This window comes from Urocitellus parryii, chromosome 4 (assembly GCF_045843805.1).
Source record: "Urocitellus parryii isolate mUroPar1 chromosome 4, mUroPar1.hap1, whole genome shotgun sequence".
NCBI classification, from domain to species: Eukaryota; Metazoa; Chordata; class Mammalia; order Rodentia; family Sciuridae; genus Urocitellus; species Urocitellus parryii.
This window is the reverse complement of record NC_135534.1, coordinates 23,927,464-25,080,896: the sequence shown is the minus strand read 5'-3', so window position 1 is coordinate 25,080,896 and position 1,153,433 is coordinate 23,927,464.

The following is a 1,153,433-nucleotide window of genomic DNA, read 5'->3' as shown; positions in this document are numbered from 1 at the left end:
ACATTTGATCAGGGCATTATTAGGCATTCAGCAATCCACTCTGCCTGGTTCATTTCTCCAAATGGAATGACACACCCATAATGATACAGTTATTTTGCAATGATTTCTACTTAATACTCCAAGGCTTTTCTTGGAGTTTTGTGGCTGTTTGTGAATAGGACAAACTATTCCACCTATGTTGGCTAGGATTCTCCAAAATCAAAACAGGAATTGGCAGGAATGAAAAAGTAAATTCACCGATCATGATCATCTGTTACCATTACCATGGCAGAAACTCTCTCTTTTGTTATTTCACATGTTCATAGAAATTCTGGGGATGAGAAGGAGGGCGCCCTTTTTTGTACTTAGTTATGCAGCATTGTAGAGGCAGACCACAAAGGTGACAGTGTATAATATGAATGACCAAGTTCAAATAAACAAAATAAGATAAAGTGGGAAAAACAGGAAGGAACAAAACCAGGTTCCAGAGTCCAAGAGCAGAAACTGTCTGGGGAGGGTCTAGGAAGGTAGGAAGACAGTTAACCCCAAAGGAGTTTCAGAATAAGTCAATCATGGCAGGTTTGTTCACAGTTCCTGGGATCTTTGGTGGGAAACACAGGAAGCTATCAAAGAGGATAACAAGAACCCATCTCCCGTTATCCACAGGTTATCCCAATATTCACTCCTAGATAAGCCTCGTCTGAGAAAGGTAACCACAGGTGAGGAAGTCATTTATACGGGAGGACATATAATTATGTTAGATGAAAGGGCAAAGAAACAAGAGGAGACAAAGCCTAAACGTGGCAGTTATCTGAATATAGCAGTATAAAATAGAATTTGGGCCATGTGATAGTAATTTCAGGTAATAAAAATGCAGGGATAACAAGCAACAAAAATTGTTACTCTTAAGAAAACCTGCAAAGATACCTGTCAAGAAGCAAACAAAAGAAGGACACACACATGCGCACGTGTGCGCACACACACACACGTACACACTCACACAGTGCAGAGGCAAGAAAGCAAGTGGCTATTCCTCCCAGCAGCTGTGTTTATTATCTCACAAGTTACACAGCTCCCATTACCATAAATACATTCTAACTAGTATTCCTTTTACCCCAAGCGCTAGCTAACTGAGAAAAGGTCCAGGTTAATACAAACACTGAGCCCCTTCTCTCCAAGGACATCACAGCGCACCTGCCTAGTTATCTTAATAGCTTCAAGGGGAAACTGCTGGGCATTCCAAGCGTGGAAAACAGGGCGCCAGTTACCCCCCAGGAGTTTGTTCACCCAGGGAATTCTTCCCTGTACATGGTCATGAATACCTACAGTTGCTCCCAGCAAAAGTTTTTACACCACCACTGGCCATCACAATAGAAGTGACATCATGACTATGACATCTCCTACGCAAACTGTAGGAGGCAGAGCAAGAACGTATGGAAAGCATGTCACCCCAGTCACAATGAACCAACAAAGGACTCTTAAAGATAGAGGCTTTCCTCCTTTACAATCCATTTTTCCCTGTGATGGAAATACTGTTGTAAATAGCACTTAAATGGTGAACTGGGGGGATTGCCACTCTCTCACAACAATCTCCCCTTCTTCCATGACAATCACATGATGCTTTTTAAAACTATTTGGTACTATTTGTCATTGTGTATGGAGAGACAGAAAAGCTCATGGGTCAACCTTATGTTCCTCAGAAATCCCGGGGGACATTGATTCAAAGTATCACCCACCCCTTCTTAACTTATCCACAGGATCTGTTGTTGAACCATTCAGCATGTCAATTTTAAAATCTGTACTGTTGAGATTCGGGGGTAGAGTATTTTTTTTTCCCCACACGCAAGACTCGGGGTTCAGTCCCCATCACCACAATAAACAAACAAAACATAAAATGAGCACTGTTTATAAAACAAGAGTGAAGGTTTTTTTTTTCTTTAAATTTGTGACTTATGTACAATATTCACAAGGAAAATGGCACATATTCAATTGTGCAGCTCAACAAATATTTACCAACCAAAAACATCTGTGTCACAGCATACAGATCACAAAAAGACCGCAATCAACATCTCTTCCGATTGCTCCCTATGCCAAGGGAAAACGTCTTCCTAATGACTCACAGGATTAACCAGATTTTACTGTAATTGAACTTTATATAAGTGGAATCATGCAATACAGTCTGAATTTTATTTGGCTTCCTTTGATCAAATTATATTTGTCAAATTTTTCCAGTATTGCTGGTATTTTGAAGATTTTTCATAACAATTTTTTTTTTTACTGTAAAAGCAGCCAGGACTATAGTGAATACAGAAAAAGGTTGAATTTAATATATTGCTGTCACAGGTATTATTACAGTAAGTATAATAAATAATATTTTTAAAAACAGTATTTGGAGCTATAGCTTACCAGTAACCTATGATAATGTGGTTCTATTGAGAACAGCCTTATCAGCATATGATAATTTTTAATTAGTGTGTTGTTAAAGTACAAATCACCTCTAAGAACAGATTTTTTAACAAGATGACCATGTGCCCTCACACAGGTAAATGCAAGTGTTATGGCTTTCATATCCATGCATGGGCTCAGTTTACACCGCAGGAATCCTGACATTTAAAGATATAGTAGACATTTATCACAATTGTCACTTGCCATTAATTTACATTCCTTTTATGCATCTGTTCAAAAAATAATTAGGATTTTATGCTGCAGTAAATATGCTTGTTCATCCATTAGTGCAAAGCAAAAGATTAATTGCATTACAATGGGAATCGGGACTACAACACTCCCAGCCACAATGATAACAGTGACAGCTGGGCTGCCCACAGTACTTTGCTCTGATAAGCTTCAAAAACAAGTGTAGATGGGAAAATAATTAAATCACTGACAAGCCTTATTTTCCCTCTTCCTGCAATCAGCTTACACTCACCAAAGACTTTCCCTGCAAATTAGAAAAAGGCTTTCCCTCCAACTCCAAGAGTCCCAGTTTAATGTTGATAATTAGCAGGATTTCTACAGATCTCACTTTTAACTCCTACAGTTTATCTCAGCAAGCTAAAGAGGACAGCAGAACAGACCTGATCTAGTCTAGCATCTCTTGAGAGCCCTACAGATAGGACTGGATCCATGCTCCTCTGACCAGTGTAGTCACATGAGGCCTGATGCTTGTTTTAATGCTCTGTTGTCTCACCACCTTAAAGTTCTTTTTTTTTTTTGGGGGGGGGGAGGCGATACCAGGGAGTGAACTCAGTGGTCAGGGGCACTTGACCACTGAGCCACATCCCCATCCCTATTTTGTATTTTACTGAGAGACAGGGTCTCACTGAGTTGCTTAGTGCTCTCTTTTGCTGAGGCTGGTTTTGAATTCACAATCCTCCTGCCTCAGCCTCCTAAGTGGCTAGGATTACAGGCCTGTGCACCCAGCACCATCATAAAATTCTTCATAGTTTCTCTAACAAGGAGACTCACATTTGATATTTTAGGACATTATAAATTATGGATCCAATCCTACCAATAAACATAAGAAGTAGAATTATCATTCTCCTTTTGTCTTTCCTTTCTTCTCTCTCTCTCTCTCTCACCATGGTGTTTTAGTCACCCTTTTCTCCACTGTGACTAAAGGAAGGGATTAGAACAACTGTAGAGGAGGAAAAGTTTATTTGAGGACTCACAGTTTCAGAGGTCTCAGTCCATAGAAGGCCAGCTCCATTCCTTGGGGCTCAGATGATGCAAAACATCATGGTGGAAGAGTGTGGCCCAGAGAAGTAGCTCACAAATTGATCAGGAAGCAGAGAGAGAGAGAGAGAGAGAGAGAGATTCCATTCCCCCAGATTTAAAATATATACCCCAAAGCCATGCCTCCAATGACCTACCTCCTCCAGCCCTATTTCACCTGCTTCCAGTTACCACTCAGTTAATCTCACAGGTGATTAATTTACTGATTGGGTTAAGCTCTTGTAACTCAGTCATTTCTTCTCTGAACATTCTTGCATTGTCTCACACATGAGCTTTTGGGGGACACCTCACATCCAAACCATAACATGTAGATTTCTAAATCTCTATAACTATCCATAGGGATATAGAGAGGTGTCGGATGAATGTCAGTCAGTGAACACACCCACACATATACACATTGTTGCATTTCCACAAAAGAAAAAATAAAGAAAGAAAACAGGCTCCCCACCTCTGAATTTCACTGGTTAATTGGGAAATAATGTAGCATTACTGAGTAGAAATAGCATCTATTTTTTTAAGAAAAAACATCTGAGAAGTAAAAGATGTGCTCCAATTGTTTTTTGACTATGACACTTCCCTATGGTTCAAAACACACTGACAATTATTTTAACCTCAATAGGAGTTAAGAATGTTTTTGACCTTGGGTAAGAGTTTATGTCATTCAGAAAATAAATTCTGCAATGATTTGTGTAATGGCCTAACCTGCACCTACCACCACCATCCCCACCAAGAAGAAAAAACAAAATAATAATGACAGAATTGCTCAACTAATAACTTCATTCTCTGATGCATAATCAAGGTGGCAACAAAAGAAAGCTTTCCCCAGGATTGACAGTTCCACCATAGTAAGTAACAGATGGGTTTGATTGCAACCAAAATGTATGTGTGGATGATCATTATTGTTGAATTATTTATCATGGCCTCTTCTCTTACAGCAGAGACTTCTAAATACTTGGCCTAGTAAGGAATTGCGTAGCGCAATAATGCATCTACTGCTGTGTTCAAAACTGGTCAGAGCTTATTCTTCTACATGATTTTTATCTTAATTCTTTTAAAGGCCCTTATATGTGATATACATTATCCATCAAAAATTTCCAGCTGGGCCTGTAATCCTACCAACTTGAGAGGCTGAAGCAGGAAGATCCATTGAATCCAAGGGTTCATGGCCAACCTGGACAACTTACTGAGATCCTCACCTCAAAAAAAGTTTCTTTCCTCTTCCTCAAGTAGAAGAACAAGGAGGCTTTTGTTATTGATAAGGGTAGGGGACCTTAAAAATAGGTCAGGCACCATAGCAGAACAGACCAGTTTGCTTAAGGGGAAGGGAAATGCAAATTAACTGCTAAAGACTTGGGTATGTTTGAGTTCTGGCAGCAGCTGCTGAATAATTAGGGCCCAAAGGCCTTCATAAAGGTTGTAAGTCTTGTTACTGTGGCTAACAAAATCTGCTTGAGTAATTTCCCTTTCACTATTGCGAGTATGGGGTTTTAACTCACTAGATGGCTGATTTTGTGGCATGTACATATTCCATGTGTTGGGGAAAATGACCTTCCAGGGCTCCCCTCTGGACTGCTTTAGAGCAATGATCATAAATCCTCACTAAAAGGAAACTGGCTCTTAGGTGAGGCAGTTTAGGGTTTGGGAGAAGAAGGAAAGGTGGATAGATATAGATAAACGTATACACAGTGGTTCTGCAAAACTGGATTGTGACACCATGTGGAACAACATGGTGACAGTGGCCTAAAATACAAAATAAAAGAATAGGCTGAATTCCAATATAACTAAAATAGACATTTATTAATACAGATAAACATTCTTCTGGGTTATATTAGATAATTTTCATAGTTTTTAGATACATGTTTCCCACAAATAACCCTTTTCAATACTTCCCTTCTCTGAATTGTTAAGCCATGCTCTTTGTTTTACCATTCGTTGGGGAATTGTCTGTATGAATCCTGTCTTGTTCCATTGTCAAGAGCGTCTCCTTTTATCTGGCATTAAGATGAGACTGAAGAGCCTATAGGGTTAGAGAAGAAATCACCTTGACTTCTGGTGGTAATGTTCACTTCTATGACTCGGGTAACATGATTAATTTATGTGAGCTACAGTTTGCTTACCTTTGAAATAGAAAGCAATTTCCTATACATTTCTTATAGACCTCAAATGTAAGAATTTATGGACAAGCTGAGCTCAAATTTATTTGTCTATCATCTACCTATATATTTACATAATTCTTCCATGAATACTCCATCTGCCTATATACACATTTATTTCATTCTATCCTTGACAGAAAGAAGGTACATTGACACAGTGTTAACATTGGAGTTCCCATCTTTAAAAAGAATGTAAGGTATATTTACCCCAAAATTATGTATGAGTTAACTTTGTGTCACTGTGACCAAATGATTAGACAATAACAACTTAGACGAGGAAAATATTATTTTAGCTCATGGTTTCAAAAGTTCAATCAACTTCATTGTCAATCAACTTCATTGCTCTGGGCCTGAGATGAGGCAGATCATCATGGCAGAAGGAGATGGTGGAGAAAAGCTGCTCAGTTTGTGGTAGCCAGGAAGGGAAGAGAAAGAGAGAGGGTGAGGGTGTGTGTGGGGTGGGGGGAAGCACCAGATCCCAGAGACAAAATATAAGCAACAGAGCAATGCTCCCAGTGACTAACTTCCTCAAGGCATACCCTACCTGCCTATACTTAATACCAAATTAATCCATTAAAGTGGATTAACCCACTAATTAGGTTATACCTCTTATAATCTAATCCTTTGACCTCTGAACATTCTGGCTATGTCTCACATGAGCTTTTGGGGGACACCTCATATTCAAACCATAACAATACCTTTGAAATAATTTCAAAATAATCTATATATTTAACTGATAGGGAAAAAAGTTATGGAACATGATTTTATTATACCTAAAGGGAAAAAAAGTTGTGGACCATGATCTTATTGTAGCCAAAGAAGGTTTTCTGTCCACAGCTGAGTATTTGAGTATAGGAATCAGTACTATGCTGGCCCTTATGTGGGGGTCATTGATAAATGAAAGGGTGTTTGCATTTCCTGAGATTTTATAGCACTCCAAATATCCTGGCATGGCAAATAATTTTTTGTTACAGACATGAGAAAGTACTTTTTACAGATATTATCCTCAAATATAGATATTTAAAGTGTACAATTCATGAATACATTTGTTCTCAAAAATTAAATATCCTCTTAATCATTTCTTTCCAATGCACAAGTAATCCCCTACTTAGTGTTTTTTTTTTCTTTTTCATTTGGAGAGATTCTAAATACTTTATTAATAAAGCATCTTGCTGCTGATAAAACATCTGGCCAGGATTATATTATGTTCTGAGGAATCATAGACCGGATATGTGAGGTGGTCATCTGTGAAAATGGGGGATGTTGGAAATCAAAGGATGAAATCAGTGGCTACACCAACCCATAATTATAAATTCACCACTCTTCTTCATTTTGACCTCATATAACACTATAATAATCTTTTTTTAAGAGAGAGAGAGAGAGAGAGAGAGAGAGAGAGAGAGAATTTGCTAATATTTATTTTTTAGTTTTTCAGCAGACACAACATCTTTGTTTGTATGTGGTGCTGAGGATCAAACCCAGACCGCCCGCATGCCAGGCGAGCACACTACCGCTTGAGCCACATCCCCAGCCCTATAAAAATCTTTGATGTAGACCATTAGTATTTATGGAGTCTTTGGTAAAGCATGTATTCAGAAAGTCTAAAATTATTTATCAAATAGTGCACATGCCAAGCCAAAGCAGATTCAAGAAAAATCCTATGGTCCCTGTTCTATGCAACGTTACCTACTGAGCTGAATGAGATCATTTAGTTCTTCCTGTACAGAATTTCAGAAGCCAACCATTATGATGAGTCAAAATGAAATCCATATGGCAACGAAGTCCTTTTGCCGTAGAGAGCTCCTATAATTAGGACCCTCAGGAACTCAAGGATGGGGAGGCAGCAAGGAAGTGGTCCTAAGTTATAATATTGAAGGGTTCTTGGCACAGAAGTCAGATTTTTTAATTTGTATGAGGTAGTTTCTGCTGGTTTTAGGCATGATATGAAGTTGTTTGAATCCCAGTTGTACCTGTCACTTTGGTCTTTGTTAAAACTTGCCTCCCATGTGGGGAGTACATCTTGCTTGTTGGTCATCTCAGGACCCAACACAGATGCTCACTGCAATGCATTATAACAGGTAATTCCAAAGTTGAGTAAATAATTTCTTCTTCATGCATGTTTCCTTGAAACTAGCCAATCTACACCTAGCCAATCCACATCTCCCTTAGGGAAAGGCTACTGTAATGTCCCTGGCCTAATGAAGGCATAGTCTCACAGGTTCATTCATATTTTCTCTCTCTCTCTCTCTACCCCTTCTCTCCCTCCCTCCCCTCCCTCCCTCCCTCCCTCTCTTTCCCTCTCTGTCTTTCTCTGTGCTTGTGTGTAGCCTGTGTGTTCATTCTCCACCCATGCATCTATGAATGGTAAGATATGAACTGTTATGGTGCTTCCTCTGTGTCTCATCTGATGAACACACATAAACCTGAGATTCCTCAGGATCCGGGTTTCTCCTGCAGCCTGACTATCTTTATAGGAAAAACCTGGATGCAGGTCAGACATGAGCCACAAGTTGTCTGCCAGTGTAAACAAGTTTCCTCTGAGAGGGACACCTGGTCAGAAGTCGCATATGTGGGCATGAGGCTGTTGGTCAGGATAAAGAAGTATCCCATGAAAGGCATATTCTATGCATCCATCTGGATGAATGTCAGCTCATGGACAGAATTTATGACACTCTTGAGAGAGATATCAGAATCAAATTACAGAAAAATCACAACACTGACCTTTGAAGTTGAGATTGACTGTGATCAAGCAAATTTGGGTTTAATAGTTAAGTTCAGAGCAGAAACAAGCAAAATATCTGTACCAGGGTCCTCTTATATCTAACATCTAATTGACATAAACATACAATTCGATCCATGCCTCCAGCCTTGTGGCAATCTCAAAAGAGTTATAAGGCAAATTTATTGTATTAGAGAAGGGTTCAAATGTCAGTGATAGTCAAGTAGGTACTCTGGCTACCTATGAATTGGTTGAATTCAGTAAATTATTTTATTTCTTTGAATTTCATATAATTTAGATAATAATAAAATGGAGATAATAATAGTTCCCATTTTGAATGGCTTCAGATGGAGAAATATATATAACATTATTTGCATAGAATTTAACACAAAATAATGATCCATAGTGCCGATTGCTATCCTTATTACTGCAAGAAGGAAATATTAAATATGGTGCATAATCATATGACTCTAAGGCTCTGAAATTTGGAGTACAGTATTTTCAGTATAGTATTCAAGTTTCTTATAAATTTTGGTTTGAAATAAGGTAGATCAAAACTATGACCATCTTTTGGACATATATTTTCTATTTATTTTTTTTCTCAGGTAAAACAAATGGGTGGATGCATTATTACCTACTGTGTTTGAAATCCTCTCTGATAACCATTTAACTCTGATTTCTCACTATGTCAACTGCCCAGGTTGCTAATTGTAAAGAATATGTTAGCACAATTAATTTATCTCTTCATCACAGTTTCTTCTCAGGTCTCATGTGCATATTGCCTGATTAACACATCTGTTAAATTCCTTGAAGTCAGGGATTATGCCTTATGTTTTCCTCTAGGACTTCCCAGACACATAATTAGTATATTCTGACAACATTCTAAATTACATTAAATTCTAATTTCTTTACATTTCTCTATTTCCTTTATATTTCATACTATTTCCAGCTGAATTTCAACTATGTCCTTTAAAAATAGTTTATAGGACTAGAATACAGTGTTTAATAACAGTCCTGATCAATGCTGCTTTAGAGTAGTGATTATTATCACTTGTTTCTAAATCATAGAGTCGTCAAATAATTTGCCTTTGTAATTTTTAAATTATTAAAATGTTATGACTCATTAATAATTGTTAGTTACTCAGTTTAAGGTCCATTTTAATGTCTGAGTTTTGGTTTATCCCAATGTATTCATTCTACAAAAATGCTTTCGTTGCTTGAGAGATGTACTTCATTATTATTCAAGATGTATTATTCTAATTTTCAGGATGTATCACATTTTAAAAATTGATCTAGATTTCAGACCCCAATTTTTTTCCATCTGAGTGTCCCATCAAACTTGATCCGTCATTTGAGCCTGTTAGTATGTCAAACCCAGAAGTGGAGTCCCCATAAAGCATGACATTATTTTTCTTACCTTCTAAATTATTTTTATTCAAAGGAGTTAAATGTTTATGGGAGAAAATTTGAAAAAATACAGATAAGTAAACAAAAACTGAGATCCTATTAAGTCTCCTGTGTAGAAAAATCCACTAAGAATTGTATTTTAAATTTTTACTTTGAACTAAGTTTAGACTTACAGAAAAGTTGCAAAATCCATTCAGAGACTTTTCATATATCCCTCAATCAGCTTCCCTTCAATAGCATTTTGAGCAATCATAGTTACAGAGATTAGAACTGGGAATTGGTGTTTCTAATAAAAATTCAGAGAGCTGAACAGTAACTCCTGTAACAATCAGCCCCAAATGTCCAGGGCTTGAGTTACAACTGAGTTTCCCTAATTTTTATTCCAGTTTCCAACTCTGGAATAGTCAGACAAAGTCAAGTCTCTACCCTTAACCAATCACATAAGATGCCCCAATTCAGGTTAGCCTGCCTACAGCTTCTCGCATCAACATTCCCCAATAAAAGCACACTGAACTCTACCCTCCTGGTCCAGTATAAAGCTTTCCTTTTTCTCTGCCTGTCTTTCTGATAAAATGCAAGTGACAGTGGCTTACTCCCTTGCTACAGCAAGCTATAAAGAGTCTTTGCTTTTCTTTTTTGACTGATTTTCTTTTATCTCCATGAATCTTTCTGCAGTAAGAAAGATACCTTCAACTTTAAATTTCCATGGTAATAGATTATTCATAAATTCATATGTATATGGTGTGGGTGTGTTTGTGTTTGTGTAGTGTTCACCTATGTTTGAATTTTTTTTCTTAATATCTTGTTGAATGTGCATGACAAATACATAATTTTGCATATAACTATTTTGGTTGGCATTGCCCAAGAGCACAATCCTAAACTCTCTTCTCTTTTTATGTCTTTCATCATTACTCTGCCTTTATGAAGATAATTTTAAAATTCATATTTCTTGCTCAGCACTTTCAAATGATCTTCAGGCATTATTTTCTACTTCCTCTTGACTTTCACAAAGACTGTCAACTCAACAAAGGTCACTGATCTTCCTCCAAAACCTAGTACTCTTCCAGGGTTTCCAATGTCAGTGAATGGCATCAATGTAGTTGAGCATCTAGGATCTTGGGAGTCATTACGGACACCTTCTTCCTTCCTTATTTTCCATGTCACATTCAGTCTTCTAGCCCTGACCAGTTTACCTTCTAAATGTGTACCAGCATTCCAAGAATTAGGAACAACTTCTATGCTTTGTCTCTTCTTCCATGCATGCATGTATGTCTGAACTCTCTTCATCTTTTACCTGGTCTTAGGCTGCTATTAACAAACTATCAAAACAAAAAAACAAACAAAACAATGAATAGCTGAAAACCCAAAACCTTTTGTCACAGTTCTGGAGGAATCAAATGAGAATCAAGCATAGCTGGTCCATACTTTCTAGAATAGCTGTACAGGGAAATCCTTCCTTGACTCTTCTAGTTCCCAGTGTTTGCTGGCAGGCTCTGTATTCCTTGACTTGTGTGTGCACTGTTTGAGTCACACAGGTTTCTTCTCCCTGGATTTCTTCAAATTGTGTTCCCTCTGTAAACATTTATTTCTGTGTCTGTTTCCCTCTTTGATAAAGACACCAGTCAAATTGGTTTAGAGTCTACCTTCATGACTTCATTTTAATGTAAGTACCTCACTAAAGACCCTATTTCCATTCCCATGTATGGTGACATTCTGGAAGTTAGAACTTCAACATCTTTTTCAAGGTCACACAATTCAACCTGTAATAGGATTTAAAACTTCTTCATTGCATCTACTTGCCCAAGAATCTATTTCCACTTAGGTGCCAGAAGGAGTCTATCAAAATTAACCCTATCAACTGATTTCTCTGTTTCAAAGCCTTCCGTGTGATCCTATTAATATTAAAATAAAAGCAACAGTCCGATTATATAAACTATCTGGGGTCTTCTTAATCTGGGCCACCATTCTTCCTGTACTGTGCCCTGCTCTTTTCACAGTTCTGTATTTATATAAAAAAATATGTTTTCTGTTCCTCTAGCCTACTATGTTCCGTCTCTTAGCTCTTTGTTACACAATTCCCGTTGTTTAGAACATTTCTTCGTCCCTCATTTTATCTACTTAGATATATCCTCCGATTCTTCTTTTGAAGGAGACCCTGTTTTTGTCCTTCATGAGTGTGTATATCTCCTTTTCAGAACTACAATTCTGTGTAAAAAGTCTATCTATGTAGAAAATGTGATTAACATCTATCTCATCATTTAGACCCTGAGCTTTATTAAAGACAAAGAATCATTGTTCGTTTCATTCACCATTCTATTGTCAGTATAATACAGTGATAGGTGTATCATGGGTGTGTAAAGTAGTGTTTAACTTGAAAAATAAATAATTAAATGAATCACATGTGCACACAATCTGGAGTAGTTCTTCTCAAACTCTCAGTGGTGAAAAATTAATTTTTTGCTCAGTCTTTTATGAAATATAAAAGTCAAGTGGCTATTAAAAATTCTATAATTTCTCTCATTTTCTATACTGATCACATCAGGCTCTTATCATCGACAATTTGCTGACTGATGCCAGTCCTCAGACCACTCTTTGAATAATACTGATTTCCCAGTGATTCTATCATTCCAAGGATTCAGAACTTTATCGATCTCTTTGCAGGACAAGGGACCGTGCATTCAATGTTTTAAAATTAAAAACAGATGCATAATAAAGGATTGCCATTCCACTATCATAGTTACTCAGAACACTGGAACATGAACACCAGACATTATTCAATCAAAGTTAACTGATAATTTCTCATGCTCATTTCACTCCCTCTGTGGCCTCTTTAAGGGGAAGCACTTCAATCATAAAGTAAGCCCACAGTAGCCAGCTGCCACTTTGATCAACTTAGCCTGTTAATATTTATCTGGCTCAGCTATCGGAGTTACCGTGATTATGCAGGTGGGCACTTTCCATCTGAAAGTAGTAGTGATAAATGACCTGTCTCCCCGCTTGTCTAAGGTAGTGATTGCTAAACCAAGAGTCACTGCTGTAGTCTCATTTCCTCCAGGAAGGGATGGAAAATCTAATTGAATATGCAGATCAACCTCTTTAGACAGGGAGGACTTTATTAGCTAAAATTTCAATGACTAATAAAGACTATAAAATACAGTATTGCAGATTGAAGGATTCTATCTTAGAAATAGCCATCTATGTTTTTGAAAGCTTGCTTTGCCTTTAGCAGGGTTTCTCTGAAAACAGAATAAGTTTACCAGTCAGTTGAGTGGGAGTTCTCTTTGTCACCTGGAGTTCTGGTAAAATTTCTGACAAATTTTCTTTTTCAGGGAAGCCTACCATATCAGAATTATCTGTCTGACATAAAATTATTTTTGCAGCAAGCAGCGCATTAGCCAAACATTTATGGCAATTATTAGCTAAACTTCTAAATTCAAAGAGGATAAAGGAAGAAATTTTGTATCTACAAAAAAATTTAAGTCTTAAAGTAAAACAAGATTTCTTCTCAGAAAATTCTATGCATTATATCATTCTTTGACATCTTCTCAAATATTCCTTTTATTCTAGAGCTAGGAAAACTACTGGGTGAGAAGTGATGTGTTATCCAGGGTCTAAACAAAAAAGAGGTGACCAATTAGTCTGTCAGCAACTACCAAAGAGGGGCTGCGTGCTTTGAGAACTCTTCTCTGGCTCTCTTCCTTTCATATCCTGTTTTATTTAGCTTTTGCATTGCCATGACCAAAATACTTGACAAGAACAATTTAGAGAAAGGACAGTTTATTTTGACTCAGAGTTTCAGAAGTTCAGTTCATAGTCAAACAACTTCAGACCTCAGGTTTAATGTGAGGCAGAACATCAGGGTGGAAGAGTGTGGTGGAGGAAAGGGACTCAAGACATGGCAACCAGGACGCAGAGAGGGAGCTCTGCTCACCAAAGACAACAGAGAAACCCCAAAGGCGCATCCCATTCCCAGTGACCTACTTCTTCCAGACACACCCTACCTGCCTAAAGTTAGCACCTAGTTAATCCATCTCAGTGGATTAATCTACTGGTTAGGTTACATCTCTGGTGATCTTAGTATTTCACTTCTGAATATTCTTGCATTATTTTAAGCGTGAACTTTTGGGGGACACCACATATCCTAACCATAACATATCCTGAGAAACAGAGGCTATAGTCCATGTTTTTGTTTTTGTTTTTTTTTTTTTTTGTCCTCAAGAATCCTTGTGACTTTTGTTTTGTCCTTCAGGAATCCTTGTGACTTGACCATACATATCAGGTATCTGGTACCCACGAAATACCTTGCCCAAATGACCTAGACCCATTTTTGGAAGTTCTGCATTACCTCGTCAAAATGTTTACATTCAAAGGCAGAACACACTATAATTATGGAACTGCACAAGCTCAAGATGTGGCCAAGAGATAGGTTATGTGTCTGCTTGAGCTTGAACATATAGACTGGAATGTTTAGATGCTGATACATGAAGCCCTCCAAGATTCAGGATGATATTCATATTAAACATAGAAGAGAGGCATATCTGTAGAGTCCACATTCCATAATGGAACTCTAAGGGGTTTGATAACCTCATTTATATTGAAAGCTGGCCTCCCAGTTCATCTGTGATGGTCTCAGTTTTCTCTTCTCTTCCCCACGTAAGTTAGAAAACATCTGCAGATGGCATACTTAAAAGGAATGGGTAAAGAGAGGTTAAAGAAGAACATTTTATTTATGGAAGTGTTGAGGAGTTGGCAGTTTAGCCCAGTGGTTAAGTGTGTACTTTGCATGCGCAGGACCCTGGGTTTAATTCACAATACTAAAAACAAAACACACCAAAAAGCCCAAAGTCATTAAAAAAAAACTTAAGAGACATAGATTACTATCAAAAGCATGAATCTGCCACCATTACTATGCCTGAAGTCAAGGTTGCGGGACTTGCTCTTGGAACCTGAAGAAAATCAGCTCAGCAGAAGACTTTGCTACTGAAGTTGTAGGAAGTCTTTTACTAAGAGGAATATAGCCACTCCACCCCATGACCTAGTGGAGAGAGACAGCTAGATATATACCACAAACCTCACTTTCCTTCTGCCCTCTGATCTCCTGCTGGTACCTTGTATACTGGTCCTAAATAGAAACCAAATGTAAAGTCAATTTGATTGACATATCTGTAAAATTCTTCTTCTCATTTGAGGAACACAACGGTGTGGGGCACACAGGAGGGAAAGGCAACCCACAATTAAATTTATAATATGGAGATTGTAGACTGGTGTCAAACCACCGTTCAGTTGGAAAGTTTTTCCTTTAAAAAGTATGGGGTTGTGAGCAAGCAATTTATTAATTTAAGTCTCTTTGCTTATCTGTAAAATACCTACATGACAGGGATATAAGGATCAGATAGGAACACTTGTAAAGCAGTTATCACAATATCAAGCCACATGCAGATGTTTAATAGACATTAGTTTTATTTGATTGAATAATTCTAGGTCAAGTCAGTATTTCCAACCACGAGTGCAAACGTTTATTCATTCATCAAACTTGTTTTTAGTACCTACTGTGAATCTGCCACTGTGCTGGTTTATGGGTTAAGAAATGAAAACAAACATAAATGCTTGCCCTGTTGGACTGAATAAGAAAATCCCTGCTCTAGCAAGGCTGCCTTACTGGCTCACCCAAGGCTTTTGCTTTCTTGTCCCTGTCCCCACTTTGCTACCTTGCATAGGACCACATTGCTCCTAGTGCTTGCTTGTCTTTGGGAGGTGCCAAAAGTGAGGGTCACTCAGAAAGAAAGGGTCTATTATTATTTAGAAGTTCCTATATTGAAGCCAGGTGTGGTACCTGTAATCCCGGCGGCTCAGGAGTCTGAAGGAGGAGGATTGCAAGTTCAAAGCCAGTCTCAGAAATTTAGGGAGACCCTAAGAAACTCAGTGAGACCCTATTTCTAAATAAAATACAAAAGAAGGGCTGGAGACGTGGCTCAGTGGTTAAGTGCCCCTGGGTTCAATCCTCAGTACCAAAGGGGGGAAAATCCCTAGATTGATTTAAAGCAACACATTTTAAAACTGCCTACCTTCATCACCCATTCTTGATTAAAACTGGAGTACAGAATTTCCCCGAGGAGATAAATAGCATCTTGAACAAACAAGCAAATGAACACTCAAGCCAACATAAAGCCTACTGGTGAGAAAATATATTTTTCCCCCAAAGATCCAGGAGAAGGATGTCCCCTCTCTGGATTCCTGTCATGATTATACTGGATGTCTTACCTAATACAATAAGAAATGGAAATTCAAAAAATGCAGATTGGTAAGAAATAAGTCTGTCCATTCACAGATGGAATATGGCTTACATGGAATATTCCCAAAGACAACAACAACCACTTTTGAAATTAATCTTGAAATGATAGCAATATTTTAGGAAATAAGGTTAATATACAAAAGTCAATTATTTTCCTACATACCAAGAAAAAAACAATTGAAATTAAAATCACTATACCATTTACAATTGTACTCCCTCTTCCAAAGTAACCTGTAGGTATGAATCTAAAATATATACAAGATCTATGTGCATAAAACTATAAAACTCTGGTAAAAAAAAATTAAATATCTAAAAACTAGAAGGACGTTCTGAATTAGAAGACTTGGTTTAAATGTCAATTATTCTAAACTTGATATATACAAAAGAGCCACAATAGCTCAAGGCAATTCTGAAGAGCAAGTTGGACTGATAATGCCTGACTTCAAAGCTACAGTAATAAAGAGAGGATGGTGTTGGTGAAAGAATACCACACAGATCACTGGAATAAATAGTCACTGATCCATGACAGAGGAGTTAAGGCAATTCAATGGAGTAAGGATAGTCTTTTCAACAAATAGTGCTGGAACAACTGGACATCCATTAAAAAAAAAAAGAGTCTAATGCCTTACACCTTTCATAAAGTTTAAATCAAAGTGAATCATGAACCTAAATGTAAAATGCAAAACTATAAAATGTTCAGAAGATAACATTGGGAAAATGTAGGTGACCTTGTACTTGTCAATGAATGAGGTTTAAGGTACAATACCAAAAGCACAATCCACAAAAGAAAGAAATTGATAAGTTGGACTTCTTTAAAATGAAACCTCTTTTCTGTAAAAGACACTATTTAAAAACAATGAAATTACCAGGAGCAAATATTTGCAGAACATACCCAATAAAGAACTTCTATCTAAATTATACAAAGAACTCTTAAAATTCAACAATGAGATATAACAACCAATATCACTATTATGTACAATTAAAATGCACCAATATGAATTCTCCAAAATGAGAAAGCATCCTGATTTAAAACTGGGTGAAAGATTTGAATGGATACTTCACAGTGAAGAAATACAGATAACAAAAGAGTATATGAAAATATGCTCAATATATGTGATAGCATATTCTTAGCAGCAGTTTGAGATTGCAAAAGACTAGAAACATGAGCATCCATAAGCTGAAAGTGGGATGATTATGGAACATCTATGTAATTTTTTTCCTAGCATTCAGCCATTAAAAAGAAGGAGGCAGAATGCAGCTAGGCATGAAGCCACACATCTATAATCCCAGCCCAGCTGCCCAGGATACTGAGGCAGGAGGATCACAAGTTTGAGGCAAGCTTCATTGATTTAGCAAGAATCTGCCTCAAAATGAAATAAAAAGGTCTGGGGATATGGCCCAGCAGTTCAGAGCCTCTGGGTTCAATCCCTAGTACTGACCAAAGAAAAATGCATCTAGGTATTTCAATCTAACATATAGTTTTATTGTAATGCCTTGAATAATGTAACATGCATAAAATGCTTATCCAAATTCTTGACTATTACTGAACACTGAATAAATGGCAGTTATTAATATTTTATTAGAAATTATTTAAAAAAAAAGAAAAAGAAAATCCCTGCTCTGATATAGTTCATAAATTGTCTGAGGGTACAAACAAATTGTGAACGAAGTAAAAGTGATGTAATGTCACTTGTACTTTGAAATCAGAGATTTTAGTTTTGGATCTCAGATTTCCTACTTATTAGTTTTTAATACTTTGGACTGTTTCCCAGTTATACAAATTAACAGCTTAAAACAATCATTTAATTACACTCAGATTCTGTGCTCATGGATTTAGAAAAGATCTCATGATAACTTGTCTCTATCACATGTGCAGCTTCATCTAAGACTCAAAAGCTCAAGGTGGGCTGTTCATTTGAGATAAAGAAGCATCAGAAAGCATCTTCATTCACACGCTTAAAAATAGACGTAGGCTGGAACCTTGGCTGCATCTGGTGGCCACACTATAAGGTCAGTCTGTGTTGCCTGGGCTTCCGCACAGCATGACAGCCTGAGATCTTTTATCTGAGTGCCCCAAAGTCCAAAAATCAGTGTTCAAAGAGAACCATTTGAAAGTCATTGATACAGCTCCCACTCTAGCCTGGGAAGTTTAAAAAAAGATTAGGTATCTCTTCTTCAACAGTGACAAATCCATCCAGATTCAATATCAGAGAACACAAACACCATCTCCCCATGAAAGAAGGGGTAGTGACATTATATGAAAGTACATATCAGATGGAAGACACTGTTGCCACCGTTTTTTGGAAAACACACATAGTTAACCTCTGTAATTTTGTTTTCTCTTCTATAATATGAAGATCATATTAGTATTTATTCAATATTCAAGATTATTATATTAAATAGAATGATACATATATGCTTTGATTTGTGTATGATAGGTAATGTGTGTTGAATAGCTACTAGGTAATATTTTAAAGAACCAGATACCATTAGAAGAACATTGGTAAGATTCTGGATTTCAGGTGAGATGTCTGTCCAGCAAGCTCTATAAACTTACCTGTAAAGGAGAGGTCAGAGTTACCCAAGTGTAGCACAGAGAAAGGAAAAGGGGGAAGACAATTTTTTCTTCAAGCAAAATCAGATATGCTTAAACAAAGACGCCCAATAATATAACTGCAAGACCTGTGTTTATTTACAAAATGTGAACACACAAGTCTGCAACAAAACTTTTCTCCTCATTGTCTGTTATGGACTTATGCTCCTTTCGAATCTTTGCTTCTCAACTTGCTAAAGCATAGATATCATTGTAAAACATGGTCCCATGATAACTGGGTTCCAACCAGTGGAAAATGTGAAGAGAGGAGAAAGAGATCTATTCAACATATCCAGACTGAGATCTGGAAGCTAGGTGTATTGCTTCTGCTTACCTTTTATTGGCAAGAACTAGGCCACGTGATTTCACCTAACTGCAAAGGTGGCAAGAAATTCAATCTCTGGGCAGATGTGTGCCCAATAAAGGTGAAATAAATACTGTTGAATCAGTTGTACTCCCTTACACCACAGGAAAGGAAAATGTCCAAAGCAAAGAGAGAGATCCTAATGACTACAAGTTATGAGTAATTTATCAAATGAAGTAGAGGACAGAGCACAATGAGGAGGAAAATAAGACAAACTTGAAGATATGTGGAAGAGTTAGATTGCAAAGATCATTGTGAGCCAAATTAAAGAGCTTGTGCTCAGCAGGGAAGGGCTTAAACATAGGATAGGCATCATCAGAATAAAGTTTTTAAAGAATCATCTCATACGGATATAGAGAATCAATTATAGGAGTTGATATTTGGAATCACAAAGATGAATCAAGAAGTTGTTATGATAGCTAGAAATTCAATTCATCTGTACTTTTTTTTTTTTTTTCATCTGTACTTCTTAACTTGGCATAGGACACAGCAAGTCTGGACAGGATGTGCTTGCAAAACAAGTGCATGAACTTTTTCATTCATATGACTTCATTCAGTCTGTCATTGCACATATTTTCTATGTCTTTTATGTAAATAACAAAAACCCTTAAATTGTATTTGCCAGATTTCTATTACTGTAACATATACAGTAATAATAAACTTATAAAGAGAAAAGTTTACCACTGGCTCACACTTTTGGATTTTTCAGTGTATGATCATTTGCCTTCATTGCTTTGGGGCCTGTGACATGGCACTATATCATGGAGGGAAGTGCATGCAGACCGAAGTTGTTCATGTAGTGGCTGGGAAGAAAAAAAAATGAGAGGAAGAGACCAGATTTCCATAATCTCCTTCCAAGACATGCTCCCAATGACCTAAATATTCCAATAGGTCCTATCTATTACAGGTTCCACTTCCCAATATCACCATGGGCTGGGGACTAAGCCCTTAACACATGGGTATTTTGAAACTCTTCTCCAAACTTTAGAAAATATTCATGTGCTGAATTTATAGCCATTTTTTAAAAATCCACAATCATTTGCTTTATTTTTTTATAATCTCAACTCTAATTTTCACATCTGACAATACTATAGTTGATGTTATCTATAAAACACAACCATTCATTATAGAATGATTTTCCTGAAAGTTGGCTTTATTTCATCAAATTATTATTGCATAAGTCAACATTCCTTAGTTTTCCTGGAATTTTCCACAAAATGATATGTTTACTTTCTACTTATACTAAACATTAACTCAAGTACAAATATGATAAAATGTCCCTTTGAATACTATAAAAATATAATAATCATTTTATAATAGTCAGCTGAAAAGAAGAATCTAGATTTGTTTATGGCTTTTCAAGCAATAATACTTGGGAAGAAGATAGAGCTCACATAGAATAGAAGTTGAGAAAGGTATGTAAGCAGAGAATTGAAGGTTTGTGCAAGGGAGGGAGGTGTAGCTTATGGAAACAGATATATCAGTTTTTAACCCCAACTTCCTATCTATGATGCTGAGAAAATCATATAATTTCTAGAAGTCAACAGTTTTGTTTTTTTTTTTTTAATTATGATAGTAGCTATCTTACATGAAACAAGAATATGGCAACTAGTAATTCAATTCCGCCACATGGAAATCTGTGATCTAGTGTCAAGTCACCATTTGGATTAAAGCCTCTCTTCTCTAAGCCACTTTTCTTTCTGACATTTTGTTGACCACCAAGCCCCCCAGAAACCCAAGGGAAACTCGACAGAGTACATCAAAATATATCAGTGGCTCAAGGCTGATGATTGCATCTTTATGTTTTGAGTAATCTGTCAATGTGGGAAAAGAACACTGCACTGAAATACAGAAAGTAATGAACTTTCAATTTATGAGAAAGTGATCATCTAAAACAAGGTGATGCGACATAAAATTGAAAAATAATAATTTTCTATTTTATGAAATATGATACAAAATCAATAATGCATTGAAACATATTCATACAAATGCCTTAGAATAATAAGTCTGCTAAAAGCGTAAGTGCAAGAAATGCACTAGGTCTTGTTTCTTCTCCAGGAGTGGATTCACCTTTAAGTGAATATGGAATGGTATTTAAAAGCTTTCACAAGGTAATGTGTCAAAAATTCTAAACGAGAGCACAATGCTCTTATTTGAGACACCAAGACAGAACAAGGAATGTTAGATTTAGCAGGAAATCTTGAGGAACCCAAATATTTAGCATGTGTTTTTAAAAATACATTTTTTAGTATTTAGTAAAGTTGTCATGCTTTGGTGCTAATGACTGACCATAAGTAAAATTTTATGAAATGGAAATTCACTAGGTTTAGCATCTTCCCCATTATTTCTATGCCAATGTAGCAGTGAGGGTAATACAATTTTTCCTTGGATAATTTTTTCATGTTACAGCTAAGTTTAATTTAATAAACTTTTTTATGTGAATGCTTTATGAAAAGCACAAGGTTAGAGGAATAAGAGGAGTTACATGAGTAAATAGGCAATATGCCTTCTTGATTTTAAAAGATCAAGGAAAGCAGATTACCAACACATGTTCGAAAATTCTCATTAGTGGACTCTGGTTTTATTTTAGAATTAAATAAAAATGTGAAATCAATCTTTTGACAATAATGACATTTGTTTTCAAATAAGAACTTGTGAGAAAATGTATTAGACTGCATGAGAGAGAAGATTTTAATTTGATGGAAATTGATATTGAAGCAAGAAAGAAAGAACTCCTACTCTCGGCATTGACAACTATAGGAATTCAAGAGGCAAAGGTTGGGCAACTGGTAGAGAAGACACAACACAAACAAAATCATGAAGAAAGTAAATCTTTAGGGGAAAAATGAGGAGCCAGGGGTTGGAATCATGATTGGGAAAGAATTTTTAAGGAAAAAAAAATCTTAAAAGGAAGATCTTTAAAATAATAACTATTGAGAGATATTCCAATACCACACAAACTGATCATCCAAGGTGCACAATTCAGTTGTTTTACTATATTCTCAGAGTTGCACAATCCTTACCATAATTTACTTTATGACATTTTGATCATCCTAAAAAGAAACCCTGTTTACAGTAGTCATTCCCAATCACAATCCTCAACTCAGAAAAGGGAGTTTGACCTTTTCAGAGAAAGACTTTAGCTTTGGACCCACAAGGCAATGAGGACAAAGGATTCAAATTTTTTAGTAATATCGTGACAGTGTCACTATGTGTTTATGTACAATTATTCTGAAGGGGGTATGTAGCATGGAAGTAAACCTCTGATTTAAAAAATATATATAAACTTTTGCTCTGTTTCTTGTATCTTCTGCATCTACCCTGATTCCATATGCCCGTGAAAACATCTTTACACTGCTCTGTCGATGGCATTCCACAAAAATTCCTCCCTTTCCAACTTTTTGTGCAAATTGGTAAACATTTACCAATACCACATGCTTACATAGCCTTGGTTCAATTTTATTTTCCCTAGACTCTTGACTTTAGAGCACAGGAGTGATCATAATATTTACTTCTCAAAGTATCTGGGGAGTTAGGATGGTGGGACTATTATTCCTGCTTTTAAAATAAGAAAACTCACAGTGGGAAATATCAGTGTTTTCTCATAGGACACGTGCTTATCAAATGGCAAAAACATGATTGAGTAACTGGTCTGTCTTTAAGATCCACCATATCACCACTATTAACCATGATCTGCTGTCATGTTTAGTCATTAGAAATAAAAACCCTTGCCTCTTCCGAGACATATGTAAAACCTAAGTAATTTGTGAGGAGTTAGGATGGGTGGTAGTTATACTGATCTTAAGATTTGCTTAAAATTGAAACCTATGTATAGAATTAGAAAATGGCCTAGGCAATGGATTTTGTTAAAATGTAGCAAAAGTTCAGGGAATAGATATATAAGTTTTTTAAACCCAGACTTTACCACTTACCATTATCCTGAGAAATTCATGTATTTTCTATGAGCCAATTTTATTTTGATTTATCATAATAGCTACCATACATGAAAAAAGAATATTCTAACTATAAATTTGATTCATAAACACATGGAAATCAGTAATCTAGTGTCAAGCCACACTATGTGCTCTTTAGTTAAGGTATGTCTCCTGTGAGTGACTTTCTCTTCTGACATTTTTTGGGCAACCAAGCCCTAGAAACCCAAGGGGAACTCTATACTATACCTCAAAATACATCAGTGGCCAAAGGTTGATGATTGCATTTTATATTCAGAGTAATGTGTCAATGTGGGAAGAGAATGCTGCATAGAAATACAGAAGTTAAAGAATTTCAAGTAGACAGAATTCTCTTAGAGTAGATTTGACAACAACAACAACAAAATAAGTGATAAACCTGAATATGCGGTTACTCTAACTTATGTTCAAGTAATAAACAATTCTGTTACCCACATAGCTACCATATAAAAAAAAATTCCAGGTAATCAAGGTCATTCCTATCCACCATGGAAGAACAATTATGTACAGTATAAAGTTGGATCTAATAGAGGTACAAAGATTTGTGGAGGTTATTTTTACCCAGGTCTTCTGACTAAAAGGCATTTGAAAGGGACAAAAGACAGGATGTACATTTTTCCCCCTCCTCCTCCCTCTCCTGGCCCCCAATCCTCCTCCTCTTCCCCCCCACTCCTCCTGCTCCTCCCCACCTCTCCTACCTCCTCCTCCTCCTCCTCCTCCTCCTCCTCCTCTTCCTCCTCCTTCTCCTCCTCCTCTTCTTCCTCCTCCTCCTTCTTTTTTTCTTCTTTGGAGTGAGAGAGGAGGTCTTCCAAGGGAAGTGCTCTTCACTGAACAATGTTTTTTTTGTTTTTTTGTTTTTTGGTTTTTTTAAGAGAGAGAGAGAGAGAGAGAATTTTAACATTTATTTTTTAGTTTTCGGCGGACACAGCATCTTTGTTGGTATGTGGTGCTGAGGATCAAACCCTGGCCGCACGCATGCCAGGCGAGGGCGCTACCGCTTGAGCCACATCCCCAGCCCTGAACAATGTTTAACAAAGTTCAACAGAGCATTTTTGCAAGTCTTTGGTATTGGGCTTTATAGTCTATAAACTTGAAATCCCAGAGGGATGCTTTATCACTTTCTGAAGAGCCATTCCATATAATCTAAACAATAAAGACAAATGACCCTACTCAAGTCTCCTACTCCAACACCTTTCCAAACGGGCTAATCATACTCTTAATCTAAATTTCCAGCTTTCTTAATAGGTGATTCTTTTTTAAAAATTATTCTTTTTTCCAGCCTCCTAGTTTTTATTAGAAGTCTCAAAATTCCAAGGACTTATTATACTTCTCCACTTTAGCATTCAGAAGAGGTAGATGAGATGAGGAGACCTATAGTTTTTGTGTGGCTTCTTTCACTTCTTGATACTAATTTATCTCAATGTCAGTCTGCAGGCTACAAAAGTTTGATGCAAATAGACCATGGCATTTCTTTGAGTATCTTCCAAGTGTTGCTAAGTATTTATTGGCAAACAGAGAAGTCGATTTTAAAAGAAAGACTCAGAGTAAATATATGCAAGCCAACAAAAAGGGAAGAATCTTTTTGGAGTGAGATGATGCCCTATTAAAGGGGGTCAGAGTGATTTGAAAATTAACATCCATGCACTGTAATGCAGCTTCCTCCTTCAGCCATTCAAAAGAAGATGGCATGTGCAGATTTCTCCAGGCATACCCTAACATCAGTAAGAGTATAAATAGAATTGTTTGCCACATGTGTAAATATTTAAGAGATGTAAATCAAGCTATTTGCTTTAATAATATATCTATCCTGACTTTGCAATGACCTGGAAAGGTTCAGTTTGGCTTCAGAATTTTTAGACATCTGAGTTTCCATGCCAGAGTTGACTGCATAGGAGGGCTTGGCCTGGATCCAGCCAACTTCTTTCTCCATACTTTGCTCCATGAAATTTTGGGGTCTCACATGCATTGAAAAAATATCTCAGCCTATAGTTCTCATCCCCATTCAAATGCACCTCCCAAACCCTTTCTTGATGCCTAGATGCCTACACATTACCAGTAAAGTCTATTAGCTCCAATCTTGCAAGTCAGGTTAAGGCCAATGAAAGCATGCAGCTCTTTTGTTTTGGGTATCCAAAGCATGATCTAGAAGTGGATGTGTGCTAACTATTGGTACATTTCTGGGAGACCAAGGGAATTATTGTCAATCAGGAAAGGGTATAGCTAGAGGAGGGTCAATACCAATCTCTAAAGAAGAGGACATACTGCCAACTGGCAAACACCTGTAATCCCAAGTGCTAGTGAGGCCAGCCTGGGCAATTTTAAGACCCTGTCTTAAAATTAAAAGGGCTGGGAATGTAGATTGGTGGAAGATCATGCCCCCAGTACCATAAATTATCATAATCAGTTAATTGATTCATTTATGAATTAAATTTTTAAAATAAAGAGCAGAATGCAAACCTTGCCAGGGTCTAAGAGAGGCACTATCCTCCCCGCATGCACACTCCAAGCAAACAAACAAACAAAAAATCTATTAGCTTCCCAACACAAAATGTCACTGAAATAGATTAAGGTCAGAATCACCTGGATATAAATTCCTTAAGTAACAAAATATTTAAATACTCTTTCATGAAAAGCTTCCAGAATCCACTCAAGTATGGTTTGAAACTAGCTTTTCAGGAATGGAAATGTGTAGATGCCACTCATCTGGTCAATGGCCTTTTCACACATACACACAATCTGTGAAGAGGCATGATGCTCATCTATCTATGTTTGTGCAAAAGAATCCTAAAATACCTACTTCTATTCAATCAATAAGCAGCTTCTGCCTCTTCCCTTTCTATAAATTCCCTGTCTCCCAGATGATTGCAGAAGTATATCTGGCTTATGATTCCTGTACTCCTTGCTGGACATCAAGCAATAAAGCCTTTACTTTTTGCAAAAGCTTGGTGCCAAAATATTGGCTTCTATGTGCTTTGAGCAGTGAGCCTGCTTGATAGCACCATAATATAACTAACCTGAGCTTGCAGGAAGAGTGGAATGGTAAAAACATTAACTGATCACCCGCCCAGTGCAGACTCTACACTAAGCCACTGGAAATATAAGTATTATTTCAGATATCACCACGACCCTCAATGAGCTGTCAATCAGAATAAACACACATAATGACATGGACTTCCAATCAAGTTAATACATTAATTAATTAAAGGCAAAAACTAGTGAGTGTAGGAAAGCTAACCTCTAAAATATCTTGCTGGTGCTCCGAGAACAATAACAACAATAGCAAAATATGGCATTTTTGTCATGCTAGGTAATTTAATGTAGAGAAAAATCTCTCTTCTGGAATTATTTTGGAATTCCTCACTGCAAAAGGGAACCTAATGACTTCTATCTCCACCTGAAATCCCACTATCTATCTCAGAAAAGCCACACTTGGATGGGCTTCCATTACAAAGCAGTATCTGTTCCTTGAGTTCATTCAGTTTCCAAAGAGACCATGAGACCATTCATTTTCCCAGTAATCATTTACAAACCCTCAAAACTGTCTACATTTCCCATTTCCTCCTCCCCTGTTAAAAAGAAGTAATATAAGTCTCCGAATAATATTAAACAGGTGAGTGATCACATTTTGTGATTTTCCCCTTTTGCTCAGTAAAAAAAAAAAAAAAAAAAATTGTATGCCTTTGGTTACCGAAAACTTGATCCTTGTCCTCAATGTCAATCCAATAAAGGGGACACAGTTTTAAGAAGAAGAAAAAAGAAGTTTTATTGCTTTGGTAGCAAAGAAGAAACAGGACTCCTGTCCCAGAGCCTGTGATTCTACTCATCAAGGGAAACAGGGAGTTTATAAAGAGGTGATTCAAAAGCTACCTTCCATATGTTTCTGTGAGTTGTGATTCATCTGTTAATTTGGGAGATAGTCACTTCTGAGATCTTCTGGTGCCATCTCCAAGTCTGAATTACTTTGTTCCTGTGGTAGGTGTGTGTGATCAACAAACAGTTAACTCTTCCTAGCTAGGATGGGGAAGAAAGGTAATCCTGTTCCCCAAGATTAGGGAGGGGAAAAAGAAAGAAAAAGAAACAAAGTAAATCAACAGTTGGCAGAGCATCAAGGACAATACCCAAAGCATAAAGTGAACTGTTGCTCCATTTCCTCTTACTTAAATTTTGTTCAACCTCTGAACCTTGAGAGGACAGAGAAGAAATTTCACCCCTAAATCAACAGGTGAAGAAAAAACATCCCTAAATAACAGATGAGGAGACACTGACTCAGAGAAGTTAAATAACTTGCCCAGAGACACATAGCCACATGAGGGGTTCCGAGGAGGTCCTGGAGAGGTGGCACCTCAACCCAAGATGACAGGGAGGGCCTTGGCAAATGTCACAGAAAGAAATTTCAAGATGTGTTAGCTATCGGCATGAACAGAGATTTATTGGGGAAAGTGAGGAGCAGAACTTCAAAGAAGGTGAACTGTCTCAAGAGGGTGTGAGGTGGTATTTGGGGGAACCTCAGGATTTTTTATTTTATTTTTTTTAAGAAAATTTATGAAGCGCAGGTCTGGAAAGGTGAATGAGGATGACATCATTCTGTTGATCACAAGACCGTTTATGGTGGGCTGGCAGTTCTCAGGATTCTTAGGTTGATGTCTCCATTATCTGATCAAGAGATGACGGTGGGGGCTGGAGATGTGGCTCAGCGGTAGCGCGCTCGCCTGGCATGCGTGCGACCCGGGTTCGATCCTCAGCACCACATACCAACAAAGATGTTGTGTCTGCCGAGAACTAAAAAATAAATGTTAAAAAAAAAAAAAAAAAAAAAAAAAGAGATGACGGTGTGGTGAAAGTACAAGAGTTTCATGCGTATCAAGAGTTTCATGTCTTTCTTTATTCAATGTATTCTAAAGACACATGGATTAGTGGTCCAGTTAGCAATGCATAGGACGGTATTTAGAAATTGGTGACTTGCCACTAATAGACTATGAGTGAATATTTGTGGATTTCCCAGATATGTGACAATGACAGTGTTACAGGACTGGAGTCTTCCAAGAAACTGAGGCCGTGCAAAGATCCCCTTTCCAACCCTGATTCTTGTGATTAAGTCAGAAAGATTTCAGACATTTTGCTCAGAGTAACAGGCTTGAGTTCGTGAGTTTATTAAAGAGATAGGAAAAGGGAAAGAGGGCACTTTTGTTCTTTATTTTCCTGTAAAACTATTGCATAAGGCTTCTTTTTAAGAGGGCCTACCCTCCTATGCACTCCTTATCTTTTTTCTATCGTTTTTTTTTTTTTTTTTCCAGAAACAATCAGGGGAGACTTATTTTTGCTTTGTCTATTTTTCCCTTTGGCCATTATCTGTTGGCTTCTGGTATCTACCGCTTATCCTCTGAACCCATCCATCGTCATCCCAGAGTTCTGGTCAGTCTGTGAGGCTCAGCAGGGGATACTGCTTCTCTGGGCATTTCATCAGAAAGGTGGAACCTGCCTCTGAATACCCAACTCCATCCTCACTGCATGCTCACTGGGCTCATTACCCTTTTTTTAAAAAAAAGTTCTTCCTTGCCAGTTTCCCACTAGGTGATTATGAAAAGAATTAAGTGATGTGAATTTCTTAATCAATTTCATGCTGAGAGGATCTAAAAGTTATAACAGAGAGAGAGTTTTAAGGAAATTAATACCCTAACTACTTTTGAACCTTTCTCTGTATCCACCAGGCAGGTCTTGATTCTCAATGCTTTAAGCAAAAATAAACAATGAAGTGATGAATAAATTTAAAAAAATTAGTCTCAGCTATAAAGCCCACCTTTTCACTTGCCAATTCTCAGATTCTGTTTGATAGAGGCTTTCATAACCATCCTGGAATGTTATGGTCTCATAAATATGATATAGAACAGCTCCAGTTTGTAATGCCCTACTATGTTCTCAGTGCTTTAAACGTCTGATTTTTAATCTCTGCATTTCTGTGTGCATTATTTTTTTTTCTCCTCAAAAGAGATATGAAAAAAAATATAGTGAGTGTAAGGAAAGAACCAAATGAAGGAAATAGAGCCGTGTGGCAGCTCAACAGTAACATGGGTTTATTGGGTACAAACTTGTAAAGGGTGCCCAGTGGAGACTGAGACCCAGCTTCCACTTACAGACTGGGGTAGATACAGGGGCATGAAGGAGTGGGGGAATTTTTGCAGTTAGGTAGTTACTAGGGGGTTGTCGGAAATGGTCCTTTGTGGTCTTCACGTCTATCCTTTGAGGTGCTCACTGTTGCATGTTAAACCAGGTATTTTCAGAATTACAGTCCCAGATAACAATTTCCTTTCTTTGTAGGATTATGGAGTATTGTTTGGGTTTCTTTGCATGATGATGGAGTATTGTCTGAGGTTTGGGTCAGGCTGAGTCAGAGTGATGGTGGGGTGACTCTTATCCTAGGATGGAGGGTATGTTTCAAAATGGCATTGCCTGTGTCAAATGAAATGGAGAGGAACTTCCTCAAGGTCAAACAGCTAATGAGAGAACAGAAATTTGAAAGTATTTGAACATGAAAATCCAGCTTGCTACACAGTCTTGCTCCTTTAAGGTAAATCAGGGTTAAGAATCACCAGAAATCTTAGAAGAAATAATCCACTCGAAATTTCAGGGCCAAATATTTGTACCATTCCTGAAATAGTCCCAGGTTGTTACATGGCTAATCAGTGCCTCTAGAATAGTCCCAGGTTTTTTTGTTTTGCTTTGTTTTGTTTTGTTTTGTTTTGTTTTGTTTCTTTCAATAAACAAGCAGTTTCAGAACTTCCTGGGATGTTAGCCTAATATGGTGGAAGGGTAGGATTCTTGGAATGAGATGGTCCTGGTTTAGAATCTCAGTTCTCTCCTTGATTACCTGACAGACCTTAGACAAATCACATCAATGAAAAGTTCACTTTTCTGGGAAATGCATATTATGAATAAGCACTCTAACGTAGAGGTGACAAAACCGAATATCCACATTTTTCTTCAACCCAGCTAAACTACTGTTGTTAGCTTTTATTCTGCAAAGAAGTTAGAAATATATTATCTTTCATTTGCATGCATTATCTCCTCCCCCTTTTTAGAGAAATTGAATATCTTTCAAGTATACCAGTGGTGAGCAATAAATAGGAGTGTTTCTAAACATCACCTATTTGGATAGCATTTACTAAGTCCACCATGATTTTGCCTTGTCTTTAATCTATGGCTTATGGTATGTGGTTTGGAAGACTTTTTAGACTTCTATTACCATAGCAGGACATGGTTTCCTTCTCCGGACTCCAAAACATGCTCCAAAGATTCTATGTGATGTCATTTCTTGCGATTTCTCTCAAAGAGTTGTGCCCTACCCCTAGGCTCTCACTAAACAGCAGACCAGCGGCAGGCACGCTTAGCACATTAATGTCCAGAGTGTTCACTTTTAAGCATGCTTCTCCTTTATATGTTAACATTATCTTCATTAGTAATTGTGGAGTGAAATAAGTAACAAAGATGGTTAGAAAAGAAAGACAATGAAAACTATCTTCCATTAAGCTTTGTATATATAACTGTGTCAGTAAAATACTAATGATTAAAATAATGATACAGTAAAAAAGAAAAAAATAGTGTGTACTTTTTGGTTACAGTATTATATATCTGGGGAAAAGAAAGAGACATAAAATAAATAGTGTTCTATTGTTGGGATGACTCTATCATAATTTAATAATAGCTATAATAAAACTATCTTTTAAATATTAAAGGTATTACTTAAATTCAGTAAAATATTTCAATTGGGAATTAAGATGCATACTTTCTAAACAAAAATATTATACCTGTCCACCCTTTATTTTACTCTTTTAAATGTTGTGCTCATATAAAAACTACTTCAGAAGTAGTAGTAGAAGTATTGTTTTTACAATCAACGTGCTATCATTGCTTGTTTTGAATAATCCTTTTCATTGCAATATGTGGAAGAGAGCTAACTCTGAATCTTTAAAGGTTACCCTATGGAGTAACTAAGGACAGGGTAGGGATGAAGAGCTAGGGAAGAAGATTAACATTAAACAGGGATGAGAGGTGGGAGGGAAAGGGAGAGAGAAGGGAAATTTGCATGAAAATGGAAGTTGATCCTCTGGGTTATACAAAATTACATATAAGAGGAAAGGAGAGGTAAGAGAAGAATAATACAAGTGGAAGAAATGATTTACAGTAGAGGGGGTAGAGAGAGAAGAGGGGAGGGGGGAGGGGAGGGGAGGGGGGATAGTAGAGAATAGGACAGACAGCAGAATACATCAGACACTAGAATGGCAATATGTAAATCAATGGAAGTGTAACTGATGTGATACAGCAATCTGTATATGGGGTAAAAATGGGAGTTCGTAACCCACTTGAATCAAACTGTGAAATATGATATATTTAGAACTGTGTAATGTTTTGAACTACCAACAATAAAAAAAAGGTTACCCTATAGTTGGATTTTATTGTTGCTGAATATGTGGGCTGGGCTTTCTATTATTTTCTTAGGACTGTTGTGTCAAAATAATTACTAGCTTAATTCAACAGAGATGGATTCTTTCCTAGTACTGAAGGCCCAAAGTCCAAAAGGAAGGTGTTGACAGAACCATATTTCCTCCACAAACTGTAGAGGAGACTCTGTCTCTTACATTTGCTTGGCTTATGGTGTCTGCATTCCTGAGCTATGGCTACATGGCTAATCACTGCCTCTGTCTTTATATAACTTTCTTTGGATTCTCCATATGACTCTCTCCTCTGTCTCATAGGGATACTTGCTGATGGATTTAGTCCTCCCTCCCCCAATTTACCAGGATGGTCTCATCTCAAGATTCTTAATTCTGTCTGCAGAGATCATTTTTCAAAATAACGCAAGATTCACGGGTTTTGTGAATTGGGACAGAGCTACTTCCTTCCGCCACCCTCTTCCGCCATGGGGGCTATCAAAAATCCACTACAGAGACTTACAGAATAACTGGGAGTTCTCTAAAATTCTCTGTAGGATACAGTGTTTACAAAAGATAAGTTTAAAAACTATCAGCAGATTGTTAGTTTACATATTATTAAGACTCAACATTAACTGCAGCAACTATTTAGAATTTAGACTAAAAAATATTTTTATCTGGGAGAAACATTTTATTACTGATATTGTTTAGAATAATCTGCACGTGGTGATGTAAAGAACAGACTTTCAGTTGGTTTCACTGATGCTGCTAAACTCTTGTCAGAAGGTGCACCCTTCTCTGCTCTTATAGTTTGGATGTGAGGTACCCCCCAAAAGCTCACCTGTGAGACAGTGCAAGAAGGTTCAGAAGAAAAATGATTGAGTTGGGAGAGTCCTAACCCAATCAGTGATTTAATCGCCTGATAGTGATTGACTGAGTGGTAACTGAAGTGGTAGTGTGTGGCTGGAGGAGGTGGGACGTGGGGTATGACTTTTGGGTATATATATTTTGTATCTGGCAAATGGAAATCTGTCTCTTTGCTTCCTGATCATCATGTGAGCTGCTTCTCTCTTTCACATTCTTCTGCCATGATATTCTGCCTCACCTTGAGCCCCGAGGAATGGAGCCAGCCTTCTATAGACTAACGCCTCTGAAACTGTGAGCCCTCGAATAAACTTTCCTCCCCTACATTTGTTCTGGTTGGGTCTTTTAGTCACAGCAGCAGCGAGGAAGCTGACTAAAACAACTGCCTGTGCCCAGGTGTGAGTAGGCCCTTCCCTTCTCCAGTTGTCCTTGCTGTCCCACATAAGGACCCGTGAACCTACTTTTCCATCTTATAAATGTATCTCCTGGTTCATCACCTCTTGGAAATTGGTCCATTGAGAGCGTGGAAGGCCCCATCCCTGGGATTACCCCCATCTCTGCTCTCATAGAGTCTCTGAACCACCTTTTTTCTCTACCATCTTAGAGGATCCATTCTAGTTTAAAGGACAGAGTAATAGGTGGAGAGGAGCAAGTGTCATACAAACTTCCTATCCTGTTTCCCCCCCCCCCCCCAGTGTTCTCCCCATGCCAACTGTTAGATTCCCCGGGGAGCCCAAGTGTTTTAAAGCATATGGTCCAAAAAGACTCTTTCTTTCCTGCTTTATGTTTCACATCCTTTCCCCAAGGCACACCACACTTTGGGAACACTGATGTAGAAAATGAAAATCTTCATCTAGGGCTTTTTGGGCTAGTTAGATTGCTTCCTCACTCGCAGAAGCAGAGACATTCCCTCAAGGCTCCATTGCTCCCCAAGTGCATTACTTGACCAGAAGCTTCAGGTATTTTTCCATAGGCCTGAAGTTTCAGAGTCTGCTTCGTTCAGTTAGCCAGAGAAAGCTCTGGATAATAATAACCAGGTTTGAAACTCAATTCCTAAATCCATGGTAATCACCGTGCAAGGGTTGGGGTGTTGAGTTCTCAGTGCTGTCTCCAGCTCCTTAAACCAAAGACCACCTAATTTCGTTGTTTCTCCAGTCCTATGGCCCGAGCACATGTCAGCTGCCTGTTTAGAGTCTCCCTTTAAGACTAATGTGTTTGTACTACTCAAATCCAAAATTTGAAATAAACTGGAAATCACTTGTTAGAAGACAAGTTTTAAATATTTTTTTTTTTATTCTGATAGACTTCCCAGGAAAAATCGATGAGTTCTTGAAAACAGTTATTAACAGCTCCTTATTAATTCAACTCAAAGAGATCTAGGTAAAACCTAAATGAGAATTCTGTTTCTACCTGTTTCAGCTCATCCTTCGCAAGTCTATTTCTTATATTTTCCACAGTTTCTATTTGCATCCTTCTACACTGAAGATTATTGTACAGTTTCTGTTTCATCTTGGATAAAAAATATATTTGTGACATATTTCATTCAAAGATATATATATATATATATATATATATATATATATATATAAAATAAATTATATATATAATTTATTTTCAGGCAAGACCTGAAGTTTGCTTTTTAGATGGGAAAATTAGGTTGATAAATGAGGACTTTCTGAGTTAAAAGTTTTAAAAATACAGTTTTGGGGATAAACCCAGATGGGAGGATGCGAGTACTAGTGTTAGAAACAGAAGTGCAAATGTAGACCAACCATAGCCACTAGTATTTCTTCCTAAAACAGACCAAAATAATACTTCAGAATCCTACATTAGGAAGGAAAATTATGTGGAGATTAATCCACTGCATTAGTTGCATTTAGAAGAATGGATAGAACACAAAGAGAAAATACTTGTATTCCTTATTTTACACTGCATGTTAATATATACTACATTATTATTTTTTAAAATCTTTACAGTAATTCTGGAAGGTGTATATCAGTATCACTGCTATTTTACAGATAAGAGTCTAAGTCAATACTCTTATAACATGCTATTATTGATAATGTTTATCACAATTGACACTTTCCACTTATTGGTTGAAATCTTAATTTTATCTCCTCTATATCTGTCTCTATGCTTTGGGAAGGTGGGGACCATGTCCCATAGAGCATGTTTATCTGTTGGCTTTACAACCTGTTCCCATTGCTTAGTTCAGAAAGTCTAATGCATAATAGTTGCTTAATAATTATTTGAATAATAATAATAATAATATAAATGAACTGGCTTAACGGCTTAGTATTAGAAAACCACAGCACTGAGATTGAGACTTCAATCTCTGATGAGATACTGCCATATTATTCTATGGTTTTTGCTTCTAATAAAATTGCTTCATTTCTGCAAGGTGGATTTCTAGATGGGGTTGTCAAAGGAATGAAAATGTGCATATGATCTGTTCTCTGGGCCGTTTGACAGTCCCCTAAAGATGACATTTTCTACCATTGCAAGAGTCCTGCCATTAATCATATAGCCTGTTCCAAAGCTCTCATTCTATATCTACAGTTTGTTGTTATTACTCATTTATTTGTCTGATTTGGATCATGATATTGAAACCTTGGGAGCCTTAAAAGAGACCTATTTCAGCAATGATGCATATGCAGATTTCCCCCAGCATCTACAAATGGAATAGCTGTGGTAACAGATGTCTTCTAAATTTGACAGCTAGATATATGTCCATATATACCATCAGAGGACTACGGTGGTGTAAAGGACACTCCCATCAACAGAGATTAAACTGCACAGAAGCATCATAAACATTGTCTTCATTTTAAAAGTCCTTGGATCTAATCATGCTTAAGTTCTCACTTCCAGATACTTCCACACTGGAGAGAGACCTCAGTTTGCATGCACACACACACACACACACACACACACACACATTTTCTCCCACATAATGTTGTGATGATACTTAGAACATTTCCAGAATTAAAAAATGTGTACCATTTCTGTTTGTATTATCACCCTTCTCCTAGTCTTATCTTTCCAAATTTACACCCCACTTTCAAAGGTTTTTTATGTAGGCAGGATCATCTCATTAAAGACCAACCACTGAATGATTAAAACAATGGGTTCTTTTTAATTTTTTAAAAAATTTGTTTTAATTAATATACATAACAATATAGTGCATTTATGTACTGTGATATACATAGATGAATACAACTTTCCATTCTTCTGAGTATACATGTCACTGAATCACATTAGTCATGCAGTCACATACATACATAAAGCAATAAAGTCTGTTTTATTCTGTTTTCCTTCCTATCTCCATATCCCCTTCCCTCCTCTCCCTTCACTTCCCTCTACCTAATGTAAGATAACTCTATTCTTCTTTAGTGCCCTCCCCTAATTGTGAATTAGCATCCACATATCAGAAAAAAAAAAAAACATTCTGCCTTTGGGTTTGGGGAATTAGTTTGTTTTGCTTAGCATGATATTCTCCAACTCCATCCATTTACTGGCAAATGTCATAAAGTCATTCTTCTTTACTGCTGAGTAATATTCCATTGTGTATATATACCACTTTTTCTTTATCCATTCATGTATTGAAAGACACGTAGGTTAGTTTCATAGTTTAGCTATTATAAATTGAGCTTCTATAAATATTGATGTGGCTGCATTACCATAGTATACTGATTTTTTAGAACTTTGGATATAAACCGAGGAGTGGGATAGCTGTGTAAAATGGTGGTTCCATTCCAAGTTTTCTGAGGAATCTCCATACTGCTTTCCCTAGTAATTGTACCAATTAGAAGTTCTACCAGCAATGTATGAGTGTATCTTTTTTACCACATCCTTGCCAATATTTATTGTTGCCTGTAATCTTGATGATTGCCACTCTGACCGGAGTGAGATGACGTCTTAGAGTAATTTTGATTTGCATTGCTCTAATTGCTAGAGATGTTGAACACTTTTTCATATATTTATTGATCAATTGTATTTCTTCTTCTGTGAAGTGTATGTTCAGTTCCTTAGCCCATTTATTGATTGGGTTATTTGTTTTTTGGTGTTAAGTTTTTTGAATTATTTAAATATCCTAGAGATTAATGCTTTATCAGAGATGCATGTGGTAGGTTTTCTCCCAATCAAAACAATGGGTTCTTGTCAAGTTTATCTTTTACCACTTTAACTCTTTTCTTATTACAGGTTAAATATGTAAACAAGTCAAGTGCCAAAATAGTTTAAAATGTTTACAAATTTACTACAAAGAAATTAGTGAAAAAGTACACACAAAATAAGGTCCAAAGTTAGAAAATGATAACAGAAGAATAGTGGTGATGGAAGAAAGATGGACAATGCTGGGAAATCATCTGTATTCATCCAGTTTTGTCTCTATAACAAAATGCCTGAAGTCAGTTACTTATGAAGAAAAGAAAGAGATTTATGTAGCTCACAGTTTGGGATGCTGCATGTCCAAACATCCTAGTGCCAGCTTTGGCTAATGCACCCTTGGCTCCGTCACACCACAATAAATGGCCCCACAATGTCAGGAACACAGGCAAAAGAAAAGATCACATGGCGAGAAAGAGCAAACGGGAGGAGCTAGTCTTGTGAGTTTCCACTCAACTTTGCCTTTTAAAGGTCCTACCATCTCCCAATGCTTCCACACAGGGGACCAAGCTCCCATCCCAGGAACTTTTGGAGGACACATTTAAACCATGTTGAAATCAAAGCATTCTTGCTCCCGCTCCCCTGACCACTGCCAAACTCATCTTTAACACAATGCAAAATTCAAGCATTCCATTTCTGATAGTCCCAAAGTCCTAACTAGTTTCAGCATCACTCTCAGAAATCCAAAACTAGAGTCTCATCTTAGGCAAACTCTTTCAGCTGTGAGCCTATAAACATCAAAAACAAATTACATACCTCCCAGATACAAGTAGGACAGGCACAAGGCTAACATTCCTATTTTAAAAGGGAGAAAGAGGTCAGCAAAAAGAGAGTGGCCCAAAGCAAACCAAAACCTGTCAGGGTTGACATTGGATCTTAAAGCTCCAAATGCAGTATCCTGTGCTCATGGAGGCAGAGGGTAAGCCCCAAGGCCTCAGGAAGCCCTGTCCCTGTGAATTTGCTGGTCCACGTGGCTACTGCCTCGGGTGGCACACAGAGGTTGAATGTCTGCAGCTTTCCTGGCTATAGGTCCCTGGCTCTGATAGCTCTAATTTCCCCCATTCTCTACTATAACTCTACTCCTCTAGCTCCAGTAAGCATCACTACCTTGGAGACTCTTTGCAGAGGCTCTGAGCCTATAGCAAACTTCTGTCCTCCCTCTCTGGTTTTCTTCTGAAATCTTGGTAAAAGGCACTATGACTCTGTAACTCCTACCATCTGCATAATGACAAAGCCAATATTATATGGATGCCACCAAGTTCTTTCCCAGTTGAAGTGGTGCTTGGGCTCACTTGAACCCTGCATTTGCAGATTATGTCATCTGGAAACAAGGAGCAGAATATGGAGGCAGCAGCATTGATGCTGAAATCATTTTACCCAAGCTAGCCTCTGGACTTGGGATGGGAGGGATGGCCTTGAAGATTTCTGAGCAGCCCCACTGTAATAGTGCCAAGTATCCGTGACTTAAAATGACAACGGTGTGGATGTCATTTATATTGCATGTCCATTTTCATTTGGCTGGACTCTTGCCCTTCCCAATGCCATGGCTTTGTATCTTGACGGAGGAGCCACTATCTGGAAATCAAAATTGGTCCTAAGAGAAGGAAAGCAAAAGCTCTGGAGTGTCTTTGTAAAGGCAATTCACTGATCCTTCTGAGAATGAGACCCACGAACTCCTTTTCCTTCTGAAAATGATGCTTTTCTCATTACTCATTAGCCAGGATCATCACTTACCCAGCCACATAAAGAATGCAAGAAAATTAATCCTCTCTTGTAGTAGCTGGAAATTGACAAGTTAGAAATGGTTAATGAGCAGCATTAATAACCCCCACACTGCATGAGCCTTTATAACATTAAGAAGAAATAAGAGAAAAATCATGAGAAAAATGTCTAAAGGGAGATTCTTAAAGTAAAGCTTAGAAGTATAGAGCTTATCTCCGTCAACTTACTTGTTAGACTCTCTATTATAGACAACTTTGTTCTTGTTTGTTTCCCCTTTTCATTACCCACCATAATTGATGATATTCTATTATTTGGATTTTAAAATATGCTAAAGCCTCATTCGTGGTAGTGTCTAGTGATTGCTTTGTTTTGTTTTTCTTTCCCATTCACAATGTAGAATATAAAAACTTGCCAGGCACGATGCCTCATGCTTGTAATCCCAGTTACTCTGGAGGCTGAGGCAAAAGGATTTCGAGTTCAAAGCCAGCCTCAGCAATTTAGCCAGGTCTTGAGCAACTTAGCAAGACCCTGTCTCACAATAAAAAAATAAAATAAATTGAGAATATGGCTCAGTGGTTGAACCTCATATATACTCCTCTATCGACTCTGAAATTTAGAGTGCTAAGATGTCTTTGATTCAGAGCAAGAAAATATCTGGTACCTAAAATTAAAAGGACCTTAATTTTAAAAGATTATCTTAAACTAATTGACTATTTTATATCAAATCTCCATATAATCCTTGGACAATTTCCTTGATGAAATATGATGAAAATGGAAAGAAGGGTTTGTCCATCTCTTTGGATGTCATGATCTTTAGGGGAAAGAAATTTCTGTTATTAGAACATGAATCCACCAACGTGTGTGGGAAAGTTGTTTGCCCGTGAACTCAAATTAGAAAGGCTTTATTCCCTGCCCTGTATCATGTTGATCAGAAATACACATTTTCTAAGATTCTGCAGGGAACAGCAAGATTTGTGTTCATTCTACATAAATTCCTGAATCACCACAAAGAGTTCAGGTCTACTGAGGTGATGTGGCATTGATCAACAACAACAACAAAAAGAGAGAGAGAGAGAGAGAGAGAGAGAGAGAGAGAGAGAGAGAGAGAGAGAGAGAGAGAGAGAGAGAGAAAAGAGGAAATAAAAATAGGGCTTACGGGCTGGGGATGTGGCTCAAGCGGTAGCGCGCTCGCCTGGCATGCGTGCGGCCCGGGTTTGATCCTCAGCACCACATACCAACAAAGATGTTGTGTCCTCCGAGAACTAAAAATAAATATTAAAATTATTAAAATTCATTCTCTCTCTCTCTCTAAAAAAAAGAAAAAGAATTAAGTTTAAAAAAATAGGGCTTACATAGAAAGAATATGAACATACATAGAAGAAAATACAGCAGGGTCAATGCATGTGTTAAAACTAAGTTCTCAGTTGAGACACTGACAACTTAGCTTTAACACATTTTTTTTCATTTGATTAAAAAGAAATCCCTCAATTTGTTATTAATCAGGAGACAGTCTTTTTTTTATTTGTTTCCACTAAATTTCAGTTGAAAAAAAAAAAAAAAAAACTATTCATTAAAATTCAAAAGATTTGGCTTCAGTTTCCCCGGTGTGTTGAAACTTCCCCTGACTTCTCCAAGAAAATGCACGTTCTTCTGACATTGAACATTTCTTAGTGTGCATCTTAGTGCCAGCAGAGCAAAACTGCACTGGATGAAACTGAAGAGATAGGAAGATAAAAATGAAGGCTCCTGCAATAAGAGCGAGAAGTGATAGAATGGAGTCTGACCCCAATGCAGCTGAAACAAGGAGCAGGTGAGTTTTTAAGAGGGAGGATGGTGCTAGGTTTTCGTTCACAGGCCACCTGTGTTGGCTAATTAGCCTTATCCAAATGAAAAGCGAGCTTTCTTACGTTCAGGATGCTTTGACAATTCAGAGCAAGGCACTCACCTCAAGTCAGGCTTCTATCTCCCTACCAGGTGGTAGGGATCCAAATTTTTCTTGATGGTTACATTTCGAGGAGGTGGCTCATAGTGACACCGGTGACAAGTCCTGCTCCCTCACATGTTGAAGCATATAACATTAGAGAAACATGCTGAGGCAAGCATATAAAGCAGGGCTTATTTAAAAAGGGGTAACATAGACTTCTCCTGTAAGGGAGAAGGGGGGCCATAGCTGGTTTCCTGGTATCCCTAGAAGAAAGGGGGGTTTTGCCTTTTTTAAAATTGTTGCATTACAATTCTTAATATACCTTTATACCACAATTTATCATATCTCTGATTTTATATAAGGTATGTTGTCACCAAATTCACATCTTCATACATGCATTTTATATAATGATGAGGGTCTCCTTTCACCACCCATGCTATTCCCCTTGTCCCTCCCACCCCTATTCCCTATCTAGAGGTAATCTTCCTCCCTTGCTCTCCCTCCCAACCCCCTTTTGAGTCACCCCCTGCCTTATATCAGAGAAGACATTCGGCGTTTGTTTTTGGGGGATTGGCTAACTTCACTTAGCATAATCTTCTCTAATGCCATCTATTTCCTTGCAAAAGACCTAAAAACAGCATACTACAAGGACACAGCCACATCAATGTTTATAGCAGCACAATTCACCATAGCTAAACTGTGGAGCCAACCTAGATGGCCTTCAGTGGATGAATGGATAAAAAATATGTGGCATTTATACACAATGGAATATTACTCAGCAATAAAAAAGAATAAGATCACGAGTTTTGCCTTTTTATATGTCTTAGGTGTCCTTTGCTCTCTTCTCCTTGTCTCTCTCCTTCCTGCTGATGTGGCTAGGCCCAGGAGATGCTCAGTGTGATGGCCAAAAGGTGAGAAGCAGATGGATAGGGTGGAACAGCCAGATGGAGCAGCCCAGGACACATTAATTAACAAACTTACAGCTCTTGTACAGAGGAGTAATTCCTGGGACTGTTATCTTAGCAACAGGTTGGAGCAGGTTCTTGATAAGGGTGGAGGAAGGGCTCTGAAGGAATTAACATTTCAGTCCCTCTGTGGCAGTCTCCAACTTTTCAGACTCACTTACACTGGCCTCCTGGATCCCTCCTGACTTGATTTACCTATCTATACTGACCTCCTGTCCCCCAGAAAGAATTCTATTTTGTAAAACTGGCAAAGGTTGTTATAAAGATCTACTCTCAAAAGAACAGAAGTTGCAACTGCAATTACAAATTTCTAAAGTCAGTGTTTTCAATTAAAAAAAGAAGTAATACAATGAGAGAGAGAGAGAAGAAAAGAAGAATCAATATATAATCAATATATTGATAGATAATCAATTAGTCCCCTGAATCCTGAGTTTAAATAGTTTTAGAACTTTATACCCAGAATGTAAGGGGAGGAGCTCAGAAGTTCATGGTCTGCAGGAGGAGGAGGAGGAGGAGGAGGAGGAGGAGGAGGAGGAGGAGGAGGAGGAGGAAAATGAAAAGGAGGGGGGACCTTGGTGTTTAATCCATCTAGATTCTGCAAGGACCAGAGTGGGAGCAGGGGCAAGGGCCTAAAGGCAAGAAGAAGCTTGTTTATAGCTTTATTCCAGCTGAAGGAAATGTCATCTTAGTCAATGTCCCATCTCCTTTAGTGATATTTATGTGCCTGTCATTTTTTTTTACATAGCATTGTGAACTCCATGGGCACCTGAAATATGCTTGCCCTCATACTACCTCTTGAATATTGTATTACAGTTAAAAGGGGGGAAAAAAAAGAGTATGAAGTTGTTGTAGGGACAGACAAGGCAAGGCACTAAAGACAGGAGTTTATTTGACTGCAGCCAGGTTCAGAGGGCAGAGCTTTTGCTATAATCAATCAATCCCCTGAACCCCGAGTTCAGGTAGTTTCAGAATTTTATACCCAGCATGTAAGGGGAGGGACTCAGAAGTTCACAGTCTGCAGAAGTTGACATAAAAGCAGTTTTTCTCTCACTGTTTTGGGCAAGTTAACCCTTCAAGGACAACACCTGAGAAGGGGAGAGCTTCTTCTCCCCTTTCTTTCCTCCCCCTGCCAGCTGTTACCATGGAGCCCAGTTGATATCTTCTCTTAGGAAAGCAGATATCTCCGTGAAGCCCCAGCTTAAGGCCAGAGGACTTGTTTTCACATCTACAAACTACTATCCTAGATAGGTTTGCGAAAAACTAGTGTAAGGGGGTGTCTAGCACCTGGAGTGCTGGGATCTTCCCAGCCAGTGGCCATGTAAAACAGAGCAACACGAAAATTGGAAGTTTATCTACATTGAACTCTTTTGCAGAGACTCTTTTGCTGACAGTCCCAAAATCAGCCATGGTGAAGATTTCTGGAGAAGCCCAGTTAAGAGTTTTCTCTGGAGAAAGGGAGTGCCACTACAGAGTGACTCTAAATCAATACTAGGCAATGCTAGTTGTGTGTGTGTGTGTGTGTTGTGTGCGCACAGGCGTGTGCCTGTGAGACAGTGTATAGGTTTATGTCTGAATTCATCCAATTACTGTCCCTTTTGAGGAGCTCATTTGCCCCCCCCATAGTATGCAAAGTTAGAGATGGAAGTCTAATAATGCTCCAAGAACTTTTTCTAACCCTCTGACCCCAAGATGTGCTTGCAACTCACGTTAATTGCCTGTTTTGTTGACATTTCTCTGCGAGTGGATTCCATTTTTTCACAGAAAGACTCTGTCAAAAAGAGGTGGTAAATTGAGGGACTTTGCATAGAAATGCCAAGAGACAGAAACTCCACAATCTTCTCCAATGTCAGCCTTAGAAATCAGACCAATACAGGAAGTGTGAAGAGAAGGTGTTTGGCCTACAGGAGATCCCCTGCAAACCTGCTCCATTTTTGCTATGACTGATCACTTACTTAAAGGAACACTAGGTAAATAATCTCCTGTATTGCTTATCCCCTCCAACTTATAACCCAAAGATACTAAGTACAAATGATTTTCCCTGGAAACAATAAAACCAGTATAGACAGAGCCTTCGAACTATCCATACTACAATGTCCCATCTCTTTTAGTGACATTTATGTCACTTAAAACAAGAAACTAAACAGCAACAACAAACAAAAAACTAAATAGCAACAACAAAATATTTTAAGAAGTCTTAGGCCCTCCTTCTGCATGTAAAATTGAAAGTGCTTTTGCTCCACCTCTGATCATTAACTATTTGCTTAGGATCCAAAAACAAACAAACAAGAAAAATGTGCAATAGAAAGCCAATCACTCTACAGGGTCTTGCAGTGGCTGGGGTTGTAGCTCAGAGGTAGAGCGCTCCCCTAGCATGTGTGAGGCCCTGGGTTCCATCTTCAGCACCACATATAAATGAATAAAATAAAGGTATTAAAAATAATAAAAAATAAAGGGTCTTGCAAATATGTTGGGCATTTCGAAGGAGAAATCACCTCCAATCACAACCTGAATTCAACACATAGATAATCTCATTTGAAGCATCCTCATTTCCAAAGTGGCAATATTTTGAGCTGCATTGCTTGGAAATATGGCCAGGCAGGCCTCGCTCCACGTTTCATTTATACAGTAAACATAGGCAAGCTTTGCAGAGGAAATGATCCCTCTGGAGCTCTTTGCCTAGAATGCAAATGCAGGAGACCCATGCCTCCAGCACCACAATAAAATAACTCTAAGGAAAGAAACTCTCTCTCTCTCTCTCTCTCTCTCTCTCTCTCTCTCTCTCTCTCTCTCTCTTATTTCTACTTTATTTCCTCCTTTCTCTGCCTTCCATTGAAGCAGATCTGTTTGGCTAACATTTTATATATATTCATTTGCAGGATAAATCAAGTGATATAGATGGTATTGTGGTTCAAATTTTTTCCCCTAAAATAATATAGGGAAGTCTTAACCTCCATACCTGTGAATGTGACTGTTTGGGGAAATAAGTTCTTCGCAGACGTAATCTGACTAAGATAAGTTTGATTGGGGTGGAATTTAGTCTAGGATGGCAACATTTTTAATAAGAAAAGAAAACAGAGATAGGAAAACTAAATACTGTGCAAAGACCCAGAGAGATGCAATCAGAGGGAAGGTGGCCATGTGAGATGGAGCAGAGACAGGAGACCTACTGCCACATATCCAAGATCTACTGGGGCTACTGGTAGCTGGATGAGGCAGGAAGAATCCTCTCCTGCAGGCTTCAGAAAATGGCCCTGGTAACACTTCAACTTGAGATACGTAGCCTTCAGACCTATGAAAGGATTAGTTAGTGTACTTATAAGTCAGTTTGTGATACTTTGCAAGAGCAGCGCTAAGAAACTAATACAAATGGTAGGAAATGACACAATATTTCTGGCACTGAGGAAACTGTATTGCTTTTCAGGACCTGAAATTCCCTCCTTGCCTATGGCATTGGGTGCTTCCCGGTGAAAGGAAGGAACCTGACAGATTTCTGTTCAGATTCCAGGTCTGCTCCATACTGGCTGAATTATCGCAGGCTAGTGATTGAACCTCTATAAACTTGATTGCTCTCTGTAAAAAAAAAAAAGGATATAATTACAGCTACAGGTGCATTGTGTTTTTTGTTTAAGATTAAGAGAGATAGCATATTTAAAACACCTAACATGTTAAACTTTCAGTGAATGTAGGTCTCTTCCTTTCTGCTCCTAGTTTTCTTCCTAGGCATACACCTTCTCAAAAACCAACCATCAACTAATCCCCCCTGAGGTTTGAGCTGATAATAGCTTCACATTTTATATATCCCAGAGATATCTGTAATTTAACAGACAATCCTTAAAGGCAGAAAAGCCCTTGAGGCCAAAGCAATGAATTCTAATAGAAAACTTCATGCTTTTTGATAGGCAGTGGAATAGTTATTTTTTCAGCTGGAGAACTTTGCAGAAGGCATTTGGATCATACCTAAATGGCCCCTGGACTTATTCCTGGTCTACCCCTCCTTGATAACAATTTCATTTCAGGAAATCGATTGCTTATTGTTTCTGATCTGTTGCTTCTTTTCATGTATTAATTATTAATTACTCTTTATTTATTCACTCTCTCAATTCATTCATTAAGTACATATTCTATTCAAAACCCTAAAGGAGTTATAAGGATTAACTCAGCAAAGTTACTATTTGTTTTCAAGGAGATATAGTCTAGTACAGAAGAAGAGATGTTCATGTAAATAGATGATTAATACTATATAGAAAGTTCTGATATACAGAACCAAGATCTTGTTTTCCTTAAATAATCTTAATCTTGATATATTCTTTCCTTGTCTTCTCTTTCTTTTCTTTCTTCTTCTCTTTCTTATCACCTCTTTATTTTCTTTTCTGCTGCTTTTTGGTTACTTATTCCCTTTCTTTCTTTTTTTTACATATTTATGAGATTAAGAACTGTTGAGCCAGTAATAATACATTTTATGTATGTATGTGTGTGTGTAAGTCTCTCTATGCATCTGTGATAATTGAGACTGTCCCTCATACTAGCCTAAAATAATTATTCTGTTCTCATGTTTTCACTTGCCTCTGAAACATGAATTGTAGTACTTTTCCTCTATTTATGGAAATTTATTTATTCCATTATGTGTTACATACCATATGAAGACATATCTTCATTCTCTATTTCTTCAAATCAATATAGAATACCTCTGAAAAATTATTCCTGCTAAAACAGCATTTTTCTCTGGAAATAACTGATGGATTTAGAACAAATCACATTGAGTATATGCTTTGCCTCTATTCTTAAATATATGTCAGGACCTTCAATAATAATAACAAAAATAACAATAACTATAACAACAATTAGTAATAACTAACACTTTTAAGCATTTACATCCTAGCTGCTTCTGTAAAAATTCATGAACTAGATTAGTAATCTACTAAGCCCATAATACAGTGGGAAATATATTCAGTTTTTCTAATATATTTGGACCTACAAAGGCTCTCAAAGGCCCTACCCGAAACAATAGCTTTGAAACTCCAAGGATTTGACTTTCAAGAAGTAGGTAGTTCTGAGAAAAATGAAAAGGAAGTCCAAAGGGAATAAAATATAGGATAGATGGCTTCACAAGAGGTAGAAAGAGAAAATAAAGTGATATGTCTAAGGGAAACTAAATGAGGACCGATGGCTGGGGAGAGATAGGGAACTGGAACTTGAAGGAGCATGATCCTGAATGCCTAGGACATGAAAGCCAACCAAGGGACTGGAGGGGACTGCCCAAAGGGGAGAGTCAGGACAGGTGAGCAGGCATTGTCATTAGGATCAGAAAGCCACATGTTTGTCAATCAATGGCTATAAGTTGAGTGAACACATTACCCTGTTAACTCTTCAGGAGGTTGCTGTCCTCATTCTAAAGGACAAGCACAAGTGTTTCAGCAGAAGTGACACCTCTAGGTTCTCTAAGCCTTTGATGATTCTCTTCCAAACTGATTCATGGAAATGCATCCCGTTTCATGGCACAGAACAATTATTTACGTTCCAAGTACTCCTGAAATAGCTAAGATGTTGCAAAAGAGAAAACTCCAAAACCTATAACTAAAACGGATTGGGACTACATGAAAACTTACTACTCAAAACCAACTTTGGTTTATGTAGGAGCACCACCTGGAATGCTAATATTTAATTACATGAATGTAGGTCCAAATGTCCCATGGTAAGGGACATTTAGCATACTTAGACTAAAGATAAATAAATCTCCTATACACTTCAACATCTTTCAAGATGGATGATATAATAGAACTGAAAAACAGTGCTTTGGAATAAACATTACCCATCCAAAGCAGTTAATGGTGAAGATACTTATGAGAACTAATCTCAAATCATCACTTCTTCTTTTTTTTTTTTTTTTTTTTTTGGTTTTTGGTGGCCTCTCAATTCGTTGAGCATATATTTGAGAACTTGGCTGTCCCACAGAGAAAGGAGAAAAAGCAAGATGCCAATTAGGATTTTATATTCTGAAGATGACCACAGTACACTTCCTTTCTGTTGTTGTTGCATTATAATCACATGTAATAGTGAAATTCATTGTGCTGTATTCATACACACCCATAAAGCAATTTGAACATCTCATTCCCCAGTAACTTCCCTTTCCCCTACTCCTCCCTCCCACTGATTCACTTGTTCTACTCTACTGATCTCTCTTCTATTAGTGCCTTATAATTATATATAAAAGTGGAATTCATTGGACCAAGATACATTTCCCCCTATAATTCATATGCTTTTATGCAAAGTGACTTTACCATGCTATTTCAATATTCTCCTATTCACCAAGTCAGTTAGGAAGAGATTCTCACTAGAGGGTTATGGAAATGGCTGAACACACCAAAAACAATAGACAAATGAGAGCAATAGCAGTCTATTAGTCTAGTGTATGCACAGCCTGGGATAGCAAGATGGTGCATGCCATGCACTGCCACATGGGGATTACACTCGGGAGCAGAGTGAAAAGGGGTAGTGAGTGACAGGCTCGGTCATACCCAGAACGTGACATGACCTCTGGTTCCTTCAGGAGGACATGATTGGCTTGTTGAATAATTCTGCAGACTGGCAGGGAACTGAAATCCTTCTCAGAGAGAAGTAGGGATTATGCTTGCACGTTTAATGAGAATTGTTTGGTTATTGAACTTGACCTGTGGGAATAGAGTAAGTAGGAAAACTTGCAAATAGGCTATTTAAGACCCTCCTGATTTCAGCTCAGAAACTCAGATTTTCTCTAATTCCAATACCAAATGTGCATTTTTTTTCCCCTCCACACTAGCCAATTCTCTGACTCTAGCTAGGTATCCTATAATTCAATTCTGTTTTAATACTAACTACCTAGAGTATGTGTCAGTTCCACAGATTAAGGGCTCAATGCCTTAAGTTTGCCCTCCTTGAGATTTCAATTGCAAGTGCTGGCCTCCTGTACTTCTGGGGAGCCAACAATAAATCAGGGGCTCCCACAACCACTACTTGGGGTAGATAATTTGCTAGAAGACCCACAGAACTTTGAGAAACACTTTATTTAAATTTACCAGTTTATAATATTATAAAGGATGAAATGAGCAAGGGTCCCTGTTATTTCACGATTACACAATTAGATGAAGAGATACATAGGATGTTTTATACAGTCAGAAAAAAAATGTCCCATGTCAACCTTCTACTCTAAATTTAATGCCAATCTTTAAGATGGTTTTCTTACTCTTAGTTTCAAACAATTCAGTTTTGCATTTGAAAGAACATTTACTTAAGGGAAAGGAGGTTGGTATTTTCTAGAATTGGCTCTGGTTTTGAGCGTGCTTATCTTAAAATGGGCTATTTGGCCAAGAAGATTCTTAAAGTCCTTTCTGTTTAATAATTTTATGTGCCTATGAATATATTTGTTGAAAAACAGATTCTTTTTTTTAATATTTATTTATTTAGTAGTTGGACACAATATCTTTATTTTATTTATTTTTATGTGGTGCTGAGGATTTAACCCAGGGCCTTGCACGTGCTAGGTGAGTGCTCTACCGCTGAGCCACAATCCCAGCCCGAAAAACAGATTCTTTCAGGCACAGGGATGCACGCCTATAATCTCAGCTATTTGAAAGTTTGAGGCAGAAGGATAGCAAGTTCAAGGCTAGCCTGAGCAACTTAGTAAAACCCTGGGAATGTAGCATGCAGTTCAGTGGGAGAGTGCTCTTGTGTTCAATCCCCAGTTCTGAAATAAATAAATAAATAAATAAATGAAAATGTAGAATCTAATCAGAAGAAAGAAGAGAAGGTACCTATATATTTCACTTGTCAGTTTTATGTCCATGAAAACACACTCAAAATTATATTTTTCCCTTTGTAAGACTGATGTTATCAGTCACTTAATATTCATATCAATCTTGTTTTTATTTGATTTGTTTATTTATTCATGGGTACTAGGATTGAACTCAGGGGCATTCAACACCGAGCCACATCCCAGCCCTATTTTGTATTTTATTTAGAGACAGGGTCTCACTGAGTCGCTTAGCACCTCACTTTTGCTGAGGCTGGCTTTGAACTCGAGATCTTCTCCAGCCTTCTGAGCCGCTGGTATTACAGATGTGCCTCACTGTGTTTGGCTCAATCTTGGTTTTTAATAATAAAACAACTTTACTTAACTTAGGTAAATGTGCTTAATCAGGTAATCTACTGAACATATAACAGGAAGAATGGCAAGGAACTAAGGATAGTTCCCCAGTTGTCTGGGATTGGTACTACCACTACTGCCATACCACAATGAGCACAACTTGGTCAATACCAGGATCCACTGCCTTCCCAGACACCAGAGCTATCATGAATACTGAGGTGTCTTTGCTATTATCACTGGCCCTAGTTCCTTCATATTACTGGATCCAATTTTAAAAGTGCCAATGAAAAATATCCAGTTGGCCAAACCTGGTGCATAAGCCTACACTGTAGCAATGAAGGTTGGGGTGTTTGAACATTTGGACTTGTCTATTTTTAGTGATAGTTTCCCAGAAGTCTCTTATAGTGGGAGTTATCTCAATTTTGCATTATAGCCTTAAGAGGACAGAAGTTTCCAGAAGTCAACTGTGGAGTGTCATGCCTGTCATGTCAGTGCATAGTAGGTACTCAGGTTTTTGCATCTATATTTAGAAACAATATCCCAGGGTCTGGCTACCACGGACAATGATATTAAAGTATCCAAGTTCACCAGGATGCTAATGACATTCAGAGACTCATGATTCATGAGAAGCAAACAAATCCAACTGCCTGAGCTCAGCATGGGCCAGAGAGAGTTGTGGCTCAAGGTTTTAATAGCACTATCTGCAAAAGCTGCAGCTTTTGATATCCCAGTCCCTAGTGGGACTCTGCCAGGTTATCCTCCTCTCTCCAAAGCCTGTCAGCAGAATCCATGTCAGAGATAGTGAGCAGCTGTGAGTCTGAGCTCCCAGGCCCTCGCTGTGAAAGCTCTGCAGTTGTTCTTGGTAATTGCCCCTACCCCTAGGGAGCTGGCCTAAAGAAGTTGTTCATTTCCTTCTCCGTTAATACTCTATTTACATCCTCAAACAAACTGCTTAGTGCGAACGAGGTTTCTTTCTTCCCTTTAATGATAGTGATAGCTGTGCCACCCCCCCTCCAAAGTGGAATCTCCTCCTCTTTTTTTCTTTTTAGAATTTAGGAAACATTTTCATATACATGATCTCCTTTCAGCTTTACCACACCAGTTGAGGAAACTAATGCTCCAAGGAAGAAATAATTTTCACAAAGCTATTTGAAGCAGCAGAAGGTGAATTGAATCAAAGGGATGGTGACTCCATAGTCCCTGTTATTTTCACCAATGTACCTCCCTCTAAACTTTCCATGGTCCAGGGCATATGGAACTCAGAAGAAATGTCTATAGCAGAGTGAATGGAAATTTAAAAATGGGTATTTTTTTCTTTCTTTTTATTGTTTTCATATTCTCTCTCTCTCTCTCTCTCTCTCTCTCTCTCTCTCTCTCTCTCTCTCTCTCTTTCTCTCTCTCTCTCTCTCTCTTTGTGCTACCACTGGTAGAAACCAGAGGCTCAAACTAACCAAGCACTCTACCACTGAGCTACACCCCAGCCTTGTATTGCATTTCTTGAATGAATTACTGAAGGGTTGAGAGAGAAGTCCCTGGAGATTATATACTTTTTTTCATAAAATCATCAAAGTACAAAGACCACCTTTTAAAACCTAAATAATGCTCCAAGATTAATATGCTCACAGAACTGTTGGAGTATGCTGAGTTCTTTTAATTTTATGTTGCTCAGCATCCATTTGGTTTACAAGTTTAACTTTTTCATTCCAGAATCGGGGCTCAGTCAACCTTTACGGAGTTTTCAATCCTACACCTCACCTAAATGGCTCAAAGCCTGTGGCCTGAGATAAGAATTTAGAGGCATGTCATCCCTTCCTACCTTCCTGCCATTTTCTTTAAAAAGGATCAGGATTATTCGGGCATTTGCCTGCAAATTTAAAGCAACCCACGCTCGCTCGGTTCCCTGATAGGAACTGCCAGGTCTCTCCCTATCCCTCCTCACAACTCCTCATTCTTGACTTTTATGAGCTGAGGATCAGGATGAAGGACTCCCCTCTGGGTTCATCCTACCTTCCCTGTTCAGGATTTATAAGATTAAATCTTTGAATTTGTTTCCTACTTGTGGCCATGTATTGAATTTACATCTACCATCTGAAAGATGAGGGGCTAACCTAGGACAGGTTTTCCCTGGATCCTGGAGAGAACACTGATTGGGTTGCAAGGAGGCTGGTCAGACAGCATAAAGGAGGCACAGATAAGACAAGGGCCATAGGTCCCAGTAAGGCAAACTAAAAACACATGTCCACCTCATTTCCCATTAAGGCAGGGTGCTAGCTGCTTGCTGTGTTACTGGAACCCCAATTTAACTGGAGGCTGTCAAATCAAGAAGCTGTACAAGTTTTGCTTTTGTTTTGTTACCACTTTTTACAATTTATCCTAAAATTATTCTTTATTTATTTCTTGCCATTGTATTTTTAAAGTGACTGCATGCACAGAATCTAGATTTTGAGACAACATGGAATTCTGGTCTCAGATTCTCAACCACTTGTAGCTCAAGTGTCCCTGGAAAATACATATTTGGGGTTTGCCATAGTATCTATCATGACAACAAACCGGCACCACTTGGGTTCAGTGGTTTAATGTATCCTTTTATGGAGCCACTTGCTCCCTGAATTCCAAGTAATTTATTACTAATTCTCCAATGACCTGCACAACACAAGCAAACCTGGCTTTCTTCGGGATGGTGTGGTGGAGGCTTATTTCTTGCTGATTTTGACCCTAAGTTCTATCAACTCTAAGACAGCATAGCTATCTTATCAAGAAGAAGAGATAAATCTCAAAAGATTCCTTTCTCTTTCCCATTATCTAGATCAGAATTAAGCAGAAAGGTATTCAGCTTTCATTGCTTTGCCAAAAAATTTAGAAATCGTGTTCATATAATATTTAATTAACTTCCAAAGCTAGGAGGTATTTCTATCAGGTTATAAGAATGGGGCCATGAAGGATTCAAGAATAAAGCAAGCTCAATGAGGGGGGAGTTGTTTCTATGTATTCCAATGTCTTTGGTTTTGCTAGAATATATATCACTTAAAATTTTTTGGACTTCACTCAGAAAAATGAGAAATTGTATCCCATCTGATTCAAATATGTCAAGATCATTGTCATGTGTAACTAATTAAAACAAACAAAAAAAATTTAAATGTAAAAATAAAATAGATTATAAAATAAATAAATAAATGAAAGAAAAAGAAAAATATTTTTTGGACTTTAAAGGTTATATAGATATTCTTGTGATTAATTGGCATTTCTAGAGAAATTCTTGGGAATCTGGAGTTGCTTGGTGAGCTGAGATGGCATGTTCCTGGACACACATTGGAGAGGTCTAAAGTATCAAGACCTCAACTGTGTGTTTATTTCAATTTGGAGTGTCTGAATTTGAGACACTCATTGATTAAAGTCAAAAAAAGAAATGAATAATGTAGGAAAAGGCAATGATATAGAGGAGGACATCTTGATGTGGCAGCAAAGAGGAATGGATAAAGCTCGTGTTCTGATGATATCAAGCTACTGAGTTCAGTCTGACTTTGCCACAAAGTAGTCTAGGTGATAGACCCAACCTGATCTTTTCTTAAAATTGGGCATCTTGCCACAAAACCATGAAAAGATAATTTCGGCTTTACTATACATTACTGCAAATTCTGAACCTGCTCAGAATGCCTGCCCGTACCCTGAACTCACCCATGTCCCGTTTTCCCTGACCAAATAACAACCTTTTCCTAAACCTTAGTGACGCCTCATAAATTCTGGCCTTCCGGGCCGGATAACGACCCTCTCTGAGTCTCTAAGATCTCCATAAATTCTGACGCCGGGGCCAGCAAAAATGTAAACTTGTGTTATGCTCCTCAGAGTGTTGTTATCTGTAACCCCCCTTTGTGTAACCTTTTGGGCTATAAAACTGGGCCGCAAAGAAGCCTCGCCGCTGTCCTTGGCTCCCACGATTTTGATGGGCAAGGCAGCCCGGCTGGTGGAATTAATAAGCTTGCTTTAATTTGATTTTAATTGGAGTCAGTGGTCTTTTCTTGCGTCCTGGTCTAACACTGGGAAGAGTTATCTGATCACTTCAGGTGCTTTTCAACCACAGGAGACACCACACTTCATAATTCTTATTGCTTGTGTACATTGTTATATACAGATCATTGCATTGATCTGGAACATCCCCACGAAGGCTCACCTCTTGAAGACCTGGTCCTCAATGTGGTAGTGCTCAGTGGTGGGGCCTTTGGAAAGGTGATTTGATCTTGAGGACTCTGAGTTCATCAGTGGATTAGTGGCAGTTTCGATGGACTGATAGAGTTTTGGGGAGGTGATAGAAACTATGTGAGTGGAGCTTTGATGGAGGAAGTAGATCTCAAGGCACGTTTCCTGGAAACGTATATGTAATCCCCAGTAATGGGGGTGTCCAGCACCCAGACAGAGCAGGTTCCTGCCCTGGAGGTGTGAGGCGCCTGGGAAAATAGAAAGTCTGAAATAATCAGTAAGAAATGAGACAAAGCCAGAAATTAGATTTTAAAAAGCAGAGCACCCGACGGGTCTCTGATAGGAGCTGGAACTGAACAAATGAAAAAGGCCTGGATTCTTTATTTAAGGGGGAGAACATCAAAGGCTGGGATAAGGTTTCAGTGGGAGGAGTCTAGTTTTGGTGCTTGTTTCTCCATGTGGCATGGGTATTGTCTAAATAGGTTGATTGGCATTTGACAAGCTACACCCATCTTTGGGAGGCTATGCTTGAACTTGAGCTGTGAGCTAGAAGAGGGAACCACGTGATTTATGCATTCTCAGACCAGTGGATTTCTATTGGGAGTTCCCAAAACCAAGCTTCCCTGCCTGGCTCAGTTCACATAGGCGTCATGGATGGCTTCTGGCACCCTGGACCCTTCCTTCCTTCCTTCCTTCCTTCTTTTCTTCCTTCCTTCTTTTCTTCCTTCCTTCCTTCCTTCCTTCCTTCCTTCCTTCCTTCCTTCCTTCCTTTCGCTTTCTTCCTTTCTCTCTCTCTCTCTCTCTCTCTCTCTCTCTCTCTCTCTCTCTCTCTCTCTCTCTTTGGGCTGCCAAGGATAAGCAGCTTTGCTTTGTTACACTCTCCCTAACCTGATGTTCTATATCACCACAGGCCAGAATCAGTGAGGCCAAGTGAACTGAAACCTCTAAAATATTTATTTTTGAACCTAAATAAATCTTTCCTGCAGTAAGTTTTCTCAGGTATTTTGTCACAGTAACAAAACACTGACTAGTACAACAATGGAGGTTGAGTAGGGCCTTAAAGCATAAGTAGGATGTTTATTTTTAATAAGGGATGAGGGGGAATTGCAATTAAGAGAAACACCTTAGGAATATGAAAATATACATTATGAATCATCACTAAATAACTGAGTATAAGGCAACTAGCCTCAAATGATAGGGTTACAAAATTCAGGTTTAGAGTCTCATCCTCTGGGGGAAAAAATGTTCAAGAGATGGATTTTGGGGAGACAAAAAGGCTTTATTCAATAGCTAAAGAATGGAGAAGAGGGATCTTTGATCACAAACCAGATTTTCCACTTTAGGGGGGTCTCTTAGGGGTTATAGACATAGTATAGGAATAGAGAGGGATATAGATAGGTTAATGAAGGGAAAGAATATTTGTGTCTTTTCTGGGAGTAGGCAGATATCTTCCAGGAATTCAGGGGCCACCTCTTTTCACTTCTTTCCTGGTCTGATATTTCTTTCATTGACATGGAGGCTGGCAATGAAGGATACTGCACAAGTCTATGTCAATTAACATACTACATTTCTTAAATGCTCAATGGGTCTAAATATAGAGCTGAGGAGAACCTGACCCAAAGATTAAAGGAATAATAAATATAGACATAATATATGGGGCTGGGATTGTAGTTCCATGGTAGAGTGCTCACCTAGCAATGCATGAGGCACTGGGATCAATCCTCAGCACCACATAAATATAAAAAATAAAGATATTGTGTCCATCTAAAACTAAAAATAAATATTTTAAAAAAAGATAGACACCCAATATGAAAATGGAGATACTAAGCCTTTTCAATGCTTCTCCAGTCACCTATTGGACATTTGCAGGCCCACGTGAAGAGTCTACAGCAAATGTGGACTTCAGGTCCCCAAGAATAACCTAGGCAACCATTAGCATCATACCTCCCAATTGAGAGTTGCTATCTACAGCAAAGCCAGCAGGAGACTAATAATGTGCTGCTGTGTGACCTCCAGCATAAATGATTGTTAAGTCAACTAAGAGCAATTGAAGCGAGAGGGTTCATCTAGGGTTTTTTTTTTTCTTGGAAACAGCAGAAAACGGTGTTCAGCTACATTCATAACTCAGTTCACAAATGATGTGCTTCAGTCATAGATGTGATCTCAGACATAAGATATATGATGCAGTCACTTCTAATTGGTGCATTTATAGTTCTGTTTCACTTCTTTTACTGATCAAAAAGTTTTACCTATCCAGGAAGTAATGCTTGGGTGATTACCTAAAGGAAACTGACAGTCCATTATAAATGTTTTGTACCACTTGCTGTATGAATGCTGTGGAATCTTAGGTAGGGAGGTGATGATAAATGAAATGCTATCAGGTGCTGTAGCCAAGTGCAGTGGAGTCCTAGGCCAGGCGGCTCTGCATTAATTTGGATCTCGTTTGATTTTAAATTCTTTGGTCTTGCCCCAAACCTAATAAATCAGAAACACTGGGGAGGGGACCCAGATGACTGTGGTTTAACAAAATCCCTAGATGCTCTTGATGTATGTTTAAGTTTAGAAACCTCAAGCCTCACAGGTGGAAATAACACTGCCTCGATTCAAATAATAGGTCTGCTATTAACAATTGAGTGACATTAGGCAAAATAATCCGTGATTGTGTCCTCATTTACAAAATGAGGATAACATTAATACCTGCTCAGAAGCTTATCATGAGAATTAAATGAATCAACATTGACAGTCCCTATTAAGTACTATGTAAATGCCAGCTCTTCCTGCCAGGGGTGGAACTGACACGGTCCTTCAGATCTGCCGTGGCCTCTTTTTTGAACCTCTTACAAGCATTGTTTTTAGATCGCTTTGGCTATTTTCAGTTATAAAACTAGAACAACAAATTGTCACTACTTTCCTTTAATGCCCGAAATGAATTCTCAATAGGTAGCTGTCTCTCTGTCCTTAATTGAAAGAAAAATACCCCTTGTATTCTGATACTGAAAAAAAAAAAAACACCCATTACATCAGATCTTCTCTTGCCACAAGCCTCAAGACACATGTTTTTAGGGTGAGTTACAAGTGCCACAGGCAGCAACTATTGCTTTTCGAGCAGCTCAACAATCCATCACTCTGCCTTTACTTGTTCCCCTGCAATTCAACTGGATGCAAAGAGGCGTCCTTGAAACATTTACTGAAACTTTAAGAAGTCAGTTTCTAAGCTAAAATCTTTGTCTTCATTTTTGTCTAATATTTTGAAGAATCTGGCTCTTTAATATTGATTGACTCTCCAAGTGGGCAATTGAAATGCTTAATCAATAACAGTCATTGGGTGCAGTATTTCATTCCAGAGCAAGAGGTGTTTAAGCCCTCTTGACCTTCTCTTTTAATTAATTCCATCCTCGAAAGCTCTGAAAAATTACATCTCTGAAGAAGGAACTTTGCCCTCTTTGAGTTTCCCTGAAGTCAGTTGAAGGAAAGCCAAAGCCACAGGAAACACAGCTGGAATGGGGACCTAGGGACAAAGAAGCTCCCATGAACTGAACTGAACTGAACTGATGGCTGATCAAGGGAACCCCAGACATTAGGGCATGAATTACTGTGCTTCTTGACTTAGTGCATAATACAGGAATCACTAATTGGTATTGCTTCTGACTTCATTGTTTTTGCCCAGAAGCAAAAGTCTTTGGAACGGGAAAAAGTAATTTGATTTCCCAGAAGAAGCACCTGTAATTCTGTGTGGCATATGTAACTAGAAGTTGAGAACGAACTGCCAATGATGAGAACACATAATTTTTGCCAGGTAACTTCCTGCGCGTGGACCTCAGTTTCTTCATTACCCAAATGACAGAATCTTTATGGGTGGTCTCTTGGGTTCTCCTTTGCCTCTGAGTTTTCAATAATTATTTCATCTCCAGGAACCACTTCTCTCTTTGCAGATGTAATTAATAAGGTAAGACCTCTATAAGGGTCCTCTGAATAAATGCTTCTGTGTTCCCTTATGAATTGTTCCCTAGCACACTATAGATATTGCACACAGATGACAATTTTTACCTACTCCAGCCAACAAAATATATTTAGATTTCAAAGGATGAAAATCCACAAATATGTATATTTAATTCTTTCATTTGGGGCACTTATTTTTAAAAGATTAAAATTAAAAAAATAAATCATAACCTGTAATTGTACACATTGTGGAATTTGTTTTCTCTATTTTTATTCATAAAAAGATATATGTTAATCATTCACATTATAAATAAAGTTGAAATTTACTTTGCTTTAGTTCTGATCCATAGCAGCAAGCTCATTTCCCATCTCTAGGCAACTATGTTCATAGATTTCATATAATTGTTGTAGTTTATTTAAAAATATTTCAGGTACTTAGATATATCAGTGGGTTAACTGAAAGATGAATAAATTCATAACAGTATAAAGATTCCTGATAGATGTAGATAGGTTGAGACAAACCCATGTATATACATCTACAGAATTATGTATAGATTTAAATTGCATGTAAATCATTCTGTCTCATCCTTCAAATCGCCTATTTCTCTGAACACCTGTTTTTGAAATTATGTTACAATGAAATTGAGTATATTCCTTTAAATTTATGTCAAGTATTGAATTGTGTAAATGTACAACATTTCATTTTTACATTCTTTCAGCATTTAGCGTTCTCGCCATTCTTAGTGTTTTTCTATTATTAGCAATGCTGCCTCAAATATCCTTGCTCGTATCTTTTATTATACATGCAAAAGAATTTCTATAGAAACTAAATGCAGAGATATAATTGTTGATCATAGAGTTTGCATGCTTCGCATTTTACTAAGAAGTGCCAAATTGCTCTCCAAAATGTTAGCATCATTTTGTGATTCCATTTTCCCATAAGCTTGCAATTTCTTGCTGCTAGCAAACATTATTTTGGTTTATCTGATAGGTGTGAGACAGTACAGCATTCTGAATATTTCATTCATGTTTATCTGTTGCTTACAAATCCTAGACCAATGAAGTTGAGTGATTTTTCAAATGATCAGTGAACATCATGGTTTGAATATTTGTATACCTCTGAAATTCATGTTCTAACTCAACACTTGATGTAAAAGTATTAAGAGTTGTGAGCTTTGGGAAAGGATTACAGGGCTTATAAGAAGGCTCAAGGGAACTAGCTAGACCTTTTATGCCTTTTTATCTCTTCCTCCACAATGACACCATCCATCTTTCCATCTGGGAGAACTCCACCAGAAGATACTGACTGCTAGAACCATGATCTTGGATTTCCTGATTTCCCCAGGATTGTGAGAAAATAAATTTGTGTTCCTTATAAATTACTCTACTTCAAGTATGTTATTGTAACCACAAGAATATAAAAAAACAAATGACATTTTAGGGTTCCTCCTTATTTTAGTCAAGATTTTTCGCTGCTCTGACTAAAGGATCTGACCAGAAAAATGGTAGAGGAGGAGAAGTTTATTTTTGGTCTTATGGTTTCAGGGGTCTTAGTCCATAGAAGGCAGGTTCCATTCCTTGGGGCTCAAAGGTGAGGCTGAACATCATGGTGAATGAGTGTGGCAGAGGGAACCAGCTTACATTGTGATCAGGTAGCAGAGAAAGACTCCACTCTCCATATACAAATATATACCTAAAGCCACACACCAAATCCCACTTCCTCCAGCCACATCTTACCACTTCAATTATCACTCAGTTAATCCCTACAGGGATTAAATAACTGATTGGTTAAGACTTTTACAACCCAATCATTTCTCCCCTGAATCTTTTTGCATTGTCTTATGTTGGGGTTTAAGTGTGCAGAGGTTAGCTCCCTCAGCCTGACACTTTGCAAGAAGCTGTGGCTGTGATTTAGGTCAGCTGAAGGCATGCCTCGCTAGGAGAAGGAAAGGTCCTTTTCCCCTTATCACAAGACACAAGCTTCTGCATGGTTTGGCCTAGAGGAAGAAGCTTCCTGCATACTGGACCTGGGAACAGTACATTCGGGGATTAGATAATGTCTACAAAGAACTTTGGGAGGGTACTTATCAAAAAGAACAGGAACAATCTGAATTTAGCTCTGTGTACCCGCTGAGGCATGATATTTGGGCTATGTAGATGAAATGTTACTGAAGAATTGCTTGCTTTGTTAGAAGAAGAATATAAAAGGAACTTGCAAATAAACCTCAGCATGCAGTTGCAATTGCTGCCTTGGCTCTGCATCCCCTGTGTCCCGGTGATTTCGCGACCCTTACCCAGGGACCCGAACGCACTAGACGTTCACAGTCTTACACATGAGTTTTGGGGGACATCTCACATACACACTATAACCCTCCTCTATGAGTAGTCTATTCATAAATCTTGAATTTTTATTTATTATATTTTATTATTTCATGATTGATGTATATATACACATTTATATGCAAGACTATTTATTTGTTTTATATGCTACAAGGTAATTTAGATTCAAAAAAGTCAATCTTTGTTAAATTACTTTGGTAAGAGCCAATACTTTGCTCTTTGTTGCTTATTTCTTCAAGTGATCATTTTATGATACTTATACAGTATGTTCTTCCTTAAATTGATCTTATAATTCCTCATGCCCCAAATTGGAAAAATTTCAATTCTAATTCCTCATACCCCCCCCCCCAAATACAAAATAATAAAAGCCCAGACAATGTCTAGCCTCAAACTAGGAGTACACAAAAATCTAAAATGTAAAATCGGACATTGCATTCAGCAGCTTTAAATCACTATAATAAATAAAATAGCTCACACAGCCTACTTATATAGAAAAAGAGATTTATATAGCTCACAGTTTTTGAATGAATGATGCCTGCGTTGGCTCAGGTGCAGTAAGGACCTCATGGAAGATGGCAGATGGCAAGTGGTCACATCTCAAGCCAGGAAGTAGAGAGTACTGGGTCTCATCAGAATTGCTCTTCTTATTACAACCCTTCTTCAAGAGCTGAAGGGGTTGTACAAGAATTATATTTTAGAGCACACTTCCAATGACTTAAGGACCTCCCATTAAGCCCCACCTTTTAAAAGTTTCAAGAATTTCCCAATACCATGGCCCTGGGTCTCAGCCTCCAATCACAGGAACCTTTGTTGTTGATGGGTTGGTGCAATCAAACCATTTTCAAACCATAGCAGACATTTAAACAGTTTCACTTCTTCTACACTTCAGCACTACTGCTCAGTACTGGCTGACTGAATATCTTTTTTGACAATTCTCAAATGTAATTCCATGCCAGTGAAAATTAGACTAGAGAGATATCTTAGCCCATTATTACAGCTATAAAAAACGCCTTAGACTATGTAACTTAAAAATAACCTACTTCTGGAGGCTGGGAAGTCCAAGATCAAGGCACCAGCAGATTTGGGGTCTGGTGAGGGCTGCTTTCTACTTCAAAGATGGCCCGTTTCTGTTGGATCCTCTTATAACAGAAGGGATAATCACCATGTTCTCCTATAGCAGGGAGAATGGGAAGGCCATGCAACTCTCTGAAGCTCTTTTTAAAAGGACATTAATCCTCTTCATGCAGACAAAGCTCTCATTTCTTAATTACTTCAGAGTTGGCACTTATTACGGCGTCCTCACATGGTGGAAGGATTGAAAGAGGCATGAAACTTTCTTAAGCCTCTTTAATAAGTGCATGAATCCCATCTATGACAAGAAATCAAAAAGGAAATTGAAAAAGAGACAGATATAATGAAAATGAAAACATAATAAATAAAAACTTATGAGACACAGAAAAAGTAATTTAACGAGAAAATATATAGCTATAGATACATCAAAATGTATAAGTACATTAAAATGTATAAATGCATAAATGGATTAAAAATGAGAAAGATTTTCAATAACAACTTTAAAACTTAGGGTAAAAGGAAGAAAAGGGCAAAGAACATAAAGCTACCAAAGGGGATGTAATAACAATGGCTAGATCAGTTCCATAAAATAGAGAATAGAAAAATTAATGATACCAAAATAGTTCTTGGAAAGATCAATAAAGCCAATAAGAAATGGACTAAGAGAAAAAAGAAAACATGTAAATTATTAAAATCAGAAATGAGAAAACAGTACTTCTAATTTTACAAAAGTGGAAAGAATGTAAGAGAATACTTTGAACAAATGTATGCATACTGGATAACCTAGATGAAATAGAGGAATTTCTAAATTCACAAAACCTACCAAGACTGACTCATGGATAAATACAAAATCTGAACTGATTTATAACTAATAAGCATATTGAATCAGTAGGAAAATATCTCTTCCCAAAGAAACAGAACTTCATTGGTGTATTTTATCAAGCATTTTCTTTGTGGGGGAGGGTAAGGTAATCAGAGATTGAACTAAATGACAATCTCTGAGCCACATCCCCAGCCCTGTTTTGAGACTGGTTTGAACTCATGATCTTCCTGCCAAACTAACAACAATTCTTCTTTTTCATAATACTGGAGAGAAGGTAAAAATTTTGAACTCTATTAGGCCAGCATTTACCTTTTGGTATCCTGATACCACAACCAGTCAAAGATATTAAAGGAAGTAAAACTACAGATACATATCTTTTATAACCAATAATGCAAAAATTATCAACAACACAGAGTCAAACTGAATTCAGCAGATCATTAATAGGATTATACACTATAATTAAGGTGATTTGTTCCTGGAATGCAAGGATAGTTCAAGATATGAAAATCAATCTACTTGATACACAACATTAAAAGAATGAAAAAGGAAAAAAAAAACAAGATCACCTCAATTGGTGTAGAGAAAGCATTTAATGAAATTAAACACCATTTCATGAAAAATATTAGCAATCTAGGAATAGAAGAAAATGATATAATAAAAGCCATGCATGAAAACTCTACAGCAAAGATTACAATTGTGAAAGATTAGAAAATTTTTCTCTAAGAAAAGAAACAAGACAAACTATTCATTATAATGTTGAAATTTCTAGCCAGAAAATTAAGTAAGAAAAAGGAACAGAAAATATCCAAATTATAAAGAGACAAAATTGTATCTGCTTATGAAAGATATGCTCTTGTAGGTAATAAGTATCACTCTATAGCTTAAATGTTTTTGAGACTTTCTACTTGCAGGATATTTTTCCATTTTTGTGGATGAAGCATTGTGAAAGTGTGACAAACTATGTCAGTTTTTCTGTTCCCTATCCTGCCCTGTTCTGAATTGGTCAATAGTTTGTACAACAAGGCTCAGGCTTACTTTTCTTACCTCTTCCCAGATCTTTAACAATTAATACACTGACCAGAACAGAAGTTCTTCTTTCAGCTAATTAACTGGGTCCTGGCAGCTTATTTATTTGTGTCAAGAACTCCTACACTGAGAGAGTTCTTAAAAAAAAAAAAAAAAAAAAGAATGAAGCACAGTGATATGACCAGTATAACTAAAGCAGAAACAAAGAATAATAAATTAGATGAAAGAGTCAGTAGAGGGCCAAATTGCATAGAGATCCACAGATCATACCAGGAACTTTGGCTTTTCTCTGAAAACAATGGAGCATCATTGGAACACTTTCTCCACAAACACTTCATCTCACCTTTAATAGGAAGACTCTACCTGCTCCAGTTAAAGTAGAATAAATGGAGCAAAAAATAGAAATGCTGAGGCCAGTTAGAGAGTAAGTACAGTAATTTGAACAAGAGATTAACCCAACATGGTAGCAGGGGATGGCTAGAATTGTCAGATTCTGGATATGATTTTTAAGGTAAAGCCAATGGAATGTCCTAATTGATAGAAGATATGGTAAAAGAAACACAAGTTAAATATCACCCAAGAGTTTGAGGACCTTACAGTTAAAGGGTGATTCTAAAACTGGAATAGGAAGGACTGAAAAAGGAATAGGCTTTGAACTGAGAGATCAGAACCTTATTTTGAGTTTGGAATTTTTATTAGGAATGCTTAGATACATGATTCAAGAATTCAGTTCTGGTCAGGGAGTATAAAAGTTGGATGAATAAACATGTTGATGCTATTTAAAAGAATGATATTAAATCAGAATATAATGGGAAAGAGTCCCAGTTGAATCTAGGGAAAGTTTAAAATTGAGTCTTTGGGCAATTCAACACTAAGAGGGAGAGATCAGAAAGACCTAGTAAGTAAGACTAAGAAGATAATCTCCAACACAGCAAGAATAAACCATCTGAATGCAGTTTCCTAAAAGCCAAGTGAAGAAAATATCACAAAGGAAAAGAATAACCACCATGTCCTAAATTCTATTGTCTTCCCAAGATACCTTGGGAAGAAGAGGACTTCCAGCAAATGAAAAACAAATAGAATAGATAAGAACAGGTTAGTTCATGGTGTTAGCTATGTGCCTATCAGTGGTCAGCTTAATGAGAATCATTTTAGTGAAGTATTCAGAGATAAAACATATCTGGCTTGGCTTTAATAAAGAATGAAAGTGAGAAATTATGTATAAGGAGCAAACAATTCTTCCAAGGAATTTTGCTCTGATAGAAAATTAAAGAATGGATATATGGAAGATAATGTAAGATCCAAAGAGAGGGTTTTCTTTGTTGTTGTTGTTGTTGTTTGTTTTTTATTTTGTTTTGTTTTGTTTTTTTCATTACAGAAAATACACTTTTTCAAAGAAACTTGAAAATACCAGAATGTGAATAACTGATAGTGTGAGAAGAAGAGGACTTCCAACAAATGAAAAACAAATGGAATAAATCCTTCTTTTGTTCTAGCTTACTATTATAGTGTTTGGTAGAGTTTCCAGGTAAAGTTGAATGGAAAGGAAATCCAGGAAGAAGCAGGTAGATTCTCTGAGTTGAAGAGATGAAATCAAAACCCCAGAGAGACCAAGGTATAGGGATTGAAGTTCACAGCTCAGATCTCAGATCTGTGCAATATATACCACATGCAAGTAAAATTTCTAAAAATTTAGTGTACAACGTGGAAGAGGAGGAAAGAAAGCATACAAATTGTGATGTTTATGGCTTTGCATGAGGTGCTATAATACCACTTGAAGGTATACTGGGATAAAGATATACAGTAGAAACCTTAGTAACATCACATGAGGAGTTAGAACCAATATCCATCTAATGATAATCATGTGATATTATTATCTCATATGGCTTCTCTATAAAAGAGTTAAAACTTTCCATTTCTTATTGATTCAAACATGACACTCAAGAATGTCTTTGATGTTTCTGGGGAAAAAAATCATTACAGTATTGACATGGATTGGATGAAATCTGCAGATACCTTGGGTAGCAAAGATAGTTCAAAAATATTTATTCTCTAAATCCATGAACACAGGGTACTTTTCTTTCAGTTGTTTTGTCAATGTCTTATAGTTTTCAGTCTACCAATCTTTCACCCCCTTGGTTAAATGTATTTTCAATATTTGCATGGAACCACAAAAGACTCTGAATAGCCAAAGCAATCTTGATAAAAAGAACAAAGCTGGATATATTACAGTTCCTGATTAAAATTGTTACAAAGCTATAGTAATCGAAGAGTGTGGTCTTGGTATATACACAGACACATAAACCAATGGATCAGAATAGAAAGCTGAGAAATAAAACCATGCATATATGAATACTAATATTTGACAAGGACACCAAGAATGCACAGTGGGGGAAAAACAATTCCTTAAATACATGGTGTTGGAAAAACCAGATGTTTCTATGAAAAGAATGAAATTGGACTCACTTTGGACAGCTTACAAATATTTACTCAAAATGAATTAAAGACTACTGTAAAACTCCAAAAATAAAATATAAGGAAAAAAATGTCTTCAACATTGATCTTGACAATGTCCTTTTTGGGTATGAAACCAAAGGCACAGGTAACAAAAGCAAAAGTGGAACTCCATCAAACTAAAAATCTACACAGTAAAGGAAATACCAAAATAAACACGCATAAAATGGAGGGAAATATCTGAAAGTAATATGTCTGAAAAGGGGTTAATATCCAAAAATATATCAAGAACTCATACAACTCAGTGTCAAAACATAAAAGAAAAAATAAAACTAACAATGATCTGATTTAAAAAAATGACCAAGAGCTCAAATAGACATTTTTCTAAATAAAACATAAAAAAATGCCCTAGTGGTATATGACAAAGTACTCAAAATCATTAGTCTTCAGGTAGATATAGACTAAAATTGCAATGACCTATCACCTCATATCTGTTAATATTTCTATTATCAAAAAGGCATAAGACAGGGCCTGGGGTAGTGTTCAGTGATTCAGTGGTTGAGTGTTTGCCTAGCATGTGTGAGGCACTGGGTTTGATTCTCACCACCACATATAAATAAATGAATAAAATGAAGGTCCATCAACACCTAAAAAAATATATTTTTAAAAAAGGCATAAGATAAAGTGGTGAGAATGTAGAAGAACACAGAATGTGGTGACCCCTGAAGAGCTGCATAGCTAAAATAAAAGAGAAGAGAAGGAGATCAAGAAAGGGTTGTTGACTGCACTACAAAAATACTGAAACTCTGCAGCTGGTGGATTTCTTTTGAGTATAACCCACAAAAATCCAATTCAATCTATCTCAGGAACAAACAAACAAACAAAAATACATTTTGGATAAGCCTGGCTTCAAGAAGTCTAATAATAATGTCAGTGACATCTAACTCTCTATGTTGGTTTTCCACTCCTGGGCTTCATTCTATGTAGACCCTCCTTCGTTTAATGGCAAATCCAGCATTACATACTAGTTACAACTCTTATTCTCAGAGGGAGACCATGCTGAATGTTAAATTTTGAAAAGGCGAACTTCAGCAGAATATAATGATTTATTTTGATATTAACATTGATATTTACACTGGATTTTTAACAGACCTTGAAATCTTACATATTTTGTAAAGCAAAATCATTTCCTAAGACATTTTCTCTTACAATTGATATTGTTTGCTTCTATTGTTCTTATTGATTTATCTAGAATAAGGTTATGGAGGCAATAATACTTATTGAATTTTCCTGTACAGAAGGAATTGTGGTAAGCATTTAACTGCAATAATCACATTGAATTGTCACAAAAGCCCAATAAGAAAAGTCCTATTATTATAATCATTTAAAAAGGAAGTCATTTAAAGTTTTAAAAATCATATAAGTGTATGTAGCTGACAAGCAGCTAAGCCATGATGGGAACCCCAGAAAGAGTTTCTTTCAAATACTAAGCTGCCTTGTCTCCCTGGCAGTACACCAGGGGAAAATTAGATAACATTATGGTGCTTCTTCAAAATTGCATGTGTAAATCTTTATTCTTACTAAAGATTGTATTTTTTTAAAATGGCAGGGTATAATAAGAGATACTGTACTAATTGTCAGACATAAATTCAAATCCCAATTCCACCACTCGCTAGCTGTAAAATCATGAACACTCAGCTCCACTTCTACATAAATGAGTTTCATCACATGTGAACATAGAATAATTTCTATGACTGAATATTTGGTGAGGATTAAGTGAAATAGTCAACTGGTTAGAGAGTGGGCAGGTTGTATAGTAACCAACAAACATAAAAAATAGGTAAAATGTGAAACTGTTTTATTTAAAAGTCATAGAGAACTGCTGAGACAAGAGAATCTTACATTCCATGCAATGTAAAGGAGTGTAGCTACTTTGGAAAACTGGGGGTAACATAAAAGCAAAAATAAATGCCTCCAACATGACCCAGCAATCCTAAGTATTTACCTAAAACAATGAACATATGCTTACATAAACAGTGGTCTATACATGTTTATTGTAGTTATATACACAGTAACCCCAAATTGGAAATAACCAGAATTTTTATTTGTAGGCCAATGAATGAGAAAATGGTGTTATAAACATACATTGAAGGAAATATAAAGGAACTAACTACTGACATATGATACAACATGGGTGAATCTCAACATTGTTATATGGTATCAGGTATCCTGGAGCAGACACTCTGTGAATCCATTTATTTAGCATTGTAGTAAGTGTGCAGTAATTACCAGGGACAGGAAATAGATCTGTGTCGCCTGAGGCTAGAAGCAGAAAGTGGACTGAACTGTGTTGGTATGTGAGAAATCTTTAGATGGTAATGAAGATTCAGTGTGACTTGATTGTATTGGTTCTTTCATGGGGATTTCTGTTAAATTGAATGAGTTGTACACGTTACATGGATGGAGCTGAATGTACGTAAACTGTGCATCAGAATAAACTCTAAGTTGTTCTTGTCAGGTGTATGAGTCACAGTGACGTAAAATCTGACTAAAACACTTGTGCACCCATGTGGGTGTGAAGACTAAGAATCTAAACCTGAAATTTATAGAATTATGCAAAAAATACAGAATCGCTAAGGCAATATTGAAAAATAAGCTAGATGATCATTACATCAAGTCATGCTATACATAATACTGTAGTAATTAAGACAGTGTTGTGTTGGCATAAAGAAAGGCACAGTGACCAATGAAACTGTAGAGACATTCTACAATGGATTTACTTACATGTGTATGTTCTTCTACTATTCATTGTGATTCTGTGGGAAAAGATGATCTTTTCAATAAATTATGGTTTACTGGATAGTCACATAGAAAAATAATAAATTGGGGGATAGTAGAGGATAGGAAAGGTAGCAGAATATAACAGTTACTAATATGGCATTATGTAAAAATGTGGATGTGTAACCAACCGATGTGATTCTGCAATCTGTATTTGGGGTAAAAATGGGAGTTCATAACCCACTTGAATCTAATGTATGAAATATGATATGTCAAGAGCTTTGTAATGTTTTGAACAACTAATAAAAAAATCCAAAAGTAAAAAAAAAGAAAAATAATAAATCTAATCCTATTCTTTATATGATGAGAGTCAGTTCTAGCTGACTTGTAGGTATAGATGTGAAAGATAAATAGTAGAACTTTCAGGAAAAAATATAAAAATAACTTCATTATCTTAAGATACCCAATAAATTCTTCATCAAGAGCAGAAATTACTCCTTTAAAAAGACTTGATCAGGGGCCTGGAGTTGTGGCTCATTGATAGAGCGCTCTCCTCGCATGTGCAAGACCCTGGGTTCGATCCTCAGCATCACATAAAAATAATTAAATAAAATAAAGGAATTGTGTCCAACTACAACTGAAAAATAAATATTAAAAAAAAAACTTGATCAAGAAGTCCATATTAGAATTAAAATGAATTTAAAAATGTGATTAAGAATGTGACAAGCTAACTAAAACGGGAGAGGGTATTTCTAATGCAGATATCTGTCAAAAGAATAATATTCAGAATATATGAAGAACTTTGTAAATATATATGAAAGTCGATAAGTCAACAGGAAAAAAAATGACAATCTTCTTGAACAGATATCCTCCTTTCAAACATATACAAATAAACATTCAAGAAACCATGGAAAACGTGTTTAACATTAGATGTCATCAGAGAAATGCAAATTGAAACTACCAGAATTACAAAAATGAAAAAGCCTTTGACAATTTTAAATATTAATGAGAGTCTTCATACTCTTCTGGTAAGAGTATAAATTGAGACAGCTAGTTTAGAAAGCTTTTCGGCAGTATATACTAAACATGAATTAGCGCACAGTTTAGAATGTAGCAATTCCATTTCCTGGCATATACCCCAAAAAACTTCATACTTATGTTCCCCCAAAATTATACAAGTATGCTCACAGCACCATTATTTGTAAAAGACTCATAATGGAAAGGGTCATCTGTCATAGAAAGGATACATACAAAGGAATATTATGCAGTAATGAAAGCAAGCAATTTCATACAGCAACATGGTATAATCTAATAAATAATATGATGAGCAAATCAAGTCAGGGAGCCAAGATGGTACATCCTATATGTTTTCATTCACATAAAGTTGAAAAACAGAGTACATTTTTTTATAGTGTTGAAGTCAGAGTGGCAGTCACTCTGTGTGGCAAGTGAGGGGGATTGAGGCAAGGTGACTTCTGGGGTGCAGATGGTGTTCTATTTCTTAATTTAAGCTTCAGTTACACATGTATGTTCACTTTATGAAAATACTTATGATGTCTACTTATATAAATATACTTTTTTATATGTTTTACTTAAATTTAAAAAAACCAGCAACCTTTTAAAAAATCCATTAAAAAAAAACTACAATTTTACAATGATTTAACCTTATTGCTAGAAGTTATCTGTGTAATTGAGGAGAACCCATTGGGGGGGAACTTACAAGCTATTCTGTATTTGAATATTTAGTATAAGTAAGTAAGAACACTAGAAAGGTGAAGTCAAAGGAAGACTAGATAGAAATAAACATCTGTAGTTAATCAACAAATATCACCGTCTCCAATTTCTTTAGAAATAGTTTAAAAATAAATTAGTGCCGTACTTGAAAGTGATGCTAACACAACTCTCCATCTCAGAGAAAGATAAACTGTGGGCAAAATACACATTTTTAATTTTGTGTTCACGAACATACATTCTCATTTGTGTCCTTAGACATACCCGACTGACATATTTAGGATCGTGATCCATTCTAAAGGGAAAGTAGGGTGGGACCGGGGCTCAGTGGTAGAGTGCTCACCTAGCATGCATGAGGCACTGGGTTCAATCCTCAGCACCATGTAAATGTAAAATAAGATATTGTGTCCACCTAAAACTGAGGAATATATATTAGAGAGAGAGAGAGAGAGAGAGAGAGAGAGAGAGAGAGAGAGAGAGAGAGAAAGAATATGCAAAGTCCTGAAATGTTTGCTTGTCAGTATTGAGTCATTTCCACAATAGTTAATTTTTTCCTAATAAAGAAGTTAAACTTTAAGGCCAATGTCCTCATTAGCCATTTGAATATTTTAAGGCTATGAGGAAATAAACCCTGGATGAAAGCAGCTGCTGCTATTTTTGATCTGGCAAGTTAAAAAAAATATATATATAGTAATAATAGTTAAGGCACTTACCTTCTCTAGTACCTACGTCAGGCTTAACAAATGGCCTTAGATCTTTTTAAGTGGAGAACTATTTTCTCTATGAATTTCAGCGACTATTCAGAATCCTTCCTCAAGGGGACACAGCCTTCCCTTGAATCAAAGGGTCCTAGAACTCAACCAATTTATGTCTAGAAACTGGCTGGTGATTTTCCATTGCAGTGGTTAACAGGGCTCTCAATTTGCCTTGCTTTCTTCTCCTTCTTTCCTTCCCACTCTACTTCCTTCCTTCCTTCCTTCCTTCTTTCTCCTTTCCTCCATCCCTTTCTTGTCATTTCCCCTTCTGGTTTGTGTGTGCATGCGCTTGCACGTGTGTGTGTGTGTGTGTGTGTGTGTGTGTGTGTGTGTGTACACGCACACATGTTTGTTGGTTTGTTCTAGGGATTAAACCCAAAGGCACACTTCGCTAAACTACATTCCCAGCCCTTTTACTTATGTCTGTATTTATTTCTTTGTTTGAGACTGGCTCTCCCTACGTTTCCTAGGCTGGCCTTGAACTACAGAAATATCCCCATGACAGTACAAAATGTTTTCATACTCCACACCTCTTTTCACTTATTATTATCATCTTATATTAGTATGACATATTTTCTGTAATGAATGAACTCATACTAATACGTCATTATAAACTGTGGTCTGTATTTTATTCATTTACATTTCCTTGGCTTTTGCTAAGTACTTTTTCTCTGTTCTCCATACCAAGGGTACTACTTTGCCTTTACTTGTGAGATGTCCTTGGACTCCTCTTGGCTGTGATGGTTTCTCAGTCTTTCCTTATTTTTGATGACCTGCAGAGTTTTAAGGAGTGTTGGCCAAGTGTTTTCAGACTGTCTTGCAGCAGGTATTTGTCTGATATTTTTTATTACTATCCTAGCATGGTTACATGTTTAAGGGAGGAAAACCACAGAGCCAACGTACCATTTTTCAGGTATGCACGATCAGCATGGTGTCTCAACTTTGAAGCTAACTTTTTAAAGATTCCATCTTTGAGAACACTACTTCTTGAAAATAGAAAAACAGGGCACTGCACTTAGATCTTGAGCCATTAAGCCCTCAAGCATTCTATTCATTTCTATTTGTCCAAAGATTTTGAATTTAGTATGTACATATAGTATGTTTGGAGAAGAGACCATCAATGATTCATCCTTTAATCATGTTATAGAAAATATCACATCTGAAACTATATTCTTTACACAGCTAATATTGATTAACATTTCATCCATGAAAATACCCAAATGGTGAATTTTTCCATGAATTTTCCACTTGTGAATTTATGAAAATCTTTCTTCTTTCTTTCTTTCTTTCTTTCTTTCTTTCTTTCTTTCTTTCTTTCTTTCTCTTTTTTCCTCCTCTTTCCCCTTTTCTTCCTCCTCCCCTCCTCCTCTCTTTCAGAAGTAGAGAAATGAAGATGTCCCTAGATGTTGGGTAGCAGATTTTCCATATAATATCAGGTAGTAAACTCCTGTAAAATCATAGTTATAGAGACTATTTGTAATGAGCTTCCCATACAGAGTGAAGTCTACTTCATGCAGGTTATAGCTGTTGGACTTGGGGTCTCTGGAGCTGGCTGGGTCTACAGATATGTCCGAATGTTGAGTTCTCATTCTTTCCTGCCATTTTGCTGAAAAGATGAGTCCACCTGTGTTCTTTAACAATCTACCAAATACCTACTTTCCTAAATCCCTTTGTTTTAGTGTCTTGTCCCAGAGTGAGAAGTACATAGTTATCTGTTACATTTATGATATAATTTGCCAGTCATTTAGAAAATAGGGTATGTTTTTACTCTGAGAGCAATCTTTGTTGCCTCAGCTTGTCACCACTTTTCAGAGACTTTCATATCTTTTCCTTATGTCTCCGTGGGCTCTAACTTTCTGCTTGTTGACATCCCTAAACACTGTATCAATATTGAGCTTGCTAAGAAAATAACTTCAAAATAATAGAATAAAATATGTTATGAAGGATGCCATGGTGAATTCTCAGATAACAGAAATAAACAATATACTACTTTAGGATCCAAGGCTCTCACGTCAAATGGTAGGGCTGCAATCCTATGAAATGATGTGCCTAAAGTACTCTGCAAGAATAGAAGAGAAATGGATTTTTAGGTTCAGGGATGAGGAAATGCCAAAGATGTGTTCCCAAATAAAAGTAGAAAGATAGGAAAGATATTAGCTGGTAGAGAAGAATGGAAGTGTATTTTTGGAAAATAAAAATGAAAATTACAAGTATATATATATAAAGAGCATCATGTGGCTCAGAATGATAACAATTGTAATGAGATTGAAACAATGTATACAGAGGGAAAGGCAGAAGATGAAACTGGAAAGCTGATATCTGGTTGGATCATAAAAGGCTAGGAGCATCATTCAAAGCACTATGAACTTTATTTTAAGTCTGAGTGTGCCAACATTGAATCTGAGCTTTTTAAAAAGTTCACTGGTAACTATTTGAAAAAAAAAAAAAGTTAAGTGGCTTGCTCTCCGAGAAATTAAAAAAAAAATCTATTTGTGAAGGACAGACAGGCAGCAAAGTATGATTCAAAATGGTGTATGGTAAATAGAAAATCATGGTCTAGGGAACATGTGATCCAAAAGTACTAGAATCCTTTAATCCATTTTTTTCTCATTCCAGCTAGAGTTACCTCATTAAGGCACATATCCAATCATTTCAATCTCTGCATTTTGTGGCTCCTGAAATCTTTCAATGACTTTCTGATGCTTATTGGAAAAGGAAATAATTTCTTCAACAAGTCTTAAAAGTATCTACTGTTTGTTTACTCACAACCAGAGTTCCTCTTGTGGTCTGCATTCCACCAAACAACAATATTTACTTTTATTACAGGGCTTTTGCACAGGCTGCTTCACTGGTCTGAAATGTCCTTTTCCTCCTACATTTTTTCCCCTCTCCTCATTTGTTTCCAAATGCTTCCCCCTGGAGTTATCCTCTGGGAAGCTTTCATTGGCATTCCTAACTTGTTCAAGTCTCTATCATTTGGTTTCATACTATAATGTTGCTCTTCTTCATAGTGTTAATTACAACTGCAATTCTCAGTTATTTGGATGGAGATTTCTCCTTTGTCACATGGACTGTAAACTCCATGACAGCTGGGGGAAGGGGAGGACAGGGCGGGTCCTTATCTCTCTTTGACCCCTACCGCATAATTAGCACTGGATATACTTCCTTATGTGTAGTCAATGCAAAGTAAGCATTCTCAAGCAAACTGGCTCCACATACTTCTGAATTCTTTCTTCAAAAGTTATGATTGCACATTTCAACTCCCCTTTTATCCTAAAGGGAAATTTAGCCACCAGAAATGGCTGAAACTCTCTTATGCCTATGAAATGCTGTGCCTGTTGTCCAATTTTAATGATATTAAGAAGCGTTTCCTTTTAAGAAAATCATATCTTGCAAAGGAGTTAATTATTTTTGTTTGGATTGTGGAGATTCTGTAATTGTAGATTAATTGGTTCCATCTGCTCTGTGATTTTCCAATTAACAGGTAATAGCTTTCGAAAGTCAGTTCATTTCTGACATGTGAAGGAATGTATTTAAGATGGTAATTTTTCCCCTTAATGCTCTCTCTGTTGCTATTTTCTTTTTAATTTATTTTTTTCTCCCTCTTTCTTTTATTTTTAAGTCCTGAGGCAAATGGCAGGTTCTTCCTCTGCTAGTTGAAATCTTTGCAGGACAAATCTTCCTGAGCAGGGTCATAAACTTCTGTCTTTAAAATTGGTATTTTAGAATCATTTATTATTTGCTGCTGTTCCTAGTACTGATTAATGACAGTAATTTTTAAAGCTAGAGGTGTTTTATTATTTTTTTTAATTTAAGAATTGACTGTTTGATTAAGTTTTCTCCAGCTGGGTTTTCATATTAATGGTGATTCTTGACTGCAGAAGTCAGTTCTAAGTGGATGGGGAGGGGAGAGCAGGGAGTGAAGGGAAGGGGTGTATTCAAAAGTATCTGAGCATAAATATCCAAGTCTATCTCTTCCTGCCAGAGAACTGACCTTGAAAGTTACGTTACAAATACTTAAAGATGTGTAATATCTTCCTTCCCTTCAGAAATACCGTGACATTGTGATACAATAAGAAATATATATATATGTTTATATATATATATATGTTTATATATATTTATATTTATACACATATAATCTATATGTAAATTATACATAGAATCCTTCACCCATTTCTTGGCCCATAGATTCTAAAATCTTTGGGATCTCTGAAATGGTGTGTCTTTTGTATATTGTGGGTTGTAATACACTAATGAAGTAGCCCAAAATGTCTAGTTGGATAAGTGTTCCTTGTTGTGGAGGTTTCCAAGTGGCCTTAGCATTGAGGTTAGTCACTTGAGAAATGAACCATGAGATTAGAAGGTTAGAACATTTCTCCCCTCCCATACCCAGGGGCAATGAGGGGATAAGGTTGAGATGATTACCAATCAACAATGACTTAATCAATCATACTGTGTCCGTCCACAAAAGTCTTGAACACAGAATGCAAAGAAAGGTGAAAACATCCTACAAGCATGTCTTACCTAGAGAACACAGAAGCTCTGCCACCTTCCCCCATGCCTTCTGAATGCATCTCTTCTGCATGCCCGTTTCTGACTTGTACCCTTTATGATAAATCAACAATCTAATAAGCCAATGGCTTTCTTGAGTTCTGAGAACAATTCTAGCAAATGAGCTCCCCCTTGGAGGGTTTGTAGTAATCTCTGGTTTGTAGTCGGTCACCTGGACATCTGAAGTGTATTGGAGGAGGACAGTTCTGTAGGACTGAATCCTTAATCTGCGGGGTGTGCACTAACTGCAGGTAGTTTGTGTCCGGATTGATTTGAAGTTTAGGACAACCACCTGGTATCCACAGAGAATTATTTGGTGTGGGAACAAACAAACAAACAAAAAACCCCATGTTTCTAAAATCAGAATTTAGTGTTCTGGCTGTATTAGGCATGCATATGCCTAAGAAAAAATTGTTTTTTTCATTATAACATCATGTAGGCCCCACAATTTTTAGAACCCCCAGGGCAACAACTTATATGATTTTACTAGTGACATAATGTGGACCATAATGACAAACTAGTCAAGTAGCCTAAAATGTCTAGTGGAAATGGTGTTTTCTATGAAAAGCAAACACATTCTACTGTAAAATATGAAAACTAAGACTATGTAATGATATTGATTTATTCATTCACATGTTTATTTAACATTTTTCAAAACATTTATCTTGTGCTAGAAACTATTCTAGGTGGTTGGAGTACTTCAGTGAATAAATCTATCCTAAAATCTATGTCCTTACAAAGCTTCATTTTATTGTAGGTAAGATAAAGGATGCATAAGATAAAGGAGCAAATTAGAGAACTTCACTTGAGATCACGATGGAGTAACAGAGGCTGGGTTCACCTTCTTGCAAATAAACAACTAGAAGACCAGGAAAACACATGTAATAGAGACCTTTGAAGGAGCTCAGGACTCTGATATCTGAGAGATGATTCATTAATAAATAAGCCTCATCCTATGATTTACTGAACTTACTGAAAGAAAGCAATATCCAAGTGCCAGATGAAAAATTCAAGAGTCCAGATGCCTCTCTGCATTGAGAAGTCAGAGAGCAGAGAACATCAAGGACAGATGGTCAACATTTGTTGGGCAAAGCTTTGGATCAAAAAGAGAGATAAGGAAATGTGGCGAGTCGCATGGTCCCTTTAAGTCTTTGACAGAACACTGATCTATACAAGCAGGAGAGAAACTACCTCATAAATATTAAGCAAAGAACCATAGAACAAATAATTCCAAAAGCTAGCATAGCAATGAAGAATTCCTTTTCTGCCCTTGAGTGGAAAGAGCTTGTGGTTAGTTTGTAGGTTGGAGAGGAGAGGAGTGGATACCTCAGAAGAACAATGAACAACAACTTTTGGGGGAACGGGGGATGGTGATTGAGCCTAAGGGAACATTACCATTGAACTATGTCCCCAGACCTTTTATTTTTTTTTTATTCTGAGAGAGGGTCTAACTAAGTTGCTAAGGTTGGTTTCCATCTTGCAATCTTTCTACCTCAGCTTCCTGAGTTGCTGTGATTACACATCTGGACCATGGCCTCTAGCAGAATATCATCTGTATTAAAAGGCAAAATTAGCTCTAAAACTAGGTTTTCTGTTTGTCTCCTCTAAAAATATTTAAAAACAGAATTCAAAATCATAAAACTCCAAATAAGTCATTATGTGTCAGAAAAGAAACTAATTCTATTTAGAAGAATAAAACAAAATATAGCACCTAATAACATAGAACTCACAATATTTGATGTCTAAGTAACATAACCAGGCATTCATGTAACAAAGATTTCATCCTAAATTGGGAGAAAATCATAGAATCAGATCTAGAATGGATACAGATTGTGCAGGCAAACATGTTAAAAAAGCAAATATGAATATCTGTTTGTAGTCAGAAAAGTAGAGTAAAATAAGAAGATGATAGGGAGAAAAATGGAAATTAAAAAAAATAGTCACATGAAATTTCTAAAATTAAAAATACAACAAGTATACTTCAAATGACTAAAGATAGCTTCTAATTTAAAATGAATGGTTCAACTTATGATTTTTGACTTCACAATGGTATAAAAGCCATATGCATTCATTTAAACATGTACTTTGAATTTTAATATTGACCCAGACTAGTAGTATATGTGTATAAAAATATAAAATACTACTTGTGATGCTGGGTAGTAGTGGTAATGAACTGTAGTTGGCAGCAGTTGCCATGTAGTCACCACGATAAACTTCCAAGACTCTGCACAGGGTACTGTGTTGCTAAACTATGTTTGTTAGGTTGGGTACATTAAATGCATTTTGACTCATTATATCTTATGGTGAGTTTATTGAGACATAATCCCATTGCAAGTTGAGAAGCATCTATCTAGGAAAAGTGCAGTTAAAAATAAGACCAAAAAAAGATCCCCTGCACATAATATTAAGTGATTAGATATACATATATTTGGAGCCCAAGAAGAAGGGAGGAGGAACAGAGAAAGAAAATTTTAAGAAATAATGGTCAAAAACTTTCTATATTTTGGGGCTGGGATTGTGGCTCAGTGGTAGAGCACTCGCCTAGCACAGGCAGGACCCGGGTTCAATCCTCAGCACCACATGAAAATAAAGGCATTGTGTTGTGTCCATCTACACCTTAAATAAATAAATAAACTTTCTATATTTCATAGAAACTACAAAGAAGAAGGTTAATGAAATATAAGCTGAAGGAACATAAAGAAAACAAGTCAAAACACATAAGAAATCACTGAATGCCAATAATAATAAAAAACTCAACAAAATCAACAATAAGGGAAAGAAGGTGCACATCATGTAGAGAAAAACAAAGTCAGGAAGGGCAGCAGACTTCTCACTAGAAACTTTTAAGTTAGAAGGCAAAAGAAGCAGGGGCACCCGAATTATTAAATAAATAAAATTGGACATTAGTTAAAATTATCTTTCAAAAGTAAAGGTGAGTGGTCTCCACGAACAGACTGGGAGACTGCAGACTAAGGGAGAGGGGAGGCTAAACTGGTGGAAGAAGAGAAAAACCATCACGGATATTTTCATTTCCTTTCACATCATAGGACCTGAGTGTACAGAGACCAATGCTTCCTATGGTAGAGAAGAAGGGACATCAGGGAGGAGCCTGACTCAGGAGTTTTATTGTCCTGGACACTTCAAACATTGTCACCTAGCAACTGAATTACTACCCAAGACTTTATGGTCAACCCCAGGACTCTTCCATTGTAGTGGAGAAAAGACTTTGTTTAGCCCACTTCTTTGTGCTGGCAGCATGTAGAACACAGTCCTAGGCCCTGTTCTTAGTGGGAGAGGACAATTAGATAGTGAACACATTACAGCTGATAGCAAAGTACTAACAATAGAGGCTTCTGACACACTGAACCCCGTAAATTCCATCCTCATGCTACAAAAGAGAGATGATGTGGATGCCTTCATCTGGGAGCCTCTCATTAGCATTTGAGTCACGTAAACATTACCTAACACCTGTTGGTAAGGCATGTAAACATTACTCATATCATGGATACTGTTTATGTCTTCCCAGGTTCAGGAGTGAGGGTCCATATGCAGAATTCCAATAGAGTGCAGAAGCTGAGAATAAGGTATCATAAGCTCTACCCTCAACTCCATCCCAAGGACAAGCATCAGTCAATGATGCTCATGATACTCATCAGTATGCAGTAACCTGTACCACTGAGAGCGCTTTCCCAAAGAGAGTCATCACACAAATAAGCACAATTAATCTGTAGAAAAGAGGGACAGAGGGTGTTTCCAACTGACCATGGATGCACTGGTCGTTTTAAACATCAAACATCATAAAGTTAATTGTTCAGAGGAGTACTTTCTCCCAATTTTCAAAAGAAAAAAATCACGGATCATGTTAGATCAGATAGTAGACCAGCAACAATCAGGAGTACAGTTGCATGACATTTGACCAGTCTCTCAACACTGAAGAATTCAAACTGGTCAGCCACCGTGATATGGTACCAGTGCTGCCTATGTGGCACAGTTGCTCACGGAGTCTCACATTGAAATGAGATTCAGCTGGAAGCTGTGGCTAAGAAAGTGATATTCAGTCTGAAGCTGGCTTCCATGAGAAGGTACACATGAGAATCATGACTGAATCAGAACTTCTGCTTCTGCTGAGATGCAGGATGATGTGAATTTTGTTACCTCACAAGCAGAACGCAATGAACCTGAAAGTTGTCACCTAGCAACTGAACTACTTACTACCTAGCACTGGCACTGAGGAAACCAACCTCAGAGTTTTTCAGGTCTCCAACCTAGCACTGCTAGGGAAGGTCTTATTCATATTTAGGAAAACACAATCTAGAACACAAGCCCATTTCAAGCCCATTTCAGATTTTCTTTAAAAGTGCAGAGGAGATAATTTTAGCACAGAGCATAAAAGATATGATAATATCCCAAACAGTGCTTGATGAGAGAGGGAGGCATTTTCTTTGGTTGGTCCAGCTGCTAAGTCTACAGACTGGATCTTATCAGCCCATAGACCTCACATGGAGAACCTCTTATGAGCCACAAACTTTGTTTTTGTTAGGCTTATGAAAAAAAAAAAAAAATGGTGGGCATGCCCCTGCACAGACTGTAGGCTACTAAGGAGAACAGTTGGGATTTACTTCCTCATATCCATTTGGGGGCTTCCACTCTTCTTTTTCCAGTGTAATGGTAGATTCTACACAAAAAGTAGCCATTAATTTTCCACGTTACCCCTACAATAATATCAGTAAATTCTTTTAAGAGCTTGGAGATTCCCATAATATTCCTGGCAATGAAAAATGGAAGCACAGTCTCATAAGAACATGGTCGTCCTTGCTAGCTGAATCTTACACATAGAAGGTGGACATGGGTTAATTTGTTTCAAAGTGCAGGAGGGCCATCTGAGGGCACAATGTCTGGGTTGCAGAGGGACTCACAGAAATGCCTATCATATCTGCTGTCAGATTTCTGACCTTCATAGGTCACAGGAATCACATGCATGCTCACACAGGTAAAAATCCCTTAACCTACCTGAAGTGTGACAAAAGTTTTAGTCAGTCCAGCAGCTTCTTTAAATGTTCACAGACTTTCTGTAGAGCAGCAATCTTTGGCTCTGCATTCCTGAAAAAATGTTGATATGAATGGTGGTATTGTGAGAAAACTCCTTCTGCTAGACAGTGAATGGCCCTGGGTTTGAAGCTTCTAGCTACTACAATGGTTCTTGCAATTTTAGAGAACTAATAAGCAGTTACTACTACTTATATAGTCTTTGTAGGTACTACTGCTACAATAGTCTTTGTGCTATTACATTTCTAAGCACATGTTTCCATAGAAGGATTCAACCCTGAAACCAAGTTCTGTTAGGGTTAAGTGATGAAGTCAGAAAGTAAGTTGCTATTGATCCTGTCAAAAGGAATGAATTTAAAAATGGAAAACTAAATTACAGAAAAATCTTCAACAATTTTTGTACAATTCTTGGAAGCATAAAGTTATGTTTTTGCAATGGGAATATTGCACCACTTTATAGGGTTATCAGACACATTTGTGTGTAATCACTGGTAACTCTTGTCTGTTTAGAAGACAGATCTTTACCACATGTCTATCTTCCAAAAATATTTTAAAACATGTAATAAAGAGAGTCCTAGGCATCCGAAATTATTACATTTTTACTTGTGTGTAATTATAGTCATATACATTGTTCTTAGATTGTTCTGAAATTGAATCCAGAGAAAACCTTCTCTCGGATTATCAGATGTAATTGTTAATATAATATTCTTGAATAAAATGTTCTTCATGGTATATTATAAAACTATATGCTATAATACTTTGTCTACAGCTATAATAATTAAGATGGTGTGATATTCTAAAAAGAAAAGATAACTAGACCAATAGAAGAGAAGAGAGAGAAGAAATAATATGCACATATGGATATTCAAATTTGGCAAAGGAAGGGAAGTAGAGGCATGTGAAAATTGATGTCATTTCAATCAATGGTTCAATGACTACTGGTCATCCATGTGGGAAAAAAAAAAAAAAGAAGAAAACTTGATCCTGCTCCCAAGGATATTTTGAGACCTAAACTAGTTGGATTGTAGACGCACTGTATACATCAGGCATTCAAATAAACAGGAAAATTTGTCATTTGTTTTAGTCAGGTTTATTTGTCACCTTGACAAAAAATCTGACAAGAACAATTAGAGGAGCAAAGGTTTATTTTGTCTCATTGTTTCAGAGGTCTCGGAAGAGACAGCCAACTCCATTGCTCTGAGCCTAAGGTGAGGCTGAACATCATGGCGGATAGGCATGGAGGAGGAAAGCAGCTCAGGATGTGACAACAGGGAAGGAGAGAGAGAGACAGAGAGAGAGAGAGAGAGAGAGAGAGAGAGAGAGAGAGAGAGAGAGAGAGAGAGAAAAGAGCTCCACAGCTCCACTCACCATGGACAAAATAAACACCCCAAAGACAAGCCCCAGTTATCTCCTTCCTCCAGCCACACCCTGAATGCCTGCAGTTACCACCCAGTTATTCTGTATCAGTGGATTAACCAAATGATTAGGTCACAATTCTCCTAATTTAATTGTTTTACCTCTGAAAGTTCTTGCATTGTCTCACACATGAGCTTTTGGAAAACACCACATGCCCACACCATAACATCCTTGAACAGTGAGAAAAAAAAAATCAGTCTTTAGAAACAAATCTTAAGTGATGAAGATGATGAAATTTTTCAGAGAAACATGTTGAAATGACTATTATAACTAGGTTTATATGTCTGCTGGGAAGGAAGAATACAACATGCAGTTGATGAAAAAAGAAACGGGCCATGTAAAAATGGACTCATGAAATTAAAAAATAAGTATATGAAGTGAAGAATACAATGACATAATATAAATATCAGAATGGATATTACAGAAGAAAAGACAAAGTTGAAGACATTTCAGTAGGTAATATTTGAAATGAAAAAGATAAAAGTAAAAGGCTAAAAATTTTTTATTGAAATACAGATTACATAATTTTTGGAAAATAACATAAAATATCTTCAAGGTCTTGAGATAGGGAAGGAGGATTAAAAATATCATTGGAGTTAAAATTGCAGAATTTTGGGAACAAGAAGAGGAGTACTCTGCAAATAAATGAGATTATGAAGGAACCACTTAATGGCAAGTTCCAGATTGTGACCATGGTAATTATTGGCATCCAATCAATATTGGCATCAGATTCACCATTTAAGGTTGGGAGCCATTTTATCTAGAGGTTCCAAAGTTTTGATTCTGTAGCAAAGCTGCTTAACTTCCCTGAAGAACATATACCTGCCAAACCACCAACCCCACCAAAGCTTAAACACCTAAGCACCTTATGATCAACCCCACCCCTGCTTCTACTTCTAAGCAGCTTATGAAATTCTTCTTGTGGGCTGTAAAGTTGCTCTGTGAGTGCCCAGGTTCCTGCTCTCCTTGGAGGAACCGCCTTGCCAGTACAACTCATGTTACAGACAATAAATCTCTCGAGTGGGATTCCAGTGTGTGGCATGGGATTCCAGTGTGTGGCGTGGTCTTTGGACTTTGCATAGACTTTGCAAGTGTCTTTCCGGTAATAAGTAGCTGAGATAGGATGGAGAGAGTTTCAATAATGGAGAGTTATGATACGCAAAGAAAAGCAGAGTTACAATTATTTGCTTATGCTTTTTATATGTTAATAATTGACAGAACAAGACTTTGGATTCTTTTTTTTTTTTTTTTTTTTAACTACGGATTGGACAAATGGGAGCTTTATAGCTGAGCTCCATCCCCAGTCAGTTACTCACCTCTTGGTCAGTTGCTGTGGCTGGCCTTGAACTTGCAGTCCTCCTGCCTAACCTCCTGAGTAGCTGGGATTATAGGCATGTGCCATCACGCCCAGCTCAGACTCAATTCTTTCCGACTTAAAAACCTTTCAAAGGAAAGTCTTATTCCGTAGGAAAAGAGGGGAATAAAAAGATTGAGTAGTAAGTAATTAAGTCTATTTCGGGGACCCAAAATAGAATTTTCTGATCTGGATTAAAGGAGTATTTTAGAATCAAAATGTTCAGTGTGTGTCTCCAGAGAATTCAGCTGTGCTTAAGTGTGATCCAGCCATGTAAAAGCTATAATGAACATTGTCATCTATGGTCACCACAGGGACACTTGCCAAATTGTGAATTTAGTAGATTAGAAGGACATTGTGTATTCAGTACAGGTTCTTATGCACATTTTTGGATATTTGCATTTGGCTCCCAGCCTTACCATACCCAAGTGATTCATGCAAATGTTACAAATAGCCTTCCCCAGGGCCTTGGCACAATGCATATTCCAAATTAATGAAAAAGCCTGACTTTGGATTTGAAAAGGAGGAGAAAAGAAATAAAGATATTCTAAAGAGGAAGATCTAGAAACCTTCTTTCAATAAGATCGTAAGTTACAGTTTAAGAATACATAACGTTCATAGTAAATGAAATAAGCCAATCCCCCCAAAATAAAGGCCAAATGTTCTCCCTGATATGTGGATACTAACTCACAATAGGCAGGGGTGAGGGAGGAGTGGAGGTTCACTGGATTGCAACCCTGCGGGGTGGCGGGGTGGGGGGGGTATAAAGGGGAAGGGATGGGTGATGGAAATGGGAAAGACAGTAGAATGAACTGGACAAAACTTTCCTATATTCATATATAAATATAAAACCAGTGTAACTCCACATCCTGCACAACCACAAAAATGGGAAGTATACTCCAAGTATGTATGATATGACAAAATACATTCTAATGACATATAAAATTAAAAAGAACAAATATTTAAAAAAAAAAAAGAATACATGGGGTTGTTACACAATTTTTTTCTCAGTATTGCTTGTGAACAGCAGTTTACCCATATTAGAACACCTAATATCCTTCTTCATAACTCGGGGATGTATTGTTTTAAAATATTAAACCTTTTTGAGACAATTGTTTATTTGCAAACCACTTTAAGAATAATATGAAAAAGATTTTTAAAAATTCTTTAAGAAGAATTTTAACTTCGTAAAATGTTACCCTTGATAAAAAGGTAACAATTAACAAAGATACACTATATAACAATCAGGTTGTTGACATTGATCCAATGCCATGATCTTATTCAGATTTCTCTTGTTATGCTTATGCTCATTTGTGTGTGTGTATTTATTTCTGTGCAAATTTCCCACATGAATGGGTTCATATATCCTATGCCACACAGTCAAGATACAGAACAGTTTTGTCACTACACAACAAGGATTCTTCATTTAGTGCATTTATAAACTTACCCACTTCTGTCCTGTCCTCCTTCCCTTTGCCTAAACCCTTCAACCACTGATCTTCTTTTCATCCCTATAATTTCATCCTTTCAAAAATAGTATGCAAATGGAATCATTCAGCATGTAACATTCATGATTGGCTTTTTTCATTCAACATAATTTCCTGGAGATTAATCCAAGTGGATGAGTGTAATAAATAGTTTGTGTCCTTTTCTTGTCAAATAGTGTTCCAACTAGCAACTATTAACCCACTGAAGGGTATCTGGCTTATTTTCAGTTTGGGGAAATTATGAATAAAGCTTCTAGAAGCAGTTATGTACAGGTTCTAGTGAACATAAATTTTCATTTCTCTGGGATAAATGCCCAAATGTGCAATTACTACATCAGAAGATAATTGCAAGTTAAGTTTTACAAGAAACTAGCAAACTGTTTTCTAGGGAGGTATGTTGCCTTTTTTTATTGATAGAAACAGAATTGTGGGCATTTACTGTGAGTCAGATGTTAACTGATTAATTCATGCATACATTAATTGAATAAATATTTATCGATTGCCTACTCTGGTCATATCACTGGTAAAGAACAGAGAACAGACTGAAGATAACTTCCCTGACTGTATCATACTATGCGGAAAAGACAACAGTATATACATAAACTAAAGTGATCATTGTACATGGTAGAGGAAATTAAAACAGTGAAGAGGATTATGATTTAGAATGTGATTTTTTTTCTTTTTTCTTTTTTTTTTTTTAATTTTTTTTGGAGGGGTACCAGGGATTGAACTCAGGTACACTTCACCACTGAGACCCATCTCCAGACCTATTTTGTATTCTTTATTTAAAGACAGGGTCTCACTGAGTTGCTTAGCACCTCACTTTTGCTGAGGCTAGCTTTAAACTCATGATCCTCCTGCTGAGGGGCACTTTAACTAAGACATAAAAGGAAGACTTTTCTAGGGAGGTGACATATAACTGAAAACTGTTGGATGGGATGAAATAAGCCCACATCTATCTGGAGAAGGACAATTCCAAAAGAAAGGAATAGTAGGTACAAAGGCATGAATAAGACTGATAAGAGAGAAGGAAGGAAATCTGGCTGGAGAGATCTACTAAAGGATCAGGGGTTGGAGAGGCTTTTACACATAGTGCCTTTCAGGTCCAAGGAAGGTGTTGGGATGCTATTTTGTTTGTTATTTAAAGCTCTTAGGAGCACACAAAGGAGGTATAGGGTCCCACTCAAAAAGGTTTCTTTGGTGGCTTGCAGAGAACAGACAACATAAAGTGTAAAGTAAGGGTTTATCGGGAAAATAGAAGACACTTTCTCTCACATCAGGTCACAGGTGGGATCCCAACCCATCCAGTGAGTTTAGACATAGTGAGGCAGAAGGAGATAACTCAAGGTCAGGAGCCAGACCCCAGCCAGGTCATTAACTACTTGCCCAGTGCTCCTAAATGCAATTTGGGTTAATGAGCCAATTAAGGGCTTTCAAGGTAAATACATTTTGTTTCAAATCCTGACTCTGTCATTCACTAGTAGTCTCAGACAGCTTGTATAGTATTTCTGATCCTCAATTTCCTTATTTACAAATTACAAACCTCACAGAACTATTAAAAATTAAATGAAACAATATGAATAAATGCCTGCTTCCGGCTCACTTTTACCTTAAAGAAAAATCTGCAGAAGCTCAGAAAAAATCTCTAGACATTTCTTAACACAAAAGTCCCTCCCTAAATGGTTAAGATTATGAAACGGTTTATTAGCCATAGATTTAAAAAGTGATAGAAATCAAAATATACTCATTTAGAGGCCAGAATGGTTTGATTTAAAAAGTGATGGAAATCAAAATATTCTCATTTGGAGGTCAGAATGTAACCTCATATTTGTATCAGCAAACCAGTTCTTAAAACAAAGGAACACACACACCCAAAAAAGCATTAATTCCTTAGTGATTTGAAATTCTTTGCATTTTTGGGCAAAGGCACAGACCAACTGCTAATTGCACATCTGTGATTGCTCTAATCAATGTTAATTTACTCTAAACCAGGTTTGATTATTGTTGTTTATCTAAAAACAACATATGCAAAGGGGTTCCCTATTTGAAAACATTCCTATGGTCTTGGCGGAATAGGAATTAGGAACAGATTTCAAGATAAACAAAAACACTCTCCTATCCTGATTCACTTAGGAAACCTATAAAAAGGGAAACTGCTTCAGTTTTTACAATGAAAAGATAGATGCTTCGAGAAACGTTTCCATTTCCTTTCTACCCTTTCCATATCCCCATGGACAATGACATGAATTGAAATTGGAGATATTCTTCTTCTAAAGAGTCAGATGAAAAAGTTTTGATTTTTTTTCAGAAGTATTTTCATATCTATTCTCAAACATCCTTTTCTGTCTAGAATACTGAACAAGTGATCACTTCTTTAAAGAAGGACAAAATACTTTTGATTCCCTAACTGAGTTAATTTTGTATTGGAGTCTCCTGCTTGCTTAGTTAAAATTAAGAATGTGATCGAAACTGAACGATTATGAACAAGGGTAAGTCAGGTGATTGTTGTGAAAATGTTTGGAAAGACAATAAGAAATGGTCACTACCCATTTCTGGGGAGGGCAGAGGTTCTGCCAAAGGAACTAATATATTCAAGGAGTAGAAGGAAGCTTATTATTATCGTTTTCACTTTCTTTCTAATCAGGCTGTTCTCCTAAATTCATTCCTTCTACTTGGGGTAGAATCTCAAAAACCAGAAGAGGAGTGATTGAGTGACCATTAATTCCCTGGTGCTGTGCCCCACAGGAAGGTGGCAAATGTGTACTGAGACCTGAGGTCCTTCTAAAACCCAGGAAACTCTTAATCTGATGGACAGCATCAGGTTTAAAATTCTAGGCAGTCAAAATTCCAAGACTTAGGAGTCCATCAGGGAAAAGGGGCGTAGGACTGCTTTAAAATTGTTCAATCGCCTCCTTAAAAAGACTATGCAGTTTAGGATCTTTCATAGTTTCCATGTTTTTCATATTTTGCATAGAATGTTTCTGTATGAACTATTCCTTAAATTCCGTCACTTATTTAAGTGGCTCGTGCATCTTCCTTGTCTTCTAAAAACCAACAAATTTCTTTTGGTAATGACTTTAACATACATAAATCAGTTGCATATGATGGATTGGGCCTGTGTTTCCCTAAGTTAGACAAAGCTCATCTGACAAAATTGCTTCCACTTCCAAACTGCAAACAAATTGTGTAATTAGAACAACAACAACAAAACAACAACAACAACAACAAATCAGTAAATAATTTGTGATGCACTTAATAACAATAATGTTTAGTTCTATTTAAAAAATGATTATTTTTTGACATTTACCACCCCAAATATCAATTTTTTCTTCTTTCTTCCAACCCTTTCTTTCTCTCCCACTTCCTTCCAGCCTGCCTGCCTTGTTTCCTTCCTTCCTTTCTAACCATACAGTTGCTGATAAGATTAAGATATGGCACAAATTATTTTTGAGAGAGTTATTTTAAAGAATCTTTTAATAACTGATGGATATATAAAAGGTAGAAATTGGGAAAAAAATAAACATATCCAAACAAAATTCTAATGCATAAAATAGTTAGTTTAATTGATAAATAATAGAAAAACAATAATAAAGGATAATATTTTTCACATCTGGAATTAATAATTTTTAAACAAAAGCAATAAATTACACAAGAAAAAAATGGATATATTTAGTTATAATATATATTACATATAAACAATTACAATGTAACCCTATCTGAAACAATTTTAAAAGAGGGATGCATACCTGTTCAAGCAATTTAAGATCAAAATATGCTTTGAATATTTTTCATTGTCTATGGGATTGCAATCACTTATTAATGTTTATTTTTTAAACTATACATGAATAGATTTATTTTTAATAATATGTATCATTTTAGCTATAATAATAAAACAAATGATTTTGGATAGATAATATAATAATTTGATATCTAAAGTAAGGAAGGCTAGAACGAGATCTTAAAGTTGCAATAATCTTTTCTTGGTGAAATAATATTGCTGTTGAACTTTTCTCAACCTCTTAAAAGCCCCAGGATTGCTCTGAGGTTTGAGTGATGACAGGGAAAGACTTATGTTTTAACTGCCATTTCCTCTCCTTTTAATGACAGTGGAAGATGGCTTAGACACTTTGGAGAAAATTCTTGTACAAACATGGTAGTTATCTGAAGACAAGCGAAATTTGGCATCAACTGTAGAATCATACACTTTTAACAGCATTTAAATCATGTTTTATACTGAGTCCACAGAAAATATTTATACAGAACATTAAAAAACTAATACTTCAAAACCAGGGAATTTGTTTTTGATCCCTTCTCTGGGGATAGTTTTGATACTTGAAATCTCAACAAGTCTATGAAAAATTCTCTTTATCCATACTTGAATATTAATGAAGGCAAATGGCATACTGGAATAGAAAGAAAAAAAAATCCTATACTGATTGTTCTCTACTTCAGTGTTGCTTTTGTCTAGAAGTGTGTTAGTTTGTCAGGATTTTTTTTTTCTTTTTCTTTTTTGGTAGCTTGAGACCAAATGCTCTGATATTTGGGGTTACATTTTTAATTCAAAATGCATATGTTTAAGACTTTTATAAAATAGCCATGTTTGCAAGTAAAGCATGGAATTTCATATAACTTTTTAAGTGTTCACTATGAAAATCTCTGCAAGATTCTGTGGAATAGAGGTATAAAGTCCCTGACTTTATGTGTTTAATTACCTTGGTATCCCAAAAGCCACTATTAGTCTTCTCTCAATTCCTTCTTTTGTGATCTAATCAATGTATCATTAAAATACTTTCTTCTGAGTCACTCTTGGAAGCTTCTTTTTCTTCCATATCATTTTTTTTTTCCTGAGGGCTGGATAGAAGCTTATTAAGATTAGGCATAAAACAATAGTATTTATGGAACACAGGAAATGTGCTGAAGAACTTAAGATGCATGGATTGTCTCATTCTATTAATAATCCTACCTCAGCTGGGACACATGTCTCCATTTTACAGAAGAGAAAACTGATATATGGACAGTTTAAGGAATGAATAGAAGTCCTCTGATTCAAAGGACTTAATACATAGCACCTCACTCAGTTTCTCAGAAAGACTGATGGTACAAAGACCCTTTTCATTTAATAAAATTTGTTCAAATCCTGAACTGTGTCTTAATATCTCTGTAACTGTGACCAAAAAGTTGATCTCCCTAAGCCTTGTTTCCACTTCCATAATTATAATATTATCTAGTTAAGGGAATCTGTGGAAAGTGAGAGATGACATGTGAGCAATACTTAGCACAGTGCCTGGACAATGTTGAACATTGAATTTGGGACAGCCGTAAGTACTTTAATAAAAAACTCTTTAGATTTCCAAATTAAATTTCAGAAGTGGAAACTTACTTGTCCAACATTACATAGTGTTAGAACTTGAACTCAAGTGTGTGGATGGCAGGTACGGCTCATTTCCTGAGGCAATTCATTTTCCATATTATTCCTAGCAAGTCTATCTTATATCTGCACAATATCTAAAACTATATTTCCTGACCTGGCATTTCAGTTCATGTTCTGAAGAGTAATATCCGATAACTCTACAGTGGCCGCATCTAAGTGATAGTCTAAGGTTCCCTCTTCTCAGGGAGAATCCAGGAAAAAAAGCTAGATATCTATCTATTCATGTGTGATCGATGGAAACCACTAGATACCTAGACTGTCTTGTTCCAATTTAATGTTTCTCTCTATTTGTTATTATTATTATTAATTATTATTATTAACACATATTAGTTGTAGAAATTAATGGGTTCAACTGTGAGATTTCCACACATGCGCATGTCATGCAGCGATTGGTTCACCTTTTCTTCTATCTTTCCATCTCAACCACTTTTCTCACTTACTAATACATTCTCTTCTACTTTCAGATCATTTAAAAAATGTTTTGCTTTACATACATGAGAGAAAACATACAGTACTTGTCTTTCTATATATAGCATATTTCACTGAACACAATACTCTCCAGTTCTATCAATTTTCCTGCAAATGACAGGATATCATTCTTCTTCATGGTTGATACTATTCCATTGTGTACATATACCACTTTTTATATCTATGCATCTGTTGGCAGGTACCTAGGTTGATTCCATGTCTTGCCTATTGTGAATTTTCTCTGCTGCAGTTTCCAGTGTTCACCCATGGCTATTCACCTTCACGTGCAGATGCACAACTGCTGCTTTGGTTCTATATGGTGGAAGAGGAAACTAGTGCTTGGAGAGCCTCTATTCTACCATCTGGCCAACCCAGAAATGATGTTTGATCAGTTATCTGGGCATCCTTAGTTCCACTAAGTTGATCCTTACAATTAACCATCACAACATTCCACTTTCATATTTGAATATTTAACTGCTTACTTGGAACCCATGTAGTGGGGCTTAGGTCACTTTTGCAGTGACTTCATGACTGCTCATGGCTCGCTTCTGACTATATTCCTATCATCACTTACACCATAACCTGGGGAATGCATTTCTTGTTTAAATCACATGAGAAATGTCCCATTCTGCATCATATAGTTTCCTTAGTATTTTATTTAGGATACCTGTTCTTTTATAACTCATGTCTAGAAAGAGCCTGTTTTATTCTTTTCTATTTCCTGTGGATCAACATACGAAAGTAAAACTGATGCCCAGATGGGATGCCTGTATGGGATGAGGGAGGGTCTCCTAAACATTTTTAAAATCTTATTTTGTTTTTAATTTAAAAGTTACAAAATGTGATTTTTAAATATATGTTTACATTGTAGAGTGGTTAAGTTAAGCTAATTAACATTGCCTCATTCTTCACAGTAGTAAAGATATGGAAACAACATAGGTATCCATCATCATAGAAATAAAGAAAATGTGATATATATGTACAATATATTATTATTCAGCCTTTAAAACAGAAATTCTAGTATTTATGATTATATGGAGGATGAGCACTAATTGAAATAAGCCAAGCATAGGAAGACAAATGCCATATAATCCAACTTATATGTGGAATCTAAACAAGTTAAAATCAAAACAGAAGATAAAATGGTGTTTACTAAAGGCTCAGGACCAGAGAGTGAAGAATGGGGAGATGTTGATAAAAGGACACAAAGTTTAAGTTAGCCAGTAGGAATTACCTTTGCACAAAATGATGGCAATAATAAATAATAGTATATTGCATATTCCAAAGGGGAATTTTCTCTTGAATATGTACTAAGAGATGTAAATCTTTATTGTATATGAGAGTAAGAAAGAGAATTTTAAGAGAACCTTAAAATCAAGGTGAAAGGAAATGCAGAGAATTACCAATTTGAAAGGATGGGCATATGTACATGTAAAAGGCAATAAGAATTATTTTTTTAAAATACTTTAAATTAGTTTTTAATATACTTTTAGAAATATTTCTTTAGTGAAATTGGGATACACATGTCATAGGTATGTATTTACAGGCAGAGAAATTTAGTTTCAAATGTTAGTATTACCATTTACTAGCTGAAAAATTTCAGGAAATATACACATATTCTGGGACAGTTTCTTTGGTAAAATGGAATTTGGTAAATCAATCAGTCTACTTACCTACCTGACTTCTAGCAGTCTCAAGTTCAGGTATGGTGATACAGACAAGCTACTTTATAAATACAAGAATCTAAGAAAGCCATGAGGCAGCAATGGTGGAATTGTTGTATTGTAGGATCTGGAATCTGTAGAGCCTAGGGTAATGGGCATTATTTGGGTGACCTTGGACTTACCATCCCTCATTTTTGGTTTCAATGAAAACTCATCCAAAAAAAAAAAATATATATATATATATATATATATATATATATTTTTTTTTAGTTGTAATTGAACACAATATCTCTATTTATTTATGTGGTACTGAGGATGGAAACCAGGGCCTCTCACGTGCGAGGTGAGCGCTTCACTGCTGAGCCACAAACCCAGCCCCATCAAAAGATATTTTAAACAACAAACAGTGATACATGGAAATTATCTTACAGCCTTTGTTGGAGGTAAACATCCATTAAACTTAGAAATAATAATTTTTCAAGGTAATTTCACCTTTGAATAGCCCCCCAACTGTCTGCCATCCATGGGCTGTTTTTTGTCTTTTTCTAAATTAAAAACTCTTAAAAAAGAAATAAAGGAGCTGCCAGAAGACATCCTCTAAAGTTGTAACCAGCGAATCCTTAATAACTTCCAATCTTGAAAATCCCCTTGGAGCTGGAGAGCAGTTGCTTCAAGCCCTGTTCTTGGCACTGAGCAGAGTAAGACTGCATAGCTGGGATTTGCATGAAGTGAAAGGATCCTGGCCCATATCCTTACCTCTTGTCAGATTCATTCTTTCCTTGCAAAAAGAAATTGAGCTCAGAGACATCTTCTTGAATTTGTCACTAATGTGAACCCTTCAGAATAAGGATTTGCCTCTAACCATCGAAATTTCAAAATCACTAAGAGCATTTCATTATCTCATGTTAAAAATTTTTTCCCATCCGCCCCAACCTCATAAATGGTTGAGATTTTTGAATTGTTCTTTTTTCACAGTAAATGAAAACACCATTTTCTGTCAATTTTGATAAGTCATTTATATGTAAAATCTCTTTGTCTCTTTTCAAGGCATGGAAGATATTTGGAGAATTAATGAAGCACTTGAAAAAAGAACAAATAGAGTGAATAAATATTCTTTCCTTTCCAATCTTATAACAAATGATAATTTCCATTACAAAGTTCATTCATGCTATCTTTGTCACTAATTTCAGTTAATATTTATTAATATCAACTAAATCAACATGATGATTATTTTTTGGAAAACATTTATGATATAGTTGGTTACAATGAAACTATTTTGCAGATGTGGATATAAAATGTCTTGATGTTTTTGTTAATTGTTTTTTGATTATCAGATATTTTAGAAACAGTGAAAGCAAAGAGACATCCTTGCAGGATTTGCTTTTTTTTTTCCCCACAAATGATCCAACTTTAATAGATATGGTTTTGTATTGATATAGTGCCTTCTTTAAGCAACTTAATCAGTCATTCTTAGGATTTAACATGCTTTAAAATCACCTGGAACTCAGATTCTTAGGCCCTATGCCCCAAGTTTCTGATTCAGCAGAATTTGCATGTCTTTAAAATTCCCAGGTGATGCTAATGTTGCTGCTAAGGGTTTCTTACTTTGAAAATAATTATTCTAAGCCATTTTGATAAGGTTTTTACAGTAATATGTATAAAAAATAAGACTATAAATGAAAATTTTGTTCTGAATCACCTGATTGTCATGATACTGCTGCTATTAGATAAGTTACCTAATAGCTGTTAGATAGATACTGTTTTATTTTTGAATAGCCTATTAGATAGATACTGTCTTATTTTTGGGAGGTGAGCAAATTAAGGCTCAGATGTGGCAAGCCACATCCTCCAAACTACCTAGTAAGGGATCATGTTCATCTATTTCTGCTGCTGTAGCTAAATACCTTATATGATAATTTATAAAGGACAGAAATTTCTCATAATTCTGAAGACTCAGAAGTCGAAATTGAAGGTCCTGGCAGATTCAGTGACCAGCGAGTACTGTGTCCAAGATGTTGTTTTCTCATCACATCCTCACAAGGTAAAGGAGATGGAAGAGACAACCAGCAATCTTCTCTTTTATAAGGGCATTGATTTCATTCATAATGGCGGAACACTCATGGAGTAATCAACTCTTATATGCCCCACCTCTTAGTGTCATCACCTTGGATTTAGGTTCCAACATGAATTTTAGAAGGACATGTGCATTCTCACCACAGCAGACATAAAGATAAAATTCAAAGGGAGGTTATACTTGAAAATTTAAATATTTTTTCACATGTGTCCTAGGGAAGTATATCTAATACCATAAGAAAAAATGCCATTTTAATGATAATGAAATGGTACTCAACCTTGATTCAGTGAGACAATAAGGAAGAGTGGAAATAGTGGTGACATTGAAAGCAAATCTTTACAGCTCAGATCCCATCAATGATAACATGAAAACTGTTATGGATGGAACTATATGCCCTCTCCAAAACTCCGTTTTTGTTTTTGTGTTTTTCTGCTGGGGATTGAACCCAGGGCTTTGTGCTTCAAAGGCAAGCAGTCTGCCAACTGAGCTATATCCTCAGCCCCTCCAAAATTCTTATGTTGAGGGTTTAATCTCTAAAATTTCCGAATGTGACTTTATTCAAAGATAGGGCCTCAAAAGTCGTAAAAAAGGTTCTAATTTTTAAAAAGGTGTCCTTATAAGGAGGGAGAATAGGATATACTCACTTACTGAGAGGAACCATGGGAAAACATAATGAGAACATAGCTAACTACAAACCAACAAGAGACGCTAAAGAAGAAACTCTACCTGTTGACCCTCTTTTCTTGGACTTCTTCAGAACTGGAAATAACAAATTTCATGGAAATGGAAAAACAAATTTCCATAGATTAAGCCAGCCCATTGCTGGTTGTTAGGGGAGTCCAAGAAAACTAACTCGAGGGCTTCTTTTTGTTGTCTTCTTATATTTTCAAATTGTTCCAGAGAATCCAGAAAGCTGAATTATATGTGAAATCTTCTGATTTTAAAATCTGGCCAACTAAAATTTAAAATACTGCAAAACAAAACTCTTGGTAAAATAAAACAAAGTTACTTTACATGCCCACTATGAACTCTTAGTAAATAATGATTATTTAACAAAATGATAGTAATTCTTTGCTTCTCGGGGATTATGGTTTGGATATGAGGTGTGTCCCAAACCCCCTATACGAATGCAGGAGTATTTGGAGGCAAAATGATCAGATTATGAAAGCTAAAATACAATCTGGCCATCCTAGTTTGATTGGATTAGCTGAGTGGTAACTGCAGGCAGGTGGGGTGATCAGAAACTTTGTCTTTTAATGTGAATCTGATATAAAAAGAGACTCGTGAGAGGCTTGAGGTTGGTATTGTGAAAAGAGAGCTGACTTTGGCAAAATTCTGAGAAAAGAAGGAAAGCATCAAAAAGAGCAGTGAGAGACGGAATAGCACTGTTTCCATTGAGGATCCATAACATGGAAGCCACAGCAGAGCTTGGATGATTTCCCTCTCTCTGGAGACATCAGTGAGCACTTAAAGACAGATACTGTTAAGAGTACTCTCCTGGTTATTTGTTGGGTGTGTGGGAGACTCCCTCCTGAAGTTAAGTTTTCATCTCGGGAGAACTTCACATTATCCCTTACCCCTTCCCCTCTTGTCTGAAGGGTGCCAAGCCAAAGAACGCCAAATTCAAATTCAAATTCAAAGGTTTTCTGGACCAATCCCCACAGGACACAGTGTCTGCTTGCTGTTTCTGAGTCACCCTGCCAATCAGCACCCCTCACGTCACCTATGCAACCCTTTTGCAAGCTCACGCTCTCTGCCCTCTGCCCTCTGCCCTCTGCCCTCTTCCTCTCTGCCCTCTTCCTCCTCTCCTCTCTCTGCTCCCTGCCTCTCCTTTTCTTTCCCTTCGGGCAGCCCCCCAATAAATCTCTTGGTTGAATCTCTGTCTCGGTGAGTCACTTGTCTTTCATTATCAACTGGCCAAAACTCAGGTAGAGCCATGGGGAAGATGAGTGGAAGGTTCTCATTTCCTTCTACTAGAAAAAGATGGATTTTTTAAAAAAATATTTGTTGTTTCAGATATATATGACAGGACAGTATATTTTGACATATTAGACATACATGGAGTGCAACCCATTCCACTCATGATCCCATTCTTGTGTTGTATGTAATATGGAGTTACAGTGGTTGTGTATTTGTATATAAGCGTAGGAAGATTACGTCCAATTCATTCTTCGGTGAGGTGCCTGTTCATTCATTCATTCTGTGAAGTGCCTGTTCAGTTCCTTTGCCCATTTATTGATTGGGTTATTTGGTTTTTGATGTTAAATTTTTTGAGTTCTTTGTATATCCTAGAAATTAATGCTGTATTTGATGTCCAGGTGGTAAAGATTTTCTCCCATTCTATATGCGGTTTGTCCAAGTTCTTAATTGTTTTCATTGCTGTAAAGAAGCTTTTTAGTTTGATTCTATCCCATTTATTGATTCTTCACTTTGTGTCTTGCATTTTAGGAGTCTTATTGTGGAAGTCCATTCTTGAGTTGACATGATGGGAGAGTTGGGCCTGCTTTTTCTTCTAGTAGGCACAGGGTCCCTGATCTAATGTTTAGGTTCTTGATTGACTTAGAGTTGAGTTTGTGCAGGGTGAGAGATAGACATTCAAATTCAATCTACTACATATGTAATTCCAGTTTTCCCAGCACCATTTGTTGAAGAGGATATCTTTTTTTCAATGTATGTTTATTGTGCCTTTATTAAGTATGAGATAACTATATGCTGGTATTACTTTCTCGCTAAGATTTTTTTTTTTTTTTTTTTTTTTTTTGCTATTCTGGCCCTCCTATTTTTCCAAATAAATTTTATGACAGGTTTTTCTATTTCTATGATGAACATTATTGGAATATTAATGAGGATTGCATTCAATCTGTATAGTGCTTTTGGAAGTATGGTGATTTTAATGATATTAATTTTGCTTGTCTAAGAACATGGGAGATCTTTCCCTTTTGTCATGTCTTCTTCAATTTTTTTCTTTATTGTTCCGTAATTTTCATTTTAGAGGGCTTACACCTCTTTTGTTAGATTGACTCTCAAATATTTTATTTTTTCTTGAGGCTATTACTAATGGGATAATTTTCCTGAATTCTCTTTCACCAGATTTGTCATTGGTGTATAGGAACACAGTTGATTTAGGGCTGTTAATTTTATATCCTTCTGATACCGTTGTTTATTGGTAAGGAGTCCTGCTTCCCCACATGTTGAAGCTTGAACATTAGAGAAGCATGCTGAGGCAAGCGTATGAAGCAGGGTTTATTTAAAAAAGAGTAACATAGACTTCTCTGTGAGGGAGAAGGGGCCATAGCTGGTATCCTGGTATCCCAAGAAGCGAGGTGTTCTGCCCTTTTTATATGTCCTAGGATTCCTTTGTTCTCCTGCCTTTCCCCTCTTATCTTTCTCCTTCCTGTGCATGTGACTAGGCCCAGGAATCCTCCTTGGAAGGGCCTAAAGGTGGGAGACAGGTGGGCTGAAGGGGAAAGGGCAGGATGGAGTAGCTGAGAACACATTATCAACCTTATAGCTCCCTATAAGGGAGGGGAAATTCCTGGGACAGGTTACCTTGACAACAGGTGGGAGCAGGGGCAGGTTCTTGATAAGGTTGGAGAAAGGGTTCTGAAGGAATTAACAGTTTCATCCCTCAGGGGACAGTCTCCAACTTCCCAGACTCACTCAAAATTGGCCTCCTTGATCCAACCTGACTCGATTTACCTGTCTACACTGATACTGCCTGTGTAATTCTGGCAACACTTCTAGTTTACTAAATCTGAGTTTTACTGAATTTATGAGATCAAGATGCTTTATGGGGGACACTTTTGTGTCTTCAAAATATAGAATCATTGGCAAATAGGGATAGTTTAAATTCTTCTTTTCCTATTTGTATCCCTTTAATTTCCTTCTTTTGTTGAATTTGCCCTGGCTAGAGTTTCATGGGCCATGTTGAATAGGAATGGTGAAAGAGGGAATCCCTCTCTGGTTCCAGTTTTTAGAGGAAATGCTTCCAATTTTTCCCCATTTAGAATAATGTTGGCCTTGGGGTTAGCAGAGATAGCTTTTACAATGTTAAGATATGTTCCTACTATCACTAGTTTTTCTAGTGTTTTGAACATTAATAGATGATGAATTTCGTCCAATGGTTTATCAGCATCTATTGAGATAATCATGTGGTTCTTGTCTTTAAGTCTATTGATGAAATAAACTCCATTTATTGATTTTTGTATGCTGAACAAAGTTTGAAACCCACTTGATCATGATGCACTATCCTTTAGATATATTTTTATATGAAGTCTGTCAGGATTTTATTAAAAATTTTTACATCTATATTCATAAGGGATATTGGTCTGAAGTTTTCTTTCCTTCAAGTTTTGGAATCAGGGTGATATCAGCTACATAGAATGAGTTTGGAAGGGTTCCCTCCTTTTATGTTTCATGGATTAATTTGAGGAGTATTGGCATCAGTTCTTCTTTGAAGGTCTCATAGAACTTGGCTGAGAATCCATCTGGTACTGGGCTTTCCTTTGTTGGTAGGCTTTTGATGGCATCTTCAACTTCAATATTTGAAATTGATCTGTTTAAATTGTGTATCTCCTCCTGACTCAATTTGTGTAGGTCATATGTCTAGAAATTTGTGGATGTTTCATGATTTTCTATTTTATTGGAGTATACATTTTCAAAGTAGCTTCTGATGATCATCTGTATTTCAAGGTTGGATTCAAAAGGTAAGGTTAGAAAGTATAAAATATGAATCAGAGTAATCTAAAGACAACTTCAGCTGAAGTCTAAAGTCTTTTTTTCTTTGAATGTGGGGAAAACAGGGTGGTAGGTGACAAAGTAATCCAACATCAGAAATGCTGCTATTGACCACCGAGTTGCATTCACAGAGATAGAGTTTCCCTGCTGACTCGAGTGCACTGTAACCTTGGAGAAGGGAAAAGTTCTATTTCCTGTTGCTATGGAATCTGATCAAGTGTGACTTAAACTTTTTTTTTTTTATTGTGACCCCAAAATAAAAGTACTTATTTTCCCTTCATTATTCTTCAATATCAAATACACATATAATGTGTGCATTACTAAAATAAATGTTATACAAAACAAATGAAAGAAACATTTTCTGAATCATTATAATACATCACAATTTTTTGTATTCTATTTCATTTAGCAAAAATATTAGTCACAATCACCAAATTGATTTTATGAACCCCCAATGGCTTGTAACTCACAATTTAAAATCTAGAAACATTGAAAAAATGTTTTTTGAAGCTTAACATATTGAAAGGACCTACAAATTATACATAGTCTTATAAATCAGTTGGATCTGTGTATACCAATAGAAGTTATCCACAAATTAGTGTAATAGATTAAATAAGTATTATGATTTATTGCTTAATTTATTCAATAGGTATTTGTTAATACATACCAGGTTTCAAGCATTATTCTAGACAGTGGTAGAAATAAACAAAAATTAAATGATAATAAGTTTTATTATCTTGGGACTTGTTTATAAAAAGGAAGCTAATAAATAATCCTGTTATATAATACTATATCATATAAATAATATGAAGTAAATATCCAACCTCATGTGACAATGCAGAACAACTGGCAAAGGTTCATGATTTTAGATAGTAGCAGAAGACTTACCTAAGAAGGTGACTTTTGAGAGAAGACCTGAATACATTTAGGAAAATAGGCATATAAAGATCAGTCTGGTAAAGAATCAAAGGAAAGAGGAACAATACAGAATGTTTTAGGCAAGAATGAATTTGATGTGTTTGAAAGAACAGGAAGGTGTCTGACAATCTACATATTTAAACTTATATGTAATAATGGCATGGTAAACTACTGGAAATTTTTGAGAATAGTAGCAAAAACCATCATGCAATTTACAAAGGTCACTGTAGCTTCTTTGAGAATAATTGTCCCTATTGGATGATATGAAGGAAGGGAGGACATTTCATAGGCCTTCATACCAGTATTGGTGCATCCTATTGCAAATGAGTAGGATTCTCATTTGTAGATTGTGGTCATAATTCAAATACTGGAGAGCATGATTGGTTTCTCTCCAATTATATTTGGTGACAGGAAAAGAATATATGGAGACAGAGATTTTGCCAGATGGATAAAATCAAGAGGTAGACAAATGAGCTGAGGTGTGGAAGTGGGTTCCTATGTAAGAGAGTGTTTTCCATGATAAACTGTACAGTGTAAACTTGGCAGTGCGACAGTTGAGGATCTTGTGAAATTCTTGGTATGTAAAATAAGTAGAAAAACCAATGATTTGCAGTAAAGATGAAATTTAAATACTGCCAGAGTGTGGAATCCAGTGTAAGTTAGAGTCTTTATCATATATGATAATGTTTGAGATCAAGATTCCAGAGGTGGTATAAGTAGAGCTAAAAATAAGGTCCAGTTTATATTCACTGAAATAAATATCTAAGGTGGTGCCAAGGAAAATAAAATTTGAATTTAGGCAATCTAAAAACTTAGATACCATATTTACAGATGGATCATCTTTATAGAAATTCAAGTCATAAGAATAATAGTGAAGAGGCACCAAAATTTCAGTGATTACAAAACATTTAAGAAGTCTGTAGAAGACTTCACACAAGAGGACTACAAAATTCTATAGCCTGATTGTATGTACTTCAGAAAAGTTGTATTTTTCCCTATAAGAAGGAAAAGGAAATTTAAAAAAATAAAAATATGAACAAAATATATAAACCTCCAATTTAGTTCTAATGGTAAATAGGTTTTAGTAGCATCATCTTCATCATTATGGTCACCCTAATGGTCATTATTAGCATCATCAGTATTAGTGGGACTATTGACAAAACACCCACATCCACACCTCAATTTCCTTATGTGTTAAAAAAAGGTTCTCCATAGTCTCATAGTTAAAATAGACTACATTGCCATGAATTCATGATTTAATCTAAAGAAGAACACAAATTAAAAGACATCCAGAAAAATGCATGGATACCCAGGGAAAAAAAAAGATTTTCTTTTTTTATTTATCCTTCATCAAATTATTAGCTAGAGCAGTACCTGACAAGTAGGAGAAGCTCAGTGTTATTTTTGAAAGAAAGGACAGAATATAGAAAATCAGAACAAAGCTAGTAGAAGTTGTAATTTAAGGAATGATCTTTCATTTTGCTCTGTTATGTAATATATTTTTTTCCACATTCCAGGAACATATATCATGGGCACATCAAGTGAGGGCTGGGTTGAGATAGGAGAGGGAACTCTTGTATCAGGTAACCATGCAAACTTCATATAGGGAACATATGAAATTACCTTAGTCTGAGTCCAACCCTCCATACTGGCTGTGCTTCTCGTCTTCAAGTTCCCTAGAGAACCAGGCAGTAGAAGGGCATTGTGTCCTTGACTTAGAGTGGCAGTCAATGTTTTATTCAGCCATGGCTACTCTCAAAGATTTACCTGCCTCAAAGAAAGTTATTTTAGGTTCTTCTGAGAAAGGTTTCTTCCCTGGTGTAAACTGCTGCATTCTAGAAAGAACCACACTTCATTCTACTCATCACTGCCCTGCAAAACATTCTCAGGACATTTCCCTCCCACAATATCTCACGAGTATGACTTTACACATAATGACACTTAGCATCTCCACATTACTTACCATGCTGCAGGCACTCTGCAAATATTAGCTGATTCATCCTAGAAAGGCCCTTAGAAAGCATGTTTATCCAAACTTTAGAAATGTACCACTGAAATGAAGAAGCATTATCAACAGATCTACTCACAGTGCCATAGAAGGAGGACAGTGGCATTTGGGACTTGTAAAAGGAAGTAGCCCAACATTATGCTAAATAAACATCTCTGCAAAGTAATCCTGTCACCAGTTGACGGTGATTACTTAGCATTTAATTCCTTGATGAACATGATTGCATTTAAAGAAACAGTAGATAAGTGAATATGGTTGAGGAATTAGAACTGATTTCAGACTGACAGGTGAACAGCTCTGCAGACATATATTTAAACGTGAGACTCATTAATCTGTCCAAATGGTTTGCTAACCTCAAAACTCCTTATCTGAACAATAGAAATAATATCAGAAGGTAGGACACCATAGACATAGTTAAGCAATAAGAAAAATTTCCAGAAAAAATTAATATTTATAGAAGTCCTAATATAGCTTAGGAGTTGTGTGTATTTGGTAGATAGGTGAGGTTTTGCATAGATAAGAGTAACAAGACCTACATACTTCCATGTTTACTGTTACTAAATTCATGCTATATCTTCAATTTTATTATTAACACTCCCAGGAAAGAAGAATAATTTTGAGTTATTGTTGTCATGTAAGATCTGAGAGGAAAGAGGCCCACAAAAATTAAAGTAGGCAAGACTTAATACTTGACAAGTGTCCGAGCTCAAGCTTGGGTCAGGACTTAAATCTTGTTCACCATAATGGTATAACAAAACCAAGTAAAATGGCTTTAACTACAAAATTATTTAATTATAAATTTAAATTTAATTTAATTATAAATTTCATATTTTAGTTTAAAGCAAGAAAGAAAGACAAAGAGAAAGAAATTACAAAGTTCCTGCTCTAAATTTGTTGAAGGTGAATTTTATGGTCTGTTTTCCTCAGATGAGCAAGTTCACCTTGAATCCCAAATTAAAGAGGTCTTTTTTGACAAAAGAGAATGTACCATCAATGGAAGTATAAAACTTTGCTTCATGAGCAAGTAGCACTCCAACACACTGGAAGTAAAAGCCCTTATGATGATATATAGAGCATTTGCATCAATAGAGCCAGGTGACTTGTCTTCTCTGGTTTGAAATCATAGAGCAGTAGCATAAAATGTTAAGAGTGAAAAGTTCTTATTTAAAACACAAACATATGTGACAGTAGTAGCAGCATGCAACAAAGAACTGTCCAGAGAAATTGCTTTTTGAATAATTGTTTTTATTGCATTTCCTTTTTCCAGTGGTAATAATATCTCTGATAAAAATACACAGTCAGTCCTGGTTTTTGAGCAGTTTTGTAAATTAGCAGTATCCCCACAGAAAGGCTCAGTTTCCATGCACCTTCCACTGCAGTGAAGCATAATGAGGATGGATAACAGCACCTGTGGTTGGGATATGCCTCATTCTGCTACCCTACACAGCACTGCCATGTTGGAATCAGGTTCCCAGTCTCCGGCTCTGATATGAAAGTTGGCATTCCTGTAGATCAAACACTTGTGATTGCATAGATCTCAGCTAATGCATTCATGGATGCACACACACACAAAGTATGTTTTGCCCTTAATTTGGTAGCATTTCTTCAACATCTTTTCTTTTTATGGATTTAGTGGTTGACAAAACAATGCAGAAACCGTAAAGAAAACAGACACATTCTCATATTCTAGAGGATCAGACAGATATTCATCTAATAATCACACAAATAAATGTAGTATTCTCTAGAGCTTTATAAGTAATAAAGAGAAAATTCACTAGAACAATATACACTAAATAAGCCTGACTTAGTCTGGAGGATATAAGAAAATTTCTCTGAAGAATGTAATATGAAATGTGAGTTGTGAAAGATGGTAGACAATACCAATGTAAGAGATAGGGAAAGTGCATTCCCAACAAACAGGATTCTGAACTGCATGTGATGAAGGTGACAGTGCCTTGTGGATAGAGAACAGAAAAAAGATTGTGTCTAGAGGTTGAGGAATAGACCAGACTCAGCAAGATTTCATGTTTAGGTTTTGGAACAAGAATGACAAGAACCCATCCAAGTATTTCAAAGAGGAGGTTTAGACATGTTGTAATGAAATGTGATCACAGTTTTGATCAAGAAGAGCAATCAACTTTTTTCTTGAATTTGGGAGTTGGAAGAAGCAATAATACTTGCGGTTACCAATTAAGAGGCTACTGAAAAAATTCAAAAAAGAGATGACAGAAATAGGTCCTAAAGACATAGTGGGAAGATGGAGAGAGGTTAACACATTCAAGGTTTGAATATAAATGGGACTGGTGATGCATGGGTAGTGTTTTGGGAAAAGGTTGAAAAGAGTTATCTATGAATCACGTCTTTTAGGTTTCTGGATCATTCAAACATGTATGTGGTAGGAGCGTTCACTGAGAAAGCGGATATAGAAAACTGAGAGTATGAAGTTTGGGGTGGGAAGAATCTTTGTGATTTCTTCTTTTCATAGGTAGAGTATAAGTTGTCTTTCAAAAACCAAGCAGAGATGTTGACTAGACAGGATGCTTTACTGAATTGGAGTTAGCAGCACAGATTAAGATTATAGACATGTATTTGAAAGTCATTTAAATCCGCTTCTAGTAACTGAAGCTTCAGAGAAAAAAAACTGTTGTTTAAGTAGACAATATTGTTCTGGTTATAGCAGGTCTCACCATTTTCTAACATAGGGAAGAGAGTAGGTTTGGGGAGGTCATTTGAAAAGTTCAGTTCTGAATTAATTCAGATTTACATGTCTGGGGACAACCACACTGACCTAGCCAATAAAATGGACTAGAATATTGGATTTGTTGAGATTTACATTGACTCCTTAGGATACTGTAAAAAAAAATTACCATACAATAAGAGGCTTGACTCAACACTTCTTTTCCTCTCTTAATTATAGAAGCTAGTAATCTACAATCAGGGTATCCATAAGGTTGGCTCCTTTTGGAGGCTTTGTAGAAGAATTCGTTCCACTTTTCTCTCCTACTTTCTGGTGATTTTTTTTTCTTTTTTAAGAAAAAGGAAAAGAAGAAGTTTCATTGATTTGCTAGAACAGGAGAAACACAGGGGACTTCTGTCTCAGAGACTGTGATTCTCCCCACCAGCAGGAACAAGGAACTTTTTAAAAGGTGATGCAAAGGCTACATTTCATGTGTTCTTGGATGAAGTTGCAATTCTCTTGTTAATTTGGGAGATAGTCATTTCTGAGATCTTCTGATACCATACCCAAAGTCTGGATTACTTCATTCTTATGGTGGGTGTGTACGAAAGGACAGGTACAGCTGCCTGAATTGGGAAGAGAGATAATCTTGTTTCCCCTGATGAGGGAGGGGGAAAGACTAGGGAGGAGCATGGAGAGAAGAGAAACATATCTGTTTAAAAAAAGGAGTCTCAGTGGCAGAGCAGCAAGGGTTCTATTCAAAGCTTAAAGTGGACCACTGGTATATTTCCCCAGTGTCATTTCTACCTTCCACTTCTACGGAAAAATGGGTGATGACATGTCCAAGTTGCTTCCTGCTAAAAAGGGTGAAGTTGGGGGAAGTGACCCAAAATCCTTGTTCTCTATCAGGTGGGGTGTAGACACTTAAGGGTATTCAGCACCAGAGTAGTTTGGAGGTCCATAGTGGCAGATGGCAGGTGACTGGACAAGGCATACATAGGGCAGGGATCATGATAAGATGACAATAAATGAGAGCAAAGCATTATTATTTTTTTTTGTAAACAATTAGCACAAAAGGAATTAGTATTTCAGCCAGGCTCTGAACACCATGAAGACCATAATTCATAATTATATCAGTGAAAAACAGATCAAGATTATCAATGTAGGAAGTTTGGAAGATTTGTAGGTGTATGAGATCAGGCTCAAATTAACTCAGGACAAATCAGGACTCTAGAGTCCTTTGTGATGGTTATTACTAGGCATTCCCACACAAGAGCACTTCCTTTATAGCCTCCAGCTTTACTTAATTTTGCTGTTAATTCTTGACACTCTTTGGTTTATGGACACATTGCCCCATCTTCATATTCCCCCCCTGTGTTTTTGTGTCCCCTTCTCTTCTTACAAGGACATAAGTCATTAGATTTAGAGCCCATTCTAAATCCAAGATGATCTCATCTTGAAATGCTTAACTTAATTACATCTGCATAAACCTTATTTTCAAATAAGCTCACTTTCGGAAGTTCTCAGGATTAGAACATGGTCATGTTCTTCTAAGGGACACAATTCCTCCACCTACAGTGGAATAGCAATCCACAACTGAAAGGGCATGGAAAGGGTGAAATTATACAGGGAGCAAGAATAGATTATTATCTAGAGACAGAATAAAGGACATTTAAGAAGACTGAGACAAAGTGGTCGTGAGACTAGAGTGTTTGAAATATAGAAGAAACAGAATATTTCAGGAAGAAAGTAATGGCAGATACACAGCAAGGTTAAAAAGCAGCCATTGGAATTGTTGATAAAATGGTGGTTGATGATTATAGGTGAAAAGATTTCAGTGCAGTAGTACAAAATCCTAAATAGACCTACAGTATAAATAATATTATCTAAAACTTCAGAGACTAGCATAAAGATGTTTTATTCATTTAGAATCATGGGTGATAAGTTTTGAATCAAGAAGCTGAATTCACATCTGTTTCCCCAACTCTCAGAAGTATAATATGATAGAAAAAGTAGTATGTTGAGTCAGTTACTCAGCTGAGCCACTTTAGACATATCAACTAAATTATTTTGAGTCTCAGTTTTCACATCTAAAAAAGTAGATTAATAGTCATATCTGTTACCCAGGATGGTGGTAAAGAAGAGTACAGAAAATTGAGTTTAAAAGTGCATGGGAAATTTTAATGGGCTATACAAATTCTTGTCATTCTTCTTTCCATTTAAAAGTTGAGACCAATAAGTAGATCATATTTAGAGATTATGGATAAGATGTCTCAGCATATAGTAATATTTGTAGCAATATTCATAAAAGGACCCAGGTGTAATATAGAATTTCTTCACTGTGTTATATCAGTTACTGAGAAACATTCTTTTTAGTTAATTTTCTAACAAGAATCTATGGAAACTTGATAAGAAAATCAGATATATTTTAAGAATTTCATGGTTTCATAAATATAGTTGTTGGAACGAAAAAAAATGCACCTGATTTTCTTCCTGTCAAATATTTTCTCATAAAAATATAGTGACACAAATGAGAGAAGCTCATGAAAATAGGAAACAGAATGCAAAATATTGGTGCCATCTTCTGAAGAAGTGCCTAAGAGAAAATGACTAAAAATATCAAAAGTATTTTCCAAGGAATAAGGGCTAAAGAAAGGAAACAAGAGAGATTTCTTCTTTATTTATATTGTGTATGAAAACAATCATGGTAGATCATCTACTAAAAAGTGAAGCTAAAATATACATATAATGAAATAATATTCCAATAAGACATTATTCATCTCTTTGTTAACGATGCAACCTAAGTTTTGGTTAGATAAAAAAAGGAGGATTCAAAACACAAAAACATACAAAGCCTCTTCAACACAGAATAATCATGCACATGGGAGAGATTGGATAATAATCCCCAAAGAAAATAATTTTAGGTTGTAGAATTTGGGATATTTTTTAAAAGTTATTTTAAATTGTTTTTAGGTGTTACTCTTTTATATCTTCTCAAATAAAATAAAGAAATATAGTTTTTGAAATTAGATCTTGAGGAATTATTTGAATGAGGACATTGTGATGTGTTTCTCTATTTTAATTGCTCCTTACAAGTCACCTAATGCTCTGATACACCCAGCTCCATCACCTTCCTCTTCTCAGAAATAACCTTATCTTCTTTCAATGGAGAAAAGCAAGGTTACTTGATTGGTACAATGTTAACTTCCTGCTCACAAATCTACACTTAATCATATGTTCATCCTTTTTTTCTCTTTATCTCCTATTGGATAAAGAAAATATCTATCTGCAGTCTTAGTAACCCAACTCAAACTTGCTCAAAGTAAAATGTGTTGTTCTTTTATCAGAACTTCTGAAGATGGAGCACAGACTTCTTTGGCAATGTCATCAGGCTCTGCCTCCCATCTTGAGTCTATTTTTTTGTCCACCTCCTTCTTAGACACACTCACTATATGTTATAGTTGTGATGTGCACTATGTTCTTTTCTTATATTCTTAAATGAGGACATTGCTCCTCCAAAAGTGCAAGGGCCTCAGATATTCAGTTACAATGCATAAATGAAAAGGAATATAATAATTAAGATATACTGCAGATATCTCTGTAGGCATGCTGCTTCTCATTCAATGATCACTTGATATAAGATGAATGAGAAGTCAAGGGAATGCTGCAGTTTCCAATCATGTGATTGGCTTTAGAAGGCAAATAACCTGTTTTCCATAAATGCTGGGGAAACTTTCATGATTTTATTGATTTGTAATAATGGGTTTACTGATTTGTAAAATTTACAAATGAAGGTCAGTCAGTGTTAGGTCCTTGCTTATCATCTGGATGGCCATCTTAAGTGACAGCCGACATTTTAAGAAAAATTTCACTTTCCTGCCCAAGGACCTTTCTGAGAAATGCTCACCACTCCCTCATACTAACCCCACCCTTAACTGCCAACATTAGGGCCTACAAGGCTCTAATCCCTGAGCCTCCCTCATAAAAGTCTAGAACCCCAATCCTGTGTTTCCTCTCTCTCCTATAGAGAGATGGCCTTTATTTGTCAGCTCTGACAAACTCTCCTGTGTATCTCTGCCTGGTCTCTGTTTTTCATTTCTCGCTCAAACATCTCCAAGTTCCTCACTTTCCTTTCAGTCATGTCATCTCCTTTCCTCTCTCCCTTCTTTTCTTTTTTCCCTTACTAACGTGTATTGAACATTGCTTTTTATAATTTCTCAGTATTGTAGATCATGATTTATCATATGTAATTTATCACCTCTTCATTTATGCATAATCTCAATTTATTTTTTGCTGTCATAAAAATACTAAAATAAATGCTTCTGTATATAAACTCTAATGGACCAGTATTTTTATTTTCATAGATTAGATTTCCCAGTGGAGGTCACTGAAAATATTATTTAAGCAATCCAACATTTTCTCACAAACTCTATGTAGCTTTAACACCCAGCTTTGCTAAAGTTATAAAATTTCCTCTTAATAAAACAATACTACTTCTTAAACACCAAAAACTTTTATTATTTTATTTTTCAGAGACAATGGCATGGTTGGAATATTTGGGCAAAAGCTTCAAAGTGGTTCCTTGCTCATTGCTGGGTACGGGACATTTCTCTTCCTTTTGATGTCTTGCTTCATATTATTTTAAACATCTCATTTTAGACAAGCTGGAAAAAAATGAGTAATTGTGTTTCCTTGGCAAATCAATGTCTTTCTCAGGTTTAATCCATTTCAAAGGGAAATATTATTGCATCATTTACCTATTTCATGTAAGACTGCCCTGTCTGTTACATCAGAAGTTGTAGGCTTCCCATGTGAATTATCTGAAGACTTATCCAGATCCCTCTTTCCACGTGATTTTGGATGTTTCCATCTGTTTTTACTTCTTCATTATTCTCTCACAATATTAATGGTAATAAACATGTGCCTTAATTCATCTTACCTTTTCAAAAGCAGTCATAGGAGGCATAGGGCTTTCAGTTCCTATTTTAACTGTATAGAAATTAGTATGGTTCAGTAATTTGTTCAGGGTCAGAGTTAGCAAATTGCTGAAGTTGTATTAAACTCAGGCATTAAAGAGTATAAGTCCATACACTTTATTTCTAAGATATACTTCTTGGAACAATGTTAACTTCCACTAAGCACCTGAAGTTGGCATCATTAAATAAGATTTGAGCACCCCTGCTTCCCCCCAAAAAAAAGGAGTAAATAAGATATCTTGTATTATTTGCTATAGAGAGGGCAACCAGGACCTCTAAATTTATTAACAACAAAATTCAAGGTCTTTTGATGAATCGTTATTGAGATAAATTTTTTGAGAGATAATTTATTAGGTCTCAATATCTAAAAGTTTACTCAATCAGTAGTCACTGGCCCTAGTACTTCCTTGTAGAGAGCTTTAGATTAGTCTGTATAGAGAGCTACAAAAAGACCTTGTTTATACTTTTTTTTTGATGTCATGGTCATCAAAACCAAAGAGGAATCATAAAAAGGCTAGCAGTTGGCAGCAAATCATGCACTAGAAAGGAATTCAGTAAGCATTTGTTGTTTTTTTTTAGTGTTTGAACTATCTGAATTGTCTACCCTGATTGTGAATGAACAAATAAATGCTCTTACATTCAAAGAAATGCCTGATTTTTGGTTACTGGAAATAACAACTCTTCTGAGCTCTGTTCTAATCCTTACTTTCTAAACTCAAAAATTCTGTTGACTTTAAGCTTTTAGCTGGAATGTCCTATGCTATTGACTGCTCTTTCTGTGATCTGTAATCAATTATTTCTAGTTGCTGCCAACAACATAGTCTTAGGAGTACATCAGGAAAAGAGTAGATCTTATCTCCATATGTCTTATCTGATTTTGATTTCTATGTATCATGAATCAAAAAAAATCACATTTGAGCAATATCTGACCTCTATTTTGGGAATCATGCCACTTCTAATGGTGGTGAGGGCTGTGGAGAGCAAAATAATACATGCATAATTCATTTTGGGAGTTTCATGTCAAGAATCTCTGTGTTCCCAAACCTCAAAGAGATTCAAAAGATAGATAATATAATTACATCTACCTGTTAGAATAGAAATGAGATTGACATTTTTAATCTCCACTCATGAGATATGAAATAACTAGTATCAGAATCTTGCCTACAGATCCATGTCTCTAGGAGTAATGGATTAACAAACATTACTTCCTATAACCAGAACACACAAAGGCAAGTGAGATGAAAAGGCAGACTCTAGCTCCAAACACACATTGGATACAAAAGGTACTAATTATGTAGTTTCAAAGGCTTATTTGCTGCATGATATAGAGTGGAGAGAAGATGTATGCTTGGTTTATCTTTCAGATTAAACTGCTTTGTTAGTTGATTTTCCATCGCCATAACAAGAGATAATCAACTAAAAGGGTTTGTTTTGGATAACAGGTTTGGAGGTTGCAGTCCATGGTCCATTGGCTCCATCTCTTTGGGTTAGTGGTGAGGTAGCACATCACACCAGGTGGGGCACATCCCATGTCTCATGTACAGGAATCAAGAGAGTGAGGAGGAAGCTGGGGTCCCACTTTTCCCTTTAAGGGCATGCCTGCAATCACTCAAAGACCAACTCACTAGGCCTCACCTCTCAATGGTTTCACCACCTCCCAATAGCACCACCCCAGAAACCAAGCCTTTAACACTTGGGTCTTGGGGGGACATTCAAGATCCACCTACAGACCCTGCTCTGTGATGTCAAAATGACTTAACCTTTCCTTTCATGTTTTCTTACAGGAAAAAGAGAGTGAATGCCACCTACCATACAAGAGTTCTATAAGTTTTCTTTAAATATCTAACTACTGAAACGTATGTTCAGAAAGAGTCGCTACAATTACCTTGAGTGTTTATTAGTTTCCAGACTCTTTGCTAAGAATTTAACGAGTAATACTTCATTTGATGCTCAGTAAAACGTGAGGCATTCATTCATCATCACCAGATCAAAGATGAGAAAACTAAAGTTTAAAGAAATTAAGTGAAATCATGAGATTTTGTGCAAGTAGAGACATAATTTGATTCTTTACTTTTAACACCAACATTTACTCAGGACAAAGACAATTATATTTAACTTCTAGAGGATCCTCCCCCACCCCCACTCCCTTTTCTAATTCCTTGTTTCTCTCTAGTTTCTACATACCAGAGGAAAAAATTGACCCTTGACTTTCTGGATCTGGCTTATTTCACTTGATATGATGATCTACAATTCCACCCATTTACTGGCCCATGGCATAATTTCCTTATTCTACATGGCTGAGTAAAACTCCATTGTATATATATCTTAATCCGTTCATCTGTTGACAAGCACCTGGGATGGTTCCTAACTTGGCTATTATGAATTGTGCTGCTATAAACACTGGTATACCTGCATCCCTCACTGTAGACTGAGCTGATTTTTTCTTTAATAGATCTACTTGGGTTTTGTGAAATGAAAATTTGAGAATGAAACACAGTTTTAGAATGACCTACATAAAACTGATCTGTAGAAAATTAAATGTAATGAGAAAACATATTCTCCCAAAGTTGCTGTTCATGTCTTTGTGTTCCTCCATTTCTCAGCTAGATAAAAAGAATGTCAAAGAGAAATTAAAAGGCCTATTTTTTTGCCTACGGAAAGTTTGTCTATTTGAATGAACCATAATAAAGAGTTATTGTTTACCATCTAAGCAATGACTAAAAGATTTTACTTACGGCTCTTCAAAAATAACTTTTTTCAGACATACATAAAAAAATCCAAAGAAAGCCAAGAAATCTGAATGAATGATTGTTATTAAAAAAAAAAAAAGATCAGAATATTCAAAGTCAGTCTATAGGTTTTGATGACATTTTTAGGTCTTGGAGACTGTCTCAGGATTCTCCTCTGGATAACCATATAGAAAGTTCTCATATCTTATGTGTTATGCAAATGTCTGACATTCACTTTTCTCAAAGACTGACAGAAAATGAGATAGATGATGGTGAAAAAACAATCACCAACAGGATCCAAAGACCCCTCTGGACAGTTCTCTGTAATAGAAAGAAAATAATAGCTGTCTATTCTCACATTGTACTGATACTACCAGTGAGATAGTTAAAAAGAGTCAGTTGTGCAATAAGTACATATTTTTTAAAGTCCAATAATTTAGAGTGTATTTCAACTGAGGAGGATGTGCCGGCAATAAGCAAATTTTGTACATTAGAGAAGGATAGGTGTTCTGGAGGCAAATGTCGAAATCAAAAGGCATATAAGACCTTTTCTGTTTAACACATTTTATGAAGCTGCTCTCTAGCCATGTCTCCAGGGCAATTCTCTCATTCCTTTCTCCTGATTCTGAATTTGAGGCACAACATCTGCACAATAATATAAGACACATCTAATCTCCTCACCTGCCCCACATGTCTCGTTCAATAGATAAGACAATACCCTCAAACATAGCATTTTACTCTCTTGTTCAATCTGTATTAAAGTGGATTCTTGTCTTTCACTAATATTGCACTATGTATAATTTTTTTTCATCATTTACTCCTCCAATATTGGAGAACACAGCATGTTTTTTTTTATATAACTAATGATTTAACCAGTATTTCAATGACCTTAGAGTGTTATTGAAATACCACATTTCTGCACCCATGTCACTTAAATATGTTTATTTCAATCCTTGACTGGAAAAAACAGAAACAAAAAAATCTTCCTAACAGAGCCATCATCTGAAGACTCTCCTCTGAAGCTGTCAAACCCTATTAAAATAAAAGTTTTTTTGGTAGCCTCCTCACATAAGAAGGGTCTTACTCTTTCTGGAATCAGTAATAGTGAAGCTATTTAGATGAACTGGGCGGGGGATGGCGGGAGGCCAGAGGGAGCAAACAGGAGGAATCTGAACAGGAATTAAGTGTAATACATAGAACAATGTTTCAATTACTCATAGGAGAAGAACCCAGATTCATCAGTAAGCAGCTAATAGGCTGTCAATCAGTGTTTATGACATGTAAAACATCGTTCCTTATTACATATGATCCTGTGATGAATGATGAATGCATTTATTTATATATTCTACTGAATCATTCATCACAAAATCCATGATGCTCATAGAGAAGTTTGTGCCCTGCATATTGGGGCAGTGTGTAAATAAATACAGAAGTTGTGGGTTAGCATTTCAATTTTTTTGGATAAATGCTAAAAAGTGGGATAGTTGGGTCATATAGTGGTTCCATTCTGAGACTTTAAGAAATCTCCCTACTGCTTTCCAATTGATTGTAGTAATTCTCAGTCACACCAACAATGTACAAGTATACCCTTTTCCTTACATCCTTGTCAACATTTATTATTATTTGTAATCCTGATGATTTTCATTCTAGCTGGAGTGTGAATCTAATTTTTTAAAGCTTATTCTTATACTTCTTTTTGGTGTCTTTTTCTTAATCATTTATTTTTATTGTATTTTCTATTGGCCTGAGCAGAATTGGAGAAAAAAATTGGCCCTCGCTGCAGATAGTGAGGAAGCACTGACAAAAATATGGAATATTTTCTGATCAGCCATGTATTTTTCATGTTGTATCCTGAATTACAATAAAAATCTGTTTTGAGAACCTACTATGTTCTAGTTAAATTTGACATTTTGATATTTTACATGTGTTGTATAATATTTTCACTTTGTATCTTTCATACTCCAAGACAAAATGTAAAGGACAATGACTAAAAATCCAAGTTCAACCCACATCTATGCTTTGTTAGTCCAATATCTTCACCTTCCTGAGTTAAATGAGGTTTGCTAACCAGCAGTGTAGGGATCACCTGGCATTGCTTAGCAATGCAGAGCTTCAAAGCTACTGATTTTGAATTTAGCATTTAAACTAGAGCCCCAAGTGATTTGTATGCACATTCAAGTTTGAGATGCATTAGTTCTGACTATTGTGGGGACTGTCAAAATGAAGGAACCTTCATAGAGCTCTAAGAGTGACACTAACAATAAAAACGTTATTGCAACATGCAGTGCATTTCATTAGTCAGGGCTTCAGCTCACAAAGAAAAATGCCAGCATCCACCTAAATCTCTCACTTCAGTTCATTTTGATTCTAAACTTATTCTCAGCATTCTTTCACTTCTCATGTGCCAGAACTCCTTGAAGAGAACAAGAGGAAACCTTAGCGCCTGCCTGGAATTCAGATTGGAAAAGATTCAAATGTAAATCACCCTGGGCTTTTTCAATTTAATATAGGAAAATTCAGTTATCCCATATTAACCCCTATCTAAGGTACAGGGGAATCTTGCCCAGAAGATTTCTCTGGTCAGTCTTCCTATTAGATGGTGGAGAGGACCAGGCCAGGAATTAAAAACCAGTGGAATGTGCAATTGCTGGAAGAGTCCACAATTCTAGATGTCAGCGGCAAAATATCCTGAAATAAAAGAAAGGCACATTCTTTAATTGATTCATGCAGAAAGTATTTTACTTTCCTAAAGAACTAAAAGCTCTTGAGTGATCTTATGAAATGTTTTTCCAGCAATCATCGCACATACCTGGCAACACTCATTGCTGGTCACCTCTTCCTCTAGGCTAACTTTTCCTTGAATGGGTTTCTATTGTGGCAATTTTCACCTCTCCCACTGAGGCCATGTAACAGGGGAAATTGAGCAATTTGTCTCACCTGCATGAGCCTCTTTGGTTACATGAATACCAGATTGACTATTCTGCAAAATTATAGATGATGTTAGAAAGCCAGTAACATGAGATGCTTAGTAAATGACAGTTGTGACCATTATGCAATTACTGTATATGTGTACACAAACATGGTATAACCTATGTTTATAAAGTGTGTGTGTGTGTGTGTGTGTGTGTGTATGTGCGTGCACGCTTAAGCACATGCTTTGTAGGCCACAATAAATTTTGAACTTCATGAATTGTTTATCTCTAAATTGCCAGTGAGTTGAAAAGTACTTGGATTATCTGCTGAATGGAAATGGGATGAATGAAATCATGAATGAATGTATTAACTAATGGACTGAACTAATTGGTATAAATTTGAATTATATTGATGGAATATAAACCCTCGGGATCCTCAACTAGTCCTGTGAGCCATCTATCTTCATACGTGTTGTTATTATTCTTAGAGCTGTACTTGACTATAACACATTTTTCTGTTCCAATTTAAATGTCAGCTTCTCTCATCTGGAGGTCTTTCCTGACCAGGTCAGACCATCCTGTTTCTTTTTATTTTTGTTCCTTTTCAAAATCTGCATAACCCATTTCACAAGTGAGAATTCAACAGTTATGTTAACCATTGTGTTCTGGGAGTTCCTTGAGTTAGGTGCATGGCAACCTTCTTGAAAATGAAACAAAATGAAAATAGATTTGTTCTGGGAAATTAGAGCTGATACTCATGAATTTACTATGTCTTGCATTATAGGAAACAGCAATACCTTCTTCATATGAGATACCCTAAGGTCATTACGTCCAATTCCTATAGTTTATTTTAAATATTGACTCATAAGCTTAGAAAAAAATTAACAAGGTATCAGAATGAGAGGTGGAATTTATATAGGTCATAAGTAATCACAGGGCAAAAAGAAAAGGAAGAAGTAGAGGAAAACATACATAAATCCTGAAAAAAAAAATGGTAGTGGAGTTTTATAGGGCTGGGGGCTTCTGAGAAACTGAGGCAAAGGGAAGACTCCCTTCAAGCCTCAATTCTTGTAATCAAGTCAGAAGGATTTCAGATAATGTCACTCAGAAAAGCAGGCATGATCACCATCGCTAGCAGTCAGAGAAATGCAAATCAAAACCACCCTAAGATACCATCTCACTCCAGTAAGATTGGCAGCCATTATGAAGTCAAACAACAACAAGTGCTGGCGAGGATGTGGGGAAAAGAGTACACTTGTATATTGTCGGTGGGACTGCAAATTGGTGCAGCCAATTTGGAAAGCAGTATGGAGATTTCTTGGAAAGCTGGGAATGGAACCACCATTTGACCCAGCTATTCCCCTTCTTGGTCTATTCCCTAAAGACCTAAAAAGAGCATGCTACAGGGACACTGCTACATCGATGTTCATAGCAGCACAATTCACAGCAGCAAGACTGTGGAACCAACCTAGATGCCCTTCAATAGACGAATGGATAAAAAAAAAAAAATGTGGCATTTATACACAATGGAGTATTACTCTGCATTAAAAAATGACAAAATCATAGAATTTGGAGGGAAATGGATGGCATTAGAGCAGTTTATGCTAAGCGAAGCTAGCCAAGCCCTAAAAAACAAATGCCAAATGTCTTCTTTGATATAAGGAGAGTAACTAAGAACAGAGTAGGGACAAAGAGCATGAGAAGAAGATTTACATTAAACAGGGATGAGAGGTAGGAGGGAAAGGGAGAGAAAAGGGAAATTGCATGGAAATGGAAGGAGACTCTCAGGGTTATACAAAATTACATACAAGAGGATGTGAGGGTAAAGGGAAAAATAATACAAGGGGGAGAAATGAATTATAGTAGAGGGGGTAGAGAGAGAAGAGGGGAGGGGAGGGGAGGGGAGGGGGGATAGTAGAGGATAGGAAAGGCAGCAGAATACAACAGACACTAGTATGGCAATATGTAAATCAATGGAAATGTAACTGATGTGATTCTGCAAGCTGTATACGGGGTAAAAATGGGAGTTCATAACCCACTTGAATCAAAGTGTGAAATATGATATATCAAGAATTATGTAATGTTTTGAACAACCAACAATAAAAAAATTAAAAATAAATAAATAAAATACCATAGGGGGGAAAAAAAGAAAAGCAGGCATGAGTTTATTGAAGGGATAGGAAAAGAGAAAGGTGACACTATTGAGAGACTGCATTCTCTCAGAGAGGAGAGGGACGGTGTGCCTCTCCTGTGCTCCAGTTTTATTGGGAATCCCAGAGAAGTTTCCAGAGAGCCTGCCCAGGTCCACCTCTTATGACTGACAGCAAAATAACATGAGAGTTTCAAGTCCCCACTGCCATGACAACTAGGTCACTTTGATCCATGCTGACTGGGTCTCATTGGATCCTTAATCATAAATTCATAGAGATTCTATGGTTATGAGAAATCATCATTATCTTCCTGAGTTTCGGGATCTGATCTACGAAAAATCAGAAGTCTCCCCCTTCAGTGTAACTTGGGTTCCTCTTATGGACATTATTTTGGGTAACATTTTCTCCTCAGATAATAGGATTAAATTGATTAAAGAATGTAGCATATCCTATCCACTTCAGCCAGGCAGGGCTACAGGTAAATTGCTTCTTGGAAGAGAAAGCACGTGGGGGTCAGCAGAGTGAGCCCATTTTAAGGACTCATTCCCTTAATGTCGTGTTCCCACCACTCACATCTGTCTATCCCCTATCAGAGTAAGAATAAAGAGTTAAGAAACATATCTGAAGGGAAAAAAAAAAACAAAACTTTGCAGCCAGAATCTCAGGAATGACAAGTACATTTCCACTAAAGAGGCAGTCAAAAAGGATGGGGTGCAAACAGCAAATGGGTGAAAAACTAAATCTTATTAGAAAATTACACTCCATGAATGTCTAATATGTCAAAATACACTCTACCATCATGTATATCTAAAAGGAACAAATAAAACAACAACAACAACAACAACAAATAAATATGGGAAGAAATAGTAGGCAAAGGGCTTATTATGGTTTGGATACAGAATTTCTTCCAGTCATGTGAAAATCATGCTCCTAAAAATGTGGTTCCCAATGCAGTAGGGGGCAGAAGTTGGGCTTTTAGGGAATGATTGGACCCTAAGGACTCTGACCACATCAGTGTATTTATCCATTTGTTGATTTAATCCATTGATAGCTGGGTGGACTATAGTGAGTTGGGACCTAGTTGAAGGAAGTAGGTTACCAGGTTGGGGGGGTGTGAAAGGGGTTTCTCTGCTCCAGACCCACGCCCCTCTCCCAGCTGCCACAAAAGGAGCAGCTTCCCTCTATCATGCCCTTACACCATGATCCTTCCGCCTCAGATTCCGCTGACCATGGACTGGAACTTCTGAAACCATGAGCCAAAGCCAATCTTTCCTCTTCTAAGTTGTTCATGTCAGGTATTATGAGCACAGTAATGAAAAGCTGACCAACACAGGGTCTGCTCTTTGTCAATTAAACAGGCAGCTGCACTGTTTGAAAAGTTATTCTTTATTGATTCAAGCAGTTTCCAACTTTGACATTATTTTTATGTGGTTGTCAATGAAATAATTCAAAACTGGCCATAATTTTTCTTTCTGTCCTAGTTTTGATTATTCCCCATGAACTATCCACCTATCTGTCCTGATATTATACTTGAATCCATTTTGAGAAATTGTTTTTCCTCATCTCACCCTTTCATTTTTCCTTGGTGTCAAATGCTGTAATAATTAACCGAGGAGGTTTACTTATAGTCTTTAGGGTACTGCAAAGGTAAGCAAACTAGTGTACAGGGATAGGCAGATAACATTTTGTCTCTAATATGGGACCTAATGTCTTGGACAATACCAACACTATGGTATTAAATTGCTGAAACAACCTTACACAATATATAAACAAACATCCATAACCATGTCAATATAATCCTTGTTTATGAAAACAGAGTCTGCAGGCAGGATTTAGCTCAGGGCTGTGGTTTACTACCTCTGGTGTAATGTCTTGCCCATTGTAAAAACTCAATAAGTGTCAACATTTTATGAGCTACTACTTCCCTCCTTTTGGAAGGATAATCTCCCCTCTACATCCCTCAAGGGAATACCTGCTCATCTCATCTTTTTTCACATGGATTCTTTCATCTGCATTTCCAGGCAATTTTTTTTACTATGATGTTTATTATTATAATTCAAATATGGTTCCATTTATTACTATTTTCAATGTCTCAGTTCCAGCTCAGTGCTTTACATTATATTGTGTACTCTTCACAAAATACCATGTGGTTGTCATTGTAAGGTCCATTTTTAAAGACAGGAAAACCACAATGTAGAAAGAATAAACAATGCACCCCGAACCTCAAAGTTTTCAAATATTCATTTCTCTGCATTTTCAGTGCCAAAACCCATTGGTGTTCCAGGTCCAAGGATTCCATAGTTTTAGATTAAACCAACTACAGGTGGAAAACTTATAGAAAAACAAATTGCATTTGTACTGACATGTATAAAATATCTTCTCTTGTAATTATCCCCTAACCAATGCAGTATTATTGCATATCAACTACTTACATGGTGTTTGTATTGCATTAGGTATCAATAATCTAGAGATGATGTAAAGTATATGTGGTTTTATACAAGGAACTGGAACATTCCCAGACATTGATGGGAGATGTCCTGGAAAGAATTTCCCATAGATGATGAGGGACAACTATATAATGAATTGCATCTAGTGATTATATTACATTGTCATTCAAATATGTTTTCCTTTTCTGTTTCCTTAGCTGTATTGTGAGTTAACTGAGGATAGAACTCTTGACTTGTACAAATGAACTGGGAAATTTGTTTCAAGATTTTTTCCTGCTTTCCAGTTTTTCAAAGTCACAAGTTTCTGAAGTTCATCATTAAGTATTTAACAGATATTTCTGAAGCATAGAAACAGAAAATATTAAAGAAAGGATATATGACAAAAAAAGTAAAACTGTGAAAGTGTAGCATGCATCAAATGCAGATATGCACACTGTTAAATGAATGAGTTTGCTTCATTAATGCAAACTACCTGATATTTCCACAAAATACTTTGTTTATGGCTGAATATTTTAAAGCTTTGCCTTTAAATTGTAGAATCAGTCAAGAATGCTATTATCACTGTCTCTAGTTAACTTTGTGCTGAGAGTTCTACCCAGGGTTGTAAACATAGAAGATATAAGAATTGGAAATCGAAGAAATAAAACTGTCATTTCACTCAGACTTTATGATAATCTACTTACACAAAAAGAAAGAATATTGAAAAGCATAAAAATGGATGTAATTAGACTCTTCACTGAGGATGCCTGATATGAAATCAATATTCAAAGAATAATGATGACCAAAGGGAGAGTTCCGATTCTACTGTGGTAGTGTAGCCCACTATTATCCAGCCTCCTCACTGAATTCAACTAAAATTTCTGGGCAAAACAAAAAAATAAAAATAAAAAGGAGAACAACCTAGGACTATGAATAAATAAACATAAGCAAGTGGATCACTGAGTTAGAATTCAAAAAAGAAGGTTGGAGTTCTAGCTCGGTGGCAGAGCTCTTGCTTACCATGTGTGAGGCACTGGGTTTTGATTCTCAGCACAACATATAAATAAATAAAATAAAGGTCTATCAACAACTTTTTTTTTAAAGAACTCTAAAAAGAAATTCACACTAATTTAAGTTTCATACTTCTTTTTTTTTATTTATTTTATAGCTTTACTCTGAAAGTGAATCCTCATGCAGAGTGGCATCCTAAATGTCTGGTAAAAATCCTCATGTTTCTGAGTATATGAATGAAGGAACACAACCCCTGTTGGGACAGTACTTAACTCTGACCTCTGAACTGCTCATGCTTGGGACAGATCCACTCCAATAGAGCATAGGCTTAGAAAATTTAACTGAGATTTGAACTACCACCCAGAGCATCAGATGTATTTGCAATCTCAACCAGGTTAGAAAAACAAAACATCTCATTCTACAGAGGATTATAAAAGGACCCAGAACCTAGCAGCCCAAGCTTCACAATGTCCAAGGCACAATTAAAATTACTCAGCATATAAAGAACCAGGGATCTAGTTTTCTATGGCTAAGGCAATCAAATGCTAAGCTCAGAATAAACCAAATACAGGAAATGTCAAAAAAATTCTTTATTTCTTTATTCATTTGATATGGAGCCTTGTTATGTTACCCAGGGTAGCCTTAAACTCATCGGGCTCAAGTGATTCTCTTGCTTCAACCTCCAGAGTAGCTGGGACTATGCGAGAGCCACCATGTGTGGTAGATAAATATTTTAAACAGCTTTTATACCCATGCTTCATGACATTAAAAAAAAATTTAAATGAATGGAAAATTAACTAAACACTTCCAAGTTTATTAAGAAGTTGAATTTGTTATCAAATCCTTCTCCCCCAAATCACTAGACCCACATGGTTTCACTAATGAATTCCATCAAACATTCAAGAAAGAAATTGTATTTTTTTCCACATCATAGCAAGGATATATAAAAAAATTCAAACCCATATCCTTTACAAATTTCGATTCAAAGTATCTTTAAAAATATTAACATTGAACCTAAGAATATATAGTATAATACATCTAACCAAGTAAGATTAATTCTAAGAGCACAAGGTTAGTTCAGTATCCAAAATTCAGTCTCTGCAATGTACCTAGCAATGGAATAAAAAAAAAATATATCGTTTCAATTAATGCTCAAATATTACTAGCAAAAATTCACAACTCTCTTGATAAAAGTGTCACCAAACAAGAAGTTCCTTAAATTGACAAAAGATGTCTAAAAAACCACAGTTAAAGCTATAGTTCATGAAGAAAGATTAAATTTCCCTTGAGATTCAAAATCATTTAGAAAGTGTTTTTATTATTTCATTATTAAAAATATAAGTCTGAAAATAAATAAGTCAAACTGTCTGTAAAATATGATAAAATCCTTTTCATAGAAAAAATCCAGGGAATTTGTAAAACAATAACTAGAATTAATAAGTAAATTTGGCAAATTCACAAGATGAACTTCAATATACAAAAAGCAATTGCAGTCTTATACATGAGACTGTAACCAACTGGAAATCAATAAAATACCTGGGGGAGAAAAACTACCAAAATATGACTAAGATCTGTACTCTTAAAATAATAAAAGTTCATTGAGATAAAATAAAGAAAACCTCATTAAATGAAGATAGTTATTTACTTATGGAAAAACCCCACAAAAATCTCAACTTTAATTTCATCAGTAACTTTTATAAGCGATGGTAATTATAAGTTTGATGTGGAAGTGGAAAAAATGAAAAATAAATATGACAACTTAAAAGCACAAAGTTAGAGAACTTATTCTACGTGATTTCCAGCCTATCTATAAAAAACATAGTAATCAAGGCATTCATTAATCATACAAAGGTGGATACATAGATCACATGACAGAAAAGAGAGCTCAGATATTGACCCACACTAATTATTTGAATTGATTTTCAACAAAGATGCTAAGGAAACTGAATGGGGAAAGGAATTTCTTTGTAATTGTTCTAGGAAACCCCCTGAAACCCTGAATTCTTTCCAGGTTATTGCTTACTTTCAGCATGATTTTGAGAAGTACTTTTAACTCTTTTCTCTGTTCCTGGATCCCATTTTTTTTGTTTTAATAAATCCCTTCCCTGTTTTGGAGGAGCATGCATCTTTTTAGAAGGTGTATAATATATACATAGACACACATAAATACATATATAAATACTTGTATTTATATGTAATACACATATTCATGTACATATGTATGATTTTATACACACAAGCACACACACACATTTTTCCCCATAAAATTCTGCAGATATCCAAATGTCTATAAAGAAAATTATACTATGTCCACATGAAGAAAGATTAGGCAGAAATAAAAATGAATGAAATAATGTAAACAAAACAATAAGGATCTGTTGCTGAAATTTTAAAAGCAAATGGCCACAAAATATTTCCAAGTTCAAAACAAGGAAAAACGTATTTATCCTGATCAAAAATCCTGTCATTGGTTCTGTGTCTAGAGAGGTAGTGGAAATGGTTGCCAGAAAAAAGACAGTTTAGGGGATGCAAATGCTTTGCATGTAGACAGGGGTGCTGGTGACAGAGACATCTATATTATAAGAGGTGTTGACCTACACACTTCAGCAATGTGCATTTTATTGCATATAGATTATGTTGAAATAAAGAGGAATCAAAATAATTTCTAAATGTTTCATTCTGCTGTACAAATATACATTGTTCTCGTTCTGTACTATGTGTCTGTATATATATGTGCATAAATATGTAAAACAGAACCAGAAAACATATGCACATATCCCTGAATAAAATAAATAATAAACACTCATGAGTTTGAATACATATATATACACACATATACATATATATACACACATACATATACATATGTATATTTATATGAAATGTAAATTTTTGTAGATAATGATATTTCCACCTCACTATAACAGTCCCACCAAGGCTCTTTTCTACGTATCTGTCACCTTTTCTCTTTGACTGCGCTGGTGTCCTTGTCTCATTGTACAAAGAGTAATCCTAAGCTAACTGACTCTTGCCTCCGCTTTGCTTGGCTCAGTCTGTTCTATCTTAGCTCTAAATAAAGGTAGATGTGTCCCAGAGTCACAGAAACCTTAGCAGATGCTGGACAGCTAGAGCTCTGGGGCAATGGGACGCTAGTTGATGGCTCCTCATCTCTCTTTCCCTCCACTTGAAAAAGTGTTCCATGAGGCAGGAGAAGGATGAGAGCCGTGGGGCCAGCACTCCAGAGACGGGCTGTGCCAGAGCATAAATTGGAATTTAGATTCCATTTCTCCCAGCCCTTATGCTCTTTCCACCTCATCTGGCTTCAGTCCCAGCCTCTTGTTCTGGTTTTATTTCCCTTTTGCTGTTTCTTTCCTTGAGTTGCATTTCTGGTGCCAGGTGGGAACAACAGCTGAGCACTGTGGAGACAAAAGCTACCAAGCGCTGGATGAGCTGCTAATGATATGCTCGGGCAAGGCGGTGCCACTCCAGCCATCATGATGGATGGCATCAGAGGAGAAAAACCCACCAAAGTGCTCAACTTTTCTCATGAATCTGCAGTTTCCTCTGAAAAAGTGAAATTTTATCACATGATAAAGCATGATGTCTGTTTTCTCCAGCAGTAACTTTTACACAAGGCAACATGATATGGAGTCAGACCTGGGACAAGTTCCTTACTGAGTTGATTTAAGACCTGGTTGCATTTTTTTTTTTTTTTGAGCCTTGAAGAGTGATCTCTGAAGTATTGTTATTACTTTTAAAAGTGTAAAACAACAACAACAACAAAAACACTGTGTGTGTACATCTCAGGCTCAGGGAGGGTGGGAAAAGCCACTCATTAACTTGTCAACAAATATTTGCCATTATGTCAGTTCCAGACACATTGCTAAGCTCCACTGTGGTTACGTATACATGAGCCACAGAGAAATGTAGCTAAGTCATACTGTACACTTAGCTCTGAGTGATGGGAAATATTTTCTGCTAGATTCCACATTTTTCATGAGGAAAACAGCACATAATTCTAAGCTGTCATTAAATATTGCTGCTAAAGCAAACTGAATGTCTGTAAGACAGTTGGCACATGAGAAGAGCATCAGTGGTGGTTTGTGGCTTTTGGGTAGTGTCCTTGGGGACTTACTGATTGTCATGTCTAGCCTACTTCTTGCCAACTTAGTGGTAAAAAGGACAAAGGTAGGATGAAAACATTGCACTTTTTAAATGAAGTTATATAGAAATAACAGTTTAATCTAAAAGACAATTAAATAGTAACAGTGTACATTTTTACCTGTTGATACATTAATGACAACTTATAGCCATTTAGCACATCTAGTATGCATTGAAAATACCCTCAATCAGCCATAACAGTGTTAAACTGAAATTCTAGTTTATCTTGTGGACAAGCTAGACCATGCCATTTGACGTACTAACAATCTGCAGATGAAAAGTGGCTATACAAAATCCATTATTACACAAACGTACTGTAAGACACAGTTTGCACATAGAAGTAAAATTTTAGGGCCAGAACTATTCTAGTCTGACCTAGAGTGTTTTATTTTTTAGGATTTTTTTTTTTTTTTTTTTGGTATGGGAGAGAGAATCTGAGTTGCTTAGGAACTTGCTACATTACTGAGGCTGCCTCCTGAGCTGCTGGAATCACAGGTGTGTGCCTCTGTGCCCCAGCTTGTTTTCAATTTTTTTTTAAGTGAGATATTTGAAACACATGAAAAATTATTTGTTGACTTCAGCCTTGGTGAAAGTAGACAATTTGATTTTTCTTGAAAGGTGACAGCATCAGCAATCATTGCTCAGCATCAGCAATGATTGACCAAAAATAAAAACTGAGTTCTTCCTTTTCAGCATCTTTTCCCCTCCCCTCCCCTCCCCTCCCCTCCTCTCTTTTCTCCTCTTTTTCTCTCTTCTCCTATCTCTGCCTCTCATTGTTTATACCCTTCTCCATCCCTTTCTATGATATCTTATATCTTGTTCCAAAAATAATTTACTGACTCATTTTTGAGTAGAATATACTATGAAAATGGTACTTGGAAAAGAAAATAGATCAATGCAAAGTATCCCAGTTTTTGTCGCTTGGATTTGCAACAGATGTTACAGTGAGAGATTTTCTATCATTTGTGGCTATTATTTGAGATTGCATTTTGACATTTTTTTCAAACCTAAATTTGCAACCTATTATCTTGTCAATAGTATAACTTGAATAATAAGATACAGAAACTAAAGAAAGGAAGCACACACTGAGTTCTTTAGATTCTCCCTTTAAAGCAGAAATAGAGAAGACAAAACAGTTCAATTCCAATCGTTTATAAGCCTTCGCAAAGTTCTTTCTTGCTTTCTCACAAAGCAAGAGCCTTGTGAGGGCTCATAAACGATTCCGATTGGACTGTTTGATGACTTAGTGTTATTAATGCTATAGAAGTCGACTGAATTTTTCAGGATGTTTTCATGAAGCCGGGGACACTAAATGTAGGGCCATAATTCAAAAATGTTTTAATAAAAAGAAAACAACGTTATCTTTGTTCACCATTGACTCCTAGGTACTAAATACTGCCACTCTTGTTCTCTCTTTCCTCCTCTCTTTCTTTCCCCTTTTCTATACACCCTGTCTCCTCTCTCTTGCTAATGCTGCCACCTCCTTCTATTCTCTTAGAGAGTTTTTAAGCTGCAATTGTGTCATGTTGTACTTTATACAAAAGATGGTGTCATATGAGTTTGTGAAACACACTGTGTTTTATCAATTTTTACCAACATGATCCCCAGAGATATACCAATGGACTAATTCCATTCTAAACACATGAAAACCAGCCTCTCTGGCAAAGAAGTAAGTCCTGACTTTGCAAATGACCAACATCCGTGGTTATAATTAGCTACCTCTATCACGGTGTAGATACACATTCCAAAATTTTGCAATGATGCCCAGTCTTTCTTTGCTAAAATTATTCTAATGAATGAATTTTAGATTTATTCATACTATAATAAAAAACAGGATTGCATTTAAGGTACTAGAAAATTATTTTAGAGCTTTGAAGGTATAACTCTCTTAATTTTCAGATCCAGGAACCAGATTAAGAGGTCATTTTGGAGTTATTAAAATCAACTCTATCATGAAGGCCATTTCACATTCTCCAACTGGTAACATTAGTTTGCCTTGGGAAGAGAGTTAACAAAGAGAAAAGGAGAAAAAGAAAATGGAAGTAATATTAGAAAAGATAACATAAGAATACAGCACAGATTGAAATTAAATTCACAATTGATGTATGGCCACCATGTTAGATTCTATGGATGGGAGATAGATCATACAGAGTCTTACTGGAATTTATCACCATCTAACAAAATCCATCTTCTGATCCCCTTTGACATCTCTACATTCCTTAGTTTGCTATTCTCCTGGTTTTTCTTCTTCATTATAATGTTGGAGAGATATTTTTGTGTAAGAAAAAGAAAAAGGATCTTTGAACTTCACCTTGAGCTTTTCACAGAAAAATCAAGAGAGAAATCCAATGGATATGCTAAATAAATACTGCTGGAGTGAGCAGCTTAAGGTGATGCTCCCAGACTTAAACTGAAAAAGACTTTCTTCTGATAAAGCATGGATCAATGTAGTTTTTTCCCAAGTGGAGATTAAGACTGTGCCCATACTTGAATTTTACAGTTATTTTACTTACTTCTCTGGGTTCTTTCTCTCTCTCTCTCTCTCTCTCTCTCTCTCTCTCTCTCTCTCAAGACATTAAAACGTTTCTGATTCATTAATTTAATAAAATTTTTTTATAACTTCTGAAACTATGCCTCAGAGTCACTAATAGTCAATGCAAACATGTTTTTGTCTGAATTATTTTACAGGAAGATTTAGTAGTGTCTCTGTAAGTGACACATGTTTGGATGAGATAAGTATCAGAAGCAAGCTATGTGCTTCATTAATTACATGAATTTAGATGTATTATTTAACTTCTCAAACACAAATTTCCCTTCTATGCTATGGGGTATTAAATTAGTTCACCTAATGGCATTTTGATATGAAGGCTGAAAAAGTAGAGCTTCATCATTGTGGGTATTTGAACTCTGCTGGCTGGTAGTCTTTGGTTCAATAATTCCATAAGGAGATCCTCAAATCTCTACTGGGGTCTAATGGAAGCTGCACATCATAAATCCAAATGGGTAAATGGGCTTTTCTGCTATTGTCAGCTAAAGAAACCACCTTCACACAGCTAAGTGCTTACTTGTTTGATATGACGAGAACTCAACAGCCACATATTAGCACTTTCTTTTTTTTTTTTTTTAAGTATGTTGGAGAAGGAAAGAAGTTAAGGTTTCTTGACTTTAATCTACCCCATTTTCCTATCTTATTGTCTCAGCTCGCCAAAATTTCAGTTCTGTGCTTTATTGAATTCCCTCACTGAAAATTCATTTAAAAATTTCCTATGTTCAGGGTTTGAAATTTTTGGCCTGAGTCTTTCTGTAGTCGATAAACAGTAACTACTCAACCTGCTACTTCTCTGTAGAGCTAGCTAGTCTGCATTATTTTTGTTGAGACTTCATGCTGTGATAATGTGTTCAGGAGAAAGAAAACTGTCTTTTGACACTCAAAGAATCCACTTAGTACTCTCCATTGGGTGGGAGTCTCAGCACCAGGGGTGGTGCTATCCACACCAGTACCCCTGGCAAGCAAGTGGTCTGGGACCCTTTAAACTTATATGTCACTAATAATCTTAACACTTATTTATAGGGAGGGATAATTGCTCTGTGGACTACGGGGCAGAGAAATTCAGCTGAGGTCCAAAAGGTGCAAATTCATTAAACAATCAAAAAAACCCTGTGTATTTTATCTTCTAAGCAGAACACTTCACAGCCTTTAATCTCAGTGTGAAGCTTGGCGTGTCACCAACCCCCTAAATACATAACTTATCAAACTGATCCTTCCAATAATGTGAGAGTGTTATTGAAAGGACAATCTTGTTACAGTTACAGCAGTATTTGTGTGTGTGTGTGTGTGTGTGTGTGTGTGTGTGTGTGTGTGTAGAACTCCTGGAGTTACTGATGCATTTATTGCCCTTTTTAAGAATGCAAGATTTACCATTACCCGTGTTTACTTTCTTAATAAATAAGCCTGTAGCCAATTAGAAAATGAATTAGGAAAAGGGCTTTAGAAATTCCTCTGCAGCAATTTCAGGTCTTTGCAGTGGATTAGAAGCCTGATACTCAGCCTGCAGCCCCAATTTTGAACATTTGAAAGAAGCTCTGAATCCCTTACCCCTCCTGTTATCTTGATTTCTACCTCTCCAAGACTCCAGCTTCTTTAAAAAGCAAGTTAAGGGAGGGCATGAAGTTTATCATTCTCTTCTGGGAATTAAAATCTGAAGGACGTGAGGACAGAGATAAGAATCATATTTGAAACATGACAGGAGCTTTTTAAAAATTTTTTGTTTTATTTTTTTAGGGTTTTTTTTTCTTTCACAATCTCTAGAAGAAAAGACTGTTTCAGCTCATCCACAAATTTATCTGTCGTCATAATATAAGATGATCATTCAATCCCACAAAGATTAAAACAAAAATTAAAAAAAAAAAATAGGCACCTCATTCTTTCTGGATGGGAAGAAGGAAGAGATGGAGAAAAGGTGGGGAAGGAGTTAAAGGTACCTTGGAGGACTGAGGGATACTCACTCTCTTCTAATTGTATTTTTAACCCTTTGGGGGAAGGTTGTCAATTAAAGTTGAAGTTTGGTTACTGTGGGTCCCATCACTAACTTTCACTGGCATAAATACAAATACTATTTTGCCAAGGCTGTTATAATAAAAAGCACAGGTAGCTTAAAAGAAATTTATTCCATCACAGTTCTGGAGGCTAGAATTTCAAGACAAAGGTGTCACCTGAGGTACTGGGAGGTCAGGACTTCAACCTATCAGTTTGGAGCGAAAGCAATCCATGCCCTTTATTGTGTGATCCTTGAGGATCTCAGAAGTTTAACTAAACCCCTGCCAACTGTCTTATGGGACCAAACGGATGCTAGGACAAACAAGATTCTTTAAGTCCTGTCTGAACCGACAGAAATTAGAAAAGCAAGTTGATGGATTTCCAGCTCCTATCACAGTTTATATAGGATTTTCTTTTTATTTTGGAAATTCAGCGTTTAACATTACTAAAGACTACTGAAATGACTCAGTGGTTCCTGAAAGAAGTAGGCAGGCCTGGGAAACCTCTTCTTGTAGTAACTTTGCCAGGATGCCACTCGACTCAAGTCTCTTGGAGACAACTACCTATGAATTTATTTTCATTTGGGAGAAATCTTCTGTAATTAGCTAATTTGTATTTGTTTTACCACTTCTCAAGCAGAAAATTGCAACTCTGTATAGTATTTCTTCCTGCACAAAGACCTCTCAGGTAATTGTACTTCATTAATCCTTAAAATTTGCAAAAAAATAGAAGCCACTTATTGAATTATCGGTTACCCTCATTCAGAATATTGAAAATTTCTTGGTTTTCATTTTGTCTTTCTTCCTTGTTTCTGGTACCTTCTCTGTGCACCAAGGGAATCTTTACTTGGTAAAAGCATTCATACATGCTCCGGTGAGTGGGCATTTTACACCTGGGCCTGCAGTTTTTTCCTCTTGCTGTTATTGCTTAAGTCTAAGAAATCTCTTTCCCCAAGAGTGTCCAAAGCTGCTCTTGTTGATTCCAGAGCTGGAGTGCCCCTGAGGACCGACATTTCTGCTTATGCTTCACAGACACTGTCTCTCCAAAGTTTGAATGTTTCAAAGAGTGAACAGCATTTGCTTTTGTTGCAACTTTTTCTTAAGCAGTAGCAAATGGTTCTAAGATGCCAATTTTTTTCCCCCAAAAAACTTTGTGCTCTCAAGAAACCTACCCTTTTGACTTTCTTAGGGTTGAACTTGTTCCTTACAGGTCTCTATTTGTTTTATATTTATGTAGAGCTGTTTGATGGATGTGTACTTTTTCATTAGTTTTTATTTGACTTTTGAGACTGAAACATGTTTTTCCTAACTTCTTTAGATTTTTGTATTTTAGAAAATTCTCTTTAGATTTTTAGATTTAAGATGTAGTAGATTTATATCCCAAAGGGATATAAAATTGATGAGTTGCAAGTCTATGGAAAGCCTCTATACCTTGCCATTTGTGTATCATCCCATCTATTGAGGAGCCTCCTAAAACACAGCAAATAATTCAACTTAATAGTAAATAAGTATTGAAGAAGGGAGATGAGTTTATCAAAAACAAAAAAAGTCAAGCTGACAATTTTTCCCATCAACAGCCCAACAGGGAGCTCTTATGCACAAGTGCACATGGTTAAAAAAGGGGGTTCAACAAGAATCTTCATAGTGAAAGTGCTTTTATAAAGACATTCTTATACAGGAGCCAACAAATTCTACTGCCCATATGGACTGCAGAAACACTGATTTAAAAAGCGGTATGAAAAAAATAATAAAAAGCTGTATGAAACAATGAACAGAAGACCAAGTAGGATCTTCTAAATTGAGTAGTAGGCATCAATACTCAAAATGAATTCTACTGTCATGTAGAACAATTAAAAAAAAAAAAAACTATGAGGATTGCTAGGTCAGTTGAAAAAATTATAGACATTTAAAAAATCCAAAAGTTTTTGGCAGAAAAGCATTGCAAATGAAAACCAAACAAAATTTCCCTATCATGAACGCTTTAATCCCAAAATGTATAATTAAATTTCAGGACATGATGAGAAGTGGGATAATAGTGTATTAAACATTAAAATCCTTGTATGTAAAAATTGAACACCACAATTATTATATGGCTCCCTAATTTTAGAAAGAATGAAATATGATTGCATATAATTTTAAAAGTAAATATAAATACTAGTGAAGTATTTAAATAAAATATAAAATTAAAAGAGAAAAAAAATAATCAAACCATGAAGGCAGAGTTGGAAAATTTTTAAGTCATATAAATATGAAGTATATAAGTAATCATAAATATGTAAATATAATTCAAATGGAATCATGGGTGAATTAAATAATTTTCAGTGAAATACTCAATTAAATATTTTAAATACGGTAGTCTTTCAATTTATAAAGCATAAATTATACAAATATTATTTGTGAGATAATGTTTTAATTAGAGAGTTTAAAAAGGCAAAATATTTACTTGCTTTCATTTATTTATTTATTTTTATTTGTTCTTTTTAATTATATCTGATGGTAGAATATATTTTGACATATTATACATATTGCGGAGTATAATTTTCCATTCTTGTGGTGGTACCTGATGTGGAGTTACACTGGTAGTATATTCTTATATAAACATAGGAAAGTTATGTCTGATTCATTCTACTGTCTTTCACATTTGAATTCACCCTACCTACTTCCCATTACCCCTGTCCAATCCTGTGAACCTACACTCCTCCCTCCCCACTGCCTATTGCAATTCAGCATCCACATATCAGAGAGAATATTTACCCTTTGGTTTTGGGGGACTGGCTTATTTCATTTGGCATCATAGTCTCCAGTTCCATTCCTTTACTAGTAAATGCCATTATTTCATTCTTCTTTATGGCTAAGTAATATTCCATTTTATATGTACACATTTTCTTTATCCATTCATCTATTGAAGGGCACCTAGTTTGATTCCAAAGATAAGCTATTGTGAATTGAGCTGCTATGAACATTGATGTGGCCACATTACTACAATATGCTGATTTTAACACCTTTGGGTATATACTGAGGAGTGAGATAACTGGGTCAAATGGTGTTTTCATTTCAGGTTTTCTGAGGAATCTCCATATTGTTTTCCAGAGTGGTTGCACCAATTTGCAATCCCACCAGTCATGTATGAGCAAAACTTTCTCCCTACATCCTTGCCAACATTTATGCATGCATACATGTGTTCTTGATAATTGCTATTCTGACTGGAGTGAAATGGAATCTCAGTGTAGTTTTAATTTGCATTTCTCTAATTGCTATAGATGTTGAGGATTTTTTCATATATTATTTGACCATTCATATTTCTTCTTCAGATCCTTTGCCCATTTACTCATTAGATTATTTTATTTTATTTTATTTTATTTTATTTTATTTGGTGGTAAGTTTTTGAAGTTCTTCACATATCCAGGAGATTAATGCTGTATCAGAAGTACAGGTGCTAAAGACTTTCTCCCATTTTGTAGGCTCTCCGTTCACATTCTTTATTGTTTCCTTTGCTGTGAAAACCTTTTTAGTTTGATTCTATCCCATTTATTGATTCTTGATTCTACTTCCTGTGCTTTTAGAATCTTGTTGAGAAATTTGGTTCTTAAACCAACATGATGGAGATTTGGACCTACTTTTCCTTTTAGTAGGCGCACAATCTCTGCCCTAATGTTCAGGTCCTTGATGCACTTAAAGTTCAGTTTTGTGCGTGGGGAGAGACAGGGGTTCAATTTCAATCTTCTCCATATGTATATCCAGTTTTCCCAGCACCATTTGTTGAATAGGCTAGTCTTTTCTTCAGTGTATGTTTATGGTACCTTTGTGTGGTATGAGGTAACTGCTTGTGGGCTGGTCACTTTGTCTTCTACTCGGTACCACTGATCTTCTTGTCTGTTTTGGTGTCAATACCATGCCATTTTTGTTACTATAGTTCTGTAGTATAATTTAAGTTCTGGTATTTTGATGTCTGTTTCTTCACTTTTCTTTCCAAATATTGCTTTGGCTATTCTGCCCCCACCCCCCTTTTTTTTCCAAATGAATTTCACAATTGCTTTTCTATTTCTATGAAGAATGTCATTGAAACCTTAATAGAAATTGAATTAAATCTGTAGAGTGCTTTTGGTAGTATGGCCATTTTGGCAATATTAATTCTACTTATTCAAGAACTTTGGAGCTCCTTCCATCTTCTAATGTCTTCTTTATTTTCTTTCTTTAATGTGCTTTAGTTATCATTGTAGAAGTCTGTTACCTTTGTTAGATTGATTCCCAAATGTTTTATTTTCTTTGAGGCCATTGTGAATGGAATAGTTTTCCTAATTTCTTATTCAGTTGATTCATTAATGATGAATAGGAATGCAATTGATTTATGGCTGTTAATTTTGTATCCTGCTACTTTGCTGAAAACACTTATGAGGTCTAGAAGTTTTCTTGTAAAGTTTTTTTGGGGTCTTCTAAGTATAGAATCATGTCATAAACAAGTAGAGACAAACACAAACAAGTTCAAAGGAACTCCTCTTTTCTTATTCATAACAATTTAATTTCTTTTGTCTTTCTAATCACTCTGGGTAGAGTTTCAGGATTCTGTTGAATAGAAGTGTTGAAAGACAGCATCCCTGTCTTGTTCCAGTTTATAGAGGGAATGGTTCCAATTTTTCTCCAGTTAGAATATTGTTGCCCTTGAATTTATCATATATAGCTTTTACAATGTTGAGGTAAGTTCCTCTATCCCTATTTTTATTTTTAAGTGTTTTGAACATAAATGGATGCTGAATTTCATCAAAAAACTGTTTTGCATCTATTGAGATATTTATGTGGTTCTTGTCTTAAGTCTGTTGATGTGACGAATTACATTTATTGATTTCTGTATGTTGTACCAACCTTGCATCCCTGGAATGAACCCCACTTGATCAGAGTGCAGTATTTATTTAATATGATTTTGTATGTAATTTGCCAGGATTTTATTAAGAATCTTTGCATTTATGTTCATGAGGGATATTGTTCTAAAGTTTCCTTTCCTTGATGTATTTTTGTCTGGTTTTGGTATCAGGGTGATGCTAGCCTCATAGAATGAATTTGGAAGGGCTCCCTCCTTTCTTTTTCATGGGTTAATTTGAGGAGTGTTGTTGTAAATTCTTCTTTGAAGGTTTGGTAGAAGTAGGTTGAGAATCCATCTGGTCCTGGGATTTTACTTCTTGGTAGGCTTTTGATGGTGTCTTCAATTTCATTGCTTGAAATTGATCTGTTTAAATTTTCTATAACCTCCTGTTTCAATTTGGGTAGGCCATATATCTTTACAGATTGGTTGATGTCTTCAAGATTTTCTATTTTATTACAGTATAAGTTTTCAAAATAGGTTCTGATTATTGTCTGTATTTCAGTAATGTCCATTGTGATATCTCCTTTTTCATTGTGAATTTTAGTAATTTGAGTTTTCTCTCTCTTCCTCTTTGTTAGATTAGCTAAAGGTTTATCAATTTGATTGTTTTTTTTTGTTCAAATAATCAACTTCTTGTTTTTTTGATTTTTTGGATTATTTCTTTTGTTTCAATTTCATTGATTATAGCTGATTTTAATTTTTTCCTATTGTCTACTACTTTGGGTGTTGATTAGTTTTTCTTTTCTAGGGCTTTGAGATGTAATTTTGGGTTATTTATTTGTAGACTCTCTACTCTTTTAATGAATGAGCTTGATACGTTGAACTTTCCTCTTAGAACTGCCTTCATAATGTCCTAGAGATTTTGATAAGTGTTGTATGACTATTCTCATAGATGTAAATGAGAATCGTCATACAACACATCAAAATCTCTGGGACACTATGAAGGCTATCCATCTGTCAGTCAATAGCATATTATTTAGTCTCCATGTGTTATAATATCTTCTATTTTATATTTTAGAATTGATTTATAATTTTATTTTATTATGATCTGATAGGATGCAAGGCATTATCTCTATTTTCTTTTTCTTTTTTATATTTGCTAAGATTTGCTTTGTTGCCTAAGATACAGTCTATTTTAGAGAAGGACCAATGTGCTGCTAAGAAGAAAATATATTCAGTTATTGATGGAGGAAATATTCTATATATGTTTTTTAAGTCTAAACTATTAATTGCATTTTTTTAAGGATCTATCCACTGGTGAGAGAGGTATGTTAAATTCACTCTGTATTATAGTGTTATGGGCTATTTGATCCTTAGAATTTGGAAGGGTTTGTTTGATGCACATAGATTCTCCATTGTTTGGGGCATAAATATTTATGATTATTATATCTTGTTGATGTATAATTTCCTTAAGCAGTATAAAATATTCTTCTTTGTCCTTTCTGATTAACTTTGGCTTGAAGTCCACTTCATCTGATATGAAGACAGAATCTCCTAATTGTTTATGAGATTCATCTGAATAAAATGTTGTTGTTTTTTTTTTTCCCCATCCTTTTACTTTTAGTCTGTGGATGTCTTTGCTTATGAGAAATCATGTCATTCTTTTGGAGACACCATATTGTTTGGTCTTGTTTTTTTAAAAAAAAAAAATACAATCTGCCAGTCTATGTCTTTGGATTAATAAATTTAGGCTATTTATATTCAATGTCATTATTGAGATATGATTTTTCTTCCCTGTCATTGTGATTTATTTCTGATTTTTAATTTGAATTTTTAATTTGAATTATACATCAGCAAGATATAATTACATTGATTCATATTGTTCTTTTAGTGTAGTTCCTCCCTTTGCTGGTTTTCACTTTTATTTTTCATTCCTTCTTCATGAAATATTTTATTGAGACTATTTTGTAGTTCAGGCTTTTTAGTTGTCGATTCTTTTAACTTCTGTTTATCATGGAAGGTTTTATTTCATCACCAATTCTGAAGCTTAATTTTGCTAGGTATATAGTATTCTTGGCTGCCATGCATTTTCTTTCAGAGCTTGGTATATATTATTCCAGGATCTCCTAGTTTTGAGGGTTTGAGTTGAGAGATCAGCTTAGATCCAGATTTGTTTTCCTATAAATGTTATCAGTCATTTTTCTCTGATAGTTTTAAATATTCTATTCTTTGCTCTATGTTAGGCATTTTTATAATAATGTGCTTTGGTGTGGATCTGTTGTGATTTTGTGTATTTGGGATCCTGAAGCCTCCTACATTTTATTTTCCATCTATTCTTTAGGTTTGAAATTTTTTCTGATATTATTTCATTAAAAAGATTGTGCATTCTTCTCATTTTCATCTCTGAGCCCTCATCTATCCCAATAAATATTAAATCTGATCTTTACATGCTTTCCCATATTTCTTGAAAGTTTCCATATTTTCCCATATTTCTTGAAAATTCTGGTCTCTTATCTTTTCTCCATAATCATCTTTGCTTTCAAGATTTTATATTTTGTCTTCATTCTCTGAAACTCTCTCTTCTAATTGACCTGGTGTGTTGGTTGTGCTTTCAATTGTATTTTTAATTTGGTTTATTAATTGCATTTTTTTGAGGATTTCTTCTTATTTTTCCTTCAGAATCTCTCCCTTTATTGAATTAATCTTTCAATTCCTGCATTTTCTCTCTGATTTTACTCCTTATACCATCCTTTACTTAGCAGATCAATTTAACTATGTACATTCTAAACTCATTCTCTGACATTTCTTCCACTTTGGTGTTGATTGATTCTGTTTTTGGCCCATTTTTGTTTGAAGCAAATTTTTCCCTTGGTTTTTCATGTTTTTGTGTGTCTACCCATCTAACAGTATGGATCTGAGGCAGCAGAGTTTCTACCCTGTGAACTTATAGTGTCTCTGAAGGTTTCCAGTTCCTCACTCTTTTAGGGGAGATATGTAATAAGAACAACAAATGTGAACAAGATACAGCATTAAGTGAAATAGTTCCTACTATGACATCTACAATGTTAATTATCAAAATAAACATAAGTCATATCATAAGTTATTGCCTACAATAAAAACAGCAAGTTTGCAAAAAGGTTTACAATTTTAAGTGGTGGAGAGTGAGAGAATATAAGTAATGTAGAATATGACGACTATGAGGTATCAGAAGACAGAAGTAAACATTAAAGAAGAGTGAAAGAACAATAGAGATTGGCTGTCAGTAGAAGAAAAGAGAGAAAAAGAATCTCAGGAAACACATAAGAGAAAAAATATAATTGAAATAAAAAAATGAAAATAAAAGAATACAAAACAAAAGCGAAATAATCAAACATCCTAGGCCTCAAAAAGTTGATCCATAAAAAATAACTGGCTTCCAAAATACTAGAAATTAGAAAAAAAATTTTGAGTATTTATATATGTCCATGTACCATTATGGTCACAGGTAAATAGAGAAAAAAAAAAGAAAACAAGAAAAAAATAGAAAAAAATTTTTATGAAAAGTTAAAAATTTTTCCTGTTGAAGTTGAAAATATTCTCAGCTTGTCTTCTAAGCAGTTTTAGGTGGGGTCATCTACAGTATGATGCTCCACCCTCTGGCTTGCTGAAATGACAGAGGTAATCCCATAGATGGAATTCCTGGAGGCAAGGTTTAGGCTTGGTTGGCCAGAGGTTCTTCACGGAATGCCAATTCGCCTGAAGATTTTAAATCAGGACACCTCCAGGGTCTAGTAATTGCCAGTCCATGCTGGAAGACTGTACCCAGGAATCTCCCCTGGGTTCCACTTGTGTGTGGTGAAGGAGCCAATTCTTAGTCTCCTATGTGATCTTCGGTCCTGAATTTGGGTTCAGTTTCCAAAGTCAATCTCTCATGTCTCCCACCCTTCCAAATTCCCAGCCAGATGCTTCTCTCCCATCTGGTCCTGCAAGCAGCCAGAATGGAAGGAAGGGATAGGGCCAGGTGGGGTTCCACAACCTACTGACCCTTGAGTAAACCTCTCTGTATGTTTGATTTTCTCCTGGTGAGTTAAGTACACCCTATGTTGCGCAGTGTGTGTTTACTGGGCCTGCATTTCAGGCCAAATTTGGATTTAACCAAGAATTGGCTCCCTTAGCTGCCAACCCCTGCACCGTGGCTGCAAAATCTTTCCTTCCTTTGTTCTCCAGAAGCCACTGGGAGAGATGGCATCTTCTTTCCTGCACAAGATATTATGCAGCACACCTTTCAGTTTAGTCGGGCATTGTCCTTGATCTCTAAACACTCCATACCCAGACATGCCTCAGGCCTCCTAAAAATGTGAGATCTTTTAATTCTCTTATCATGCCACTTTGCTGGTGGACTGACCACTCTGGCTTGTGCTGGTGGCTGTCAGCAGCCGGATATTTCTTCCTTATTTTATTATAGCCAACCTCCTAAGTCCCTAATCTCCTTTGAACATCTAGCTTTAAATTCCTCACCCCGCTTGCTTTTTTTGCTCACCCACCTTGCTGAGAAGCTGCCTGTCAACCCTCTTGGTTTTACACCATGGAGTAGCCAGGAAAATGACCTCTTTTATTCCACCATCTTGAAAACCTCTAAAAAAGAAAATTTTGGAAATATTTTTTTAAAAGGAAAGCAAACCTACAATAAAACCAGTCTCAATTTCACGTAATATAAAATTTCAGAAAGAAATAAAAGCCCTGAGTATAAATAAAGTATAATAAAGTCATGGATCAAAACTTGTCTAATAATATCAATACAAGAAAAAGGAGTTAAAATACAGTAACTTATTTTAATATACTGGGGGAAAGTTCCATTCGTTCAATGTTAAAATAACATTGAATTTAAGTCAACAATGTTACCTGAGAAATTTGGGTTTTGTAGATAGACAAAAATTCATTTAGAGTCCTGTGTTAAGCTTATAGGTATGAATTGTTAACAGCAGCAATTTGGTAAGGCCACTGGGATTGGGAAAGACTTGGTGGCTTCATCTATACTAGTATAGAAAAAAAAATAGTAGATAATTTTCTGGGTGATTATAAAATTGAATGATATGATAAAAATGTTTAGCACACTGCTTGACACATACAAGAGGCACAATATTAACCAAATGTTAATTGCAACTGATTAATATCAGTATTGGTCTTTATACTGTGTTGATAATTTTATTTACAAGTTTAGTTTTGATTAATGCATCATAAGACCTTTATAAAAATCTCAATGAGTGTGAGTGATATTCACTGCAACAGATAAATTAGTATCAACAATTTACATGTTTACAACAAAGATATTAGTTAAAATTGAATTATCCCAAATGAAACCCTTTGCCATAATTAGCCATCGCTTATAAATGAAAAGTAAAGTAAAAACAGTGAACAATTATCACTCAAGAAACTGTATCACCTGTAAAGAATATAAGTATTATTATTTCTTTGAAAGGCAGCAATCAGACTAATTCTCACCATCAATATACTAGTTCATAAATAGTGTACATATTAGTGATCAATGTTTTACTGAACAATGTAACTTTCAATTTCAATAAATGAATGAAAAAAACTTAACTTTTTATATAGGAACCTCAGCATTTCAATTACCTCTTGATGAATTTGTAGACATTTAATTACCTGGCAAGGAACTTATAAAATAATTTTGTTGAAATAAAACTTCCCGGGCTGGGGATGTGGCTCAAGTGGTAGCGCGCTCGCCTGGCATGCGTGTGACCCGGGTTCGATCCTCAGCACCACATACCAACAAAGATGTTGTGTCTGCCGAGAACTAAAAAAAAAAAAAAATAAATATTAAAAAAAAAAAAAGAAATAAAACTTCCCTGTGATTATTAAAATATCTGTATATACAACCAGAGATATGAAAAATTGTGCTCTATATGGGTAATAATAATTGTAATGCATTCCACTGTCATATATAAATTAAAGAATAATAAAATAATAATAAAAAAAATAGACAAAAGCTGGATGTGGTGGCACACCCTTATAATCCCAGCCACTCAGGATGAAGCAGGAGGATTGCAAGCTCAAAGCCAGCCTCTGCAACTTAGCAAGGCTGTAAGCAACCTAGCGATAAATAATAAAAAGGACCAGGGATGTGGCCCAGTGGTTAAGCCCTTGAGTTTAATACCTGGTATCAAAAAAAAAAAAAAAAAAAAGGTGAAAGATGAAAGTCCAAAGATAAAGTTATCACTAAAACTTGTTTTTAAACACTAATATGAAAGCATAAATATTTCTAATATAAATATGTAGATATATGAGTGTACATATATCTTTTGTATATTTATATGTATATATTTACACACATATATTCTACAGTCATTTAAATCATTTTACAATAATTGAAAGTTTTGATATTTCCTCAGAAATAAACAGGTAGATGAAGAAAAGCAAATTACAAAGCTTTACAGTTCTTACTATAGGTGAGAATGACACTTTAATCCCACGGAAAAAGTTTTTTTTTTTTTTTCCAGTTAGCATAATTGAGAGAATTGATTAATTACCAGACAAACATAACAAACAAAAAACTGAGATCTCTTTACTGCATCAGACATATGTATTAAGGAGCTAGCTGTACAATTAAAAAAAAAAAAAAAACTTAAAGCAAACCTAGGTTTATTACAGTGTCAGTAGAAGCAAAGTCTTGGGCTGCTTCAATTTCTGAGAGTTAAATGAGATATTATATGGGAAGAACTTACAAGTAGAGACACAGAATGTTAATGTTTGTGATTATGGATGTCATTTTGCAAAGACATACTATCTCACTTTCTGATGGGGAAGGAAAAATTCGTAGGAAAATCTGCTAGATTTGGTTACATAAAGTTTTTTAATTTCAAGTGTCATAAAATAATTATATCAAATGGCAACTGAAGGGCTGCAGTGTGTGTCTGTTTTTAACAAAGGATTCACATCCTCCATAGACAAAACACTGCCAGCAGCTGAGAATGGAAGAAACACAGTTGCATGGAGGCAATACATATGTTGCCTCTCACCCTTTCTTCCCTGGCCTTCAAGAAAGAAAGGAAAGCTATTGAATCAGATCAGATATGAGGCTATAATTTCTTAAAAAAAAAAAAAAAAAAGAGGATGAATAGACCTTACACTAAATAGTCAGTATGAAGACTGTCCAAGGTGCTGTTAAGGGGTGTGGTATGTTGTAGGGAAGAAGGAATTGATATGATTCAACCCAGGCAACAACGGGATAAAAGGCACAAAATTCACATCAGCGTGAGAACTGATTCAGATCGCAGAATGGCTATCTCAGATACACCACACCTGAACACATGTAACAAAGAGACTTGGCAAACTATCACCGGTACTACACGTTATTCATGGCTATCTTGAATAAAACTCCAAAGAGTGCATTTAATATCTCCCATGCAGTTTTCTGCATTTCCAAGTATTCCTTAATGTGCAAGCATTAATTTTGAAAACAGTGAAGAATGTGGTATAAAACTGTGAATAGGTGACTGCAATAGGTAAAATGCAAAGATTAATTTAAAAGATAAAAAGAAGAAACTATACAGAAATTTCTTTTTACAAACATTTGAAACTTCTTGCTGCCAGGTAAGTGATGGCACAGAAAAACTTGGGGAGCTGCCAGTGATACCTAACCCTCTGTCAATCACTCCAATCAACCTGCACAAATAGCCCTCCTGAGAGCACAGGCCAGCGATGGTGGAGATGTGGGGGAGTGGAGGGAGAATCCACTAACCACAGTCCCAAGTGCATAATAGGTAACAGGGAGTGTTGTGGGAGTCATGTGGGTGAGAAGAGCACTCTGCTGAACTCCAAGCCTTCCAATTAGACCAGGGAGTCATGTGCACTTTTGCAAAATTCTCAGTCTCTGCGTGTTATTAAAATGGAAACTGTGTGGTTTTATGTTTTAAGAATATAAATTTTAAAACCAGGCAGCCATACATACCAGCTATGTGAACTTCAGCTGTTCTTTCACCTCACTGTTGCTCAATCTTTCTCAGAGAATTAAAGTACCATACAAGCAAAGTCTTAGGCTGTTGTATTTTTGAATGAATCAGATGAGATAATACACAGATAGGTTTAGACAATGATAATGATAAAGTTAGCGGTTCTCAAAGTATTCCAGAGCCATACTTTCTAATTTTTTTTTCCATATCAGCTTCATCACTTGTGTAAGCTACTTAACTTTTCTGAGCTTCAATTTACTGATTTGTAAAATGTTGATAATAATAGTACTGCTATGTAGAATTATTATGAGAAAAAGTAAGTCTATATATAGTAAGGCTTAGAATAATGTCTAGTATAAGGAAAGTCTCAATAAATGCCAGATTTTTTATGGTTATTTTAAAGATAGGGAAAAAAATGAAAAAAAGAGAAAGTACATAACTTGACTAATATCCCCAACCATTTAAAGGATGTTTAAACTCAAATCCAGGCACTCTGGCTTCATATTTGTATTCTTAACCACTGCACAGAATGCAGTCAGTATGCATTGTAATTAGGTAAACCAGAGGTGGCACTGAAAGACAATCTCAATCCACGTTCCAGAAATAGGAAGAAAAGAGCAAAGGGGTGCTCATTTCTTATATAAAACGAATATTATTCTTATTCTTTTATATATAATCACATTTAATTCTCCACTTCCATGATGTATATAATTGAATTCCAACTCACAGAAGAGGAAATTGAGCCTAAGGGAAGCACATCCTATCTATGGATCAAACTAATATTAGCATTCATAGGTGTGTAACACCAAAGCCTGGGTCTTTCTATATACAACACTGTTCCAATGACATCATATTGGCTCTGATAATGTTCAGCTTGCCTCCGGCATTGTCACCATAGTCAGAATCTAGGTTTATCCTGGACACCAGACAGCACTGACTTGGTTGTCTCTGCAATTTCAGTGGCTCAGAAAGCTAAACCAGGTGGTCAGGAGGTGACACAGGGGTGAAGTGATCAGAGCTTTGCCATCTTTCTCGGCACAAAAAGAAACTTTCCAGAAAGAGAGAAACCTGTCATCAGTTCATGATGAAAAATAATGCAACAGTTCTCATCTTCAAAGCCCTCTGATATTGCTTGGGGATATTTTTGTTGGCCCAGAAATATTCACACTCCCTTTCTTTTTAGCATCTAGACCCTGGGATTGTTACTCAGGCTCAGTGTCTGCATGAAAGACCCTAGCCCAGTTAGCCCAGTTACCTTAGGCCAAGATATGAAATCAAGATACCGGGCTTGTCATAAACAGGCTCAGGCGCCGGATGTGCTTTCCATAGAACCGGTTGAGAAAGGACAGAGCACCCACATCCTGAGGCATGAATGAATAAACAGGAACAGATAAGCAGGAACAGAAAGAATAGAATGCAGACCTGTGGTTTTTGGAATGCAGACCTGTACCCCCTAGGTGGCCTATATGCTAGATTTAAACAAACCAATAAGAAACCTGTTGCTTCCCGCGTGCGCGAACCCTGTCCCAAACCCTATAAAAATCTCTGTATCCCCAAGCCCGGTGTGCCAGTTCACCAAAGCTCCGGCTGAGGTTCTACTGGGCACCCGCAGGCGCCTGTGTCCCAATAAACCACCTCGTGTTTTTGCAGCCAGTGTTTCGTGTGATTCTCCTTGGACAGGGAAACGGGGGTCTTTAATAAAAGGGGTGCTTTTCATGCAGTCTTAAGATTCTGGGGTGGGGAGAGTTGTTCCCAAAAGACACTAGCTACGCACTTTCATTTCATGCAGGAAATTTGGGATTGCATTTGTTGGTTTCCTCTTCAGCTTCCATTCACCAACCCCCTTTGTTTTGTTTTGTTTTGTTTTGTTTTATTTCTGCCACCAACACTCTGATTTCCTTTGGGTAAATTACTTCTCAGTGTTTTTTTTTTTTTTTTTTTTTTTTTTTTTATAACCTTGTAGTTTGTTGGGATTGACCCCACTCCTAGCTCCAGGGAAGGGGACTGATTGGTTTAAGGTAATAGCTGTGTTTCATTCCTTCTAGCTACGGTAAGTAGCTCAGGAATAGAGGCATGATCCAATTAGGGCCCATAAAAGAGACTGAACCCCAGAATTTAAGCAGAAGCTTTATGATTCTTCTTCCCCTTGAGCTGTACTGGTAGATACGGGATACATTCTGGTGTTTGAAAAAGAAACGAATCCTGCAAATGCATGGTGAAGATATAACTGAGCTATGCCTCAAGCCTCAGTTTTAGAAGAGTCTTCAAATTGTTTCAGCTTTGTGAGCCAACAATTATTATTGGCTTATTGGTACTTCGGGTTTGCATTCAGTTTTCCATGCATAGAGAAAATAGAGTCCTAAAGAATTGCATGTGCCATCAGGGAAATACCACGTAATCTAGCAACCCCTGAAATCCTAATGTTTTATGTACTTGTGGAGAAGTGAATTAAGTATCAAATTAGAATGTAATGCCTTCTCTCAGAATAGGAAGCACATTCAGTGATTGTTTTTTCAAAAGCCTTCTTAGTTTCAGATGCAAATGATTAATCTACTTTATTCAATCTACATGTTATAGTAACATAACCATGTGCAGCTGCAGGATAGATTTTCTCTCACACAAGTCATTGTGGCACTGCCACCATACTACAAACAGCACTGTGACTTCCTTTTCTCTACCAAGAGTCTGCTCAACATACTGGCCTTAGAGGGTTCTGTTGTGAATTTATGGCAATCTACTGCTATCCTGTGACCTAGTAGCACAATAGCATTATAAGAAAGTGCCCCAGAGAAAGAGTAAGCCCCTAGCTCTGATAGAACAATAGACTAAACTTGAAAAAACAATTGATTTGAGACCTATATGAGTTGCTAAAGAGAGAGACAAATATTCTGAGTATTCTTGTGTTCTAGTAATAATCACTATGCTTTTAGATTTCTAAGACCTCAACATGCAACACTGAGAAAAATGTGAAAACTCATATTTGAGTAGAAAGAATCTACTGTATATGTCAAGCATCACCTACAATGTGTTTGCATGCCTGTAGAGATACATACATTAAAATGTGTTATATATGAAGATATGTGTATACTCTTACACATCACATATATTTAGGCCTTCTATATGTCTTTCTTTCTAAAATATGAAGGGCCACCAAAAAAAAAAAAAAAAAAAAACCGACTGAAATCCTGCAATTGAGATCCTGCTCAGTGTGAAGCAGAACTTCTCAAGTCATTTCTTACAATAAAATAGTGATGGTGTGGCCAGCACTCTGGGAAATTTTATTCTACAGAGTCAAGAGGATTCTCAAGACACTAGCAAAAGAAACATACTCTTATTTGAATAGTTCTGAAAAACATTTTTGCATTTATGATCTATAAGAAATAAAGCAGTAAAGGGGTGACATATCAAAGTTCTTGGCAGAGTGTAGGCAGTCGGCGATTATCCAGGGATTAGGCATCCTGTTTTCTCCAATCACATGTTTCCATTCTCCTTTTGGTATCCAAGGACAGTCCTGCTGTCATAGCTGTCCTCAGGGCTGGTGAAATTGCTGTTTGCACCTCCGAAGATAGAAGACCATAAATTCTAATTGGTATTGATCAATGGAAATTATCCTTCATGTGATATATTTCAAAGGGGTCTTGCTTTGGAACTAGAAACATTGAAATTAAACTTTGGACTGATACCTTATTAACTTTTTAGCCTTGAGTAAGCTATTTAACCTTTGAATGCATAAACTTTCCCATCTGTTAAGTGCATATAATAAAATTTGATATGAATATTAGATATGGCATAAACAAAACCATTTAGAATGCTTACTGAATGGTGTGAGGATTATTTAATGGGTGACTCAATGGCTAACTAGGATATCACACAAAGGCTATTAATTCAAGTAAAAATGTTAATAAAAATAGTTTTTAAAAAGGCAGTGGGTGGACAAACAAATGTTGGCCAGTTAAAAATATGAAACTGTTCTTCAAAATAGCATGAAGTTTTTTCCTCATTTTTTAATTTGGAAAGTATGGAATCATCTTGATCTTATTTATTTGGCTTAAGTTTTTTTCCCCCCTAGGTAGTAGAATTTTCAGTAATCAAAGAGGCATAGAGCATCTTTAGTTTACTGCAAACAATAATGAAAGAAACTCAAAAGCAGGAAGTCAGGATATATCGGTCCTATAGTCATCTATACTAGTTGTGAATACTTTGGTTTCTTTATCTGAGCAATAAAAAGATCACTAAGTCTCAAGTCACCAAGTAAAATGCTTGATTCACTTCTATTTAATAAGAACTGTTATCTAGAAGAATCATTTAGCTTCATGATACAAAAATATCAAACTATCTCAATGTTATCAATTAAAAGTTTCTTTTAGATGGTGGAATGAGGTGGACCTCATTACCCTAGGAACATGTATGACTCCACATATGGTGCAATGCTACACCATACACAGAGAAATAAAAAGTTGTTCTGAAATTGTATACAATGAATCAAAATGCATTCTGCTGTCACATAATTAAAATAAATAAATAAATTTACAAAAATCACTTTGCTTTCCGTCTTTGTCTTAATTCATACCACGGATTACAAACCAATCACTGGTAATTATAACCCAGATTCTATGATATATACATTATGTAATGATCATATATTTTATCATTATACATATATAATGATAATACTAGTTTTTCTTAAATATTTTCTTGTGCTAGGAATTGCGGTCATGAATTCACCTACCTGTTAACTAAGCTAAACTTCACAGGAAATCTAATTGGACAGGTACTATCTACCTCTCATTTTAGGGGTGACAAAAAGAGAACAATAACAAAACAGTCATGTCAATTATTCATGTTTTCTTCTCTAGCAAATATTGAAGCCAGTGTGGAAACCCCAATAATATATTTTCTGAACCCAGTCTTGTACTGATGACATCACAAAACAAAATGTAATTGTTGTGTCCTCTCTTCTCCCAGCTTCCATTTGCAACACTAACAGATTCAAATAATATATTATAGCCTGGAAATATTGAGTCTCACAACTCAGATTATGTTCCACATCACTGTTTTCGTAATATGGCTACCAAAATTAGGGGGAGTCTGCTTTACAAATAGAACTACTAGATCAATAGGAGAATTGTGAAATTAATCACAAAGAAGCATCCTGGGTCCAATATAATCTTTTATTTTAATGCAAACTCTGAAATGATCCAAACACCTGAGAACAAAAGGTCAGAACAACAACAACAACAAAAAGGTAGGATTTCCAAAAATCATTAAAATATAGTCATATACCACATAATGATGCATTGGCAATATATATTAGTTGGCCCCATATGATTATAATGGAGCTGAAAAATTCATATTATCTAGTGATATTGTAGCTGCAAGTAACTTTGTTTTTTGTTTTTTGGTTTTTTTTTAATGTTGGTTGTTCAAAACATTACATAGTTCTTGATATATCATATTTCACATTTTAATTCAAGCGGGTTATGAACTCCCATTTTACCCTGTATACAGCTTGCAGAATCACATCAGTTACACTTCATTGCTTTACATATTGATATACTCATGTCTGTTGTATTCTGCTGCCTTTCCTATCCTCTACTATCCCCCCTCCCCTCCCCTCCCCTCCCCTCTTCTCTCTCTACCCCCACTACTGTAATTCATTCCTCCCCCTTGTACTGTTTTTCCCTTTCCCCTCACTTCCTCTTGTGTGTAATTTTGTATAACCCTGAGGGTCTCCTTCCATTTCCATGCAATTTCCCTTCTCTCTCCCTTTCCCTCCCACCTCTCATCCTTGTTTAATGTTGGTCTTCTTCTCGTGCTCTTCTTCCCTAGTCTGTTCTTAGTTACTCTCCTTATATCAAAGGAGACATTTGGCATTTGTTTTTTAGGGCTTGGCTAGCTTCGCTTAGCATAATCTGCTCTAATGCCATCCATTTCCCACCAAATTCTATGATTTTGTCATTTTTTACTGCAGAGTAATACTCCATTGTGTATAAATGCCACATTTTTTTTATCCATTCGTCTATTGAAGGGCATCTAGGTTGATTCCACAGTCTTGCTATCGTGAATTGTGCTGCTATGAACATCGATGTAGCAGTGTCCCTGTAGCATGCTCTTTTTAGGTCTTTAGGGAATAGACCGAGAAGGGGAATGGCTGGGTCAAATGGTGGTTCCATTCCCAGCTTTCCAAGAAATCTCCATACTGCTTTCCAAATTGGCCGCACCAATTTGCAGTCCCACCAACAATGTACAAGTGTACCCTTTTCCCCACAACCTCGCCAGCACTTATTGTTGTTCGACTTCATAATGGCTGCCAATCTTACTGGAGTGAGATGGTATCTTAGGGTGGTTTTGATTTGCATTTCTCTGACTGCTAGAGATGGTGAGCATTTTTTCATGTACTTATTGATTGATTGTATGTCCTCCTCTGAGAAGTGTCTATTCAAGTCCTTGGCCCATTTGTTGATTGGGTTATTTGTTATCTTATTGTCTAATTTTCTGAGTTCTTTATATATTCTGGATATTAGGGCTCTATCTGAAGTGTGAGGAGTAAAGATTTGTTCCCATGATGTAGGCTGCCTATTTACCTCTCTTATTGTTTCTTTTGCTGAGAAAAAACTTTTTAGTTTAAGTAAGTCCCATTTGTTGATTCTAGATGTTAACTCTTGGCTGCAAGTAACTTTGTAGTGCAACATGTTGCCAATGTGTTTGTGAAGATGCTAGTTTAAACAAATCTGTTTAGATACACAGATATATGTAATTATGTTATACTTGTCTATAGTTTTCAGTGAAATAGTGCAGCTACACAGGTTCATAGTTCAATAAGACATACCAATATTGTAACTGAATAAGAGAAGGAACACAAAACCACTTTCAAAACAAAGAATAATTTCTAGTTTCTCAAGTTACTGAATTTTAAAAATTCTGTGCAATTAATTCAATTAATTATTTTAAAGAAAAAATGTAAGTAATTATGCATTTTTCATATTTGTGAAAAGCCAACTGCCTTTATGAAGGGGTGAGATGGAATTATTTCTCATTTTTTCTCTATGCCTCAAGATTTTTCACTTTTTTCTTCCCATTTTTGCACTGAATTAGACTGCTATTTTATTTACCTTGTCCATTATCCTTCTCTGTCTAATAAGAGAATAGAAAAACTAAATTGAGAGGCCCAGCAACCAGCCAAGTGACAGCAACTACACGCGCTGGCGGGGAACGCGGACTGGACACACTTGGACAGGTCCAGCGGACGGCTGAGGGCTAGGCCCGTCCCCTCCCCCAGTGCCGGCAGGTAGGCGGGACTTGAACACCAGCAGAGCGGGCCCAAACCCTGCTGAGGGGCGGAACCGGCCCCTCCCCCAGTGCCTGCAAGCTAGGCGAACCTGCAAGCCACGGGCGGGCGGGTCAGGCCCAGCAACCAGCCAAGTGACTGCAGCTACACGCGCCGGCGGGGAACGCGGACCGGACCCACTAGGACAGGTCCGGCGGACGGCTGAGGGCTAGGCCCGTCCCCTCCCCCAGTGTCTGCAGGTAGGCGGGAATGTGAACACCAGCAGAGCGGGCCCAAAGCCTGCTGAGGGGCGGAACCGGCCCCTCCCCCAGTGCCTGCAAGCTAGGCCAACCTGCAAGCCACGGGCGGGCGGGTCAGGCCCAGCAACCAGCCAAGTGACTGCAGCTACACGCGCCGGCGGGGAACGCGGACCGGACCCACTAGGACAGGTCCGGCGGACGGCTGAGGGCTAGGCCCGTCCCCTCCCCCAGTGTCTGCAGGTAGGCGGGAATGTGAACACCAGCAGAGCGGGCCCAAAGCCTGCTGAGGGGCGGAACCGGCCCCTCCCCCAGTGCCTGCAAGCTAGGCCAACCTGCAACCCATCGGGAGGTTAGGCCCAGCAACCTATGGAGTAACACAGGTGCCCCTGGCGCCTGCTGGGTAGGTGTACCTTTGACTGACCAGCAAAGCAGACCTAGGGCCTGCCAGCATGGTAGACGGATCACACTAATTGGAGGAGGATCACAGCCACTACCTGCCCTGCAAGGGTGATTTTTCAAATATACAAGAGCAATATAAATAAATAGAGGGGGAAAATATCAAAGACACAACAATTTCACCAAGCAGAAAGAAACGCCAGCAGTATGAAACGACAAGGAAAGAAAGGACCACAGGCAATGCAGGTCAACTCAACTTTAGAAGAGGTAATAGCTGCAACAGATGGAATGTCAGATAGAGAGCTCAGGACATACATGCTTCAGATGATCTGGAGTCTCAAGGAAGACATGAGACAGCAAAATCAGACAATGAAAGATCACATTGACAAACAAATCCAGGAAGTAAAAGATCAATTTCACAGGGAGATAGAGGTAATAAAAAACAAACAAATAGAAATAATAGAAATGCAGGAAACAATAAACCAACTTAAAAACTCAATTGAGAATACTACCAGCAGAGTGGATCACTTAGAAGATAGAACATCAGACAATGAAGACAGAGTATTTCAACTTGAAAAGAACATAGATAGCTCAGCAAGTCTACTAAGAAACCATGAGCAGAACATTCAAGAGCTATGGGATAATATCAAAAGACCAAACTTAAGAGTCATTGGGATACAGGAAGGCACAGAGCTCCAAACCAAAGGATTAAGCAATCTATTCAGTGAAATAATACAAGAAAACTTCCCAGACTTGAAGAATGAGACAGAATCCCAAATCCTAGAAGCCTACAGGACGCCGAATGTGCAAAATCATAAGAGATCCACACCTAGACACATTATAATGAAGATGTCCAACATACAGAATAAGGAGAGAATTTTAAAAGCTACAAGGGAAAGGAAGCAGATTACATTTAGGGGTAAACCAATCAGAATAACAGCTGATCTCTCAACACAGACTCTAAAAGCTAGAAGATCCTGGAATAACATATTTCAAATGCTTAAAGAAAATGGATTCCAACCAAGAATCTTGTATCTGGCGAAATTAAGCTTCAGGTTAGAAGATGAAATTAAAACCTTCCACGATAAACAAAAGTTAAAAGAATTCGCAGCTAGAAAACCATCTCTTCAAAAAATATTTGGCAAAACATTACAGGAAGAGGAAATGGAAAATAACATTGATAACCAACAATGGGAGGTAGGAAAGTAAAGGGGGGAAAGTAGTCAAAGAGGATAACAAATCAGGTTTAGTAACATCAATAAACAAATATGGATAGAAGAACAAACCATATCTCAATAATAACCCTAAATGTTAATGGCTTAAACTCACCAATTAAGAGACACAGGCTAGTTGAATGGATCACAAAACAAGACCCAACAATATGCTGTCTACAGGAGACGCATTTGATAGGAAAAGATGTACATAGACTGAAGGTGAAAGGTTGGGAAAAATCATATCACTCATATGGACCACGGAAACAAGCAGGAGTGTCCATACTCATATCTAATAAAATAGATTTCAAGCCAAAGCTAATCAAAAGGGATAAAGAAGGACACTTCATACTGCTCAAGGGAACCATACACCAACAACACATAACAATCATAAATATATATGCCCCAAATAATGGTGCAGCCGTGTTCATCAAGCAAACTCTTCTCAAGTTCAAGAGTCTAATAGACCACCATACAGTAATCATGGGAGACTTCAACACACCTCTCTCACCACTGGACAGATCTTCCAAACAAAAGTTAAATAAGGAAACTATAGAACTCAGTAACACAATTAACAACCTAGACTTAATTGACATATATAGACTATACCACCCAACATCAAGTAGTTACACTTTTTTCTCAGCAGCACATGGAACCTTCTCAAAAATAGACCATATACTATGTCACAGGGCAACTCTTAGACAATACAAAGAGGTAGAGATAATACCATGCATCTTGTCTGATCATAATGGAATGAAACTGAAAATCAATGATAAAAGAAGAAAGGAAAAATCAAACATCACCTGGAGAATGAACAATAGGTTGCTGAGTGATCAATGGGTTTTAGAAGACATCAAGGAGGAAATTAAAAACTTCCTAGAGTTAAATGAAAACACAGACACAACATATGGGAATCTATGGGACACATTGAAAGCAGTTCTAAGAGGAAAATTCATTGCTTGGAGTTCATTCCTCAAAAAAGGAAAAAACCAACAAATAAATGATCTCATACTTCATCTCAAAATCCTAGAAAAAGAAGAGCAAAACAACAGCAAAAGAAGTAGAAGGCAAGAAATAATTAAAATCAGAGCTGAAATTAATGAAATTGAAACAAAAGAAACAATTGAAAAAATTGACAAAACTAAAAGCTGGTTCTTTGAAAAAATAAATAAAATTGACAGACCCTTAGCCATGCTAACGAAGAGAAGAAGAGAGAGAACCCAAATTACTACCATACGGGATGAAAAAGGCAATATCACAACAGACACTTCAGAAATACAGAAGATAATCAGAAATTACTTTGAATCCTTATACTCCAATAAAATAGAAGATAGTGAAGGCATAGATAAATTCCTTGAGTCCTATGATCTGCCCAGATTGAGCCAGGAGGATATAGACAACCTAAACAGACCAATAACAATAGAAGAAATAGAAGAAACCATCAAAAGATTACCAACTAAGAAAAGCCCAGGACCGGATGGGTATACAGCAGAGTTTTACAAAACCTTTAAAGAGGAACTAACACCAATACTTTTCAAGCTATTTCAGGAAATAGAAAAAGAGGGAGAACTTCCAAATTCGTTCTACGAGGCCAACATCACCCTGATTCCGAAACCAGACAAAGACACTTCAAAGAAAGAAAACTACAGACCAATATCTCTAATGAACCTTGATGCAAAAATCCTCAATAAAATTCTGGCGAATCGGATTCAAATACATATCAAAAAAATTATACACCATGATCAAGTAGGATTCATCCCTGGTATGCAAGGTTGGTTCAATATACGGAAATCAATAAATGTTATCCACCACATCAATAGACTTAAAAATAAGAACCATATGATCATCTCGATAGATGCAGAAAAAGCTTTCGACAAAGTACAGCATCCCTTTATGTTCAAAACTCTAGAAAAATTAGGGATAACTGGATCATACCTCAACATTGTAAAAGCAATCTATGATAAGCCACAGGCCAGCATCATTCTGAATGGAGAAAAATTGAAGGCATTCCCTCTAAGATCTGGTACAAGACAGGGATGCCCTCTCTCACCACTTCTGTTCAACATAGTCCTCGAAACACTGGCCAGAGCAATTAGGCAGACGAAAGAAATTAAAGGCATAAAAATAGGAAAAGAAGAACTTAAATTATCACTATTTGCAGATGATATGATTCTATACCTAGCAGACCCAAAAGGGTCTACAAAGAAGCTATTAGAGCTAATAAATGAATTCAGCAAAGTGGCAGGATATAAGATCAACACGCATAAATCAAAGGCATTCCTGTATATCAGCGACAAATCCTCTGAAACGGAAATGAGGACAACTACTCCATTCACAATATCCCCCCAAAAAATAAAATACTTGGGAATCAACCTAACAAAAGAGGTGAAAGATTTATACAATGAAAATTACAGAACCCTAAAGAAAGACATAGAAGAAGACCTTAGAAGATGGAAAAATATACCCTGCTCATGGATAGGCAGAACTAACATCATCAAAATGGCGATATTACCGAAAGTCCTATATAAGTTCAATGCAATGCCAATCAAAATCCCAACAGCATATCTTGTAGAAATAGATAAAAGAATCATGAAATTCATATGGAATAATAAAAGACCCAGAATAGCAAAAACAATACTAAGCAGGAAGTGTGAATCAGGCGGTATAGCGATACCAGACTTCAAACTATACTACAGAGCAATAGTAACAAAAACAGCATGGTACTGGTACCAAAACAGGCGGGTGGACCAATGGTACAGAATAGAGGACACAGTAACCAATCCACAAAACTACAACTATCTTATTTTTGATAAAGGGGCTAAAAGCATGCAATGGAGGAAGGATAGCATCTTCAACAAATGGTGCTGGGAAAACTGGAAATCCATTTGCACCAAAATGAATCTGAATCCCTATCTCTCGCCGCGCACAAAAGTTAACTCAAAATGGATCAAGGAGCTTGATATTAAATCAGAGACATGGCATCTGATAGAAGAAAAAGTTGGTTATGATCTACACGCTGTGGGATCGGGCTCCAAATTCCTCAATAGGACACCCATAGCGCTAGAGTTAACAAATAGAATCAACAAATGGGACTTACTCAAACTAAAAAGTTTTTTCTCAGCAAAAGAAACAATAAGAGAGATAAACAGGGAACCTACATCCTGGGAACAAATCTTTACTCCACACACTTCAGATAGAGCCCTAATAACCAGAATATACAAAGAACTCAAAAAATTAGACAATAAGATAACAAATAACCCAATCAATAAATGGGCCAAGGACCTGAACAGACACTTCTCAGAGGAGGACATACAATCAATCAACAAGTACATGAAAAAATGCTCACCATCGCTAGCAGTCAGAGAAATGCAAATCAAAACTACCCTAAGATACCATCTCACTCCAGTAAGATTGGCAGCCATTAGGAAGTCAAACAACAATAAGTGCTGGAGAGGATGCGGGGAAAAGGGCACTCTTGTTCATTGCTGGTGGGACTGAAAATTGGTGCAGCCAATTTGGAAAGCAGTATGGAGATTTCTCGGAAAGCTGGGAATGGAACCACCATTTGACCCAGCTATTCCTCTTCTCGGTCTATTCCCTAAAGCCCTAACAAGAGCATGCTACAGGGACACTGCTACATCGATGTTCATAGCAGCTCAATTCAGGATAGCAAGACTGTGGAACCAGCCTAGATGCCCTTCAATAGATGAATGGATAAAAAAAATGTGGCATTTATATACTATGGAGTATTACTCTGCATTAAAAAATGACAAAATCATAGAATTTGGAGGGAAATGGATGGCATTAGAGCAGATTATGCTAAGTGAAGCTAGTCAATCTTTAAAAAACAAATACCAAATGACTCCTTTGATATAAGGGGAGTAAACAAGGACAGGGTAGGGACGAAGAGCTTGAGAAGAAGATTTACATTAAACAGGGATGAGAGGTGGGAGGGAAAGGGAGTGAGAAGGGAAATTGCATGGAAATGGAAGGCGATCCTCAGGGTTATACAAAATGTCATATAAGAGGAAAGGAGGGGCAAGACAAGATAATACAAATGGAAGAAATGATTTACAGTAGAAGGGGTAGAGAGAGAAAAGGGGAGGGGAGGGGAGGGGAGGGGAGGGGAGGGGGGATAGTAGAGAATAGGACAGACAGCGGAATACATCAGACACTAGAAAGGCAATATGTCAATCAATGGAAGGGAAACTGATGTGATACAGCAATTTGTATACGGGGTAAAAGCGGGAGTTCATAATCCACGTGAATCAACCCTGTAATATGATGTATTAAGAACTATGTAATGTTATGAACGACCAATCAAATAAAAAAAAAAAAAGAAAAACTAAATTGATAAATGAATTCCTGGTAGTGAAGGGGGATGCATTTTTTTGTTTATATATATATATATATATATATATATATATATATATATAATGACTCAGAGTTGGCCAACTATATAGAAAAGGAATGACGAGAAGTATTCATGAGAATTTTACCAAATAAATCAAACAAAAATAGGTTTAAAAAAATTAAAAAGAAAAAGACACATGATATGAGCATTCTTTCCTTCTTACCTTTGTCTCAATTTTAGTTTCTTGAAATAAAAGGAAAAAAGGAAGGGGAAAAAATAGAAGAAAGAGACAATGAAGCAAAGGAAAAGAAGAAAAAGAAAGAAAAGGAAAGGAAAAAAAGAGAAAAAATTGAAGTTATTTCTCTATTTTCAGGGAGAGGAAATAGACATAGAATTTTTTTTTTCCCTAAAATGTGTCTACCTCCTCCCCTGTGCATTGCACCTTGGCTTTGATGGACAGGCAACCAAATGACCCCATGAACTCAATGCCACACATTACTTACATGATTAGAGCTTGCATCATCATCACTTCCATGAGCATGATAGTGTTCCTGAATTACTCAGGTGTACCTCAATTACTCAAACTCTATCACTGAATGGTAAGGTGGAAATATATCTTATATTATATAACATAAGGAATGGATGTGTTTTGCAAATCAGATGCTATCTCATCATAACACAGTCAACTAACAAGAAAATATTTTTGATTAACTTTTATGACTACAGAATATGACACAGATTTGTTATCCAAGGAAATTTGAGTATAATTATTTTTCTGATGTTGTAATAATCATAATTTTAATTTTGGCCTGAAAGAAAGTAATTCATTTCAAATTAAAAAGCATTGTGTATGTGAAACTTCTTGCTTAAATAATGATTTCTACTTCTAAAAGAAAAATGGAAGACCACTGTAGTAAAGTATTAAAAATATGGGCAATATTAATATAGTCAATCTGCTTTATGTATCAGCTACTGGTCTGCCCTACAATGTTCACTTTTTGTAAAATTGAACAGACTATTTAAAGTGAAGATCTATAGGTGAATCTGAGCCTTGCAAAGCTATACTTTGCACAGGGCTGTTAGCTGATTGATTTCATGTAGACTTCATTGATAATCACATTTCAGGAGCAAAGAAGTATTACTAATACATTAAAATGTAGATTCAAGTAAAACTACTACACTGAAAATAAGCACAAGATATTTTTTTCCAAACAAATTTTTGTATGTAAACAACAAACAAAAAATCTCTGAGAGTCAATGGTTCTCACTTCCATTTCCATATTATAAGAACAACGTTCATCTTTTACAAACTTCTAAATGGATACAGTAGCTAATTTTTTAATTAGATAAGAACATTTTTTAAATTTTTTTTTTACTTTTTAGTCATACATGACAGTAGAATGTATTTTGATATATAACACATACATGGAATGTACATACATCAATCATATTGTCTATTCTATTCTGCTACCCTTCCTATCCTCCCTACTCCTCCCCTCCTCTCCCATCCTTGATAAGAATATTTTTGATCCTTGAAGTATTACAGAGCAGGTTATAAAAAGGAAGCAGGATTCAAACTACCTGTTCAACATCTTTTTCTTGTGTAAATCTAACTTCTCTTTATATCTGTTTTATCATCTGCAAAATAATCATGGTAATACTATTTTATATCTCCTGTTAATACTATTCTGTGCCTCCTAAGCTTTAGTAAGAGTGAAATGAGTGAATACAGAAGTGAAACAATAAATATATTCCTAGCTATCATTACATATATATTTTGCCTGTTCAACTTAGGTGGTATGATGGAGCTGAATGTGGGTTAAAGGGTGGGAGATGGGAGGTGAAGAGATGGACAGAAAATAATCACAAATAGTTTCTGATGGCAGAAATATACTTTCCTTTAATTGTTGGCCAGACTCGGGTTTATGGGCACTCCAGAGTTTTAAAGATGCACTCCCTAAGACAGCAGGATGAAAACTAGCAAGGACAGAAGGGAACGGGAGGTGTTAGGAGTGAAAAAGGGAGCACAGCTGGGCATTTGCACTGATGTGACAAGTTTGTTTGCAACAGAAGGTATTTGACTGTAGGCTCATACTTTAAGCCCCATCTTATATATTTATTTAATGGAATAGCAGATTGTAGCAGAAATTCACCTTTTGTGCTTTCTATCATATAATGACTTTCCTAGACCATGTTGTAAAGCTAAAGACTAAAAAGTGCTTCTTCCTTTTCAAATGGAGATTTCAAGATGAATGGGAACTTTGGCCACAAATGGTTTCATCATAAATGAGAGAATAAAACATGTTTTTCTTTGTTTTCTCTAGAGGACAATAAAAAAAAATTAAAAATGACTTGCCTAAGGACCCCATCAATAAAAAATATTGCCAGGCAGCTTGAATTTAAAGTCTCTTCTAGCCGTGTGATCTTGATCAAAATTATTTAACCTTTCTAAAAAAGGTTTTCCAGCCAGAAAGTAGGATTATGATAGTCCTAGTTTATAGAATGTTTTAAAAGTTGAAAAAAGTTAATATAGAGAAAGAGTTCATACAATAGTGTTTGCATTCAGCAAATACCCTTCATTTTTGTCTTTTTGATATTATCTGCTTCTGATGGAAGGGGTTCTGTCAAATTGTTTCCTATGAGCAATTTTATAAATATAGTCAATTTTCTGAATAGAAGTGAGACCAGTTCTAAGAGACAAAATAGGGAGAAAATAAATATTTATCACCCATCTCTCTGTTAAAACACATTTGTAGAGATGGCTGCCCATTCCACTCAGAACTCCAGGGAATACACACTGCAGTCATGGCCGCCACACTCTTACCACCAATTAAATGTACCAGTTTCCCTTGAAACAACAATGCTCACGTCTACTGGCTACAATGGGTAGCATCCCATGAAAATTCCTGGAGTGTGTACAGCCATGCTCTTCACCTTAAAGTATAGTCTTCTTTCTACTGGGCAAACTCAGGTGTCCAGAATACAGCAAGGGGCAGCAATAGGCAGAAATCTCTATGTGGCTCTTTCTGGAAAACCACCGAACTGTGCTAGTGAAAATAATCCTCATACAGAACAATTCAATACTAGCCTCAATCTATGTAAACCCTAGCTTTTAATGGTTGCAGTTACCACATGCTAGGAGGATAAAGGAAAGGGAATTAACTTTCATGGAACTGATTTTTCTGGAAGCCCCTCCAGATGCTTTCTGTATTTAGTCTCATAGGACATGGCTCTTGCACCTTTAAATTAGCTTAGCTTACAGGTACTTTACCAAGATAAAACAATGACTAAATCCTGAGCCAGGATGTCTGGGGCAGAAGTGTTCATGCTCTCTACCACACTTAAGAAATATAGTAACAATAAAAATCATTGGGTACCCCATAGACCCATAAGTTTTTAAGTTTATTTTTTTCCTCCTGATATGAAAGAAGCAACAAATTTTTCATGATTAAAACTGGTATTTAAGTGCCATTATTTTTAAACTTCTGAAATTAGGAACACTGAAGAGTTGAGAGGTATCTTGGTTCAGGATAGTTGGGTTCTGCCATTTACAGGACAAAAGACTGCCATTCAAGTCATTTCCTTTAGACCTGACATCATTTTTCATGGATATAAATACTCTGCCTTCCTTTCTGAACTCTGAGCTCCTGGAAGCCAGGGGCCAAGTTTGGTAGGTTTTTCTCCCATTATCCAGCTCTTAACATAGCACCTTCATTTCTACAGATTGGTTGTTAATGAATGAATTAATGAGTTGATTGAAAGGATTGTGAAATCTCTCCCAAACTTCTTGCCCAGATTATATGATCTCTTATTATTACCTAAGGATCAGATAATTTGAAAGTTAAGCAACTAAAGTCCTCCAGAACAGTACTGATTTTAAAAATTCTGTATTGCTGGGTGAGGTGGTGCACACCTATAACCCCAGCTTCTCAGGAGACTGACAGGAGGATCACAAGTTCAAAGCCAGCTTCAGCAACAGCAAGGTGCTAAGCTCTCAGTGGACCCTGTCTCTAAATAAAGTACAAAATAGGGTTGGGGTTGTGGCTCAGTGGTAGAGTGCTCGCCTAGCACGTGCGAGGCCCCAGCACCACATTTAAAAAAAAAAATTATTCTGTATTACTATTATATTAGTTGTCAGAAAATATGTCTATCTCAGTTTCATGCTTAAGAAAAATAAGCCTCATACAATTGGCATAAAAAAACTGTAACCTCAATGCCCACCTTAAAGCAATGATTGGAAGGGAAGAGTGAGATTTTGGGATCTCAGGGACCTAGGTTCAAATCCACATCTGGCTCTTTACTATAGGTTTTCCAATGATTTTTATTGTCTCTGAAAAGCACTGTTTAATCAAATTTTTCATGGAAGCCAAATATATATGAGAGAAAAAAGGAAGATCTTCTCTCCTTGGAGCAGAGTAAAAGACGCATGACCTCAACCAACACATTTCTACTTTTTCTCCATGCCAAATCCACCATGCCATAGCCCATTGGACCCAGGAAGTCAAGGCTCTGTGAAACAAAGCTGGAAACCCTGCCTAAATTTCCCTGAATCAGATAATACCTACCTGAATCCAATGTTTTTCTCATAAAAAGGTTTCATAAGCACAACACTGATTTGGTCTTTAATCTTCAGGTATATATATATTTTTTAACTATTAGAAAATTTTTCCTCCTGATTGAGAGGAATGGATCAGTTTCATTGTTTAATTCATCAAATCTTGGCTCCACATATTTTTCTTAAACTGTTTGTAATTTGAATATACAATATTTTTTTAAAAATTATCTCTTTACTCTCTCTCTTCCTTTAGCTTAGCCTTCAGAGTTGAAAAATTTAAAGGGAATGAAGTTAGATTCCAGTCTTTTATGCAAAGAGTACACGAATGTAAGGGGCCGGTAGAATCAATGGTATCCATCTTTTCAAATAATCTAGCACCAGATCTAAGACGATGGTAGACAACAGTTTACCTGTGATTCACAGTCATACAACATATTTCGATGCTTTTGCAGTCTCCAGTAGAAGCTTGAAACCTGTCCAGTCCTCACTGTGTCTTTGCCCGCTCTTCTTGCCACCCTGTCTCAAATATAATGTGATATATTTTAAGCATCTCTTGCCATTCCACTAAAATTTTGCTACCAAATTCCATATTCATTGCTTATTTTTAAATGAACAACTATCCCCAAATAAAAAGGTAAAACTGTAACTATTATGTTGTTTCCTATTTTTTTGCATTACTAATTTGAGCTGGGCTCAGCCTGGTGGTTTTTCTGTTGGTTTCAGACACTAGTAAAAAAAAAAAAATGAATGAAATAATCTTGAGGCTACAGTGACTTGCAGACTTAATTGTGATCTGATGATCTATAATGATTATGCCCATGTATTTAGCCTTTGTTTTCAAGACTCTTCTTATGTAACATTCTCATATACCACATTGGCCAAAATGTCACAAGTTTTAAGGTCAGATTCTAAAGTTAGAGAAATAAATTATTTCTTTTGGTGGGAGGAGTACCACAAACAAATTACAAAGGTTTATGCAGAGAGATAGAAAGAATTATTGTAACCTCTTTAAAAAACAATCTATTGCAGATTTATTATAACCAGTTGTAAGATCTTTTTTTTTACAATTGTAAAATCTTTGTTTTTTTAATAATCAAATCATGAAATTTAGGAAAGTTTTTCAAAAATGATTAACAATAGATTCAGTGTTGTTCCTGAAATTACTTCTCACCCACTTGAATTTAGACTTACTTTCTTAGAAGTGAGAGAAGAATGTGGAATCATATTCAGTGTCTTGAGAATTATTCATTATTTAGATTTCTTTGGCTGAAGGCCAAAATATCCTTGATAGGATGTTGATGATTAACAATATGCTGGGAGACTGCAGAACCAAACTTGAAGGTTTGCAGGAACAGAGACAGCAAAGGACATCACAACATACAAAGGACAACAAGAGTCTATTAGTAGACATATTCTGATCTTCACTGGGATAATTAAGGTCACAAACATTTGGAGTATATTTGCCAGTCTCCTTTAATAATGTTAGTTTCCAAAGAATGCTAGTCTGAATTAGCCTGTCTTTGTGTGTGTGGTTTTTTTCTGAAATTATTATTAGTTAATTAATTTTAATTAGGTATTTATGACAGCAGAATATATTTTGATTCATTGTACACTATTGCAGCACAACTTTTCATTTCTCTGGTTGTACACTATGTAGCGTCACACCATATGTGCAGGCATAAATGTACCTAGGCTAATAATGTCCATCTTATTCTACCATCTTTTCTGCCCTAATATCCCTCCACACCTCTCCTTTGCCCCATCAAAGTTCCTCCATTTTTTTCCATGCACCCCCACCCCCATATGGATCAGCATCCACTTACCAAAGAGAAAATTCAGCCTTTGGATTTTTGGGATTGGCTTACTTCACTTAGCATAATGTTCTCCAACTCCATCCATTTACCTGCAAATGCCATAATTGTATTCTCTTTTAATGCTGAGTAATATTCCATTGTGTATATATATATATCACTGTTTCTTTATCTATTAATCTATTGAAGGGCATCTAGGTTGCTTCCACAGTTTAGCTACTGTGAATTGAACTACTGTAAACATTGATGTGGCTGTGTTACTATAGTATGCTGATTTTAATTCCTTTGGGTATAGACTGAGGAGTGGGACAGCTGGGTCAAATGGTTGTTCCATTCTAAGTTTTCCAAGGAATCTCCATACTGCTTTCCAGATCAGTTGCACCAATTTGCAGTGCCACCAGCAATGTATGAGTGTGCCTTTTTCCCGTCTTTGATCACATATTTGACCAGACACATGAACATGGTTTTCATAATCTATATCCAATAGGAGTAAATGTCTTTTTTTTTAAAGAGTTTAGGGTTTCAGAGAGTAAGGAGTGGATGTTGGCAGCTGACAGCAGCAGAAAGTCACTTTCTCTGTCTAACAGAATTTGTCATATGTGTGGTAGAGGCATCTGACAAGTCAGGTGCAAAGGAGTTTTAAAAAGTTTGAGAGGTATTTCTTTAAATTATTAAACAACCCATGCTAAATTCATTTCAGATACCAGAGAACCTTCCTTGCTTTTCTTCCAGATCAATGTTGAAGACCCTGGGTCTTGGGCATGGGGATGTGATTGACCTAGCAGAACACGTGAAAACTTTTTCTTTAATGTCAGTGCTATGGATCATTTTCTATCCTATGGGATGCTTGTCACTCAGGGAAGGGAACCATGGAAAGTGGCTTGGTACCTGATGAATTGACACATTGTCTCTTGGAGCCTCAGCGCTTGCATGCTTGTGTTAACTGCCATCTCAGCAAACCCTGCAGGGATGGGGTCATAACTCCACCTCCAGCAGTGACTGTCGGTTGTGCATGGTGGATTGCAATCTGATGACTCAAAGCCACCATCCCAGGTAGCAGCTGGCTGTCTTTGGATTTCTCTTTTCTCCTAATGTTCCATTAACCTCTCACAGCTGGCCTCCCCATGCAAGATCAGCAGTTCAGCTAATCATTCCCTGATCTCTCCCCTTCTTGCAGGAAGTTCATCATTAATACATTCTCCCTTTTCTCCCTGCTTCCTCTCAGCCCACTAGTGCTCTCTATTAGTGCATGCTGAGCCAGAGGCAATTCATCCTGCTGTCTGCTCAGCATCAGCTTTGTGGGGCTTCGGCACTGTACGGCCCTAAGGCAAAGTATGTCCAAGCCCATTACACACTGGGCTGGAAGCCGGGCGAGGGTATCTACTTACGAAGGAACATGTTGAGCCCACATTTTCTCATTTGGCTTCCTTGTGTGCTCCTGTTCAGTTCTCACCCTCTCCCATAAATGTGACTCAAATTAATTATGACAATAAAAATTGCTGTAACAGCAATTATTTCATCAATAATAATAATAGTATCATTATAATAACAATAGTCATTTTCATATATATACATATATATAGTGTTAATGGCTGGATCTGGGCCTAATGCTGCATGCTCTCATTAAATTTTTACAATATCCCTGAGAGATAGGTAAGGTTGGTGAGGATACACGAGGTCACAGAAAGTTTAATGAAGCTGCCCAAGGCCATCCAACTACTAAGGAAAAAGCTCGGACTTGATCCTCCCTTTCCTATTTCCTTTAAAGGCTGAGATTTTAGCCATTATGCATGGTAATAAAATAGCTACCACTAACCTTGCTTGAGGTTTACCTGTGTCGATCCTCAAAATTAAATGTACTTTGGTATGGGAGTGAATAGTAAGGTTGATATAAATTAATTTGGCATGTTTTAGTACACTGAATATTAACTCTATGGATTTTAAAATGAAATATAAAAAGGAAATATAAAAATAAATTTCAAACGTGGTCCATTAGATAACTGAGGATAGCTTCCCCCTCTCTTCTACTTTTAAGATTAACCTAAGTGGAAAGACTTAAGAGGCACTGATGTGACTAATGAGAGTCTCCATGGAGTGTTTTTAAGAAATGGCAGGACTAGACTGAAATTCCAAGAAGGCTTGGAATGGATGGAGTGACTCCTGTGAAGTTGTGCTTTATCCTCTCCTGCTTTATGTCCCAGCCAACTTCTTTCAGCTGTCCCTCAGTATTCAGCCATCCATGTTCTTTCATTCAGACTGTTCTCTGAATCTGGACAGAACCCCACTCCTCTTTTTCTCTAAGTAAGACATCTTTCCCTTTCAGAGTTTGGTTCCAGTCTTACCAGCTCAAGTGTCTTCACCTAGTCTATATCATCAATTCTTATATCCCTTTGGTCTCTCCTTTCTAGTGTATGTCACATTTTAAATTTTACATTTGTCTTGTGACTACTTGATTTGTGACTATTTTCTTTAGTTCGAATAGAAAAGAGTGTCATCAGCAAGAAGGCAGGACCCATGCCTACTTTCCTGTACCTGCACTTAGCACAGTACCTTGCATATTGTGGATACTTAGTCATTGTTCACTGAGGGAAAGAAGGAATGAAAAAAAAAAAAAAGAAAGAAAAGAAAAAAGAAGAATTCAGGGAGCATAGGAGCATGTCAAGTGTTGACAGTACCTTTCCTAAGCATTTGGCCTGTGCAGGAGGCCAGTACCAGCAGGCCCCATCCCTGTTGACGGTTCTGCATTTCTGTCAAAGGCCATTCTCACTTCAGATATGAGGAAATGTTTATCCTTCTCACTGGGAAATTGAGAAGGACCAGAGAACTAAAGCCACAGAGAAACCAACAAAGAGGAATGCACTTTGAGCATTCAACACTGTATCTAAGGGGACTCAGGGGACAGGTACTCGTGTGCTGCCTCAGCTAGGAGGAACATAGGCATCACAGACAAACTGACCAAGGCAAGATGACTTCGTGCCACTGGCATGACATTTCCACAGTAGATTAACATACTCCTGTTGATGAGTGTGAGACTTTCTGCTGTCACAGGGTAGTTACTAAAGCTCCATCAAGAAATATTTATTTATTTATTTATTTTGCAGTAATCTCCACTTTGAGTATTTTTGTCTTTTTCCTAGTAAAAAGGGTGGACATAATCTCAGGGAAAATAACAAGAGTCAAGGGTTTGCATTTTGGAGCTAACTTTTATAACAACTAATGGTCTGTCCTTAGGAGCAATTTCATTCCTCTCTGCCTTTCTTCAGAACAGTCTGGAATAATCTAACAGCATTCAAAGTAGAGGAAGGAAAGGGATCAAATCCTCCCTCTATTTTGTTTCAACCAAAACAGCCCAATGACTTAATTTTTTCATGTGAAAGTTTGAATGTGGTTCCATTTGAAGAGAATATCATGCTATAAATACCAATTAATGCATCATATGTAATTATGATATGATTTTTAAAAGAAACGAATTATTGATGTAAACAATATGAATAAATATGAAATAGCCCCAAATAATTATATGATAATCATTATATTACCATATAATAATAAAAAAATCATCATCATCATCATCATCATCATCAGATCATCATCATCATCATCCTCATCTTTGGACTTTAAAGTCTTCTTTTCAAATTCTATAAAGAGGCAAATAAACCAAGACAAACATTCCCACTCTTAGGAATCTAAAGAAAAAGTGACATTTTTCGTTAGATGGAAAGGGAAAGAATTATTCAAAAGGTAAAGGTAAGAATATATTAAATTATAGTGACATTCTAGCCACACCTGACAAATGTATTTCTGTCATTTGGCTTATTCTTACGGTTCTTTCAACTTCTCCAGCAGATTGAAAGGGAGGCCCACTGAGCTTCCTGAGGGGCTCTGCAAAGGTATGTCTTTAAAAGGGTAGCTTGGGGGAAGCACCTCCTTCCCTTCCCTGTGCTCTTATCAAAATGTCAGAGGAGCACACGCAGAGAGGATTTCTCTCCCTTTCCACAAGCATTAGCCTCAGTCGGTGGACTAGATGTCTATCACAGAGACTGAAAGGGAAAAATAAAGTGGGTTTTTTTTTTTTTTTGCCTTAAGTTCCCTCTGTGATTTCTCCAGGCCAGAAAAGAAGTCAAAAATACTTCTCCAGGTTGGCAGTTTCCAAGGGCTCAAGCAGGGCACAGAGGAGCAGTGGGGTCAAGGAGGAAGCAGCTTCTGTGAACCCCTCAAGCTCCAGCAGGTTCCTTGATCAGTCTATTTAAGAAGCAGGAGGAGGTGAAAGGTGTTGAGGATATGAAATGCCAGGGTATGTGGGAGTTCCTTGAGAGCTGGGTAGCTCCAATTTGATTTAAGAAAGAGTCTCTGGGTAGGTACGACCATTATGTGAAAATGGAAGTACATCTGGAGGCTTGTGAACTCCATCAAACTCTTCACCGTTTCTAGACTCTGAGGGATGGAGGACTGTGCTTCGTTTGCTCTGGGTTTAACAGCCACAGCCCCTCACAACAGGCTTCAATTCACAGCTGCAGATAAGACATCCTACCCGGACTCCCGGAATCCCTGGAATCATCCAGTTTAGATGGAGAACAGAACAGCATCTCTAAGACAAGACAGCTCTCTAGTTGCAGGTGAACTATTCTTATCAACAGAATTCTATGAAATGTTGAGTCTTTAAAGATAAGAATATCAATTATCTTTTCCATAAAGAGAGTGAGAAATTAAACAGAAAGACTATAATAAATTTAAAATATTTTGCATTCCGGATTTATCTTTTACTAGGTCAGTAAAAGCCTATACATTATTAAAATATCAAATAACCATGGACAGCTTATTTCATGTAAACTTGTTTTCTCATCTGTAAAATATGTACACTAACACATATATCATAAAATTGTAGACTTGTAAAAAACTTAGTATGCTACCTGCTACATAGTTTAGGTTTATTATTCGGAAAATCTAAAACACTCATCCTAAGAGTGTGGAGTTAAAACTCATGGCAAGACATAAACACGGTTGGAAGTGTTTCAATTACAATTCAGGTCCTCTTAGAAAAGCAATAATTTATTTAAATTATTCCAATGTTCATTTTCATTATAATAATAGTTTTCATCCATTCAAATATAATTATAAACATTATAAATGAAATCAGTTACCAAGTTAAATTAGTTAAGTAAAATAGAGAGCCAAAGTAGGTCTTAGAGCATGGGATTCATTAACTCATTGAATAATATTTATTCTGTGCTTGCCATGTGGCAGGCCCTGTTTTAAAAAGCTCATAAAGTTTCATTCTTATGGTGATCAAATGAGGAGAGAAGTTCCACAATAAGATAAGCTGGCAGCAGAGATTGGGGATTTCATAGTGAGTGTAAAGAACTTTGAGGAAGAGGAGCTGGTTAGCAAACTATTATCCTGATCCAGGTAAGGGGCAATAATTTGCTATGTCAGGTGACAAGTGACAGCAGTGGAAAAGCCAACACGGAAAATACACGTATAAAGGGAGAGTGCGAGAGTTAATGGAAGGAAAGGGGGGGGGGCATTGAGCTAGAAGGAGAGTAAAGAGTTTTGGTACAGGACATTGCCTGGGCATCTTGTCACCTGTCTCTGAGCACTTATCAACGGGGAGGTAAAAACTCAGAGAGACTGTCACATTCAAGTTCAATTTGCAGCAGGATGGTTATAAAGTTGACAAAGCTGTGAAAGTGCAGAGTGGAAGGAGTAAAGTTGAAAGAAATGTAATGAAAATTATTCTGTATAATTAAATCATCATCCTCAATGAAGTTGGTAGGTGAGCTTCCCCAGCATCAGTTTGGAATTCAGCACTCTGGAAACTTCCATCCTGACATCTGCTTACAATTCCAAGTACACTTGTTTGTTGGTTCATCAAGGGGAAGAAAACATGTCATAATCCATGACAGGAATTAGAAATTCTGCTGAATGTGCCCTGGAGAGAACAGAACTATTTATTCAGCCTGAGTAATTCAATAGCTTTATTGTTTAGAAGCTGTTTCTTCTGTGTAGAAATGACTTTCCATTTTTGAATGAAACCCAAGGAACTGACTCAGTTTCTCTCAGGAAATATTAAGTAAGTCCTGGGTTTGCCATGCAAGAATCAGTGACTCACCTTGAGAAGAACTGCATGTTGAATTGAGTAATCAGCCTGTTAATAAACATTATTCATATATTCCATTTTAAATTGAGTCACCAGAGATGCTGATGCTTTTGTAATAGAGAAATGTAAAAGGAAAAAGGAAGCCTATACATTATTAAAATATCAAATATAGAACTACAACATCTCACTGTTGATATACTAGATATTTACTACAAACAAAATGTCAAATGTAGTGGTATAATTCATGGGTAACTGAAGAAATTTAAGACAATTGCCAAATGCATGGCACTTTCAGCGTAGCTGGGGATTATATACATATGTGCATGCATGCTTAAACAACCAATTAAGATAAAAATTTAAATTGCTAATTAACTTATCCAGTCTTTTTGTTTTGTTTGGTATTAGGGATTAAACCCAGGGAGAAGTTAACCACTGAGCCACATCCCCAATCCTTTTTTTTGTATTTTATTGAGAGACAGGTTCTCACTGAGTTGCGTAGGACCTCACTAAGTTGCTGAGGCTGGCTTGAACACTTGATCCTCCTGCCTGGCCTCCTGAGCCACTGGGATTATAGACATAAGAGGTAGAGCCTATATCATTATGTTATGATAATAGATTTTACAGAAAAAAAAAACATTATTTTAACTTGTATCTTGAAAGGTGGTTATATAATTTGTGTGAATTCATAGAGGCAAAGAAAACAAAAAAGCATACTGTTTACTGAGTTTGTTTAAGTAAAAGCAGGTGAGGGCTGGGGATGAGGTTCACTGGTAGAATGTGTGATTTGGATGTATGAGGTCCTGCGTTCAATCCCCTGCACAGTAAAAGAGTAAATGTATAAGATGTGAGACAGTTTAGGGGACTTAGTAAAAAGATTTGACATTTGATAATTTATAAAGGTAAGATGTTAGATGCCTGGTGAAACTTTGTAAACTTTATCATGGTGAATCTTAAAACCATTGAAGGTTTCTAAGTAGGATCAAGAAAGTAGATTTTTAGGGGCTGGGGCTGTAGCTCAGTGGCAGAGTGCTTGCCTGATATGTGTGAGTCACCGGTTCCATCCTCAGCACCACATAAAAAATAAAGTTAATAAACAAAGATATTGTGTGTCCCTCTACAACTAAAAAACATTTTTGAAAAAGAAAAGTATAGTTTAAAGAATAATCTGGCCAAAGTGTAGAAAATAGTTGGAGAAGAAATAGAGGTGGAAGAAGCAGGTGCAAAAATTCTTTCATAATGTTTGCCTTCAAACAAGATTCTAAATATTCTGATATAAACTTATTTTAGGTGTGCAATCTTAAAAATTCCAGTGTTCACTGGGTTGCACAAGGGGTGCCTCTTGCTTTTCCATCCAGCACCTGAAGAACACAGTGAGCCCTCTGTAGCTAACATCAGTGCAAGGATACTGAAGAGCTCTGACTTCTGCTAATAAATGACCCAGGTGTCCCCTTCTAGTGGTATGAGTTAACTGATGCTAAACTTCTCCATTCCTCATCTTCTCACTCTGTAAAGTTAACTGAAAAATAGTTCAACTACCGTAGGTGAAGCTTATATGACCTAATACATACAAAGCAAATAGAACAGTGTCAGGTACATTGTGGATACTCTATATGTTTAAGCTATTATTGTCCTTTATTATCAATAAACTAACACAGCCATGAGATTCACAATTACCTTTAATACCCAAACCATAAATAATGTAAATGCCCTACTCTCAAGGAATTTTTCAGAAAATGGCCACTGTGAATAACTCCACATGCCTCCAACAGAGTTTTATTAAATATAAACAGTACTTCTCCTAAATTGAATATACTTGTTAAGAACATAAAGCTAAACAGTGCCTGATATTTACTCTCCTCCATCTATGAGGATACTTTAACATTTTCCTCCTATGGGTTTTCCGAAAGCAAATTCAATTTAAACAAAGTACCCATCCAGTTACCCAAAATGTGCTGGCTACAATGGAACCTTATTCACTTGGCACATACAAAGAAATTTCTAGCATTTGTCCCTCGTACTGCAAAACCATTGGAGTTTTCTGATTCTGTATTAATCGGTAATAAACAGCCTCAAGGCTTGACCAACTGTTTTCCAGTTTATAGATGTAAACCCTTGGATACTAGTGCAGGATGGGACTGTACAAGGTGGGGCAAGTGAGTCCATACCCAGCATGGACTCATAATATGTGCCTATCTCAGGAAAGATGAATCACTGCCCTTTAAATGGTGGAAAAGGTGGATCAAGTAATGATTCCATGTTAGAGGCTGAGTACTGATTTCTGCCTCTCCTGTGACAGGTGATATTTAGTAGCAGAGGTGCTGCCGCAGTCTGGCTGCAGCACAATAACCGGGGGGTGACGAGCAACTTGTGTAGATTGATACAGCAGGAGTGAGAGCTGTTTATTGTAGGACAGGAGGGGTATATATACATTCCACACAGCTTATCTTAATTAACATAAACTAGATACAGCAGTCAACCAATAAGGAATCTCCACACTTAATGGCTCGCTGGCGTTACTTCACAAACCACTCTCTCTGGCAAAATGCCAGGCGCCATCCTGACTTGTTTACAGACCCTAACAGGTGCTACATTAAGTTTGATCATGGGAGCCCATGCTACTGAGCCCATGTGGAAAGAGAAATGACCAGCAGTGGGATAGTTAATGACAAAGACTGGCCAGAGTCAACTTGCCAAGTCATTCTGATTAGTTAGTTATTTAAAGCTCCCTCTATGATAGATGCTTTATTAATATATGCAGTACAAAGGACAAGTGACCAGAGACCCAGAGCTGCAGTATTACTAGGCAGTACAAGGACCTTCATATGTGCCATCATGGAAAATTTCCCCCAGATTTCTTTGTAGTTGATCTTACAAACTTGCTCCTTTGACAGACCAGTCAGTCAGGACATTGGCCACCGCTCATGAGTCTACTCACTCTTAATTTGGGCCACATGTCTTATAAAGTAGATAAGGAAGAACCCTTCAGGGTACTCTGCCCATTGGGAAGATTTCCCCACTCTGCTCTCTAAGGACCACCTCCAAATGCTGCTGTGCTATAGTCTGAATATATTTCCCAAAGCTTTATGTTGAAACATAATCCCCAATGAAATACTATTAAGATTGTGTTTCCAGAAGGTGACTAGGTCGTGAGGGGTCCTGCCTTGTGAATGAGTGTGGCACTAAAGCATGCATAAAAATGCTTCTCACAGCATCTGACCCTTTCTGCCTTCCACCATGTAAAAAACACACAGTGTTCATTCTTCCCTGTGAGGAGCAAGATGACTCACACCAGAAACTTAGTGTCAGTGATTTGCTTTTGGAATTTCTGGTTTACAAATTGATAAGAAGTGCATTTTTTTTAGTTCTTTATAAATTACTGAAATTCCTGCATTTTGTTACAGTGGCACAATTTGGCTATGAGGAGCTATAATTAACTACCAAACATGTTTCATCTACGTAATATTATCAGTCCTATCCATGTGTGAACTGAGTTTACCATTTTTCTTTCTCCTCTAATGTGGCCAAAAGGTTGTTTCATATGGTCATGAGGGACAAGCATTAGTATAATAGTAGTTGATGGTGTAGACAAACCATCTGTTTGCCTTACCTATGTCTCTGATCCAGTTCTTGCTTGATCCTCGCTCTACAACTTCCATCTGCCACTTCCAACAGTGGTGCATTGTTGCTGGACTCTCTCAAACTTATGAACTGAAAAGTTTTATAGAATGCTGCTAGTGAGCAGTTTCGGGTCTCTGGTCATTTGTCCTGTCATCATGGGAAGTCAGTCTTTATGGATCCACTAACAAATCTGGAGCTGTTTTTAAGGTATGTAATTCTGTGTTGCAGATGGCATAGATTTTATCTGGCTTATATTGTGATTATCATTTGAGAGGTCAATGTAAATTTAGATCTTTTCTGCCAAACATAGTATCTGTACAATACATTTGTACAAGACAGTTGGTTCAGTGCATTGCCTAAGCAACATAGATGCTTGCACTAAAGTCTTTTTGTCACCCTGTGAATAGATCATAACAGTATTTCTAAGCATGGCATGCACAATTTCTAGAAGTAAAAGATGCTACCAAAATTATGTCTCTTTCTTCATAATGGGGGTGAGAGTAGCAATATTTTGTCTTTTATTTTGGATGAGATTTCCTCACATAATCTAATCAAGCTAAAGATCAGTGTTCATTCCTGACATATTCTAGTCAAGTGAAATCTGTTTCACAATCTTTGTAGGCTTTTTCAACCCTACTTTTGGATCCAATCTGCTTTACAAAGGCCTCCAATGTACTTACACATTCTGCTCATGTATCCGATCATCACTGTTTTTGATCTAGCAGGCAATGTGAGGTTCTGCTTGTGGAATAATGAAGTAGTGGAGATTTTTTTTTTTGTAATATATTATGGCAAAGAGTGAAAGAGTTAAGCATAATCCTGAACAAGAAGGTAAATGTATAATTTTATCCATCTTAAATGACAATATATTATGTCTTGTCCTCCTTCTTGGTAAATATGTTAGTGGCATTTGGTGTTGTTGTGACCAATATACCCAACAAGAACAACTTACAGGAGGAAGTTCATTTTGTTTCGTGGTTTCAGAGGTTCAGCAGCTTCATAACTCTGGGCTAAAGTGAGGCAGAACATCATGTGGAAAGGACAGCTTCTCAGTTCATGATGGTCAGGAAGACAGAGTCCAAGGAGCCAGGAATAAAATAATCCCCAAAAGCATGCTCTCAGTGACTTACTGTATCCACTTTCTGCCTCTAGTTTCCACTCATTAGTTCATTCAGATCATTCATCCATCAAATGAATTAATTCAATGATAAGGTAGCTGTAGCTCTCATAATCTCATTTTTTTTCCTCCTGACATTGTTGTTTTGACTCACTTATGCTTTGGGGGAATAACTCATACCCAAACCATTATATTCCACCTCAAGATTCCCCAAACCCATGTACATCTCACAATGCAAAATACATTTATTTACTTTCTAAGAGTCTCTATAGTCTTACCAGTTCCAGCATTGCCCAAAAGTTCAAGTCGAAAATGTCATCTGAGACTCAAGACAAACTCTTGCTTCTGAGGCCCTGTAAAGATCTGAGGCCGAGTAAAGATTGTACATATATATATATATAATAAATAATGATACAGAGTAAATATTTTGATTCCACAAGGGAGAAATAGAGGCATAGAAAGAAGGGATAGGACCAAAGCATCACTGAATTCAAGCTGGGCTAACAAGTCCTGTGGCTCCACATTCAGCATTTGGGGTACGCAGCATCCTGACGTTTTCTCCAAAGGGCTTTTATAGCTTCACTCATATGGTCTTTCTACCTGCTGTCCACAAGGCCTCTCTCTCTCTCAGCTTGTTTTTGTTTGATTTATTTGTTGGTAAATGTTCCCTATAACTGGCATCTCTTAATATTTGAGGTCTCCATTGCAGCTTTAGCTTCCTTTTCATATCTTCAAGGATTGCCCTCTGGGGACTGGCGGAAGGGATTCTGATCATGCAATACCTTACCTGGCCTCCCATGCCTTCTTTGAAATCTCGGTGGAAGCTCCCATGAGACCCTAACTCCAGCATTCTAGCTTCTTGAAGAACCAGCACCACGAAACAATGCTAAGGTCTGCCACTATCCTGAGCACTAGCCAACCCTCCTGAGACCATGGCTGCAGCAAACTCTGAGCCACCTGAGTCTGGTGAAAGAAATTCCCAAGCCCCCTTAGGTAAGCAGGGTGCCCCTTTGGGCTCTTCTCAAAGAAAGTTTTACTTTACACCTTCAGCTGGTGTGGTCTTGCCAATTCCTGAGAAGTCCTCAAGCCATCTTTTCTATGGTCTTTGTATAAAGTACTTAGCCTTGTTTTAGTGGCTGTAATTTCATAAGCAACCATAACTTCCTTTGCCTCAGTTTTAAGTGCACTTTTCCATCCCAAAATTTTTCAAGTTTATCTGCTCTGATCTCTACTCCTGATTTTCACATAAACTTTCATTAAAAAGCCACCAGCAACATTGTTGCCACCACCTGAATGCTGTGTTGCCTTGAAATCTCCTCCACCAGATTAATTAGTCCATCACCATTAAACTCAGTCTCACAGAAAGTATCAGGACATGGACAAAATATGTACGACCATTTGCCAGAATGCAATACAAATTGCCTCCATTCCAATTTCCAATAGAGTCCTCCTCCTCTGGAACCTCATGGGTCCAGTCTTTACTGTCCTCAGTCCTATCACCATTCTGATCTTCAGAGCGTCCATTGGAATTGCCTAACAACTTCTGTTTACTACATTGTAAGGCTTCTCCAGTCTGAATCTCCAAAAGTTTTCTAAATTCCTCCTACAAACCAGTTCTAAAAGCTTCTAAACTATATGGTCAGGCTAGTTACAGCAACAATCCCATTTTTTCAATATGCATTTCTGTTTTGGTCAGCTTTGAGTCTATGTTCTAAAGATCTGACAAGACCAACTTTGAGGAGGAAAAGTTTATTTTGACTTATGCTTTCAGAGGTTCAGTCCGTTGTTGGTTTATGTCATAGCTTTGGATCTGGGGTGATGCAGAAGTTCATAGTGGAAGTACCCAGCTTAAGAAAGTTGCTCAGCCCGTGACAGCCAAGAAGAAGAAGAGAGAAAGAGAATGGGAACATAAAAGCCCAAAGCCAGGGAAAATATAATCCTCAAGTATGTGTCCCCAGTGACCTAATTCATCTGGCCACATCGTACCTGCCTGCAGTTACCACTAATTAAACCATTCAAAGTTTCAGTCCCTCAGATAAATCAATCCACGGATTAGGTTACAGCTCTTACAATCTGTTCATTTCAGTTCCGGACATTTCTGCTTTATCTCACAAACATGCTTTTGGCGGATACCTCATATCCAAACCAGAACAATAGAGATAGAAAAGAAAATATCTACCATAACAGTTGGATATATTTAAAGCCATGTTAATTTGCCTTTGGACACAGAATATTTTTTATCATATCAACTATGATAACAGGTGCAACTTGATTGAGTTTGAAGCAGTCACCTTTCATCCTTTATGATTCATCTACTCATTCTCTTATATTACAGAAGGTTTGTGATCTTGCTCTGCTTCTCAGACTGGTTTTGAACTCCAGAGCTTAAGCAATCTGCCTGTCTCTGCCTCCTGAGTAACTGGGACCACAGACATGCCCTGCTACACTTAGCTTCATCCACTCTCTATAGGGTATAAGTGAAGAATTAAATAAGGTTACCAGATTTATTTTTTAGGTCTTTTAAGAGCTAACTAATCTTTATAATTTCTTTTGGGATGTGTTTTTTTTTTATTATTTGCTGGGGAAATGCAGAGGCTTTTATTCAATTTCTTTCTACTATAATAGTTCATACCCTGTAGAACAAGAATCCAATATGAGTATAGTTTGAACTATCAAAGATATTCATTGCAATTATGCCTTTGAAAATTGGGAAATAACTAATGGGTGGTTTTATGTACTGAATGCCATCTGCGAGTCAGACATGGACAAGAATTTTGTTTATTACTTGACCCCCATATGATTTCACTTTAATAGTGTGGCTAAATGACACATGGGGTGCTATTGAGAATCAATGAATACTCAGACTGTGTCCTATAATCTTTACATAGTGTGAGTGCTCTTTCCTTTTCAATGTATGATTTTATTTGCAGGTGGGGGGGGATGGTGTCATTATTTAGTATATTTAGTGTTACCATATTGTTCTTTCTGAAATTTCAACCTCACTATTAAGAACTGCTGCTTTGTCATTTCTCCTTCCCTTGTCTTTAGGACCTTCATCTAAGCTTCTGAAAACTATCTTAATGAAAGGTTAACAATGTTCTCTAGGGTTTGTATTGAAGATCTGGTGTCATGGCCATCTGGTTTTATGCTCCCATATTAACAACTCTTCCTTATTCAGTTTTCTGTTCAGCTCTTGCCTCTCTGCCTTTCATTCTGTGCTTAAGATCTAGTCTTCTTTTTGCTGTCTTGGTGTGCCTGATGTGTACTCTGATATCTTCGGGATTCTTCTGGGAATGGTTCCTTTTATCCCTCAGCAAGCACTTCCACAGCTAGGTGATGTAGTTGCTTGATCTCATGTATTTGTCTAGCTCCAAAAGGGAAGTAGGGGTAGAGATGAGGTGGTCATCTCTCACCTTGCAACGTGATAGATGCCTCAGCATCTTCTTCAAACATTGGGTAAGGTGGCCATATAATGCATGCCCAGAGACTGCAGGAAAAACCTGAGTATTCTAGATTTATTAGCATATTAACTCAGAACCCTTCACTCCAAGTATCTTTATCCTATTCCTTCCTAACTTCCATGCTGTCTTTGGCCCAGTAATAGATTGGGGCTGAGAGTTCATCTGTTATTTTATTTTTGTTACTCTTATGATTAAGTCCTGGCTTGATCTTTGCTTCTTGACCTCAAGGTTCTGGAGATAGCACATATTTGTAAGTTGCATAGCTGGCTCTCTCACTTTCCCACTTCACCTTCAGTGGTTTCCAGATTGCCATGAACCTTCCTTTGTGGTTTTACCCATGTGTCAATGCCATTGAACCATAATCGTCTGATTTCATTGTCCTTGACCCTATGACTTCTTTGAGTTATTGCACAGCTAGAGCATTTCCTTCAAGGTGTCCAATTGTAGTTCATCATCAGAAAACATTTTTATAAGTACAGCAACAGAGCATACCAAGATCATTCAGCCTTGTACCTATCAGAGAGGGGGTGTCTTCATTGATCATTAGTCAGCAGATGGTAGAGTTCCGGAATCCCACTTTGCAGTTAGTCATTTTTTTATTGGTGCATATGAAATATGCAGAATTGTAGGATTCATTGTGACATGTCTATAAATCTATATAACATCCCTTAATCAGTTTCACTCCCTGTTACTTATTACTCTCTTTTCCCTTCCATTCCTCTTCCTCTGATCATCTTCCTTTACACAAATAGATTTCCTTTTAAATTCATAATGACTTTCTAATGCCCTCACCAGCTTCTTCATAGGAAAGAAAACATAAAACACTTTTCTGAGTCTGATTTATCTCACTAAACATGATAATCTTCAGTTTCATCCATTTTCCTGCAAAGAATATAATTCTGTTTTTCTTCATGGCTGAATAGTACACCATTGCATATATATGCCATGTTTCCTTTATTCACTCATCTGGTGACAGACTGATTCCATAACTTGGATATTACAAATTGTGCTGCAATAAACATGGGTGTGCATGTATCACCATAGTAAGGCCTTTTTAACTCTTTTGAATAAATGCTAAGGAGTGGTATAGCTGGATCTTATGGTAGTCCCAGTCTTAGATTTTTAAGTAGGCTCCTCAGTAATTTGCATAAAAGCTATGATATATACATTCCCACCAATAGTGTATAGTGTTATTTTTCCCCTTCATTCTTATTGGCACTTGTTGTTTGCATTCTTGAGAACTCTATTCTGTGGGAGTCTCATTTTTATGATCATTACTAGCACCAACCCTATTAAGTCAGGTTCACCAAGAAACATTCAATTGAAGAGCTGCTCAGGAAGTTTAAAAAAAGTGGCCTCTACTCTACCTGTGAAGAAAGCAATGATGCAAGACTGGTCAGAAGGGGAAATTATATTTTAATGAAGCACCAATGCAGGTATCAGTGGATCCCTCAGAGACATCAGGATCTGGGAATGTCTTTATTCTTGTCCCAAATTGAGGCAGAGTGTTAGGTCTTTGGATCCTTGCAGTGACTTGTTAGGTCGTGTTAGTAATAAGTGAGCTTTCTTCAAATAGGAGGAATCAACTTGGGTAGGAAGAAAGAATGTCTGGGGAGGGAAATATCCATTCTTGAGTTATTAGAAAGCAGTTCTTCTGACAACAGGGCATCAAATACTCCCGTTCTTTAGGTGGGATGAAGATATGTACCATATAGTTATTTCCTCTTTTAATAGATCATGACTTAAGAAGCCTTAGAACATGAAAGTAACTTCCTGAAAATTCCATAGCTCCAAAGATATAGCAACATATTTAAAAACATGCTTTCCTTCCTGAAGTTTGGACCCTCAGTCTGGGGATCATGCCCTTTCTTCTTTGTTTTTTCCTCTTCCACAATGAAACTTTTATGGCGAGATACTTGGGTTTTTTTTTTTCCAAGGATTCTCAAATACTTGATGTCCTGAACCTCCCTGTATGTCTTTATTACTTGTGGACCTGCATTGACAGAGCTCTGCTCCAACAATCCAAGACTTTAGGAGCTTCAACAAGTGCTATTTGATCACATTACTCCTCTGAACAGGTCTCATGTCATATTTAGTAGGTATCACTTACCTGTCTCTGCCTACCTTTCTCTTCATGTACGCATGCCTGCCAAAACTCAGCCACCTAGCTTACCTGTTTTTATAATTCTTGTATCTACCTGGCAAATAATGTAATGGATGCATAATGCCTCTTTTTACTTATTAAGTTTTATTTGCTTTCACCATCCCACAACCACATTTGAACTACATGTCAAAGTCTAATACCCACCATCCATACAGTACTGAAAAAACTACTTAAAATATCTGATCCCCAGTTTACCTGTCTACAAAACGGCATCTACCTATTTCATAATGTTAATATAAGAATAACATGGGATAATGCTTGTGAGAATCTCCTGGAAGTATAAAGGTGATATCAAATAAAAAAAATAAAATACTGGGCTGGAGATGTGGCTCAAGCAGTAGCACACTCGCCTGGCATGAGCGCGGCGCTGGGTTCGATCCTCAGCACTACATACAAATAAAGATGTTGTGTCCGCTGAAAACTAAAAAATAAATATTAAAAATTATCTCTCTCTCTCTCAAAAATAAAAAATAAAAAAATAATTATAAAATACTGCACACTGTAAGCAAGGATGCTTCTGGAATCTCCTTTAGTGCTTCTTTTCTACACCAGGGTACCATTTTATTTTTACATTTTACTTCCTCATTTGTAAATGCTAAATGATTTAAAGGTTGGTCTTGGTCAAGTTTACCTTCCTTTGCATTTCACAGTGTTGTGTCCATAGTGGATACTCGATAAAACTCTTTGATACTTTAGAGCTGTCTGAAAAATTTTCATGGACCAAATCCATTTAAAGCTTTTACATTTTAGCAAATATGAGAAGCATTATCTCTATTCTTTCAAACTGCACTTCATCTCATTTCATTTTCTTCCATTAAAGTTTCTTATTCTTCATAGATATGTATATTTTCTTCTGGAATTCCCACATCTTTCTCCTTAATACCTTTTGATTGACTGGACTCTGATCCTCAAGGGGATGGAGTAGGGAAGAAGAAAGAAAGAAAAGCTCAAGATAAGAGGTGGTAAGTCACAAGTAATATTGACTGAGAAGGAACAGAGAGATTTTTCTTTGCCTTTCGGAGTTGACTCAAATTTACTTTTGAAGTCATTTTCAGCAGGAAATAGATTACAAACTCAAGAGTTTTCTCAAGAGATGATCTACTTCTTTTATCCTTTGTGCTTTTCAAGGAAACACAAAAGGTGGGTGGAACCTGTGAAACTGAAGGTGAGATTATAAAGTGGGAGTATGAGCCTGGAAAAGAAGGTCCTGCCACTCCAGAAACTATCTAGTGCCTTCAAGACGAAAGCTTATTGACTTGGAGTGAATTTACATTGCAGGCTAAAAAAGCACAGAAACAGAGCTGCTTCCTGGACACATTGGCTTAGCCTGTGGACTAGTCCAATGTGCATGTGATCCAAGGTGCATGAAGTGAAGCTCGGAGAAATATTTTATAGGGAAAAAAAAATTTACACTTGAGGTGAAAAGTCTGGATCAGCACAAATCCAGTTTTGATGGCATCTGAGTTTGCAGATGATTTCTAAAGAGGGCAGTGGTTCCTGTTCTTTTCCCTGCCCTTCTCATTATCCTAAAATACATTTTTATTTATGGAAAACATAGGATGAAGCATACCACAATAACTCAGAGGAAGAATCTCCTTTCTAAGCAAGATACCACCAGTAGTGCACTGTAGAATACTGGGATGCTGAGGCACCGATGCCACTAAAAATCTAATCTGTGACTCCAGACGGACACAATCAGAACACAATCAGACAACATACGTCCTCTTATGAAGTTCATGAGAAGTGATTCAAACTTCCCTCTTTTTTTAAAATTGGGACAGATGCATTTCAATCATTCCCTTACCTAGCTGTTGCCCAAAACTATAAGGTTCCTAAGACGGAAGCAAATATGGATGAAGAACCTAAGCAAAGATTCATGTATGAAAAGTGTCCCCCTTGATTCCTAGTCAGGAGATCTCATTCTAGTCTTGGTTTGGTATTAATTCATATAGTACCTATAATCCTGGTTAAGGTGTTTCTCATCTTTTTTCCTAGATATAAAATAATAAAAGTTATGACTTTAGCAAATATGAACTAAAGTTCTATATAGTAACTTTAAAATCTTTATAGGTAATGGACCCTTTTGAAAATCTGATAAATTTTCTAAAAATTACGTAAGTTCACAGATTTTGCTTTTAAATTCCAGAGTTGATGTTCCTGCTTTCTGAAGAAAGGAAGAAAGAGTTCCTGCCCAACCCTCAGTCTAGTTAAGAATACAAAATATGCACAAAGAAGAGATATATCAAGATACAGACAGATAATGTTAATGTATAAAGAATCAGTGGGAAGGGGACCAGATTTTCTCCATCGTTCCAAGATATGATATTCACTCACGCATGTATATACTGTCAATTTGTATACACATACTGAACAAACAGAAAAAAATACTGTGAGTCAGGGGGAATCACAGACTGCCATTCTGTGTTCTTTGAGAAAGACCATGGCAATTGGGAAAATAATACCACTGATAGAGAGAGTCTGAGGAACACTAGTTGGAGTTAGGATAAGAGTTGAGACACAGTCTTATGATATAGAGCTTACAAAACCGGGCTTTTAGACGCTGTGTTAGCAAAAGATCTTACAGTTGAGATTTGTTCCCATTATATTGAGTCTTGCTAAATAGTACTATACAGGACATTGATATTTGAATATAATATTTCAAAAATGTTTTAATTCCTAAATGACAGGCCACGTTTCTCAAAACCTATATCTTATGGGAACATGCCAACTGGCTCCCAGTATGTATGCATCTGCTATTTCAGTTGTAAGGGAGTCTTTAGCTCTTGTTCTTTTTGCCACTGTGATTCAATAACACTTTGGCTCTACAACAGGGATTTAGGATGAGTGCTAGATATATTCTGTAGAGAGAAAGAGAGAGAGAACTTTCAACAAAGAAAAAGTCCACAAGTGAATTTCTAATCAATCCAAGTGGCAGCAGATAGTCGTTAAGTATGAAAAGGAATATATTTTTATATTATATTTAGCAGATTTGTGAATGCTGATGAGGCTTTTCTATTTTTTTTCCCCTTGGGCAATGTCACTGCATTTCCATGAATGCTGCATGATACATAGGTAGGATAATTTATACATAAATAGATAGATCTTTTATGTTACACTTTCTTTTCTCTCATCTGAATAGTAGGGTTTTTTTTTATTGAGATGGAATCATTTAGGGAATAGACCTGCAGTTTGTAATGGAGGTTAATATCAGTGTCTACTTGGTCCAGGGTTTCACTGAGTATCATGCACTGGTTAATCTTTGGTTCTGGTATAAAGTGATGCATTTACACACACCTCTGCTACTCCATATCCAGGTATGTCATAAGGGGAGCTGACATTCCTCATCTATAGATCCCTAAGTCTGAGATTCCCCATCTTTAAAATAGAGATAACCAAACTAACTTCCTCATCAAATTGTTGGAATAATTAAGTAAGTAATCATGGCACATTTAAACTCTAAAAATATTATGCATCTTAACTATGTGAGATTAGTTGATTTCATTAATTTAACTGTGATGCTACATATCAGATTATAAACGCATGGAAAGCCTTCTAGTGTGTCAATTCTATAGTGTGTCAGGTACTGGCTTCCTGTATGAGAGATTTACATGTCAATATGAACTGGTCATCAAGGCCTGGATTCAGAAGTCTAACTTGATAAGTGGTAGGCTTCCTCAAGAGTTTGATAAAGTTGTCTTTATACTTGGCTACAAATGTTAAACATCACCAGAGATTGACATATTCATAAGAAATACATACATTGGTGCACACATGTACATCCGTGTGCATGCATACAAACATGCAAATATACACATGCATATATACATTGGTTTTGGTAAAGCAAGGTTAAGATAAGTTAATATGTACACTTTTTCATTAAATATTGAGCTATTTTCTTTGTGAGAATGTGTTCTCACTCCCTTCTTCCTCTTTTCTTCCACATTTCCCACCCCTCACCTCAACTGAGACATGTATATGGATGACTATGCTATGAAAAACTAAGTTAGAATTACGATACTGCTATGCTGGGTGGGTAGCATGTTGGTTTTGTTGAATTTGCATGGAATTTCTTGTTACAACACTTTTATGTTATTATGGAATAGGCTGTCTGTTTGAATCTCTGATCCTTATCTTTCTTACCTCACTTGGTTTTGTGCTTTCTTGCAAAAACCCCATGAAGCTCCCCAGGGAAAAGTACTTTGGTTTTCTAATCAGACAACCTAATATGTGATGAAATTTAGTTTCACTCTTGGAAAGCAATACCCAACCCAATTTAGAGGGCAACATCAGGATAGTATCTCCACTAGCAGAGGACAGGAGTGACTCCATTTTTTTCACAGCATCTGGAAGTCTCCATGTTCCAAGAGCACCTAATGCTAGGATGCACACCTGTTTTCTGATTATCCAAACTTAAGAGCATTTGGGAATAAAGGAGCATCAAATGATAAAGTTGCTGAAAGTGACTTAATATCTATATGAAGGGTTTTAGCTCTATTTCTCGCATGGGTTTAGTCTACTGGTAAGTTAAGCACGCTAAGTCAGGTGGGAGGTAGATGTCCCTTGCAAAGACAGTCTAGTTGTTTAGGGAAATAGCTCTTTGAGAACACTTATTTATTTGTTTGTTTGTTTGCCTCAATTGGATAAAGTCTGTATGTCTTGCATATCTGTTTTTGGACAAATATTTCTTGTTTATGTCTTCAAATATTTATCTTTATGCTATTATAGTTGTCTTGTATACTTCCACATTACTTATATCACCAAAAGTTAAACCTTAGGCACATCCCACCCATCACAAGTCTTTCTTCTTTCCAGTTCTTTCACATAGAACACATTTTAATGTGTTCTCAGGAAAATGAGATGAATCCCACATTTAAATGGATAATCTACGTTCATTGTTTATTATGCACTCCATGACCCACAAGGGGTTAAAGAATACTGAACTCATTCATGTTGGATGTTTGACATTAGTATAATCCCTCATCTCTCCCCATCCCTGGTTTCTAACACAATAGTTAATATAAGTCTGAATTGAATGTACTTTGGAATTCTATGTCCAGGAACAGAATCTTTGTTTCAATGTACAGATATTTGCTCTGTCTTTTGATAACTTTGAGACAATGTTTTGTCAGGGCTTACTGTGAGGTTACATTAGAAAAAAAAAAAAGTCAACATATCAACGTGGTTTATAGCCAAGATTTATTTCTCCTTCATGTTAAATGTTGATAGTTTATGTTGGCTCAGTCTTTGGTGTGGTAAGTCACTACAAGTCACATTGCAAGACGTGTGTCACTTTCCTGTTAATGACATAAAAAATTCCTCTGAGCTGACTACCTAAAGCATTTATAACTGAGATTGCTGAATTTTACCTGAGCCCCCCACTCCCAGGACACATTAAAGGTGAAGAAATTCTTCCTTCTGCCTTTGTGTCCTGGAAAAGGGCTTAGCTCACACACACACACAAAAATTCACCCTTCCCCAGGACTTACATAAAGTTTCAGAATGCCTCCCTCATTTTCATATGATAAGAACATATATTATTCTTATCCTCATAATGATTTGCTGAACTGCCCCCACCAATCAATCAGAACAAAATGCTTGGTCGTCCACTTTTGTTAAGATACACTTCTTCCCCTGGGTGCCTGACCTTTGACCCATCCTTGACCCTCCTTTAAATGGTTCTCTGAGAATAGGCTGACATCAGGTCAAACATTTTCTGATGCACTCTTCCATCTGGCCACACATTTTCATTCCACTCTCTCACACTTGCATGCATTTTCTTAGTCTAGTTCTATCTGTAAAAGAAAGCCCTTTTTATTTAGTCCTTGAGAGGCCTGCAGAGTTTCTCATCAGAAGTGACCTTCCCATTGCTATTACTCCCTCCCTCTATTACAATAGTCCTTTCAGTTCCCTGCAATATCCTTTAAAGAGAAAGTTTCTCCTTAATAAATCTGGACTTTTTAAAAAATAAATATTGTGTTTTATACTTATAGAAATCAGAAACATATCTCATTGGGATAAAATCAACAATGTTAGAGCTGTGTGCTTTTTGGAGCCTCCAGAGGAGAGGCCATTACATTATGTTTTTGAGGTTCACCTGCATTCTTTGGTTCATGATTTCCTTCCTCCATCTTCAGAGCTAAAATGTTAAACTAAGTCCTTCTCATTGTACCATCTCTCTGAGTACAAGTATGGAAGGTTGTCTTTCTCCCTTTCCAGAATGTGCATGCAAAATACATATCTCCACACCTCCTTACGAGAGCTGGGCATGTGACCACTCTAGCAAGTGAAATGTGAGGAAAATATGAAGCAGAAAAGAACAGAACAAAGTAGAGGAGCAGTTTAATCCCTAGCTCAGCTGAAAAAATAATGTAAGAAGAACATGAATGCTACTGCACTGAATTCTGAATTGTTTGTGGCAAACCTAAAGAATGCAGGACCAGAAAAGAAGTGACTTTGGAAATAATAATTTAGTATCTTATTTAGCCAGAAACATAAATTTCCGTTTTGAACACAAAGTACCAAAAACTCTTCTTAATACTGCTTCCAAAGTGATTTCTAGTGATTCTTACTTTCTGCTACTCATTCCTTTGTGTAATAAATTCCCAGCACAAAGAAATAGTGCTGACCTATATAACCAATTAAGAAGTAGCAATAGTGATTGTGTGTTATTCTGTGTTAGTCAGCTCCCATTACTCTAACAAACAATTGAGATAATCAATCAGAGAGAAAAATGATTATTTTGGCTCATAGTTTTGGAAGTTCTAGTCCAAGATTGGTGGGTTCCATTGATTTGGGGCCTGTGGCAAGGAAGCACATCTTGTCAGGAATATGTGAAAGTGCAAAATCTATGAAAGACAGAAAAGAAGTGACCAGGGTCTCATATCAACTTGAAGGGCACACTCTTAATGACCTTAAGATCTACCTCTGCTTCTCACTCTTTAAAATTTGTACCATCTCCCAATAATGCCACTCTGGTAACCCAAGAACCAAGACTTGGGTCTTTAGAGGTATGTAAGATTCAAACTATAGCACCATAATTGTAAGAGTCATAAAAAACTCCAGAGTCTTCCACTCGTATAACTTGATCTTGAGGCAGCCAACTCTCAAGTCATGAGAATACTCAGGAACCCCAATGGTGAGGTCCATGTGGTAAGAAATGAAGCAACCTGCCTATAGCCAGTACCAATTTTCCAGCCTTGTGAACTGACCTAGGATATGGAACCCCCAGCTGCAGGCAAGCCTTCAGTCATGAAGATAATGCTTACAATTCAAAGAGTTAACTTTTTCTATCATTCCACACCACAGTGAAGAGAGCTGAATGAATGGAAGACAGGAATGGTAGCCTAATAAAAGCACGGTGGAAATAGCAAAAAAATGTATTCCATACCTAAGCCAACCTGCCGACCCATCCCTGCAACAACTCATTTATTTCAAAAACCACTAAAACCAGGAGAGATTTGCAGGTGAAAATGGCCTGAAACCCTAGGCTCAACAACAATGGCAGGGGTTGGGAGCCAACAAGTCTTTGAATAAAATACATCTGGATCTGAGGGGAAATGGGTCCCAGAACGGACATGTCTCAGAGCCTGAAGCAACAGAAGAGGTCAATACACTTGATGAACAATGCCAAAATATTTAGTAGATTGTTTATATATTTATTTGTTTATTTATTTATTTTAGTACTGGGGCTTGAACCTAAGAATGCTTGCTTTACTAGTGAGCTACATTCCCAGGCCTTTGAATTTTCATTATGTCTCAAAAAGTTGCTGAGTCTAGCCTTGAACTTGCAATCCTTCTGCTTTAGCCTCTTGAGTTTCTAAGATTATAGATGTGAACCATTGTGCCAGGGATACAAAGAGGTGTTTAAGAAAGAAAAATTAGGAAGGAGTGAATCTGAATGGGAATAAATTGAGACCTATTTACTAGTTTCTCCCAGAATCAGGATTCAATACAATTCAGCGTCCTGTTTTTAAAAAGTTGAAAGCATATGTAAAATATGCTAAATAACTAGATGCATAAAGGGTATCCACTGTTTGCCATCATCTAAATGTTTCTCTCAGAGAAGAGAAAAGGAATCCTAATAAGAAAAAGGGTGAACAGCAAACGTTTTCTCTACTAAATTAAATAATCCTTTTCCCTCTTGATCTGTAGGAGGGAAAAGCTTCTATGTGTGTTTAACTTCAGTTTGGAGCACATGCTGTGGTTCCTCAGTGGAGTCTGCATCTCCAGATCAGCAATTCTTCCTATTAAGTAATCATTCCATTAAATATTTAATCAGAAGGTCCACTGCTTTGCTCATCTGTCTTGTCCAGATTCAATTACAGGGGCTATCATTCTTTTATGAAGAGATGCATGTAACTTTTCAACATGCCTTGAATTTTTCTTCTGCACATTGACATATTTTACAGGATTTTCACAGAATACTACTGATGAAAATACTACTCATCGAAATACTGTCTCTTTATTCTCTCTCCGATCTTTGGTGTCAAAACCATTTCCACCTCTATCAAGAAGAGTCATTAGGGGAGGTGTTGGTGATGGCCAGAAGTTTTTGTTCATATTTACCAATTTGATTTGTACTAAAATATTCAGGAACTGAGTTAAATTGTCAACCCCTGCCCCGCCCCGCCCCCCCCCACACCAGTCAACTAAAAGATTAGAAATTTTGTATTTATTAGGGAAAAACCTCTAAAATAATAAGGAGTAAATCACACAAGCATTGATATTAGTTTATTATCTGAGTTTTCTATACAGGCTTATAAAAGTATTGGTCATAATAAAGATTACAGGAAATTGTTAAGAAATCTTAGAAAATTATTTCATCTAATGACTAATTTTGCAAATAAAGAAGATGAAGCAATTTGTTCAAGATGACATAATTAATACATAAATATAATTTATTTTTTTAATATGTGTTCTTTCACTTTAAAAATACATTGCCTTTACTAAGAGAATGAATTTTCAATTTTTCACACACATTTTTCTTTGTAATCCTTTTCTCTTGATTTTGTTTGTGGAGGTGGTCTTCATTTTTATTGTGGTAGATCTCCCTATTTTAACTGAATGCATTTTTTAAATCCATATTATTATTAGAACAATGTTCTGTCTTACATAAACAAAGGTTTGTTTATTTTTCTCACCGAAACATAGGATTCTTGAGAGCAGGGAGTCAGGATTTTTATGTAAGTGGTTTTGAGTCCTAGAGATTTATCTGGTCAATACCAGAAACTTGATAAATATTTGCTGAATGAATAAATGATCCACATGTTTCAGCCTTTCCATGAGGATTGGGTCACTCTTGTACCATTCACCCCAAAGAGCTATTGCCTGTGTTTTCCTTGGCACTGTTTCACCAACTCTTCTCAATTTCAGTTCTTTCTTTGTGCTTCAATAATGATTTTGATTCACTGAAGCCTCTGAACATCACAGAAATACAGATCTTTATATCTTATACCAAGTCTTCCCTTTTCTAAGTAGATCACATTAGATGATTGAGACTCAAACAAATTCCATCTACTATACATATTTTCTGATTTCTAAAGCATATTACTATATAAAATTTTTTTTCAGAATTTACTTTTCATCATGGCATTTGCAGGGAAATGGATGGCACTAGAGCAGATTATGCTAAGTGAAGCTAGCCAATCCCTAAAAAACAAATGCCAAATGTCTTCTTTGATATAAGGGGAGCAATTAAGAACAGAGCAGGGAGGAAGAGCATGAGAAGAAGATTAACATTAAACAGGGACAAGAGGTGGGAGGGAAAGGGAGAGAGAAGGGAAATTGCATGGAAATGGAAGGAGACCCTCATTGTTATACAAAATTACATATAAGAGGAAGTGAGGGGAAATGGAAAAAAAAAGTGAGAGAAATGAACTACAGTAGATGGGGTAGAAAGAGAAGATGGGAGGGGATGGGAGGGCAGGGGGGATAGTAGAGGATAGGAAAGGTAGCAGAATACAACAGACACTAGTATGGCAGTATGTAAAAATCTGGATGTATAACCGATGTGATTCTGCAATCTGTATACAGGGTAAAAATGGGAGTTCATAACCCACTTGAATCAAATGTATGAAGTATGATGTGTCAAGAGCTATGTAAAGTTTTGAACAACTAATAATAAAAAATTAAAAAAAGAATTTACTTTTCATATACTTTGTCCAAACCACTCTTTACTCCTCTACTAAACAAATATTTATCAACTGCCTTCTTTATGCTATGCAGATTTTAAGAACTATGAGTAATCAGTGAACAAGGCTGACCTTACTCTGGAGTAAGAAGGAGGATAGAAAAAAAAATAAGAAAAAGAAAACCCCTGAAACAAAAACAAAACAAAACAAAACAAACAAACAAACTGCTGAAAACTGAAAATTTAAAAGGATTATCAAAGAAAGAAACATTTCTTTGAACCCAAATTGACAACTTCATCCACTTTTTCACTGGTGTGGTACAGAGTTTAAGAATATGTTTTAAATCAATGCTTCGAAAAAAATCACGAGCTGCAAGTCCACCTGTTACCGCATGATGGACATTGATTTATCTCTACCCATCCATAGCTGAAAAGTCTGGAAATAATTTTGCCATTTGAACTTTGTGGATTCTTCTCCTATTTAATGAAGTGTCACATGTAACACTTTTTTTTTCAATCTATGCCACTGAAAGTTTAGGAATTTAGGAGGGTAAGGTGCTAGAGTGATCAATTTATGGACTGTAAAATAACCCAGCCTGATGACAGGTGTCAGAATAGTGTGGAAGCCTGAGGCAGCAATCAGCGGCTTCCATAATAAGAATGAGCAGGCGTGAAAAATAAATAAATAAAGGGAGACCTAGCAAAGGTCCCCAAAGAAATACATAGACTTTAATCCACACAAGTATAAGTCCAGTGACAGTTTAGCGTTAGTGCTGGCTTAGGAGCAATTCTGAGCCCTGGTGAATGCCTTCCACATGCACACCAACCTGGAGGCCACGACAGGTTGGCATTTTTATGTTATGGCTACTAATGCAATCTTTCCAAACTAATTGAACAGGGAAAAATGCTCTAGATAGCTTTTTTGAAATCAAGATTAGTTGTCCTGCTAAATAGTTAGGAAAAAAATAGTGTCTATTATCCCATACATTTTCAACTTCTAAGAAGAAATGGAAATGGACAAAAATAACTCAGGAAGGGAGGTTTTCTTCTACAACACTTGTGAGATAAACAAAATGGAAGGGAGAAAACAACGTATGTAGGCAATAGAAATCTGTGATTCTATCAAGGTTTATGTTTTAGAACTCTTTACTTATAGACAGCCTGATGGGGTTAATACCTGAATAGTTTCAGAAAGAATATAAATAATAAGAATATTATAATAAAATTTAGTTTCTTCCTCCCTTAAAAGGTTACAGTTTTATCTCTGGAAAATCAGTAATAGAAGAATTCACATGAATTACACCAGCAGCTACTACTGATCTAAAATTTAAATTGTCTAGACAATTCCATATGTGTCAATCCCCTGGGTCTTCAGTAGTGGATATCCCCAAAACTGATGCTTATCATTAGTTGTTTTCTGTGAATATAATGTATTGGAGGTTAGTGGTCTTTCCCATTAGAAGATGAAATTACATTTGTGCTAGAGTGTGCTGTCTCCTGTTACCACAGAGGAACTCTGGATTCAACATTCTGGTTTTCAAGAATTGAATTCCCACTTTACATGTATTTTCAAGAGGAAAGAAAAAAATGCAAGAGGAAATCAACGGGTTAGTTTTGATTAGTGGTTTGCTGTACGGAGTTTAATAACTCATGCTGTCAAGGGAGGTCTGATAAGAAAAACACTATAGAACCATAATCTCCAGTCCCAGGTCACAGAGCCTGGACTAGAAAAAAATTAAAGATCAGAAGAATCAGGGGAGTAGAAGGAGGGGATTGAGAGAGAAAGAGCTTGGATGAGATAAGGGAAAACATTGGAATGAAGAAGACCTAACTTTCCAATGTATATGTAAGAATATAATACAGTGATACCACCATTATGTTTATCCACAAGACACTAGTTAAATATATATAATATATTATATATAAACAATATATATAATATAAATATATATAATGATATAATATATAATGATACATTATATATCATATATATAATATATCAGTAGAGGAAAGGGAACAGCCAAGGTGGTTCTTTCTTCTTTTTTTAATTATTGCATATTAATTGTACATAATGGTGGATTTCACTGTGCCATATTTCAACATACAGAAAACCATAATTTGATCAATTTAACTCCCCAATATTTCCCTTCCCCCGATTCCGATTCCCTTCCTCTACCTTAATAGTTTCTGTTTTTACCACTAGTTTCCACATAAGAATAAAAATGTATGATATTTTTCTCTCTGAGTATGACTTATTTCCCTTGACATGATAATCTTGAGTTTCAACCCTTTTCTACAAACTACATACGATCATTATTTTTTATGACTGGTGCATATATGCCACACTTCCTTTATCCATTCATCTGGTGATGGACAGCTATGTGAATTTTGTAACTTGGTTGTTGTGAATTGTGCAGTGATAAATTTGGGTATGCAGTCATCTCTATAGTATGCTGGCTTTAATTCTTTTGGATAATATCAAGGTAATTCTTTTAAAGAGTAATCAATAGCATTTCACTCATAGTTCAGACACTTCAATTCATATAGTAAAATCTAAACCATTGCTGTTTCATAAGCTTCTACCCACCCTAGCTCCTGGCTCTTGATCTCACCTCTGATGTCATTTCTGACCTCCTATTCCTTCACTTACTAAAATCACACTGTTTTTCTGCCTGCCAAACATATTCCTGTTCAGGTTAATGGTACTCATTGTCTATGTCTAAAATATTCTTCCCAAGATACTCCCATTACTTGCTCTTTGGCTAAGTTCAGTTCTCTGCCCAGATACCGATTCCTTGTACAGATGGCTTTTTATCACTTTCTAGTTCCCCCATTTTTTTGAGGGCAGGAGATCAGTGCCACTTCTTTCACACTTAGAGTAATTTCTAATGCATAGAAAATAATCAAGAAATATTTGATCAAGGAAAAAAGAATGTAAATAAATGGAAGAAGGAGAGAGAAAAAATGAAGGAAGGATGAAGAAAAATAAGGAAGATGGGTTTTGAATTAAAAAGCATTCTAAACAATTCAGATTGCCTTATTTAATAATTTATTATCCAAGGAAGTGAAATGAAGAGCTTTACAGCATCAAGTAAGTAGTGATGAAAACCTGATGTTGGAAAGATAACTGTAGACTAAGAAGCTGTCACTTTCCCTAATAAAAGAAGAACATATTTGTGTGGGGCAGTTGTGTGAAAGCAAATCTAAGAGTTCTGGGTTGTTTTGTCTCATTTTAGTTGATTTAATGGTTTACTTGGCAAACACACACACACACACACACACACACACACAAAACACACACACATGAAACAAAGCCAAAAGCACATAGAGAACTGGAGTTTTTCATTAGTACCAGCTGTGAATCAAAACTTCTAATCTGTGAACAAGTACATTAAGTGGTGTGTATTTTGTGCTCCAACAATAAGGGCTCTTGCCTATTGTTGCGTGGAGAGTTGATATAAAAAACCTTACTGATACTGCTTATTGGCCTCAACTAATGGAAAAATCAACAAACAAAGCAAATACCTATAGTTGGATTTATGGATAATGTACCCATCCTTTAATTTCCTTCCAGTTTTGTACATTCCCCCCCCCCCCCCATCTAGTGGTCAGTTAACTTCATACTTCTCATTAGCACAACTTATGTTCTGGCTAAAATGTGGGTGGGATACATATTCCCTCCTCAAGAACTGGCCAAGGAACAATAGTAAACAGAGGTAAGTAAACACGTCCTCTGGAGGATATCCCCTATTTCACATTCTGTCTTTTTTTGGCACAATGTTTAGTAAGTGTCCAGTCCAAACATTATTTTCTGAAACATCATTTTCTGAAGCCTTTGTTATGCCAGACTCTATTCTAAGCAAATTTTGTATGTTGCACAGCTAATGCAACACTTCAAAGTGAGTATTAGTGTCCCATCTTAGAGATGGAAAAAAATACCTGGTAGAGATTGGCACCCAAATTGGCACAGTTAATATGCTGAACTACCCATACTCAGATCCATAACTGCCTGGCTCCAAACTCTCCTCCTGTACCTACCACATCAAATAGCTTCTTACTAAATTCTTAGGTATAGTCTGTTGCTAGGAGCCACAGCAAAAGTATTATGATACATGGCACCTTTGGTTTAGGTGACTGTCAGCTAGCCATTGAGATGATATGATTATGTTAAGATTTACATTCATATGGAAATTGGACTCCTGCTGTTCACCTCGGCCTGCTATGGGACTCATGTTACAGGATTCATGTTACGGGACTCCCGGAGAGTTCCCATTGGTTGGGGAAGGATAGTAGGAGGGAATTTCCGGGGGAGGTGGGGGGGGGCGGTAGAAACACACACGTGTGTGGACCGGCTTGCTAGCAGGGCGCACACGGGGCATTGGCGGTCTTTTTAAAAATAAAGCTTTGTTCCTGCTTGAGTGGCTTGTGTTTCTGTGCCCAGCCGGGTTGCGGCAGTCTGTGGATAGAAAATGGCTTTTACTTTTAAGAAATTAGCTTTACTTGGTATGACTGAGTTATCACAAAATCTCAATGGATTTCAATTTCCCACAACTATGACACTCTGACCCATCCAGTTACTAATCCAAAATAGTTTAGTGGTGATTCCTGGTGTCTGTAAAGATGTGAATTGATCTGTGATGGAATTACATTTTGATGAGCCTATCTTAAATTGAAGATATCATGTCAAAAATGCATTTAGAACAACTGGCCTATAGAACTCCATAGCTTAGCAACCCCATACACTGGAGAGTATTGGCTATTTCCTCTCATGATCACATAGCTCACTGGGAACTACTGCCCATTGCTGCTAACCAACACCTTGAGAAAATATCTTGCCACATATCAGTAGCCTGGGAAAGATTAAACCTTAAAATTCCAACTACCACAATGTAAACAGCTCATGTCAGAAAAAAAAAAAAAGAAAAACAAAACAAAAATAAAAATTAGTCCAACCTGACACTATTTAGAGGAAAAGGTCCCTTTGTTACCAATCATCTGAGGGTTCTTTTGCTCAATTTGGATAGAAATCCCAAAAAGGAAAAGTATAGATCTATTGGTATTACCAGATCTTGGTGATAACCAGCTCAGCCTTGAACCCCATTGCTTAATTTGATATAGAAATCAGAAGAGGTAAGCAGCAAATCCATCTGAACAGTTTTTTCTTTTCTTTTTTTTTGTACCGGGGATCAAACATCCAGAGGCGTTTATATTTTATTTAGAGACAGGGTCTTGCTGAGTTGGCTTACAGCCTCACTAAGTTGCTGAGACTCTGGCTTTGAACTTGCCATCCTCCTGCCTCAGCCTCCAAGCCTCTAGGATTGCAGACATGCACCACTACTCCTGGCTTCTCAACAGGTTCTATGGAGGCTTGTGCTGTAGTATAAGGGAGGCAGTGCATGGGATAGAGTTCCTGGACTGGCTCTCTGGGGGACATGAGCAGTGAAGCTTATATAAGCAAAAGGGGTGGGCTCGTTCAGGTTCACAGTCATCTGTTGACCTCAAAATTTCGGTACCATCTTGTTAGTTGTTTGGTCTTCTAACTAGGGTTTGCAACTAACACTGCTGTGCAGGTACTTGTAGAACTGTTCACTACCGCTACCACTACTGCAGGAGGCTTCGGGACAATCCTTTTAGCAAGCCTGAGGGCCATTGTTGCCAGGCCTGGAAACAGCAATATTCTGGCATAAGCACCAAGGTGGTTGCTGGGGTAGCCACAGAAGTAGCAGAGACAACAGCTGTGGCAGTAAAAGCAGCTGCAATAAAAGCAACTTGGTCAGGTGGAGCTGCTGAGCTCCGCTGGAGACTGGTGCAGGGAGGCATGCATGGCCCTGGGTGACCCTGCTCAGTGGGGCTCAGGGGACTCGCAAGCAGCCATTGACTCTGAGGTACATGGTACATATAGGAGTGTAGGTACAGTTTGTCTCTGCAACAGTTGAGATGTAGGAAGGCAGTGCCGACCATCATCAGGGCCCTTCTGGTGGTCCAAGGCCTCCAAGATCAACATTCAGGGCTTCCCTGAGGACAGGTGAATGATACAGGGAGCAAGCTAGGACCAGACTTGCCCCCATGAGTTCCATTGCACCTCCACCTCATCAGGTTGCCCTGCACTGTTGCTCAGGTGCACCTGGGTAGGAGGTGGCTGTCTGCAACAATAACAACAAACAAAACAAAGCAAGCAAACAAAACCCTCACATATGTCCATGAAAGACTTAGAAAAATATTTTTAAAGAAAGAAAAACATCCTTTCTGGAAGGTCAGGCCTTTCCATTTCTATCTCACCCTCAATGAGACCATTTCAGATAGTTTTAGAAATGGAAATAATTTCATCATTACTAATCATGGTGCCATGAGACCCATTGTTATTGCATAATGAACTTGTCTTTATCTGATTATTCATTTCCTAAATACCTCTCAAAGAGAACTTTTTGTACCATGGAGCCTGTTGGAATATTGTATTCTAATTGAGTGATATGACTAGTTTGCTTTCTGTCAATTATAAATCTTCATTGTTAAACTGATTCCATGGCAGCAGATTCCATGGTATTAATTATGCATCAGACTTCAATTAATTTGGTCAGTGTAGCTCTGGCTCTTATTGGTGATGAGAGAGAGAGAGAGAGATCGGCAATTCCTAACAGGAACCTTTTTCTAAATTTTGCTGTCTTGAGATGACCAGTCACCTTCTAGTCCAAATTTGATAAAGCAAACTATGTTCATAAAACTATGTCTATACTTTTAATCTATAATCTTCAGACATTTATTTCTGGTCCAAAAGGCAGGTTGGTGGGGGAAAGTTAAAGCCAAGAAGCAGGGTGTCTCTGCTTTCCCTATTGGATTTCTAGATTGCCTCATGTGCTTAGATATTTTGTTGAACAAATAACCTCCTCCATCAAAATGACAGGTCTTTTTGGTTAACTTGTTTCCATAATAAATGTTCCAACACCTACATCTATTTTTATTAAACAAGGTGTGGTGAGAAAGGAGAAAAGGTTTTATACAGTCAATGGGCACTTCCATTTTCATCAGGTATTTTATTTTTAATTCATATTTCTATATCATGTTAGAATAACATGTATCAGATTATTAATGGCAGGCTTGTAATAAGATTATTTTGTATTGTCATAAAGTCTCCTAGGCATTCATGGACAGGTTATACCAGTCGAGACCCACAAGTATTTTACGGCACCTGACTTATAAATTACTCTGTTCCTTCAACTGATGATTGATTTCTAGACATAAATAACAAAGAAAATGCCAGAGTAATAATTCATCCGTTCTTTTGGGTCATGACTTGTGTTTCAGAAACATGGTTTATTTTGCTTGGATTCTGACTGGACTTATAATTTATCTGCATCCCCTACACACACACACACACACACACACACACAGCCACGGCTTTCTGTCTTTGCCCCTTCAGGTAATCATCCCAAGGAAATAAGGACAAGAATCATACATTCATGGAACAAAACCCGAAGCTCTCTACACCAATAATCACCAATTCTGAAGGTGAGTTTGCTAAAAATTAAATTAAATTTTAAAAGACAGCATAAACTCTCAAAAAAAACCATAGCATTGATTAAACCCATCTGTCCCTTGAATTCATTTTCAAATATTCCTCCTGCTATTCTAGATCATTCATTTGTTCCTTGCTTTCCTGTCTTTCCTTCTTCCCTGGTTCTATCCATTCCTCCATTCCCTTCTTTCTTGATAAATTGCATGTTAGTGGAAAATGCTTCTTACACCCGTGCAGATTCTTATTCCTCTGCAATCATATTTCATTCTTTCCAGCCTCTGCTCTTGCTCACACATTCTTGTCGAATATGCTCTTCCTTTCATTTTCTATGGACACCCTAAAGTGCCCCTATTCTAAAGCCATTTGATATATTTATTCTTCCACTAAAGCCTTTAACAAACACTTGGGTTTATCCACCTACAACTCTGTATTTGTCCCCTTCTCTTATGGCATTTAAAATGGCCTTCATTACTTAAGAATGTTTATATGCTCATCTTTTTTGTTTTTTACCCTAGCTGAAGCTGTGTGTAGAATATATGTTAAAAATAAGTGCACTCAAATAATACCAAAATAATAACAATGCATTCAACTGCAGAAAGGGCAGGACACTAGAAGGCAAAAACACTAGGATTTGAGACTTCACTTCTGTAATTCACTGGCTTGAAATTCTGAAGATCCCTTTGCATTTCAATCGCCTTATGTATAAATGTACGGCTTTTCTTTTTTTCTCCTTGGAACATTTACAACTTTAAAATTTATGACTGTAATACATACCTTCTGTTAAATTATTCAACATCAAATAAATCAGAGGATCACACTATCATAGGTACAGGTTTTAAAATATGCAGGGATAACTTTGTAGACTCCCCAGATAGAAGATCCAACATATCAAATTACTTAAATGTAATAGCAGATATCCATTATTGAGCACTTTATAAATGGCAGGCACTGTACTAGTTATTTTAGATTATGCTCTCCAATCCTCCTTGGAATACATGAGCAAACAAAATCATGCAGTGGTGGACTTTACTGAAACTTTTTACTCATGAGGAAACTGAGGCACATTAGGACTAGTGACTTGGCCCATGCAGAGTCAGAATTCAAAGCATTGTCCATGTTCTTTCCAATAACTAAATTAAAAAGAGCCTTTGTATTTTCTACATGTGTATTGTTTGGTACCAAAAATCACCTTATTATTCCGTATTTGTTGCTACAGAGTATCATTCATGTTTTGAATACCACATGTGCAAGTTTGATTTGTTTCAATTAACTTTTGGATACGAAGTTGGAGACCCTGTTTAATCTGCTCCTCCTAAAATGTAACATTTTAATTAATCTGTAAATGCCTAGTGTTGGGACTCAAAAAGCTCATATAACCAATATTGCACTTTATCTAAGCTTCCCTTCTTAATTCTTCTCTGCTGCTTCACCCTGACTGTGAGCTATATTTCCAGCACTAAGTGAGGTTTGTATAGAACCATCCATGCTACTTTGCACATAAGTTAGAAAGCCAGATTGGATGATCCAGCCTAGGGCCCTGGAACACAGCAAACCTAGAGACCACCAAGAAAATCCAAATCAGCCTGGTGCAGGGACAGACCCCTATTATCCCAGTGCCTTGGAAGACAGAGGCAGGAGGATCACAAGTTCAAAGCCAGTATCTGCAACTTAGCAAGTCTCTGAGCAACTCAACAAGGCACTGAGCAACTCAGTGAGACTCAGTTTCTAAATGAAATAGAAAGAAGGTATGGAAATATGGCTCCATGGTTAAGCACCCTGGGTTCAATCCCTGATTAAAAAAAATTAAATCTTAACTCATTTATAGTTTTGCCTTTCACATAATTGTTCATACTTTAGCAAGAGTTTTCTTAAATATATGGCACTACAGAAAAGACTTGATTTTCCTCCAAATTTTGAGCCATGTTTCCCAAAGTTATCTGTTAAACAATTTGTTCTTCATTAGTTTGTAGAATTATATTTATCATACAGTAAGTTTCCCCAGTTACATGATTTTCTGCTTTCTCTCTTCTGCTTTATACATCTGTTTATTAGTGTCTGAATAATAAACATACTGAGTATGCTTTCTACTATATGACTATTATATCACCCTCTTCTCTTAGTTTTTTTTTTCTTTCAAAACTGCTTTAGCCATTTTTGACTTTCATATTATTAAGGTGTATTGGTCTATTTTTTCTGCTATTATCACAATACTACACTCTGGGAAATTTATAAAAACTAGAGATTTATTTGGATTCACTGTTTTGGTCCAGTGTCAAGAACCCACATCTGGTAATGGTCTTCTGTAGACACAGTCCCCAGGTGGTTCAGGGCATCATATCTCAATAGGCAAGTGGTGTGTGTGTGTGTGTGTGTGTGTGTGTGTGTGTGTGTAGATGCACACATCCTTTGGCCTCACTCTCTCTCTCTGTTTTCTCTCATATAAAGCTACCCATATTTTATCTTGGGGGATCCACTCTGATAATGGCATTTAATACTAACCACATCCCAAAGCTCAGCATCTAAACACAATAATTTTATTCATTTTCTACCCTACTACTGTCTTACAATGGGGCTTTAACTCCAACATAAAATTTGGAGGCACAAACCATATTCAAACTAAAGTAGCAGGTCTTCCATTGCTATCTAAAAAATGATGATGACAGTATTACTGCATAAAGTTGTGCAGTGTGTCTCCTGCTCAGTCCTGTGTGCTACCATGTCCACCACAGTCTGAAGAGTGTGCTTGGAGATGTTCAGGACAACACCCCATATTTCTGTAGATATGGCTCCTTTGGCAACCCTTACTCCTCGGTAGTCACAACAATGGGATCAGAAGATCTTCCACTAGGGACAATGTTTTGCTGAAGGATTTGGTAAATGGCATTTAATCAAATTATTTAACCTAACATTGTAATAATCACACATCACTGAATGATGGAAAGACATTAAAAAATGTGCCAATAAGGTGATTTTTGTCAATGTGCAAACATAATAATGGACTTATACAATTCTCAATGGGATAGGTCCATTACTGGACATGACCTAATGATGTAATCAAGAGACGCTATAAGCATCAGATGTATGAGGCTGCTAATGGAGTAGGGCAGTGTTCATAGTAGCCATTTTTATAGGTAGAAGGAGTACACCCTGAAATCATAATAAAAAGCACCATAAATACAAAAACCAGTAATACTGTCATTTACTATCCTTATTAAGGAGTATTTATTATACACAGATGTATGTACCATACTTTTATGACTGGAGACACAGTTGGTCTACACCAACCTCACAGCAAACAGGCAAGTAATGCACATACTAGAAAATATGATGACTGTGATGTCACTAAGTGAAGCAATTTATGATGAAATCAGCTCCATTATAGCTAAAGGGACCATCTTGTATATGTTGTCCATAATTGATTCAAATGTCATTATGCAGCACATGGCTGCATTTCTAAACTGCAAAAAAATTATTTTAAATTGGAAATAAATTATAAATTTTTTTACGTCCTTTTTCTTTATTGGAAAAATAGAATATTATTTCCTTTTCTTCTTTAATCAGTTAGCTAGAGAAGTTATGTTCTTCTGATAAACAGAAAAACTAAAACATTAACTTAATGTTAACTAAAAGTTTATCAGATTGTTGTAATATACAATGATTCATATAGTTTATATTTTAAAATTTGTATTTAGTATTTTTGTATCTGTAGTCATAAATAAAATGGCTGTATAAATAAATTATAAATAAAATCATTTATTTTAAATCCTTCTCTGACTTGCAATGAAACTTACCCTACACTCATAATTAGAGTGATAGTTTTCAATATTTTTCTAATGTATCAAACATCTTAAATAAAAATAAGAATTTTTTCTTGAAAGTTTTATTTCTGACAATAATAATTGTCACTAAGTTACTTAATTGCTCTTAATGATTTATTTCTCTTCTTTATTACTAGCACCCTGAAATTGCTTGCAGATAAAGGTATTACACCATGTGCCACAGACCATGTAGTATCTTGCAATCTCTCTCTCTCTCTCTCTCTCTCTCTCTCTCTCTCTCTCTCTGTCTCTGAAAGATAGACTTTTTTTACACTCAGATAATTCCACAGCAAAATAAGGTGATTCGTATGCTTAGTATTCAGTGAGGATATAGTGAAAAATTGAATTTTTTTCTTCTGTCTTTTTTTTACCCCCAGAAACAGGATCCCTTGATATATGTCTCCCAATGGAATCCACTAACTATATCCTGCTTTTAAACTCATGTGTAATGAAAAGCTTTGTCTAGCAAACCTTCTGAGACATAGTATATTAGATGTGCACACTGAACCTTCATATTTAATTAATAATTTGGATAGATAATACTCTAAGTTCAAAGTATTTTATGCTCAATGTTTTGAAGCACTACTGTTTGGGGTCTAATATTAATCTGATTTTTTTTCTTACGTGTATGATCAGTTCTCTCTGGGAACTGTTAGAAATGTATTTTCTCTTTGATGCTTTTAAATTTTTCTACAATGTATCTAGCTGAGGGATTTTCCTTATCTAAATTATTTAGCACCCAGTGAGCCTTTTCAATCTGGGGTTTTAAAAATATTTTTTCTTATTTGTATAAAACATGTAATCATTATTTCTTGGATATTTTCTCTCTTTCAATTAAGCATGTGTGGTTCATGTCTATATAAATGTATATCCATATATACAAATATAGTATATTTAATTTATACATATCTGTGGACCTATGTACATAAGTATATACATACATACATGTATTTTCTCCTTTTGTGAAATCATCATTTGTATATAAGAATCCCTTTTTATATTTTCTGGGTTTTAAATTTTTTGCCATCCCCATATTATAAAAATATAATTTTTATATTTTGTGAAAAATCTTCCTTTGGAACTTTAAATTCACTAATTCATCTTTCATCGAAAACAAAGTGCTCCTCATCAGACTTTGGCTTTTCATTTCAACTATTGTGTTTATATAGAATTTTTTTGTTGGTATATTTTAGAGCAGTTTTAATTTCACAGAAAAATTGAGAGAGATGTGGAGAGATTTCTCATGTAATTCCTGCCAAACATATTCATAGCCTCTATCCTGAGGAAAATCTCACACCAGAATAATATGTTTGTTACAGTTGATGAATCTACGTTGATACATCATTATCACCCGAATTCCACAGTTTATATAAGGGGTCACATTTGCTATTCTATGTTCTTTGGATTTGATGGTAGAAAGATATTTTTCTGTCACTTAAGTATCACACAGAATAATTTTTTTTCAATTGATTTTATTTTTTAAATACATGACAGCAGAATGCATTACAATTCTTATTGCACATATAGAGCACAATTTTTCATATTTCTCACACAGAGTACTTTTAATGTATTAAAATCCTCTGGGCTTCTCTTATTCATCCCTCCTCCCCTCTGAACTCCTGCAAACCACCGATATTTATATTGTACAGTTTTGCCTTTTTTTTCACAATATCATATAGTTGAGATAATATAGTATGTAGCCTTTCACTTAGTAATCTATTTAAGATTACTTCCTGTCTTTGAAAGGCTTCATAGGTCACTTGTTTTATTTATGTAATATTTAAAAATTTATATATGACAGCAGAATGTATTACAATTCTTATTACATATATAGAGCACATTTTTTTCTATCTCTGGTTGTATACATAGTATATTCACACCAATTTGTGTCTTCATACATGTACTTTGGATAGTAATGATCATCACATTCCACTATCATTAATTATCCCATGCCCCCTCCCTTCCCCTCCAAACCACCTGCCCTATCTAGACTTCATCTATTCCTCCCATGCTCCTGCTCCCTATTCCACTATGTGTCAGCCTTCTTATATCAAAGAAAACATTGGGTATTTGTTTTTTTTTGGGATTGGCTAGCTTCACTTAGCATTATCTTCTGTAACTTCATCCATTTACCTGCAAATGCCATGATTTTATTTTATTTTTTTTATTGCTGAGTAATGTCCCATTGTGTATATATGCCACATTTTTTTAAATCCATTCATCTATTGAAGGGCATCTAGGTTGCTTCCACAGTTTACCTATTGTGTGAATTATGCTGCTATAAACATTGATGTGGCTGTGTCCCTGTAGTATGCTGTTTTTAAGTCCTTTGGGTAAAGACCGAGGAGAGGGACAGCTGGGTCAAATGGTGGTTCCATTCCCAATTTTCCAAGAAATCTCCATATTGCTTTCCATATTGGTTTTCAGAAGATGATTTACAATCAATCAACAAATACATGAAAAAAATGTTCATCATTTCTAGCAATTAGAGAAATGCAAATTAAAACCACTCTAAGATTTCATCTCACTCCAGTCAGAATGGCAGCTATTAGGCATACAAATAACAATAAGTGTTGATGAGGATGTGGGGAAAAAAGTACACTCATACACTGGTAGTTCACTTTTTTTTTTTAGAAACATATCTTACTCCTGTGTCTGCACATACCATGCTCAGCATTTGTTTATTCATTCATGTACTGAAGGGACATCTTGGTTGCCTTCAAATTTTGGCTATTATGAATAAAGATGCTTTAAATTTCCGTGTTCAGGTATTTATCTAGACATAAGGTTTTAACTTCTTTGGGTGAATAACAAGAAGTGTGATTGCTGAATATTATGGTAAACGTATTCTTAGTCTGTAAGAAATTGCCAAACTGTCTTCTAAAAAGGCCACCATCAATGAATGAGAATCTTTATTCCTCTATATCCTTGCCAGTCCTTTCTGTGTCAGTGTTTTCTATTTTAGCTCTTTTGATAGGTGTGTAGTAGTACCCTATTGTTTAATTTGCAATTCACCAATAACAGATGATGTTGAATGTTTTTTCATATGATTATTTTCAATTTGTAGACTTCCTTTTGTTAGTGTTGGTTCTAGTCTTTTGCCCATTTTTAAAATCAGATTACTTATTTTATCAGTGTTAAGAATTCTTTACATGTTGTATAACAGGAGAATTTTTAATTAGATATCTTCTTTGTAAATAGTTTCTCCCAGTTTGTGCTTTGTCTCCCCACTTTTTAAAATATATTTTTTAGTTGTAGATAGACACGATACTATAATTTTATTTATTTATTTTTATGTGGTGTTGAGAATCAAACCCATTGCCTCACACATGCTAGGCAAGCTTTCCACCACCAAGTCCCAACCCCAGCCCAGTCTCCCTACTCTTTTGATAGTGTCTTTTGCACAGTAGAAGTTTTGATTTTAATGATGTCCATCTTATCTATTTTTTCCTCTCATAGATCATGCCTTTGGTGTTATATTTAAAAATATCACCAGACCCTAGAGATAACAGTCTATCATTTCTTCTCTTACAGTGTCTATATCTGGTTCCACAGAATGAGTTGGAAAGCATTTCTTCTGCTTTTGCCTCCTGGAAGGGATTGTAGAGAATTAGTGTAGTTTTTTTTCTATATTTGGTAGAATTTGCTAGTAAACTCATTTGGGCCTTTTACATTATGCTTTGGAAGGATATTTATTATCAACTAAATTTCTTTAATGGATGAAGGTGATTTCAAATGTTTTATTTCTTGTTGAATGAGTCTTTCCAAGTTGTATATTTCAAGAAAATCATTTCTTTAAGGTTATCAAAATTGTAGACAGAGTTGTTCCTCCTGTTCCTTTATTGTCCTTTCAGTATTCATGGACTCTTTTTCTTCTAATTTACAAATTGATTTTAGATCTTCTGTTCTAATATATCTAGTCAATGATAAAATTTTCTGTCTAATCTGTTTTCATTGATTTCCATATATTCTGACAAATATATATTAATTTTTATTTAATTCAAAAGATTTTTAAATTTATTTTAAGATTTTTCTTTGACTTTTTTTCCTTGTGTTATTAGGTATTATTTAAAGGTCTATTGTATAATCTTCAACTATTTTGAGATATTTTAAAGCTATTTTTCTAATAATGATTTCTGGCTTGCTTCTATGGTGGTCAGCAGTAGATATTGTATAATTTCTATTGCTTTAAATATGTTAAGATGAGTCATGTGGCCCAGAACATAGTGTGTCTTGGTGAATGTTTCATGCAAACATGAGGAGTATGTGCACTATGTTACTGTTGAATGATGAAGTATATGAATATCATTTATGGTTAATTGATTGATGGTGCTGTTGAGTTAAATTATGTCTTTAATGATTTTCTGCATGCTGTATCTGTCCATTTCTATTAGAGAAGTGTTGAATTTTCAAACTATAACATATTCATGTAATTCTCCTTCTAGCCAGTTTTCACCTAATCTATGTTGACACTATTGTTTGCACATAAACATTAAGAATTTTTGTCGTTCTTGGATAGCTGATCCCTTTACTATTATGCAAAGCCCCCTTCCCTCTTCATTATTGGAAATTTTCCTTGCTCTGAGGTCTGATTTTTCTGCAACTTAATATAGCTATTCTTGATTTCTCTCGATTATTGTTAGGATGGTATAATTTTATCCTTATAATATGTCTCTGTGTATCTCTATTTAAAGTAGGTCTCTTACTGACAACATATAGTTGAGTCTTACTTGATCCACTCTTAAAAATCTGTCTTATCGTTAGGGCATGCACAGCACTGATTTATGGATACATTGGGTTAAAACATACCATATTTGTTACTGTTTTGGACTTGTTAACCTTTTCGTTATTTCTATTTTTGTTTTTCAGTATCATCCACATTATTTGGCTTTATTAAACATTTTATAAGATACTATTTTCTTTTCTTTTTTAGTATATCAGTTAAATATCTTTTTCCTTCCTTATCCAGTTGTGGTCCTCATTTGCAATATATACTTGAAAACTCTTTTAATCCACTTTCAAATGATAGCTTATTACATTAAAATTATCTTAATGCACCACTCCTGTCCATGACATTCATTTCATTAAGCCACAAGGGTGCTTTAAGTGTGGTACATTTACATATATACACAATTCAATACAATGTAGCTATTATTATTTTGAAGAAACCTATTTTGTAGACAAATTGTTAGAACTAGAGAAGTTTTTATTGTACCTTTGAAGCATTATGGTATCATTTGAAAGTGAGTACATTATGGCAGGAGTACATCTAGAAGAAGCCTGTTCATCTCATAACTGAGAGTAAAAAGAGAAAAAAGAGACAAAGGTCTTGCAACTAACTATGAAGGCACACTCTCAGGGATTTAATATCTTCCAGTAAGCCCCACTTCTTAAAGATTATATCACTTCTCAAGAACACCATGGACTGTGAACCTACCTTTAGCAAAGGGGCTCTTGGGGAACATTTTATTTCATTTTATTTTTTTTTTAGGGGGAATACTGGGGATTGAACTCAGGATTCCTCAACCACTGAGCCACATCCTCAGCCCTCTTTTGTATTTTATTTAGAGAAAGGGTCTCACTGAGTTGCTTAGCTCCTCACTATTGCTGAGGCTGGTTTTGAACTTGTGATCCTCCTGCCTCAGCCTCCTGAACCACTGGGATTACAGGTATGTGCCACTGTACCCAGTTGGGGAACATTTTAGATACAAAAAATAACATGAGCTTTTAGAGTTTCTTGGTATCCTGAATATTAACCCCTTGACATATGTTTAGTTTGCGAATGATTTCTCCCATTCTGTTGGTTGTCTCTTCACTCTGATGATTATTTTCCTTGTAGTACAGATGAATTTTAGATTGTAGCAACCTCTAGTATGGCAGTATGTATAAACATGGATGTATAACCAATGTAATCCTGCAATCCTTTTTGTAATTTTACTGTTTTTATTTTTAATTTTTTTCTGTACTTCTACCATCGTATCCAAAATAGAAAAAAAAAAAAAAAAAACAAAAAAAGCATTCCAATATTTTGAAGCATTTTGTTTATGTTTGCTTCTACAGTTTGATAATTTTCAGTCTTGTGTTTAATTCATTAATCCAGATTGAGTTGCTTTTGTGTATGGTAAGAGATAGGGGTCTAGTTTTACTCTTCTGCAGGTGGATATCCACATTTTCTAGCATCGTTTATTAAAAATAATTTCCTGTCTCTACTGTGTGTTTTTTATAAAAAATCATTTCCTCGTAGATGAATGGACTTATTGTGGGTTTTTTATTCTGTTCCACTATCTTAGGCATTTGTTTCTGTGCCACTACCATGCTGTTGTGATCACTACAACTTTTTAGTGTGTTTGGAATTCAGTCAGCATAATGCCTCTTTCTTTGTCTTTGACAATTTTATGGGAAAGTCTTACAGGGTACAAAATGGCAGGTTGGCGACTTTTTTCTCTAAAATTACAAAATATTTCTGTTTGCATATTTTCTGAGGAAAGTTAAATATATTGCCTGCCTTCATTCCTTTATAAGTAATGTGTTTTAATTTTTCTTTTCACCTGTTGAATATTTTTCTTTTTTTATATAATTTTAATATGATATGCATGTTCACACGAGCATACACACACACACACACACACACACACACACACCCACATATATTTGTGGAGGGTGTGGATTTACCCACTTGGAATTCTCTGGGCTTTCTCCTACTGTGATTTAGCATTTCACATTAATTTGGATCAGTTCTGAGTCATTTTTAAAATATTTTTTTTTGGTTCCCTTCTCTATTTCTTTTCCTTCTGATATTTCAATTACTTTTCTATCCTACAGATTTTGGAAATTATGCTACCTATTTTCACCAGTCCTTCTTCTCTTTGATTTTCTGGTTTGGTCATTTCCCATTAATTATGCTCAAAATCAGAGAGATTTTTTTTTCTCCCCTAATTGTGTCCAGTGTAATAACAAGTCCATCCAAGGCATTCTTTTACTACAATGTTCTAATCTCCAATATTTATTTTTATTCCTTTTAGGATTTTCATTTTCTGCCTACATTGTTCACTATGCATTTTATGCTTTGGAGTCCTTAGTATATTAATCATGTTTGGTTTAAATCCTTGTTCTGATCATTTTAATATCCCTGCCATATCTGATTCTGGTTCTGTGGCTCACTCTGTCTCTTCAACTGTGTTTCTTGTCTTTTGTCTTTCAGTATGTTTTGTAATTCATGATAGTTGGATATAATGACACATAAAAGGATTCACAATGAGTAGGTCTTCAGGAATGGGATGGATAGATGTGATAGGAACAGAGATGTGTTATAGTTTATAGGTCTCAGTATTTTAGTACGCCCGTGTGCCAGGATGGTGAACTTCACCATGCTGCTCAGTCTTCTCTCTTTAGATGTGTCAGGATGGTTAGAGTGGACTGGAGTTGGATATTCATCTTCCCCCAGATCAGTTGTACTCTGATAAAATCCTAATAGTTAAAGATCTGGTAAAATAATTGCTCTTGAGGGCGCTGTGTAAAGAACAACAGAATACACTGATGGCTTTCAAAATGGCAATTCTGCCACCTCATTTTCCCTTTGGCTGCAGGAAGTATGAGGAGCTCTTGTGCAGATGCTCACTGCAAGAACCTATCTGAGTTCCTGGTGATAGACGGGTGAAATGGAACCCTCTGGAGAATTAACTCTCTGACTTTTTATGCTGATTCTCCATCACTTCTCATGGTTCGTTTTTTCCTCCCATGGTATTGGTTAGCACAGAGGTTTCTGTGCAGTTCATTTGTGATTCTCTGTATTAATCTACTCATCTCTTTAATTTTGGGACCAGTGATGTCTTAGTGAATTAAATTCTTTAAAAGACTAAAGAATTGTTGATTATTTAGTTTACTCAATTTTTTACATATTGTTAGAATGGACTAATGAGTTTCTCATATGCCAAATTGGAAACTGAAAGTCCTTATTGATTTATAATTAGGCATTAATTATAGATTTAAATTTGCAATTGTTATAGGTAATGCATAGAGTTCCCATATAACCCACGTCCAGTTTCCCAGCTTTGAGTGTCCTCTGTTAGTATAGTACTTTTGTCAGAATTGCCAAACTGGTATTGACACATTATTATTCAATGAAATCCATACTTTGTTCAAATTCCTTTAGTTTACCTACTGTCCTTTTTATATTCCAGGATCTGATCCAGAATTCCATATTCCATTTAATCAGCTTGCCCCTTAGAATCCTGCTGCCTGTGACAACAGCTACTACATTTTTTATAACTAATTTTCCAATTGTCCTACTTCATTTCATCAACATCCCTTATGTCATTGCAAATATTTTTATGATTAGTTTAAATTATTGATTGCTTTTTTTCCCCAATTTGTATGATAAACATCGTTCTGTTTAATGCTTTCTTTATAATGATTGTATTTCCTGAGCATCTGGTTGTTTTCGCTGAGAGTTCCTGTTCTCTCAGAGGTATCAGAAAAATCTGTCTGTTGTTGATTACAGTGAGGAACCAAAGCACAGACCTTTGCCAAAGGGGTACAATTTCTTTGCATTAGGCAAAGTCCCAAGGTCATGGATCTTCCTTCAAACCTTTGTACAACCTAGCAGAGGGGGAAATCATTCTTTTTAGATTATACCGCACCATGGCCAGTGGTTTGGAGGGGGTGGAGAAGGAAAGGTGAATGTTAGATGGGGTGAGGCACTTCATATTTGCTTGCACGGGGTTGAGCTAGGATTCAGCACTACTAACACTGAGTAGCCTGAATTAGTGCTTCTGTCACTGACTCCCTGGGATATCAGGGCAGCTAAGAATCCTCCAAGTGCATTGATGGAGAGGAGGTAAATGTTTTCCCAGGCCTGTGTGCCTTGACATCTCATCCTCAGTGCTACCTGCCAAATTAGTTTACACAAATATTTGGTGTCATATTTGGTGTCACCATAGGATTTTCACACAACTCTCAGACCTACACTTGCTTCACTCAATAGGGAATATGGAGGAAGGAGTTCATGGCTCATTCCAGGTCTCCAAATTTTCAGGAAACGACCAAAATGTAGGGCCCCAAAGTTCTGAAGCAGTGAAACATAGATGTAGAATGCAGTCTCATGAGAACTCCAAAGTCTCTGAAACTCCTCCTCTCCTGTCTATTATTTGCCCGGGGTGTTAAATAGGACACAGATCCCTGCAACACTGGGAGCACTATGAAATCAACAGTCAAGAGGGAGTATTGTATTTTTTTAAATGTAGCTTTGAAAGATGATTTTTCTGACAGGAAATTTCACAAATTTAAAAGTAATGATTATTACATCTTCTCTCTATTTATTCATTTATCCAGAATAAATTTACAAAGAGACACTGTATACAAATGCAGATTTCCACTTTGGATATGAAGTAGTGGGGAGAGAAAAGACAGATGGTCTATCTGTATGGAGAAGTTCCCCACATTCTGGTAAGAATAGTCAGATATATAGTTCTCACGTGTAAAATAAAACTAAAATCTCACCATTAAAATTATATGGTTCCCCACTCTAATGTACGCATGAAATATATAGAACTCTTCACAGGCATATACTAAATTTAGCCTAATAAAATGTACATGATATTTGGAACTCTCTGGGAACAAGCCGCTGAGTACGTAGCAACATTCTTCAATACATTCCAGAACTCCCTTTTCTGTTCTTTTGTTCCCTTTAAGTGTTCTCATATGCTTTTTTCTTACTCTGTCAGTCACAAATTACTCCAAAAAAATCGTTTTTACGTTGATAGCATGTCTTATCCAGGTTTGATTCAGTTGCTAAAATCCTACGCCAAAGAAATAGATACCTAAGTCTGAATATTATAACCATATTGGGGATGGAATGAAATTAGAACTCTTTTGCAATCCTCAAAATCATGTACTTCACAGATGCAGCTAGAAAGCATGTCTTACAAACAACAGGAAAAAGATCCAAGCAAACAACCAATCTAAAAGATGGTCAGAACTTTTTTTCCCCCCCTATGTGGCATCACAAACTATTGATTACAGACACAAACTGCTTGGAAATGAGTGCCAGAAGATAAGAAAATGAAATCACCCCTAATAATGGGCTCCAGGATTATGTGCTTAAAACATTTCATTCTTACGAGCTTATCAGGCAACCCAAAAATTAAAAGTGATTTGCACTGGAAGCAGACAAACACTTTCAGGAGGCTGCACTCTGTGCAGCACTGTGAAAAAGCCAATAAAACCAATTACTGGGCAGTTGAGTTGCTCATTAGATGATCAGCATAATAACATGGTCTAGGATCAATCACCTGCTTCTCCTGGAGCAACAGCTAGCTTTGTACATGCAGAAAGAGGAGGCCTCAGGTCAGGACTGGCCCTTAGGAACCAGGATTTGAAAGTGGTCACTCGCTTACATGACGGACATATACATATATGTATTCATTCAAGAGGCTGTCAAAATGCCCTTACTGGAACATTGAAGGGTACAGAAGGAGAAAGGAAGAGAAAGACAGCATCATCTGTAGATGTGTTATAATACCCTCCACATGGGGGAAAATGTAGACAAACAATAAGAGGAGAAATGAAAGAACACTTTCTCTTCAGAAAGATTTAAAATAGTTGTAGGAATAAAAATAGATAATAAGCATCCATTTGGCAATTTGGATGCCTGTCTCACCAGTCTGTTCAGGAACCTTTAGCATGGAGTTCAGAAATTATGTCATTTCTATATCACTAGGTATGCCTTCTACCTACCATATATTATCAGAGATTCTTCTTCCCAATACAATATACACCAACCATAAGGGAAGAAAAAGACATTGTCTTCAATCTATTTTTGTCACCAGTTCTCAGTTGGTGCTGATTTTGCTTTCTGTCCCCTAAGACCTTTAGGCAATATCAGGCAATAGTGTTGATTATTACATGAGAAGTGAGCTACTGCCACCGGGAAGGGAAAGGGCAGATGCTGCAGAACATCCTGCAAGGCTCAAGAAAGCTCTCTTAACACAAAATCATCTGGCCCAAAATTTTTAATTATGCTGAGGGTGAGAATTTATGTTCTATATAATAGCAATGAAATGACCTGTATGTGAGATACAGGATGTATTTCACTGAAAAAATAATAATTTGATTTAATGGCATGGTATAAAATCTAAAAAATTTATTAATAGATATTATAAAGAAATATGAAGGTATACAATCAATCTAAGTAGTTTATTAATGGATAAAGGGATGAAGAAAATGTGTGTGTGCGTGCATGTGTGTGAAGAATATAATTTGGCTTTCAATCCCATCATTCGCAAGACATTGATAAACCTGGAAGAGATGCTTAATCAAACAAGCACAGAAAGACAAATACTGCATCTCAGTTATAAGTGGAATCTAAAAAATTCAGACTCAGAAAATGAGTTGAATGGTGTAGAATGGTGATCACCAGGGGCCAGGATTGGGATCAACAGATTGGGAAGATATTGGTCAAAGGATACTAAATTTTAGTTATACTTGAATAATAAATTAAAGAAATCTAGTGTACAATGATGTAATCTATACTTGAAAGTTGGTAAGAGAATAGATTTTAAATTTTCTTATAACAGAAGTATGTGAGGTAATGGATATGTTAATTGGCTTGATTTAACCATTCTGCAATGGTTAAATTACATATATCAAAACATGTTGTTAGTCCATAGATGATGCACAATTTAATGTATCCATGTAAAAATTAGAGCAATTTCAATTGTATGTGTGTGCAAAACTTTGCAATTAAAAACACAGTTAAACCTGTTTTATTTTCAATCACTAAATAATGTGTGCAATAATATCTTACTCTTAATTCCTACTCCATTCCTGGTTGTCATCTGAATCTGATACTTGTATATCCCTGGCTCCTTTCCAGATTCCACTTCTGTTTCTGACCTGGGTCTCAGCCTAAGCCTTAAGGGGTAAAAATGGGTTATTAGTCACAAGTGTACTCACTTCTTTTCAATTAACAAAGTAGATAATTTAAAAAAAATAAAACCAAAATGTTACATGTCAGGGACAAATCTGATTCTACACAGATTGTGTCCTTCTCAACTCCACAAAATAATGCCCAATAATATTATGAGCAATAATGTACCCTTAGAAAAGCAAACTAGCATGTTGCTTTTTTCTAAATAGCTGATGCTGTGGAGAAGTCTCACTTACCTTACCACTGGGATGTTTGTCCTGTTCCCCTAGAACTGAGTTATTTTTTTTTTTTTGTACTAGAGATTGAACTCAGGTACACTCACCACTGAGCCACATCCCCAGCTCTATTTTGTATTTTATTTAGGGACAGGGTCTCACTGAGTTACTAGCACCTTGCTTATTGCTGAGGCTGGCTTTGAACTCATGATCCTCCAGCCTCAGCCTCTCAAGCTGCCGAGATTACAGGCTAGAGTTGGGTTCTTTAACATCTCATCAATCAGGGAGAAGGTACTGCTGAAGAAAATCAGCACGAGAGTCTGAAAGTGATGTCTTTCAAAAAGACAGTTGGGAGAGAATTGAAGTATACTGGGTCCATCAACTCTAACTCAGACCTTAAGTCATTCTTTCAAATTGCATATTGAACTACTACATATCAGGTGCTTTGCTAGGTACCAGAGCATTGAAATAGGACAAACACCATCCCTGCCTTCACAAAATTGATGTGGCCTGTGATTGCAGAGGTGGAACACGAGAGGTTGGGAATGATCTCAAACAAATAAGCACACATTTATAATAGCAAGTCTTGGGATAGGCAGAATGATCTCCCTTCACCCAAAGAAGTCCACATCTTAATCCCTGGACCTTGTAAGTACCTCACATGGCCAGGGGAATTATGGTGGTTCATAGAATTGAGAGTTAATCTCCTAGCCTTACAATAAGGACTGTCCTGGCTAGATGCCCCTACATGTAATCAGAAGTATCTTTAAAGTGGAAGAGAGACAAAGAGAAGTCAAGGCAAGCAGAAAAGGAGGTGAGAGTAATATGACATGTAAGGACTTGGTTTGATGTTTTTTAAGATGTTGGAAAGGAATACAGGTGAAATTTGTAAGTTAGAAAGGGTCAAGGAAATAGAGCTCTCCCCTCCTCCTCCAGAACCTCCAGAAACAATTTGAATTATTTCTAGCACACTGTGATGCATCCAGAATTTTGACTTCTGGAACTATAAGACAATAAGTTCTCTTGTTTTAAGGCAATATGTGTGCAGAAATTTAAAAAAGAAAACACAAATACTAAGTGCTTTGAAGGTAAAATACAGAAGTGTGATGGGTGTGCTTAGAAGAGACATCAGTTGGGAAAATTTTCCCAGAATAATTAAATCTAAACTGGATCCTAAAAGGCACATGCATGTTACTCTTTCAAGACTATTAGAGCAGTGCTCTAGGAGGAATGAAGCCAAGGAAAAGCCTAGAAGTGAGCAAGATTGTGCCTCTGGTGAACTGTATTAAGTCTCTCAGATAATAAAGTAAGAGGTGGGAGATGGAGCAGGACAGAGAAACAAAGGTCAGAGGATTACGCATTATAGACTAAGCTCCAGAGTCTGGATTTGATTCTAAGAGAAATAGTGAACAATATCTTCTACACAGAAAAAAATAGCATAATATAATTCTAAGGGGAAAATGCTCTGGTCACTACACTTGGACTGGACTGCAGAGAGAAGCAAGTGGATCCAGGGAGGGAGAAGAGTTTGGAGGCAGTTGCAGTGGCTCCTGGATATCCACACAATGCCTGGGCCAGGGACCAGGCAGGTGGTTTAAGAAAGGCAGCATCCATGGGGATTGGTTAAAACAAAGGAACAGACAATTAGATGCTGATGGCGATAAGAAGAGGCAAGAATGAAATCCAGGTGGCTTGCTTGGAAATCCATGTGGATGGGGGATTCACAAAATGACTGCTTTTAAACAAACTCACATTGTAGGGCCTGAGGCACATCTGAGTGGACCAGGACAGCAGGAAAGTGAGCTGCAGCCTTCTGTGGTTCTATGATTTCTTACAGTGGCACATGGCCGCAAGACCCTGCTGGGCTCTGAGTTCTAGAACTCTTAAGAAAGAAGTTGGGGAAAATGAGTTCCTGAGGGACTACAGGTTTGGCACTCTGTTATTTTAAATGTTGAACTTGGCCTTATGATCATTAACAGTTATTGGCGCACTTTGAAAATGTTTATATTCTTAGTCAAAAGCATCTTTAAAAATGGTGAGATGGAGGATTATTATAAGAATTTCTGGTTCTTCAAGAACATGCATAAATGAATATCAAGGTTTGTTATGGTTTGTATGTGAGGTGTCTCCCAAAAGCTCACGTGTGAGAAAATGAAAGAGGGTTCAGAGGGGAAATGATTAGGTTGTGAGAGCCTTAAACTAATCGGTGAATTAATCTCTTGATACAGATTAACTGGCGACTGACGTCCTAGAGTGTGGCTGGAGTAGGTGGGAATAGGAATGGCTTTGAGGTATATATTTATATCTGGCAAGTGGAGACCTCTCTCTCTCTGCTTCCCTAAGCCACATTCTCCCACCAAGATATTCTTCTGCCTCACCTGGAGCCCAGAGGAATAGAGCCAGCCTTCTGTGGACTAGACCTCTGAAACCGTGAGCCTTCAAATAAACTTTTCCTCCTCTAGGATTGTTCTCTAGTACAGCAGCAAAAAGAAAGCTGACTAAAACAAGGTTTGATTAAGACTGTAATGGAGTATTGGTGAATAGAGGAGAAAGCAGGAAAGAGAGGAGGAAGAGAGAGAGAGAGAGAAAGACAGAGAAAGGAAGTTGTTTTCCATAAAATTAGTTGAATAGAGAAAAAAAAATTCCTTTTCCAAAAAGACAGTCAAATAAAATATACCCTTGCAATGACTTTGAATAGTCCAGGTTCGGGTGCAATAAGTATACATTTCCAAGTTATTAGTGACTTGCAAACATTATTCACCTGTGGCTGGATTTATGAGCAACAAAACATTTATATATGAATTTGTTTCAGAATACCAGCAGATCCTAGTGAGCTGCAGAACTATTTACAACCTTTTGCTTTCCAGGTGTGGGTTGCAGATGTTTTGTTTCATTGTTGATAATGTATATTCATAAATTTATGTGTGCAGAGACTTGGAAATTCAGAGTCTATTTTATTATTCAAAAATGTATGCAATATGTCTCTAACCCTTGTCTCTACTGACATCACTCTTTTCATTTCTGTTTTTTTTTTTTTTTTCCCACAACTATATAACAAGCAAACTTGTGTTCTTTTCCCTCCTGATCTTGTCTATCTGGAGCTGAGGATTTTTCAACCTCTGTGGATCCAAGTCTTGCTCATTTTTCTTTTTCTCCATCTAAATTTGTATTCTGACATATTATTTATTATTATTATTATTTTTATCAAATGTTACCTAGGAAAATGGGAAGAAAAAACTTAGAAATGCAGTTCGCTTTCCTATTAGTTTTATGACATTGGCAAGTTGAATAACTTCTCTAACTCACTGTTTCTTTATTTATAAAGTAGGGAAAGGGTAATATTATCTACCACATAAGTTTATATTTTACGAATTGCGAGTATTTCCTTCACTTTGCAAAGGTTTTAAGTAGTTAGCTCCTTTCTTCATTTGTATTCTCAGTCCCTAAATTATTTTGTTTCTGAGACTGTAGCTGAGTAGGAAATGTGTACTGTGTAGCAGATAATGTTGCAGTGCATGCCTTCCCAGTGAGAACCACTACACTATATTATAAGCAATACAGAGAGGGAAAAAAAAGAAACATAATTTTACTTAGAATTTTTCTATTTTTACATAATCCCAGATATAAAAATCCAAGGATATACTTTTTCCAAAGTGAAATATTTTCTTGATAGTACCAATGTTTTGAGAAGTCTAAGTGGAGGGGCACAGGGATATAAATAAAACCCAAAGAATTTAAAGTTAACTGAAACTTTAACTTTGCCACATAAATTTTATAGAGGTGTCATCTCTATAAGTCTTTTATAATCTTTTAATAATCACTGACAAAGATTATATTTAGTTCATCAAATTCATTATCTTGCATCCTTATTTGTACTAAACTAAAAAACAAACAAACAAACAAACAAACAAAAACTGTTGGTGTCAAAGATTAGTGCCTGATGTCTTCTGAGATTCCTCTCAAGCCTGGAAGGTAAAAAGCTCTGATACCTGGTGAGTAAATTCTGTCTAAGACTCCATCACTTCACACACAGACTTTCACTGAAAAGACCAAGTAATGATTTTTTTTAATTAGCTACACATGACATTACAATGATCTTGGCAATTCATACATTTGAATCAGTTGGGGTATAATTTCTCATTTTTCTGATTGTACAGATTGCAGAATCACATTGGTAATTATTTTAAGATTTGCTGGCAATGTAGTATTTGTGGAACCTCTTGAACTCTGCTCCTAGAATACAAAATCAGCCATGGTTCAAAAGTAAACTAATGAGCTTCGCTTTATTTCAATAATACTTTACTTACAAAACAGACAAGGAGCCAGATTGTCTAAGGTTTGCTAATCCTTGCTCTAGATTTCAGGAGTTTAATTTCTCTGGCTGATTTTATTCCCTCTCAGTAGAGTAAGATTAAGATGCACTATTAAAACCTCAAGTTCAGTATGCACTAAGGAATACAATGAATGAGGTGAAGGTTATCAGGAACAAGAGAAGAACAGACGTGTTAACTCCATACACCACATGAACATGCTCACAGGCTAAGCGCTCTTTAGGGGAGATACAGGGGTTCTTCTCAGGTTATTTGTGGCAAAGAACCAATTCTTTTACAAGCCATGTTTGAAAAATACAGAACTACACTTTGATAGCAATGGTGGATTCTTATAAAATTTCTACATATTTAGTTTTACTTTCTGCATTTATCTCAGTGTGCACCATGTGCACCAATAGCACACAGATGAGGCCCAGCAGAGGAGTTCACCACTATACTTAAGTAGTGCTGTTTAGTGACTTGTAGGAAGCACGTTTCTACTTATATATGTTTTTTTCTGCCCTAAACTGTTTATCACACTTGTTCACAGGATTCTCTCTTGCATCTCTGGAAATAAATATATATTTTGTACTTTATACCTATCATCTAAGGTCTTCTATACACTGAGTCTAATCATATTTTGGCAATGTCTTACTCTGCATCCACACATGATAATTTCTGTGCCCAGACACACCTGTTTCTTGCCCACATTTGCCTTTGCCCATAGGATTGCCTAAATTTGTACTATGGTAGCAAGTCTGCCTTTAGTTTTCTTCAAAACTCCTCTGTATGTGCAATAAAAGGGTTTCTACTAACATCCTGGAGCTCGGCTTTGCTTCTAGGTATTCTTGCTTTCAATACTATTGCAGTTCTTTCTACAAGTCATACCCTATGGCCAGATGAAAGCTTTTGGAACTTGAGCTATATTTTCTAGTTGTAAGACAGCTGTATTTATTTTATTATATATACATGATCCTCAGAGTGTCTAACAACAGGGACATTTATAAAAGAGACTTCTCAAAAATTAGTCCATAAATGAATGATACTCTCAATATTGTCTCTTGGGTAACCCTGTGAATTCTGCCCTTTGCACCTCTCTCCCTTCTCTTTCCACTTAGAACAAAATGGCTTAGGAGCAAGAGAGAATTTGGGTATAGAAAACCACAGAACATAGCAGTCTGTGGAATCAAAAGCAAACCAAACAGATGCATAACTCATTTACAGAATTCATAAAATGGAGCCTGGAGAATGAAATTGCAATTTATAGCTCATTTATACCATTCTGAATGTCACTGTAAAACACACATTTCATAGGCAGAAGGAAGCCAGCCATGATTAGCATTTAGCTCAGCTAGAGCCCATGACAACTATTTGTTTCCTCTCCAATCTATAAGATTTTGCTTTAGGATGAAAACTTAATTGGATATACTGAAGGAAAGAGCTGCCATTGGTAAGTGAGTAAAATTTTACAATCTCCATCAAAGTTACATGCTTGCAGAAATTATGAAGCTACATTGGTATTTACCCTGCAAATGAATACAATTCTGAATGATGAAAACTGACAGAATTAAGCCATGCTAGTAACACATGGGGAGAAGATAGTGAAAGATTCACTCAGGTATTTTATTATTATCATTACATCTGAAACAAATTAGGAGTTTTATAACCATGTTACATTTTATTGGTTGGCTTTCTATATTTAATACAGTTATAAATGAGCAAAATTCTGATGAATGTTGTCTTGGTGTATGGTTCAAACTTATTTTATCCATATAAAACTTTGTTCCAGGGAAGAGTACTGAGAAAATAAGAAACTGAGCATCGGCCCTGCCTCACTGGCCTGCCCCTGATTTCCCCAGTACTAAGGAACAGAACCAAGGTCAGGTAGACACCTGCAAGTTGTTTCTTTGATAAACCCAGGCCCACAGCTTCTACAAAAACTTTCCCATTGCTGTTTCTGCCAGAAGCAAATTGACACAATCTGTCTTGGTCCCTGTTATTTAACCACTGATTGACAACTAATTTGATCTTTTGACTATTTTAACCAGAATGTCTAAATGAGGGAAGCTAAGTGAAGCATCTGCTGAATGTGGACCAGAGGCAGCGTGATGACTGTTCTTCTGTGTGAACTCAGGCGACAGCCTCAGCCACTCACTCAACACTGTTCTAGTGTTGCTGTGTGGGTCGTTAGTGAATGTGGTTAAGATCCATAACCAGTCAACTTAAAGTAAGGTAAATTGTCCTAGGGAATCTGAGCAGGCCAGTTTCAGTCTACTGAAAGGCCATAAGAAGAACCCTATGGCTTCTCTGAGTAAGATGAAGTTCTCCCTGTGGACAGCAGTTTCAATCTGCAGCAGGAGGGACCCATGCATGAGTACAGACATGGCAGCCTACATCGTCAAGCCCCATCATGCCTACTGTGATTAGAAGTCTTCTGGTCACTCTTTGAGCCCAGGATGCAAACATCAACAATGCAATCCACCCATGGAGGACAGATCTAGGGAAGGGACCCTTCAGGGGATAAGTTTAGGGCTTTTTTTGAGTCTGACTCAGGTGAATTTCTCTGTGGCCCAACTAGCTCTTCTCTCATCCCTTTAAAAAATTATATTATATATATATATATATATTGAAGTAAGGGAATTTGTCCTAGGTAATATGAGCAGGCCAGTTTCAGTTTACTGAAAGGCCATAAGAAGAACCCTAAGGCTTCTCTGAGTAAGAGGAAGTTCTTCCTGTAGACAGCAGTTTCAACCTGCAGCAAGAATGGCCCCTAAAGTTTAAGTATAAATCAAAGGCCTCACTGCTGAATATAAATGCTAAGTTCTTTGGGGAAGTTATTTTAAATCCTCCAAAAATTATTAAATATTTTATATGTTTTCTGGAGAAGAAAAGTATGATTTACACTATTCCTATATTTCCAGGTTTTTCACAGCTTAGTGACAATTTGTACAGTTGTGAGCCACAGTTTAAAATATGTAAGATATATTCAGGTTGTGTTGGGGTTAAGAAGTGGGATAATATATGGTTAAGGGACATTGGCAACAAAACAGAGGAACAGGAAATGGTTCAGGATAGTAAGCTAAGCAACTACAAGAGGAGGAAAAATGGGTCATACATTTTAAAATGCAGGTAGAGGCAATACTATGGAGAGTTTGGAAATATCAAAGCCTCCCAGCGGTAATCTTTGTCCCCTGTATTTCTAAGAGAGCTATGGAAGAAAAGAAAGAAGAAAGGAAAGGAGGGACAGAGGTAGGGAAGGAGGAGGGAGGAAGGAAGACTAACTTTGTTTTATTCTTACATAGTGGTGTTTGGCAGACACCTTTTAAAGTTGGCTTTGTGTATCCAGTTACATTTTGCACTAGGAGAGTGATTAAACCATTGTTGGAACAGAGAAAAATGTCACCGGCCACTTCTGTGTGCAGGCCAGGAGCACTGTGTTTCCTTTCCAGAATAGTCTTCATTTAACATTTATAGATACACTCACAAAAAGCCAAGAATAAGGCATAATAAATGGAAGCTTCTTCTAACCTCCTGGGTGGTCACAAAGCGAACGGCGTCCATTAGCTGCTCTACAGATGTTTCCAGCTAAGGCAGGGCTGTCCCGCTGTGCAGCTGAGTGGACGTAAGGATTCAGAATCTATTCTCACAGGTCTCCATCTGTGCACGTGAGCCCATGTGCACGTGGGTACCAACGTCTGCTGCCTCAGAGAGAATTCAAAGCCGGTGATAGATGCTGATCTGAGAAACTTAAAAGCTAACATTCATGTTAATGTTGCTCATTTATCCATAGAAAATGCTCAGACAAATGCTTTGGGCTGCTCTGCCTTCTCTGGCCAAAAGTAAAGTGCCTTTAAAAGTGAATCCTATTTCAAAAAAAAAAAAAATACACATTAACTCAAAATTTGGGCAGCAAAGAGTCTTCTGTACTTAACTGATAATCTTATTTATGTGAGGGACAGTAAATTTCTACAAGTGACGAGCAGAGAGTTCACCAACAAGTCAAATGCATTCTTTAAAAAAAAAAAAAACAGCTTTATTGAATTCAAAATACAGAGAAACTTCATGTGTTTAACGTATAAAAATTGGAAGAGTTTGACATATGCATACACCTATGGCACCATCACCACCATCATAAATATAGCCATCATCTCTAGAAGTTTTCTTATGCCTTTTTGTGTTTTTTTTTTTTTTTTTGGTTTTGTTGTTGTGGTAAGAATTCTGCTATGGATGTAGGAGTGCAGATATCTCTGAAAAATGTGATTTCAATGTTTTGGCATATATACCCAGAAGTGGGATTGCTGGATCACATGGTAGTTCTATTTTCAAATGTTTTGATGCACCTCCATTCTGTTTCCCATACTGGGTGCACAATTTTGTATTACCATCACCAATGCAAAAGGGTTTGAATTTCCTAATATTCTCACTAGTACTTGCTATCTTTTTATTTTGTTTTGTTTCATTTTGTACAAGCCATCCTAACTGGTAAAATGAATGCTATTTTATAAAAAAGAATATGAAAATGTTAATACTAATGGACAAAATAATAGCTATTCCTTGCTAAATATTTACTAAATACCAGAAATTGTGCTAAGAATTGTATATGCCTTATCATATTTTTTTTCATATTTTACTCCATATTTTATTTTTACTTGATGAATAAGAGTTGTATGTAGTTATGCAGTACTATATGATTTTTAAGTGTATGTTTATATCATGGAATGATTAGTAATAGCCTCATCAAGTAGGTTCTATTATTATCCCAATTTTCCAGGTGACAGAACAGGAACTTATAAAGATATAGTAAATGGCCCAAGATCACTAGTCCAATAAACAGGACTAAGTTAAAAATGGAACAAAATTCAACACTGTGGCCTGTTTCTAGAAGCCCAGCTTTTAAATGCAAGTCCTCACATGCAGCCCTGTGAACAGTTCATGGATGCTTACATATGAAGCAGAAAGGAGCCCTGGGAGAGAGACCTGGGATCTTGTTTCAAAATTTCTCCTTCTTATTTGAGTCACCTTCATCACCTTCACCTCCTTTTCTCCCATTTGCAGTAGATGATAAAGATGAGGAAAGGGTATTGGTAGCTCTAATTTTCTTCAAGGAAGGCCAGCTCACTCTTCCTAGAAGATTCTATTTTTTTTTAACCTATGTCACTGTACTGCCCGAAATGTCTGCATTCAGACTACATCATTCTTGCAGATATGAGCTGCATGCTACATTTAAACCAAAAGTTTGAAATATGAAAAATTAATATTAAATTACTGAAGGACATTCTGTTTTCTAAAATTTATTTCAGACATTTTTCCTAAATCAAACCAGGCATTCTGAAGGACTTGAATTTAAGCACTTGTTTTTGCCCCATAAAATTATGCTATGCCCTAGGATTCATTTAGAAACAGTCATCCAGCTTTTGGGGATGCAATTATGTATAGGTTATGGGAACTTTGCTAAAGACGTCCACCTCATCACTGAAGTTCCATTTTGAGAAGTCAGTGGAGAAATTTGTTTTTGACCTTAACTCACAAATTCACAAAAAGCTTTTCTGTTGCTAAGCAACCAATGCATGTTGATCATATAGGGTTTTGTTTTGTTTTATGTTCTGGATTTGGTTTGGTTTTGTTTGCTATGTTGCCCAGGCTGGCCTTGAACTTCTGGTCTCAAGTGATCCTCCTGCCTTAGCCTCCTGAGCAGCTGGGATTGCAGGCCATGTGCCACCAGATAGGTGAGTCCTTGGGCCTAATTGATACCCTACCCATTTATGTGTCTAATGTCTGTGGTTGCTTTCATTCTACTACAGCAGAGCTAGGAGGTAGTGACAGAAAAGAATGGCCCATATCACAGATGATATCTATTTGCTGGCCTTTTCAGAAAAAGATTTGCAACATCTAACAGCTACCTGAACTTTAAAATAGCTATACCTTCCTTCTGTAGGGTTTATTTGCAAGGAAACTGTGAGCCCAAAACTCTTACAATGATAAGTGAAACTTATCACACACATTCCTTTCTTCTAGCTTAGATTTCCCTTTACGATTCTCTCTTTCTTTCGGTATGTTTTATATCACCCTGGCATGGAGTGTATTTCTACTTTCAAGCATGTAGGTTGTCATATTTCCTTACCTCCTGATCATTAGGTATGAATATGTTGCCAACTCTGGCAAAACAAACATGAGCAAAAATTATGGGTCTACGTAGGAGCCAGTGACTGTTTCTCCTTTCTTCTTGCTTTCATGACTATGATATTCCATAGAGTGAAGAGTTCATCTTCCCAGCTCACTACAGTGGGCCACCCAGAAGCTACTGACTTCCTCGCAAGGTCAGGGAGACCAAGTGTGAAATGAACCTTTGGTATATTGAGGTGTGGAGGGCACCATCCAGCCTAGACTAACTGATGCATGTAGTAAATTTTTTTCTTAATTGTTTTTTCAATGAGACATCTTATAAATAATGATACTTATAATTATGTTTATATGAAAAAAACACATTCAGGGGTCTTGAATATTTTGAAGGTCATACACCCTTTGCAAATTTGAGCAAAACTAAAAGTTCTGTTCAGAGAGGATAATTCAAATAGGGAGAGAGAGAAGGGAGTGGGAAGAAAGTAAGCACATTAGGTATAGATAGGGAGATAGATATAAACAAAACTTTACTAGCAATTTCAGGAAGTTATGAACCCTTTGCGTAGCAATGTATAGGCTATAGAATTATAACATCATAATAGAAGGAGCAAGGGGCTTGGAGGTGAAGTAATCAAGGGTGATTCTCTCTTTCTTTTCATATGTTTTATATCACTCTGGCATGGTGTTTTGTATCACTCTAGCATGGTGTATATTTCCACTTTCTATGTCAAGCATGTAGGTTGTCATATTTCCTTACCTCCTGATTCAGCCACTAATAAATTAGGTGTTTCTATTCAACTTAACTGTGAGAATCAAGTCCCTCATCTGTAAAAGTGATATTCATATCTACTTTGCTTTGGAATTGTGAGGTATCAATGGATTAGCATATAACAACACAGTGTTGAACATAATATGGGGTCAATAAATGCTCCTTCCCTTCATCCTATTCTGATAGTGACTGCAATCTAGTGAAGCAGTCTCCATTTAAACCAAACCAAAGCTAGCTTGAGGATGAAAGGAAGTAAGAATGCTCATTTTTGTGAAATAATGCTTTAGAACTGATGAAGTCAAAGACTGTTATTCTTCTTAGCTCTACCATTCTGACTATTGTTAGATAAAGGCCCCTTGGAAAGCAAATAGGTATCATTGAAATAATTCAATAAAGCAGCTTTGCCTCATTGATTTCAGACTCGCAAGTTCAGCTGGCTGCTGAGATGTACTTGCTACGATATACGTATATACAGTTTTAGGTTTAAAACAGCAGATTAAGCTCAATGTTATTCCCTTTGGGAAATTGTGATATCAGTATCATCATGTAGAAAAAAAAAAACAAGCTTTCCTGGTACAATATATTGAAAAGATGTGATATGTAATTCTTTACAGTTTATCTTAAATATTATAATTTTTTTTTTATTTTGTATCTATGATGCTTATATGGCCATTTAGAAATTGTTAATACAGTCCTACAACCATAGATGGTTAAGAGATGGAAGAACCTGTCTATCTATCCTTAAACTTTAGTATTTGACAGATGAGAAAAACAAAACCTAAAAATATTAGGTAACTTTCAAAGACATGGAGCATATGCATAATAAATGAGACTAGACATATATGAGAGTAGGACATTGAAAGCCACTTGTATATAATTATAAGGCAGGAAGTAGAATAATGAAGATGATAATAGAAGGAAGGTCAGTAGAGTGGAGCAAGGAGATCGGGGCAAAGGAAGGGGGGAAAGAAAGGAAAGGTACTGGAGAGTGATTTGATCAAAGTATGTGCATGTATGCATGTGGCACGATGAATCCCACTATTATGTATAATTATAATGTACCGGTAAAAATTAAAAATACAAAACAAAAGCAAAACAAAACAAAAGCACCCTGAAATCCAAGCATTCCAGAGCTCTTTTTAATGCTCTCCACTTTTTGCAATGTATTAACTCATTAGACCAAGATAGTTCAGGCTTACCTATATTCCAGCAGACTTCTGGAAGCATCTGCAGCGAGCCCACCAGCTTCCATTAAGCACAAGTGGCAAAGACATTTCGAATATTGTGGTCCTTCTGCTGCTGTCACACTTCCCCCTTCCTTCCAGACTCCTAAGCCTCCGTATTCTTAGATGTCTTCTTCCCTGGAGACTGCCACTGTGCTGGCACAGGAGATTTTAGTGGGCCATTCGGAAAGACAGGTTTGGATTGCTAAGATCAGGAAAGAGAGTGCAGCACATTAGTAAGCTGCACCTGTTTAGGAGGTTGTTCGGTGCTGTTAACACTCACACTATGCAAACTTACAATGTGCGTGTGTGTTGGAGAGAGACCCAGAGATGGGATAGACAGAGGCAGAGACAGATAATGAAAAGACAACAAGAAAATACACATATCCTGGGAGAAATTGGGACTATCTGAGAAAATTAACTTTGACGATCTTAATTGTCACACAGGCTGGAGTGACACTGCATACTGAACACTCATTAGTAAAATATGAATAATTTAGCACCAAGCTAAACACAGGTCCTCTGTTTTCTAATTTTTTAAATTTTTAAGTATTTAGTTATCCATTTATTTAATTATTTGGCAAATTTGGTTTTGTAAATGTTGTCAAACTGACCAGACAGTATGCTCCATGAGATGAAAACGTGTTCATTTCTACCATTGTACTCTTAATACTTTGTGATGACTCGTGAATCAGTAAATGCAGATGCTTTAAAAAATTTTGTGAAATGAATAAAAATTAACTCTTTACAGCATAGATATGATTATTTGCATTTTGGCCTGAAGAGTTGAAGTCTAAAAAACATCTTAATCTGTTTCCCCCCACAGTCTTTGCACTGAGATCCCTCTCCTAATTCTTCCATTCTGAATATCTACTCACTAAATGGAATTATTGCTCACGATTCTGCTCAATGTAGAAGTCCTTGCTTTCTTTCTAAGGTGATTTAGTTGGCAGAAATAGAGTTTTGGTCCCCTTGATCAAACTTCCCCTTCTATCTTATAGTTCCTCAGGTGCAAACACATCTCAAAAATAAGTAGCTATAGTGACGTATTGGAGGATTCCATTTTTATGACTCATTTCACCAGATTTTAACGCACGAGAGGAAAATTAAAGTACAGAAGTAATCAACTAGACAGTCTTAATCATTCTATCAGATACTTTTTTCTGTGTAAAGATGAACCATAAATTCTCAATACACAAGGATAAGAATTCATTTGTCCCTGGATCATCTTGGGTGGCTCTGCTTTGAGGCTGGTTTGATTTAGAGCTGGAGTTTGGTACATTCTGCTTTGAATTATCCTAGACCTAAACTCAAGGGTCGTGGCCAACTCTAGGAGTAAGAGGAATATTTCTACTCCTAGATGATCACTGAAGCCCAAGATAGCAAACCCAAGCCCACCAGCTAATGGCACACCTGCTCATCATGTTGAAATCATCACGAGGCCAAGGCCAAAGTCAGTAGGAGAGGGAGTGCACACCCCACATAAAAGAGGTAGAGAGAGAGAAAGAGTGTATGTGTGAGGGGGAGATGGAAAACAGCAAAGAGAGAGAGAGAGCAGGGTGGGGTGATTACTTGAGGAGGGGAGTCTGATCTTAGTCATACTCATATCTGTGGACTTTATTCCTATTTTCAGTGAATTGGACCAAAATTTGCATGTGAAATGCACGGATTCCTCCTCTTCCACTTGTAGCATCCAATTTTGCCTTTCTTTTCAGGATCTTAGTGTCTCTCTGAATACTACTCAAGTCAAATATTTCCAGTGAGTACTTTGAGGGAAACTATGATGGCACAGTGAAGATGGTATTATCCTACATTGACAGAAGAAAGAATGAAAAAGGAGAGAGAGAGAGAGAGAGAAAGAGAGAGAGAGAAGTACGAAGAAAGGAAGGGAGAGAGAGAGAAAGGGGGATAAAGGGGGGAGGGATGGAAGGAGGGAGGAAGGGACAGAGGGAGAGAAGGAGGGAGGGAGAGAAGGGGGAGAGGGAGGGAAAGGAAAATCACTAAGCCAGGGAAAATGGTAAGAATGGTCATTATAAATATATGTGGCATCATTATAACCTAGGCATATCACTAAGCATTTGAGTCCTCCTTCACAGAGTAAGGTTAATGAAAGCACTTATTCTATGAACTTGTGGGAATAAGAAAAAATTTTAAAGTACTTTTTCCAAGTTTTGAAGATGGCAGTTCATTTATAAGTGATTGATAATACTGTTATTTTTGTGATTATCATGATTTTTAGGCAGGTACACGTCTCATTCCATATGCTGAGATACGCAACAAATTCTCTCTTGTTTCACCTCATTTCTTTTTAACCTAAAAGCATACTGTGTGTCTCCTTACTCTGCAAAGTTCATGTCACCGCTTAGGGCATAATAGTCTTTTCTAGAGTGTTAGTCTCTTTGGGGCTATTAAAACACAATACCCGAAACCAAGTAATTTCTAAAGAACAGTTATTTACTTCTTTGCAGTTATGGAGGCTGGGAGTCCAAGGGCCTGGCACTAACATCCATTGAAGGTCTCCCTGCTGTCTTATAACATAGCAAAGAATCAGAAGTGTGCAAACTTAGGCCTGTCTTCTTCTGGGAAAGCCATTAATATCATGATGGGGGTTCCACCTCATGACCTCATCTAACCTTATTACCTCCCCAAAGCCCCATCTCCACACACCTACATGTGAATCAGAGGATTATGTTTCTAGCACATGAACTTGGGACAACCCATTCAACCACAGCATCCAGGCTGCTTCTTTTCCCACCACTTAAGTACTCCAAGTGGCCCTTCCCTTTCTGGGTTCTCACTGCCACCCCACTACCATCACTGCACCCAGAAGCAGTGACCTTCTTCTTTCTTTTCTTCTACTCTAGGTTAATGACCTCCTCCCCATTTCTATCTAAAATGCTTTGTCTGTATCCTGAATCCTGTCCTTCTCTAGTACTTGGGTTTTCAAATCCAAAGTACATATATTATTGCTTTGAGCACCACAGCTTTGATGGAGGAAAAACAGAGGAGACACTCCCTGCTGGAACGGGGGTGAAAGAAAGATGCAGGAAGAGAAACCCAGGCCAGCCTAGGTTTCCACTGTCATCCTCAGTATCCCTGGACACCTCCTCCCATCCATTATGGTTATTAGCATGGACAAGATCACCAGAGTCCCAGTTAACACACTTCTCAGAACCCTCAGGCCACAGCAGGTGCATCATACATGTTGTCAATTTCTTACAGTTCAAAGAGCACAACTTTGCAACTCAGATATGGGTACAACTCCTCACGCTGCTCCTCACTGTTCCTGGATACTACTTATCTTTGAGTACCTATGCTATGCCTGTCTCCTCACTGGTGTAGAGATGGAAAAAATCATCATGTTTCAGGTTTTTCTTTTTTTTTTATGGAGAGTAAATCATTGATCTAAAGTATTGACACAGTTCTGGCAATTATTTAATAAATGTTGGCTAGCTTCTGCTAGCGAGGAAGGAATTATTCCCTGATCGTCCGGCAGTTCTTCAATATCTGAGTGCTCCCTCTGCAGGAAGACTGTGGTTCAGGAAGGTGAAATGCCTTGCTGATCTAGGTTATTTGTTGTGCATGGTGCCTTAAAGCAGCTGCTGTCAATGCTGCTGGCCTTATTGCCTTATTTAACATATTCTGCCTCTTGCTGGGAACCTTGTAGAGTAGAAGCCAGAGGCTCCAGGGTCAGGAATTAATTACAGGAACAGCAAAACCCATTGGCAAGAGGAGCCCCTGTAAAATGTCAATTTGTTGGCCACTGTTGGGGAAATGAAGACAGTAAGCCCCAAAGCCACTTCCTTTCCCTTTGGCTTAGAGCACTTGCCTTTCATTTATGAGGCCATCGGGTTCAATTAGATCTCTGTATAACAAGCTGTCAGTCACCATCAAGGCACCTCCCGGATACATGTCAAGGCAGCCTCCTCCTTGTCACTTGAATCTCACTCTGGAAACCTGTGAGTGGGATTTTAAAAAGTTGGGTTGGTGCACGTTGTGTAACACTCTGTTTTCCTCCCTTTCTCCCCCTAATGTTTTTCCAAAGTCTTCTGCCACTGCAGGCAGGGCATTCAGGGAGTAAGGGGCACCATGCTTACAAGTCATCAGGGAGAGCCCACCTAGCTGAGCCTTGAGAGAGACGTTGAGCTGGTAAGTGCAGCAGCAGCTACACCAGAGTGAGCAGCCCCTGGCCACGGCTGTTTGAGGGTTCACATTAACCCTGTAAGGTGAAAAAAAAAAAGAGGAGCACAAATTCCAAAGAGCAAAGAAAGAAACTTTCAGCCCTCTTTCCTGGTACTCTGAGCAGCTCCATATTGGCTCGACTCTTGTCACCATTTTGAACAGCTGTACTTTTTTCTCCATCAGATACACCTGACAGATGATACTCAAGTGTGTGTCACTTCCATTTGCCTAAACATTACCCCTTTTGCAACCAATCAAGAAAGTGTATCTGAATGCAAAGAGTTTATTGTAGAGATAGCTTTGACTCTGCTTTCTTTAAAATAATTCCTGGTATGCAAAAACTTTCTATTCTGGATAATATCAGTAAAATATTTTGGGGGGCATACCTCACAGAAGATGAAGACATACTGTATCATGGTGCTATGGCTAACCTGGTTGGATGTTTGATATTTCAAGGAAAAAAAATCTTTTCTCCAAGTCACTCTAAAGAGCATGCAGAAAGAACCACACAGATGATACCATGTCCTCTGATTTTATAAGACAGAACCATAATCCTGTGATAGGCAGAGCTATTCTGGGAAAAGTTCATTACACTGGACCCAAAAGACTGAGCTTGCATCCTGCTTCTTGAACTTGGTGATATCACAAAAGTTGCTGAACTTGAACTTGTGGTCTTTGGTTTCCTTCACTGGAAAACAAAGAGATATAATAAGCTCAAAGCTGGTATAGGGATTGAATAATAATTGCTAACTATGATTCATGCACTAGATCAAGAGCTTTGCATAGATTCTTTTGCTCTTAACTCTGTTTGATTCCTTTATAGAGATGAGAAAACTGAGGCTTAGAGATTTGATGACAATGTGCCTGGGACTGGATACAAACTCATGCTTCCTGACTCTGGAAAATCATTCAGCTATATTGCCTCCATTTATGTAAGTGAACAATTGTTAGCTATTGGTAAAACTTAAATAGAAATTTATACGTGTGCTAATGCTGAGAGAATATCAGGAAATAATTTGCCTCAAATATTAGAACTACTTCTTAGAAAATTATACATAAATGCATATAAATGATCACCACATTTATGTACTAATTAAGTAATTGTCAAATTTTAGCAATGAAAGAAACTTTAGAGACCTTATATTTTAGCAAGTTATGAACTGCATATTATGGATGGAGTTGGAGAATATCATGCTAAGAAAAATAAGCCAATCCCAAAACAACACTGGACAAATGTTTTCTCTGATGTGTGGATGCTGATTTATAATGGGGTGGGGGGGGCAGCAAGGGAAGAATGGGGGAAATTTGAATTGGGCCAAGGGTAGTGAGGGGGAGGGGAAAGGGTATGGGGGTGGGAAAGATTGTGAAATGAGATGGACATTTTTGTCCTATGTACTTGTATGATTGCATGAATGGTGTGATTCTGCATTGTGTACAACCAGCGAAATGAAATGATATGTTCCATTTGTGTACAATGGGTTGAAATGCATTCTGCTGTCATGTATTACTTATTAGAACAAGTATACACACACACACACACACACACATATGACTGTATTTTTTTAGTTCTCAATGAATAATTAATTTCTGTAATTTGGCCTTCCAAAATATCAAGTAGAATTTACATGTCTAATTTTAAAAACTGTGTATACACATCTACATGACATTCATATATAAATATATAATGTCTTAGTTATAACTAAATACATAAAACTATCTTTCAAGTTGATTAATAGGAAATTGAGGTTTTCTTTTTCTTATTTTTCTTCAAACTTTAATGATTTACTTCAAAAAGTCTTTGCCTGACTTTTAAGGTAGGTATTATTCTCCTGTTATACTATATTTTTTCTCAATACTCTTGCCTAAAATGTTTCTTCTTTGTCCATTTGAAATCAGTGTTAGTCTATAAGTACCTTAAGGATATTATTGTGTAGAGTTTTCCAAGGAATCCATATAATCCAAAGGCATTTGTATAATTCCATGGAATTTTCTTTCCAGTATATTTTCCCATGTCCTTCCTTCCCATTTCACTTAAAAATATAATAAGTTCTCCAAGATCAAAATGGAATAAGGAAAGGTATTTCTGCATCCCCATGAATATATTGTTTTCACTCTTAAGCTATTAGTCTTTTAGCTTTTCTGAACTTGAACTTACCAAGACTAGTTCAAGCATCACTTTTTCTCTCCATCTCACAGGTAAACTTAATTACTGTCTCTTCTGGGTCTCCATAGCTTTGTGGTGTCTCTTTGGAAACTAGTCCTGAGGACTAGAGAAGTCATCACCCTTTTGGGATTACAGCAAAGAAAGATAGATAAAATACCTCTGTCTCTTTCTTCCCAATATGCTTCCCCAGTCTATCAGCAAATCTTTGGGGGAAATTGTAGCTTCGGTGTAGACTTTGAGATATAGCTGTTGGGAGGAAGAACTAGAAATCTATGTTTAACTCTTCTCTCTCTTCAATCTTAAATTGAAATATTTGTAGAATTATTTGGTTTTCTGGCCTTACAGATTCCAAGGTAGATCTAGATTACTACTTTGAGTTGACCTTTTCTAGGAAGCTTATTTGGAAAATCTCTTTCAGAAGTGATGAAAAGAACTGGAACAGCAATATAACTGCAGGTATATTTCTGCTCATAGAATGACTTACACTGTCTCTGGGCATTGACTTCCTTGACTGAAGGCTCGAAGGTGGAGAAAAGAACATACAGTAGGAAGGGACAAATGAACCCATTGGTCAGTAAATATCATGCATATCATGGACTAAGTCCCTATTGTTTGGGTCAGTTTTCCCGTATGCCACCACTCAGGGAGGTAGGAATGGTTGCTCCTTCTTTGGCCCATGAGAAAAATAACAAAAAAGACAACAACAGCAATGGCTAGCATGAGTTGAGCACTTTTGGGAGACTCTGTCCTGGAAGTATCTTATGTATTAGATTTCCAAACATCATTAGCTGATTTTTCTCCTCACAGTAGCTGGTCAGATCGGTACTGTTGTTTCCTAGATTTTACAGTTGAGAAAACTGCAAGGTCGAACAATTTATTCAAGGCCACACAATTTGTAAGAGAAGAATGGTACCATCATTGCTAACCCTCTGCACCATCCCTTCCCCTCCCACCCCTCTACCCTATCTAGAGTTCATCTATTCCTCCCATCTCTCCCTCCCTACTCCACTATGAATCAGTCTCCTTATATCAAAGAAAACATTTGCCATTTTGGGGAAGGGGAGACTGGCTAACTTCACTTAGCATTATCTTCTCCAACTCCATCCATTTACCTGCAAATGCCATGATTTTATTCTCTTTTATTGCTGAGTAATATTCCATTGTGTATACATGCCACATTTTTTTTTATCCATTCATCTACTGAAGGACATCTAGGTTGGTCCCACAGTTTAGCTATTGTGAATTGTGCTGCTATAAACATTGATGTGGCTGTGTCCCTGTAGTATGCTGTCTTTAAGTCCTTTGGGTGTAGATCAAGGAGTGGGATAGCTGGGTCAAATGGTGGTTCCATTCCCAATTTTTCAAGGAATCTCCATTCTGCTTTCCATATTGGCTGCACCAATTTGTAATCCCATAGCAATGTATGAGTGTACCTTTTTCCCAACATCATCACCAACATCATCACAAACAACTTACTGTTGTTTGTCTTCATAATAGCTGCCATTCTTACAGGAGGGAGATGAAATCTTAGAGTAGTTTTGATTTGCATTTCTCTAATTTCTAGAGATGATGAACATTCTTTCATATATTTGTTGATTGATCATATATCCTCTTCTGAGAAGTGTCTGTTCAGGTCCTTGGCCCATTTATTGATTGGGTTATTTGTTTTTTGGGTATTTAGCTTTTTGAGTTATTTATATACTCTAGAGATTAGTGCTCTATCTGATGGACATCATTATCCAAAGTACATGTATGAAGACACGAATTGGTGTGAATATACTTTATATACAACTAGAGATATAAAAATCGTGTTCTATATGTGTAATATGAATTGTAATGCATTTTGCTGACATTTATTGAAAGAAAGAAAGAAAGAAAGAAAGAAAGAAAGAAAGAAGAGAGAGAGAGAAAAGAAATCCTGCTTAGTTGTCATTAAGGTATAATTATGTCAACCCAAATTCAAACATATCCCAATGTCTGCAGTCTCAGGTCATTTAACTGGCCAGGTTCCTTGGAGACAGAATGATAAAGATACTTTCCATTATCCCAATGGAATTTAGTAATAATAAATAAATAAACATATATTACCTTTTCTTAAGAGAGAGAGAGAGAGAGAGAGAGAGAGAGAGATATGACAGTTTGAACAGTAACTCAGCTGAAACCCAGACATGGGAACCTGAGGTTCAGAAAGGTTGTGTAATATGAGTGAAATCATCCTTCTTGATTTAGATTTCTGGGTCTAGAATACTGATACATTTAATAGTAGTTTTATAAATCTTGTTACTGATTTTTGTTTTGTTGTGCTGCTTTGCAATTCTAGACACTAATACTCAGGGGAAAAAAATAGTGGGGTCAGAAGGAGAAGTGAAATAAAATGATTTTCTTATTGACATTATTTTAGAGCAAAATTGGCCTGAGTGGTTGAGCTAGCAATCCTAATTTCACATTTTCCATAGAAACCTCTGGAACCTTAGCAGTATATTTTCTCTCAACTCTTTTATCAAAAGCAAAAGTCGGAAACAAATGAAAAGATGGCTTTCCTGTCCTTCCTAGAGCTTTGTCTCAACAAACCCAAAGCTTCCTTGCTTCCGTGTTCAATGACACCTTCACAAACTGAAGCTTTATCACTTATGGTATCGATTCTCACTGCCTGCTCTTCCCAAGCAAGTCCCTTAGGTGGGAAGGAACCTACTGGATTAGTGAGAGAAGATTCTGGCCCCTGGATTTCAGTAAGGAACAATAAACTTTGGTGTTGCTTTCTTCAGTTCTATCTTCCTACAGACAAAAATAAACAGGAGAAATAGGCTCCTACATAAAAATGCCTGGTTAGCACTTTCATTTCAAGTCTTCCTTTAAGCAGACAAATCTGACTCAATTTTCTCTTCTTGAATGACCTTAAACTGCCTTTCGAAAACTTTGCAGACTTAATTACTTGCCATTGAGCAATGCCACCTTCCTAGGAATCCTGGCTGGAGGACACACAGACTTGTGGCCAATACTCACATTGTTGGCACATAGACTCCTGTGTTGAAGTCCCTTGTGTTCTCTAAAAAGAAAATGCTTCAGCATTCTGAATCTAAAAGATGGCTCAGTGTTTATTTCCACTTATAATGGTGATCATATCCCACTTCTGTGTTGTGTTTTCTCAACGTTAAAAATATGCTGAATTAATTGAAATCATCTGAGATACCTGCCATCCAAATGACCCCAAGTCCTAGGAGACAAATCCAATATGATTAATCAATTAAATATTAGCAAAGAATCTTTTGGGATAGATGGGGTTCTTTTTGTATTTTGTTCTAGCTTTCAAGGACATTAAGTAACCTACTTCAGGCTCTAATTGAAATGTTAGCCAGTTGATCATGCAGGTAAAACAGGTTAATTATTAGGTTGTTGCTGAATAATTACCTAGCAATTGGCATCTTAGATTACTGTTATAATTATTTTGGCCCTCTTCACCAAAACACAGATTGTCCTTGATAATTACTTATAGATTCACTGAGCATTATTAAGAGGGGGTCTGTTAAAGGCTGAAAACTAATTGTAATTATAGCCCTAAAATAAAAAGTACAAATAAATAAAAGAAAGCTCACATAGTCCCCTCCCCCCAATATCGAGTAATGGTTTTGCTTGGGCATATTTAATACTGCATATGCGAGAATACTGATAACAAACAGGGACTTAAGTTGGTCATTTCAATTTTCATGATTCCTATAGAAAAGAAGAAGAAAGGTAGAAAAACAGGTCAGAAGGGATATAAAGAGGAAAATAAATGGGCTGGGAAAAAGAGAGAAGATATAGCAGGGAAGTCTAGAAAGGAAAGGATAAAAGGAAGATTTGCTAAATATTAATGAAAAGCAAATGGTCTGGTAGGCTCTCCCTAAAGATATCCACATCCTCACCCCTAAACTATGTCAATCTTGCCTTATGGCTACAAAATACTTCTCAGAAATTATTATGTTAAGGATGTTGACACAGTGTGATTTTCCTGGACAATCTGGTGTGGCCTAAATGCAATCACATGGATCTTCAGGAGAAGAGACAGAGGGAGATCAGAAAGAGACCATAAAAGAGAAGCCATGGAAACATGGAGGCAGACAGTGGAATGACAGTGACCGTGAGCCAAGGAAGACTCCCATCCTAGAGCTTCTGAGGAGGCACATTCCTGCCCATTCCTTGATTTGGGATGAGTATTACTGATCTGGGATGTGGGCTTGAAGAACTGTAAGAGAATAAATTTGTGTTATAAGCTGCCAGGTTGGTGGTAATTTGTTACAGCAGCTATAAGAAACCAATACAGTCATTTAGACATTCACAATTTCTACTTATGCCCTATAAGTACCAGGTGTTACCCTGAATACCAAGAAAGAGAGAGAGAGAGAGAGAGAGAGAGAGAGAGAGAGAGATGCTACTGCAAGAAAGACAAGCTTGCTTAGACAAACACATAGATATAACAATAAGATTCTTTCAGACAGCAATAAATTCTGTGAAATATATGAATGGGAGAAATCAAAAAGAATATAATGGAATAATCGGGGAGAGGTGCATAACAGGGGACCAGGAAAGCTCTAGTGAGAGGAGATATTTAAGCCAGTCTTTTCAGGATACAGTATTATTCTAGCATCTTTGAAATCATCTCAACCTTTCAGTATCACAAAAACTTTTGCAGATAATATGTTTTAGGTATTTTACAGTTTGACAGTATAAATGAAGCTTTGAGGGCTAAAGTAACTAACCCAAGGTTACAGTGTTATTGGTGGTAGCAGTGAGACTCAGGCCCAGGATTGTGTGTGCAAACTTTACACATTTCCCATGTGAAATGCAGGTGGGAAGAATAATTGCATGACATGGTATAAGATGTCCCAATTTTATTTCCAACTCTCCTCCATGAATATATTAGATTTTCTGTTTAGAGACATAATTTGAGACTTCATGTTACCTAGCTCATAATGATCAACAATTACCAGTTCAGACAGGATGTTATATAATTCTGAGAGCCAAACCTGCTACTCCCCTGGATAAATAAGAATCCTCCTTGACTATTGTCACCCTCTTAGATTCACCCTGTTCAATCTTGGTGTGACTCAGCTCTCCCCTAAGAATGTTTCTGACACTTATGTGAAAATCTAATATGCAGATGAATGTGACAAGCAGGTTGATACCCTAGAGAGAGCGAGGAAAATGAATTCTACTGCTCAAGGCCTGAGGAATCTTAATTTGATATTTAGGCCCTTTGGCTTGATTGGGCTGTGGCAAAGACAGAGGTATTCTGTCCTGTTGTGTCAGTTTGCAGACCCCAGGGAATGAGTGGCTGTGAGGCAAGGACCCGACTGACTAGTAACCAGCAGGCAGGAACCAATGCAGCACTCACACCTCGAGGTTAATGGCAGAGCCAGGGCAGCTGGAGATTCCCGGGGGAAGCCTGCAAGCCTGTCAGTGTTCATCAGCATCACTGTGACAACTGGACACTCAGGAAGGAGCTGTGGAAAAGAAGACTAGCTGATAACAAGGCCACCTTGAGAAGTCCTATGCTTTGCGCACCTGGGGAATATCATGAAGGGAGGTTGAATGATGTGGCTCATATTCCTAGTGTTTGGTCACGGGAATCATAAGTTTGGATGCCCTGATGAAACTTGCATTCCAAAATTAGTTTATGCCTGAATCAGGAAGGGCATTAGAAAATGGCACTTTTATCATAGTCTATGTGATCATAGAATGAAGTAGAAATAACAACAGCAGCTACGGCAGAACAGTATCTAGCATTCACTCCATCATTCTGTGGGCCAAGTTCCGAGCACTTTGGGCATAGGAACTCATTCGATCCTTACCAAGCTCCATGCAATAGATAGTATTGTTACCCCATTCTATACTTCGGGAAAATGAAGATGTGGTACACTGCTAAAGGGAAAGTGTTAATCAACTTCAAGAGGATTAAGCCCAACATGAAGTCAAGGAGGTATGATTACCTACACTGAGATGCAAATGCTTCTAGAGGAAGAGCTTTGATACTGAGATTGGCCACCTGAATTGGAATCCTGTTTCCACTACATATTAGTTGGATAGCGGTGGGATAGGTGAAGTACTTAAAATTCTTTGTGATCAATGGCAGGTTCTCAACAAACGGATGATCAAAACATTTAATCTGAGAGGCCTAGGCACAGAATCTTGCTAGCGAAAGCCAAACCCCTCTATCTGTTTATTTGTTTATAAACTGGGACCACTAAACTTGGCTGGAAGTTAAGCAGAAGATTCATAGTCAATCATGTGTTTTAAAGCCCCTTTATAAATACACCAGACCCTATTGGAATACTGGGTAGTGTCTATGATATTACTTCGTCATCTTTACAATGGGATAGAAAGTACTTGGTTATGTGGTTGAGATTGTGAAAACTGAGTCACATGAAATATAACTTGCACATTCCAAGGCTCATGGCCTCTGAACCCATGTCAGTTCTCACGGTGTGCCGTAGTGTGATTACAGAACAGTTGGTGCCTTCCAAGCACACCCTAATGACCCTCAGAGATTTCTTTTTGTTTGTTTATTTATCTATTTATTCATTTATTTTTGCCGAAAGAAGCATATAGTACAATAGCTACTGCCCATTAAAGACCTTTTTGCAATTAAAAGTGAGAAAGGTAATATCTGCCCAAGCTTTCGTTGTCCAGTCAGTTTCCACAGGGGAAAAAAAGTGAGGGAGTCCCTGAAACAGTTTATTACACACAACTGTTGACTCTTCTTATCCTCTGACTTCATCTAGGAAGGAACCTGGTAAGTCACAGCTGAAGAAAAAGATGAGCAGGGAACAAGTGCTTTTTGTAAATAATTCATGGTTCATTCCCCTGCACTGCAGATAATTAAGGTGGTTGGAAACAGGTTGCTTTGGATTGCTTTAAAAAAAATACGAAACGCCCTCTTTCAGCTGACTTAGCCTGACACACGTGCTAGGTCATCTTGATATTCCACTGCAGAAAGACATCCACCGTGTCTGCTTGTTGCTTTCTGGGTTGATAATCCCCAGACACAGCTTTTAGAAAAATCAATGATCACACATAATGGTCTTTGGTATCCCAACCTGCTCTTCAAAACAGCTAATAGGCTGAGTGTGATATGGATAAAGTTAGAAACAGCTCATTACCGGAAGAGATCATGTTGAGAAGCCTTGGTCACTGGCTTCTTATGACAGCAGCTCAGGGAACTCTCTTTCTGAGCTTGCTGAAATGCTCTAGAATATATCATCCTATCACTCCTACCCAAAGACCAATTAAACCAAGGTGAAGCAGAATACCAGTGAAAGAAAAGACGTCTTTTGACATAAAGCCAGGACCTCGGTTCTTCTACACGAGGTGGAGTTGCTGACTTTAAAAGAAGTGTAGTTGAGTGGGGGATATGGACTGCAGTGACTTAACAAAAAGCAGGTGTCCTCTGTTGGTTCACATGCCAACTGAAGCACCATGAAACTCCAATAGTACCCTTCTGTTCCACTTTCTATATCCACACATATCCATTGTGAAGTGGAAAAAACAGAGACCAGATAATGAATTACCTGCCAAGATTCACTCAGTAAACAGTTGACCTGAGACATGAGTGGGTGGGATCTTGACTTGGAGCCCCATTACTCTTTCCACTATAATGAGTTAGAAAAGGGTATTCTGGTATTTTCCAGGACCCCCTCACAATCTTCACCCTGCACATGCTCACCACGTGACTCCCGATAGGCCAAGAATAATTTTAAGACTTCATGAGTCTTGCCATACTCAGACACTTCACTATCCAAGGTACTCAGGGAACAAATTCTAAGCTGGTGAGAGCACAACACAAATGTCACATACACTGCTGGCCTCTACTGAAAATGTAAACTGGAAGTTTCCAGGAGACTGGCAAGAATGGTGACATGACTGAGAAGGTGACAGTATATGAGGAATAATTGAAGAAATTAGAGAAAGCCTCATCCTGGAGAAGTCTTCAGAAACTCTGAGCAAAGTAAATAATAGGATCTTCTCAAAGAGAAATTAGCCTCATCCTTTATGTCTCTACATTTTTAGGGACCAATGGAGCAAGAAGGTTTCAGAGAGATAAATTTTAGCTCATTATAAGAAAAAATGTTCTAATAGTCAGGGTCAGCTTTACCGATGCCTCAAAGACTGAGCAGAGAGGTACAGGGAAGGAACCACTGAACCCAGAGAGAGGAGTCGACACTAATGAATACACAGCTGTGACTGCCCATCTATCCTCTCCTGGCCGTAGTTTTCTTCTTTTGCAGAAGGGTGGTGTTGGGAAAGCTTTGCAGGATTACTTCCTCATCTCCAATTTTAATTATAATCATTGGGGTGTTTTTACAGAAGGTAGACTACTACATGTCAGTGGTATCATAAGGGATTTAACCATCAAACGTAGATAGAATTAAGTTTACATTGATTTTTTTTTTCCTAACTCTAGGATTCCATTGATTTAACCCAAGCTAGATTCTTAACCCTACATTAATGGAATATTAACTAAGGCATAATTGACCATTTCACATTTATCATCTAAATCTTAACAGAAATAGAGCTAAAATGTTTAATAAGCGATAGCAGAGAGAAAGAGGAAAGAAATAAGGAAAATCTTTGCTCCCTTTGTATTGATTTAGGGATGCAGTTATTTTAGGGTGTTATGATAAACTGTCATTCTTGACCCAGAGTCAATTAAGATAACTTGTGTGTTACATGGTATGTGACCTGGTAAATACAGACATGAAGAACAATTGCACTTACACTGAGCTGTTCCAGTGAGACATGATAAACACTCCGCTGACAGTAGGCACTAGAATTTGCACCAACAAAATCTCAGTATGAGATACTGAATTACATGACCAGAAGATTTCTCATTATTGCATCTGGAACTTTGTTAAAGATGCCAACTCTACTGTTTTTTTTTTTTTTGTTGTTGTTGTTGTTATTGTTTTGTGTTTTTTTGTTTTGTTTTGTTTTATTTTTTGTCACCTGCACTGATTCTGTGCATTCTCTACTTCTTTGCATCATTGATTCTGATTAAAAATCAAGTGTGTACATATCTGATTGTGAGAAATGGAAACATACTTGTTTCTGTCTACCAGGGATCAAGTAAGTATCTGGCCTTTTCAATTTACAAAATGGAGAGAATGCACTATCACAAAAAAGTGAGGCTTTGTCAAAAAGAGGAAGGAGATAGACATGGTTAGCAGCCAAATACATGATTAATATTCACTGAAGCCTCAGAAGCCAAAGAAACGGTCAGTGTCCTCAAACACTGCAAAGATGCCAGGAAAAGGAAGGCTGAGATGACGCTTTTTGCATTGTGCAGACAGAAAGGTATTAGAAGCATTTATGAAGATTGTTTCAGCATGGTGTTGGGATCAGAGCTAGAGGTTGTGTGTTAAGAAGTAAATGCAACCAGTGGAAGTACCGTAAACAGTGACTACCCGTTCTCCCGGACTACTGATTGCATTCTAGACAGGGCAGATGCGATATTTCATTTTCATCAACTCGAAGGCAATTGGCCCTATTTCCCCGAGGTAATTACTGGGCATAGGCTCTCTTGTGGAAAAAAAAATCATTGACAGAATGGAGCTCAAGTGCTTTAAAGATGAGGAATGGCTGCCACCTCATTGTATACCAATCAAGTCTATTTTGTGAGTCTTTATTTGAGTCTACTTATATTTTAAACTTTATAGCTTCAGCCATCTTAGTAAGGGCTCATTCTCTCTGTAAGAATACAAAACAAGGAAAAAGGGTTATATGTGTTATGGATACAGGAAAACTGGAAGGGCCATAAAACTTGCTGATTTTTTTTTTTCTGAGCCAGTTTCACACTCTTTTATAATTTTTATTTTACTTTTAGTTGATAAATAATAGTTGCAGGAATTTATTATGTGCAGGAATTTATTATGTACAACATGACATTTTCACACACATGCACACACACACATTGTGGAATGGCTAAATCAAGCTAATTACAATATCTTATCTCACATACTTCTCTCTCTCTCTCTTTTTTTTTTTTTTTTTGGTGAGGACTTATAATCTACTTGTCTTAGCAATTTTCAAGTATACAACATATTGTTACTAAGTATAATCACCAAGATGTACAATAAATCTCTTGAAGGTATTGTTCGTAACTGGAATTTTGTCTTCTTTGACCAATATCTCCATTATTCGACGAATTTCCTCACCTTCTAGTAAAACCACTCTACTCTCTGCTTCTATGAGTTTGACTCTTAGATTTTGCCTATGAGTGAGAACTTGCTGGATCTCTATCGCTCTGCCTGGCTCATTACATTTGGTATAATATCTTCCAGGTTTCTCTAGGTTGTCACAAGCCACAGCTACTGCTCTTTCACCTCTTCTGTCTCTTAACACCAGCTCTGCTCACTTTAGCCTTATGAGACTGTTTCAAAATGTTTCTGTCTTCTCTGTTGAGTTTTCTTAATTTTGTTGATCATTTTTTCTTATTTTCTTTCCACTTACTAGTATGAGTAACCAGCAGCCCCGATTTCATGGAATTCTGTTTTTTTTTTTCCCCATGAGAAAATCAGACAAACTCTTCAAAATTATACAATTATGAAATATTTATACTGCTACTGTGTTTGTTCACTCATCCATCAACAACTGTTTGTAAAGCAATGATCATTCATTAAATACTATTTCTGTCCATTATTCCATTTTGTATTTTTCAGGTCTATCCCATGAAACAAGTGCCCAATAAGTGGCTGCTGAAGGAATAAATAAGCAAATAAACATATAAATGGACAGAAAGTGAGGGGGAACAAATGCAATGCAAATACAGTATATAAATAAATATCTTGTAAAAATAGCACTATGGATTTGGTAGTATAAGTAATTATATGGAGCTAATAGGGTTCAACAAACATCACCACCACAAAAGGTATTTAGTAAACTGATTAATGCACTATTCACACAAAGAGACAAACTTACATGCTTCACATTGATGTTATTGGTGAGGACAAAATGCAAGCTTCAGACAGCCACAGGAATTCTCCCAAAATTGTAGATGTCGGAACAGGAAATGGGTGATGTCAAGAAAAAAGGGAACTCGTCTGTCAGAGCATTCTGGTGAGGGTTGGGTGTCTGCTCCTGGCAATAATAATGAACTCCTCAGGGTCTGGAAGGTCAAAGTTCCAAGAGAAGAAACATCACTTGGGAAATAAATGTATTAAATGACAAAATTAATACTGGCAAGTTATCATAATACTGGGGATTTATTCCATGAGAAACAGAGCCAAAAAAGCAAGTTAATAGAATAAAACCAGTGAAACAGGAAATACAAAATGGTAGACTAGTCATGCATACTAATGTTTTTGTGGCTGGAGTATTTGTGACTTCTTGGTTAATGGCTGCATTTGCATTTGCATCTCAAGCCATCATAAAAAAAATTTTGCAGCAAAGCAAAAATCACAGCTAAAAGATTTGGATAATACTTATGTTCAAATGCTCACATTATAGTGATAACCATTAACATTACAGGCAGTACCTAAAATGCTGATACATGAAATATTATAAATTTGAAGCTTTTGTATTGTTTTAAACTATCTCTTCCTTTTGTGATTAGAAGATTTGGTGCAAGGGCTATCCACGTTAAAACAGAGAAAAACTTGTGAAAGCTGGGTAACTGAAAAGTGAAAATGATCATTTTGAATCTTTGATCCTTTTTAGCATATGTTTAAACAAGTAGAGATGAATGATTTGAAGATTAAATTTTGAAGAGTAACAGATCATGTTGAGACTTGACCCTCTCCATTATCAGTAGTTTGCACTTCATCTCTTTAAGACTTAATTCCCTCCTATATGAATAGACATGGCTGTAGGAATGGCTTCACAGGCTTGTTGAATGACTAAATGAGACTTTAAGGCACTTACCTTAATCCTTCACATATTTCTGGTTTATACTGGCCAGTGATGGTAATGCTTCTGTGAGTCAACTTTGCATGATTATAACAATATGCCTGAGATAATCAACTTAAAAGAGGAAGGGTTTGTTTTGACTCATAGTTTCAAAGGTCCAGTCCATGATCAGTTGGCCCTGGTTCTTTGAGTCTATGGTGAGGCAAGGACATCATGGTAGGAAACATATGGTGGGGTGACTTATTCACCTCATGGTGGTGAAGAAGAAAGAAGAGAGAGAGAGGGAAAGAGCTAAGGCCTAACATCCCCTTCAAGTCACAGCTACAATGACATAACTTTCTTCCACCAGGGTCCATCTCCTAAGGGATCCACCACCTCCCAATAGCACGACAGCCTGGAGACTAGCCCTTGAACACATAACTTTGAGGGGCATTTAAGACCTAAACTCTAGAAATGCTGTAATAATGTATATGTAGACCATCGTCCCCATCCTTCTTTATCTATTACTGAGAGAGGAAATCCATCCATTATATTGTCTTGCTCTTTGGAATGTTGCATAAATACCCTTTGCCTCAGTTTCTTCAACTGTGAAATGAGAATAGTCATCAACAGGATTCATCAAAACAGCAGACATTTTAAAATATAAGATGTTAGGTTAATTTGATGTCCACATTGCAAAAAAAAAAAAGAAAGAAAAGAAAAGAAATAACTTATTATGTCAAACCATACACGCATAGCAAGGACTCTGTATATGTCACTTACTTTGAAACAGAACAACTTAATGCTAGGGGCAGTGGTGCACACGTGTAATCCCAGTGGCTCAGTAGGCTGAGGCAGGAAGATCCCAATTTCAAAGACAGCTTCAGCAACTTAGTGAGGCCCTAAGCAACTGAACAAGACCTATCTCAAAATAAAAAAAATAATAAAAAGGGCTGGGGACGAGGCTCAGTAGTCAAATGACCCTGGATTCAATCCCTGATATGAATATAAAAAATTAATTTATTCCCTTCTCTTACTTACCCCGTTAATATTTCTTTAACTATTACTTTTGATCCTTTTTAATCTATAAGCTTCCTATATTTTATGAATTTATTCATTTTTATAAAGAAATTTGCAACTTTAAGGAAAGTATTTATTAGTTCTCTTTATTTCCCAGTGCTAGCAATAAAACAGGGCCTTGTACACGCTAATCAAGTGCTCTACCATTTGGAGCTACAGCTCAGCCCTTAATTTGTTTTGTTCTATGAAATTAAGTATAAAACGGTAAAATAGCATAATTTCACAATTTTGAAAAGGTGAGCAAACACTGTACCATATCATTACAAGTGAAATATGCATCTGGACAGCCCTCAGCTGAAGAAACCAAGCTTTGCCAGCATTCAATAGACTTCCTTTCCCATTCACAGCTCCATGCCCCTCTGCTAAATGAAACTACTTTCTTGACATCGGAGATAACCTCTTGCCCTTTTGTAGTTTTAATATATTATGTGTGTATTCCTTCAAGACTATGGGTCAGTTTTTCCTCATCAAAATTTATACTAAATAACTTATTCAATAGGAATCATTTCATGTTTAGACTTTCTATCAACATTAGGTTTATGAAATCCAAACACATTGTCACATTGAAGAAGACAGGAAAGAGTCACCCATATCACCCCCCCCCCAACTTGGAGCTGGAGAATATGGAGAAAAATGTCTTCCTCTAGTGGAAGGAGAGGGAATATGTACATGTTTGAGACTTGGAACACAGTATCAAGCCCACCACAGTGAAACCCAGTATGAATAAAAGACTCATGTTCCCTCTCCCATGGACAGTGTCCCCAGAGAAACCTCTGGAGCTTTCTACATGAGCTTGGCAGCCATAGGACTACCTTCACTACCCCTCCACGGCACAGAGAAAGGCTCCATCTGCTGAAGGATAGGAAAGGAAAGTAAGAGCAGGACTCTGCCTTGGACCAATACCAGCCTTACAATGATGAAAGTTAAGATGGGGCAGTACCCAAAGATTTCTGTCCCTAGGCAAGTGATCTATAAAAGGAGCCTCTGTACCCATCTCTGTGCTGAGCAGAGGTAGAGGGCTTGGTGGGATAGATTTATATTTTGGTCAATATCAACTCTGGATGCCTTCTTCAGTCTTGGGCCGTTACACAGCAGCAGGCTGATGATAGTAGTGTGGGCCTTGGTCCTGCCTCTGAATGCTAGTCTTAGCAGGTCATGGGCCCTGAGTGTGACCCAGTATTGCCATGTTGGTGATCACAGAACAGCACACTCTATCCTTCCTCTTATCTCCCCAACAAAACACAGAGTCATTGTCTGCTTGGGGTAGGAGGAGGGAAATAGGCACAACTCAAGACTGTGGAGAAAGAATATACTTTTCAAGCATTCCCCTGTCCAACCTGAAAAGAACGCCAAGGGCTGATTTGTGAAAAAATTAGGCTTGGGGTGCTCTCTAGTGCTGAAACAATGGCATTACACAAACCCCAAACACACAGCAAACAGATTTAGGGCATCATCTAGTGCTAACATCCTAGCATTAACAACAGGATCAGAGAAAAAAGTGAATGGCAGCTTAGAATTTTTGGAAGGACAGAGTCAAACAAAACCTAGTAGTGAAAGGCCATAATAAATACCTAATCCATCAGATTAGGTCGTTGTCATATATCAAAAAGCAGCAAAACCTTTCAGGAAACTATGACATCACCTAAAGGATAAAGGAACCTGCCATAACTGAATATAAAGCATCTGATATGCACAAATTCTTGGATGAAGCATTAAAAATAGCAGTTTTGAGGAAATTTAATGAACTTCAAGAAAACAAACAATTCAATACTTTATCTGAGACATTAAATAGAAAAACAAATGTATTTGAAAATCAAATAGAAATCTTGGAGCTGAAAATTACACTAAACAAAATGAAAAATGTGATGATCAATAGCAGAATCAACTGAGAAGAATAAGAATAAGTGAGCTTGAAGACAGATTATTGAAAAGATAGATGAGAATAAAGACAAAATGAAAGGGAATAAGGAAAGCTCATGATAACTATGGAAGAGTATAAACAAAGTAAATATTCAGGTTGTTGGTGGTTATGGCAGATTTCAGAATGCAAAAGAGGTAAAATGCTTATTCAAAGAAGCAAATGACAGAAAACTTCCCAAATGTAAAGTATCCACCTACAGGAAGGTCAAAAGTCACCAATTAAACTCAAGTTTTCCAAGTCTACCCCAGGACATCTTATAATGAAACACTCCAAGGTTAATGATAAACAACATTTTATATTATTGCTTTGCTCTAGCTGCTCAAAGAAACATTATAAGAAGTTAATAGATATTGCTACTGAGAAGTAGGACCATTGCTATGACTATATCTAACCATGTAGTTCAGAGCATTTGGAACTGGTTTGCAGAAGAAATTTAATTTAAAAGTTTGGAAATGCAGGCTAAAGAAGGTTGAGAATTTTTAAACAAAGCTTCATGGGTAGCAATTATGGTATAATCTCCAAATACCAAAATGACAATACAAAGTGGACAGTAATGAATATGATCATGAAATTTCAGATGGGAATTAGAACTCAATTTGGAATTGGGCAGCAGGCTACCCATGCTGTATTCTAGAAAAACAAACACATACCTTGTCTATATTTTCTCCCTGCTGTAACACTTTCTGTGAGGCTTAATTTAAAGTTGATGGACTACTTAATCTTGTGGAGAAAATTTCAAGGCTTAATGTGATAATCATGAGTAAAAAGAACAGAAATAAAACTTGCAGCATTTTCAGGAAATGAATACATTTAAAGTTGGGACAAAGGAAGGTATAACTGCTGAAGAGACTGGAACCATTAAAGAGAAACCAAGAACTTTCCACAAGGACAACAGGAAAGATTCCTTGAGGCCATCTCAGCAACACCCAATTCATTATGGGCTCAAGGTTATAAAAACAAAAACCCGCTTGAAAGACTTTGTTTTGAGCATACATTATGAAGCTGTCCTGCTCACCTAGGCCACTTAGGATATCATTTCTTAAGCTTAATTTTCACCATGCTCAGTCATCCCAGGCACTCAGAAGCCACTTCAACCATGGTCCAAAATGTCTTGGTTTCTGCTTCTACTAGAACTAAGTAAGCATGTTTGGCATCATCCTCATGGAGCTGGTTTTTCAGGTAAGAACACAAGAGTTGCAGGATTATCAAAGCTTCCACTGACATTTAAAAGGAAGGCCTATGATGCCTATTTAAAAGGAAGTATGACTCAGAGTTGAAATTCTTGCAGACAGATCCACAGAAGTAGATGTATGAAACTATAAGAGAGAAGCATAAGTTACAATGAAGAACCCAGGAAGTTAGAAATGCCAGGGATATGAAATGTCTGTTGAGCAAAGCTGCACATTGTGAGAAAATCCAGCCCAAAAATTATTTCCCAACCTTCTTTGGCGCACATTTTGCCCAGCATGCATACCAGATCCCAGGCATGGAACTACAGGATACAGTATTTACCCTGTTGGGTTTCTATCTTCCTTAGGACCAATCCCTTATTCCTATGCCTCTAATTCTCCCTTATGGAATGGGAAAATTTATCGGTTCAACTGTATGTTGAAAGTGTATAATGTGCTCTTTGATTTTTATAGAGGCTCATAGTTATAAGTTTGCCTTAAGTCTCAGAGGAGAATTTAGACTTGGACTTTGGAGCAACTCTGGAACTCTAAAGACTATAGGGAATCATGGAGATAGACTGAATTTGGCAATGGGAAATTAGCATGAGGTTTTGAGGGCTGGGGTGAAATGGTATAATTTGTATTTGAAATGTCACCCCAAATTTCATGTATTGAAGATTTGGTCCCCAATATGTTAAGTTAGAGCTTTGGGGAAGTGATTGGATCCTTAGGGCTCTAACCTTATAAGTATGTTGGCACATTTGATGGATTAATCATTTGAATTAATTACTGAAACGAGATGAAAACTGTGAGTAGGAGAGCCATAGTTGGAGGAAGTAGGTCACTGAGGGTGTGACTTTGGGGACTATATCTTGTCCCTGACCCTTTCCTTGCTCGCTGCTCTCTCTTTCTGCTTCCTGGCTGCATGAAGAGAGGAACTTTCTTCTTCTTTGCCCTTTTGCCATGAGTTTTCTGCCTTGGTGCCAGTCATCCATGGATGAGAACCTCTGAAACCATGAGCCGAAATAAACTTTTACTCCTCTTTTGTGCCAGGAATTTGGGCACAGCAACAAAAAACTAATAGAAGCATATATATAATTCTGCAGGAAGATCTTACAGTAAGCTAAAAAATAAGACTCACAATTTCTTAAAAAGGAGTCACATTGAGTAGTTTCCCAACCACAATGCAACAAAATTACAGATCAGTACCAAGAAAAGCTTTAGAAAGTATATCAACACATGAAAATCAAAAGATATACTCCCAAAGTCATCACATTTAAAACAGCTTTATAAAAATAAACTATGAATAAATGTAATCAAAGAGGTAAACTATCCCTAAAATTAAAAACTCTATGAAATGTTAATGAAAGAATTGAAGAGAATGTTCAAAAATAGAAAAAATATTCTATGTTCATGAATTATAAGAATCAATATTGCAAACTGTTCATCCTTCCCAAAACAATCTACAAATTAAGTGTGATGTTTACTAAATATTAATGATATTCTTCACAGAATTAGAAAAAAATAATACTAAAATTTATGTGAAACCACAACTACCACCAACACTAACACAACAATGAAAAGCCCCAAACAGTCAAAGCCAACATCACCAAAAATAACAAAGCAGGAGCCATTATACTATCTGACTTCACACTATAACAAAAAGCTATAGTAATCTAAACAGCATGCTAACGGCATGCTAACAGATACATAGAAAAATGAAATAGTGCAAAAAGACTAGAAATAAACCCTCACATCTGCAGGTAACTTATCTTCAACAAAGGCGTTAAAATACACATGGGGAAAAGGCAGTATCTTCAATAACTGATGCTCAAAAATTTGGATGCCCACTTGAAGAAGAAAAAAACTTGGTCTCTGTCTCTCATCATATATAAAAACCATTATTAAATTAAATTTAATTAAATTATTGAATTAAATTTATTGAATTTATTAAATAATTTAAATTGAATTAAATTATTGAATTACATTTATTGAATTAAATAATTGAATTAAATTATTGAATTAAATTTAAGACATAAAAATACGAAACTACTGGAAGAAAACATAAGTGAACTACTTTGTGGCATTGAAAGGGACAAGAATTTTTTTTTTTTGGCAGGGGGAGGCACAGCAAACAAAAGCAAAAATAGAGAAATGGCTTTATATCAAACAAAGATTCATCGCAGTAAAATAAGCAACCAAAACGAGAGAAAGTATTTATAAGCTATGCATTTGCTAAGGTGCTAATGTCTAAAACATTCAAGTGGTTCAAGAAAAAACTCCAACAAGTTGTAAAATGAGTAATAGGCCTACATAGATATTTCTCAAAAAGAAAACATATTAATGGTCAAGAGGTATAGAATAAAAAAGCCTCAACATTATTAATCATCAGGGAAATGAAAATCTAAACCACATTGACTATCCCTCACTCCAATAAAAGTGTTCATTATTAAAAAAAATGTTAGCAGAAAGTGCACACAAAATGCTGGTGGGGAATGTATTTTAAATTATTCACTCAATATGGAGAGAGTATGGAAAGACCTTTAATAATGAAAAAGAGAAGTTCATATGATTCATCAATTCCACTACTTGGTATATATCCAAAGAAAATAAAATCAGACATTGAAGGGTCATCTGTACACTCATGTTTACTGCAGTACTATTCACAAAACCCCCAAAATGAAAATAACAAAATATTTATCAGTTAATGAATGATTAAACAATATGTGCCATATGTACACAATGAAATACTATTCAATTGAGAAGAGAAAAAACAATGTAACTTGTGACTACATGGATGAAATTGGAGATCATTATGTTAAGTAAAATAAGCCAGGCACTAAAAGAAAGTTCATGATCTCAGTCAGATGTGAAGGGTAGGGGAATTGATCTCATAGAAGTTGAACATGTAATAGGTGATAACAGAGGCTGGAGAGTGTAGGGGAAGGGGTGTGGGCAAATGTTGGTCCAAGGTTGGTAAGTCACAGTTATATAGAAGAAATAACTCCTCAGGCCCCATGGGATAGAAAGGTAACCATAGGTAACAATATAGTATATTTCAAAAAAGCTAAAAGAAAGGGTTTTCAATTATTGTACTCCAATAAATGAAGAGTGTTACTGGATGTGGTAGAACATGCCTGCAATACCAGCAACTTGAGGCTAAGGGCAGGAGAATTGCAAGTTTGAGGTTAGCTTTTGCAACTTAGTGAGATCCTCAACAACTTAGTGAGACCCTGTCTCATAATAAAAATTTAAACAAAGGACTGGGGATGTGTCTCAATATTAAAGCACCTTGGGTTCAATCCCCAGTATAAGAAAGAAAAAGTATAAAAGGACAAAAGAAAGAGAGAAAAAGAATGGAAAACTGTTTGAAAAACAATGTGCTTACCATGATTTGAACATTACTCAATGTATACATGTATCAAAAGAGCATATTGTAGCCCATTGATATGTACTATTTTTATCTTAGTGTTGATATGTACTATTTCTATCTTAGTGAACAAAAAAAAAAAAATAAAAAGAAACTGTTGCAAATGAATTTCCATGTATTCCTTAAAAAACTGTAGTTTGCAGTGGTTTGTGCCCAGTGTCCATTATTTTATGTTTAAACTTTATCTACATTTGTATCATTGCTATTCTTGTTTTACCAACTATTGAGTTATCATACATTTGCATATATCTAATGTTTAGTTTTGTTATTTTATTGTATCTATAATCATACATTGTGTTCATAGACTTGTTATGAATTCCCAGTGAAATGTATCTTTTATTACTACAATGTGACTGCAATTGTTTCTAACAATGTTTTTGCCTGAAAGTCTATTTTTTGTATGACTTATATATACAATTTTAGTTTTCTTTCAAAACTGTTAAGAAGCCAGGACATTGACTTTGTCTAACATATCTTTAGAGTGAAAGTTTCTTGAATGCTTATCTTTGTTTCTTATTACATAGTGGGGATTTTTTTGACTTTCACTGCTTTAAATGTAATGCATAAATTTTTTTTTGTTGTTCTGGCTATTATTTATTTCTGATTTGGTTTCGTTGATCTTTTGGTATATGTAGCATAGTGTCTTTCATTATTTTTGGAAACATATCAGCTATTTTTTCTTGAAATATTTCCTATTGTCCCTATTCTCATTCTGTAATTCCAGTTATACATATTACATTATTTGCTGCTGTCACATACCTCTGGATTTTTTTTCCCTTTTTCCTTCAGTCTCCTTTTTTTTTTGGTTTGTTTTGTTTTGTCTTTCAATTTTGGTTTTTATTGACATTTCAAGTTAACTAGTTACAAAGTTCTTTCCCAGATCTTATCAAGTCCATTGATAATCTCAGTAATTTATCCTGGGCAGGCAAGGTGGCTCAACATTCTAAATAGAACCAATATAATTGATATAATTTTTTTTCTTTTAATTTTTTTTTGTACTGGGAATTGAATCCAAGACCCAGGGGGTGCTTAAACACTGAGTCACATCCCCAGCCATTTTAAAATATTTTATTATTCAGGGACAGGGTCTCAATAAGTTGCATAGGGCCTCGCCAAGTTAATGAGGTTGGCTTGAACTTGTAATCCTCCTGCCTCAGCCTTCCGAGACACTGGGATTACAGGCATGCACCACCATACTTGTCAATATAAATTCTTAATAGATTCAGAAAATTCTTTTCACAAAATTTAGTATCCATTCATGATTAAAAAACAAATTCAGCATTCTGGGAATAGAAGAGAACTTCAGACTAAAATGAGCATCTTAAAAAAAAAAAGCTATTATCACACCTACTGGTGAGAGTTGAATAGTTTTCTTTTAATATTGTGAACAGAGGAAGGTATTTGTTCTCATGACTTCTATCTAACTTTGTACTGGATGTCCATGCTTCTACAAAAGTAAGAAAATTAAATTAAAACTTATAGACTAAAATGTGGAACCACAACTATTAATATCTGAAGAACATAAAATCACCTACACAATTGATCTGAAAGAATCTACCAAAAAATATAGTAGTCTAACAAGTCTGCTGAGTGCAAAGTCAAATTATATGCTCAATATGGTTGTAATACTATATAGCAATTGAAAATAAAATGCCACTTAGAATAGCACAAAAGACTAGAAATGTTAGATTAAAATGAAATAAAACATTCCAGATTTTTATTCTGAAAATTGCAAAGCACTGTTGGAATAAATTAGATTTAAATAAATGATAAACTCTACTGTCCTGAGACTGGTGTCCTGGGTGTCCTGAGACACCCAATCTGATTTGGATGTCAGCTCTTTACAAACTAACCTAAAGATTCATTGTATCCCAATAAACTATTCCAGTAGAATTCTGATTTTTGAAAACATTTGCAATTTTAAAGTGATTTTTAAGTTTTATAGAGAAAGACAAAGAATAAGAGAGTCTAAAGAATTTTTTTAACAGAATAAATTTTGTGCACTACCTGACTTTCCATAAAGCAAAATAAACAGCAGTAATCAAGATGACATGGAATTAGTATTAATTTAGACTAATTAATCTATGAAACAGAATAATCAAGATAAATATTTGTATACATATACATATATGCTCATTATTAGGTAAGTAAATAGATTTTTATTTCATTTTGATAAAAGTGCAGAGGAATTTTTTGACAGAAAAATCTTCCAAACTAGCCAAATTTGGATAATGGGCTTTCGATATGTATACATATAGCATATAACTCAAAATGGATCAAGTATTTAACTAAATACAAAAGTTAAAACTACAAACCTAGATAATGTTTAACAAACAATATTTGTAATCTGGGTTAGGTAAATATTTATTAGGTAGGACACAAAATCAAGATCCATAAAAATGTGACTAAAGTAGACTTCATCAAAATTAAAATCTGCTGAGATAAATAAATAAAGGAAAATGAAACAAGTGCATGAAACGGAAAACCACAAGCTGGGTGGAAATATTTACAAGGCACATATATAATTAAAATATGTTTCTTTATTATACAAAGAGCTGTTTATGGAAATTCATGTGTGAATTCAAAACTGAATCATAAGAAAATCACCTAAAATAAGAAGGGAAAACTTTGAAAAGATGCTTTGTCAAAATAAGATCTTTAGGAGGCAAACATGTTCATGGAAAGATGCTTTCCATGATTTGTCATTGGGGAAATGAAAATTAAACAGTATATTTACATACCACTAAATAAAGCCCTAATGTATGTATTTATATTTATAAACCAATGTACTGAAAAAAGCAACTGAGACACTTGTACAGTTATCAAGTGTATCTGCCATTCAGTCATTATTAACCTCCTTCAAGCCATTCTGGGCACCTTAACCAGATGGATATTTTTGAAATGCAAATTGGATCTTATCCCTTCATCCTTACAACATTTCAAAGGCTCCCCAGTGCATTTAGGATTAACCTTTAAATCCCTTACATGGTCCTCAGGCCCCCCAAACCCACCTCTTTTGCTTAAACTGTGGGTCCTTACATTAGACATTTGGTATTTCAGGGTGGGGGTGGTTGTGGTTTTGTTAGATATGCTTTACTATTATGAAGGGAGCCTTCTGTTCATCTGCCTGAAATTCTGTTGCTCATCTCCACCCTCTTTGACTGGTCATCTCTTCCTATTTTTATGAATGTTAGTTCAATTACAGTTCTAGAACATTTTTAATGACCCCTAGGATTAGGTCTATCACCCTATTTACACTTTCTAAATAGGACCACACAATGAAAGAACAAATGCTGGGAAGTTACTGTGTTGACATTAAAAAAAAAAAAAAGAAACATCACATGCTACTAAGTGTTGAACCATCAGACGACAGAGTCACCTCAAAATCTAATATTTAAAAAATTTTAAAAATTATTTTACTGTATTTCTGTGATCATCTTATAGGCAAGATATCAGATTCCAAAATAATTGCTGTGATTCCCTAATTTATCTACTCTAAGTACAAGTATCATGTGAAATGTTCATTTTCTTCATCTTTTCATCACTCAGAGGGATAACGTAGAGGTCCTAAAGTAATGCCACATTATTATCAGAGTAATAATGTCATACGTGGCCTGCAAAGTGCTCATGATAGTGATCCTGAATCTGACATAATTGAATTACTGTTAAAAAATTTCCACTGCCTCAGGGCATTCTCTTGAAATCTCCCCATAGTCTTAGGTTGGGGCTTGCTGTTATATATATCCCACAAATTAGCAGTACTGAAATATTGAAGAAGTTAATCGCTAATTACATCTTCCGTTATCTCTATTTGAAAAACGGAGATGTTATTATCTATAACATTAGCAACATATCACTTACCTTGTTATTTGTGTTGTCTATGTTGTTATGATTGAAATATTGCCTACTATTATTAGAATGAATGTGAATTTCCTGACCCACAGCAGGCATTCAATAAACAGTAATCATGAAAGAATCCAGCAGTGGAGAAAAAAACAACAAAAAAAAGATACATTTTTTTTTTGTTGTTTCCATTTGTGAAAGCCTAAAGTGCCAGTTGGGAGAATCAATACAAGTCATTTCCTTAGGTCTTGAGGCATAATTGAATTAAAACACTCCTGTCTCCATCTGCAATTCTATTAATAGATGCCAGGCACTTTAATCAATGTGTTTCAGGCTGTCCTGCCTGCCCAGGCACATGCCTATTTAAAGCAGAGACACCTACATTTGTAAGAGTCAGAGGTTGTCACAGTTGGGGACAGCAGAATAGCACTGGACCAAACTAAATGGTTACTACTTGCAGCTGGAATCCAGCCAAATCAATACTATACAAATTCTCTTTTAAAGTGATTAAAATAATTCCATTTGTATTTCTATTTTTATCTCTCAAGTAGACTCCCCATTAAGGCAAGTTTATCACATAATTCTATCTCAAATCATTTCCATTCCCATATAAAAGGTCCGGAATTACTTATACTTTTCTTGTAGGCCACTCAAATGATGAAGTTTCATTTTAAAAACATGAAATTTGGGAAAATTATTACAGTGAGAAGCACTGTTTTTTTTAACTTATCACCATTAATAAATATTCTTTCAGTTTACAAAAGTTGTGAATTATAACTTTTTATAATAAATTCTTAACCAGAAAACTACAATAAATGCATTGAGAAGACAAAGTTGCTTTTTTTTTTTCCCCCTCCTCAAAGAAAGTAGAATAGGACTGGGGTTGTGGTTCAGTGGTAGAGCACTTACCTAGCATGTGTGAGGCACTGGGTTTGATCCTCAGCACCACATATAAATAAAATTAAGGTCCATCAACAACTAAAAAAAGAATTTAAAAAAAATAGAAGAACAACAAAAATTACCTATTCACTTCACTTTACCCTGGAAGAGGTGTTGAGGGTTACAGTAAAAATGTCAATTTGAGAAAAAAATTTGTAGAGGGTGGAAGAAGATAAAGACTTGCATTTCAACCTTGTCTCAGTCAATTTTTAGTTAGAAGACCACAGGCACTCATCTCTTTTGGCTTCAGTTCCACTGAGTAGAATTAGGTAGTTTCTCAGGCTGTTTGGCCATTTTCATAGTTAAGAACTAATTATCATGGTAGATAATGTTGAGCTACATGGATGAGAAGGGTCCATGTTTCCCATAAAAATGGCACTGCAGCTTCTCACTTGTGAATGTTTTCAGCATCACAACTTATCTGGAGAAAATATTGAAGAGATGTATATTTCAACCTTGATTTCTAATGGCACTCATTTGAACGAAAGGTACAAAATTATCCTAAAAGTTACAACCTGGTGACGGAGATGCTTTCCCTCAAAGACAGCAGCAAAGTGCTGTGCTGTGTGATAGAAAGGTGAGCCCCAAGAAGACCTGAACAACTGGCAAACCCATTAGCATAGGAAATTGACCAACCTGATTGCAAATCGATGACTCATTATGGCACACCCTGACACTTGCTGAGTTTTCTCCTTATGCCAACTCTGATGAGAAAAGATACGAGGTACATGGTTTCACATAACACTGGTAAGTAGAATGAAGCCTGGATGACCTCTGTCCAGTGGTATCTGAAACAAATGGGTGGGTCATCCTTGAGAAAGCAACCGCCTCTCTCTTGTTCCACAACATGGGTACATTCTTATTGATTTAGGTAACCCAAAGTTACCTTCCAACCAGAGTTGCTGACACAGCATCTGTATCAAAATCCCAGAAGTATATTTTAGCTAAGGAGAGGGGAAGTAAGAAGGTGATACATTTGTCCATGTCTTTAGTCATCCTGTTAAAAAAAGGATGCTGATATTTTTTTTTAGACATCGTATCATACACTGGTCTTACCAGTTCTGTGGAATAACCACTGTCCAAAGGACAATATTCAGGAGACAAGAGTTAGTAGGAAGGAATCAGTTTTATTTGAGGACTGGCAATCTTGAGAAAATGGAGAGGATGTGAATCTCAAGGTTCCGTTTGAGGAACTTAGGAGTGCAAAGGGCTTTTATAGGGAGGGAGAGGAGGTTCAGCAAGGCAATGGGCATGAAGCCTGCATGCTGTGCATGGTCTTTCTCACTCAAGGCCTGCAACCCTTCACTTCCAGCCTGTAGCCAGAACATTGCAATGGACCTTGATCTCATGAGACTGATTTTGCATTTTACTAAGGAGAGGTGTTATGAAGCCATCACATGTTCTGGGGGCTTTAAATCTAAAGAAAGAAAGATGAATTAGAACCCTTTAGGTGTGCTGTCTCTTTTGAATTTAGTATGCTAGGCCAAAGGGTATAATCCTTGCAAAATGATCAGAGGGTAACTCCACCAAGGACAACATTTCAAAGGAGGTTCCCTATTATACATAAAGCCCAGAAGTGAATAAAAAAAGATAGGTTTACTTCCCACAAGAAAGCTCATAATCTAGCAGAAAGAAATAGAAAAACATTTCCAAAATTCCAATAATATGTGAAGTGTCCTAATCAAAACACAGTATGTTCTCAGAGCACTAGAGGGACATCCTAATCCAGAGAAATGTTCCTGAATGTGTTGCCACAAGGTGAATTTTCAAAGGTAAAGAGATTTAGATGGAGAGGCCAAATATCATCTTGACAGACAAAGAAGCTTCTGGGAAGGGCTGAAGTCTACAGAGATGGGAGGTCAGCCTGGGGAGGAAACATTTCAGCATTTCTCAACTTTGGAGATTTATTATTCAGTATTTTTGAAGTGAGTTTTATCAATACTGAAACAAACATGTCAAAACAGTTTTTAGAAACAAAAAACATTAAGCTTTCTTTCAAGTCTCGCATATGTTTACCACTGCTAATGACCTTCCTTCATGCATTAATATTCTTCCACTTTCTTCTTCTCAGGAGATGCATATGCAATATAGCAAGTTAGTAGTCTGCACAGGGAAAACTGTGGGTCCAAGGGTTCAAAATTTCAGTTACATATTATGGATAAGTCTAGAAATCTCATGTACAACATGAGAACCGTGGTTAGTAATATATTGTTACATATTGAAGATTTGTGAATATAATAGATTTTAGATGGATATATGAATTTGCTTAACTGTGATAATTATTTCCCTATGCATATGCAAATCAAAGCATCATGTTGAATCATATATATGATTTTTTTAAAAAGATATATTTGTGTGAGACTTTCCTGAGGAAACCATGAAAAGAATAAGAACAAGAGAAGGATCTTAAGTAAATTTTTATGTATACATTGTATATTATCACAGTGATGATAAAACAGTCAATTGAAATAATATACTACATTTAAATTTGTCATAGCAGACACATAATATTTAATAACATAGCTTTTTAAAATGAGTTTTCTTTGTGTTTATTTTCATGAGAAAAGATGTTTGATACATGATTGAATACATAATGCAATTTATGAAAATATGTGTATAATATGATACCATTTTGTTAACTACATAACAATTGTATAACTCTGTGTGTATATGTGTGAGTTTCTTTTGAATACATATGTAAAAGTATGCTAATCATACTTTTATTATGTTAATAGTAACAGTGATGTTAATCATCACTGTTACAATTGAGGTTTGGGAGGAAAGAGATTTTAAGTATCTCAACTTTCAAAGAAATTTTATATATCTCATTTTTTTTTTAACAAAATCCTTTTAAAAATATTTAAGCATAAAATATTTTATGTATGCTTTATATATTATAACATATGTTCATGTATTTCTATTTTAAATATAAATTATTATATAGATTACTTATTATAACATGTTCATGTATTTCTACTTTAAATATACATTATTATATAGATATATTACCTATCATCTGCCTATCTACCTAATGGTTTTAAGCCTTTTAATTTCCAACATACCTATACTGTATTGACTGTATTTCCTTTCCTGTGTCTGACTTGACTTAATTTATTCCTTTGGTCATGTAATGATTTTTATGACCGTTAATAGCTCATTGACACTCTCACTGTTTTTTGTGTGTCATGCTAAGAATAAAGTTCAGGACTCTTGTAACATCTGACCATAGCCAATCAATTCACTAAAATTGTTCTTTTTGTTTATTTCTATCACAGATGACTTTGCAACATCTTATAGTAAAGGAAGAAAGATTATTTTCCAATCAGAGTCACTTTCTTGCCTGACCATACCAGACCATGGGCAAGGTACTTTCTGTCTCTACATCCAGTTTCCATAAGAGAAGAATAAGCAAAAGAGATAATATATGCTGAGTTGCTCCATGAAATTGACAAATAATAAGCAAGGAAATTTTATTTCCTGGATGCTATTTTATTGTTTTTGTTGCTATACAGGAAACTCTTAGAGGGCAAGATTATGACTAATACCCCTGGGAATCATCTTCATGTATTTATCCAACAAATGTTTATTAAAAATACGCTGTGTTCCAGGCAATGATTTAGATGTTGGGGAAGTATCTGTATAAAATCATAAAGAAGTATTTACCCTAATGGAGCTTACTTCATAGTGTAAGGAGACATACCACAAGTCAAATAAATAATTAAAATATACAGTATTGTATTTCATTAATCCTAAAATTTTCATCATACAGTCAATGGCATTCCATGGTTGAATAAGTGTTTCTAGATATTTTTCTTTCTCTTCTTCCAGTGATAAAAACACCATTGTTGCATTTCATAGCAATTGATTTCTAAGATTTAACAGTGCATAGGGTTAAAAGCAGGAAAGAGATCCAAGAAGTCATTAGACAGTACAGAATTCATTCCTCATAGAGCTTTACAATTCTGTGGGGTTGAGTTTCAGACACAATTCTGTGCGGTTGAGTTTCAGGTATAAGTCTGCATGATCTGAGTCACAGTTCTCCTTGAATACTGCTCTCTGCTGCTCTTAGGGGCCCTGAAATGGAAGAGACCTTTCTATGATCCACAGAATATTCTAAGTGGTAATTATTCATCAAGAATTTAATCAAAACTATTTAGTTCTTCCAATTTTTAGGTTATTATAATTGCTCTCTTTTGGGAACATAGGTCTAATCATCAAAAAGACAAGATACCAAGTACATATTTTAAATGACAATAATGGCTATGTTTATTAAAGGTCAACTTTTGTGAGAGGGTTTGCTTCAGATGAATCACCTGTACTTTTTGCAACTCGTCAGGCTAGATGCTATCATGCCTAATTTAGAGATAAGGAAATGTAAAACATGAGGAAGATACATGAAGACTACTTTGGCATAATGTATGTGGGCCTCCAGAGCTATTTCATTACTGTACCATGATCATTTATGTAAAAATGCGGATGTGTAACCGATGTGATTCTGCAATCTGTATTTGGGGTAAAAATGGGAGTTCATAATCCACTTGAATCTAATGTATGAAATATGATATGTCAAGAGCTTTGTAATGTTTTGAACAACTAATAATAAATAAATAAATAAATAAATAAATAAATAAATAATTTTTTAAAAGTGGGGGTGAGAGGCGTGTGGGAAGCCGGTGGTGGCAGTTGGGCTCTGAGGGTTTTTTCCTGAGGAGCTGTTTTGCTTGGTGTTTGTAGTTCTAAAAATAAAGTTAGTTTCTTTTGACAAGTGGCTCCTGAATTGTGCCCAGCCAGACTGCGGCATTTTAAGAACCTCAGTGGTGCCTCTGACATTGGGTAGATTCCTGCACAATAATAGAGAAACAGAAACTTATTAAGGGCCTTTTAATATTCTACATGTTTTACTAGAATACATCATAGCAGATATCACAGCAAGAAATAGAATCTTAACATTTTAAAAACTCTGCTATATATAAAAGTAAATAGAGTTTATTGATTCTTCAATACTTTTATTAATTAGAAGTCCTAACAAAAGAAGTTAGTCAAAATTCCACAGTACAACAGAAAACATGGGTTTTGGAGTGACTGGATCTAGATTAAACACCATCTTTCATTTCCCATTAATTTGCATAAAGGACTCTATTCTCTGAACCCATTTTCTTCATAATAATAGAAGAGAAGGCTACCTGTCGCCTGTGAGGACCAAGGGAAATTTCAATGAAACATAACCAGATCTACAAAAAGCCATTAACACTATTAAATCAATATTTAGGGAAGAAATTTGGCAAAGATGTTCATGTCCTAATCTCTGGACCCTGCAAACTCATATCATAGGACAAAGAGGAATTAAAGTTGCAAATGGATTAAGGTTCTAATGAGCTGACTGTATAATAGGAGAACTATCTTGAATTACATGTGTGGACTCAATATAATTGCAAGGATCCTTAAAAGTGGAAGAGGGAATGAGAAGGCTAGAGACATGGGAATATGAGCAGGACTGAGCCTGATACTGTGGGCTTTGAAGATGGAGGAAGGGGCCAAGAGCAAGAAACAAAGCAACCTCTAGAAGTGGGAAAGGACAAGGAAATGTATTCTCTACCAGAGACGTGAGAAGGAACAGCACCTGGATCATAGACCAGAGATATCTGCTAGAGACTCCTGGTCTCCAAAATTGTAAGATAATGCATTTGTATCCCTTAAGCTACCGAGTTTGTTGTAATATGCTTTAGCAGTGATGGGAAACTAACACAGAAAATACTAGCTAGAAAGCCTGGGTTCCATCTCATGCTTTGCTACTGACTAGTTCTGTTATCTTTCAGAACATTCTTAGTCACTCCATGTCTCACTGTTTTCATGTGTTGAAAGAAAATGGTAATACCAGATACCTCTTAGCATTGAGGGATGAAGTGAGTTAACACATATCTTAATGATGTACAATAGCATTTGACATATGGCAATTACTTAATAAGTTCTTACCACTTTCTTAGAAGCCAATGTTGGTGGTCTGGGTGATTTGGTTTTCATTTCTTTAAAGGCTGAAAAGTCCTACACATCGGTTTCTAAAACATTAATTGCATAAACATAGGGAATGGTTAATAGAGAGCAGAATTCAGATCTAGGAAGGAAAATTGAGGTCACGCCGGCAGGAAGGGCCGAATCAAGACAAAAAGAAGTTCCAGGTTGTGACAATGAGTAAAAAGAAGGAAGGCAAGTGTGTAAAAGGCTTTCAACAGTGGCAGAATGGTTGCCATTTTTAACACAAAATTTCATCACATTTGCCTTTAAAGAACAACCTCATTGCTTTCAATCATGGGTGTGGAGAATGCACATAATTATCATTTCAAAAAAATGTAAAAGAGCCACTAAAGTTATCCATTTCTCTCTACTAAACTTGAAACGTCAAAAAATAGATGTCCCTGGCATGATAACACACTGAAGTCATTTTGAAAGAAAATTAGAATTTCCATTCCTCATTTTCCCTTCTCCCCAGTAAGGTTTCAAGCAGATGGGAATATCAATTTAGTTACTTGACATTTAGAAGCATAAATGACTTAAGAGCTTCATGATCCCCTCTCATTGAAGCATATTTGATAACATCTGCCCAACATCTTAAACTCACATCAGAGCCAAGTATGATTTAACACGAAGAGAGTGGCTACAATCCAGCACTCTAGGACTCCGTAACTGCCCTGATACTAACATAAGCAGCAATCATATCTAATGACAAATACAGCTTATTATTTTTGAGCAGCTTATTTATTTTTTTTTACTCTAGGTAATAGGAAACTATTAATTTTTAGAATTTAGAAATTGGAAGGATATGTAATTTTTTTTTCAAGAAGAAAATGATACTGCTCATAGGAAACTGTTTATTCAAAGTTCTAGAGAAAAGAAAACCAATCTTACTTAAGCCCTTATTTGAGAAACTGCAAAATTATGGAACACTAACACTATGACTAAGGTCTCATTCTTAAAAAACTAAAAGCCCTCTTTTATTATTGTTTTTTTCTAAAGATATGCCACCACCTTTACTAGAAATTTTTATTCTTCTTTCATGTAATAAATTACAGTACAACGTTTATATTGTTACCTCACTAGTTATTAGTCTCGAGCTAGGAACATAAAAATATATGTAGTCTGATCTTCCAGTTTTATAGCATCATTTTAAGGAAAAGAAGGGGGATGTCATTCCTAAGACATTTATGAAGACTTATTGAGCAACCTCCAACAGAAAACAGCCATACAACAATTAGCAGCATTCATCAAAATCACCAGAACAAATAGGGAGCAGGCATCTCTAGACCTGGTATTCACATCTAAATGAAATATAAATCTCTCCTAATGCTTTAAATGTGGATATTGGCTAATGAATAGTATTAACTCCTTCAGAATTGTGCCTCTCATGGTATTAGGTGTGAGCACATACCACCTCTGTGTCCCGAGAGACTGTACAACAGTCAGGACTCAATAAATTTTTGCTGAACAAACATATTAATTTATGTATTGACAGTTCTCTGTATTTTATTGCATTGCCTTACAAGATAGAGGAATTTCCAAGCATATATGGTCCCATTGGACTTTAGTTTAAATCCCTCTGTTACATAAATAATGACAATGAAATTTGGAATTCTGAAATTTGAAGTAACCTTAAATATTACCTTATCCAATAACCTGATTTTCCAGTGTGTAGGATAATTTTAGCATTGTTGAGGACCTTAACAAGTCATCTAGACAAAAGCTTGACAAAATACTTTATGAGAGATGGCGATCCAGTTCTTGTACAAATCTGTGTGAAATGCCAATAGTTTAGTTAAAGAAATAGTTTTCATGTTACATTTTCCTTGCTTAACAATGACATGTTATGCAATAATATGGATGATTATATAATGTTATTCTAAAGAAACTTGTGGCTTTCTGATTGTTTTTACTATCTAAAGATTTTTATCTGGATGAGGGATACACACATGCGTACACACACTTACAAGGACATATACAATACCATTTATCGATACTCCAGAGGCTATAGTTGAGATTGGGAGGTACAATGGTTAATTTTATGTATCAAGTTGGCTGGGTTAAGAGACGCCCAGATAGCTGGTAAGACATTAGGTCTGGGTATTTCTGTCTTGTTTTTTTTTTTTCTAGAAGAAATTAATGTATGAAACAGTAGGCTAAGTAAAGAAGATCCATTTCTCATTGATGTGGTGAGCATCATTCAATCTGTTGATGACCTGAATAAAACAAAAAAGTAGAGGAAAGGTGAATCTTCTCCCTTCTCTTGAGCTATGACATGAGCTATGACATCTGTCCTTTCCTACTGTCAGCATGGGTGCTCCTGGTTCTCACGAGATTGAATTTAGATGGGACATACACCATCAACTTTCTCAAGAGTACTATGACTAATTCAATAGGCTATTGAAGATATGGAAATGTTTCATTCATGAACAGGAAAAAAAAACTTCTAATATTTAAACTACATGAAGATAAAATTATATGCTTCAATGATGTTAATTTAGCTGTTACCCAATATATTTGATCTAGTAATTAAATTTAAAATTTAAAGTTATATACTGGGAATTCCTTTTCTGTAGCGTATAAACTCTGTAAGAATAGGGATCAAATGTATTGATTACCAAGTTCATTACTCATCCCGTTGAAGCTCAGGTCATCAAGAAATAATTGACAACTTATGCATTGCAGAAGAAACAAAATGAAAATTTGGGTATTTATAAAGAGAGTTAGACCTGCTGTGATTTAAGTACAAACAATAAGGCAAAACCAGAGCATCAACTGAGGAAGAAGAAGAAAGTCAGGACTGTGTCAGGAAGACAGACCTTGTCACATATTTTTAAATTGACATACTGACTCAGGACCAAAACATACCATAACTTTTTGTTTGAGTATAAATCTGTCTCTACTTATCCTGACTTTACATAATTCTGTAGTCTTTAAAAGGGCACCCTCCATTGAGGACTTTAAAAAATGGTCATTTGATGTTTTGTTGTCTATTTATCATCTCTTCTTATTGTCACAGTATACAATGTGATTTCAATATCACTCGCATCCCAACATTGAAATCTGTGATATGTATCTATTAGTTATCATAATGAAATATTTAACACAGGTACTTATAAAGAAAGGGAGGTTTATTTAACTTACAGTTTTGGAGGTTCAAAAAACAAGATCAGGTGGCCCCATTGACTTGGCTTCTGGAGAGGTCAGTGCATGGTGGCACACAGTGGTGGGAAGGCAGATAGGAGTGAGTAGACACACCACAAACAGGAATCAAGAGAGATACTGGGTACTACAAAATCTCTTTTATGGGAAATCTGTCAATGATTTAAAGACTTACTGCCATGACCAGTGCAACTAGTGTGGCCAAAGTCATGGTGCTGGCAAGGGGTTATGGGGGGTTAGAAAATAAAAGACTCATACATGCAAATTTTGAAGATAAAAAGCTGGGATCAGGTGGGGTGCTTCTCTCTGATGGAGAAGCAGATCTAAAGAGTTATGCCAGCAATCTTTACTTGTATATGTCTCATTTTCATGTTAAAGACTATACAAGTATTATACTTTGTACTTAGGAAAGTTACAGAACTAGAAACATCTATGCAGCCTTTCCACAGTTGGAACCCATAGTTGCAGCGTGCAAGTATAAGAAGTTTATATAGCACTCAAGAAGGTCCACTGTTTAAAGTTACTATTAAGTGGGCATCCTCAAAAGTAGCAGAACTGGTGAAATACTGCGGTTGTCTAGCATGAGAATCCCTCTATCCTGGAATGCTATGTGCCTGAGATCAAAGTTGAAACTGATGATGCTCTTGCACAGAGCCTTCTCAGGCAGGGCTTTACCATAGCAGCTAGGCAGCCTATGACCCTGCACAGAAACTTTCCCAGGCACAAGGTGCACCACAACCTTGAGGTCATCAGAGACCCCAGTCTCAGTCACTGCTCTCCCATTCTCTCTCACCGCTCTCACAACCTACCACCAGGCCTCACTTCTCAAAGATTCTACTATCTTCCAATAGTGCCACCTCTGGACCATGGCTTCAATCAAAACAGACCATTGGGAGATACTCAAACACACTCAAACTATAGCAGATACAGTTTGGAAACATTATCAAGCATGGTACACTACAGATTCACAACTAAAATAAAGAAGATAGCCCAAACTTAGACAATTATCCTGTCTCAAACTTGATAATAATGATAAAAATACTGAAAATATTAGGAGTGGCCTCATAGTAGCATGCAAAGACACTATCCAACAGCTTTTGCAACTTGGAGGTCATGAATTATCTGTTCTTTCGACTTTCTTGTGCATTCATTCCTGTATCATTCTGGCAATTCAGTTTCTGGTTGCCACAGTCTGGTTGGGCACAAATCACGAGCCACTGAAGCAGGAACAAACTTTATTTCTGAACTCCACCAGCACACTCCACACACGCTCCCGGGAACTCCCTCGAACGCCACATGGCTCCTCCAGGAATCAGCAACCAGAAATATCCCTCCTCCGGCACTTCCCCAACCAATGGGAACTCTCCAGGAATCCCCGCGAGAGCTCAAGCTAAACTCAACGGGAACTCTGCCAGAACTCAAAAGTCATCATCTTAATGGCCTGCTAGCGTTACCTCTCAACTACTACTTCTGGCAAAAATGCCATGCGTCATCCTGACTCGGCTGTGGCCCTCAACACTGGTTATGTTAGCCATAGCCAGGTTCTATTGCTTTCAATGAAGAAATCATAATGAATACAGAACTTAACATTTGCTATATTTGCAGATTTTAAATGAGGGCTTTAGAATATCCATATCAGGATGTATATATCACTTACTGACCACATGATACTCCCCATATTCCTCGCCCTGCTTATGTTTCAGTTTTCCCATGATGGTAAAGTAATTTAGCAAGTAGAATTGGTGTAGGGATTAAATTAAATGGTGCCTGTAAGCATATGATCCCTATGCTAATAGAGTTTGTATTCTAGAAACATGGATAAGAAAATCCCAAGTAAATACATGATCTTCAGATTTACATATTAGATCAAATATATCAGATGACAGCTAAATATCCGGCATTTAGTAATACTTAGTAAATGATAGCAGGCTAATAGGACTATCAAAAGTAAAGTGGTTCTTCTTAGAGGTATTATAATCCAGAAAGGAAGATAAAACTGTCAGTTTCTACAAAGGGCTTTGCCATAAAATATTGAACAGGCATTGATATGCCATTTCTCTGATTTTAAGATGCAGATTAAAAAAAAAAAACTTTTCCTAAGATATTTTTTTGTGATTTATCCAATAGTCGATTTTTTTTCATTAATATGTTAGTGTTCCTTTGTCTGATTTTATTTTCTTCCCTTGATGTCCCTATGACATTGGAGATTCAGGTTACAACTAATAGGGCCCGAAACCAAGAAATGTAATAGCAGGAGTGGGTTTTGAATCACCCATGTACAAAATGTGGTGTGAGGGATGCCATCCATCACACTCTCTTTATTATTCTCTTTATACTCTTACTCATACTTAGTGGAGAAAGCAGTGCTAGTAATCTTACCTCTACCCTTGTGGTGACCTTCTATTTATCTTAAATAGAAACACAAATCTAGTTTGCATTCATAGAGGGAGCTGTGTGTGCAGCCTTCTGTGGCTGTAACTATTGTAGCTGAAGTTTGTTTTCTGTTGGGATAGCAGATAATTAAAGTATATGCTTGCTGACCTATGCTCCTTCCTGGTGTTTATCACCTCCCGCAATCATGATCTTAGAAGAAAAAAAGTGGTCCCCTGCTGGAGCTGAGTACTGCTCATTGCTACATAAAATCATGTTAGCAATCACTGAAAGGCACTGATGTTCCCTTGAGGGGTACAGGTGCATGGATATCCCTAGCCTTTGGACAACTTGCCTCAATTTACCCACTTATTCAATGAACTACATCCTTGCTACTGTGTAGAAGGGATAAGTATGATTGATTAATAGTTATGGGCCTGGAGATTCAAGGACAACGAGCAATAAAAAAGATACATTGTATTGTTTTGGTGGTGCTTTTTATTAATGTTGACTGAGAAGTATTGAGCCAGCCAAGCACACAGGGTTGTATTGATTTTCAAAGTGAGCACTTAACTGATGCATCAACATTAAATCTAAACATAATCCTTTAGTGGGAAAACAAAAGCCCTGATCTCCCTCTTCTAGCCAATTTCTTTGATGCAGGTTTATTTGAAGAATGAAAACTTTGGTCCCAAATGTGTTGGAGGTCGCTCAATTCCAGTGTTCAAATAGGGGATGCTGCAGTGCCAGCATCTGGTCTATCAATCTTAAGAATTAATTTGAGAAAGGCCAGAGCCATGTGATGATTTTGAAACTTAAAGAAGGCAGAAGGCTGGAACAATTTACATAATAATAATTTGGGAGACATACAGAAGTGGATTCCAAACCTCCACCTGTCACTCTCCTTAGACAAGTTACTTGACTTCTCTGAATCTGTTACCTCATCTATAAAATTGAGATGATCTTATTAATAGCCTTTGGTAACTATTGCAAAGTCTAAATGCAATACAAGTACATCTTGGTTGCTTAGAGTACAATAGGTGATCCCTCTCTCCTCTGTTTTAAAAATTGGCTATGGGAGGAAATATTTTCTGTAGACTACAAGGGGTACGGCAACGTTCAAGTAAGACCATTTAAATTTCACAAGGGAATATATGTAGTTAGTTTTTATGCAATTAAGAAAACTAAGCTCATTGAAATTCACTTTCCTTTACTATCAATTACAAAGTCATATCAAACGTGATGAACTTGAATCTTTTTTTTTTTCAGAGATAATTTTCCTGCACTACTTGTTCAGTGACTACAGGTAATTGACTTCTATGAGCATCAGCTCCCAAATGTGGCATATGAAGCAATAACAACCTATACGCATTAGGTGCTGCATGGAGTGGGAAAAAAACACAAATAGTAGTATAATAAACTATCAGGAATTGATAAGTGAGGATAAATACACAGGGGAGAAAGTATTATTTTAGAATGTTATTTTAGAATGACCTCCTTGGGATGGACCTTTGAAAAGACTCAAAAAAAAAAGTGATGAAAAGAATCTTGCAAATATCAGGGAGACTGGATTCCCTACAGAGAGACTGATTGTGTCTGGGGCAGGCTGGTGTAAGAAACAGAGGAGCAATGAGACTGAGGCAGGGTGAACAGGGTGGAGGTGGAGAGGACACACCTGAGACATGGTCACAGAAAATGTAATGGATTTTTTTTTTTTTATTGTTGGTCGTTCAAAACATTACATAGTTCTTAATACATCATATTTCACAGTTTGATTCAAGTGGGTTATGAACTCCCAATTTTACCCCGTTGGTTGTTCAAAACATTACATAGTTCTTGATGTATCATATTTCACATTTTGATTCAAGCTGGTTATGAACTCCCATTTTACCCCGTATACAGCTTGCAGAATCACGTCAGTTACACTTCATTGCTTTACATATTGATAAACTCATGTCTGTTGTATTCTGCTGCCTTTCCTATCCTCTACTATCCCCCCTCCCCTCCCCTCCCCTCTTCTCTCTCTACCCCCTCTACTGTAATTCATTCCTCCCCCTTGTACTGTTTTTCCCTTTCCCCTCACTTCCTCTTGTGTGTAATTTTGTATAACCCTGAGGGTCTCCTTCCATTTCCATGCAATTTCCCTTCTCTCTCCCTTTCCCTCCCACCTCTCATCCTTGTTTAATGTTGGTCTTCTTCTCGTGCTCTTCTTCCCTAGTCTGTTCTTAGTTACTCTCCTTATATCAAAGGAGACATTTGGCATTTGTTTTTTAGGGCTTGGCTAGCTTCGCTTAGCATAATCTGCTCTAATTCCATCCATTTCCCACCAAATTCTATGATTTTGTCATTTTTTACTGCAGAGTAATACTCCATTGTGTATAAATGCCACATTTTTTTTATCCATTCGTCTATTGAAGGGCATCTGGGTTGATTCCACAGTCTTGCAATTGTGAATTGTGCTGCTATGAACATCGATGTAGCAGTGTCCCTGTAGCATGCTCTTTTTAGGTCTTTAGGGAATAGACCGAGAAGGGGAATGGCTGGGTCAAATGGTCGTTCCATTCCCAGCTTTCCAAGAAATCTCCATACCGCTTTCCAAATTGGCTGCACCAATTTGCAGTCCCACCAACAATGTACAAGTGTACCCTTTTCCCCACAACCTTGCCAGCACTTATTGTTGTTCGACTTCATAATGGCTGCCAATCTTACTGGAGTGAGATGGTATCTTAGGGTGGTTTTGATTTGCATTTCTCTGACTGCTAGAGATGGTGAGCATTTTTTCATGTACTTGTTGATTGATTGTATGTCCTCCTCTGAGAAGTGTCTATTCCAGTCCTTGGCCCATTTGTTGATTGGGTTATTTGTTATCTTATTGTCTAATTTTCTGAGTTCTTTATATATTCTGGATATTAGGGCTCTATCTGAAGTGTGAGGAGTAAAGATTTGTTCCCATGATGTAGGTTCCCTATTTACCTCTCTTATTGTTTCTTTTGCTGAGAAAAAACTTTTTAGTTTAAGTAAGTCCCATTTGTTGATTCTAAATGTTAACTCTTGTGCTATGGGTGTCCTATTGAGGAATTTGGAGCCCGACCCCACAGCATGTAGGTCATAGCCAACTTTTTCTTCTATCAGATGCCGTGTCTCTGATTTGATATCAAGCTCCTTGATCCATTTTGAGTTAACTTTTGTGCTTGGCGAGAGAAAGGGATTCAGATTCATTTTGTTGCATATGGATTTCCAGTTTTCCCAGCACCATTTGTTGAAGATGCTATCCTTCCTCCATTGCATGCCTTTAGCCCCTTTATCAAATATAAGAAAGTTGTAGTTTTGTGGGTCGGTTTCTGTGTCCTCTATTCTGTACCATTGGTCCACCCGCCTGTTTTGGTACCAGTACCATGCTGTTTTTGTTACTATTGCTCTGCGGTATAGTTTGAGATTTGGAATCGCTATACCACCTGATTCACACTTCCTGCTTAGTATTGTTTTTGCTATTCTGGGTCTTTTATTCTTCCATATGAATTTCATGATTCCTTTCTCCATTTCTACAAGAAATGCAGTTGGGATTTTGATTGGCATTGCATTAAACCTATAGAGAACTTTTGGTAATATTGCCATTTTGATGATGTTTGTTCTGCCTATCCATGAACAGGGTATGTTTTTCCATCATCTAAGGTCTTCTTCAATTTCTCTTTTTAGGGTTCTGTAGTTTTCATTGTATAAGTCTTTCACCTCTTTTGTTAGGTTGATTCCCAAGTATTTTATTCTTTTTGAGGATATTGTGAACGGCGTGGTTGTCCTCGTTTCCATTTCAGAGGATTTGTTGCTGATATACAGGAATGCCTTTGATTTATGAGTGTTGATTTTATAACCTGCCACTTAGCTGAATTCATTTATTATCTCTAATAGTTTCTTTGTAGACCCTTTTGGGTCTGCTAGGTATAGAATCATGTCATCTGCAAATAGTGATAATTTAAGTTCTTCTTTTCCTATTTTTATGCCTTTAATTTCTTTCGTCTGTCTAATTGCTCTGGCCAGTGTTTCGAGAACTATGTTGAACAGAAGTGGTGAAAGAGGGCATCCCTGTCTTGTTCCAGATCTTAGAGGGAATGCCTTCAATTTTTCTCCATTCAGAATGATGCTAGCCTGAGGCTTAGCATAAATTGCTTTTACAATGTTGAGGTATGTTCCTATTATCCCTAGTTTTTCAAGAGTTTTGAACATAAAGGGATGCTGTACTTTGTCAAATGCTTTTTCCACATCTATCGAGATGATCATATGGTTCTTATTTTTAAGTCTATTGATGTGGTGAATAACATTTATTGATTTCCGTATATTGAACCAACCTTGCATACCAGGGATGAATCCTACTTGATCATGGTGCACAATTTTTTTGATATGTTTTTGTATCCGATTCGCCAGAATTTTATTGAGGATTTTTGCATCTAGGTTCATTAGAGATATTGGTCTGTAGTTTTCTTTCTTTGAAGTGTCTTTGTCTGGTTTCGGAATCAGGGTGATGTTAGCCTCGTAGAATGAATTTGGTAGTTCTCCCTCTTTTTCTATTTCCTGAAATAGCTTGAAAAGTATTGGTATTAGTTCCTCTTTAAAGGTTTTGTAAAACTCTGCTGTATACCCGTCCGGTCCTGGGCTTTTCTTAGATGGTAATCTTTTGATGGTTTCTTCTATTTCCTCAATTGATATTGGTCTGTTTAGGTTGTCTATATCCTCCTGACTCAATCTGGGCAGACTATATGACTTAAGAAATTTATCGATGCCTTCACTATCTTCTATTTTATTGGCGTATAAGGATTCAAAATAATTTCTGATTATCTTCTGTATTTCTGAAGTGTCTGTTGTGATATTGCCTCTTTCATCCCGTATGCTGGTAATTTGAGTTCTCTCTCTTCTTCTCTTTGTTAGCATGGCTAAGGGTCTGTCAATTTTATTTATTTTTTCAAAGAACCAACTTTTAGTTTTGTCAATTTTTTCAATTGTTTCTTTTGTTTCGATTTCATTAATTTCAGCTCTGATTTTAATTATTTCTTGCCTTCTACTTCTTTTGCTATTGTTTTGCTCTTCTTTTTCTAGGATTTTGAGATGAAGTATGAGATCATTTATTTGTTGGTTTTTTCTTTTTTTAAGGAATGCACTCCAAGCAATGAATTTTCCTCTTAGAACTGCTTTCAATGTGTCCCATAGATTCCGATATGTTGTGTCTGTGTATTCATTTAACTCTAAGAATTTTTTAATTTCCTCCTTGATGTCTTCTAAAACCCATTGATCATTCAGTAACCTATTGTTCATTCTCCAAATGATGCATGATTTTTCCTTCCTTCTTTTATCATTGATTTTCAGTTTCATTCCATTGTGATCAGATAAGATGCATGGTATTATCTCTACACCTTTATATTGACTAAGAGTTTCCCTGTGACATAATATATGATCTATTTTTGAGAAGGATCCATGTGCTGCTGAGAAAAAAGTGTAGCTGCTTGATGTTGGGTGGTATATTCTATATGTGTCAATTAAGTCTAGGTTGTTAATTGTATTATTGAGTTCTATAGTTTCCTTATTCAGCTTTTGTTTGGAAGATCTGTCCAGTGGTGAGAGAGGTGTGTTAAAGTCTCCCATGATTATTGTATGGTGGTCTATTAGATTCTTGAACTTGAGAAGAGTTTGCTTGATGAAGGTAGCAGCCCCGTTGTTTGGGGCATATATATTTATGATTGTTATGTCTTGTTGGTGTATGGTTCCCTTGAGCAGTATGTAGTGTCCCTCTTTATCCCTTTTGATTAACTTTGGCTTGAAATCTATTTTATTTGATATGAGTATGGACACTCCTGCTTGTTTCCGCAGTCCATATGAGTGATATGATTTTTCCCAACCTTTCACCTTCAGTCTATGTATATCTTTTCCTATCAAATGCGTCTCCTGCAGGCAGCATATTGTTGGGTCTTGTTTTCTGATCCATTCAACTAGCCTGTGTCTCTTAATTGGTGAGTTTAAGCCATTAACATTTAGGGTTATTATTGAGATATGGTTTGTTCTTCCAGCCATAGTTTGTTTATTAATGCTATTAAACCTGATTTGTTTTCCTCTTTGATTATTTTCCCCCCTTTACTGTCCTACCTCCCACTGTTGGTTTTCATTGTTGTTTTCCATTTCCTCTTCCTGTAATGTTTTGCCAAGGATTTTTTGAAGAGATGGTTTTCTAGCTGCAAATTCTTTTAACTTTTGTTTGTCGTGGAATGTTTTAATTTCATCTTCCATCCTGAAGCTTAATTTCGAGGGATACCCGATTCTTGGTTGGAATCCATTTTCTTTTAGCGTTTGAAATATGTTATTCCAGGATCTTCTAGCTTTTAGAGTCTGTGTTGAGAGATCAGCTGTTATCCTGATTGGTTTACCCCTAAATGTAATCTGCTTCCTTTCCCTTGTAGCTTTTAAAATTCTCTCCTTATTCTGTATGTTGGACATCTTCATTATAATGTGTCTAGGTGTGGATCTCTTATGATTTTGCACATTCGGCGTCCTGTAGGCTTCTAGGATTTGGGATTCTGTCTCATTCTTCAAGTCTGGGAAGTTTTCTTGTATTATTTCACTGAATAGATTGCTTAATCCTTTGGTTTGGAGCTCTGTGCCTTCCTGTATCCCAATGACTCTTAAGTTTGGTCTTTTGATATTATCCCATAGCTCTTGAATGTTCTGCTCATGGTTTCTTAGTAGACTTGCTGAGCTATCTATGTTCTTTTCAAGTTGAAATACTCTGTCTTCATTGTCTGATGTTCTATCTTCTAAGTGATCCACTCTGCTGGTAGTATTCTCAATTGAGTTTTTAAGTTGGTTTATTGTTTCCTGCATTTCTAGTAGTTCTATTTGTTTGTTTTTTATTACCTCTATCTCCCTGTGAAATTGATCTTTTACTTCCTGGATTTATTTGTCAATGTGATCTTTCATTGTCTGATTTTGCTGTCTCATGTCTTCCTTGAGACTCCAGATCATCTGAAGCATGTATGTCCTGAGCTCTCTATCTGACATTCCATCTGTTGCAGCTATTACCTCTTCTAAAGTTGAGTTGACCTGCATTGCCTGTGGTCCTTTCTTTCCTTGTCGTTTCATACTGCTGGCGTTTCTTTCTGCTTGGTGAAATTGTTGTGTCTTTGATATTTTCCCTCTATTTATTTATATTGCTCTTGTATAGTTGAAAAATCACCCTTTCAGGGCAGGTAGTGGCTGTGATCCTCCTCCAATTAGTGTGATCCGTCTACCATGCTGGCAGGCCCTAGGTCTGCTTTGCTGGTCGGTCAAAGGTCCACCTACCCAGCAGGCGCCAGGGGCACCTGTGTCACTCCGTAGGTTGCTGGGCCTAACCTCCCGATGGGTTGCAGGTTGGCCTTGTTTGCAGGCACTGGTGGAGGGGCCGGTTCCGCCCCTCAGCAGGCTTTGGGCCCGCTCTGCTGGTGTTCACAGTCCCCCGCCTACCTGCAGACACTGGTGGAGGGGACGGGCCTAGCCCTCAGCCATCCGCCGGACCTGTCCTAGTGGGTCCGGTCCGCGTTCCCCGCTGGCGCGTGTAGCTGCTGTCACTTGGCTGGTTGCTGGGCCTGACCCGCCCGCCCGTAGCTTGCAGGTTCGCCTCGCTTCAAATGTAATGGATTTGATTGTAAGTTCTGTCCAGGGCCAAGGGAAGTTTTGAGCAGTGGAGAGATACCTTCTGACAACTTTAGGAGTGGGGATGGTTTGTGTTTTGGAAGAGAAGGGTGGTCAACGTTTTTTCTAACGTGGTAAAACTGGAACTGGGTGCATGTGTTCTGGGCCTCTACCCACTCTACAGCAATAATGAAAATTATGCATGTGCTGGAAAGCATCAAGGGAGAATTGATGCCTTAAGAGAAAGAAGTTACTCTTTTAAAGAAGATATTCCATCAAAAATATAAATATCTTAGAAGGGTGATTAAAATGTGTCACCCTTCCTACTATTTATGATACTCCAATGCAAAGTTTCCAAGAATAGTTTAGGGTTTTGGAGAATTTTACTAATCATTGTGGGTTTATTCTGGAGAGCATGCCCTGGATCTCTAGTCATTTTTATACTTGTAGCTCTTACTACAGAACCTACAGCTATGTAAATTCAATAAATGATAACTAAATTAATGCATTATAAAGACTAATACTTGTACATACACTACCATTGATAATCCAATTGCTTTTATGTTTATTTTTGTCTTGAATCCAAGAATCATCCTGAAAGCACAGCTCTGACATCTTATTATGCTTCCTTAAAGATGAGATGACTGAGGCTCAGAGAAATAAGCAGATGTTCAAAGTTACATATTCAAAAGCTGCAAAAGTGAAATGAATGTAATCAGATGACCTCTCATCACCATGATTCTATACCACATTTTCCTCAAATGTCCTTCTGATGCTTACCTCCTGTGTAACTCTAACTCAGCCTATATCCCAGGATGAATCCTAGCTAGAATTCACACATGAGATGGCTGAAGGTCAATGCAAATTAGACAAATCTCAAGTATTTGGAAACAAGTGCATGGCGTAAGGGCCTCGGTGAATTTTTAGATATTAGCAAGGTCCACTTCTTGCCTTTAATGTATTAGAACAAGGATCCATTAAAATTAACTAAGTACGATGTGTATTGAATGCAGACTGTAATATGAAAAGCTGCCAGCTATCCACAGATTTCATTTATTCATGCAATTTACAGTCTAGAGCTATATGAAGGCTTCTCCATGTGCTGGCAGGTAAGAGTCTTGATGTCTTCGGTGTTCTTTTTACTATGGCAAACTGTGTGTCTACTCCCTACCAGACACCATGTTGACTAATTTTCATTTATAGATATCAAATTAGCTTCTCTCTCCATAACTTATACCTTGCCTTTAATAAATCTTGAAAAGTGCCACACATGCTGTTCACTCACATTTGAAACCCTGGGAAATTACAATCATTGTTGAATGAACATTTAAGCAGCTTTTTAACTACTAAGAATCTCTGGAGACAGAGCTATCACCCCATCCGATCCTCTCTCCTCTTCATCAGTGACTCATGGGGTCTCATTATCTTCTCTGATATTTCAAAACTGAAGCAATTGTGCTAACACCCAGGGCATTGCTCATTGCCACCAAATAAAAAAAGACAGCAAAAAAATATGCCAGTGTCAGCTTGCAATGAGGGTCTAAAAGAGAAACAGATGCACACATGATTCATCATCATCAATAGGACCTGTCAAGATGAAGTGAAAAGGGAAAAAAATTAGAAACTCCTTCCAAAGTGCTAATGATACCGCTGTCCAAGATTGAAGGGGAGAATACTGCTTCCAATATCAATTAGACTTTGCTACTTGAATTAATTTTATTAACCACTCAACGCAGAGGTTCAGAGGAGATCAGTTTTCACATGTTTATTTAGCACACCAAGAGCACTGATGACAGCTTTGCACTATGAACTCTGTCAATATTTAACTTATTTAAATTCAGAAATTCTTGGTCATTTTTCTTTTCTTACAGATTCTTTCATTTCTCTTTCACCTTCCCCTTCTTTATTTTTATCACGTTATTTCTAATGGATTTCAAAAATCCAACCTTTCCTCTAAAATAATAATTGACACTCCTGCCCTTACTCTAAGGACATTAAAGAAAATAATTCCATGCATATTTTTACCAGTAAATTAATTTTATCATTAAATTCAATTGATTTTTTTTTAATTCTAAACATGCTACTATAAAATTCTTATCTACTGAAACTTAGTGACATCTGCCCAGAGGTCATTATTTCAACTTTGGTTAATCCTGCGATTCTTTCTCTCTGTATACCAGACCCCATTGATATATTTCATGTTTCAATGAGAGGGGAAATAGTTGTTCAAACACTGTTGTAAAAATTGCTCGGAAGCATTTGTTTATAGAAATAATCTTTTCTATTAGAAGAAAAATACAGCATGAAATACCCATCTCCCTCAATAAGTGATTCTTCCAGGCACCTGTTTGGATAAAAAAGAAAATGATTTGTGTTTTTCCCTCTTTATCTACCAAAATCATCATTTGTTCTGACTGGTAAATAGAGACAAGTTAAAAAGAAAGAGTGAATTAAATTAAAAAAAAAAGCTGGTCTATCTCTACTTTTCAACCTGTAGGAAAAAAAAAGTTGATCCTGAAATGAGACCATCAATCAAGGAATAGCCAGTGTTGGACTTTGTGGAAGACTCGGCCTCTTGGCCAATGTATCTTCTGCTGTGATGAAATTTGAATATGACGAAGTGACTGTTTTCCCTGTGAGTTCTCTAGGCAAGCGAGGGGGCGGAGGGGGAGGGGGGAGTTTGTGAAGCTCTACCACCGGCACAGATACTGCTGTCTTCTCCTATGTGAATGTATTGAATCGTAGTGACACAGCTGACAAAAAGAGTTATGTCTTCTCATGAGCTCCTGTTCTTTATTGCTCACATGAGCTCTGGGGGAAGGAAAAAAATACAAGTGAATTCAACAGGCTATAAATCTTCCCTGACATACAGGATGATACTGTCTCCTGGTGGAAGAGAAGGCAAAGGGTTAGAGCACATCTCTCTACCCTAGAACATGTGGGAAGAGAAAGGGAATGTTGCAATACCAAGGCTCTAATCTGCCCCCTCGGGTGGTCTTTCCCTTAGTTCCAAACCATGCCAGTAATGAAGGCAGATGATAGTGATCACCAGCAATGTCACTAAACTGGTGTCTCTTTGCTCCTAAGATGCTAAATCTATTTCAGAGTAAGCAAACCACATTAGGGAAATCTGCAATGCCCTGTTTACATTATTGGGGTTGGGGGGACAATGGACCAAAACCATTGGAAAAATAAATCTGGTATAATATGGATACATGCTAAAATTTTTCACTGGTGTCTCCAATATTTTTTTAAAAAAATACACACAAGATCTAAAAAAGAGTAAAAGCTATCAACTACAATGTAAATGAAAAATAAGAGCATAAAGCAAAATGTGGAGTAAATTTCTAATAACAACTTAATTATAAAGATAGTTTAGAATAGTAGTATAGTAGACTTAAAGTCTTAAACTAAGATGGAATTGGATTTTTCTTGTTTACTGAAACAGAATAGCCCAGATGGTCATAGTATCTCTAAAAGAGTTTTATTCACTGACCTTCCCCCAATTTTGCTCTAGGGCATGGGATTCTCTTAAAATAAATCAGTATCTATCTATCTATCTATCAATAATATTCCACCTATCTTACCATCTACACAGATATACACGCACATATTCATGGACACACATGCATATATATACACACACATAAGCACACATGTATCTATATGAATTTATCTTCCTATTGCTTGGAAACTAAGTTCTAAATAGTTAAATAAATATATATCTTTGACCTCTCATCCCTAACTATTCTTATTTTATGTTGGCTCATTTCTTACTATGTACGTCTATTAAGAGACTCTGTATTTGTAAACTTTGCTGTAGTTACAAATGGCCACAAAATCCCACTGGCTTACAACAACAAAGATTTATTTCTCACACATGTTACATGTCAGCTGTGAGTCGATGATGGCTCAGCTATAGCTCTTTTCAACTCAGCTGTGTTCCAAAGATTTTCTTTATAATAAAATCTTGCTGAAGAAGCAGCTCTAGTATGGAATATGATATAAATTTGGCATAGGAAAAAATAAGTGTTGAAGAGGAGCAGATTCAGCACTGGCCCTCAACTGACATATGATAATATGAAGATTGCACATTTTGTTTCTCTCCAGGGCCCTTGAGAATTTGAGGCCACTTATCAACATTGCAAAAGTGACTAAGTTTGTACTTAGATATGGAAGACTGTAAAAAACATAAATAAATAACACCTAGAATTCGTGACATTGGCTTCAGGGCTGGGTGTTGAACTATGCGGGAAGTATGAATGAAGATTGGAAAAATGATTTCTTTTGGCTTCCTTTCTTTCTCCAACTGAGAATATTATACTGGAAGAATATTTCCTAAGGTAATTTAGAGGGAAAAGTGCATCTTTTTATGGCTGTAAGAAAAGAAATAGCAAAACTAAATTATATACTTTGCCTCGATTGCTATTAGGTGCGCTTGGCACAGTACTAAGCAAGATGAGCTCAAAAGGCAACTGCCAGGTTTGTAAGCAAGAATTACCCGCAAAAGAAATAATAAAAATAATTCATACACTTGAAAGGTGGAAAGATGCAATAGTTTTTCATTACCAAAAATAAGAAATAAAAATGGGGAAAAAAATAGAAGTAAGAATGAGTCATTAAGTACCAACCTCAGGAAAGACCAAATCAATGGCATGTTCACAAAGCACTTGGTTAAATTTTCTAAAGAAAACAAGGTGGGCCCCAGGAAATCCTCATTTCAACAATATAGTTTAGGGAATAAGAACAACTAAAGACAGTTTCCTGGAAGTCTGGTAAGTTCATAGTACTTGCAATTAAGTCTAAAGTGCAAGACAAACCAGAACCTAGAGTAGCCTCAGTATATCCCAGCCTCTGTTAGTCACCTTCTCGTATGATCTGCTTCCTTTGATTATAGTCAGGACAGTGACTTCTTTGTAAACAATGAATTGTGAAAAAATAATGAAATATTTTGTCACTAATAAGACTCCTTTTTTCTAGTACACTGTGTCTAGAGATTCTTCTTTGTTGGCTTGATTAATTAAGCAGCCACACTGGGAGAGCCCATGTCAGGAACTGTGGGAATCCTGTCATTGTTGAAGGAAGCCTCCAGCCAAATTTTAGAAAGAACCCGGGTCCCTTGGAAATAAAGACACACGTGGAGATGAGGTTACTAACAACCTGAAAAGGCACTGAAGTAGATTTTTCTCCAGTGGAACCATGAAGTCAAGCTGACACTGATTCTAGACTCAAGAGACCCTGAGCAGAAAACCCAGTTTAGCTATGCTAGGGCTCTACACTTAAAGAAAACGTGCATTGAGAAATGATGGCTAGAGTTTCAAGAACTATGTTAAATAGACATGGTGAAAGAGGGCATCCCTGTCTTGTTTCAGTTTTTAGAAGAAATGCTTTCAATTTTTCCCCATTTAGAATGATGTTGGCCTGGGGCTTAGCATAGATAGCTTTTACAATGTTGAGATATGTTCTGGATATCCCCAGTGGAATATTACTCAGTAATAAAAGAGAATAAAATCATGACATTTGCAGGTAAATGGATGGGGTTGGAGAATATAAGCCAAGTGAAGTTAGCCAATCCCCACAAAACGAATGCCAAATGTTTTCTCTGATATAAGAAGGCTAATAAATAGTGGGGTTGGGAGGGGGAGCTTGGGAGAATTAGATGAACTCCAGATAGTGCAAAGGGATGGGAGGGTAAGGGAAGGGGATGGAGTAGAAAAGATGGTGGAATGAGATGGACATCATTACCATAAATACATTATGAAGACACCAATGGTGTGAATATACTTTGTATATAACCAGAGATATAAAAAATTGTGCTCAATATGTGTAATATGAATTTTACTGTCATATGTAACAAAGTAGAATAAGAAATAAATTCATTAAAAAAATAAATTCATGGTTGTTTTAACCCACTTAGTGTGCAGTCCTTATTATTCATCACTAGAAAACTAACACAGTAGCAGAGGTCCTAATAAAATATATATGATGAAAAAAAATCTACTTATCTGTCTTAGAAAAGATCTATCTATACAGGGGAGAAGGTCAGGGTATTCCAGGCCTACTGTATGTTAACAGGTTAACTCTGAACACAGTATCCTAGAAACCAATCATGTTTTCATCAAAACTCCTTCATACACAGAACACATGGCATCCTTTGCATCGTCCTTTGCAGTTAGTTGTGGCCATGGGACTGACTTGAACCCAGCGAGATTTTGGAGGATATCATTACACAACTTGCATGCTTGGCCTCTAAAACTTTCTTCAGGGTTCAGGGTTCTCTGCTTTTCCCATCTTCGGACAGTGTGACCTTGGATGATCAGTGTTGCTGGGGAAAATCTTGTGTTATGATTAGATATGAGGTGTCCCCCAAAAGTGCACCTAGAGACAGTGCAAGAAGGTTTAGAGGTGGAATGTGTTTGGGTTATGAGTGCCTTAACCAAATGAGTGAACTTATCCTCTGACTGAACGTGAGTAGGGTAAGGCTGGAGGAGGTGGGTCCTTTGGAGCCTGACTTTGGGGTATATATTTTGTCCTTGCTGAGCACTCTTTCTCTGCTTCCTGATCATCATGCCCAGAGCCACTTTCCTCTACCACATACTTCCACCATGATGCCTCACCTCAGCCCCCGAGGAGTGGAGCCGGTCATCTATGGTCTGAGGCCTCTGAAACCTTGAGCTTAAAAATAAACTGTTCCTCCTCTAAAATTGTTCTTGTCAGGTCTTTTGATCACAGCAGTGAAAAAAATGGACTAAAACACATTGGATCTATTCATAGTTACAGGGAGCAGCTCCTCTTGCTAATGTCCACTAAACAAATTGAATTGAGCGTGAGATGCATTGTTACTGAGTTAAACCCCAGTGAGTAGGAGTTTGTTAGAGCACAGAGTGCCTAATGTACATATTGTATGTATTTTACCTAATGTCTGTATGTAGACCTATAAGTACTGCATGAGTATCTAGGCGGATAGCATTTAAAAAAATAAAATAAAATAAAATAAAATAAAAACAACAACAAAGGAGAGGGTTCTTAAGGAGCAAAGATAATGCTTTTTAGATGTCCCTTCAGTGCTAAACAAGAGTAAAGAGAGAAAAGTGGAAAAAAAAAAAACACAGAGAGCTATGGCTCACAAACTGAATCTATCCACCATCTATTTTTATAAACAAAGTTTTTTTTGGAATAAATCCATTTCTATTTATCTATATATCGGCTATGATCGCTTTCACGCTTTAACCACAATTAAGTATTGGCCACCGACCACATAGCTGGTAAATAGAAATACTTAATATTAAGTCCTTAAGAAATTAAATAATTTAATTAATTAATTAATTAATATTAAGTTGCTAGTCACTGGATAAAACAAAACCAGTAGTCAATTTAACATTTTGCCTTGCTTCTTTATAAAATACATTCAGTGGTTATTTTTCTAAGAAGCACAGTCTTTTTCATTTTGCTTTGTTTTTGAAGTACTGAGGATTGAACATACAGCTTTGTACAGGCTATGCATATGCTCTATTACTAAGCTACAGCCCAGCCCAGAAGGACATTATTTTAAAAATCCAATGTAAAGAGTTTTGAGAAAAGAAAGACTAAAACTGTAATTTAGGAAATTTGTACCCAAGTAAGTTTTCACTTACTTGTGAAAGTAACAAAAGGTTAAAAGGTCATCATTTGAAATTTCACATATCTGATAATTTGAATAACCTGTAGAAAAACAATTTGAGGGTGAATCATGCCAAGAAATCTATCTAATATCATATATGTATATCACATATATACAATATATATATATATATATATATATATATATATTGGATAAAGCCTGGGTTTTGACCTTTAGATTACTCTATCAGGTCTCTGTAGTACCTCCATGTCCTCATGCCCAAATGGGGTTGATAAAAAAGATCCCTTAATTATTAAATTGAATAATATTGGATAATACAAATATAATCATTAGAACAGTGCATTATGCAATGCAAATTATCAATATATTGTCAGTTATTATTAAGAGATCAAGAAAAAATAACATCAATTATGGGGCTGGGGATGTGGCTCAAGCGGTAGCACTCTCGCCTGGCATGCGTGTGGCCCGGGTTCGATCCTCAGCACCACATACCAACAAAGATGTTGTGTCCACCGAGAACTAAAAAAATAAATATTAAAAAAAATTCTCTCTCTCTCTCTCTCTCTCTCTCACTCTCTCTCCTCTCTCACTCTCTCTTAAAAAAAAATAACATCAATTATTGAATAATAGCTTAAAATCCTTTAAGAAGAATGAAACTATACTAGATATGCAGCTTGATATAACTAATCTGGTCACTTAGTGAGAAAATGGGATGCAAAAATAAACACAAATCAGGAAAGATGTTTAATATATAATATTAAAACAAAATTGTCTCAAAAATTTTTACTATTTTTCCATTTTAAATGAAATTGACATGTGAAATAGCAACAAAGAACAAGTAAAGAAATCAATCTAAAACCTTTTAAGAAGTAAACCTGTTGGGGCTGGGAGTATAGTTCAGTGTTAGAGGACTTCCTTAGAAAGTGCAAGGCCCTGGGTTGGATGTTCAGCACTGCAAAACAAAACAAAACAAAACAAAAACAAAAACAATAAGCAAACAAACAAAACACCTAAACTCAAAATAAAACGTAGCAAAAGTATCTATCATTTATGTATCTTAACCTACAAGTAAGCAAATATCTTTCTTTAAACAATACTTTGAGCTAGTGACAAAGATTTGTTAATTGTATAGATATGTATTGATGTGAATGTTTAATTTAATACAATCTTTCAGAAAAGCAATTAGGCAACATAAGGAAAACAGCTTATACTTATACTTTACAATCCCAGATGAAAATCATTGATTAGGCAATATTTGTCAAGGTTAGCCAACACCTCTGGGAGAAAATCATCCATGGGAAAGGGGCTAGACTTGGGTTTACCATATGCTACCTCTTCACTCTTACACATGACTGAAAACTCTCAGTGAATTTTTAGAGTAAAAAACTGAATTTTAAAAAATGTATGTCCTTCAGTTTAACATTTCCTTCCTGGGAAGCAATGCTATGGCAGTCATTATAATTGTGCACACATATTTTTGCATAATTATATTGATCAAATCTTTATTTGGATTGGAAAAAAAGATACTTGACTTTAGGGTCATAAGTCACTTGTAGAAAACTCAACATTAAGAAGACTTGAATTCTTACGCTTACAAATAATTTTTAGTGACATAGAAAATATATGAGGGATTTTTTTGTTTAGTTTCCTTGCACTCTACTATAACTCATTCAAGTTTCTATAATAAGCATACATGAATTTATTTGATAACCATTAAAAAAACGAATGATATCTAGATAAATGGCATTGACTTTTATGGGAATTACAGTTTATCTTAAGTTTATAAAATATCTTCTGCTTTTAAAGACACTTATCCTAAAAGTTAACAAGTAAACTAAAGAAAAAGTTACCTCCAAGAGTCTTATAAATTTCCCAATATCCTTGGATATGTCCCATAAAGTTGAAGGCTCATTATTTATAAGTGTGGTTTATTTGTTAAAAATGAAATTCAAACATACAGGTGGACCAATGGTATAGAAAAGAGGACACAGAGACTAACCCACAAAATTTCAATTATCTTATATTAGACAAAGGCACCAAAAACATGCATTGGAGAAAAGATAGCCTCTTCAACAAATGGTGCTGGGGAAACTGGAAATTCATATGCAGCAAAATAAAATTAAACTCCTATCTCTCACCATGCACAAAACTCAACTCAAAATGGATCAAGGATTTAGGAATAAAACAAGAGACCCTGTGTCTAATAGAAAAAAAAGTAGGCCCTAATCTCCATCATGTGGGATTAGGCTCCAACTTGCTTAATAAGACTCCTATAGTGCAAGAATTAAAATCAAGAATCAATAAATGGGATGGACTCAAGCTAAAAAGTTTCTTCTCAGCAAAAGAAACAATCTATGAGGTGAATAGAGAGCGTACATCTTAGGAGCAAATCTTTACCCCTCACACATCAAATAGAGCACTAATCTCTAGGGTATATCAAGAACTCAAAGAGCTAAGCACCAAAAAAATAAATAACCCAATCAATAAATGGGCCAAGGACCTGAAGAGACACTTCTCAGAACAGGATATACAATCAGTCAACAAATATATGAAAAAATGTTCATCATCTCTAGCAATTAGAGAAATGCAAATTAAAACCACTCTCAGCCAATATGGAAAGCAGTATGGAGATTTCTTGGAAAATTGGGAATGGAACCACCATTTGACCCAGCTATCCCTCTCAGTCTATACCCAAAGGACTTAAAAACAGCATACCACAGGGCATAGCCACATCAATGCTTTTAGCAGCATAATTCACAATAACTAAACTGTGGAACCAACCTAGATGTCCTTCAATAGATGAATGGATAAAAAAATGTGGCATACAACAGACACTAGTATGGCAGTATGCATAAATGTGACTGTTTAACCAATGTGATCCTGCAATCTGTGCACGTGGGAAAAATAAGAATTCATACCCCATTTGAATCAAATGTATGATATATGATATGTCAAGATCATTGTAATGTTTTGAGCAACTAATAAAAAAATATAATGTTTTGAATGACCAACAATAAAAAAAAGAAAAAAGAAAAAAAAATAAACTAGATGGGTAACTTGAAAAAAAATATAGCATATATACACAATGAAATATTACTCAGAAATAAAAGAGAATAAAATCATGATATTTGCAGGTAAATGGATGGAGTTAGAGAAGATAATTCTAAGTGAAGTTAGCTAATCCCAAATATCCAAAGGCTGAATGTTTTCTTTGATATAAGGAGGCTGATACATAGTGGGATAGGGAGTGGGAACATGGGAAGAATACATAAACTCTAGATAGAGCAGAGGGGATGGAGGGGAAGGGAGGGGGCATGGGGTTAGAAATGGTGGTGGAATGTGATGATCATTATTATCCAAAGTACATGTATGAAGATACAAATTGATGTGAATACACTTTTATACAACCAGAATATAAGAAATTGTGCTCTATATGTAGTAATAAGAATTGCAATGCCTCCCACTGTCATATATAAATTTTAAAAAATAAAAAATTATAAATAAAAAAATAAATTAAATTCATAGAGTGAGTCAGATCATGATTTCATTGAGAAGGTTACTCTAGAGAGAATAACAGTAAGATCAGCAGAAAATTCCCAGTCCAAGTTGAGATTAGAGTTCTAAGAACAAAGGAGAACAGTTAACCTTTCTGACTTTTGTTTATACCTTTAACTCTGTGGCTTCCAATGAGGGAAGGGATGGTGTGTGTGCAAGAGGCTGTGATTTGACATCTTGATAAGACCTTTCAGGAGAAAGTTCTACATAATTCTGGCTTTTTAAAAATTATTAAAATTCACTTTTTGAATTTTTAAAAAATTTTCATTACTTGTTTAATAATAATTGCTTTCATTTTAGTGTTAACTTAAAAAAATATGGCTTCCTTTCTGAACTCAGAAACATAATAGCCATTTTGCCCCATGGCTTTGTGTTTGATTTGCTTTTGGAGAAGCAGCATGACATGAAGACTACAGCATGGGTCTCTGAACCAACTCCTGCTGAATTCAAGTTCTTAACTTTGCACCTGTGTAAAATTCAAGTTTTCTCTTTTTAAAAAAAAATGATAATTGTATCACCTCAATTCCCTCTTGACAATTAAATAATAAAACTAAGTTTAAAAACTGTAATGGTATCTGGCAGATGTTTGACCTCAATAAATTTATCATCTTTAACTTCTCTCTCATACATATGTGTATTTCACTTGAAATACTTTTGAAATTAGCATGCCTCTGACTAACTTCATATCCAGGATGAAATGCTTTTAAGAATGAATATTTACCTTGCTGATTTTATAGTATCATCTATCTGATTAATTGGAATATGCAGTTTTGAGAAATTATAGATGACTATAATTTCTCTTCTTAATCTTTACCAAAATCAAAGAGGTTTTTATATCATTGTTATTTTAAAATCAAATTATTTTACAAATTATCTGGCCCCTCCAACCTCCCTTATGGAACTCACAGACACTCAAAGGTTAAAATTTAATGTGGTTTCAACAGGAGGTAGCTTTGCTATTCTAGTTGGCTCAATTTTGATGACCCCAGTTTTTCTTCACAGTGAGACTACCAATAGACATTCACCAGGATTTTTTTTCTTTGCCTATTTAAGTTCAATTATCTGTCAAAATAAGACATAACTTGAATTAATTCTCTAATCTAGTATTCTTTCTTTGTTATTTTTGGCACAAGAGGAATAAACTCAAATCTATAATTTAACTTTTACCCCCTTCTTCCTTCTCGTTGCAGTTTGGGGTGAACATTCTGAATGATAGAAACCCTGGCTGCAGAGATAAACATAGCAAACTTCATCCCTGACCTGAGATCTGGAAATATTGGGACACATATTCTGGTCATGCTCTCTCTCATACACTCTTCAGACTCCACACTATGCAGCTACTACATTTATATTTTATGCATACAGATATATATTATTTAATAATTTATAGAGCTGGATACACTGCTACAAGGCAATGTGATGTTCTCATTTGATCTACTTTGGTAGCATCACTTTCTGTCAGGGAATTTACTGCAATGATGTGCACAGTAAATATTTAATAGCATTAGAGACATCAGAGTCTATTTATCTTTGAAGAGTGCTTAATTATGTCAATTTCTCATGATGAGATGCTAAAGTCAGTTTTATTTGAATTTGGAGTAACTAGGTGGAGGTGGAGAGGTCCTTGTATATGGCCCCTCCCACAAAGAAGTCTTTGTGCGTTTATGGAGGCAGTGGGGCAAAACCTCAACCTCTTTAAATTTGACCTCACTAATTATTTCTGATATACTTCAGCTGATACTTCAGCTGTGCCTGAGTCAAAGTTTACCTAGCACTACTAATGAAGAAGGGTTCGCTAAGCTAAATATCAGTAAAACTAAACAACAAAAAGTAAAAAAAAAAAAAAGCTACATCAATTTTTCCTGTGTCTTCTATATTCCAATACTTTGCTAGCTATCATTTGCTTATGTGCTAGATTGAATTATACATTGATATTCAACAATTTTGTTCTAAAAGGAGACAATTTCATATAGGTCAACTTAGATGCTTTTGGTACAGATGCTCTGCTGATATATGAAACATTTCTGTTGATTTCTTCCTATTGGTGACAAACCACATTACATCCTTGATACATTTTTTTCCTTATATTATCACTATGACATTCTAAGCCAAGACCTTAGATCATGGAAAAGTTGATAGCACAAGCAACCAAGATCCACTTGGTTTTCCAGATAACTGCATGCATTTGGCCTCCATGGTGATAATTGTAACTTGTAAAGCTAAGTAGAGTCAGAACATATGGCTTCAGTGTGAAGAACAGACTGCAGCTTGGTCCTCTGTGCCTGAGCACAGCTTTGATTCAAATATCTCATTGCAATGTTATATCTGCATCCTCCATATAACGGGATTTTAAAAGTATATATTCTCTCCTGAACAAAATAAACAATATAGAACGTCAGGAGGTCTTCCTTTTGGAAAAGTTTGTTTGCAGAAAGATGGTAATGCTTAATCTTAAAAGTAAACTGCATAGAATACTCATTTTTAATACAATTAAAAACCAAACATATTTTGTTCTTAATAACAAGAACACAGGATTTTCACAACAAGTTATGGAGTTTTATTTGTAGATTTTATGATATGTGGTAACTTTTGAAATCTTAGAAGTACTATGGTAGATAATGTCAAATTTATCAGTCGATAGCTGAGTGTTGAAGGTAACTTCTTTACTAGGACATAGAATGTCTAAAGACAAAGTATATGCATCTTCAGATTCACCAGAATACCTTATACACTAAATTTAGAACAAAATCTGTGCAGTAAAATGTGAACTTATTAAATTGTATACTTCTCTGCATTGTGTCCAAGGGACTGATACCTAACCCATCTGTGCATTTCATTCTCCTATCAATAATAGTGGTTCAGTAATAGGCAAGTGACCCATTCCATCTTGCTGGGACTTAATTTTATGACTTTTGATACAGTTGTTGGTAAAGATAATCTTCTTCCATATAGACTGTTGGAGTCTGATACAGTACTTACTTAATTTACCCTTTAGTTACAAGGAAAGAATGCTAGAGACCTTACCTACTGAATCAAAATAGAATAATAAAGTTCACTATCACTCATGGAAACACATGTACATATCAGGTTGTATTCACCACAATAAAAAAATCTCCCAAGAAGAGAATTGAGAGAACTTTAGTGTCTGATGACATTATTTGAGTATTAGAATCTAGCTCTAACTGAAAGCTGTAACTAAAGTTTATAGTTTATAATTTGTTATAGTTCGTTAGGTTGTCAATACCAAGAAAGGACACATATGGATAATGCAAATGTAATTTTTTGAGTTTGGGTATCATTCAGACAATGTGATTGTGTCTTAAACCCAACATATATAGTTCTAGGAGATAAATCTTAGTAATCATACCATAAATACACCTTTACATTTAACTTACCCAAATCCAATTGTGGGTACCTATACTCATACACAATACATAACCACACATGCACACAATTTGTACACAAACCATATACATTGCATACATGCATATAGATGCATGCATATATATATATGATAAGATATAAATTATTAGGTGGATATTCTTGCCCTATAATGAGTTTGAAAATGGCAAATATCAAAAAGCTATCCCCTAAGATAATTTTTAGAATGTGTATTTTAGAATGTATATTTATACCATATTTTACTTTCACATTTATAAGTTGAAATATGTATTTTTCATAGAATATACATCATTGCTTAGAGAACTATAATTTTCAGAAATTTTGCTTGAGTCTCTGAAACATTGTTTACAATACTGAAATAACTGGAGATTTAAAAGTGTGACCATTGTTTTTGTAATCTATAATAAATCTATATAGTCATCAAAAATGAGAATTGGCCATATACATTAAAAAAATAATTGGTGAATGAAGACTGCATGTTTGTATAAATATGTATAATCCTGTTTTGGGGAAGATACATATGTATATCCTATCTTTAATATTCACATAACTCCCCATCACAAAACCCACACACAAGTCAAAACAAAAAAAATATATATTTAAGGTTTTAAGAAATACTACACATGTCTTTTAATAGTGGTTATCCCTGAGAGCCTATTTGTTCATAAATTCTAAAAATAGACGTTGGAGCCTGATAATTTACCCTTTAGTTACAAGGAGAGAATGCTAGAGACCTGACCTACTGAATCAAAATCCATTGACTATTCTTTCAATTTTTATTACATTGTAAGTATTCAACATATATACCAGAAGAGGCTATCTGCAAAATGTTGGCAGTATAGAAAGGAATCGATTTTTTATTAAATTCAAAATGGATCTCCTTTTCTTTCATTGCTTAGAGATAACTCCTACATTTGTCTTGGTCCAAAATTCTGGTTGTCAATTTAATTCTGGATGCCAATTTAATTTATTCACTTGATAATGTGGTCCTGCCCTTGCGCTTATGATGCTAAATTTGTGATTGGACCCTGGCTTTGTAACTACTATTTTAATTGACCAAACATAGTTGTATTACATTTGTGGAGTACAACATGATGTTTTAATATATATAAACAATGTGGAATGATTAAGTCAACCTCATTCATGTATCCATCATCTTGCTTATTTGATATTTTGTGGCATTATATTTAAGTTTCAACATAACTTTTAGTTATTTTGAAATATACATCATTGACTATAATTGACCCCTGTGTAAAAGATCTCAAAATTTATTCTTCTTGTCCAGCTAAAAAACTGTACCTTTTGAGAAATAGCTCCTATATCTCTTGCTATCTCCAACCCATTCCTGTTTCTGGTACCTTCATTTTATCCTTTACTTCTATAAACACAACTTTTCAGATTCGACATATATATGAAATCAAGTGGTTTTTCTCTTTCTGTAGCTTATTTCACTTCACCTATTTTGATATCTGCAACAATCCTAATGGCTAGACCAGTCTTATTCAGTCTATTAACTGTCCTATGCAGAGATTCCTACTTTTAGGACTGCAGATACAGGCTTATAAAATAGATAATTTGTTTCAGGAAGAATTTTCTAGCACTAAGAAGTGATACTAGGGAAGCAACTGTTTTTTCCATCTATGCACAAGGTTTTAAGTGCTTCCAAGAAATCTAAATTTGTCCTCTTCATTTAAAAGATACTTCCACTACTATCTATGTTTGAAAGCTCCCAATAAATCTGAATTGCCATCTGGTTCTTCTTCAGTAAAATATCTGAGTACTCAACTGCTACCTGAGCATCTCTACCTAGAAAGATGCTCTGCACACGTCTCCTCCTCAAATGCTAGACTCATGCTTTCTATTATTCCAAGTCAGCCCCAATCTATTCTTGCATTAGTTACACCAGCTGGTGCTATTCAGTTGATTCTTTTACTAACTCCATAATTTGAGAGGTCTTCTGTGTGACTCCTCTCACAGCCCTCATTATGTTCAGCCCCTATGATTCCTTCTCCCTCCTTAATACAACTCAAAACAGTTTTCCACTTTTGTTTTAACTTTACTCTCTTTATTTTAGAAATACCCCAGCTTCTGCCTGGGTCTGTGTTAGAGTTCACCCTTCTCCATTCCCCTCCATGATGCCAACAAAGTAATCTTCCTAAGAGAAAAAATTTCAAATTTTTGACATTGTAAAATCACTCAGTGGCTTGACAGTTCCAGGTTAAGTAGTCTACCATTTATTATTGTGTGCACCATAAGTTAAAAATAAAAAGAACCAAGAACACCCAGGATATATTATTTGTGAATTGGGAATTGTCTCTGTCCTACATATAATAGATATGCTAAAAATCGTACATGAAACTCCAAGTTTTCTTCCAGTTTTGCAAAGAATTGTTCTGAAGATCTCAAAGGATGGCTCACTGAGGTTGGAGTTCATTTATTCCTTTGAGTCTTTGTATCCTGTCCTTGCTTCTAACATACACCTCATCATGATGACATGTGACTTATAGTTTTTGTGTGATAGGGACAGGCTATGGTGAGGATTAAGATTCAGTTTAACAAAAGCAAAAACCACTGAGCCCTGAGCAGGTGGCCTTGTTCACACTGATGTCTTTGATAGCCTTTTGTGTGCATTTCAGTTCCTGACTCTTCAAGGATGAATGAGGCCTGTCTTCCACCTACCATCACAAGCAAGAAAACATCACAATGGTGTTTTCAGAGAAAAGCAGCACTCAGATTTAGGGTAGGTTAATCTATTTAAAGTGAAGTAGCTGTGTCAATTTAGAATAATTTAAAAGTGTAATGAAATGTTCTCCTGTGGAAAAAAAAAAAGATTAGATTTGAGGTTAAAAATAAAATGAACTTATTAGGGTAGGGTACATTGTTGTCTTTCTCTTGCCAATCTGAGTCCTCAGCACATTATTTAGAATATACTTGCTAAATGAATTAATGTAAGTAAATAACTTAACATATGAATTGATTTAAGCTGAACTCTCTAAGTGTCACATATATTTGATTAAATTGGCCCTGGGCTTTTTGTACTTTAAGGACAATGAGTTCTCTAATAATTGATATTATCTTAAAATTTGGGTGGGGGAGATTTTTCCTTAAAAGGATAAATGATTTTCTAGCACTTTGGAGAGATTGCTTTAACATTTTATTTCTTAGTTTTCGGCGGACACATCTTTGTTGGTATGTGGTGCTGAGGATCGAACCCAGGCCGCACGCATGCCAGGCGAGCGCGCTACCGCTTGAGCCACATCCCCAGCCCCTGGAGAGATTGCTTTAAAATCATATTTATAAATTAAATTTATCAATTCACTTTTCAGATCTAGTGGAATCTGGAATCAGAAATGTTTTGTATAGAGGCAATTAATACAAATGCCTGTACTTTGAAAAATAATAAAACTTAAATTCTTCACAGTTCTTCTGCAGTTTGGATTCTGGTTGTCCCCCAAGTTTTATGTTTTTAATTTGTTATGCTCTTAAGTTTCTTGGAAAAAAAAAAGGTACTGGCAAGAATTATCATATTTTGAGAAAGAATATTGCTATGTTTTTGACTGCTTAAATTTCTTGAATTAGGAACATTAAAGGACATGAAAACACATTTTCATGGTTTACTTCAGCCACATTTCTTTTATCTAGATGCCTACTGTTTAACTGTCTTTGTGGAAGATGAATAAGAGCCTTGAACCCCTGCTTCAGCACTGAGTCCCCAGGAAGCACACAGGAGGCTGTACAGCTTGCAAATTGTCACTCACTGCATAGTTTCAAAAAAAAAAAAAAATGGCCTCCTGAGGCAAGTTACAGAAAGATCTCAGGCTAGTGCAGGAGTTTACTGACCTGAATTTATCACGATGGATTTTTATTTTTTAATTGGCTTTAGCACCAAAAAAGTGATATAGTTACAAAAGCAAAGCCACTAACTTAAAACTAAATTAATTGCTTTAATTTTTATGAAAGCAACAGCAAAATTGGCTCAAGATGTAAAAGTTTTAAAATGATTTTTCCCCTTCTTCAAAGTGGATGCCGCTGCTGCTTTGGCCAGATGACTACAATGAAAGATCATTATTCTTAGGGTTAATTTCATAACCCAAAGAGGCTTTGCCATTTAACATTCCATCACCAGTTTTCATTAGCTAGGTTTCTCAATGGGCCACAGAGGCTCTCTTGTGAGTCTTAGTTAATTCCCTAAGACTGTCTACATAAATGGAAATCACTAATAATAATAGCAATTAACTCATGCAGTCAGATTTTCCCTTCCAAAGTGCTTTACAAACATGCTCTAATCCTACCAGCTAAAAACAAACTTTATTCCCCAGAAGTTTACAGAAAGGGTTGGCATTTGTTTAAAGATCACCTCTCTCACTGGTATAGGGGATGGGATACTCAGCATATGAAAGAGATAATAGAGACAACAAGGGGAGTGAGGGTCACAAAAAGAGAAAAGTAGAGATAAGTCATCTCCAATGAAATGTGGTGTGTATTATTAAGAGGCCCTTCATAAGGCATTGGTCCAGAGAGATGACCAATACAAAGATGAATTTTACCACCACCAAATTGTAAGGCTTTGCAGAAAGGGAATTTGCATACTCGTTGTTAAATGATGGAAGTCTGGGATTATGAGAATTTGTAGGTTGAAGATCGTCTGCCCATGCTCAGATGTGGCAAGACATAACAGAGGAGGCAGTACTGAAGAAATCTTGTGAAGAATAGGGAAATTTTTAATAATCAGAGTTGGAAGCACAGAAGGTGTTCTCCATAGACACATAGACGTGAGTCCAGATGTGGATCACTATTCAGGCTGTATATCCTGAAAAGTAGCTCAGGGACCTGTTTGGCTGCAGGTATAAAAGTTCTTGGGGTGTGTGGCACCGGTAAGACTGGGAAAGGTGTGTCTGACTAAATTGTAGTAAACTCTGCATTCTAGTGAGGGAAGCTAAGGCACCATTCAGGAGGTGATAAGAGTTCTTGAATGTATTTTAACACAAAAGTGATGTGATCGGATTTCTGCATTGCCAACAGCATTCTGCTAAAAGCAGAATTTTACAGCTGGGTTGAGAAATGGTGCGGCTTCGTGTTAATATAAAATGGGTCCTTTCCTAGAGGCTGCAAAAAAGAAAAAATTCTCACAGAGTTGTAATACAAATGTGTATCCCATTCTGCCCCTGAGTCAGGAAGAAAGCCCATTAAGGGGTTTCATTCAAGACCCTCCATCTATAATGAGGGAGCTGGCATGGTTGCTCTGTCTGGAAGCTTTTTGAATGACTGATGTTGCTGAGGCATCTAATTTAAACTTACTCAGATTTATTTGGCCTGAGGGAGTTGCTGAAATATTTTAACCGCAAGGTGGGGATTAACTATTAAAGAGTGATAGAAAAATCAGTCAGGTGTCTTGTCTGAGAGGCAGCCGGGGCTTCAGGCTGGTGAAGTGGTAAAGGCAGAAGCATGTCCGTGCGGAGCAGGTGGGGGCTCCTCAGGGCTCCTCTTCCTCTGATTGGTCTAAGCAGAAGGTCTCAGACTCCCCAACCTAGAGAGTCTGACAGTCACCACAAATGTCATGTCATCTTCCCAGTGACCTTTTCTTAAGATGCAGGCACTGGACAATTGGGATACACTTACCAAGGCTCATGAAGGCCTGCTTCACTTTGAGGTCGGAGTAGACCCCAGATAGGACAACTGGGAAGCTTCTGGACAGCCCCATCTCTTCGCTTGACTGGCCCAAGTTTCTTCTTCGACATCGCCTCGTGTCTGCTATCGGACCACATTGGCTTTTCTGGGCAACAGTCCAGTAACTATAAAATTCCAGTCTTTTCAACAATCCTTCTTTCTCCAATAACAAAGTCTGACTTCCCAGCTCAGTTCCTTCCCTTGCTAGAGAGATTTTTGTTTCAATAAGCAAGAGTGGGTCTGAATTTCTTTATTTTTTGATAAATGCTTTCCCTGAGCCTGAAAGTGCCATTCTCAGACACATTTTCCTGGACTGCAGATTGCTTAAACCTAAGTATCAGGTCTGTTTTGCTCACTGTTATTTTCCAGTGCTTAAAAAGTGCTTCTTACAAAGAAACCATGCACCATATAGTTACTGAGAGAAGGAACGAGTGAATCAAAAATGGCCACCAACAAGAAGACCCTGACTGTAGAGCTTTCTGCCTCTCCCACATCTTACGTTATAAGGATCCTGACCTGAGATTCATTGTCATTTCAGACATGTCTGTGTGCATGCCTAATGAAATGAATAGGTGGACATTTTTAATTTGGCTCGCTCAGGGCCCTTTTGTCAATATGAGAAGGACGTGAGGGCCAATCTTTACCAAGAGGGAGGCAACAGTGAAGGGTGGTGAAGGGCGGTGCACAAGATGTCCAGGCCTGTGGTTTGAATGATGGTCACAAGCAAATAAGGACAAAGGAGAAAACCTTTGTTTTTCTGCAGAAGTCACCACAATTCCACAAAAGGATGAAGGCAAAGAATGTAAGGCTATTTTCAGCACTGCACCACTAAAGTTTGGAAATACAGAAGTTAGTAATGCTGGACTGTACATTAATGAAGGAGTAGATGGCTACAATAGCCATGGTAACAGGGAGGCACTAACTGACCAAGGAAAATTGTGCAATGATATTAGAGAAGAATAAAATCATGTAAAAATACCCCTCTGGGGATGATGAAGCCATGTTACTAGGGATTTTGTGGTGGACCCGAGCTAATGGAACTAGGACCATATCAGTATAATATGATTTCTGAGTGCTATTATATGATATCCTTAGCATTCATAGCTGGTAGGGCTGAGAATATTGGGGCTGTGTATACATTGGAGGCACACCACCTCTCCAGTTTCCCTGGACTTCTATAGTTATTACATTTCTCATCTCTACTCAGCTGGACTTGAGCTTAATTTAGTTAGTGGATGTGCAAAAATCCCTAGATAGGTTATATATACTCACTCAAATCCTCATACATATTCTTTAATAAGTACTCAAGATTCAGGGAAGAAACTCCAGTTCTATGTTAGGCTTTCCCTAACAGTCTTTAGGGATGATGAATTTACCAATCCTGCAGTGAATCTGCTAATTTATTCCTATGCTACAGACAGCTCCATGTAAACCATAGTGTTTTGTTAATCTCTTGGGTAGGAATCAAAATCATAGCATTGTGAAGCTTTGAAGCATAAGTCCACAGGAAGTTACATTAATCGGTCTCAGTGCTGAATCGTGGTGTATAGTTACTTATCTTTCTCAATTAAGGATTTTGAGTATTCGCGAGGGCTAGCTGTATTACTTAATAGTACCGCTGGTGTTGCTAGTAGTCAGCTTCCAAAATGACGACTTTTATTGCCTCCTCTTTAAGCTGCTTGAGGGAAGGCTGCAATTGGGACTCTTGACATAGGTGAGGTCAGAAAAATCTTGTTGATTGGTCACTCATCTCCCAGGTCAGGAGGACATGACATGCCGTGCAAAAGCATACACAGGAACTTAAACTCAGGAACAGAGTGAGCAATTGGGCTCTGGGATTCAGACTTTGTGGTAACAACAGGCTGCTATCCCCTCACTCCCATGAGAAGACATGACTGGCTTTTTGGATAATGACAGACTGACAAGGAACAGAAGCTCTCTATGCAGGGATGACTAGGCACTGTACCTATGGTCTCTGTGGTAGGAAGGGTGGTTTGTCTGGGGGTCTTATCTGTAGAGGTAACTTATCCTTCCTGGTTTTAGGTGTCAGAAAGCATATTGTAATGAAATCTTTGTTTCCAGTTTTGCACCAAACAGTTGATGTATACTGAAGGCCTACTACGTATTACATGCTGGTATAAGTTCTCAAAATAGGTTTCTCATTTTACCTTTATATATTGTTCTTATGACCACCCTACACCTGTGGGAAAATACTATACACAGGTGTAAATAGTAATTCAATTCCCACTGTGAGGAACAGGGTCCGGATATGAAGTCCTTCTCAATACTGTGTGAATCACTTTACATTAATATCAATAACGTCACTAGGAGGGTTGGAACTTTTAAGTACAAATTTAATTTTAGGATCCTTGAACTTTTGAGATGTAATGAATCTTGGCGATCTCAGTGCACTCTGGAAAAAATTTAAAATGTATTTATTTTGAAATGAAAAAAATGTAAAACATAATATATGATAAAGCAATTGTAGACCAAAATTGAACCAATGCTAGTGATGTACAAGTATATGTTAAGGTCCTGGGGAGCTTAGTGATGCTTAAATTGAACAGTCCCTGCTAAAGCTTGAATGTGTTCCCCTGAACTTCACATGTTGGAAACTTAATCCCCAAATTCATGCTAATGGTAGTTGGAGGTAGGATCTTGACATGTTGCTATATTAAATGAGCTCATGAGTGCAGGGCCCCCATGGTGGCACCAGTAGCTTTATAAGAAGAAGAGACATTGCTTCATCTTATTATGTTATGCCCTCTGCTATTTATGATGCAGCAAGAAGGGCTTTACCAGATACCAAACATGTTCCAGAACCATACTCTTGGACTTACCAGCCTCTGGAAATGTAAGAGAGAAATTTCTGTGCTTTGTAAACTATGTAGTTTCAAGTGTTTAGTTGTAGGCACACACAAAAAAAACTAAGCAGTAATATTGCTCATATGAAAATAGTATGAACTATTAATGACATATTTTACAAAGTAATGAAGATGTTCCTATGCAATACAATTCATACATTATGAAACTCAAAATTTGCTTAGCTCTACAATCTGGGAATACCAATATAGTCATGTTCATATGAATAGAACACATTTAACTACCTTTTATTCCTACATAGTCAGCTATTAGAAGCAGTCCCCCAATATTCATGATATTATTTTGGGAAAGTGTCAAATATTGTTGTAAACAAATCAGATTTGTCACAGGAGTTAGCTGAGCACTCCCTACCCAAGCCCTATTCACTCCTGGGTTCTACTGTAGCCACACCAGGACCAGGAACATCCTCTTCCTTCACACTCCTCAGTCCTGTCTTACTGAGCCCCACTGCTGTCTTCAACCAAGCAGGTGATTCATCCATAATTATCCCTATCAGATGTGGTGTGTGACAACAGGTGAAAGAAAACACCTTTTTTCAGTTTCTAGTCCTTTAGAATTACTATAGAACGGTATTGTTTTCCTAACTTTGTCATGAGGTGATCAAATGGTTGTTTTGTTTTCCTGAGACCACATATCTTCTTTTTTATTTTTCCTTTATATTCAAAATAAACAAAGAATGCCTCTTTCTTTTATTTTTTATAAAAATTAGAATAAATAAATAATTTAGTAATAAAAAAGAAAGCCTCTCTCTAAATTTAGGTTCCTGCTACTGTTGTTATAAAATCCACAAACTCTGCTATTTAAAAAATAATAATGTGTAATTTAAACTCAGTAAAACCCACTTTTGATACCTAGTGTCAGGTACTCTGATGAGCAAGTCTTACAGACAAGTAGCACCTTCCCAGTCAAGGTACAGAAAAACGCCATCATCACCCAAAGTCCTCTGTGTCCTTTGTTGTCATCTCTCACCCCACCTTCAGCCTCTGGCATTTACTAATCTGTGTTGTGTCCCTCTATTTTGCCTATTTGAAAATGTCATAGGAATAAACATCCTGCTCAAAGACAAAACAAAATTTGTTTTTATTCATGACTAAGGCGAAAATGGTCTACATTGCCTGGAACTCGTTCAGCTTATATCTAAATTATCAATAGCACCCCTTATTATTCTCAAAGTGACTCAGTGTAGATAATGAATTAGAACATTGTACTATTTATCATAGTTCACACACACACTCCATAAAGAGCTGGTTTGAGGTCACAGGTTGGGAAGGGGGAAAAAAACACACACCCATTCCTACTTATCCCCACTATTCTTAATTCCCCCAACCTGCCCAACAAAATGAACACAGAGACAACTCAACAAGTTTGAATCTTCATATTTTGAATGTGATTGTTTTCCCCAACTTGATACTTGTGTAATGATCCACTAACTCTGTGATATCAAGATCCTGATAATGCTAAGGAGGTGGATTCTTGTTTATGTTCAAATCCTGGGCACTTAGCTGCACTGTCATCAGTATTTGTTTTTGTTTGGTATCTGAACACAAAATGTAAACGTGTCATATTTCATAAGCTAAATGACATTGTGATAAAATTCTGATATTCCTAGTGTATGAATATACAGAGAACTCATCTCTGAAAGTGTACCTACACAGGTAGATCAACCACTTGACTGGGATCCATTATTCAGAAATCAAAATGGGCATCAAGGGCACTTGACTTCCAGATACCTAAGATGCATCCCCATCCAGGATAGTGGTATACCACTGCCGGAAAAAAAACCCAACTGTTTTTGTTTTGTTTTGTTCTTAATATTTTTTTAGCTGTAGATGGGCCCTTATTTTTAATTAATTAATTATTTATTTATATGTGGTGCTAAGCATCAAATTCATTGCCTCACTGGTTGTTTCCTGAGACAACCAGTGCTAAGCAAGTGCTCTACCACTGAGCCACAACCCCAGCCCCAAAACACAACATTTTAATCAAGGTGAATCTGCATCTAGATTCTAGATGAGCTCCTTCCTTCCTCATCTTGTGTTTTCTGATCTGTCAAGTGGGAACAATACTTAGTTAATATAGTCTTTAAATTAAATGGTATACCAAATGCAGTTTGTTACCTTAGTGTCTAGCACATACTATGAGTTTGATAAAGGTTACTTAAAATTGAACTAGGGGTTTTATGAGTTGCTTTATAGAGTTTGAAGGTATTTAGGGTGATACAAACAGAAGGGATCAATTTCCATAAAGCTTGATCAAATATTGCAATAGCATTTTCCTTTTGTCTATTGGAAGCTAGCTATTTGCAGCTTTCTTTTCTTTAGAAGCATGGAGGATGGATCAAAGAGCCCCACCAGCTGTCCATTGTGGCAGAGACTGCATAAGCTCCATGCAGGGAGTATCTTTATTATTTGGGGGGTCCAGAGAAAGTATACTGGTGCAGATTGACATAAAACACATCTCCATGTTAAGAGTTATGAATCATGCAGACAACCTAATAAATAAAATATATTCTAGCTTTCCACATTGTTAAATACATTCATGACAATATGCAAAACACAACTTCAATTTAGAACTGTTAGGCCCCTCAGAGTTCTATGCAAGAAAACAGCAACATGGGACCAGGACTTGGGACCAGGACCTACCCATCTCTCAGGGTCTTCCTTTTCTGCACCTACTCCCAGAAACATCCAGCACATGAATGGCATGTTTACCCAGCCTGTCCATGCAATTTTTGCTCAAATTCCTTACAAACAACGAGCCCTTGGCTGCCACAGAGGCCTGGGGTGGATATACTGGAAGCCCCTTTAGCCTTTAGGAAGATGAATCCAAAGAATACCACCAAGCTTTCCTGGAAATGATCCCAAGGACTTTCTTTTTCCACAGAGAATTCCAGTTTCCCAGGCTTCCCTGGACCGTAACCTCGTATTCTCATTTTATGTAGGAAGTTGTGCACCTGGAGAAAGTTATGAGTATCTGAAAGACCAGGCCCAGAGTAGGACCTACCTCTCTTGCCCAGGGTGCTCATCTTTTTTCTGCCTAGGGGTTCTAGAAGATTCCATATTGTAGTCCCCTAGGACTTCGACGCTTTCATATTCTGAGCAAGGAAATGTGGGAGAAGGAAAAGAATACCATTTCTAGACCTGGTCTTTGAAACTTCTCTTATTAGATTCTCTCATTCTCTCTTTTCACTTATCAGTTGACAAAATGCAGAGGGATCCAGCAAAACATTCCAGGGATCTGGGGAATGGGAGGTGCTATCAAAAGAAAAAGTCTAAGTCCCTAACTATCTGCAAGAAATAGAACTCTTTTTCTGTACTCAAATTAAATGGACTGTATATGAGAATAGAGTTTTAGTTTTAAGACAATGCTTGTGTGTGTGTGTGTGTGTGTGTGTGTGCGTGTTAGCATCTAGCCCACCCTGCTCAACACATGAATTATCCTTGAGATTTGTTCTGTTTACATTTCTTGTCAAACTGCTCCTAGCTTCTTCTAATTCTGTATCCCTTACATAAATAAATGAAAAATATTTCCGTATAGGTGAGTGGATAGATGAATAAATGAATGAAAAGAGGGAACATGGAATGAATTAAAGAACGATTGTATATGTATCTGGATACCTTCCTTGATGAGCTGTTACCAAGTTCAAACAAATATCGTTCAACCTAACAAATTCAATTATTTAGGTTTATTCTTCAATATTTCTTTCCCTGTTTTTCTGATTTTAATACCAATAAGTCACACTCGTGATATGTAATAATATAAATACTTACTAATTTTTCTCAGCCTCACTTCTCCCTTCCCTAATTCTTGGGTAATAATCCTGGTTATTTTTCTTTGTGCTTCACCTTCTTAGCCACATAATTGAAATTATATTTTCCAGGAGACAGCTTGACTCTGCCTCCTGGACAGAATGTGTGGACAATAGACAGACAGTAGATGCTTCACAACGTGCCAACCAAGAGTCTTCCTGGACTTTTAAAATTGAGAAGAGATGAGAATCTCAGTCTGGCAAAGCAGTAACATAAAAATTCTAGTTGCCTATTCAGGCTGCCATGACAAAATGCCATAAAAACTGGGGTGGCTTATGAACTCAGACATTTATTTCTCACAGTCCTGGAAGCTGGAAGTCCAAGATCAAGGTACTGCTTGTGATTTGCTGTCTGGTAAGTCTATTTCTGGTTCACAGATGGTGCTTCTTACTGTGTTCTACATGGGTAAGGCCAAGGCAACTTTCAAGAATCTCTTCTATAAGGACACTAATCTAAATCATGAGAGCTCAGGAGCCACTCAGTTCCCAGTCACCTCTCCAAATACCATCAACTTGTGGGTTAGAATTTCAGCATAAGAAATTCTGAGGGTCACAAACAGATTATAGCTCTGACCATGTTTGATACTTACTTACTTATCACCAGTTGCACTGCAAAACAGTAACGTGGTGAAAGAGGAAAATTGAAAATAACAAGAACAATTTTACAGAGAGAAGCACAAATAAAAGATCAAGAAGGAAAATTACTAACTCCCTTATATGTTATAGTCCCTGTCATCAATTTTTTTTTCCCCTAGTACTTGGAATTGAACCCAAGAGTGCAGAACTACTCTGTGAGCTACATCCTAGTTTTATTAATTGATTGATTGATTGTCCTGGGGAATGAAACCCAGGGCATCACACACACTAGACATTCAACCACTGAGCTATATATTCCTTGTTCACTGATGTTTGTTTGTTTATTTATTTATTTTGAGATACTCTCTCTCTATTGCCCAAGCTGACCTCAAATTTGGGATTCTTCCTCTTCAGGATCCTGAGCCACTGGAATTATAGGCCTATGCCACCCAGTCCAGCTCATCAGCTTAACTTTACTATCCATTTTGATTCTAATTCTATGTGAAGTCTATGAGACAACTTGTATTTTGTGGAAAAGCAACACTTTTGAATAATCTAAATGTATGCATGCATTTTATGTCACCAGAAACCAAAATAGGCGTAAGAACAGAAGTGATTATACGGGACAACTGAAGGAGCAGTACTCCAAATTTCTTGTTCTGGACCTTTTCTATACCACTCCTGATCCCAGGCCTCCATGTCACCTTGAAACTATTGAAAACAGTCAGCCCCTTTTGTCAAAGACAAGAAAGAAAGCTAGAACACTCCATCTTTGAAGTTATACTGCCTTTACCATTAAGGAAAAAAAAAAGGCATCTACTAAAGAATTTTTTTTTCAACAAAGCAACACAATAAAAGAGTAAGTGGCTTTGTAGTGAAAAATAATATAGAAAGATAATTAAATCTCAGGGGTATTTTTTTGGTCTACTGCAGGAAGAAAAACAAGCATCAAGGCTGCCCCCAAAGACATGTTCCGACCCACCATTGCCACTAATGCGAAGTTGAGAAATGAAAATTCTGTGCTTGATTTGTTCTTTCTTTTCAAGAAAAAGAGGCTGAATATTCATTGGGGAAGAAAAGTAAGAGAAAAACATCTCTGCTGCTATTTTCAAGGGGTTGAAATGCTCTCACCACCACTGAAGGTGTTCGTCTTTGCAAAGATGGTTTTTAGGGAACTAGGCAATTGAAGTGGGTATTTCTAAGTGCTTATAAAACTGAAGAGCCTGATCGCTGGCCTTGCATCTATTGGCAGAACAGAGCCAATTAGCTGGCACTGCTAAAGAGACTGCATACTGTCAATTTCACAAAGAAGCTAAATGTATAATGATGCACTCTGCTGTTTTTTTTTCCCCTTTATGTACAGATATTTAAGTCTCAGATAAAAGAAATGGCATTCTCTTCCTATTTCTGGACACTTTGAGCACTCAAGTTTGGGGTTATAAAAACACATAAGAGAACATTTTTAGGCAAGTCTAACACATTGCCTGCTTATTCTTAGATACAATAAATCACAGGATCAGCTCTCCTTGAGGCTGGAGATTGACTTCTATAACAAGGAAAGGCCTAGCCACGTGTCCCCATTTCATTTGCCCTAACTGTGCAATTCAACCACAATTCTTATTTTAATTTTCCTCCTGTCACACATTTCTACATATTGTTTTTAAAGACAGTGACGAACATGTGCATTCACAGGGATGCTAAGAATAAAAAGGTAATGCCGAGCAACGCCTTCCAGGAAACTATAATCCAACAAAACAAAACAAAGATTTTCATGGCATGCAAACATAAAGTTCACTGATTCCAGGTGAGACTCTCTTTTGATGATCTCTCTGCCTATTACTTTCATTTATATCTCATTTTCCTCTCATAAAAATCTATCTATCTATCTATCTATCTATTTATTTATACATGACATGTTTAGGGAGTGCCACTGTTTGGACTCTCTGGACAGCAGATCTGAGGAGTTCAGAGAAAAGGACAGTTTTTTTTTTTTTTTTTTTTTTTTTAAGAGAGTGATTTTGGTCTTGAAAACTGCTAAAAAAAAAAAAAAAAAAAAGGAGGCAGTTCTGGACACAGAGTTTGAGTTGCCATGACATTTTAGTGGAGGCCACAAGTGACTTTGAAGCATGGAACACCCTTCAGAATTGCTCAGAGTAGAGCAAGGCTGTGGGGCTGTCATAATCTCCTTGAAACCTGTCCCGGCTACTGCCAACCGAGAAAGCAAGCCATAGCAGTAGGCGAGGTGACTCTTTTGTAGAAACAATCTCTAAAGCAGTCCATGGGTCAAGGCTCTCAGTTCACTGCAGTATCAGTAGCTATGGGCCTGGGCTCATCATTTCTGGAAGAGTGTCTGGACAGCACTTGAAACCATCCTTCACACTAACAGAGAATAATTATTTCTCATTATAAAGTCATGAATTGTACGGAGCAGTAGAGGTAGCTATAAGTCTATCATTAGCTTGCTATGTATTTTTGTGTCCAACACAGAAAGATAGAGTGGAAAGAAAATCCAACCAGTACAGGAACTTTTGTTCAAGAAGTAAATTTTACTCACACAGCACTAACAATGTAGATTTTTATAAAGTGGTAGCGGGGGAAAAAGAAATGAGTGCCATGGGTTTATGAAGATGGTAGCAAAACAACAGAGATGATGGGCCAGGAGGGGCCAGGATATGGGGTGAATTTTTGAAAACAGAGTTAGGTAAAACAAACAGGTGGGAGTAAGATTATTGGTATATATGGGAGAAGGTTGTTCCTGTCTGGACAAAGTGACTAGAGAGTAGAGCATTCTGTAGGGCAGATCATGAGACTGTGCAAGGGACGGTACTTTGACTAGATAAAGGGTATCAGAGGAGAGAATCATTTATATGCCACACTGAATGTCATCCAAAATAAAATCTAGACTTAGCATGAAAGTCATGTAAGGACTTTTGGGAGGAGTAAATGAACCTAGGAATACTCTACCACTGAGCTAGTCTCTCAATCTATATCTATATATATGTCTATATTTATCTATCTATATCTATCTATATCTATATCTACATCTATATCTATATCTATCCATCTATATGTCTATATCTATATCTATATCTATATATCTATATCTATCTATATATGTATTTTTAGATAGTGCCTCACTAAGTTGTCCAGGTTGGCTTTAAACTTGCAATCCTTCTACCTCAGTCTCCTGAGTAGCTGGGATTACAGGTGTGCACCATCACACCTGGCCCAGTGGAATTTTTAAAATGACTAATGGGTAGAGGAATAGAAAATAAATCATAGAAGATAAGACTATAAGTCACTGTCATCCTGCTTAAGTTTCTAGGATAAGAAAGGTGGAATTTCTGAAATTCCATGACACATAAGGGGGAAATAAAAGTAGGACTCAACTAAGTAACAGAATGTAACAAGCACAAAGTCACAGAAGAAAGAAGTAAGTGAGCTGGGAATTGAGTTCACATCTGTCTCCAAAGTGCATGTTTCACCACCATCCCACACTGTCAGTGTGTTAGAAATCTTGTCTATAAGGCAATTTTCTTCACCAGGATTGTTGAGAAAGTAAGAAAATCAAAATACTGGCATTGATGAAGAGTACAATATAGAGATTTTGCCTCTCTTTAGAGAATTCAGTTTCGTATCTGTGTCACTATTTTATGATTCAGAAAAGATAGAACACACATTTTGCCTCTATGAACATAAACACATTCAGAAACACATTGTTATGTCATTAATTAATGGGTTCAGTAAGCATTTGATGACTGCCTTTCTGTTCCAGTTAGGACTCAGTGTTGTAAAGAAAGCAGAAAATAACACAAAGCCAGATCATCATGAAACTTGCATTCTACTACAAAGAGACAGGTAATAAACATGGATATAAAAACTTAAATAAAAACCCAGATACAGAACTATAATAACTTCAGAAAATGATGCATTTTAAGAAAACAGAAGTGTAGAATCCTTTGACGGACAGATGCTAATAAATGATAGGAATTTAGTGTCTTTTAAAATGTTCTACCACTTACTAGCTTTGTACTCTAGGTTAATTTATTTGGGACTCAGTTTTCTCACTGACCTGACAGGTTTGTTGTTCCCCATGTTTAAGAGCAAATGCTCAAAAAGTCCTTTTGACTGGTAAATTGAGTAAGATTTCAGTAAGTCCTAATCCATTACTAAATATTAACCCCATTGCTGAGAATGTGGGTTTCACTCTCCTCTCCTAAGCAGAAGCAATAAATCACATGTGCCCAGAATGCTTCCTGAAGGTCAGGTTTCCCTCTTGAGAGCATTCTCCATGACCTTGATGTGAGTTGTCTTCCCCTCACTCAATAACCACTTATTAAATGGCCGCTGCCTGCTGCCCATTGGCTTTCTGATGGAGAATTTAATTCAGAAATTACTAAACTCAATTCTTTGGGTTTGTTTTGTTTCTCTATAATCCCCCACACCGGTTTATCAGGCTGCCAGAGGCAGAAAGATAGCCTCAGGGGCTCTGTCAGCTGGGCCTCGCCTAGACATCAAAGAATATTATGAATGTGTAAAATTGCCTTTGGCAAATACTATTTACAGACCCTCTGGCACAGTTCTGCTGAAATGATAAGAAATGTCACTGCAGCCTACTGTACTGAATAATAAACATTTCCTGCCTTTAATATCAACTATCCACTTACTCAGAACTCAGAGTGTTTTTTTTTTTTTTTTTTTTTTTTTTTTGCACTCACGGTAAAGGGAGAGGGTGAAGAATTTTTTTTCCTCATTAATATGCTATAACTCTTCCTATTAATTAAATCGGTAGTATAGCCAGGAGTAGAACTTAGTGAGATTATCTATATTATGCACTTGAAATATAGCTTATCCATTTTAATTAAATAAGTTCTAAACATAACCACTTTTAATTCTCCTATACCTGGAAACTAATTAAAAATGAAATTAGTTAACATTTCTCTGTGACATCATTAACAAATTCTTTGTATAAAAATGCAAATATCCCTTTAGTATGCTTTTGTGTTTACTTGTATCCCTCTGTGATGCCGATGGCCTAAGTATTAAAACTTTTCATGGATACTAACCCTTGAGCAAGAATATTCTTTTTTTTCTCCCAAATTTCACTCTTTGTATAGTCATCTCTTTTCTCTTTCTCCCATGGTGACATGTTCTAGACACTGCCTAGAACTTGGAAAGAAGACTAAATTTCATCTCTCTGAATGCATTTTTTTTCCAGAGATACTTCATGTTGAGTTGATATGAACACATCTATCTCTAGTGTTTACCTACTTTCATATCATTTTTGAAGTCTTCTCAGTATGCTAAGCAGGTTTTTGGTGTTAAGAAATGCCAAATACAAGGAATGACCAGAGAAACCACTATGGGAACTAGTAATGAGGTAGGAAAGTAAAACTAATAAACTACTGGAGTCACAGTGTAACAAGTCTGAAATTTTAAACACCAGAAGGATCCAATCATAGCACACCTCTTCCCTACCCCGGAGTTGGGGAAGTTTTACCTCCAGGATCTTCATCAGGTTCTCACAGTAAATAGTCAAAGAAAATCCTTATATGCTTCCGACAGAAAGAAAGGAAAATGAAACATTTTTTAATACATCATAGCATTCTGTTCTTCTTAATGAGGCTGGTCTTGAGAAAAACCATTGAACCTGCTAAGGTTTTTATCAGAGCCTAATTAAACTGGATGACTAGTCCACTCTAGCCACCCTGTCCCACCTGAGGAAGGTAGAGGGTGCTAGGGAGTAGTTGGTGTCATATTCCAGAGGCATTGGCACCCTAAAAGATTAAGGCTGAATCACAGTACAATAGAATGCTTCCCTTCCTATCAAAAGTTGCCACTACATCACTAAATGTTTACATTCAGAAGATCTTTCTTCCTCATTATGTAATGCCATGCTATGGATTAAAAATTACAATGTACACTAAAGTACATAAAATACAATTTGAAGAGAAAGACCAAGTTTCAGACCCAGGCATGGCAAAGATGTTGGAATGATCAAAATGGGAATTCAAAACACCAATAATTAATATTCTAAGGGCTCTAGTGGATAGAGTAACAGATAAAATAGACAACATGTAGGCACACAGGGACAATGTTAGCAGAGTGATGGAAATCCCAAGAAGGAACCAAAAAAGAAAAGCTAACAATAAAAATCACTGAAAATGAGGACTGTTTTATCAGTGGATTACAAAGGCTGAGGAAAATAATCTGTGAGCTTGAGCGTATAATAATGGGAATCTTCAAAACTGAAGACCAGACAGCAGGTAGAAAAAAAAATAGAACAGAATATTCAGAAACTGCAGGACATCTAAAAATCATAACACATTAACCATCAGAATTCCAGAACAGGAAGAAAGGAAATATTTGAAACAATAATAGCAACAATTAATAGTAACAGCAATAATAATAACAATTCATGTCAGACATCAAATCTTAGAACCAGGAAACTCAGAGAATAACAAAAAGCAGAATAAATACCAAAAAAACCCCCATAATTTTCAAAACACAGAAAGTTAAATAAGTTAAATGAACAACACAATTTTTTAAGGCCAAGCAAAAAAGACCTGTATAGCTATTTCTCAAAAGAAGACATACACAGGGACAATAGGTGTATGAAAAATATTTAAGGTCACTGGCCACTGGGGAAATTAAATCCACAATAAATTGTTATTTTACACGTGTCAGAATGACTGTTATTAGAATCACAAAAGATAAGTGATAAGGGTGGAGAAAAAAGAAAACTTACATAATGTCAGTGGAGATGGAAATTAGTATAGCTATTATGGGAAATATTATGGAGCTAGGTATAAAAATGAAAAATAGAATTAACATATAATCCAGTAATTCTACTTCTGGATATATATTCAAAGAAAATGAAAACAATATGAGAATATCTTTACTCTCATATCTATTGCAAATATTCTTGATAACCAAGACATTGGATCAATCTAAGCATCCATTCATAGATGAATGGATAAATAAAATGTGATACACACACACACACACACACACACACACACACATATATATATATATATATATATATATATACTTTTATATATATACACATATAAATATGGCTTTATACATATATGAAGTATATATTATATGTGCACACACAAGAAATGGTATCCAGACTTAGAAAAAGACCACACAAGGGAAGCTGGAGGATGTTCTGCATAGTGAAGTAATCCAGGCATAGAAAGACAAGTGCTCTGTAACCTTTCATATAGAGTCTAAAAATATTGTGGTTGTCCAGGCTGGAGCAATGTAAGTTAAAGGGCACAAAATTTCAGATAGACTGGATGTATAATTTCTGGAGATCCACTTTCAAGTATAATGACTATAGCCAACAATGTATTTTATACTTGAAAATTGCTGAAATATGACATTTTAAGTGTTGTCACTACATAAACTATGTAGATAGATATGTAATTAGCTTGATTTAATTTTCAGCATTTATCTATATGCCAAGATATCACATTGTATGCTATGAACTGTCTTATTTGTTTATTATGCCTTAATAAGTCTCGGATGTGAGAAATAAAAGAGAAAATATGTGAAACATTTTTAAAAGAAAAATCCTGAAAGAAGCTAGAGGAATAAAACCCTTTATCTTTACAGAAACAAAGACAAGAATTACATTTAATTTATCCTCAGAAACCACACAGGCAGGAAGATTAAAGTATTTAAAGTGTTTAGAGCAGAAAAAAAAAATGACTCCAAAGTAGAATTCTATACCATGAGAAAATTATCCTTCAAAAATAAAGGAGAAATAAAGACTTTCTAGGACAAATCAAACTTGATGGAGTTTGTTGCCAGTAGATACGCCTTGCAAGAAATGTTACAAGAAGTTATTTTTAGAGAAGAAAAATAATGTAAGTTAGAAACTTGAATCTTCAATCTTCTCAGAGAAAGGAATACCTTCAAATAAAGAACACAAAAGGCCGTCTTACTCATTGTGACTGAGGTTCAGCATGTTGAAAAAACAAAAGAAAAAGAAAAGAACACTAAAGGTAAAATAACAACTCTTGTTTTGATTATTCTTAATTGTTCTAACAGATAACAATTTAAATGTAATAGCAACTATTATTTGACCATGCATGCTCACATGCTATATACTTACGTATCTACTTGTGTATATACATATATATGTATACATTTTTATCAATAAGTGAAATGAATGATAACAAAGATACACAGTCCAGATGGAAAGATTAGAATTATTTTCTTATTATAAGGTTCTCACTCTACCTACGAAGTGGTGTACTGTTCTTTGACAATTACCCTCGTTTAGTTGGAAATATATTGCAAATTGTAACATGACCACTAATTCAAAAACAAAACAAAAGTATAACTGGTGCATTTAGAAAGAAGCCAAAATGTAATGACATAAAATTCTCAATTAGAACCACAAAAGGAAGAAAGAAGGGAAATTTAAAAATAAAAAAGCAACAAATTGAAATAAAATATACATGTAGCAATTAAAATATTAATTAAAATATATCAGTATCTTTTTCAATATCAATGATTTAAATGTACCAATTTAAAGACAGATTGTCAGAGTGAATTAAAAACAAACTTCAAGTATATGTTGTGGTTTTTAGTCCATTTTCTGCTGCTGTAACAAGGTACTGCAGATCAGTCATTTATATTCAGATACTCCTTTTCTCACAGCTCTGGGTGCTGAGAAGTCCAAGGACAAGGCACCAGCAGATTCACTGCCTTATGAAGGTCAAGTCTCCCATTCCAAGAGGATGCCTTGAAGGTTGCCTCCTCCAGAGGGGAAGATCCTGTGTCCAGAGGATCATAATATGATGAACTCTCTTAGTCAAGCCCTATTGTAGGAGCTACTAATCCCATTCAAGAGGGATGAGACCTCAGGGTCTAATCACTTAATGGTCATATCTTTTAATACTATCACAATGACAGCACACAGATTTTTTTTTAATATTTGCCTTTTGATTGTACAGCTTGATCGGTTTCATTGTGCCATATTGGTATGAGCATGTACATACTTTGATCAAATCCACGTCTCATTACTACCCCTTACCCTTCCCTCTCCAACCCCATCCTCTTCTTTACTAGCTTCCCTTACTATTGTGTTCTCCCCCACCCCCAGATTCTACATGAGAGAAAATGTACAATACTTCTCTTTCTGAATCTGGATTATTATTATTTTTAACCCCATGTCTTCCAGTTTCATCCATTTCTCTTCAAATGACATGATTTTGTTCTTCTTTATGGCTGAGTAAAACTTCATAGTGTACATATACACCACATTTTATTTATCCATTCACTCATGGATGACCACCTGGGCTTATTCTATAACTTGGCTGTTATGAATTGTCTTGTGATAAACATGGGTATGCAGGTATCTCTATAGCATGTCACTTTGGGTAGATGTCAAGGAATGGTACCACTGGATGATATGGTATTCCAATTTGTTGTTCTTGTTGTTGTTTTGTGAGGAATCTCCAAACTTATTTCCACAGTGGCTATGCTAATTTACATTCCCACCAACACCATATAAGGGTTCCTTTTTCTTTTGCATCCCGGCCATCAGTTTTTCCTATATACCATCAATGAACAAGTGAAATTCAACATAAAAAAAATAATGTTTGCATCCTTCCTCAAAAGAAATATTTAGGTACTAATTTAATGAACTGTACAGAAGATCTATCTGAAGAAAAGTTCAAAAAATTTGGTGAACAAAATAAAAGAACTAAAATAAATGGAATTATAATCCACAATCATAGGCTGAAAGACTCAATTTTCTCAAGATGTCAGTTCCTTGCCAATTAATCTGTAGATTTGCTCCCAGCTCAAGAAGATTTTTGCAAGTTATTTTATGGACATTGACAAAATAATTTAAAGCTCTATTTGTAGAGTTAAAAACTCAGAAACTGACACATTATTAAAGGAGAGAACAAAGTTGAAAGATTCAGCTTGAAGACTTCATATAAAACTACATTAGTGAAGACATTGTAGTGTTGGCTAAAGAACTGACAAACAGATGAATGGAACAGAGAAAAGAACCCAGAAATAGATCCACATGAATTTAACCTTGCTTCTAAGCAAAGAGAAGATGGTAGTGTGTGTGTGTGTGTGTGTGTGTGTGTGTGTGTGTGTGTGTATCTCCCTACTTTCATGAAGGGACTGAAGGTTGCTTTCATTTGAAAAAAAAAAAAAGCATAGCAAAGTGGTAGAAAGCATGACCTGTGAAATCAGATGAGGTCTTATTTCTTATCATAGATTGGCTATGCATGTCTTTGGACCCACTGATGAGATTTCCCAGGCTCTTGTTTCCATGGATGTCAAATGGGTATACTAATAAAATATACCTTATAGATCAGGATGATGATTAAATGAAATAATTAATACAAAATCTCTGTTTTAGTCTGCATGCAATATGTGCACAATAACTTTTGTCTTCTGTAATTTATGTGTTCTAACTCACTATAAGTATCTATCAGCTCCAGGGATCAGTGAAATGATTGATAGCAAACCCTAATGGCATCTGCTCATTCTTGGTAATGTCTTTTCAGGTGTTGATAGGACCCTATGCTCAAAACCACCTCTGCTGAAGTTCAAAGGGCAGAATTTTTGCTCCAAAGAGATTTAAATTTTTTTTTTTACCTGTAATGTACTGCAGTGAAAACTTCAACCCACTCCCAGAAGCACTGCTCTGAATGTAGCATAATTAAAATAAGAGAACAATCAACAGCAGGAATGTTAGCATAAAACCAAGAAAATTATTAAGAAACTAAACTGAACAACATCATTAAGAATCACCAGAGGCTTCTATAAATATGTAAGTAGTGTAGGAGTTGAAATAATACAGAAGGGAAATGCACTATAAAAATATGTTTGTGTCTATAGGCATTGCCTTCATAAGTCTCAGCAAGTTGTATAACTCAAAGTTGATTCTTCGATGAGGGTGAGTTATGATGGAGCAACTCATATTAGATAACATCAAGGCCTGGATTTAAGCAGGTGCTAAAGCATACTTTATATTTATTTCTATACTTAAATGTAGTAGCCAAGCCATTTATACCACACTGCCCTACTTTTGAAAAAGTAAGGACCCTATAAAATAAAATATACTTTGTATCCAAAGTCCACTTTTATTGCACCACCAGATTTGACATAGAGTGTAATAAGAGGCTTAAATTATGACTAACACCAAGAGGAGTCACACATGAACAATACCGGTAGGTTAACGAGTCCAAAAATGTTTCAGAGCCATACCTCTGAGGTTGGAGTGGTAGAAACTGGGTTACCTGTTATAGAAAGGCAAGAGAGGCTTTGGGTCTGATTTTGTATGTGAAACCCTTCTACAACTCCATACCAAGTTTGTCCTTTTGGCTTCAACTTAAAGATTATTGAGATCCACAATTCAATCTTCAGCATCATTAATTTGACTTATGTACATCAGGTGGAGGTATCTAGTACAGCATTGGGTATAAGACTCTACAGGTTTTACAGGTTAGAAGATGTCTCTGGACTATCCTAGTCACAAGTATGGGTTGGTGCATTATAACAACTTCTTGGTACGGTTTCATATTTCTAATTGTTTTCCTAGGACAACGGCATGATGAGCTAATTAGTATGAAAAGCAACATTTCTCAAAGTCCCAAAGAACAGGCGCTTCTTGTAGTGAATGTACTTTGATTAGGCCTCACCGACAGCCTGTGTATGTGACTCTGCAAAAACAAACAAAACCAACACAATTTTGTAAAAGCAAAAACGTAAGATCTGACCTGCTTATGGTTCCTGACCATGAGAGCTGTGCTGTTCTTAACTCATGGGAATATTACTGTCTTGGTCAAATACTTGCCCACTGAATATTCTGAGTCAAAAATAAACTCTCATTTTTACCATGTACACCACAGGACTAATAAAACTAGCATTATGCTGACAATAGAGAAAAGCATGCCTTCCTTTCCTAGCGGCCCAATGAGAAATGAGCTGAGCGTGGTTTTTTGAGAGTCACGCTAATTAGACAGCAGGGTCTCCAGAGACTGCTAAATCGTGACCCTGCCTAAACTGCTTATCTCCAAGCACAGGGTAATAGCATAATGATTCGTGAAATGAAGTCATTTCTGATCAAATTGGTCTTTTTTCTTAGCCCCTCTGCCCAGGGAGAGTGACTGTGTCCGCAGCTCCAACTCCAATAGAGCCTCTGCCAACATTACAATATGAAAGTCTATAGTAATTGATTCCAACTGTTGAAGTCACAAAAATTGCTTTGCTAAGCAAAGGGATTTATGGATTTCATCACATTTTTGTTTGTTTGTTGTTTGTTTGCTGCCTTATTTTGCTTCTAAAGAATTTTCCTCCCTGTTTCCCAACATTGAGTGGATGGAACTGATATGGAAATGCTATCAGCAATGTATTAGCTAATGAAAAAGTTCTCTATGTGACTCTTTAATTTTTTTTATTTCTCTTTTCTTTTAACAGTAAAATATATTAATTTGTAAAGAAAATTGAAATGTAGAAATAAATTAGAAATTATTATTAATAGTTCAACATGAGGATAAGTTTTACTATTTTAGTTTTATAAAAACTTTCCTTTTTACACACATACACATGTGGTTATGCTTGCAACAGATAATATTTGTATACTGCTTTTTCTACTATTTTGACTAAAACATGAGTTTCGAAAAAATATTCAGTCAAATACATGTCTAATAGGTAACCAAGCATTCTGCAATATGTAATCTAATATGTAGCCCTAATTAAAGGGATTTTCAAAATTAATTTTCTGTACTTGGCAAATAATAGCATATATGCACTAACACTATAATATTTTAATTATTTCTAGTTTCCTAATTACAAATTTTCTATTAAGAGTAATTAGAAGAAAAAGAGAAACATTAACTTCTAGAAGTACATCAGCACAATATAAATGTGCACATTGGAATCTTTATGGGTCAAAAAAGGCAGTAGGTTCAAAGACAGTGGACTTTTTATTCTCTTCTTTTTGTAGAAAAAACAAAATGTGCTATGGCACTTTTGTATAAAATGGCTGTATGAAATCCTTACCCATTCCAAGGTCCACATGGTTCACAAACACTTTAAGGTCTTTGAGTCATAGGATTGTGTATTGTAACACATCAGCAACAAACACACACAATATCTATTTTCTAGAACTAAAGGGTTTTTTTCATCAATGTTCATTTGTATCAATTCATAAAACTTCATGATTTGTTTTCCTTTTATATGAGAACCAAGGATCAAGGGTTTTGTTCTGCCTAGTGAACCAAGGACATGCTCTTGTGGACCATAGTCTGAAGCATCTCATTCTTACTTGCTCTGTCAAATCCTTCCTCCTCTCATTTGCTTCCTATTCTTTTGCTGGTTTCTGTCACATCCCTGATGATAACTTCTTGCCCCTATGTGTTGGGAAATTCTGAAATTAGTCTGCAATTTTGATGTCACACTCAGAAGTCAGGATATCAACATATAGAGGATCTTTGTTTCAGTCCTGCTATTTAAGATGTGCATGATGGGTATCAATTGAAGATATAATAAAGGGGTAAACATGATGGATGTCGAAAGGGCCACAGCTTTCTCTCATTCTCTTTTTCGTACTAAAGATAATCCTACAGATAATCCTGCCTTTGTGTGTTTGGCCTCTTCTCTTTGGAGAACATTTTTTCTTTCTTTGCCATGATTTAGAAGGTTTTATAATGTGAACAGATGGAAATAATAGACATGGGATGCGAAGGTGAAGATGCAAACTGAATCACACAAAGAGCTGAATGGAAGGGTTTAAAAGGAAAGAGTTCTTTTTGGCATTTAGAAAACAGATGATGAGAATGGAAAGTGAAAGGAAGAAAAGCCGCAGGAGCCATAGCGTGGATCTGGATAGAAATCAGAAGAAAGGGTTATTAAGAATACACTGAAGAACAGGGTTCCTGAGATATGCCCTTATTGACATCTTTGGACTAGATAATTCTCTGCTGTAGGTGACTGTGCTGTATACTGTAGGCATTTAGCAACATCCCTGGCTGCTTCCCACTAGATGCCGGTGGCAAGCCTGCAGTAATGACAAGTTGTTAAAAATTGTCATTGCCAGATGCTCCTGAGGGGCTAAAGTTTCTCTGATTGAGCACCACTGCTTATGTCTTGTCTTTCTCTGCCCCGAATTCCTCCTGCTCACATTTTTGACATTTCCTCCAGAGGCCAAGTAGACATTAGAATTAATTTAGCTCTACTTCTACTGTGTTATTTTTCCTTCAGGTTGATTCTGTGCAGAGACGGGACATTATTGGGTGCCTGTCGTATTTCATAAACTACTTTATAGACCTTGATTTTTAAGTTAGTGAGCTCGTGTGTAACATATATCTCTAAACCGGTTGTGAGCAAGAACTGGACAAGAGTCAGAAAAAAGAAAGTGGAGGCACCAAGGGTTAGGAGATGTTAATTTTAATCCTGAATTTATGAACAGCTGTAAAAAAGTAGATGTATTTATAGATTTGGGTATTCTACAATGGGGAAAACACAGACGTTCCTTTCATATCAGGTATTTGTTGATGCCATAGTGTTATTAGAAATGTTCCAGTAAAATGGTACTATGTTCCTGATGTTGTGTATGCGAGGTCAAGAAGTTTGTAGATATTAGAAAGCAAAGAAATGCCTGTAATAGGAACCGCAAGAACTATGAGGAATTCTGGTGGACAGGAAATCTCCTATTGGCAAAGGTGCTTACAAACTTCTCAAGCATTAATCCTACAATCCACTGACCTATCCACATTGCTTATCTCTGTCTTATCAGAAGGTAGCATCTCAGCCTATTGTATCCCCCTCTTTATTCATTAACATATCATAGATTTGACCATGAATCTCAAAAGAATAGGATACATTCTGTTGGTTTTTTGGTGGAAGCACTTCTAATTCATTATGAAATAGGTATGCATTTGATGTTGGGAAATTGTACAGGTGTTTGAAAAAGGTAAAAAGGTGGGTGTTCTGTCCCTTTATAAATAGAAACAGGGTGAAAGCTTGAAGAGTTAGGAATGCCCTTGTTCTTCTTACACTTGTCACCAAATGATGGCTGTGGATTACACAACTAGGCTAAAACTTTAGGAACATTTTAAAAGCTACTTTGCTATTCAAGGATTTGGGGCAAGAATCCCTGTGGACTTGCAAAATAGGGAAGGAGAAAAGTGGTCTGAATTTATAGGGGATGGGTGTTGTGGAATGTCACTGTGAAATCTAAGACCCGCACTTGTTTTAGACATTCTTTTTGAAAGCTTTTTTACATCATGAAAAAAACATCTTTCCTCTCCATTAGCTGTCTGTCAATGGAAGGTGTGGAATACGGATGGGATTCTGACCTTCCTTTGGTCTTTCTAATAACTACAACATTTGAAAGAAGGAGGTTACAGATAACTGTTAAAATTTCAGAGATACAAAGGAGTTTGGAGATGACTTGTAATTTCAGAAATACCTTTCAACATCATCTTCTGATTTAGTAAACATTGCAATTAAAGTATTTCTTTTTTTCTTTTTTGTAGTTGTAGATGGACAGCATGCTTTTATTTTATTTATTTATTTTTATGTGGTGCCAAGGATGGAACCCAGTGTCTCACACATGCTGGGCAAACGCTCTGCCACTGAGTTACAGCCTCAACACAGCATTTCTTTTCTTTCTTTCTTTTTTTTTAAAAAAAAAAAAAAACTAATTATTGTTGTATAGTTATTTCTGAATCTTTAAAATGAACAGGAATATTTTGCAGTTTTCCAAAAGTACTCTTGGTCAAGGGAGTGATAATTATTATTTTTCAATATTAGAGCATTAGTGAGCCAGAGCTTTGTAATCATTCAGAGAATAGCACAGGATTAGCAAGATATGAATTCAGCAGGAGATTAAGCAGAAAGCCTAATCATTTGCCAGAGTTGACTGAATCCTGAATCTTTCTGGAGGTTGAAAATATTTGATTAACTCATTTTTTAAAGGAATTATTTTTAGCCCATGCTGATGTTTCCCAAATGGAAGCATTGTGATCTGTTTATAAAAACAGAACCAGTTATGTTAGGAATTCTATTCTGTCATCATTTTATCAGATACCCAGTATCTTAAGTATCAAATCTTTCCTATCAGGAAGATTTGAATGCAAAAAAAGCAAACTATCTGAGTCTCCATAACTAAACTATCTAGCAAGATGAATTATCAAGTTAGACAAAATGAGATCATAACTTATGGGCAAAACACTTCTTTCTCTTATTTTTCCCAAATGAAAATAGTTAACTTGCTCTTATAATTGAGGAGGTATTTCATGCTCTTTGTAAATAATTAAATTCATTAAAAAATAAAAATAGGGAGTCCAAAAATGTCCTGTATGCATTACATAAAGATAGTCATGCTAGGACCTGGACATGGTGGCGCATGCCTGTAATCTCAGTGACTCTGGAGGCTGAGGCAAGAAGATTCCAAGTTCAAGGCCAGCCTGGGCAACTCTCATGACACCCTGTGCTTTAGTCAGCTTTTTCATGCCGGTGGACAAGAATCTTGAGAAGAACAATTTAGAAGAAAAATAGTTTACTCAACTCATGGTTTCAGTCCATAGAATGCCAATATCATTGCTTTGGGCAAAATATTTAGGGCAAAGGGACATGAGGGAGAAAAGCAGCTCCAGACAGGACACCAGGAAGCAGAGAGAGACACAGCTCAGGACAAAATATATGCCTCAAAGACAAGCCCCCTGTGATGCACCTCCTCCAGCCACACCCTACCTGCCTACACTACCACGCAATTAACCCATTTGGTGGATTAATGTACTGATTCGATTAAGACTCTCAAAAGCCAATAACTTTACCTCTAAACTTCCTTGCAGGACACCTTACATCTAAACCATAACACTTTGTATCAAAATTGACTATTTTTAGAAGGGGGGTATAGTTCATAAGAAGAGTGCTCTTGAGTTCAAACCCTCCTACCAAACAAACAAACAACAACAACAACAAAAAACAAAGGCTAGCTTATCAATATATATTCTCAATTGTTCCCTGCCTTCTTAACCCAAGAATTTTGATAAATACCTTTATCATGTTTCATGTAAATCTATTTAACTAATTTTAAATTTATTTTACTCTTATTTGTGGTGCCAGGGATTGAACCCAGAGCTTATACATGCTAGGCAAGTACTTTGCCACTGAGCTACAACCCTATATCTATTTTTCTAATCTTGTGATATTTTCTCATTAAGTGTATCAATAGCAGCAGTGCATGGTGGTGAAGTCAATGCATTTTGAAATCTGATAAACTTTGATTTCAGACTAGGATCTGGTAATTACAAGCTAAGTCGTCTTCACATTCACATTAATCCTTTAAAGTTACAATTTGTTCCTTTTTCGTTTGTTTATTTTTTTTAATGGAAGAAGATGACCATGGTGATAATAGTAATGATATCTTATTATCGGTTGTTTATTGTGAGGCGAAAATGAGATTAGTTAGTAGCTTGTATAGTATGCATACTACTTGGTTTATTGGGCATATGCAACAACTGTTAGAATTATTTCATAATTCATTTAGTCTGGCCTCTATAACTTAATGTTTGAGTTATTTTTAAAAAATTTCTTTATTATCTCTAATGCTCTTTGAAGAATCTCTAAATCAAACACATGTACCTGTCTGATTATTTCTTTAAGATAAATCTCTTATAGTGAATTTCAAAGGTTCAGACCTCTTTTGGTTTTTGTTTTATTACTATTATTTTAATCTAAGTTTTTTTTATTCACTTGTTTTTTTGCATATTTCCTTTCTTTTTAAAGTGCATTTTAATTTTAATTATATTTAATTGTACACATTTATGGTTTAAAGTGTAGCATTTCAATGTACTTACAGACTGAGTAATAATCAGATCAAGGACATTGGCATATCTATCATCTTAGACACTTACCTTTTCTTTGCATTGGAACTTTCGAATGCTCTCTATTAGCTGATTTGAAACATTCAGTTAATTGTTGTCAACCATATTTGTCCTATTGTGTATGGCACATTACAAGTTTCCTCCTACCTTATGCTCCTTAAACCTTTAATTATCCTCTCCCTATTTTACTTCTACGAAATTTTTATCTGCTGTTCAACTTTTCCCTTCCAACAAGGTGGAATAGCTTCAAATTCAGGTGAAAGATTTGTCTTGCCCCATTTATACAGCTAAGATAATAATCTTTGGTGATGAGCTGTATAGGTGAGAGGAATCTTCAGATCATGTGAAAAACCATTTCAAGCTATTTAAACCCTTCTTTAACTGCCTTAAAAGACTTTGATATCACCTTTAAAGCATTTTAAAATGTAATAAAAACCATGCTTTCTACTAAACAACTTCTAGAGCAAAGGACATTTTATACCCCACACTGAATAAGCATTCATAAAATTCAATAGTGCTATTTTGGGTTCTATAATTAAATTGAATATAATATTTCCAATACATGAAAATAAATGCTATCATTTTCAGGGGTCTGTGAGTATGAAAATGGCATAAGTCTTACAGCTCAAAGATGACAGATTCTCGAATCAGATAAAATTGGACTCTGATATGATCCACCATGTATAAAATTATTATTTCTGATCTTTCATGTACTCATCTCTACCTAAAAATAATTATGCTCTAATGAATATTCATGCTTGCTGGTTCAGTAGCCCTCTTCTTTGTTCTATTAAGAGAACCCCTCTTTTGCAAAGGGAACCAATCTTTCCCCACTTGACATGATCTTTGTGGATCTGCTCATTTCCCTGCTCTTCTAGTCCCTGGTTATAGGATTGGTTATACAATTTAGATATGATTAATCTTCGTACTCCTCTCGTTATCCACAATGATTGTCACAAGGATGGTCCCATGATCCAAGCCTGGATAATCAGCATTGTCTGAGTTTTTCAAGGGGTTTAAGCCCCAAACTCCAACTTGTGGAGTCTATCCTGCAGTGTGTGGAATAATGCTACAGCATGAAGAGAAAGAGGAGTCAGAGATGAATGAGATGGAAACACAAGTATCCAAAATATACATTCCCTCGGGCCTGAAACAATTCTCCAATCCTGAGCTGCATGATTCCTTCAATTTCCACGTGTGTTCAACATGGTTTATGTTGTTCTATCTCATTTGCTAAAGAAAGAGTCCTACCAAACATCCACAGCTCATAGGATGTTCTATATGTTGATAAAGATATCACAACTAGAGCACAGTATAGGAAAAGGGACCATCTTTTTTCTTTTATAAAGACTCATGCCTTTTAAATACTGATCATGGTCACTGACAAAGCTGGTAGATAATGGAGAACAGAACCCAGCTCTCTCTCCTCGATTCCTTTTACAATTATAATATCAACAGATGTCTCTGAGGATTCTTATAGACTGACTGGATTTTATAAGCAAATCTAGCCCTGATTTTCCTCTTTCCAGTTCTTAATTATTAAGTAATTAAAGCTTTGCTACAAGAGGGATGGGATGAGTACCTTCTTAGCATGTGTGAGGTTCTGGTTCGATCTCCAGCAAAACATACACACACACACACACACACACACAACAACAACAACAACAACAACAACTTTACTATTTGCACACTATATCCTGCCAAGATTTACTATAAGTATTGTCCAAAGAAGGGGCTGGACTTGGATGCAAATATTCATGTAAGGTGAAGGAACAACAATAACAAGTAAAACCAAAGAGATGTACTGTGGCGTAACAGAATTCCCCCAGAATTCCAGTATAGATGGTGCCATTAATTAGTTGCTTGACTTCAACACATCTCTCTTAAGCTCCCTAACTCCAGTGGTAAGATGAGAGGATTAGTAGATCATCGCTGCTGGCTGTAATATTTAGCAATGTGATCGTTTTGTATAACAACAAATCTGGTGCTTTCAACTTTCTGGGCCATTTGGTGGTTGGCACTCTTCATACGTCAGGCAATATAATTTTTCAAAAGAATGATATCTCCATGTATTTCCAGGCAATTATTGGCAAATGAAGAAAGGCACGTAGGTTCCATTCAGGAACCTTAGGTAAGAACTTGCTGTGTGGCAGAGGACAAATGGCTTCCTTGTCTGGGTCTTTCTTTTTTGTGAGGAACACATGAATTTTTGGCTATAGACTTCTCTCGTTCTAGAAGGAGTAGAGGGTGAAGGTCTCACTCGGTTTTTCTGTGCCTTTCCTGGACCAGGACCTCATTCCACAGAGGCTAGGGCCCTCAAAAACACATTATGATAAATAACCTCCTAGAAAAATGAGAGAGAGAAAAAAAAGCTAATTTGGTTCCTCTTCTTACATTCTTTATTAGAATAAGGCAATCCACAACAATTTTAAACGTGGTAGAATTTCTCAAGATTGAATTTATATTGTTTCTGATACCCTGCCTTAAAGTTTTAAAACATTAATATTCAAAGATTAGCTTTACTTTTATTTTATTTTTATTGCTGTTTATACTAAATATTCACACCTAGTTTTAAAAAAATTTTTTGAATGAATAAAATGTTATGTTATGTCATATTTAGAGTAAGACTCAATCTCAGTTTGAGACTGTTCTAGTTTGGGCACAGAAAGTACCTCCTCCCAGGAAATTCGGTAGCCCCGGGCAAACTGGGAATTTTGGTCTTTATTATTGCCAGTTGTCTTGTTGAAACTAGAACTGGAAAGCAATGTTTGAAAACCACTGACAGTTTGGAATTTAAAAATAATAAAGGAGTAGCCAAAGGAAATGGATATCTACCTACTGATGGGTGAACCTGGCAAATTTATCCTATGGCAGAGCTCCAACTATGCTCCAGACTCATCCCCAGCATATCAGTGACTATACACTGAGTGAGGTAAATTTTGATTCTGTATGAATTTTCTATTGCGATAGTAAAAAATTATGAAAAGTTTATTAAAATGGCACAGATTTACTGTTTTACTATACTGAGGGTTAGGAATCTATCATTGTTGTCACTGGGCAACAATCAAGGTATTGGGAAGGCTGTACTCTTGGAGTGTCCAGGGAAGACTGTGCCTCACCAGCTTCTAGAGACCACTTGGATCATGTGACCTCCTTCCATGACAAGAGCTACCAGCAAATGTTGCATCTCTCTGCCTCACCCCATCAAGTATCAAGCTTCTTTCTTCCTCATTTAAGCACCCCCAAGAATGCAATGGGCCTATCTGGATAATCCAAGATCACTTCCCTCTTTCAGAGTCATTTTACTAGCATCTTGAATTTCATCTGCAACCTTAATTCTTTTGAGCTATAAAGGCAGCATATTCACAAAGTAGAATGTGGCTATCTTGGGGAGGCCATTAATCTGCCTACCACACTATGTCTCAAATTGTCTAATGTTCACTTATTGAGGTTGGAAATAATGGATTATAGCTATAACCGTGACCAATGCACAATACTTGGTACATATTTATAATGTGCTTGGTACATATTTCATAATTCATCATTCAAAGCAGTATGCTTTTGGAAGTGAAAGACTTACTTTTAGTAATTCCTCCTGGAATACAGGAATAAACTGCTCTAGTCTAGGGAAAGCAGGACACTGGGTAAAGCTGCAAAATACACATTCCACACATACATGTTGATCTCAATGTAATTTATAGCTTTTTTATTGAAAGTTCAGCTATATTATGTAGTATGGGAATCCACAATATACACTTCAGTAAGGTAGAAAAGATTCCTGAATAGAGCATTGTAAGTGAACTAAATTTTTCAACAACTACTTAGTTTCTAATTGAGTGATATTGATGTGGCTTCCAAATTTTGCAAAGAGAATATAGTACTGTCATGATACATAGTTGAATTATGGAGCTTTTTATTATTTTGGACATATTATCGATCTGATCCTGGGAGTAGGAAGATGGGTGTACTTTATGTAAATTGAAGGGTAGGGGCCAGAGGAAGGCAGAGACATTTCATATGGGATCATATACACGCATGATTGTTCTGCACTCCAAAAACTCTTTAAATATCTCCTTATACAGCAAAAGAACTTTTGTAAGTCAGGTGTAGTGGTGCACACCTGTAATCCCTGAGTCTCTGGAGGCTGAAATAGGAGGATGACAGATTTGAAGCCAAGCCCAGCAACTTAGCAAGACAGCAGTCAACCTAGTAAGACCTTGTCTCAAAATAATAAACAAACAAATAAATAAATAAATAAGAAAGGATGGGGATGTGGTTCAGTGGGTAAGTGCCTCTGGGTTCAATCCTTGGTTTAACAACAAAACCAAACCTTTGCAGATGTGATAGATATTATTAAGTTAAGAACCTTAAGAGAGGGAGCTTACCATATATTATCTGCATGATCACAAGGGAAGTAGGAGACAGAGCTGCATGTGATTATGGACGCAAAGCCAGAGAGGACATGGCAACAATATGCTACTAACTTTGAAGAAGCAGCAAGGGACTTCTTCGAAATACCAGCCAAGGTATGCCCACGACCTTCAGAAGCTGGCAAAGGCAAAGAAATGCATTCTTCTTCACACCCAGAAGGAACCTGTCCTTCGGGCATGTTTAGCCTAGTGAGACTGAATTTGGACTTCTCACATCTAGAATAGGAAAATGTAAATCTGCAGTGTTTTAAGACACTAAGCTTGTGGTCATATGTCATAGCAGCAACTGGAAACAAACACATGGCTAGATATTAGCCACAATTAAAGCTGGAAGAACACCCTTTCTGTGATCAGCATAGCATTCACTTTGGGAAGTGGGTACAAAGGAAGTAAATATGGGATGGAGGTGGCCGATGAAGGAAGGAGGAGCTTTGGCCACAGACTGGTGGTTTCAAATTCAACCTCTGCTATAAACTCAGGTATATGGATGGTTGCTTTGTAAGATAGAGATAATTCAATCAGCCTCATGGTGTTTTCTAGACATTTGACTATCATAGCATTAAGAGCATGGATTTGGGAGTTATAGTCTTAGCTTAAATCTTTTGGTTCAAAAGTCCATTATCAATTGTGAGGATTTGACTACCACTAAACTATATAATGTTGTCCCAACATTTCTAAAATAGGATTTTTTTTTTCCTCCCTCATAGGATTTTCCAGAGAATTCTATGTATGTAATGCCATATCAGGTATGGAGCACAATATATACATGTATGCATTAAATCAAGTCTCAGTTCTTGGAAGAATGCAATTCATTGCATGGCTCTTTCATTCAGGAGTTATTTATTCAACTTCTATCCTGGAATAAATGACCTAAAAGTACTCAGACTGTAGCAGACAATTACAGATAAGTTCCTGTCCTTGAGGAGCACATATCCTGGTTCTCTTTCCATTGTTGGGAATGAGTCAGGTTTTCAGTGTTTTCCAATGAGCTCATCTTCTTGATGTCACTGCTGCAGCTTCATTATGAAGCTTTTCTAAGAGAAATTCTGTTTGTGGTTGGGGGTGCTCTCATGGTGACAGCTTCTTTGTGGCTGCATAGTTTAATTGTTCCCTGTTTAGAAGGCTTTTGACCTCTACCAGGCCCCAGGATCATGGTGTATTAGAAAAAAAGCAACCTTCAAGACTTTTTATTTATGATGGAGAGCCAGAAATATATCTTCTATTTAGGTACATGATGCTATCCTAAAGAATCAGATAATTAGCCTGTTATTTTTTTTTTCATGTGATAGTTTGGAAAGCACAAATATATTTATTTTCACCCCCCATAGGACTGAAAATGGTAGTGATTGGACTGGGCTGAGGAGATCCTATAATGAGAGGAGGCTCAACTAGTAGGGGGTGTAATGAATTTAAGCCTGAAGTAAATGAATCATTATAAAATATGTACTCTATCTCCACAATGAATCTATTTTATTAAAATAATCTCTGGCATAATGTTGTCCTCTCTAGGCTTTCCCCTACTGTGAATCAATCCATGATTCCACCATCACAAATCTTTTCCCTGGAGGACAGAGCCATAATGAGAGTGAAGTATTTGATTATTTGCTTTTAATAACTCTGTCTTCCAAATCCTACTTAATGCAGCAGAGATTCTCTATGGAAGAACATTACAGAATGATTGGAGGATCAATCAATATTGGCAATTAATCATAATCACAGACAGTAATCATACCTGCAATTACCAATTGATTAATTAGGACAGCTCTTCAAATGCCAGGAGAAATTAAATATCATATTAGATTCAGCCCAATAACCATAAACTTCTACAATTACTTTTCAGCTTACCATTATTTATGTCATATTTCTTTCTGTTATTAGCTGCTATATTTATTTATTTGTCATTTTATTCAAGTAGGCCAAACTATTTCACTGTCTTTTTTTATGGTGGATATATATTAAATATGTTGAAGTCATAGCATTAAATAAATCTAGTGTCAGTGCCAAGCAAACATTTGCAAATTTAAGCCTAAAAAGCTATTTGCATTGCTTTTTTTTGTGAAGAATGATTATTTTGGACAAAACCTAGAATGTGAGAATGTTCTACATATTGAAAATTGGATAATGTTGGTTGATTGGATTTACGTGTGCAAAGTGACATTAGGGTTACTCACCAACTTTTTCAGGCTTGACAAACTTCTTTGATTGATAAGCCTAAGACCAAAAGTAACCATAACCCCCTAATTTGAGCATCAGTCATAACTTCTGTGAATCTATACTTTAAGAAAATTAAGAGAGGTCTAATGCAAATAGGATAGGGAATCTATTTAAGACACTCAGCATATGTTCATTTGGTAGTGTTAACAGCGTTTGTTATATAGAGCCAATACAAATAGCCACCACTTAATTCTTGCTTTAATTTAACAAATGGCTTTTAAACACTTGGCACTGTGCAAAATAGTGAGCTAGGAATTTTAGGGTATGTAGAAGTGAATGAAGCTTCTTTTCTTAAGTTGAACTAATCATGCTATATGGGAGATGAGACAGAGATGTTTGTATAAGAAGCAGATAAATAGGAAGAATAGGATTTGTAAAAAGGAAAAAAATAATCATAAAATAGCCATTTACCAAGATTTACTATATTTTTATATGCCTCTTGTTTCTTCAAATCTACTTTCAAAAGCAAGATAAAATTTTAATTGTCTGCATTTTGAAATTGTTTTTATGCAAAGATTAATTCTTCTCTTCCAAATCTGTATGTTCCAATTCTTCTTATTTGTTAGCATAATTTGTTATTAACTTGATCATGGGTTTCAAGCACAGAAAATCTCATAACTACTCATTATAAAAATCAATAGGATTAAACAATTCTTTTACCAGGAACATCTAACCATATATCCTTAGCATATTACATTGATAGCATTAAACTGAAGTTAAAAAAAAATAAGCAAGATTTTGGTTGCACATGTTATTTTGCTATTGAATTTGTGATAGTTAAGAGATATATTTTGTGTGGCTGATACTCTCTGGATCTATACCACTTGTTCATCCACTTGATGTAGACATGTTCTCTGTGAGTAACTAAAGCTCCCTCATCCTCCACTCCATTTGCAGCCAGTCACACAGTACTGTGCTTTGCAAAATAATGTTCTCACATCTTTGAAGAAGTTAATTCAGACTATGAACAGGAGTTGTTGAAAGGTAATAGACATTTAAAAAGCTGCATTACAGTGGAAATTTTGATAGCATTGTGCATTACATCCATATTAATAGCAAATTACCTTAGCATGGATAATAGCATTTCACAATGAACACCCAAGGAATTAGAGACTATTAGTTTTGTCCTCAAAAGCATTGTATGCCTTTTAAGAGGTGAATTCTGAAATATGAACATTGTGGCCCAGTACAACTTTGGACATTTCGGGGGGCTGCCAACCATTTTGAGTTCTAGCATTACAGCCTGCGGTCTGCTAAACCATGCAAATTCCTATGCTCCCGAGAGCAGAGTAATAGGAGTTATACATTGTACAAGTGCTGCTGATTCAACTCCCATTTCCCTTAGTACAACTCAAGGCGATGTCCATTCAGTGAAGCCATCTTTCAAAAAGAAAAGGAGAAGAGGCTGTTTTAAAACATCATCCTTTTAACGGATGAGATGTCACAGTCTCCCAGCAAGTGAATACTTCAGTGGCAGAGTACTTTGATTTGCAACAGTTATAAAATAGCTATTCCTAGGGCAGAGTTAATTACAGGGAGTAAGCAGTTTGGAGGGACTAATTTATATTGCAATGCTTTGGTTGGCATAAAAGAGAAGAAGGCTGTCATAAGTAACTCTACCTCTCTTCTTTAAAATAGATAAAAATTTCAACAGAAAATTCCACAGCAAGGCTTCCATTAACTTAAGACAAAGAGGAAGCAAGCAACGACCTGAGTAGACCCTGAATGAATTTGACAGGTCTATCTTTGTGACTATGACAGATGTGTAAGACAGACCTGGGAGCTGGGATATGGAATGACCATGCCAATGGTGTATAATCCCAAGGGCTATGGGAACCACGGTGATATCACCTATATATAGAATTTTCAGATTTAGATATTTTTATGTTATGCTAATTCAGAACAATTCCCAGCATCTCTTTATACAAAACACTTAAGAATGACATCAATGATCATAGTAATGATGATAGCATGGCAATGATGTGTGTGTGTGTGGTGGGGGTAAACTTACCCAAAGCAATGGGAGATAGAGATCCAATCATCAGAGCCTTCAGACTTACTTAAGGGTCTCCCTTTTCAGGAGAGAATGCATAATTCCTAAAGAGCAGAGAAAGGAGAATTGTTCTATTCTATTTGTTCTAATTGTTCTCCTGCTTGGTTCAAAGAGGAAGATGTACTATAAGTCCTCTGTTACAATTAGTCCTCTTTATGTGTAAAGTTCTCTGATCACTTCTTATAGGCTCTTAGAATTAAAAGAAAGAATATGAGGAAGAGGAAAAGAACCAAGAAGAAGGAAGAGGAAGAGGAGGAGGAGAAGGAGAAGGAGCAAGGGAAATCACTCTCGGCAAAGTTCAAATTTCCTTTCATAACTGATCTCTCTCTCCTCTGCTTTCTACTCTGGCTTAGCCCAAGTGTAAGCCAGAGGCCATGGAGTTCAAGTAGAACCATCCTTAGGTATCAGTGTCCCTGTCACACTGCTAGGGCACAGAACAAAGCAGAGAAAGGTGATAAATGGATGGCATAGGAGAACAAAATGATAATAACCAGAAAATCCACCATACAAGAGAGTATTTATGAGTAATGAGATGCTATACCAATATTAGTTATTTTATTGTTGTTTATTGTATTATTATCATCACAGCAAGAAGTCAAAGTGAAAAGTCTTAGTAATAAATAACGTTCCATATGCCTACCTTGAATTTTAAAAAATGCCAGACTGAGTGAGTCCTTCACAAATTGATAGGTTTATATGCTGCTGCTTTACAGGGCTGACTTGCTACCAAAATAAAAAAAAAAGAGCACTCAGACTGTGTCTGGCAAGAACACCCTTCTGTTAATTAATAAAATTACATTTCACAAAAAAAAAAGAAAGAAATAACCATTTGGCAACCACCACATCCCACTTCCCTTCTTTCTCTGTTTGGCTTCATTCATTCACAAATTGTGTGTGTGTGTGTGTGGGGGGGGGTTCTGGGAGATTTTTTTTTTTCTTTTGGTACCAGGAGTTAAACTCAGGGGCACTCAATCACTGAGCCATATCCCCAGGCCTATTTTGTATTTTATTTAGAGATAGGGTCTCACTGAGTTGCTCAGGGCCTCACCATTGCTGAGGCTAGTTTTGAACTCATGTTCCTCCTGTCTCAGCCTCCCAAGCTGCTGGAATTACAGGCAGCACCACCACGCATGGGTTGTATTTTCTGATACACTGCTATGTAGGTGCCCTGCGGTCATTCCTAACTTTCAAATGGGCTTCTGGAGAGCAAAGAAGCAAAAGTTTATATTTAGCAGGTGAACTCCACCAAAGTCAGGGAGGATAACTTGCTTTTTCATAAAAGTTGTATTTCTTCCTGCATTTGACATTCTTTAGGAACAAAAGTGGATCAACATTGGGTATTGGTCTTTCATGAAACCACACCCTCCCCAGCCAGAAGTGGTTACTTTGTGTGTTGATTCAGACACAGAAAATGGTGTTCTGCCCTTATCTGTACTTGGTATCCAAGGAGTCTATGGCTACTGTCATCACTGCTCTATCCCATGAGGACAGACCATGTAGGCAGATGTGGAGGTATACTGGAGAAGGCTAGAAGCAACAACAGACCTTTTATCTTGAGTCCTATTGGAAAATATTCAGTTACATGGTCACATCCCACACAAAGGCTGCTTGGAAAGGTGGAGCAGATGGCATATGGCTCTCAACACCTATGGAAAGCAAGTCCTTAAGGAAGAAAAAATCATCTTTGTGTTATTTGCACAAAATTGTGGATTGAGTTAATGTTTAATATTCATCCATATGGTGAAGATATAGGACTAATAAGTGTCGAAAGATTCTGTAAGTTCTGTTTCTGTTTTGTTGCTTCCACTTTTCTTTCTCTTTTCTCTCTTCTTTCCCTTCTTCCCTCTGTGGGTGTTATGTATACATACCTGTATTCATTCAAAGACAGATTTTCTGAGCCCATAAGATTGTCACACGTCTCTTTAAATCAGTGGTATGTTGGTGAATATTTAACAACTGGATCTTAAACAACAACAACAACAGCAAGGGCAGGAATCACCCTAATTTGTAGCCTTTGTGCCAATCTACATAGTGTAAAGAGACCCAAAATGGCCTATCTGCAGCTACCTAACAATTTACCTTGATAAGGACAGAGTTGGAAAGTAGCACACTGTTCTATATTTCATCTAACAAACAGATTCAGAGGTAAATAACTTTAGAACAATAAATTAATTAGAGCTTGAAGAGGTTTGAATATATACTATCTTTGTTAGTAACAACATTTATATAATTTTAAATTTTAATAATTGCTGTGTTTGACAACAAGTTCACACAATCCTGAAAACTTATTAATCTACTCTTACACATAAATAGAGGTGAAGTCCAACATAACGCTGCCTTTACTTGACCTTTCTGATTTCTAGTCATGTTTTCTCATTCCCAAATGTCTTCCCAGACATGCATTTTCCAAAAGTAACATTCCTTAACCTCTGACCAAATTTGACAATTTCTACTGCATTGATTTGTTTCACTCAGTTATGAATTGCTCACTCTTTTCTATTGTTAAACAAACTACTCCATGAAAGCCATGCTAACAACCTAATTCTAGTATCTTTAAATATCTTTAAATAAACGCCACCACCTGCTTTGTCAGGTAACCATGTCAATAACTAGTGAAAGGCCATCAGCTGCGAGGGCTCTCATATTTGTTTGTAATGCAGAAAGTGGGTGGTCATGTTGATTTTATTTTTTTTTCATCATTGCTAGAAAATCCATGGCCTACATTACAAATCCTAGGGCTGTGATGGAATAGAGGTAGGAGCTAGAATATTCTTCAAGCTCAAAGTCATCTCTTGAAAATACACTGTGGGAAGAAGAAAAAAATGCCTGAAAACGGGGTCCTAGCTAAAATTTTTTCTATGCCTATTGATTATTTTTGCAGCCCAACACACACAAATTCACACCCATGCATGCCTGCACAATGCACACAGGCGCACACACACACACACACACACACACACGGTGGAACAAAACACTAAACTGTTTCACCAAGCACTCTCTGAAAAGGAAGATTTCTAATGTGTGTGTCACTATCCAAATTTTTCCCTACTTGACTCTTTAGAGATTCTGCAGCATGGCAGCAGCCTCCCCACCTATTTAACTTAAAGTCAGGATTACCAGTCAATATTTTTTTTTTATGCCTAGAAAGGCGATGTATCAGGAAACAGATCAACCTACATATGGGCATAATGGTATCATTGTTCTTATCTATTCATATCCCTTGAGAGAAACAAATCTCCTGTCTTCGTGAGATTTATTGGATCTACATTAGGAAGAGTATACATCCCCAATCCCACTGATATTGGACTTGATGTATAGACTAACTTTGGCAAATGGGATGTGATTGGATGTGACATGGGCATGACTAAGTGCAAGTTTTAAAAGCCACTGAAGATTTAGGAGCCAGCCACCTTGCTCTTTTCCTCTGCTACACACACACACACACACACACACACACAGCTTTTCCCACCTATAGGTTGCTTCTTCAGCCTGAGACTTAGAATAAAGACGGCTTTTGAAGCAAAGAACTTTGGCTTCCCTGAGCAACTTACATGTGACAAGAGTGAGAAATAAACTATTGTTTTTGCAAGCCAGTGAGGTTTTTAAATTATTACTGCTGCATAACTGAGCAAAATCTAATATAATCACACTTAAAATATTTAACAGTCTTTAAATTACTCTTCTGAAATAGATTTTAAAGTAGTTTCATTTGAAGTATTACTAAATCCTCAAACCATTTCTTTCCCTTCTGTCACTGGATGACTTTTAATCTGCTCTTTGCAATATTGACCCTCTTCCACATTCATGGCTTCTATCTCTAGAACCAAGAAAAATGGACCTTCTGAGAATTTTATAAATCTTGACTATATCTCTGAATCCTATCACTGAACTTCTATTTCCTCTTCTGTTAAAGGGCTGCAGGGCTCTAGTGGAGAAAGACACAAGACCTTAGGTAATTACCCAATCACAGATTCTTTGTGTTTAAATAAACAAGACTGTTGGAAGTCTTTTCCATTTCCTTAATATCTTCCTACTGAAAAACCACAGTTATTCTCAGCTTTCCAAATCTTTAACACTTCAAATGAGTGCCTTCCAGATACCTGTTTTTCTACCTCTGTACTTCAGTTCACCTTGCATTTAGATAATAAACAAATTCTCTGTTCATTTCCTAAAAAGTTAACTCTAGTAAAATTATCCATGATTTGGCTTGATCTTTGAATTCTTAGACTAAAAATTTTGAGGGTTCAATTAATTGTTCTGGTTAGTTTACTAAAACAGCCACGATTGCTACATGGGAAGATCCTTTGCTCCTTTTGTTTTTTGTTTTTTTCTTTATATACTATTTCCCTCTCCCACAAAATTCATTATAATGTGCTTAGTATGTGTCTTTTAAAAATATTAACTATTATTTCATACATATGTTTTTGTTTACATAAAAATGTAAATCTCATGTTTTACATATGTTTCCATGTTGGTTAATGAACATTTGATTTGTTTCTCATGACTATTGGTAATACATCCCATGATTAGTATCCATACAATTCTTATTTATATTTCTGTGAAGATACTTAAGGCAATTTCACTGTCCTTCTATCAAAAACAACACTAAGATGCACTAATAGCCACATTTATTTTGAAATCTATATGACAGGAGTTAAAATATTTAGGAGTGAAAATTTCTGTCATTGGATCATAGAAAATTTATACCAATCTAAATTTTTATGAGCCTCTCTGCTTCCTAGTACCTGAAATTACACAACATTCTAATTTTGTCTGTTATATAAGGTCATATATAATATAAAATATATAAGGTATTATTTTGTTATTTTATGACTTTTCTCTCTTTAATTAGGTTGAACATTACTATTTAAAATTCCTTTCACTGCATTTCCTTTATAATTTCTTAATACAGAAATTATTTAACCTTAGGCTTTTAACATTTCTAGGTACATAGTTATGTTTCTTTTAACTATTTCTCTGCAATTTGCATTCCATTTCTATACTATTCCCTAGAGTTTTAATTTTTACATATTTTTACATATGTTTTGTATTCATTGTTCCCTTTCCCTTTTATTAATATTTGCTTAAAAGTAGAGTTATGTACTTTGTGTCCCTTGTAATCTAAGGATAAATGAAGATGTGGGAGTGAGGCCATGATCCATATGATTAGTGCCCTTTCAAATGGAGAGAGAACTTGTGTACTCTTGCTGAGCATGCATAATATAGAGATCCTGTGAGCATACAGCAAGAAGACAGCCATCTATCACTCAAGTCAAGAACTTTTGTTGGACACTGACCCTGCCAACATTGGTTTTAACTGACAGCCTCCACAAGTAAGACAATAATTTTCTATTTTTTTTAAACTACCCAGGCCAAGCTTGGTGATGCACACCTATAATATCAGCTACTAGGGAGGCTGAGGCAAGAGGACAGCAAATTTGAAGCCAGTCTCAGCAACTTAGCAAGATCCTGTGTCCTAATAAAATAGAAAAGGTTGGAGATGTAGCTCAATAATAAATTTTCCCTGGATTCAACCCCCAATATTGTGAAATGATAAATAATTATTTAAAATAAGCAAATTTCCCAGTCTGTGGTATTTTGTTATGGCAGAGCTAGAAGTGTAATACATGTTGAAAATTATTTTTAGCCAAAATATTTTGACTACAAATATTTGCATGAGCAAGTCATGTGTTAGTAAAAGACCATCTTGTAATCTAAGTACCTTAAGTGGGAGTTAAACACGGCAACAATTACTAGGTGTACATAAATTGATGGATTAGCACAAATTAATGTGTATGATTATCTGTCTTAGCAGGAGTTGGTAAATACCAAAATGCTTCCTTCTTTTCTGTATCCACCAAGTTTCATCTATACAAAAATATTCTTATTTCTTTTTTCAAAATGATTTTTATAAATGTTCCACAACTTTCTATGTGTGATTATTCTTTGATTCATGTGTTGTGTTTTTCTTGATTATAATAGCCATAGATCCTTAAAGCATGTCAAGTTTGTATTTACTTTCCCTAGTAACTGGATCAGTCCTTGATATAAGAAAGCTATTTGATGTACAATAAGAAATAACTGTCTGATTTCCATTAATCTAATCTATAGGCATATCAATCTATGCATTATAATTTACCGGAATACAAGAATATAATCGGGAATTTACACAGTTTCTGTCTGTTTTTTTGCTGCTGTGACTAAAAGACCTGACAAGAACAATTAGAGGAGGAAATGTTTATTTGGGGGCTCAACTATTCAGAGGTCTCAGTTCATAGACAGCTGGTTCCACTTCTCAGGGCTGGAAGTGAGGCAGAACATCATGGCAAAAGAGTAGGTAGAAGGAAATGGCTCACATGATGATCAGAAAACAGAGAGAGAAATTTCATTCACCAGATACAAAATATATACCTCAAAGACATGCCCTCAATAACCCACCTCCTCAGTCACACCCTTCCCTTGTTCAGTTACCACTCTGTTAATCCCATCAGGAGATAAATTCACAGATTGGGTTAAGAGTCTCATAACTCAATTATTTCTTTTCCAAATCTTCTTGCATTATCTCACACATGAGCTTCTTGGGTAAAGCTAACATCCAAATCATAACATATATTTTAATTCTGAGTTGCATAATGACAACTTTCAGTATTTCATGTGATTGTTTTTACAAAAAATATCATTGACTTCACTGAACTTCTCCCTCTCCCATGATTTCTGATACTTAACCTATTTTTTTCTGGTAAATTCAGAAAAGAAAATTTTAGTATAGGTCAAAGACTCCATTTACTGGAATGTGAAAACATGTTTGAAGATCTCAAAAGTAAACAAATCATTTTATTTTCATTTGGCAAATTACTAATAGTTTAATGGTTACTCAGTTATACCATGTTAGTTCATACTCTCACTCATTACATACTTCTTGAAATAATGAGACTATCTATAGTAGTGTGTGGTAGTATTGTCTCTCAAAAAAGTAAATTTTAATAGCTCTATTGTTGATTTTGATTTGTGCCTTTCGTATACATTGAACAAAGTTCTATGTGAACAGAACTCTAAATGCAAAGGTGAGGCAACTCCATATACATAAATTTCAGTTTATGACAAAATTTACAGTCAAACTCATAAAGACTCCTGTATGTGGACCATATCAAACATCAAAGGGAACTGAGCACAGGTAAGTGGCTGCTCTTTAATTTCTCTGTCCCTCGTTGATCAATCATGGTGATTCTCTGTGGTGATTCAGGGGCTTTTGCAAAATGCAATTTCAAAGAAGAGACATAAAATCCATAAAGATCTGTCGACTTGAAACTCAGTGCACCCTCAAGGCAAAAAAAAAAAAAAAATGCTTGAAGATACCCTAACTCCTAACTTCAACAACCACTTGAGATTTGTTCCTGTGAGAGGGCAAAGTACCTTGACATGAATTTTCAGTAGTAAGATGGATACTATCTTGAAGTCTTTAAATATCTCCTATCAAATATTGATTGGGTAGTGCCTTCAGTACAAATCTGCTTCCCAAGACATGTATGCAGCTTCTCGGAAGTCTAAAAATTATACTTGTGCCTTGATGCAAAATAGCTGTCTCATTTGTTTTCCTCACTTCATCCTTCAGAGTATTTCACATATACCTAGTGGCTGTTTTAAAGACACTCTGGGTACAAATGCACACATGACACCCAACACAGAAGGAGAGGGCAGCGAGTCACTTATTCACATTTCTAAGGTACATCAACAAGGTTATTTTAGATAAAGAGGAAAAAGAGGGCAGTTTCATGGGTTGAAGTATATGCTCCTAGTATTCATCTGTTGAAAAAGAGGGCAGTTTTATGGGTTGAATTATATGCTCCTAGTATTCTGAGGTGCCCCCAGCACCTCAGAATGTAACCATATTTGGAAATAGGGTCTTCAAAGACACGATTAAGTTAATGGCAATGTTAGTATGGGTCCCAGTCAGACCTGACTATTTTCCTCATAAGAGGAAATTTGTGCATGCAGAGAGATACCAGGGATGTGAACCCGAAGAGGAAAGACCAGGTGAAGATGCATAAAAATGGAAGTCATTTATAAATCAGGAATGAGGGCTCTGATGGCTCAGAAGAAAAGACCCCTGCAGGGGGTCAAGGAGTTTAGATTTACAACCTTCAGAACTGTGAGAGAGTGAATTTCTATTGTTCAACCAACGGGTTTCTAGTATTTTGTTATGACACCCCTAACAAACTGATACACATCGACAAATGTATCCAATACTCAAATTATTCTCCAAGATATTATGCTGAGCTTAGGTGGTAAATAATTGCCTTTGAAAAGTGATCCTCCTGTAGAGTTCAGCAAAACTTAGTATATTGTTATAAATTTAGGGTATTAATTAATAAACAGAATCTGATTTATTCTGTCATAATAACTGTATGTGAACTCTTTACACATATTTTTCTAAGGCATGTCACCTGCTCAAAGAAACCTATGTGTAATCCTTTGGACAAAACATGATCAAATGTGTAATAAATAATTTGAAGAGATACAAGCCATATAGGATGGGTCAGATAAAAGGGCTATGTGATTCCAGAAGAATACATATACACATCATTTTTTAATCATCAATATGATTTATTAATCAGTTAAATCATGACAGGCACTAAGCCAGCCTGTTCACATTCATAGAATCATTTAACAATCACTAAAGTTCTGGGATCTGGGCATTAAATTTCCAATTCTCAAATAATTTAAACTGAAACTCAGAGATTAAGGAAATTGCTCCATATCTCATATCCTGTAACTGGCAACAGGCAGTGAACTCAGGTTAACGTGACAACAGAGCCTATGTATTTAAATACCAAGCTATCTAGAGATTTGGTCTCATAATGTTTTAAATAGTCATAGAAAAAAAGTAATTCATTCAGGCATTCCTCAGTGCCTGGATGTGAGAAATAAAAGGCATTTACTTATTTGTTCAGTTCACTCTGACACTGTTGTTTGTTCATATAGAATATATCATCATGTTAAATGATTTTAGAGCAGGAAAAGATGTTCCAGTTCTTCTTGCTCAAATATCTTGTTTTCAATTGAAGACCCTGTGATCTGAGTTACTTGATTCATTGAGTTCCATGAAAGTAGAAAGTATAAGATAGTGTTACTCCACATGCCAGTTTGTGAATTGTCCCTGGTTTTTCATGAGATAAGCTGTTTGCCACAGGATATTAAAGGGAGAAGTACTTATCACTAGTTCCTTCCCTGAGAAAGTTTTGCTATGCAAATTGTCGATAGGACGGACTATAACATGCTGCTTAGGGGCCAGGTTTATTTATACTTGAAGCAAAATTTTTATTCTGTTGCACAGAATTAATAGTCTCCAAAGAAAAACACTTTCTAGAGCATACTTTGAGTATCAATAGGAGAGAGGCCTGGAACCTTTAGTCCCTAACTTGGTTTCTTTTCCTTTGCTGCACTAGATAAAGATCTCAGTTCAAATTATGATTCTTTACATTACTATGTAAGTATAAAATAAATTTGATGCTTTGAGAAAAAAAAAATCCTATCCCTACAATGAAAAACAATGTTCTAAACGCAACATTAGCAAACAAATTGGAGATAATAATATAAAACGAGACACATAGTAGGTACTCAATAAATGTTAACTAATAATAATATTTGGAATCTATAGAGAAAAGTTTTCTTGAGGCATATATATCTCTGATTAAATTTATGATAAGATAATTTACTAAACAACACAAATTTAGTCTGGAAGAAATCACAAATTTTTTTTGTAATACTTAGTCTTGCAGGAGCATTAGCAGCAGCTGGACAATATATTAAATAGCATCAGTGTGAGTAACTGTTAAAGCTACCAAAACAAAGTGCCTTCCCTACCCTTGTGATCTATTAAAGCAGCAACAATATGATGGGATAAATGAGCCTGGAAGTACGTTCCTACTATACAAATGATTAAAAAACAGAAATCACTATGTATTTTTTAAAATAGTATTTTCAGACCTGGATGACAGGTAGAACAAAATGATGATCCCTGGGAATGGGAAAGCAACCAAGATGAACCTTAAGTTTGCCACAGAGTCGTCCTGGAAACAGTTTGTGGACAGCGGTGCACTGAGAGACAGTCTAAGCAGAAAATGGCCCTCTCACTGAGTTGAGGAGGAAGAGATAAGAGTTCAGAGATAATGAGCTACTGCAATTTCAGAAAAGATTTCCTGTTATGCAGAAAAACATCCTGTATAGGAGTCCCCTAGAGCCTTAGCATCAAAATTTTGTGAGACTAGATAAGAAAAAAAACTAAAGAATGGTCATTTTAACAATTCCAAGAACTGACACAGAGCTTGAAAATATTTGAGTTCCAACTTGCCATAATGGCCAGTCTTTATTGAATACCAAGGACATTCAAGAGAGACCCTGGAAGCTTCATGCTTTGGTGGTAATGGATAAATTATCTGTAAAGCAAAAATTTCATTAGAACTGTGTTAAATTTAAAAAATAATTCTTGAAAGGATAGAATCAATATACAAGCAACTTAACTGCCTGATAGAATTAAGTCCAATGTTCTTTAAAACAATACAATAAAATTAGATAACTAATGATGTACTAGATCATAATGTCCAGCAGTCAATAAGAATCACTAAACATTCCAAGAGGCAGGAAAACATGATGAAGATCCAGAAGAAATGTTAGCAGAATACCCAGAAATATTTTAGTAGGCACATTGGAATATTTAAAAAGCTAAATAATGTCCAATAATTTAAAAGACAATGTGATGAAGATAAGACAACTAAAGAAAAAGTCTGGAAAGAAAAATTCACTGAACGAAAACATCATTGGATGAGATTAACCTTAAATTACAAACTGCAGAAGAAAAAAACGAGTGAACTTGAAAAACACAGAAATTGGAAAAGGTAAAGCACGGAGAAGAAAGAAAAGCTAGAAAACACGAAGAGGGAACTGGTGGGGAAATATCAAATGGTTTAGTACACATGTAATCAAACTCCCAGAAGAAAAGGAGTCTGAGGTGAATTGATAATATAATTGAAGTTACAACTGTCAAAAGTTCCTCAAACTTAATGACTATTTTAATCCCAAAGAATGAAAGCCTAATAAGACCCTAAATCTGCAAACACACACAGAAAAACAAACAAAAATCATGTCTTAAAATGCCTTCAAAGCATCAATTAAAGAAAGAATCAACAGTATATACATATATATATAAAATATAAAGGATATTTCAGAGCTTTCTTCAAATTTGCAAAAATATATTAATATACATGAAGAACAATTAAATGTCCATATGATGAACAGTTATTTAAATATTTTACATGTATCAACTTTGTAATTATCAGTACAATTTGGAAATGAAGGTCTTAGTCTCACCATGCCCCTGTAGAGATAAGGAAATTGATTGAAAGAGGTCAATTACTAAATATCATCTTACTAATAAAGTATTGCTATATATTCTCCATGTAAACAACATAATCATTATTTTTAATTGTTCACCTATATTACTTGAAAAATTCATCTCTTTTCCCCCTCTAGAGCTCTTTTCCAGTGTTTTCACTTGCGTATTTTAAAATGGCACAAACCAGTTTGTTCTAGCCAAAAGAGAAGGTGAAAATACAAGACTCCTTTCATGCTATATTTATTTTAGTGGCAATAGATACAATTTTATCTCAAAAAGAATTAGAACCTGAAAATGGAAGGACATCTGCTATTTGGTCCTTCCTTGAGCATCTTCCCTATGTTATAGACTTCTTGTTTTTTCATCCACAGAGTGGGAACTGCTTATGCTTACCTTCTGAGTTTATATGTTACATATCTAGGACATGCAGAAACAGTCTTTTAACTCCAGTTACAATTTTCAGTGAAGGATAACTGCTTGGACCACTTTGGGTCAGTCATTTTATGAGAGAGAGATATGGATAAGGTGTTTGGGCTTAATGTACTGAGATGTACAAAGAGGAAAGATTTCATAGAATTGATGGATGGCTTTTAGACTGTTATTCCAAAAGATGTGCTCTGTTGACAGCAACAAAATTGTACAGTCAGCACAGGTTCTTAAAAACAGCTGATTCTTCATATGGAGATGGGCTCTAGGAAGCAAGACATTCTTCTGGAGCTTCTAATAACTAACTATAGACTCAAAATTTATATCATTAATTTTATATGCAATCATCACAATTCAATTATTTTCTGTGATTTTTCCATAAAATAATGATAATGAATCTGATATACCCACAGCAAAATTATATCCTCATGAACTCACTTACACAGGTCAGAACACACATCTCAGTTTAGGATTTTGAATTAGTGCCACTACATTTACTTTGGTTGCATAAGGCTGAAGTTCTACCCTCTGTGACGGAAGACATTCACAAGCTGCAAGCTACTTATAGAGAGAGGAGTTTCCAAAAATATGCTTTACAAAACATTAATTTCTAGAGATAGATTCTGTAATAAAAATAAGTCAGGGAATAACTATATGGTACACATCCCTCCTGGAGAAACACAGAGCATGTTACTATATATTAAAAAAAAAAGCTCTGACAAACTTTGTAGCTGGGGAACCTACTTAAACTTTTCTAACCTACAATGTCCAATATTTTTTCCCCTTTTAGTATGGAAAAATAGTGCAAATATAAACAAAAAAAATTTAATTGGCATGAGGGCAAGATTGTTTACTGGTTCACCTAACCAAATTTGTGAAGAACAACTGTCTTTGGAAACAACTCTATCTGTTAATAATCTGATAATAGTGGCATTAAATTTCTGTCTCTTTATCTCTCTTCACAACTATTGTTATCTGTTTAGCAGGTTAATGTTACATTCAATATTCCAGAAAAGAATGGAGTTGAATAGGCTTGACCTTGAAAAGTCTCCTCTAATTAGGAAAATTCTGGGCAAGAATGCTACTCTGGCTTAACATACATGTCCATTCTTAAACTTCTCGTAGTATCTATGGAGATGGGATATTTAATTAGCTTATTCTGGATATCCTCATCTATTAGTCAGCCTAAGCTAGGATATACTGTGGTAACAAATAAGTCCAAAATTTCAGTAGTTTAGAATAGTAAGTCACTGGAGGAACTATCATTCTCTTCTATGACATCTTTAATTTAGGACCCTTGCTGACTAAATAGCTTCCTGGAATATTTATACTTTGATGGATAAGAAAAAAGGGAAAAAGGGGGTGTGGAATAACCTATGTTGGTTCATTAGATCATATGCACATTATTTCTACCCAAATATCACTGTCAAATGAATCTTGCTGTTAAGCTCAATAATTTTGGAACAGAAAAATTCTTCCCCAATGGGGAGGGAGAAAATGTTTTTAAGAAATAATACATTCTATTAATTTACCTTTCTGCTCAATCATGTCAACTTTTCTTCCTCTTCCACGTTTAAAGCATGTCTGTCATAAATTTTACTGATAGAGCTACTTTTCGCTAGAACATTTTTCATCTCATGGAAGAAGGAAGAGTACCACACATTGGTTTTCTAAGGATTTTCCTGGAAATTTCACTCACATTTCATTTGTCAAACAAATTCCATAAGGAAGCCTAACAACAACAGAGGAAGGAAGACTATTTCTCATGAAAGGAGGGATACAATTTTTTTAATCAAAACTACAGTTCATCCTACCTGGACTGCCACCTGGTGAGGAAGTAGGCACTATGTGCGGCAGACTCCACGAGATGGCAGTTTCTATAAGTATTTGTTTTACTGATAATTCATATAAATTAACTCCATTGTAAATTGACTTCAAAAACTGCTGAAGACAAATCATCCTTTTTCTCCGTGATTTGCAGCATACATTAGCATATTAAACAATATACATGGTATTGCAATAAAGAAGCCTATTTAATCTATCTAATCCCAAATTGTTGACTCTGAAGCTTCTTTGCATTCTGGAAAATGTCACTGCAGTGATATTCATTCTGGGATATTCTGTAGCACAGTAGAGCCATAATATTCATCAGAAATATCTTCTAAATTCACAAATCTTTAAATTCAGGAGTAATTCATTCTCACCAAGATTTCTCCTTTATCATATTCCCAACCATCATCATATACTTCCTATGCCACAGTTCAATGCCTGTTTCATTTTATACAGAGTTTCACTTTTTATTAAACATCCTATTCTTACCCTACCCAAAAAAATTTTAAAAACACCTGACTTACTTTATGTTACTTTATGAGAAATATTAAATTTGGCACAAGAAGAAAATGACATGTTGCATTATTTTTTCTTCCCACTTATTGTGGTAAGATATATGTCACACAACATTTGCCATTTTAGCCATTTTATTCCTATAATTTAATGAATTAATTACACTCACAATTTTGTGCAACCACCAACACTATTTATTTCCAAGACTTTTTCATTACCCTAAACAGAAACTCCATAATGAGTAAGTAATAGCTTTCCACCTGTCTTCTTCTAGCTCCAGTTTGAATCTACTTTCTGTTATCTATGAATTTGCTTATTCTGGACATTTCATATAAGTAGAAGTATGCAATATTATTGTGTTGTGCCTGACTTTCTGGACTTGGCATACTTTTTGAAATGTTATTCTTGTTGTAACACATATCAGACCTTCATTTCTCCTTACAACTGAGTCCATTGCTTTGTATGTATCACATATTGTTTATCTACTCTTCTATTGATGGGCATTTACATTGTTTCAAGTTGTGGGCTGTTATAAAGAATGCCTCAGTGAACTTGGGTGTACAAACATCTGTTTGAGTCCCTGGTTTTGATTCTTTTGGATTTTTGGTCTGGTAATAATTCTGTGTTTAGCTCTTTGAGACACTGCCAAACTGTTTTGCATGGTGGTTACATCATATGCCATACCTACCAGCCATGTGTAAATGTTACAATTTTTTCACATCCTCATGTTGCTCATTTTTTAATAGATACAAGTTTTACCATGACTACCCCCAGTTCCTTTCATGTGAGATTCAACTTCACACCTTGGAAATGTTGTGAATTATATAGATATTACTCATTTGTGTATCTTTGAAGGTGCTAATGCTATTTTCATTAGTAATAATGATATTGATAATATACATCAAGGGTCTACCGTAATCAGAAACATTGAAAAAGTAGCTTAGATTGATGAAAGAGGCTGACTCTGACAAAGTAATTCCCTGATAGGTTTTGCTGGATCAGATCCCACAGATGCATCAAGTAACTGATCTTAATTTGTTTTTTTCAAATAGATTTCCTGCCAAGGATAGAGATATTCATCCACTGTAAATCATTAAATGAGCTCTCTTATATGAATGAGTCCCTTGAGAATGGGCCAGGGTGATGTGACTGTTTTCTAGAACTTGTTTCCTTGGTATATGTAAGGCTGCAGCTCTTAGTTGAAGAAAAGGAAATGAATCCATACACATTGAGTTCCTACTGTAGGAACTTTCTCATTTCACAAACACAGTGGTACTGTGATCTAGGAAGACCATGTAAAAATTGTTATTAGGCACCTGGTCTTTGGGTTTGGATTATTTTGGTTTAGCTTCTAATGCCAATGCTGAATTGCTACATCAACTTTAGCAACTGTATTGCATTTGTTCCTTCCCACTTTAATTCAGCAAGCATTTATTGAGTATCACATGGTGTTGGTGCTTATAGTAGCCAAAAACAACATATCTTCTACCGGTTGGAAAATATACACTACTTGAAAATATAAATAAATTAAAACGCTATAAATAACAATTAAGCATGGAGAGAGGTTAAGGAATAACCCATTTTATTATCTGAAATAATGACACCTACCTGAAAGACTCCTTGTGTCAGAGTGAGATGATCCATTTAAAGTGATTAGGTTGGTTTATAGGGAATGTCATGAAGTGATGAAGGCATTATGTCCAGATGGATTAAATGTGCAACTCCCTCCTTAGCAATAGGTGAGTTTAAATTGAAATATAATTAGTCTGCCCACAAATATCTTTCCATTACACTGTACTTTCTTCCTGATTCTAAATGTTAAGAGAGACATGGGGAGAAAAGTTATTTATCCATGAAATGCAAACACTTCCCATGGCTGGTAAGAGTTATGGAAAGGATGAGATTTTGGGGTGTTGACACAAACAAGCTCTACCCATATTTTTTTTCAGGATCTAAGGAATTAGCAGAAGTTAAAAACAGAACCCACTGTTTAAATTGGTACTGAGTGAGTGATATACATTGGGTTTCCATACAAATTGAATGACAACACATCTCAGGTTCCCTGGGACAATCTGTGTGTATGTTGGTGGGTCTGCCACATTATTAATATACTCCTCATTTCTTGTCGCAGTCACCTCTCTTTGGACACTAGATCATATGCCAGCCTACCTAAGTCCATACACTGCTTTGAAGCATGGAGTAGGTAGTAGCTGCTAGTTTTAAAGCTTTGCAAAGAAGAAAATGTTACTTTGAATTATTTAATTATAGCCCAGAAGGAAGTCAAAAATCCATCATTTTTATGTGCTTTGTAGTTTGATTTAATGATATTCAATTTGAAAGTTTGCATCTACTGGCATATAATAAAATTAATGACATTTTCCTATTATTTCCTATGCTCGATTCCACATACTTATACTGCAAGTGAAAAATTTGATGTCTAAATAAACACAGAAAAAAAACCCCACTGTCTCTGGTGATATTTCAGGTGAAGTTTTATGAGTAAGGTTTTTATCCCCCTCCTTGAATACAGATGAAAAACAAATAAGCTTGTTCAATAGAAGTGATGCTGATCTAAGAGGGAGGTGAGGATTACGGTGCTTCCGGACTTAATGCGGCTTTAGTTGCTTTGTTTTCTAACTGCAAATTGGTAAGCAAATTAAAAAGGCATCAAAAATAAACACAGTCTCATGGCAGGTGTTCCTTGTCCACAGAACATATTTTAGAGGAGCTGTAACTTACATTATCCAACAAAATGTTAAAATAAACAAACTCTTAAAATATCCCTTTGGTTTTGCATCAAGCGATAGACGATTTCTTCAGGAGACACACGCATTTAACCATTGGCCAAACTCCGATAGCTTTCTCATTCAACTGAGTTTTGAAATCAGAACTTTGAACTTTGTGCAAAAGCATAAGCCTACTTGACATTTAAATTAACTTTTGTGGTGGTGGTGGTTTTGTGGGGATTGCCCTATGCCTTGGCTTTTCACTTTTCTCTGCATTTCCATAATGAGTCTTGACCTCATGAACCCTGTCTTAGAGTCTGCTTCTTGAGAAACCAATCTAAGAAAATGATGCATTACACAGGAAAACAGAACAGAAACATTTGGTATAAAGCATTGATCCCCATTGAGTTGAGGACTTCTGCAGTGATACTGCCATTCTGCCCCCTCAACCTCCCTAAATTCAATCACTTTTGCTTTACTGAATCCTATACCATTTACCATCCATCCACTCACTTGACATTTAACTTAACATATTGTTATCTATTACTGTGAAATAAATTACCATAGACATCACACTTATTTTCACTGGTTAGGAGTTTAGGTATAGCTTTGCCAGGATGAAATTAAGGAATCTTCCAGGACCATAATCTCATTGCAAACTCAGAGTCCTCTTTCCAATGTGGTGGTTGTTGGCAGAATTCCATTTCTTGAAGTTAATGGATAAATAATTCCTCCTCCTCCTCCTCCTCCTCCTCCTCCTCCTCCTCCTCCCCCTCTTCCTCCTCCTTTTTTTTTTTTTTTTTTTGGATGCTGGCCAGAGGACACTGTCTGCTCCTAGAAGCTGAACTAAGTTCCTTGATATATGGATCCCTCCAAATTCAGTCCACAGCACTGCTGTCTTCCTCATTGCAAGCAGGAGTACTCTCTTTTACTTTTAATTCATTTGACTTCTTTTAGGGAGTCATCTGATTAGGTCAGGCTCACTCTCCCTTTTTATTAACTCAAATGCAACTGATTAAGGGTATTAATTATATCTGGCACATCCCTTCTGTCAAATAATGGAACATAATTGGGAGCTTTAGTGAGTTATTGTATTCCCAAGGCCCTCTAATGCTCTAAGGGAGGGGATTATATAGGGATGGAAAGCAGCAGCAGTGATCTTGGAGACCCCTCATATTTTCACTTACCAAGCTCCTTCCCTGCTCCATGCCTACTCACAGCACATGGAGCCCTTTGCTGTGGAGTGAGACTCTACAATAAAAAAATTACTATGGATTTTAGGAAATACACATGACCTTGACTTACTTGCTATTGTTTTATAAAAGAAGTCTCTATCATTTGACTTCCAGAATGCAAATGTCAAATCACAACAATATTTGCTCCCTCATTTTTAGAATAAAACAGACCTGCAGCCAACTATTGGACTTCCACAATTCTTTCCCAGATATGTAAAATGGGAAATACCTGTCTGATTGGGTTACTAAAAGTATTAAAGGATATTGCTAAAGAAGAAACAGAAAGACATTAGGTGTCTAGCACATGGATGGTGCCTTATCTACCTTATCTTCTTATTCCTTGTAAAGAATGTCTTAACTGAATTTTCCAGGAGGAAAAACTATTTTCTAAGAACATGTGAACATGTTTGCCTGACAAGCAACAGATGCTTTGGAAAGTAATTAACCAGTGCATACAGACAAGGATCTTTATCAGTCACAGGAAGCATTTTACATGGAAAAAGCAGCCTAAATGAGGTGAATTAGAAAAAGGCAATTTCAGACTGATTTTTTTTGACAGAGCAGAGCCGAGTGAGGAGTCATGGAGAGTGCTTGGAGAAGCCTGATGTTTTACAAATAGTTAGACTTTAAAAATTCAGAGGCATGAGAACTTGATGGATATTGCGGAATAAGGAAAATTAGATGTTTTCTAGAGAAGCATGTCTTATTTTTTGTTCCTGGGTACTTTTGAACTTCAGCCATCAAAGGATAAAGAGAGGTGAACAAGTAAGGCTCTAATAAACACTTGATGATGACATATTCAGAATGTTAACGTATTGCTTCTATACTCAAACAGTGCAAAGCATTTAAGTTGGATAGATTTTTTTTTTTTTTTTTTTTTTTGGTCCTGATTTTAAAGTCACATTGAGAGCTTATGGTGGTTCAGACATTTTTCTAAGCATTTTGCACACATGGCTTAATTCAATCCATGCTGAGGTATGCAAAACCATTTTTAACTACTCTTAAAATGAGGATACAGAGATTCAAATAAATTAACTAACCTGCCCAATGAGGACAGGAAGCGGGCAAAGCTGGTCTGGAATCCAGCTCTGAATAAGTCCCAGACTATGCTCTGAAATACTCTACTGCACATGTCTAAGGTAATAATGCCCTTGGTATTTTTATTTTTTAATTTTTTTGCAGGAATATTTTTGTCAGTCTGGAATCACCCTGCTAAGACCTGTTCAGATCAGATGACTTGACTCTTTCCATAGGGCTTTCTGATTTGCATTTATGGCCATATTTCTCTTCTGTGCCCCTTGTGGGCTGATTGAGGAATGGGAGTCAAGGATAAGCTCTGAAGAATTCTAGCAGAAAAAAACCTCTAGCAAATGCTTCATTTACAGAAACGAAGGAACGCTCACTGGTTTCACCCATGCTCTCTAATGCGATCACACATGCTAGTGTGTTAACAGCAAAGCCCATCACAAATGACTATTTCCACTTTCAAATCATCTCTTATTATCTCTGCTCAGTGACTGTGAGCAGGTTTAATCTATTCCTCACCATTCAAACCATTTTATTCTAACTACCAAATAACATTTCCCATTTCCCATATTCAGGGAAAGGCTGAATCATTTAAATAGAGTTTTGCATGACTTACTTAAAGCTGACAGTTTGCACGTGTGGAATTTAAACTCTCCAGAAACCTGAAGAATATCCTTAGATTTTATTAGTTTGCAATTTTTTGAAAGATGCAATAAGACCCTCGCTTGAAGGGATGATGGTGATACAAAAAAGCTCCCCGAATATCAAAACAAATCTCCTGAGTCAGGTCAGCACTGAATCTAAATGGTAATTCTCCTGAATCCATGTAGTATTATGAATTCTATTCTCCTTTCTTATTCTAAATCACTTTTCCATGAATTCAAACTGATTTTCTCTAGAGACTTTAGGCATTTTTCACAATATCTGGGCCATATTTATATTTCAGAAAACAGGTATGAAAAGAAAGAGTTTAACCAGAATTTACAGATATGAACATTGTCAAAAAATTATCCAATATGCAATTAAGGGGTAAACTGAACTACATTTTAAAGGAAAAGTTTCCTGAAAAGTTCTTCACTGTGAAATATTTGGTTAGAGGAAATGCAAAGTTCTATACAGAGGGCATTCTTATTAAGTGGAAAATAAATAGAAAATTATTCAGAAATAATAATTGTACTTACAAAATGGCCATACTAGTTTACAGATAAAAGGCATACATTGTATAAGAAAAAGGCATATTGGCATCAAAGTTACCAAACCTCAATTTTGCCAGTTCTAATTGGGTAATTATGGGAATGTTATTTAACCAAGACAATATCTTACATCTTCATATTTGTGAAGTGGGGAGGATGACAGTCATTTCACAGACTCATAAAGATTAGAGAGAGAGATGAAACTCAAGTCTCGCAGAGGTAGCTGTACTATTTCATTTCCTTCACAAATATACTTCAATTTTGTTAGCAAATTGCTCACACCTAAGCCTTGAATTTAAAACTGGAAAAAGTCCATGACTATAGTTAGTGGTCGCAACATATTATCTGGGCATAGAAACATGGGCCAGACCAATTTAAATTATTACTTCTCTTTGTGTTCATAATTAATTGAATGAGGTCAGAACAAGACCATCAAAATACTACTCCTATGGGATTTTAATCAAATTATATTTCATTCAGTTTAGTTTCATCATGGATTTACCTCACTGTTCAGTCCTGTGACGATCACACATTATTTAACATCTAAAATATATCTCATTTCACTCTTTGGCAACCAACCCAGCTTATATTTGGAGTAAAAATAAGGAAGCATTTTAAACTTTGCCACAGTTTTTTTCCATTCCTACTATGGTGATGACATTAAATATTCTATCTCTCTATTCAAATGTTTAAAATCCTAAATCAGGTAACAGACAAAAAACTGTTTTGATAATATAATATTTGCTATGGATGATTATAATTATTAAATATGTAGATGATATATTATTCCACACTTAATATTAGTCAATTTAAACATTGCTGCAGGTATTCTTCACCAATTTGTGATTACCACCCCAAGTGTGATCATTTTGGTCCCAGTTATGTTCTGAAAAACATCTGCCTTGGCTTGAAAGTACAAATAGGAATCTTGAGATCTCTGGAAGTAAGACAAATATCACCTAGAAAACCAAGACCTTTAGGGTCTCATCAGTTTTCAGGATGCAAATTAGAAAATACAATATGCAAAAAATACCACAGATTGACAAAAAGTCTTCAGTTTCCTTTACTTTCCAAGACACATTAATGGATAGTTGTCTTGGGAAGGTGTCTGTAGAATTTGTCCAGGTTTTACAAACGTTGGGTCTTTCTATGCATTTGGGTCCAAATTATATTTTCTTTATTTTTATTTTTATACAACTACTTTCTGACCATTCTAAGTATTGATCATTTGTTTTTAACCTGCAAAATGCAGATCATTACCACATGTGAATATTATGAGGAGGTAATACACTGAACCCTTGAAGAATCTAGTTTCAAAAACTCAAATGCATGGACTCCTCTATGCCTTAACTTTTCAAACACAAGTAAATTAATTTTTTATTCTTAAGTACTTTTCCTCATTTTACAAATGGAAATCACGATAGAATCTAACTTATGGGGTCTTGTGATAATTAAATGAGGCAAAATGAATAAATTGTTTCTAAAATAATTACCCCTATACTAAGGCTTAGTGTTGACTTTGCTTTTAGACTCATATATGCATGAGTGTTTTTTCACAGTGCTTTCTGTTGAACCATTTCTGAAACCATTCTAGCTGACAAGAATGTACTTGCTGGCCATGATGGTTGGTAGACATTGGGAACCAATAATGATCCAATAATGATGACATTTTAGGATGAAGGAAAAAATGTGAGGGTTTTTTTTTCTAATTTTGATAGATAATTAAATACCATACTAGTCAGCTTTCCCTTACCATGATAAAATACCTGAAAAAAATCAGCTTCCATAGAAAGGATTTATTTTCTCCCATGGTCTCAGAAGTTTCAGGCCATGATCACTAGGCTCTGTTGTTTCTGGGCCTGTGGCAAGGCTGAACATCAGGGCAGAATGCATGTGATGAAGCAGAGCTGCTCTCCACATGCTGGCCAGGAAGCAAACAAGAGAGATGGGGGGAAAAAAAGGATCAGGTGAAAACATACCCATCAAGAGGACACACTCAGTGACCACATTCTTCCAACAAGGCCCATCTCCTAGTCTTCACAACACTCCCCAATAGCTCACAAATGTATCAATCCATTGATGAAGTCAGGAACCTCATGTTACAATCACTTTTCCCCACTTCTGGCCACTGTTGTACTGGAGGGGGGTTGGATCAAGCCTTCTACACATGAGTTTTGGGGGAACATTCAAGATCCAAACCATAACATATACAGTGCTATCTTCCTTATACATAGGAAAGACGATTACATTTCTCAGTTCCATTGCAATTTGGAAGAATCACGTAACTAATTCTTGTCAGTGGACTGTGATAGGCATTGTTGCATGTCACTTTCATGTTGAGGCAGTAAAAACCCTGTGCGATAATCCAATACTCTCTTACCCTTTTGAGACAAGTGCAGAAGCATAAATGGAGAGCCAAGATTAAGCAGCCTGGATGGCATAAAAGCATCTGCCCTGGGAAGGTATCTGCAGAATTTGGTGGAGAAATAAACTTTGTGCACCATGCTATCAGAATTTCAGGGTCACTTGATGCTTCAGAATCAGCCTTTATGAGTACATAGCTTTTGTAAACAAACATGTTTAGTAGAAAAAAAAATAGATATCACATTTTCTTATAAATCTACTCCTAATAAGTGACATATGATCTTAACCTAATTAGAAAACAGTCATAATTTGTTAATACAACTATTTCCCTAATAAGAAGGGGAACAATTATACATGGTGACCTCGGGGGAAAATAGTTTCCACATTCAAAAATGAATATTATTTTTTTTTCATGCTGAATAAAAATATGTGAGCTATCACAGACAGATAAAGCACAAAAATATGATAACATGTGCCACCATGAGTCTACTACCAACCTGCCCATCCTCCTTTATGAACTCTGTAGGGTCTGTAGGCAGGACAGAACAAAAGGAGTCTGTTTCTTTGCTTGGAAGATGTGCAAAAATAGTGAGGAACAAATGGAGATTTGCCAAGATATTTACCCTATGTCTACATTATAGAAACTTGTAGGAAAATTTCCCCTCAAGTATGACACTCTTGCAGCCAACCTGATGAAGCAAAACAATTGAAGTTGTTGACAAATCATCTCAATTTGTCTCCTATGATGTAGAGTAAGGCTTCTATTAACAGGACTCCACACAGCAAGGTGAGGTCAACCTTTAATATTGACCTTCACTATGTTCCCCTAGACCAAACAAATTGAACACATTGAATTATCAGTTGTAAGTTAGAAACCCAGGTGACTTTCACTCTAAGAGTCTGTATTGCCTTTTCTGATTGGCCCATGGCAATAGTCCAGGTTCAGAAGGACACCTTAATGATTGCATTACGCTAGCTTGCATGGAGGAAGTCTAGGGTAATTTGATTATCCATAACAACTCTGGCCAATGAACTTGACCTACATGTATTTCAGGGCCAAGGTGTTTTTGCTGCTTGCTTCAACAAAAATTCAGGAATAAATTTTAACCAGGTTTTTTTTTTTTTTTTTCAATGACTCTCAGGATCAGGGTACACATGTTAAAAAAAAAAAACTGCATTGGGTGTTCCTTCTAGGAAACAACTTGAGTAAACAAAGGTACTATTGCTTTTGCTTTTGAAGGATCTCTGCAATCATCTGAGGGCTACATCACTAACTGGTGCTCTTTTCTTAGATGCCTTAAAGTACAGTGACCTTAAGAGAGATGCCAAATTAATGTTTGATTTCTACACATACTTTGTAGCCTCAAGAGTGTGCATGGTATCCTGGAGAGAAAATGTATTTGTTTGACTATTATTACCCTCCTTGATGTAAGACCTATATGAGATGGAGGGCAAAGGTGAATAGTACCTTTAATGTGGCCTACCATGGGACTGGTAGCAATGGGACGCCTGGTTAAGTTTGAGTGAGTGAGTCGAATCTTTATTTTTGAAAGAATGGATTGAGGAAAGTCAGTTTACCCTACTGTATTCATTCACAATGTCAACATATAAAATAAGAGACTCTCTAAAGAAAAAATAAGTTTATTTGGGAATAAGCCAAGGATACAATCTGGGAAATGCAGGCCAGAAGAGATCATAGGCATATCCAGAAAGGTTAAAGCAAGAAGTTTTAAAAGGCCAAAAGGAAACGTCAGTCTAAGCTATTTTTAAACAAATCATTGGTCAAAGAAGCTCATCAGAGGCTCTGGCTTTGCTGATTGTTGGACTGCTATTACTAGTTAGATCCCAACTACTGGCATTCTTAGGCGATGCCTTGATAAAAATGATTCTAGCTGCACAGGTGTGATTTAGCAAGGCTGCTTGCAAGATTTCAGTTAGGAATAGCTACAGAAAAAAAAAATACCATCATAGAAATGAGCTGTGTTGCAAAAATGTGGTTGGGTACTCTTTTGATATAGCCTCCCCTCACAACCCCTGAGCTCCATTTAGTTTGGTTTGACATAAATGACTATTTTGAAACTGACATCTTTCACAATATCAAAACAGAACAATTTGAGTGGCATATAGAAACATTTGAGTGCCCCATAGAAAGACTGAGTGTCAATTACAGGAGTAGGGATGGAGGAAATATTTGAATGTTTTGATGAATTTTTGCATGAGGGAGGTCAGGAGCTGGGAGTACTTCCTATTTTCAACACAATTTTTTTGTAAGGTTAAAGGGGACATGATCAAATGATGAATAATTGTATATTTTATGATTCTGTGTTTCGTATTTGCCTACAGAGTGGTATCATCATCTGTTTTGTTTGATGCAGTCCAGATTACCTAAAAGCATTATTCCCTTGATTTATAACCTTATGGATTCTAAGTTCCAGTTGAGTTATCTCAAAATAGAGACTCTACTCACCATTGCTAACCCAGGGACTATTTTATGACTACTACCAACCTAGAGGATTATTTTGTTGTGCTGCAACTACTATTCACAAAGATGACAAAAACTAAAATGTATTTAATACTTTCATATGCTTTATATTTTCTCAATTATTTTGGTGAGGTTTCAGTAATCCTTGTTACACATATTTCTATACACTTCATTTTTTGCTTAGGCTGGATTTGAATTTGCAATCCTCCTGCCTTAACCTCCCAAGCTATTGGAACTACAGGCATGTACCACAGTGCCAGGCTCTCTGCTTCATTTTTATTTGTCTCCAGAAAATAGGTTGAGATGAAGAACAAAGGGACATACCGAGGCCAGAACTTAGACATATGAAGGATATTATCTGTTGGAATTTGCTCTTTCCTGGCCTCTGTGGGAGCCCAGGCGTTACATGTTGCCAGAACTGCTATGTTAAATGACATTTAGCTTCTCTCTCAATTAGGAATTGGCTCAATCTTGGAAAGCCCCAAGGAAAATGGCTAATAATAGTTTGTGGTTTAAGCATTAAGGCAAAGATATAATACCACCATTTGGGACCACACTTGATTTAGCTATTCATAGAACAAAGGATTCCTTATAGATTTTAGAATACTGTTCTAGGTTTTGCTAGCTGAAGAATAATCATTTTGCCTGGATCTTCTCTATCAAACTCTGAAAGTTTAAAGGATTTATAAGAAGTACCCTAATATTGGGTACATCTAGAAGGCATGACCTCTTTCCATATTTTGTGGATTACCACATTATGGCATGCTGGCTTAAATAAAAATTTCACATTAACAAACACAAAATTCAGTTTGTTAAATCGTGTGCAACTCAGACTTCATTTCTCTTCTTTCTTTTTTTTTTTTAAATCTAGATTGTTATGAACTAAAGTCAAAGCTTTTAAATGTTTCCAAAGTAGTGTAAAATATATTTGAAGTTTCTCAGACATTCCAAACATTTGCCTCTGTTTGGGGACTAAATGTATTCATTCATTTGTTTTTTAGTCTTAGCTCTCTCCATGAAAGTATTAGATCAGGTAAACACTGATGCTGGCCATTTGTCTTCCAGTCTCTTAGCAAATAATCACTCCTGTACGCACCAGAAAATGAAAAGGAAATAACCCACAAAGGACAGTGATGATTTCAATCAATAGGCAGAATTGTTCTTCTTCAGATGGGATTTGCCCTGCTCAACTTACTTTTGTTATCTTTGCGGAACAACCTCCTGTAATGGAAATGGTGGAAGCGAATAGGCTTTTAATTGGATCAAGCTATTATGGATCCTAGAGCTGCCAAAGCAGATGGAAAATTCTGTGTTTTAGTTTTCACCAGGAAAAAATGTACTTCAAAGAGAAAATGGGGTTAGCATCACGTAGTGTCTTTTCAAAGGTGGTCTTTCCTGGCCACTGAGAACCAACCGCAGATCATCTCTTCCACCTTCCACCTGGGTTGATTTTTAAATGTAACCAAAGAGAATATAAAATCTTTCTAAGTGACAGAAAAGAAACTCAGCACAGTGTTTCTGATTAATTCTTGGTAACTCAATCTTCTTACCTATGCTTCAAAGTAACTAATAACTATTGGAACAGCCACATTCATGGCTGTTATGACAATTAGGTACAATAATGTTTGTGAAGGAGCTTTACAAATGGGAAATCTCTCTGTAAATTCACAGAGGATCATATTATGCACTGTTACTTAATCAGATCCTCCAAATATCTTCAAAGTTTGAGGTAAAGGTTTAAAACACTCCCCACTCTTAGATCATTTTCCTCTTAAGTTCCACTTGGGGTGGGAAATCACTCAAATTCTGTCCTAATAGCCATTCAAGTACTAAGTTCACCATAACATCTATAAAACTTTATAGACAAGTTTGTGTGAAATTCCAGGGACTTGGAATTTCAATCCTATCCTATAGACAAAGACCTGAATATATGAAAAGATCCTCTAAGAATGAAAAATTAGTAAAAATTCATTAGATTTCACATTACTAATTTTTCAAAGTAGTCTGTTGAAAAACTAGATGATAGGTCTGTTTATTTAAGCTATATTTTGGCAGATGATCAATATTGATGTTATGTTGATGGGAACTAACCTATAGATCATGATTGATGTGTGTGTGTGTGTGTGTGTGTGTGAGAGAGAGAGAGAGAGAGAGAGAGAGAGAGAGAGAGAGAGAGAGTAATAAAGAGGGAGAGAAAGAGAGAAAGAAGTAAAAAATAGCATCTTGGGCAAATTGACACAGCTCATAAAACAGTGAAGATATTTCTCTATTTATGATGGGGTTACCTACCATAAATTGAAAAAATATTATAAGTCAAAATGCATTTATTACACCTAACCTACCAATCGTCATAGTTTAGTAGGACAGCACATTATAAAATATAGGTTGTTTATCTTCCTGATTACGTGACTGACTGTAAGCTGTAGCTTACGGGCCCCTTCCCAGCATGAGTATCAGACTTCATATTATTAGCCCAGAAAAAGATCAAAATTCAAAATTTAGCCTAGTTTCTATTGAATGTATATCTCTTTAACATCATTGTAAGGTCTAGAAATTGTAAGTCAAACTGGGAAGTTGGAAACTGTCTATATATTTACGTAGTACCTGAAATACATAAGTGTCTAGAATATAAAATTAGGAAATTGTCTTGGCTCATAAGCAGCTTTTAACCTGGAAGACAAATCAAAAAATTCCTTTGACATTTTCAGTGTCCTTAAGTGAGTCAGTTGGCTCATGTAATAAAGTTGCCTCAACAGCTAAAGTAGTGACAGTTACTTAGTTTTTATATTTAAGTTTCCTTTACAAGAAGAGAATGTATTATCTTAAGTTGAATTTCTGGAGACGTGAGCATCCAGGAAGAGAAGATTTCCATGAAGCAAAGAGGGCATTCCCTCCTTGCCTGAAAGAACCATATTAACCAAACTTCAGCTTGTAAGGGCTAATATTTATATTTCCCATCATTCTAAATTAGTACTAAAAAATCTTAGAAAAGAATGGTTGATATTATTTTCATCCTTTCTTCCTTTAGTCACTTGTCTACTGGTCATACATGGGTCTAATTCATACCTTAGATCCAGGTGGACTACCCAAGAGAGTGGGGTAGATCAGAGACTTTACCAATTGGCTGCCCAGGACAAAACAGGGACAATTTTGTTAAAACAAACATGTCATCTATCCACCCACTCCATATCTACCAAATTAGAAGATCAGAAGGAAAGGGCCAATAAAATGTAATTTTTAAATCTCAAAGTTAATTCTGATCTGGCCTATTTGGCAGAAGTCTAAGGAAAAACTTTGATGAGTCAATCTCTGACATTTAATTAATCTAAGATACTTGAAGTACCTTTCTCATGAAGTCACTTGTTTTCTACTTTGCAGACTGATGAGTTTCATTTGATTCCATGTCTACAACTGTTCATTCTTATACTTATTAGATAGAATTTATGGGATTCTACTGTTTTGGACTGTGCTCCTGTACTAAGTCCTAACAGATCAGACCAAACGAGAACAGAGTCATTTTAGAATTGGACCACTTGTGCCAGGTGCCAGATATTCCAGTGAAAATTTGAAATGGTCAGTTTTAATAAAAACAAACAAGAGATTCAATGCAGTCAATCTAAGAGTGCTCGGTCAGTCTTAGCTGGCATTATAAGAAAGTCCCCTCTACTTAAACCATATAAGAAACATAACTTTGAAACAACCAATCTTTTGTTGGTGTCCTTTCTTAGTTCTACTTTCTTTGGCCTTTTCTGCCTAGAAAGCCTCCCTCAGCCCCCACCCCTGTTCAACTAACTCATTGGAACACTTTCATATTTTCCAGAGAGGGTGCTGCTTGATTTATGAATTGTTCATAAAGACTAATTAAATCCTTGAAACTCAATTCGCTGAAATATTGTTCTTTGACCCACCTAAGTCTGTTCTTCCTCTTGTAATTTTTACCTGAGTTAATTTCATCTTTATCTTGGCACCATTCCTTTACGAACGTATGTCCATTTTCCTTCTTTTTCCCCTGAAAATTATTTACTGAGCTCTAAAAGGCAATCACTTAATAACTGACAAATTTGTCCAGATCTTCTGTCTGAGATGTTAGGTGAGAAACTTGTCATCTTCCTCGCTCCAGGCCAGGATTACTTATTTTTCAACATACAGCCCATTTAAAGGTAGACTGACTCCAGCCACAATAAAGATAGAGATCTCAAAGCCCTGCCACTCATCCCTTTGCATCCTGTCAGTTACAGCTGGAAAACTAGCAAACCAGTCTATTTTAATATCCTCCCAACTGCTTCCATCTGATCCTCCTTTCCTCTGGATCAAGCATTCTTGATGGTTGCTGAGATTTCAAAATAATTTTTTTTACATCATATCATTGCACATTTCCAAATATATTTAACATAAATCCTCAAATCTCCCCAACTCTGATGTCCTAGTCTTAAGATGACTCATTCTTCTTGTAACGTGTCCTCTATGTCCTGACTACCAAGTCACACTGGAGGGCACAGAGTGTCTGCTTTGTTCAGTTTTATCATCCTTCAGCACTTATAGCCCTGTATCTACTCAATTGCTGCTTAAAAAAAAAAAAAAAAAAGTGGCACTATTGCTTATCCTTATCACAGTCTGCACCACACCTAATCCATGCATTTTTATTATTAAACTTAAGTTTGTTGATCTCTAACCCGATGCCAGGACAGTTTCTAGCTGCCATAGACAAAGAACTTGTCCTCCAGAAATATAAATTCCTTCCTTTCAAGTTGGATCTAACTGTTTGTTACAAGTTAGATCCAGGAAGAGAAAGCAGACGGTAGGTGATTTCTGCCTCTATTGGTGAGATTCTGTCTCCTCTGCTGAAAAAAATCTGAAGTGTTCCTAAATTGTCTTCATGATGACACTTGTGACGTATAAATTTTATTGTCCCCTTATTAAAAAGGGCAGAATTATTTTTCCTCAATGGCTACAAGAGTAGCTAAAATTTGGTGGGCATATCTTCTGTATTGGAAATACTATATTACCTGCTCTACAGAATTATATCTATATTCTCACTTTATGTAGTCACAAATAGAAAGTTCTGATAAGCCAAAATTTTGAAACCAAGATTCGAACCCTGCTCTGAGGGCTTTACCCTTTGACATTTTTTCCCTCTCACAGGTTGTTTTCAATTCGTGTTCTCAGATGTGGTCCCCAGTGAGTTCTGAGGTGAGGAGAACCCCCTTCTCCCTTTCCACTTTCCTTCATGTTCCCCTTCGCCCAGGCACCATGAGAGACCTTGAAGAAGGTTAGGAGTTTGCAGGGGTTTGTCTTTCGTAATGAGAAACTTGCTGTGAAATCTATCACAGCAGTTGAAAGATTCAAGTAAATGTTTTCCAAATAAAAATCCCTCCGTGAATCAAAGGGGAAAAAAAAAAGGTATAATTTTCCTTTGGTAAACGCAACATGCACAAGTTATTTGAAACAGCTGGTTCAAGTGGAAATGAATGACTTCCCCAGGGTCACAATCTGACAGTAAGTGCTTGCTGCTTACATGGGTGGAAGAGGTAACGGAGACAGATATTGTAATGGAGCAGAACAATTTCTCTGCCTCATCAGTTCATGAATATTTGAATGGAGAGGGTGTAATTGGAAAAACTCCTTCATGGCTTTGCTTTTTTATGTCCCCCCCCCCCTTCCCTAGTCTTCTTTTCATCCAATAAGTATCCATTATTCACCTACTACAGCCCAGGCATATCGCTAGGCACAGTGGCCACAGAACTCAATGTGACACATTCCCTTGCCTCAGAAATCATCTTTGTGTCAAATTCAAAATCATAAGAGGCAACTCTATTAGACAAGGGCAGGTGTCTTTGCTTATAAAAGTGAAGGGGAAGAAAGGGACATATCAGTTTCTTACTCCATCATGGTATTCTGCATTACTTGCATAAACAATTGGTAACTTTTGCAGAGAAATGCCAAACTAAGAAGACCTCCATATTTTCCCAAAGGCTTTAACTTACTTGCTGTATGACCCGGTTGAGAGCCGCTCTAGACAGGAGCTAGGTACACACTTTTAAGTTCTGAGTAATGAGGTACTAAACAGGTATTGCACCCCACAATACAATACAATTTGGACTTTGCCTCCTCTCTGATAAAGAGGTGTAGCTCCAGGAGTGGGCATCCCCGATGGAGTTGGATTATACCTACTTGTTTATTGTGACCCTACCACTTACCTCATTTGAAGGGCTTCTCCCCAATAAAACCTTTTGCTTGCCTGCCTTGCTCCCCTTGTGGGGGTCACTGAGGAGGAGTCACTAAACCCAAAAAGGTACTTTCTGTGTCTGTGTCTTATTTGGCCAGCCAAAATTCACTTGGAGTGACCCTGATCGGTTCAGTCGTGTGTTGTGACATGACCCAACTCAATAAATATTTTAAAGTGCCTCTATGAAGTGTAACACTCTCAATTCTGGTGAAGTTTCAAGAAAGCCTTTTTTTTGTTTGTTTGTTTTTCTGCACCAGAGGCTACTGTGACTAAGTGAAAACTACTCTTATACCTCAACTAAGAAACATTTACTGAAAAATACACTCAAAAGCTTTATATTGGTAGGGATGCTGGTGGTGAGGACTCTAGAGTTAGCAAATATGGTTGTCATTAATCTCCTTATGTATACTTTCTATAATCTTTTCCAGAGGTAGTGAATTGCATAGGGCAACATAAATATGATCTGTTTTTGTTTGTTTGTTTGTTTGTTTGTTTACCCAAAGCCCTAAATAAGTCAGGTTCACACATTCACGTTCTGTGAGGTGGATGCCATGATATTCTGGCTCTATCTAGCTGAAGAAGAGGAATATGTGTATTTAGAGAAGTAAAATCATCAATGTTGAAAAAATAAAAAAATAAAGGGGTGGAGGGAGATACATGTAGAAAGGGAAGAAATGATTGATGTAGAAGAATCCCACTTACTGAAGACTCTATAAAGAGCCAACATAATGACTCATGGATGGGAATGCGGAAATTTGAACAAAACAAACCGGAGGAGATGAAAAGAAGGAGCCATCACTTACAGTACAAGAAGAGGGAGAATTCTCAGTTCAGAACTCAGCGATGACAAATTCTCCATGAGCTAGATCTGTTACTGTTGAAAGCCTCCAAATATGCAGTGGCTTCTTCAGTTCCATTAGAGTACTAAGAAAAAATGAGATTTCTAAGAAAGTATTGTGACACCGAGGGCAAACTAGAATCTTGGAGGGAAAAAATAAAACTACATTTTCCTTGAGTCATCTATTTGCCAAGCACGATAGAGTCCAAAGAGTAGGCTTTTATTTGTTTGTTTTGGGGTTTGTTTTTAAAGAAGGTTGAAAACTTGGAGATGATTTGAAAGTAATATGCCCTTTGTAGGCCAGGAAAATCTGGTGCCCACCAGGCAAGATGGCAATGATGATGGAGCCCCCATCCTCATGTGGAAAAGTGTCGTACTGTAGAGCTCCAATTTGGTTTGAATTCTTATTCAAGAACTAAGACTGGCATTATCTTTAATCATTGTTGTCCTTAATTTCTGCAGCAGGCACTTATTCACCATCCACTCACCATTCACAAAGGGAGACCTATGGGAGAAATTGCATGAATATCAAAAGGCTAGAATTACAGCTCACCTTTGACTCCTGTGAATGAACAGGACCCACAGCAGTTGCAACGATGCTTTGGCTGTGTACCATTACTATTTTCCAGTTCACTCAACTAACTCAATGTTTTTATTCCTTCAAAATTAAAGACAGTTCCCAGTGGTGCGTAGAGGTAACTTGTAATTCATTCAGTTCCCAACAGCTACTAAAATGTCATTTACCCCAGAAGTATTACGATCCATAGTGAAGTTAAATTTATATTTCCCTGAAACCAAATATTGTACTGTGAGTAGAGAATTACAATGAGAGAGACGGCAGGAGGCCGATGAGCGAGCTGTGGTATTTTAAAGAGATATTTAGAATTGTACGTATGACTTCAGTTTTAGCTCACATGCGGTGTTTGGCTCTCAGTCTGTGGATGGTAGGTCACCAACAAGACCTCAAATTCTTTGAAAACTATCCTCCAAAACTCAGCAGCAAATCAATTTCCGGGAAATTCAGGAGGAAGACAATGGTGGTCAAGAGCTTATTTGTGACTTACGTGGACAAACTGGTACAAAGGAAAAATGTAAAGTCAAGTTGAAGGCAGATCCACCCAGAGGATATATGAAATGATGCGTGTTGTAGTAAGGGGCAGAGTGACATTTTGTAGGGGATTTCAGTCACTTGGGCTACTTGAGTCTGTTCGTGGCCCCTAGAGACCACATAGAATATTAACTTTGTACAGGGTATCTTTCTTTATATGGGGACACCAGAAATTCAAATCTCAAATAGGCTGTGGTAGCCTTAACAATTTTAGTGCAGATATGGCATATAACCATGTACTTCTTTGGCTAGGCCATATAGTGAGCCAACATCATGTAGTCCTTTGCTCTCCATAGCATGGCATCCAAACCATCAGTGTGACCATTACTTTTGATTTTGTTAGTAATGTAAATCATGAGCCTCAGCCCAATGTGATGAATCAAAATGTCTAGCTAGGAAAGGAGAGACAACACTTTTTTTTAATGTATACGTGATAAAGTTTGTGATGTGTTAATGTAAAACACTTTCTAAATATTCCCTTTTCATTCAACAAGTGTTTTTCTTTCTATAAAGCACTTTTCTAAAAACTGCATATTCAGTAATGAATAAGAGAGCCACATGGTTCTGTCATGATGAAACTGAGAAAAAGGTAACCAGAGTAAAACTTTAAACAATAGTGTGTTTGATTGATTATGTCTTTACAATTTTAATAAATGTGGTAAAAATAGATGCAGGAGAAATTTGAGTATTTGAGGTATATGAGTATATGATAGAAAAAGAAATGATTTCTTTGGTATATCTTGATATTGAAATGGTATATATGAAAAAAATGTCAGTAAAAGCCACAACAAAAAAAGATAAAATCAAATGACTTCGTTTAATGCTTATGCAACACAGAGGATGAACTTTCATATACAATCCACCTGAGAAGGGGAGGTCTGTGTGGAATTGTACTCCTGACATGTAGACATTTCTCTTGATGAGACTCTTCTTTACATAGAATTAAGTAATTCAATGAAGCAGTTACCACAATCTATTGTAATTCAGTCTCCTAGGAATGATTTAACTCTTTCTTGCTGTTTAACTCAATGATTTTTAAATTGATTTGGCAAACCCTCATCGCCGCAGAAGCATCAGGATGCTGAAGCTTGGGAGTTAGATCTGGGATTATGCAAAGGTATAACAAAATAAAACAGAGGTTTGATTCCATAGTCCCTTTTGATTCCACAAGGCATAGTCCCTACTTTCATGGTCTCTGCTGAATACTTTCCAACTCCATCTTGATGACTTCAAGGAACTGTTTAGATGAGATAGATAACCAATAATGAACTGAAATAAAATTAAATGTACTTGGCAAATACTTTTCCAGAGATTCATTCTACTTTTTTTTTTCTATGAAGCTTTTGGTTTTTCAAATGTACTATTGAAAATTGAGAAAATAAGAATTTTTCTTTGCCTCCTGACATTTTTCTCCTAAAAACTCCAATTTCCTGGGAATATTCTCTCTTCTGTCATTCTCTTCTATTTAGATCAACATTTCATTTTCCGACAGATGCTATGTTCCATTTGATTCAATACTTCATACTGCCAGTATAAAGTCAATTTTGTAATATAAGCTCTGACACATATTAGATTCTTAATGAAGTTTTATTTGGCAGATGAATGATTGAACGAATAAGTCTGTACGGCTTTCTCATACAGTTTGAAGAGCCTTTAGGAACACTCAGTTTGATGAAGAAGTGATGCTGCAGAATAAAGGTTGAGTTCAAACCTGGATGATAAAATGTGATTGTCATAGATACAAGGGTGTCAAATATCTCATTTGCATTAGCTTGTCCCGGTGTCATTTCTTTTCTCCTCATAGAGTTTACAATTAAAATTAAGTAATTATTGACATAAGAGTTCTGTCTCCTCTTTCGGCCCCAACAGAATAGAAACAGCTTACCATCTACTGTTTTTTCTAGAAATTCATACACCAATGCTCCAACCTTAGACAAAGGGCAGAAAATATTAATTGAGTGATGTTTTCTTTCAGGTTCTGTGAAAAGTTGACCCGAGGCAAAGGTTTGAACATAAGTATTTTATTCAGCAACTGAAGTGAAACTAGGGAGAAGGGAAAAAATGTGGTCAGCAGAGGACATGATAAAAGCCTGTCCAACCCAACCAGGTACCATCTCATTTGCTTTACCAGAACAGGGGGGGGAAGCTGAGCCCCACCACTAGTCCCTCAGATACACAGGTGGTAAATGTGGGTGGCTGGGATTGGATTGATGAGCAGCCCTACTTCAAACGGCTTTGATCATTTTTCCTTAGTGCCAGGTAGGTTGGTAAGGTTCCATCCCCACACCAGATCTCACTGACACCACAGGTGAAGGAAAGAGTCTTCCCTGGATTTGTGTCACTTAATGAAGTCTCATTGTGGTTGGGTGGGAATGGGGAGTTGTTATGGTTTGGAACTTAAATGTCCCTCCAAAAGCTTATGTTTGAAAACAAGGTCCTTATTATAGCAATGCTCAGAGGTGAGGCTCTTAGGCAATGATTAAAGCTGTCACCTCATAAGTGGATCAATTCATTTGGATTAATAACCTGAATGGACAACTGGATGGTAGTTGTAGGCAGGTTGGGCATGACTGGAGGAAGTAGGTAACCAAGCATGTGCCCTTGGACTATATCTTGTCCCTGGCTAAGTGCTCATGTGTTCTCTCTCTCTCTCTCTCTCTCTCTCTCTCTCTCTCTCTCTCTCTCTCTCTCTCTCCCTCCCTCCCTCCTTCCCTCCCCCCAGTCTTTCTGTTGTTCATCTTTTCTATGCCACACATTTCCACCATAATGTTCTGCCACACCTCAGACCCCAAAGGTATGGAGTCAGTAAACCATTTATTGGTATTTCTGAAACTATGAGCTCAAAATAAGTTTTTCTTACTCTAATTTGTTCTTGTCAGGTATTTTTTTTTGGTCACAGAAATGAAAAGCAAGTTAACACAGGACTCAACTAGTTACTATATTCTTTGGCACCACTCCTGGAGAAAGGGTGATCATTCTCCTGCCCCGCATCAATATGAACAATCTGGGTTGGCTGAGGAAACTAAGGGACAACTGTTTGCATGGAACAGGGGATGGAAGATTGGCTCATTGCTAGTCACCATCCTACAAGGCAGAGAAATCATAGCAATACTGTTTGCTTCCCTTGGTTGTCTGGATGGGTGACATGAGCTGTTAACAATTCAATCATCTCTCCTGAAACCAGGGTGGCAGATTTCTGGGCATGTTTGGCTTGAGCTAGGTAAGCACTGACAGGAAGGGTTTTGTTCTCTTAGGCCACCCCTTTGCAGGTCATGTGGCTGGGGTTGCCAGGTTTTCTTAGGGCTGCGTCTGGACTGTTGAGGGTTCAGACTGGAAGCTTCTACAGCACCTTCCTTGTGATGTCTGCGAGTACATAGGAAACCCAGGAAACTCAAGTCCCAAGCTTCCTAGCCCACCTAACTTCTTTACCAGCTTTTCATTTTCCTACACTTATTTGTTGTGTTTTAGTTGTAAGGTGGGGAGGTTCTGCAAAGAATGAAATACTTCATGTTGGGCAGAACTAGAAACCCCTCAAATTTTCCCGATAGCCTAAATGTTTGTAAAAACTTCAAGCATCTGTTCCAATAAGCTTAACACTTGTCTTCTATTTATATTATTCGTTTTCTCCTATGGTTAGAGAGTTGGGTGAGTGAAAAAAAAGAAATTTCTATTTCATTTTAAGTGGTGCCACTACTGGAAATAATTATACATGTTTCATGTACAATCTTCCTAGCTGGGATATTTTTTATGAGGGAAGATAAACAAAAGATATTATAGCATATTTTCCACGGTAAGGTTTTTAACTGGTTCTTTTTAATTTTTTTTTTCTCCATTTCTGGATTCAGGGTACCCATAGGTGCCATATACTCTATTTTTCAGCCTCATTTATTTAGAAATTAATTTTATACTCAAAATCCAAAACCATTTTCTATTCCCAACTGCAGTGACCTAAAAAGTTTGCCTTAAATATGACTTTATACAACTTTTCATATTTAATCAAGCCTCTTTACCAATACTCCTGGCTCCAGCTGCTGATTGTGTTGCAGACAAGGGCAGGAAGGACTTGAGAGAGTGCAGTGGGACCTGGTTAGTTCAGGGCAGGAACTTTCCTTTGTGCAGTATCACATGGTGCCAAATAATGGTGACCTATCTGCAGCACCATGATTTCTAATAAGGGCTTCTATAAAACAGACATCCAAGAATAGGAAGGAATAAAAACTAGAAGAATGAAGAAATGCATCCAGTTTATCCAGCTTATTTCACTCATGATCTTCTAAATAGAATCTTTTGAGTACAGCATTTATTCCTTACTTCATAGGTTATAGGTAATCTGAAGAGTTCATAGGCACCCATGGGCACTCAATTGGCCTGGGTTCAAATCATATTTCCACTTATCGCTTTGGTGAATTTTGGTGAATGATATAATGCCTGTGACTTAGCCTTACTATCTGTAAAATGGTCATAATGATGAGATCTACTTAATAGATTGACAGGAAAGACAAGAGAGTTAATAAATATGAAGTACAAAGAATAAAGTTTGTCAAACGTTAGACTTCAATATATATTGGTTGTTACTCAGTAACCATGGGGGTAACCCATTTACTGAAATTTTGTCAAATTTAAACAATTTTTTAAATGCTATGCATAGAGTTATCAGGAATGTCAAAGACAGGTAAACTCTGACAACTCTGCTCACCAGGGACAAAATATATACTCCAAAGGCATACCCCCAGGGATCCACCTCCTCCAGCTACATCCTACCTGCCCACAGTTACCAACCAGTTAATCTCTATCAAGGGATTGATTCACTGATTGGGTTAAGATAATCATAGGCCAATCATTTCCCCATTGAACTTTCTTGCATTGCTTCATAACATGAGCTTTTAGAGGACACTGCACATCTAAATCATGACAGTTCCCAGGTTACAATGAGAGTCAGAAAACTGAAGGAATAAACTCAGTCACACAGCTAACTTCATACACTCAAATGTGGGGGATCTGAAGTCTCAGATTACAGGAAACTCTTATGACATTAAAATAAGAGTCAATCAAAGGGGAAAGGTGCTACATTACTGATTGAGATGATCTCAGTCATTTCTCCTATATAGCCAGTGCCTTATCAGAATGTTAGTCTTGGTCTCGGGATGAGAGGCACTCTATGATCACAGTCTCCTCATCTGTTAAGGTAGGTGCACAGAGAGGAATTACCTTTAAGGCACCTTTATGTTCTAACCATCTGCAACCCTATGAATGTTTATGTTCTGAAACATCATTCCTATATTGTTAATGATAATATTAGGTGCTGTTTGATAAAACAGGAATAGAATTTAGTGGATGGGCTCTCAATCTATTGAATAGAAGGTTGGTGGCATTGGAGAAGTTATATTCCAAACTTTCATAACATGAGGTAAGAAGGCAACCGACAATTAAACAAATTAAGCGTTGTCTAGGGGATCTAAAGGAGAGGATAGTGTGCAATTTGTGGAAGCTTCATTGGATTCTATTTTCATTTAATGATGAACTGAAACAGTTCCCTTGCCCAGTACTTACTGCATAATATCTTATTTAATCCTTGCAAAAGCTCTGTGGACTTGCAATATTTAATCTCCAAATTTATATGAATGATGGAACTTTAGAGAGGTTAAGTAATCATCACTACAAGGTCATACAGGGTCATGCTGCAGGGATGCTAATGGAATTAAAATTCAAGACTCCATGCTGTGGTGCCCATTGTTTTTCTGATATTTTCAAGGCTTCCTAAAGTTTTCTGTTTATGCCAGGCACTTTTATTCTCATGCATTTATGTAAATGACACAATGGGTCATTACTGATGCAATAGTTATTTATGAGAGTTATTTATAATAAGCATCAGCATTAACCTTTCTGAACACTGAAAGTGCTATTTTCATTCACTGATGGAGTTGGTCCTATTAAACATTGTAGCTTCCCTCTGTAATTGTATTAGAAAGTATTTTCAGGGAATTCGAGGGTACAGGACTGACATTTACAGGTAATTACTCTGAGTCAAGCACTTTTATATGTATTATCTAAATATTGCAACTTTTGGGGAGAATATTATTTCCGTTTGTGGGAGAAGAAAGAGAAGCAGCAGCTAAGATACAGACAGAGTTAAGTAATAGCTACAGATTCTTGTGATCCCAAATCCCCTGCTTCAAAGTACCCCCTACTGCTTCCCTTGGCTAATGTTCAAATCAGATTTCAACTTTCCTATGTTTCCTAGAACTTTCAGTTATGATCCTTAAATTTTCTTTTTAGGGCATCTTCAAAAATTTGGAAATAGATATATTGACATCAGTGATTAAAGTAGAAGTTCAGACAGCAACCAAATCAAAGTACCAGTATTCACATTATTGGTGCCTGACTTATGTTTCTAATGAACATAACAATGTGTAAGTTCAGTAATTCCTGATGAATGCAGGCCCTCACTATACCTTTGCTTGCTCAGGGAATGACTCCTTTTTGTTATTAACTAACCACTGGCATTAGTTGAATACTTCTGTCTAATGACTCTTTTGAATTAGTTCAACAATAAGTTAGGCTGCTTTTATCTTTATTTTTTTCCTACACAATTTTTTCCTTAAATAGTCTTATCTTCAGCCATTTAAAATTTCCCCAAGTCAAAGAATACACATCCCAGGATACACATACCTAAGGCTTCATAATTTTTGAACCAGAACTTGATTTGCTATATGCCATCAGCCAAATGGATAGTTTGGGGCACACATTTATCTGGAGACAGACTCTTGCCCTAAACAACAGTTTAAAACGTGACAGTGAGCACCTATTGAAAAACGATGTATTATGCAAGCAATTTCTTTGCAGTTGTCTGTAGAAACAGCTCAGCTACTTAAACGTAAATGAGTGGTGCAGCCAAGGTGGAGTGTGTTCCCCAGTTCCCATGCTGAGGTGTTTGTTCTGTCCTCTGTGTTCCCACTGCACTTCCTTCTTCTGAAATAGCACACACCAGCGAATACTTTGTTATTTTCATACAAGTCTTCTGCTGCATTTGACTATTAGGTTTCCAAGGTCAAAGATCTTATTCTTTATTCTGTCTTTGAAACCAACCCCAGAGCCATATACATATTAAGAGCCTAACAGACATTTCCCAAGTGATGGAACCAAGGTCAATTTTCTGCTAATATATTTGGATTGGGGGGGGGGCAATGTTATATGCCACCTGGTCTTTCCTTTGACTTTTTGCCCCTGCTGCTGGAAATGTTGTCGGTATCCTGCCATCAGCAATTGGTACCTTCAGGGATTGTCTTAGTTGCATAGAACTGTCTGGTTCAAGGTCAGACCCATTTCCGTGGTATGCCACATGCAGTGATTGATATACATGGGACTGCAAGAGTTCGGCCTTCTTGTCCAACACACACACACACACACACATACACACACACATAAACACACAAGAGAAGGGCCATTAAAATTCCAGAGTTCCCTTAGAGTTGTCTAAGGCAGCCATTGTATCTGCCTATGGATATAACCTTCATATCAGTATGACCTTTCTATTGACCCCCTTCCCCTTCCTTGAGCAGTGGCTCAAGGAAGTATTGGGCTCAAGCAGGACAGCTCTTAATATAAACATTGCAGGATAACTTCTGTCTTTGAATCTACTTCCCAAAGAACCCAGTCTGCAACAAGTTTCAATAAATGAATTTGTAAACAAAAGTAGTAAGAATTCACCCTTAAGAACAGAGTTACTTTAGATTAGGTAGAGGGGAGTGAAAGGAGTGAAGAGGATAGGGGGGTAGAAAGGATAATAGAGTGAACTAGACATTATCACCCCATGTACATATATGACTACATGACCAGTGTAATTCTATATCATGTACAACCAGAAAAATGAGAAATTATACTTTATTTATTTATGATGTATCAAAGTACATGAAGTGCATTCTACTGTCACATATAACTAATTAGAACAACAACATAAAAGAAACCTGATTGATAGGTCACATCACAGGATATATTGTGTTGTTTCACCTACATCATCTCATATAATTCTTATTTTATGCTGTAAGCCAGGTGTTTTGTTTTAATTCCAAATTTTATTTTGGGCTCCAAGATTCTAGGAAACTAAGTATTTTTGTCTTAACTCTAAATGTTATGTGTGTCTCAAAGATTTGAAGAAAAATGTCCAAGTTATTATAGTTTACTTAAGATTAGAAGTTACATTTCCATCAAAACCCAAGTACTATAATAAAGATAAGACCTGAATTGGAAGTCTGGGAGATTCCATTTTACCCTCCCCATGTCAAAGACTACTGGCTGGAAAACATGCTGCTTTGTACCATAAAACAACAACAACAACAACAAAAAAAAAAACTTTATTAAAATCTTCCACAGTGAACTGCTTCTGCATTTCACTGTTTTTCCTATTTTTCTTCAAAATTCAGATTAAATAAGCATGTCTAGTTCTGTTTTTATAGGTCCCCACCCTCTTTTGAAGTGGGTTCCCTAGAAGTAGAAATCAAGCTGATGACTCTTACTCAAGTGATTTACTCAGAGAAAAATGTGAGATGTCTTGTGAAGAAAGCAGATTGGGAAGGGAAATGGTAATCCAGGCTGTTTTTTACCAAAGACTAACTTCAATTCAATCCCTGAGAATGGACCACATTCAACAGACAATTAATACCCTATGCACTTAGACTACCCTGGAGATAAAGGGGAAGTTTTTGTACCAAAACATGAGCTAGATTTTGTGTCTGGACTGCCTCCCCAGGGCAGTTGTAACCAACCAGATTCCACCCCGATAGGTAAGAGTCAACCCTTCAGAGAAAAAAAAATATCTGCTGACACTAGCAATGGGCTCATGCAGCAGGCAGATGAGTGCACTCAACTAGAAAAGATACCAATGAGGGCAGCAAAGTGTCCCACACACGAGGTATTTCTAATAGCCAATCATCTCTATTTATTCAATGAGCACATGTCTTAGGCTTATTCATTCCTACTAGAACCACAGAAGTGAAAAAAACAAAGTCATGCCCCATCAGAACTTACATTCTGACGTAGGGATACAGGTAATAGATGAACTATTTTATATATCAATGGCCATTAAGGAATATTAAAAAAGATAAAGGAGAAAGTTTGGGATGTTTTATAGAATGGTCATGGAGAGCTTCAATTGGAAGATGACCTTGGAAAGGCACTAAAGGAGGCGAGTGGACAACTCATGCTGATGTTCTGAGAAGTAGCTTTCCGGCACAGAACAAATGCAGGCACAAAGTCCTCAAGGAAGAAGTTCTGATCATTTGGGCAACCAGGGTGCCAACATCCTTATATCTGTGGTAAGAGGAAAAGAAAGAAAATCTGAAAGGGTCAGGAACTAGGATAAGGTAGGAATTTGTGGATCACTGCAAGTACTTAAAATTTAGTTTGAACAAAATAGAAGATCACTGGGTGGACTCTCAGCACAGGAGTATCATGATCTGACTCATATCATGAAAGGAACACTGGAGTTTTGAAATAAGTTGGGTGACCACCGTAAGAACAGAGATCCTGGTTATTACCTGTCTGTGACTGGAATTGAAATGAGAGCAGCACAGATGTGTAAGACTTTAGCAGATTATGAATTTATTTAAAAGATATAGCTAACATGGATTATTGGCTGATGAAATGTGAGGGATGAGAGAAGGAACAGTTTCATGTGATTCTAAACTATAACAGTGTCTGACCAGCAATGTTGGTCAAAGTTTCAGATTGATGGTAAAATTCATTGGTTACAATAATTTTCACTAAGTCTCCTCTTTACTCAACTTTAGGAGAAGGTGCAAGATAGGGGAGCAATGTAGAATTCATTGCAATGGCTCAGCAGAGATCTTGGGACTCCTATGAGCAATGTCTATAATCCACAGATTACCATATTGGCCATGTCCAAGTTCATAAGGAAAAAAGAAAAATGGAAAAGGCTGATATCAGCTCAGGAATGCCAGGAGCTCTGATGGTCCTTTAACTTCTATATTTTTGTGCAGCTGTATCTTATAAATAGTGCTTGGTTATTGCTTGATAAACCATCTCTAAAATGTGGCTCAGGTGCTTGGTCCTAGGCATAACAACACGTTACTCAGATTGTGTAAATTATACTATAAATTTCATGGGTTAGAGGAGTGGTGGAAGATTTGATCAAGCCACAAATTGGTTGTGTTATTATTCCTTGCTTTTCATAAAAGTTTTGTCCCCAGAAACTGGAAGGATGGAATTGTCACCTTATGGGAATAGTAGTAGCTTTGGAGGGCATAGAAAGAATTTTGCTTTTGGACAAATGAAATTTTGAGGTAAATTTTATGCATTCAAGTGGAAAAGTTGAGTAAAAACTAATGTATGAATGTGAATTCCAGGAAAGAAGTCTGTAATAGAGGTACATATTTGAGGATTAAGGGCAGATATATGGTATTTATATCTTTGTGTCTAGATGAAGACAATGAGATTCACAGAGAATAAATACAGACAAAAAAAGTCTATGAATGGAGAGTTTCAGTTGTTGGGGAGATAAAGAAGAAATGGCAAATGATACTGAGATCAAAGACCAGAAAATAATAGAGAATCTAGAGTCTATAATGCCCTTCAAGTCAATGAAACGAAAGGTTAACATTTAGGAAAGAGGCACTCGAATGCATGGCGTTCTGGTAATGAAATGATTAGAGTAGGATTACTAGAATAAGGACTGTTGGATTTAGTCAGGTCAATGCTGACATTTACAAAAGTAGACTTGTGGGGTGGTATGGAAAGAAGGTTGTGAGGTCTGGAGAAAGTGTAGTCAACAGAGAGAATTTTGTTGTTGCTACTTATGATGGGAGATGTTACTACAGGTTTATTAACATGGGAAAATGACTTAATGAGATAAAGGAAAGTAATGATAAAAGGGAGAAGGGAGAATTGCCAAAATGATGTTCTTAAAGCTGTTGATACTGAATGAAACTAAGGCACAAGTAGAGATGAAGACCCCAGGGAAGAATGCAAACCATTCTCCCATTTCTATGACAGGAAACAAAAATACCAGGCCAAAGAAGCATGTGGCTGGGTAGAAATGAATGGAAGCTCTTTCTTCTGTTTCTATTTTCTTAGTGGAATAGAGCATAATGCAAACAGCTAAGAATGAGGAGGGAAGAGGAAGTGTTAGAAGTTTAAGAGAAAGTGTGAAGAGAAAATGTAAATTAGACACCTGAGAGAGCTCAGGGACAGAGAGCTGTAATTAGATCATTGGACAGAAGTAAGAGGCCTCCTGAGGACAGTGGTCAAGACTTTAAGACCAGGCAGGATGGCTGTACATTTTTCTCTAGCCACTGTGTGGTTTAGGCAAAGTGTGATGAGGTACATGTAATCAAGGTGGGAATTCTGTTGGATGACTCTAGGAAATGAGAAATAAGCAGAGAGTTGAAGGTGTATGCAATGGAGTTATTATAATGAAAGGCCATGAACTCCCATCTAAGACTCAGGGTGAGGATGCAGAAGGTATGGTACATGAAGAACATTGAAAAGGAGATAAGGTCAAAACATTGCAGGTTCTGAAAGGGCAGAAAACTTGTTAAAGTCAGGTAGTCTTAAGAAGTGACTTGTAAAGATTCAAGGTGATGATCTGGGTGTGGAATGCCTGGAATTTAAAACTTAGAGGGATTGCTTTTACACAGAAAGACTAGTCCTAGGCAGTGAGTGTTTTATGTAGGGTGGAGGCCATGGTTATTAGATCAGAGAAGGTTGAGAATAAAAATTCCAAGATAATGGAAACACATGGGAGACTATTAAAATCATGGATAATTATGACAGAAGTAATGTTGGAGAGTAAATCAGGGAACTGGAGGATGATGTCTTTAAGTAATGAAGAAGTGACTTCAGGTTGAGGATAACGAAGTGACGTGACGGTGGAAATTTTTAAGAAGGTAGAAGGAATATTTTTAGTTTGGAAGCAAAAATGGGCAGCAAGGAGAGACAATACCCTCACCCCAGGACCAGTGGTTGGCTGCAGGGTATTCCATGTCTCAGAGGAACATACACAGATTTAATGACACAAAGACCCTCATTTACAATCAAATTCTAAACTGTGGTTGAGCTTAATTGCAGGTTTTGATCACTCCTGATCCTTGTGGCTATAAGCAAGAACAGAGAGTCACGTAAGGGCCAATATGGCTACTAGAGCCACCTCCTGTTAACTTGAAAACCCTTAAAAATATTTTCTAACTCCTCACACCAACCAATAAAGAGTCACTAAAATTTCAGCCTGCCTTCCTGCCTTTTTTTTTTTTTTCAAAGCTAAAACCCAGAGGCTTCTGCTTATCTAGGAGGAGCTGAGTCAATAGGCAGACCAAGGTCCACACCTTTTGAACTATAATTGGGCATGCTGGCAGTACTATCTACAATTCCATTGCTACCCCACATACAGAAACTCCTCAGCTTAAAAAGAGCTCTGTAAGAAGCTGCAGCAACTTACCTGGTATTGGCACAGTTTATTGTTGTGCAAGCAATCCCGCTTGGCACAGGACATCTTGATTTGTGTTAACATTCTAATGCACTAATCTTCCTAATACCCCTTATATTTATTTATGACATAAATCAAATCCTGCTCAGAACTAAGTTGTTGCTGCGATTTTTCCCCCTCCTACTCTCCTGCTGGGTGTATTTATGTTATGCCGTGTTGTGTTGCTACCCTTGCTACAAATTTATCTGAGCTTCGACTTTTACTGCTGATTTAGCAAACATTTTATATTCAGCAATGAACTGTAAACATTTTTTCTTCTGACAGATCCATTATGACAAGTGTTATAAACTCTTCACTGCAGACTGTATCTCTTCTATTGAGCTGCTCTTTATATCAATTTTACTATGCACAGAAAACGACGCTGGTAATATTGCACCTGTCTGAGCTCGGCTGGGACAATCAGTAAGTTCTGCAACATGGAGCATCTATATACTTAGTTTTATTACATCTGCTTCTGGTTTATACAGGATGTTAGAGGGAATCGAGTTTTTAAGGGTAGTCAAATGAATTGAAAGTAGTCCATGAACCCCAATTTCTTTCTACTTATAAGTTTGGCTGGATATAAACATACAAAACATACCAAACATTTTTAAGTAGTTAATAAAGTTGCCCTTTTTCCATTGGATCTAAAATGTCATTATGTACCTGCATTAAAACCAATTTACATCTGAGAATAAATGCTGATCCCAGAGAAGAGTATTCATATTCTAGTCATGCCTATATGCTTGCTTAACTTTGGGATGGGGAAATCTTTCATTTACTAGCAGCTTTTAATAATTTTGAATACAAAATTTTTCTAAAGGCAGTGATAAAAAATAAGAAAAGAAGTCCATGTATTATGGGTTAATTGTGTTCCTCCAAATCCATATATTGAAGTCCTAATCCTCAGTACCTCAGAATGTGAATCTCCATTTGGAGATAGGCTCTTTAAAGGGTGAGTAGGTTAAAATGAAGTCACTAGTACACCCTCATCCATTCTTATGAGAAGAGGCAATCAGGACACACCTGGGAAGACCCTATGTAGGCCCAAGGAAAGGGTGGGCACCTTCAAATCAAGGAATGAGGCATGCCATCTCCTTGAACATGAACTTACAAACTCCAGAATTGCCAGAAAAATCATATTTCTATTGTTTAAGCCACTCAATCTGTTGGGATTAGTTATGGCAGCCCAAGCAAACCAATCAATATATTATGTTTGTCACGTCTAATGTTTGAAAAAATATTTTACACATTATTTCATTTAATTTCCTTGTTAGTCATTAGATGTATCTATCACCTTTGGTGTGAAAATGCAGAATCTCAGGCTTAGGGGGATAAAGCAGCTGACTGTGCCTAGATGCTCGAGAACTGCGGGTAAAATTCAGGGTGTTCTGACTCCAAATCCCTGAGCCTTTCCCTTTAAATGCTGTCTGTTTTATCCTGTCCTGTGTTTAGTGAGATTTTATTTTTCAAAATACAACATCAGCCTATTTAATCACAAAACTAATTATTAGCATTCATAGAATTGCCTCTGAGAAAGACAAGAAACCAACAATACATTGGACAAGGCGTTCTGGTTCTTAGTTGTTTTAGTTAGTTTTTCACCACGGACCAAAAAAAAAAAAAAACCTGACAAGAACAACTTAGAGGAGGAAAAGGTTGTTTTAGTTCAAAGTTGAAGAGGTTTAGTGCACAGACAGCCAACTCCATAGGTCTGGGCTGAAGGTGAAGCAAAACCACATGATGGTGGAAGGTCAAGGCAGAGGGAAGCTGCTCAGGAGACCGCAACCAGAAAGCACAGAGAGCCAGCGCTCTGCTCACTTGGGACAAAATATAAGCCCCAAAGGCACACTCCCAATGACTTACTTCCTCCAGTCACACTCAGTCTGCCTAAATTCCCACCCAGTTAATCCATCAGTGGATTAATCTACTGATGAGGTCAGACCCCTCATAATATAATCATTTCACCTCTGGAAACTCTTGCATTGTCCCACGCATGAGTTCATGGGGGAGACCTCATATCTAAACCGTAACAACAATACTATAATATTTAAAAATACTTCTAGAGTTTTACACAATTTTTAATTAACTTACAATGGGGCAAACAGCTGTTGCTTGCCTTCTGTATTTTGGGCATTCAAAATGCGTAAGTGGAAAAGGTAGACATGGCTTCTGCTTGCACATGTATTCCATTTATAATGAGTACACTGAATTTCCGTGGTTTCTGTTTGTGTGCTTGGCTTTGTTTTGCAGGGATTTTTTTTCTCTCTCTCTCTTAATGTATCCCTCTTCTCTCTAAAGGGAAGGTCATGAGGTCGCGTACTGTGTCTTGTTTGCCTTTGTGTCTCCAATACCTGGCAGAGTGCCTGGCACATATTAAGGGCTCAATAAATATTTTTAAATTGAATTGGGATTCCAAATTTATAGCTGATAAAGATGAATGAATATCCCGTTACTTGACAGGAGTTCAAGCGACATTCTGAAAACTGCTGATGGCAGCTCAGCCTTTGTTCGAAACATATAAATACCCAATGTTTGAAAGGTTCATAAAGCTGCGCTAATGCAAAAAGGTAAGCTTAGGTCCCCGATTGCTAATTTTTCTTTCCTCTTCTGCTTCTCCTATTCCTATTTTAATACTATAGTATGATTTTTATAACATGACCTTTTTTTCTTGGATTTAATGACAGGAATGATAGAAAATATGAAAATGCACAAGGTAGAAGGCACAAATGTGTCCATGTTCAAGTTTGTCATTTTGGTCTTCTACACCTATTTTTATCCTAAACATATTCTTTTACGTTGCAATCTGTGTAAAGTTCTAAAACAAGTCTCTTTCAGTTACTGAAAATATTTCCCTGCATCATTAACTATTAAATGGAGGTGAAAGAACTTCCTGGATTTGGTGGATAGTATTTATTTTTCTTTCATTTATTTGAATGTACTGCTTTCCAGACACCATGGTGGATATTAAAGCCACAAAGATGAAAAGGCACAGATTTTGCTTAAAAGTTTTTATTATGTTTAATATGTACATATTATCTCTGTACCGTACAGCACTATCCAGTAAATTTATCACTTTTACCAGTATTAATTTATTAAGTTAACATTATTTTTTGTAACTTTTACATAACATTATTTACATACTTGTTTGCTGTCATTACCTGAACCCATTCTTTCATTCAAACATTTTTATTCAGTATCTAGCATATGGGAAAATATTGGTAAATAAAATTGTTACTCTTTTGGATGCTATCAATGAACAAGACTGTTAATGTTTCTGTTCATGGAGTTTATTTTCTGTGGGAAAGAGACAGTGAACAAGATGGAGATCATAGGTGGTGTGTAAATGAAGGGGGGGGGGATAAAACAGAAAATTTTGAAGAAGATGACATGGTGGTGAGAGGCTGCAGATTTACACAGGGTAGCCAAGTTGACCCAGACTTAAGGTAGCTCTATATCTGTTACCTCAATGATGTGAAAAGCATGGGGCTTTGGTTATCTGGGGAGAGAGTTTTTACACAGAGGGAATCCCAAGCACCAAGGCCTAGGGCAGGAATATATTCCTTTTTGGTTAGAGAAAAGCGGAGGAGTCCCATGTGCCCACAGTGGGGTGAGCGTGTCTGGGACCATGGAGGCAGAGGGAAAGAAGTAGGAACCAGGGCATCACAAGACCCTGGAGCAGCAGGGAAATTAACTTCTGGTAGAGAAGTTGGGAACTTCCTGTAGTTCCTTTTCAGACTTTCTCAGTTAAACAGGAATTAAATTCATCATGGGAAGAGGAAGTTAAGGTTTTAGAGATTTCAAGAAAAAAAAAAAAAATCTCTAAATTCAGGAAGAACCCAGTTGCGGAAGGGAGAAGGACCCTGAAGGGATGGCTAGGGGTTTGTCTAGGACTGCAGAGAAGAACTAATATCTTAGGTGGAGACACAGCTCCACACCACATTTCACTTTTTCTGTGGATTTTCCCTTCTTGCCCAGTCATTGTTAATTTGATTTTTCTGTTTAACCCTACAAGTACTTTCTGTGTCGCTCTTTTTCTGTATTCATCACTGTCACTTATGTGATTCTTCTCCCTGGAGAAATGTCAGCTTTTCAGAGGTAAGAGTAATAATTGACTCATCAGAGTACCCATGGCACAGTTTTGAGCACACAGTAAATAATCTCTATGAAACCCACAGAGAATTGAAGAATGAATGTTCTAATGACCACTATTTATTCCTTTCTTTCTTTCTTTCCCCTTTTTTTTTTTTGGTCGGGGGGGAGAACAAGGCCCTCATAAATCACAACAAAGCATAGATATCAGTTTACTGTTCAGCTTCAGTGGGAAAATTTCGATCTTTCGGAAATGACTTTTAAATTTAGAATTGCACATTTTTTAAAAGGCAGCATTTTGGGCCTTCTAAAAAAGAAGTAGTAAGATTGATGCACTTTGATAACCCATGAACATAGGGGTGATTTATGGACCTTGAGTCATCCATTTGGATTTACTTTATATATAGTTCAGATTATGAAAGGAAAATGAACTTCATCTCACAGGTCAACTCTAGGTGGTTGTAGGGGTTGCATGTTAGGGGGACCATAAAGTCCCCACAGGACTCACAACAGCAGAGTGACATCATCAGTTAAGGATGCCTACCTTGAACACTGATGGACAATGACCGAGATAAAATGCCAGGTATGGATGAGAGTATTGTTGAGCTTGAGCTACACCCAAGACAATGCTTATTATCAGTCAGTGATTCAGGCATCCAGTACCATTCACTGAGGACCTCTCTGTTGTACTAGTTCTTGATAATACACTGCTGAGAAGATCAAGATGCTTCTTGGCCTCTTGTGGCCTGTGGAGGAGAGACAAAGAAATCTAAATAAAATGTAACTTGTTTATAGGGGGTATTTAGGATCCAGTTAAAAACCATATAATGAAACTTCTACACTAAAATTGGAAAAGACAAAGAATATTTTACTGACCTGAAGAGGTAGTTTCTGAGTTTTCTGTTAGAAGAACTAAGAGAAGGTCAGTGAGGCTCAAGTTAGAAGCCCTGGGAAGAAAGGTATGAAATTGTATGCAAAAATAAGCAATGTCCAATATATAACAGTCTTAAAATCAAATTAATAAAAATGTGCCTTACTTTAAGGGCCCTGGAAAGTCTTTGAATGATTGTAATAAGGAGAATGGCAAAATTAATTATGCATATTAAAATTACCATTCTATCTGCATTATAGAGGGTGATGTGTCAAGAGCTCATCTGATGATAGGCAGACAAGTAAGCAGGTATTGTGATGATCAGACAAGAGGTAATGATGGTTTTATAATGAGATCATGTTAAGAAAGACAAAAATAAGTGAATGAAGTGAGAAGTATTTAGCACATGAAATCAATAAGAGTTGGTACATAATTAGGTGTTAGCAATAAAAGAAAAGACACATTACAAACAAATCATAAAGCATTCAGCCAGCTAGATGAATTAAAACATGATCAATTGAGATAGGAGAAACAAGAAGCAGATTTAAAGGAGCTATATCATTACTTTAATTTGCAGGTTGAATTTTTGATGTTTGCAGAACACTTAAGTGATGCCCTACAGGCACTCTGATATTTGGTTTTAAAACTCAAAGTCAAGATACAGATTGGAAGCATAAATCTGGGAATCATAACCACAAATAGTAATTAAAATAATATATGATGATGACATAATCTGAGGGAAAGTATAGGGAAAAATGAACGATTAATTTTCTTTCAATTATGAGCCCCATACTCCTAGTCACTTTGGTGTTTCTGATTCTGAAATACTTCTACTCTGAACAGCCATTTGATCCCAAACCCTGGACTCCTCCTTGGCCCTGGTCCTGTTATTATACCTATTCGCTATCAAGGAGTCTCCGCACTTTCTGCTCTATGTGCCATCCCTATGCCTTACAGCAAATCATGTCATTAGAACTGGCCTCTGGTATTTTCAATGCACACTCCTAGTACAGTGGTAACTAGCTACAGGAGACCATTAGTCACCTTCAGAGAAGTAGTTTGCCCCCCTGAGGTTCGAGTACCTCTCAGAACAATAGATCCAAGGGAACTGTTCATACCAAGGACACCAAGAACACTTTCATTAAGGAAGAAGACTTTAGGTAACCCCCAGAGTGACATTTTTCAACCTCTTATCAGCCTGGTTTTAGTGTTAACAGTTCTTATCACTTGAAACAATCTCTTCCCTAATTTTTGCCAGCACCCATTCCACATTTTATTACTGCCTCTCCATATACTGACCAATCCCTTTATCTAAAATTTAATTTGGTACTACTTATAGGTATTTTTGTTGTTCTTATTGTTTTGCTTTTTTTTTACTAAATTCATTTTTTTTCTCTATTCTACGTTATTTCTTTGAGACATCTGATCAATTTTCATCATTTACTTTTCTTTCAATGTAAAATACCAACTTCTCTTGGTTTTCCCCAGTACATTTCTATTCAGTTTCACTCAGTCATCTTCATCTTCTTTGACAGGACCCCATTTGGTCACCAACATATCCCCATTGCACCACCTGACAGCTCACCTGTAAATACTTAGAGTATTTACACTCTTCTACATGGTAGCAACAGGGCTGCGATGGTACCATACATCATATTTTTGCACCAATACCAAAATAATGAAGGAAATGGTAGAGGGAAGCTATCCCATCTCTTTTCATTAAAAAGTTCTCTTCTTTTTCCCCACATGTTCTAGGTGATTCCTCCAATGCTTCCTAGAGTTGTGTTGCAATCTACCTCTGTACCATCCCTGGAGGAAGCAAATAGAATTGCCATGATCAATTATTTAGTATAATTCCTCCCAAGACTGTGGGTGGGCATAAGGCTGCTTTAAAAAATCCGTATTCTGCTACCAGTGAAGGTGAGGAAAATGACTGTAGGGCATGCAGCCAGCAGCTTTTGCCATGTTGAATAACAAGGAAGCTCAATTCAAATAAGAGGCTTTGGTGTTAGGAATGGTGCATTAGCACAAGGTGTGGATCAAATATTCATTCCTTAGCTCTTGAGCTTTTCTGAGACTTGTGCTAAAGCATCACAGAATTCTAATTCAACAGTTAGGAGCAAGTAACTAGGAGAGGCGGGTGTCCTAATAAGAGTATGAGAAAATAATTTCAGGCCCTTGGTCTTCAAGACACTGAGGATAGAAACTCCTAACTCTATGTAATTAATTTAAATGACTACATTATTTTAGCATGATTTTAAGATTATATTACTTAATTAATGAATCAATAAATTTCAAAACAATGAAATTTTGGACTCTGAAATTGCCAATTCTTATCAGTTTTATATTTTTACAGAGAAATATTTGTACTAAGATGAATCACAAGAACAGCTCAAAAGGGTTAATACCCTGGGTGTGTATGGTTGTAATCCCAGAGACATGGGGGAACGAGACAGGAGGATCATAAATTTGAGAGGCCAGCCTCTGCAACTTACTGAGATCCTGTCTCTAAATAAATGAATAAATAAATAAAATTAAAAGGGCTGAGAATGTAGCTCAGTGGTAGAACACCCCTGGGTTCAATCCTCAGTACCAAAACAACTACAAATCAACAACAATGAAAACATGCATTAGGAATAATTATATCTCAACTCTTCTCAATCTGGCATAAATAGTCATTTATTGCATCAAATTCCCTTAGAAAATGAACACATTGTAATACTAATTCCATTCATAAAACTGTAATAGATGTCTATGAGATTGTAGCCAACACTCTTCTTGTTAAATAATAAGTCATATTAATGTGTGTATAAAACATGTTTTGACAAGACAGCATAATATTGTTATTATTATTTATTGCATTCAAGGCACCTCTCAGCCTGTAGGAAATTTGCTTTAATATCACATTACAGCTCCTCTAGATCCTTCTTTAATGGGTTTCCAAACAAGAGCAGCCTGTTTTCACTTCTTCAAGATGGCTTAAAGAGTCTGACTGCTCCTGCTGAGCTGGTGTCTGTGAAGTGTGAAGTTTTTAATCTGATCTCTGTTCAGCTTCAAGCATTTAATTTGCAGCTTAGGAATTAGCAGGGGTTCTCCATGCAGATCAACAAGGGTAAAAGCTGTTCAGATTTGCCAATACATACTGAAGAAAGCTGAATGGGAAGGAGCAAGTCAATTGCACTGGTGGGAAAATGGATCAGGAGGCCTGAAGACTAACTCTGCTTCACATCTGCAGAGTTCCTGCACTGCCCCCAGACACCAACACACTCTCTTTATGGGTAACCCTGAAGTGGTAATCCATGCATGGACACCTTAATTACTTGCAGCTCAGGAAAGTAAACTCAAACCAAAAGAAAACAAATGGACAAAAAAGGTAAGATTAAATCAGAAAACAAAAACAAAAACAAAAAAACCTACAATAACAAAACTAGATTAAAAACCACCTAGAAGTAACCTAAGAATTAAAATTGTCAAGTTTATCTATTTTTAAATCTAATGTAGTTGTATATTCAAGTGCAAAATGACTATCATTTGAGAAGCAAATATTCTCAAACAGAATTAAAGTTGCCAGAAAACCAAAATGGAAATTAGTGTAATAATTTGATTCATGGAAAATTTTGGCTAGTATTTCTCTCTCTGTGTTTTTTAAATTTTTAATTTTTTATTAATTATATATGACAGTAGAATGCACTTTGACACATCATACATACATATGTGGGAGGCCAACCTTACGGGTGACTGAGTTACACTCCCCAGCTGGGTGCTGAGGCACTCAATCACAGAAATGGGTGTGTCTTGCTACAGCCCCATGGGTGAAACTGTGCTCACCTGTTCCTTTGTAATACCCCTTGCCCTATTTAGGATAGAATCTTCCATGGCAGTGCCTTGTGTGTGTCCCCTCCTCTTACTGCGCCCTTGGGTGTGGCCTACCCAGGTGTCAGTCAACCTGCTGACAGTGGACATCATGAAGATAGACTCAGCCCCCTGAAACCTGACCCCTTGCCTCATTTGTTTATTTATTTATTCATTTATTTATTTTTATTGGTTATTCAAAACATTACAAAGCTCTTGACATATCATATTTCATACATTACATTCAAGTGGGTTATGAACTCCCATTTTTACCCCAAATACAGATTGCAGAATCACATCGGTTACACATCCACATTTTTACATAATGCCATATTAGTAACTGTTGTATTCTGCTACCTTTCCTATCCTCTACTATCCCCCTTCCCCTCCCCTCCCATCTTCTCTCTCTACCCCATCTACTGTAATTCATTTCCCTCCATGTTTGTTATCCCATTCCCCTCACAACCTCTTATATGTAATTTTGTATAACAATGAGGGTCTCCCTTCATTTCCATGCAGTTTTCCTTTTCTCTCCCTTTCCCTCCCACCTCATGTCTCTGTTTAATGTTAATCTTTTCTTCCTGCTCTTCCTCTCTGCTCTGTTCTTAGATGCTCTCATTATATCAAAGAAGACATTTGGCATTTGTTTTTTAGGGGTTGGCTAGCTTCACTTAGCATAATCTGCTCTAATGCCATCCATTTCCCTGCAAATTCCATGATTTTGTCATTTTTTAGTGCAGAGTAATACTCCATTGTGTATAAATGCCACATTTTTTTTTTTTATCCATTCCCTGAAGACCTTAAAAGAGCATACTGCAGGGATACTGCCACATCGATGTTCATAGCAGCACAATTCACAATAGTTAGACTGTGGAACTAACCCTTGCCTCATTTGAATAGCTTCTCCTCAATAAAAGGGGTCAGTGCATGCTCTCGATCTCTCTCTTTCTGGGAACCCTTAAGGTCAGAAGAGCCATCACAGCAACCCCAAAGAAAAAGGTATTTTTGTCTCTTGTGTGGTTATTTCGTGCAGCCCAGTTAGCCCAGTTTAACTAGAGTGACCCCTGAGCCTTTTAGTCGTGAGAACAGAAACCCGGCATACATAGAGTATTATTTCTCATTCTTCTGGTTGTACACAATGTAGACTTCCACCAGTTATTTAGTTATATAAACTCATTGCTGGTGGGAATTGTGCAAACCATTATGGAAAGTGATATGGAGATTCCTCAGAAAACTTGGAATAGAGCCACCATAGGACCCAGATATTCCCATTTCTCGATTTATACCCAAAGACACAGCCACATCAATGTTTATAGCAGCTCAACTTACAATAGCTAAACTATGGAACCAACCTAAGTGCCCCCCAACAGATGAATGGATAAAGAAAATGTGGCATCTATACACAATGCACTACTACTCAGCCTAAAAGAAGAATGACATTATGGCATTTATAGGTAAATGGATGAAACTGGAGAATATCATGCTAAGTGAAATAAGCCAATCCCCAAAAATGTACTCTCTGATAGGCTGAATGTTCTGTCTGATAGGTGGATGCTAACTCAAAATGTGGCAGGGTTGGAGAAGGTGGCTAGGAGAGAGTAGAATTGTTTTAGATTAGGTAGAGGGGAGTAAAGGGAGGGGAGGGGGTATGTGGGTAGAAAGGATAAAAGTATGGAGATTATCTTCAGAGAAAGAATACACTTGGATCACTATTGACAGCCTTCACCCTCTAGTACAATAAGAAAGGTCAAACCATCCACCACATAATAGTTCCAGCAGCACCCATGACCCTCCCATAGTACCTCCTCTTCTGCCTCCCGATTGGTAAATCCCACTCAGGACCATAGGTCAAACTCAATTTGTCTGTCCTTCCTTCATTCCCCCCTTCCTTTCTTTTTTTAATGGTATTAGGTATTCAGTCCAGGAGCATGCTACCTCTGAGCTGTATCCCCAATCCTTCTTTTTTTTTTTTTTTTTTTTTTTTTGAGACAGGATCTCACTAAGGTGTTCAGGCTGGTCACCATCTCTCAATCCCCTGCCTCTGCCTCCCAAGTAGCTAGGATTTCAGGTGTGTACTATAAGGATTGCTTTAGCTATTCTGGGTCTCTTATTTTTCCAGATGAACTTCATGATTGCTTTTTTTTTATTTCTGTGAGGAATGCCATTGGAATTTTGATCAGAATTGCATTAAATCTGTATAGTGTTTTTGGTAGTATGATCATTTTGATAATATTAATTCTGCCTATCCAAGAGCAAGGTAGATCTTTCCATCTTCTAAGGTCTTCTTTTATTTCTTTCTTTAGGGTTCTGTAGTTTTCATTGTATAGTTTTTTCACCTCTCATTATGTTGATTCCCAAGATTTTTTTTGAGGCTATTATAAATGGGGTAGTTTTCCTCATTTCCCTTTCAAAGAAGTTGGCACTGATATATAGAAATATTTTTGATTTATGGATATTGATTTTATGTCCTACTAATTTGCTGAACTCATTTACTTGTTCTAGAAGTTTTCTAGTGGAACTTTTTAGGTCTTCTAGGTATAGAATCATAGCATCAAAAAATTGTGCTAATTTAAGTTCTTCTTTACCAATACATATCCCTTCAATTTTTTCATCTGTCTAATTGCTCTGGCCAGTGTTTAAAGAACTATGTTAAATAGAAGGGGTAAAAGAAGGAATCCCTGTCTTGTTCTAATTTTCAGAGGAAATGCCTTCAATTTTTCTCCATTTAGAATGATGTTGGCCTGAGTCTTAGCTAGCTAGCCTTTATGATGTTGAGATATGTTCCTGGTATCCCTATTTTTTTCTAGAGTTTTGAACATGAAGGGGTTTTTCTGTGTTTATTGAGATGATCATATGATTTTTATCTTTCAGTCTATTGATGTGAAGAATTACACTTATTGATTTCCATATGTTGAACAATCCTTGCATCCCTGGGATCAACCTCACTTGATAGTGGTGCACTATCTTGTTGATATGTTTTTGTAGTCAATTTGCCAGAATTTTATTGAGAATTTTTGCATCTTTGTTTATTAGAAATATTGATCTAAAGTTTTCTTTCTTTAATGTGTCTTTTCTTGGTTTTGGAATCAGGGTGATATTGGCCTTATAGAATGAGTTTGGAAGTGTGCCCTCTTTATATTTTCTGAAATGAATTAAAGATTATTGGTATTAGATCTTCTTTAAAGGTCTTGTAGAACTCGGCTGTGTATCTATCCCATCCCAGGCTTTTCTTGGTTGGTAGGCTTCTGGTGGTATTTTTTTATTTCATTGCTTGATATTGCTCTGTTTTAATTATGTATATCATCCTGATTCAAATTTGGGAAAATCATATGACTTAAGAAATTTATCAATGCCTTCATTTGTTAGTAATTTGAGTTTTCTCTCTTCTTCTCTTCATTAGCATGGCTAAGGGTCTGTCAATTTTATTTATTTTGTAAAGAAAAAGAACCAACTTTTTATTTTTCAATTTTTTCTTTTTTGATTTCATTTATTTCAGCTCTAATTTTAATTATTTCCTGTCTTCTACTGCTTTTGGTGTTTATTTATTTTTCTTTTTGTAGGGCTTTGAGATGTAATGTTAGGTCATTTGTTTGTTGACCTTTTTCTTCTTTAAAGGAATGAACTCCACACAATGAATTTTCCTCTTAGTACTGCTTTCATAGTGTCCCAGAGATTTCAATATGTTGTATCTATGTTTTCATTTACCTCTAAGAATTTTTTAATCTCCTCCTTGATGTCTTTTGTAATCCACTGTTCATTCAGTAGCATATTGTTTAGTCTCCAGTTGTTGGAGTAATTTTTATTTTTTATTTTGTCATTGATTTCTAATTTCATTCCATTATGATCTGATAGAATGCAGGGTAGTATCTCTACTTTTTGTGTATTTTCTAAGAGTTGCTTTGTGGCATACTATATGGTTTATTTTAGAGAAGGATCCATATGCTGCTGGGAAGAGAGTATATTTGCTTGATGAAGGATGAAATATTCTATATATGTCAGTTTAGCAAAAGTTATTGATTGTATTATTGAGATCTATAGTTTCTTTATTCAACTTTTGTTTGGAAGATCTATCCAGTGGTGAGAAAGGTGTGTTAAAATCACCAATGATTATTGTGTTGTGGTCAATTCAACTCTTGAACTTGAGAAGAATTTGTTTGCTGAACAAAGCTGCTCCTTTGATTGGGGCATATATATTTATGATTGTATGTCTTGTTGGCATATGGTTCCCTTGAGCAGCATGTAATGTCCTTCTTTATCCCTTTTGATTAACTTTGGCTTGAAGTCTACTTTATTTGATATGCGAATGGATATCCCTGCTTGCTTCTATAGTCCATGTAAGTGGTATGATTTTCCCAATCTTTCACCTTCAGTCTGTGTATGTCTTTTCCTATCAGATGAGTCTCCTGGAGGTAGCATATTTGGGGGTCTTTTTTTTTTTAATCCAGCCTGCTAGCTTATGTCTTTAGATTGATGAATTTAAGCTATTAACATTCAGGGTTATTTTTGAGACATGGTTTGTATTCCCAGCCATATTTGTTTATTTTTGTTATTTGACTTGACTTGATTTTCTTCCTTGATTAGTTTTTCCTTTAGGGTACTACCTCCCTCTGCTGATTTTCATTGTTGTTTTCATTTCCTCTTCATAGAATATTTTGCCAAGGATGTTTTGTAGTGCCAGTTTTCTAGCTATAAATTCTTTTAAATTTTGTTTATCATGGAAGGTTTTATTTCATCATCAAATTTAAAGCTTAATTTTGTTGTATACAAGTTTCTTGGTTGGCATCCATTTTCTTTCAGAGCTAGATGTATGTTGTTCCAAGATCTTCTAGCTTTCAGGGTCTGTGTTGAAAAATCTTCCATTATCCTAATTGGATTCCCCTATATGTAATCTGATTCCTTTCTCTCATGGCTTTTTAAATTCTCTCCTTATTCTGTATGTTGGGCATTTTCATTATAATGTGCCTTGGTGTGGATCTGTTGTGATTTTGTACATTCAGCTACCTGAAGGCCTCTTGAATTTGGACTTTCAATTCATTCTTCATGTTTGGAAAGTATTCTGATATCATATCATTGAATAGATTGTTCATTCCTTTGGTTTGGACGTCTACTCCTCCTCTATCCCAATAATTCTTAAATTTGGTCCTTTATGCTATCCCATATTTCTTGAATGTTCTGTTTATGGTTTCTTACCATTATAATTGTGTGGCCTACATTCTTTTCAAGATAATGTATTTTTATGTTTTTTGTCTTCATTGTCTGATCTCCTATCTTCGAAGTGGTCTACTCTGGTGATGATGCTTTCATTTGAGCTTTTAATTTGGTTTATTGTTTGTTACATTTCAAGGATTTCTGTTTGTTTGTTTTTGTTTGTTTGTTTTGTTTTGTTTTCTTTGTTTAGAACCTCTATCTCCCTGTTAAGGTGATCTTTTGCTTCCTATATTTGTTTATGTTGATCCTTGGAGAAATGATCTTTTGCTGCCTGTATTTGCTCTCTTATATCTTCGTTCAGTTCCCAGAACATTTTATTCATGTACATTCTGAACTCTTTCTCTGTAATTTCTCCTGTTGTGGTTGCCATGGATTCTAATAACATGGTATGTTGATTTGTTTGAGGCACTTTAAGCACTGGTCTTTTCATGTTGCTCATGTGTCTTCCCTTCCAGCTCTGTGGGCCCAGAGTATTACTGTTTTCACTCTATAGGTTTGTAGTGCTCTTGTAGGGTTCCAAAACCTCTCCTTGTGGGGAAGGACAATGTTAACAGATCCCAATATCAACAATATACCACCTATGACCAATTTATTATTATTAAGACGTTTACAGTTTGGTCTCAATGTACAGAAATGTTGGATTCAATTATTGTCTATAATATAATCAGTGGTTTTGTAAAAGGGTTTACAATTTCTGATGGTGAACAATGAACTGGGGGTGGGGCATAGGATGATATGCTGAGGCTGTAGGATGTGAGGATATAGAGTTAATGTATCTTAAAAAGTGTGAAAGAGAAATCTATGAAGAGGGTTTGTAGCAAGAGAGTAGACAGGAAGTAATTTAGAGTAGACAAATATGTGGGAAAACAATAGAGTACATAAAACAAACACACATATGTATTTAGATAAATAAAGAATGTTAAAATAGTAAAAACTGGAGGGGAAAAGAAAAATAAAAGAAGAAAAAAGAAAAGAAAGGGCATATTCAACACCTCTATATTATAATGTCTATAATATAGATGTCCTATTCCTCAAAATCCTAATTCATACAAAGTTCTTGGTTTCACATATGTTGGGGATGTGAGGGTGGCAGGATAGAGGGGGAGAAGAAAAAGAAAGAAAAAAAATTCTCAAAGGAAGAAAACAGGATTGTTGCTAGTTTTAGAGATCCATATCTTTCCTGCTTCCCTTCTCATTCAACAGGTGGGATTGTCTGTTGTAAGCCCATGTCTCTGCCCTTGAGATGGTGGAGGAAACCAGGATTGAAAGGCTGGTGCTGGTGTCTGGCATCTGGAAACTGGGAATGGCACCTGCCAGTCCCTGCAGGGAGACTGCACCTCAAAAGTCTATTTTTGGGACTGCTCATATGACGTGAGTGCCCGTTCTATCTCCCTATCTTGCCTGGAGATTTCCCAATTCCTGGTCTCTCTGTTAGTCTCCAATCTTTAGCCCCATTTCCCTCTCCCTTAGCAGTTCCCAATTGAGGAAACTCTCACAAAGGGGCTGTCCTGGTCACCCCGCACACCTGTCCCACTGAGAGCTGTTTTGTGTTGGGAAGCTACTGTGCAGGGTTACCGCCACAGGGGAGAAGGGGGAATTGAAAACTTGATACCTGACCAGCTGGAGATCCAATCTGGGAGCTGCCCCCACCAAATATGGTGAGGAAGTTGATACAAGATGGAGGCAGTCTGCTTCTAGCATTGGGGTGTTGGGTGGGGTAGGGGGAGCCAGGCAATGGCATTGTGCTGAGGGTAGGTAGCAGCTGAGTACCCTGCATGGGTGTGGAGCGGCCTCTGGGTGTTCTGCAGTGGTGCTTATGGGTGATGCTGCTAAGGCGCTGGAGAGCCCTGCATTGGCTAGAACTTCGGGGCTGGGGAGTTAGGAGACAGGAGTCCTACTCTAATGCTGAGGCCTGGAGCCCTGCACAAGGGCCCAGAGCTGGTGATTTCTGCATGAAAGCAGCTGATTAGGGCTCCTCTAACACTCTCAGAGATGCAGTATTCCCACTAAGTGAGATCTGGTTCACGGAGCAACACAGAATTCTGCCTCCCACTAGCCCACTATCTACTTCTCCTGTTTATTTGCATATAGACCAATGTATGTAAAATAATTAAAAATAGTGAACTGATACAGTGAATACATTATACACTTCATTGTTTTGAATTATCTCAACTGTGCTTGTGTACATACTTATATATGCACATACAATTGAATTATAATTTCAGAAAGAGCAGAGGAGACCTGAGAGTGAGCCCTGAGTCTGTTGCCAAAGTGTATCAGAATTTGGTCATAGCTGTCATAAAATCATATGCACCTCTGCCTTGGAAAATTCACTTCCTATTGTGCAGTGACTTCAGTTTCTACCCTAAAGAGGTGATGCTGAAGTAGATGGATATATTTTCCTTTACTACTCAGATTTTTTATTGGATTTATCAGATTCTCTTTCTCCTATTTTCAAGAAAATATCATGAAATGTTGAAGTTATATAATCCTTCAATAAATATGTAAATTTCATTGGGGTGGCTGGTTGGCTAGCTGGCTGCTTAGGTTGCTGGCTGGCTGACAGCTATGTGGATGGGCAGGTCTGTGGATGGATAGATCAATGGAAGGAATGATACTCCATGAACCATCTGAAAGGATTTCTTCTTTGATCCAGTAGAAAAAAGATTGACTTACAACTTTGTGTTTGCTCTACCCAACATGGCATGCTGTGGGTGACACCCCTGAGACTTCTCTGATTTTACAGAGTGCTAACATTCTTTCTGGGATTCAAAGGTGGTGCCCAGTGCTGAAAAAGCGTTGGCTCCTTAGGGAAAAAAAAAATTGCCAAACTATATATTTTTTCAAAGGGAAAAGGAACCTAGTATTCCCCTTTCAACCCTCATACAATGAAAATGTCTCCCAGACATCACCAGAGTCGATTAAAACTCATAACCCCCAAGCTCATTTTTCACCCCATTGCTAGCTGGTTCATTTTTCATTTTACCTTAGACTTTTGACAAGTCATATAAAAGAGAGGGTGAGAGAATGACTCTGGTGTCAAAACCCACTTCTCACTCTCTGGAGCACACCATGTCATGTAGGCAGGTGAGAAATGACCCTATTATTACTTCTAAGGACTAAGAATGGCCAAGTCTTTCCAACAGAGCTATTTGCCCTGAACAAGTATATTCTACAAATGGAGAGTTCTACTCAGCCTTTGTTCATGCAAAGTTACATACATACTATTTTGTCATATTACCCAGTAGAGAATAGTCAGTTCTCCATCGTTACAAATTTTTAGATAATAGCGTCATTTAGAACTTATTTTGCCTTTTGAAGGATCACAGCTTCATTTCTGAGGGATCTAAGTCTATGCTGGTGCTTCCTATATGTTTTATACATTTTTACACTAACTTTAATACTGAGTGGAGTAGTGTAAGGTAACATAAAACAAGTCACCTGACTTGTTTCCAAACTACTCCATGTTGGTTTGCTTATCAGCAACCTCATTTTCTCTTGATAGCGTAGATAATACAAACTATGCCATAACTTCCTGCATTACCTGCTTGTCTTACTGACAAGAAGAGTACACATGGCCAAATAGAATGCCTAGCTTCCAACTTGATTCAACCTGTGCTCTGGAACAAGGTTGGGTCCTCCTTCAGCATTATTGTGTCTTTGGGCCCCAGCATCATAGTTTATGAGCCAAAATGTCAACAGAAGGTAGTTAGGAGAAATGATAAATAGAATGCTCTGTATTTTTGTTCTTTGTTTTCAAAATCTATGTACACATCCTGAATTGCATACTACACATCCCATACAAAAGTACTCCAACTTTATAAGAGCTAGAGCTTGCACAGTTCTCACTTGGCTTTCTACTATTCTGAACTCTGTTGTGTGGATGATAAGGTACATGATAAGACCAGTGATTCCTACAGATATCATTATCTCATCCTTTTCTTGAAAAGTGAGTTTATATCACATGATCTAAATGATGATATATATTTCTAAAATAATGAAAATTCAATTATAGAAGATGGTACAGTTTTGTTCCAAAACCATAAAGTTGTACACCATGGATCCAAAACTAGAGCATTTCACAGGTACCATATGATTTCTTCATCTTTTCCAGACATTCAAGCACTCGTTCTCTTCATCCAGAAGGGTCATGTGGCAGTGCTGCTAACTCATCTATCTACTGGAATATCTGCCATCCTCTAATACCACCTCCCCAAACTGGAAGAATTTCAGATCACTTGGAAAAGGGATCAGAGAAATTCACCAGAATGTGGCTTATTTTCCTCTCAAAATTCAAAGATGCACCAAGCATTGGTTATAGTACTTAGTATAAGAATGAAAAACTATAGGACTTTGCAGGCAATATTCCACATGCCCCAGGTTATTGGATCCACATAAACTCTATCTCTAGGTTTATTATCTGCATATGTTGCACTGAGGCATATAAGACCACTGCTACTTTCTGCTTTCAAGATTATATCAAAATGGGTCAGCATAAGTCAATCTGCATAATGCCTATGAGTCAAGAGACTCAGGATACCAGTAAACTAAATAGTGACACAGAACTATGGTAAAAAGATGGCTTAATGGTGGTACATAACAGCAAAGTCACATGTCTATAGAATAATTCTAGTATTTTCAGTTTACTGGGTTAAATATATTATCAGATCAATGGCAGTGTGAAGATACAATGGCTGTTTTGAATTGCTCAAATGACAGTGTATACAGCACGATAGCTTTAATCAGTGTCACTCTCTGGAATCTTAGGAGCTATTGAAATGTCCCATGCAGGTCTCCCCTAAAGAGACAACTTGCTGCCCAGCTGCAAAAAAATGTGGTAAGCTGACAACCTCCACCTTCAGTTTCCAATTTCACCCTTCCAATTTCATACCTTCAAGGTGACTCCTGAGAAGAATATGACCTGTGAGTGTGGTGAGTGGAAAATAGCCCAGCTATTATTTGCCCAGAGTGTGGCTTCTCTCAAGGGACATTTTTTACACTGGAGCTCTCTGGCAGGGTGGCAATAGGTTCCATCAGATCTTCATCATGGTCTTATGGATATCCTTGCCTGAGTCTGCTACCTCTTTCTTTCTTTTTGCAGATATTACAGTCCAGTAACTCTTTTTGTCCTTCTAATTCCATCTATGTATCTGCTTATTAAATCTAACCACCACATTTGATATCATTTCCTATCTTTTCTAGAAGCTATTTATCCTCTGCACTCAAACTGGAGACTTAAAAAGGTTTGTGTGTGTTTTTAATAAATCGTTCACTCTTAAAAATCACTAGTGTTGATACTAACTCATTATTTTTCAGGGATGAGATTCCTTCCTATACACATATTTTTTTGAGAGTAAGAGTTAACATGGATGCTCATTCATTGGCCTTTCCTGCCACAATAATTGTCATTCTATGAATTATGGACCTCTCTGGAGATGCTGCTAAACTCTTAATCTGTCCCAACTATATCTATCCAGAAACTTGGAAACAGATAATAGGATTTTTATGGTTTAGTTTTACGTGTTCCCTTGCTTTGTTCTCTGTATCGTTTATTTCTTCTGAGTTTCTTTTTTCTTCTGTTTTTATTCAGCTTTTCATTTAATGTTACAGAACTTCCCCCCAGTGTTTGGCAATATTGGGTATTCTGAATTTATTTTATTTAAGATAAAAGTGAAACAAGTTGATCAGTAATGTTTTATGTGCAGACCAGGCTTGTCAGCAGTGAGCTTCTCTTCAGGGTGACCTTGTCGAACTCTTTCTTTGGAGGAGCGCAGATCTATTCTTAAAGACATTTTTCTTTTGAACTATTCATTTACCCAGAAAAGAAACATCTATTCTCATACCTTAAAAATTAAAATATGGTTGCCATCACTCTGGAAGCCTAACGGAAAAGGTGTATATGTGGTCTCAATTTTCACCTTATACACTTTAATTTAATTATGACAGTCCAGCCCTTAGCTGTTCCTAATGTCACCAAGATCAGAAGTTTCCTGGCTCACCCTCTCCACGAAATCATTGTTGAGTTTATTTGTTAGGTGGAAAGGAGGATATGGTTGACTAAAATAGTTAATAGCAAAATAGTTCTTGGGTGACAGAGTTTGAATATATCTCTTAAAAGTCCATATATTAGGAACGTGGGAGGAAAATGCCCTAATGATCCCTTCATGGATGGATGAATTCCTGGGTTATTGTGGAAGTGGCTTTGTTATCAAAGCACCAGATGCCAGTGCCATGCTCTTAGACTTCCTAGCCTTCAGAACCATGAGCCAGATAAAACTCTTTCCATTTAAACCTCTAGTTAATGAATGAATTCTTCAAGTTCTACTCTCCATCAAAATGTAACCATCCCAATATAATCTCTCAAGAAGCTGGCTGTGAGAAGCATAACTAATTAATAATGATTTTGATAATAATGAATATAAGAATGACAATAACAACTGGATTTTTCTCATCAGAGCATGGCATAGTTCCTTTTATAATGTTAATAGACATAACATCAGAAAAAAGTCTCATTCTCAAATTATTTTGAGAACTCTGAGATAGATAAATGAAAAGGCATTCCTTAGATCTTTTTCATATATTGATGTGTTACACCAGAAAATTGAGAAATACAACAAGAAGTGATAAAAGAAGAGAAGAAAGGAATACCAAAGGCTATTTAGCTTAAAATCCTGCATTCACATTATATAACTCAGATCAATTGGAAAATTTCTTGTCCCAGGAAATGCAACCAATTTTGAGAATGTTTAACTAAGTATACAAGACTGCTGAACTCTAGTCAAAGTCTCTTTCCTGACTTCCAGGAGCTGATGAATGAAATATATATAAACTGCTGAAAGCAAATACATTTTTGAAATAACATATGTATTTTTTCTAACATTTAGGAAATGAAAGTAGAAACATTAACTTAGTTTCCAAAAGGATGTGATGCTAAGTCACTTTCGGATTCCACCATTACCTAATGATGCTGGACAAGTCATTTAAATATAAGTCTTCTCATCTGAAAAATGAATATGAAAACTCATTTCATGAGTTTGTTATTAAGAAAATATGAAATAATGCATAGTGAGTATAAGGATTCCATGTAATGATCATTCAATAAATTATCTGTTTCTTAGTAGCATTAATTTAATTACTAATGTTATTCATAAAACAATAAAGAAATAATGCAAGTCAGAGCATAATAAAGTGTTTTATTTGAGGGCACAGAACATAAATCAGTCTCTATTGCCTACTACATTCACATTGACTTATTAATAACTGGAAGATTTCTTAGTTTATTTATCTTTACAGCTTCTAGATAAAGGGTGGACATTGACTTGATTTTGGTACTTTTCGTTTTAGGTCAATTTTAAGAATCATGAAGCAAGGTATACTTTTGTCAAAACACTGTCTCACACTTCAAATGTATGTGAGATTTATCTGTCAATCATACTTCAAAAAAGCTGGAAAAACAATAGATAAATAAGTGCTCCTAAATTATCTGTGCTAATGGATTTTTTTAAGGAGGTCTAAAAAGTCATATATATTTTTTGAAAAATATTTTCAAAATCAATTATTGAAATAATTAAATGAGAAAAACATACAAAATAAAAGCTCTAGTCTTTTTCCTCACCATTAGATTCAATAAACATAAAATTACTTACTAAATTGCTATAAAAATGTTTCTAAATGTTTCTCTCCATTTGTACATATCTCTTGACAGACCAGTAAGTTTGCAAACTGTGTCATTCATAGATTACACTCTAGGTAGTAATGAAGAGAGATGGCTTCATTACTTTGTGTGTGTGTGGGGGGGGGTGATTGTAAATATATATCTATCTGTAGTACATGGGTGAGCTATGACTTCATGATCTTAAAATGGTCAAAATCCCACACTGACAACACTGAATGCTGTTGTGGAGTAACAGGAACTCTCATCCATTTATTGCTGGTGGGAATGAAATAGCCATTTTACCAGAAAATTTCTTATAAAATCCAATGTAGTCTTACTATATAATCCAGCAACAATGCACCTTGAAATTTCCCCAAAGGTGCTAAAAATTTATCCGCACAAAAGCCAGGAATATGGGTGTTTAAAACAGCTTTCTTCTTAATTGCCCAAACTTGGAAGCAACCAACATATCCTTCCAGAGGTGAATTAATAACAAACTGTACTACATATACACAATATAATATCAATCTGCACCAAAATAAATGAGCTGTTAAGATATGAATGATTATCAAGAAACATAAATTAATATTACTGAGTAAAATGAGCTAATTTTAAAATTGGTACATGCTGTATGATTCCATATATATAACATTTTGGAGAAAGAAAAGTTGGGGAGACCATATGTAGATCAGTGTTTGCCAGGGATTAAAAGGTAGAGGAATAAAGAGGCAGAGAACAAAAGATTGTTGGGGCAGTGAAACTAGTATGATACTAAAACAGTGGATACTAACCCATGTCATTATACATTTGTAGTAACCAATAGAATATATGACACCAACAACAAACTGTGCTGTAAACTTTGGACTTTGGGTGATTATGAGATATTCATGCAGGTTCATCAGTCATAACAAATGTAGAACTCTGGTGAAGAATGTTGGTTATGGGAAGAGCTGTACATATATAGAGGCAGGTGAACTGTACTGTCCTCTGAATTTTTCTATGAACTCGACCTGCATATATATATACTTTATTTTATTACAGCAGTTCATGTTCCCCATAGATTCACATTTTACCAGTCTTCTAATCTCTTTCCAAGATTTTTGTAGTTTTTGTATCATTTGGGGATTTTCCACATATTTCCACATATATTTATTTTTCTATAAAAATGAGATCATTGACAGTATATTCATCTATAATTTGCTTTTTGATTTAATTATGCATATTTTTAAAATGGCTGGATAACGTTAGGGTTACCCACCCAAATTGTCAATATTCAATTGCTTATGATCTATAAAATGGCAATGATCCAAATGGTTCAATGTGATTGATTGTGTGGCCATACCATAACTGACATCAGCCATCCCATATTGATGGCAATGCTGATTTGCTCCAGTAATTTCTTCTGTATAACATTCTTAAAACTTTGAAAGAGCATTACTTCTTTTTGTTGTTGTTCTCCCAGAAACTGGAAACAGATGTAGAAGACATTAAAAAAAATAGGTATGCCTAGGTTGACTCTTAGCCTTAAGGAGTGTGGATCTTATGACTATTGAAAAAATACCATCAATATAATGAAGTTCTACATCACGTTTTAATGACAAACACATAGTTTCTTGTGTATAAATGCAAATGGCTTCAACTGCAGAGGAAGTACTCATAAAATTCATCATTTTCAGCCCCTATAGAGGAAAGACTAAAAATACCTCTACACAGGCAGAAAAAAAATAGCAAATAACTAACAATAAAGGTTATCTGTATTATAGGCTTTAATATTCATTTGCTATCAATGAAATGGTCCAAAATAAATATCTTCAATAATGGGAAAACCTGATATTTCCTATTAAAAACAGTTGCATAAAAATGTGTTTATTATACAAACAAAGTTAAATGGAAGGAATTTATAAAGAGTTTATTTTTCAGACTACAAAACCCAGATCTCAAGGCACTTGAGAAATACACAGCTAATCAGAACTTGGGTGCTTTTATTACATTCTTTCTTTCCACTTCGGAGCTCTATATTAACACTTATATTTTCTTTTTTTTTATAGAACAATACAAAAATATCTATTTTTAGTGAGAGAGGCTAAAAGATAACAAGATTCCACACATTTTTAGGTTGCTATTTTTTAATTGAGTAAGATTGGGAAAAATCATCTGCTTGGTACCTTATCAACTTAAAAAGGAACTGTTGAAGCTACTAGGAACCTGAGTAGTGCTTCTATTATAGGTAGATTTTAAGTAAAAATGAAAAACACCTGGAAAAACCAAACTTCAGTATTTTCCATTTCCTATATAGGAGAAACAAAAAGAGTCTGGGACTTGTTAAACAAGCACTGATTGCCTTTGGTCATGATTCTTTGCAATCTTACCCCATTCAGTTGCTAACTTGAGTGGTACGGAGGGTCTCCTTACAGATGTCATGCCCCCTGATTACAATGTTCACAATCAAGTTGTTCAGGGAATTTGAAATATGTATTTTTAGTATATTATTTGCTATGATTGTTAGTCATCTTTCTAATGAGAAGACAGCCAACTTATGAGGAATAGCTTAGAAAAATGAAGAAGCTAGGAAATCACATTGTTATGCAGAATGATCAAAATCACTCATTATTCACAGGAAAAATTGTTGGCTGAGGCAAATAAAGGCACTTTTGAAGTTATTGTGCATAAAGAACACTGTTGACTAAGCTTATATCAGGACTTTTATGGATCATGAGAATCATGGCTTAAGTGAACAGCTTTTTCTCCTACCTCAATTGGACTGTAAATGTTATAACATCCTTGATATCCTTCTCCTTTAGTGTGAAGGAGCAAACTTCCATCTCATAAGATGATCTATGAGAAAGGACCATGTGGCAGAGGACTGCAATATATTCTAGAGTTTGACGGTTAGCTCTGGGAATTGAGAGCACTGTCTGGTCAATATCCAAAAAAGTAGCCAGGACCCCAGGCTTACCATCCCAAGAAGATGAATCTGTTAATAATCTGAGTGAGTTTAGATGTGGATCCATTGCAAGATGATTAACTAGAATAAACCGAAGTCCTGGACAACATCTGAATTGCATCTTTACAAATGGTTAAGTCATAACCAGACTCTTGATCTACAGAAAGTATAAGATAATAAATGTATTAATGAATGTTATGGTTTAGATATGTGGTTTCCCTCAAAAGCTCATGCATGAGACAATGCAAGAAGGTTTACAGGTGAAATCATTGAGTTATGAAAGCCTTAATCCAATCAGTAAATTAATCTCCTGACAGGGATTAACTTGGTGGTTACTGTAGGCAGGTGGGATGTGGCTGGAGGAGGTAGGTTAGTGTAGGTGTGCCTTTGGGGTATATATTTTGTTATTCTTCAGCGTGCTCTCTCCCTCTCTCCCTTTCTCTCTGTCTCTCCCTACCCCCTATTTCTCTCCTTCCTGGTGCCATGTCCTCACCCACTTTTCTCCACCATGCTGTATTCCTTCACCTCAGTCCCCAAGGTATGGAGTCAGCTTTCTATAGACTAAGATCTCTGAAACCATGATCCCCCAAATAAACTTTTTCTCCTCTAATTGTTTTTGTCAGTTCTTTTGGTCACAATGCTGAAAAATCTGACTAAAACAGTTTGTGTGTTTAAAGTGTAAGTCTGTACTAACATATTGTGCAGCCATAGAAAATTTTCAAGTTCATTTAAGGGGAAATATGCAGAAATAATGTAAGTCATGCAATTACAACAAAGAAAATAAGAAAAAGGCATTTGAAAATGGGAAATGGATATAATGGAACCTCTAACTATATGTTCACAAAATGCCTAAGGCCTATAAAAGTTAAATCTGTTGTCAGGATGTGTAACTGGGTAGCAGCAGTGTTGCAAATGGAAGAAAATTTGTGGCATCTGTCTTTGATGATGAACTTTGTGTGGGGAGGGCTATTAACCATCTTTTGCAGAACCTAAAAGCACTACACTAGAGATCAGTATTCAGGGCTTTCTTCAGTCAATAACTGTGCTTGCCATATCTGAACTTCAGGCTATTCAAAGGCTTTGTGATGCAGGACAGGACTTCATCTTTTCATTTTTTATGTTTCAGACTGTAGGGAAGTAGCCAGGAGCAGTATTAATTGGTTCCTTTATTTCTGTTTAGAAGCAGAAAAGAAAACCAGTTTTAGGTAGGCCATAACTGGAGTATTACTTGGGATAGAGTTCTATGTATATTTTTATATTCATATTTTCCCCAGGCTTGGTATAACACAAAGATAGGAGGGATAAGAGACGGTACAGCTGTAGTGAAGAAAAAAAAGTAGTCCTTTTACTGCTTCTAATAAGTTATGAAAAAAAATATCAGGTCTCAATTTCATATTCTTTTAAATTAGAAGAGAAAGTGGAAGAAGAAAAGAAAAGCTACAATCCTTCATTCCAAGATTACAAATGTTTGTCTATCAAAAAGAAAAAAAATACATATAGTTTTTTTTCTTATTTTGGGGCAATAAAATATTGGAGAAACATCAGTTATACAAACTAGGGGCAAGACCTATAGCTCATCACTACACTTTAATAATAGCATCTGCTTTGAAGGAAACGTGGTGATTTAAAATGATATTTTTCTGTCATTTAATGGAAACATCTGAAACTCTTGGTTTGGTTCATTAAAGAATAAACCAAAGTGCTAGTTGAAAAAAAAAATCAGAAGGAAACTAGTCATTAAAACATCTTCTATCTAGTACAAAATATTTGTTTGACATAAGCCTGATTCATTTCTTTTTTTCGACACCGTGTAATGGCTGACTTTCAATAAATACATGTATGCAAAGCTTTAATTCCAAGGCTTAAATCTGAAATACTTTAAACTTCTCCTGAGAAAGTCCTAATGTTAGTGTGTCTTGAGAGTATGGCTTTTCTTGCTGTCATTATCTCTTGGAGTCATGTGGGACTGGCACTTTATATCATCTGGTTAACTAGAGTTCTGAGCTTGTCTTCTGAACTATGATTTGAATTTTCACTCTAGCATGCCTTTGTTTTGTTTAGTTGTGTTTTTCCTTGGTTATTGATTGTGAATGTGCTAAGTGGTGTGGCTCATTACCAAACGCTCAGTTACTTAGTGACACCCACCCTCACACAGAGATACATCCACAGGCTCACAAAGACATCATTCACATCCATGACATCTATGAACATAAATAAATAAATAAATAAATAAATAAATAAATAAATAAATAAATAAATGGAAGGGTAGAGGAAGGATGAGGTATAGAGGTGACAGAGAGAAAGGAATGGAACAATAAAAAGGTGTACAGAAATTTGTCTTAGTCTCCTCGAAAAATATGTACCACAAAAGAAATACACAACAAAGAGAGAAAATATTTGTGCTTATTCTTTCCATCAATGAGCCTATTGAGGGATACGTTTATTTGTCTTATTCCCATTATGTTCTTATCCAACACTTTAATGACCCTATATGTTAGTGATGTGTGGGAAGATAGAATAATGTTTCTGGTGAGAAAATATTGGACAAAAATTATTTAATGACTTTGGCTTTGGCACAGTGAAAAAGGGAACTTCATGGGAAATGATCTAGTAATCTGTCATAAATTTATGGCTTTAGGATGAATCCCTAATTATTCTCATATGACATGAAAATTTACACAAAATAGGTTTTTGTTTTGTTTTGTTTTTTTTTTTTTTTTTTTTTTTTTTTTTACCATAGCTACATTCTGAGCGACACATTGAAAGATCATCCACATGGTAGACATGTTAGTATGACAGGAATAATATACATGTGCACAAAGAATAAAACATTTAAATGATTCAAGTTGGTTTTAAGTCTTTTTTTAAAAGCTATTCTCTGTAATGTGTTATAACTTGGTAGCCAACTTAGTGTTTATGATGTTAATATTATTAATGAAATGCATTAATTATTGAGTGTGAACTGACACGGATTTGTATACCTTCTTTAATCATCAAGAAAATCTTGCAAGACAGACATTTTTCTAAAGGCGTATATGATGAAAATGAGTTTAAGAAGCATTACATTATTAGTAAGTGACAGAATTAGATAAAATTCACAGCCAGATCTCTCTTAGTTAAAATATGCTTTTTATTATAACACATTAGATGTATAAGCCTCAGCAACTGTGTATCTATTAAGTATGTCATCCTAATTTCTGCAAAGAAGTCTTATTCCCTACAAAGCAACCTGTCGTTTCTTTAATGATACCTGTGAATTGAGAGCATATATAAATTCTATTAGACTGTGAACTTCTATCTCTACAATCTTCCCTCTTTATTCCCTCATCATTAGCATGTTATTTTAAATGAGTAAGAACTTAATATGTATAGGTGGAATTTATATGGCCACAGCTTTGTAAAAACAGGTTATAGATCACCGCATATTGATACCGACACATTGTGAAGATAAAATGTTTTGTAGTTGTTCAGATGCTGTTTTGTCTTTGCTAGAATAGGTATCTTCTTATGTTTATGCCTTATTTGTCTTGTCTATTCTCTGCAAGTTTTCTTAACCGACATTTTGATGACCCTACATTTTTAGGTATCCTAAATGGATGCATTGATAAAAGTTAAAGTTATAATAGGATATGTAACTATATATAGGTACCCTAATCTGTACCTTGAAATAGAGGGTCAAGATTACTTTTAGCTCCTTATGAATGTGGGTACACATATTCAGGACACCAATAAATATACACACACACTCTGGAATGTGTTTTCTGAGTAAGACCAACTTTCTGGAGAACCAGGAACTTATCAGAAATAGCACAGGAGCTATATAGAAATATTTTTCAATAGGAAATACGACAATGAAAATGTATTCTTTAAAAAACTCATATACTTAGTAGAATTAATGTCACACCAAAGAAAGAGATCATCTACTGAGAAGAGACCAAATTTTCTAATCAAAGAAGAGAGAAAATATTTTAAAATTTAATAGAACTTCACTCAACTGAAGGACCATATCAAAAGATCTAACATCATACATGTAAGTGATGTGAAGAAAAAGAAGTGTGTTAAAAGCATATTTTTTTAAAAAATGGCTAAAGTTTCCAAGTGGGTGAAAAAATTAATTCCAAATCCAGGAAGATCCACAAACTATATCAGGAAAAAAGATTATTTTATTCTATATTAATGCATATGCATACACACAGATACTATATCTACATAAACATGATTATATATTCATATATATTCACATATATTATGACACTATGCAGTGTTTATTGGAGATATATGAAATGAGTATGAAAGAGTAGGTTATATGAAGAGTAACAATGTAAAATATAAAATGCCTGAGATAATGTAAAGATGCACATTGTAAACCTTTAAGCAGTCTAAAAGCTATGGCTAAACAGTCAACAGAGAAAATGAAATGGCTTATTAAAAAGTGCCTGATTACTCCCAAAATATAATCCAAGAAAAACAAAACAGAGGGGAGAGTGGAAGCAGTTAGAAAACAAATAGCAAATTTTAGACTCAAAGCCAAATCAAGAAGTACATTGAATATAAAGAGATTAAAACATTAATGAAAGGGAAAAATTAGTAAAATTTCATTAAAAAAACTAAAAATTAATAAAATTTCCTTAAAAATCTCCATGTTCTCCCCAAGGGATGCATAAATAAAAATAGTGATAGATTGAAAGGAGAAAGATTAAATCATAAACATACCATTCCTATGATGAGAATAAAAACACTGATTTAATCAATTCCATATCCAAGTAGACTTCAAGAGGAAACCTACTGCCAGAGAGAATTGCTGTATTTCATAATGGTAAAAGTCAATTAGAAAGGTATGATAGCCTTAAGGCTTATTTAACTGATAATATCTCTTCAAAATACATATAGAAAGTCTGACAAAGAATAAAGGGAGAAAGGGAGAAATCCATAGTCATAATTGGGGATTTCACTTTTCCTTTCTATTTTTTTTATTGGTTGTTCACAACATTACAAAGCTCTTGACATATCATATTTCATACATTAGAATCAAGTGGGTTATGAACTCCCATTTTTACCCCAAATATAGATTGCAGAATCACCTCGGTTACACATCCACATTTTTACATACTGCCATATTAGTGACTGTTGTATTCTGCTACCTTTCCTATCCTCTACTATCCCCCCTCCCCTCCCCTCCCATCTTCTCTCTCTACCCCATCTACTGTAATTCATTTCCCTCCATGTTTGTTATCCCATTCCCCTCACAACCTCTTATATGTAATTTTGTATAACAATGAGGGTCTCCCTCCATTTAATTTCCCTTTTCTCTCCCTTTCCCTCCCACCTCATGTCTCTGTTTAATGTTAATCTTTTCTTCCTGCTCTTCCTCCCTGCTCTGTTCTTAGTTGCTCTCATTATATCAAAGAAGAAATTTGGTATTTGTTTTTTAGGGATTGGCTAGCTTCACTAAGCATAATCTGCTCTAGTGCCATCCATTTCCCTGCAAATTCCGTGATTTTGTCATTTTTTAGTGCTGCGTAATACTCCACGGTGTATAAATGCCACATTTTTTTAATCCATTCGTCTATTGAAGGGCATCTGGGTTGATTCCACAGTCTAGCAATTGTGAATTGTGCTGCTATGAACATCGATGTGGCAGTATCGCTGTAGTGCGCTCTTTTAAGGTCTTCAGGGAATAGTCCGAGAAGGGCAATAGCTGGGTCAAATGGTGGTTCCATTCCCAGCTTGCCCAGGAATCTCCATACTGCTTTCCAAATTGGCCGCACCCGTTTGCAGTCCCACCAGCAGTGTACAAGAGTACCCTTTTCTCCACATCCTCGCCAGCACTTGTTGTTGTTTGACTTCATAGTGGCTGCCAATCTTACTGGGGTGAGGTGGTATCTTAGGGTGGTTTTGATTTGCATTTCCTTGACTGCTAGAGATGGTGAGCATTTTTTCATGTACTTGTTGATTGATTGTATATCCTCCTCTGTGAAGTGTTTGTTCATGTCCTTGGCCCATTTGTTGATTGGGTTATTTGTTTTCTTATTGTCTAATTTTTTGATTTCTTTGTATACTCTGGATATTAGGGCTCTATCTGAAGTGTGTGGAGTAAAGATTTGTTCCCAGGATGTAGGCTCCCTATTTACCTCTCTTATTGTTTCTCTTGCTGAGAAAAAAACTTTTCAGTTTAAGTAAGTCCCATTTGTTGATTCTTGTTATTAACTCTTGTGCTATGGGTGTCCTATTAAGGAATTTGGAGCCCGACCCCACAATATGTAGATCGGAGCCAACTTTTTCTTCTATCAGATGCAGAGTCTCTGATTTGATATCTAGCTCCTTGATCCACTTTGAGTTGACTTTTGTGCATGGTGAGAGGAGGGGGTTCAGTTTCATTTTGTTGCATATGGATTTCCAGTTTTCCCAACACCATTTGTTGAAGATGCTATCCTTCCTCCATTGCATGCTTTTAGCTCCTTTATCAAATATAAGATAGTTGTAGCTTTGTGGATTAGTCTCTGTGTCCTCTATTCTGTACCATTGGTCCACCTGCCTGTTTTGGTACCAGTACCATGCTGTTTTGGTCACTATTGCTCTGTAATATAGTTTGAAATCTGGTATTGCTATACCACCTGATTCACACTTCCTGCTTAGAATTGTTTTTGCTATTCTGGGTCTTTTATTTTTCCATATGAATTTCATGATTGCTTTATCTATTTCTACAAGAAATGCCATTGGGATTTTGATTGGCATTGCATTAAACCTATAGAGAACTTTTGGTAATATCGCCATTTTGATAATGTTAGTTCTGCCTATCCATGAACAAGGTATATTTTTCCATCTTCTAAAATCCTCTTCTATTTCTCTCTTTAGGGTTCTGTAGTTTTCATTATATAGGTCTTTCACCTCTTTTGTTAGGTTGATTCCCAAGTATTTTATTATTTTTTTTTTGAGGATATTGTGAATGGAGTGTTTTTCCTCATTTCTGCTTCAGAAGTTTTGTCGCTGATATACAGAAATGCCTTTGATTTATGTGTGTTGATTTTATATCCTGCCACTTTGCTGAATTCATTTATTAGTTCTAGTAGGTTTTTTTTAGACCCTTTTGGGTCTTCTAGGTATAGAATCATGTCATGCCATGCACAAATAGTGATAATTTAAGTTCTTCTTTTCCTATCTTTATGCCTTTAATTTCTTTCGTCTGTCTAATTGCTCTGGCCAGTGTTTCAAGAACTATATTGAATAGAAGTGGTGATAGAGGGCATCCCTGTCTTGTACCAGATTTTAGAGGGAATGCCTTCAATTTTTCTCCATTCAAAATGATGTTAGCCTGAGGCTTAGCATAGATAGCTTTTACAATGTCGAGGTAAGTTCCTGTTATCCCTAGTTTTTCTAAAGTTTTGAACATAAAGGGATGCTGTACTTTGTCAAATGCTTTTTCTGCGTCTATTGAGATGATCATATGGTTCTTATCTTTAAGTCTATTGATGTGGTGAATAACATTTATTGATTTCTGTATATTGAACCAGCCTTGCATCCCAGGGATGAATCCTACTTGATCATGGTGCACAATTTTTTTGATGTGCCTTTGTATCCAATTCACCAGAATTTTATTGAGGATTTTTGCATCTAGGTTCATCAGAGATATTGGTCTGTAGTTTTCTTTCTTTGAGGTGTCTTTGTCTGGTTTCGGAATCAGGGTGATGTTGGCCTCGTAGAATGAATTTGGAAGTTCTCCCTCTTTTTCTATTTCCTGAAATAGCTTGAAAAGTATTGGTATTAATTCTTCTTTAAAGGTTTTGTAAAATTCTGCTGTGTACCCATCAGGTCCTGGGCTTTTCTTGGTTGGTAGTCTTTTGATTGCTTCTTCTATTTCATCCATTGATATTGGTCTGTTTAAATTGTGTGTATCCTCCTGACTCGGTCTGGGCAAATCATATGACCTAAGAAATTTATCAATGTCTTCACTATCTTCTATTTTATTGGAATATAGGTTTTCAAAATAATTTCTAATTGTCTTCTGTATTTCTGTAGCATCTGTTGTGATATTGCCTTTTTCATCTTGTATGTTAGTAATTTGAGTTCTCTCTCTTCTTCTCTTCGTTAGCATGGCTAAGGGTCTGTGGATCTTATTTATTTTTTGAAAGAACCAACTTTTTGTTTTGTTAATTTTTTCAATAGTTTCTTTTGTTTCAATTGATTTGTTTCTTTTGTTTCGTTGATTTCTGCTCTGATTTTAATTATTTCTTGCCTTCTGCTACATTTGCTGTTGTTTTGCTCTTCCTTTTCTAGGGCTTTGAGATGAAGTGTGAGCTCATTTATTTGTTGGTTTTTCCTTTTTTTGAGGAATGACCACCAGGCGATGAATTTCCCTCTTAAAACTGCTTTCATTGTGTCCCATAGATTCCGATATGTTGTGTCTGTATTTTCATTTATCTCTAAGAATTTTTTGATTTCCTCCTTTATGTCTTCTGTAACCCATTGATCATTCAGTAATGTATTGTTCATTGTCCATGTGATGTAGGATTTTTCCTTCCTTCTTTTATCATTGATTTCCAGTTTCATTCCATTATGATATGATAAAATGCATGGTATTATCTCCACCCCTTTATATTTACTGAGGGTTGTCCTATGGCATAATATATGGTCTATTTTTGAGAAGGATCCATGTGCTGCTGAGAAAAAAAGTATATCCACTTGATGATGGTTGATATATTCTATGTATGTCAGTTAAGTCTAGGTTATTGATTGTGATATTGAGGTCAATAGTTTCTTTATTCAACTTTTGTTTAGAGGATCTGTCCAATCACTTTTCCTTTCTAAATAGTAGAAGAACCATAAAAAATTTAGTTAAGTTCGATAATATTTGAAAAATACTATCAACCAACTTGGTCTAATTAAAATTTATAGAGCATGGCATTCATACTTCAACAGTACATAATTTATATACACATGGGGAGACAACAAGGACATCCTTGTACCTTATGATTTGCAATAAAATGTCTCAATATTCCTCACAGGATTAAAATTACATGTATTAATTCTGATCACAATAGAATTAAATCAGAAATAAATAGCAATATCCAGAAAGTCCACAAATGAATGAAAAATAAAACAATTGTGTCTAATATATGTGTCAAGAAAAAAGCTAAAAGGTAAACTATAGTTTTAATCAAATGACAATAAAATTACAACATATCTAAATTTATGGATACTGCTAAAACAGCACTTACCAAATGATGAGTAACTTTAGATCCTCTTATTCAAGAAAATAGACTAAAAAATCTATGATTTCCACCCTAGATATTGGGCCAAAATGTAACTATATCCATATTTAATTATTCAGAAACATAATAATGATCAAAATAGATATCAATGAATTAAAAAACAAAGGTGGGGCCAGGGATGTGTCTAATTGATAAAGTGGTTGCCGGCACTTTCAAGGCCCTGGGTTGAATCACAGCAAAACACACACACACACTCACACACACACACACACACAAAAAAAAAAAAAAAAAAAAAAAAACATAAAAAATGAGGGCTAGGGGTATAGCTCAGTGCGCAAGTTCCTGTAATTAAGAAAATTCATAAAACAGAAAATATATTTAGTCTACAAGTTGCTTCTTGGAGAGATTAATAGAATTGATAAATTGATTATTAAAGGCACACTTGCTCCCTGGAGAGTTTCTCCCACAAGATGTTTGACCTTCATTTTTAGGACTGTATCTGTATAGGGTACATTGTATCTATCATTACATGACAGAAACTATTCTATCTCTAGAAATAGAAACAAATTATTTGTCTGCAATAGTCATGCTCAAATATTCTCTATAAAGTATCTTCTCTAGACAACAATGTGCACATACTTCTTTCCTTTTGAAATCCATTTTTCTGGTTATACATTATTTTCTCCTTGAAACTCTTCTGATCCTTACAATTTAGCATCACCACCCTTTCGGGAGGAATCTGGTGTTCAGGTGCTTGAGAAGGCCTGTCTGTGCTTCTCAAGAGCAGAGAATTGGTAAAACAGACCTGTAATTCCCCAGGGCTGCACAAAGAAACCCTGAACTAGGACTTGGGATTGTTTCAAGCAGTTCACTTTTCATTCACATAAACCAAGGTTGGTGAACTGTGTCTGTGGAGGTGCGAAGAGTACATGCTCTAGGCTTTGCTGGCCACCTGTTCTTTATTGCACCTACTCAGCTCTGCCATTGAAGCTTGCAAGTGGCCATAGAAAATGTGCTAAAAAAAAAAGGAGCATGGCTGTGTCCTAATAAAACTTCTCTACAAGAGAAGAGATGTGGTCCTCAGATGGGGTCTTCAGCCACAGCTTACTCCTAAATTAAACAATTGATCTCATAGAATTTTAGAAGCGTATGACTCCTCTCTAAAAACTTTATATTATAGAAAAGGATACCGAGCCTGGGGAAGGAAAATGACCACTTACCCCACAGGAGAAATCAGGGAATAACTCTGGACTGAAAACCTGGTATATAATTCCTAGTTCAGCAAGTTGTCACTTCATAGTATTGAATATTTATTCTGATTAAAAAAAAAAAAAACACACAAAAACCTAAATCTTTTTTTCCCTTTTTCCTTTATGTTTATTCTGAATGTCCAAAAGTATTCCCCTTCCTGGAGGAGTATTATTTTAAGGCCTGCCTTTGTGACCATTTACAGAGGCAAATTGAATACATTTGCAGATTGCCAGATTAATATGTTGATTTTTACTTTAAAGAGACTTCCAATTCCAAAACTTCTCATCTTCCCTGCCATTGTTTGTAGCTGAATCCCATTGTTGGTGTAGCCTGGTGAATTCTCTGGAAAGTGTTCTCCCCTAGTGTCCAGGTTGGGTGAACCAGCTGGGAAAATTAAAAAGTCTCAAAATAAAAAAATAAAGAAAAAAAGACAAGAGGCAAAGCATAGTTTTCAAAGCTGGGGCCTTTGGGTTTTCCCATCCTGGCAGACACTGAAATTGAACAAGGAAAAAGGCCCCAAATCTTTATTTCCGGGAAAATACATCAAAAGGTTTTACTGTGGCAGGAAAACAGGAAAAGATGAGAAAAACAAGTTGTTCAGGCCTAGGCGGGTTACACCCACCTCTAGGGGCTGCATTTGAACCTAAGGCTATGAGCTAAGGTAGGGTGTCAGCTTTAATCTGAGCAATATGCAACTTATGGATTCACACCAGTTGTTTTCAGAGAAACACCTCCTGTCTGCCTTGTGATGGCTCAAACACACGTCATTCATACACAGCCTCCAACACCCTGCCTTACTCTAGACCTGATATTTTCTCCTAGGCAAAGGCTGGGACTCATCCTCACTTGGGAAGGGAATCCTCTCTTTGGAAGTGAATTCTTCTGGACTTTCTAAAAGTCACCATTTGTTGAGAGTTTCACCCAAGATTTTTATTGAAGGGGATTAGTTGGTGTTGATGTTCTTTATACATCATACACTGACATAAAACCACTCTATCCACTTCTATGCTATGACTTTTGTTGCCCCTTTGCTGTTAACTATTGGTTTGGTGTAGTCTATCTGGTCTGATCCATCTGGCAGATCCTTCCTCTGTTTTGTTTCTTATAATCTACGTTCTAGTACACTAAAGCACTGGATCTTCATTGGTTCCTGACCTTTGGGTAAGTTTGGGAGCTGCATGTTTTTGTTCTGTCTGCCCTTACCACTTTCTATTTGACAATCATTTTGGAGTAGTTACTCTACAGTCAGAGCCTGATGCCAATATTTGTGTGTATGATGTACTGTGGGAAAGTTCTCAAGAGAAACTAGCTAGAGTGAGAGAAACTTGGCAGCAAAGCTGAAGGGGCAAAGCAAAACTGTGAGTTCATACGAAGTTGAAGTTCAGCATGATCTCTCAGGGATTTCTGGAGTTCAGACTGCAGCTAAGTCAGCTGTCTTTCCAGCAAGAGGAAGAAGGTGACACCTGAAGCTTGAACCTCTTGAGGACAGTCTTCAGGGGAAGATTGCAGAAACAAGATGTCAATCAAGGAAATTAGGGCAACTGAGGGTTGGAGGGATGCGTGCCACAGCCAAATCAGAGAAGAAAATACCAGGTAATGAGTGGGACACAAACAGCACTGTGCTAATTTTTCTAATTCTTCTTATGCTGTACATTGATATTAAATGCTCCTCGAAATGGTTGAGAATGAGAAATAACCCTCACTGTGTGGAAGGACTGTTAAAAGATCTGGAACACTAAAACTTAATTATCTAAGGCACGGGTTGTTTCTACCTTGCTGGAAGAGAAACCTATTGATGGATGTATTTTTTAAAAGTCATAAACATTATCATTCCATCCCAGGCAGAAATCCAAACAGTGTGGTATCTTGAAACAATAGCAGATGGACCAAAAGAGAGGTCAGGGCATAGGTCCCATGCTTTATTGAGTGGCATTGCCTATTTAATCATCTGGGGTCAAAAAGCATCTGACTATTAGCCCATTTGTGCTGACTTGGGTTAAAATGAAGTGTCAAGTTTCTTCATGGATCATGACCCCTCTAACCAATTTCTAGATCTTTTGTGTCTGAAGGAGGAGATCACCTTGGAAGGATTTTCAGTAACAAATCTTTAAAGATTTTTTTCCCCTTAATGGATGCTATTTTAACTTTCTAATATGAATATAGTTTAATAAAAGTTGATTTTTTCACTGATCATTAAACAAATACATATTTCTGTAATAATCTGTCCTGTGGTTTCCCACTCTAAAGTCTAAGGCTTAGTTTTGATAGGGGATTGGGGTATTAAATGAACTTTTTTCCCCCTGGGAATATGGGCACATGATTTTTAGAACATTAAGGAGCAAACATTTTTTTTTGCTATATTGTATAAATTGTATTGGGGATATATGTATTTTTCTTAAATTTTCTTATATGAATCCATGTATGGTGTGATTTTCCTAACACAGCTGGCTAATTCCTTAATGCATTGTCTTTTTAAGTGTATTATGTTAAATACTATGTGACATATCTAATGGGAAAAAAAAATTTCCCTGTTTAATTAAAGTTTCTTTTCCCCTACACTACCATATTAAAGATACAGAAATATTTCAGAGCAAAGAAACTTGTTTAATTTTACTTGTTTTAGTGTTGGTCAACACTAAATTTTTCAACTATCTCCAGCTCTAAATGTTTATTAGTAGCAATTTTATTTTCAGTTTCTATTACTATTCCAAAGGAAACCAGAACATAGTTTGGGAAATGTTCCTCTAGAGGCATACAAACTTTAAGCATAAGCAGAATCTAGATGAAATTAAAATTTGAATCATTCACCTCATCTATCTCTCCTTTTCTCCCTACTTTCTTTAAATTCCTACTCTTTCTCTGGGGGTGTTATACCCTTATGTTGTTTTAATGTTAATGGAAGAAGGAGGTGATAAATCTACATTATTTTTTTCTTGGGTATTGTAATGGGCACTGATTTGACAGAGATCTGGATTGAAATAGCAAATCTGCTATTGAGTAGCCATGTAAATTTGAACAGGTTAGCCTTCAGATTTCTGCAATGCAAAGAAAGGTACTCTAATATCAGCAACTAATTCAGGATTTGTGATGAGAGATGCAAGTCTTAATGAGTAAGTGGTAATTTGGTGGTAGTGACTTCTTTGAGTATTAAGATGATATACAAATTATTGGTGTGTGCGTGTGTATGTGTGTGTGTGTGTGTGTGTGTGTGTGTGTGAGAGAGAGAGAGAGAGAGAGAGAGAGAGAGAGAGAGAGAGAGAGTCAATGAAGGATAAGGATGAGGTAGTAAAATGAAATCCCAAGGAGTATATATATATATATATATATATATATATATATATGCATGAATTCTCCCTGAAAAATTAATTGAAGATTATTTACCAATAATGTTGTATTCAGAAGATTATTTGCTTAGCAAAAAGAAGAAAAACATGAATCTGGAGAAAAGTTTAAAGGGAATAAAGAAGAAATTTCTTCAAGGATGATAACAATTTATTTTTGATTTCTTAAAATTATAAACTTATTGTCAATATAAAACAAATCCTTTGAATGTAAAGAGTTTAGCATGCAAAGGTGCACCATATATAAAATAATTTGTTGGGTTCTTAGACTTAAGTATTACCTATCCTGCTTGTGGCCAACAAACTCCCTAAAGGAATGACTATGATTTCTTTCTTTGCTGCATTTTGTCCTCTACCACATTAGGCTCTGAATAATTATTTAGTAAATGAGTGAATAAATGTCATCAAGGACATTCTTTAACAAATACATGAATAGCTGAAATTTCACAAGAAATATCATAAAGGAATCCATAGGACTGAATTATACAAAAAATGATATTGAATAAAATGAATCATATTAAAACAAAATGATGCTGACTTCATTCATATAAGGTCCATGAACAGGCCAGTTCACAGCATTAGGTATTGGGTTATTTTTGTCTTGTAGACCTGAGTATTGAGGGAGATGTTGGGCATCTGGAAGCAGGTAAGATTCTGTTTCTTGTTCTGGTGCTATATGAGTGTCTCCAAATTTGTGTAAAACCATTGAGATTTGACCTGTGTGCATTTTTACATGTGTACTATCCTTAGTAAAATATGTTCAGAAATAATACCTAATTGCCTAGAGCAAAAATAGGTTAGAGCATTTTACTGACTTTTAAAAAATGACAAATAGTAAGTGAATAGTCTGTCAAAAGTTTCAGAGACATTTAGATTTTCTCTACAGTTTAACTTTAATGAGACATTGCAAAACAGGAGGCACATCTTCAGTGCTCCTCAAATCACAGCTTCTAGACAACAGACTTGCACTTGAGCATGACAATCTTCATAGCAGATGAGCTTTATTTTTCCCTGATCCTCAGCTTTTTCTTCATGTTCCTATGGTGCTATCAACTTCAAACTGATTGTTTTCTGTTCTTTTACTATCTGTCATGAATTATATCCTATCTTCTCTTCTACAATATCATCCCCAAAAGACATGCAATGTATTTTTCAGACACAAAAGCAATGGAAATATGTAGTACACATAATGAGCAGACTATGATTCTTTTTCAAATATTCCCCTTGTGGTTGAAAAACATGTGGGTTTCCTCAGATATTGAGTGATGATTTTTTTTATCACTAACCAAGCTTTAATCCTGGATCTTCTACAGTAGAACAGCATCTATATTATTGGCATTCAAACCAGAGTGGGGCAGGAGAACTGTCCATAATCTTTCCAAAAGACAGATATCCTGTGAGAATGCTTAGGGATTAATCCTGTGATGAAGAGCTTGCTATTTGCACATAAAAAGTTGGAAATTCTGGAGTTGCCTATCCTTGAAATACAAAAGCACACTACACTAACTCACAGAAATAAATACCCTGAATCTGTGTCTTGATGTGGATAGAAACACCGACATTGGTAACGTGACCAAGATTATCTGCCCTTCATATTTTCATATAGGTATTTGCAATTTTTTTTTTTTTTCTTTTTTTTTTTAATTTTTTTTTTCTTTTTTTTTTTTATTGGTCGTTCATAACATTACATAGTTCTTAATACATCATATTACATGGTTGATTCACATGGATTATGAACTCCCGCTTTTACCCCGTATACAAATTGCTGTATCACATCAGTTTCCCTTCCATTGATTGACATATTGCCTTTCTAGTGTCTGATGTATTCTGCTGTCTGTCCTATTCTCTACTAACCCCCCTCCCCTCCCCTCGCCTCCCCTCCCCTCCCCTTTTCTCTCTCTACCCCTTCTACTGTAAATCATTTCTTCCATTTGTATTATCTTGTCTTACCCCTCCTTTCCTCTTATATGACATTTTTTATAACCCTGAGGATCGCCTTCCATTTCCATGCACTTTCCCTTCTCACTCCCTTTCCCTCCCACCTCTCATCCCTGTTTAATGTAAATCTTCTTCTCAAGCTCTTCGTCCCTACCCTGTCCTTGTTCACTCTCCTTATATCAAAGGAGTCATTTGGAATTTGTTTTTTAAAGATTGACTAGCTTCACTTAGCATAATCTGCTCTAATGCCATCCATTTCCCTCCAAATTCTATGATTTTGTCATTTTTTAATGCAGATTAATACTCCATAGTATATAAATGCCACATTTTTTTTATCCATTCATCTATTGAAGGGCATCTAGGCTGGTTCCACAGTCTTGCTATCGTGAATTGAGCTGCTATGAACATCGATGTAGCAGTGTCCCTGTAGCATGCTCTTGTTAGGGCTTTAGGGAATAGACCGAGAAGGGGAATAGCTGGGTCGAATGGTGGTTCCATTCCCAGCTTTCCAAGAAATCTCCATACTGCTTTCCAAATTGGCTGCACCAATTTGCAGTCCCACCAGCAATGAACAAGAGTGCCCTTTTCCCCGCATCCTCTCCAGCACTTATTGTTGTTTGACTTCCTAATGGCTGCCAGTCTTACTGGAGTGAGATGGTATCTTAGGGTAGTTTTGATTTGCATTTCTCTGACTACTAGCGATGGTGAGCATTTTTTCATGTACTTGTTGATTGATTGTATGTCCTCCTCTGAGAAGTGTCTGTTCAGGTCCTTGGCCCATTTATTGATTGGGTTATTTGTTATCTTATTGTCTAATTTTTTGAGTTCTTTGTATATTCTGGTTATTAGGGCTCTATCTGAAGTGTGTGGAGTAAAGATTTGTTCCCAGGATGTAGGCTCCCTGTTTATCTCTCTTATTGTTTCTTTTGCTGAGAAAAAACTTTTTAGTTTGAGTAAGTCCCATTTGTTGATTCTATTTGTTAACTCTAGCGCTATGGGTGTCCTATTGAGGAATTTGGAGCCCGATCCCACCGCGTGTAGATCATAACCAACTTTTTCTTCTATCAGATGCCATGTCTCTGATTTAATATCAAGCTCCTTGATCCATTTTGAGTTAACTTTTGTGCACGGCGAGAGATAGGGATTCAGATTCATTTTGGTACAAATGGATTTCCAGTTTTCCCAGCACCATTTGTTGAAGATGCTATCCTTCCTCCATTGCATGCTTTTAGCCCCTTTATCAAAAATAAGATAGTTGTAGTTTTGTGGATTGGTTACTGTGTCCTCTATTCTGTACCATTGGTCCACCCGCCTGTTTTGGTACCAGTACCATGCTGTTTTTGTTACTATTGCTCTGTAGTATAGTTTGAAGTCTGGTATCGCTATACCGCCTGATTCACACTTCCTGCTTAGTATTGTTTTTGCTATTCTGGGTCTCTTATTGTTCCATATGAATTTCATGATTCTTTTATCGATTTCTACAAGATATGCTGTTGGGATTTTGATTGGCATTGCATTGAACTTATATAGGACTTTTGGTAATATCGCCATTTTGATGATGTTAGTTCTGCCTATCCATGAGCAGGGTATATTTTTCCATCTTCTAAGGTCTTCTTCTATGTCTTTCTTTAGGGTTCTGTAATTTTCATTGTATAAATCTTTCACCTCTTTTGTTAGGTTGATTCCCAAGTATTTTATTTTTTGGGGGGATATTGTGAATGGAGTAGTTGTCCTCATTTCCGTTTCAGAGGCTCTGTCGCTGATATACAGGAATGCCTTTGATTTATGCGTGTTGATCTTATATCCTGCCACTTTGCTGAATTCATTTATTAGCTCTAATAGCTTCTTTGTAGACCCTTTTGGGTCTGCTAGGTATAGAATCATATCATCTGCAAATAGTGATAATTTAAGTTCTTCTTTTCCTATTTTTATGCCTTTAATTTCTTTCGTCTGCCTAATTGCTCTGGCCAGTATTTCGAGGACTATGTTGAACAGAAGTGGTGAGAGAGGGCATCCCTGTCTTGTACCAGATCTTAGAGGGAATGCCTTCAATTTTTCTCCATTCAGAATGATGCTGGCCTGTGGCTTATCATAGATTGCTTTTACAATGTTGAGGTATGATCCAGTTATCCCTAATTTTTCTAGAGTTTTGAACATAAAGGGATGCTGTACTTTGTCGAAAGCTTTTTCTGCATCTATCGATATGATCATATGGTTCTTATTTTTAAGTCTATTGATGTGGTGGATAACATTTATTGTTTTCCGTATATTGAACCAACCTTGCATACCAGGGATGAATCCTACTTGATCATGGTGTATAATTTTTTTGATATGTATTTGAATCCGATTCGCCAGAATTTTATTGAGGATTTTTGCATCAAGGTTCATTAGAGATATTGGTCTGTAGTTTTCTTTCTTTGAAGTGTCTTTGTCTGGTTTCGGAATCAGGGTGATGTTGGCCTCGTAGAACGAATTTGGAAGTTCTCCCTCCTTTTCTATTTCCTGAAATAGCTTGAAAAGTATTGGTGTTAGTTCCTCTTTAAAGGTTTTGTAAAACTCTGCTGTATATCCATCCGGTCCTGGGCTTTTCTTAGTTGGTAGTCTTTTGATGGTTTCTTCTATTTCCTCTATTGTTATTGGTCTGTTTAGGTTGTCTATATCCTCCTGGCTCAATCTAGGCAGATCATAAGACTCAAGGAATTTATCTATGCCTTCACTATCTTCTATTTTATTGGAGTATAAGGATTCAAAGTAGTTTCTGATTATCTTCTGTATTTCTGAAGTGTCTGTTGTGATATTGCCTTTTTCATCCCGTATGCTAGTAATTTGGGTTCTCTCTCTTCTTCTCTTCGTTAGCATGGCTAAGGGTCTGTCAATTTTATTTATTTTTTCAAAGAACCAGCTTTTAGTTTTGTCAATTTTTTCAATTGTTTCTTTTGTTTCAATTTCATTAATTTCAGCTCTGATTTTAATTATTTCTTGCCTTCTACTTCTTTTGCTGTTGTTTTGCTCTTCTTTTTCTAGGATTTTGAGATGAAGTATGAGATCATTTATTTGTTGGTTTTTTCTTTTTTTGAGGAATGAACTCCAAGCAATGAATTTTCCTCTTAGAACTGCTTTCAATGTGTCCCATAGATTCCGATATGTTGTGTCTGTGTTTTCATTTAACTCTAGGAATTTTTTAATTTCCTCCTTGATGTCTTCTAAAACCCATTGATCACTCAGCAACCTATTGTTCATTCTCCAGGTGATGTTTGATTTTTCCTTTCTTCTTTTATCATTGATTTTCAGTTTCATTCCATTATGATCAGACAAGATGCATGGTATTATCTCTACCTCTTTGTATTGTCTAAGAGTTGCCCTGTGACATAGTATATGGTCTATTTTTGAGAAGGTTCCATGTGCTGCTGAGAAAAAAGTGTAGCTACTTGATGTTGGGTGGTATAGTCTATATATGTCAATTAAGTCTAGGTTGTTAATTGTGTTATTGAGTTCTATAGTTTCCTTATTTAACTTTTGTTTGGAAGATCTGTCCAGTGGTGAGAGAGGTGTGTTGAAGTCTCCCATGATTACTGTATGGTGGTCTATTAGACTCTTGAACTTGAGAAGAGTTTGCTTGATGAACATGGCTGCTCCATTATTTGGGGCATATATATTTATGATTGTTATGTCTTGTTGGTGTATGGTTCCCTTGAGCAGTATGAAGTGTCCTTCTTTATCCCTTTTGATTAGCTTTGGCTTGAAATCTATTTTATTAGATATGAGTATGGACACTCCTGCTTGTTTCCGTGGTCCATATGAGTGATATGATTTTTCCCAACCTTTCACCTTCAGTCTATGTACATCTTTTCCTATCAAATGCGTCTCCTGTAGACAGCATATTGTTGGGTCTTGTTTTGTGATCCATTCTACTAGCCTGTGTCTCTTAATTGGTGAGTTTAAGCCATTAACATTTAGGGTTATTATTGAGATATGGTTTGTTCTTCTATCCATATTTGTTTATTGATGTTACTAAACCTGATTTGTTATCCTCTTTGACTACTTTCCCCCCTTTACTGTCCTACCTCCCATTGTTGGTTATCAATGTTATTTTCCATTTCCTCTTCCTGTAATGTTTTGCCAAGGATTTTTTGAAGAGATGGTTTTCTAGCTGCGAATTCTTTTAACTTTTGTTTATCGTGGAAGGTTTTAATTTCATCTTCTAACCTGAAGCTTAATTTCGCCGGATACAAGATTCTTGGTTGGAATCCATTTTCTTTAAGCGTTTGAAATATGTTATTCCAGGATCTTCTAGCTTTTAGAGTCTGTGTTGAGAGATCAGCTGTTATTCTGATTGGTTTACCCCTAAATGTAATCTGCTTCCTTTCCCTTGTAGCTTTTAAAATTCTCTCCTTGTTCTGTATGTTGGACATCTTCATTATAATGTGTCTTGGTGTGGATCTCTTATGATTTTGCACATTCGGCGTCCTGTAGGCTTCTAGGATTTGGGATTCTGTCTCATTCTTCAAGTCTGGGAAGTTTTCTTGTATTATTTCACTGAATAGATTGCTTAATCCTTTGGTTTGGAGCTCTGTGCCTTCCTGTATCCCAATGACTCTTAAGTTAGGTCTTTTGATATTATCCCATAGCTCTTGAATGTTCTGCTCATGGTTTCTTAGTAGACTTGCTGAGCTATCTATGTTCTTTTCAAGTTGAAATACTCTGTCTTCATTATCTGATGTTCTATCTTCTAAGTGATCCACTCTGCTGGTAGTATTCTCAATTGAGTTTTTAAGTTGGTTTATTGTTTCCTGCATTCCTAGTATTTCTATTTGTTTGTTTTTTATTACCTCTATCTCCCTGTGAAATTGATCTTTAACTTCCTGGATTTGTTTGTCAATGTGATCTTTCATTGTCTGATTTTGCTGTCTCATGTCTTCCTTGAGACTCCAGATCATCTGAAGCATGTATGTCCTGAGCTCTCTATCTGACATTCCATCTGTTGCAGCTATTACCTCTTCTAAAGTTGAGTTGACCTGCATTGCCTGTGGTCCTTTCTTTCCTTGTCGTTTCATACTGCTGGCGTTTCTTCCTGCTTGGTGAAATTGTTGTGTCTTTGATATTTTCCCCCTCTATTTATTTATATTGCTCTTGTATAGTTGAAAAATCACCCTTGCAGGGCAGGTAGTGGCTGTGATCCTCCTCCAATTAGTGTGATCCGTCTACCATGCTGGCAGGCCCTAGGTCTGCTTTGCTGGTCGGTCAAAGGTCTACCTACCCAGCAGGCGCCAGGGGCACCTGTGTCACTCAATAGGTTGCTGGGCCTAACCTCCCGATGGGTTGCAGGTTCGCCTCGCTTGCAGGCACTGGGGGAGAGGCCGGTTCCGCCCCTCAGCAGGCTTTGGGCCCGCTCTGCTCCTGTTCACAGTCCCGCCTACCTGCAGACACTGGGGGAGGGGACGGGCCTAGCCCTCAGCCGTCCGCCGCCGGACCTGTCCTAGTGGGTCCGGTCCGCGTTCCCCGCCGGCACGTGTAGCTGCAGTCCCTTGGCTGGTTGCTGGGCCTGACCCGCGCGCCCGTGGCTTGCAGGTGCGCCTCGCTTGCAGGCACTGGGGGAGGGGCCGGTTCCGCCCCTCAGCAGGCTTTGGGCCGGCTCTGCTGCTGTTCTCAGTCCCTCCTACCTGCAGACACTGGGGGAGGGGACGGGCCCAGCCCTCAGCCGTCCGCCGCCGGACCTGTCCTAGTGGGTCCGGTCCGCGTTCCCCGCCGGCGCGTGTAGCTGCAGTCCCTTGGCTGGTTGCTGGGCCCGACCCGCCCGCCCGTGGCTTGCAGGTGCGCCTCGCTTGCAGGCACTGGGGGAGGGGCCGGTTCCGCCCCTCAGCAGGCTTTGGGCTGGCTCTGCTGCTGTTCTCAGTCCCTCCTACCTGCAGACACTGGGGGAGGGGACGGGCCTAGCCCTCAGCCGTCCGCCGCCGGACCTGTCCTAGTGGGTCCGGTCCGCGTTCCCCGCCGGCGCGTGTAGCTGCAGTCCCTTGGCTGGTTGCTGGGCCTGACCCGCCAGCCCGTGGCTTGCAGGTGTGCCTCGCTTGCAGGCACTGGGGGAGGGGCCGGTTCCGCCCCTCAGCAGGCTTTGGGCTGGCTCTGCTGCTGTTCTCAGTCCCTCCTACCTGCAGACACTGGGGGAGGGGACGGGCCTAGCCCTCAGCTGTCCGCCGCCGGACCTGTCCTAGTGGGTCCGGACCGCGTTCCCCGCCGGCGCGTGTAGCTGCAGTCCCTTGGCTGGTTGCTGGGCCTGACCCGCCCGCCCGTGGCTTGCAGGTGCGCCTCGCTTGCAGGCACTGGGGGAGGGGCCGGTTCCGCCCCTCAGCAGGCTTTGGGCTGGCTCTGCTGCTGTTCTCAGTCCCTCCTACCTGCAGATACTGGGGGAGGGGACGGGCCTAGCCCTCAGCTGTCCGCCGCCGGACCTGTCCTAGTGGGTCCGGTCCGCGTTCCCCGCCGGCGCGTGTAGCTGCAGTCCCTTGGCTGGTTGCTGGGCCTGACCCGCCCGCCCGTGGCTTGCAGGTGCGCCTCGCTTGCAGGCACTGGGGGAGGGGCCGGTTCCGCCACTCAGCAGGCTTTGGGCTGGCTCTGCTGCTGTTCTCAGTCCCTCCTACCTGCAGACACTGGGGGAGGGGACGGGCCTAGCCCTCAGCCGTCTGCCGCCGGACCTGTCCTGGTGGGTCCGGTCCGCGTTCCCCGTCGGCGCGTGTAGCTGCAGTCCCTTGGCTGGTTGCTGGGCTTGACCCGCCCGCCCGTGGCTTGCAGGTGCGCCTCGCTTGCAGGCACTGGGGGAGGGGCCGGTTCCGCCCCTCAGCAGGCTTTGGGCTGGCTCTGCTGCTGTTCTCAGTCCCTCCTACCTGCAGACACTGGGGGAGGGGACGGGCCTAGCCCTCAGCCATCCGCCGCCGGACCTGTCCTAGTGGGTCCGGTCCGCGTTCCCCGCCGGCGCGTGTAGCTGCAGTCCCTTGGCTGGTTGCTGGGCCTGACCCGCCCGCGCGTGGCTTGCAGGTGCGCCTCGCTTGCAGGCACTGGGGGAGGGGCCGGTTCCGCCCCTCAGCAGGCTTTGGGCTGGCTCTGCTGCTGTTCTCAGTCCCTCCTACCTGCAGACACTGGGGGAGGGGACGGGCCTAGCCCTCAGCCGTCCGCCGCCGGACCTGTCCTAGTGGGTCCGGTCCGCGTTCCCCGCCGGCGCGTGTAGCTGCAGTCCCTTGGCTGGTTGCTGGGCCTGACCCGCCAGCCCGTGGCTTGCAGGTGCGCCTCGCTTGCAGGCACTGGGGGAGGGGCCGGTTCCGCCCCTCAGCAGGCTTTGGGCTGGCTCTGCTGCTGTTCTCAGTCCCTCCTACCTGCAGACACTGGGGGAGGGGACGGGCCTAGCCCTCAGCTGTCCGCCGCCGGACCTGTCCTAGTGGGTCCGGTCCGCGTTCCCCGCCGGCGCGTGTAGCTGCAGTCCCTTGGCTGGTTGCTGGGCCTGACCCGCCCGCCCGTGGCTTGCAGGTGCGCCTCGCTTGCAGGCACTGGGGGAGGGGCCGGTTCCGCCACTCAGCAGGCTTTGGGCTGGCTCTGCTGCTGTTCTCAGTCCCTCCTACCTGCAGACACTGGGGGAGGGGACGGGCCTAGCCCTCAGCTGTCCGCCGCCGGACCTGTCCTAGTGGGTCCGGTCCGCGTTCCCCGCCGGCGCGTGTAGCTGCAGTCCCTTGGCTGGTTGCTGGGCCTGACCCGCCCGCCCGTGGCTTGCAGGTGCGCCTCGCTTGCAGGCACTGGGGGAGGGGCCGGTTCCGCCCCTCAGCAGGCTTTGGGCTGGCTCTGCTGCTGTTCTCAGTCCCTCCTACCTGCAGATACTGGGGGAGGGGACGGGCCTAGCCCTCAGCTGTCCGCCGCCGGACCTGTCCTAGTGGGTCCGGTCCGCGTTCCCCGCCGGCGCGTGTAGCTGCAGTCCCTTGGCTGGTTGCTGGGCCTGACCCGCCCGCCCGTGGCTTGCAGGCACTGGGGGAGGGGCCGGTTCCGCCACTCAGCAGGCTTTGGGCTGGCTCTGCTGCTGTTCTCAGTCCCTCCTACCTGCAGACACTGGGGGAGGGGACGGGCCTAGCCCTCAGCCGTCCGCCGCCGGACCTGTCCTAGTGGGTCCGGTCCGCGTTCCCCGTCGGCGCGTGTAGCTGCAGTCCCTTGGCTGGTTGCTGGGCTTGACCCGCCCGCCCGTGGCTTATTTGCAATTATTTTTGAATCATGATATGCCATTACCCCAGCAACTTTTATTCAGCATCTGCCCAAACTTCCACCAGATATTGAAACTTCCAGCCAGAGAGAACTGATGGGTCCTGTCTTGTGAAAATATGGCCCAGTTTATTTTATTTGTTCTTTTTAGATCTGTACATCACCAAGATACTCTCTGACATTGTCACAAAGGTATGGAACTCTACCCACTCCATTTAAATCTCCAGCACTTCCCTCTTACCATCCCACTTTACTCCACCAATCTCTCCTCAATCCATTTACATTTAACTTTTTGTGTGTGTGTGTGTGTGTGTCCCTGTGGATACACCCAATGCCAGGGAACCACCTTGCTGTTCCATGCATGACCATAGGAAAGTTGGGTCAGATTAATTTCACTCTACTTTTCCTTTTCTACTCCCTCTTCATCCTCCTCAATCATCTTCATCTACATTACTGATCCTTCTTCTATTATGATGAATTTCCCTCTCCTTTTTTTCCTTTCTCTCTGTTTTTTTTTTTGTTGTTGTTGTTTGTTTGTTTGTTTGTTTTATCCCCCTGACCCTGCCCTTATTTTGTGGCCCAGTTTTAAAATCTACAACACTTATTCTTAGGAACCTCATGGAAATTCAACTTGTTTCTGTAAAGTTTTGAACTAATAATAAAATACAGTGTAAAAAGTTTGGATCAAAGACTTGGGTCCAGTCTCCATTTTGACAGAGAAATGGGTATTCTTTATCTGTGACCTATAAAACAATAATCATAATAATTATTATTTTACCAAATTTTACATAAATGTTGTGATAAACAGGTAAATTAGAGAAATTAAAGGTGTATCAAAGACATAATAAAATGTAAATGAATATTAAACAATATATTTTGTGCACTCTAAATTGTCACAAAGGGGACATTCAATAGCTCCTTGGGAGATCTCTTGAATATTTCCCCAAAATAATTAATCACCTTTGTTTATTTTTTGTAAAATAGCTTTAATTACTTTGATATTTTTCCCCATAATTAAGAGTAGAGTTACAGGGCTGGGAATGTGGCTCAAGTGGTAGCACGCTTGCCTGGAATGCGCAGGGCACTGGTTTGGATCCTCAGCACTATATACAAATAAAATAAAGATGTTGTGTCCCCTGAAAACAAAACAAAACGAAAATAAATAAATAAATATTAAAAAATTCTCTCTCTCTCTCTCTCAAAAAAAAAAGAGTAGAATTACAGAAACATTTCTGAGAATCAATAAAAATGTATCAAATGGCATCATTTCCAATACACCCAGCTCTGATTTCCCAAAGAAAATCATTTGATGCTTTTGAGGTATAAATTCTATTTGCCCTCATGTTATTGGGTAACTGTCCATATGCCACAATGCTCACTGCAATAATTACTTCACCAAAGAATAATGAGTTAGTTCAATTGTCTAGTTTTCTCTTTGTAAATCTATAAGGATTTTTATCATTACTGGTCTTGTTATGGTCAAGCCAAAGTGACTCCATTTGTTTTGTAACTCCATTTTGTAAAACAGCCGTGCCAAATAGAAAGGTCATGACTGGGGCAAGTTGTTCTTTTCCTTTTGCTATAGAAACCCTTAAGAACACTGACCTACCTAATGGGGCATTGTTTCTGTAACAAGGGTAATGGGGCTGTGCTTCTGTAATTGGGGTGACTGAGCTAATTGTGATTAGCTAAGTGTCCCACCGCCTGACTGCAATCTCCCGCTTCTGTAACTTGGCTTGCTTGCATTGGCTAGACCCCGAAACGTCCCTTCTGTGGTTATTAGACTTATAAGGAGCACCCTTACAATTGTTCAGGGCTGATCAGGGAAACAGCTTTATGTTCTGGTCAGTCACCACCAATGTGCTTCAATAAAGGCTTGATTCCATTGTACATGAGTGGTCTGGATGTCAATTTATGAAACCCTGGGTCTTTGCTTTAACTATAACAATCTCACATTCAATAATTACTTAAATACATTTAAGAATCTTTAAAATTAATACAAAAATGTTTCTATGGTACATTCCCCTAAAATAAGATTTAGAAAAAGTCTTCAAAAGGTGGTTGAACTTATGAATATAAAATAAATACTATAGCTTTTATTTCTCTCATGTTTCCTAAAAACCGTCTTGTTAGAAATAGTAAAAAATGTCATATGTAAATAACCAAAATTATTACACAATGATATATAGAGAGACAAGCAGGCATAGACTCATTCATAATTATAAGCAAATACTAAAATTAAGGTTTTCTGATATATGACATTTTGGGATTACCAAGTGCTCTGGCCTAAAAGATTACTAACAGTCTCAAGAGACAAAATACTAGTTCATGAAAAATGAAGAGAAGTTTATATAAGGAGGAAAAGACCTTCCCTCCTAAGAGGGATGGGAAGAAACTCTGAATCATTTAGTTTGGACTTGCTAGAGAGACAAATAAAAAAACAACCAAAAAAAAGTGAATTTTTCTGTGAGGTTTAATATTTGCCTAGGATTTAGGACTAAATTAAGGCTACTTTGTAAAGTAAGAGGAAGATATGATAACTGCATAGTTATCATAGTGCAAGGTTCATGGTTTCATTGTGTCTCCAGACAAATGTCAACATAAGTCTTAGGTGATACAAACTCATCTCTAAACTTTAGAGGTTTAAATACAAAGTTTAAATAGGAAGGAACTTTAACGAACATTATTAGAATTTATTTTTAAAAAGTAATTAGAAATAAACTAACAAAAGCTAAAATCACATTTGCACAGATTTCAGACAATAGTTTTTTTATAGGGCACATAAAATAAAAGTGAAATATTAATTGTGTATAATGAATTTTAATGGGGGAACAAGATGTGAATAAAAACTAGCACCTACAAAAAATGACCAGTTGCGAGTTTTCAACCAAATTAATTTTATAAGTGAAAAACTAAATAGCTAGGTAGAAAGTAGATTAGACATAGCTAAGAATATTATTGGTTAAATACAGGAAGTAGGTAAAGATGTAACACAGAATGTTATTACTGAGAAGAAGAGAGCAGAAACCTGGAGCAGGGGTTTAGAGGTGTGGAGGAGAAATATGAAGATCAAACATACGTCCAGTTGGAGTTTCAGGAGAAGAAACAGGCAATGATGAGATTTGGTGAGATATTACATGAAAAATTTCCAGAATTGGTTAAAAATACTAATTATCATGTAAAGAAATATGAAAAATCCCAAACAGGAGAAAAGACAAGAAATTCACCCCCCAGACACATGAAGGTAAAACTGCACAACATGAGTTTCTGAGAGCAAAAGTAGTCAGAAAGTAAAGATAGATTATACAAATTATAAATCAGAGAGAGGCCAGATTTCACATAGTGATTTCAGAAGTTATAAATGGGATATATCCTCAAAGTACTTGAAAATATAGCTTCAAGCTTAAATTTGGTAGTTATCAGAACTACTTTCCAGTAATGAAAATATGGTAAATATGAAAATCTCATGATATTTATTCTACCTTATGTCTACTGTTGTCTCCTTGTGCCCCAAGTGGGAAAGATTTAAAAAGAAAGAAAGGAAAAAAAAAAAAAAGAAAGAAAGAAAGAAAGATTGACTTCCCAGATTCTCTAATAGCAAAGTTTTTTGTGTGTGTATCAGGGATTAAATCCAGGGGTACTTTACCATTGAGCCACATCCCCCAGCCCTGTTTTATATTTTATTTAGAGACAGAATATTACTGAGTTGCTAGTCTTGTTAAATTGCTGAGGCTGGCTTTGAACTTGTAATCCTCCTGCCTCAGCCTCCTGAGCCACTTGGATTGCAGGAGTGCACTACCCTACCCAGCTAACAGCAACTTTTTTACATGTGACTTAATTCTAGATAATCAGGAGCATATGCACATAATATAAAAGCTATAAATGAGATTTAGGTTCCATCTTTTTCTTCTTGCAATTTTTTTGACAAATGGAGTTGAGGAAACAGTGTTTGGTTTTATATATTTTTATTATTGGGTTTTTTTCCTTATGTTTCTATTTCTCTGTTACTACAGAAGGAGTAATATAGTTCCCCAGGTGTGATCCCTAGCATCATGGAAGGTGATCAGCAATATATGAGGGAATCCATATTTCACAAAACAATTCAGCAAGTTCACTGATCTGACTCTGGAATCAATAGTTGCAGTGATGGCTTCCAGTTCCTTGAACAACAATTAAAATGATATATTCCGGGCTGGGGATGTGGCTCAAGCGGTAGCGCGCTCGCCTGGTATGCGTGCGACCCGGGTTCGATCCTCAGCACCACATACCAACAAAGATGTTGTGTCCGCCGAGAACTAAAAAATAAATATTAAAAATTCTTTAAAAAAAAAATAAAAAAAAATAAAATGATATATTCCTGGTACAAGTCTTCTATTCCATTGTAGTAGTCTCTCCTGGAAGCCCAATTGAGAGCTGGTTCTCATAGGACTCCTTATAAGCACGTATTTCCCTGTCTTAAGTCTTTCTCCTTCATAAAACAAAACAAATAAAAACAACCCTGAAGGGTTCTATTTCTTGTGATGGAAGAGAATCAAGACTGACATAATGTGCATAGTACCTGTTAGCTGTAGGAAAAATTCAAGCAACTTAATCTTCATGTAATTACAATCCCTTAAAAAAAATGGAGAGTTTTGGTGTAGAAAAAGCATTGAAATAAATGTTGTCAAAATGCTACAAATTTGATAAAAAGTATAGATATAGTTTATAGTCAGACCCAGCAAGGTCAAGGATGTTTAGGTCAAAAAGGAAAAAAATAAATAAAAAGTAAAAACAAAGAACAAATAAAAGAGAGGAAAAAAAAAGACAAAAAACAAAAGGAAAAAAAATGTAAAAGAAAGAAATTATTCCAAGGTACATCCTGATGAAATTACTCAAAAATCAGTGTTTAAAACATTCTCATACAAACAGCCGGAATGATAAGACATAATTTATGGAAGAACAGAGATGATAATGAGAAAAGACTTACTTTTGGAAACAATAGAAACAAAGAAAAGAACACTCAAAATAACACAAGATTTTGGGGGTTTCATTGTTATACTCATTTTCTTCACTATGTCATTGATTTCATGTATATGTACATGCGTCAAAACTAAAAAAAATATTATATATGTGTATATACACATGAAAATTAAAATTATAAAAGAAGTTGCATTTTAAAATATACAATATTAAAATAAGGTTAATATGTCTTAAAAATAAAATGATTTCAAACAGTGAGGAATTCTCATCAATATGAAGCAAGTTCTGTTAACTGGAAAAATATGATTAAGGATAAATATGAAAAGTCTATAATACCTAAAGATCCAATTTGACAGAAAAATATAGTACTAAATTTATTTGTTTATAATGTAGTTCTAAGTAAGATAAGGTAACAACGATAAAAATGAAAATAAAATAATTCACAATCACATTTGGAGTTCTATGAAAAACTGATCACAGTTTTATAAAAAAACTGATAACATGGCTGACTAAAATTAATAAATATTTGTAAAATTTTACAATAACTTTTTTCCCTCAAGTACACATGAAACATCTATCAAGACTTTATGTTAAATCATAAAACATGTTTCAATAACTGTCTAGGATTAAAATCATATACAATTGTCTGTGAGTATCTACTGGAAATTGGTTGCAGGAACTTTGTTGGCAACACAAAACTCTATAGTACACGATTCTGTTACATATAACTGCGTAATACTTGTTTACAATGCATGCATGCATTCTCTTATACATGATTACTATACATTCTCTTATTCTAGATTACTTATAATATACAATACATGTACATGCTTTGCAAATAGTTTTATTATTCTATTATTTAGATTCTATTATAATGACAAGGAAAAAAGTCTGTATATGTACAGTACAGATAAGATTTTAAAAACTATTTTTTATACACAGTTGGTTTAATCCATGGATGCAGAAATCACGGACATGGAGAGCCAACTCTAGTTTGTTCTTTGATCGAAATTGAATTACAAGTCATGCAAGAATAGTTAACAATACAATGAAACAGAAGAGGCAGCCCAGCAATAGACACATATCTATAGAATCTGATTTTCAAGAAAAAATGTTACTGAAATTTAGCATAACTCTTTAACTCAGGGATCCAAGATTGAAACTCAGAGAATGAGAATGAAAATAATTATAGTTGCAACATATTAACATTTGTGTGATTTAAAAAAAAAAAACAATATAATCTTAACATATTTGTCCTTGGGCAATATTTTTAAACTTAAAGTTTCATTTTCCCATCTCATTAAAACTTGAGGAGCATCTTAGAAGTGTTTTGTCTTTTACCTCAGCTGTGTAAAAATGATTTTTAGTTTTAAAAAAGAAGGAAGAGAAACCATGGGAATGAGTCCATCAGTGGGGAGAGAACAGAGGGAGAAGGATGGAGGGAAGGGAAGTCCCTCAGGAGCAAGTTCCCCCAGAGAAAAGAAAAGTGTGTGCTTAGGAGCCCACTTCACTGGGTATGTTCATTCTTGCAGATGAGAACCTCCGACTGCCTTTGTAAGAGTGCGTTAAAAATTATTTAATGCATTGAAATAAGCTGATATATTTTACAATGGAGTAGAACAAAATTTGCAGCTTTACAGCAGCATAAAAAAGCATGAAGGGCTAAGGAAGAGCTCTAGCAAGGATCTCTTAGTAGTAGGAAAGTCAGAGGAAATCTCCAAGTTAGGACAACTTTTCCTTTTGATTTTAACTTATCTGTCCTGGAACACAACTCACCTGGGGTCTTCAGTAAAATTTTATATATTCAGTGAATGGCCCGTTCAGGTAGTGTTTGGAGAAAATCAAGGGAAAGGATCAGAATGCCATCGTTTGTGGGTGCCAGCCTAAAACAAGAAGGAGGCTCACTGAGAGGAAAGGATGTGTGGGGGGAAAATTTATAAAAATCCTTTGGAGATGGCTGTAATTTCACAGGATGAGGGGTAAGGCAGTTCAAACCAATTTTCTTTAAATATCAAAGGACCGGGTGACCTTTGATACCTTCCCTGCAATATAACTAGAGGGTAGGATACAGAGCAGAAGCCAATGACCTCGATGGCCTCATCTGGCCCTGAAGTGCTTTGATTCCAAGAGAAGCATATGACTGCTTAGCAATTTATCAAAGCGTCGCCAGTGTGACTGTGGTTGGGGCCAATTACTACATTTATTTATGGTTTGGGAACTTCATTTAGGGCTTGAGGTACGATACTAAAATAACTCAAGTTCAAGGAAATAACAGTGACATTGACATTTCACAGGATCAGCAAGTCTTTCTGGGAGTTACAGAATGGCAACATTTATAAGCCACAGTTGCCTCCGCTCAAGTGGAGTAAGGGATTAGTAGAGAAAACTGTCCCTAAAGCCTCATTACAGAGTAAATCATTGCTGGCCCAATGTTGCTGTCACATCAAGAGAGATCAAACCACTAAAAATGGCAACTATAGCAAAAAAAAAAAAAAACTATTGCTTCTTGGGGGTAAAAGAGAAGAAAATTAGGCTAAACTAAGCCATTCTGCAAGTTCTTCTTAAAGGTGGGAGGCCCGAGACACAGCCAGCTTTTTGATTGGATTACCCAAGACAGCTTGTAGTTAATTATCAAAGGAAAAAAAAAAACAATATCTACTTATTAACTCAGTACAAGGAAGTTTTAAGTGTTTGTCATAAAACTCAGAGTCATGTTACCTTAAGCACAAAAGTCAATGGTAAGCAAAAGTGGTCATTTTCATGCTTGTTAACATTTTCAGATAGCAAAGGAAAGTACTTGATTCATTGTGAAGGTAATTTCAACAACACAGCGAGTTCTAACATCTCGACGTATTAACAGTGCCCTCATGAGAGGCTGGGGGGCAGTTCAGTTGTAGACACGTGCTTAGCACACACAAGGGCCTGGATTCAGTTCCCAGCACCACACACACACACACACACACACACACACACACACAAAGTGCCTTTATGAAAATAATCCCATGATTATAAAAAGAATTGACAAGTTCAGGCAAGATCACACATAATATTTAAAAAGAAATATATATATATATAATTATTCACAGTTTTAATTTCAGAGAAATTTCAATCATTGAAAATCAGGCAATGTCATACTCTATGCTAGATATATTTCTGTGCAGAGAATGAGAGCAACTTGCTTATAATTTCAGTGACAAAGCCCTGGTGCTACAATTTAAACTCACATCTTATTTTGTCTTTCTGGACTACAGATTACACAGCAGAATGAAATTCATAAGACTAAGATTTTGTAAATTCAAGCTCTATTCTAGCTCTGCCACTAGCTCTATAACATTCAACAAGTCACTTCATCTCTCTGGCTCATGTTTTCCTCCTCTACAAAATGAAGCAGATGAATTGGTGACCTCCTTTTCAGATGACAAAATTTTGTATTAATCTCCTACATTTTTCTGTTACCTCTATGGTACAGAATTTCATCTCGAATAGTCAGAGGTGGTGCTTTTTTGGGTCTGGAGAACTAAGGCACATGAAGTCATTATCTGTGTCTTGTAGAAACATGCTTCTCCTTTTTTTTTTTTTTTTTTTTTTTTTTACAAATTTAAATGCCCCACTGGACACATTTAATTTGAAGGAGTGTTCCCACCGAGCTCTGTGTGAAAAGAAACTGCCATATATGAATATTTACCCATCCACATTAAAGGAGACATGAAAATATTCCAACCACTCCACTCATTCTATTAATATTTAGTTCTAATGGATTTGGAACAATCACTGATTCATGGTCTCTTTCCCAGCTGGTCTCTGCAAAAAGAACTGGAACAATATGCACATACATTTTACTTACTAATTGCATAACTGGATGTTTCAAGATGACTCTGACCCTCTGCAGAGCAAGATACACTGTAATAAAAGTATTCTATGTGGGAGAGTCTACTCAAATTTTTAAAGATCCAAACATTTATAAGTTAAAACTCTTTTGATTGCAAGAGACAGAACACCGATTTTTTAAAAGAGAATAAAGAGGCAAGACCTTCTTCTTTTTTTTTTTTTTAACTACTACATGGGATTCAGTTAAACTCTGTGCAAATTATTGTCTTTTTACCACATTTCTCATGCATTTTCCAAGTTATTCGGTCTTCTCTATGACACTAGAAGCTGATTTCTGTTAATTGCCTCAATGACTTTCTTCTAGTTGGATGAGGACAAAGGGAGGTAGCAGACCGAAACTGGAGGAATTACTGAGAAAAATATCCATTGCCACTTTTACTAAGCTAGGCTAACACCATTTCATTTCTACAGATGGTAAAAACTTCATTTTTCTTCAATTTCAAGTGTCTCATCCTTCCTTATTGATTTCCTTCATTTTGCACATTTCTCTGTAAATAATTGTTCCATTAAATGTTCTTCTCTAAATTGACCACAATAGATTCTGCTTCCTTGCTGGGACTTGGATACTATAGGTTAAGGGGCTTCCAGTCTAGGGCCAGATGATATTACTAAGACCTATTCTAGCTCAACTATGTGTTTCATCATTTTGGTATATCTTTAGGTTCCAAATGCAAGGAAGATGGTTAATAATAAATTGATATGTATAGACTTCTATGTTAGGAATCAAAAAAAAAAAATCTTTCCCAGGAATTTGAAAGGAAATCCTGAATAACACTTATTAAAACAAGTTGTGACCTATGCTCATGTCTTAAACCAAAATAGTAGTAAGGCAATGGGATGTCATAACAAGACAGGCAAAAGTCCTCTCCACCACACACAGGAACATGCCATGGAATCAACCAACAGTCAAAGCTCTGGATCTGAGCATGAGACAGAAATTGATTCCAAGAGTAATTTCTTTCTTTGTAAAAGAAAAGAAAGCAGACACTGGAAGACCATGAGTTGCTCACACAAAGTGCTGTCAGTTGGGAGCACAAAGTAGGAAAAAGTAGAGTTGTCTCAATATATTAAGTAAACCTATTCCTCCTTTCTTAGCCCCCAGACTCACTTGATCTTTACTCTTCTATCTCTAGGTCCCCATACAATCAGGATATCTGAATTGGTTCATTACTTCCACTGATGAAACAATTTGATAACCTATTCTTATGGGATGTTGAGAAAAGTCTGTTAATTTTCACTTAAGGACTTGATTTTGTATTTAATGTTCAACACATGAACACTGAATAATGAGAAAGATCTTTCCATAGCCCTCATGATCCTACTGAATCCAATTCCATCCTTCCTTTAAGATCTCAGCTTCTACCAACATGTCCTTATCTCTCTGTGTGGCAGCATCACTGATTGTTAGTCAGTTTTCCATTGCTGGGACAAAATACCTGAGAAAAACAACTTAAGAGAGGAAAGATTTATTTTGGCTCATGGTTTCTGTCCATGTTCCATTGCTTTGGGCCCAAAGCAAGGCAGAAAATCACACCAAAGGAAATGTTCTCAGCTCCTGACAACCAGGAGGAAGAAGGTGAAAGGGAGAGAAAGGGATTGGAGACAAAATATATCCTTTCAAGGGATTCTCCCAGCAACCTTCCTCCAACTAGGCTCCACCTCCCATAATTCCCACTACCTCCCAATGATGTCATCAAATTATGAACCCATCCATGGATCTATCTGCAGTAGAGGTCAGAGCCCTCATGACTCAGTCACTTCCCTACAACGCCATTTGTGGACATTGCTCCAAGCCTTCAACACATGAGCCAATGGGAGAGATTTCAGATCCAAACCATAACACTGATCTAGTTCAGCTTTAGAAACACACTACACTTCTTTAATCCTTAGAAGATTTGCATTTGTTAATACCTCTGCTTGGAATACTCTCTCCCACATTTTCACAGGCTGATTCCTTCTTTCCATTCAGATCTTAATTCAAATGTCACGTCTTAGCTGAGACTATCCTATGCTTCTTTATTTTTTTCTTGATCTCCTACTGTTTTATGGTTCTCTCATAAAAGTTATCTCTATTAATTTGCTACTTTTCCTTTTCCTACCAGGTTCTCTTCTGTCCTCATCTAACACATGTAGGCACTCAACAAATAAGAATTTGATGAATAAACATGATAATAAAAGGACCCAAAGGAAAATCCAATTTTTATTAAAAAGGAATAATAGAATTTCATATACTCAAGGACAGGACATTGGGGGAAGGCTTCTTCATTCTCAATAAATCTATGTGTTTACAGATATATTATTGAGATATAAAAGTAAATAAAAATTTAGAAATATAATAAATAGAAATATATTTAGTAGAACATAAAATGTGTTTGTCCAAGTTTTTTTATTTTATTAGGTAAATAAATTGGATAGTGAAAGCACAGGCCATAGAGGTAGGATAGGGACATAATTGTTGAAGACTAACATTGGCCACAACTGTTGTTCTTTAATTAATATCCTTTCTAATAAATTGGGAAATAGTTCAGGAATGAGCCACAAAATGACTTCACTATCTGCCTGTCTCCAGATTTCCATATTTCTAATTCAAATTACACCCCCCATAACCACAACCATATACAACACTGAGAAAGAATAAAAATATAAAATACCTAATAACAAGCTGGGCTTGGTAGCACATGCCTGTAATCCTAGTGGCTCAGAAGGCTGAGGCAAGAGGATCATGAGTTCAAAGTCAGACTCAGAAACATAGCAAGGCCTTATGCAACTTAGTGAGACCCTATTGCAAAATAAGATAAATTAAAATTAAAAAGGACTAGGGATATCACTCAGTGGTTAAGCTCCCATGGATTCAATCCCTGGTACCACCCCCCCCAAAATAGATATAAGATAACAGAGATTGATTACTATTATGGAATGCATGGTAGTATACAAAAAAGGGGCCAGGGAAAAATAAGGTATTTTAGTAAATGCTGTTTTGCTATATGAATAATGTATGACAATGCACACCTGAAATTATATTCATATACCATCATCATTAGACTGAGTTTAGGATAGATGGAATTCTTCTTCCTCCCATTTTCTGCTTGACATTGGGAAATGTTCTTTATACCTCTGAGCCCCAATTTTCTCACCTTGAAAATAGTGATAATATTCATATGTCAGTAAATATTATGCATAAAGTGTTAATGATTTAGTAAAAGTATGAGTAGCCAATATTATAACCCATGTTAAGGATTTAGCATACTGTCTTATATAGACAGTAAGCTCTCAATAAATATTGACTGCTACTAATACTGTGCTCATTATTGCACACATTACTGTACGAGTGCAATATATATCAATATATATTTTCAGAGTCAAAAGGTAAACCAAGAAAAAAATTCCTGCAACTTTAGCATTTATTTCTAGGTGTTCTATTCTCTATGTAAAACAAACATGATCAAAAGATTCAGTAATAAATATACAAATATTGCTAGTATTTATATTTTTGTATAGTATCAAGTTTATCTCTTTAAAACCCTATTTCATTATTTGCAAATTAGAAAAAGGAAGAAATGTCAATCTTTCAGGCTAATTAAGAAAATTAAATGAAACAATAAGTATAAAAGAAACCAAGCAGGTTGGAGATGTGGCAAATAACCCATAAATGTTTATTGTTATCACTATTATTACATACTAAGAGTACTTTATGTATGGAGCCTCATAGTAGTTCCAAAAATATTTTATTTTCCCTTTCTTAAGTAAGGAAAAAATTGAGACTCAGAGAATCTAAAGACTCACATAGGTAAAAAGTAGACATAAAATCTTGACCTTAAATATTCTCATGTCAGTAGCTTTTTCTTTCCAGCACACTGTATTGCTTCTAATTGGTGATTTTTATTTAAGGTCTCTAGTGTATTCAAGAGGATAGATCTATTATCTGTCTATGGCTCCATAGGAATATGCCCATAGACAATACTAATACAACACAAATATAACGCCTGAGCTCCAAACCTAAATCTAAATTTTGTTATTGGGCAAAGAAACTCTGCAAAGGCCGAGAGCAAAGGACACTAGGTATTATTTATTGGCCCACTTCCCATTTCTGAATGCAAATGTCCCAGATCTCAAGAGAGGTAAACACAACCCCTCTCTCATATGGGTATGTCTGTGAATTCCTAATGCAAAGGGTAATGACAATCATTTCAGAAAGCCATTGACATAAAGTTCTATTTCATATTCACTTGAGTTGATCTTTTTTAAATTATAGGAGCTACTGTTTTCACTAGTTCTTTGCAACAAAAGACATTATCCTTTATCCTATTTATGGTGCCTACCCATTCTTGTTTATAATAAGTGGCTTCTGTCTTCTGAGCATATTTTGCAAGCTACTTTTTTTTAGCACTTTCCATTCTGCTTCAGAGCTCCATATTTGTGTGCACTGTTCTCTATGCCAGGAAATTTCTGATTTCCTAATCCATTCCTACAGTCCCATTCTATACCCTTTCACTTGGCATCTAGTCACCCTTCAAAAGACTGGCTGTTCTGTGCCTCTATGAAGTCTTCCCTAGGCCTGTGTTCTCATTCACAGCAGAATTAATTAGAGTGTGATGCCTTGAGCATACTCCTGAGATAGCATCCAATATTGTTTTTTTTGGTTTGACCAAGAATTATTTGCAGAAGCCTAGTATTTCAGGAACTATCCTAAGCACTCAAGCACAGTGAAAAAAAAATCAATTATGGTCCCTACCTTCTTGATTCTGTCAAAATAATATATGCATTTAACAACTGATCTCAACTTAGCATATCATGGATACTACAAAAGCAAAGAATGTAGTTCATACATCATCAAACATAGGAGCTTTCAACAGTTCCTAGCCTACGTTAATTGCCAATTAAATATTTATTGAATCATGGTGATTAACAAGTTGAATTGTGTATAAACATAAGAACTTGTGTTTCAGGGTCAGATAATTCAGACTCAGAAGTGACGTCAGCCTCTTCTCTTATAGATTCCCAAAAGATTAATTTCTTACATTAGGTCCAACTGAATCTGCCCTTCAGCACAATTTGTTGACTTTGACAAGTCATTCCCCCAAATACTACATCACTCCTGGCTTAATTAGATGCCAGAGATTCTGGAATCATTGCAGATAATATTAAGTCATATGCTCACAACCCTTGCAGGTAGAAAGGCTGCATATAGGAGTAGTCTGGTTTTTATTATAAAAGAAGCAGAGATAAAGTCTCTGTTTCAGAAAGTGTTTTGGCACAATTTTCTTTGCAAAAGGCAAGTGGAAGTGGTCAAGGAAACCTTTTAATGTTCTGATCAACTTTGGAATTGCACTAGGATATCTCCACTTATGGTCAAGTCAGAATCCATCCGATCTTGTCCTCTTGAACAGTAAGCTGTGAATATGTTCTTAAACATATACATTGTATATGCATGTAACAAAAATAGTCTTCATGTTTATTCACGTTCCAACATATGCTGTGAACAAACAAGATGCCAGAGCCTAGAATAGATGTAGAGATTACAAAGATAAATTAGACATAGTCATAAATTCACTGCTTATAAATGTTTGATGGGAGAGACAGATCTAGAGCATGAAAAAATATTTTTAATGTCAGCACAATAGATGCTACATTGAAAGTATCAACATATGGCCAGGTACAGTAGTAGCATATGACTGTAATCCAGGTTATTTCAGAGGCTAAGGCAAGAGGATCTCAAGTTCAAAGTCAGCCTGTGCAGCTTAATGAGACACTGTATCAAAATAAAAAAATAAAAAAGCTGATGATGTAGCTCAGTAGTTAATAAATAAATAAATAAAGCTGGACTCAATCCAAAATCAATCTCTCTCTCTCTCTCTCTCTCTCTCCCCCCCCTCTCTCTCTCACACACACACTAAATAAATAGAATGAAAGAAAGGTAGGTATAAATACATGCTGAGAAAACCCAGAGGAGTCAGCAAATAAGTATTGCCCATGGACACGGAGAAACACTTCGAAGTGGTTACATGTAGCTGAGATTTGAAAAATGAGGGGGGGGAAATTGCATGAAATATCTTCACAATAACCTCTTTGCTGTTACTGCTGCCTTAATTTCTGGATACTTCCATCCATTACCCACATAACAGACCCAATGACCTTTTATAATGGAAAATGAAACAAGTCACCCACCTGATTTTTTTATTTATTAGAATAAAATCCATACTCCTCACCACAGCCTGCACTCTCTAATACACAGCAATGTCTCAAATATCACATCGCATATAATTCCCTTCTCATTCAAGAAGATCTTTCTGTTCCTTGGACAAGCCAATATCAACGTTATTTTGGTACACTTAACTCATGCTGTTCCTTGGGTTGAAATTCTCAGCTTACCACCCTATTCCACCTCCAACATGCATGGTTGACATACTTTCATTATGAGATCTCAGCACTTTATGAGATCTCAGCACACAAATGAGAGACTCCTTCTCCATGCCCAATATGAGTGAAGTGCACTACTCTTCCCCAACATAACACCTTTAAAAGAAATAAATTTTTTTTTTAATTTCTTTTAAATGAGAATCCAAACACCATAAAATAGAATCATGAATTCACTCTTTCTTGGACATTGCTTTTATCCCCTACTCCAAATAAATTGTTTTAAATACATAGTAATTCTCTTTAAAGTTATTCATATAATTGATTATATGAATAATCATTACTTATAATCATTACTAATAATCATTACTCTCTCATTACTTATATGTTGGCTTAGCTAAAATAATGCTCATGGAGATACTCAATATATGTATTTTGGAGTCTTTCAGCAACTCCGTACTTCTTTTCCTGCATATATCAGTTTCCATTAAATAGTAGTATAGATGGGGCAATTTAAGCAATGGAAATTTGTTTTCTCAAAATTTTGGAGGTAAGTCCAAGATCAAGGTTTCAGTAGGATTGATTATATCCTAAGGTCTCTTTGATTGGCTTGTAGATGGGCACAATTTCCTGTCTTCTCTTTGTGTATATTTGTGACCTGATCTCACTTTTTTATAATGATACTGGTTCTATTAGATTAGGGCCCACCCTAAAGCTCCTATTAAGTTTAATTACCTCCTTAATGGTCCTATCTCCAAACAGAGTCATATACTAAAGCAAAGTCTTCACCATCAGAGTTTTATTGGAACACCATTGAATCACAACACCATATAATATGCCACCATAAATCTATCAAGAAATATAAAGCATACTCTACAAAAGAATTTATAACTCTTAAAGATTTCTTTATTCTCTCCATGTACCCTGATTTTTTATTTCAACAGAACTTGTGGAATATATGATAATCTCATGTAACCAAGAAATCTGAAATATAGTAACCCAGGCAAAGTTTAATCTTATTCCTCTCTGAATTCAAAGGTAGATAGAGATAATCCACAGCAGGTAGGCAGTGTTGGTCCATGAGTATGCCCAGGAATCCAATTGCCTTAAATTATGCTGTTCCAAAATTCACCATGATTGTTTTCTCATGTCTGTGTGATAAAACTGAATGTCACATAACAATACTGTCCTTGAAACTCAGAGAAAAATGATAGAGAAGAAATGGAAAACATGCAGCTTCCTGTCCGGGCACGGTCTTGGAATTAATTTTTCACTTCTTATCACACTCCTTTGGAACTAAGCAACTCCTATGAGCATACCACTTATAAGAGAAGCTTGGGAATTCAGTCTCTTGCTGGGTGATCATGTGGCCTGTCTTGTGAACAATACCTGTGTGGTGGTTAAGGAGTTGTGTTACTAAAAAGAAGGAAAGAAAGGATATTGAAGTACAATTAATCTCTGCCACAAAACTGAATATTGAAGGATAATTAATCTTTGCCAAACTAATTGGATCTGAGGATTATATCTAAAATGCAGCAGGATTTTGGAGAGAGAGTAGTATAAGACATGGTCTTTGCTATTTGTGTACTATTCTGATTTAAAAGTTTACGAACAGCTCAATCTTCTGCAATTATTATTGGAAGTTGAGATTAATTTTTATCCTAAGTTTGACACAAATGCGGTTCAACTTTGTCATATTTTCTCATTATCCTAGGATTACCTATGATAGAAATATGTCTGAGTTCTTTCTACAATTTCGTGATATTTTATACAAACTAGAAGCATAAGAGAAAGCATACAGAAAAATTCGATAAGCAAAAGACAGAAGCAGCAAGATACACATTAAAGGGAACAGTTTTGCAAGGGTCCCCAAATATGTAAGCATCAGTCAATTAACAGAAAAATAACCAGAGAAAAGATACTTAAAGCCTCTGAAGTCTCAGAATCTCCATCTTCATACTAATTACAATATTAAGTATAGTGCTTATTATTAAGGTTCTTCTAAAGACTTAAGACTAAGGAATGAAAATCAACCTGCACACACAATAAACCGAGATATATTTAGATTGGTGATTTTCTTTACTTAAGAACACAGGATCTAGATGAGTTTGCTTGGTATAGAGCATTTGTCACATCAAGAAATTCTCTTAAACTCCCCAAGTTCTAGTTTCCTAGTCTATAGAACTAAAATAACAATAGGACCAAATTCATAGTGTTGTCATGTTTGTACATAAGCTGCCACTGGGGCACTGGATGCACCCCGAGTGTTCAGTAAGGATCATTACCATGATCTTTTCTCTGCTAGACATTGTGACTCAGGTCTTTAAGCAGAAGTTGGACTTCAGCTCCATCTAAGACCCTAGTTCTCTGTAAATTATTTAGGCTTTCAGAGAAGAAAATGAACATAAAGCAATCTGTTTCCCAATTCAGAGGCCTTCAGGGTGGGTGCCTTAAAGATTAAACTGCATTATTGTCATTATCCATGTGAAGGCTTCTTTTCATGGTGAAGTTAGAGTGGAAAATTACAACTTCCAAAATTGCCTCCCCATGGGAAATCTAATGGGTATGTTTTTATTTGGTGTCTCTTGTAAATGATCCCTATCAAATGAACAAATCAGATTAAGGTCATGGAAACTTTTCTGCCGCAGTCCGCAGTCCGGCTGCAGCAAAATAGCCGGGGGGGTGACGAATAACTTGTGTACGTTGATACAGCAGGAATAGGAGCTGTTTATTGTAGGACAACAGAGCTATTTATACATTTTGCACAGCTATCTTAATTAGCATAAACTAGATACATCAGTCAACCAATAAGGAATCTCCACACTAAATGGCTCACTTTTGTTACTTTTCAAACCACTCCCTCTGGCATTTTGCCAGGCACCATCCAGACTTGTTTACGAACTCTAAGATTCCCCTGGCAAAATACCAGGTGTTATTTTGACTTGTTTACAGACCTTAACACTTTTCGACAGATAGTGATGAGAAAACTGGAGCCAACTTAGCCCATGTTCATGCCCCATCCTCTTTAGAAGCATTAATTCAACAAGACTGTTTAGCTCCCTTTTTTATGAAAATGAAATCACACTAATATTTGAAAATTTCTGAGTTGAAGTAACAGCCCATTTGGGTACTCACAAGGTTAAGTCATTGGAATAACTACTAGAAGATATGATTGAGTTTTAGCAATATTCATAATTGACATCACTCCTTCGCACACACCTACCATTTTATAACATAGAACAAATGCTCTTGGGATAATTCCCAAGAATACACTCCTATCGAACCATGGGAGATATGAATCTTCCTTGAGTTAGATAACCTGTACACTCATGTTCCCACATCAACTCTAAAAGTCATATTGGAGCCTCTTAAAATAATTACCTAAGGAAAAAAAATGTTGATTGATTGTACTTCATCTTCTGAGAAGTGTCTCTTCAGGTCCTTGGCCCATTTATTGATTGGGTTATTTGTTTTTATGGTGTCTAGTATTTTGAATTCTTTATATACCCTAGTGATTAGTGCTCTATTCGATGTGTGAGGGGTAAATATTTGTTCCCAAAATGTAGACTCTCTATTCACCTCACAAATTGTCTCTTTTGCTGAGAAGAAACCTTTTAGTTTGAGTCCATCCCATTTATTGATTCTTGATTTTAATTCTTGTGCCACAGGAGTCTTATTGAGGAAGTTGGGGCCTAATCCTACATGATGGAGATTAGGGCCTACTTTTTCTTCTCCTATACACAGGGTCTCATGTTGTATTCCTAAGTCCTTGATCCATTTTGAGCTGGGTTTTGTGCATGGTGCATGGCATTTGCAGGTAAATGGATGGAGTTAGAGAAGATAATGCTAAGTGAAGTTAACCAATCCCAAAAAATCAAATGCCAAATGTTTTCTTTGATATAAGGAAGCTGATTCATAGTAGGATAGGGAGGGGGAGCAAGGGAGGAATAGACAAACTCTAGATAGAGCAGAGGGGTCAGAGGGGAAAGGAGGGGGCATTAATGATGGTTGAATGTGATGATCATTATTATCCAAAGTACATGTATGAGGACTTGAATTGGTGTGAGTATACTATGTATACAACCAGAGATATGAAAAATTGAGCCCTATACATGTAATAAAATTTGTAATGTATTCTGCTGTTATATATAATATATATATATATATATATATATATAAATTTAAAAATAAAATAAATAAATAAATATCCTAATGATGAAAAAAGAAAAAAAATTGTCAACATACTGTGTCATCTTTATAGAAGTCTGTGTGTTTTATTGACTGAATAGAGAGACAGATACCTAACTTATATATCTAAAGGAAGAAAAAAATCTGAGACTAAAGCTAATGTCAAAATATTAGGAATACTTGGTTGAAGACTGGAGAATCACAAGCATTAGTTTTGGTGGAATGAAAATACAATAGTAAATATTCTTCTCAACATGAAAGTATTTAGGACTAGGAAATCTTACCTTGTCACATTCTGAGTTCATCTGCTTCCCCATCCACTAGATTCATGTTAGATATTTGTGGTATTAACTAACAAGAAGATGTTGTTCACTTCTTTTTGCATCTACTGAGAAGGCATATGTAGTAAGATATTCCTACAATCAACAATGCCAAAGGTGATAATTTGGTTAATATGCCTAGAAATCATTCCATATTGGTATAAATTCTCCTTTGGATTTATTAGGTAAACTACTGTGAGATATTTTAAGAACATGTGAATAACCTACTCCCTAAAAATATTTAACTTTCAGGTTTAGCATTCTTTGATAATACTTGTCTAAATCAATTATTACAAAGGCTATAAGAAAATGGTGACTTTATTTTTCTCTAATATGAGGAAGCTAATCCAAAATAAAGGGGGTGGTGATGGGATTAAAAAAAACGAATAGAAGAGAGATCAGTGGAGTAGACAAAGGGGATAGAAGGGAAAGGAGGAGAGATGGGATAGGGAAAGACAGCGGAATGAATCTGACCTAACTTTCCTATGTACCTGTATAAATAGACCACAGTGAATCTCACCACTATGTATATCAACAAACACAAATTAAAAACAAAACTATAAGTAGAGACCCCTGCTGGAGCTCAGGCCAGCCCAGGACAACCTCAGCTGTCCTATCTCAGAGCCCAGGCTCAGGGTTGGCCCAGGTCCGTCTCGCCACCAGCAGACCCCCACCAGAGCTCAGACCCAAGCTCAAATCTGCCTCCACCGACCAGCAGACACCTGCGGAAGATCAGGTCTGGCCCAGATCCTGCTCTGCTGACCTGCGCAGCAGCCCAGGCCCAGACTAGATCTGGGTCCCTTCTGCCACTGGCAGATTCCCACTGGAGCTCAGGCTTATGCTCAGGATTGCCTCCCCTGACCTCCAGGAGCCCAGGCCCAGGGTAGGCCCAGGTCCACCCCATTCCCTCCGAACAAGACAGGGAGGCCCTCTTTCACCACTTCTATTTAACATAGCTCCCAAAACACTGGCCAGAGCAATTAGACAGATGAAAGAAATTAAAGGGATACAGGTAGGAAAAGAAGAAACCAAATTAGCACAATTTGCTGATGGTATGATTCTATATACCTAGAAGACCCAAAATATTCCACCAGAAAGCTTCTAGAACTAACAAAGAAATTCAGCAAAGTAGCAGGATATAAAATAAACACCCATAAATCAAAGGCATTGCTGTACATCAGTGACAAATCCTCTGAAAGGGAAACAAGGAAAACTCCCCCATTTATAATACCCTCAAAAATAAAAATACTTGGGAATCAACTTATTGAAAGATGTGAAAGACCTCTACAATGAAAACTACAGAACAGTAAAGAAAGAAATTAAAGAAGACTTTAGAAGATGGAAAGATTTACCTTGTTCTTGGATAGGCAAAATTAATATTGTCAAAAGGACCACATTACCAAAAGTATTATACATATTCTATGCAATTTTAATCTAAATCCCAATGGCATTCCTCATAGAAATAGAAAAAGCAATCACGAAATTCATCTGGGAAAATAAGAGACACAGAATAGCTAAAGCAATCCTTAGCAAGAAGAGTGAAGCAGGTGGCATCACTATACCAGACCTTAAAAAATACTACAGAGCAATAGTAACAAAAACAGCATGGTATTGGCACTAAATCAGACTGGTAGACCAATGGTAGAGAATAAAGGACACAGAGACAAACCCACATTATTACAATTATCTTGTATTAGACAAAGACGTCAAAAACATACACTGGAGAAAACATAGCCTCTTCAACAAATGGTGCTGGGAAAACTAGAAATCTCTATGCAACAAAATGAAATTAAACCCTACCACTCACCATGCACAAAACTCAACTCAAATGTATCAAGAGCCTAGGAATTAAACCAGAGACACTGTGCCTATGAGAATAAAAAGTAGGCTAAAATCTCCATCATGTCAGATTTCCTTAATAAAACACCTATAGTGCAAGAATTAAAACCAAGAATTAATAAATGGGATAGATTCAAACTAAAAAGCTTCTTCTTATCAAATGATATAATCAGTGAGGTGAATAGAGAGCTTACAGAATGGGAGCAAATTTTTACCACACGCACATCAGACAGAGCACACTAATCTCTAGGATATATAAAGACCCTAAAAATCTTAACACCAAAAAAAAAAACAAATAACTCAATCAATAAATGGGTGAAGGAACTGAACAGACACTTCTCAGAAGATGATATACAATCAATCAACAAATATATGAACAAATGTTCAATATCTCTAGCTATTAAATAAATGCAAATTAAAACTACTCTATTTCATCTCACTCCACTCATAATGGCAGCCATCAAGAATACAAACAAGTATTGGTGAGGATGTGGAGAAAAAGGCATACTCATACATTGCTGGTAGGACTGCAAATTGGTGTAGCCAATATGCAAAGCAATATGGAGAATCCTTGGAAAACTGGGAATGGAACCACCATTTGTCCCAGCCATCCCTCTCCTCCGTCTATACCCAAAGGACTTAAAAACAGCATGCTACAGGGACACAGCCACATCAATGTTTGTAACAGCATCATTCACAATAGCTAAACTGTGGAGCCAACATAAATGCCCTTCAGTAGGTGAATGGATAAAAAATAATGTGGTATATATACATAACGGACTATTATTGAGCATTAAAAGAGAATAAAATCATGGCATTTGCAGGCAAATGGATGGAGTTGAGAATATAATGCTAATTGAATTTAGCCAATCCCAAATAACCAAATTCTGACTGTTTTCCCTGATTTAATGATGCTAGTTCATAATTGGGTTGGGTGTAGGGGGCATGGGAGTATTAGATGAACTCTAGATAGGGCAAAGGGGAGGGAGAGAAAGGGAGGGGGCATGGGGGTAGAAAAGTCAGTGGAATTAGACGGACATCATTATCCTAAGTACATGTATGAAGACACGAATGGCATGACTTTACTTTGTATACAACCAGAGGTATGAAAAATTGTGCTTTATAAGTGTAATATGAATTGTAATGCATTCTGCTGTCATATATAACAAATTAAAATTTAAAAATAAACAAATAAATAAAAACTATAAGTAAAGAGCAGAAAGATCAGTAGAGGGAAAGGAATGAAAGGAGGGATGATGGGAGGGGAAGAGAGTTTTGGGGACTGGATTAGAATTTATTATATTCTATGCTTTTATAATTATGTCAAAATGAGTCTTATTGTTATGTATAACTGAAAAGAACCAATAAAAAAGGCTGGAAAAAAATAAGAAAAGTGGTAACTTTCTCATTTTATCATTCTTTACTTTAGCTGAACTCTGGTTGATTTTAATATCTAGACATTTGGAATCTTCTAATTTGACTTTATTGTTGGCAGCTCACAGCAAAATGTAAGCTAAATTCAAATTCAAAGTTTTAAAGATCTTTTAGAATTTTATATAATATCGCTATACTTTCTAGTCATTTTTGTACATCTATTTACTATTTCTATACTCTGGATTATTCTTATTTTATTCTGATTTATTTCATGCCTTTCCATATTGCCTGAAAATCTCTTTGGAGGGATATTGATAAAAGGAAATACATACTTTCAGAATATGTTTAGCATCTTTCTATTCCTGAATGGCTACAAAGGGAAAGAAGATCAACCTGTTCTAGAGATATTTTTTAAACCATATTTAAACAATTACTGTTGAGCTTTCAGAAAATGTTTTCTGCTTACACAGACCAAGGCAAAGAGGAGGGCAGGAAGAAAGAAACTCAAAATTCCTGCAGAAGCCTGTATGATGCTGATTTCTAGTCAATGGACTTGGCTCTAGTATGTGTCAATTTTATACATAAATCAAGTGGTGTCTTTGTGATTTGTTTGGAAATATATTATCTCCAGAAGTAGAAATGTTATTTTCTTTCACTAGATTGTAAGGAAAGTAACATTACAGAGAAATTATTTTAGAATGTAATAGCACAGAATATGTATTTTCCCTTACATACTCGGTGTCTTACTTGAATTTTTTTAAATAAGAAGGCTCTCATTACTCATCCATAGCTCTGTGAATCTTTTTTTTTCAAAATCGGTTTGCTACTTTTTCCAGCAAAGTGCATCCAGTGCCAGGAAAATGGTTCCACATTAATGTGCCATTTCTGTTAGATGTTAAGCTAAATTGTTTCACACTCCAAGAATGATTTTGAGAAGCACTGGAGTGGAGCTTTCCAATTGTGCTGCGTTAAAATAGTTCAACAAGCTCCCTTCAAGATGGTTGAGAGAATTCCTTACCAATTGGCCAGCCATAACTATAATTCTCTAATCCAGGAGTCTGGTATATTGACCAAATGGTTCAGTGATTTACAAGAAAACATCAATAGGACCACACATTTTGGCCACCCTGACTGGCTTGCATCTCTAGCCTTTAATCAAAGCATTGATCCATTCAATTTATAACACCCTGTCTATAGCAGTAAGCTATTGAACTCCTGTCAGCTGTCACTATATTGAGCTGAAAAGCTAGGGCATACATGTGAAAGGTCCCACAGACACCAGGTTCATAGGTGCTACCTGACTTGCCTGATGTATAACCCTGAATGTCCTTTGCAATGTTCCCCAAATTCTTCAGAGTCTGCTTGCAGAGTCTGGCATCACATATCTTCAGGGCCACCAACTATCTGAAAGACAAGGAAACATTTTGCCTCTCACATGAATCTAATGCTCCAAGATTCATGAATTGAGACACTGAACAGAGTCTCTGCTTGTAATCAGTGCTGGATTTATTTGTCCAAAATGGGCGGTCTAAATCCTGTTCAATAGTAATACAGAAGAAAAACAAAAATGCTATGAAGTTACATGTCAATCATTGCCTCCTTAGGGTACAACCACTCCTGCTTTACTCTTACCCCTCTGATGGGAGTACAACACCTGAGAGAGGAGTGCCAGTGGAGAAATGGGAAGATTCAAGGTATATTCCTTTGTATTTTTTTATTTTGCAGGCAAACTTCCTATGAGAGAAAAGAGTGGATATCAGAATCCGACAAATTAACATCATAGCTGAAATTTTAGGAAAGTGTTTTGTTTTGTTTTGTTTTTTCAGTAAAAGAACTCTCATCCACAAACTTTAATGGTACCCACCTTACATATTTTTGTGATTAAGATAAAAACATACAAGATTCTGATAGAGACTCAAATACAATCCTGACATTGATAATTTGAAATATAACATATGGAAGCCTCCCTCTCCAACTACCAGGTGGCTGGTTGCTGCTCCCTTATTCATCTCTCCACATAAACCAGTATCTGTCAAATGCCAGGCATTGTGCTAAGATGCTATAAACACATCCTAGTTCTCAAAAAAATCATTACTTCTTAATGACAGGTACAGATGTGTACAAAGAAGACTGTCAGCTGGTGGTCCTTCAATGTGAGGGAAGCACTCCTTCCACAGCTGATGTTGGCTTTCAAGATCAAGTCCATAGATAGATCATAAACTGTCTTCATAAGCATAGTCATAAATTATATTTGTTTCAAAATTTATAAATCAAATGAACTTAAATTCAATTCCCCTTCTTTCACTACTCTCCACTCAGTAAATTTTATTTTATATTTTTCCATAATTTCTTCACCTGAAATATGAGGTAGTGATGACATTTACTTGATTGGTGTACTGTGAGAATTTAAGACAATAACACTTAGAACCGTCAGTGTCATATTTAAATTCTTGATATGTGGTAGCTGTTATTAAAAAGTCATTGATATATGTATATGTGGTAGCTGTTATTAAAAAGTCATTGATATATGTATCTGAGAAATATTTATGAAATGTCTTTTGTATTGGAATTCACTAGATTATGAGAATCTAATGGGACAAATAATCCAATAATAGGCTCTGAAAACAGAGAGCTTTGATTCTTGAAGCAAATAAAGAAACAAGAAAAGCAGATAATAAGGTTTTAATGAGTCTTCTGGCCCATCTTCTTATTTGCTAGATAATAAATCTGAGGCCCAGTTAATATAAATAGCTATTATTGACAGTTAATAGGCACATGCCTTGTACTTTTCTAAGCACTTTACTCATTTAATTCTTACAAGTCCATAAAATATTTACTATTAGTATTTCTATTTTACTGATGAGGAAACATCAGGTTTTTTTTTTTACATCAATTACCTCATGTCACATGGCTAAAAAGCAAAAGATATGGAATTTGAATTTGTTGGTCTGAATCCAATATTCAGACTTTTAAGTACTAAACCATTCTGTCTTTAAAGCATACAGAACATTAACATCAAGACTTAAAGAGGATTAGCTTCTTGCAAATGGCTTGTTTAAAGAAAGTCATCAAAAGACAGTGATAAGCTGGGCATGGTGGTGCATGTCTGTAATCCCAAGAACCAGAAGTCTGAGGCAGGAGGATCACAAGTTTGAGACTAGGATACACAACTTAGTGAGACCCTGTCTTATAATAATAAAAAAAAATAAAATAAAATAAATGACTAGGACTGTAACTCAGTGGAAAGTACCCTTGGGTTCAATCCCTTATATCATACACACATACATACACATAAGTGACAACTTAGGAGCTAGACATGTGTGTCAGATGTAACTGGCCACCTTAATTCATGCATCCAATTCTGTATTTAAGTGCCTCTTACAGAAAAAAAAATAGTTCTGATTCCAATTTGTATGAGAAGTTATTAGGTTTTGATATATTAAGTTAGTTTTATTAAGTTGGTTTATTAGATTTTAGGTTTATTAGATCTCTGCATTAATAACAAAGTCTCAAATAAAAAATAAATTAATTCTTTTAAATCTGAAGTACTTCATCTTTTAAAACAAGAAAATAAATGATCTGAACTCAATTTTTCTTATAATAATCTATTCATAATACCTGAATGCTTTATTGGTTCTTAAAAATTGCATTCTTACTTTCAGTGTTCGTGGAGCTAAAAATATTTTATTTTTATTGCTACCAAAGTACGTTGCCATACTTTTCTGTTAGTTACTCAGAAATTATTGTCCAAATAGAATTTCTAAGAGACAAAAGTATTAAAATTGTTCCCTTTGAAAATAAGTGTTTATTATTACTTAGGTATAATAGTCAGCACAGATTAGGTCATGTTTTAGTGACAAACATCTCTAAATTTTACTGAATTAACACTTTAAAAATGCTGGCACTATTTCTATCCCACTCAAGATCTAAGTTGTTGGAGATTCTATTTTCCTATAGAAGAAGCTCTATCTAGAAACAGGCCTTAGTGGCCACTAATGCTGAGGAACAGAGAATTGAAGAGTCTCCTTCCAGTTCTTTCACATTTTTGTCTATACAAGATATTCATAGAATCTAGGCATAATTTTCTGGCCAAACCTAGCACTGTTCCATGCCTACTTGCAACAATAAGGGAACGTGTCATGTTTCTTTCAGGAATTTGGAAGAAAAGGAACAAGATTTGAGTGAGCAGTAGCTATCTCTACAACAGTCAATCTGAACAGACACTTCCATCAGAGTACAGATAAGGATACAGAATGACTACCAGATAATAAATGTTCCAGTATAATGCAACTAATGTTACTATTCATATTATTATTATGTACTACTAAATCTATGAGAAGGTACTATGTATAAAGCACTATGATAGCAACTCATATAATAACTAACCATGTAAAACAATTCTGTGAACTAGTATTATTATTTTCAGCTTACAATAGATTAATTATTTTAAATCTGAAGTACTTCATCTTTTTAAACAAGAACATAAAAAGAATTCTAAAGAATTCTTAGATCATTTATATTCATAAGAATTCTAAAGTCAGAAAGTTTAGCATTTTATTTAAGATCCCACAGTAAAAAAGTGAGAGACAATTTGTTCACATATCATTTATTATTACTTCAAAGCATTGGCTGTTTTCAATATTTCAGAGAAATATTGCCTTTCTCTGAACTTAAAAGAACTGTCTAGGAATTCAAAACTAAGTAAATTAGGTAAAACTCCCATGTGCTAAGCAGGAACATATAAAGTTCATTCTTAAAAACATTACGACTGCATTAGATAATTAATGTTTGTGCAAAATTAACTTACATTTTTTTTGGCATTTTTCCATTGTTAATGACCATATTGCCACTGTATTTAGTGCTTCCTGTCCAGCTAAAGTGTTTGAGTCCATGAATCTATCATCTCAATGCTTCCTCAAGCCCTTAAGTGTAAGTATCTTTGTCCTGTACTTATAGATGAAGAAACAAAGACTCAAAGAATTCAAGTGACTTGAACTAGGATACAAGTTTAAATAGAAGATCAGAGAAGTCCATTTATATATTTTTGGGTCTGAACTCACATCTTTTGAACACTATACTACTCTAACTTAGCAAACTTCTCAACATTGTACACACCTCCTGTTAGAGGTGGGGGTGTTCTGCATTTTCAAAGAGAACTGAGTAAAAGCTGCTATTTAGCAGTTGTCTCATTCTAATATAACCATATACTTACATCACTGTCTTAAAAACACACTGAAGATTCTGTGCAGTAAGCCACAATAAAATGGGAAGCTGTTATTAGGCTTAAAAAGCTGCAGGGAAATTTTCATACCAGTCACCAAGGATACCAACCTCAGAAGAAATAGGCCATTCCAGATGCTGGCCACAGGTCAGCTTCACGCTGCTCATGCAGTGCCTGTCTTTCTTGGTCTGCTCAGGGTCTGGGCATAACTGAGAGTTGGGGACTTACAGAGCAAATCATCAGCAGAACACAAAAGGCTCTTTTGTTAAACAAGTATTTATTATCTGCCTACAACAGATAGGAGTGGTGATAAGCACTAGAAATATGAAGTAAGACAGGAATGGTCTGTGCCTTTATAGAGCTTCTGTCTTTATAGGAATTCAAATAATAAACTGAGAAATGCATCATTAAGACAATTAATATTTGTAGTAAACTCATAGTACTTTGAAGATAAATCCACAACTATAAAAGATCAAATGGTAGATAGATAGAAATGATAGATACGTAAACTAAAGGTTATGTGGGAAGGAGAAGACTATAGAGGGATGCATTTTTTAAAAACGTAGTCAGAAAAGATTTTTCTACTAAGTAGCATTTAAGCTGAGACCAGAAGGAGAATAAAAATGAGAAAATTGGTAAAACAAACAAAAAACAGAATAAGAGCTTTCTAAGCAAATTATAAGTTATCAAAGGAAAAGATCACACATTCTGACAATACCCATACACAATTTCAGTCCTCAATTTCGTCTGGAATTCTTGATGATATATTGACATTAGCTCATGGGTTTCTAATAAATATTTCAACTGCAACAAATTTTTTATTTTTCCCCAAAACACATTTTTCTCCTAGTATGAGCAAATGAGATTATAGTTAATCCATGAATTGTAGCCAAAAAGTTTGAATTAGTTGGTGTTTTTTGGGGGGAGTGAAAATATTTGTTTCATTTCATTTCATTTCATTTCATTTCATTTTGTTTGAGATAAACTCCCAAAATTCTACTGCTTCTGACTTCAAAATATTTCCTAAATCCAAGTAGTTTGCAATACCTTAACCTCTATCAAACTACACTACCATCATCTCCTACCTGGGGAATGTGCAGATTTCCTGTTTTGTCTTTGTGCTTTTATACTTCCATTCTGACATTTTATTTTCTGCCTAACATTAGAGTTCACATCAATTTTCTACTTAAAACATTTGTTGTATCCCTACATCACTTAGAATAAGTTCAAAATCCTTAAGTTGTGGAGTAGGGTGACTGGGTAGAGGTTGGTCAAAGAATTCAAACTGCAGTTAGACAGGAGGAATAAGTAAGTATTTAAGTTGGAGAGCATTATGTCTCTGTTCTTAACACTCTATTTCTAGAGCACTCTGACCCTAGAGCTCTTGAATTCTCCAGGATATATTGGCTAATGCACCTGAATTTGTAATAAATAAACATTATTTTTGCTGTTTCCTGAACATGCTAAAAAGTATTCTTGTCCAGTAACTCTATAGATTTCAAAAAAATTATGAAGACATAGCACTTGTTATTCTCTGTCTTCTGCCATTTTTGATATTTCAATCACTAAACAAAAATACATGATTAAATTGTTGTAGAGATAAAAAATGAGAAATGGAAAACAGGGTGGAGGAAATGAAGAAGGTAGGGGTGAGAAGAAAAGAAAATTGGCACATAGTTAAGAATGCTCCTAGAATATTCTAGAAACTTCCAGACGGCTATGAATATGTAATATAAGAAGGAGGGTAGCATTAAGGTTTAAGAATGACATTGAAATGAAAAGCTAGGTCTCATGGATTCTTGTAGGCATCAGGAAGAAGTTCAGGTTGTCAGACTATTTTGTTTGTTGGAGTTTAAACTCAGGGCCTTGCACATGCCAGACAAGTGCTCTACTACTGTGCCACACTCCCACTCGAAGACATTCATATTTTATTCTACAAACAGGCCGAAATTTAGAATAGCTTTTCCAAATAAACACCAATGAAGTATGTTGAGGCCTTAGCTATACAAACAAATTGCCTCCCCAGTTATTATTTCCGTACTTAGAACATCTTGACTTTCTTGACTGCTTGAGTCAATCAATCTATTCTAATTGAACAGTCAAATGCATTATATTTAAGATCCTTCCAAAGATATACCTGATACAAGGGCACAGACATTGCATTATGTTTCAATTGTACTAAAGTATACACCTGCCAGAGTAAGTTGCCAAACAGAGCCCAGTATAAGAATTAGGTTTAGTAAAATTGTTTTCTTCACTAAGGAGAGACATGGTTCAAGACTCATCTCCAGCTAGGTGACATGACTCACATAAAATCCCTCTGAACCTCACTGTGCTCATCTCTAAAGAAGAAATAGCAAAATCCATTTTTCAACTTCATTCTGACTAGTAGATGAAATAAGATACCTAAAGAAACTGGAACACAGTAGGTGTCTTATTTTTCTGTAGCCAGTTAAAGCCCAGGGAGATCTGCCTTAACTATTAAGAACCTCTGAAAGGGCACATCACCGTCTATGGAAGACCTTCTACTTCATGAACTTCCACCTCCCACTGACAAAATACAGAAAGGGAGGTTTTAGTTCATCGTAATCATTGGAGGGTATGATTATGAGAAAATGAAGCAGTAAGTTTTATACCAACTTCAGTGCCTGCCCAGACTTCCTGCCAGTACACAGGTTGTTTAATAGGTCCATGATACCTAAGAACCTGAGTTGTTTTTGAGAACTAGAAAGCCCAGACATTGGTCTTTTAGCTTCCCATAACCATAATTTCTGCAGCATTCAAATAAACATGTCAAATCATATTCTCAATTTCTATGGAGCTGAGTGGCTACTGTCTCTATGAGGCTATAAGGAAGGATACTGAAGAGCTGTGGGGAACACAGAAGCTACAAAACCATATCCTACTGATTTAAGAGGACCCTAAACAAAAGCAATTAGATGAGTTTTGCTTAAAACTTCCAGAGCCTTGAAATTAATTTACTTAACAAGTATTAAATTTGTTTAAGTGTAAAATCTGGTCACATGTGCTTTGGCAATAATGAAAAACGTTTCCATTGCACAGATACAGGTATTCATTGGACAGAACTAAATATCTTTTGGGATTATCAGGTGTTTCCAGTGTTTATGCCCAGAGAAGATGTAATCATTGTGTTTTCACCACCTGTTGCTTTTTAATTTCCTTTCTCATTGAGAATCTTACTGCTACAGGACAATAGCATCACTGTCTATAGGTATATATACAAACCATAACAGAGCTCTGGTACCTGGACAAGATATGCTAAAATGATAAAGTACAGTGGATCACACTTTCCAAAGAGTTGCTCTAATGTACTAAAGAAGATGCAATTTCTGTGTTCATGTTTACACAATAGAAATCAGGAGAGAGAAAAATAATAATTGTATTCTGAAATATATGTGAATATCTTTCAAGGACAAATTAAAAGTATCTAATAAAATTCTCACTATTATTTAGCTTCTTATGGATTATTCCAAAGAAATACGTGACTGAAAAGTGATGCAGACCTACAGGGGTCTGGGTTCATGACTCAAGGTGTCAGCTGCAAAATGGTGTGTGGAATTGAGCTGGTTGCTTACTTTTTATCAATTCCAATCTTCTCATTTGTAAGAGGGAGAAAGAAATACTTGTTCACTGGTTGCAGTGAATATAAAAAGAAGTCATGGAGGTCAAAGGTCTGTGTACATGGCAAATTAGAATGCAAATTATTATTATTATTATTATTATTATTATTATTTCTAATAATAATAATGATAAGCTTAGTAAAACATTGGGTATTTTGAATCCCTCTAATAATTGAAACAAACAATTCCTCATAATGTCTGCTCTTCGGAGCTCATGCCAATAAGTTTTAATATTATCAGGAATGCATAGATCTTCACATAAGGTAGAGATCTTACGCTAAAACAGTCTGGGAGGGGACAAGCTAAGGAGGCCAAGAACAAATAGGAAAATTTAACTGTACATTAGCACTTGGAGATTGAAGATCTGAACAGATTTGAAAGTAGATCAAGATCATCTCCAATAACTGCTCCAAGGTAACCTCCCATCCTTTCCAGAGCATGCTGGTACTGGGAGGGCAGTCAATGAAATGGGTATATTTGGGAGTCTGTGGTGGTAATCTCTGTGGTCTCCTTTACAAAGTGCATCAGATGAGGACCTATATTCCCAGCCCAAATGGAAAAATGTAAGTTGAGTCTCAGCAAAAGAGTCTTAGTGGGGAAAATCAACTGTCAGGGCTGTTTTTCTGAACCTTGGTGGATACAGGGTATCCCATACCATGACTATGATCATAGCATGTCTTTTCTATTTCTGTCCTTCAAAACCATGGCAGCAGATTCTTCCCCTGATCTCTGCTCTCCCCAGCCCCTAATTTTGGATTAGATATTCCTTCTCGAGCATACCTCTTAAATTACAGTTTCCTATTTATTTCTCTCTATTTTCCACAGGACTACTGGCTCAGTAAGTGCACAGATGGAATCTGTTCGATTCCTAAGCACCACAAGGCATAAGATCCTGGTATGCATAAAGCAATCAGTGTGTATTATGGAATGATTAAGACTCTGATGGGAAAGTACAACTTTGGAAGTCCTTAGAAATGTGATTTTATTGTGTTAATGAGCAGAACAGAACAGGATCATGTTAAATATTTCCCCCCTATTAAAAATAACCTAAAACAAGAAAATAACAATAAATATTTCCTGTTACCTTCTTAGACAGGGAATCAGACACCCCAGATCAGATTCTAAGACTTCAAGAATTCAGTGTAATATCACAAGTAGTAACTTTGTTTATTTTGTTTGTTTGTTTGTTTGTTTTTATAAAAAGGAGATTTATTAGGTTGGCTTATGCAACCAGAAGCTAGATAGTCCATAATGGCCGTCTGCAGGCTGAAGAGCTGGAAGAACCAGTAGTGGCGCAGTCCAGGAGGCTGAAACCCCAGAACAAGAGGGATCAAAGGTTCTACCCTAGTTGGAGACCAAAGGCTTCTGAAAACTTCTGAGACCAAAGGCTTCTAGAAACTCCCTGGAGAATTTGGAAAAGTGAAGAAGTGAGAATCCAATATCCTCAGACAATTGAATCAGCAATCAAGAACCCATTCAAGAAGAATTGAGCTTGCATCTGCTGCTGCTTCCTTGTTCTTGCAACTTTTATTCTGTCCAAGCAATCATCCTATTGGACAGTGCTGCCCACACTTATGGAGGGTGTCCATTTCAGTTGGCTATCCCACATGCCAATCATTCCTAGACACACCCTCATCAACATACCCAGAAGCCTCTTAATCATTGTCATCTTTTAATACAATCAAGTTGACAATTCAAATTAACCCTTACAAGTTCCAAACTACCTATTTCTGAGGCTCTTCTATATTCTAAATAGATGAAAATAATGAGACTATCCTTATGAAACTTAAGAGAGACTTGAAATATTATGCAACTCAGGAAGAGACATCTTTGAACTTTGAGGTAGCATTCAGAAAGAATGCCAATCTTTAAAGGGCATAAGGACAGATTGAAAAAAAAAAACATGAGTTTTGAAGTCAAAACACTTGGATTCAGAATCTGGTTCAACTCCTTATTAGCTGTATGACCCAGAGCAACCTGCTTAAGCTTCCCAGTTTTAATTCCTTTCCTATAAGTTTGTGGGAGATGCTATATCATTACCTCCCAAGTTCATTCTGAGAATTGAGTTAAAATAAGCAAGTCACAGAATTTTGACAGAGTAAGTACTCAATAAATTCTAATTCTGCTCTCTTTAAACTTTGTTGTTTTTGTCACTGTCTCCTGAAAGTAATCATGAACAATATCTTCCTTAATGAAAAAGCCTGTAGCCTACTACTAGTATTTTGACTGGGGGAAAAAGGAATGGGAACAGGGTCACAATGGAGGGGAAAAAAAAAGATAAAATTTGCTTATATACTCAATGAATGCTCAGGTGAATAGGTAGATAAATAGAACAGTGAGAGTAGTCCTAGAAGCAAATGCAGAAGAAAAACTGCAATAAACAGATAATGAGATGATACATGTATGTATGTATACATACATGCACACACACATATACATGTATAAACAAATATATACATGTACATAATTACATCTATATGAACACATAAGAAAGGAAAGACAATGAACAATATTAGGTTTAAGTGGATAGTTCTAAAATTATCTGGAAAAGTTCAACACATGTCCTGATTGTTTGAAATGAGCAGTTTAAATAGAATTAAGATGGTATTTGGGGATTAGGAAGTGAGAGAGGTTTGCACACATTCTAGGCAGTAGATGATAAATTCTCTCTGTCCTATGGTATTCCCTAAATAGGATATGCCAGGACAAATGCAAAAGAAGCATCCTACCCTAGGCTCTGTAGTACCTTTTGTTAAGTTGGATATAGTCCAGTTATTGGGGTTCCATCCTTCCTTTTGTCTATATAGACTAATCTCAAAATATGACTATGATCCAAGCAAATGAATGGAAGTCAAGAGAATGAAAGTTAGCCATGACTGCCTCAAACCCTGAATATTGCAAAGAGATCAATGATGTGAGAGTGAAATAAAGAGCAAAATGACTGGATCAGTCTGATTCTTTCTTCATCACTTCTGCAGCTTTATCAAGATATGCATGGACAGCAACTAGGACCCATGCACAAAATCACAAATACCTCTACACATGTAAGGTGCAAAATTACTACACATGCTGCATGCCTGCGAGAACCCCATTGAAACTACAGTTTCTAATAAGTGTTTTTTTTGGGGAGGGGAGGGGTTAAAGGCATCTGGGTTTCGACAATAATCTATATGAGGTCCAGTTTAGAGGTCTGTCATCTTCTTACTCAAAACATACATGGAAAACAAAAGCAATGCAAAAGATTTTTACATAGACAATCTCCCTCTGGCCAAATCTGACTAGACTGCATTTTCTTTTTGGGAATAGCTGAAGAGGGGATAGAGGAGTACTTAAAAATCTCTATTCCCTTGACCTATTCTGATGTACACTTAAGATTAAATTTAAAAAATTGTTTGCCTACTCCAGATACATTACTTTTAAACTCAATGTTCTTCATTTCTTTCCCCTATCTTTCTCTCTTCCTTTCTCTCTCTCTCTCTCTCTCTCTCTCTCTCTCTCTCTCTCTCTCTCTCTCCTCTATGATATGAATGAACAACTGTTTTCTTCCCTCCTTTATAACAGTGGGAATATGGAAGTGTAGCAACATCAACAGCAACATGTATTGATTTCCTACTATGTGTTAGTCATGCAAAGATACGCCCACATATGTCATTGCTGCTGTGTTCTGAATGTTATGTCCCTACAAAATTTGTGTGCTGAAATCAAATCTCCAGTGCCTCAGTATTAAGACATGGGACTTTTGGAAAATGACAAGGTCATGAGGGTAGATGCCTGACAAATGGAATTAGTGTCCTCATAAGAAACCTGGCTAAGCTTGCCCCCAGCCTGCACCATTTGGACAACATAGAAGGCATCATCTTTGAGAATCCTCTTTTCAGACACTGAATCTCTGGTGACTTGGTCTTGGATTTTCTGGCCTCCAGAACTATTGGCAATAAATTTCTATTGCTTGCAAATGACCCAGTCTAATAATTCTGTTCTAGTAGCCTAAGTAAGTAGACTAGGATAATTATACTTGATATTTTCAGCAAAAAAGAGAAAGGCAAGAAGATCAAAACAGAAAGCAGAAGAAGCAAGAGAAACAACGGTAGGAATGTGAAGAACAGGTCCTGAGCCAAGTGGTTCAGATGGCCCAGCGGAAGCTAAAAAGGCAAAGAAATAGATTATATCCTGCAGTTTCCAGGAAGAGATAACCCTCTGATGCCTTGTCTTTCAGCCAGTGGAACTGATTTTGGACTTCCAGCGTCCAAAATCTTAAGAAAATTTATTTCACAAAGTTGAGAATTTTGTAGTATTTTCTATATATTCTGCAGCTATGATTTATAGGAAACTTCATAGGATTTAAAGGACCCTTGTGTTTACAGCAGGTTTACCTGGATGATCCAGGATACTCTCTTCATCTCAAAATCCTTAAATTAATCACAAGTCCTGTGCAAAATCAGATATGCATAGGCTCTGGGAAAGAGGATGGGAACATTTTTGATGGTCAATTATTCAATCATCCATTCTACATATGCTTGACTCACCTCTTCTGTGGTGTCCACCTTCACCAGCAGCATGAGTTGTTATTTTTCAGCATTATCCTTAAACACCCATATAAGGAAACGTTTAATTTGTTACTTAACTATAGATGAAAAATGGCTTCTCATATTTTTCTCTGTTTTTTTTTCTGAGTTTGACTATTGTATATATAAGTCCTGATTTTTTTTTTTTTAGTCTTTCTGTGTTTGTATTGTTTTGTTTTGGTACTGGGAATTGAACCCATGGATGCTTTGCCACTGGAGCTATATTCCCAAGCTGTTTTTATTCATTTACTTTTATTTTGAGGCAGAGTCTCAAACTTGAGGCTGGCTTCAAACTTGCAATTCTCCTGCCTCTGCCTTCTGAGTTGCTGGGATTACAGGTGTGTACCACCAAACCAGACTTCTGTGGATTTCTTGTTTAAATAACATACTTTTTTTGTTGGATTGTTTGTTCTTATTTATACACTCTGTGTGCTAAAAACTAATGATTTGTCTGTTAACAAGTTGCAAATGTGACTTTAAAAATCAGAAAATCAAACTTGCAAATTCTTTTCTTCATGCCTTCTGTGTGTTAATTAATAAATTATTTCCCATCTGAGGTCAAACAGATGTTCTATTTAAAATATTTCTGAAACAAATTAAGGTTCTGGCTTTTTTGTATATTTCTTTTACCATGCTTTTAAGATATATCTGTAATATTCATATTCCTTATATATAGTTTTTCTTAAATAGGCAAATTTTTCAGCACTAGTATATACTTGTTTCCATTGATTTAAAATACCACCTTTATCATATACCAAATTTCCAAACATGTGTAGGTTCTCTATTCTACTGCAAATAAACAAATTTCTATTACTGTATCTTTACTACACTGATTTAATTCACATAAGACAGCCTTGGGGTAGGGAGTTGAGTTTCTATATGCCTCACATCAAGCTACTAAGTGCAATATTTAAATCATGTATATTTTCAAAAGTATTCCTTTCTACTTGATAAAATTCCCAGAGGGTGTGTGTTTAATTCTTCACTGCATCTGTCAATTTATCCCATCTAATATTTTTTTAATATTTATTTGATACTATATTAAGTGTGGACATGTGTATGATTATTTTGACAGTGAGTTGTACATTCTTTTTATCAGTAAAAATTATTTTTCCCTGTATATAAGCAACTTTCCTTAAATTTTATTTTATCTGTTTTTAATATTGCTACAGTATATTTGTTTTTGCTATAATTTTCCTGACATATTTCTCTCCAACCTTTATTCCCAACATACTTGTATTATATTGTTTTCAGTATGTTCTATCAAATTTCTTTCTTATTTCTTCTTAGAATTTTATCTACTTAACTTGTACTATTTCATATTGGCTGACACATATAGACATTTGAACCATGCATTGCAAGAGAGGAAATAAATTATAATTGTGTGTCTGTTAATACACAAGAAGGAAATTAGTTTGGATTGGAGACCTGTCAGGACATACGAATTCACCTTTCACCATGTGAATTCACTCAGTTACTTCGTCTAGTACAACAATTGGGATGATAGCATCTTCATTCTTCACCTCACGATTCCTCTTTTGATTCTGGGTCCTCAGCAGAGCCTGATATATGATGTAAGTGGGATTGCCTCCTGCTTTTATCCTTCTCCATGAGTTACTTAGGCATTCTGAGCCTCGGTTTCATCGTTGTTCAAATGGAATTGCCCTACCTGCTTTATGATATTGCTGTACAGATGGAGTTAAAAGCTATCTTCAATGTACCTCGTAAGGCTCATGAGGCACAAGGTATGTTTGGTGTTGAGGCTCTCAGTAGCACCTTCTACATAGTGGACATTCATTAAGTTCCTGGAAAAAAATATGAAATTGTGTTGAACTATTTATTCAGAAACACCATTTCCTCATTCCTAAGGGTCATTACATTTATCCAATATTAATTACATAAACATCTTAGTTCTCTCTTATTGTTTAAACTTTCTTGCAAGGGAATAAGATTAGTAAACATAAATCTCTGCAGTCAGATATAGATGGTAGTATATCACAAATATTTGTTTTTTCTCTCAAATGACACAGATAATCTCATAAAGACACATAATTTCTAAAAAAAAAAAAAAAACAGACATGTTTGAATTTCTGTCAGTATTAGCCCCAAACACTAATCTTTCTTGTAACATGTTAACTTGTTTTGTACACAGAAACACTTACATGGGAAAAAGAGTTAAATATATATATATATATATATATATATATATATATATATATATATAATGCTATATACACATACATAAGAGGCCCTCTTTCTTTTTTTACTTTCCTACTAACTACATGCCAAGACTCCTAGTTAGAATGCACCTAGAATTATTAGCATATTTCAACATCTGCATAGTGGCCTAAGGTTTAAAATTTTTAGATAATGGAGAAAATCAGAGAAAATTGACAAAACCATTCAGTCATCAACATGTTAGCCAACACTCTCATACATGTTTTCTAGGAACTTCTGTCTTACATTTTGGCATATTCCCAAAGATAGACAATACTCTGTCTGTGGCACAATTTTTGAAGGCAAGAAACTTGGATTTGAAGCCTGGCACTATTTCACACTAGTAGAAACCTGCACCAAATAAGTCAACTTCTTAAGCCTTAGTTTCTCATTTGCAAAGTTAGGCTAAATACCTCTACTTTGCCCACTACACATTAAATATGATTTTCAAAAAATGAAAATCATACAAACATATGGTGAGACATTAAAAGTTTATTTAAATTATTAATGAGGGTGGTAAAACTTATCCAAAGGAAAGTTAAACACAATCAATAAATAGGCAAAATAACTGAAAAAATGCTTCTCAAAAGAAGCAGCACAAATGGCCAAAAGTTAGTTACACACACACACACACACACAAAATGTTCAACACGTTTAATCAGAGAAACAGAAATTAAAACTACACTGAGATTCCATCTCACTTCAGTTAGAGCGGCAATCACGTTGGACACGGTGGCTCTTGCCTGTGATCCCAGAGTCTCATGAGGCTAAAGGAAGATCACAAATTCATGATCATCCTGGGTACTTAGGAGACCTTGTCTCATGATTTCAAACAAATGAAAAAAAAAAAAAAACAGCTGTGGATGTAGCTCAAGGGTAGAGCACCTTAATTCAATCCTAAGTAAATTCTGGGAAGGATTCAGGAGAGAAATAAATTGGTATGGTCACTGTGGAAACCAGTATGGAGATGCCTCAAAAAGCTAAAAATAGAAGTACCATATGATCAATCCAGTGATACCACTCCTGGGTATTTACCAAAACATTTAAAGTCAACACACTTTAGAGATACATGCATACCCATGTCTATTGCAGCACAATTCACAATAACCAAGCTATGGAATCAGCCTAGGGGGTTGACATACAGATGAATGGATAAAGAAAATGTGGTATATGTACACAAGAGAGTTTTACTTAGCCTTAAAGAATGAAGTTATCTCATTTGCAGGAAAAATGGATGGAACTGGAGACCATAATTTTGAACAAAATAAGACTCAAGAGAAGCAAATATTATACATTGAAGGGAAACAATTAGGGTAGAGGAAGGAGATCAGGAAAAGGGAGGAAGGGAGAGTAGGAGAGGTATCAGGAAGTGAAATTGATTAAATTGTGTTTATCTGAATGTGTGAATGAAACCCAGCATTCTGTATAATTAATATACTACAATAAATAAATAACAGAAAAGGCTTAAGAGAAACTGAATGAATACAAGCACTAAAAGAAAAAAATTCCAGAGAAAAGATTACTACATAATCTTTTCAGTCATCTTTTCCACTGTACAGAAGTAATTTGCATGTCTACTAGAAAATACATCTTGAAACATATCATTTTACAGAGTCATGGTTCTAATAAGTAGTAAATAATGTTCCAATCAAAAGTACATTTACCTAGAGAACTAAATAATTCTTCAGCAGACCTGTTAGGCAATACTCCAGTATAACTTTGAAAATATACAAAATCATCTTCTTGCACATCAAGAAGATGAACAAGGATAACATTTATTAATGACAAATATTTATCAAAATTCTTTAATGTTGTTATGCTTTTCTGATATTTTTTATTACTGTAATTGCTACTACTGTCATTGATACAATCATTATTTATTTTGAAGGACCTTATATGTATGTCCAGAAGTCTTTGTGAATTTATTTCTTTGACATTTTTTTACTCATTTTTCAAAGTGTTTCAGACTGAGATGAAGGAAGGACTTTTAAGGCTTTAAGAACCTTTAAACCAGAAATGGAAACGTGCAAGAGAATAAAGTATGATTTGCAGGAGTTCTGAACATTATGAGGATGTAATGAATCTGGAAACTTTGTCTATTTCTGCCCATGAGGAGAGACAAGAATTCTCTGTAAATAAAATCTTGCTTGCATGTGTAGCCAAGCAGCCAATGGGTAGAATAATGAGTTTCTGAACTAAAGAATTATACATAAACAATTAAAATGGAAATAACTTATCACCCACTCTTGGAGAACTAAAAATAGTTTATTATAGCTAAACCACAGAGAAAAAAGAGAAGTGATGATAAATGACAATGGGAAAGTGAAAGTTTTCCCCTTCTAATTCATAGCAGTCACAAACCAATATCCATGTTTGCATTACAGGGAAAGAGGCTTAACTGGGTGTCAAGATACCTGAATTCTAGAACCACTGTGAATTCTATTTAGCCATTGGCTAATAGTGATTATCTGAAAAATTACTTTTCCTTTCTAAGCCCCATTTGTCTAACTGCAAAATGAGGGTTACTGGGTGTATGAGTTAAGTCCCATAGATTAACCTGCATTGACAACATGTTAAAGATCTGGGAAACATATTTATTGGCAGCATTGTTGAGGGGTGCATTCCAAACTAAAACATTTGGAAATGAGGTGAGAAGTTCAAGAATGAGCAGAAGGAGGGGCTGAGCTGTGACATAGAACCAAGGGAAGCCCCAGCCAAATCTACTGGTTGTTCCCAAGCTACAGTAGCCTTTTGTTGGGTGGTCATAGCCAGAACCCCATATTTCTACACTGACCAAGCACTGGATTATACCAGAAGGAGGTAAAACTTTGATCAAGGTGGCTCTACAAGTGGCATGATCCCTTCAGATGTCACCAAATCAGTAGGTACTTTAATTGATGCAAGATAGAACTCAAGTATGACTACCACCAAACAGGGGGTCATTAAGAATTATTTATTGCATTGATTCACATAGCAACATGATTACCACATAGGCAGAGTGGAAAGGAAATCAAGGGGTGAATAGTATATATATATATATATATATATATATATATATATATATATATATATACACACACACACACATATTGAGATTAGCAATTAACATATTCAGTAAGTATCTGAATATATTGTTAATATATATTGTGATCCATTGTTGCACCAGCACAAATTTGCACAAGGTCCAAAATGTCTCTAAAATTGTTTTAGGTCTACCCCTCAGGCATATATTTTAGAATGCAAATGCCTTAAGATGAAAGTCTCAATTACTTTCTGTCAAATTCTTATGGTCAGATCTGTTTGCACCAGTTTCAATATTTTTATGTTGTTTGCCTACAACAATGGATGTGGTTGGAGAAGTTCTGCCTGACATTTATCTCAAGAATAGTGTATGCAGTCTTTTTCTTTCAACAATCCCCAACTTGAACTTTTACCCAATACGCCTGACACAAAGAGGTGCTGATAGTTAAGGCTAATGGCCTATAGCACTCTCAGCGAACAGAAAGTCCTTGGAGTGGGTGCCTGAGTGGCACATCAGTACCCACCACAGTGCAGCTCTTATTATTTTCTATCCTGCTTTTTTACTACCCTCCCTTCTGTACTCCAACTCTGTTTCTCCTATATAAAATTAATTGCAATTTCTGGAAAGTGCCCTGAATATATACTTTCTACTTACCAATATCACCACTAACCTTACCTACGACTCCCTATAGTCTCAGCTTGGATATCACTCCTGGATGGTTCCAGAACATCCTGGGTGTGTGCTAAGTTAATTATTCCTTGCCCACTATGTGCTGCTAATCATGCTTTCTTCACATACCAGAGTTTTGTCATCAATGTAATCAACTTGAAGGTATTTAATGGGTCTTCTGACACCTAGCCCCTGAGGTAATGGAGTAAATATTACATGCATCTTTGTTTAAAAATATAAGTAAAAATAAATGAATGTGTGAATATCAGAAGCAGTAAATTAGAAAATGTTTGCAAATATCTCAATCCAAAAGATTGGAAACACCATCCCAAAAAGTGAAAAATATTAAAACATAATAATAGAAAGGAGAAAACATGAGTTGGACACGGGAGATTTTCATATTAAAAAGGTCCAATAATGCAAGGAGCACAGCTACATCACCAGAACCCTGGCTGGGTGAATGCCTCAACTGTGGGTGTGGAGCTACCATGACTCATGATTTCTTTCAGAACTTTATTCCTTAGTGTGATCTACTTTTTAGATTTGATTTCTTCTCCTACTTAATCGTTTGTCTCTTTTTGGCTTCAATAGCCAAAGAGAAGAAAAAACAACAAGAACCTTCATACATGTGTGTACTATTGCCCAACCTACAAGCAGACATTGTAAATCAATATTATCTGCAAGACTGTTAAAATACCTCCATTCCTGATCCTTCAGGTAGTCTGGCCCTGAAGGCTTATTTGTGAGATAATGTCTAATGGAATTTCATAGCACTTTTCTCTCAGTCATATGCCTTCAGATGTTTAATCCTCTTTATCATTAAAACTGCCCAGTGTGGGCTCTATTAGCGTCCACATTTTTCAAATAAAGAAAAGGAGACTTAGCGGCCAAAAAGTTCCTTAAGGTTACACAGTTGGGTACAACCTTGTTCCAAACCCGGTTCTTTGAAGTCTAAGTCAATTGTCTTTCCTATTTTACCAGAGCTGGGATTAAATTCTTACTAGGTTGTCTCTAAGACCACTGTTAGAGATGTATTTATTTGACATTGATAGGTTTTGGTGCTCCAAGAATAAAAGATAACTATTTTGTGGAATTAAATATACATCCAATGACTTAAATAAAAGCAGAAGAGTAGCAGGAACTGTCACACTATAATGCTTAATGATTTAAAATTGTCTTCTCTCCTTTTTCACAAATCCTCAAATGCATATCATTATTCCTGCTTTACAAATGAAGAAACCAAGGACCAGAGAAGTTGAGATACTGGCTCAAGATAAATTATAGAGAAAACTACAATTTGAGTTCATTTTTTTTTTCTAGCTCCAAATCCTCTCATATTTATATTCTAGCCTCTATTAAATTCATGTACTTTCCAGGTTTCAGACTTTCATCCTCCTTCACACTTAGAAAATAGCATCAACAAGTTTAAATCTGTCCAAATTGCTCTAGTCCCTTGTGGGAACTGAAGCTCAAGTCCCCACCTGCCATTCTGAGAGAGATTGCTAGATGCAGAGCTATGCATCATTTAAGATCATTAGTGTAAAATCAATAGCTGCAGGAAATAATTGTAGCTATTTCTGTGACCTTGCCCCCTGCTGTACTTCATCCTTGAAGGTTATTTAATTAAAGTCCAAGCAAGATGGGCTAGCATTGGAGTGGTGTATAAAGTGGAATTGACACAACACCACAGGGAATCAGCTTTCACTCTTAGCATTGCAATGCGTGGCTCAGGCAGAGAAGGTCTCTCAGAATACCTGTAGCCAAAATCCCTCAGGGTCTGTGAAGGGACACTGCCTTGCAGATGGTTAGCTCTCGCCTGACATCATAAGAAAGGATGTGTGTATCACAAATTGGGAAATTATCATTCAGTAATTATCTGTGGGAAAGCTACTGTCTATTAAATCATCAGTCTGTATCAATGCTGAATACGACATCAATCCTAAATAATCCTAATAATTTCAATGATGTTTCAAAAATGACTCAATAATTTTGGGCCATAGTATCTTCAGGCTACTATCACAAAAATGAAATAGCCTGGGTACCTTCAGTAATAGAAATACATTTCTTAAAGTTATGTAGGCTGAAAGTCCAAAGTCAGAGTGCCCTCATGGTCAGATTTTGGTGAAGGTCCTCTTCCAAATTGGAGACTTTTGACTTCTCTTTTTATTCTAACATAAGGACTGAGGGCTAGAGAGATCTCTGGAGTCCTCTTATAAGAACACTAATATCATTTCCAAAGGGGGCACTCCCATGACCTAATTACCACAGACGACCTCACCTTATACTCCCACCACTTTGAAGGTCGAATCCAATATGCAAATTTCTATGAGATACAAATATTCAGTCCATTCTACTAGGAGACTAAATTACTTCTGACTTAAAAGCCCCATATGCTTAATGGCAGGACATGTCTTGCAATAAAATAAACCCTGCCAAATCTAGTAAATTTTGCAAAGGGATTGTAAACTTGAGTATTGGCCCATGTCACCTCCTTTCTAGATTCAGGTGAGAGGTGATCTTCTACCCCAGCATGATATTTCCAGATTGTCATGGTTCACACTTCCTTTGGCAATGCTTGCTTTACTTCTAATATTTCCAAAATGTTATCCACTCTTCAGTTAGTGCTGCTGCCACTTTGTAGTAACAGCATCCTTAAGTATTCATTGCAAGTATAAATTCAGCACTTCCTTTTTTTTCAATTTGCAAAGAACTTAAAACCACCATTCATTAATTGATTCATTATTTAAAAAAATATTTACAGAGCATCCAGTAAGAAATCAACTACATAGTGACTTGTGGCTTTATTATTAATATCTAATCAATTAAAATCATAAAACATGGTCTTCATGAATTCTGATTTTTTCTCACTCATGTAGCAGAAATGTTCAGTATTCCCATTGCGTACCACGTAAATACCAGAGTACAAAAAATGAACCAAATAAGGTTATTTGCCTCAAGGAACTTATATGAAAGCTAGGGAGTCAAACAACAAACTAGAGAAATAAAACAGCAAATAAATAAGTAATTGAATATATTAAAAATTTCTATGAAAGAATAAAAGCTAATTAATGTGATGGGTGGCAGGGCTGGGTGTGCAGGTTCCTATTAATAGGGTGGTCATGGAAACCGCTATAAGAAAATGAGAGCTGAGATGCATTTTTTATAATATTGGATACTGAAGACATAATAGAAGCATATCTTAATCCAAAAACTGGACATGACTCTCCTCAAGTCTATAGCCCCATCTCAGCTCAATTCCTCCATAATAGAGACCTGCAGTTACAATTTCTGTTGCCAACTTGGTTAATCCAGGAACTGTATTTCCTAAAACTCCTTTCCCTGTGTGACTCTGAGTTACAATTTGTTGAAATGAATTTTTTGTGGTTTTTTTTTTTTTTGAGACTTCAAAGGAAGAAAAGTAAAGCAGTTCCTGTTACATTCTAAAGGTCTTTGCACAGAGTATAAAGGACAGATGAAATGTCCTTCTTATCTCTTCTTTCCAAGTCTCATTATTTTCCCTGATTGCTGAACTGTGTACTAACAGACTCTACAGACTACTACCACAAAGATAAGAATCTTCCCCCAGATATGACCCTGAGCTTCCCCTTGGTGCGTCCACTAGGCAGCTGGATGCAGTTGATGTCTGCAGCTCCCCTAGTTTCTAATGTGTCCATCACATCTATACCATGAGAGGAAAACTTAAGAACAGTTTGATGATATTTCAACTCCTTTTCTAGGATCTGCCTTTGTCTAGTACTACTGACAATACTGTAGTTCATGTTCGTTTTGATAATATTTTATGCTATAGCATTTACTATAGTTCTGCTTCTCTGATAATCCTATTGATCCCAGAATCGGTTTCAAAGGAACATAATATTAAGCATGAAATTGAGAATTATATCTAAGGAGTGATATTTAAAGCCACTAATATCAGGTGCACTGATAGTAAACAGTGTTGGAAGTTCACGGCTTGCAATGGAGAAGCAGTCATTTAAATTATTTACCTGTAGTTATCCAGGACAAAATATCTATAAAAGAAAAATATTTGAGATACCATAAAACAATTCAGGAGAAATAAAACGTGTAACACTATGAAGGTGGTTTTATTGGCAAGTGAGTTTGGGTGCATGTGAAGAGAGAACAATGCACACAGGTTTAAATTCTCAACTGAAGTTCTTGTTTGTATGTTTTCAGAAACTAGAAAACTTTTATTACTGGAGGGAGAGACTTTGAGAATGGCAGTGGGAAAAGCTCTATAATTCTTTTTCTCTATACCCTCAACAAAACTACAAGAATAACCACACAAAAACAAAACCGGCTGCATTGTCCTGATATTTTCACAAGGTCTGGAAATTACCAAAAAGATTTCAAAAATCTGTGGAACATTTATCCAAGAAAAAATGTGATACACCAGTAAGGAGAGTGGAATTTTGTGCCATTTTACTAAAAAATACTCTCATTCCCTCTCTGCAACACCATGGAAATCTTGAAAACCAAGGGTCTTGCAGCCACAGAAAAGGACCAACCATATCGGGGTGACTCCCTACAGTTTCGTCTCCACAGCATTGTTGTTACTTTGTGAATCTCAGTGTTTTCTGGTGGAGCCCCACTCAAAAGGCGTTGTTATTTTTTGACCTAACTTCAAACTCATTTTATCTCCAAAATGTTTACCAAAAATAAATGGCATCGATTATTTAAAACTTAAAGTAATGTCTGGGGAATAAGTTACCATGGGAGTTTCGAAAAGTTCTGATACATTCTTTAGAATTTAAAAGGTCAAATTCCTGTGCAGGATTGTGTACCTGCTTAGGGAATATCCCCAAAGGCCACCAACTTTTCACCTCAGAATGCTTTTGAGGCTCTGAGGAAAAAGTAAATTAAAGATCATACAGAATAGGAAAAGCTGCTGAAGGTTGAAAGCATGTTCCCCCCGCCCCTCCACACACACAGTGTTTTAACAGCAGGTCTTTAGAGAAATCTATGAACAATCACTAATTGATCACTAAGGCAACTAAGTGTAGACTTCAAGGAAACATACTACCAGGAATATATGATTTATAAATGTTTTCCAGAAAATCCATCAAACAACTGGCAGTCACAACAATGGGACAAAGGTGCAGCATGCCTTGGGAAGGAGCAGCATCTGGTTTTGGTCATTGCCACGTTGAGTTTGCAAAATATCCAGTATCCAACAAACAACTTTAGGCACATAAAAGAATCAGGAAAGTAGGGTCCATACAGAGAAAAATCACCAGTCATTTAAATTGACACTGAGAAGTCCCAATTCTTGAATTACCTAGACAAGTTTTTGAAATCATTTACTATAGTACACTCAAAGAAAACAAGGCAAACATGCATGAAGAATGTTTGGAAAGTATGAAAATGATGTCTTACCCAGAGAAAACACTAGTGGTGTTTTCAAAGGGAGAAAATAAAAATTCCTGAGTTGTGAAGTACAATGACTGAAATGTGGAATGAAGGGTTTTGAGAACAGATCTGAGTTGACAAAATAAAGTGTCAGCAATCTTGAAGATCAGAAAACTTTGGAAGACAGAAAAATTGTAGAAAAACACAAAAGTCTCAGACTTGGCACACCATCAAACATACCAATACATCAATCATGGGATTCTAAGGAGATAAGAGGAAGAAAGGAGTAGAAAATACATTTTAAAAAATAATGTTGGGAGATTTTTCTAATTTAATGAAAAAATATTAATCTATACATTCTAAAACCTCAAGGAACTCAAATTAAGATAGGTAGATTCATACCTAGACACAAAATAGTCCAACTATCAAACTATAAAGACAAAGAATTTTAAATCATCAAGAGAATGACTGATTACTTTCAAGGCATTATGAGTAATACTAACAGCTGACTTCTTACCAAAAGCCATGAATGCCAGAAGACAATTAGATGACATATTGAAAGAGTGAAAAAAAAGCAAAATAAAAAATGAAAACAAAAAATGCCCCATCAAACTAGAATTTTATATTCATTAAAATTTTATTTCAAAAATTAAGAAGAAGGCATTCACAGATAAACAAAATCCTGCCTTATAAGAAATAATAAAGGGAGTCTTCAAACTGAAAACTATTTTTTAGATGATAACTCATATCCATGAAAAGAAAGAGAGCCCTCCAAGAGGTGATAGCATAGATAAATTCAAAGATAATACAAATATAATGTGCAACTCAACTTTTCTTGTATAAAAGACAATTCATATTGTATATAATTCCATAATTATAAAACCACTTTGATGGATTTTATGTCCTAAAGTGGTAATTTACAAAGCACAAAGAAAAAAAGAGGGGAAATATTAGAGCAATATTTTCATATACTACTTAAGTTAGTATTAATATACACTAGAGTCTTTTAAGTTAAAAATATAAATTTTAGTCTCCAGAGTAATCAGTAAGAATAAGATATTTAAATAATATTTAGCACTTTTTTAAGAGAGAGAGAGAGAGAGAGAGAGAGAGAGAGAGAGAGAGAGAATCTTTTTTGTAGATGGACACAACACAATGCCTTTATTTTTATGTGGTGCTGAGAATCAAACCTGGGTCCCGCCTGTGCTAGGCGAGTGCTCTACTGCTGAACCACAATCCCAGTCCCAATATTTAGTATTTTTAAAAGAATAAAATATTTACCATAAATCGAACAAAATAAAGGTATGACTTGTATGCCAATAATTATAAAATACGGCTAAGGAATATTAAAGAAAATTTATGTAAATGGATAGAAATTTTACATTTATATGTTGAATAACTCTATTGCTAAAATAGAAATTCCCCTAAATTGATCATGTAGAAGAACAATCCCTATTAAGACTTATAAATTTCAGAAATGACAATATCATAAAATTACATAATAATGGGAAACAAAAAGATTAATCAAAACAATGTTAAATGAAAAATTGAAGAACATTAACCTTTAGATTTCAAATCTTACTATAAAACTACCCACATCAAGTATGCTAAAATTAAGAATATGCATATTGTTCAATGCCAGAGAAGGGGGAACCTACATATTCAGAATTATGTGATATTTGACAATGGTACAAATTAATTCATTGAGAAAAGTTCACTCTCATCAATAAATAACCTCTCACAGTCACAAAAACCCATTAAAGTATACTTAAAAACTTTTTATGCAAACAGATCTGAATACTGTTTGGAAAGGTTAATCAAGACTGATAGAAGTCAGAAGTCAGGGTTGTGGGTGATAAGATGAAAAGAGATTCATAGCTTACATTCTGCTTAAACTTTCCTCTATGTTCCAGGTTTTTTCTTAGTGAAATATAGTTTGAGGGTTGTCACAGTCAGTTTTCCTTTGCTATAAATAAATACTTAAGATAATCAGTTTATAAAGATAAAATGTTTTTGAATTATAATTTTACATATTCACTCCATGATCATTTGGCCCCATTGTTTTGGGCCTGTAATGTGGCATAGAAAAGATGCTCACCTCATAAGTAGGAAGCTAAGGAGGCCAGGGTCTTGCAATGCTCCTGAAGGGCACTTTCCAAATGATCCAAAGACTCCCACTAGACTCCACCTCCCAAAGACTCCAATCTCAACAGTGCCACTCTGAAGACTGAGCCCTCAGCATAATGGTACTTGGAGGACATTCAAGATCCAGGCCAGAGGAGTGTGTGAGCAGTGTGGTATACTGAGTGCCCAGTTTGAATTAGACGGCCTCATGCATAACTGAGCTCCACATCTGTGACGTTTGACAAGTCACATAGCATTTATCTCAAGTTCTTCATCTGTAAAATAAGAACAGTAATATTAGCTGCACCTAAATTATATTTAATAAGATAAATTATATTTGTTAAGATAATTAAAGTACCTGACATAGAGTCTCTCATAAGGTAACTTGTCATTAGACATTCAATGGAAAAAAAAAAAAACATAACCTAGGCTAAGAAGAAATAAATTGAAATGAAAAGCAAGAAACATACACATACATACATGCACAACCAGACTCCTTCCACCAGGACACAGCAACGGATATTAGGGGATTAGAGAAATTCAGAAAGAAACCAAGAAGAGAGACTGAGCTTTCTATACAATAAACATTAGTCTAACCTATCAGTTCCAAGCAGTCTTCTGAAGGAGACTGGGACAGCATTGGAAATTTTAGTCAAGAAAAGAGAAAAGGGAAAAATTAGCAACAGTATAGTGCTGCTACACATCAAAATGAGGCAGCAAAGCAATTACAACTCAGCCATGCTGAAGGACCCAGAGTTCCATGTTGTGCCTTTTTTAGTTTTCCAAAATTAAACAGATTACTTAATTTTAATATTAGTTTATGCTTGATAATGGTTGTGTCTAAACTAAGATCAAAACTTTGCAACTCAAAAGGTAAATTGTCATTTTGGAAACTCTTGACTACACTCTCTTTGCCTTCTGAGTTAGTATGTTATCTGGGAAGAGAGATGGCAGTGGGAAAGCCAGGGTTTCCATAGAAAAGGCCATAAACTTCAGACTGAGACAGGAGAAGGGAGACTGATCCTACTGGCAAGGGAAGAAAGCTAGGCAAAATTTGGGAGTTCAAGGTACCCTGCTTCTTAAGGGTCTATCTGCATGGTATTACCCAGTTTCCATGCTCCAAGAATCAAGAGGGCTTCAAGATGCGGTAGAAGGTAGAAAGCAAAAGCAGCCCCATAGAGCTTTACAGCCTTAACTGCACCAGGTCCAGTGCATAAACCTGTCCTGGAAAGTGGAGATCTGGCCACTTTGAAGCCAGGACAACTTCTCCTGAGTTCCTGGGTAGCTGTGCATGGACAGCTAAGAGCTGAGACACTGAACGCACTGAAGCTGTCCCTTCTCCTGGTAATCTGCTGTTTATAGTCGCTGTGGTTCAGATCTGCCCATCAAAACTCATGTTGAAATTTAATGCTCAATGTGAGGTTCAAAGAAATAGGACCAGGTGGGAATTTTAATAGATGATATGTTATGAGAACGCTGCTCTCGTGAATGGATTAATGGGTTAATGTGTACCTTGAGAGTGGGTCTGTTATAAAAGCCAGCTTGGCTCTGTATCTTGTATGTGCTTCTTTCACCATGTGATGCCTCTACCACCTTGGGATCCTGCAGAGTTTCCACCAATAAGAAGGCCCATACCAGATGCTGGCATCTAGTTTTGGATTTCCCAGCTTCTGGGGGAAAAAAAAGATCTAAATACATTTCTATTCTTTATAAATTACCCAGTTTCAAGTAGTTTGTTACAGCAACAGAAAATGGTATAAGAAAATAGCTAAATCCAACACAGCAAAACAAAAATAAATGTGCCCAAGAAACATCTTTATTTAGCTAACTCTCCTGGTTGCTGTAGAATGATTTTGTTTTTGTCACTTCTCCATTTGTCAAATATCCCTCCTTGAATATAGAAAGAAGGCAGTGATGAACCAGCTACAAGGCAGAACACAAACTAGTAATGTGGGAAGGAATAAAATCTTGTGATTTTTTTTTTTTTTGTTTTTATCTTAAATTGGTTGAAGCTGGGTAGTTGGCAGCTTTCTTAACCTGCAAAATATAAACTTCAGAAGAGCTTACTGAGATATTTTCAAGCAGATGAGTGTGTCCAGGAAAAGAAGCTGTATGTGAAAAGTTCTAGTTGAAGGTGGGAAACAGAACCTTGGGCTACTCCCAAGTTTACACTAGTTTGATGAATGAGAGTTAGGATTGTAGCCTGCAAATTATAGTGTATAGAGAATTCAGGTGTCAACTCAGGAAACATGGGGACAGGAAAGAAGTACTGTCGAATTAGAATTGAAGGAGCAATGTTTGTCATTTTTGTCCTGTGAAGTAGAGAAAGATGATTTTAAATCTCTGGGGCAAATGGGGTAAAGGCCGGGGATATTCTCTGAGAGCTATTGGTATTTCTAGACTGGGATTATTCATGCTAAATGTGCATGAGCAGTTAACACAGACATTCTTCTTTTTTTATGAGAGATTCACTCTATTTATTTATTTATTCTTAATGGCCACCAAGACAGAGGGTTATGATATAATAAAAGAACTACTACTCACTAAATGGTAGAAAAATATGTGGGATCCCCAGCGTAAATTGGTGAACTTCATTGTGAATTGTATAGCAATTAGGATATCACTGAAAAAGATATACATGCATCCATCCATAAGTTTGCCCCACATGGCTAAATAGCCAAAAATATGTTGAATTTTTAAAGCTTTCAAAGTGTCTTTCACAGGGCTAAGCTACTGATTTGCAAAGGCCTTGGATTCATTTCAGATTAGGTCATCGGATAATGCCAGTGAGTTTCCTTTGAGATTTAAATTGACATTAAAATTTACAACCACTTCCAAAGCTAATGGAACTTGGCTGTACCTATGGACTTTCATTTTACTACGTTCAAAATCCAGGTTTAAGACTGTGATAGACTGCTAATATTTTTGTTATTGCTTTTGTTTTAGACATTTTCCATTGCAAAATCGATCTGCATAGAAAGAATGGCAAGCTCAGAGGCAAGAATATTCAAGCCTTTTCTCTGCCCAACCGTAAGAACCAACTAAGAGTACTCTTCATTATGGTGTGGCTTGTTTATTACCTTTATTGTATTCTCAATTAATACATGACATGGAATTTATAAATATCATCTAAGGTAGTGAGCAGATAAATTAATAAAATTACAAACACATTATAAATGAATGAATTAATAATTTTGTGTATTTTGTTTTATATTATATTTTTCATATAATATTGGTTTTCTTTTTGTTTCCATTTTACATACATGGAATTATTCTTTGTATATACTAATAACTTTGTTTCTTATTGACTTGATAAATGAAAAGCATGTGGTTGTACGCTCATATAACTCATACATTATTAGTTTAAATATCTATATAATATTTTATTGAATAATAGTTTAGCTCAGTTTTCTTAGAGACTTTATTACTAAAATTATAAAATGCTTTAGAATTTTTCTTATAACCTGCAATACTAGGGATATCATTATTTATAAACACAAATATCATAGCTAATATGTACATAATAATACCATGGATATATTCTTGTCCTCAAACATGTATCTTAAATCACTCCTACAAAAACATTTTTTTTCTAAGCTTTTCAAAATTGGTTGGGTGTGTGTGTGTGTGGAAAATTTCTGTAGGCTTAGATTTTGCTCCAAGGAACATTTTCTTTTCTTTTTTTGTTTGTTTTGAGGGAAATATTCAACTGTTTTTGCATTATTAATACGTTATAACTATATTACATAAAATGTTCAGAGGTCATTTACATGCTCTGGATGTTGCTATATAGTTGAAATTTAGACAAATAGCTTTTCCCATATGCCTGGATGACTTCCAGGGAGAAAATTACTTGACTAGGTGAGAGACAAGGGAGAAGGCAGGTATTATTCTAGTTGACACATTTTATACGTGATTCAATATACTAATTTTCCAGGGAATAAATAAGTTTGAACACCTTTCCCCTGACAATTATTTTAGAAACTTCCTACTTATGCCTTTATTTTTATGATTATACGATAAACCACTCTCTATTATAGAGAGGTGACCTTGCTGTATGAACAGATCATGTAATGTAGAAGCTTCCTGGGAAACATCTATTGCTATAGGTATCACTCTTCATCCAAACATTGATTTAATATCTGAATTCAAAACCAAGCACATGGTATGTAAGCTTAAATAGGATGGATTAATTATGAATTTACATATCTTCCTTTCATTTCATTCTGTTATAAAATGAAATTACAGATACATAAGTTAACTAATTTTACCTTTGTAATACTGACCAGTATGGGAAACCCAAGAAATAAGTATGGTAATAATTATGTCACAAATATAAATAGGTCATTAAGTTACCAAAAAAAAAAAAAATCAGATGCAAACTGAGGAAATTTAGTTGTTACATAATTTCTCATTTAAGTTTTAATCCCACTGATCCTCCCCTCCTCAAGTATGTAATTCACACCTTTATCACATGATTTGCTGACACTTATTTTACTCATCTGTTTCTCTAATTAGAGAGTGATTTCCTCGAGTACAATAATTTCATGTTTCTTATTTCTGTCTAAATTTGTATTTGTCATGATTTAGTCCAAATGTCACAAAAAATAATTGAGAAATGTATACCAATGAAATAAGTCTAACTGATTTGAGTGATACTGATGATGTAAGACATTTGGCTTAGAAATAGACCAGATAACATTTCAGGCAAAAACACTAGTTTGGTCAAAAATCTCTACTCGAGTATATCATGAGAAGTTTTAAGCAGAGAAATGAAGTTATGTTGAGTAAACTGAAAAGAAGAGTGAAAGGGTAATAAGTGTTTCACTTCTTTTAGAAAAGCAAATAGAGCCACACATATTAATTACAGTGCTATCAGTATGAAGTTACATAGCCATTAAATCATGAAGTGCAAAAATACAAGCTTTTCCTATAATTGTTAACCCATTCACATTTCACAAATGCTAGATTTTATTTGGTACTCAATATTCAGAAAGCATTCCTTAATTAAATGAAAAACATTCTTTAATTCCAAGTTAGATTTCCAAATTTAAGACATTAAAATTAAGAAACATCTAAAGCTAAGCTTCTTGCAGGAACATGGAGTACATGCTAATCAATGCAAAAGTAGCATCTTATATTAGCTGTGTATAATGTAAGCAAATATTGTTATAAGCAGCTTAGTATTTGTCTACATCTAACAAGTTTTTTACTTTAATTTGCAAGATTAATTTTCTTACACAGCTAATGCTTACTTATTGAGATCATTGCTTTTATTCTTTTGGGGAGGTAAGGTAGGAAGAGTTGAGTGATGGCTCTGCTTTATTGGGGAAGGGGTTTGAAGATCTTATTCTCAAACTAGACCCCAGTCTTTAAGGAGTGCCTGCTTCAGTTTTATATCTTACAGTGGTAGAATCAGGCCGTTCACCTGTCCCCAGCTTCCAGACTGTTTGTATATTCCATCTCTGTCCTTGACAAATATCTTGGTTCTTTATATTTGATAGCCACCTTTCTTCCTCACCATCTTTCCTTTCTCTATTTCAGATTAATTGTTGGAACTGGGTCTTTCAGTACAACCAATGCTCAATTTCCAAGGACCCAGTTTGAGCATGAATCACAATTCCACAATCACCTCTAGGAATTATTTTTCAACAGATGGGAACCAAAGATAAAAAGCAAAATTATATACGTTTTAAGTAAAGAGATTGTTCTTTTGTGTTTTTTAATGTTACCTAAGTTTATAGCAAGACCCAAAGTCTCAGAAATTCAGTATTTAAATTCAGGAATCCTTACATTTTTTTTTCCTGTCTTTCTTCTTTATTAAACCAGTTAGTGTTAACAGAAATCAGGACATCTGAAATCAAAGCAGGATTGCAAAGTTAAAATGTGTTAGAGTCTGTAAACAAGTCAGGATGGCACCTGGCATTTTGCCAGAGAAATGTTAGGGTCTGTAAACAAGTCAAGATGGCGCCTGGCAAAATGCCAGAGGGAGTGGTTTGTGAAGTAATGCGCCAGCAAGCCATTAAGTGTGGAGATTTCTTATTGGTTGACTGATGTATCTAGTTTATGCTATTTAAGATAAGCTGTGTGGAATGTATAAATACCTCTCCTGTCCTACAATAAACGGCTCCCACTCCTGCTGTATCAACCTACACAAGTTCCTCGTCACCCCCCAGTTATTTTGCTGCAGCCAGACTGCGGCAAAAATGAACCATTAGAGATAGATGTGAGCCTTTGCTAACTTTTTTTTTTTTTAAGCATATGTGGGGTAGTCAGCAATGTTCTTGTTTTCCCCTTACTGGGATAATTAATAAACAGTGCTAAAAGTGACATAAAGTAAGATTCTGTAAGGCTTCATTCAATCCCAGAAGTAGATACCCAAGTAAATAAAGGCCCCTCAAGCACTCCAGGAGAAGATGCCTTCCTCAGAAAGTCTTCCTCCTAAACCCAACACTGACTCCAGTTACTTTGACTGTTTATGAACATCCTAATTAAGAATTACCTTCACTCTATCTTTTTTAATTAGTTAAGAGTTGTGCAGCACAGGTGGGAGTGGGTGATTCTTACCTTAGCAAAGTTATCTATCACAAACCATGTTCAGAATGCAAAATTTTAATGAATGCTACCATTGTGGAAAATCATGCAAGGCTTTGTAGGGAGAGAGCAACATCTAGACTAAATCCTCCATGACCTTCAGCAAGTCAGTTTAGCTTTAATCACTGTAGATTCTTCATCTCTAGGACCAAATGTATAGCATCGATGGCATAACAGCTGGCACATACTAGGATCTTTCAATGATAAAATCATAATTTTTTACAGTTGTTATTACCTATAGCAGTGGTGCAGCAACTGAATGCTTTGTGACTAAAAGGACAATATTTTTTTCACATTTCATATTTAAAAGTTAAGTTGAATGGATAGATTTTCTAAGTTTTTAAACTTTTTGCTCCTGTTTATTTTGCTTACTTTCCTGAGACACTGAGTACCTGTTACCCTTTTCTTTAAAGGGAAATTGAATATAATAAAAATGCATACATGGAAAAAATCACTCATGATTCAAAAATTTATCTGCCTAAACATCCATGTTACTGGGTTTAGTTTTTATCTTACTACTTTAATTACTTTTTCTATAAGAGGTAAGATGACAGAAGGTTAAGAAGTATAAAATCATGAACTGCACTGTCTTGGTGGCCCACTAGATGTAAGATCTTACGCAGGTTGCCTAATATTTTTTTGTCTCAGGTTATCCACAAAATGGAGATTTCAGTTGTGTCTTGAGAGGGATTTTTTTTTAAATTTAAAATAAAAACACTTTATTTTTAACAACAATTTCTGTCTTTCAGATTCTTTGATAATTCAAATTTTGTAATACCTAGATTAGTCATTATGTTAAAGAAATTACAACGCAGACTAGTCATAAAATAAATACTTAATCAAAAGAAATAAATGCAATGGGTTTGACATGTTAAAACCATACTAGGACTTTCTATACTGTATTGCTTGGATAAAATTGAGATCTTCAAACAGGAAAGGTTTCAGGGGGAGGAAAGTAAGCAGAGACTACAGTCTTCAGTAGTAACCACTCTGGATTTTTATTTTAACAAAAATGCCAAGAGTTAAAGAGAAATAAATGTCCTAGGTGTGGATGAGCAAACTTCATCCAGTCAGCTCAAATGCAGACCTAGACTTGAAGTCACATTAATTTGATCCCCCAGAAATTGCCTGGTGAGCTTTATCCTATGGTTTTCTATCTCAATGGATGCTTCTGCCAAGAACTTTGAAAGCATCCTCTCTGTGGATTGAACTAGGGTGTGTACCAGGCTTTAAGATCCTGCACAGATCTAGAGAGTAAAGGTCGAAGATGTAATTAACTCCAGAGCAAGATTTCTCAACTGTAACTCAAATGTAGCAATAATTTAGGACCAGCTAATTCTTTCATGTGGATGCCTGTCCTTTGCATTGAGAGAGTTAGCAGCATCTCTGGATTCAACCCAATTGATAGCAGTAACATCTCTCTCCCACCAATTTTAGCAACAAAAATAATTTCTCTGTACCTTATCAAATGTTACCTGGAAAGCAAATTTTCACACTGTTGAGAAGAGCTGACCTGGAGATATAACAAATAGCCTAGTGAATAAAAATTAAATGGGTAAATAAATAAAACCACAAAGGACATAAATTATGGACTATAATATCTTATCTCTCTTAATGAAAATTGTAAATACGTATCTCAAAATAGATTACACCAAAACATTAAATATTAGTACAACCTAAATGTACAATGTGAAGGGTAAAGGGTGGTTTGATAAAAAGAGATCTGTTTTTGCAAGACATAATGTGTTCGGTAGGTCAAATGAAAGTAAAGGAACTTAATGACATTTCAATATTGTCAAGGTATTTGTTAAAATTCAAAAATTATTTTAAATAATACCACACACATACAAAGAAGATAATAGATTGTTGAACATTTTTAAATGCTCTCTTTTTTTGTATTTACTAATTCAACAAACATTCATTAAATAAATAGTTTATTTAATAAATTAAAAACTATTGATAATAAAATATTTATTAAATATTGATAATATTTTTTGGAATAGCTATAGATGGTGAGATTACAATCTATAGGTGGTGAGCTAAAAATTGTGAGGAAAAGGTGAGAGCTTGTTCAGAAATGTCAACTGTGCTGAACACACTGGTGGATTACATTTAAAACTGAATGTTGGATTTGATCACATCAAGGGCATTGGTGAACATGACCTGAAGGATTCTAATAGATCAGTAGGAATGGGGACCAGAATGGAATCAGCTGAAGAGTGAAAAAGAGGGAAGATACAGAGGCAACAACACAAAACAATTATTCCAAGAAATTTTACTGAGAAAAGCAGAATAAATATAGCCATTAGGGCAAAATATGTTCCCAAAGAAGGTTTGCCTTGCTTTTAAGATGAGTGATTCTAGCTGATGGTATCTGGTGATTCTTTTGCTGATGGTAGTAATTCAGTAGAGAGGAAGATGAGGGAAAATAAAAAACTAAAAGGTAATATAAATAAATGAATTTCTATGGAAGTGAAATCCTTAAGCAAAGAGAATACGTTAGGATCCAGCGCACGAATGGGGGTATTGACTTTTCATAGAAGCAAAGGTCTACCGTTTTAATGAGAAAGTGTGGACACAAAGATAGGTATATTTGTAAATTTGGTGGAGAAAAAATTAGCAAATGCCAGTCAAAAGTTCTGTTTGCTCAAAGTAGAGGAAGAGAGGTCTTCGGCTAAAAATAAGGAGGTGAGAGGTTTGTGTGAGATTTGAGGAAAGAGTGTTATGAGAAAAATGTGAGATATTGGAAATAAAGAAATAAAGAAAGATGTATTTGCAGGTAGGAATGTTTGTACACTCACATCTATGAAACTTACAATGAGCAGCAAGTCATCAAACTGGCTATAGAAATACGTGTGCAAACATCAGGGAGACCTGTATAGACACCAAGAATTCCTTTGAAAGATAAAATGGACAATTGTTCCCTTCTAGTATTACATCTGTACTTGGTGTCATGGCTGAGCTATACTTTGAAATGTTGACCTGGGCATTTTTTGCGTGTGATTTCCTTCCTCCTGATCTTTCAGCATTGAGCTGAAGGTGCCCTTTCTCCTCCCCTTTCATCAGCTGAGTAAAACACACCAAAAGACACAGAGTCAAGGACCAGGCAGAAAGTCATAGATGATTAGGAACAAAATGAGCTGGGATCTGGGGATACCAGAATGGGGATTTTCTTTCATTCCAGTCAGAGGGCAATTTTCAAGAATACAAGCAACAATAAATGTTGGCTAGGATGTGGGAGAAAAGGTACACTTATACATTGCTGGTGGGAATGCAAATTGATGCAACCACTATGGAAAGCAGTACGGAGATTCCTCAGAAAACTTGGAATTTGATGCAGCTATCCCACTTCTTGGTTTACACCCAAAGGACTTAAAATCAGCATAGTACAGTGATGCAGCCACATCAAAGTTTATAGCAGTTCAATTCACAATAGCTAAAGTATGATGCTTTTCAACAGATGAATAGATAAAGAAAATGTGGATATATACACAATGGACTATTACCCAGCCTTCAAGAAGAATGACATTATGACATTTGCAGGTAAATGGATGGCACAGGAGAATATCATGCTAAGTGAAATAAGCCAAACCAAAAAAACCAAAAAATCCAAATGTTCTTTCTGATATGCGAATGCTGATCCTTAATAGGGGTGGGAGTTGGGAAGAATGGAGGAACTGTGGATTGTGCAGAGGGAAGTGAAAGTAGGGGAGAGGGTATGGGGGTGGGAATAGTCATGAAATGAGACGTGCATTATTACCCTATGTACATGTATGATTGCATGATCCTTGTGACTGCAACATGCACAGTCAGAGGAATGAGAAGCTATGCTCCATTTGTGTCAAATGTGTTAAAATATGTCAGGTATAACTAAATACAACAAATTTAAAAAAAAAGAGTTGGGAATTGTTTGCAACTCCTTATCTATGTGAAAGTCTCTAGCAGTCCTAGAGAATCATAAATTCTTCCATGTGGGAGGATGAGAAACCCCTCCTCCTTGGGGTAGGAAATGAGGAAACAAATGTGAAATATTCCATGACCCAGATTGACCTGAGCTTCACTAATTAGAAATGTCCCCATAACCCAGGGAGAATAGAAATAACACCCCTGCTGTGTGTGCTGACTTGCCACTTTGATTTCCTAATGATAAGTAATAAGCTCTATTCAAAGAGTTTGGCTCATACTGTGAAGCATATCCTTTACATGTGTTTGGATCTGTGCATAAGGTATCTTTTTGATCAATCTTAAAAACAAGGGTCCCTCTCATTTATACTTCCACTAACAATGAATATGACAAAATTTTTCCCAAATTGATAGAATTTTATGGGGTGGAAAGTATTTTCTCATAAACTCTCAGTGAAAGTTTATGGCTTTTGGAATTATTGTGTTTTATAATTTATTTATATTTGTTTCTATATGTGGTCTATTGGTGATCAATTATTTTAAGATAATTAAAAATATATTGCAATGTATTGACATCAATATTTTTATTAATTGTGTTAGTGAAATCACCTACCTAAATCTTTTCTGAAGTGGATTAGAATTATCATTTTGGAGTCACTTAACCAATGAAGGCCCTGGTCAGCACCCACTATCCATTTTCTTTTTCTTTTTCTTTCTTCTTTTTTTTTTTTTTTTGCAGGTTTTGTTGGGAGTGTCCCATTGGGGTGATAGGAAGCCCCTCACTTCCAATTGGAACTTTTTCTCTTCAGTCCTATTTCTTATTCTAGGAGTGACCCACAGGAGAGAATTGCGTTCTGCATAGAGAGAAAGAGTCGTCTCTTTAAATCTGACATTACTAGAACATAGTTCTCAAGAGGCAACCAGACTTTCACTCCAAGTCATCTCTTCCCATTTTTCTTCCTAAGTTTGACCACTTTATTTTTAATTTACAATATTTCTATGATTTTTTATTCATAGAAGCCTGCTCTTATTTTATATGCCCTTGAAGCTCTCTAAAGATAAATAATTAAATTAAATGTAAAGTCTTCCACTGTTTACTTAACTGTTTCAGCACCCATTCATTTTCCTGGTAGTTTCTTCTTTGGTGTTGGTCTTCCTCACATACTAAGTGAGTTTTGGAGGTCTGTTCACTTCTGTGTTTGAAATGAACGAAAATCCATGTTCACCTGCTGAGAATATGTGTTCTAGTTGTTAATAAACCATCAAGGTGGGCAAAGGGAGACAATCACTTTGCAGAGCATTGCCTAATTTCTTGGCTCCAGAGGAATGGCGGCCTTTTTGCAACTTTAACCAGACATCATCTCCCTGTTTGCCTTTGGCCTCCCTGTGCAACCAGTGTGGTCGCTTAGTGATTCTGATTCTTACTACTTCCCAGCAATCATGCTGTGAATCCTCCCCAGGCAGATGCATTGCTGTTTTCTGGATAATTTGGATAAACTCACAGAAGGGAGAAAGGGAAAGCAAAGGAAATATACTAGCAGGAGGGAGGGTGACGAATTTAATCATTCATTATACTCCAAACTTCATGCAAAAATCTTTTTATTCATCTCATTTAATCCTCACAGCAGCTCTCTAAGATAATTGTTATTTAGCTCATTTTGCAGAATGAGACATCATCTTAGTCAATTTAGGCCGCTCTAACAAACTATCATAACCTGGGTAGCTTATAAACAATAGAAATGTGTTTCTCAGATTTATGGAGGTTGGTAAATCCAAGGTCAAGAAACCCACAGATTCAGAGTCCACTTCCTGATTCATAGACGGCATCATTCCTGTGTACTTACATACATAGGGGAAGATCTGAATGAATTTTTCCAAATTCTTTTAATATCAAGGGTCCTAACTCGAAGCATGAGGGTGAAGCACCTTTAAATCACCTCACACGGGCCTGTCTCTAAATATCACCACCTTAAGGGTAGGTTACAATTCCAACTTGAATTTGGAGCAACACAAACATTCACTCCATTGCAGACATAAGGTCAAATTGATACATTCAATGGGAGATCAAATATTAGCCTTTTAATTGATTTTTTGTTTGTTTGTTTGTTTGTTTGTTTTTGAGTCCAGTCTTCTGCCTTAGGAAGCAGTAATATGCTTCACCTCTGCCATGCTTAGGTAGACATCTCAAACTTAATAACCATCCTTTGAATTCCTCTCTAGATGTATGAAAACTTTGCTAAAATTTGCTCAAATTTCCAGCAAAGAAAGTTGTGATTCAGGCAAATAGATTTTAATAGGTCATAATTTTAAAAGCAAGAGAATTTTAATTTTTTAAATTCCAAGGTATTTCTGCATTTTTTGTATATTTTATATTTGTATATTTTAACTATTTCACCACCAGAAGAATGCAAGTGATATGATACTGACATTAGTTTGAGAGTGGATATCACACTTTATTCTTGCAGTCACCCCGGCCAGGCTGTGTCCTCTTCCTTCCTCACCATTCCTTATAAGTTCCTTTTTTTATTTCATTAACTAGCTCATTTTTCTTCAAGTAACTTACCATCCTTTTGTGTAAAAAGCAAGAGTTGCATTAATTTCTAAGGTTCCTTCCCACTCTAAGGGACTATGAATCTAAGACACATGTCTCTCATTCTCCGGACAAGATGAGGAAACCCTTTGTTTAATTGAGTATAATCTTTAAGATTTCAAAAGTTCCCTTCAGAGAGGAGAGAAGTGTACAAGGCGGCAGATGTAGGCATTAGCCATTTAAGAGAATAGATTGGGCACATAGAGAAATGGAGTGCTAAAGGGCCTGATATGGAGAGTCACTGAGATCTGAGATCCAGCTAGCTAATAGGCATCGTTTTCTTCAACAATACTTACTGACAAATATTCACAGGTTGTTATTATGGGAAAAAGAAGAAGATGCTGGAGAGGCAGAATAAGACAAAGGGAACCTATTCCCCACTGTTTTTTTTTTTTTCTTTTCTTTTCATTAACTAACTCATCATTCCTCAAGCCACTTCCCATCTTGTGTAAAAAGAGATAGTTACAGTCAGTTCTAAGGCTCATTCCAACTCTAAGAATAATTCTAAGACACACATCCCTCAAGCCGAAGTGAAGGAAAAGGGGAGTAGAGCAATCTGACAACACATTTGAGTGCCAGGAGGGTAAGAGAACCAATGTTTCATGAGCCAAAGAAAGGCATGGAGCTGGCGCCTGCTTCATCTCAAGTGCGTGTGAGGAAAGCATTTTGAAAGTCCTTTGCAAACTGAAAAGAGGGATATATATATTTGAAATCTGATTTTCTTTTCTATAGACATTTATAAATTCCCTAACTGGATCCAGTCACTACTTTAGGCAAAAACAATCCTGCCTGAAGTATTTCATTTAATAATGTCATCTGGTCTTTATTATGAGCAAGGGACATTTCTCATGATGATAGGATTTAACAGAGTTCTTCCCACTTCATGATGGGGTGATTCTGGGCTATCTGACTGTGGGGTGAAGTTTGAAAGAAGAGCCATAAAGGACTCCTCTCTTGGGGATCAGGATCTGGCTCATAGAGCCAATCTGCAACTGAGGGCTGAGGGAGAGAGCTCCATGAGGTAAAAAAGTTTATAGTCCCTGCCTTCCAGAACATCTTACTCTATTTCCATAATAAACAAGCTTAAAATTCAATAATTTTGAAAGATGACAAAAATGTGGAAGCTTACTTCTGAGGGCATAAAAACCTTGAAAAATCTCTGGTGTTCCAAAGCTCCAGACAATTCCCACCATCCTTGACACTTTTATGCTCCAGGAATGGAGTCATAAATCATGCAGGGTACCGGAGGATAGACACCAAGCAATAGCCTCATCTCTAAGTGCATATGGTCCAGTTGTTCCAAGTACTCTGAAGCGGTAGGACATACTAAAACGGCAGAGCTGAAGAAGGAAGATCTAACTAACTTAGGTGGAGTGGTCAGTCTGAACAAGCAACTTTTAAACTGAGTCAGGAAGGGTGAGTAAGGAAAAGCCCAAGTTGGGAGCTACAGGGAGCAGAGACTAGAAGGCACGAAGAGCAGCATGAGGTTAAGGAGCCAGGGTGTGAGAGCACCTGGCACATTTGAGATGGCTCCACTTTTGGAATCCATCAACCTACCTGGGAAATGCCAATCATTACTAAGAAAGTCCTAATAAAACTGTTTTGTTGTTGCTATTATTTTTAATCACTTCCTTATCTAAAATCTTTCTAGCATCAACAAATTCATTATATAAAAAAAAATCAGTTCCCTAGGAAATCTATAGAAAAGAAATAGTACTAGCCAAATGTTCCATTCTCACTCACAATATTTTATTCTGCTGACTCATTTGCAGAAACTTCCCAAATAAATATGCTCAAATCTATATTTGCTCAACTAGTGGACTCAAAAGTCCAGGCTTCCCTCATATTTTCCTTTCCAAATGTTATCAAAAATTAAGAAGTATGTACCATTTTGTCCACCTAAGGAAAGTTCTCTTTTACTCTAGAGAGTACTCTGGTAGACTGAAATAGATTCCCTCTGCTTTGGTGTCTACTTATCTTTCTATCTAATTTTCTGGTTATTCCCCTTGTTTTAAGAGTTTCCTTTTGTTGCAGGATTATTTCTGCAATACAGCCATCCCCTCTTGTCCAGTTTCTGTCACCTGTTATTCTAGTCACCCAAAGTCCACCAAGGTCTGAAATTACTAAATGGAAAATTTCAGAAATAGACATTCATAAGCTTTGCATAATTGATGTTGCAGCATATTTTCATAGTTGTTCTATTTTGATATTATATATTTTAATATTTTACTGTGCCTAGTTTATAAACTAAAGTTTATCAGAGATATGCACATATATTTTTATACATAAATATAGAAAAAAAACACAGTTTATTTGGAGTTTGATTCTATCTCTAGTTTCAGGCATGCACAGGGGGTCTTGGCATGTATCTCCACAGTTACAGAGAGACTATTTTAATCTTCTGTCATATATGATGACATTCTTGCAAGCGTGTGTTTGTCCTTCAGAATACAAGGTTTTGTTGAGTCCTCCAGCTCATCAGGAATACATGAAAATAGAGAAAACCTATTTGCTAATAGGATCACTTATCTTCTCATAGTGGAAAGAGAGTATTCCCTCTTATACAAAATGGAGTCCTGAGTGACAAAACAGTCACACTGAAACTTCTTATTAAAGACTTCTGAGGAAATCATTGTGCAAGGTAAATTCTCCCTATCCATATCTTCCCACATATTATCTGGTTACTTCCATTGTTTTGGTTACAAAAGTTCCAGAGCTACTCAGGTTACTTGAGCAATGGATACTTACTCAATGGTAACAAATATGTAACAGTAAAATGGCAGTAGACATTCTGCAGAAATAATTAAAGCAGGGACTTAGCTATGCATCCAGTCCTCATAAACTCTGAGAATGAATAGATAGCTACAAGTTTACAAGATCTCAAGCAAAGATGTGTATTCAAAAGTACAAAAAGGGCTGGGGTAGTGGTTCAGTGGTAGAGTGCTCGCCTAACACGTGGGAGGCCCTGGGTTCAATCCTCAGCACCAGATAAAAAATAAAAAAATAAAATGAAGGTATAAAGATATGTGTCCAACTACAAAACTACAACTAAAAAAAAGAAAGAAAGAAAGAAAGAAAGAAAGAAAGAAAGAAAGAAAGAAAGAAAGAAAGAAAGAAAGAACTATGTAGTCACGGAGATAAAAACCTAGATGTGCAAATGAAAGGTCAATCCATATTCAATACATATTGACCTCTACTGTCAATCCATATTCAATACATATTGACCTCTACTGTACTGACCTCTTTCTATACCTTCACAGCAAGAGTCTGTTAATCCCCATTCTATTGTCATCCTAATTACACTTTGTGTTGTGTATCTTGGCACATCTATTCTACCAATCTCTGAGCTCTTTGTATACCCAAGTCATAATTCCTCCAGAAAGAGTGTCACTTTGTGTCCATTAGACCTGTTAGGCAGAGTTTTTATTCACCTCATGGACCAGTAGATTGCCTTCCTTTGAGGCAGTGATCATTTTTGGATCCATCAGGTATGGATGATGGGGTCACATAGAACTGACCAGGCATCAGAGATGGTTAAAGACCATTACTGAGCACTTAGAAATGGGAATTTCATAGAAAGTGGATCTGGCCGGGCAGATATTGAAGACTTAACCTATCCAGGATACCTATTAGCTCAGAAACCATGGAAATAAGCCCCATTTTGCTGCAGTTTAAGCTGAGTGTAAAGCTTTTCATCCCCCTTAGAGTGACAGCAGGAGCTAAGTTGCATAAGAGGGCATATCTGGGGAAAGGTAACCATGCACACACAGTCTGCTCCTGCCCAGAATGATGTACCCAAAGAGAGAACTAGGTAATGTGTTAAACCTTTAACACAAGCCGAATGCTGTGTCAGCACAGAGCTAGCCACTCTCCTTGGTGCTGTTAGACACACATGGCAAGACTTCATTCTCATCATGTTTATTGCTCCAGCATTGCCTAAGGGGGTTATAAAAACTAGTAGCAGCCTGTGTAATTTTTCTGGCATGGCTAAGAGAATAGCCTTGAACTTGGGAGACTGATCTCTGAGTATAAAGTGGTAATGGGCTATCATTCACGCCATTCCTTCCTGGCTGCATTAAATAACACTTTGGTATTTAGCCATAATTCACAATCTGCAGTGGCTGTGTCAGAAGGGAGGGGGGAGTTCACTCAGTTTGACTGCAATTTCAAACACAAATGCAGTGAAAAATAGTCTTGCTGAGCCTACAGAAATTATTATTCTAGACACAGCTTTTTTCATTTGTGTAAATGTTGGATCCTGTACTTAAAGAAGAAAAGAAAAAAGTAACTGTGACCAGGGAGATGGTTGTGTCTCAGGGTATTGGGGATAAAGCACAATTTTTCCTTTAATGAGAAGATTTTTTTTTCTGCTGGAGGCTTGGGCTCTGAAGAAGAAAACTGTACTAGAATATATAAAAGAAATGTAGATGGAATGTCCCAAGTGAGGTCTTAAAACACAGCCATTTCACTTCAGGCAGACGTAACTATGAATTCCCAGCCTCAAGGTGGTGGCACAGTCTCTAGGGATGGGAGTGGCAGCTGCCCTGTGAAGCATCCTTTTCATCCCTGGACACCTGGACTCAGATGCACCAGGTAGTTCTCTTTGAATAGTTCCAGAGCAGCCTATTCTGATGAGCTACATAAGGTAAAAGAAGAGAAAGCAGATGTGCTATGAGATAGATGAATGGAGAATTTTCCTTCTCTGTTTCCAGGTTTTGTGAGAGAGTGAAGATCCTTGATGTATGATATGCATAAAGGCAGCACAATAGAGTTTAATAATAATAATAGTTTTTGCAATCAGATAAACTTTGATTTGAATCCCAGGCATACTTCCTTGTGGAAAGATTTCAAACCAATTACCTTAGCTGCCCCAATTTGGCTCCTTCGGTTGTCAAAAAATATTAATATATACAGGTTACTATGACAATTAAATTGGGTAGTGTCTGTAAAGCACTTAGCACGGTGCCTAAAAATGAACATGACCTAGCTCAGTATGAATTGCACCCTGCCTTTCCTACTGTCCTCATTTTGAACCAATTTCCTAGTCTATCTTTACCCTTATGTCACCTCGGCATTATTTTTTTTCCTACATCTGCTAGACTTTTTCTAGATTCTAGATTGTTATTTGTCACATTTTCACAGCCCACTCTCCCAGTTTTGAACTTTGTTCATGCAGCAGTGATGTTTTCCAACCTTTTGGTTGCACCTTTTAAGTGGAATTACTCACGCCAGACTTTTCTAGCCACAGAACAGGTGACATTTCACATGTGTGTGTGTATTTTGTTTTTCTTAGTACCTTGCAGTTTTCTCATATTGCATTTATTAAAGTAGCTTAAATATATTTTATAAATTATCTTTTTAAATGATCATATCTTCTGCTGAACTAAAAGGTTTATGAAAGGAAAAAAAGCCCAAGAGTCTTGCTGACCAATCACATTGAGCCCCCACCACAGTAACTAGTACTCAAGAGGTAGTCAGTCAATCCTGTGGATTCAATGATAGTTCCATTCCCTGTATGTGATTCATGGGAAGAAAAATCAGGGAGCATTGTTATTATGGTTTGGATCGGAAAAGTTCACAAAAAGCTCATGTGTTAAAGACATGGTTCCCAATGCAGCAATGTCCAGGGCTGGAGCTTTTGAGCAGTGATTGGATTATGAGGTTTGAACCTTACCAATAGATTAATCTACTCAACATATTGATAATTTGAATGGACTACTGGATGGAGGTGGAAATTGTAGGTAGGTGGGGCATGGTTAAGGAAGTAGGTCACTGGAGGCATTCTGAAGAACTGTACATTGTCCCTGGTCCCTTCCTCAACTGAGTAGCTTTCCTGTACCACACAGTGCTGCCAAGATGTTTTGCCTTATGTAAGTCCAAAACAATGGAGTCAGCCAACCATCGACTGTAACAACTGAAACCATAAGTCAAAATAAATCTCTCCTCCTTGAAGTTGTTCTTATTGGATATCTAACTCACGGCGATGAAAAGCTGACTAACAAAATTGCTTCTCTGTTAGAGGCAGGTACATCCACTGTATAGCAAATGGGAATCATCATCTGGATCCAAGAAAATGGTCATAGTGCAACCAAGCAATAGAACTGCTTCTCAGTTGTCCTCTTCCCTTTCCCCATATACCTGAAATAAGACACTGCCTTAGCAATCGTCATAAACTGGGTGGCCTAAGCACAGAAATTTGTTTCTCATTGTTATAGAGGCTGGAAATCCAAGATCAAGGCATGGCAGATCCAGGGTCTGGTGAGGGTCTGCTTTGTGATTTGCTGATGGTATATTCTTCCTATGTCCTCACATGATGGAAAGCAGAGACAGAGAGCACTCTCTCTTGACTTATCTTACGAAGGTGCTATTCCTATTCATGTGGGCTCCACCTTCATGACCAGATCACTTCTTAAAGATTCCACCTAATACCATCCCATGGAGTGTGAAAGACACAGACATTCAGTCCATAACATACGCAAACACAGAAGAGTCCAGAGGGATGCAGAGAGTTACGTATGAGCCCTTTAGGGGAAGACTAGCTCTCCTGAGAAAACACTCAAATGCTTTTTTGGCTTGATTTAGATTATGCTTTATTTAGTAAGACAGAGTCAAAATGTACCCTTGAAGATTGAACATTTCTGATAATATGGATTTGAGTATATATTTGAATTTCAAGCCCGTATTTAACAGTGAAATATAGCTTCTTCAATGATAAAAGGTACTCCATAGAATTTGACAAAATTAACCTGGTACATAAACTTCCTGCTATTATCTGAACATTTTGAAGAAAAGGTGTGTTTGATTGCTTCTGTGTCTTCAGTGCCGGAAACAGTACCTACCAAATAACACTTCACACAATTTTTAATAAATGAATGAAATGTTCAAACATACTCTGATAATTCATATTGCAAGAATTGATGGGAAATCATTTGTTGAATGTTGATTCCAGAGAGTTTTAATCTAAAAACTTTATTAATTCATATCACAATTTTTGAGAAGTATCTCCTGTTAACAGATAATAAAACTGATTAAATTCACCATTTCTTAAACATAGCGCAGAACTGGTCTGCGATTTCATGGAGTTATAACAAAGACAATTCTAGGATGGCACAGGAAGTTCCAATATAAAAATCATTTCTAGAAAGTCAGTGTACATGGTGATGTGAAACCACATGAAATGACACTTAAAAAATCTCCCTGGATGAGGGAAACTTTTCCAAATAAATGATTTTATTTCAATACCGAAAGATTAAGAAGCAGATAGCCAGACAATAGACAGTGAAGGAGTTTTCCAGAGGAGAGAGTGGGAAGTAAGAAGCCTGTGAGACTTCTGGCTGGCACAGCTGAGGAATCCACAGAAGTCTGGTGTGGATGTAAGATAGAGTTTAAGTGAGGAGTTGTAGGAGAGGAGGGGAGCTTCTGGGACTGGACCTAAAGTTCAAAGGAACAATTATAAGGTTTTAAGGAATGGAGAGTATACAGATTCAATTTTAAATTTTCTCAAAATGGACCAAGGAAGGGCAAAAACCAGAGGAAGTGGATGAGGACCAGGTAGAAAACATCCCTCAGTAAAGGACAATAGTGGCCTTCAATAAAGAAGGTAAGCGACTAGGGATAGGGAACATTGGCATATTTTTTTTTTTTTTTTGGTATCAGAATTTGAACTCACAGGCACTTAACCACTGAGCCACTGGTGTTGCATATTCCATGTTTTATTTGGAGACAGGGTCTCACTGAGTTGCTTAGCACCTCACTTTTTTTTTTAATTTTTTTTTTTTTTAGTTGTTGATGGACCTTTATTTTATTTGCTTATTTGTATGCGGTGCTGGGAATCGAACACAGTGCCTCACACGTACAAGGCAAGTGCTCTACCACTGAGCTACAACTCCAGCCCCTTAGCACCTCACTTTTGCTGAGGCTGGCTTTGAACTAACTCGTGATCCTCCTGAGCCACTGGGGCATTTTTTTTTTTTTTTAATATTAAGGAGAGAATCCACATCTTGTGTGGTGGGTATCCTTTTGTCTAACTTTAGAAATAAGAGATTTCAAGATTAAATGAGGTCAAAGATTTGTCTAAGAAGTGAGGAGGAACTCAAGACCAAATAAACCCCAAAGCCTGACCCATTTTATAACATGATAACATCTCTCGATAGCTTGATGACCCAGACATTTGAAAACTGCAATCTCTGATGAAGACCACTAACTCCAAAGTCCCTTGAGTCTTTCCCATATGGCAATCATACCTCCCTCGGTTTCTTCCCCCTAATACCAGCTGTTGTGCAAAACACTTCAAATTATCAAATGCAAATTATCTTTTAAAATCAATTTCAGAATGCTTACCCAGAGACTTTTTTAAGCAGTTATTGATTAAAAGCAGGGCAGTTAACGTCCAAATCCAATCTATATTATCTGCGTCTCTCATACACATCATTTTCTAAGAACACAGATAGGCTGTTGGTGCTTAAAAAAGAATTAAACCATCCTCCTTGTTGGCTTCTCAGAATCCTGCACCTCTTTGCTTATTTGCTTTTTATTATTATTATTATTATTGACAAGAATAAACACATCTTTAAAAACATAATGACTCAGGACTTTCTCTCTGTGGTGTATAAGTGGCTCCAGGGGACTCCAGAAGGCCCCTGTTGAGGGTCATTACCTCTTTCAGGCCCTCTGGGAAGCGTTCTGTAAATAATTACTTCCCCAATTTATATAGATACCCTGGTGTTCCAAGCATGGGCCAGGACCAGGGAATAACTTCTGAACTGGGAGGATTTGGCTGATTAACTTTCCATTAAATGCTTCCTGACTCCATGCTGAAACTTAAAGGATCAAGCTGAGAACTGAGAAAAAAGAAACAATCTGAATGCTTCACTAGTAATTAACATCACCAGGTGACCAATCAATACTACCTGGCTGTTCCCATAAACAATGATAACAGGGAAGACTAGGATTCCAGATCTTAGCTACCCCTCCCCTGTTATTATTCTGTAGGTACTATCTCTTGAAAGACAGAAAGATGAAAGAACTGGATGGTTATTCTTAAGCTGTAGATGCAAACAGAGGTAAAGGGACTTGGATAAAAAGTAAACAAAATATAACCTGGGATGTTGGACACCAGTGGGGATTTGGGTGAGTGTTCTCCCCCCTCCCCCCACTTAAAATTCATCCTATATATGAGTGAACTAGAAAACTAACTAAGAATGTAGATTCTAGAGAGTCTCTTTCAGGAGTACCCATAAGTGCTCTAAGAGATTCTGGCGCAGGAAGGCCACAAACCATACTTGAAGAATCATTGTTCAGGACTTAATAGTTCCAACAATTTAGGAAGTGATTGTACTACTAACTTAGTATCTCTTCCCAAGCAATGACACCATTAAAAAAGAATGGGAAGTGAGTATGGGAAACAAGAACTACTTCAAGTTAGTGATTGATACAGTGTCTGACCAGAGAGCCAGATAATCATTTTTCTCTCAACAATTTGAAATGTCTTGATGCACCCCTGGAAGTGTGGTGTGGTGTGATTCAGCACATACTTTGAGAATCCTGGATACAAGCAGCAGTCAAACAGAGAAGATCAGTGGGCTCAGACCCCCAGACTCCCTCTAGAAGATATTATTATCTGCTTTTTACAAAGATGCAAACTTTGTTTCAGAGAAACAAAGTGCTTTGTCTATGTTCACATAAGCAGCAAGTGTTTGAGACAGAACCAGAACCTTGGTCTTCTTTGTTTCCAAACCAGTTCTATTCACTAGGCTTGAATCCCAACCCACATGTAGAAGATACAGAACAAATAACTTTGTTATTTGTTCCTGGGGTTTATTTCAACATAGATGAGTTCCATGGAAAATTTCATGCTCTATTGCAAAACTTATGATGATTTTAACTTGGAATATATTCTAAAATTTCATATGATAATCATAACTGCTCTTTTCAGCTATAATAGGATACCATCTAAATTTTCAGAACAATACTTATCCTGATCACTATTACTCTGACAAAAACAACAAGGATGAAAAAGAAAATGTACCTTTTACATCCCCATGTAAAATGATAAATTAGTAGAGAACTGTCTTTTCCAAATTTCATTCCCAGATTAGGTATCTCACCATCACCTGGGAAGCGTAAGTGTACACACTCTGTTAAATCAGCATCTTCAGAACAAATGATGATAACAAATACAAAACCTGGGGACTCTATGTATTTTAAACAATTTTCCCAGGCCAGTTCAGTCTGTAATGAGTACGGGAGCTGCCGTAGGATGAACTATTCCACTAGAGATGAAGTAGAATTATAGTCTTATCTCTCATTGCTAAAAACTGAATCATGAAAAGTTCAAAACATCATCTCCAATAAAGCATGTCTTGTAGTTTTCTCTTAGAGGAAACCAGACTCCTTATCACCACTGTTGAAAACAAACAACCAAAAGCTTGTGCAATTTATTGGTTCTACTTATGAAGTCATCAGCAAGAGTCCTAGAGACAGATGAGTCACTGGTGAGCCGTTGCTTCTGTTTTTCTCAATATCACACTACTGCTACTAAAAGTTGGTATTTTTTTAGATTAGACTTCCTGGACATTTGAGAAAAAGTGACTTAAATTATTTAATGAGTACCGGGAAGTCTGCTCAATACCCAGGTGACCATTTTAATCTCAAACACAGCCATCCCTTTACAACCCCTGGGAGTCATAGTAGATGTGGCTTCCTCAACTGGCCCCTCAATTTCAAAAGCTTCAGTGAGGCCGAAAATCCTGGACCCAAAACAGATACGTGAAACTTTTCCAGTTTCCGCTCTACCTTACCGTCTCTCTGGAAACTTGTCATTTTTTATACTTTATCCCGAGAAACTGATTGTACTACTTCTCTTTTCCAATACAGGTTGATTGGTTTTTAAAAGGTTAGACTTGGAAAATACAAAAGAGCCTGTTTCTAGAGAAGGTCATTCATGCAGAGTCTCAAATGCCATTCACTTTTCTTTAGATCACCAAATGGAAAGTCTGACTCTTGGTAAAACAGTAAAACGGACAGAAAAATTAACGTTAGAACTTTATCACTGGGATGTAATTACATGCCGTCCTCATGACTGACATCATTGCCTCCAAATTTTTCAATTGCTCTGTTCCCTGTGTCACCGTGAGACATAGTAAGAAAGAAAAAAAAAAAGTTGCTGTTTAAGGATACTTACCAATTTCTTCTAAAATCATTGTCCTGAAACATCATAAGAAAAAATCCCAGCTTTCTGCATTAGAGATGTGTGAAGGAATATGCCCACGTCCTTCCAGTTTCTGTGAGTAATCTAAACCAGTTTCTCTAAACCACTTTATCTCTTCTTGATAAAACACAAATTCTAAAGGTTAAGAATAAGTTTTACACTCGGGATAAGGAGTTTTTTTCAGCCGGGCGTGGTGGCGAATGCCTGTAATCCCAACATCTAGGGAGGCTGAAGGAGGAGAATGGCGAGTTCAAAGCCAGCCTCAGCAATTTAGTGAGAACCAAAGCAACTCAGCTGAGACCCTGTCTCTAAATAAAATATTTTAAAAGGCCTGGGGGTGTGGCTCAGTGGTTAAGTGTCCCTGGGTTCAATCTCCAGTACCACACACACACACAAACACACACACAAAAAAAATTATTTCATAAAGTGTTTTGCAAAATGACCACTACAATAAAATCCTTTTCTTCAGATTCTACAAAGCAATGTGTGTCTTCAGGGAAAAAAGTAAAAAAACAGTATTAGAGTTTTCCTTGCACTAAACTCATGGAAACCACTTTTTCATAGACTATTGAATGACACATTCTCCAAAAAGGCGGGGGTGGGGGACACAAAGCAAAAAGAAAAGTAGCATTTCCTTACTTGTCATACATTATTATATAATAGCTTTAATTACTATAAGGACTCATATGCTTTCTCATTTAATCCTTTCCAATGTTTTATGAACTTCTACAACCCTGTAGAGTACATAAGAGGCACAAAAAAAATATGAAAACTTTCACCAACCCCACTTCCCTTGCATTAGAGAACAGTTTAAAATTTTTTATCTAGAAATATATAAACATAACAATAATACAAACATGTGATCATGTCATACATTCTGTGGCTTTGCTTTCATTTGGATTATTTTATCCCTTTCTAATACACCCTCCTCTCTTACACACCATTTACCAGTTCCACTGTTGATATCACATGTTAACGGCCCACTGTTTTCTCCATGATCATGCAATATTATACAAGTCTGCATACATATTTAAAGCCAATACTGCAGTATTATTTTAAGAAAAAATCAGTGCTCTAGATTTCAGAACACATTGTACAGAAATTCAAAATATCTATGACATCAAATTGAAAGTTATATGAGACAACAATTGATGTTTAGTTAAACCTAAAAGGGCTCTTTAAATGAGAGTTCAATTTTTAAGTGATAAAAAAGCCTTCTGTCATAGTTTAATCTCAGCATGTTTTCTTTCTTTATATTATAAGAAATGATGGTATTTTTACAATCCATGTTACAATAGATTCAATGAATTATAGGACATAAACACATAAACACACACATATATATAAAGATTTATTTTCCAAGAAAATAGAATCATAATTCATATGAGTTTTTTTTTCTTATTTTGTTTATCTCACTCACTGATATCTTGCAGAAATTCTTCCAGATACAATCAGGACATCGACATTCATTTTTTATTGGTTAAATAACATTTCCAGTGTTTTTATTATTTTATTCTTCTATTGATAGGCACTTACTTTATCATTTTTTGTTTCCACTATAAACAGTGTTATGATAAATATGCTGATAAAGGTGTTTTTATATACTGTAGATTTACTTGTTACTCATATTTTGCCAGGAGTGGGATTGCTGGGTTAAGATGTGTTTTATTATGGTTTGATGTGTATTATTATTATGTGTTTCTTCCAAAGTTTAGGTGTTTGCCAGTGTGACAGTGTTAAGAGAAAGGGCCCTTAAGAGGTGATTTGGAGCCAAGCTTAGTGATGCATGCTTGTTATCCCAAAATCTCAGGAGGCTGAGGCAGGAGGATCACAAGTTCAAAGGCAGCCTCAGTAATTTACCTAGTAAGATATTGTCTCAAAAAAAAAAAAAAAAAAGGCCAGGGTGTTAGTGGTTGAGTGCCCTTGAGTTCAATCTCTGGCACCAAAAAAACAAAAAAAAAAACAAAAAAAACAAAAACAAAACAAAAAACAAAAAACCAACCAAATACCCCCCTTTGCTATTAATGGGAGTAAGTCCTATAAAAATGAGCCTTCACAGAGTGGTCAGTTATGATCCCCCTTTAGCCAGCTCCCATGCAAGGATGCAATACTCTAGAGGATGCAGCATGAAAGTCTCCATATTTAAGCAGAGAGCAGCACTCACCAAACAACTGCACCTGTTGCTATCTTGAGTCTGGACCTGCCAGCTACCACAGCTGTTCTTTATAAATTACCAGTCTATCACATTCTGATGTAGCAGCACAAATAGAGACATGTGTGCAGTATAAAATTTGATTTATCTTGCTAGTTTGCTTCCTTGAATGTATGGAAAAAATTCTAATTTACATGAGCAATGTATAGGAATTATTTTCTTCTTGGAATCATATTCTTGCAATATCATTGCTCTTCGTTGAATTCCCGTACATCTTAAGGCAGAAATCCTTGCTGTTTAGCATTTTGCTGATTTTGGAAAACTTTTTCCTATGTTTTTAAGTCATTAGGATTTTTTAAAGAATTCCCATATTGATATTTTGCCCATTTTTAAATGTTTGGTTATCTTTTCCAAAAATTTGTATATGATAGTTATAACATAATAGCAAACTGGACACCCAGAAGAGCAGCTCTGTTTTCAAAGTTTGAAAGAGCAGATGGTAGTGTTCCAGTCCAGGTCCAAATGGTTGAGATCCAGGAGAATGAATGGTGTACATTCCAATCTGAGTTGGAAGGCAGGAGAAGACCATTGTCCTAGCACAGAAACTGTCAGGCAGACAGAAAAAATTCTCCCTGGTTATGTCTTTTTGTTCTATTCAGCTCTTCAACACATGGGATGAGGTAGAAATCCAGCATCAGGGAGGACTATCTGCTTTACTTGATCTACTTATTCAAATGTTAATCTCATCCAGAGACATAGTTGCAGACACACTTAGAATGATATTTTAACCAAATATCTGACTACCCCATGTCCTAGTAAAGTTAGCACAGCTGAGTCTCAGTTGACAATCAGTATCTATTGCTAAATAGGTAAGGGAAGAAGTTTTCATAAAGATTCCATCCAAGCCATCATCTATTGATAACTGCATGAAACTGATTAAGAACCACTTGGCTGCATTCATTAACTCTCTAGAACAATAGGGATAAACAAAACAAACCAAATCAAAAATAGTATGGCTTGAAGCCACTGATGTGGGAGATACTCTGTTAAACAATTGCAGGTAAGTAGAAAACAAAAATAAAAACTCAATTATTACAGTCTAGAATTCTAGAAAAAAAAGGCTACATTATGGAGGAAGAAGCATATGTCATGCCAGATAGAAAAATACTTACAAATTCAAGTACTTCCACTGACTGGGCATTTTATCAAACATGTTCAAGGCCAAGTCATATAAACTAAACAGATGAACATAATGAAAAAAATAATAATCCCTGCTCCATAGGAAGTCCCAGTATCCTGAGCAACAACACAGAAGAAGTAATAACACAATGGTAGGTGATCTGTAAGACCCATATGTGTTCAATGTTATAGAAGAACAAAAGAGGAAGTGAGAAATTCTGCATAGAGTTAAGTAAGAGATTTTCAAGATAAAAGAGGAATGCATTTGCAAAAGTATACAATAAAGAGAAAAACTTTTCAATAAAGAGGAACACTATGTGTGTGTGTGTATATGTATGTGTGTGTGTGTATGTATATATATATATATATATATATATATATATATATATATATATAAAATAAACTAGCTCTTATTAAGAACTATGTGCCAGATAATAATCTTAACATTTTACAATAATTAATTGATTTAATCCTCACAGACAGATGCATTACTCCCTCTTGGAATCTAGCCACCAAGAAGCCCAGGCCACATGCAGAGGCCAAAAGTGAGAAATTCATCCAATACTCTAGTTAAGCCCCCAGCAATTAAATGATGTCAGCTTCCAGGCATGTGCACCAATGAACCTTCAGACCATATTAGCTCCTCAGCCTTTCAGACTCCAGCTGAGGCTATAGAAATCACTGGGCAGAGGCAAACATTCCTGATGTGCCTGACCCATGGAAACTATGGAAGGGTTTTAAAGCATGTTTTATACAGAAATAGGTAACTAATTAAATAACAAAATGAGTAGCTAACATTGCCACAAAACAGATGCAGAAACTCTATTGTAACAGTTTGTTGATATGTCTGCTTTCTCCAAAAAGCTTCCTTTGCCAAAGACCAAGTCTTATTTGTCTTTTGAATTTTCTGCTCCAAGACCCAGTCCTAGCACTAGTCGAAAGCAATGACTATTTGCTCAATGAAAGGAGAATGAGAACTATACGTGAAGAGTGGAGAGAGTCATTCTCTTAAGCACACTTTTCCTTTCTTTACCCAGTTCCCTCAGAGGACAGAATGTGTTCGCACAGGCAAGCAAACGAAATTGTTCATTTATTGCAGAAAATGGGGCTTGTGGAAATGACATAAAGAAAGTGAAGCACAATCTGAAGCTGATTTAAGAGGTATTTCTGAAGGAAGACTATTGAGCCAAAAGTACCTTTCCAACTACTTTTCCACTACTGAGACAAAAGTATGTTCCTCTTTCCCAACATTATTGTTAGCAATGGCAGTCCACTAAACCAAACCTTATGGGTAATGAAAGAGCTCAGAAACCAGAATCAATCTTATCCTTAAACTTTAATTTACTGTGCATTAGTGCCCTCTCAGAAACTGAGACCCGCTCCTTGGATCTGTGTGCAGGTCGCAGGGAAAGAGCTAGGCCTATAGTGATTCCCTCACTTTCCTTTTAGTGTGTCTGGCCTTCCCTTGACAGATTTCTGGGTACGGTTTTCAGTGTACTGGGGAGCACCTATGATGCTTTGCCACAGGAGTCCACCCTTGTGCTACTCTAGCCATTTGCCAAACGTGGTTGGTGGACTGTGTCCCACTGAGGTGACCCTTTAACAAAACTGAAAATTGTTGGCTATGAACTTCAGCTGCCTTTCTTGGATAGGACAAATTCATAAGTGTAATTTGTATTCTATAACCTTCTGAGATCTTTTTTCTTGCCCAGCTTCTCCTAGTATCTTAAGGATCTCTTCTGGGTGCATGTCTTTAATAAATTAATTGTCATAATTCGTAATTGTAGGGTCTGCTTCTAGAGAATGAATCCACAGGCAAATGGTATCATCAGATTTGTGGGGGAACAAAAAGTAGAATCCTATCAACACACAGGCATAAGACAGGGCATTGATTTAATTCCTCAACTATTATTTTCCAAAACCATATTCAAATTTCCCTATGGTACTGCTACGATACAGCAAAAGCAAAACTCCATCAAAAACACACACAATAAGAGAAGTACTAGTGAGTTTAGTAATGATAAGAACTAATAGTGAGAAGTAACATTATAGTGCACTGGCATCCTAGGTATAAGGTGTATGATAGTTCAATTGTTCGATATATCAAATGTACATATACATACATACATGTGTATATAATGTACATATATAATCATATGATATATATATATATATGTATCACAATTTCCTCCTATTTTTTCTAGTTAACACTCATTTTATATCCATCAATTTTCATCACCATAACCACTCAAATTTCACAACCAAGATACCAAGAGAGTTGGGAGGAGGCAGCCTACAGTAGAATGTCCTCCTAGGATAAAGATGTTTATTATTGGTTGTATGACTGACAGCCTAATTTGCACCTTGCAAATTCTTTAACAATTCTTTATAACAATAGAAGTTAACATATTTGAATTTCAAATGCAGGAGAGTATTTTCAATATTTGAGACCTAAATTATATAAAAACTATGTTGTAAATGATGAAATCACACAAAACGTTTTAACCTATCTAAAAGTAATGCAAAATGTAGAACATCTCCCTTTTTTATGCCAAGAAAATATGTGTCTTAAACTAGATAAAATAAAAAGATGAGTACTTACTGCTTAAGCAAGAATCGCAATTATTAACCTTAATTCTTGTTAAATAGCTTCCTTTGTTAACTCATCTAGCAAGACCCTTTACATCTGAAGTAACATATTACCATGACACACTAATTCCACCTCTCATGAGATGACAGGTTTGTCATACACATAATTTTGCTTGACACAAGGACTTTTGTGGCTTAATAATAACTATTTAGAATGTAGGAAAATATTATCAGAGTAAATAATAACTATTAATTCTAGGACGAGTCAGACATTTTGACAATGAGGCTGATCCTATACTAAAGGACTACATAGGAGTCTTTGGTAAAGGCAGAGAAAGACCAGCTATGACTGCAGGGCTGACCCCACCCACTGGATACAGGCATATAATAAAAATTAAGTGAACAATTTCAATCTGTGCTGGAGAAGTACTTCATCAATAGAGCACTTGCCTAGGATGTGAAAGGCCCTGGGTTTTATCCACAACACTGGAAAAACAAAAGTAATAAACAAAACAAAATCCTGCCCTCTCTAAGGCATGGTATAAAACCACACTTCATCTAGGGAATAATTCCAAAAAGCCTAGTGTAAGTAGATGCTAGATGCTCTGTAGAGTGTCAGACTAGGATTTTAAGCAGTAATTCTTGGTACTGAAAAAGAATCAAAATATTCAATTTTTAGTAATTACTGTGAATATGATCAAAACCAGTATTTGAGTTTTTAGTAAAGAAGCTGACTTGGATCAGATGATGGGTTCAGATTCACAACAAGATTCTAGATTGTTCAATAGAAAAAAGGCAGCTGATTTGGTCTAAAATGAGGTTAGTAAAGATACTATAGTATAATTCTCCCTTTGTGTTAGAGATTGATCTGGAAGACTCTGGGGTTCCATTCAGGTAAGAGAAAATAGAAGAAGAGATCTTTAAAGTATTGATAGATCTCACTGTTCATGAGGAGGGGGTAGCAAAGCCCAACTACACAGCATTCTAATAGGATTTAGGGTCTTCTCTTAAAGACCCTATCATTACTTCCTTATCTCACTCCTCTTTCTCCTAATTATTATCATTGAGATTTTACCAGGTATCAAGTAATTTGTGAACACTTTGCATGCAATAATTCATCTCAGCTTCACAACACCCCTGCAAACATGATATTATAAAGGTTGCATCTTAAAGATAAAGAAATTGAAGCATGAGGCACTTAAATATTTTCCCAAGTTTCCAGGAGAGTAATGGTGAAGCCAGGAGTTGAACTCAGCTGGATGTCAAAGTCTCCACTGATGGAAAACACATTACAGTAGCCAATGATTAATATACCAGCAACTAAAGTTTATGCCTTGGCAAGCTGTGTCTTATGTTCAAAGAAATTATTTGTTAATCTGAAGAAAGGAATTCATCTCCCTCTTTCAAATCCCATTTCAAACTATAATTTCCAGAATCCTTCTAGGGGACTCATCTATCCGACAGATTCCTGTTCATTCTCTGAAATCCTTTACTTATTTGAGACTTGGCCTTTAAATGATTGTATTTATTTACCTTCTAACCCTAACTATGCTAAATTATCTTTAAAGAAAAACATTTCCTCTAACAGGCATTGCATATTGTGGAACTTGGCATACAGTAAGCCTGAACAGAAGCCTGTTGACAGATTAATTGTGGATTGATAAAGTGAGGATTTTCTAACAATGGGATATGTTGCCAAGAAGGTGCCATCAAATCCCATTTCAAAGACATATTTGTAAATAACAATCATTCTCAGCCACTTAGTGTAGTCCTACTTGAAATAAAAGAAATGCTTTCTAAAACTCTCTTCTAAGGCTATGACTTGATGTCTTTGGAAACTGTCTTCCTAAACTAACATGTCCATTCCCTTTAAGTTATTTGTAGTAATAAAAAGACTGGATAATACTGCTTTGTACAGAATGTAATGCTTTGGAAAAATCACAAGCTTTGGGGTCAGTAGGTTTGGAATATTAATTTGAATGTATAATATAGTAGTTGAGGACCTTTATTCAATTTTTACCTCTCTGAGTTTCTTCACTTGCAAAATTGTCTGCTGACTATTACATTATAGGTTTGGTCCAAGAAAATATATATAGAAATATATAAGACAAGGCAGCAGCTAAAGAACCATAAACACTCAACAATAATTACTGCCTTTTTAGTCTCTTCTAACTAAACTCAGTAAAATCATTGCACAAGTTGTTCTATTTCAGGAGAAATTGACCATTTAGCATGAGCTGGTTTGTGAATATGCATGAATAAATATATATATATATATATATATATATATATATATATATATATATGAAATTGTTATTCTACAGAGGTAATTGGAAGACAGGTAAACTCCAGATGTCAACCCTAGGGATTGCAATGATATGATAATATACAAAACAATCCATATAAAACTTCTAAGTAATAAAACATTTTACAAGCTTTCAGATCATAAATTGTTCATTTCTAGAAAAGAGTAGCAGCAATATGATGGCCATTTATTGTATCAGCTAAAAGAGAGGAGTAATCCCCAAACAGTAGCAAAAGCTATAGAAAGCAAATGTTGACAACTGGGGAGAATTTTAATATTTACATGAATCACTTCAGTATCAAATAAGAAAAATGAATTGCAAAATGGCCAAAATATATAGCTAATGATTTCTGGATCAGAATATCTCATCTTTGATATATTGCTGAGGGGAATAAGAAAAATGGGAAATTTGCATATTAGCATTGATGTAAGTAAGTATGGGTTCCATTTGGGATTTTGAAGGAGCACCAAAAGATGGATCAAAGGATGATTTAGAACAAGTCACAGATCAGAAAAAATAAGAGACCAAGACTAGGACCAACTCATCATCATAAGCCATTTCAGGAGACAGCATCCATCCCATTTCCCTCATAAAAATGTTTTGGTGGCAACAGAAAAAATATCCTGTGGTTTTATTTGGCTATTGACATTAGTTTGTTAAGAGAAGTAATAACACATCTTTAGTTAAACTCTTTGATGAACTGAGTTTTGTTCCACAGATTTAAGTTCTTCCCACAAATTAATATATATATAATTAAAAATATAATTACATATTATAAATATAATTAATTTATAATCACATATATTATAAATATAATTAATTATAAATGTAATTATAATTAAACATATAAAATTATAAATATATGAATTTGGTACTGTGAATTAAACTTCATAGACACTTTACCACTGAGCCATATCCCTAGCACTTTTAATCCTTCTGCCTCAGCTTCCTGAGCTGCTAGGGTTACAAGTATATGACACCACACCCAACAATTGTCTTTTTATGTTTTTAATGCCTCAGCAGGGTCAAGATTTTTTAAGCATCCCTTTAGTTGGTGAAAAACAGAAAATTCAATAAAATTCATGGTCAAAGTCTGAATTTGCAGAATAGCCTGATTCAAGTAAAGCCATAGTTTTCATTAATACATCCTAAACTGTATCTTTTGTGAGTGGTGAAAATACTGTATCATAAAATATAAACTAAATGTAGGCAACCAAATGTGTGAGTGTACACACATACATATACACTCACAGTTTAGTTTCACTTGTTTAACTTAGACCATAGTATCCAATGGGAGAAAAATTCACTGTAATATTACAGAATTCACAAAACAAAGAAGTTCCAGATTCCAGATTCACTGATTTCATAGACAAGGACAAATGCTCAAATACTTTTATGTTAGAATAGTCAATTCTCAAGGAACTAATATCATCAATATATAAAAATGAATATAAATTGCCTTCACATACAACATATTATAAATGCTGGAAATATTACACATATTTAACATACATGAGTGTTTTATTTGGTGACTGAGTAAATAAAATTTATCTAAAATTTTTCACTAGTGATGATTCTTGAGTTGATATTTAATAACAATTACAAATTTAACATTGTATACACAGGCAAATTATGCAATCCAAGTTTAAATTAATTTTCATTAATAAGAACAATAGAGTACACTAAGAACATCCAAACACATTCAATTGCACTTGATTTAGCTATCAAAATTTATCTGAAATGAGCAGTAATTTAATATCTGCAATATTAATTCTAAATTCAAATGATATACTAATTAAAGATTCTTCAGGAAGCTAATTACTTCAATTTGAAACACAGAATTACTTAATTTTTTTAAACACTTGTCTAACTTAGACCATTACACATTTTAGATGTCGATATTTCTCCATTTGCATAGTGATTCTCTATAGTTACATGGGTCAAAGACCATCAATTAATAAATCATTACTTTTGCTGTAAGTACTTGACATCATTCATGAAAACATGTAAGTAAACAGGATATTTAACCCATACCATTTCTACTTTTATACAAGTTAGGTTATTCAGAACAGGGCATCATGTCATTGCCAACTGATGGCACCAGAAATAAGCAGAAAATGAAACAATGGCATTATTCTTTGAAGAACTGGATACTAAGTAGTTAGTATACACTCTTCTATCTATAAAATATTGTAAGTCACTCCACAAATAAATATGTCTTGGTAGCAAAGGTTAGGGAAGGGGACATGAAATAAAACTCTTTGTTAAGTACGGTGAAAAACAGAATACATAAATAGACAATAGTCAGATCTTATACAAATACTGGAATCTGGCCCACAATTGACATCAAACAGTCCAGAAAAACCAAATCATGACAGAGAGCAGGAGGCTAGCCTGCTTTCTACCAGTCAGACTTGTCAGGCTTCAGAGCACCATGTCTAGAAAAAAATCCAGGAAGGCAAAAAATGATGACCATAAAAATTAGCTCCAAATGGCCAAGACTACACAAATAACTGACACATTCCTAACTTTTGTCCCTGCTTCCAATATAGAGCCAACCAGAGAAGATGAAATGAGTACCCCAACCAATCCCACAAGACCCCCTCTTCAGTTAACAAGTGCCCAGTTACCCATACCAAGTCTCCTCTCAGGGTGTACCTGAGTACCTCTTCTTTTTAATAGTAAGTTTTTCAGTCATCTGTCTGCCTTTGAGTGTCTACTAAACTCAAGTGATGGTGGCTGCCTCCCTTGTATAGCAAGTTCTGAATAAATAGCCTTGTTTGTTCTCATTTAGGTAGTCTCCTTATTTCTATGACAAAATTTTTTTTCTATATATTTTTCTGCATATTACCAATGTTAGTGAGTGAATTAAATTCCATAATCAGAAATGTAAATATTATTTAACCAGATAGAAGAAACACACTCTTTGTGTTAGCACACTGATATATTCTGGGTGTATAATCAGACAAGGATGGAAATTAAGAAGACATCTCAGGAAGACTTGGAGAGACTATATTGGATCCCCAGGTGAAGTATTACTTTACCTCAGTGAACACCACTTTGAAATGCTGCATACACTACTATGTAATGATGGAGCTCAAAACACTATCCCAAGATTTGGAACTTTAACATTTGAGGAAAGGGAAGAAGCAGGAAATTCTCCCTGACCCTCTCCCATCCTTCTCCCTGAAGCAAGCCATAAAAGAATTCTTTGACCCTCCATTAAAGTAGGACATGAGTTCCTTATTCTAGAGGGGAAATTAAAAAACCTGGAGGAAAGGAAGTCTACATAAGGACACCAAGCAGAATCTGACCAAATAGGTCTCACTTAATTCTCACCTGGTCATCACCAGTGGACCATACCCTCATCCTCCAATCAAACTTCTTCATGACTACACATAAACACATAGACTTGCCTGTTCTTCCGATCTTCATTTCTGAAGACTCTGATGTCACATAAAACATATGAAATAAATAAACTTCTGTGCTTCTTTCTTAATAATCTATTTTCTTTTTTAGGGATCTCATCCATAAGCCTTGCGATGGGTGAGAAATCTCTTCTTCCAACAGATTTTTTTTTTTTAGTAACACAATAACAAATGTGGCCAGAGCTCTGATTGTCTTCCAGTTCCTTATAATTGACGTTTAAAATGTATTTCACTAAGTAATGCTGAATTTCTGGCAACCAATCTCTGGCAATCTGAAGATACCACTAACATTATTAGTTTTAGATTATTAAAAATGTACATTTACCTCCAGTATGGTAATCTTCTATTGCCATGAGAATACATCCATTATCCTCTCTGTAGATGAAATAAATAAAAGCAAAAATAATGTGCTATGGGAAGAAAAATAGACAGCTTTATTTTTTTGGTAACAAGGATTGAACTGAGGGGCACTTAATAACTGAACCATATCTCTCACCCACCTTTTTTGAGACAGGGTCTCACTAAGTTACTTAGGGCTTTGCTCAGTTACTAAGTCTGACCTCAAATTGCAATTCCCCTGCCTCAGCCTCCTGAGCAACTGGAATTACAGGCATATGCCACCATGCCCAACAAAAATAGCAAAAATAGCTGACTTTTGTTGAGGAATCATAATTTGATAATCAATATTTTTGCATGCATCTTATATAATTTCACAAGAATGTAATCTGAAAGGACTATTATTCCCCCATTTTCAAATTAAGAACCTAAGACTTGAATGGGTAAATAACTTGTCCAACATAATATGTTTATACTCCCTTAACTCACTTTTATTCCAAAGCTCACATTCAGCCATTGGTCATAAGCTTTCTCAATTCAAACCTCAACAGAATATGCACATTTGTGCAACTCAAATGCACAAGAACACCTGACTAAAAATTATAAGTCAAGTCCTAACAAGAGAAGTTAATTTTCTCATGTTCTTTCACAAGTCATATTTGAATATTCATATTATTTTTCACATATTTGAGTTTATTTACCTATGTCTGAGAAGTTAAGATTGCCAATCTTAAGAAGTTACAGATATGGTTCATTTCAAAATAGATAAATATATGAAAAATGTTTTGTTAATTGCAAATTGAAGGGGCTTGCTACTTTTCCACTCTCTCAAATGGGCAATATGAATTGCATAATACTCAGACAACTCCCTGATAACAAATTCAGGCTCTAGATTAGATTACTGACTTCTATCCAATATGCCGTATGGTGTCTGACAAGTAACTTAACCTGTCTATAAAATTATTTCTGCATCTGATGCAGAAATGTTCCATATACCCATCCTTTTGACATAATTAGACTTAAGCACTTAGATATTTATCAATGAGTGTATGCATCTGGAATGGTTCACATCAAAATTTCTTTATTTCAAAAACAAAAATTCAATAAAATTGCCAAGACTGCATATCTGTAATTGCTCAATTTCATTAATTCTTCTGTGACTCTTTAGATGCAAACTCAAGTCTTCAAAGTGTACTGTTATGAGACATGAGGATAAGGAGAGGGAGCAGGAGGGTAGAGGAAAAGTGAATAAAGGAAGGAAAAAATCAATTATAATAGAAAGAAGGCGAACATTCTCAATATCATTTCATTTTCTGTTCATAAGGCAGAACTCCCCAATCTTTTTCCATTCTTATTTACCTTTAATATCCAGGCATAGTGGAGCACACCTGTAATCCCAGCAGCTCAGGAGTCTGAGGCAGGAGGACCACAAGTTTGAGGCCATCCTCAGAAATTTTGTGAGACCCTGAACAACTTAGCAAGACCCTGTGTCCAAATAAAAAGTAAAAAGGGCTGGGGATATGGCTCAGTGTTTAAATGCCTCTGACTGAGTTCAATATCTGGTACTAAATAAATAAATAAACAAGCAAACAAATAAACAAACAAATAAAATATTTTTTAAATAGGTCAATTTCCTCATGGAGTTGGGGCTCAGCGGTAGAACACTCACCTAGCATGTATGGGGTGCTTGGTTCAATCCTCAGCATCATATAAAAATAAATAAAATAAAGGTATTGTGTCCAACTACAAGTAAAAGATATTTTTTAAAAAATAGGTTACTTTCATTTAAAGCTTATGATTTTGTTTCTTAGGTAAAATATTAATCGAATGTGATTAGAAACAGGCAAAGTCAGTTGTAGGTTGAGCTGACACCAAGATATCCTCAATAAATAGTCAAAAAATGAACAAGAAAATCCATTCTTCCTCTTTTTCTCTCATGTTGAAGTAAACTAGAGAAAATTATTTATTGTAGGATGCTGTATTCCCTCAGCATAGAAAATGTGTGAACATGAACAATGGCAGTATTAAAAACAAGGGAGAGAGCACCAATGAAATGGAGAAGTAGAAAGTAACAGAGAGGAAAAGAACGAAAGGAGGGAAGGAAAGGAAGAGGGAAGGAAGGAAAGAAGAAAGGATTGAAGGAGGGAGGAAGAGAAGAAGGGAAAAAGAGAAAGAAAGAAAGAAGATAGAGCCAAGACTACAGTCAAAGAAAGACAGATGGACAGAGAGGACACAGATTACTCGATTGAGGATTCTACTTTCTTGTTCTACTGTGAAGTATCTAGCATTTTTAACAACAACAAAAGGAATCATTCGAGTTTTCTATGCTTATTGTTTTTAGCATCAGTAATCCTATCCTTAAAAACAAAGCTGTTCACATATGAATTTTTTTAAATTAGGTAATGAGCACCCATTCTGTAGTAGAGTCTGGGGAAAGCAGTTTTGCTTCTACTCTATATAACAAATAACAAGGTGGACTTATTATTTTGCAGATAATTGTTTACATGCTTTCCAAATATTAGCTGATTTTGTGCTCTCGGCAAATCTTTCATACAAGTACAGTTATATGAGGAAACAGGCCTGGAGTAATTAAGTAATTTGCCTAGGACTCAACTGAAATTGAAACCCAGGAATGAATGCATCTGATATGCAAATTAACTTTATTAGGTTTGCTGCACAAACTATAAACATATGTGTATACACAACACAGATTTATATTATCTTAATTCTCTTCTTTTTTGTACTCATGGAAGTCTATCTATGTTCAGAGATCTTAATTACATCAGGCAGAACACCCTAGGTAAAATTTGTCTGGGAAAATATTTGGAAGTTCTTAAAATTTAGTAATTAATGGATCAAAGAAAATCTTGAAAAGAAAATCGAGTGATATTTTGAATTAAGATGAAAGTGTATTGTAGTTTGTAGGATAAGCAAAAATATAGATAGAAATTCTTCAGATGATAACATTAGAAAAGAAAAATTCAGTAGACTAAATTTTACTCTAATATCAAAAAAAAAGGAAACAAACAATACTACAGAAATAAGCAGAAAAGCAGGATTAATGAAATAAAAAGTGTTAACCCATAGGGAAAATTAACAGTAAGAAGTTGGTTATTTACAGAGATCAACAAAATTGATTAACCTCTAAAAAGATAGACCAAGAAAGAGAGACAAAATATCAATATCAGACATGAAAAGGAAGCTGTTAGTACAGACATTAAAAAGATGGTAAGAAAATATTATGTGCCCCTCTATGTGAAAAATTTTTTAATTTGCATGACTTTGCCGAATTTTATGAGACATACTACTGGCAAAACTGAAATCGGTCAAGGAAAAAAAGAAAAATTGTACAGACCTTAGTATGTGAATTTCATTTAAAAAATGTTCCAATAAGAAAAATATCAAATCTCAATTATTTTGCTGATTGAAGTAGAAACAGTACAAAATTAAATAGTCTTTTATAAAATACAAAGAAGAGAATATTTCTAAACTCATTATGAAGTCACGATCTTCCAAACAAAAGTTGATCTTCCAAACAAAAGTTAAATAAGGAAACTATAGAACTCAATAACACAATTAACAACCTAGACTTAATTGACATATATAGACTATACCACCCAACATCAAGTAGCTACACTTTTTTCTCAGCAGCACATGGAACCTTCTCAAAAATAGACCATATACTATGTCACAGGGCAACTCGTAGACAATACAAAGAGGTAGAGATAATACCATGCATCTTGTCTGATCATAATGGAATGAAACTGGAAATCAATGATAAAAGAAGAAAGGAAAAATCAAACATCACCTGGAGAATGAACAATAGGTTGCTGAGTGATCAATGGGTTTTAGAAGACATCAAGGAGGAAATTAAAAAATTCCTAGAGTTAAATGAAAACACAGACACAACATATCGGAATCTATGGGACACATTGAAAGCAGTTCTAAGAGGAAAATTCATTGCTTGGAGTTCATTCCTCAAAAAAAGAAAAAACCAACAAATAAATGATCTCATACTTCATCTCAAAATCCTAGAAAAAGAAGAGCAAAACAACAGCAAAAGAAGTAGAAGGCATGAAATAATTAAAATCAGAGCTGAAATTAATGAAATTGAAACAAAAGAAACAATTGAAAAAATTGACAAAACTAAAAGCTGGTTCTTTGAAAAAATAAATAAAATTGACAGACCCTTAGCCATGCTAACGAAGAGAAGAAGAGAGAGAACCCAAATTACTAGCATACGGGATGAAAAAGGCAATATCACAACAGACACTTCAGAAATACAGAAGATAATCAGAAATTACTTTGAATCCTTATACTCCAATAAAATAGAAGATAGTGAAGGCATAGATAAATTCCTTGAGTCTTATGATCTGCCCAGATTGAGCCAGGAGGATATAGACAACCTAAACAGACCAATAACAATAGAGGAAATAGAAGAAACCATCAAAAGACTACCAACTAAGAAAAGCCCAGGACTGGATGGGTATACAGCAGAGTTTTACAAAACCTTTAAAGAGGAACTAACACCAATACTTTTCAAGCTATTTCAGGAAATAGAAAAAGAGGGAGAACTTCCAAATTCGTTCTACGAGGCCAACATCACCCTGATTCCGAAACCAGACAAAGACACTTCAAAGAAAGAAAACTACAGACCAATATCTCTAATGAACCTTGATGCAAAAATCCTCAATAAAATTCTGGCGAATCGGATTCAAATACATATCAAAAAAATTATACACCATGATCAAGTAGGATTCATCCCTGGTATGCAAGGTTGGTTCAATATACGGAAATCAATAAATGTTATCCACCACATCAATAGACTTAAAAATAAGAACCATATGATCATCTCGATAGATGCAGAAAAAGCTTTTGACAAAGTACAGCATCCCTTTATGTTCAAAACTCTAGAAAAATTAGGGATAACGGGATCATACCTCAACATTGTAAAAGCAATCTATGATAAGCCAGAGGCCAGCATCATTCTGAATGGAGAAAAATTGAAGGCATTCCCTCTAAGATCTGGTACAAGACAGGGATGCCCTCTCTCACCACTTCTGTTCAACATAGTCCTCGAAACACTGGCCAGAGCAATTAGGCAGACGAAAAAAATTAAAGGCATAAAAATAGGAAAAGAAGAACTTAAATTATCACTATTTGCAGATGATATGATTCTATACCTAGCAGACCCAAAAGGGTCTACAAAGAAGCTATTAGAGCTAATAAATGAATTCAGCAAAGTGGCAGGATATAAGATCAACACGCATAAATCAAAGGCATTCCTGTATATCAGCGACAAATCCTCTGAAACGGAAATGAGGACAACTACTCCATTCACAATATCCCCCCAAAAAATAAAATACTTGGGAATCAACCTAACAAAAGAGGTGAAAGATTTATACAATGAAAATTACAGAACCCTAAAGAAAGACATAGAAGAAGACCTTAGAAGATGGAAAAATATACCCTGCTCATGGATAGGCAGAACTAACATCATCAAAATGGCGATATTACCAAAAGTCCTATATAAGTTCAATGCAATGCCAATCAAAATCCCAACAGCATATCTTATAGAAATCGATAAAAGAATCATGAAATTCATATGGAATAATAAAAGACCCAGAATAGCAAAAACAATACTAAGCAGGAAGTGTGAATCAGGCGGTATAGCGATACCAGACTTCAAACTATACTACAGAGCAATAGTAACAAAAACAGCATGGTACTGGTACAAAAACAGGCGGGTGGACCAATGGTACAGAATAGAAGACACAGTAACCAATCCACAAAACTACAACTATCTTATTTTTGATAAAGGGGCTAAAAGCATGCAATGGAGGAAGGATAGCATCTTCAACAAATGGTGCTGGGAAAACTGGAAATCCATTTGCACCAAAATGAATCTGAATCCCTATCTCTCGCCGTGCACAAAAGTTAACTCAAAATGGATCAAGGAGCTTGATATTAAATCAGAGACATGGCATCTGATAGAAGAAAAAGTTGGTTATGATCTACACGCTGTGGGATCGGGCTCCAAATTCCTCAATAGGACACCCATAGCGCTAGAGTTAACAAATAGAATCAACAAATGGGACTTACTCAAACTAAAAAGTTTTTTCTCAGCAAAAGAAACAATAAGAGAGATAAACAGGGAGCCTACATCCTGGGAACAAATCTTTACTCCACACACTTCAGATAGAGCCCTAATAACCAGAATATACAAAGAACTCAAAAAATTAGACAATAAGATAACAAATAACCCAATCAATAAATGGGCCAAGGACCTGAACAGACACTTCTCAGAGGAGGACATACAATCAATCAACAAGTACATGAAAAAATGCTCACCATCGCTAACAGTCAGAGAAATGCAAATCAAAACTACCCTAAGATACCATCTCACTCCAGTAAGACTGGCAGCCATTAGGAAGTCAAACAACAATAAGTGCTGGAGAGGATGCGGGGAAAAGGGCACTCTTGTTCATTGCTGGTGGGACTGCAAATTGGTGCAGCCAATTTGGAAAGCAGTATGGAGATTTCTCGGAAAGCTGGGAATGGAACCACCATTTGACCCAGCTATTCCCCTTCTCAGTCTATTCCCTAAAGCCCTAACAAGAGCATGCTACAGGGACACTGCTGCATCGATGTTCATAGCAGCTCAATTCACGATAGCAAGACTGTGGAACCAGCCTAGATGCCCTTCAATAGATGAATGGATAAAAAAAATGTGGCATTTATATACTATGGAGTATTACTCTGCATTAAAAAATGACAAAATCATAGAATTTGGAGGGAAATGGATGGCATTAGAGCAGATTATGCTAAGTGAAGCTAGTCAATCTTTAAAAAACAAATACCAAATGACTCCTTTGATATAAGGGGAGTAAACAAGGACAGGGTAGGGACGAAGAGCTTGAGAAGAAGATTTACATTAAACAGGGATGAGAGGTGGGAATGAAAGGGAGTGAGAAGGGAAATTGCATGGAAATGGAAGGCGATCCTCAGGGTTATACAAAATGTCATATAAGAGGAAAGGAGGGGCAAGACAAGATAATACAAATGGAAGAAATGATTTACAGTAGAAGGGGTAGAGAGAGAAAAGGGGAGGGGAGGGGAGGGGAGGGGAGGGGGGATAGTAGAGAATAGGACAGACAGCAGAATACATCAGACACTAGAAAGGCAATATGTCAATCAATGGAAGGGAAACTGATGTGATACAGCAATTTGTATATGGGGTAAAAGCGGGAGTTCATAATCCACGTGAATCAACCGTGTAATATGATGTATTAAGAACTATGTAATGTTATGAACTACCAATAAAAAAATAAAAAAAAATGAAGTCACAAAAAATTAATACCAAACTAAATTATAAAAAGCATGATAGAATAATAACCCTTATAACCATGAATGCAATATCCCTAACTATATTTTTAAAAAGTTAAAATAGAGGGATATTTATCTATCTGATAAAGTTCATTGATGACAAATCTAGTATCAACTTGAGAATGAGTTTTTTTTTTTAAAAAGCTGATATCAAGAATAAGGCATTTCCATTCAATATTATACTGAATGCTCTAGACTTTGTAATAGGACAATAAACAGAAATACAAGGTCAAATATTGAAAAAACAATTAAAGATGTCTTTAATTGCAGGTAGCACAATTGTTTTATGTAGAAAATCCCAGAGAACTCACAACAATAATAGAATAGGTTAATTTCGAAAATTTGCAGAACACAAAGTTAATGTGCAGAATTGTCATACACTATGCAAAATTTTCATACAACTAGCAGAGAGAAACATGAAAATAATTCTATATACAATAATCTTAAAAAGTATTAATTTTTTCACAAATTTTTTAAGAAAACTACAAAATTTTGCTAAAGGTAAATAAAAAGGTCAAAACCATTGGGCTATATATAATGTTCACAAAGGGGAAGAGACTCAGTATTATTATATGTCAACTATTCACAAATCATTTGTAGATTTTACTAAATCTAGTTATCTTTTTTTCTAGAAATTAACAAGTGCAATCTAAAAGTTATATGGACATGCAAATGACAAAGCATACCCTAAGCAATACTGTAAAAGATAAAGTTTAAGAAATTACATGACATAACTCGAAGTCTTTACTATAAAGTTATCACAATATATGGAAATTGCAAAAAGAATTAGCATATAAATCCATGTAACTGAAAAGAAATACTAGCCATACACCTCCATTTAAACATCTGTTTATTGAAATCAAGGAACCAAAGCAACACAAGATGTGGGGATAACTGAATATTTGTATTAAAAAATGAATTTGATTCCTATCTCGCATAATATACACAAATTAATTCATGAAAGATAAAATATCTACCTATAAAAGAAATAATATAAAGCTTTAGGAATAAAACATAAAAGAATGTATTTACAACATGAAAGTAAGCCAAAATAGGTCACTTCAAGCAATAATCATAAAATAACAAATTGATAAATCAAGAGTTCATCAAAATTAAATGCTTCCTATCTAAAGCATCATTAAGAAAATGAAGAGACAAACCACATACTGAGAGAAAATATTTGCAAGATATATATGTGACAAAATCTGCTATCTGGGATGAAGTCCTCCCACAATTCAAAATAAAAATAAGAGTGGCTCAGTAAGAAATAAACAATATATTCAAATAAGCACTTCACAAGAAAAGCAGAAACAACCAAATGAAAAATTTCCCCAAATCACTCAATTCCAACTAAATACCCCTACTAGAATTGAAAAAAAAAATTTAAATGATTGATAAAAACAAAAGCCTGTAAGAATATGGAACAGCTAGAGAAGTCTTATATGTCATTGGTACAAGTGCAAACTGATGAAACTACTTGGGAAAAAGTTCTGTAGTGAGTTCTTATGAAACTATACTTTTATCAACTTATGCCCCAGCAATTCCACACATGTGCTTTAACTCAAGATAAATGAAACTATATGCTTATAAAAGACTTGCGCAAGAGTGTTTGAAGCATATTTAGCCATGATAAACTAAAATCGGAAAGAGTCAAAGGTATTAAGAAAGAAAAGTTTAGTAAATGCATTCAATGAAATAATACTAAGCAATACAAAGTGAAGAGAGGTCATTATGAATTGATGATATACAAAAAAATCATGGATCTCTCTCATAATAGTATATTGAATGGAAGAAGCCTAATGCTAAAGACTACTCTTCATTTGCATGAAGTTCTAAACCCGTGTTGTGTAATGTGGTCACTGTTGAAAGCCTATTATTCATTGCTCTCCTGAATTCTGCATATTTGGAGATATATGAACAACTGAAGATGTTCCTGATATTTGTTGTACGTTGAATAATAAGGTCCTTTGTATGTATCCCAAGAGTCCTCGTTCTCTAAATAGAATACCTGAAACTCTGACAAACTAAATTGTTAGCTTCCAGTAAAGTAAAAATCTTGGGGTATTCACAGATTTTGCAGGAGCTACCAGTCCCATGTGCTAATTAAATTTTAATTGATATTAATCTAAAGGAAATAAAATTTGAAATTTAGTGACTCACAACTACCAGCTGTATTTGAGTTTAATAGCCACTTATGGCTGGTGGTTACTATATTGGAGGAAATAGAGATTATTTCCATCATCATAAACAACTCTATTGGACAGAAGTGTTTTCAACATGGAAAATTGTCTATAGTGGAGAAAAGTCAGAAGAGTGGCTGGCTGTATGTAAAGGTCTGGGTGTGGCAAGGCAGTCAGCTATCCTATGTCTGGCACTCAGTTCCCTGCTACTAGAGGTTCAGTAATTCCAAAGGGGTTTCATGGGTTGATGGCAATACTCTGAAACGTCTTGATTATTGCTTCAGTTGCATATATATGTACAATTGTTGAAAGTCAGTGAATATATATCTGAAATTTGTGAATTTTATTGGATGTAAATTTTACAGTAACACATTTGTAAACATGTTAAAATAGTAATAATATGAATATTGAATAGTATATTTATGTCTATAATTTATGCCAGGAAGGAATATAGCAATATTTGAAGTTCACAGTGATATTAATTAATAAAATAAGATGGGTTGATGGACATGTAAAGGGATGTACATTTGGATCTGTGATAAGGCAAATATAATAAAATATTAGTGTGTATTTTAGGTGGCATGTATAATTGTTCATGTGTAAAAAATTTTAACTTTGATATACATGTGAATTTTTTTATAATAGTTTTGGGTATATGTTGATTTCAGGCAGCAATAGAAAATAAAACCATCCTCATAATAAATGTAAAATAATTATGTGCAAGAAAGACCTTTATTGAACTAAAATTCATTGAATATATATCATAAATTCCAAGAAAAATGATTATATTATGAAGTTAGTGATTCTCAAATTATCTATAATATCAGTGGAAACTGAAAAACAATCCAGAAGGTTTTACTGAAAAAAAGCAAATGCAAATGGAAAATAAATCACTAATTGTTAAGGTCTTTAAATAAGTCAAAAATAACACCTGGTATTTTGCCAGAAAAATGTTAGAGTTCGTAAACAAGTCTGGATGGTGCCTGGCAAAATGTCAGAGGGAGTGGTTTGAAAAGTAACAAAAGTGAGCCATTAAGTGTGGAGATTCCTTATTGGTTGACTGATGTATCTAGTTTATGCTAATTAAGATAAGCTGTGCAAAATGTATAAATAGCTCTGTTGTCCTACAATAAATGGCTCCCATTCCTGCTGTATCAACGTACACAAGTTATTCGTCACCCCCCCCCCGGCTATTTTGCTGCAGCCGGACTGCGGCAGATGGTGGCCCGTACGGGGAGCCCCGGGACACTCGGGGGTAAGTGACGAAAAAAAGCTGCCCGTCCATAGATAGGACGGGAGCAATCTGCTCGTCCCTAGACAGATAGGGCGAGAGGAAAAATGGCCATTTCGAGAAAATGGAAAAGAATGATACAGTATGTTTGTGTCTTGTTTTGTCTAAGTGTATTGTATTGTCTTTGCAATGAAAATATGGAAGGGGTGAGAAGTAAATTACTAAGAGAAGAAGACCCCCCAATGAAACCAAGAATAGTTAGGGCATGTGTTGATAAAAGCCCAGGAACTCTAGTCAGAAAGAAAAAGAAAAAGCAAGTTCAGATAAAAAAGGATTATCAGAAAAAAAGTTGCAGCAAAAGGCTATTACTAAATGCTTTTCGTTACTGGAGGGTGCGTGAATCTGTGCAGCGGCTGCCATGTGCGCAAGCAGGTCATGGTGCAGCAAGTACCCTCCAAGCAGCGGCGGCAGCCGGCTCTTCCACTGCCGGGAGCCCGAATCTAGACCTGACCTGGAGGCACAGTCTCCCAGGCTCTTGCTCCCTGTGCCCAGTAGCAGTTTGAGTCTGGGACACTCCCCGGACTCTCCCCAGGGTCCTCTGGGGCTGCCCAGGATGCTACAGCCAGCAGAAGACTCTACCAGCGTCCCTGATGTTTGGTCATTTTCAATGCCAATAACTAAACTACAAAGGTTCTCCCACACCTGGAAGCTAATGAGTAATGAGCACTATTAAGGCTTATTTCAAATGTAGAAAACCTTGAGATAATGTACTAAATTGTTCAGAAGGTTGTTTTCTTAGTAGAATGCTACAAGATTTTCTTTAGCCATCCGGAGTTCCTGCCTTCATCCCAGAGCCAGTAAAGACAAAGGTGGAAGAATTTCCAGTGTTGCTGAAAACCGGACGAGACTTCGGCTGAGAACCAGACGAGACTTCAGATCAAGCTAGCTGCCTGCAGAACTTACCTGGACTGTGATTTAAGCTAGCTGCCTGCAGAACTTACCTGGACTGTGATTTAAGCTAGCTGCCTGCAGAACTTACCTGGACTATGATTTAAGCTAGCTGCCTGCAGACCTTACCTGGACTGTGATTTACCTGGACTGTGAGTTATTCTATTGAGATATTTCTTTACCTGGACTGAGACAAACTGTAATCTACAACAAATTGTAACTCTGTAACTTTGCTAACGGTGTCATTGCTGGTATAATTTTTCCAAGGGCTTCTTGCATGGAGCCATCAAGTGGCTTGGTATTGTTACATTTTGTACCTTCACTTTCTGTTTGTAGCAGGTTATTTATGGTGTTTCTGTAAAAACCACTATGGTCTTTATTTAAATTAAACAAAAGGGGGAATTGTTAAGGTCTTTAAATAAGTCAAAAATAACACCTGGTATTTTGCCAGAAAAATGTTAGAGTTCGTAAACAAGTCTGGATGGTGCCTGGCAAAATGTCAGAGGGAGTGGTTTGAAAAGTAACAAAAGTGAGCCATTAAGTGTGGAGATTCCTTATTGGTTGACTGATGTATCTAGTTTATGCTAATTAAGATAAGCTGTGCAAAATGTATAAATAGCTCTGTTGTCCTACAATAAATGGCTCCCATTCCTGCTGTATCAACGTACACAAGTTATTCGTCACCCCCCCCCCCCAGCTATTTTGCTGCAGCTGGACTGCGGCAACTAATGATCATAGTTTTAGGATAGCATTTATTAAATCCTCACTATGTTCTAGGCCTTCTAAGAGAACACTCTGTGTGTGTGTGTGTGTGTGTGTGTGTGTATTTGTTTTTCTGTGTGTGTGTATGCGTGTGTGTGTGTGATACAATTTCACATCATAACCCTATAATTCTCCTAATTTTATGCACTTAAGCATGCATTACCAAGTAACAATTCCTCTTCTAGGGAATCACATCTGTGTAAAAAAACATACAATAATGGTTAATGCAGCATTATTTAACAGCCTTTAAGTGAAAATGATCTATACCTTTAACTGAAGATAAATGGGCAAATCATTGTAATTTCATTATACAATGGGATACTTTGAGTTAAAAGGACAGAAGTAAAATTATAAGTATCAAGCTAGATATTTCTCTAAAACATGTGAAGTTGAAAATAAAAACATTGCAAAAGAATGAACAAAGTATGATGCTCTTAATGCACATTTTTGAAAGGTACAAAGCAATATTACAGTTTTAAAAACAGAGAACTCATATTCAGACATACCATCACTTACAAGCTTGGTGAAAACATCATTGCTGGGAGCATGTATTAGTTTGCTAGAACAACCATAACAAAAGACCTCAGACTGAATTAAAATTTAGTAGCTTATACAACAGAAATGTATTTTCTTACAGTTTTGAATGTTGTAAGTCCAAACCCAAGGTGCCAGAAGGGTTGATTTCTCTCTTTGGCTTCCGGATGACTGACTGTTGCTGTCTTCTGTCTCTCATGCCTTCTGTCTGTGTGTACACAATCCTGATGTCTCCTCTTCACTAGTCTTACTGTATTAGAGTCCACACGTTTATGACTCATTTAATCCTACCCTCTTTAAAGTCCCTGTCTCTAAATAAAGTAATACTGGAGGCCAAGACTTCAGTATAAATTTGGGGAGAATATAATTCAACCCATTACACATGCTCGTCAAAATAACCATATCAATGGAAATGGCTCAAGTTTCACTGTTAGAATTTCTTCTCTAAATTCCTGAAATACATCTGAGCTTGAGACAGAGCTGATTTCCAGTTCTATTTCATTATTCGGCCCTGTGTCTAAGAGTCTTTTTGTTAATAAGCCCTGAGTCTGTGTACTCTTAAAAAATTAGATGATTGACTGGAACCATCAGATTAAAAACTATTCACTAGGCTAAAGGCAGCGAAATACCCTTTGGATGCTATTATTGATACTGTCTTCTTTAACAAATGTACAGGTTATTTTTACTTTTTCAGGGAATTTTTGATGAACATGAAATATTCATAGAGGACAGATAATATTTAAATGACATCATTAAATAATTAAAAATGTGAAGATCTCCACTGGGAATTACTACATTAAGCCTGAGAATACATTCTCATTATCTGATCTCAATTTCTGAGTCTGTGAAATAAAGGAACTTCTGAGTAATTCCTTGATGCTATTATTAAGGGAGTGGAAATCTACCTTTAGAGAGTCTTAAACTTCACATCACATTTTCAGCCGAATAATTATTAAAATATTCTTTGAATAAATTTAACTACTTAAAAATTAAGTACAATGTGAAATTGATAAAGAATATAGCAAATGTTAGCATTCATTTTATATTAAAGTACAGAGAAGGCTTATGAGCATCAAAACTATTGAGTTTAATCACAACTATGATACTTTCCAGGTTCATATGCCATTTGTTTCCTTATTTCCTTTGAATTAACGCAGAATGGAGTCATGGTCATATCTTCTTGTACATGGCATGGATGAAGGGAGATAAGATACTGAGCACTTGATTATCTATATTAATTGTCTAAACCAGTCTAGGAGGGTAGACATAACTTCATTTTACAGAGGAAGAAACTGAAGCTAGAACTAGTTAGGTGAATTGAATAAGGTCACCCACTAATTATAAATAACAGTGACAGTTATCTAAGCTCCAATCTAATGATGAACTTTATTACCATGGCATAAAATAATGACATCATACCTTGCTCCCTTGTGAGCTGCTATGAAGTTCATTAAAACAATAAATGTTAAGAAGCCAGGTGCGGTGGTGCATGCCTATGATCCCAGCGGCTCAGGAGGCTGGGACAGGAGGATCACGAGTTCAAAGCCAGACTTAGCAATGATGAGACAGTAAGCAGCTCAGTGAGACCCTATCTCTGAAATACAAACTAGTGCTGGAGATGTGGCTCAGTGGTTGAGTGCCCCTGAGTTCAATCCCTCCCGGGTACCAAAACAACAACAACAAAAAAAAAAAAAAAAAAAAAAAAAGCACCCACAATGAATGTTAAGGTACTCTGTGAATTGGATTGGACACAAATGAGTTGTTATTGTTCATGATTCTCAAACTATTAAACATTTGTTTCTAACTACTGATGAGCTAGATGTATCAAATTGTTATTTCCATACATTTAAAAAAATAATTTTCCCATGTTTTGATGTAGAAGAAAGACTGTCAAGAATGTCAAGGAAGGGGAAATCAGAATATAGAATAATTAACATGACAAATTAGATGAATGATGTTTATTAAAAGTCAAAATGTATTCAACATTATGCTCAAGATTTGGAAGGATCACAAAACTTACTTGAACAATATACAATACATATATAGATTCTCACTTTTAAGGTTGATAGAGAATACATTTCAAAGTGTAATTATTATAGGATATAAGCAAGAGCAAAAACATTTATTGCGTGCCAGAAAATATTTACAGCATATAAGGAACCAGGAAGTAAAAATAAGATAAATCTTTATTCACTGCCTCAATTTCCTCTGAGCCACACTTGATAACTGACATCTTGAGATCTACGTGGTAGATTCAAGTTCTGTCTCAAAATTCATGATTGTCTTGCCTGTCAACAAATGTAACAGCTTGCCCCTTGTTGCTCTCTGAAATACTCATTGAGAATCTCATTTTTAAAATTTTGGCCTCCCTCAAATACCTTGACCCTACACCATCTGAGCTTTCCTTCATCTCCTTAACACTCTCTCTCCATATTGACAACATTGCTTCCTCATTTAGTCCAAAATGCTTGCATACACCAAAAGTCATTTTAGCATGACAATCCCAGTCACTTCCATGACTTCAGGTACTATATCTCAAGGTAGAAGGAAAAATTTTAAAGATAAATGCTGACCATACAGTAATGCACTCATGTGTCAAATATTTACTGAGCATCTACTCCTTGATAGTATGTTTCCAGAGGATGGTAATGTAGCATCGACAAAAATACAAATTCATGTACTCATAGAACCTGGTGTTTTCACTGGAGGAGTAAATGATCTTCTTAATTTGCACACACAACACACACACACACGATTTTTCTAGTAGAACACAAAGCAAAAAGAAGGATAAGGGATATTTCAGAGTGGAGGAAGACAGGTGTTAAAACTGTGTTTCTAAAATCTTCAAAAATGATCATTTGTACCTCCTACTTTTCAGTCATGCTGACAAAGGCGTTAAATGTATTTTAGTGTTATGCTGCGATACAACTAAGAGGAAACTCAGTGGAACAGCGAGCTCATTTTTCCTAATTGTTGGGATATTATTACCTATGTAGAGAAGCCTACACTGGTGGACAGCTACAGGTTGAAGGCCCAAATAGAACAACAAAAATTACAAAGGATGTCGAATTCTGTCTCCTGAACTCCTTGTGCTGACACCTTTGTTTGCTCCCGTCCTTGGCTTGGGATTCACACCAATGTCACTCCTCATTCTAAGGTTCTCTATCTCACACTGGAATTTACCACGCTTTCCCGGGGCTCCAAGCTTGTGGATGGCAGATCATGGGACTTCTCGGCAACCATAGTCATGTTATTATACCATACCCTCTAATCAATCTCATTCTGGATAGATATGGTAAATAGGTAAATATTCTATTGATACTCTTCAGAGAACACTGGCTAATTAATACACAGTCTTCACTCATTTCCAAAATTATTTGGTTCATATCTATTCCTCTCACTCTCTTCATTAATATTGTTTCATATATTTAGATATTTTTTTCTCAATTTTCTGAGCTACTAAATGACTTTTTAAATCTGTGTACATTGATGCAATAGATATATAACATATTCCATAAAGATCCATGCATTTCAGAAAGTACTATGGTCATGTATGATACATTTCAATACCATGAAAAATAGTTTCATCACCTCCAAGCCTCCTGTTCTTCACTATTCATCCTTCCACTTGAACTCAAAAGCCCTGGCAACTGCTGATCTTTTTACTGTCACCATAGTTTGGTCTTTTCCTGGATGTTATATAATTGGAATCATACGGTAAGTAGCATTTTCAAACTTTCTTTATTCAATAGAATGTGTATTTGAGGTTCCTCTAAATCTTTTAGACATGATAGACCATTTCTTTTTATTGTTGAAAAGCATTTCATTATATGGGCTTCCTACAGTTTTTAAATGTCCATTCACCTATTGAAAAATATCTTGACTACTTCCAGTTCTAGGCAGTTTACATAAAGTTCCTACAAACATTCAAATATGGTAAGTTTTCTTTTCTTTCCTTTTTTAGAAATAAGTTTTCAACTGTAATGGATGAACACCTAGGAGTACAATTGCTCAGAAATATGACATGTGTTTAGCCTTGTAAGAAGTTACCAAACTTTTGTCCCAAGTGGCAGTACCACTTTGCATTCCCAGTAGCTTCGAGCGAGAATTCCTATTGCTCTGCATCATGGTAAATATTTAGTGCTGTCCCCATTTTGCATTTTTGCCATTCTAATAGATTTCAGTGGCACTTAGTTATTGTTTTAATTTGAAAAATCACCAATGACACATGATGATGACTATCTTTTCATATGCTTATTTAATTCTGTACATCTCCAGGTGGTTTTTCAGATGTATTATTCATTTTTAAAAACTTGGGTTGCTAACTTATTCTTGATTTTCAATACTTCCTTTTTGATGTTTTTCATACAAGTTCTATATAAGATATATGTTTTCCAAATATTTCTCCCAATTGTTGGATTGCCTTTTCATTATTTTACCAAAGTCTTCTACAGAGAAAAGCTTTTGATTGTAATGAACTCCAACTTATCATCTCCTCTTTCATGGATTGAACTTTTGATAGTCTGTCTCTGGTTACATTGTATTCTTCTAGACGTTTTATAGTTCTGCATTACATATTTAAGCCTGTGACCCATTTTGTGTTAACTTTTGTGAAATATACATTTTTACATTAGTCCATTTGCATGAAAATATCAACATGTTCCAGCACCATTTGTAGAAAAGGCTCTCATTTCTTCAGTGAATTAGCTGGGAGTATTTGTCAAAGATCTCTTTCCTGCATCTGTGATGCCTATGATGTGGTCTCTCACATTTCATTGACCTGTGTGTTTATTCTTTTGCTAAATCCATGCTTGCTCAATTATTGTTCTTTTATACTAATGTCTAACATCTGGGTAGGATAAGTTCTCTACTTTTTCCTCTTCCAGTTCTGAATTTGCTATTCTGAATCTCTTCCTTTTCCATAGAAACCTTAGAATCAGTTTGTTTATACCCACAAAAAAAAAGCTTGCTGAGATATTGATAGGGATTACATTGAAACTACAGATCAAGACCTAAGATTTGAAAACTTAACATTGAATATTTCAATCCAAGAATGTGGAATGTTTTTTCTTTTATTTAAATAATCTTTGATATTTTTCATAAGAACATTGTATTTTTCCTCAAATAGATCCTGTATATATGTTTATAGATTTATACCAAAGTACTTTGCTAATTTAGTACCATTGTAAATGGAATTATTTTCATTGTTCTCTGCAATTTTCCCTAGTTGGTAAAGAATCAGTTGAATGTAATATACTAACTTTGTATCCTATAACATTGTTTTATCACACAATATTTCTAAACATATTTTGGTCAGTTTATTTGGAATTTCTATATAGATGATCATTCATCCACAAATAAATATAATTTTATTTCTCCCATTTTAATCTATATATATTTAATTTCTTTTTATTGACTTTTACTAATTAACACTCCATTACAGTGAGGTAAATGGGTTATGGGAGGGCACATCCTTGCCTCTTCCTGATCATAGAAGGAAAGCATTACTCAGACTTGCTCTTAAGTATATAAGCTGTTGATTGTTTTCTAGATGTTCTTATCAAGTTGATCAAGTGCCCTCTGTATTCGGCATTTTCTGATATATTTTTGATGAATGGGTGTAGTATTTTGTCAAATATATTTTTCTGTTTCAACTAATATGATGATAGCCCATTAATATGTTCTATTACACTAATTAATTTTTCAAATATTGAAACAGCCTTGCATATATACATTTTATTATTCAGTTTAGGATGTAATACCATAATAATACCATGTAATACCAAAATACCATAGACAAGTGGATATTTTGATTATTGATTTTAGATTTTTTTCTTATAAAAACGTATATCCATGGGGCTATAACTTTTACCCTAAGCACTGTTTTTACTGAATCCCATGGTTTTTGATAAGTTGCATTTGCCTTTCATTGAGTTTAAATGTTCTTGTATTTCTTTTGAACATGTTTTGCCTATGTATTATTAAGAAGTTTGTCATTTAACCTCCAAATATGTTTGGATTTTCTAGTATTCATCTATCATTCACTTCTACTTTCATATTATGGTAATCTGAGAACATATTTATTTTGCATGAATTTTCTTTGTGAAAATTCAGCTAAGATGTTTTTAAAATATTTTGAATATTTAATATTTAGCACACATTGATTGTACCAATTAATGTTTCCATTGTGACATTTCCATATGTGCATATGTGCTTTGATTGTAATGTTCCTCCCCTCTACCCTCTTTCACTACTCCCTTACTCAACTCATTCTCCTTCCCTAAACATTATCTTAAGTTGTGTTTTAGGGCCCAGATAGGAGATATCTTAGTGAATATTCCACGTGAGGTTGAAAAGACTATATTCTGCTATTGAACATAGTGTCCTATAAATGTCAGTAGGATCTAGTTGGTTAGTGCTCTTCAGACCAGATGTGTCTTTAATGATTTTCTCTGTGTTTGATGTGTCAATTATGGAAGGAGGGATGTTGAAGTCATCAGCTCTAATAGTGGATTTATTATCTATTCTCCTTGTTGTTCTATCAGCTTTTTCCTTACAAGTTATTTGCTGTTCTAGTCAGGTTGGTACCAACTTCTGGGCTGAAGTTATCTTCCTGCCTCAACCTCCCCAGGAACTAGGATGACAGGCACAGGTCACCATATAAAGCTGCCCTACAATTTTTGAAGGAAAGGCACACATATGCTATGTGTTGTCATATTTTCTTAGAGCTTTGGCCCTATAATAATGAAATGCCCTGATTATTTCTGATAATTTTCTTTGCTCAGAAGTCTTTGTTAAATGAAATAATATAGCTACTACTGATTTCTTTGAGGTTGTGTTAATGTATTTTTTATTGTTAATCTGAGTATACTTGCGTTTAAATTTGGTCTCTTGTAGAGTATATGGTGGTGTTTTTATAATTCATATATAATTTTATAATCTTTCGATGAGTTGGTTTAGACCATTTACACTTGAAGAGATTATTTATATTGTTAAATTAATGTCTACTGTATTTGTAACACTTTTCTGTCCTCTGCACAAGGTTTGTGATTTTCTTTTCCTGTGCTTATTTTTCTTCCTAGCTTGGTTTTAATTGAGCATTTTATATTTAAAAAATCTTTTCTGTTAGTAAGTCTTTTTAGAATTTTCAGTGATTACATTAGAGTTTCAATAAACATTTAAAACTAGTCTGAGTCCACTTTCAAAACACACAATGTGGCTTCACTATTAGCTCAGGTTTTATCGTCCTTATTATTCAGATAAGCCCTTGATTGGCACTGAAGTCAATGTGTGTTTTCATTGGTAAAAATTACTATGACCAAGCCATTCAATCTACTGGTTCTTTCATCTATTAAATGACTTCCAATGTTTATAGAAAAATAAAAGGCACTAAAGGAACAAAGGAAGGAAGGAAGGAAGGAAGGAAAGAGGGAGGGAGGGAGGGAGGAAAAAGAAGGAAGAAAGGGAGAGGGAGAAGTGAATATTGTTGGGTTAATAGAAATCTGAGGTTAATATAAAGTCATTTATTCTAGTCAGGTGATGGTGTACATTGATTTAGAACCCAATACATAGTGAGAAATAGGACAAAAAAGGGACAACATAACTCAACAAGAAATGTGTTAGAAAAATTCAAGTTGTGATAGGACAGAAGGTCCAAAGTGGAGTTGAAAAAAAAAAATCACATAAATGATCCTTGTTATAGTTTGCATTGTCAAAAGGTTTGGTCACAGTCCTAACTTCCAGCACCTGCAAATATGATAACCTTATTCAGAAGTCGGGATTTTACAGTTATAATTAAGTTGTAATGAGTTCATATCCAATATGACCATGTCCTGATGAGAAGGGGAAAGTTGGACCCAGAGAAAAACATACAGGAAAGAAAAAAAAAAGATGATACAGGGAACAGAAAAAAGGCAGTCATGTGATGACAAAGTCCACAGAGACTGGAGTAAGTTTACTGCAATCTAAGGATCACCTGTTAGTACTAAGAGCTAGACGAGGCACAGGAGGGTGATCCCCTACAGTCTTTGGGGGAGCATGGTCCTGTCAATGTGCTTATTTGGGATATTTAGTATCCAGAACTACAAAGAGTAATTTATGTTATTTCAAAGCACCCTGTTTCTGGTACTTGCTTACAGAAGCCCTAGGAAATTAATACGAACCTTTTTTTTTTTTTTTTTTTTTTTAGGCAAATAGCTTTCATTGAGGATTTTTGTGTTTATATGTAAGTACATAAATGAGAATTGGTAATGTTGCTGTTGGCCCAAATTTCCAAATATCAGCATTCACAGAAGTCTAAAATTCACTTCTGGGTAGGTAATTTGTTTTAATTAGAATACTCTGATGCTTATAAAATGTACTTAGATTTCAATGTAAGCATGCAAAATCAACCTTTTTGCATTTCCTAATGTCCACAAGAAGTCATTTCCCATGATATATTCAATCTCGTAATTTTCTCCAACAAACTTTCATTGAACACTACTATGTATTGGATACTGCTAAATGTTTTATATGGAAAGCATAATCTATTCTCTTCAAAGATCTAAAAGTACTGGACATGATAATAATTCACTAATTCAGCATCCATCAAGTATCAAGCACCATTCTAGAAAGGATGATACAAAGATGAGTGGCTCCATGTGTTCTAAGAACATCTTGTGTCCACTGTTATCATAATGGGCTTGAGAATAAAGTGGCAGGGGATAATCTAAAACGTACAGACGTGCACACTATACATACACACATACATTTATACTACTTTAAATTACTTATGTTTTATTTTCTTATGTCTTTGGGGAAATAAAGGGTCAAGAAGCACGTCTGTTATCACCTCTCTTTGAAAAAAGTAAAGCAGGTTTTGTTGACTGTGTCTAGTCTCTACTAAGAATCCTTCTAGAAAACACATTAACAGCATTTTCTGGCTAAGGAATCCTTGCCTGTGGATGTTTTGGGCTGGGTGTATCTAGTTCATCTAGGATTACTTATGGTAAATGAGTCTGGAATCTACGGGATATGGGAATTGTCTCCTTGGAAAATATTACATAACCATTCCCTGATTATGACATGATTGTGTTTCATGTATGAGCTAACTCTCCTTTGAGTGAGTAGTGCAAATCACTCATACTGCTTTAGAAACTCTTGGTAACTGGGTTGCAGAGCCTCTGAAGGAAATACAAGAATCTTGGAAACCATATTCATGGTCCCAGGGATTTTCTGATTTCATCTGTGCCGTATGATCACTTCTGTTCTTTATTAGTAAAACTTTACATTAGATAAGATTTTAATTTTTGCAAGTCTGGTTTGATTGAGTCTTCGTGTTATTTTACTTTCTGGTTGGAAATTAAATTATCGTCATGGTCTTAAAATATTTTGTTTTCCCTATAGCATCTTGAGCAAATTTGAATGAATGCTTCCAATTACCCAATATATATGAGAAATTTTACATAGTTGTTTCATTCTTCAATATGACTACGAGACAAGTGTTAACACAATTTTTACGGAGGATTTAATTAAAGCTCAGAGGTTAATAAAATTCCCTATTTTTTAAAGTATTAAAGACCAAATATGAACGCAGGTGCGTTATTTCAAAGTTATGTTATTTTATCATTCCAATGTAATTTTCATGAGTCTAGGCAAATGAGTGGGTGCTCAATAAATTCTACTATATTTTGGCTGACCACCAATCCTAGGATCAAAGAAACGTGTTGTTTTATAAATTTAATGCGTAAAATAATCCAGTTAGCTTTAAAGCCATATGTGTATTGACCATACATCTATCCTGTTGATTGATACCTACCATAGAATAAATGGTAGGCTATGAAGATCACTCCCAGAAAGTTAAATTTTATTAAATCTCCCATATTTCCCTATCCTTTTCTTTCCTCAGTCTTGCTTCCTCTTCCAATTTGCTTTGTCCTCTTATTACAGAAGTCAAAAGTGGTAACCATGACCCTTATATTTAGAAAATTAGCTTTAGCCATAGGAAACTGTATTACCTCTTTGTATTGAAAATTTTCAGAATTCTTTTCTCCTCCTGCAAATTGATCCCCTCCCTCAACATGAGGTTATAGCTCATATTCTAAGCTGATTAAATCTAGATAATTTATTACCTTGTTGCAACACAGTCTATCCTCTAAAAGTTACCCGACCTGTGACCATGGTGTTATTACTTTTGCCAATTATCTTGTATTGTATTCCATCCTTAATGGAACCACCCAACACAATCTGATTGATCCTTACAAACGTGAAAGAGTAGTTTGTAACTGGTGATGAAGACAGCTAGGAAATAGGATACAGACATCCCAACATAATTCTAAGGTGGTAACTCTATGCCTTACATCCTAAATTATTTAAGCAAACCATCAATATATCTGCAAATCTCACAGCTGCTAATGGAAAGAGAAAAAAATCTATTCCCATAACAGAAAAGGTATTTGAATTGAGAACAGAAAATCTAGGGTACAGGCCTATAGGGATATTTGTGACTTTGTGACTATGCAGCCTCTACTCTCCCTCTTTGTATGTAGGGATTCTCTTTCTCCAGTTGATAATCCAGTGGGACTGTGAATCAACATGTTGAGTACACCTCTGTAGAAAAAGCAAACACATCTTCCAACAAGGCTCTTCTTCATAGAGTTTTGAATCTTGAGGGATAAACAGAGCAGACTTAAAACAGTAAGAAATTATTTGTTCCAAAAATGCTCTTCAGTGCAAGAGTGGTTGGGATGCTGAGACATTCTAAGTGATTTCGTGAGCTTGATTCTTCAGCTTTCCTATCATTTTCCTCAAATACCTCCAAGTGTCTCTAACAAATTCATTTTTTCACTTCAGTTAGTTTTATCTTGCATGCAACAAAATACCATAATTAATACAAGGATTATCTCTTTGTTATTAAGCAACCTTCAGGGAGTCATTAAAAATCTATAAACTGGGGATGGGGCGGTAGCTCAGTGGTAGAGCACTTGCCTCAAATGTGTGAGGCACTGGGTTCGATCTTCAGCAACACATAAAAAATAAATAAAGACCTTGTGTCCATCTACAACTAAAAAAATGTTTTTAAATCTATAAACTGCAACTTTTCATCTGTCAAATTCAAATAATGATATGTGTCCCATAAACCTCACAGAATCTACAGGACAATAAAGGAGGTTATAAATTGTCCTTGTTTTACAAATGCAATTCTATATAAAATTAATATATCTATGAGTAGATTTTATGTATTCTTGTTTTAAGAATTAGAAAGTAAAAAAATAATTCTGCATAGTTTATATTATATATCTCATACATATATTTCTCAGTCTGCCCACCTATCGACCCATGTGTCTAGGTGTCTATCTAATCTTTATTGGTTAAGTTACAGAAAACCCATGCAAAAATAGTGAAAGCCCAGAAGCAGAGCAGAGATGCCTCCAGCAATAGTTAAGATAATGCTACAGGGAGGAACAGGAGATGCGAGGGTACTCCACAAGACCAAATGGTGTCCTTGTTGCCATCATTTCAGCTTAACTGGATGAATGTGGAAATTAGGATTGAGTATTACACTGTTTATTTACATGTGGTAACACAGAGAAATTTTAAGACTGAGTATATGAAACTCATTTCAATGACTTAAGAATAGAACAAAATAATATTGCTATAATATTTCTAATAAAATGAAAATATGACCAGTGTTTGCAGTGAATGCTTTGTCATGAGATCATCAGATGTGTGGTATTAATGTTCATGTTGTACATTTCACTTTTTTTTGAATGCTTATATTTCCTTTTTTAATTTGTTTTAATTCATTATATATGACAGTAGAATGCATTTGGCACATCCTATATAAATGGTGTATAACTTCTCATTCTTCTGGTTGTACATGTAGAATCATACCAGTTATGTTATCTTATATGTCTGTAGGGTGATAAAGATCAATTCATTCTACTAACCTTCCTACCCTCATCCGCCTCCCCTCCTTCCTTCACTCCCCTCTGTCTAATCAAGGGTCCCATTATCCCAACCTGTTCTGTATTTCTCTCAATATGGTTCTGATCTGGGGGAATGGGAGGCTTCCAATAGGAGGTTGAATAGTTTCAGTACTTCTTTTTGAATGCCAATGTTTTTCAGCAGAGCTAGTGTGATCAGAACCATACTGAGAGAGATATAGAACAGGTTGGGGTAAAGAAATCCTGGAGGAGGGAGGTCAGGAAGTACATTGGAAAGATACAACTCACTATTTCTTGACAGCTGGTTTGCATGGAAACAAGGAGCCAAAACTGAACCTGTGGTTACTAGTTGAATGATTGGAATTTGTAAAAAATGAAATTAAAAGACTTTTTTGGAGCAGGTTGACCTTAAGCGATTAGCAAGTTCTTCGGGGGTTCAGTACAAGACTGTAGATGATGGGAAAAGCTAATCTGATCTGGGAATCAAGGGCAAAAATGTGATTGAGATGCTAAAGGGCCAAAGTTAATTAAAAGAAAATAAGTATGATGCTGCCTGGTCATACCTTCACTTCCCATGCTATAAGGGATTAAGGGAAAATTTAAAGAATAGTACACACAACCATAGCAATAGAAATAACCCTTTGTAAATCTCTCATGTATGGAGGGCAATGTATACTGTTTACCAACAAATCTCTAAACCTGGTCATCCTGGGGAGAACCTTAAGTAAAAGAAGGAGAAGCAGAGCAGGATTCACTTCAGGGCGATTGTGTTTGCTCACAACTCAGACCAACATCTGTCAACAATTAGTGCCAGAATTCAGTTTGCACTTCTACAGTTGTGTTAAAGAAGCTCCAACATGGTGTTGCAGTACAATTTCCCCAGAAAAAAAAAACATCCTTAATTATATAAACTTCACAGGAATATTTTAAGGAGTCAAGGGGGTGATGCTTGTAAATACAAAGTGCAAACTATGAGTGCCCAGGAGTGGTGACACAAATGGTGTTTTTCTCATCACCATTGGTGAGTTCATCAGTGGCCTGGGGTGACAGCAATAAAACCCTTCCAAGAATAGTCCAGGTCAATTTCTTAATGCAGAAATATGAAGTTACCTGCAACCCACAAATATCAGACCTTAATTGGACCACAGCTCTGGTGTTAAAAGCTCTCAACCTAATTTGCATTTGGAACACAAAGAGTGTACATTATGATGCCTGCTGCTAGTTGGGATCCTAATGACAGATATAATGCAAGGAGAAGCCTGTTCTTCTCTTAAAAGTGAAACCTAAGGAACTGAACAGACACCTCACAGAAGAAGAAATATATCGACAAATATATGAAAAAATGTTCAATATACTAGAGGTAAAACTTTCTAGAATTAAAGATGAAAGAGAATCACTCTTCCACCTGGAAGTGAAGATCACATTTTTAAGATCAGCTCAGATGGATGAGTGAGGGTTTTCATGCATGTGGAGACTAAAACAGTCCAGGTGGAAGAACAATGAGAAGGATGGTTCTGGCTGGTTCTACGCACAGGGATCCTTTTTGGTCTAGACACTTTAAATCATGGAAAATAATCCAAAAATATAGGACATTTATGGTTTGTATCTATAAATATAGAAATGTCTCAAGATCACATATAGAGAAAACTGCATAAATCCCAAGTAAACATCCTGGTAAGTACATATCCAAAAGGCCAATACACTTATGCACCTAGCAACCATTCCAAGAAATAAACAAATTAGGGCTCAGAGCAAAGTTCAGTGATTGAGTGCTTATCTAGTATGCATGAGACCCTGGGTTTGATCTCTAGCACTGAAGAAAGAAAGGAAGGCAGGGAGGAAAGAAGGGAGAAATAAATAAGTTAGCAGAACATGAAAAGCTAATTCTTGTTTCTTTGCAGTTACTACCCCCTTCTAAAAATGTGCAGTCCTGATTTGTAATATAATAGCCTGTTTATGAACATCATAAAAACGGGAGAATAAAAAGAATGCATTATTTTGTGTCTGGCTTTTTTTTAGCTGTAAAAACATGTGTGAGATTCCTCACATGTTGTTTCCTGTACTTGTATTTTATACAACCTCACTTCTGGAATTATGTTCCTTTGCTAGGTTTTTAGGTCAGCATATGCAATGCACTTTTAGTGGTTCTATCGTGTCTGATATCCAATCAATGCCATGTTATTTGGAAAGTAAATAAAAGAATAAATCTATGTGATGTGTCAGTTTTCTTAAATTGGTTTTAAGTTGACTATGCATCCTCAGGTATCAATGCTTTTTTTAGAATAAATGTGTAACAAACATCTAAATTAGCTGGGATTTTTTTTTGTACTGAGCTTTAAAAAGTAGATGTTAACAATTAAGACTTTTTATTATAGAATTTCTCCAATGTTGAAGCATAAGGCTCCAATTCTATCTGTCCCAAGAAAAAACTGAGTATGAATAGTTTTTTGGTGAAAGGCAAAACCTAACCGATCACTTGCCAGAAAGCACAAAGAAGGATCTGGTATCCAGTCAAATCCTTTCTTAAAGTTCTGATGAGAATATGAAAAAGAACGATTAAACAAGAATTCAGAATCAGACAAGAGGTTTAAATACATTTTTATTTTGAATTGATGCACAATGATTTTATATACGTGTGTGTGTGTGTGTGTGTTACAGTGTATGGCAATTCAATACTTAAATATAATGTATGATAATCGGGTCAGGGAAATTAACATTGTATGCATATCATCATTTATCATTTCTTAAAGTGTTGAGAATATTCAAGATTATCTCTACTAGCTATTTTGAAATACACAATTAATTGTAAATAATTAGTTTGAAAAAGCCCCACCTGAGAAAAAAGCTCCAAATAGCAAATACAAGTCTATGTTATTCATATAATATGCATTTTTCCTGTGTCCCTCTGTTTCTTCTCTTCCTCTTTGTCCTCCCCTTTTCCTCCTCTTTCTCTCTCCCTTCACTTCTCTCTTTCCTTGTCTCCTTCTTTCTTTTACTCTCTAATAGTTAGAAATTCCCTAGAAGAAATCCCAACACAAGGGTTTTCTCTGCAAGGACATCTTTGGGAAGTGAAAAGTACAGACAGGAGAGGAAGAAATGATACATAGGAGAAAAACAGCTCAGTAACACAGAATTCAACCTAGTGAATAAATTGGAAAATGATACAAGATAGGAAGTGATGTATAAATTATCTCAATCAAGGGGAGAAGACACTAGATCACTGATAAAGAAATGTTCACAAGGGGAGCTAGTAGTGGGAAGTCAGCCAGGGCCATTGAAATCAAATAGTCTGATCAGAAGTGACAGTAAGTTCCTTCCTTTCTTAATTCCTATCTTTTCTCTCTTTCTCTGTCTCTTCTGTTCTTTCAAAAGCCATAACCAACTTAAAAATCTTCAAGTTTATTTTAAGATATGCAAGGAACATTTAAAAAATAAACTGAACTGGAGAAATCTAGCCAGGAGTGTTAGCATCCACCTATAATCCCAGTGACTTGGGAGGCTGCAAGTTCAAAACCAGCCTCAGCAACTTAACAAGACCCTAAGCAACTTATTAAGTTCCTGTCTCAAAAAAAGAAACAACAACAAAAACAAAACAAAACAAAAAACCCACATTAATAAAGGGCTGTTGATGTGGCTCAGTGGATAAATATCCCTGGGTTCAATCCCTAGTACCAAAAAAAAAAAAAAATTGAAGAACTCTAGATAATAGAAAATAAAAAAAAAATTTTTAAATATGTGGCTCTAAAGTGAGATTAATACCAAAATCATTTCTCATGCAAGAGATGACCCAGTGCTCCACACTAAAGCTCTCTAGCCAACAACACCATGAGGTGTATGTAACATGATTTACATTATCAATGGCAGCAAAGTCACAAGCCAGTTACCCAAGAAAAGAAGTTTTACTCATAGCAAGATCAGAGAGACTTTCTGCAGCAGAGCTTCGAAAGGAGAAAAGTATAAAGTGTGATAGACAAGGCTGTTCTCAAACCTCCTAGAGAAAAAGAAAACTTGTTTGGCTAAAGGGAAATAAAAATTAAGGTTTTCAGAGCAAAAGAAGCCTGAAAGAATCATGTGTCCTTTGGACACTATGCTCCAGATTCAGAATATGAGAAGCAATGTCTTCAGGAAACAGTTGTCAGAACCAGGAATTTCTAATGACATCATAAGGATGTCCGCAATTGGCCTGAAGATGCTTCAAGAAACCAGTGACCATCTCAATGATAAGTTGACCTTTGAACAGCCTCAGGAGAAGGGTGAGAAGCAATGGACTTAAGAATTAAGGAAAACAAAATGCAAGCATCAAAATGATTGTCACTGTCATCAACTGCTGCCCAAGCATGACTGCTGCTGGGACTGCCACCACCCAGGGCTTCAGGGGTTTGAGAAATAAGTACCTGGCAGTCATCCACCCCAGATGAAGTAGCACAAATCCTCCAGCAATTAGGCCCAGTGCCCACATTGTTTAATTAGATCAACTGGAAAGCTTGGACGCACCAGGTCATTCATCTGTGTTTTTTAAGTCTCTGAAACCCATGGCTCTCTATCCTAAGAGTTGCTGTCATGGAGATGCTCTGAATTTCCTTGATTCTAACTAGTCTTATACTATGCTTGCCTTTCCAAACTTTTTACCCTTCTGTCTTGAAACCCTGTTCTATCATAAGTTCATTTTTATCTTCAGCATTTTTTTGGCTTTTTTTTTCTTCTAATTTTGCTCCTTCAATGAAAACATCACTCTCTTCCACAGATGAAATTTCCATGGTGGTTGTCTTCCGTGTTCGTGTCTTATAGGTTTTGAAGAAAGAATTCTTTTTCTTTTCATTAAGCTCTGACATTTGCAGGGCACGAAGCCCCCATATCATTCAGGATAAGCTAGAAACAGCCACGGTAATAAAGAAATTCTAAAACTGTACAGTGTAACACAAAACCTATGTCTTATTCATACAGAAGTCTGATGAGAAAGTCAGGTGACCTTCCTGAGACCAGTTCTATCATCTTTTGGTATTAAAGTCACCTTGGTGTCCACCAGCCAACAAAAGAGAGAAAAAAATAATTGAGAGGAAAACCCACTATATATTTTCTCACCTCAGTCAAAACTTAATGTTCTCGGAAACACATAACCATTCACCCTTTCTCCCACACAGAGGATACATTTTCTCTCTTTAAGTGGGACAGTTCAAATTACTGTCTGGTTGCTACTTCTAGGTCAAGGTCGCGTTTTGCAGTTTATATGTGGCTCTTTGTCACAGAGGTAAAATATATGTGCGACTTCAACATTCATTGTTGGGTTATGAATATGATCTTAACATCAGACACTCCTGTTGAAAAAGAAAGGCATAGATAGATGATCAGGGGCACAAAACAGTCATAGGAGATGTGGTTTTGAAATCCAGTGGAACTGGGTATTTTCCCAGACTTAGAGGTAGCAGAGTTTCCACAAATTGGTTCTGCTCTTTGGAAGGATACTCAATGGCTTCTAGCTCTTTCTTTTAGAAATTGTTCTCTTGCCCATTATCCTACCTGCCTACATCTAAAATGCAGGTGAATTTGAGATAATGTAGCCTTAAAGGATACCTCTCAAGTGTGTGAAAAACTAGGGGAAGAAGGTGCTTAATATCTAGAACAGAGTAAGTTTTTTTAGTCCTACCTTGAGGTTTTCCTGGTAATCTTTTTCCCCCCACAAAAAAAGTAGACTTATGCTTTCTTTCTCTAGCCAGTTCATGTCCCAGTAGCCCCATCCTAAGTTCTTCCTAGATTTAATTCTTGAGCTGTGACTTTCCCTATGCTTAATGACTATGACATTGATGTATTATTGAAATAAACACACACCCTGACCCACCTGTGTGAAATGAAAAACTGAATAAGAATTTGACAATTGGGAAACAAATTTTAATCTTATTTTTAACTGTGCAGGGCCTAGAATGAGGCTATTCTGACACAAAACGACCCAGAATTCTGAACTTCATCCACTCCCTTTCATTTCTGCTAGAGAGCCAGCAGATTTTTGATTATTTCATTTCTTTTTATAAATTCTTTGCCAAATGCAGTGGATAATCACCAATAGTTACTAATGGTATGATATTTTCAAAAGTCTGCCACTAGACTTGCCAGTTTCATTAAATCATTTGCATCTGAGTGTACCAGAGGTAACATTCTCCAAATGTTTCACCTCAACATGAGTCTCCTTATGACAGGCTTCCAACATCATGTCTTCCTGCTTGCTTTCCTACTACTAAGCAAGTGTCATGGATTTGCAGAAAAAAATTTTTTATATCAGTTCACATCTGCTTAAAGTGAATCTGCCAACTGCTGACTAAATACTCAAAATTTCAGCAACCTAACCCAATGAGCTTATTTTTCTCTCACTTTGTAATCAGTTGTGAAAGGTCCAGTAGTTTACTGGTCATTCTCCTCCATATGCTGACTCATGTGTCCTGTTTTCTTCTGTCACATCCCTACATCACTTGTGGGTTTTTTTCTTTTGTTTCCCTCCCACCAACCATGAAACCAAGAAGAGAGATGAGAAGGTAAGGAGTTTTTAATTGATCTGAAAATTCAAGCCTGATAATAGCTGATATCATTTTAACCCAATTTTACTTGTCTGTAATTAATGAAATGACTCCTATGTAATTAGTGAAAGGAGGTTGAGAAATTCTATCTTCTAGTAGTCCTAAATCTTCAAGTCAAAAACGACCTGTTTTAATGTTCCTTCTGTTATCTGTAGCTAGATTTCTGGAATCAGTAGATGTTAACCAGCCATCACTATTATCTTCAAAATTTGATTTTCTAGAATAAAATGATAAGTTATTTTTCTTACCACCCTCACAGATGCCCATACCACATACCGTAGTGAAACAGGGACTGGATACTGGCATAAAAATATACTCTCATTTGGAAGGGTAAAGAATGAAAAAAATCACCACAGTCACCGATTTAAAAAATTCTGACATATTTCTGGGGAAGAACAGTGAAAGTTCCCACCCTAGAGTTTTATGAGTCCAGCTTTCTGGGAGACATCACTTGTCCATAAGTCTCCTTTGGCCCTGAACTCTTCAGTTTGGAAGATTCTTTATTCTCACTCACATCACTGCCTAGTCCAATAAAAAGCATTTTGAGCATTTCATCTCTGAGAAGCAACTCAAAGATTGATCTGTCTCACCTTATGGTCATTATATTTCACAGTTTTAAATTCAGTCTGAAAATCACCAGCTGAGGTGGATAGAGGGAAAAAAGCAGAGGAAAGAACTCTGGCTACTAAGGCTGATGGTATCACTTTTTTAATACACCAGTGGCCAGAACTCAGTCATGGGGCCCAATCAGTCACAGAGCAAGGGAGGATGAGAGCTGTTAGTTTCCTATGTGACCAAGAAAAAGAAGAGATTTGTGAGTCAATCTCCAAAAATTTCCCACTGTCTTAAAAAGTCTGCCCTTCTAAACTTCTGTCATTTCCCTCTAATATGGTCCCCCTTCTAACACTCATTCTCCATAGTCCAGCACATTGCTCTGTTGCATTAAAGACTTTGGTACTTTGAGAACTCTTCCTTTCTGCCTTCATTGCCATTTACATGGTAAACCATCCAGCTCATTGGTCTCAACTGTATGAATCTTTTCAACTCCAAGAATCTTCTCCACCATAACACCTCAGCCATTTTAAGTCAAATACTAGAACCTGTCATCACCAGAAATAACCCATTTTGAAAACCAGTAACCCCACTTCTCTGTCTTCCAACACCCCCACTCAGTGACTAGAGTTCAAGTAATTTGGTTTTATTTGCTTGCTACCAATTCTCCTTCCTCGTTCATAATTTACAATCTACTCTTAGCTCCTTGAATCTCATGCCCATGCTCACAATCCTCTATTATTCCAACTTTGTTAGTGAATCCCTTTTTATTATACTACTTTGTCCTCTTTGCACCTTTATGTTTCCAAATTCAATAGTCTCCTCCCTTTCACTAATTCCCTCATTATCAGTTTAGGTTCTTTGGTTCATTATTTCAAAAACACTTTTGCCAAAAACTTCCTTCCCCATCTGTGTTTCATTAAACCCATTTTGAAAAATAGCAACCTTGAATAAAACCAATTATTCTCTTTTCTTCTACTTTCATCCTAGTAGCTGAATACTGCATGGAAGCTACATTAAAAAAAAAAAAAGCAGATTAATGCTACAGTTTTTTTCCCATTCTTCATATTAAGTGGAACCCAAAACTTGCTAACTCTCAGACATTTCTCTGGTCAATAAATCTTGCCCACTTTTTATAACAATTATTTTAAATTCCTGTGTCCCCTTCAAAACTCTAACTAGGCGGCTCCTTACCACAATTTCCATGTCTAATACAAAAGGAATATGTAAACCTAGGATGGAGACACCTTCAGCCTCTCATAAGCCTACTTCCTTCTTTCCCCAAGCTCTTTCACATCCCCCGTTTACCATGACAGAAACACCCTTACTATATAAGGCTCTCCTAGGCTCCATTTCTTACTCTCTTCTGACTTATTAGGAAATAAACTTATTCTTCTCTCTATGCTTTTTTATCTCATCTTCAATATTGTACTTTCACCAACTTCATCTAAATACTCCTAAGCCTATCTCATCTGAAAATATAATAAATAAGTTAAAACTTATTTATACCCATAGCTTCAATCTCCATGTGTATACTGATGACTGCTAATTCTCCGAGGCTCTGAGAAGGATACCTCCAGCTACTCTGTTCACACATTACAAACAGCTCTGATCGAATGCATCCAAAAACTGAAGTTGTTGAGCATGACACAATTTAATTTTCTTTTTCTATTTTCCATCTTTTCAATGAATGACACTGCTCTTAATCCTTCACTGCATGCCATATGCCTGGAAGTCATCTTTGACAACTTCTTCTCCTTTTCTATCTGCGCTAATAAATTCTGAATGCCATGTCTTCAAAACATACCTTGAATACATCCATCTCTATTTCCATCAACACCATCCAGCCTGGTCTAAATAACGTCACATCTCTCTTGTTTTCATAACATCCCCCCTTTCATGATTTTTCATTTCCACTCAGCCACCTTTAATTCATCCTCTTCCCTGCACATCTGATGGTATATTTAGTATGCTTAAAATTCTTCAGTTTCAATTGATTCTCTTTGCTTTTTGTACTGTTAAAATAATTAATATGACTCACATGGTGGGACCACTAAATGCTGTTTCAGTTTCATTGCACACTATGACCACTCTGTCAGCTCTCTCTGTCTACACTGATCTTTTTATGAAAAAATAATAATAATTTTTTTTTTAAAAACCCACTCCCTCTCACCACAGGAATTTACATATATGGTCCTATTTTTGAATAGCTCTTCTTATGGGATTTTCACCCTTTTGATAATCTTTCTCTACCTTTTCACTTTAGTTCTCAAATCAAGTACTATTTCTTCAGAAGAGTCCCTCCTGATGTGTCAAACAGGCACCTCCTTTTTGATACAAATGTTACACATCATTCTCATCCTTCCAAAGATTTGTGGTTTAATAATTCTGTATGTAATTATTATGTATGAAATTTTTTTGTACCTTCTTTTGATTGGAGTTTGTCTCAGCTTTTTTCTTAACAGGACAACACTCAGCTCTGATAGATATTTCCAATACCTAGAACAATACAAGGATATAGAGGTGGTTCAGTGAACATTTGTTGAGTAAAATATATTAATTGATTTCTAGATGATAAAATAAAGAGAAAAACTGTCTTTAAGGTGCACAGTTGGCTTCTTCTGGGATGGAGTGAACGCACATTATTTATTATTCAACCCTCAGTAATACACATCTCAAGTTTTCTTAAGTGGTAGATGTCAGATAGTGCGATGTTAACTTCCTGAAAAATAGCTCAAGAGAAAGTATCCTGTGTTAATATTTTAACACAGATCCTCCTAGGCTAGAGGTTTGCTGAGGTTCCCGGAAAGGCCCCTGTGTTAAAGACTTGGTCCCCAAGGGGGACAGTGTACAAAAGCAGTAGTACCTTTAGAAGGCAGAGTCACACTGGGAGGTCTTCAGGTGATTGGGGGTGTGCCTTTGAAGGGGACTGCAGGACCATAACCACTTGCATTCTCTTTACTTCTTGCTGGTAAGATGAGAGGTTTGTTCTGCCACAGACTTTCACCATGATGGGCTGCCTCAATGGAGGCCCAAAGGCATGGGTCCAACAGATCATCAGCTGGAAATTTCAGAACCATGAGCCCAAATAAAACTTTTTTCTCTAGAAGTCTATTATCACAGATAGTTTGCTATAGAGATACAAGCTTGACAAATACAGCATTTGTTAATATTCTATTTACACTGGGAAGATTAGACATAATCATGGAATATAATTTTCACCATTATATAAGACTCCTGAGACAACCCTAAGGTAAAGTAGTACTACCTTTAGAAACTCCAGGTTGAGGAGTTTATGATTGTGCCAGGAAAGGTGGTCCCCAAATTCTCTGTTCCTCATATATATTTGAGAGGGGTCATAAAATCCAAGGTTTAGGAATTTCGATCTCACTTTACATATAATATAGGTAGCAAAACAAAGCCTTGACTGAAAATTAAACATATGCATTTAGCCCTGGCTTTATCACAATGGGACATCTCATAGATTGCTTAAAGTCTCTGAAAATCTGTTTTATGTTCTTTCAAAATGTGAAGAAGATGAATTTATAACAATCCATTTACAGTAAACGTCTAAAAATATTTTTTACCATGGGGGGATATTGGGGACTGAATACAGAGCCATTTGACCACTGAGCTACACCCCCAGCCCTATTTTGTATTTTATTTAGAGACAGGGTCTCACTGACCTGCTTAGCACCTTGCTTTTGCTGAGGTTGGCTTTGAACTCTGCCTCCTGCTTCAGCCTCCCGAGCTCCTGGGATTGAAGGCATGTAGCACTGCAGCGGGTTTCAAAATTTCATAAATCTTTATTCAGCGTTTTCATTATGTTTCAATGAGAATCATGATAGTGATTCAGAATTCATCTCCAACAGGATTAATTAAATATCTCAGGGTGAAATATAAAATCTAAATTTATAAGGAAACACACATATAAACATAAATTTAAAAAAAAACAAATAAATAAAAAATCAAAACCTTCAGGGCCTGATTGTTCTTAGCCCACTTAGCTTTCCTATTGCTTGATACCCCAAAGAGACGTACTTTATCCAAGTTTTATGCTCTTGTAAAAAATTAATATGTCTGTGCTAACAATTTTCCCATTGGGTTTGTAATTATTTTCTACAATGTTTGGCATGCATGTGGGTGGCATGAAAATACAACGTGTCCTGATTTGTTTTCCTTCGGTGATTCTGGATATTTTCCCAGAACAATGAAGCACAAAAGGTTAAGAGAGGTAGCAAAATGAAATATAGGCAGAAGATAGAAATTGTTCATAGAGCTTGGGAAGAGTTTATATCTAAAAATAACTGCATATATTGAACAGAAAGCTTCCTTAATGCAGTAGCTGCTAATAGAGCTGGGTCATTAAAAAGAAATGCTTTTGGTGTATCATAAAACTTGGCATAATAAAGCAGCACTTGCTTAAACTAATAAAGGTACATTAGGGTATGTGAAAATGGGAAGATTTGCTAAAGAGAGCAACCACTGTTTAATGACTAAAAAGCAACAGGAGCAGAGAGCAGAAATCTTCCTGAGCAGAAGTCCATTTTTAAGCTTCAGCTTGCTCAAGGCAAGAATAATCCTCACTGTCCAGTAGGGGTAAATAATAAAGTCTTCCATCAACTATATTCTGGTAGATAGGTCTTACTCCTCAGGGAGAAGAGCCAAAGAGATGATTAAAAAAAATGTCTAGAATCAGGCCTCTAAGAGGAGTAGAATTGTTTTAGGGACAGTATCGAGAACTATACAAGTGGGTATAATGGAAGTTACAGACTTCTCTTAGCTAACATTTCTTTCAAGTGTACATCATACAGATGTTAATCAAATTATTTCAATGGAGGGCCCTTTCTGGTCAGTGATGGAACAGAGGAAAGATAGATCATCTACTATTAACTTCTGTTACTTTGCAAAAAGCAGAATGCAACAGACACACATTTCCTGTCACTGGAGTGTCAGGTCAAGGATTTAATCATAAGAGAAGTGCAGATAAAAAGAAAACAATAAATTAGCCACCCTCCTACAGTAAAGTGTAACACAAGGGACACATAATAGCCTTAAATGAGATTTGTGTCTCACTAAATAATGCTTGACTTTCTCAGTATCCATTCATGTTTCCCCTCATTGCCTTTAGACTAAAAACTGAAATCAGGTCCCAGAATAACACAGACAAAATTGAGGCCTGGTTTTGGTAGAAAATGACTTACTGATGTATAGGATTTGGATAATGTGTGAAAAATAACTAGTGAAGCTTTTGTAGGAGTGGATCTTCATGATGTTTATCAGAACTTGGAGCTGACAGCAGGTCATTGATAGGGCAGTGCCCCAGGTTCATGATTCAGTATCTGGAAGGACACTTGGAGCTCGTCTAAACACTGAAATGCAATGATTCTGATAGTTTTGAGAGTACAGTGACCTGTAGTAAATGAGGTTTAGGTTCCAGAGATGACTTGGTATGAAGTTTAGGAAGGAGTCAGAGATGTGATGACTAGAATACATTTATTACATATGTCAGTCAACAGGTGCAATGCTGCAGTTTGATCCAAAAAAATAAGTTCTGGCATTCTAAGGCACAACAGAATGAATATAATTAGCAATAATGCATTGTGTATCTGAAAGTAGCTAGAAAGAATAATTTTAATGTGCTTTTAGGTAGTGGATATATTAATTAGCCTGAGTTGATCACTAACTAATATATTCATGAATCAAAACATTATCCCTTGCTTTATATATATGTACAGATGTTATGTGTGAATCAAAAATAAAATTTAACAAGCAAATAGATTTATTTTGTGAATCAAAAGATGTACCAGCTGATTATGTTCTCTAGGAGAGTCCAGAGTACATTTCATTTATTAAAACAATAAGAGTGCACTAATAAAGGAGAGGCATAATGGCATCATTGAAAAATGCAATTAGCCAGCCCTTGTGGCCCATACCTGTAATCCCAGCAGCTTGGAGGCTGAGGCAGAAGGATGACAAGTTCAAAGCCAGGCTGAGCTACTTAGTGAGGCTTTAAGTCACTTGGTAAGACCCTGTCTCAAAATATTAAAAGAGGACTGGGGATGTGGCTTGGTGGTTAAGAACCTCCTTGGACTCAGTCTCTGCCACACATACACACACACACACACACACACACACACACAAAAGAAGTGCAATGGTGTCTTTCCTCTATAAAGCACAATTAATAATATAATATGATGCTATGAATCAGAAGTCACTAAAAGCAGTGAGGGTGGTATGTGTCTGGGAGAACAGAGGCACGGATGACCTTCCAAGGCAAAGTGGATGTAATTACTGTGATAGGCAGTAAAGGGGGAGTTGAAACAAGAGGACCTTAAACCTCAGGGAATTGTTGCAATAGGTAATAAGCTTTGGTATTCCTAGTGACAAAAATAGATTGGTAGCTAACAAAGGACTGCTGGACTTACAAAAAGAGTTTGTATATACAAGTTTGATATCAGTCACAGCAGTAAAAATTATGATATCTCACCCGTTTCCAGATCTGTTCCATTTTTAAATAGGGAGACTATGTATTAAATGAAAGGTGATTTTTCTTGAGGAAAGACTTTTACAATGACAATATAGGCATGTTTATAAAATATTATTTTAAATCATGTCCGATGGGTCCAATGGCCATTTTTTAAGGATAAGTCCACCTGAGGGGGAGTTTTTAAAAATCATTTTAGCATTATCAACAGGGGTTGTTCTGATAAATGACAACCAGAAAATCTGCAATGCTACCTTGACTCCCTGTTAGAATAAAAATGAACATAATCTGGTGACTTTCAAAATCCCATCTCTAGTTTATCTCAGAGTGAACCCAATGGACACATAGAATTTCCTTGTGTTTTTGTAGCTAATACCTTGGTGCAAATATTGACAGGAAAAGCCCCATGAAAGCCTCTGAAACTGTCTTACTGGCCCAGTTAGTAAATTGGAAGCAAAATGGATCTCCAACTGTTACCCATAATCATTTGCAAAGGAGTTGGGAATTGCCAGTGTATCTATAATTCATTCATTGGAATAGACTGTGCAAGTAGTAAATAAATCATGGTAGATTAAGGCCACCATCATTTTTAAAAAATGAATGGAAGCCCCAGTTACATATACTCTGCTGGATATGATATTTTAAGAATAGCATAAGCTTTATCACTAAGTATTGGGTCATGGATCTGTCAAATGTGTTATTTTCAATCCCTACAGAAACAGGATCAAAAGCAGTTTTCATTCACATGGAAATAGCATTTTACATTCACTCTCTTACAATGTGGTTGTTAATTTCCAGGTCTCTCTTAGAGTGATTTCCAAAGGAACTCAGATTCCCTTGATGGCCTGGAGAACATCATAGTATGTTTTCTAAGTTACTAAAGTGAACACCTTAAAGAAGAGGCCAAATCTCTTTGCAAGAATGAAGAATTTACTCTTCCCATTCCTGGTAGTACTTCCAAAAATAGAGCTGCAGTCACTCTGTAGCCACTGATGCAGGACAATCCTCCAAATAGGCAGATTATTGAAAGGTATGGTCAATTTCCCCATACAGAGAAGGGGTCAGCAAACAATGGCCCACAAGCCAAAATAGTCAATTACCGAAACTTGTAAATATTGGAAAAGAGCCACGATCATGTGTTTCCATGCTGTCTATAACTGCTTTCACAGTACAATGAGAAAATTGAGTAGTTGCAACAAAAGTTATATGGTCTAGAATATATAAAATCTAAACTGATTTCCAATTAGAGGAAGAATTCATCTAAGTTTGGGGAATACATGCACCATTGGGTAATGGAGAGTGGCTCAAATGGTAGAGAGGCGCAGGAGAAAGCAAGACAAGAAGCTGGGAGATAAGTTTGAGGGAAGTGGTACACAGATGGGCTTTCAAAACTGAGCACAGATAGTTCAGGTCATGATTGTCTTGTTTCAAAGCATATCAGAAAGCATCTACCTCAGATGAAGTATTAAACAAGACATGGAAAGAATGACTCATCCAGGGGTGGATATCCAACCTCCTTTCATGAACACCCCCACATGCTTGCACAATGAGCCTATAAACAAAGTACCCCTGGTGCTAAAAATGGAGACTATTTTTGGGCACATTTGCATGAACTTCCTCCCAGTGAAGCGTATCTGGAAATTGCCACTACTCATATATCCATAGCAAAAATGTACACTGGTCTATTGTAAGGTAACATCCATTGAGGAAACCAACCAGTTACTTGGAAAAAATTAATTCGAGTACCATTGATCTTGGAGTTATAGTCATTCATTCCTACAAGTTTTCTTATTTATTCTGGACATAATCTTTCCTTCCAAGCCCAACATTTCCTAGGCCAGTATCATTATTCAGCATCATTGAGTACTGACATAAAATACCACCTACCATTGCCTCAGACATAAAGAGCAATTCCATGTTTAAGAAGGTTCAATAATGGGCATGTGCCCATGGAATTAATGGATCCTGGGGTTTGCAGCTTAACTCAAACACTAGTATCCTGACTTGAACTTTGGAATGGCCTCTTAAAGATTTGGGCTAAGGGGACACCTTGAGGCTAATATGATTGTAGCTCTGTCCTCTAAAATACACCATATTCTTTAGACCAAAAACATAACTAACCTAAAGGTAAATATTTTAGACCTACTTTTAAGAGTAAAATTAGTATTTGCCTCTTTTATTGTTATTCTTAGTAAACAACTCAGAGATATCTTGTCTTCCTCACAGGTTAAATTGTCTTTCTCCAAAATATACTGAAATACTTACCCCCAGATCCTGTGAATATTTCCTTATTTGGATGTTTTAGCTAGCTTTCTTGCTGTTGTGACTAAAGGACCCAACCAGCACAATTATGTGTCGAAAAAAATTTGGTTTAGGGGCTCACAGTTTTAGAGGTCTCAGTCCACAGACAGCCAGATCCATTCCTTAGAGCTCAAGGTGAGGCAGGACATCATGGCAGAAGAAGGAAGGACATCATGTGGCAGAGGGAAGCAGCTCATATGGTGATCAGAATGCATGGAGGGACATCACTCTTCAGATACAAAATACATATGGTACCCCCAATGAGCCATTCCTTCCAGCCATATCCCACCTGCCTCCAGTTCCCATTTAGTTAATCCTATCAGGGATTAATTCACTGATTAGTTTATGGCTGTAACCTGATTATTTCTCCTCCAAACGTTCTTGAATTATGTCACACATGAGCTTTGGAGGGCAACCTGACATCCAAAACATAACATTGAAGACAGAGTCTTTGCAGACGTAATCCATTCAAGATGAAGTCACTGAAATGAGCTCTAATCCAATATGACCATCACCCTTACAAAAACAGCAGAAGATAAACGCACAAAATGAGAATGTCCCCTGAGCTGGGAGGCTGATATGGGTGCTTGGCAGCTATAAGCCAAAAAATATCAAGGAATGCCACAATACCAGATGCTGAGGGAAAGGCATGGGACAGATTCTCTTCTAGACCCTTTGAGAGATCATGGCCCTTCCCAAAGTCTTGATTTCAGACTTCAAGCCTTTATCAATCTGTGACAGAATAAATTTCTGTTCAGATAAACTACCCAGGATTTGGCACTTTGTTATGATAGCCTACGAAACCAATACACTAACAAAGGGAGTCTCCACTGGATTAAAGGTGTTTATCTCCATTGGGAATACCTTCATTGGGAAATAAATTATGATTTCACGAATTTACTGTTTTCTAGTTGCTTTAGACACCTAGTGTCAACAGAACAGAAACCATAGAAAATATCATACTTGTGAAAGATAATCAAACTTCATTTTCATGACCAGTTTCACTGGTACATTACAAAAATATGGAGAAATATTATTGTAATTCCATGTTTTATGGTAGTTTTAGATAGAATTATAGCAACTGCAGTCTGATAAAAACATCACAAGCAGTGATCAAATGCTGAAATGTGAAATTTAGGCTTTTCCATGAGGAAAGTAAAAACAGAACAAGTGGAAGCAATGGCCATAGGTTAGGGGAATATAGAAGAGGTGGCGATATAACTGTTGATGGAGTAAATTATTTAACTTCTACTGTAACATCCATGTTCAAAACATTTTACATTTTGTGTCCAGCCACCACATTGAAACTTTGGTGAAAGAGTGAACTCACTATGGGATACAAGAGGTTGGGAGAGTTTGAAACACTATAGCAGTCTTTGCTGTTGCACTGCCTCATCCTCTTTCCCCACCTCTGAGTTTACCTGTGCTTATGATAACATGTAGGGCTAGGAAGAATAGTAGAATGAATCGAGCATTTATTACCCTAATGCACATATGACTTCAAGACTGGTGTGATTCTAGATTATGTACAACCAGAAGAATGAGAAGTTATATTTCATTTATGTATGATGTGTCAAAATGCATTCTACTGTCATGTAAAACTAATTATAACAAAGAAAATAAAATGAAAAAGTTGCAAAACAAAAGTTTCATATGCTTATTTTTGATCTGTTTTGTATTGTATAATGTTGCATAAGAATTTCCTCCTGATGGTGGAATGTGATGGACATCATTATACAAAGTACATGTATGAAGACTTGAATTGGGTGTCAACATACTTTATATACAAACAGAGATATGAAAAATTGTGGTATATGTGTGTTCTAAGAATTGTAATGCAGGGCTGGGGATGTGGCTCAAGCGGTAGTGCGCTCGCCTGGCATGCATGCTGCGCTGGGTTCGACCCTCAGCACCACATACAAATAAAGATGTTGTGTCTGCCGAAAACTAAAACATAAATATTAAAATTTTTTTAAAAAAAGAATTTGTAATGCAAAAAAAAACAAAGTAAATGTATAAAGGCATAAGTTGGTGTGAACATACTTTATATAGAGAGATATGAAAACTTGTGCTCTATATGTGTAATAAGAATTGTAATGCATTCCACTGCTGTTAATGGAATGTAGTTCCTTAGCAACTGACAAGACCCTGTCTCTAAAAATCAATTAAAAAAAAAAGAAAAAAGAACTTCCTCCTGGATAAGTCTTACCCTTGCTTATGATATATATTCTATAAAGAAGTTTTAAATCTGAAAAGAAATCTTCATGATTTTTGTCGTATTTTTATGTCATTAGATGATCATACTTAATTTACATAGATTTATATTAAAAAGAAAATTCAATATTATAATAAATGGAAAATGACAAGCACATGCCATAAACATAGGGATGCCATAAAGTATTTATGCATACTATGAATATGCCAAAATGAAACCCACCATTCTATATAAGCCATGTGCGGCAATAAAAATATGTTTAAAACAAAAATTTGTCTATAACACATCAAGAGTTTAATAACGTCTACTCACTACAATGATATAAGGTGATTCTAAAAGTCTTTTCATCTTGCTTCTGACATTTCTTCTTCCTCCATCTTCTGTTTTGCTCCAGTTGAGTTAACCAAAACTAAGCAATTTTCATATACTTTTTCTCTGTCCTACCCATGGAACATTCTATTATAACAATCTTCACAGTAACTCAGAGAACTGTATTTTGTTAGAGTGGAACAGTATGTAAAACTCCCTGTAGAATTTTTTTTCTTGTTGAACACTTATTAGTTTTTACTGCTCAACTTTATTGAATGCACTTATTATTGAATGCACAATATTATTTTCAGCCAATATTCCTGGGAAAAACATTCATATTTACAGTTCCATTTCTAAACATTTGAAAAAAACAATATGTAGCAAATATAATGCATAGTAACAGTTATGAGTTACATTCCAAATTTAATTGACTGACACTCAGAATCCTGGGTAGATCTTTTGAAAAGCACTCTATCAACAAAGAGGATGTGTGTCTCAATATGCTGGTGCTCAGAGAGGCACCTGAGTATCATATACAACGCAGGCCATTTTCTGCCATCACAAACTTGTCTGGAATAAATTTCCATCATATATTTTATGTTAAGTATTTGTTTTTGCCTAGTTTTGTAGAGGAAGTATCAAGTGAAAGATGAAAAACAATTTCTGTAGAAGAAAAGATGATACATACAGAAAGGAATTTTGGAAAGTGATATTTTAAATTCTTCAATATAGTTTGGGGCTTAAATTGAGGTAATTTATTTTTTAGTTACATTTTTAGTAAGTGATTATCGTGTTGATGTGTAATGTATTATAATTTTCTTATTTTTTTATAATTGAATGACATTTTTTTAATTGTTGGTTGTTCAAAACATTACATAGTTCTTAATATATCATATTTTACAGTTTGATTCAAGTGGGTTATGAACTCCCAATTTTACCCCGTATACAGATTGCTGTATCACATCAGTTACCCTTCCATTGATTTACATATTGCCGTTCTAGTGACTGATGTATTCTGCTGTCTATCCTATTCTCTACTATCCCCTCTCCCCTCTCCTCCCCTCCCCTCCCCTTTTCTCTCTCTACCCCCTCTACTGTAAATCATTTCTTCCACTTGTATTATCTTGTCTTACCCCTCCTTTCCTCTTATATGTAATTTTGTATAACCCTGAGGATCACCTTCCATTTCCATGCAATTTCCCTTCTCACTCCCTTTCATTCCCACCTCTCATCCCTGTTTAATGTTAATCTTCTTCTCAAGCTCTTCATCCCTACACTGTTCTTGGTTACTCCCCTTAAATCAAAGGAGTCATTTGGCATTTGTTTTTTAAAGATTGGCTAGCTTCACTTAGCATAATCTGCTCTAATGCCATCCATTTCCCTCCAAATTCTATGATTTTGTCATTTTTTAATGCAGAGTAATACTCCATTGTGTATAAATGCCACATTTTTTTTATCCATTCATCTATTGAAGGGCATCTAGGTTGGTTCCACAATCTTGCTATCGTGAATTGTGCTGCTATGAACATTGATGTAGCAGTGTCCCTGTAGCATGCTCTTATTAGGTCTTATTTAAATATGGAAAAAGTAGCCTCCATTTGCTATTTGCAAGCTGAATAGATTATTGATGACAGTAATCTGGTATCTACCTACCAGACTATACACATTTACCTCTCATCTATTCATCTCATCTTTACAGAAATAACCACGTGTCTCATAACCCAGAACATATAAGTTACAGTTTAACTGAGCATGGTGGTGCCTGCTTAAAATCCCAGTGAATCCAGAAACTGAGGCAGGAGGATTGCAAATTTAAGCCCAGCCTCAGTGACTATAGTAAGAACCTCAGCAACTGACAAGACCCTGTCTCTAAAAAATAAGTAAGAAGGACAGAGGATATATCTCAGTGGTAAAGTGTCCCTGGGTTCAATAACCAGTATAAAAAAACAAAGAGAAAGAGACAGTTTAAAAAATTGAGAACATAAAAATAAAACTCCTGGAAAGAATAAAATAAATATAAATACAGTTCAAGCATGAAGACCACATCAATTTTGTATACCAGAGTTTCCCAATTAGAAAATTAACTGTGTAATAAAGCACAATTTTGTCAGTTTCAGGGGAAGAAAAATGAAATTTCAAATACTAAATTTTATTTACTTACATTTTTGTGGTGCAGGGGATCAAAGCTGGGGCCTCATACATGCTAGACTCAGCTATACTCCCAGCCCCAAATACTAAATTTTAATTGCTGTGTTTCCTATGGGACATAGTTTACAAAAATATAGATATGATGCATATATGTCTTTGACTGCAAATATCCACAAAATAATAGGAAGGGTAATATTAAATCATTCTGCCAAAATGTCAATTTAACAAGAGTTTAAGATAATTTGGAGTCATTTGAAAAATGATAGAATGCAAACGAAGGAAATAACGTATTATCTGAATTCAAAAAATTATAGAGGATTTTAGTCTCTTTCTTTTTTCCTTCTTTCCCTTTTCCTTTCTTCTTCCGTCTTTTCCTCTCTACACCCCTTTTTCTTTCCTTCCTCTTGCTTTCCTGGCTTCTTTCTTTCCTCTCTCCTCCTCAACCTCATCTTCATCTGTATCTGTAATTAACATTATTTCTCAGAACTGTTTTTGGTAGACATTTGTCATAACAAGAATGTAAACACTTTGATGAGAACAAAATAAGCAGATATCCCATGTTGGCTAGGGTGAAGAGCTACATTTAGGAAGTTCAACATTATTGGCATTTAATTTAATTGTGTTTTCCTACACATTTTTCAAAGAAGGATTTTTCACTCTCATGTCTTTATCTTGTCCAGTCTTGACACTTAAAGAGCAAGCACCAAATATTTTTTAATTGATTAAATACAAAAGAACCACTCTGTCATGGATGGAGAATGGTACATGAAACCTTCTTGGCTCTTTATTATTTGAGCTAACATTAAGTTGATGATAGTGAAAAAAAAGAGAGAAAATCAGCCTTTCTGATAGCTAATGCCAACCAGGGAGAGCATAAAACATAGTAAAGGAAATGGTACAAAGCCTTGTTCACCTACAAGCCACCATTACACCCAGAGACACATCATGTACATTTTATACCTGAAGTTTTTATAAGCCTTCTTTTGCCTTTGAGTGTGAAGACAATTATACATGATTCATATCCCTCTTATTAGCATCAAATTTTTTCTATGTTTATAAAATTGGCTTCTAGTTACTATTTGGGATAATTACACACACACGCGTGCACACACAGACACACACACACACAGTGCCTAGCATATCCAATATGTGCAGCAACCCAGTAGTTGCTATTGCTTTTTTGTAAATCTTCTAAAATCCCTTCATAGAAGTAACAAGAAACATCATCCCAAAGTTGTAGTCTATGAAATCTTAATAATTTTTAGCCAAAAAGCCAATTTGTTGTTGGAAACACAATATCCCAAACAAGTATATCACAGCTAATTTTTTTCTCATGTAAGTTGAGGTTGTGTATTGTTATGAACTGAATGTTTGAGTCCATCCAAAATGCATTTATCAAATCCTCTCTCTCTCTCTCTCTCTCCCTCTCTCCCCCTTTGTCTCCCTTCCCACCCCTACACAGACCACCCCATTGTGACAGTATTAGGAGGTGGTATCCATAAAAGGAAACTAGGTTATAAGGTCATCTGCAAACCCGGAAGCAGGCCTTCACCAGGCACCAGATCCGCTGGCACCTGATCTCAAACTTCAGACTCCTGAACTGTGAGAAATATTGCTTGAGCCACCTTGTCCATGGTGTTTTGTTACAGCTGCCACTCTAGTGGGTTTTCCAGATAAGGTAAACAAATATAAAACCATCCATAAAGAATTAATTCATCATAGTTTCAAAAGTTGAATCTGTCTTTCATTTTGCCTGAGTGGAATCAGAATTGTGCCAGGCTATTGTATGTGCCAGGCTATTGAATTGTGCCATGGTTAGAGACTGGCATCTGCAGAACTGGAGCCAAAGGGAAAAAGCTACTCTGAGGCTATAAAGTAGCCAAAGATGGGACAATTTCATGTTCCTATGAGGCAGCTGGCCCTCAAGTGCCAGGAAACAACACCAATACACACACGCACACATGCACACACATCCATCTGCAGTATTTAGAATTGGGATGGGACAAGACATAAGAAAAATGTAAGTGAAGAACAAATGACAGAAGTACAGAAAATGTGACCAGAATATAAATAATTGCTGCCCTTGTGTTCCTCTGGCTTGTTTAGAGCTTGTAATCAGTTTTGGCAGCACATTTAACCAAAATAAAAGAGTCCTTTAATATACTTGATATCAAACCTCTCTAAATATTTGACCCTCTATCCTGGAACTAGGGCAGTTCTGCTTCTTCTCATTTATCTGAGTGGTATAAAAGCTCTAACAGAGGGAACAGTGAGAACAGAGTCACTTTCTTTCCTACAAAATACCTTTTGGAGACATCCCTGTTGTGTGCTCCTCACTCCACTAATTGTTCCTCCTTTGCTTCTCCCTACTCCCATATGGTTCCTTTTCTAGAGGCAAACACTGGGCTGTGGACAAATACCCATCCGGATTCAGACCAAAAGAATGATGAATCACTGCAGGCCTTGCCTACTGTGCTCTGCCTCTCCCTCTCCCACCCCCCGCACCCCCTCTCTCCTTTCTATTTCCTCCAACCTGAGCTCTTAAACTGTAACTGAAATGGAAAGAAGAGACAGAGGCCACTGGTGACTTTATATTTCATAATTCTTGTAACCCTGGCCAGGCTCTTCTCGGCCCTTCTGATTATTCCAGCCCAGGAGCTCTAGGAATCAAACATCACTTGCTCTCAGTGGGATCCCTGAGGGCTACCCGTGGCTAAGCCCTTTGCTTTCCACCGGCAGCAAACACAAAGGAATACCACAGAAGGTGAAGGCTCTTTGTGACCAACCTGTCGCCTTTCCCCCACAAAGTACTGCTTCAAAGAAGTAGTTCAGAGGGGAGGCTGTCAAGGGTAACTGGATTTGTTCAAAGAAACAAAGCCACATGTTTGTTCCTTTCATGTTTTCCAGGGGCACTGCAAAATATTTGCATTTGTGGAGGAGGAAAATACCTTACAAACAAACAAACAGTTCCATATTCTTCAAGTGTTATATACATACAGATGTTATTGTATGGAGGTTATAATCCCCTACCTGCTGAGGAAAAAATGGTCTGGCATAATTTTGATATTTTGATAGATGGAAAAAAGGAACCTCAGGGAGGTTAAATATTGGATCATGTCAACATGTCTCTCAGGAGGGAGGATAGGACTGGATCCCCCAAAGGCAGCATATTTTACTCTACCATACTGCAGACATTGCCAATAAGAAATTTGGAATTTCTCTGTGTGGTTGTATGACCGTGTGTTTTTCTTGATGGGAATTCACTCCATTTCCATTTTCATTACATGAAATAAAATTGACGATCAAAAAGGAAGTAAACAGTAACAGAATTATTTTTTTTTCTCCTAGCCTTTCTCTGCAATCATGCAGCAACTACCTTTTCTTTCTTCACAAGAATGTATAAAAATTTGAAAACAAAAAAGAAATTAAAATTTACATTTATCTAGGTAGTCACTAAAAAAAAAAGAAGAAGAATGAATAAAAGAGTATTTGCCATACTCCAATTAAGATGAAATTATCAAGAAAAACATTCTCCAAGCATGAGGAAGAGTCTAACTCAGGACACCCATGTACAAATATCATTTAAAAAATGTGTGTCTGAATAGGATGATGGCTTTCTCATCTTGAGGAGCATCTTCTACCCTCCTGTTCAACTCTGGGGACTATTTAAATGGCTAATAAGCAAGGAACTACCTCTTCTCCAAACAGACAGGTTTCAGGTAATTATTCTTACCAAACATTTAGGAAAGAGATGTTCAGATCAGTTATTATATTGTAGGAATCTGAAAATTAACCTCAAACAGACAAATGCATGCTGCATGGTCTTCAGAGTCACCAGATCCAGAGTTCTAGTAGACAATGAACTTGGACAAAGTGCTACATATCTGCCATTTTCCTCTCCAAATCTGCTTTCTGTACTTCTCTATCCCATTCCCTGCCTAGGAGGCTTCTCACATGGATTCCTCAAAAGGTTCTTCAAATCTCTACTTTGGTACAGGTTGCCCACCAAGAAGCATCGGTAAGACATCAGAGTATAGAAGGAGCTGCTGTTTTTCTCGGCTCTTAAGGCCTAGTGGTAATAACAACAGGACCGACCTTATGTGACAGCCCCTAGATAATTTAACTCCTTCTCTGTGTCTTTAGAAATAGCCCTTGTGCTAAACTCTCCTTAATTTAACCTGATTTCCATGTGTCATGCTTTTTGTGGGCATTCTAATATACACCAGTTACTTTCTCTAAACTTATGTCTTATTAAAAAAAGGAGGAAATAATATTTACTTTGTATAATTCTGATAAGAAGCACAATTTCTAAAACAAGAGCATCAAAATAGAGTATAAAGATTGGGGGAAATGTTTGCCAGTTACTCTTCTGACCAAGAATTAATACCCAGAAAATATACGGAACTCAAAAAACTTAACACCAAAAAAAAAAAAAAAAAATCACCCAATTGATAAGTGGGCCAATGAACTAAACAGATAGTTTAAAAAGAAGAAATACAAATGGACAAAAATATATGAAAAAAATGTTCAACCTCCCTAGAAATCAGGTAAATGCAAACTACACTGAGATTTTATCTCACCCAGTTAGAATGTCAATCATCAAGAAAATAAATAATAATAAAATAAATGCTGGTGATGATATGTGGAGAAAGACTCACTTACACATTATTGGTGGGACTACAAATTAATACAATCACTATGGAAATCAGTATAGAACTTTCTCAAAAGACTAGGAATTTAACCACCATATTACCCAGCTATTCCATTCCTTGGTATTTATCCAAAAGAACTGAAATCAGCAAACTATAGCAATACCTACATTCCAATATCTATAGCAGCACAATTCACAAAAATCAAGTTATTGCCAGCCCAGACGTCAGTCAATAGATGAATGGATAAAGAAAATCTGGTCTATATACACAATGGAGTTCTACTCAACCATTAAGTATGAAATTATATCATTTGCTGGTGAATGGATCAAACCGAAGAGCATCATCCTAAGTGAAATGAATCAGACTTAGAAAGTCAAGGTTTGATATTTTCTTATGTGCAGAATCTAGAGAGAAATAAGGAATAAAAAATGAGTGTTCCATCAAAAAATAGAAAGGAGAACAATAGAGTAGGGGAAGGGGAAAACAGGAAGAAGGAGTGACTATGGAATGAAACTAACTGTGAAACTGACTGAATCATGCTAAGTCCATGTAAAACTAAATCATAAAGAATCCTACTTTATTTATAATGTTCCAATTGAAAATAAACAAATTAACAGAAGGGAGACCAACGGAGCAGAGGAGGGGGATCAGGGGTAGGGAGGAGGGGAGGGAAAGAAAAAGTATTGGGGAATAAAATAGAGCAAATGATGTTATATGCATATATGAATAAGTTACAATCAAACCCACTATTATATGCAATTATAATGCACTAATAAAAACTTTTTAAAAATAAGGAAGCAAAATTTCCAGTCCATAAATAAAACATTGACAAGGACTAATTATGTATCAGGCAATTAACTAGACTCTAGAAGTACAGCAGTGAATAATAATGACAAGTTATATATTGCTATGTAAAAAACTGCATCTAAGATTGTACAGCTTAAAACAACCAGTTTATTTACTTGTACATCAGTAGATCCTCAATCTGGGTTGGATACAGCTGGACAGTGTTTTAGGTGATCCTCCCCAGAGTTATTGAAGTGGTTAACACCCAGCTGGGGCTGGGCTGAGGCTGGATAGTCTAGGATGGTCTGATTCCCACACTGCCCCTATCCATTGGTCACTCCTCTTCAGTGAAGGTAGGCTGGGCTTCTGCTCTGAGTTCCAATAAAATGGGAGCAGAAGTAATAAGGCATATTGAGGTCTACAATCAGAAATATGAAAATGTTACCGGTACTATACTCCTTTAGACAGAGAAATCAGGCCAGCCTAGATCTGGAAGGTATATATATATATCTCCATCTTCCTAGATCCTAGTCATATTATATATATAACTCCATCTTAGAAGCAACAGTGAATTCATATTGTTTAAGCCAATTCACTCATGTTTGGAATACCATAGAATTTTTTTTGCACATCAATCATTGCCACATCACATCAATTTTGTTTTTATGGATCTTTTCCCCCCACTGAGAAGTCATCTCTTAAAGGAAAGAATTTTTTGTTGTTGTTGCTGGTTTTTGTTGTTTCATGGTTTGCTCTCCATCAGTTCCTGGCCCAACAAAAGTGTCCTTTCTATGTTGAAGGGGATTAGAGTTCATTTTAAGTTTGCTGTTAGCTTGATATCTAATTTACAAAGGTCTCTACTGCAATATGTCCATAATGACTCTTGGGCTAGAGATATTCAGTTCTACACTTGTAGTCAATCAGCTCATTCCATTAACCACAAAACCAATCTAGAAGAGCTGCTCTAAGAAATTAAACTCTACCTCTTCTTATTAAAAAAGAAATTCCTAGAACCTGTTCAGTCTTCAAGGAGGTTATTCACATTCATGTGTGCATTTATAATGAAGAAAAAAATAAATATTTTTCCTTAATTAATCCCACATAGTTGAGTCTGTCGCTCCTAAATGCACGGCTGTACCACTTCAGTACTTGAATAAGAATAAAGAGAACTCTGAGTTCCTCATCTACCATATTAATAAGGGTGAAGGTTGAATTTCTTAAAAGGAAACTAATCAGAGTATTTCAAAAAGAATGTTTAATATTAGAGCTCTGAATTGCTTCCCATGAAGTCATTTGGATTTGAGGATAGATGCCAGTCTAAGAAAAAGTTCTTTGTTAGACATTGAGAGCCAATAAAATGTTCCTCTTAGTTTTCACTTTGTCAAATCTCTCCATTAGAAAAGACATCAACTGTAAACAACAGGGTAAAATAGGTCTTCAATGAAGTAATAAAGACACAAATGTTAATTGCTCATCCAGAAATTCATTGATGAATTCTTGAATTCATTCATTCCTTCCTTGAAATAACCTATTAGGATTCCAACATGGCGGCGGGCGCGGAGAGATCAAGTCTCTGACCTCTTCAGCTGTGCAGGCATAGGGAGTCGTAAACAGCCTAAATCTGTTTGCTCAGGATCACTAAGCAATGCTGAGCTGACGTGGATCTGGGGTGATCAATCTGGACCTCTCAGAACACACACTGAGCCCGGATCGGCTGAATTCAAGCTCCCATTCGCCTGATTCCCGCAGACAAACAGCTGTGACTCAGCACTAATCCATCCGGCTGAAACAACTGGTCAGCCCTTCTGATCCTACGGAGGTAATGGCAACCGAGCCTTCATAGGTAGTGGCCACAGGTTTCAAACGGGGCTTGGGAGAGACAGTAAGGACCCACCCATTGCATTGGTCACCCAGCAAAGGGAAACGAACTGTCGCCATTTGCAAGAGATACCACCATGGCAGAGAACTGACGTCATCAGACTGCGGCGGAGGAGATAACTTCATTGAATCCTGTGGCTACAGTGACTTCTTCCCTTCCCTTCTAATACCTTTCCTCCCAAGCATCAAATAAATTTATAGGAGTAAACAGTAACTCAGCAGTCAAACAGAACAAGAAGTAACATGAGCAGCTTCAAAAAGCAAGGAAGAAAAGGAGTACAAACAATGCAGGACAGCCTAAATATTCAGGAGGACCTAGAGTCATCGGAAAAATGTTCATATAAAGAACTCAAGGAACACCTTAGACAGATGGAATGGAACATTAAAGAGGATACGAGACAGCAAATTCAAGCAGCAAAAGAACACATTGAGAATGAGTTACATAAACAGATAAAAGAAGAAGTTAAGCATCTTTATCAGGAGATAGAGATTATAAAAAATAATCAAACAATAATTCTAGAAATGAAGGAAATGATAAACCAAATTAAAAACTCAATTGAGAGTATCACTAACAGAGTGGAGCAAGTAGAAGCCAGAACGTCAGATACTGAAGACAAAATATATCATCTTGAAAAGAGTCTAGCCAACTCAGAAAGGCTGGTAAAAAATCACGAGAAAAACATCCAAGAGTTATGGGATAACATAAAAAAACCAAATTTACGAGTCATCGGGATAGAAGAAGGTACAGAGATTCAAACCAAGGGAATGAGTAACCTGCTGAATGAAATAATTACAGAAAACTTTCCAGAAATAAAAAAGGAAACAGATATACAAATTGAAGATGCATTCAGGACACCGAGCACACAAAATCACAGTAGACCAACGCCAAGACACATTGTTATGAAGATATCCAATATACAGAACAAAGAGAAAATATTAAAAGCTACAAGAGAAAAGAGACAGATTACATTCAGGGGTAAACCAATAAGATTAACAACAGATTTTTCATCACAGACACTGAAAGCAAGAAGGTCATGGAACAATGTATTTCAAACACTGAAAGACAATGGATGCCAACCAAGAATTCTGTATCCAGCAAAATTAATCTTCAGGTATGACAACGAAATAAAAATCTTTCATGATAAACAAAAGTTAAAAGAATTTGCAGCCAGAAAACCAGCATTGCAAAGCATTTTGAGCAAAACACTACACGAGGAAGAAATGAAAAACAATAACCAAAACCATCAGAGGGAAGTGCCTCGGTAAAGACAGAGGGTGAGGGGAAAGATAATCATGAAGAAACAAACTAAATTTTTTAAAAAAGGATAAATAATCAAACATGGATGGAAGTACAAACCATATATCAATAGTAACTCTGAATGTTAATGGCTTAAACTCTCCAATAAAGCGACATAGGCTGGTATCATGGATTAAAAAAACAAATCCAACAATATGCTGCCTCCAGGAGACACATCTGATTGGAAAAGACATACACAGGCTGAAGGTGAAAGGATGGGAAAAAATATACCACGCACACGGTCCTCATAAGCAAGCAGGGGTGGCCATCCTCATATCGAATAAAATTGACTTCAAGACTAAGTTAATCAAAAGGGATAAAGAAGGACACTATATACTGTTAAAAGGAACCATTCACCAACAAGACATAACAATTATCAATATTTATGCACCAAATAATGGTGCTGCGATATTCATAAAACAAATTCTCCTCAAGTTCAGGAATCAAATAGACGAAAACACAATAATTATGGGTGACTTCAACACACCTCTCTCACCATTGGACAGATCCTCCAAACAAAAGTTGAATAAAGAAACTATAGAACTCAATACCACAATCAATAACCTAGACTTAACTGACATTTATAGAATATATCAACCATCATCAAATGGATATACTTTTTTCTCAGCAGCACATGGATCCTTCTCAAAAATAGACCATATATTATGCCATAGGGCAACCCTCAGTAAATATAAAGGGGTGGAGATAATACCATGCATTTTATCTGATCATAATGGAATGAAACTGGAAATCAATGGTAAAAGAAGGAAGGAAAAATCCTGCATCACATGGAAAATGAACAATATGTTACTGAATGATCAATGGGTTACAGAAGACATAAAGGAGGAAATCAAAAAATTCTTAGAGATAAATGAAAATACAGACACAACATATCGGAATCTATGGGACACAATGAAAGCAGTTTTAAGAGGAAAATTCATCGCCTGGTGGTCATTCCTCAAAAAAAGAAAAAACCAACAAATAAATGAGCTCACACTTCATCTCAAAGCCCTAGAAAAGGAAGAGCAAAACAACAGCAAATGTAGCAGAAGGCAAGAAATAATTAAAATCAGAGCGGAAATCAATGAAATTGAAACAAAAGAAACTATTGAAAAAATTAACAAAACTAAAAGTTGGTTCTTCGAAAAAATAAATAAGATCGACAGACCTTTAGCCATGCTAACGAAGAGAAGAAGAGAGAAAACTCAAATTACTAACATACGGGATGAAAAAGGCAATATCACAACAGATGCTACAGAAATACAGAAGACAATTAGAAATTATTTTGAAAACCTATATTCCAATAAAATAGAAGATAGTGAAGACATCGATAAATTTCTTAAGTCATATGATTTGCCCAGACTGAGTCAGGAGGATACACACAATTTGAACAGACCAATATCAATGGATGAAATTGAAGAAGCCATCAAAAGACTACCAACCAAGAAAAGCCCAGGACCAGATGGGTATACAGCGGAGTTTTACAAAACCTTTAAAGAAGAATTAATACCAATACTTTTCAAGTTATTTCAGGAAATAGAAAAAGAGGGAGCTCTTCCAAATTCATTCTATGAGGCCAACATCACCCTGATTCCGAAACCAGACAAAGACACCTCAAAGAAAGAAAACTACAGACCAATATCTCTAATGAACCTAGATGCAAAAATCCTCAATAAAATTCTGGCAAATCGAATACAAAAACACATCAAAAAAATTGTGCACCATGATCAAGTAGGATTCATCCCTGGGATGCAAGGATGGTTCAATATACGTAAATCAATAAATATTATTCACCACATCAATAGACTTAAAGATAAGAACCATATGATCGTCTCGATAGACGCAGAGAAAGCATTCGACAAAGTACAGCACCCCTTTATGTTCAAAACATTAGAAAAACTAGGGATAACAGGAACTTACCTTGACATTGTAAAAGCTATCTATGCTAAGCCTCAGGCTAGCATCATTCTGAATGGACAAAAGTTAAAGGCATTCCCTCTAAAGTCTGGAACAAGACAGGGATGCCCTCTATCACCACTTCTATTCAATATAGTTCTCGAAACACTGGCCAGAGCAATTAGACAGACAAAGGAAATTAAAGGCATAACAATAGGAAAAGAAGAACTTAAATTATCACTATTTGCAGATGACATGATTCTATTCCTAGAAGACCCAAAAGGATCTACAAAGAAACTACTAGAACTAATAAATGAATTCAGCAAAGTGGCAGGATATAAAATCAACACACACAAATCAAAGGCATTTCTGTATACCAGCGACAAAACTTCTGAAACGGAAATGAGGAAAAGCACTCCATTCACAATATCCTCAAAAAAAATAAAATACTTGGGAATCAACCTAACAAAAGAGGTGAAAGATTTATACAATGAAAACTACAGAACCCTAAAGAGAGAAGTAGAAGAAGACCTTAGAAGATGGAAAAATATACCCTGTTCATGGATAGGCCGAACTAATATTATCAAAATGGCGATATTACCAAAAGTTCTCTATAGGTTTAATGCAATGCCAATCAAAATCCCAAGGGCATTTCTTGAAGAAATAGATAAAGCAATCATGAAATTCATATGGAAAAATAAAAGACCCAGAATAGCAAAAGCAATTCTAAGCAGGAAGTGTGAATCAGGCGGTATAGCGATACCAGATTTCCAACTATATTACAGAGCAATAGTGACCAAAACAGCATGGTACTGGTACCAAAACAGGCGGGTGGACCAATGGTATAGAATAGAGGACACAGAGACTAATCCACAAAGTTACAACTATCTTATATTTGATAAAGGGGCTAAAAGCATGCAATGGAGGAAGGATAGCATCTTCAACAAATGGTGTTGGGAAAACTGGAAATCCATATGCAACAAAATGAAACTGAATCCCTTTCTCTCGCCATGCACAAAAGTTAACTCAAAATGGATCAAGGAGCTTGATATCAAATCAGAGACTCTTTGCCTGATAGAAGAAAAAGTTGGCTATGATTTACATATTGTGGGGTCGGGCTCCAAATTCCTTAATAGGACACCCATAGCACAAGAGTTAATAACAAGAATCAACAAATGGGACTTACTTAAACTAAAAAGTTTTTTTCTCAGCAAGAGAAACAATAAGAGAGGTAAATAGGGAGCCTACATCCTGGGAACAAATTTTTACTCCTCACACTTCAGATAGAGCCCTAATATCCAGAGTATACAAAGAACTCAAAAAATTAGACAATAAGATAGCAAATAACCCAATCAACAAATGGGCCAAGGACCTGAACAGACACTTCTCAGAGGAGGATATACAATCAATCAACAAGTACATGAAAAAATGCTCACCATCTCTAGCAGTCAGAGAAATGCAAATCAAAACCACCCTAAGATACCATCTCACTCCAGTAAGATTGGCAGCCACTATGAAGTCAAACAACAACAAGTGCTGGCGAGGATGTGGAGAAAAGGGTACTCTTGTACATTGCTGGTGGGACTGCAAATTGGTACGGCCAATTTGGAAAGCAGTTTGGAGATTCCTGGGAAAGCTGGGAATGGAACCACCATTTGACCCTGCTATTGCCCTTCTCGGACTATTCCCTGAAGACCTTAAAAGAGCATGCTACAGGGATGCTGCCACATCGATGTTCATAGCAGCACAATTCACAATAGCTAGACTGTGGAACCAACCCAGATGCCCTTCAATAGATGAATGGATAAAAAAAATGTGGCATCTATACACAATGGAGTACTATGCAGCAGTAAAAAATGACAAAATCATAGAATTTGCAGGGAAATGGATGGCACTAGAGCAGATTATGCTTAGTGAAGCTAGTCAATCCCTAAAAAACAAATACCAAATGTCTTCTTTGATATAATGAGAGCAACTATGAGGAAGAGCAGGAAGAAAAGATTAACATTAAACAGAGACATGAGATGGGAGGGAAAGGGAGAGAAAAGGGAAATTGCATGGAAATGAAGGGAGACCCTCATTGCTATACAATATTACATATAAGAGGTTGTGAGGGGAATGGGAAAATTAACAAGGAGAGAAATGAATTACAATAGATGGGGTAGAGAGAGAAGATGGGAGGGGAGGGGAGGGGGGATAGTAGGGGATAGGAAAAGTAGCAGAATACAACAATTACTAATTGGGCATTATGTAAAATTGTGGATGTGTAACCGACGTGATTCTGCAATCTGCATTTGGGGTAAAATGGGAGTTCATAACCCACTTCAATCTAATGTATGAAATATGATATGTCATGAGCTTTGTAATGTTGTGAACAACCAATAAAAAAATAAAAAAAAAGAAATTAAAAAAAAATTACAAGCTTTTGTTTTTTTGTTCATCAAAGGACATCAAACTTTTGTTCATCACAGAGAGTGAAAAAAATTCAGAGAATGGAAAAAATGTGCAAATAATATGTGTAAATAAGAATATATAAAGAAGTCTTACAGATCAACAACAACAACAACAAAAGAAACAACCCAACTTTTAAAAGGAGTAAAGTACTGGAATAGACATTTATCTAAAGAAAATATAAAAATAGTCAGCAAGTACATGGAAAAATGCTCAATGTCATTAGTCATCAAGGAAATTCAAGTCAAAACCACAAAAAGATATCAATTTATACCCACTAGGGTGGTTGTAATCAAATAAATGGAAAATAACAAATGTTGGAGAAAGCAGAAGAAATTGGAGCCATTATACATTAATGGTAAAAATGTGAAACAGTACAGCTGCTGTGAAAAACAATTTGGCAGTTTCTCAATAAGCTAAATGTGGAAATACCATATGACCCGGCAAATCCAATCCTGGGTATATACCCAAGAGAATCGAAAACAAAAACATATACATGAAGATTTACAGTAGCACTATTCACAATAGCAAATGGTGGAAATAATTCAAATTCCCATTAGATGATAAATGGATAAACAAAATGTGGGGTGTCTTTACGATGGAATACTATTATTTAACCATAAAAAAGAATGAATTTGATATGTTACAACATGGGTAAACCTCAAAAACATGATGCTAAGTGAAAGCTAAGTGAAGCAAAAAACAAAAGACCACATGTTGTATGATTAATTTATATGAAATTTTCAGAACAGTCAAATCCATAAGACAGAGAGATTAGTGGTTACCAAGAGCTAGAAGAAGTGAGGAATAGAGAGTGACTGCTTAATGTAGACATACATCATCCCTTTGGGGTAATGAAAATCACCACTGCATTGTATACTTTATAATGATTAAAATGATTAATTTCAAAAAAAAAAGAAATAACCTATTAGGGAGAAAGAGAAAATAAATTTACTTTAAAAAAATAAAATATAACTCACTTTTCTTAAAACTACTAGGTAGATCCATTGAACTCCTTTGTAATTCTCAGATATATTGTTAGATCCTAGTGATGCTATTTTTCCTGTGTCTTATTAGATTTTGCAATTTTATCATTTTAGTAATTATTTCATCATTATTCACATTGATCATCAATTTTTCTTAATTATGTGATGAAAGGTCAAATGCTTGTTGGAATTGACTGGCAAGGAGGTGCACTAATGAATAATTCCTTGATACTGATCATCTTTCATCTATCTTAATGACAGCCCAAGCTGTTACGTCATCCTTCAAGACATTTAAAAAGACCACAGTTTTTATAAGGGTATTTTTAGCTTTCAATGAACACAGCTGATAATATTTTAATTTTTTCCAGTAACAGTAAAGAAAATAAAATTTATATGGGAAAATGTATCACAGATACTAGGTAAATCTGATGAATGCAAAACAGCAGCACTATGAAGTCTAATTAAAATAATAAAGTTGATAGCATAAGAGAAATTTTGGACTATAAGCCTTCAGATGACACTATTCTAGATAAATCTTTCAAACTCAAGAGTCAATAAGCAATATATTTCTAAAGATATAAAAGGATGTCAGTCATTCTTATTCAGCATGGTAATATTTCAACAAGAATCCAGACCATCCCTTCTCATTCAAAGGCCATGTGACTGCATTCTCATATCTTTCATGATGTTTATGTGCCAAAAATATGCTTAATACTAAGTGGCTTGCTGCATTTAATGTCTTGTTAAAATTTCTAACAATGTTATTCTGCACTAATCTGTTATTCTTTTTTGTTGTTATTCTTATCTTTATAAATTATGTGTAAAATGACTTTAAAATACAAAGATTGTGAAAGGCACAGTGTGCTCAATTGGTCTATGAAAATGAATATTTTTTCCTGCCAATTTAAGCCATTTTAAAAATTTGTTTTCTTTGTGTTCTTCTGCAACTATTTTTTCTTGCCAGATGTAGAGTCAAGTCACTCTGTTTGTAACACCTTGAATAGTTCTATCGCTGCATAAACTTAATTTGCTTTTCATCTTGATTTTTGTAATTGCTTAATTTTTTATTTTGCTGTATAAGATATGGGTTAAATGCTTCTGTCCCCCCCCCCCAAAAAAAATATGTATATATAAGTTCTTGGGAGACACTCAGAGGCTAGTTGTTACACATTGAACACTGAGGGCAGACATTTGCTCAAGCTAAGAAGTACTCAGAGGCACATCCTCACATCATGATCCACAGAGAACCTGGTAGAGAAGAAGGAGGTCCAATCTGCATGTTCTACTGACACATGTTTCATGTTATTCTTCCAGATCCTAAAACCCTAAACCTAAATATCTCTCACCTGTAGTACAACAGTCTAATATTCTGGACAAAGTCATGTTCTTTGGATAAAATGAGTTGGGAAATAATTAGCTAGTGTGAGGATTTCAACTATAGTCCTCTCTACCAGTTAGTTTCAAGAACACTTCCATTCATACCATCTTTTTGCATTCCATAAACATTTATTGAGTGGCTATTATGTACCAGTCACTAGTAAGGTATTTGTAATATAGCAGTTGAGTAAGAGCTTCTCATAAGCAGTCTTTATTCTCACTGTAAATATGGACATAAAACAAGTAAATACAATAAATAAGCAAAATAAAAGCAGATAATTATCCCTGCCGTGGAAACAATACATTATATGATCAAGGAAATCTTCTCTGAGAGGATGACTTTTGAACTGATATCTGAATAACATGAAAGATCCTGCAATACCGTGGAAGGCAGAATAACAACTCAAAAAAAAAAAAAAAAAAAAAAAAGGGGATGTTCACAGTCTCAGCTCCAAAAACTTTAAGTATGTTGCGATTCATGGCAAAATGGAATTCACAAGTGTAATTCAGGTTAAGATCCTCAAGATGGGTGACGATCCTGGATGATTCATGTGGACCCATTTTATTCTAGTCTTTAAAAGTGAAAGAGGAAATTAGAAGAGTAGGTGAGACAGACGCTGTGAGAAAAGGACTGGACCCACAAATGTGGGCTTTGATGGTGGAGGAAAGGGACAGAAAGATAAGAAATTGCAGTGGTCCCTAGAATCTGAGAATAGATTTAAGATAAAATAAAACAAGAAAATGAGGATATCTGTTTTATAACAGCAAAGAACTGAAATCTACCAACAACAGTAATGAGCTCTCCTCTCTAGACTCTAGAAAGGAATCCAGCCTTCCTAACAACCTGCACTTGACTTCTGACCCTACAGAACTGGAAGATAAAAAATATGGGGCTCCTCTAAGTCACAAAGCCCATAGTAATTTATTATGGCAGCAATAGAAAGCTATCACGCAGTAAGAGCAGCCTATATTCCAAACTGCAGGAATAATAATGCAAAAGTCCCAGGGAGGAGCAACAGGGCTGAGGTGGATAGTTACAGTCAGACTGATTTTTTGCAATGTGTAGGTACTCCCCAGAAAGTTTAGAGGTATTCACAGATGGGAACTTGATGAAGAAATCTAATGTACCACAGTCAATTGAGTTTTGACTAGTGCATTAGAGGAAAAAATTGTTAGGGTCTGTAAACAAGTCAAGATGGCGCCTGGCATAAAAATAATCATCGTGCCAACTTTTGCAATCCATATATTTGAGTCTTATCGGGAATCTTGTATACCTGGAATCACAGAGAACCTTTCAGACACATTTGCCATGCATCAAGCACCATACCAATAATAAAAAACCCACCAAAAGAGATAATTTGTATAAATATTTCCTAAAAGGATATGAATGAAGGCATCTCTCCCACTTCATAGCACCATGGGTGCATGAGCCCTGGTAGGGCAGGCACCTAACAATAAATGAGGAGAGAACACGGGACGGGATGACTCTACTGGGTTAGAAGAGGGCTGTTTATGATCCTGAAAGAGTTTTTTTTCCTCCTTCTTTTTTTTTTTTTTTTTTATTGCAAGAAGGGGAACTGGCTTTCTCAGGAAAGATGCCATTAGCTTTTCCATAGAGGACACTGATCCAGGCAATTTAACCACCTTTCAGAAGTAATCTCTCTGCTTTTCTGTTTTACTGTGTTTCATTTCAACTCTTCTCTTTTTCTCTAAATTGCCTCACCAACTACAAAGTCTCAGGAAAAGGGGAAAATGGTTTCTGTCTATGTGCTTCCCCTTTGCTGCTTTTACAAACTGTAAACTTCACACCAACTGCTGGGAAATGGTCAAAGTGAAAAGCGGTTTGCAAGTGGGAAGCCTCCCTGCTGTCATTAATAGGTGGCAAAGACAGAAGGGACCATTTAGGGTATACTAGGAGGGAAAAAGAAGATAGTTGTGGACACCACTGTAGACAGAGCTGTGATGTGTAGATAAAACTGGAGGGGGCAATGCTGCATGGAATTCCCAAGGTAAAGACCACCTGGGACAGCATAAGGACCCGGGTGTGGTGATACCTGGTTATGAATGCTGGCACTGCCATTTTTTAATTGTATGACATCAATAATTAATGATAGACATTGCATCTTAGATTTGGTCTCCTAAACTTTATTGGGGCACTTAAGAATAGCAGATGCTACTATTTCAGAGATGTATTTTTAAAGGATGATAAGTTCTAAAGGACTTTTAAATACTTTGCTATAGCCAGGAAGTAGGAACAAGTACCTCTGTTTGGAGGAGATATATCATAGACTTAACAAATATCAAACACAATTATTAAAGCATGTGATGGTCCCTACTTAGAAACCTTGCAACTGAATCCACTTAGCTGGCAGATAAGGAAACAGGTCCAAAATATTTTGTGATTTGTTCATATTCACATAGCAAATAAGGGACAAGGAAGGTACTTGATGGTAATCTTGTCTTACTCTAATTCCATGACTTTATTTGCATGCTGGATTTGAAATAATTGCCTTCTAAAGTTCATAAAAATCATGGACATACTCCTGCTTACCATCATTTCACACTGAATTTTGTCTCAACTCAAATCACAATGTTTAGTGGAGAATTAACTCTGGCTCTCTCCTATTTCTCTCAATTGTCCAAGTTTCCACATCAAATGTTACAGTGGATCACCTGAATCACCAATCCAAGTGGAATAATTAGATTATGATAATATCAATATTTATAGAGAAAAACAAGATATGTCACTATTTTGATATTACAGAATAGCTGTAGCCAACCCACAGATAGTTTAAATGTTTCCCCTACACAATATCATAAACCTGTGAATTTGACTATCTCCTTCAGTTTTTTGTAGTATCCTCACTCCAATTCCTCAGCTCAGTTTATCCACATATGTATTTTGTCTGGATGGCTACTGTAGATTTTATGTTATGAACCTAGTGTATATGTGTATAGGTTTTTCTAATAGAAAAATGAGATCTTCCAGAAAAGCTTCAGATTTAGGTATTTCTATTAAATTAACAAGAAGCTTTTCTATAATTACAAAGAGTTTAAGTTTCTGGATTTAAGTGAAGAGAGCTTTCAGGGCACGATGATTACATTAATGTATCATGCTGACTAGGCAATAGTACCTTGTTATTCAAACACTAATCTAGGTGTTACTGTGAATGTGTTTCCTACACGTGAATGAAAACTTGCAGTCAGTTGACTTTAAGTAAAGGAGATCCATTCAGTTATGTGTGTGATTCCTCATACAATCAGTTGGAAGGCCTTTAGAGCAAAACTCAGGTTTCCCTGAGGAAAAAGAACTCTTCTACCTCATGACTACAGCAGCACCTTCTTTGTAAGTCTCCACTAAATAAATTTTACATACTCACACAAACACAAACCAGTGTGATAGAGTTCTCTTCTCGAGATTTTTACCTGATACAGCAATATATCAAAACATTTGTGCATGGTCATGAGAGACATTGCTAAATGTTTAAGGTAAGGTAAACCCTGCTGCTATAACAGATGGACCTCAAATCTTTATAGCTTAACCCATTAGAAGATTGTTTCACATTCATATAATGAAAATCCATTAGTTAGATGCATGAGGAATAAACAGAACTTAACAGAAGCTTAGACACTATTCACAACCTTCAAGATATGTTGCACATCAACGTTCAGTCAGCAGACCAGGGAAGAAATATAATGGACAATCCTGTGAAAGGCTTCATGGACCAGGACTGCTTCTCTTCCATTGGCTATAACTTAGTCCATGGCCATACCTAAGTGCAAGGAATCATGGGAGAACTGTTTCCCAAGAGAAGCTGAAATTATAGCCCTTCTCTATTTCATAAAATCAGTATCAAAAGGAGTATCTTGGAAAATGTGTTCTGTTAGAACAACACTGTTAAAAAGTTTTTGAACCAACTTTTTTTTTTGGTTTTGTGGTCTCAATACCAGAATGAAAATAGAAAATTAAAAAAAAAAAAAGAATGAGATGGCAGAGAAAGCAAAGTCAGAGAGGCAGGAGACAATTTAAAACAGCAATTAGAGTCTAATTAAATCCAAAGTTTGGTATCGTTATCAGAAGTGAGGACATGGCTAATTATGCAGAAAGCAAGTTTCAGTTCAGGTTATGGTCATTCAATAAGGGAATCTTTTCTTCCCAGTAGAAAACACTAATTTTGAAAACCACTTAAAAGATTCTCAATAATGGATATAATGTATGTGTGTGCATTTTAATCTCTTTATCCATATTGTCCATGTGGTATTTAGTCTTTGTACTTAAATCAACAGTAATTGTTTGTGGTAGCATGAGAAACTTTTGCCTCATTGATTTTCCATAGTACTGAAATGTCACATTAGCTCAAGGTGAAAAGCTAATAGGATGTGAATAATGCTAATAATAATCAAAATGATAATAGAAAGAATCATACACCTGACTGTACATTAAAATCCTCTATCTCACATCAGGGTTCTGGTGACATTTCAACCTTCCGGTGAAGAGAGAGGAAATGATTTGCTAACACTATTCTCCATGAATCTCACTACCATCTTGGCTTCATATTTTGAAATGAATGATAATTTCAGAATGTATGAATGAGGACCAAGAACTTTATGTGTGGTCCTACCTCAGGTTTTGTTTCCAAGTACAGTTCATTAGTGCTTTGTCTCCTTGCTCCTGTCTCCGACACATTCCCCATATTTTTAAAGGTAGGAACTTCTCAAAATTGACATTTGGAATATGTAATATGAACAGGGTCATTGAGTAAATGCACTCAAGCTGGATAAAGTATAGAATCCCAGGGAGAAAAGTTATCACCCAGACACAGCTGAACATTCACTGAGAATCTGAAATGTTTGCCCAAGGACATCAGCTTCTGTTATTGGTATTTTTAAAATAAAACTAAAAGAATGTCAAACCCTCTGTGCTCACAATAAGCAACTCATATCTTACTTTACTTTTTAGGCATTTTAATTTCCCCTGCTAATAATTGAAGATTCCTACTTATAAACAAGTGAATCTATTATTACAGAAAGTTGCTTCTGAATACAACTCCTCATAGACTCTGCTTCTTCCCATGGCGAGGCACTCCTATGGAATCCTAAAGTTCTATTTCATAGCATTTTCATACTATGACTATTAAATGAATTTTTATATTGTCTTAATGTCTGTCTTCTCCTCTAGATTCTGTGACAGGAATCTTTCTTTTGTCAACCAGTTCTGTGTCCCCAGGGCCCAAAGGGGCTAGAAACAAACTGGTACTCAATCAATGGATGTTCCGTCATTCTTTCCTGTGTAAGGGCTTGCAAAAGTTCTGCTGTCCAGATTTTATCAAACCTCGTTATTCCACTCTAGAATCTCTGCAACTCCATACCTCCAATCCATCTTTCTCTGGTACCCATCCAATTCATCTTCATAACTTAACAATATTTTTGCTTGTTCAAGTCAACCCTGTCTTCTTCAACTCTTCACCCACACCACTCATTACTACCTTTCACTCTCATGCCATTAGATTTACTATTAGCCTAATTAGGAAAATCTGGAAATGCTCCCAAATTCTCCAACTGCTTCTATTGATTCCAACTATTCTGAAAGATCCCTAGATTTTGCATGGAAACAAAAATATATTTTTATAATGTTTATAAACAAAAAGTAGTATAACCTATCAAGGATTAACTACAAAGTCAACCCAAGATGCATCACATGTAATACATTAAATGCAAAAATAAAATACCAGATCAAGCCGAAGTTTGATGCTAAATAAAAATAAAGAATCTGAACATATATTAAGTAATAGGGTTAGAATTTTTTCTTAGCCACATTTTAAACATATGAAATTAAATTCTAATCAAAATAAAGAGTTCTAAATAAATTAACTAATACCTTAGTCCTCGAGGGACTTAATTTTTTCAGGTTTTATAACCAATTTTAATTGTAAATATATATTCAACAAGCTAATATTTGATTATTATTTTCCAACAAGGAGATGCATGAAGTTTTCATTATCAAAAAAATAACAAATTGCTTTCATTTTTGTACACATATTTTAGTCTCTTGTGAGCATATTCATCGTGGATCAGTCTTTCTGAACCAACCCAAACTCAGATGCATTGACAAGATTCTGGATTTGCAAAACTGAGGGTCTCTAGTAGGACTTTTGTAAGACTACTACTTCTAAAATAATATCAGCCTACCAGATTTCTTGAAGGTCAACCAGGCAACTTTTTCTGGATATACCCCAACATCTCAACCTCTACCTTTTCCTTTTTAAAGAGTCATTTAAGATGCATCATCTACATGGAGTTTTGGGGGTTTTATTTGCTTGTTTGTGACTGACTCTAGCCGATATGGCATACCACTTTATTTTGTGGCCATCATAAATTTAGACTAGAGCATTGTTTATATATACCAACAAAAGAGTACATGTTGGTTATCTGCTGCCATGCAAAATGATAATGCTTTTTAGGACTGTGTAAGCCTAACAAGGTATCATCATTAATCAGAAACCCTCTTTTCCATTACCATGTACTACAATCACCATGATTTATCAACTCTCCAGATATTAAAAAAATATGAATGTGCTTTCTCCATTGGAGATGATTTTGAAATTCTGAAATCACTTCTACTGTACAGTGAACTCTTTAAGGGAGACTCCAAACCTCAGGCATAGCTCTGCAGGGCTCAATGGACTCCAGCAATACATTTGGTAGTGGTACGAAGCAGAGAAGCAGAACAAACAGCATACTCATTACTAGTAGAAGAAAACAATCATATATACCAATTATCCAATAGTACTCAGATATTCAAATATATGTGAAATGATTACCTATCATATACTGAAAATTGCTTTCTTTCTACAAATGTTTCCTCTCCCCAGAACATTTCCAGCAAGTGCCTGGAGCTCACAACTATCATTTACCAAGTACAATATTATTTGAAACTGTTCTTAAAGTCCTAGCCAGCCAGGGTTGAATATGATGGGTTTTTAAGCTCTATGTTTTCCATTGCAGTGAAGAAACAAGAGGGTTTCATGTGTTATCAAGTTCTGGTCCAAGTTTGGAAACTCTTAATTGAATAGTTCTGATCAAGTAGTATATAGTAACATTTCAGATGAAAAGGGAATTGCATTCTGTTTTATCTTTTAAGATCTTTTTCCATTCACTCTATCTCTTCCTCTGACTAGCTGTGAACCTTAAGCCAGTAGTTTGTTCTCTCCAGTTCCTCTGAGCTTCTGTTTTCTTATCTTTTAAATAGAAACGATTCCATCTATTTGATCTATCTTAAATCATATTGAATAGTTTTTGCTATGAATGTTCTAAAACAATAAAGACCACATAAGTTTCAGTTCTTACCAATTTATATCCTTTAAATGTAAACACAGAACTAAGAACCCGAAAACTGATGAAAAAGATCTTGTTGAATTGAGCGTTGAATTAATATTTGTTTCATCTTTTCCTTCTTTAGCCCTAAGTAGAGGTAAAAATATTATAGTGAGAAAATGAAAGAAAAATCACAGAGGGAGGAAAAAGGATCCACTATAATCTAAAGAAAATGAATTTAGACCATGTGTTAGAACTGCTCCTGGGTCCAGTTCCACTGCATGGCTCTTTGACCTCATTTTTCTATACTTCCAAATACATATTTCTTACTACTTTGGTGAAGTTGCCATGTGAGAAACTTAGGTTATTTACTTAAACTCTAGAGTAGGAGCAGGGAATGAAAGGCCAAGGGAAATCTCATTTTTCAAGGAGAAAAGAAAAGATGATATAGAAGATAGAAGACAAATTAGCTATCAGTAGCACCATTCATTTAGAAAAGTCTTCAGTATTCACAAGCAGCATAATCTCCAAAACCACCTGCAAGGTGAGTAGAATTACTTTTCCTTAAGGAAAAGGAAATTAAAGCTCAGAAAGTTTTAGACTCACCCAAGGACATGCAGAGCTAATAAACGGTGGCCTTGGATAGAATAATTCTTACTCCAGTGCTCTTAAATGAATGGCAATATGAATCCTTAAACTAGGCCATTTTTAAAGATAAAACGAATCCAGGGGAAAAAGACGGTTTGTTCATTAGGCAATTTTTCCAAAGTTAAAAGAAATTGTGTCTCTGTGTGTGTGTGTGTGTGTGTGTGTGTGTGTGTGCGTGCAAATTTAAACAGATAAGCAAGAGCAGGAATACATTTTCATTTCAGAAGCAATCAGACTATCACTTAAATTGGAAAGTTTACAAATATCTATGCTTAAAAACAGGAGAGTAAACCACAAAAGTTACAGTTTAAGTTAATAATCAAGACTGTGGCCTGGGTTCAGAATTGCTGAGTTTGAACCTTACCTCTATAATTTACAACTGTATGACTACCAATTTATTTAATCCCTCTGCATCTCAGTTTCCCTTGCATATAGTTAGAAAAACATTTGTGACTACTTCATAGGTTCCTAGTGGGTATTAAAATAACACAACACAAAGAAGTTCCTTAAGACAGCGAGTATCACACATTAAGCACTCAAAACACAGGCATGCGTAGTCATAAAGAAGAGGATTAAAGGCCATCAAAATTTTCTCATACAGGAGGACAGCTCTGTTCAGCATGTATCTAGAGCTCTAGGCAGCCAGGTAATGAAAGAGTTATTTCTTGCTGGACCAAATGAAAGAGAAAAAGATCAGTTTATTGATTGTGTTTGCTTTGTTTTACAAACTTCTGAGGAGCTATTCTTTGCTTATCCATCAAAAATTGTTTTAAATATTCATTTTATTTTCATTCATTATTAATCAAATTATTTTTCACCTCAACTTTTGGCTTTTGAGTCTCCCATTGGTTCACAAAGTGGTTAGAAATAAATGGACTAAAAGAGAAAGTTTAGTCTTTTATAGAATTCTATAAAGGACCTCTCTTAACTCAGACTTTAATTGAGAGTATAATTTATCCTTATGATCATTACCATTATTTGGCAGCAGTACAGTTATTTTACAACTTACAATGGTAATTACATACAAGTTTTCATCATCTCCATTATTATTTTATAGCAGTATGATTATTTTACACCTTACAATGATATTTTTTTTCAACAAATATGTAAGGACAGATGAACAAGTTTTAGTCCCTTTTTTTAAAGAGAGAGAGAGAGAGAGAATTTTTTAATATTTATTTTGTAGTTTTCCATGGGCACAACATCTTTTATTTTTTTTTTTATGTGGTGCTGAGGATCGAACCCAGCTCCCCATGCATGCCAGGTGATCGCGTTACCACTTGAGCCACATGCCCAGCCCAAGTTTTAGTCACTTTTATAATCTAAAGGGAATGAACCTCTAGTGACAGAGTCTTAGTCTTTGTAATAAGAAATGGAACAGAGAACTGTGGAATACAATATCAATGGCAGATTTGATTTATTTGTTTATTAATAATACAAACTCATTATTGTTTTATTTCTACTTTCTGCAAATTACCTGGGCAGAGAGTAGAGAGAGAAAGCAATTAATTGTATGTCAGTCTTTCTGATAAACCTCACTTCCAAACCTTTCTCTTCTCACTTGAAGTAGTGTGATTTTGGTTAGTTGTTTAGTCAGCTCTAAATATCATTACAATCTTCTAAACTCCGTCCCGATCATCTACTGCCAGACATGTAAGAAGACTTTCCAGAATAAGTGTGTGTGTGTGTGTGTGTGTGTGTGTGTGTGTGTGTGTGTGAGAGAGAGAGAGAGTGAGGGAGGTAGCAATACAGGAAATGCTCTACCTTGCTGGACAATGTCAGCTTTGAGGGTGACTACCCAGGCTCACTGACAAACTTATTGTTTCTCTGTCCTCATCTCCCACACCCCCATCTCCTGCCAGTTTCTCATCTGGCATTAATTATCTGCTGACCCTTCTAAAATGCTGCTATAAACTTGGATGTATATTTGGTTAATTGGGAGTCCATGACATCTTCTCTCTGAGTACTTCTACAACAAGATGATCCGAGAAGAAATGGTTCACCTGTCTCTCCAAATTACAAGGAGTAGGCCACCTCATTCTCTGTCTAATTTTGTTAGCTCTGGTATATCCATCTTCTCATTTAAGTGGCTTTCAGTATATTTTAAGCTCTGTCTCCTTATACAATGTCCTTTGTACCCACAGAAAACTTCTATATGCCAAGTAGAGGGAACGCAGGCTGAATGAGATTCCTTTTCCCTAATTTATACCTCTCTCTCTCTCTTTCATGCCCTGATCATCACTCATTCTACCAAGTCAGTGTCTCAGAAACTTTTAGACTTGGTGTAAGTTTCCTGTAGAACTGAGATACAGGTCATATCACCTCTTCTACCTTGTTGAACACTTGCCATTTGTACAATGAGATGAATGCACACAAAATGTTGTTTTCCTTAAGAAATTATTTATTTATTTAACTGTCTGCTATTTTTTTTTTTTTTTGGCTAGTGTGATTAGCTGAATGGATATGCACTTCTAAAATCATTTTGTTGAAATTCTATCTCCTAATGTGATAGCCTCAGTAGCTGGGTGCCCTAGGGAGTAATTAGTTCATGCAGGATGGAGCCACCATTGGAGGTATGAGAACAGCCATATGCAATCCAGGAAGCAGTTTCTCATTGGACATCAGAAATGCCAATGGCGTGGACTTTCCAGGCTGTTTTGGGGGGTCCATGGCCAGCATCTCATTGGGGGTTCTTCTTGCACAGGAGGGTATAAGCCACCCTAAAACTAAAAATCTCAAATAATTACTGAATAACAAAACACAGATACTCAGAAATATATTTACAATAGGCAAAAGTTACTGATAGATCCACATGGGTTCTGGAACTAGACAAAGAAAAGATGGCTCCCATGGTTTATTTAAGGAGGTACATTAAAGGCAGGGATAAGGTTTCAAGGGCAGAGTCTTGCTTCATGATGTCTTTCAGTCAGCAGATTGATTGACATCTTGGCAAGTCACATCCATCTCAGCTGCTGTGTGGGATCTTTGGCAGAGCTTGAGGGGGAAGTTCACCTGCATCAGCTGGTTAATCCCTGTGGTGGGGGTGCCACAGGAAGTTCCCAGTGCCAGACTTATCCCCTCATGAGGCTACTATGTGCAACAGTCCACACACAGCCCATGGACAGCTCATGACAAATACTGAAATAAATTTCTGTTGCTTAATCCACCTGGTTTATGGCAATTTGTTATAATGGTATAATCTACTCCCCTCACCCCACCAAAACAATCTGTAACATAAAGAAAAAGAATGTGTCCTGACCAACTAGAATAACAATAATAAAAAGGTACCACTTTAAAGTTAACTGTAGTCGATTTAGAAATCCCAACAGGGTCTCTACCCATTGCTTCAAGACCACATACATGGAGAAATGGAATAGGTTAAGGGAACTTCATGGAGAGAGAAAGAATGAGAAAAAGCAAAATTTTGTGAAAATCCAACACAGCAATGGTCAGAGGAAAAAGGTAGGTGAAACTGAGGATCTTATATAGAACCAAAAGAGAAATGAGGCTCCTCAAATCCACACTACCACCATTAACAACCATAACAGAAACTGACCACAAGAGAGGGCACAAATGAGGGGATAAGGAATTCCTGAACTAAGACTGAATGGAGAGGGTTTCAAGCGGAATAGAGAAGGTCACTTTTCAGGCTGCTCCATGACGTAAAACCAAGAAAGCGGACAGACAGTTTTTCAGCAAGTTGTTGTTATTATTTGTCTCCCCCTAAGCTGTGAGGTACTGGAAACCTTTAGGGACACTATAAGTCTATAGGGTAGAAATTCTACTCCTTCAGACCCATCCTACTAGATGTAAACACACAAATAATGTGAAAAAGCAAGGGAAAAAATCACCCCAAACAAACCAAGATACTCCAGTAACAGAATCTCAGGACATGATGGTGGAAAAAATGTCAGAGAAGGAATTTAGAATTCACATAGTCAAACTGGTCTATGAAGCAAAGGATGATGTAGGGAATAAAATCAGAATAAAAATATAGGAAGTGAAGTATTACTTCAACAAAAAAATAGAGATTCTGGTTTAAATTAAGAATTCAATAGAAATCATCATCATCTACAGATTAGATTGCTTGGAAGACAAAGTTTCAGGAAATGAAAACAAAATATATAATCTTGAAAAGTAGGTTGACCATGGAGAAAAGATGTTAAGACATCATGAACAGAACTTTCAAGAAATATGGAATAACCTGAAAAGACCAAATTGAAGATTTATTGGGATAAATGAAGGCTAGCAGAAATAAACCAAAGAAATACACAATCTTTTCAATAAAATAACAGAAAATTTCTCAAACCTAAAGAATGAAATGGAAAATTAAATAAAGAAGTCTTATAGGACCCCAAATATATGAAATTGCAACAGACCCACACCAAAGCAAATTATTATGAAAATGCCTAGCTCAGAGAATAAAGATAAAAATTATTTTAAAGGCTGCTAGAGAGGGAAATAAATCCAGATCTCAGCCAGTTTCTCAATCCAGACCCTCAGAGCTGGGAGTTCTTGGAATAATGTATACCGAGCTCTGAATGAAAACGAATGTCAGCCAAGAATACTGTACTCAGCAAAATTAAGCTTCAGAATTGATGATGATATAAAACATTCCATGATAAATTAAAGTTAAAAGAATTCATAATGAGAGAGCCTGGACTACAAAATATTCTCAATAAAATATTTCATGAAGAAATGAAAAGTAAAATTGAAAAACAGCAAAGAGAGGAACTACACTAGAAGAATAGACAGCCAAAGGAGAAACTAATTCAAACAAAATGACGGGAAACAAATGTCATTTCTAAATAATAATATTTAATGTAAATGGCCTAAACTCATCTATCAAGAGACATAGACTGGAGATTGGATTAAACAACTAGCTGTCTTCAAGAGACCCACCTCTTAGATAAAGATATCCACAGACTGACTGTAAAAGGATGGGAAAAACATATCACTAGCTTGGATCACGTAAACAAGCAGGGGTTTCTATCCTTATATCAGATAAAGTGGACTTCAAGCCAAAGTTAATCCGAAGGAATAAAGAAGGACATTTCATACTGCTTAAGGGAACTATACATCAACAAGGCATAACAATCATAAATATTTATGCCCCAGACAATGGAGCATCTACATACATCAAACAAACCTTTCTCAATTTCAAGAACCAAATAGATCACAACACAATAATACTGCGTGACTTTAACATTCTTCTGTCACCACTGCATAGATCCTTCAACCAAAAACTAAATAAAGAAGCTATAGAACTAAAAAACACAATTGACAATTTAGACTTAATAGGCATAGAATATTTTATCCATCAATGACTGAACATACTTTTTCTTCTCAGCATCACACAGATCCTTCTTTAATATAGACCATGTATGCAAGCTATCACTTATGTTGGCATACATTTGTAATATCACCTTAATGTATTTTTAGCTTCTGTAGGATTGTTTGGCTAGCTGCCTTCCCATTGCCATTCATTATTTTTGTGTTCTTCCTTTTTATCTTGATTAGAATGGTTTAATTTTTATCAACTTTTAGCTGTATTATTTATTTTCTATTCCATGTATTTCTGCTCCTACTCTTAATTTTCCCTTCCTACTACCTAATTTGAAAATAATTTGATTCTTAATCTAATGTCTTTCTGATGCAAGTACTTTGAATTATAAATGTTCATATGAGTACTGTTTCATCCCAGAAATCCTGATATTTTAAGCTTAGTTCAAAGAACTTTTTATTTACTTTTCTTGTGCTTTCTTCTTTAACCTGTGTGATATAAATTAAGTGTGCCATTTAATTTCGAAGTACTTGAGATATGGTGGTAGAGTTCTATATATCTTAAGATGATTGATTTCTAATGTAATAAATCATGCAAGAAACACAGCATGATTTCAATGTTTAAAAATGTAATGGACACACTTTTTGTACTGATTGCATTTGGCTACACGCATGTCAAAACTTGTCAAAACTGATCAACTTGCATATTTCAAATATGTGCATTTTATTGCACTTCAATTTTACCTCAGTAAATCTATGAAGAAAAAAAACAAAAGTGAATGGAAATGGCAAAGGAGTCTGACCCTATCCACAAAAACTGCAGACATAACAGTAGAAAATACAAATAAAACCACATTAGTGAAATTTCTTTCTTTCCTTCCCGTGCCCCCACCCAAATCCTGAAGCTACAAAAACTATAACACTACACTTAAAATGAATCAAAAATTCACAAACATTTGGAAATGTGAGGACAAACACTGAGTCAGAAATACATTGACAACATCGAATGCTGGCAACAATGTGAAGCAACAGGAACTTCCATTCACGGCTGTAAGAACACAAAATAGTACAGCTGCTTTGGAAGACAGGTTTGGCAGCTTTCTCCAAAGCCAAAGATAGACTTATGAGTAAAAACTCATACTCCTATGTGTATATCTAAATGAACTGAAAACTGATGTCCACACAGAACGTTTTATTCACAATTGTCAATTACAGATTAAAGGGAACTAAAAAGAAATAATAACCAAATGTAATGTGGGATCCTAGAGAAGACTGTGGTTTGGAAAATGGATCTCAGTGGAAAACAAGTAAAATACAAATACATTTTTAATTTAGTTAATAGTGTTACACAAGGTTAATTTCCTGATCTTGGTCATTCTACTCAAGTTGTAAAACGATATGAATATTTTTTTGGCAGCCAACATTTGTTTTATTTACAATTTTCTTGTTCTAGAAAAGATTTAAAGTGGTTCCAAAAAAAAAAAAAAAAAAAAAGACTCTCAAGGTAAAATCAAATAGATACAGAAAATTAAGACAGAAGTAAAATGATGCCAGAAAAAAATAAATAAATAAAATAAAGCAAGAGTGAGATCAGTACACATGACACATGAACAGTGGCAGCTGAGACTCAAAATACTCTCGAGTATCAGTAGAGTTTCATGACAAAATACAATTAGAGAAAGCAATTTTAGAATGCCTAATTGAGGAGATCTAAGCATCACCTCTAGAGGTGTGGCTTGATTTAACAACAGACTTTAAAGTACCTGGGATGGGTTTTAAAATCAGGACCCATGAAGGCCCTGAGGGTCTCCAAATTATTTAATATTTTCAAAGAGCCTTCTAACCCCCCAAAAGATTGGAAGATACTATTAGAGGGTGGCTGGCTACCTATCCCTCACTTACTCCCCCCTAAAACTTGTGTTTCAGTCAGATTTTTTGCTGCTGTAACTAAAGGACACAACCAGCAAAACTGTAGAGGAGGAAAAGTTAATTTGAGGGCTTACGGTTTCAGAGATCTCAGTCCACAGAAGGCCAGCTCCATTCCTTGGGGCTCAAAGTGAGGCTGAGCATGATGGCAGGAGAGGGTGACAGAGGGAAGCAGCTTACATCATGATGATCCAGAAGCAGAGACTCCACTCTCCAGATACAAAATATGTACCCCCTAGCCACGCCCTAGTTCCCACCTTCTCCAGCCACATGCCACCACTGACATTAATCCCATCAGGGATTGATTCACTGATTGGTTTAAGACTCTTAAAACCCAATCATTTCTCCTCTGAACCTTCCTGAATTGTCTCACATGTGATCTTTTGGGGGATACTTCACATCCAAACCACAACAACTTGCTTCGAACACAAGTCTTGATGGGCACTGAGTTTCAGCAAGTTGTAGTGGTCCTCCAACAGACACACAAATGCAGAGCTCTGTGCATAGTGCAGCAGTGTGAGATGACATGCACTCTGTGGGGGTCATGCTGGGGTGACTGCATTTGAAGTTGAGATCTCAAGGAGGAAATCTGGAGGCCATCAGCATACATGCATTAAATAACTCTAGGTAGCAAGAGGGCAAGACGCTATCTCAAATAAAAACATAGTTCCCATCCATATCATCAGCCTAGACCACTGAGGTATCAACTATCTGGAGAACAAGTGAATGCTCAAGAATGGGGCACTAATTCATTCATTCAGTCACCAAATACATCTTGATTGCTCTGCTGCCTTCCTGTTTTGTGGCAGTAAAATACCCCTTCTTCATGTTCTGGTGTGTGCAGTCATCACTGTATCTGATTTCTGAGTCATGTTGCAGTTAGTTGGCCCTAACATTTTGCTCAAAATCCTCATTTTGACTACAAGTGTAATAAATATTTTTTTCAGATCAATATGAGGAGTAATGTGCAATTAAAAACAAAACAAAACTTGTTCGACACAATCACAGAAAGGTGACCAATGTAGTAAGAGGATCCCAAGTTCAAGGTCAGCCTTGGCAATTTATGGATCGTGTTTCAAGATTAAAAAATAAAAGCCAGGCACTATGGTAAGCATGCCTATAATCCCAGCAACCAATGCTGGAGGCTGAGGCAGGAGGATAACCAAATTTGAGGCCAACCTCAACAACTTAGTGTTTCTCAAAATAACAAATAAAATGGACAGGGAATGTAGCTCAATGGTAAACTGCCCCAAGTTCAATTCTCAGTTTAATTCCCAAATTAATAATAATGATAATTAATTAATTAATTTTAAAGAGGCCTGGGGTGTAGCTCAGTAGTAGGGCACTTGCATAGTGTACATGACACACCTGGGTTTGCTCTCTGGTACTACAATATACATTAAAATATAGAAACATATAGTAGAAACAAAATATTTGCCCAGAATCTGGTGGAGAATTCTAAAATGCACAAGAGGATAAGCACCCTACCCTGTAGAAGTCAAGGTGCTAATTTGACATTAGAGTGAGGAAGGGCTTATTTTCTGATGCCCACATATAGGATTATTTCAACAATCACTAGAAGCCCATGAGTAGCTCCATTGATTGGGTGATTGATTTCTTTAGCTAGTTATTGTAAAGTACATATAATGTGTGAATACTTAGGGTAGATTTTCAACCTTCTGGAGCCAACTTCTCTGGGGAAAGGTAAGAAACATTTGTTACTTTGTTTAGTAAATCCCATGCAGGTGACATTCAATCCTAGCCTGGCTCTGGGAATGCAAAGAATCTTTTCTGCTTCTTTCATGGCCAAGCATTAGCAGAGTTTTTCCATCCCCTACTCAAGCAGGTACTTAGTTAAGAAGCCTCTAGTAAATAGGACTTCTGTCTTTCATGCTCTTGGATAAGAGGTGCCTTGCCTTGTCTGCACTGAGGACCTTGGCTCAAGGTGCCATTCTAAGCAGATTATGTGCAGTGGAGGTAAAATGACTAAAAGAAAAATGGGACACCTCTCCCCCAGCCCTGTGTACTGCTTGAGATGCCTAGTGTGGTCTGTAGGACACATGCAGGGAGAGATGAGAGGGACAAGACAGGCAGGAATGGATGCTTCTTGGGATGGAAGTCTGGCCTGTTCAGCTTTACTTCTGGCCCCTTTCTAAGCCTGCAGGAGACCAATGGGCTTCAAGTTCTTGATCAGTTCCTCATCCATGCTCAGCTCCCCTATGGCTTTCCTCTCAATGGGGAAAGGCACTTGAGAAAGCTTCTTCTTCTGTTATTGAGACCAGGGTGGGGGGTACCCTAGCAGACTGTCTGGTCTCCTGGATGTTGGTAAAGATGGCGCCCGGAGAGCTTCTCTTCCAGGAGCTCAGGTCCATGACGCACTGAATGGCGCGTGAACCGTCACCTCCAATCCCTGAAGTGGCGCGAACTCTCAGCCAATGAAGAAGTAGCAGCCCACTCGCCTTGTTCTCCTCATCCTGCATTAAGCCCATAAATATCAACACCCTGTTCATGCTCGCTCTTACTCTTACCCTCTCTTACTCTCTTACTCTCCCTCTCTCTCTTACTTTACCTCTCTTCCTCTCCACCTCTCTTACTCTCTTACTCTCCCTCTCTCTCTTACTTTACCTCTCTTCCTCTCCCCCTCTTCTCTCTCTCTCTCTCTCTCTCTCTCTCTCTCTCTCTCTCTCTCCCTCCCTCCCTCCCTCCCTCCCTCCCTCCTGCTAATATAATCTCAGGTAAACAGTTGTTTTGGCTTGTTGAGTTTACGGAGCTTTTTCCACTATTCTTTACACTGGATGGGGGTGGTTTCAGAATAGTTAGGGGTTAAAGAATAAGGCACTGGAGTGCCTTGGCTTGGGTGACTTCAATCACCCCAGGCTCCTAGAGCTGCTTACATGCCCTGAGCAGCCTCCTCCAGCCACTGTTGCTACAAAGTTATCTCAAGGCACCATTTACTACCCCTTGCTCCCCAGGTTACCCAGGTTAGACCAGTCTATCTCATGCCCCCATGAGTATAGCAGCTGGGTTTTCTCTAGAAATTTCTGCTCTCTCCTTCCTACCCCTTTTCCCTGGCAAGAACTGCTGAACTTCAGAGTGGATGCTCCAAGGTAAGGTGACCCCAAAGCCAACCTGGCAGAGCCCAGCACTGTATGAGGAAACTCCTCCTCTCTAAGATATGAATATTAAGAAAGTGAGATGAGGGGCAGATGGAACCTCTCTATTTTTGTAACAGTTTTTTGTAAGACTAAAATTATTTCCAAATGAAAAAGTAAAAAACGAAGAAGCAAATATCTTGGTTAAAAATTTCAAATGTCACAATATATTAAAACATTAAGGGCAGTGGTGGTACAATTACACATGAGAATGTTGAACATATTTATTACCCATATTTGTCATCATGTTATCAATATGATTGTAATATGATGCTGTCAGATTTTGAATAGAATTTTTGTTTATTTATTTAAACAACTAAAACCCATAGCAAAGGACAAACATGATAAGAATAAAACATCAGAAAATCAGACCTGGAAGTTCTTGGGCCAACCATATTGGTTTATATCTTGCAAATAAAAAGGATTTTAACAGCTATAGCTGGCAACATTCCTTACCCAAAATATGTTTAAAAATGAAAGTACTGGTGGCTCATGCCTGGAATCCCAGCCACTTATGAGGCTGAGGCAGGAGGATCTCAAGTTCAAGGCCAATCTCAGCAATTTAGTGAGACCCTATCTCAAAATTAAAAAAAAAAAAAAAAGAACTGAGGATGTGACTCAGTGGTTAAGGGCCCCTGGGTTCAAAAAAAATAAAAACTTACTGGGAAAGGGTAAAATGTTATCTTTCTGAATAACCCAATATGTAAGAAGAAATTCTACTTCTCTACATATTCCATTCGAGGGAGAGGGTCATCCTGCAAATTACTCCTGCTTCTCAAAGCCAACAGAACAATAGGCTCACTTGTCAAATACAGAAATGCCAGGAAGAAAAGTTGTAATGCTTGAATTGTGTCCCCCTTGAAGATATGTTGAAGTCCTAACACCTAATATCTCAGAATTTGATTTTATTTAGAAATAGGAGTCATTGCACATGAACTTATAGCAGTTACATTAGATGAGATCATGTAGGGTGGCCTCTAAATCTAACAAGTTCTTATAAGAAGACAGTGGGGAGACCCAGGGGGGAGACCATGTGACACCAAGACAGGGATTAGAGTGATGTGACTGCAAGCCAAGGAATGCCAGGGATCAAGAGCCACCATCAAAAGCTAAGTTCAGGCAGGGAAGGGGGATACTGGGTCTCAGACAGTGCATGACCCTATTGTCCTACCATGACTTTGATCTTGGTCTTCTAACCTTGAGAGGCTATTAGTCTGGATAACGTACTCAGTGCTTACAGAGCAAAGAAAAGCCCTGGAGGAGGAATTACGTGGTAGAAGGGAAAGTTATCAGAGGCGAGGGTAAGAGATATGTGAGATTAGACTCTGGTTTTAGATGAGTGTTTTAATTGGTTTTAGTTTTTGTTTTTGCCAGAGTAACAAGAACAATTATTTGGAGGCTCACAGTTTCAGCGGTCTCAGGTCATAGATGGGCAGCTCCATTCCTCAGGGTCTGAGATGAGGCAGAACATCATGGCAGAAATATGTGGCAGAAGAAAGCATCTGGAAATATGGTACCAGGAATCAGAGAGAGCTCCACTCAAAAACAGCAAAATATAAACCCCAAAGACATGTCCCCAGGTCATGATCTCCTCCAGCCACACCCTACCTGCCTACAGTTACCACCCAGTTAATCCTTATCAGAGGATTAATGTACTGATTAGGTAAAGGGACTCATACTCAACCTGTTAACTTTCTTTCATTGTCTCACACATGAGCTTTGGGGGGATACCTATTATCTAAGCCATAACAAGGAGTATGAAGCAGGAAGGTTCACACAACCAAAAAAGATGGCATGACATCATCAATAGGACTTAGGGGCTGAGCCTCACAAATCCAGGGTCCAATGTGGCTGCCTGGACTTGAATCTCCATGAGTATGAAACATTTTAAGACAGCACGGATTCTTAGCAAGCCCATACTCACAAGATAGGAAAGCAGACCACGCAGTCCCAGAAAAGAAAGAAAGAAGAACTTATATGTTCTCTGGCCCTCTCTTCTCACTGGGTACCCATCACGTTACCATAGTGACAAAGGATTGCTTAAAGAAGAGCAGACACCCTACCTCATTCCTCCAGCTTTAGTTATGCTATGTGGGTGCAACAGAATGACAGGGAGCTTTCATGGTTAGGGAAGGAAAAAGAGAGGTTTCTTTCAAACAGGGGTCTGGGGCTTTACAATTAAAAGGTCTGAACCTTAGGAGCTAAATAAAGAAATTTGGGCTAGGGTTGTAGCTCAGTGCCAGAATGCTTGCCTCGCATGTGTGAGGCAATGGATTTGATCCTTAGCACCACATAAAAATAAACAAATAAAATGAAGCCATGTTGTCCATATGCAACTACAAAAACATTTTTAATTAATTAATTAAAGCAATTTTAATAACCTAAAGAGATTAGAATGTGGTGAAAATAATAATCATGAAAGGTATCTGCTCCCCGGGTGGGGAAGAGAGAGATCATTGATCATTGTAGTTCTTACCAGAAAAAATAAAACTTTTGTGTTTCCACTTCAATGAGGAATGATTTCAAACTAATATAATAGTAATCATAATAAAACATCATAGTAGTAGTAATTATCATGTCTTCCTATCTTCTCAGCACAATATTCCTTATCTGTAAGTAAGAGAAGGCTTCCTTTTCTGTTTATCTAAGGGGCAAAATTTCTCTCTTTTTTAAAAAAAAATTTTAATGTTTTAATTAGTCCTACATGACAGTAGAATGCATTTCTTTCAATCATAGAATAGAACGAAGAGAGAGTGGCAAGCAAAAGAGTGGAGGGATCAACTCGGTGAATTTGGCAAGGCTTATGGATTTCTAAATGATGACCATTTTCGGAAGTGAATGGTGGAGGTGGGGAGGTCTCTGGGGAGCCTTGTGCCTTGAAATGTAATGGATTTTGTTGGGGAGTAATTCATTAGGAAATGAGAAAGCAAATGCTTTGTCAAGAGGAAGCTTTTGAAACTATTACTCTGTTTTAATCAGGAGGCTTGCATTTCCATTAAGAAGCAAGAAAAAGTGTTTTCTCCAGCCAGGCAACTCTTTCAACAGGAGAATGTTGATTTTTAATAAGGCAAAGTATTTAGAGACCTTACAATTGCACCACCTCTAGAGGTTTGCAGACTATCAAGAGTCAGGGAAATATGAAACATTTTATTACTATTATTATAGAAGAAAAGTTACTAACCTTCTATGAGTTACATTGTCTTATATTTTAGAGCTAGGTGTATGACCTTGGGAAAACATCTCCACCTTTCTGAGCTTTAATTTTCTCCTATATAAATGAAAATAGCACTTATTAGATGCTAAGTTCAAAGATCTCCTGCATCTACAAAGGAGTTTTCGTAAAGTGCAGGTATTATGTGAATGTGCAAACACTTTAAGGATACTGATGTTGTTATCTTAAAAGGTTTAATCTTGAAATCATTATTTGTCTATCAAATCTTTTCTCTGTTAGATATTTGGTTATGCACCTTCTTTTCAACAAATATGCATAAAAAAGGCAGGGTATTTTGGAGGGGGGTTACTGAGTATTGAACCCAGAGGTTCCACCACTGAGCCACATCCCCAGACGTTTTTATATTTTATTTAGAGACAGGGTCTAGCTGAATTACTTAAGGCCTCACTAAGTGTCTGAGGCTGGCTTTGACCTCGAGTTCCTCCTGCCTCCGCCTCCCAGGATTACAACTGGGATTACAGGAATGTGCCACTGCACCCAGCAGAAGCCCATGTATTTTTTGGTTTAAAATGGCATATGTAAAGTGTTTAGCCAAAAAACGCTAATAGCAGAATTGGAATTCAAAGCCCAATCTTTCTAACTACACGAGCCCTCTTTTTAATCTTTACCTTCTTTTGCCTGTACTTTCACAGAGAACTATCAAGATCACATATGAATGGAAGAATGAAAGTATGAATGTGAGAGGCTATCAGGACAGACATGGGACTTTGCAATCAGAACTAAAGGTTTTTGGTGATGATTTGAAGAAGAATTTTTTTAAAATCCATTACAGTAGAAAAGATAGTTTTTTGTTTTTTTACATTTCATTCATTCAATGCTCTATCTCTAGCTCCATGATGAATCATGCTAACTTACTATGTATATTTGTTGAAAAGAAACACCTATTAAAGAAAAGAACACATCAAACAGACAAATGATTGCTTCAAGACTCAGCTCTTTACATGTGATGACATTAGTATCCTTAAAGCTTTGGCACACACAAAAAATGTCTACCCTTTATGGAAACATTTTTACAGATACAGGTGATTTCTAACAGCACAGTATGTGAATAGTAGAAAACCCAAATAATTTTAGGAGATGTTACAGCTTGATGTGCAAAAATAATGGATATGTCTAGGAAGACATTATTCAGTTATTGGTTATTTAATCAGGTCAGTAAATTTTAAATATCTATATGTCATATATCTAATTCAAAGATATCAACTAAATAAATGATCAAGAACTTCAGACAATACTGAAGAAAGTTTTTAATCTTACATGTTGTACCCTGCATCTCTGGTTAATAAATAAATGATAGGATAAATGAACTTTTTTGGGGGGAAGGCCCACCGGAGATTGAACTCAAGGGCACTGGGTCACTGAGTCACATCCCCAGCCTTATATTGAATTTTATTTAGAGACAAGGCTTTGAACTCGCGATCCTCTTGTCTCAGCCTCCAAAGCTGCTGGGATTACAGGTGTAAGCCACACCCAGTGTGAACTTATTTTTTTAAATGAATGATGTCAGTTCTAAAACCTTCTACTTTCTTGGAATTCCTAGTACCATACAAGTGTTAAGTTCTTGATTAATGGTAAAGATGGTTTAACCATGAAGCAAAAATTTGAAAAATGAGTGTCACATGCTCTTCTTACTTCCCCCAAACATCATGGCCTTACATTGCCCACTTGCTGATCAAAGAACCTGTGAAGTACCCCTAGTGTGGCACTGGGCTTAATGGGCAAGCCCAATCATGTAGTCTGTGTTGACAAAGCCCTTCATCTCTCTAAAGGCATCAGTACTTATTCCTATGGCAGTAGCATTACCAACAAGTATACAGACTCTATTGTTCTTACTTTAAGGATAACTTTTATGCTTATAAGTTTTATAAATTCTTTCTCTGGCTACAGTTTTACATAAGTTTATGAGATTTTAAAAAATTCCTATGACTAAATTCATCTCTGGGTGGCAGCTGCAGTGTGTACCATTCAGAACTTATTTTTCATGTTGTGAGTTGAATCAAAGGTCAGGATGAAGATCTTGGGCCTAACCTTAGCTCCAAGTCCCAGGGGCAGATGTGTGACAGTGGGTCCAGGTGCCGTGACTGCACCAGGTGTGGTGTCCACCTTCTACATTCCTGGTTACATCTTCCTTGTCTATAGAAGCCACCAGCCTGAGACTAGTGATATTCTAGTTTCATAGTAAGACTGGTGTGACTGTATCATTGTGTTATTTGAAACTTGAAAGTTAAAGGAAAGTATAATAAATTATCTCATTTAAATAACTAAATAATTTAAGTCCTCGGTAGTATATACCAAAGACATTAGACTGTTTAGTATTTCATTTTCATCAGAGAAAATAATCTTTTCAATTTTCAATTTTCAAATCATGTGCTTTGCAATGATTTACTCTTTCCTGGAAGTGAAATGTACACATATTTATAAATGTACATATATTTACACATAAATATATATGTATATATCTTTAGAAAGATCCTTTGTGAATACTAAAAATGACAAAATAATGTGCTTAAGCAATGCCACAGATCTGCATGATCAAAAGAGAAAATGAGAATTCTAAATGAATACATAGGGGATTGTTCAGTTTTGCAAATTTTCAAATAAATGCAAATCAAAACAATGAGGTCACATTTCATTGATATTGCACAGATACATTTTTAAGTAAATCACAATTGCCAAAGATGATGAGGTAGTGGTAAAATTTATAAACTCAATTTCTCATACAATAGTCATGTAGTTCTATCTATTGCAAAGTGACATACGTTTATCAAAAGATATAAAGATATGGCAATAATGCCATTTGCAAGAATTTTCCAGGAGATACCTTTTGTATAGGACTTTTTTCCTTCCTTTTAATTAAAGTGTCAACTGCAATGTTGGCTATAATATCTAAATGTTGAGAAGTAATTAAAGTTTCCAGATTGAAAGCTATGGTGTGGATATGGCTTAAGTGCATCCTACAGAGGTTCACATGTTGGAAGTTTCGCCCTCAGTGTGGTAGCGTTGAGTTGGTGGGACCTTGAAAGGATGGATTTTAGTGGGGGTTGGTTGGTCATTGGGGTGCTATCAAGATAGTTCTCATGGGACCCTGGGTTCTTGTGAAAGCAAGTTTTTATAAAAGAGCACTTCCTTGTTCTCTGGCTTCCTGTCTTATGGTGCAAGATCTGCCTCTTGCACTCACTTCAACTCTGATGCCATCTGCCATGAGGTGACCCAGACAAGGGTAACTTGCCAGAGCCAATGTTTTGTTGTTTGGAATTTTAACCTTCAAAGCCATGAGCTGAATAAGCCTTTACTTAGCTGTAGGTATTTTGCTTTACCACAGAAAAGGAAACTAATGCACTCACTATTATTTGCTCATTCATAAGAATGTGGCATAGACATTAAAAAACATTTTAAAACTTTGCAACATCATGCAAAACAGTTAAGACATGAAATTCTAAAAACAGAAAATAAAACTCTATACTGATAATAACTGAAAAATACATTTGCCTAAATTTACATATAAACATGATTATATTTATTTTAAACTGTTAACATCAGGAATGTTTCTTGCAATTTTAAAAACTTTATTTATTTTAGTTAATGTGGTAACAAATAGACTCAGTTTCTGGCAGGAAATAAAATCATTTTCTCATTGGAGAGCATGTGTATGCGAAGGTAAAGAGCGTAAGTTCATTGGTCAGAAGAGCAGTTGACTCAGTGGCTACTGCCTCACTTGGAAATTATGAAATAATGCACAAATAATTTATGAGAGTCAGTTTCATCTTTTGAAAAACTGAGGTAATAATTTCTCAGAGTTGTATAGATTTAGTGAAATAAAGTCTTTTCACTTAGTAAATTCTAACATAAAATGAGTGTTTAAGAAAAAAAAATTCTCATATTTTGGCAGCAACCAAGTTTAGGTCACCAAAATACTATGCAGTGAATCTTCTTTATGCCAGAGTGTCTAAATAAAAAGTGAAAAACATAAACCAACTAAAAAACCTGTGAAGCATATGTCTGATAAAGCTATTGTTCCATTTTGGACTTTAAAACTCAACAAACATTTGTGAGTACAATTTCCTTCTGTTTTTCATATTTTAAAAAATATCTTCATTTATTTATTTATATGTGGTGCTGAAGATCCAACCCAGTGCCCTACACTCGCGCAAGGAAGGCGCTCTACCACTGAGCTATAGCCCCAGCACCTGTTTTTCATATTTTAATGTTATAGTACACAAGGTCATTGAGGCAGAAATGCTTTTATAAAATTAAACTATGGTTCATGTTTACATCAATTAAAAGGGACACTAAAAATTACATCAAGTGGATTTTTCTGTAAGAAATAAAATATCTGAATGGCCGACATACTAACCATAAATAGCTCTTCTTCTCTACATTATTATCTCATAGCTTATATTCCTATGTTTGTATTTTGACTTAATCTTCTGAAAGAGCTAACCCCCTATCCTTCCCCCTACCCAGCCCCACCAAGTGCATGGACAGTTTACTCTTTGTTTTTTCCCCTGGTGGGGTCTGGCCTATTTTATATAGGCACAATAGCCACAGGTTCCAAAGCCTCCCACTGATCCATGTATTATAGAGAGTTTCTAATACAAAGGTCCGTAAAGACAGCCTTCAGATTTTCAAATATATGGTTTTAACTTGAAAGCTGTGCACATTTGGTCTAGAAAGGCATAACAATGGCTCCCCAACATTGTTCCTCTTTTCAATATAGCCACACTTGAAAGGAATTCAGTTTCTTTAGCAACAAAAGTATCCCAAGGACCCAAGGTCCTGAGTATTCACATCTCAGAAAGACTCCATGTGAGAAGAGCCACCGTGGTTTCTTTTGAAGATTCCATCATTGCCTCTCAACCCATCTGGATCAACATTGGACGGAGGACAATCTTTCTCACTTGAGATCTGGCATGAGAAAGGAAAAAGAAAAAAAATCAAAGAGATGCACCACCTTCCTGTCATGAGGTACCTCACAGCAAAGGGACCCAGGTAGTTAAAGTAAAGCAACATACTGCACACATGACATGTTAATGAGTTCTTGGAGACTAGTGGTGCCAGTGACATTTCATGAGGACATTTCTTTATTAGATGTCTTTTATGGGCAAGTCATCCCCCCAAATCTCAAAGAAAGCTTGCAACATCTTTGAGAAGCAAATGGGAACTCACAGTTGGCCTTTCCTCTAGCTAATTGCTATTAAAGATAACTAGGTGATTTTCTTTTTCTTTCTTTTTTTTTTCTGCAAAAGTAAAGGTATCTTTAGAGATAGTATGTCCAAATATCTATCAAGTTATATCTTTACAGAAGAATGCACTAAAAAAATCGGCAGTCTTTTATAGATTAATTATTATTAACGTTACAAAAGACATCTTAGAAGGTTTTCATTGAGTGGTTACCCCATCATTCCTCACTCCTTCATTCAGTGTTATGGCTTGGATGTGAGGTGTCCCCCAAAAGGTCCCGTAGGAGACAATGCAAGAAGGTTCAGAGGAAAGAAGACTGGGTTGTGAGAGTCTTAACCCAATCAGTGAATTAATCCACTGATAGGGATTGAGTGGCAACTGAAGTGGTGGGATGTGGCTGGAGGAGGTGGGAATTACAATGCGACTTTGGGTACATATTTGTATCTGGCCAGTGGAGTGTCTCTGTTTCCTGATCATCATGTGAGCTGCTTCACTCTTCTGCCATGATGTTCAGCCTCACTTCCAGCCCTGAGGAATGAGGCCAGCTGTCTATGGACTGAGACTCTGAAACCATGAGACCCCAGATGAACTTTTCCTCCTCTATAATTTGTGCCAGTTGGGCCCTTTAGTTACAGCAGTGAAAAAGTTGACTAAACCACTCAGCATATAATTTGTTGAGTGTTTAGTATGTTAAAGGTACTACTCTAGTAATTTGAAAAGTATTATTTATTCATTTATTTATTTGGGGCACTAGGGATTGAACCCAGGGGCACTCCACCACTGAGCTACATCCCTACTCCATTTTTACTTTTTATCTTGAAACAGGGCCTCACTAAGATGCTGAGACTGGCCTCAAACTTGCAATCCTCCAGCCTGAGACTTATAAATCACTAGGATTACAGGTGTGCACCACTGTGCCCAGTTTGAAAGAGTTTTTTTTTTAAATAGGCAAAAATGATTCCTGCAGAAGGTAAAGAAAATACAAACAATAGACACAAAAGCATATAAATAGTACAGTGTATCAAAAATTGCTAAATGCAATAGGAAGAAAGATAATGCCAGCAAGATAGATAAGTAGTTCTGAGGTGAAGTGCTGGAGTCATCTAGTTTTAAAGTGAAGTACTTGGGTCCTCTAGTTATAAAATGAGAAGTGTGTGCCTCTGAAAATTCAGCTTATGTACAAAGGCTTAGAAGAGATGGGAGACCTAAACCTGCATGTATTTGGGAGAAGACTATTCACTCCATGTGTTGGTCAACTTTGCTCCTGTAACAAATACTTTCAATAATCAAATTATAAAGAAAAAAGGGTTATTTGGTTCATAGTTTTAGAAACTCCAGTCTATGATTGGTTGGTCCCATTCATTGCAAGTCAGCTTGTGGGAAGGAAGCACAACATGGGGGAGAATGTGTGGCAAAGCAAAACCCCTAAACTCATGGAGAAAGCAGTGCCCTTCAGGGACACGGCCCTGTGAACTAAAATCCACCTCCTGATAGTACCATGGGTGAGACCAAGACTTTAACACATGGACCCCTGCAGGCCACTTATCAAAACCACTGCAAGCTGCAAGGACATTGCAAAGACCTTAGCACAAAAACATGGGTACTCTGCTGAGCACAGCGAGAACAGCAGCATGTCCAGGCCCACGTGAACGAGGAAGAAAAAAGCAGGATATGGATGAGACAGGTCACTAAAGCCATGGGGACTTTGTTAGGGTTTTGGGTTTTTAACCTGAGGAAAAGTGGAGCCAATGAAGTACCTGGAGCAGGGGATTGTCCTTATTTAACTTATAGAGGTTAAAAGGTTCAGTTTGGGGTGTGATCAGAGGAATAGAGTTAAGTACAGTATTTGGCAGGGAAACACTTCCCTGATGTTATCATCTCAAAGTGTTCATAGGAATGCTTCTTTGTGTACGGACGTATTTATTTATTATAAATGAACATATATATTCATTCAGCCATATTTATTGAGCAGCAGCACTCTCACAGAATCAGAAATTCCTCTCTACTTAGGGAAACCACTTCATGTGGATCATTTGACATGACAGAGAGTCTCACTTTCCTCCTCCAAAGAAAAGCTGAGTCAAGCACGCCATGCTCAGGTACTGAGAGGGGTGACATTTATATTCTATGACTCACATAAGAAAAAAATGAGACCTTCATTGCTTCTGATTGGAAATCCGAGCAAACTCAACCATCTGATTAGAGAAGACAAAATTTTTGTTTTCCACCTTGTTCCAACATAAGTGTTTACTGTTTGCTTGCTTTATTTCCCTTTTCACCAAATGTCAGGAAGCATTGTTATTTCATTAACAGTCGGATCACTTTGGATAAATATTCTGGTGTTCAGTGTCTCTTTCTCTTCTTCCTCCTATCCCTTCGTCTTTCATAAAATAAACCTAGACCAGGTGGAGAAAAAGAGACACGTTCCTGAAAAGTTTTCACATTGTCTTGATTTATGGAAGGTGACCTCTGGTTCAAATGGCTGTCATTAAAGGGGACTTGTGAAGGTGTTGTTTGGGCATATGTCTCTGTACAACTGGTCAACCTGGGGTGTACATGGTCAACAGGCATCCTGCCCTGGTACCTACTGAAGTTTGACAAGGTTTGCTTGGTCTGGTGGGCAGGACGCTGACAGTAGGTGATGGTGAGTGACAGTGATGGTAATAAAGACAGTGATGGGCATGATAGTTCTTGCCACTGCCTGAAGCCTCCATAAGAAGCTAATACTGTGTCCTGGGAGCACATTTTAGAGGACAACGTTGGAATATTCATAATACTAGATGCTGAAGATCCTGGTGAAATATTTTCTGTCCGTTACCACTCCATTCAGATCAAAGATGTTAAAAGTCTTAATTTTGACTTATAGATACTTCTAGGTCCGTGGTAATAAACAAAAGCCCACAAATCATTGTCCATCTGGCTCATTGGCATTTTCATGTCTAACATCTCTTGCCTGGCAACACATTTATTGGCATATAATAGTTTTTGCCTTCCTTTAACCCTCATAGAAAATCAGTGGTAGATCTGTTGATCAGTAATCAGCGCCTAATCTGAAAGCCTCCAAGAGTTCCAGAGTTGACAAAGTCCCACAGTTGGTGACAGGGCTGGAATTAGAACCTGTCCCTCTTAGTCCACAGCTTCTGCATATTTCACTGTGTTTTACTGTCCAGTGCTGTTCATTTAATGGTGGTGGCTGGGGGATGAGACAAGTGGATAGTTAAACATAAGGTAGCCTCAATAAAGAACTCGTTAAATTTCCTTTTCATTAATCCTAGCAGCTCTGGAGGCTGGAGCAGGAGGATCACAAGTGCAAAGCCAGCCTCAGCAATTTAGAGGCCTCAAGTAACTCAGTGAGACCCTGTCCCTAAATAAAATATTCAAAAGGGATCGGGATGTGGCTCAGTGGTTAAGCACCTCTGGGTTCAATCCCCAGTAAACCACCCCCCAACCAAAAAATTGCTTTTTCTTCTTTTCTTCCTAATCATGAAGAAAATACCTCATCTGTTAAAATATTACAACTCAGAGAGTGCTAAGAGGAAAATAAAGCCCACCCTCTGCTTCTCAGGAGCCTCAGAACTTCTGCTTCTTAAACCTAAGCGCTTCCTGGAATTTAACTTCTAGCCCTAGCTCCAGTCCCATCCCATGCTCCCATCCCAGGGTGCAGGGCAAGGCCACCCAGGCAGCAGTGGGGAGGACTGTATGTCATCAGCACCACCAGCAGGAGAGTGGCAGCCCAGACCTCCCTCTGTGCAGCCTGCCTGGTCCCCATCCTGTGCTGGTTGTCATGGCAACAAGGGCACTGCTGGGACAGGTGTCTTATTGGGACTGAGACCCACGTGACTCAGATGAAGAGGGGAATTAAGGAGGATCTGCAGCTGGTCCTGCAGCTCCAGCAGGAGGCCTCTGAGTCCTGCAGCGCTCTGCACAGTGGTTAGAGGACTGAGAAGTCTGGGGAAGTTCAGGAATCCAAGTCAGAATATCTAGAGGGAAACCCCCATGTGGCTTTGCCTGGTTGGAAGCTTAAAGAGACACAGACTGTAGGTGCAGGGCCTAAGTTTGTTATTGGTGATTAGAAAAGATACTTTCCTAGCCCCAGGAAAAGCACATAATTGTTCTAGTCTCTCAAAGCTCTGGAGTGAGTTAGAAAGCAGAAGAGAGTTCACACAGTCTTACTCTCTGAATCAATGTGAAGTGGCAGGAAATGGAAATGATTCCAAAAGAGCATCCGAGTTCTTAAGTGTGTGTGTTGGGTGTTTTCCTTGAGAAACAACTTAGTGGTTGTCAAGTATGGAGGCATAGTTCTCAGTTCAGGATTTGAACCCAGGACTCTGTTTCCACAGCTTTCCTGGTACTATACCATGAGATACACTAATTGTAAATTTTTGGGGGGGAGCAGAGAAGAAAAGGTCAAGTTCTCTTCTGCTTAGTTATTATAAAAATCACAGTAAACTATAGAGATCTGAAGCTTAAGAAAGGTCATTTGAAGAAAAGTAAAAACCCTTCTCATGTTATCTTTTGTGTGTGAGCGTGTGCGCCTGTGTGTGTGTGTGTGTGTGTGTGTGTGAGTGTGTGTGTTTTATTTTCAGGAATGTCTTCAGCGCCTTTTTGATTGCTCTAAATGTAGACAGATATTGGTATAGGCAACCTAAGTCTGCCACTGAAAATGACTTTCACAAAAGCTTTCTTTCTGTGATGTGGTTGATAGAGATCAATGCATTTAATATTCATTTCAGGCTAATTAGCTAAAGCAAGGGTCCCATGAGCACCAAGAGCCAGGATAAGGGACATTTCAGGACAACTTTGTCTAATTCCTCTTTAAATGCTAATAGCTTTGAGATTATTCTATTAACAGGCAGTATCAGAAAAGAAATAAAAGGGCCTGTTTCGTTTAATAAAGGGATCACCCCGATGGATTGGAATGTTTGTAACAGCCTGAGTAATTATCTATTCATTTAGGTCAACCTGCTGTGGGCTTCAAAAAAACATAACTAAGAAGAACAAGTTGATTTACGCACACCCTGCCATGAAGCTTCATTTTGAAATAACCCCTGATCCCTGCACTTTGACATGCCTACTAAAATACAGACCATGTTTATAGGAGGGAGTAAAGATTTCTTTCTTTGTAATCCCAGATCTCTCAAGTCAAGCATTTATAATATGCTAAATAAAAGCCATAATGTGTGTGGGTAAGGAAGCAAAAGATGTTCAGACTAGAGATATACACCATCATTTAGAAAATTGGAAAGACTTGGGTTCAAATTTGGTTACTTTCTAGAAACCCCAAATACACTCCTCCTAGGCTGTGTTTAGTAGTTCTATACCACTCTCGTTATTTTTTTGCTTTTGTTGTTTTGTTTGTTTTATTTTGTTTTGTTTTGTTTCTGAGTTGGCCTCAAATTTGATCCTCCTGCCTCATTCTCTGGAATAGCTGGGATTACAGGAGTGAAACCCTGCACCCAGGTTAGCACTCTCACTATTGATTACAACTGTTGAGTCTTTGTTTTCTCTGTTATAAACTGAGCATAATCATAGCATCAAGCTCACAAAGGTTGTTGCAAGATGATTTATGGGCCAAGGGACTAATCCAAAGTAAATGTTCAATAAATACTATTAATCGTTACCTGGCTCAGCTACAGAGGTGGTCTCTCTCAAAGACTCCTGAGAAAGCAAAGGGCATGGTAATTAGCTAAAGAGTTTAGACATTTATTATCTAATAAGGATCCATTCAGTAGGCAAGTTCTGCTGAAGGAGATGGTCAAAGCCATGGATCGTACTCTTGTTATGGTAGTGCTGACATCAGTCAATTCTTAGGACTTCAATTTTTGGCTTCCATGGTGATTAAGAAAATGGAAAATTCACCTGGGGAGGGAGTTGGCAAAAGTCTGTCTGGGTATTCATGCTTCAGCTGAGTAGACTCAGGCTCAATGAAGTTCTAAACTTGTACAGTTTTTTACCATGACATGTTCTGCTACTATATCATCAAAAGGGCACCTTAAAATGTAGAGTCTAGATTCCAGCACAGTTCTGCCTAATTAGAATATCTAAGGGATAACAAAAGGGAGTGTGAATTTTTTTAAGATTTTCTCATGAAATTAGAATACATTTTCAAGTCCAGTGTTTAGACATCCATGAACTAAGGATGTAGGTGAAAGTGAGCCTGATGCTGTGGGATCCCACATTTGTGATGGGAAACTTGCTGAACAGATTTTGCATATCAGCCTGTACTCACCTGGGATATACCCAGGGCTTTTAACCTGTGTTTCACCAAACCTCAAAAACCTACATGTCTTTTCCCTGCTTTCCTCCACCACTAAGTTATAAGAAAGGGGGAAATGGAAGGTGGTTCTCAGTGATTGGTCTCTGAGGCTTTGACCCATCTCTTGCCTACAGCCGGGAAGACTGAGGGAATATGGCCGGAAATTCTAAATAGATAAAAAAATGCAGTGCTAACCACCTTGATCAGTGCCATAGTGAAGACACGGAATCTCTCCCAAAGGCCCATGTGTTCAAGGCTTCATCCCCAGCTTGGCACTGGGAGGTAGTGGAGTCTTTAAGAGTTGGTGCCTAGTGGGAGGCCCCTGGGTCTTTGGGAGTGTGATCGTGTAGGGAATTGTGGAAATTTCCATCCCTTCCTATTTCTCATTTTCACTTCCAGGCTATGAAGCCATTGGGTTTTTCTCTGCTGTACCCACCTGCCATGATATGCCACCACAGTCCTAAAACAATGGGGCCAACCAATTCTGGATTGGAACCTCTAGAACAGTGAGGCAAAATAAACCTTTTCTCCTTATAAGTTGGCTGCCTGAAGTGTTGGCCAAAGTGACAGAAAGCTGACTAACATAATGCCTGAAGTGTTGGCCAAAGTGACAGAAAGCTGACTAACATAATGCCTGAAGTGTTGGCCATAGTGACAGAAAGCTGACTAACACAACCAGCAACTTAGGTTTGACCCCTTGACCTTTAGTCCAGAAGGCCACTGCCGCATTTCAATAAATCAAGAATCAGGCAAAAATTCATGTTGAATTCTCCCTTGATTTGTTTCCTCAAAGCTGGGCATTTGCCAACCTAAAACAATAAAACCAGTTCACACTACCTATAGCACATAGGAGAGCTGCTATTCTTCATCCCTGCCAACATCTGGTATTTTCAATCTTTAATTTTAGCTATTCTTTTTTTCTTCCTCTTCTTCTTCAAAAACATCAAGGTTTTATTTGATCTGTTTATGATTTTGAAGAAAAGATTTAGGTTGAGAAACTGTAAATTCAGGGGCACAAAGTGGCAAGAGGTTGGCCATTAGCATAGCTGTATAAAAGTATTTTTTAACTAATTTTTTATTTATATACAACAGTGAAATACATTATAATTTTATTACACATATAGAGCACAATTTTCATATCTCTGGTTGTATACAAAGTATATTTACACCAACTTGTGTCTTCATACATGTACTTTGGATAATAATGTTCATCACATTCCACCATCACTTATAATCCCATGCCCCACTCCCTTCCCCTCCCACACCTCTGCCCTATCTAGAGTTCATCTATTCCAACCACACTCCCCTTTCCTTCCCCACTATAAATCAGCCTCTTTATATCAGACAAAACATTTAGCATTTGTTTTTTTGAGATTGGCTAACTTCACTTAGCATTATCTCCTCCAACTCCATCCATTTACCTGCACATGCCATGACTTTATTCTCTTTTAATGCTGAGTAATATTCCATTACGAATATGTGCCACATTTTTTGTCCATTCATCTATTGAAAGGCATCTGGGTTGGTTCCACAGTTTAGCTATTGTGAATTGTGCTGCTATAAATATTGATGTGGCTGTGTCCTTGTAGTATGCTGATTTTAAGTCCTTTAGGTATAGACTGAGGAGAGGGATAGCTGGGTCAAATGGTGGTTCCATTCCCAGTTTTCCAAGGAATCTCCATACTGCTTTCCATATTGACTGCACCAATTTGCAGTCCCACCAGCAATGTATGAGTATGCCTTTTCCCCCACATCCTTGCCTACATTTATTGTTGTTTGTCTTCATAATAGCTGCCATTTTGACTGGAGTGAGATGATATCGTAAAGTAGTTTTGATTTGTATTTCTCTAATCGCTAGCAATAATGAACATTTTTTTCATATATTTGTTGATTGATAGTATATCATCTTCTGAGAAGTGTCTGTTCAAGTCCTTGGCCCATTTATTGATTGGGTTATTTGGGAGTTTTTTGCCATTCTGATGAGTATTTAGAGGGATCTTATTGTGGTTTTAATTTACATTTCCCTAATGTATAAGCATTTCAGATGAAAGTTCTACTAAGGGTGTTTTACTCATAACTCATCAATTGCATTCCAAAATACATGTCCTACAGAAATAATCCACATATGTCCACTAAAAGATATATACAGAAGCAGCTATATTTCCAATAGTCAAAACCAGAAAATGATCCAAATATCCATCAATAGGAGAATAGATAAATAAATTAAAGTATATGTTTATACAATACTGTATAATGTATGCAGGAAGAAAAGCAAAAAAATACTATAAGACAATATCATGGATTAATCTCATAGATTTAATGGTAAAAATTTTTAAAAGCCAGACACAAATTAGCGTGTACCTTACAATTCCATTTACATGAAATCCAACGGCATAACTGATAGCAAATGAGATTGAAATAGTAGCTAATTGTGGTGGTGGCAGGGAATTAATCAAGGCAAGCTTTATGGGAAGCCCACACTTAGGCCCTGTGCTTGGTTTTAAGCTATGCTCTCATTGTCTGGGGACTTCTTAATACTATTTGGACACACAGCCCCAAATTTTCATTTTGACTCTGAGTGGCAGATTATACATCTGATTCTGGGTATAGTTAACTTAAAAAAAAGGCACAAGTGGACCTCCTAGAGGTTGGAAATGCTCCATATATCCATTAGGGTGGCAGTCGTTCAGGTGTGCATCTATGTTAAAATCCTTTGAGCTATATACATTTGTTTCCCTCACCATATATAAGTCATAACTTAATAAATTACCATTTAACAAAAATATGAAAGAACAAATAGAACATTTAGTAATGTGCAAAGTTGGTTTTACTGGAGTTGCCAGAGGCTCTCCTGCTGTATCCCAGGGGAGGACTCTAGCCATTAAGTGAGTCTGGCAATAAGGAAGAGAAGGAGAATGAGGACCAGAAACACATACCGAACATCTACCCTGCATTGAGCACAGTGGAAATCACATTGCATGTGTTAAGTGATTAGATCCTCACAGCAGCCTTGTAAGACAGATAGCAAGGGCCTCAATTTATAGATAAGGAGGAGGTTCAGAGAGGTTCACCATTCCACCAAAGATAGACAGCACAGGATTGGTCTAACAGCATTTCAAACCCAAATCCATCTGTTGCACATACATATCCTGTCCACGCAATTATGCATATCATCTCAACTTGTAAAAATCTCCTGTCATGTATTTAGGGAGACAAAAAAAAAAAAAAAAAGCTAACTATGGTCCATGGTCCAGAAATATTTCAGTATGACATAGCTATTCAGAGCCTGAAAAAGGATGTAGAGAAATCTTTTTCCTGCCCTTGTAGGTATGCTGTGCCCTCCCAGGGCATGAGATTCGATTTTACCCTGTGAACACAACTGTAGGTATTAGTCCTGAAAATACAATTACCCATCTCAAGTATTTGACTCAAGGACTTGGTTCAGCCTCTGATTCTACAGCTTGCCGATGGGCCGTAAGAAATAAGCATTGTTATGTGACCTTCAAAACATGACAGATGAGTAGCAAAATAAATGATTCATTTAATGGATTTAGATATACAGGGCCTTCCCCTGCTTCAGCAGTGAGGTCTTATTTATGGCCTGGTCTTAACTGAGTTTCTTTGTGTGGAAGCTTTGAAAAGCCATTATGGTCAAAACCTTTTATAGGATTTATTATTAGAATACTTTGAAAATTTCTATGTAGAAAACAGAAGCCTGGAATCTATTATGTCTTTTCATGAATGCTAAAAAAAAAAAATGCACTTAAAACATAGGCTTCTGAATTTTTGACATTGTAGAAATAAAAAAAGGAAAATAATCTGTACTTAACATGCTTTAAAATATATACTTATGCAGAAATTCATGAGCACTTTACATAATTTTTATCAAGTGAATTACTCAGGCAACATTTATTGAGCATTGTTATAGACATGACCCTAGACTTGAGATTTCAGGAGTAAGAGATTGATAAGACACACATTTGACCTCTGTACATTAAAAGTTCATAATATTATCTAACATGTTTCCTACATGTCCTTAGTACAAGACTTATGGGATCAAATAAGGAGCTAGGTCACCACAAGAGTGGGTAGTTAAAAAGAGCAAGGCTGCGTCCCACTATCTTCCTCAAGAAAAATAAGTAGTTGCCACAAATGCAATGCATTTTGCAAAATAAGATGAAATTAGCTGTGTGGTCAGCTGTGGTTCCCATGGGTTTTTGTTAGAGTGAGGTGAGGATCCAATCACTGGAAATTGTCTCATTACACATAAGGAAAGTGGAGTTGGAGAAATCAGATGATTCCTTCTGACTTGTAAACCGAGGATTCGAACCTAATTATGTTGGACTATGAGACCACTGAGCTTCCCATTTTACCACAGTCACTCATAGAGCTAATACTAATGTCTCCTTCCGCTCCTCCATCTTCTCACTGTCTCCCAGCCACATGACTATCATTGAATATCAACAAATGCCTGCTACAATCCAAAGGCAGAATCATTAACCCTACAAGAGGAAGGTTTGTAGATATGACCCAATGAAACTTCTGCTGATTTCCCCTGAGCTTATTTTGTGTAGACGAGGAGGAGCTGAGGTCTAGAAAAGGAAGACTTTTTTACAAATTCATTTCTGGATGGTAGTTGATTGGAAGCTAATGTTCCAAACTCCTATTTCATTTTCCCTTCAATGTAAAACATCATCCCAGATATTCACTTGTATGTGTCATAAGCTTTCTATCAGCAGTGGCATAAACCAGATGATATCTGGAAAATTCCTCACTTTATTTGCACATAGAGTCCTCAGATTTATACATAAAAATATTTTAAGATTATATATCTAATTCATGATGATGAAACCCAGAACAAAAGACTCCTAACAGTGTTTTCTGTAACAATTGTCCCTCCTTGCTACAGAGACTATACTTGATAAGATTTACTAGCTCTGGAAAGACTGTTCAATTTTAGTATAATTTGCCATGGAGTTTCTGTTAGCACAACAGTGATGTGTACTCAAAATGTACACCACATTTATTAAACATCCATAGCATATTTGTTGTTTACTTTACATACTGTATATATGCATGTGTATGTGCATTATATAGATAGGCAGATTAACTTTGCTTGGATATGGTACACATGTATGAAACATACATAGAGATATAGGTACCGATATAATATTTAACTAAAGCAAATAAATAATCTCTCTACATGCCTACATCATATTATATGATGCCTTTTTCAAACCTGCTACATAAATTTAGTATGTAAGAAGTCTAATAGAAATATCAGACATAAAATATTTATGATAGTGTGAAATCTTAGAAAAATTAATCCATGTAAATAATACTTAATATGTCTCCTAAGTTTTAATTACTTACACTATAATTTACTCCGCTAAAATTTTAGCCTGCTTTTATTTTTATTCAAGACCAAAATACGATGATACGAAACTGAGATTCATTCACTGTGTGCATTAAAATGAAAAAAAAATTAGCCAGAGAGTATAGCAAGAAGTTGTTTCAAAGTGGAAACCAGCAGGAAATAAGACTGAATCCTTCAAAATAATAGCTCAGCAGTAGTGGCAGGCACAAAAGAGAGCCCTGAAGGAATCCCTCCTAAAATTCAGGGAAATTAAGAAACTGGAATACCAAAAAATAAAACCTACCAGTTACTAATAAAGAGAGCAAAAACCTTGATGTATCTTTAGCTGACTTGGGTCAGCTAAAGATACATCAAGCACAGCCCCCTTTTAGCATAAATTTTTTAGTCCTTGAAATAACAACAGTTGAATTTTTACACTTTAGACAAATAGATTTCCTTTAGCTGTAAATGCATGCTTAATGAGGATCCTATTCCCTGTTCCTTCTTGAATGGTGCTTGCTATATTAAGAAGCCATGTTCTTTCTTCAGTGCGATCAAAATGGTCTGTGGTATTCTGTGCAACTGTACTAACTCCCGTTTAATACTATCTATCCTAGCATATGCATCCTCCATATGCACCTAGCATCATACTGGATGTTTTCAAAGCATTATCAAATGTAATCCTTATAGTTCTATTAGGTGAGTCATATCAGGCTCTCAATTTTCCAGATGAATAAAGAGAAACACAGAATTTAGGCAACTATGACGAAGGGAATGAGATCCTAAACCAAGTTTGTTTGTTTTTCAATGCCAACAGCAGTGCCTTTAACTACCAGCTATACTTCCTAGAGAGAAAACATTCAAAAAAGAAACATTTGTAAGAAAGTTTACAAATGCAGATTTCAGTTAAACATGAACAATAAAGAAGATTGCCATGAAAGATACTTCTGGCATTTTGGAAGAGACTCTGTGTTCCACCCAGGCTCTGAGGCTTAAGGAAGAGAGAATCCCTTCATCCTTCTCAGCTATTGGACTTCTGGCCTTGCCCTTCAACCTGCCAGGTGTACTACTCTTCAAAGCACTCACTTCAACCTTTAAGGGATTATAAAAGAAAAGCTGACCAAAAATAATCTCCACTTCTCTAGCTGCATTAAGGCACCAAATTTAAGTGGATTGAGGTGTCAAAATTCATCATAACAATTCACCTCAGAAAAGGCCTTAAATGTCAATTTATTTTTGCAGCGAGAGTACCTTGCAGCAAAAACTGAGAGAACATATCCCAGTGCAATAACCTCCCTCCGAGAAGGGCTGCTGTGGAAACCGTTAATGTCTCTTCACTTCATAGACAGGAAAGAGCAAAATTAATTCTGCAGTCAGTGAGCAAGTCCCTTCTTGGAAGGTACTGAGCTAGTATTAGTCAGCTCAGGCTGTTATAACAAAGTACTCCAGACTATGTGGCTTTAAAAACAGAAATATATTGTTTCAAATTGTGGGTGCTAGAAGTACAAGGCTGGGGTATCAGCAGGGTTGATTTCTTATAAGGTCTGTCTCCTAGACTTTGGTGGCTGTCCTCTTCCTCAGTCTTCACAGGGTTATCCTTCTATCCTGTCTTATTATATAAGAATATCAGTCACACTGAGGTAAAATGATCTTCTTTCACCTGTATTACCTCCTTAAGGACTTATCTTCACATCTAGTCACATTCTGAGGTACTGTGGTTTAGGCTTCAACATATGAATTTGGGGAAACACAATTCAGCCTATATCACCGCCCGTTAAAGTAATCCCAGTTTGTATTTTCCCACTCCAGTGCTTCTGCAAGTTCCACTTCTTATTTTACAGCTTGTTCTTGCCATTCACAGTTCTTCTCTGCAGTCCTCACTCTCCACCCCTCAGTGCAGTTTTGCTTTCTCAGATTATCGGCTGTTTGTCCACAGATGAGCACTTGCCCAAGCAATGAAATGAAATGCAATGTAATTTCCCCTGGCAGATGAAAGTCTTTTACTCTGGTCTTGTAAAAGCCACAGGACCATAACCCAGGAGCCAGTGGAAAGATCACGGCAAATTCAGAAAGGGAAAGTCTGAGATTAAATCAAACTTGGAGAAGAGAACAGACCCATAAGACAACGAAGAGGATAATAGGATGTTGGTGATACTTTTTGAGAATCTGGATCAAGCAATGCCTGAAGTCAAATTATACCCAATGTTTTCCATCTCTGAAAGCAATAAAATCTCTTTTGCTTTAGGCCTTTGGAGTCCAGATACCTATAATTCTCAACAGAAGGAATCCCAATGAGGACAACAGACTCATAGAGATAAAAGGGAGAAGCAGAGAACAGAAATAACTTGCAAGAATAAATCAGAAGTTTCTATACAATTTCATCTGCTTGCCCTATGCAGACATATCTTTGGAGTTGAGTTTCTAAAAGTCAAAATTATCTAATTCCCCAAATGTCTACAGAATACTTACTATGAAGTAGGCATTTTGCTACAGCATATATCTCAACAAAGGTGATATTGCCCAAAGTGAGTAAAAATGAATTCTTCTGGCAGTGAAGAATCTTACTACTTTTGGGGTATAAAACCAGATATGTATTTAAGTACATAAACAGATACAGGGTGTATCGGTTGTACTAAAATCAGTGAGGAGAAAAAGGTATTTTGGCGGAAAACAGCACAAAATTGATTCAAAGGAAGAACAATAAAATAAAGAAAACTACCGTGTTCAAGAAAGATCATAGAGATGCAGATATAAACAAATGTGGACAATACGGTCACTATCCTAGAGAAATGCATAAGGTACTGTAAAGACCAAAAGAGAAACGGTTTTCAATCTGATTCAGAGAGATGATTAAAGGAAGAGTCAAAATAGTTACACGGAAAATTACATCTTACCTTACACTGAAAGCTGTATCATAAAGGAGAAAAAGCACTTCATAGCCAGAGGTGCCTATGTAAGGCAGAAGCACAAAAAACATAAGAGAGCGTGGCTCAGTATGTCTAGAATTCAGACTATAAAAGGAAAGGCAGGTGAACCATGTAGGAATGCCTCACTAACAGTGCATTAAACACAGAAGACTCTTTCTTCTTCCCTGGAAAGAATTCTGGAGGTAGGAAGCTCTGGCTTCGCTTCAATAGCTCACAGATGTCAAAGCTGACATCTCTGAAATTCTCCTTCCCTTTTCCTGTGTGTTTGTTACCATATCCTCTCTGGGTGTCAGGCAGTTCCAGACATCCATGCTTAAGGCAGGAAGATAGAGAAATTGCATTGATTTAAAACACCTATCAGCTTTTATCAGGAAAATAAAAGCTTGCCCTGATAAGCATCGACCTAGCAACCCACTTGAATCTTCATCCAACATGGTTCACTTGGGCCATTTCTAGTCACAAGAGAGACTGGAAAAAGGGAGGATAGGATTGTCTAGTTGGCCTAGGAAATACAAGCGCTAGAGAGAGGCAGGAGGATGCTGCAAACTTAATCTTACTACTGTTGAGAAGAAATGTGTGGGAATTAATAATGGTGAATTTCTCAGCCGAAAAGTGCATGTATGTACATACATATGCATTAAGAGGTTAGTATACATATATGTATGTATAGAGAGAGAGAGGGAGAGAGAATGTGTTTTAGGAAAGAAATAATCAACGATTAAATCATTATTTAGCTCTCTGCAACTAAGACTAGGCATAGGATAAAATTCCAATATATTTTGGAAATTAATATTATGGAGGTGATAAAATCATTAATGATTTTTATATTTGTCTTCATATTTCCAAATTTTCCACAGCAAATAAGTAGTAGTTATGTAATCAAGAAAAAAAGCAAATATTATCATATTTAAAAATATGATTCCCTATAAAATAAATGCTTGCAGAAGAGAAATAGACCATTTTAAGAGCTAATCTGGAGGGCAAGCTAAGTACAGTATATTTTGGCAACGGTTCCAGAACACATAGAAAATATGGGAAAAAAATTAGGAACAAAAGTAGAGAATAACTAACTGGTTTCTTGTCTGAAGCCAATTCATAACAGTTCCTGAGGCCTGAGTGCTAAAGTTTTAGGAACTTTGAAAATTAGTTGCTGAGCACAGCTCTTATTAAAAATTAAATTATATATGAACTTACAGTTAAATAAAGACCAAAAAATAACTGAAATCACCACCTCATAATTATTTTATAGAATCGCACTATTGTTTATGTTCTTGGGTCGTGTTTGATGTGTTCATGTGGTAGAATTACTAGATAATACATGAGCATCTTTCCCCACCTCCATGTTCATTTATATAAAATTGGTAGCCTGAAATAGAACGTGGCAGGAAAATTTATACCAAGAAAATTGATAAATGTCGCAGATCACAGCGTGATTTGTTGTTTTGTTTATTGTCTAAAATTAAGAAAATAATGGGGAGGAAGTGCTAGAAAATAAACTATGTTTTATCTATAAATAATCCATTCCAAGTGGCATGAAAATTGGAGAAAATATATTTTTTATTTGGTATTATTGTATTAATCACTGTTTAACACTTTAAACCTCTTTAAAAACTAGGCATAAAACTACCGTGTGACTCAGCAATTAGACTTTTGGACATTTATCCCAGAGAAATGAAAACTTATGTTCACACAAAAACCTGTCCCTGAATGTTTATAATGGCTTTATTCATAATGGCTCCAATCTGGAAGCAACCCAGCCCGTCTTCAGTGGGAGAATGGTAGAACTGCCATGGCTCCCCTTACAGAGAAGCAGCAGGGGAACAGCAAATGCAGCAAAGCAGCATCATGGGCCAGTTAAGAGCACAGGTGAGGAGCAGAGGCATGAGGTGAGGCAGACCAAGGCCCAGGAGACCCAAGGCTAGGCCTAGCCCAGGGCAAACACCCACTCTATATAGTGCTGCAGAACCTCTCCCACCACCACCACCACCAAGCATGACTGATTCACTAATTTCAACCTCCTGCTTCCCTAGAGTGGGAGAAAACAGTTTCAGGGCTAACCAAGAGTGATGGTATTGTCCAAACCTTAGCAGCCTAAGTTTAGACCAACAGTGCTGCTCCAAATGCTATCCAAACCCTTAGACTAACCTACTCTGGCAGCAACCCTTTCCAGATCCCCACTCGACCTTGGAGCGTTCTATTTCTATGGTCATTTGAATAGATACTACTCTTTCATTCACTCATTCTGGTCTCTATTTCATTCTTCAAATTCACGAGAAAAGAAGAAATTGGTGGTGAGCTGCTGGGGTCTACTGTAACACTGGAGGGCACAGTGCATCACAAAGAGCTGCACCATGTTTCCAGGCTGCAGAGGCCTGCAGCTTACGAAGACCTCACCTCCCAACAGAAGCCAAGAATCGAATTTATCTCAAAACTCCAGTTTCAGAACCAACAGGGACACATAGAAACCGTGGAATATTGTTCATCAATAAAAATGAAACTATTAACACATGCAGCAATCTTGATGATTCTCTGAATAATTGTGCTTAGTGAAGAAAAGTCAATCATGAGGTACCATATTGTATAACTCCATTTATATATGAGAAATGAGATTACTATAAAAATATAAAGAGATTAGTGGTTGCTTAGGGATTACTAAGTGTGTGGGAAAGGGGAATTGGGTGTGGCTATGAAAGGACAAGAAGGGGGATCCTTGTTATGGAAACATTTTGTATCTTTGACTTCATCAATGTTAATATGCTGATTTTTACATACTAGATTATAAAGATGTTATCAATGGCAAAAATAATTAAAAGGTGCATGGGACCTCTATATTATATCTTAGAAATGCATAAGGATGTACAATTATCTAAAACAAAATGTTTTTAAAATGAAAAAAAAAAAAGATCCCAGTAGATTACCTATTGCATAACAGTAAACAAGTTGCAAATTATTTTTTTTTAAAGTGAAGATTTCTTAATTCTCTTCTTTCTCTCTGGCTTCTGTTTTACTCTTCTACCTTCTTCTTTTTTCAGGGTGTGTGTGTGTGTGTGTGTGTGTACACATACACATATATATAATTTATTCTCCTAGATTTAATGATCATCTTAGTATAATATTCAGAACATGTCCTCTGTATTTTCTTGAAATTCCAAGCTCAACTACTAACAGATTTCAACCCCTTGAATACTGCCTAGGCATTACAAACTGAATAGATCTAAAAAATTTATGCAAAAGTAACTCAAGAAAGGCTAGTCTTCTCAACAAATTGTCCTTAAACAATTGTAGGTCCTTATGGAGAAAGAAAGTGAAGAGGAAAGGAAAAAAGAAAGAAGGATAAAATAAAATAGGAATAAAGGAAGGAAGGAGAGAAGAAAAGGGGAAAGAAAAAGAAGGAAGGAAGGAATTTTCTCTGTTCCTCTTACCTTAAGGATCTGAACTTCAGCTAAGATAATACCTAAAAATACAAAGCTCCAGAAGGCAATTTAAGCAAATATCTGTGTAACCTTGTGGTAAGCAAGGATTCCTAAGATAGAACACCAAAAACATGATCACAAAAGAAAGATAATCAAAATTAAAAGCTTCTACTGCAATTACACATTAATAAGAGAATTAAAAAGTCAAGCCATAGACTGGGAGAAAATTTCTTTTAAATCATAAATATGATAAAAGACTTATATTATTAATATATAAAGAACATTTAAAGCTTAATATTAAATGAAATATCCCAATAAAAATAGGCAAAATATTTGAACAGACACTTCCTTCATCAAAGAAATATATATGGATAGAAAATAAGCTTAAGAAAAGATACTCAACATCATTAATTATTAGAATAAAGATTAAAACACCATGATAATCTGTTATAAACCTAAGAGAAGGCAGGCACGCTGACAAACGCCTGTAGTCCCAAGGGCACGTGATGCTAAATCAGGAGGATCTCAAGTTCAAGGCCAGCCTCAGCAACTTAGCAAGGCTCTAAACAACTTAGCAAGGTCCTGTCTCAAAATAAAAAAAAAAAAAATTGAAAAAGGGCTGGGGACATGGCTCAGATATAATGCACATGTGGGTTCAGTCCTCAGTACTAAATAAATAAATAACAAAAAATAAATAAACCCAATAGGAAGATTAAAAAAAATTGAAAATTCACTGTGCTACAGATTGACAAAAATGTAGGTATTAGAACTCAAATATTACTGGTGGAAATATGAAAATGTTCATCAATTTTGGAAAACAACTTGGCAGTTTTTTTAAAATTCCACATATTTCTACTATATTATCTAGCCATTCCCACTCATAGGTATTTTCCTAAGAGAGAAAATAGAATATATTCACACAAAACTTTGTACAAAAATGTTCCTAGAAACATTGGTGAATCTGTTTCTGGGTAAGATATGTTAAAAAGAGTTTATCCCATATGTTTCAATTCACATAAAATTCAAGAAAATTCAATTAGTCTAAAGAAAAAGAAAATGTCAGAGGTTAGATGGGGATATGAATGTGGTGGAGGTGAAATCCAGCAAGGGGAGGAAAGGAGACATTTCAATTGGATTCAGGGAAATGATCAAGTATGATAAATTCTTTCTCTATTTTTACCATAATAAAGATTTCACAGTTCAAACCATCATTGTAGTTTCAGCAGTTCAGGAGGCTGAGGCAGAAAAATCTGAAGTTGCAGTCAGATTGGGCCATTTAGTGAAAACCTCAGCAACTTAGTGAAAACCCATCTAGGAATAAAAAATGAAAAGGGGATATATCTCAGTGGTTAGTGTCCCTGGGCTCAATACCCAATACCAAAATAAATAAATATTTTTTAATTTATAAATCACCTGATATTCTTTATTGTGCCTTGTATAATATGTGAATGGGATTTAATGAAAAAAGAAGAAAACAAGGATTATGAGAAAAATGTAAGATGTGTAGGGGAATTGAGCAAGCTTGCATGTGGAAAAGAAAAAGGATCATTTCCCCCCCCCCCCATCCCTCAGTGTCACAGGAAGAAAAGCAAATATACTGTGTGGGAACACAGGTCAGTTTGTGGGTTAGTTACTACATGATAGAACTTCCTTTTTATGTTTTGTATTTTCTCTAAGAAATTAGGTAAGACTCTAACCAAGGTAATCATTGAAAATACAGAAGAAATGTGAGGCAGTCATTATGAAATTATGACAAAAATAATGGTATTATTCAGGGTCATCTTTCCTGATTTCTATGCTTATGATAAATCCTCTTATAACAAATTTTCTTTTAGTCTTTTTCCATTCCTTTATAATCTGTGTCAATGTCTTTGCTTTACTTGTATCCTTTAGATTCTGTTTTACATCTTGCTCGCCCAGTAATCCAGAGGACAGAAAGGAAAGAATATTTCTCCTAACTTCTGTTCTCCAAATAGGATTCCAACAGATTGCTTGTTAGACAGTAGGCCCTCAGGAACCAATTAATGAATGAGTGATTAAGGAAACCTAGAGGGGTCAACCAATAACCTTGAGAGTATAGATGAGATTAAAGGCCATGATTTCCCAGAGGTACCTATCTGCATGATTTTGTTTTTCCAGCAGTATTTGTTCAGCTAGAGATAGTTGAGCACCGAGAAGACAGACATCTGATTTGATCTACATATCATTTCCCGGATGACAACATAATAGAAGAATATCAGGCAAAGACACTGACTTGAGACAGATTACAAATGTGTTTTCACAAATAAATAAATAAATAAACAGATTGCAGGAGAATTAAACTTTATTAATTCTATTTTTATAAATAACTGAAGGGATTCAATAAAACAAGTGATGGACAGTTGCTCACAAGTGAGCTAATTGGATATTGAATATGTGATTCCTTCCCTTAAAGCAATTATGAAAAAAATTGAGTCCATTCCTAATTATCTAAGTTTTTTTTTTAACTTCTCATCTTTATTGTTAATTGTGACAAAATCACAAATGTAATAATGTTGTTTAAAAAAATAAAATTGATTTATTGGTAGAAAACACCATGAATAAATCACATGAGAAGGCATTTCTTTGCACAGACTTGTAGCAATTATTATCCTTCTGTGTATCCTCATTCTTTGAATATGACTTTAAAGTTCTTCCTCATACAAAAGATAATTGTCTTTATTTGTTCCTTAAAATCTGGGTTGGCCAATGATACAGGACAAAATTGAAAGTGTGCAGTTCTGAGATGAGGGAGCTCTCAAGAGATGGATCTTGTCCAGTTTTCTCACCTCTGCCCAAGCTAGCTTACCAGAAGATGGCAAATGTGGAATGCAAGAAAGTAAATCCAGCCACACTCTTAGTCAGCTTTTTGTCTCTGTGACCAAAATATGTGACAAGGGCAACTTATAGGAGAAAGGATTTATTTTGGTTCATGATTTCAGAGGATTCAGTCCTCTGGGCCTGAGGTGAGGCAGAAAAACATGGCGAGAGGGTAATGAGTGAAGGCAGAGGAAAGCAGATCTACTTCTTCCAACTAGTTCTCCCCTCCAAGTAATCCATTCCGCTATTAATGAATTATCCATTGATCCATTGTCCAATGCATTCATGAAATAATTCAATGACTGATCCATTAAGTCATCAAAAGGACTAATCCACTGATGGAGCCACAGCCTTCGTGAGCCATTTATTGCCTGAAAGCCCCATCTCTGAACCTTGCTGCATTGGGGACCAGGCTTTCAACATGAGACTTCAGGGAAAAGTCCAGATTCAAACTATCACAATCACCCTCCTACATCAGTTATTTCCCCCTGATGATTGTATCCTTGAAAGGGCAGGAGTGGAAGAAATTATGTATCTAAAAATATAATAGCAAGAAGGACAAGTGGGCAGCAAGATTCAAGTGGAAGGGAGAGCTCAGCAACAATGGAACCTCTGTCCTGGTCAGATCCTATTCTAAAACATGGAATTAAAATCTCACCCAACTCAGGAAAAGGCTCTTTTAAAGATATATGTGTTTTGCCATGGTTTTTGCAACAATTTTATTTGGTATTTTATCTTCATAAATTTTTGTTCTAACGCTGTGACATTTTTGGAAGATGGCTGATTAAAGACCTGTAAATGTGTTTTTAAATACTGAGTGTAATTCTAACACATATGTTTACACCATATTTTGCTTTGACCATATGTTGAGGACAACTGTTATTTTTATCTATTTAGAATGCATCCTGTCTTCTGTTAATAGACCCTCTACTTCCAATAGAAAAATCATCTTCTAATGTTGGTTCCAGGATGAACTCCACAGGTGTAAGCAGGAACCTAAGCTACACCAGCCAGAATATCCCATAACCTTAATTCGCTGAGGAGTACATATGACCCAACCCATATAAAACAAACCCTCCACAGCAATTCTCTTCACTATTTACTGAGAAAGACTGTCCTTTTCCATTGGGTTACTAATCTGGGAGGATGTAGGTGTTAGACATCTGCAACCCTCTTGACCATTATTTGTAAGAGTGTTTTTATGAGATCTAGATCGAGAGAGAGTGCCCTCCCAGCATTTACCTTCCTAACTTGAGTTTGGGCTGAAATTTATGTGCCAGTAGACTTTCTAGATTGGTGAACCAATAAATCCCCTTTAATGCTTAATGCAGCTTCCACTCTGTTTTCCGCTATTACAACAAATATATCATGGCTTTTACAACATTGGGGACCACCTCATCCATCCTGCAGGCATTAACTTTCTTCAAGAAGTGACTGTTTCACTCTTCAAAGTTACAGAGTTCCTGGTACTTCTCAAGGAAAGACAACACTCCCAGGAAAGTTTCTGACAGGGTTACGAAGGAAAGTATGAGAATGCTTATTTTATTGTACTGTGAAAATAGAACAAACTGCACAAGAAAGGCCTAGGAAAACCAATACCTGAAAACACTGCACAGTAGACTAAGGCATGATTAACTCAAGCATGCAGAAACAAAGGAGTTCCACTTGCATCCTGTGTGTGTTCATGGAAATCAATGAAAGCTCTAGTTAATCAGGATCCTACAAAGCCTGACCATTCCAAGGAGATGAGCGAAAGCAAAGGAAGGAGAGAGGGACTTGCTTTTGATAAAACAAAACTAGATGCATTTTTTTTTTCCAATTAGCATTTTCTCTTACTGGATGCCACTGTGTACATTTCAAGTTATTATCAAGCTTGGGTGTTAACCATCTGTAAGGTCTATGCTCTGGGTCTACTCCTGTTGTTTCACTTGTTATTAAAGAAAGAAAGAAGCGAGAATCCCAGCACATCCCCCTTCAATTATGCCCTATTGCTTCTTTGCAAGACCACACGCCAATAGTCTTTTGGTTACTGACTCAGTAGCCATGGACATTTAAGGAATTTGCTTCTTTGGGGAAAGGAGAACAACAATCCTATTACTGGCAAAGTCCCCTTGCTATGAAAGTTTCTGGATGATACATCTATTTTCAAATCACAGCTGCTCACAAAGAGTTGCCCTAACAGACAGCTTCCAGTTTTAAAGTGTCCAAGTGGTAATCAATTCCTGAAAGGGAAGTGCCTGATTATTCACTGTTTATATGTCAATAAAGAGAAAGCAGTTCTTAATGAAAAAATAAAACCTCACAATCACTTTGTGCTTTAGGATTTGAAAAGGACCTTCGGGAATATTAAATCTCAAATCAGTCCTGAGAGGTAGACAGGAAGGAAGATGTTGCTGTGTCCATTATATGATGCAGAAACTGAAATATAGATAGGCATACCTTACTAAAGCAATATAGAAACTAAGTAGCAGAGCCAGGATTCACATGTACATCTTCAGAAGGTACCCAGGCATTCATTTTTTTTCAAGAAACAATGACAGATCTCCTATTAAGTTCTTGCCACTGCTTAGAGGCTGCAAATTCAAGTTTTGTGTACAATACTAAACCATTGTGAATTCTGACATAATTTCTTGAGTGCAAGAAGAAAGGGTAACAGGTTGAGAATGGCTTAACACAATGTGTTGGAATCCATCATGTTAAAACAGAATAAAAGAGTACTGGAGGCAACAGACACATTAAAAAGTAGTCTGTCAGGCACAGAAGATATCCTAAAGGACAAATGCCCAGTTCTACATGGGATGTGTCAAGTGAATGATAGGACCTAATGGGAAGAGAGTGAGATGAGGCATGGAGATCTTATGTGAATCCATCAGATGCTCCTGGAAGGTCTACAGGAAGCTGGAGGCAAGGTCATCTGAAGTATCAAAGGGGAAAAGCTATCTTCAAGAACATAGTTTACCTATTTTCCTTAATACTAAGATGCTGCCCCTAAACTTCAGAGATCTATATTTTGTCCTTCAATTCAATTCCCCTAATCTCCTCCCTTAATTTTCATTTTTCTTTATTTCTCTATGGCTTAAAGACTATGAAAACTATAATCAAGAAATCCCACCTAACTCCTAAACTGCCAATTAAAATCTAATAATACACTATCCCAAGAATTCTAGAGGCCTACAAAAGACAAGTTCAATAGCTTCTATAGATTTAAACATAAGCATAAATATTATTTTGCTTTTTAACAAATTAACAAGAAATTAAAGTAAAAAAAATTCTTCCTTTGATCATAAACATTAAATCCTGATACACATCCTGTTTCTGAAAACTATGTTGTGTCTGAATTAGCTCCTATTTACATTATGTGGACAAGATAAACTAACAGCATTCTGATAAATTTATAATGCCTCTCTTCTTTATGCTTCATATACTCTTTCAAATTAACCCAATACCATACTTTTTCAAGCCAGTCATTTGTAGTATTCATATTTTATTATTTGTCCAAAAATTATGTTTTAAGAACTTTTTATGTACAACTCATATGTTTAGGTACTATTACAGAACAATGGTACAATTTCATGCACCAAGGATGAATTCAGTATCTCTGATCCAGCTCTTTCAGTGATAAGACAGGATATAAGTAAATACATTTAATTAATATCTACCATATATTACTTGTTTCTGAAAACATCTATTTTGACTAAGAACATGTGCATTAATCAATACACCTCTGACAAACTCTTAGTGATAGATGGTTATATAGTTTACTACTCTGTTGTTCGTAAAGCTTCTCCATCGAGATAGGTATTGTACATGGGTTTGTGTTAATGTAGTGATTTTTTTCAGTACTAGGAATTGAGCCCAGGGGTGCTCCACCACTGAGCTATATCACCACCTTTATTTTATTTTGTTTTAGAGTGGCTTAGGCTAGTTTTAAACTTGTTATTCCCTTGCCTCAGTCTTTCAAATCTCAGGGATTACGGACATTTGTCTCCTCACTTGGATATTGCAGTAAATTTTAGGTCAAGATTTTCAAATTTTGTAGTCTAAAGTCTCCTTTGTATTAGTAAAAAATAATTGAAGAACCTTCAAAAAAGTATTTTGTTGTTATAAATCCCACCAATATTTATCATAATAAAAATCAAAGTAAGTTTCAAAGTATTTACTTTAAACTCACTTATGTCAGTAATGCATACTTTGCAAGTTAATATATGAAATAATCTATTTGTAAAATCAATTTATTTCCCCCAAAAAAATGTAATTAGTGTTTTTTTTGTTTTTTTTTTTTTTTTGTTTTGTTTTGTTTTTTTAGTTTCACATACACTTTTAGTGTCTAGACTAATAGAAGCAAATTCAACTTTCACATCTGCCTCTTCCTGCAGCCTGTTGCAATAACATATCATTTTCCCTCTGGGAAAGATCTTTGTAAGCTTGTGAGAGAATCCGAGTCCCCTTCCTTCCCCTCCCACCCCTCTGCCCTATCTAGAGTTTGTCTATTCCTCACATGCTCCCTCTCCCTACCCCACTATGAATCAGCCTCCTTATATCAGAGAAAACATTCGGCATTTGTTTTTTGGGGACTGGCTAACGCCACTTAGCTTTTTGAGTTCTTTATATGCTCTAGAGATTAGTGCTCTATCTGATGTGTGAGGAGTAAAAAATTGCTCCCAAGATGTAGGCTGTCTATTCATCTCACAGATTGTTTATTTTGCTGAGAAAAAGCTTTTTAGTTTGAATCCATCCACTTATTGATTCTTGATTTTAATTCTTGTGCCAAATGAGTGTTATTAAGGAAGTTGGGGCCTAATCCCACATGATGAAGATTAGGGCCTACTTTTTCTTCTATTAGATGCAGGACTCTGGTTATATTTCTAGGTCCTTTATCCATTTTGAGTTGAGTTTTGTGCATGGTGAGAGATAGGGGTTTTATTTCATTTTGTTGCATATGGATTTTCAGTTTTCCTAGCACTATTTGTGGAAGAGCCTCTTTTTTCTCCAATACATGTTTTTGGCTTTTTAAGAAGGTTATATGGCTGTGCATATCTGGCCCCTACTTAACTACTCTAACCTTAGATTTCTCTACTGCTTTCATTTTAGTTCCTGGATGTGAGTTGCATCTCATCAGGGAACTTGCAAATTCTCTTTCTTTTGCTTCGGTGTTCTTCCTTCCCTTCTTATAACTGAGCACTAATTTTCCTTCAAATATTCACTTCCTTTTATTTTTAGAAAACATGCATGCCCCCTGCCCCAGAACAGATCAAATTCCTTAACTGCCCTACTATACATTTCCTCTCCAGCAGAATATTTAACATATTTGTATTTTTTTAAATTTATTTCCCTGACTATTTGATTAATGTCAGGCTATACCAATAGAATCTAAACTTTCTGAAGGCAGAAACCTTGATACTTCTGGTTACTTAATTTTTAAAATCTTTATATTCTTATCACCTACCAGCCATGCTTGGCAATCAATAAATGTTTAATATACAATAAATGAATAAATGTGGGGCTGGGGATGTGGCTCAAGTGGTAACACGCTCGCCTGGCATGCGCAGGGTGCTGGGTTCGATCCTCAGCACCACATAAAAATAAAATAAAGATGTGTCCACTAAAAAAAAACTAAAAGATAAATATTTTTAAAAAATGAATGAATAAATGAAGTAAAACACAGGGCATTATCAAGGGCAACAGATCCTTTTCCTAACCTGAATGAGGGACAGTCAACTCACTTGTCATCTCTGAGCCCAGGTTCCTTCATGTATAAAGAGGAGACAACAACAATTAACCCATTCACTGGGTGCAGTGGCACATGTCTGTAATCCTAGCAGCTCAGGAGGCTGAGACAGAAGGATCCCAAGTTTGAGAACAACCTCGGTAACTTAGTGAGGACCTAAGCAGTTTAGTGAGACCCTGTCTCAAAATAAAAAAACCAAAAGGACTGGAGATGTAGCTTAGTGGTAAAATGCCCAGGGGTTCAATCCTCAGGACAAAAAAAAAAATTTAAACCATTCATACAAAAGATAATAATTGAATATATCTATGTTCCCATTATTGTGTTAGAAGCTGGTGATTTTGTGCTTAAAATTCAGAATAATTTATTACCTCCTTGAGTTTATGTTCTCCCAGGGAAAATAGACAAGAAACAAGTAAAGAGAGAATTATAATAGTTAGAAATTATACCAAGTGTGCTAGCATGAAATAAAATATACAAACCTACTGGGCACACCTGTAATCCCAGCAGCTCAGGAGGCTGAGGCAGGAGGATTAAGAGTTCAAAGCCAGCCTCAGCAAAAGCAAGGCACTAAGCAACTCAGTGAGATGCTGTCTCTAAATAAAATACAATATAGAGCTGGGGATGTGGCTCAGTGGAGTGCTCCTGAGTTCAATCCCCAGTACCAAAACCCAAAATATACAAAAGATCCAAGGAGCCAAGACAGAGCCTAATCAGGGTACCCACATTAGGCTGAATGGTGAGGAACCTTTAATCTGAAGTCTGATACTTGAGAAGGATTGGTGAGAGAAAGTCATGTAGGCAGAAGGAATAATAATGATAAGTTCCTTGAGGAGAGAAAGAGATCTTAAGGAGCTGGGAGAAGAAAAGGTACTGACGAGTGTGGAACACAACAAGTTTGGAGAAACAGAGGCCTGATTGCACAGAATTTTGGGCTGCCTCCTACGTGTATCATGAGGAGAGTCAGCTGAGCAAATGTCTGTAAAAGCATTCCAGGGAGGTAGCTGGCACTTGAAGAAAGCTAATAAATGGAAGTTATTTGGCTGACTAGGATCTCTTCATCAATAATTCCAAGAAGACAGCAAATAGATAACAAGGTAGAATTGACATCATCCTCTGGAGATGTGGCTTGGTATCTAGCCAGAGAAAATCTTGGCTTGCTGAGGTGTCTAGAGAATTGAACTTTGCCAAAGTAGCTAAGGGCCTTTCTGGTTGAAGGTAGCCATTTTCAGAAAGATACCCTGGGAGTGAGATTACGATGCTCGCATTAACATTTTCCAAAACTTAACTCTTCATACAAACACACATACACAGTTTAGGATTTTGTTGTTGTTGTTCTTATAGTTGTTGTTTCATTCATTTTGTTTTATTTCATAAAACAAGAATGAAGTACGTCTTCCCTATCTCCCACCTCCAAGGTCTGGGCTGTAGGTAACTGCTTGTGCCAAGTGTAATGTTTTAAAAATGAGCACATTAAATATGCATTTGCTGTTGAGTCTCTAGACTACTTAGGGACTATTCCTTTTCAGAATAAATCACTTTCAACAGCATATTTAATATGAGATGAGGGTATCTCTCCTATTCATCAGAGTAGTAACTATTTTTAAAAGTCTAGAATTATCCTGGGGGTATTCTGAGTTTTAGTCTTCTGTTGTAGGGTATTTTATCAAACTACTCATTTTTATTTTTAATATGTTGGGTTTGAGCACATGGTGTTCTGCCTAGTTGATTTGGCAATGGGTAGATGGTGTGTTTCTATTTGTTAACTTACAATTGCCTTCACCTCTAGCTTCTACTCTTTTCCTTCTTTGGCCATGAATAGCAAATCAATCAGGATAGATAAGGCTATACTGTAGTATCAAATAACCCCCAAATGTAAGTATTTTGCTGCAGTCATAAATTGCTCCAAATATAAATGTTTTCAATAGTGATTTGAGAGTTTCCACTCATATGTCCATCACAGGTGAATGGTACTCTGCTTCCCAGTATCTTCACCCTGGAATTAAGCTGACTAAGCCGCCTTCATATGGAATATTGCTGGTCTTGTGGCAGAGAAAAAGAACACAGTAAAGCATGACGTGGCTATTAAAGGTGCTTCTTGAAATTAACATGGTTGCCCATATTAATTGGCCAAAGCAAAATGCCTAGGCAGATCTGACATCAAATGGGGCAGAAAACTATCATCCTCTTACAAAGAGGAATAGTAAATATCAGAGAGCAGTAAAACAGTATGATCAGGCAGTCTTTGCCAAAGAGCAGCCTATGGTTTCCAGCAGCAGAAGCTACAACAAAACATGGGCTTTGGAATCAGTGAGATGCAGATTTGAATTCTAGCTGTGCTATATTAGTAGCTCATATTAATGACTTCCAATTTCTCACTGTTCCCCAATGTAGTGATGATAATAAAATCTCAAAGGACCACAACAAAAAATCAGAGACAATGTACCTAAAGCACATCATTTAATCCATAGAAATTTTTAGTCCATTTTAAGCCTTATGCAAAATGGCTTGATCTATCTCCTCTATTCTAGTTAAGTTTTCCCTATCATTCTATTGATTTAAGGACATAGTGACAACACACTTGCCAAAAGGACACTCCTTAGTCCTTAGCCTCCTTGACTTATCATCCACCATCATTGGTCATCCCCAAGTTGGAATTCTTTCTTTTTCTTCTGAGGCACTGCTATATAAAGTGCAGCTCTCCAACTTGCCAACTTCTCTCCTTGTTTTTCTTTCACGCACTTAGTGCTGACTTCCCTTGCAGTTCCGAACAAGAGTAGAATCTTCCTAGTTCTGGGCCTTGATCTGACCCTTACTACTTACTCCTTTATGGCCAAAGTCACCATTTCTTTATTAGCAAAATCAGGACAAGACTGCCTACCTCCAAAACTTGTTGGAGATACTAAATGAGGAAAATCTCTACACAGGGCCTCACCTTGCATTGTGCTCAGAACATATCAAACATGCATGACATTTTAGTTTCCTCCTTTGCCCACACTAGCCTTAAAGAATCTACAAATACTGCACAATCACCTCCTATGGAAAATAATCAAAATTAATAGTTTCTGCATCTTCTACTTGAGCTTTCCAGGAAGAACAGGTTTCTGTAAGCAATGTCAGTATTTACTGAATGAATATTCCTCTGTCCTGAGACCATTGCCTATCAAAATATAGCCCATCACTGCTTGATTAAGTGTTACTTTCATTTTTCATTGAAATCTGCTGTATGTTCTACCATCCCTTCTTACCATTTTCTCTTCCTGACAGTCCAGGATGGCAGAATAATCGCTCCTGGTCTCACAAGCATATCAGGATTCATGAGATAACATCCATAAAGCACTTGGAGCTCCCTGGAAGCAAGGTGTTTGATTAATAAAAGGTTATTACTATTGCTAGTGATATCTTATATTACTGTAGCCCTTCTTAGCCCAGAGGGATCCTGAAGTGGTTTGCAAAACTTGAAGCACAAACAAGAATCTTTCAACAACAGCTGAGATGAAGCAGTCACTGCACAAACACCCATTGATTCTTCACAGCCTCTAGCAGTCTAAATCCATGGGCTCCAGCAGGGCATAAAAGGCCCTTGAAATTGATTCAAAGGGGACTTGGAGATAGAAAGTACTCAGGGCTCAGTCCATTGAGCCGATCAGGGGGCAGGCACTGGTTCAGAAACTCAAAATTATATTGAAAATCATGAGCCAATGAGGAAAACCAGCGGATCGATTTCCAGATTGGACAGGGAAGGTCCATAGCCCCAGGTGGAATTCCCTTATGTTTTCCTGGTCTATGTTCTCACAGTATTATATTGAAAGTCTACCCGCTGTAAAACAAGCTGTGGATTTCAGCAAGTCCAAATAAAAGAAAAACACACGTGTTGGTCCTTCAAAATGAATCCTACACAGCACAGCATTATTTCCGAAGTCAATCTGAAATACTTTGACTTGGAATCCAAGCTTCCCCACCTAGACCATCCACTTTGTTCTGACTTGAATTCTTTCTATATCAGGTAACTCTGCCTTGTCCAATGCAAAGAATAAGATATCCCAGTATCAAAGCATTGGCCACATTCCCATTTCACTCAGCCTGCTGACATAGCCCTGGGATTTGGTGCTCCATCACATGACTCTATCACATGACTCTTGAGGGTCAATCACTGTAGCTCAGTCTTCAGACAGGATGCTGAACTGCCATTTTGCACTGGACTCTTTTCCTTATGATCTGCTGGTAAGGCTTCTGCTCTGAATTACCTACCATACAGAAGTACGCAGATATCAAGTGGAAGTAAGCCAAATATTTGTAGCCAAATTCATCTTAGCCTATACAATCAACATAATCACTGGAAAAAGCCTAAACTTTAACTTTAGGCTCCTAATTCTCCCTCTATGAAAATGCTAGCTCACACCTATTAACAATTTTTGGAAATACACTAATACTGTTGTAAGAACGTACAATGAACAAGTACTATCTGTACTATTTTTTAAAATAATCTGTCAAAGAGACTAGAGGTATAACTTAGTGCTAGAGCCCCTGCCTAGGATATAAGAGATCCTGGTTTCAACCTCCAGCAACACACACAAACACAATAATAATGATTATAATCTATTGGAGTAAAATAATTTTTAAAGTTGGAAATAAAATGCAATGGAATAAGAACATAAATAATGAGTTTAGTGGGATTTATTCAGATTTCTTTATATGTAAATCAATAAAAAAGTCTATGTAGATTTAAGATTTAAAAGTAAAAAAAATAAATTCTTAAAAATACTAGGAAAAAATATTGGAGAATTATTTTATGACCTCAGGGTAGGTCTACATTAGTGTGACATGAAGTCTAGAGACTATACAGCTAAGAAATTTTAAGTTTTATTACATAAAATAAATAAAATCATAGGCAATTGCTATGTGAAAATAAAATTTAAAATATGGGAATATTTTTGTAATTTATAAGAAAGACAAAAGATTATCATAATTAAAGATAAGCCATTCCTACAAAATAAAGGAAAAATTATAATTCTCTCAACCCCCATAATGGACAAAAGTCAGATAGAAAAATTTGAAGATGAAATACTACAGAAACATAAGATCTTTAAACTCATTTTAAAAATTCTCTATAGTTAAAACAGCAATGAGGGCTGGGGTTGTGGCTCAGCAGTAGAGTAATCGCCTAGCATGTACTAGACCCTGGGTTTTATCCTCAGCACCACATAAAAATAAATAAATAAAATAAAGGTATTGTATCCAACTACAACTAAAAAATAAATATTAAAAAAAAACTAAGGGGAAAGGCATTGGTATAAATTTGGTGAGGACACTAATCGGTGCACTATTTTTTCAAAGTAGCTTACAACAAAGAAATTTTGCAGGAGTATATCCTTTGACATAGCAACTTCAACTTCTATAATTCTAAGGATGTGATTATACAAATACCAAGGAATTGAGAAAAAAAATATTTGTCAGAGCAATGTTTATGATAGAAAAAAGCTGTGAATCTCATGAATGTTCATTATTGCCTATTAGAAATAATTCAGAAATATAATATGTGAAAACATGAATAAGGAAATTTGAAGAGAGGTCTAGTAAGATATTAAGACAATCTCATTTTTAAAAAAATAAACACACGAATGTGTTTGTATGAGGTCAGTGTGTGTGTGTGGTTTAAGTGTACATATAATCCAAAAATATTTGAAAAGAAGTGAATCAAAATGGTACAAGTTGTTACCTTGAAGCATAGGGGAACAGCTCTGTCACGTTCCATTTTTTAAAGTTATTTTTATTTGAAATTCTTATTACAAGCATGTACATTTTTTTCTAAAACCAGTAAAAGATACAAAATAAAATCTAAGCAAAAAACAATGTAACTGGCTTATGTAACATAGAAGGATACTGTTTGAACATGATAGTATTTGAAATACCATTAAATATTAAAAAATTTACTTTTAAAATCTCTATCGAGATCTGTTATCCATAGTTGACTCTGAATGAGGGATAAGGTTTTACCATATTGTTTGATATTTTACAGTATATTACTTGATTTCTATTTTATAGAGTCATTCCACATCAGAACATACAATAAAATGTTTCCATAAACATTTTCTCAGAGGTCAGTCTCAGTATGTGTTGAGCAGTAAACTGAAGAGTTTCCTGTGACCCAGGGCATGTGCTCACCATTCTAGGCTCAAGTCTCCTTAGGAAGATTGTAGTTATAATATCAGCCTCTCACTGCAACAGAGCCATTTGAATGTGAATTTGAAACAGTGCCTTGACCTGTCCCAAAAGCAAGCACTAAAAAAAAAAAAAAAAAAAAAAAAAAAATTAAAGTCACTTGCAACAGAGCAGAAAGTGCAATCAAGGTATCCAATCTTCTTGGTCCATTTGAAATTCCCAATTTTACAGGATTGAATGTTCAGTCATATAAATAATTGTGACTTATTTTAGTGCATCATTAACTTATTCATTCCCTAAGACTGAATTGAGTGTCTCTACCTCTGGAAAGCTTCTCTGAATCTTCTCCTACCAGCCCACCCCCTCACTCTAACCCTCGTATGTACTTTCTGAATTCTGTGTTGATGTTTCCTATGCATTTATTAGTTTGGTTAGGCAGATGTTCCTATAGTACATGTTGTTCAGCACTGTGTATAGGCTTTTTTTTTTTTTTTTTTTTTTACATCCAATGGAGACTAATACGAAAGGACTTTATCTACTATAAGCTCACAACCCAATGAGGGACACCAGAATTAACAACAACAACAACAACAAAATATGCTTTATTAACAGTGGCAAATATCATGAGGAAAAAACTACAAGAGAACTACCCAGTGTAACAAGAGAACTACCTAGCACTCAGCTGACCACTCTGTGGGTGGCCAAAAATATGTCTTTTTATCTTTCTTTTTGGCATCAGGCCATTCTGAATCTACAATGAACATTCAGTTTCTGTTAACTGTATAGATCAGAATGTATGTTTGTATTTTCTGCAGTGGCCCAAAACTCCAAAAGGCGATTGAGCAACAAGGTAATCACTGTTTTCATCCATGCAGACTGGTGATCCGTGTATACTAAGATCATGGATGCTTGACTCAGGGCCCTCTTTCTTGTTCCGATATTAAGCTGTCACTGTCTTGTTCTCCAAGTGCACAGAGTAGGGAAAGAAGAAGAGAAAAAGTTGGAAGAAAGAGAAGCTATCTTGGTAGTAAAATGTCAAAAAGTCTAATTAAATTTGAGAAGAGAAGATTAGGACCTAAACCACTGCATTGTCTGTGTGGTTAAACAGGCATTATTAATTAAAGCCATGTGTATACTTCTATTAATTGCAAACCACCATGAAAATAATAATGAAACTTATAATCTTGAGAAATTTCTCAGCTCAATATCTTCTCTGTGAATGGAAGATGATAAATGTGCTTGGTCCATCTTTCTGCAGGGCAAAACACAAAGTGAGTACTCAGAAATTAAGGCATGAGTCCCTCTAAGAAATAGTTTACTTATCTTTATGTCCAGATTTTATGTTCTTTGATTCAGGGATATAGGGATTCCTTCAGGAAATGGATAAATTTGACTTTCAGAAAGATAGTTGAAGGAATAATAGCCAAGAGAGGGTTGAAAAACATCAGGAGTTACATGACAAAAGATTGCTCCAAGGAGATTGCATTGGCACATACACGCAGTGAGAAGAAAAAAATCTAAATGGAAGCGGTTTAAGCCATTGCTGTGAACAAAAGACCTGACAGGAACAATTAGAGAGGGAAAAGTTTATTTTGACTCACAGTTTCTGAGTTCTCAGTCCACAGATATACTCTGGGCAAGTGTAGCAGAAGAGCATGGTTGAAGGTTGTGGCACAGGAAAGCAGCTCAGGACATGACCACCAGGAAGAAGAGAGAGCTCCACCCATCAGTGACAAAATATAAAGCACAAAGGCATGCCCCTACTGACCTACCTCCTCTGGCCACACCAGTTAACCATCCAGTTACTATCCAGTTCACCCACATCACTGGATTAATCTACTGATTAGGTTAAGGCTCTCATAAATGAATCCTTCACCTCTGAAAATTGTTGCATTGTCTAACACATGAGCTTTTGGGGGAACATCATATATCTAAACAGAACTGAAGCCTACCTCACAATTTGACCCCTCTTCCTTTTCTGCAAATGTTTACAAAGCATCTACTAGGACCAAATGCATTCTGCTTAATGTTCATATAGAGCTCTATCCTCTTGAGGTAAACAGAATGGAGTCCTAATTCATTCAAATCTAAACCTTATAGGCTGTGGAAGAAAAAGAACCATAAATCCAGAGAGCATCAGGGAAAGAGAATAGGATTTGGACCCCCTGTGAACCTAGGCACAAAGCCTGACGCCTCCATTCACCATGTATACAGAGGTGGGTGAGTTGCTTAACCTCTCAAATTGTACTTTCTCAATTTCAATATGGACATGATAATATCTATTTTCCACTTAAGAATTAAATAACAATATCTGGAAAGGGCCTGTTGCTATGATTGATACAACGTAAGCAATCCCAAATATTCTCAACAATAACAACATTTATTTCTTAATCATAATGGTTCTCAACCAGGGGAAAATTTCAACACCCAAAATACACTAGGCAACATCTGGAGATATTTGGATATCACAATTGTGAAATTACATGTACTTACTACTGGAATATTTGGGGTAGAGGCTAAGAATACCATTAAACATTGAGTAATGCCCAGGATTTTCCCTCAACAAAAAAGAATTATCTTACCCAAAATGTCAATACACCAAGCTTGAAAAACTCTGCTTTATTCCCCAGATTCTGAAATCCAATATCTCATGATGTGAAATAGTTCAGAGGAACTCAAGAGCACATTCAAACAGACAGACACAATCTGAAAGGATAAAAAGTAGATATAATTGAATATTCAATGACCAAGGGAATAAACAATTGTGCATTTTTCAGACTTTTGTGATGCTGTAAGTGAAATACATTATTCAACACACCCAACAATGACACACAGAACCATAAAGGGAAAAATTCAGCTTGGAGAAATTTATACCTCACCCAGGTCACAAACAGGCTGTAAGTTGAGGCAGGACTTGAAGCCTTATCCTTTTGACCCAGAGGTTCACAATTTTCCTCTACTGCTTTCCACCTCTAATAACTAGAGCTGGTGAAAGTGTAGATGCAGAGATTCTTCACTTCTCTGATAATGAACATAGGGGAAAAGGAAGGGGCCATAACTCTAGGGTCCGTGAACCTCCCAGTGGAGACTAGCTGGATACCCTCCCTCCCTCCTCAGCCATCATATCCTCAGCCCAATTCTTTCCTCAATCACCCCAAGACCCTTTATGTGCAGGCCCCATGTTTACCATTCAGTCTCATCACTCATGGATCAAAGCACCTCCAAACCCATTTTCTTTCTGGAAACTTCCCTCATCTAGAATGCCCATGTTCCTCACTATTGTAATGTCTATATTCCTTCATTCCCCAGGCCCGAGGCTCTCTCCTTGTGGTCTTTAAAATCAAATTTAACTGTATGAGATTGCCTTTATACTTCTCCACTCCCCCATAACAGTAAATCCTTCTAATTCCCTCTCTGTAGCTCTGTCCCTTCCCTCATTTTGACTAGTCACTAACTAGTCAATGTGTTAGCCTTAATTTATTTAGAGAATCGAAATAACATGCTCATAGAAGCTAACATTTATGGAATATATTCATTTTTAGCTATTCTGTTACAACAGTGACGTTAATAAAATTGACATTCAATTAAAACTAACAAGCATAGTCTTATGAAAACCAAAGCGATAAGGAAAAGGGTGAAGATTGCAAAGCCCATCCTGTGCATCCTCAGAGATGGACTAGTAGTTACCAGGCTGTTGTTCTGTGCTCCCACACGAGGGTCCTGGCTGTATGCTGACACACTGGGTAGTTCTCAGTTGTGTAGTGGATGACAGGAAAGAGGCCTGGAGTTCCATTTAAATGGTTAAGATGAGCGACACCTCTCTACTGTGCTAAGGAAAGTACCGAGGATGTTTGGTGTGTTTTCAGTATCAAGAAGCAAGGAAAGGACTTCTAGAATTGCACTGGAGAACAAGAGGAGGAGAAGTGCAAAAATCAAGCAGAGTTTGTAGGGTAAGCTTTGAGAAGTAGGTGAGAAAAATCAGGACTTCCGTTGTGAGCAGGACTATGTGGCTCAGGGAGGTTTTATAGTCTTAGAGTTGAGTGGATGTCTTTTGACTTATATTAGAAGCATAAAGTTAGAGCTGAGAAACAGACCCACCCTAACTGCAAGACAAAATAAGAAATCCATCTCCTTCCTCCATATTGAAAGGGCATGTTGCTAAAGCTATTATAGGTGCAAAGAAACAGAAAATAAGAGACACTGGATTTTCTAAAAGACCATTTCTTCATCAGAAGACCAAATAGAACCCCATTGATTCAGACTGAAAGTTATATTCTAAAAGTCTAAGTTCTGTTTTCTGGTACATCTAATGCCTGGTTCTCCAAGAGAAGTGATAAGAGGAGCACCTCCTATCATAGAAACTATGGAGAGAGTCATTTACCCTTCCTTGTTTCACATTTACCCAAACAGCAGCGGATCAGATGACCAAATTTCCAATTCAAAGAATATTGAAACCAAATCTAAAAGGTATATTAGCTGCAGGTCATATGGAGAGAACTGTAACTCAATCTTCTGATCTGAAGAGTCATTTTCATGTTATTTACCTCCCACATGTTAAGGGTTCAGACCCTAGAGCCACCCACCTGGGCTCAACTCTGCTAGGTTTGAATATGAGGTGTCTCCCCAAACCTCCTGTGTCAATGCAGGAGGTGAAATGATTCTATTGTGAGAGCATAGCCTAATGAGTGAATTAATCTATTTAAAGGATTAATCATTTGATTACTGGGTGGTAACCGTGGACAGGTGGAGTGTGCCTCAAATAGGCAGGTCACAAAGGGTTATGACTTTGGATTATACATTTTGTCCCTGGCTCCTCCTACTCTTTCTGGCTATCTTGAGCTGAGCAGCTTTCCTCTACCACACAGGAACTTCATGCTGTTCTACTCCAGGCCCAGAGAAATGGAGTTGGCCAACCATTTACTGAACCCAAAATAAACTTCACCTCTAAGTTGTCACTGTCAGGTACAAAGATACAAAGATACAAAGCTTTGGATTTTTTGAAATCTTGGATTTTTGTTTCTGTCTTTGTTTTTGTTTTCTGTTCTCCAAGATATTTCTCTTATTTTGTAAATAATTCCAATTAATCTTATACATTCATTAGAAGGTGTATTTAAAGATTTGATCCTACAGGAAAGCAACTCAGTTTGTACCATGAAAGTATCCAAATAATAAACCCTACAAACTTATAATGGGAATTTGTCTTGCGTTAATCTTCTTTCCCCCCACACATTCCATACCATCTCTTCTTTTGATCAACCTCAGGGAGGAAAAATACTTATCAGACTTAGTCAGACTCTAGGGCACTGGTTGGGCTTGCCCCTTATACAAGTGGGTGAATTGTGATGTCCAACTCCAAGCCAGACCTTTCTCTTCAGCCCATGTCCTTACTATCTGCTGTCATCTGTCTAGAGTCTTTGTGAAAATCAAACTGGTAAAATTCACCATTATCTCTCTAAACTCATCTTCCTGGTTTGATTCTGACATCCCACAGCCTTTTCTCAATATACCAGCTAGTGTGGTCCCTTTGAAACCTAGGTCAGGTTATAGGACTCCCCTACCTGCTAATTTCCAGTTCACTTGGAGTAAAAGCTAAAATCCTTATAAAGTCCGGTATGATCTAGATGTCCTCTGTGACTACTTTCTGTAAGTCTCCTCTCCCTCTACCTCACTCTGTTAGATTCATGCTGGCTTCACAATTAAATATGCTAGAAAAGGCCCATCATCAGAGATTTTTACATTCTGTCTTCCCTCTGCCAAGGCTATTTTTTCCCCATGTATCCACAAAAATGATTTTAGCACTTGATTATGGTCTTTGCTCACAAGTCGGCTTCCTGAACCAGGAATTTGCTGCTTGAACAACAATAGTCACTAATAAAAAAAATGGTGAGAAGGAAATCTGGTTTACTCAGGGGCCAGAACCGTAGAAAATGGAGAGGGCTATTGTCCTTAAAGCTTCATCTTGAGGAACTCAGGCATATGAAAGGAGCCATATAGGGAGGGAGAGGGGATGCAGAGGGCCAGAAGCAGAAACACTGCATGCAGGGTGGGGTCTTCACCCTCCAAGCTGTCTGTCTCCTTTGTTGCTTCTTCTCTGGTCAGAGTATCACAATAGATCTTGACTTCCTGGGTCTAGTTCTTACAGTTCTTTAGACAGACGTTATTTTTCTGCAAGCTAAACCCTACAGCAATTTACCTGCTTTCTGTTAGTTAATGCACAGAGTTACAGAATAAGGAGGTGTGTTACACATGTTATCTGAAGGTCACCAGATGTTCTGGGTTCTGTATATCTAAAGAAAGATTATTTAGTAGTTAACAACCTCACCTCTTAGGTGTGACTCCTCTTTAGAATTTAGAACATTGGGCAAAGGGAGGTGAAGTAATCTTGCAAAGGACAACTCATACAGGCGTGAAGACTTCTACAATTAAATCACTAGAAATTATAAGCACTATTTCTCTGCTGCTTTCATTGCCATTTTCTGCTTCTTTTTCCCCATAGCACCTTCCATCATCCTAAAGTTTTTATATTTGCATAGTCTATTTGTTTATTGTATGTATTTTGCCATCCCCATGTGCATACTAGAATGTGAGATTTTTGAGAGCAAAATTTATTTGGTCTGTTTTATTCACCACCATAACTCTGAAATCTAGAGCAGTGCCTGACATCTAACAGGAGCAGATGCTCAATGAGTATTTATAAAAGGAAGAATGAATACAAGAGTGTGGTAATACGAGGATGCAGATTTACACATAGGTTAGGTTGTAAGTAATTGAAGGCACAGAGGAATAACTTTATCTGAAGCAATTTTGTACTAGTTAGCCAAGAAAAAATTCATGTTTGCCTATAACTCAGCCTACTTGATTGTAGCAATGGTTTCTGAAGCCCAAGTCCATTTGTTAAAATTATTCCTTGTATCCCATTTATATTTGTTTTAAAGGATATATACAGCATCCTTGGAAAACTCTGAGATGCAAAAGGCATACATTTGGTCAGAGAAGGATCTACACCTCTATGATACCAATAGCTCTCATGGACTACTGTGGTAGGTAGAATAATGGTCCATGAAGATATCAACATCTTAATTCCTGTGACTATGTTATGATACAAGGCAAGAGGAAATTAAGGTTGCATAGAGACTAATGTTGCTAATCAACTTGAGATGGAAGAGATTATCCTGTATTATCCAGATGGGTTCAATGTTATTTTAAAAGTTCTTGTAACTGAAAAAGGAAAGTCAGGATTAAAAAAGGAGATATAATGATTCAAGGAGACATCTGGATGATGCAATTACTGGCTGTGTGGAAGAAAGGTCAAAGCCAAGGACTGCAAGAAACTTCTATAGGCCAGAAAAGATAAGAAAATGAATTTCCCAGTGGAATATTCATAATAAACACCACTATTTCTATACCTTGTTTTTTTGTTCTAGTAACACCTACTTAAAACTTCTGACCCCAAGGATTGTAAGATAATAAATTTGTTTTATTTGAAGCCTCCATGTTGGTTGTTAACTCATAACCATGGAAATGAGAAGCTCGCCAATTTCCAACACATGCCTCCATCAAAATGTTACCCACTGTGCTATCTACATGATCTTATGAATTCCTACCCCACTCTAACCTAGTTCATCTTCAAGGACAAATGCCTGAAGGCCAGAAGACCCACTTCTGGTGGGCTAGCCCAAACCAGCTGGAACAAAAATGGCTGCCAGAGTGACCACCAAACTTCTCATTTCATTATAATCCAGTATCCACACTAAGTGGATACTAGATTATTCTACTAGCCACCATGACAGGAAGCACTAGGGGAGTGCCTGAGTTCTAGGAAAGTTCCACTATCCCAGGAAAAGACGTGAATATTCCTCCTCTTTATTAGACCATACTCTCCCCTCCTTTCTTTTGCCCTTCATCTATGACTTATTCTCCCCCAATGGGTTAGGAAGTTGATTTGAGAGTGCAAGCTCCCGCTTCTTCATTCCTCAGCTGCTCAATAAACTTGTGCTGGTGGTGCTTAGTATCCAGTTTGCTATTTGGGTTCCACATCACCAATTATAAGAAGGATCCCACTTTTGTGATCTCCCTTCCCTTCAAGGGCAAACCAGCAAATGGTGAGTAATGAAAATACAAAAAAAAAAAAAAAAAATCCAGCCTGATAACAGCATTCATTAGAGCAGAGGCACTCTTCTCTGAGTCTCTCCTTTCAATAAGTATGTAACAGCAAATGTGCCACTTGTCACTGTCCTGGTGCTAAACTTCATCTTCTGTATCCCAAATACCATCCAAACAACAAATCTACCTAAAGCTTTTTTCCCCCTTTAGAGATATATTCTAAAAATGTTGTTAGTCTCAACCAATAAAAAAAATAAGTATTTTCTTCCTTTTAGCAAATTTCACTCCAAGAAAAAAAAAAGAAAAATTAGATTAAAATGTTGAAAATGGATCTTTCTTGAATTATGATATATTGAACTTTTTAATTTAGCCCAATTCAAGTAAATTTCTACCTATTGCTTCTAATTATACCACTTTCCTCTTTTTTTTTTTCTTTTAGTGGAGAGTAGAGATCAAGAAAGAAAGAGAAGTGCTGGAAGCTGATATTTTAAAGGAATGTATTTTCTCAATTCAAAATGAAAAAGGCTTTCAACAGCAGGTCTGTAGATTTTTGAAAATCCTAATTAGACTGAATTAAATGACTAAAATGCTACTAATTACTTTTTAATTTCAAGAGAGATGTTTACAAAGCACAGTATAATGAGTAATACAGCACTTCAAATGATTACTAATGTTGCCATTTTGTCTGACTTAATCTCAATTAGTATAAATCACATTGTCATCACTGTTAATTGCCATTTCTTTCAAGCAAAATGGTAATTTCTCTTTATAATCTTACAATTGCTGTTTGTTTTCTTCAAAATATCCCCTTTGAAAAGCCTAATAAAGAGAACATTTATAGCCCCTGTATTTTCTGCAGTTCAAGGCAAATGCATTTGTTGTTACCCATTGGGAAGGTAGTGGTAATTTCTATTTACCTTTTAATAAAATGGAAGTTTTAAGTTTTAACTGTGTTGTCAGCCAAATGTAAATTCATGGGTAGCTACTCTCTTTGCATCTGAATGCCAGGAGGAGCTTTCACTAATAAGATCTAAGAGACATCCTTTATGTTTCACCTGCTGAAGAAATAAGAAAATCATCATTAGAAAGGGGAGGAAAGCCTTTGAATATCAGGGAATTATTGGATTTTTTTTTCCTTAGATTCTTTCTCTTGTTCTCCTATCAAGGAAAAGTAAAATTCCTCCCCAATGGAGTTATTTCATCAGCCATAGGCTATTTATTGTCTGTTCATTTCAGTCCCTGGATACCTTTGGAAATCTAACTCACCCAACCCTACCCCTTTCTTCTTTCTATTCAGTCATAAACATAAAAGATCTTGAAAATCATGAAGAACTAATGAGAAACCAGCCTCTACCTCAGAACAAAGCCTGTCCAAGAAGTGGGTGTGACCCTTGTCCCTGGAAAAACCCACAGAGCACTCCAAGGCACATACCCACCCTGCTGAGTTGTTATCTACAAATAACCAGAGAGATCTGCAGCACCAGATGTCCCTGACTCAAGCTAGGTGTGGACCCATAGCAACCCTCTAGCAACCACCAATCAGCATGAGACAGGGAAAATACCTGGGATGCCAGATGACCCTCCCAGTAGTTTATGGTGGTTGATAATATGTTGGGAAACCATGTAGTTCAGCACGCACTCTCCTCGTGGCTTAAACCAATCAGTTCAAATGAATCCCCCTCTTGTACTAACCAATCACCCTACCCAACTTGTTCCCACTACTGAATGTGCTAATCATGTTTTAGAGTTGTTTTATGATTTTCCCCCAGTGTGTGATGATTTGCTAAGAGATGCTATGATGTATGTGAAGTCCCTGCCTTCCCCAAAGAGTGTATAAAACTGCTGCAAACCCTGGGCTCAGGGCCTCTCAGCGTCACCAGTTGCTGTGTGCTCAGAGGACCAAGCTAGCTTGCAATAAACACCTCTTTGCTGCTTACATTAATCTTGGTCTCTGGTGGTCTTTTGGGGGTCCTGAATTCAAGCGTAATACTAATAGTTCTTAAATGAAGTTTTGACATTACACTACTTTTATAGGAGACTAATCTCATTTTTTCTTTAAGAGTTTGTTTAGGAACTGAATGTTAACAACTTTAAGTTTCTTGTAGGTTTTTTTTTCTTTTAATTTTTGCTTCCTGTTTTGTTGATCTGTTGTCCAATAACAAACTACCCTAAACTTAGCAGTTTAAAGAAAAAAAATCATTACTTTGACTCGTGGGTAAGAATTTATTTATTTATTTATTTATTTATTTGCAATTTTTGAGTTGCCAATGAACCTCTATTTAATTATTTATTTATTCATATGTGGTGCTGAGACTCGAACCCAGTGCCTCACACATGGTAAGTGAGCACTCTACCACTGAGCCACAACCCCAGCCCCTCATGGGTAAGAATTTTAAGAAGGGCCAGGTGGGGTGGTTTGTCTGTATGTCATGTTTGTAGCACCAGTAGAGGCAGCTAGAAATGGGGAATTCACTTTCAAGAGGCTTCTTTATGTACATGTCTGGAATTTGGTGGTACTCAGTTTGTCTTATCCTTCAGAGTTATGTGGTTTGAGCTACTTGTGTTGCCAAAAGCTCAGTCCTTTTCCCTGATGCCAATCCCATAATGAGGACATAGTTTTGAGAAAAGTGAAAAAGAAGGTTTATTGCTTTGCCAACCAAGAAGAAGCACAGGGGAATCCTGTCCCAGAGTCTGAGATTCTGCCCTTCAGCAGGAACAGAGGGCTTTTAAAGAGGTGATTCAATTGTTACATTCCATGTGTTCTCTGTAGGAGTTTATTATTCAACGTAAATTTGGAAGATAGGCATTTCTAAAATCTCCTAGTAATCCCATAATCCCGAAAGTCTGGATCACTTCATTCCTATGGTGGGTGTGCGCTCAGAGACAGATAAATCTGCCTAAAATGGGGAAGAAAGGTAACCCTGTTTCCCCTGATATTCTGGAATGGAAAGATTAGGGAGGAGCAGGGAAAGAGGAAGAGAAAGAAACAATTTCACTTTAAAAAGAAGTTGCAGTGGCAGAGCAGCAAGTGCTATATTCAAAGTATAAAGTAGACCATTGTTATATTTCCTCCACTTAAATTGCCACATTCCATTTCGATGGAAAAATGGATGATGACATCTCCAAACTGTTTCATGCCTAAAGAGGGGGAAGTTGAGGGAAGTAACCAAAATTCCTTGCTCTCCATCAGGTGGTACATGGACAGTTAAGGGTATTCAGCATCAGAGAAGTCCATAGGTCCATAGTGGCAGATGGCAGGTGACTGGGACAAGACATACATAGGGCAGGGATCATATTACAATAGCAAAACATTACTTTTTTTAATAAAAAAAATTAGCACAAAAGCAATTAGTATTTTAGTTAATTTCAGAAAACCATGAAGACAGTAACTCATAATCATATCAGTGGAAAACAGATCGAGTTTATCAGTGCAGGAGATGAGGAAGATTTATATGTCTATGAGAGCAGGCTCAAATTAGGACAAACTTTTGACTCTAGAGTTCTTTGTGATCATTATTATTAGGCAATCCCACACAAGAACCCTTACTTTATAGTCTCCAGCTCTACTTACCTTTGGTAGGGCTGACTTAAGTGTATATCTTAAGTTAAGAAAAGAAAATTGCTTTTTTCCTATTAAATGTCCAGGTAGGATATTGCTTAGGCTATACTCTCCTTCCAGGTATTTAAGACCAAATTGGTCAAAATTGACTTTGTTCTTATCTACTTTTAAGAGTCAGCTGAGATTCCCCAGAGATGACTTGGGGACTTGTGGGAAGCCTCTTGGCTCCTTTACTTTCCTCTACCAGTAGTGCCATCTGGCAGCACATCAGATAGAGCACTCATCTCTAGAATATATAAAGAGCTCAGAAATCTTAACACCAAAAAACCCCAAGTAACCCAATCAATAAATGGGCCAAGGAACTGAACAGACACTTCTCAGAAGAAGATATGCAATCAATCAATAAATATATGAAAAATGTTCAACATCTCTAGCAATCAGAGAAATGCAAATCAAAACTACTCTAAGATTCCATCTCACTCCAGTCAGAATGGCAGCTATCAAGAATACAAACAACAATAAGTGTTGGCAAGGATGTGAGGAAAAAGCACACTCATACATTGCTGGTGGGACTGCAAATTGGTGCAGCCAATATGAAAGCAGTATGGAGAATCCTTGGAAAATTGAGAATAGAACTACCATCTGACCCAGAAATCCCACCCCTCGGTCTATACCCAAAGGTCTTAAAAACAGCATACTACAGGGACACAGCCAAATCAATGTTTAAGCAGCACAATTCTCAATGGCTAATTTGTGGAAACAACCTAGATGCCCTTCAGTAGATAAATGGATAAAAAAATATGGTATATATATACACACAATGGAATATTATTCAGCATTAAAAGAGAATAAAATTATGGCATTTGCAGGTAAATGGATGGAGCTGGAGAATATAATGCTAAGTGAAATCAGCCAATCCCAAAAAAACAAATGCGGAATGATTTCTCTGATTTAAGGATGCTGATCCATATGCTGTGTGTGTGTTGGGGGGGATGGGAGGGTTAAATGAACTCTAGATAATGCAAAGGGGAAATGATGGGGGGGAGGAAGGGAGGGGGAATATGGGTAAGAAAGATGGTGGAATGCAATGGTCATCATTACCATAAGTACATGCATGAAGACATGAAGGATGTGACTCTACTTTGTGTACAACCAGAGATATGAAAAACTGTGCTCTATATGTGTAATATGAATTGTTGTCATTCTGTTGTCATATTTAACACATTAAAACTTTAAAAAATCACATTACCACATTACAATGGACTATTTTTATGTTTATGTGTACCAGTTTAAAAATAAAATGATAGAGAATAAATGCTGGCCTTCAAAAAAAAATGGATTCTCTAGGAATATTAGGGACATTTCCCTCCCAAAAGACCCTCTTCTTTGCAGAATATGCATTGTTTGGCTTTCTGTTCTCTAGGGTCCTTTTGATCTCCCTGATTGGCAAATTGGATGACTCATCAGAGTTGCAAGGCCCAGAGTTCTAGTTGACCTTAGAGGGCAGAGATAAAAATGTTGGCTGCTTTTTCCTTTACTCTGGTCTCCAAGTTTTTGGTTTTAAATACCCAGTAGGCCAGTTTCACCAACTTAAAGTGGGAATAAGAGGTTATAACAACATTATCCATAAGTTTAGAGTTACCCCTTCATTTAATTGGGATTAATATTATTATGAGATTCAGCATTACATACTACCTGTCCTATAGGTGATGAATTATTATTTGAAATTAACTCAAGCTCTTTTATTAGAAGCAACACCTCTATAAAACACTAACAGGTAACAGTTATGAAGTTTACAAGGAAAGTACAAAATGAAATTAACCAAGCAAAAAAATATATTCAATTTGTGTAATAGCTATGAACCAAGAAAAATAATTTTTATATTCTTAAACTTTTACTTAGTTATATGTCATACCCCATTTATTTTGAGATCATAGTAATTTTTTTAACAGAAATCAATCTTTGGAACACAACCTTAAAGGCTGAAGTCTAGCCTAACAATGCAGTAAAGCAAGAGGCAGAACCTTATCTTGGGTAAGGTGGGGCTCTTGACAAGTAACACATTACATGTGGAAACATAAATCAAACAAAGGCTAAGAGAGCTTTTAACTTTCTTTTTGTGGAAAGTGACAAAATTCTTCCATGTTTTACAAAGTCATCATTAAACATATCAGGCTGTTCTTATGACCTTCCAAAAATACATTTAAATTTCCTATTTCAGTATGAAGAATAACACAAAATTGTATATATAACTTATTGACAACACGTTATTTTATGCAACTATAAAACATCAAATGACATGAATAAATACCAAACAATTTTGTTATTTCTATACAAATCTGAGACGACTGCTACAGACAATGTTAGTTTGGAGAACACCAACTTGGTAAAGTGCTTTCCCCAAAGCTTTCAATTTAACTAAATTTAACCTTTAAGATATAATTTAGAACCCACAGTTAACAGTAACAATTATCACAAGTCTGCATGTGTTAGCAGTACTATCAAAAAATAAAAGGATAGCCTTAAATCTCTTATACATTTAGGAAACAGTGTTAATGAGCAGAATTTGACTTAGTCAAAGCAAACAGATATAAGACTGGTCTTCAAATGGCAGTATGGCCCTTCTATGACATATACAATGCCTAAAAGAGAGCGTTTACTGGTTATCTTGCCAGTAAACTTACATAAACTTTTATTATATTAATTTTACATAATAGATAAGGCTTAGACAGATATAGTTCTCAGATGTGTGTGTGTTTACATGTATATATATATATATATATATATATATATATATATATACAAAATACTTTCTCATCCAGAAACATTTCTTTTACCATCTAATTCTCTATACTAAAATATATTTCCCTACCTATAAGTTTCTTTAGTTTCAGACGCTTTCTTAAATTCATATTCTGAAACAATCCTTATGAATGTTATCTGCATGAAATTTACACAACAAATTTCATCCCAGGAGAGGAATCAGACAGCAATCTGGCATATTTTAAAAAAATGAATATATACACACACACACATACACACACACACATATATTTTTAAGGCTTTGTTTTCCCAAGTAATAAACCTAGCAAATACAAGAAAATCATCTTGATAGATAAGAGCAGATCAATGTTTTAGACTTTGTTTCATATCAGTACATTAGAGTTCAAATAATTTTAATTTTGACTGACTATGCTAATTATAGTCATTTTAATCACAAACACAAAGTTTTTGAGATTTATCTCCCACAAACCTTCTGTGAATTACTTACACATTCACAACTTCTTTACATCCTTAATTTTGTCCTCTTTTGGACTTTAGTCCAAGAATATTACTTTAACCAGACAAAATACTTTCTCATCCAGAAAAATTTCTTTTATCGTCTAATTCTCTATACTAAAATATATTTCCCTACCTATAAGTTTCTTTTATCTTTCTTTAGTTTCAGACGCTTTCTTAAATTCATATTCTGAAACAATCCTTATGAATGTTATCTGTGCATGAAATTTACACAACAAATTTCATCGCAGGAGAGGAAGCAGACAGACAATCTGGCAGATACAAAACTGTGACTTCATCTTTTCTCTCTCAGGTGGCATCCAAGGGGTTGGAGCACAGAATATTTTTAAGCCTGACCTGTCTGCCTTATCATTATCATGATGCCATCAACTAAGGAGTTCCCCACTGTCAACTGTACCCAGAGGCTCCTTTTGGGCCTTTTTTCTTATACACTAGGCCTATTAATCTGCAATGGAGAAGGCCTTTTCCATAGGCTTTCTTGAAGATCCCTTTGCAGAGGCTGTCTACAAAACATAGCTTGGATTTAGTTTCTGTCTTTTTCTTTGCCAGTCTCCCCAGGCATTTAGTTTGATGGGATACTCTTATAGCAAGAATTGCTTGGATTCGGTGATGGCTATCCCCCTGGCCAAATGGGGTGTCTATCAGATCTTAAAAGGGGAGACTATTTCTATCCCCAGGTCATAAACTAACAATGCTGAAAACTACTGCAACATCCTTTGTGGCCAGCAGCCTACCTCCCCACCCCCACCTCCTGCACTGACCACGGGCAAAAGGGGCTGGAAGGCAGGGCACAGGCCAGTTTCTCTTTGGCAGTTTTTCTACAGCCCAGGCAACTTTTCTGGGACTTTTTTTTTTTTTCTACTTTAGAGCTACTGTCCTTGACCACAGTGACATGATCTGCAGCTGTGTGGGGCCAGGCTGAGAAACAGGTACCTGCACTGGGTTTTAAAGATTCAAATCTTTTTAACCTTTTCTTCTGCTGCCCTGCTATTCTTGCCCACTATATGCAGTGCCTTTTGGCCCCTTCAATGTAGTTCCTGATGGTTCAGACCCCTTATCATGCAACTGAAAAATTGCCTGTACAAACAGAATCTCTTTCATAGACTTTACCCTTGACAGACCAACTTTAATATCAAGATTGTATAATACAGAAAAACCATTCAAAGTCCAGATTGTGCTATAGTAAATTGTCTCTTTCTTGGAAAGGCTTATATATATATACGTGGCCCATTCAGCCAAGATCTCTCTGCTCAAGGGACTACTGGTAAGATCAACATAGCACAGCCCATATCTTAAAAGGCCAGTAGCAGATATTAAAAAAAAATAAAATAAAATAAAAATCACAGACAAGAGAGAATCTCTGAAACCAGGTCTGACAGACAGGAACTTTTAAAACAGACAGATCTGCATGTACAAATTTCTTCCACTTACTTTACCCGTGACAGGCCAACTCCAATTGCAAGATTGCATAATAATCCAGAAAGCTATTCAAAAGCCAGATTGTTACAGTAAAACATTATCTTAGACAGGCTTATACCTATAGGTGGCCCTCCAACTTATTTTCCTCTGACAGGCCAACTCCAATTGCAAGATTGTACAAAAAAGAAACACAGAGACAGACAACCGGAGCCTGAAAACCACGGCTGAAACTTTAAATTGACCAACCAAGAACTTTCCCAAGATACTAACTATAGGATTAATGGAGTATTAGCCATGTCTTAAAAGGGGCAGTAACAGAAACAAACAAAACAAAACCACAGACGGACAACCAGAGGGAATTCCCAAACCCAAGGCCAACAAACATATGGGAATCTAGAACAAGTCAGAAGGGAATAAATATACCTTGGTTCTTGAGTCCTGCAATGTCTCAAATGGGGAAGAAGGATAATCATATTTCGTATACCAGTGGCACCACAGGTGTCCCCACTAAGAGGCATCAGATGTTTCTAGAAAGAGGAACCAGATGTGCCAATCAAGCATGCATACTGGGGAACTTATCAAATGGCCAAGGGGATTGCAACTTCACTGAATTTAGTTTCTTTTTTCTCAAAGGGGACCACAGTGAAGGAATCTGTGTCACTCAGGAAGAGAAGGCAGGATTTTCCCAAAGCAAAAGGAGCTTTGGCAACTGCTGGGAGAGTCTCTCCCTTTACTCACAGAAATGGTTCCTCTGGTTCAACCCAAGGCAAACTCACCTGTCTCCTAAATCTCCAGCCATTGACTCTCAAAAAGTTCTCTAGCATCTTGAATTCTCATCATGGAAGTGGGGTTCTTTGGAAAGCCAGATCTGTCCAAGAAAGTTGGAGTAGTGGTGCTCTCAGGTCCGATCTGGGTTGACAAATTTGTTGCGGAAACCTCGGTTCTTGTCCCCAATGCCAATCCAAAAACAAGGACACAGTTTTAAGAAAAAGGAAAAGAAATCTTATTGCTTCTCTAGCAAAGGAGAAACAGGAGGACTACAGTCCCAGAGGTAGTGATTCTGCCCTTCAGCAGGAACAGGGGGCTTTTAAAGAGGTGGTTCAAAGTCTACATTCCAGTGTTCTCTGTTGGAGTTGTAATTCACTTGTTAATTTGGGAGATAGCAGTTCTGAGATCTTCTGATACCACCCCCACAGTCTGGATTACTTGATTCCCATGGTGGGTGTGTACTCAAGGATAGATAAATCTGTCTAAAATGGGAAAGAAAGGTAATCATGTTTCCTCTGAGATTTCGGAGGGGGAGAGATAAAGGAGAACCAGGGAGAGAGAGAGAGAAAAAGAAACATGTCTATTTAAAAATAAGTTGAAGTGGCAGAGCATCAAAGCATAAAGGGAACACTGTTACACCTGGAGCACAGTGGCCTAAGTGTGGACAAGATGCCTTTCAGAAAGCCCTGAGAGCAGACATTGCAAAAGACAAGTAGTATCACTGTGAGGGGATCCAAGGAGGTCTGGAAGAAGTCTCTACTTGTACCTTACAGGTTCTTGACTCCATTGCAGAAAAGAATTTAAGGGCAAGTCAGGTTTTAGCAAAGAGATGAAGAGCTTCATGAGAAAGCAAAATGCAAAAGTACACACTCTCAGAGCAAATGTGCCTGTAGGGTCAATGGCTGAGTTTTTAATCAAGGCACATAATTAGGTGGAATATGTATTCCAAAGAGCTGGGTTTCTCTTATAGCTGGGAAATGCTCGGCAAGTATTTTTTCCCATTAGGGGGTCTAGTTTGGTATTTAGCTTATATCAATGTCTCCAACAGTTGGGTAGTCAGATGGGTAATTGGGCCAGAGAGTTATGGTCCAATCAGATGTTAGCCCCTAGCCTCATGAGGTTAACGGTCCCTTTTTGTTGAGGTCTTGCTCCTATTTTGCTACATTTCAGAGAATTTATTGGGGGTTAGAAAGTTACAAAGTAATTTATGCATATGTATGTATTTAGTGCATTTTTACATTCTGGTCCTTTTATGTCCCTTAGGCTCCTTGGTCCAGCTCAGAAATTGGAATTGTTTACAAGTTGTTCTACACTTTCATATAGATCTATTTTCTTTAGAGACTCTATGGTCTCTCTATCCCTACATTTCTATCTCAGAAGCATACAAGGTTTCTCATCTCCTAACCTCAGGATGTCACTTGCCTATATTCTGCTGGTCAAGGGAATTATGAAGACTAGCACAGATTCAAGGAGAGGGGAATGATAATCTATTTTAAAGGGAACTGTAGCATCCATCTTTAATTTACTATAGAATCTATAAATTATATGCAACCTAACACTAAAATGAAATTATTTAAAGTGCAAATAGATATTCAGTGAAAATCTTTAAAACATTCTTTCTTGGAAGAGTTGCTTGCTATTTTAATCAATAAAACTAGAATTCATGTTCGGAATTTATATGATTTACATGACAAAATTATTATTTTATTATTTGGCAGGTGAGTTAAACTTGGAAATTGCAGAGTTCTGTTGATTTAGGTATTTTAAGTATTCATATCTCATTCTTCTGTTGATAACAAATTGATTTTTCTTTAAAATCCACCCTTCTCCTTTGGTGTGCTTTCTGGAACTGGCATGCCCAGACTGCTCTGCTTTTTTTTTTTTTTTTTTTTTTTTTTGGCCAATAAGTGGACATTTCATTTGATATTGGCAATAATAATGTTTTATTTTAATCATGTGAAGAGTCAAAGAAAGATGAAAATTAATTGGTACTTATAATTATTGATGACTCTACCCTAAACTTTTAACACTTAAGTCTTCTCAGGTAACTTTATTATAAACTTCCCCAAACATGATCGGTAAGAGCTTCTTTGATTCCATGAACTGCCTTTTAGTCTCCTTTTTTTGGATGGGGCCTGAAACAACCACCATTTTCCTTTTCTATAAAGCAAAAATAAATATGCCTAAGAGATGTAGCCATTAGTACAGTGAATGGGGTTACATGTAAATGTAGCAACACAACTTCAATGAGCACAGATACAGCAATTAAGAATTACTATGTATCAGTGATATAATTTCAAAGTATATCAAGCAAAAACTGATAGAAAAGAAGGAACGAAATAAATCCACACTCATATTTGCAAGACAAACCTCTCCGCGATGGATGTATAAAGGAAAAAACATGTCAGTTCATAGATTATTTAAACTAATATTTGATTGCTTAATAAATACTCTCATATTTCTTTAGCTTTTCAAGCCTTCAAAGCATTTTCACATATGCATATTTATGATTTGTGATACTTTCTACCCCACTCCTGCTGAAATTGCTGGCTTTCTCAGTGATACCAGCAAGCTCACTAATCTCATCTCTGGACCTGAGATTTAAAACAATACACACATGCTCCTAAATTATGATTAACTAGATACACTCACAGGGATATCAATTTAAATCGTGAGTATAAAGTTTTTATCCCAGTGCCTGGCCTTCAGTAAATAATAATAAAGAAATGGCGATAATTACGATTATGAGCTAGCATGTGATACTTTCAATTATTTTTTAGTAGATTTCTTTCTTTAGCTTGGTTTTCCAAGTTATTTGTAGTATTTTTGTCATTCACTGGTCTCAAAATGCTCTTCAGGGTGAGACCTCAACTTCATAGACTTTCTCTGGGTAACTAAACCTTGACATGCCCATTCATTCAATGGTAAGAGACACGGAGCTGAGTCAAACAGAGAGAGCAAACTTCTAGCAGCAGGGCAGCCGTTGTGTCTTTGAACTTCTGTTGTAAGTGCTATGAAGCTGCCTTTCCTTCCCAGTTCTGGTGATCTGTTATGAAAGAAAGAAATTCCCTCCAGACAAGCACTGCTGTATCTGAATCCCATCAAAGCAATTGTGTTACTTTTGTGGATATTACTAGTTGGGACTTTGCAAAGTCTTGCCTTTGAGGCCTATTCTAGAATCAGGCTGTAACAAGAATTGGAGCCCAATAAAACCAGTGATATTTACTCCTTAATGCAGTCCCTCTTTCCAGAGTGCTTTCTCGTGAAGACTGGTCACAGTTTTTTAATGTATGAGCTTGTAAAACACAAAATGATTAAAGGTACATCTATTTTTAATCCCATCTCTGCCTTTCCTTTAGTCAACAACAGCAGAGTCCTGGAAGTTTCACGTACACTTACTTAAAAGGTCAAGTTTAGCCATCAGCACTGACAAAAAGAAAAAAAATAATAAAATTATAAACCTTAAAGGGCAAGATCGTTGCATTGTAATGAGTTTGGGGAGCACCTTCGGACTGACTACTAGCTGAAGGACTTGTGATCTTTCAGGAAGTTCCCCATTTGCTTCTTTTCCCCAGCAGGAGCCTCACTCAACAGACCCATTTCTGTATCACTCTAGAAGGAGGAAAGAAAATTTACTCTCAAGAACCACGTTTTGGAGTCGTCCTCTTTCAGTCTGGCCCATCTTCTTGTGCCCCAGGACCTATTTCTTTGACATTCCATGACCATCCTGCTGCCAGGGTCTCGGCCTTCCTTTCTCATGCTGGATTCTGCTCATTTCTTCTCTGTCCCACATCAAGCTTCCCAATTGCACAGCTCATTCGGGCATTTTAATGCTACAGGGAAAGGAGCTCAACAAAACCGCTGTGGGTGGAGAGTGATTGAAGTAACACCATGCCATGTGTGCTCTGCATAGTTTCTACCACTGCCATCAGGCAGCAGCATCACCATCTTAGGAAGACACCTCATCCCAGATGGCTTCTAGTAACCAAAGAATGAATATGCACACAAACACTGTACCAGGAACAGTTGTTTATGTCTAAGAGGTTCTATCTTTCCTCTGGGATAAAGGAAAATCTGGAAAGAATACACCCCTGCTCCATCTGTCCTACACTGGCTACTTATCGGTGGTGTTATCCATGGTTACCAAAAGCAAGCTGGGTTAGCAGCATGACCAGGACACATTCGGAAGTAGGTTGGGGCCAGTGATCTAAGATAAGTAAGGGCAAGCCTTATCTGAGAAGTAAGTATGAAACCTCAAACATGACACCATGCTGGAAGTAAGAAGCTAAGATGCTAAATGTGCGAAACAGGTCTTGGGGAAAGAAAGAGTTCATATGTCCTGGGTTCAAGTGACAGCAGAGATATTGACTAAGACTTAAGATAATTTTTCTGACTCCTATAAAGGCCTTCATTTCTTTATACTTTAACTGGGTTCAATTTCATTTTCCTAATGTTTTCCTGAGGATTAAGTGAAATAATGGGAAGAATATTGTTTAAATATTAAATTCCCATAAGTTAAGAAAAGCCAACCCAATGAGCAAAACCCAGAGCTTTTTTATTTAGAGGTTTCTATACCAAGGAAGTCAGCTCCAATCACTTGAATTTGGCAGACACTCAAAGGCAGACAGAGGACTGAAAAAGTGTTGTAGTGGAAAAAAGTGAAGGCTTCATGTTTGCTCTGCTCAGATGCTATTGGCCTGCAGAAGCTGTAGGTGGGCTAAGCAGAAGCAGGGCCTCCTGTACCATTGGTGAGAACTGCATGCTTGGCCTTCTATGGTTGGGCCTATTAGAAGCCAGTACAGAAGTTGGAGAAACTGTTGTTTATTAATCAAGTCCTGACTTTTATAGGACAAATTATATATGGTATCCTAAGTTTTTCATTTGTTTGTCTGTTTTTTTTCTGGAGATAGTTTTCTGATTTCCTTAAGTCTGGCTTGCACCAGGGTAACTTTCCTGGGATGGTTATTGTAGATCATGGGTTAATTTCCTGGGCTAGTTGCTGCAAATTGTGGAATATATATATATATATATATATATATATATATATATATGAGAGAGAGAGAGAGAGAGTGTTTGTACATTCTTCATTTGCATGTTCAGTCTCTATAAAAGTCTTTATTTCTTTTAAGTAGATGATTTCATGGACCTTCCCAATCAAATTTCACAATGGGTTTCCATGTTTCAGGATGGAGACTGAAACAAATTACTCAATTTTGTTCTTAAATTACTTTTTTCATAACTTCATAAAGGTATAATAATATCCAGACTGTCAGTTTTTGCCAATAGAAAAAAAAAAGAGGTCTCTAAATTTCAGACAACCTCTTCACACCAAATTACTTAGATGAAGGAAATTCTCCTGCTCAATTGTGAAACATCCTTTTGCTAATTTCTCCAGCAGAGAGATGGAAGAAGGAGGAGGAAGAGGAAAGGAAGAGGAAGAGGAAGAGGAGGAATAGAAGGAGATATTTTTAGCAAGATGATTTATAAGCTCTTCCAGTTTCTATGAGCATCCTGATATCATGGACATGTTTGCTGAGCTGAAATTGTGTGATATTTAATGATATTTAAGGAATCTTGGCTCCCAATATAGTCCCCAAGAACACTTGAGTTTCTGATATTTATGAAATATCCCATAATGAGATATGTTGCTCCTTCACCTCTTTTAAAAGTGTCAGGTCTTCAGTAGAATAGAGGAAGGGGATTGAGAGGGAGGGAGAAGGGGATAGAATGGAGAAGCACTGGGAAAAGAAATCTACTAAATTATTCTATGACCATATACAAATATACCACTTAATACCATTTAATAATGAACTAATTAAATAATACTAGCAATGTAAGGGACATTTATACAGTAGAAAGAGCAGGTTGGGGGAGGTAGGAGGCAGGGGGAGATGGAAGGTCCTGGGAGTGGGAGATTGACCAAATTACTCTATTACTCTGTGTTTTAATTGGCTTGTGTTTTTTTTTTCCCTCCCTGTGAACAAAATACCTGAAAAGAACAATTTAGAGGAGGAAAAGTTTATTTTGGCTCATGATTTCAGAGATTCTGTCCATGGTTGGCTGACTTCATAGCTTTGGGCCCCAGGTGAGGCAGAACATCATGGCAAAAAGGGCCTGGGGGAGGAAAGCAGCTCAGGACCTGGCCACCAGGAGGCAGAGAGCACTCAACTCTCCAGGGACAAACTTCAAAGCTTAGAGGCAAGCCTCCAGTGACCTATCTCCTCCACTCCAACCACGGGCCACCTGCCTCCAGTTACTACCTAGTTCATCCATACCTGTGGACTAACCCACTGCTTAGGTTAAAGTTCTCATGGATGAATATGTTATAATCAATCCGACTACTGTGTATAATTATAATCCACCAATAAATGGGAGGTTTCTATTGTGTTTAGTTCTTTCCAAGTGAAAATTACACAGTGGGTAGGAAGTCAACCATGATGGCAAGTGGATTCAAAGCAGTATCAGAGAGAAGAAGAGCGTTTCAACCTTGGTCTCACTAACATCCTGGTCTGAATAACCTTGTGTTGTGGGGGCTGTGCATCTTTGAATGTTAAATGACATATTATCTTCTACTTACCAGATATAAGTAGTATCCAGCCACTCAATTTTAGCAGCCAGAACTGTCCCCAGACATGGCCCTATGTCCTCTGAGGACCACTGAAAAGCAAAGATTTCTAAACTCAGAATCATCTGAAGAACTTATTTAAAATACCCCCTATCCCAGGGATCTGCTGGAGTGAGTCTGAGGCAATGGAAACAGGAAGCTGTGTGTGGTTCAAAAGACCCAGGGGTATGATGATCAGTTTGTTAACTACTTTTGGCTTAATAACCGTAGACAAGAAATGACTCAAAAGGGCCACAGAGCCATCTTCAAATATGCAAAAGTTTATCTGTAGAAATGAAATTCAACTTGTTCTGAGTATCTGGAAAGAACCCTGACCCAACTACAAAACAGAATAATAAAAAAAGAATTGTAACATAAAGATAGATTTTTATTAGCACATTATAATTGTACATAATACCAGGGTTCATTTTGACATAACCTACAAATGTGGAATGTAATCTGCTCTAATTCCCTACTCAATTCCACCCCTTTGGCTCCCCTCCCACCTCCCCCATGCCTCTTTCTCCATTTCTAGAAGTGGATTTTTGATCACTGAAAACATTCAAAGAAAAGTTGAATGGCTCCTCTCAGGAAGTTCTAAAGGTAAATCATACAACAAGGAGGACGTTGAACCTGTGACTTTAGGCATGTTCTAATTTTGAAATAATATGATTCTGTTTCAGGGAGAGTGGAATTGATTAGCTCCATATTAGTTCACATGGAAGCAAAATGAAAGGAATCCATGCCATGTGTTCTTCGTCCTGGGTGAATAGCAAAAACAGCTGTAGAGCTTTTAGAAAATGCAAATATTTTGGCTCACAGGAGGCTGAGGATTATTAGCTTATTCTGTGCCAAGCCCTCCTCAGTTCACCTCTCCAACATAGGTATTACTGTTTTCTGTTTATAGATGAAAGCCGTAAATATAAAAGGTTACACAATTTGCTCAAGGCCACATGACTTCTGCATGGTAAGACTGGAACCTAGTTCTCTCTGACTTCAAAGACCAGCACTCTGCCTAGAGTCCCACAGTGATTCCCCAAAGAGAAGGAAAGAGGAGCAGGTAGTTTCAAATGCCTGAGGTTTTTCAAATCCTTTTATGTGCCACCTTGGAAAATGCTAAAATGGCTTTCATCTTTTTGACATTTTAATCTCCTGCTAACCAAAGGACAGAACTAAAATGATGATAAACAGAAAATCTAGTTGTTGTTGAAAAGGAGAAAAAAAATGTTTTTTTTTTTTTTTTTTAATTATTTTTGCCTTATTTCTGAGAAGCGTGGGTCTAGAGAGAAGAAGGTGTATCCTCAGGTTGTTACCCAATGCTGGCAATGAAGAATCTGTTCCCTGGAGTGATTCATACAAATTCCTTCCACTGTTGAAAGCCATGATCCACATTTTGCAGATGCAGGTCAGACTTCTTCCTGTCCTCACATACATTCCCAAAACGTGGGTTTTAATCATTCTGAGGAATTAGTTAACATTTATACTTATGCTAAAATATGCTGATTTTTTCTCTAGTACTGAAACTATCTCATGATGGAGAAGAACTCAATTTCTTTCTTCTTTTTTTTTTTTTTTTTTTTAATTTCCTGGGTACAGGATTGAATTCAGCGGCACTCGCCCACTGAGCCACATCCTCAGCCCTATTTTGTATTTTATTTAGAGACAGGGTCTCACTGAGTTGCTTAGCGGCTTTCTTTTTTGCTGAGGCTGGCTTTGAGTTTGCAATCCTCCTACCCCAGCCTCTGCAGCTACTGGGATTACAGAGTTCACCACTGCAAGAAGGACCCAATTTCTATTTTATGATTTACAGTGGTGGGGGCAGGGGAGATGGGAGGGCAAAGGGGAAGGAGGCTCTAGTAAATGAACTGGTATAAACCTGAAAAATAAAAAGGTTAAAGAAACACAAAAGTCAGGAATAGCAATGATTAGTAACATGCATTAAGCTTGTATTCACTGCTAGACAATGTGCTAAACACTGTACATACATATATAGCACAACTGTTTCAATGCTATAATTCCAATTTTATATCTAAAGAAACAGAATCAAAGAAAGTTCAATACTTTCTATACTTTCACATAGATTTTGCAAATGATGCAAACCAAATCTTTCCAAGGTTTGTATACCTACTCCAAACTGCTCTTTATGCCTACCACCCACCCACCACTTTGCCCCCACACAGATTTTCAAACACCAGTAAATGATTGATGGTGTGGAGGTGTCAGACAGGAATCCTGTGGTTTCATTCCATTCCCCTTCCACCCATTCCTTTAGGTTTTGTTATTGCAATTCATCATTAAAAGCTAATTTGGATGCCCCAGTGACTTATAGAACCTTCTAATGAACATAATGAAAGTGAGGAAGCCATTCACATTTCAGGATGCTCTCAGATCTCACAATCTACTTGATTTTGGAGAGTGAGGTTAGCTTGTTAGCACTCAGATTCCAAAGGTCTTTAGTGCAAATGTAGCTGAGCAGATGGGCAAACTCTGTAAGATTCTGAGTTTGTTTCAGCAAAAGTAAGCAGCTGAAAAGTAGGGAGGACTCTGACTGGGCCCAAAGGTATTTCAATTTTCTGCTTGAGCATCCAGGCACACTCAATATTTACTTGGAACTTCAGAGAGCACCTGCAATTTCAAGAGCAGGCACCTAAGGCAGGGCAGCTAATCCCCATGAGTAGAATCTCAGGACCATTGGGAAGATAGGCCTCTGATCACATGTGCTTCTTGTTGCTGAAATGAAACCCTCACCCTCTCTGTCTTTACCTTGAGGCTTGTTTTCTCTTAAAATGCAACGCTTTTTAGGACTGCTATGAGGACAGCGTCAAGCCCAGCGAAATTCATCTAAAGCTACCCTAGACATCATTCTTCCATCCTAATACCAGAGGCTACCAAAAACGGGGCATGCTCCCCACAGCCCCTGCCTCTGCTGGTGCCCTTCACTGCATAGAACCCTTCCCCCTTCAACACCACTGTATTCTGCTGTGGATTCTCCTGCTTCCCTGCTCGGTGCTTCTGCTTCTTTGTTCTTTCAGTCTGATGCCACCTTCAAGGATGTCTTTTGACCTTGCCTCAAGCCTTTCCTCCACACTTAGGGACTCAGACAGCCTTGATTTTAAAATACTCTTAGTTTCCTCATCTCTAGAAACCATGCTTGCCCACTTTTTGCCTCCAGATGATAATTAGAAGAGAGTGAAACAGAACATGAACCAGGAGATGGAAATTCCATAAAGCCTGGAGGCTGAGGTATCAGTGTCACCAAACTGGGCTTGTCAGCTGTGTATTTGATGAATACCATAATAATTTGATGAATACCGATCAAAATGGAAAAAAAAAACAAACGTGCTTTGTGCAACGCCTCTGAGTAGTCACAGTCGTTGCAGATGCCTCCCAATGTATTTGGCAAGGTATTGAACTTGGTAATAACAGGAACAAAGCATAGACTTTCATTTGCATAATTTTGTGCAATGTCTTGTTTAACCCTCCCCAATATGGTGCTACATAGGGATGACTGTCCCCATTTATGGACTATGCACTGGAAACCAGACAAATTCAATGATGATGACCACAAAATCAGACAGTTACTGATTCAAAATGGAAGTCTAGGTCTGCCTTATTCCAAACAAAAGGCTTGTACAGAGTGTGCCCTGTCCCTCTGCCTTGAATGTTGCCTTTGGCCACAGTCTGAATGATAATAAAGGAGCCTACTTCATCCCTCTGTGATAGGCAAAATCTGAGAATCAGGAGTATATAGGAGTGAAAGCAAATCCAGATGCCTGGGTTTGAACCCCATGCACCCAACATTTTCTGGCAGAGTGAGTTTGATCAGGTGGCTTAATTATGCTGTACCTTAGTTTCACATGACCTCAATTAATAATTGTAGTAATCCCAAAGGATTGTTGCATTAAACAAGATAATACATATTGAGGTCATGACTTGGTAACCAAAACTGACCATATATTGAAGTACTCTGTATGATTAATATAAAGAAATAAGATAAAACTTTCTGTAATGTACATTTATTGCCATTATAATTAAAAAAACTAAAAACTTTAAATATTCATATGAAATATGCACTGTTTGTGTGCTAAGGGGTCAAACCTAGTGCTTTGCACATGCTAGGAAAATGCTCTACCAGGGAGTTACATCACAAGCCAATCATGTATACTTTTAATACCCGTTATTGTCTCTTTGGTGTTTATGAAGGTCTTTTCAATTTCTGTGTTCATCTTTTAATTGGGTTGTGTGTTGTAATTATTGAGTTTTTGGAATTCTTTATATAGTCAAGATGTCAATTCCTTGTCAGATCGACGACTTGCAGATATTTTCATCTATTCCGTGGGTTCCTTTTTCCCTGTCAACACTGTCTTTTGATGAGAGCAAAAGTTTTCTTGTGAAGTTCAATTTGTCTATTTTTTCTTTTGTTGCCTGTACCTCTGGTGTCAGATTGTGACCATTTTTTTTTTCAAATGTCATGTTTTATTGCTGAATACACCTTTCTTTCCTCAGAAAGGTTGACTGACTAATTCTAATCCTAAGGGAATATTCTTTCTTTCTTTCTTCTTCTTCTTCTTCTTCTTCTTCTTCTTCTTCTTCTTCTTCTTCTTCTTTTGTTCCCACTCATACAAGGAGCTTTAACCATGTGAAATTACCTTGGTTTTCTTTCCTGTGGACACAGAGAGGGCAGTTACCATCCTAGTTAGAATCCTGGTTCTGGCAGAATTTTATTGTCTGTAATTGAACAATCCATCACCTACAAGCCATGAGACCTTGAACAAACTTATTAATCCTCTGAACTTCCATTGCTCCAAGAATAAGTGGACTCGTGGTAGTACCCCCATTGACACACCTATTGTGAGGATTAATTTACTTCAGGGAAGAAGTTGGAGTGTTCATTGTGTTTAGAAGACTAAAATATATGTACAAATAACTTTCCCTACTCTGGGTTAGCCAGGAGGTCTGTTTCAAAATGAAGTAGAAGGGTAAAGTTCTAACATAGCCCAAACCAGGGATTTAATCAGTATTTAATTTGTCATCATGTTCTGTTATCAATAGCAATTAAAGTTGGATGAGGTAGCCAGAAAGAGCAAAGACCCTGCAAACAGTCTAGGAAATCACTTTTTGACTAGTTCTTCTACATTCATGTAACTTTAAGAAAAAGGAATCATTCTGGTAGATGATACATCACGAGTGACTACGAATAAGCATAAGAACGTGTTGTTCCATAGTGTAGTAATGATGCCAGATGAACAAACTTAAAATATTAAAACAATATTGAAGGCTGCTACATGCTACTCATTGTTGTAAGTACGTCACACAGAAGCCTGGAGTAGGAGCATGCCAAGCAAAAGTGGTAAGTGCAAAAGTCCTGAGGGGAAAGTAGAAAGTGTTGAAAAAACTGTGAAATGACCAGAAGCCAGAGTAGAGTGAGGAGGAAAAAGTGGAAAGAATTCTAATGGAAATATAATTATGCATATTACCTACTAGTTATTGTCCTCATTACTGGAATGTAAAGTACCTTCAGTTCCCAAGGACTAACAAGAAGGTTTACACAGAATATTGAATCAATGAATTCAATGGCCACATAGAAGGAAGAAAGAAGAAATAGATAATAAAAATGATGGTGGGTGATTGTATTCGTCAGTTTGTCATTACTACAATGAAATACCTGAGGTAAGCTACTTTAGAAGAAAAGAGGTTTATTTTGGTTCATAGTTCTGGTCCAAAGATGAGGGACTATATCTAGTAATGGCATCAGATGTCAGGAGGCAGGAAGCAAACATCTATATGTGTGTGTCCACACCCTCTGACCTCTCTGTCTTGTCTTATAAAGCTACCAGGATTGATTAATGGAGCCTCTATTCTATTGACATTTTTAATTCTAATTACTTCCCAAAGCCCCACCTCTAAATACCTTAATCGATTTTTTTACCCTCTTAATTCTTCACAATGGGAATTAAATTTTAACATGAGTTTGGGGATATAAGACACATTGAAATTATATCAGTGGCTGAGATCCCAATAGTCTGACTGGTCAGGACTCTCCATTCAGAGCACTTCTGGTCAAAAAATTCAAGGGAGCTCATGAAAGAGGAGAAAACTGATATAATCATGATACATTAGGTAGGGCAGTAACACTTGTCTTCACCTGGTTCAATCACTTCCCAGCATAATCTGGTTTTGTACATCCAAGATTATATAAAACTCCTGATGGCAGATTGTAACAATGACCCAAATTCTTTACCCCTCTCTGGATTCATGGTTTTTTCCATGTGATTTTTTAGTGCCTTCTCCCTGTACATAAAATAAATGGATTGCCTCTTGATTTGGATCTTGCTTATGCGATTTGCTTAAACATAGACAAAGAGGTAGAACTGGTTATATGTTAGTTCCAAACTTTAGCTTCAAGAAGACAAACGGTTTATTTGCTTTCTATGTCAGTTAGCTTTTCCTCTCTGTGACCAACACATCTGACAAGAACAACTTAGAGGGTGAAAGATTTATCTTGGCTCACAGTTTCAGAGAGTTCAGTCCAGAGTTGGCTGCCCCACGGCAGTGGAATGGTGTGGCTTTGGAAAGCTACTCTCAGTTCATGGCATCTAGAAAGAGGAGATGGGTGGGACAAACAGTACACCCTCAGTGACCTTTTTCCTCCAACTAGGTCCCACCAAACAGTAGTCCACCCAGTCAGCAGTGGATTAGTTCACTGATGAGAAGAGAGCCCTCATTATCCAATCACTGTTTAAAACTCCACCTCTCAATCATGATGCATTGGGAACCATACCTTCACACACAAGCCTTGGGGGAGACATTTCAGATCCAAACTATAACACTCCCCTACATTTCTGCCATCATGATGAGAAAGGCCCTCAGTTAGCCTTTAGGACAAGGGGAGATACTTGGGTGACGTCAACCAGCCCAACAGACATCAGCCTAGTTCTTTAGCCCAAGATCACCTGTTCAATCCAGTGGCGAGAGAGGTGTATTAAAGTCACCCAGCATTATTGTGTTGCGGTCTATTTGGTTCTTGTATTTGAGAAGGGTTTGTTTGACGTACATGGATGCTGCATTGTTTGGGGCATAGACATTTATGATTGTTATGACTTGTTGATATATGTAGTTCGAAATGTCCTTCTTTATCCCTTTTCACTAGCTGTAGTTTGGAGTCCACCTTATCTGAAATGAGGATGGAAACCCCTGATTGTTTATGTGGTCCTTGCGAGTGGTAAGTTTTCCCCCACCCTTTCACCTTCAGTCTGTGGATGTCTTTTCCTGTGAGATGAGTCTCTTGAAGGCAGCATATAGTTGGGTCTTTTTTTTTTTTTTTAAATCCAAGGTTCAGGTGGGCTTCTCTGGTTGGTGGATACTCTGGATATTGTCACACATCATTTCCAGGAAAATTAAGCCTGAACATACAATTCCAATAGAAAAGGACAAGTCAAGTTTGCACCTGGTCTTTCCTATACTGAGTGCTATGTGCCTTCTTATCTCTGTTGATTTTAATTTGTATCTTTGTACTATAATAAACTACAACCATGAGTATAACCACTTTTTTGAGTTCCATGAGTTACTCTACCAAATCATTGAACTTGAGGATGGTCTTAGGGATTCCAAAAAGATCTGTGCTACCAATATATATACACACACACATATGTACATATGAATATATGTAAATATTTATATTTAAAGATATTTCAGCATATTTTTATGTATATATATATGTATTTATATATATTTAGGTATATATGCATAAATATTATTCATATTTAAAGATATTTTAGTATTTGTGTGTAGGGGAGGGTAACAGCTATGAGGAATGGTAACCATTTTCTATAAAGAGATGAAAGTTAAATGTATGTATTTATAAAATTTACAAAATTTTATTGAGCTACAGAGGTAATATTTGTGTGTGTAATGATAGATGATTATTCCTATAATATAATCTTGAGTTATAGCTCAGTGGTAGAGTACTTGCTTAGAAAGAGCATGTGCCTATATTCAACCCCCAGCATAAAACAAACAAACAAACAAACAAAAAATAGGATGCATAAGACATGTTTTAGACACACAACTAGGGGGTAGTTGCCTATGAAGAATATTTACCTAAGAGAACAAGGTTATTGTCCTGAGAAGATGAGTTTCCCACTTCCTGATAATGGAGTACAATAGCAAGATCATAAGTTTGTAAGCTGAACTTTTTCCTGGCTACCTAGCCGTGTGTTCTTAGGTACATTCCTTAATCTCTCTCAGAACCAGTTTCCTCATCCATAGAGTGGGGGACATAATATTTATCTTTCAGTGAAAAGATAAATGATAAAAAAAAAATCAAGGAATAGCAGCAAAAAAGAGGCTCCAAAGCCTAGCAAGCATTTTGGTTCCCACAACCATCCTTATGGGCTTTGCTATGGAGATGGTAATGAAGAGCAGGAGGAGGAAGAGGAGGAAGAAGATGCTTCAGTTTATCTACAGACAGGAGCAGGTGGGCTCCATGTTGCAGAAGAAACTTTTATCTGTGCTCACACCTTCAAAAAGCCTTTTCAGTTTTTTATTAATTTTGGTCCAAGTCAGAAATATAGAACAATTACCTAGAAAAAAAAATCAGTACAATATCAATGTTTCTCAGGAGAGTTGAGAAACCTCAGTCTAAGAATTTTGACATTAAGAAAAAATCATCAGCACCTTGTTCAAATCCATTACCATCTAACTGCCAAATCCATTACAATCGTAATGCCACTGCCCATCTCCATCTTCTTAGGCCTACAAAACCTCACAAGGTAACAATTATCATTCTCCCAAGACACCAGGAAATGCTGATGAATCTAGAGACCCAGGAGAGCAAACATGTTACTTCCAGAATACAGCAAATCCAGGCCTTGAGAAATCAATGGAAGTTGTCGATTGATCCATCTGTAGATTTCATAGGTCATTCTTTGAGCCTGTGAGAGTTCAATTTCTTCATCAGCAAAATGAGGAATTTGATGTCTGCTTTGCAAGGACAGATTTTTTTTTTTATGTCAAATGTATTATGCTAAGGTTTCCATAAGTACATTTCACACTATGTTGTGCATACTCACTTGGAGTTTAAAAATTTCTGATTAGAAATCTGAGGGAGTTCTACAGGACATTATAGTTAAGAGTTTAGCCTAAGTATTAAAATAAACATAAAATTTAATTTGAAAGTATTATTGTGTGGGAAGTACTGATACTTATATCAGGATGATATTAGGAAATTATTATACCCTGCTGAGAGTTAATAAGCTCCCATTTCTAGCATTTCAATCACTTAATGTCTCAGTTTTGAGACACTTTGGAAATCATTCTTCTCATCATCCACTGCCCTTAACAATGAGACAACAGGATCAGAGCAGGAAAGTGACTTTCCTGGACTTGCACAGCTGATCAGAATCCACCTAGGTTCCCTGAGACTAAAGCAAGGTTTCCTGAAATGCGCCAAATGCATTTGGAAAAAATAAATTCCAACAGAGATTGTACAAGTTAGAGCACAACAGTCATAGTAAAAAAAAAAAAAAAAAAGCTTCAAATCTTGCTTTATCTAGCAGTTAAAATCTTGAACTTGTTACCTAACTTTATAAAACCATTTGCTGTTTTGTTAGCAAACAGCTATGAGAGCACCCATCTTTATGGAATTTCAAATATGATAATAAATATGAATAAGGATGTGGGCACTCCCTGAAACATTCTAAGAAATATTGGCTATACTAGGACTCATTGACAACCTCATATCCAAGAACTGAGATTTTGGCAATTATGTTGCTTCTGACCACTGTGAATAAACCAGGAACAAGGTTAGGCATGTGCTTTCCTTATCACAATAAATGAATTAGCAAAAGCTTATTTCAAAATAAAATGCTAATTTTATCCATCCTGTAAATGTTGCTTATACCACCCTTATAAACCTGAGACCAGAGGAATTGGGGGTGTTGAGGGAGGAGTCTTGAAGCCTTTACATGTACTATAATACCCAAAAGTCTGCTCAAATCTTTTAGCAGACATTCATAATAGGCCATTTCTGTCATTTAGAAAATGTACCTAATTTTGAGCATGTATGTATGTATGTGGGTTCATTGTTATGTGGCACCATGTATCAGAATATATATATATATAATATTTTTTAACTTGAACCATATCTTAATTAGAGAAGACCATACAATAAAAAGAAATGTATTTTGGTGTCCATCAGACTGGGGTTCAGTCCTATTGCCTCCTTCCAGTAGCTGCCCACACAAAAACACAAGTCACTTCATCTCTGCAGACCTCATTCTTCTCATGTATAAGACAGAGATAATGCCTGTTGTACCCGTGGTAAGAAGTAGCAGGAAAACCCTGCAACTGTCTATTCACTCTCTCTTTATTTCTTTTTTCTCTTTTTAACAAAAGGAAGAAAATACTTATTGAACAAAAGAAAAGGCTACTTTTCAATGTTGAGATGTTTTTAATCTAATTTAATCCAAACCCATTTATTTGAGTGAGGAAAATAATTCTGACACATTTTGTACTCAAAGAGTTCACAGATCTTGGAGGCAAGTGGGGTGGGAATAACTAGAAGAACTGCTAATGCAATAATAATGACCATATATCTATGTGTCGAGTTTAAATTTTTAAAAATGTGATGTTCTCCTTATGTCCTTAGCAAAGAGTGGTCTTTCACAAGGCACATGGTTCTCTCCCATTAGCATCAGATGCCAGGGTGGTGGTGGGGTTTTTTTAATTGGAAATTTTAAATTTTGTCAGTAACCATATATATTTATGAGATACAGTGCATTATTTCAGTATATACATTGCTTAATGATCAATTCAGGATATTTAAGCTATCCATCATCTGAAGCATTTATCATAAAAACATTAAAAATCCTCTCTCCCAGCTATTTTAATTTGTATGATGCAATGCTGTTAATTGTCATCATGCTTCCAAAGAATAGTATGCAGTTTGTAGTAGAACGTATTCCTCCCGTCTAGTTGTGCCTTCTAGTAGATAACTAATCTCTCCCCACACTCATTTTCCCCTCCTTTAGAGCCTCCTGCAACTACTATTCTACTCTCTGCTTCTATGAAATCATCATTTTTAGATCCCACATGAGTGAAATCATGCAGTACTTGTCTATCTGTGCCTGGTTTATCTGTGCACTTAACATTAGATCTCTAGATTCATCCACACTGCCCTAAATGACAGGATTTCATTCTTTTTCAATGAAGAACAGTATTACATCTGATACCACTTTTTCTTTATCATTCATCTGCTGATGAGCATTTAGGTGGATTCTATATCCTGGCTATTGTTAATAGTGCTGCCATAAATGGGAATGTTGATATTTTTTCAATGTGCTGATTTCATTTTCTTTGTCTATACATTCAATAGTGGGATGACTGGATTGTGTCAGAGTTCTATTATTAATTTTTTTTGTGGAACCTCCATACTATTTTCCAAAGTGACTGTGTCAGTTCACATTCCCATTGATGGTGTATGAAGATCCTCTTTCCCTCGCATCTTTACCAGGTTGGTTATCATTTGTCTTTTTTAGATACTATTTTACTATTTTTTTGTCACTTAGATTTTGCGCAAACATGAAGCTTGATTTGGAAAGCAAAAGTGGGGAGAGAAACAAAGGGGGAACTTAATCAATTCATTTAAAAATGCTCTCTATCTCTTAAATAATTCATAAATGATAGGTCATATTCATTATTTTTAGAAATGTGCTGAACCTGGTTCAGTACATGAGCTAGATTGAGCTGGATGCCAGAAACATAGAGATTAATAACCAAGTTCAAATCCTCATGGATTTCCCAGTTCAGTGAGGCACAGAGGTAATCAAAAAGACAAGTACACTACAGCATGCTAAGCGATACAGAAACAGAACATAAGGACAAATCCCTACCAAAGACACACCAAAACTGGCTCTTAAATCACTTCAAAGGAATTAAGCCAGGAGGGTAGAGGGCATAGAAGAAGATCTGAAGTGGAACAAAGACATGATCAGAGGAATTATTCACTTCACCTCTTCCTCTGATTAATTTCACAATCTTTATGTCATGACACAAAATATCATTCATACCATCTTATTCTGTAACCTATAGACTTTGCTTATACTTAAGTTATTGATTTGCTATTCCATAAACATATGACACAACCCTCAACTTCAAGCACCTAGCATTTGTTAGAGGGATAGTTTTTTCCCAAAATCATTGCAAAATTAACCAAATAGTTTAACTTCTCTCTCCATTGTTTTCTCTTCATATGAAACTTTCCTGATTATCTTACCTAAAATAATGTCTCCTACATGCTCACTTTTCCTTTAATCTCTTTTATTTTTCTCCAACATTTATTCATGCCTACAATGAAATCAAAGAATTGTTTATAGTTGTTTATGGACAGTCTGTCCACTGGCATGTAAGCTCTTGGGGTCAAGGCATTTCATTCTTTTATGACTCCCAAGCACTGAGAACAAAGCCTATGACAGCATATATGTATATATGTATCATAACTATACATATTTACCAGATACAGCATGTTATTTCAGTACAACACTGCTTAATGATCAGTTCAGGATATTTAAGCTATCCATCATCTCAAGCATTTATCATTTATTTGTCATAAGAACATTCAAAATCCTCTCTCCCGCTATTTTGATTTGTATGATGCAATGTTGTTAACTATAGCCATGTCCCCATAGAATAATACAGTAGAATTTAGTCCTGTCTCGGCTCTTTGTAGCAGTTAACCTTAACATTCTAGTCTAATTTCTACCTTGAGCAAATTCCTTAACATTCTATAATTTTTGAATCAGGCTTACCACTGGAGTAAATATAAACTATTTTCAAAATAAGGATATAATATACTTAAAATTTTTCTATTATTCTTTCAAAGTCTCAAAACTAACCAGTTGTAAAACCCAGGATTTTCTATTCCCAATCTCTTCTTCCCTTTTGATCTCTCTACATTCTGGTTTGGAACCATAATTTTGAGAATGTCTATTTTTCTCTCCTTTCTGGTTTATATAATCACAATAGGTACCCTGAGATTTTTTTACTTCTTGCTGAACAAATAATTGAATATATTCAATATCTCTCATTTTTCAATAATAAAACCAACAAACCAGTTTCAATTCCTCCTGAAATTCTGACCCGTTTTCTCCTAATTCTAGTGTCTAATGTTTTAATTATAAGAACAATACAGTGTTTCCTTGAACACAAATTATGTCTGAATCATCCCTACTCTCCTCCCTGGTTTTGGGATAGTGTGGGGGAATTTTGCTGATTTGGAAATTGAGTAGTAGTTCTTTAGAAGTAGAGGGAACTTTAGAACAAAATGAATTCAAACTATTAGTCATGAATAAAACCAATAAAACGTCATTTATCTATTAAGCTCCTATGTCCTGAACTGATGGTAGAATAGAAAGACTTTGATAAAGATAATATTTCATACCTCAACAATTACATTTAGCTCCCTCACTGTCAGATGGTCATAATTGTTTTTCCCACCAGAGTTGCCTCTTTGAATTTTAACATAAAATGTTGTCCCAAAAGTTAATGTATTATTTCTCAAAATACATGAAGGAATATTGTGATTATTGTATCCATTCTAGACAGTAATATGTAAAGATATTTCAACCAGGTGTCAAATAACACCATTTTATAAGTTTAAAATTTATATGGTACCATTCCTGCCCACTATCAACATCTCCTGAATTTATTTAGGGACATCTGTGTTCCTACGATTATTAATGAAAAATGCTAATAAGCTGCATTTAAAAAGTAAGTTGCATTTAAAAAATAAAGAACATAAATCTGAATTAAGGATTCTCAATCTAGGTGCTTCAAAGTAACTCATGAGAGTTCAGATTATTCAGAAACTATTTCTCTCCCCTCTTCCTGCTGTGAATGGAATGGACTTCTCCAGACCACTCAGATAGGATAGGACCACAAATCTTGTTTCAATAAATAGAACATTAGTGTACAGGATTCAGGCAGAGACTTGAAATGCGTTTGCATGGTTGGGCTTTCCTCCAGAAATTCCACTGATACCCCTTGGAAAAGAGATTCCCCTGGAAGCTTCTGCTCCTCTAGCCTGGGCTCAAGAATTCAAGTGGTACAGCAAACCTCAATTCTAACTCTGCTCTGAAGCAGAGCTGCTCCAGCTGACCGGCATACTTCAAGTGATGGAAATAAATATTCATTTTGTGAGTCACAGGATATTGCGGTTGTTTTTAAATAGCAAAATTGATTAATATAGACTACATCACCTGTCTCCAAGTGATGTGCAACACTGTTCAGATGATGGTCATTATCATGTCTATGGCTGAATGAGAGAAATGCAAAACCAAAATTAGATAGTTACCAAATTTGGTTTTTAGTTTGTTCATTTAGAAATAGTGCAGACTAAGCTGTATTTATTAAATAAATTGCAAAGGCAAAAAAAGAAAGAAAGAAAGAAAGAAAGAAAGAAAGAAAGAAAGAAAGAAAGAAAGAAAGAAAGAAAGACTGAAGACTTAGGCAAAGCCACTTTACCTAGCTATAATTTTTTTTAACCATAGCATCAAATTTATATGATGAACATTAAATAAGATAAGTTGTACAAAACAACTAGCATGAGTCTTCCTAAGAATAGTAGAGGATGCAGGAATGAATATCTATGCCCAAATCCTGGATCTCACACCATCTGGCTAGAGTAGAGGACTTTGAAATGTATGATTTTTACTGCTCACATGCCCTGCAACCTCTATTCCTTCCTCCGAGACAGTCTTTTCACACATTATATATGAAGGTAAGTCCTCCCCAGTGTTGGACTTCAGAAGTGGGTGTATAACTCAGGCCTATCAAATTGAAACACTGTACCACCTCTACCATGCTAACTGGCACATGAATGGGTACATGACCAAAGCCTGAACAATTAGAGCTCTTCTCAACACCTCTTCAGAAGCTTCAGAAATGATCTCTCTTTTCCTGTAATTGCATGCTGAATTTACAATATGAGCATTGCGCTAAACTGGCTGTCACTGACGGACAATATATTAGGAGAATGTACTTTAAAATGAAGCCAACACAAAGAAAATTATACCAAAAGAGAAAATGAGTTTTGATGAACTTAAACCTCTTAAGCCATCTTAGACCATACATGGAACCATAAGAGTCAATTTAGTAATAGGAGCCAGTACACTCCTATTTTCTTTTGACAGTTTGAGGTGGGTACCATCACTTGCAAACAAGAACATGTGACCTTGAAAAACTTAGCTGACTTCCTTGAATCGAGATTTTTTTAATATACGAAATGAAAGCAAAAATGGTATTGCCTCAGAATACTTATGAGATATACTATTGCAGGAATTAAATGAGGTTGTGCCTCATATATAATGTATAGCCAATAAAAATGATCTGTTATCATCTTCCTCATTGTTATCACCACCACCACATCATTATATCTTAAACTGGATTTGAAAAATACCATGGGGGCTGGGGATGTGGCTCAAGCGGTAGCACGCTCGCCTGGCATGCGTGCAGCCTGGGTTCAATCCTCAGCACCACATACAAACAAAGATGTGTGTCCACCGAAAACTAAAAAATAAATATTAAAAAATTCTCTCTCTCTCTCTCTTTCTCTCTCTCTCTAAAAAAAAAAAAGAAGAAGAAAAAGAAAAATACCATGGACTATGGACTAGTTAGCCAACAAAGACACATTTCTTCACCACTCCTCTCTCTTTTGGTCCTGGACAGAAGGGTGATCTATAGCAATGTTTTAAGGAGCAAGAAAAGGAAAAACAAAGGAAAAAAAATCAATCAAATATCCGGAAAACCAGAAGTCAGGGGCATATGTAAGAAAATGGAACAGAGGAGTTTAATACGTTCAAGACTTTGGAGACAGAATTAGCTTCAGAGTGGGATACCAGGTGATAGAGTGTGAAACAAGTTAAACTTCCAGTAATTTCTAAGATATGGAACTCAACACACAATGAATTAACAATCAGATGAAGCTAATTGTGGGGGAACGGTAGAAAGCCTGCTGGTCTGTTTCCCTTTTATGCTCTGGAACTGTGAGATATTCAAAACACCATGTACTAAAAAGCAGCAGCTTAGAAACCTACAGTGTCCTCAACCTTGAAAATCCCTACCAGTCCTGAATGTCAAAATAAAGTCCTTCCAGCCCTCAAGGGGCAGCAATAGTCACTTGCTCTATTAGTCAGGGTTCTCAGGAGGAATAGAATCAAGAGGAAGTACAATTATAAAAAGGAGATTTACTACATTGGCTAATGCGATCAGAAGCTGGATAGTCCACAATGGTCTGCAGGCTGGAGAGTTGAAGGAGCCAGTATCTTTCCTGTCCAAGAGGCTGAAGCCCCAGAACAAGAGGGAACAATGATGCTACCTTAGTCTGACACTGAAGCCTTCAGGAAAATCATGGGCAGAGTCCACTTTGAAAGAGTGAAGGATCAAGAGTCTGATATCCTCAGACAATCCCAGCAGCAATCAAGAACCCAATAGACCTTGCACCTGCTGCTTCCTAGTTCTTCCAACTTTTATTCCATCCAAGCCATCATCCTATTGGACCCTGCTGCCCACGCTTAGGGAGGGCCTCCATTTCAGTTGGCTATCCCACATGCCAATCATTTCTAAACACCCCCTCCTTGACACATCCAGAAGTCTATTAATCCTTGGCATTTCTTAACCCAATTAAGTTCACAATTCGAATTAACCATTACAATTGCCATCACTTACACTAGAGGAAATTTCTCCTTTTAAAATGGCTTTGGTCCAGAGCACTTGGTAAGCAAAAGACAAAGTCCAGAGTGTTTATTTTTGAAAGACTCATGTACCTTTTGGCAGACAAGTCCCCACATGCACATGCAGTTCAGTCTGGAGGCTCCTGAGGTTTGGTCTATACCAGGACCTCTCTTCCCCCATCCACCCAGCACAGGGCCTTAGAGTGGTCCTTGTCCTCAGGCAGGGGCTTCCCTAATAGCCACTTGTACTTTTCTCAGCCACCCTAAACCTAAAAATCAAGACCAACACAACTGAGCACTCCCAACTCTTCTCTTCCCAGCCATATAACTTCTCCCTTTCCAAAGATGTAAATTTTTCCTTTCACTCTTACCCTCAAATCCCAGAGGACACCTTCCAGATATTTTGGTTCCTTTCCAAGGAAAATTCTTCTCCCACAAAAAGTTAAGAGTCACTCTCATTTCTCCAATGTGTATTCTCATTTCTTGACTTCCTTTTCCTGTTTCTCTTCAGTTTTTAAAAAGTTCACAAAATCCAACAACCCCATACCAGGAAAAAAAAATGCAGGGATGGAATTTCAAAATAGCACCAACAGAGAAATGTGCTTGCCTGTTTTTCTCTTTAGCTAGCATTTCCTCTGTGTTCTGATCTCCCCCAGTAATCTTAAAGTGTGGACTGGTCTTGTCTGTTTTATTTTGTAACATTCACTCATTGCTCATCTTCATGAGATCTGGATTGCATTACCTGATTAAAATTGCATAGTGCAAAATGTTAGCAATAGAGGAAACTGGGGAGGGTTATACTGAAATTATCTGTACGTTCTGCTCAATTTTTCTGTAAATGTAAAATTTAAAACACCTATCAATTAAAAAAGATGATACTATTATATAAAACATTATATGTTCATTATAAAGATAAATTAACATTAAAGTCAACTGTGATTCTAAGGCATGGGCAGAAAACTATACTTGAAAAATCACCAATGATCACTAAGCACCCACTCTGATGATCTTTCCTTATTCATCTTCTTTCTTTACTTCTGTACAATTGGATTCTGCTAACCTATTTTCCAACTGCCTAGAACCCAGCACTTGTATAGCTGATGGCTCTTTTTCAAACCCATCTTTATAACAAAGGTAGTAATGAAATATTCCTATAACAGTTGACGACATATTGGTTCAAGTAAATGGTACTGCTAATAAGTGGGAGTAAATGATTGAATAAACATAAAACAGAAGTACTTTTTCTAAATTAGTTACTCTTTCCTCTACCAAATGGGCCACTCAATCCTGAAACTCATTCCTCCTTCTGATGGCCCTATATCTACTATTGTTCACCCAATGGAAAAAACCTTAATTTTCTTCCTGAAACCATAGACCTCTAGAAGCTATTGCTCACTACTACTGTAGATGAATTCCTTTCCTTTTCTGATATGGAACTAAAATCTTGTAGAAAATAAAATGAACAGAAGAAGTGACTGTTCATGATATTATTGTCTGTAACAATTGGTTTGGAACTAGAATTGCTGGATTGTTAATCTCTCCTAACATCATCAGACTATGATTCAGAGGGAGATGAAAATATTGAGTATACCGTGGGTAGCACCCTACTGGTGCAGGTGAAGCAGTCTATTGGTTAATTTTCTGTCCTAAAAACTCTGTTTATTTTAAGTGTTGGCTCCCAAAGTTTCCAAGTTATGCATCTCTTGGTGGTTTCTACTTCCTACATTTTCAATGACCCAATTTTCCCAGGGATCAGTGATGTTTCCTACAATTGGATAGATCCAACTTAGGCCAACTTGCAGATACTGGCTTTGATACCCATTTCTTCTCTGTAATCCCCAACAATGTCCTCAACCATTAGGGGTCATGATCTCCAAATATATGAGAGCCTGTTGGCTGAGGTCATCAGTGTGATTTGAACCTGGACAAACCCACTTCCACATGAAAAATAGAATGATATAGAAAACTTGTGAGGGTCACACTCCCTTGAATAAGTATAATAGCCAGCAATTGCTTAATTTTCCACTTAGTTCCAAATATCTACAGGTTATATACTTTTTCCATGGAATTATGTGCTTAAATGTAAATAGGGCAATAGAACAGTCACACACATGGACATGCCTTCACAAATATGCCTATCAGCACAGGGCAGTTTAAATGACTTGGAACTTTTTCTGGGGTAATTTTTGTGCTCTTGGTTTTGCCACCTACACAGCTAAACCTCCTCAGTCCCTGTAGTGTCATTCCTCTTTCGTTCCTGTAGTTTGCAACATTCCCAATTTAGTATCATTTGAGAGCATAATTAAAGTGCCATTTATTCCCTTTTATATAACATGAACTGATAAAAGTGGAAAAGTTGAAAACTCCCAAGTATAGCTGGTTTTCTCTGCAAGTTTCTTGCTCAGGTGCCACGAAAAATGTAGTCATGATATCCTGGATAGGTCCAAGTTTCTGTTGTAAAAGATGATACTAGAAATAAAAGAGAGGCTTTATTTTGGCAGAAGTGAAGGAGGAAAGGTTGAAGATGAAGCAACTAGAAGTATGTAGAACAGGGCATAGTTAAGCTTACGTATAAAGTACAGGGTTTGTGTAGAAATTAAAGAGCAGAGGTATCAACCCCTCTTCCCTTGAATTCCAGCTCTTGAAACCTATGGAAGGTAGGACAGGAGGGGTTGGAGTGGACCTGGTCAATATCTTAATGCAGGGGGAAAACTAATGTTTTTAATATAAAGAATCTCTACAAGACTAAAAATAGAGAATTGTGGATTGGTTTCTGCACTGAGTCTGTCTTTTCTACTTCTCCCCTTGAGTTTGACCTTTCGGATATTTCATTGCTTCTACCTTTCACTGAACTAATTCTGTGCTCAACTGTGATCATTCTATTTTTCAAACCTCTTCACTATTTGTGGAAATTAGGAAGTCAGGCAGAAAACCTGGCTACATCTTTTTGCAACTCCTCTTCTAATGAGATTAAAGTATAATGACCACTGGGGTTTATGGTGTGATGGTCACCCCCATAATGAGCCAGGATCTCACAAGGGCCCAACATAAACCAGGTCACCTTCAGTGCAAAACATGACCCATTTCCTAATGAAATCTAAATGGGATGATATAAAGTAGTCACAGGAGCACTCCCTTGATGGGTACGAATATCAGCAGAAACAAAGAAAAAGAAATACAGTTATTCCAGATTGTATGGAGAGAGAGCCCCAAGATGAATTTGTATTTCAGAGAAATGGTGCTAATAAAGGAGGAATTCCTCAAGATAGAAATTACTTATTACTTGATTAAAAAATTCAAACTAGTGAACATAATAATATTCTCAGATAAGACTTGCCTTTCATTGTATGAAGGCCCATACAAAGGCTACCCATTCCTGTCCCAGGTCAAAATTTCAAAGGAGAAAGACTTCATGTGAGATTACCATGATGGTGACAGTTCTATGCCAGGCAAGTTTATCAGTGAAATGCTACCAAAGGTTGATAATCCACCACGTCCTCAGTGGTTCCTCAAAAATAACATTTCAAAAATCAGCAATGAGGGCTGGGGATGTGGCTCAAGTGGTAGCGTGCTTGCCTGGCATGAGTGTGGCCTGGGTTCGATCCTCAGCACCACATACAAACAAAGATGTGTGTCCGCTGAAAATTAAAAAATAAATATTAAAATTCTCTCTCTCTCTCTCTCTCTCTCAAAAAATCAGCAATGAATCTGGGAATCAATCATCATAGATTTTAAATACAAACAAAAGTATAACTAGGAGACAAGTATAAGATGAATTATAACCTAACACAGTTATAATTTCAGAAGAGAACATACAAAAGGAAGACTTTTCTTGGGAGCAAAATATCACCTACTCTATTCTCCATGAGTATCAATGGGGATGTAAAACTATGTTTCATTCCTGAACTCATAAAATTTTCTTTGTATTTCTGTAATGGATAAATATATCGAAGGAAGCTACTCTGCAAAGCCAATTCTCTAACCCCATCCAGGAATGACTTTGTCTACTCTATTTTCTTTAATTTTATGTCAAGAGGAATGGGGGTGTCAGGTAGCTTGTGACCGTTCCTAAATTGGTTCTAGCATTTGAAAAGAGATATCCCCTTTATTTATGTAGATACGACGACAATCAGTAAGAATATTGGAGGTAAACAATGTAAAATGTAGGCTCTTTCTAGGAGTTTATTTTTATCTCCTCTTTAATTGAATTTTGAATACTGAGCTTTGTTGATGGCTAATGCGAGTTGTCACTTCTGAGAATCTATAGACTGTTAGAAGAAATCCACTTCTTTCTTCACGAGTGGATGGATTTAGCATGATACTATGATGCTAAGTATTATTTTATATTTGCATTTGTATCAGGAAAATATATTTCTAGTAGGAAAAGCAAGAAATAAGTTATCATTAGTTAATTTATCCAAACTTTTAAAGGATGGGTTTAAATACATGTGTATGTGTGGTTATGCCTATATATATAAACATATGCATGCATATATTTATTTCTTTCTTTATTCATATTAAATCTTCTTTGACATTGGCATTGCATGCATTTTTCAAGTGTCCTATATCACATCCTGGTAAAAATTTTAAGAACCTCAAAGCAGTTACTCTTTATGTCTTTCCAGGATCAGTGCTAAATGTGCTAAGAGTTAAATAGTATGAACATAATTAGTAATAAAATGTAATTACTACTTTCTTTGATTTTTTTTTTGTGGGGGAGCCACAAGTTTAATGTCTTTGGCTCTTAGTCTAATGTTTCCCCAATTCCATAATAAGTGTATAACCCTTTTCATACCCCTGCTAGGATTTAAATCTTAATCTGAGTACTTAGAATTTCTTGAATTAGCATCTCTAACTTACCTAACCCACAAAGAGAAACATCTTATTTGGCAAATTTACTAAATTTGGCATAAAACTATTAAATTTCTCACACCATTATGAGATAAACTAATCATGATATAAATACCTAGGTTGTAGAAGGGGTGATTATTCATCTACTGTATGGAAATATTTTCAGAGTACAAGGAATTATCTGTGTAATTTCTAATATGATTAACACAGGTTTAATAAATGTTTTGTTGAAGAAATTCCCCCCATAACCCAGAACAAAGCAAACTCTAAGCCAGTTAGATAACGTTGTGTGATAGTCCTGATATTGATAGAACTGCATCCGAAGGAGTTTCCAGGGAAGAGACACACTGCAAGACTTGATAACAGTACATGGATCAAAGGAACGTGCACATTTGTAGGAAGAGCATCGTATATTTGTATATAGCTTGCTAGCAAGAAGAGAAGGAAAGAAACTTGGTTAGTTATAAAATCAGTAGGATAAAAACAAACACATTCTCCAGGCAAATTACTGTTTTTACTTTCCTGTTCCCTCTTAATAGCTTTTCTGTTTTTACCAAGTCAGATTCCTCCCTTGGACATCCTTACAACAAGGAAAATAGAGTTATGTGACTATTTTTCTATTTTATCTGCTAATGCAAGTTGAGGTATAATACTAAAGCACAATTAATTTTAAAAAAACACTATAAGTTCTCAGCTCTTTGATGTCCGGGATAAAAATGTCAATTATCAGGAAATAAAGAATGAATATAATATGTTGTATTTAGGCATATATCCATTAATACTAGCTCTTGGAAATAAGCTTTAGATAATGTTAAGGCTGAGGAAGGACCATGAGTTTCAAAGAGTACACAAAAACATGGGTGAAGATGTATAAAATCAAGGGTTGACTATTTTCTCTCATATTCAAAAGCTAGAGCAAAGAAAGCAGGGGAGGAGGAGGAGGAGGATATCATAAAGACATGGGGAAGATGAGTGGAGTAGAAGGAGATCGAGGGGAAGAAAGGAGAGATGAAAAAAAGGGAGGAATTGTGGAATGAATTTGCAAAATTACCCTGTGTGGATTTGTAAACATACCACAGTGAATTCTACCCTTATGTGTATCTATAAAGCACCAATTAAAAATAAATAAATAAGTGAAAGGAATACCACAGAGTAGAGGAAAGGGATTAAGTGAAGGGAGACAAGAGGGAAAGCTGGTCACCAGGGACTGAAATGGAGTACATTAAACTCCATGCAGATATGATTATGTCAAAATGAACCCAACTACTATACATTATGATACTGCACCAATAAAAGAAATAAAATAAAACACACATTGATGAACTGGAGAGAGTAGAGAGGTAAACGACAATGAAAAATATTTGTCTGTCATATATTGCTATAAGTTGCCCACAATCTTAGTGAAATATAGTTCTCATCTTTTTTTTATTCTTATTACTTGTGAAATCAAAGAATTTTGGATTGACTAGATAAGATGGTCATAGATAAAGCACTAAAATTAGACCTACTTTCAAGTATTTCAATATTTGGGTTGTTGAGAGATATAGATGCATATAAAATTAATATTGTATGTGGTAGCATGAATGATTAAGGATAAAGAAAATATAATATTTTTTGTTGAAGAGCCCTTTTGTGCCAAAAACCATAATATGTTCTACAAGACAGTGAAAGAACTCCATGAAGCAGATTATGAAAATTACTTGGAACAGTGACATACTGATGTACAGTACTCAATAAATGCTAACTCTGAAATTTGTGCCTAATTTATTACAATAATAATCGTAGCTGATATGCTGAACTAACTTTTACTGAAACTCACTATGGTTCTAGACATAATATATGTGTTTTACATACAGACTAATTTACATATAATTTGCATGTAAAATACTTACATGTGCTTTACCTATACAAAATAATTTAATCGTCACAGAAATTCTTTGAGGTAGGTATTTTACAGAGAAGCTCAATGATTCACCCAAGATCATTAAGTAATAAAGGTTGGGGTTGAATTCAAACCCACATGTTTTAAAGACCAGAGTCTGCAATCCAAAATAGGATGCTATACTATTCACAGCAACAAGGCTAAAATAGCCACACTCAAGGAATGTCAGAGGATTTGAGGGTAAAATAAAAACTTTTATAGGACCTGAAGACTAATAAAGGCTTCACCAACTTATGTATTCTTATAATTCTATGAACCTTTCTTGTGCTGCCTAGACTCATTTTATCACTGTCAGTCAATGTAGAGTTTGGAGACATCTCACTAGTAACTCACCTGGAATGCTGGATCCCTGACTTTAGCCCACATCTATGAGATCTTTTAGTACTAGTCCCTAGGAGCTGCATGGTAGCAAGCTCTGCACATCATTTCTATACAGAACACCATTTGAAAACCACTGACTGAGATAAAGAGCTATACTGACTGGAAAGACAAGGAAAGGCATAGAAGAAATATGTGTGTTAATTGAGGTCCTCCAAAAAGCAGAGAGCAAGAAAGGAATACATGTGCAAAAAAATATTATTGGGGGAGAATCCTATGAATCAAAATGAAATAGAGTCAAGTGTGACAGGGTTGAACTTTACCTGAGCCTTTCCTTTGGAAAACAATGATGGTCAAGAAATACTCCCTCCTTTTTTGATTCCAGGAATTAGATAATGCAGAGAACTGCCCTTCTCCATTGACTTAGACAAGACTGGTGAATGAAGCTCTTGTGGATCTATGACAAAACCAGATACAGGCTACAAATTTCCATTATTTGCCTAATAAATTATCAGCAGCACCATTTATCACCCGAGTACAAATGGCTCCATTTGGCTCACCTGTCTAGACCAAACCTCAGCCCAGCTTCAATGCTTCCTCCAGGCCTCGGAACCTTGGCCCACTCTGGAGCCCCAGGATGCAGAAGAGCTTGGTAGAATGACTCCTCTGAAAATCAGCCAATCTCAGGGGTAAACATTGCTAATACAGTCCCTGGTGATTCCACACATTTATCCCACTTGCCCACACCTGCTCCTTCCTCACCTGGTTTATTCTGCCCTTTTCTTTTTGACCTTGCACCTTTAAAGGTCACAGTGTTTTCCTTGCTTCAGTAGTTTCTATCCCCTGACTGCAATAGTCTTTTTGAATCAAGCCTCTCCTTCTTAAGTCTGGATTTATTTCTTATTTACCATAGGAAGACTGGGACAGCCATCACACGGGGCTGAAAAAGAGATAAAAAGAAAGGTGAATGGAAGATCCTATATTCCCTTATAGCCCAAGGAAGGTTTGGTAAGGCCATCAAGTTAAAGTTTGCAATCAGAGGAGGCCACAACTGCCAGGAACAAGGCAGCTTTAACAACTGTGCTGTCCTAAACCCACTGTCTGGGTATGGCCCATTGAAAGTGTACCCTTGTCTCAAATCCACTGATGGATTTGAGTGCATAGCTGGGGGCCTTGGTCAGTTATGCTCCATGAAGTTGAGTCTGCAAAATTTGTCCTTATGGTTGCTATGATATGCTTCAAATTGCAAATCCTGACCCTTTCAGGACTCCAAGGGAAATAACAAATTCTAGAGATAGGTGCCCTCAAAGGTATCCACCTGGCAAAAGGCGGAAGGTCCTTAAGTGCAGATGCTTGCTTGCATGTATCTATGAAAATTCCTCGATAAGAATGTTGAAGTCATCTGACTATGAGTTTCAAAAGGACTATGTCAGACAAATACTTCCCCTAAATTTAACTTACTTTTTTTTGATGTTCGCAATACCAATTGGAAGAGATGCCATATTTTGCCACATAATCGTTATAGATTTTATGCAATATTTTTTTACACATAGGTAGGATGCAACCATTATGTGAAACCATTTTTACAAATTTTGCCAGTATTATGTAAAAATTATTTGTTAATAAACTGTCTTGGGTGGAAAATTAGAATGCACAGAATACTCATGAATATACATTAATGTGTTGTCAATGATATTCAGTGAGATAGGGTCTTTGATTGAAACTGCTTTCTCTGAAAAAAACCTACCCAAAGAAATGAGGCAACACAGGAAGTCCATGATATTGTTGAGATTCAGCTTTTGTAAACCTGGACAGCTCATTTTGCCTCAGTTTTGGGTTTCTTCTAAAAAGTAGTACATCGTCATCACTGTACTTCACAGGAATGACAGGAAACAGCCTGGCATGTCTATGAAATATTTTAGTTTACTCAGGAAACTGCATAGCTTAGAGGAGATTCTGAAGTCAGCTTGGAAAAAAAAAATGTGTTGTATGCTTTTGAAGCATTGTTTGGCAGTTGGTAGAAATCGTAGTCCTTTTGAGGTGTTCAATGAAGTGGTTTTAAGTATAGTATCTAGAGACAGAAAGAATGAGGGAAGAAAAATAGGAAAAGGGTGTTGAAGAACTTGTTATGTTCTTAAGTAGCTGGAACTCTGCTAAGTACAGACTTGACCACAAATGATAATTGTTCAGTTAAAGAATGAGCTGTCTTGAGAAATCATTCTGGTTTTTAAGAAAATGACTCTCTTATTTTCAGTATGATGATTTTTTTTTCTTTGCAAAGTGCATTAGATAAATATACTATAGGAGGTAATATTTCATCATGATGGTCTTAGGCAAAGACATTTTCACCAATTTACCTGACACTGAAGTTTCTAGTCAGAGAACATCATAAAAACAAATTGAATTGAGTTGCAATTCAGCGAACTTAAATATTTAATTTTGCTTTACATATAGATACCCAAACAGACGACAAGGCATGGGTACCTAAGACAATTCAGTGTTATTACCTCATGTTTCAAAGCCACTAGGTCAACATGACTACTTAGGAGAGATCACTAAGACCACTTGGTCTAACCCTCTCAAAAGAAGTTACATGTCATAATTCATACTTTGGTAAGTTACTAATAAAACATTGAAGTAACCACAACAGATAATGCAAAAAAAATTAATAATACAGGAAATAAAACTCTACGTGGCTCTACATCTGTTCTATGAGGTCAGTAAGGAGGAGGTCAACAGGAATAAACTATTGTTATTGTGGCTTGGTACAAGGTATTTTGTTATTCTACCTCGAAAGGGATTTACTGTGCTTCAGTTTATTTAGGTCAAAATGTCTTAGGGCAATATAAGCATAAGCCCCCGAAAGTTGAAAACTGTAAAAAATGGTTTAAATATAATGAACGTCTAAGGAACCATTGTTCACAGTATCCATCTTTCTCTCACTCCCTCAGTGAATAAATGAAGCTTTGTTACATTTAATTCTACAATTACACCATATTAATTTACTTCCAAAGATTTGTTTATCACTTATGTAAAATTTGTTTTCATTATGGAATCAATATTTTTTTCTGTCTTCAAAAATTATCTTCTTTGGATTAGAATGAAAATCATCATAATTTTCCCATTAAAACTAATAAGGCAATATTTTTTTTTTAAAGAGAGAGTGAGAGAGGAGAGAGAGAGAGAGAGAGAGAGAATTTTTTTTTAATATTTATTTTTTAGTTCTCGGTGGACACAACATCTTTGTTGGTATGTGGTGCTGAGGATCGAACCGGGTTGCACGCATGCAAGGCGAGCGCTACCGCTTGAGCCACATCCCCAGCCCGAGGCAATATTTATACCTAATAGTTTTTCAGTTAAAGGAAGGGTTATCAAGAAGGAATGAAGGTCATTAAGAAAATGACCTTTCAGGAGAATTCTTTCATTTAAACAACACAGCAGCCCTGTGGGTACATATTTGCATTATTATTGTTGTTGTTGTTATCATCATCATCAAGGTCATCATCATCATCTCCTAATTATTTTCACTTTGATCATAATTTCCAGATAAGGAAACTGAAGAAAAATGCAATTGGAAACTGGGGTAAAAAGTGACAGAGCCTTGATTTCATCCCAAATCCTATCTGTCAATAGCAACAGGATTCAGATCAGTGTGAGCAAAACAGAAGGAAATCAACAAAGACCTCTGTTTTTTAACTCTTTCAGCAGGAGCTGCATGACAGAATTCATAATTTGATAAGTCATTAGTAAAACATTGAAATAATCACAATTGATCGTGCAAAAAATAAAAAAGATCATGAATAAAAGAAAACTCTGGATGGCTCTACCTCTGCACTGCGGGAAGTGAAGAACAGGCTGCATAGGGAATGCCAGGTCCCACCAACTCTAACCAAAGTTTATTTTTTGTGTATTTATTATATTAAGATTTTTATGTGATATTTTATTTGAGAAAAGAATCTTATTTGAGAAAAATGTGTGTGTATGTGTGTGTGTGTGTGTGTGTGTGTGTTTAATAGAAGATAAACTAGGAAATCGCTGCACTAAGTGAACTCTGAGAGCCAACTCTGAAAGTCTGTAGCTAAAAAAATTTTGAGATACTTTATTTGGAAAGTGAACACATCTGAGTGTTTAAAGTGTTTAGAATTTACTCAATATTTCCCCATTTGTTATGTCAACTATTATTTCCTGTAATTCCTACATGCTTTATTAAGTGGGAGAAAAAGAAGAGCAATAGCTCTTAGTCTATGTAGGTAATAAGGCTTTGAGACTCTAATAGAAGCTATGAATCTTCTCACCAAAGAAAAAAAAACCACAAGTGCAGATGCCCACACAGGTACACGCAGCTAATCCAGGATCATCCACAGAAACAGTTTGTACTTGTGAATACAATTGCCAACTTAACACTGGCATATAAGTGTATTTTTGTACCTGTATTCAGTGGTAGAGAAGAAAGTGACTATTTCCAATCAGGTACAAATTGTTAATCTCCCCATAATCTGTGGTACAGTTTTGCCATCTTGAAAGATTTCATTCACCATCTGCCATTCAGTTTATTTTTGGTCATTGCAAAATGAAACTGTTCAGAAGTTTCTAATTCCACCCCCGCAAATTATGAAGATTTGTGATTTCAAAACTCAACATCTACATGATACTGGTTGTCATTCTTAGCATGCAGAGCTGGAGATAAGGCACAAATATTTACCAGTCCATTAGTACACTTGAAAGAATCTCACCACTCTCTTTCCTAATTCTCAGGAAGAAAACCAGTGGGAACGCTTTTTGTATTGCTTTTGTTTCTTTCTAGTTTAGAGTGAGTTTGGTATTTCACTGGCAAATCTACCAATGAGAGGAAATTCATCATGGCATTGATCAATATGCAAAAACATTTTAACTAAGGAACTTCTTTAGGAACAAAGTACTTAGATAAACTCATGGGACTGGGTGAGGCATTGGAAAGAGGATATGTGGTTCTCTCCAGGGAGAAGAGTCAGATATTGAATTAAATATGCTAACCATGTGATATTGTGTCATAAAAATCCCAAAGATAACTTTTCCTCCATTTGCATTTCTCATTTGTACTTGAATTGGGAAGTATTATCATTATATTTGTATTCTTTCTACATGTATTTCCCATACCCCAAAATACAAAGCAATTTTTTTCAAGTATTTCAGGTAATATCCTTATTTTCAGGTTTGACAGGTCCAACAAGTTTACTATAACTGTTTGGGATGCATAGTTACTTCTTTAAATCAGAGACCCTCATGTGCAAAATGAGCACTGGGTTACATTCTATGTAGACCTAATATGGACACGTTCATCCCCTTGTTATTGGAACCTCACAATATCAACATGATAGGTACTATTATTTGTCTTTTCAAAGAGAAAAGAGTCACGTGGCTGGCGGTGGTATCAGAGCCACTTCTTACCACACAGTTTCTTTGGAAAAACTTTTAAAATTCAAGCTATGGGAAGGTGTTTAACTTCTATCTATTGAGAGATTTTTATAATATCTCAATATTATATTATGAAATAACTATATTTCATATTTTTATATTACATATAATGGTATTATATTGCTTTATAATATCCTACTACATGATGCCATATGAAAAGTTTAATAGAATATATTACTTCTCTAACAATCTAAACTCCAAACATTTTCCCCTTTGAGTTTACTAATGCAATGTTTAGTAAGTTCATTTGGGAAGAGTCTGATTGGCTAAGGTTGGGTCCCTTTCTTAATCTCTAGATATAATACGAAAGGAAAGATGGACCTTCCTTCCATTTTCAAATAGAGAGTTTTCAGGAGGCAGGGACTAGATTGTCCCTTCCAACAAGGTAGCATGGTAAAAGAAAATCTTCCAGAGATGGAACCAATTATACAAAGAGTTAGATGTTGAACAGTCAAGAAAAAAAAGTTCTTCATAAGGACTATGTTATGACTTTTTCACACATACATATTTTACCCTCATGCAACCATTTGTGATCAACATGATCAGAAGGAAAATGAGTCACAGAAGGAATTTGTTCAAAATTAAAGAGACATAAAGATCAACCTATGATTTAAACTCAGATACCTTTGACTCCAAAGCCTGTAATTTTCCCCAAATTTCACTGGTAAGTTATGTTTCCTAATTTTCATTCATATGACCCATTTTTCATTGTTTGGAAGCAGAAGAAAGCTATTCTATTAATATATTACTTATTATCTTAAGTTCAAGGTATATAGCATTTTCTTAATCAATGCCATTATTCAAATGATTTTTTTCTGGTAGAAAATAAATGTGTAAATCTAACCCAAAAGAAAAAGTAGGAAATTATTTTTTCTCTGTGTAATGTCTAGTTTGCATATTTTGTTGTCGTCATTCAAGGATGTTCTGAGCTATGATGAAAAAGGTTAAGTAAATATACAGGTAGCTCCATGGCCTGAATCCATTAGGACTTGAAAGAAAGACAAAAGGTCCAGGAAAGCAGCAAAAAGAGACAATATGATTGGAAGAGCAGAGGAAGTATCTCATGCACAAAAAAGATATTAGAGTCCCCTGCCGCAGTCAAAAAGGAAGGATTACAACTCTCTTTCTAAACAGTATGTTTGTTGAAAGTACATTTCTAACAGGAAAGGAATACTGATACAGATACTTCAGAATAATAAGCCTTCAAGTGAAAATGCTAGTCCTGATTAAGAGGAGCTTGGGTATATAAAGACAAAATTGTATAACACTTAGAGGCCACTTGGTCTGGAGAAGATGATCTTGAATCTTATAGAACTTAATTAATGAACTTAATACATCATTCTCAATTAATTTTAATAAGTATCTTGATATATAGCAAAAGAGAGAAATGGGATATGATACCACCACCTACGGAGTTAAGGGATATAGTGCATGGACTATTCATAAGAACATGATAGACCATTAGCAGTGAAGCAGTAGGGTATTAAAAACATTAGACTGGAGAACATCATCTTATTTCATAATCACACATACCCACAAGTTTTCCCTGGGAGGAATGATGCATTCCCTAAATATAAAATATTATGGATCCTTATGTCACAGCCATTACTTTTATGTATCACTAAATTAGGTTTAGATATCTCTGCTCCATAGAAATTCAGAGATAAATAGATAGGACTCCATGCCAGATGTACATCCAGAATGTCCTTAGCAAAATTTCGCAAGAAAAATTTTAAGTTTACAATTTACTTTGTGATTTCTTTACTGTATTGTTTCTACCTGACCAATTATACTTAGCATTTTCTATGATTCTTTAAAAATAGGTTGGCACATATTCCCCAAATTAGGACAGTTCTTTATGGTGCTTCAATATCTTAAATAGAATCTCAACTAAGTCACTTCCCTTTCTGAGGACTTGGCAAAGTGCTTAACTTCTCAGATTTTTTGTTTGTTTTTTTTCCCCCTCATTTGACAGTGGGAACTTATGAAGACCTACATCACAGTACTTTCCAGGGATTTTTATAATGTAATGCATACATTACATACATATACATCCATAGCTCAGTAAAATCTGAGCTATGGAGAGTTTCTGGAGTTAGAGAATTCCAGACTACACTGAAGATCTGAATTCAGGCCTTGGCTATGCTTAATTCAAGAAATATTGCTTCCAGGTGACATTTGTTAACTTCTGAGTTCTTCTTTTTTTAAAAGTGGGACTGACTTCACCACCTTGTAAAGTAGCCAGTATCTTTGGTAATATATTTAAGTGACGATGTGGAAGCACTTTGCACTCTGTAGAACTAACCATTAACCATAAATTTAAGGAAATTTATTCACACAGAGCACAGGACCTGATAAGAGGATGTGTATGGCAATACCTGTGTTCTCACCAGCATTCCCATGATTTCGTCGTGGTACTTACTACACGGCATCCAACCTTCCTTGGAATATTTTTAAATGGAATTATGATGAAGTACAGTTATCAGCTCCTTATCACATAATCACTGAACCAATAAGACAAACCCTACATCAATGAGTTTCACGAAATGTATGGAATATCAGAGTTGGAAAGAACGAAAACTACTCCTTTTACAGTGCTGTTTTTAAAGTCTGATGGAATTGACACCCAGAGACCTACTTACTCAACAAAACAAGGTAAAATCAAAATAACCAGAAATTCCAATTTTAAGTAACGTTCTACTGGTATAGTTTTCAAGAGGGGCTATTACAATTAAATACACCTGGAGATAAAAGGACATCAGTCAGGGCTTGTAGTGTGATTTTTGGAAACAACAACAACAAAAAAGAGAACTTGCTAAGATTAATGTATTAAGCCATAAGATAGAGACCCTTTCTCAGGTGAATCTAATCTGTTCTCCAGGGACGACTTGCTTTCCTCCCTCCAGTTAGTTTTCCTTTTAAGCTAATTTTGTAGCATTGGAGGTTACTATTTTCATTTTCCAATTTGTAAGTCCCTTTCCATTTTCCAGATCATTACCATTTAAGACGTTTGGCTCATTCTTCTTGAGAGTTCCTAGAGTCCTTAAAAGAAGTCCTCCCCGTGGGTCTCTGGCCTTTGGCAGGACCCTGGATGTGCCAGGACTGCTGCAAGGCTCAAAGACCTTGTTTATGCCCCCTCTGCCGCGGGGTCTGGCGAGGCAGGCTCTCATTTGTTCATCTGACTGAGATTTATTAAATGCCAACACTGTGTCAAGTGCCGTGTTTATCACTGGGTTAACTTACTACCTACAGAAAGAAACAACAATTACACTATGTTCTGATAAGAGCTGTCATAAAAGCATTTACAGGAATCTGTGTGAGCCCACCTTGCTAGGGTCAGTCAAGGGTTTTAGCAGAAGAGAGTTGCATTTCTACCACACTTCAAGTGTAAATCATATAGGAGTGTTCAGGACCTGTGTGACACCCTGTATACCCAAAGGGTGCATGCCACCCTCAGTAAATAAAATAGTAAATCCTCTTATTTCTACTTCCAACATGTACTCACAATCCTTCACTTCTTGGTCCTAATGCTACCACCACGGTCGTCCCAGCTGCCATTATCTCTTGCCTGAATTATTTCCTTTAGCCCACTACTCATTCTCTTCATTTATATTCTTGTCCACTGCAACTCACCATCCGTCTGGTGGTCAAGATTGGGTGTTAAGAAATCAACTAAACTAAATCATGCTTTAACCCTTTATTGGTTTACTACTAACTAGAACTCACATCACCTGATGTGACTTACCAGGTCCTGTGATCTAACACCTGCTCACCCCTCCAAATTTCACCTCTTACGTTTCTCTCCCTTATTCTCTACACTCAGTATCCATGTTTTTCATTCTCTTTCTAAAAAAAACATCAATTTCCTTCTCTCCCACAAAAGGAATTTTTATGCTTGCTCTTCTCCTCAACAGGAATGACTTTATCATTAATATTTGCATGGCTAATAACTATTTTCTTACTGTGTTCAAGGTCATATGTCACCTTCTCAATGAATTATAACAATCCAATGTCAAGTCAGCTGCCCAGATGATACTACATCAAATAGGTTTTCCTTCCTTACAACAGTTAGCATCATATCAATTCACATACTTATTTGCTTACTTATTACTGTGTTAGAATACTAGCTCTAAGTATGTTTATGCTGTTCCACATCATTTCTCAAATGCCTAGAAAGTAGGTGGCATCCAGTAGGTTACCCATAAAATTTGCTGAGAATATAGAAGTAGATAATCATGAAGTTAAAAAGCCTGCAATGTCTTACAGTCATACTGAGAAACAGGGTGGATTCCCAACAAAACTTGGTTCAGATGTAAAGTCTGATGATCACATGCACACCCACCTACACACACACACACACACACACACACCAAAAGTGTATGAAACTGTTTTTTTTAATTACATAATGAGACCTTTGGGAAGAACTTCCCATACTGCCCTAAAAGGTTTTCCATGCTGGTCCTAAAATGATTGGAGCGATTAAGAAGAGGAGACTGGCTTAAGGATGCTGTTTGGATTAAGGTGAGGATTCTCACACATGACAGGCCTCACATGATCAGAGCCGAGTGCCAAAGGAGCACCAACTCAGATTTCCTATAGCCTTGTCTAGATCTGGGCCAAAGAGGAAGAGGAAGCTGAAGATTAGAAACTTGTTAGCATCAAACATCAAAACATGAAGTCACATTCTTCATTACAAAAATGTTCTACAGAATACACAAACTGTATAAAATGGTGCACAGGGAAGAATCTTTCCCCTTCCTCCTTCCCTCTTTCCTTCCATCCCTCCCTCTCTTCTTTCCTTTCTTCTTTCTCCTTCCTTCATTCTCTCCCTCCCTCCCTCCCTTTCTTCTTTCTTTCTTTCTTTCTTTCTTTCTTTCTTTCTTTCTTTCTTTCTTTCTTTCTTTCTTTCTTTCTTTCTTTCTTTCTTTCTTTCTTTCTCTGTCTTTCTTTCTTTCACAGGGATTGAACCCAGTTCTTCTTTTTTTGCTGTTGTTATTTGAATCTGGGTATCCCTAAGCTGCTTAGGGTCTCACTAAGTTTCTGAGGCTGGTCTCAAATTTGCAATCTTCCTGCTCAGCCTCCCAACCTACTGGGACTAGAAGCATGCACCACTATGCCCGGCAAAGAATTTTGAAATATGTGAAGCATGATGAGATTTGAAATTCACATTTTAAAAAGATTGATCTAGCAGCAGTCGGTCCCAGGGGAATGGGTAACAGAGACGAGACAAAATCAGGACTATATTGAAGAGACTGTTGCAGGAATCCATGTGAGAGAGAACAGAAACTCCCCAACAGAAATTCTTGAAGACTATGAAGAAACAGGGTGGAGAGATAGGAACAAATTTGAAATATATATAATTCTTAGTGGGAAAAAATTCTTACCAGATTACATTTTCTCAACACCTTAACTGATTTGCATTCTGACAAAACTACCCTGGTACTTAAAGTAGCTTATGGTAAAATGGCCCCTTGACAAGGAAAACACTAAACCCCAATCAGCCACTTTTGAAACTGGAGCCTCTAAAGACTGCACAAATACTGCACAATCATGCCGAGTGCACACGTCACAGGGAAGTCACTTGTAACTCAGAGGGAAGCATGAGCAGGTTCCCGACACCACTGAGGGTGGTCATTAAAGTCGGACTGATAATTGAGATGCTCAGATTCTATTTGAACCTCCGCTTCCCTATTGAGCTTAAATCTGAGTACCACTGAGACTTATAGAGTCACTCTTACAGTTGCAGTTGCTAGATGAGAGATGCTTAGAAGCTTAATCCAAACATTCAGGATTCTGGCAAGGGAATTAGGCCCTCGAGATTATTTCATAGTGATATGCCTGGTCAGGGAAGATGGAAGCAGTTTTTAAAATATTTTATTTATAGCACTATTATGCTCTTAATGTAAGACTTCATACGTAGTTAAGCACCATGCTCCTTAAGAACCAGAGCTTGTCTCTCCCTCCTGACATCCGCTGTCCATAAGTAATCCTTCCTTCTTCCGGATCATTCCTATAACACTCAGGTCTCCATTGCCAGACATTTTGCATGTGCTTTCAAATGATCAGCCCCCTTTATGCAGTCTTTCTCTTTATTAGAATGTCAATGTTTATCATGGAGCTGTGTGGCTGTGGTGGTGACAATAAAAACTTCAGTATAAGTTACTGGAAATTTATTGTTTTTGTTTTTCATGATGGAAAAGAAATTTAATAGAATCAAAATATCTTTAAAAAGAAAACAGTTCAAGGAAACCCTTTCCCTATCTCCGGGATTACGAAGGGTCCAGACACATGGTACAGGAATCACTGGAGTAGATGATTCTGCATCCCCTTTTCTTCCTAAAAATAGAACTTTACAGGATCACTGGTTTAATATTAACCTTCCAGAACTCTTCAGATTGATGTCATTAGCCCATAATAGCTCCAGTTTTTAGCAGCCCTTCCACATAGTTTGATTGATTATAAACTCTGATAAATTCATACTTCTCTCATTGATCCTTTATTTGGTCTTTCTCTGCAAACACAAACGGTGATTATGGGTTTCAGGTGGAAGATGCATTGATTCATCTCCACAGCACCTGCGTTCACGGGAAATGCCAGTTTCCATCCACTTGGCTTTCACGGGAGCAGCAATGTCTGTACAATATCACCCACCACACTGTCACAGAGGTAGGTAGCAGACACCAGCTAGGATGATGAGACCTTTCCTCTAGATGTAGAGCATTTGGGCCAAACAGAATATCAGAATAGTCTCCTTCTAGTTGGAAAAAAATTAAAATAAAATATAAATTTTGTGATGTGACAACAACTAGGTTTCTTACCCTCTAAATAAAGCACAACTGTAGGGAAAGTGAATGAATCAAACCTCCCAAAAAGGTGAAAATAAAACCCAGGGAGAGGATCCTGATGGCTCTTGAGTCCATGGTAAAGATGATCCCAAAGCCTGGTGCTATCTTTTATAACCAACTGACTCTACAGCCTGTCTTTAGGTTTGGTGATCCACATGAGTTGAGCTATTGTCACCTGCCATTGAGAAAGCCCTAGGAACAATGAATGGCATGTTTTATTCCCTTTTAAATGTCCCTGAGAACCTAAGACAGTTTGGTACTACATGAACTATACTAGCCTGGGATCACTCAATAAGGACAGGGAAAAGGGCAGAGTCCTCAAATTCTGGTGCTGTGGAGAAAGGGGCTCATCAGAGAGAAAAGTCCATATGAAAATAAAAAGAAGATGAAAATCAGTCATAAGATGAAGAGACTCAATGGTGCACAGAAAAAAAAATTATAACAAATAAACCTGATATTCTACACAAAACCAAAAAGAAAAATATTGAAGAAAATAATAATGTATATCTACCCTCCTCAATAAGGTGGCTAATTTAACATAATATAAACTCATAAAGAAGCAAGGGCTGTGCAAACTTAATGATAGTTAGCTTGATAACAGTTTTATCCTAGGGTATATCTGAAAATAAGATGGTATTTCTTATCTGTTAAAAATCCATCCAGCTTTTTCCTCCATTTTCTTTTCAGTGAGCTGAAATCAAGGTTTAGTTGTTTGCTCCTAAAGGGTTCAAGCATATTTCATGTCATTCTTCAATAAATACTAATACTTGGACATAGAACTGTTTATATATTCATCTGACAGATATTAATTAAACACCTTTCCTGTAGCAGATATTGTTCTAATTATTACTTGGAATATACTGGAAAGCAAATGAAATAAAACAACGATTCCTCCCGTAAGGGAGTTTATATTCTAGCAGATGGAGATGAAAAGCAAGCAATAACTATGATAAATGAGTAAAGTGAATTGCATGTTCAATTATAGAATTTTTTTGAAGAAAAGGGAAAAGTTGAGGAAAGTAAGAAAAATCAAGAGAGTCTGGTATAACATGAGAAAGGGAGGTCTACCTTTCAATAAGGTAGTTAAAGCAGTTTCTTTGACAAGGCATCATTTGAGGAAAAATGTGAAGAAAGGAAATGAACAAGCTGTGCGGATATGTAATGCAAAACAGTTCCAGGAAGTATGTGTCCTGGGATAGGGCTGTACCTGAAGGTTTCACAGGGAGAATAATGATCAAGAGGAAGAGTGACAGATAATGAAGTCAAAAAGGTAAGATATGAACAGAAAGCTTTTACGAGTGCTTCGGTTTACACTTTGGACTTTGAGCAGAGTGACAAGACTTGACTTATGTACAGTGGCTGTGGCTATCAGGGGAGTAAATTGTAGGAAGCATAGGAAGGCAGAGAGATGGTAATGTTGTCGAGCACTTGGGAAGTACAAGAGAAAAGAAAGAGGAAGACAGAGAAAAAGAAATAGACACATGCAGTCTGGAAGAGGGGTCTTGGATCATCAGATAAATCTGAGAGCATGAGTATCACTGTCTGATAAAAGTCTGGGTGAAATCATTAGAAAGAGAGGAGACAGAAGGGCAGAGATAAGCAAGCAGTTTAACTCACAGCAACTCGACCAAGAATATCCTCCAAGAAGAGATGGAAGAAGTGGGGGCCTTTGCTAATAATGAACCACACATTCCACAAAGTGGAGTGGGAAAGATTCAGCAGTTAGGAAGGGAGCAGATGAAAGGCCAAGAATTGAGGATCTATGCAGAGCTTTCTGGAGAAGAGCTAGGGAGGAAAGGGTATAATCTGGTTGTCGGGGATTCTTGAAATGACTGACATGAGGTCGTGGAACAAAATCAGAGCTGGTTAGTTGAAAACAGGTGATGGTAGCAAGGCTCCAAGTCTTGTGGGGAAAAGTGGTGAGTATCTAGAGTTCTCTCCTCATCCTTTCCACCAGGCAGAGGAGATCTGGCTCAGCCTGTGGGCTTACTACTGATCTCTGATTGTTATGGTATAGGTGTCCCCAACAGCTCACATGTGAGACACTGCAAGAAGGTTCAGAAGAGAAATGGTTGTGTTGTGAGAGTCTTAACCCCATCAGTGAATTAATCCCCTGATAGGGATTAACCGAATGGTAAGTGAAGTGGTAGGGTGTGGCTGGAGGAGGTGGGAATTGGGGCATGGCTTTGGGTATCTATTTGTATCTGGTGAATGGAGTTTCTTGATCACCATGTGAGCTGGTTTCGTCTGCTACACTCTTCCACATTGATGTACTTCCTCACCACGAACCCCAAGGAATGGAGTTGGCCTTCTATGGACTAAGACCATTGAAACTGTGAGCCTTCAAATAAACTTTTCCTCCTTTAAAATTGTTCTGGTCAGATCTTTTAGTCATAAACAGCAAAAAGCTGACTAAAATACTCATCCTGGGGTCACAAGTCTACCAGAGACCATCTCAGGATTTGCATAGTCATGTGTTGCTGGGGGTACACCAAGGTGGAAGAATCAATGAACTAAGCAACCTCCAAATTGAAATCAGGGACCGATATTTACTAAAACTGTGTTTCACTAAGAGATAATACCAAGGTTTTTTTCAAGTTTCTCATGCAGAGATATCAAGCATAGACTGGCTCTACTCTCTATGCATGTTTCCCTATTAGTAAAGTTTAAGTTATAATTAGCAGCTACAACAAAAGGTTGATTACTGAGATTTGTAAAGAACTTAGCATGGAGCTAAAAAATAAAAAGGGACCAATAAAGGTCAGCACCATCAATATCATACATGGCACGAAAATAGTTTTCAAACCTGCCACTTTTCCAGTTCTGACCACCATAATCATTTACATGAATTGCTACAGTTAACTCTCACCTGGCCGTCTACACACAATTCTCCTACCTCTCCAAACATTTCCATGAAACATATGAAGTAACATTTTTACAACAGCTTTGATATATAATCCAAGTGCCGTAAGATTCACTATTTTAAATTGAACAATTCACTGGTTCTGCTAAAATCATAGAGTTTGTACAGCCACTATAATTTTAGAACACTTTCATCAGCTCAAATAGAAACCTCATAACCATTAGCAACGACTACCCATTGCCTGTTCAACCAATGCGTGGCCACCAGTAACCTATTTTTTTGTATCTACAGATTTGCTTGTTCTGGACTAAATGGAGTCATAGGATATGATGTCTTAGTGACTGGCTCATTTGTTTTAACATATAGTTTTCAAGGATTATTCATATTTTAGGTTGGATCAGCACTTCATTCCTTTACATTGCCAAATAATATTCTCATTATGCATAAGCCACATTTTATTAATCTAGTTACTAGATTAATAAAATTAATGTTTAGGTTGTTTCTGCTATTTAGCTATCATATGTAATGGTGCCATGACATTCATCGATGAGTTTTGTGTGAATATGTTTTTATTGATCTTGGCTATATATCTTAAAGTGAAATTGCACAGGGGTATAACTGTGTAACATTCTGAGGTACTGTAAAGGAACTGTACCATTTTCCAGCCTTACCAAAACTGAGGATTCCATTTTTCCCATCCCAGTGTGTGTAAAGAGAAATCTCATTATGAATTTGATTCTTATTTCCCTAATGACCAAAGTTATTGACAATATTTATGAGCTCATTGGCTATTTGTATATCTTCTTTGGAGAGATGTACATTCCAAATCTTTCACCCAGTTTTTAACTGGGTTAAATGTTTTGTTTTATTTTATTGTTGAGTTTCGAGTATTCTATGTCTATTCAATCTCTTATGTTTTCTTTCATGAGTTTTAGAGTCTTAATTCTATGATCCATTTATAATTATGTTTGTATATGGTGTGAGGTAAGGATTCAATTTCATCCTTTTGCATGTGAATATTTAATTTTTCTAGCGCCATCTATTTGAAAGACTTTTATTTCACCTCTGGATTATCAAAAATCAATTGGCCATAAGTGTAGGGATTTATATTTTGACTCTCAAGATTCCACTGATTTGTTTTTGAACCTTCATGGATTCTGTTGGGAAATCAATTTTTAATCACACTGAGGATCCCTTTTATGCAATAAGGTATTTTTATCTTCCTGCTTCAAGATTTCCTTTTTTCTTTGTTTTTCAGTAATTTGAATATAATGTGTCTTGCACTTGGAGATCAATGAGATTTTTGAATCTGTAATTAATTTTTCACCAAATTTAGGAACTTTTTGATCACTATTTCTTCAGATGTTCTTTCTTCCCACCTCCTTTGTCTCTTTCCTCTCCTCAGACTTTTGTTACAATGTCTGGTATGCTTGGAGTTGCCCCAAACATCTCTGAGACTGTTTTTATTCATTCATTTTTCTCTTTGATTTCCAGAATGCATAGTCTCAACTGACCTATATTCAAGTTCACTGATTCTTTTTTTTACTGGCTTAAATATGTCATTGAAACCCAATAGTGATTTTTTTTTCCATTTTCAGTTATTATATATTTTACTCCAGAAATTCTATTTGTCTCCTTCTTATTGTTTCTAGCTCTTATTGGTAGTCTCAAATTAGAGAGGTATTTCTTACTTTTCCTTTTGACACAGTTTCCTTTGGTTCTTTGAAAATGTTCAGAACAGCTATTTTATTTTATTTGGGGGGGGGCGGGAATTACTATGGATTGAACTCAGGGGCACTTGACTACTGAGCCATATCCCCAGCCATCGTCTGTATTTTATTTAGAGACAGGGTCTCACTGAGTTGCTTAGTGCTTCACCGTTGCTGAGGCTGGCTTTGAACCTGATCCTCCTGTCTGAGCCTCCCGAACCACTGGGATTATAGTCGTGCACCATCATGCCCAGCCAATAATAGCTATTTTAAAGTTTCTGCAGTAAGTCTACGTGTGGGCTTTGTCAGAAACATTCTATTGTTTGCTTCCCATCCCCACCCCATACATAGGCTACCTTTTTTTTTCTTTTTGCATATCTTTCATGTGTTTTACATTTTTGTTTGCTTGTTTAAAGCTGGACATTCTAATTTATATACTGTCAGCATCTCCAGAAATCAGAACTCCTACCACCACCCTAACAGAATTTTTTTGTTGTTTGTTGTTGCTGGTGATGATGTTGATGATAATTCAGGGAATTCCTTGGTTAAGTTCATAAAATCGTATGTTTTGTTGTGTTTGACCACTGACTGAAGTCCTCTTGGTCCGTTTGGTGGTTAGCTAGTGATTAGACATAGATTTTCTTCAATATCTTAAGCCAATGTCTCTGTATTGTGGTAGGGCACAGATTCCACACTCTGAATGTTTAGAGATCTCCCTTTGTTTTAACTTCCTGCTTAACACTGGCCCTAAGATTACCCAGAGTGGAACCATTAGGGCTTTTCCTGGTCCTTTTTAAAATCTGGAAGCTTCACAGCTTAGTGGAAGGTATGTGTACAGCCTGTACCTACTCATGACCTTATAAATCTCCAGGAATATGTCAGAGCTTCCAAAGCCCCCTAGAATTATCTCATTTCCAGAGTTTTCCTTTGAATCTTTTGCTGGACCCCTGATTGCCTTAACCACCCCATAAGCAGCTGTGATGTTAAAAAAAAAGATTGTCAGTGACTGTCAACAAATGCCCTGGGAAAAGAGCTTCCCACCATGAGCATTCTGTGGGTCAAGTTGAACAAAGACAAGCCTGTGAAAGGCTATTATGAAAGGAGCTGTCAGGTGGGTCACATGGTAGGTGACAACTTCCTGCATAAAGGACTTTCTGAGAAGCATCCAATCCTTTAGACCTCCCGTCCACTGTGGTACGTCACTGGAGAAGCTACTTGAGTTGTCTTTACTAGGTACTGAGCCATGGGGGACTTAGGTCCCCCCTTGGGAACGATCGATCCAGCATTCCCATGTGTAGACTCCCCAAGGCGTGAGATCTCTGGCCTCGCTCTACTAATGGGACAACTGTTATGGCTATAACTCATTGGGAGCTAACAGCCCACCCCCTACCTTATTTGTCAAAAGAACATTCGGTGGAAAACCTTTGAGGTTCCCTTGTATAAATAAACCAAATGCGGGCTCTCGAATGCTCTCTCTCTTCCCAGTGTGGAAGCTCAACCCTAAGGTCAAAGAACTGTCCCACCCCTGCTTTTCAAAATTACCTTCTGTGTAGTGTGGTTTTTTTCTCGGCCTTCTTTTCTTTTCTTTATGTCACAACCAGCTTGCTCCAAGCAGAGGAACTCCATTTCCACCGCCTGAGAGGCTGCGTGCAAGAGTCCACCTTAGGTGCCTGGATTCACAGCTACCATGGTGGCAAGTCTACTAGTTTTCAAGATCACTGGGAACCTGGGAAGTGGGTGATTGGAACAGGTCCAGTCAAAACAACCTAGGCCCACTGTTCTTACTTCAGTTATTTTTCTTAAATGAATCCTCATCAAATGTTTAGAAGCCTTTGGATAATTTTTTAGAGTTCTGAAAAGGTTGATTTCAACAATTTTCGCTTCTGTGGCTTTTATGAAGGAGTAGATATTTGGAGGGCCTTATTTTGTCCCTCTGGAATTTTCTCTCCTAAATATTTTCTAAAGCACCAATCTAAGCATTAACTCCTCTCTTTAGAATTATGCAATAGCTTCCCTTTAATTTTCAGATAAAGTCACAAAAATGACCTACAAAGCCGTATGTAATCTGGTCCTTACCTACCTCTTAGACTTTAACTCCAGCATTCTCCCCGTAGGCCTCCTTTCAATACCTACAATAAGCCACCTTCCTGCTGGCCTTTTGCAAAGATTTTCCCTCTGCCTATAACCCTCTCGCTCTCTCCGTCCCACTCCCCACCAGGCTAATTCCTATCAACTCACTGGTCTCCCTGTAAATGTCACTTCCAGGAGGAGCCTTTTCTGACTCACGAGCAAGATTCAGTCTCTGCATCAAATGCTCTCATGGCACCTTGCATTTTTCCTTCATAGTACTTACCATAACTGTAATGAAATGTAATTTGTGTAAGTATTTGTTGAATATTAAGAACCATGATGGCAGAGATTTAATCTGGCTCAGAGGAAAATGTTCAATAAATGTTTGTTGGAATAAATAAGTGAGTGAATGAAGAATAGAAGAAATGTGTTATGCAAATATCTGCCCACCACAACTGTTCAGCCTTGCGGGGGTGGGGGGGGGGAGTGTAGAATGGAGGGGGGCAGGCAACATCATGGAAGCTCCCTGAAATTCTGCAGAGACGTGCCTGCTTCAGTAAAAGTGTAGCTCCTCAAAATATTTAATTGTGGAAATTAAAGAAGATCATGCAATTGCTCAAATAATTTACTTATCCAAGTCCCTCATTTTATATATGATCGTGTACACTCCAGGTGAGCAAAGGATGCTTGCAGCAGTTGTCAATCTAGGCTGTGAATCGCACAGGAAAACATTAAAATATCCACCTCCAGACAACAGTCCCAGAAATTCTGTAATTAAATTTGCCTTTATTGCACCCCAAGATCATGGTATGGGTGTTTTGGCAAAGCTCTCTAAATAGTTCTAATATATGCAATCAGGTTTAAAACCATTGTGGATGAAAAGGTATCTTGTCTCCAGTTCCTGTCTTTCAACTTTCCATTCAAAGCACTTGAGACCTTACAGCAAGGATGTGGGATAAGATTTGGGGAAAGGCTGATAAATGATTGCCTTCGAAAGATAGGAGGTAAGTAGTGTCATGTATGTCTCTATCAATTAAAAAAAAAACTAAAGAATAGGTGCATTTCACATTTGAAATAACAAAAAGAAAAAGCTTGTCTCTGGGGAAGAGACAACCTGTTTTCTGCTAATAAACTCCAGGGTGGCTTTGTGGCTGCCTTGATTAATTGGTGACGATGAAATAACTAGTGCTCAGGGATACATGAGACAGCGAAGGATTGTAAGTGACAGTTTGCTGTTAAAATTCATCAGGCCCTGCAAAGCTCCTTGATTAATGAAGTCACTGTGCCTGCCTCCGCCCTGAGGAGGGGGGCCTGCTGTGGGAGGGAGGGGAAAACAAATTTGCACGGATGCTCTCACTAAAGAGGTTCGGCACCCGGTTGCATTTAATCTATGTGCTACTGCATTGCAAGTACCTTCTCCTCGATTGTTCACTGGTACTGCCATTAATCACAGACCACTGTAGAGAAAAGGAAAGTAGAGAGGAGGTGAGAGAGACAGCGCTCTACTTCTTGGCTTGTAGCTGGAGAGAATGATGGGTAAGCAGGGGACCCAGGAGAACTGCTGGGTTATGACCAACCAGAGGAACTTAAAACAGGATTCACAGAGCTAAGCCTCAGCAGGCCACAGCTGGATGCTCCCGGTGCCGGCCACTGCCGTGAGAAGGTTCCTGGTGCAACATCGCCATCTACAGCTGACTGTAAGAACTTCTCTGGGGCGACCTTTTAGGACAGATTTGGGGATCATCAGATCAGTGTAAACCCGGTGGTTGCAAAGTCTGTACACTAGCCAGCTGTAAGGTAGGACCAGGTCACAGGTCTGTCTCTCTTGGTGTTTGGACTTGTAGCATGTCATCCTGCACAGTGGACACACCACAAAGAACGAATTCCCATGAGACCTCATAAATGACCTCTTTGTTCCTAAAGATAAAGCATCTGCCTGCCCAAGCATTAGCTTTTTACCCAGAGAGAGATACTATACTGCAGGGGACCCTGCTTTGAAAGCAATGAGACATTTTTCCAAAATCAGTGTTAAAATCTTCATTGCTATACACAGTATAAGAAAATCTCAGTTTTTATGGCACTTGGTCATTATTGTGCAAGTTGGTTCATAGGTAACATCTGGATGCCTTATAATAGAGGACAAATGCTAACCTACTATTTGTATGGCTCAAAACTCTAATACATCAGAAGTAGGAATATCTATCGGACATTCCTGTACTTATACAATGTCACAGCAGTGTCTTAAGCTTTTGTCTTATAAATTAAAATGCTGATGCCTGCCCAGCTTCCATGATCACTGATACTCCTTTATGAAGATTACTGAGCCAGCCGACTAGCAGATGGTGTCATCTCAGCTCTCTTAATATGACCTGTGTGGCTTTGAACAGGTTACTTGACCTCACTGAGCCTCCTTTTATTTAATTTTTTTTCTTTATCAGCACACTGATGAGTTTGGATGAAAGGCCCAATTCGGTGATGGTGGATTGCAAGTTGAAAGAGAGACGTGAAACTTGAAGTCTCTTAGCTCACAAACTGTACAGGACTCAGTTGCTGAATGAGATACAAGTCTGAACCATTCTATCGTCTCTGACAATGGAAGGCACTGAACCCCTCATAACTGACCCACTTCTCTCCATTGCTTTGGGCAGTAGGCCAATAATTGGCAGGTTGAAGTGTTTTCATCTGCTTCTCCTGGTCTCTCTTGACCTGCAGTAGAAGAGAGAGCTTGGGCACTGATTGTGATATAGCAAAGAGCCCATCTGCTTTCCTATCTCACTGGTGTTTACAGAGTGGCTCCACACATGTGCCCGTTGTCAGCAAATAGCCCCTACTATGAGGGCTGTACATCAGGACCAGGATCTGCAGAGCACCTACCTGCTCCCTGGAAATGTTTAAGGTAGATTCCTAGAATCTGAAATAAGTTTTTTTTTTGTTGTTGTTGTTTTTTTTTTTTTTTTTTTTTTACAATCTCTTTATTAAAGCCACCTTGGAACAGGACATGGTTGGTAGCATTTCCCTAGACAGAGTGTTAAATATAACATTCAAACCAGAAAATTACTCATTGATTTGCCCCGTGAAAAGATAAATGTCTATTCAAGTCTGTTCTATTCCAGTGAGGGCCTTATTGTTTTTTAGCAAAGCCATCTGAGCGAGTCGCCCTAATGAAGCGACACAGCATGTAAATGCTTCAAGCACATGGCACAGGACAGGACCAGGGCTCTTGCCCACCAAATACAGCACTCCAGAAGCCCAACCCAGGGCTCCCGAGAGAGGGTGTGCAGGCCAGCCCCACGAGGTGGCCCTGCTGCCCCAAAGGACAGCAGCAAGCCACAGACATTCCAACCGCCTCAAGAACCTCTGAAGTCACCGCAGTTTCAGCTTTGGCCTAGAGACCGTTCTAATAAGGACAGGTGACTGCCATCTGTAAGACCCTACCAGACCACATATGCCTAATAATGCTCTCTCATTTTGAACCAGTGTTTTACAGCTCACATAGGGCACCGCATGCCCAGTCTCATTTGACTCTCTTAACAGCCCTATTAAACAGGTGGTGCAGATACCCACTGTACTGGCTGCATTTTGGTTTTCAGAGAGATGCTGTCAAGTCTTATCATATCTTTTTGTTCACTTAATGAGCATGTGCAGAATGCCCACTCAGTGCTCCACCCAGGGAGAAGGTGGAGGTGCAGACCAGGAAGCAGGACAATCAGAGGTATAGTGGAAAATGATCTGCATATCCATGTTTCAAGGAATTCCTCAGACTCAGGGGGTGGCAGGCTGGTAAACAGATTACTCTAATCCAAATTGGACAGAGTGGAAAGGGAGGGATTCACAATTCCTTAGAGAAATGCATGAGAGTAATGATTTCGCAGAGTTTTCTGAATTGTAAAAGGAATTAAGTGTGCTTTTCAGTCTGATCTCTGGGGAAAAAAAAACTATTCTGTAAAAATTATGAAATGATGTTCACTGTGGATTATAGATCAGCTGGCAAGTTCATGATGTATTTTATCATTGATTCTTTTTTTTATTCAAAATCATTTTATTTTTAATTGTACACATGTAGGGGGTAGAAAGTGACAGTTCGATAAATATATGGAATGTGTAGTGATTAAATCAGGGTAATTAGCATTTCCAACTGTTGAAACATTTATCAGGTTTATGTTGGGGACTTTGAACTCCTCTCTTCTACTTCTTTATAAAATATATAATAAATCATCGTAAACTATAGTCACCCTAGTGTGCTGTAGAACACTAGTACTTATTTCTTATATCTAACTGTATTTTACTACCTGTTATCCAACCTCTTTCTATCCTTCCTGGCCTCTAATGGCCACTATTCTACCCTCTAGTTCTATAAAATCAACTTTTTTTTTAGCTTCCACATGTGAGAGAAAACATTGATTCTTCTCTTGAGACTAACAACAAAACCTGCCGGTAAGATGAGCAGGCACTTTTATCCTTATTTTTGCAGAGGCTCATAGCAATCCAATGGCTTGTTCGAGACAATCAATCAGGAATTAGAATTTACTGGAGACTTGCTCCATGTTGAGCTGTAATTTGGATTGTCATCCAGGGCTTCTCAAACTTAATGCCCATACCAAGCACTTTGGGCCTTGTTGAATTACAGATTCGGGTTCAGAAGGCCTGGAGTTTTGTCTGAGATTCCACATTTATAACAAGCTGCCAGGGGATACCCATGCCTGTGGTTCTCAGACCTCACTTTGAGTAGCAATGATTCAGTGTGGTGTCCTTGCCCTAAAAATGCAGACTATCAAAAGGGCATATGTGTCTCTGAAATCTGAGTACATGAATGCTAACAATGATGAATCTATTTGTCAGAGATTGGGTAGAAGAAGAAAAAAATTATGGGAAACACAACCTTAAAACTTACAGAACCAGGATTTAGAAGACCAGATAGCTGATAATGACCTTAGATAAGGACCAGCACATTGGTGCCAAACCTGGGGTTCTCCAGGGATCTCCAAGGATCCAAGAAAGCATCAGTGGGTATCCTTGGGTTATTTTATATATTCAAAACTTAAGTTTTGGAATTTGAATATTTACACCAGACAAGGCCTCATTTGTTAATGAAAACATGGGCTCATTAAGAAGAAAATTTACCAGTTCTTTGTTTCTGTTTAGTCTTCCTATTGTTGGCTTAATTCTTGTTATCTATGCTGCATTCCTGGATGTGTATGTCTTTGATTAATTAAAAACTAGGAAAACAGATTAAGTATTAAAAGTTAGGATCAAACAGTAGATAGAGACTACAAGAAAAATACTTGGTAGTAAAAATGTTGGGAACTAATTCAAACCCTTTATTTTATGTTTTTGTTTTGATTTTTTGTTTTTTGGGTTTTTTGTTTGTTCATTTTGATTTGTCTTTGTGTCTCTGTTTTTTTTTTTTTTGATTTGTTTTGTTTTTGTCAAATTTGTTTTGCATTAGATTGGCTCCCTGAATATTAAGCATCTAAGCAAAGGTTTCAGAGTAAGCTAATAGAAGATCCAGGAACAAATCCCAAAAGTTCTAACATCAAAATAATAACAATGGTTTATGAACAAGCTATTATGTGCCAAGCACCTTCACTAATTATCACATTAAAGTACTGCAATAACTAGAAGGAAAGTAATTTTGAATTACCGTTTTATAGGCAAAGACTCTGAGCCTCAGAGACATGCAGATACCTGCCCAGGAACACACAGCAAGTAAAATGCTTCTGAATCAGTGGAGTCTAAGCCTGGGCCCCAAAGCCTGTGCTTATAACTCAAATCCAAGTTTCAGTTCTCTCAAGTTGCTGTTAGATTCCTGGATCAATCGTCATACTGAGCATTTGAGGACCATAGGAGGAATTAACAGTTTACTTATTTGAACCTCTGCTATTTCCAAAAATGTTTCTGAGGACTAGAGGAAATATAATAGGCAGCCCTAACCTAGTCTCTTAGCAGGCCACCAGGATGTAGCTATTTCTCTGAAAGACCTGAAAAGTTTCACTGGTAGAGACCCAGAGAGGAGAGGGACATTAAACTCAGAAAAGCACTAGTGAGAATATAAACTGAATCCTCAGCTCTTTGCCCTAAATGTGCAATAGAACAAACATAAGTTTAAAAAACAAAGAAATCCAGATTTTAATCCTACTTCCCATGTTTTGGCTTCTGAGTTCACTAGCTTTTGTGAGCCATTTTTATTATCTGATAAGAGAGGGATAATTCTGTGTTCTCCATTGAGTGGTGGAACTAAAGCATCTTGGGTAGGTAACGTCCCTGGCCCAGCTCAGGCACTCAGCGAACATGTCGGTAGCCCTTCTTGGACCAGCTACTTCCACCTTGGAAAACATGCTTTTGACCTATCTCAGCCAAACGTGACCTTCCGACAGACATTATCCTCTTGGCTCTAGATAATCCAGAATGAAAAACATGAGCATTTGCTTATCTGACCCTAATTCAAGCATATTCAGAAATATTCAACCTGGATGACCCTTCACAAAGGTCACACAAATGGCCAGAGCAGGATGGACATGACCAATGGCAGGGCCATGTCTAGTTCTCAGGATTAGATCGGCCGGGTGAGGTCATTCCTCCCTTCCACCCCTTTGGTCTGATCTGAAAACTAAACAACCCAAAGCAAACAAACAAACAAAAAAGGTCAATTTTCCTAGACAGCTCCTCCGGCCAAAGAAGAAGCCACAAAGTGTCGAATATACCTCTAGTGCCAAACGGGTGACACCGTGACATCTCAGAGGGTGGTAAAAGGGTAGCTGGTGAGATAGAGCAGGGCAACCCTGTCTCAATAACAGAGAACAATGGTTTTGTTTAGAGAATTTTAAAAAGGAAAGAAAACCAGAGGGAAAAATCCCATAACTTTTATCTTTAATGATTCTCGTGCTCAGTCAAACCAATTGATGCCTCTGATGCTTTTACTCTAATCAGATTCTCCTTGTGCAGCTAGAGCCAGACCTCCCATATTCAAACAGACTGGCGAATATTGATTTTTAGCACCACCAGGGAGAGCCTTCTTATTCTGCTCCCAAACAACACAAGTGTGGAATGAGTTTTGCAAGTTGACTCAAGTCCGCCTCAGCTGGGTCCCTTCTCCTGCTGAAAGGCAAGCCCAAAGAGGCTTCCAGGTGTCTCCCAGCAAAGAGCAACCTGTCACCAAGTGTAGTCACTGCTTCTTTGAATCCCATGCATTTCCTACAACATTTATTACTTACAGAGATTGGGGGGGGAATTGAGTTAGTCTAAGTAAAAAGATATCTGGAGTTGAAGAAGATGAAGCAAAGGGAAATTCAGACTTCCTTCTGAAACATGTAAAAATCAGGTAAGACTTCCACGACTAACTTAGCTCACAACTCCAGCCTCATGATAGCAATTCCTTGCCCTCAAAGCACCACTCAAGTGAATGACTCACAATTCTTGAACTAGCAATGATCTCTCTTACCACACAGGTCTGCTTAAAGATGGTGCCTGTGCAATTCATTCCCTTATAGCAACATTTACTTCATTGTGCTGTAAATTCCTATGAACTTACTAATATTCTGTGCAGCATAGCAAGTTCTTTGAGTTTGATGTACTGTATATTTTTCATTTTTGTGCCATCAGTGTCTAATAATGGGCATTAATCAATAGTTTTGACTGAACAATAAATGTATGAAAGAATATATAAGATAATGAGAAGTCAGAAGACCACTTCCTGCCCAGTCTGTCATTAGTAGGATGTTGTAAACATTTTAGCTTATGCTATTTAATGAGTTCACACCTTGTACTAGTAACAAACTAAATGCTTTATATACAATGTTCCTTTTCATCTTCACACTACCACTGTGAGATAGCAAGAATTATTAGCCCCATATCAGCAGGTAAAGAAAATAATTAGAAGCTCAGGAAATAGAGAACTTGTACAAGTCCACAAGTTACAAAAAAAAAAAAAGTCAAGATTCATACCAGCATGCATCATTTCCCTATGATAACCAAGACTTGAACAAATGCTAGAGAAACCAAATATATTGAGTATCTAATTATTATTTTTTTTGGGGGGGAGGAGGTTCCAGGGATTGAATAGGGCATTTGATCACTGAGCCACATCCCCAGCCCTATTTTGTATTTTATTTAGAGACAGTGTCTCACTGAGTTGCTTAGCGCCTCACTTTTGCTGAGGCTGACTTTGAACTCTCCATCCTTCTGCCTCAACTTCTTGAGCTGCTGAGATTACACGTGTGGGCCACTGTGCTTGGCTGGTATTGAATATTTTAAATTCATCTTTTGGTGTCATTCATTCATTCATCCATCAAGTTTTGCATTTATGCAATAAGTATTTATTTAGAACCTACTTTAAACTAGACTCTGTGCTAGGCTCTTGAGAATACCAAAAGAGTGAATAACATTCCTTATTTTCAAAAATCTTGTGTAGTTTAATTGAAAAGATAATAACACAGAAAGCTGCAATATAAGTTCAATCCCTCAAGAGCTAAGAAATGTAATAAAAACTAAAAGAGAAACAATCACCATTACAACAGTTTCTAAACCAGTTTTTTAGTCTCCAACTACCAAATACCACCCCAGCCCCTTCACCAGCAGTAATACTAAGAATCAGCCCATCTTTAATCACTTAAAAATGTATTTTGATCACAGTATTGCCTTCTCAAAAACAGAAAGTGTCTCAGAAGTGTCTCATTATCAAAAAAAAAAAAAAAAGGAAGGAAGGAAGGAAAGAAGGCCAAACCTTTTACTAATATACTATCATCTGTTCCCACTTATATTTCTAGGTTTATCTTCTATAGTCCTTCTAAAATTTCTGATTGGTTGTCCACACCATTTTCTAAATCTATTCTACATTCTGCATATTTGCTTCAGCTCCTTCCATTGGGGTTAGGTTTATTCTTTCTATTTAGGTCTTTCTACCTGCTACAGTTATTATTTTTCTGACTTTTCTAAACCATTTTGTTTTATATAGGCATCTCCTTTTCTTACAGCTTTCTCAGAAATATTGAATTATTCTAGGCCAAAATTAGCTGTTTATATGTCAGAGTCCTGTTCTCGTCTCCGAACATCTTAATAGCCACAGTAGTTTCTCATTCATCTTTATCTCCTCAGTGTCTAATACAATGTTCTCTGCTGTATACTCAGTGAATGTCTGCCAAAATGAATTGACTGACCAGTCTTGTGTAACGTTGACTTGTTCAAACATCCTACCTCCTATTACCTTTACAAGCTTTGTGAGGGCTGAGACTCTATTTTTAACTTTGCATTTTTAACTTTCATCTCAACACAGTTCCCAGCACAATCTTCGGATACACTAAGTACCTGGTAAATATTGTTGGTGAATGAAAAAATTATAATTTTCATGGTAGGGTGATATATCTATTATATTAATTACTATAATCTTTTTACATCTAGAATTGATAGTTCAATCAGTAGTTGTCAATTAAATGGACACCAATTCCCCATACAGCCAGGGAATGTAATGGACATACTGCTTTGCTTGTTCTTCTACTGGTTTTCTGACATTACCACTTTTCACATGGTAATATCAGAAGTAGCTAGTTTATAAAATATGTAACTTTCACCCAGCTGACACTGATGGGTCCAAGGAAGAGCAGCATTTCCCTAACTGCTGATTAAATTTTCCCTGGGATTTTGAACTTGGGATACAGTGACTTACATTCATTATTAACTAGAGATATTAGATAAAGACATTAAGGTAAAGAGAGTCATAAGGACCCTGAAATCTTTGAGCTTAATTGTCCCTTAGTTTCAGTTGTAAACCTGGCAATTTTATGATATAGTCAGGTTGTACAATATCGTGCAGGCATCTAATACCTATCTTTTTTTTTTGTTTCCGCTTTTTTGAAGATGGAATTTTGCCTTTTTCTTCCAAAAAAGTCTTAATGACTGTAGAGACCCTTCTAATAAAAGACACAGGTGGCAAGAGAGCTGGGCAAAACAAGAGGGATAAATAGTACTAAATTCCACAGCAGGACTATGGACATCCACTTAGGACCTTTCTGAAGACAAGATATAGAGACTCAAATGATAAGAAAATGGAAAAGTATTTGGTCAGAGGTTATCTAACCAAACAAGACACAGCTTCACAGGTTCATAAGAAATTACTAGGCAATAAGAAAAGAAAACCAGGCCAGGTCTTATCAGTGGTAATCAAGCATGCAGTAAGCAGAAGCCCCATGGATTCAGACTGGGATAGAAGAGGGTAGAGTAGAATGTTGGGAACTTAGATAAGAGCCTCCTAGGTCACAAAGGAAAAATTCCCTTCCTTCCTACGTTCTTTCCTTCCTTAACATGTACAGAGGACCTGGTGGCAGATACTATAGCGCAGAAATGCATTATGACTATGTAGGTTTGGGGAATCAATCCAGCACACGGAATTCATAGAAAGCTTCACTTGAAAGATAATGCTGAGGAGCCTGAAAGATGATTAGCTTTTACCTGTACCTAGGAGAGGGCTTCAGTTAGAAGAGGGGAGGGCATTCTAGGAAAAGGGAACAGCATACACAAACACATGGTGACTTGAGAGAACAGGGTGAAATAAAGAAGGGGCAATAATACTCCCAAGTTTATCTTTCAGTGGGGTAAGTGGACATGTAAATGAATCGTTGCAATAAGTCCTTTGACTTAGAAGGGCATTCGTTGCTGTGAAAAAAAAAAAAAAACAGATTAAGGAACACCACGAAAGCTCGTTGAACTGGCTGAAGTTACGGAAGACTTCTTGAGCAAGTGACATATAAGTGAGTCTTCTTAGATAGGAGATGATCAAGTAGAGAATCTATATGCAAAATAAACAGAACCTGATCAAGATTTGGAAAGCTTAATGCATTCAATAACCAGAGTGAGAAGTACCTTCTCCCTTCTCCAGAAGCCACAGAGAAAAACTTAGTCTAATTTGCAACCTGACTGTTTTCTTCCTAGCAAAGCTCTACTCTAAAGATGTAGCAGACTCAGCACAGAGGCCACAGTTACTAAGTAAATGAGGCAAACAGTCAACGTGGAGTAAGCAGGAACTGACATTTGGTGATCATGTTGAAAATCAGTAGGGAGGGGTGGAGACTGTGGCAACGTGGAGAATGAAGGGTCTGTCTCAACCTGAAGCACTTTTCAGTGCTTCAGGTTGTCCTGAAGAAATATGGCCTTGAAGTCTCTTGATTTTTTTTCTTTTTGCTGAGCAGATCTAGATTGTGTCTGCATATGTGTAGAGGAATGTAAGAAATTTCCTAATACCAATTTAGCACACTATGGGATAATAGCCTGTGAATTAAGCAAAAACATTTCTGTGAATCAGAGACATACCAGAGCCCTGTGGCTTGTAGCTTGAATTAAAACGTGGATGGCAGACAGGCAACACATGCATTTCAACAATCTACCACGCATTTTTCCCCAAGTTTAAATGAAACTTCATCATCTATTGTTCTACAGTAAAATCATTTTCTTTTTCCTAAAAGATTTTTTTTTCCCTAAAAGAAAATCCATAAAATCTAAGTTTCCTACTTCATTATGTCCTAAGATCTGGCCTAGACTTAGTACTCCACCAGAATTGAACACCAGTATTAACTGGCACATGGTATAACAATTTTCTGTCTTTTCTTAAAAAGAAAAACCAGGAAAGTTGATTATTCCGATGTCTTTAGATCCTGTGACTAGAGGATTACCTCAGCCACTTGAGAACTGATGGAGTCGTTTACTGCTGGTTCATCATCTAGCAGTTAGAGCCAGCATGCCTGAGCATGCACAGCAGGAAATACATAGCAGGAGGAAGCAGAGAAGGAGACAGGAAGGAGCCAGGAAGGAGCCACCGAAGGTGCTTCCTGTTGGTGTGTGTGTGTTCACCTCTCACGGTCCCTGCTCTACCTTATGCCTAATACCACCAAGTGCCATATACATGCCCAGGGATGTCTGTCACCACCACCTGCCTCCATGGAACACATACATATGTCACTTTATGTGTTAAAGTGCTGAAGTCAATCAAATGCTATAGCTATAAAAACCGAGGCTCAGTGAGATTGATGGTAGCAACACCCAAAGCACAATGCTTAGTCCTCCCTCGTGCCTTTATGTGTTGTAACTCACGTGACGCTTGTGGTGACATTTTTTCATAGATGGGGAAGATGTCACCACTCTTATTAGGTAGATGGGAAAACTGAACTTTCAAGTCAGGGCCCCTCTGCACATTAACTACGTGAGATTAGAAAACACACCTTATCTCTTGCATATTTCTGCTTCAACTTTGAAATAGGAACAGCAATGCCCTTATCTAACAGAAATTTATCTAATATTTGAAGATCCTAAGAGATGCCGATGTTAATGTATGAGCTGAAAAACAGCAGCTCTTTTTCTCATTACTTGTGTTATGAGGACGCCAAGTTAATACTCAACTACCATAACAGATGAATCTAGGTATCTCAGTGGCTTAACCAACTTATATAATGTTGATTGGCAAGATAAGGGCTGTGGGAGGAGTAGGGAGAGAAAAGAGCTTTGTTCCCCTCAGGAATCAAGGCTGCCCTGTCAGCTTCTAGAGTTTTCTAGTGCCTAGAAGAGTCTCCTGGACTTGATATATGGATGAAGAAAGGAAAGAGAAGGAAGGGAGGTTTTTACAGTCCATGTTTCAAAGTGGCCTTTACTTCTTCTACCCACATCCCGTCAGGCAGCACTCATCACGAGGACAAACTCGTTGCAAAGGAGTCTGGGAAATGCAGACTGCATCCTGACAGCAGAGACTAGGTTGCCACGAACACAGAACCAAGTGACTTTGCCCAGGCCCCCCCCAGCTGACAACTTTGAGAGACACAGCTTTAAAGCTAGAGGTCTTCCTCAGGGTCCACAGCTCCCCCTTTCTGCCATTGCCCAAAGTGCTACTTGAGGACGGAAACCAATGATCTAGGTTTTGAATTTCAGGATGCCTCACCCCACCATCCTGGGGATGGCAAAATCATACTGATGAGCTCTAAATGGGTGGGTTCTTTCCAGCACTATGCTGGACTTCATTTTAGGTGCTCTGCTATCCGGCACCTTCACTAAACTAGGAACCCAACTAGGAATCTCTGTTGGTTGAGACAGCAGAGGATGATCTTATACTCAGTGACTGTTTTATGCCCCTCTCTCTCTCAGAGACAAATAGAACTGACAATTCATTTCTCTAAGATGAGAGCAATTTAGAGCAGCTCCTAATTGAATAGGGAGTGTTTATGTGTGTGGGATTTACGGCATGAGGTCACACGGCTGCATCATTTTTCTGCACGCTGAAATTGAGGATAATTGGGCTATTTTTCAAAACCAATGGAGTGTGGTTTTACCAAGAGGCTTTGCACACATCTAGACTCTTCTTTACTTGCTCTGAGTCTTGGCTTTGGTGTTTTCCTCACCTTTGAATAATGACAGGGTTCCTTCCTGCCCAGAGGTGGGTTTATGTGATTCTGAGAGAAGTGCTGCTGAGTCTTCCAACAAGAACTCAAAGCATTAGCTTGGCCTGTGGCCCAGGCCAGAGAGCGTCGCGGCTTGGTTGGAGTGCATCTGTCTGTTTGGTGTCATGCTTGCCATCCCTAAGTGTGCCCAAACATGCAAGGTCTGCCTGAAGACATGCTTTTCCCCAGGCACAAATTCTCCAATGCCAGGAACTTCCCCTGAATATACCATGTTACCAGTTTATGACCTGTGGATTCTCCTTTAAGCATGGAAATGCTAAAACCACCCTCTAGCAGGGTATGTGTGAGTTCCTACCACCTCTCAAACTTATTAACAGAGCTAGATGCCTTTGTACCCACCTGTAACCTCAGTGGCTGAAGAGGCTGAGACAAGAGGATCACAAATTCAAAGCCAGCCTCAACAACTTAGCGAGGCCCTAAGCAATTCAGCAAGACCCCGTCTCAAAATAAAAGAGCTAAAAAGGTCTGGGGATAGGGGTCAGTGGTTAATCACTCCTGGGTTCAATCTCCCCTCAAAAAAAATTTATTAATGGCACCATAGAGATTTGTGGAAAGTCCATACACACTAGCAACAGCCCAAACTGGTTTCAAATAATGGTTTTACCTTCTGGTCACTGTGGAGAAGAAGTCAGTAAACTTTAATTTATGTACCAAATCTAGCCCTCTACCTCTTTTTGAAAAAAAAAAAAATGTTCAGTGGAACACAGACATACTTGCTCATTTACAAATTGTCTGAGGGCAGGATGAGCATTTGTGACAGCTCTGCAAAGTCTGATATTTTACAGAAAAGATTAATATGGACCTTAGTTTCCTCATCTGTTAAATACAAAGTAATAATGCATTACCACAAAACTGTGCTAATAATTAAATAAAATAATGTATATAAAACTTCTAGGGCAATTTCCAACACAAAATAGATGTTCCGGGGCTGGGGATGTGGCGCGCTCGCCTGGCATGTGTGCGGCCCGGGTTCGATCCTCAGCACCACATACCAACAAAGATGTTGTGTCCGCCGAGAACTAAAAAATAAATATTAAAAATTCTCTCTCTCTCTCTCTCTCTCTCTCTCTCTCTCTCTCTCTCCTCTCTCACTCTCTCTTTAAAAAAAAAAAAAAAGTTTATAAAAAAAAATAGATGTTCCGTACACAGTAGTGTCCTTTTCTCCAGTTATTTGTACTGGGTACATTTGGGTGGGCTGGAGTTCAGGGCTTTGCGACAAAGTCCATGTAATATATATCAGAGCAACACTCTTGAAAGGCAGACCCCATGATGTGCACTTTCGATAAAGACCAATTACTCAACTGACAGATTTCAAGATCAAAGAGACAATTACAAACACTCTCTGTTGTCTGCTGTCCCACAGAAGGTGGAGAGATCTGGAAGGGGCCTTACCTCGTCTTCACATCAGTGCTAAAAGGTAAAGCAGCCCATTTGGGTACTTCTTATGGCATTTACCTAAGAAAGACATAAACAGCAAGTTTATGTTCATAATTATCCAGGATAGGCTTCAAAACTTCCCTGCAACAATTCATCTTCTTCTGGAAGGTACCATATGCATTCTTCCTTCCCCAGAGAACCAAATACCTTCAGTAAATGGAGGAAGGTTTAGTATGCTTACTGTTCTAAGGCCCATCTATCAGAAGTAAAATCTGTAGGCCTCCAGATTAAGCAATTGGCTGATATTATCAAACATCATTCACTCAGTAATTCTTCAAGATAGGTGTTATCATCCTGGATTTATGAATGATGAAACTGAGAGGCAAAACACACTTGCAGGTTTATGCCACCAGCCTAGGCATAGTTAAAATCCAAAGTTCATGGGTTTAAGTTACGACCGTTAAAATCTGGCTTCTTCTGTGACAAATGTCAGGAACAAAAAAGGACTAGATTCTGACTGAACCAATGCAGTATTGTTAGAGAGCCTCAGCAGCTGACAAGAGAAGAAATAAATTATGCAAAGATACTGTGAATAACAACTGTAAATAGCTTTAAATTCTTTTGGTAGGAATTTTCTATCTCTTACACATCTCAGTGAGAAGCCTTGTGGAAAAGCTTTGAACCTGATATGAATAGTTTGGGCTCCAGTCTTAAAAATCCACTTACCTCCTCTCAGCTTCACTATTTGTAAATGAGGAAAGTTGAAGGGTTTTTTTTAGGTCACCCCGTCTGAATGTGTATGATATTTCCAAGAGAGCAAGTCTTGGCCACTGGGTACCCATGCCCCAATATGCAGGATTTGATGACACACAGGGCCCAGAGACCCTGCTGCTGGGAAACACATGACCATACACATTCGGAACACTCATTTTATTTTCTTAGTGCTGGATTTAAAACAAATGAAAATCTTTAAAAGGTTGATGAGAGGAAAAATAAGCTTCATAAAATGCAAGCTGAGTACAGAGAAAAAATGATAGAAACAAACAACATATTTGCATAAGGTTTCTGACATTGATTGGGAATAAAATATACATAAAAGACAGTAAAGATGAAAGTACATCAACTGATAAAAGCAAAGGGAAAAAAACTTAATCAAAATATGTGCTGCTGAGTATATCACATACACACACACGCACACATACACACACACACTCCCCCTAAGAGCAAGTACCTGGGGAAAAAGTAAAGATAATTCCCAGTATTTCTCAGTCTAAGCACATCCTACAGAAAGTAAGTTCAGAAGAGGGAAGGAATAGCTAACATTTATCTAGCAACTACCCTGTGCCAGACACTGGACATTCATCCATAATCTATGCAGCCCCACTGTGTGTATGCTTAGCACATTCATAAACACTCATGATTATCCCCATTTTATGGAAGGTGACATTGCTAACAGACGCAAACTCTTTTACCCCAAATCATACTGCTAGTTATTGTCAAATCAGGCATTAAATGCACATCCAAAGATGAAATTCTTTCCTCTAATACTTTACAATTACAAAGCAATCTCAACTTTCTCATATTATTCTATTTTTAAAACAGATGTTAGAAGTGGTGCGGCCAATTTGGAAAGCAGTTTGGAGATTCCTGGGAAAGCTGGGAATGGAACCACCATTTGACCCTGCTTTTGCCCTTCTCGGACTATTCCCTGAAGACCTTAAAAGAGCATGCTACAGGGATGCTGCCACATCAATGTTCATAGCAGCACAATTCACAATAGCTAGACTGTGGAACCAACCCAGATGCCCTTCAATAGATGAATGGATTAAAAAAATGTGGCATCTATACACAATGGAGTACTATGCAGCAATAAAAAATGACAAAATCATAGAATTTGCAGGGAAATGGATGGTACTAGAGCAGATTATGCTTAGTGAAGCTAGTCAATCCCTAAAAAACAAATACCAAATGTTTTCTTTGATATAATGAGAGCAACTATGAACAGAGCAGGGAGGAAGAGCAGGAAGAAAAGATTAACATTAAACAGAGACATGAGATGGGAGGGAAAGGGAGAGAAAAGGGAAATTGCATGGAAATGAAGGGAGACCCTCATTGCTATACAAAATTACATATAAGAGGTTGTGAGGGGAATGGGAAAATAAACAAGGAGAGAAATGAATTACAGTAGATGGGGTAGAGAGAGAAGATGGGAGGGGAGGGGAGGGGGGATAGTAGGGGATAGGAAAGGTAGCAGAATACAACAATTACTAATTGGGCATCATGTAAAATTGTGGATGTGTAACCGACGTGATTCTGCAATCTGCATTTGGGGTAAAATTGGGAGTTCATAACCCACTTCAGTCTAATGTATGAAATATGATATGTCAAGAGCTTTGTAATGTTGTGGACAACCAATAAAAAAATAAAATTAAAAAAAACATATTTACAAAGAAATGTATTAATTTTTCTGTTTTTATTAAGGAAGAAGTTAATGCTTAGAAAATATCAAACAACTTATCTAAATACACACACCAAGTAAAAGGGTGGTATGACTTCAGATACACTGATTTATAAATCAAAGTTGTGGTTACTATACTATGATGAAACTCTGGACTATCAATATCAGCCTTTCACTATTGAAAGGCATGTGTCACATGGTTCAGTGAACAGGTGTTAGGGTCACATGAATCTGTGTTCAAATTAGGGCCATAACATTTACAGGCTATTTGGGGAAGTTGATTAATTAGTTCTTTTTTTGTAGATTGGTTTGTTTTTCTGACATTTACTACAAAGGATGTTTTTGAAGAATTAAAATAATTTAGTGGAATTGGGTAGGAGTACCGGCTCAGTAAAAGATTGGTGGCTGTCTTAGTGGGGTTCTTGAGAAGGGAACCATGAAACTAGGATGCATGCTTCCAAGAGAAAAACAGGAGGGATTTGGGGAGGGAAGGGGATGAGGAAGGAGTTAAGCCAAGTGACACTTGCAGAAGGTCCAGCTTTCATCTGATCCTTCTGAAGAAGACTGCAGTGTAAATCACACCCCCGTTTGCCATTTTCCCCTACACACACATACACACTTAAGTCAAGGGAGAAAAAAAAATGAGTTTTTATACCTGTGTACCACTCTGTCATTGATCTAAAAATCTTAGCAGGGTTGAAAAGGAAAAAGGGCTGCAAAATCACAGGACCTCCAGGTTACATAAATGCAGGCCAATTAGGAGGAGTGGCCTAAGTACAGAAACAGGGACAAGGTGGGTGGCAGTCATGGAGTGGAAGGGAAGAGAGTTTCAACAGTGGAAAAATCCCTCGGAATCCAGGTGATTCAGGCAATGTCTGCTGCAGTGGATTTTGTTTGTTATTATTAACTTTTATTAGGATGGGAGTGGAAAATTTTCTTTGTGTGTCTTGTTTCCAAGAATATTGCAGAAAACCTCTGTGTTGGTGGTGGGTGCAAGCTAGAATTCAGGCCAAGGCCAAAAACAGGCTATCAGTTCACAGGAAGATAAACATTCCCCATCACAGTGACAATGGAAGCCCTAAGCTGAGGGCTTTATGAGGCCACCTACAGCATCCATTTCAGGCTCATCCAAGAGACCAGATCCCAGCCTCTGTGATTTATAGAAGATGAAAGGCACTGCAACAACATCGGAAAGGGAAACTGGGAGAGACGGCTCTTTTATCACAGTAATAAACTCACGCTCCCACAATCACTTAAACCATTTTTCAGACTTCCCTACCCCTTACCTAATAGCAATTAAGGCCTGAATTAATTACACCAGGGATAAACAAAGAGATGTACTGCCTCACAGAGACTCAAATGAAAAATCTAGATTACCTTTCTACATTAGCACTGCTTAAAAAAAGAGATTCCCAGCCCAGGCACAAGTGAACCTTAGGCATCACTTGAAGAGAAAATTAATCTGCCCCCAAATTTTTTGGTTCCAGCTGGTGTCTCTGAATAATTCTTTTTTAAAAAAAAATTGTTTGCTTCTGCTTCATATCTTCCTTTGAGAAGGACATACCATATCCTAAAGTCACATGAATAGGTTACTTGGTTAAAAAAAAAATAAGCAGATGAACACATGCAAAGTTTTTGTTTTTGTTTTTCCCATGGTGACAATCTCAGTATATCATGATGAGAACAAATCTGTCCCTGGTTTAAGGAAACAAAACTCCATACCTTTGATTTTTGTTGCTTTGGAAATAGTGGTAGATTCTCTTGAATTAGAAAGTTTAGATTTATTACAGATGAAATTGGTTCTGGAAAAATAAAGATAAATATAAAGGGCACAATGTGAAATTGTAAAGTTGCAATCTCCTCAGGAGAGGTAAATTGCCAGGATTCTCCCACAGGAGAAAACTAGTGTTTGAAGAAAGCATAGTCTTAAAATCCAGGTTCGAAGTTGACTACCAGGATTACCTGGTAGTTAATTCTCTCAAGTTCCTCAAAAGTGTGTAGGTCTTCATTTTCTGTCTGTAAAACGGGGGAAATGATGTTATTCAGCTTATAGTTTTGTTGTAAGGATTAAATAATGTAATTCATTCAAGGCATTCTGGGAAGCACTGGCCACAAGTGGAAGCCATCAAGGTGTCAATTACCTTGTTATAAGACAGCAGCTCATCTCTCAGCCTCAAAGATGTACAAAAGCCTGTAACATACCTGGCCAGCATGATGGTAGAGAAACTGGGTGATTCTTTTTTTTTTTTTTTTTTTGTACCAGGAATTGAACTGAGGGGTGCTTAACTACTGAGCCACATCCCCAGCCCTTTTTATTTTGGTATTTTATTTAGAGACAGAGTCTCATTGGGTTGCTTAGGGCCTGGCTAAGTTGATGAGGCTGGCTTTGAACTCATGATCCTCCTGCCTCAGCCTCCTGACCACTGAGATTACAGGCACGAGCCACTGCACCTGGGTTGGGTGTTTCTTAAAAGTATCTATCCAGGAAGGATTCATGATGGCGGCGTATCAGCTGAACTGCAACTGTGGAGGAACCAGTAACAAGAGTTTTTCCAGGAGAATGAATATTAGTTTTCTATTGCTACATGAAAAATTGCCTCAAAGCTATTCAGCAGCTTCCCACAGCACAATTTATCATTTCAAACAACACATTTATCCTCTCACAATAAATGCCATGACTCCGGGCCTGGCTCAACTGAATCCTCTGCTCAGTATCTCAAGGCTGTAACCTACATGTTAGTTAGGCAGCGTTCCCATCTAGAGCCTAAACTGGGGAAGATTCTACCTCTAACTTCATTCAGGGTCTTGGAAGAATCGATTTCCTTGTGGACATGGGATTCAGATTCCTGGATTCTGCCTGTTTTTGCTAGAAGCTTCCATCAGGTGTTGAAGGCCACCTGCAGTTAGGAGAATCCATTCACTGTCCTTCAGCATGTGGGTTTCTCCAACCAGACTACTTCCTTCATCAAGCCTATAAGAGCAGTGTGTTGAGATGGAGTTGTATTCAATGTGACATTGCTTCAGGAGTGGTTTTAAAGGTCATGAAGGAGCTTTGTTATAATCCAATAGTTAGACGCAGCTCATGGATCCCACTCAATACAATGGGACTTTACAAGGGTATGTGTATATTAAAGAATATGACTCTTTTTGATGTTAGACTGCATCATTTCTTCCTCTCCCTCTATGCCCCACAACTGCAGTTGAAAGCCTGGGTGAACCCCATTGGAGACCAACAGGAGGTTCACATCAGGCAAACCCCTGGTCTCGCTCCAGAAACCTCACCCCAGCTCTCCTCCCTAAACACCACAACAACTTCAACCTCATTTCTTTTCCCTGCTCTCAACCTATTTCAGGCCATATTTTTCTTCCCTCATCAGTATCAGAAATTGAACCCAGAGAAATGATCAACCAATGAGCTAGTTGCTTTTATTGTTCGAATTTTAAGACATGTTATCACGAAGTCACCAAGACCTGCCTCAAACTTGTGGTCCTCCTATCTCAGCCTTCCAAATGGCTGGAATTACAAGGGTGTGCCACCATGCCCAGCTGGCTATTTCAGACCTTTTAGAGAACTTCTCTGGTCTCCCAAGAAACCTTCATTATTTTAATAATAAAGCTTGTCATGCTTTCTTGGTATGTGTGTGTCATCAGTGTCAACATTTGAACCAAGTTTGGAATGGTGGTCCAATTGGTTGTGTGTGCCGGCTATAACTATTCAGTTGTCATGAGCAAAGAGCATGACAGGCCACCTAATATCAACCCACCAAGGTGTGGTTGTTGATAATAAGGTCAGGGGCTATTTTAAAGGACTCGAAGTGTGGCAAGAAAATATCTCAAGCAGTGAGTCACCCGAACTCAGTGGACCTAACTGGTTTAAGGTGAACTCTTTAATTGCTAGAGGGATTAATCCACTTATCTAGTTTTTTTTTTACTACTCATGTTTCCATCCCTCCATCCATTCTAGAATGATTTATTGGACATCTGTTGTATACCAGTCCTGTGTTAAATGCAATGGATAAAGTAGTACCCATAGAAGATAATGTTCCTATCTTTATATAATTAGTTTAGTGAGAAATATAGACAGATAACTAGAAAGTTGTTGCATCAATAAAGCATTCAGAGTTACAGTGGGTAACATTGCAGAGTGGTGGAACACTGGAGAAACATTTGTTCCACTTAAGTGTGGTGACCCAAACCAAGGACTGAAGGAGTTCAACAAAGTGTGTGTAAGCATGAATATGAAAATATGGATGGGTTTGTTAGGAAGAGCAGCTGGGGGCAGGGGAATGGCCCAGGATGATAAAAGCATATGAGAAGTTCCAGCAGCAGATATAATTGGAATATGCAGGGAATTAAAGATATTTCAATAATTCAGTGTCATGACAGAATGTGTCCATTATTTTATTCTCTGAAGAGCCACTGTAAATAACATGGAAAGCTTGGACAAGCCATGGTGCAACTAGAGGTCACTAAACTTGATATGCAGGAAAGTTTATTTCTTTTCTTTCTATGTGCAAAAAGACAGGCTGAGAAATCCTGAGTTAGAAACTTCCTGAAAAAGAAAACAAAAGAAAAAGAAAAAAACCTTTCTGAAACCATTTCACTATTCAAGGGGAGTCTCAACACACATATACCTTATTGGACCCACCATGCAAATTTTACGCTGGGTTTCACGGTCCAGTTCTCTAGAGCCACCATAATGTGACATGGACCAAGTCCACAGGTGGTCATCGTGATGAAAGCTCTGTGTGTTCGGGTTTAGCTCCCACACTGAAGAGTTGTGTACTTTGGGGGTTTCCCTGAGCCCCTATTTCTTCGTTTGTAAAGAGGCAATAATACTGTTTGCGAAGCTATCACTTATGAGAATCTGGGATTTCTTTGATTGCATGAACTCTTGCAGTGTTCCATACCCCTGAGCTGTCATTACAGCCCACTCCACAGTGGGGAAGGTACAGCAGGTCTCCTCAGAGAGAAAAGCTTCTGATCCAAACGTGGCTTAACAATGAAGGCTCCTTCCATCTGAGCAGAGCGGGGCTGCCATTGTGGATTCATAGTGTGTCAGTGCCTGAGAAACTTAGTGGCTGCTGTTTATATTTATGCTGGCATGTGGAGTCTCAGGAGGTGTGATTGAGATATGAAAAAAGACAAGAGAAAACAGAACTTTTAAAAACCCAGAGAAAGCACAAGAGATTGTCTCTTCACTTTGGGTTGACTTCTAAAAACTTTTGTGGCCTCTTTCTACACTAATATTATGAAGGAGAGGGATCATGACTAACAGATGCTGGGAGGGAGCGGGGAGAGAGAGAGAAAGAGAGAGAATAAACAACTATAAAAAGATTTAAAGCAGATTCAGATGCAAGTTTTACTGATATTTATAAAATATCTATTTTCAAAAGGTTACCTTATAAAATGCCATTAGACTTTTATTTTCCCCCAAATAGTTTCAGGTATAGTAAAATTTGTTCTAGGAAAAAAAAAATAAAGGTAGGAGATTTGGGATCTTGACAAAAACTGCATTTCTATGAGGTCCTGATTCTGTGGGCAACATACCTTCTGGGACTGGGAGCCTGGCTGAGAACTGGAGGGCAGTTCACCAGGCTCACCCGGAGGGGCATATCCATGTACCACTCTCATTCTTCACTCAATAGACTCTAAATAAAAGCAGCAGGGAATCCTGTTGTCCTCAAACGCATCACATGTGCATGTGCAGGTACAATCTTTAGGAACCTTCCTCCAGAGAGAAGCACTATCAGCACGTGCAGGGATTCTTCCTTCTCTGCTCAGTTTGAAGAAAGGGCCCTTGTCGGTGACACAAGGAGTCACTGGGTTAACGGGGGCTACAGGTGCAAGTTGCATACTTCATTTCACTGCACAGAAGAAAATAAGTCTTACTTCTTCTGTTATATTTTTCTTTATTCCAAACATTATTTCTTATTATTCAATATGGTAATTATATACTTCACACCCATTTGCAAAATTATCCTCTTGCATGCCAGTGATGAATCTGTCCCAGAGACCACCATGAAGAGTACCCAGAACGGAGCCCATTCTGCCATTTTATGAAAGAGTTAAATGAGGATCCCTGAAAGGTGACCCAGTGATAGGTCATGGAAGTTGAGTAAAATGCTTTCAGAAAGTAAGGACGGTCAACAGGGTTCACTTGTAATAATGGAGTTGTAAAATCAACCTAATTATCGAAAATCAGGGGATCAATTAAGTAAAGTATGTCATAATCTTAAAATGAAATTCCATACAGACATTGCAATAAAATAATAGAAGCATATTTAATGACATGGGGTAATGCTCCTGCATCAAAAGTTACAGAGCACAATGTGCCCAAATCTGACTTAATCCCAGATATTTATTAGTGTGCATATGTCTAGAAAGTGCTCACTTGCGCTTTGTCCCTCTCCCTCTCCCCACTTCCTCCTCTGTGAGTGTGTGTGTGTGTGTGTGTGTGTGTAGAGTGTGCTCACAAGTTTCCTTCAGAATTCACTCAAAACTCACTTTCTTATTGAAGCCTTCCCTGGATACTCCATCCAAAATGCCAAGTTCTTCTCAGAACTTTCAATCCCAATTCCTTTGTTTATTTTTCCTCCTTTAGCATTTCTAAGTTTGCAGCATACTAAAAGTATCTGTCACCGTCCTGGACAGAACGAGATGGGACATAGTGTAGTAACTGAGAAGAATTTAATGGAGGGACCATTTATAAAGTTGTGAGCAGAGTCAAAGAAAATCAAGAGACTGTAGAGACTCCCAGGATGATCAACAATAGAAGAGCAGATACTACGCCTGGGAAGGAAGGGGTCAGAAAAGACATCGGACATCAGAACCTGCAGAGAAAGTTGGAATGTAGCAGCCGGACAAGAGCAGTGGCCAGGAATAAATACCTGCCTCCTCTCCCTCCACCTTCTGATACCCTGCCAGGGACTCCTACTTCCTAAACCTAATAAGAAGTCAGAGGACAAAGAGCTAGTCCTAAAGGCTCCTTCTCCCAGAACACAAACCAGCATGAAAGCCTCCGAGGGCATGGTACTTATAACAACCGCCACAATAACTACTTACTTATTTGTTTAATGACTCACTGCTGCTAATATATGATCTCCAAGAGGATAGGCATTTTGGCCTATTTGGTCCACAATTGAATTTCCAGCCTCTGAAAAACTGCCTGTGTACAGTAGATGCTCAGTAAATGTTTGATAAATGAATAAATGTTGAATGATAGTTATGTTTGTATTGAGGTAATGAGTTTATGGGTAATTTTAATTTTTTAATATATGACTTTCAATATTTTCCAAGATTTTCTCAATAAATATATATTTTGTTTACAATCAGAAAATATATGTGTATACACACACACACATACACATATATATAATGCATATATCATATATTTGTTGTCTGGAGTCTGGCAAAAAATCAAGGGATGAAATCCATTTCTTCTCTTGAAATTCCTCCAGTATGGAGTAAAGCTGGTGCTGTTTCCCCATATCTAGACCACGTAGAGGTAGTCAGTCTAGGAAGCTCTGATCAATATTACCTTTCCAGCCTGTACAAATACCCCAGACCAATTGCCTATATATTATTTATGCTGTCAAGATAATATTTAGGCAATACATAATTAAACAACAGCCAGCTCTGGAGACACAAGTAGAACATTGATCATGAAAGAATCCAGCCTTATTCTGACAAGAGGAAGGAAAGACGTCCTTCAGGGTTTGACAACTACTTTTTAATAAAACCAGACAAGCAGCTTGGCGGTTCCTTTCCCTGCCAGAGGCCCACAACCTTTAGCAATGCATACCCCAAATGAATATCATTACTTACACTTTTATCTAGTTACCTGTAAATTATTGTTACGTGTATCACAAGCCTGATTCAATCTTTGGTCCCTAAACACAAGGACAGCAGTGGCTCTGAGCGAAGTGTTTCCCAAGACAGAAGTTATTCTGTCAGTAGCAGAAATGATGATTGGATGATACGAAATCGTGTTTTATTACTTGACTCAAGACATATAGAGTAAAATCCTGCTAAATGTGTCTTACTGCACCCAAGTGTTACTTGCCTTAGATACAAGGTGCTCCATCACATAGCTGTCACTAAGACATCAAAATCCTACAGCAGAGGTCTTATCTTATACATTCACACCAAACATTACCCAAGGGGCTGCCAGTCTTTTTAACAAAATGGTGGAGATATTGATTTGCACACCCAGGTGTGGATGCTCTACTTTCCTTATTCCACCTTCCAGCATGGAAATAATTGAGCTTCTATTTCTGTTCGCTGCTGCTCTTTTCCTCATTCCAGATGTTGTTCCCTGCTCTTCAGCATGGTAATTGCACATCTAAAAATTGAACACTCCTTGAACAATGTAAAAACACCAGATTGCACGAAAGTGTTTTGTCAGTCAATAAGGGGAAAAAAAATCGTAGAAGTAGTTCATAAATATCATTAAATCAATGCAAGCTTGAAGTCATCTGGTTTCATCTATGTTATATATTTGTTTAATCATATATGTGCATATTTATAAGCTATATATATTTTTTCTCTCATCCATAAGAAATTTTATGAAGAACATCTTTTACTCCAAAAATAGTTCCCAATCAGGTCAATGACAATGAAAATGTAAATTAAAGCATTATATATAAGTGGGGTAAAAAAATAGATATAATACTCCCATCTGGTGATTTTTGCATACCAACAATCCACTGAGGGTCTCTGCCTAATTTTTTTTTAACAAATATTCCAGATTTCCATTGAGCCCTGCCAGGACTTCATGGGTTCATAAAGAGGGGCAAAAGGGTATTAGCATTTGTAATTTTCAGTGGAGTAATGAGTTGATTAGTAAATGGCAAACACGTGTATATAGCATGGCAATGACCAGTTTGACACACCAATTCATCAGGGATGTGTCTTCATGCTGGATTACCAATGGCAGCCTCAAGGAAGAGGAAAAAGTAGGGCATAAGGAGGAAACATAGCAGCCAAGATGAGATGCTGAAAGCCTTCTTTAGAGGTTGAAAGGAAAGAGGAAAAAGATTTCTATGGTACATTCTTCTCTCTGTGGTCCTGTATTACTAAATCCCTAAGTAATTCATTTCATCCAGATTTTAGGTATACATTCACCTGATTCCCTTTTATGCAATTAGCAAGTCACTAAAAGACCAAAATGTCCAGAATATAAAACAGAGGGCAAAATATCTATTACATATGAGAAATATGGATTAATATTCCTCAGAATAGCAAAGGAAGCTCATGTCAACTTTTGGATCATGGCATGCTTCATGTCTTTTGACTAAATTCCCATAGAATCTACCATGTCTAGGGATTCTGATAATCCTTGGAGACTTAGCATAAAAGATAAGAGTCTTTTGCCTTTGTGAAGTTCAGTGTCATGTGGAGAACACCAAGACATCTGTGTTACACTGAAGTTCAACTTGGGATTCTATAGATATCCACAGAATGAGAAGCCAACCTCAATTGTGAGCAAAGGAAAGGCTTCTAAAAGGGAATGTTCAATGGATTATTTGAGAACTGGTGGAAGTTAGTCATTTCTTCAGTCATTTCTTCATGCAAGCAGAGAAGGTAGAATGGACAAGATGAAATGAAGAGCATCAAGGAGACTAAAATCATCCCCATAGCTGATGGTTGGTTTCTCTTTGCAAGACTGAGTAGAGAAAAGGAATAAAGTTAGACCTGAGTCCCAGTCTTTGGTACCACCTATAAGCTCACGACTTCCAGCAAACCTTTATAAGTCTTAGTTTCCTTAAGTGAAGAAAGCAGATAACAGTAGCATCCTTCCTATAGGGCGATGGCACCTAGTAACTTAAAAATCATTATTAAATATTATTTAGCATTATTACTATTTGTGCTCATTAGTCCACGGTTCTTGGTTCATCTCTGAAATAAAGATAGCTTCCCTTTAGCCTTCTGTCTCTCTTTATTTCTGGAGAGAGACACTGGCCACATCTTAGGGAAGGCAATTCTCACGCCAGATGATCACAAAGATGGAAGAAGGAAATATTGCCACAGCATCCTGGGAATGAGGATGACCAAGTCATGTTTTTCTATTGCTCCCTGGTCCTGAAGTAGCTACTAGCATCTGCAAAGGCTGAAGATCCATTAAGCACCTCCATGGTAGAGCTGTCACCTCAATGCCATGGCTCAGCAATCTTCTGCTTGGGCCACCCTTGATTCCATCCTGACAATGTGGTTTTAAGTACCCAGAACTACATGGAAAAGAATGCAAAGGAAAAGAGGATCTGTGTTGTTTAACCAACCACACATACTTTTTTTCTTTTTCTTTTTTTTTTTTTTTTGGAAGCTGTTGCAGTGAGAATTGATGATTGAAAGCTAATAAGGTTTCTATTGACTCAGAGTATAAGGGGACTTGATTTATCCCAGAGCATGGCAGAAAAAATAATAATACAGGCATGTCCTTTGCCATAAATAATGCAGATTTACTCTGAAAATTTCATTACTTCAATGATGTTAGAAACATACTGACTCAAGTGTGTCAGGCAAAACCCTAAGCTGGCAATCAATTGTTTACAGAGCTGACATTTTCTAACATCTGTTTTAAGATTTTGAAGTTTAAAACTGCTATTTTTCACTGCCCATACTGACATTTTCACCAAGCTCTCCTTAGCTAAGCTGGTACCCTGGCTTATTTAATCCAAAAAGCACAGGTAGGTCTTCAAAGATTCTGAAGACAGTGTAAAGAGCAATGTTTCACACCCAATTTCCCCTTCTCCCTTAAGGAATAGCAAGTAGCTGTCCCTGTTGTGGGGCGGTTGACTCTCATAACTTGGGTCAAAAATTTCCTTCTTGCCAAGTCAGTATATTATTTATTTTAAAGAAAAAACAAAAACGGGTCCATCTTTGTATTTAAATACAGTTGAAATCTGACTGGTTCAAGATTATTGTTGTTAGACCAAGAAGTATAGAAATGCTATAGTTAAAATGCACTGGACTTTCTGTAAGGTATTGAACAGATACCGTTTTGTAATTTTATTGTGAATCAAATATAACCTACAAGAGCATTTGGAGTAGCATGAAAGCAAAGCTGGCTGAATGGAGTCATCAGAGAAAAGCTCATGGGTATCAAACTGGATGAAGATCATCACTGATACAAAGAGACATTGGCTTTAGAGCTGTCCTGGAAACAAATGAAAACATAAAGAGTTTGCTTAGCAAAATCGTGAACAGCAAAATTGGAAATAATAAGTTATCAGTTGTATGACAAATCACAATTTGAAGTGAACTTGGTGAAATTGAAATCACATACCAGAACTTAAAAAAAAAAAAAGGAAAAGAGCAAAATAAAAATGAGGGTACATTTATTTACAAGCATTAAACAAATGATTTATTTCCACAATCCAATAAAGCACTTTACAGATCAAGAAAGTTAAACTATGCAAGTTAAAATATTTGACCCATATTGGATAGCTGTTGAGTGGTAGACCCAGAATTCAGTCATTCCTTTCTTTTACTATATAATATTTTCACTATATAATGTGAAAATAAACACAAGGTCTTAAGTGAGGGCTCAAAAATTGAGAGTGATAGAACAGATATAAAAATCTGAAAAATGTTAATGATTATTTTAAGTACAAAATAAGTGTCAGTCTATTTTCTGTTGCTATAACAAAATATCAGAGGCTGAGTACTCTACAAAGAAAAAGGTTTATTTAGCTCACCATTCTGGAGATTCAAGAGCATGACACCCACCAACACTTGCTCAGCTCTGAAGGCCATGTGGCTATGTCACAAAATGATAGGTAGTATCAGGGCAAAAACACATGTAGGATGGGGAGAGCACATGGAGAGACAGGAAGCCAGAGATTTAGGCTTATTCTTTTTAACAACTTATCTTCACAGGAGCTGATTCACTCTTCAGACTAGTGTTAATTCCTTCTGAGGGCAATGTACCCCATGGCCAAATTACCTCCTGCTGGACTTCATCTCTTAAAAGGTTCTACCTCTTCAACACCATCACACTGGAGTGCAGGCTTCCAGAGCATGAACCTTTGAGAGACATATCCAAACAGTATCCCAAACACAGCAATAAGTAGCAGAACAAGTGCAATGTTGTGGCCTCAGGTCAAGTTGAATGCAAATTTCACATAAAATAAAGTGTGATCTAATTTCATTGGGAGCTGATCATTCCTTGTGGTACTTGATTTAGTTCTCAGCAATATGTTTTAAGAAGGATGTTTAATGTTTACAACCTCGAGCAAATCTTTAGAGAGACAAGGATAACACAGAGTTATCAGACAAGCATGATGTTTATTATTACATGATCACTAGTATCATTATTGTTCTCATCAACACCTTCAATACTATCTCTTCAAATTCTCCCATTTGCTTGGTGCTTGTTATTCACTATCAATCTGAATATATTGCACTTGTACTTCATCTGATTCAAATATGACTTTTGCCCCATCTTGTATTCTTTCCCCATATTTTACTGCAGCTTTTAGTGCAACAAGAGCTGCATGCAGGTATAGACACCTGACCGCATCTCACCCCAGGAGCATCAGGCAACACAGATCTTTTGCTTTCTTTCCTGGGATCCTCTTACACCTTTGGGTGAGATGCCCAGGGGAAACCCTCCATCATTTCAACTCTCAGAAATTGAGAAGTGGGAAGGTATTAATAGTCTGTTGCCAAGTATAAGTGGGAAAGGATAAGTATAACTTCTTTGAAGCAGAAAGTCCCAAGGGGCATTTAGCAGGATCTAGAGATCCATTAGAATGGGATCCACTCCAACTTCCTTCAGCAGGTAGGCATTTACCTTACACTAGTGTTTCCTCTTTCCTATTCCTTGTGATCTACCTGCACACATGCTCTCCTTATTCCAGATTCTGTTCTTAGGGAAAATCTGGATTGAGATACCATCTGAACTGCAGAACAACTTTATAAGGAGTGAATCAACATTTCTCTCTAGTAAGTGTGAAATCTAAAATTCCAAAAGGTTATGTGACTTGTCCAAAGTCATTCATGTTACAGGGAATATGGTCAGTTTTGAATTCTCATTCGTATCCTTCAAAAGTCATGTTCTTAGCCACATCATGCAGGTTTCCCTTGAGGCTCAGTTAATGCAACTGACCATATTTCCAGTGTTCTTTGTTAGAGGAAAAGAATAACTAGAGGCAGGTCTTCAAATAACTGAAGGAAGCTGGGCACGGTGGCGCATGCCTATAATCCTAGCAGCTTGGGAGGCTGAGGCAGGAGGATTGCAAATTCAAAGTCAGCCTCAGCAAAATCAAGGCACTAAATAGCTCACTGGGACCCTGTCTCTAAATAAAATACAAAATAGGGCTGGAGATGTGACTCAGTGGTTGACTGCAACTGAGTTGAATCCCCAATACCAAAAAAAAAAGAGAGGATTTGCATTGGAATCATCATCATCATCATCATCATTCATCATTATCATTATCATCATCAAATTCTAATATGATTCTAGGGCCATGGAAAAAAGTCTAAGAAGATATCAAATGTCTTCCCATCAATGAGTCCAAAGTAATCTCAGAGTAAGTTTCTAAAGTCCTAAAATAGATTATTTATGAAGATATAGGAAGAATCTGGAAAGCTGTGTTTCTTAGGTCAAATCACATGTGGTTACCTTTCCTAGTAGGCAAATAAGGTCCAGGTGATAGTCCTTAGATGTACCAAATGAACCAGAATACAGCTCCCAGTTCTTCCGTCACACACTAATGTAAATTTGCTGTGAAGATATTTGGTGACTAAAATACATAATCAGTGGAATTGAGGTAAAGAAGATTACCCTGGAAGTTTATCCTACGAACAGGGCTAAGGATTCACTAGTGAAGAAAACCCACCTACAGACAGCAGCTTCCACCCAGGCCAAGAGCCTGCCCTGCCCTGGGGAGTTGCTACCTTTAGTTTCAGACTTTCCTAGGCAGCCCCCCACCCAATCACATAAGCCAATTCCTAGAAGGAATTTTTTTTTCTCTGATGCTTGGGGGATTGAACTCAGGGGCATTTTGCCACTGAGGTATATCCCCAGCCCTTTTTATCATTTTTTTTTGAATTTTTAATATTTATTTTTTAGTTCTCGGCGGACACAACATCTTTGTTGGTATGTGGTGCTGAGGATCGAACCCGGGCCGCACGCATGCCAGGCGAGCACGCTACCGCTTGAGCCACATCCCCAGCCCCCCCCTTTTTATCATTTTTGATGAATAAAAATAATTAATTCATGGTCTGCTAACTTGCTGAAGGAATCCTCAAACTTGTGATCCTCCTGCCTCAGTCTCCTAGGTCTCTGAGATTGCAGGTGTGCCCTCAGCACCCAGTAGAAATATTTTTATGTATCTCTTGAGTTGAAGCTGAATTGGTAACACACCTAGATATCTGCGATTTTACGTGGTTTACTCTAACATAGGGCCATTTGGCAAAGAAAATCTATGTGAGGAAAAGATAAAGCTTCCTGAGAATGAATACATTGATTTTAAAATTACTATTCGGGAAGTGACTACCTGCAATTGAGTATGATCTTTCTGCATACTATGTTCTTAATATTTTGCATTCCATTATATGTTATTTAAATACATGAATATATAGTTAATACAAACTATTTAAAAATACTGTTTTTGATTACTTATTGTTCAGTGAAGTTTAATCTCTTTTACTATTTTCTAGTCAATTATAAAAAATGGAATACAGGAGACATAAATTTTGATTAAAAAGTTAAAAAACAAGTTTGTTTTTGTTTTGTTTTGTTTTGTTAAGGGGGGTGAAACTCAGAGGTGCTTTACCACTGAGCCACATCCCCAGCCCTTTTTATTTTTTTTTATTTTGATACAAAGTTTCCTTAAGTTGCTTAGGGCCTCGCTAAGTTGCTGAGGCAGTCTTTGGACTTGCTCTCTTCCTACTTTAGCCTCCCAAGCTGCTGGAAATATAACAGGCGTGTGTCCATGCACTTGGCCTTAAAAAAAACAACAATAACAATTTTTAAAATGTCAGAATCACTCAGAAAAGAGCAATGTTAGCCCAGTCTTCTGGTGAGAAGGATAGGGAAAGTGCCTTGCTTGTTGTAGGCAATGTCTAGCTTTGCCACATGCATAGGGTTGACAAGAGGCCCTGACAAACCTCTTCCGATCGATGCTCAATCATCACAAAGCTAGTGAAAGCTAGGAAATGTCTGCTGATTCCTTGTTTCTGTCACCTTGTAATTACAACCATCACCTCCAAATACTTTGGAGTCAAATAGAGCCACGGAGCTGTTGCCCAAAGGCTGGCCTGGTTGCCCTGGAGAAAGCACACTAGCCAGGAGTGGTTTCAATGAAAATCGTCAGTGGGGTGAACAGTACCGGGAAGGAAGGCTCTTGAATGGATACTTCAGAATCCAACAGACTCCTTTAAATGAAAATGTGTTGTTTTCCATATACAGGAAATTTTAAAATGGACCCATATGCAAGAAAGAATCAGGAAGAGAAATACTGAAGGTAACCCACAAAGACAGCAATGGCTCCTATGCTGTTCTAAAATCCATCACAACCAAATCAGTCACATGGCTATATTTAATAGGAGGTTGCTCTCTGACACCATAAATCCAGCAATAGTATTTTAGTTATTTACCAAGTGATTAAATTGTAGTAATTTATTCCATTTTTACACCTCCATTTTTCCCCCAGGATCCTAAAAGGTTTTACTGCCTCCCATAAAGCATTTTCACTCTAACTAATCGATATTGATTTAACAGTGCCCTATTATTTTTTAGATTTATTTTCTTATTTTGCATGAAGTTCTGACCTCCATACAGTTTATAAAAAGATAAAGAAGCTCACTACTAAAATCTCTTTCAAAGGTCCTCTCCCGTGCCCTTTTCCTGGCTGTCAATTCCAGGCAAATTATATTTGACAGCACTCCTAATTGTGAATTTAATCTGGTGCTCCTTATGGACATTTTTAAAGAGGGAAGGGATGAAATGGATGTATTACATTAAAAGTAAAAACTACATTAAAAATGTAAAATCCCAGACCTCTGAACAAGTATTTAAAGCAAGTGAGCTGACTAGCCAGAATTCCTGGGAAGATAATGCTTCTCATCAGACATTTCTTTTTGCCCCTGAGCAGTGGTAGGTAAGAGGCTAGACAGGAATGGGCAAAGCAAATTGGAAATACCACTGGGTAAATTTTAACACAACATCCAGAAAAATAATCATTACTCAACTGTTCAGGGGAAATATTTTATGTGGAATCAGTAAGAATCACATTCTTGTAAATATGTATGTGTTCTGTATGAATGTATTCTTAAATAATTTGTGTCAAATATTAAAATTTCACCTTATATAGTTGAGCATTGTATGTGAGTGTTAATGTGCATTGTGAATCTCTAAGATAAATTCCAACAACTGTAAAAAAAAAAAATCAGGCTTTGGAAGATCAGATATTTCAGACATCAGTAGCTTTCACCTTTTAAGCTGGTTTTCCAAGGGCTACTCTTTTTCTTCATCCATTCTATTTAGAAATCTATGTTCACTGGGCTCCTTACTCAAGGGTACTTTGGTGAGAATATATGAGAAGGATTATGCTGGAAGCACTGATCCTGGAGGAAGGGGTCTTCGTGTGGTGATGAGGCTAGGGTGAGGTGGCTCAGATTGAGCCAGGTGAGAGCAGGGAGAGCTGGCACTCTTCCTGGGGAAGTCTGAACAAAGGTCCAGGTGCCTAAGGAAGCCACGATGGTGAGATGAGTTAGGTAAGCCTCAGTGATCCTTGAACTCCAGGAACTTCTAGTCCTGGGCCCGCTCAGTGGTCACCAGCATGCTTCTGTGGACATTTAATACAGAAAGCCCAGTCAGGAATGGCAAGGCCTTCAGAGTTCAAAGGCGTCTGGTGGTCATTAATCATGTAAATCTAGCCCCCCATACCTGTGGGTTCTGCCTCCAATGACTGAACCAACCCCAGATCAAAGATGTTAAGAAAAAATAGACTGTGTCTGCACTGAACAGGTAAAGTCTCCTTTTTCTTGGCGTCACTCTCTAAATGATAACCGTATCACATCTATTTGCATAGTATTTACATGGTATTAGGTATTATAAATGATCTATGTATAGGTGAGGGTATATGTAGGTTAGATGCAAACACTACACCATTTTATCAAGAGATTCAGGTCGTTTTGAATTTTGGTATCCAACAGCATTCTGGAACCAATCTCCCATGGGTGCTGAGGGACAACTAGACATTTTTTGTCAGTTTCTGGCTGAAACACAGATTTAGGACAAGATACCCTGGACTGAACTGCAAGGGGATTAGATTATCACCAAATGCCTCAACTTTCTGTGTATATCAGGTATCAATCTCAGAGGCTGTGGTTAGAGATAGCTGATATGAAATTAGCCCACTTTTCATCTCCTGTTCACTGAAAAATGTATTCACGGTGTGACCATGTTTTCCTCTTGAGAATGCTATTGAGCTGCCAATGCTGCCTAGACATACCATAAATAAAAAAGGGAAGTTGACCAGTGTGAAGGGAAGTCCACTGAGATCTGAGGGGTTCTCCTTCTCATCACTCCAGAGTACTGTTTTCAGTCTCCCTTGCTGCCGATTTTCCCACTTACCAACATGAAGGACGTGATCCACCAAAACCCCACTGAGAGAAAATGCTTAGTGCTTGTCAAAAGACAATTTCAAAATAAAATGTATAGATCTATTTCATAGACATATCTTTTTCTTCCAAATCAGTCAAGTTTTGCATGAAACAAGTAAGACCATTGAACATGGTTACCAGTTAGTGCCAAGTCAATAGTTTTCTCATACAAGTTAAAATTCTGCTAGCTAAACTAATGTCTTTAAACTATTTATAAATAATGGTTTTTAAAGACTATTGAATGAGACCAAATTCCCACATTGTAAAGCAAGATGTACAGTTTAAGAACATCTTCAGATAGTAATATATTAAATTTTGTAAAATGTAAAGTTTAAGAACATCTTCAGATAGTAATATATTAAATTTTATTTTGTTTATTGAATTTTTCTCTGATTTTCATATTGTTGAAAGTAAGACTTCTTAGTCCAAATAGGCAAATCATTAGAATTGACTTAAAAAGAGATTATTTATCTCTGATCTCTATCCTCTACCCATGACTGATGTTCATAAGCCAGAGCCTGAATCCATATAATGGGTCACAACTCATAATATGTGTGATTTCTTTCCCTATATATGAAATAAGACCATATCTTAAATTGGAGCTTTTTACTTTTCTTCTTAAGACAGTTTTAACACAGAAAGTCATAAATCTTGATAGGTATTTGTTAGTTGAGTAGTTCCACTCTAATGCTTCAAGTTAAGCAAATCAGATAATAATCTCCTTAGCAAAAGAAATGTAACTCCATGAACTGAATTACCCAGCAGCAAAACTCTAGAATTTCCTAACATTTTATGCAAAAAGGCATTGAACTTGCACCAGCATTTGCACCAAAGATTGATGTATATCCTTTCCCCATCCCCTTTCTTGAGTTTAGATCATTTAACACTTGCACTAAGACAGGTACACACACGTCTGCTTCATTTACAGTACCATCTTTAAGGAGCCTTGTGTTCACAGACAGGGTTCTTTTCTTACCCAAACCTAATAGTCTTATTTTATGAGTTAGAAGCAACAAAAGAAATTTAGTGCGTGTGCTCTTATCTAATCCATATTTATCGCACAGATGTCAAGAGTGATCAGATGGAAGAAAAAAGAGATATATTTCTCTGCATGCTAGAAGAAAGGATTTGGATTCAGGTCCAGGTTTTCTATTTTTGTATCCTTGAAATATAAATGCAATGATGCTGGCACAAAATGATCTGGCTGCCTTTTTCAATAAACAGCCAAGACTGTTAGCCAGCCATTGCACAAGCTTACCTTAAAGGTGAAAAAAAAAAGAGGGTCATTAAAACCAACAACAATTATCTCACAGCTCTGCCGCACCTTTCCCCAGAGACTTCAAGCATTCTGGAAATTATGATCCAAATACTGTTTTCAGCACCTTAAAACAGTATTTTCCTCTCCTTGGTTGAGTTCTCTCAGTGAAAAATGCAACAACATATCAGAGGATAAAAATGACCCTCCAAATAAATACAGTTCATCATTTTCTCATGAAATACAACTATTTGGGCACATATACACAATTCAGAAATCTGAAGGTGTTTAAAATTTAAGAATTCCTTTCCATGAGCTTCAGGCTTGTGGTCCACCCTCTATTGGAAGGTAATTCATAGATGTTTGATTCTTGGGTACATGTTTGAAAAATCAAAAAAAAAAACTTCACATGAAGTCTGAATTTCTAACTTCTGATAAATATTGGACGATTTGGCAACAAGGAACCCGAACCTCACACAACATCAACTGGCTGCATCCAGGTGGGAGCACTCTGCTCTTTACAAGATATAGGCTCTACCTTCAACAGCGACCTATTTTCCTGCATTTGCTTCACTACCCCTATTATTTTAGCTCTTCACCCCTGGAGATAATCAAGCTTGAAACTGTAGTTTTAATCTGTTCAGACATTCGACATTCCTTAAATAGGTTGCTTTTCTCCAGGTGCTCCATAATTATGCTTTCAAATTTAGTTATTGAGATTACCCAGGGATGACAATTCAAATTGCAACCTGGATTTAATTGATTAATTCAGCAGATATTTCTTATATATGCCAGGCAAAAATGTCTAGGAACTGGAGAATATGTGCAAATAGACCAGACATAGATCCTATTTTTGGAAAACTGCTAGTCTAATAAGGAAGGCAAAATATGAATAGAAATTTCTTGGCAAAAACATATAAACTTAGTAAGAGAGGATCTAAAAATGGTGTAGATTTTGTAAAAAGGAAAATGCATTTCCACTGGGAATGGATGAGGGAGGACTTTGTGAAGGATTCCCAGGTTCCTTTCCTTGGGATGCAGACTCTGGGATGAAGTAGTCAGCAATATTTCAATGCTATGTGTCATAAAATTTCTGTAAGGACCCCAAAGTGGTACACTGAGTGCTTTGTGCTGTCTCTGTCTGATCAAACACCAGATTCCAACAGTAAAGTCCAGATTTTCTTCCTGTCAACTCCATCCCACCTTAATGAAGTCTATCGAGAATAGTCTCTTTTTCCATTTAACTGAAAGTCAAAGTGATTATAGACTCTTATTACTTCTGCAAAATACCCCCACCTTTGTCATATAACGAAGCTTAATTATGGGAGCATCATCTATCATTTTCACGGGGCTCACCCACACGCAATGGGAGATTAAATAAGTCATGTACACTAGGAAACAAGAAATCTTGGGGGCTATTTTAAAACTCTGCCTTCTACATCTATCAGTGTATGTTGCACATGTCACCTCCTCGCTAAAACATTTCACACACACAGCCAAGGAGTTATTTCTTTGTATGTTTTTCTACAGTTCTATTCGTTTAAATCTATTATGGAATAAACTGCATAGAAAAGTTCAGAATAGAAACTATGTTGTATTTTTAGCCAAGCATCTAGAATAATGTCTAGCACCATGGAACTGTTCAAGACCCATACTGTTTATTTGCTTAATAGAGAAATTAAGCAAGAATTAAAAGTTCTCAGACCCTTATGTCATCTTTAAATTTGGAGAAATAGATTATCTCCATCACAGCAAGAAATTGGGCAAGTAGTTAAAAACTCGGGCCCCAGATCAAGTTGTCTGTGTATCATTGATGCTCTACTAATTAGTAGATGAACATATAAGACAGAATAGGGAAATTTATGCTGCAGTAGCTACTAAATATCCCAGTGACTTATAACAATAAAGGCTTCTTCCTCATGCAAGCTACCAGTGCAATACAAATCAGCCAGGAGCTCTGTCCTCGACCCAGAAGCCACTGATGGAGATGCTGCTCTCTGGGAAGAAGATGAAAGCTGCATTGGATCTTGCATCAGCAATTAAATGCTGTGTTAGTCATTGGCCATATGTTGTTCTATAGCTCCACACAACCACCAATAGCCAAGATATCTTGTACAATCCTACCGTGTGAGGGGAGGGAAGCAAATTGGAAGTCTTCCCCCTGCCCTTGGATACCAGGGATTGGACTCAGGGGCACTTGGTCACTGAGCCACATCACCAGCCCTATTTTTTTGTATTTTATTTAGAGACAGGGTCTCACTGAGCTGCTTAGTGACTCGCTTTTGCTGAGACTGGCTTTAAATTTGAAATCCTGCCACCTCAGCCTCCCAAGTCACAGGGATTACATGTATGTGCCGCTGTGGCAGCAAATTGGAAGTCTACAGATCACAGTGTAACCACACTGGGTGCCCTTACATTATATTCACATGTAAAATGGGCATATTAATAGTGATACCTATTTCCTGGATTTATTAGTAATATTATAAGAGGTAATATGTGTAATATATTGGGAACAGTGGCATATAGAGTAGATCATCAGCTCTTTTATATAGAATATTTTTTACAAAGATAGAAACAGTATGTGAATTTCTTGATATTATATCTAACAGAGTAAATACTAATATTTGACCTTACTATAGAGGATGCTGTGATTGTTAACTCTATTTTACTTATTATCTCACCCACATAAAGGCCAAACACATAGGAGTTATTCAATAGGTGATCATGTTTGCATTTCATAATTTGTATTTTGTTCTTAGGCATTCTGATAATAGTATTTGACTTTCCAGAATGATTAAAGATCTCTGAAGATCATTAGATGTTGTCTATACCAATTGCTATGTGAAAGATTACTGCCGAAAGTCAGTGGTGAGGCTGGGATTGTGGCTCAGCGGTAGATTGCTCGTCTAGCATGTTCAAGGTCCTGGGTTCCATCCTCAGCACCACATTAAAAAAATAAAAAATAAATAAATACAATAAGGATATTTTGTCCAGTTACAACTAAAAAATAATTTATAAAAAAAAAGTCAATGGTTTAGCAGCAAATCGATTTGCGGTACCTGTATCCCTCCGCCTGATTAAAGTTGGTTTAGACATCCTTTAGGAAGAGAGATCCCTGGCTCTCTTGGAAGACTTGGGTGTTCTCAAGGAAGACGGTTTTCATTGCACTGAGTTATGGAGAGATTCACCAGTGAGATTCTACAGAAGAGGACGAGGAGATGGGGAAGGAAAAGTTCAAGGCACTGTGGATAATACTTACTGAACCTATTGTGATGTCACCAGAAAAGTTGGGACCACAAAATAAGCTCTTGAAAAGAAGGCTGAATTCATGCAAAGCTTCACTAGCAGTTGAGGAGCAACCCAAGGGAATAATAGTCCCTCTGTTTCTAACATTCATCAGGAGGAGACCTCAGGAAGGCGACTTCCAAAGAGAAACTCTAAATACTTGTAGGCCAAACAATAGAAAATTAGTCAGGGTTTTGCCACAACCAATCTAAAAGCTGAAATCTCAATGGAACCAGTTTATAATACATTAGTGAAATAATCTAGATGCAAAATATTACATACTGTATTATTCTCTTTATATTAAATGACCAGAATCAATAAAACTAGAGAAACAAAATGTTGGATGGTAATTGTCTGGAGCTTAGAAGGAGGATAAGGAAGAGCTTATAATATGCAAAAGATTTCTTTTTTAAAGCGACCAATATATTCATGATGGCTGCATGACTCTTGAAATAAACCCTGAAGACCTGAGAACACATCTTAAATGGGTAAATGTTATCCCATGTAAATTATGTCTCAATGAAATCATTAAACACAAAAAGATAATTTGTCTCTTATTAATGAAGCATCGTTAAAGGACTCTTTACAATAAAATGAATAATAAAAAGGCATAATAACATGAAAGCAATGTACAGAAAAAAGAGAGAGAGAAAGAAGGAAGGAAGGAAGGAGGGAAGGAACACGGAGATAAAGAGAAAGAAAACCCACCTAAGGTTTTACCAAAAACCATCAATTAAAATCTAGGTCAGAAGTTCAGTGCACACTTTGTCTAATTTGAATTGGTTTTCCTATTTCGAGTCTTTAGTTAAGGTTACTTGAGAAGAGAATCTGAAATCACAAAAGAAAATCAATACCACAGTTGACCAAGGCCAGGTTCAATAATACTGCCTACATTTGAGTGCAGTGAGGGAAAACAGCATTCATTAGTCATATAATAACTACAAGGTCTCCCGTTTATCTCAGAAATTCCTCCAAGGAACACAACCATTTCCCACCTATTATTTCCTATTGATCTGCACTGCCTGCCAAGAGGCAGAGCAGGAAGAACTTAAGAAGTTGGGACCAGAGAGAGCCAAGAGTGGGGTACCCTGCACAGCTCTGTGAATGTGTGGTGACAGACAGGCATGCAAATCTTTCAACCTGTAGCTCCCTCCCCAGGGGTGAGCTCCTTGACTCTGAGCTGATGCAGTTAAGAGAAGGAAATTCATATGCCCTCTTGAGTCCCGTGTCCAAGGAATTTGAAGGAAGTTTATTAAATTGAAAATCTCACCTCTATCATTATTATTCTATTGTTATTACTGTGGTTCCCATAATATATTAAAAACATTAATATCCTCATTCCCTTTTGTTTTACAATAAATTATTATCCTAGCTAACATTTACTTTCATCACCAGGGAGTTCTGCCCTGTATAGTCAAGGTTCCCAGAGGACCCTGTAGGTAGTAAGAACAGACAGAGCCAGTTTCTTCTAACATTTGATGAGACCTAACTCATATAGTATTTTTAAACCCTAAGCTTTATTCTAAGTGCTTTGCATATATTCACTCATACATAAGATTTGACACAATCGCATGTTGACAATGATGTCACTATTATCTGCATTTTACAATTTAGAAACTGAAACATGAAGAAGCTCTGGAAACTGCATAAGAGCACCTAGCTATCACAGAGTGGGGGAATGTGAATCATTGCTCAGCAGTCTGGTTACTAAGTGCTTACCCATCGTAGAGGACTGCACATTCCAAGGAGAACATGTTAACCTAGATTTATGTTATTCATAGAGATTCTTTATATCCAAAGTATAGGAGGGGAGGGGGTTCTGATGACCATCACTTCCTAAATCATATATTTTGTATTCCATCAATGCTAAATACCATCAATTTAGATTTTTTTTCTGTGCATATTTACCAAACTTCTGCAATCAAAAATTCTTTAAGTATGTTTCAGAAGGCATCCTAGATCCCATTAGGTCTTCAAAAGTTTATATTCCTACATTTATTTATTCAGTGCATTTACTGATGTTCAGTATATGCCTGGTAGGGTTCTGGTCACTGGGAATAGAATGTGAAAAGGACAGGCAAAGTCCCTGCTCATGTTACTTTATTCTGGTGCACTTTGTCAATTTCACTACTATGGACATTTGGGGCAGGGAATCTGGTGTTGTAGGTGGTTTCTCAGTCCATGGCAGGAAGTTCTCCCAATATAAAAACAAAAATATCTTTAGACGTTGCTAAGTGTTACCTAGGGGGTCCAAACCACCTCCAGAACCACTGTTTTAGTGTGAATCAGATTTAAAATAAATGAAGCAATAAATCAGTAAATGGGAGAAAGTATCAAATGGTGGAAAAGTGTTGTGCAAAGATGATATTTTAGGAAACAAAGGTGTGGTGGCTTTAGATGGCATGGTCAGGAGAGCATCTTTGAAAGTCTCACCTGTAAAATGAGAGCAAACATCAAGAACAAAGGTTATGGAAAACAGTATTCCAAGTATAGGTTGAGTCTAGATCAAAGGCCCTGAGAAATCTGCGAGTTTAATCAGAAAAGAAGGCCAGTGTAAATTGGAGGGAGAAAAGGAAGAGTAACTTAAGGTCAAGTCATGGAAGTGAGATCAGGCAAACCAGAGGAAGGAATTCTGACCTAGCCTCCTGCAGTGGGCAGCCAGAGGGGAGCCTCAGGCAGAAGAACAACATGACCCTCTACAGAGCAGATGGTAGGGAGATGAGGGTAAAAGCAAGAACCCTAGATAGTTGAGACCCCACTACAGAATTTCAATAGGAAAAGAAGGTTGTTTGAATGAACACAATACCATTGGAGATGGAGAGTCAAGAATGGTTTGAGTGAATAAGTGAATGACTGACATAAATTGCTGATGGATTGAATATGATTAGGAGAGAGAGAAAAACGGGGGGGTAGTGGTGGCTGGAATAACAGAATGGATGGTTATGTTAGAAGGAAGGATGAGAATGGAGTAGAGGAAAGGGACTCAGAACTAAGAGTTTGATTTTGACCACATTTAGTTTGAGACACCCATTTGGCATTCATGGAAAGATAACACATAAGTGTCGGAAGTTAGGAAGAAGTCAGAAATAAAGATAGAGTTTGGGATCACTAACTTAATTAAGAGGTGATAGTTAAGTCATAGTCTGCACTAATTCATCTGTGGAGACTTAATTGAAAGGAAAAAAGAAAGGGAAAAAAAGATTTCAAAACATTTCCAATTAGAGATACAACAGAGAAAATACAGGAGGTTGAAGAGGAAGAAACAGCAACTGATAGTAACATCAAGCTGGCAAGGTGACAGAAGTAAATCCTTCATAGGATTACCAGGGACCACTTAGAATAAACTGTTGACATAGGGAAGTTACAGAAGGAAGTGTTAATGTGGACGTATCTTCACTGAGACAATTCTGCCTTAGAGTAACTGTCAAGTCCCTGATTTTAGGACAGAAATGAGGGTGAATCCTTGAGTGTATTTGCTAGCTAGCCTGCAGTGGTCATGTCGATCCATTTAATACTGTGGTCCCTTAACCTTAGTGTAAGTTAACAAAGCACTCAGCATGCAGAAGCATTATGCTAAGTGCTTTTAAAATCAATGGTCACTCAGTCCTCATGACTAGTCTACAAGAAAGTATTCATATATTAAGAATAAGTATGGATAGAGTGCTTATGAGTCCAGCCCTGTTCTGAGCACCTTACATAAAGTAACTTATGTGGTCCTCACAGTAGTACTATGTGAGGAAATGCTAACAATATACTTGTTTTACAAATGAGGAAACTGAGTCTGAAAAGGTTTGGTTACTTTATCAAGACCCCTGGCACAGTGAGTTGAGCAGATCTGTGTCTGGAATGCCAAAGTCTCTCAAAGACCAAAGCCCTTGCTTTTGAATGTTAAAATAAGTACCATAATGTTGAAGGCCCTACAGCTAGTAGAACGTAAAACTTAGGTCTAAATACAACACTCTAACTCCACTCTGTGCAACTAATCACTAAACTCTATTGCTTCTGTGTAGCACTCTGCAGCAGAGACCTTTCAGATGCTATTAAGCCAGTTTTACAAATCAGGAAACTGAACCTTGAAAAGGTTTGATTATTTCACCAAAACCACTTGGATAGCAGGTGGGTAGCAGATCTGTGTTTGTATCATTTAAGTTCCTTGCTCTTAAATATTAAGAGTAAATACCACAACTTGTGAGATAAGAAGAAAGGAGCCGAAGTTACAAGAGCAAAGAATTTTTAGATCATCGCTCTCTAAGTTAGTGGCCGAAGTAGGCACAGGACTTATATCAAGGCTTTAGTTAACATAAAGGAAAATGTCTTAATCCATTTTTTTTTCCGTGTCCTCACATGGTATAAGGCAATAGGAAAAAGGGCAGGAAAAAACCAGCCCTCTTCCACCCTTTTTATAGTGGCAATAAAAGATTCTGAGGGCCCTGTCCTTACAACCTAAACACTTCCCAAAAGAACTATCTTCCAACACTGTTGCATTGGGAATAAATGTTTCTAGTACAAACATTTCAGGGAACACACTCAAACCTTAGCGGAAATCATGATGTTAGTCTTAAAGGGAAGCCCTAATTCCTCTTAATTTCTCCTTTGTACCAAGTCCAGGCATTTTACTAAAATTTTGGGCCCCCATCAGAAGTCTCCACCCTCTATCAGAATTCCTCCTGTCTACCACTAGGGAGCTATTTGCAGCCGGGTGTAGGTTCTTACCATTCTTAGCACCTAATATCCTTCCTGCCTTAGCAGGATACATTCCAAATAATACATCTCATTTTTGGAATGGGCCAATCTTTTTTTCCTTTACCCTTATGGCCTTCTGTTTGGGGACACTTTATCCTTGTGGAAGAATACGCACTTTTCAGGTCACTTTTGAGAAGGTAGTATTTCCTTAGTAAGTATCTCTTGGTTAAGTAAATAAATGAATCCTAGATCGTTGTTTGGATCAAATGAGATGATATTTGCAAAACTACTCTGTGCCTGCAACATAGTGACAGCTCAATGCATGGTAGCAGTTGTACTATTATTTTTATTGTTATCATTTTTTGTTGTTGCTATTTATTTTTTTAAGAGAACAAAATATATAGATGCACAGTACGGTCCAAAATATAAGCCCAGTTTCTAGAGAGAATTCATAGAGGGAAAAGGAAAGATTACATTCTGTCCTTTCTAGTTAGATGGCTGGTGGGGATGGGCAAGACTACAAGTCAGCCTAGCACATCTGTTCAACATCTCCTAGGAATGATCTTGATTATTAGTCAGATTTAGGTAGGTTAATAGTTGAGAAAAAATATTCACTTCAAATAATAGTTTAATAATGCTATTACATGGCTTATTTCAACTATGTAGTTCTAAAATAGCTATTATTTTAGTTACAGTAGATGAAAATTCAGATAAACAAAATAGAAGTATAAATCACAATATTTAACATTGAATACTTTTGAGTTACATATGAATAGTGATGTTTTCATATGTACATGTTAAAATGCATGTTACAAAACCATTATTTGAATCTTTGTTGAGATATGTGCATATGTGTATCCTTTCAAAATTTTTCCCATCACATATATATCCATATTTCTCTCTTCTCATTATGTATACACACACATACATACATATGTAAACGCATTCACAAATTCTACTTCAGGATTTGGATATTTTATGGCTCTTGATAACTGCATAGATAGCATCTTGGGCTTCCTCAGGGTTACTATTGAGTAGACATATGATGCAAAATAAAAAGTATCAAGGCCTCTAGAACACTGTAAAAGACTTTGATCTTTCTGACTGTTTGTTAACCTTTTCCCATTCTTGGTGGGTGAACTTTTTCTAATTCTGTTTCCAAATTGAGAACACCTCACCCAATCCCAGCCAATTAGCAAAGAAAAACTCCCTTGCTGCTGTGATTGGTTCAGGCAGAGTAGAAATATGACCCATTTGGGTCCAATCAGAGTGCATCTCAGGACCAGTGCAGGAGTTCCCTCTTTTGGGGTTAGATCTGAAGTCACCAAATGGAGCCCGCAAATGAAACTAATGCAGGGACCAGTTTTACTGAGATGGCAAAAACCCCAAGAATTGATGGTCATTTTGAGCTGCTGTATCTATAACTAAGTTTGTAGTCTGGCCTCCTTAATTATATAAACAAATAAATTTCTGTTCTTAATGTATTTGATTTGAGCAAAGTTTTGCTTACGCACAATTGAAATAATCTATAACTATAACAGACACAAGTCACAGAAGCCAAACTTGGGTTTAAAGCCCCAAATCCTTTTGCTGGAAAAGATATTTTTTCAATATAAACCAATGGGCACAGAAAGTCAGCAAACTCAGACTGAGGCCAGCCAGGAACACATGGCCCATTAGAACAAATCATGCCATCTGTCTCCATTTGGTAAGGTCTTTCCTTCTGTACATTTCAAATATACTCTGCATTCAGGGTTTTTAAATGCAAGTGTTCAAACTTCTGAAGCTCAACCAGCAAATAGAAACTATAAAATTTTCATGAACATCAATCAGGAAAGAAAACCTTACAAGCAGATTATAAAAATTCACTCATACAATAGTTGCATTTGGAACAGAGATTTGTGGTTCAATATACCAAAAAGTTATTTTCCCACCTGTTCTCATCAAACTTAATGAATACCTTCTACATAAAACAATCCCTTTTGTTAATACACTGTGTGTCCTAGTAGGACTCAGATTGCCCCCAGTACATTAAAATGGTGCCCACCAGGCAGAGTACAACAACAATCTCTGGACGTCATTACCATGGGTCAATCCAGAAGAGAATTTTTCAAATTAAAAACAAACTTTGTATTACATAAGGGTATAAGTAAATCATCTTTGGAAAACAGAGCAAATAAAAGAATAATGTAGTCAGTTATGTTCATAAGAGATACGCTAAACGAAAACACACACACCTCCACAGTATTTACATTTTGAAGGGAACAGTTTGTATCTATTTTAAAACCTTGTTATGTTATGTAATCTCCCTAGACTTTCATACCCGTGATAATTTATCTGCACCTCTCCTGGGGAATTTATCATTTGCTACTTTCATTATTGTTACATGTGTGTAAGTCTTATCTCTTTTATAAGAATCCGAGCTCCTTGAGGGGAGGGATTTTGTTTATCCTTGTATCTCAGGCATGACATTGCACAGTGACTTGTAGATATTGGGTCTTCCATAAATATTAAAAGAATGGAAGTGTCTACGTGTATTTTTTTTACAAGCAGGGCAAACCTAGATGGTAACAGAAAGCTTTTTCATTCGTTAAAGGGGATTGCATTAGAAGAAAGTTGAAGTTTATATAGTTGTAGCAAAAACTTCAGTGAAGAAATTTATTCTTCATATGAACTCAATTATTCACTCATACATATAAACTCATTCATTAATTGAATTAATATGTATCAAATATATTGAAAAACTAATAATAGAAGGAAAATTAGAGCAAGTTAGTTCTATGAAGAAATGGAAAGTTTCTCGATTTTTCCAGATCTCAGTATTTATACATCTAGTGTAATGTGTTTGTTCTACTCATAAGCCAAGTTTTACACAATCATATACCTCCTATTAAAGAATAGAGAGAAAAGAAAAAAAATATTTCTTATTACTCATATAAAATTTTCAATTCTATAAAAGGCAGGCAATGCCTGTATGTTTATTTGTCTGTGTATTTGCACTCAACAAAACAATTGAATTCAATTCATTCCAACTGAAAACAGAGAACAGAAAAACCTTTCCTTTCATTTCTCTGTGTAGGTAGTGTCCTGGTCCACAATGCAGTCATACAAAGGAATATTTCATTTTTCTATGGAAGCATAATTTATCTTTCAAGACTTGACCATGTCTTGAATCCTTGGCCTATTTGAGCCTTTCCCTCTTTTCCCAAGACAAGCTTCCAAGTTATGGATAAGGTTTTATAAGATACAGAGTCAAGGTGGAAATTCTGTTCCTTGACATGAGTTCTCCATGTAGATATTCAGTGGTTAGCTCACCATTCTGTTTGACCTTGGCTCATTAGTCTAGTAAGTAGCTACAGAGATACTTCCTGCCCCTTCACATGAGCCTTACAGGTGTGATTCATTTGCTGCTTTTGTATAATGCTTCTGGGCAATCTGGGGTACCCTTTGAGGCTTTGAAAGGACCCCATTTGTTGGAATCAGGGGTCAGTCTTATGTGGGGATAATGCTTAGAATTTGGCTTAGGTGAATCTACTCAAGAAAAGATGGTCCTAATGATAGAAGGGGTGGAGCTGAGAATGTGCAGGGCCAGCCGGGGAGGTGGAACTCTTTTCTCTGTCTCATTACATTTCTCCAAACATTTTGTCTCTGCTTGGAGCTCTCCCTCAATTACTTTCAGTGCTTTAAGCTTTAAACCAAAGGCAGGAAGAGATTGGCAGGCTATTTTTTCCTTTCTGTCTTGCCACATCCTTCTCCCAAGGCAATAGCCCAGGATGCCCTCTCTGTTTGAATAAGAAAGTTCAAGAGGAAGAAATTATCAGGAGGGGTGAAAAACACATTGTTTAATATTTCAAAACTATACCAAGAAATAGGAAAAATGTCTATGAGGTTATATAGAAGAAAATTAGCATAAAGTTGAGGTTAGGTGGAAGAAATTAGCATAAATTAGAATAAAGTACTCTGATTTTGCTGATCTCAATGCCTCCAAGCAATCCTATAGAACTGAACTTTAAATCTCTTTCAAATAGTGAAAGTTGTGACAAAGGCATTCTTTCTTATTGCTTATTCTTCCATAGACTTTATGGCACTCCCTAGAAACATCTCTAGGGATAAATCTTCACTTTTTCCAACAGATCTCACTGTTAAAAGCAATGCTTTTCCCTAGAGGAAATATAACCAGTAGAATAGTTGGTCATTCTGACCTTGCTCATGGATGTCTTGCTAAGTCACGTTTGTTAAGTTCTTTTCCAGCTCCTTTATCTGTTAATCCTTTCCAAGTTAACAGAATCTATTCATCTATTCACAAATTTTTTTTTCCTTCCGAGTTTAGAAATTTCATTACAAAGAAACTGTCACTCAAGTCATACCACATCAACACTAAGTTTCTTGTAGTCATACAATACCAGAAATTTCTTATTGATTACATCATTTTGTTTCCCTTCATTACAATGAAAATTCAAATTTGTTGCCATCTGGGAGGACTATGGATAATTTGAGGATGTTTTAGTCATGTTTTGTTGTTGTTGTTGTTGTTGTTGCTGCTGCTGCTGTGACCCAAAGACCTGACAGGAAACAATTAGAGCATGCAAAGTTTATTTTGGAGGCTAGGTTTCAAAGATCTTAGTCCACAGACAGCCAGATCGGCTCCTCAGGGCCCACAGTGAGTCAGAACATCATGGTGGAAAGGTGTGACAGAAAAAAGCAGCTCAGGACATGGTTCCAGGAAACAGTTCCAGGAAGCAGAGAGAGAACTCTGCTCAACAAGGATAAAATAATATAAACTTGAAAGGCACACCCTCAGAGCCCGGCCTCCTGCAGCCACACTCTGCCTTCCTGTAGTTACCATCCAGTTAACCTCTATCAGGAGATTAATGTACATTAGGTTACACCTCTTATGACCCAATCATCTCACCTCTGAACTTTCTTGCATTGTCTCACACGTGAGCTTTTGGGGGACAGGGCACATCTAAACCATAACATTTCAGGAGGACTATGGACGACTTGATGGAGCTCGGGGAATGTTCTATTTTATTGGAAAATATTTCAAGCACATTAAAAATCTATAGGCCTCTAATATGGTGTACAACTGGACTGCGTGGATGTCCCCTGTGTAGTGAACATGGGTCTCGAGGCCTTGAATGTTGCTTACCTGTTGGTCATTCTCTAGTTTTAGAAAGTCTGCTATTCCAAAGTAGAACCAAAGAACTTGAATCATGAGGACCCCCCTCAGCAATCAGGGGGCAGAAATATGATAGCAACTCTGCCACTCACAATATCTGAGCACACAGTTTCTGAAAAAGGGGACAGACAAATTTCTGAGCATGTGGTTGTTGTTGAGATGGTGGAGACACCCCATTCCTTACAGTCTGGCTAGCCAAAGTATCACAGAGACTAAGCATTAAGGGGCGCCAATTGTCCTACAGAAGGTTCTTTGGTAGGGCTAAGGATTGTCCCTGAATGGCTAGCTCAGGATTCTGTTTTCATACTCTCCTGAAGAGCCATATGTTTGAAGTAGCATCTTAAAAATTCCTTACTGGTTAAACTAAATGTCTACAGTGCAAAACACTTTTATAGTTACAAAACAAATAAACAATTAATCATACTATATTACATTTATATGCAAAATAAACTAACTTCATTCATGGTGACATGCTAAAACCATCACTGAAATTCTCAGGAAAAAAAAAATTAACCACTAGGCATTTGTTATATATTCCAGAGATCATAAAGATTCAATCTTATTGTGCTAATAGATTTTCACTTCTTTTTTTTTTCCATTTTTATACTTTTGGTGTACATATTTTTGAGTTGTACACCAGGATTGGTTTATGTACATAGTTTTTTTTTTAAATTATTGTTGTTTATTTTAATAAAGTACTATGGAAATGCAGCTGGGCTGCCTAATACAATTACCCCAACCACTTAGGCTTTTAGTCTATGAGTAATTACTCAGTACTGTCTATATACAATAAAATTCAAAAGTGAAATGAACAAAATTAAAATAGGTGATAATTCTAGTTTTTAATTACCTCTCACTATTACAGCTTCTTTGGAATAAGAATGGTATCCAGACTAGAAAAAACTCCCTTATATTTCCATAATTTCTATTTGTTTCTTAAGTTAATTTTTCTTTCCATAGAAATTATTTATTACTAAGGCTATCCAAAGAAAAGAACCTATTCTGTTCCTGCAGGTCTCATTGGAAATAGAACAGTTGTATGATATTTCAGAACATTATTATAGTGCTTTCATGGACCAGACTAACAGCAAACATCCTTTGGAAAGCAACCAGATAAAGCACTTATATATATCTTCAACCATGACTGTGTGTCTTGAAAGAGTCCTAGAGTCAGCCACTCATCCTAGTCTGATTCTAACAAAAACCTGCTTCATGCTATCAATAACTAATTACATTAAAGTTCTGCCTCAGTAACATAGATTGATAGTTTCATTATAGCATTTAATTAGAATTGTTTTTAATTTATCAGGAAGAAATGGTGTAATTGGTGAAAGAACAGCTGTTCCAGGTCACAGGGAAAGATATGATTAACAGAAAATGGCCAACCTTGCTAAGAAAACCAACTTATGTTTAAGTCTTAGGAAACACCTCTGGGCTTTATCCCTAACATTACCTGGGCAGGATGCACAGGCAACAGCAAGAGGAAGTACTTGCAAAACCAAAGAGAGAGAATTAAGACATTGACTCATGTAATTGTGTGGGACCTGGCAGCCTGCTCTCTGTAATGCAGTGTAGTAGGCTGGAAACTCAAACGGGAGTTAATGTAGTCTTGAGTCTGAAATGCATAGGGCAGGCTGGTAGGCTGGAAACTCAGGCAGGATAAAAGATTTGACATCGAAATTAGACTTTAGACAATTGTGAATAGTGAATATCTGGAAGGGATGAATGAGATCAAGGAAACCTTGAACAGCCAGTCAGTCTGAAGTACTGATGTGCATGGATGAGTGGGAGTCAGTACATGTGGCCTCTGAAGTGGGGCCACACAGATGGAGCTCTGGAAGGGGTCTCTGAATACTGCTGCTTCAGGGGAAGCTCTTTCCTCTATGGCAACCTCCTCAGTGGACCAGCAGGTAGTAGTCTGGTGCTGGGTTTTGGGGCCACAGTTGTCAACAGAACCAATGATCAAGTAGACAATCTGGATGCAGAGGAGCAAGGGTGAACTACTCAGGGCACCTCTTTCTACATGTGTCAATATGATACCACTGGTTATCTGTCACAGTTCTGCTTCCTCACATGTTGAAGTATAACATTAGAGAAGCACAACAAGGCAAGCATATAAAGCAGGGCTTATTTTAAAAAGGAGTAATACAGACTTCTCCCGGGAGGGAGAAGAGAGCCATAGCTGGTATCCTGGTATCCCAAGAAGTGAGGGTGTTCTGCCTTTTTTATATATCCTAGACTTTCTTTGTTCTCCTGCATTCTTCCCTCTAATCTTTCTCCTTCCTGATTAGACCCAGGAGATGCTCCCGGTGGGATGGCCAAAAGGTGAGAAGCAGATGGATAGGGGAAAGGGCCAAATGGAGTGATCCAGGCAGGTAGCAGCCCAGGACACATTAATTAACAACTTCTACAACTCTCCATAGGGAGGGACAATTCCTGAGACAGGTTACCTTAGCAACTGGGGGGAACGAGGGCAGTCTATCTTGATAAAGGTGGAGAAAGGGCTCTGAAGCCATTAACATTTCAATTCCTTAGGGTAGACTCCAACTTTTGGGACCCACATTGGTCTTGTTCTCTCCATCTGACCTGATTTACCTGTGTACACTGACTGCCTGTCTTTAATTCTGGTTTCAGCCATATGCCTGCAGCACCCTTCTGAGAACAATGATTTCTGCTTACTTCCACCTTCAAAATCCCATGCAAGTTCTTTTTTTTTTTTTTTTTTTTTTTTTGGCAAGCTCTTATTTTATCTGATTACTTAATTAAAAAAAAAAGATTTTGTTTTTCCTTTCTTGAGTTGCTCACGGCCAGAATTACAGATTCTCAGTCTTAGCAAAATTGACATGACATATTCCTGTAGAGTCTATTAAATATGCAAAAGGAGCCCAAATCTCCAATAAAATAGTTCTTCAGGGGCTGGGGTTGTGGCTCAGTGGTAGAACACTTGTCTAGCAAGTGTGAAACAATGGGTTGGATCCTCAGCACCACATAAAAAAATTAAATAAAGATTGTCTCCATCCAAAACTAAATTTTTTAATTTTTTTTTTTTAAATAGACTTCTTCAGTGAAATTTTTTGTGGAACTCAAGAGTAGGGCTGATTTCACATCTAGGTCAACCTGGAAAAACATGTTGAAAAGGCAGAAGGCAGAGAAAGTGTTGAGAATAATCCTCTTCCACCACTTAAATGTACCAACATCTCCAAGAACTTCTGGAGGCCCACTGGGGAATGAACCAATTCACCTCGATCTTGATAGAAAAAGAAGCTTCCTTCCTTCTGACATGCTGCACTGTAATTTATCAACTTTTTACAGTCAGATTTTAGTAGAGAAATTCAAAATAACTCTAAGCATTCTCAACGTTAAATCTCCGGAAAGGCTTCTCAGATTTTATTTATTTCTTTATTTATTTTTTGCTTGACTTGATACGCACCCCCAGCCCCCCAAAAAAGGTTTGGTTATTTCTTATTTCAATGAGTTAATCTGTTAATCTGACGTCAAATTTTCAGGATTTGGAATTAGCTGCTTTCCAAGACTTATAAACCAAATCCTGAGCTGGCCCTCTAAGGAAGCAAGAAAATGAAGTTTGAGATACCAAAAAAAAGCAAGTTTAGACTATCATTCCTATGGCTTCTGTTACAGCTCATGTTGTGGGAAACCGTTCCAAGTAATGTACTAATTGGACCTTTGTTCACACAGGCACTTGAAAGGTAACCTTGAGGGCTTAAAGTGTACCCTGAGCTATTAAAGCCTATTTGAATTATTATAGAGATATAGAATCTTCAGATCTCATAGTCACCCAGCCGGGTACCTTTTATTAAGAGTCAAGTTCTACCAGTTAATAGAGACATTGATCTGAGTTGTGCAAGAGATGAAGTTCATGAACAGTTGTGATGTGAATAGCTCTACTTTAACATCACACACACACACACACACACACACACACACACACACACACACATATATATAACAATACTTGCTCAGCAAGTTGTTTTTTATAAATTGCTCTTGCAAACATTTGCATTTTGTAACATCATTTTATGGTTAATAGGATAAAAATGTTATTCCTCTATTAATGTTAGGAAAACTGGGAACCAATGAACCAATGAACTTCAGAACAGAATCGAATTCTCTCCAGTGAACACCTGAATGGACATACCTATTCTTTCAAGAATGGAAAAGAAATTCTCGGGAAATACCATATTCAATTTCACCAAATTATCAGGAGAAAAAAAAAGAGGGAAAGAAATTTCTCATTTATTATAAATAGAAAAACCAAGTCCCTGAAGGTTAAATGCCCCCAAATGCCTGACCACTTGGATGTAGCTCAGATGTAGCCCAGAACTTATTATCTGAGCACTTTTTCAGAAACTTTACTCCAAATAATGTCAAAGGAAACATTTCAGAATGTTGAGAGCAAAAAAGACATTTATTCCAAAGAAATAACCTTCTTCCCTCTGTCTGTTGTGTCTGTCACCTTAACTTTGATTATAACTTGAAAAGCCAGCTGAGTCAAATGGCATTGTTTTTATTGCATATTTCAAGATATCATAGTGACAACCTTCTAAAAAACAATAAATCTGAAGAATCTATAGAGAAGCAAGGAGCTAGATTTGTGCTTGGTAAATTACACCAAGGGGTGCCCCTAACCTTCAAATGTGCTACCTCATTATTTAACTTCTAGACAGATTAATATGGTTCTTAATTATTCATATGATTTTAATATCCAATAGTGCAAGAGGGTAATAATGTTGTAGAACTAAGACAGGAGGAAAAGGTAAAATTACCATCGTTGTTGGTGATTCACTGCTGGTGTGTGGTACTACACACCTGTTTTGCTACTTGACTTTAACTCAATAATTCAGAAGAAAAAGTATCCAGGCAGAGTCATTGAAATGGGATAAATGTTTCCTTTTTGTCATATACTCCAATAAAACTGAAACCTAAAGTGTTTCAATCATCCAAAGGAACAGGTATGTATTACCAAACATTTGAGAAGCACCTACTACGTGCAATTCCCTGGAATAAGCATCCAAGACCTAAAACTTTCTTTCCTCTGAAGCTCTCAGTTTGATCAAGGAGTCAGATGGGGAAAGAATCATACTGTACTAAATGCTAGAATACAGGGGAGACAACTACTTTGTCATCCAGAGTCAGCCCAGTAGAGTTCACACAAAAAGTAGAAGAAGGTAAAGAATAATAGTTGCTTTACCTAAAAAAAGAAAGGAAAGAGAATAAGTAAGGATGGTGTCCATGTGCCCGGCCCTGTGCTAGAAGATGCACACAAGGCTGGAATTCTATCTGTCCCTCGCACTCACTATTGCACCCTTTTCCTGGCAAGCTACTGTCACTAAATAAATATTTATTGGGCAGATAGATGAACTCTGGGTACAAGGAAAACAGAATGTGAGAAGTAGGTTTCCTTGACTTACATTTGACATAATTTTGTATCTTTCTGCTTTCTGATTTGGGTTCACAGTGTGTTATTAGCAACACCAAAATACAAAAATTTCTGAAAACCAAAAATATTTTTCTTCCTCATATGGTGTCAAAATATAACCTGACTTGATCTCATTTAGTGGAAAGACGTGATCTCATTTAGTGGAAAAACTTGACCTGGACTGACAGAAGGCTATTTTTAATCTTTATTTACTCTCATTAGTGTGAATATTTATCAACTTTTCTGAGAAAGGAATACTGTGTCTGATGATGGGGTACTGCCCCAGACCTTGTGAAGGGTATTATATAATATGCATGATACATATGCTAGTGCCTTTTATAAAATCTGAAAGATGTTGAGTTCCCAAGCACATTTCCCTCAAAAGTTTAAGATAAAGGATCATAGATCTGTAAAACATTTGCCTGATGAAATACAGGGGTCCTATCAACTTTTGCTTCTCTTCTCCTCCTTCTGGCTTGTGGCTCAGGTTTTGTCCTATGGATACTTCAGTATAGGATGGTTTGTGGCTTTGTTGGGGTCTTGGATTATCCTGCCCTCATGCATCTGCTCCACTCTGGTACACCCCCATTTGTGACTGACCTATTCAAGTACTCCATGTTGACAACAAAAGTACTTGTCCCAGCTGACCCTGATATATTGTCACTATTTGAGAGTTCATGTGCACTATCTCTTTAATAGCAATAGAGGCAGGGTTCACCAAGTGAAAAGAGACATCAAACCAAGAAGTTACCTTCATGTTAATATGAATGGATTATTTTGGAATGACTTAAGGATTAGAACCAGAGGGGAATAGTGCAGAGGTGCAAGCAAACTGAGTCAACAACAAGCAATCAGTGTTCTACTGATTTTGCTAAGGACAAACCCTGAACAGAAAGATAAAGAAAATCTACTTATACTGAGAATGTGGTATGTGTGACATGCCACAGCTGATTATTTATTGTCACATTTAATTCACACATTTGCTCAGAGATCTGTTTAGATATCTTTATTTAGCAGAGAATGAGAAAAGGTACATTAGGATTGAAAAACTTCTAAAGATATTAGACCTGGAAAGAGTCAAACATGGGATCAGGATGGAGTTATGTTTGTGGCACATAGGATGAGGCACTGCCTCACACAATTCTGCTTGAAGTCAGATGCAAAAGGATACTGGGCTTGATAGTAGAAGTGACCCTCACTCTGCACTCCCAGAGGCAAGTAAAATACTCACCTCACCTATCACTGATTTGCAGCACACAGTCAATAGTAAATGTCAACAGGTCATGCTTTGGACACAGACTCACCTTAACTGATTATTATTGATACAATGGGAGATTCAGCAACTACCATATCCCGGGCTTTGTGCTGAACACTTCTTTTATTGTGAATCATTTTCTGTACCTGGAAAGGCAGGAATTATGATCTCTGAGATTCAGAGAATTTAAGTAACTTGCTTAGAATTCCTCTGCTAGCAAGTGAAAAATTAAAAGACATAAGTACACAATGATCAAAGTCTAACAACATGTGCTCTTTCCACACATCATGCTGCAGTACTTTCAATATGGTGATATTGCTGGCATTAATCCTTCTTCAGAGCACCTTCCCTTGAAGCCCTCACTGAAGGAGAATAGAAGACTCATGGCACAATAATATGACCCCTCTCCTGATAAACAAGAGCCACAAAAGCAAATACAATGCTGGATGCCTAGCTAGAATAACCACCTGGAACTCCTCTACCCCTGAAGGTATAATCTTATTTCAGAAATTAGAAAACAAAGCTATTTAAATCTACTCACTCTTTACACAGATTGAGAAATCCATCCAAGGGCTGCTTGATTCCAGCCTGTTCTCCAACCTGTCCACCACAGGGGCCAGGCTGCTCTGCGCCGGAAGTTTTGTGATTTTCTAACACTCTCACTAATTATATAGCAGCAGGGGTGATAGGCAACACAGACATAAGGAAATTGTCCCTACTCTTTTCCTAGGAAAAGACTGCAGCAAGAATAATCTCTTCTAATTCTAATGAAAGATGACATGAAAGAGGAATATGTCACTGGCACAGAGCTCTGTGTCCATTGCTGCCAAAGGTCCTCCACATAGCCATATTATCAATGACCTGTGAGATGACCCTTTGCATTGCATCCTCAACACCTAAGAACTGGATAATGCAGAGATTCTCAACCATGAAAGATATTGCCACTCCCACCCCTGGGAAGTGACTTGGAATGGTGTGGTTTGGAGATGAACTGAGGTATGAGATGTGCCACCATGGTGGAATAGAGAGTTGATCTGACCTTTAGTGAAAGGAGACCAGAAATTTAAAGACAGTACATGAGTCTGTTCCACAAAATATCAATTCACTGTCTTCTGTTGGAAAATATGTCCACAGAGTTGTCATTTTATCCCAGCCTATGGTTGAATTCTGATGTCAAAGTACCTCTGCATTCCCCAATCCCTAAACCATCATGCTTCTCTTATTCAAAATGTGTTACTAAAGAATGGTATTATCTCAGAGAGTGAAATCAATCCTAGTTTGATGGTCTCTAAAAATTTGGCCAGAAAATGTAAATAATGGAGAGAAAGTTATTTGGGGGAATGAATAGAATTCTTTAAGTTACAGATATCATATCTCTTGATTTTAAAGACAACTTTGAAAAAAAAAATAGGGGTCAACATAGACTGACTCATCAAACAAAAAAAATAATATGCTACACCATGTTTCTACCTCCTGTATCTAATGAACATCTTTCTTCAAACCCAAATTTAATTCTTGACAGGATGATTAGACTATGACAGCTTGTTTATCTAGTTCTGCACCAATGGGGGTATTTGGGGCTGATCATGTGTATATTATAAATTTTGAGGGTTGGCACAGAATGACCTGCAGGCTGAATTCAGTCATGGTCTGCTTTTGTATGACCAGGAAGTTAAGAGTGGTTTTACATTTTTTGAGGTATGCTAAGAAGGAGGAAGAGGAGAAGGGAGAAAAGAAAAAGAAGATATTTAACAAAGATCAAAAGTGACCTCACAAAGTGAAAATATTTATTATCTGGACATTTATAGAAAATATTTTCTCTACCCTATATCAATAATTTGTACTTTGAGCATTTTGAGACTGAGGTGGAGATCAGAACAGTCCTTAGATGATGCCAATTAATCACAGCACCGGGCAAAAAGACTCCTAGCCCAGGATTTATTTTTAACAATAAAGAAGTACAAAAGACATCTCCTAACCTGTCACACCTGTTTGTGGTCTGGAAGCAGATATCAAAACACAAAGTCCCATGCATACAAAGTCCCTTGATCCTTAGCAAAGGATCAAGTCTTGCTGAATATTCAGAAAAATGCCTTCATTTTGGCTTAAGATTATTACCAATAGCTCCCTTCCCCAGGTCTTTACTTCTGTGTTAGGGATCCAGGGGCCCAAACAGTAGTTTCAATGGGCTGTCACTACTACCTCAGTTCCTATTAATCCTTTGTTATGGAGTAGCAATAAATTAGGGAAATATTGCCAAGGAGGGGATTATGAAAATCATAATTAACAAAGGAGACAGTCAGAGGATTTATAATGAAGACTGATCCCAGTCTAGTTTCACTGGGAAAGAGCATTGTTTCGATCTCATTTGCCAGTAATTAGCTCTGCCTTTATTGCATTGTAAATACTGCTTTAATTACCACACTCCTTAGTTCAGAAGACGGAACTCGGTGTTCTTATTGGATTTCTTGTTCTGGCAATCCCTCCTCAGCACTCTCAGAGCCTTGGCTGGGTACAATAGATGTATGCAAATTCAACTGGCAGCGACAGTGTGGAAGGGTTACAAGGAATAGAGATGAACAATGTGAGGCTTGCACAGCTCAGGAGGAGGTGCTGCCTCCCCTCGTTCATTACCATCTTGGCCCCTCTTACTCTGAGTCTCAGGAGGAATTAGGAGACACGGATGAGGAGACACTGTTGGGACAAATTTTGAAAAACCTCAACTAAACCACTGGAGATAACCATCACCAGGACTTCCAGGCTACAAGAAGGAAGAGGTTTTTAACTAGGTACTAACAGCATCATCAGGGAAAAGGGGCACAGTGCACCATGGCTAGAGCCAGAGGACTTGGCTTTCAACTTGAAGCTCACTAACTCACTATAAGGCTTAGGTAAATTCTTCTTTTTAGACCCCAGCTTCCATAATGAAAAATGGGAAATTAAGTGGTTGCATATAACTCCAGTCCAAACACTGCATGGATTTATACACTGTATGTTAAAGGACATTTCAAGAGCACTTATTGTAGTTCTGTATGGTGGATTTCACTGGTGCTACATCATATCCCTTAAGGCCACCTCTGATTTCAGTTGCAACTATTATGCAACTACCTGTGAAAGCTTAGCTCCCTTTGCATTAACAATGTCAAGCATGCTATTCTATCTCCAGGGTAAGATCACTGAGTGCCACATGAGAGGGGCTGCTAGGACCACCCTGACCAAATAGGGACAGATGTGGATGGATAAGCATTCTTATCTCCCATCTTCCTTTTCAAGAAGCATTTAGTGTTCAGGGGTATAAGAAAAAGTGAACCTTGCTGCTTACAGCAGTGACCCCAATAATGTATCCTGATGTTGACCTTCCCTCCTTTCTTCACATCTGCTTCCTAGGTTTACCTCCTACAAAAACTCATCCCAGACTCTGTTTTCAGGGAACACAAATACCCTTTGAGTTTAGAGATACAGAAATTAAAATGAGAAGAAATCAATGTAACTAGACCAAGGTCAGTGGTTCTTTTCACTAGTCTATTGATGGGCAGTCCAAAAGGTTGCAAAGTACACCCCCAGAAGAAACTTACTGTGCTTCCTTTTCAATGTCTCATCAAACAAGATACAATTCACCTACAGGGAAGTATTAACAAGCCCTATTGTATAAAGGGTAAGAAGTATAATAAATGTGGAAATTATTAGCAACAAACAGAAAATAAGAAAACATGGTCTGATATCACACAGGCTTGGATCTGAACCCTAGCTCTGCTGTTTCAGTAGTTGGGCAACCTTCTTGTATAATCTTTCTGCATCTTACTTTCCTTACCTAGAGGATGTCAAGAATAATTGCACCTAAAATACAGTAATCCTAAAATAATTACCATTATTATCTTATCATTATCATTGTTATTTCCAAACAAAAAAGAGAGAAAACTATCAATGTTGCAAATGGTAACTTTATTCAAAACATAAGATATTAACTATTTTGTGCTTTCAAAATGAGACCCAGACAGTATTTCTCTTGTCTTTCTGATTATTGTGGCATCAAGGCACAGGAAAATAATGAAGAGAAGCTGCAAATTGCATGTTCTTCCTTCCTTTATGCAGGACTTTGACAGAAGCCTACTGATGACACTTGGCACTAAGGCAGGTCCTCCCTTTGTGGTGTAGACCGAGACATAGACCCACCCCTCCTGGCTCTCCAGACTTCCACACCACCTGTGCCAACTGATAGGGAACACATCCCAGAGTCTGCAGAATTAGCAGGCAGGAATCCAGGGATGGAGACACAGGAATGCCAAGCTCGTCGGAAAATCACCCAAACTCAAGGACCTTAAATGTCATCAGATCCTGACTATGACAACCCTGCCAAGTGGTCACTCTTTTTCTGAATTTTGTCACATCCCAAGACAGCCTATGCCATATTTAGACAGCTGGACTTGTAGAATTCTTTTCTGTATATTCATCCAAAATATTTTCCCCATGGCTTACATTCATCATGTGTCATAATTCTAATCTAGTAAGTCATTTAGAACAAAAGCTAATCCTTTCTCCATATGGCAACCCTTGAAAAAATTTGGAGATCTCAGTCACATCTTCTGCTGGTTGCCACTCTTTCTAGCTAGACATATCTTTCCTTGATTCGTCTCTAATTTTCTACCACTCAGGGATATCAGGAATCATTTCTGAGACTATGAGTGGCTAACTGCCTTTGAAATTAAAAAAATAAAATAATATGACTTAATTCTTAGACAAACAATTGATATTTGACATTATGATCAAATAGAGTCAGTTCATGACTACAGTTTCCTTAGAAGTCAGAGGTTCAGATAGGAAGAACGTGAACCTTGGAGCCAGGCCAACTTAAATTTGAAAATTAGCTCTGCCATGTACATAGAGTCTCCAAGCCTCAGTTACTTTATTTATTAAATGAACTTAAAACACTTGTCTGAGAGAGCTATTGTGAGAACTAAATGAGATAAATTATGGCAATGTTCTTAGCATACAGCCTGGATACATGGTACAGTAGAAAGAAAGTGAGTTTGAAGCAAGATGGAAGAATTAGAATCCTGACTAAGCTTTTGCTTCCCTGTGTGAAAACCTGTACAAGTAACTCAGGGGCATGGAACTTCATCTTCCTTATTTGTTAAATGAAAAATAACACTGGATTTGAAAAAAAAAATTATGGCAAAGATTCAAAATATTATTTTTAAAATAATGAGCACAGGGCCTCTTTCTTTCATTACTTTTACCAATTATTTCTACCAGTTCAAGAAAATTCTCTTTTCCTTCACTTCCATGTAATTTTATTAGAAAGTCCAAACCAACATGCTCTCCTGATTCTAAATTTTTACAGAGGTGGTTGTGGGAGGAATTGACTCTAGAATAAGATGCTGAACATAAGTCTATGGACTATAAATAAAAGCCCAGAAGATTCCTCTAGGAAGTAAAGAATTCATAAAATATGATTCAAATAACAATTCCAAGACAATCTACATTCTGATTTCTCTATATTCTAGTGTTCAGAAAGAGATGTAGAGTGGCATGACTATGTTACAGGAGCACATCAGTGGGTCTGTGATCTTTTAGTTTAAAATGTCTGCAGAGAAATTCACAGGCATGAAAACAGATAACAAGTGTTTGGACCATTGGGAAGAAGTCCAGTATTCAGGGTGGTGCAGCGTGTAAACAGGAAGAAAACCGTGGAGTCTCTAGCAAGGGGCACATCTTGCAGGAGCTGAGGCTCTGCTCAGCAGGGGGAAGGGAAGAGGATTGTAGTGATTCCAGTGTTGATCCACTATGTCCCTGAAACACAAACACAAAACACACATCCTTCCAAGAAGCACTTTCTAAATGTATGCCAGCCAGCCACACCAAGAAGTGACAACCTGCAGGCTAAGAACACTATAAATTTCAAGCCCCAAATTAAAAGCAACTCTGACAGTGAGTGTATACTGGCTCAACTCTGACTAGTTTCTGAGGTCTCTTAGCATCACCAAATGATTTGTTTCTTTTCTATCGAATGTATTCAAGATTGATTTCTACCAAGAAGTCTACAAATTACTAAGCAGAGTCTTAGCACAGAGCCTGCAACAGTGGAAGTTGAATAAGAAAACATACTACAAGATGCATTGCTTCAATATTAAAATGATGGATGAATGCATAGTCAATGCTCAGAGAGGTTTGTTGAAATCCAGTTAGTTGAAACACAGTATCACTTTGAAGAAAATGGTTTGCATGCCTTTGAACCTTTGCAAACTTGTATTGAAGTGTAAGTTTCCCAAGAGCAGAAACAGACTTTCCCCTACTGCTTTTAAAACAGGCCTTGATCAGAGTTTGAAAGGTGGCAACATGAGCTTCTATCTTAGCCAACAAGAAAGTCATGGTGTCCTTCCTTCCTAGGGTTTCCTCTAGTACCCAATCAGGCACTTCTTTACCATAAGACAGAAGCAAGACAGGTTCAAGTCTATGCCCTCTGCAGATAGCAAAGACAAATCTTTGGAGAGAAGATGTTGTCACTGGGCATCCATTTTTCTGGATACAAAGACAAGGTCACCTCTATACCATTTTCTATCTATATCTAAGGAAAAAAATTGAAAATGGGGCCACTACCTGGAATACTCTTGGAAATACTCCCTTCCTTTGGATACAGCCTAACTGCTTGATAATAATGGTAAAATTACATAATTATTAAATTCAATCATAGCAATGATGTAATTATAGCTGGTCACCTAACTGGAACATCAACACCCTACCTAAACACATACACATACACATACACATACACATACACATACACATACACATACACATACACATACACATAGCGCACTGTCATTGTGCAGGTACAGCTTACTTCTGTGTGAGCTATTTCCTCAAAGAAATGAAGATACTCTGACACTTTGCCTTCCTGGCCATCTCACAGGAAGCTGGATGTCTTGATGAGCTCAAGGCAGGTAATATCCCAGCTCCTCTCTCTCTCTCTCTCTCTCTCTCTCTCTCTCTCTCTCTCTCTCTCTCTCTCTCTCATACTTTATCCCCTTCATTAAGTGTCTTGCCATTCCATTCCAGCAACAGAAGGCTGGGGTGGGCCAGCCGGATGGCACGATGCTGAAATCGCTCCCCATAAAAACGTGCCTGCAATGTTACAACAGCTTTGATGCCGTTGTAATGCACCCATAAAATCAAGGAACATATGTAGAGGCATCTGCTGGTGGCAGCGAAGGAATGTAAAAAATATGGGACTGTTGAAAAACTTTGATAGATTTTATGGCTAGCCAAGTATATGTTTTTTTTTTAATGGTCTGCTATATGAACCTACAAAAAAATCATGCTTTTCTTTAGTGTGTTTATTCATTGCATCGTTTACAACAAATTCCTGAGACAAACTAGGAGAGAAGATGATTAGTCTTCAAACTGTGGTCTCCGTTTAGATTTAAGAAAGCTCAAGAGAACAGAAAAGCCTTTTAATAACTGGTCCTTGGAAGGCTAAGTATTAGGGATTATTCCATAAAAACCATTTCCTTACATCAAGCCCTTTGGATAACTCCTAAGAAGGAGTCTGTTCAAATTTTATTGTGTGGCATGAATTTTGCAAATGCTAATTGATGGTCAGGCAGACATCTACCTGATCAGTAGAGGAGGAAAAAAAATCAGGTGGAGGTTATAGGGGTAATTTTCGTATACAAATAATGTCAGGATAGACAAGATGTGCAGAAAATAAGAACTATTATTTTATTTGTAAAAGAAAGAGGAATGTACTCTTTAACTGATGCTTAAGATATGCTCAATGAGGGGGTCTCCTATCACTGGCAGGTCAACGCAGACAAGGACAAGATCCAAAATTTATATGCTGAATCTTCATGTATTGAGATAAATGCTCCAAAATGCTTTACTGTCAGTGTGTGTTCAAAAGCTTTGGAGAATTCTGAAACAACAGTGCAAAATTCTTCACCCAACACTACAAGGAAAAGTGGAAATAGTAAAAGAATAGAAAATGCTTACACAATGTCATAAGTTTTAGAGCATGGAAAAACGTGGCCAATTTCCAAATCATTTTATTTGACTGGAACATGTGTTCTGTGTTTGGCTGGTTGGCTTTTGTTTGTTTTTACTTTCAATGTAATCCTTCTGTGGCTGGCATCTTGATACTTTTTTATCTTTCTTTTTTAATTGATGCCTTACATTTATATAAATAGTGGGATCTGTTGGGATATATTTGTACGTGGGACATAACATAATTTGGTGGATTTAATTCCACATTTGCCCTTTTCCCTCCTGTGCTCACTTGCCCACCCTAATCCCCATCCCTCTATTCCATGGATTTACATTTTATTTTCATGAATTCCTTTTTCCTCTCCCACCCCCTTTTTCCTCTTCAATTTCCACATAGGAGAGAAAACACATGACCCTTGACTTTCTGAGTCTGGTTTTACTTAGCATGAGGTTCTCCAGTTCAATCCCTTTGATACCGATGGTTATTGGTGACAAGTGCTGCTTCCTCACATGTTGAAGTGTAACACTGAGAAGCATGCCTAGGCAAGCATTATAAAGCAGGGTTTATCCCCTATCTCTCACCATGCACAAAACTCAACTCAAAGTGGATCAAGGACCTAGGAATTAAACCAGAGGCTCTGTGTCTAATAGAAGAAAAAGTAGGCCCTGATCTTCATCATGTGGGATTAGGCCCCAACTTCCTTAATAAGACTCCTAGAGTGCAAGAATTAAAACCAAGAATCAATAAACGGGATGGATTCAAACTAAAAAGCTTCTTCTCCACAAAAGAAACAATCTGTGAGGTGAATAGAGAGCCTGTACATCTGTGAGCAAATTTTTACCCCTCACACATCAGACAGAGCACTAATCTCTAGGGTATATAAAGAACTCAAAAAGCTAAACACCCCAAAAACAAATAACCCAATCAAGAGTCAAGAACCTGAACAGACACTTCTCAGAAGAGGATATACAATCAATCAACAAATATATGAAAAAATGTTCATCATGTCTAGCAATTAGAGAAATGCAAAATCAAAATTACTCTAAGATACCATCTCACTCCAGTCAGAATGGAAGATATTATGAAGACAAACAACAACAAGTGTTGGCGAGGATGTGGGGAAAAAGGCACACTCGTCCATTGCTGGTGGGACTGCAGATTGGTGCAACCAGTATGGAAAGCAGTATGGAGATTCCTTGGAAAGCTGGGAATGGAATGACCATTTGACCCAGCTATCCCTCTCCTCAGCCTATGCCCAAAGGACTCAAAATCAGCGTACTACAGGCTCACAGCCACATCAATGTTTATAGCAGCACAATTCACAATAGCTAAACTGAGGAACCAACCTAGATTCCCTTCAGTAGATGAATAGATAAAAAAAATGTGGCATATATACACAAGGGAATTTTACTTAGCAATGAAAGAGAATAAAATAATGGCATTTGCAGGAAAATGGATGGCACTGGAGAAGATAATGCTAAGTGAAGTTAGCCAATCCCCCAAAAAACAATGCTGAATATTTTTTCTGATTTAAGGAGGCTGATGCATAGTGGGGTAGGGAGGGGGAGCATGGGAGGAATAGACGAACTCTAGATAGGAAAGAGGGGAGGGAGGGAAAGGGAGGGGGCAGGGGGTTAGCAAGGATGGTGGAATGTGATGGACATCATTATCCAAAGCACATAGATGAAAGACACAAATTGGTGTCAACATATTTTATATACAACCAAAGATATTGTACTGAATATGTGTAATAAGAATTATAATGCACTCTGCTGTCATTTATTTTTTTAAAAAATCAATAAAAATTAAAAACAAAATAAAGCAGGGTTTATTTAAAAAGGAGTAATACAGACTTCTCCTGAGAGGGAGAAGGGAGCCATAGCTGGTATCCTAGTATCCCAAGAAGTGAGAGCATTTTTTTATATGTCTCAGGCTTCCTTTATTCTCCTGCTCTCTTCCCCTTATCTCTCTCCTTCCTGCATGTGTGACCAGGCCCAGAAGATGTTCAGGTGGGGTGGCCAAAAGGTGAGAATCATATGGACAGGGGAAGGACTGGATGGAGCAGCCCAGGACACATTAATTAACAACTTTTATGACTCCCTATAGGGAGGGACAATTCCTGGCACAGGTTACCTTAGCATCAGGTTGGAGCAGGGGCAGGTTATCTTGATAAGGGTGGAGTAAGGGCTCATTTCAATCCCTCAGGGGGCAGTCTCCAACTTCCTAGACTCACTCAAATTGGCCTGCTTGATATGACCTGATTGATTTACCTATCTACTGTCTGCCTAATTCTGGTTTCACCTTTTTCTGAAAATAACATAATTTCATTCTTCTTTATGGCTGAGCAAGACTCCATTGTGTATCTATACCACATTTTTTATTCACTCATATATCAATGGGCACATAGGCTGGTTTGATAACTTGGCTATTATCAATCACACTGCTATCAACATGGGTGTGTGTATACTGCTATATAAGCTGACTTTAGTTTTTTTTTAATAAATAGCTAGGAGTAGAATATCTGGGTCATATAGTCGTTCCATTTCTATTCTTTTGAGGAAACTTCATACTGATTTCCAAAGTAATTGTACTAATTTGCAGTCCCACCAACAATGAATGTGTGAGTGTTTATTTTTTCCCACACCCTAGCCAGAACTTATCATTATTTGTATCCTTGATGATTGCCATTTTAACTAGAGTGAAATGAAATCTCAATGAAATTTTAATTTGTATTTCCCAGATTGCCAGCAGTGCTGATCATTTTTTCATATATTTGTTGAACATTTGCATTTCTTCTCTTAATAAATGTTTGTTTAGTTCATTTGCCCATTTATTTATTGGTGTGTATGTTTTAAGTTCTTTGTATATTCTGTATATTAATCCTCTGTCTGATGAGTAGCTGGCAAAGATTTTCTCCAATTCTGTACACTTTCTCTTCACTCTCTTGTTTTCTTTGCTGTCTAGAAGCTTTTAAGTGTGATGAAAGATGATTTGTTAATTCTTGCTATTATTTCCTTAGCCTTAGGAGTCCTGTTGAGGAAGCATTGCCTGTACCTATATGTTGGAATGCTGATCCTGTTTTCTCCCATCAGTTGCAAACTTTCTGGTCTAATTCTTGGTCTTTGATATACTTTAAGTTGACATTCATGCAGGATGAGATAGGAATGCAGTTTCATTCTTTTACATAGGGATAACCAGTCTTCCCAGCACCATTGATTAAAAGACTATCTTTTCTCCAAAATATGTTTTTGACATCTTTGTCAAGCATCAGATGACTGTGCCTGTGTGGGTTTGACTTTGTCTTTTATTATATTTCATTGTTCTACATATGTTTTTTTATTCCAGTACCAGGTTGTTTTTGTTACTGTACCTCTGCAGTATAATTTGAAATTGAGTATTATAATGCCTCCAGCATTGCTCTCTTTGATTAAAAATTTTTTTTGGCTTTTCTTGACCTTTTATTCTTCCATAAAATATAAAATGTCCTTTTCAAGTTCTAAAAAGAATATAATTGGTATTTTCATGGGCATCACATTAAATCTGTAGACCACTTTATTAATAGAGCTGTCTCAACAATATTAATTCTGTGGAATTCTAATTTTTCCACATTCTAATTCCTTTTTCAATTTATTTCTTTAGTGTTCTATAATTTTCATTGTAATGGTCTTTCACCTCCTTGGTTAGCTATATTCCTAGGTATTTTGGAGGTAATAATAAATTGAATTATTTTCCTAATTTATTCTCACCATGTTTGTTATTGGTGTATAGAAACACCATTAATCTTTGTAAGTCTATTTTGCATTCTACTACTTTGCTAAATTTTTTAATTAACTCTACCAGTTTTCTGATGGACTCTTGATTTTTCTAACTATAGGATTATATTACCTGCAAAAAGAGATAATTTGATTTTTTCCCTTACTATTTATATCCCTTGTATTTCTTTCTCTTGTCTAATTGCTCTGGATAAATTTCAAGTAATACATTCAGTAACACTGGTGAGAGTGGACATCCTTCTGTCATTGCTGATTTTAAAGGATTTTTCTTTCAGTTTATCCACATTTAGTGTGATGTTGGCTTTGGGATTTTTGTATATAGCCTTTATGATTTTGCAATAAGATCATTTTATAGCTAGTTTCATCCAGATTTTTATTATGAAGGGATGCTGGATTTCATAAAAGGCTTTTTCTGCATCATCCCTTGGTTTTTATCTACCTGGTGTATTATGTTGTTTATTCATTTGCTTATATTAAACCATCCTTGCATTCTTGGAATGAAACCAACTTTATTAAGTGTTTGATGTTTTAAATCAGCTGTTGAATTGAGTTTGAAAGTACTTTATTGAGGATTGTTGTGGTTATTTTCATAACATATAGCAGTCTAAAATTTTCTTTTTTGGTAGTACTGTTATTTTATTTGTATCAGTATTATATGGGCTTCACAGAATGAGTCTGGAAGCATTTCTTCCCTTTCCAGTTCATGGAATAGTTTGAGGAGCACTGGTGTTACTTCCTACAAGATCTGGTAAAGTTTAGTAATGAATCTGGTTGGTCCTGGACTTTTTGTTGTCATCATTGTTGGGAGACTATTTATTCTTGCTTCAACCTCATTCCTTATTATTGGGCAGTTTAAGTTTTTTTCCTATCTTCTTCATTCAATTTTGATAGTTTGTGGAGAAATGTAGCTATTTCTTCTAGATATTCCAATTTATTAGAATATATTTTCAATGATTTACAGTAGAGAGGGTAGAGAGAGAAGAGGGGAGGGGAGGGGAGGGGAGGGGAGGGGGGATGGTAGAGAATAGGATAGACAGCTGAATACATCAGACAATAGAATGGCAATATGTAAATCAATGGAAGTGTAACTGATGTGATACAGCAATCTGTATACGGGGTAAAAATGGGAGTTCATAACCCACTTGAATCAAACTGTGAAATATGATATATTAAGAACTGTGTAATGTTTTGAACTACCAACAATTAAAAAAATAAATAAATAAATAAAATAGAATATATTTTCAAAATATTCCCCCCAATTCTCTGGAATTCAATTATGGTTACTGTAATATCTTCTTTTTTTAATCTATGATAATTAATTTGGTTTTATCTTTCTTGTTTGTTTGGCTAATAGTTCAATATTGTTTATCTTTTCAAATAACCAACTCTTTATTTCATTTATCCTTTGTATTACTCTTTTAGTATCTATTTCATTAATTTCATCTCTAATATTTATTACTCCTTTTCATCTACTAGTTTTGGGTTTGGTTTGTTCTTGGTTTTCTAATACCTTAAGATGCATCATTAGGTTATTTATTTGTAGTCTCTCAGATTCTTTTATGTAGCCACCTCTATTTTTAAACTTTCTTCTTAGAACTACTTTTGCTATATCCCATAGATTCTGGTATGCTCTCTCTCAGAGCTGACTTCATTGATTTCCTATAGATTCCTGTAATTTGGGATTATATTTTTATTTTATTCTAGGAAATTTTTCATTTTTCCAGTCATTTCTTCAATGACCCACTGATCATCCAGGATGGTATCATTCAATTTCCATGCATTTGTATAGTTTCTATTGCCACTAATTTCCAGTTTCATTATATTATAATCTGGTAAAATGAAGAAACTATTTTTAAAATACTATGTTTGTTAATACATGTTTTATTGCCTAAGATATGATTTATTTTGGAAAAACTTCCAGAAGCTGTGAAAAAGAATATTTTCAAGAATCATTGTTTGGTTTGGGGAATGGAATATTCTGTAGATGTCTGTTAAGTCCATTTCATTCATAGTGTTGTTTAATTCTGATGTTTGATATATTTTTTATCTGTATGGCCTATTTATTTTTATGTATGAGAGTACAGTATTAAAGTTACCCACTATTATTAAAATTAGGGTTTTTCTATCCCTTTATGGTAAAATGTGTTTCTTTAATGAAATTCGGGGCACTAATGTTTAATATATATATATATATATATATATATATATATATATATATATATATATATATATATAAATTGTTATATGTTCTTGGCGAATTGTTCCCTTTACCAATATGTGGGATCCTTCTTTGTCTTTTCTGATTAATTTTGTTTTGAAGTCTGCTTTGTTGGATTTGAGTATAGCTACTCCTGCTAGCTTTCAGATTCCATTTGCCTAGAATATAACTTCCATCCTTTCACTTTCAGTCTGTGTACATCTTTGCCAGTGAGATGTGTTTCTTGCAAGTAAAAATCAGTCAGGTCTTGTTTTTTTAATACAATCTGCCAGTCTGTGTCTTTTAAATGAAAAAAATTAAGGCCATTTGTATTCAGGGTTTATACTGAAATGCAAATGCTCATTCCTGCCATTTTGTTGTTTTAATCATATTTGATGCTTCCCTATTTCTCATTTGCATATCTATTCCTTGAATGAGATGTGTATTTTCCCTTTCTCTTTTGGCTTTGTTTACCTTCTTTTTCTCTATTTAAGCATCCCTTACGTATCTTCTGCAATGCTGACTTATTGGTCATGTATTCCTTTAGTTTATGTTTATCTTGCAAGGCTTTTCTCTCTCCTTCGATTCTGCAATATAGTTTTGCTGTGTATGGCAATCCAGGTAGGGAGTTGTTTTCTTTCAGGGCTTGAAATATCCACTTCCACGCCTTCTTGGCCTTTAGACTTTCTGCTGAAAAATCTGTTATTCTGATGGCTTTGTCTTTGTAGGTGATTTGGCAATTTACACTTTCTGCTTTTAATGATCTTTCTTCATTTTGAATATCTGGTATGTTAACTATAACATGTTTCAGAGGTTCTACTTGGTAGTGTCTATTTTATGTTAAGAACACCTCTAGTTCCTGAGAATCCATTTGTTTCCCAAGATTTGGAAAATGTTACAATATTATTTCATTGGATAGGTTTTTCATGTCATCATCCCATATCTCTGTTACTTCCTCAAGACATATGAGTCTAAAATTAGCTGTTTTAATGTTGTACCAGAAATATTGCATATTTGGTTCTTAGTTGTTGTTGTTGTTGTTTTTCCTTATTATTGTTTGAATGTCCTAGTTCATCCACCTTGTCTTCAATTTCTGAAGTTCTATCTTCTGCTTCATCTAGTCTGTTGGTTAGGATTTCTACAGAGTATTTTAATTTTACTTACTAAACTTTCCATTTCCAAGATTTCTATTTGGTTCATTTTCAGTTTTCTATGTCGTTATTGAATTTATCTTTCAGGATCTACATTATCTTCCTCAAGTCATTCAGTTGTTTTTCTGTGTTCTCCTGGAATTTATTGATCATTTTTATAATCATTCTTTTAAATTCTTTATCTAATATTTTTCCACTTGATTATCTTTGGAGCCAGTGGTTAATGAATTATGAAACTTAGAAGAAATCATGTTGCTTGTTCCTCCGTATGTCTTGTATTGTTACTTGAGAGTTGCACACCTGTTGCATTGGTTTTATCCTCCAGTTTTACATGGGGCCATTTTTAGGACACAGCCTTCTTTTGATGATGTGACCCTGGTATCAGGTTGCTGAAAAATATTGAATATATTTCCGAGTATGTTTCATAGTGTAACTTCCCTGCCACTTCTTTGGTGATGGCAAGTGTGTTTTGACACAGTGCATGCTCTGTCCGAGGCTGGGGATCCCACTGTCTCTGTAGGTCTCACAAGAGCAGGGTCCTTCTAGTGGATTGGGCAACTGAGTCTTAGCAGACTCTAGGGATACACCCTCTGTGATTGCTCCTCTAGTCTTGTGAACACTGTGTGTTCTGAAAGTATATGGGAAGACATATGCTGTGGTCCCTTGTAGGTGTAGTAGTATTTATAGTGTTTGTGTTGCTTTTCTCTGCTGTTACCGTAGAAGAAAACGTCAGGATCAGGTCTTCAGCTCCCCACCCTCCCAGCCATGCCTCGTAGGTGCCTGGTCATTGGGGAATCGTATCTCCTTTGTTTTTTTCTATTACATTATTTGATAAAGCTCCCGTGGGGTTGGATTGTGTGTGCAACAAAGTGTGCTCTTAGCTAGGATGGGAGTGTAACTTAGAAGCAGAGCAAATACACACAAAATATTGGTATCTTGCAGAAAGGGGCAAATGAACAGTAGAAACAGAAAATAGCAGTGAGCTGGATACAGCACTAAAGAAGAAGTCTTTTGCTAACTATGACATCTATAATACTTTTTGTTGTTTTTGTTGTTGTTGTTAAGTGGCACTTAAACACTGAGCCACATCATCCTAGCCCCTTTATTTAAAATTTTATTTTTTATTTAGAGATAGATGTCAGGAGCTGTCTGTGGGCTGTGTGTGGACTGTGTTGTGCATGTAGTGTCCTGAGGGGATAAGTCTGGCACTGGGAACTCCCTGGGGCACCCCCCACAGGGATTGACTGCCTGATGCAAATGAACTTCCCCCTCAAGCTCTGCCAAAGATCCCACACAGCACCTGAGATGGGGGTGACCTGCCAAGATGTCAATCAATCAACCTGCTGACTGTAAGACATTAGGAAGCAAGTCTCCACCCTTGAAACTCTATCCCTGCCTTTGATATAACCCCTTAAATAAATCACTGGAGCCATTATCACTTTGTCTAGTTCAAGAACCCACCCATGTGGACTAGGTCTATCAGGGGCTTTGCTGTTTGTAAATAGATTTCTGAGTGCTTACGTTTTATTATTTGTTAATTATTTGAGATATTAAGATTTAGGGTGGCTTGGACTTCTCTGGGCAGAAGAATCCCCCCCACCCCAATGGGATGCTGGCTGTCTTTGATGCAAAGAAAAGATTCTTACTGAGTTGCTTAGAGCCTCACCAATTTGCTGAGTGCTGGCTTTGAACTCATGATTGTCCTGCTTCAGTCTCCCAAGCCACCGGGGTTACAGATGTCCACCACCACACCCAGCCTGACCTAGGCAATCCACGATACTAACAACCACAACAACAGAAATGATGGGGGTTGAAATTATATAAATTAAGTAGTTTTAGAAGATTATGAGATGCAGTTAATTGAGAAGAAAATAGAAAAAGAAAGGTAAAGAAAAGTTAGAATCATCAAAGAGCAAAAAGAGTAAACAGAAGAAAGGTGGAAAGTGAAGGTCATAAAGAAAGAAAATGAATAAAAAATAAAAGTAAATTAAAGCTTGTTATGGTTTAAGTAGGAGGTTCCCCCAATAAGCTCATGTGAGACAATGCAAGAAAGTTTAGAGGTGAAATGATTAGACTGGGTAATGAGAGTCTTAACCTAATGGGCATGTTAATCTACTGTTAGGGATTAACTGGGTAATCACTGTAGGCAGGGAGGGTGTGGCTGGAGGAGGTAGGTCCCTAGGGGCAGGCCTTTGAGGTATAGATTTTGTTTTCATTCAGCCATCTCTCTGTGCTTCCTGGTACCACGTCCACAGCTGCCGATCTCTGCCACACTCTTCTGCCATAATGTTCTGCCTCACTGTGGGCCCAGAGGAATGGAGTCTTCTGATTAAGGACTGAAACCTCTGAAATTGTGAATGACAAATTCTTCCTCTAAAATTGTTCTTGTCAGGACTTTTGTCATAGCAGTAGGAAAGCTGACTAAAGCAGAACTGAAACAAAATAGAGAAAGATAACAATATAATTTAACTGAAAGAAGGAGAAGGAAAGAAAAAGTAACCAAGGGAAAAAGGTAAACAAAGAGAAAGAAAAAAAAATACATATGTATGAACAAATCAGGAAACACAAAATAATCTTAATAAAAAAATGAAAGTATTGTCTCAAATGAGGTGATTGAAACTGTGGACAAGAGTGAATATTCTGTACCTATGCCAATTGCACTTTTTAACATATTTTCTTGAGCTATGCACCTCTTACAGTGAACAAGGACTGGGGTTATTTACAACTTTTTGCTGCTGGGCAGGTTTCCAGCTGGAGTGGCTTAGACCTGAAGATGATTGAACTGGCTCTCAACCCCTGCTTGCTATCCCAAGGTGGTATGGAACGGAAGTACAGTCAGCTGGAGTCTACTCCGGACAGATTAGATTTACACCTTCCCCCTGGTGCAGCTGATGTTGATCTTGACTCCACACCTGGGTCTCAAGTGCTTCCCCCTCTCTGAGAATTCTGTTTAGCATGTAGAGCAACCAACTTCCCTCAGTGGAGAGGGCATGTTAGGCCCTGTACACTCCACCACTAATGAATGACTCGGCCTTTTGAGGCCCAGTCCCTACAGGCAATCACGCAGACCTATTCAGTTTTCTAAACTTCCAGACTCAAAGGGACAGCATATGGTACTCCTTCTGTATTTCTGGTCCAAATTTCACCGTGAATAAACTCTGTGCCTGCTTCAGTGATGTTTCATCAGGGCCACATGGGCCCCATGGTGGATGCCAGCCTGGATAGTGTGGCCATATTTCCTCATCGAACCCAGGGTAGATAACTTAGGTGTGACCTTCACAAGGTGGCTTCCTGCCATAGCTCTTCACTTATTAGATGAGAATGACAGAGCGCTTCTCAAGCAGCAGCCCACTGAGCCACTTCCAGATCAGTTCAGTTCAAACTTCCTTTCCATGCTATAGCAATTTCATGCCAAATCTGTCCACTTTGTCTCCCTCTTTCCCTTTGTGCTCCACCTCCCTTATGCCATGCCCCCCAATGCGACCATTGCAGATGCAGCACCAATATGCTCTTTCTCACTCTCAGTTCTTATGACAAGACCTCTGGGTATCTCTATGTCTCTAACTGTCCAATACTGAGCATCAGTGAATTCCCTTACCCACCCACTTTGCTGAGTAGCTTTTCTCCTATGGATTTTAATAACAGAGGGTTTGGCATAGTTTAAAAAAACGTATGGATGGAAGGATAGATTTGATAATGGAAAAGAGTTCCTTTTCTAGATTTGGTGTGTGTGTGTGTGTGTGTGTGTGTGTGTGTGTGTGTGTGTTGCTCAATGCATTCTTAGGCAATTTTCTTATTATACAGACATCCTAGAGTATACTTCCACAAACCTAGATGGCAGAGACTACCATGTACCTAGGCTACATTTCATATATACCTGCTTATTGCTCCTAGAGTGTTATGGTTTGGATCTGAAGAGTCCCCCAAAAGCACATGTGTGAGACAATGCAAGAAGGTTTAGAGGTAAAATGATTGAGTTATGAGTCTACCAATCAGTCTTATGAGTTATGAGAGCCTACCAATCAGTGAATTAATCCTTTGATAGGGGTTAACTAAGTGGTAACTATAGTTTGGTAGGGTGTGGCTGGAGGAAGTGGGTCATTCAGGGTGTGCCTTTGGGTATATATTTTGTATCTGGCAAGTGGAATCTTCATGATCATCATGTGAGCCACTTTCCTCCACCACACCATTTTAACATAATAAACTTTTCTTCCTGGAATTGTTCTTGTCAGGTCTTTTGGTCACAGCAGTGAAAAAGCTGACTAAAACATAGGGCTCTAATGAACAAACAACACAAGATTAAATCAAGTACAAGAGAAAATTAGACAATCAAGGGAAGCAGTAAATACCAAATGTATGTGGCTGCTGCCAGAACACAGCATACTTTTATAAAATAAGCTTTTTTAAAAATAAGTAGAAGGAGTTCTCTCTAAAATTATGATGAAAAGTATAATGCAGTACATACATAGATCACTAACAATCATTTATTATCAAATATTACATACACTGCACAGTTGTATATATTATGCTTTTATATGACTAGTACTGGTTTGGTTGCATCCAAAGCACCATAAATATTTGAGGAATATGCCATGCTACAATATTATAATAGCTATGATGTCACAAGATGATTAAAAAGTTTCAGCTTCTTTATAATCTCACGGGCCCACTACTGTATATGAGGTCTGTCATTGACGGACACGTTATGCAGTTCATGGCTGTGTATATAGAAGCTGTGAGTTAAGGTGGCAAATCATTTATTGTCTGTTAGACATATTATAATTATCTATAAAATGGGGATAATTCACAGGTATCTTTATAAGATTGGTGGTGTGTGATAAATGAAAACTATTATGATTTTGGTTTCCTAAAGCATCTTCCCACTAAAAGCAAATATAGATGCTTCTCAACTTATAATGGTATTGCTTACATTCTGAAAGCTCATTGTAAACTGAAAAACATCATAAGTTTAATATGCGTTTATTACACCTAACCTACCAAACATCATAGCTTAGCAATACAGAACCATGTGACATGGATGTTTTCCACTGTGATTGCATGCCTGATCGGGGGGCTGCAGGTCACTACCACTGCTTAGCATTAAAACAGCATCATACTGCAAATGGCTAAACAAGAATACCATCAAATTTCAAAGCTAGTTTCTACTAAATTCATGTTATGAACTATTATAACACCCCCCTCAAAAAAAAAAATCAATGCGTCCTAAATCCAGGACTATCTATAATTCAGAAGATTTAGCACAACATGGTGAAAATAAGGTGAAGAAAGGTGGAAAATAAGAGAAGTTTCAATAAAGAATGAAAAGGAAGGAATCTAAAATCTGGTCTAATACATCTCTTTCAGCATCCTGCTCAGCACTACCAGACAAGGAGGTCAGCACAGTCCTTAGCTGCCGGGAATTGCTATCTTTGGGAAAAGACGCTGCTTGGTCTTGGATGATTTATTTCCTGGCAACACAGGAGTCCAACAAACAAGCACATTTCCATTCCTGACTTCAAGAGCTCAGGTGAAAAAAATCCATTAATATGCATAAAAGGCCAGATGGACTGGCCCATGCCTGGGGCACAAAGGTTAGTTTTGGAGGAACCATCTGGGGCTTGTTCTTATGCCTTAGCGAAAAAGCCAATGAGAGCCCAGAACACAGCACAGCCAATTAGGAAGACAGTCGCTGAAGGCCTGTGAGCTCTGTCAGCTGGTTTGGAGAGGGGGAAAACTGATCAGCTAACTTATTCTTCCTTTTTTTTAATTTCTAAAAGCAACTTGACTCTTTTTGGTAGTTGAAAAAGTAGGCAGAGGAATTAAAATACTTCCTGGAGGACATTTCCCAGTTTCACAGGAGAAGTTTCCAGAGGAATCTGTTTCCAAGCCAACCATCTGAGCTCTTGTTCCCATGGTGGGGCAGGAGGGAGGCCTGGCCAGGGTCCCCTCAGAAGAGAAGCCCAGCTGCTCAGCAGAGTTTACCAAGTAACCCTCACCATTTTATTCCAGTGGATATTACTTACCTTCCTAAAGAATTTGTGTTACACTTTTAGAAAATACTAAGTTTCTGATGTAAACATAATTGCCTCCAGTTTCATCAAAATAGGAAGGTTTGGGTGTCAAAGACAATGGTCTTAAGTGCGGCTCTCAGTCATTTGATTTCAGACAGTTGACTTAATCACGCTGAGCTGCTGTGCTACATCATCTTTTGTTAAGTCCTATAATTCTTTTGTCCATATATAGCCAGTTTTAACACTTTGATGTTTTTTTTTCTTGCTATGATTCATTTGGAACAATAATAATTTAGATAAATTTTAAAAACTATACATTGAGAGACTAGTAAGCTTATTGAAAATCACAGTGACTGAATAGAGAACTGAATGAAATTTAAATCAATTTAAAATTTAAATCAAATTTAAAATGCATCCTAAAGCTTTGAAGCTTTTTTTTTTTACTACTCTATGTATATTATACTATATTTTTAGTATTTCTATCAGGTGGATAATTTGAGTGTTCCAGAAGAAAGGTTTAGAGACATTCAAGAAAGAAGAGGCAACCCCCAAAGAACATAAGCTTATATAACAGACATCCCTAGGATTTATCTTCTTATGCATCAGGACCTTGAGTAAGATGCTTTACTCTCAACACACTCAGTTTCCTGATATGTAGAATGGAAATGATAACACAACATACTTCTAAGGGTTCTGGTATAAGCAGTAATACTATCAAAGTATAATACTTAGTGCTTGGATCCTACTCATAAATGCTTATTATTAATAACATTGTTTCATGCATGTCTACATTAGTGGCTGTTCAATAAATGCAATTGAATCTAAATCTGAATTAGTTTTGTGACTTTGCTTGAGTGTTTTTATCTCCCTGGAAAACTCAGAGGGTTAACCCATATAAGCTCTCAGTTCCCTCTCAGATCTTACAATTAATGACAACAATTAACAATTATACTTAGCAGTTAATTTAACAAGCATAATTGTATTAACAATTACATTATCAGTTTGCTTTGTTAAAAATTCACAAACTACCATAAGACCCTGAAGTCAATAACCTATCATGCACTGATTATTTAGGATATTCTCATACATTTTCACAATGATTTCCAAGAATTATTAGAGTACTTCACAAATGAGGATGGTGAGATCTGCTTGTTTTTAGATTAGAAGGGAGTAGCCTTCATATAAACTTATCTGATAAGGGTCAGAAAGGAAATTCAGACCTAAGTATTTCTGGATCAAAAGATCTCACTATCATTCTCTTCATCACTGTCTCCCAGGCTTTACCTGAAATTTAGGTTGATACTAGCAGTTCACTCTTTAGCCTGCCTTGAAGTGTCAAGGTAAAGATGACTTGACACTGTTGAGATGCTATGCCCCCAAATCCAACCCCATCTACACAGTCCTGATGGGTCATACTTCACATCCAGACTTACAAAAGAGAAAAGAAGGGTAGAGTATGATAAACATGTGTTGGAAGACTGTTAACTTTAAATTTCTTCCAAAGAGCCATTAACACATCATTAGATTTTCATAAGCTCAATTAGCATGCAATTTCAGAGGGACCACCTGTTGTACAAAGAGAGGCCACCTGTGCCAGCCAAGGAGTTGTTGTTAGTTCGCCAAAACCTCAGGGGCTTGTTTTCAATTAGTGTAATTCCTAATATGGTTTGATTTCCTGGGTGTGAGCCCAGCTCTTCAGAGGACTAACAGCACTTTGCTGAAAAGGATTCCAGGAATTTCTACTTCTAAAACAGGGGTGGGGAGAGAGTGTGAAATGAAAAAGCTGGAAGTCAGGAATTTAAATGGTACAGTCCTAAGACACCATGGCAGACCAAATGTTATAAAAAATAATAACAGACTCTGAGACCCAGCTTGGCCCAGCCAAGGAGAGAACATTCTGTGCCAGGACACATTGTAATGTATCAAGGTTAATGTTGTTCCCAAGAGATATGTCCAAAGTCAGTTCACTCTGAATTCTGGGGTGTGCAGGGCTCATTCCCAATGCAATGGAATCAGCTGTTTGCAAACATCCACCTAACATGTATTTCTATAGCCTGTTGGCCTTTGATTCTAGCCCCACAACCAGGGTTCACTCCTCTCTCCCCAATATATAAAACCTAACCACTAATCAAGCCTGGCTCTTTAAAAATAATTACAAAACATTGAAACGTAAAAAATATGGGACACATAGTAAATCTTTCTTTACCTAACATTTAGTCTTAACAGTAATGAACTTCTGAGCAATCTTATCAACAGCCTCATTCTTTCCTTATTTCCCAATGAATTACTGTAATAAAGAAAAAAAATACTAGAATCACATTATTTCACAAAGAAATATTTCAGATTGCATATATAAATACTCTTTTACTAAAAATTAACTCTAATACCATTGTTATGTCTAATAGCATTGAAAAATTATTCCTTAATTCATCTAATATTCAGTCCATGTTCAAATATACTTGACAGTGCCCTAGAGTAACCCTGTGATTACTTATTCAAAACACAATTCACATAAAATCTGAAGGCTTACCATGTCATTTAACCTTGAACCCAAGGTGTGCTCTACCATTGAGCTACATCCTAAATTTAGATTTACACTGGAAATCTGTCCTATAGTGTTACCTCGCCCTTTTTGTTGTTGTTGTCGTTGGTGGTGGTGGTGGTGGTGGTAGTGGTGGTTTGGCATTTGCAAAGAAGCTCAGTGATAGGTTCTACAGAGTTGTCCATAGTCCAAATAAATCAAAATCTTATCATTTGACATGTTCATCTGTTCTCTCTGTTTTCTGCAAATTGATAGTTGGATCTTGAGACTCAACCAGAATCAAAGTTGACATTTTGTCAAAAATATTTCATAGGTCATGGAGACTGTCATCAAAAGATGTGTCATATAAATTATCTTTTGTGTTATGCTGGCAGCCACTGAAGATCATTGCCTACATCCACTATTCATCTGGGATTACAAAATGGTTGTACTCTTAACTCCACAAAATCTTCATGTACTAACTAAAAGGCTGTAATAAGTAAAAAAATTTTTGTTCAGTAATTATTTGGTTACTCTCAGGTATGGTTTCCTTAAAGGAAAATATGCTTGGCTCTTTTCCCTAACTAATTAGATTTCAAACAATTGACTTTGTTTCTATAATCCTAGAAAAATTATCAATGATATTTCCAAGTATAAAATACTAGAATTAAATGTATTTGTGCAATCTATTTCTGTGATTCTAATGAATGTCAAAATATCCTAAATTGAGTCAGTGGGAGTAGGGAGTCTCTTCAGGTTAGTTCCTTGGTCCTTAGACTCTCAATGCATCCACAGAAGTTTTTGATAGTTTCCTTTTTTCATTCTTTTTTTTCTGACAAGATACCTTTTAACATTTAAAAAACATTATATTTCAAATCCTACATCCTTAGAAAATTAGAAAGAAAAATTCGGAGAAAGAAAATAATAATCATGATTGTTTTATTTTATTTTTTCTTTTTGTGTACATATATATTAGACTAAAGTTTAAAAATAGATATTTTAACATCTCTTGTTGTCTTATTTATGGCTTGGAAAATTGGAAACAATCTAACCTTTAAATGGTAAGATATCTGATTTAAAATTTATGAGGCATCTATATAATAGCATATCATGCATTTACTAGAAATAATATTTTATTAGTTAGGGGTAGTGGTGCACATCTCAATCCAATTAATTCATAAGGCTGAGACAGGAGGATTACAAGTTAGAGGCCAACCTCAGCAATTTAGCAAGACCCTCAGCAACTTAGTGAAAACCTGTTTCAAAAAAAAAAAAAAACAATAAAAAGGACTGGGGATGTAGCTCAATGGTAGAGCACCCCTGGGTTCAATCTTCAGTACCTAAAGTAATAATAATAATTTATTAAATAAAATGATACATGAATATTCCAATTAAAATATAATGAAAAATCATCAGATTCTTGATTAATATTGCCAAATTATGTTCCAGGAAAGATCAATTCTTCCTTACAACTGAATTATATGAGTGTCTATTTCCATGTTAACTTGCTAGAACTAAACAATATTACTTTTGATTTAAGGCTGAGTTATTTAAGCTTCATTTTAAAGTAGTATCTGTTTCATTTGCTGAGAAAAAACTTTTTAGTTTGAGTAAGTCCCATTTGTTGATTCTATTTGTTAACTCTAGCGCTATGGGTGTCCTATTGAGGAATTTGGAGCCCGATCCCACAGCGTGTAGATCATAACCAACTTTTTCTTCTATCAGATGCCATGTCTCTGATTTAATATCAAGCTCCTTGATCCATTTTGAGTTAACTTTTGTGCACGGCGAGAGATAGGGATTCAGATTCATTTTGGTGCAAATGGATTTCCAGTTTTCCCAGCACCATTTGTTGAAGATGCTATCCTTCCTCCATTGCATGCTTTTAGCCCCTTTATCAAAAATAAGATAGTTGTAGTTTTGTGGATTGGTTACTGTGTCCTCTATTCTGTACCATTGGTCCACCTGCCTGTTTTGGTACCAGTACCATGCTGTTTTTGTTACTATTGCTCTGTAGTATAGTTTGAAGTCTGGTATCACTATACCGCCTGATTCACACTTCCTGCTTAGTATTGTTTTTGCTATTCTGGGACTTTTATTATTCCATATGAATTTCATGATTCTTTTATCGATTTCTACAAGATATGCTGTTGGGATTTTGATTGGCATTGCATTGAACTTATATAGGACTTTTGGTAATATCGCCATTTTGATGATGTTAGTTCTGCCTATCCATGAGCAGGGTATATTTTTCCATCTTCTAAGGTCTTCTTCTATGTCTTTCTTTAGGGTTCTGTAATTTTCATTGTATAAATCTTTCACCTCTTTTGTTAGGTTGATTCCCAAGTATTTTATTTTTTTGGGGGATATTGTGAATGGAATAGTTGTCCTCATTTCCGTTTCAGAGGATTTGTCGCTGATATACAGGAATGCCTTTGATTTATGCGTGTTGATCTTATATCCTGCCACTTTGCTGAATTCATTTATTAGCTCTAATAGCTTCTTTGTAGACCCTTTTGGGTCTGCTAGGTATAGAATCATATCATCTGCAAATAGTGATAATTTAAGTTCTTCTTTTCCTATTTTTATGCCTTTAATTTCTTTCGTCTGCCTAATTGCTCTGGCCAGTGTTTCGAGGACTATGTTGAACAGAAGTGGTGAGAGAGGGCATCCCTGTCTTGTACCAGATCTTAGAGGGAATGCCTTCAATTTTTCTCCATTCAGAATGATGCTGGCCTGTGGCTTATCATAGATTGCTTTTACAATGTTGAGGTATGCTCCAGTTATCCCTAATTTTTCTAGAGTTTTGAACATAAAGGGATGCTGTACTTTGTCGAAAGCTTTTTCTGCATCTATCGAGATGATCATATGGTTCTTATTTTTAAGTCTATTGATGTGGTGGATAACATTTATTGATTTCCGTATATTGAACCAACCTTGCATACCAGGGATGAATCCTACTTGATCATGGTGTATAATTTTTTTGATATGTATTTGAATCCGATTCGCCAGAATTTTATTGAGGATTTTTGCATCAAGGTTCATTAGAGATATTGGTCTGTAGTTTTCTTTCTTTGAAGTGTCTTTGTCTGGTTTCGGAATCAGGGTGATGTTGGCCTCGTAGAACGAATTTGGAAGTTCTCCCTCTTTTTCTATTTCCTGAAATAGCTTGAAAAGTATTGGTGTTAGTTCCTCTTTAAAGGTTTTGTAAAACTCTGCTGTATACCCATCCGGTCCTGGGCTTTTCTTAGTTGGTAGTCTTTTGATGGTTTCTTCTATTTCCTCTATTGTTATTGGTCTGTTTAGGTTGTCTATATCCTCCTGGCTCAATCTGGGCAGATCATAAACAGGGAGCCTACATCCTGGGAACAAATCTTTACTCCACACACTTCAGATAGAGCCCTAATAACCAGAATATACAAAGAACTCAAAAAATTAGACAATAAGATAACAAATAACCCAATCAATAAATGGGCCAAGGACCTGAACAGACACTTCTCAGAGGAGGACATACAATCAATCAACAAGTACATGAAAAAATGCTCACCATCTCTAGCAGTCAGAGAAATGCAAATCAAAACTACCCTAAGATACCATCTCACTCCAGTAAGACTGGCAGCCATTAGGAAGTCAAACAACAATAAGTGCTGGAGAGGATGCGGGGAAAAGGGCACTCTTGTTCATTGCTGGTGGGACTGCAAATTGGTGCAGCCAATTTGGAAAGCAGTATGGAGATTTCTTGGAAAGCTGGGAATGGAACCACCATTTGACCCAGCTATTCCCCTTCTCGGTCTATTCCCTAAAGCCCTAACAAGAGCATGCTACAGGGACACTGCTACATCGATGTTCATAGCAGCTCAATTCACGATAGCAAGACTGTGGAACCAGCCTAGATGCCCTTCAATAGATGAATGGATAAAAAAAATGTGGCATTTATATACTATGGAGTATTACTCTGCATTAAAAAATGACAAAATCATAGAATTTGGAGGGAAATGGATGGCATTAGAGCAGATTAAGCTAAGTGAAGCTAGTCAATCTTTAAAAAACAAATACCAAATGACTCCTTTGATATAAGGGGAGTAAACAAGGACAGGGTAGGGACGAAGAGCTTGAGAAGAAGATTTACATTAAACAGGGATGAGAGGTGGGAGGGAAAGGGAGTGAGAAGGGAAATTGCATGGAAATGGAAGGCGATCCTCAGGGTTATACAAAATGTCATATAAGAGGAAAGGAGGGGCAAGACAAGATAATACAAATGGAAGAAATGATTTACAGTAGAAGGGGTAGAGAGAGAAAAGGGGAGGGGAGGGGAGGGGAGGGGGGATAGTAGAGAATAGGACAGACAGCAGAATACATCAGACACTAGAAAGGCAATATGTCAATCAATGGAAGGGAAACTGATGTGATACAGCAATGTGTATACGGGGTAAAAGCGGGAGTTCATAATCCACGTGAATCAACCGTGTAATATGATGTATTAAGAACTATGTAATGTAATGAACGACCAATAAAAAACAAAAATTAAATTAAAAAAAAAAGAAATCTGAAGGCAAAAAAAAATAAAATAAAATAAAATAAGAAATAAGAAAAAAAAAATAAAGTAGTATCTGGACTTTGGAGCACAGGCTTTGGGGACAAGAGCAACAACTAGCATAGATCCCCAAGGGCAGTCATGCCTCTCCTTCATTGACCCACTATCACCTCCTGTCATCTCTTAGAACTAAGTCTAGCTATGCATTTTTCTTCTTCTGGCTTCAGATTCAGTGTTGTTTCTACCACACTGAATGTCCTTCTTTATAATTATTAATAATTTTACTTAACTTCAAAGCAATACAGCATTACCATGACAATCTTGAATACTTGCATTCCACTGGTCTTGGAATCACATTTTACTGCTTCATTTTTTTGTCATTCCTTATATGGGATGAGATGGGGTGTAAAGAACAATCATAAACCATTGCAAATACAGATACAAAAGCCAATATCATAACCAGGACAGAGTATTACTGACTAATATGTAATATGGGTTTTTCCTGTGTTTTGACTGTGTCCCTCAAAAGTTCATGCCTTGAAAATTGAATTCCCAAATTCATATGTTAGTATAATTTAGAGATGGGACACTTGGGAGGTTATTGGAATTAGAAGTTATGAGGGAGGGGCCCCCATGTTTGCATTAGTGGCTTTATAAGAAGAAGAGAACAGCAGAATTTTCTTTTTTCTTACAGTTCTGAAAACGGGGAAGTCTATAATCAAGGCACCAGCAAAGCAGATTTGTTCTCTGCCAAGGGCCTGTGCCTCAGGTATATCTTCTATTTGCTCTCACATGGTAGAAGTGGTTAACAGTCCCCTCAGACCTTTTTTTGTAAGGGCACTATAAAAAGACACTTGCTCCATTCAGCTATGAGATGCCCTCCACCACTTCATGATACAGCAAGAAGATGGCAAGCAATCCTGATGCCATGTTCTAGGACATCCCAGTCTCCAGAATCTTGAGCTAAAAGTTACCCCATTATCAGATTTTTAGAGAATGTGATAATAAGTGAATAAACAGTCCTTAACAGTGATGTGACTATAAGATGGAATAACAAGTATTGAATGTGTAGGTGTCTGAATCTGAGTTCTCAGACTGCATCCACACTAGAACAAATTACATAAGAATAAAATTTTTTTCTACCCATCTCCTTCTACCTACAATGTATATATATCCACTTGAAGTTAAGTCTTCAATGCCAGATTTTTGTGAGAACTTTATTCTCCTTCCCCTCCCACTTCACATGGCAGATCAAAAGGGGAGTATAAATAAATTCTACTGGAAAATAGCAGACTATCAGTCAAGAATCTGGACTTATTTTCATGTTGACTATTATAAAGAAGTTTAAGCACTCTTTACCTCTGATTGGCAGGTACAAGATGAAATTTGGCTTGGTTCGAGAAGACAAATCAATTCAATATTCTTAGCTCTGCACAATGAAATTAACTTGTTCAATTAATCCAGGCATTGGATACTTTCACATAGTGCTAAAAAAAATCCAGTCTCTGACCTCAAAAACAGAATGGTCGGAACATTGTTTCTGGAGTCAGGTTGAAGGTATGCTTTTTTAGCAGGATAATTCTGAGCAAGGTTCATATTTTACTTCAGTTTTAACATCTACAAAATGGGGTTAATAATAGTTCCTATATTATTATATTTTGGAGCCTTAACTAAGGCAGTGTTCACAAGGACACATGAACCTTAGCTACAGATATTATTTAAGAAAAGAGAGTCAATGGTATTCAGGACTTTACACTTGAGTTGGAGGGTTGTTTCAACAATTTTATTTTGTGGGTGGGAAATATCCTAATGAAGTCATTGTATTATGAGATAGGAATAATTTATTATAGCAAATTTTAATGAAAATTTACAGTACTGATAATGCTTGACTACATATCTCTGAAGGGAATTTCTGAACCCTCAGTTGCAACACCCTGAGGTCTAAGGCATAACAATGGGGAAACTGAGATCAGATACATAACCCACCTTCTACTCTCAGCATATTTCTTTCACTCTTTCCCAGACTTTTATATTACCAAATCAAAGAGTTGTTGAGCTTATAAATTATCAAGTTCTATGAAGTAGAAATAATTTATGTATTTATTTTTAAGTTGCTCAGGCATGAGTTCAAAATTTGCAATCTTCTGCCTTTTCCAACTTCTAATTTCTCAAACCAACTCTATTTACATACCTCACATCATTAGGCTCTGGGAGAAAGATGTAACGCTACAAGAATACTCTTTTGGGAATGGAACAATTATCACCAAAAAGGAAAGAAAAGGTATTATTTTCAGCAAATTGAAGTCAAACACCAAGGATGGCCAGCTAATATTGTTTGTATGTGTGTGTGTATGCATGCACACATGTGCACATACTTGTACATGTGTATCATCTAACTGCATTTCGTCTGTAAGAAAAAGATGAGTAAAAGATGAAAAGTGAAACTTTTCCTTACTACTTTTCTTATTAAATCTCAGGCAGTCTTTAATAAGATATTAGCAAACTAAGTCCAAAAATATAAAATGGATTTGACAAATGCCCAGATAGGATGTCTCAGTTTTTCCATGCTTCTAAAACAAGGGATCTTAGGCCGGGTAACCTATAAACAGCAGATTTTTTTCTTATAGTTCTAGAGACTGGGAAAGCTATAATCAAGGCACCATCAGAGCAGATTTTGTCTCTGCCAAGGGCCTGTGCCTCAGGTATCTCTTTCTATGTGCTCTCACATTGTAGAAATGGAAAAAAGTTTCCTCAAACCTTTTTATAAGGGCACTAATGCCTTTCATGAGGGGAGACTAAATTTCTTTCCAAAGCCCTTACCTATTAATACTATCAGGTTGCATAGTAGGCTCCAACATATGAACTCTGAGGCGAGACCAACATTCAGATGACAGCAACAAATCACCAAGTGAAATTTATACAAGGAATGCAAGGTTGGTTTAACATCTGAAGATTATCTAAGGCAATAAGCTGTTTCAATAGAAAAAGGGTAAAATATACATTTCAATAAATGCAGAAAATAATTTAAAAATAAACACCTCTTCATAACAAAACATTAAGTTAGACATATAAGACACTTCTACAATCTGGTAATGGGCAGCTATGAAGAAGTAACAGATAGTATCATATTTAATGGTGAAAGATAAGTGTATTCCCCACTAAGATCAGGAGCAAGACTAGGATATTCATTCTCACTGCTCATAATCAACATTGTACTGGATGTTATAGCCAAGGCAATTTAATTTTTGAATTAAGGAAATAAAAGGTAGATAAAAAAGAATAAAGTAAAATATCTACATTTACAGATAACGTAATTTTTTACACAGAAAATTTCAAAGGAATCCACTAAAGATCTATTAAGCCAATAATAACATTCAGCAAGGTAGTCGAATCGAGATCCATATATGAAAATCAATTTTATTTCTCTACACTAGTAATGAACAATCTTAAAATGAAGTTAAGGAAAGAATTACACTTATAAAAAGCAACAAAATGTGAAATATTTAGAAATAAATTTAACAAAAAGTTTTTATATTCTGAAAACATGAAACATTGCTAAGGCAGGTTAAAGAAGACCTAAATAAATGGGAAATCATCTTGTTTTCATGAATTTGAAGACTTAATACTGTTAAGATGAAAATATTTTCCAAAATAATCCATAAATTCTTGACCAAATCTCAGCCTAATTAAAATTTTAAGAATTGATAAACTGATCCTAAAATGCAATCAATAAATGGAAAAAGAACTAAATATATTTATCAAAAGAAGAAATACAAATGGCCAACAAATATATGAAAAAATATTCAAAATGTTTAGCAATTAGGGAAAAGTGAATTAAAACCACACTAAGATTTCCTCTCACTCTAGTTAGAATGGCAATTATCAAGAACACAATACAAAAAGCTGACAAGGATGTGGGGGAAAAGGTGCATGGATATATTGTCAGTGATACTTCAAATTAGCACTACCACTCTAGAAACCAGTATGAAGATTCCTAAAAAAAAAAAAAAAAAAAGGAATGGAGCCTCGATATGACCCAAGAGTCCTACTCCTTGGTATTTATCCAGAAGAACTAAAATCAGCATACTATAGTTATGCAGCCATCATAACTATGCAGCCATCAATGTTTATAGCAGCACAATTCACAATAGCCAAAATATGGAGTCATCCCAGCTGCCCATCAACAGATGAATGGATAATAAAAATGTGGTGTATACATATAATGGAGTTTTACCAGCCATAAAGCAGAATAAAATAATGGCATTGGTAAATGGATGGGAATGGAGAACATCATGTTAAATGAAATAAGCCAGACTCAGCAAATCAAGGGTCAAATGCTTTCTCTCATATGTGGAAACTAGAGTAAAATAAGCAAAAGAAGCAGGATGTAGGGAGATGGGATATCATAAGAATGTAGACATGACCTTTTACATTACTTTAAAACATTTATCTTCAACATCTGAAAACACAAAAGATATTTTACTATGGAGAAAACTACTCTTTCCAGAAACTTTTCATCCAATATAGGAACAGTGCCACAGATTGTCTTATTTCAGAGTCAACTGCTCTGCTATTGAAGATGGGAAGAAAGGAATAATACCTAAGAAGTTTTCAGAAGTGCTTTCCTACTGTGGTCACAAAGTCACAGTAAATGTAGCAGGATATACAGTTCAACCTAATCTCTGACATGAAAACTCTGAAGTTGTCATCTCTGATGCTTTACAGGAGAACATTAGATACAACCTGTTGAAGAAGGCCACCTTCTCCAGGTAAGATGAAAACGTCCCTCCACTCAGAAAGTAGAATGGAGTCACTGCGTTTGCTTCAAAAGTGACCCCAGAACATTTATTCTGTGGTTATGAATTTGAGTTCAGGAAGCTCTTGGTTAGCCACAAAGGGCAAAAGTGAGAGGAAAAGACAGAGGGATACTTTTGTAAGAGATGGAGAGAAGATTGGGAGAGAAGGAAGCTTGGTGTGGAGGGATAAAGGAAGTATATCCAGGCTAAGGCAGCTTAAAGGAATAAGGTGAAAGGACACCAGAGCTGGAAAAGTGTCCTGGAAGGGAAATCAAGTACATGCAGGGAGGTGGCCAGCACTGCTTAGTGTTCTTGATGCCCAAATGGATAGGCCTGCAACTGTGTCCAGGCACTATGTAGGAAGGACCTTCCTTCTGTTCACACCAAGCCCCCACCAATCAGCCACCAAGGAACAAAAACAATGCCCGATTCACACCAGGAGAAAACTGCCACTATCTTGATATCCCTAAGCATACCTCCCTGAGGCACCCGAAGAATCACAGGACCAACAATATTCTCAGAGCAGATCTATGGGGCTAAGCAGTGGTGGGCAGCAGGATGGGGGGACTAAGTGGAAAGCTTCTATACACATAATATAATGATTACTGTCAATAATCGGGTCCCCTAAGTGATCCTCTGTTGCATAAAAAAAATGAGTATTACAAAATCAAGTGCTCACGGCAAATACTGTTTCAATAATGATTGATGTAAGACAAATCCTTAAAAAATTTAGAAAATATTAATTATGTAGAAAATATTAATTATGATTTACAGTTGTATCTGCTACTCTCAGTAGGATTAAAAATAAAAATATTTAATGAAGGAGTCCTACAATTTATTAAAATGCCTGTTGAGTGCAAGGTACTTACAGTTCACCCCATATGAGGCCAAGGTCATTTCCATTTTATAAATAAGCAAGCTGAGTTTGGGAAATAACACACATCTGGTTTAAGTCGGATTTCTGGCAGTGGCAGAGAAAAATCTCACACTCACATTTTCAAATTTATAATACTGGACTTGCAAAACACATAATAATGTTATTCTTCCTTAGTTGTTTGCTACATTGCTTCTAAAGGGTGAATGAGCAGTAGGAACATGAGAAAATGCACAAAGTGATGTCTTTACAGGTAACAAGGTAATATCATTCATAGCAGGTGCAAAGTATTTATTGACTCAAGGAAGAGAAAGGGATACTGAGCTATTTAGAACACTTCTGAACAGCCTGAACTGTCATAAGAAGCCTTTTGCAGCTCCTCAAATACCTTGGAATCCCCATCCCCTTGCTAATAATATGATTACATCCTTCTGCCTGGTGTCTAATCCCAGCAACTCCCCCACAGGTAACCCAATTCTGAAGAACACCCAAGGTGAAATTCTATCACCAGTTTCCCTAGTAATGAAAGTCATACATCATTACTGTAAATTGCCAGGGACCCTGGGGGTAGACTGGAAGGACATGTTTTAATGGCCTTAGGTAATTACCAAGCACAGCTATTTGCCATAATAGGAAATGGAAGAAGCTCTATCTGAGGAATAAAACAGTCAGAATACTGACCCCTTTTTTTCTTACAGGCATCTCCCAGCAATGGAGACTGTACCTGAGGAAGCATCAGAAGATCAAATCACCTTTGTCCAAAATGCCCAAGTTACAAGGCTGAAGTCAAATATGCAGAATAAATGAAAGGTTCAGATTGCCTCAGAGGAAAACTAAATGACTACATTTTTCTCCACTCACTAATTCATTTAATAAACATAATTACCAGGATAGCAGTTGGATGCTGTGAGTACTAAAAGGAACTGCTTTGAGAAGGCATAAGGGAGATATCGTCACTCCTTAAATGGGACTCAAAAGCATCCCACCTAGAATTACACATAAAGGCTGCACCTTTAAATAAAAGAATCTGAATAGTTAATTTTTAAAAAAGAAAATTCCCCAGTACCAGTCGAGCAGGAAACAAGCTTATTTTTACCTGCCAGGGTCTCTCTGGGACATGCTGTGGACGGCAGTATGAGTGTTCGCCAGTGAGTTCCCCTGGGCTAATGTCTCACTACTTTACCAATGTAGTTGGACACGTCTTCTGATGCCATGCTCTCTTTCTGTGTCCAATCATTTAGTCCACTGTGTCCACCTGGAGTTCTATGACATCACAGGGGAGGTCACCTTATTTCCCCAATCAAATCCAGGTCCAATTCCTTTAGTGTAAAGATTAAATAAAAGAAAGAAAGAAACATCTGCATGTTTTTAAATTCAATATACAATTCCTGGTCCTTAAAATATTGTTTTCACTGGACTCCCAGAATCCCACATCCATCGACTTTCCTCCTATCTCTGTGGGTCTCGGTATTCTTTGTGGATGTCTCCTCATCAAACTGCTCTCCAAACTTGGAAGTATTCTGGGTCTCATCTGTTGAGCTTCTTGTCTGTTTGTATTTGCTCCCTTGGTGATGACATCCAATCTCATGGTTTTAAATGCCATTGATATGTCAAAGACACACAAGTGTATTTCTCCATCCCTGATGTGAAATCCAGGCTCAGTTATCCAACCACCCACTAAATATTATTTGGATGGCTTATAAGCATCCAGATTAGATACTTACGTACACTTGTCTGTCTATCCATATTTTCTTTAACTATGTGTTTTCTGCTCTTAATCTGTTCCTCTTCTTATCCCCAAAACAGTAAATGGTAACCCAACCTTTTCAGTAACTCAGGACAAAAATTTTGAAGTAACTCTCGTTTCTTTTGTTTTGTTTGTTTGTTTGTTTGTTGTTATTTGGGTTTTATTGTTGTTGTTGTTTTGGGGTTTTTTTTTTTGTACTAAATATTGAACCCAGGGGTGCTTTGCCAATAAGCCACATCCCCAGCCCTTTTAATTTTTATTTGGAAACAGGGTCTCTCTCAGTTGCTTAAGTCCTCACTACATTGCTGAAGCTGGTCTCATACTTGTGATCCTCCTGCCTCAACCTCCAGAATCACTAGGATTATAGGTATGTCCACCAGACCCAGGTCTCATTTCATCTTTGTCTCACACCCCAAATCCATCCCAGCAATTAATTTTCCTTTAAAATATATTGAGAAACCTATCACATGTTGACACCTCAAAATGACCATCCTTGTCCAAGCAACTAACCATCTTATGCAAATTAGGTGAATACAAGTGACTAAGTTTTTTTAACTTTGTTGCCCTGTATTCTATTCTCAGTACAACCAAAGTGATGTCTTTCAAAATTTAAGTCCAATTATGCTACTCATTGGTTCAAAACCTGCTAATGGTTTTCTGTCTCACCTTGAGCCAAAGCCAAAGCCCTTGCAGAGGCTTAGATGTATACCAAAGACATGTCCCACTCCCTCCTGCAACACACACATGCACTGGATTCTCTGGCCTCTTCCTCCGACACCCTATTTCTCGCTTTCACTACTCTGGCACAATGGTTCATTCTTGCTCTTCACTAAACAAGACAGTCTGGCCTCCTTCCAAAGCTTTGCACTTGCAATTTCCTCTGTCCCAAATGTTCTTTCTGTGCATTTTCACTTCCTTCAATTACTATGATAAAACATTACCTCCTCTGTGAGATATTCTCTGATCATTACAAATTGCAACCTTTCCCTTCCCAAATTACCAATAACCATTTTATTCTTTGCTTTTCATTTTTCTTCATAACATTAATCATTGTATGGCATATATTTTCTTCTTTTTGATATATAGTCTTTCTCTTCCATGCATGCAAACTCTTGAGGTTTCGAGTTTTTATCTCCTTAATTGAAAGCTGTGCTATAGATCCCAAAATAATGTGTATCAGATCCAGAATAGACACACCATAAATAAATTTCAAATGAATAAGTTCCTTCTATGCTTATCCCCTTCAAATTGAATAACATGAGATGTTTATTTCATGCCTAAGGATGAAATAGCTATGAATTTTGAGATCATTCAGTTCAATGCCTTTTCCCCTACAAATAGGAAAGCTACAAATAGGGCAGGCATGTCTCCTGTTTCTCTGAGTGTTTTCTTTGAATGGGTCTACGTGAGTGATCTCTATAGGGATTTTTCATAATCTCCCATGAGATCTGCAGGGACCTCTTATTCAAGATAGTTTTCCCGCTATTATGTGCCAATAGTGACAATGACCATGATAATGACAAGGACCGTGATGATGATATAATAGCAGCAGCTAACATTCATCAACTGTTTACAATTCATCACTCGTTGCACTAAGAGTATTCTCTTACATTATCTCATATAACAACAACAACAAAAAAAATTTATGAGGTATCTATCATTATGCAACCTTTCTATTTTATGATGGCACATTTAGCAAATTAAACAAACTGAAAGTATTCACACAGCTAATCAGTATCAGAATTTTGGTTGTGATCTGAGGTCTGCCTGATTCTACAACCCAAGATCCTATCCTTGACCCAGTGCTGCCTCCCTGGAGCCTGGGCCTCTACTTCCCACGAGCAGATGAATCTCCTTTGGTGGTCATGATGAAGATCACAATGGAAAAAAAAGAAGCATCGATGAAGGGCTCAGACGATTGGTATTTCCATGTTCTCTGCATTGTGAGAGCAAGTTTCCTCTCTGTAAATAAGAACAAAATGAATACAATTTTGTTCATTTAATTTATGTGTTTGAATCCAAGAAGAACAGAATGAAACGTATGGGATTTTTGATAGTGATCTCTATTTTTGTTCAAATATTAGCCAAGACATTAGAAGGGAAATCTGGATACACTGAAACTCTTAATACAAATGTATAATTCTCTTCTGGTTCCTTAACAAAGAAATGACTACATGTAATCCTTAAGAAGTTCTTGACAGTTGGAATTGGCTAAATGAATTATCTTAAAAGGCAATTTTTGGGGAAAAAACAGAATAAATTAAATTTCTCTTTCATTCAAAGGTTTATCAGTTTATTCACACAGACAAAACATGTATACACATTACATGGAGCAAAATCTGGTAGACTTGCTTGAAGGCTGGTTCCAGCATTCATTAGCTGTAGGCTTTATGGATGGCTTTTAACCATGATAGGCCTTAGTTTACCCATTTTTAAGTAAGATTATGCCACCTCTTATGTGTTCTGAAGACTGAATGATAGTATATATAAATGAGTGGCCATATATAATAAGTTCTCAACAAAAGCCATTTTACAAACAGGATCTATAAATAAGAATATTATTTGGCAAAGTGTAATGGCATGTTATCATTTCTTAAAGGAGTTTCAAGGGAATTTTTGGAAATGTTGTATAAACCTTGCTACTTCAAAAGCAGAAAATCTTGCTAGTAAGGACTCTCATAGATCTTTTGGGGTTTGTAATCACAAACCTGAGAAGTAAGACAGTGAAGTCCTAGAAAGTGAATTTCCTTCCGTGTTATTAGCAGAACCTGAAAAGGACTGTGAGCTCCTGACTGTGAGCTGAGCTGCAGCCTCAGCACGTGGTCCTAAACCCATTGCAGGAGCCAAAGAACCTCATAAAGAGCTGTGTGCTCAGGGAGAGGGAAGCACCCCACTGGTGTGCAAAATGTCACCTTGGCTAGTCTGAACTTCAGTTTCAGAAATCCCTTTCCTACATGTTTTGGTTGGGTCGAGGTATTAAAGAGAAATTCTGTGGGAGAGTTAAGTGTGGGAGGGTAGTAGAAGCCATGTTCTCATATTTTTCTTTTTATAAAAATAATGCCATATAGTTTGTTCAGTGTACTTACACTTGCAAGTACTTGTGTCACTGTGTGCTTGTGTCACAGTTCTGAAACTAGTATGTCCCAAAGACATTCTTCATATTTCTTCTGAGTTTGGTTTTCCTCTTCTCAAGGAAACTTTTGGCTCATTAGAGTTTTCCAAGGTCACACAGCCAGAGGTCATTATTCAAAATGCCTTATTATAAAATGCATCGAACCCCATCACTACAGGACTTGATTCAAAACATCCATTCATATCGCAATCCAAGTAGGGAGAAAGGGTGTGTGGCTGGCAGCTATGCTAGTAAAATAGTCCCAAGGGAGACAGTGTTGGCACTGCTCTGTCTTGGAAGAGGTAGAAATGGCACCCAGTTTTAGCTCATGCATCTTATGACAGACATGCTGAACCATCTCATTGACTCCTCCTTCCCTTGGATCCTCTATTTCTGTTTCCTGGGAAAACATAAGTGTTAAGCTTCATGATGAAATCCTGACCTTCTCCAAGATAGCCACACCTCTAACATGAAGTCCAGGACTCCATGACTTTCCACTTGTCTTCATGGCCTTCAGCTCATGCTTAGGAACTCCAGTTTGCTCTTGCTATCTCCACTTTCTGTCCATTTCCCCCTCACAAGTGCCTGGACTGTGCATTTCACAATCTGGACTGGAACATTCAGGAAACAGTCTTACAGACGCAGAGATTAACTCACTCTCAAATTACACAAGACTGAATCTTGTAAAATACAAATACATATATACCTATATATACCATCTCAGTCCACTTGAAAAAGAGTGCTTGAAAAAGGCTGATTTATAAGGAAGAAATTTATTTCTTACAGTTCTGGAGGCTGGGAAGTGTCAGGTTCAGGGTCATCTGGAAAGGTCTTTCTGCCATATCATCTCATGACAAAAGACAGAAAAGGAGGAGGTGAGGAGAGAGAGCAGAGAAGAAGGTGGGGAGAGAGGGAGAAAGGAAGAGAGAACAAACATACCCAGAAGGGAAAATTCAGCCTTTTACAATAAAACCATTCTGCATTAATGAACCCACTCTGTGACAACTTCCATAATAATGGCACAAATCCATTCATGAGGGCAGAGTCCTCCTGGCCTAATCAACTCTTAAAGGCTCCATCCCTTAACACTGTTAGACTGATGATTAGATTTACAACACATGCTTTTGGGGGACATATAGATATAGTGTATATATATATATATATATTGTTCTGCATCTCTGAATGTAGCTCGACAACTATGATTATCCACATTGTTGCCTAACCAGTGAAGCCCCACCCCCTGGGACAGCCAATTTTGTATTTTTTCTGGAAAACCAATCAGAAAGTCTGGAGTCATTCAATAGCATTCAAAGCTGGTTTGTCTGTTAATCCATAATAGTTTTAAATATGTCCATGCATGTCAAAAGTCATAATGAAACTGAAAGTGTCATTAAGACTATGTTATGATAGCATTTCATTGTAGGAGGGAAGAATGTATAAACTCTACTCAGTCATTACCACCTTCTCAAAGTAAGACAAAGTGATATTTAATGGATTATAGACCTTCACATTTCTACTAGGATGATACATAGATAACTGTCCATATTGTGCATAGTGATGGGGGGGGGCGGTACAAAAGGTATTCCAATCTCATCTCCATCATGGCATTTCAACAGAACATACTCAGAATTTAAAAATCCATACCTGCCAATATAAGCACACTAATTAGAAATGGGAAAGTAAATATTTTTAAAAATGAGCTACAATAATAGAAAGTGGTTGTTTTCAGGGATTAAAAAAAAAACCTGTGGTGATAAAGAAGAGGGATGCAAATGTGTTTTGTTTTGGAGTTTTATAATTTTAAAAAGCCTCAAACAAGCATATGACTCTAAAATATATGCATGTGTGACTTAATAAAAACTTGAACATAATGGATGTATATATAAAGATGTTCATCACAGTTATTCATAAAAATCAGGAACTTGACACTATCTAAATATCCATATTCACAGAAAAGCTAGTTGAATTACCATATGCCATATAACGCAATGCATTCCCAATGAAATAATCTTTAAAAAGGGTTTAGTGGAAAAATGCCTCTAATAGGTTAATAGAGGGCAGCAGCCTCATAAACGAAATTATCAGCATCATTTCAAATATATGGTACGAGAAAAATTTGCTAAATGACGGAATATAAATGATGAAGTATAAATGTACATGTTTCTTGTTTAAATGAGCATACATGAGAGGAGAAAGAAAGGAAAAAGGGGGAAGGGGAAGAAGGGAAAGGGGTGCAGGGAGGGAATGCTATAGGGTCCCCAGTGACAGACACCACAACACCCGGGGCAGGAGCCCCTGGCTGGTCCCAGCTGCAAGGCCTCCTTTCTGTCCCTATGTGACAGTATAAAGAAGCCTCTGTAATGGAAACTTTTTGCCTATGAGGCACCTTAAAGATTATTATGACCATTTTAAAAGCAATTATTATTTCCTTAAGAAGGGATTGTCCTGATATTGTTTAATAGGATGGATGGATGGATAGACAGACAGACAGACAGACAATACTCTGGATTCAATTTTCTAACTCTTAAAGCCCAACTTAAAAAGAACAAAACACACTCACGAAGTTACACATTGATGAACTGTGACAAATGTGTGTACCTGTGTAGGCATGATGCCAATCAAGATCTGGGGCATCTCCATCACCCCCAGGCAGTTCCCTTGGGCCCCTCTTCAGTCAATCAGTACTTCCCTGGGAAACCACTGTACTTAGCGTCTGTCTGTTATCTTAGCTTCTTTGTTATACAGCTTAATATAAATGGAAATGCATAAAATGAAGCAAAGGGAGCTAACATGTCCTGCCAGGACTCTTTAGTCAGCACTTTGAGAACATTACCTCAGTTAATGCTCTTACCAATGCTATGAAGTAGCTATTTGAAATCCATTATATGAATAAAAAAAACCTAGGATCTTTTCATAGTCACTTGGTCAGTTGGTGATAGATTCAGGATTTGAATCCACATCTGAACTAAATCCAAAACCAAAATTATACTTTCTTATAATTAAGGTACCAATTTGCAGAAGGTATCTGAAGGTCACAGTCTTAAAAGCTGAGGAAATAGATGGAGTGTTTTCAGTTATTCTTTTTGTGGGGGTACCAGGGAGGGAACTCAGGGGCACTCAAGCACTGAGCCACATCCCCAGCCTGATTTTTTGTATTTCATTTAGAGACAGGGTCTCACTGAGTGACTTAGTGCCTTGCTTTTGCTGAGGCTGGCTTTGAACTCCTGAGCCTCCTGCCTCAGCCTCCTGAGCCTCTGGGATTACAGGTATGCACCACCATTCCCAGTTATTGTTGACCTGCCCAATTATTTATTCTCTTTCAATCAATTAAGTTTCTGTGTTTTCATTTTTTCCAAATTGGCTCATTCTTTGTCTTTGAGCTAAGTCTCTAAAAAATTAATACCCTAAAATGTACTATAATATAAACAGATCCAATGAATATGGCCAGGAACGTTTGTTGATAAATTATATTATTAGATGAAATACAGTTTTGATAGACTTCCAATGGAATTTTGAAAAATATATTTACCCTATGCAAATGTATTGGTTAACAATGTGCAAATTTGTTTTTAATTGCTTCCTTCCCCATTCAAATGCAAACACACCTTTGAAACTAATTATTACAGGATTCCCTTGACAGCATTTTACTTTCCCACTGAGTAAATAATTGTTGTCAGCTGTAAATAATAAAAAGACAGCACATGCCAGTTTTATTGCATAATAGAGGTAAAGTGGTTTGTACTAATGTAAAAGAAATAAGAAAGACATGCTTAAACAATCATAGGAGTTCAGAGTGTTCAATCAAAGTACTCTTATGCTAATCTGAAAAAGAAAAAAAAAACCGAGCTATTACTCCTGGTATATTTTAGAGCAGTGTTAGAGTTTGTTGAGACTATCATACATAGCCAGATGTGTTTATTAAAATGCATTTGTCTTTTCAAGTAGGCTAATTGCTACAGTAAGGAAAACAATTAGCAGCTGGGCACACACCTGTAATTTCAGTGGCTCAGGAAGTTGAGGCAGGAAGATAGAGAGTTCAAAGACAACCTCAGCAACTTAGGGAGGCACTAAGCAACTCAGTGAGACCCTGTCTCTAAATAAAATACAAAATAGGTCTGGGCATGTGGCTCAGTGGTTAATACCCCTGAGTTCAATCCCTAGCACTCCCCTTCCAAAAAATAGGAATATTGATGAAATTGTACTTCTTTGTCATTCTCTAAAGGGCAAAGTTTAGGAACTTCAGGTTATTGTCACCTTCAGCTCCAGATACATACACAAAATCAACCACCTACATCAGAGTTGTTGGTTAAAGCTGGGATATTAGCTGAAAGTCTGAGTGAAACAAGCACTCTCCTTTCAAAATGATGGCAAAGTAGAAATGTAAGCCTCACATTGCAGCATGCTCTCTCTTCTGGGAAGCAACAAGAGGTTACTAATGTTTGAAGCCAATGAAGAGAATACAGAGAGGGGGAGAGAGTGCTGATAGAATTTAAACTCTGCATTTAGCCACACCCAAATGAGATTAGCTTCCTGTGTCTTGCAACAAAAAAAAATCCTGATGGGGCTGGGGTTGCAGTTCAGTGGCAAAGTGCTTGAGGCACTGGATTTGATCCTCAGCCCCACATAAAAATAAATAAATAAAATAAAGGTATTGTGTCCATCTACAACTAAAAAAGAAAGAAAGAAAAAAAGAAAAGCCATTATTGAAGATAAATCCATGGGACAAAGTATGAAGCACGTTGCAGTTAGAACTGATGCAGAAGCACTAGAAATTTTAAGCAAAGCAGACAGATAAATAGGCAAATGGCCAGAAAAAAGGACCTTGATTTCTCTGCCCAGCTTCTACTAACACAATGGTTCCTGAAAGTGATTTCCTGGGTTAACCTAGGGCAGACAGAACAAAAGAACAGATTCTCCCTGGTAGGTAGGGGACATGTGGTGGGGAGAGGGGCAGGGACACCTTGACACAGATCCATTCTGCCTACTTGGCTCAACCTGGTGAGGCAGTTCCTGTCATACCTTGTGTCATGCAACCTTCTCATATGAATTTGCCATGAAGCTCTTATTACATTTTATGCTCCTAAAGAAAGTGTGTTGTGCTCTGAAAATTTCTTACAGTGCTGAGAACAGGACTCCATATGTGATTAATCTCAACAAATACCAAATATATGCGGGATTAAAAAACACAAATGAAGTCATTAGGAGTGGTACCCTGGCCTGTAATCCCAGCAGGTTGGGAGGCTGAGGCAACAGAATCAAAAGTTCAAAGCCAGCCTACGGACTGGACTGGGGGTGTAACTCAGCGCACTGAGTGCCTTTGGGGGCTGTGGTACCAACCAAAAGAGAGAAAGAGAGAGAGAGAGAGAGAGAGAGAGAGAGAGAGAGAGAGAGAAAGAGACAGACAGACAGACAGACAGATGGGGGGGGAGGGAGAAAGAAGAAGAAGGAGGAGGAGAAGGAGGAGGAGAAGGGGGAGGGGGAAAAAGATAATGAAATGAAAACCCAAATACCATCTAATGACAGGGATCATGATTGGACACCTACCTGCTGTTTGGAATGGATGAGTTTACACTCAGTAACTCACTTGTTATTGCTGAGACATCTTTCAGACACCCTCTAACTCTGTGTGTTGGGAAACCCTTGGGAAAGTTCCTTTCATTTAAGCTTAGGCCCCTGAAGATACCATGAAGTGATTTTTCCCACTTCCAAGAATAGATGTATCAGGTAACTGTATTTTTTTCCCCCACAACATATTTATAGTCTCTGAATCCCTCCTAAGACCCAGGTTGTATATCCACCACAGGCAGACAAACCTGTAGGATCTGAAAATCTTGTGTACTTCTATACAAGACTAGGGACTTTTTTATCCTATGATATTCAAAGTAAGATAAAGAGTGGTGATTAGAATTCACTGTGGTCCATGGGACTTCCATAGAGTCAAGACCTCCCCACTCCACTCCCCAATCCTACAGTCCTTCTCTGGAACAAAGCTCCCTTCTCTTCATCTAAAAGGTGACAATGCATCCCAGGGACAGCAAGGCTGAGATGACCAAGGCTCCAGGGGCTGTGTTTGTACTTCTCTTTTTGCCTAACAGATGCAGCTAAACTGCTGCTGTCTCTCAGTAGCTCCATCGTTGACGGCCTTTCCCACAAGGCTCACTCTTCTCTTTTCTTGTTTGGAGTCTGTTTAGAACAAAGTGCTTTATTTTCATGAAAGGGATGGAAGCAGACACACTTTTCAGGAACTAGAGAGAAAAAGACAGACAACTTATTTAAAGTTGAAAATCATTCAAGGGCATATGCAAAATGCCCCAAGGTGTGGAAGGAAAACTAGAACTGCAATTCATTTTTTGAAGAGTTTGAAATTATCTAAGAGCTCAGGCTCAGAACAAAGAAAGGGATGAGGGACTAAAGCAAAGTAGGAGGTTCTGAAGACTCGAGAGTGAAAAAGACCCCAAAGATAGCAGAGTTGGCTATACAATCTTGCAAACCCTTCCTCCACAGCAGCTTGTCCTCTGCCTGACAGCCCTATCTCACCCCATCTGTCTCCTGCTGGGAGACAGTACCATGGTGGGATAGATTGAGGATACAGGCTCTGAAGATGGCAAGACATGGACTTGTGACATCTCTGTTCTGTCATTTACTAGTAATTCACTGAAATTGTCTACTACAAGTTTTCATTGCTAGAATAAATAATCACTACTTACATCAGCATGGTCTAAGTTCATACTGGGGTATATGGTGGGGATCCCACATGCTTCCCGACAGAGTATATTTCTTGCTCAAGCTGCATGTCTCAAACTATTTGGAAGAAGGCTATACTGTGGTTTCCACAGCAGGAAGCCAAGTCCTCTGTTCTTGCTACAGAGGAAATGTGAGCAAAGAAGACCACTCAAAGCACCACAGAGCCTCAGCCTGGAAAGAAAATGTGTCCCTTCTGTTCATGTCATTAAACAGAACTGGCTTATGAGCTTGCAATGTCTTTCCAACATGGGCTTGGAAGTATAGTCCTCACAGTGGCTGAAAAAACTAGATAATAAGATGTTGACCAAGCTCAGCAATATTTACCACACATGGAGACATAGGCTGTCATAAGGATTAAGTTGTAAAATGCCCATGAAATGGTCAGTGCACTGCATGGCTTGGCATGGTAAGTAAATATGTTCAAAACTATGAGCTATTATTATTCAGTGGTTCAGCCATCAGCACTGCCTGTTGCCTTTAAAATTATACAAATCTTATCGTTCTCCCATTATTTATGAAACACCTCATCCAGATCTGGAATACATTTCCAAGGACACCACTTCTGAGGATCCATCATTTTGTAGAAGAAATATTGAACTAGAGGGCAGGAAGCAGGTATCATGGACTCTGGTCTTTATGGCTTGAAGACTGTGACCTTTGGTAAGCCACTGAATGTGCCTGGGCCGGTATAAAAGGGATTGAAACTTCATGGAAAGAAATGTGGTGAACTGTAGAAGTAGCACTTGAATTCCAGTTCTAACCCTACAATTAATCAGCAATATATCCCTATGAAAATCATTTCATTCACCTGGAATTTGGTTTCTTCATCTGTAAAAGGGGTGATTTAAGCCAGAGTATCTCACACTTTATAAGCTAAAAAGCATCAATGATTACAAATAATGCTTGTTCAAGAATCCACCTCTGTTCATTGAAAATTAAGAGATTTCAATTACCTATTCAACCAAAAGCCCCAGAGTTTCCACTGTGGTTAAGTCCTCCCAGAGTCCTGAAAGACTTAACCCATATAATACTAGATGGGAACAGCAGAAATGGCTCCTAGTTTCTCCAGCAAAGGGGGATTGTTTTAGACTTACACAGGAAGTACTGTAAGTGCCCTTAGTTCTCCCCAACACAGACTCTAATTTTAACTTACCTCCAATCAAAAATGTATCTCTTCCTCTAAGAAATGGAATGTAAACTCTCTTAGCTTATCAGAGGGCAGCAGAAGATAAAGAAAGGGCGAAAGCTTTAAAAAATCAATGTGCATAGATAAGCAGGTAGAAGCAGCAATAAAGAAAGATATAAAAATCTCCCTCTATATGGTAAGTAAAATGGTGGGTCCCACCCTATGTTAATTTCCAGAATCTGAAAATCTTGTTTCATAGAAAGAAGAATTAAGGCCAGGGGTGAAACCAGAGTTATAATTGGCTCATTTTAAAATAAATATATTTTACGTTGGATTCTCCAAGTGGGCCCAACTTCATCAAGATTACCCTAGAAAATGGCACCCAAGAATCAGTGCCAGAGTAGTGCAGAATGAGGAAGGCCAGGCCAGAGGTGACTTTACACACGAGGGGTCAAGAGCCGAGCAAGGCAAGCAGCCCACCAGAAGCTGGAAAAGGAAAAGTGGAGTCTCCCCTAAGGCTTCAGAAGGACCAAAGCCCTGTTGACATCTTCATTTAGCCCATTGTGTGACTCATTTCTGACCTCCAGAACTGTAACATAATACATTTTGTTTTGTTTTAAATCACTAAGTCTGTGGCAATTTCTTACCTCCGCATTTTGGAAATCAATGCATTCCATGATGAGCTAAAGTTAGGAGCAGGCATTCATAGAAATCAGTTGGTAAGAATAATAATGATAGGTATTTTGGAGGAAATGTTATGTGCAATAACCAAAAGTTTTCTGTAAACTCTAAAAGTGGCCTAAAATATGTACCAGTAATTCTGATGCAGACCATGTAAAGAAAAGAATGATAAGACATTTTCTCTAGGGAAGCAACTAATAGTTTAAATTCCAAACTGTACTGAGTAGCATTTAAGGTTTTGCACATATTTGGAGGCATAAAATCTCATGCTAAAAGCCTGGGTGCTGAGGCCAGAATATTTAGTTCTATCATTTGGTCATTCTGTTGACCTTGAGCATAGCCACTCAGAATTTGGGTTTGCTTATAAATAAAATGAAAGATAATAGGATCTAATTTATGGAGCGATGAAAATTAAATGGGTTAATTCACCACAAAACACACAGTACAGTATCTGGTATATAATAAAAATTGAATAAATGTCATCCATTTGTATTATATATACATTCTTATATCAATAGAATTCTCATTCTGAATGTTAGTACTTCAAACACATTATTTTGTTGTTTTCATAAAATCCCAATTAAGCAATTGTTCCCAGGATATTATCATGTTAGAACTGGGAGCCCCAGTGGAAAAATCACAGTTGATGTTCAGGTACCACACAGTAGGAAGAGCCAGGTAAGCATCAATGCTGGCAGAATTTTGTCTTAATAAGGCATATTTCTGCCTGGGTGAGCTACACATTATAGCAACATCTGGAGCTAGTCTCTGCACCCAGCAGGTGTCTGTGGACACCAACGACTCCCATTTGTGCTATAAGAGAGAAGAGTAAAGATTGAAATCAACTAAAAAGGAATATATCAGAAACACCCACTGCTCTAGAAATTACTAAGCCTAAAGAATGACTAAATCACATCCCTATGTAGCATAGTAACTTGCACCTGTGCTTATGGATAAGGGAGTGGGGGAGAATGAGGATCATTAAGGAAAAAAGGGAGACTGTTTTCTTAGAAGTGTGGTCACTTATAGACCAACACTGACAGTTGTAGAATATAGCCATTTAGAGAACTGTACTCCTCACCCAACTATAAGTTTGTCAATGGCACAAAATGTCTTCTTCATTATTGTCTCACATGGTAGATTCTAAGCAAATATGTATTCAATTCTGCTGAAAGAGTTAACTACTATAAAGTATTATTAAATTTCTGATGGAATAATGTATTAATGTGTGATGTGTTTTCACTGCTACAGAAGAAACAGAAATATATATATATCACTCATCCTCAGGGATAAGATGTAAGGATTCGGATCTGAAGCATAGAGAGATCCACAAGAGAATTAACTTCTTGGTTGAAAACCAAGACTCAACAAAGGCATAGAGCCAAAGATGTACACATAAAAGAAGCAACAAGGGTCCTGAGCCAGATGAAGAGGGTTGAGAATATGGAGGAAATGTATGAGTGAAAGATGCCTAGGAGACAGGACTTATGGCCAGGTGACTTGAAGACACTGAGAGCCATATATTGGAAGATATATGGCTTTGTGGGCCTTAGATAAAGCCTTCTGGTAGAGCAGGATAGAGAAGATAGTGCAAAACCACCTGATAAGTGAACATCTCAGTTGACATTGTGATGGATTAAAGATGAATGGCCTTTCATTGGTGGTAGGGGGGTACCATGTAAATCCTTGGACTCATAGAATCCTAGAGAGGAGAGTGAAAGTGATACAAATAAAGAAATGCAATGACTTATTTGATTTGATTTTGAAAAAATAAAAGCACATTATGCTTCTTGCCAGGATAGTTGTAGGGAAAATTCTGGTATGTATATACATTAAAGCAGTCATCTGTATGTGGTGTTATTGTTAGGAACATTCAGTTTTCCTCATAGTTATCTATGTATATTTTTTTCTAAAATTATTTTTTAAATGAAAGCACAAAAATCCCACCTTCCTACTCATGATTGAGCAGCTGATGCCATGTTTTTTTTTCCTGGGAGTGTTGGGGACCCACCTTGCTTTAGAATGGTCACAAACTTTGTCCTTTATTCTGTCCTTTGAGAATCAGGAGATACTGTGATGTTCAGAGAAGCAATCTGGTTCTTAAGGAGTTTCTGTCCTTGGAAAAACTTCCACCAGTGGCCTGTCAATTCCAGCACAAACAATGAGTCCATTGGATGCTACAAGAATGTAACCATCTCTAAGAAAGCAAAGAACAAACTCTTCCTTCCCCCTGAAACATAAAATTGCTGAAACATGAAGTTACTGCAGTTTGAAACATCTCTGTGAGGGACAAGGGGAAAGCTTTGGTGGTGGTTGTTGTTTATTTATTTATTTAATTAATTTACCATTTCTAATGCTCTCTATTTCTTCAGGTAAATCCAGATTTCTACCTGGAAATGTTTTCCTTTTGCCCAGTGGAAATGTTGCTTCTAGGTAACCCTATAGGAATGTCCCCCTACATAATCACCATAAAATCATTAAAATCGGGAAATTAGCTTTAATATATTACCACCATCTAATACTGGACCCCATGTAAGAAATTGTCCTAATAAATTTCTGTATGACAAAATGACGCAGATGAAGAGTTACCCATAGCATTTTGTGGTTATTTATTTATTTGTTTGTTGATTTATTTATTTATTTATTTTTGCCCTCTTTTTTAATTCAAAATAGTTCTTCAGCCTTTTCTTTCTTTGACACTTTTGAAAATAGGCCAATTAAATGTGGTTAAAAATACACAATTTGGTGTTAAATTTACCATATTGAAAAGTATTTTTCATAAATGAACCGGTTTCCTAAACTGAGTTCTCCTTGATTTGAGGTAGTGAGTCTTGCTTCTGTATCCCTCATGTCCAACAAGGTACCTAGCATAAAATGAGTTCAGACTAGTTGAATGAATGGATAATGTAAAACCCATCTCACAGGTGGAGGTTGGTAAATGGATGTTAGATTACAGTAAACGTTCTGTTCCCTTATTTGTCCCCAGAAAATATTCTGTGGCTACTCATTTCTGTGCTGACTTGTGAATAAAGACATGATTATTAATCGGAAGGGACAGCTTTAAGCAAATGTAAGATATCTAGGGGAGACTTTAGGGGCATATAAATTGCTGGACAGATGGAAAAATAGAATGATTCTCTCTGCCTAAAAGCATGAGGGAGAGTGGCCCAGAGGAGGTAGCAATTAATAGGATTCTTGAGGGATGAGTACATTTTTGAAACCAACAGGGAAGTTAGAGCTCTGGAAAAGCAGGTTCTTTCACATTATCTAACTTGATCCTTCACTTTTAACTCATGACTATTATCTGATGATTAAAACTGCAATGACTCACCAGTAACTTAGCTGAAATAAAGTGAATCCCCATTCTAGTTCCACTCTGCATCAGTCCACTGGGGACCCTGGCAGACAGCCTTCTGAAGGAGGGTGTATTTTGTGAGGTTGCATCCTTGTGAAGGACAAAGGCTGCTTCTCATAGGCTTTGTCTGAATCCTGACATCTGTGGTTTTGTTTAATTCCACTCTAATCTTCCAAACTGAGATTTCTTTATAATGACTGGGTAGTGGGTAACAATGCTTGAATAGACTTGTTGCCTTAAGAGTAGGCTTGATTGTATTGATTTTCTTATAATGGTTGTAATTGTTCCAGTTGGTTAGAGCTTTTTTTTCCTTCCTTTCTTTTGTATTTCCTAATTGCTTTATCTCTCACTGAAAGATCTGTTTGTGGCTTGTTGATCATTTCCTTCATCAAGAATGTTTGTCGAAAGATAGGTTTGGCATAGAAAGGCAAAACTCAATTATCAAAAATTTCATTATGTCCTCTGATTTGTGTTTCTCTTTCATGAAAATGCTACCAAAATAGCTTTTTCCCATTATTTCATGAATGATTTTACTCTTCGGAAGAGGAGAAAATCATATATTATGTTCAGAATCTTCTTTCCACTGTTGTGTTATTAGTGCTTGGAAAAGACACATTTTAACTTGGTTATTTGATGCACTTTGTCCTTCTTAGCCGCTCTGCATTTTCATCTACGTTTAAAAAATGAAACGACACGCCATCCCAGGTGAGTGCACAAGGGTGCACGGACGAGAACCATCCCTTCTTACACATGCACTCATTCAGCAAACATTTGTTGAACACAAACTAAATGCCAAGTCGATTTTTAATTACTGGAAATAAAGAAAGAACAAAACTAGGGTTTCCTAATGCTGAGTGAAATTGTATGGGAGAATCAGACCCATCAAAGCTTTCAATTAGGACACTGCACAGTATTTAGGGTCTGATCAGGGGCTCAAGTTCCAGTTGTGCTATAAGATGAATGACTAGGGGAACCACTGGTCTTATTTAAATCTTAATTCTCTTCTTCATAAATTTTGGGTAAAAACAGCATCTACCTCAATATTTTCTGAAGATTAATGAAAGAATGCATGCAAATTGCTAAATAAGTTTCAGTTGTAGATATATACTGATCCTTCTTCAGTTAATATTAACCTACAACTCTAAAACCATAGAAAGTTCTAGACTAAGTCATTCCAAATATTCTACCTGCCATACAATAAATCGATGCACCATGGGATACTAAACTGAACTATCCTAATTTTCAGACTTTTTAAAATTTGTTTTAATTAGTTATACATGACAGTAGAAAACACTTTGATACATTGTATATAATGGAGTATAATTTCTCATTCTTCTGGTTGTACATGATGTAGAATCACATCAGATGTATAATTATGTATGTACATAGGGTAATAATGTCTGATTCCTTCTACTAGCCTAATTTTAATCAGGGAATTCAAAAGGGTATTTACAGTAAGTGGGTGGAGTCATGCAACTTGTGCTTTGCAATCCTAATTCGATTCACACCAATTCAAATTATTTGTATTTATATAAAGTTAAGAGAGTTCTTAGCAAGCAGTCTACAAGTGGAATGATGGTCCTCAATTACAATTTCTGGTTAAAGAAAGTGTAGCATGGATGATGAATTAGAATATAGTTCTCCATGAAAAGAATCACATCCTTCACTATTTAGATACAGCTTTGGTCCTTGTCCTTCCAGAAAAATGGGTAAACCTTTAAATGCTTATCTACAAGGGACCTCCTTCATAGTTCTCCAGAAAATATCTTCATAATGTAAAGAAATTTAAAAACAATTAAGCTCCAAGAAAAGAGAGAATCATATAATTGAGTAATGAAGAGTTCACAGAAATTAAGTAACATATTAAAAATCACATGGAAAAATAAAAGTGTTGATGGAAGAGAATGTCCATTCCCCCAAAGCAATCAACAACTAATTGTTGAGCATCTTCCATGCATTTGGCATTTTCCAAAAGATCATAACCTTGGACATTCTCTGTCCATGTGGATAATACGCTGGCAGGTACCAGACACAAAAAGGGAATTAAAATGACCTGTGCTAAATTAATAAATTAAATCAAATTACCAAAAACATGTAGCTAATGTTACATAGCCATAGGACTTCAATATAAAACACAGAGAATCCTGTGTGCAAAATCTTTAGTGCACTCCAGAATAAATTTGTTTAAGGACTTAAAGTATAAAGCATATCCTGTCAAAAGTAGCATATAAATAACTTAAGGACTGACTATAGTTTATAGAATTCTCCTTTTTTTGAAGGTTGATATTTACCATCATCCTGATGAATGCCTCTTTATAGTCAATTCATTCCTTGTTGGCCCATATCTTGCACCTCTAGTATTTATTGCATAGAGGAATATTTCTCAGGCTACTCGCAGATAAATCTTCTCATTGATGGAGGGTTTCCCCACTGCCTATTATGTGCCTATCTAGGTTCAGCCAACAATTTATTACCAGCCAAAAAAAAAAAAGGCAATGAGGTAAAAGACTGAATTGTTTTTATGGATGTGTCCATATTTCTTAAAGAATAAGAACCTTTATGAAAGAAATTCATCCTGGAGCCATATGAGCCACCATTCATTTGGAGTAAAGTGGACTTGTTATAAAATATTGAAAACAGAATCAAATTCTATGAGGCTGTCATTCTGTTTTACTACCAGGAGCAATTTCAATTCCTACCTAGTCACTCTCTGCCTCCTCCCATATAAAGTAAAGCTATGAAGCTGCAAATGTGGATTCCTTTGAACACTGCACACATTCACTAGAATCAACACATAATATTAAAATACAAGTCCTAGTATCACGAAAAATCCTCTATTAGTAGATGACACATCCAGTGTTGTCTAAACTTTTACTGAACTTGATGTATAATGTGGTGGTAGAATGGTAAAAATATTAGCATAAGAGTCAGAACCTCTCAATTTTAGTCCCAGAACATAGAAGGTTGCATACTCTATCATACATTGAACAGGTTATTAGGTTATTTAACTTATCTGAGCCATGTTTTCCTTGTGTACACAATGAGGATCCTGAAGATCATTTTGTCTGTATTTGCTACCAATATGTGCCTCTAGACAACAACCTGTCTTCTCAATAATACATTCACTATCAAATCCCACATTTTAGATAGAGCATGTACTTTGGTAAAAATTCTCTGAGCAAAATGTATTGATTGAACAATACTTATAAAGTTTGAAAATGACCTTACAAATAGCTACCTAAATTCAGTCAAATGAAGAATTAGTAATGGGTTATTCTCCCTTTGCTGAAAAAAAAATATCAAGAACTTAGGAAAATTCAACAAATTTCTGCCCTTTTTCCATCCATGGTATAAATGTTCAGAATAGGGGCTGGGGTTTTGGCTCAGTGGTACAGCTCTTGCCTTGCACATGTGAGGCTCTAGGAAAGTGCTGTACCACTGAGCACCATATAAAAATAAATAAGTAAATAAAGTAAAGATATTATGTCCATCTACAACTAAAAATATTTTTTAAAAAAAGATATAGTCACTACCCTACTTTCTAAAGTAGAGATTATAATGTGGTTACCATTGCCAAACCACAGGTGTGCAGACATCAGTGGTGGTGAGATTTTGTAGGAAAAAAACAAATCAACAGCAATAATCCTATCAATAAGCACTTGTTTAGTTTTGACTTGGAAAGAACCAAAAAAATGTAAGGAATGATTACATAAGTCAAAGCAAATCATTTCTCCTACTATTTTTAATGTATAATTCCTGCCTCTAGATTATTTTGTTCAGCACTAGAGTACCTCAAGGTCATGATACATTTTAACAGAATATTCCTGAAAAAATGCTTTTGTGACCTGAACACAAATCCTTAGAATGAGGCAAAATACCTTAACAAAGATCTCTTTGGGGAAGAGGCAGGGTGTACATGCATGTGACCACAAGAATGTCCATTAGCCTTATTAGGCACCTTCCATAAGTTTATTACAGATAGGCAATATGAAAATGTTCAGAGAGCCAAAGTCCAACATGAGGATTAAGGTTAATCAAATTTACTGTGTTAGCAATTTTTAGTTACATAAGTAGATTTTAACAGGTCTCATCAAAAAACTAACTATGTGAGATGATAGATACATTAATCTGCTATAGTAATCATTTTATTATATACATGTGTCCTGTAACATTAAATTATAAATCTCAAATGTACACAATAACATTTATTTAAACAAATGAACAAGAATGTTGCCAATGCAGTATTTTCTGATATAAGAGATAACAGATCTGTAAGAAGAAATATAAATGATGTTGGGTCCTATTGACCTACATCAGAAAATAAAATATTCAGCCTTATTGAAGTATAATGCAATTACATGTGTACAGTTTGATAAATAGAGACAAATGTATACCATACTGCAGCCACCACCAGAATCGAGTTTTAAAACACTTTCATCACCCTAAAATGTTTCCTATGTTACTTCACAGACAACCCCCACCTTTCACTCTCAGGAGACCAATGATCCATTACCACTATGGTTTTTCCATGGTTAGAAGTTCTAAGAAATGCAATAACCATACCATATTTAATACTTAGGTCAGACTTCCTAAAATCAGCATTGTATTTTTCAGGTTAGTACATGTTAGGCTGTGAGTATTAAAATGTGATCTCTTTTATTACTAAGCAAAATTCTATAATGTGTCTATGCCTAAAATTATTTATCCTTTTGATGGTTGATGATACTTGGGAATGTTTCAAATCTGGGGCTCTTATGAACAATGAAGGCTTCTATCAAAAATCTTGTTAAAAGCCTTCGTGGGGACAATGTGTTCACATCTCAAGGACAGATATCAAAAGACAAGTGTCTGGGTCATAAGGTAAGTGTGCAACTAACTTTATAAGAAACTCTGACACTGCTTTCTGAAAACAAGCAGTATGTGAAAGTTTGAGTTATTCACTTCTTTGCTAAAACCTATAATTTTCAGTTTTCTTAATGACAGTTTTTCTAGTGGATGAGTAATGGTATCTCATTGTGATTTTCATGTTAATTTCCCCAATGACCAATGATTTTGAGCCCCTTTTCGTGTGCTACTTGTTATGTGTATTCCGTGTGTGTGTGTGTGTGTGTATATGTGTGTGTGTGTGCAGAATGTGTTTTAATCTTTTGCCCTTTAAAAATAAACTGAGTAATATGACTCATTATTAAAGTATAGAACCTCTTTACAATCTTGATACAATTTCTGGGTCAGTTAGGTATTTTTTATGTGTTTTTACCATATCTGTGGCTTGGTTTTTTATTTTCTTAACAGAATCTTTCAAGGAACAAAAGTTTTATTGATGGAAAGTCCAATTGTTCCTCTCTTTTCCTGTACCATTTGTGTGCTTCTTATTCCCAAACTTGTATACAAAAGCTTTACCTAAATTAAGGTAACAAAGATTTCATCCTGTGTGTTTGAGAATTTTGATGGTTTTAGATCTTATGCTTAATCTGTGATCTTTCTTTACCTATTTGACAAATAAAAGTTGTCTAGATTTGTCAAGGATAGCAGGTTAAAATGAGCCCATTAACATATGTATTACCTCACATATTTATCATTTTTTTCATGGTGAGAACACTTAAAAATCTGTTCTAGAAATTTTCAAGAATGGAATATGGTGTTATTAACTATAGTCATTGTGTTGTATAATAGATCTCTTGAACTTATACTCAGAATCTAACATAGATTTTGAAGGATGCATTTTCATTAATTTTTCTGTGCTAGAAGGATAAAGTTTCACTTTTAAAAATGTGTCTATACAGTTATCCCAGTAGTATTAATTCAAAACACGATCCTTTTCAAACTGAGTTATTTCTACACCTACAGTTAGGAGTTCAACCCCAAATTTGATTGTTCAACTGATGACAACTTTCAAGCCTCAACTTCCCTTCCTCTTCTGCCTCACACCTGGACAATTACCAGAGAAATTCAAATCTCTCAAAGCTCCAGTACCATGTCTAATCACTCTATAGACTGAGTCTATTTTCTCAGCCTTGCTCAAGTCAGCCTAGGAACTTTGCGGTTGCTGGGGGTGGCACTGGGGGAAAAGGCTAGTGTTGACCCACCTTCCCCAAAAGTCCCTGCTGTGACTAATGCTTTTTAACTAACATTTTCTTGATATGAATTGCTCTCATGTTTCACACTCCACCTATTAATTTGGAGGGGCCCAGGTGCCTCCAGATGGTGACCACAAAATATATTTGTTGGAAATCATTTGCCCAATAAAGAAGAATGGCATTGTGTAATTTATAGGAACATAGATGGAACTTGACAATATTACATTAAGCAAAATAAGCCAAACTCAGAAAGCCAAGGACCATCTCATTCATGGAAGCTAGAAAGCAAAAAGGAAAAGAATGGTAGAAGGAGGGGGAGGAGAACCTCATGAAAATCAAAGGGAGATTAGTAGAGTAGATAAAAGGGACCAGAGGAAAGGAGGACGGGAAGAAAGGGGAAATAGTGGGAAATTATATTGGCCAAATTATAGTGTTAGATTGTATTCATGAACACAAATGTAGCAACAAATCCTACCATTATGTACAACTAGAATGTTCCAGTACAAAGATTGGGAAATAAATGAAATCAATTGACCCTAGGAGAGTATTCTCAATTTTGTTTCACTGATGTATGTGCCTATTCTCCTGTAAAAACCATAGACACAAAGGAAATGAAATCAGCATGTTAAAGAGCCATCCACACTCACATGTTCATTGCAGCATTATTAAAAATAGCCTAGATGTGGAACCAACCTAAGTGTCCATCAACGGACACATGTATAAAGAAAATGAAGTTCATATGACAATGGAATATGATTTGGCCATAAAAAGCATGAAATCCTGCTATTTTTGACAACATGAATAAAATTAAAAGATGTGGTGTTAAGCAAAATGTCAGGCACAGAAAAACAAACACTGCATGACCTCATTCATATATTCAGTCCAAAAGAGTTGATTTCATAGAAGTTAAGATTAGACTTGTGGTTACAAGAGACTGGGGAAAGTAGGAAGATGGAAAGTGTAGGGAGAGGTTGATCAAGGAGAGGTCGATCAATGGACACAATATTACCCTTAGATAGGAACAAGAAATTCTGTTGTGTTACAGCACAAGAGGGTGAATCTAATTTATAATAATTCACTACATATCTCAAAATAGAAGAGAGAATTTTGAATTTACTCACCATATAGCAATGATAAAAGCTTAAGGTGATATATGTTAATTACCCTGAGCTGATTATTACCCAATGTATACATGATTCAAAACACCAAATCTTCCCTCATAAATATGTACAAATATTATATCAATCAAATATTAGTTAATTAAGAATATAAGACATGAATAACTGTAGCTTTATAATTACATTTTTTAATTGAATAAGGCAAGTCACCCAACTTTATTCTTTTTTCCAAAATTGCTTTGTATAGTCCAGATCTTTTGCAATTCCATGTAAATTTTATGATCATACGGTCAAATTATATAAAAAAAAAATTCTGCTAAATTCTGGTACAGTTTGCATTAAATATAGAGGTACTTTTGAATAAATTATTATCTTAATAATACGGAGCTTTTCAATCTAAGAGGATCATGTAACTCTGCATGTATTTAGATCTTCTTTAATTTACCCCATCAGGGTCTTACAGTTGGAATGTAAAAGCATAAGCTGCAATATAAGGATCAAGTTTAACCTTACACATCCAAATTTGTACCTAAGTATTCTTTGTTTAATTTCATTTCACACTTTGAGTTGTAATATATACAAATACCAATTATATATACCAATTCTTTCACACTTGACCTTGTAGCATGTGACCTTGCTAAATTCACCTACCAGTATTTATGTCATTAGTTTATTTCTTCATGTTCTCTACATACCTGACTGACTCTATTGTCTCTGAAGACAGATTTACTTCTTCCTTTTCAATATACTTGCCATTTCCTCCTTTTTCTTATTTAACTGGCAATTTTCTCCAAGACATTGTTTAAATAAAAATGAAAAGATTGAATACCTTAGCTTTTTTGTTTGTTTGTTTCCTTTTTATTAACATTTGCTAGGGAGCACTGAGTCTTTCATGGTGGATTTATTAGATTCTTTGCCCCAATTCTTCAGCCTTCCCTCTATCTACTATGTTTCTTTTTTAATTGTATGGAACCCTTTCACTCTGACTCTGGACATGGACACATGATTTGCTTTGGCCAAAGATGTTTAAATAGATACGAATGGAGATGAGTTTAGAAAATGAGCTTGTGTTTTTCCATGTGCTCTCTTGCCCTCTGCCACATCCATAAAAATGTGTCTTAGCTCACCTGCTAGAGGATGAAAGGCAGGTGGAGCGGGCCAAGATGCCCCAGTCATGCTAGCCAAGTCTATCATCCCATGTCCTCCAGATACATGAACTAATCCAGCCAAAAACAGCAAAAGCACCCACGAGCTGCAGCTGACTGCAGGTACCTAAGCAAGCCCAGTGAGATTACCCAAGGCAGGTCAGAACAGCTGAAGCTCATAAACACATTTACTGCTCTAGCCACCAAATATTATGATTGCTATGCAGAATTATTGTGGCACTAAATAACTGATGCAGTAGATTAGAAGCTGCCTATGTGGATCCCATTTGTTCAACTCAAGACTACCAATTAGTTACCTGAAATTCTTCCACATGTTCAAAGCATCAAACATGACCTTGTTCCTTCTGTGACTATCTCAAAGAAAAGGCTGTGAGAAATTAACATTTTGTTTGAAAGGAACTTCTCATGCTCAGAGCCTATCTGCAATAATATTGACAGTGTCCTTGAAAACATCATTTTTTTTTTATGTCTGTGGGGTGGGTTTATGGTTGGAGGAAACCAGGATTTGATGACACCAAATAAATTGGGCCTATTGTTACATGCCAAGAGTGTTTGTCATCTGCCACATCTCTTTTTTCAGTTCCAAAAGTGCTCTCCCATCATGAGAGGAGCATTGGCAGCAGAAAAGCAACATTCTTCTTGCTATTCCAATTTCACAGTCGACTAAGGAACAAGCATGAACAGAGAGAAGCCAAAGAAAGGAATGGCAAGGATGGCAGATGGGGGAGCCTTGTCATCTATTCGGCATCTCTCCTTCTTCCCAAGCTCCTTTCACTTTGTGCAAGAAAAAAAAAAAAATAGAGAATGGGCTTCAAGCTCGGATGAGGTACCAGATAAGGGCTTTAACTTCCCCAAATGACTAGATCCAATCAGGCAGAAACATGGAGCTGCTGTCTCTCTATTAATCTCGGATTGTGTTTCTGCTTTACGGTTTATTTAAAGAATACGTTTCTCCTCCAAGTCTGTGCAACTGAAGGAGAGAGGGAAGAGAGGACAGTGAAAGTGACATCTGTCAGCTAGCAGTAATTAAGCAGAGATGTGTGAAGTTTCTGGGCTCTGAATGGTCCTGTTAAAGTGTTGATGAGCAGTGAAACGTCTGATTAAATTTTAAGCAGGGATAAATGGGCCAGCCCCAACATAGGACAAAGCTAATGGAGTATTAGACTGAGCAAATCAAACAAATGATGCATCAGCGCTCAGGAAGAGACAAGCTGACACAACCATGCCTATTCTGAGCCTAGACATAGCTCCCTCCATGTGATCACAAAGAATAGGGCTGCAGGTGTTCCTGAGCTCTGGAGTAGCTCACTGTACAGGGAAACGTGTCAACTTACAGAATAGAAAATTAGAAGCTCCCATTCTAGCTCAGACTACCTTAAAAACCCAAGGCCATTCATTGCACACTTCCTTAGGTCTCAATTTTCTCATGCCTGAAATAAGGTTAGTTTGCAAACAGACTTAAACCCGACCTAAGCTTTAAACTTTTAAAAATGATTTAAGAGACAAAATTTCACAACCATGCCAAAGGCAGAGAAGATTGGTATAGGGATCCACAGAGTGTGGGTCCTTACACACCGCAGAGATAGCTGGATTTGCAGCTGTGAAACAAAGCTGTTTTCCATTGTGTGTTTTGAACATTGAGCCACATGTATGTGTGTGTGTGTGTGTGTGTGTGTGTGTAACAGGCTAAGATTATGATAGTAAATTAAAAATCACTTGATTTGTTTTTCCTTGCTTTCTTTTTACACACCACAGAGAAACACGTAAATTTGAACAGGGCGTGGGGGTCAAAAAACAGGAACACTATAGACTAATGCAATGATGGAATCTTACAGAAACACCCCATTTCCTGTCTCCATTGCTTTAGAAAAATCAGAGATAGAATGCCTTTAAGATCTCTAATGCCAGGACTTTAAATTTGCAAATATGTATAAAATGTCATTATGGGGTAGCGGAAATTTTGAAGATTTTTATTTCAATTCTTAGTGACCAGAAAATACTCACTTGTCTCTACAGACCAATAAAAGAATTACAAACCTAAACCTCAGCAAGCTCCTAAAGATTTCTAAATCTAGAATTTGTTTTTGGTGTTTCTTACACTCACTTAGCACCTGCAATTATTGTCTCATACTTTATCATCCTCTGCAAATTTTCTACCTTCTTCTATCTTCTCTTTCACGTTGATGACATTATCTCCAACTTCATTGAAAGGTAGAAGTTATTAATCATTAAGTACCACCAGTAAATCTACAGCTTTGGTAAAAACTGAACTCTTCCTCTAGTTTTTTAACAGGAAAAGTCCCCCATCCTCTTGTTAAAAATTTAGGGTCCCCCTCCCTTAACTCTTCAGTAGTCTCAGTTCTTAAATTACTGTTTCTCTTTCTTGTATCTCAATCCTCTCTCTCCACTGGGTAGATCATCGTCCACAGCAATCACAGATGCTCTGGGTGGTTGTTGTTGTTAACATCCATCAGTAAGCCCACACTGATCCCCATCAGTTACTGACATTTCTTTCTGTTAGACTTAAAGTATTTTTATACACACACACACACACACACACACACACACACACACCCCAATACCCACTAATCCAGCTACCATTTGCCTACAATAGTAATGGAGAGATGATAAACATGAGAGATGGTAGGTAGGTAGGTAGGTAGATAGATAGATAGATAGATAGATAGATAGATAGATAGATAGATAAAATAGATTTTCTTCTTCTATTTATCTCTTAAGTTGGTATTCCACTCATTTTTTAAGTCAGACTACTTGGGAATGATTCATATTGTTAAAGCAAGAAATCCAAGAGAAAGAAATAGACCACTGTTTGCATCAATTCTCAAAGCTGACATTTTTAGAGTACATAAACATATATTAGTTTTGAAGGGCAGAATTGGTCAAAAAAGAAATTGAATTTTCAAATTCCAGACACGACTTTTACATAAAATAAAGTTCAGTAGTTTGAAAATAGAGTCTTACCAGAAGCCAAGGATTAGAGATACTGAGAGTACAATGTGAGCAAGGTTTCCCTCCACCTACATGATGGAAAGCAGAAGACAAAAGCCAAGTCTATCAGGCACAAAGGAAACAGGGGAAACAGTGAGACACTCATGTCCTTGCTCTCCATTAGAGGTCAAGAGCATGGTAGATAAAGCTGTTTAAAAGAATCAGATAATTTGAGCTAAGAGGAGAACAATAGGTAACAGAACTCCTTTCTTTCTTCCATGGATATAGACTGGAAAAATTTCCTATTTCCTTTGGAGATACACCACGGCCAATAACATGTTAACTAAACTGTAAGCCAAAAAATAGATGAGAAATAATTCTAGGAAAAAGAATCAAGATAGGCTACTCCAGTCTCCCTCAGCCTCCAGAGATGGTGTCTAGAAGTCCCTGTGTACTCTCCATGCAGAGAATAAGAGAAACTGAGTCAATGGTCTAGGGGCCACTCATGGGACTAATGTAGGAAGTCAGGAAATGTCTTCCTAGTGGAAGCTGAAGTGGGATAACCATGGGCAGAATAGAAGGTTCCGTCACCTTCTAAGCTATCTGGTATGTAAACCAGAGCAAGGGACTGGGATAGAGATGTGGACTCTCATGATGCCATGATAAAACTTCCTCTTTCACTAGCAGCAGACCTCAACACCAAATTCCATCAGGATTCCCAATCATCAGTTGGATGAAAGGATTCTCTGCGGAGTTTACCAAGGATCCCCAAGACACCCTAACACGTAACAAATGGATTAGTGGACACTTTTTCACTATGGCCACAAGAACATATGGGAACTCTCCTACACACAGCCAGCAGCAGATTTAGAAGACAATTGAATCATGATTGGAAGATGTTTTGGTCAGCTTTTTCCGCTGCTGTGACTGAAAGACCCAATCAGAACAACAGTAGAGGAGGAAGGGTTTATTGGAGGGCTCTCGGTTTCATCTGTCTCAATCCACAGACAGCAGGCTCCAGTCCTCAGGGCTTCAGATGAGGCAAGACATCATGGTAGAAGAGTGTGGCAGAGGGAAACGGTTTACATGATTATCAGGAAGCAGAGAGAGAAAGAGAGAGAGATCTCTACTTGCCAGATACAAATATATACCCCAAAGCCACACCCCAACCCCCACCTCCTCCACCCACACCCCACCACTTCAATTACCACTGTTAATCCCTATCATAGGATTAATTCACTGATTAGGTTAAGACTCTCACCATCCAATCATTTCTCTTCTGAAATTCTTGCACTGTCTTACACGTGAGCTTTTGGGTGACGCCTCACATCCAAACCCTAAAAGGAGGCTGAAAATGCACTAGGTCTTTTCAATGCGCTCCGTTCTCAGGTGACCACCTGCCAACTAGACACCTTTACTTGTGTAATCCAAAGGCATTTCCAATGTAACACATCCAGATGCACACTTGATCCTGCCTGCCTGGCTTGTTCCACCTTCCATTTTATGTTCTCATTAAATGAAAAATAGCACTTCCTGGACCCGCTCATTCAGACATTTGGGGAGACATTATCCCAAATTATTTTCATTCTTCTTAGAAACTCACAAGTCAACCAATTCCCTTTCTCCTGTCACCTCCTTGACTCTAACCCAAGCCAACATCATCTCTTGCCTGGGCTATCTGCCTTCACCAATCAGCTAAGGGAGTCTTTCAAAGTTAATTGTGGATGATGAAAAAAAAAAAATATATATATATATAATACAATTTTAACATGTGTGCATTATTTTTCTTTCTTCAAACTTAATTGAGAATTAAGAGGGGGGAAAATGTCTAAACAAAATCTAACAAAGTTTCAGGAGAAGAAAAGATGTCAGAAAAGTAAACAGATCAAGGAAAGGCAATCAGCCAGTGCCAGCAGGGAAGGATGCTGATGAGAAGCAAATCAGTTCAGCAACTTGCACTGCAAACACCCCTGAAGAGCTCAAGAGAAACAGGTTGCAGGGTGGTGTGCTGATAAACATTTTAGCAACCTGGAAAAATGAACAAACAAAAGCACCACTTTGTAGTGTTTGCTGACTTCAGTGGTGCAAACATACTTGGGTCCATTTTGCAAAATGGGGAAGAAATGTACACAATCTGTTAATACAGCTGGAAAAAAAATCCCCTAAATGAAATCCATGGCTCACAAAATGTATGGCTCAGTCCCCCTTTTCCCAAGAAGATCTTCTGATATTTGTGCCACCAGGATGAAGGAGCAAATCATAAAGGAGGATCCTGAAAACAGTGACTCCAATCCTGTTTGGAAAAGATGGAAAGTCCCAAGTAAAAAGCTGTGTAGCAGACCCAAAGAGCAAGTCCAGGATAAGGCAGGAAGGAAGAGATCTCCAGGAGGGAAGGCTTGAAGGTAAAAGAAAAAGGTCCTAATCAATTTTCTAATTGTTAATTAATTTAAAGGGACCATACAATTTGGAGAAAAACTGAGATTGGTAAAAAAGAATTAATTAAAGACATAAATAATTAAAAGAATGAATAAATAAGGCACTAACTCCAGCCAACATTGATAGTCATGCAGAAAAAAGAAAATATAGATAGTAAACACTACTATTATTATTACTATTTAGTAATAATAAGAACTCTACTTGCCAGAAACATAAATATATATACCCCCAAACCACACCCCAATGGTTATTTCTGCCACTTATGATATACAAGAGGAAAACATTGAACACCGGAGAGTGATGGAAGTACTGTCCTTCACAGTTGAAAAACAACATGTACTATCCACAATTGGAAAACAACATGTACTATCCACAGTTGAAAAACAAAACAAAAATATTATTTAGAATAAGAAGGTAAACACCAGAAGGAAAAACTAAAGTAACTGGAAGAGGTAACTTCTCAGGCAACAAGAGGATGGAGGAGCAGAGGATTGCTATTTTTCTTTTATTGAAGCCTCAGGCAGTGTTATTCTGGGATTATGAACATGGAATCTGGGAAATCAGACAATTTAAACTTAAGCTATTGCTCTGAACCCTAATAGCTATGTGATGCAGATGAATTCCTTGGCCACTCTGAACCTCAATTTATTCTTCTGTATAGTAATAATAATAATAATAATAATAATAATAAACCACTATCCTCACACAATCACGTTTGTTTTTTTTTTAAATATGAATGTAATTATACAGCAATAATTTTGCCAGGTCGTCTTTATTATCAACTTCATAATATTGCTTTGGGTTTTCATGCTAGTTTTTTAGCCAACCTTATAATGAAAAGTATTTTATTTCAAATTGCTTATTATTATATATGAAATCTATAATAAACAGTTTTTATGCATAGCTTCTAAATGTTTTTAATTATTTATTTGGCATGCTAAACATTGTTAACTTACTATAGTGCAAAAGTGAAAATATAGTCCAGAAAAAGTTCTTCTCACCAATATATAAAAATACTCTTGTATTTAATCACACAGTATTGATATAATAGTTCTCTATTATTCAATTTTCAGGACTTAGCTTTCATAGTGTCAGGAACTATACTAGGAATAATAGCGTATGCTACATTGGCCACTATTTGTGGCCTTATTTCACCAATACCCTACAAGAAATATGTTCAAGTTTTCCCTAATCATAGGTTACCATGAAAGCCGTCCCCCCCCCCAAAAAAAAGAGGAGGGATATGAAATGAAAAGCAAGATTTGGGGGCTGCCACTTAATCTACCCAGAGTTTAATAATCCACTAAGCACCTGGGCAGGTACTGATAGCAATGGCTCTAGCAAAACACTCCCAGAAACTTTGAAGTGTGTCCTATGAATAGATCAATTTCTAGGTTGTGTCTTCACATCTCTGTGTTCAGCCCTTTGGTCACAGATCCCAGGAAAGTGTGCTAGAAACTGTGTTGCCCCCATCATGTGGTGACAAGCTGCGCCATGAGTAACAAATGAGCCCATTACTGCTTTACGGTGGCAGAGACAGGTTAATCCTTTGTCAAGTCGCTGTGTGCAGTGTCCTCTGCCTTGTTCCAATTACCCAGGAAGTGGTGGCACTTTCTCATCTACAGCCTTTCAACGCCTGCTGACATGTATTTAGGACATTGCAGGACCTGTGAGTCTTAACCACACCGTGCTCAGAAATTCCCATGGACAATAAAGGTAACAAAGAAACACAAGAGACTGAGTCCAATACTTTCTGGACTCAGACAACACCCACTTCAAAACCACAGGAAGCAGCACGGTAGGCGAAATCAGAAAAAAAAAAATCTTTTTCAACATCAAAATATTAATTAAATCCAGAAATAAAATGATTGCTGATGCAGATAGAACCAGCCATAGAATATATTACTACCCCTGAACAACATCTTGCTTTTCCTAATGAGGAACGGATTCCCTAGAAAATGCATTGAGTTTGCAGCACAATTCCTAAGAAAGTCATGCCTGGGAACGTTGTTTTGCTTCCTTTTTTTTTTTTTTTCTTCCCCACTATTAGCTATTCAAATTCCCTTATTTTTTTTTCAGTAGCTTTTAATTCATTCAACAAATAATTTTTGAATGTCTTATAAAATTCCTATTCTAGGCACTAGGAATTCAACTAAGGTTGAAATGTAGTGATACTGGGAATATAAAGCCAAAAGTCTCTGTCTAGCTGGGAGATAAGCTTGCAGACAGATAATTAAAGTACAATGTTAGGAGAAGAATCAAAACAAAGTTAACTGGGGGAAAAAAAAACAATAACAACAAAATCATGTCCTCCCCAAATCTGCTTGAGGTGCTGAGGTCAAACTTTCCCAAAGATGTACCCCTGAATTTACTTGAAAGAGAAACAAGGATCTGTGAGGGATGAAATGAGGACAGGTATCAGAGGCACAGAGAATATTATATAAGTAGTGGTGAAACACTCATGAAGCTACATACGATTTGCCCAATTTATTGAGCACTTATTAATTTTCTACCCTATTAGCATACTTACTTCTTTATCAACATTCTCCTTGGTTTTAGTTTCTCATGTTTAGTTTTCAGTGGGAAAGACTTATCATGGGAAAAACAATGGTTCCTGAATTCTCCCATTTCTAAGAAGAAGGGTTCTGTTTCACCTCTCAGTAAGTGACAGTCTTAAAGACATCCTTCAAGATTCCCTGTCTCGGTTGTCCCATCTTGTAGGTGGCTTTTGTTTTTTGATGGTTTTGCTTATCATTATAATTATAACTTTATTATTTATTTTATTTGTTTATTTTCCCCGTATGCACATTAAAGTTGTGTTACCAGGTACACCTATGTTGTGTATGGTGTACGGTATATATGACATGTATGGTGTGTCTTCCAAGTGGCTGTGTCCTTTCATTATGTGAAATATTCTAACAATCATTCTTGCCTTAATGTCTAGTTTGTTATACATTAGTGAGTTCTTTTAGCTTTCTATGGCTTAGCGTGTATGTAGCACATGATCCTTTTTTCCTTTCTGTCAATATATTTTAAGGTGACCTCTTGAAAGAAATATAAAGTTGTTGTAGTTTATTTTCTTTATAAAATCAAGTCTCACAGTCAAATGGCTTTTCAAATCAATCTTTTAAATGGATGGACGGATGGATAGGGAGATGATAGATGATAGAGTGAGAAAGCCAGGTTTACAAAAATAAAGCTTGACTTCAAATATTAGCTCAAAATAGTAAGAGACGAATGCTTCAGATTAGAGGCAGTGATTTCTGATTGAGTCGCTTCTCATGTAGATAATTATGGGAATTACGTGTTAGCTTACTGCAGGGTGGGTAGCCACAAGAACATATTGAATACAGTGACATTTAGAATTTCTTCTGTAAGGTTTTATTGGTACATACTTGGTGCCAGGCACCAGGCTAAATATAGTCAACATAAGAGAGGTATCTCCAGTTTTTGAGCTTCCCAATTAGAAGATATAGCTAACCCAAGAGACAAGTCAAAAAACCATATAGTTTTATGGCACAGTTAAAGAGAAGAGAGAGAAGACAATCCAGGAGGTTTAGAAGCACTGTCTCCACAGGATGTGACAGCCTATTCCTCGGAGAGGAAGTCCTACAGCTGTTCACCTACAGCTGTTCAACTTTAGCTATTAACTGTGATTTATTTTAAATCAAGATCAAGTCATAGAAAACTTGATTGTGATACAGAACTTAGCTATATTCTCTACATGAGCTCTAATTAGTAACAAAGCTGACATGTGGTCTCCGGAATTTAAAAGAATATTACTCAAGGTAGTAAAAAAATGTGGAGAAGTACGGGGAAAATACCAAACATATGTTATTTATGCTCTTGGTCTAATTAAAAAAAATTATCACTGATATGGTTTAGATATGAGATATCTCCAAGAGTTTATGCACAAGAAAATGCAAGAATTTCCATTACCTTTGGTGGTTGTGGGGTGGGGGTCCAATTTAATATTGCCTCCTCTAATTGGTAGATTAATTCACTGATGGATTAACTGAGTGGTAACCATAGGCAGGTAGGGTGTGGCTGAAGGAAATAGATGATGGCTGGGGGTGTGACTTTGAGGTTTATGTTTTGTCCCTGGGCAAGTGAAGCTCTGTCCTTTTCCTGGTTTCCACTTCCTGAGCTGCTTTCCTATGCCTCCCCCTTCCACCTGGATGTTCTGCATCATCTTGGGCCCAGAGCTATGAACTTCACTGACCAAGGACTGAATCTCTAAAATCCTGAACCAAAATAAATGTTTCCTCCTCTAAAGTTTTCTTTTCAGGTCTTTTGGTCGTAATGATGAAAAGCTAAGATAATTAATCATCTACTGAACTTTTATGTGCTAGATCTAGCACTAAGAGGGGTGTGTGTGTGTGTGTGTGTGTGTGTGTATAATTAAATCCTTCCAAAAAACGATATGACTGACTATATTTTGCATAAGAAGTGTAGTCGTCTCACTCGGAGCCAACCGCTTGCCATGGAATTCTACAACCTAAAGGTATTACAAAGCTTAATCTTCTTCTAAATGTTATTGAGGCTCCTAGGTCTGGAGGGTTAAATATCACATTAATAAGCTTGCAAAGTCTGAGATAAACATGCCATATATACGTTATACGAGGGGAAACCTGTAAGCAAACAAGTTAAATGAAACCAGAACAAGAGAAGAAACTAAAGAAAGATGTGGTTCTGGTGAAAGGTGGCCTGTCTGATCCTGCACAGATCTGAAGCAAGAATTGCATCCCAGAATCACCCCACTTTGAGAGAAGAAGACAGCCCCTTTTTGATACCACCATATGAATGTGTCCATGGGTCCTGGCCAGTCCTGGAGGGGGTCACCCACAAGGCAAGAACTGCAGTGAGTCCTTAATTATGCAATTAAGGGGCATACTAGGGTGCAAAACTCAAGGAACCGCTCACTCTCAGGAGCTGAGACTGCAGGGACACCACACTGGGAATGAGTACCTCCCGACCTTTGTTCCCTACATGTTTGGCTGAGTGAACACAGCCCAGACCTGGGCACAACTTCCCAGGTGTTCACATACACAGTGATTCCTGTCAGCTAAGAGCAGCTCCCAAGAGAAAGATGCCTGTGTGTGCCCTGAGCAGCCAATGCTCCAACAGCTAGAAGGTGCCACTTGAGGTCACTGAAGTCCCCTGCATAGGACACCAAGGGTGTCTACTCCACTAGCCTCTTGAACTGTCCAGAGCCCCCTTCATCCTACATTATGTTTACTCCATCCAAATGCAGATTCTCTAGGATTCTGGCTACCCCCAGTTTGGGGTTGACAAACTGAGGGACAGCAGGATGGACTCCAGCCCCAGCTCCTGTAGTTGGTCCTGAGGTTAAAACTAGATAGTTCCTCCTCTGTCACGCAGAGGCCTGCCACCTCTCTTATTGGGTTTATCTGGATGAGAAAACTCAGACCCTCATCCCTGAGTGGTCTGTGCACTTGGTTATCATGCCCTTATCAGACTACGGTTGCTTATTTAGCAGTTCACTGTTCAGATCGGTCATAGTAATGGCAAGAATACATCCAATGTATTTTCCCCTAGGAACCTTATTTCCTCATAGAAATTATGCCAATTACTCCTTCCGGGATGGTAACCCTGCTCTGGGCTTGCTGATCTATTACATGAGAAGCCAACAGATCAGCAAGCCAATAGATACAACTTTAAGTTTAGTGAGACTCTGAATAAGTCTCCTCTTGGAAGCATCTTCCCTCTGGGAATTGGTACCTCTAGACTTACAGAGCCTAGAGTTGTAAGCATCAGAAACACAAATCCCCCAAGCAAGTCCCAGAAGTTAAAATGAATAGAATGCTTAATTATTTCCATTTCTTGACCCAAATATTCTACCTATTGCATATATACCCATAAAATCACTGCTACATACATGTTACATGATGAAATAGAGCACCTCAACCATGTAGGACCCTGTCTCTAAGCTGGTAACACAGCTGTACCTACAAGGAGACATTCTTTTGCTCTATAGGGGCAATAGTTTTCTGTATGATTTAGCATGTGGTAGTCTTCCTTGATTGGGATTCACTAGCTCCAGAGTTTTACAGAATCCCACATTAGAAGAACTATTGGAAAATGGTGATGACTGAGGGGCTGGAGTTGTAGCTCAGTGGTAGAGCACTTACCTGGCTGGCAAGCATGAGTCACTGGGTTGAAATCTCAGCACTGCATGTAAATGAATAAAACAAAGGTCCATGGACAACTAAACAAAATAAGGTAAATAAAAATAAAAATTTGTGATGACCGAGCACTACAGTAAAAAATAAATTAAAAAGGCAAATTGTCCCTAGAAGATGTGTCATTCAAACCCTGGGTGGATCTTTACCTTTTGTGGGAAATCTAATCAAATCAACTGTATGCCAAGCATTTGGTTGATTTTTCTCAAGGGAAGGGAAAATGTAGAAGGTTCTACATTGTTCTCTGTACTAGAATGTTGGTGTTCATCACTGGGACCAGTAGGCCAACCTTGGTGAGAAGAAAGTCATTCTGTATCCTGCATAGTCTCCATTCTGTGCCTTTTAAAATTTTTTAAATTTATTCTAATTTGTTATACATGACAGCAGAATGCATTCCAATTCGTATTACACATATAGAGCACAATTTTTCATGTCTCTGGTTGTACACAAAGTAGAGTCGCACCATTCATGTCTTCATACATGTATTTAGAGTAATGCTGTCCATCTCATTCCACCATATTTAATATCCCAGTCCCTCTCCCTTCCCCTCCCTCCCTTTTATCCTACTTAAAGTTCCTCCATTCCTCCATGCTCCCCCATGCATCCCCATTATGGATCAGCATCCTCATTCAGAGAAAACATTCAGCATTTAGTTTTTTGGGATTGTCTAAACTCACTTAACATTATATTCTCCAGCTCCATCCATTTACCTGCAAATGCCATGATTTTATTCTCTTTAAAATGCAGAGTAGCATTCCATTGTGTGTAAATGCCACATTTTCTTTATCCATTCATTTACTAAAGGGCAACTAGGTTGGTTCCACAATTTGGCTGTTATGAATTGTGCTGCTATAAACATTGATGTGGCTGTGTCCCTGTAGTATGCTGTTTTTAAGTTCTCTAGGATAAACCAAAGGTGGGATAGCTGGGTCAAATGGTGGTTCCATTTCAAGTATTCCAAGGAATCTCCATACAGCTTTCTATATTGATCAGAAAGTGATTGAAGAGAGAGATCACTAACATCTCCTGGCCAACCTATCCTATATGCTTTATTAAAAAAAAAAAAAAACTTTCTGCAATACTGCAATAGATGTTCCATGGGGTACGATATAAAGATTCTCATACTTCATATTACTCCCTCAGGTGCATCCACCTGACTTTCCTCAAGAACTTCTTGCTACAGATCTTATAATCCTGTCCTCATCAGGTTGCAAACCAGCCAAAAAAGCAATTCAGCACTGCACCTTAGTGCCCTAAGTCTATATAACCCAAGGCACTTCTTTGTTCACATAAAGTAGATGGCCAAGGAAATCAGGTAAAACTCTTCCATATTTGCTTTAGGAGTACTTCTATTCACTGCTTTCTTAGAAGGCCATTCATGAGGAGGGCAGTTGTGCAGCTAAACTCTACCTTGGGCTTTACTGACAACTTGCATAAACCAAGCACACTTCTTTCATTTGTTTTCTCTTCCATCATCTGATAACAAGAAATTCCCCATGAGGCCCCAAGTGTGAACTTGAAGAAAGATCCTCAGTGCAACCATGATGAGTGACGTGGGAGGCAGGGCCGCCTGTTGATGATGCAATTAACTTGTGGTCTGGGAACCTGCTTAAGTTTAATTCCAGGAGTATGAATGCCATCTTCCAATTGTTTGCTGCTGAGTCCACTAAACCGTATGGCTGGTTGATCTAACAGCCGGCAGTTCCTGATGAGCACGGCGGTCTGCACTCACTAAATGCGTCATGGTTGCACAACCGGTTTCTACCAGGACTCTGTATCAGGCCAGGAGCTACATTTTGAATTTCGTTTGGTTCCTTTTTGCAGATGGCATGGCCATACTCCAGAGCCTTGGGGATCTGGGCTGTGACTCTTCTATTGGGGCTTGCCAGAGACACCACATGGTGTGTTTGCTCTCTACAAATACCTCTAGTCGTATGGGATTAGCTGAGCCATATGGCTCAAGTGGAAAGCAGCAGCATGAACCTTCGAAGAGGCTTCTCTTGCTGTGAGCATCATTCAAAATAAGTAGCCTTCTTTATCACAAAATAAATAGGGTACAAGGAGTATATGTGATTGTGGAACACGCCGCTTCCAAAACCCAAAGAATCCTGATCATCACCTCAGACTGCCCTCCAGCTTCAGGAGATGATAGCTCTTTCAATGTTTCCATGGAATTTCACACTTTGTACTGAATTGGTGAGTAATAAAGCTGAACTCATATTTTTTTTTTCTTTGATGTATCACTAGTGCTTTGCACCATGGCTCAATTCCACAATCCCTACATTTTTTTATTCCAGTAAGATTACAATGACATTACACAAGCTGCCTGCGTCACATATCATTTCATCACAGACAAATACCTAAGTTATTTCACCGTGGCAGCATCATGCCAGAGACGAGGAATACACTACCCACCATCAGTGATGGCGTCCTCATTTCCATTCAGCCAGAAAATTACCTAAGTCTATAATCCCACGCATTCAAGTTAGCCTTCTATGATCTCTTCTACTGATATATCAGGTTTCCTAGAAGCAAAGTCTCAGGTGGGATTTTTGTGCAAATGGTTTACTAAGAGAATGCTCTCAGAAGAAAATTATAGGTGGGAAAAGGAAACAGGAGGAAGAGTGGAAGAAGCTAAGAAAAGATGTTATTTTGCTGAAATCTAGAATTAGATTGAATTCTTGGAGAGCTCTAGAATATATATTGCTCTGCAGATTTGTCTGAACTTGAGGCAAGGTTATCAGGATTTTTGAATCCTCAGGTGTTGCCCATGGAGCACACAAAAGAGGTAGGCAGAATTTCCCAGACATTTCTGAACAAAGAAACTCATGTCAGCCAAGGTAAGTTCTCAGGAAATGGATGCAGGTGTGAATCTTACCAGCCAACATTTCCAACAATGAGGGAATGGGCGCACCAGGATGGTAAAAGGTATCTAGATGGGCTACCAAAAGAGTCTACTGCAGAAAATGAGTTCCCAGAGACCCATCACTGTAGTCTACCCACCAGTTAAGTAATGAACTACCTTGTTGGCAACCTGCCTAGACTCCCATACATCATTCTGACTATGCTACCCTAACACCACCCACTGCCTGCATTGTGAGAGCCCGGTACGAAACACCTTCAGCACCTGCCACAATTAGGGAGTGTGCCACATCAGCCAGCATGGTGCACAAACGTGAGTCATGAGAGTGTCACAGAGTAATTTCACGGAGGAGCTCTCTCCCTTCTAATGTGCTCAGAGGGAAGAATTTTTCAGTTTCTCCTAAGGGCAAACACAGGTGGACCTTGTGATTTTTTTCTCACCTTTCTTAGACAAACTACAAATTAAAATATCCAACCAAATCATCAAAAGTACAAACTTGCTATGAAGTTCAAGACTCTCCCTTCCCCTGGGTTTGCCTCTAAATTTGTGGAGAGGAAGCTTTTGATTTTTCTTTCCAGGTTCACGCTGACGAGAGAGATGAGGTGAGGAGGTAAGGCAGGAAATTTATTTGGCTGGCACCTTTGTGGGCTACTCTGTGCTCACAGATGAGCTGCCTCTTTGTATGAGCGTTAGTTTCATGGGATTTTCAAAATCATGCCACTTACCTCTGAAGTTTTCTTATCTGAAATTTCTTTTTCTCAACTTTATTTGAGGATAACTCGCAAATAAAAAATTATACAAATTTAAGGTTCACAACTCAATGTTTTGATAAACTTGGACATTATAAAATGATCCCCATAATCAAGCAGGCTAATATATCCATAACCTTACATAGTTACCTTGAGAGAGAGAGAGAGAGAGAGAGAGAGAGAGAGAGAGAGAGAGAGAGAGAGAGAATGTGTTGAGAACCCTTAAGGTTTACTCTCTTAGCAAAATTATTTTTCAAGCATGCAATACAGTATTTTTAACTATAGTCACCGTATTGAACATCAGCTATCTAGGACCTACTCATCTTGGGTAAGTGAAATTTTGTGTGCTTTTATTCCATCCCCAACCACAGGCAACCACTCTTCTCCTGCGAGTCTCCACGTTCAGTATTTCTCATAGGGCTGTTTGTTCAGGGTCCTCAGCAAAATCCACAGGCCTATGGTTACGGGGCCTATTCCTGGGAGGCACTAATAGGTGTGGCTCTTCTGGGTGCCAGAGACCACAGCAGAGTAGACGTGGGTGACCAGAATACTTCTGAGTCCACAGTTGGGTCTAAGTTCAGTGGGACTGCCACTGGGGCATAGGCAGATGTGTCTCCACCCAGGTAGGTGAGTGGGTAAGACGGCCCCAGATGATGATGGAGCAAGGCTGAGCCAGGAATCAGGGCTGCTTCTGGGTCTTCAGTGAGGTTGAGGTCAGTGGAACTCTTACTTGGGCCACAGATGGACAAGGCTCTTCTGGAGTCCTTCATTCAGTGGGGTTGGTGTCAGGACCACTGCCAAGTCAGTCTGGAGCTGAGTCCACAGGGGCATTGGACTGTGTCTGCTCCATATTCGGAATCATAGTCAGCAAACATGCCACAGGGGCACGGGCCTGTGATCTTAATGCAGTATCCCTCAGTCCTGGGCTCCACATGGTTTTGCAAACTCCCACTTGAATCTCATGGTGCCTACCAAGGTACTTTCCTCAGGGATGGTTGCCAAATCATGTTTTTTCTGTGTGGGGAAGTCATTCACTGGGACCATCCTATTCTGTCATCTAGCTGGTGCTTTACCTCATCCTCTTCATCCTCTCAAATACATTTCAGTTCAATGGGTCATCCATCCCTAGGATAATGTAAATGTGTTGGCTGGAAAATGTTCATATTGGCCTTAATGTGAATTTAATTCCAGCCCTTTCTCTTGCCTCTGGCCTGTGGGAAGTATTCATTCCCCCCACAACCTGGGAAAGTATGATGTTTCCCAAGCTACAGGAACACTTCTTTGCCCTACCCCAAAGCAAGTGGCTGACCAAGCTCCTGCCTTTTGGCTTAAGAACAAGCAGTTTTCAGAAAAAGGCCACTGAGTCCTCTAAATCAGAGGACAGCTATTAAACCAAGACCATTGAAGCCAGTCACAAAGTTTATGATACACGGCAGACACTCTCCCCGTTTCACTTGGGGTAAGTGATGGGATTCAAAACCCACCAAATACTGTCCCAGAATTCCTCTTAACAAGGATTATCTTCAACTTCATCCATTCTGACTTACTTTATAACTTCTACTATGGGTAAGAGGTCCAAGAGTTTTATAATCAGTTTTTTGACCAAATCTTTAAAAAGTTCATCTGCATCTTGCTCTTCCCTTTGAATGCTATGTCCACAGTTACCTCAATGCTTCTGTTCCACTTTCATTCAAACATCTTAGTACACCTTGTTTTTAGTTCCTGGTCTGACTTCTTCAGCTCTCTCTCTCAAAACTGAGATTTTAAAAGTATATCCTTTCCCAGTTCTCTATATCACTTTTCCATCCAAAAACTTTCGTTGATCCCAATCCTAAATAAACATATAAAGTAGCCAATTATATTCAGAATATAATGTACTTCTCTACACTTAAAGGTAGTTTGATCTAAGACCAATACTTAGTTCTGTCATTTATTGGTTGTGTGATCTTGAGGAAGTTATTTAGTCTCTCTTAACCCTGTCTATACAATATAATTAAGTAACATAACATTTATAAAGTGCCCGGTACATAGTAGAGCCTCAACAAATGTTAGGGTCTCTTATATCTCTTACAATTTTCTTTCCAGGCTATTAATGGAAAGGTTTACCTCATGGATACCAATCAAATCCTGGCATCATTTCCCTCACTATCTATCCCATGGCAATTGGAAATAAACATTAGAATTCCAGGGAGAGCTTGGTATCCCCATTATTTGGAACTATTTGCAAAAAGCTCCGAATTCTGGGTGAATGGAGGATTCAAGGCAACTGATGCAAAAAAAAAAAAAAAAAAGCTACATAATGTAGAGCCTAGTTTGAACTAAAAATATCAGGCCTTTTGTTCAAATATTGTTAAGAATTACAAGACATCAACAGCAGGGTTAGACCAAACACAGGGCCCTTCTTAATGCCCAGCCATTTGAAGTGGTTTCTGCACAGAGGTCTGATCTCTGGGTTTGGATTCTGGCTTCCTTTTTCTATTCTGTGCTGTACTAGCAAAGTTTCACAGAAAAATAAAACAAACTTGTTCCAGCTTCAACTTAATTGAAGCTGATTGGGCAAAAACCCTAACAAGTGAGATAATGACCCTCCCCTACCCATTTTTGCAGACGGAGGAAGTTTTACATGGTTACCTGCTAGGTCCAATTCAGCTGACAGGCAATGTCAGGAGACAAATTCTTTGCAGACCTTGCTCCTGTTTAAATGTCTCTATCAATTCCAGGCAACTTTTAGCAGGTGCAATTTGAGATCTCTGTTTAAAAAAAAAAAAATATATATATATATATATATATATATATATATATATATATATATATATATATATAAAGAAAGGAAGGACACTAAGGACAGAAGGAGGCAGAGAGTGGGAAGAAAGGAGGGAGAAGTGAGCTAGACACAGGCAGCTGTGGGTTTCACCAAAACCCACACCAAGTCCCCTAAAAATGACATTAATTAACTACAGGAGAGGAAATCTGACTTCATCAGCTAGTTGTCAAAACCTGAGACCCCTGGATCCTTCCTCGTTAGCTGCCACCCACACAGATCATGTGGCATTAATGAATAATAATTTGTAGCTTATTCTCTCAAATAAAGACAAGAAGCATGACAAACCTCAATTCCTATGTTCTTGATTTGAACCCAGATCTGAGCACTTTTATTAAAAGTGTGTCCTATGATGATTGGAGACACAATTTTGTAATGGGGGAAAAACATCACTGGATTTTGTATTTCTAAATTACATGGCACCTTTGAAGGCCTCTTCTATGAGATTAAACTTTGGGGGAAATCAAGAACCATAAACACATAATTTTGCAGTCTCTGCGGGATTGTATGGTATCTACAGAAATTCCAGAATTCTCAATCATCCACAGGGGACACAGCTACAGACTTAGAATTCCTTCTTATAGTATAAGCTCCAATTATAAGTTTTCTCATTATTAAAATAGGGACAACAGAAAGAAGGTCATTGTGAGGACCAAATGACATAACCTAAAAAAAATGCTTGAAAAGGATCCACACATAATAAGTACTAAATAAATATCAGTTATGCTAGTACCTTGCAGCTCTAAATGGGTTTCTCAGACCAGCAACCTTGGCATACCTGGGAGCTTGTTCAAACTGTAGAATTGCTGACCCCATCCCAGGAGGAGAGCATCAGAGTTTGCATTTTAATAAGTTCTCCAGGCAATTCATATGCACATGCAAGTTTGAGAACAGCTGTTATAATACTGATAGTAATTTTTTGACAATTTATACTATTATTGGTATTATTATTGTAGAACATTTTAAACCCTTCAATACACATTACAGACATATTTGATTGCTGACACAATCTGCCATACTGTTTCCTCTTCATAAAAACCCAGGTTTCCTAGGACTTCACCTTCCAAATGATATTAGAAAGGTGAGTCATATTTGTTGAAAGTTAAACATTAAAATCTCATCTCCTCTGCATGTGACTAGTTTTGTTTGGCAAAAGCCTGTGACTCAATTCTGAAAGATTGGACTCATGGGAAAACCTGGCAAGATCAAGATCAAGTTTGCCTCAAGAAACATTTGGGGTAAACCTGTTCCTCATTTCCCTCTATCGGTGATTGAGTCTTCATATAATTTCAGCTTCTGTAGCGGCCCTTTAGGCACCATGAGGAGAAGCAGACTGAAGAGAACATGGTGATGTTTTTGAGGAGAGAAGCAGGAAGCAGGTGGTTCCTTAATGGTGTAGTTGAGATGCTGAATCAACCATGCAGCAGGCCTGTCTCCTCCTACCCGAGACCTTCAAAGTATACCTTGGTGAGAGATAGGTGCACTGCTACACCTCTCTTCTGAATTGCTTCCCTAGATGCTCTGAGTGTTGGCAGCAGAGAGCAATCAGGCAAGTCCTTCATCGGAACAGCACCTCCTCACTCAAGGTCACTCTGAGACAGCCTCAGTTATTGCCTATTGCCTCACACCAAAAATTCATCCTTCACTGTCAGATTTGTCTTGCTGGGTTGAGGTGGTCTTGATTTGCCCATTCATGTCTTATCTCTCGGTTGTGTAAAAATTCAGATAAGAAATAAAAATACCATTTATTCAGACTCCTGAAATTTTTATCATTAAACATAGAATATTGGTCCCAGATAGGCAGAGAGGTAAGGGAAAATGTTTGGAACCATATTCAAAGGGTAGGACCTCAAAAGAGTTCATGTGGGATATTTTGAACACTGTCTCTAGACTAGGATGCAGAAACCTCGGGCTCAAATCTCAATAATGCCTTTGTCAGTTTTGCCTTGGATCAGAATGTATGAGGGCAAATATAGAACCATTTGCTGCAGACTCTGAAATAGTGGATCCCAAGAATCTACAGCCTTAGTGTTCCATGGTTCCAAGGCTAGCTGTCTGGTTTTGACAATTAATAGTCTCTCCTTTCCCATTTTAATAATAGTTCTCAAAATGCACACCAACAAGCTCTACCCCTCAGGGACCCCTAGTCCACCATGGACAAACCTCCAGCTGTATGTTGCTGTGTTCTGCTCTTTCCCATCCCTATCTTCACCCCCTTCCTTCAAGGATGACATGATCTCTTTGTCTGGGATAATAGAGGGACAGAAACCCTCCATGCCAGAGTTGGCCAGGGCATTCCTGTGCACGAACAATGCCACTCTATGGCAGGTTTAACTAGGTAATTTTAAAATATATCCAAATGGTTCTCAATGTTTCCTGGGAAGGTATATCAAAACTGTGAAAATGGAAGGAATTTGAAAATGCCCAGGCACATCTCAAATACAGAATGGACTGGAAAGAAGTCTGCCACTCACTATCCCCTGGTGGTTCAAGAAACAAGGAAAGTGAGAAAGGGAGGAACAGAAGGTGGAAGGAAGGAAGGAAGGAAGGAAGGAAGGGAGGGAGGGAGGGAGGGAGGAAGGAAGGAAAAGAGGAAAGACAACATTTATAGTACCCTTTGCTGAGCATTAGGCTAGGCACATTCCCATACCTTGCTTCATGTAATTAGGATCAAGCCTAGAACATAGCGTCAAATTGCCAGTACCATGATATACAGACAGTGCCTAATATCTTAGACACTTTGTAAACACACTCCACCAGCTGCTCAATTCCCCATCTTTCTATTTGAAATGGTGCCTCCTAGAACAAGAGGCTGACACTCCCTCTCAGAGAAGACCCAGGAACTCTTAGCAGTTACATTTTGCTGTACAGTTTCCCTGAGAGCTAAGTGCTCCGTGCAGTCTGCTCAGAGTAAAAGTAACCCAAACCAATAACAGAGATGCATGGTGCCTTCCTCCCAGAACCAACTCCTAATGGCCTCAGGACTTTGGTATAATTCAGATCTGAGGGAGCTGGAGAAAGCCATGGAGGGGAGTGGGGAAGGAGAGGCAGAAGCAGGCCTACAGATGACCTTGGAGCAGTGTGAACGATGTCTAATGTCCAGCAGTTATAGGCTATCAGACACTAATGTACTCTCTGGGCTGAACCGAATAGGCCCATTACTCTCAACTGCAATTCGCCATCTGTGAAGTGAGCTGGTGGCTCAGACAAGACTACAAATTGCACTGGATACCAAAAGAGACAGGGAGGGGATTATGATGTAAAACCAAGGGAAGAGCAGACAAGAGGTACACTGACCCAAGGCCACACAAAGAAAAGAAGAAAGGAGTTTCGCCTTTAGAACACCCCCAGGGTGACCCGCGTCATTCTCAATGTTGAACTGAGGGATCCTAACAGACTGTGTGGAAGTCCCCGGGATCAAAGGTCTGGTGTCATTAGGAGAGATGTACAGCTGGAGCCCACACACCCTCCCACTATCAGGAAGCCCTGTTGTCACAATTCATTAGCTCCTTCTGACATTCATTTGACATCATTTCAGAAAAGGGATCTAACCACAGCCCAAAGACAAGACAGGGCCCTTAGAAAAATGGATGGCTGCACACACAGTGCAGCTCATCAGCTTTGAATAAAGATGATGAGGACGATAATGACAACCCATGATGTTGACCAATGGCACCATTTTCCTTCTAATCACAAATGCCGCTCTGGAGGCATGCCTTGAAAACTTTTCATGAACTGCATTTCAGTCCTGACTCTACTGCTTAGGATCTAATATGGGTGGAAGTATGTTCCTCCAAAATTCATATATTGAAGACCTAATCTCCAGGGTGACTGTTTTTGGAGATAGGGCTTTTAAGGAGGTAATTAAGATCGAATGAGGTTACAGGGTGGAGCCTGATACCACAGGACTAGTGTTCTTATTAGAAAAGGAGGAAAACAGAGAGGTCCCCTTCTCCAAACACATACAGAGGAAAAACCATATGAGGCCACAGCAAGAAGGCTGCGATTTGCAAGTCAGGAAGAGAGGCCTCACCAGAAGCCAACCCCACTGGCAAGTTGATCTCAGATTTCTCCAGAACTGTGAGAATGAATTTCTATTGTAAGTCACCAATCTGTAGTATGGGGTGCAGCAGTCTAAGCAAACTGATAACAGGAACAATGTTAGCTTAGGAAAGATATAGTGACACCTTTGACATTTCAGGATCATATTCAATATTTACTGAATACCAAGGGCTTAGCATGGTGGCCGTCATGTTGTTAGGAACTTACAGCTCTCAGCGCCTTCCCAGTGACATACAAAGCAAAGGGACCGTGTTAAAGCACAGGCCTGCTCTTCTGAAATTGACCAGGTACCAGGATCCTACTAAAATTGGACTTCCCTAAACACAGATGAGGCTCTTTCAGCCTCCTTTGAGAAGTGGGAAAAATAATTCTCATTCACTGAGCATCTTCTATATGCCAGATACTATAAGAACTCCTATGCTCATTGTCCCATTTTTATAACAACCCTATTAAGAAGGGTTGTAATTGAGAAAAGTGAGGAAGCTTGTTTTAGAACACAAAATTAAGCAATAGCGACAGGCACCCAGATCTCATAAGCCGTAGAATCCTCTAGCATGGGTCTAAAGGCCCCTTCAAGCTGGGACGAAGTACAGAGGATTCTCAGCCTGGCACAGTGGACCCTCCCATCCATTCCACATAGGACCTGCAAGCAAAAGAGCAGGATCAAATAAAAGAGCATGATCAGTCTAGAACTGTGGAGACCTTAAGACCATCTCTTCTATGAATAACCAAAGATATGGGGAAAGTATTAGGGTAAGTAAATGATAATGTAGCATATCAAACTTTTAAAGCTGTAACAAATCTAATTCCCCTGTATACAGTGAAATGTATAGATATGTATTTACTAAATTTGTCTGACATTCAGTTGACTATTTCAAGGAAAGACACATCTCATAGCTTGTGTTTAGACACACATGCATTTGTACATATAAAACACTGGAAGAAAATATCAAAGTATCTGTTCCCTAAGACAATTTTATTTCTCATTACATTTGCCATGTTTTCTATGATCTTAGGATAATTATTATTAACTTTTTTATTTCACTGAAATTTATACACAAATCAGCTCTCCTGTCTTTTCTAAAATGTCTTTTTTTTTTTTGGTTGTTTGTTCTTTAGTTTTGCCATTGGTCCAGGATCCCACTGTACATTTATTTGTTTTTCATGTTTTCTCAGGCTCCTCTTGGCTGTGGCAGGTTGTCAGATGTTCCTTGATTTGATTAGCTAAAGAGTTTCGAGAAGCATTGTTCTGTAGATTGTTCCTCCGCAGGGATTTATCCGATGGTTTCTCATGATCAGACTGAGAGGAAGACAACTAAGGAAAGGTGCCACTTTTATCCCATCACCATTAGTGCATAGGCCATCAGCAGGACTTAAGGCTGTGGGTTTGGAGGTAGTGTTTGTCAGACTATAGTTTGTCCACTATAAAGTTACTCTTCTCTCCCTCTTCCATACTACACTCTTTGAAAGGACTTCCCTATGAGCACCCTGCAGTGTGGAGTAGGAGAAGTTTTATTCCACAGAGAAAATTATTTGAAATTCTATATACACACACACACACATATATCAGCATGTATTCATGAATAGTTACATTATGTTTTGAGATATGTTCTAACACTGTTTTATTGCTGAAATTGTTTTATCTTTAGCTCTTGGGGATTATTTTTAATCCCTTTGATATATTAAAGGATTGTGGGCATTTTAGTTTTTCCTTTTTTAGAGATTTTTTTTTTTACTTTCTACCACTAACATTTTCTCCAGATTCATCTTGAATATATTTGCCCTTGTCCTAGAATCAGCCATTTTATCCATTATGATTGTCTGTCTTTTCATTGTAATTTTAAGCCATTCATATTTAAAATGATTATTGGTACAGTTGGTTTCATAATCAGCAGATTTGTAGCTAAATTTCTGTATTTTTTTTCTTTCCTGCACTACCTCCTCTTCTACCTTCTCTGGTTTTAATAAAGCATTTTACATGATTCCATCTCCTTACCTAGTGTATTGATTATACTTCTCGAACACTTTGGTGGTGACTAAAAGTTTCCAATGAATATTTTTAACTAGTCCAAATCCACCACGAAGTAACACTGTGCCACTTGATGTGTGGTGCAGGCATCATAACGGAGTTCCTGATTCCTCCCACTCCTTTCTTATGGCATTGTGTTATTTCAGTTGTCCATATATCATAATCATAACATTGGTAATATTCTCACTTTAAAGCAATTATATTTAGATCAATTAAAAATGAGAAAATATTTCATTTTATCTTCCATCATTACTTCTCTGATCCTCTTCCTGTCCTATGCAGATCCACATTTCTGACTTGTAAAATTTTTCTTCTCCCTAAGTAACTTTAATCATCATTTCTTGCAGGACAGGTCTGCTGAAGATTAATTTCCTCAGCATTGTTGGTCTAAGAAAGTCTTTATTTTATATTCATTTTTTAACAAATAGTTCTATTTTTATTTATTTTTAAGTGATACATAAAAACATAAATATTATTCATATTAATGGAGTACCATATAATATTCAATGCTCATATACATTGTGAAATGTTTAAATCAGGGTAAATGTATTTTTCTCCTCAAACGTTTATCATTTCTATATGGTGAAACTTTCAAAATCTTTTTTTTTTTTTGAGCCTTTTGAAATGCACATGACATTGATGCAATCTATAGTCACCCTACTGTGAACATGAGAGCTTCTTGCTTCTAACTATAACTGATTACTATTGCTCCATCTCTCCCCCTCAACTTTCCCTCATCCCTGGTAACCCCATTCTACTCCCCACTTGTAGGAGATCAACTCTTAAGATTCAATGTGTGAGATCATGTGAGAGTCATCTTTCTGTGCCTGGCTTATTTCACTTAACATAATGACTTCCATTTCCACCTATTTTGTTGCTACTGACAGGATTTCATTTGTTTTTATGGTTGAATATACTCCAGTGTGTACATGTTCCACATTTTCTTTATCCATTCACCACTTGATGGACACTTAGGTTGTTTCCACTTCTTGGCCATTGAGAATAGCACTGCAGTGAACATGAGAGTCCTGATGTCTCTTTGAAAGACTTCAAGTATGTCACATTAAATCAGAAGTCTGTATATTTTTTTTTTGTAATCAGAAAAAAAGTTGATGTTAAAAGAAAGCAAAAAAAAAAACCTTTTTTTATTGCAAATTGCAAACACTGGCTTAACAACAAATCCAGGAAACTCAATCCTAACTATTCTTAAGAGAATTTTTACTATTTTTATTTTATTTTTTTAAGTAAGTTTCTATAAGTAGAGGTACTGCCTTCTATCCCTTATTCATTGCCTAGATCAGATTCTATATAAATGTTCAGAATAGCAGTATTTTTGTACCATAATTTTTGTGTGAAAATAGGTTCAAATCATTGTTCTGCTGCCTACCAGCTGGGCCAACCCACTTAACCTTTTTGCCGCCTCATTTGTCAGCATAGGGCAATATTTATATCTCAGGATGTTATGAGAATCAAATGATATAGCTACGTATAAAAGGAGGTTTGAAGTCTTATACAAATAATATATTGTTCAAAAGACCCTTATAATGATGGAATTATGTACAGAAACACACACATATATTTCCTCGAGCTACAACAAATCCATCTTATCAGAAATGAACACACTATTTACTATTCTAACAAACCATCCCAAGATGCTAATGTAGCATAATTTACTGACTTCTTTTTGGTCTTTCTTTGGGTAGAATTTTATTTCATGAATCCAAAGGGAGTTATTTGCCAACTCATCCATGGAGAAAAGAAGAAAAAAAAAAACCCCACACTATGTGCACTGAAAATGAGTCAGTGGGATGTTCGTGGAACCTCACAGCAGGCACGGAACAAGGGCAAAAGAGGGTAGACCTAGAGGATTTTGTAACCCACCCTGCCTGACACACTCCTCAACATCGGAGACACCCCCCTGCCATCTCTCCAAATGCTTCCTTAATGCCGCCAAAGAAACAGGAGCTTGTCTGGGAACCTCCAATTCCAATTCCTCATGTACCATATGCCGAGTCTTCCTAATAAATGGGAAGTCAAGAGGTTCCAAGAGCGTCAGGAAGTCATGACTTCAGTAGCTGTGTGAAAGGCTCAGCCTTGTGAAAGCAATCCCATGACCCTGTGACCATCAGAGTGACTCTCAGACAAAAATGTCTGCATATGAAAATGAGAAGGTTTCTCTAATTTTTCACCTCCCAAACTGGAGCATCTCATAAAACCTTTCATTCTAGAGGTTCAGGGTTTAGGGGGAAAAAAAAATCCCTCTTTTTAAAAAAAAAATATTTATTTTTTTCTTGGTTCAAGGTGGGCACAATATCTTTATTTTATTTTATTTTTATGTGGTGCTGAGGATTGAACCCAGTGCCTCACGCATGCCAGATGAGCACTCTACCTCAGATCCACAACCCCAACACCCTAAATCCCTCTTTTTACATTTTCTTCATCTGAGTTAGTCATGACAATAGGCACCAGATACTTCAGTCCTGGATCTGTGAACTTTATTATCTTGTGTGTATGTGTGTGTGTGCATGTACACACACACGCATGCACATACACACACCACCACCACCACCACCACCAAACTGAAGCCCTATTCAGTATCTATTCAGATCATCCTGCTCCACAGTAGCTCCCCAGAGTTTGAAAACAGAAGACCTGCTCCTTATTTCCTTTTGATTTCGTAATTAATCTGCAATAAACGAAGTCTCCAAGTGTTTTATGGCCCTCCAATTTCCCATTCCCCTTTGACATTTGGAGGGAAAATGGAACACACAGCAAGACCTTTGAACAAGAAGTAATAGCCGTTAAATTGAAACACAATGCAAGGCTTTCCTAACCGTGAGTTCATATACGTGGGTCCGTGGAAAGCGGTGTGCGGGTTGCCTGAAGCAAAACCAGATGCTCTGTTTCCAGTTGATCAGTGTTGCCGTGGGTTAGTAGCACAGCTCCTGAATTCAACAAAGGGAATTAAAGGGGCAGCATCTAGCATTGAGTTGTGGGGAAAAAAATGTTGATGTTTGTAAAGTCAGACTTCAGGTCTGACGCCAACTTTGCTACTTCTCTACTATGTAAAATTAGACAAGAAAAGTAACAATAACATAGCAGAACTGTGATACACTGGGGGGGGGAGGGGAGGAGGGAGGGAAAGAAGGAGGAGAGACCTATTCAATCGAGCTTGTTTGCTGTAGAATAATGTAGCCTAATTGTATTAGTCTACTGAACTGCCATAACACAACACCACAATCTAGATAGCTGAACAATGGAAATTCGTTTCTTATAGCTTTGGATCATGGAAGTCCTTGAGCAAAGGTGCCAGCAGGTTTGGTTTCTCCTGAAGCCTCTCTCCCTGGTTGGCAGGTGGTCACCTTCTCACTGTGTCTTCTCAGGCTGATCCACTGTACGCAAGCATCCCTGGTATCCCCTCTCTCCTGATAAGGACCACAGTCATCTTGGAATTGGAGTGGGGGTCCATCCTTAAGACCTCCCTTAACCTTAACTACCTCCTTACAGGATCTACCTCCACTGAGGTTTAGGGCTCCAGCAGAGGACTGTTGGAAGGACATATATCAGTCCCTAATAAAACTGGTAATAGCACTTGATATAGTGATATTACAATCACCACGTTAAATTAAAAAAAAAACAATTTTAAAATATATAGATTTCTGAGGAAGTAATTGGAAAATACCAAACTAGTTTACAAATAACAGTCAACTGCCTTTTGCCCCCTCTCTACCTCTATTTCTGGAGAGAAAACATTGTTCTTAGTTTCTAAGACACGTGGATATCAGCTTCCCTGGGTGGCTCTGATGTGAAATATTTCAGGAACAGGTAAGCTGACTAGACATCCACCTGTGGAGCCAGATAATGACCGTCCATTCATGTCTTACCACTAAGCCAAGAACCCACAATCAGTCATAAGATCAGATACTGAGAAAATGTTAACAGGATTATTTCACAAAGCTTTGACAGTGACCAACTAGCCATCTGGTGATTCTTCAAGGTCTCATTCATAATTACTCTCTCATCCTCCACAGATGAAGGAATATGTCTGTTCCCTGGAGAAGACATGTGTAACAGGAGCTGTTTCAGGTACAGATGGATGCAGATGTAGATACCCACAGAACCCCAACCTCTTCCTCATTACATCAATTTTCTCTACCTTTTTGTGGTCAGCACCCTTCACTCCTTCTGGAAAGAAAAAACAAATCAAAAAGCAAATGTTTTTGTCAAGTTTCTCAGGATGGCCTCTGAATTCCTTCCCCAAATGTTTTCCCCTCATTTTTCCAGTGTTGTTTTTTATTCCCTCACTCTGATCTCCTACTACCAGGGAAGTAGATTTTTTTGGGAGCCCAGAGCACCAAGTTCTCTGCATGACTATGCACTAGACCAGAGCCACTCTTCACTGAAGGACTTTGTCTTTCCACCTTTGATTTCTCAGTACACCCAGGATAGGTCCCTAAACAGAAAAGGCAAATAAAACATGAGCAATGTCTCCTCCTTCCTTTCTACCTATTTAAAATCTGGCTCCAAATTTTCCTCCTCTAGAAACTCTTTGAAGACTCACTTACTTGACTCTGATCACCCTTGGATGATGTGTTCCCAAACACTGGATAGACCTTGGTGACAAGCACTTATTGATAGTTCCTATGAGGATGTCCCTTCTTTAGAGTGCCATTTAGAGTTCTCCACTCACTCAGAAGGCAGAATGAGCTGTCGTGCAAAAGTACTTCCAACTGTCATTTTGCTTCCGCAAGTTAAATCAATATTTCACTCATTTTATTTTAGCGTATACCACCTCTCATTTTTGAAGAGACAAATTTGAGTCATTTCATTAAATGATGTTTTTAAATACTTTGTGCCAGGAATTTGGACTGAGGACCATGCATACATTCATTCCCAGGATTCTCACCAAAAAAAAAAAAAAAAAAAAAAAACCTTTGAAATTAGTTTATCCACTAACTCAAAGCCATGAAGTCAGGATGCTAATGCAAACCAGAGTCTCACATTTATTCCCCTATGTTTTGGTGCCTTTTAAAATCAGATTGTCTTCTTATTCTTTTGCCAAGAAAGGTCGTGAGAGATGTTTCTCCTTCACACATTCTACAAGAGGGAAATCAATAGGCAGAGATATACTTACATTCTTTCTCCCTATTCACATATAACTTGGGAGAAAAAAAATGAAGTATCCTATTTAATTAAGTCAACTCGGTTTGGTCTAAACTGGAAGACATGCGAGAAGTCATCTGGGTGAATCCCCTGCCACCAAATAAAAACATACCTTAAATCTCAAAATTAATTATTGATCAACTTGAGACTATCAGGAGAGCTACTAAAATATGGATACATGGACCTTCATATCCCTTAATGGGCCAATGTGGAACTGCTACAGCATTCTAGTGATTTTTGCAGAATTTTCTAGCATGTCTTCAATTAAAGGAGACAGGTGGGCTTGTGGAACTTTTTACTGTTTGGACTTTTTTTTTTTAAATCCAGCTAAGTATTTTTCAAGACATTAATTACAGACTATTTCAATTTTCACCCTGGTGAGAAGAAAAGATTAAAAACCACATGTGTTTTAATGAAAGCAAGAAGAGATGCTCTTAAAAAGACACAAAGTTTGCTCTTCAAGAAAGATCCTGAGAATCAAAGAAAAAAATGTTTTTAAACACATCTGATACCCAGAGGCTTTCCTATGCCGGAGTTTGATTGAAGTCTCTGGCTGGATGTGATTGCAGGCAATCCCTGGCTCCACAGATGAGTTTTAAGCCTATTGGCAGAAGAAGACAAGAGTGAATTTTTGCTTGTTGATTGTGTATGTAGATCATTTCACTGCTTGAGTTTTGATTCAAAGGATGAAGAATAAAATATTTCCTGCTTGGAATGAGTTGAGGTTAGAGAGAAAATATATTCCCAAGGTTGAGACTACTCAGTTATAGCTACAGGGGACATCCAGCTGCTGAAAACCGAAAGAGTACTGCAAGAAATAGGAACGTCTCATCACAGATTTGGTGTGCATTGGTTTTGCTGAATTTTTGTCTCTTTGAGACCTTAATACACACTATTGGAATAAAGTATAAAATCAACCAGGAAAAACCCTTTTATCCTTGCAAGTCCTGAGGCTGGATGTTAAGTTCATTTAGGAAGATAAATTTCAAAATCCCACATTAGAACCTTTCAAGAAACATCCCCAAAACAGGACTATTAGCAGGGAAAATTTTCAAAACAAAATTTTTTTTGCATTTCTATTTTTTTATTTGTTCTTTTTAGTTACATATGACAGTCGGATATATTTTGACATATCATATATACATAGAGTGTAATTTTCCATTATTGTGGTTGTACATGATGTGGGGATTCACTGGTTGGGTATTCATACGTGAACATAGAAAAGTTATGTCTGATTCATTCTACTGTCATTCCTATTCTCATCACCCTTCCTTCCCTTCACTGCCCTTTGTTTAATTCAATAAACTTCTATTCTTCTACACACCGCCCCCTGCATGATACCCCTCCACCCATGCCCCCCATGCCTCCAACTCCTACCTCCACCTGTCACTCTTATTGTGTGTTAGCATCCCCATATCAGAGAGAGCATTTAGCCTTTGGCTAAAACAAAATCTTGAATATGAAAAAAAAAAAGATCTGTTGCCCTTGCCATGTGACTTTGCAATTCCTCCCACCTTAAGGTGCAATGAGATTGCCCACACCTTACCTTTGGGCCTTACCATTTTTGTCCAGTGGAATGTCAGCAGAGGCATGAGATATGTTTGTGGGGCTGGGCTTTCCCTCCTGGGTTGTGCCATCACCATAAAAACAACAACTCAAGTGGCTCACTAGATACACAATAATGTGGGACACAAAGAGCAGATCTGACCTGAACCCCTGCCCTAAAGCAGAATCCAGCCAAGCCCAACAGAGATCACCACTGGTGAACACAACCATGGAAGTGAGAATAAATGACCACAGGTTAAGCCACTGAGTTTGGGGATGGTTGGTTACATAGAATATTGTGAACTACTAGAGGCTTTTGACCTATTTTTTGTTCAAAGCTTCTTTGAGAATACAATGAACGCTACGGACTTCCTTTCTAGCAAAAGCACATGTGTAAATTGAAAATGCTTTGCTGTCCAGAGGATTCTCTGGCTCTTTAAATTGTCCATGGAGATCTGATTATTAATGGCATTTACTTTTTCATATGTCAAAAGAAACTCTCTGTCTTCTGAGCAAACTGGTAGTTTAATTTACAATAATATGCAGAGAAGAAAAATGTATGCCTTCGCTTTTCAATTTTTTAAAACAATATTTTTCATGATATTCACATTCAACCCCTGAGCAAGTCCTACTGGAAATACTTCTAGAGCATATTTTGATATTGCCCACCTCTCTCCACCTCCACAGTGATCACACTAGTCCAAGCAACCAGCACTTCTCACCTGAATGAATGTGTTAGCAACTGACTTCTTTGCTTCTGTTCTTGCTCCTCTGTAATTCTTCTAAAAATCCAAAGTTCTTTTTAAAAAATTTCCTTTGGCAACATTTTGTTATTCTAGTTTAAAGAATAGTATGTGCTTATGTCAAGAAATCACTTTACAACTCAGTTAAGAAATGAAGTTGTCCTCTGCTCAGGGAGCACAATGGGGGGAAAAGGTTTAATTCTTTTAAAGCAGTTTACTCTATTCATTCATGTGCCTAGCATTATTTACATAAAATAAATAAGACAGTAAAGAATATTATGTGATGATAGGAAGAATGGTTTGCAAATCCATTTATTTGCATGTGCAAAAGAACTTGAAAATATAAAAGTCAATGGGAAATTCCAAATAATTTGGTAAATGGAGGTTGAACCTAGTATTAATTGGACAAAGCCCCTGATGTTAGTTTGGCAACCTTAACCCTACAAAGAATCAGCATACATCTGAAGTTCTCAATAGATTTTTATGCCTTATTTACTAGGAAAATAAGTGCGGTGGCTCACACCTATAATCCCAGCAGCTTAAGAGGCTGAGGCAGGAGGATGGTGAGTTCAAAGCCAGCCTTAATAATTAAGAGGCCCTAAGCAACTCAGTGAGACCCTGTCTATAAAATACAAAAAAAGGACTGGGGATGTGGTTCAATGGTTAAGTACCCCAGGTTCAATCTCTAGTACCAATTTTTTTTAATTTTTCAAATTAAAAAGAATTTTATAGTGCATGTGTATCATTTCTGCTTACCAAGATTTATACATGATCACAGTTTGCAAATGTACAAAATACAATTAAAGAATAATTTTCCTAATATATGCAAGTCTCATTTCACTAGAAGCAGAGCCCTGATGAGTATCACCCTTCCTTGTTGGCCATTAGATATTTTGATAATTAGAAGAGACAACAAGACTATCTAGATGGGACTTAGGGAAAAATCACAGGAACTCAGGGAGAAAATCACTGTGGAATTTTGGGAGATAAATTATCCAACTAACAAACAAATGATACATATGACATTGTTAGTTACTAAAATTTAGAATGGCATATTTTTAAGATCTAAAAAACAATGATTCAAGAGTCAGAATCTCTCAAGTGGAAATTACTCATGAAGATGAGAGAATATATAAACATCTGACTATGCAGCTGTCGTGAGTGTACAGGGAACTCCCTGGTTATCTCAGAACTAGATAGTGATTCTGGTGAAGATCAAATTAAGTATCACTAGGCAAGACAAAACTTAAGAATTTTCCTTAAATCTTTCATTTTCTTCAGTACACATATAATAACTTTCAGTCCACCTCATTTTCTTGTAACTTTATACCAATTATTTTTGCATACACTAACCATGAGCGTCTACCACTGTGCTACACCCCTAGTTCTTACACCAATCTTTTTGACATTATTGATAATGGAGTCATCCCTTCATCTTTGTATAAGACTTTCAAATATTTGAGCTTAATAAAAATGTTAAAAGAGAACAATGAACATTTTTTATCTATATATTAATCTTATTTACAAAATAAGAAACATTGCTCATCCTCTTAAGGAAGATGGTACAAGGATAACTGATAATTCCAAAAAATATTCAACAATGAACCTTATGCACTTGCTTTGTGTCAGGCACTTTGCTAGACCCTGAGTACACAGCAACTACAGAAACAATTGCATTCTGTCACAGTCTGGTAAGTGGAGCTATGTTAATTTGGGTAGTCAAGTCATACCTTTGGATGAGACATGTTTAAACTATAGCCTGAAAAGAGGAGAATAAGTCATATGAAGAAGTGTGATCCCCAGGTCTTGCTAAGTTGCCCAGGCTGACCTCCAAATTGCAATCCTCCTGCCTCAGCCTCCCAGAGCACTGGGATTAGGGCCATATACCAATACACCCAGCAGGAGTTAGAGTAAAAGAAACCCTTAGGTAACACTGTAATCTATTGATAAAAATTTGAATTACTGTTATATAATATCAATCTACTCATGAAGGAACCTAAAAAATACCCAATTGAGAAACAGAAAATAACTTGTGTGTTATCTTTAAAATGTTAGGGTCATAAAAGCCAATGGAAAACTTAGAAAATCTCCACATTAAAGAGATTAATGATCTATGACAAATTTAACACATGATTTGGGCTTGTACCCTTTTGCCATAAAGAATATTCTTGGTAAGAATTCTTTAAATATTTAGTGGAGTTCTCTAGCGCAACCATCAAGTCCTAGGGTATTTTGGGAGAATTCTTTTTTTATTATTGATTCAAATTCATCATTATTAATATTATTTATTGTTATTATTTTGGTCTCTTTAGGTTTTTCTATTTTATCATCACTCAGTCTTGTAAGCTGTATATTCTTAGGAATTCATTCATTTCTTATAGGTTATCCAGTTTATATGTATGTAATTGTATATAGTAGTGCCTTATGATCCTTTGTATTATCACAATTTCAGTCATAATGCTTCCTCTTCCATTTCTAAGCTTCTTTAAATATACTCTTCTTTTAATTAATCTAGTTGAAGGCTTATCAGTTTTAATTTTATTTACCTTTTAATAAAACTCTTAGTTCTATTGATCTTTTCTCATGTTTTTCTAGTATTAGATTCATTTCTTCTCTGATCTTTGTTATTTCTTTCCTTTTTTTCCTCCCAATGCCAATGACATGATTCTATACTTAGAGGATCCAAAATCTCCACCAGAAAACTTCTAGAATTAATAAATGAATTCAGCAAAGTAGAAGAATATAAAATCAGTAGCCATAAATCAAATGCACTTCTATATATAAGTGATGAATCCTCTGAAAGAGAAATTAGGAAAACTACCCCATTCACAATAGCCTCAAAAAAAAAAAAAACAACTTGGGAATCAATTTAACAAAAGAGTTTCAGTGAAAGACCTCTACAATGAAAACTACCAAACACTAAAGAAAGAAATTAAAGAAAACCTTAGAAGATGGAAAGATCTCCCATGCTCCTGGATAGGCAGAATTAATATTGTCAAAATGACCACACTACCCAAAGTGTTATACAGATTCAATGAAATTCCAAATAAAATCCTAATGTCAGCAGAGCACAGTGGCAACATGCAACATGCCTGTAATCCCAATGGCTGGGGAAGCTGAAACAGGAGAATCCCAAGTCCAAAGCCAGCCTCAGCAATGGTGAGACATAAGCAACTCAGTGAGATCCTGTCTCTAAAAAATAGCAAATAGGGTTTGGGATGGAACTCAGTGGTCAAGTATCCCTATATTCAATCCCTATTACAAAAAAAAAATCCCAATGTCATTCCTTATAGAAATAGAAAAGGCAATCATGAAATTCATTTGGAAAAGTAAGAGACCCAGAATAGCCAAAGCAATCCTTAGCATGAAGAGTGAGACAGGAGGCATCACAATACCAGACCTTAAACTACACTACAAAGCTATAGTAACAAAAATGTCATGGTATCAGCACCAAAATAGACTTGGAGAGCTATGGCACAGATTAGAGGACACAGAGACAAACCCTCATAATTACAGTTATCTCATACTAGACTAAGGCACCAAAAACACACATTGGAGAAAAAAATAGCCTTTTCAACAAATGGTGCTGGAAATCCATATGCACAAAATGAAACTAAACCCCTATCTCTCACCATGCACAAAGTTCAAGTCAAATTGGACCAAGGACCTAGGAATTAGACCAGAGACCCTGGGCCTAATAGAGGAAAAAGTAAGCCGAAATCTCCATCATGTCAGATTAGGCCCCAACTTCCTTAAACAGACTCCTAAAGTTCAAAAAATAAATCAAGAATTAATAAATGGGATCGACTCAAACTAAAAAGCTTCTTCTAAGCAAAAGACATAATCAATGAGGTGGAGAGAGGACCTACATCTTGGGAGCAAATTTTTACTACTCACACATCAGATAGAGCACTAATCTCCAGAATATGTAAAGAACTCAAAAAACTTAACACCGAAAAACAAACAACCCAAACAATAAATGGGCTAAGGAGGTGAACAGACACTTCTCAGAAGATGATATACAATCGATCAACAAATATATGAAAAAAATATTCAACATCTCTAGTAATTAGAGAAATGCAAATCAAAACTACTCTAAGGTTTGATCTCACGCCAGTCAGAATGGCAGTTATCAAGAATACAAGCAACAATAAGTGTTAGCAAGGGTGTAGGGAAAAAAGCACACTCATACATTGCTGGTCGGACTGCAAATTAGTGCAGCCAATCTGGAAAGCAGTATGGAGATTCCTTAGAAAACTTGGAATGGAACCACCATTTAGGCCAGCTGTCCCACTCCTCGGTCTATACCCAAGGGACTTAAACACAGCAAACTATAGAGACAGAGCCACATCAATGTTTATAGCAGCACAATAGCCAAACTGTGGAACCAACCTAGATGCCCTTCAATAGATCAATGGATAAAGAAAATGTGGTATATATACATAATGGAATATTACTCAGCACTAAAAGAGAATAAAATCGTTGCATTTTTGGGTAAATGGATAGAGTCAGAGATTATTATGCTAAGCAAAGTAAGCTAATCCCCCCAAACCAAAAGCCAAATGTTTTTAAGTGGATGCTAATCCATGATGGGGGTGTGTGGAATGGGATGAGTGGAGGAACTTTGGATGGGCCAAAGGGGAGGGAAAGGAGGGAAGGGAGCGTGAGGAAGGAAAGGTGGTGGAATGAGACAGACATCATTAATCTTAAGTATTTGTATGATTGCTCAAATGTGTGACCCTACTTTGTCTACAACCAAAGAATTCAAAAATTATGCTCCATTTGTGTATAATGAATAAAAGAGCATTCTACCATTATGTATAACTGATCAGAATAAATAAAAGATAAGAACATGCAGTTTGTAAATATGCAATGGAATATCATTCAGCCTTACAAAGGAGGAGTCCTGCCATTTGAGGCAACATGGATGAACCTGGAAGACATTAGGCTAATGAAATATGCCAGACACAGAAATAAAGATACTTATGATATCACTTATGTATGGAATCTAAAAAGTCAAACTCATAGTAACAGAGTTGGTTATCAGGATTTGGGGATGGAAAATTAGTAAGATATAAGCTAAAGAGTACAAATGAATAAGTACAGATGAATAAGTTCTGTAAATCTAATGCACAGCATGGTAAGTTGTAGTTAATTTTTTAAAAATATTTTGATCTGAGTGTGAAGGCACACAGCTGAAATCTCAGTTCTTGAGAAGCTGAGACAGGAGGAGAATCATAACTTCAAAGCCAACTTGTGCAACTAAGCAAGACCCTCTCAAAATAACATGAAAAGGTCTGGGGATACAGGTCAGTGGTACAGTGCATGCTGAGTTGAATCCTCAGCACCACAAATGAAAAAAAAAAGCAAAAATGAAAATAACATTTTTTATATTTGACATCTGCTAAGATCATATCATAATTGTTCTCATCATAAGGGGAAAGTAGGGTAATTATGTATGATGATACATATGTTAATTATTTTGCTTTTGATCATCATTTTACAAAATATACATACATCAAATATTCACACTGAACCCCTTACATATTTCTACTTTTATTTGTCACTCATATCTCAACAAATTTGAAAAAAAAGAATATTTTTTAGGATAACTAAATGAGGATGTCTGAAGGAGGTCTGTGGATTTGGTGGTAGTAATTATCCACATTAACTTCCTGATTTTGATAGTGCATTGAAGTTATAGAAGAGAATGTCTTTGTCAGCAGAGTATACATCAAAGCATTCAAGGGTGTTAAGCTATGGTGAGAGCAACATCTTTTCAAATGGTAACATTCTTTTCACAATCCTTACAGCCTTTATGAAAGCTCAAAAAGCAATTAAAAAGGAAAAGAAACATGAATTACCATCATTTCTTCTTATTATTATTAGGTTTTTTTTTTTTTTTTTTTTTTTTTTTTTTTTTTTTTTGGTAAAGAGAGCGGTCTTTAAACTGAATTGAAAAATAGACACTAAGATAGATGAAAAGATCGTCAGAGTCTCTGGGTCACAAGGAATTAGACCACACAGTGCTGAAACCCAGATGTATTTTCAGACTTCCCTGAAATCTCCAAAATCTCACAAGAATTGAAGAGATGTCAGAAGATTACAGGTGGGGAAATTCCCTTTCTCCCAAAATGGACTTGGAAACTGCAAACCTATACTCTGGACACTTACCCCAAGTAATGTTTTAGACAGAGCCTGAGGCATTTAGAAATGACTGAAGATCACTTGGAGACATCTGAACTAACCACAAACAAGTCATGCTTCCTTTCCTGCTCTCTTCTCTACATAGAGGCGTTGAGTTTATAGATCACAGTGTGGTTGCAGTTTTCATACACATGGAGGAGATACACTGTGTCTTAACATGTTCTATCTGAGGCTTGCCAGTTTTATTTATATAGATAGGTTACATTAGGTCATCAACATCAGTACTCACTATTGTTCACTGTGTCATTAGGCAGGTTACAGAGTTAGCAACATCATGCCCCTTATTCCTCAGTTACATACTTTAGTTGTAATGTGCAATGTTAGGAGCTTTGTGTAGCTCCCAAAAAAGTTCATTGTTGAAAGTTACTGTTATGTCAGTAGGTTCAGGCATAGGGGAGCTTGGTAAGACATTGTGGTTGTCTGGCCAGCAAGTTCCTTTATTCCCAGGAGCTATGTGCCTGAGATCAAGGTCCAGGCTGATAAAACTTTAGCACAGAGCCTCCTTATGCAGGGCATTGCCACAGCAGCTAGATATTGCACCTGTATTAATTATCTTACTAGTTTCTAGGAGAAACTGTAGAACATTATAAGTGTGGAAACAGGGTGCCTGTTACATCCCAGGAGTTTGCTCACCAGAGGAATGCTTCCCTGCACATTTCCACAGTCAGAATCCCTACAGAGGCTAATATTCTGCAGAGATACAGTGCTGGCTAACAAAGTATTAAAGGCATTGGGAGTAGAGAAAGAGTCAAGGGAGGGAAGAAGGAAGGAAGGAAGAAAGGTAGGTAAGTGGGTAGAAAAAGAGGGAAGGAGGGAAAAGGAATGGGGTAAGTAATTTATTGGAGGAAAGAGATGGTTATATGGATTTTAAAGAACATTTGGTAGTCCCTTTGGGTGAATCAGTAAATGACAAAAAAAAAATCCTCAAACTAGTTTATGAAATAATGCTGGAGTGCTCAAGAGTTAGCACATGTATCTTCTATTTCCATCAAGCTCCTTTTTTTCAACTCTAATTTTTCTGAAAGCTACCACATCTTCACCATCAAATGCTTTGAAGGCTTAGCCTCCCTAGCCCCTTATTTCCACAGGTCCTCTTTTTTGCATGGATATCTGTCTTCAGCACCATCTTTCTACAGAAATGCCTCCCTCATTAGACCCCATTGACCCTCTAATTTCCAAATGCAAACTCATTCTTTAGACCTGATCTCATAGAAAATCTCCTTCCAAAATAATTTCTGCCTAAAATGCTGTGAGTTTAAGCTCTTTGCATTGTGTGTAGACTGAAGATCACTTGGAGACATCTGAACTAACCACAAACAAGTCATGCTTCCTTTCCTGCTCTCTTCTCTACATAGAGGCGTTGAGTTTATAGATCACAGTGTGGTAGACTGCTTTATAACACAAAGAAGATGTTATTAATAGTGTTTATGCCAATTTCTAAACTCAGGGCAATTTAGCTCTTCAAGGTACTTTTGAAATACATTTTGCATGTGGCGTATGATTTAAGAGACTCTGAAAGGAGAATAATAAGAGAAGATGAGATAAAGATATATGAAATAATGAGAATGGTATAAAGAAAAAACTAATGGTGTGATCCGATTAACCTTGTCCCATAATACAAGACTCTGACAGCATTTATATCAAAGGAAAGTGATCTTTACATAATGCAAAATTAATCTATGGGACTCTGAATCAAGGGATATTATTGAGGGAAATTGCTCAGCAAGTTTAAAGGTGGGAATGAGTAACCTTTTTGATAAGGAGAAACTGTAGAGTCCATTCCAGAGTCTGAGCTATTTTTTTAATAGTCCAGTTTCTCATAATGGAAGGTAGAGATAATCACCATTTAAGTCCCCTGCAATCTATCATAGCTAGAGTTATCAGTGTACAAAACAGAAATTTTTCATTCAGATAAAGCTTTATAAAATGCATATATGTGCGTGAATATGCACAAACACTAAAACGAAGAGCACTCTGTTAAGAAGGGAAAAATAGTCAATAAAAGAAAACATGAAAAGAGTATAATTATATTACCTAATTTTTATTGAGGAAAAGGAACCAGGCTCGACCATTTCAATGAAATTCTTATTATAAAATTGTGTTGAGTGACATACCAGGATAATTCAGTGCTAACTCTTTTTCTATTGATCAATTTCACAATATTCACCGTGACTAGAGTTGTTCGGAAACAGCATACCTTTGGATTAGAATTACCAGCTTCGGAAAGAGTCAAATCCAAGGTCTCGTTTTAATCTGTGTTTTTCTTGGTTATGAAATTTCAGGCAGCAGGACATAACGGAAAGAATAGTAGCTTTGAAGACACCCAACCCTGAGTGTGAATTGCCAAGATGAGACTGTCTTCACCAGCTATGTAGTTACTTGACCATGGCTCTGTGTGTATCCGTAAAAGGGAAAAACTCATGTGACTGTCACAAGTGGCTAAAAAATCCATATACATTGTAAGCACCCAATAAATATGATTTCTTCTTTCTTCATTAACCTGCCAAGAATTTTTGTTTCCACATCCATAAGGTAAATACAGTAATTATTGACCAACCTGCCTTATTGAAAAAGATGAGATTATATGTGAAAATTAGCCACAAAGATTAGAATTGTTTGCTGTCCTTATTATTTATTATTGATGCTTATAGAGAGATGTCAATGATAGAAGATTTACCAAGAATAGGTGGAATCTTAAATGCTACACAAAGCATTTGTAATTTAATTTCTTTTCTTAAAATTTTATTTATTGATTTATTCTAATTAGGTATATAACAGCAGAATGCATTCTGATTCATTGTAAATAACTGCAGCACAAATACTTTTTATTTCTTTGATTGTATATGATATAGCATTGCACCATATGTGCAGTCATACAAGTACCTGGGTAATGATGTCCATCCCATTCCACCATCTTTCCTGCCCCTATACACCCTTCCCATTCTTTCCCTCCCCTTTAGCCAATCACAGTTTGTGATTTAATTTCTTATTTGTGTATTCATAAATTTCTCTTCTTTATGAAAACTCATGTAATAATGATGTTTACCCTTAATACTATCTGTATGATGAATGAATCATACCTTGCCACATACCTGTCATATGATGTTAGGGCAGTCACTTGAAAGACAATTTTGTCTTAGGCAATATGCTAGATGTGTTCAAGTATCTCATTTAAATTTCATTACCAGTCAAAGTTACAAGTCTGTTTCTTATCCTCATTCTCCCCCAGTGATTGTATCACAGCTAATGCACACATCTTGCTAGGTATCATACATGATAGACATCCCTTAAACACACACTATAGTTATTATTTTTGTTATTGTAACATGGAGGAGAGGGATTTTGTTCCTTTTTGGAAATAAGAAAACTCCAAAAGAAAGCAGCTAAATATCTGTATGTACTTACAAGACCAGTCAGGTTCCCACTGTCTTATGGACCTTTTATCTCCAGATTATACATATATTATTTGATTGAAAACCATCCCCAAAGATCAGGAAACCCGATTTACTCGGTATTAGTCAATACCCATTAAAATTCATTTTTATAGACAACCAGAGACCTTGAAGGGAAAAACAATCACATTCTGGAGTAGACCCCAGGACCGGATTCTACTTAAGCAGCTCAGGTTTAAATGGGCATGCCCAGAGAAAGCTCAGAATGGGGTCAAGCAGTAGCCTCTTTGGGGTACAGCCTCTGATGTCAACTCATCAGCACCATCGCTCTGGTCTCCAGGGTGGTTCTAAGTGCCAGTGGGAGGAAGGTTTAGACAAGAGATACAGGAAGTAGGAAAGAAGCAGAAGCCGTTCATCTCAGCAGGTCATCTGAGTCAGAGAGGAACTTTCCCTTGATGCGGTAGTTTTTCAGACTTCCCCAGAACATTCCTGCTCTATAATCACAGCAGCTGAGCAGAACTTACCAAGGCTCCCTCCTTCTGGTAGCTAGAGCCAAGTTGTTCCTCAACCTTCCTCAAAGGCTCTCATGGTTTTATACAAGCTATGCTTTGGGCTGAAGGGGATAGTGACTGCTTGCCCAGTCCTCCAGTTGTAGCCCTCAGTTCCAGCCACTCCCACATCTGCATTTGTGCAAAACCCATTTTAAACTTTGACCTCACTGTTTTCTTGTAGTGGCTATTTTTCTAACCAGATGAGATTATGTCAGGATGCCTTTAGGAATGCACTCTGAATGAAGCCCCTTTAACTTCCTTTTCTCCCCATTTCTGCAATTGTGTTATTTTCTTCTTTGCAAACATTGAGATTTTTTTTGACACCTTCACAAGTAAATCCTATTTTACTTCAGACCTCAGTCATTCAGAGTCAGCTGTGAGAGACTTCAATTCATTCATTCAATAAATACTGATTTGGTTCTTATTCTATAGGAAGCTGTGGGGAAAACAGTGGTGAGACATGGTCCTACTCTCACAGAATGTACAATCTATCAGTCAAATCTGGCATGGTTTAAATATTTAGGCAAAGAAGTATAAAATGTCAACTCTACCAAGAGCCTGGAAGAATCTCACTATTCTCTGCTGTTCCCACGAAGGTTTGACCCACTCAGGGACTTCAGGATTTCCCTGAGAGGTAAAAATGGAAGAATAAGAAAAAAATTAATTAGTCAAGACAGGGAAGAATGGGCATTGCCCACAAGAGAGTACCAAAACCGTAATGTCCACCCTGGTAACCAGGAGAAACTAGAAAGCACATGGCCAGAGCAAGAATGCTGGGCAGAGAGAGAATGCAGATTACCAAGAGGCAGTAGGTACCCAGACCATTCAGGGCAGTGAGAGCCATATTGGCATTTTCTTTTTCTCTAACAGCAGTGGAAAACCACAGACCCTTGTAGCAGTTTGTTTGCATAATCAGATTTACATATTTTAGAATTCACACTGAGCAAAGAGTAATGAATAGACTGGAGAAGGGAAATTTAGCAGAGGGAGCTTTAGGAAATCATGGCAATAGACAAAGAGAGGGAAATAATCATTCCATTTATAGTGGGAAGACTCAGAGATGAGAAGCTAAAATGGCAGTGGTCATGACAATGAAATCAAGACACATGCAGGAGGTGAAATCAATGATGTGGTGGTGTATTAGGTGTGGGCAGCAAGGGAGAGAAGGGATCAAGGATTCATACCAGGTTTCTGGACTGTACAACTAGATAGACGTGGAGCCACTTGCTAAGTATGGGACAGCAACAGAGGACAAAGTTTCAAGGGAATGATCATAAATCAATTAAGGTCATTTGAAGTTTGAAGTACCTTTCAGATAACTAGATATCCTGGGATATCACTGAAAATGTGCACTCTACAAATCAGAGATTCCAAAAATATTTTTTTCCATTTGTATGCAATTAAGATTTATCTTATCAAGTGCTGAAGTACAATTTCAACTGTCCCAGATGACACATTATCTGAAAACCTCAATCTTCTAATCATCTATAAGATAAAGGGAAAGTCCACTGAAACAGGGTTCATTCTGATTGGATCCAAAATCCCCTACTGATTCCAACCACAAGTTTAAAAAGGAAAAGAAGAAATATACAGAATATACTTCAACAAGTATTTCAGAGCCTTTCACCCCTATGCTAAAATAAACATAGTCCAAGATATTTTCTTGGCTATTTATGGGATGATGGGCAATATCTTAAATCCCAAAGTCATCAGGGTGAATAAAGAATGGGCAAGAACCACCTGAGGTGACAGTGAGCCTCAGGGGTCAGTTGACCTATAGGTGAATGCGTTCCCCAGAGCAGGAAATAACACCTCCTGGGAGTCAGATCCTGGGAGTGGGAATAAGACAAGCTGGGGGATCTGTCAGAGGAGGTGACATGATCTAGTTTCAAAGACTATAATAGCTCAATACACAAGAAACTGCCAGGACGTGTTGGTTATATCCTCTGGAAAGGAAGAAAACTCAGGGAAAAAAAAGTAGCAAAAAGTTGTCTCAAAAATTGATTTAAAACACTTCCCTAAATATTAATTTATTATGGGATGAGCTATGAATCTTATTTTATATACACTGGCCAAAACAGTTATGCCTTAGTTCTCCTGAGAATGAAAGTATGGTCTCACATAGATGGAAATTATGGTATGGGAAGATGCCTAATTAAGATTCTGAGCTCCTTTCACACCAGAGCTTCTCAGTAGGCCTTCCTTGACATATACATTTTAAATCAGGCTGTGACTGCTTCTCTCGCTTGGATCTTAAGTGTGCCCCAAAGGTCCATGTGGTCAAGGCTGGCTCCTCAGATGGCACTATTGGGAAGTGGTGGAAACTTTAATAGGTGGGGTCTAGCAGGAGGTCTTTGTGTCACTGGGGATATGCCTTTTAAGAGAATTATAGGGTCCCAGTCTCCTCCTCGTTCTTTCACTTCATGACTATAAGATGATCAATTTTTTCTGCCTTGTGCTCCCACCATGATACACTGCCTTGACCCAAGCAATAGGGCCAACTGATCATGGACTGAAATCTCTAAAACTGTGAGGCAAAATGAACCTTCTCACAAGTTCATTGTCTCAGGTACTTTATTATAGTCATGGAAAGCTGACTAACATAGCTACATAATGAAGAATGATAACTATGACTCTATCTTTCTCTATCACTCCATTACCCTTTCTCATGTTCACATTGAGTCAATTTTTGGTACAAGTAATCACTACTAATGGTGTGACTCACCATGTCTTCATTATATCTTTAAAAATTAAATTTGAAACTCCTCAGTACACCACATGCTTCTCAGGATCTTTCCAATCTGACTGGAGTCAGAAGAACTGATGTAAGACTGTTCATTGAATCATTCACTCAATATTAACTGATGGTATTAGGTTCTGGTGGTCGAGTAAGCAGTTGTGTAGATCTGGGGAGATGAGGAGGGAGATACAGAATCTCCTGCTGATTCCAGTCACAAGTTCAAACAGCAAAAGAAGAGATACACAGGGCACTTTTAACAAGTATTTCAGTATTTTAACCTGCATGCTAAAGTTAAACTAAATGTAAGAGGAGTACAGAGAAAAAGATAAAGGAACTCACTGGACGAAGTGATCATACTGGTTATAGAATATGTATATAAATCTCCTTGAAGGACATTCAAGGACAGGTGCAGGTGCAAGAAGGCAGTGGGGTCAATAAAGAGGATGTGTAGAGGGAGTCATAAGTAGATCAGCTCTAATCCTCTCATGCTTCTCACTCTGTCCCCTCTGTCTCTGCACATAGTACCCATCTCTGCCTTTCACAAAACCACACCTCTCTTGCACATGATTCTGAGAAACCAGCCCTGACTCTACACTAAATTCAGTTTCTCTGTTTTGTCCTGTACTTCGATGACCATGACACCCATCACTGTACCAACTGCCCATCAAGTTGGTGGTATCCACCATGAGGCTGTAGAAGGTTTAACAATAAGGGCTGTGTAATTTCAAAAATTATCCTTGAACTGATGAATATATGTAAAAGAGATTTTGCAGATATAATTAAGGGAAGAATTTAAGATCAGGTGATCAGGGCTGGAGATGTGGCTCGCCTAGCATGCGTGCGGCCCGGGTTCGATCCTCAGCACCACATACAAACAAAGATGTTGTGTCTGCCGATAACTAAAAAATAAAATATTAAAATTCTCTCTCTCTTTCTCTCCCTCTCCCTCTCTCTTTAAAAAAAAAAAAAAGATCAGGTGATGATCCTAGAATGTCTGGGAGAGTCCAATGTAACCACTGGAGTAGTTATTAGAGAGTTGTAGGATGAGTACAATCAGAGAGAGAGAGATGATGTGTGGATGGAAGCAGAGGTGATAGAGAAGATGCTAAGCTCCTGGCTGTGAAGATGGAGGAGAGGCCATGAGCCAAATAATGCAGGTGTCTTCTAATGCAGTTGGAAAAGGCAGGGAAATATTGTGCCCTAGAGATTCCAGAGGAGTAGAGTTTTGCTAATGTCTTGATTTTATCCCACAGAAGCTGATTGGGAATTTCTGACCTCCAGAACTGTAAAACAGTACATGTATGTGGTTTGACCTGTATGGTTTATGATAATTAATTACAGCAGCAATAAAAAACTATCACATCTTTTTTCCCCCTAACATCTAACCTTAGGGCTTGCACACAATACACATTCAATTAATAAAATTATTCAATAAAAGAAGTAGTTCTGTTTCGAAATATAGACTGGAAATCAGAGACAGGAGTGGTGGTGGCATGTGTGACATTATAAGGGATCCTGGATGGGACAGGACTTAGCATGAGCCCAGCAGCCAGGGTAGTCAGTATTAGGGTGAGTAGTGCTTCAGGGAGAGCACTCGTCTTTCTTGAAAACCATAAAAGGAAGAAAGCCATGTCAGTGACTGACAACTTGCCACCACAAAAGGCTAGAATGTGTCTGGACCAGTCTAGGAAAGATCTGAGATCTTCTAGTTGCCTTAGCAGATTCCTACAGGAGAAAGGAGTTTTCACATGAAAGAGCTCTACTCTAAATTCATGATCCAAAAGACGAGTTTAGGGGTAAATTAGTGAAAGGCATGAATGATATCTTCTTTCTTATTCATTTAACTTGGAGTGACTTCAAGTTTAACTGGTTTCAGTCGGATATTTTCAACCTCCTTTTCAGAGGGCTGGATTGACCAGATCCTTCATTTCTTACTGCCACATCATTGTGGGTTTGCATAAAACTTCTGTATAATTTATTCTCATCCCACATCTCTAATCAAACAAATTTGATGTTTACCCTTTTATTTGTATGGGTTACTAAAATACCATATATTATTGTTTCATTTTATCTGCAAGTATTTTCACATGGTATTATCCTACCAATCTTAGTTTGTGCCTTGTTTTTTAAATCTAATACAGCATTCTTGAGATTTTCCTGTGTTGCTGTGTAGATATCTATTCTATTGCTTCTGAATGCTTTCCAATGCTCCTCGGTGGAACCTGCTATGTTGTACCTACTTATTTCCCAATGATGCCTCTTCATGCCACCCAGATTGCTCAAATCCATACAAGCAATCCTGCAAAAAGTATCTGCATACATGTCCCTTTAGAGATCCATGTAAAGAAATTTGTTTGGATGCATATCCAGAAAATGACTGGATTGTAGGGCTCTGGTGTGCATATTTACCAAACATTGTGAACTTTCTACCTTGAACACCTATCTCTACCATTTCTCACTTCCACTAGGAATCTACCAAGCTGCCTCTACCTCCACACAATACAGAAGGGATGGAGGAGAAGAGAATTCAGGTGCACAATAGAAGAAGTAGTGACTGGGATGTCTCACCACCAGAGATAATTGTACCCTGGAGCTGCGGTTTTTCCTGGTGAGATAAGGGTTTCATTCCTACAAAGGAAGCTGGTGACAAAAATAAATAAAAAGTCACAAAGAGGATATGAAAAAATCTAATAGAAAAGATCCTTTTACTTTTCTTCCTTCCTGCGTTTACAGTTTCCACCTTCACTCTCTCCATCTGGCAGGACCCAAAATTTTTTAGGTACAGAGCAAAAGGGTAAAGAGAGAGGCAAGAAAGTCGAGGAGTGAGCTCTGGCCATTCTGGGCTGCTCTTCCCCTCTGGTGATACTTCTCTGTCAGCAACCTGAGAGAGTGTGTGGGTTTCACCAGCATCCTGCACTGGGGCAGAGCTGAATCTATAGCAAGGTGAAGAGCCTCTGGTGCCAAGAGTTTAGGGGAGAGTCAGAGCCAGGCAGACAGAGACCTGCTGGTTTTAGCTCCATTCCAGGAAGGTTTGCAAACTGCTGTTTGCTTCCTAGTTTCCTAAGCCAGAGGATGGGGCTGCTCTTCCAGATCTGTCCTTGAAATAGCTCAATGCCCTTATACTCACCTGACAAGAGTTCAAAACCCCAAGCCACAAAGTCAAGATGTTCAGGATCTGCCACAGTGAGATTCACAAAGGCCAAGAGCGTGACTCACAATACCTCACTCAAAATCACCAAACTAAGCTTATGGCCACGTCTCCCCTTCACACATCAGCTGTCCAGATCCTTCTAGAAAGGCCACCTCAGAGCAGGCAGGTGGAACCAAATCAGATGGTATGTGCTCCACAAAGCTCTACCTCACGTCTCCTGTTCTAGATTAATAATAATAGTAGTAATAATAATAATAATAATAATAATAATAAGATGATGATGATGATGATGATGATCTAGTGTTGGCAACCATCACTGCAACATTATACCGCTTTCCATGTAATCAAAGAAGGCTCAGAAAGTTTGCCACTTGCCTAAGCCCCTGCTAGTCACAGAGACAAAATCTGAATCTGCATCTCTTTGATGCTGGACTGTTCTGTTATTAAGTATTAAACCACCTACCTCTCTCCTATGTGCCTTTATAGTTCTGTTTCTCTTCCTCAGTTTTCATGATTTATTCACATTAGTTTGAGAGCTTGAGGGCAAGAGTCATATCCATTTTTTGCATCCCTCCCACTTCACACAGAGCCAAGCACAAAACACTAACAAACATTTATAGAGCACTTACTATATGCCAAGAAGTATTTTCAAGAACTTCACATGGATTAACTAATTTAGTCCTCTTAATCATTCAATGATGTCGGTTTGATAATCTGCCCTATTTGCTGGTCCAGGGATGTCTTGCCAAGTGGTGACCCCGAACACTGTGGGTTTAGTGTCTATCCCTTTGACCCAGGTATCACTCTCTCTTTGAAATCAATAAGCAAATGTCTTCAAGTTGCATTTTTAAACCTTTCAGGTCAGCAGCAGTGTAGAGCCCTGTTCCATAAAACAACTGCCCTATCCAGGGTGTGAAGAGTTAAGGCACAAACCAGGTTCACTGTTCAGGACAGAAACAAGAAGCCAAGCCTGGCAACCTGTGCCTCTTGCCCATCTCCAACAACAGATCAGCATTTATCTGTCATCAACTATCGAACTTTTGCCATAAACATTTATTTAATAATACCACTCACATTTCTGTGAGAGTGAAGCTTGCTTCGATTATTCAGAATGTCATTTGTCTGTTCCTAGGTGCTAGAAAAAGCTGAATGTAACCCAAGGGCCTAGGAGAATTATTGAATAACTAAAGGATTCAATGAAAGAAAGACATGGTTGACCTTCGTTGACTTGGTACTTATGTTAATATTGAAATTTTAAATATAGTCAAGTAGGAAAGAAAGTCCTAAAGTACTCTGTCTCAAAAATCAGTTCTGCAGACAGTGTAATAGATATGACACTTACATTGGAGATTCTTTGACCTGATGACTTTGACAGATCTTGAGTTAAAGAGCAAAGCCAGATTCTTTCCTGCGGAACTTCTCAGAACATCTAGCAGGTTTTAACGGAGACTATGATTCTTTGAGATTGACCTACAGAAAAACAGATTTTCAAAAAATGATCAGAAAGAAATGTGTACACCATTAGAAATAAAAGTTCTAAACACAGAGTCTCATCTAGCATGAAGGGAGAAATTGTGCTAAGCTATCAAATAGAAGATAACCTTGTTTGCTAAACACATGTGATTGGAACTCATCCTGATTCCTGTGACTCAGTCAACACATATTAAATGATCAGTACCCAAAATAACTCTGTGAAGCCAAAAAAATACATATATACAGATGTGGTAGCTGCAAAGAAAGGATGTTAAGTCTAAACATATCAAAAGTTAAACACTGGATTCTACATCTAGATCAATTCAATCATTTGGTAAGAAATTGGTACACAGGACTGGATCTGCAGCAAATTGTTTTCCAAATTTCTATGATAAGGTGTGCATGATGGTTTGATAACCATGTCACCTAACTTGCAGCCCTGGCTCTAGATCTACTTACTTCAGTACATCTTAATTAATAACAAATTGGTTTTCTGAAATAAAAAGACCCTAATGTTATATCTATCTATCTATACATATATATGTATATGTGTATATATATGTATATCTGTATGTACATATAATCTTCTGATTTCATTTGGTTTAAAATCCAAACCTCTAAACTTAGCATAGGGTCTTTCATCTGGGGGCCTGAGCCTTTTCTGCCTCGTGAAGACCACAGTAGGGTGCTACCCTGTACTTAGCCCCTCCCCAGCTCTACCCACCTGCTTGCAGTTTCCCAGGATGCTCATGGATGACTGTTGGCATTAGAAGTGCTGTGGACTTTTAAGAGGTGGGACCCAGTGGGAGGGCCTAATGTCATTGGGAGTGTGTCCTTGAAGGGGATTGGTCTCTCAGTCTCTATCATGATAAGGTGCCACCATCTGTTCCCTCACCAGAACTGAGTCAGTCGGATGCCATGCCTTTGAACCTCCAAAATTAGGATCTAAATGAACCTTTCTTCTGTGTAAGTTAGCGGCCTCACATGTTTTGTTGTAGTAATATGAAGCTGACGAATACGTGGACTTTCCGCCTAGATACCACCTCCTGCTCATAATTAATCCCAATATTTCTTTTTAAGAAGCCTTATTTGAGCATACCCCAAGGTCCCAGGGTCATTTATGTGTTCTCACTGCACATTTGAGTAGGTCAGTCTATCATCCCACCTGTCACATGGGTGATTCACCTCCATATCCTCCAAGGCCAGCCCAGCACTAAGTGGCACGTACCAAGGGTTTAATACAAGTATCAGATGGCCTCACTATATAAATGAAGTAAGAACCATGGCTCCCAAGTAGTTTCAACTCACACCCAGACCTAAACAGAGAGGCAATAAATTGAAATTCTTCTCCCCTGCTTGTCCCAGAACTGTATATCTCAAAAAGGCCAGATTAAGTTTTTTCCAGCCTCCATTCAGCAACCACAGCTCAGTAGTGCCCCCTTGTGACGAATGTACCCCACGGCAGCTATTGGAAATTGCCCGAAAAAAGCCATCAGCTGGTGCTCTGGGCTGCCTATCTCATCTAAAGCATGAGGTCGAGGCCCCCTCTCCTGCTTCAGTCACACCTGACCCACAACACAAGTGACCCTCGTTTCCAGGATCATAACGATTTAACTGGCTTCTCTTTGTACTTCTTCAGGGTACAGATTTGCTATAGGGAAGTGGCCAAAGATAGAGAAGGACCTGAAGCTTCATTTTGTAGGAGACAGACTTACTCTTTCCTCTTCCCCTTTCAAGAGAGAAAATGCAGAAGGCACTTTCCTTGCCTACTCTTTCCTCTTGCCTGGTGATTTTACAGCAGAAGCACCAGGGCAAACACCTGCTCCAAGATTTGGTCAGAGTGAACTTGGTCAACACCAAGAGGTTCTAGAAACTTTACATCTTAGAGTGAACATTTAGGATCTCCTCCTTTAGGCAAACAGACTCACATTTCTTAAACAAACTTCACCACGTCATAATAGTTTTCCTCATTCACACACATAGACAAATATCTATATTACATGAGATGGAAATCCAACAGAACAAAGCAATAAATTCCACAGAAAAAGAAATCAGACTGACAGAAAAAACATCAGTCAACAACCCTCCCCCATTCCCTCCCACATCTTTAACCCACCATTAAAGGCTTCTGTGCCCCGTAAGCAATCCTCTCAGGAGGACAGGAGGTTGGTCCAGGCTTCCAGGCTCAGCCCAGCCAGTCCTCTGGGAACCAAGCCAACCTTGTTCCTGCTGGTTTCAACAGACCCTTTATCGTGTCAGTTTAGCAACTCGTTGGCATTTCTATTTCTTATTAATCAACTTTACCTTATTGTACAAATTGTCCTGATAGCCAATCTTCTGGATATACAGAACTCACCTCACTTCTGAAATAATCATATTTGGCAGAACATATGTCATTTTCTATAAATATTGAAAAGTCAATAATTGCTGCCAGAAATCCTGTATTTGTTCAAATCTCAGGTGAGATAAATGATGAATAGAATATCACTTTCTTTTAAAAATTCAGAAATAAGGCACGTCCACTTTCTTATTCTCCTGATGTTGGCACAGTGTGCCTGGCCTCAGTAATCAGAGGCCCAGCCTTCTCCCTTACTCTATTGATGCTGCATTTTTTAAAATCATTTGACATCTTTCCATAAATGAGCATTCAAATTGAGCACACTGCCCTCACCATGAAGAGTGAGTGACCCTCGGTCTGCACAGAAGCAGTACACATAGTCAGCTGGGTTAGGAAAGGAAGTGGAGCCAAGTCTGAGCACATTCTCCTGAAGTGGTGTCCTCACACAATTTTGGACTAAGACAGAGCATGACAGTTTCAGTCTTGTGATCTCCAATTGTGTATGTGTGTGTTTTTATTTTTTGATTTTCTGGGTGTGTTTTTTTTTGTTTGTTTTTTGACATATACCACTAGCAGTAAAAAAAAATTTAGATGCTTTTTCCTCTGCCTCTCTCTCCCTCTCCCTTTCTTCTCTTTCTCTGTGTGCTCATGTAGATAAAAAGATAGATAGTCAGGTACCCTTGACCTATGATGGGTTGATATCCCAATAAACCCATCCACTATAAATAAAAGATAACTTAAATTGAAAAAGCACTTCATACACCTAACATCAGAGCTCAGCGGCACAGCAGGCTGTTGATTACCAGTTGTTCATCCTTATGATCTCCGTGCTGACTGGGTGCTGCAGCTCACTGTTGCTGCCCAGCACCAAGAGACAGGCTTGCATGAATACCACTAGGCATAAAAAAAAATTCAAAATTCGAAGTATAGTTTGTTTCCACTATTTATTTTACATTATCATAAAGTCAAAAATTGTTAAGTCAAACCACTGTAAGCCAGGGACTGTCTATAGAGGTGTATTATACACACATGTATATGTATTTATGTTACATACCATCACTAATTACTGTCAGGATGTAGACTGTGGAACCCAGGAAGGCCCAGGACATCCCCAGGAACACCTGTGGAGCCCCCACACTGGGTCTGGAGACAGCGACAGCCACAACACTGCATGACACAGAGCTGCATCTTTGAACACATCGGCCAAGGCCACCATACTCCCCCCACATCTGACCCCAACACTCCATTGCTGAGAGTGGCTGCCTCCATCTTGGGACACCTTCATTGCTGACTTTAGTTGGGGCAACTCCCAGCTTGGAACACCTGCAGGGCAGGGGTCGATAGTCCCCGACTCCTCCCTCTCCCTGGCAGCTGCTAACCTGACAAAGTGAATTCCCAAAGCTAAACAGCATTCCAAGACAGGTGCATAGCCTGCAGAGTGCGACCCCCAAGACCTCCTGAGAGAAAGGTCCTAATTAGGAAGTAGAAAGGGAGAGGGTGAGTGAGATTTAAATTAGAGATCAGGAACTGTGAGGTCCACAGGCCATATAAAGAAATAAGACCAGGTGCCCACATCACATGAGTGGGCCCCAAAGGAAATCCTTGGGGTACAGTCTCCTGTTGGGGATCAGCAGGTGCCATATCCCACTTCCAGGTGCCCTGAACCCAAGACCAACCCTCCCACCCTGGTAACCTTCACCACCCTGAGGGTGGAGACCAGCAAACAACCTCACTCCTGGTTCTTTGTCCACCATCATAAACTGTAAACCTTTTTGCAAACCTACTGTTTGTATTGTAGATAATAATTGAATTCACCATTTCTATATATTGTGACAAAATATATATTGTGTAAATGTCTCAATGGCAACTATTTAGTTTAAGGTTGTATATTGTTTGTATTGGGATCTGTTAACATTGTTCTTCCCCTCAAAGGAGAGGTATTGGAAACCTGCAGGAGCACTAGAAGACTATAGGGTAAAAACTCTAATGCCTCGGATCTGCAGTACTAGAAGGGAAGACACTTGAACAACATGAAAAAAAAAGGAAAAAAGTGCCCCCCCAAAATCATGATACTATATTATTAGAATCCATGGCTAACACAACAGAAGGAATGAAAAAGAGTGCAGGCTGTACATAATTAAAATGTTCTGTGAATTAAAGGATAATATAAGTGATCAAATACAGGCAGCATAAGATCATTTCGATAAAGAGCTACATAAGCAAATACAGGAGGTGAAAGATTACTTCAATAAGGAGACAGATGTTCTGAAAAAAAATCAGAAATCTTCAAAATGAAAGAAACAATAAACCAAATTAAAAGCTCAATAGAAAGCATCACTAACAGATTAGAGCACTTGGAAGACAGGACATCAGACAAAATATATAATCTTGAAAAGGATGTAGATCATAGTGAGGATGATAAGAAATCATGAACAGAACATTCAAGAAACATGGGATAATATAAAAAGATCAAATTTAATTGTTATTGGTATAGAGGAAGGCATACAGTTCCAAACCAAAGGAATGAACAATCTATTCAATGAAATAAGATCAGAAAATTTTGCAAACATGAAGAATGAGTTGGAAAACCAAATACAAGAGGCCTACAGCACACCAAATATACAAAATCACAACAGATACACACCAAGGCATATTATAAACATGCCTACCCTAAAGAAGAAGATCATCTTAAAAGCCATGAGAGAAAGGAATTAGATTACATATAGGGGGAACCAATTAAGATATCTGCATATTTTTCAACCAAGACCCTAAGAGCTAGAAGATCCTGGAACAACATACACCAAGCTCTGAAAGAAAATAGATGCCAACAAAGAATCTAACATCCATCAAAATTAAGCTTTATATTTGATCATGAAATAAAATTCTTCCATGATAAACAAAATTTAAAGAAGACACAACTAGAAAGCTTGCACTACAGAACCATCTCTGTAAAATATTCCATGAGGAGAAAATGAAAATCAGCAGAGGGAGGGATTACACCAAAGGAAAAAACTAATCAAAGGAGAAACCAAGTCAAGTCAATACCCAAACTAAACAAAAATGGCTGGAAATACAAATCATGTCTCAATAATAACCCTGAATGTTAATGGCCTAAACTCACCAATCAAAACGTATAGACTGTCAGATTAGATTTAAAAAAAAAGACTCAACAATAAAAAAAAGCTGCCTCCAAGAGACTCATCTCATAAGAAATGTCATCCTGAAGGTAAAAGGTTGGGAAAAAACATACCACTTACATGCAGAAACAAGCAGTCATCTCCATTTTCATATCAAATAAAGAAGATTTCAAGCCAAAGTTAATCAAAAAAGGATAAGAAGGACTCAAGAGAGCCATATATCAACAAGAGATAACAGTTATAAAAATATATGCCCTAAACAATGGAGCATCTACATTCATCAAACAAACTCTTCTCAAGTTCAAGAGTCAAATAGACCATAACAATAATTATGGGTGACTTTAAAACCCATCTCTCATCAATAGATAGATCTTCCAAACACAGTTATTATATATAACTCAATAATACACACACAAAAAAGAATTCAATAATATAATCACTAACTTAGACTTAACTGACATACCTAGAATATTTCATCCATCAATGAGCAAATACACATTTTTCTCAGCAACACATGGATCCTTCTCTAAAATAGACCATATAGTATGTCACAAAGCAACTTTTAGCAAATACAAAAAAGTAGAGACACAACTCTGCATTGTATCAGATCATAATGGAATGAAATTAGAAATCGATAATAAAATAAAAAATAAAAGCTACTCTAACAGCTAGAGACTAAATAATATGCTACTGAATGAACAATGGATTGCAGAAGACATCAAGAAGGAGATTGAAAAATTGTTAGAAAAAAATGAGAACACTGATACTACATACCAAAATCTCTGGGACAGTCTGAAAGCAGTACTAAGAGGAAACTTTGTTGCATGGAGTTCATTCCTGAAAAGAAGAAAAAAGTCAACAAGTAAATGATCTAACATTATATCTCAAAGCCTCAGAAAAAGAAGAAAAAAACAACACCAAAAGCAGAAGATAGGAAATAATTAAAATCAGAGCTGAAATCAATAAAATTGAAAGAAAAGAAACAATTGACAAAATTGACAAAACAAAAAGTTGGTTCTTTGAAAAAAATAAATAAAATTGATAAACCATTAGCCATGCTAACAAAGAGAAGGAGAGAAAAACACAAATAACTAACATTCATGATGAAGAAAATATCACTACAGACACTGCAGAAATGCAGAAGATAATTAGAAATTACAAATATTGGAGTAAAAATTTTGAAAATTTGTATTCCAATAAAATAGAAAATATCAAAGGGAACAATAAATCTCCAGAGTCATATGACTTGCCCATACTGAATCAGGATAATATACATATTTTAAACAGATCAATTTCAAACAATGAAATAGAAGATAACTTTAGAAGCCTACCAACCAAGAAAAGCCCAGGAACAGATAGATACACAGGTTGGTTCTACAAGACCTTTAAAGAAGAAGTAACACTGATATTCCTCAAATTATTTCATGAAATAGAAAAAGAGGGAACACTTCCAAACTCATTCTATGAGGTCAATATTATCATGTTGATTCCAAAACCACACAAAGACACATCAAAGAAAGAAGAATTAAGACCAATATCTCTAATAAATATAGATGCAAAAATTCTCAATAAAATTCTGGCAAATCAAATACAAAAACATACCAAAAAGATCCTGCACCACAATCAAGTGGGATTCATCCCAGGAATGCAAGGATGGTTCAACATACAGAAATCAATAAATGTAATTCATCACATCAATAGACTTAAAGATAAGAATCATATGATTATTTCAATAGATGCAGAAAAAGCATTCCACAAAATACAGTACCTTTTCATGTTCAAAACACTAGAAAAACTAGGGATAACAGGAACAAAACTCAACATTGTAAAAGCTATCTGTGCTAAGCCCAAGGTCAATATCATTTTAAATGGAGAAAAATTGAAAGCATTCCCTCTAAAAATGGGAACAAGATAGGGATGCCCTCTTTCATCACTTCTATGTAACATAGTTCTTGAAACTCTAGCCAGAGTGATTAGATAGACAAAAAAAATTAAAGGTATACATATTAGAAAGGTAGAACTCAAATTAGCACTATTTGCCAATGATATGATTCTATACCTAGAAGACCCAAAAATTCCACCATAAAACTTCTAGAACTAATAAATGAATTCAACAAAGTAGAAGGATATAAAATTAACCCTATAAATCAAAGACATTTCGGTCTATCAGTGACAAATCCTCTGAAAGAGAAACAAGGAAAACTACCCCATTTACAATAGCCTCAAAAAATACTTGGGAATCAATGAAAAAGGTGAAAGACCTCTATAATGAAAACTACAGAATGCTAAAGAAAGAAATTAAAGAAGACCTAAGAAGATGGAAAGATCTCCCTTGTTCTTGGATAGGCAGAATTAATATTGTCAAAATGACCATACTACCAAAAACATTATACAGCCTCTTAATGCAAAAAGCTGTCATGAAATTCATCTGGAAAAATAAGAGACCCAGAACAGCTAAAGCAACCCTTAGCAAGAAGAGTAAAGCAGGTGACATCACTATACCAGACTTTAAACTGTACTATAAAGCAATAGTAACAAAAACAGCATGGTATTTGAACCAAAATAGACTTGTAGACCAATGGTACAGAATAGAGGACATAGAGACAAAACCACATAAATAGTTATCTCATATTAGACAAAGCCGCCAAAAACATATATTGGAGAAAGATAGCCTCTTCAACAAATGTACTGGAAAAATGGAAATCGGTATTGCAACAAAATGAAATTAAGTCCCTATCTCTCACCATGCACAAAACTCAAATCAAAATGGATCAGGGTCCTAGGAATTAAACCAGAGACCCTGCACTTAATAGAGAAAAAAGTAGGCACAAATTTTCATCATGTCAGATTAGGTCCCAACTTCCTTAATAAGACTCTTATAATGCAAGAATTTAAATCAAGAATTAATAAATGGGATGGATTCAAAGTAAAAAGCTTCTTCTCAGCAAAAGAATCAATCTGTGAGGTGAATAGAGAGCCTACAGAATGGGAGCAAAATTTTACTACACGCACATCAGATAGAGCAATAATCTCTAGGACATATAAAGCACTCAGAAATCTTAACACACACACACACAAAAAAAAAATCAATAAATGGGTCAAAGAACTGAACAGAAACTTCTCAGAAGATGATATGATATTCAATCAACAAATATATGAAAAAACGTTCAACATCTCTAGCTATTAAAGAAATGCAATCAAAACTAAGATTTCTTCTCACTTCAGTCAGAATGGCAGCTATCAAGAATACAAACAATAAGTGTAGGCAAGGATGTGGGGAAAAAGGCACACTCATATATTGCTGGTGGGACTGCAAATTGGTGCAGCCAATATGGAAAGCAGTATGGAGATTCCTTGGAAATCTGGGAATGTAACCACCATTTGACCCAGCTATCCCACTCAGTTTATACCCAAAGGACTTAAAAACAGCATACTACAGGAACACAGCCATATCAATGTTTATAGCAGAACAATTCACAATAGCTAAACTGTGGAGCCAACCTAGATGCCCTTCAGTAGATGAATGGATAAAGAAAATGTGGTATATATACACCATGGAATACTACTCAGCATTAAAAGAGAATAAAATCATGGCATTTGCAGATAAATGGATGGATTTGGAGAATATAATGCTAAGTGAAGTAAGCCAATTCCAAAAAACCAAATGCCAAATGTTTCCTCTGATATGAGGATGCTAATGTATAATGGGGGTTGGGGAAGCATGGAGGGAATAGAGGAATGGAGGGAAAGGGAGGGTGCAGGGAGGTAGGAGAGATAGTTGAATGAGATGGATATCATTACCCTAAGTACATGTATGAAGACACAAATGGTGTGACTCTACTTTGTGTACAATCAGAGACACACAAAAAAATTGTGCTCTCTATGTGTACTATGAATTGAAATGCATTCTGCTATCATGTATAACAAATTAGAATAAATAAAATAATAAAAAAAGATGTAGTCTGCATTAGGAGACATTAAATATTCTAGAAAAAATGATAAATAATGCAAGCCAAAATAGATATTTTTCTGTTTTCCCAATGTGTTATCTTGTACACCACCTGGCAAAGAAGCCATTGTGAATATTCCTAATTTAAACCTTTTTTTTTTTTGGTATAGAGTTAGAAAATGCTTTTTATAAAAGGCCCCACAGTAAGCATTTTACCTTTGCAGGCCATACTCTCTCAGTCACAACTCTGCAGTCAGCTCTGCAGTTGCAGCATATAAGTAGCCACAGACACCATAAAAATGACCAAGTGTGATTGTATTCCAATAAAACTTCAGTCACCAAACCAGGCAGCCAGGCCAGACATGACCTCTGGATGGCCAGAAGCTGCTGATCCCTGGCTGAGGATATGGTGATGAGCATATCCTCAGCCGTGTGAAGGCAGCCCATGAGAGCCACGGAAAAAGTAGTTAATGCCACTTTCTTTTCTATGCTTATTTAGTCTGTAATTATTCTCCTCCAAACCAACTCTGAAATATCCTTTTCTTCCTTATAGGCTCAAACATGTTGCCCCTAATATAGAACTTGGATCTGAAAAGGAGGGACTGAGGCCAAAGAACATGGGTACAAACAGCACAGAAAAGTCCCAACATCACTTCAGTATCTGCATCTTGATGTCCCTGGAGTCAGTAAAGCTATAAATGTGTTTCCTATGTGAGCCCCTCGATTCCCTTCTAGCTTTAGGTAGTGTGGGACAGATGTTTTTCACCTTCTAGCATTAGTGCATAATTCATTCAATCCCAACAGGACCCAATGAAAGAAATTCTTTTTCATTTTATAAGTGAAGAAACTGCTATGCAGAGAAGATGAAGTGCATGCTTCTAGACTATCAAGCCAGGCTGTGGAATCTGATGGGGATGATCCCAGACATGCAATGACTTCAGCTGCCCCTGTGATACTGGTATCTCACCTGCAAACTCATATATCTAGGTGCAGCCCTCACACAATAGGAAAGACACAGAATCGGTTCCAGAAATCACCACTTGTGTCACCGAGTTAAATTCCTATTTAGCTAAGAGAAAATGGGTATCGACCACAGTTGGCTTGATTGCAAATGTCAGACTCTTTGAATTATTAGGAACAGCAATGAAAAATTGATTACATTTAAAACATCCTGTGAAAAGTTTTACAAGTGCGCATTAAGAAACGGTGTTAAGCAAATAAGAACTAATTGTTCTCAGCTGCACTGGTAATAGCCCTGTCTGGCTTCCCAGTTACAAGGTATATTCATTTCATTTGAACAGGAAAAGTAAATAAAAATAAAAGTCCCAGATCTCATTCACATTCAATCACTAGGAGTCTAAGCCTAAGGTTATCCTCCCAAGAGAGGAGAGCCATGCAACCACTAATGCTTTCCCTGATCAGTCCAAACAGATCCAAAAGCTTCTACCTGCCTGTTACTAAGCGGAGATCCAAACACATTTGCAGGGAAAGAATATCATGCATAGTCAGACTGTGAATTTCAGGGACAATGTTATCATTTTAAGGATCGTAAGACAGTCCACTGGAAAAACAAACAGACCAAAAGAAGTTAAATACTTTTCTTTTTTCCTTCACATACCTCTAGCATCAAGTGGCAGCAATTTCCTGAATACCGTTTAGAACAGAAGCTACACTAATTCCACTGCCTCACCCACTCATATTTCAAAAGGAGAGTCACAAGGACCTCTGATCTTTTCTTCTCTCTATATTATGTCTCCTCTTCTCCTGTTATCAGTCAGTATGTTCAGTAGTTTAAAAGAACAATGGTTTCTTTCTAGTTCAGGCAAAATGGTCCCCGATGGGGTCATCAGGTAAAGTGACTAACTCTTCCTACTTTCCCTTGAACTTCCTCAGCTTTTGTGCTGAGACTCCCAGTCTGATGACAGCTGATCACCCTATCAATACACATCACTGGACCACAGAGGCTTCATTGGCCTTTTATTTTACGTAGCCCTGTCTGCAATGGGTGTGCTTGCCAAACCTAAGTGATGCCTGCCCCAATTGTTTAATTGTTCTTTTGGTTTCAAAGTTTTCCCTATTCCTTACATTTCTGTCTTCAGTTGGTAAGTAAATTACACTTTCAATCTTTAAGTATGTCTCTTTGGGCATTTTATTTCCTTTTTTATTTCTTTTAATTCTTACTTACAAACCTTCTTTTTTCCCAACCAAATATAGCCATCTGAAACCAACACATGATACTGATGCTTTGTTTTCTGAATTTTCACCCTATGCTGACATACTCATTGTTACCCAATCTTCCTCCCAAGTCACTCCACATGACAATTTTTATATCAAACATTTTAGCATGGAATAACATGGGCTGTCACTTTTCCAGCCTTTGAAGAGGTTCCTTGTTACCTTGTACTCAATTCCTAAGCAAATAATCATATATTTAATGGCAGCATTGTTTCTAGGTACTAATTTCTATATCAATCAAGATAGGTTAGGTTATGCTGAGGTAACAAACAAACCCAAAATTTCTGTGGCTAAAACTAAAGGCTAGCAAGGATGCAGAGCACACTTGTATACTATTGGTTAGTATGTAAATTTGTACAGCCATTATGGAGGTTTTTCCTCAAAATATTAAAAATATAACTACTATGTGATCTATTTATCCCACTTCAGGATATGTATCCTAAGGGAAAGAAATCAGCTTCTCAATAAGGTATGTGTTCTTCCATTTTACTTATAGCATTACTCACAATAGCCAAGAAAAGGAATAAACTGATATTCTGTTTCAGTAAGCTTTGTTTTGTTGAGACCAAAAGACCTGACAAGAACAACTTAGAGGAGGAAAATTTTATTTAGGCTCACAATTCAGAGTCCATAGTTGACCCACTCTGAGGTGAGGCAGAACATCATGGTGGAAGGATATGGTGGAGGAAAGCAGCTCAGGACATGACCACCAGAAAGCAGAAACAGAGACATATAGAGAGGGAGTGAGCATGCTCTGCCAACCAGATGCAAAATATAAACCCCAAACACACACCCCGGATGACCTACTTCCTCCAGCTTCACCATATCTGCCAACAGTTACTGTCCAGTTAATCCATTCAAGTGGATTAATCCACTATAAGATTATTGCTCTCATGATCTAATAATTTTACCCCTGCACATTCTTGCATTATCTTACACCTGACTTTTCAGGGAACACCTTATTATCCAAACCAAAACAGAGTCCATCAGCAGATGAATGGTTAAAAAAAAAGTTAAATAAAATGTGGTGTAGACACACATCACACACATTTGAATAGTATTCGGCCAAAAAATAAGAATGTCCTGTAATTTGTAGTAAAGTGGGTGGAACTAAGTTCATTGTGTAAAGTGAAATGAACCAAGCACAGAAAACCAGGTATTACAACGGTGATCTTGATGGAGAGAGCAAAATAATGAAAAATTTATAAGAAAAAATAAGAATTAAAAAAAAAATCAAGATTTGATCCCTATTCCTGTGTCATGTGTATCATAGGTCAGCAGGAAGTCCACGGCCTAGGAACCCAAACTTACGCAGACCTTATTCTTTAGTCACTGGTTGTCAAAGTAGGAAAAGGGAGGTGTGTTAAAAGGGAGGTGTGTTAGTCATAAAATTTCCCTCTAGAATGATATATATCATATCTGCTCATCTGGACACTGGTCAGAGCAAGTCACATGTCCATGCTTAGTTCTGGAGGATGGGAAAGTACAGTCATTTGGCTCAAAGAGGCTGAAATATTCCTGGACAGCCCTAATGACCAATAACTCCATATTGTCCCAACCACAAATTCAGTTTCCACTCTGACTTTGCAAATGCACCCTCTAAAACTTTCAGTCATTATAACTGAATCTAATTACAAAAAATTCTCTTCACCTCCTACCTATATTATCTGTATCTCACCTAGATAACCACACCCCTGTAGTCCTCTACAAACTTTCCTTTCTATCTTCTCTTCTCATCTCTCTCACATACACACTCACCTATCTCTCAAGAGTTAACAGGTGGAATCAGAATACTTCTTGGTCCATGATATCCTACCTGCAGACCATTACTCTTTCATTTTTATATTTTTTTAAAATATTTCTTTGAGGAGCTTCCATATGCCTATATCCTTTCTATCTCTCCTTGTCACTGTCATTGGTGCCCAGATTCTCTATGCATTCATTAACATTCTTAACTCCAGTGACCTTTACTTTTTTTCTCACTTACCTACTCTATTCCGTGGCCACACTCCGGAACCTGTCCTGCACCTTTGGAATCAAACTTGAATATCCTACTTCCTAATCCCAGCCCCTGTCCTTACATTCCTGACTGAGACCACCAGTATTGTCACCTTCAGTTTCTTTTTCCACTCAGCTGTTAGATAACTTCAAATGCAAAATTGACTAACCCACCCTTCAATACCCTAAAGCCCTTCAGAGGCTCCCCCATAGCACAATGGTTCTTAAACACCCCGAACATTATAGCTAATGGAGGAGCTTTTAAAAACTCCTGATGCCAGGCCACATCCCAGATCAATTAAATCAGATTTTTTTTAAAGTATCATGCATTAGTATTTTTTCAAATCTTCCAAAGTGATTTCAATGTGCAGACAAAATCACAACTACTAAAGGATAAAGTCCAACAATGAAAGGTAAAGTACTTCAATAATTGGTAGCATTTGTCAGGTGTGGTAGAGCACGCCGATAATACCAGCTACTCCAGGGGCTGATGCAGGAGGCTCACAAGTGTTAGGCCAGCCCAAGCAACATAGCAAGACACTGTCTCAAAAAAAATGGTTTGGGGATAGCTCAATGGTAAAGCACTTTTGTATTCAATCCCTCAGTACCCCTCCCCACAAGAAAAAAAGAATTGATAGGGTTTTTTCCAACCACTTCGTTAGAGTCACCAATATTGTTTATTTACCTGGGATCCACCCCAGGATATTGAATTACAGCATGTAGAATTATGCTCCCAGGATCAGATTTAACTAATTCTCCAGGGTGATTCTAATGCCTGCTGAGAGTTGACGACCACTTCCTGACTTGCTCATTAACTGAGTCACGTGGAACTCTTGATATGTCTCAATGAATATGGGTTATGGTAAATTTAGCCCATCAGAAAGAATTATGACCTATAATAAATACATAAGTCCTTGTGCATTTGAAGAAACAAAGCTGACCACTGCTGGTTCCTGAATTACACGGGTTCCACTTTTAATTCTCCAACTTCACAATGGTGCAAAGGTGAGATGTTTTCTGTAGGAGCCATTTTTTGAATTCCCATCTTTTCCTGGGCAGACAACATGCAGTACCACACTTTATGGTGAGATGTGGCAGTGGCAGGGACCCCCCTACTCCCAGGCAGCTTTGACATCACAGTATACAACCTTAGTCCATTCATGAGGGTGGAACTCTCAGGACTTAACCCCTGCCCACAAGTCCCCACTTCCTAGTACCCCACAGTGAGGATTAGGGTTCAACATGAATTTTGAAGAGTCACCACCATTAAAAACATGAATCTGTTCCTTTTTTAATTCTTAATTTGAATTTTTAAAAATAAAATGGGTGTTATGGTTTGGATATGGGGTGTCCCCCAAAAGCTCTCATGTGAGATGACGAAGTTTCAGAGGAGAAATGATTGGATTTGGAATCTTAACCCAGTCAGTGAATTAATCCCTGCTGGGATTAACTGAGTGGTAACTAGAGGCAGGTGGGGTGTGGCTGGAGGAAGTGGTTCATTGGAGGCATGGCTATGGGGTAGATATTTTATATCTGGAGCTAGAGTCTCTCTGCTTCTTGACTACGATGATATGAGCTGCTCCCCTCTGCCACACACTTTGACATGATGTTCTGCTTCACCCTGAGCCCCTGGGAATGGAGCCGGCCTTCTCTGGACTAAGACCTCTGAAACCATGATCCTTCAAATAAACTTTTCTTCCCTTACCGTTGTACTGGTCAGACCCTTTAGTCACAGCAGCGAAAAAGCTGACTAAAACAATGGGTATCACTTAATTCAATTAATCTACTCTTGAATCCCAAATTGCCTGATGGACATGTTCTCCAATTCTAGCACTTTTCCAACACTACCTCTTTGTCCACCCAAGATGAAGAAATATGTGTGGAATGAATCATTCAATTTGGTGTTCAAAAATTCTGAAGTAAGGGCAAAAGAATTTGAGTACCTCTTCATCACTAATATCATCATTCTTACTGTGACACATTTGCTCAACATAGTGTAGATCTGAAGCCTCCATCTGTCCCCACTAAAAGTTCTCTTCATTCTTTTCCCCTCACAAAATACAGAACTCTCCTCCTTATGCCAATCAAATACCAGGAACATCATGTGTCTTATGCATCTAAGCCCAAACCCTCCCTCTCACCCAGTGGCGTCCAAAACTAGGTTACAGAAGTCACTTGTTAAATATTAGGGAATTTTATAAGTTTGTTTTCCAGTCTTTATGTTAACTTGAAGGCAGCCGTGGTAAGAGTATTAATAACATGGAAGTTGGCAAATGGTACAAATCATGCTGGCAAAGGCTCTTTTTGATGATTCTGTTTTAATAAAGCCAATACGCCAAATTTATTTATTTGCATAAATTTATTGTTCATATAACCAGTAAGAGTGTATAGAGTTTTAATTTCTTTGTTTTAATTCTCATATAACACTTTTAAGTCTCTGCATAAAGAAAAGTGAAGCTAAAATGGTTCAACACCTTGCCTATTATATCTAAGGTTCAAAACAGATCTGGCTTCCATCTGGTTCATGCCTGTTTCTACAGCACTAGTTTATTTAGAAGGTAAATCACCTACAAACCTAAGGGCAAAAGCTATCAATTCTTTGCCTGATTCATTCATTCCAGTCTTTCATTCATCAACAGATACTTATTAAGTAACTATTGGGTGTCAGACTCTGTGCCAGGCACTGGGATTACAAAGATAAATAGGACACAGTTCCTGTCCTCAAGGACCTCCCTGTCTATTGGGATAGAAAGATATCCCAACAGATAAATTACAACCGAGTGAGGCATAGAAAGCACTGGGCCCTGGGCCCAAAAGTCTTTATTGTGGTTGGAAAGAAATAGTGTGTGTGTCAATGAACTGTGCTCCTAATGGTAATGAAGATCAGTCCATTGTAGGAAGATGACTTTTAAAACCTCATGGCCTCATCCATCCCTATATATGTAGCTGATGACATGACAATTCTACAAAACATGTCATTATTTATATGCCCAAAGATCAGGGACAAAGGAAAAAAAGCACCCATTTTTCCTTCTTAGATGTACATCCAAGCAATGCAAACATACTATCATTGGTTTCCTTACATCTGCCAAGAGGCAATAAGTCAAATAAATAATTTAGCCCAGCTGAGGCACCACAAGAAAACAAGGCCATCAGTCATCTCAGCTGCATTATTGATTGCCAATAACAAGATACTTGCTAAGACAAATGACTCAGCTATTATACTAGTGAGGTTTTAGCCCATCCAACTACATAAATCATATTGAACTGTTTGTTGTTTTAAGGTGTACAAACATATTCATAATAATATTACCCCCATCCTTGCAATTTATCTAAGGTGGTTCTTCATATGCAAAAGCTAAACAGGTTATTTGCCCAATTACACAATTTTTCTCTTTCTCCTATTGGGAATTATCACATGCTATTGCATCTACCTAACAGAAAACTACCTGTGTTTATCTTTACTCCTGTAAAACCTAGGTATTGTTTTTGAAACAAAAAAGAAAAGGTACATTACAATGACTTTAATAAAATTAATTCATGCTAGGCAAATCAAGGTGTGATAGAATAAGCACAGAGCAATTAGAGTCAGAAGGTCCAAGGGTAGCTATTGGTTGTATAAACCTGGACATCTTTTTCTTTTCATCTATCTTTTGACTTCTTTACAAAATAGGGATAATATCACCTGACCTGCCCACTTCATGAGGTGGTTGGGAGAATAAAGAACATGATGAAAATTTGAAAACGTTGTAAAACACTCTTGATACATGACAAAGCTGTTTCAACATAAATATGATCTTTCATTAATTAATTTATCAAGGGTAGGTGTATGTATTTGATATTCTAAGCAGAAACAGATAAAACACTCAGATTAGGATAATTCCAGGGACACAGATTTACCAAGAGACTAGTTACAAAGGTGTGGGAGGGAGTGGAGATCGATGATGCCATGAGGGATAGTTCAGGAACCCAAGGCCAGAAGCAGCAGGACTGTGATTGCCCCGTGCAGGAAATTATGTAAGGTGGGAGAGGTTACCTCAAGAATACAGAACGACAGAATTATGAGGGTCATGAAGACCAGGCTTCTGGGGAAGAACAATGAGCTTGTCTCATAGATACAGCCAACCTAAAGGCCTCCAGTAAAGGACAGAGGTAAGCATTCTCTTCCCACCCCATCGGCCACACCCCACCAAGGGCCAGCAAAACCATGTAACTCACAGGGATTTGGCTTCTGAGCTAGGTGGAAAAGGGAGGAGAGTATACCAGGAGGGACAAAGAAAGAAATATAGCACAATGGGAAAAAGCTGGTCATAATTATTCTGCCACTCAAGATATAGACCCCCAAACCATATTCTACTTTTCCTCTCCAAAGCCCCACTTTAGCTTATAAAATCAAGTCAACTTTCTACCATTTCTTTCATATTCATCAGATATTCATATCCATTGTGGTGCTAATACATTAAGCAAGAATATTTTTCAGGCAAGTGGCAGAGACCAGCTCAAAATGGCCTAAGCAATGAAAGGAACGAATTGGTTCACTAACTGAAAACTGGATGCACATGATCTCCTCAGCCATGGATGGATTCAGGAGTTGAACGTCTCAGCAGGAGGAAGTCTTTCTCTCCCCTCTGTATCGTCTTCTTTCTCAGGCTGCTGACATCCCTTTTGGGTAGTCTCTGTCTCGATAGACATTTCAAGTTGCTTGAGCACAATTCATATAAAGTTACAAAATTAACAGAAGTTGTTCCTTTCTCCCAGCAAAATTACCAAGGTTGAGTCTCATTGACCTTAATAAACCAAGTCATCGGGTCAGTTGTTTGAATCACCCACTGTGACCCAGATGAAGAAATGTTGTTTGTCTAGGCCTCAGTGAAGAACCTTTCCCAGGAACCAGTAGAAGAGGTATCAGACATACCTAAGCAGAAGGGAAAGGCATTATAGCCCCGACACTGTCATTTCTGTATTCCTCCACAGTGCTTACCACTGGGTGTCTCCCATTCTTGAGGGACTTGACTTGATAAATGCTTGGTAAAATAATCCAGATATTAATCAGTTTTATGCCAGTCCTTGAAATACAGATTGAATTCCCTTCAACACTTAATCCTACCTTAAAAGAGAATTCAAATATCTTTGATATTTCTGCAAGTTTTTAGGGTCTTCCTCCTTAATATCAGACTCTGTTATTCAGCAGCATTAAAGGCTATCCCTGCCTTGAGCAATTTTGACCCTGAAAAATTCAGTTACTCTTGGTTTCCAGAATACACACACACACACACCAGCACACACAATAAAATCTGCTCAATTTCTTTCTAAAGATATATGAAGCCGGCACCATGGCACACACCTGTAAATCCCAGCAGTACAGGAGGCTGAGCCAGGAGGATTACAAATTCAAACCCAGCCTCAGCAAAAGCCAGGCACTAAGCAACTCAGTGAGACCCTGTCTCTAAATAAAATATAAAATAGGGCTGGGGATATGGCAAAGTGGTCGAGTGCCCCTGAGTTCAATCCCCAGTACCCCACCCCACCCCCCGCCAAAAAAAGATATATGAGATGTTATGAGAGTTTTATATAGAAACAATCCACACTACTCTAACAGATGCTTCAAGGAATCCCTCCCAAATTTACCAGCTCCTAACTCTTACCCAGACTTAATCTACCTTATGGCTCCTAGTTGTCCATTCCTATCTTTTCATAGAAAACCAAGTTCCCCACTAGATCTCCTATAGGAAAATGAGTGACCCATTCTTACCTCAACTTTAATTCCAGTAGGCACCCACAATATCAAAGATGAGATGAAGTGGGAGCAAAGAACCGCAATTTACTACCTGCATTAAGCATTTCCAAAAGGTTTCTTCCAAAAAGGGCAATGTTCTTCCTATAAGGAATTCTGAGCAATAAAATGGCTATGAATCTGTGCCAATTTTATATCTGTATTGCTTCTCATAATCATCTCCTCATACCCATATTCACCACCATTGTTTATGCAAAAAAAGATTTGTTGTTTTTGAAGGAAACTGAAAAATCGGCTTGCCTTTGCCAACACTGCTTAATACCGCTGAGTAGGCACTTTTTTCTATGCAGAGCAAAAGGGAAGGAGATGGAATTCCCTTTCTCAAAATTAGAATAGACAAATTAACTCCTGAATCAAACTGCAGGCACGTTCTATCTTCTGAGAAGAAATGTACAAGTAAACAATAATTATGACTCAGAGCATAGACACTGACCCCATAATGGCCATCTTGGGGACAACAGGGGGGACTTATGATCCAGTCTTAAGGTGTTGGAGGAGATTTGCTGGAGGACGGTTAAGAAGGGCATTTAAGGATGGCTGTCTCAGGCAGAGGAGTAGCTTGTTCATGGGGAGAGAAAGCATGATGGTTCAGAAAACTGCACAGTGTTCCAGAATGGTAGGGAGGCAGGTAACACAACATGTCCGGGAGGAGGACATCAACCTGGGCAAGTAAGCACCGACCAAAAAAGGCAGGCTTGGTAAATTGCATATAAGGTTTGGGTTTTATAAAGAAAATATTGCGATGTGATTCTGCAATTTGTATTTGGGGTAAAAATGGGAGTTCATAACCCAATTGAGTCAAATGTATGAAAGAAGATATATCATGAGCTTTGTAATGTTTTGAACAACCAATAAAAAATATATATATAAAAAAGAACAGAATGGATTAGAATTGGCAGAGATAAAAAACAGGATACAAGATAAGAGGTGATTCACTAGACCAGACAAGAGAGAAGTGATAGGAAATTGGTAAAGATATGTTGGTGTGGAAAGAAGTAGATGAATGTGAAAGATCAAAATAACCTGGGGTGTTGTCAGGGTGCATAGTAAAGGGTAAGAAAAAAGTAAATTTTGAGCTGGGTCACCAGAAAAATGATTACAGTGAACTAAAAGATGTTTTTAAAATTTATTTTTTAATTGAAAAAAGTTGTGCGGGGGTGGGGGGGGTGGGTGGTGGTGCATGCCTATAATACAAGTGATTCGGGAGGTGAGGCAGGGGGATTACAAGTTACAGACCAGCTTCAGCAATTTAGCACTGCCTTAGGCAATTTATAAAAAAAAAAAAAAGAAAATATTGGAGACTTCTCACAAAACTAGCTCTCAAACCCAACCAAACAAAGTTATGTTAATGCCTCCTTTCCTCTTAAACCCAAACCAGAAGGGCAGAAACTAGGATATAGTCCCCAAATAGTCAAAATTATTGCATCCTGACACAATTGCCTCGAGGAATTACCTAAGGAAGGATAATTACACATAAATCTGAGGAAAATGTTCCCAAGACTACTCTGTTTTCAAAGAACTGCTCTTCCAACCAATCTATACCTTCATGGTGGTCACTGTCTCTGAGGACTGATTAATGGCTGCTGTGTATTCAGGCAGCTGTGCTTGGGCATTCCGTCCAATCATTTGGTATTCAGGATAACTTAAGGGTTTTCTTTTCCTTTCCCTTCCAAGAGACAATCAACTTGTCATAAACCATTACCTTTTTCAATATATGTGCATTTCATTTTCTGAAACACACATACACATGCACATAATCTTTCAAAAATAGGTGGCTTCCTACACCAGCAAACACACATGCCAGTTTTAAGTGGATGCATATATCAGAATGGCACTTCCAGAATATACAACAGTAATAATTCCTTATATTTGCATAGTGCTTTTTATTTATAATTTATACACAGCTGCTCCCAAAAAGGATATGAGACAGCTACTGCACTTGATAATTTATGAAGTGTTCCATCTTTTGACAACTTTGGGAGGTAAGAAGAATAAAGATTAGCATTCTTGTCAAGAAGAAAAGTAAACTGAGGCTGAAAATCTAAGGTGACCTCCCCCAATCTGATCCCAGGTCTCTGAAAACCTCAAGCTACACTCTTTCAAATGAATCAGGCCATCTTCTCTAGCAACTTGTACAACCATCAGTTCTTCTAAAAACACCCTGAGAAACGGATAAGCAGGAGATCACTAGTGTGAGAACATATTCCAAACACTTGTACCTCATCTCCATGTCTCTGTTCTCAGTCTCTCCTGTTAAGGGTAATTGCTAACATTTACTAGATGCCCAGGATGTTCTCAGTTCTATTATAAGTGGTTTACATTTATCACATCATGGAAGCCCTATAAAGTAATTAGTATTAATTCCATTTTAAAGGTGAGAAAGTGATGAGGATATTGAAGTAAGAGAATGGATAAATAAGTTTCCCAAAGAGATCTGGATAGCAGATTTTAGAGCCGGGTTACATGTTCAGACAGTCTTAACTAAGGGCTCACATGCTAATCACTAGCTATTCTTTGTCCCAGAAATGGCTTCAGAAGAGATGCATCACAGACAATATATTCTGTGCTACAAAAGAGGTTTACACACACACACACACACACACACACACACACACACAGTGTAGTGTACCTCTCTCCCCACATGATTCAGTGGACCAATGACTCTTCCAAATAATCTACCCAATCTTCTCAGGATGCCTAAAAACTTTTATAACTCTAAGTACAAATGTACTTCCTTACAGAGTTCTGCTCTCCCTGGAATGCAAACATGTTTCTCTACCATAACCAATCAGATGGGTGTCACCACCTAGGGTGGACAATTTGGCTTGTCTGATAAATTATTTTGAAAGATGAGATATCTGAAGATTTTGTACTCAAGTGTGTGTATATATATATATATATATATATATATATATTCCATATAATGGCCCCAGACTTATTGTGATGCCCCTTTATATTAGTATCTCTGCCACCACCAAGCCTCCCTACTGCCACATTGTCTAAGTCCTTACCTTTCCACCTCCATCCCCTCTGGGCCCATGTGCTATTATCTGTAATTCTAAATATTTACTGTGCCTTACAACATGTCTGCTTCTTCTACACCTGTGCCTCTTGCTACCCAACTGTATTTGAGATATTATAACTAAGTGAGGAATTAAGTGATCACTGGAAACATCAGAGGAAAGATTAAGATGTTAAAGTAAAAGCAAAGGAACAACGTTCTTGAACAATAATTGATACTAAAAAAAATCTCAGGAGGAAAAAGAACAAAATTTATATTGGTATTATATATATTTATGTATGTATCGTATCAGGTAGTCCCAGTTGCCAAAAGGAAATCAAAACTTACTATGGCTAAAACGTGAAATGACTGAAGAAATATTTTTAAAAACTGGTTGAGTATGACAGAGACTGTTGATTGCCTACCCAATATCTATTCTCTTTTCTTGCTAATTGGATGCAAATTTTGTTGGGAGTCATTATATGTTATATAAAAGAAGGAAGGAAGGAAACAATAAGATCAGGAATAATGATTTAAGATATGTATACATAATGACTTTCCAGTATCCTTGAAAATTGTAACACACATTTGAAAATTATAATTCCTGCCTTCAAAGTCACAGGTTTAGGTGTTAGAGTAGCGTATGTACCTTAAGTCCCTTCCCCACTCACATCCTTCCCTGAAATTACATTATATTTATATACTCTGGCTAATATATGGATCATTTTCCTAAATATACAGGATATTGCCCCATTTTTAGACAAACCAGACAGAGATGTTTTGCAGGTCATACTACTACTGGTTGATGAAGACCAACCATCACCAATTCACATCCCTGCATATAATTTCTATTTAGGATATAGGCATAAATGCCATTATGATATTCTATCCTTGTAGCAAAGTTTTATGTTGGGCACCAGTTCAAATGGCCAATTTCAAAATCAAATGCATGTGATTGAAAGAAATCTTTTCTAGTTCCACTTCAAATATCCTTGTTTAACTGGCAGAGGAGTAATTTAAATATGAATTGGTATTTCTGAAAGTCAGTACTTACCCAACAAGCCAAAGAGCTATGTACATAATGTACTTTTTATGTAATACCTGGGAAAAAGACAAGAGTGATTAAAGGAAAAAAATGGAAGAACCAGATAGCTTCACTAGCAGTGTAAGATATTAATAATAAAAGAAAATAAACAAAATGTTCATATTTAAATATTTAGAAACCACCGGTAAACAATACTGAAAGTCACTGTGTCAAACATTGTGTAAACACTTCATATTGTCTCATCTTTTCACTACCTATAGGTAAGTATATTTTAGATTGTTCTCCAGCTTTGAAGATAAAATATTTGAAGTTCAATTAAATAAGTTTTCCAGAGTCACACAACTATAAAATGGTAGATCAAAAGTCTAACCAATGCAGGTATCCGGTTCTTCAGTGAACTCAAGCATCTTGCTATGCACTCTATGCAAACAAAAGAAAATTTGTTAAAAATTATTTTAACAATAAAAATACGCTAAAATTTTAGTCAATTGCAATATGGTTTTTAGTGGAGTAAGGATCAAAAGAGAGAAGTAAAAGCATACAACGTTTCGCCTTATTTGAGAGATCTAGATATTGATGAACTTTAAAGGTTGTTAGCAAAATATACATAAATTACATATACATATATAAATCCAAGGTAGTTATTAGTAGGCTAAATAATAATAAATTAGAAGTCAGTAATGAGAGAAATTAAAATAAAACAGACCATACTGATTTGGTAAAATATAGAAAAGAAGTGAAAAGTAAAAATATACAGATATGGCAGATTGTATTTTCCAAAGGTGGTCACTTCATTATATTTCCCACCTTGTATGTCCTTAAACTGCATGGATGGCACATCTCTGTTGAGGGGTGGAGTATATTCCTTTTCCTTGGGCTTACGCAAAACTTTATGAAGGCGTCACCTAATACAATTCCATGAATATGATTGATGCTCATGACTTCGGAGGCAAGGTCTGGCCCTTTGAACCCAGTCACCATACTGTATCGAAGAGCAAATGACACAGAGAGGCCATGTGAATGTGTCCAGGCAAATAGCCACAGATAAATTCCCAGCCATCACCAACATCAACTACCAGACATATGAGCATATGGGTTCTCAAATTAGTCCATAATTCAGGCTTCAAGTCACTGAGTTGAGAACTAAAGCATCACAGAAGACAGAAAAGCCATCTCTGCTCTACTCTATCTGAATTACTTCCCACCTAAACTATGAAAGATGATGAAACAATTATTGTACCAAGCCAGTAAGTTTTGGGGTAAGTAGGGGTATAGCAATAGATAACTAATAAAGCATAGAAAAAAATCCAGTTACTAATAGGGCATTATGTAAAAATGTGGATGTGTAACCGATGTGATTCTGCAATCTGTATTTGGGGTAAAAATGGGAGTTCATAACCCACTTGAATCTAATGTATGAAATATGATATGTCAAGAGCTTTGTAATGTTTTGAACAACCAATAAAAAAAAGAAAAAGAAAAATAATTCAAACTGGGAAAAAAAGAAAGAAAAAAATCCAAAGTTAGATTGCAAGAACAACTTGAAACTTATCAGAAATTTAATGCATTAAAAAATTAAACTCACCCACTAAATGAATAAGAAAAAAAATCAAAGGTGGATCAAAAATGAAAGAATTGCATAAAAAGTTAACAGGCAAATAATCCCCTTCTAAAAACAAGATTTCTTCAGCAATACAAATATGAATCTACACAGAACTAAAACAAAAAGCATATTAAATTTAAAATATCTGACTTTCTGGCTTCTACTTGCTCCACTCTATTAATGATACTCTCATTTGAGTTTTTAATTTGGTTTATAATTTCCTTCATTTCTAAGATTATTGTTTGATTCTTTTTTATAATCTCTATCTCCTGATAAAGATGCTTAACTTCTTCTTTTATCTGTTTATGTAATTCATTCTCAATGTGTTCTTTCGCTGCTTGAATTTGCTGTCTTGTATCCTCTTTAAGGTTCCGTTCCATCTGTCTCAGGTGTTCCATGAGTTCTTTATATGACCATTTTTCTGGTGACTCTATATCTTCTTGAATATTTAGGCTGCCCTGCATTGTTTGCACTCCTTTTCTTCCTTGCTTTTTCATGCTGTTCATATTGTTTCTTGTTCTGTTTGACTGCTGAGTTACTGTTTACTCCTATAAATATATTTGATGTTTGGGAGGAAAGGTATTAGAAGGGATGGGAAGAAGTCACTAAAGAGAATGAGAGTAAGCAGGTAGACGACAAAATATATCATCTGGAAAAGAGTCTAGCCAACTCAGATAAGCTGGTTAAAAATCATGAGAGAAACATACAAGAGATATGTGATAATATAAAAAAATCAAATTTAAGAGTCATTGGGCTAGAGGAAGGGATAGAGATTCAAACAAGGGGAATGAGTAATCTACTAGATGAAATAATTACAGAAAACTTTCCAGAAATAAAAAAGGAAACAGATATACAAATTGTAGATGCATACAGGACACCGAGCATACAAAATCACAGTAGACCAACGCCAAGACACATTTTTATGAAGATATCCAATATACAGAACAAAGAGAAAATATTAAAAGCTACAAGAGAAAAGAGAAAGATTACATTCAGGGGTAAACCAATAAGGTTAACAACGGACTTCTCAACTCAGACACTGAAAGCGAGAAGATCCTGGAACAATGTATTTCAAACACTGAAAGACAATGGATGCCAACCAAGAATTCTATACCCAGCAAAATTAAGCTTCAGATATAACAATGAAATAAAAATCTTTCATGATAAACAAAAACTAAAAGAATTTGCAGCCAGAAAACCAGCATTGCAAAGCATCTTGAGCAAAACACTTCACAAGGAAGAAATGGAAAACAATAACCAAAGCCAACAGTGGGAAGTACCTCAGTAAAGACAGATGGAGGGGGGAAAGCTAATCATGGTGAAACAAACGCAATTAAAAAAAAAGAGAGATAAATAATCAAACATGGCTGGAAGTACAAACCATATATCAATAGTAACTCTAAACATTAATGGTTTAAACACTCCAATAAAGCAACATAGGCTGGTAACATGGATCAAAAAAACAAATACTACAATATGCTGCCTCCAGGAGACACACCTGACTGGAAAAGACATACACAGGCTGAAGGTGAAAGGTTGGGAAAAAATATACCACGCACACGGTCCTCGCAAGCAAGCAGGGGTGGCCATCCTCATATTAAATAAAATCGACTTCAAGACTAAGTTAATCCAAAGGGATAAGGAAGGAAGGACATTATATACTGTTAAAAGGAACCATTAAACAACAAGACATAACAATTATCAATATTTATGCACCAAATAATGGTGCTTCGAAGTTTATAAAACAAATTCTCCTCAAGTTCAAGAATCAAATAGACCACAACACAATAATTATGGGTGACTTCAACACACCTCTCTCACCATTGGACAGATCCTCCAAGCAAAAGTTGAATAAAGAAACTATAGACCTCAATACCACAATCAATAACCTAGACTTAACTGACATATATAGAATATGCCAACCATCATCGAATGGATATACTTTTTTCTCAGCAGCACATGGATCCTTCTCAAAAATAGACCATATATTATGCCATAGGGCAACCCTCAATAAATATAAAGGGGTGGAGATTATACCATGCATTTTATCTGATCATAATGGATTGAAACTGGAAATTAATGATAAAAGAAGGAAGGGAAAATCCAATATCACATGGAAAATGAACAATATGTTACTGAATGATCAAAGGGTTACAGAAGACATAAAGGAGGAAATCAAAAAATTCTTAGAGATAAATGAAAATGCAGACACAACCTATGGGACACAATGAAAGCAGTCTTAAGAGGGAAATTCATCGCCTGGAGGTCATTCCTCAAAAAAAGGAAAAACCAACAAATAAATGATCTCACACTTCATCTCAAAGCCCTAGAAAAGGAAGAGCAAAACAATAGCAAATGCAGCAGAAAGCAAGAAAAAATTAAAATCAGAGTGGAAATCAATGAAATTGAAACAAAAGAAACTATTGAAAAAATTAACAAAATTAAAAGTTGGTTCTTTGAAAAAATAAACAAGATTGACAAACCTTTAGCCATACTAACGAAGAGAAGAAGAGAGAACTCAAATTACTAACATAAGGGATGAAAAAGGCAATATCACAACAGATGCCACAGAAATAAGAAGACAATTAGAAATTATTTTGAAAACCTATATTCCAATAAAATAGAAGATAGTGAAGACATCGATAAATTTCTTAAGACATATGATTTGCCCAGACTGAGTCAGGAGGACACACACGATTTGAACAGACCAATATCAATGGATGAAATTGAAGAGGTAATCAAAAGACTACCAACCAAGAAAAGCCCAGGACCGGATGGGTATACAGCGGAGTTTTACAAAACCTTTAAAGAAGAATTAATACCAATACTTTTCAAGTTATTCCAGGAAATAGAAAAAGAGGGAGTTCTTCCAAATTCATTCTATGAGGCCAACATCACATTGATTCCGAAACCAGACAAAGACACATCAAAGAAAGAAAACTACAGACCAATATCTCTGATGAACCTAGATGCAAAAATCCTCAATAAAATTCTGGCGAATCGGATACAAAGACACATCAAAAAAATTGTGCACCATGATCAAGTAGGATTCATCCCTGGGATGCAGGGATGGTTCAATATATGGAAATCAATAAATGTTATTCACCATATCAATAGACTTAAAGATAAGAACCATATGATCATCTCGATAGACGAAGAAAAAGCATACGACAAAGTACAGCATGCCTTTATGTTCAAAACATTAGAAAAACTAGGGATAATAGGAACTTACCTTGATATTGTAAAAGCTATCTACGCTAAGCCCCAGGCTAGCATCATTCTGAACAGAGAAAAATTGAAGGCATTCCCCCTAAAATCAGGAACAAGACAGGGATGCCCTCTATCACCACTTCTATTCAATATAGTTCTGGAAACACTGGCCATAGCAATTAGACAAACGAAAGAAATTAAAGGCATAAAAATTGGAAAGGAAGAACTTAAATTATCACTATTTGCAGATGACATGATTCTATACCTATAAGACCCAAAAGGGTCTACAAAAAACTACTAGAACTAATAAATGAATTCAGCAAAGTGGCAGGATATAAAATCAACACGCACAAATCAAAGGCATTTCTGTATATCAGCAACAAAACCTCTGAAATGGAAATAAGGAAAACCACTCCATTCACAATATCCTCAAAAAAAATAAAATACTTGGGAATCAACCTAACAAAACAGGTGAAAGATTTATACAATGAAAACTACAGAACCCTAAAAAGAGAAGTAGAAGAAGATCTTAGAAGATGGAAAGATATACCCTGTTCATGGATAGGCAGAAATAGCATCATCAAAATGGCGATATTACCAAAAGTCCTCTATAGGTTTAATGCAATGCCAATCAAAATTCCAATGGCATTGCTTGTAGAAATAGATAAAGCAATCATGAAATTCATATGGAAAAATAAAAGATCCAGAATAGCAAAAGCAATTCTAAGCAGGAAGTGTGAATCAGGTGGTATAGCAATACCAGATTTCAAATTATACTACAGAGCAATAGTAACAAAAACAGCATGGTACTGGTACCAAAACAGGCGGGTGAACCAATGGTACAGAATAGAGGATACAGAGACTAATCCACAAAGTTACAACTATCTTATATTCGATAAAGGGGCTAAAAGCATGCAATGGAGGAAGGATAGCATCTTCAACAAATGGTGTTGGGAAAACTGGAAATCCATATGCAACAAAATGAAACTGAATCCCCTCCTCTCACCATGCACAAAAATTAGCTCAAAATGGATCAAGGACCTTGATATCAAATCAGAGACTCTGCGTATGATACAAGAAAAAGTTGGCTACGATCTACATATTGTGGGATCAGGCTCCAAATTCCTTAACAGGACACCCATAGCACAAGAGTTAATAGCAAGAATCAACAAACGGGACTTACTTAAACTAAAAAGTTTTTTCTCAGCAAGAGAAACAATAAGAGAGCTAAATAGGAAGCCTACATCCTGGGAACAAATTTTTACCCCTCACACTTCAGATAGAGCCTTAATATCCAGAGTATACAAAGAACTCAAAAAATTAGACAATAAGATAACAAATAACCCAATCAACAAATGGGCCAAGGACCTGAACAGACACTTCTCAGAGGAGGACATACAATCAATCAACAAGTACATGAAAAAATGCTCACCATCTCTAGCAGTCAGAGAAATGCAAATCAAAACTACCCTAAGATACCATCTCACTCCAGTAAGATTGGCAGCCATTATGAAGTCAAACAATAACAAGTGCTGGAGAGGTTGTGAGGAAAAGGGTACTCTTGTACATTGCTGGTGGGACTGCAAATTGGTTCGGCCAATTTGGAAAGCAGTATGGAGATTCCTGGGAAAGCTAGGAATGGAACCACCATTTGACCCAGTTATTGCCCTTCTTGGTCTATTCCCTAAAGACCTTAAGAGAGCATACTACAGGGATACTGCCACATGGATGTTCACAGCAGCACAATTCACAAAAGCTAGACTGTGGAACCAACCCAGATGCCCTTCAATGGATGAATGGATTAAAAAATGTGGCATTTATACACCATGGAGTATTACACAGCACTAAAAAATGACAAAATCATGGAATTTGCAGGGAAATGGATGGCACTAGAGCAGATTATGCTTAGTAAAGCTAGCCAATCCCTAAAAAACAAATACCAAATGTCTTATTTGATATAATGAGAGCAACTAAGAATAGAGCAGGGAGGAAGAGCAGGAAGAAAAGATTGACATTAAACAGAGGCACGAGATGGGAGGGAAAGAGAGAGAAAAGGGGAATTGCATGGAATGGAAAGAGACCCTCATTGTTATAAAAAACTACATAAAAGAGGTTGTGAGGGGAATTGGAAGAAAAAATAAGGAGAGAAATGAATTACAGTAGATGGGATAGAAAGAGAAGATGTGGGGGAGGGGGATAGTAGAGGATAGGAAAGGTAGCAGAATACAACAGTCACTAGTATGGCATTATGTAAAAATGTGAATGTGTAACCGATGTGATTCTGCAATCTGTATTTGGGGTAAAAATGGGAGTTCATAACTCACTTGAAACTAATGTTTGAAATATGATATGTCAAGAGCTTTGTAAGGTTTTGAACAACCAATAAAAAAATAAAAATAAAAATAAATTTAAAATAATACTTCTGATTAATAGAAAAATTATGAAAGTTACAAAGCATAAATATATATTCTACTATCAACGTAGTTTTGTAAATGTTAATATTTACATATATATGTATATATAAGATCATAGAAAATACCTAGACATCTATATTCTAATCATAATTATGTTTGTATGTGTCATAAAGATGAGGGTATTGGATTTGCTGATATCAAGTAGGACTAACTGTTCCACTTTTCACAGAATGTGCACGCACACACACACACACACACACATACACACAGACACAATTGAAATGACAGGTAAAAATGTACAAAAGCTAGAATTTAGCATATTACAAAACCACACTGTTAACAACCTCATATGCCTACCTAAATTGCCATATGTTAGGTAAGTAGATGAAATTACATTGAGATAGCTAACCCATATTTCCACTATTACTTTTATTCCAGCAATTTCCCAGGGAGATAACCCAAAATAAATGAAAATAAGAATACACTGACTCAGACATGACAAAAAAACCACATAGTCCTGGCACTAGAAGCACTTGTTGTTCAATCAGTATTTGGAATTAAGCTATAGACCAAATACCATGTGAGGCACTTAAGGATACAAAGGTGAATCTGGCATCTCTAGTCCTGTTGAAGGTTTATTGTTTAGTAGAGGAGATGGGCTCTGAACAGAGGAGCCATACGACTTTGAACTTTCCAATTGTACAAAGATAATAAAGGAAAATAATTAAAATGTTTTTCAGACATTAAGCATGAGACAGCACAGCAAAGTGACACCTGCTTGGGGGTGGGGCATTAATTAGGTATGCCCTATGATTGCTCAGCTTATGGCCTTGAGAAAATGTCCAGGTCTCAGTGCAGGAAGGAGAAAACCAAATGGAGCCCCACAATCCTCTTGAGTTGAGGAAAGAGATTTGGGAGTTTGAAGAGACCCTGAAGGCTAGGATTCATCAAGCAGAGCACTAAAGAAGGGACAGTTGTACTTAAAATACTTCAGATATATGCAGAAGGCTCCCCTGAGATACCCACCTGAGCGCTAACCAACACATACATGTGAGGACGCTCTTCACAGCCAGGTAAAGAACACCTCCAAGGGCTGAGGTGGTCACCTCCAGAGGGCATATAGTGCCAGAAAGGTTTTCAGTTCTCACAAGCAGGAAAAAAAGCACCTCTGTAATTAACCAGGCGTGGGATAAGGTATTCAAATGGCTATCGACTCAGTGATGAAACAAAATTAGTTCTAGAACATAGACTATTATGGTCCTGCCTAACAAAGCTTCACAGAAAGTCCTACAGGCACCAAACTAGTTCAAGGTCAATTATCTATCGACACCTCAGGGAAAACAAACAAACAAACAAACAAAATCTTCAAGAATATTTATAAGGATCCGAAAATGTTCTGAACTTAACAAGGTAAAATTCACAATGTTTGTCATCCAATGGAAAAAAAAATAACAGGAATATGAAGAAGCAGGAAAATACAGCCCATAATTAGACAGTGAAATAGCACCCTTAAATTAATGAAAGAAAAGAACAGTCAACTGCTAATTCTATTCCTGACCTCCTCCAAAAATCTTTTATAAACAAGAGACATTTTAGTGATAGAAAAGCCCAAGAATTCATTACCAGCAAATCCATACTATAAAAATATAATTTTAAAAAGTCCTTAAGGTAGAAGGAAAACTATAACAGAAATCTGCATCAACATGAAGTCAAAGAGCCCTAGAAACATCAAAAATGTGGAGAAATATTAAAAAATTTTTCTCTAATTTAAAAAAACCTTTCTTCCAAATATCTCATTAAAGCAAAATTATAACAGTGTACTAAGAGGTTTAAAACATACATTAAAGTAAAATATATGGCATACATAGCACAAGGCATGGGAGGAGGAAAACAAAATTATGCTTTTGTCAGTTTTTATACTATATAAATTAAAGATGTACACTATGACTCTAAAGCAATACCTAAATAAACAAACAAATGGTAAAATGGGATAATAAATACAGTCAGTGAATCCAAAAGAAATGCAACAAAAAGAAAAGGGAAAAGAAAATAAAGAACAGACAGGGAAAGTACAAGGCAATAAATGGTGACCTAAACTTGACTCTTTGAATAATCACATTAAATGTAAATGGAGTAAACCTCCCAATTAAAAGACAAAGACTGTTAAAACATTGAATTGTAAAATAAACTAGTCTTCCTACAAGGAATAAACATATTAGAATTAAAAAGATGAAAAAAAATGTGCCATGCTAACATTAATTAAAATGAATCTGGAGGGGTTACAATTCTTTTAAATAAAACATATTCAGAGAGAGAGAGAGAGAGAGAGAGAGAGAGAGAGAGCGAGCGCGCGCGCGCGAGAGCACAAGCCTATAAAATTTCTGGTTGCTGTGCATCATGACCAACATATGATACAGTCAATCTTTTTCTCTTTTCTATTGAGTGAGAGTATACTACTTTGTAAATGTGCTTTTAGTTCACACTTCCCTAATGACTAGTGATATTTTTAAAGGCTTATTTTCCACTTGTGTATCTTCGTTGATGAAGTCTAGAAGCCAGCCTTTCAGCAGACTCATGTTTTACAGACATTGAAAAAAATTTTCCCTTCAAAGATATTGTTCAAAAAAAATGAAAAGGACTAAAACATATGAATATATATTTCATATATTTCTAGAATATATGAAAACTCTTATGACTCAATAATAAGATTTAAAAAGCTGAGCATATTTTTTTTTGAAAAAAATACTTAACCAAAGTGAATAGTGGGAGAAATAACAGAGTCTCTTCACTTTTAAACATCCCGGTACAAGAAAGATTTTGATATGGTTCTGGAACTGAAAAGAAGGCCTGTGTCACTTAAGGTAGATGCCATGAAATGAGGTTGAGGTAGGCAGGGGACAGGATCAACTGGGACTTAAAAAACATTGTGAGGAGTTTTCTAATTGTTCAAGTTTAGGTAACTTTCTTAAACTTTGTGTTTATTTTTTTAAAAAGCAAAATTAGAATTTTTTTTTTTTTAACTTACAAGACAGCTGACAGAATTTCATGAGTTAACAAAAGTAAAAAGAGTTTACAAGGGTCCCTGGAATGCAGAAGAAGCCCTAAAGGACTTGCTCTACAATTTCCACCTCAATACATGACAGGTCATAATAACTATTTCATCACGGTCTGGAGTTTAGATACATAAGCAATGGGATTTACAAATTTATATTTTTTCTGTTCTGAATGAGACATTGAATTCTCAGCTATCTCCAAAACGCTAGCACCAGTGATCAAAAATTACAATGAGACAATGACAGAAAAATCAGCATGGCATGGTTCCTCCCCTCCCTCCTTTCTGTACAAGGAGAGTCCCCATTCCGTTTGTGCTTTGGGGCATTTGCGATTGTTGCCATAGAGATTATTCTGTGACCCTATTGTTAAGAACATCTTCCTCTGCCATGGCCCAAAATGGAAAAGGAAAGTATGATGTTCTTTAGATAAGTTGACTCTCATGAGTTAACTCAAATAAAAACTCTGAATTTTATTCATTCTAGGGCAACTATTTGTCCATTAAAATGACATTTTCTAATCATTTTTGAAACCCACTACATTGCTTTCTAAAATAATTAGCTTGATTATACTATTAGTACAAAATATACTTGGATAATGAGGAGACAGTTTAATATCATAAGTATCATCATAACCACCCTCTAGATTGTTAAAAATGAAAAATTTTACAAAATGATGACCACTGCAGGTTCTGCTTGTTCCGTTTTTTCTGTTCCCTGGCCCCCTGTCGACCATTATGCTGAATTTGGCCTTTATTCCCAAGCATGTCCTGGCCCATTTCCTGTGCATGCAGGCCTCCACAAATAACACATACGATTACATTGCAGATTTTAACTTTGCATAGTTGGCACCATTCTGTTTGTCTTTGTGTAGCCATGAAAATGTGCCATTCAGGTTTCATGTTTTAGTGAGCATAATTACCTGGCTGCCATCATTGCTACCTTCTGATTCCATCCCTACCTATGTCATACTTCCTACAGGCTGCTCCCAACTGATGACAGGGGCTATTGATGAAGGAGGGCCCACCCATAAGATACAGGACGTATTTCATGGATAACTTTGGTTCTTGAACTCTTACCAGTCTAGCTCCTCTGCATCATGATCTGAAAGCTCCCCCATCTTCTCCCTCTTTTCTCCTCCACAGTCATTTTCCCCCAATAAATTTCTTGTACATATAATCTTGTCTCTGTGCTTGCATTTTAGAGGACTTGAGCTAACATCATATTCTTTTGCAATTTTCTTTCTTTACTTAGCTTTATTTTTTTTGTGATTTATTCATGTAGATACATTTATCTCTAGTTCATTAATTTTAACCACTGTAAAGGATTCTGTTATATGAATATACTAGAATTGATTTATCCTTGTTCTTTTCAGTGGACACTTATGTTGTCTTCGATTTTCTCACCATTACAAGCAATGCTTCGATGGAGATTTTAATACGTAGGTCATAGGGTAGGTACTCCTTTACAAACCTATTGTCAATCGATTTCCCAAGTCATTGTATCAATTTGGACCTCTCCCAGCAGTCTGAGAATGTCCACTGTTCCACTTCCTTGCAATTCTTGAAATCATTCATTGTTTTCATTTTGTCAGTCTCAATGGAATCATAGTCATTATACTTCTAATTTGCATATTCCTGAATATTAAACACTTTTTACATCCTTTCACGTTTTCTATTCCGTGAATTGTCTGGTCATAGTCTTTGTTCATTATTAAATCACATCATTCGTATTTATCCTCATGTCTTCTAAGAGTTCTCTGAACACACTGCACAATAATCTTATATCTCACTTTGTTTCAAAAAATCCTCCCTCATTTTATGACAAATACCCTCTCACTTTCTTTCTTATGTCTTTTGATGTGGAGATATTTAAATATTGAATGTAGATCATTTATCAATCTTTGCCTTTATAGTTTTGCTTTTCATTTTCTAAGGAAATTCTTCTCCATAACAAAGCCACATAGTTATTATCCAATATTGTCTTCTAAATCAGTTCAGTTTTGTTTTTCATGATTTCTTATTTCAAATAGAACTGGTCTTCAGATATATTGTGAAGAGTAGTTCCACCATCCCTCTTTGCATAATGGGGAATAATCATCTCAGAACTATTTCTTAAAAATTCTTTCCTTTCTCCCTGGATGGGCAACATCACCTGTGTCCTGACTCATGTTTGTATATGTATGTTTCTGATATAAGCTTCTTTTAGCATTCCAAGCAGTGTTACTAGCACACTGTTTAATTGGTAAAACATTAGGAAGAGTCTTAATAGCTGATCAGTTGAGTATCCTTTCTCCTCTCCCCATACTGAGGACTGAACCCAGGAAAGCTTGACCACAGAGCTACACCCTCAGCCCATTTCAATTTTTGAAACAGGTTCTCATTAAGTTGCCCTTGCTGCCCTCAAACTTGTGATCCCCCTGCCTCAGCCTCCTGAGTCATTGTCATTACCACCATACTCAGCTGAATATCCCATTTTGATCTTCAAAATTGCCTTGACCATTTTTGGTCCCTTGCTCATTCATTTAAAGTTTAGAATCAACTTGCTAAGGTTGGTGGGAAATTCCAATGGAACTCTGAATGGAAATGGTAGGAATTTGTGGATTAGTTTTCAGAAAAGGAAAGTTTTATGACTTGAAAATTTCCATCACAATTATATTATAGTTCTCTAATATTTGGGTACTTCAGTATAGATTTATAATTCCCTCCATTAAAAATGTATATTATTTTATTTTGATGTTGTAAATAGTATTTTAATATTATTGCCTAACTCTTTAGAGCTGATGCAAAGCCTAATATAAATAGGTTTGTATCTAGATACTGTATTGAACTCCTATTAATTCTGTTGGTTCCTCTATAACTTTTCTTGGATTTTACATCTAGAACAACAGTAGAATCTGAAAAATAAGGATAATTTTATTTCTCCCTTTTCAATTATTTTTGTGCCTTATTACACAGGATAGAGCCTATTATATTAAAAATTAGAAATACATGCTTGTGTGGCTTGTCATGGTATTTATATTTTCTGAAGCATTAATTATTATTTATTTGTGTAATAAGAGCTAACATTCAACAGAAGCCTTCAATGTGCCATTATACAAATGAAACACTTATAACATTCTTTAAATGAAACACTTATAACATTCTCCCACTAAGCCATGTTTGCTTTCTGTTTCAGTTACATACCTTCACATAGTTAAGAAACTTCCTGTTACTATTGCTAGTTTGCTAAGAGGTTTAAAGTCATTGTTGCTTGGTTTTTACTATCTATAGTTAATATGTTTTTTTTTCCTTTCATCTATTAGGATGATACATTAATGAATTCTCTGATATATTCTTGAAATAAACTCAGATGGCTCATCATGTATTCTTTTCTTAAACATGCATTAGTTCATCTTACTCTTTAAAGGACCATTTAATCCTCATTTGTTAATGAGATTAGTCTCTGATTTTTCATTCTTGCATCTATTTAAATATCAAGATTATGCTTGACCCTTAAAATAAGCTAAAAAGCATTCTGTCTTTTTCTGTTCTCTAAAATGGAATGCATAAACTTGGAATTAGCTGGGTTTTTCTTTAATTTGTTCTAATCAGTATTTTGACGCATTGTACACCAATGGAGCACAACTTCTCATTCCTCTGGCTGTACATGGTGCAGAGTCACTGGCAGTGGAATCATACATGTACATAGGGTAATAATGTCTGTCTCATTCCACCAACCTTCCCATCCCACATCCCCCAGCCTCCCCACACTCCCTTCTGTACAATCCAAAGTTCCTTCATTCTTCCCTACCCACCCACCCCCATTATAGATCAGTATCTGCTTATGAGAGAAAACATTCGGCTTTCAGATTTTTGGGATTGTCTTATTTTGCTTAGTTTGGTATTTTACATCCATTTACCTGCAAATGCCATAATTTCATTCTTCTTTAAGGCTGAGAAATATTCCATTGTGTATTTGTACCACATTTTCTTTATCCATTCATCTGTTGAAGGGCATCTAGGTTGTTTTCATAGTTTAGCTATTGTGAATTGAGCAGCTGTAAACATTGATGTGGCTGTGTCCCTGTAGTGTGCTGATTTTTAAGTTCTTTGGCTATAAACTGAAGAGTGGGACAGCTCAGTGGTTTCATTCCAAGTTTTCTGAGGAGAACTAGGCATTTTACAAAGATGTGGTAGCACTTACCTGTAAAAAACCATCAGAAAAATATGATGTTCTCTTTTAATTTTTAGATAGATTTTAAACTGCTCATTTAATTTCTTGAATTCTTATGTACCTATTCAACTTTTCCATTTATTCTTTATTAGTAAGTTATAGCTCTACAATAGGTCATTAACCTACATTTAAGTTTATTGTTATAATACTCCTCATATTTCTGCTTTACCTATATGATGTTGTTTTTAAATTTCTACTATTTTATGTGACCCTCTCCCTTTTATTCTTTATCAATCTTTCCAAACTTTATCTATTTTATTATACTTTCCCAATAACCTTATTTAACCTTGAGCTATTCTTTTGTACATTATTTCCTTATTCATTAATTTATGCTACTAAGTATACTCTTCCATATACTTTGAGTTAACTCATTTTATAACTGAGTTACAAACTTAACTCATATGAGTTTGCCTTTCTTCTTTTATAATATAATCGTTGAAGGCTGACTATATTGATATAGGTCTTCAATGTACATTATTTTTATTTATAGTCAAGTTTTAATATTCTCTGTTAATTATGCTCTATTCTCTGATTTATGAATTGCTTACAATGATTCTTTTTAACTTTTTAAAACTACATTTAGAATATATGTGAGTATGTATAGATATACTATAGATTTATATTCTTTTGCGTGGTGTGTCTTTTCCCATCATTTTGATTCCAATTTTTTTCTATTTTGAGACTAATATTTTGAGCCTGTCTCTTTTAAGTCACCATTTGCTGAATCTCTGTTTCAAAATGACAAACACTGTTTTTAACTAGTAAGCTCAAACCGCTTATTACTTATGCCTTAACTTATTTATAGCATTTCATTTTCTATTATGCTTTCTTTTCTGTGGTTCTTTCCCCCTTCCTCCCAAATCTGCCTTTTTAAACGCATCTTCTGGGTCCACTTCAATAGTTCAGATGGTGCTGTGGCTGGGGGAGGGAGTTTTTTCACAGTGGGTAAAAAGTTTCATATACAAAAAATGGATAATTTGCAGAGGTCTGCTATACATCATAATGCCTATAGTTAACAGCACTGTATTATGCCCTTGAAATTTTTGTTGAGAAGATCTATCTCATGTTGTGTTCTTACCACAAAAAAAAAAGAGGTCACGAGGAAACTTTTGGTGTGACGGATATATTTTTTACCTTGATTGTGGTGATGGTTACATAAGGGTGTGTGTGTGTGTGTACACTTGTGTGTTTGTGTGTCCAAACTCATCAAATGGCATGCATTAAATATGTGTAGACTTTTTGTAAATAAATTATGCCTCATAAAGCTTTTAAGGTAAGATGCTGTGGAAGCTTTCTATGGAATTCGTATTTTTTAAGCAAAAGGAATTTTTAAAATGTTTAATGAACTGCACATGCCCCTCTTGCCTACATATTCTGGTGGATTTCCAGGAAGCAGTCCACTCTTGTGGATCACTATTTGAAAGGTAAAAATTCCAACCTCTCTCACACACTCTTTACTTTCCTCCTCAAACTTCCCTTTCCAGAGTGAAGTGCATCTTACACTTGTGCAGTGACTCCTACAGGCCAGGACACAATGCCCTATTCCCATTCACCCTGCAACTCCAGGGAGTGTGCATCCAGTTTGGGTAGCAGTTAAGGGTTAGAAGTCAGATTTGGAGCCACAGCTGGGTGGTTCTGAGCCCAGTTCTCTTCCTGATATTCCTGCTTGTTCTGGTTTTTCTAGAATTAAATATGCTTAGAACGATTCCTGTTCTGAACTTAACTCAATGTTCACAGGACCATCGACAGAGCTACATGGGCAGAGGGGAAGAGGAGAAATCAGTACAATCAGAAAACTGATGAGATGTTCAGACTTTCAAAAAATAGATCCTGAGATTGGAGCTGATCACTTGAGAATGCATAGATGTTAGATTTGCCCCTTTGCTACTTTTAAAAAGGACTGAGGAACTTGGTGATGAGACCCCCAGGCTTTAGGAAGACAACAACAAGCTTGAAATGAAGACCCATACAGACGATCTGTAGGCTGAGCAGCTGAGCTCACTCATCAGGGTGTTATTGTGCCCAGATTTCATCAGGGTCATCTCATTTGTAAATTCTCCACATGGGTTTGACCCCCCACCCGCTCAGCACAGTTGTCCTGAATGCAGTGTGTTGACCTGCATATGTTTTATTATGTCTGATTTCATTTACTCCTTGGTTGTGAAATTCAATTGAACCCATTTTTTTAGAGCCTGAACAAAGTAGAGAGTAGAAGTTTAAGTCATTTTCAAAGCCTCTAGTTTACTACTTCTGCTAAGTCACTGAAAATGACCACTCCTAACCACCATATCACTGTCAACCATCACATCTACTGCCTCATCATAAGGAGGCCTCCCTTCCTCAGTCCAGGTTGTGAAAACTCTATATCCTGAATACTAGGGCTTGGGGACAGTATCCCTGACTTTTAGGTCTGGGTCTAGTAGTAACTTTGGCTGAGGATGTGTTTCTGATACCCACCTACACAATTAGTCAACGATTAACATGCACAGTGTAAGCTTCCCCTGACACCCCTTTTGAAATGGTGGACAGATCAGTGAATTCACTAGCAAGCTAAGACTTCAGGTAATAACAGAGGTACCCTGTGCAGGAAAAATACCCAAGGAAGAAGCTTGGAGCTCACGCATGGGAGGAGAAAAATGGCAATGTGGGAGAAAAGAAAACTAAAGATAGTCAGATCGTTGACCTTCCTTCCTCAAGAGAAATCAGATCTGAAGCCATGTCAGAGATTTTAGAACTGGTCTCCAATATAACAAATGACTGAGCCAGAGGAGCCTTCTTTCAGTTTCTCAATGCAGGCTGAAAAAGTAAGATTTGATTCTAATGCTGCAATTTTTTCTGCCCTCACGAGCTGGGGAAGAGGATTTAAAACCTGGCAAGTTGCCAGTATCTGCGAAAAATGGCAGCAACTAACTCCATGCTGCTATGGCCTGTTCACTCCTCACTCAAACGCTTCTAGCATAATTGTGTGCAATAAGTACTTGTAACAAGTTGACTCTACTAAACGAAACAAATGAAAAGGAATGTTTACCTAGGACTTTGTGGTAGTCTCTCTCTCTCTGTCTGTCTGTCTGTCTCTCTCTCTCTCTCTCTCTCTCTCTCTCTCTCTCTCTCTCTCTCACACATACACACACACACACACACACACACACACACACAATTGAACTAAAGATTGCATTTCATGGTATTTTCAGTGCTTCGTGGCATACAGAACTATGGATAGAAGACACAAAAACAGTCCTTAAGGAACTAAAAGTTCAGTTGGAGCATACAATACAAAATAATACTCTTTGTGGTTTTTTGACAAGTATTTGCTCATTTAATATGCATGCTCATTCCTTGGCCCATTTATTGATTGGATTGTTTGGTTTTTTGGTGTTAATATTTTTGAGTTCTTTATATATCCTAGAAATTAATGCTGTATCTGATGTGCATGTGGTAAAAATTTGTTCCCATTCTGTAGGCTCTCTATTCACCTGATTGTTTCTTTTGCTGAGAAGAAGCTTTTTAGTTTGAATCCATCCCATTTATTGAATCTTGATTTTATCTTGTGCTATAGGAGTCTTATTAAGGAAGTTGGGGCCTACTCTGACATGATGGAGATTTGTGCCTATGTTTTCCTCTACTAGACGCAGGGTCTGTGGTTTTATTTGTTGGTCCCTGAACACTTTCAGTTGAGTTTTGTGCATGATGAGAGATAGGGGCTTAATTTCATTTTGTTGCATATGGATCTCCAGTTTTCCTAGCACCATTTGTTGAAGAGGATATCTTTTCTCCAATGCATGTTTTTGGTACCTTTGTCTAATATGAGATAACTGTAGGTTTGTCTCTGTGTCCTCTATTCTGTACCATTGGTCTACAAGTCTATTTTGGTGCCAATACCATGCTATTTTTGTTACTATTGCTCTATTGTATAGTTTAAGGTCTGGTACAGTGATGCCACCTGCTTCACTCTTCTTGCTAAGGGTTGCTTTAGCTATTCTGGGTCTCTTATTTTTCCAGATGAATTTCATAACTGCTTTTTCTATTTCTATGAGAAATGTCATTCTGCTGTTATATATAACACATTAGAATAAATAAAATATTTTTTTTAAAAAAAAGATATGCATGACATTGAGAAATAAAAAATGAAATCTTCTCCCAAGCAGAAAAAAAAATCTCTCCAGAATGAAAACAATTTTATTATGGAATAAACTTATATGGAATAAGTTTAAACCAGAATCTAATGTAGGCAATCCACTAAGAGAATGCAAGATAGGAAAGAAATCTCACCCCTTTAGAGAGTCAAGCACACACAGTCCATTAAACACTCCCCCCCCCAAGATAAACAATAACTAGTCCTCAAGATAGAGGACTTGGCAGCACCATTTGTCACATGTAGTTCATCCTCAATTCTTTTGTAGTTGATGCGTCCTCCTTCATTTGCTAATTGGCTTTACCAAGGGAAATATAAGCTTCTCATAGGTTTTTAAAAAGAAGTAGTTCTGGAACTTGAAATGAGGCCCTGCTCAAGGTAAAGTCCCTATCTTTTCATGAAATCTGGGAGATAAGAGTGCTATTTTCTGTGCTAGCTTTTCAAAGAGATGGCTCTTAGGTCCTTGAGAAAAACATGTCTAGTTTGTAAAGCTGAAAAAGAGGCTAAACTTTCATAAAGATTGACATTTAATTCAAAGAGATGGGGAAGGAACTTATAGATGTCTGAAATAATTACTCTTAAACAAGGCTGGTGAGAATGAGTCTCCTCCTCTATGCTCAAGAGAAAGAAGGTTTAATTCTTATTTACCCTCACAAGGAATAAATCTTATGCTGATGCTTGAACAACCTAAAGGAGAGCCTGGCTAAGCTTTCAAAGGAAGGGAATGTCAGTTTCCCAGCAGGCTGATGTTTTTAGTGTCTCTCTACAGTCCTGGTACTCTCGGTTCTTCATATTCTCACATGAAAATTCAGGTGCTTCTGGCAAAATAAGATAAGTGTTTAGCTAAAAACAATATTGTACAGATGCAACTCTTATATGCTAAGAATACTTTGGCCATTTTTTCCTAATTTTTAGTCTCTAATTAACTGGCACAATCACAGAGTTGCTATTGCAGCTCCGATCAGTGATAGCTACTTCTGAGAGGTTTATATTCTGTGAGTGTAACCACAAACCTTACGTTAATCTACTGTATATAATTAAGCATGCATATTATAGGTGATACCATTTTAATACTGAATACACTTTTCACTAATAAGACACAACAGTTTTAATATTAATTATAATGGGAATTAAAAGTTCACTGATAAGAATTCTTACCTGCAGGTGTGTGTGAATGTGTGTGTGGCAGGGGGTGGGGGTCTAGAATGGATCATATTCACAGATTGAAATATAAAGTGCACAGTAGAACATGAGCAGGACATGAGCAAATCATGAGCAAATTGATGGTTTGAAGTGAAGCAGGCTTGCAGTTCAATCTCAGCTTGCCCACAGATCTGCTGGTGGAATCCTACCCAAGTCATTTCACATGCACACTTCAACATACACACACCTGTTTCTTGGAGCTTGGTTTCTTTATTTGTTAGTGGAAAGGAAAAAAAAAACTACACTCTTTGTTTGATGAGGTTACTGAATAGAAAAAATAAACTCATAGATACAAGAGAGTTTTGAGAGAAATAAAAAAAGTGTGATAAAATGAAATTATTCTCTATTATGTAATGAACCATTATGGACACAAGCTAAATTCTATAAGATTTCAGAGCAGGATTCACGTGGGATTTGGCAGAAGGATCAGGGCAGAATGATCAGGGTAGGCACAAAGCCTCGTGTATACCAAGGACCCCATTTATTATTAAGACTCAACTGTCAAGGACGTATTATGATATAAATGACTTTGCTTGAGACTTAAAAAGATATCTTGACTCTAGAAGAACAGACAATCAAAGGAAAAGAAGCTCCCAAAGTAGTGAATAACAAAGAGAGCACATTGTTTGCATGATTAGGATGGTGAGGAAGAACTTAAGAGCTAACCATTGTTGAATACTACCCAGGTCTCCGCAATCTCTGAAGGGACATGAATTCACTTGTCTGGGTGCCTGGGTTACAGCTCCAAGCCTGAAGATCAAAAGGCCTCGTCATCTGAATTCCATCAGCAGGAAGAAAAGGCCAAGAAGGGCCTTCAGGCAATAAAACAGGGATTTAGGGGCTATCAACCACAAGGTAGGACTGAGGGCTGTGTAATAGCCCTAAATCCATGCTACTTTGCCACGAGTGTTTTTCTTGCCTCCTTCCTAATATAAGTAGTAAAGCATTTAAAAGAAAAGTCTTGTGTGATTATCTTTGGCACAGCGAAGAAGGGAATTGTGAAGACTAAATCTGTCTGCAGCCAAGCTTGCAGAAGAGGAATTCAGAGGAGGCAGCCTGTAGCAGGGGAGTCAAGATGGTTGTCTAGGGCTTGTGACATAGATAAAAAGGAGGAAAGCACAGAAGGCAATCCAGAACTGGGGAACAGCCAAGGGATCTTAGCAGTGAAGAACTTTGCTGATCCTGATGTTGCTAGAGGGTTGAAGAGGGTCCAGGAACTAATGGTTGGGTGTATGCATAAATGTTGTCTTTCTTTAATGATTCCTAAACCCACTTTATATCTGGAGAGGAGCGAATACCTACACTTATGAAATTATGCTAAGCCAAGACCTTATTGCTATTCCTCACACCTCCCCCCACAAACACAGTTATTATCCCTAATTTGCAGATGAGGACAATGGAAAAATCAAAAGATTCACAAGAGTTTTTGCAGTATAAAAATACGGGTGTTTGGTGTTTTTCCTATGCTTTATCCTCAAAATTCATCCCTTGCTCACAAAGACTATTATTATTATCATTCTACAGGTAAAGAACTAGGACCAAGTCCTCAGTTATCAAAACTATCATATTATATCAGAGCTAGTATTCCAAATAAGGTTTGCCAACATCCACTTTCTATTAGTTGTCATGAATGGAAGTGCCTAGTTCTAGGAAGCAGAATATGATTGATAACCTCCATTCATAGGAAAACTTGCAAATGCCTTCTGTACTCTGTATCTCTACCCTACACTCCCACAATGCTGTCCCCAGCCCTCATACCTTATATACTAGGGTTGGGCCCTGATCCTCTCTTACCATGTGTCACTCTCAAAGTTGTCATGGAAACCAGGAAGTTTCCACTGACTCCTCATAAAAGTTTCATTCTTGTCCTCATTTTGCAAGTTACAGTGTTTTACAAACATAGTTAAAAAATAAAAAAGAGCCAAAAATGGTCCATAGTGGGATCTGCTGACATCGCAAAGATTATAATGGAAAGAGACAGTGACAGAAAATTAATTTGTTCTTGTGACACAGATAATGATAGGAAGAGAAGTAGCTGCAGAACATTTTGGTTCTCGCTAAAGGAACTATTACAGACATGAGTCTTTTGGAAAAGACAGCTGTTTTCCTTAGTTTTATTTTAATTGACATATAAAAATACCTCATGTACGTTTATGAAGCACAGTGTGATATTTGGTTGTATTTACGGACATCATATAATGGTCAAATCATAACATTTAACATTGATCACACCAAACATTTATCATTTCTTTGTGGGGAAAACATCCAAAGTCTTCTAGTCCCATGTTTATTGCAACATTATTTATAATAGCCAAGAAATGGAATCAACCTAAATGTTCACCATAGAATGAATGAGTAAAGAAGATATGGTACATATGCACAGCTGTAAAAAAGGATGAAATTCTGTTACCAGCAGCATCAAGGAGGAAATGATCTCCTTTCTTTACCCAATAAATCTTGGGTAAGTAGGTAAAGTTATTAACAGAGCACCGCATGAAAGAGCTCAAGTATAAGAGTGAAGCTTTGGTGTATTTACATTGGGTAGAACGAAAGATATTGGAATATTACTTGACCTGTCACCTTAAAAGAGTTGTGCCCAATATTCATTTGCCATCACAGATTTACAGAAACTGGTTCTACTCTTCCTAAGAATAAGAACACATCATTACCATCTTCAAAATTTGAAGATGAAGGCAGCGGTGCCTACCTGTGATCCCAGCTTCTCAGGAGAATGAGGTAAGAGAATGGCAAGTTTAAGAACAGCCTGGGCAAATTAGCAAGACTCTTGACTCAAAGTAAAAACTTTATCAGAGGGCTGGGGATATAGCTCAGTTGGTACAGTGCTTACCTTGCACGCATAAGGCTCTGGGTTCAATCCCAAGAATGTAGTTCAATAGTAGAGCATCCCAGTACCACAAAAATAAATAAAGTCCATATCCTTGTTAACTTTCTTTCCCTAGGCTTATTAGGACAATTGGTTTATTCACAGATGGGATAGCTTTTTAATAATGACAAGTTAATTTAATAGAGAATGGGCAGGCATTGTTCCAAAAGGGAAAGAGAAAGTAAATTTTAAGTTTTCATATGTTGACACAAAGAACAGCCTTGCCTGCCACTTAATTAAACTTCTAAACAGATACTTAAAATATTCTGGCCGTCAGCTTCAGCCTTTGCATTCTGTGATCCATCAGCCGGTCTATTTTCACAGCTCCCTTCCCTGCCCAAGCTTTGATCCAGAAGGATGATTTCAAGTGGTCTGTATGCCTGTCTTTTAATGTTTGCTTTCCTAACTACATTGTCTTATTCAGCAGCCTGTTATTTGCTGAACTGTTGAACCTACTTTGTCTTCAATTAATGCCTAATATCTGAGAAAAGAGATAGCATGTTCCTTAAATGTAAAGCCACAGGAAAGGGTAATGCAATGGTATTATGAACAGGTGGCTGAGAAGGTCAGTACCAACAAAGAAGAAGAAACCAATTGGATAAAATAGGAGAGAAGAACACCTGGGCCTTTTTTTTAACCTGATCACCAGGCTCCATACGTGAGCTCTGAGGGCTGTTTACTCTCTTCTGTCAGTTTCCTTGTTCCCTCTGGAGCATACTCACATCCTTCTCAAATTCACACTCTATTCCTATCCCAGTGGTATCTCCACTTCACACATGAGCAACCCGAGGCTCCAAATGGAAATAAATCTGGGGTATGGATGACCACAGGAATGGATGATCACAAAGAACCTGGCCTACCTCATTCTACCATACTGTCTCCCAAATTAAGATGAAGTCTCTGATAAAGATATTCCACTCCCTATCAAGGCTTTTTTTTTTTTTTTTTTTTTTTTTTTTTTTTTTTTTTTTGGTCAAAGGTAACATTTCTGGGCAGCTACTAAACCATCAAGATTAGAAACCTCAGCTGGATGGACCAATCTGGATTGTCCTGTTCCTCCCTTGGTTTTAGATGTACACAGATATTTTAGTCCGCTTCTTTACTGCTGAGTCTAAAGGATCTGACCAGAACAACTGTAGAGGAGGAAAAGTTGGAGGGCTCACGGTTTCAGAGGTCTCAATCCATAGAAGGCTGGCTCCACTTCTCGGGGATCCAGGTGAGGCAGAACATCATGGCAGAAGAGCGTGTCACAGGGAAGCAGCTCACAAGGCGATCTGGAGGCAGAAAGAGTCCACTTTCCAGATACAAAGCATATGCCCCATAGCCACGCCCCCAGTGAATCACTCCCTCTAGCCACACCCCCACCTGCCTCCAGTTACCACTGTTAACCCCATCAGGGATTAATTAACTAATCAGGTTAGGGCTATCACAACCCAATCCTTTCTCCTCTGACTCTCGAATTGTCTCCCACATGAGCTCTTGGGGAGGCACCTCACATTCAAACCATAACAATGGATAAATATACACAAATTCAGATTTAGCTATAGGCGTACAGAGGCACATAGATGGGGTAGATGTAGATGTTTAGAGGTAAGTGAAGAATTCCTATGCTTATAGATGATCTAGAGATAGATGACATAGAAATACCCAACATATAAGAGGATATCACATTTCAGCTCTTATCTTTTTCTTTTTAAACAGAAATTAATTGTCAATCTTTTATATAATAGATAAAAGCAGAAGTGACATCATATTTGTCAATACCTTGGAAAAGAGTGATAATGGGGAAAAGAGCACATACTTTTTAAAAAGAAGTAGAGTGTGTACACCAATCTCTTCTCCCTCTGAACCTGAGCAGTGATTGATCCCGCTTTATGGACTTCCAAGCAAAGCAGTTATAGGAATTCCTGTAGCTATAGATTTATTTTGCAAAGTCAGTCCCTGAGACCTCAAAGCCATTGTCAGTCACCCACGGATTCTGCCTTCAATCTTGCTTCTTTCGAGTCTCCACACCACAATGTCTTGGAATTGTTTTAATGTTCAGCTGTCATTGTGACTTTTGAAACCAACTCATTTCCTTTGTACAAATGAAGGTCAAACACATCTGAAGCAGACAAGCCCATAATAGTGTGTGGCCTCAGACTCTATGTATTATGTGATGAGTCTTTTAGCAGCTTTGATTTTTATCAGGGGCCTAACAGTACAGAGTGGAAAGTTTTCAGACAGCAAATGAAGCAACATCTATTTAGATTTTTATCTCTGTTTAGGGAAAAAAAAAAAGGTTTTCTTTCATAACTCACACATTAGTATGCTTATAATCGTCAAGTCACAGATTCCCAGATTGCTTGTCTACAGGGGTGACTTGCCGAGTGGGACACAAGGATTAATCCTGGAGTGGTGTCATTAGTTTAGAAGTAAGAAGAAAACTTTATCAGAGGGCTGGGGATATAGCTCAGTTGGTACAGTGCTTACCTTGTACGCATAAGGCTCTGGGTTCAATCCCAAGCACGCGCATGCGCGCGCGCACACACACACACACACACACACACACACGCAAAGTTTTGGTAGTGCTCAGGCCTTAGGTTTTCTCACTGACCAAAAGCCAAGGTGGTGTGCAATGATCATATTTTTCAAATTGATTTCTATTCTTTTTCTCTCTCTATTCATCTGCTCCTCCAAGTTCAGACCTTCAAAGCAGCCATAGCAAGAAAACTCACAGAACTGGACCCTTTGAGGTCCAATCTCACATAGGATGGAAACAAAAAATAAACAAGGCAAAGTTAATAACAATTCCATATTTTTAAAATCCAAACTGAATAATTACACAGAGACTGAGAACCCTCTTCAGCCAGGTTAACCAAACGAAAATGATCTGATCCAGTGAAAGCTTTCACTACTTTGGATAAGATGCAGCACAGGGACAAACAAGAGGACTTCCAGGATCATAATGATGAAAAACATTCCTTGTCAGAAGTAGGACCGGAAGTTTCTCCTTAACTACAAACGGCTGAGGATTCCATCAGGACCCAGTATTTCAACGCAAAATAATATTTGTGATTATGAAGTGATTGGACAGATGTCTCTATTTGTGGTTTACTTTAAAAACAGTTGATTCTATAATATTATTTAACAAATACCCTGGGCAGGTAAGAGAATCCTCCTTAGAGTAACATCAACCTTAACTTTAATCTCTTCCCCATCAGGATGGAATGACTTCCAGTTCTACTGAGAAGTCACTTCCTCCTGCCAAATTTGAAATTCAGATTATCCATTATCCTCTGATCAGCAACTCCCTCCCAAAGAAACTGAAGGAGAGAAGAAGGCAGAAGTAAACAGAAACAGGAATTCTGCTCAGCCCTCCATTACACGAGGCGTCAGTGAGGATTCTTAATAAAGGTGACAGTAAAGGATTTACAGTAAGGAGCCAAGTCCTGCTGTCGTGGGTAATTGTGCCACCAGTCCTCCAAGAGCCAGTGCCTTTTTTTTCTTTCTTTGTATTGGTTGTTCAAAACATTACAAAGCTCTTGACATATCATCTTTCATACATTTGACTCAAGTGGGTTATGAACTCCCATTTTTACCCCAAATACAAATTGCAGAATCACATCGGTTACACATCCACATTTTTACACAATGCCATATTAGTGACTGTTGTATTCTGCTACCTTTCCTGTCCCCTACTATCCCCCATCCCCTCCTCTCCCATCTTCCCTCTCTACCTCATCTGCTGTTGTTCAATTCTCTCCCTTGTTTCCCCCCCCCCTTTCCCCTCACAACCTCTTCTATGTAATTTTGTATAACCATGAGGGTCTCCTACCATTTCCATACAATTTCCCTTCTCTCTCCCTTTCCCTCCCACCACTCGTCTCTGTTTAATGTTAATCTTTTCCTCATTCTCTTCCTCTCTGCTCTGTTCTTAGTTGCTCTCCTTATATCAAAGAAGACATTTGGCATTTTTTTTTAAGGATTGGCTAGCTTCCCTTAGCATAACCTGCTCTAATGCCATCCATTTCCCTGCAAATTCCATGATTTTGTCATTTTTTAGTGCTGTGTAATACTCTATTGTGTATAAATGCCACATTTTTTTATCCATTCATCTATTAAAGGGCATCTAGGTTGGTTCCACAGTCTAGCTATTGTGAATTGTGCTGCTATGAACATGGATGTGGCAGTATCCCTATAGTACGCTCTTTTAAGGTCTTCAGGGAATAGTCCGAGGAGGGCGATAGCTGGGTCAAATGGTGGTTCCATTCCCAGCTTTCCCAGGAATCTCCATACTGCTTTCCAAATTGGCCTTACCAATTTGCAGTCCCACCAGCAGTGTACAAGTGTACTCTTTTCCCCACATCCCCTCCAGCACTTGTTGTTGTTTGACTTCATAATGGCTGCCAATCTTACTGGAGTGAGATGGTATCTTAGGGTGGTTTTGATTTGCATTTCTCTGACTGCTAGAGATGGTGAGCATTTTTTCATGTACTTGTTGATTGATTGTATATCCTCCTCTGAGAAGTGTCTGTTCAGGTCCTTGGCCCATTTGTTGATTGGGTTATTTGTTATCTTATTGTTTAATTTTTTGAGTTCTTTGTATATTCTGGATATTAGGGCTCTATCTGAAGTGTGAGGGGTAAAAATTTGTTCCCAGGATGTAGGCTCCCTATTTACCTCTCTTATTGTTTCTCTTGCTGAGAAAAAACTTTTTAGTTTAAGTAAGTCCCATTTGTTTATTCTAGTTATTAACTCTTGTGCTATGGGTATCCTATTAAGGAATTTGGAGCCTGACCCCACAACATGTAGATCGTAGCCAACTTTTTCTTCTATCAGGTGCAGAGTCTCTGATTTGATATCAAGGTCCTTGATCCATTTTGAGTTAACTTTTGTGCATGGCGAGAGAAAGGGGTTCAGCTTCATTTTGTTGCATATGGATTTCCAGTTTTCCCAGCACCACTTGTTGAAGATGCTATCCTTCCTCCATTGCATGCTTTTAGCCCCTTTATAAAATATAAGATAGTTGTAATTTTGTGGATTGGTCTCTGTGTCCTCTATTCTGTACCATTGGTCCACCTGCCTGTTTGAGCCAGTGCCTTAAGAAGATGTTCTGCTTTGAGTGTCTCACTATGTCTCCAGAACCTAGCAAAACCCCAATGTCTGGAACGAAGAAGACGCTCAATTCTTCCTTGTTGCACAAATTTAAAAGAGCTACTTTTATCTTCCTGACCTCAATTTAATTATGTGGAAAATGTTGGTAGCAAAGGGTTTCATAATATTTTATTAAGCAATTAAGCTCAGTTTCTTTTTTTTTTTAACACTTATGCAGAATCCCAATATATAAGACAGAAAATGTGGAGGGTAAAAGCAAGAAAAATAGCTGAATCCATCTCCTCAGCTACTTCCTGTTTCCACAGCGTATCCACAGAACTCTAGGATCCCAGGGACTATGATCCTCAAGGTCCTTCTTCCCGTTGTTATATTATACAGTGACCTCCACCCCAATACAGAATACTATCCTTAGAGAATTGTACCCTTGCCTTATGCAGGAAAGGTAGACTTTGACCTGGAGAATGGGAATAAAAATATATTTTTCAAACTGATATTCTCTCCCACCTGACAACATGGGAATGTCAAACAAGAGCAGTTTCTGCCCACCATAAACCTCAGGAAAGCTCAGATGTAATCAGCTGCGTTCCTGGTTGTGTAATTGCTCAAAGATGATTTAGGGCCTGAGATATTGATGATGCTTGCAATCAAACCAAATCAATGGTTTCATTTCAGATGAAGTTTCAACATACACCTGAGGCTAATGTCAAAGAATAAAATTACCTTATTAAGAAAAGGTCAAAGCAAAGAACTTGGGGCGAAGATATGCACAGGGTACAGCTGAGGATGGGAATTAGAGGGAAGAAGTGGGAGGGAGGAGGAGGAATAAGCTCTTCTGAAGTTTGGAGACCAGGATCTATTTTCTAGAAAAGATGTAGAGAGGCATGAGTTTTCCCTGTTATGTGTATTAAACAACATTATTGATAAGAGTCAACACTTATTGACCCCTTGCTAAGTACCAAGCTCAATCCTGAGTGTCTGATTCTACTATCACATTTAATTCAGCCAACTCTACGAGCTCGGCACACTATTATTTTTTACCTCCATGTTATGAGAAAAATGAAGCTCAGCTGGTTAAATAAATTCAAGGACATGCAGATAATAAGTAGTAAAACCAGAATTCAAACCTGGGCCTGTCTAAAGTATAAGCTCATTCGTATAACCCCTCCATTCTGAGCCTTTATGGAATCTACTTTGGGTAACAAAGGTACCCAGTGGAATGCTGGCCTCCTCTCATCCTGGCACCAAGCCCCCTGAAGTCAGGTACTCTCTTACTGATAGCTCTATTTCCATCAACCCTACCTTTTCCTGCCACTGATCTTCTGCCAGAGCCAAGTACAATGGCTTCTCAAAAAGGCTGGGAAGCCCATTCTTGTTCTCTCATTAGTTCCTCCCTTGCTTAGTTTTATCAAGCAGATAACAACCACACATACAGCCACCTGAATTCGTCCATTAAAAAGGATTTAAAATGCTATAACTGGTATGCCAATTAGATACTCAACTGAAAGATAACGGTATTGAACCAGCCTGATCATAAAGGTAGCATGGTATAGGATATGAAAAAAAAAAACTTAAAAAAAAAAGCAAATAAGGTCTAACTTCAGCTCTGCCATGTAGAGCTAGATAGTGTGGAAAAACCATCTAAGTGCTTTTAATTCAGACTTCTTATCTTAATAAGGGCAATTCTGCCAGCCTGTGTACATTAAGAGAGTCAAATGAGATTAAGTGAGCCTGTTTCTAACCTTCAATGGATGCCAGTGAACGGGACTGCCATTCTTGAGGTTGGTGGAGCACGACACAAGGCATTCAGCCTTGAAAATAGGTTGCCTCGCTTTAAAACTCAACTTCGTCACTTTACTGCTTTTGACCATGGGCCAATTTATTAACGTCTCTATCCCTTGTCTCCTGAACCACAGAATGGCTATGGTAGTGGCAATACCACATAGGGTTGTTAGGAAGAGTAAACTCCCTGAGTAGCAGGCACAATACTAACGAAAACTTATTAAGGCATTGTGTAAGGTGTTATATTTACTTTGTAAAACATCATATAACCCATGGTACATATTCTTACATATTCATATATCATACGTTAAAACATTATCATTATCTATCCTAACAGAGTACTGTTTTGCAATCATTTCAAAACTCATTCCATTGCAAACTCAAAGAGAAACCTGTTGCAAGGACACAAAGCTTCTTATAGAGGGGAAGGCAGTACCACTGTCTGGAAAGTCATCACATGCTCAAGTTTCTCTTTTTCCTCTCTTCTCTGCTCCTTTTTGGCTCTATGTCTCCTCCTCTTGGATGAGGATGCTTCCTTCATCTCTCTGTAGTCTCATTATTCTTAGCTTGATCTCTGGAACAGACCTGGGATTCCAAATGCTCTCTCAGTCCCACCAAAGGGTGTTTTCCAGTTCACCTTCCACAGCCACTTGCTCAGTTGATCTGTGTCCTGATTTCATAATCTGCAAGGGAAAGAGTGCCTCATTGGCTCATTTTTGAACAGACATCCTCACCTGGTTCAATAGCGGGGGGGGGGGTATCACATGAGAACAGAGCTGCATTCCAGGACAGTGAAGGGTCAGGACCTCTTACAAGTCAGCAGCAAGGGTGACTCAGGTTCAGACCCTCCGAGATGGGCCAAGAAGTGTACACAGTCTAACCTGAGCCAGTCAGCACTAACTCCCTGCTCTGGCTGAAAATCCAGGGCAAAGGGCAGCCTGGAACTTAAGCAGGCATGATCCTAGGGCTTCTGGAATCTACCACGTAGAACCTAAAAATGAAATCAATAGCTACAATGGAACAAAGATGGAAAGAAAACATCCTGATATCACCTGCTATCACTTCCACAAACCAAAACTATTGCCAGACCTACCCTGACCCTTTTAATGTTGTGGACCAATCAACAATTAAAGCAGTTAAAATTGTGCATTCTCTGACCCAGAAAGAACCCAAACGGATAGAACTGAATTCAGTCAAATGAGCAGTTACTCTCCAATGGTGACAACTGACTAAAAAGAAATGACAATCCAATTGTGATTTTCCTTTCAGCCAGTTTTGAAATACCGCTCCGGTCACTGACCTTCACCAGCTGGAGAAAAACGCTAGAGCAAACACATGGGATAAATGAAGACAGATCCCATGTCCATGTCTGGCTGAGGCCACAGAGTTGTTAAGGAAATAGTAACGCCAGGATGTACGAAGCTGAGAGGAATGTGTAAGCAGTGGTTTATAATAGCTGAATGTCTTATGGGATAACCATGCAATAGAGGCTGCCGCAACGGGATTTGCAGGTTGGATCCAACAACAGGGAGAGAAGTCACCCTTGGTCCCAGGTGTAAGAGCACACCCAGCTGAAGCAATAGTCCCTGCTCACTCCTGAAGTCCCATTAAAGCAACAGGAAAGGGTTATTTAAAAGGCACAAACCTAAGAGGGACAAATAAAATGGAAGGAGAAGCCACCGCAATATAGTATCCTAATTACAGAAACTGGAAAACCAATAAATCAGAGGAAAGTGATTTAGCACAACCAGGGGAATTTAGCCAACAGTAGGAAAAGAAAAGAGGCATGTCATTTTATACCTCAGGATCCTCCAAAAGACAAAGAAACTAGCACCCTGGGTATCTTTGGAAACGTGGGCAAAAGTGGGTTTTAAAATAAACTGGAAGATTTAGCTGAATGTATATTTAAATGAAAGTTAGAGCTCAATATTTCCTTATCTCAACACAGGGGTAAGGTTTGTTCTCTGAAAATGCTAAACAATGGGGTGTGGGGGTTCAGAATCCTTAGGTGTGATGAGCCAGGGCTATCATAGTGAAATAGGGATGTGGGGGAGTAAAAGCATACAAAATGAGTTTTGAGGCCTCAGTTTTTTTTTTCTCTATACCTACCTCTTCCATGATGCTGGAAGCCTTCTAGGCAGGGGATACTGGAACGTGCTTTTCTGTGGAAACTGACCCATCCCAAACAAGAGAAGAGTAAGAACTGATGGTAAGGAAAGGACTGTTGAGCCAACATCTGGCTTTCCAGCCATGGGTCTGGAAGAGAAAATATTGCATTGATGTGTGGTACAAAATGTGAGAATATTTTAAACATGAGAAAAGAAACTCTTAAAATAAAAATACCAGATGAGAAAGGAGAATAACACAATAGAAAAATTGAAAAATTGGAGGGAAGCAAGAAGGGAAGAAAACAGGAAATAGAAAAATAAAAAGAAATAGATAGTAGAAGACCCGTACAGTGGGCTCAATTATAGAGAACAGACTTTCTAAAAAGAAAAAAGAGAGACCAAATACAACTGGGGAGGAGGAATAATTTTTAAAAATGGTGCACAACTACAAGAACAGGAAGAAATACATTTTTACAGAGCAAATGGGCATCATGTGACCAACATAGGAAATAAAAAACAAAACCATTCCAAGGCCTATCTTCATCAAGATTGGGGGCACCTAGAATAAAATAAACATCTTGAAATCTTTAAGAGGGAAAAGAAGGAAAGTTTTTCTATGAAGGCTCCAGAATTAGAATGGCATTGGACTTCTCCACAACACTGTAAGCCAAGAGGAAGACATGGATTAAGGCTTTGAACTCAGGAGAGAAAAAAAAATCATTTCCAACATGGCATGCTGCCAAACTGTCAGCCAAGCGTGTGGATATTGTACAGTTTTTTTTCCAAACACGCAAGTTCACCAGAATTAGCTTCCTGTGCTTCTTTCCTAAGGAAATGATGGAGGCCACACTTCACCAAATAAGAAAGCAAACCAAGAAAAAGGTACATGAAGGCTTTAATGAAAGAGAAGGTAGACTGCAAGGCTTGGGAAAAACAGACTAATGATGAAAGAGGATCCTAAGGTGACCACAGGATCAGATGGGCCAAACTAGGAAAAAAAAACTAGGAAAATCTTTATAGAAAGAAGACTAAAACTAACTCTCCATATATTTGAACATAGTCATAGGAGATGGCCTCCAATGTGTGGTCTTAGACAATGACTGAATGAAACAGCAGAACCAAAACAGACCACTAGTCCAAAGGTAGTTGGGTGGGAAAGTAAAATAAATCACGTCTGTCACGTGGCTCAACTGTGAATAGCATTTCTATATTCACAGCAGTGTAACTGTCTAATAATGACTGTTCCATGTAAACCTTCCATAATGACAATAAGTACAATTCTGATAAAGCACATTGGAGAAGAAGATGCAGAGATTAACAAGTGCACAGGTGGGCAGAGGTCAAAGGGAGTTCAATCTTCATTGTGGAAAATCAGTAGTGAATTCCTAAAAGTGTAAGGTCAAGACATTTCAATAAAAACACGTTATTTAAACATATGGAGGTGAATGTCAAGAGAATCAGCTGAAATAGCTGAAATTGGAGACAAGAGAAGGAAAAAACTATTTGAGCAGGTGACACTCTAAGGACATTTTTTAAATAAACGATGAACCTTTCAAGTAATGGAGGCCATATTTATTTTACTGCTCAAATTGATTGCCGGGATGAGGTTTATGATATTAAAATATTTATAAATATATATTTAATTCACACCATCTCTACTAGGAACCATAATGCAATCTTTAATCAGCATTTTCCCTAACATTTGAAAGGCAATTATAAGACTATATTAACATTCATCTTACACAACTTCTTTAAAAGGCTCGATTGTTTAGTACGACTGCTAAATCATTAAAGCAAGTGCACTGTGTGATACCATAAACAGAGCTGCTCTGAATTCACCATTTGCTTTTCTAAAACATTTTCCCAAAATTGGAGCAAAGGAATTACCTAATTATCAAACAAGAGCCAGATACAATTCTCTGATCAGTCTGTTATCTTGGAGAGAATATGATCTCCCTACACTGGTCAAGTCAGGCATCAAATACCCCACATAAAACTAAATTGTCTTCATCAAATGCAATTTTTATTTGAACTTTCAAGACATTTTCAGCAAGATTATGAGAGAAGAAATAAAGTAAGTGGGGAGAGTCAAAGAAATAAACTTTTACTACAATAAGTAGTTGGTTTTTAAGCTAGAACACTATGGAAAATTCCAGAGGGGATCTTCATTGCAGCCTATGTTCAACATTAAGAAGGGATTTCATGTTGCTTTCTCTATGCCAATATCACAAATCACTGAGATCTCTTTCAGAATCTTGGTGAACTCCCAAATAGTTGTCTATCCTTAAAAGGTAGATTCCTGATTATTTCCAGGCACCAAGGCTGAAAATACATTGGAGTCATTTTCACCTTTAGCCCACCCTCTCTATGCCTTTGGCATTCCTGGTTGACACCATCTTTCAAATCACTTCCTCTCTATTCTCTACTACTATTTCTGGATCCCAGATCTCTTATCATTTCCCACTTAATCATTTGCTAATTAGTCTCCCTCTGACAGTGTCTGATAGCCACAAGTAAGGTCCCAATGTTTCTCTACAGTCCAAATTCTTCAGGCTTGCATTTAAAATCATCCTCCATCTGTATGTCATCCACAAAGATTTCTTCCCACTAAATCCTCCTCTGCAATAGAATGCAAGTTATATGACAGAGATTTGAAGCTGCTTCATATACTTTAGACTCCCTAATGCCTCTTAGTCAATGCTCAGTAAATATTTGTTGAATGTCAGAATTAATATGGCCAACTCTCACCTTATACTAAACAAACTATTGCACCAAAACACTCATCTTTGAAGCTCTGATTCCAATAATACTGAATTTTTAAAATTCCCTATACTCTTTCAATAATCTGTTCAAACAACACTTACCCATCACTACCATCTATTATCAGAAATTTTTCATTGTGCCTGAAACTCTATACCTATTAAACAAAAACTTCCCATCCCTCCCTCCCTTTGCCAGAAACCACCATTCTACTTTCTGCCCCTATTAATATAACTATTCTAGGTACCTCATAAAAGTGGAATCATATTGGTTCTTTGTGTCTAGTTATTTGACTTGGCATGATATTGTCAAGGTTCATTCATGTTCTACTAAACATCAAAATTCCATCCCTTTTAAATAATAATAAACATTATTAAATTATTACAATGGAATAACATTCCATAGTATTTGTCACATTTTATTTACCCATTCATTTTTTTCAATTTTTTGAAGTCATTCCTACCTTTTGATTTCTAGGGTAATGCTGCTATGAACATGGCTATACAAATTTCTATTTCAATCTTTGCTTTCTATATTTTGGGGTACATACCTAACAGTGGAAATTGCTGAATCATAGGATAATATTGAAACCAGAGTTTTGAGGTGAAGCCCAATTCTCTGCTTCTGCCAGAGGGCGAAACTGGAGTTTTTCTGCTTCTTCTGGCAGGTGAAGTCAGGGTAAGGTGCTGGCCTCGGCAGCCCAGCAGTGTTACAGTTCTCAATGATGGGCTATGCCCTCCAATGTTGCAGCAGCAGACTCCAGACACTGTCAATTTCTTCTTCTTGTTGTCTCTGAATTAGAAGAACGAATGCAACAGACCAGGATGAGTGAGTGTAAAGGTTGGTAGGATTTATTGAAGAACAGGAATAGAACTCTTGTACTGCAAGAGCAGACCCATCACAGATTTTCTCCATGGCCAGTGCTACTCTTTGGGTTTATATAGCATTTAGTTCACCCTAATTATGCTAATTAGAGCTTGGAAATGTACTGACGCTATTGTTCAATTCTTGAATCCCAAATTTGATTCAAGTCTGCCTACTTTCATTTTCTGGTTGCAGATCAGTAGTGGGAGGTTGAGGTCCTCAGATGGGGTTGCAGCTGAGGATCCAGCTTCTACAGGTGCATCCTCAAATGTCCAGGTAAGGCTGCTGCCCAAGGTGACCACTCTGGCTCATTGCACCTTAGGCTGGTGGCACCCATACGGAGTGGGGGGCACTGGTTAGGGCCGCCACTGTGCCACTCCACTGCTCCACTGCTTGACTGCTGTTTTTCAGCAGGAACCAGTAGTCCAGCTGAACTGCTGGGCAGTGAGGGAGCCGTGTCAATATTACATTTTCAATTTTTTGAGGAACTACCATAGTTTTCTCCACAGCAACTACATCATTTTACTTTCCCTCTATCAGTACACAAATTCTCAGCAGTTTTTCCAAACCCTCACCACCATTTTTTTTTATTCTTTGCTTATTGTTTATTGGAGTTTTCATAACAGTTATCCTAATGAGAGTGCATCTCTCATTATGAATCTCATTATGGTTTTGATTTGCATTTCCCTAATGATTGGTCATTTGTTTATCTTTCTAGAAATGTCTGTTCAAGACCTTTGCCCATTTTTAAACTGGTCTATTGTTTTTTGTTTGATGGTTGGTTTGTTTGTTTGTTTGGTTGGTTTTAATTGCTGTTGAGTTGTAAGCATTTTTTTTATATATTCTGTATTTGAATCTTTTATCAAACAAAAGATTTTAAAATATTTTACCCATTTTGTGGGCTGCCTTTTAACTCTGTTCACGTTGTCTTTTGGTGCACAAATTTTGAAACTTTGATGATGTTTAATTAATTTAACTTTTCATTTGTTGTACCTACTCTTGATTTTATATCCAAGAAATCAATGCCAAATTTAAGGTCACAATGATCTTCCTGTACGTTTTTTTTCTAAGAGTTTTATATGTTAATAAATCTTTGATTTATTTTTAATTTATTTTATATATGGCATAAGGTAAAGGTTCAATTTCATTCTTCTGCATTCGGATATTTAATTTTTTGAGCACCATTTGTTAAAAATACTGCCTTTTCCACATTGAATGGTCTTGATCTTTTTTTAAAATCACTTGACCATATATGTGAGGGTTTATTTGGGATTCTCTATTCTATTTAGTTGAGCTATATGTCTATCTTTGTACCAGTCCTGCACTGTTTCGATTACTGTAGCTTTGTAATAAGTTTTGAAATCAGGAAATGTGAGCTTTCCTACTTCGTTTCTCTTTTTCAAGATGGTTTTGACTATTCAGAGTCTTTTGAGAGTCCATCCAGATATTAAGATGGATTTTTGGCTGGGTGCAGTGGTGCTTGCCTGGAATCCCAGCAGCTTGGGAGGCTGAGGCAGAAGTATCTGAGTTTAACTTCAGACTTAGCAAAAGTAAGGGACTTAGCAACTCAGTGAAACCCTGTCTCTAGATAAAATACAAAGTAGGGCTAGGGATGTGGCTCAGTGGTCGAGTGCACTTTTGTTTAATCCCTGGTACCCCCCCCCAAATATGGATTTTTATATTTTTGTAGAGGGGGGTGTTCTTTTGAGGTAGAACTGACATATTGAAAATGTATTTCTATCCATGAACATAGAGTGCCTTTTAATTGATTTGTTCCTTCTTTAATTTCTTTCAGCAATATTTTATACTTTTCAGTATATAAGTCTTTGGTCAAATTTATTCCTAAGTACTTTTTAATATTGTTGTAAATAGAATTGTTTTTAAATTTTCTTTTTCAAATTTTCTATCACTACTCTACAGATGCAATTGATTTTTGTACATTGATTTTGTATTCTGCAATTTTACTGAATTCATTTATAGGTTCTAACAGTTTCATGTGTAATATTAAGAGTAATGCTGTGTTTATAATTTGTTTTCTCTTTTAAGTTTGTTTATGTGTTTTCCTTTTACTCCCAGATTGGATATTACTTGAAACTATAAATCACCTTTCATTGTATTTTCTAGTCTAATGTTTTTATGTACACAAATGCATGAATAATTTTTATAAGTCAGTATCTATTTTTAAATAAAATTTATGATCTCAAATTTAAGTCCACATTCTAAGAAGGGACTTTCTGGCACTGAGTAACAGAAGGTGACTCGATTGCATTTTTCTTAGACACCCTCTGGTCTCCATATGACATATTTCAGGGATAGAGGATGGGGACAAAGAAGGAAGACATACTCTCTTCTAGATACAATGCTTATTTTCATACTCACAACACCTCCCAGATGCCAATGAGGCAGGTATTATTCTAACCATTTCCCTAATGAACAGAAGAAGAGTTTCAGAGAAGCTAATTGAGCTTACACATTTAGGAAGTAGAGAAGCCAGAATCTTATGGGGGAAACTACTAGGCAAGGAGAATCTTTGGGATTTGGACGAGTAGAACAGGTAGAGAAGATGGCAATTTGGGGTCTTGACATCTTTATCATGAAGTCATAAAAGAGAAAAGGCTAGCTCTTTCACTCCTTACCCCACAATATTGAAAATGTGTGATTCTGAGTTGGAAAAAGGAGAGGAATCAAAGTTGTGTTTAGAAGGTGTGAAAGTACAAAATCAGCTCCTTTTCTTACATGAGCTGGGCATAAACATGAAGTATTCATGGGAAGAGCTAAAGTTTCATCATCCTGGGAGTTGAGACAGTGGCTGAGAAACACCTCCTGGATGTCAATGTCAAATTAAGTGGTGAATAAAAGTTGTTCAAACTTCTGCAATATCAAGAATTCAGGTTACTCTGCTCCTATGGAGCTCTATGGACCACAAGTCAATACATTCAAACCTCTGGTGTGTCTGACTTTGAGGCCTGCTTTTGCTTCATCACACAGACTTAAGACTCATTATTTCCTGGAAATTCATCTCTCTCATCAAGATACTTAATCCTCAAGACATTTCCAATAGACAGAATCAACCATACTGTAGCATGTATTATTGAACTTTGCAAAACCAATAGTATTTTCTTTGCTCCCAATAGTATTTTCCTTTATCTCTGCCTACCTTTTGCTCATTTAACAGCAACTTCAAAGGAAAAGAACAAAATAACAGCATTAGTTTTATAGTTATAAGGCACTCTGCTATCATTAATGCTTAATAAATACTAAATAATATGCTTATAAAGGCTGAATATGGACAACTGTTTATGGATCACAGATCTTTTATATGAAAAGTTTTCATTAAATTTGTTCAACTGTTAGATGATGCTTCTAATTTTTTCAGTTGTGAAATGAATGATCACAGAAGAGAATTAACTGACAATAACAGATTCTGAGGAATACCGTCTATTGCTCAGTCCTGTCACTGTCTAGACTCAACATCACATTTGTAATTTATATATTTTTCTCCTCATTTATTTTCAAGGTCACATTTTTCTTCAAATGTTTGCTTGGAATGGATAGGTTCCCTGTGCATTTATGCATGTGTGTGTGTGTGTGTGTTTGTGTGCACCCACGCACACACACACATGCACATGCACATGCCCATTTGGAGATGGAAAGAAAGTAGGAATCAAATAGTCAATCTATGTCCAAGTACAATCTAAGAGAACTGTTGTTTGTGATCCAAAAGGTATAGATAAAATGAATTTTGGTAAACATCATATGTCCCAATCTGTTTTTTCAATGATGAGAGTTTCTTATACCCAAAGCCAAACTCTCAACAGAAAGACGTAGGAAAACACAATTCTAACTTGCAATAAAACCATTTTAACATTTTGTATGCTTTGTAAGTTTTCTAAGTTTCTCCTTCCTTCAAACTACTTGTTTATCTTTGATATTTTAAAAATCCTGACATTTAAAAGATAACTTTGTACAAGAACTTCACTCATTTTCCTACAAAAAAAAAAAAATGGCTCTTTCTTGTCTTGAAAAGTGCCAGGGGAGAATTTAGAAAGCAATTTTACATACAAAGAAAAAGTTCCTGATTCTCAAGGGGAAAATTGAAGTTTGAGTGTCTTGTCAGTACTGAAGCTCCCCCCAAAACCCCAGAAGGCTGAGCTTTCTACATTGCCCTTCATTTCCAGGAGAGATCATTAGCTACCTTTGCATTTTAGAAGTATGGCAGGTGGAAGCTTCATAGAGGGTATGTCACAATTTTCCAAACCCAGGTGGAGGACATGGCTGTCACTGAAAAGTTCTGCCGAGACTGTGAGCTAGAAACCGTGTGATACTAAGAAGGAGATCTGGCAGAAACTGATTTCTAGGAGAATCCCAATGCTTAGTTCAACAGGGTAGTGCTCTCACTTCAAAGAAAAACAACAAAAAAAAGAAGCCGGCACAGAGGTGCTGAAGCTTCCAGGAGGGGTTCTTCAATAGGGCTCAGTTTGAGCCTTTTTCTTCTTTTGGATTCTAGCTTCAGAGGGAGTAAGGCAGTTCCCTGGGGCTAGGAACTGTTTCACAGCACTGAAGCCTGGTGGGGTGGGGGTAGGGGATGTGAAGACAGCAGCAACAAAAGCTGAGGATGGCTGATCTGCAACCAGGGGGAGAGTGGTCACCAGAGCAGCAAGTCAGCTCTTGACAGCCTCAACGTTTATCTGAGGACCCACGACTCACAGATTAGATGGCAGTGGCCCTCTTCTGGTCTGTTGGATCTCTTCTGGTTTGTGGATCTCTTCTGGTTTGTTTTTCTGGTTCCTTCCTCTTGATTGACAACGACAGGCCAAGAATGGTACTCAAAACTGAAAATGGAAAAGGAAGACACATAGACTGGTTTAGTTGGTTTGTTTAGTCATGCAGCTGAAGCTAAATGATAGGCTCGATTTCCAAAGTTAGCCAAAGAAGAAAAGATATTTTAATATACAGGGAAATTGAATTGTATTATCTTAGAATCTGGCAAAGAGTATGTGCACATGGGGAAAAGAAACAAAGGTGTTAAAAGCCACGAATCGTTGAAAAATTCACTTTCTTCTTTGGAAGATGATCATCTGTTAATATTTGGGGCGTCAGATGATCTCATTTACTCATACAATGGAATCATAGGCTGAAAAAAAAATACCCTCAGCATTACTGAAAGGAAAGGGAGATGGGAGCCTGATAAGTCAAAAGATACAAAAGCATTTTATTGCTTACGATAAATGAACTTTGTCTAAGCATTTAGAAGCTCCCTACACATCATCAAGGGAAAACGCTCATTCACTGTGTCTGTGTGTTGCTCTGCCATCCACACTCAGTTTATTTTTTAACTCTATTCAACTATGTGGTTTATTTACTGTGTTTGTTTTGGGTTGGTTTTTGTCTAAAAAAGTGTTCAATTCAGAATACATCCATGAACCCAAAAGGTTAGAACCTGTAAAAATACCACGTCCTCCTGGGTCTGGTTTGCCGGCTCTCTGGGACCCCATCTTTCTAACTCCAAGTATACATGGCAGCAGCTTCTTAAAGCTGATGACCTCTCAGTGGAAAAGGATTTACCTTGAGACTGAATCTGAACAAAGACCCTGGCAGAACTGTAGAACCTAGTCCAGTTCTATAATTAACTGGCAAAGAATTCTCCAGTCTAAACTTCAAAATTCTTGTTTTAAAAACAGGTAGTAGTAGTCTAGGTGACCTCTAAGATCTACCCATCTCTATCAGGGGGTCATGGAATTTCCAAAGTCATGTTATTGTGGTTGGTAATTTCAAACAAACCATAGGACTTCAATTTTTTGAAAAAAAATAACAAAATTCTGGGAAGACAAAAACAATGCGTTATCGACACAAACTCCTTCTTTTCCACAGTATCTTCTTCCCAGGGACTCAAAATCATTGTTCTGATGCAAGAAACTCCATGTCAAGAATACTCTGCCTTTGCACTCTGCATTTAAAAGGTTTGGATGCGTTTGTCCTGGATTCTCTGCTCCTGTGCCCCTTGTTGCAGTGACAAGTGTGTTATTGATTGTGGCTTTCTGAAAACGAAAGGAGGAAAAAGAGACTTCTGTTCTCACACCCAACTGCCATAAGTCGTGCTTTCATATCAAACTTCCCTGCTTTTCTCTGCCTGTGGCCCAAGCACAGAGACAGCATTTATATCTGAGCAGGAAACTGTCTCTTTTTCTTGGCCCTAGATTTCTGAAAAACAAAATGTTATTTGCAAAACAGAGAAAAAAAATATACCCTGATAGACTTATTTTGATCCAAGACTGAAAGCATGCCTAACAAATGAAAGGGACTTGGTGTGATTTAGTGTAAATGCCAGCAGCAGAAACACAACTGTAAATTATTCTTTTCCAACCTGCTCTCTGAGGCTCAAATTGCTGTTTTGCTGTCTGCATCTTTAATGATGGTTGATACATCCCCTGGGAAGGAAAATACTGATCTCTTCTATCTTGATTTAGCAGCTGAGATGATTTTATATATAGGTATGTATAAAATCATACACACACACACACACACACACATTTAGCAGTTACTAAAAAATCAAGGAAGGCAAGAGGAAAGGTTATGAGAAAGAAAAAGTTGGGTTCAATTTGCAATAAGTAGTAAATCATTTCCATATACAAGCAACTTCCTCGTCTCAGTTATTATTTAATCTGCTTTGGATTTAAACAATAAAGAATTCTGGTACTTATGACAGGTTCTTGTGCAGCTGTTGTTTTAAGATCAGAGCAGTTTTATGTTTCTTGTAGTGATTTGAAAGGAAAATTATTTGACAAGACAAAATGACATCTTGAACTAAATGGTGGGATAATGCAGGTAGTGGAGGCATTTGTAAATAACCTGAGATGGTATCCTAACACTTCACATCAGGTGTAAGTTTACACCCTTCAACTCACAGGTAAGTCACTTGACCTATCAAGGTCATACATCTGGGTGAAGTAGCAGATGTAAGAGGCAAGAAATTCTTCCCAGGCAAAAGTGGCTGAGAAATGCAGAATGGTTTGAAATTAATCAGAGAAGGAGAAGGGCCTGCGTGCTCTCCTCTTGTACAGAGATGTAGAGATACTAAATATCAGGGTTGTGTGTAAATGAAGATAGAAGACATTACCAGTTGCACCTGTGAACAAGAAAAGTTATCGAGAGAAAAGGAAGTGTTTTATAAGAGAATTCTCCAGCAAACAACTACCAAACTTTACATCTTATGATGAAATATCATAGGGAGAAATGTATAATCCTGAGCAATAATTTTTAATCTAAATAATTTTCTACAGGGTGGGGCAGACATAAATGTTGTTGCATCAATTGAGAAAAAGAGCCTTCTAATGTAGAGGAAGATATGCATCCTGCTCCTGGGCTCTTGTTATAATCAGAACTTTCTCCCAATGATGTGTTATAGTGAGTTCCACATGAGACAAGCTAAATAGAATTCAGAAAACATGGAGCACAATCAAAGAAAAATGACCAAGATTGTTGTAAACTCCACATGACGAATTGAAATAAAAATCTGGCGGCAGCACTGTAAGCACGTGCCCGTACAGTGTCTCAGCTCACCACTTTCCTGTCCCATGTTCCCTCTATTTTTGGGGGGTGGTGAATAGGTCTCAACTTGTTAAGTGATGAGTGTGCTCCTAGAATGATGTGACAGTGCTGCTGAGGCTATAAGCAAACTTGGCCAAGGAATCAATTAGCAGTGACTGCCGTAGTCACAGGGCCAGGAGAGGCCGCACTGAGCCCAGGTATTTATCATCCCTGCCTCATCAGTTACCTTCTCTGTCCGACCAGCAGAAATCCAGTCCTGGTCCTTGGGCTCACCTTCACCTCAGCCTCACAGTGACCCCCTCCGTAAGAACCCTGGTAAATCCTCCTGGACAGGACCCAGGCCAAAATGAGACCATAAAGTCACCTTTAACGAGCACCAGCGAGACTGCAGGCAAATATTAAATTCTGCTGCTCTCCTTCAGTGCCCTTCAAATGAATTAGGAGAAGCATGTCTGAGCTGGTGCCACATGTAAATTGTCTTTCTGCAGACAGTAGGGACTGAATTCTAATAAGTTTTCCTGGTCCCTGTGAATTGACTCAGAGAAATCCAGCTTTAAAAGATAAGGTGACCCTTTGCATAAGATAGGTGAGAGAAGCTCAGACCTTCCATAGTCTCCATGATGCCTGGTCCCCGTCCCTAGGTCCTTTATCCCCAGCCTTCCACTCATAAGCACCGTAAGTCCCAATGCATGGATCCTGGAGAGGCATTAGAGAAAAAAACCATGTGGCTCTGTAGTTGATGGGCCCCTAATAAAAGTGGACATTAAAGAGACTTAAATTTCTGTTCTCTTCATTAAATGAGGTTTGTTTGTCAGGGTGGAATGAGTCAAAAGGCAAGGGTTTGAGCTGTCGTTTTACCAGATTAAAATCTTAAACAAATTTAATCTTATTAGAAACTGGAACACAGAGTGATAAATACCCTTCACATATAGGATTGTTTGGGGGAATTAAATAATGAATCTCTTTAAATTATTTTTGCTTTGTTTTAAAATAATAGGTGATCAATGCAAAAAAAAATGGGAACACCAGAAGTATGTATTAGAGAGAGTTAGAATAAATCTCTTTTAATCCTACAATCCAGACATAGCCACCATGAGCATGGCCTTCCAAAATTCACATTCCTAAATTAAGTTATCGCATTTCACTTTTCTCCCCATGGTGCTAAGGATTGAACCCAGGGCCTTGTGCATAAGACACAAGCACTTTACCATCTGAGCTATATCTCTAGCCCCCTGCATGTCATTTAAGTGGACTTTAAAGCACTTTTTAATGTTAGCAAATGCACTGCATAAGAATGAGGTTTTATTTCCATCATGAGCCCTATCCCTGATGAGATTGGAGGACATTCGTGAGTTATGGAATCCGTGACATGTTACCAGCAACCGCAGAAGTTTCTCAAGTGTTTTATGCCCAGTGTATACCCATGACTACTACATAGAGTTTGATCCCATATCATCAGCTGGACTTTTTATGTAGTTTATCACACATGGGTCACATGTTATTGTGGATGAGTTAAGGTGCTACTCCTTGTTCTCTCTCCTCTAGAATCACACATCTGACTTCGCCTTGTTGGAGCCCAGCACTAAGCTAGTGAAAGGGATATACAAAATAGAACTAAATAAGGTCAGATAACCCTTGCAGAGGCAAGACCTATGAGACCCTGCCCTATCTTGACCCATTGGAGAAAATCATAAGCTACCCAACTGCAGCATATTTATTAAAGGGACATGAGAGCTACACCATGCTTTAGATAAAACTGTTCTGCATCTCCACTTAATTCTGTTCCTTTGCACATTCTGTTCAATCACATATCCCTGAGAAGGCTTACTCCTTCACTGGCTTACAACTTGCTCATCTTTGAGTGACAGGGTGTAAGGGGGGAGCCATGATGTCTGAGTTCCCTGTAGAGGCTAAAGAGGCGGGTAAAATCACTGTGATCCTTTCTAACCCAGATGCCATGATTGTGGCTGCAATCTCCTTCAGTCCATAGATCGCTTCCTTGAGAGTGGACTCACATTGCCTGTCAAATAGAATCAATTAACCAATGAAGTTATAATTGTCCACAAGGGTTTACCTAATTAGGAATACGAAATTAAGTTCAATGTAGTTCTTTGGCACTGACCCTGACACCAATCCAAGAATAATAAAGTCTTAAAATCAAAGACAGGACTGACCATTTAAGCCATGTGAACATTTACCCAATTAAGATAGTTTTCTATGCACATTTACCATCAATTCAGAAAAAAAATAAAAACCTGTTTAAAATGGCAAAGTAAGGAATCAGTGAAGTTAGGCAGAACTACCTTTGATGTGCATATGGGCACAGAAGTCAGGACATTTTACAACCAACCTACGTAAGCAGGATCCCTCTCGAAAATTGCACAGACTATCCATAAATTATAGGAAATATTATGGTCTCCAATGCCATAAATGGCATTTATTAGATTTCCTAACTCTCCATCCATATTTTGTTTTTTGTTTCCTCAGTTTTATTTTTGTAATCCTCAAAAATAGCAAGATCCCTACTTTACCCTAGAGAGACTGCCGAGGTGAATACAGTTATGGATATCAACAATTGGTCACATGAATAGATGTTTTTACTTCAAAACACCCGAAAACATTTTTTCATAAAATTAACACTTTAAGATCTCTTTGTTTGCAACATATGCACGTTGAATTGAATAAGTATAGAACCACCAATTCTGTTTAACTTAACAATAAGTCAATGAAGATTTTCAGATTGAATTGTGAGAATTTTAGTTGCAATATTAGACTAAAGGAAAAGACATTTGAAGGTTTATCCTGGATACAATTATGGGCTCATCTACTTTCATTCAGCATTCTAAAGTCAAATGACAGGAAAGCAACCACTTTTTGAATAATAACATAAATATTTACTTTTCATTTAGTTCCTACTTTTAACCAAGCACTACAGTAAGCCCTCACAACAGCCTTTCAAGATTAAGTATTAATATTTCCATTTTTAAGATGAGCTTAGAAAAATTAACTAGTTTTGCTCAAGAATTTGAAGCAAATTGATTGCAGACCACAATTTAAGCCCAGAAAGCTAAAGTTCATGCTCTTCTCATCTGTCAAAAAAAAAAATCCATCCTTTGAAATTGGTATTTGAATTTCCCATATCTGATAAATTACCGTTCTGCCTTCTGCAAGGGTGGAAGTAGTGGCAGAGAGTAAAGCATCTTGTAATTTATCCTGGTACATGACCCATGTGTAAAGAAGAATTTCTCCTCTTTTTTGGCACTTTCCGGATCTTTGAATTCATTCTGGAAACACTAAGGCTGCAGGGATCTCCTTGCCAGAATCATCATTCTTCAGTCTGGGAAGTACTCCTTGGTGAGGATCTTACCAAATGTTCTGAAGATGTGGTCACCAGCCAAGCAGCATCAGCGTCACCAGGGAACTTATTAGGAATGTGAATTCCAGGGTCCAGTTGCAGGCCTGCCAATCATAAACTCTGGGGATGGAGCCCAGGAATCTATGATTTAGCCCTTCATGGGATGCTGTTCTTAAATCAAGTTTGAGAACCACTGATCCACAGGAAGAAACTACTAAGATGCAAGACAATCCATGAGTCTCTCGCATACTGAGAGATCCTTCTGTGTTATCCATGCTGAAAGCATTTATCAAGCTTCTGAACTGAAATGATTACAAGAGCACCAGGTCTAAATTTGTTTGTCTGTTTTTTTTTTCCTTAAACGTAAGGACTTTAATTAATCAAAAGGCCTATACAGAGCAAGACCCCTACTTTACCCTAGAGAGACTTCTGAGGTGAATCCAGTTATGGATATCTGTAAGCACAGCTACAGATGCTCTCTCACACACATAAACTCTCAGATACACAAACACAAAGGAAACTCTGGCAGTTTCAGGGCAAGCCTGAAATTTCTAATAAAACTTGTATAGTCAGAGGCAGTGCTTGATTTAAGAAATAAGGTTTTATATTTCTGGCCTAAAGACAGACACATAGACCAGGGGAACACACAGAGAGCCTAAAAATAAATCTAAACCTATACAGTCAATTAATTTTTGGCAGGGACACCAAGAATACACAATAAGAAATTCCCACAAAAAATGCTGAGAAAAGTAGATTTAGATCTGCAAAGAATGAAATTGAACCCTTATTTTATACCGCAGACAAAAATCGGCTCAAAATGAAACAAAGCCCTAAATATAAGACTTGAAACCACAAAATTCCTAGAAGAAAACATGGGACAAGAGCTAGGGTTGTGGCTCAGTGGTAGAGCACTCACGTGGCACATGCAGGGCCCTGGGTTCAATCCTCAGCATCACATAAATAAGTAAATTAGTTTTGTGTCCAATGACAACTAAAAAAATAAATATTAAAAAAGAAAAGAAAACAGGGGATAAGGTTCTCATTGACCTTGGCAATGATATTTGAATATCACTTCAAAAGCTCAGGCTACAAAAGCAAAAATGAATCAGCAGAATTATATCAAATTAGAAATCTTCCATGCAACAAAGGAAATAATGAACACTAGGAATAAGAGACCTACAGATTAGAAAAACAAATTCAAACCATACATCTGAGAAGAAGTTAATATCCAAAATTTATAAAGAACTCTGTTATGGTTTAAGTTATGAAGTGCTCCCCAAAAAGCTCATGTGTGAGACAATGAAAGCTTAGAGGTAAAATAATTGGGTTAAGAGTTTTAACCTAATCGGTGCATTGATCCCCTGATAGGGATTAACTGAGTGGTAACTGTAGGCAGGTGAGGTGTGGCTGGCTGGAGAGGATGGGTCATTGGTGGGGTCATAGGTTTGGGATACACATTTTGTACTTGGTGAGGTCTCTCTCTCTCTCTCTCTCTCTCTCTCTCTCTCTCTCTCTCTCTCTCTCTCTCTCTCTCTCCTTCCTATTCAATGACCTGAGCTGCTTTCCTTTGCCATGAACGTCCACCATGATGTTCTGCCTCACTTCTAGTCCAATGGAGGCAGCCCTCTGTGGACTGGGATCTCTGAAACCACGATTCCAAATAAACTTTTCCTCCTCCAAAATTGTTCTTTTCAGGTCTTCTGATCACAACAGTGAAAAAGCTGACTAAAATAAACACATATAATTCAATGGCAAGAAAACACATAAATTGATCTTAAAATGGACAAAGGACCTGAATAGGCATATCTACAAAGAAGACATAAAAATAACCAACAAGTATATAAAAAAATTACCATGATCACTGACCATCAGGGAAATGCAAATCAAAACCATCATGAGATGTTACCTAATAACTGTAAAATTGGTGTTTTTTTTTTTTTGGAGATTTTACATTTTATTGCAATACAAGTTCCTTAAATTATAATATTCAAATAACATAGTAGATGGTAGTGTGCTTTTAATTATTTTCTATAGAATACAATTTTTAATATCTCTGTATATAAAGTATGTTGACACCAATTCATGTCTTCATACATGTACTTTAGATAATAATGTCCATCACATTCCACCGTCATTGCTAACCCCCTGCCCCCTCCCTTTCCCTCCCACCCCTCTGCTCTATCTAGAGTTTGTCTGTTCCTCCCATGCTCCCTTTCCCTACCCTAATATGAGTCAGTCACCTTAGATCTGAGAAAACATTCGCCATTTGTTTTTTGGGGTTGACTAACTTCACTTAACATTATCTTCTTCAACACCATCCATTTACCTGCAAATGCCATGATTTTATTCTCTTGTATCGCTGAGTAATATTCCGTTGTGTATATATGCCACATTTTAATCCATTCATCTAATGAAGGGCATCTAGGTTGATTCCACAGTTTAGCTATTGTGAATTGTGCTGCTATAAACATTGATGTGGTTGTGTCTCTAGAGTATCCTGTTTTTAAGTCCTTTGGGTATAGACGGAGGAGGGTGATAGCTGAGTCAAATGGTGGTTCCATTCCAAGTTTTCCAAGAAAACCTCCATGCTGCTTTTCATATTGGCTGCACTAATTTACAGTCCCACGAGCAATGTATGAGTGTGCCTTTTCCCCCACATCCTCACCAACACTTATTGTTGTTTGTCTTCATAATAGCTGCCATTCTGACTGGAGTGAGATAGTATCTTAGAGTAGTTTTGATTTGCATTTCTCTAATTGTTAGAGATGATCAATATTTTTTCATATATCTATTGATTGATTGTATATCCTCTTCTGAGAAGTGTCTGTTCAGGTCCTTGACCCATTTATTGATTGGGTTATTTGTTGTTGTTGTTGTTGTTTTTGATGTTTAGCCTTTTGAGTTCTTTATATACTCTAGAGATTAGTGCTCTATCTGATGAGTGAGGGGTAAAAATTTGTTCCCAGGATGTAGGCTGTCTCTTCACCTCACAGATTGTTTCTTTTGCTGAGAAGAAGCTTTTTAGTTTGAGTCCATCCCATTTATTGATTCTTGGTTTTAATTCTTGCACTATAGGAGTCCATATTAAGGAAGTTGGGGCCTAATCCCACATGATGAAGATTAGGGCCTACTTTTTCTTCTATTAGATGCAGAGTCTCTGGTTGAATTCCTAGGTCCTTGATCCACTTTGAGTTGAGTTTTCTGCATGGTGAGAGATACGGACTTAATTTCATTTTGTTGCATATGAATTTCCAGTTTTTCCAGCACCATTTGTTGAAGAGCCTGTCTTTTCTTCAATGCGTGTTTTTGGCACCTTGTCTAATATGAGATAATTGTGATTTTGTTGTTTAGTCTCTGTGTCTTCTATTCTGTATCATTGGTCTACCAGTCTGTTTTAGTGCCAGTGCCATGCTGTGTTTGTTACTATTGCTCTGTAGTATAGTTTATGGTCTGGTATAGCAATGCCACCTGCTTCACTCTTCCTGCTAAGAATTGCTTTAGCTACTCTGGGTCTCTTATTTTTCCAGATGTATTTTCTGATTGCTTTTTCTTTTTCTGCGAGAAATGCCATTGGGATTTTGATCGGAATTGCATTAAATCTGTATAGTGCTTTTGGTAATATGGTCATTTTGATAATATTAGTTCTGCCTATCCAAGAGCAAGATAGATCTTACCATCTTCTAAGGTCTTCTTTGATTTCTTTCTTTAGGGTTCTGTAGTTTTCATTGTATAGATCTTTCACCTCTTTTATTAAGTTGATTTGCAAGTATTTTATTTATTTTTTTGCGGCTATTGTAAATGGGGAAGTTTTCCTCATTTTCCTCTCAGAGGATTTGTCACTGATATACAGAAATGCCTTTAATTTATGGGTGTTGATTTTATAACCTGCTACTTTGATGAATTCATTTACTAGTTCTAGAAGTTTTCTGGTAGAGCTTTTTGGGTCTTCTTGGTATAGAATCATATCATCAGTAAATTGTGCTTATTTAAGTTTTTCTTTTCCTATACATATCCCTTTAATTTCTTTCATCTGTCTAATTGCTATGGCCAGTGTTTCAAGAACTATGTTAAACAGAAATGGTAAAAGAGGGCATCCTTGTCTTGTTTCAGTTTTTAGAGGGAATTCCTTCAATTTTGCTTCATTTAGAATGATGTTGGCCTGGGGCTTAGCATAGATAGCCTTCACAATGTTGAGATATGTTCCTGTTATCCCTAGTTTTTCTAGTGTTTTGAACATGGAGGGGTGCTGTATTTTGTCAAATGCTTTTTCTGTGTCTATTGAGATGATCATATGATTCTCTTGGAGTCTATTGATATGATGAATTACGTTTATTGATTTCCTTATGTTGAACCAACCTTGCATACCTGGGATGAATCCCACTTGATCACGGTACGTGATCTTTTTGATATGTTTTTGTATTCAATTTGCCAGAATTTTATTGAGAATTTTTGGATCTATGTTCATTAGAGATATTAGTCTAAAGTTCTCTTTCTTTGATGTGTCTTTGCCTGGTTTTGGAATCAGGGTGATATTGGCCTTATAGGATGAGTTTGGAAGTGCTGCCTCTTTTTCTATTTCCTAAAATAATTTAAATATTATTGGTATTAGTTCTTCTTTAAATGTCTTGAAGAACTCAACTGTGCATTCATCCGGTCCTGGGCTTTTTTTTTTTTTTTTTTTTTTTTTTTTGGTTGGTAGGCTTCTGATGGCATCTTCTATTTCCTCACTTGATATGGATCTGTTTAAATTGTGTATATCTTCCTGAGTCAATCTGGGCAAGTCGTATAACTTAAGAAATTTGTTGATGCCTTCAATATCTTCTATTTTATTGGAGTATAAGTTTTCAAAATAATTTCTAATTATCCTCTGTATTTCTGTGGTGTCTGTTGTGATATTACCTTTTTCATCATGTATGCTGGTAATTTGAAGTGTCTCTCTACTTCTCTTTGTTAGCTAGCATAGCTAAGGGTCTGTCAACTTTATTTATGTTTTCAAAGAACCAACTTTTTGTTTTGTCAATTTTTTCAATTGTTTCTTTTGTTTTGATTTCATTGATTTCAGCTCTAATTTTAATTATTTCTTGCCTTCTACTGCTTTTGCTACTGATTTGTTCTTCTTTTTCTAGGGCTTTGAGATGTAAAGTCAAGTCATTTATTTGTTGACTTTTTCTTCTTAGAATTGCTTTCATAGTGTCCCAGAGATTTTGATATGTTGTGTCTATGAATTTTTTAATCTCCTCTTTGATGTCTTTTGCAACCCATTGTTCATTCAGTACCATATTGTTTAATCTCCAGGTGTTGGAGTAATTTTTATTTTTTATCATTGATTTACAATTTCATTCCATTATGATCTGAAAAAATGCATGGTAGTATCTCTACTTTCTTGTATTTGCTAAGAGTTTCTTTGTGGCATAGTATATGGTCTATTTTAGGATCCATATCCTGCTGAGAAGAAAGTATATCTGTTTGATGCAGGTTGAAATAATCTACATATGTAAGTTAAGTCTAAGTTATTGTTTTATTGAGTTCTATAGTTTCTTTATTCAACTTTTGTTTCAAAGATCTATCCAGTGGTGAGAGAGATGTGTTAAAGTCACCCAAGATTATTGTGTTGTGATCAATCTGACTCTTGAACTTGAGAAGAATTTGTTTGATGAACATATCTGCACCATTATTTGGGGCATATATATTTATGATTGTTATGTCTTGTTGGTGTGTGGTTCCCTTGAGTATTATGTAATGTCCATCTTTATCCCTTTTGATTAACTTTGACTTGAAGTCTACTTTGTTTGATGAGGATGGAAACCCCTGCTTGCTTCCACAGTCCATGTGAGTGGTAAGATTTTTCCCAACCTTTCACCTTCAGTCTCTCTCTGTCTTTTCCTATCAGATGAGTCTCCTGGAGGCAGCATATTGTTGAGTCTTTTTTTTTTTAAATCTAATCTGCTAGCCTATGTCTTTCGATTGGTGAGTTTAAGACATTAACATTCAGGGTTACTATTGAGACATGGTTTGTATTCCCAGTTATATTTGTTTATTTTTGTTATTTAACTTGACTGATTTTCTTCTTTGATTAGGTTTTCATTTAGGGTACTACCTCCCTTTGCTGATTTTCATTGTTGTTTTTATTTTTGTTATTTTTCCTCTTCATGGAATATTTTTCCAAGAATGTTTTGAAGTATCAGTTTTCTAGCTATAAATTCTTTTAACTTTTCTCATGGAAGGTTTTCATTTCATCTTCAAATCTGAAGCTTAATTTTTCTGGATACAAGATTCTTGGTTGGCACTCATTTTCTTTCAGAGCTTGATATATGTTGTTCCAGGATCTTCTAGCTTTCAGGGTCTGTGTTGAAAAATATGCCATTATCCTAATTGGTTTTCCCCTATATGTAACCTGAATCTTTTCTCTTGTGGCTTTTAAAATTCTCTTCCTATTCTAATGCCAGTCATTTTCATTATAATGTAACTTGGTGTGGATCTGTTATGATTTTGTACATTCAGTGTCCTGTAGGCTTCTTGAGTTTTGATTTCCAATTCATTCTTCATGTTTGGAAAGTTTTCTGATATTATTTCATTGAGTATATTGTTCATTCCTTTGGTTTGGACCTCTATGCCTTCCTCTATCCCAATGACTCTTAAATTTGGTCTTTTTATGCTATCCCATATTTCTTGAATGTTCTGCTCATGGTTTTTTACCATTATCACTGTGTGGTCTATGTTCTTTTCAAGATTATATATTTTGTCTTCATTGCCTGATGTTCTGTGTTTCAAGTGGTCTACTCTATTGGTGATGATTTCATTTGAGCTTTTAATTTGGTTTATTGTTTCTTTCATTTCAAGGATTTCTGTTTGAGGTTTTTTAAGAACCTCTATCTGCCTGTTGAGGTGATCTTTTGCTTCCTGTATTTGTTTATGTAGCTCCTTGTTGAAGTGATCTTTCACTGCCTGTATTTTCTCTTTCATATCTTCCTTGACACAGAACATTTAAACCATGTACATCCTAAACTCCTTCTCTGTCATTCCTTCTTCTGTGGCTGCCAAAGATTCTAATGATGTGGTGTCTTCATTTGTTTGGGGCACTTTATTCCCTTGTCTTTTCATGTTGCTCATGTGTCTTCCTTTCCAGCATTAAGGGTCTAGATTGTTATTGTTTTTACCCTATAGGTTTGTATTGCTCTTGTAGGGTTCCAAGACCTCTCCTTTGTGGGGAAGGACAATGTTAACAGATCCCAATATCAACAATATACCACCTATGAACAATTTGTTATTATTAAGACGTTTACAGTTTAGTCTCAATGTACAGAAATATTGGATTCAATTATTATCTAAAATATAATCTGTAGTTTTGTAAAAAGGTTTACAGTTTCTGACAGTGGACAATGAACTGAGGATAGGGCATTGGACAATATGCTGAGGAGGTAGGATGTGAGGAAATAGAGTTAATGTATCTTAGGAAGTGTGAAGGAGAAATCTAATGAAGAGAGTTAGCAGCAAGAGAATAGATAGGAAGTAATTTAGGGTAGGCAAGTATATAAGATGACAGTAGAGTACATAAAACAAACACACATATGTATTTCGAAAAATAGATGTTAAAAAACACATGTTAAAATAGTAAAATTTGGAAGGGGAAAGACAAGTGAAAGAGAAAAAGGAAAAGGAAAAATGGGCTTATTCAACACCTCTATTTTATATTATTCAGATGACTCAGTCCTCAAAGTCCTATTTCATGCAAAGTTCTTGGTTTCACATATGGTGGGATGTGAGGGCCAGAGGATAGAGGGATAGAAGAGAAAAAACAAACAAAATACTTGAAGGAAGAAACCAGCGTTGTAGCTAGCTTTAGAGATCCATATCTTTCTTGCTTCTCTTCTCATCCAGTAGGTGGGGTCCTCTGTTGTAAGCTGGTGTCTCTGCCCTCCAGTTGGTGGAGATAACCAGGGTGGAAAGACTAGTCCTGGTACAGGGCACCTGGATGTGGGGAATGGTACCTGCCAGTCCCTGCAGGGAGACTGCACCTCACAGGTCTCTTTTTCACTGCTTGTGTGACTTGAGTGCCAGGTACTATCTCCCTCTCTTGCCTGGAGATTTCCAAGTTCCTGGTCTCTCTGTTAGACTCCAAACTTTAGCCCCGTCTCCCTCTCTCCTAGCAGTTCCCTATTGAGGAAACTCTCACCCGGGGTTCCTGTGGGCAGCTCCCTGGTTGCACTGCACACCTAAGTTGGGCAGCTACTCTGTTGGGTTACCGCCTCTGGGAAATGGGGAAGGTTGGAAAGCTGTTACCTGGCCACTGGAGATCTGATCTGGGAACTGCCCCCAGCTAATATGACAAGAATGTTGAGCCAAGATGGCGGCGGTCTGCTTTCCGCACTGGGGTGTCTGGTGGGGTGGGGGGAGCCTGGTGGGGTGGGGGGAGCCAGGCAAGGATGTTGTGCTGTGGGTAGGTAGCAGCTGAGTGACCTGTGTGGGAGTGGAGTGAAGTCTTGGGGATCTGCCGATGTGTTGATAGGTGATTCTGCTAAGGCACTTGCCAAGTTTTGTGTGGATCAGAACGTCGGGCTTTGGGTCCTGCTCCAAAGCTGGCATCCTACTCGAACACTGAGGCCTGGAGCCCTGCACAGGGGCACAGAGCTGGTGATTTCTGCAGAGAGCAGCTGAATAGGGCTCCTCTAACACTCTCAGAGATGCAGTATTCCGACTAGGTGAAATCTGGATCACAGAACAACACAGAATGCTGCCTCCCTCTGGCCTGGCATCTTGAGAAAACTCTGTAAGACTGGTTATTAGCAAAAAGGCAAGAAATCACAGGTGTAGTCAACGAGTGTAGAGAAAAGGGAACCCTGTACACTGTTGATGGGAATGTAGATTGGTACAGTCATGATGAAAAACAGTGTGGAGGCTCCTAAAGGAATAAAGAAAATAGAACTACCATAGGACTTGGCAATTCATCTTCTGAGTACATCCCAAAGGAATGAAATCATCACTTCATAAATACATCTATACTCCCATGTTCAGTGCAGCAATAGTTATAATAGCCAAGATATGGAAGCAACCCAAGTATTCACTGGCAACTAAGTGGATAAAGAAGCTATGTTACATAACTATGATAAACACACACACACACACACACACACACACACACACACTATTTGGCCTTAGAAGGGAGCTTCTTCCATTTGCCACATCATGGTTGAAACTGGAGGACATTATGAAAAGTGAAATAAGCCAAACACACAGAAAGAAAAATTTGCATGATCTCACCTCCATGTGGAATTTTAAAAACCGAAAGTCTTATATAGAGAGATAGAATATAAAATAATAGTTACTGAAGATTGGGTGGGTATGGTGGGAATAGAAGATGCGGGTCAGAGCAGACAGACAAATCAAGAGATCCAGAATGAGGACTGTAGTCAATAATAGTCCACTGTGTCTGGAATTTCTCTCAAGTGGATAGATTGTGGTTGTTCTTGCCGCCAGCCACACACACAAACAAGGGTCTATGTGAGATAATACAAACGTTAATTTCTATAACAATCATAGTATAGCTATAAGTGTCTCACAACACCAGGTTGTGTGCATTAAGTGTACACAAATTTTATTGTTTTAAAAGATATAAAGTGACCCTGCCTCTGCTTATACCAATGTAGAAGGGAAAGAGCTTTGGCCTTCATGCCATCAGTGTTTCCAATGTCTATGCCTGGAAAAGTATGATCTCTGAAAGCTAAGTGGCCTCTCTTACTCTCAGTATCCTCATCTGTACAACGGGAGCATGAATGATTATTAGGCAGTTTGCACATGCTGAGCTTTGTAATAAAGCTTACCTTCTCACATTTCACAGTCATGATAGCCCTTTGAATTAGATATTATGGCCCCTCTTCTGCAAGTTTGAAGTTCAAAGACATTGAAGGATTTTCCTGAGATCATACAATATTTCAATGGTGGAATGGAATTTAATCATCCTCTGCAATTCCAAATCCTGTGCTCTACATCATGACGCTTCTTGTAGAATTTCTACTATTTCTATCATTCTCTCATATGAGGACTCAAATATACCTTTTCCTTTCTACCTAAAATTTTGGTCTTTTCAGTAAACATGACTTATTTTGAATTGCATGTATAACTAAGTAGGTCACACTTGAGATCAAAATTTCCTAGATATTTAAAGACATACAAAAGAAGGATGCCTTTCATATGGATATTTTGGGTAAATTTAAATATATGTAGTACTTGCTTTTATACCCTTTATAGATTTGAGGCCACTTTGCTAGGTTGGACATCTAAAAACAGGCAACAGTCTTTTTCATCAATTACCATTGGAACATCAGAGATGACTTGGCTTGAAGAGAGGAGAAAGAAAATGAGCAGCACTTATTTTATTTTGTTATTCTCCAACTTAACCCCAAATAGCTTTCAAACTTTAAAAATATAATTCTCTACTGTTTCATCCTTATCTTGTGTCCTTGCCATCTATCACTATGAATAAATGCTGTTGGATAATCTAATGAGGGAAGGAATAAATAGAAAAACTGGACAACCCACCCCCCATCTCCTGCCCCCTTCACAGATAAATTTGTCCAGTGAGATTATTTTGCTCTTACTTAGATAAAGCCACTGATTTTAATATAAGGATTTTATTGGAGAGAATATTAGGCAAAACAGATGACATTGGAGCCTCAACTTTAAGAGAGGTGTTGCTGGATTGTGGATGAGAAGCACAATAAACTTTAGGGAGTGTGAAGGTTCTGGGCAGATGGGAGTTCTACAAGATTAGAAAGAGGCGAACTCCAGCCAGGCTGTCCCCTATTCTGCTCTAAGCAATGAAAAGGTTGTCCTGAAAGACAGGCATGTAACCAAAAAGGGGTCTTAAAACATCTGACACTCAAGAGCAGGTAGAGTCTGTGCCGACCCACGAATTCCCAATATCTAACAGGTCTGGGCACAGAGCTGTCCCTGGGTACTGGCTTGTGCTTAAAGGCACCATCATACCTGTTGTTAACCAAGCATTCCACTCTGTGCTGAATGATTAGCTGCATTGTCTCCTACCCTATATAATTTCAAGCCCTGCTGTTTATTTACACAGTTGCTTCCAAAAGATTTTCCTGAAGACATATAAAAATAAAATGTGACCATTCAGTTTTATTGAAACAAGGTATATTCTGCTACTGGAAAAGTAGCATCCAACATCAGACTTGTAGCATAAATAAAATTCATAGGTATGTACAATAAACTCTGGCAACTCCAGCTTTACTCCAAAAATATTTCAACAAATATGAGGCCGCATCTGTGGTCACCATTCTGCCAGTTGTTCAGAGGTTGAATGAGTTTGCACAAATGGTAAAATCACCTCCCAAATGATTTGGGATTCTTTTGTGTGCAAAGTAGGAATGGTTTTAACATCAAAACTCTGCAATTTGTGTGAAAGAATATGAAGTATGAGTGCACAAAAAGCAAAAACCGGCAGCAAAATGATTTTAAGAATTAAAAGCTTCATGTAAGAATTTGACATGACCCACTTCCAAGCAACCTGCAATCAGGATCTCATCTGGACCAAAGACATGAGGATTTACTCCAATGGTGAAGGGGAAGACAGAAGCAGATAGGTCACATTGGTGAAAACTGGCAGAGAGCCATTACTATTGTTAATGAACAGCCCATGGAAAAAATCAAAAGTTGAGTTTTACAGAGAAAAGCTTTATTCAGTGGTCAAAGAACGGAGAAGAGGGAGCTTGGCTCACAAGTCAGCTTCTAAGCCCAGGGGGTTGAGGAGTTGTAGATAAAAGACAGGAATAATGAGGGAGAGGGATAGGTTAATAAAGGGGAGAAATATTCATGTCTTTTCTGGGAATAGGCAGAGATCTTCCAGGAATCCAAATTTCCACTCCTTTTATGGTATGGTGTTTCCAATCATGGGGGGTGATTGTGACATTATCCTAAAAGGTGGGGGGAGAGAAAGAGACTAGGTGAGACTAGGTCAGGTATAAAAGTCTTGGACAAAATATTTCTCAAATGCTCAACAGATTTTACTCAGCTCTGCACAATCCAACCCAAACATTAAGGCAAAGGAAATCAACACAATGTGAAAACAGATCCCAAGACTGCTCATCCCATTTCAGTCTGGAGGCCCAAGTGAAGAGTCAGTGTTTCAGCAAGAGTGACCTTCAGGATCCTAAAGAGTGACCTAGGCAGCCATGCTCATCATAACCCAGACATCAGAGGTGTGATCTACAGCAAAGCTTGTAAGAGACTAATTTGTACTGCCTAGATGTGTGACCTCCAAAATCAGTGCTTTCAAGTCAATTCAGAGCAAGTAAAGCTACAGGGTTTATTTAGGTTTTTCTTCAGTAACACTATCATCCCAATTTGACAACTGAATAAACAGATTTGCAGGTGGGAAATAATTTGCTCAAAGGTTCACGGTTAATATGTAAAGCAGACAAGATTGGTCCTGAAATCAAGCAACAACACCCCGATCCCATAACACCTAGAAAAGCAAATGGCTCCAGGGTCCAAGAAAAAGATTGTTAATGAACCTCTAAGAAATGAGCTTCATATTGGTTTCCAACATGCACAGTTCAAAATAAGGATGACTGGAATCAAAATATTTTGGACACATGGGGGAAAGCTTATCATCATGGTGTTGCCAAATTATCTCCTTTCTTCCTCTCTCCTTTACTGTTCAACCTCCTCTCACCTGGCTCCACTCTCACCTATACTTGGGTGTCAACTCTGTTAGAAACAGGGCATATTAAAGGCACAAAGGGTGCAGAGAGACACCCAGCTAGCCTAGCATCCTCTTTCTAGTCTAATCAAGCTAAGAGACTTGTTTTCCTTCCCAGAAATATAGTACTTAACTCTTTCACTAAAAGTATAGTCAGCAGAAAAAAATAATAAAACACTTCCTACAACAGCAATGGTCTTCATGATTACTTTTATTAGCTGTCAAACTGCCAGATAGGATGCTGGGGCATAGAGTCCTCTGATGTATCTTCTAGGGACAGTAGAGACAAACAACAATTCCCTGTCCTTGAAGCCTCCCAGGTGATAGTCATTAAGAGCTTATAGCCTAATCACTCCCTTATCCAATATTTTTATTTGTTATGCAAAACATTGTTCTCACCCAGCCTTTGGTGACCTCAAATAACAGGGAAGAAAAGGGTTGAAAATATTTTTTAATTGCCCACGAAGGTCTTTCATCATGGATTACTTGCTGGTGATCTTTTCCCTGAATGATCTAAAGGCTGATGGGGTAGGCTGTAAGCTGTGTCTGTCTCAGGAACAAAAGGAGGAAAGAGCTGAAGGAGGATGTAGTGTGGGAGGAGATGGCTGGAGAGTAGAGGGAGAGCGAAAGAGTCATCTAGCTTTGAGGAAAGACAGGAGGGAGGCTGGAATGAACGGAAGGAGGGCAACATTGATTTCCTGGGCCACTGATGGATTTGATTCCAGATAGGCCAGTGCATTTGGTAATTTTTAAAAATGAGTTGAGGGTGGTTCTAATATAACGCTAGGATTGAGAACCATGGAAAGGGAATAACAAAGGTGAAGTATTAGAAACCCAGAAAATGTGGAAGGCGTGACTTGGGGTTAACCACTCATCAATAACTCAACCTCCCTAAGTAATCTGTTGTATGATGTATAAATGATGTGTTTATAATACATAGAGCCACAGTAAGAGATGAGAAGTGATGCACCATTAAAAGAATAAATTGAATCTTGGAGGATCTCAGAGTGAGGAGGAAATTGCACTGCTGCCTTGGGGCAAAGAGAGATCAGGGGGAGGCCTTTAGAGGCATGTGGCAATGTCATCCGTGAATAAGAATATTCAGATGAATAGGAGACCCGATTCAAATTAGTGTGCATTTCAAAGGCCACAAATACAAATATTAAAAATCCAATTTTCTTATATTTTTCTTACTACTGCACTTAGTTTCTGCCTCAAATGTCTATTTTTCTGCCTACTAATAGAAATTTTATCTAGTGATTTCCAGGTGTACTCAATCTATTCTGGGTAAATGCAGCCAATTTAGGTCTGAGATTGGGAAATTCAGGATTTTAAGACCTTAAAGGTCTGTGCATTGGGTGGGGCTTCTGTAGCATCAGCAAGGTGAAGTGAGGGGTGGATGAGGTACACAAAGCACCATCTTTGGTGCTTTGTGGTCATCTATAGAGATCACTCTACCTTTCCCATATTGGCTACTTGACCCTGCCCCATAGGAGAGCTTGGATGTTCCCCCATTCCACCCTCAGAGTGCTGCTGCCTTGGTCCCTGTAGTGCTTGGACACTGCATCTTGCTTTTCCATAATGACTTTACTGCCATCTCAGAATAAAGAAAATCAAGATCTTGGCTCCTTTTCCTGGGCTTCACCCAAGAACTTAGTGCAGGTCATTTCTGCCTATGAATTCTTTCCCAATATTCACTGAGGTTTCTATCACTTTTCTTTTGATGATTGGAGATTCTGGAAGTGAGGAGAAAACAGAGACTCACTGGAGCCCAGGTCATGGCCCTATTTCTTCTGGGTGTCCCATGAAAACATCCAGCCTTATTTTACTTCCAAGGATGGGGTGGTCTTACTTCTTAATTAGTTACTCCCAAAATAAGCTTTGGCTTTTGATACTCAAAGAACAAAAGCAAAAAGGAACAACAAAAACAAAAAGTGGTTTCTTGCAACACACACACACACACACACACACCCCTTAAATATCTACTGTCTCTTCCTTAGACTTCAAAAAAATCAGTTTTTAAATAAAAGACAAGCATTGACTCACTTATTTTCTTTTCCTACATTAAGCATGTAACCATACCTAGAGGATATAATGAGGGGAGAGGAGAGGTCATTACAAGGTATTTTCTTATTAAAAACAAAAAAGAGGGGTACACGTGCCTGTAATCCCAGAGGCTCCAGAGGCTGAGGCAAAAAGATTGCAAGTTCAAGGCCAGCTTCAGCATCTAAGTAAGGTCCTGTGCAATTTAGTGACACTCTGACTTAAAAATTTAAAAATAATAAAAGGGGAGTGGTGGTGGTGCCTGGGGATGCAGTGGTAAAGTGCCTCTGGGTTCAATTCCCAGAACCCAAAAGTAAAACGAGGGGGAAAGGGTAATATTATATGAAAATATTATTAATTATATAACAAAAATCAAGAAAGAAAAAAAATCTGATATTTAGAAGTTTCCTCTGGTGCCTACTCTGGTTCAAACTGAATAATATCAAGTTGGTGAACCAGATGCTGAGCTGGGAAACAGCTCTCCTACCTGAGCCAGCATTTGCATGTGCCTCCTTGCTACATTGTCCCAGCCTCGCCAATGTTGAGAATATTGAGTGGAGTTATGTGAAGAGCTCTCCAAGTCCTGGTGTCCCCAGTGACTCTTTCTGGAGATGTTTTTCTCTCTCTTATTTAAGCCCTTGTCTTTTATGATTAAACAATCAGCAAGTCGGTAGCCATGGGGTGCCCTTCCTGTGGGACATCGTGAAATAGCTGCATGCACCCGCTGGAAGGCCAGGGTAATTTTGTTCAGTGGGAAGAGAACAGCACATGCTTGAGCTGCGACAGAACAAATGTTTGCTAATTTTCTGTTTGGGGATTTTCAGTTTTCCACTTGAGTTGCTGCTGCTGAAATGAGAGTTTTCACATTTTGAATATGCCATAATTTATGCAGGAGACATTCAGTAATGCCTTCACCTAATGCCAACTGTGAAATTAGCCAAATATCCTTGGGTCCAAAAATGAATGTTCAAACAATTGCTAATTGAGCTGTTATCAGCTCCCTTTTTTCAGGGACAGAAGCCCTCAGTAAAATAGAACCTCAGTAAATTGCGGACATTTCTCACGCATACCATCTTGCATAAGAATGCTGTCTTGCTTCAGAACAAACACTAAATGCCAAGCATGGAAACTTTAGAGAAGTGATGTACCAAGGGGAGAAGAAAAACCTACCAGGAAGAGTAAATGACTACTCCTACTCATCATGCCTTCTTCATTCCAACCATCTCCATCAGTTACTTAAACCCATTTGTCTGCTTAAAATTGGAAAAATGAGAGATGATGCCCAGTTGGGGAATCCCAAATCACTTGAAGTCAGGCCTCTTCAGTTCTGTCAAATCACTTCTCCAATGGTTACTTTAAAACATTGTATAATAAAGGGCCAAGAGTATTTGCTATTGGAACATGATGTTTCCCTCCTACAGCCATAGCAACCATCAAAATCAAAGTATGTCATACTTTTTCATGGAGCCCAGACCTGCCCCACAAACCTAAAAGGTGTTTATAAGCAAGCAATGACTACATCAGATGTAACAGCTTGCCATCCTAAGTGTACTGATATAACAAAACTATGCATTATATCTAACTTCCAGATGTGACCATCATTAACTGCTTTGAACTCTTTACCTATGTCTCCATACTAAAATCTTTTTAAAACAAAGCGCAGGAGGACTTCCAATGAGGATGGAAATCTGAGACCAGTTGTTTCAGTTAGCTTCTTCCTTGCTGTGACTAAAAGACCCAACCAGAACAATTATAGAGGTGGAAAATGTTTATTTGGGGGCTCACTGTCTCAGAGGTTTCATAAGAGTCCGTAGAAGGCTGGCTCTGTTCTCAAGGCTCAAAGTGAGGCAGAACATTATGGTGAAAGAGCATGGCAGAGGGATGTGGCTTACATGATGATTAGGAAGCAGAGAAAAAGACTCCACTCCCCAGACAAAAATATATACCCCAAAGCCATGCCCTAATTCCCACCTCATCCGATCACATCCTACCACTTCAATCACCACTCAGTTAATGCCTATCAGGAGATTACCCAATCATTTCTCCTCTGAACCTTCTTGCATTGTCTCACACATGAGCTTTTAGGGGATACCTCACATCCAAACCCAACACTGGTCATTCCACCATAACTGTTAACTAACTAGAGAATCTCTATGAGGCAAATTCCTTCAGGAATCTAACAACAGGTAGAGCAGTATTCTAATTATTGAGATAAAGGAAACACAGGATGTGAGTCCATAGCCCACCAATCTGTCTGGAGGCAATTTCAGAACCTATCATTCTAGGATGTAAGGAGTAAAAGCAGAGTGTGGGCTTTTCACTAAGATGAAGAAGAAGGAATCCAAGAGTTGTGTCACATTAAACACCTATAATCTGTGGGAAAATAGTTCCAGACACAGGAAGTTGAAAAATAGGGAGCCAGAGATCTACATGGGGATTGTCATCAAGTTCTTGTCCTTGAATGTGGCTTTAATGTAGCTGCCATATATTTTTGTCTTGTACCCAAATACCAATCATCATTCTATCACTATAGCAAACCCAAAGGATTTTGACTGGTCTTATGAGCTCCCCTCTGTGTACACAAGAGTAAAGAACCGGGGTGCTGGTATAAATTACTCATGTCCTTTGGTCCTGCTGAGGTACAATTCTGAATTTACCATTTCCATCTTAGGAGTGATGGCAGCTAGGCCCTCTGAATTATCACCTGGCATGTCCAATCAGTTCCAGACATTTGGCCATCAAATGCCCCATGGCCAAGTGTTACTGAGCTCTCTGTCAGCAAGCCATTCCTCAAAAGGCATGTAATTCTTTCTTGAGAATGAAATCACCTTGCTTGTGTCTCCTAAGGGATTGCCTACATTATGTTTCTCCCATAAGGGCTTGCCACAAAGCCACTGAATCATTTCTTACCACCACACCTCTCTGAGACCATAATGGCTTGTTGGATCATATGCCCAAGCAGCATGGTTGCTTACACTGCAGTCCCAATCTGCTGAGGAGATACACTCAGTTCTTGAAAGATTCCATGTCATGCAGTACAAGGAGTTGTTGTGTTGGATGTGTTCCTTTCAGAACCAATAGTGTTTAGTGGGTACCTCCTTGTATAGGAAACATAAAGCATTAATCCCTATCAGGGGATTAATTCACTGATAAGTTTAAGGCTCTCATAACCCTATCATTTCACTTTTAAACTTTTCAGCATTGTCCCATACATGAATTTTGTGGGGATACCACATATATAAAAAATATCAAATAGCCATAAGCCAGCTAAATGAGGCATTATTAATATGTTCTAATAATGATATATGCCCTACATGGTAGCTTTGATCAAGACTGTAGCTTAGTTAAGTCTACCCTGATCTACACTATAGTCATCCATCCTCTTTGGAGACCAACCAAAGAATTAAACCAAGATATTATAGGAATTACTACACTTGAATTCTTTAGGTCTTTAAAGGGGGCAATCATCTCTGCTGACTCCTAAGAAAGAAATATGGTTCTGCCTTGTTTTTTGTTGACTATCTAGACCGCAGGTGGGGAGTAAATAGATTTATACTTGGCCTTTCCCACTATAATAGCTCTCATCTCATAAGCTTGTAATAAGGGTTGTTTCAATTGCCACCTTCATCACTTTCAACAATACATGGTTACAAGAGAAATGGAAAATGACCAAAGGGTTTGTCTATAGACACAGTGGAGTCAAATGAGCCAGACATTGGCCAGGACCCCATTGTTGCCTCTATTTATAATCCCCAACTAGTGATGCTTTCAGGTTCAGGTATCAGTGTCAACGTCCACCTGTGTCCCATCTCTAGAAATGTGTGGATATTCTCCTTTCCTCTGTGAATAATCGCTTGAGTAATAGCTATATGTTACTTTTGGAAAATACTTTAGCAATTACAATAGTATAGACTTGGAGAAGGTTTCAGGTACTTCTTCCTAAGGAGCTGGCCACCCCAGGGACTAATGTTTCCATATATAAATAACTGACTTGGGTCTGAGACTGAGCAAGGGACTGTCTCTTTTTATCAGGGACCTCAACTCCCTTCAACTCCAGTTTTACATTTTTGGTTGTACATATTAAGCACACTAAAACCTCTACCTCATCAGCCTGCAGAGGAGAGCTACCATTAAACTTCTTAATGAGTCTGGTGTCCTTCACATGAGCACACTGTTGATGGTGTTGGTGAATGGTGGCTCCTCAGCTCTTTCAAGGACCATAATCTTCTGCTCTTTTTTCAGAAATAGCACATTACATATCAGTTTATGATATACAAGTTATCTCATTATGTATGAGTTCCCTCAGCCTCTTTCTTTCTCTCATCTTTTCCAGAACAATTCAAACATCTCACTGTCCAGTAGCCATCCTCACCCATGGTTGTTTAGCCAGGCTTCTTGGTATCCCTCTCATAGTGAATTGGCTCATTCCCTAAGGTCTCTCTGCCCAGTTGTCAATATCCTGAAAGTCCACATCCTGAAAGCAAGCTCTGAGTCATTAAATTCTATCTCATTTCATTCTATCTCACATTCTATCTTCTTTAGTCAAGAACTCTGAAAATATAATACCAGGAGTACTCTCTGGGCTCCTGCCAGTATATACTAGTATATACTCACAACTCTCTCAATGTATTACTAACTTTTCTTTGGAAATCACAGAAGTTTTAATCATTTTAGAAAACAGATTGTATCTTTTACCATCTTTTCCCATATTTCCACGAATCATTTCCAAATTTATTCTTTCTTTCTCTAGAGTTGGAATACACAAATTTCTACAAGTGTTCAAGAGTCATACAAGCACTACTTAACAATGTCAACCAATTCAGACTGAGGGGCTTGGAGAGAAACACAGCAGATTGGAAATCAGAAGAGTTGAGGTCTAATGTTGTCTTTGACTAGGTCAAATTTTCTCAGTAAAATCTCAAATTGTAGGAGTTGAACTTTCTGAATATTGTCTCTAAAATATGCCTAATTCTAATATTTTTATAGTTTGACAGTATTCTCCTCTAGATAATCTCACTGTAACTAATCTACTGTATCTATATATATTCCTGTAATTTTGTAAGGTGAAAGGTTTTAAGATACATATAGATTATTTCAGTTTTTCAACATGTGCTGACATCAAAACAAAAAAAATAGTCTGAATAGAGCAAAGAATGTGTAAACTTCAATTACTTAATATTAAAAGATATTAAGTACATTAAGTTGTATGAATAGAGTTGGGGAAATGGGTTATCTTTTTTAAACCAAATATATTGAAGATAAATTAAAAGCTATTTTTTTTTTAAAGTTCAAACTCAAATGTCCGCAAGGGGCAAATAATTAATTTAGATCTGTGGCACTGACCTAGTTTAAAAATAAAGTAGGAGTTAAAAAGCTGTGTTTGTCAGCATTCATTACTGACAAAATGCCTTAGATGATCAACTTATAAAGAAAAAAGGCTTATTTGGGCTCACAGTCTTGCAGGTTCTAATCCATGAGCAGTCAGTCCCATTGCTTTGGGCCTGATGAGAGGCAGCACATCATGGCGGCAGTGCATGGAGTAACAAAACTACTGACATCATGGCCAGGAAGGACAAGGAAAGAGGGAGGGACTGCAGTCCTCTAAGGACATACCCTCAATAATCTGAAGACCTCCCAATATGTGCCACCACCTGCAGGCTCCACTATCTCTCAAGAGCATCACCCTGGGAACCAAGACTTTGGGGAACATATGGGCGTTTGGGAGAAAAGTCCAAAGTAACTCAGCCCAATGAAACTAGCTCTCTTTTTTAACTACCCAAACTATAGTAGTGCTTAAAAGGCATGGTAACTGCCCACTTCCATTGTTAAATTGCATTTTAAAGTGTTTTGTGGTCATATCAAGTAACACCATAGCAAAGTCTGTTTAGTGATCCCTGAAATTAAATATAAAAGCATTAGAGTTAAATACAAAAAATTCATATAGATGCATTTATTTAGTTGTGTGTGTGTGTGTGTGTGTGTACATGTGCATATCTCTCTCTCTCTCTCTCTCTCTCTCTCTCTCTCTCTCTCTCTCTCCCCACCCCCACTCCTGTTTCTCTCTCTCCCTCTCTCTCTCATCCACAAAACCCTGGGGTAAGCAATGCTACTATAAATAAGAGATAAAAACTGAAGGCCAGAAAAGGAACCATTAGTAAGCTTGACTCTCTCAGTATTTAAAATGTCTAACCGCAAAAGACTATAAACTAAATTGTAAGTAAAACAAAGTAACTTACAAATAGTGTTTACTGAAAAACCAAAGATTAACATCCAGAATATATAAGTAGCTTCAAAAATCAGTAAGTAAAAGACAAGCACACCAAACACACCACGAGGAACAAAAGGTGCAAATTCTACACACAAGTCACTCAAAGAAGAGGAAATGAAAATGATAAAAGACATGCAACCCCACCAGAACCGAGGGACGTATACATTAACTCTATAATGGGAGAGAATTTTTACCAAAGGAAGATTGGTCAAAATTATAAAGGCTGGTGGCTGCAAGTGTTTAAAAAGCCATAAGGAGACATTTGTTTTCATACTCGGCTGGTAGTAATAGAAAGTGGCTCAACATTTTCTTTGCGACGGGGTACTTTTTGGCAACAACTATAAAAAAATTAAATAAATATACACTTGGACACAAATATCCCCCTTGTTGGTATCTAACCAGAAAGAAGAGAAAGAGGGAAGGAGATGAATCACTCTACGCAGCACAAAGAACAAGCTGGGACGGCCATCGCAGCATCTACTTACATGAAACCTGTGGCTGCTGAGGTTCTAAGCACTTCTCCTCTGTTAACTCACTGAGTGCAGATATGGCTCACTTTTCACATCAAGAAATCAGGGAAAGTCCAAAGTACCTCAGCTCAAGGGAACTGGCTCTGTTTTTAACTACACCAAGCTGCCTCTCGATGCCTATAATAGAAAATATTTGAATCTAAATATCCACCAATAGAGGCATAATTAAAGGACACATGCATATTAAGTGTATTAAGTGAAATTACATTTGTAGGGAGAAATTTCACAAAATAAAATTATACATTCCTTACAGGCACATACACACACATAACATGCACATAGATAAATAGAATATCCTAAAAGTATGTAACAAAATGGTCCAAGTAAATGTCTTGGGACAGGAGATCCCGATGATGTTCAAAATAACTTTCATTTTATCTGTGTCACTTGAGTCTCTTTCTACCAGAATGTTTTCATAAGTTCCAAACCAGTTTACTAAAAAGTGAATATTTGAAGATTTTTATCAATTTGGATGACTTCTTTGAGCAGGCAACAGGATTTCTCCTACTCAAATAAAATTCTTGACTCAATTTTGTACTTTAAAAACTGTTTTACTGCATTCTGCCACTTGCAATTGCAGAGTCTCTCACACAGATTTTAAATCATGCCAGTTTTGTGATACGCACAAACCATGCTACAGAAACAGGGAGTCCCGCAGAGTAGCATCCCAACCTGCAGATATTTCTGGAAGGAGGTGATACCAGATCCAATCATCTACTCTGAATAGTTTACATCCAATCATTCTTTGTAGAAGAAACAGGATCAGAATATTAATTTCTAATCTTGGCAAAATCCAAATCCAAGTTTGGTCAACTCAGCCTATACAGACTTCAGAGCTTCAGACTAAGGAAAAGACTGAGTGTTTTTGTAAGGCATTATTACAGTACTCATGGCATATTCATGAAGACCATTAAAAAACAAAAGCCAAGATCTTATTTCCCCACAAATAAAACACGAAGCCCTAACTAAGAGAAAAGGCAGGCAGCTGGTAAAGAGAACACATCTGAATTATTCAGCTAAAGAAGAAAATTCACATTACTTTGTTCATCAGATTTTCATATCGACAATTAATTTAGTATGCAAAATAAGCTGTAGGGCACAATTTGTTTTAAGGTTTTCTTCCATACTTTATGTATCAGTTCTTAAATTAAAAAATACAATAAAATAAATATGCATAAATGTGTTGAATAACTTCAGTTTATTGAGTATCTTTTATGTGTTGGCATTGCCTTCATCACTTTTATGGCATTTCTAATTTCTTTGAATTCTTACAACTTTATAAAGTAACATTTTAATCTTAATTTTATGAAGGGATTGTGCTCATTGTTTTTTTTTTATGAATTGCTAATTATGAATAATGCAAAGAATCAAATAATCTATTGATACCCGTCTTTTTGGCTTTCCATTGAATAGTAGACATGAATTTCATTCATAATATGAGGGTAAGAAATTTTCTATTTGCTTATTTATCTTAAATTAAATATTCTTAGTTAGAGGAAAATGTAATTTCAGTTGGTCAGGAAAGAAGGATTGGGGGAATCTAAATATCCATGTCTAGAGAAGGAGTCCTGTACCTTCCTAGTAACATATAAGAATCTGGAAGTTCTTATACTGTACAGGTTAATGGAAAAGTCCCTTTGGTTTTCAACCCACAGTAGCCTGACATCATGCTGCTTTGCCCATATCTACACAGTTCCTTGACTGTGGGTGATACCTGTGCTCTTATTCTAAACTTGGACGTAGAAGTCATCATCAAAGCCAGAAAGCTGACAGCCATGGTGCTGTCCTTCTAGTTATTGCTCAATGAGCACAGCTAGTGACCCGGTATGCTGCAAGAATGCAGGTGTCACATCCCACCCCATCGCTTCTCACAGAATCTACCAGTTTGCCTCCTTTACCTGGCCTCAGAAGAAGCTCCCCACACCACTCTGGGCTCCCTCACTTCTTTCATACCTGATATTACTATTGACCTTTGACTACTCTGCGACACAGAAACCTCCCAGCCTGCTGAAGAATCAGCTCTGGCTGCATTTGAAAGTTAGCAGGAGGGGGACCATCCACATGTTTGTCCTAGCTTGAAGGAGTTTGGGACTTATCTAGCATTAGTTCCTTCTCTAGACATGAATCATTCTATAATATTCCCAACCAGAAAGAAATACCTTCACTCTTTCCTTTAAGGGATTTTTCAAATAAGACTGAATGAATCTGTTAGCATTCCGGAAGTCTCCCTCTGCACTCCAAGTGTAGAAAACTTGGCTATGATGCCTGAACATGAGAACCTCACTGCTCGCCTTTGCCATGGTTCTAGAAAATACCAGCTGCTGAGCACTTGCTAACTAATTTACGAAGGAAAAGGAAAAGAGCAGGGCATCCTGAGAGTCATGTGAAAAGAAATTTTCAGCAGAAAGGCATTCTGAATAAAATCACTAAATGTTTTACTCCCTAGCAAAGTCTCTAACCTCGAAATGCAGTCTCAACAACTCCCCGAGATAATGATGGAAACTGGCTCCCTCCCTGGCTGGTGCTCTCTATCCTTGCATTTTCCTCTTCACTGTCTTTCTTCTAGTACTTGAGAAATCATTCCAAAAATGTCTCTCTGCATTAGCATACCTCAACAGAAACCCCAGTGATATTTTGTCACTCTTGGCACACGAGAGGATCCAACCATATAGATGATCTTACGCATGTGCCCAGACTTGAGCGAAAATGGCAAAGAAAGCAGCATTCATGGAGCGATACAGAGCTCCCAGACGATGAAGATTCATTCTTCAACTAGAAGCCACTGGACATTGATTTGGTGGAATAGAGTCTAAGTTATAATATGATTCCTTTGTTATTTGAGAAAATGGTTATAAATTATTTGGGCATTACACTAGGGAACATAATAAGTGTTTCTTGATTAGTTGGGATAATTATATGTAATTTAACTGTGTTAAATCAAGCCATATTGTAACTATGCTATGGGAATTATTTCAAGGGAACTTCTTGGAAAAGTTTTTATAGTACAAAAAAAAAAATACATCCTTGATGTGAAAAAGTCCTCCTTATTTCATTGTATGGAATCTTCTGCTGCCTCATACATCATGACAATATTTTCCCCAGTACAAATGAGTGCACTATAGGAAACTGTTTATCTAAAGCCCATATCCTGGAAAGAAAGAAGAAATCTGATGGTTGGGTCTGAGAATCCAGGAGCTTGGTCCAGGGACCCTGTGAATTTCCTTTAGTAATGGAATATATAAGTCACATTTCTAGGTTTTTTTTTTTTTAACTAAACTAGCACTTTCCCTCTAAAATCTGGAACAAGACAGGGATGCCCTCTATCACCACTTCTATTCAATATAGTTCTCGAAACACTGGCCAGAGCAATTAGACAAACTAAGGAAATTAAAGGCATAACAATAGGAAAAGAAGAACTTAAATTATCACTATTTGCAGATGATATGATTCTATACCTAGCAGACCCAAAAGGGTCTACAAAGAAGCTATTAGAGCTAATAAATGAATTCAGCAAAGTGGCCGGATATAAGATCAACATGCATAAATCAAAGGCATTTCTGTATATCAGCGACAAAACTTCTGAAACGGAAATGAAGAAAAACACTCCATTCACAATATCCTCAAAAAAAATAAAATACTTGGGAATCAACCTAACAAAAGAGGTGAAAGATTTATACAATGAAAACTACAGAACCCTAAAGAGAGAAGTAGAAGAAGACCTTAGAAGATGGAAAAATATACCCTGTTCATGGATAGGAAGAACTAACATCATCAAAATGGCGATATTACCAAAAGTTCTCTATAGGTTTAATGCAATGCCAATCAAAATCCCAACGGCATTTCTTGAAGAAATAGATAAAGCAATCATGAAATTCATATGGAAAAATAAAAGACCCAGAATAGCAAAAGCAATTCTAAGCAGGAAGTGTGAATCAGGCGGTATAGCGATACCAGATTTCAAACTATATTACAGAGCAATAGTGACCAAAACAGCATGGTACTGGTACCAAAACAGGCGGGTGGACCAATGGTATAGAATAGAGGACACAGAGACTAATCCACAAAGTTACAACTTTCTTATATTTGATAAAGGGGCTAAAAGCATGCAATGGAGGAAGGATAGCATCTTCAACAAATGGTGTTGGGAAAACTGGAAATCCATACGCAACAAAATGAAACTGAATCCCTTTCTCTCACCATGCACAAAAGTTAACTCAAAATGGATCAAGGAGCTTGATATCAAATCAGAGACTTTTTGCCTGATAGAAGAAAAAGTTGGCTATGATTTACATATTGTGGGGTCGGGCTCCAAATTCCTTAATAGGACACCCATAGCACAAGAGTTAATAACAAGAATCAACAAATGGGACTTACTTAAACTAAAAAGTTTTTTCTCAGCAAGAGAAACAATAAGAGAGGTAAATAGGGAGCCTACATCTTGGGAACAAATTTTTACTCCTCACACTTCAGATAGAGCCCTAATATCCAGAGTATACAAAGAACTCAAAAAATTAGACAATAAGATAGCAAATAACCCAATCAACAAATGGGCCAAGGACCTGAACAGACACTTCTCAGAGGAGGATATACAATCAATCAACAAGTACATGAAAAAATGCTCACCATCTCTAGCAGTCAGAGAAATGCAAATCAAAACCACCCTAAGATACCATCTCAATCTTACTGGAGTAAGATTGGCAGCCACTATGAAGTCAAACAACAACAAGTGCTGGCGAGGATGTGGAGAAAAGGGTACTCTTGTACATTGCTGGTGGGACTGCAAATTGGTGCGGCCAATTTGGAAAGCAGTTTGGAGATTCCTGGGAAAGCTGGGAATGGATCCACCATTTGACCCAGCTATTGCCCTTCTCGGACTATTCCCTGAAGACCTTAAAAGAGCGCACTACAGCGATACTGCCACATCGATGTTCATAGCAGCACAATTCACAATAGCTAGACTGTGGAACCAACCCAGATGCCCTTCAATAGATGAATGGATAAAAAAATGTGGCATCTATACACAATGGAGTACTATGCAGCAATAAAAAATGACAAAATCATAGAATTTGCAGGGAAATGGATGGCACTAGAGCAGATTATGCTTAGTGAAGCTAGTCAATCCCTAAAAAACAAATACCAAATGTCTTCTTTGATATAATGAGAGCAACTATGAACAGAGCAGGGAGGAAGAGCAGGAAGAAAAGATTAACATTAAACAGAGACATGGGATGGGAGGGAAAGGGAGAGAAAAGGGAAATTGCATGGAAATGAAGGGAGACCCTCATTGCTATACAATATTACATATAAGAGGTTGTGAGGGGAATGGGAAAATTAACAAGGAGAGAAATGAATTACAATAGATGGGGTAGAGAGAGAAGATGTGAGGGGAGGGGAGGGGGGATAGTAGGGGATAGGAAAAGTAGTAGAATACAACAATTACTAATAGGGCATTATGTAAAATTGTGGATGTGTAACCGACGTGATTCTGCAATCTGCATTTGGGGTAAAATTGGGAGTTCATAACCCACTTCAATCTAATGTATGAAATATGATATGTCATGAGCTTTGTAATGTTGTGAACAACCAATAAAAATAAATAAATAAATAAATAAATAAATAAATAAATAAATAAATAAATAAAAATAATAAAAAAATAAAAAAAAAATAAACTAGCACTTACTGTTACAGGAACAATGATCAGCTTCCCACTTTCTTGGTGCTTTCCCAGGACTCCAACTCTTTGTAAAAGTTTTGCTGGTAAATACAAATTTAGTTGGAGGTAATTCATATAGATTCATCTTTATGTTTCCCCTACAACCACTGGGGTTAGGGGAGAGAAAATTAAAAGCACATCTAGGATAAGTTGCAAAGTTTTTTTTTTTTTTTTTTTTTTTTTTTGCTGGTGGTGGTGGTTATTTTTTTTTAAAAAAAAATATTAAAGTTTCGTAAAACATGAGTAGGAGCACAAAGTTGAATAAGACTGGTGCATACATTCAAAGTTGTCACAGTGCAGGGAGGAAGGCAGTTGTGTAAACAGGTCACTGCAGGACAGACTGTGCTATAATGAGGGCTTCACAGCCCCATGAAGCCCACGACTTCAATTAACTAAGCTAGAGAGACAAGGGCTCTTGCCATTGAGAAGGGAAGTAACAATTTATGATCTATACGCCACCTTAGCACCGCCAGCTCCCACCCAACCTAAAAAGAATTTTGCTAAATGACCTGCCTCATGTCCCACATGGAAAGGAAGGAAGCTTTTGTTCAGAAGCAGCCAGGAAGCTGCTTGGGGCTTTTTGGATTTTTTTTCCTTTTCATAGAGTCATTATCATGCCATTCCAAAGACAGGAAATAATAGATCCATTTCTTCTAATGGTGAGACAGTGTGCAGCTTAAAGATGGTTTATTAGCTTCCAGCTTATGATACACAAGAGCTATTTGGGTACATAACTCACCTCGCCAGTCCAGAGCCAGCTTCATAAACCTTGGCAGCACCTCTTCCCCCACCTTTTTGACTAAATAGGAAGTTACTGTACAGTTACAGCCCGGTTATATATGATGTTAATAAATGTGCCACACGGACCGTCCACTCTTTTAAGTAACTCTGCTAACCCGGACACATTATCTGAGATTTATATCTCTGCATAAAGTCTAAGGGGAATGCAGGGAAATGGTTACGGATAGACCTAGACTGGCTCTCTCTCTACAAGACAGACACAGCAGGAGAACTGTTCAGAGGTGCTTGTAAAGGACATGAGAGCGCAAAAATAACAAAAACGAAAGATTTGAAAGAAATCTCTGTTTTGGCCATAAAATTCCTTTTCTTGTCTTGATGGAAAAAAAATTCAGTGAAATTGAGTATATCATATTCTTTTCCAAGCCTTCAGAACCTATTTTGAAGTTCCATTTGTGAACTGAAACCTAGTATTTAATATTTTTGTTAAATGAATGAGCAACAACTTAGCTGAGTTTAGAGAACTGTCTGTTCTCACGGCTCTATTTCTTGACTTCAGAGGGGGTGGCCAGTACCTATACTGTGTGCAATAATTATTTATTTCATGAGTAAAGGATATAAATGGCAATATTCATTACTATTCACTGGTACTGTGCAGATTATTATCCAGCCCTCTATTTGATCCTGAAAGAGGACAAACAATATTTTTTTGCCATTTTATGAGAAAAAATCTCAAGATAAAAATAAGGGAGTTGATTTGGATCAATCTAAATAATGAATTATTAAAGCAGAGAGAAACAGAAAACCTGAAATTCCACAGCTTGAATTAAATAAGATGCCCCAGGCACATCTGACAGATGACCTTTCGGGGATGGACTTCTATAGCTAAAGGAATAGCTGAGGACCCTAACTTCCAGTCTAGAGGCACATCATACAAAGAAGAGTTACTGATATTGGACCATCTTTAAGTTATGTTCTCTCTAGTGGAAGCCACTGTGGTTTCTTCTCCCTCAAAGGCATATCCCAAGTCAGGCCTGCATCTTTGACACTTTTGCTTTCACAGGATCATGATGTCTTCACCCTCCAAAGTCCTCAGCTAGGCCCAGTATGTTTTTAAACATTTGTAAGCCATAAGAAGAAAAAAAAAAGATCCATATGCACAGAAGACTCATAGCTTTAAAAAACAATCTATTCAGGGATGGGAATGTGGCTCAGTGTTAGAGCACTTGCACACACAAGGTCCTGGCTTCGATTTCCAGCACCACAAAAAATAAATAAATAACCTTTTTTTAAAAAAACGTGATCAAAGTCTATCCAGGTTACCAACACCCTTTGCAGCTTCAAATGTATGATAAACACCTATCCTTATATAGCCCATGAGCTAAGAATAGTTTTTATATTTTTAAACAGATGCGAGAAAAAACAAGAGAATCACATTTCATGACAAATGAAAATCAAGAAATCAAATTCCAGGGCCCATAAATAAAGTTTTATTGGAATACAACCTCAGCCAGTGTTTACAGGTCATCCATGGTCATTTCACACACAACAGTGGAGAAGAACAGTGACAAGAAAACAGACCCAATGACCAGCAAAGTCCGATATATTTACTCTCTGGCCCTTTTCAGTAAATTTGCTGACCTCTGAAAGAGATACTGTTAGGATCTCCCTGATAGCAGTAAGATAAACCAAAGTTTTAAAATCCTAAGTACTGTACATCCAGGTTGATGTCAACATTTATTCGTAGCTAAAACATGGAAGCTACCCAAGTATCCACTGATGGAAGACTGATGTAAGCAAATGTGGTGTGTGTGTGTGTTTCAATGAGAGTGTGTGCCTGTGTATGTGTGCACGCGCATACGTGCACACTGAAAATATGAGCCTCAACAAGGAAGGAAATTCCAACACGTCTACAATGTGAATGAACCCTGAGGACATTATGCTGAGTGAAATAAGCCAGTCACACAAAGGTGAATCCTGTATGGTTCCAATGTCTGAGGTCCTTGAAATATTCAGAATCACAGAGATGGGAAGCAGGAGAGTGGTTGCCAAGGACCTGGGGGAGGAGGCGATGGAGAGCTATTGCATAGTGGGTACATCTTCTTTTTCAAGGTGAAAAGAACTTTGGAGAAGAAAGGGGGTGATAGATGCACATAGCATAAATGTACTGGACTGTATGTTTAAAATTGGTCAAAATGATAAATTTTATAGTATGTGTATTTTGATAAAATAAAAATGGAAGAGAAAAGAATATAAAACATTCTTAAAGTTTTCATTAAAATCATGAATATCATGGTTGTTGACTAAAAAGATAAATATTTTAGAAAACTTAAGTAACTTGCTTTTGGGGACTTAGTAAGACTGGGGCCAGATTTTAACTCATATCTCTATAACTCCAAAACTTACGGAGCTCTCCTAGCAAAATGACAAAAACTGCCACTCGCAGAGTGCCTACTTGTCTTAGTACCTGATCCTACAAGTGCCCTTCTGGGGAGAGTGATTAGCCCCATCTTAGAGATAAAAGTTTAAAAGAAATTATGGATTAACTTGACAAATTCTCAATGACTGAAAGTAAGAGACAGAGCAAAGATGCAAAGTCAGGCACTCCCGATTTCAAAGCCCATGCTCCTGGAATAAAGAATATTTGCAACGGAAAAATCTGCAGACATCACCTTAACCAAGTGTCCCAGTTAATACCATCAATTACTGGGCCAAGGGACCTTCTGATGTCAGATACAGAGATGTCACCTGTGAAATGCTCCAGCCAACACAATTAACTGAAAGGGAAATAATTAGACACATTTACATTGAAAAATAAATCTGCCAACAACCAGCATTGGCTCTTCAAGAGACTCATAGACATGAAAAACAAAGAAATATTAGGGAACTGTTGAAATCAGAGAGGCATAAAACAAAAATCCAACTCATGACCCTTGACTGGATTATAGGTCAGAGGAAAATACAGAAGACAATATTGAGACATTGGATAAATTTTAATATGGATTATGTATTGGAAATAGATTTATTTTACTGATGAATTTCCTGCATGTGACTGGTATAATATAGTTATGCAGAAATGTCATTGTCCTTACCATATAGTCCTGGAAGCATTTATGCCAAGATGTCTGCAGCTTACTCTCAAATGATTCAGCACACATAAACAATGAAGTGTATGTAGTGTACATGTGTTGCTGGAGTTTGGATCTTGAATGTCCACTAAGGCCCTCATGTTAAAGGCTTGGTCTCCAGCCTATAGACTATTGGGAGGTGGTGGAGCCCTTAGAAGGTGGGGTCTGGGATGGTGTCTAGGTGGAATCTAGCAGGAGGTAGTACCTACATCATTGGGGTGTGCTCTTGAAGGGGATTGTGGAATCCCTCTCCCTCCCATTATCCCTCCCTCCCTCCCCCCTTTCTCTCTCTCTCTCTCTCTCTCTCTCTCTCTTCCTCTCCCTCTCTCTCTTTCTTTCTCTCTCTCCCCTGCCCATGACTTGGCCATGAGGTGATTGGAGTTTCCTAGCATTGCCACCATGATGTGTGCTTCATCACAGGATCAAAAGCATCAAGGACAACCTGTCAGGAACTGAAACCTCCAAAAGTATGAAACAAAATGAACCCTCTTTTCTTGCTAAGATGATGATCTCATGTAATTGTTACAATGATAGAAAACAGACTAATGTGTGTGCATCGGGTGTGGAAAGAGAGAGAGAGGATGAAATAGGGAGGGAGGGGGGAAAGGATAAAGGATAAGGGGGACCAGGAAATAGAAAATGATAGCAATTGATGAATCTGGATTAAGGGCCTGTGGTGTACTCATCTTGCAAATGTTCTGTCCCCGCAGCTCTGCCTGAGTCACTCACTGTACCATTTATTCTTTAAACTCTTCTCCTAAACACAAACACAGGGCGTGCGTGCTTCTGAAACAGAGAAAGTGTACCTTTGGATATCAGATAACCAGGCAGTGGTCAAAGGACTTCAGTTCATTCCCTACAGGAAACTTGGATACTTTGAGGATGCTTAAGTTTCTATTCAACTTTTCATACTGTGCTATTTTAAACTTTAAGTATAGCAACCCCTCTTTCCATGAGCAATTGTCCAAAGGCATCTGTGTTTGGAACACACACAGTCAGGCTGCTATAAGTGCCCGTTAGCCTTCAAACGTGAAATGTCCTCCAAAATGAGTTACAGCAAAGAAACACGTACTACCTCAAATGAAAAATAGCAAAATATATCCAGAGTTCAGAAGGCAGGAGTTGAACAAGATGATCCCATTTCATGCTACATTAATACGTCACTCTAATTTTATATAGGAATGAGCCTTTATACTTCCCCTTCAGAATTCTGAAATATGTAGGTATCCAAGCAAGTAAATCTATTTTATAAATGGGGAGGGGGGAGATTAGACCTGCAGATTAGGAACTTGTCTGAAGTTTTTAGATCAATGAATATGAAAGAGACTGGAGGGGGGGTGATGAAAGAGAGAGACAGAGTGAGAACGATTACTATATAACTCAATTGTTGGAAAAAGATACAGAGGAGAGAAAGTCGCAAATCCAGATTGCTACTCAACCTGTCAGAAATGCCTGGTGCATACAATTGCTTATCATTGTGCTGCATGAATCACCATCTGTGTCTTGATTATTGCACACTCTCATTGTGTACCTCCCAACACGGTAAAAGAGACTCACTCACAAGTTTGGACCGTCGGCCTTTTGTTTTCCATAAGTCCAATCTTGAGATAGATTCTCTCACTACTTGGTTTCTAGAACTATGACTCACTTTGGGAAGGAAGAAACAGAGAATCCAACTTAAATACCATAGCTGGTAGGACTTGGTTAAACATGACTCAGTTGCATGTTGCCATTCAAGGAAAATCTATACCAACATTTAAATCACCTTGCCTTTCACAAGGCAGGGAAATCAATTATTCCTCCATTGATTTCTACTGTAATCTCCTAGAAAACTCAGGATGTGACTTTTAATCATCATCATCATCATCAGCGATATCACCATGGGCCAGCAGCCCTGATATTCTTCCATTTGATAGATTTAATGAAACAGTGGAGCATATTGATGTTTCTTTCCACCATCAATTTTTCTAGCTATTGAATTTCACCCTTTTTCTATCTTCCCACTTCTTCAAATTGTTAAGGTCATTTTCAATTTCAATCCTGTTTCCAAGGCATTAGCCAACACATCTAACTTGCTGTCAATGGGATGTTTAATAAGCATACTGATTCCCCTACCCAAGGAATTAATGAAATTTCTAAGTACCACAAAGCGTCTTCTCTCTCCACTTTCAAATCACAATGACCCCTTGACAAATACTCTCAATTTGAGCCAGCTGTGTACTTAACAGTAAAATGAGCTAAACCCTATTTTTTCAGTTTCTTGATGAATATGACAAGCCAGACTGAATTTTTAAAAGCTTCTAGAGGATAATGAAGGGTTGAAACACATCCATTTGCCCTTATCTGACAAAATAAAGAAGAGCAACTCTATCAGGTGGTCTACATAGTCCTTCAGATTTTTGTTGTTGTTGTTCTTGTTGTTATTTCTAAGGCCCATGAATTTTTAGGCATTCTCTGAGTTACCAATACTAATATGTTGGATGAATGGGTGAGTTTGGAGACAAACACATTGGCTTGACTATAAGATGTCCCCCAAAAGCTCATGCATGAGATGATGCAAAAGGATTAGAGGAAATGATTGGATTATGGGAGCCTTAACCCAATCGAGGAATTTATCTCTTGATTGGAATAACTGGGTGGTAACTGGAGGCTGGTAGTGTGTGGATGGAGGACATGGGCATTGAGTGTGTGGCTTTGGGGTACATATTTTGTATCTGGCAAGTGGAGTCCCTCTTTCTGCTGCCTGATCATCATGTAAGCTATTTCCCTCTGCCACACTCTTCCGCCATGATATTCTGCCTCACCTTGAGCTCCAAGGAATTGAGTTGGCTGTCTGTGGACTGAAACCTCTGAAACCATGACTTCCCAAATAAACTTTTCCTCCCCTAAAATTGTTCTTGTCAGGGCCTTTAGTCACAGCAGTGAAAAAAGCTGAAACACACACTTAGGGCTAAACCCTCTGCTATGTGGGACCAGTTGGAAAAAAAATAAAAAGAAAGGAAAGAATAGCTTTTCTTTTGTCCCCCTGTGTCTCAGTGACCTCATCTGTAGAACAGATATAATTCTTCTTAGTTTTTAACACTGTTTCAATGGTTAGCAATGTATCTTTTTCCAGAATATAAATTCAATAAAAATCTCGTCTTCTTTTGTCTTATTTGAAAGAGGTGTCTACACTACAAAATTCCATGGGATTCAAGTGATAAAATGGTATAATGGATTAGTATGAACTGTGAGGGACAACTCTCTCTCTGCTAGTGGAGGTCATACATTTGGACCCATTCTGGTTGTTTTCCTACAAACTGGGAAGGCAGTAGTGCAGGACAGTGGTTCAGGCATGTCTGAAGGTCAATCAGAGTGAACCTAGCGAAGCAACTTAATTGTGGGCCTCAGAAAACTCTTCTTAAACTCTCTAATCTTATTTTCCTTTCTAAAAGAGTAAATTATAATAGTACCTGGCTCACAGTTTTCTTTTAAGAGTTGGGTTAGACAAGATTTGGAGCACTTAGCATAGTCTGCCTCATGGTAGCATTCAATAAATGATAGCTGCATCATGATAATGTCATACAACCTCGTTCTGACATGCTCAAGAGTCTTAAGTGTTTCATATTATCTTGGATTTCAGAATAGCTTATACATAATGAGATATTATGGGGATGGGAACCAAGTCTAAATGCAAAATTTGCTTATGTTTCAAAAACACCCTGTATACATACATTGAAAATATTTTCATACATTTTTAACAGTTTGTGCAGGGTTTGAAGCATTGCAGATCTTGGATTTTCAAGCTAGAGGTGCTCAACTTTTCCTGTTAGAACCTTACCCAGGAGCAATGAATTATTTTTATATCAGCCATTTCTCAACTTCTGATTATATAGTACATTCCATGCAAATGTGAAGCAGGTCTGTTTTATTCAGTTTTGAAATCCTAGAACAGTGTTTGCCATGATCAACTGAAAGTATTGCTTCAATGATAGATAAATAAGTGGATGCATACCTCTTTGATCCATGCCAATAAGCCTAAGATCCAGAGCAACTGTTCATTGATCCAATCTATTCTATTATTCTGACCACTATATTTGCTTCCTTAACTAAGGCTTTATGATTTTTCAAAATACATTAGAGTTTTACACAAGAAGACTTTGGGGTTACTCTTCTGGACTTCAATAGCATGATGTATTTTCTGAAAATGTCAGAATTTTTACACCAAAAAAAAATCCACAAAGGTTTATGATTCAAAAGGAAGTATACATAATCCTGAAATGATTTCTTGTGTGTCTTACATAGCCATGATTCTCAAACTCTCATCTATTTTTTTAACTGACAGAAAAGAATGATTGTCCCTAGGGGATCCAAGAACACAGATGAAAGTACTCCCTCCCACACATGTACCAAATGTCTATGAAGTGTCATATTGTATCCCGAGGACATAATCAGATGCACAAAAATGCAGCCACAAGGGTTCACACCACATAGTTTGTCATACTTGTGAAAAACAAGAGCAATCTAAGTGTTTGTACAAATATAGAACTATATGAACTATGGTTTGTTCCAATTATGAACTTCTATGTAGCTTTAAAAAAATTTTTTTACATAATATTAAAATATGTGAAATGTTCTCAAATTATATGATTAAAAGGATTACCACCTACCTCTGAAAGAAGAGGTCCATACAGTTCAGAAAATAAAGTTTCTTGAATATCCTTACCAAATGGTATTTAAATCTGGGGATTTTTCTCTTGAATACCAGCAAAATGATATTCTTCCACCACTCCTATAGAAACAATTCAGTCTGGAGGCACAGATTTGAAAAGACTCAATTTGAAGACACCTGATTTAAATGAGGTGACAGTACTATGCTAAAAACATGTGAATTAAGTGAAATTCACGTTTTTAGCATCCTACTGTCCCTGAATTGATTCACTGAATCATGAGGTCCCCAACCTACTTTCCTCACCCACTTCCAAAAATGCTAAAGACTCAAGTCCTTCCAACTTGGTCTTAAGTCTTCACTCAGCACTGGTTTCTTCAAAATTCTTTGTCTCTGCAAATTTCAAGTTTAAACAAAGATCTCAGAGGGAACGTTTAACCTACTAAAGGAAAGAAGTGTTCTAATCACTGAACTAAACTCTTTACAAACAACTTTTATAATCTCCATAAAGGTTTATAGCTTTGTTAGTGCTGATTCTTAAGAAGGTATACCTGGAACTACTATACTCGTTATTAATTTTTTAATTATATGCTTCACTGCAAAATAGCATTTCTTGGAATACAGTCCATAATTCACAGTTTATATTAAAACTCATTTGTCTTTTCCCAGTTGGTTTGCATTAAAATCATTACCTTAGGAGACTCTACTATAATGGTTCTCATTCCCTACATGGTGATGGATGAGGTACTCCACTTCCACCCTAACCTTCTCCCCAACTCTCAAGTATGAATTAGGAACCTAAAGAAGACTTTTAAAATTATACATTACAACTCTTCCCCTCAAACTCTGTGAAACTATCATTTTTCCCCAGTAGAGAATCTCCACACAACCTCACATGGATGTAATAAGCATGCAAGTAGGGGAAAGAGAATAAAGTAGGAATTACATCACTATACAATGTAGACATCTGATTGGAATGAATAATCCTGTCAAATTTGAGTTTTGGATAGCACCAAGGAGACTTATTTTTTTTCACTGGTGCATCATGGTTGTACATATTGATGGAATTAGTTGTCACATATTCCTAAAGGCACACAATATAATAGTATAATTTCTCCAGTGTCATTCACCAGCACTTCCTCCTCCCTCCTTACCTCCCCTGCTTTGTCCCTTTCCTTATCTGATCTCCCTTTTGATTTCTTAGGACATCCACCCCCATATTTGTTTATCTTTTTCCCTAGCTTCTGCATATGAGAGAAAACAGGACCCTTGACCTTGTGAGTTTGACTTATTTCAGTTAATATGATGGTCTCTAGTTCCTCCCATTTTCCTGCAAATGCCATAATTTTATTTTTCTTTTTGTCTGACTAAAACTCCATTGTGTGTGTGTGTGGGTGTATGTGTGTGTGTATCACATGTTCTTTATTCACTCATCTGTTGATAGACATCTAGGCTGGTTCCATAGTTTGGCTATTGTGAATTGTGCTGTTATAGAAAATGGGCATGCATGTATCACTGCAGTAAGATGACTTTAATTTTGAGGGATAAATACAAAGAAGGGAGATACAGCTGGGTCATACAGTGGTTCTATGCCTAATCTTTTGAGGAACTGAGGAGGCTTGACTTCTAAGGCCCTGTTACATTTAATAATTTCTGTAGAAATGGTGCCCAGTCTACACAGGGATTAGCACATTACCAGGTTGGGCCAATAGCTCTCCAGATTCTGTGAAGGCTTGGAATCCAGCTAATCAGAGTGCTTCCCTGGAATTTTTCAAAGTAAAACTAAGATAAAAGACACTCATCTACTTTGGCCATGAAAATACATCATATGAAAGCAGAGATTCCAGAGAACATGCATATTACTCCAACAATAAGCCAGGTTTTAAAAAAAATGAAGCTGTGACACAGAGAAAAATGGAATTAAGAAAGAACAGAGAGACTTCTTAATGTAGACCAGTGTTACAGGCAAGGCTAAGAATACCCCTTTTGCCTTAAACCAGTTTTGAATTAGTTTGGATTGAATTGTTGCTATTTCCCAATGAAAGAGTCTTGCTAATATCAATTCCAGTTCACATCATAAACTCTGGAAGAGTAAAAATCAGGTTTGATAAATATTATGTGGAATATACTATTGGAGCAGTGGTGGCGGTAGTAGCAGTGATGAAGATGATAATAATAGCCAAGCTCTCTTTACTTCACTACTCCACAGGCATAGCTTCAGTATCATGGGGCTACCTGTGTTAATCAGATTTCTACCACTATAACAAAATACCTAAGATGATCAATTTGCAAAGAGAAAATGTTTATTTCTGCTTACAATTTTGGAGGTTCCAGTCTATGATCAGTTCACCTCATTGCTTTGGGCCTTTGAGGAAGCAGCACAACATGGTAGGAATTTGGGATGCAGAAAACCACTCACCTCATGACCAAGAAGCAAAAGAAAGTGAGAGAAGGGCCAGGGTCCCATGACCCTGGGAGAACACCCCCAATGACCTAAAAGGCCTTCCACTAGGCCCCACCTCCTAAAGACGTCACACTTCCCAAGGGTACCATCCTGGGAACCAAAACTCCCAAATGGGCCTTTGGGAGTCATTCAAGATCCAAACTATAGCAGTATCCATCGTATGGGTACTATAATAGCATTTCCATTTTTATACTCGAGGAAACTCAGGCACACAGGTGTGAGCTAACTTTCCTAAGATGATTGCAATTTAAAAAGTCACACAGCCAGGATCTGAAGCTAAGCTCACTGGCTTGAAGTCCCCACTTTAACCCACCACCACATTCTTCCCCATCATGACAAGCGAGGTAGCTTGTATCCTCAAAATTAAAGCACGGAGCCCAAAATTGCTCTCAACTTCGAGAGTGGTTTGACCTTGTGAGCATTCCACCTGCTTTGACATTTCAGATTTCAGTGAAAGGAGCTTCACTTCACTACTGGAATTTGCATGTCAATTTCTTGGAAAACACTCTGGGGAAACAGCTCCATCTGTAAGCAAATGGAACATGATAAATGATGACATTCTAATGGGAAGTGCCTGACAGAGGCTGAAAACCCTGACCTATTGCTGCTGGACTCATGATTTAACCTAGATCCAACCACTCCACCCTTGACCTTTCTGGGCTCTTGTTGATTTCTGATTTAATAAATGGTAATTTTCCATATTGCCTCAAAATAGAAAGAGGGCATTTTTGAGGTAATGCATACAATTCTTCATGTTTCTAAGATGATTTTAACACAGAAAATATTTTTAAAAAGCTTTCGCTCTCACTGCAATGACATTAGCTGAACTCAACTGAGTGCTTGCCATGTGCCAACACTATGAAAAGTGTAGGCATTAAATTCTTTAAGTTTCACAATAACTAAAAATACTATGATTATCCCCACTCAGCAGATAAGGAGACAGTGGTGGGGCATTTAATTTACTTGGAGATGTTCATGTTGTATGATGGTAAATTTTATATGTCAACATGGCAAGTCTATGATGCCCAAATATATGGTAAATCACCTGTCTTGATGTTTCTCTGAAGGTGTTTTTTAGGTAAGATTTACATTTAAATCAATAGACTTTCAGTGAAGCAGACTACCTTTTATAATTTGAATGAACCTCATATCATCAGTTGAAGGTCTTTTAAGAGAAAAAAGATGCCCAAATTAAAAGGAATTCTGCTTCCAAACTCCTTTAGGTATGAGCTGCAATACCAGTTGCTCTCTGGATCTATAACCTTCTGACTTTCTCTGCAGAATCTATACTTGTCCACCTCTACAATCACAGAAAACAACATATGTGTAGAGGAGAGAACACACACACACACACACACACACACACACACACACACTTCTCTACAGAACCCATATTGATAAACATAATAACTGAAAACAATTTTGGTTTTGAACCAAGACAATCTGACTCCAAAGCCCATCCCAAGCTTTTTTTCAACTAATAAAATTGTCTGTAGCCATTGTCCTGCCTTATGACGAGGACTTAACTGATGTCTCTGAAAACTGACATTACCTTTAGTCAAAAAAAAAAAAAAGTGACGCAGTCCATCATTTTCTTCTAGAGGATTTCTCTCTCTCTTGCCTATAATCTTGATACAATTAAACTCAATCTAATGTCTCTAAATCCCACTCCCAACCTTATGTGATCTGGCATCTCTCAGCATTAAATCACACTGTCTATAGCTATGAGTTTACCTTACCCTGTTCCAGGTGCTGGGAAATTATAAATAATACTGCCCTAAGATTTCAAATCCAGTTTCAGTGTCATCTAGCTGTGTGCAGGGGTGCATGCCTATAATCTCAGCTACTTGTGAATATGAGGCAGAAGGATCTCAAACTGGGGGCCAATCTTGACAACTTAGTAAGATCCTGTCTCAAGATAAAAAATAAAAAATAAAAAAGACTGGGGTTGTAGCTCAGTGTTAGAGTACTTACCTAGCATGTACGAGGCCCTGGGTTCAATCCCTAGTGCTGGGAGAAAACAAGAGTCAATCCAGAGAACATGTCTCTTGTTCTGAGAGAAAGGGCAGGCTTGATAGGGAGCAGAGTGAAAAGAGCAACCTTTGAGTCAGGCAGATCTGGGTTCAGATCCTGCCATCAGCACAGACTTACTTTAACCTTGAGCAAACTGCCATAAGTCTCTGAGCCTCCTTTTCTTACCTAGGAAATGGGGATAGCTGTGCCTGCCTTTAAGTGTGAAATTGAAGGCAGAGGAAGCAGCAAAACTACAGTGCAGGAAGGTATCCAGAAAGTTGAGCTCTTAGCCTTAGCAGCACCATCACCTCGGAACTTAAAGCCTAATGTCTCTTTCCTAGCTCGCATATACTCAGATTGTTGTTGTTTGGTTATATTTCATTGACATCTCTGTGATCTGGGGTAAAGGCTAAGTCCACAATTATTCCATCTTCTCTCTGCCTTACGGGCATGTCACATAGAGTGCTTTCAAAAGCCTGGAGCTCTGTTTAGAGACCACAAAGAGCGGGTGAAGGGTAGAATCAGAAAATCAATTTTGCTTCAGTCTAGGCAGCCTTTTTGTTTAATGTTTCTTGAGCACCGTAATGGTTCTGCGGAGCTGATGACAGAGGGCAGCAGAAGCAGCAGCCCAGTTTCAAAGTAAGCTTGTCTGTGGCAGCTAAGCCGGCCTTCCAAGGAGAGCAGTTTCCTTAGCACCAGGGAACATTTGCATAAAAGATGCCAAAGGACCAAACTCGGGTGAGCACCTGTGTGCTGGGCTCTGGGCAACATGCCTGCTGTCTCCACTTTAGCTCTGTAAATAGGTTTGCTTTGTCTGCGTCATTGTAAAGTTGGTCCATGGTCCTTATAAAATATCTGGAAAAACAAAAAAAATGTAGACCAAAAAAAATGATATTTGTAGTCTCAGGAATTGAAGATGACTTTTATCAATATTTCAATAATTTTTTTCTACTCTTATATCTATTAATTTAGAGGACGGCAGAAACCGTAATGTGCGTGTGTGTGAGTTTGTGTATCACATCACACTACAGATTCAATCAATCAGGTAACACCCTGAATCAGGGGTCGGCAAACTATGGCCTGCAAGACTGATCTGGATCACAGCCTGGTTTTGTAAATAACATTTTATGAGGACACAGCCATGCCCATTCATTTACGTATTGTCTATGGCTGCTTTCATACCACAGTGGCAGAACTGGGTAATGGGTCCTGTACAGTCCTCTATTTCAGTCACCTTTTTCACCAGTGGGACACAAAGACCTGACAAGAACAATTTTAAAGAAAGAAGTTTATTGGGGGAGTGAGTCATCATGGCTTCAGAGGTCTCAGTCCATAGATGGCGGTTCCATTGCTCTGGGTCCAAGGGGAGGCAGAAAATTGAGGTGGAAGGACATGGAGCAGGAATGCAGCTCAGAACCTGGCAATCAGGAGGCAGAGAGAGCTCCATCACCAGGCACAAAATGCCAACCCCAATGGCATGCTCCCAGGGACCCAGGTCCTCCAGCCACACCTTACCTGCCTACAATCACCACCCAGTTAATCCATTCAAGTGGATTAATGCACTGGTTAGGTTAAGACTCTCATAACCCTCATTTCACTTCACAACCTTCTTGCCTTGTCCCACACATGAGCTTTTGGGGGACAGAAATAAACCATAACATCCTCAGGGTCTAAAATACTTACTACCAAACTCTACAGAAAATGTTTTCCAATCCCCTCCCCAGACAATATGCCACTCAATGTACGGACCATGAGGTGCAGTGAGATCTGAATCTCCACCTACTCTCTGTGTCCTTACATTCTAACCAAGGCTCCATACGATCACTCTGTGTTGAGGAAGCTTATATTCCCAATGAAAAATCAATTCTTCCTCTACTCACCCCTCTCACTGCTTTGTCTCTATTTTGCTAAACACCTTCTTTATTTCTTAACCATATATATTTATTTTGTAAAGTAACTCTCTCTCAGCCATTAAACCGTCTTTCCCACATCACTGAGCTTAATGTCTAGCACATAATTCAATATTTATCTACACAACAAAAATTCCAAGCTATGGGCCCCACTGTAAAAGAACACACAACCTAGTCAGTAAAAATAGCACCAGGCTCACTGAAACAATTCCGTTCGCTTTCAGTGCCAGAATCTTTAAGAGAAGAAAGCTGTGGGTTGAAATGGTATGACCAGGAGAAGCTTCCTGAAAGGGCAGGGAATGAATCGGGCCTTAAAAGGTGGTTTAATCTGTGTAGATTTAAATAAAATAGATAAAAGGCAGCAATAAAGACAGGAGAATGGAAAACACACAGCTTCGTCTAATACAGTGAAAAGTGATCACAGAACGCAGGGAGCTCAGGCAGGAAAGAAAAACAGTACAGAGAGACTGAGTATGGTCAGAGAACCTAGGACAGGACCTTGAAAAGCCACCAAAACTTACTAAAAAGGAGCCTGGGCTGAGTTCCCAAAACAGTAATGACCGACCAGCATATGCCTTAGTTGACAGCCCGTTTAGAATTCTACCAGGGAACACCATGAGTCCGTTCTGCGTGTTAATGAGCATCATTTGTGAAATACTTGAATGAGCCCCGTCCCCAGCACAGGAACACACAGGAAGGTGGACGTGAACACACTCACCCTGTGGTCTCCCACGGGACGTGGTACATGATCCCCTTCAAGGCACACACCATGCACTGTTGTAATTGCCTCCATTCACATTCCCCACTAGGCAGAAACTTCTCCAGGGTGTCTAAGTAATGGACTTTTAATTGTAGGAGGAAAAGGCCCTAGAGAGCTAGCTGAAGAGTGAAATTTATCTTAAAGCTGTTGCAGCCGCATCCCAAAGACCACAAATGCGGGGGGGGGGGGTGTTCAACCAGTCCTCTTCCCTGGGGCCTTCTGCACCTTTGTGTCTGCTAAGCTCTCTGCTGTTCCTCCCTTCCCTCTGAAGCTCAGCTTCCTTCCCAAGACAAGCCACATTTCATGAATTCTAGAATCTTCCTAATTTCCAGTAATATATGATGCAGTTGACCAAAATGTGGTGGGACTGTGAGTTTCCTCAGATGGGAAACACAACACCCAGACTCAGGAACGGTGTCACTGCACTAGAGGAAATTTAGGTTAAACCACTGAGCTACATCCCTTTTAATTTTATTTATTTATTTATGTAAAATTTTGAGACAGGGTCTTGCTAAGTTGCTTAGGGTCTCACTAAGTTCCTGAGACTGTCTAGGAACTTGGGATCCTCCCACCTCAGCCTCCCAAAATGCTGGGATTACAGGTGTGTGCCACCATGCCTGGTTTAGAGGGACTTTTTTTTCCCCTTTCTTCTTCTTTTTTGTATTACAGCTTTATGGTTGATGAGACTATCTTTAAAAGAAAAGCTCCATCCCAAAAAAAGTGATTCCAAAAGTGACTTTAAGAATTAAGCTGTAAGAACATTGTAGTGGCTAGTTTTACTTTTATTTTCCTATTTATGAGAAATAGGTAAACATAAAATCATGAAATATGAGAAAAATGTGGCCAGAGTCGTGTAAAGGAGCACTTCTGATAAGCATAAAATAAAGATTCTAAATGATAAAAAGGCATTATGCTGTGAGTAAAGTAGATTATGTTTTTCTGAGTGGTAGACTTCTAATTGAGGATGTCTTTTATTTAACTAAGTACTGCATTTACCACTTCCTCGTGACTCCAGGGTACAGAACTCAGAGGAGTTGCCAGGTTTTTACGCTACAACTCTCAACGACATTGAAGTGCAGGCTGAATTCTGTCTGGCTGCACCAATCTCTATGTTTTCTTTTCAAATTCCCTGGAGAGGTGGCACACTTGTCCCATTTTCAGTGAGGTGTTGATCCCAACTGAACCAACTAGAAGAAAGAGAAAGGGGGTGCAGCGGGGCCTGGGGAGGCATTTAGTGTACAGAGTAAGGATCGTGTCTTTGCCATCGAACCACTCAGTATAGAACTCAGGACTTGTTGAAGGAATGTTATTGCAAGAAACAGTGGCAGTTTGAGGGCCAAGTAGGCATTACAAAGCAAGAAAGAGACACCAACTAGTAAGTGGGGGTTTCAGGGGCGAGAGAAAACTGCTATTAGCTTAATATCTGTTATTTTCACCAGTAAATTCAGGGAGTTTTATAGGACCATGACTACCATGATCACATTCAACATTTGGAAAAATTTCCCTTATATCCTGTTATATGCACCTGTGTAATATCTATACAGGGTATCAGCAAACTGGAATATATCAGAATCACCACAGGTCTTATTAAAAACTCTTGCAGAACCTACCATCAGATAAATTAATCACTGGTGGTGTGGTCAGAGAAGTTGTATTTTTGAAATCCCCTAAATATTTCTGATATGCTCTGATGGTTAAGACCGAATGAATGAGGCTGTAAAAGAATCAACATAATTTATGTTGGTGAGGTTGGAAGTCTCTGTGGCATTCAAATCAAACTTTCAGTGATTACAAAGACTGATATTTCTGGGTAAAATAGTCTATTTGTTCTGACATTAAAGCCCAAAGCAAAGAGGAAGAGAACATAAGAGGACAAGGTGGAGACACAGTCAGGAGCCTAAAGAAAAGGAAAGGAGTGAGTCCAGACCAGAAACAAATGAGGCAGATCACGATGGCCAAGTGATGGGAGGTTACACAGCAGCACCAGGCTCTTTTACTGGTACGATAACTATAAGGATGATGATGATGATGATGATGCCTCTTTTTTTAATAAATTATCTTTTATGGACCTACTGCAGATCTTTTCATAGGCTCATTTTTTTTGTTTCATTTAATAAAGCCCTAAGTATAAATAATCACTATAACCAGCTCTTATTGTGGATTCTCCATAACTTCCCCTATAGAGGCTGAACACCTGGAAACTTGAAAATCTACTCAGAATCGCTGGCAAGAAGAGTTTCAGGAAGATTCAGCCAGGAAATGTAAGTGGTCTTGGAGACTAGCATGTGGCCCACATGGTTTTGCTGGAGGATCACCATTTAGGAGTTACCTACCGACAGCTGAGGTATCTGGCAGCAGTTGACCTGTACCTTTTGCCCTTTAGGGTTCCTGAAAGCCTAGAATGGCCTTCCTGTCCTCTGCTTCCTAGGTTATTCAATGTAGTGAAGTCCTTCAATCCCTTTTATTAAATAATGGCTTCTATTACCCTAAATTAACTCTGATCAGCACATCCTCTTAAGTAGTGACTTTGAAACTTCCGTGTACATAAATATAACTTGGAGAGCTGCGTAAAAATTGCAATTTAGCAGTTCTAGAATGAGCCCAGGAAGCTTCATTTTTATCCAGCATTTGAGCTGACTCCAAAGTGGAGGACCTGAAAGCACACAGAGAAACACTGCTTGCATACGTAGGCAAGGATCCCGGTGCCCTGTGGCCTTGATCACTCTTAGTAAACAATTTTCTCATGCATAGATCCATTGCTTTAGGCAACCAGCACCATTTGCACCTATAAGTCAAATCCAAGCTGATTCCTATGTGAAAGTCTAATCATCATATTCTTAAAATTGCTCACTCACCAGAAACAGTGATGGAGCAATGAACTTACCTTGACGTGCAATAAGTTTACAAACAAAGAGCACAAGGTTGGACCTGGGATCCTGATGCCTGGCATGAAATGGTAACCCTTCTGAGCCTCAGTTCAGTTATCAGTAAATACCATCCTCACAGCATTGATTATCATGTGCAGAACAGGATCCATGTCTAGCTTTCCTACTTACATCCTGAAGTCCCTAAAGGCAGCAACTACATCTGATACATTTATTGTTTTATCATCACTCCATCTGGGGGCAACAAATAGTTACTGAGCAACTTGATATGTGCCAGACTCTGAAGGAGATATAAACAAGGGCACAAATGCTAAACCCAATGTTTAGAAGAGTCACTGCTAAAAAATATAAATAAATCAATAAATCGATGTTCACACGATTTTGTTCCATAATAGCATCAGCATTAAAGGTAAGAGGCTTGCTTGTAAAGGGAAGGTAGGCAAGCTATAAAGGACACACCACGGTAGGTTAAAACTAATCCATCATATAATAATAGTGGAAGCCTGTTATATCAAGGTATAAAAGTGTGGCATGAAAGAAGTAGTTAAATCCCAACATTTCAGCTGACCTACCTGATCTTTTGTGGCTCAATACAGCAGCAAAGGAAGCATGAGTGGCAGAAAGTGATCTTACTGTCACTCAATGGTAGCATTATTAATTTGGAGTTTCCATTTCTTGCTTTCTATCAGTGTGAAATGCTTCAGTGGTCAGACTTCCAGAACCTGTTGGGGAACCCTGGACACCCATTAACTTCCCCGCAGGAAATACAGCAGCCATTCACAACCCTCCTGGTGTCCTGAGTGAGTGGCAGCTGGACATGATAAAAGGCTACCACTCCTGGGTGTCTGAACTGACCTAAGCACTATAGATGCAGGAGGAGAGGAGACACCCCTTGTTGATTGGAAGAAACCCCTGTGCCCTCCACAGCTCCCAGCGTGTATAAGCAGACATCAAGAGAGATGGCAGAAAGACTGTTTGTACCTTCCTGCACTTAAAATGGCTGGGAAATATTTGAGCATAATTCACCTCCTACAACTAGCCATTCTGATACAATTAATTGCAACATGCTTTTCCAACGCAGGAATCATTTCCTAGAGTGATTTTATATCTTACCCTAATGAGCAGAAAAGGTAGAGCACTTTCAAGTTTCATGTTCAAGATGCCTGAGTCCCAGAACTGGGGTGCTTTTCTGCTGAATGACAGTGGACCATGACACAGAGGGAGGGACTCCTTGGACCTTAAAGTGAAGTGTAAGCCCTTCCACTCCAGCAGACAGAAGGCATTAGTTTTTGATGGTTACTTTTTAATCTTTTGACTTTTATAAATACCTAAAATGTGTTGATGTCTTCATTAATCACTTTGCACATGTTATCATATTATATTCTTCATGAGAATGTTATGAGGCAGACCACAAGTGTTCCCTGTGTACAGAGGAGGAAACAGGGACCTAAAGTGAGTTGCAGGCTTTGCTTTGACTCCAGGGTGCACATTCCATCACTCCCAAGCTGCTGGGAAGGGTTTCATCTGTGGAAAGGGTTGCATTGAGTTAGAGCAATCCAGAGAGTAAATATTTTAGATTTTGCCTGCTATCAGGTCTCTGCCTGATACGGTACTCCACTCTGCTGTTTTAGAATGAAAGTAGCCACAGGGGCCAGGAAAACAGGAGGGCAAGGCAGTGTGCTGATAAAATTCCATTTATAGGAGCAGGCACGGGGGTATAGTCCACCTGCACATTGCGGTCACAAACCCCTGAGTTAGAGGAATGCGAACACAAAGAGATAAAGGCTATCAGGCTCAGCAAAAGTGACCTTTATGACATTGTTAGGGGTTTCTGTGGGCAAGGCCCAGAAGCCAATTTCTGAACCTCCGACTCCAGGTCTTGCTGTCCTGGTGTTGTAGTTTCGATCCTGAGTGTCCCCCAGAGGCCCAAAGTCGTAAGTAAAGGCTTGGTCCTCAGCATGATGCTATAGAGAGGTGGTAGAAACTTCCAGATGTGAAAGGTATTTGTTTGGTCATGGGAAATGTGCCCTTGAAGAGGAAAGGAGGACCCCACCACCTGCTCTTCCTCTCTTTTGTATCCCAGCCATAAAGTGAGCAGCTCTGCTCCACCACGTGTAATGTACAGTCAGCTCACAAGCCCCCAAACAATGTGCCAACCAGCCAAGCTGAGAGCTCTAAAACTGTGAGCCAAAATACACCCTTTTTCTTTATAAATCGATTATCCCAGGAGTTTGTTATGGTAACAGAAAGCTGACTAAAATACCTGAGTAAGGCATGACAGGAGTAGACACTGTGCATTTATCACTGAGAGGAAGAGAGAGAATGCAGACTTGTCAGCCACTCTCACTGCCAGGACTCTGTGCCCTAACACAAGACTTCAAGTGCTGCCATTCATTACCCCCTTGTTGAATTCCCTCAGTACCCTTTGTCATAGGAACCCAACTTAGGTTCCCCTTCTCTCTGCACTCCCTCCCCTCCCACGGATTGTTAGTGATGCTAGAAAAATAAAACTAAATAGCAAAAACCAAGTGGAAAATTAGAACATGGTCTGTTGGTAAGAGTAATATTAGTGAGTAGATGTGTATAAATATCGTTTACCATTTGTGTCATGACCATGCAACATGATAACAATTATGAATATTGATTGGGAGATAAGAACTTTGTTGCAAGTTGTATTTGATTACAACAATAAGCTGTGTTCATACCCTTAGCTTCCACACTTTGTCGCACATGAAGCATGACTGTGTCTGCTCACAATTAAGTATCCACGATACAGAGCCTCAGTCCCCACCCCTAGTTTTCTCTTGTGTTTTTCAGATAATCCATATAATGTCCGCATTAATAAAAGAGCAAATCTTCTGGGTATGAGGCAGCGCCTTGTGGTGTGAGTGGAACAGTGGGCTTGGAATTAGAATATTAATTGCAAACCATTTATCAACGTGTCGGGCACAGGACTAAACAGATGGCATAAATTATCTCGCATTAACTTCAACAACCTCATAATGTAAGTGCTATTATTATTTCCATTTTACGAATGAAGAAACTGAGGCTTGTCCTCACAATAAGTTTGCTGTTGTCGTCGTCGTTGTGGCTTCCATGACAAGTGTGGATGTCACCTCATCATGGGAAAAGTCAATTTTTTTATGTTTTTCATGTCTCCTTTCACAAGAGCAGGGATCTACATAAACCACATCAGGGCTTTTCTGGGACCATCTCATCACCATTCGGCTCTGATGTCACCTACTATGAGGAAGCTGAATGATCAGAGGGGGTCAGAATGCCAGCCTCGACGTTCCTCAGGGACACAAAAGGAAGCAGTATGGGGCAAAGGATTAGATGTGCATATGGCAACATGGATAGACCTTAGAAGTGCTATTTTTTAAAATAATAAGATGTAAATATTTGACATCATAGGGTTTATACAATTTAAAAGAATACTGGCTACAAACACAAGACCTGATTTATTTCTACATTTCTCATCATGGTGAATGTACTTTATCAGTAATCCTCACATAACAAACATAACTCCCCTAAACAAATAATAAATAGAATTGCATGCACATAAAACAGCAATGCATGTTTTGGAAGACAACAAAGAATTCTGAAATATATAATGAGGATGATTGCTACAGCCATCACAACAACAACAACAACAAACTTATTTGAAGACAAGCCTCAGTTTATTCATTCATAAAATGGAATTAATAATATTAATGATGAGGTTGTTGAAGTTAATGCAAGATAATTTATGCAATGAAGGGATGGAGGTAGAGAAGAAGGATAAAGGTGAAGAAAATAGCAGGGGTCTTGCTAGGAGTGATGAGGATCATGAACCATGAGCTAAGGAGTGTCATTATTCAATCCACTGGAAGTGAGGTACAAGAAAGAAAACAGGGAATTAAAGAAGAAGAGCAAATACCCTTTAACCAAGAGAAGGCCAAGCAATGAAAATGATTATTAAAAAGCTTGTATGGGGAAAATGGGGTGATCTCCTCTGAATCAGCACATCCACCCAACACCAAAACAGTGCAACGTGGACTTCTAGGAAATAAAGAATGCCTGTGATGTAGCCTTGACAAAACAAGGGCACAGCCATGGGCAATGCAAAATTACTCTTATTGAGCAATGATCCTGGCCCAGCTATATTTTCTCAGGGATAAAGTGACAGCTCAGTAATAGATTGAAGAGACATAGCCATTAATACATCCACTGGGCTAATCCATTTCTTAAATTAACATTGTATAAAATTAAATGTCACACAAACAAGATATACTTGTTCATTAAATATAGTTGAAGAGAGGGAAAGGGTAGTGATCTCTGAAGCTAATGGGCATCTTTAATCGGGTCAGACATATTGAAAATCTTTGTGGCATTGGATAATGCAAATGGAGGGAAAATTGTGTCATGTCCAAGTCAGATATGAAAAATAAAAACAGTTACATCATAGCCCAAGGGGTGTCTTGGCACCTTCTCAGGTTTCTGATCCACATGTTTGATAACCTCTAGATGAGTCACCAAATGATTCAAAATCCAAAGACTACTGAATGCAGAAAGGAGAGAGAAAAAGAGACATTATTTTCTCACACAGTTCAACTGACTGTGGAATCTTCGGGATTCCATCTGCTTTCAAATACATGCCGGAAAACCTACTCTCAAAGTAATGCACCCTACTATGGCCATCACCTTATACAACTAGGAACATCAATGTGACCATGACAGTTCATAGGAACTGCTCAAATGCACAAGGGATTACCAACATCTGATGGACTACCTGAATGTAGATTCTAAATAGGTGTTAATATTGACAATAAAAAGAATGACTTTGTCTTCTACTTTCCTATCCTCTACTATCCCCCCTCCCCTCCCCTCCCATCTTCGCTCTCTACCCCATCTGTTGTAAAAAAAAAAAAAAAAGAATGACTTTGGATACTATAGGGCTGAAACATCTGTAGCTAAAAGGTTTACCAGTCCACTAATTGGAACAAGACTTAATTTCTCATCACCATCATCTCATCTATCCATGAGGTCAAGAATATTGCGTCAGTACAATGGAGTACAGGGCTGAAGGACCCCAGATTTCAGGAAAGACAAGCCTGGAGCTAATTCTAACTTTGCCACTTTACCTGTAGTGTAATCTTGAGCTGATTCCTTATCTTTTCTAGGTCTTAATTTCCTCGTATGTATAAAAGGAGAAATAATAATACCACAGTTCAGAATTAAATCAAATAGAACATTTACACTTGTTCCTCAGTAGACATGAGGGATTGATTCCAAGACCCCATGCATATACCAAAATCTGTAGATACACAAGACCCTTATATGAAATCATGTGGTATTTGCATATAATCTATGTATACCCTTTCACATACTTTAAAGCATCTATATAATACTTATAGTACTTAATGCAGTGTAAATACTATTTGAATAGTGCTATACTATATTGTGTAGGGAATAATGACAAAAAATTAACCTGTACATGTTTAATACAGATGCAGTTATTTTTCCCAAATATATTCAATCAGCAGTTGGTTGAATCCACTGATGTGGAACCCAGTAATATGGAGGGCCAATTGCAAATATTTATTATAGATTGTTCAACACAGTTAAGTACTTAATAAATATTACAAAAATTAACCCACCAGAAGACTCTAAAGGATTTAGTCAGGTAGCAGCTATTGATCATTGTCTGCACACCAAGGACAGGGCTGGATGCAAGGTACAGAGCAGGACAAGGCACAGATCCTAATAGCAAGCTTTTTAGTTGTTTGAATTGCCGCTGCTAAGACCAGCCATTAACTCCACTAAATTCTAAATGCTCACTGGTAATAAATCAATGTGCCTAAAAGGAAGGACGTATTGTTTCCTGCACCAGACTCCACAATAACAATTTGCTAGCAAGCATGTGCGTGAAAATTAAAGAAGCAGAGAACAATTGAAAATAGAAGGGAAAATAATTATTTTAAGAAAGCAAGAATTTGTTAACTCTAATGAACTTATCACTTATTAAGTGCACAGCATATTCCAGGCTCTGGGTTAAATACCTCACGCTGAATGCCCCCTTCCACCCTATGACGTGTCCCATTTTCTGAGAAAGCTGTGACAGTCGAGACTTAGAGAGTTTGGGAATGTACCTGAGGACATTTGGGAGATATATGTGGTAGGACTGGAATCCAAACAGTATGTTTTCTCCATATGCATCAAGTGGTGTCAGATTCTTGTAATTTTGGCAGGAACTTAGCTACTCTCTAGTCCAAATTCCTTGTTATATAAAAGAATAAACAGTCCAAGGAATGCAAAGTGACAAAAATCACTCAACCATTTAATCACCACACTAGGATTCAAACCTGGTTGTTCTAACATGGTCAGGGCTCTCCCATTAAGCCACCTTGGGTTCCAGTCTATTTAATCAAGTCCATCCTGAAGAAAAAAGGTTAAACAGACCTGCATGATGAGAATAAATGTTCAACTAGAGTTTCCTCCCACAAGAGATTCCCTGCCTCACCAAAACACAGGCTTTGCATAGAATTGAACAATCATAACTCTGGGCTCCAGATGAGGCTAATGAAAGAAGGAAAATGCAGGGCAGAAGGACCTCCCTGAATGGGTCCTCAGGTCTGCACTCAGAATGCTAGAGTGCTCATTTCTCCATTTTCTGTTTCTATACTTAATACCTTGTGAAAGTTTTTTTATTGGTTTGTTTGGCACTGGGGATGGAACTCAGGGACACTCGACTGCTGAGCCACATCCCCAGCCCTATTTTATATTTTATTTAGAGATAGGTCTCACTGAGTTGCTCAGCACCTTGCTGTTGCTGAGGCTGGCTTTGAGCTCTTGATCCTCCTGCCTCAGCCTCTTGAGCTTCTGGAATTACAGCATGCACCACTGCAGCTGGCAGAAAAAGGTATTTTAACTAGCAGGTGGCTTACAAGATCCCTGAACTTCTGAGCTCTTTCTTTCCAGCCACAGGAGCCAAGAGATGAGACAGATAGGTGATACCTGTAAATGATATGGCTTGGGTGCCAGACAATGGGACATGATAGAAACTGTCCCCAAATGGGATGTGCATGTTTTACGCCACAGAAGAGAGTGAGCATGCCCATTGCTTCCAGAGAGAAATGCAAGCCCACATTTCCAGGTTTTCTAATATTAAAGAAACAATGTCAATATGTGATTTTATGTAAAAAAATTCCAAACATTTAACCATAGTATTAAATGAAATCTAGTTTGTAGATTCCCAGATTTTGGACTCTGCCGTATGTACTTTGAGCTCTCATGCCTGCCAGAAATTAGGATTCCTTTGTCCCTCCCAAAAACATATGCCACCTATGGATTTATGCTTTGTATGTTTACATTCATTTCCAAAATTCTTCCCCAGTAGAATGTAAACTCCTTTAAGACACAGGTATTTCTTAGTTCCAAGTTTCTAGTATGTAGCTGGTGATCAGTATTTAAAGAAAAATCTTCCTTGGAAGATGAAGCTGCTTTTGTGTTCTTTACATTAATCAATGTATATCCCTTGAACACCTTTCATAAATAGCCAGGGACTGTGTCAGCTCTAGGGCTACCTTGGTGTAAATTTAGATCACAGATTCTGAAACTCTCCGGATCTGCCAACACCACCAGGAGTCTCCTACCCCATACAGCATGTACTTGTATGTCCTTTACTGGTTAGCAATTATCTGGAAGCTGATCAAAGTTAATTACAGAGTTTAGTGGGAGTGTTAGTATCAAGTAAGTTACACAGAAGAAATTAGGGGTTACACAAAATTAAACACATTTATTAGCTGAAGAACTCTTCAGAGACTGACACATGCTAATATGTATCATGAATCTCCAAAAGTGTCAACTAAGTACTAGATGCTTTAGTTGTTGAATTCTTTTGACCATGGAACCCTTTGGTTCAGAGAATCCTGTAGGCCTGGTGTTCTGTGGAAGACATGCTGGAACCCTCCAGTACACGGTGAGTGGCAATGATCAGCTTCCTCTGTTCCTTTGAACCTTGCTGCACGGTGGTATGAATACACATCAATTTTTTTGTTTGAATCTCTATTTGTTACCTTTATCCTACATAAGATTTCTTTAAACCTCTCTGAATCTCAGTTTCTTTATCCATATTGAATGAGGTTTTATGACTTAAAATAACTTGTCAAAGAGTCAAGGATAATAACCAGTTCGTGGAACACACTAGTGAATGCTAGTTTTATTTCAGTTTTTTAAATTTTACTTTTAGTTGACAATAATTGTATATATTTATGGGGTATGATGTGATGTTTGGGTATATTTAGATCTTGAGGAATGGCCCAATCAAGCTAACATATTTAGCACCTCGTCTACATATCTTTCTTTTTGTGAAAATGTTTAAATATTTACTCTTTCAGCAATTTTGAAATACATTATTATTAACTACGGTCACTATGCTATGCAATAGATCTCTAAAATCTATCATTCTTATCTAACTGAAGCTCTGTACCCTTTGATCAAATTTTCCCTTGCACTACCCTCCTTCCTTAGACTTGGGTAACCACCATTCCCTTCTCTACTCCTGAGTTTGACATTTAAAAAATTATTATTCACATAGATTATGCAGTATTTGGCTTTTTGTGCCTGGCTTATGTCACTTAGCATAAAGTCCTCCAGGTCGATCCATGTTATTGACCTTGGCCTGATATAAACTTCTGCCGAATTTATCAAATTTTTGTAATCCTGCAATAAGTATTTTTCACCAGTTTTCCAGCATTAAGACACATCTTACGCAGAAGAGTTCATAGTGTAGATTCAGATAAAGGTTAGAGGGAAAAGAACACCAAATGTCTTTGATGACTTTAATTAGGCTAAATAAGAAAAAGCGTCTGCACTTACCATAGCTTAGTGAGTCCAAGATCAGGCTCTGCTCTCAGGTTTGGATGATCCATCTGGATGACCTTGGGCAAGTTACTTAAATCCTTTAAGCCCATTTTCTGGAGTATAAAATGGAGCTAATCATGCCACTCCAGGTGGTTATTGTGAAGAAAATGCACAGAATGAGTTTACCTACTGCACCTGGTATATAATCACTCTATAGCAAGCTGTGTCTGGTTACCATAATAGTCAACCCCAACACCACAGTAGCTGGACATAATGATGACTTATTTCTTTCTCTTACTGCATGTCTCTATGAGATAGGCAGGGGAGATTTGCTACCGTCCTCACACAGGGACTCAAACTGATGGAGCAAATTCTAATTCATATGTTGCCAACCATCATGCCAGAGGGAAAGAGCTCTCAAAGGCTGACACACCAGCAATTAAATTCTTCATTTGGAAGTGACACGTGATGTTACGGCTCACCACTCAATGTCCAGAACGTCACATGGGCTCACTCAACAACAAGATGGGCTAGGAGGTAGAGAAGATAAAAGGAAATGTTCACTCAACAACACTATATCATATCATATCAGTGCAAATATATCATGTCAATCAAAATATCACATTAGTTGATATTATCCAGAGCTTGAACACAGTAGGAACCTCATGATATTTGATGATTGGTTTAAAATGTCCAAGAGGACAAGGTTTATTGGTTCATAGTCAGCACAATCATCAGCATGTTCACAAACAGACATGCTGTAAGGAAAAATATGTGAAAGCTTCAGCAACCACAGCAGAGAGCCTGCTCAAAAACAGGAGCAGACTTGCTCAATTCATAGTATGGTAATTAAAATAGGTGTGGCAAACGCTCTTGAATCTCAGTTTTGTTACCTTTATCCTAGGTCAAGTCCCTTAAACTTCTCTGGCCCACATTTTCTTCATCTATGTAAAATGAGATGCTGTGGCTTATTATATCATACATGCCAGGGAGCCTAGGACAAAACTCAGCTCACAGAACACTCTTGTCAGTGCTAGTTTCATTTCATTTAAAATTAACCTAAGCCTGATATAAACGTCTTCCAAATAGAGTAAACTCCTTCACAAAATCTGCAGAAAACTGCAAAAGCACATTCTCTGATTTTGAAGATCCTGTTTCTTTGATAACAGCATATTTAGACAACTTTAAAAAAACTGAAAGAATGATATCTGTAACTCACAGTAAATCTTCAACTAAATTATTCATGCTATTTGTTTATAAAACGCACAACCAGTCAACCATGAAGTTTAAATTGGAGAATCAATTTCCCTGAAAAATATTTCAGATTATATGGAGTTGTCTCAGAGAATCTGATGGCTGAGGTGATGGATTGTTTTAACGACCTCACTCACATAAAGAGCGCATTACAGAAGGACTAACACAGGCACCGTCCTGAATTACAAGCACAGGAAGACATGAAGAAATGGGCTTCCCCCTCTTGGAAGCATCCTCAAATTCCTATTATTGCTCCACAGTTTTTACCTGCAGATGAAATATGCTAGAAAGTGCAGAATTATCACCAAAAAAATGTGATCAGAGACATAATTCAAAATTAATTCAAACCTCAGATTTGAACTGATCTAAGTGTCTGAGCACTTTTAGAAATTTATCTGTCATAAACTCATCTTCAAGGAAACCATTGCTCAAAACTCGGCTGAAAAGGAATGATCCAAATTGCAGTGCTTTCTGAAAAATGATTATTATTTTAGCAGATATGAATGGTTGTTTGTCCAACTTCTATTTTCTTCTCTTCCCTCCTAACAGAATAAGAAATTGTTTTCCAACTTTTTTTCCTTAGCCCCTTCTGTTCGTGAGCATCAGGGGTGGCTTCTCCACCCTTAGTCATTCACAGTGGTTCTCTGTGGTCAGCGGCAGACCTACCAAAATACATTTTTTTTGTATGATGGATGAAGGAAAGGGCGTGTGACATGAGAAGTCCGTTGAAGGGTCTCCAAAAGAGGTGGACTCATTCCTGAAAATAAGAAAGTCCCCTTGTTCTACCGACGTGGTCACACGCAGGTCTTACCCTGGAACTGCTTCAGCCACCTCAATTCTAGAGTGAGGCAGCTATGGCAGCAAGGAGAGATGAAGGAGCCTACTTCCTGAGGACATCCTTGACCCACTCGACCAGCCACCCTGTCATCTGTCCTGCTTCTGGACATCCTAGTGTGAGATTAAGGGGTCTCCTAATTGTTGATGCCAATGCAAGTTGAGTTTTCAGGTGATGACAGTACAGAGCACCTGATACAAAGGTCTGAACAACAGGAGTGTGGTGGACATGGCTAGGAACTGTCCACCATTTAGTCTCCCTTTCTACCTCACTAACATCCCTCCACAGGTAGGTTAAGGAAACCCAATTATGGGTACACTGTCATTTCTAGACACACAAAAAAAGTATATGTGGGTATCTGTTCTTGGGCCTTATAAGAAAGCTATGTTTGTCCTATTAAGAATATTTTTTTAAAGGAAAGAGGTCTGTCAGTGTGTTTTGCCCTTTGCTGTTTTGTTTTTTTTTTCCCCCTTTATTTCTTCTTAACATATGGACTTAATGCCCAGAGGCAGAACCAACGCACTCAGGCTGGCAGAACAGTCAGTCAGAGGGAACCCCGGATGATGGTGCCTTCCTGAACCAGCTGTGCTGCTCCTGAATGACCCTCCTGCAGACTTTCTTAGCCAAGGAGGAAAAGAATCTTCTATTTGGATAAACCCAATAGAGGAGTTTCACTTATGCATGAATGTAACCCTAATAAAATAGAATAAGCCAGATATTTGTCTGCAAATAACCCAGAAAAATAAACCTGAGGAGGAGCGTCCTGCATGGATGGAGGTGAGAGATCTGGAAATGGACTTCCTGGGTTTGCAAGCCGGCTCTGCCTTTCTCATGCAGTGGGAGTTTAGATAAGCTGCTTAATTTCTCTAAGCCTCCATTTCCCAACTGGTAAAACTGAGAAGATAATAAATCCATTCCAAAGAGTTATTATGAGACTTTAATGAGACAATCCACATGGGAAAAACTGAGCCTGGAACCCAGCACATTACATCATCCAAGAAACTTTGAACATACCACCATGCACCAGATCCTGTTCTAGGAACTCAGACCTGGCAGTGAAAAGCCAATCCTTCTGGAACATTTATTCTATTGAGAGTAAATGGATAACAGACAACACAGGAAAGAAAAGCCTACCGTTTGTGAGATAGAGACGAGAGAGCTATTCAAATCGAACGCCATGGAAGAGAAATGGGAGTTGGCAGGGGAGTGCTGTGATTTGGGGCAGAGTGAGCGAAGAATGCCTTACTGAGAGTGATATCCACGTAAAAACCTGGAGGAGATGAAGGGGTGAGGCACGAGAACCTCTGGGGTAGACACTCTAGGCGAAGGGAAAAGCCAATGTGAAGACCTGGCCCAAGAGCTTTCTTGGTGGGTTCTAATCACAGCAAGGAAAACCAGGTGGCTGGAGCAGAGCAAATGACAGGTCCTCTAACAAGTCCTGAGAAACAGCCTACTCCCTCCCAGCGGCTCCCCTAGGGTTTCACATTCCAAATCCTTCCTGCGCCATCAGAATATAGAAAGCGTAAGAAGAGACTGAAAAATGCTCACAATGACATTTTTCCCCACAGAGACACCCTCTCTACAGAATATTTTTGAAATGCCAAATGGTTAGCTAGTTACCTAGGGCTTCCATAACAGAGTACCACAGACTGAATGACTTAAGCTACAGACACGTATTTCTTGCATCTCTAGAGGCTGGGAAATCTAAGATCTAGGAGCCAGCTGACTTGGTTCCTGGTGAGGGCTCTCCTGGATCGCAGGTGGCCATTCCCTCTGTGCCTTGGGGTGTTCCTTGATCTATGCATGTGGATTAAGAGCTACCCCCACCCCCATCCCTGCCTTTTCTCTTTCTCATACATACACAGAATATCTGGCCCTGTGTCAGGGTCTATTGAATGCCCTTAGCCTTGATGTCAGGTCACATCATGAAGTCTTCTTGGGAATAAGTAAGTGGGGAAGATCTATGGCAGAGAGAAGGGATGAACAGGACTGTGTAGGTAGAGAAACAAATTACCTGCAGAGCAAGAACAGGACTGAGTAGTTGTCTTTAACTACTAGGATAAAGATGCATTCTCAGCAGTACATGGATTCTTCTTGAGAAGTGTTTAACTTCATTTTTTTTAAATTTAATAATTCAAACAGAACATTCATGCATATTCTAGACCATCCATATCACCCTTTCAGGATCTGTTGTCTATTCTGCTGACATCAAGGAGTGCTTTGTAAAGTTATAAAGATAAAGAACAGAAGCAGACCTCATGCACATGATGCACTTGCTCCAGGGGAAGACCAGATGAGGCTGTGACAGTCTATGCAGTGCTAAGAAGAGAGAAGAAAAATGGTAGAAGAAAGAAGCACTTTCAAGCACTTTTTTTAAGGAAAACAAAAAATGCCACCAGACTTGAAGGACAGCTCTGGAATAGTCAGCATTGCTTTTATAAGCATTGGCTTCACTCATTTAAAAAAAAAAAAACCATTATCCATTGCATTAAATTGATGTTAATAACTTGAATTTCCTGGTTTTGCAGTTTAAACTTAATGAATACTTTTTTAAAGGTTTTAAGACGTAGAAGTATAAGATATTTTACCTGCTATATGTGGTGTACATTCAAATAACATTTTTATTTAGCTAAAACTTGAATAGTCCTTAAAATAAGCCAGACACTGTTTCAATGGTTGTACATACTTTAATTCACTCAGCATTCACAAACTACCTCATGATGTTGGTATCATTATTTTCAGTAGAAAAGACAGACATAAAAGGGTTAATCGAATATGCATGACCAGTAAGCAGGTTTTCAGAGTCCAAAGCCCATAGCTTTCCTAACTTTCAATGTGGCTCTTCGATGATCTAAGTTTTATTCTTTCTTTTAGGTATGATCTTTTCCTTACTCAAGTTTCAGAAACACTGGGAAGGCATTGCTAAGATCATTCAAAGCATTTATTATTATTCCTTCAATTTACTGTTATTTGTATTTTTTCTTATTCTCCATTCACTTCCCTGAGACTATTTCTTTTCCATGACTCTATTTTTATCTTTTTCCAACACATTCAGATTCATGTCTAAAAAGTCCTACTACTGATGTCAGAGATGTATAGAATTCGAAGCGACTATCTCTTCAACACCCTTTATGCCTGCCTTCACTGTAAAGCAATGATAAAATTTGTGAAGGACTGACTCCACTTTCCTGTTCCTGAAGTGACATCTGATTGTTTAGCCTGATCGAGATAAACCCATATTCCCTTCTACAGTCACAGGCTCAGCTAAGTCAGTATAAGCCAGTTGGCACATAGCAATATTTTACTGTGGTTCTGGAACAGAATAATGGACCAATAGGTGTGAGGGCAAGTTTGAGGGACCTGCCAGAAGCCAGTACTTTCTCTGTGACTATGGTAATGTGAGCATATGAGACCTCCAACTGCCACAGCCATTTGGCCACCACATGGAAGCCAGCCTTGGAAAGAGACTCCCTGCAAAATGCAAATCAGAGACTGAGAAACAGGGCCACTGATGACATTGATAGACTACTGAGCCAACAATATGAAGGCCAGCTTTTCTTTGCACTATACATTCCATGAGATGACAAACTTACTATTCATTTAACTTGTTGGATCAAAACACAGAGTTCTGCAACCTACTTCCTAGTTGGATGAACTTGTAATGGGTTCTAATCATTTTACCCAGTACTAGTTTCACATGATTTTCATTTGCCTGTTTTTGAGAGGGGGTTGTGGTTTATTTACAGTATTCTTTCTCTGTTATCTATCATATAAGCCAATATTTAAATAAATTAGGGGAATTAGAGTGCATATTCATTTTTTAATCACTGTACAACATACTACGTGGCTCAAGACAATACAACTTTTCGCCTTACTGTAGGCAGAAGTCTGGTACAGGCCTCATTGGGATCAAGGTGTTAGCAGGGCTGCACTAATTTCTTCAGGCTCCAGGATGGAGTCCATCTCTTTGTCTTTTCCAGTTTCCACAGGCTGTTTACACTCCTTGGCTCTTAGCTTTCTTCCTCCATCTTCAAAGTCAGCAATGGTGAATTGGGTTCTTACATCTCAATCAAGGTGACCTACCTTCAATTACTCCATCTTTTTCTCATCATAGCCGAAAAGCTTCTCCACTTTTAAAGATTCATGTAAATAGATTGGACCCACACAAATAATCAGAATAATCCCATATCAAAGCCTTTTTTGCCATATAATGTAAAATATTCAAAGGTTCTGAGGATTAGGGTAGCACTTCTTTGGGAGCATTGGTCTGCCTAACACATCCTCTGACTGAAATAATCACTAATACATTTGATCTTCATGGTAGATGACCAAAACATGTGAATGATTCTGTACTCATATTTAAAATTGTCTGTCCCAATAAAATTTTACCACCAGCTAACATTAACTGAGAAGCTATTATATTCCAGGCACTATTCTAAATGCTTTGTATTTATTAGCCATTTAATCTTCACAATACCTCCCTGATCTGGGTGTGCTACCCTACTCTAATACCTGCAAAGTAAGATCCAGAGAGGTGAGAATGATTTACTCACTAGTTAGGGATGTATTTGGGCTTTCAACTCAAGCAATTCAGTTTCATGTTCTTAACCACTGTGTCATAATCTCTCTCAAAATATCTGGTCAACGGAAGTTCTATTAAAATAGCAGCTTATTAGCATGAATCATTGCCTACTAGCTACAGCTCCTATTATGTAGCTAGAGTAAGACATCAAGACAGCTTTCATCCTTGAAGCAAACAACAATGAGCACCTCTCCCATACAAGGTCCATCTAAGGAATCACAATTTTTATGGAGACTGTTCCTTTCCCCATAACCACAAGAGTAGATTCCACAGTTCTGGCTCTCAAAACTCTCCATTAGCACTGCTAGGTTTTGCCCCAGAAAGTCTCCCTAATTGCTAATGGCACCCAATTATGTGGAAGATGTATTTGCCCATAAACTTTGGTTCCAAAATTTCAGGGTGGGATTTATTTGTTTGCAAACAACTATTTATTGTGATCAATTGAGTTGATTGGTGATTTAAGACAAAATTCAAGATAATCTACTATGGACCGAATTATATATTCCTAAAATTCATTTATTGAGTCCTTCACCACCTACTCTGTACAAGGAATTGCCCTCAACCTTTTAGTTTTTCATTCCTATAATGAAATACCTGAGGCAGGCTACTTTATATGGAAGTCTATTTTGGCTCCTGGTTGTGGAGATCTGATGTCTAGGGCCCTCAGCTGGTGGTGACCTCTTTCTGGAAGAGTTCCAAGTTGGTACAGGGCAACTCCTGGCAAGAGGCAGGGAGCATGTGTGTCTGTCTGATCTCTCTCACTGTCCTTATAAAGTGGCCAGGATTCAATCCCAGGGCTCCACCCTAATGTCCTTATCTTATTCTAGTCACTTTCTAAAGGTACCTTGTGTAAACATCATAAAAGGACTAAGTTTCAACTTTCTTACATTTCACAGTGGGGATCGAATTTGAACACAAAGCCTTGGGGTTTGGGGTACCAAACAGTACCCAAACTATAGCAATCTACATCTGCATGTTTGTGGTTTTTTTTTTTTTTTAATTTCCTATGTTAAAACCCATAGAAGGAGGAGAAGAGATTTGGTCATGTGGGCAGAGCAAGAAAAAGCTGTTCTTAACCACTGCCTTGATCTTGGAGGTACCTGCCTCAAGTTTCAGAAACACTGGGAAGGCATTGCTAACATCCTTCAAAGCATTTAATATTATTCCTTCAATTTACTGTTATTTGTATCTTATTCTCCATTCACTCTCCTGGGACTATTTCTTTTGCCATGACTCTATTTTCATCTTTTTCCAACACATTAGGATTCATTTCTTAAAAGTCCTACTAGTGATGTCAGAGATGTATAGAATTTGAAGCGACTCTCTCTTCAACACCCTTTATGCCTGCCTTCACTGTAGAACAATGATAAAATTTGAGAAGAATTGACTCTACTCTCCTATTCCTAAACTGACACCTGATTATTTAACCGGATTAAGATAATCCCATACTTCCTTCTATAGTCACTGGCTCTTCATAACTTGACAAGGCTTCCAACGCACTCCTTGATGTCAGCACAATGAAACAGATCCTGAAAGGGTGACATGGGTGGTCTCGAATATGCATGAATGTTCTGTTTGGATTATTAAATTTAAAAAAAAAAATAAAGTTAAACAATTCTCAAAAAGAATCCATGTACTGCTGAGGATGCATCTTTATCCTAAGAGTTTGAGAAACACTACTCAGTCCTGGAGCCTACCCATACCCTGTGAGGAGGAAATTTCTGTTGTTTACAAGCCACCTAGTCTAGGATGTTTTGTTAGAGCAGCCTGAGAAAACTGAGACAGGAAGGGTCGGAAAAGAACAAAATGGAAAGAGGAAAACAGGGAGAGGGTGGGATGTGTTTTCAATCAATTTTCTAAAGCAAAGCAAGTGTTTGTGGAGAAAAGAAAAGATGCCTGTGTTGTAGATCTGAATTCTTGTCATGTTAATAAATGGGCCGTGGCAGCAGCTGGCTGTGCCCTTATCACTGCCATGGGAGCTATTTACGCTAATCCTTTCCCTTGTAGCCTGGCTGGACAAGGATGAAAATCCGCAGCATCAGGTATTAAAAGAGACAGAGGAAGCACACAAACCAATTTACAGGGTTTCACTTGACCAGTTTTCTTCATTTGAGTCCTATTAGCTCTGATAATGTATCCTCACTATTAATCAGCCAGGGGGAGCGAGGTAACCTCCGCCCGTGTGGACGCGAGTGGGCACACATCAGCCTTCGGCGCTGCTGAGGGTCCCAGCTTCCCACAGAGAAGCCCAGAAAAAGGCAAAAGAACATGGAAAATGATCGTTTCCGTCTCAGGAGGCATGTGAGAAACCTAGTGATGGAAAACACCCAGGAAAGCATCCAGGAAGGACACCCTGGTTAGAGGTTCTCCATGGCTCTGCCACTCTCTTGCTCTCCATGGGTAAGGAAGTTAGTGTCTCTGAGCCTCCGTTTCCTCAACTTCAAAATAAGGGGAGATGCTCACTTTGTAGCTCACTCTGCACAGGATTTGTGAGGATCAGTGAGGAATGGATGTAAAGGTCTTGGACAAGAAAGCATTCAACAACAATGAGAGTAAAAATAATTAGCAATTATTAACGGTGATATTTTTCTAATGCCTTGCTTCCTAAATGGCCATGTTCTATTTTAAGGAAGCATCAGAGGACCAGCAATTTGGAAGCACCTGGATCCCTTTCCATGACCTTTCACCTCAAACACAGTGCCCAAGTTCTCCTTCCTGACTTCCTCTCTTCACCGAAGATTCCCTGTCCTAAGATGCAAGTGGCCTAGTCCATGTACAAAACACTGGGGCAGCGATGTGTCTTCACATGAACCCGGGAACATGTTCTATCCTTCCCATACTGTGCTCTTCTTGGATGGCATCTCTCAGCTCTCTACCTCTTGATCCTCTCCAGGTTCCTGCCCACCCAGCATAAGGGGAAAGTACCCACTGGTTATATCAGAACAGATACATTCACTCCCCACCACCAGGAGCTCATGTTCTTGCTCAAAATTTCCCATTTACCACCTCAAGGTTGAGCCAGGAGCCCTTGAAGTGGAAAAGTTTGCTGGCTTGTGATTAAGGATGTTCTATTAGTCATTAGCCAGAAAAAGCAAGTGATTCAGAGAGAAAAAAAAATGTGCAAACACAAATATTAGTCAGAAAAGAATAGAGACCTCATAAAAAATACATATATAGCTAACAAATATGCCAATCTCATTAATTTCACAAAACAGTGAGACCCAGTAAATGTGTACAGAGTAAATGAAGAGCTTTGGCTTGAACCAAGTATAACACTGGCCCAGACAAGCTATAGGAGCTGGGAGAAGATATTTAAATCTTCTGAACTTTAGAATCTTCATTTGTAAAATGGGGGTGGTAATATTTATTTCATAGAATTTTTGCAAGGATTAAAGATTATTGGTATCATTGTGTGGAACACACTGCTTGACCCAGAGCAGGAGCCCACACTGGGGGCATCCTTTAGCCAAAGCACTAGATTTTGCAGCACCTTTGTTTTCTAAGACATTCCAATTTTTTTCTTAGTCATTTCTCATAAATCCTAAATAGTTTTTCAATAACTAGGACATGTGAAAACTCTGATGATAGAATTAAGCTTATCCAGGAGAGAGGTAAGGAAAACCAGCTTGAAGACTCTATCACACAGGAAGATGAATGTAATTTACTGACAGATGCAGAAGCCTAAAGAACCCAGAGAAATTCTCCATCACAGGATATGACCAACTATGAGTTTAAGAACCACTAATTTGGGTAAAAATGCTCAGCAGGTAGTTGAATAGATAGATCCAACATTTGGAAGCTAAAGATCTTAGCTCCAAATTCTACAAAGCAATTTGGAGGCATCTACCAATAGCTATCCCAGGACAGATCACTCAACAAAAGAACACAGAGACAACGAAGCAGAGGATCAAACACTATAAATGCCAATATTTAAGCGTGAGGTGGGGACAAAGTGATGGACACAGGAAGATGTTTCAATGAAAAGAATTAAGGACCACTCAGTATCCATCGGCTTTGAGCTTTGGGTCATTCATTCATTCACTCATCCAAGTGATACATACATATTGTGCTCACGCTGAGTCAGGCCCTACGATAGGTGGGAGCACAGTCATGAAAAGACACCCAGAATTTGCCAGCATGGAGCTTACTGGGTAGGAAACAATTCAGATATAAACAGAAAAGTAAGCAGGCTAACCAAGAGATCTTTCAAAGCATCGATGGAGATAAAAGAGAGAAGCCAGATTAAAGGTATATGAGAAATGATGGCACTGAAAGTAACCTCTTCAATAAGCTTAATTCTAAGGAAGGGAGAGAAGCCAGGAAATATAGGGGCACGAGGTTGATGTTCTAAAAAGATTACAAGCATTACACGGCTGTGGGGGACTTCTGAACTTGAGATTCAATTATTCTTCCATCAATGCCTGGGCTTCTCTAAATCCAAATAATAGCACAAGTCCTGTCTACACTGCCTGTGGTAGAAGCAGCTGCCTGAGCAGATTGGCTGTCCTTTTGTGTCTTCAGAGACCATGGGCCCAGGCTGTCTTCCCAGGGTCCCTGTACAGCATATGTTCTCTTCTGCACAGTGAGAATATCTGCATTAGCCTAAGTACATACAGCAGGCCCTGTAATTAATGTTCAATACGCTTCACACATTAGCAAATATCACTGTGTCCCCTCTGGATCTCCAAGACATCTGGTAGACTCGTGCCTCCCCCAAGGTTCTGCTTGTTTCTCTTCTAGTCAAAAGGCTTGAGTCACATACTCTTAACTTTGCCAAGAGACCTAGTGAGACCTGTCTCCACACATGGGTTTGGACTTTGACCTCACTTTGTTGACTGGTTTAATTCCTTAGAGTTCAAATGCATGATTCTCAACTTTTGTCTCTCTGAGTTTCAAAGTACTAGGTTAGGAAGTTTGAAGATACACTCAAAGGGATTAAAATGTAAATGCCAGTTTTAAAAATACATATATTCAACAATGAAAGAAGCTTTTATTGTCTCTTTCTTTAGTTGGATTTCCTCAGACTTTGCATCAGGATTTGGATTTAACAGTTTTCTGTACTTATCAAGCTCTTATGTAGACAATACTAGGAAGAGATTGTCTTCTATTTCAATGCATAGGTGACTCAGCCTTGGCCTGGCACTACTTAAATCTTACTTGCCCAGATGTACCCTACTCTCCACTTTCTTCATCTAGGTGGTCCAGTTTTCAAAATCCTTCATAACACCATATTTCTTCAATTGAACAGCTGACCTATGAAAATTTGCTGGTCCTCCAATATACCACAACACATGGGTTACTTTTGCAATTTAAGCTCTGTGGCAAATAAAGAATACTTGAGAGCTCAAAACTGGAAAAGAGATAATTTACTGGATATATTTTGGTTTAAAGACAGAGATGAGAGAATGCGGAATGAGGAAATTGTTGTCCCTCAGAACATAAGGATCTACAGCTACCTATATAACCCTTAAGGCACCAAGAAAGATCCATTCAATGAGCTTTCCCAAGACAATGCCAACTTATGTTTGTTGTCCAAGTGTCTTGTGCTCCAATGATAGCGTCCCTTTTACTCTCAAGTGTGTCTGAATTTGAACAATAAATTCTTAGACAAAGAGAATCACAACCCTTTCAACCAGCTAAATGCTGGAATTTTTTTTTTTTTCGATTTTTTAGTCAGCTTTAAAATCATATAACTGTTTTTGCAAATTTACAGTTCTCCAAAACACGGGTTAATGGAAGCCAGCACCTCTGGGAAAGAAATGTGAAATTTTCAAGTACAAGGGTACATCCAGGTACAAACAAGCATAAAGAAGCTAACTGCCTTTTGATGCTGAGACTAGCTCTTATTTCTAATGCTTCCCATTATAAATAAGAGCTGAAAGACATATTCAGAGCTTTAGGTCCACATTGCCAAGATAAATCAAAGTTAAAGATTTTATGAGACTCTAAAGAACACAGGAAGGTCTAGGGAAGAAAACTCTCGTATTTTTTTCTAATTATTACTATTGATTTTAATTTTTTAGAAGGAGTCTTAAGATTACAATAGGCACAGGATCAAATTCTGTATGTGATTTGAGACTAGGCTAATATCCATTTTGCAGGTTCTGATTAGCTTGAATCAGACTCTAGCACTCAGGATAATACCCTTATTAAACAGATATCCCATACCTGCATGGGGGCCAGAGAATGGAGTGCTGAATGCTGATGTGGGGTAAAACCCTTCAGGCAGAATTGAAATGCCATTTTGTGCATTTGAACTTATGGCTTTCTGCTTTGATTATGTCTTATGAGCAACCTTTCTGTTTTGTGTCAGTCTTTGATCACAATTGCAGCTTTGAACCTTTAAAGAACCTTTACTTCCCCCTTCCAAACATTTCCAAACATGTGCATGGGACTTCCTCTACTCTCCCACAGACACTACCTATTGGCTTCTCAATTCTGTGGCGAACCAGAAGCCCTACTATTTCTCATTACCAGGTGATTTTTTTGAGACGATTGGATTCTTTTAGCTAAGCAGATTTTATTATGATGTGCATACAAAATCTCATGATCATCTATATCAAATGCTTCATGAATGTCCAAAAACACATTCTAGGCTCACCATTAATTTCATACCCTTTTTTATTTACTAATAAATTTATTTTTTTCCAAATCATTTCCTTTGATATACATGCATAGCATTTCCTGTTCTCTATTAACCTCCTTGCTACGCCAGCTGGTAACAGACCACACCATTTCATATGACCAGAGGCCCATGCTCTGCTTTTCTGTTTAAAGAATTCAAATGAAAGTGAACTAGATGGTGCAGCACACGTGAAGGAAATAACAATACTTGCTCTGCCCCAAAGATACTCAAGTAACAACACAGTATCTGCCTACAAATATGTGAAGGCCTGTGTAGGTATAAAATCAAGAGGTGAAATTGAAACTAAGGATCATGAACTGTAGTGGCAGAACATACCTCAGTGTTTTTATTCAATCACTTGACAAACAATCATTGAGCACTTTCTATATATAAAGCAATATTTTGGACCCTCAGAACATATACAGAAGAATTCCCTCAGGTCCCTGCTCTTGAGTCCTTTACAATCTATTATGGCCACATAATGTATGGAATAAACAGAACTGTCCAGCCCTGGAATGGACCAAGCCACACAGCAAGACACAGTAGGGCAGCAGATTGGTACAAGAGGGAAAAACTGAATCACCACCTAACAGTTCTTTGTGGAAAAGATTCCTGTATTGGAGAGATATTTATTCCCTGTTTTATTTCAGAAAGAATTCCCATTCTGAATTTCTTTAAACTCCAAAGCCATGTGTTTCATGAGTAAGGGAGATATTATTTTTGCACATTCTTTATCAGTAAGCCAGCATCTTCTCCAGAAATCCCCTTCATTGAGGACCTATGCAGAGAGGAAGAGTAGAATAGAGAATTGAAAAATAATCTCCATTGCTCCTATGAAATATGGGAAGAGATAGAGGGGGAAGGTGATGGGGTCAGAGCAAAGGTGTTCACTTTCCCTTCATTAGACTGGAAATATAAAGAAAGAGGGATAAAGGTATTACAGTAGTTGTGAGACATCCTCAGCACTGGACAGAAAATGGCAGAATTCTGCAGGTTAGCTGGGGAGAGGCAACTATGTCTCTAGAAGTCTCAGTCATAGCCAACATGCTTAAAAACGTAGTTTATCAAAGAAAGTTATATTATGCTGGGTATATGCACTTGGGGAAGCACCATCGGGATTCCCAGTCTATGCATAACATGCAGGAGCTATAGAATGGTCGGGTGTCTCATCAAGAGAACTCTGAGATGTTAAATAGGCAGGTAAAATAACAAAAGCTTAAGACTGAAGGAAAATTTCCACAGTGAATGGAGTGGCAGCAAGTGGGTAAATTGCCACAAACATGGACTCCATTGTCCTGAACCAGCATAGGGTCTCAGAGCATCATATAGTACCAGTGGGAGACCAGCACAACCACCACATAGTCCAAATCAGTAAAACTCCATGGGATGCCTAATAGTGATCAGACCACTTTTTTTTTTTCTCCAATAGCACAGACTATTATGAACCTTTCAAGTGCCAGAAACTGAATTGGAGAGATGTCAAGGAAAGGGAGAGTAAATCTGGAAAAAGTGACTATGTCTCCAACATAGTCAGAACTCCAAAAGGGGGCTACTGAAACAGGAAGAGACTAAAATATTATCACCAACTGGGTGAGTTCAAATCCCACCATCACATTGCTACCTTATAATTATAAAGCTGTCCAATCCTCTAAACACACACGAACACCTATACCCTAATAATGTCCAATGAGATAGGGTTCATAAGAAAGATTTGATTCATTTTAGAAAATTAAATGTTCTTATGTATGCAAGCAGAAATGTTTTCGTTTCTTGACCCCACTACAAATTCATAGGCATATATCCATACCTGGGAAGGCAGCTAGTTAGGAATTAATCTGGAAGATCTTTCTAGGAGAAAAACAAATCCAGGTTCTCTTTTAGCAGGGACATTGAGAAGCCCCCACATAAGTTCGAGTTGTTTACTTCCATTCTCTACAATCATTACTTTCTCAAACAGGATTATTAGCTTGTTTTAATGCTGTATTTTAATCTCCTTCATGTTCTTGAGTTTTAGTAAGTCTTTTCTATACTCTGTATCCTTATTAATTTGCATTCTGAAGAAGCTGATTACTCTTACATTGCTATACTCATTGAACCTCAAAACTTATTTTTTATGAAATATGAATTTCAGCAGCACAATAACTGAAAGCAATGTATATGTTCTTTCCACACGATATCTTCACGTCTTCTGAGTATTTGCATCTCTGCACAAGTCTCAATTCAAGCTTCTCTTCATTTTAAGACATATCTCTGGTTTTCTGCAGAAACCATAAACTACAGACTTTTCTTCCTTGTAGGAGAGGTTGGTGATATTAGAACACCACATGCAATTATCACAATGGTAACTCTACATAGGTAGTCGCTGCCTGGATTCGTCTGGTCAGATGCATTACAACAAACCATCAAACCCCAATGTGTAAAATAGATAAGTCGTAAGAAAGACTTTTGCCAAAATCTGTCCCAGGAAGCTATCATTTCATTTCCCAATGAGAAAAAGAAGGGGAAAAAATTAGCTCACCTCTCTCAATTTGTCAGTTTGTATTTTGGGTGATTTTGTTGGGAAGAAAATGTTGACGGGGCTGTTAGAAACCAAGGCTATCACCTCTAGATGGTCTGGAGGGAAGGGTAGAGTATCTGTGTGCATAAAGCATAAAAATGGTAGCATGTTCCTTGGAATCCTCTCAGCCTTCCCCAAACAACCAAGTGACAGAGAAAAGTGGCAATGGTCAGAATGAGCTACACAACCATCCACAGAGTCCCTTTTTATCTTTAACAAAGAGTGAAACTGGTTAGAGAGGTTAGTTTTATTTGCACCAACCAGCAGGTAATGGGTTAAACTGCTAAGGGAGGCAGAAGGTTTCAGGGTGTCTTTGAGTCCAGCCAGCACACATGCAATCAATGTTTCTTTTCTTACGCTGGTTATTGAAAGACTATTAAGTCTCTGAAAAGCTGTATCAAACACCAAACAAAACCCTGAAAGATGGCAAGATTGAAAGGGGACTCAAAGCAGCCTCTCAATGCCTAGAGCCCAAAGTCTTTGTTGGCAGAGTTGCTTCTTTTCATGGGGTGCTCAGATCATAAGTTGTTTAAGGGCTGGGAAAGGTGTCAGGAAGACAGCCTACTTCTAAAGGCAGCCCATGTCTGGGATGCAGGTGTATGAGAATTCCATCAGATTACTTACACTCACCCCAAAACCTTTAGAGCAGCCTGAACACACAGATACACACACACACACACACACACACACACACACACACACACACTTGAAGACCTGATATATGAACATTCACAGAGATCTAAACCAATGTCTAAAAGATGTCTTCTCTCTAGATGAAAAATGGAAACTACAGTTTCAGGAAAAACCTTCTCCTTTTTTCTTTTCTTTTTTATTTTTTTCCAACTTATTATAGAAAGACCACATCGAAGTCCTTATATTTGACCACTGAACTTTTGCTTATGGAAAACTTGAGTTTGCTTTTGGAAAACTTGCTTTTACCCTGTCTGGAAAAAGGAAAAAAGAGAGGATGATTTTTACTTACTCATTTATGTCTTTTTAGTTGTAGATGGACACAATACCTTTATTTTATTTATTTATTTTTATGTGATGCTGAGGATCGAAACCAGTGCCTCCAGTGCTAGGCGAGTGCTATACCACTGAGCTACAACCCCAGTGCTGAGAAAGACTTTTAAACTGAATAAAATGCTACAACCAATATTGTTGAGCTTGGGAATGTGTGATTTTTTTTATTAAGAGTACAGTGAACCAGGACTTATTTCATGATATGACAATTCTTGTCCCTAGGATTCATAAGGAACAAAATAAAACCCATAACTATTTGTCAAAACATTAAGATATTTTATTGGTTTCATGGCATCATGCATCCTGGGAATTAAAGCAATTTGCTAGACCAACAGCAACTTAGAAAGAAAAAAGGCATTCAAGAGGATGACTTTATGAGTGAAAACTTCTAAAGTCCCAGGCATCAATTTTGCTCTACTCCAAATTCAGGATCTTATTGAAGACTTGCTCTTATATCTAGATTCATAATGGAGGAAGAGGCAATTATAGTTGAGAAAATCTTGCAGAAAGGGAAAGCAATCTTTATTCTTCACTTTGGAAAGTTTTCTATTGTTCTCTAATTTCTCAATAGGACATAACAAGGTCCCTTGGTGTCCCAAGAATCTTCAAAAATCTTCAATCTACATACCAAATAGGAGGAAGAATGAAATTTTTTCCAGAGCAATATTTTAATTCAATCAGCTTGTATGGGGGGGGGGGGGGGCAAATGAAAGAGAATCTTTATACCATCCAAATCAATAAGAGCTGAGGAAGAGATTGAGGAAAGGGTATCAGATTTGAATGCTTCTATCTGTCTTCTTAAACCTCTATGTACCAGAACTCAAGCTTTTCTTATATGAATTTGCATTTTCTCAGCAAAATTCTAATTTGAAGAAACTTCTGCTTCCATCCATGAAGGGAATAGACTTATTTTCTTACCTTATAAAACTAAAATAAATACATAAACAAATAGATAGATAGACAGATAGATAGATAGATAAAATATGAAATTAGAGTTTCACATATTGGACAATTGGCAAGATAGGCCACCAAACCATTAAAAAAATAAAGGAAAATAAATGAGATGAAGCCTGCAATTACCCAGAGTTACTGCCTGACAGTGATAAAGGGTGGCAAACTTCCTGAGTCGAAGAGACAGGCTTCATAGCTCAAAGTAGATGAGGTAGTAGTAACCAGAAAAGAGAATATTCCAGAGAGAGAGAGAACTCCAGAGATCCACAGTGAGTCGGTCACTCCTGAGTATCTCTCTCTCACTAATGACCAGCAACTTCGTGTGAGGACACAACCCAAGGCCTTGGGAAGAGTTATCAGAAGGATCAAAGAAGATCATTTTGGGAGCTCACACAGGGATAAAGGCAGTTTGCATTCCCGTCAGAGTGAAAAGACTAACAGAGTACCAAGCAGCATCCCCAGAAAAGTATTACCACAGTTTGGGGCCAAATGGGCCCTGGATGAAATGCCAGTTTAAAACAAAGTCAGAAAATAATCAAATTATTCCCAAATAACCTAACTACTGCACTCCATAACAAAGCTCCCAAAATACTTCAGGAGGTACCAGAACTCATCATCCAACAAAGTAAAATTTACAGTGTTCAGCCTCATGCCAAAAATATCCAGGCAAACAAGGAACATGACAAAAGAAACAAAGCAAGAAAACATAATGGGGGGGTGATAAATCAATACAAACAGACCCCAAACTATAGAGGTGATAGAATTAGCACGTAATGACTACAAGCAGCTATTAAAAATATACCTCCAATGTTCATGAAGGTTGAGCAGAGTTGGAACATTCCAAGGAGAAATAAGACATATATGAAGAAAAATCAGTCTTCTAGAGATAAAAATGCAATATCTTAAATAAAAAGAACACTTTGTGGAAATAATAGCATTTAGACAATACGGAATCATTAGCAGCCTTGAAGACATGGCAATAGAAATTATTCAAAATGAAATGAAGAAAAGTAAAAGAAAATATTCTCAGAAATAATAGGCAAAATTTCTCAAAATTTAATGAAACTTACAAAACCATGGATCCTAGAAGTTCAATGAACCCAAACACACACACACACACACACACACACACACACACACACTCCCTCTCTCTCTCTCTCTCTCTCTCTCTCTCTCTCTCTCTCTCTCTCTCAGAAGAAAATCATACCAAAACTTAGCATAACCTAATTGCTCAAAATAGTGACAAAGAGAAAATCTTAAAAGAAATACAAAAAGACTCAATGGGCACAAAATAACAGAAGAGCAGAGATAAGAATGACAGACTTCTTATCCAAAATAATGCAGACCTGAAGACAGAAGGGCAGCATCAAGGAAAAGCTGTCAGTTAACAGAGACCTCCTCGTTCACTAACGTCAAAACGAAGACCTTTTTCAAACATACAAAAGCTGCAACAATTTGTCACCAACAGAGCAAAATGTTAAAGGAGGTCCTCTTCACAGAAAGAAAATGATACTAAATGGAAGTCTGGATCTGCAAAAGTAATGAAGAACAGCAGACATTGTAAGTGTATGGGCAAATATATGGCATGCTTTCTGGTCATTCAAAATTGGTGGAAACAGGGATGGGTTATTTCATTGCATCAATTACCTGCTGCTAAGTAATATATTACACCAAACCTTCATGGCCTAAAGCAACTCCTTATCTTTTCTATTGGGTATGGGTCATCTAAATAGTTCTGCTATTCTAAGCCATTCTTGGCTGATCTTGGAGGTCTCACACTCATAAATCTGCAGTTAGCTGGGAAGCCAGTTTGGGGTGCTAATCAATTATTACCTCAACTCAAGTGACTTAGCTGTGCTCTCTGAGGTCTCTCATCTTCCAGAAGGCTAACCTGACTTATCCTCGCTACATGGCAACATCTATACCTGAGTAACCCCAATATGCAAAAAGACAAGAGATGCACTTTCCAAGGCTCTGCTTCTATTATACTGGCTAGCCTCCCATGATCTAAAGCAAGTCACATGGGCAACCTCAGAGTCAGAATCGGAAAGACTGTAATTATTTTTAATTGGAGAATAAAGGTGTGAAGACACTAATTGGGGATGTTAATGAAATCAATCCACTATGCACATCTACTTTAGTGCCAGTGGATGAATCTACCAACCTAGATAATCCATGCACATATTCATATACACTATATAATCTACCTAAATGTAATAAAGTTTCCTCTACTTAGATATTTTTTAAAACTATTATTGCTCATGATAATACCAATACTTTGGGTAGCAGAGAGTTAAGGAGTCAGGAAAAAAGTAGAAGAATAGATACAAAAAGAAAGAAACATGATTGTATTGTGGAAATGTATTATGTTTGCAGCACATTAGACCTGGGATAGCAGAGAAAATTGAGAAACGCAACAAATAAAGCAGACAGGGAGATGGTGAGTCCAGAGGGAGAGAGGGGCAGGAAAAGAAAAATGTCAGTCATTATATAAAGAGACTGATAGTGAAACACAAAGTTTCTCTGGCCAAAAAGTTTACTTTATGCTTTCTTTAAGTTTTAATCTAGAGCAGCTAGGTAAAATTACAAAGTGATTATCCTGGGTAGAAGTCCAAATTGACAACCATGAAATGGGTTATGCTTAATACATAAAGGAGATTCAAGCTTTTGTGCTGAACCGTGATCTCCAAAATAGGGTTTGACACCTCTGCTAGCTACTAGTTTTCAGAGGTGAAAAGGGAAAAGAAAGGCTTCAGTACCTAATGTTTCTGTGAAGTAGTAATGAGTCTGGTTCCTTCTGCACCTCACTTATCTACAGAGCCCTAATCCCACAGCACTCCTGCCAAAGTGAGGTAACATGGATTCTATTGTCAACCTTGAAGAGAAAATATATTTAATTGTATTAAATACAATTAGACCAAAGTTATGCTTGAGTGGTACAGACAATGCTATTCATTATTACACCTAAGAGAAAATGTATTTAATTTTCTAGTGAACTGCTCTTATACAAATTGAAATTGGCAACTTAAAATATTTTAAAAACCAAATTATATTTGGAATCCTTTGTTTTTTATGTTAAATAATATGGACTTCATGAAAAAAAACCCTGCTGTTCATATTCTTCTAAATCAAATTCATTTGTTCTGGTATTGGATAGAGGAATTCCAAGAGGAAAGAGAAACAAAAAGAAGATGGATGGATGGATGAATAGAAGGAAGGAAGGAAGGAAGGGAGGGAGGGAGGGAGGGAGGGAGGAAGGGAGGGAGGGAACGAACATGTATACATAACATAATCTCCTTTGGGATATACATAAGTAAGCTTTACTAATGTATAAGAAACTGTTAATGACAAAATTTCGACAATGGAACTGAAGGTATGACAACAAACCTGGGTAAGCAAGCCTGGGCTATTCTATTGCAGTATCTTGAGTCCAAGTGAAAACCCAAATCACAAATAAACGATTCCTTGGAGAATCATTTAGTGATATATCTGTACAACAACATCATTATTATTTGCTACATTCACACATGACCCACATCTATATGTAGATAATGCTTTTTTTTTCAATAATGTATATTTAATGATACACTTCATTTTGAAACCCCTATTTTCAAAGGGAGATCATATAGTTTGCTGAAGGAATTGGCAAAACATCCATATTCTCACACCAGCCGTGTAATTAATTTGTTGTTACATGCTTTGATAAGGATATATAAAGATAACATAGTCATGTGACTGGAAAGGGAAGAAAATGTAATAGTTTTTCAAAATAATTATTAAATCTTAAATTCTTTAACAAAATTGAACAATTAGTAACTTCTTAAATGTTATATGAAATGTAGAGTCTGAAATCTTATCAATGTTTATTTTATGTTCTGATATATGAAAGTCTTTCATTTATCCTGAAAAAATAATAATTCTGGATTCATATCTATTCGTAAAAATTGTCTTCCAATTAAAAAAAATACTACCCAAAGGCCAAATTCAAACTTCTGCCTCTAAATTTTTATAAATAGTTTTATTGGAACACAGCTATACCCATGCATTTACAAATTATCTATGACTCCTTTTGTGAGCGGTTGTGATAGAAACCACATGGTCCACAAAGCTTAAAATACTTATTATTTATCCATTTACAGAAAAAGTTGGCCAACTCCTGGTTTAGTGGAAATAGCATTACTTTGAAGCTAAACAAACCTGGATTCCAATTTTCCTCTTGCTAATTGTATCTCTGAGCATCAATTTAGTCCTATTCTTTTCCAAAGGGAAAAGGAGAACTAATAATAAGTACCTTGTAAGGAGCTGAGAGGATAAGGAGACAAGTATTTGGCAAAGAAGAAAGCAAGAAGTATTACCAAGCACATTTATAATTAAGGAGATAAATACAAAAGAAATAGCTAAAAGATGGGAGCAGGGGTTATAGCACAGTGGTAGAGCACTTGCCTAGCATGTGTGAGGCACTGTATTCAATTCTCAGCACCACATATAAATAAATAAAATAAAGGTCCATCAACCACAATAAAAACTTTTTAAATAGCTAAAAGAAAAATGCTTGATTCCGGGTATTGTCAATTTTAAATTTATAAGAAGACTATTTGTAAACTTTATCCATAAAACTATTGGACTTTTATTACTTATTTGACTAAAATTTTTTTCTTTAAAAGACACGTCTATTGCCAGGCACAGTGGCGCATGCCTGTAATCCCAGCGACTCTGGAGGCTGAGGCAGAAGGATTACCATTTCAAAGCTAATCTCAGCATAAGCAAGGTGCAAAGCAACTCAATGAGGCCCAATCTCTAAATAAAAATACAAAATGGGGCTGGGATGTGGCTCAGTGGTTGAGTGCCCCTGAGTTAAATCCCTGGTACCAAAAAATAAATAAATAAATAAAGAGAAAGATGTTTATCAAAGATATTTTAGTATGGTATTTGTTTAGAAATCAGTATATCTAGCATTGGAACTCACATGTATAAGGACACTTACTATATGATAAAAGTGTCACAGTAAATATATGAAGAGAAAAATATTTTATATGATGAAATTAATATTTAACAGATACAATTAATAATTTAGCCTTATTTTATAATTAAAAAACAAAAAGATGAAGTCACTCCCTATTTAAAAAAAAACTGTATTCCATTAAGGCCCTAAAGAGGACAGGAAAACTACAGAGTTAAGAAAAAATATTAAATCTCTGTGATTTAAAGGCTAAGACAGACTTAGGCAAGAGCCATCCAAAGAGATGGATTTTACTTCAAAATGAAATAATTTATAGGATTTTCCAAAATAAATGATCAAGATGATGAATTTTTATTCTATTAATAACAACAAAAGCAAGAGAAGAAATGAGCAGAGTACACAAGAAACTGCTGCAGATCAACAAGAGGAAAAAGATAAGAAACTCATTTTAAAATAAATAAAACATGTGGGCTGGGGATGTGGCTCAAGCGGTAGCGCGCTCGCCTGGCATGCGTGCGGCCCGGGTTCGATCCTCAGCACCACATACCAACAAAGATGTTGTGTCCGCCGAGAACTAAAAAATAAATATTAAAAATTCTCTCTCTCTCTCTCTCTCTCTCTCTCTCTCTCTCTCTCTCTCTCTCTCTTTAAAAAAGAAAGAAAGAAAGAAAGAAAGAAAGAAAGAAAGAAAGAAAGAAAGAAAGAAAGAAAGGAAACATGTTAGGAGGTAATTCACGTAGGGGGAAATCCAAAGAGATGTTCACACTCCCTAGTGATGAGGAAAAATACAACACAAAGCAAACTTTTTCTACTTAAAAGCCATCGGGATGTTAAAAATGAGAAAGGTGATAGAGCATGAGTTGCTATGGCTGAGGGAGACAGGCACGTCACCCACTCCTGGTAGAAGTGCCAACTGCTATAGTTACTCTGGAGGGCAGCCTGGCCACGCCTGACAAAAAATACCTTATATATAATCAGAGAAATGGTAAATTATTGTATAATGGTGTATTAAGAATTTCAATGCAAAAAAATAATTAATTAAAAATAAGAATGTACGAATCCTATGACCCATTTCTGCATAGGTAGGCCAGAGGAACTTCTAGCATGGCTCAATATGGCACACATACAAGTGTATGCTTAACCACATAGAGAGGTGATCTAGATGTCTCCTTCACCAGGGACACTCCTAACACCAAATTCCTAGTACTTACCCTTGAGTGAATGTTAAAATTTGTCAAGTGCTTTCTATGCATCTGTTCAAAACAAGTGAATTCCTCTCCTTTTTTTCTGTTGATGTGGTGAATTACATAGACTGATTTTCAAGTGTTAACCTAATCTTGAACATTTGAGCATTATGTACTTATCCTCTTTATACATCACTGGATTTGATTTGATAATGTATTGCTTAGGGTGTTTTTGTTGTTTGGGGGTTTTGTTTTTGGTTTGGTTTGGTACCTGGGATTGAACCCAGAAGCACTTAACCACTGAGCCACATCCCCAGACCTTTTTTATATTTTATTTAGAGACGGGGTCTCAATGAGTAACTTAGAGCCTTGCTAAATTGCTAAGTCTGGCTTTGAACTCGAGATCCTCCTACCTCATCCTCCCAAGCTGCTGGGATTACAGGCATGTGCCACTGTGCCCAGTTTGATTAGGGTTTTTGCATATGTTTATTAATGAAATTGGCCTATAATATTATTTTCTTGTATAATTGTTTTCTGGTTTGAGTATCATGTTACACTGTCCTCATAAAATAACTTCATAGAAAAATTGGTATTATTTCTTCTTTAAATAGTCTTTAAACTAGGCTTGAGATTTGCTTTATGAGAACATTTTTAATTATAAATTTAATATTCTTCGATTAGTCTTTATTATCTAATTGAAACTGCACTATTTAACCAATATGATATAAAAGCTTATATTATTTACCTCATTATGATTATTTCATTTAATTTGATTTTCAGTTTCTTAGGGAGAAAATTTTCATCACTAGTTTTTTAACATTTCTTCCTTTCTATGTAAACATTTATAGCTATAAATCTCCTCCCAAGTATTATGAGAGCTGTGACCCACAAATTTTGATGTTGGGTTTTAATTTTCATTCGGTTAAAAACATTTTTTTTATTTTGCTTGTTTTTGCTTCTTTGACCCATAAGTTATTTGAAAGTGTGTTTTTCATTTACAAATATCTGGAGATTTCCCAGACATTGTTCTTGCATTAATTTTCATAGTAATTCAGTTGGGGTTAGATAGCATACTCAGAATTATATCAATGACTTCCAATTTTTTTAAAACTTGTTTTATGGCTCAGTACATGCTCTTTTTTTTTTTTTTGGTGAATGTTACTATGAGTTAAAAATGTGTATGCTGCCATTGTCAGGTATTGTGTTCTATAAATACCAACCAGATTGGTTGGGTTTATAGTGCTGTTCCAGTCTTCTTTATCTTTACTTCACCACTTATTGAGAAAGAAACATGGATTCTCCAACCATAATTCTTTTTTTCCTGTTTTTTTTTAAATTTGTCTTTTTTAAAAAATATACATGACAGTAGAGTGTCAAATATAATTCTTAATTTGTCTATTTCATCTTCATTTTGATCAGTTTTTCTTCATGTATTTTGAAATGCTATTTGGTCCATTTTGTGCGATTTTTCTTAATAAATTAATCACTTTATCATCATAAAATATTCCTCTTTGTTTCTGGCAATAATCCTTACTCTAAGGAATATTTCATATGATATTAATATAGCTATGACTTTCTTGTATTTAATATTGGCATAGTATGGATTTTTTCTTTTATTTTTAACCCATCTGTATCTTTGTATTTAATGTGCACCTCTTGCATACAGTATATAGTTGGGTTTTTCGGGGGGGGGTATAAAATCTTAGAATCTCCTTTTATATTTTTTCTGTATTCTTAGCCTAAGTTTTATTTCAGCACACACTATAAGCATGTATAAAAGAATTTCTATTATTTTACTTTCATAGTCAATTATCATTCAAATAAATTTTAAAGTAAGAGGAAATTTTTTAATTTGCCCACCACTTACCTTTTCCAATGCTATTCTTCCCTTTATATAGATTCTGATTTCCATCTGTTTTTAAAATTTGTTGTTGTTGTTATTGTTTTGTCTTATTTTGAGATGGGGTCTTGCTATGTTGTCCAGGCTGGCTTTGAACCTGCAATTCTCTTGAATCAGCCTCCTGAGTAGCTGGGTGCCACACTAGTGCACCCAGCCTTGGGTTTTTAAATTTGATTTTATTTGGGTTTTGTGTGTGTTCCTATGCAATGCTCTACCACAGAGCTAACTACCTCTAACTTCTTCATTGAGTATCATTAATGTTCAACTTGAAGGACTTCGTGCAGATTTACTGGTGAATAATCGTTTTAACTTTTGTTTTTCTGAACATGTCCTCTGTTGGCTTTTATTTATTTTCATATTTGAAGACTATTTTTACTCTACATAAAATTCTAAGTTACATTTTTAAGTACATTAAAGTCATTTTATTGTCTTATGGTTTGCACTTTTCCTGAAAAGTAGAAAAAAGCATTCTCATTAATTAGTACCCTGTAAATGCTGTGTTAACTTTTTTCTGGATAATTTCACTATTTTTTTCTTTTTTGGGGGGAGGGTGAGGGGGTAATGGGGATCAAACTCAGAAGCACTCAACTACTGATCCACATCCCAAGCCCTATTTTGTATTTTATTTAGAGACAGGTTCTCACTGAGTTGCTTAGTGCCTCACTTTTGCTGAGGCTGGCTTTGAACTCATGATCCTCCTGGCTCAGCTTCCCAAACCAACGGGATTACAGGCATGCTCAACCATGCCCGGCTCTTTATCCATGTTTTAGTAGTTTGACCATAATGTGAATTGATATGGTTTTATTTGGGTTAATCTTATGCACTATTTTTGAGATTCATAAATGAGTACTTGAATTTTTTAATCAATTTTTAATTTTTTTCCACTTAAGATTTTTTTTCTGTAGTGAAACCACCATCTTGACTCATTTTGTGCCTCAAAATTATATGCACTTCGAACTAGTTAATAAAGCCTAATAAGTTGATGAAACTATGTTCATTTATTTTTAGCTTTTCATCCTTTAGCTTCAGTTTACAGTTTATTTTGCCCTTTTCCACTAATTTACTTATATTCCATCCTGCAATGATTTATCTGGTATTAATCCTGTGCAGTATCTCTTCAGATATATTTTTCATCTCTAGACTAATTATGATCATTTAGTTCCCTCTCATGTCCTCCATTTTTAGGCCCTCAACTCATTAGGATTCTTTTGTATAGTCCATTTCATTATTAAAATTATTTTTACTAATTATGATATTTTTATATTTCCTTTATACCTTTGAATATATTTAAAGCAAATGTCTTAAAGGGGATGTTATCACTACAGAAAAAATACCTTAAAGATATCAGTGTGGAAATTTTTCAAAATTGACCAAAAAAAAATTGAGGTATCCTGTTAACTTTTCATTGCTGTGACAAAATACCTGGGAAAACAAATTTAAGAGAAAAAAAAAGATTTATTTTTGTTCTTGGTTTTAGGTTTCAGTCCATGATTGGCTGGCTCTGTTGCTTTGAGCCTATGATGAGACAGAACATCATGGCAGAAGGACATGGTGGAGCAGAGCTGCCCACCTCATGATGGCCAGGAAACAGGGTGTGGTGGCCAGGGATGAAAAGTTCCTCACCATGCCCCCAGGGTTCTACTTCCTCCACCTCCCACAATTTCCAGCACCTCCCCATAATGCTATCCTGCTATCTTTCGGTCAGCTTTTTCAGCACTCGGATCAAAAGACCTGACAAGAACAACATAGAGGAAGAAACGTTTATTTGGGGCTCCTGGTGGCAGGGGTCTCAGTCCATAGGTGGTCAACTCCATGACTCTGGGCCCGGGGTAAGACGGATCATCATGGCAGAAGGGTGTGACAGAAGGACGCAGCTCAGGACATGGCAATCAGGAGGCAAAGAAAGAGAATTCCACTCACCAGGGACAAAATATAAACCTCAAAGGCATGCCCTCCGTGGCCTGCTCCTCCAGCCACATGCTATCTGCCTTCAGTTACCACCCAGTTCATCCATATTAGTGGATCAATCGACTGATTAGGTTAAGGCCTTTATCACCCAATCATTTCACCTCTGAAAATTCTTGCATTTTCTAAATCCTAAGGTTTGGGGGCACACGTCGTATCTAGACCATTACAAGCTGCGAATCCCTCAATGGATTAAACCATTGATGAGGTCAGAGCCATCATGATCACCGCTGAATATGGCTGCACCACAGACCAAGCCTTCAACACATGCACTCTGGGGCACCTTCCAGGTCCAAAGTTTAACAAGAACCCATTTATAAATCTCAAAAAAATAGCAAGCTGGATTATCCCAAATAAAACTGTACCAATGCACATTGTGATCAAGCTCAAATTACTCAAGAACTGATACGAAGAGTATACTTATCTGAGGATTCTATTATATGAATGATTTAGGAATCAGTTTCTAGAAATTATTTTTCTTCTGGCTATGGAACATATTTTGTGTTTTTTATATGTCTCTTATATATTGGTCATAATATTGATGTAACAAATACTATATTTTTATGCATCTGAATTTCTTTGTTTTCCTGAATGGAAGACTGGGTTTTGTTCCAGCCAACAAAACATCTGCTTGTAGGCAGTTTGATCCTTTCAAGTCTTGTTTCTGTGATGTGTCAGAGTAGTTCAAAAGTATTATTTGTGCTAGGGCTACCAGAGTCTTTCTTTTGGAAAATGGTCTTTCTATGTGCCCTGCTGAATGCACAGGGTCACTGTCCTCATTTGCTGGATCTCAAATGTCTCCTAACACTATGTAAGTTCAGATCAGGTGAGGCTCCCCATACCCAACACTTGTCATTTACTGAGCCATATGGAGTCTTATTCTGCAAGTTTACAGATTACCTTTAGGACAAAGAGTCAACATACATATTTCTGACTATCCTTCCCTATGTAACTCTCTTCTGCTCAGCATTCTTCCTATTCCACAAATTCCAGTTACCAAACTCTAAACTTACTGAGATCACTAGGTTCTGGGATTTGTTGTTCATGCCCTGAAGTCTTAGAGTGTTTCCGGGTAGAAACCTACTGTCTTGCATGTGATATAAATGTCTCATCATTATGGCATGGTTACCATATTCCCTGTCATTTTAGAGGCACTTTCCAAGGTCAGCTTAATGCAACCCATTTGCCTTTTCCTGTGCTAGTGTAAAAGATCGAGCCAGATATTTTTCACTAAATTCTGCCTTTTAAGCACATCATACCATAGAGAAGTCATTTTAAGTTGTTGTTGTTGTTTGTTGTTGTTGTTGTTACATTTGGCATTCTCTCTATATTTTTCAGACTGAAGTTGGTTTTAGGATAAGAAGATGAGTTGGAGACAAGCCTTCCAGGAGGTAATTAATCACTTGTAATCAGCACCTACAGCCATTCGCAGAAGGTGAGAGTCAAGTGAATAAAAGAAGTGACTTCAGCATCCTTTCAGGGTTATTGCAAATCCTGCTAAGGTTACACTCATTAAAATTGCTATTAACTTTGCTTCCCCATTAGGATAGTTAATTTGTTGAGAGCCACAGCCAAAGGGGCCCCAGAAAACTTCCAGCTGCCAGCAAACTCCCAGCTGCCGGCTGATGATTGGCTCACAGTGGCCCCAGCAACATCTAGCTGATTGGCTCCTCTGTGGTGATGTTCATTGGGCTGTTTCCCTGCCCTTCAGACTGCCAGCTGATGATTGGCTCACAGTGGCCCCAGCAACATCTAGCTGATTGGCTCCTCTGTGGTGATGTTCATTGGGCTGTTTCCCTGCCCTTCAGACTGCCAGCTGATGATTGGCTCACAGCGGCCCCAGCAACATCTAGCTGATTGGCTCCTCTGCGGTCATGTTCATTGGGCTGTTTCCCTGCCCTTCAGACTACGGAACTGCTCATTGGGGGACTTCTTTGGCTCCGCCCACGCGACCTAGCCAATCGGCCTCAAGAGCAGGAGGATTGTGGGAGGTGGTTGTTGGTGTGTGGGAGAGGCTTGTGGAAGCCGGTGGTGGCAGTTGGGCTCTGAGGGTTTTTCCTGAGGAGCTGTTTTGTTTGGCGTTTGTAGTTTTAAAAATAAAGTTTGTTTCTTTTGACAAGTGGCTCCTGAATTGTGCCCAGTCAGACTGCGGCATTTGGTGGCCCGTACGGGGAACGACTGAGGGTAAGTAAACTGCTCGCCCCTGAGGGCAGGGCGAGAGGATGGGTAGCCATTCTAAGTTTACTCTTTTGTTTTGCTTCATTTTTGTTTTAAGTTGCCTATCCCTGGAGATGAGTGAGACGGAAGAAAAACCGCTCACATTTGAGGAAAAACTATTTGCGTTTGAGGAACAGATAGGGAGAAAGGTCGGATGGACATTTCAGTCCCTGGAGATGAGTGAGACGGAAGAAAAACCGCTCACAACTGAGGAAAAACTATTTGCGTCTGAGGAACAGATAGGGAGAAAGGACGGATGCACATGTCAGGAGGATAGAAAGGCTATAATGAAATTTTGTTGTTCCATTTTTATTGGATTCTGTCTCGGTTTTGTTTGGCGTCATCTTGTTGGGTTGTATTATAGTAGAAATACGGGATCAGCAATTAGTAAAAAACAAACCGAAAGAGTGTTAAGTAAATTGTTAGACGAAGGAGGCATCTCAGTAAAATCAAGAATACTCAGGGCATACGTTGATACAATACAAAAATATAGCCCATGGCTTTTTAAGGAGGAGTTGTTAGATATATCACAATGGAACCATCATGGTGAAGATTTAAAAAGAATAGAAAAGTACAACCCAGGGACTCTGCCAGTTGGCACATTGACATTGTGGGCAAACGTATCTGGTTTGCTTAGTCCAAAGCCTTCAGATCAGACAAAGGTAGAGGAAGGAGAAGACATATTGATTCAAGTAAAAGAGGTCTCTCAAGTTAGTCAGAATGAGGAAAAGATTCAAGTACAAGAGAAGGTCTTTCAAGCTAGTGAGACAGAGGAAGGAAGTTTAGAGCAGAAAAAGCCATCAGGGGAAAAGTTACAACAGGAGACTGCTAATAACACCTTTCTATCAGAGAGCGAAAGTCTCCAACCAACAGCACCACCTCTACAGGAGACTGCTACTAACAGCATTCTATCACCAGAGGGCATAAGGGTCCAATCAACAGCACCACCTCCATATGCTAAGAGACTCCCAACCCCCGCAGTTGATAGTTGGGATCCTGAGACAGGATCTCAAGTATGCCCTGTATTTGAGGTAGGAGGGCAGCGAATTCACCAGGGTTTATTTTACAAAACAGTGAAGGAGCTAAAAGAGGCTGTAACAACCTATGGTCCTCAAGCACCCTTCACTGTAAGCTTGATCGAATCCATTACCAACTTAAACATGACGCCAGCAGATTGGGCTAATATGTGTAAAGCTGTGCTAACTGGAGGACAATACCTGTTATGGAAGGTTGCTAATGAGGAATTTTGCAAGGAGACAGCTATGGGAAATGCAGCAGCTGGTTATCCTCAGAGAAATCTAGATATGTTGTTAGGAAAGGGACCTTATGAGGATCGGCAGCAACAACTTGCATATGATCCTGGTGTATACGCACAAATTGCTATAGATGCACTTAAGGCATGGAAGACTTTACAAGGACATGGAGGTTTACAAGGTCAATTATCTAAGATAATACAAGGAGCTAATGAACCTTATGCTGAATTTGTAGATAGGCTTATTCAAACAGCTACCAGAGTTTTTGGGAATACAGAACAAGCAATGCCATTAATAAAACAACTGGCTTATGACCAAGCGAATCGTTGGTGCAGAGATATCATTAGACCATGGAAACAGGAAGATTTAAACAAATATATTAAATTGTGTAGAGACATTAATGAACAAGAGCAAGTCATGGCAGCTGCAGTAAAACAGGCTTTAGATGCCAGAGACATTAATGAACAAGGGCAAATTGTGGCAGCTGCAGTAAAACAGGCTTTAGATGCCAGAGACATTAATGAACAAGGGCAAATTGTGGCAGCTGCAGTAAAACAGGCTTTAGATGCCGGGCTAAGAACATGCTACAATTGTCAACAAGCAGGACATTTTAAAAGGAATTGCCCCATAGGAGGAGGGTTTAACAATACTAGGTATCAAAGGAATAGAATACCGGGTATTTGCCCACGATGCCGTAGAGGGAGACATTGGGCTAATGAATGCCGTTCTCAAACCACCATAGAGGGTACTCCATTATCAAAAAACGAACAAGGACAAGGTTTTTATCCACAATATCGTGGACAAAGGCATCGGGTTCCGTTGCCAAAAAACGGACAGGGGGCCCCAATGCTCCGGGGCCCCAAACCACAAATATACGGAGCTCTGGAGGAACCCAGCAACCCCAGCAACCCCATCAGGGTAGTGCCCAGGGCATCAGATCCCTCATCAGACAAACCAGAGGGAGCGCAGGGTTGGACATCTGCGCCTCTGCCAGAGCAGTACTAACTCCAGAGATGGGAGTTCAAATCATTCCCACAGGGGTGAAAGGACCTCTTCCCAAAGGAACAGTAGGCTTATTATTGGGACGCAGCTCTTCTACTCTAAAAGGACTTTTGATAAGTCCTGGGGTAATTGATCCCGATTATGAAGGTGAAATAAAAATTATAGCCAGTTCTCCAAAGGGTATATCAGTAATTTCACCAGGAGATAGAATAGCACAATTACTAATAATACCAAGCCTACATGATAAATTTTCCAGTCATGTTGTAGAAAGAGGTTCCAAGGGATTAGGCTCCACAGGTGTAGATTGGGCTATGCTTTCTTTAAATTTAGATTCTCGCCCCATGCTAAAACTAAATATTCAAGGACATGAATTTAATGGGCTACTGGATACAGGTGCAGACCTTAGCATTATCTCTCGTCAAGAATGGCCAAAACATTGGCCATTACAACAAGCCACTCAAACGCTTCGAGGCCTAGGAGTGGCGAATAATCCCGATAAAAGTGCAATGGTATTAGATTGGAAGGATCCTGAAGGATGTGAAGGAACTATACAGCCATATGTATTGGATCATCTTCCTGTAAATTTATGGGGACGAGATGTCTTAGATCAATTAGGTTTGACATTAACAAATAATATCAATCAAAATGCGCCCACTATTATGGCTAGACAAGGTTTTAGGAAAGGAAAAAGATTAGAAAAACAAGAACAAGGTATAGCAGCACCAATACAAATAAATCAAGGAACAGACAGACATGGGTTGGATTTTCACAAAGGGCCACTGAGACAATAAAAATTACCTGGAAATCAGAAAGACCAGTATGGGTCCCTCAGTGGCCCTTGACTAAAGAAAAGATACAAGTAGCCCATGATCTGGTCAAACAACAATTAGTGGAAGGACATATACAACCTTCTGTATCTCCCCATAATACTCCCATTTTTGTCATCAAAAAGAAATCTGGTAAATGGAGATTATTGCAAGATTTAAGAGCCATTAATAATGAAATGGTCATTATGGGACCTGCTCAATCGGGGATTCCTCAGTTGTCTGCTTTGCCAAAAACTTGGTATGTTTTAGTTATAGATATTAAAGATTGTTTTTTTTCAATTCCAATTCATCCTGAGGATAGTCCACGTTTTGCATTTACTATCCCTGCACTGAATCATGAAGGTCCTGATCAGAGATATGAATGGAAAGTACTCCCTCAAGGGATGGCTAACAGCCCAACTATGTGTCAAATTTATGTTAACAAAGTAATCCAGCCACTTAGAAATCAAAATCCTGAGCTACAAATATTTCACTATATGGATGACATATTATTAGCACACAAAGCTAAAAACACATTGCTAGAATGTTATGCCACACTTACAAACTTATTAAAAAATTATAATCTAGAGATAGCAATAGATAAAGTACAATTAAATTTTCCAATTAATTATTTGGGAGTTCTATTATCCTCAACCATGGTCCGTCCACCAAAAATTCAAATACGAGTAGATCAACTCAAATCACTTAATGACTTTCAAAAGTTATTAGGAGACATAAATTGGATAAGGCCTTATCTAGGTATTCCAACAGGAGAATTGGGACCTTTATTTGATATCCTAAAAGGTCCATCAGATCCAAATTCACCCCGAATGTTAACGCCTGAAGCAAGAAAGGCATTAAAAATCATTGAAACATATATGGAAAATATGCATTTGGATAGAATTGATATAAGTTTGCCTTTATTATTTATTGTACTATCAACAAAAAATATTCCTACAGGAGTATTTTGGCAAGAAGGTCCATTATTATGGATACATTTATCTTATTCTCCTAACAATATTCTTACTAGGTATCCTGAGGCTGTAGGACAATTAATACTCAAAGGAATAAAAACAGCAAAGGCAGTGTTTGGAATTTCTCCTAATAAAATTATTACTCCATATACTATGAATCAAATTGATGAATTAGCTAATGAGTTAAATACTTGGGCAATAATCATGTGCAAATCTAATGTTTCATTTGATAACCACTTACCATCTAATCCTTTATTGTCTTTTTGGTCATTGCATCCTGTAATTTTTCCAAAAATGACAAGAAAAACACCTATCATGAATGCTCCAAATATATTCACTGATGGATCAAATAATGGTACAGCAGCAATAGTTACCCCTGATCGAACTTTTACATTTTTAGTACCCAAACAATCAGCTCAAAAGGTAGAGCTTAATGCAGTATTACAAACTTTTGTGATGTTTAAAGATTCTGTATTTAATTTATTTTCTGATAGTCAGTATATAGTTAATGCTATAGTATCCCTTGAAGATGCTGGTAGGATTTCCCCTTCTTCTACTGTTTTCTCTTTGTTTTCCACTATACAAAGTTTAATCTGGGACAGAAAAGATCCATTCTTTATAGGACATATCAGGGCACATACAGGATTGCCTGGAGCCCTTAGTTTGGGCAATGATTTAGCAGATAAAACTACACATGACATTCATATTTTCTCTATACTAGAAGAAGCTATAAATTTTCATAAAAGGTTCCATGTCAATGCTAATACTTTACAAAAGCGTTTTAAAATAACTAAGGAACAAGCTAGACAAATAATAAAACAATGTCAAAATTGTGTGACCTTTTTACCACAAGTTAATCTTGGAGTCAATCCTAGAGGATTGATACCTAACCATATTTGGCAGATGGACGTCACACACTTGCCAGAATTTGGAAAATTAAAATATTTGCATGTTACAGTTGATACTTCTTCTGGATTTTTGATGGGCTCCCTTCATGCCGGAGAAAAAACTAAAGATGTTATAGCTCATTGCTTACAAAATTTTGCCACTGTGGGCATTCCAAAACAGTTAAAAACAGATAATGCCCCTGGTTATACATCTACTTCTTTTAAACAATTTTGCTCATCATTTGGCATTACTCATATAACAGGAATCCCATACAATCCACAGGGACAAGGCATAGTTGAAAGAGCTCATCAAACTATTAAAATGTACTTATTAAAGCAAAAAGACGGAATTGGGAAGGGGTATATATTCCCCAAAGATAAACTTAAAATAACCCTTTTTACTCTAAACTTTTTAAATTTGGATTCATCAGGACTTAGTGCTGCAGAAAGGCATATGTGTCCAAAAAATGTACATAAGCCCAAGGTACTTTGGAAAGATATTCTAACAGGACAATGGAAAGGTCCTGACCCAGTAATTGTCTGGAGTCGGGGGTCTGTTTGTGTGTTTCCACAGGAAGAACAGCAGCCGATTTGGATTCCGGAGAGATTAACTAAAGTCCTGACCCAGTGATTGTCTGGAGTCGGGGGCCTGTTTTTGTGTTTCCACAGGGAGAACAGCAGCCGATTTGGATTCCAGAGAGATTAATTAAAGCAATTTCTACAGACCAAAAAGAAGATGATTTGGCTCAAATCCATAACAGCTGATATCCAAAACTCCAATTTGGCTATCCTTACATCTGCAACAGAACCAGGATGCTTTTTTCAATATCTATTTTATTCTATTTTGTTTTTTGAGCTCATATAGACCTAGGTTAATGTTTTGCTGATCAGTTCTATATATATATATATATATTTTTTTTTTACTATAGAGTTTTTAAACATTGCAATGGAGATTTCACCTGTAAAAAGTTATAAGGCCTTTACTATTATGTTATGTGTTGTATGTATTATATTATGTGTGCACACTTGTGTTTTGTGTTATATGTTTGAATGTACATATGTCCATATATCATATATGATTGAGCGCTCATAAAAAAAAAAAATGGATCCAAAATTTTTTTTTTTTATTCACGTGATTTAAATGGTTTAATTTAAATTGGGTAAATAACTGTTAAGAAGGTTAACAGATCTGTTTGTTTACTTTCACCTATTCTTTTTATTATATTTAATAATTCTTTTCAAAATAATGTAAATTGTTAAGAAAATTGTTTTCTTTTAGTGCCTTCTAGAATGTTACACAATTATTAATATTAACCATTATTGCCAAAATTCCTATCTTCATCCCAGTGCCAGTGAAGATAATGTAAATTGTTAAGAAAATTGTTTTCTTTTAGTGCCTTCTGGAATGTTACACAATGTTTTCTTTAGCTATTATTGCCAGAATTTCTATCTTCATCCCAGTGCCAGTGAAGACAATGTAAATTGTTAAGAAAATTGTTTTCTTTTAGTACCTTCTAGAATGTTATATAATTTTTTCTTTAGCCATTATTGCCAGAATTCCTATCTTCATCCCTGTGCCGGTGAAGACAAAGATAAAACTAATCTACAATCTCTGCAATAGCCATCACTGAACCGCTTACAGAACTTGCCTAAACTATGTGTCACATGTATGCATTGTGAACTCACTTGTATGCATTGTGAACTATCTGTTGGTGCAGCGACTTGTGGTAGTGTTGGAGTATTTTTGCTGATGATGTCATCGGTGGTACAATTTTTCCAACAAGAGCTGTCAATTGGCTTGGTATATCTTCCTCTCTTCTGCTTGTCATGATCGTTCAGCTATTTGGGGGCCAACAGAGGTGAGGCAAAGAACCTCACCCCCCCGCTGGTACCTCTCCACAGGTGTGGCTGTATACTGGACCGGTAGTCAATGACGGGTAAGATCCAATTACAATGGTTCCAACCTAAGACAGGAGGCTGACGCCCTGAGGTCAGCTCATCCGAAGACGGGTAAGGACCATATGTAGTATTGGACAACCTAAGGCAGGCACGGTCCCTAAGCCACATGCTTGTTGTTTAAACAGAGAGGGGGAGATGTTGAGAGCCACAGCCAAAGGGGCCCCAGAAAACTTCCAGCTGCCAGCAAACTCCCAGCTGCCGGCTGATGATTGGCTCACAGTGGCCCCAGCAACATCTAGCTGATTGGCTCCTCTGTGGTGATGTTCATTGGGCTGTTTCCCTGCCCTTCAGACTGCCAGCTGATGATTGGCTCACAGTGGCCCCAGCAACATCTAGCTGATTGGCTCCTCTGTGGTGATGTTCATTGGGCTGTTTCCCTGCCCTTCAGACTGCCAGCTGATGATTGGCTCACAGCGGCCCCAGCAACATCTAGCTGATTGGCTCCTCTGCGGTCATGTTCATTGGGCTGTTTCCCTGCCCTTCAGACTACGGAACTGCTCATTGGGGGACTTCTTTGGCTCCGCCCACGCGACCTAGCCAATCGGCCTCAAGAGCAGGAGGATTGTGGGAGGTGGTTGTTGGTGTGTGGGAGAGGCTTGTGGAAGCCGGTGGTGGCAGTTGGGCTCTGAGGGTTTTTCCTGAGGAGCTGTTTTGTTTGGCGTTTGTAGTTTTAAAAATAAAGTTTGTTTCTTTTGACAAGTGGCTCCTGAATTGTGACTGAAGTTGGTTTTAGGATAAGAAGATGAGTTGGAGACAAGCCTTCCAGGAGGTAATTAATCACTTGTAATCAGCACCTACAGCCATTCGCAGAAGGTGAGAGTCAAGTGAATAAAAGAAGTGACTTCAGCATCCTTTCAGGGTTATTGCAAATCCTGCTAAGGTTACACTCATTAAAATTGCTATTAACTTTGCTTCCCCATTAGGATAGTTAATTAATTCTTCCTCATATTTTAAGATTAAGGCAATTAAGGAGAAAAATTAGAGTTAACATGTCCATATACGGGGGTAAACTGATTTCTTTAGGAAGTTGTTAATAGACCCTAAAATGGGCCTATGAAAATGAAATTGTTTTAAAGTTTTCCAAGCGCACAAGTTAAAAGGGAAAAAATCACCAGTGAGTTGATATTTTATCCAACCTTGTGCATTTGTTCTGAACTGCTTTTCTGCTTCATTTCCCTATACAGTATTTTTTAGTTTAGAAGTTTCAGATTCAAAGACCTAGTTTATACAATTAAGGCAAAATTTTAATGAAAATAAACAAAATTATAAATACAAATACCTAGGACCTTCCCAGGACCTAGTAAGGGGTACAAGAAAATTATAAATCTGCTGTTATTGACATCTTCATGAGCAAATTGCATTCTTGTAATATTCCACAATGTATGCAAGGGCATCAGACTGTACATCATTTTACTATCAGTGATTTTGTGTTATTTGTGATCAGTTTACTCATTTTCTCCAGACTGTTTTCTATAGCATCTCTATGACCAGGTTGAATACTAATCTTTGGGAGTAAAATAGTTAATATTTCTAAAGCCATAGGCTGAGCAATTTTTTTTTAAGAAACCCATTTAGTCTTGCTAGCATTTTATGAAGTAGCTATCATACCCAATTTTCCATATTTTATAGAAAGGAACACTAAGGCATGGAGAGGCACATCACCAACCTAAATGATGGACTCCATGAGTCCGGAGCCAGATTCCAGACCCGGGGCTTGTAAACACCGTTTTCTCCTACTGCTTGTTTGTTCACGGATGGAGTGCTGTGAGGACATCCATGATTCTAAGTTGAGTCCTGAACACCAATGTCTTACAAGTGTCTGTGTCCAAGGACAATCTGTCAAATGCTATTTGCCTGGTGCTATGTGCTAAGAGCCCATGAGATCCAAACCAAAGCTCCAGAGAACAGAGGGATTTCTCTCCCTACCTTTATCCTAATGCTCTTATCAGGTCCGAGTTGGAATGACGACTGTAAGGAGCTGAACTAGAGTGGACAGAGAAAGAGGTTTCAGTGAGAGGCAGCTTTGAAGAGTCATTTGCGCATGTTCACTCTTTGGAACCTCATGGAGATGTCCCACTGTGTACACTGAGGACTCAGCAAATATTTATAATACCAAAGACTGAGCAAATCCAATTGATCTCTATTTGTGCTACACTGTCCCAGTGATTCTATTAAAGCTAGAACTACTGCTGGATGTGAAAAGATGACCCTTGGTATGAGTCAAACAAGCAGATGCAGATAATCAATGCCCCTCTTCTTGATTCACTTAGTGAATAAGAGTTGCAACTATATGATGAATACTACATATAAAAATTCATACTTATAATTTGGGGGGTTAACCAGGTATTTGAACCCAGGGTCACTTAACCACTGAGCCACATCCTCATTTTTAAAAATATTTTGAGACATTGCTTAGAGACTTGCTAAGTTGCTCAAGCTGGCTTTGAACTCACAATCCTCCTGCCTCAGCCTCCAAGCCAGGGGCATTACAGGCATGTGCCACCTCGCCCAGCCCTACTTACGATTCTGATGGTTCAGATAAAATAAATCTGAGGTGAGCCCAGCTATTTATATTTTTTAAAAGCATCATAGCAATTTTTATGTCCAGCCAGAATAGAGAGCTACCTCAGATGAGAGAGGAGGGACCGTGGCACGGGAAGCAGAGGGCTGTGGGGGCACATAAAGGAACAACCAGTCTGGTTTGCTGTGGGATGCAGATGACTTTTTGGTGGAAGTGGAATTTAGGCTGAAATTTAAGGATAAGGAGAGTTAAGTAGCTAAGGGTAAATACTATAAAGAAAATAGCATATTCAAATATTCACAGGGCCTGAATAACAATACCTGACAGAAGCCAATTATGACTAGAGCTTTGAATGACTAGTGGGGACAGGTAAGGTTGGGGGTGTGAGAGGAGGTACTAGTAAGAAGACCCAATGGGAGGGCGGGTGTCCCACGTTCATGCCTGAGGCCTCTTACACTTGTGGACTAAGAGAAGGAGGCTGGCTTTTAGTGGTTTCAACCAGAAGAATGAACAAGGTGCGTTCAATCTCCTGCTGAGGAACTTCCCCCACCTTTCAGGTTGCCCACCTGTGGCTTGCCACATCTCTCAGAAAAACAAGGTCTGTCTGCTGCCTGTGGCTCACGGAGGTGTTAATGGAAGCTTTCTTGACTTTCTGCAGCACAGACCAGCAACCAATCGTGAAAAAAAAGAAAAAAAGAAAAAACCATGTGTCTCTCTTAAAAGTTATGCTCAAAAATTTTCATATATTCATTCTGTTTCCCTATCTGCTTAATGGAAATTCCTATGCTGTACTCACATCTGTAATGGAAGCCATTTGGGGGGCAGAAATATTCATTTTAAAATTAAATTTTAATTACACAAATAATACATGAACATATTCTTTATATAACTGATTAAAGCAGTAGACGTAAATTGTCTTTCACTTCTTTGCCCATCTTGATTCCTTTCTCAAATGTAACCACAGCCACCAATTTACTGTGTCTTTCCATGCTTTTTAATATGTATTTAGAGAAACTACACAGCATTATTTTATGTTTTTTTAAATATACATAAATAGCATAATACTGGGCTGCTGTTTTTTCCACACAGTTTTTCACAGAGATTGAAAAATACATGATTCAAAATAGATGCCTGATAAGTAAATAGCTAATGAATGAATCATAATTTCAAAGATTAATGATTTCGGGCTCCTCAGTGTCGTAGAAGACCTAAGTTTGAATCTTGGCTCTACTATTTACTGATAGTTTGACTTTGGGTAAATCATAACTTCTTTTAAGCTATTTCTTTACCTTTAAAATAGAGCTGGCACTACTTAGGTCATAGGATTATTATAGTTAAGCACCAAATACAGAGTCTGTTCTAGAAAAAGCTAACACGTCAATTTGATTTCCACCTTAACTCTATTCACTCGTAAGTAGTGGTACAGCATCCCTGTCCTTTTATTCAGATGAGAGGTTGAGAAGCACACTTTTCCAAATGCCTCTTGGAAATGTCCACTTGGAAGTGTCTCCATCAGTGTGACCAAAATCACGTTCACCTCCGTCTTGTCCTGTTCACCTCTCCAGCTGACACCTCTTCCTAAGGGCCTCTGTCTAGTCTGCATGTCTCGTGGCCTCATCTTTGCACCTTGGGGGTTCATCATGAGTCCTGGTCACCTCTGCAGTTTCAGTCCTTGTTGTAGCTGTCATGGGTTAAAGTGCTTCACTCATGATTAACCTCTCAGTTTCCAGCGTCATATACACTAGTTCCCAATTCTTCATTAGCCCTAATTACCAAACACCCTTTCCACTGTTCAAAGTAAGACTCAGCATTCTAAGACTAGCACTCGGGGCATTGTACCATCTGGCACCCACTAGTGTTTCCAGATTTGCTGCTTCTTCCCTCTGTTGACTCTATCAAGTCTCTGGGTCTTTCTCTAGTTGCCCTGAATATCTCAAATACTCTTTCTCCCATCCTCATCTGGACACATTCAGTTCCACCAAGATAGACTATCATATAGTAAATTCAAACACAGGATTTGGTGCCAAATTGTGATAATCACCTTCCTATTACTATAACAAAATACCTGAGATAGCCAATTTTGAAAAGCAAAAGATTTATTTTGACTAACATTTTTGGAGATTTCAATTCATGGTTGGCTGCTCCATGTTTGGGGGCCTGTGGCAAAGCAGCATATTCTAGTGGTAGCAGAGAAACCTGTCACCTCAACAGCAATAAGCAGGAGGGAGGAGGAATATGGGGCTTGGGTGCAATAATCACCTTTTAGGACATGCTCCCAAAGACCAGAAAATCCACTAAGCCCCATCTCTTTAATGTTCCATCATTTCCCAGTAGTGCCATGTGCAAGAACCAAGGTTTTAACACATGAGCCTTTGAGTGACACTTATCCAAAGCACAGCATAAACACACCTTAGTTCACATCCTAGTTCTCTTCCCAAGGAATTGTGTAGCATATCTTTTTAATCTCTCTTCTTCTCAGTTATTAAACAAGAATAATAATAGAAATGACTTCATAGGATTTTAATGACAAATTATGATCACGTATGTGGGCAGTGGGGGCGATAGTGATCAAAGGATACAAAATTATATTTATATAGAAGTAGTTCAGGAAATCTATTGTAAAATATGGTGACTATAGTTAATAACAATACATGGCATTCTTATAAATTGCTGAGAAAAATTTCAAGTGTTCTTACCACAAAAAAAAAATAAATAAATAAAAATGAAAATGAAAAGAGTGTGAGGAACTACATAAGTTAATTAGCTCGATTTGACCATTCTATAATGTACACATATTTCATAAAATATGTTGTACACACTAAACAGATATGATTTAAATACATACATAAGGGAAAAATAATGCTATGCATATATGCACTCCTTCATGTTGTTAGATCCTTCTCTTGAACAAATAGAGTTACATCAGTCCACACAGAAACCACCAATCTCCAGCACTGACAATGGAAAGTCAAAAGAAGAACTGTCCCCTTCCCCCATCCCACTCCCAGCCCCCCGGGATGTGGAAGAGCTCACCTACAACCAAGGAAAAGATAAAGTATACAAACAGCTGGGCAGAAGACTGGTGCTAGCCAATCTGCTACCATCAATCTATTCAAAATCGACTTCAAATGGCATGGCTTCCTGTGGTCCACCCTGATTTCCTTCAAGATATACATCTTCCCTGAACAGCAGGAGTATTCCAGTTGTGCCTCTTTTGAGATAATTACCATTGTATACTTCATTTCCCTTGATCATAATTTTTCCAATCCCAAACTGCAATTGGTTGTTCAAACCATAGCATAATCATGCCTTATTTCAGATCCTAGTTCTGTCCCCAAAGCTATAGCAGTTGTATAAGAAAGACTCAGAGAAGTAGTTTAGATGGGAAAACAGATGTTTCTAAAATATTTTGAATTTTTATGAGAACTATGGCACAGACCACTTGAAGTAAGAACTCCAAGAGAAACCTCAAAACACAAGGGACACATAAATTGCAGCTTCCTTGGGAATAGAGTCTAGCTTCCTTTTTCAGATTATCAGTGATGTTCACTGATATGTATGTATTTAAATTATATAAAGGACAGTCACAAAATTTATATGAATAAAAACCTTTTATGTCAAAAAAAAACACACAAAAAACTGCAATACCCTAACTCTAGATCTTAAATCAGATGGTCTTTTCAGGGCCAATTGTGTCTGTTCAAGTCCTCTATTTAATTGTTCAGAAAATAACATTAAATTAAAAAATGTTCACAAACGGGGCAGATGGAGAGGCTTATCAGAGTGTGGGTTGGAGAAGAAATTTATTTTCACAAAGCTTCTCAGGTGGCATATCCACATAAACTTCAATGTTCCCAGTGACCCTTTATCTTAACGATAATTGCAGGCAGAGCCCCAGGGCCGGTTGCTGTGTGGAATAGGATTTTAACTGAATGGTTGGTAAAATTTTCTATCATCAAAATAATCTGTCTTTGTTTGACTAAGTAAGATTTAACTTTTGTACACCGAAGTGTTTTTTAAGACCATTAGTCAGAGACCATAACAGAATTTTAAATGTTACCATGACTTTCTTTATTCTCTGTACTTTCTTTTTACAAGCACAAAATGGAAAGCAATGCTTAGAATATTCTGCTGCAGATAGATATGTCTTGCAACATTTCATTTCATAGAGAAAGCCTGTTTCCTGGAACAGAGAAAAGAAAGCAGCAATAATCATGGTGTAGTGATAGAAATATTTCTGAAAAAAAAATATGTGCCGTGAACTAATCAGTATAAAAACCTTTGGTAGCTAAAATTAGCTGGAAGTTATGCACATTGTTCATAATGTATAAGTGTATATATCTGTCTCCGTCTGTGCACGTGGGATTTGAGTCTTCTTACACTACTGAGCAATACACGCTGCTTGTATTCTTACATAATTTAGCATGACAATTTATGCGAACCACATCCTATAAAATACTAGGTGTTTTCCTCAATAAATGATTTCAAATAGAAATACCGGGAAAAGAAAGAGCCACCTTTAACACTTAGAACTAGGCTTCAACAGAGTCTTCAGAGGTTAATGGAGAAGTATTCAAAGTACCTTAGTTTGTAAAGCCCTACCTTCCATGGATGGAAAACATGGCAGAGAGAGCAACTTGGGTATTAAAAAAAAGATCCTGCTAATAAAAAATGTAAAATTCTACCCTGTGAAGGGCTGCACTGATCATTGTGTGGTAAGTGCCTGATCCTTCCACTTTATTTTTGACACACAGAAGAGTAATTGCAGTTGAGGACAAAAACCAGTGAAAACCAGCTAGGAGTTCTTATGGGGTTTAAAGTTTTAAATAATAGTAATAATTCTAGAAGTTTTCTTTGCTAGGACATTTAGAAATGGCGTGCGCACACACACACACACACACACACACACACACACAGGTATTTTATTTCCTGGAATAGCTGAACTATAGATAAGGGCTTAGATAGCTACACTATTGCTAAAGAAAGAATCACAACTTAATATTTAGAGCAGAAAATATATGTATTTGATTGTTGATAGAATGAGAACATTGATGTGAAAGGTGCCAAGTTGTATTTAAGTTTTTATAGTCCCATGAATACTGCTCCAAATTGTGTATAAATGTTTCATATGTTAGAGATTAGATCATTGTTATGCTTCTTAAAAGGTAATTGCATTTTTGCAGAATAAAAGCATAATTTTTGAGCTAAAAAGAACTAGAAAATTACCTAGTCTAACCCTTTCATTGTACAAAAGAAAGAAAGGAATTTCTGCACATTGGAATGTCATTATGCAAGGTTGTCTTGGTAGAGATAAGGGTAGAAGCAGTGGGTCTCCTAGTTTAGGGCGCAGAATATTATCATCAAGTGATTTTTGTCTAATGCTTAGGTCCCCTTCTATGAGACCTGTAAATCATTAGCTGTGTGACCTTGGCCTCAGTTTTCCCCTATAATGATGACAACTGTGTTTACCTGAGAAGGTTAATGCATCAAAGTTACATATATGCTCCACACATGTACCATAATGCCTGCTGCATAAGGTGTCTATACATATTGCTATAACCGATTGTTACTACATTGTGTTGAAATTCAAACCTCCATCAAACTTAAATGGGATGCTCACCATTGAGATCAGTGTTTCTCAGTCCAACTTCATGTAAGACTGTCCTAAACAGCTCCTTAGAAACATAGACTTTCTATCACAACACAGACTTTTTATCAGAAAGTCTAAGGAGACACTGAGGGACTAGGGACTTTATAAAACAAGTTCTTCCAGAGAGTTTTGATGCAGTACAGTTGGTGCTGCTTCCCAGATGAGCATTTGAAAACCACTGGGGAGATGACAGAGATGTGGTCCGGGAATATCTCTCTATCCAAGAAGAAATGCAAAGGGTTACCTAAATGGAAAGCTGAGTAGTTCCGAAAAAAAATAAGAAAGCAATAAAAATTGGCCTCTTAAACTAAAGGAGTAGTAAATATCATAGCTGTCATCAAAACAGCATATGAAAATATTCAGAAATTCTGAATGTGAAGCTTTATGACTACTCGATTTTTATAGCTCTGCTTTTAGGTCTCCTCAAATTCCTGCCTCTCCCACCAGAGTTCTGATATGGGACCTAGCATTAACCATTATTTGGATCTTGTCCCTATCACAAAAGACACTATTCCAAGTCATTTGACATTCTGAAGCATCCTAGGGGCCTCCTAGCTGTTGGCAGTTCTCAAAAGAGCACAGATCCCAAAGTTGGCAATTAACAGTTTAAAAAAGACAGAGGCAAGAGATGGAATTATATTATGTGAATGTACAAGTTTGACATAATACATCCACTATTATGGATAATTACAGTGCTCCAAATTAAAAAAAAAAAAAGACAGAGGCAATGCAAACAACCTTGTTAAATTTGAGCTGAAGTAGAATCACATTCATAAAGACTGAACACAGGAAATATATTGAGAAGGGAGACTTAGATCTCTGTCATTCACCAAAGAAAAATAATGAGCACCCTGGGCAAGAACGAAGCTCAGAAATGGAGAAGGCATGTTCAGAAGATCAGGCCCAGACATGCCCAAAACATCACCCCATCACCCACACTGCAGGCCCATCAAAAACCCGACAAGGAGGCAGTGGTTGTCAGCACAGCTGGGTAGAAGGGTTCAGATGGATCTGAATTAACTTTCAGCAAATTCTACACAGCCCATGGTGATAGGTGAAGTCTTGTGTTTCCTAATCATATTTTGGTGGGTTTTACTAAGATCTGCTTTTTAAAAGAACTGTAGCAGGTATCGTGAGGGCATAACCTGAATTAGGAAGGCCAAGTGCTGTCCCCACTCACTAAACTCATGTGACAAATGGGTTAGTAAGGAAAGTAGCATCCAAGTACTCAAACAGGACCATTTCTATCTTAAACATGCCCTGATACAATGCCTTCTCTCAACCTCCTTCCACCTCATAGTGTTGATCATAGGAAAGGAACATAATAGGCATAAAGAACAGACTGACTTGTACATGTTACCTTTGTGCCCGAGGGATCAAACTCCCTGGAACTAGTTCTATGCCAGGTGCCAGAATGCAGATGATGTGCAAGTGTGAAGAAGTCTAGTGGGACAAAGAAATTACACTGGAGCAAATGGAAAAAAAAAAAAATCCTAGAATCTACTTCCAGTTCACCTATAACTTTTTGGGTGGTTCTTAAAATTCAGACTACAGTACTCACTGTCCACTAAATTAGAAAGTTAAAAGACATCATTTTGGGGTTCATTCTAGCTCTGAAAAAATCTATGACAAACTGATGGAAATTAAAGTTCAACTAACCAAAACAGTTTAATGGAAGGTTTAGTAACATAAAAGTTTACAGTAGGCAAGGAGGTCATTTAAATAAGGGACACTGTCCCATAAGAGTTGTGGAGACTATGGCAGACCTGAGGCAGCTACTACTGAATGTCACCCTATTTTTCCCAGGTAAAAGACCTTATGTTGTAATATTGTCTATAAATACAGATAACTGACTATACCTATACGTTACATAAACAATTTATAGTTGAAACCTTTCCACAAAAACCTCACACACACATGCCTTTGTAGAGGGACTGCTATCGTATATTTTAGGAAAAAATAGCACCAATTGTATGCAAACAATTCCAGAATGTTAAAGAGAATGGAATACTTCCACCATCGATCACAAAACTAAATCTGACAAACAACAACAACTCCTAAACATAACTATCCCTCTCGATCATAGATGCAAAAATTCTATACAAAGTAGCAAATCAAATTCAACCACATATAAAAGTGACAAAAAAATTACACTCATGTGAGGTTCATTCCAGGAAAGCAATCACAATATTTTATTTTACATTTGAAATTCAATCATTGTCATTTACCATGTGAATAACCTAAAAAATAAAACTATGTGATTTTCTTAGCACAGGTAGAAAAAGCATTTTACAAGATGCAATTTCTATTCTTGGCCAAAAAAAAAAAAAAAAAAAAAAAAAACCTCAGAAAAAAAATTGAGAGAATTTCCTCAATAGGATAAGTGCCATTTATGAAGCCCACAGCTAAAGAAATACTTAATGATGAAAGTTTGGTTATTCTCCTGCTAAAATTTTAAGGGAAAAAATAAGGGTGTCTGTTCCCACCCCTTCTATTAGTTGAGCTGTGTAGTTGCTAACCATTAGATTAAGATAGGAAAACAAATAAGTAACATCCAGTAGTAAAATTGTCTATACAGTATACCCATTATCCATGGGGACTGTTCCAAGACCTCTGACCAGATGCAAACCCTACTTACACTATTCCTTTTTCTTATGCATATTCATTTTCTATTATAAAGTTTAATTTACAATTTAGGCACAATAAGATATTCTCAAAAATAGCTATTAATAAAAAAAAGTTATGTGAATGTGATCACTCTCAAAATACTTTATTGTACTCTACTCACCACTTGTCTTCCTGTGATGAGGTGACACACTGTCTATGTGATAAGATGAAATGAGGTGAACTACATAAGCACTGTAAGACAATGTTAAGCAACTATTGACCTTCTGATAATATGTCAGAAGGGTTTACACCTTGTTTTTCTTTTTTTATGAATTTGAAAACTTTCACCTTTTTATTAAACTTTTACAGCTTCTCTTTGTGGCATATCCAAAGAGAACGCCAGTGTCGCTACTGTTATGCATTAGGACCATTACTTAGTAAAATAAGGGTTACCTGAATGCTTATTACCATGCAATACCTTGACAGTCGACCTGAGATGGCTACCAAGCAACTGACAGGCAGGCAGCATATACAGTGTGGAGACGCTGGACAAAGGGATGATGATGTACATTCCAGGTGGGATGGAGTGGGATGGCATGAGAGTTTATCATCCTACTCAGAATAGCACACATTTTAAACTTATTATTTCTGTAGTTTCCATTAAATATTTTCAGTCTGTGGTTGATCACCAATAGCTTAACAGTGGAAAGCAAAACCCGAAATAAGGAGGGGACTACTACACTCACTGGCAGCATGATTATCTACAGGAAAACACCAATGGAATTTACATTCAAAAAAGTCCTTGGAACTCCTGGTCAAGCTCTGCATGGTTGCGTGATACAAGTCAATATGCACAAATAAATTGTAATTCTATGTGGTAGCGATGAATAATCAGACATTGAAATTAAAAAAGCAATAACATTCATATACCATCACAAAGTGAAACATTCAGGGATATATTTGAAGAAATAAGTGTAAGGCCTATAGCAAAACATTACTGACAGAAATTTTAAAAGATTTATGTCTATGGGGTAGAAGACTCCATATTTTTCAAATGTCATCTCTCAATTTTGTCTATAGATTCAGTGCAATCCCAACCAAAACTTCCAGAATATATCATCAGGTTATAATTTGACAAGATTCTAGCAATTTACTTTGACAAAACGAAACAAAATTTTAATTTGACAAAATTAACACAGAAATTCAAAGGACTAAGAATATCCAAAAGAACTCTGAAAAGGAAGAATAAAGTTAAAAAATTACTGTTACCTTCTATCAAGATTTATTATAAAGTTATGATAAACCTCACAGTGTGGTATTGGCACAAATTATACTGAGCATTGTGGCACATGCATGTAATCAAGCTGCTTGGGAGGCTGAGGCAGGAGGATCTCAATTTCAAAAGCAGCCTTGGGAAGCCCCTGAGCAACTTAGTGAGACTCCATCTCAAAATAAAAATGAATAAATAAAATAGCTGGGGATGTGGCTCATTTGTTAAGCCCTACTGGGTTCAATTCCCGGAACCAAAAAGAGTAAATTATATCAGTGGATCAAGATAGAATCCAGAAATAGAACCACACACACCCATTGGCAGCTGATTCGCAATGGTTCGTAGAATATTCAGAGAAAGAAGATTGTTCTTTTCAATAAACTGTGCTAGAATAATTGCACATTAATATGCAAAAAAGTGAACATCAATCCATGCCTCACACCATATATGAAATTCAACTCAAAATGGATCTTAGACATAAATATAAAACTTAAAGCTCTAAAACTTCCAAACAAAAGGACAAGAGGAACTCTTTGGTTTAGGCAAAGATTTACTAGATAAAACACCAAAAAAACAATCTATTAAAAAATTGAAATCATCAAAATTAAAAAAAAAAACTTTGAAAGACATTGTTTAAAAAATGAAAAAAAACATTAGTACAAAATTTAGAATAAAATATTTTCAAATCATTTATCTGGTGAAGAACTTGTACTCAGAATACCTGCACTCAAAACTCAGTAATGAGAAAATTAACAACTTGTTTTTCCAGAGAGGCAAAAGATGTGAGCAAATACTTCACTAAACAAGATACAGAGAAGGCACATAAGCACATGAAAACTCAATACTTAGGATCACTAGACATTAAGAAAAACTCAAGTTAAAAGAACAAAACGTAGCACTCCATAGCTCCTACAATTACAAGACTCTCCCAGCCCAAGTTCTTATATTTGAAGGCACTTAGGCTCTCAGGCACTACTTATGGGAATGTAAAATGGTCCAACTCCTTTGAAAAACTCCTTGACAACTTCTTAAAATGTTGAACACACAACCATCTGATGACATAGTTCCGCTGCGCTGCTCCTAAGTCGTTTCCAAAAATCATACAACCATTCTTCTACACAAGTATTCAGAGAAGCTTCATATATAACAGCTAAAAATTAGAAAGCCTCTAAATGTCCATCAACAGATGGATAAACACCTAGCAGTATCTTCCTATAATCAGAAGCTGTTCAGCAACAACAAAACTCAGCTATCGACACATGCCATAACCGGAACAATATGAAAATATATAGGCTAAGTGAAATAAGCTGGACAAAGTAATATTAACTATAATATAATGACCGTACAAAAATTCTCAAAATTGCAAATTAATCTACAGTGAAAGAAAATACATCTCTGGTTGCCTGGTGATGTCAGAGAGGCAAAAAGGAACAGAAGAGAGAGTTTACAAAGTTGTATCAGGGATCTTTCATTGTGACAGATATAGTCACTATTTTGATTGTGCTTATGGTTTCATAAATGTATACATAGGAAAGACTCACCAAATTTAAATATATGCCTTTCATTGTATGCTAATTAGAATTCAGTAAAGCTGATTTCTTTTGGTTAAGTGCCCGTGAGAATTCTCAAGCAAAAGCAGCCTTCATGTGAGTTTACTGTTCAAAATCGCATTACAAAGAGACGACTAGAAAGCACAGAATAAGACAGTAAAATTTAATCTCTGGGCTAGCACATAAATATAAAAAGTCTCAATTTGCCAGTTAAAATACAAAAGATAGACAACAAGAGCTTCATCTAAAAATAAAAACATATGGAGAGAATGGGAGACGTCTCACCAAGCAAACATGAGCCAAGAGGAAACTGGTACACTAGTTATGTTAATGTCGTAAAAAAATAAGTCAAAAAGCACTCAAAGGGTAAAGAGATTCGTTATCATAATTAAAGGTGATAAGAATAATAAAGGAGGCAGGAGGAAACTCTGGGGATGATGAATATGCTTGTGGTTCTCATTATAGCGATGGTTTCACACATGTGTGCTCATGTCCAAACTCATCAATTTGTACAAATATGTGTGGCCTTTTGTGTCCAATCTGAATTCAGTAATAAGAGGTGTATCTGAGTTCACAACGCTCATATAAACTCTCTTCCTTTAAAAGTAGGAACTGTGATGGAAGAGACCACATCTTACTCATCCTTGGGTTGTTAACACATGAACCTGTATACCTAGCACATAGTAGGTGTTCGAAAAAAACATCTAATGAAAGAGTGAATAGATGTATTAGTGGCTAACTACTCTCTCCAAGATTAAAAGCTATGGTGAATATGATGTTTGTCTACATTGAATTTAAGGTTCAGGTGTGGAAACCAGTGGTTACTGAATTGAGGAAATCAGAAATTTGGAAGTGGTTTTATTCTCTTGCTCTAATCCCTTAGATGACCTTTGATAATCCCCTTTACTCTTCCTGGTCTTTGTTTTGGCTTTCAGACTAATGATGTGAGCATGCTTCTTATACATCATCATTTTGTTCAAGGAGTATTTTCCAAGTTCTTGCATATCCTTAAGTGAAAGGGGACGTTGTCACCAAGAATTGCTATTTTATAATGGCATAGAAGAGAAGGATTCTTCAAATCAGTTTGCAAAACCAGTCACTTTACTGACATCTTCTCTGCCCCAGTTTTCTAAATCAGCCAATAATAATTATTCCATATAAATCAGGCCTCCCTGAAGCTTTGTTTTCTTTACCACTGCAGCAAGCTGGCTGCTTTTTCCTCGTTACATTTTATGTCTTTGTTTTGTTTGCACAGACCCTTTCTTCCTTTCTACCAGTATAATTTTCCCTCCATCATGAGATGCTAAATTTATGGGTGGGAAATGCTGGCTTCTCTCAGCTCTTATTAAAAAAAAAAATTGTATTCTAATTACAACAAAGAAATAAAAACATCCAAACATTTCACCTTTGTAAGGATTGATCTGACTGCAAAATCTGACCAACAGTCTGTGATGGCTCTAATGATCCCAATGGGAACTCTATTTCCCATTTCCAGAATATTCAAGGGTCTCCATACAGCAACCCCTCAATACAAGGAAATTCTGTTCTCTCTATTGGAGAGAAGCTGTTCTACACGTTACACATGCAGTTTGTACCCAGAAGAGGAAAGGAATGTCATGGCCAAGTTAGCTTCTAAAATACAGATAATCTGTCTAGACCTAAGCCCTAAAACATAGTCCTCTAGTCTCATTGAGAAAGACTTCAGGGATCAAAGAAAGAAAACAAAAGACTGATATACCTGATGCAATACTGAAGCAAACACGAATAAGAGAATCCACTGTCTCAAACACAAGAAGTATTCTGTCAATGCTTGTTGAGTGAATTGCAGACCAGATCCCAGAGTTGTCAAACTTGGAAGAAGTTTGAAAAATCACCTGGAGTGACTGGAAGCCCAGAGATGTTAAATAAATTCTCTTAAGATCACAAAATGAACTAATAGAGGAGGCCAGACTAGACTCTAAGTCTCATCTCTCCATTCAGTGTTTTTCCCCCAAGAGTCAAGATAGGAGTTGATACAGCAATCTGTATACGGGGTAAAAGCGGGAGTTCATAACTCACCTGAATCAAACCGTGTAATATGATGTATTAAGAACTATGTAATGTTATGAACGACCAATAAAAAAAAAAAAAAGATAGGAGTTGACCTCCAACCCCTTTCCTTCTCACCTTCCGGTAATCCATTTGGCAATTAGGCTTAGTAACTGCCCCAGAGTTAATAGCCCTTTAGTTGATTTGACCAGAAGCAAACCTGAAGACAACAGGGGACTCCACAGAGGCCATCTGAGCCAGGAGTCTTCTGCTAGCTTCTTTCCTACAGTGCTTTGGGATAGTGAGAAAGTCACAATGTCTGGGCTTCTGCTTTCAGCATTGTTTCTAAGTAAACTATTGTGTAAGCATCACACTCCAGATACCTGTTATTCTAGAGCAAATGGAAACATACTCACAAAAGAGAATGGTTGTGGAAACAATTCTCTGAATGGTTAAAATCAGTTAAACTTTTACAAAAACTAATTTCTGGCTTGATTTATTCTCCCTCTTTTCTGCTATTACTGTATATTTTGTATATTATGTTATCACGCTTATTATCACTATGTTCAAATAAATATCCTCTACCCCAGAAACCCTGAAAACTTTTGAGAACACTAAAAAAGTTTCAGGGATTCATCACATTTGATACAGAGACTGGCATACAGATGGCATATCATTGGTGCATGATCGTTAGATGTCTGACTTTGTAAGGGACATTGCCAATGATCACTTCTTTTAGGACAATCAAGGGAAAGGCCAAATTACTTTTGCTGATTTCCCAGTTTCATTTCATTAGCTACAATCACAACCAAATATTTCCTATGTGTCCCTTCTGCCCCCATATTGAAGTTGATGCTGATGACACCCAGCTAAAACACATGCTAGTAAGATATTTAATGAGCTGTGGGTCTTAAAAACTTATTAAAAAAGGAGATCGTGTTTTTAGTTCCCAAATCTCTAACATCTCATTATGATACTGTGATGGTTATTAAAGAGGACTAAACAGACTATTTTAAGGAAAGCGTTTTTACTAAGCTCCCATGAAACCTGAAAGTATAACCTGAGAATTAAAATGTTTTAGTATTATTATCAAACAATTTTTAAGGGACCAGAAGAAAATAATAGGTAGTCACTAGCAATAGTCCCACAAATAAATGAACAAAATATGAAACTGATCATCAGCCACTGAGTTATTGAGTCCAATTTTATGAGTCAAAAATCAAAATTGCCTGAATTTATAATCTTCACAAACATCATAGACAAATTAAGGAAATCATCCAACATTTCAAATGCAATTCAGGACAACATCAAACCATTAAATAAGAATTCTCTACCAAAACAGAACCATACACACCATGATCTCATGCAGATGGAATTATGGCCAGATGGAACAGTAAACTCTGAGGTCTGGCAACATGATCTTTGGCACAGTGAGTATGTGTCATATGGAAAGTCGAGAGGAGGTCTCATGGAATCATGCAAATGAGGCTCAGAAAATCCATCCTGAACAAAAAAAGAAGGCAGGCCCTGGATTGTAAGTAAAGATGGCCAGGTGATATGGGTATGACAGAAAAAATGGGGATGCCCAAGTGGAATGGAACCAGGTGCTATCCATAAATGTACCACCTATTAGCTATGGCATTGCAGTGTTAGCTTGCCAAGAGCCATTCGTGAACTGTGCATGATGGTGCCTGATGGGGCTCCTCTCTGATTCTTATTTCTGGCTCGCTCTCTTATTTTTTATTAATTATTTCAGACTTTCTATTTCTCAAGTGGCTCACAACTTCTGAGCAGGAAACTCCCCTGGCTTGGTGCTGGCTGCCCCACATTGGCTCTTTTACTTTCTCTAGAAAATAAAGAGTCCTAGCACCCACATCACAGGATGGCCGTGATTCAACCGAAATTCTAATCCTGGAGAGATCAAAGCACCTGCCCTGTGTACTAAGCTGTAAAGCAAGCATTGGTTTGAGAAAGCACTGTAAAGACTCCTGAATAGAATTTGTTATGTCACCTAATGAGTACACAGCCACTAGATTCCCGCCTTCTATCTAACTTGTGCAATGGACTAGATTTCAAGGTGGCTGCCTATGGCATAGACAATGCTGTGTTTATATCATTCTTCTTCCTGGGCAATAACTAGAGGAAGTTTCCAAGTCTCACATACAGTTAGGTTGAGGTTTTGGAAGTAGGTCCTGTCCAATTTGATTCAGGTAGGAAGGGATTGCCACTTCCAGTCCTGCTTTAATGTCCCTTTTGGAAATAGTTAGACATCTTTCAGTCACTGGTTTTCTACCTTACTATGTCAAATTGTCTTTCTATCCCTAAGCAATAGTTTTTGCCAATCCTATAACTTCCTGGTTGTTTTTAATGATTAAAACATAGCCCATGCTGGGTGCTAATCCTAGTGACTCAGGAGGCTGAGGCAGGAGGATCATGAGTTGAAAGCCAGCCTCAGAAAAAAATGAGGTGCTATGCTAAAGATAGTGAGACCCTATATCTAAATAAAATACGAAAAATAGGGCGGGGAATGTGGCTCAGTGGTCGAGTACCCCCGAGTTCAATCTTCAATCCCCTGTACCCCAAAATAAAAAATAAAAACAGAGCCCAATCCAGTTTCCAGCTTAAACTGCACTATTAGCACAAGTAAAAATAGTGGCACTGGTTTCCCAGCATGAGTGTGGCTGCCCCTCCCTCCGGGTAGAGACTCTGATGTTGAGGTCAGAGAGGAAGGATGGGATGCAGGCTCTCCCTCCTTGATGGTCCTCTATGTGTAACCTGTGAGACGAGTCCCCAGCCTGACTCTGATTCATTCATGAGTTCTACATAACGTTTGCAGCCTCCTTTGCTGGGCTGGTCTTCATATCAGCACGTGATCTTCTTGGCAGTAGTGCTAATCTAGCTCTCTCCAGAGATTCACTCAATGCAAAAACTATTTCTTTCACAGCCTTGATTGCCACGCAAACCCCCTCCTTTTGTTTGGTTCCCTTTGCAAAGCCTAGCAGTCTCCTGGGTAGCCTGAACTTTCCGAGGCAAAAATGAATAAGTTCTGAGGGAGTTTGCTTCAGATTCTCCTTGGGCACACCTTATCCTAGTCCTGTCAAGTCTGTGAGTCTGTCTTATACAAATGGCATCCCACTTCCAGAGTCCCTTAGCAAAGCCATGCTCTGGTTCGTGTGTGTGTGTGTGTGTGTGTGTGTGTGTGTGTGTGTGTTGAAAACTTATCCCCACTCTCACAACTGGGCCAGATGATATTTTAACTCAGAAAATATTTTGTCCAGGAATCAAACGACCCTTTGTTTAAGTACTCCTAATACTTTTTCTTTATTAGTACATAAAAATTGTACATATTTATGATATGCCATGTGATATTTTGATACATGTATACATCAGATAACTTTCAATCCAGGGTAAACGTACTTATCTCCTTGAATATTTATCATTTTTGGTCACCAAAGACAGCTTTCCCACACTTCTGTCATCAGATGCAGGGGCAGTTCCTCAGAAAGTCAGGCCCCATGGCCCCTGGGACAGATGAAGGGACTGAAGCCAGACTCATCGTGGAGGTGTCTTGGAGATTCGGGGATCCTGGCCAGATTCCCATGTGCACTTGGCAATGATGCCAGGAGTCGCAATGCAGCCTGGGAAGCAGTCACCTCACTTTCAAAAATAGGATATCAGAGAAAAAAGTGTGCAAAGCTTTTATTTCATATATTCATTTACTGCCGTTTCTGTTTAAATTTACTAAGAAAGCAATCAGTGTGTTTTGTAAATGAGATTCAGAGGCAGTACTTCTCTGCAATCGGAAGACAGAGAACATTGAAGTCAATTTAGCGCTTCATAACTGTATCCCATTTCACCTTACCTCTAACACCAGGATAGATTTAATTTCTCTTGGCAGGAAATTAAGCTTTGTTCGCTGCCCATTCTGATTCTTGGAAGAAGTTCTCTTCACTCCCCGCTCTCAAACAGGAATGGAGCTGCACTTGATGAATTAAAGCAACTGTGAACCTCTGCCTGTTCCTGGACAAGCAAAGCATACTCTGTCATCCTTTGAGTGCCGCAGAATCCCACCCTGCTGAGCCCATTGAAGAGCTTCTCTCGTCTATGCTTCACCATGTCACTTAAGGGGTGGGAGATGCCAGGGCCCCTCTGCACCCCAGTTCAGAGAGAAGGCAGCAGAGCATATAAACCAAAGCTAGTCTGCACAGAAGAGGGAGGATCATGTTGAAAACATGTAAAGCCTGGGTAGTTTTCTCATTCATCTTTGGCTGATGGAAGATGGTCCGCTGTGAGGTGAGGGATGACCCAGCAGCAATGAAGCTGTCTGCAACATCAAGAGCTCCTTGGCTATGGCACATACCTCAGAATTACTGCGACTGCCAGGGTGTCAGAAGCCATCAATTGTCCCAGACTCACCTGCTGGGCTCAGAGCCATGAACCACGGGGCTCAAACATCATCCTTCTCCCGGACAGAACCCACACTTACCTCTTTATCATCCAGATCCCCCACCCCAAACCTGTCCATGGATCAAGTCCCATTCCTTCTCCAGGTACAGTCATGGCACATAGAGGAGCATCATCATTCTTCCTCCCAAGTCACACCACAGGGAATTATTTCCTTCTCTTTCAGATGAATTACTGTCTGACAGCCCAGATCCTTCCCTTCTGTGTGTCCTGCATACAGAGGAAGGGGGCAAGGGAAGTCTAGGCCACTCCTTTCTGGGCTGACCAGTTATCTCCATCACTTCTGCTACTTGGTCAAAAGGTTCTTCACACCCATCTACATCAGACTACTCTCCAACCAAGCCAGGGAGTGAAACTTGGAAAGCATGCCTGGTCTTTGCTTCAGAGTCATCTTGGGATTCCTGAATCCTCTCACCTTACAAACCCTCTGGTGATGATCCTACTCTCGATTTAAACTCTTCCAGAGAAGTGAGGCAGAATCTCCCCTAAAGCTGTCGTTTCACTGGTGGAAATTCCTAATAGCAAAATGTCTTCTGAATAGCAATGCAGCCTCTACAATAACTTTCACCGATGGGATCACAAAATACAAAGTATCCTTTAGTACAACAGGCATCAGAGAAACCAAACACTGGCTCCCTCAAGAGGACATCTCTCTTGTGATCAAGACCTGAATCTCTTCTCAAATTCTCATTTAAAATACAGTTTTCACAAATGCTTTCTTTCAATTTCTCCAGAATACTCCTTTGAAAATAGGTGCCTGCTGGGTGCAGCGGCACACATCTGTAATCCCAGCAGCTCGGGAGGCTGAGGTAGGAGGATCCCAAGTTCAATGTCAGTCTCTCAGCAATTTAGCAAGGCCCTAAGCAACTAAGCAAGACCCTGTCTCCAAATAAAAGAGGCTGAGGATGTGACTCAGTGGTAAAGCATTCCTGAGTTCAGTCCCTGGTGTGTGTATCTGTGTGTGTGTGTGTGTTTGTTGTGTGTAGTGTGGAAGTATGACCAACACTTAGCCACAATCATATTAGTGAGACATGCAGTGAACATTTGCCTTTCTGTGCCTCTTTTTATTTCCACACTAAAATGAGCAAAATTGATTAAAAGCTGCATTAAACTTTGATTCATATTATAATAACTTGTCAACAAAAGCTCAAGCAAGATTCCTAACAAATATTTTATTTTAAATCTATATTTCCCCCTATTTCATAATGCAGTTGATTTAAAAAAAAATCCTTATTAGCATGTTTGTATTTACTCCAAATTAAATTATACTATCTTTGGTTCATCATTTCAATTTGTTTCTCTCTTTTTAGATTCTGATTCTCATTCACTGTACTGACTTTCCTTTCTAGCCTCCTATCATGCCCAAATGTGATCAATGAGTTATGTCCTCCTTCAAGACACGAATGGGAACAGGAAAGTGGAGTCCAGAGCCTAGAAATACCTCCTAGATTAAGGGGACAGGGGGAGGGGAGGGAAAGGTAAGGTGCTAGGGAACAAAATTGACCAAATTATATTATTTTGGGAACATGTATGAAATAAACAACAAATCCTACAGTCAGATCCTGAAGTTTGGATTTAAAACTTCACACTTTTGAAATCCAAAGCCAACACAGAGTATTTTTTCTGCTGCTTTTTCAATATGTCATCACTTAAAGTAATATTTGCAGGTAGCCTAGATAACTCAAGAAGTACCATAGTTGGAAATGAAAAAAGGAAATTTTGGTTGATATTTGAAAAGTATTGTCCTGCCTCAGATGAGCAGGCAACTGGGGGTGGATGCGGAGAGGGAGAGAGAGAGCTGTGTGTGTACCAAATGCACAACAAGCACAGCTTGTGAGCAATTTATCCAAGACTATTCACCAAAATCCAGATATTCCCCACCTAGTCAATTTCTTTAATCAGATTATTCAATGACAATATCCAAATGAAATTAGATCAGTCTAGCCAACTTTGAAGACCCATTATTTGTAATAATTTCATCTTTCCAGGGGGCTCACTATCCATCTGTAAGTATTTCGCCCCTAAATTTGACTAGGGATTGACATCATCTTCATTGATATGTTCTTTTCAGAATTTCTCTAATTCCCTTTTTTGAAAACCAGTGATTTTTTTTCACATTTCAAATTTTTCAGCATCTTTTTCCTTCCCAGCAATTCTGGGAATTCAGTAAAAATTTTAAATATTGATCCAGCACTTACTTTGTTACAGATACTGTCCTATTTGTTTATCCCCATTAAAATTCAGATTGGGTAACCCAGAAGCTCAGGAGGCTGAGGCAGGAGGATCACAGGTTCAAAGCCAGCCTCAGCAACTTCGTGAAGCCCTAAGCAAGTTAGTGAGACCCTGTTTCAAAATAAAAAATAAAAAGGGTTGGGTGTGTGGCTCAGTGGTTAAGCACTCCTGGGTTCAATTATCGGTACCAAAAAAAAAAAAAAAAAAAAAAAAAAACCAGATTGGCAGCCCTGCTTTTCATCTCTTCCAACATAGATATAATTTTCTTAATGTAGTCTCTGGAAGCAAAATAGACCTTGTCCTTTTTCGTTTCACTGATCAACTATATACCAACTACACAGGATCAAGGTCATCCCTTCCTCGTTCTTCAGGAGTTAGATGTGGATGAATGAAGCTCTCTGCTTTCTGTAGCACTCGTCACAGATTCTTCACAGTTTTGCCAGTGTTATCTTTGCAACTTCGTTTCCCTCATTGATGTCCATCCTTAATACGAATCATCAATTCAGTCTTCCACACTGGATGAGAATGAGTCAAAAAACAATATACAGCTGAACCTTATTTGAGCTTTTTAAAAAATCATATTTAGTAGAGGTAGTATTGTATAAACTTTACATCATTAAGCTTCAAAATTCCTCCTAAAAACATTGAGCCCTGGCAGGCTTCAGGCTTCAGGCTTCAAGAGTGGGCTGCATATGAGATTCCTCCTGTCAATGCAGGAGAGGTGAGTACTTAATATCTTTATCAAAATTATAGAATGGAAAGCCAGGCTTGGTGAACCCATCGCTAGATAGTGTTTCATGAAAGGAAGCCCAGGCAGGATGACGGAGGAGACAATTCCAATTTTTATGAACTGAAAAACAATGGAAAGAAAAGAACCAGAGGTCCAAGAGGTGACAGGAGTTCTTGAGCAATTGGGTTTAAATTTACAGTCTAAGCCTGAGCCTGGAGAGAAGTTGTCTTCTGAAAAGGAGAGGGAACACCAAGTTTACAGGGATTGTCTTCTCCATTTCTGATTCTGTGAGGGGAGCACTGTCACTACAGTGGGGTCAACATAGTAAAGAGGGTGGAATAGGAGAGAGATAGAAGTCTACTTTAAACTCTTGAGCCTCCTTGCTTTTGTGAGGCAGAACACCTTGGGTGGAGGAGCAGCAAATACCAGAAGGATCTATGCTGTTCGCCAGCTTCTGTTCTTCATTAACTTTCCTTCATAGATGAGCTACACTACAACCTGTTGGCATCCACTCAACTTCCACCTACCTTCCACAGGCTAGCTTCTTAGAGGGAATTTGGGAGGTATAAGGGGATTTGTTTTACAAACCCAAGCTGATGGTAAGACAACATAGCCACTACAAGGAATCAAAACAATGGATTTAGAAATAGTATGTTCACCAACTCAGAGATGGTCAAATAGTAAGTGTGGCTACCACGCCCAGGAGATTAGCCATCCCCAGTGATCACAGGATCACATTTTGCTTTATAATGTTTTATGATATGTAATCTAATCCCTAATGCCAGAAAATGAGACAGCAGCAACATACCAAATCCCATAATAGATGATAATGACAATAGCTAATATGTATTGATTAGCTACCATGTTCCAGGCACAGAGCAAGTACCTTACAAAAATGTCCCAATTCATCTTCATAGCAATCTTATAGGACAGGTATTATGAGTATTGTCATTTAACAGAGAATAATTCACCCTAAGCAAGTTTTATTTACTCATTTTTCAGACAATTTTTTTCTTTACTCAAGTAATTTACTCAATATATATTTAATATATAGCAGAAAAGAAAGTTCACAGTCAGCCATGTGCACACAGGGAGAAAACACCTGACCGCACTCACCTTGTTGTAGAGTGCACATTTCATTTTTAAGAAAGAAATTAAGATCAAAACTAGATGTGGTCAAGGATATCCACAATTTGAAACCCCATTAAATCTTGGTTTAGCAACAACACTAATAAGTTGAGAAAAGGGAAAGGTAAATATTTTATATACTAGTATTATGTAACACAGTATACAACTTGATTAAATGAGATATCAGATATCTTTATGTATTACAAACCACATATAAATACTATATTTTACCATTATATATTTTGTCCTGTACTATAGTATATTATATAAGTCCAAGGGCTGTGATATGCATATCTCATAGATGGCAACCTCAAGCTCCCAACAGAACACAGACCGGTATGTTATAAGTGAAGCCTTCATCTCCTCCACAATTGTTCTACAGCAAAGCATCACACAAGTACAGTAAACCCATGTGAAGGAGCTCATGTTTGCATAACTTGACTGAGTTTCATTCACACAATGAGAGGAGAAATAAACACCACTGAATTTTGATATCAGTATCTAAAATGACTGACATGTTTAGAAAAGACTAAACAGAAACACATAAAAAGACAAACATATATTTAACTGAGGATACTGTGGCCACATCAACTGTGTTCTGCATCTTGGCGGGCAGGCATTGAGGTAGGACTTGAGCAAGAGACAGAATAGCAATTCCATTTGAAAATTTTTTCTGTGTCTTCAACCCGTTTCTTCAAATTATTTTAATCACTATTTCAACAACTTTTATTTTGACACACAATCATTAATTATAAAAAGCTATAAATAAAGAACTTGGAAAGCCTATGACTGTGTTCTGCTTTGATACTTCAATTCATAGGATAAATTTTTATGTAGAAATATGATACCTGACAAAATCAGTGCCATGGGCAAATAAAAACAGCTTTGAAGAGCATGTGATTAGCACAGAAGAAAGGGTTTCCACAGTACAGGACGTAGACCAGAGAGGGAAAGCTGGGTTCCATCTGCAATTTTAAACGTGCCAATAACTTCCAACCATGTCTGTCTTGAGCTACAATAGCAGAAGAGGAGCTTGAACATGATAGTGATAATTCTTCAATTTGCCCAACCAAGAGGAAATAAACAGGCTGAATAAGACAGAGATAGCCTAACACAGACACAACAACCCCCTCACAAACCGCCCCAGCCCATTGGTCCAGAGCCAGTTCCTCCCACTACCCTGGCACAGTCACGTGGGCTAGTGGGGCCCAGCCCCATCCTCTGTGTTTTCACAGGGGCTATTTATTCCTGATACCTTCACCTGGAGACATATCTCAGCTTTCAAAGCCAGTCTCAAGTGTTATTTCCTCTGTCTACAAACTCTCTCTTTTGTGTGTTCATTAGTCTTTGAATATACATCTCTGATGACCTGTACTACATATTATTCTGTGGACTTGATTATTCATGGTGGGCCTCTAGATTCGATAACTGTATAGTAAAATGATACACAGATATAGTAAGCATCATTCTGTCTGGATATATGGTTTAAAGGCTTTGAGAAAGCAATCATCTCAATGTGAGACTTTTGGGAATACAATGTATGCACGTGTAAATGTGCATACATATTTATATATATGCACACATACATACACATACATTCATTTATACATAAACACATTCACATATATAAATTCTGAAGAGAAGAAGGAAATCGATACTTGCTTACCTAGGCATGCTCAAGAACAAAGGTACTCTTATTCACTTTGTACCCTCAGTACTGGTCCTGGTGTTGTGAATGTGAAAGCTACTCAATGACAGCAGACTGAATGAATGTGTAGACTTGAAGATCCGAGTCATGATGTGTAGGAACTACACCCTCTTAGTCTTCTCATATAATACACATGGGGCAGGATGATTGATATGCTGCAGGTAATCATTTAATAGCTGGGTATACTTTCATAAGACAGAATAACATTCATGCATCCCATTCAAAAATCTCCCTATTCTTCAGAAGCAAATTGGTACTCAACAAGCAATGAATCTTTGAGACATGCTTTTGAGAGATAAGACTCCTCCCAAGATCCTACAAACATAGTCCTTGTTCTCAGAACTTTTTTGAATAGAATCTTATCTACTCAAACTGAACCAGGAGCTGTGGCTTTGAAAAATAAGTGGATAGATGTAATTCTGAGCAATGTCATTATACTGTCCCTTAAAGTAGATGACCAAGACAGAGTTTGAGTTATTATGTAGGCAGCAGGAAATAGTGAAATTGACAGATTTCTTTATCCTCAGTGATAACAATAACGATGATGAGTGAGTCCTGGGTTCCATTTCACAGAATGGCAAATGAATTTCCAGGGTCTTCTCTAAAGAATTAGAGGTTGAAGCAGAAAAATGAAATATGATACTATGTGAAAGATGGTGGGAGAAATACTACTTATGACAAAGCATTATCAAAGAGACTAATTTCCTAGACTCTTGTTTTCTCCCACAGGCTGAAGCTGCTCCTTGATCTCAAGAAATCTTTGAGCCTTACTGATGAGAACCCATCCCCAGATTTTGCGTTACTCTGTGGCCACACCTTCCCCACCCTCACTTGGGAGGAAGAGGAGAAGTAAATCAACTTGGTGAACTTCTCCATTCCAAAGAAACAGCTCAGCTTAATTGGTGTGTTTTCCTTTCCAGATTGTAAAATTGTGTCATTTCTAAGCCCTAAACAATGACTTGAATACTACTCTGTGCTAAAAAGTCTGCTTTTTCCAAGAAACATGCTAGGTCACTACTACTGACTTCCATTTGTCTCCAAATATTGTCTTTTCTACTACCTACCAGTATGCATTACTTTCTCCCCAGAGATTTCAGTAAAAGACCTAAATTAGCTGTCACAGATCCCCAGTTCTAGTCCAAAGAGCACTACTAACAAGCCAGTAAACCACTTAATATTTTAATAGCACTTTCAATCTGTATAAAGCCACTTTTTAATTTGATGCCCCCAATAACCTTAAGAGCTAGAAAGGATATGGCCACTATCTGGGAGATTAAGAAAAGCAAGCACTGAGAGGTCACACATGTGGAAGAGATTTAGAACCCTGAGGATGTGATATAACTGGGGTGAGTGACAGCCCTTGTGTGCCTCCCAGGACAGGGGTCTGTGATCATCATCCTGTGCTCAGCCTGCTGCATCTCTACCTTTGCCCCACATGGTGATATCTTCACTCTGGCATGTTTCAATTCTTTCATGTGAAGCTCCAATCTCATATACACCAGAGTTAGTCTAAGTTTTTTTCCCTCCTTATATTTGTTATGGAGCCCTAAACTTTGAAAGCTACATGTGGGGAAAGAACTTACCATTTTAAAGCCAAGAATCCAGATAGAAACTTTGAAATGTTAATTGATCCACACTCAAGAATCACCAAATGAGAACATCCAGAGAAACCCTCCCAGAGCAAGAATGCATATCAAGTCTGCCAGCTTTCTCTACTTAGCCCTAATTGCAACCCCTGTGTTTGTTAGGAGGAGATGAGGCTGTTTGGGGAATCAGAGAGGCGAGAGCAAGGGCTGTGTCAAGAGGCCAGGGAAGTTTAACCTGCATCTCTATTAAAATTCAAAATGCCAGAAAGTCTCAGAAATTTTGCCTAAGATTCTGGAGGTCATCTTTGGCCTTTGAGAAAGTCTACAAAGCCTAGGAAAACCAGGTCCCAGGGGAAGGTACTGGTATCAAAACTACTCACTGAGGTCCCAGAGGACATTACTGTCACCACTACCACTCGAGCCCTGTTCTTTTGACTCAGTTTTCCTTCCACTTCATCTTTCTGCTTCTCGATTTCTTTGAGTCTCTATTTTCCCAACTGTTAAAGGAGAAGTGCGATGGGATGCTACCTAAGATTTGCAGTTCAAATTCTACAGTTTCTTTTCCTTTGAACAGCATCTCAGCCTAGCGCAGATTCCTTCCTTATCACTACAGACACTCATTTCCTTTTTCCTACTTTATTCTCATTCCATCCCAAACCAACTTTGTTGATTCGAGTTCACAGTCCAACTGGAAGATAAATGAAATGGGAACCCAATTTTCCTGTTCAAGTCTTAACGGCAGCTCCAACCTGTAAGTCTCAGTGAGAAATCCCATACGCCAGTCCTGTTGAGGACGAAAGATCACTATGTTTGTTTACTTAGGACCAGACAAGCCTCTCTTTAAAGTTTAATTACCACAGAATCGGACAGCTTCTATATCCTGAACGCCTGAGTTAACATGGCATTTGTTTTGCTGCTGTGCAAACTCAATTTAGTTCCCACCCTTCTCATTCCCTTTCCAGTGCCACCTGGGTGACTTGTCACACACTATTTGAAAAATCCATACATTTCCCAAGCAAGGTCAGAAAGCTGGTTGGAGACTCCTGGTCACCACTGGGTCAAGCATGTGTTGCTTCAGAGAATCACTAATAACATCTGAGGACAGAGAAAAGAATAACTTGGCTATCGATTTCAAGGGAAAGAAAAGACAAAAAGAAAGTCCAGCCCTAGGAACTAAAAGTGGGTCTTGAGTAGGCAGCAACTTTTAGGGACATTTTTGCAATGGGGAGAGATTGCCTGCATCTATAGGAGCAACACATCCACTGGTGATGGGTGGAGGTGAAGGAAAGGCTATCATCCCCGATCCACAAAACAAACTGGTTTTCAGCCAGGTGCAAGTCCAGGGATGGGATGCTAACCTCACCCTAATCTTCTTCCCCTTTGCTCAATTCCCGAGAACTTAAACTTTCATCTATAAGTGCTTCTGCAACTCTTCCAGGTAGTCCTAGGTAGCTTCAGCCCCCTGTTCCTCACATCACTGTATCCATGTCCCTTTGACACTGTGACCCTTAACTCCCATCAGAGCAGTCTCCAACCCAATCCACTCACATCAGTCATAGTCGGCTTTGTTGATTCAAGTTCACAGTCCAACTGGAATCCATAGTCAAATGCCCCACCCTCTAAAATTCCAAACCACAGACATATAAAACTTAATTAATAAAAGCTAATAGCCATGAATTTTGTCTTGGTGACTAATGATAAGCCTTGGGATGGGTTTCCATAGGACAAAACCATTCCACAGTTCCTTTTTAAAGAGCTCATGAAATTTAGCTGAAGGAGGAAGAGGGACCAGGGGTGGCATTTCCCATGTAAAACTATCCACAGAAGCAGGCAAGAGAGATGCTCGTCAAGGACGAGGCACAGCATCAAATGCATCCCTCAGCTCTCCTTCCAGGAGGCACCTGCTCTGAAGAGCGCCTTCAAGTGGCAGATGCCAGCCACTGCGCCTTTGGGATCTTCTGCAGTGTTTGGGCCAGGGGCATGATGTCTCTGAGACAATGGGGCTTCTAGGATCTGCCAATTTCTGTTCAGCACAGAATTTCTCTAACAAAAAATATATATATATCATTGCCTATAACTCCCCTTTAGGCTAGATGAGACTTTCACAGAGTTGCTCTGAAGTTTGAGGATCCTCTAACCCAATCCTCCCTCCTTTCCCCTCTCCATTAGAAGTTGTCAAATCTGCATCACAGTCTACAGACATCCTCTGCCTCTTCCTACTCCCTCTTCTCTTTTATCTTTCATGGGCTTGACTTCTGTAAAAGAAAATCTTTTGCATTTTTAATTCTGTTTTTGTGTCTGCTTCCTCTGAGTCCCAAACTGCCATGCAAAGAGACAACGTAGCTTTCTCAGGTGAGGAGAAAGCTAGAAAGGCTGTAAGAAAACTGACTCATTTGCATTTTTATCCCCAGTGTCTGGGGGGGCGGGGATGAAAATGACACAAGCACAAGTGTGGCTTAATGTGTGAATGTCACACTGGTAGCCACCAAGACAAGAGTTCTCATCTGGTGTCCAGGGATTGAGCCACCCAGGTCACTGGATCATACACATAGTAACCTTAAGTCCCAGCCAACAGTTACTCTCAGAACCCTTCTAGAAGAAGGTGAAAAAAATTGTGGATGTTTTTCCATCATGGAAAAGCTAGTGCAGCAGTTCCAGACCCTCTCCCTGGACACATGGTGTCCTCCTCATTCACCTCCATGGACCTCCACATTGCTGGGCATGGTGGGCAGAGAGTTTTTCTGTCAAGATTTGCAAACCCTCTAAGATTTACAGAGATTTTAAAAAATCAATAAACAAAACAAAAACCCTTATGTAATTTTCATCGGCTATTCAATTCCCAAACCTATCTGAAAGCTACAGGGTTGACTCTGTGTTATCATTCAGGATTCAATTCAAAGGTGACTTTCTCAGAGAGATCATCTAGGATATCCCATGGTATCCCGCATCCCACGACCCTCTTTTATTTCTTCTTGGAACTGACCACTGTCCGAAATTTTCTAAATTATTTGTGTCCTTGTTTAGCATTTATTTCCTGCTCTGGAATGCACACTGCAGGAGATACTGATTGTCTTGTCCACCCTGTGTCCTCAAGACACTAGAATTGCAGGCACAGACTTCAATGAATGAGAGAAATGGCGCCCATTTCCATGGAGCGTGGTTGATCTGGGGAAGCAAGAATTCAGAGAGCAATTGCAGAATCTATTACAACCTCATTTGAGGAATCTGAATTTCAACTCAGAGGACTATACTTTTTCTTTCTTATCCTTCATTCACTATTCCATTTGGCTAAGGAAAAGGTGGGTTGTAAAGAACCATGCCCATTTCAACACAGAGGAAATCACTAATCTAAATGTATAGTTTGTGTGTGTGTGTGTGTGTGTGTGTATTTGTTTCTGGAGATTGAACCCATGACCTTACTCATGCTAGGCAAGAGATCCACCACTGAGCCATATCCCCAGCCCTACCTATACTCTTTTTTTGATCATTTATCTTGATCGGCGATCAATTTTTGAACAACCCTCCTAATATGTTTCTTTCTTTATAAATTATTTGTGTATGCCACAGTACTAATGTATTATGTGCATTTTAAAACAAAGGTTGAAATGTAAAGAGATGAGATAAAAACAAATAGAAACAAATCCTATTTTTTCCTGTTTTCCCCTTTTGGATCACCTTATGCATCGCCTAGAGTATATACAGCACATTTTGGACATGGCTAAACAAAGCAATTTATACCCAGAGATAAGAGATTGCTAGGGGTTAGAAGAGGGACAGGACCTAAATACAAGGGGGAGGCACAAGAGAATTCTTTGGGGTATTGGAATTGTTCTAAATGGCATTTGTAGTAGTGGTAACAAGAATCTACCCGAGTATTAAATCCCATAGAACACACCAAAAACAATGATTATTGCTGTTTGCAAATTTCTAAAGCTCAACATAACAAATAGAAAAAGAATCTAGAGAGTAGTTAGACACTAGGCATTTTGTATTTCTAAGCAGGTGAAAAATCCTGTTTTTTAAAAAAAAAAAAAATCCTAGTTCTGCTTTTCCCTCCAGAGATCAGAATCACATGAAAGCACAGAAAATAATGGACCTTTGTAACACCTGGCTGATCCTTGAACCCCACAGCCAACTGTGGCAGGTAGCTGCACCAATCCATCTCACTCCCCATGCTCTTCTGCAACATGACCTTGACCTTGCCCCTTGCTTTCCCTTGAATCTGCTCTGGCCTTAATGACTTGCTCATAACTGAAACTCCCATAAACTTACAGGCTAGGTCAGAAAAGGCCATACAGCTTCTGGCCAGGTCAATAGAGGGTCTTCTCTCAGAACCTAGCCTCCACGCTGAGAGAAACTCAAGCCACACAGAGAGGCCACACTGTCCAGTTGATAGCCCTCGAGGAGGCCAGCTTTGAGTCATCCTTTCCCAAGTTGGAACCTCAGGAAGTTCTAGCTACCAGCTGTTTGAGTCACCAGATCACCGAGCCTTTCCAGGTGAGGCCCTAGATGGTGTAGCAGCAAGCAAATAGAGCTACTGTGCCCAGTCTAAACTTCTGACTCACAGATTCCATGAGCCTCATAAAATAGTTGGTGCATGCTACTAAATTTTGGAATCAGTTTGATACACAGGTACTACTTGATTCCTACAAATTATCCATTCATTCCACCCTTCTGCACTGCTAGTAGAACTGATTATGTTTGAAGAGCTTTGATAAAAAAATACCAAATCACTCAGCTTCCCTTGCAGCTGAATATGGCCTAGTAATAGAATCATAACCAGTGAGAAGCAAACAGAAGTTGCTAGTTGATGCTTCCAAAAATTAAGAATATCATAAAATAAAGCTCTTTCAGGAACAGAGCAGATGGCTGGCTACTTTAGCCTTGTATCCTTTTCTCTCTCTCTTCGTTCTTCCTACCTGGCATGTCATTTTACCTCCTAAAGGGCAAGAACCATCTTACCACTACAGGTTGAAAGCCAGAGTCGTGAAATGGTGAAGTGGCAGAAATATACTGATTTTTTGATGATTTTGTGGAGCCATTATTCTAGACTGAACTGCTGGGCTTTCTGGTAGGCTTTCTGGTACAGAGGAAGAATGAACTCTGGGTCCAGGTAATTTTTCAACATTATACACAGCCAAACACAACTAGTACCAAAGCGATGATGCAGCAGGCAAGAGAAATTAAATTAGTCTTTGTTGAATTTGGCCAATCAGGACTGGCCAGCTTCACGGGGGCTCCAAAAGGTTTCATGTTTGGTTTAATGTTTTGCTCTTCCTGTCTTGAAATTTTAAATAGCTTGATATTTGGACTTAGGCTTTGTAAGTGAGTCCAAGGGGCAACGAAGGATGCACATGAGCAGAGGAGACAGATGTCATTTGGCATGTCTCCTGCTTCCTGCCTTGTGGTGTTCACAATGCCCCCACAAGCACAAGGTTTTTATAATTAATGGATGCTCGGGGAGGTGTACAAGTTCCTTAGATTGCAGAAGCAAGAAGAGGCACCGGTAGCCCCACAAGACCACTCTTTTGATGTGAACTGGAATTGGCTTTGATTGCAGAAGGCCATGCCATCCTGTGAAAAATGAATAACCAGGGAATTCTACCAGATCCTTGCTCACTCCCACTGACTCCCTATGACAGCAAACCACCTATGCTGAAAATCATGACCTAGAACACATGAACTGAATTGTGTTCCCCTCCCCCAAATTCATACATTAACGCCATAGCCCTCTGTGTGACCATGGCTGGAGACAGGATCTCTAAGAGCTAATGAAGGTGAACTAAAGTCATGGAGAGAGAAGAGTAATCTATAGGACTATGACTTTATAGAAGAGGAAGAGAGAACAGCCTTTCTTTATTTCAGTCATGGAAGTGCACAGTGAGAAGCACCATCTTGCAGCCAAGAAGAGGGCCCTCACCTTAACTCAACCATGCTGCTCCTCTGATCTCAGGCTTCCAGCCTGCAGGACTGTGAGGAAATTGATTTCTGTTTTGTAGCCACCCAGCCTATGGTATTTCATTATGGCAACCTGGCATAACTGACCCATAGGATGAGAAGGAAATATGGGCAACCCATGGCTCCCTTTCCTACCAGCCCTTCTTCATTCATCAGTAAAGCAAAGGGACAGAGTATTGGTAAACAGAGCTAATTGGCTACGCCACTTCCACTGCTCTGGTAAGAAGAACACACAAACACATGTCAAGCAATGACATCCAAACTGTGTAATCTCACCGATTCCATGAAACACGTTAAGTGTTCTTGTATTTGCACTTAAAACCAGCATTGCATAGGTCAAGATAAAGACTATGAAAGAGGAGCTATGGTGGTGGCTTAGTGGTAGAGCACTTGCCTTGCATGTGTGAGGCACTGGGTTCAATCCTCAGCATCACATTTAAATAAATAAAGGTATTGTGTCCATCTACAACTAAAAAAATTTTTTAAAAAAAGACTATTGAAGAAAGGCAAAAGTCTTATATTTAGTACTTTGAAGAGTGCTTTTTCATGATGTCTGAACAAGGGAGACCTGCAAATTATCAGCCATCTCTATGGCTGAAGAAGACTTCCTGGAACTTTGAGAAGTAAAGACCCCGATTTTAATGGTTAGACAGCTAATGATTCTTGCAATGCTATGAAAAGCCATCACATCAAGCTTCTGACTGTTACACATTGGGCTGTAAACCAGTTAGCAAATCAATTCTTTAATTTCATAGGAAATGGTAAAAAAAAAAAAGTCACAATGTTAGATTATTACCTCGGCTTCCCTAGAAAATGACAGGAGACAGCAATCAGGTATGGCTGTTCCGTTTCAGAAGTTGGGCTCCCAGAGCTGGTGATAACAAAGAGAAGTGAGGGACTACTCATGGGAAGAACTTGTGGGAAGCAACACAAGGTGTTCAATGACCATGGTAACACCGGCAGTATAAACAGGCACAGGTGCACAGCTGATATCTAGGCTGTTCTGTCTCCTAAGCTCCGGGGACATCCTCCCCAGATATGGAGACATGACAAAAATGTGGCTCTGGGGCACCAGTTGGAAGGAGAGGGAATGTAGGTACCTTTCTCTCCCCTGCTTCCTGTTTCCCAGGAAAAGTTAACTTCTGCATTTGTCTTAGATACATCCTATGGGCCCTTTAACAGTCACCCAGGAAGCCACATCCCACACCCTACAGTGTGGTGTTTCAAGCCAATACAGTATCAGGAGGAGTCAGAGACTCTTGGCATGTGACTGGTTGCCCAGGGAGGTAGCTAAGGTTGAGCTAGCAGCCTGGGGTCTGGAAGATGTGAGAGGACACAGACACATAAAACATGCCCAATATAGCAGGTGTGTGCAGGGTCCTTCTTGCTCTTTCCAGCAGTGTCTGGAAGAAACAGGAGTTAGGAAATTAGTCTGGAGCTATTAAGAGCACAAGGAGAGGAGGAGGGAAATAGGCATTTGTTAAGGGGAAGCTCTGCTGGGGGCTGACAACAGAACTTAAGTGGGAGTCCCGCCAATTTGAAGTCTTAAAATTGAAAAGGCCAGGTTCCTCCATAACCTCAAAATACAACTGATAAAAGAGGCAGCCACCAAATTGCAGACCTTTCCCAAATACCTTCCGTTAATAGTCCTCCTCCAGGGAGAGGAGGATAACCTGCCATCAGGGAGGGGATTAAGAGGTTGGCCACCACTGCAGCCTACCGCTGTGACTGCCTCAAAAGAGAAGCCATTAAGCTAAGATGCAGGAAGGCGGTCATACCACTAGGAGCGGCAGGAGAAAGCAGAAAGCTCTAGACTTAAAAACAGCTAAACAAGATGCGTGCTGCTCTGTTCTCACAGGTAATGAATGGGATGGATGTCTGCCAAGAATTTTGCAGGAAAATTTGCCAAAAATACTCCAGGCCTGACCACTAGAGGTAGTTTTTAACCCCTAAGGCAAGCTCAAGTCCTTGAGTTCCTTCAACAAGAAGCAGTCTGTGGAAGCAGCCCAGGCCCACAGAGTGGCATCCTTCCCAATGCCCTGCTCAAACTTGGCCTTGGGGAATAATGGACAAGGATCAGAATTATGGAGAGAAGACCCTGGCTGCCAATCAGCCCCCAGTATGCTGAGTGCATGGAGAGGGCAAGAGGATCTGACAATTGCTCTAGACTTGTGTGTCTCCATTTCTCTTCTGTTCTGTAGCTTTATTGTAGCTGTGTTCTTCCTTCTCCATCACTACATATTGGTCTATACTGGAGGCACCCAAAATAAATGTCAATAAATGTATTCATTATGAGAACTTGAGAGCCAGACAAATATTTTGGGACTCTGAGTTGAATGCAAATAATCGAATGAGACTTTGAGGGTATTGACCATGCCAGAAAAGAAGGGTGTGAATCGATGCTGCTCAGCCAAGAGCAGATTGTGACAAACCCCAGTCACCTATGATGTAGCATCCACTCTCCTTTTCCTCCTGAACTGCAGAACTCTGTTTTGCATGGAGTAGCAATGAGCCCAGGTAAAATACAAACTCTTTTGGATTCCATGGCACAATGAGATGGCCCTGTGTGACTCTCTTGGCCACTGAGATCATAAAATTTTAAAAAGAGGACAGAGTCATTTGGAATGCTGAAATGGAATGTACTGATTTTTTTCACATTTTTTTTAGATACCTAGAAAATATAGATGGTATCTTGTGACCTTGAGAATGAAAACCACACCAAAGATAGGGCAGCATGAAAAGAGAGCGTTTACATGTTCTCAACTCACTAAAGAAATGAAAAGTATATGAGGCAATGGAGACGTTAATCATCTTGATTTAGCCACTCCACAGTGCATACATGTATCAAAACATGTTGTACACCATAAATATAAACATCTTTCCTTGTCAATTAAAAATTTTTTAAAAGAAAAAAATATAAGCAAAAAAAATAAGAAAAAAGAGAGGAAGACTTCTAAGCCCTTGACAACTCTATAGAACAACTGAATTGATGCAGGTAACTTTGATAAGAAAGAGAAATAAACCTCTAAGGAATGAAACTACTTTTATTTGGGGTGGTCATGACATGCAGCCAGAAGCAAGTCCCATCTCATGCAGACCCCAAACTGGAAAAGCACAATCAGTGAGGGTGTATTTGTCTGCAATTAAACCAAACGCTCCGGGAAGTGCAGCAAAGCTAGAAATGCAGAAAGAAGAATATCTTATCAATATCTTGGTCAGAATTAATCAGAAGACTCCAAGCTGATAACTAGATGGGTACTTCCTCTCACTACATGGATAATTTGGGAGCAGTGTGTCCACATTTGTATGCAAGAGAAAAGGCTAAAGGTAAGATGCAACAGACTAACATAGTAGATTTCACATACATCCAATGCCTTTGTTGTACATGGATTAGTTTTAAAAAATCAGCTATGGAATGAGAGAAATCAATATTTGAGTATTGGCATTATCACTTATTAGCTATATAACCTTGATGATTCTAAGTATCCCCATCAAAAAGTTACAATAAGATAACCTAATTCATACTGATATTTCAACGAGATGATAATTTTACAGCACTAAAACAAAATTAGGATACACCCAAGGCACTACTGTATCGGGGTAGCTTTCTCACCAAAAAGGATACAGAAATTGCTTTGGCATTTTTCCTACTTATGTTAGCCTTCTTATTCTTTTTTCCTTTCTTTTTCTCTTCTTTATTTCTGTAAATACAACCAAACTTCATTAATCATTACTCTGGGCCAGGCACTAACAAAAAAATAAAATAGAGAGTCAGTCTAAGGAGTTAGCTCACCACCTAATGAAACCACAAGGATCATAGATCAAAGAGCTAAGAAATCAACATGAGATCCCAGGGCAAACATTACTGGAAGTGTCCATATCTTTTTTTTTTTAATTATTTCATTACTTATTTTTTAAAATATTTTTTTTAGTTGTCAATGGACCTTTAGTTTTATTTATTTACTTAATTAGTTAGATGTGGTGCTGAGGATCGAACCCAGGGCCTCACACATGCCAGGCAAGTGCTCAACCACAGAACCACAACCCCAGTCCTCATTACTTATTGTATTAATTTGGTTGGATAAATTCAAGAATAGAACATGATGGTTTGATGAGCATATAAAGAATGACATAGCTACACTAGCCAAGCAACTACACTAGCCCATCATCCCCCTAACCCTATTAATTAATAATAGTTTCCTATTATTGTGTGTTGGCAAGAACGGCCAAAATCTACTTTTCCAGCAAAAATTCCAAATACAATATTATTAACTATGGTTATAATGTTATACGTTCAATTTCTAGACTTGTTCACCATATATATTTTGTACTTTGTATCCTTTAACCTAGATATGGAAATAACCATCAACAGACACATAAATAAAGAAATCATGTTATGTACACACAATGGAATATTATTTGGCCTGGGGAAAAAAAAGAGAATCTGACTTTTTCACAACATGATGTAAAGTGTGTATCTTATATTAAGTTAAAAAAAAAAAGCCAGACACAGAAAAAAATACCACATGGTCTCACTTATATGTGGAAAATGTTAAACAGGGGGCTGGGAGGCTTCCATATCCTAAAGCCAAACTTTCTCCAAGACCTTCCTGATAATTGAAGTATATTTTCAAGTTACTAGTGGGTTCCAGACTGAGAAGGAAACGGTGTCCTTGATATCCACTCCTCACTGCTGGACATTTATTATTTCTTTCCAGAGCAGACTCTTTATCACAGACTGCCCAACATAGCTACAATGAGTTTGGGAGGGTAGAGGCACAAGAAGGGAAGAATGTGGAACGAAAAACTTGGGAACAAGAAAAACATTTATCCCTTCCATTCCAACCCATCGGTGATCCAAGCATTGCTCTTCTGGACAAGGATTGTCTTGTGTGTACACTGCTCTCTGAAACTATATCATGAACGTCTTTCAGTTGCTATAAAGAGTACACTTATCTGATTGGGCCATAGATGCCACTTCTCCCTGGAAGAGGATAGTATCAGAATCCTAGATAACCACTGTTGGCCAACTGCCAGACATACCTGTTTGAAAAATAGTTGTGTACAGGCCTCTTCAGCCCTCAGACTGTGAGAAAAAGAGACCACCAGAATGAAGCTGCTCTCCTTTGGACACAACAGCAATATCATCATGACTTCTTTCCAATTGAGTCCTTGCTGGCGGTGCAATGTCCGAGGCTGGTTGTCACTGGGCTTCCAAAAGAGGAAACCAAGGTCCTGACACCATGTGGTCACTAATGAGCTCATGGCACTGGTAATCAACTGAGAGGATTACTTAGTGACCTGATGTCAGAGGGGTATTACTATTCTGTTTGGCCAAGGGATTATTCATGCCCTGGCAATAGCATAAATTATGTGTGGTTTTTCGTTCCAGATTAGTTCAAAATGGAAGCCAAAGAAAGTTGAAACACTCGCCAAATGAGAGATGGTGTTAAGAATCACTAGTATGGATTACAGTCTAGATAACAAGAAAGAAAAAAAAAGTGGACTGGATCAATTTGAATAATTTTAGAAGGGGACAGTAGAAATGCCTGGTTAAGGATATTACCATGTATCGACAAGCGTCTTGAGTTCTTAGAAAATGGAGCATTTCTTGAAATGAGAAAGTGGACTGAAGAGGTAAGAATCCATAGTCCTGTTTGGACCTTCCCCCACCAATTTAGGTACTTGCTAGAATCCAAGTGGAAACATTAAAACAGTTGCTAGACATGTAAATCTATAATCTACACACACACACACAAGTATTTGGGTTTTAAGGCTAATCCATATATCAATGGAATTTAGTGGCATAAGTCAGGGGAAAGGTGTCAATAAGGGAGAGAAGAGATTGCCATGTTTAGACACCTGGTTGAAAAGGACGAGTCAGTAGAATAATCCGAAAAGGAGAGGCCACCAGGTGAGAGGACAATCAGATAAATCTTGTATTACAGTCGCCTGGAGAAGACAGTATCTAATCAGAGAAGGAGTGACAGTGTGTCAGAGGTTGCTATGAAATCCTGGAAGATGAGGACGGAGGGCATCAACTACTTAGTCAAGGGATGGGTCAGTGGGGACCTTGACAAGAAACATCACCACAGAGTGAACACAGAAGTTCTCTAGAAAGACCTGGGAGACCATGGGGAGGGGAAGAGTGGTGGACATCATTTTTAGATAACTCTTTCAAGAACTTTTTCCATAAAGGGGAGCAGTTCTGAGAGAAATGAGGGGTCAAGAGGAGAATTTTTAAACCCAGGCAAGACATGTTTGAATGCCAATGGAAATAGCCCTAGAGAGTGGTAATTTCATGTTGCAAGAGAGAATGGAGATCATTGCAGACCCAAAATCCTTAAGAATGTGAGAGGAGAGTGAATCTAAGCACAAATAGAGGGACTGTCCTTGGACCAAAGCAGAAGCATTACTTTTATTTCATTGGGAAGAAAGGCAAAATGTGGGACTATAAATGCAAGAGGACTGATGGGGTTGGTGTTGGGGAGGTGAGGTGATTTTTATTTATTTACATTTTTTTTCTCTACAAAGTCTGAAGTGAAGGTATCAGTGAAGGAGGAGAGAGGGCCAGAGAAGTAAAGACAGAAGTTACAAACTATGCCTACTAACTGGAGCAAAAATTTAGGGAAGCATTTTAGGATTAATTGGTTGTATTGGATGCCCACTTAAGATATGTGGTCATAAATTTAAAGTGAATGCATAAAGCATTATGTGTAATTTTTAAAATCATTTTGCTTGATGCAGAATTTAGGAAGAAATAAAAAAATTACTTTCAGACCCAAGAAGTTTAACTTCTTTATATTGTCTCCAAACTCTGTTTGAAAACTGAACAAGTGTCTACAATTTCTTCTTCAGCTCATCTGGAGCTCCATACTCCTTGCAACAGGCAGCTAGGATGAACCAGCTGGTACCTTCCATGTTCTGTGTGGGTATCTACTTACTAAGCCCTCAAATCCATTAGATACTAATTAGTCCTCCTTCTCCATGATAATGGTAACAGTTTGACCAACAGTTCTGCCAATATATGTATCAGTCTCCTTTTCTCCAGCTCCAGTAGCAACTTCCCACCATTCTTCCAGGCTCCACTCAGTCTAACCAAGGATCTCTGGCCTCTACCACTATGCATTACCAAAGCCAGAGGTGCCTGTCTTGCACCTTTTGTTATAGCAGCAACCCATTTTTAGGTAACAATTTGTATTTCAATCATCGATTCCCATACAACAAATTATCCCAAAATGTAGTGACTTAAAATGACAACTACCTTACTATATTTCAGAAATAATAATTTTTAAAAATCTCAGACAAGGCACAACAGGGCACATTTATCTCTATCTACATGATATATGCCAGAGCTGAATATTCTAGGTGGCCTCTTTACTCAGCCATCTAATTCCCCAGCTAGGATGGTTCAAATATCTGGGGATTGGTTGGAATAAATAGCTTGACCAGAACTGTATACAGTAATCACCCCTCATCCATGGTTTTGCTTTGCACTGTTTTAGTTACCTATGGTCAACTAGAGCCCAAAGGTACTAAATGGAAATTTCCAGAAATAAAGAATTCACAACATTAAAATTGTGTGCTATCCTGAGTAGCATGATAAAATCTCACATCATTGTGCTCCATCCTGTATGTGACGTGAATCATACATTTAGCCAGCATATGGGTGTATAGGAAAAACAATCTATCTACATGGGATTCAGCACTATCTGCAATGTCGGGCATCCCTAGAGATCTTTGAATGGATCTTCCAGCGGTGGACAGGGTCATCCAGATTCAAGGGGAGGGGTCTACATAGATGCATGAATGAGAGGCATGGTTCACAGTTTACCCTACATAGCCATGATGCTCACAAAGTTATTGGAGCCCATTTCAATTGGTAGCAGCTCTCTTAACTTCAATAATTTCATCTTCTTCAGCAATAAAGAGACCACCTGAATCAAGTAGCTGTACCCTGTTAGCCTGTTATTGCTGTGACAAAAATACTTGTCATAAACAACTTAAAGGGGAAAGAAGTATTTTGGCTCACAGTTTCAGTCTATGGTTGTCAGGATCAACTGCTCTAGTCCTGAGGTGAGGCAGATCTTGATGGCATAAGGGTATGGTGAAGGAAAGCCACTCACCTGGTGGCAGCCAGGAAGCAAGGGGTAAGGGGTGGCGGGGGACAGAAATACCCTTCCAGGGCTTGCCCCAGTGACTTAACTTCTTTTTAATTCCTTCAACCAGATCCCACCTCCTACCAGTTGTGAATTCTTTATTTCTGGAAATTTCCATTTAATACCTTTGGGCTCTAGTTGACCATAGGTAACTAAAACAGTGCAAAGCAAAACCATGGATGAGGGGTGATTACTGTATACAGTTGTGGTCAAGCTATTTATTCCAACCAATCCCCAGATATTTGCCCCTCCTCCCAGGAGTCCACTGATGATGTCAGAGCCCTCAAGATGCCACCACTTCCCAAAACCTCCACTTCTGAATATGGGGGCATTGGGGACCAAGACCTCAACCTATGAGTCTTTGGGAGACACTTCACATCCAAACCATGATACCATGTTGGCTTTGTTTTTCTTTAAATTCCTTCATTATTTGGTTAAGCACCCCTCCTGTACCATTCCTCTGTCTCTCTGCATGATAATGTATGATACTTGTGTGTTTGTCTTATCCCATTAACTAAATTACAAGGTTCTCCAGAATTAAAGTCCCATACTGAACTTCTTAGTCTTCTACTTCCTCTCTCCATAAGTAGCACTGTCTCCATCGTGTTCCTAGAACTGGTCTCTAGGGAGCTCGAAGCCTATAAATACCATAAAGTCTGCTGAAGATAACAAAGATGATGGTCACTAGAGAGTCTCCGCTTTTGAACTTGTTAAACCATCAAACCATCAGCTACCGTCTATGGAATACTCTCCCCTGGCAAAGCACAATGAGTGAACTATTTCGAATCCTTGATGAATTCCAAAAATACTGCAAAGATTAAGAGAAAGATATTTCATAGGTAAAGAAATTGAGGTTCAGAGAGATTATATGACTTGTGCTGGTCACAACATTATTAAATGGCTGGTATCTATGATTGCAAACCAGGCTTGTCCCATGGTAAAGCCCATATTCTTTTTTTTTTAACCTCTCCACTCTTAATGCATCTATTCTAAGTTGCCAGACAAAGCAACTCTGCTCAAGATTCATATAAGGGCCAGTGCCTGGTCCAGTGACTCTGTCCACTGCTTTGAAATCCTTAATCATCTGTGAACAGAAGGTCCTGCCTTTTTATTTGGATCCCACAAGTTCTGTAGCTAGACCTTCCTCTGCTCATATGTGAAACCACCTGGAAAGTCACACTTATACTCTTGTGTGACTAAGTTTTCTGTTTTAAACATGGGAGCTGCATGGAACTGGAACATGGTATGAGTTTTTCTACTTCAAAAATCTATCCCCCCCCAAAAAAAATAACACTTTGCTCCTAAAATACTACTCAAGATGTTCATTACTTTATGTTAATTTAAAAATAAAAAAAAAATTTTACCATACAAAAGATTTATCCATCCTAAGATCTCTCATCACGAACCTTGAATACTATTTATTTCTCTGGCCCTAGCTGTAGAGTTTCCGATTCCAATTCCCATTGTTTTAATTATCCTTAATACTGCTCCAAGGACAACCTTTAGTAAAACCCCTAAATCTATACTAGCAAAGGGGTAAATTATTGGGTGATGACTCACAATGCAGTATTGCTTACCATGGGCTCCTCTCAAAGTCCACCCACAGCTCATAGCCTGCTGTGTCTATGGAATGACAGACATTACCCACTGGAGAGGTCACAGTGCAGGCAACAAATTGGAGGACTGGCGACTTTAAAGCCAAAGACAGAGAGGGATGGGGCGTAAGTCACTGGGGTCACTCAACAGGGGCGAGACTGAGGAATCTAGGGAGGAAAGAATTACTTGGGCTGTGTGACTTGCAATGCGATCTTACAGGTGGATCTAGGGCCCGACCGATGGAGAATGCAAAAATTTAAAATAGGTGTAGAAGAAAAGAGTTTGAATATTTAGTGAGATAATCTCATGATCTGAAGCTTTACTGGCCAAACAAAGGACTCTCCAACCTGAGGAAACTACCTTATGAACAATCAAACCCCGATTCTCCACCTGACCATCTCCAGTAGTGTGGCCCTGCCCAGTCAGGATGCAGCACCTGCTAGAGGTGGACCCTGGGAGAAGCTACAGACCCTCATGCATTGGCTTTGTCTTCCTGGTCTTCTGGGTGGCTCTTGGGTTCTGTCCCCGAGTCAAGAGTCATGAGACAACTTGGTCCACGGTCATTGACTTTGAATGACATGTAAATAGGTATAGTTCTCCCAAACCGAGGTTGTGACACAGAACCTATGGTCAGGGACACTGCACTGGGGACATGATATCATACAGAAGGCAAACTGGGATTCTCCTACTTCCAAGACATTAAAGTAAAACAGAACAGAGTTACTATCTACATAGTATAAATTCTATAAAAAAAAAATCTCCTTATTTGGCTGTAGGTTTCCTATTGCTCTTAGGATAAAATCCATCCCCCTCACCATGCCCTGTCTCTCCTGGCTCAGTCTCTCCAGCCTCATTCCTTCCTACTCATCCCCTCCACCTACCCATGCCACTCTAGCGACATTGATCTTGCATTTTCTTGAGATCAAGCCTATACCCATTATGTGACATTTGCACTTTCTGCTCCAGCTAAGGGTCCCTTCATACCGCCAATGTTTGCATGACTATTACCCTTGGAGCTTTACAGATATTTACTTATTTTTACATTTGGTTATTGTTTGTCTTTTCCCCTTTAAAATCTAAGAACCAGGAGAAGACAAACTTTATTGTCTTGTTCAATGCTAGATCTCCATTTCCAAAGACAGTGCCCTGGCCCATAGGAGCAAGAATAAATATCTGTTCAAGGAATAAATACCTGAGTATTTATTGTAATCTGTAATGTAGGTGCTAGAAATTCGTGAGCAAAGCAGGTTCATGGCATTATTAAAGCCAAGCTGGGATGAAATGGAATGGAATGGAAAGAAAGATGCAGAGAAAGAGAAGTATACTCCTTTTAAGGACAGGATGGGAGAATTCTCAATAACCCAGGGCACCGTGAGGAGAGGTTCATTCCCAGGAGCCTCAGTAGCATTTGGGAGGTAGATACTGTGGAGACCCAGGCAGTAGTCAGAAGAAGCCGACTAGACGTATAAAGCTGATTAGATGGATCTTATGACATAGTACTGGAAAAGGGGATCAGAAACAGGATGACATCTCATAAAATGCATTTATGTAAGTTAATTACAAACATCTAAAAAAAAAAAAAACTTCACAAGACAACATCCATAAGTGCACCATTAAAAACATTAGAAGTGCTGTCTGGGGAAAAGAAACGAAACGAGAGCGGGAAAGGAATAAAGAAACGAGTTCAATAAAAAACGAGAGAAGGCTTGTGCAGACCAATGACAAAGATACTCCATGTGAAGTGGTGACACGCTTTGCTCAACCCTCTGCAACGGAAATACAAAAGGATAAAGGAATGTCACCTGCTGAGCCAGGTCACTTTATGCACAGCACTGGACTTCATGCAGAGGAGCCATTGTCCAAGTACATAAGTGTCTCTGAACTTTTCCTAAGGTACTTCATTTTTTTTTTTCCCAATCTAAACTTAAAAATATGCTAAACAGTAAAGCTACAGACTTGGAGAATGGGATAAAGGGGAACCAAAGGCATTCAGTAGCTGAAAGGGTCAGGTCCTCTCCCCACAGAGAATCCGAAGAAGCCACAGAAAAAAGAAAGGAGAAAATAGGGGAGCTGAAAATCAGGGAGGCCACCGGGTGTGGTGGTGCACACCCATAATCCCAGCAGCTTGGGAGGAGGAGACAGGAGGCTCCCAAGTTCAAAGCCTGCCTAAGCAATGGAGAGGTGCCAAGCCACTCAGTGAGACCCTATCTCTAAATAAAATACAAAATAGGGCTAGGGATGTGGCTCAGTGATCAAATGCCTCTGAATTCAATCCCCTACCAAAGGGGGAAAAAAAATTTTTGGCGGGGGATATCATCATCATCAAAGTAAAGCCATTTCACACATGATTGAAAAATACGGTGAAAGAATAACATTTCTGCAAAACCAGTTACTTTCAAGGCTCAAGCCTGGTATTAGATTTACCATTTTTATTCATTCATTCATTGAACCAATATTTATTTAACACATATTAAGTATCTGACTTTCTTTTCAAGTCGCTGGAGATGCAGAAATGAACAAAATGGGCTGCTTCCTTTTCGTGGTTTATATGAAGTGAGAACAGAAAATATTGCTGCAAAGAATTTAAACTGGGTCATGTGAGACAGAACCTGGATGGCTTCAAGGCCTTGGTTTCCTCATTTGTATAATGGGAATGATAATTTAAACCAACTCAGAGAATGTATGTGAAGATTAAATGAGTTATTCCACATAGGATGCTAAAGAATTGTTCTAAGCACTTAATAAGTGTTAACAACAATGATAACAAAGACAGTAATGGTGGTGACAGTGACGGTGATAATGACAGAGGTGGTGATGGTTTCTTAAGCTGAAACCTTTTTGACAAAACTTTGGGGAGGAGCACTCCATTTGGAGGGAACAACAGGTACAAAGCCCCTGACAATCCGGAAGAAGTCTGCCATGTTGGAGGAAGAAGGAAAAGGCTAGGGTTATTCAGCTCATGATGGGCCAGGAGAAGAATGGTAGATAATAATGTCAGAGAGGTAAGCAGGAGCCAGATCTCAGAGAAATACATAGTCCAGGATGAGAAGTTGGGATTTTATTCAAAGGTCAGTGGGAAACCACCAGAGGATTATAAATAAGAAAGTGAAGCTGGACCCACAGTGGCACATGCCTGCAATCCCAGCAGCTTGGGAGGCTGAGGCAGGAAGACTGAGTTCTAAGCCAGCCTCAGCAATTTAGTGAGGCCCTAAGCCATTTAGCAAGACCCTGTCTCTAAATAAAATATAAAATAGGGCTGAGAATGTGGCTCAGTGGTTAAGCATCCCTGGGTTCAATCCCCACCCCACCCCCTAATTAAAAGGAAGGAAGGGAGGGAGGGAAAAAAGATGGAGTAATCCTGGGGCGGCTGGGGTGTAGCTCAGCAGTAGAGCGCTTGCCTCCTACATGTGAGGCACTGGGTTCGATCCTCAGCACCACATAAAAGTAAATAAACAAAATAAAGATATTGCATCCATGTCGAACTAAAAATATTTTTTAAAAATAATAAAATAAAATCCTTCCTGGTAAGGCAGCATCGTCTCCACAAGGAAGGAAACAGAGGCTCAGCATGGTTCAGTAAATAACCAATGCCTTATGGGTATTACCTGGTAGAGCCAAAATTCAAACTCAAGTGAATACAGCTTCAGTCTTCCACCCTGCCAAGAGTTTTATTTTACACCAACAGGATTCCCCACTAGTTCCCTCCCTACTGCAACTAGTTCCCATTATTGGAAACCACACTCTACAAACAGTTGGCTAAAATCAGCATGGTCGGCACTTAGCTTTCTGTGCTTTGCTCTCCTTGAGTGTCTACAAAGGAAACCAGACTCAGCAGGCCAGGCGTTCATGCATATGAATTGGATACGACATCAAACTGGCCTTCTCGGAGGATGCCAGGCTCCCAGCAATATTCCATGTGCCTTGATACAACCCGTGCTTACAAATTGCCACCCGGCTCCTGGGGCCTGGCAGTGTTTCCTTCCTAATTGGCATGTTTGATTACTTGGGGAAGAATTCCTCCACTTCTGTTTTCTTCAGCCAACCTCAAACAGTGGAAAAGGAGAATAAAAAACAGAGAAGAAGGTGGAAAATATTACCATGGTGATAAAATGAGCCTATTCTTCGTTCCCAGACTAAACGGGCCATTCCAAAGAGTACACTCTTCTGTTTGATGTTGTTTTGTTTCATTTGTTTTGTGTTGTGCTGTTTGCTTTGCCTCTGTGAATTACCCCTATCAGAAACGCTAGCACGAAGACTCAGTACTGGTACAGCTTTTGGAGATTTGCAATCTTATTATGCAGCTTTTTTTTCTCTTTACCCTTTCCATTCTTCAGTAGATCTGTAAATTCATTTCAACTTTCTAGCAATAAATGACTACAGTTAAATTCATAAAACATTTATCAATAATATAGTGAGCGTCTTGATGTGCCAAGCAAGCTATGAGCTTTGCATGCATTATTTTACTTGAATCAGAACCCTATAAGGTGCCAGGAAATGGAAAGTGCTGGGGGATGTGGGTGGGGTCCTGAACTTGCTGCTAAAAGCTGAACTCTGCTCAGTAGGACTTCAAAACACATGTTCTGAACCACTCATGGCATTGAGAAATTCTGCTTTCCTCCTTGTGCTGGGTACTGTGGGGGTGTTCACAAATGAATTTTGAGTCTTTCCCTTCCAGGAATCTCAGTCATAGAGTCATGGATATTAAAGCTGAAAGAGATCCAATTTACCTAAGAGAAAACAAAGTGATGTATAGATGGTCAATGCACGTCCCTCCTCTGTATCTGTCTAAGCAGACATTGAATCTCATGCCTATCCTTGGCATGGGTACCCTTCTCAATGCAGGCTCCCAATCAAGTACGACCACTGGATTCCTTCTGTATCACATATTTATTGAGAATTTTCCGTGACTTTCCTCACACCCTCACTTTCACTGTAGTACCTGTAGTGCTCCATCTCACATGACAAGTATTTTTCACCCAGAAACTGTCTCTTTTTGCTCTGGAGTAGTCAATGATTGGGTCCACATTACACAGAGAAGCCGTGATCTGATTGGGCATTTTATTGTCATTTATCCAGAAAGTTCAGTTTGGACTGGGAACCTATGGTAGATTCGATCATCATTCTCAATTCTTGACCTCTTCCCAAATTGTAATTATATGTCCACATCCTTTCTCCAGGTCACCCTGAATGTCTCCAAGTGTGGATAGAGGATTCTACCCCATTTTATGGATGGTCTGATCAGTCACGTGACCCGATTAGGTCAATAGCACTTTAGCAGACATGACACCAGCAGCCACTTTACCTGGTTTTCTTGTTTTGCCTTACTGCTATGATTTGCTATGAGAAAAATCTGCCACAGAGGGTTGCTAGTCCCAGGAGAAGGAGGAAACTTGCTGACTGATCTCAGCCCGTGTCCCAGGGTGATGCCAACAGCCATTTCCAGAGTCACAGCTGACCTGCAGACCTGCAAACAAGAAAATAAATGTTTATTATTGCGAGGCACTGTGATCTGGATATTGTTTGTCCAACAGCCAAAACTGAGCAATACCGAATTCTCATTTTCTTACAACTGTTTGCATGCTTTTCATTTCCATTCCTATTCCAGAGATATAGCTTCTTTCTTCCTCACCAAACAATGAAACTGCTTTCCTTTGTCAACGTTTTTAATATAGGTTTAAAAGCTGTGTATACAAGACCATCATCAGGACACAGCAAAGCCCACAAAAGAGGTGGACTGGCCTGTCCATTAAGCACACTTACCAACTGGTAATATACTGTCGGGTTTGTATATGAAGTGTCCCCCAAAGACTTAGATGAAGACTTAGCTCCCCATGCAGCAATGCTCAGAGGTGGACAATTTGGGGATGTGATTGGATCATGAAGGCTCTGACCTCATTAGTGGAATCATCTATTGAGGAATTCATAGCTGAGCAGACTATTGAGAGGTGGAGGAAACTGTGGGGAATGGAACCTAATTAAAGGGAGAGGTTGATGGGGTATGGCAATAGGAGTAATATCTTGTCCCAGGCTCTTCACATGTACTCTCTCCCCCTCCTGCCATGAGGTGAGCAGCTTCCTCTGCCACACCTGTCTCCTACTGATGTTCTACATCACCTTGGCTCAAAGCAATGGAACCTGCCAGTCATGGACTAAAGCCTCCAAAACTATGAACCAAAATAGATCTTTCCTTTTTAGAGTTGTTTTTCTCAGGTATTGTATCACAGTGATAAACCCTGACTAACACATATGTACATCTTCCAATATGAATAATTCAAATCAGAAAATTTTAAAAAAATATTACATTCCATAAGTTTTCTGGTCAGGTTGTCAACAGTCAACTTATTTCATTGCTCAGAGTTCAGTTAGGCAAAGCATAACCACTGTTGGTATTTAGAGTAGGGAGAGTGTACTACAGGAAAAGAGAGACAGACATCACCATTGGTAAGCTGTAGGGGCAAAAGGCAGGAAGACTGTGCTCAGGAAATCTACAGGAGCTGCCATCACAGGTGTTATGGTTTGGATGTGGGGTGTCCCCCAAAAGCTCATGTGTGAGACAATGCAAGGAGGTTTAGAGGAGGAATGATTGGATTATAAGAGTCTTAACCCAATCAGTGAATTAATCCCCTGATAAGGATTAACTGAGTGGTAAATGAAGGCTGGTAGGGTGTGGCTAGAAGAGGTGGTTCATTGGGGTTGTGTCTTTGGGTATATATTGGATGAGCTGAGCTCAGTCTCTCTCTGCTTCCTAGTCATCCTATGAACTGCTTCCCTCCACCACACTCTTCTGTCATGATGTGGAGCTTCACCTCCAGTCCTGAGAACCAAGCCAGCTGTCTATGGATTGAGACCTCTGAAACCATGAGCCCCCATACAAACCTTTCCTCCTCTACAATTGTGCTGGTGAGGGCTTGTAGTCACAGCAGGAAAAAAAAAAAGCTGCCTAAAATAACAGGGACACCTCTGCCCATAGTCTCAGTTACCCACAGCACCAAAGGAGGTGATCCTCAAGAGCATGCTCAAAAGTCAAGGGCAAAACATCACCATGACCACATCCGGTGTTCACACATCTGCTCACAGACATCCACAAGGGAACAGTAGATTCTCCCGTCTTCCACCTTCCCAGTTTCACATACAGGCCTCTCACTGATGGAATCTAGAAGAATCCTTCAGACAGGGGAGTCCAATCTCCAGGTTTATACTCTGACTTACAGAAGAGCTAAGACCCCAAACAGCATCTTACATAACTTACCAACACCTTCCTCTAGACTCAGGGATAAACAGAGAGATACAGGCTTCACCTTCACAGAACACAGAGCTCAGGAGCAATTTCCCTCAAAAACAGTACAGCCCTGGTGAGCATCAAAGACAATTACAGTCTAATGTGGTTTTTACAGAGCATCAAGAGAACAGAGATGAGCAATTCTTACCCATCTCATGGGATGAGCCAAGGGGAACTCAGGGAAGATCTCTCAAGTGATATTCATCCATACACTCACCCCTGGAAAACACTCTACATATGACTAAGGGAGTCACCTAAGGACAAGGATGTGGAGTGGAGTTCCAATATTAGGATCTGTTACAAAAAAAGGCCTTGTCACTAGAACTAGCTGCCCCAAACCCCAAATTAATTTTGGGAGCAACACTGTAAGGCATCAATTTATATTTTTCCAAAAGATTGAGATTAATATGGGATACTAGAGGAGTCTGGGAAGGAGCCAACATCTGAGCCTCCCATTTAAACATACCTGCTTTCCAAAATGCATTAATGCAACCTGGGTGTCCTGGACCAACCCACTGTGCTGGGACTTTATATTAAGCTTTAGTGTGTGTATGTAGCACGCAGGGTTTCCCCTCATCCTTTTTCATTTTTTCCCCTTTTCTCATGAATTACTTTCAAGCCCTGACACCTGCCAGAAGTCCTAGGGTGCTATATGTTAATAAAAGCATTTCCAAACGGGCAGTGGGTGGGTAGGTAGTGAATTAATTGGAAATGGCAGAGTAGTATGCTTTAAGAAAACCCCTGCCGTTTCTACTTTTGTGATTTTCCTGCCAGACAGAATTCTTAATGTTCTTTAAAAAAAAAAAAAAAAAAGCTGAGATTACTGAGCCCCAAGATTCCAGAGAGTTTGCACATAGGTTCAGTTCTAAAGGCCCACGCCTGCTTCAATCATTTAACCTGGACTTTCACACAGACAAAGGACAGCAACCTTAAACATCTACTGGGACAAAAATTCAACCCACCCTGGTTTAAGCCAGAGAGGAAATTTAAGGTCTCCTGTGACAAAAATGACAAGGGGTTTCTTGTTTGGGGCATGCACAGATCCAGAACTCACACAGAGCCAGCAGGAATCTGTCTCTCAGCTCTGCTTTATCCTGGGTTAGTTTATCATAAAGCACGAGCAAGCCAGCAGCTCCAGCCTTTCATTGTACCAGATTATCAATGCCAGGCAAAGAGAATACCTCCTCCCTGAGAGTCCCAGCTAAACTCCCAGGGCTGGTGCTCATTAGGCTAACCTGGGTCATGACTCATCCCTGACCCAACAGTGTCCAAGAGAATGGAGTACCCTGATTGGTCAGATCGAGGTCACCTGTGCCCACCTTAGTTATCTCCATCAGAACTACCTAGATAAAAGGATATACATATGTACTGCATAAAAAGGATCTGCTACCATTCTTAAATAGAATAGTGGATAACTTGTATTTGTTAACCATATCCCAGGTGCTGTGCTAAGTCCATTTTCTGAGTCTGACAATCACCCTATTAAATTGATAATACAATTACCCTCATTGAAACATGAAGAAACCAAGACCTAGCCCATTCCCCCCCAGACATCCCCTTCATTCAAGGTTGTCATTGTCCTCTTCTACATCCAGATCATAGCTGTTTGCAGCAAAGATACAAATAGAGAACAGTACCTTCACAGGAAGAACTCATTTTGATAAGCTGGCTCTCTCAAGACAATGTGCACTTTAGCCACCTCTCAAGATGGGCCATCAATCTGTTTTCATCTGTCAAAGGAATTCCTAGCACCAGCCGCACAGCACTAGGAAAGTGGGAATAGTGAGATGTTGATCCCAAAATGCTGCAGTGCATGATTTTTGCATCCTTGAAAAGCAATCTCTGTGTTTTAAATTAACAAGATGTTTGTTTCGGGTAGAAGAAAAGAGAAAAGAAAGAAAACAAAAACAGAAAAACAATTATTAAAATGCTGCCTGAAAAAATGTATTCTAATTAATCCAACAAACGTGTGTTGAAGGTATTCAGACTTGCAGCCAGACCTCATTGAAAAGAAACTGACCAAAACATGGGCAGATAAGACTTGATGCAAAAAATATTAGGATTTGGGGTGATTACTTTACAAAATGTCTTCGTATGACAGAAATAAACCACCCAGATTTCTGTCCATCATTCTAAAAATTAATTGAAAAGAAGTGATTTAAGCATAGCTGCTCAGACCCTATTATTTAATATACCTATTGTTTTTTATTATGCAATATTAACAATATTGTCTATTGTTCAATATGGGATGGACACATGAGGTCATTTGGTGGAAATCTGACAGGAGTCTTCAGGTAGATTAAATACCTAATATAAAAACACATGCATAATAATAAATAAAATTATAGGTGAATATATAAGTCCTGAAAGTTGGAAAAACTGACTTAATGAAGACAAAAAAGAAAAACACTTTCAGAAAAATGATTATCTACATCAAAATTTTAAATTTCTTCATGATGAATCACAAAATAAAGTTTAAACTGTGAAACTATTAACAGCAAAAAAAAAAGATTGGTAGGTTAATATCTAAGTTATACAAGATTCATATAGATTAGTTATACAGAAAACTATAGGGAAATGGGCAAAAATACAAATGGGAGATTCATAGAATAATTATGGATGATTAATAAAAATAGAAAAATACATTTAATCTCACTTGTAAGCAGGGACATGCAAAAAATGACAAAATAGATCTCCTTCTTGTTAGATTGGCCAAAAGTATTGAAATATCAGTTGGTAGTGAAGGATTGGGGAAATGGCACTGTCACACATTGTAGGTGGTATCCTAGATATGTACAGCCACATTTAACAGTATCAGCATTTTAAATACTCATATCTACATCTAAAACAAAAAATGTATAGGAACATTTATTATTATATTTCCAGTTATATAAAATGCTAGAGACAACCTAATTATCCATTCTTAGGAAAATGGTTAATTAAGTTATGCTATATCCAAATTATGAAATTGTGTGCAAGAGTCTTCAAAAGTAATGAATATACATATAAAGTGAAATAGAACCAGCATCGGCATACATGTTGGATGAAAATGAAAGTTGCTAAACATATGTTCTCTATACTAGCATCACATGTACATATATTTAGCCATAATGGCATTTTGTAAGAATTCACATATTGTTGTTTATTGTAATGATTCAAAGATTCAGATTAAAATGTTATTTGACTATAGATATAACTGGATGAATCTAGAATGATACATATCAAACCAGAAAGCTACATGGGAAGAAATCAAGGGCAGTGGACAAAGACAATTCTTGCTTTACCTATTAAGGTATTCACTTTACAAGAAATTCTAATCATGTCTATGAAATTATAATTAATGAGATATGACATTATTAATATTTAATTTTTCCTAGATGGTCAAAAGTCATATTTAGTATTTAATTCTGCAAATATTGAGTCTTATAAGCATCGTGTTATATATAGACACACAGTGGAAAAATACAGGGTCACCGATTCAAGCTTGATCATTCATTCAAGAATTTCTTCATTCATTCCTTAGAAACATCACTGACACCTACTATGAGCCAGGCACTGTCTCTGTGCATTGATAGAGGAATGGAAGGTGAGCTCCTAGCTGCTTTGGGGGATCTTACTTTCTAATGGGAGAGAAGACAATGAGTAATTACATGATAGATGATAATCAATCAGAAGAACACTAAAGGATAGAAGAACAAGAGAGTCCACCCTTTGTACTGAATAGACCGATTCTTTTGTGTGGGCTTTGGGGACAGCTGCCCTTCCTAAGGGGAGAGATAGAAGGAGGAGGTTAGTGGGACAAACTTAAAACAGTGATCTCATCCTTACAGTTAATTTTGAGGCCAGAACCAATATCCACCTTTTTCTCTCTCCACTCTCCATTAAACCCCCTCACCTTCGACTATGACCTCAACAGATCTGGGTGGCTTCCTAAAAGCAGAAGTTCCACCCGGAGGATGAATGATTGTGTAATTTGGTCAACGACGCTAAACTCCCCTCCAGAGTGCTTACCCCATAGAATTCCCAGCAGCACTGAGTGAAAGAGCCTGTTTTCCCATAGCTCTCCCAAAGAATTTGTAGTCCATGATGGCATCTCTCTGTATCATTTTGATCTTAATTTCTCTTATTATGGGTGAAATGGAGGGTCTTTAATACAGTTTAAAAAATCCATTTGCCATTTTTCCTGTGGTACTTCTGTTTATACCCCTACTCCATTTTTTTTAACAGGGATGTTGATACTTTTCCTTATTTTAGAAGCTCTTTTTATTTTAGAGGTATCATCTCCTATCATACAATTGCAAATCCTCTTTCAAAAGTGGTAGATTAGCAGAGACATGAAAAAAATTGAATGAATGAGATACACAAGTACTCCTTCTTCCATCGTTGTGTATCTGTTAGGGGGGGTCAGGGACCAAGGCAGGGTCCTCACTACAAAGAACACATTATGGATCATGTATAACCCTGTAGGCAATTGGGTATTGAGTTTGAAATGCAAGAAAGAGGTTGGAGCTGGAGGCATAAATTTGAAAAACCTGAAGCTTGAGGTGTAAATTTGTGGTGTTTTAAACCACAAACCTGTCATTAGCTACAGCATAGAAGTGGGTGGTATAGACCTTTCGTAGCAAATATTCTGCATGCAAACATATTTTACATGCTGAGCGACACCTGTGCTGCTTCTATGACCTAAATCTTCAGCTCTGATTCTGACAACCACACCTTTTAGAGTAATGAACATCTCTGCCATGCTGTAGTCGTATAACAGAGACACTAAGCCACTGAGGGAGACTCGCTGGGTTTTATCACAATTCTTTCAAAAGAGAAATAAGAAAAACAAGTGTGTTACCAAAAAAAAAAAAAATGGGGTCATCTATAGAGCAACATGCCAAACCATTACAGTGTCTTCTGGGAAATTGGGAAATTCAATTTTAAATTCTGGGAATTCAAAAAAAAAAAATTTTTTTAATTCAAAAAAAAAAAAAAAAGAAAGAAAGAATTACATCCTTCCCAGAAACCAGAGAAGATCTGAAGCACCGTGTGGTACAGGAACCCCTGCATTTTTGGTTCTCAGCCATATCCTCTTTATGTCTAAGTGTCTGGAGCATCTGCTTTTATCACCGAGATGCGAGGTGGCCAGCAGGCAAGTGTGGCTGGGGGTGGAAGAGATTTGCTAGCACAGACAGCCAGGTTGCTGGAGTCCTGGAACCAGATTCTCCCGACATCTGGAGTTGGTAATTAAACCTCTCCCAAGTGGACAGTTGTTTACATCCGTCTAATGATCAGGTCCATCTCTGGGCAAAACATTGTGCATTTCCAATAAGCACTACAAATATTATCTGGCTATTTGAATATATTATTTTGGGGTAATGCCACTGATTTTCATCTTATCATTAAAATAAGAATGGTGGGAAGATCCAGGACAATCGTCACACAGAGAAACCCCACTGGGGAAGTCAAGACTCCTTGATTCTAGTCTCTGTTGTGACTTAGCATGCATGTGGGCAGGTCAGATGGAATGTTTTTGTTTATAATTGAATTAAACTTAATGTTAGGAGGGAGGAAAGAGACATTTACAAGCTACCTGGTTCTCCTTCCTCAATTTGCAAGTACAGAAATTAAGGCACAGCCCTGACTGAGTTCTCCTTGGGAAAGCAACCTCCTGCCAAGAACATGCATTATAGTCTGTTTTCTGCCATGAGATTAAGAAAAAAAGAAAACCATCTCCGCACCAGTGTCCTGTAAGGACTGGATAAATCTGCTGTATTCTCAAGTGAGGAGTTAGCAAGCTCGGGTGCCTGCAGATCTGAAACGGCATTCGATCATACAGCTCATCGGAGTTAATTGTGATCATGCATCTGACTTGCTTGGATCCACTTTGGGAGAGAAAAGAAAAGGGCGCTATTAATTCATACCTCCCAGACCCCAACAACCTTCAGCAGTGATAAACCAAATATTCCCATCAAAATATGAATATGTAATCCAGAAGAGCTCATCTGAACACATCAACACCCACATGCTCATTAGCCATGATGTTCTGGAGTAAATAACCACTTCTGGAGGAAAACGGGGCCCTAGAAGAAGGGAATGGAGCCAGATTCATTTTCATGAGTAGCCAAGAAAGAACTGAAACAAGAAACTTAAATGTTGAACTGCAACACCAACCCCACTGGGGCACTCTGGGGAAGTAGAGAATACGCTTCTCCAAAATCATACCAAATCCAATATTTTATCCAGAAATATTTTCTTCAATAGTTCACACAACCTTGTTTATGATCTGGGTGCTCCCTATTCTGCCATTCACTAGCAGTATAAGCACTGGACACATTACTTCCCTTTGCTGAGCTTGGGTTTCCCCACCTGTAATACAGATTTACTTACTATATTTGTCCCTCTCCTAGTACCAGGCACCATATTGATAAAATAGAACAACTCACATTGTGTAGGAGTGACCACATTGTTCAGGTCTCTTATGTGAATGGGTGTGTCGTAGAAATTTAGTGACTTCACAAAAAACCCTACGAGATAGGTGTGATTATCCCCATTTCATAGATTAAAAACTGAGGAACAGAGATGTTAACTAATTTGTTTGAAGTCACATAGCTAATTAGAAAGGGAAGCAGGATTTAGACCCAACCATTCTAATTCAAGAAACCTCTTCTACACTACTCCCTAGTATTTCACTACACTTTTAGGACAAAGTCCAATGAGGACATGTTCAGAGAGGAACATTGTTCATCCTGAAAATAAAGAATTTTTCCACAGAGCATCTTACAGTCTGTGGTAATTAACATATATGCACCCAGAAAAAGATGTGAGAAATATACAGGCAGGACCTAAAGCCTCTTGAGCCGAGGGGAAATGTAAGAATTTGTTTGACACTGATAAAGGTGATGTATTTGCTTCCTGTGGCTGCTGTAACAAATGACCCCAAGTTGGGTAGCTTAAAACAACAGAAATGTATCATCTCAGAGCCTGAAGTTAAGGTATCCCCAGTGTTATATCCTGCTGGTGCTAAGAAACAATCTATCCTTTATCAGCATTCCTTGACCTGTGACAGATTGCCTCTTTCTCTTTTCTTTCTTAGAAGAATGCTTATGATAGCATTTAAGTTCCACCTAGATAATACAAAAGGATCGAATCTCCAAAGGTAATGGCTCTCTGTGCCAGGAGGCCCCTTCTTTATGAAGTTCACACATCCACCAAAAGATATTTATAAGATGAAAGCATTCAATGCTGGTATCCTACAAAGGAAAAAAAATACCCTTTGTGCCATTGGACAGTCCAACTCTCCAAATTCCAAATTTTACAGTTTTCCAGAGACTTCCTAAATCCATGACTCAGATTCCTGATTCATGGAGATGAAAGATTACACACTCAGAATAAACAGCCCACCCCCTCTGCAGGGCTAAGCCCAGGCTGTGCCCTTCAGGCAGGGCCATCCTTCAGAATAAGCTGAGGCTTTGAGGCACGAGCTGACTTCCAAGAATACTTAAGGGGACTAAGCATGATGCCAATTTGCAGTTTCTCAAATGTGCTGCTGATCTCTGGTTGCCTTTGAGCAGGAGAAATGGCAGTATTCTGTCAATGTTCAAAAGCTACTCTATCTCAACCTTTGTTATAATCAAGTCGGCTGTGAACTTTCTAAAAAGAGTGCACTCAGGGTAAGGCTCTGACAAAATACAGAAAGCAAATCTCCAGGCTGGTGGCAGCCAATCTGGGCAAGAATCATAAGTGATACACCAGCCCAAAGGCACCCACCAGACAGCAGTTAAGCCCCTTGACAAGCTTTCCTCCAAATAGAAATTGAAAGAGAGACAAGGAAATAGCATCTTCTCTTGAGGGGTAAAGGAACCAAGTACAGTAGCAGATGGAACATGGCCTTACACTAATCCGGGCTCCATAATTAAATTCCAGAGCCATGCCAGCAAAGGAAGACGGTATTCAAAAATAGCAGGTGCCTCCTGGAGAGTTTTTGCCAGAGAGGCTTTTGTAAGGCATCAGGCTGATGGCCTAGGGGATGAAAACATTGGTGAAGCTAAATACCCAGCTAGCTCTCCAAAGGAGACCAGAAAGAGCGGGTGCTGCTTTGATAGCCCTTGGAGAAGTACTGGCTCCTAAGTAGGTTCAACTGCCTCGGGGATCCTTCAGCTGTGCATGGACTTTGTTGATGAAGGGGTGGTCACAGGCACAGAGCAGTCCTGGCAGCACAAATGGCTACCCACCTGCTTGTATCAATATACCTCCCAGCTACAGTGCATCTCAAAGCTGGACCAGAGACATGACTTCAAAGACAATGCCCATGCATGCAGCCCAGCCAATGCTTCAGCATGTGCAGAGTGGCAGCATGAGGTACCGATGTACAGAGCTGGGCTCCGGAGCCAGATGGACCCCAGTGGTCATCCAGCACTACAACTTAGTAGCATGTGATCTGAGGGAAGTGACTAAAACCCTCTAAGCTATGGGATTTGGGTTTTTTTTTTTTATCTGTGAATAGAGATTATAATATTGCCAACATCAGAGCTGTATTGTAAAGAATAAATGGCTCTCGGACAAAGTAGTCAGCTCACAGCACAGCTCATGGTAAAAGCCTTCAGAAGATGAGAATCGCTATTAGGGTAATGCTGATTAAATGGATAGAACAATGGACGTGGCCATCAGGAGGACACACTGATGGCTATTCATGCATAGAAACTCCTATACAGGGAAGGGGGGCCAGCAGAAAACTTGGAGTTTTCTGTTTCGTGGCTTTTATTTTGTTGCCCCAAGTTGGAGGGAAGCTGTCCCTTTTGTCTAGTCTTGGCAAGCAGAAGGGATAACAAAGGCCACATAAATAAGCCCAGAGAGAAACTGGAGCTCTCGGGGAGCCACACGCTCTATTCTCTCACCACAGATGTGCTAGTTTCAGGCACAGCTGCAGCCGTCACCAACTCTGCTCCAGAACCCTTTCACTACACTTTTTATAAGATTTTCAAGGAAGCAGCCTTCCAGATCAAGAAAAGGAGTGTGAGTGTGGGCACCAGCTACCCAGGAGAGCTGCACAGCACAGAGCTGCGAACCGCAGATGCTGCTCCTGGTCAGCTCCTGTGAAACCAAGGAACAGCCCCTCCCTCCCAGGGACAAGGCCCAGCTCTCCCCAGCTGCCTCATTTCCACACCACCAGCACACAGTCCTGCTGGTTTCCCATAGTCCTTTCTCAAGGCCATCAAATGCAGTCTTCCTAAGCCCCTATTCTGGTCCACTTGGAGATGCAGATCTTCACTATGGTGAGAAGCTTGGTAGCTTTGGAATCTGATCGTCATAGTCTTGAACCACAGCTTCACCACTCTTTAGCAGCATGACCTTGGGTAAGTCCCGAAGCTCTGTGCCTCAGTTTCTACATCACTCAAAGGAAAACTAAAACAGTACCTATGATCCTAGGATTGTTTTTTGAGGCTTGAGTGAGACAATGTTCAAGACATGCCTATATGATAGCATAAATGCACTGTGGAGGAACTTTGATGGGCTCAGAGCTGCACTTCAAAAGTGTTAGACCAGATCTCTTCAACTCAAATTGATACCTAGAGTTTAACAACTCATCGGCATGGGGGGGCGGGGGCGGGGGAACCCTCATCATCTCCTTCTGGACTACCCAGTATTTACAAAAGTATTACAACATATTTGAAATTAAACATAAAGGACCCACCTCAACTTTCCCCCTCTGCCTATAAATCTAGTTCAGAATTTACAACTGCAATTACACAGACTGTCCATTGTGTTATTAGAGTAATTTTTCTGGCCACCATGCCTGATCCCATCTTTTAGAAATACATTCTATATCTCCTTAACCTAGTTCTGGTCTTCTTGTTTTCCCAATACCTCTCACCTAAGCCATTCTGGCAAGTGACTATTATTTAGTCATTTATGCTTTTGATCAATACTAACCTATGCAACTCATGCAAGCTTGCACTAGTCTAAGCCAGGAGACACAATAATGAACACAATAATGAACAAGATATCCAGTATCTCTGATCCTCAGAAAGTCTAAAGTCAATCAAGGAAAATAGACGTTTAAGTGAGTAGGGGTGATGGTAGCTCAAATCAGGAACAAATAACCTAGGCTTGAGGGAGTGGAAGTGGTTGATGGAGGACATTTAAATAAGACCTAAAGAATGACTGGGAAATACCCAATTGGGAAGAAGAGAGGAAAGAGCATTTCCAGAAAGATAATCCAACAGTCCATTTTGACCATCACTTTGGGGCCAGTTGAGGCAGCCCGAGTCATCACGGCCATTAAACCTCCTTATTGACTGGAAAACTTTGAAACTTTAGAGCTAACATTTTGTTGGACTTGCTGCCCCTCTCAAGTACCAAAACATCTCCATGCACCCTCAATTCCCTCAGGGAAAGAAGGAAGGAAAAATGGGTTGCATTGAAAACCTCAGAGACACTCCTTCTGCAAACTGTGGCAAGTAATTGTTGATCAGGTTGCCAGAGAAAGCCAACAGAAATGCAAAGGCCCCTTTCTTTCCTCCCTTTCAAGGGACCAACTCATGACGGCCTTCAAGACCAGACAGAAAATGACCCAGTGGACAAGGTCATGCCATTTCTTTTCCTGCCAAAAAAATGGACTTTCTCAGCTTCCACTCTGGATGAAAATGTAATATTTCAGTTTGCAATTTCAATTTCACAGCTGACTGGCATCTGCAGAGACAGAGAATTCTAATAAAATTGCAGAAGCATTTAATACAATGACTGGCAGATGGGGAAAGGGTTTGTAGCAACTCCATTTTTCTGATTATGTTAACAAAACATGGCGTGCACTTTTCTAATGCACCGACACTGTTTCATTTACAATTGAAATCTGATGACTAAAAACAGAGATTAGGACTTGCTGGGGATGGGGGGGGGAGAATCATGCTGTTTACCACCTGAATGGTCTAATAATATATAGATCCCTTCCCCCTTTCCAATCAGATCAATTAGCATTCCAGCTTCCATACTTAATAAAGTTACACAGTGCAATTTCAAAAATTGTCTGAGAGCAACATTGCATCAATAAATTATTTATGCACACTTGATTTGGAAATTAAGCAACAATGAAGTATTCTTTAACTATAATAGAAAGCCCTTTAAAGAAAAAGTAGGCCTAGTTGGACATTATACAACTAAAAGCCATTACTAATAGAACAGAATGAGGCTTGTGAGTACCAATTGCAGGGAAAGAAGCCACTCAGCTGCTTTAAGAGGAAACACTTTGGCACCTTCCCGCCAAAGCCCAGTCAGCTGTCAACACCTACTAAGTGGTCACGTTGAAGGAAAAGCTAACGATAATCATAAAGCCAGATGTGGATGGCATTTGCTCACAGCCTCGCCCTGGGACTTTGGCCAAGTTTCTTGGACCTAAGTTTCAATCATGATACATTAAAAAGTGTAGCAATGGTTTCCAAGTGCTGGCACTTGGACTAGACACCGATTGGCTACATAAGTATCATGATTTCTGTTGTTGTTGCTTTTTTATGGTTTGGATGTGAGGTATCCCCCCAAAAACTCACATGTGAGACAATGCAAGAAGGTTTGGAGAAGAAATGATTGGGTTATAGCCTTAGCCCATCATTGGATTAATCCCTGATGGGATTAACTCAGTGGTAATTGGAGGACAGGGGTGTGGCTGGAGGAAGTGGTTCATTGGAGATGTGGCTGTGGGTCTATATTTTGTATCTGGAGAGTGTGGTCTCTCTGTCTCTCTGCTTTCTGATCGTCATGTGAGCAGCTTCCCTCTGCCACACTCTTCTGCCATGATGTCCTCCTGCCTCGTCTTAAGCCCTGAGGAATGGAGCCAGCCTTCTAAGGACTAAAACCTCTGAAACTGTACACCCACAAATAAACTTTTCCTCCTTTAAAATTGTTCTGGTCAGATCTTTTAGTCCCAGTAGTGGAAAAAGCTGACTCAAGCATGCTTTTAATGCTGATTCCCAGTATTCTTAGGCTTCAGCCACCAAAGACCCTAATTCAGTGGCACTGAGGTAGGGCCTCTTAATTGACTTCCACAAAGTTCCCAGGGGACCGGATTTGGGAGCCACTGGCCTACCTGCCTCCCAAGTCTACACTGTGATCTTCCAAACTTACAAGGAGAAACCTGAGGCACAGACTTGCGATGGACTAATCACGGTAAATACCCCAAGTACATCTTGAACTGACTGACTTTGTAGCTGTCTGCAGACATTCTGAAATGAGACATCCTGCCGTTTGAGGCACTGATGTAGGCTTCTTTCCTTGAGCTTGGTAATCCCTCATGTCTTCAGACCCAGTTGTGCCGCTACATGAAAACTGTGTGAGCCACAGGCAAGCCCGGCTGAGCAGAGAGGAGAAACCAAATTAAAAGTCAAGAGCTATTGGAGCAAGAGCGTAAGGACAGAGAGCAGCTCATGTGGAGCAAAGGCTGCTTTTCTTGGAGCCATGACAATAACTGGAGGCTCCCGCCGTCTCTGAAGATAAATGAAACTTACCTGGAGGAAAATGGTGCTTTGTCCTACACCAAAAACACAGACGTCTCCTAGGGCTATGGAGGCAACTTGTAATAGGAGGTCCTTAAATGGTGTTCCTCAGCTCCATGCTCTTCAGTCTTTAAGGAGGTTTAATATACAAATGCTCTCAAGGGTAATAAATATCTTAAGCGACATAACTTATCATCTAAAATCCTCATGAATCATCTAAATGCTTCATTTTGACAGACTAGCGAGGGGCCCTAAAAGAGCGAGCTTCAGAATGAGAACAGAGAGGGACAGAGACTAGCTTTGTGACGGGAGGCAGGGGGGAGCGACAGGGAGAGCTGCAAGACAGGCACTGAGTTCCACTTCAAACATTTCCGAGAACCACCTTGCCAATCCATAAGATAAGGAAAATGTCACTTTGTGCCTTCCCCCTTTTCAGAAGGCTTGTGAGGTTACACTTGATGTGGACTTGACAGAGCCCAGTGATAGGAAGAAATTAGCTGCGTAGGTCCACTAGGGTCGCCCCTCACCTGGAGCAGTCAGAATGCCAAGCTCCACTGACGATGGGCAAGAGAGCACTTGAAGAATGCCATTTCCATCATTTTGTCCCCTGACCCACTGACAGTGGACTCACCCCGGGTCTGTTTCCAGTCTCAGCAGTTGCCATGGATGCATCCCCTTATCGAAATGACATTTCAGTCAGCATCTGCCCTGCCACCACCCCAGAGAGGAGTGTGAGTCCTCCGAGGAGGATTTGGGAAGCATCCTAGCCTGTTCCATTATTACTATTATTGCTTCATGATGTAGTTCTCAGCTCATGTGACATCTACCTCTCTTGAGACCCATGAGTAAAGTAAATTGGGTCTTAGAAAAATTTCCAGCTTGGCATCCCCAAAGTAGGAAAATAAACAGAGTGTTAGAACAGGGCTAACTCTTCAAAATGAGACTGTGTGTGTCACACAGAGTACCTGGGCATGCCAGGCACTGTGCTACACCCATTTGGGGTGCCATTTTTAATCTCTGTACCTTATAAGAGGTTGGATCCGCCCTGTCACACAGGCGAGGAGATGAGGGCCAGAGTGGTTACAGATCCATGGAAACCGTCACCTACACAGCTGTGGATATGGCCCACACCTGGTCTCTGAGCTGTACATCCACCAACTCATTTAATCCTCATAATAACCTAAGATGCAGGCTTAATTAATCCCATATTACACCTGAGCATGTTGAGGCACCGAAAGGTTTGGCAGCTTTCCAGTTCCATACAACTAGTAAGCACCCAAACCAAGAGTCAGACATACTCTGTTTGCCCCCGAGTCTGCGTGTTTGACCTCAGCTCTGTTTCACTCTCAAATGCCATTAGGTCATAATGATAGCAATTACTAATGGCACTCAAAGTAGCGTGCTGAACCCAAAGGTTTTCCCCCCGTTTCACCTAAACACATTTGCTTTCAATACAGACCAGAATCTAAATTACTTGATGGCATAGACCTCGATCCAAGTAAATATTCGAACTAAGCACTGAAATCATGGATGCTTACTAGCCAACTGGCAACTGATTTGAGGCTTCATATTACAGTCCTTCCTAAACTACATTAAAGAACATAAATTCACTATAAAACCTCAATTCCACATGCCTCAAATAGGCAGAGGTCTTTAGCTCGGAAAGATGAACCAGAGTTAGCCAGCAGGAAACTACCACAGGGCAGGGGAATGGAAGAAAAAGGAAAGGAGGAGGAGAAAATAGTAAAGAGGGAGAGACATTTAAGTTCCAGGAATTCTGCTTAGACATCCTACATAGGTTATTGAACTTAACCTTCACAATAATCATTAAGGTATATAATAATACCCCAAAAGTTATAATGCCCATATGTGGAACAAATCAAAACTGAAATTGTGTCTATCTAACCTCAAAGACCAAGTTCTTTTCATTCATTACCCTAAAGTGCCTTCTCTAAGTTCAGTTCTTCAATTTTAATTCCATTGAGCTATAAAAAAAGAAAAAAAAATTGATCCTCCTCTTTTGTGTCCCTTTCCTCATTTATAAAATAGGGATAACAATATTTTTCTCAGTTTTTCTGGAGATTAAATGAGAAAATATTTGCAAAGCACATCGAGCTGTGCTTGGCATGCAATGTCCACCCAGTGATCAGTTCTGTTCAGGGTGATGCAGTGATGATGAGAAGGAGGATGTGCCAGGAACCTAAAGGCAGGTGTTAAATTTGCACCTTGGGCCAGTGTAGCCTGCAACACTCTGTGACCATCTCCACAACCTGCAGGAGGCATCATGGAGCTGAGCAGCACTTCCCAAACTGGAACATGCGCAAGAATCACCTGGGCATCTTGCTAAAGTGCAGATTCCGATTTGATGTATCTGGAAGGGGGCCTGAGATTCTGCATTTCTAACAAATTCCCTAACCCAGAGACCACAATCTGAGTAGCCAAGACCTAAAGAACTGCTTTCCTATTTTCTAGTCTCTAAATTTCCCCCCTCTCAAGTGCCTGAGATAATGAAAACAAGCCAGGGAAAAATAAATCATCTTCAACAACCAAATGTCAAATAAATTAAAGTCTGAAGCACTGAGACTATAAAAGCTATTGAAGGCAGCTTCTCGGGGGCTCCTGGGACTGGAAATCCTTTCTGCACATTCTCCTGGCAGTCAGCTAATCACCAAGAAGAGTGAATGCCTTCATTTTCCTGTCCATACTCCTGAGTCAAAGAAGTAAGGATAAATCTGGGTAACTCCGGGTCCAATTTGAAGACTCGGCCCTGCAATCTATTGAAATTCCCAAATGCATTCACAGAAAAGGGCTAGTCCGCTTAACGTTTGTTGGACTATTTGGAGTCTTTCTCCATTTACTGTGTTCCTTCACACTGACCCTCTTAGGTTATTTTCCCCACTAGCAATATTCTAAGGTAATTCACACTATTATGAAGACAGATGTTACAAAGTTCCTTTGTTATTAGGTGACCGTGGGAAAGGGCACAGATTCTGGTCAGCAACTAGAGGTAGACCATACAACAGCCTCCAAAGACTCTCCTCATTCATGCATCCTCAAGATCTGAAATAGCATCAATTAAGATAAATTAAGATAAAAATAGGGGGAACTATTCTTTCCAAGAAATACTAGTCTTGTGTTGATTTGGGCCACAGAAGTTGAGGAATATTTCAAGCATGTCTCTGAAAAAACAAAAAAAGACTCTACCAAAATATTTTATGAGCTCTAAGATTACAGTGAGTCAACCCCTCATTTCCAGAGCCCTCTTCTCAAGCACAGAACCAAGACCATCCACACCTGAAATGCAAAGTGGAAATGGGGGAAGAGGTCAGGGCAAGGGGCTTGCTGCTCCCTTAGCTCTTTGACACAGCAGTCGGGGATCCCATCTGCTCTGGTATTGCATGGGTTTGATCATCTTTGCCACTGAAGGAACCAGTCTGCACTGAAACTAAACGGAATTTACCTGCTTTTCACTCATTTATGCTTCCTTGCAGAGGGTACCCCTAAACGTTCTCATTCAAAGCACACAGAGAACGCACATTGGTTAAGAACATGGTTCAGTGTTCCAATTTCTTGGGCCCTGGAGTTACTATCAGTGTGATCTTGGATATATCTTAGCCTTTCTTAGCCTAGTTTTACTTATTCATGAACTAGAGTTAATAAAAACACCGGTTTCTAAGGTTACTATGACAGTGAAATAAGATAACACATTTATAAAGTGCTTAGCACAGTGCTTGGCACATATGAAAAAAAAAAAAATACTATCCTGCCTGGCTGAGCTCCCTAGTGGTGAATAAAAGAGGAAGCCAAATTTGCAAGTTTCTGTCCCCTGTAACCAAATTTCTGGCTCCGTTTAGATATTAAGCCACAGGATGATTAATAATATAATTCAACATGCAGAGATCTAGGTTTCTTCACTCTCTGGGCCTCAGCATCCCTCTTCATAACATAAGGTGATTGTATTAAATTGTTTACATTTTTAGTACAACCAGGGCCAGCTAGGTATTATTAACAATTTTCCAGAGATGCAAGCAAATCACCCAAAGAGCCCCTTCATGAGATGGAGACTGAGCCTGCGGGTGGAGCTGCACAAACAGCAACTTTGTCATACTACTTAGCCTGGAAACGTATGCATCTGTCAACCCTTCCCCTAACAGGAAGCTAATACCATGCACTGGACACTAACTGAGGTGCACAATGGTCGGGATGCTTAGGTGAGAGAGCTGTAGCCCCAGAACCACGAGACTCAGACCAGTAACAGGATCAAGTCAGGTAGCTTCCTAATTAATGAGTGTGAAGATCGGCGGGGTCAGGTAGCATGAATTTGGTTTTGCTCCTAGTGCCATAAAAAATGTTGGTAATGCTCTTCAGGGTAGCTGCCATGGACCTCAAGTCATAAGTAAAGAATAGCAACTACAGCCACTCCTATGACTAGAACCGTCTCTACTGTCACAAGTGCTCAGATGTCTACTCCGTACCATGGGCATACCAACTACACTGAATTCTCCATGGCAATTCCCTAAGATGGGTGTTGTTGTTCCGAGCAGACTATAACCTCAGTCCTCTTCCTGCTATGGCTTCTTGGAACAGAGCTGTCCCAACTCACAGCTTGTTTAGCCTGAGATGTTATACTTACCCAGATGAGCCCTTCTTGACCATGGCTATTTAGAGCACAAACTAGAACTTGTTCTGGAGAAGTCAATTCATGGACTGGCTGGAAAGGTCAACTTGGCACTCTGAATTCTATAAGGTTTCTCACCCAGGTTGCCCATTAGAATCACCTGGTGATCTTTTTAAACACACAGGTACAAGGCTCCACCACAGATCCATTAAATCAGGCTGAGGGGAGGTGGGCTGGGTCTATGTAATTTGCAAAGCTCACGGGTTGACTCTGACACGAAGCCAAGATTGAACATGGCAGTTTCAGAGAAATGGTTCTCAAAGTGTGAGAAGCATCAGCATCTCTTAGGAATTGATTGTAAATACATATTTTCAGGTCCAAGTACACACCTACACAATCAGAAACTCTGTGGAGTATGCCCAGAAATTTGAAGAAGTTCTCTGCATGGTTCTGACCACCATGGCTCAAGATCCCTGTTTCTCAAAATGTGTTTCATCAAACTGCAACATTGGAATTATTTCCAAGCTTGCTAGAGGCACAGAAGTCCTGCCCCAATCTGGAGTTAATGAATCAGAATCTAACCAGGCCTCATGCACATGCCTGTAATTCCAGCGACTTGGGAGGCTGAAGCAGGAAGATGGCAAGTTTGAGGTCAGCTTTAACAACTTAGCAAGACCCTATCTCAAATTTAAAAAGTAAAGGGGAGATAGAGATGTAGCTCAGCAATAAAGCACCCCTGTGTTCAATCCCTAATATGAAAATAAATATTTGAAAAAAGAATCAAAATTAACACTTCAACAAGCTCTCCAGGAGCCTGGTATGCACAAAAAATGTCTGAGAAATACAGGGGGAAAACTTCTTAAATATTGGTGGAAGAAGTCAAAGTGGGTAAAAATGATTCTCAACAAAAGAGTTGTGTTCTATCTAAAGAGAATTTATCAGAACAACCTGGAGGGCCCATGCCATCTATTTGTGCAGACATCTAGACATTGGAGTAGGCAAGAATCACTGCCTCCAATGACAATATGTGTGGTCAAATAGAGAGGATTAGAAGACAGAAATGGAGAGAAGCTGGTAGGAAAGCAGATTGACATGGAAAATGGAGATATAAAAACGCAGAGGAAAATAGTAATAAAGAGAACCACACAGACAGCAGAGAGTCAGACACGACCAGGGAGAGAGCAATGAGCTGCCTCCTCATCTTCCTCCCTCCCAGCTTGGGTTCCAGGTCAGCCGTGTCCTCACAACAGATTTCTTCAGATGGTTCAAAAGGGTCTCTACCGCTGTAACTATAAGCATTTGTTTTGTGCTGTGACCATTCAAAGGTGCTCACTATGGCTGGGGGGGGGGAAGGAATCCAGCTTCACCAGGAGGCCACGAGTCACAGCCACTGAGGAAAAATCTGCCTGCCCCCACGTTTCCCTCCTGAGATCGACTCCACGCCAGATGATAGGAAATGCTCAAATTTTCCCCCTACACAGAAATTTGGGGAAAGGCTATGGTAAGTAGGTTCCCAGGTGCCCACACACCTTCTCTCATTTGTCGACACATCTGCTCTCTCTGCACATCGTGTTTGGCCAAAATGGTCGTGCTTTGCCAAAATGTGACAGGGAGAATTTAGGGCCTCGGGAGAAAGGACACAGAAAAGAAAGCCATTTAAGTAAGATAAGCCACCTAAGATGGTTTCCTTGATATCTAAGAAAAGGGATTTGCCAAAATTGCAGACAGCAATATACATGCCAAGAAAGCGACCCTCCTTCCCTGCTTCAGTGGAAATAAAGATCCATATGAATAGCTTAATACATTATTTGTACTATTTATTGAAGAATATCTATATTCATAAGTTGTCAATCACTATAACAAAATATCTTAGGCAATAAATTTATAAAGATAAAACGTTCATTTAACTCATGGTTCTGGAGGGTCCAGTTTGAGATTGGACAGTGGTCTCATGCTTCAGGTCTCTGTGAGGGTGCCAGATGGCAATGGTGCATGTCAGAAAAAAACTGTTCGCATCATGGGTCAGGCAGTAGAACAAGAATGAAAGACTTGGGTCCCACAATCCTTTTAATGGCACACCTCCAGTGACTCAAGGACCTCCTACCAGGCTCTATCTGCAAATAGTCCACTGCACCTCCCAGTAGCACCAAACTGGGGACTAAGTATTTAAAACATGGACCTTTGGGGGAATTCAACATCCAAATTATAACAACACCCCTCAGCAATTGTGCAAGCTACAAAGTAATAATAAGAGATTCACTTATGAACAACATGCATATATATTGCAAAGTCTTCAGCATTGGATTAGTATAATCCGTGTACTCAAACGGTGAAATACAAAATCACCAAATGAAGAAGCCTACTTGTATTCACTAGTGTTTCAACACAAGAGTTTACTACAATGATAGGGGAATACCTGTATTCCCAAGAATGGCTAACACAGCCTGTCTGCTGCCTCAACCCACTCTAAAGGTGATTCAGACCCATAAGGCATGTCTGCACAATTCCCCGGGGACAAACTAAAACTGTTTCTTTTTCTCTCTCATCCTAAGAAATCATAATGGAATATCAGCGTGAGAGATGAATAACCTTGAGTAAGCTCCAAATTATTTGTTAAGAAAATCATTGGAACTTTACTAAAAATAACAATCTACTTTTCATTCATTCAATTTAACAAGTATTTGTGGAGCACTTGAAATGCAGCAGACACCATGCTAAGGGCTAAAGTGAAGCCAGTGAATAGGTTTTCAGTTTTTCCTATTTGGGTTCCAGACAACTATGCAAGCAGATAGAGAAAGGCGGATTACAGATTATTATATATATTTATATATAATGTGACCTCATTTCAGTAAAAATGTATAAAACAAAAACATTCCTACATTTGCACACATAAAAGATACACATATCAAAAAAAAATGTTCATCTAAATCAGTGGTGACAAAACTTTTGTCTTTGATGGTTTGGAGAGTAAATATCATCAGAATCGTGGGTCATACAGTTGCTATTGCAGCTACTTAATTCTGTGATTATATTGTGGAGGCAACTATAGAACATTTAGACATAAGCAAGAGAGAATGCTTGTGTTCTAATAAAACTTTATTTATATAAACAGGTGGCAGACCAGATTTGGTCCTCAGGTCATAATTTGCCAACTTCTGCTCTAAGTTATTAAAAGTGGGTTCCTTTAAAGGAGTAAAACTTGAGAGAGAGAGAGAGAGAGAGAGAGAGAGAGAGAGAGAGAGATCATTGATTTAAGAGGAGTTTCTTTTTTACCCCATATACTTCTGTCTTGTTGAATATTTTGTTTGCTACAAAATCCTCAGTCCCCAACACAATGCCTGGCTCATTGTAGACACAAAGGAAGACTTGTTCAATAAATCAGTAAGTAGAGAAGTTCAATCACTCACCATACTTAAAAAAATTACACTTTTTTTCATAAAAATAAAATTTTAACTTACAAAATAAGCATTAAGTATAATAAACATAATGAGAGGGGAAGTACAGGACATTCTGGGGGTTCATAAAGGGACCCCAACTCCCAGAGTAAGAGTATCAATGATAGATTCCCCAGGCTCAAGGACCCGAGTTCACTAAGGTCTGCCACAGTGATATCAAAGAGAAGTTAAAACTTTGAGTGCATAATCAACACAAAATTAGTGCCACTGCTTACCTAGTACTCCAGCAGATAATCAGTTCAAGTCGGAGGCTCAGAAATAGCTGGGTTCAAGCTTTGTGCCAGCAAGGCAAACCCTGAGCTCTGCAAACTACCCTCCCTGAACACAAGCTAGTCCATGCTAGGACAAACGGCAGGGCAAGAGAGTCTGACTCCCCCCACTGAGCGTAATAGCATCCAAACTCATTCATAAATGGCAAAAGGGAGAGACCCTCACGCTTCCTGCTGAAGGAGAATTTTGAGAACAGTGAGAAATTACAGGTTTGAGCTCTTCCCTAAAATGCCATCTATGTACAATTACTGGTCTGAAGCAAACCTTCCATCCATCACTTGTTTCAAGAGAGCGACCTGCAAACCAAGAGAACATAAAACCCCTCCTCTTTCTTGGAAGCCCACAGGACACACTACTCCTAAACAGCTGTCACTCAAAAGGTCCCCTAAGGAGGGCCATTAAATCCTACCCCTGTAACTTTCACCTGCCTTCAAAGGAAATTAAAAATGAAGACCAGATCTGTCATTGAAGTTGTTTTTTAAAGCCGAAATGAATAGGTTAATTGATTAAATAAAAATAGGACACAGGAAAATAGAGGGGAGGTCAGTGGCATAGAGGAAGGGACAGCCAGAAGGAGGAAGGCAGGGAAAGAGCAAGAACTGGGGACCAAGTGGAGAAAATTATATTCCATGCGTGTGTGGTTATGTCAGAATGAAGCCCAATATATGTACAACTAAAATGCACTAATAAGATTTAAAAAAAAAATAGATCACAATGTTTCCAGAATAGCATAGCATCTTCTTTGTATTAAATACAGTTAACCAGAACCTGTATTTTCACATGCAAAAATCCTCTTTGACCCTTAGTTAGTTCTCATTATCCATCCTAGCTTGGGAAGGGAAAGAAATTCTCACTTTCCTTCAGGAACTTGTGTGTGGATCTTTAGCTCCACTAGCTGGTAGTAATTTGAATATAAATGCAAGCGAAGAGGTAATGGAGAGAAATGTGGCTAAGGATAGAGGGGTGTCCCAGAGCCTGTGGCCCTAAGACTAGATCCCTCTTTCAAAAGATTGGATCCACGTGGTTAGGAGAGACTTCACTCCAGCACAATCGAGGCACTCGGTGATTGATGCTGTCATTAGCTTAAACCTCATTTGGAATTTATATGCCTCCTTCCTAATCCCTAGTGAGTGCCATGAAGGCCCCAACACCCTCCAGTGCTGGGGAGATGGGCTCCTTCCCACCAGCAGAATGGCTCAGTCTGTCCATGACCTTCACTTTCTTTCCTGCCCTTTCTCAACAGTTCCCCAGGGAGTCTTAGGGGCTTCCAAGTCTTTGACAGTCTTAAGTCCTTCTGCATACAACAGCATACTTGTCTCTTGGCATCACACCTAGAGGACAACTCCTGGCAGTCAGGCTTCGTTCTGAGCCCCCTAGTGACAGCTAGACAGATCCTAGCTAGTCCCCTTAAGGACTTTTGGGATCTTATAGAGATAGATCTTGGAAGGAAGACTGAAATATCTGTGTCAAGTTCTGACCTGTCCTCCTTGACCTTCAGACTTGCCAGGGATGGAGATGATGGTGGCACAGTGGCAGGGAGGGAGGAAAAGAGGAGATGAGGATGGGCACTGCTCTCATCTCCCTGAGGGCACCACTCTGAGGAAAGAATAGAACCCACATCCCTCCCTTTGACTCCATTGGGTCTTTGGTCTAGGTCCTAAATAGTTCAAGTTTTGCCTTCACAGATGCAGGGTAATTGATACAGAGTACAGATCCACTGCCCCCCGTGTTTTCCCCACATAGGCATGGGTTATTGTCAAGTAGTTTGGAGGGCTCTACAGTACCACAATAGTGGATCTTCTCCTTGGAGGTTGCCAAGGTTTAACACCTATACTTGCTTTGAAGTCAGAAACCATGCCACTAATCTGACTTTCTCCCAGCTATTACCATAGAACCCAGAACACAGTAAGCATGCTTTGAAAGTTTGATGGATACATGGATGGATGGATGGATGGATGGATGGATGGATGGATATGTGAGATTTGCAATAAGTAAAAGACTACTTTAATGTCCTTATGAAGGGGAGAATTTGGAGATGAATACACATACAGAGACAATGTCATGTGGACACAGATGACTGTCTATAGCCAAGAAGAGAACACATCCTTCCCTATGGCCTTCATAAGGAGAACTGACCCTACCAACATGTTGATTTGGGACTTACAGCCTCCAGAACCGTGAGACAATAATGTTCTTTTGTTTCAGATACTCAGGAAGTGGTGCTCTATTATGGCAGCACTTAAAAAGTAATAGATGCACCCAACTCTCTTTGGACCATGTCTACAGGAGTCATTGATGCACTGAACTTTTATTATTATATTATTATTATTATTACTTTTTTATTGGTTCTTTTTGGGGGGAGTGCACTGGGGATTGAACTCACGGGCACTGAATCACATCGCTAGCCTATTTTGTATCTTATTTAGAGACAGGGTCTCACTGAGTTGCTTAGCTCCGTGCTTTTGCTGAGGTTGGCTTTGAACTCACTATCCTCCTGCCTCAGCCTCCCAAGTCACTGGGATTACAGGTGTGCACCACTGCAGCTGGCTTTTTTGATTGGTTCTTTTGGGTTACACATGACAATAGAATTCATTTTTACTTAATTATAAAAGCATGGAATATAATTTGTTCTAATTCAGTGCCTGGCATTTCTTAACCAGGAGGTAATGCAGTAGCCCAGGACAGGGCTAAGAATCAAACCCCCTGGAGTCCAAGCCTGCCTCCAACATTTGCTACGTAAGTGACCTAGATTAAATTTCTTACTCTCTGTGTGCCTCAGTTTTTGCATTTGTAAATGGAGACTCCCAGAGTAATAGCTCTCTGAATCCACAGGTTCTGCATCTTGAAGGGTCAACCAACTACAAATGAAAAATATTTCAAAATAATAAGTTGCATCTGTGTTGAACAGAAAGACTTTTTTCTCACCATTATTCCCTAAACTACCCAGCATACTAACTATTTACAAAGCGTGTACATTGTACTAGGTATCCTAAGTAACTTAGAAATGATTCAAAGTAAAAGGGAGAATGACACAGGTTATATGACAATGCCTTTCCCCCTTACATAAAGAACTTGAGCATCTGCCGAGCTGGGTAAGTGGGAGGAGGGCTGCAGATACCAGGGACAGATGTACCTCAAAGCCTAGTTGTAAGGATTACACGAGATAATTCAGCATAGCATCTGGCAAACAGTAAGAGTTCAGTCAATGTTAATTGTTGCCTTTGATGGCTGTGACCGTCAATGGTGACGGTAATTATTGGATAGGCATCATGATATATACTAAAAGGGGAACAAGCAGACCCAGATTCAAACTCCAGCTCCATTTCTTACAAGCTTTGTGACTTTGGGCAGTTCACTTTACCTCTCCACACCTCAGAAAACTGGAGATTGCCTATAAATGAAAGATAATCATATACCTGTCATAGATTATCTAGGGTAGGTTAAAGGCAGAAAAGAATTGAAAGCAGTTAACAGTGTCCCTGGCTCAGAATGGGGTCTTAATAAATGACCTTTTTTAAATAGAGATGATCTGATTCCTCACCTCACTCCCACGTGGTCTTTTCATCAGCATCTTTTCTCCAAACCTCAGAAAGACACCCATTCCAAGGCAAAAGCAACCGCGATTCTTTATCAGTTAACCCTACTGTGGGCAGTTCCACTCAAATGCATTAGTGCCCCCTGCTAGAAAGCAGACTCAGCCCAAGAGGGCACTTCATTTCCAAGCACATATGTTCTCCAGCCAAAACGAGCCAAAGGTTTCTCACAGGCACTTTGAACAGCATCTCAAGGTCACTTCTTGGGATAGGAAATTGTCCCTTGGCAGTCACACAGCTGACTTTTTCTTTTAATGCAAAGCCCCTTAAGTCTTCTGAGTGAGATCATTTTGCCTTCAAAGAGTGTGCCACAGGTAGAAGCCACAGACTGCGGAGTGCCTGGGGCTCGGGGAAGCACTCTCTCTCCTCCAAATGATTCATGAAGCGCCCTGTTTTTTAAACACATACATGAAGGAATTAAAGAGGCTTTATAAAGAATATAAAACCACATTCTGCCTTTCAGACCATTTGAAAAACTTGATGGTCACAAGTATCTCAAGCAGGATGATGCACACCTGCACGACTCTTTCACATCAGTGAAAATGCTAGCTCTCAAGAAAGTCTGGGAAAAAGTACAAGGAAAGACAGCTCACTATTATTTTCATAATAATAGTTATCCTTAGAGCTGGGCACGGTGGCACACTCCTGTAATCCCAGCAGCTCATGAGGCTGAGGCAGGAGGATGGCGAGTTCAAAGCCAGTCTCAGCAAAAGCAAGGTGCTAAGCAACTCTATAAGACCCTGTCTCTAAATAAAATACAAAATAGGGCTGGGGATAGGGCTCAGGGGTCAAGTGTCCTCGAGTTCAATCCCCTGTATTTTCCCCCAAAACAATAATGATAATAATTACCCTTATGTCTAAAAAATCATGTTTCAAGTAGTAATCAATGATTCCTATAAATTATCCTTAAAAACTACCATTAGAAATGTTCACTCCAAAATTTAGGAAGAGTGATTCTCTTTTTCCCTGATGGGTCAGGGCACTGAAGTTTAATGCCCACTTTACCAGATGCTCTATACACAGCGTTCTCGCTGCCATTCTGTTCTTCCCACCAAGTTCCTAAGCACTTGATTATCACCCTCGGGACTCCTGGGTTTTTAAGCATTTGATTTACAAGGAGTATTGGGAGAGACACTCCACCAGCAAAACATTTCCCTCAGGAACCCATACCTGAAGAGATAATAGGGGAAACAAACCAGGTTATTTCTTAATGTCAAGATGACAGAAAGTAGGCTTGGGGCTGGGAACAAGTTCTAGCAGGAAGTAGGCTATCAGAACTCGAATGCCAACCAGAGGTCTGGTTATCTGGGAGAGAGCATGGCATGCTCTGTACCATGCTAATTAGCCTCCAAATCCCTTAACTCTTCATAGAAATTGAATAGCAGGAATTTCATCCTATGGAAGCTATCTAGTGAAATTCAAAAGTTATCATAAAAGAAATGAAGCCTCCAGCTTCCCTGGACCATTAATATGCTCAGTAGCAGTTAAATCTGAAAACCCCAGAAATACACTAGAGTGCAGAGTAGGGAGAGAAGACTTTTTCATCAAGTGGAATATGACCGCTCTCTTATTCCAAATATATCCACCTGGAGATCTCTTGAGGTCCCATATTCTTGCTTTCTGTCTTGACCAAGAATTTTATATTTAATCAGACCTCCAAGGTGGCTAAAGAGGAATGATGGCCTTCATATTTAATAAAAGTGGGAAAGTGAGGGGGGGTAGACTAAGGAGCAAGTCTTCTAAAATCAGCCTTTCAGGTTTCCAAGCCAATAGCTTTAATTATTTTCTTTGTCAACTCATAGCCCTTCCAGTTTTGGGTTTTTGTTTTGTTTTGTTTTGTTTTGTTTTGTTTTGTTTTGTTATTATTGTGGTTGTTTCTATGATTTATTTTTCTAAAATGTGACCCAAGATAAGCCTCAAATAAAATGTGTCTATGACTTGGAATTCCCATCCCCCTTTCCCTTTTTACCCACCTAAATCAGATTTCCTACTCCGAGGCTCTGCCCAAGGAGCTGTCAAGTCTGCAGCACAACATTCATTCATTCACTCAGAAAATCATTCCTGGCACAGAAGAGCACCGAAGATGCAAAAGGGAAAAGACATTTTCCCTGTGTGGAGGAAGTTGACAGCTTAGCTGGATTCTACATTGCATTGGAAGGAAAACAGAGAGAGACCCGAATCTGCCTAAGGGAACACAGCATTTTTCCTACAGTAAAGATACAGAGATCCCGGGGTATGTGGTTCATGCATCGCCAAAATATTATAGAGCACCGATTCTGTGCTGGGACTATTCTTAAATGTATGACAGACTATGGCTCTTTTCTCATGGGGTTCACAGTGTGGCATAATAAAAGAGATTTTTAAGAAATTAATTTTTTAAGATGCCAGGTAACAGCAGCTGCTCTGTTGAAAACACAGAGGATGATGCGATTGCTACATGTTAGGTTGGGTGATGGAGAAAATTCTCTATGAAAAGGCGGCATTAAGCTCTGACTTGGAAGACAAGGTGGAGGCAAGGCAGCCAAGGTCCAGGGACAGAGATGTCCAAGCAGAAGGCACAGCTAGTGCAGTGCTCCAAGCGGGGACAAACTTGGCCTGTTCTTGACCAACAAGGAGGCTCAAGGAGCTAATGCTGGAGGAGTGAAAGGGGTCAGAGAAGGGGTGGTGACACAGCATGCAGAGACTTGGACAGAGGCCAAGAGAAGGGGTCTGGATTTTCTTTTCAATGTCAGTTGGTCTTGTTGGATGGTACTTGACAGCAACACTACCTGCTATCTGGGGAACAGGTTGCAGAAAGGAAAGAGCCCAGCCCTTCCCGTGGCTCCCAGGAGTGCTCCACGTGGCGTCCCCTGGTGCTTTTCTTCCTGAACAGCCACACTTCTGATGGCACTCCGATTCTCCCATGTTCCTTCTTCATCCGACTGAGCCTTGAGTCAAGAAGCAAATAAAAAAAGAGAAAAGTCAACTTATTCTACTTCCTTGATTTTTACCAAACACCTATTTCTCATATGTGGTCCATGACAAAGGGATTTTTTTAAAAAATTTATGGTCCCTTGACCAGTTCTCTCAAAATATTCCTTCTGCCATTTCTCCAGAAGCCTCCCTTTATCCCCACATGCACCTAGCATCACTGATCCTTCTAGAAAACACCAGCTCACAAATGCATCGCCAGCCCCATATTCTCTGCATAAATCTCAAAGCATCGGAAATGTCGCTCCATTTCATGATGCTCTGCCAGATTGGGGGCGACACGGAGAATATTCTCTTGCTTCCCCCATCCCCCATCCAAGACTTAAGGAATTACCCCTAGTGTCCCATTTGTTGGCCTTTCATTGACTAATTTTAGCCCCAGTGACAATAGAAATGAGGTATTCCAACTTTCCTATTCAATCAATCCTTCGAAGAAAAAAAAAGCCAATAATCAAAATGCCTCTGACCATCAAATCATTGAGACCTAGAGTCTGCCTTCAAGAGCTGTGAGGGAGGGTCAGGACTGCAAAGAACTCATGACATCCACTACAGCCCTTGTGAAAGTTGCTCTCAATGAAGGGAATAGTCTTCATTCAAAACAATGTTTGAGAATTCTCTTTATCTTGGTATACAGATAAGCTTGCAAAACGTGACCTACAAGTGCATCAATAAGTGCCTGTCTGCAACACTTTTTTCATGCTAGGAAGGATATGCATGCTTATTATGACTTTTTAAATATTTTTGATCCATAAGAATGAAATAAAAATACCCCAGTTTCCAATACCTCAAAATAACCACTGGAAACACCTTAAAAATATAACTTAACAGAAGGTAGAGATAAATAGATGAGAGAGAGAGAGAAAGAGAGAGTGTGTCATTCCTGTATGAGGTTAATTTGTTAACAAAAACAGAACCACACTCCTATGTTATCTTGTAACCTTATAGATATTTTCTCATGCCAATAAATATTTTGCTTCCAAATGTTCTATTATTACATTTGCTATTTCTGCGTGTACTGCATCTGTTGTTCTGAGCTCATTTTCTCCACTTCTCACGCCACCCATACTCTTGGACCCTAGATGGGCACTTTCTAAAAGATACTTTCCTCTTACTGTTTCTGAATCACTGAGGACTGTGCAGAGATGCAGCCTCACCTCTATAGAGCTGTGCATAATTGAGCAAAGTTCTTTCCTTCTCTGGGTCTCAGGTTGCATTCTAGAGCTATGTGTAATTGACGTTGAGAGTCTTGACATCACTGTTTCTTCCTAATGCTGTAGATCAATGAGACTAGGACTGCATCACCCAATCCTAAAGGGCAGCTGATCTGTTCCATGTGGTCTAATAAGCATGCATACTTACTAATTGACAGATACTCATTAATTAGAAAATTCTGGACTAAAACAGTATAAGCTGAACTGCTCCTGAAAATGATTCCCATGATCTCCAGATGTAAAGAGGGAGAGTAGGGAGGAAGGCCTGGAGCCCACTCCTGTGACTGCGGATGATCAGCAGTCAGCCCAGAGTCAGCCCTACCTTCAACTTCAGGGCTGAGTGGAATATGGAGAAGAACGAGCCAGGAGAATGGGAGTCACAGTAGGGCTGTCACTGAAATCCCTGAAGACACATCTGGGCAGAGGACCTCATTAGGATTTCACCCAGAGCAGAATAGAAGATGACGCCCTGAGTGTTAAACCCGTTAAGAGTGCCCTTTACCATCTGCTTGGCATTATCATCTGAGACCAGAAGGGTTCAGGGAAGGAATGGGACAGGACTTCCTGACATCAGAGAATATTTCAGGACGTTTTACAAAACAGCCAACAGGGGAGAAGAAGACAATCCAAATGAAAGAATAATACGGGACCCATTAAATAAATGGTCATCTTTATACAATGGGCTACCAAGCCAACTTCAAAATGATGTTTTTGCTGTATGTTTATAAATTTCATAAGTTGTTCAGAATCCAAGATTGATGTGGAAATAATAAACAATAAATCAGCATGTAGAGTGTTATTGCATTTTTTAAAGAAAAAATACATATGTATACACAGCTTCATGGCAAGATTAATGTCTTGATAGTGGGATATGAAGAGGTATTATTATATCTAGTTCCAATTTTTTAACTTATGTGTCAAATAAATGATTGAAATTTTTTAAATGCTGCTATGTTCTGAGGGATTCCCTTCTTCCAGCAGCCTGTGCCTAAGGATTTTTCTTTTCTTCCTGTTCACCTGAGGCAGGTACAGCTTCCCAGCCTGCCTTATTTCTATTCTATGCCTTCCAAGTGTGCCTTGTATCACTACTACTGTTAACTTCTTTTTCACTTTTCTCTGCACATCTTGGCTTAACGATACTGCAAAGAATAAAGAAAACACCTTGACCATGCCCTTTTTCTTTGGCATGGTCACCTCTTGGCACACAGATCTTTAACATTTGGGGTGAAATGTGTTGTACAAACACGGGTGCCACACACACAAAACAAATTCAGAATCTCTTCTTTGCAGCACAGGGCAGTTTTCATCCCTGAATTTCTACCTGAGCCACGTGCCTTTCTCCAAGCCTCCAAGTTGGAAGAGATTTGGGATTTCACATATTTTGATCTCTAATTCTGCTAAGAAACAGAACATCTTAAGTCAACTGTCTAAACCAGGGTTCAGCAAACTGCCACCCAGGGGTCACATCCTGTCCACTGCCTGTTTTTATAGATAAAGTTTTATTGCAACATAGCTACACTTATCTGCATACATGTTATCTGTGGCTGTTGTCACACTTCAGTGTCAGTGTTACCCTCAAAGCCTGATTTACAACGTGGATCCTTTACAGAAAAATTTGTTGACCCCCACCAAAAATGTTAGTTCACAAAGCCAGGAACCCAATTGATGAGCAGCCTGCATGATTTGATTCGGAAGCGCAATGTCGTCATTAAGGGCTGATTCTTACCAAATATGCACTGTGTCGTCAGCTTCATGTCCATGCTAGCACCCCTCATTGTTGTAAGACAGCTATTGTGGCTCCTGACATCCTGTTCACACCAAGGCAATGTCTAAGAGAAGAAGAGACCATCATTCCTGACATGCCTCTTCTCAAGACTGCAGACCTTTCCCTCAGGAGAAAAGCACATTTCCTCTCTCAGTTCACTGGTCCTGATTCTATCAGCTGCCATCACATGCTCATGCCCAGACCAGTCACCCTCAGTGGAGTGCTATTTCTTATTGCTTACACTAGTCTAGTTTGTGAAAAAGCTAGGGCTCTGGAAAATGGAATATCACTTAGGACATTGGATTTAGTTTTGTGTAATCTAGTACCCAAATAATAGTCACCTGCATGCAAAGCGGTGGCTTTTTAATGTTACAATGTGTCCAGAAGAGATTCAGGACCAACTCTAAAGCTCAAAGATACAACAGCCAAGAGAAGTGTCTGCAATTGTCTTGGCCTCTTCCTGATCCTCTGTTATAGAACGTTTTCTGTCGTTCCAGCCACTATGTCATGCAAGGAGTAAGAAAAAAGGGGAAAAAAGTGTGCAAGTTTAAAACCCTGCTATCCTTTTAAAAGCATTTCTAGAACCCCACAGCACAGTTTACACTTTTACCTTATCGTCCAGAATCCTATCACATAACCATGGCATACTTTTAAGAGAACCTAAGAAATAAAAGTTTAACTGGGTACTAACTGGGTATTTTCACATCTCACAATCAAATTACATTTCTGCAACTAAAATTCTCTGATGGGTAGGCATCACAGAATATCTCTGTCACAGGTCGTCAATGAGTGTTAAGTGGGTGACCCCCAATATTTACAATTCATCCAGTGAAGAAAAACCTCTGTGGCAACCCTGATAATATTACTTTTGTCTCACACTGTCCGGTTTAAAACAAAGCTGTTGATTCCTTTTTTTTTTTTTTTTTGGTAGAGAATCTCTCAACTGTGCAACTGTCCTCTTGTCCTTTGTATAGCTTGGCTTAATGATACTGCAAAGAGAAAAACAAAAAACAAAAAAAAACGTGACCATGCTCTTTCCCTTTGAAATCCTCCTTTGATCCACCTCCTGGGTGCAGTGTTCCTTAATTAACATTTGGGATGAAAGGTGACGCAGAAATACCAGTGTCACAAAAACAAACTCAGAATATTTTCTTTAGCAACCAGGCAATTTTCATCCCTGCATTTCTAACCAAGCCATTGGAAAGAATGTTTAAAAAAAAAAAAAACACTTCAATTTCATTCATTTCATCTGACAAGTTAGTGTTGAGATGGTTCTTTAAATATTTAATAATTGCTTGAGACATTTCCCTTTATTATTATTCTATGGTCAGAATCCCCTGGCTCTTTCATCAATCCCAGGGCCTGGAACAAACACAGGCAGTTAATTTCCGGGCAAACGTTGAGTCATGTGATCTCTATTCCAATTTCCTGAAGGTCAGATGAAGTACTCCACTGAAGAGGGTGTGTCACTCCTCTCCTTCCCCTTGATCAGTCATTCTTCTTTTGCTGCCCATCTGCCCCCCTCTTCCTCCCACCCCCACCCTCCCAATCAAATTAAGCCAGGTTTCTCTTAATCATCATCAAGGAGACAAAAGGTACAGCTTTGGAGCATCAAGCCACAATTTCACAGTCCATTTGCACAAGAACTCAGAAGGCCGCTAATGCGCTGTTTGCTTTTTAGCAAGCATCTCTGCAGTCATCACAGAAATGTGTTTTGGCGCGCCTCCCAGGGCACGCCAGCTATTTATGAGAGCTTGTCTTAAAGTGCCTACACACAACATTAGGGTATTCTCTGCCATCTGCAAACCGGACCTGGCTCAGGGACATTTGGGTTGGACCAACAGAACTTTCAAAGGTGATAAAGGTGAAAGTAGACATCACTTTTTATCTGTGTCAGCCCTATTACCCCCTGCACTACCATCCAACTAGTCCCATTTGCCAGGCATTTGTAGGATCCACCCTTCTTCAACCCTCTTCTAGACCACCTGGTAGAATAAAATCACCTGCTTTAACCTGTGGTTAGAGTCACAGCCATTTCTGCTTTGTACATACAAATCATCGATTGAAAATAAAAATTGTGGGGGCTGGGGATGTGGCTCAAGCAGTAGCACGCTTGCCTGGCATGTGTGCAGCCCAGGTTCGATCCTCAGCACCACATACAAACACAGATGTTGTGTCTGCCAAAAACTAAAAAAAAATAAATAAAAATTCTCCCTCTCAAAAAAAAATAAAATAAAATAAAAAATAAATAAATAAAATAAAAATTGTGCCTGGCTTTCTCTCTTCTTTGCTACCCAGCACCTCCAGATCAGGAAGCAGCAACCCCTGACCTGCACCCAGTGAAGAATGCAAAGTATGGAGAGAAGCTGAGGCCACTGATCACCTTTGTCACACCACCCATTCCCATCATCACCATATGCCCAATGCTTCCGGCGCCACATGCCTCCTGGGCTAGTAGATCTGGCTGTTTCCAAGTCGGCAAGAAGTAACACATAAACAAGTTCACTTTCATCCAGCCTCTCATTATTAATCCAAACTAGGTTCCCGGGACCAAGAACAAGAGAGAATTCCTTCTCTGGCGGAGTTTACCAGGATCACTGGCACAAACAAGAAGGGATATATAGGAATGCAGAAAAGGGACAGAGAAAGAGAAGGCTGCTTCCTGGGCAGAAGAGGAGTCTCATAGGGTATGTAGGAGTCAGGGGATCAGGCAAAGGGAATCCCAGGGGCAAAGGTGCAGAGCAGGAGACCTGAGAGAGAGGGAAACAGGCCTTTCTGTACAACAGGTCTGAACACAGGAGACTAGGAGGGAAATGAAACGGAGAAGAGCCGAGCAGGACCCGACATGTTCCCTGTGCTCCACGTCAAGGAACATCGGTTTTTATTTCACGCAGGGGAGCCATTGGAAGGGGCTTCGGCAGGGGAACAATGTGATGAGATTTATGCTTCGTGTAGGTCACTATGGTACCTGAGCAGAGGATGAATTTCAGAGGGAAAAGACAGAAGCAGGTGGCGGCGGGAGGCTTTGGCAGCCGAGCAGAAAGGAGGTTATGAGGGCCATCGTCATGCAGAGGGAGGGGATGGAGTACCTGGGAGGAAACTCCCGGCAGGATGGGGCGATTATCTGGATCCCCGGAGTGAAAAAGAGGTAGGAGATGAAGACGGTGACACAGACTGCAGGGACTGGATGCAAATCAGAGAAGGAGCAGGTGGCAGGAGAGGAGAACCTGCACCTGCTGCTTCCTGCCCATGGAACACCAGAAGATGCTCCGGGGCTGGGTCCAGAGATGACTAAACACTGGAATGTGGACCAAGATCAGGGCAGGAGACAGAAGGGTGTGTTATCAGCCCTTGGGGATTATTAAAGACCATATGGGGCTCACCTGATCAAAATGGGGAGCATAAGAATAGTAGTGGAAGGAGCGAGGGAGGGCTGGGGATCACCGCTGGTGAAGGAAGCAAAGCAGAGGGACAGTCAGAGCCAGGGTGGGTGATGAAAGCCAGGCTGCTGAGAGCTTAGGAAGAAGAGAACCTCGGAAAAACAAAGCAAGTTGAGCACAGATAGTAACCACATTCCCCCCAGGAACCAATAATAATAATAATAATAATAATAATAATAATTAATAATAATAATAATAATAAAGACCATAAGCTATAAATGCATAAAAAATAGAATGGGAGACACAGGGATATTGGATATGTTGACAGTGTTTTTTTGGGGAAATTGCTAAGGAGACGGGCAAGTGTCTGACTTAGCAGACGAGAGGAAACTAAAACATGCATTTGCAAGGGCTTGGGGTGGGGAGTGGAAAAACACAGAAAAGTATCGTATTTCTATATAAGTTCTGAGGAACTGGGGACAAACTACATTTGAAGCACTGAGTTATGTTTGGTCTAAAAATGGAAAAGATAGTTTGACAACTTGTGTAAAGAAGTTTGGGAAATAAATAAATATATAAATAAATAAAAGCGGGGGGGCGCTTACTTATTACATACTCAACATAAGCTCCCTATATATGGCTCAAAAAAATAGGTTTTGTTATATAAAAAGGAAAAAAACTATCAGCTGACCATACTTTGTACTACTCTGCAGATAAGTACCAACTTTAATTTGGGACTCAGATTTAAGAGAATGTTGATAAAATGGGTAATCATTACAAGGGCCAATTCCACTGAATAAAAGAATAAACTTTCTAACCAAAAAAAAAAAAGAAGTTTGGGGACAACAAATGCCCCCAGCTGGTGACTGTCCTGCCCCACCCCAGCTAAGGATTGGATCCTTAACCTCCAGAGAAGCTGAACAAGACAAGTTCTGATCTATCTAGAAAAAACGGGCCTGGTCAAGTGTAAGAGCAAGTAATCTCACGGCAAAGAGGAGAAGTTTGGTACTGAGCAGTGAGACTCCCATCTTCCCCTCCTGCCTGGCTTCCAGAATGCTAGAAGCCCTTCTGATTTCCATCCCCACAAACACAATGACACCCATCTCAAGCAGGAAATGGAAAATGATTCCTCTCTGGAGACACTGACCTGCACAAAAGGAAAGAATTATACAGGCTGAAAAATGGAAGATGCATCAAGAAAATGCCAACTGGCTCCACTGAAACTGCCGTCCATGAGAGCTACCGTCACTTCCAGATACCGTCACTTCCATAATCGGAACGTGTAGTGATGATCAGAACACATTCAAGGACAGCACCTACCATGGACAACAGCACTTAAATAAACATGCTTTAAAGGAAGATCTTTAAAAAAAAAAAAAAAAAAACAGAGTCAATGCAGAAAAGCTTCTGAAAGACACAATGAATATATTCAAAAGATGTTGGAAGATACTGCACCCAAGAGCAAGAACAATGTATATTTCAAAAGAAGAAAAATAATAATAAAAAAGGAAATGGTAATTGAAAATTATATGCATGATCTCAGAATTTGGAAAGTATCCACTAAAAGGTATTATTAAAGATAAAGGAAAAAGTCCCCCAGAGAGAAAAAAAAATGCAAAGGCATTTCAGAAATACAGAAATAAGGAAGCATAAGAGAGATTACCAAGAAAACAGTTCAAGAAAATTTTCGGAAGTATGGAGTTTCCAGAATAAGAAGATCCAAAAAGTATGTAGCACATAAGATAGAGAATAACCACAATAAGATACATCCCTGTGAAACTTCAGCATATCACAAGAGATCCCAAAACTTTCAAAGAGATAAAAATGCATCACCAATGTATTCATTTATTCAATCATTATTTATTGAGGGTCTGTAGATACAATCACAAGATGGCTTAACACTATAGATCCAAAGGAAATTTGGGAGATTTATGGATATTAGCCAACAAGCATAGCACATGCAAAGGCCCTGAAGTGCAAGCATTCTTGGCACATGTGATTCACAAAAGCCAGTGTGATCAAAATAGAATGAGTAAGGAAAATAGGAAGTCAAAAAACTAAGTAACGACAGATCCAGTAGCAATTTAGGACATCAAATTCTACTCTAATAAGGTCAGGTAGTTTTAGAGGGCTTTGAGAAAAAAGAATTATATAATATGATGTTTGTTGTTTTATTTTGTTTTGTTTTTTGGTTTGGGGTTTTTTTTGGTAAATCTACTCTTGCTACAGTATTTAGAATAGACCACAGTGGAAGCAAGGATCAAAGCAGAGACCTACCAGGAGACCACTGAAGGAAGCCCAAGTGAAAATTCACAGTATTATGCACCCAGGTGTGGCAGTAGAGACAGCAAAAAGGGGTGAAATTCTAGACATACCTTGAGAGGAAACTGTAGTATTTCTGTACATTTAGAGTGCAAGGGAAAATGGGAATTTAAGAATGATTCTAAGCTTTTGACCTGAACGACTAGTAGAACAGAATTGCCTTTTATGATGGTGTGAAAGATCATGTAGGAAGAGCAGGTTCTGAATAACATTTTGAGAAATGTGACTTTAGATAAATCTACAGTAGATCCTTTGGAAACCTCCAGAAGGGATCGGTATGCAAGATTGGATTTCAAAGGGGAGCACTGGACTGGAGATGGCATTTGGAGAGTTAGTATTATTTAGAGTCATGGTAACCGTTAGAAGAGATCAGCTCAAAACCCCCGGGGACTTAACAACAGAACTTTATTTCTCCCTGGTGAAATTCAAACCCATGTGTAAACCTATTTGATTGATGGTCTTCCTCGTGGTTATTCAAGGGCCACGAAGGCCCATCCAAACGTGGCTGGCTGTCTCAGGGTCCACTGCATTCAGTCAGAAAGGGAGAGGAAAGGATGCTTAATCGTATGCAAGAATTGTGATGGGTCAGGGTAGGAAAAAGCACAGATCGCTTCTGTTTATGTGGCTGCAGAGGGTGGCAAGGAAGCAGCTAGTCTTGCCATGTGCTGCAGGAAGAGAGCACAGGGCTCAGCGAGCACATGCTGGTCTCTCCACAGGCTCTCCTGCCAATGACCCGTCACACACCTCCTCTGCCTCAAAGGATGCACCCTTCAAGTCACACCCAGCTCCTGCAAACATCTCATGTCAAGAAGCCCCAAGTGTGAGCGGCTGTTACTCTTGGATCTGGCTCCTCATAATGCATCCACCTCTGAACCAAAACAAAATGAGTCAGATGCCTTTCCCCACATCACAGTCATTTCATAAGGGGAAAAAAAAAAAAAACAGGGACAAGATAAAAACCACAGTCAAATCTCCTACTCAAAAAGGAGAAGAATCTAAGAAACATGGCAGTCACGGAAATCCTGCTGGGTGGGTGGAATGGAGGCCTCGTCCCTGGAAATTAGCAGATGGTCTGAGTATTTTGATTACAATCTGGAAGGAACTCGCCTGTCCATCATGTTCCCTGGCATCATCTGAAGGGAATGCTGGGGGCTACTCTTCCTCGTGGCCGCTCCACATTCTCAGCCCACTTACTCCTGGTGCAGTTTTTTTGTTGTTAGGGGGTTTTTTGTTGGTTGGTTGGTTGGTTGGTGCTGGGGATCAAACCCAGAGGCAAGCACTCTGCCAACTGAGCTATATCCTCAGCCCATCCTGGTGCAGTTTTGAAGCTCCAAAGACTATGTTAAGTCTCGAATAAACACAGGGTTTTTAGTCTGCACTTAAAACTCCTTGGCAGTACAAATTTCCATACCTCTTAGTAGGCTGCAAGTCTGTTGGCTCCCTGTCAGTATCCCTCTCAGCGACTACATCAAAGTCTCTTCCTGAAAATAATGCTCCGACTGATGCCAATCTATCCCTTGCCTTCCTTTCCCCTCTTAAGTAAAAAGAGGACAACCTGAAACTAGTTTGATGAGCTGGTTTGATAGTTACAATGGCCTTGGGGAGAAAAGGAATGTTCATGATCTGGTCTTTGCTACAGAGATCAATCATATGGGTCTATTTCCCTCAAAGACTTGATTAATCTTCTCTCTTACCATTTGGGATGTAGAAAGAGTTTTCTGTTCCATTGGAATTTCTGGATTCTCTACTTTTCATTCTGCTTATAAACCAGCGGATTCTCATCTCTTCCTGAAGTTTTCTTTTAGGACACCCCCCTGCCAAATGACCCCTTTACTTTCTAACACTTTTCCTAGAAGTACGAGTTCATTAGCAACAAATCTGCCTTCCAAAATATCATAGAAAATGCTTTAACCAGTTGTTTTCCACTTTATTACATAGGAAGCATCAGGTCTGCCTCTAACATTAGTGCCCTTGCTGCTCGACACCACGAAACCACTAAAGAGATGAATATATTTTAGATTTCTTTGATGGCAATACCCACTCCATATCCCAACATCTCAATGGCTTTCCACAAAGGCCAAACTAATGTCTTGATTGATGAGCAGCCATTCACCTGATTATTCAAGGATCCATCCTCCTCCCATTTGTGAGTCTTTCCTTGGAGTCCTCTACAACCAGCAAAAGGTGGGAGAAAGGATTGAAGAGTAAGGGAAGACGACATTTATGAGCTAGGCCTGGAAATTGTACATGTCAGTTCTCATATGACTTTGCCTAAAATTCAATCAAATGGATATATCTAAATGCAAAGGCAGCTAGGAAATGCAGTCTGGTTATGACCCTTGGATGAAAAGAAACTGGTCCCCTAAGCAACTCTCTAGTCTCTAACACAAGAATGACAGCATATAAATGGATATTTAGAACCAGAAGACCTGATAAGGTCAGGGAGGAATGAATTCACATAAAGAAAGCATCCGAGAACCGAGTGTTGGGCTGCTCCAAAATTTAAAGTTGGGGAAGGTAAGGAGGAATCCTCCAATTAGACCAGAAAGAGGCAAAGGTGAATTAGGAGGAAAACCATGCAAGGATGGATTCTCAGCAAAAGGATAAAATATGTTTCAAGGAAAGACCAACACTTGCCAGTGCTTTTGACAGTTCATGAGACATAAACATGAACATGAACTTGACCATGAACATGGTGGAAAACATCAGTGCTCTTACAATAGCATTTTCTAGGTCATGTGGAAGACAAAAGCCTGGAAGACAGGGAATTGGAGACAATAATCACTAATGAGTCTTAAGGACAAGTTTATGATAAAGGACACACATAAATGGGTGGTAGCTTCATTTTTTTTTTTTTAGCATTTTTGATCAAAAGAGGACATGGATTTTTATTGTTGCTTATTCGGTTTTTTGGCTGTTGTTGTTGCTACTTTTGTCATTTAAAAATAGGAAATTTTACTGCATTTTTAATGTTGATGGGAATGATGGATATAAAATGGGAAACATCATGGTATAGATAAAACAGTTGAGCGATATCCAGAGATGGTTTAAAGTGTGTAAAAAATGTGTTAAAAAGAAAAAAGCTTTCTTTGATAGGAACCTACAGTTCATAGAGGCAGAGAGGAAGATGGAATGTGTAATGTGTGATACAAATGCAGGGACGTCCACGTTCCAGTCCAGTACAAAAGGAATGTGGTAGTTGTCACTCCTGTCCTCATAACAAGAAAAACACTGAACAAACTAGAAATCAACAACTCTTCTTAGATTCCTCAGAGAGTTGACCTCACAGGTCAAAGTGCTATCCCAAGAAGTGAAGGGACAGACAGGCAAATTCAGAGAATGACAGTGTATGGAGCAGGAACCCAGTAACAGGATAAGAAAACTCAAACTGTAACTGATGAACTACTGGAGGCTTAGATGGGCAAGATTCAAAGTTAAAAGCTCCAAAGGGGGTCTGATGGTAAGGGTCCCACTTTTTCATGTGGTTTACCTCTAGGTACCCAACCAGATTCTCAGAATGAAATCAAAGGAAAAACCTCCTGAAGTTTCTGGTAGTGAGAAGGTGAGAGTCACCATTTTGAAATATGCTAAGAACATTCTCTTCTCCTGAGCAAGGCTTTCCCTCAAGGGGAACTATTTTACCAGATGATCTGAGAGGAGATAAATGCTCATGTTAGTCAACTTTTTTTCATTGATAAATACCTAAGAAAATAACTGAAAGGAGGAAAGACTTTTTTGGGATGAGGATTTCAGAGGTTTCATTCCATGATCAGCTGCCTCCATTGCTTTGGGCCTGTATTAAGGCAAAGCATCACAGCAGAGAAAGCTCAGTGGGCAAAGCTGCTCACCTCACGGTGGCTGAGAAGCAGGGGAGGGGCAGGAGGCAAGATATAGTACCCACGGTCCCTCCGCACGGACCTACTCCCTTCAACTAGTTACCATCTCTGACAGTTTCCACCACCTCCCAAAGTCCCTTCAAATTATGAGTTCATCGATGTGTTAATCCACCAATGAGGTCACAGTCCTCATGACCTAATCCTTTCCTAAAAGCCCCATCTCTGAACATGGGAGCAATGGAAACTGAACCTTCAACACTTGAGCCTTTGGAGAACACCCCAGATTCAAGCCAAGGGAGCCAGAGCATGTGAGTGTGTGTGTGTGTGTGTGTGTGTGTGTGAGAGTGTGTGTGAGTGTGTGAGTGTGTGTGTGTGTGTTCAGAGTTGTCTTGGAGACCAGAGTTGTCTTGGAGAATATATGTCACAAATAATCTGAGATCAGAATGGTATGAGCATTCACAAAAGAAATACTGGAAGCTTCAGAATTCTTTGAAGAAATTATTCACAACCTAGAATAATTCAGCAACAAATTGCTCATCCATTATGAACGAATCAAATACCTACTACATACTCCTTCTTAGGAAGTCTAGAAGATGTGCTTCAACAAAATGAGGGAGGGTGGGTCTCAGTGCTAGTGAATAGTATAGCAATAAATTTGGGCAAGCAGATATCTCCGAAACACTGATGTGTTTCCTTTTAATACATACCCAGATACATCTTAAGCTTTTAAGATGTATCTTAAGCTTTCTGAGTAACTTTTATATTGTCTCTACTAATTTACATCCCCACCAATAGGCTTTATGAGTTCTCTTCTTCTCCACATCCTCAACAGCACTGGTTTTTGTTTTTTTTTTTGTTTTGTTTTGATATTAACCATTCTATCTGGGGTGAAATGATACCTCATTGGAGTTTTGATCTACATTTCCCTGATGGTTAATTACGTTGAGCATTTTTTTTTCCATGAGTGTGTTGGCCATTGGAATTTCATCTTTGGAGACTTGTTTATTCATATCACTTCCTTATTTTCAATTGGATTATTTAGATTTTTGTTATTGATATGTTTAGTTCCTTACAGATTCCAGATATTAATCCTTGGCCAGATGAAGAGTTTGCAGATTTCTTTGCATCCCATAAGTTGTTTCTCCACTCTGTTCATGGTTTCCTTTGCAATGCAGAAGTTTCTTAGCTTCATATAAAACCATTTGTCTCTGGGATTTTTTTTTTTTTTTGGCTGTTCTTTAGGGGTCTTGTCCAAAAAAACATTGTTCACACCAATGCTCTGAAGTACTTCCCCTGTGTTTTCTTTCAGTATATTCAGTTCAGGTCTCTGCTTTAGGTCTTTGATCCATCTTGAGTTTTTACACAGAATGAAAGATATTTACCAAATTTCAATCTTCTGCAGGCGAGTATCCAGGTCCCTTAGTACCATTTATTGAAGACGTTATCCTTTCTCCAATATATGCTTTTGGCACCTCTGTCAAGAAACAGGCAGCTGTATATCATGGGGTTGTGTCTGGGTACTCCTTTCTTTCCACTGATCTGTATATCTGTTTTTAGGTCAATGGCATGCTATTTTGATTACTTTAGCTTTGCAGCATATTTTAATTTTGGTAGTAGGATGTCTCCAGCACTGTACTTTTTGCACAGTTAAGATGAGGAATCAGCCTAGATAACCCTCAATTTCAAGAAATGAACAGAACATCAAATAAAAATTTTGATATAAAGCTATTGGGGAGGTAGGAAAACATAAGTACTGTTAGATGAAGTGGGAAATCAGAGACTAAATGCCCATAATTACTATAATAATATCTAGTAATATTTAAAACAGCAAAACTCAGAAATGTTTGAATAAGATTTTTGTTTTAAAAATATACATGTAAAAACTAATGCAATAGCAAAAAAAAGTGTTAATTTCATTGAATAGAACATTGCCAATAAAGAGAAAAAATTTATGAACAGGTCATTCTTATTCCAGGTTCTGAAGCATTTGGTCTTAACCTATGTGTAAGCATAACTTTAATATAAACAGATGATAGATAAATAGGGACTAGATATGAAATAAGTGTTTGATTTATTAAATGTGGCCAAGAGGGCAAATAAAATAAAGAGATCAAGTTATTTCCAATGAATTTAGTCACAGGAACTTATTTAGTAGCAATAATGAGACGAATTTTAAAAGCATGGTAGAGTTGGACGTGGTGGCACATGCCTGTAATCCCAGCAGCTCAGGAGGCTGAGGCAGGAGGAACACAAGTTCAAAGCCAGCCTCAGCAACTTAGTGAAGCCCTAAGCAACTCAATGAGACCCTGTCTCAAAATAAAATAAAATGTTTAAAAAGGGCTATGGATGTGGCTCAGTGGCTAAGCACTCCTGGGTTCAATCTCTGGTACCCCCCCTTAAAAAAAACATGATAGAGGGAGTTAGAAATTAAAATTGAAAAGAAATAAAGAAAGAAAAGAAACTGAAAAAATGGTGTCTAAGTCTATTTTCTGTTGCTGTAACTGAATTCCTGAGACTAGGTAATTTATAAAGATCAGAAGTTTATTCGACTCTGTTCTGGAGGCTGGAAAGTTGAAGACCATGAAACTGACTCAGCATCTTGCAAGGGCCTCCTTGCTGCATCATGACATAGTGGAGGGCACCATAGTGAGACAAAGCAAGCAGGCTAGAGAGAGTTCATTGTATAACAGAGCCACTGATCATGAACTAACTCCTGTGACAGTGACACTAATCCTCTCTTGAGCACAGAACACTCATTAATCCATTAACTCATTCATGAGGGCAGAGGGATTAAGTCTCCAACACATCAACATTTGAGGAACGTATTCAAACCTCAGTAGGTGAAAGCAGAAAGCATCTTAAGTTTATTTTAAGGAATAGGAAATACAGTTGTGACGAGAAGGAGAGCGAAGCACAAAAGTCACAGGGCAACACAGGATTGATGATGGAAGACAATGAAGCCCTTCAACAGATCAAGAAGAAAAAGCCAGAGAACAAAACTGTCAGGAACGGTGGGTGGGGGTGGTGGGATGAGTGGCTAGACAAGTCCTCAGAGGAGACTGGGGATCTGGAGCTTAGATGAAAATTCATGTCTCAGCCATGAGGAGGAGGAGATTGCAGTTCATTCTCTGAGACTGGAGAAAACCGGGACGAGTATCAGCACAGATGGATTAAATGAGTGAGGGTGTGTTCTGGGCGGAATCGTGTCCATGCCAAATTCATGTGTTGAAGCCCTCATCCCCAGTACCTCAGAAGGTGACCTTAGTTGGAGATAAATCTCCTTTAAAGAGGGGATTAAGTTAAAGTGAGGTCATTAGGGTGGGCTCTAGAAAGAAGGGGAAATGTGGCCACATGTTAGACAAGGAAGGCCATATGTGCACAAAGGAAGGACCATGCATCAAGGCACTAAGAGGGCAGCCATCTGCAAGCTGAGGAGAGAGGCTTCAGAGGAGACCAATGCTCCTGGCCTACCATCTTGGAATCCCTGCCTCCAGAATCGTAAGAAAATTAACTTCTATTGTTTAGACTACCCAGTCTCCATCGTCTTTTATGACAATGGTTCTAACAAACTACTACAGGCTGAGTAGGCCGAGGTTTCTTGGTGGCTTAGAAAAATAAGCAACTTGAGAGTTAAAACAGAAATCAATGGCAGATGGCTGAACTCAAGGAGAACCGAAGAGTTGGAAAGAGTTACTCTTTGTTATTTCATTTAAGATTTGTCCCCTCTGGAACATATCAAGGACAAATAATACAGTGAACATTAAATTTATATTTCAGGTCAATGTTTCTCAACCCATGAAAATTCTGACATCCCAGGGAGCCTCTGGAAACATCTGGAGGCATTTTGAGTTGTCACACCTGGGGGAGAGATGATGCTACTGGTATCTTAGGAGTTGACACTGGCAGTGTGGCTAATCATCTTGCAAAGCACAGAACATCCCCTACAACAAAGAATTATTCAACCAAGAATATCAATAGTGTTGAGGTTTTAAACCCCTGATCTCATTGGGTAAGGAGGATTGCTCACACAACACCAGGGTCTGAAACATGAGCCTACAAATTAGATAGGTCAAGATATGTAGAGATAAGGAGTCATCAAGACAAACTCACACTGTCACATGAGAGGTTCACGGTCATCACAGTGCCAGACTCAGCCAGGCTACCCTTTCTAAAATAGCAGTATGGTCAAAAGACTTTAAAGTAAAATAAAATTAACTCTAACTCTACTACTTTATAGCTCCATGGCTATTTGACATCTGTGAGCTTCAGAAAATTAAATGGAAACCCCTTGAGTGTATGTGTGGATAAAATAAGATATCACATGTAAAACAACTGCCACCGAGTAATAAGCTATCTTTTTTTTTTAATGCTAACTATATGCCAGCCATTTTTCTAAGTACTCTGTGAGAATTAGTTCATTTAATGCTCAGAACAGCCTTATGTGGTGAACGTAGCCATTTTTACAGAAGAGCATAGAACTGAGTTGTCCCCTGGAACCAACCTCACCATCCTCATCTGGTATGTGAAATATGTTTTAAGCTTCCATTGCCTATTGAGACTTGCCTGGCTCTGGACACAGTTCAGTTTCTGTCTTCTCAGTCTATAAAAAGTCACATGGAATACTTACCAACTTTCAAAATTAAAGCAGAAGTCTAAATTTAAAAAAAAAAAAAAGTTTCTTCTAGGTTGCACCTAAAGGTAAAACCTCTTCTTGCACCTTTTTTATAAAAGATCTTTCTGAGCTTCGTTGATCTGATTGCTGAATTAATAATGGGCTTCAAGAAGAAAGGCAGCTCTAAAAATGTGTTTCTTTGACTTCCCACTTCAAAGCTTTGGATTTAAATTGACTTCTGCTTACCAAAATCCTTCTATACCCAGGTTCTTTAGAAGAGAGGAGACCAAGGAAGCCATGTCTCCGTCTTGGAGTCACTCATAGTCCCAAGGGAAAACAGACAGTGCAGCAATTTACGAAGCTCAGGCAAGGGCAGGAAGCAAAACTATAGAATAATTATATAATTATATAGCACAAGACAGGGAAAGTGGAATGGAGGGAAGATTCCGAGCACAGGCGGTCAAAGGCGAAGACAAGAGACAGGAAAGCAAAAGAAATTTTAAAAGGTCAGTAGGATAAGAATGTGGGGATAAAGTTAATAAAAACTCCACTCTTGACAACTGAAACGATCAAAAGCCAACATGTCAAAACTGATATCAAGCCTGGGAGGAAAAAAAAAACTGATTCTAAGAAGTTAATTAGAAATTAATTTGTATCAATGATCATAGTCCGACTGCTATACAGAGACTAAGGATGAAGGATAGTTCTTTTGTCTTGAAGAAGGTTGCAGATTCATGGGGGAAACAGATGAAGATGTCATTATACAAGACATATCATATAACATAGAAAGCAGAGTTTGGTGCAGAGGTAACCACAGGATGCTACGGAGCCCTTGGTGGGGAGGCACACTTAACTCAGTCTTGGGAGGTGGCAGGGCTGGGGGGGGTGGGGGGCGTGTGTTCTGGAGCCCTTCTGGAGAGAACGGCAGCTTCTACTGCATCCTGAAGGATGTGTAAGACTTAGCCCTTCATGAGGCCTGGGATAAATAGAAGGATGTTGCACACGGATGAAAGAATAGTGCAGAGGTTCTCAGAGAAGAGAAAATGCATGGTCAGTTTGAGGACTTGTACAGCGCTGAGCACAACATTAAAGGGAATCGGAAAAATGACGAGAGGCAGGCTGGAGAGGAAAACATGGGTCAAATTTTAAAGAGCCTGGGAAGTCAAGCAAAAGAGATTAGACTTCATCCTGAGACCACTGAAGTGTTTCAGCTCGAGGCGGCTCCTGATTAGATTTGTGTTGTAGAAAACTCACTCTGGACATAGTGTGAAGAATGAACCAGAGGCCTCACATGGTGGGGACAGGAGCAGTTGGGAAACTGTTTCAGGAACTCGGATTCTGAATGGAGATAATGAGGAGGAGATGTAGCAGACAGCTTTGGGTTAAACTTTAAATCTCTATCTGAATAAAAATAATGGCTGCCCTGTTTCCTGAGTGGTTGCTAAGGTATCAATGTGTTTGTCATTTGCAAAAGCTATGTGGGAAGCAGGTAAGGACACTGAGGTGTCTGCTGAGTGGAAACACTAGAACTCAGTCAGGGGCATCCTGCCCATAACCACTGTCCCTCCTCATCGCAGTGTGAACTCGAGGTGTGTCTGAAATGCAAAGGGGGACGACGGGTCTGTTTTCCAGTGCTGCTGCCAAGACCTTGTGCCCAAGGATGCTAGCAAGTTAGCAAGTCAGCTAGCAAGCCCTGCCCTGTTTCTCCTGGGTCAGATTAACTATGATACACAGAAGCAAGATGACTGCACAAAGGAAAAATAACTTTTCACTAAGAGAAAGACAACCGTCCATGATGCCATGTGCCGGAGGTCAAAGGTGTGGTCATACAGAGATAGAGATCCCACTAGAATGGGATCCCACTCCAAACCTGATATAGGAGAAAAGTGAGCCACATGGGAAAACAGTCTCTATAAGCTCCAAGTAAACATTTAGCATTGACAAAGCAGAAGATGAGCATGATCCCACTTTGGTAAGATATAGATAGATACACAATAGATGTATATAGATATTAATAATGGTTATCTCTGAACTGCAAATACATTTTTAAATTGTTTTTTTTTTCCTTTTGTTTGTCCTTTTGTAATGGCAAATGTATTATTTTGTTACAGGGGAAAATAAGCTAAAGACTGGCCAAAAGTGTTGGAAGGAAAACCGAGGCAGCCTCTGAGGTCACAGGGAAGGAAGCAGAGTGTCCCCAGTGAACAGCTGATATCCACAGGGTGAGGGGAGGTGGCTAAACAGCATGACATTCAAGAGGAAGGACGGCGTGACAGCCCAGAAGCACACTATGAACAAGGATTGTACCAACTCAGCCAGGTGCAGCAGGATAATGAAGGACAGGGATCTCCACCTAAGATTTCGGTGTGTGAGGGAGAAATTTGTCTTCTCATCATGGAAAAAGGGGCAGGGGGAGGAATTCTAGGACCAAATTTCTAATGTAAAAAAACCACACAAAACAACAACAACAAAAACCCTAGTTCTCAAGGAAGTGGTGCTTCTTGAAGACACTGGAGAAGGTAAGACATCTTAGGACAGGAGGCAAGACCTGGCTTCAGATGAAAACACACCACCAAATTGACACACCTATCTCTCTGTCCTTGGAATAATGAAATTTATATTTGAGACCAACATGGTAAATTTATTATCTCTACCAAAAAAAAGGCATTTCTTTATCTCCTTCTGAAGGTCACACTTTCCCAAGGACTAATTTGTCCTAACAACGAATTAGCCCCCAAACCTGGGCATCTTTTTACTCCTCTCTCGATTTTCAATGCTTGTTGTAGATATGAACATCCCATCTCCAGCAGTCTCTGCAGTAGTGCTTTGAGTCAATTTATGGAGCTAATGATGAAGGTTTATTCCCATCTTAAAAACTGCCTTAAAATGGAAAATATAAGTACAAACTGAGGAGAGACTTCATAATTTGAAACCTGTTTAAGTATTCTATTTTTTCTTAATTTAAAGATAGTGATAAAAAAAACATATTTGGCTCAGAACTTAGTCCCTACCACTAAGTCCAAAGGCCCATGAGTGCACTTTAGTTAGTGTATTCCTTTGACTTCAAAATTCTATAGCTCTTCAATCTCATGCAACAAATGAATAAAGCTATATAAATCAGGTAATCAACAGTTCTGGAGGTGGGTGGAGCTCATGGTCACATCCTTGCCTCCACAATCAAGCACACACATTGGGGACTCTCACTAGATGGTACTAATAATCACCATTATCCTAAATAACACACAGCACTCACCACATGTCAGAGACTATTGATATTAGTTCATTTGATCTTCAAGACAACCTGATAAGATTTATAATATTATTCTCTATTACAGATGTGACAATTAATGTACAGAAATGAATTTACTCACCCAAGATCACATTGCTGGTGTTAGCACCTGGATTGATTCAGTGTCCTTGTTATCAACCGTCACACTATGAGAACAGGTATAATACACTTCTACTAGCTTGTTGCAGTGGTGCATGCCTATAATCCCAGCAGCCTGGAAAGCTGAGGCAGGAGAATCATGAGTTCAAAGCCAGCTTCAGAAACTTAGTGAGGCCTTAAGCAAGTTAGCAAGAACCTGCCTCTAAATAAAATATAAAAAGGACTAGGGATGTGGCTCAGTGGTTAAGGACCTTTGAGTTCAATTCCGGGTATCAAAAAAAAAAACCTATTCTACTCACCTACAGGACATAAATCCCATCTTTATGTTCTGATATTCTTTGTGTTCTTATATTCAGAATCCTGTATCAAATTGGCAATTCAAAGGAAAGAATAGCATTAACCTCACTACCTCTAGTTAAACCAGTTAACGTCAAAAAGGAAATAGTGCATCTCCTACTCCAACCAGGCAGGAGTGATTCTCCATTTGATAAAACTTGGAGGAGGGGGACAGACAATGCAAAGGACACAATGGTGAGCTACGGAACAGTTATTAGTATAAGCAGACTTCAAAGCACTTTGGACAAACCATAACTTATGCTAAAAATGACAATAAAAGACTTTTAAAAGAATTTATAGCCCTCATGCATTAATAACAATTGCACGATATTTATTTTAGTTCATTTCTCCGGCTCTCTTACTATACAAGACCCCGACCCCAGAAAGCTGTTTACTTCCCTCTGAAGTTCTTTCTGCATATGACAGAAGAATGATGTTCAGTGCCTACATGTGCTCAAAAGAAAGAAGAAAGCAAAGAATTCTGTAATGAGTTGTAAGGAGCTGACTCCTTCCACCAGCCCAAGTTTATCTAGATTCTTTTCCTGGTTGCTAATTTCTCCAAGGATGGAAAGTTTACTTGTGTCTCAGTAATTCTGCAATTCAACATATTTTGTATGATGCCTTATTAAAATCATCTTATTGTAATCTATACCATGAACCAGGCTCAATTTACAGTAACCCAAAAAGCAGTTTCTACCCAAGCCACATTCAGAAGCTCATTTTTTGTCACATTATTGTCCACTCTGAATTATAACCAATGTTTTAGATAATTACTAAGACATATGTGAATTCAGCTCTGTCCCACACTTGAGCAAATGATGTGCATATTCTACAGCTGTTGAGCAGAAATTCAAATTTTCTGAAAGGATTATATTTTTGAGATGTATATTGATAGAATATTACTAGGCTCTCAAATGAAAGAAATCCAATTTTACCACCAGCACCATCTTCGCCAGACCACAGCAAAGCTTTCTTGAAGTTTCCAAGGGCATTTTCGGTGACTAAATTGCTCGGTGTAACTGGTAAGATGTATAAAGTAGACCAACAGAGGAGAAAGGGACCCAGGAGTAACTGCTATGGAGGAAACACTGTAGAAGTAACTATGACATCTTTTTGTGCCTTCAATTAACAGCAGGCCAACTCTGGAGGAGATGTAATAGCCCCAAGTTGAGAACAGGAGATGAACAGGTCAAATGATACACCAGCACCATTCTTAAATGTCAAAAAGATCCCAACAAGAAAAATACACAAATAACAAATTTCTTCCTTAAAGCATGTAATTTTCTCAAAATACAAGCATGACCCTATTAATCCGAATCAAACCAACAACTTGTGACATTTTTTTCTCATTTGAAAGATTAATATTCAAACAAGCAACTTAATGTTTTAACCCTGAGTTCAAACATCTGTGAATTCACCCTGGCAGAGTTCAGCAACCCTGGATCCTTCGATACAGGAAATGCAAGGCAGGATGGTTTGGGATATATGAGTCACCTCACTATGTGGTGAATTCTTCAAGGATGGCTGGTTAAATCTGATTTCTTTTCCCAGATTCACTTCTAGAAACAAAGGTCAATTTAGAAGCTGTCCCACATGCAACTGCTACTCCAGTTCTCTATCTCTCATTTGTCGTCTTCTACGTAATTTCTTATTCACGTAAACACTTAGTTCCTACCACTTGTTAGGTGCTAGATGATTTGGGAGATATCAGAATAAATGCTGTATTTGTTCAGTCACAAATTCTCGGCAGGTCTTCCCGATACGCACTTGAGATCATGAAGACAAAGTTTATAAGCTCACTTAAGCCTCGATCCTCGAATGCTGAATTCAATTACTGATCGCCTTAACTAAAGAAAATAACTAGTCATAGGCCATCCTAACATACCATCACTGGCAACACAATATCCATAAAAATCAAGAAAATGAAACACAGTTAACTTTTAATTATCCACACTAATGAAGGGGAACAGCAGCATGGTTAATCCAAAATAGTTTACAATTCAATAGTAATTTCTATTAGGATTTAGAATTCATTATGACTTTCTTCCCAGGAGATTTACCTTCTGATTATGTGTTCCATGACAAATATTCAAGCAAGAAACTGAATTTCTAATTCATAGAGTTTTACATTTTATAAACTCCAGCCACCATCCCAGGCTTGTAGAACTAAAATGCAATGCCCTTCACTAAAGTTTATGATAACTTTGTATAATTTCCTCCTGAATTTCCTAGGACTGATGAGGCCCTCATGTCACACTTTCCCCCAAAAGAAATGCATAGGAATCTGGGCATGGTGGCATCCGTATAATCTCTGCAGCTCAGGAGGCTGAGGCAGGAAGATCTCAAGTTCAAAGCCAGACTTAGCAACTTAGTGAGCTCTGAGCAACTTAATGAGACCCTGTCTCTAAATAAAATATTTTATAAAAGGGTGCAGGGATATGGCTCAAGGGTTAAGAGCTCCTGGGTTTAATCCCAGTACCAAAACAAATAAATAAACAAATACATAGGAATTCAGCTCACAATTTCTGAGCTTTCTTCTGTTGTCCTCTCAATGCATCCTATTTAACTCTGCATTTCTCACCTATGCATTGGTTCAAATACTTGAATACCTTCATTAGCTGTTCCTGTAATAATACTAAGTAATGAACTACCTCATATTCATTTCTCTGCTTACAGATCTTCAGGTTGACTGAACTCAGGTCAAGCCTTTGACTGTTTCAATTCCCCAGTTGCTTTGGATCAGTGTTTCTAGTGACTTGAGAGAGCATAAGACAAGCCATCTGTGCATACTTCAGCTTAAGGATACTGCTTACATTGTGTCCATCCACATTCCAGTCACTGGGGAAGACACATTGCCACACTCAAAGTCAGCAGAGCCCAACAAGTATACTCCACTATAAGGAGAAAAGAAAGAAGATAAGTTTCCACAGAAAAACAATCCAATCTGTCGTCTAATATGCATTAGACTTTCAAGGAGGTTCTGGAAAAACTAGAATGAATTTAGTCTTAATTGATTGCTGTCCTTAATGAGTTCAGATTTCAGAGAAAAAAAAAAGTACTAAAAAGATAACATTAAAACTGCTAAGTAAGAAAATACCCAAAGTACTATGTGAGAGGGGAAATAAGGAAATCTAATTCTTCTTGAGTTTAAAGAATCAGCAAGAGTTTTATATTTGAGTTTCTGAGGTGGATCTTGAGAATAAATGAGTTTCGGGGGGGATATAGATGCATAAGTACGGTAATAAATGATTTCTTCAATAGACGACAAGTCATATGTATGGCTACAGCCTAATAAATATGTGCGGCTGAGAACAAAATCAGTTGGAGAAGCTGTGTTCAGGCTAGGAAATGCTTTATGGACTATACTCACAAGTTCAGAACTTTGCAAATGGCAGTGAGGAGACTAGTAGCTTTCAAATGGGGAGGAGCAAGAGACCCCACCAGCACCACTCAAACTTGATTCAGAAAAAGACAACCAGGGACAAGGTCAAAGGGAGATAGGTTGGATAAGAAGATGGTGCAGGCAGGAAGGTCAGTTCAGGGACGATGGCCCCTGTGTCGTCCAGGAGTACAATCAGGCCCCGATCCAGGACAGTACGGGAAGAAAAGAAAAAAAAAAATCAATCCAAGAAACCTTTTCGATGTAGAATCAGAAGTTGGTTGAATGAGAGAGATAATCGGGAAGGGCTGGAGCTTGCATTCCCGGCTTACACACCTGGTTGAAAGGTGAAGCTGCTGCTCCATTCTGCTCCCTCCCAAGCTCTACGCTCCTCCTTTCCTATCTCCCTAAGAGACTGTGAATTCTGCCTCTTTGCCTAATTGAAAGCCTGAGGGCAGCAAAACAGAAGAGTGGTCGAGGCAAAAGAAGACTCGTTTGATGAGGAAAGATGGATATATCCTTTTCCATAATCAGTGGAACACAGGTGAATGGATTGAGCAGGTTCTTTATCGAGTGCCTTTAATCACCTAACTCAGATCGATACTCCTTTAGAGGAACATAAATTAATTCCCCAAACAAACAGCTAATGCCTGAGGAGAGATGCCTGCAGTGTTTACACACTCTAGCTCCTCTGCGATTCGGGGAAGGGAGAGCAGCAGAGGGGGTTGAGAGAGGAGACGAAAGAAATGAACTAGGAACTCAGAGGCAGCAACTGCGCTCAGAAACACACAGGGTCAGGAAGCCCAAGCTCCTAGCTGCACTGACACTCCACCTATTATTTCACAGTCACCCATGATACTGGGCCCACTCAGGTGCTGGGGAGGATGGCTGTGGGGCTTTTCCGTGCTGAGCCCTTACCATCTTTCTACATCCACCAGAAGTTTCCCAAGGTGTCAGGCTAGATCCCAGAACTTCAAGCTACCACAGAACCTCATGGAAAAGACCAGAACTGGAACCGTGTCTCAAGCCTAGTTTGCTCACCTAACCATGAAACCCTGGGCAAGACACTTCTCCATCTGAGTCCCCCTTTCTGCATCTGTGCAAATGAGAGTGGATGGCCCCCTGCCCTGCTTTTGCAACCTCAGGCATTCTTTAAAATGTTAAGACTCTTTCCTCATCCAATCCATTATCTTGCTGGACTAGGACTGACTTGCTTAAGGGACTGTCAAATAAAAACGCTTACAAAATATCACCCCAGTGGAAAGCCTGCAGAAGCAATATGTGGTTTGTGTATTAGGAGCTGGCATGACGCTCCCTTTCTATCTTCAATCCTTCTCCAGCTAGTTCCTCTGACAAGAAGAGACAGACCAAAATTCTAAAGATCAACCATCCATGCTGAGAATGAGGCCAAGGGTTAACACAGGCCTTTTTAAATGATCCTGGTTGTTGTTCTAAATAATGATAGCCATTATCAGTATTACTAAGGCTCTTCCACCAAACTGGTATGTGTGCCCTACTTAAGTGTGGGGAGATGGGGTCAAAGCATGAAGGATGAGGTTGGGTGTCTTATCAGAAGGACCTCAGGGTGATTTCTTAGAGATTTGGTCAGCAATGGAAACCAGCACACAGCTTCCTCCTGTTTCTAGACCCTTCCTCCAGCACGGACTTCATTTGTGCTATCTGTCAGCCTGTGGCTTACTATGCAAATCCCCTAACCGAATGGCCAAGAACTGTACAGGTCTCATTTGGAGTGGTAAATGATTTCCTAGATCTCTGCCTTCCCCGGTAGGGGGTCTGAGAACTTCGACTTCAGGATTGTCATAGAAACCATTAGTGTCACTAAATTAACCAGCCCTTGGAATTAGCCAAGAGAAAGTGTATATTGATCCGACTCAGTGATGTGAGAACAGAAACGCTTTCTTTTATGATTAACCTTTTCAGAATCCTCTTAGGCTACTCATACTCTCAACAGATGGAAAGATGACTGCAGAATAATTAAAATGTCCCCAGAACCATAGTCTTTGTACCATTATTTCCACTGAAACAAGAAAATGACTCATATGCCGAACCAGACTGCAAGCCTCTTTTAAGGGCACTGAGAGCGAAATGCATACATGTATCATAGAATAATGGTCCCTCTTCCTTAGGAAATCAATACTTAATAGATGAAAATTATTATTATTTCTATATCATTCTAAAGTTGATAAGATACTTTTCATATAGCTTATTGTATTGAAATACAACTGTGAATGGTGGATGCCCAATTTATGTCCAATTTTTTAAAAAGATACTAAGATAAAGATTTGTTTAAAAAAAGATACTAAGATAAAGATTTGTTTTAAAAAAGTACACATACATACACACACACACACACACACACACACACACACAAAACCAGTTTATGGCACCTTTAATGTCTGATAAAACCAGGTTCAAATTCCTTATGGTTTACTGTGTGCTGCTGGGCAAATCAGATAAATTCACAGAGCCTCAGTATTTTCATCCAAGAATGGGAACAATAAGACCTTTCTTCAATGAAATAAGCTCCTGTCCACCAGCATCATGTTGGAGCCTGTCATGAGAACACATCCAATAAATGGCTGGTAAAACACTCGAATGATATTACTCACCTGAAAAGGGGCCCTAATAGAAATGGTGCAATTTTTCTTTCCAATGAGGTTATTGATTCCCTTTAAGGAGTCTCTCAGCAAGATAAATGACCCTTCATTATTTCCCTGGCAGACTCCTGCCGTTTGGGAGGGTCTAAACAAATCTGACTTACCACATCTGTGAGTCCCCAAGGTCGATAGACATAGCTTCATAATGGCAGAAAATTATCACGTCGATAAAAATTGACCATTGTTCAGATACTGAATTCCTCCCAAGAACATTACTTGGGGCGTTCCGGAATGGAGAAGGCAGGGCTGATTTGGACCTACCATCTTTTTCCAAAGGGCCCTAAAGGCATCAAGCCAGGTACAGTCAAAGAATAAACCAAAGTAGAAAAAAAGCAACTGATTTTCTGCCTCTAGTCATCAATTCTCCACATCAATTCTGGAGGGAAACCTTAAAATCTATACTTAATTATGTCACTTTCCCTTTAGACACTTCAGTGGCTCCCAATTCCCCTAAGCTAAAATGTACCTCCTACTTATCACCCCACCACCCTATATCTTTGGCTTCATCTTTTTCCATTCTACCCTTAACATCCACAACCTCTACTCCCGTCCCGACAAACTCACCGTTGACTCCTTTGTACCCCTCTTGGACTCAAGATATTGTTGAGTCCACCATGTTACTATCTGCCATTCTGCTAACAGCACCTTGATAGAGTCTGCCTTTTCTTCCCATTCCCATATTTCTTTCCACACCATGATTATACTTCTTGCTCACCTCCTAACCATGCCAAATCAACAACCCAACCAGAGAAAGATATCTTTGTGGCCAATTTTTCCATGTAGGTCCTAACCAATTTCCCAACAATTTTGATATCTATGAGTCTTGTGATGTAACTATACTAGAACATCGTTCCTCCTTGCAATATGCCCTCGGCATTTGAGATCACTCATTCAAATCATCCTTCTACTCTGGCTCACTTTGAAAACAGCAGAACAATCAAGAGCAGCTAAGCATGAACTGAGAATCTAATCAAGATGTAAAGAATGATGCGCTTGGTTCGTTTTGGCAGGGTAAGGAGCAAACCCTCTGGCTATAAAGAGCCCATGTTGTATCCATTTCTTGGCACATCACAAAGACAACCTGAGACGATGTTAACACTGTGAGCTCAGAATATAAACTACACCTGGGTGTGAGTCATGGCTGTGCTACTTACAAGGTGTGGGACCTGGGGTGCATAACGCCATTTAGTTTCATCCTTTGTAAAACAGGGATAATAGTGTTCAATCCATAAGGCTGGTGAGGAGCTTATATACAGTCAATAATTATAAATACACCACACACAGAGAACATGACCTGGTACACAATAGATACTATATAAATATTTGTTGAATAAAATAAATGCAATACTGCACGATTATATTGCTGGTGATAGCAAATGGCCCACATCAGCTGTCAAAAGCTGAAATTTCATAGGTTTGTTTTTTAGGGTAATAGAGTAGGTGCCATCTATTGATTTTTTTTTTAAATCCAATTTATTCTTTGTACTAGAAACAAGAACACTACCATTAGCCTTCATCAAACATTACTGACAAAGGTCAGAAATATTTTTCTCAGGCAGAAAAAATTGCACCAAAGCTGATGATTATGAAGTGTCAAAACACTGGCATCAAAATACCCTGCTCTATCCAGTTGTACCCTGTTCCCCCAAGAACAAGTCTGAACCACATGAAAGCCACCATGGAGCCCCTTTAATAACCAGGGTTAAATTGTCCCTTTCATCCTAAATGGTCTCTTATTTTTTATGGGAATCACTAACCACCACCGACAGTGGAAGAGCACACAGCAGAAACTGCAGAGAGTATCATAGAAAGGACTGGAAAAGAACTATACATAAGAAGAAGAGAAAAGAGGCGAACAGTCGGCTACGTCACGAGCTCACAACATGCAAGAAGCAAAGAGCTCTGGCCTTCTGCCCAGCTTGCTGGGCCCGGGCCGAGAAGCAACTGACCATTTATCTGGAAAGATACAGAAGAGGAGCAAGCACAGATTTCCTGGCTTGAAACTCCTCGTTCTCATGCCTGTTGTCTGTGAGAGCTTGGATAACACAGTCATCCTATTTGGGTCTCAGTTTTCCCAATGGTAAAATGGAATTACTGCCTTTCTGAGCTGGATTTCTTGACCTGTGACTACACAGTTTTATACAATGTCTCACACATAAAAGACACATAATTTTCTACTCCCTGTTTTTTACACAAGTAATCAATCTCCCAAATCTGTGGAGGGAAAATAAATTAGTTATGTGATCTTTATCATCTACTGAAAATTTTATATGTTTTTCAATGTCCTTCTTATACACCGTGCATCGTCAAGTTTTTTTTCCAACACATACTAGTAAAGCAGGTGAATGGAAGAGAACTAATTATTAAGCATGTAAGAAAGGAAATTTCTTGGAAGGGTTTCAGGAATTCATAAAATAAATCTACTAGCAGCTCTAAGGTCCGAGCCTGAAAACCTAGTTGGAATCAGGAATGCTGCAAAGCCTGACTGCAGGTCTCCCAACACATGTCACATCACGGGCACAAGCTGGCACACACAGCACACCTGCCACTCGGCTGGGTGTGAACTCCAGATCAGCCTCCTCCATGGGTCCCTGCCTTGGGGCTCCATGACCCTGGATTTAATAGCACTTGGAGCACATGCCTGTCCCGATTGTCCCAGGACATGCACAGAAGAAGAATCTGACGTCCTCTGCTTCTGAAGAGAGGGGACAGTAGGAGGCAATCTCAGAAATAACCCTTAGCCAAAGCAGTGGAGAATCCCCCCAGAGGGAAAAGGAGGCACTCAAGAAAGGGCTGGATGAGCCCAGGAAGGAGGAGCAGCTGACGAGTCACCTGGACACAGAATACACAAAAAAGTAACAAATCACACATATTGAAAAGAAAGGAAGGTAAATGATCAGCATAGTTATTCCAGTTTTGAAACAGGTTCCAATATACTTTCCACCACTCATTCAACAAATACTTCTTGACTATCTATAATTTGCATTCACTGAGGATACAATAGTGAAAGGTCCTTGGATGATCTCTGCCTTTGAATAGATGAATGAAAATGAGTGCCTGGGTGCAGTGGTACACATTTGTAACCCCAGTAACTTGGGAGGCTGAGGGAAGAGGATCACAAGGCCAGCCTCAGCAATTTATGGAGACTCTTTCAAAATAAAAACAAACAAATGAATAAAAAGGACTAGGTATGTTTCTCAGTGGTAGAGAACCCCTGCATTCAATTCCTAGGACAAAAAGAAATCCTGGTAATTGTCATACATTTCGCTTGCAAGTAAGCACATGCAAAGAGTACTCATTCCAGTCTTTGAGAAAGGATAGACAAAATCTTGAAACTAATAAAACACAAAGTAAAAACTATATATAAAAATGTGCCCTTTTACCCAATGTCAGTATTTCTGTGCCCCACTTTTTCTACCTATACACAGATGGAATCAGGTCTGTTCTTTGAGCTTTGTCTAATTTAGCTCCGGGTAGCCCTGCCTCTCTCCTACCTAGGTCAACAGGATTTAAACTAATGGGCTTTCCTCTATTTTAAGAGGAGACCCAGGTCCATGCCCGAGGTAAGTTCTGAAGCAAGATATCTGTGACTCATTTCCACTTCTCTCTCTGCTGCATCCTCTCACCTCCTGACAGCCCATCTGCTAGATGCTGTAAAATTCCAAACCCTCACTGTCCTCGCACCCACACTGACGTCTAAAATGCCCATCATCAGCATTTATAAATGAGAACTTAAAAGGAAACAAAAAATGGCTTATGAGACATATAGTATAAAATTAACCCTTCATGGAGGTGGCTGTGACCCCTTGGAGCATCCTCCTAAACAGAAATTTGTAAATAGGTAACTGAAACATTTTCCAAATTCAGGCACAAAAGTATAGCTCTCTGATCGACTTCTTCCATTCACCCCTCCTAATTTGCTCTCATTTTTATCCACTCTCCCTTATTCCCCTCAAGGTCAACCCTGAATGAACAATGAACAGCAAGCTTACTTAACTTTTGGTGAATCAACTGACAGATCAGAGGGGCAGAGGAACAGTGTGGGCAAGATGTTCATTACCCTGAACTTTTTCTCTGCCAGATTTGCCATCTTCTTACTGAAGGTCCCAGCTTTCACCAAGCAGCCCTCTCCAGGTTCTGGAAATGACTCCCTCCACTAGACCCTTCAGGACCTATCAATCATAAGAGATTGACAGTTGCTAGCTTCAGTGAACTGCAATATCCTTTGTCAATTTCTCTAAATCAAAGATCTGTCAACTTCAGCACTATTGATATTTTAGATAGATAATTGCTTTGGGAATCTGTCCAGTAAATTATAGAATATTTAGCAACATTGCTGGTCTCTACCCACTAGATGCCAGTAGCAAACCTCCTCCCCCACTTGTGACAATCAAATATGTCTCCAGATATTTCCAAATGTCCCCTAGAGGACAGAATCACTTCCAGTTGAGAAAGATTATCTGAACATTTCTATACTTTCATAAATAGTCCCTTTGTCAAAATTTTCTCAATCTAATTTAATTAAAGCAAACCAAAGATTAACTTGACTGACACAAGAAAAACTGGGAAAAGCTGGGCAAAATTACCACATTCACCAGTGACTTTCTCGTTAATACTCCTAGAGCTCAGGAAATAATGCCAAGAGTTAAAAAAAAAAAAGGATAGCATCCAATTAAAAGGTTTCTGCACAGAAAAGGAAACAATAATGTGAAGAACGAACGTATAGAATGGGATAGAATCTTTATAATCTACTCTTCTGGCAGAGGACTAGTATCTAAAATATATAAAGAACCCAAAAACTCAACAGCAAAAAAAAAAACCAAATAACCCATTTAATTAAACAGACACTTCTCAAATGAAGATATACAAACAGTCAACAAATATATAAGAAAAATCCAAAATCATTACAAATAGGGAAATGCAAATCAAAATTACACTGTCATTTCATTTCACACCAGTCAGAATGGCAGTCATCAAGAATACAAACAGTAAAAATGCTGGAGAAGATGTGGATAAAAAGAAACACTTTCACACTGTTGGGATTGTAAATCAGTACAACCATTATGGAAATCATCAGCATGGAGGTTCCTCAAAAGACTAGGAATGGAACCTCCATTTGTCCCAGCTGTAACACTCTTCAGTATTTACTCTGAAGAAATAAAGACAGCATTCTATAGCAATACATACATACCCACATTTATAGCAGCACAATTCACAATAGCCAAACTATGGAACCTGCCTAGGTGTCCATCAACAGATGAATGAATAAAGAAAATGTGGCACACACATACAATGGAGCTTTATTCAATCATAAAGAAAAATAAAATTATGTCATTTTCAGGAAAATGCATAGAACTTGAGACTACTATGTTACGTGAAATAAGCCAAACTCAAGAAGGTAAAGGATTGTATGTTTTCTCTCATATGAGAAAGCTAGAGAGGAAAAATACAAAGAAAGCTGGGAGTGAATCTCATGAAAATCAGAGAGATATCAGTAAAATAGAGGAAAGAGACCAGGGTGGAGAGAGAGAGAGGGGAGAAGTGCTAGGGAAGAATATTAGCCAAATTATATTGTTATATTGTATGCATGTAAAATATGTATAAATAAATCCCACCATATGTAAAACTATAATGCATCAATTTAAAAAATGTGGAGAGAAAAGAAAGAATTTTTTAAATTACCACATTCATGTTTGCTAAATCCATTAGAAGGCAAATTCCTAAGGGAAGGATATTGTGGGTCTCTGTTTACTGCTGAATCCCCTCTTCCAAGGAGTGTTAGACCCTAGTACATGGCTGATGAATATTTCTCAAATGAATAAGTTTTTCTAAAAATAGCATATCTAAAGAAATACAAAAGTTGCCAAAAAAAAAGATAAGAAAACACACATTAAAAAGTAAAGACAATATAGAGGTTCAGTAAGTGCAATAAAGAGGAAACAAAGCCTTGGCCAATGGCTTCAAGTAATCCACCCACTCTGTAAAGCCAACTCCATTACAGAACTGTCCTCACCATAGTTTCCCTGCAGGACTATTAATAAGACCACATCAATACCTGGTATTTGGATTCCAAACTGAGAAAAGCAAACCAAAGATTAAACTCCATGAGAACTGAGGCATAGCCTATTTAGTTCAACATCAGACACCCACTGCCTTGCTCAGTGTGTAATAAATATCTGTCCAGTTAGTGAATCAACAAATGGACCATTTGTTTATGACATGGCTTCCAAGTGACGTGGTCACACAGGGAAAGATCTGGACTCATGATGATCAAGATGATCAAATACATTATTTCTTCACATGTATTGGTGGACTGAAATTAGAAAGCTAATCTGTCTTGTATGCCTTAGAATTATGCTAATTCTTCTTAAAAATGATTATTCCAAAGAACAGTCAGTGAAATAGGAAGAGGGAATATCTGATTCTGGAATATGGGAACTTAATTGAGATTCGGGGTAATGTATGGGTTCTCCGAAAGCATGAGATAGCAAAAACAAAATAAAAACAATTTTATGGGAATTGATTCCTTTAGCTTGCATGTTTTGTCCTCTGTTATAAAAGTTTTGCAGGCAAATGGATGGAGCTGGAGAATAGTATGCTAAGTCATATAATCCAATCCCCCCAAAAACAAATGCTGAATGTTTCCTTTGTTATGAGGATACTGATCCATAATGGGGAGTGGTGGGGGAAGCATGGGAGGAATGGAGGAACTTTAGATAGGGCAAAGGGGAGGGAGGGGAGAGGAAGGGAAGAAAGACAATGGAATGAGATGGACATCATTACGCTAAGTACTTGTATGAAGAAATGAATGGTGTGACTCTACTTTGTGTACAATCAGAGACATGAAAATTTGTGCTCTATGTGTGGAATATGAATTGAAGTGCATTCTGCTATTATATATATAACAAAATAAATAAATATTTTTTTAAAAAGTAGCTGCATTAGTCATCCGATGCTGCATAACAAATTGCCCCAAAACTAAGTGGCAAAGGCAACAAGAATTTATTATTTCAAAATGTTATGTGTGCCAAGAACCTGGGCACAACATAGCTGATCCTCTACTCGGAGTCTCTTTTAGGATGTAATTTCCAGTTCATTAAAATGAAGAGAACTGGATACCAGCCCTTTCCATATGAACTCTTCATGGCTCCACCTCTACACCAGTAAAGCTGAAATCCATCCCTTCTCACATAAACAACACAGTTCCTACACTGCTCAAGAGAAATGGTTTCTACCTTTTCCTACATGGGCATCATACAGTTCCCCGGCTCTAGGACTAGACACCATCTTTCCTTACATAAATACGATATGGTTGCACAATCACATCACTGCTAACATTGATGACTTATTTAGTTAAATGAAGACAAACCAACCTGAATTCAAGTCCTAGTGAATCTCTTAACCTGTGTGCGTCAGTCACATACAGTGTAATTCTCAGCAAAATAACTCAGGCTTCCTTGGAGGAAGCCAGCAGAAAGAGCCGTCTTGCCTCACTAGTACCTTGCCTTGGCTGTGCAGAAGCCTCCAGAATAAGGCTACCACCTTTTTTCTTGATTTGGCCTTATCATTTCTCCATTTGGGAGCCAAATTATAGTGTCATGAAACCGCAGGAGTGCCAGGGAAATTGCTTAAGTACAGTAACTATTAAAACTTCAAACTGCTATACTAATTAAAACGCCTGATCGCTACCAAAGTTATAATACGAGGCAAGTAAAAAATGCCAGTCTCCCTCCCTGGCAAGAAGAAAGGACCCCTTCTAGTGTTGCTTACTTGTGACCCCAAGGCAGATCTCAGCACGGTAGAACAGTATATGCTCACATCACCAGGACCTCCCTCTTCTGCAGCCAGGCTTCTTCTGCTCAGTTAGTTAGGGTAACTTGAGGAGGAGGAAGTAACAATAGAGAATAAACAAGGGCCATCAAATTAGGATCCTGCATTCAAGAACTCAGCTGAGAAGCTCAGAAGCAAGCAATTGGTTAGTAGTGTTTGAGGACCTGGCATCTGCCTGTGCATGGGGAGAAGATGCTTTCAGTCCTGGCACATTCATCCTTGAGAAAGACAGGTCGAATCAAAAGGAAAGCATGATGCAAGTTTTTGGATCAGGAAGAACAGGCTCTGGGGCCAGATTGCCCAATTTAAACCCTGGTCTACCCATTAATTGCTATTTATCCTTGAATAAGTCACCTAATCTCTTTATGTCTCAGGGTCCTCATATGAAAGACAGGGCTAATACTAGTAAGTATGTAAGAAGGTTGGGTGTGGATGAATTAACACATGAGCATCATTAAACACAGGGCTTAGAGTGTTCAACTCTACAATATTTGGGGAATATTGTTACAATTCCTATCACTGAACAGTGCAGGAGTTTGGAATTCTAATCTTGGCTCTAGTCTTGGGCCATTTTCCTTTAAATTTATTAACTTGCTAACTAGGAGAAAAGAAGGGACATGCGAATTATTTTTAAAATTCCTTCAAGCACTACATATTATGAACTGTGAGATTTGTATGTGCTCAGATATTTGTGATATATGCAAGCACAGTGTGGCACAGAGCAGGTCACCAAGGAAGGTGATATTCATTCATTATTGAGCACCTGATAGATAGCAGGCCTGGACTAGATAAGAAGTGTTTGCCGGGGTCAGTAGGAGGAGGACAGCAATTTGAGCCCAAGTACATTAAGACATGGAGAGCCCCCAGCTGCGTGGACCTGGCTGTCCTCCCTCTGTCTTTCCCTGACTCTCAAAGTTCAGAACACATGCAAAGGACATCAGCCAGGGTCACAGCAGGAAGGAGGCCGCACATCAAATCAAGATAATTAAAGGAAGATTTACTAAAGGGACTAATTACAAAGCAGAAACCAGCATGGAGGGCAACGAAGGAGACGCGGATTTGGTTTTATTCGGGCATAGTGAGATCAACAGAGCAAGAGACAACTGCATTTGAAAAGGTCGTTTATTACTCCCAGTTCCCAAGAGGAGGGGCCCATCACACTAGGGGACAGGGGGCCCACAAGCAAACACCAGGGTCAGCCAGGAGGCAAGGGGGAGTAGGAGGAATATGTGTATTTTATTGGTTTTCTTCAGAAAAGAACAGGTGAGACAGAGAAAGTAAGTTGGGTGGATTTAAGGTAAGCAGGTTTGAATACTTTGGCAGACTCTGGGCTTCAGGGGTAGACCTAGCCCTGTGATTCTTTCCCTTTGGGTGATCTGGGGCAGGGGAATTCTGCCCATGATTGGAACAGCTTGATCAAGGCTACGGGTGGGGGTGTGGACTTGGTGTTGGTGGTTCTGCATTCCTCTCCTCTAGGAGCTGGTTAACTCTGGAAGGAGCAATCCCTCAGCCTCCCTGGGTTCACAAGGCCCCAGGATGTCAAATATCATAAAAGATAGTAAAAAATCGTGATTATTGCATATCCGTGTGTCTGAAGAATCAAGCAAGAAGTAATTACCATAGTCCCAAAACAGCATCACATGGAGAGGGCCACCAGATCCAGAGATGCACAGGACAGCCGCAACTCAATCAAAAGACGCAGTCAGGGCTGGGGTTGGGGCTCAGCGGTAGAGCGCTCGCCTAGCGCGTGCGAGGCCCCGGGTTCGACGCTCAGCACCACATAAAAATAAATAAATAAATAAAACAAAGGTATTGGGTCCAACTACAACTAAAAAATAAATATTTAAAACAACAACAAAAAAAGAAGTGGTCATCCCATGGGGGCCCAGCACAGAGGGAGAGAGCAAGGGAAACCAATACCCAACCTGTCCACCAGCTCCCTGCAGTGTCTCGCCAGCGCTCTCAATTGGCAGAAACCAACTAGAAGCCAGAGGGTGAGAGGACCATTGCTGTGGTCCGGGTAGGTCCACCTGACCAGGCAGCAAGCAGGATGGAGAATGGGTAGTGGAACAGAAAAGTCAAAAAGAAGACATCAGCACGTACAGAGAGGAGAGAACACCTCCCAGGCAATTATTGGAGAAGTCCGGAGAAGCGCAAATGGCTGGGAAGAAAGAGAAAAAACTTAGTTGAACGTGCCCTAGAGATAGAGCAGCCAAAGATGAAAGAAGACATTTATTTCTTCCCTTCCACCCTTTGCCTCTTCCTTCATCTCAACACAAATGTGGGACACCATGGGAGGGGCAGGTATGATTTCACCTATGTCCTCCCAACAGGAGGCTGAGCACATCCTCGGGCCCTCTAGGATATTTAAAAGCCGATTGTGTTCCAAGAACTCCTGACCTCACCTCTGTGGCCAGGAAACCTGTGCAGGACTGGAGCGTCTGAGCATTCACGTCACTGCTGTCCCCAGAGGATCCAGGAGGAAGCCGTGGGCTGATACGATGCCTGTGAGCTGAGAAGCAGAGGAAACTGGCTCTGTTCCTGCAGCTCAGACAGGGGCCCTCAGGACACACAGGTGGCGGAGGCAGAGTGAACAATGCTGTCCAGTGATCTTTAAGGGAGCCCACTCCATGCCCAACTCTGTGAACATAACATTGAGCCATCCAGGGCCTCTTCCCCTCACGGAATTTATAATGACTCAAAGAAAAGACAGAAATAAACCAACAGCAATGCCAGACATAAAATTAAGCCTAGACCACTACGCAGGCAGGCAGCAAGGTGTTGGGTGCCTGGATCATAAGGGATGGAAAAAAACTCTCATTTTATTGTATATATAAGGCAAAGATACATATGCGGTACATAAGCATATAGTATACCTGCGATATTAAAATTTCATGGGGAAGAGAACAGTTAAGCTAAAAACTAGAGGATCATGAAAGGAAGGTTTGGGAGCACTGAGCTGAGTGTCCGGGAGTGTGTGTCCTCAAGCCAGATTGAATGCTAGCACCTTGCCATTCAGATTTTTATTTTAGGTTATTTTATTTTACACATTTTATGGGAGAGAGTGCTGGGGATTGAACACAGTGGAACCCAACCACTGAGCCACACCCCCAGCCCGATTTTTTCTCTAGATAGGGTCTCACCGAGTTGCTTAGCACCTCGCTTTTGCTAACGCTGGCTTTGAACTAGAGATCCTCCTGCCTCAGCCTCCTGAGCTGCTAGGATTACAGGCGTGCAGCACCGCTCCTGGCTTCAGATTTTTAACTTTAGACTTAGTTTACTCAGTTCTTTCTGCTCCTTAGTTTTGCCTTCTGCAATCTGGAGGTGATAAGAACACCATAATTAAATGAGACCGTTCATAGAAAGTGCCTAGGAGATTATCTGACCCATACACGTGTCTGTATGTTATTGTTATTAGTCCATTCAACAAATAATGGACACCTGTGGATGCAGAAAGCCTAGAACGTGGCCCTGGCCTTGAGGAGGCATTATGAGAAGTGAACTAGCAGGAAGGAGAAGAGCTTCAGCTCTTAGGCAGTCTGGACCCTGGATTTACCACCTGGCAGCAAATCACAAAGCTTCATCCAGCCTCAGGTTCCCCTTCTACAAACTGGTTGGGAATAACGCCTGCAATGGTTATTGAGAGCCCACCATGCGTCTAGTAGGAGGTGCTAGGAATAGAAATGAATCCCATCATCTTTGCAGTTTACGTTCTATTAGAGTAGACAGACCATTAACAAAAATAAACATGTCACTGGCTGTCAGGGAGCGATGTGTTGAAAAGAAGAAGCAGAGTAGACCTCAGAGCAGTGAAAGGAAGGATTACCATGAGGGTTTTCTGGAAGGATGCTCTGAGGTGACACTGAGCTCAGGCATGAAAGGGGTGAAGGACAAAGTGCTGCCATGACCTGGGGAAACTGTGCTGCAGGAAGAGAAGTTGCAGCAAGCATGAGATGGGAGCACGATCAGCTTGTTCGAAGCTGGTGTTGCTGGACACAGAGGAGGAGGAGGAGGAGGAGCACGGCAGGAGATGAAGTCAGAAAGCAAGCCAAGGGGCAGAACTGTCCTGGAAGAGTGACATGGGCTGGGAATGAGGGGCCCACAAGATCAGATTGGTGTTGGAGGAGATGTCTCTGCCTGCTGCATGGAGAATGTACATTAAGGAAAGGAAGGAAGGAGGAGGGGGAGGGCAGCCAGAGGGCACTGATGTTGGTAAAGCACTTAGAATGGGGCCCGGCCCCCCAGAGTCAGTCAATAGCACCTTTTAAAAAAATCTACCTGGAGGCAAACAATAGGAAGAACTTCCATCATCCCTCTTCTTTAATTTCTTGGGGCACATACAGCACTGAATCCAGAGCCAAACAAAACACAGACTTCAGCCAAAGGAGTGTCTCATAAGCAGAATTTTCTTCCATGTAGGAAGGTTCTAAACTAGTTTCCCCAACTCGCTTTTCCAGAAAAGACTTTTCTAAAGTGAAGGGAAAGTGCTCATAGCCTGTGATATTGGAAAAAAACAATAATTCTACATATTAAAATGGCATTAACTTAGAATGACTCAAGTCAATCAAGAAAATATTGGGGGATTAAAAGAGTTATACTTCTCAACCAAATCTTGAGAATAAAATGATTCCAATATTGCAAGGCCTGGAATTTAGGATAGGGAATCAACATCTGTTGAAAAAATTAATGAGCAGGGCACGGTGATACACGCCTGTAATCCCAGTGACTCAGGAGGCTGAGGCAGGAGGATGGTGAGTTCAAAGACAGCCTCCACAAAAGTGAAATGCTAAGCCCTCCACTTGTCCCAAACCAAGAACAGAATGCCTTCCCCAGTCTCCACTCAATGGAAAATAGAAAAAACAAAAAATCCAACTTTCACCCCTTATCATTTTCATCTTTCATCTTAATTACACCAGCAAAAGTACAGAAATCATCATCTTTACAATGATGAACGTCCAATTAGCATTTCCCGTATAAATTTCATATTATAAAGGGAGGTGTAATGGCTAATGCAAATGCTAATAGCCTTTTTTTCTAAGCTGTGAAATAGAGGTGCTTAACAAAATGAAATTAAATCTGAGCCATTTCAAACAAGTCGAGAACTTTAATTACTTGATGGGAAAAGGGGAGAAACAAACTAAAATTTCTAAAGGTTTATATTTTTAAACGGTTTCTCTCCACCACACTGCTCGGGCCATCCCTCTAAATGGCTAACTACTTGTCTTGTTGTGCTCGATGGGTTTTAAACTGTTGTGAAAATGGTTAGATGCGATTTTTTTCATTAGCGGTACTATTTACTAGGTAGGAAACTTATTCCAAATAAACCGTCTGTTTGCTCTATGGCATTTTAATTGGGTGCTATCCACCACAGTCCTCCACAGAAACAGATCTTGTACTTGATACCGTCTCTTGTCTAATTAGAACATACAGCTTTGAGCAACAGCGTAAGGGTACCGTAATTTACTGAAGTAAAGTCCTAGAGTTGTGTGGTCAGATTAAGCTGGTCAAGGTACAAGTCCACATGACAAGTGGACCATTCATATTCTGAAATCCTTCACACCTAGATTCAAAGCCTGGCTTCAGTGCTCACTACCGCTGCCCATTAATCTCCGAATTAAGATAACTTCTGAACACTCTCCTGAGCTATTAAAGAACACAAGATTATAAAGCATCTAGAATAATCACCAGAGAAATAATAAATGGTCAATAAAGAGAGAAGAAAGTAACTCATTTCTGACTTAGAACTGTAGGTGAGTGATTTATTCATTAAATAAATACGCCTTAATCACATAAGAGGTACCAGAAAGGAATCTAGATGCTTGAGAAATATCAGAGGAGAAGACAGACCTCAAAAAGGGGACATAAACAATAAATAATAAGCAGGTAAAACATGGCATAGATATTCCTAAAAAAGAAAAAAATTCAGACAAGGGAGATTGGTAAATGGGTAGGTGAAGATGGTTTGTTGGTTGTAATTTTAAATAATATCAATAGGTTGGAACTCTCAATTTTGAATGTAGACCCAAAGAGCTTTACTGAACAATTGGATGTGGGAGAAGAAGAGGTGTTGAGGACTCCAGGGGTTTTGGCCCAAGCAACTGCAAGGACAGAGCTTCCAAGAACAGAAAAAGGAAGAAAGTGATACCAATTGGATGGATATGGAGAGAAGAGGGGGGAGGGGAGGGGGAGGGAAAAGGGGAGGGGGAGGACACCTTACAGCAAGCAACCACCTGTTTTACATAGACTCTCCTGAATTCAGCCCTAAAAGTTGCATGGCTCACAAAACTCCCAGCCTCACCCATCTGTGACAGTTGGTCACCCTAAGACAGGGTAGAAAAGGCGTGCCGTGCAAAACATTAAGTGTCTATTTGGCATCTCAAGTACAAATGTCAAGTAAACAGATGAACATGTGAATCTGGAGTTTTTAAGAGTGGAGAGACTTAAATTCAGATGCCGCCAACATGAACGTGGTATTTAAACCCACGAGACGGCATGATATCACCATAGGATTTTTTATGCATATGCAGTAAGAAGAGTTCACCAAGAGAGACTTGTTTAGCACAAGTGAAATGCCAACACCTAGTAATAGAGGGTTTAGCACAAGCTCTTTAGGCAGTGTTAGTCAGCTTTTCATCGCTGTAACCAAAATATCTAACAAGAGCAACTCACAGGAGGAAAACTGTATTTTGATCTCTCGGTACCAGAGATCTCAGTTCTGGTTTGGCCGACTTCATCGCTTGAGGCCCAAGGCAAGGGGGAACATCCATCCAGAAGGGCACTGGGGAGGAAAGCTACTCAGCCATGACATTCAGGAAGCAGAGAGAGAGGACCCAGGGACAAGATATATAGTCCCCAAGGGCACGCCCCCAATGACCCACTTCCTCCAGCCATACCCACCTGCCTAGGGTTGTCACCCAGCACAGTTTTCCTTCCACATTATTAATCCATCAAATGGATGAATCCACTGATCAGGTTACAATGCTCCTAATCTAATGATTTGACCTCTGAACATTCTGTGTTGTCTAACATGAGCTTTTGGGGAGAGGGTGGGGGCCACTTCACATTCAAGCCACAACCAGCCATCACAGTATAATAAGACAGACAGATCACCAACTAACTACAATGCAATTCTGTGCAAAAGTCTAGTGTTGCCCCCTTTGAGGACAACAGAGTAGGGCAGGGTTTTGAAGGATGAAGAGGAGATCTTCAAGCAGATAAAGAGGTACGAGGGAGAAGGTGATGAGAAAAGAAAGTATAATATGTATGATATTACAGGTGACATGCTTTGGATATGGTTTATCTCCCAGAGATCCTCAACATGGCTGTGTGGGAGACCCTGAAACCTTTAGAGGTGGGGCGTAGGGGGAGGTCCTTAGGTTACTAAGGGATTAAAGTAACTCTCATAAGAACTAGTTTTTACAAGAGTGAATTGTTTTAAGTGCAAGTCTGACCCTGAAGCTTTTCTCTGGCTTTCTGTCTGGTGATGTGATCTCTTCCTCCCACATGCTCCCATGATGGTGATACTGTCTACCATGAGGTCTTCACCTGAGCCAAACTGATGCTAATGCCGTATCATTGACCTTCCAGAACTGCAATCCAAATAAGCCTCTTTTCTTTATAAATTATCTTGCCTCTGGTGTGTTGTCATGGTGACAAAACAGACTAATACAACCAAGAAGTAAAATAGCATCAATTTTCAGAAAACTTTAAGTTGTTCGGTGGTTTAGGTGCATGAAATGAAAAAAAAAAAATGGAAGTAGTAGGAAATGAAGTAAAAATGGTCCACTTATCACCAATGGAGATGCTTGAAGTTTAGCAAAACCAGAAGCAGTTACAGAAATAGGTCATACTGAGCAGAAACCAGGCCGACACAAAAGCCACTACAAACAAATGTAGCATGTTCACACTGTTCAAGTTCAAACTTCACAACCCATCAGAACCATAAATGTGGGAAAGCATATTTTCCCTATTTTGATTTCCTTAATCTAAAAAGAAAGATGATAGTAATGTGAAACACATGGTCACGTTCCTCCACTGATGTGTAGAGGGGTCCAAATGGAATAATGAAGTAAAGGGGCTAATTAATTGCCGCACTCTGGCTGGGCACAATTCAGGAGCCACTTGTCAAAAGAAACTAACTTTATTTTTAGAACTACAAACGCCAAGCAAAACAGCTCCAAAGGAAAAAACCCTCAGAGCCCAACTGCCACCACCGGCTTCCACAAGCCTCTCACCACACAAACCACTCCACCTCCCACAATCCTCCTGCTCTTGAGGCCGATTGGCTGGGTCGCCTGGGCGGAGCCAAAGAAGTCCCCCAATGAGCAGTTCCGTAGTCTGAAGGGCAGGGAAACAGCCCAATGAACATCACCGCAGAGGAGCCAATCAGCTAGATGTTGCTGGGGCCTCTGTGAGCCAATCATCAGCTGGCAGTCTGAAGGGCAGGGAAACAGCCCAATGAGCATCACCGCAGAGGAGCCAATCAGCTAGATGTTGCTGGGGCCACTGTGAGCATCAGCCGGCAGCTGGAAGTTTGCTGGCAGCTGGAAGTTTGCTGGGGCCCCTTTGGCTGTGGCTCTCAACATCAATCTGATAGGTTTACAAGGATAACAATTCTTCTATAATTATGTTAACTTTACCATATGAGCCATGGTCCGCCACGCCCAGCAGACAGAGGAAAGTCACATGGGAAGTGTATTTGTGGCAGAAAGGGCAAGTGGGGCCAGCGTGAGTTTTGTCAACCACAGCATGGGCAACATGAACTCGTAACGTTTTAGAACTAGAAGACGACATATAAATTATGAGTTGAGTGGCTTTTAAACTATTTTAGCAACAGAGCCCTTTAGTGGTGGACAAGCCTGCACAGAATCTCTACATACAAATTTAATAAAAGTGAAACTTCCTAAGTGGATCCTGGATCGGAGGAAGGAAAAAAACAGTTCTTTCTCTTTGACTTCCCCATGAGCAACTCAGGTGGCCTCTCAGACACATCCCAGAACCTAGGGATCTCCAGAACTGTGTTAAGACAAGGGCTATAAGCAACTGAACCCAACTACCACATTGGATAAGTGAGCCAGCCAGGCACCAAGAGGAGGATGTCATTTACCCAAAGTCACAGAGTTAGGGTGATCCCCTTGGACTTGTGTTCCATCAGCCTATCTCCCCCAAGTGCTGTTCCCAGCCCTCTGCTATAATCGGCTCATTTCTTAGTGACCGTGTCATGTGACCCTTTTTTTTTTTAAATGGAAAAAAAATGTGTATTATTTCCACGAACCACTTGGAAAAGATGCACACAGATGAACAGGGTCGTATATGTAACTTTTTAAATGCATATGAGCTTGCTGCCATTTTATTTTCCTTCATTATAAAATAGAGAAAGGGGAGTTTATCAGTTCAGAACCTCTGCTGGGGTGGTATGATGAAACGTGATCAGAGCCAAATAAAGCCATCACAGGACGGAAGACCTCAACATCCTGAGGTCACTACCGTCTCTGTGTGCTGGAGAGGTGGTTCAACACAATGCTCAGGAGCACAGGCTCTGAAGGCACACCTCACTCTCTAAGACGCTGGGCATGTTATCATTTAAACTCTCGGGATCCATTTCCTCATGCATAAAACTGAACAGATAATAATGGTGAACTTCCTCATTAAGGACTGAATTGGCTAATGTACTTAAATTTGGGACCCTTCTTGGACCATGTTAAGCCCTTCCCAACTATTACTCATATTTAAAATCTTCATGCAGAAGCTAACCTTTGGAAGAACCAACCTCCATCAGCCCAGACCCACAGCAATTTGAAAACAGTAGGCAAATACCATCTGGCTGACCTTAATGATCAAACAGGGGCCAAGTAAACCTCTACTAAATGTCTTACCAATCTTAAATTACTCTTACATATGAGTGTGCACCCCAACCTTCTTTTAGTTTCCCAATAAATGTTCCCTAATACTGTAAGAATCCTAGCTGCTAAAAGTCTGTGGTCTCCAATGTGGAGTTCCTAAGAAGAGACAAAAGGCCAAACAAAAATTCTCATTCGAGAACAATGGGCTCCTGATATTACTCCATTCTCCTCTCTCTTTCCCTGATCTCAATCCTTGATACAGATTTACTGGGGGGAAAGAGGACCAAGACAAAGAAGAAAACCTGGAAAAAGAAGAGTCTGTTACACTGCCGTTTAGGAAATCTACTTCCAAAAATATCCTAGCTGAGTTTCAATGGAAACATAAATGGGGAAAAGAAGGGAATTACACCTTATCCACCGTCGGGTGGAACCAGAGCCTACTCATTCATGCTGGTTAAATGCAATCAATATTTTATAATGGAACCATCAATTGTCCTGTGCCTGACATACACAACCAACATGCCGAGTCCAAATTAAGAAACTGCCTCAGTTTTCAGACAGGGCCTCGAAACTCCTGCCCAGCAGCACTGGAGAGTTAACTTTCCCAGAGAAACCATCACCAAACACCATTACAGCATCATCTCACACCATTTACAGTCCCTCTTGGTGCCTCATTCAAACTCTTCCTGAAATCCAACTCATTCATGTCTACTTTCTCTCTTTAAATAATTAGATAAAATATTGTATTCAGTTTTCCTTTTTCTTCCATATTATAGCTAGTATAAATTAAAATGCTTTTTGATCAAAAATCAAAATGGTTTGTCTTTCTGTGGCTCTCAAAATAAATCCAAAGGACCCTACCACTTCTAACTAAATGTGGAAGGTTGACCACATACTTTTAGCAATGTTCTCTCCTGAGACTTCCAAAATGATAGTAAAGGAAAAGGTGTCAAAGAATTAATTTTTCAATGAAATACAGAAATTCTCAAGTTTTAGAGTCACCAGATACAAATGATGTTAATGGACAAATCACAAAGCTGAAAACAAGAAAACTGGATGAATATCAGCCTTTGGAATAGTCAATCTCTCCACCACATGCACACATAAACACACTCACACACATACAAAGAAAACTTGAGTTTTCGTGTTGAGGCACACTGAATGCCCAACAGAGTGAATAGCATAAAACCTCCATCAGGGAATATCTGTATGTAATTCCAGACATGAGACATAAATAGGTCCTACCAGCTCCGAGAGGAATGGGAATCAGAAGGGCCTCTTCAGTGTAGCTCAGCTAGTTGCTAATGACAACATATACTGAAGACTCTTAAGGTAAAATAGTGGATAAAAAATTCTTCTAGGCATGTGCAATAATTAAGGAAATACTGTTTCTGAGAGCATTTCCTGGGGAATCTCTTGCAAACCAATGTTCAGACATGAAAATGATTAGAAAGAAATAAGACGTAAAGCCTAAAGATAAACAAAAAATACTTATTTACTTGTAAAAACAAGATTAAATAATGGTTATATGGGGCTGGAGATGTGGCTCAAGCGGTAGCGCGCTCGCCTGGCATTCGTGCTGCCCGGGTTCGAGCCTCAGCACCACAGACCAACAAAGATGTTGTGTCCGCCGAAAACTGAAAAATAGATATTAAAAATTTAAAAAAAATAATGGTTATAAGGAAGACAGACAGTATATTTGGCATATGCATTTATGATACAGGTAAAGTAAAAGAACTGGCATAGATGGACAGAGTATTTGTAAAAAAGATTAAGGTCACCAATTATGTAATGCATGTTAATGGGGAATGAGAGAACTACTTCCAATCAGTACTTGATATGAAGGGGAAGTGGGAAGAAGAAAAGGTTACCAGCTAATTTCATTATTACCTATAGTTGAGGACCAATAAAAATAGATCAAGAAAAAAGAAGATGAAGAGTATTATATAATGTTATTAATATGAAACTTACCATGAGAACAAAAATACACACATTCAAAAATAAAAATACACTAAAAAAGAGATAAAAGAGATTGAGTTGAAATAAATTATTTAATAAAACAATTTAAATCTGTGTACTTGTGTGGTTATATTTAAAATGATGAAAACAAATGCTATGGCTTAGATCTAAAATGTGCCCCCTAGAAACTCATGTGTTGAAAGTTTGTCCTCAATACACCAAGGTTCAGAGGTGGAATTTTATACAATAAGACTGTGAGGGCTATAACCTTATCAATGGATTAATCCAGTTGGTGGATTAATAATTTGAACGGACTACTAGGTGGTAACTGTAGACAGGAGGAGCATGATTGGGGGAAGTAGGTCACTGGGGGTGTGGCCTTGGGGACTGTGTCTGTCCTGTGCCCCTTCCTGTCCCTCTCTCCCTCTTCCTCTCCCCTGCTACCCACTTCTCTCCCCCATTCCTGGCTTCCATAAGGTGAGCGGCTCTCCTCTGCCATCCTTTCTCCATGAGGTTTCTGTCTTGGAGCTAACAGACCATGGACTGAATTCTCTGAAACCATGAGCCAAAATAAATCTTTTCTCCTCTAAGTTGTTCTTGTCAGGTATTTTGGTCACAGTAACAAAAAAAAAAAAAAATGACTACCACAACAACATACTTTTAAAAAAAAATGTCTATAAAGGAGAGGAAGAATAGGTGGAAAGAAATAAGATTTGAAGCTGGAATTCTTCGAATACCCTCAATATTGTATTATAGAGTTTAGGACAGTGTAAAATTTTTACACAACTATGAAACAAAATTAAAATATTCCTAAAATTCAAAATTAAATAAAACAAGTGAATGTAGTTAGTAATATGATTTCCAAAGAAGAATAATTTAAAGTAACTTTACATCATAGTAACTTGGCTATTTATTCCTAGTGGGATATACAAAAAACTAAAAGATAAATAAATAAATCTTCAAATTCTGAGTTAGTCAGCTTTGCACCTCTGTGACAAAATACCTTATAAAAGCAACTTAGAAGAGGGAAGTCTCATTGTGGTTCACAGTTTCAGAATTTCCCGTCAGCAGGCTCCATTGCCCTAGGCCTGAGGTGAGGCAGAACATCATGGCAGATCCACATGGCAGAGGAAAGCTCTTCATCTCACAGAAGTCAAGAAGCAGAAATAGAAAGAGGAAAGGTCTAGGGGCAAGAAACCCTTCCAGGGCAGATGCCCAGTGACCCATTTCCTCCTTGTCCCTATTTCCTACAGTTTCCACCATCCCACAATAATTTCATCAAACTATCAATCCACCAATGGATTAATCCACTTATGAGGTCAGAGCCCTCCTCATCTAATCACTTCCCAAAACCCCATCTCCAAACACTGCTGCATTGGAGACCAAACCTTTAACACATGAGCCATGCGGGGATATTCACAAATGTCCAAACCACACAAATTGTTTTGTACCACCAAATTATTAGAAGTAGTGTTGGTATTGTCACTTGGAAACTGATAGTTGCATAGTGTGGGATAAAGCAAACTGGTTAACATACTGGTGTCATTAAGTACCATGATTTTCATCACAGATGAAAGTATACAGATATAATATTGATATTACCAAATAAAGGTACTATCAATTATAAATCCAAATTGAAGGAAGAAGTATGAGATTGTGAATTGTTTTCTAAAAATTAAAATTACATATTCCCTAGGCCTCTGTAACCTAATCAGTAGTGAGAACTCTCAGCATCTACACTGTGTTCTCCAAAACCCAGGGATCTTAAGAGGGATCTGTGAAGAAGCCGCTGAATTCAGATCTGGGGTAACTTCCATCTTGTCATTGGGTCCTGTTGAAATATAGGAATGATGTCAAGAAGGCAAAGGAGCCAAATTGAATAAGCTGTCACTGGCCAAAGACGGGCTCGTTGAGCAACCACAAAGATAATAACTGCAATTACCTTAATCACTTACATGTATTTAAACACATGAGATCATAATGGCATATTGAAATTTTCCTGGGTAAGTTTTGGAAAATAGTAGGAAAGAAATCATCACTTTAAGAATTGATATTAAAGGGGAGAAAAATCAAGCAATCGTCCTGCCTTTAGTCAGGTGAAGCTGGGAAGGTAGCAGATAAAACCAAGGCATAAAAAACACAAGATGGAGACCCAGCAACCTGCCGAGTGACAGAGCTGCCACACGCGCCTGCAGGGAACTCAGTCCTGCGACCCACCAGCAGGACAGGTCCAGCGGCCTGCTGAGGGGCAGGCCCGTCCCCTCCCCCAGTGCCTGCAAGGTAGGCGGGACTGTGACTACCGGCAGATCAGGCCCAGCGGCCTGCGGAGGGGCGGAGCCGGCCCCTCCCCCATTGCCTGCAAGGTAGGCGGACCTGCGACCCACTGGGAGGTTAGGCCCAGCAATCTTCGGAGTGACAGAGGTGCCCCTCATGCCTGCTGGGTAGGCGGACCTTCGAACGACCAGCAGAGCAGACCTAGGGTCCACCAGCGTGGTAGACGGATCACACCAATTGGAGGAGGATCACAGCCACTACCTGCCCTGCAAGGGAGATTTTTCAACTATACAAGAGCAATATAAATAAATAGAGGGAAAATTTCAAAAACACAACAGTTTCACCAAGCAGAAAGAAACGCCAGCAGTATGAAAAGACAAGGAAAGAAAGGAACACAAGCAATGCAGGTCAACTCAACTTTAGAAGAGGTAATAGCTGCAACAGATGGAATGTCAGATAGAGAGGTCAGGATATACATGCTTCAGATGATCTGGAGTCTCAAGGAAGACATGAGACAGCAAAATCAGACAATGAAAGATCACATTGACAAGGAACTACATAAACAAATCCAGGAAGTAAAAGATCAATTTCACAGGGAGATAGAGGTAATAAAAAACAAACAAATAGAAATCTAGGAATGCAGGAAGCAATAAACCAACTTAAAAACCCAATTGAGAATACTACCAGCAGAGTGGATCACTTAAAAGATAGAACATCAGACAATGAAGACAGAGTATTTCATCTTGAAAAGAACATAGACAGCTCAGCAAGTCTGCTAAGAAACCATGAGCAGAACATCCAAGAACTATGGGATAATATCAAAAGACCAAACTTAACAGTCATTGGGATACAGGAAGGCACAGAGCTCCAAACCAAAGGAATAAACAATCTATTCAGTGAAATAATACGAGAAAACTTCCCAGACTTGAAGAATGAGACAGAATCCCAAATCCTAGAAGCCTACAGGATGCCGAATGTGCAAAATCATAAGAGATCCACACCTAGACACATTATAATGAAGATGTCCAACATACAGAATAAGGAGAGAATTTTAAAAGCTACAAGAGAAAGGAAGCAGATTACATTTAGGGGTAAACCAATCAGGATAACAGCTGATCTCTCAACACAGACTCTAAAAGCTAGAAGATCCTGGAATAACATATTTCAAACGCTAAAAGAAAATGGGTTCCAACCAAGAATCGTGTATCTGGTGAAATTAAGCTTCAGGATGGAAGATGAAATTAAAACATTCCACGATAAACCAAAGTTAAAAGAATTTGCAGCTAGAAAACCATCTCTTCAAAAAATCCTTGGCAAAACACTACAGGAAGAGGAAATGGAAAACAACAATGAAAACCAACAGTGGGAGGTAGGACAGTAAAGGGGGGAAATAATCAAAGAGTAAAACAAATCAGGTTTAGTAGCATTAATAAACAAATATGGCTGGAAGAACAAACCATATCTCAATAATAACCCTAAATGTTAATGGCTTAAACTCACCAATTAAGAGACACAGGCTAGTTGAATGGATCACAAAACAAGACCCAACAATATGCTGCCTACAGGAGACGCATTTGATAGGAAAAGATATACATAGACTGAAGGTGAAAGGTTGGAAAAAATCATATCACTCATATGGACTGCGGAAACAAGCAGGAGTGTCCATACTCATATCAAATAAAATAGATTTCAAGCCAAAGTTAATCAAAAGGGATAAAGAGGGACACTACATACTGCTCAAGGGAACCATACACCAACAAGACATAACAATCATAAATATATATGCCCCAAACAACCGTGCTGCTATGTTCATCAAGCAAACTCTTCTCAAGTTCAAGAGTCTAATAGACCACCATACAATAATCATGGGAGACTTCAACACACCTCTCTCACCACTGGACAGATCTTCCAAACAAAAGTTGAATAAGGAAACTATAGAACTCAATAACACAATTAACAACCTAGACTTAATTGACATATATAGAATATACCACCCAACATCAAGCAGCTACACTTTTTTCTCAGCAGCACATGGATCCTTCTCAAAAATAGATCATATATTATGTCACAGGGCAACTCTTAGACAATATAAAGGAGTAGAGATAATACCGTGCATCTTATCTGATCATAATGGAATGAAACTGAAAATCAACGATAAAAGAAGGAAGGAAAAATCATGCATCACTTGGAGAATGAACAATAGGTTACTGAATGATCAATGTGTTTTAGAAGACATCAAGGAGGAAATTAAAAAATTCTTAGAGTTAAATGAAAACACAGACACAACATATCGGAATCTATGGGACACATTGAAAGCAGTTCTAAGAGGAAAATTCATTGCTTGGAGTTCATTCCTTAAAAAAAGAAAAAAACAACAAATAAATGATCTCATACTTCATCTCAAAATCCTAGAAAAAGAAGAGCAAAACAACAGCAAAAGAAGTAGAAGGCAAGAAATAATTAAAATCAGAGCTGAAATTAATGAAATCGAAATAAAAGAAACAATTGAAAAAATTGACAAAACTAAAAGTTGGTTCTTCGAAAAAATAAATAAAATTGACAGACCCTTAGCCATGCTAGCGAAGAGAGAGAACTCAAATGACTAGCATACGGGATGAAAAAGGCAAGATCACAACAGACACTTCAGAAATACAGAAGATAATCAGAAATTATTTTGAATCCTTATACTCCAATAAAATAGAAGATAGTGAGGGCATCAATAAATTTCTTAAGTCATATAATCTGCCCAGATTGAGTCAGGAGGATATAGACAACCTAAACAGACCAATATCAATTGAGGAAATAGAAGAAACCATCAAAAGATTACCATCTAAGAAAAGCCCAGGACCGAATGGGTATACAGCAGAGTTTTACAAAACCTTTAAAGAGGAACTAATACCAATACTTTTCAAGCTATTTCAGGAAATAGAAAAAGAGGGAGAACTTCCAAATTCATTCTACAAGGCCAACATCACCCTGATTCCGAAACCAGACAAAGACACTTCAAAGAAAGAAAACTATAGACCAATATCTCTAATGAACCTAGATGCAAAAATCCTCAATAAAATTCTGGCGAATCGAATACAAAAACACATCAAAAAAATCGTGCACCATGATCAAGTAGGATTCATCCCTGGTATGCAAGGCTGGTTCAATATACGGAAATCAATAAATGTTATTCACCACATCAATAGACTTAAAAATAAGAACCATATGATCATCTCGATAGATGCAGAAAAAGCATTCGACAAAGTACAGCATCCCTTTATGTTCAAAACTCTCGAAAAACTAGGGATAACAGGAACATACCTCAACATTGTAAAAGCAATTTATGCTAAGCCTCAGGCTAGCATCATTCTGAATGGAGAAAAACTGAAGGCATTCCCTCTAAAATCTGGAACAAGACAGGGATGCCCTCTCTCACCACTTCTGTTCAACATAGTTCTCGAAACACTGGCCAGAGCAATTAGACAGACGAAAGAAATTAAAGGCATAAAAATAGGAAAAGAAGAACTTAAATTATCACTATTTGCAGATGACATGATTCTATACCTAGCAGACCCAAAAGGGTCTACAAAGAAACTGTTAGAGCTAATAAATGAATTCAGCGAAGTGGCAGGTTATAAAATCAACACGCATAAATCAAAGGCATTCCTGTATATCAGCGACAAATCCTCTGAAATGGAAATGAGGACAACCACTCCATTCACAATATCCTCAAAAAGAATAAAATACTTGGGAATCAACCTAACAAAAGAGGTGAAAGACTTATACAATGAAAACTACAGAACCCTAAAGAGAGAAATTGAAGAAGACCTTAGAAGATGGAAAAATATACCCTGTTCATGGATAGGCAGAACTAACATCATCAAAATGGCCATATTACCAAAAGTTCTCTATAGGTTTAATGCAATGCCAATCAAAATCCCAACGGCATTTCTTGTAGAAATAGAGAAAGCAATCATGAAATTCATATGGAAGAATAAAAGACCCAGAATAGCAAAAACAATACTAAGCAGGAAGTGTGAATCAGGTGGCATAGCGATTCCAGATTTCAAACTATACTACAGAGCAATAGTAACAAAAACAGCATGGTACTGGTACCAAAACAGGCAGGTGGACCAATGGTACAGAATAGAGGACACAGAAACCAACCCACAAAACTACAACTTTCTTATATTTGATAAAGGGGCTAAAAGCATGCAATGGAGGAAGGATAGCATCTTCAACAAATGGTGCTGGGAAAACTGGAAATCCATATGCAACAAAATGAAACTGAATCCCTTTCTCTCGCCATGCACAAAAGTTAACTCAAAATGGATCAAGGAGCTTGATATCAAATCAGAGACAAGGCATCTGATAGAAGAAAAAGTTGGCTACGACCTACATGCTGTGGGGTCGGGCTCCAAATTCCTCAATAGGACACCCATAGCACAAGAGTTAACATCTAGAATCAACAAATGGGACTTACTCAAACTAAAAAGTTTTTTCTCAGCAAAAGAAACAATAAGAGAGGTAAATAGGGAGCCTACATCATGGGAACAAATCTTTACTCCTCACACTTCAGATAGAGCCCTAATATCCAGAGTATATAAAGAACTCAGAAAATTAGACAATAAGATAACAAATAACCCAATCAACAAATGGACCAAGGACTTGAACAGACACTTCTCAGAGGAGGACATACAATCAATCAACAAGTACATGAAAAAATGCTCACCATCTCTAGCTGTCAGAGAAATGCAAATCAAAACTACCCTAAGATACCATCTCACTCCAGTAAGATTGGCAGCCATTATGAAGTCAAACAACAATAAGTGCTGGCGAGGATGTGGGGAAAAGGGTACACTTGTACATTGTTGGTGGGACTGCAAATTGGTGCAGCCAATTTAGAAAGCAGTATGGAGATTTCTTGGAAAGCTGGGAATGGAACCACCATTTGACCCAGCTATTCCCCTTCTCGGTCTATTCCCTAAAGACCTAAAAAGAGCATGCTACAGGGACACTGCTACATCGATGTTCATAGCAGCACAATTCACAATAGCAAGACTGTGGAACCAACCTAGATGCCCTTCAATAGACTAGACGAATGGATAAAAAAAATGTGGCATTTATACACAATGGAGTATTACTCTGCATTAAAAAATGACAAAATCATAGAATTTGTTGGGAAATGGATGGCATTAGAGCAGATTATGCTAAGCGAAGCTAGCCAAGCCCTAAAAAGCAAATGCCAAATGTCTTCTTTGATATAAGGAGAGTAACTAAGAACAGACTAGGGAAGAAGAGCACGAGAAGAAGACCAACATTAAACAAGGATGAGAGGTGGGAGGGAAAGGGAGAGAGAAGGGAAATTGCATGGAAATGGAAGGAGACCCTCAGGGTTATACAAAATTACATACAAGAGGAAGTGAGGGGAAAGGGAAAAATAATACAAGGGGGAGGAATGAATTACAGTAGTGGGGGTAGAGAGAGAAGAGGGGAGGGGAGGGGAGCGGAGGGGAGGGGGGATAGTAGAGGATAGGAAAGGCAACAGAATACAACAGACATGAGTATATCAATATGTAAATCAATGGAAGTGTAACTGATGTGATTCTGCAAGCTGCATACGGGGTAAAATGGGAGTTCATAACCCACTTAAATCAAAATGTGAAATATGATATATCAAGAACTATGTAATGTTTTGAACAACCAACAATAAAAAAAAAGAAAACACAAGATGACCAAGTCCAAGACCCAGCAAATTGAGAAAGAGAAGCTATGATAGAGCAATCATCTCAGGTTATCAGAAATATGAGGTGTCCCCCCAAAAGCCCATGAGATTCAAGAATTCTAAAAATTCAAGAATGTTGAGAGGTGAAATGATCAAATCATGAGCTCTAATCTAACCAGTGGGTTAGCGTGCTTGAATGGATTAATTGGGTATTAACTGTGAGCAGATAGTAGATCACTGGGAATGTGCCTTTGGGGTTTACATTTTGTCCCTGGTGAGC